Source organism: Dromiciops gliroides, chromosome 2 (genome assembly GCF_019393635.1).
Source record: "Dromiciops gliroides isolate mDroGli1 chromosome 2, mDroGli1.pri, whole genome shotgun sequence".
Classification (NCBI taxonomy): domain Eukaryota; kingdom Metazoa; phylum Chordata; class Mammalia; order Microbiotheria; family Microbiotheriidae; genus Dromiciops; species Dromiciops gliroides.
The window spans coordinates 257,566,237-258,719,669 of record NC_057862.1 but is presented as its reverse complement, the minus strand read 5'-3'; the positions used below and the strand labels follow the sequence as shown (position 1 = coordinate 258,719,669).

Sequence of the window (1,153,433 nt, the reverse complement as noted above, 5' to 3'; positions counted from 1 at the left end):
CCATGTTCCAATCATGAAGCCCTGGTATGAATCAAACCTGTCTCATTGTTGCTGTTACCGGTCATTGTCAAGGCTACAGCTCACTGTCTAGCCCTTGATATAAGTATTGAGATCTCCCCACACTGACTCAGTTCCCCTCAGCAGTGGCAGGACCCCAGCATATGTGTCTATAGCCCCTGTTTCCCTCACTCTGAAATTAAACTTCTGTTTGATTACCAACTCTCCTGTCTCTAGCCTGCTCCGTTTGGCTCCTGGCCATCCACAGGTTAGAGGTCAGTTCTTTCTGGTTGACAACAGAAATAAACATTTTATTGGAGTCAAAAATCAATAGTTCCTTACAAGACACTGAAAAAAAGTTGTCAAATTTCCTAATGTTTATAGGCATACAGCTCATTACCAGATCGACAAAATACAAACATGGTGTTACTTATCAGTAGAGGCCGGTGGCAAACAGTGGACACAGAACAGGACTTGGGGTCAATGGTCAATAAACATTTATTAAGTACCTACTGTGTACCACTCATTGTGCTAAGCGCTAGAGATGCAAAGAAAGGCAGAAGACAGTACCTACCCTAAAAAAGCTCACAATCTAATAAAACTCACATTAAAAAAAACAACTCATAATCTAATCTAATGAAGACAACACAGAAAAAGAAGCTGAAAATCAGGGAGAGAGAAAAGAAAAAGAAAGAGGAGAGAAAAAAGAAAAGGATACAGGATGAAGCCTTACAGCTGGTTGGAAAATGATGAGATGACTGCCCTGGACATGCTCCTTAAATGGAGAATCTGAGAGGAGTTCTCGGATGCCCACCCTCCACCCTCTCCAATCAGAGGGATTGACTCAAAGAAGAAATGACAGCATGTCAAACATAAGATAGAGTAAGGAGAGGGGGTGGAGTGGAGTGGGTGGTAAGTCAAAGATCAACTACAGAATTCTAGTCTGGGACACCACTGATATCGCTGAAGGAAACTAGGAAGAGACTCCAATTTGGGGTGGAAACAAACAAGGGGAAGATTTCAAGTCTGAAATAGCTTTAAGAAGCCTACTATCCTGTTCCACAAGTAGAGATGTCCTAGAGATAAATATGTCTGGAGTGCTACTGAGAACACAGTGCTAGATAGAGATTTGGGAGCCATTCTGAAGAGCTAAAGGGGGTCATTTGTCTAGGTCTTTGCTCACCTATTCATCTGGAATCTCTGACCTAACCTTCAAAACACACGTCAAAATTCCTCCCATCAAGGACAACTTTCTTGATGAATTCTAACACCTGAGTTCAAATCCTGCCTCACACCAGCTGTGTAACCCTAGCCCCAGTTTCCCTATCTGTAAAACTGGGGGAGCGCCTATCTCACAGGGCTATTGTGAGGGCCAAATGAGATAGGCGTGTGCATTTGTTTACTTATTTTCATATCCGTATATTATGGACATGTATAACATTAAAGTGTTACATACATCACACGTGTTATATATAAAGTATTCTGTATACACATGCATAAAAGTATATTCATGTATATATGTACATGTATGTATATATAATATATGTATGTCCATACAGAGCATATATAGAGCATATATAAAAATATCTATGTTCAGGCTATGTCATTTGCAAGCCACAAACAAGCTTAGAGCTAGAAGCTATCAGATTCCTCTGGCTTCTAGCATCCCATGACCTCTAGCATGGGAGAAAACTGAACACCTTGATCGGGGCTATTGTCAGCAGCTATTGCCTTCCCACCTATGCTAGGTCAGAGCTGACCAGGCCAATCTGGTGGCTCAAGTCTGAGACTGGAATGAAATGAAACATTTGTAGCCCATCTAATACTTACCAAAAGGAGGTTTACTTAGCCATAGCAGGAGAAAGACAATCTGACCTGGGACAGGCTATTTAATGAGGATTCAGCGTCAGCTGACTTGGGCTTTCTTCTGCTGCTATTGGTCATGCTGCTGGTCTGCATTCTGAAACCTGAAGGAAGAGTTCCAGGTCCTCAAGTCCAGGCTGGTTTTTTTTGTCCTCAGATGACCAGGAAACTATTCAATGGCTGGATCCTTAGTGCTCTGAGCCCATTAAATCTCAAGGATAGTTTCAATACCATTTAAGGAAAAACTACCTAGTTTTTGACTGGCCTTCCCACCACCCCACCCCATAGCTCAATCGCTCAACCTTCCTCACTGTTGAAATACTCATGTCCTTAGGTAACAAACAAGAACTTACCAAGAGGTTTAAGAGGGACTTTGAAATTTGTATCAAGATAGTAGTGCTGGGCACTTAGTTGGCAGGAACTATGACAAAGCCAATTGACTCTGAGGAGTAGGAGGACCATAGAGACCACATGGTTACACTAGAGAAACTAGATTGAGAAGGATAAGAAAAGGTGAAGAAGCCGAAAGGTTCAAGTTAGAGACTTTTTCCATGAGGATGAAAAGGATAGATAGAGTGTGTCCAATATGCTATTCGAGTCAAGCCAAACTCTGGCTAGGTTCATTCCTTTAGGATGGGGTTCTTCTTCATTTATGAGTCATGGACCCTTTTGGCAGTCTGGTGAAGCCGATGGATCCCTTCTAAAAATAATCTTTTATAAATGCATAAATTAAAATACATAGTTTACAAAGGAAGTCAATTATGTAAAAAATACAGTTATCAAAACATTTAAAGAATAAATTCATAGACCTGAAATCTATCTATGGACTCCAATTTAAGAACCCCTGCTTTAGGAGAAAAACACTGTACTATATAACCTCCTAATTTTTACACATTCATATTTGCTTTTGTTTTTCCTATGAGATCCAAAAAAAACTCCCTCCTAAAAACATTTTCATCTTGTTTTTCCTAAACTAAGAGGTAAATGGATTTGTCTATACCTCTGGGATAGATAGAGAGAAATATCCTTAGAGTACAAGTGTAGTAGTGATGGTATAACATTTGATTCAGCTGTATCAGTCCTGTGGCAGAAATTGGTGGAAGTAAAGAATTAGGGCAAATAAGGAAACCTGAGACAAGGCAGAGCTGGGGTATTGTTCTTGCTGATGGTTAGTCTGGGGTTTTACCATCACACCCTATGGAGGAAGGCACCAACAGTGCAGGATTTACAGAGACAGCCTGGGAACAGCCATAGAAATAGAAAGGAGATAATCGAATGAAAGGGACATTGAGCAAGAGAGAATTGAATGGGTTTGATATTTGGTGAAGACATGGGATTTGATTTAGCCTGAAGAAATCCAGGGGCAGCCTCTGAAACAGACAGTGATAAGATGAGACTTCAACGATGAACAAAGTAATTGGAAGATTTATCTATTTAGTCTTGAAATTCCTTTTCAAAAAATGTGGTCTGGATGATTAAGAGTTAGCCTGCCCATACCATCCACTCTTAGCAATCCCTACATTCTTTTCCATGCAAGAGAATAGCATCTGTCTATTGCAAATAGAGATCTTCCACAGAGAAAAATGCTCATAAAATGGAACACAAAGGGAACCCATTCTTATCTTAACTGAACTAAAAGAAAAAGAATTCTGGGTTTAACTTGGGCCCATAAACTATCTGATTTAATCCAACATTTCTTTTTTTTCTCAACATTTCTTTTAGACCCAGAGTACAAAGGCCATTGCTTTGTAAGGAGAAGGTGTTTCCATCCTCTACCTCAATTAATGAACCAGACAACTCAATCAATGGACATGATTAATTTTTAATGTGTTAACAAGATGCCCTGATACCTATACCTAAAGCAAATGCCTCTTTGAAATAGAATCAATCAGGTAGTCAACAGAAATAGATGTTAATGAATTTCTCTACAAATGTGTGAATAATTTCTTGATTAATTTGGGAGAATTATAGTACTTTGACCACTGGATGAAGAAGATGCTGCCAAACAGGAAACATCTTATGATCACTGAACAGAAACATCTTATGATCATCCAACAGAATCAGTCATGCCTCTTGGCCTTATGTATAAAAATAGCAAGTTAGACCAGTAGAATGGGGGTAGTGGTGGTGAGAAGAGTATCTGTCTTTTTCCATCTGACTGCCTGTCTCTCCTTGAGAAAAATAGAGGCAGAAAGACTGGACAACTAGGAAAAATGTTTCAGGCCAAGGCCATAGAGATATGCTAGGTCAAACAGATGTGGAGAAAGAGTAATCTGAGGGAAGATTTGTGAGAACTCTTATGAAGGAAGAAAGGAATTTTAGTGCCAGAAGTGGTGAGGAAAAATAACTCCCATGAGCATGACCCCTTGTAGCCAATGGAAGAGAGAACTATAGACCCTAAAAGAATACAGAACCTTAGAGTTCAACATAGAACTATACCAAAGAACACTTAATGAGGATTCTCCAAAGGGAGAAAGGGTATCTGGTACCAAGAGTTGTGACTTGACTCTTTGCCACACATGTTTACTATATGTGTATACCATTGTACTCTCTGCTTGAGTTCATTTCTGTGGATGTTGTGAGACAGTGTGACCCAAGTGTTTGGGGTTGATGTTTTATACCAATTATTCTTGGTATTCTTTATTAGTAAATACCTTTTCTAAAAGCTAATTAAATCCATTGGCTGATTGTTAATGGGAAGCACAGTGTTGGGGGTTCATGAGTGATAGTGTCAAAAGCATGGCCCCTGAAGGTTACCCTTAGAATCTTTTAGGTGGTAGCAGCCACCTTCTGAAGTAACACTACAAGTTAGGGGAATACCCACAGTGAGAATATTTGTTATAGTTTATTTGCATCGTTTCTTGCTCTCTCAAAGTCCCAGGGTATTATATAGGTCTCCTGTTCTTACCATCCAAATGAGGAGAAAGTTAGCTAGAAACCCTGAGAGAAACCTAGTAACTTCCAGGCACCATCAACTGGACCCAGCTATGGATCTGGATCTGTACATTCAAATACAACCACAAGAGGGAAATAGAACTGTGTGGATTTCAAGAAGGAGAAACTTTATACTTATTCTATTCTCAATAAGTAACCTTTTAACCCATAATTTAGTATTAGCATCAAGGGAGGAGGAGAACAATGACAACAATGAGTAGATGAACAAGAAAAACATGAAAAAGAAGATGAGGAAGAGGAGAGGGAGAAGAAGAAGAAGTGGAAATTAGATGATAATGATAGCTAACATTTATATAGATAGAAAGGAAAAATTCCTGGAGAGGAAGACTAGTCTCAACTGAGAGCAAATGTTAAAGGAAGGGTGTTCAATGGTGATATCTAGGAAGAGATTAGATAGCACACCCTGGGTAAAAAGCAGATAAATGACCTTGTGTGGGGAGTGGGAGGGAGGCTGGACTCTGTACTGTAGCCGCAAAGCAGTCTTTTCCATGTGATTCTCCTGAAGGAATGAATGCCTCTGATATTCAGCAGTTTTTCCTATTAAATTGTGTCTGGGGCAGCTAGGTGGTGCAGTAGATAGAGCACCAGCCCTGGAGTCAGGAGGACCTGAGTTCAAATCCGACCTCAGACACTTAACACTTACTAGCTGTGTGACCCTGGGCAAGTCACTTAACCCCAATTGCCTCACTAAAACAAACAAACAAAAAAATTGTGTCTAGTCTGCTCAGTCAGAAATTTTAGTTAACCCTCCTTCCTATCCATCCTCCTTCAGTTGAATTCCCAGTGTAACCTGAAGCCAAAAGAAGGTCAGCAAACTACAATCTACCAGTGCTATTAAATATCTCGGCAGACACCACATTTAGCCTTTCTGTGGAGAAAGGGATTATAGGCTTGGTCATGGACATGGGAGTCATCTCTATGTGGGAGAACCTTTTTGGTTCAGTGTCCAAACAAAGCTTGTGCCTTGACCCTTGGGCAAAGAGGCAAACAGGATTATTGACTTTAATTTTTAGCTTTTATTGGGGCTAAAGCAAGTTGCTCTCTCTTTCAGCCTCAGTTTTCACATCCTGTAATATGGATTTGATAATACAGAAATTGTGATGGTGAGAAACTCAAAAACAATGGCTAGATCTACATGGGCCATGCCTGTAAAACAGTTCCCAAAGGGGCAGCTAGGTGGCACAGTGGATAAAGCACTGGCCTTGGATTCAGAAGGACCCGAGTTCAAATCCAGCCTCAGACACTTGACACTTACTAGCTGTGTGACCCTGGGCAAGTCACTTAACCCTCATTGCCCTGCAAAAAAAAAAAAGCAAAGACAAAAACAAAAGTTTCCAAGGGCATCAGGCCACTAATAATAGTAGTAGTAGGCATTTACATAGTGCTTTAAGCAAAGCAGTTTATATATATATACTATCTCGTTTGATCTTCAAAGCAACCTTTGAAGGAGGTGTTATCTTCATTTTACAGATGAGGAAACTGAAGCTGAAAGAGGTTAAATTGTCTGAGACTAAGTAAAGGATTTGAACTGAAGTCTTCCTGACTCCAGGTCCAGCACCCTTTCCACTGTGGTACCTAGTTGCTTTCTCCTGTCTTGTCTCCCATTCCATTCCCATGTTACTTCGTGGGTTATTTGCTATCTCCTGGAGTAGCATGTCCTTGTATGAAGTGCTTAGACCCCAGAAAAGAGAAAGAATAATGGACACAGTAAGGAAGAGCTCGAGTTGATGAGGTGGAAGGAAGGAGAAGGGAATAATAAAGCAGGGACAATTTCTGAAGTGTAAGTATTCACCCTGGAAATTTAACAATGGTTTTCCCACAAGTGGGTCTGAGCTTGCTGCCTCACACCCCTGAGACAGTGGCACCATTCCCACCTCACTAGCAGTACAACCAATGTTCTGTGTGAGCTTTCCCCTCAGATAGGAACTTTAAAATACAGAAATGGGGAATCATCAGTTAGAAAAGAACAGAACCCAGCAGAATTGACCAGCAGGAGGTCCACCTCCTTCAGGATCCCCACTGAAACCTGCACAAATGGGGAGAAAGGTCAGGTCAAGTGATAGGAAAGCTGTAGAGCCAGAGACTAGTATCCTTTGAACCCAGAGCTCTGAGAGCCCAAGGAGGTTTTATGACACTGAATTACCTGGTCTTGTGCCTCTGGGCCAGACATGAATATTGATAGAATCTCATTGGGATGGTATTTCAAGTTGCTAAGTCCTTTCCCATTGTCTCCAGACACCTAGTAATTTGGCCTCATGGGCATTTTTCCAGTTGTCTTCAGTGTTGATTTCCAACCTTGACCAGTATTTGGTATTACCTCATGGTATTACCAAACACAGAGATAAAGGACTAGCTTTGATGTCAGGAGGACCTGGAATTAAGTCCTCCATCACACATGTAAACATACACACTAGCCATTTGACCCAAAGCAGGTTATTTAATCTCTCCCAGTTCTCTGAGACAGGACTTTAACACTCCTAGCTGCAGAACAGTTGCCAATCCACACTGGTAGACAAAGTTTCCTTACCCAGAGTTCCACACACCAATGGAGTGTCAACCGAATCAGAACCAGTCTCTAACCTATGTATGGCTGGAGCCACACAGAACAGGCAAGAGACAAGTGAGTCAAGAATTGAGAGAAAGTTTATTTTCTAAGTGAGGAAAAAGGCTTGCAAGCAAGGAGGAGCTATAGACACCTGTGCAGGGGCCCCACCCTTATTGGGCAGTATGGGGAGATCTCAATACTTATATTGGTGGCTGCTCAGTGAGTTGTAGCCTTAACAACAAGGGAGTAACAAGCATGTGACAAGTTTGATTCATTGCAGGACAGTGTCCAGTGTTTGTCTTTAATCAGAGAACACCTGGTAAATTGTGTGACTAACCCAGAGGATGAGATCATCCAGAGGGTGATCCCAAAGGATTGTTGTCCTGCCAAGCTCAGGGCTCAGCTTGCTTGCTGGGCCTTAGCTCTGGAAAATAGGGAGTCTAAGTTTTACTTTGTCTGGAGTCACAGATCTGAACAAAACAAAAACCATCCCCAGGTAGTGGCAGAGAGTCCCAGGGTTCAAGTTCAAAAGCTAAGCAGTAGAGCCACTTGGGAGTGCGGGGTAGAGGGGAAGATTCTGTGGGAAACAAAGTCCCAGGGGGCATTTCTGTTTCTTTTGAAGGAAAGAGCTGACTCTTCCCTCCTCCATGTAATTTTTCTGGATTCCAGAGAAATTGATGGATTATACTAACTATGTGCTTGATCAGTCTCAACTTCATTTCAGCAGGGGGGAAAAGTACTGAACAAATCCTGAAAAGGAAATATGAAGCCAGTGTGCAAGTGTTGAAGCCTTCCTGTTTCCTTATTTGGTACAAAAGTTGCTTTTATTTGAAGAGCCAGATGATAGGAACACAGTACAATGCATAACAGATTAGCAGAACAATCTATTGATTTGGGCAGAGCTTGGCATTGGCAAGAAGGTGATTCAGTGCAATTTATTAAGCACCTATTATGGGCCAGCCAGTGTTCTAGACACTAAGATACAAGCACAAAATCAAGATAATCCCTATCCTCAGAGGGCTTGTTGTTGGTCCTTCCTTCTCAAAGAGAACCATGACATCAGGGTGATGTCATGACTTTCAGTGAATTAGATTTAAGGGAGGGAGGGCTGTGCAAGGTCACCAACCTCACTCCCTCCTCTAGAGCCATCTGGGTCCAGTGGCAACATATATATCAGGACAATTGGAGATGGCTCCAGGTGTTTAAGGCAATTGGGGTTAAGTAACTTGCCCAGGGTCACACATCTAGGAAGTGTCCGAGGTGAGATTTGAACTCAGGTCCTCTTGACTCCAGGGCCAGTGCTCTATCCATTGGCACTACCTAGCTGCCCCTCAGAGCTTATATTCTACAGAGAGGAAATAGCACATAGATGTTTGGGTAAATAAGAAATAAATCCAAAGTAGGTGTTTTTTGGAGAGAGGGGTATAGTCCTACCTGGGGGAATCAGAAAAGGCCTCTTATAGGAGATGCTACTTGAGCTGAGATTTGAAGGGAGCTAGAGGTTCCCAGGGCAGCTAGGTGGCACAGGGGATAGAATGTCAGGGCTGGAATCAGGAAGACCTGAGTTCAAATCCAACAAATACTAGCTGTGTGATCCTGTTTGCCTCAGTTTCCTCATCTGTAAAATGAGCTGCAGAAAGAAATGGCAAACCACTCCAGTATCTTTGCCCAAATGGGGTCACAGAGTCAGACACAACTGAAACAACTGAACAATAACAATAAAGATGTTCCCAGAGGCAAAGGCAAGAAGAGAGCACATTCCAGGAATGGGAATCAGCCTGTATAAAGGGCACAGATCACAGAAACATATGCTGTATGAAATCCAAAACAGAAAAGGGCTTATTAGCCCACTGCTGGGGACTGGAGGTAGTTGGGTTGGAAAGGGGGAAGTTGTAATGTGAAGGCAGCTTGGGCTTCAGCCAAGATTCCAGGGATTTCTCCTGGCAGGACTCATCATCTCCTTTTTGAGCATTTACTCAGGCATCCTGGCAAATAAATGCGATTTTCAGCCACCTACCCACCCTCCTTTCTTCCAAAAGAAGGATCTGTCCTAGACCCTCTTCTCTCAATGACCTCATCATTGTGCTGCCTTGTGTTCAGTATTCATCTCTATAAGGATGACTCCCAGATCTGGAAATCTAGCCTTACTCTCTTTCTGAAGCTTCGATCCTTCATCCAATTTAATTTCCCATCTCTGTACCTTTGTACAAGCTGGTCCCTATACCTGAAATGCACTTCCTCCTTGGCTCAGCATCTTAGTCTCCTTAATTGTCTTCAAAGGTCAGTTCAAATGCCACCTCTTATATAAAGCCTTTCCTGATCCCCAGTTGCTAAGATGCTCCCCTAACCCCAAATTCCTTTCTATATATTTTGTATCTACTTACATGTGTACATTGTAACTAGATTATTGTTTTATTTTCGTCTTTGTGTCACCAATACCTAGCACAGTGCATGGTACCTAATAAGCATCTAATGAATGCTAATTGGTTGATTAATTAAAAGGCACACAAAGTGAACCCTTGTTTTCCCCAAGTCACCCAGTATATATTGCTCCTTGACTCAGTTGACTAGAAATAAATGAAGAGAATTATCTCCTTATGAGTGGGCAGTGCTAATGATCAGGAGATTCAGAATTTTCTAGAAATGGCATCTAGTGTCTAGGTAGAAAGGAAAAGGGAAGAAAGGAGATCAGAGAATCTCCAATCTATTTAGTACTCTTCTACTGATTCAAAAAAATGTTTTCATAGGATTGTAGGACTTAGATCCAGAAGAGTCCTTAGAACTATTTAGTAAAACTTCATTTAAAGATGAGAAAATAATCAGTCAATTAATAAACATTAAGCATTTTTTTTCAAGTGCTGGGATTACAAAGAAGGTCAAGGGGGCAGCTAGATGGCTCAGTGGATAAAGCACCAGCCCTAGATTCAGGAGGACCTGAGTTCAAATTTGTCTTCAGATACCTGACATTTGCTAGCTATGTGACCCTAGGCAAGTCACTTAACCCTCATTGGCCCACAACAACAACAACAACAACAACAAAAGTCAAAAGACAGTCTATGCTTCCAAGGAACTCACAGTCTATGTACAGTCAAGCTACATACAGGATAAATAGGAAGTCAATACGCAGAGAAAAAGTGCTTGGATTAAAGGGGATCAGGAAAGATTTCCTGTAGAAGGTGAGTTCTTGGGGCAGCTAGGTGGCACAGTGGATAGAGCACTGGCCCTGGAGTCAGGAGTACCTGAGTTCAAATCTGGCCTCAGACACTTAACACTTAACTAGCCGTGTGACCCTGGGCAAATCACTTAACCAATTGCCTCACTAAAAAAAAAAAAAGAACGTGAGATCTTAGCCAGGAGGTGGAGATGAGGTCCAGAGAGGTGATGCCACTTACCTGTAGTCACATAGCATAGAACCCAGTACATAGTCTGTGCTATGTAAATGTTATTGTTATTATTAAATTTCTTTTAGTCCTCATCTCTTTACTTTTCCTGTATTGTGGGGGTTATTCTATAGGCCAAGCAAAAGTTGCCATTCCTGGTTCCAAGTGACCACAGGAAAGTTTTGGAGGAAGGAGAGTTCTGCTTCTGGTCTTGAGATACTCATTTCTGAAGGGTTTGGACTTTGAGTCCCTGATTGGCTGATGATTCATTATCTACAAAAAGCGGGTCCATTCATCTTGGTTTTCCTTTTCGGCTGAGGATCATATCAAATCACATCAGGACTATCTCAAACTACTTCTTGAAAGTTGGATGTGCTAAGGGTGACCGGCGTCATCCCATGCCCCAGACCTCCATGTGTTTGTGAGATCAAGGCAGCTAAAACACTTATCTTGCCTAGGCAAACCTGAGCCTGGTTTTGGGGTGCCTCCTTTGTGTTTGTTCTCCCCTAATCTTAGGCAAATAATAATAACTCACATTTATATAGTGTTTTTAAGATTTGCAGAGTGCTTTGCATACATTATTTCATTTGATTTTTACAACCTTTGGGAGTACCTGTCCCGGGATGAACTTATCGAAGTTTGAGAGCCAGTCTTATTGCCTTGGAATTGTCACAGTTGGACTGAAAAGGATCAGGAGGGGGTTGGGTTTTTTGTTGTTTTTAGTGGACTGCAAGCTCAATGAGTCAGCAGTGTGATGTAGTAGCCAAAACATAATGTAATCATGGGCTCTGTTAGGAGGGTCATAGCTTCCAAGAAGAGGGAGGTGATAATTTCCCTGTGTTCTGCCCTTATCAGGCTTCATCTGAAGAATTGTGTTTCATTCTGAGTGGCATAGTTTAAGAAGGACACTGGGGGGCAGCTAGGTGGCACAATGGATAAGGCACTGGCCCTGGATTCAGGAGGACATGAGTTCAAATCCGACCTCAGACACTTGACACTTACAAGCTGTGTGACCCTGGGCAAGTCACTTAACCCTCATTGCCCCACAAAAAAAAAGAAGAAGAAGGAAAAGAAGGACACTGATGAACTGGGGGCTGTTCAAATTAGAGCAGCCAATAGAGTGAAAAGCCTTGAGTTCATGACCTAGCAAAATCAGTTGAAGGAATGAGACATTTTAGTTTGGAGAAAAGAAGATTCTAGTAGAGGTGACATGATAGTTTACCATTGCCATCACGACTCTCTCCTTCCCACTTAAATCTTCTGTCATGTGTTTGACCCCAGAGGATAGAATCAGGAACAATGGGAGGAAGCCACAAGGAGACCATTTTGGTCCTGATATCAGGAAAAACTTAACTAACAATTTGAATTGTCCAAAGGTATAATGACTTGTCTCAAGAGGTGGTGAGTTCTTCTTTCTTGGAGTTCTTCAAGCCAGATGAGGATTCACTGGGTGTGTTATCATGGGAAATTCCTTTGTCTAATGGGTTGGATTCAATTCCTTGAAACATTCAAATCCTCTGACTCTGTGAGTCCTCAGCAGCTAGTTTAGCACTCTTGGGGAAGGATGGCCACCAATAAGAGCATTCGGTCAAGCTTGGCCATTTACCAACAAACATAAACCAGGAGTTGTTTAGATCAGGGCTTCTTAAACTTTTTCCACTTGCAACCCCTTTTCACCCAAGAAATTTTTATAGGACCCTAGGTATATAGGTATATAAAATAGGTATACAAATCAAACATTTACTGCCAAATTTTTTTTGCGACCCTTATATTAGGTTGCACAACCTCATATGGAGTCACGACCCACAGTTTAAGAAGCTTTGATTTAAGTAACAGTCTTCTAGCAAATTATAACATTAGTTTTAAGTGAAGATACTGAATCCTGTTTTAAATTTGTTTTTGTCAAATGCATGCTTGTGTCCCATATTTAGCATTCCTTTTGTATTAGGAATAAATTACTTGGCTCATACTTAATTCATATCATGCATTGTGTACCTTTCTTACTTCTTTCTGAGGAGACCTAGATATGAACCAATTAGTAAAATTGTCCCCAGGGCACCAGGATAGGGGACTTAAAGGGAGGCCCCCTCAGGCATTCAATAAACATTAAGTGCCTACTATGTGCCAGGCATACCAAAAAAAAAAGATATTCATTCAAAACAGCCTCCCCCCAGGACCAACCTCATTCCAAACTGAATGCCTTGGTACAGAGTGGGAGCAAAATCCCCACAAACTCCTGTGAGATGTAGCTATAGTGGATTTCAAGGTTAGACCTAATCATGTGAGTGGATGATGGAGTAACAAGTACAACTAAAAGGGAAGGGAAATGTTCCTAGAATGGGCCCAGAATGCCTTACAAGTCTCTCCTTTATTGCTTACAACCCTGGATAAGCACTATAAACTCATTTCTGGTGAAATGATAATTTGTTGGGGGTTTTTTGGGTTTTGCCCTAATTTCCTACATATTTGTGATCAACTTTCTAGTTCCTTAATTATGTAGAAGATAAACTGTTCATGGTGTTTCCTGCATCCCAAAGCATTCAGCCAGAACTTCTTCACCCAAACTTTTGTTCCTGTTCTGGCCAAATCCCAGAAATGCCATTTCAAGAGTGTGGGCTTTGGTTGCCCCCTAGTGGGCAAATCTATCTGTCTCAAAGTTTCTCATCTGTGTGGAATCTTGACTTCCCTTGAGAATATTTTGAACATCCAATCTTAGAGCAGAAATGGACTTTAACAGTTGAAGAATCTAAGACCTTGAGGTCTTGATTAAGTGCCTTGCCCAGAGTCACACAACTTCAAATGTTATTGTCAAACACAATTATTAAATCAATTAAACTATTATTATCAATTAAACTATTATCAAACACAATGACTATGTAAGAATATTTTATTAACTTGGGGGGACTAATCTAACTGGGGGGCCTAATCTGGGGACTTTTGACTGGCTGGCTATCTGACTGCTATTAATATAATATGGGCCATTTATAAAATTCCTCCACACTGCTCAGCTCCCAAATTGATAAGCAAACAATTAAGAAGCCTCTTAATTAAATAATCAAAGCAGGGTTTATTTATAAAAATAAATGTAAGAGATAAGAAATGCAAAGTTATATAAGACCTGACTGCTTTTAATATAATAAGGGCCGTTGCTGCCTCTTGCCTGAAGGTATGCTGTTTGGACCTGTTCACCTCCAGTCCTCTCCAACTTTCACTCTTTTTCTCCTTCACTCCAGCTCCCCTGCTTCGTTTTCACTGCTGAGGTCCTTTCTTCTAACTCCAAGCCCCCTTCACTTTTTCGACCCCCCTGCATCTTCTCTACTTGCTGCGTCAGTCTGCCCCCCTCAGCATCTCTGGCGTCCCTTTCTCACTGACCTCTCAGCGTCTCTAGCCTTCTCTCACTGACCTCCTTGCATTCTCTTAATCCTCCAGTATCCTCCTTCTGTCTGCCCTCCTTCTGTCCGCCCTCCTCCTGTCTGTCCTCCAGCATCTTCCAGCCTTGCTCTGTTAATCTGCCTCTTGCTTTCTCCATCCTACTTCACTGTCCAACTCCCCGGTATATATCTTCCTTCTCTCCCCTCAAACCTCAAAGATTTAACTAACTTGGCCAAGATCACCCAGGCAATCCCTACAGATGAACTTTGAACCCATGTCCTTTGACTCCAAACTGAGCTCTAGAAGATTTAAAAAACAATTGACAAACATTGTCTCATTTAATCCTCACTACCCTGGGAGATAGGTGCTAGGTTGTCCCTATTTGTGAAAAAATTGAAGTCATGCTTTACTCAGAGTCACACATCTAGTAAGTATCTGAGGATTTGACCCCCAGGTTTTTCTGTTTCCAAGTCCCAGGCTCTAGGTCACCCATAGCAGTAATAACAATAACAATAATTAGCATTTATTTAGTGCTTTAAGGTTTGCAGAGTGTGTCACAAATATTATCTCATTTTTATCCTCACAACTCTCATGGTAGGTGCTATTATTATCCCCATTTCATAAATGAGGAAACTGAGGTTAAGTGACTTGCATAGTTAATAAGTGTCTGAGGTCAAATTTTAATTCGGGTCTTCCTGAGTATAAGTCCAGTGCTTTATCAATTTTCTGATATGCCACCTTGCTGCTACTAAATAACTAACAAAATATGCCCATGGAACTGGAATTTTCTGGCGTTAAGTACATGTATTTATAAAAAGATATATGTGTCGGGGCAGCTAGGTTGTTCAGTGGCTAAAGCACCAGCCCTGGTTTCAGGACCTGAGTTCAAATCTAGCCTCAGACACTTGACACTTACTAGCTGTGTGACCATGGGCAAGTCACTTAACCCTCATTGTCCCACAAACAAACAAAAATAAATAGATAGATATATATATGTCACTCATTTTACCCACATCTATAAACTGTGACCACATAGCTGTCCACCTCACCAACTCCTGATTTCAACTCTTCCCAGCTGAATGGGGACAGAAAGGGATATACCTTTTTCTCAGCAGTACATGGCATCTACACAAAAATTGACTACATATTGGGGCATAAAAATCTCACAATCCAGGGGCAGCTAGGTGGCACAGTGGATAGAGCACCAGCCCTAGATTCAGGAGGACCTGAGTTCAAATCCGGCCTCAGACACTTAACACTTACTAGCTGTGTGACCCTGGGCAAGTCACTTAACCCCAATTGCCTCACTAAAAAAAAAAATTCACAATCCAATGCAGAAAGGCAAAAATATGAAATGCATCCTTTTCAGATCATGATACAATAAAAATTACATTTAATAAAGGTCTTCCCAGACCAAGGGGCTGGTCTCCTTCCTCTGTTTTGGTGAAATGTGTTGCATATATTTTGCTTCTAGGCTGTACCCAGGGCTGACTTCCTCTAGTCAATTCAATTCAATGAACATTTATTAAATACCTGCTATGCACAAAGCACTGTGCAAGATTTTAAAAAAAGGAAACAGTGAACAAATATTTGCTGGTGTGGGAACTTACCATTGATCATTTAATCACTGACAAAGAGGTAACCCATGCTGAACCTAAGTAGATGAGAGTGCCTCATGTGTGACCACACTGCTTAATATGGGCGTCTGGTCAACAAGCATTTATTAAGCACCCACTGTGAAATTAACTTTGGAGGGGGAAAGTATTCATAATAGAAATAACTATTTGGAGTCAGAAGCCTGGATTTGCTTCCTGACTTTTCTGCTTAACAAATGATATGACCTTGGCCAAGTCAGTTAACTTCATTAAGCTTTTATTTCCTTATCTATAAAGGGAGGAAGTGAATATTTATAGGAAAGAAAAATAATGTACTCTACCTTTGGGGAACAAGCCTGACAGAAACCAATTAATAAAATAAATTCCAATTCTAGGCATCTTTAGTTAGAGAGAAAAAAAGGTAAAGAAATCCATCCAACCCTTGAAAATCTCTTACATAACCCATTTCCATTTACAATTTACAGTGTTCCCAAAGACAAAATTCTACAATAAGATAAAACATAGTTATAGAGCTTGGGTAAAAGACCAGTCAACAGTTGTGATTCATCAAAGAGAACAGTAGTAACCTTTTGGCATACCCTGGAAAATTGTTTTCCTGAAATTATTCAATTCCACTCTAACCACTTTCTCTAGTGATTCTTCTTTCAGCTTAGTCAAAGGTGAACCCAAGAGATACTTCTAATAATTGAATTCATCAAAGACTTCTTTCTTGGGTAACAAGAATTTCCTACATATTATAAATGCTTAGTGTAATAAAGCACAACCAGGGTAATAGGATTATTCTGGTAAATATTTAACAACTGACACTCTGGGGGGGGGGGGAATGCATATACAATACACTCCTAAATTCAATCTGCATTTTTTCCGTTACTTTCCTAAGTCTAGACAATTAACAAAATGACAAATCAAGCCCTGATTTACAGCATTTGCTGATTTCCAAGGTGTAAATGCTTAGACTGAGAATCAACCCTACAGAGCCAAAATAGGCTGGTTCCACACACCATGTATAGCAATGAATAGAGGGAAGGGATAGAAAATAAACACATGGGTGCCAACCAAAAAAAAAAAAGGCATGATATGCATGTGAGCTATTATTATGTGGAGGGATTTTCCTGAGCAGACCAATGAACCCCTAGGTCACTGGAATCACTAGTTTGCCCTGCTCTTTTCTTTTCTTTTTCTTTTTTTTTTTTTTTTAGTGAGGCAAATGGAGTTAAGTGACTTGCCCAGGGTCACATAGCTAGCAAGTGTTAAGTGTCTGAGGCCGGATTTGAACTCAGGACCTCCTGACTCCAGGGCCAGTGCTCTATCCACTGTGCCACCCAGCCGCCCCTGCCCTGCTCTTGATAGAGTATAACCAGGGAATAAACAGGGTATGGACCAAACTGCCCTTCCTGATTCTCAGTGCTTGGGTGCTTTGAAGATGAAGCATGAGGTTGTTTTTCATGACTCAGTGCTGAAGGGTGCTTTAGGAATGACAAAACCATCACTGTATGGATGAGTGAACAGGAAGAGACAATGATTCATTGAATCTTTAAAAAGGAAATGATTCTACCCCTAGCTTTCTTCTTTCTTGAACTTCCTTATGTCTTTTGAGGGGTGGGGATTGGGGCTACCTTTCCTCTCACTTCAGCAAAAATGCCAACTTGCAAAGCACCGGGGAATTAAAGCATGTCCTGCTAAAGCAAGCCAGAGCCTGAGTTTTAGGTTGCTCCTTCTGTGGTTGTGTTTCTTTGCCTGATCCTAGCTGATTGAAACACTAGTCTCAAGATGGACAGGTCCAGGCTTGGAGTTGACCTTGGAGGCCCTGGCTAATGGCAAGGGGAGGAGTGCTCAACAAGGTTCTTGAAGAACCCAGTTTTATAACTACTTAGTCACTCATTGACAGTAATAGATTGTGGGGTGGCTAGGTGATGCAGTGGATAAAGCACCAGCCTTGGATTCAGGAGGACCCAAGTTCAAATCCAACCTCAGACACTTGATGCTTACTTGACCTTGGGCAAGTCACTTAACATTCCTTGCCCCACCAAAAGAGAGAGAGAAAGAGAGAGAGAGAGAGAGAGAAAGAGTAATAGAGTGGCTAAAGACAGCAAGTTTTGGCTTTATTTGATCAGGTGGGTGGATTCTCTCATCTACTACCACCTCCATTTTACAGAAGAAAAAATTGTAGACTAGAAGGGTTAAGTGACTTGGAAAAGGTCTAGTAACTATTTGGGATTCAAACTAGGTACTCTGGTTCTAAATCCCATGTTCATTTCACTATATCATAATAAAATGGGCAAATGGTGGAAAGTTATACATGGATTAAGGGGGGAAATAGGCACATCCAAGCACTTTTGGTCTTTTGTGATTTGGGGGGATCTTTTTTTTTAGCATTGTTAGAAGAGTTACAAAAGTGATCAAAGCCTTTGACTTGGTAATTCCGCAAATGAAAACATATTCCAAGAAAATAATGCAGAAGTTGGGAGGGAACTCACATTTGCACAACTATGCTATCAATAAAACCTGGAAATAATCCAAATGCCCAAAGTCTAGGAAATGCTAGGCAGAGTGTGATACGTTAGAGCAATGGGGTATTACTATTGAGAAAGTGTGAGGTCTTGTGGAAAAGACCCTGGAATCTAGAGGTAGAGAACCTGAGATCCCAGGTCTGCTACTTGCTACTCATTGACCTTGAACCAATCACTTAACCTCTTCAGGGAGCCTCAGTTTAGTCAGCTACAAAATCAGGACTAGGTGAACTCGAAAATTCATCCTTTCCCACTGTAAATCTATGATCCATTGATAATAACAAATATGAAGACATCTCAAAAACATGAAAAAGACCTTGTTTTTGCTCAGTTGTTTTCAGTCTTGTCTGACTCTTTTGTGACCCCATTTGTGGTTTTCTTGGCAGAGAAATGGCAGTTGTTTGCCATTTCCTTCTCCAGCTCATTTTACAGATGAGAAAATTGAGGCAAACAGAGTTAAATGACTTGCCCAAGGTCAAACAATTAGTGTTGGATTTGAACTCAGGTCTTCCTGACTCCAGGCCCATCATTCTATCCACTGCACCACCTAGCTGCCCAGAAATGTTCTTACAAAATAACATTAAGTAGAATTCAAAAGCTTGTAGATATAACAGTTTTATTATGTAAGGAACATGAGAATACATGTAGTTGTACAGAAATGGTGCTGGAGAAAGAATAAGAAGTCCTGGGTTTGAATCACAGCTCTCTGACATTTACTATCTATGCAACCACTGGCAAGTTCCTCAACTTTTCTTAGCCTCAATTTCTTCTTATATAAAAAGGGATGACAATAATACTTTTATTTCCTATCTCACAGGTAAGGAAAGTGCTTTATGAGCCATAAAAATCTTATATTGATACAAGTCATTATTGTGTCTGGACGATCACATGCCTCCAAAGAAGCAAAAACTGTTTTTATTGCTGTTGTTACTTCCAGGGATAAAATTAATAGTGGCCAAAAAAAAAAACTTCAAATGAAATATTAAAAGACTTTGAGGAAGGGCTCTAGCAAACTGGGTGATCTTTGGAAAATTTATGGGTGGGCATGGATAAGAATCACCCAGGATGGGAAGATGTGGTGAGGATCAGTGAAATCAAGGGTCCAGGTAACTCTCAATTTTCCATCAGCAACTCTGCTTGGTTTTGACTACATGGAACATCATGCCCTGGCACCAGGTACCCCTTTGTTTCCCCAGCCTTGCTTTTCAGCTTCCTTTTATGTATTGTCTTTCCCCATTAAGCTCCTTGAGGGCAGGAACTGTCTTTCTTTTTCTGATTTGTATACTCAACAGTCAGCACAGTGTCTGGCACATAGTAGACACAATAAATGTTTGTTGAGAGGCAGTTAGGTGGTGCAGTGGATAAAGCACTGGCCCTATATTCAGGAGGACCTGAGTTCAAATTTTACCTCAGATACTTGACACTTACTAGCTGTGTGACCCTGGGCAAGTCACTTAACCCTCATTGTCCCAACCAAAAAAATGTTTATTGAATTGAATTGTTTTGCTGTATAAACTTCCATCCAAGTGATTTTTGTCCATGCCCTCCCATAAATTCTCTACAGAAAATCACCCAACATGCCAGAGACCTTCTTCAAAGTCTTTTAATATTTCCTATTGTTAATATATAAACCACCTGGATCTGATGGAGCTGCCTTATTATCCAAAAGGATTTTACGAAACCCTGGATTAATAAGAGCAAAATGCCCTCCAGCTGAACTCCAAACTGAAACCAGATAGCTATCAGATAAGTCTCTACCTGCTGACTTCTTTCCCCAGGATAGTAAGTCCCCATCCTTGTAAAACATCCAGGCATCCTTGTCCTTGACAAACCCCTTTTGGAATCACATAATCTTATCATAGTATTTGCTTTAAATTGACCTATTGAACTGATTGGTATTTCCTACATTCTTGTTATAACTGAAATCGTTAAACTGATTTGCATTACATCTATTCTTGTTATATTATTTGTTTTTAGGTTGATTTGTATCATGCTAATGATACTGATAATACCCTCTAACCAGTGAGCAAAGAAACCTAATATACCCTCAAAAAGAGAGTCTTCGAGCTCCTTCTTTGAAAGGGGTCTCTGCATGATTCATGCCTGCTTGTTCTTGGGACAAATAAACTAGTACTATGTTTTCTCCTAGCAGTTCTCTGATTTTTTTTTCCGTTAGGAAGACAGGTCTGTCAGAAACAAAATTTGACACTAGGCATCATATAAATTTATTATTGTGTCACTATTGATTTTATCCCTGGAAACAACAAAAGCTCTTTCTCTTTTTTTGGAGGCTTACTTGCTACTGTCTGAGGGGTCTCTGCCCTCTGGACTAAACCCAGGATCCTAGTTCTGGGGATGCCCTCAGCTAATATGCCCTCACCACAGTCTCTTCCTATGCTTTGCTCCTTGTTAATTAGTAGTCAATAGACTTATTACTTTGAAATTTTCCCCAGGCATAAAATGAAAGTAAGGGTTATCCTTTAGGGAGCATTTCTCAGCAACTCAGGGCACTGGGAATGAAAAATGCCCCACTAAAGTTGATGCCAAAGCAGGCCAATGTTCTAAGTGGGCTTTCAGGGAGCCAGGCAGCACTCTCACCACTAAGATGCCAAACTGGGGTAGATGCATAAACCGGTAACTAGAGTCTGGGCTGCTGCAAGACATTCAGTGACATGGAAGAAGAGACCTAACTTCTAGCCACTGCCCCACCCAAGACATCTCAACCTTGTACTAGCACAGGTCTACAATCCTCTCTCTCTGCCCCTTCCCTGCCCTCCCCTTCTCTTCTCTCTCCCTTTCTCTCTAGGAAGATGCTTCAAAAGTCAGATGGTTATGAAACATTGTACATATTTATTTCTATGCCTTCCTACTCCTTGTAACTAGCAAAATGGGCTGAATGCCAAACATCCATCTGTTTATGCTTCCCCAGGCCAGCAATAGGACACTTTGATAGGAGACTAAGGAAATCCATGATTTGGTGGTTAGTAATGTTCATTTTGATCCCACATAGTGTGCCAGCTACAAGTCCTTCCCAGAGCCCCTTGGCTCTGTGCACTTGCTCTGACTTACCCCATTAGAGTTCCTAGAGAAATCAGGACAGAGATAGGGCAATGACTAACTATGTACAGCACTAGAGACCTTCCTTTAGTTCTCCACTCAGGCTTACATAATAAGTTGTAAAAGATCTACCCTGTTCCAAAGACCTCCTTTCTGGATTTTAGTAATATTCAATGACAACAAGGCTGCTGCTTCTGCTGCTAATAATAACTCTGGCATTTTCTGGGCCAAAATGTAGTATTTTATTAATAATACAGTAACACCTTGGCGCTTCTCAACATTTTGCAATCTGACTTCCATCTCCCCAAAATTAATAACATGTCACAGCTAGAAGGTGCCATAGAGATCATCAATCTGGTCTTACTCCTTCATTTTATGTAGTGGAAAACCAAAGCTGAGAGAGGAGAAATAACTCATCTAAGAGCACAGCATTCCCAGTTCAGAAGTCTTTCTCTTGCTTTCTTTAATGATCATCAATGATTCTCTAATCACCAAATCAGTGGTATCTTTCTAGTCTTTATCCTACTCAGTCTCTCTTTAGGCATTCTTTTATTTTTTTATTTTTGTGGGGCAATGAGGGTTAAGTGACTTGCCCAGGGTCACACAGCTAGTAAGTGTCAAGCATCTGAGATCAGATTTGAACTTGAGTTCTCCTGAATCCAGGGCCAGTGCTTTATCCACTGCACTACCTAGGTGGCCCTGTTTAGGTGTTCTTAATCTGTGTTCTGTGAACTTGTTTTTAAAAAGATTTTGCTTTATTTATAGCAGCTCTTTTTGTGGTAGCTAAGAATTGGAAATCAAAGAGATGCCCATCAATTGTGAAATGCCTGAACAAATTATGGTATATGAATGAAATGGAATACTATTGTGCTATAAGAAATGGTAAGTACACAGGTTTCAGAAAAAACTGGACTTACATGAACTGATACAAAGTGAGAATGAGAACATTGTACATAGTAACAGTAACAGCAATACTGTATGATGAATTGTGAATGATTCCATGACTCACAAAGTAAAGAGCAGTTCAAAAGTAGGAGAACCATTCCACATGGTGGAGAATCACCGTATTTTAGGTCTGGAAGGGGTTTAATTCAGTATTAAAAGAAGGAGAAGGCCTTGCTAGCTGGGTGGCACAAGTGGTTATAGTGCTGGGCTTGGAGTCAGGAAGATCTGAGCTCAAATCTGTCCTTACTAGCTGTGTGATCTTGGGCAAGTCATTTCACCCCATTTGCCTCAGTTTCCTCACCTGTAAAATGATCTGGAGAAGGAAATAGCAAACCACTCCAGTATCTTTGCCAAGAAAATCCCAAATGGGGTCGTGAAGAATCAGATATAACTGAAATGAATAAATAACAACAATAAATGTTAGTTAGATGACCTGGACAAGATTCACAGAAGATGTGATGGCAGAGAGAGATAGGTTGTAATTGGTACCATTGGAAGGAGTGAGTATCCATAGTGATAAGAACATAGGTTGAATCAATCAAGCAATTAATTAACACTCATTAAGTGCCTACTATGTATCAATCAATCAACATTTAAGTTTACCTCACTATGTGCCAGTCACTGTACAAAGCACTGTCAATATGAGGCAAAAGACAGGCCCTGTCCTCAAGAAGCTTACAATCTAATGGAGGAGACAATATGCAAACAGATATAAACCGACAAGCTATATATAGGATAAATAGGAAATAATTAACAGAGTGAAGGCACTAGAATTAAAAGGGGTTAGAAAAGGCTTCCTGAAAAAGATGGGATTTTAGCTGGGACTTAAGGGAAGCCAGGGAAGTCATTAGACAGAGCCAAGGAGGGAGAGCATTCTAGGCATGGGGGACAGCCAAAGGAAATGCCCAGGAGCTGAGCAATGGAGCATCTTATTCATGGAACAGGCAGGAGGCCAGTGTCATGGGATCCTGATGGGGTTGTATGTGGTGGGGAGTAAAAGCCATCATTGTTGTAGGCAAAAATACTCCTAAGTGAACTTCTAGCCAATATAGAGGCAGACAGATCAGCTCCCCTACCCCTACTCCAGCAAAATCTATGAATCACATCAGGCCAAATAATAATTAAGAAATCCAATGAGCAACTCCAGGAAGTGACTGCTTCCATTCCAGAAAAATACAAAAAGCCAGTCAGAAGCCCACAGGCAATAGGAAAAGTGATCACCAGTAAAACCAACACCAGCCCAGCTGATAATTTCCCAGGGCAGCCAGAGATTGCCCCTAAGACTTTGTGTCTGGAGGCAGTAAGAGCAGAGGACTCTCCCAAGAAAGTTTCAGGGGGGGGGTGTGGAAACCCAGAGATGGGATTTTAGGAACCACCAGGCAGGGCAGCAACTGGTACAGGCATGGCAGCACTCAGGCTGGGATATCCCAGGACCCTGAGGTCCCTGGCATTTTGTCTGAGATGCCATAAAGGGCCTTGAAGAGCCAGAATTCTGAACCTTGAAGATCCTAGAGGTTCTAACCCCAGAAATAGATGTCAGTCTAAGAACTCAAGTAACTCAACAGGAAACAAAGTAAGGCTAACCATGCCACCCAAAAGCACAAGACAGGTGGATCCTCACTTTGGCATAAAAGAAACATTGCAAAAGGGAAGTGTGTGGCTCAGGTAAAGAATTAGCACCACAATATGAGGAGAGCATTAAGCGAAGTTTTATTGCTGTTCCCAAAGAGATGAGAACAGTTATCAATAAGGAGTAAAATGAGTATGAAGCCCCATTGTCTCACAGGCTGTTGTTAGCCCATGGTAGTAGCTTGAATATGACATTCTGGTTGAAGACCCCCAACCTATTCAGGGTACAAGTTTATATAGAGTTTTTAGACCAAAATACTCCGTCATGAATGGGGTGACACAAAGGGATGGTGCGGGCCACTAGAATGAAGGTATTCTCTGAATTGCCTAATGAGGAATAAGAGGGAGCCAGGAAGCTTAATTCTAACTGCACCACAGCAAGCAAGGTCAGGGGAGGACAAACAACAATAGATTAAGCCTTAGTATAAATTCGTGGGGAAATGTCCTGGGAACTGTGTCCCAATGAGTCAAGCCAGGTTTAACTGACTCACAAAGCCCAAGTTTTAGAATTAAGGCTAGAGAAATGAATAAACCGAAGAAGATACCAACCAGTAGCTAGAATTAATGTAGGTCTGGAAATGCCTAAGATCCAACCTAGAAGGAGAGAATAACCACACTAACTGTAAGTAGAAACTCAAATAGAAAAATGGATTTTTCCACAAGGATTACATGAATCCTGGAAGAAATGAAGCAAGAGATTTCTTTAAAATGAACTAAAAGCTCTTGAAAAAAGAATGGGTTCTCAAATATATAGAGTAATAAGTTAAATTTATAAAAAAAAAAAACCAAGGCATTCCCCAATTGATAAATGGTCAAAGGATGTGAACAGGCAATTTTCAGACAAAGAAATCAAAATTATCTATAATCATATGAAAAAATGGTCTAGATCATTATTCATCAGAGAAATGAAAATTAAAACAACTCTGAGGTATCACCTTATATAACAAAAAAGGAAAATATTGGATGTTGGAGGGGATATGGGAAAGCTGGAACACCACTGTTGGTAAAATTGTGAACTGATACAACTATTCTGGAGAGCAATTTGGAACTATCCCCAAAGGACTATAGAACTGTGCATACCCTTTGATCCATCAATACCACTGCTAGGTTTATATCCCAAAGACATCCCCCAAAAGAGAAAAAGACCTATTTGTACAAAAATATTTATAGCAGCTCTTTTTGTGGTAGCTAAGAATTGGAAATCAAAGGAATGCCCATCAATTGGGGAATGGCTAAACAACTGTGGTATATGATGGTAATGGAATATTATTGTACTATAAGAAATGACAAACAGGATGACTTCAGAAAGGCCTGAAAAGACATGTATGAAATGAATATTGTGAAGTGAGCAGAACCAAGAGAACATTGTACACAGACAGTGATATTGTTTGATGAAGAACTGTGAATGACTTGACAATGATCCAAGACAATCCCAAAGAACTATTGATGAAACATACTATCCACCTCCAAAGAAAGAATTGATATTGATGGAACAGACTGAAACATGCTATTTTTCTCTCTTTCATTTTTTAATTTTAATCAAGTTTTCTTGTACAAAATGACAAATGTGATAATCTTTTACATAATCATACATGTATAACCCAACCCATATATGATTGTTTGCTGCCTCAGGGAAGAAAGGGGGGAGGGAAATAGGGATAAAAATTGGATCCCAAAACTATGAATAAAAATGTTTATTATTTAAAAAATTTTAAATAAAAAAAAGAAAAAAGAATGTGAAACAGGATAAGAAACTTAGAACAGGAGGCAGCTAGGTGGCACAGTGGATAAAGCACCGGCCTTGGAATTTTCTTTTTGCAATCTCTTTCAGGAGGTGATTGGTAAATTCTTTGAATTTCAATTTTTCCTTCTTCTTCATCCATAAATAAAATGTTAACCTGCTATATCTAGAAACCAAAAGATGTATAAATTAAAAGTGAAGGTCTCAGGATTTAAAGTTGAATTCTCAAAAATTTTTAAAATGACTTCTCACAGAAATTGAGAACCTTCTCACAAAAATTGAGAACCAAACAATTTTTTACACAATTTTTCCTTAAATTTCAACCTGAATTTCTGAATTTTCATACCAATTTGAATTTTCAATTATACCAGTTATTTTCTATTATTATCCCTCCTTGCAGGGCACTGGTGTTTGGAGTTAAAATTCTTTCACAAATCATACTGTATCAACTCCAACAACTAAATCCTCATAATTCCTATTAGAGTTATTAAACAAGGGCAGATTGTGTAACAACAAAAACTAACACTATACCCTCTAAGGCATAAGTAGAATAGAGCATTATAAGGACAAGTAAATCTAATTAAACAAATGATACATCCCTGAAATTTGCTAAGATGACAACTAAAAATATCATCAAGGAGACAGAGAAATAGTTCACATTGATAAACTCTCTCAAAAGTTTAGGTATTCTCTAGAACAGAATTTGTAGTGTCATTTTACTTTTCCAAGTGCATGTCTCCTCTAGTCAAATTAGCCTTACCAGAGAAAAGAGGAAGCCCTGGTATACCTGAAACTCTATCTATTAGTGTGGGGCATTTCATCATCAGCTTTTTCAAAACTTAAAGGTTGTAGTCTTGAGTCACGCAAAAGCTTATTTTGCTAGTAACAGAGAACAGGTCATATTACATCTAATATTAGGAAAAGAAGCAGCTATAACAGCTACTATAGAAGGCATTGCATAAATAACATAATGAAAAAGGAGAAGTTCAAACCCTATCCTTCTGAATGTCTGTGTCATAAGTAAACTAGAACATAAACAACTCCAAGATTAATAACAGAAGGGGGCAGCTAGGTGGCGCAGTGGATAAAGCACTGGCCCTGGATTCAGGAGGACCTGAGTTCAAATCCTGCCTCAGGCACTTGACACTAGCTGTGTGACCCTAAGCAAGTCACTTAACCCTCATTGCCCCACCCAAAAAAAAGATTAATAACAGAAGCAAATCTACCCAGAACATAAAGAAATTTAGAAAACTGTACAAAGTGCCTTATGTTCAGATCAAATAAAGCAGAAACAAATTCAAAAAGATTGGAGACCATTACCAACAGGTAAAAGGGACAGGTTTGATGTGGGAACAATGAATCCATGGATCTTTCCATTTAACCTTGACTGTTGTAGGAAATAGTCAGGAAGTCTTGAAGAGATCCTTCCCAAGTAGGTTAAATTTCACCAGAACTTGAAAATTCTCTTAGGTACATAAAATCACCAGGTTGAAAATCATGTACCAAAAAAAATCAATAGGACTTGATTGAATCATGGCTCCAAGTGAATGTAATTCTTTTAACCTATTCTGTAACTCTCATATATGTAGCTATTGATAAATCTCCCCCCAGCATAGAGGTATATATGGGCACAATGGCCCTGCCTTCAAGGGAGGATGACAAAATAACATCTCATAAGGAGAAATATGACAATCTCCTCTGGGTCTACTCCTCAAATGAAACAGAGCTAGAGGGAGTACATCAGGCCATGTCCGTAGGATTGAGGATGATAAGGAGTATGAAGTTTTGGTTCAGTTCCCAAATTTGCATAAACTCTAGAAAGTATATAAGATATAAGTAAAATGAGAACCTTTATCTCTATCAATTTGATCAGGAAGATCATATCTGGGAACAATTTCCTTTATGATTATATTGGCCACAAAGGCTGAATCAGCTTTGGAAGCAGGGAAAGTTTCTACCAACCTTGTTAATTTGCCAATAAGAATCAAACAGTATTTGAGGTGTCCAACTTTTGGCAAATTTATAAAATCAATTTGTAATGACTCAAATAACAAATATACTAGAGGGTGACCACCATATGGCACCTTTAAAAAAAACATACTGATTAAAAATTAAGCAATCAATACAGCCTGATATAACGCAAGAAACCACTGAATGAAGCCACCCATGGCTGTCTTAATGTATCTGTGATTGCCTGTGCACCAAATGATCTCCTGCATGAACTGTCAGGGAGGCTTGAAAAGGAAAAGTTTGCTTTCCTCACTGACCCAAACTGTGGTTTTCACTTCCTTCTCTCTATACTAATGGTTTAGCCAGATAAATAGAAACAGATATTGGGATCCTGGACTTATAGGAAGTCAATAGAAGACTGCACATAAATTAAAGACTGAAAAACAAGTGGCATCACAGAGAATAACAGTCACAATAGTGACTGGATTAGGTATAACATAATAAAGAATGACCACATAAGCTTTAATTGCATTAAGATCCTTAACAAGGGAGCAGCTAGGTGGCGCAGTGGATAAAGCATCGGCCCTGGAGTCAGGAGTACCTGAGTTCAAATCCGGCCTCAGATGCTTGACACTTATTAGCTGTGTGACCCTGGGCAAGTCACTTAACCCCAATTGCCTCACTAAAAAAAACAAAAACAAAACTGAACAAGATCCTAAACAAAACAAGAGATGGACTTACCATCAGGACCAGACTTGGCTTCTTTACTGAGAGACAAGAAAAATTTGCTTGCAACCTACAGAGAACAATAATCAAGGCACGGATGGTGGTTTCCCTCCTTAGGTAGTAATAAATACACAATTGTGATTAGAAGATCTCCATCAAACTTATCAACAGTTATCACATTTTCTAGGATATACAATGAATACTAATTTCAAATAACAATTTTCAATTCACTTAAATTTTTTCCCTAAAAGTAGGAGATTTAAGGTCTCCTTAAAAATAAATAAATACAATAAGCAATTAAGTTAACAAATCATCAAACATAAGCAAGAATATTTCATACTTTAAACATCATAGATGGGACAGAAGCACTAACAAACTTGTTCAAACCTGTCCAGACATGTTCAGATTTGTCCTGCTCTACTCTTTGCTCATTCCTATCTTTCTTTTTTTCTTTATCCTGCTTCTTTTTAAAACATTCTGTGACTGTGTGTCCTACCTTTCCACAACGGAAACAGGAATTTGCAGAATAGTAGCTAAAACTAATTTGGTCTCCTGATCAGATTTTTCTTCCTTATTATTTCCCTCATACACATATTGGGCAATTGATTTTAGTTCCCCAATATTCTTTTCATGCCATCCAAGGCAATATTTTTTAAATACTCCTTAATATTTGGAAGAAACTGATACACAAAAGCAGCGTTTATCATTCTAGTATCCCTAACATTTATAGGGTCCAATCTAGCAAACCTTCTAGCATTTTTACACAATCTATCATAAAATCTCATAAGAGTTTCCTCTTTTTCCTATGTTGTCTCTTGGAACTTACTGTAGTTCTCTGGTCTTTCTGAGAAAAGCTCTATTCCTCTAATTAGATTATCTTTATCACATACCTTAGTTGATTCTTGTCTGCTACTATATTAGGATCCCAACCTGGATCTTGTAGGGGCCATGTTCCTCCTCCTCCTGGACTTACCACAACACAATTGGTCATTTCCATAATTGCTCGTTTCTCTCCCTCTGACAACAAAACACCCATCATATCTTGTACATCAGTCCATGAAAAATAGATTTAAATTGATCTATAACAGCTATGAGGTCTTCATCAAAACAGGGAGTACTTTGCCTCCACGTAGCTAAATCAGAAGATCTAAAAGGATGATGTTCTCTAATATAAAGCAAATTCCCCTGTGCATTTAACTGAGGTTTGTCTATTAAAGGGAAAGTAGAGACCAAAGCATGTTGGGGCATGCCAGGGTATGCTGGTAGGTGTTTCTAACTCATTTTCTATCTTGTCTAGAATATAAAGATCAAAAGTTCCAAATCTAAAAAAATAAAATAAAATCAATGAAAATTAAATAAAAATTTTTTAAAAATTTTTAAATTAATTTTTTTTTAAGTTTTAAATCTGGGTCAGTAATTCCTAAGGTTTTTACACTAATCAAAACAATATTTAATGGCAGTTTCTCTATTTCTTTGCCTACAACTAATTCCCCTTTATCCCATTTCTCTAAAATTCTATCCAATGGAGAATCTTTAGGAATTGATATTCTACTTAGCCTAGTTCCCATGTCACTCAGAGTGGGGAGAAATGATCTGGCTTGTACTAGGCAAACAGAACCAGATACTATATCTACAACAAGTGGGGCTTCTCTGACTAAGCAGATACTATGTCACTCTACCCTAACACACATTGGTGGTGCCAGCTGTGCAGACTAACTACAGAGCCCTGGCCTCTACACACCTTCCTCTTTTACTTAAAATTTAGAACAATTTCATAATTGTAGATACACTAGTTGTCCAGATTCTAATTTGAAAATGTTACAAATTATTATCTCTTAATAATCTTTAATCCCTAATTTATTTTTATATCTCCTCTTTTTATAAGATAAAATCATTAATAATTCTCCTTCTAACAGAAAGTCAATGATTGTGTCACTTAAAAAGGAGAACTCTCACAGACCTAGTAGGCAGCACAAAAAAGCAGAAGTTCTTTTTAAAATCAAAACATCCCTTTTAAAATTGAAACCTACGAACCATGGAGAATAATTTATAGCTAGCTTTCTAATTTTAAAACCCAATTTAAAAATTACTTAAAAGGCAGAAAAAGAAAAAGAAGAAAAGGAGTATCTCAATCTGCAGCTTGAGAATACTCAGCAGATTGGAAGACAGTTTGGTTCAATCAAGCAAGAATCTATGTTCGGGCCTCTCTTCTTCAAAAAGGGACTGAGAGGAAATATCCAAGGGGTTGAGCTCAGACACAATCCCAAGTTGAAAAAGAGGAATCTGAAGAACAGAATTACTACAGGATCACGTCAGGGTCACCAAAATTGTCTCGAAAATTTCTAAGTCCGATGAAGAAAAGAAAGCCATAGAAAGCCATAGTTTTTCATAAAACTTTCGGGGGTTGTCTTGGATTGCATTGCTTGAAATAACCAAGTCATTCACAGCAGAACATCTCACAATATTACAGTTATTTTGTATACCGTAGATTTCACTTTGCATCAGCTCATGCAGGTCTCTCCAGATCTTTCTGATAGTATCCTGCTCATCATCTTTTTTTATAGTAAACTACATTCATATAGTATTTTAAAAAGAGATGTCCTTACACTGAACCCATAAGGTTGATGATTGCAACAACAGCAATATATGACTTTTATATAGTACCTTAAACTTGACAAAGAATTTTCTTCACAATAGCCCAGCAAAATAAGTACCATACATTTTGCCATCATCATCATCAATCAAACAAACATCATCCATCAATCCTCATCTTCCTTCAATCATCATCAATCCACCATCATCATCAATCATCTTGCATTACTCTTGCCTCTGCTTCAAAATTTTTTTCACAATTACTATTGTTAACTGTTTCCCTTCATCCTGTTCCCTTCCCATATTTACTCTATTTTCTATCTTCTTTTACCCTATCCCTCCTCAAAAGTGTTTTGCTTCTGATTGCCCCCTCCCCCACTCTGTTCTCCCTTTTTTCACCCCTCCCTCCTTATCCCCTTCCCCTCCTACTTTCCTGCAGGATTGTATATATTACTCCACCCAATTGAGTGTGCATGTTATTCCATCCTTGAGCTAATTCTGATGAGATTAAGGTCTTTGAGCTAATTCTGATGAGTGTAAGGCTCATTCACTTCCCCACTCCTCCCCCATCTCTCCCCCCACTCCATAAACCCTTTCCTACTTCTTTTGTGTAAGATTTCACCCCATTCTACTTCTCCCCTTTCCCCTCCCCCAATGAATTCCTCTCTCCCCTCAATTCTGTTAATTAGCAAGTTGGCCTGAGGTTACCTTTGGACCAGAGAACAGGGCAGGCAAGTGAAAAACCTGCCCTTCCTTAAACTGAAACACCTTCCTTAAACTGAAACTCTGAAGCTTGGGACAGTGAAGTTTGGAAGGGCCCCACTGTAAGAGGGAGGTAAAAGTCAAGTAAGAGATGGGCTAGATGAGCAAGCAGAGAAAGTTGAGAACTATAGAAAGTTTCTTTAGTGACAAGGAAGATCGAGGTATACCCTCAGAAAAGGATAGCAACATCAGGGCTCCCACATTCAAAGCTTCCAAGAAAAATATGAATTGGTCTCAGGCCACAGAGGCACTCAAAAAGGACTTTGAAGACAAAGTAAGAGAGGTAGAGGAAAAATGGAAAGAGAAATGAGAGTGATGCAGGACAGGCATGATTAAAAAAAGTCAGCAGCTTGAAAAGCCAAATGGAAAAGGAGATACAAAAGCTCTCCGAAGAAAATAATTGCCTAAAAATTAGGACTGAACAAATGGAAGCTAGTGACTTTATGAGAAACCAATACACAATAAAGGAAATCCAAATGAATAAAAAAAAATAGAGGGCAATGTGAAATATCTTCTTGGAAAAACTGCTGACCTGGAAAATAGATCCAGGAGAGATAATTTGAAAAATAATGGACTACCTGAAAACCATGATCAAAATAAGAGTTTAGATATCTTCCAAGAGATTGTCAGGAAATATTACCCTGTTATTCTAGAAGCAGAAGGTAAAATAGACATTGAAAGAATCCACCAATCATCTCCTGAAAGATATCCCCAAAGGAAAACTTCCAGGAATATTATAGCCAAATTCCAGATCTCCCAGGTTAAGGAGAAAATATTGCAAGCATCCAGAAAGAAACAATTCAAATACTTTAGAGCCACGGTCAGGATAGCACAGGATTTAGCAGCTTTTACATTAAAGGACCAGAGGGCATGGAATATGATATTCCAGAGGGCAAAGAAATTGGGATTAAAACCAAAAATCACCTACCCAGAAAAACTTAGTATAATCTTCCAGGTGAAAAAATGGGACTTAAATGAAAAAGAGGACTTTCAGGTATTCATGATGAAAAGACCTGAACTGAATAGAAAATTTGATTTTCAAATGCAAGACCCTAGAGAAGCATAAAAAGGTAAACAGGAAAAAGAAATCATGAGAGATGTTAAAAAGTTAAACTGTTTACATTCCTACATGGGAAGATGATATGTCTAAATCATAAGAGCTTTCTGAGTATTAGGGCAGATGATAGGAGCAAATTTAGGCAGAGGGCACAGGTGGGAATTGAATATGAAGGGATGATATCTGTAAAGTATTTATTTTTTGTTTATCTTTTTTTGGGGGGAAACATTGATCAGGGTTGGTGAGCGTCTTGTGTCTGAGGCCAGATTTGGGCTCAGGTCCTCCTGGGTCCAGGGCGGGTGCTTTGTCCACTATGTCACCTAACTGCCCCATGACGACATCTTTACTGATGAGATTTTAAACACTTTATTAAAATCTGCAAATTTGTTCATATTATAATATTGGTTATGATATAAATTGTTTTCTGGTTTTATATATACATATATAGCATATATAATATTATGTATGTGCATATATATATGCTTTCTGGTTCTGCTTACTTCACTGTACATTTGTTCATATATATATCTTTCCATGTTTTTACCTTATTATTATTATTATTGATAATAAACATTTTTATTTAAAGTTTTGAGTTCCTGGAAAAGAATTAGAAGTCAAGGGGATGCCCATCAATTGGGGAATGGCTTGGGCAACTAGGTAGCACAGTGGATAAAGCACCAGCCCTGGATTCAGAAGGACCTGAGTTCAAATCCAGCTTTAGACACTTAACTCTTACTAGCTGTGTGACCCTGGGCAAGTCACTTAATCCTCATCACCCCACAAAATTAAAAATAAATTAATTAATTAATTGGGGAATGGCTAAACAAGCTGTGGCATATGAATGCAATGTAATGCTACTGTGCTATAAGAAATGACAAGCAGGCAGACCCGAGAAAAACCTGAAAAGACCTAAATGAACCTATGCTGAGTGAAATGAGCAAAACCAAGAGAACATTATTCACAGTATCAACAACATTGTGTGATGATCAACTGTGATAGACAACTCTTCTCAGCAATACAAAGATCCAAGACAATGCCAAAAGATTCATGAAGGAAAATGCTCTCCACACAAAGAAAAAAACACTATGGAGTCTGAATGCAGATTGAAGCATACTATTTTCACTTTTGTTGTTGCTTTTTTGTTGTTGTTGTTTCTTCTTTCTTGAATTTTTTCCCTCATTTACTTTTTTCTGACTCTTCTCTTACAACATGACTAATGCGGAAAGATGTTTAACATGATTGCAATGTTGGCTGGCCTCAGAAGTGGGGAGGGAAGGGAGGAAAGGAGAAAAACTTGGAACTCAAAATCTTACAAAAGTAAATATTGAAAACTATCTTTACGTGTAATTTGAAAAAAATAAAGGTCTTGAAAAAAAATAAAATTTTGAGTTCCAAATTCTATCCTTTCTTCCCTCCCTCCCTTTCCCCCTCCTTGAGGCAGTAAGCAATCAGATCTAGGCTATGCATGTGCAATTATGTAAAATATTGCCATATTAGTCATTTTGTACAAGAAAACTTGAGTAAAAGAAAAAAATCAAAGAAAGAAAGTGAAAATAGCATGCTTCAGTCTGTATTCAATAAATATCAGTTCTTTCTTTGGAGATAGATAATATATTTCATCAACAATCCTTTGGAATTGTCTTGGATCATTGTAATGTTGAGAATAGTTAAGTCATTCACAGTTCTTCATCAAACAATATTACTGTCTCTGTGAACAACATTATCTTAGTTCTGCTCACTTCACTATACATCAGTTCATACAAGTCCTTCCAGGCCTTTCTGAGATTGTCCTGCTTGTCATTTCTTATAGCACAGTAATATTCCATCACCATGATATTCCACAGTTTGTTTAGCCATTCATCAATTGATGGGCATTCCTTTGATTTCCGATTCTTAGCCACCACAAAAAAAAAACTGCTATAAATATTTTTGTACAAATAGGTCTTTTTCTCTTTTGGGGGATGTCTTTGGGATATAAACCTAGCAGTGGTATTGATAGATCAAAGGGTATGCACAGTTCTATAGTCCTTTGGGGATAGCTCCAAATTGTTCTCCAGAATGGTTGTATCAGTTCACAACTCTTATGCTGACCTCCCACTAGTATACAGTACATTGCCTGAATATTTCAAAATAATACAAATTTCTTCCTGCTCCCAAAGTGGGGTAAAACATAATACAAGGAAAAAATATATTACACTGGGGTCAAGGACTGAGTTCCCTTCTGGAAGAAATCACCAAGCAAATGTCATGGTTATGGTCCTGCTTGCTCTGGGATTTCTTTAGCCTCATCTGATACTGGGTAAATAGAATATTTTCATTCTTGGAGCAGAGGCCAATGGAAAATATAGGCCAGAGAGGCTCTGAAAAGGAGTTGGTGAATGTATAGATGTGATAGCTACTTTATACATTATAAAGCACGGTGTCTCCAGCCCCATAATCCAAAAAGATCCCCACTTTGCAGAGCCTTCTTGCTAAGGGAATGCACGTCCTAGGCATGGTGCACCCAAAAATATTTATTTTGTCTTAAACTCAAAGCCAATATCCAGTGGAAGATGGTGAAACTTCTCTAATTCTACTTGCTGAGTTCTTACAGAGACCAACATCCCAAACACAACTCTTTCCCACTGTCACCTCCCAGTAATGTCTCCCAGACATGAAGCTTTGAGTTGCACCACATAGATCAGGTCTCTCCCCAATACAACAGGGATTGTTCCTTGAATCTCTTCCTCTCACGCTGATTCCAGCATAAGACTGTTTCAATATCCAGACTGATATCTTTGTGGAATTTTCTCTTGATCACATCTCTCAGCTTCCAGTTCTTCATCATGTGAAGTTTGAGCAATCCAAAGGATTGTGCCACTGTCCCCAGTTTTCAATCAGGCTGGAGATTCTTCATACACTTCTTATGACGCTTAGGACATTGAAATCTGGACTTCAAAGTCTTTACAATGAGTTCATGGATATATCCTGTACAGAAACTGTGACCAAAGTCTATTGATATGGTACATGTAAAGAAATTTAGGCAGGTGGGGCATTTCAGCGCTTCCAAAAGATTTGAAATGAGATATGAAGCCATAACTTCTTGTGTCTCTGGTTTGGGCCTTTCCCTGCATTTGGAGCTCCAGGTCAGTTTCCTTGTTTTTTAGTTTTTTTTTTTTTAATAAAGATACTAGAGGGGCAGCTAGGTGGCACAGTGGATAGAGCACCAGCCCTGGAGTCAGGAGTACCTGAGTTCAAATCCGGCTTCAGACACTTAACACTTACTAGCTGTGTGACCCCGGGCAAGTCACTTAACCCCAATTGCCTCACTAAAAAAAAAAAAAAGAAAAAAAAAAGAAAAAATAAAATAAAGATACTAGAATGGTTTGCCATTTCCTTCTCCAGCTCATTTTATAGACAAAAAACAAATAAACAAACAAAAAAACAAAACATTAGCAAAGTAGCAGGATATAAAATAAATCCACATAAATCATCAGCATTTCTATACATGACCAACAAAGTCCAGCAGCAAGAAATAGAAAGAGAAATTCCATTTAAAGTAACGGTAGATAATATAAAATACTTGGGAGTCTACTTGCCAAGACAAACCCAGGAACTCTATGAACACAACTACCAAACACTCTTCACACAAATCAAATCAGATCTAAATAATTGGAAAGATATCAATTGCTCATGGATAGGCAGAGCTAATATAGTAAAAATGACAATACTGCCTAAATTAATTTACTTATTCAGTGCCATACCAATCAGACTACCTAAAAATTATTTTATACAGCTAGAAAAAATAATAACAAAATTCATCTGGAAAAACAAAAAATCAAGAATATCCAGGGAAATAATGAAAAAAAACTCACAGGAAGGTGGGTTAGCGGTACCAAACCTGGAGCTTTACTATAAAGGGGCAGTCATCAAAACTGTCTGGTACTGGCTAAGAAATAGAGTGGAGGATCAATAGAATAGGCTAGGCACAGGAGACACAGTAGTAAATGACACTAGTAATGTAGTGTTTGATAAACCCAAAGACTCCAGTTTCTGGGATAGGAATTCAGTATTTGACAAAAACTACCGGGAAAACTGGAAGATAGTATGGCAGAAATTAGGCATAGACCAACATCTTACACCTTATACTAAAATAAGGTCAAAATGGATACATGATTTAGACATGAGAGGTGATACCATAGGTAAATTAGGAGAGAAAGGAATAGTGTACCTATCAGATCTTTGGAAAGGAAAACAGTTTTTGACCAAACAAGAGATAGAGTATATTATAAAATGCAAAATGGATGATTTTGATTATATTAAATTAAAAAAATTTTGTACAAACAGAAGCAATGCATCCAAAATTAGAAGGGAGGCAGAAAGCTGGGAAATAATTTTTGAGGCCAGTACTTCTGATAAAGGCCTCATCTCTAAAATATATAGGGAATTAAATCAAATTTATAAGAATCCAAGTCATTCCCCAATTGGGAAATGGTCAAAGGATATGAACAGGCAGTTTTCTGATGAAGAAACCAAAGCTATCTATTCCCATATGAAAAAATGCTCTAAATCTCTAATGATTAGAGAGATGCAAATTAAAACAACTCTGAGATACCACCTGACACCTATCAGATTGGCTAAAATGACAAAAAAGGAAGATAATAAATGTTGGAGAAGCTGTGGGAAAATTGGAACACTAATGCATTGTTGGTGGAGTTGTGAAATGATCCAACCATTCTGGAGAGCAATTTGGAATTATGCCCAAAGGGTGATAAAGCTGTGCATACCCTTTGACCCAGCAATTCCACTTTTAGGTCTTTTTCCCAAAGAAATCATGGAAGGGGGAAAGGGACCCACATGTACAAAAATATTTATAGCTGCTCTTTACGTGGTAGCAAGGAATTGGAAGTTGAGGGGGTGCCCATCAATTGGGGAATGGCTGGACAAGTTGTGGTATATGAATACAATGGAATACTATTGTGCTGTAAGAAATGATGAGCAGGAGGAGTTCAGAGAAACCTGGAGGGTCTTATGTGAGCTGATGATGAGTGAGATGAGCAGAACCAGAAGAACATTGTACACAGTATCATCAACATTGAGTGTTGACCTACTGTGATGGACTATATTCTTCTCACCAATGCAATGGTACAGAAGAGTTCCAGGGAACTCATGATAGAAGAGGATCTCCAAATCCAAGAAAAAAAAAAAGAACTGTGGAGTATAGATGCTGATTGAACCATACTATTTCTTTTGTTTTGGGTGCTGTTGTTGTTGTTTGTTTTTCTATTTTGAGGTTTTGCATCACTGCTCTGATTTTTTCTCTTGTAACAGGATTAATGCAGAAATAGGATTAATGTCATTATGTGTATATATATATATGTGTGTATATCTATCTATCTATCTATATGTATATGGATATGATATATAGATATATAGATATAACCTATATCAGATTACCTGCTGTCTAGGGGAGGGGGGAGGGAGGGGAGGGAGGGAGAAAAATCTGAAATTGTAAAGCTTGTATAAACAAAAGTTGAGAACTATCTTTACATGTAATGGAAAAAATAAAATACCTTATATGTAAAAAAAACAAAAAAAAAACATAATATAGAACAAAAAAACCCCAAAAAACAAAACAACAACAACAACAAAAACTGAGGCAAACAGGGTGAAGTGACTTGTCCAGGGTCATCTAGCTAGTAAGTGTCTGAGGTCAGGTTTGAACTCAGGTCTTCCTGACTCCAGGACCGGTGTTCTATCCACTGAACCACCTAGCTGCCCCAGTGGGACAATACAACAGACAAAGAAAAACTGAAAAAGTGAAAGGGAAGGGTACAACCCGGTGGAGTCAAAAACCAAGCATAGATGCTGATGAAAAATGGAGTTATTTACAAAGTTCTGATCCCTCTCTAAAGAAAGGCCTAGAGAGGATTTTATTGCTCTACCCTCCAGCCTTCCAGTTGTAGGGGAGAAGGAACTGAAGAAGCTGTGAAGGTGTTAAATCAAATCAGTTTAGTGATGAGATTTCAGGTAATGATTTCAGATCATTGCCACATTTCATCTTACCATCCCAAAGCCTAAGTTGATTCAAAGAGGCATGTTTGGATATTTCCTTATTAAAAATAAAGTTGCAGGGGCAGCTAGGTGGAGCAGTGGGTAAAGCATCGGCCCTGGATTCAGGATGACCTGAGTTCAAATCCGGCCTCAGACACTTTACACTTACTAGCTGTGTGACCCTGGGCAAGTCACTTAACCCTCATTGCCCCACCAAAAAAAAAAAAAAAAAGCCGAACAAACAAACAAAATAAAGTTGCAACATCTTTCTCATATATTAATTAGCTCAAGTACAATAAATATTATTTATTTAATAAATTGGAGAGATCTTTCCCAATAGAAATATTCATGTATCTTTATATATTAAATCCTTTAACCTCTTATCAGTATAAGAGCTATCATTTATGTAGCACTTTAAGGTTTGCAAATCACTTTGCAAATATCTAATTTTATCCTTACTGAATATATACTTTATTAGGAACTGAAATACATAAGCATAGACAATTATTGGAAAAGCTTTAGCTTTGGAAAATATCACAGCCAGCATCACCTTAAACCTTTGTTTTAACAGCAGATAACGTTTCTTCAGTCTCTCAGGAAATACATTATTATATTGGTCCTGATTCTTTGTCCTCTCACCATCACAGGAAGCAGTTTTTCCAGAATATATTGTAAACTGTTATTTTTCCCAGTAGTGACTAAACTCCTTGAGAGTAGGGACTGTCTCAATTTTTATCTTTGTATCATGAGTATTTGACACAATGCTTATACCATAGTAAACCTTTATAAGAAGTTTTTCATTCATTCATTTATTCAATTCCCAACATGCTCCATAGAATTTTCTACTTCTTAGCAGAGCTACCTTTTTTTCTATCCTGGTTAGTCTGGTGTGTTAGTGTTTGTTCTGCATCTGTTACTTTTAATCTCACTTACCCCATTGGCCAGCAGAAATGCTAAACTATCTGTGTGGTATTTGAAGCTTACCCATAGGGAAAGGATAAGGACAAGTACATTCCTTATGCTACAGCAATGGTTCTCAAAGTCTGAGTCCAGGGATTCATGGGGACAGGGTAAATATTTAACAACCAGTTCTCAAAAAAAAAAAAAAAGGCATGGCATAGTTTTAAGTTTAGTCTACATTTTTCTATCACTTTCTTAAGTCTACATTATCAACAAAACAGTAAATTAAGCCCTGATTTGTAGTCTTCATGGATTTCCCAAATGTATATAACTCACATGGAAAATTTAACAGTAGGCCAGTCAAGCTGGTTCCAACACATACTGCCTGGGGGCTCCCAAGTGACCCTTTCAAAGGGTCCATGAGGTCAAAACTATGTTCATAACAAACTAAGACATTTTAATTTCTAATACAATAAATAGCAACAGATATAACACACATAAACAAAAGTTTGGGGGGGGAGGCTTAATAATTTTTAAGAATGGAAATGGGCCCTGAAACTAAAAAGTATGGGAAATGCTGCTCTAGGGAGATGAAAGATTTGGTCAATTTTGGACAGTGGGAGCTGATCCATGGGTTTGGAGGTATTATGACAAAGAGGGGGAAAAAACTTTACTATAGAAACTTGTCATACAAATTCAGGATTTAGCTACCCCTGGAAATCACAAGCCAGTGAGAGTGTCAGGATGCAGAGACATGACAGTCAATCAACAAGCACTGTGCTGAGTACTAGGGATATAAAGGAAGGCCAAGGGTAGTCCCTGTCCTCAAAGAGCTTACAATCTGAAGGGAGAAACAACATAAAAACAACGTACAAACAAGCTATATACAGAATAAATTGGAAATAATCGATGGATAAAAGGTACTAGAATAAGAGGGTCAGGCAGGCAAAGTCACTTGCATTTTCTTTTTTTTTTTCTTTTTTTGGGGGGTGAGGCAATTGGGGTTAAGTGACTTGCCCAAGGTCACACAGCCAGTAAGTATTAAGTGTCTGAGGCCGGATTTGAACAAAGGTCCTCCTGACTCCAGGTTCGGTGTTCTACCCACTGTGCCAACTAGCTGCCCCAGTCACTTGCATTTTCAAACCCAAGGTCCCTATTCATTTAGTGTGGGCTCAAAAGGCAGGCTTCTCTAAGTTGGGAGTTGAGCCTGCCTCTCCTCCGGCCGCCCCCCCCCCCCCCCAGCACATTTGGAAGCTTAACCTGCCTTGCTCACTAATGCCACCTGCTGTCTACACAGCCATCTGCCTATCCAGGGTTTTGTTATTGTTAAATATTTCCCAATTACTTGTTTAAAAAAAAAAATTAAGGGGCAGCTAGGTGGCGCAGTGGATAGAGCACCGGCCCTGGAGTCAGGAGTACCTGAGTTCAAATCTGGCCTCAGACACTTAACACTTACTAGCTGTGTCATTTAACCCCAATTGCCTAACTAGAAAATAAATAAATAAATAAAGTCATTTTTAAAAAATTCAGTTCCAAATTATTTCCCTCCCTCCTACTCCCCCCCTTTTTTTTGCCTCCTACCCTTCATTGAGAAGCAAACAATTTGATAAGGATTATACATGTGAAGATTTGTGTACCTAATCTATTCCACTGATCCACCACTCTATTTCTTAGCCAGTACCAGACTGTTTTCATGATTACTTCTTTGTAATACAATTTGGGATCTGGTACAGCTAGGCTGGTTTCTTTAACATTTCTTTTTTCATCGACACCCTTGCTATTCTTGGCCTTTTGTTCTTCAAGATGAATTTTGTCACTATTTTTTCTAGCTCATAATTCTTTGGTAGACTAATTAGTTTTTTTGTTTTGTTTTGGTGAGGCAATTGGGGTTAAGTGACTTGCCTAGGGTCACACAGCTAGTAAGTGTTAAGTGTCTGAGGCCAGATTTGAACTCAGGTCCTCCTGACTCCAGGGCTGGTGCTCTATCCACTGTGCCACCGAGCTGCCCCCGGTAGACTGTTATGGCACTGAATAAGGAATATTAAGTTGAAGGGCATTTTTATTATATTGGCTCAACTTACCCATGAGCAATTATTATTTTTCCAATTGTTTAGATCTGTCTTTGTGTGAAACATATTTTGTAAATATGTATATATAACCCTGAGCTTTGTATTGGCAGGTAGACTTCCAAGTATTTTATATTGTCTGTAGTTATTTTAAATTAATTTCTCTATCTCTTTCTGCTGGGTTTTGTTGGTAATATATAAAAATGCTTGACTGGGAAAAATCAAGTCCCATCTTTGCAGATTGGTGAAACTTGGCAGTTTTGAGGCTTAATAAAACAGCTTGTCACTGAGTGTAACACTCAGAGAGTCCTGCTGAGTGTGGCTGGAAATGAAAAAAGCTTGTCACTGCTTCAGCGGGAAGGGAAGGGAAACACACAGCAAAGAAGTGGCTTCACGTGATGCAGATTACATTTGAAGGTACCAATGACATCAAAGCTAGCTTTCTATGTGTTTGTCCATTCTCCTCCATGGAAACTATGCCTATTTGTGGAAGAAAGCGACCTACGTTAATGGGTGGACTCTGGTTTTCTTTAGAGTAAATGTTATCGTTATTGTAGTTTTTGTCTTATTTAGTAAATCTTTTATGTTTAAGAGTAAATGGTGCCTTAATGGCCGATTTTGTAAAAATGGGAAGCACAATGATGGAAATTCAGGAACTATAGTAGAACTATAGTGGTGAGTAGTAGAAGTGAATTCCAGGGCAGCTAAGTGGCACTGGTCCTGGATTCAGGAAGACCTGAGTTCAAATCCGGCCTCAGACTCTTGACACTTACTAGTTCTGTGACCCTGGGCAAGTCACTTAGCACTCATTGCCCAGAAGAAGAAGAAGAAGAAGAAGAAGAAGAAGAAGAAGAAGAAGAAGAAGAAGAAGAAGAAGAAGAAGAAGAAGAAGAAGAAGAAGAAGAAGAAGAAGAAGAAGAAGAAGAAGAAGAAGAAGAAGAAGAAGAAGTGAATTCACATACACACATGCACACACACATTAAGGTTATCCCTATGACTGAGAAAGTAGTATTAGTGGCATAGTTTATTCCTCTCTGGGGACCTCACACTTATCAGTGTGAGTACAGGTTGGCTCAGTGAGTCATTTCAAAGATGGAGAATGAGGTCTGTGCTGTGTCTTGGCATTTTCATACATGTACATCTGTGTGTGTGTGTGTGTGTGTACACCAGGGCAGCTAGGTGGTAGAGTAAGTAGATAGAGCACTGGATGTAAGAGTTCAAATTTAGCCTCAGACACTTAATGGATCTGTGACTCTGCACAAGTCACTTATCCCTGTTTGTCTCAGTTTCCTCATCTGTAAAATGAGCTGGAGAAGGAAATGGAAGACCTCCCCAGTATTTTTGCCAAGAAAACCCCAAGTGGGGTCACAAAGAGTTGAACACAACTAAACAATAAAATCTATTAATCAATCTACTATGTGCCAGGCAGTGTGGTAAACACTAGGGATACAAAAGACAGTGTCTGCCTTTAGGGAGCTTAAGATCTAGTGGGAGAAAAAACATGCAAACAAATAAATACAAAGCAAGCTCTCTGTCTCTCTGTGTGTGTATATATACATATATATATATATATACATACACTTATACACACACATATATGTGACAAATATATAACAAATGGGAAATAATTAAAAGAGGGAAAGCACTGGATTTAAGAAGAGTTAGGGAAGGCTTCCTATATAGGTGAGATTTAGTTAGGACTTAAAAGAAGCCAAGGGGTTAGAAGTCAGAGAAGAGGAGGGAGAGTGTTCCAGGCATGATGGACAGCCCTAGACAATTTCTTTCTTTTTTTTTTTTTTTTTTTTTTTAGTGAGGCAGTGGGGGTTAAGTGACTTGCCCAGGGTCACACAGCTAGTAAGTGTTAAGTATCTGAGGCCGAATTTGAACTAAGGTACTCCTGACTCCAGGGCCGGTGCTCTATCCACTGCGCCACCTAGCTGCCCCCCTAGACAATTTCTGAAGCCAAGAGATGGAGTGTCTTGTTCGTGGAACAGTCAGGAGGCCAGTATCACTGGATCGAAGAGTAGGTGTTGGGGAGTAAAGTGTAAGAAGACTGGAAAGGTAGGAAGGGGCTAGGTCATGAAAGGGTTTGAATGCCAAGCAGAGCATTCTTTGGGGGGGGGGGGAGGGTGAGGCAAAGAGGGTTAAGTGACTTTCCTAGGGTTACACAGCTAGTAAGAGTTAAGTGTCTAAAGCTGGGTTTGAACTCAGGTCCTCCTGAATCCAGGGCCGATGTTTTATCCACTGCGCCACCTAGCTACTCCTAAACAGAGCAATTTGTATTTGTTCCTGGAGGCAATAGAGAGCCTTAATAAACTGGAGTTTATTAAGGATGGGGGGAGGGAGCTGACATGATCACACCTTCCGGAAAATCACTTTAGTGCCAGAAAGGATGCATTAGAGTGGAGAGATCCTTGAGACAGGCAGACCCAGCAGCAGGTTATTGCAGTAATCAAGGTTCTCTCTCTCTCTCTTTCTCTCTCTCTCTCTCTCTCTCTCTCTCTCTCTCTCTCTCTCTCTCTCTCTCTCTCTCTCTCTCTCTCTGTGTGTGTGTCTCTGTCTCTTTCTCTTTCCCTCCCTCCTTCCCCCATTTAACCCCATGCTGGCAGGGTATGTAATCCTCCAATCTCCATCTGGTAAAGAGAAGGGAGAGACATTTGTGGGAAAACAGGGGTGGATGTATGCCCCATGAAAGTAAGACAGATAACTTCTTCTTTCATAACCTGGGCATCACCACTCCTCCCCACCACCCCACACTACAGACATAGACAAACAGAAATCTTGGCTTTTTGATGTCTGTCTGCTTCTTCGTTTTTTCCCTCCCTGTGGTTAGTTGTTCTTAGCTCATGTTGGGACAGATCCCTACGGGTAGGTATTTTTAGCCACAGAGACATAAATGAAGAAGGAGGAGAGAAACTCATGTTTCATGTCTAGTGATTCAATCAATTGGTTCTCTTTGAGAATGAAGGATGGGGGGCAGCTAGGTGGCGCAGTGGATAAAGCACCAGCCCTGGATTCGGGAGTACCTGAGTTCAAATCTGGCCTCAGACACTTGACACTTACTAGCTGTGTGACCCTGGGCAAGTCACTTAACCCCATTGCCCTGCAAAAAAAAAGAAAAAGAAAGAAAAAGAGAATGAAGGATGGACAACAACAATCATTGATTGCCAGCATTTATTAAACACTATGTATGGAATACTGTGCTAGATGCTGTGGATATAAAAACAAAAGAAAGAAGCCTCTGCCTTTAAGGAGCTTACATTTGTGGAAAAAATAACATGTTACACATGCAAATAAAAATAAAATATAGAAAAAGCTAAGTCAGAGGCCGTTTTGGAGGTGAACTAAAACCTGGGGGTGGAGGAGGGGCAGGAATCCGGAAAGATCTCACTGTATTTGATTCAACAGGTATTGCAAAGGCACTGTAACTTTTAGATCAAGGGAATGATATGGTGAGATATAAATTAGTGAACCTTGGCAGGAGATAGAAAAATAGACAAACAGATAGATGATAAATAGAGCATTTATTTTTTAATTTCTTTTTTATAATAAACATTTTTATTTAAAGTTTTGAGTTTCAAATTCTATCCCTCCTGCCCTCCCTAAGGCAGCAAACAATAATATATGGGTTATACATGTATAATTATGTAAAACATTATCATATTAGTCATTTTGTATAAGAAAACTTGAATAAAAGAAAAAAGAAAGAAAGTGAAAATTAGCATGCTTCAGTCTGTGTTCAATTAATATTAGTTCTTTCTTTGGAGGTGGATAGTATGTTTCATCATGTGGCCTTAGGGATTGTCTTGGATCATTGTATTGCTGAGAATAGTTGCCATTCATAATTCTTCATTAAAGTATTGCTGTCACTGTACACAATATTCCTGGTTCTGCTCACTTCACTATACATCAGTTCATACAAGTCTTTCCAGGCCTTTCTGAAATTATCCTGCTTGTCATTTTTTATAGCACAATAATATTCCATATATACCATAGTTTGTTTAGCCATTCCCCAATTGATGGGCATTCCTTTGATTTCCAATTCATAGTCACCACAAAAAGAGCTGCTATAAATATTTTTGTACAAATAGGTCTTTTTCTCTTTTTGGGGATGTCTTTGGGATATAAACCTAGCAGTGGTATTGCTGGATCAAAGGGCATGCACAGGGGCAGCTCGGTGGTGTAGTAGATAAAGCACCAGCCCTGGATTCAGGAGGACCTGAGTTCAAATCTGGCCTCAGACACTTGACACTGTGTGACCCTGGGCAAGTCACTTAATCCTCATTGCCCCACCAAAAAAATTTAGAATATTTTAAAAAGGGTATGCCCAGGGGCAGCTAGGTGGCACAGTAGATAGAGCACCAGCCCTGGAGTCAGGAGGACCTGAGTTCAAATCCGGCCTCAGACACTTAACACTTACTAGCTGTATGACCCTGGGCAAGTCACTTAACCCCAATTGCCTCACTAAAAAAAAAAAAAAGGTATGCCCAGTTCTATAGCCCTTTGAACATAGTTCCAAATTGCTCTCCAGAATGGTTAGATCAGTTCACAACTCTACCAACAGTGGATTAACGTCCCAGCTTTCCTACATCTTCATCAACATCCAATATTTTCCTTTTTTGTTATATTTGCCACTCTGATAGGCATGAGGTGATACCTCAGAGTTATTTTAATTTACATTTCTCTAATCAATAGCATTTTTCCATATGTCTATAGATAGCTTTGATTTCTTTGTTTGAAAACTGCCTGTCCATATCCTTTGACCATATCATTTGGGGAATGACTTGTATTTTTATAAATTTGACTCAGTTCTCTATATATTTGAAAAAAATGAGGCCTTAGATAAAGCATTTATTAAGTGCATACGGTGTGGTAGGTACTGTTCTAAGCACTGGGAATATAAGTACAAACAAAAAAGAAAGACAGTTCCTGCCCTCAAGAAGCTTACATTCTAATGGGGAAAATAACACATAAAAAGGAGCTGAAAAATGTAAAAATGGGAGGGAAGACGGAGAAGTTATCAAGAGCAGTCATGGGTGAAGTTAAGAATGAAGTGAGCATGATATGCCTGTATACATCCTGAAATGGAGCTTCTGGAAAGGAACTAACCAACTGGAGAAGAAAACAATGGAGTAGATGTGTCTGGGGCCTATGAAGGCCTCTAGGTAGAGGTGAAGTAGTTTGGGAAATAATGGGCTAAGCCATGTTTGAAGTAAGGAATTTCAATTTGGCAGCCGTGTAAGAGGCTGAACTGAAAAGGAGAAAGGCCAATTAGGAAGCTATTGGCAATAGTAGAGGTGTTAAGAGCCTGAACCAAGCCATAACCACATGAGTGAACCATACTCCTTCTACTTCCCTAGACAACCTTTCTTGGCATGAAAGGAATGTTTCAGGTATGGCAGAGTGAAATAAAGGAATTCTTTCTTTTCCATTTGCAATCTGATAGGGGCTTATAGATACTAAGTTGGTCCAAGAAGTATCATTAAGACCAGCAAAGTCTCCTTCTTGCTAACTTAGGGAGTCATTTTGCTTCGAGTAGAGAACATAGCCACTGAAACATTCTCTGTTCCACCTTCCTGAGATAAAAAGTAAGCTTAATGATTGAGTCTCAGGTAAATGGGGACTACATGCAGATGTGTTCTGGAGACAGCTAGAACCAGTGACTATTGTTAAATTTCCAGTGTGAGTATTTACAACTTGTAATTTGGCAAACACCAATTTCCAGGGCTTTACTTATTGTTTTGTTAATATTTCTAAACTTAGGGCAGCTAGGTGGTGCAGTGGATAAAGCACCAGCCCTGGATTCAGGAGGACCTGAGTTCAAATCTGACCTCAGACACTTGACATGTACTAGCTGTGTGACTCTGGGCAAGTCCCTTAACCCTCATTGCCCCACAAAACAAACAAAACAAAACCAATATTTCTAAGCTTAATAAATTGATGGGGAAATGGTTGACAATGCAAATGAAATTTAAAATATGTTATCAGATACTGATATATGAGGGTGATATAAAATATTATTAAAAGTTTAAGTGTTTCAGGATATATATTCATTTCCAAATTATATAAGCCAAGAGTTTTGTAACACACCTTGAGAAAATGGGAAACAATCTGGGATAAAACCAGAATTCATGGTTCTACGACTTTGGGTTTGTCTTATGACTTTCTTGGGGGAGAGGAGGGCTTCAATGTCTCAAAAGAAAGATCTTGTTAGTGAAGGAGTTAATAAGAATGGAGATCAAGTCCTTAGAGTTGAAATAGAGAAGCTGCCTGCCTCAAAACATAAAGTATTGGGGGACAGGCCAATGAGGATTTGGCCCTGGAAGTATACATGGGGGACCCATTTGAATGATTGGTGAGACTGCTTCTAGAGATTTATGATGATATGAAATGGAGGGGTCCAGTTTTCCACTTCAGAGCATGTGCAGGTATCTCTGACTATTTCTGGTCTGCTTACCACATGGTGATGAAAAAGACCTTTCAGTTGGCAATTGAGTGGGAACTGAGTATTCAAAGGTCTAACCAGGTCTCGGTTTCTCTTTCTCTTCTTCTCCTTCTCCTTATTCTCCTTCTCCTTCTTCTTTGTCTGTCTGTCTGTCTCTGTCTCTCTCTGACCCTGTGTGTGTGTCTCTCCCCTCCCACCTTTCTCCCCAGCCACTTTTATTATTTCTGTTCTCTCCTGCTCTTAGGTGAAATATTGGAAACATAATATACCAGGCTACAACCTTATGGACTTTGAAAGGTTCAGGTGTACTGGGCCCTTTCCCCTGACTTGTCTCTTGTGCATGCTTCCAGGGATGAGCTCTCATTGGCCAGTCCCTCATTTTCAATACTTTCTGAAGTAATTTGACATTGCAGACAAAGTGTTGAACTTGAGTCTGCGTTTGAATGCGTAATCCTGGGTTTCCTCATCTATAAAATGGGGATAACCTCACAGAGTTGTTCTGAGGATCAGATAAAAGCCTCAGTAAGCAAAGCACTTTGCAAATTTTTTTTTCCTTTTTTTTTTTTTGGTGAGGCAATTGGGGTTAAGTGACTTGCCCAGGGTCACACAGTTAGTGTTAAGTGTCTGAGGCCAGATTTGAACTCAGGTCCTCCTGACTCCAGGGCCAGTGCTCTATCCACTGTGCCACCTAGCTGCCCTGCACTTTGCAAATCTTAAAGAACTATATAAATTTAAGTCATTATTGATAGAGTATTATAATGGTTTCAAGTCCTTCCTCTGACACTGACTATATAATCCTGGACTACATAATCATCATTGTTTGTCATTGGTTCTCAAAGACGACCATGACATCAGGGTGATGTCATGACTTGCACTTTGCTGTGAAGTCACCAATCTCACTCTCTCCTCCAGAGCCATCTGGATCCAGTGGTAAGATATACATCAGGATGACTGGAGATGGCCCCAAATGTTTTAAGGCAATTGGGGTTAAATGATTTGCCCAGTAAGTGTCTGAGGTGAAATTCGAACTCAGGTCCTTCTAGGGTCAGTGCTCCCTAGCTGCCAAACCATCTTGTTTCTCAATGACCCAAGATAATTACCTCACTGAGAGTTCCCTATACAAATGCAATCACGTGTCCTGTTCTATAAATTAAACACAAATTCCTTAAGGGCAAGAACTCTTTCATTTGGTTTTGTGCTTAGCAAATGCTTCTTGGTTGATTCTTGCTATCTCCACCTATGAAATAAGGGGATTGGACTCTACGACTTCTTCTCGCTCTATATCCGTGGGAAGTAATTCATTCAGAGCGCAGTCACCAGGCGTTCTCTGATCTGACAATCTTTGCTTACCCGCAGCTGGTAGTCAAATTATTTGGGTATATGTATCATAAGCAAAATGTGAAGCCAGGGTTCTGACTACGAATCCAGTATTGTTTCTACTACCAAACCCACCTAGGTCTCTTCCACTCCCCCACCCAGCAAGCGGTCTCTTGTAACAAAGAATGAAAAGAAGGGAATGGGATTGGGAAGCAGTTTAGAGAATGGGCAATATATGCAACATTTTATACCCATCGTTTCCCATCTGTTCTGCAGCACTTTGAAGAGGAAAATGGGTTGTATCTCAAAATTCAACAAGTACGGGTTTGGGGAATCATTGCACTTGAAAGAAACCTGACGGAATTCCAGGAAGGTCTGGCAGGGGGTCTCCGAAAGGCTGTAGGGAAAGGACTCTGATCCTCCCACCTGCATCTGTCTCCCCGGAATGACTTAACTAACTTAAGTCACTAAACTGAGGTGTAGGTGATACCAAAGTCCAAGAGGCCCAGCTCTACAGCCCAGGGAGGTGGTTTTTCCGAGGAAGTCTCAAATGGGTGTTCCCTGGAAGCAACCCAAACCAAATCACTTACTTACTGATATAGTGCCTGATTCATAGAAGGGGAAAGGCAGGAAGAAGGGGACCCTGGAATGGTAGAGGAAAAGGAGGAGTCAGAGGTGGAGAGGGAGCTGGGAGGCAGAGGAGAAGGGAGGGGGAGGTGGAAGGGGGAGAAGAAGGAAGTCTGGCTGCGGAGGTGAGGTCTTTGAGTTGTAGAGGGTGGAGCCCTTTAACTGTTGGCTTCTCCTCCCCTCAGTACAAGCAGTGGCTCGTCTGTCCGCGAGGATGGAGCGGGAAGGTGGAGTGCTAAAGGAAGGTTTCCTTGTGAAAAGGGTGAGTGAATGTCCACCTGCAGGCTAACTAGCCTTGCTTTTCAGCTTCCGGGGAGGACTTTTGCCTGGAGAGATCAAAATTGCTTTCTAGGTGGAGGACCAGACCTGGTTCCCTGTCTCCCCTGCCCAGGCGTCCCGCCCCCCCTCCCCCAATATCCCTTTACAGAATGTTGGGCTGGTCTCCAGCCCAGGAATTCCAGCTCCTCGTCCCCAAAACTGCACCCCCCCCTTCCCCTCCCCCCCCCAATCCTTTGTGTCTACCGGTGCCCCTCTCTTTGGTCCTGACCCGCACCTTCCTATCCTGGTTAGAAGGCAGATGGGCCATGTGACAAGCATTCTTCCAACTTTACTGATTTCAAAAGAGCAGCCAAGCTGGACCCTTTCCTGAGGTACTTTGGGAGGCTCAAAGTGTGGTCTGTGAAAAATGTTGTGAAGAGGGACATAAAATTTCTAACTGTGGCCTGTGGCTTTTGTGGGAAGGGTGGGGTGGGCTAGGAACAACTTAGACTGTCCAGAAGGAAGAGGACAGCCCACTGCAAGCTGAAAGACCAGAAGAGACACACAAACAATTAAGAGGGAAGGAAACGGCTAATCCCAAATGTCCACAATGGTAAAATTTTATGTTCATGTTGCTATTAACTGACATTATGAGCTTAGTAAATGAGGAAAATGAGGGCGAGAGAGCCGAACTTGTCTTTGGGCAGGCAGCTAGCATCAGAGGTGAGATCTGAAGTCCAGTTGTCCTGCTGTCACTAGGTTGACTTTTATTGCTACAATTCCAGCATATAATGGTAATGATTAATAATTGACATAATAAGAACTAGTATTTATATAGCGTTTTAAGGCTTGCAAAACACTTTACATTCATTTTTTTCATTTGGTTTTTATTACAACCCCGGGAGGGAAGTGCTACTTTATCCACATTTGAAGGTGCAAGAGATGGAATGTTGGACCTGGAGTCAATAAGACCCGAGTTCAAATTCAACCTCAGACACTTAGTAGCTGTGTGACCCTGGGCAAGCCACTTAAGCCTGTTTGTCTCTGTTTCCTCATCCGTAAAAATGAACTGGAGAAGGAAATGACAAACCACTCCAGTATCTTTGCCAAGAAAACTCCAAAAGGGGTCGAGAAGAGTGGGACATGACTGAAAATGAGATGCCTAATTCTGTTTTTTCATCTGTAAAGTGGGGATAATAACACCTACCTCCAGGATTGTTGTGAGGACAAAATGAGATATTTGTAAAGTGCTTTGCAAGCCTTAAAGTGCTATAAAAATGCTAGCTGTTATTATTAGAAGAGGAAACTGAGGCAAAGAGGTTGTGACTTGCCCAAGATCACAAACTAGTAACTGAGGTAGGACTTGAACTCAGGATTGGTTATTAGATATTACTGTATACAAACTAATATAATAATTATAATAAATATATAATCATGAATAATATAATATATTAATAAACATAATAATTTCATGTAATATGGTTTTGGTTTTTGCTCATCCTCAAACCTAGCACAATGATTGGCACATAGTAAGCAATGAATTCACTTGTTGAATGAATCTGTTAGGAAATGTTAAAGGAGCTAGTTTGAAGTCAAGGTGGTCCTAACTTCTGATCCCTTGAAATGGATTTTGCAGCTCTTTTCTAAGCTTTTCTGATAGAAAATGGAGGGGGAACGGGGAGGAGAGAACTGGAGTGGAGGTGGTCTTGGGTAATGTCATTCCTCTGCTCAAGACTGCTGGAAGGCTATAGCCCCTTCCTGCAGAGTGAAACTCTCAGAGAAGGGTGCCTTGGGTAGTAGGCTGCCACTGGGCAGCAAGCAGCTCCCTGGCCTCGGAATCCAATGAGCAAAGTAAAGGGGACCTAGTTTGCTTGCTTCCTCCGCCCTCACTCTTTCCCCTCTCCCTGGGAAGAGCAGCCCTGAGGTCCTTTGGGAAAAGTCCATTGTGATTCTGGGGTTGACATCGTCCAGAAGGTCATTTCAAAGGCTTTGCTCCCTAACCCTAGGAGTTGCTGTACCCAAAGTACAGCTAGCCACCTCTGCCAGAGGTGAGGCAGAAAGCCTGAAAACAGGCTGAGGCAAGAGGCATCAGCCCAACCCAGAACGGACTAGCAGTCACTGCTCTAGGCTAGAAAGCTGGGACCTCCTCTCTGGCCAGCCTCCTCTCTTGCCAAGACTGAGTAGGGAGAGGGAGAGAAAATGTGAAATCAAAAATCATCGGAGCTGCTCTGGAAAGAGAATTCAGAAGCCCCGAGTTGTGTGATCCTGGGCAAATCACAGCCGCGGGCTTTAGTTTTCTCATCTGTAAAATGAAAGGGTCGGATTGGTCCCTCTGGCACTAAAAATTTCATGACCCTTAAACCCAGCAAGAGTTAACTTCTTGAAATGGATGTCTAGACTTCCTTCAATCCGGTTTGAGGTTCTCTTGCATATCCCATGATGAGTAATCATCTGGGCTGTGGGGGTGGGAGTTGGGAGTAGGAATGGGAGGGGGTGACAGGATGGAGGGAGGGAATTGAGGGGCTAGAGGAAGGAAATATCACACATTCGACTTGGGTTCTTTTGTACAGTGAAAAATAAAAAGGAGAAAGAAAAAAAAAAGTTAGTCTCTTGTAGTCAGCCTAGTAGCTGCGGATCGAGTCGCCTGTTGTGTTATTATCCCATCTCCTTCTTAGAGAAGGGGCTTCCGGAAACCCTCTCTCTAGCCTTTGTGCCAGGACACCTTGTCTATGAGATGATCCTAATTGAGAAGGGGGGTGGAAGGAGGAGGCAGAGCCCTGGAAGGGGCAGGGGGGTGGGGAGTGGCGGGGGGCGGTGTACTGAAAAGAAAGTAAGCTAGTCTTCTGTTTGTTGAATGGATGAATTCATTCTGTAGATGTTTGGGAATGAATCATTCCCTTACTTTGTTCCAATATTCAAGGGGGTTTGCCCAGAAAGCCCCCAGGCTTTCATTTTTCTTTAGTTTCTACTTGTCTGATCGGTAAACTCCAGCCTTAAAAGTTGGGCTTCTTGACCTTAGTCCCTGAGCCTGCTTGAATCCCTAGGGTTAGAGATCAATTGTATCAATGCCCTAGTTACTATTTCTTGTTCTCCTGCTGCCATTACCATCACCGGATTCTTCATTCTCCCATCTGCCCCTTTCTCTCTTCCAATGCTTGTACATTTCAGCCCATAAAAATACACTTTCTTGCATTTACAAGAAAATGAAGTACAAATGGTGGCACAGTGGATAAAGCACCAGCCCTGGATTCAGGAGGGCCTGAGTTCAAATCCAGCCTCAGACACTTGACACTTACTAGCTGTGTGACCCTGGGCAAGTCACTTAAGTCTTATTGCCCCCAAAACAAACAAACAAACAACAACAACAACAAAAAAAAATACCTGGACAAGGGTAATCTGAAGTATGTGTGGTATATACAAGGTGTTCCAAACCTCTCAGTTTGGTTTTAAGCTTTAATAACTAGAAACTGTACTAAGATATTTAGGATATTCTATATGTATATATGTATGCATATGTATATACATTTATGCGTGTTTATGTCAACCACCATTTTAAACTCTGTATGTGTGTATACTGACAAATGTCATATACATACCAACCATCTTTCTATTCTCTGTATATGTTATATTATGTGTGTATACATACATGTTGTTCAATCTTGTCTGACTCTTTGTGACCCCATTTGGGATTTTCTTGGCAAAGAAATGGCAAAGAGTAGTTTGCCATTTCCTTCTCCAGCTCATTTTACAGATGAGGAAACTGAGTCAAACAGGGTAAGGATATATACATACACACACATATACATATATACGCACACAAATATAGAGTATATGTATACAGAGTCTATATGTGTGTATATATACTGTATATTTATATGTACATATATACAAAATGTATGTGTGTGTATATTATAGAGTATATATGCACACAAATACAGAATGTAGAATAGTGGTTGGCATAATATATGTGTGTGCACACACACATACACACACATGATACCCTGTGAACACTGAGTCAAAAGGAAGCCAATTTTTTCCTATATGAGTCCAGATAATGTTCTGGAATGGTCTGACCAATTCATACATCCACCTGATGCTTAATCTTGTCTTCTTTCAGGCCTTTCAAACATGAATTATTTTCCTTTTTAAAAAAAATTTTTTGACAGTTTGATGGATGTGAGAAAATACTTCAGAGTGTTTCAAGTTAGTACTTCAAAATTGTTTTAGTAAGAGAAATTTGAATTTTTCTTATTATTAATGATTGGAAGCATTTCTATGTGATTGTTGATACTTTGTATTACTTCTTTTCAAAAAAGTTTATGGTCTTTGGTTATTTATCTCTTCCAACCTAGGCATCTTTCAGAGGTTTAGAGAGGTTAAAGAATGTGCCCAAGATCATTTACATAAGTAAGTAGTAGAGTCAGAATTCAAACACAGGCCTTTGAATTCTAAATATGGTGATGGTGGCTTCTTCCTCCTCGCTAGGGCATAAATTCTCTGGACTAGGTTCCCTTACAGCCTACAAAAGGGATGGCATCTTCCACTTTTTGGACTTTGCCTCCTTCAGCTCATTCAGTAATTCTAAAATTTCAGGCACACTTCTCAGCCAATCAGGGTGCTTCACATGCTGCCTAAATAATCTCTATAATCTCTAGATATTCTTCTACTCAAACTGGGAGGGGAGAAAAATTCAGTCAACCTAAGTTTTCCTTATCATCTCAAACATATTATGCAACACAAACTAAGCTTCCCCCAAATCTATTTGTCCCGGTCTCTTCCTCCTTCCTTCTCTCTTTCCCAAGATTACCAGGTATGAGAGTTGCAAGGGGAGCCCATTCTCACTGCATTATCTCCTTTCTCATTCTCTGTGAGCACCTTCAGCCTAGGCCTCACTCTCCTTCCTCCTTTTCTGTGTAGGGACAGCTGGGTGGCTCAGTGGATAAAGCACTGGCTCTGGATTCAGGAGGACCTGAGTTCAAATGTGACCTTAGACACTTAACACTTTCTAGCTATGTGACCCTGGGCAAGTCATTTAACCCTCATTGCCCCACAAAAACAACAACAACAACAACAACAACAACAACAACAACAATAAAACCCCCAAAACATTGTGTGATTAGTTCATAATCCTCTCTCTTCCTTTACTTCTTCCCATTAGGAGTGTGATGTAGGGGGGTGGCTAGGTGGCACAGTGGATAAAGCACCAGGCCTGGATTCAGGAGGACCTGAGTTCAAATCCGGCCTCAGACACTTGACACTCACTAGCTGTGTGACCCTGGGCAAGTCACTTAACCCTCATTGCCCCACCCCACCCCCCCGAAAAGTGAGACAGTCTCAGATCTCAAGGACCTTATATTCTTTTTCTTTTTCTTTTTGAGGTAATCAAGGTTAAGTGACTTGCCCAGGGTCACACAACTAGTAAGTATCTGAAGTCAGATTTGAACTCAGGGCCTCCTTACTCCAGGACTGGTGCTCTATTCACTGTGCCACATAGCTGCCCCAGGAACTTACATTCTAATAAAAAGAAACATATAACCATATGTATGTGTGTATATATGTATGTATGTATATATATGTATGTACTCAACACATACACACAATTTGAGGAGGTATGGAGCACTGGTAACCATTAGGTATCAGAAATGTCTCCTGTAGAAGGTGGAAGCCTTGGATGAAACTAGAAATTCTAAGAGGGGGAGGTGAGAAAGAACATTCCAGACATGGAGAACAGACTGTTCGAGGGCACAGAGAGGAGATGGAATGTCAGGTTCAGAAAATGGAAAGTAAAAAAACAAATGAAACTTTCTTTGCCTCTTAATGTATGTGTATATTTAAAATAAAATTAAACTGTTTATAGTGTTAAAGAAATGACAGACGATCATTCATTGATCATCAATAAAAGTTGATGTTCATTGATCCCCAAAAGCTAGGAGGAAAAACAAATGTTAAAACTTGGTTTGGGTGTGTAATATTCCCTATAGAGATTTCTGTTGACCGCTTACTGTTGGGTCTGATCACCATATATGCAAAGCTATAATTATGGTGTTTTGGATAAACCTTGTTGGAAGTTTTATTTGATAATGACACTGACCTCTGTGCCTGTATTCTTGGTCTCCCAAGGTTTTTATGCAATATGATTTTCTGCTCATACTTAAAATAACATTGACAGGGACCATATCTCCTATTTCTTTTTGTATTTCTCAATAACATTTGATAGAATGCCTAAGTTGAAAGTTTTGGCTTGATACATAAATAAATACTTATTGAATGAAGGAGTGAAGGAATGAGTTTTTGAATGTTCTTGGGAGCTTTGACTCCAATAGAAACAAACCTTCACCAAGCTGGAACGTAACCATTATTATACTTGACTCTGGGAAACAAGCCCAGACCTTGCTTTCTGATATACCTTGTGGCTTGGCTGGGAACCAAACTCATTCTTTTTGGCCCCTCCCACCGTTGGCCTAGTTAAGGCCAAAACCTCCCCTTTTCCAACCAATTTTCTTGTTTAGTGTAAGTTTGAATACTTTGGGTACAGTATGGCTGCCATGACCCATCAGCTACAAATGTTTACCATGCTTTCTTTTTTCTTTTTTTTTCTTTTTCAAAAAAATAATATTTTATTTTTCTAATTATATGCAAAAATAAATTTTAGCATTTTTTTTGTGGGGCAGTGAGGATTAAGTGACTTGCCCAGGGTCGCACAGCTAGTGTCAAGCATCTAATGCCAGATTTGAACTCAGGTCCTCCCAAATCCAGGGTTGGTGCTTTATCCACTGCGCCACCTAGCTGCTCTCTATTTTAGCATTTTTTAAATAAAATTTTGAGTTCCAAACTTTCTCCATCCCTCCCTCCCCAATTAAACTGTTAGTAAAGTTATTTACTAAAATGACAGAGTAAAAAATGTAACTATCAAACATCTCCCTATCATCAGCCTAGGGCACACTCTCCCTCAAATACATATACCATCCATTACTGTACTTTCTTCTGGCCCTACTCACAAAATGAAGGAAGACTAGTCAGGGACTTAGGACTTAACACATTTTGCCAGGTTTGACTTTTAAGAAGCCCAGAATTTTAAAGTATCCAAGGGGGCAGCTAGGTGACACAGTGGATAGAGCACTCTCCCTGGATTCAGAAGGACCTGAAGTTCAAATCCAGCCTCAGACACTTGATACTTACTAGCTGTGTGACCCTGGGCAAGTCACTTAACCCTCATTGCCCCTTTCCCCTCCCCCCCAAAAAAGTATTCAAGACCTCTGAGGAAATAGAGAGTATTTATAACTAATGGTATAAAGAACATCTTCCAATGGAATGAATGGAGCCTTGAGTGAAAGTAGGGATTCTAAGAGGGAGTACGGAAGAAAGGAGGGGATTCCAGGCATGGAGAATGATCTGTTCAAAGGCACAAAGAGAGGAGGTAGTCAAAAACCTCAAGACCAACGACCTGATATGAAGGCTGAAATCATAGCATCACAGGTCTTAGAGCTGGAAGGGACCTTGGAAGTTATTTAGTTCCAAAGCTTTTATTTGACAAATGAGGACACTGAGACCTAAGAGTTTCTGTTACATATACATACAACAGAAAGTAATCCAGCAAATTGATGCATTCACTTCTCTCTGGTTGAAAGAGTTTAGAGCTACAATCCAACCCTTTTTATTTAGGGGAGGTGCAGGGGAGTGTGCCCATGCCAGTTACTACTTGGCCATGGGGCACACTTGCCTGACCTCAGTTCAGTTGATATCTTTTTTTTTTTTTTTTGCGGGGCAATGGGGGTTAAGTGACTTGCCCAGGGTCACACAGCTAGTAAGTGTTAAGTGTCTGAGGCCAGATTTGAACTCAGGTACTCCTGACTCCAGGGCCGGTGCTTTAACCACTGTGCCATCTAGCTGCCCCACAGTTCGGTTGATATCTTGAGGGAGGAGAGTGGGTGGCTTTCCAAGCTGGCAAACTGCGTGGTTTTGACATGGAATTTCCATTTGCCTACAGGGTCACATTGTCCACAACTGGAAGGTGAGATGGTTTGTATTGAGGCAGAACACGCTGCTGTATTATAAGCTTGAGGGGGGCAGGAAAGAGGCTTCCCCTAAAGGTCAGATCCTCCTGGATGGCTGCAGCATCACATGCCCCTGCCTGGAGTATGAGAATAGACCGGTATGTGAAAAGAGTTCTTACTTTTTTTGTTTGTTTGTTTTTTGTTTTGGTGAGGCAATTGGGGTTAAGTGACTTGCCCAGGGTCACACAGCTAGTAAGTGTTAAGTGTCTGAGACCAGATTTGAACTCAGGTCCTCCTCTGCCCCTCTATAGCTTTTCTTTTCTTTTTTTTTTTTTTTTGCGGGGCAATTGGGGTTAAGTGACTTGCCCAGGGTCACACAGCTAGTAAGTGTTAAGTGTCTGAGGTCAAATTTGAACTCAGGTCCTCCTGAATCCAGGGCCGGTGCTCTGTCCACTGCGCCACCTAGCTGCCCCTGTTCTTACTTTTTTTAACTTAAAGAAAAGAAAAACAGTGGGATGAAAGTCCCTGCCTTTTAGCTCTTTCTTCTCTACTCATCCCCGGACTCTTACCACTATAGTCTACTTTGGTCTCTTCTTAGTGTGGTCAACGTGATGTTTTGTTCACCACTTTATTACTCTTTTAATAGTAATAATGATGATAATAATTCACATTTATATGACACTTTGTTTCCAGAATTCTTTCATCAAAAAAATCTCCTTGGGGGGCAGCTGGGTGGCGCAGTGAATAAAGCACCGACTCTTGATTCAGGAGTACCTGAGTTCAAATCTGGCCTCAGATACTTGACACTTACTAGCTGTGTGACCCTGGGCAAGTCACTTAACCCCCATTGCCCTGCAAATAAATAAATAAATAGATAAACAGATAAATAAATAAATAAAGAGAGAACTCATTGTTTAAAAAAAATCTCCTTGGGGTAGGTAGCATAACTGCCATTAGTCCCATTTTACAGATAAAGACACTCAGGCACTGAGAAGTGGTGCCCATGATCATACATGTGGCAGAGTTAAAATCCAAGATTCTAGATTACAAATTGAGCACTCTAACCACTATGCAACTTTGACTATTTTGGCGATTGACTCTTGACTTGTGCTAAGATTTGTCCTTCTTCAAATTAGAGACAAGCCTACCCCATCCTTATAAAGCAATCAGATCAATGAATCAATTGATATTTATTCATTATATAATGGAATATGCTAGGTACTAGGGCTACAAAGTATAAGACATACTCTCTCCCTTTATAGAAGGAAGGAAAAAAGCATTTATAAGTGCCTACTTAATACATGCCAATAGTAAATTAAATAATGCTTAAGAAATAAGAAGCTAGTCACTGTGCCTAAGCACTTTACAAATATGTTATCCTCACAAAAAACCTGGGAAGTAAGTGCTATTATTCCCCCCTTTTTACAACTGAGGAAAATGAGGCAGACAGAGGTTAGGTAAGTGACTTGCCCAGAGTCACACAGATTAGTCAGTGTCTGAGGCTGGATTTGAACTCAGGTCTTCCTGACTCCAGGTCCAGCACTCTATCCACTGTGCCTAACTATATAGCTGCCTTTTATAGTTGTAGGCTATAAAAAGTTTTAATGTGAAACCAGAATGTTAAAATAGGCAAATGGAAGCACAGGATAGAATTGGGAGGGGGGGGTAGGTGTGGGGTTTGGGGTTGGGTAGGGTAATGGAGTCTTGGAGAATAAGATTTGGGAGTCTGACAAGTGACAGATTATGGAGAGAGAATAAAGGAAGAGAATTGACCGTGGGAATGTACTCTCTTTAAGGGGGTGGGGGATGGTGTCTGAATACCAAAGAAGGTTGCTGAGAGGTTTCCTCTTCTGCACCCTAGCTGTTCTTATCTGTGCTCAGCTAGTCTTATCTGGAAGAAGCCTTTCATTGTTGGTGAGTGAGATTAGGGATGAGGTCATCATTTTACAGATTTAGAGCCAGAAGGAACCGGAGAGGTCATCTGGTCTGACCTTCTCATTTTTACTGTAGAGAGAATAGAAGTTCAGCTACTCTAAAATATTGCATTTTAAGAATCCTTAGTAAACGATTCCAGATTACTGTTGACCAATTTCAAAAGATAACAAGTGGAAGTCACTTCTACCTTTAAATCCTATGACTATGATGAAATCATGAGTCTGCTATGATGAAATCATGAGCAGTTCAAAGCCTAAGCAAGGGGGCAGCTAGGTGGTACAGTGGATAGAACACCAGCCCTGGATTCAGGAAGACCTGAGTTCAAATCCGGCCTCAGGCACTTGACACTTACTAGCTGTGTGACCCTGGTCACTTAACCCTCATTGCCCAGCTCCCCCCCACAAAAAAAAGCCTAAGCAAGTTCAATAGAGGATGACAATTTATAGGTAATGAGAATTTTAGACTTATAGAAAATCATTATCCCAAAGGACCTAAAATGCTAAGGGACTTTGGTGCCTAGAATCTGATCTTGTTGGGATTCTTTGCTCCATCCTGGTTGGGTCCCAGAGGATGTCCCAACCCTTCTACTGTTTTATGTATTCTTGCCAAGCTCCAATGTGATTGGCTGACTCCATCTCTTGCCATAGCTCCTCATTAAGCTAAGGACCAGGACATCCACGGACTACTTCTTGGAGGCTTGTTCCAGAGAAGAGAGGGATGCCTGGGCCTTTGAGATAACAGGTGCAATCCATGCTGGCCAACCAGGAAAAGTCCAGCAGCTTCATATCATGAAAAACTCCTTCCAGCTTCCCTCTCACATCCGCCTTCAGTAAGTGTCACTCCCTCTTTCCATGACCTGTCCTTCATTTATCACTGTCTTCAGAGCTTTTAAGGGCAAGTGATTAATAATGCTACATTCTGTGGGGCAGCTAGCTAGGTGGTGCAGTGGATAAAGTACCTGCCCTGGATTCAGGAGGACCTGAGTTCAAATGTGGCCTCAGACACTTGACACTAGCTGTGTGACCCTGGGCAAGTCACTTAACCCTCATTGCCTGCACCAAAAAAAAAAAAAAAAAATAATAATAATAATGCATTTTTGTGGTTCAGTTGTTTCAGCCGTGTCTCTTTGTGTCCCCATTTGGAGTTTTCTTGACAAAGATACTGGAGTGGTTTGCCATTTCCTTCTCCAGATCATTCTACAGATGACGAAACTGAGACAAACGGGCTTAAGCAACTTGCCCAGGGTCACATAGCTAGTTAAGTATCTGAGGCTAGATTTGAACTCAGGTCTTCCTGAATCCAGGCCCAGTGCTATATCTACTGGACCACCTAGCTGCCCAATAATGGCACATGCTTGATCCATAGTTCCTCCTATTCTTTCAGGTGTCAACCTTCCCATCCCTGGTTGATATTTTTTTTTACTTTAACCTGCAAATGGTTCTTTGAAGCATCTCAGTCAGTCAGTTAAGAAACATTTATTAAGTGTCTACCACGTTCCAGGCACTGTGCTAAGTGCTGGGGATATGAAGGCAAAAGACAGTCCCTGCTCTCAATGACAGACACAACATGCAAGCAACTACAGATGAATAAGAAAGAAGGGTTAGCTGAGATTTGGAGGAAGTCATGGAAGCCAGGATATGGAGATAAGGAGGGAAAGAATTCCAGGAATAGGAGACAGTGAAAATGTCTGGAATTGGGAGATAGTATCTTGTGTGAGGTTGAAGAAGGCCAGTATCACTGGATTGCAAAGTACATTGGGAGGTGTTGGGTGTAAGAAGACTTGAATGTTAGGAGGGAGCCCGGTTATGAAGGGTTTTATATTTGATCTCGAATTCTGCACCTCATTCTCCATTGCTCTCTACTACACTGTGTTAGGCTCAGAACTACCTCCCGCTCCTGCCAAGCACTCTTGATGCATTGCTGCTAATCCATACTTTAGTAGCCTCTAGACTACCTTTGGCCAAGTCTCTTCCCTTACACACCAGGGCTAGATTGGTACACTTTGGCAAAGGGTGCCTGTCCCACATTGAACAAGACACTAATTCCTTTCTCCTGCATTGCATAGTGATATAATTGACAAGATGCATGACAGTAGCTGTGGAATACGCCCATCGCCCAACATGGAACAGGGAAGCACCTACAAAAAGACCTTCATTGGTATGCCCAAGGAGCTAGCCACTTGTAGGCTGCTAGGGGAGGGTGGGTTGGACTCTACATTGGAAAATACAAAGATAGATGGGAGTCTGGAATTTTGCTCAAGGGGTTACAGAGATAATGTGCCTAGGCTTGCTTGAGTTGAGCTCAGAGGCATGTGCTGGCCCACTTGGCTGTGCCGAGATAGAATTTGTCGGGAAGCTATTTGGGTAGTGGGGTGTGCCATCAAGGCTTTGTCATTGCAGGGACACATTGCTGTCAATCTTTCAGTCTGCTCTAGGGTTGTGCTGTCCGACAGTCTGTTTTCATTTAGGATGAGCTGGCTGTTTCACAGGGCAGATGCTGGGAGAGTTGTCAGTCTAGTTGTGAAGGAGGCAGTGTCTTCTGCCCTAGTGAGATCTGACCTGTCCTCACCTTCCCCCAGGCTCTTCTCTGGTGGACTGGCTCATCTCCAGTCACTTTGCTGCTAGTCGGATTGAAGCTGTCACTCTCGCCTCCATGCTGATGGAGGAGAATTTCCTTAAGCCCATTGGAAACCGGAGCACCGAAGCCATTCGCTCAGGGGATTTAGCGGAGCAGTTCCTAGATGATTCCACAGCCCTGTACATTTTTGTAAGTGGTAGCAGGACCTCCATTTACGGTATCTTTCTTTCCACTGCCTGCTGCTAGATACACAGACTTGCATAGAGGAGGTTAGAAAGAATTGTGCAGTGTGTGCTACACATGTATGGGAAGGGGTAGAATTAGTCACACCTGAATAACTTGAGTTCTGATCTGTTTTTGAATTAAGAAATTTAATTTTCTTCGAAGCCCAATTGTTGCTCCTTTTTTTATCTCCTGTAGACTGAAAGTTGTAAGAAGAAGACAAGTTCAAAGGAAGAATTCAACTTTAGCACCGCTGAACTGAGTGGCACAGTGATTAAACAAGGATATTTAGCCAAGCAGGTATAGCTAAACGGGCATCTCAGGTGGGCAGGAGAATACCATTCCAGATGCAATAGCCAGGGGATGAGGGAAGAACAGAAAACAGAGGCAAGGATAATGCTTATAATAATACTTTGGTGAAATCTGGATCGCAGACTCTAGCAACAAGAAACAAGTTCAAAATATATTTGTATTTTAGTAGAGGAGAAGGAGGGGTCTGGACATGAAGGTGTTATTTGTATACAGAAATTCTCTCCTCCACCCATTTCAATCAAGAATTCATCTGTGGGGGCAGCTAGGTGGTGCAGTGGATAAAGCACCGGCCCTGGAGTCAGGAGTACCTGAGTTCAAATCCGGCCTCAGACACTTAACACTTACTATCTGTGTGACCCTGGGCAAGTCACTTAATCCCAATTGCCTCACTAAAAAAAAAAAAAGAATTCATCTGTGACTTAGTCTGGGGCACTTTAGTCATGCCACCAACATCTGCTAAGGCCAGCACTTGAACCCATATCTTATATACTTTTATACTTATATATTTATATCAATGTGAAAGGCAGCTAGGTGGTTCAGTGGATAGAGCTCTAGGCCTAGAGTCAGGAAGATATGAGTTCAAATCTGGCCTCAGAGACTTCCTAACTGTACGACCCTGGGCAAGTCTCTTTCCCCTGTTTGCCTCAGTTTCCTCATTTGTAAAATGAGCTAGAGAAGGAAATGCCAGACCACTCCAGTATCTTTGCCAAGAAAACCCCAATTGGGGTCACAAAGAGTCAGAAATTACAGAACACGTACAAAAAAAGTTTGTTCAAAAAGCAAACCCTATTTCCTTAACTTGCCTTCCTGCTTCTCCCCCTCCCTCTAAGTTTTGTTTCGATTAGGACAACACACTCCATTTTTTTCTATTCTCACCATTATTGATCCTATCAGTTCTGCAAAATAGAGTCCCTTTTCTTGTAAAACTCCACCGATCAGGGGATGACTTCAGGGGTGGCCCCAAAACAATGTTGCAATATTTGGGCTTTCAGGTTCTGATCGAACCTGCTTGAACCTGCTTAAAGATGAGGCTGATGTGTGAAAGGGTTTTATGGAACAATTAGTTTTCTCTGTTCCAGGGACACAAAAGGAAAAACTGGAAGGTGAGACGCTTTGTTCTGAGGAGTGAACCTGCTTTCCTACACTATTACAACCCCTCCAAGGTGAGCAATAGCACATTTCAGCACCTGCCCTGGGATTGATACCTATCCCTGAGGATTGTTTTCCAGAAGGTCCTCTCGGGGGCAGCTAGGTGGCACAGTAGTTAAAGTGCTGGCCCTGGAGTCAGGAGTACCTGAGTTCAAATCTGGCCTCAGACACTTGACACTTACTAGCTGTGTGACCCTGGGCAAGTCATTTATTCCAGGAAGGTCCTCTCAATGAAATGTGAGGTGTGATGTTTTTTACCCTTTCCAGCCATCTCTTTCTTCTTAAATTGATTTATAATTGTTCTTCCTTTCTGTTTCAGTGGACAATACTATTACCAGTTTGAACTTTTTTCATCTGATTACTGCAGCAGAACCCTTCTTACAGAATTTTCTGTGTTTCTCGCTTCCAGTTTCCTCCCCCTCCAAAGCATACCAGATCTTAATAATCAGTTTCATTATGGCACCCCATAGGTCTGTCTTTAAGATGATCACTTGTGATTACCTGGTGGGAAGGCCTGCCTCACCTGTGATGATAGATTTTGGCTTTCTTATCCTTTCATTCAAGTCTTCCATAATCTGACCCGATTCCTACCTTTCCAGTCTTATCTTTAGTTTTTCTACACAGACCCTCCGACCCTGTCACATGGATTTCCTGAAAATACCTCCTTGCCCTTTCCTGTCTTTGCTCATGATATTGAACCTTACTTCTCTAGCTGTTAAAATGCTATTTATCATTTAAGCCCCAGCTAAAGTAGTATCTCTTCGATGAAGCCTTTGTAAAGCCCATAGTCATCTCTTTCCTCCTAACTCGTATTTACTGTTACATTAATTTAACAATGAACAATGTATTTCTTTGTGATATCCCTTGGTTAATGTGCCAATTTTTATACTGTTGTAAAAATGTTTTTGGATGAGCAGGGTGGGTCAGATGTCATGATGATAGAAATTCAGCTTTAGGGAAAGAAAATTTTAATTGTGTAGAACTCTGTTCTTTTGTCAGGGAAAGGGGTTAGGCCAGAAGTAATTACCAGACTTTATTCATGAAGATGTAGCTAACAGACATCCAGAGTCAGCAAGGAGAAGTAAGGCTAACATTACAGAATTGATACTAACTTGAAAAGTAGTGATTCTGCAAATATCCCAGACACTTGTGCACAGGACCTGGCCACGTGGCTTTCAACTTTAGCCACGATTTCTGTTGCCAGTATTTTGTTCTCTTCAAGCAAATCTTACTTCTGTAGTCGAAGGGAACTCATTTCTTTTTGCATTGATGCAATCATGATTCTCACTTGGATTTCTTTTCTGTATTTACAGGAGGAGAACAGGCCAGTTGGTGGATTTTCTCTCCGTGGCTCCCTCGTTTCTGCTTTGGAGGATAATGGAGTTCCCACTGGTAAGAGGCAGCTTCTGCATACCGCCCCAAGATAGTAGGGAGCATAGGCATTCATCCAATGTCTGAGGAGCTCTACACTGATAAAAAAAAAAGGGGGGGGGGATTGCACAGGTTGGCTAGGTGAAAAAGATAGCTCCTTTTTACCTTTATACTTCTTGGAGGTACGATAGGAAGGATCGTGTCTGCTGCTACTATTTCAGAACTGGTAGTAAAAAAAGGCAGGTGAGGAGTGTTGATGTGGCAACCAGTCTTTGACTATTTCATTATTTTTCTACATTCTCATGTTTTATTCTGCCCCCAGAAAATGGAATTTCTGTGCCTCAGGCACAGGGATGAGGCATTTTTCTTTCTGGCATGACTATGTGATACTTGTGCATTCCACTGGTCAAGTCCAAAGCACAATCAGGAGATAATGAAAAACAATGAGACGGACTGCATCACATTGATGCCTTTCCTTGCCCTGTGATTTACTGAACAGTGGCTTAGACCTGTGGCTTAGACCTGTGATTTCATTGGTGATGGCACTTACAGTATTGCAATTCTTCCTACCAACCCAAATTTGCCACTTATCTTGTAATTACCCTCTTGAGAGTTGTCCAGAGGCACTTAGTTCTTACTCACTGTGCACTTTTGGCAAGCATCTCCTGGGTTCCAAACACCTCCCTCTCCATACCTCATGTACCATTGTGTGGCACCATTCTAATGCACATAAGTATCACAGGTACATGTGCATCTTCTCACCAAGCCAAGCTCCAACAGGGCAAGGCCTGCGGTGGTTTACTGAAATTTTCTTTCTTACCCGGTGGGCAAGAGCATATTTGTTGTTACACGGAAGCTCAAAGCAGGGGTTTTAAAAGCAATCCATCATTTTACTAGCTGACTTTTCTCTCTAGGTGTTAAAGGCAACGTGCAGGGCAACCTCTTCAAAGTGATCACTAAGGATGATGTCCACTACTATATCCAGGCCAGCAGCAAGGCAGAGAGAGCTGAGTGGATTGAAGCTATCAAACGATTAACGTGAGCTAGGTCACCAGGCTCACACCTACCTCTGAAGACATCTTCAGAACCTCCTATATAAAAGGGAGGATCAGACCTTTTGGCAAGACCTTGAACATTCTGGTGACTTTCGATATATATTTGGTACTACTTTGATGTGATACTGGGGCTGAGGACCTCCTAGTTATACATAGGGTATCCTTACTACCAACATGTTCCTTATAAACCAGGATCCTAGTGTCTCATCAACATTTTCATTTTGCTGTCAGACAAGGAACTGCTTTTTTATGGACGCTTAATCACATTCTCCCATGGCCTCATACCAATCTTCACAGATGCTGAGGAGAGATAAAACAGGATACTTCTTTCTTCTTGACAACAAATGGAAACAGGAGACTATTTTTAGCTATGTGTGAGAATCAGAGCTCCACCCTGAGGAGGAAGCATGTGGCCTGGTGTCCAGAAGTTACTTCTATAGAACCACCTGTAGTCATGCCAATCAAAGCTACCAACCAATTAGCTTGGAGCTGTGTGTATGGACGGCCCTGCTTCCTGTTTCACAGAGGGCTTCTGGGAAAAGCGGTGGAAGATCATTCTCTTTTCATCTGGAACTGGCTTGGTGACGGCAGAGAAAAGAAGGGTCCCCTTTTCGTCCAGGACTTTGGCGTGGTGGGGGACTTCACATGGACTTCTAGAAAAAGCAGGGGTTTCCCTCTGGCTATACTGAATAGATCTAAACTAGGGTTTTCTATTCTCTCTTCACTAACTTTTAATACACTTTAATAAATCCTTAAAAGCCTAAACTCTTGCTGAATTTATCAGTAAATCTTAGCCAGTTTCCGCCCCCCCCAAAAAAAAAACTGGGGGGGGGGGAAGGTTAGGACCTACATTAGATTTTGAACATCACATATGTGAATTCTTGATATGTTTTATAGCTTAGATAGTGGTGCTTAATAAATATTTGTTGAATAAACAAGACAGCTTTCAAAGTGCTTCTCAACAAAAGCAGTGGTTTAGTGGACCATACCCCTGGGCTGGGACTCAGTCTGGTTCTAGCACTTAATGCCAATCACTCCTCAGTCTTAGACTCATCTATCAATTAAGAACCCCTGATCCACTCTCATAGGGGCATGGTTAAGATCAAGTGAGACTGTCTGTATGTGAAAGTACTGACTCCCAAGTCATAAAGTAATCTGTTACACCTAAAGGTATCCCTCCGTCCTAGAAGCATGAATGATTCACAATGGAGACATACACACTTCAAGCTGAGTACTATATTAACTCTTTCCCTAAATCTTGGGTGAGCTAAGACTATTTGGCATAAAAGCTATGAGCCAAGCTGGAGTGGGTCTTGAACTACTCATTCTAAGAATGGCTTATCCAGTGAGCACACCAAGAGTGGTCAGTCAGTATGGCAAGATAAGCAGCTAAAATTAGATTAAAAGACAATAAAGAAAATTCTAAAGAGCACAGGGACTAAATCAGGTATGGTTTTGAAATGTTTGCTGAGAATTAGTCTAAATTAGTGAGAATTCTTGACATCCAAGTAGGAAAGAGACTAATCTGTTACTTTTTTTGTTTTGTAAAGAATTGTTATTTGAGGTTTTTATGACCCCATCTTTGGCTAGAATTTAAAAAATCCTCTGTGCATGCACTGGCCTGGGGCTCTGCAAATGGCACGGTGCTCCACCCACTGGTTGTAGCCATCACCATGGCGCTGGCACCTCACATCATCACCACTCGCTGACGCCTACATGGGCCTGGCAAAATTATGATTGGAAGCCCAGTGAGGGCAGTCATGTGACTGTCAGAGCGGCCAGCCAATTGGCTGGGGGCTATGTGTGGTCAACCTGGGGTCTGCTGGGAAGGGAGGTTTTTCGCCATTCTAGCTTGAAGCTGGAAGGCGACAGGATGCTGCTGTGTATTCTCAGCTGATTCCTGGGCGGTAGTGTGATTCAGGTTGTATTACTTCCCTTTCCCCATTTTATTTCCTTTCCCTTAATCCTACTGATCCTCTGTTGTTGTTTTTTAAGTTTGTTCTTGTTAAATAAATCCTGCTTTGTTTTGAGGGAGGCTGTCAGTCTCCTTCCTTGCTCCAATATTGCGGCGAGCCACCTAGCTAACACCCCCCAATTAAAAATTGGTCCCTACAGTTTGTTTTGTGTGGCAATGAGGGTTAAGTGACTTGCCCAGGGACAGCTAGTGTCAAGTGTCTGAGGCCCAATTTCAACTCAGGTCCTCCTGAATCCAGGGCCAGTGCCTTATCCACTGCGTCACCTAGCTGCCCCGTTACTTTCAACCTGAATAAATTAAGCTAATAAAGTATCTGGCCTTAGGGAACTAAGTTCTTATAGTTACTTGAATGAGTAAAAGAAGGTATAATTTGTCAATGGATACATGCAAAGGGCCTGAATATAATTTATTTGCTTTATTGTCTTCTCAAGCCTATTATAGCTTATCCTGAATAATCAGGAAACCCAAAATGTTCTACCTTACCTTGTCTTCAGACCACTCTTGAAAGCACAATTTTCCATTTGATTTTCACCAAGGTCTAAATTTCCATTGAGTTAAGGGTTCAGTTCAGTTTCTCAAAAATAGAAAGGCTATGATGGGAAATACTTTTGAAAATTTAAAAAATACTCACCTAAATTCATTTGGCACCATGTGGCCTAATGATTAGGCCAGTGCATTGGGACCTATTTCCGATCTACATCATCCCTTTTCCCTGCACCCAATGTCTAAGCCAAACTGGCCCTTTTGATGTTCCTTACACATTACCTCCCCAAATCTTTGTGCCTATGTATGGACGATGTATGTAAAAGAGCACAGTCCAAGCCTGGAATGCTTTCCAGCTTGCCTCCAACTCTCAAAATGCTAATCCATGCTGATCTGCATTGGTACAGAATAATTCCTGAGTGAGAAACTCCTTTAACTGACGAAATCACAGGTCTTTAGTCACAAGCTTCATGTGTACGAATACACAGATGGTAGCTAGCATTTGTTTGCCTTACTGTTTACAAAGTGCTTTAAATGTTCTCTCATTGAGTCTCACAACCATCCTGTTTTTACAAGGTGAGGAAACTGAGGCAGAGGTTAAGTGTGAGGCAGGATTTGAACTATGATCTCCCCTTAGGGGATCCCCAAATCCAGTGTCACCGAGCTGCCTATGACATGACCCCACCCTGTTCCTTCTGCGCATGAACTCCTTCAACCACAAATAGGGAGCTAATAACTATCAGATACATCAGGTTCCTCTTTTCAATTGTTAATCTTACATACGTACATTGGTGAAACTTGTAGGAGCTCTCTGAAATGTCAACTCCTTTTCCTTGGGTTTTTAAGATTTGGTTTAATACATACATGCAAATTTTGTATGTCATATGTAAAGATGCCACTAAGCCAATCAGCAGATCCTGCTCTAAGGTTTAGCATGTTTGTTTTTTCCATCACATTGATATATTTGCAGAGATCTCTTCTTGAAGAACAACGTGAGAAATAACAAAATGTGCTATATTCACCTAAGAGGGTGCACTTAACAATGGTTTCAATCCTACATGATCAATTCCACTGAAATTCAGTGGAAAATTCAAGGTCTATCCACCTCTGTGTATCCCTTGCACTGGACTTTCAAAGTCAAAAAAATGTCTATAGAAGTTTCTGTGGCATTTCAAATTTCGATTCCAAGGTATGCTTGGAATGCCTTATGCTAGTTAGTTTATGATTTCTTGAGGAGTATTTGTTCTCAGAAGGAAAGTAAAGGTTAAAGATTCACCAAGGGACAATTTTCACTGACCAAAGGTAGAGAAGCAGCTTATTTTGCTTCACTTAGACATCAGAGGAAAGAAAGTGCCACTTCCTGCTCCTTGTAGGTTATCCCCAGTAGTTGAAAGGGTTCTTTCTGAAGGTAACACAGAGCAGCAATTATCTTAAATATTCTTCCTCAGTTTTATTCCACACTTCCATTAGCTTCAGTGACCCCAGTCCCTAGGACACTGAAATAAGAAGTCTGACCTTGAAATAGCACCAAAAAAGTGCCTTTTATTAGGCACTTAGTACGTATTTATTTAATTGAATCACAATAATGAGGTTGACTTGAATGAATCTTATGCATGTGCTTCAACAGTTATCTCCTATAAGGTCTACATGACCCAAATAACCCGATAATAGAGAACGAATCTATGATCAAAGATCATATAAATATCTACAATAATTATGCCAGCAAGTAACAATGCCACCTATCCCTGGATTTTCCTGCCTACCCTTAAAAGTAGGCTAAATGCAATCAAATTAGAGTCCAAATTCTATTTATTTCCATTAGCTTGACCCCAAAGGGAAAAAACAGGAGAAACATTCCGTCATCCCAATTTGCAATGCAGAAATTACTCTTACTTTTGGGGAGCTGAATCCCTTTATGGAACCTCCCTAATGTTTTTCCCCCCATTAAAAAAAGCCCCTGCAATTCCACTTTTTAAAGGCTAGAAAGGATGAATTCTCACATTCTTTTAAAGTGCTGATCAAAAATATTTTAAAGGAACAGATATCTTTTCACATTCCACTCTTCTGAACTACAACTTACGGGCAAATTATCAAGTGAAGCAATAGAGAGCCCCAATGATGAGAAATTCCACCACTTATGATCATTGCTTTCAGGCAGATGAGAGGTACAGTACAATTACTTAGTTGCATTTTAAGAACCATCATCCTAATAGTCTCAAATGCCTAAACCTTTTCATGTCTGGTATCCCAACTGCAATATTCTCTTATTGTGGAAGTCACTACCCTTTTTCCCGTTTTTCCATCTTTCTTTTCTCATTGAGGTATGTTGCTCACCTACTCAGGTAATTCCTAACTCTGGACTCTTCTAACTCCCTATTTCCATTATACTTTCATGGGGAATGCTTTCAACAGGCGTGAAGAAGGAAGAAGCCTAGTTAAATATCCCAGAAATTTATTGAATGTTCTGCTTGAACAGTGTATGCAGAAAGATTGGGATTGCTTGCTTTTGGTGCTCCTGGTAAATCTCAGAGGCACTAAGTGGGAGGGGCTGCCAATCGGAAGTAGAGATGGAAAACCTCAATTGTGTGGACCATGTCGGCTTGTAAGGTTTTAGTCTCTAGTGAAATTAGGCCACACCCTGTAAAAGAGCTCAATTTGGGAGGGCGTTTCACATGCTGGTCTGCTGAAACGTTTAAATACTTTGAAATACAAAATATTCAGCTTTGAAGTTTTCAATATCAGAAAACTTTCAAGTCTAGGGTGTTTAAGCCAGGAAGGGCTGGTCTGTATTCCTTCAGTCAGATGCCTTTTCCCAAAAAGTTAATCTTCAGCTTTGGCTTCCATTTCTTCAGCATCATCATCTCCATCCACCTCAGCATTTTCCCTCTCAAGCCTCTCCAGTTGTCTCGCAAGCTCAGTTTCATCTGTGTCCGTGACCACTTTGGGCTGTGGAAGGAGGATTAGCATATTACACATAATTTAAGAGACAAACAAGTTCCGATATATTTTAATGACTAATATAAAATTCTTCAAAATGGCAACTTTCACAATAATTGCCCTGCAAAGTAACCGACAGGTTTTAAAATCAAAGTTAATATCAACAGCTACAAATGGAAGAAATTCTTAATTTTTGCCCAAGAAATTTTTACACAACCCCAGGCACATAGGTATATGAAAGAGGTATGCATAACTTTTTACTGTTGCCAAATTTTTCATGACCCCCCCCATCCAGTTATGTGAGCCCATGTGGGGTTATGAGCCACAGTTTAAGAAGCTAGGCTCTAGGGGACATCTAAAAATAGATCCACAGCAGGAATCATAGACTCTCAGAGCTTTTAGAGATGGAAGGGACCTTAGAGATCACATAATCCTAATCCCTTTATTTTGATATTAGTAACTAACTCTTTTTAGTTAAAAATAAGGAAAAGGTAACTTGTACATGGAACCCCAAAGAAAATGAAGTCTTACGTAACAAACTCTGGAAAATTTACTCATTTCCCCCCATAAAAGGCTATCTCACCCTCAAAACCAAAACCCTTTAATAAGATCTGAGAGCACCAGAAATAAATAGTTTTTCACTGATAGTTTCTCTTATTAATCCAAAGTATTGGTCCAAATACTTGTACTTCAGTCTAATTTTAAAAATTTTGCTGAGTCAGGTACGTGTTAGTTTTATTAATAAGAATAGCCGTAACACTTCATTTCCCACCAAGAAAGTTAATAGTATAATGGCATATAAATAACTAAGGCATAAATTAGGAGTCTTATAAAACCATGTCTAAAACCTCTCACCTCCATTTGAACATTGAAGACACCCCTCTTCTCCTCAATTTTTTCTTTGATGACAGCCATAGCCTGATTGAGGACAGATAGGCCTTCTGTTCTCTCTAGGGTTGTAGTAGTCATCACATATCGAGGAGGTGCTATCAGGTTAATCTACAAGAAAATGGAAGACAGTAATTCTACTAATTATGAATACAATGAAAACAAAACTCTCCTCAGAGTATAAGTATTATATCAAGATATTTTTATTTTAAAATACCATTTAGTTTAGGAATATCAGACTTGAGTGATCAATGTCTATTTCCACATAATCCTACCTCTAAACAATTGTCTTATTTTATGACTAAGGAAAAAAAATACATTATGAGCAGTCAATACTCATCTATTATAAGAAATATACACGAAAGGGCAGCTAGGTGGCAGAGTGGATAAAGCACCGGCCCTGGATTCAGGAGGACCTGAGTTCAAATCTGGCCTCAGTCACTTGACACTTACTAGCTGTGTGACCCTGGGCAAGTCACTTAACCCTCACCGCCTCGCCCCCAAGGGGTGAGAAGGAAAGAAAGGAAGAAAGAAAGAAAGAAAGATGAACTGAAAAAGAAACTGGTTTCTTGTGAAGTAAGAGAACAGAATGGCAAGACCAGATTTTGTATAGGGATTGGGTGTCACTCACCTTGATGGGCATGTTTTCTGTGGAACAATTCAAACCCGCTCTCAGAGCTTCTTTTACAGCATCAATACCCTCATAACCATAACAAGCCACTTCTATGTCTAAGAAACAGAAAACAGAGTATTAATATGAACAAAATGTCCAAAGATTTAAAAATCTGGACACAAATTTTCTTTACGTGATTCCTCACATTGTGAATATCTCATTTACCCCAACTATACAACAAAATGGAAACTACGTTGTTTTGTAATCTTATTTATTACTCATGGAATTAAATAACTCTAATCATCCTTACACAAATTCTAATGACTAAACTACCAAAAAATACAAATTTAAGAAATCACTTTGAGTTTGCTGAATTAATAGGCTTCATTTATATAATATATAAACTTCATGAAAATTCAACAGCAGCAAAATAGTACATTCTAAGCACTCTTTTCCTGGTAAAGATCAAATACTTTTGTATTATACATTATTATTTGGGGCAGCTAGATAGTACAATAGTTGAGTTCAAATCCTGCCTCAAATATTTACTAGCTTATGTGACCCAAAGCAAGTCACTTATTCTGTCTGCCTCAATTTCTTCATAGTAGCATCTATCTTGCATGGTTGTTGTGCTTAACAGTGCCTGGCACAGAGTAAGCTCTAAATAAATGTTATCTATTTATTTAGCCTATTTTTGCTTATCTAGCAATTTTTAAAAATTCAGTAAGATTCACTATTCTAACAGATTTCTTAATGAATGCAAAATCTTAAAAAACCAAAACCAAAACCACTTAATTGTTACCAGCTCGGATTTTGACAGCTTGTGGAGTCAAGCGCCTATTTATGTTATCAATCAGCACTCGTCTTTCATCTTCATTCAAATCCAGTCCATCCAGGATTGAAGGGTCTCTGAAGTAAATTTTAAAAAATGAATGCTAATATTACCAGATTGTAATATTACACATTGTTAGAAACAAAACTTCTAGGGATCTAAGAAAGATGGGCAATTTCTTTAGGAGTTTTCTAATTCTTCTAACATTTCATTGTATCCACCATTACTACACTGCCTGGCATGGTGACTTGCATTTCATAAATTTGTTGTACTGAATTCATCTTGTAATTAGAGCCACTCCTCAAAGTGTTCCTACTGTTAATATTAGATCTGAACACAGTCACAGCTCTTTATGATGACAATACCAAGTTCTGACAGTTTCTACAAATAAGATACCCCCTTTGTAATCTTATTTCTAACTCCACAGCATCTTTTGCATATGTCCCCTTCTCTCCCTCAACAGCTATCTTCATCACCTCTTGCCTGGACTACTGCAGGACTCCTAATTGTTATCCCTGCTTCAAATCTCTTCTCTCTCCAAAATTCACCCTTCATATCACTACCAAAGTGATCTTCCTAAAGTGCCAACATGAGCATGTCATCTCCCCAACTCAACAAACTCTAGGAGGTCCCTAGTGCCACTAGGATCAGATATAAACTTCTCTGCTTGACACTTAAAAGCTTTCCCCAGTCTAGTCCTTTTCCAACTTTCCAGTCTTCTATTCTTCTAAACGCATCTCTCTTTGCAGCAGTCCTTTTCCAGCTCGCCCCAGCTGCTAACAGTACACCTCACTCACCATAACTTAATAAAATTAATATATCATTTCCTTTTTTCTATTTAGTCTTCAAGTGAGAAACTCATATGCCAATGTAATGATATTCCTCTACTTGAGTACAGGAAGGTAGTAATGATAAGACAGGAAAGAAAAGCTAAGATTCATATTGAAAGCATCAAAATTACCGTGCAACTATTTAAAAAAAATTAACTTATTCTATTTTACTTATTTATTAATAGAGTCTTATTGTGGATGGAAACAGAATATAAATGCCCTGTACTGGCAGCTCAAACATCTGTGTTGGCCATGGAACAAAAAAGCCCCCTAAATTTTTTGTGATTATGTTTTAGGAATTTAATCTAAGGAAGGAATTAAAAGGGATTTTAAAAGTATCAAAGGCTCATTAAGCCAAGTGGAAATATAGCAACAATTTGTGCCTGGCATATGTTGGTTGACTGATTAGGATTAAAATGTTAACAATATGTCATATTGACCTAGACAAAATCTTGAAGGGTCAACATCATCAAAACAGAAATTGAGGAAAAGGACCTGACTCCTCTGTATTCTTATGCTACTACCCTCCCCCAGCTATGTCTCTACTCAATACAGTGGGAAGTAAGAGAGACTGTATGGCACAGTGCAAAGAACACTAGATTTGGTGCCATAGGCTCAAATTCCACTCCTGACATTTACAAGCTGTGTGACCCTGAGTTAATCACTTAATCACTTAGTTTTCTTACCTATAAAATGAGGATACCTCAAGTTATCTACCTCAAAGGAGTTATTGCAAGGATCAAATCAGAATATACAATACTTTATAAACATTAAGGGAGCATATAAATTTCAGCCATTTATTCTTACTTGAAAAAAGTGGACTACAATTTTTAATAAAGTATAAAAATAAGCACACAAATAAAAGATGGAAATTCTTTGCTTTAGAAAAGTCTCCCAATTTCATTTTGTCATATCTATAGAAGGAAGACTAAGGTCTTCCGTATGCTTTGCCTAAAATTTATCTTGAAAACCCACAGGTCAAAATCTAGGCATTAAGGGACCAATGAAGGTCCTAAATTTAGCAATACTCACAGCTGAGTTTGACAATCAGCTTAAGTATTCAGGAATTCCTTGAGAAGCAGAGGAAAAACAATCTGCTCATGCAGGGACTCTGAGGAAGGGTCAGATCAGTTTCAATTGTGAAAGCTTTGCTCCCTGTAAGCATTAGAGCTCACTTGCTTTACTGGGCAAATAGGTTGGCTGTGACTCCCATTTAGGTTGGTTTGTAAGAAAATGGAACATGGAATAATTTTCGCCAATTTTACAATCAAAGCAATTCAAGATAAAAGTAGCTGAATTTTGGTTGTAATTAAAACATGATTAATTAGAGTTCTCCCTTATCACATCTTCTAAGCAATCTCAGTCTTTTAAAATACCAACATTTTTGTTTCCCAGACCAATTATTCCATCAGCATTTGTAGAGTGGAAAATCTGACAGAGGGTTACCCTTGAAATAAGGAAGACTTAGGGTTCAAGTTCTCACTCAAGCTCTAGCAAATAATTGTGTGAGGAAGTCACTTAACTTCTCAGTGCTCCATGCAACTTCCTAAGATTATAAATTATAAACTAGTTGCTGATTTGCACTGATGAAAAAAATACAAGACTTTACTATATTATTAAACTATTACTGACTCTAAATCCACTTTCTACTAGAGTAGAACTATGCAATTTCTTTAAAAAAAAAAAAGATTCTTACGAGACTGCATGTTTAAAAGCATCATAGGCACCATATCCTGGTCTCTTGTATTTGTCATCAAAGACCCAGGCAGTTCTCTGAAATAGGCTCTCCAGCTGCTCATCCTTACTGTACTCTAACACCTCGGCAACATGGCGAAGGATGCTATAAACCTAGAATCAAAAAGATAGGTTTGACAATTTGAAAAATACTCATTTGTATTACTATTACTTTGTTTCTTAAACTGTGTTAATTTCCTGGTGATCTTGTTCCACATTCTTCACTCCTTTCTCCCATTTAATTTATAAATGAAACTCAAAACTACGTGTGTGTGTGTGTGTGTGTGTGTGTGTGTGTGTGTGTGTGTGTGTGTGGTCTAGCCAAGACCATTCTCCCCTTCAGCTATGATCTCTTTAAAAAAAGCAGATAAAAAGGTTTTTGTTCTGTTTGGTGTCAAACTGAAAAAGAATAGATCACGGCAATTTTTGCCAGATATCTTTGGTGTAGCCCACTCAAGAAGCATCTCTTGTGAAAAGTTTGGGTTTTTAAATGTAGAACTCCATATTTTGTTGTAGCTCATTTGACTATATAACTATAAGAGTTTGTATAGTAACACTGTTTGCACATACTAAAGGTTGATATCAAAAGGAACACTATCTGGAACATGTATTCTCTCCACAAGAAAATAAAACTTCAGTGGTTATTGTTTTTAATGTTGGAGAGCTCAACTCTTCACACTTTGGGACTCAGGATTTAGGGATGGAGGGATATTATAAACTATCTAGTTCACCTCCCTCAACTCATAGATGAGGAAGCCCAGTGAAGTCCAATCACTTTCCAGGATAATGGCAATATTAGGTAATAAATAGCAACTTTTTCACTATTAATTTATTGGGATATTGACATCATAGAGAGGGGCATGAGACAAGGGAGAAATTTTTCTCTGAGATAAGAACAAAAAAGAAAAAAAGACAATTATTAAGTACAAAAGATAAATAATGATGCCAGGAAAATGACAGAGAGATGGAACAAACAGCACAAACAGGGGCAGAGAATTTGGATGGGAGTTGGCAAATGATAAAAACTATGGAAATGATGAAGCATGCATCAACGGAAGAGGACAAAACTTCAAGGAATACATGGGTATTCCTGGACACAGACTGTATTATGTCTCCATTTTTTAGTAGATAGTTTCATGAGTTGCTCTAATGAACCCAGAACCACCTGCATATCATACTGAGGCCTGAGTTAGAACTTTAGTAAGGTACATAATGAATAATAATAATTGGCATTTTTATAGCACTTTATAGTTTACAAAGCACTTATATACTAAGTAATAGAGCCAGGAACCAAACTCAGGTCTTCTGACTCCAAGTCAGTGCTTTTATCTACCTCAAGGCTTCTCCTGGCCGTGACTAACATGCAGGGACACTTCCAGAAAAGATTAAAGAGGGAAAAAAAACAAAAAACAGAAAAGGAAAAAACAGCAATAACAACAAACCAGTTTACAGATCCTTTGCTGTCCTTCCAAGCTCAGAGATCTTGTAAGCTGTTACCCAAGTCCTACTCCTCCTTAAAACAAAAAGCAGGATGTATCTGTGATCCTTATCCCCAAAGAAAAGAGCCAAAAGGAGCCAATGCATGGCTAAAATTCCAGAATTTATAGAGAAAAGGGGCTACCTAATCAGCCACAAATCAAAATGAGCAGAAATTACATGTAGTTAAAAATTGGCTAAAAGCTATCTTAAAACAATCACTTTCAATGCCATCACATTCTTCCTTATGCTGGATATAATTGTTATAGTAAAATATTTCTAAGGTCTCCTTAGTATAAATCCTTTATGACTCCCAAGAGGATACTTTCATCATTTTAAAGTCAGCAGCAAACCTAGGGATATCTATTAGAGCCACTAATCTGTCCTCAACCTAAACAAGGAATATTTTCTTGAAATTAGTATTGATTTCATATTATTTTAAAATAAAATGTCATCAATCACATTTCCTTTGAGTTATGGGAATGCAATTTGATTGCAAAAGATTGATTTAAACTGTTTTCTTCTAATATTAAACTTACAGTTTTGGATTTGGTGAATTTGTCCTCACATTTGATTGCTTCTTCTGGAGAAACTCTTCTTTTTGACAAATCAATATATCCTGACATGAGGAAATTAAGAAAAATTAGGATTTCCAAACAATATTCCTGAGAACACAACTTTCACTTTCAAGATAAATATTCAAAATTTGGAGGCAGAGGACTTAGTTCAATTACTAGCTCTTTTACTTGCCTCCTGAATGGATTAAATCAATTACTTCACCTAAGTCTGAGTTTTTTCATCTGTAAAATGGAGAATAGACACTTTGAAACCTATAATCCTATGGATCCACTGTTAATTCAAGTCTCCCTCAACATTATTTTCAAATTGAAATGTGGCATTTTACATTTATCCCATGCATATTTCAGCTCACTGATTTCAGAACATCATTAACTACTAGTGGAGACTTTTCCTAAATCTTGAATATGTCTCCTATTAAATTAGATTAACACTGGTTATCTCTCCCTGCTTTGTGCCATCTGAAAATCTGATGAACATGTGTTCATGCAAATCATTGGGGGAAAAAATAAAATGGAGGAGGAGAAAGCAAAGATCAGAGCCCAGTGGCAACAAAAAAGATATCTAGGCCAGGTTAATTCATTAATTGGCAATCTTTTGGAATGCTTGTTGACTCTAAATCTATTTAACCCTCTTATATTTCTTCATTTTGACTGCCTATGTTGGTACTTCTGTCCAATCCATCCTTATGTATAGATCATGTCTACTCTGTCCAAAAATTTCCAGTAGTTTCCTACTGCCTACAGAGTAAAGGTCAAATTACAGGTAATTCTGCTATAACTCAATATGTGTTATGCAAAATCATGCAATTCATTTTTAGTCTATTTTTCCATAGTCCTTTATTACACATAATTTTTACTGCATCATGATCTGAAAAGGATGCATTTAATATTTGTCTTTCTGCACTTGATTGTGAGTTTTTTAAGGTCAATTTCTGTGTAGGTGCTATACACTGATGAGAAAAAGGTATATTCCCTTTTATCCCCATTCAGTTTTCTCCAGAGGTCTATCATACCTAGCTTTTCTAAAATTCTATTTACCCCCTTAACTTCTTTCATATTTATTTTGTGGTTAGATTTATCTAGTTCTGAGAGGAGGAAGTTGAGATTTCCCACTAGTATAGTTCTGCTGTCTATTTCTTCCTGTTACTCACTTACCTTCTCCTCCAAAATGTGAATTATCCAAAATAATGCAACGAAACCAAAAAGCTTATAGAATAAATGAGTTTGAGAAAGAACACTCCAAAACCTGTCAATGATACATCAAAAAAAGATAGGGGGGCAGCTAGGTGGTGCAGTGGATAGAGAACTGGCACTGGAGTCAGGAGTACCCGAGTTCAAATCCGGCCTCAGACACTTAACATTTACTAGCTGTGTGACCATGGGCAAGTCACTTAACCCCAATTACCTCACCAAAAAAAAAAAAAAAAAGATAGGAACCTAATAAAAAATGGTAGTACAATTTTATTAATGTCAAGTGGTGAATTAGTATAGTTTTCTACATCCCATGGTGCAGAAGCAAACTTGAAATCTATGTTATGCTCAAAACATTTCCTAATATGCCACTCACAATGGAACAAATTCGCCTTTTTGAGACAAGTATTATAGCAGAACTGAAGGTATTTTGCCTGGAATTCAAGGTCCTATCTCATATTATGTCCTATCTCTATTTTATTTATAATCCAGCCAAACATTCTGTCTCCAAATGTGCTTTAGCTTTGTTTTTGTACCTTTACTCCATTTAGAATGTCTCATCTTCCCTCAATTTCATGTTAATCTTCTATTGAGTTTAAATCCAGCTTCAAACACTTGACACTAGCTGTGTGACCCTGGGCAAGTCACTTAATCCTCACTGCCCCGCAAAAAAAAAAAAAAACCCCAAAAATTATTTCCTATTGATCCTTTAAGGCCAATGCAAGTGCCACCTTCTCCAAAGTCTTCCTTGACCCAATCCTTGTTAGTAAGGACCTTTTCATATATTATCTGTGTATATGTCTAATTCCTATATTAAATTAAATTCCATTAGACCAGAAATATCTTATGTGTTCTGCATAAAGCAGAACTAAAAGGAGGTAGTGTTGGTTTTATACAACTTGTTCTTCGCGAACCAATATTAACTCTGTGATTACGGTTTCCCTTTAAGTGTTCAAAAAACTATCCATTTAATAACCTATCATGCGGGGGCAGCTAGGTGGCGCAGTGGATAGAGCACCGGTCCTGGAGTCAGGAGTACCTGAGTTCAAATCCGGCCTCAGACACTTAACACTTACTAGCTGTGTGACCCTGGGCAAGTCACTTAACCCCAATTGCCCCACTTAAAAAAAAATAACCTATCATGCAATCTTGCTCAGATTTCTATCCAACTGATTTGTAATTTTTAAATTTACCTTCTCTCTTCTGAAAAGACATCTGCAGAAGCTAAGGCTGTGTGACTTATTTCACAATGCAGAGCCAATAAGTCAAAAAGCTAGAAATGCAACCCAGCCTGATTTGTCTCTCAGTACTTTTCTCATGGCATCATGTGGTGTCCTTCCTAACCATATTTGTTGTACTCTATTGTTTGAAGATTGTTCTTGATGGAATAAAATAGTTCTACTTTCTCTCTCTTTTTTGGGGAGGTGGGGTGAGGGAGTGTGTGTAATTCCATTTTATTTTATTACTAGGCTCATATTCCACCACTCTTCTCCCCAAATTGAGAAAACAAGAAAAACAATCATGTAGAGCTTGGCTTAACCTTCCCCACAAGAAAAAAAAAAGTGGATTAAAAATGACAATTGTCCACACTATTGAACTAGTCCAATTCTCTCTCTACACACACACACACACACACACACACACACACACACACCAATTTACCTTGGACAGGCAATGAAAATGAATAATGAACCAGACCCTGAATCTTATAGGAGAAAGGAAATTGACCAGATTGCATTTTGGAAGTTAAAGCAGTACTTTTTTTTTTTGGTGAGGCAATTGAGGTTAAGTGACTTGCCCAGGGTCACACAGCTAGTAAGTGTCAAGTGTCTGAGATTGGATTTGAACTCAGGTCTTCCTGAATCCAGGGCTGGTGCTCTATCCACTGCACCACCTAGCTGCCCCTAAAGCAGTACTTTTAATGACCCCAAGCTTTACCCTGAAACAAGGGTAAACAATGGAGAGGTGGATGTTGGATTTTAACAGCTCACAATATATTGTCAAAAACAATAATTACATACCAAAAGACATCATTAAAGAAGCAAACAAATGAAAGAGGGGGTGGGCCAGTCATGTAATGAAAGGGGAAGGATAGTAGATATGTAGAGTGATGTGTTCCACTGGGACCTACCTCAGTGTTAAAAAACCTAAAGAAAAGCCCTTGGTATGTTGAATACAGCCCTATGGAGGACACAAATAGAGTTGCACAAGATGAAATATGTATGTATGGAAGCATATGAATTAGACCACAAGTCTTATAGTGATGAGTAGTAGCTCTTAACAATTAGGAAGATTCCTCAAATCCTACCTCTGACACCTCTGTGCCTATGGAAAAGTCACTTTACCTCTCAATGTTTTCTCAACTGTAAATAAAATGGAGATGACACATTGTATTTAGGTAGGGATATGTCTGTAAACTTAAAATCCCAAGTCAATAATTATCAAGGAATAGAAATATACACACATAAAAGTGTGAGAAAATAATTATTAACAATGGATTTCTTGGGTGGACCCAGAGATCAGTTTCTCAGTGCTTTCTCCCCCTTAAACTCCCCCAAGTCCAGTTCTTGAGAAACTTCAGCATATCTTATTTGAGACAAACCCAAAGGAACAAGAAATGGAGACAGACTCTTGTCTAGCTCAGTGAAAGACTCAAACCATACCTAGATAATGGACTTTGCTTTAAGAATGGGGGGTGGGAAGCAGCTCTTTTACATACTTCTCCCCATGGCATCTGTAGAGTTCATTTGAATGTGGATCACCTTCAAATAGTGTCAACCAATTAACCAACTAACTTTGATCAATGTATAATGACTCGCCTCTATCAAAAAGAGATAAAAATCTTTGGTAGACACCATGAGTTTTCTTGGTTCTCTCTCTTAGGAGAGCATAGATCTGGTAGGTCTTCTGAACTCTCTTGGAACTCCCTGAGACCATGTACTGTCTCTCTGGAAGACAGCATGTTTCTATTTTGTTTTTTTTTTTTTGGGTTTTTTTGCGGGGCAGTGGGGGTTAAGTGACTTGCCCAAGGTCACACAGCTAGTAAGACAGCATGTTTCTACTGGGGTTTTTCTCCTGTTCGAGCTAACAACCATGCTGAAGCTGTCTCCTTGCTTTCTCTACCACGCAGCATGAGACCATGAGACTATGAGTTAGGGAGACACACGGTCAATTCTTTACTGGTATATAATATCAATAAATTAAAATATGCTTACCCCAAACTGGTATCTATAGCTATAACAATTAATTTTTAAAAACACAAAGAAAAGGCTACATTCTGCTGTCAGTTTTTGCTTTTTTTTTGGGGGGGGGGGACAAAGATCAATAGTTAAACTGATCGTTTTAAACAGCTTTGGGAAGTGGATAATAGAAGGGATAAAAAGTGCAAGCCAGGGGGCAGCTAGATGACGCAGTGTCCTTGGAGTCAGGAGTATCTGAGTTCAAATCTGGCCTCAGACACTTAACACTTACTAGCTGTGTGACCCTGGGCAAGTCACTTAACCCCAATTGCCTCACTTAAAAAAAAAAAAAGTGCAAGCCTGCATTCTGTCCTCCAAAGACACAACAGAAATTATCTACCTTTCTAAATTTAAAAAGGAAAGATAGAAGCTTATTTGATTATTAAAAAAAAAAATTACATCAAGCAATCACTAATTATTGAGTACCTGGCTAGGTTTTGAGGATTATGGAAAGTTCCATGAAGTAGAAAAAAGAAACTTAAAATCAAGTTCCTGTTCTCAAAAAGCTTATAATCACTTTCAGAAGTTAAACATGTAAAACAGAAAGTAATATAAAATGGTCCATAAAGAAATGGTAAACAATATTGTACAGTATAAATTTAACAAACTCTCAACCCTGCATTCATTCTCTCTTCTCTTCCCAATCTCAACCCCTTGGTTAGCCAGTTCAACTCTATATTATTTTTTAAGATTAAATCCCTTATTCCTAATCACCACTCATTTCCTGCCAAATTCCAACCGTGGAATACTCTCCACTACCTGGGCCCTCGCTGTTTCTGTTGATTTTAATATATGCTAACAGGAATAAGCTAGATATAGTCAATCTGTGGCTTTATGTTTGTTGATAATTTTTTTAGTTTACTGGAAGACGACTTAGCCTCATACTTTACTAAAAAGAGAAACTGTGCTTCAAACTCATTTTTCTCCCCTTGTTTATCCTATAACCTTTTAACATGGTCTCTTTTCCTTTATTCTAGTTTCTGGCATATACAGATAGCCTTTCTACTTACCAAGCTCTCTGTGAACCCTTGATCTTATTCTCCTTCAACCTACAAATTGTACCTATGAACATGTCAAAGTCTGACCCATCCTAAGAAAAATAAAAACTCACTATCCCCTCTTATAATCCCTTCCTCAGAAAATACTTTAAAAAGTTATCTAGCTCAACCCTCTACAATCTGACTTCTAATCTTATGACATACCAGATTACTCACTCCAAAGTCACCAATGATCTCTTGATGGCCATATCTAATGGTCTTGTCTGAATCTTCACCTTCCTTGATGTCTCTGCAGTGTTTGGTAGTATTAACAGTGTTTTCCTCCTGGATCCTCTCTTTTCTCTGGGTTTTTGTGATGCTATTCTTTCTTGGGTTTCTCCTTCCTATATGACCACTTTTTCTCAAGTCTTCTTTTGCTGGCTCATTTCACGGCCCCTAACTGTGGGCATACTACAAGGTTTTGTCCTGGGTCCTGTTCTCTCATCTCTCTACTGTCTCTAGGTGATCTGATAAACTTCCACGGTTTTAATGTAATCACTTTTATGCCGATGACTCCCAGAATTATTTATGTAGCCCAATTGTGTCATTACAGGGCTCCAAGCTTGACATCACTATTCAACACCTATTTGACATCTTGAATTGGAAACCTTGACATCTTTGATATCTTAAACAAGATGTTCAAAAGTTAAATAATTCTATATTCATACCCAGACCTCTTTTGAACTTTCCTATTTCTATTCAGGATATCATTATCCTTCCAATCACCCAGGTTCCCAAACATGGTGCCACTTTCTATTCTACTTTCTTCCCCCTCACGTACTTAAGTTGCTAAATTGTGCTGTTTATACTTCTATAACATTTCTTGTACCAGTCTCCTTTCTACTCACAACATGCAGCTAGGTGGTGCAATAGATAGAGCACCAGCCCTAGAGTTAGGAAGATCTAAGTTCAAATCTGCCCTCAGATACTTTTTAGCTGTATGACCCTGGGCAAGACATTTAACCCAGTTTGCTTCAGTTTCCTTACCTGTAAAATGAGCTAGAGAAAGAAATGGGAAACTATTCTACTATCTTTGCCAAGAAAACCCTAAATGGCATCATGAAGAGTCAGACACAACTGAATAACAAACATATAGTCGGGCTCTTATTACATTTCACCTGGACTATTGCAACAGCTTCCTAATTGATGTCCCTGCCTTAAGCTTTTCTCTTTTCCAAACCACCCTCTATATCACTGTCAAAATGATTTTCCTAAAGTAGTTTGCATCACTCAAAAAACTTCAGTGGTTCCTTATTACTTCTAGGATAAAACAGAAACTCTTGCAATGTAAAGACCTTCACAAACTGGTTCCATCCTCTTTTTTGTCTGATTATACACTACTTCCCTTACACACTTACACACACACGCACGCATGCATACATACGTGCACACCTTCTTACCATTTCTCATATACGGTGTTCTATTCTCCACAGCTCCTGTGCTATGTGCCTTTGCACAGGCTGAACGCACTCCCTTCTTTAGTACTCTTGCTGAAGCATTACTTTTTTTTTTGGCGAGGTAATGGGGGTTAAGTGACTTGCCCAGGGTCACACAGCTAGTAAGTGTCAACTGTCTGAGGCCGGATTTGAACTCAGGTCATCCTGAATGCAGGGCCAGTGCCTAGCTGCCCCGGAAGCATTACTTTTTACATAAAGTCTTCCCTCATCTTCCCAGCTGTTAGTGCTTTCCCCTCAAATCATTTATTTATTTTATATATACTGAAATGTGTACATGTTGTGTCCTCTTGTTTAGAATATGAGCTAATCATGTTTAATAAATCTCTTTGGATTGCTTTAACATTCATCATTATCGCATCTTCTGAAACAACCAATCAACATTAATCAAGTACCTACCAGCTGCAAGGTAGTGGGAATACACAGATGAAAACCAGGATAGTTCCACACAAGGAGCTTAGGAACTGTATGAAATGTATGCGTAAATATAAAGATGGACTTGTGCTGAATGCAGAAGAAAGATGCAGGTAGTTTTCTAGGAAAATATGAGTATAGAGAAATCATTTTTAGTTGGATCAATTAGGGAAGACATCATGGATTTGGTGTTGGCTAGACTGGGTCTTGAGGAAAGATTAGAATTTTTAAAAAGAGAAAAGACGGACAGGGATGAAAAAGTAGGAATGAGTGAGAAAGCAAGTTGTCACAATAGAATCTACAATTCAGGCCTGCCATTCTTCAATTCAAATTGCCTTAATGTTTAGATGGAAGGGGAAGATTATTGAAGGAGTCAAAGAAATACATCATAAAAAGGAGTTGATATTAAGCCACGCTTATTTAAAAAAAAGTATTCTATACTTTTTACCTGAAGTAGACAATTTACAAAAATATTCAAAACCCATGAGTCTGACAAGTCAAAACAAGAACAATTTCCTAGAAGTTCATTTTTAACTTACCTTTTTCTTTGTCCACTCTAATGACAACCACACATTCATTTCTGCCAATTCGGATGAGTTTGTTAATGGAGCGGATACGTCTTCTAGACAGCTCACTAAGAAGAATCATGCCCTCAATATTGTTGTATTCCAATAGACTGACATAAGCTCCCATTTCAGCAATGGACCGTACATTCACCATTACCACATCTTCTACTTCAGGAAATTTGTGCTGGTAGAATCTACAACTTAGTCCTGGCATTCTGTAATTTGAACAACAACAACAAAAACTCAACTTAGTTCTCTGATGGAAGCCACCATAAGATTTATAGGTTTAAGAAAAGATGGTGAAATTTCTATATCTTGCCACCAAAAAGGAAAATGTGTTTTCTCTCTTATTTTCAAATTTTAACCATTTTCTGAGTAGCGCTGTGAAGAAAAAAATTTATTTCTAATTTTGTTAAACACTTTTGTGGAACATAGGTGTACCTTTACCATTAGTTTCAAGGAGCTGTTGTAAAAATAATTAGTGTCTGTAAAACACTGAGAACTAAGGATGAAAGGTATTTCACAGGAGTAAAGTACTATAATAATACTCCCACTTTAAACAATATCAAACGATGGGTAGGGCAACTGTTGTAATAAACACATTCTAGTCTTTCAAGGCAGCAAAGCCAAAAGCACTCTTTAGTGGTGGTTTAAAAAATATCTATCTAAATATATATATATAAAATTTTAAAATCCAACCAAAAGATAATCCCCTCATCCCAGCCTCAATTTCTCTGAAAACAAGTGTTACTACATATATTAAGAGGGTAAAGAAAAAGCTGTGACCACCATATCACAAGCAAGAAAATAACTTCAGACACACAGAAAGGTTAGCTTAAATAAATGCCACCCAAAAACCCCCTGGAATACATGCCATTTTTTTCTATGAGGTTCTTTCTCTTTTGCCACCATGTTGTCAATCCTGTAGCCTCCTGTAACTTCTGAACACTCAATACCACTGATAAAAGTCTATTTCCCCAACTTTTTTATTTTAACTACCATCTTGCCTTCCACTTTTCTCATTGCTCCTACTTAATTGTAAACACGAGCCATGGTCCAAAAAAGAACCCAACATAACTAACCCAGTTATTATAAATAGCTTTATTGAATAAGATTAAAGTACTTCAATTGTAGTGTTTTCATCAGGTTTCTTCTCTTCAGTGAGCTTCAGGGGGTCTGCTTCAAGAAGATAAGGACTAACCACATGCTGAAAACATCTTTGTCCATCTTGCAAGTTTTCAGGCTAAAATCACACAACCAAGTCACATTCCACTCAGTGCAGTGAGAAGACTTCCATATTATTTACAAAATCTTCTTTGGTTGCCTTTTTATTCCCATTTCCTGTAGCTGTGCATCCTACTTTGCATACCATTTTTTTTTCAATTCTTATAGCTTTAAAAAATTTTCCTATTCTGCTTTTTGCTCCTGAAAATTAGTATCCAGGATTTCTAGAGTTTCCATTTCTTTGGTTCTGACTGCAATACTTTTGAAATAGTTGAGTAATTATCTTTGAAACCATTACTCTCCTGGTCATTTTCCATTAGTTCACCACTAGGATCAGTTGCAGGAGGGTGGGCATTAGAGGGGATGCTGAAGTCTTTGTGTTCTCAATTCCAATATTTCCCTGCTTATAGGGCTTCATAACCTCTTGCCTGAACTAGTCTCTCCCTCTCCCCTCCTTTACAGAGTTGCCAAAATAATCTTTTCAACACACATATATCAATCCTTACTTCCCTGCTCAGAAACTTTAAATGGATCTCAATTGTCTATATAATGTCCTCAGCTTTACTGTTAAGTCCCTTCCCAATTTAGCTCCAAACTAGTTTTCAAGCCTTATTTCTTACTAATTTCCTTCTAGCTAAACTAGATTACCAGGCATCCCTTAAGAATTCATGTGAGCTACACCTAGAATGTACTTCTTTATTTCTGTTAAAATCCTTTTCTTCCCAGCTTCAAGTGTTTTCTCTCTCAAGTTTTCTTAGAGCCTTTTGTCTGGACCTTTCCTATGTCCCCATTAAACTATACTTTGCACACAAATCATTTGGGTACACGCTGTATTCCCTGGAGTAGACTGGGTCATGGAAAGATTAAGTGACTTACCTAAAGTCACTCAGATGTCAGAGGTAGGACTTTAATCCAGGTCTGATTTTGAAGTCAGTCCTTTACCCCATGCTGCCTCTCACCTTTCAAACAGTAGTAGTTGAAATTAAGTGATGGGGTCAGAATTCAAACTAAGGTCATCTTGCTCAAGTTCACTTAAAGGTCTTCATCTACTACCACATGCTTCCTTCTTAAAATAAGCACCTCCTTTAAGATGAAATTGAACCAGTAACCTAAGGATTCTCTGTTTCTGTAGTGATCACTACCAAGTGAGCTACAAAAAGCATAATGATAGAATAAATTTCATAGTTAGCAACTTTCTTTTGTCTAATATCCATTCTGGAATGTCAATGACAATCCTTAAATACATAGATTTTGTTCCCCCTCATAACTTTATAGTGAAATAAGAAAAGTCCTACCAATTAGACTAATACCAAAAATGGCAACATCTCAAAACAGCATGTTTTTTATACTTCGCTGATTTGACTTTGACAAAAACCTATGTTTTTACCATGAACAATTTTTTTCTAATATCAACTGCACTTTGGGACTTTAAAAAACACACAAATCATATTAATCCAGGTCTGGTTTTTTACTGTGATTTTTCGGTCTCTTACAGAAATGTCACTTCATTGGTGTGGAGAAATTTTTCTTTAGGAGGTCAAACTTTCCCCATGTGTTTCCATATACCTTCCAACCCTAAACTGGCAACATATACATTGTAATCCTCACAAGTATGGACAAATGATTATTTTCCACTCTACAATCAAACTGAAAACACCACAATCATCTCTACTTCATCACAATCCAATGAAATGTGTGGGAACTCCCTCTACAATATAGAATGCAAACAATCTATGACTTCAAAGTCCTACAAAGTTGTTTCAAGCACAAGAGTAACTAAACCTGTCTTGCTGACTCTAAGATCAGCAGCAGTCTAATCACTTCACCACACTGCTTCTATTTACAAAATAACATGGTATTTCATTACAGATAAAAGCTTGCTGCCTTACCAAAACCTACATAAATACTACAGAATATCAAACAATTTAACAAATTATTTTAAATCAGAGAACTGTAGTGACTTGGCATTCAATGGCAGGCTAGTATCTTGGTCAGTTCTGTTACTTAGTCATGGAATCTTGGAAGAGTTGCTTAGCCAGCTTCTTTCTGAAAAATAGGCTAACACAATTTCATGGGATTAAATGAAGGTATAAATAGCTAATGAAGATGCTTTGTAAGGTATGAGCATCATACAATGCATCAACCCATTGTAAAATGGATTAAGAAAAAACAATTTCCAAATGGCTGAAATGAAGATATTTCCATTTTTCAAACTTCAAAAAACAACTTGAAAAAATTCAAGGGAGACAAAATTATCTTAGAAATTTCTTTAAACTAAAAACTAAACAGTATTTCTTATACTACAAAAACTCAGTCACTTAACTTAACATAAGCTCTTACTATGTAAAGATAAAAAAGAAATGATCCATCCCCAACGAATTTATGTCCTATCAGAGGAGGAGAGAGCAGAGGCAAAGGGAAAGATGGGGAGGGGGAAGGGTCTCAGAGCATGGGACAAGGAGAGAGAATGCCTATATATGTACAAAATATATAGAGCTAGGAACTGGACCTATTTTACTGAGAGAAGGAAATTCTGCACTTTCTCTGCAACTAAGTTTTAGAGAGCTGCTTAGAACACTGAGATTAAGTGGCTTGCTAAGAGTCACACACCCAGTATGTGTAAGAAGTGAGACTTGAATCCAAGTTCCTTGGATCATAGACCAATTCTCGAATCACTGTGTTACATTTATAAAAACTAAATTGCGGGGGCAGCTAGGTGGTGCAGTGGATAGAGCACTGGCCCTGGAGTCAGGAGTACCAGAGTTCAAATCCGGCCTCAGACACTTAACACTTACTAGCTGTGTGACCCTGGGCAAGTCACTTGACCCCAATTGCCTCACTAAAAAATAAAATAAAATAAATTGCAAGTAATTTTCAGATAAGGGAAGTAATCAAGAAATAAAACATTTAGAAAGGCTATTTTCTCGGAATTTTTTTCAAAAGATCACTGAATAGAAACTGTATATAATAGTAAAATTTCATTGTTGTGTTTAAATACAAAACCGGATAATACTAAATTCTGGAATTCCAAAATCACAGCATAGCCAACTTTATGTCAACCTGACCTCAATCCTGAAGACCTAGTGAGTGCCTCCCTGAGCCTGAACACCACCCCTGAGGTCCTTTTCCGGTTAGAGATTCCAGATCCAAATGAAAGAGTAACTTATTCTTTGACCACGTTGGTTTTAGGGTTAACTCCAGAAATTATGGGTGCTAACAGTTTTGCTGTATGGGATTTCCAGACACCGGAAACCTGGTGCCCATAAACGTCCCGGTCGCCCATTTACGCTCTCGGAAAGTGTTTTTCTACCAGCCCCTCCGTACTTTCAGGTGCTGGCCAGATCAGTCCCCGGCTCTTCCAACAGCATGGAGACCGCTGCCCCGATGCATGGCCTACAGGCTGGCGTGGTCTTCAGGGCGGGCGGAAGAAGGAAGGGCCCGGGAAGAGTGGGAGGTGGCACACAAAGCCCGGAAGCCGGACGGTCCAAGCCGACCCGGACGCCTGGATCATCATTCCGGGAGGGCTGTATGTGTGGAAGGGGTGGGGGTGTCACAGAGCTCTCCAGACGCGGCGGCCACACCCCCCGCGGGGCCTAGCCCGGGAGCCCACGAGGCAGAGGCGTCCGAACCGTCCCCCCTCCTTGGCCAGCCTCATCATGAGGACCTTTCCCTTTCCCACGCGGCCGCCTTCGCCACGCCAAGAGGCCGACGCGGCTGCCGGTGCGGAGCAGGACCGGATGGGGCGGCTGGTTCCCGCGCGAGAAAGGGCCCGACAAGAGAGGGTAGCCGGCCCGGGGCTCCCACTAGCGTGCCTTTCCTAGCCCAAGGGGAATGGGGGAGAAAACTGAAAGGGAGGAAGGAGTCACCTGAAGTATGTGTGTGAGGGTCCCGAACCGGGTCCCTGCGCTGCTCTTTACCCTCCGGGAAATGCCCCAACACTCGGGCCGCACCAGACTGTGCTGCCGCCGCTTCTCTTCAGCGTGCGTTGAGTCCGCGCCTTCTGCGCCTGCGCGGCCAACCCTCACCCTTTACGCAGACGTCGACGTCGGCGAGACCCATTTTTTTTTCTTTATTTAACCATAGAGTCTTAGTCTTCCCAGGAGGAAGGGGACGCTGGGGAAGTGGGTGAGGGCGCTAACCCTTAGGAAAGGAAAAAGTGCATTCTTTCTCGCTCCTGCTTATTTTCCACCAAGGAAATCACTTAGAACGGGTGTGATTTTCTGAATCAATGAACTACCACCAGTCTTCCTGACAGTGAGGTGGCGCTATGGCAAAAGTCAAAGCGGAAGCAGATGTTTTCTTTTTTTTCCCACACTTCTTCGCCCCTCCTTTTCATGATGCGGGTCGTGCCTAGTGCACTCGCCGTGGTGGTGGTAGTGGTGGAGGAGAATTAGAGGGGCAGGCGTGTGAAATTTTTCTTTTTTGGTTTGTTTTTTGTATTTCAGGTGTGCGCACCTCTGTCACTAAAATCCGGGTATTTTCTCCCTTGCTCTCTTCCCTCCCCACCCCCCGCAATAGCGGACGGAACCGGAAAAGGGTTGCCGGAGGCCGCTTCCGCTTAGCGAGCGGCGAAGGTGATCAGGTGACCTTTTCCAGCTGACTGTATGAGTAGGTGGAGGCGAGAGGCAGCGACTGGCAGCTTCGAAGCCAGAAGCGATTGGCCTGGGGTTATAGCTGCTGCCTCCGGACAAGGACCACCAGGATGTCAAACAAAGACCGCATCGATATCTTCCCTTCGCGAATGTGAGTGGCACTGAATGAGCGAGGGGGCTTCACTCGTGTCCCCTATACTCCCGTCAGCCTTCGGCTTCTCCACTTCATTAGCAGCCCTCCCCTCCTCATCTCGGTGCCGAGGTTCCTTATTTCTCAGGACGTTCCCAGGGGCCTTTCCTTGAACCCTAGAACCGAGACGCTGTGATTCCCTTTATCCCATTCACCTTACGTGATCCCCGGCGGGAAGGGGCGTCCTGGGCCCCTTAGGTGTTTTGTAGGACGTCCGTCCCCAGAACCACGGGCCCCTCAATTTCTGCAGATCCCAAGGCTGGCCTCGAGGCAGGAGGAACGATGAATGATACTGATATCTTGTCCTTGTGCCGTCCTACAAAGATCTCATAATCTCTTATACTTTATTTGCTCTTCTCTAAGAATACGCCCAATAACTTGGCAGGGTAGGGTAAGTTTTTTCCTTTTTTGGTCCTTTTTGCTAAGGGTCAAGAAAAGATAGAAAGGCATAGAGTGGTGTAGTGGAGTTCAAACCCCAGTTCTGCTGCTTACTAACTGTGTGGCCTAGGATAGGTCGCTGACCTCTCAGCCTCAATCAATCAACTTACATTGATTAAATGACTGCTACGTGTGGGCAGCGCTTTAAGACTATACGTTGAAGAGCCTCTGCTGATCTTTCTGAGTAGTTTCTTCTTTAGGAGTTCCTATACCAATAAAATAATAGGCCCAGTCCAAAAAAAAATATATTTGGGACTGAGGTTAAAAAGACAAAAATACTTCAAGGAGCTTGCATTTTGTTGGAAGCTGCAGGTACATACATCAGTACATAGTAAACATAGAAGAAGATGAAACTGAGAAAGTATAAATGATTTCATTGATGTAGGGATAAACTCTCTATGGAGAAGATGCCTTTATGGTGGAGGGAGTTGCCTGAGGTGGGTGCCAGGAGGTAAAGTGATTTGTCCAGGACCACACAACTAGTTTGTCAGACAGGACTCCACTGCACTCATTGATTGATTTTACTAAACTGCTATAGCTCTATAAGGTTTGCCCAAGCTAAGTGGATAGACCCCTGCCTGTCTCCTCTTTTCCTGCCCACCCCCATCCCCAGTACAAATGCAGCCTTAGACACTTACTTGGGGCAAGTCATTTAAATTTGGTTTGCCTCAGTTTCCTTTTCTGTAAAGTGGGGATAATAATAGTATCTACCTCCCGAAGTTGTTGTGAGAATCAAATGTGATGTTTGTTAACTGTTAGCACAGTTCCTGGCACATAAGAAGGTACTATATAAATATTATTATTGTTAGAACCTAGGTCTTCCTGTCTCTGGAGCTAGTTCTCTATCCAATATGCCTAGCTGCCATTCTTTGTATATAAAAAAGTAAATACAGCCTACTTTGGGGAGAATTGGGGGGGGAGGGAGTTTTCTTGGTGCTTGAGCTAAGCTTTAAAGAATCTAGAGATTTTAAGTGCCTGAGGTAAGAAGGGAATAAAATACATTCCATACATGGGGAAATAACCTGACCTGAAGAATGTTTTGTTCCAGGAACTGCAGGTAGGCCACTTGGGCTGTGCCTTCCTAGAGTGCATAACAGGGAATCTAGTTTAGAAATAAAGGGTGGAGTCAGGTTGTCTTTAACTTTTTATTGAGTCCTAGAGGCAATGGGGCCTACTGGAGTTTCCTTACTCATAAAATGTACTTGATATGTACTTTTGAAGTCTTCCACCTCAATGATATGGAGAATCTAAGCTAGAACTTAGGGCAACTGAGTGGCTCTATAGATAGATTACCAGGTGTGGAGTCAGGAAGACCTGAACTCAAATTTGGATTCATTTACTAGTTGTGTGACCCTGAGCAAGTCACTTTAGCTGTGTTTGCCTCAGTTTCCTCAGCTGTAAAATGAGCATAACAGCACCTAATTCAGAGAGAAGTTATGAGGATGGAATGGGATAATAATTGTTAAGCCTTTAGTATGGTGCCTAGCATATGGTAAGCATCATATAGATATTTGTTATCATTTATCATTACTATTATTTTCTCATGAGTAAGCTGCTTATTCCTTTCTTTTTCTTTTTCTTTTTTTTGATTGGGACAATGGGGGTTAAGTGACTTGCCCAGGGTCACACAGCTAGTAAGTGTCAAGTGTCTGAGGCCGGATTTGAACTCAGGTACTCCTGAATCCAAGGCTGGTGCCTTATCCACTGCACCACCTATCTGCTGGCTTGATTTCGCAGAACATTAAGAGAGGAAAGGACCTTACAGACCAAATAGTCAAGCTCATTTTACAAATGAGAAGACTGATGATCAGAGAGAGAAGTGACTTGCTTAAAATCACACAAGTATTAAGTGGAACTGAGGATTTTTTATTTCTTTGACCAGTGATCTTACAATTGCAATACAATTGCAATACTATCTGCTGCTCTTCTTGTGGATGAAATGAGTTTTGACCGGTACTTAAGTATATGTGAAAAAAAACATTAAATTGTAATTGCACGGGGGGGGGGGGGGCAGTTGGGGTTAAGTGACTTGCCTAGGGTCACACAGCTAGTAAGTAAGTGTCAAGTGTCTGAGGCTGGATTTGAACTGAGGTCCTCCTGACTCCAGGGCCAGTGCTCTATCTACTGCACCACCTAGCTGCCCCAATAATTTTAGAAAATTTTCTTAAGCAAGTTGGAAAAGTCAGAAGGTAAGTCCCCTAAAAGACCAAAATAACAAACTGCATTTTTCAGAATGTGGACTGCTTCCTGTTAGAGAAGAATATACTCTTGGCCACCCTCCTCAGATCATTCTTTGTAATTACAGCTACAGTGAATTGTAGTTGTCTCTCTCTTAGTTTCTGAACTGTCTGTATTTTGAAAATTTGTGGCCTTTTCAGTTTTAGACTAGAAAATACTAGTCGTGTGGATGTGGAAATTGCTGCTTGATATGAGTATACATATGGGCCTGCTGATGAGGAAAAGATTCAAATCTGTCGTCAGAGTCCATTAATTTTTCCAGGGGCTGGCAGCAGACATTTTGTCATATAGTCAGATGTCTTTGATTCAGCTGGAAACAAAGCCTTCATCATGCAAATTGAAGGTCATGGTTAAAAGCAGGAGTGAATTGAGAGATTTCATTTTGAACATCTGGGCAGCTCAGAATAAAGAACCAATATACACATTTATAAGTCATTAGCAGAAATAGAAAGTAATGGGTAAATTGCTGGAGTTGTAATCAAGAGCTCTGGATTCAAATCCCATCTATTATGTTTACCAACTATAATTGTTATAGAGCCTCAATTTCTTCCATCTACAAAATGGGAAATAGTAACACCTGTGATACCTTCTTCACAGGTTTCTTATGAGATTATATATGTACAACATCATATATAAATATTAGCTATTATTATTCATTGTGTTGTGAAATGCTGCTATTAGTACCTTCACCCACTCTTGCCAGAAAAATAAAAACATTTAAAATATGAAGGATAATAATACAAGCTTATATACATAACAGGTTGTGATCTAGCAGAAGCTGGTCTGCTTCTTAGCTGTACTTCTAGGAGACTGTTCTGTCAAAATGTTACAGTACTCGGGGCAGCTAGGTGGCACAGTGGATAAAGCTCTGGATTCAGGAGGACCTGAGTTCAAATCTGGCCTCAGACACTTGACACTTACTAGCTGTGTGACCCTGGGCAAGTCACTTAACCCTCATAGCCCCACAAAATTTTTTTTTAATTTTTAAAAAATGTTATGGTACTGTGATGCTCTTAGTATTTAGTATTATAGGAAGGTGAAATAAAGCATCCACCTATGAATGGACTTTAGGTCCACATCCCACCTCCCTATCTTACAGATAAAAATAATATTAATAATTGACAGTTATTAGTGCCAGTTATGTGTCAGGTACTGTGCTGGGTTTTTTGGTTTTTTTAATAAACATTGTCACATGTGATCCTCACAACCACCCTGGGAGGGAGGTACTATTATTATCTCCTTGAGGGGTTAAGTAACTTTCTTAAGATAACACACAATAAATGGAAGAGTATAGATTTGAACCTAGAAACTCTGATTCCAAATCCTGTGTTCTTTTCAGTATACTACCCTAACCTGTGCGTGCCAGTTAAGAAGAAATTCAGTTCAAAATAAGTCCTTTTCTTAGAGACAGGCTGACTTTGAAGAGAAATAGTAAAAACTTAGGAGGATTCTTAAATATCTTTTAAGACTTTGGGCAGATTACCTTTTGCTTTTAAGAAGCTCTAATGGAAGTATATTTTCAGCAACTTGCCTCCTCTTGATAACTGATAAAAGCAGTTTATAATGATATTATCATTAGCAGGGATAGCTCTATATTGGTTCAGTATGTAACAACACATTTTATGTTTTGTACTTTTAAGATGTTCACTAGAGAAATTCCTAGAGTTTAGACCTTTGGAAAGCAAAAGAGTTTTCTGGTGCTAAGTATCTCCCTTTCATCTCTCTTTTTGTCAATATTTATTTGGTGTCTATCAAATCTATCCTGCCTCTATTCATAATTCTCCTGAGGTCTCACTTTTGTCTCTATTGTAGTGCTGAAATTGTACTTTTTCTTTGTCCCTGCCCTCTGTAACATCTGAAACTAATTTCTTGAAACTCATGTCTGTCTTGGATAACAGTCTCCAATAAACTACTTTAAAGTTGGGAGAAAATAGAATTTTGCTAGACTCATCAGTGTTAAAACATTGCTTTCAACAACGATTGTAAGGCTACATTGTAGTTTCTAGTATCAGAAGGTGAAATCATGTTTGAAATAGTTTTGACTCTGAATGTAAACAGGGTGGTTTGTGAATTGTACACACTCTAGTGGTTAACTCCTGCCCAGACAAGAAACTGACCCAGTCCTGGTTGGAAGGATCTAGTACTGAGCTATTCCATGATGTGAAGTTGGAAATGATAATTTAATTCTTTTAAAGATACAAACTTTTAAAAAGCCATACCTTAAAGTATTCTCTTTATGATGTAAAGAAATCAGTCAGCTTGTATCTCTCACCTCTAGTTTATAAGGTTCAAATTCTCATATTTACTCAAGAATTTAAGCATGACATTTTTTCTTTTAGTGTCATCAGTTATCATTAAAGTTAATAACAATTTCAATGGTATTTCTGTTTGTTTTGTTTTTTTGTTTTTTTGCAGGCAATGGGGGTTAAGTGACTTGCCCAGGGTCACACAGCTAGTAAGTGTCAAGTGTCTGAGGGCCTGATTTGAACTCAGGTACTCCTGAATTCAGGGCTGGTGCTTTAACCACTGCGCCATCTAGCTGCCCCATTTCTGTTTGTTTTGAAAAGCAGTTAGAAGGAAAAAAACTAATATATTTTGGATTCAACATTTAGGTCACATGCAGCAGCTTAAGATCATTAATTTACAGCTAGAAGGGATATTAGAGGTCATAGAATCATGGATTTGCAGCTGGAAAAGACCTTAGAGGTTATCTAGTCTACCTCCCTTACTTTATTAATGAGGTCATCTTCTGTAGTCTCCTAACTTTACAGATGAGGAAACTGAGGTCCAGAGAAGGGAAATGACTTTCTCAAGGCCATACCAGGGCTACCTTCTCTCATGAAACACTTTGAGTCCTTAGGTTTGATTATTAATTAATTACTTATCTTGCATGGTATTGACTTAATGATAAAAATTTCTCCTTTAAATGATAGCAAAGTTAGAATAATCATTTTTATTGTTATCTTCTTTTAAACTGATACTAAGTTTTGAGGAGGAAAATGGGAAGAAAAATGCTCTACATTTATCAGACATCTACTAGCTCTTACAATAATAGCTCATGCTTCTTTAGAACCTTAAAATTAAACATATTATATAATGTTAGGGGTTCAAGGTCTTAACTTAATATTTTCAAGCATTCTATGGTCTGATTTAAAAATCCTTAGGCAATTGAAAATTTTGCACAGGTCACATAATTTAAACTAAGCTGGTATTGAAAAACAGACTCTTGTTTATATTCCATTACAGCTAGACAGGTGCAAAAGGAGGAGTTTTTCAATTTTAATTTAGTTCTTTCTTCATTATAAATATGGCATGTTGGGCAGCTAGATGGCGCAGTAGATAAAGCACTGGCCCTGGATTCAGGAGCACCTGAGTTCAAATCCGGCCTCAGACACTTAGCACTTACTAGCTGTGTGACCCTGGGCAAGTCACTTAACCTCAATTGCCTCACTTAAAAAACACACACACACACACACACACACACACACACACATATAAATATGGCATGTTTACAGGCTGTGTAGCATTCTTCTTAGCATCTTAATAGAAATATGGACCTACAGAATTAGAAAAATCAACTAAATTTTCACATTAAAAGTAGTGGATAGTGGGGCAGCTAGGTGGCACAGTGGATGGAGCACTGGCCCTGGATTCAGGAGGACCTGAGTTCAAATTCGGCCTCAGACACTTAACACTTACTAGCTGTGTGACCCTGGGCAAGTCACTTAACCCCAATTGCCTCCCTAAAAAAAAAAAAAAAGGTAGTGAATAGTATGCCTGGCTTGTTTTGTTGTGACATCAGGTGGTATCATAACCTGTAGTGAATTGGATTTAATTGAGGGAAGGCTGTGCAAATTCACCAACCTCTTTCCTCCAGAGCCATCTGGGTCCAGTGGCAAGATATGTTATCAGGATGACTGGAGATGGCCCCAGATGTTTAAGGCAATTGAAGTTAAGTGACTTGCCCAGGTTCACATCTAGTAAGTGTCTGAGGTCAGAGTTGAACTCATGTCCAATTTCAGGGCCAATGCTCTATCCACTGCACCACCTAGCTGTCCCTAGTCTGCTTGACAACCTTATTTAGATACCATGGCATCAAAGTGGGGTAGAATGTAATTTGGCCAATTTGTATGGTAAATGTTTGTGCCTGATCTTGTTCTTCTAGATGATATTAAGAATTTTCTGTAACTGTGATTATTTCTTTTGGAATTAGGGCACAGACCATTATGAAGGCTCGATTAAAAGGAGCACAGACAGGCCGAAACCTCCTAAAGAAAAAATCTGATGCCTTGACTCTTCGATTTCGGCAGATCTTAAAGAAGATCATTGAGGTAGTATGAGTTTTTCTCTTGATCAGAAGTTTGTGTTTTCAGAAGAGTATGAGAATTCAGTATGATTGATTATGCTTTAATTTACCTTCAGTCTTCCTGTTTTTTCCTGATGCGAACTTCTCACTTTTCATTAAATTATAGCACCTCTATAAGAGTAAAGGGAAAATCAGTTTTGCTTACTAGTGACTGGGGTATGGTTTGAGAAAAGGGTATTGAAACATCAGATTTCTAAAGCATCTGTGGAAATCACTTATCCTTGTGTACTCTATTTTCCACTAAGATAGTTAAATTTGAAGGTTAGTTCTTAATAAGATTCATGTTTCTACCCTGTCTCAGTAAAGCAGTGGGGACTGTGGATATGGAATTTAGTATACATTATCTTTTCTTTTTTTTTTTTCCTTTTTTTTTTTTTTAGTGAGGCAATTGGGGTTAAGTGACTTGCCCAGGGTCACACAGCTAGTAAGTGTTAAGTGTCTGAGGCCGGATTTGAACCCAGGTACTCCTGACTCCAGGGCCGGTGCTCTATCCACTGCGCCACCTAGCTGCCCCTTTTAGTATACATTATCAAAAATAATTTCTGTGTTCAGCTGACTTGGCTTAATTGTTTTGTTTTTAACATGGAGGGGCTTAATAGGAAATGACTATGATGTAAAAATACAACAATAAAACAATTTTTTAAAATTTCCTTTTTCTCTGATATTTCTGGTGCCAGAGACCACAAATCTGAAGCTAAAATGGGAATAAATCTTTTGACCCTGGTGTTAATTAGGTTAATAACACAGACCTCATTGCATTGTAGAACACCAAATTGGTAGCATGACACAGTGTGGACACATCAGTGAGTCCATGTTCAATTGGACCTTGGTTAGATTCCTGTTCTGTCTTGATGATTGCTGCCAGGAGTACCTGAACAAATTACAAACTCCTGGCCTTAGTCTGGGCTAAGTAACATCTAGGGTCTCTTTCTGCTCTGACCTTATCAAAGACTAAATCTTGCCTATAAACAACTTAGTTTTGTCCATTTTTGTTTTGTATTCTTGACAGACCAAAATGCTAATGGGTGAAGTGATGCGAGAAGCTGCTTTCTCACTTGCTGAGGCCAAATTTACAGCTGGCGACTTTAGGTGAGACAATCTACAGAAGATATTATGTAAAAAATAAGTACTTATATGGCTTTCTAGAGCCCTAGACTAATAACCTTTGGAGTAAACCTGGATTTGATGAATAGGCTGGTATTCCAAAGGTAGACATGTCCAGAGACTTCCATTTGCATCCTCGCTCTGCCTTTAATTGACTGGGTGACAAGTTATATCTCTCTGGGCTTTCTAGGCCTTGTTTTCTCAACAGGGGATTTGGCCTAAAAAAATGACTAAAAATTTCTTTTAGATTTAACATACTATCATTTAATTTTTGCAACTCAGTGAATAGTTCTGATAAGGATAGCTACTCAGTACTGACTGTCAGAACAGATGGTATCCTGAGAATTAAACAAATAAGTGTTGAATAGAGATATAGAATGGTAGAGGGATGAGGGTGGAGTGTAACGATTGGAATGATGCCACCTGCTGGAGACTTACTGTAGAAAAGTTCCGCCACGAAAGGAAGGTCTTTGAGGGCAAGAACATGCGTCTTTTGGCGTCAGGAAGTGACGTTTGCTAGTAGGAGGAAGAAGGAAGAGCTGGGTGCTCTGTCTCACTCTCTTTCCTGAGGATGCTGGTGGAGAAGGGAACTAGAAATGCGCGCTCCCTTTAATAGATAGAAATCTAGGCCTTTCTCTCTCTCTTTATCAAATTCTTATTCTCCTTAATAAATGCTTTAAAGCCTAACTCTTGCTAAAGCTTATAATTTATTGGTGACCACTCATTAGATATTTTAGACAGACTAGCTAGAATTTTAGCCCTTAACAGATGGCTGACCATGAAGAGGAAAGCTGAAAACTCCATCTTCTAATCTTCTGGTAGGGTAAGAAAATTCCCCTACCCTGTCCCTTCGTGGTCGCCAAACTGTGAGATTTAAAATTGGATATAAGAGCATTAAACTCCTCTTTGACCTTTCCCTTATATGTCTCCCAGACCAGTAAGAGAAAGAAACCTCTGAGCTTTAATTAGAGATGGATTACTTAGCTTTTATTGTTTGGGAATTAATTAGCCAACAAACAGGTGATGCTGATTAGGGAAATAGGAAAGTAGAAATACAAATAAATAGTCTTAGGTCTATGCTTAGTCTATATTCTTTATAAAACTCACTGAATCCCAAAGCTACCTCTCGCTCTGCTCACACACGCTGACTCAGGTTTGACGTGTGTTCGGATGATCGGCGCTGGTCCTTGGTGGCAACATGTGCTTGACGCTGGTTCTCAGCCTGAGAGGTAGCTTTGGGATTCAGTGAGTTTTATAAAGAATATAGACTAAGCTTAGATCTAAGACTATTTATTTGTATTTCTACTTTCCTATTTCCCTAATCAGCATCACCTGTTTGTTGGCTAATTAATTCCCAAACAATAAAAGCTAAGGAATCCATCTCTAATTAAAGCTCAGAGGTTTCTTTCTCTTACTGGTCTGGGAGATATATATGGGAAAGGTCAAAGGGGAGTTTAATGCTCTTATATCCAATTTTAAATCTCACAGGAGGAACTGGAGAGCTGTTCATTATATAACAGTAATAATTTATATGGGAGTCCCTCAAAGTCCTTTTGTCCAGTCTTAATAAAATTTACAGAGTTTCATTTAGATATAAGACTCAGGATAGAAACATATGAGGCACATGTTAATTGGCTTGTTGATGACCAAACCCTGCAAGAAAAGAATAATATAGACTATTTAGACACCATTTTTCATCAAAATATTATAGGTAAAATCAAAGTATTTTTCATATAGATACATCTATGTAAGTGGAAATATGTTAACTTAAGTGACATAATTATAGATGGGCATTATTTACTGTACTTCCCCAATTATTACTTGTTATTAATTTTTTCTTGATTTAAAAAATAGTAATGTTTAGCATCTATTCTCTGAAGCCTTTCCCTGGCAGGAGGAAAGATTTTCCTCATTTTTCTGGCTGCTGTTATTTAGTGATTAATGTTAGTCCCTGATCTGTACTCTCCTTTTTCTCATTCACAGTTTAATGTAAGAATTATAAATAGTGGGTTCCTTTAGGCTAATTTTTCCTCATTAAAATTGAGCCAAATTAACATAAACTTTAATAACTTTTTTCCTGTGTAGTACCACTGTTATTCAGAATGTGAACAAAGCCCAAGTGAAGATTAGAGCAAAGAAAGATAATGTAGCAGGTAAGACTTGTTATACTTTTAGAAATCTCTGGAAGAAGATTAAAATTATTCAGTTGAACTGCTTACCAAACAGACTTTTTACTGAGAGTTAAATTCATTTCACCCAGCATTTATTAAATAGTTACTATGTGTCAGGCCCAGTTCTTGGCAAAAAGACAGTCCCTTGTCTACTTTTAACTTATATGGCCATTTCATTAGGAACCAGAAGAGTTTGAAGGTAAACGTCCCATGAATTATTTATGAAAGGGGAGAGTTCCCCACACTGGCTAATTCAAATATCCACTCTGAAGTTTTTTGAGGATTTGGCAAAAATGAAAAAGATTCCAAGATCAATAAAGATAACTATACCTTGTTTTTTTCTAAATTATGTTTACAAATGTTAATGAGCTTGTATTTATAGGTGTCACCTTGCCAGTGTTTGAACATTATCAAGAAGGAGCTGACAGTAAGTAGTAAATTATTTCTTTTGTTGCCTACATACTATACAGTTGGGAAATTATGATTCACCTAAACTGAACCTAGTTATAGAGCAAATTGTAGAATGGAATGGTCTCTGTCACAGAAGGTGGTATTGAGCTGTCGTCTTGTATATGATAAGGGGAGATAGAAGTTTAATGTTCAATTCAACAAACAATAAGTACCTATTATGTGAAAGATGGACAATGTGCTTTATATATACTCAGTTGCAATCCTTGGAATTGAAAGGAAACCCCACTTCTCACTGAGTACAAAAGCTTTTTTATTTGGTCACATTTCAAGTTACTAAATGGGTGAATGCAGCTCTCAATCTCTTGATATTTACTGTTACGTTCTCAGGATAGAAATAAGAGGAAAAGTATCGATTTTATTTTAGGTTATGAATTGACTGGTTTGGCCAGAGGTGGGGAACAACTGGCCAAACTGAAGAGGAACTATGCCAAAGCAGTGGAGCTGCTGGTGGAACTAGCATCTCTGCAGGTCAGTATAAGTGTCAGGAAGACTAAACAAGTCCAATTTCCAGTTGTTGAATCTTGAACCTAAGTGGCATACAAAGAAATGGAACTTAAACTTCCTGAGAACCTGAATAAATAGGAAATAAATCTAAGCTTTGTTAATGTAAGATGAAATGACTTCTCCAGTGTTTGCCACTATCAAGATATTTTACTGGCATAATTGACAAACTTCATATGTTACACATAGGAAAGTAACATCTAAAAGACTAAAGAATAATATCTTTTTAATTCCAAAAATACTTTTGTCTTATTAATATGTGTACATATCCTTGAACCATTATTCCTAAGTTAGTTGTCTATACCTCTTTCTTCTTAACATGCTTAATTAATTGACTTAGTCAGTGATTTAATTTTAGAGGTAAAGTAATCAGAATAAAAGTGGAATAATGTCACAATTCTGTAGGACCCCAATGTTTGTTAGAAATCTGCATTGAAAAAAACATCTCAAAAAGTAGGCTTGCTTCCAAAAAAGTTGTTCCAATATTTGGAACTGAGCCAGATGAGTTGATTATACTGGTTATGAGCAAAAGTTTGCTATTTGTAATTTGTTCTCTTGTCTTAGACTTCATTTGTTACACTGGATGAGGCCATTAAAATAACAAACAGACGGGTGAATGCCATTGAGCATGGTGAGTATAAGCAGCTATAGAAAAATTGGTTTAAAAAAAAAACACAGTATTGAAATCCATTCTGCATACAGGAAGACTCCCCACAGTTTTCTTTGTTTCTTTAGATCCTTACTGTATGCATGTCCATTCCTTGTTCTCTATACCACTCTTCCCCCCTTCCCCAAAAACAAAACATTGAACACTGAGTGTGTTTCAAGCCCCAGTTTTGTCCTTGTTAAATGTGCTTAATTCTTCCTTTGTTTAGAATATGACCCTCACAAGTTGCATGAAGCCCATTCAGTCAATAAATATTTGTGAAGCACCTCTGTGCCAGGCACTGTGCTAAGTGCAGGAGATACAAAAAGAGGCAGAAGACAATCCCTGCCCTGAAAGTTCACAATCTGATCGAGGAGGCAACAAACAAACCCATGTGTACAAACAAGCTGAAAACAGGATAAATGGGAAACAGTTTAAAAAGGGAAGGCATTAAGAGGGGCTGGGAAATGCTGTCTGTAGATGAGATTTTAATGGGTACCTCAAGAAAGCCAGGGAAAACTGTAAGTAGAGATGAGCAGGGAGAGCATTATGGATATGGGGGACAGCCAGAGAAAATGCCATAACCAAGAGATGGAACATCTCAATCATGGAACAGCAAGGAGGCTAATGTCACTGGATCAAACCGTATATAACAGGTGTAAGTGTAAGAAGACTGGAAGTAGAGAAGGGGTGTTGGTTATTTATCTAGGCTTGGAGGTGATAGGGAGCCACTGGAGTTTATTGAGTGGTAAGGGTGTGACACAATTAGACCTGTGCTTTAGGAAAATCCCTCTGATTGCTGAATGGAGGTCAGATTAGAGTGGGGGGGAGACTTGAGGCAGGAGAACCCACCACCAGACTATTGCAGCAGTCTAAGCCTTGTGGACAGTGTCAGGAGAGAAGTATGTGTGCAGCGGCTTGTAGATGGAGAATAAGAGAGAATGAGGAATCCAGGATTAGTCCTAGGTTGTAAGCCTAAAGGACTAGGAAGATGATGTTGCCCTCAACATTAGAGGTTTAGAGGGGGAAAGGTTTTATGGGTAAAGATGATGAATTCCATTTTGGACATGTTGAGTTTAAGATGTTTACTGGATAGCCATTTTGAGATGTGTGAAAGATAGTTGTAGATGTTAGTTTGGAGGTCAGTAGAGAGGTTGGGACAGAATAGGTAGATTTGAGATTCATCAGCATAGAAATGGTAATTAAATACTTCGAAGCTGATGAGATAACCAGATGAAGTAGTATAGAGGGAGAAGTACAGAAGAAAAGATGCCTAGGACAGAACCCTGTAGTACACCTGCAGTTAGAGGATGTGATTTGGGTGAGGCTAAGAAGACAGCAAGAGGGGTCAGATAAGTAGGAGGGAATCCAGGAGAGTGATGTTTTGAAACCTAGAGAGAAGAGAATATCAAGGAGGAGAGTGATCAACAGTGTCAAAGGTTGCAAAGGTCAAGAAGAATGATTGCAGAAAATCCACTGGATTTGGCAATTAAAAGATCATTGGTAACTTTGGAGAGAGCAGGTTAAGTAGAATGATGAAGTTAGAAGTCATATCATAAGACTGAGAAGAGAGTGAGAGGAGAGAAAGTGGAAGTACCTGTTATAGATGGCCTTTTCAAGAAGTTTAGCCACAAAGAACAGAAAAAGATATAGAATGATAGGGGGGGAGATGGAAGGATCAAGTTAGTGTTTTTTTGAAGGTGGAGCAGAGTCTGTGGCCATGTTTGTGGGCAGTAGAGAAAGATCCAATAAGCAAGGAGAAATTGAAGATAAGTAATAAGAGTAGGATAGAGGGGTCAGTCTGTTGAAGGTGGTGAGATGGAATAGGATTGTTCATATATACAGAAGAATTGGTCTTGGAGAGGAGTATGGTCACCTGAAGAGGTGAGATAGAGGTTAAGGAAGAGATAGTGGCAGAAGAATCTGAAAGGAGATGAGGAAGGGGGGAAAGAGGGAGCTCACAGCAAATGACCTCAATTTTTTCTATAAAATATGAGGCAAGATTTTCAGCTGAGTGGGGATGGAGTAAGGGGGAACTATGGGAGGTTTGAGGAGGAATGAAAAAATTGGGAAGAATCAGAATGGGGAGTGGGATTGTGAGTTGGTATGGGAGATGCAAAAGGATTGATTGCCTAGCAGTAGTGAGGACCCAGTTGAATTTATATAACATAAATTTGTAGTGGATCCAGTCGGAACAATTGTGTTTTTGTGTGATTTCCCGCCCCGCCCCCCTTCATTCATCAGCTTGTATAGGAGTGAAGGTAGTGAACTGTGGGAGCAGTTCATAGGTGAGGCTTAAAAGGGTACAGTTACTGATATAAGGAGGAAAGGGGCTCAAGAGAAGAAGATAATGTAGAATTTAACTGATTGATCAAGATAGGGAAAGAAGAGAGAGGCTAATGTAGGGGAGGTGGTCTGGGAGTTCAGAACTAAGAGGTTGAAAGATTGGAGATGACAGAGTGGACACAGACTAGGGTCTGAGAAGGGAAGGCAGAGGGGGAGGGGGAAAGCCAATAAATTATAGTCAATTAATGGAAATTTCTAGAATTCTTGAACATGGTGGTAGCCCATTTCTGGGTGATGGCAAGATCAAGGGAATGACCATCTGTGTGTATGTCTGAGGTCAGAAGGAGGAAGAGAACATGGGAGGAACTGAGTGGTTAGGGTATTTGAAGGAGAGTCAGTATTAATTAATATTAAAGTAATTAAAATTGCCTTCTATGAGGGCAAATGTTGGGGAGGAGAGAGAAATTGTGATTCTGGCACCAAACTTGATTTTGGAAGAGAACTGAGAAATGGCCAAAGGATATGAATAGGCAGTTTTCAGATGAAGAAAGTAAATCTATCTGTAATCATATGAAAAAATATTCTCAATCACTATTGATTAGAGAAATGCAAAGTAAAACAACTCTGAGTTACCCACCTCACTGCTATCAGATTGGCTAATATGACAGAAAAGGAAAATGATAAATGTTGGAGATGTAGGAAAATTGGAACACTAATGCCTTGTTGGTGGAGTTACAATTTGGAACTATGGCAAAGGGCTATAAAACTGTGCATATCCTTTGACCCAGCAATACCACTAATAAGTCTGTATCCCCAAGACATCATAAAAAAAAGGGTAAAGGACCCACATGTACAAAAATGTTTATAGCTGCTTTTTTTGTGGTGGCAAAGAATTAGAAATTATGGGGATGCCCATCAATTGGAGAATGGCTGAACAAGTTATGGCATATGAATGTAATGAAATACTATTGTGCTGTAAGAAATGACGAGCAGGCAGATTTCAGAAAAAACCTGGAAGGACTTATATGAACTGATGCTCAGTGGAGTGAGTAGAACCAGGAGAACATTGTACATGGTAACAGCAACATTGTGTGATTATCAGCTGTGATAGACTTAGCTCTTCTTAGCAGTACAATGGTGCAAGACAATTCCAAAAGACTCATGATGTAAAATGCTTCCCACATCCAGAAAAAGAACTATGAAATCTGAATGTAGATTGAAGAATACTATTTTCACTTGCTTATTTGTTTAATTTTGTTTTTTCTTATAGCTTTTCCCTTTTGTTATGATTCTTCCACAACATGACTAGTGTGGAAATATGTTGAACATGATTGTACATATATAACCTATAATAGATTGCTTGTTGTCTTGGGGGAGGGGAGGGGAGGGAGGGAGAAAAAAATTAGAAACTCAAAATCTTAGAAGAATCAATGTTGAAAACTATACATGTAATTGGAAAAAAAAAAAAAAAGAGACAGTGGCGCGGGGGCGGGGGGGGGGGTGAGGGGAGGAAGGAGAGTGACCTGGAGGTCTGTCAGCAATAGTTAACCAGGATTTTGATTGGGTGGTAGATATAAATTGCATGAACCTCAGTGTAGGAGAGATTACTTAGAGATGGATTTAGGTAGAGAGCCTGGAAGTGGCAGTGAGCCAAGGTGCAGCCAGTACTGGAAAGGGTGGCCAGGGAGGCTGTTGTTAAGGGAGGAGGCCAGATTTCACTAATTACTAGAAGATGGAAGGAATGGGAGAAGAAAAGTTTTATGATAAAAGCAAGTTTGTCGTCTAGGTTGAGGGCACAGTAGAATGGGTGAGTAACGCTCAGTTGGGGCTTTGGGGTAGAAGGATTGACAAGGAGGGTGGGATTCAGGTGGTGGGGGATGGGGAGTGGGGTTTGGATGATGACCTCCAGGGGTTCAGAACCATTAGGATGCAAAGGTTATATAATTCAGAGTTTTTCATCCATCTTTCAAAATTTCACATTGCTTACCAGCATATAACATTTAACATTAAAAGAGTAGAAACAATTAACCTTGTCTTACAGTATGTGTATGCATGTGTGTGTGCATGTGATTTTTGTCCCTCTGGCCCTTTAAAGAAAAGCAGAGGATGCATTTTTCCTGATCTCCTAAGGGCAGGGTCAGTATACTTATGCATTTGTTTTCATTTTGTAATTATTTCTTTGTATGCTATAGCTAGGTGGTACAGTAGATAGAGCACTGGGTCTGGAATCAGGAGTACCTGAGTTCAAATCCGGCCTCAGACACTTGACACTTACTAGCTGTGTGACCCTGGGCAAGTCACTTAACCCCCATTGCCCTGCAAAAAAACAAAAAACAACAACAAAAAAAACCAAAAAATCATTCTTTTCATCATTTATAATGGAAAAATAGTATTCCATTATTTTCATATACAAAAATTTGTTTAGCTGTGTGTGTGTGTGTGTGTGTGTGTGTGTGTGTCCGTCCATCCGTGTCTGTCCTTTTCCTTTTTCTTTGATCTTTGTGGTATAGGCCTAGTTCCCCTGGTTCAAAGGCTATAGACTTGATTCTGTAACTTTTTGTCTACAGTTCCAAATTGTTTCCTTGAATGGTTGGATACTTTAACAACTTCTCCACCAATGTATTATTGTGCCTGTTTCTCCACAACCTCTCCAGTGTTGACTAAAATCATCTTTTTTCATCTTTGCCAGGTTATTGGGTATTAAATAAACCTTGGGATTGTTCTGATTTGCGTTTCTCTTAATCATTTAGAGTATTCTTTCATATGTTGAATAGTTTTCAGTTCTTTTGAGAACTCTTGTTCATATCTCTTGACAGCTTATTTATTGGGAATTGGCTTTTCATATATTTGTTATTTTTCTATATATCATAGATATCAAACCCTTACTTGAGATGATTGATGCAAAGGGTTTTTTCCCAGTTGATTGTTTTCTTTTTTACTCTAGATGAATTAGTTTTGTTTGTGCATAAGGTTTTCAATTCCATATAATCAAAAAATAATTTTTTTTTGTAATTGCTTCTATTTCTTTTTTGGTTTTTACCCCCTCTCTGGTTTTTCAAAAAGATATATAATCGGGGCAGCTAGGTGGCGCAGTGGATAGAGCACCGGCCCTGGAGTCAGGAGTACCGGAGTTCAAATCCGGCCTCAGACACTTAACATGTACTAGCTGTGTGACCCTGGGCAAGTCACTTAACCCCAATTGCCTCACTTAAAAAAAAAAAAAAGGTTCCATCCATATATGCCAAAATTTTCTATCATTTGGGGGCTGAATAAATAAACTGTAGCACATAAATATAGTGGAATGGAATATTACTTAACTATAAAATTATGAATATAAAGAATTCAGAGAAACATGATTATACATCTTTTTTTTTGTTTGGTTGGTTTTTTTTAAGTGAGGCAATTGGGGTCAAGTGACTTGCCCAGGGTCACACAGCTAGTAAGTGTTAAGTGTCTGAGGCCAAATTTGAACTCAGGTACTCCTGACTCCAGGGCCAGTGCTTTATCCACTGGAACCTTTTTCTCTGTCTTCTGACTTCATTGAGCCAGGAGTGGGAACTGGGGGGAGGTGTGTAACATGCCTAGCAGAAGGAGCCATTTCATTTCATTTTATTTATTTTAATAGATTGGGGGGGGGGGGCTCAGGCCCACACAGCTAGTAAGTATCAAGTGTCTAAGGCCAGATTTGAACTCCAGTCCTCCTGAATCCAATGCCAGTGCTTTATCCACTGTGCCACCTAACTGCCCCACATTTTATTAGATTTTTACTGGTATCTTCATTATTTAGTAGAAACAATAATCCTAACTCCCTACTCCCATCCAAGATAGATTAGTCTTTCTTTAAAAGGAAAAACAACCCTATCTTTGAGACTTAATTGGTTTAGGGAATAGTTTAGGCCATTGATGTTACTTCCTGGTTATCTGAGTACAAACTTGCAAACTCCATGGTTTTACAATTCTTTGCAGACCACCATAAATAACTCAAATGCTAGGGAGCTCTGCTTACCTGAAGTAGTTTGCAGTATCCTTGATGCATATCTTTATTAAATAATGTTTTCCTCCTATGACTAAGGAAATCTCTTCTTGTCAACTATTGAATGACCTTGCAAGTGTCTCATTTTAGTCTGGTATTGAAACGTAATGATTAGTCAACTGATATATTCTTTTAACAAAGAATAAAAAAAAGGAAAAATGCAGTGCTCAATGCTCTGCAAAAAAAAGAAGGGGGAGGTACCTTTTCATATCTTCTCTACGAGCAAGCTTCTTCTTTATAAATTTCTTGGCATACAATTTTTTTTTGTTCTTTCCATTTGCATTGTCGTTTTATGTTTATATATGTTGTTTTACTGGTTTTGCTTATTTTGCTTTGCATCATTCCTAAGTCTTCCCATATTTTTCTGTGTTCATGATATTTGACAGGATATTCATTTATATCACAGTAATATTCCCTTGCATTCATGCACCATAATTTAAAAAAAACTATTCCCAGTCAATGGGCATCTACTTTGTTTTGGTTTTTTTTTGGTGAGGCAATTGGGGTTAAGTGACTTTCCCAGGGTCACACAGCTAGTAAGTGTTAAGTGTCTGAGGCCGGATTTGAACTCAGGTACTCCTGACTCCAGGGCCAGTGCTCTATCCACTGCGCCACATAGCTGCCCCTACTTTGTTTCTTTACAAAAGTTGCTGTTGTAAACACTTTGGTGTGTATGTAGGTTTTTTAGTGTTTGGGTTTTTTTGTTTTTTTGAGGTGTGTGTGTGTGTGTGTGTGTGTGTGTGTGTGTGTGTGTGTGTGTGTGTTGTCACTGACCTTGGGGTATGTGCCCAGCCATGTAAATTTGGGATCAGTAGATAGGGACATTTAAGTCACTTTGCATAATAGTAAATGTTTTCTAGAATTAAATTTCAGCTTATTTACTTACTTGATTGCTCGGTTTCTGCATTTCCTTAAAAAGGAAATCAAAGCTTTTACATTTCTTGATCTTTCTTATGTCTTTTCTTGGTATGGAGAGAGCGACTATTATTCATATCTTCAAATGAGTGAACTGATACCCCCAAAAGAAAAGTGATATGCATGGCCCTTAGTATTAGAATGGATTCTTTTTCTTTTTTTTATATCAAGGAGGGAAATACTGTAACAGCATCAACATTTTTTGGAGGGAAGAGGATGTAAAGATAATCTGCCTTCTTCTTATGTCTTTTATTATTCTAGTGATCATTCCCCGGATTGAACGTACACTTACGTACATCATCACAGAACTGGATGAACGAGAACGTGAAGAGTTTTATAGGTGGGGACATGACTACTACTATGATATTTGCTGCCTTTATTGGCATATCCTATTTAGCCTTTTCAGTTGTCTTTGATTTGATAAATAATAAGCATAGGGATATCCTTGGAAAACAAGAACTCTTATTTCGAAGGTTTTTGTGCCTCCTTAGACATAGTCTCTTCTTGTAATTTGAGTGGTGCCCTAGGAGAGGGAGGGCTTAGTTTGGAACCATAGCTCTGTCTTTACATCCTGGCCTTCGCCCTTGCTGTGTATATGACCTTGGGCGAGTCACTGAATCTCTTAGAAAAGGAGAAAAAGGAGGTAATTGGACAAATTGACATCTGTGGGCCCTTCTAACTTTAAATGATGATCTTGTCACTGGTAAGGAGTGCTTTCAGATGCAACTGTTTCACTTTAAAGAAAACCACTAAAATGAAAGGAGAAGGCAGCACTGCCAATTACATATAATCATATGTATCCTGGGGAAGGTACTATGTATTGTGGAGAACAGTAGGAAATCTGAGGAGGGGGAGACTGGTGAAAGGCTGGAGCTGCCAAGGAAACCTTGATGGTGGAGGAGGTGTAGTACAGGAGGGGCTTTGAGATGGCTGAGTTTTCTTTGACAGTGTAGATGTATTAGATGTGGATGAATCATTGCCATTATTGGATGCTTTTAGAACTATAACATTTAGGGCAATCGTTCTTAACCATAAACTTGAACAGGGGAAAATATTTTATTTTCATTATCATTATGTTTATTTAAAAATTTTATGGGAAGGGGTCCATCTGTTTCTCCATGATTCTGAAAGGCTTTGTAACACAAAAAAATGTTAAGAACTCCTACTTTAGGGGCTGGGCTATTTGGACTCATATGATATAGAATTTTAATATCTAAATTTAGAGGGCCTATTAGAGACCTCTAGTTAATGTTTAAAGTATAATTCAGAACTTTCCTCAGACTTCTACTTCTGCTGAAATGATTATTTTTATATATATATTTACATATTATTACTAGATAGCCTAGAATTATTCCCGTCTTGTTAGAGAATGGGGGGAAAGAGGGAGAGAAAGCAAGTTGTTGCAGTAACAGTGTCTCTTAAAGAGTTTGGTGTTGAATAGCTTCTGGAAAAATTCTCTTTACTCTTCAGATTAAAGAAAATACAGGAGAAGAAGAAGATTCTTAAAGAGAAAACACAGAAAGAATTGGAGTCACGGAAATCAGCCGGAGAAGTGTTGGAGCCTGCTAATCTATTGGCTGAAGAGAAAGATGAAGATCTTCTGTTTGAGTAGTCCTTCCTATTCTATAGTCTTCTTTGAGACCTTGGTTTTGTGATTTTCTTATAATACATGGTATCCAAGTTCTGTATGTAATGGGGCTATTTGTTATAGCCCAAGTTTCACTAATTGCTATTAAGTTATTGGGATTATTTGGAGAGATTATGATTATAACCATCATTTGTAGGACCTACAACTGGTAACTGACCAGCCCAGGAAACCTGTAGAACCTAGATATTTCTCCCCTTCTTGGTCTGTGTGTGTAAGCAGAGTTGTGTTTTATGGTCTAATCATATTTGAAAAACATCCCTTTGAAAATAGCAGTAACTCATGCTTATATGTAGTCTGACTCCTACATACACAGCCATTGGTTTGATCTACTTTCAACCTCTGCTTTTGTCACCCTGGTGCTTCACTCTGGTATTGTATGAATAGCTTTACATCTTTTTTTCTTGCATGGCTGGTCTCAGTCCTATGGAAGAAGACTTTCCCCTTCATTATGAAAGAAATTCTACCAATTCCTCTGTAACTATAGTATAAGCAGAGTAAAAGAATTTAAAAGTGACTTATTTTATTTGCTGTTTTTCTGCTGCCTTGTTCCATTTGGAACATAGTATGTTATCTACCTACCTCTTAAAAATGTTTTATTGATGACATGTTTTTATGCCAGTCATTTTTGGATATATGCGATTTCCCCCTTGAATTGTGTCTAAGAGATTGAAGAATATGTTATGGGACAAAAATTGGTCATTACAGTCACTCTTAGTTCAGCCACTTTTTCATTGTTATGGTTGTTGTGTTCCATTTCTTTTTATCACTTAATTTCAGTCATCACATTCCGTAGAACTTGTCATGTCTATCATTTCTTAGGATCATAGATGTAGAGATGGAAGGGACCTTAGAGGCATTCAATTCTCTTCTTTTTTACACATGAGAAAACTGAGGTAAGTGGCAGAGCCGGGTTTTGAACACAGGTCCTGTAACTCTAAGCAAAGCACTTTTATGGGACAGTATTCTTTTACTCTTTTCTTTTATGAGCTTCTCTTGACAGTATAAGCACATAGGTTAAGTGACCCGCCCAGATTTACACAAAAAGGTAACATTGACTATTTTCATCTTGAAAAAGGGGTCTGAGTTGAAAACTCAGTATTTTACTTAATAGTTGGAATCAATGTGACTGAACTCTCCTCAAGATGGCAGAATGAATGGAATAGCCCCCAACAAGGATAAAAGAGCACCAAAACAAAAAATGGTCAAGAAATCCAAAGAGAATCCAGAACCCTGAAAGAGAAGGGATCTAGACAAAGAGCCATGGCTCATGCAAACCTTCTGAAGTTATGGGAAAGGCAGGGAGGAAGCAGACAGGAGCCTATTGTCTAGTCAAGGATTCCTGGAGACTACCATTATGTCCCTTATACAGCAAATTGGAGCTTGCAAATTGGAGGGCGACAACTGGGATGTGCCCTGCATATTAGACCACCAGGGGCAGGGGCTGGTTATCCACTACTGAGGTCCTTGTTAACACTCACCCAGATCTCATAACAGATTATATCTATATCTATCCTATCTATAATAAAAAAAGCCTCTTCATTTCTTAAGAAGTAGTAAGGTTGAAAAAATAAACATAAGAAATGGAGCCAAAGACACTTCAAGACAAACTCAGAAGAAAAGAATATTCATCATCTATAAGTAAAATCACAGATTTTCATAGGCACTACTAGAATTCTGGAAGAACTTTAAAATTAGAGAGCCCTAGAGGAAAATAATTAGAAAGAGAATAGGACAGAAGTTGCAAAACTTGACAAAATAACAGAATCCTTGAAAATTAAATTGAACCAAATGATTCTAAGACACAAGAAATATAAGAACAATTAAAAGACTGGGGGGGGGGGTGTTAGAAAAATCTCAAAAAATAACTGACCAGTAAAACAGGTCTGAGACAAAATTTGAACTCACATCTTCCTTGATCTAGGTCTAGTAGCAAGCAGCAAGGAAAAAAGAACAGTTCAAATATCAAGAAACCACAGACTCAAACTTGAGAGCTCTACTACAAAGGACAGCAGGAGAGTTTGGAACTTGATACTCCAGACGACAAGCAAGAATAACTCATGACAAAACATAATTTTACAGGGGGAAATGAAAGAAAAATTTAAATATTGATGAAATGTAGACATGTCAGTACAAAGAAAGGGAAATATATTCAAGCAACTGGAAGGGATTTTTACATTGATGAAATGTCATATTCCAAGAGAAAAGAAATATCCCTTCAGAACCTTAATGTCTTCATGGGTAACAGAGGAAGTAATTAAGACTGCAGGCATGGAAGCTAGGTGATCTGAAGAGGAACAAAATAAAAGGAAAGAGAAGGAAGGAGTTAGAACTTACTATCCCATAGGTGAGGAAAAAGATGACTACAGAAATGGAGGAACAGAATGGGGAGTAGGTTACACATGAATCTCACCTATCAGAACTGGTCAGAAAAGAATACACTCAAAGAGTTGGATGTAAAAGCTGTGGCAGGTCACAGACTGGGTGAGGGAAGGAGTGGTGAGACAGACTACATCATATAAATGAACACACTCAACATCAATGTAAAGAACGGGAAGTATGAAAGGATAGAATGGAGCGAAATAGACAAGATACATATTGCTTACAGGAAAATTTGACAAGCAGGTGGAATAAAATCTAGCAGGGCACAGCAAACAATATTTGTTTTGGTTTTTTTGTGGTGCAATGAGGGTTAAGTGCCCAGGGTCACACAGTTAGTGTTAAGTGTCTGAGGCTGAATTTGAATTCAGGTCATCCTGAATCCAGGGCCAGTGCTTTATCCACTCTGCCACCTTACTGCCTCTCAAATTGATTTCTATCAATCCTTTAGCAGCACATAGAATCCAGCAACCACTTTTAAGCTCAGTATTGCCATTGCAAATCATTGTGTTTACTTTTTCAATGAAAGGATATTTTCTTCAGACTTGTTTTTCCAAGTCACTGTGTTCAATTATGCAAAGTTTTGATCCATTATCTTTTTGCAAAGTATGTTTCCAAAATAGTCATCAGTATAGCCAGAATAAGTGTTCCTGGTAATTAAGTTGGTAATTTAATAGAAAAAAATGGCCATAACATTAAAGAGAATTGAGGAAATGTGCTAGAAAGATAAGACAGGCTTTTTACAGAAGATAGAAAAAGTAGTCTGTCCACCCATGACGTTTTTACACTGAAAAGTTTTATACAAGGAAGTTGTTTTTAGTCTCCTTCCTTGAAGACTAAAAGTTATTAATATATTAATATATTAATAGTAAGTTAATAGGATGAGCTTTTTGAAGTAGGAGCTAATGTTTGAACAAACTACCTTCAATTTGGAGGGGGAAAAACAATTTTATTCATAAGAACATTCATAAGCCTTTTAATTGTCCAATTCCTGACCTATGGTAAAAACACAAATGTACAAAGTTGAGTTAGGTAGCCTTCTAGAACTTTTTGTTTGTTTTTTTGTTTTGTTTTTTAGTGAGGCAATTGGGGTCAAGTGACTTGCCCAGGGTCAGACACAGCTAGTAAGTGTTAAGTGTCTGAGGCCGGATTTGAACCCAGGTACTACTGACTCCAGGGCCAGTGCTACCACTGCGCTACCTAGCTGCCCCAGCCTTCTAGAAATTTAAAAAATCTACTCTAGTGCCTAATCTGACTTAGTTGTATGTATTGAATGAATTGATTTTAGCAAATGACACAAAATCAAACACTCAAGATAACAAATATAATTGTACAGTGATTTTTTATTTGAAATCTAGAAATATAATTTTACATTTTTTTACATCATAGTGTTGTGCAGTTTATGACATTTCATAAAATACACAGTGCAGGTACAGGGTAGAAAAGTACAGAGTGGAGTTAGCCTTAATAAAGGTAATTTTCCCGAGACCTGTGGTTAAGTCCCTGGGGTTCATATTTTGAAAAGTTAATATACATTCATATTAATACTTGTTAATGCTATCATTAGGGAGGGAGGGGAGAAATCCAGATATTAAATTTTCATGGAAAGCAAACCTGGATTGATCAAAATTTTCCCTCCTGTTTCCATTTAAGATTAGTTATGACCTATTAAAAATTCTGTATAGGAAATGTTTATTAAAATAATGTATATAACTGTGATCCAAGGTACATTTTTCTCTTAAAAAATAGAGGGTTCTTAATTCCCATTTAAGGGAATTCAAATCAGAACTGGAAATGAAGTTTGGACAGTTAATTGTATAATCAAGTGTGCATTCTGATTTGCAGTATGAATTTTCTCTCTCATCACTTGCCTAAGGAGAGTGGAAAAAAAAAATTAAAGGGTTTTGCAACAGTTTTCACATCCTTTATGTACTGAAAACAAATTAAAAAATGGATGGAGAAAAGCATCTAGGGGTGAACACACCTGCCATGCTCACTAACCACTGACAGTAGCATTTGGAGACAATGGGGGAAATGAAAACATGAGGACTTAAAAGAGAAATGTTTTGTCAGTTATTTCTAAAAGTATGCCTAAACTGGTATAGCATGGAAAGGGTAGAAGGTAGGGAGGGGTACCTCTTTATACAAAGATTCATTCAGCTCCATTACAGCTACAATACACATAGGGCATTATAAACTATAAGGTTCCTTCTACACATGATGAAGCTGCACAGCACCAAAGTATGCATGGCATGAATTCAGTTACCCTTTTAATCCTCAGAGAAAGAACCATCAAAATGTTAACGCAGGCTTAACAAAAGAGTTGTAACAGTAAAGCAGACCATACAATCTCCACCTTTTATTCCTGAGAACAAAGTAAAACTGTAGAAATTTGGAAAGCTAAGTGCAAAGTAAAAATTCTTGATTTGTGCCCTCAAATTCAATGAATGCTTCCTTTTCATTTCAACTCCTTAGGCAAGATGTTAGCTGGAGTGTCTCGGATTTGATGAGAAAAGGACTTATCACATCCCTTAACAAGAGAAATTTTAATTTCATACTAAAGAAAAATATTTTTAAAAATTAATTCCACACACTTTCCAGTCAACTTAGGGGCTCTTCAAATTTGAACAACAACAAAAAAGAAAGCAATGTATACTACCTAGAGTTTTCTATTACAGGTAATGTACTGTTTTTCAAAGAGAAAAACCAAGTGTATACACAAGACAATGTGACAAACCATTAAAATCTTAACAGCTTATTAAAATTAATTAAGCTACAAGTCAACTTCATTCCAGTGTTTAGTTTTGGGAACGAGGAAATATTGCAGCTAAAATTACTAAAAAGGATAATTAACATTCACATTTTATGTTTTGTCCCCTTCTCCTTTACTTCACTTGAAACACATATTAGCTCCTAAAGGACGAAGAGACTAAAAACCACCTTTCTGTGCCAATGGTAGTGTTGTAAAGATGGACAGCTACAGAACAAGCCTTAAGACTAAGTCATACCAACTTCAGATGTAGCTTTCAGTGGCATTTTAGTTGTAAGAGGCAGACCCTGCTAGGACAAAATTCATATTTCTGTACATTTAATAATCTTTCCAATGCCATTTTCCTAAAGTGCTATCAAATGACTTTCAGGTCTTCCTTTCCTTCTGATCTCAAAGTCAACTTTTACAGTATTTCAACAGGATTTACCTTAATTTTAACCCAATATTGAGTGAGTGGATGAAAATCATTGCTTGATCTATTAAATATTAGTTTACAGTATAGCAGCTATGTTCAGCAATCATAATTCCAGTTTATTACCCATAACAGTCATAAGAAATGCTATGCTCAAATATTAAAATATAAGACACCATCTAGTACTCAGTATCCTCATATTTTTTTTAAAAAATAAAGCATTGAGGAAGAAACTCATTTTATTAAAAAAAAAAATCACATTTCATATGAACATCTTCCATAAACATGTAACTTATTTCTTCTGTTGTACTACAGATCAGAGGAAGGAAGAAGTTCTCAAATCAGTTGGTATATAATTTAAAGGGAAAAGAGATGTGCATAAAATATTCACACTTAAAAGACCAACCAAATGGTGTCTTTCATTGGACCCAAGGTTGCTGAATGTGAAGTTGTCTAATGTACAAAGTTTGTTCTGAAAAGATGGAAGTTTGAAATATTTACATTATAAACATTAGCCAAATTACAGTGCTGTCAAAATGGAATCTAGTTTATGATAAAATATAGTACACTTAAGAATGAATTCAAGCCTAAGAGGGTTGAATCAGACCAAAGTAGCATATCTTTTTAATAAAAAATAAAATTAAATCAGTGTATTTTTGTCCTTTTTTTTTAAAAAAAGAAAGCACTTCTGATTGAATAAAACTAGTTTTTTGGGCAAATGATGTACTGCCCAGTAGTTGAGAGGCATAGTCTAAAATGACCAAAAAAGATTCCACAAGGTAAATTTCTTTTAAGTGTTAAATAACATCAATATTTATAACTATGTGACACACACACACACACACACACATATATATATATACACACACACACATATGCACATGTACTACATTATGGAAATGTGACTGGATAAAAAACAGATTTAGTTATTAAGTAAAAACAGGATTCAAAGATTTTCATGATTAAAATGGGATTGTTTTGTTTGAAGCTTAATATTTATAATTCAAAAATGAGTAAGGACTCCCTAGAACAATGCAGGTAAAGAACTCTGTTCACAAACATCCAGAACACAATCTCCCAATCATATTAACACAAGAGATATAAAAAGAGAGGTATAAAGATACTGTTGGCCACCTAATACTCAAGTCTCATTAAAGTATGGAGGCAATTTTCCTTGTTGGCAGTTTGCCAGAGAAAATACAATCATGCTATGGAATGATCTTTTTTTTTTCACCTTAGCCAGGTAGATGGTACCCACTGAGGTTCAGTATCAAGTTTATTAATTAATCGAAGCAACTCCTGATATGCCTTATCAAGATCTGAATTCACAATTGCAGTGTCAAAGTAATGGCCATTGTTTTGCTCCATCTCTCTAGTTTTCTCAATGATGTCTCTCAATTCTTCTGGCTGAAAGAGGAAAATGAAGACATTACAGTCCTGAAAAGTGGAATGCATCCAACAAAAAAAAGATCTCATCTCACATTAGCACAAGTACAATGGTTTATAAAGTGCCTATGATATATACAAATTATTCTCTTCTCAAGTCCTCATTTTCCTTGACCTCTCTCTAGGACGTGCTGATTGAATACTCCATTCTTGAAACTCTCACTCTGATTATATTATATAAACTCTCTCTTCATATTTTTTTTCCTCTAGTCCCAACTATTTTTATAAACATTTCCCCAAAGTTCAGTTGTCAGTTTTGTGGAAAAGCATTTATTAAGTACCCTGGTCCTTAGAACTCTCCCTCTGAATGGATGGCATTGTTCAAGGTGGGTGACCAGGTGAGCCATGTCTCCTTCCTCTAAAGACTGTACTGGAGACTTTCTCTAGCATATCTCTGTGCAAGGTACCTCTGTCTCTCCCTCACTTCCCTTTCCACTTCTTTTATGTGCTATCTTCTGCTTTTAGCATGCAAGGTCCTGGATGGGAGAAACTTTTGTTTTTATTTATATTATTCCCAGCACTGAACAGTGATAGATATGTAATGAATGCTTATTGACTGCTATTCTTGACTGAGAAAGGGAGTGGAATCTTTCCATTTCTTCCCAAAATTGTCATACAAGTGTCCAGAGGTCTAACGAGGATTATTTCAAGTCCTGAACAAAAAAGTGAAGGAACTAAGAAAAACAGAGCAGATGACTGGAGAATATAGAGAAAACTGAGACCAAGCTAAGAGAAATCTGCAATGATATCTGCAAACTATCTCTGCTGAAAAAGGTTGATTCCTAATGCTTCATAAGCAGAAAGCAAAGTTTTCTATTTGAAAATTAAAGGGAAAAAAAGAGAAAAGAAATTAAAGGCCATCACCACTATTATTTGGCTAAGGTTGCTGCTGGTGATGACAAGAAATGAATAGTGGATCACTCACAACAAGCTTGTCAAGAAACATCTGAAATCAGTAAAAAGGGGATGCAAAAAGTGCATCCTATAAAGACTGAGTCTAGCCCTGAATTTCTATGTGTTCTACTGCGTGAGCCAGAATTCTCTAGAAAAATTTTCCTTGCAAAGCACCTGTACAAAAAACTAAAAAAGCAATGACTAAAAGACAACTTGAAATTGAGGCTATCAGGCACCTAAGGAGAGGAAGCTGTAGTGGAAGGAGAGGAGAATTAACCAGCAAGCCAACTTTGCATTATTCTAAAACATAAACAGACTATTTGTCATCCATGTCCCACAAATAACTGACAGGTTTATGTTACTTCAATCTGAATTTTAATATTTCTCAAGTGGTTTTTAGTGTTTAAAAAGTAGAGTTTTAAGTGTGATGTTTTAATATGACAAGGCCAATATGGGCATATGAAAATTTTCTATGGAAGCACATTAGTTTTGGTACACTTGTGATTACATAAGGCCAACGTTAAAACAGTTTCCATGTCTAAACAAAGAAAAATGCCTACACACTGACTTGGGGAGGGGAGGAAGTAGAAACTGATTCCAGCCAGAGCTGTAGTTATTATAGGACTAATGCCTGTGGTTAAAAACATATCCTATAGTCATCCACTTTATATGAAATTGATATTTTGTTCATTAAATGACTCAATCACATGTATAGCTTTGAAATGTACTATTAACATGAATTTTCAAAGAAGGACCTGCCTAGTGAAGTAAACTGGTATGAACCAAGGGTTCTTTCTGCTATTACTGAAGTAGATGTTCAAATGTATTTAGATAGAAACTGTAAAACTAGAGGATCCTGCTTTTGCTAATAATTTTTCTATGGAAAACTTGTCAACAACACTCAGGATGAACATTAGGACAAGTACTATGATCTGGATAGAAGCTACACTTTTGACTATTTAAAGATATCATCTGATTTTGCAATATTAGCATGTCCAGAGTCAAGTTATCATAATCTCAGACTCATTATAGATCTAACTGGTAGAGCAAATAAAGAAAAATGAAAGGCAAGTCAAAATGTGAAAAGGTATTGGTTAAAATTTATGTACCTTGAAGCAGCATCACAGCAGCTGGATGAAAAAGAAAAGTAAAAGGATCAAGGACTTTACTTAAATTCCTTCATATTAGGAATTACATTTGTAATCTCTATTTTTTCACCTGCCACTCTTCCTAATCCCTTGAACATGAGTACTTCAACAGTGGGATTAATATTTAATAAAACATTCACAAATAAGAATTCTGAGCAGTTTATTTGTAGATCAACTGATCTAAAATAAACAAGAAAAAAAGAAATCCTCTTGGGATTAAAGTTCTATGTCTAGGCTAGAACAGTTTTAGACCAGAATCTTTTCCAGGACCTAAACTATTTGAAGAAGTAGTGAACAGAGTGCTTGGCATGTAGTCATAAAGGCTATCATTACAGTCTAGTCTCTAACAGTTACTAATATTTTGTATTATATTTAATATAGATCTAAAAATATTAATAATGTAACATATTACATGTAATTGTATTTAATTTTCCATGCATGTATTTTTAATCTCCAATAAAATGTAACCTTTCTGAGGGCAGAAGCTTTGTTCTTGTATCCCATACATAATATCAATATATGAAATGGATTATAAAACTGTTGTGTGCTGGAATCATGATCTTTTTTATTCACCCCACAGTGCCTGCCTTAACACTAAATATGTGAGATATGTTTAATAAACTGATTACCAAAAAATCTATTTAAAGGTGGAGATTAAATTAGAACTCAAAGTCAAAGCCTTTTAAGAGAAAACAAAGCAGAGTTAAGTGATTTGTCCAAGGCCACAAAATGAGCAGAAAGTGGATGGGGGAAGATATGAACTCAGGTCTTTTCTCCTCCAAATCCTGTTTTCCCTCCACTGTAATCACTGTCTTCTGTGCTTTAAAAACACAGCTATAAAATGGTGCCTAATGTCTTGATATAACTTAAAAATACTATTTCAACACACTATCGGAAAATTAAGTAGGGCATGACTGCAGCAGGACACCTCTGAGAACAAAAATAGAGAAATGATCCTCTCATCTTAGGTGGTTTTCCTTTCTACATACCTGACTGCTCCTTCTCTGTCCCCTTTTTGCTGGAACCCCATCGATATTATGGCCTCTAACTGTAGATGTCCCCCAGGGTTCTTTCTTGGGCCCTCTTCTCCCTCTCTACTATATTTCACTTGATCTCATCAGCTCCCCTGGATCTTTATGCTGGTGATTTTCAAATCTCCCCATCCTGCCAATCTCTTGCTGACTTCCAATTTTCCATCTCCAAATGCCTTTCAGACATCTCAAACTAGATGTCCAGTAGATAATTTAAACTCAAGACATCCAAAATGGAACTCATTATATTTCCCCATAAATTATGCCCTGCTCCTACCTTCTCTTATTACTGTAGAAGGCAACACCATCCTCCCAGGTCTCTCAGGCTCATCCTCATCCTCCTCATCACCACCACCACCATCATCATCAGATTCCTCACTACGCCCCCTACCAACAACCCCAAATCTGGCCAAGGCTTGTCAATTTCACCTTAGCAACATGTCTCAAATATGCCCCCTTCTCTCTTCTAACATTGCCACTAATCTAATGCAGGCCTTCATCAACTCATGCATGGACTATTGCAAAAACCTGCTGTTGGAGATGCCTACCAAGTCTCTCTCTTCTCCAAATAATCCTCCATTAAGTCACCAAAGTGATTTTCTACAGCTCAGATATAACCATATCATTCCCCTACTCAATATATTTACTCCAGGGGCCTTCAGAGCTCTTCATAAGCTAGCCACCTCCTACCTTTCCAGTCTTCTTATTGAGATCCACCAACAGTAGATGTGTTCCCATTTTTCCATAATCTCTCTAACATTTATCATTTTCCTTTTTTATCATTTTTGCCATTGAGATGAGCAACCTCAGAGTTGCTTAACTTTCCATTTCTCCCCTCCCAATTCTCCTGGACCATATCCCAAAGAAATCAAAGAAAGAAGGAAATGAGGCAAATGTAAAAAAAAAAGATGTTTTCGGAAGGTCTTTCTGGCAAAGAGCTGGAAATTCAGGGTGTATCCATCAAATAAATAATAGCTTTTCAAAAATTATGGAATATGAATGTAATAGAAGGGAATAATTTCAAAGAAACCTACAAAGACTTGTGTGAACTGATGCAGTGAAATGAGAAGCTAGAGGACAATTTATATAATAATACAATAAATAAAAATTACTTTGAATAAAAACACTGATCAATACAATAACCAATCATGATTCCAAAAGGGAGATGATGAAGTTCAACGTAGATAGAAAAGTGATAGAATCAAGGAAAAGAATCAGACAAAAAAAAATGTATGTGACTATTGTAGAAATTTGTTTTGAGTATGAATGATTAAAACCTAGTTTTAAGTATGGAATATAGTCACAAGGTTTGAATTATTCTTCTATTTTCCCAATGGGGGAAGAGGAGACTGAGGAGGTTAAAAGTCGAAGAAAAGAAATGCTAGTTAAGTGGGGATAAAAAGGAAAATAAAAGTTTCATTAAAAGAGAAAGTACTTAATATACCCCAGCCTTACACTTAGGGTTACTACTATGGCAAAATGAATTGTTCCTTTATTTTAGGTTGCTTCTATAGAAACAGATAGAAGTTAACCTCTACCTGTTTCCTTCCTGGAAGAGTTACACAATAACATACCTTTGGATTTTTGCCCTCTTTGGCCAATAATGCACGCAGCCTTTCTTGGGAAGGGGGTGCAATGAAGATAATATATGGCTTCAAGTCTGAATTCCGAAGGCTCTTCAATGACTATAAAAGAAGAAAAAAAAGTGTGTATACAGACATACATGTACACATACATTCACATATTTAAATATATATGCACAAAAAAAACATTTTTAGCCATTCTTTACTCTTTTCCCAATTGTATACTCCAAATACATTTTTCAAATTTTTTTTGGTAAAAACCTTCAAAGTGGAGGTTTTTCACTGTACTAAAAATTCCTAAGATCCAGTGTTAGAAATCCTAGAAATCAGCCGAAGGAGATAAGGGATAAGCGAGTGGGAGAAAAACACCCACCCATTAAGTAAGGTTATTGAAATGAACCAAGTCAATGATATTAGATGATAATAGCTGACAAAATCTGGGCAAGATACTAAAATCTTTATAATTACAACATAAACACACTTTAAACCTTAATTAAAATCCATTTTTGCTAGATTCTGTACATAAAAATTGTCTTACTACTTTTCATTTACTGGCCATAGTGAAATACTACCTAAAGAAACTGAAAACAAAATCAACTCTAGTAGAAAGCACAATGTACTGGGGGGTTTTTGTGGGGTTTTTTTAAGTGAGGCAATTAGGGTTAAGTGACTTGCCCAGGGTCACACAGCTAGTAAGTATTAAGTGTCTGAGGCCGCATTTGAACTCAGGTCCTCCTGACTACAGGGCCCGTGCTCTACCCACTGCGTTACCTAGCTGCCCCCACAATGTACCGTTAATGAAGAGATTTAGATTTTAATTCTGGCTTTGTCACTAGTGGTATAAAGTTAACATAAAAGTATCTATTTTTAAACTATTAAATGAGGACAACATGTGGCCTTTCTTACCTGAAAAGATAAGAAATAATATAAGGATAATTGAGAGAAAATGAGGTATTTTGAGTTCTCTCAAGGCTTCTGGGTTCAAAGAATAGAATAAAATGTCTAAGTCTAAGGCAAAATGTTTAAGCAGAGACACAAAATCTGAACATTTGTCTTTGGTTCAACGAACACATACAGGTAGGAGGCCAAAGAAAGATCCTGTAAATGTATACATGTATGTATAAATGGACAGATGGGGACACAGACACATAAACAGATACACACAGAGGTAGTTAGGGACGAAAGGCACTAGCAGTTGGTGTGTCATGAAGGCTTCCTAACCAGATTTATTTTACTAATAGAAAATAATTTATGAACTTAAGGGAGGAAAAAAGGTAACATCAGCATGTTTGGATAGCAGAAAGGTTGAAAATTCTAATTTTACCTGTGTACGAAGGTTTAAAAGGCATATCTTGCCTGAGTTGATCACTTGTCTCACAGAATCTATGCTGGTACCATACAAATTTTTCTCAAATTCACCATGTTCAATAAACTTTCCAGTAGCTATATCTGCCTCAAAAGCTTGTCGTGAAATGAAGTGGTAATCTCTTCCAGCTACTTCATTGTCTCGTCTACTTCGAGTTGTATCTAAGCAACAAATATTACTGATCAATCAATATTACTACTATCAAAGCAATCAATCTTACTATCACTAAAAAAATTTTATGTAGAAGTAAAAAGTCAACATGTAAACACCTAAGTCTCAACGTATAAATTGTTAATACTTTTAGCCTAATGAATAAAGCTAAATAGGTAATTCTCAATATAAAATTCATTTTATATGTAAAACTGAGTCACCTTATACTTTTCCAATACTATCTGCCCCCAAAATACTTGTTCTTTTTCCCTAAAGCACATTTCCCTGAGTTTATCTACTGCGTAATTTGCCCTGAGTGCTTCTATGGACAAAAATCTTATTTTAAACTGGGCTTTGAACAGTACCTATTGACCTAATCCTAAGAACCAAAAAGCAGTTTTTTAACATGGAACATAATAGTTATCAAAACTTAAAAAAAAAAAAAATTAACACAGCAAATACAGCTTACACAATAAGGAGGAAATTTAAGGATGCAGAAAATTACAATTCTGTTACTAGAATACAAGTAACACCATACTTAGGAAAAAGTACATTCCATTCACTCTCAGAGCTACATTTCCCAAGTGACTTGGTTAGTTAGTCAGTACTACTCCTGAAATACCTCTAAACAGAGGTAAACTAAAAATATTTCCATTCTTGGTGAAAATACTAAAGCGATCATAGGGGGAAATTACAAAACAAAGGAAATTGTGAAACTTACGGGGAACTGCAGCTGCAAACCTATCTGCTTCATTATTCATAAGCCTCTGACGAAGTTCATTCTGGCCACAGTTCTGTGGGCCAATCAAGATGATAGGCCTTTTCCTATTTGCTGGCTGGTGATAGAGTGACATTTCTTCATAAGTTAGTATCTCCTCGTTGTCATAATCTTTGGAAAAATAAAAAAAAATAGACATCTATAGAAGCATACTTTCGTTTTCTCATCATCTTATTAACGTCATTGAATTATGTATCTGAGAGTGTGTGTAGAAACCTTATATTTAACATAATTTATCTTCTCAAGTTCATAGGATTTAGATTTGAGAGGAACTTTAAAGATCATCTAGTATAAACCCTTCATATTTTAAAGATGTGGAAATCGAGGCCCAATAGTTTTCGCAAAATAAAACAGGTGATCAGAACAAGGAGAACCACTAATGAAGGGTTTTCTTTCTAACAAAAACTTAGACTGGGAAGAGGTTTATTTTTTTGCTGGTTAAAGAGAGGAAAGAAAAGGAGATAGAGATTTTTTAAGGAGCTAGACAAAAGTAATCTTAGAATGCAGAATAGCATAGACAAATCAAGTACTAGATTGTAGGCAACAAGGCAGAAGGGGAAAAACTGTCTCCTAAGCAGGCTACAGTTTATAACTCTCCTTCTAATTTTGTTGTTTGCTTTTTTTGTGGGGCAATAAGGGTTAAGTGATTTGCCCAAGGTCACACAGCTAGTAAGTGTCAAGTGTCTGGGGCTGGATTTGAGAACTCAGGTCCTCCTGAATCGGGGGCCAGTGCTTTATCCACTGTGCCACCTAGCTACCCCCTTATCTCTTTGTAACTTTGTAAAAAGATCATAGCTGCATTATCCCTACTAAGAGTTTTCCACTAGAGTCTAGATTGGTGATGTCAAACATGTAGAAATATATCCCTCATGCTGATTTAGAAAACGACAAATTAACATTGTCTCTATTATATTGTATTTACATTTATTTCATTATATATTTGCCAATTACATTTTAATCTGACTCTGGCAACACTTGGGAGTTCTGCTGGTCCCCTGAGGATCATTTGGCTGGTATTTGTTTTCTCTGGTCTAGATGACCACTTGCCATAGAAGTTGAAGAGTAGGAGAAATTAACTTTCTGGTATGGGTTAGTCTAGATCAGGTATTCTTAACCATTTTTGTATCACAGTTCATTTTTGGCAGTCTGGTAAGACCTAATAATGCTTTTAAATGCATAAGCACAGGATTTTTAAAAAACATGAAAATTATTCTGAAATGCAGTTAATAAAATAACAAATTCATGGACCTCAGGTTAAGCACCCTGGGGTAATTGATTGCTTAAGGTTCCTTCCAGCTCTTAGCTCCTAAGAATCTTCAATTAGTCAAAGAGTGTTACTGCTGATGACAACATAAGAAGACGAATGGAGTGGCTGGGTAGAATTCCAAACACTATATTCCAAAATATAGTCCCAAGCCCTCAGGAGATAGCAGCAAAGGCAGAGAGCTAAGGAGTAGCTTCTTCTTGTTCATTAAATCAACAAAAAGTCAAAAATCATCAAAAACACTTTCTTAGACAAAGAATCAGCAAAGTAATCTGCCCTCATTTTCCACCTACAAAACAGTAAGCCTGAGAATGCCTTTCCTCTAAGCAGTTTCTTAGCCATACAGTCTATCAACTAGAGCTGGATTTTTATATTTATTTATTTGTTTGTTTGAAGGGCAATGGGGGGTTAAGTGACTTGCCCAGGGTCACACAGCTAGTAAGTGTCAAGTGTCTGAGGCCAGATTTGAACTCAGGTCCTCCTGAATCCAGGGCCAGTGCTTTATCCGCTGCACTACGTAGCTGCCCCTAGGATTTTTAAATTTATAAAGAGATCTTCAATTATGCTGTAAGATAATCAAATTTTATCAGATTCAATTTTGCACATCAACTATCTATACTGCTGTGGTCCAAAATTATTAGATATTTCTTTCTTTCTTTTTTGGGGGGGATGGGGGGCAATGAGGGTTAAGTGACTTGTCCAAGGTCACACAGCTAGTAAGTGTCAAGTGTCTGAGGCCGGATTTGAACTCAGGTCCTCCTGAATCCAGGGCCAGTGCTTTATCCATTGTGCCACCTAGCTGCCCTAGATACTTCTAATAAAATGCTTCAATTTCTTATGAGAACATACCATTATTCTTGTTATTGTTATTTAGCCATAGATAGCTTTGTTTTTGCAACTATTTTAAGTCTGGACCTGTGACTTAATTGGTTTAAGGGGGACCCAGAGAGAAAACTTTACAATACTGTAAATTAGCAACTGTTTTACAAATTTACAATTTCAGTTGTCTGGGGCACTTAGATGGTGACTACAACACACACACACACACACACACACACACACACACACACACACACACACACAAGGGGAAATTGAATGAAGGAATTTGTGGCTCACAGGTTCTCTCTCTACGATGTCACATTAACTCATTATTTTAGCATTTATTGTAGGAGAAATTGTAGGCCCCTTTCAGACAACAAAGTCAAGAAACAGTATAAGGTAAAAACTTACCATCATTTTTATTGGCATTATACAAAACTTTTTTTCTTTTTTTCTTATTCTTCTTAGCACACCACAATTTTCCTATTGAAGAACAAAGAAGAGTATCATAAATTTTTATTAAACATCACCTTTATTAAATGAAGGCTACTGATTCCAACTAAAAAGTTCAACTGAAATTATTTTAATTTCAAGTTTTCGTATTTATTGCATTGTCTCATTCCAAAGAAAAACAATTTCCAGAAATGTTTTAAAACACCTGTCATGCTTGACTTTACACATTCCAAGGACTGATACTTTATACTGACAACACAAGTTCAAATATGGCCACATATTAAGAAAAATCACTGTAATTTAACCATAGAATCCTCTCTTCCATTGATGTCAAATTTAAGTATTCTACCTGATTTTTCTGGCTCTTTGTCTTCTTCTATGGTTTGCTTCATGGCTTCTCTTTGTTGCTGAAAGCTTTTCCCTTAATTAAAAAAAAAGGGGTGAGAAGAGAAGTAAAACAAAATGATAAATGATAGAGTCCAAATAACTTTTTTGTTTATTTAGTATTTTTTTCCCTAATTACACGTAAAAACAATTTTTAATACTGTTTTCCAAAGTCTTTCCCTTCCCCCCACCTTTGAGAAGGCAAGCAATTTGGTACATATTATACATGTGTAGTTATAAAAAAAATTTCCATATTAGTCATGTTGTGAAAGACAACGGATATAAATCCTCAAGAATAAAGTTAAAAAAATGTGCTCCAATCTGTATTCTGACACCATCAATTCTTTCTCTGGCGATGGATAGCATCATAAGTCCTTCAGACTGCACTGCTGAAAATAGCTAAGGTCTTACAATATTGCTATTACTTTGTACATAGTATACTTCACTTGTTCAAATAATTTTTTCAGGAAGATAAGACTGGTCAATAGTGCTAAATGCTGAAGAGAGATCAAGATGGAAAAGGGCAGAGAAAAGTCCATTAGATTTGGAAATTAAGGGCATACTGATAGCTTTGAAGTGAGCAGTTCCAGTTGAATGTTAAGATTAGAAGCCAAGACTGCAAAAGGTTAAGTGAATGAAAGAGGAAAGGAAGTGGTAGGACAATGAAAAGTAGATAGCTTTTTTCTAGGAGTCTAGTTGGGAATATAGGGTAAATATGTCAGTAACTTTCAAGGCTAGCAGCATCTTTTGAGGGTTTTTTCAGGGTAAGGAATACTTACGTCTCTATAGATTACAGGAAAGAAGCCAACAGCAAGAGCAAGACTTAAGATTAGGGAGAGAAAGGGGAGTATAGTGGGAGTAATTTTCTATAGAAGATGTGAGGATATAGGACCAAGAGTCCATGCAGAGGAGTCTTTGAGCCTCTTTAGCCTTAGACATCACATCTTCATCAGAAATTGTAATAAAAAGAAAGTAGGTAACAATGTCAAGGGATTGTAGATGAGGAAAGGTGGGAGAAGAGAGACCTCACGCTGCATGGTCTCTTCCTTCTCAGTAAAGCTGAAAGAATGGGGGAATAATACTGTAGGTTCAAGTGGAAAAGAGGAGGTTTGTAACAGAAATTGTACAGACTAGGAAAGAATAAATTTGGGAGGAATAAAATATCCTGGCACGGTGAGGTAGAGAGGAACAGTTGAGATTAGGTAACATCAATTTGTAGTATACCTAGTCAGCACAGTTGTGTGCCCTCTACTACTTCCATTCACTAGTATGTAAGTAGGAAGGAAAAAAGCAGATAGTGGGGCAAATCCAGGTTTGTGTTTTGGCTATGTATAAATATTAAGAGGATGAATTCAAGAAGAGAGGATGGTATATACTTGAAGAGATTGAAACTGGGAAGGGAAGAGAGTGTAACTAGAAAAGGAGTGATTGCCTGGGAAAATACTAAGGGATAGTGACTGAAGGTCACAGAGTGAAGAAAAGCCTTAGGAGAAATAAGGTATAGGGAATAGATGAAACAGGAGACTTAAGACTTGATAAAAGTGTTTCAGAATTCTTGACCTTGAAAGGGAAATATCTGTGAGTGATGGCAAGATCAAGGATGTGACCGTGTAGGCCATGGTCAAAACAGTTTGAGGATCTGGGGGAGTTCTTACCCCATATAGTTGAGCAAACTTCAACACATATATTAATGGGGGAGGAGTTGGGGTAATGAACTCATTAAGAAGAATACAGTGAAGGCTGGTAGGTAACACCTACTATGGATCTAAATTAGAGGATAAATATAGTGAATCTCAAAGTAAAGGTTGCATAGTGATTTTAAGGAGGGGAGAGGTATCTACAAGTTGCAATGAGGAATAACAAGCTTTCTAACACACCCTATAAAACCCTATAGTTGGGGGACATGAGAAATGTGATGAGTACTGTAAAGGATGGCCAGTGATTCAGTATCATCTAGGAAAATCCAGTGATTGTCCTAAAGCATAGATATATCATATCACTTCCCTCACCCAATACACTCACAAGAACTCTCTATCTAAGATCATATTTTAAATCCTGTTTGGCTATCAAAGTACATTTTGCCGGTAGTCTTATATCTCTCCCCCCACCCCCCACCCCCCATGCACTCTGCGATCCAGTAACTAAGCTCCCCATGCGTGGAACGCTCTCCCTCCTCAGCTCCAACCCCTGGTTTCTCTGGCTTTCTTCAAGACTCAACCAAAACCTGACCTTCTACTATCCTCTTTCAATCTCCCATATTATTAGATCTTATTTGTATCTAGTTGTTTGTATATTGTTTCCTCCATTAAACGGGGAACTCTTTAAGAGCAGAGCCTGGGGGCAGCTAGGTGGTGCAGTGAATAAAGCACTGGCCCTGGATTCAGGAGGACCTGAGTTCAAAACCAGCCTCAGACACTTGACACTTACTAGCTGTGTGACCCTGGGCAAGTCACTTAACCCCAATTGCCTCACCACCACCACCACCACCACCACCACCACCACCACCACCACTCCCCCGACCCCAACCCACCCCGGTCCAAAAAAAAAAAAAAAAAAAAGAGTAGAGTCTGGGTTTGTTTAACCTAGTTTTTAGCATAGCAACTGGTAAAATTGATAGTTGTTGACTGAGAGCTAGAACAAACTAAAATGAAGGGAAGTTTTTAAATTGTTGAGCTGGACCCCTGTTGTATGCATCAAATGATGAGGTATTCTCAAATTTTTGTCTTTATCATGTTAATAATGTGCTCTAGTCAGAGAAATCAACATCTCTTCCACTTAAAGTACATTTTAAGCCACATATTCTCATCCTAGGATGTGCCATGAATGAAAATTTTATCACATTTAGCCTACTAATTCTTTGCAAAAATGCCTTGGCTAAATATTTCTTATTCTGTTTTAAAAAATTATTTGACACAGGTTTGAGCCAAGATCAGTGGAACATTTAAATAAAAAGGACATCCTACTTTGCTGGAATCATACAATGATTAAAGGTTCTGTGATGGCATAATGATAAAGCTAAATAGAACTGATATCACTCAATTATACCTCTAGAATAAAATGACCAAAAAACACATTTTCCCAAGAGACTTAAGCTCACGAATAACATAATAAACAGCATAGGAACATGCCTGTTTTTATAATTTAACAGTAGTATCAGGAGATTAAACTAGAAATATTTAAAATATCTGCTTCATTACATCTTACCTGGAACAAGTCCCGCCAGAGGTTGATTATCTTCGTCTCCTTCCCGGTAGGCTTGCCACCAGTTAGGATCTTCTTGACTGATGATATGAAGTATATCTCCTTTTTGAAAAGACAGGCCTAATTCTCGGCAAGGAACATAGGGGTCGTCAGAAGGATCATAGTCAAAATGAGCTTTAACGTGGATCTAGAAGACAAAAAAAGGGCAAAGACAATGCAAAGGACACTCTGTATAGCTGCCACGTCTTGCTCTCACCACATGACCAGAAAATCATCTCTGTAAAACCTTTTTTTGATGACAGTCTTTAGTCCCTCCTTTGTCTTCAGAGTTCCTCTATGTTGTTCTCTACTCACAAATAACTTATAGTAAAGGTCACTTTTATTTCAAGAAGAATGTAATTGTAAAATTGTGGGAGTTGAGGGGCAGGTGAGGCAGGGTATAGATGAGGAAGAGGAATATGACAGCAGATAACCCGAAGGATAATTTCTCTCCAGTGACATGACAACTAGGAAATTACACCAAAAGAAACCCCTCTCTCCTCTCGATTCTATGGGGCATCTAGGACATCCCCAAATTAAGCAGCCTGTGAAGCAGTTCTCTCTAGAGCCATGTCACCTCTCCTCTACAAGACACTTTACCCCACATCCTTCATTTTCTTTACTGTTCCTTGAGGTTCGATACCCAGAGATCATTCCACATTGCATCTTCACAGATTTTAATCTATCTTTTCTCTTAGAAACTGAACTGACAAATTACCCGGAACAGGTATGAGCTGAAGTTTTTAATGTGACCATAAATGCATGCCTTTGAGATGGAAAAGACAAGAGAATAAACCAACATGAGAAAGAAACAAATCTACTTTTAGTCCCAGGGAAATTATGGGTATGATATTCAAGGAGCCTTTGTGGGTGGGAGGAAGATGACATATTTTGAGATTTCTTTATCTACTGGCACACATTATTGGCATCATAAAGCCTTAAAAGACTGTATGCTTAATTTTCTTATTATCATTACTGTAAATTTTATTGTGCTTTTATTTGTAGATTAATATTTTTGAATTGATTATATCATTTTGAGACAAAAACCTTTTAGAAATATTTTAGACAGTTCTGTAAAGTACCTTAATATTTAGTTAAACAAAACTAACAAAATTTCATCACATTACAAACTAAAAACCTCAGATACACTCTAGGTTTTCTAACAACATAATTACCAATCAAATCTCTAAATGTCAAATTCAAAAAGTTTTCTGGGTAATGTTCCATACTGGCACATTCCTTTCAAAAAACTTAGCACAATGCTTGGTACACAATAGATGCTTACTAAAATGCTTCCTGACTGACTTCAAGCCTGTTGTTTCCTTGCTGACTTAAATTACAACATGACCTTTTTTCTTTAGGGTTAAGATCCAAGTAAACTAATAATTTATTTTAAACAGTTGTGCTTGAGTGAAACATGAAATGAAGAATTCTACTAACAAGGATTTTCACATTTAAAAAAGAAAAAGTTAATGTTAGTTACCTTCTATGCAAAAATTACACTAAACTTAAGTACTGGGGGAAAAATAGTTTGGATTTTTCTTTTCCTAACTCATTTCATTTATACTTCAATGGTTTCTAGAACTAAACTGCTAAATCACTTCTCCAGGAGATTCCAAACCAGATATTTATTTGGTCTTTAGGTTAAACAAGTCATTCCCCCAATTCATAAAGGTCAATGAAAATCAAACATCCAATGAAGGATAAAAACAAGCTATTTTATCCATGAAAAACAGGTAGTATTGATTCTGTTATAAGTGAAATTATCTAAAGAAGTGGATCAGTGGAACAGAATGAGTATGAATTACACTACAGTAAATGACTATAATAATCTAGCACATGATCCAAAAGCCAAAAGCCAAAGATCCAGGCTTTTGGAAGAAAAACTGATTATTTGACCAAAACTGCTGGGAAAATTAGAAATTAGTATGGCAGAAACTAGGTATGGACCAACATCTCACACCACACTCTAAAATAGGGTCAAAATGGGTGCATGATTTACACAAAAAGGGTGAAACCATAATCAAATCAGGGTAGCATGGAATGGTTTCTGTCAAATTTATGGAAAAAGGAAGAATTAAGGACCAAAGATGATATAGAGAGCATTACAAAATGTAAAATGAATAATTTTGATTATATAAAACTAAAGAGTTTTGTATAAACAAAACTAATATAGCCAAGATTATGAGGGAAGAAGACAGGGAAAGAATTTTTGAAACAAGTATCACTGACAGAGACCTAATTTCTTAAATATCTGAGTCAAATTTATAAAAATACAAGTCATTCCCCAGTTGATAAATAGTCAAAGGATCTGAACAGGCAGTTTTCAGACCAAGAAATCAAAGCTATCTATAATCATATGAAAAAATGCTCCAGATCACTACTGATCAGAGATGTGCCAATTAAAGTGAGTTATCACCTCATATCTATCAGAGGGGCAAATATAACAAAGGAAAATACTGGATGTTTATGGGGATGTGGGAAAACTGGGATGCTGATGCACTGTTGGTAGAGTTGTGAAAAGATCCAACCATTCTGGAGAGCAATTTGGAACTGTGCCCAAGGAGCTATGGAACTGTGCATACCCTTTGATCCAGCAATACCACTGCTGGGTTTATAGCCCAAAGACATTCCAAAAGAGTTAAAGACCTATTTGCGCAAAACATATTTATGGCAGCTCTTTTTTGTGGTGGCTAGGAGTTGGAGATACGGGGAGTGCCCACCAATTGGGGAACAGATGAACAAGCTGTGGTATATAATGGTGATGGAATATTACTGTGCTATAAGGAATGACAAGCAGGATGACTTCAGAAAGGCCTGGAAAGACTTCATACGTATGAACTGATGTATAGTGAAGTGATCAGAACTAAGAGAACATCATGCACAGAGACAGCAATATTGTTAAATGAAGAAATGTGAATGACTTGGCTATTCTCAACAATACAGTGATCCAAGACATTAGCTCAACGGGCTAATAATTAGATGAAGTATACTATCCACTTCCAAAGAAAGAATTGATAATGATTGAATGTAGACTTAAGAATGCTATTTTTCACTTTCTTTTTTCTTTTATTCAAATTTTCTTGTACAAAATTACTAATGTGGCAATGTTTTACATGGTTGTATATGTATAACCACCTATATGCTTACCACCTCAGGGAGGGGGGAGAGAAGGAGGGATAAAATTTGGAATTCAAAACTTTAAATAAAAGGAGAAAAAAAGTGAGATTATCCCTTCAATTATCTTTATTATAATTTTGTGAATTATTATAATTTTGTGAATGATGTTTAAACACAAATCCTATTTGGCTTTGAAAGCCCTTCATAACCTGGCCTCTCCCTACATTTCCAGTTTTCTTATACCTTACTTCATCTATGTACTCTGAAATTCAGTGACACTGGGTTCTTTGTTGTATGTCACACAAAACATTCCATCATACAACTCTGGGAATTTTCACTTGATGTTCCCCACTCCTGGACCTGTCTCACTCCTTATTCTCCACTTCCTTGATTTCTTAAAGTCTTACTTAAATTCCCACCTTCTGCAAGAAACCTTTCTCACTCCTCCTTAATGTTAGTGCCTTTCCTCTGAGATTATATTCAATTTACCTAGTGTACATCTTGTTTCCACACTGCTTACAAGTTATCTCTGCAGGGGCAGCTAGGTGGCCCTGGATTCAGGAGGACCTGAGTTCAAATCCGGCATCAAACATTTGACACTACCTGTGTGACTCTGGGCAGTCACTTAACCCTCACTGCCCCGCAAAAACAAAAACAAAACAACCAAGTTATCTCCCCTACTAGAATATGAGCTCCTTTGAAAGAAGGAGTGATTTTATGCATTTGTATCCATAGCACTCAGCACCGAGCCTGGCACACAGACAAGAAATGCTTGTTGAATTGAAATATTACAAAAAACAACACTACTTTTATCCATATCTAAGAAACTTATTTCCTTTTACAAAATTTAATTCTATTTACTTATTCCCTAGAAAATTTCAGATTTTGTATGGAAATTATTTCAAAGATAGGTAGTACAGTGGATAAAGCAATAAATGTGGAGGCAAAGACTTGGGTTCAAATACAGTCTCAGCAAGCTATTTACCCACTGCCTGCCTCAGTTTCCTCATCTGAAAAATGGGGGAAATTATAGCACCTACCTCTCAGGAAGTAGTGAAGATAAAGTAAGAGTATTTGTAAAATGTTACAAATTGGAGGCATCTAGGTGGCAGAGTGGATAAAGCACTGGCCCTGGATTCAGGAGGATCTGAGTTCAAATCTGGCCTCAGAAACTTGACACTTACTAGCTGTGTGACTTTGGGCAAGTCACAACTCTCATTGCCCCACCAAAAAAAAGGTCTGCAAATTAAATACTATATTAATGCTTCCTATCATTCATCATCATCATCATCATCATCATCATTCACTCTTACAAAAGAAGTCAATCGTTTTCACTCTTTTTTTTTTCCTCTCATGGATTCTTCTTTCATAACATGACTAATGTGGAAATTTGTTTAATATGATTGTACATATATAACTTATATCAGATTGCTTGCTGTCTTGAGAAGGGGAAAAGGGAGGGAGGGCAAGAAATTTGAAATTAAAAATCTTATAAAAATGAATGTTGAAAACCATCTTTACATTCAATGAAAAAAATACTATTGTTTAAAAAAAAGAAGTCAATCATTTACCACAAAGAAATAAATAAGAAGTCTGAAGCTTGTCCATGGAAAAAAGGTAAGGGGAGGCACAGTGCAATGTTAATCAGGATCAAATAACTAAATGAAACTATTTTGGTTTTATACATAGCAAAATGTTTTAAAAGAAATGAAGCTGGGGCAGCTAGGTGGTGCAGTGGATAAAGTACTGGCCCTGGATTCAGGAGGACCTGAGTTCAAATCTAGCCTCAAATACCTGACACTAGCTGTGTGACCCCCAGGCAAGTCAGTTAACCCTCATTGCCCTGCAAAAAAGATAAAAAAGAAATAAAAAAATAAAAGAAATTAAGCTTGCAAATATAAAGTCATGATGAAAAGGGTTATCAAAAAATATAACCATAGTGTGTGTGTGTATATCTATAAATATATACACTTTATATTTATTAATAGAATATATATTCTATATGTAAATATATCATTTATCTATATAGTGTGTTTATTTATAATTTTTATTTATGAAATAAAACATGAAAAACCTTTATATAAAACAAAATTACGCAGAAAGCCAGAGAATAAAAAGAAATTGTGCCCTGCAGAATCTAACATTATGATTTAATCAAAAAGAATAGGAACTGGGGGCAGCTAGGTGGTGCAGTGGATAGAGCACCCACCCTGGATTCAGGAGGACCTGAGTTCAAATCTGACTTCAGACACTTGACACTTACTAGCTGTGTGACCCTGGGCAAGTCACTTAACCCCAATTACCTATTAAAAAAAAAAAAAGACTAGGAACTCTATTTGTAATTTCATTGATATTGGGAATTCCAGACTGAGGAAACTCCCTCTCCTAATGCAGTATGAGTCAAAGGTGGGACTTGAAGCTAAGTTTTCCTGACTCCCAAGGTTATCCAATACATCATACCATCTTACTACTTTAAATCATTACATTTTTTTAAGGTAAAGAATATTTTTAGTAGAGTATATCATCTATGATTCTGTTTCCATATGACAATTCAATATTTTGAAGTTTATCATTTTTCAGACTGCTAGGTAGCTCAGTGGATAAAGGGCTGGACCTAGAGTTAAGAAGATTTTGAGTTCAAATCTTGCCTCAGACACTCACTACCTGTATGACTCTGGGCAAGTCACTTAGCCTATTTTGCCTTAATCCACTGGAGAAGGAAATGGCAAACCATTCCAGTATCTTTGCCAAGAAAAACCCATGGACAATGTTGTCCATGGGGTCATGAAAAGTTGGAATTAATGGTTTGAACATTTAAGTACAATAATGAAGAGTCGGAGACTTCATAACAACTGAATGTTGTTACATACAAGGAAGTTTAAAGTTTATCTTTAGTTTGCTGTTCAAAAATAGTAACCACTTTGGAAAACCACTGGAAAAACATCCAATAATAATTGGGATTGTAGGCAAAAAACCGCTTCCTTCAAAATAGTTCTAACACCGAAAGAGAAAAAGCAAAGAGTATACTGTTTTTGAACATAGCTAACTAAATCTTGAGAAAAAATTTTCTCATATGTGTGTGTGTGTGTATGTATGTATATCAATCATCCCTTTTTTGAAACTCAATTTTTTTAGTCTTTTAAAAATGTCATTTGTGAGCAAGAAATGCTTAGATACACTTCTCTAATATTACTAGGTAAATAGCAATAGAGGAAAAGGCAATTCAAGACAAACATAAATCACTTACTACTGTTTCTTTGGCAGGAGGGGACTTGTTCTGCTGGCTAGGAATTAACACAAATGTGAGTGTGCCATGCATATCAGACTGTAAAGAAACAAAAACGAAGTTAAGACATCAAAGCATACAAAGTTTTCTTATGAAACAAACCTATTCAATAATCATATCATCAACATGTATGAGCATGTTACTCATATACCATAACAAGTTCTGTAAAGAATTAGAAACACAGATTCCTTGCCTACAGTTTTCAATTAAAAGAAATTAATCTTATCTGCTCAGCAAATATGACAGAGGAATACCTGCCTGCCCTCCCCTCCCTGCAATCTACATAACAGTCTGAAACTGAATTTAATGATAGGCTGTTCTAAAATATCTACATCATTACTCCTCTATTAATGTAGTGGTATTTAGATACAGTAACAATTAAGAATAGCACTATTACTGTTTTCAGACACAAATGAAAAATAGCTAGGAGAGAAGAGGACTGATGACTGACCCTTCAATTTCACTAGTAGAGAACTTTAAGGTGAGGAATCTTCCCTATACTACCAATGTAAGTCAGCAAATCTCTAACTTAAAGCACTAAGAACTTGAGTGACTTGTTTTGGGTTACAAAGCTTGACATAATGTCAGAGGTCAGTCAGACCCAGGTCTTCGCTTTAAGGCTAGCCTTTCTATACACTATGCCTCACAGGCAAAAGATTTTTTAAAATATCTAGTCATAAAATAAAGCAGTATTGGCAGGCTACATGCCTCTAACAATAAAGTCATATTTACAATATAAAGTCTAAGAGTGCTTAGTATTCTCTATAACATCAAAATTATTAATTTAATTTTGGATCCTCCTAACAAATACAAAGATAAGTGAATCCTTTAAATCTGTGGGAATCCTTTAAATAAATCAACTTACCAACAAATCAAAAACCTCATTGACATCTTTCCCCCTAATTTCAATGCCATTAATCTCCAGAACTTCATCTCCTTCATGTAATAGTCCACTTTTTTCTGCAGCTCCTCCTTTTACTATCCGACTAATGATGACAGAATCCATTTCATTACGAACTGTAGCACCCTATGTAATCCCAAAATATAACTTGTATGAATCCAGTAATCTGTTAAAATATCCAGTTTTAAATTCCTTTTTCATCTCTACAGTTTTGTAATTCTATGAATCTATTTACTCCAAAAAAACAGGACAGGTAGTTCAAAAATAGAAATCAGATTAAAGTTCACTTGAAATAAACTATTAAAAGCACTAAAAGAGCTAAGTGTGAGAGATGACAAAATATTGTTTATGAAATCAAATATTCATTCAAAAAAACTGATTGTTAAATAGGTTTTTTAAGTTTGGAAAAACAAAATACATTTTTAAAATAAGTAAAGATGAAAAGGAAAATTATTTGTTTGGAACTCATTCTATAATGTAAATTTTATTTTCACAATTAAGTCTAGATTCAAGGAAAATTAATGAATTAAGTATAAAAAATACAAAATCATTCCTGAATTTACAAACTGGAAGAATATTAGAAGAATAATACATCTTTAAGTGACTACAAACTTAAAAGATAAAGATGTTGGCAGCCATCTATTACATCCAATGAAGATAAATGAACAATCACAGAACAGAAAATTAAAATAGTGTATAAAATATTTAACTTCTGGGTGCCATAGCTTTAAGCAGAAAAAAAAATAATTATATCATATAAACCAAGCCAAAAGTTTTGAAATTATTTCATTTTAAAATAATGGTATTTAATCTTTCCCATTTTCATTTCTGTAGGTGGAAAAAGAAAAGAGATAGACTGAGGTTAGCTCACTTTGTGGCAGACATCTCAGCCTGTCTCAAACAAATAAAGATGAGACACTCAAAGAAATATAATAAAACAGAATCACAAAATGTTACATAGTACATTAAGAACATCTCTCAAAAAAAACTAAACACAGAAATGACTGCTTTATTAAGTTCATTAAATTTCTCTGAAAAATGTCAAAAACATGCTGTTTTAAAGAAATATTTTAGCTAGGAAAGAAACAAAAAGCTACCTATCTATCCCTTTCCTTGTTCATCAATTACATTATCAAGTCATACCTGTTATTATATCTTCAGTTATTTTTTTTTACTTTGAGAGACTGACCCATACATACACATATATATGACACTTAGAAAAGACTATCATCAAAATATTAGGGGGGGGAGATTACAAAAATAAACATAGAGCAGTATTATGGTAATATAATTAAAATGATCAAGAAGAAAAAACTGCAAGCCAAAGGGCTCTACTAGTCACCACAGTATCATAAATTTAGCACAGAAAGGGACCTTAAAAACCATCTAGTCCAATTTCCTTATTTTATAGGGGAGAAAACAGTGACATCAGAAGTGTCACACAAGTACTAAGAGCTAAAGGCAGGGCATGAACCTGGGATAATCAAAAAAGTGTCCAATGGGATCAGAACTGTAAACCTCAGACTACTTCTTTCCCCAGTGAAGCATGCTTGAAATTAAACCTACACATGCAGCGGAACAGGAAGGGAAGACTTACCAATGGAATATCTCGAGCCTTTTCAATACGAACAATTTTTACAGTCTCCCCTCCATAATGGCCAATGCTCTCATAAACTCTCTCATCTGTACTGGACTCTGGCTGCATTTCCTGCTCAGCAACCTTATCATGGGCCAATAAGAGTGCCTATGGGGTTTTGAGAAAGAATTATTTATTTCTACACATTATTTTTCAAACAATGTTATACATAAATGCCAAAGCTGTTAGGTCTCTTACAAAATTATTAAAGTGATGTGTTCTGGTCAATAGTTTCTGATTCTTTTCTCTAAATCTTTCATATCCAATACTTCAACTTAAATGTTTGCAATCATATATTTGTATTATATCTTGAAGTGTTTCACCCATGCAAAGTACTAGTATACTGAAGTCTCATGTGTCCAATTAAAAAGGGGCAGCTAGGTGGCACAGTGGATAGAGCACCAGCCCCAGAGTCAGGAGGACCTGAGTTCAAATCCAGCCTCAGACACTTAACACTCACTAGCAGTGTGACCCTGGGCAAGTCACTTACCCCCAACTGCTTCACAAAAAAAAAAAAAAGTTCAACTAAAAAGGTTTAACTCCAACCCTATGAATAATTAAGAAATCATAGATAACTAAAAATATAACGCTAAGAAAAATAAAACTAAAGGACTTTAAAATTTCCTTTTTAAAAGGATAAACCTTTACTTAAGAAAACCAATAGCCTCCCCAGCCCTGGTTCCAGGTGGAATAGGACCTCCTCTTTTTCCTGTTTAAACCTGTCACTTTAAAGTTCCCCATGAATAATGATACTGCTGACACTGTTGTTTACAATGGCTCTCAAATGTGCAATCTTTTCCTCCATTTTTGGATGCCTCAAAGGTCAGAATGAGATGGGAGTGTTAAAAGCCAAAAAGACACCGAGGGATGAGATGCAGACAAAGTGGTACTCTAAGTATTAAGTATAACCAATGAACATGGTACTGTCACCAATTGGGATGACATGGAGATTTGAAAACAGATTTTTCACAACGAGCTCCACATGGCCCCTGAAGAACATCCTGTGTCCTCTGGATCCCAAAGGCAACTGAGAAAGTGATGGCATAAATCATGTTTGAAATGATCAGCACCCCAGCCATTTATATTGCCATCCATACTGTGATCTCTCTTCATGCTTCTAGCACTGTCACTAGTGGTGTAATTAACTCTGGTGATAACATGACCTACACTGTGCCTATGAAGGTCATGATCTTCTCCATGCTATCCTCCATCTGTATCTGGCTGGTTATAACCTAACCAACTACTTCATGAAAAGCCTAAACAACAAAAGCTACATGTTCACTAGCTGAGAAGGAAATTGTATGACATCCATGAGAGGCTGTGTTATATTGCCCCTAGAGAATTAATCACATCTAGCTATCTCTAGCTATCACCATTGGCAATGAGAAACCCTCTTCCAATATAATTCTTTAGGCATGGAATCCTATATATAAATACATGATATTACCTTCAACCCAATCATGAAGTATGATGTTATGATCTAATGATCTGTAATGATAACGGGCCCACCTATGTTGGCACATGGAGATCCATGTCCAAGTGGAAAATTACAATGCCCGTCAGAAGAAACTGTGAAACCTGGTTATCAAGGATGAGAAAACGGTCATGGTGGCCCTGCAGCCACCCCCAGATGGAGTTGACTTCTGCCAAAATCCCTGTGGAGCCCCTGACACAAGATGAACTGGCTTTCCAGCTCCATGGACAAAGACTCTGTACAGATGAAAATTTTTCTAGCATAGATGTCACTGAGCAATCACTCATCATCACTACAACCACGCCAGAAGACTATGCCACACAGCATTCCCCTTCCTTGAAGCCCTATCCTAGCCCTACCACAACCAACAAAGGGTATTGCTTAGGGAGAAAAAAAAAAAAAAGCAATACCACACCACATAAATACGCTTTGAGACCCACCATGTAACACAGGCATGGGTGACAGGATACATGAAAGGATTACAGCACTAGCCGCCAGCACAAAGAAAATCAACATAACCACCCCACTTGAGCTCAAGAACTCTGGACTGGAGGTTCCATTTTCTAGAAAATATGAATCAGAAATATGGGTCCTGCATTGTACACAGCAAGTACTTCTAAATGGATTTTTACTCACCAAAAAAACAAAAACAAAAACAAAAACAAAAGAAAATAGTGTGTTCCCTGAAATACTAGCTAATCAAATGGATTTTTATTGTTGTTGATTACTTGGGTTTTTTGTTTGTTTGGTTGGTTTTTTGTGAGGCAATTGGAGTTAAGTGACTTGCTCAGGGTCATGCAGCTACTAAGTGTCAAGTGTCTGAGGCCGGATTTGAACTCAGGTCCTCCTGAATCCAGGGCCAGTACTCTTATCCACTGCACCACCAGCTGCCCCAATTACTTGTTTTTACCAAAGGGTAAACATAATTGCCCCCAAATAAGATGAGCTTGGAATGCCTCTGTTTTCTTTTTGATCCCTAACTCAGGTTTTAAAAACTAGAATGATGAAGTTCAGGAGTAGTCCATGTAGACTGGAGGGAAATATCTCCAAAGTTCTCCAGTGTATCTTCAGGATCCTGATTGTATATTTGAATTTTTTAAACAAGTTACTGCAGATATTGTATTATTTGCCTCTCTCTGCCTTCTTTTGGAAGGTGAAGGTCATAATAGTATTATATGTATTGTTAAGGGCTAAAATTCTAGCTAAACTGTCTAAAATATCTAATGAGTGGTTGCCAATAAATTATAAGCTTTAGCAAGAGTTAGACTTTTAAGCATTTATTAAGGAGAATAAGAATTTGATAAAGAGAGAGAGAAAGGCCTAGATTTCTATCTATTAAAGGGAGAGCGCATTTCTAGCTCCACTCTCCACCAGAGTCTCAGGAAAGAGCCCGAGAGCGAGCGCCAGTCTCTTCCTTCCTCCTCCCACTAGCCTGCGTCACTTCCTGACACCAAAGAAAAGACTCCTGGTCTTGCCCTCAAAGACCTTCGCTTCATGGGCAGAACTCTTCTACAGTAAGTCTCCAGCAGGTGGCGTTATTCCAATCGTTACAGTTTGTGGGTTTAAAATATATATAAATCCTTTAAAAAATATTTTTATTCTCTGTCTTAATATGTGGGGTTTTTGTTTGTGTAATTAGAACCATGCTGGCATGCTTCTTTCTCTACCTGACCACTACCTACCCCTCCTGCCAACATAGATCTGATCTAAGGCTTTTTACAATCCACCTGGGAATTCAATGAGATTCATTCATATGTGTGGATGACATGAGGAGCTCTGAAGGTACACTGGCTTAAAACAAATTCAAATAAAGGTTTGTACATTAAAGAAAAGGTAATTGGGTAATTTTCATTTCAAAAATATGTAAGGCAAGGCATTTATTATACAAAAGCTAAATGGGAGTAAGATATTTTGATTCACCAATACAACGTCAATTTGTCTAGTTCCTACCTGAATATGAGGAGCATTTAGCAAAGCATTTAACTCTTGTCCTTCCTTCTGAGGGTTTGGTTTCAAAACTGCTTGTACCTATAAAAGAAAAAGAAAACTATTCAATTTTTCTAGATTATGGTACATACCTATCAAAACAATACTTATATAAGCTAGTGACAGAAGGTAGCAAATGTAAAATTGTCCTACTACTACGAAAGATCAAGGAAAGGTAGAAAGCAAAAACAAGCCTCATATTGAGGTTTTAACCTCATGATTGTGGCAAAATCTGTGCTACTTTAACAGCAACATTACATAGAAAATATAATAGATCACAAGACATATATTCCTGAATCAAATACTTCTAGTGTAAACTCTGATTACCAGTCATCTTGGTTTTCCAATCTGGAAAATCATGGGATAGGGATGAGAATTTCAAGAAGCTTTCTAGTTCTAAAATTCTATGATTCTAAAATATGCCACCTACATAGTGTGGCAGAGCCAAGGGGGCTAGATTTGAGTTCAGAGGACTCAGGTTTGAATCCAGCCCTTCTAGATAACAGGAACTTCTTTGCACTTATTTCCTCATCTATAAAACAGGGGAGGGTTGAACCCCCCTTATGTTCTCCTAAGGTGCATTCCAATTCTAAAGCTATGACTTGACAGTGATCTTAGGACAGGCTGAGATAAATATAGATGCTAAAATAGACATTAAATGATCAGGAATAAATGTGAGAAGATGTTTTTCTTGTATTTTAAAGGTTTGGGGGCATTTTATCTCTGTAATACCTAATATTAATATTAACAAGATTATTACAGACTTGTAAGGTAGGTTTTACTGAAGATTAAACAAATGGCAATGAAATTTCTTATAAACAGCATAGGAAATTTAACCTTTTAAAAAATAACTACATTCAATTAATGGAAGCCTTTATTACTATTACTAATATATAATTGGATTGATGTTACACATCTGAAAATGACGGTCCCAGAAGGAAAATAAGGCTGTTAAAATGTCAAAAAGGCATACAGAATACGTACCTCCTGTGCGAGGTCTTGTGCATTGGAGATAAGAGGAAATGGAGGGCTGGCTTTATTCATATGCACTGTAACAGCATTGTGTATCTTAAATGCATTCTGGAAATCAGTATTCTGTACAAGTTGTAAAAGCAGAGCAATGTCATCCTGGCTCTGGGAATCTACCAAAGTATGCTGAATATGCTTGAGTGAAGAAAACAGGTCTTCCACTTCTGGCCAGGGGAGGAAAAGTTGTTCAGTATTATTTATTTAACTTAATATTTGCAAAGTATGTTCTTTTAAAGTATTCAACTTCAGCAGGCAGAATATTGGGATTAGAAACAGCATGCTAAATTTTTCACTAGAGATTATTGTCACTGAAAATAGAAGGGTTCTAGGAAAGTACATTTTCCAAATAACGGATGCTTACCTTTTCCGCTGCTATCAGTGCTGCCTGGAAACAGTGCCCCACTTTAAGGAGCTAAAAGTCAAGTAAAAGAGAGGCAAGATGAGCAGACAGAGAAAGGTGAGGACCATAGAAAGTTTCTTTAGTGACAAGGAAGATCGAGGTGCACCCTCAGATAAGAAACAGAAATTTTGGTGAGTAGTTCACTAAGTGACTTGTGAAGGTCAGAAGCAAGAAGAACACAAAAGAATAATGTAAAAACAAGAGAATAATGTATACCAATTCAATATTGTACAAAAAAACAATTGTGAAAGATTTGAGAATTCAGATCAAAGAAATAACCAAGGACTGACAATAATCATGTTTTAAACCTCTTGGCAGAGAGGTAATAAGACCAGAATGGGGCCAAATTTCAGATACAGCTAGTGTATGGTTAGGAAGGAATGATGCTGATGCTAAGAGGAATGCTATTAAAAATCCATAGAGGAGTAGAAGGAAGTTCAGAAAACAACACAAAAAACAACAATACTGTATTGGAAATACAGTAGCTAGGTGGCAAAGTGCACAGAGTACTAGAACTGGCATCAGGAAGACTGATCTCTGCCACTTGCTAGATACAAGGCCAGGAGAAAATCATTTAACCTCAATAAAATCAATTTTTATTAAGTCCCTCTATGTGCCAGGCACTCTGCAATACAAAAAGATAGTCCCTGACCTCAAGGAGCTTACAATTTAAAGGGTGGAGACAAACATTCAAACAAAAATTATAAAGCAAACTAGGAAATAATTAACAGAGGGAAGGCACTGGAATTTAGAGGTTTGGAAAGGCTTCTTGTACAAAATGAAGTTCTTATTGGGATTAAAAGGAATCAAGGGCAAGTTGTGGTGTATGAATACAATGGAATACTATTGTGCTATAAGAAACGATGAGCAGGAGGAGTTCAGAGAAACCTGGAGGGTCTTGCGTGGGCTGATGATGAGTGAGATGAGCAGAACCAGAAGAACATTGTACACAGTAACATCAACATTGAGTGTTGATCTACTGTGATGGACTATATTCTTCTCACCAATGCAATGGCACAGAAGAGTTCCAGGGAACTCGTATTGGAAGAGGATCTCCAAATCCAGGGGGGGGAAAAAAAAAAAAAAAGAACTGCGGAGTATAGATGCTAAATGAACCATACTATTTCTTTTGTTTTTGATGCTGTTGTTTTTTTTTCTATTTTGAGGTTTTCCATCATTGCTCTGATTTTTCTTCTCTTATAACATGACATGCAGAAATAGGATTAATGTTATTGTGTGTGTGTGTATGTATATGTGTGTGTATGTATATATATATATATATATATATATAAAAAACCTATATCAGATTACCTGCTGTCTAGGGGAGGGGGGAAGGAGGGGAGGGAGGGAGAAAAATCTGAAATTGGAAAGCTTGTATAAACAAAGGTTGAGAACTATCTTTACATGTAATGGAAAAAAAATAAAATACTTTATTAATTAAAAAAAAAAAAGAATCAAGGGAAGCAGATGGGACAGAGCCAGAGAAAATGCCTGCCTAGACTCAAGTCATGCAAAAGCCAGAAAGTCAAAGAGTATGTGGTGGGAAACAAAGGTAGTAGGTGGCTACCTGATAAAGGGCTTTAAAAGCCAAACAGAGCATTCTGTATTTGAGCCTTAAGGCAACAGGGAGCCACTGCAGTTTACTGAGTAGGGGAATACTGTAGTTGCACCTGCGCTTTAGAAAAAGCACTTTAGGGGAAGCTAGGTAGCACAGTGGATAATCACTGACCCTAGATTCAGGAGGACCTGAGTTCAAATCCAGCCTCAGACACTTGATACTTACTAGCTGTGTCACCCTGGGCAAGTCACTTAACCCTCATTGCCCTGCCCCCCCCCAAAAGGAAAAAGAAAAAGCACTTTAGTGGATAAATGGGAGATGCATTGTAGTGGGTAGAGACTTGAAGCAGGCAGATTAACCAGCAGGCTGTTGCAAAATTGTCCAGGTATGAGGTAAGGAATAGTCGGCATAGAGATGGTGATTAAATCCATGGGATTTGATGGGATCATTAAATAAAGTAGTACTGAGGGAGAAGAGAAGAAGGTCAAGGACAGAATCTAGGAGGATGCCTATGGTCAGAGGGTGTGATATGGAAAAGGATCCAGCAATGAAGACAGAGAAGGACTGGTCAGATAAGAAGAGGTAGAACCAAGAGAAAGTCTTGTCCTGAAAACTTTGAGAGATGGAGGGTATCAAAGTGATCAACAGTATGAAAAGCTAAAGAAAGGACAAGAAGAATGAGGACTGAGAAAAGGCTTTGGTAACTAAAAGATCATTTGTAACTCTGGAGAGGGCAGTTTCTGTGGAAATGCCAGAAGCTGGATTGTAAGGAGTAAAGAAAGACAAGAATAGGAGGAGAGGGGGCAGCTAGGTGATGCAGTGGATAGAGCACTGGCCCTAGAGTCGGGAGTACCTGAGTTCAAATCAGGCCTCAGACACTTAACATTAACTAGCTGTGTGACCCTGGGCAAATCACTTAACCCCAATTGCCTCACTAAAAAAAAAAAAAAAAAGAGGAGAGAAGGTTGAGGCACTTATTGTGGATCAAATGAAGGTTTCTTCAGTTATACGGCTTTAGGAAATGAGCCAGCAGACAGGAAGAGAATGGGGAGAAAGGGGCAATCTGTTGGAGATGGAATGGAATAGGATTGACTGAACAATTAAGAGAGGATGGTTTTGCAAAGGAGTCACCTCATCATGTGAAACAGGGGTAAACATGAGTATGAGGCAAAGATCTCAGATGAGAGGATACAGGGACCTAGAGCTATGAGGGATTTCAGGAGGGATGAAAAGGCTTAAAAGAACTGCTGTGGGGAGTAGCATGGTGAGCTGATATGGAAGGAACAGTAGGACTGCAGTGAAGGTCCATTTGAAGTTGTGTAATATCAATCTGTAGTGAACCTAATCAAAATGGCTGTGTGACTTTTTTCCCTCTTTGTTCAGCAACACATGAACAGAAGCAAAGATGGAGAATGGAGGGAGTGACAGCAGAGTATAATCAGTAATATGATGGGGGGAAGGAGGGGATAGAGAGTCAACAGAGGAGGACAGCGTAGAGTTACAATGGTTTACCAGTGGTTCAAGATGGGGCATAATGAAGGGTAGGTAGGTAGATCACCTGGGGAAGGAGTGTGGGGTCACGGGAATACAGGTCACAGTGAGGATGAAAAGTAGGGTTTTGTAAGGGAAGGCAAAGGCAGAGGGGAAAAGCCAATTGATTATCTTCAGATAGGTGAATTTTGGAATTCTTGAATATGGACCTATAGCATTTGTGGGAGGAGGCAAGATCAGGAGTATGACTATTTTTGTTTGTGGTTGAAGTGGGGTAGAAGAGTAGTTCATGGGGAGAGAATAGGGTGAGGAACTGAGTATTATGGGTATTTGACAGAGTCAATATATATGTTGAAATCTAGAATGAGGGAAAGAGATGGGAAGAAAAGAAAAACCGGGAGCCATGTACTCAAGTCATTGAAGAAGGAAGGAAAGTGACTGGCAGGGAAAGGATAGACAACAGCCACAAGCATTTTGATGGAACTGCATGAACCTCAAAGGAAGATGAGACTTAGTTTCAAATCTCCTGTAGCCTCAGTTTCCCCACCTAAAATCGATAATGATACTACCAACCTCTCAAGATTTCCTATAGAAAGAAATACTAAAGATACAATGGAGAATTTAAAATGATAAGAAGTTGGAAGGTCAAGTAGTACCAGACCAAAAACTATACTACAAAGCAGTAATCATCAAAATATATTATAGTATTTAAAAATAGCAAAACAGACCAATAAAAGAGATCAGATGTGCATGGCTCAGAAGAAACTGAGGCAACTGGGGTTAAGTGACTTGCCCAGGGTCACACAGCTAGTAAGTGACTTAAGTGTCTGAGGCCAGATTTGAACTCAGGTACTCCTGACTCCAGGGACGGTGCTCTATCCACTGTACCACCTAGCTGCCCCCAGTATAATTTTTAAAAACCCAAATGCTCCAATTACTGGAATAGGGTTATAAAAATGATGAGAACAACAGAAATTAGGTTTAGAACAACAATTCACACTATATACCACAATATGCATCAAATGGATACATAACCTAGACATATTGACATATTATGGACAAATTAGAGAAATGGGTGAAATATTTTTCCAACTATGGAAAAGGGAATAGTTCTTGACCAAATAAGGACCAAAATGGGAGAGAGGGGGGGTGAGGAGGGGAGTGATGAACAATTTTGACTACATAATATTGAAAGGCCAATATATAATTAATGAATATTGATTAAAAAATTTTAAACCTTACAATATATTTTATAATATTGTCTAAAGGGATATATAATCTTAATATTAAAGCTCATATTATTTCTTAAAAAATAGAAGAGAAGCATATCACATATCTCTCACAGCTATGAGTAGAAGATATATTCCCCCCCCCCCAAGAACTATGGCAACAAACATTTATTTTTTCCAGTTACATGTAGGGTAGTTTTCAACATTCATTTTCATAAGATTTAGAGTTCCAAATTTTTCTCCCTCCATCTCTCCCTTTCCTCCCCCCTCCACAAGATCACAACCAGGTTATATATGTACAATCCACAAATATTCCTTTTTATCAGTTCTTTCTATGGGGGTGGATAGTAAGCTTCGTCATTAGTCCCTTGGGATTGTAGAAGATATATTCTCAATCAACAAGGGATAGAAGAAATTACAAGAAAAAAAAGATATCTCTTAGTACATGAAACTGAAAAGCTTTTGTACAGACAAAATTATGCAATGGAAAAAATATTTATTATCAAATTTCTTTTAAGGGCTTGGCATCCAAGATATATAAAAACATATATATACATGTATGTATGAACATATAACTACTATGTATTCCTAAACAAATAAGTGGTCAAAGGATATAAAGATTTCTCAAAAGGCATGCAAACTACTCACAACCACATAAAAGAATACTCCAAATCACAATAATGAGAAGTGCAAATTCACCTCACATTCTACAAATTGGCCATGATGACAAAAAAAGGGCAATAGTTAATGTTAGAGGACTTATGGGATGATAGATACACTCCTACAATGTCATTTTGAAAAGCAATTTGGAACTGTGCAAATCAGACACTCCATTACTGGGTTTATTTTCCAAGGAAGTCACTGATAAGAAAGCCCCATATACACCAAAATATTTATAGGAGTACTTATTATAATATCAAAGAACTGGAAACAAAGTAGATGTTTAACAATTCAGGAATGGTTAAATAAACTGTGGTATACGAATGTAATGGAATATAACTGCTGTAAAAAGTATGAAGGTGATGAATACAGTGAAGCTTGGAAAAATCTACATGAATTGATCCTTAGTGAAATAAGCAGTCAAGAAAAGAATAAGATTATACACAACTACAACAACGTAAATAGAAAGAACAATTCAATACTAAAGAAGTTAAAAGTAAATACAACAAAACCAAAGATAAAGCATGACTCCTATTAAAATAAGGATACTACACACACACACACACACACACACACCCCCCAACCAATCCCTTTAGAGAGATGGGATATCAACAGGAATTACACATTGCATATTTTCACACTTTTTCAATGTACTGATCAGTTGTGCTGATTTTTTTTCTCCTCCTTTTTCTTTTTGTGTTTTTAAAAAAATTGTTATATGGGTTAGCTTCTTAGGAGAAGATACTAAGGAAAACTATGATGCTATGAAGAACAAAAATATCAATAAAAACCATTTTAAAAAACTTTTGCAACACTTTCCTCCAGTGTCAAATATCCAAAAAATCTAGGGAATGAATGCAAGAACAAAAGCTATTCTCCAAGAGATTAAAAAAAAGAATATTTTAACAGTCAACTTTTCTTTTAAAAATTTAATATTTTTCAAGCATTTAATTAAAAAAAACAAACATGGAGGACGGGCACCAAGGTGATCTGTTCCGTAGCCATATATTCCTTTCCTAATAAATCTCTTTTTTATTTTACAAGGAAAAAAAAAATAAGCATGTATTTTTCTTCTCTCCCACCCCACCCCATTAAAACAAAAGGGAAAGTCTTAAGATTAAATATGCATAGTCAAGTAAAACAAATCAATTTTCCATTCTTTGCTAGTAGTTTATCACCTTTCTGTCCTCTGGATCTTATATCCACTAGCCCAGCCCATTTCCTCTACTGATTATAACTAAGGGAGCGTCATAGCTCTTAATGACTCAGATTTCACTAGAAAATAACAACTCCCCAAATTTCTTCTATCAAAATGATAGTCCCTTTTGTAGTATATTTTAATCCTGCCTTAGACACACAGCTGGATAATCCTGAACAAGTCAATTTAACCTTCCTCAATTTCAATTTCCTCACATTTAAAATGAAGATAACTCCCAGAAGTGTTATGCAACTCAAATGAGGTAATAGCTGTAAAGTGTGTTTTATATCTTATAATACTATATAAATACTAGCATTATGTTTAGCTAGGAATCTAAATATTTATGATTTCTCATTTATGAATCAATTGTGAAACATGTATATGCAAATGAAGCATCTATAACAATTGTAGCTCTAAATTTTCCAAATGATTTTCCATCTCTTTGGTGCCTTTGAAACTTCCTTTTTTACATTACTATTTCTCTAGTTTTTAATAAATAATCTTCCTCTGCTTCTTTATAACATTAAACTATCTCCACACAAGCAAGGCTGTCATTCTACATTGTTGACAAGGATCCAAGTTTTCATTTCTTATATATACCACAGATTATTTTCTCTCTAAGTCCACAAACACCCCGTATTCCCAAGTAACTTCCCATCCAAGTCCTAATCAGGCCCAGTGCTGTTTAGCTTCTTAGATCAGAAGAGATCTGACACATTAAGGGTGATATGGTCATAGACTGTTTCATCATACATATATCCTAAACAGGGTCTATTAAAACAAAATGCTCAAATATAACAGTAACAGTATCTTACATCTTTTGACAATATAAATCTCTTCCTATACAGACATTTGTTCTGCTCTTTTCATCATTAAATTGCTCTAGTGTTAAAGGAAAAGGATACTTTTCAAATAGTATGGACAACATGATGCTGAGTATGGTGAGCAGAAAGACAACAATTTATTTAATGATTATATGACTGTATAGGAAAACAATGCAAAAGACTTAAGAACTCTGATCAATGTAATGACCAATTATGACTCCAAAAGCCTAATGATGAATACTTAATATCTCTGGACAGAAAGGTGATGAACTTGAGCTCCAAAAAAAGAAAAACAAAAAGCACTGGCCAACAATTGGAAATTGAAGGGATACAAAGTAAAATGAGAAGAACCAGGAGAACTAACAGCAATATTATGAGGATGATCCACTGTGAAAGACTTAACTACTCTGATCAGGACACTGATCCAAGAAAATTCCAAAGAACCCATGATGAAAAATTTATCCACTTCTAAAAAGAAAATTGATGAATTCTGAATGTAGACTGAAGCATATTTTTTAAACTTTGTTTTTATTGTTTAATTTTGTTTTGCATCATGGTTAATATATAAATATTATGGCATGACTTCACATATAATCTTTATCGAATTGCTTGCCTTCTCAAGGAGGGGAGAGGGAGAGAAGCTGGAACTCAAAAAAACTATAATGACTGTTTAAAAAATTTTAAATGTAATTGGGAAATAAGTATTTCCCAAAATATATTTTTTAAAAACAGGAAACATTTAAAAGCAAATTTGCTGGTGCCAGGAAAATTACAGAAATGTTCATTGAATACCACATTCTAGATGACTAGGTGATAATATGAAAAGTAAGTACTTAGAAAAAAAATTAAGTTATATGGAGGATCTGAATTAACATGTAGACCATACCCAAGATTGAAGTTCATTTAAAATATACCCTGTACTTTTTTTCCTCTTTTTATTTTAAAGCCCCTTTTTACCTTTCTTCTTGGTGTTCTTTTTCCTTTGTACCAGTGATAATTTTCTTTGCACTCTTTAGATTCCAGAATCTAAACATTGTGAGAAGCCTTCCTTATTCTTCCAAAGTTAACAGAAGTGAGTCATGACATCTTATATTATCCCACAGAGATGCTTAGATAACAATCAACCCATGATAAAGGATTTATTTTAAATATTATTTTTACGGGCTTTAATGTCAAATTAGTCATCTATCTTGCTTTTCCTATGTCATAGTTTCTTATTTCTATAGTTCATTCTGTACCATTTCAACATTAACTAAATGGCAAAATAATTCTAACTTCTAACTCATATTTTAAATAACACTGATGACATGTGTCAACAGAATATGGTTTTGAACTGGATGGCTCTCAAAAACATCCAGTTAATAAAATTTTGGAAGACTACCTATAAAAAAAACCATGAAGCCCAATTTTCCTCACACTAATATTTCTTATAAAGTCCTGACTATATTATAAATAGAAAATCCAGTTCATCATCCCTTAAAAAAATGTTCTAGTATTATAGTTTATTATAGTTATTTCCCTTATATTGAACATTCTTAAATTCATAAATGTTTTCCTTAACCATTACTCGACCCAGTTAACACACCAAAAAATTCAGTTACATGTCTACTTACAACAGGTACAGGTCTGTCTTTTGGAAACTGAAGGCTCCCCCTTAGATAGTTCCCTCCGTCCTGCCCTCGTTAACAAGATTCTGGCTGTTTCACTTGTAAGCACTACCAGGAATGCAATTTGTGTTTTAGTCAACACCACACTGAACTGCAGGGGAGTTTCTCTAATATAATTTAATGCAGTAGCAAATTATGAAGCAGGGAAATAAGTAATTTCAAGGAAAAGCTGCAACACTTCATTTTTCTATAAAAATTTTAAACAGTATATATCAAAATTAGAGGAAATACAATTGACAATAACAAATTTCAGAAACTTATCTTACACTGAAGATTTGTACTGAATTCTTAAATGCCATTTCAAAAAACTCAGATACATGAATATCTTTTATTCAAGTATCTAGTACTAAATTTAAATTGTTTTCAAACAAAGCAGAAGACTTTCTTTTTTTTTACAGCATGCGAATTAAAATTAGGTAAGGAGAGAGTAAAATGAGGGGAAGTATGGGGGTCTAATATTTTGCTCCCATAGAAAAATGGTTCTTAGAATGCCATGAAACTGATAGAAATACACACTGAGTTAGAAATAGGAGAAAGGATTCAATAGAACTGCATTCCAATTTTCTGTACTTAGGGAAACCGTCTCATACTTCATTAGACAGGTTTGGATAAACATTGTTTCTCTTTATTTAAAGCTGCCACATGTTTGTATATAGGTAGTTTTTTGAAGACAAACAAATGAAAAACAAGCAAAAGCAAGGAGTCCAGAGCAGCCATTTCATCGCTGCCCACCTGACTGCTCTCAGGGACTTCACCATTGTCTCCAGAATTTATATTACTGCAATATCATATCAACTCTGAAACCTGTACCTTCCTCAATACTCTCATAACTCTCTTGGGGCCCATCCCTCCTGATGAATGGAGAGGGTGAAGAGTGGACATCAGAGAGTTCTTCCCAGATCTTCCATTTAAGGAGGGGGCTACCTCATCATCATGCCCCACCCCATTCCACTTTGCAGTTTCTTTTTATGCATTGTCTTCCTCCATGAGATTGTGAACTCCTTGTGGACAAGGACTATATTTTGCCTTTCTTTTTATCCCCAGTATGGAGCAAAAAATACGCACTTAATAAATGTTTATTGACTGACTACAGAGGAAAACATTTAAATTTGATGGAGATGAAGTAAAATTTTATTTACCTTAACCACAATTTTTTCCCTTCTCTTTTTAAACTTTATCTTTTCACTCTCACAACTGCAAATAGCTATGCTAGCTCATCTGCATTTTATGAAGAAACTGAGGGTCATTTATAATTTATAACAGGAACCAGGTCATCTCTATGAACAGCAACAAAATGATCCACTTGAATAAACAGGTTTTATATGAGTGCAGATAACTGTACAAGAAAACAGCACACACACACACACACACACACACACACACACGAAAAAGATATATATCTTTAAGAGGGCAAATGCTAGGCATGTTATAAATTACAAATATGACAACACTTTGCAAGTCAACTATTTTTAAGTTGGACAATGCATAATCATAAGCTTAAAACTGACCTCTGAGATCATCTTTTCCATATACTTTACATCTTATACTTCCATATACCTTATACGACACAAAAATAGTGAAACTGATAGTTTCAGTGAAACTTGATATGACTTGCATGAATTAATGCAGAATTAAATGAACAGAACCAAGAAAACAATTTATATAACATTGTAAAGAAAAAATAATTTTAATTTAAAAAAAACTTGAGAATTCTGATCGATGCAATGATAAATCATACTGACAGTAGTAATGGACTCAAAAGCAGGAAACAAATTTTTTAAAACTATGGGCATGTTTCAATGGTTTAATTTCATTTTCTTTAGTAGGGAGAAAGGTGGGTATTGAGGACTGAAGGGGACTAGTGAGAATGTTTCAAAAAAATAAAGATCAATAAATCATTTAAAGTAAAATGAAATAGAAAATAAAGTTCAGAATGGAAGAGACAAGGAAGACATCTTTGAAAGTAACCGGCTGAATTTATTTTATACCTTTAAAAGTCAAGTGATACATAATGGAAACTTACAAGTTCATATACAATTGTATTTTTTCTGGTTTACTGTATATATGGAAATGTTCTTTTTTCCTTTTAGTGTTGAGTGCAAATTTTTTAATTTAAAAAAAAATTTGACATTAAGAATAATGTAAATAAGGGGCAGATGGTTGGCAGGGGGTATACTACCTTTTGGATGGATGGTATGGCAATAGCTTAGAAATGGTGTTAGCCTGGTTGGAGCACGATAAGGTAAACTCTCATTTCTCAGAAACAAGAAGACAAGTGATTAAAGAAAAAAACACCCTTCAAATACAAAGGAAAGGACATTCAAATTATACAATACTATTCTACACCTACTAGAAAACATAAGAGGGAATGGAATAGTGTTGTTCTGAAGAGGAAAGGAGCTCAGGATGCAGCCCAGGGTGACCTACTCTAGAAATCTGAGCTTAATTATAAAGGAAAAGAGATGGATGTTCAATAATAGAGCCTGAAACATTTTTAGAAAGAAAATCAGAAATGAAGAAATCATTTGCTTCTTGAACACCCTGAACAACAGGAATGCAGGAATGAGTGCACCCACTTAAGGACAACAACAGGAATAGAGTGAGCAGAGAGAACAGTAAGAAATGTCTTTCTAAATGCACACAAGGTGATAGGAGTGAAGGTGGAGTCTGATGGAGGTGATGGTGAAGAGGTAAGCACGGGGCACTATGGACACAATCTGGTGATACCCTACCTGAGAATGATTTTTTCCCCCCTTCTTCTTTTTTTTTTTTTAAATTGTTGGACAACATGTACAAAAGGGTACATGAAACTGATGGGGAGGGATGAGGGGGATGGAGAGGAAGGTAATGTGGCTGGGTCAAATAAATGTCTGGTAATGTGAGTGGCTAACAAGGAGGGGAAGGAAGTTTTGCTTTGGTGGTGGGAGGGAGTTCCACTGATGCTCCTATGGGTGAAGAGGTGGGGACCTCATACCGGGTGTGGCCTGGGGGATTTGGTGCTTGAAAAAACCTGAGGGGAGGGGGATTGAAATTCTTGGGGTCAAATGACACCTAGAAGAGTTGGGGAGTGGGAAATAATGGACCCAGAGAGATTCTAAGGCAAATGGGGGGAAAAATGGAGAGTACAGACCAGTGGTGGGCTATATCATCAGATGAGGAAGTCCTCCCTGACACCTGCAATAATTATCATTGTTCTGGGAGTGAGGCACAATGGAAAAGGGAAATACAAAGGTCAAAGTTCTACAAAGCAGTAGTAGAAACCAAACAAAGGGGAAAACCTAGAATGGATTCCTTGGAAATTTTAACTGCATGACTGCAAAGAAAAGAGAGACCAGATAATTATAGGGTCCATGAATCAGAGAAGGAGGGTCTACAGTAGACAGAGAAAAAGGGACTAATGAAGTGAGAAAAATCATTTTGGGGAAAAGATACAAAAAATGAAATAAAAAAAACTAATGAACAGAACAAGTTGAAAGGGAGAAAAGGAAAGAGGAATCTTCTTGTCTGTGAGGAATGAAAAGGAGAGATAATATATAATCTGGGTAACAGGAAATTATATAAAAAGGAATAAGCAAAAAGCCAAAGGGAAAAAATTAACAAACGAGAGATGGGGATCAAAGGTGAGAGAAAGGGAACCTGTGGGAACAGATCCATCCTTAAAAAAAAATTTAAGGTAAAGCAACTGAAGGAACACAGTATTTATAGAAATGGGAGGGATCATAACTTTTGGGTGGGGGTGAGGGCAAGACCTACCAATATTAGAGACAGATGGGGAAAAATATAAACCTCTCATAAACTTTAAATGTCAACGAATTAAACAATGTAACAAAATGAAAAGGCCTAGATTAGATAAAAACAAAACCCTACAATGTCTTGTTTACAAGAAACATTTACAAAACAAAGACATAAAGACAAAATAAAACTGATGGGATGAAAGAACAATCCAAATCATTATTAAAGAGAAACTTAAAACCATCATGAGGTTCCCCCAACAGCCTTCAAATTGGTGAAAAAATGACCCAAAAATGGCAATAATCAATGTTGGAGGAGTTGTGGAATGATAAGCATGTTAATACATTTTTGGTGCATCTGTGAAATGGTACAACCATTTAGAGAAAGAATACTAAATTTACTGCCCAATGAAGGCATTGGTAAGAAGAAAGTCCCTATGTACTGTAAAATATTTACAGTAACACTTTTTGTGATAACTAAGAATTGTAAACAAAGTAGATGCCTATCAATTAGAGCATAAAATAGTACTGTGCTTTAGGAAATAATGAATGTGTTGAATACACAAAGAAGCATGGAAAGATATAAACAAACATGTAGAGTCAAGAAAACAATGAACAGGGGGCAGTTAGGTGGCACAGTGGATAAAGCACTGGCCCTGGATTCAGGAGGACCTGAGTTCAAATCCGGCTTCAGACACTTGACACTTACTAGCTGTGTGACCCTGGGCAAGTCACTTAACCCTCATTGCCCTGCAAAAAACAAAACAAAACAAAACAAAAAAGAAAACAATGAACATAGTAACTAAAATAATGTAAATGGAATGAATCACTACACACCAAAAAAATCTAAAGTAAATAAATGTAACAAAATTATAAAGATCAATCTGGACTCATATGAAAAGATAAGAGAACACTACCAACCCAAACAACTCTTTCTTGGAACTAGGAGGTCTGCAGGTGTTATATGCTACACATTTTCAAACTTTTCCAATGTACTGATGATCAGTTGTGCTGATTTTTTTCCTTTCTAAAAATACTTTTATATGGGTTGGCTCTCTGAGAGGGGAAGGGAATACTTGGAATAAATAATTATGATGATAAAACAATCAGAAGATAGTAATAAAGATGGAGTGAAGTTGCTAGAGAAGCTGTACCAGTGAGCCACCATGAGCAAGATGATGTAGGGAAAGGCATGTGCCAGGAAAGCCAGCCAGTCAACTGAATAGGCTGTAAGTGCCAAGTTAGCACAAACAAAATTCTAGCTGTGGACTGTTAGAACAGAAGCCAGAAACCAAAGGACAAAATGCAGGGAGAGACAGAGTCCTAGCACGGGCCGGGAAAACTCTGCAAGGGGGAGGTGCCTTGAGGACCAGAACAGGGTGATCTCCAATACCCTACAAGGGTCTATCAGGACAGCTGAGCACAGAAAACACTCCAAACATGGGAACTGAACACAATGAAAAAATATTATGGCTTAAAAGATGCCTAAGAGGTAAACCACGATGAAGAAAGTAGTGCCACATGTTTATAGAGAAAAAAAAATGGTTCATCCACAGAACTACAAGAGTCTGGAAGAAATGAGATTAAAATAATGAAATAAGAAATAAATTAAAATTAAAAGTCTGGAAGAAAAAATTAAAAGGAAGCTAGTTTAGAACATTTGGAATACTTTACCCAAATAGTATACCTTCTTGGAACAGACTGGGGCAAACAGAACTGAATTCTATGAAATAACAAGAAATATTTGAAAAAATACAAGAATAAAAAAATAAAAGTAAACATAAGTTATCTACAATAAAAAACAAATTACCTGGGAAAAGATCAAATGAAAATTTTAATCTTCCTAACAATGACAAGACAAAAAGATCTGGATATTAAATTTCAAGAAATAACGATTAGCCTAAATTCCTGAACATGAAAGCAGGAAAGAACCTGGAGAAAAAATTTGTGAGACAGGCACTAGACTCATTGGGGAAAGAAGGGAAGTGAAACTGGAGGTCAGAATACAACAACTACAGAATTTTAACTGCATAGTAAATATATGTTGACTAAACAGCAAACGGAAGAGAAGTTATAGAGTGATGGTGGTAAGAGGAAAGAGTCAGGAAATGAGTTACACTGCAACCAGTGCTGTAAAGGCTGGCCAGGAAACCGCTTCAATGAGAGGAAGAAGATAAAAGGATTGGGAAAAGAAATTTATTAGAAATTACATTGTCCAATTATATAACAACAACAACAAAAAAAAACACAAAACTTATACCAGCCACTTATTAATTATATGACCCTAGAGAAGACGCTTACCCTCTATGTAGCTCAGTTTCCTCATCTCTAAAATGAAGATAACAATAGTACACCTAAATTCCAGGATTATTGTGAGGATAAAATAAGATTATATTTGTAAAGTTCTTTCTTAAGTTTACAACACTTTAAAAAAATCAACTATTGTTACTGTTATTGTTCTTATTATTACAACTTAAGTGAAATGAAAATTTATAAAAATATAAAATACCAATATTGAAATAATAAGACTTTAACTCTATTTCAGAAAAAGAAATTGTACAAAAATCAAAATACTCTTCTAGTAGGGGAAAAAATTTCTTAGACCATATGACTTACAAGCAAATTGTATATAAGGTTCTATAGAAAATTTAAAGAACAATTAGTTCCTATATCACAAAAATTATTTGCAAAAACTCAGAAAGAAGAGGGTCTAACAAACTCCTTCTAGGAGACAAAAAACTGGGTCCAGATACCTAAACTATCATAGCGATGCACAAAGATGGATACACCTCTCATTATGTTAATCAAAGCAGAAATTCAATCACTATCATTCCATCTCTCCCTATTCTTTACTCCTCACAAAACTATTTTTTCTCTGCTCAGTCTCCCACCTGCAATCCTCTTATCTCCAAAGTATTTTATCAGATTATTACCACAGCTTTAACTATACTCTCTTTCCATTCCATTCCAATCTCTGATCCCTCCAGATTGCCTAGCACCTTTGCTTTATCACTGCTCATACCTTGCTGAACCCCAATCCTGGACTACCCTAAACAGTCAACAAAAATTAAGTGAAATAATTAATAATTGTTAAAGTACCTGGATATAAAGTAAAGCCACCAAAATCCAAAATCAGCTTTTCTGTAACTTTAAAGTAAGAGGAGATAGGAAAAAAAAGTTTCATCTAAATAACTATAAACGGTATAGAGTATCGGGGAGTCTACTACGACATACATAGGAATTATATAAATACAACTACACAGGGGCAGCTAGGTTGCCCAGTAGATAGAGCACCAGCCCTGGATTCAGGAGAACCTGAGTTTAAATCTGGTCTTGGACACTTAACACTTACTAGCTGTGTGACCCTGGGCAGGTCACTTAAACCCGATTGCCCCACAAAAAAAAAAAAAATGATAGTGTAAATACAACTACACAACTAAATAAAGGAAGACAACTAAAACTGCTCCTGGAAGGCCACTGTCAATATAAAAAAATGGTGATACCATCTAAATTTACAGATTTAATCTTTAAGTGGTCAATTACCAAAGTATTTCTTTATATAACTAAATATACTGATGTGGAGGAACAAAAGTTCAGAAATCTCAAGGGATGCTATGAAAAAAAAGTAGGCCAAAATTGGGAACAGCAGTACTGGATTTCAAGTTATAATACGAAAATTATTTCGTTTTGTTTAAAAAAAAAAAAAGGCAGCACTTCCACTCACTATAGGACTTGAAAGAAAAAACACTTATTGGGGTATTGTAGAAAGGATTCTTGTTTAGGTACAAAATAGACCAGATATACAGCTTCAAAGTTTCCTTAAAAGAGGAGTTTCTCTGAGTCTATAACAAGATTCTGGCTCTTACCTTACCACTTCACAGCTTTTTTACATCTCTTTTGATCTTTGATATTTTATGACATAAAATCATACATGTATATTAAAGCATAATTTCATGTTACTTTATATTCTCTACTTACCTAGTATCTTCACAGCAGAATGAGGACTTTGCAAAATAACTCCTTCTTCATTATCAAATATAGGATTATCTATTCCAATTTTGGGAGGAATTTGTGCAAGTTTCTTAAGTCTCATGGAAGAATTGAGATCCAGTTCTTGTTTTTTTCCTTCTTCTTCTCTCCTGCGCCTCATGTCCTCTTGTTGTTGGCGAATTCGTTCTAGTTGTGTACTTCGACGTACTGGCATCATTCTTGTTCCCAAATCTCCTGGGCAATCAACCGCCATCTCTCGATGTCTCTGAGATTCTTCTGGAGATGTCAGATCAACGTTTTTTACTTCAATGTCTGATTCATCTGTAACATGCCCATTCATATGGGAAGTTGTCATGGTTATTTATAAAAAATACGCACCACTTTTTTTATATATCAAACCAATTCTCTTGATTCTGCCATATAAATTTCATTTTTATTCCAGAAGAAACTTCATGAAACAGAAACTTCATGATCATACTATAAGACTCTCTCCATAAAGGAAATCTAAGAAAAGATGAAAAGTAAGGATTAGAATTCTAATACAAAAGCAAACTTTACATATTGCTGAATCTACCAGTCTTCACAGCAAATCATAATTGGTCAAAATCTTTTCCTTCATTCCCACCCCTTCCCCCGCCCCTTCCCCCCCTCCCCCCCCAGGCAAGGGGGGTTAAGTGACTTTCCCAGGGTCACACAGCTAGTAAGTGTCAAGTGTCTGAGGCCAGATTTGAACTCAGGTCCTCCTGAATCCAGGGCTGGTGTTTTATCCACTACACCACCTAGCTGCCCCCTTTTCCTTCATTTTTACAAATTATGATGTCTAAAACTGATTTTAACTAAGATAGCTTTTACAAGAATTTAAAGGAAGCTGCTCAAATGATAAAGGATATAAATTAAACAAAATGCAATTGGAATGGGATTTAAAGATACAAGGCCATACCCAAACGTTCAGGAAATGAACCATAAAGAATTTCCCCACAAAGATAAGTCAGTTGTCTAAGTTTGTTTTGTTTTGTTTTTAATCAAAGAGAAACACTGTCTTCTCTGAGAACTGAAGATACATAAAATACCATACATGATATTGCATAAAGTATGCATTTTTTTCATTGCTAGGCTGAATATAATATACCATTCTTTTGGTTTAAGACATAGCTGTTAAGAAAAATGTACTAAGCAACAAACTCTTAAATTTTAGGCTTCACCTTAGCAGATGACTGACACTTGGATAAAGTGGCAACTGATGAGACAAAACTAAAAGATAAAACAGAATTATTCTCATGGGGAGCTAAGCATTAAAATATTCCTAATTCCAATCAGAATCTTAAAAAAAATGCATGCCTTTAGTCATAATGGAAACTGAGCAAAAGAACATAAACTTTAACATAATTCATCCCAACTACTGGAACAAATAACTCAAAGGTACTGCTGATGTCAAGTAATAATATATTATAGTTCATTCAATCTCTATACAAAGTGAGCTGTGCCCTTCAGTAATAGAAACTCCAATAAAACTATACAGATCCTCCTAATACAGGTGATAGTATATATTAACATGCTTTGTTTAATTTTCTTTAAAATAAGCTGATAACAGATTTTTGTAGGAAGGTTCTGGAGCTTTACATAATAGTAAGCAAAAAACAACACTAAATAACTAGAACTCCAAGTCAGCACAAATTTGTGTAGGAGTACTAGTAATTCAGGTTTGAGTTTTATGCTTAAGTCTGGGGGAGAAATCAAGGGAATGCATGACATGCATACTCCCAGAAAATTAAAACTGTCAACTCCCAGATTTGATTCTGCAATACCCCAAAGACATGTTAATCTTTTAACATATTACCATAAATCTCAACAATCAAATTTAAACTTATTTTAATTTAAAGAGTAAATAAGGCAGATTCTAAACCATTGTAGGAAATCTAAAGCAAATTCACTAACAATCTCATATTGGTTTTAGTTTCTGGTCATGGAATCTATTTTATATAATAACAAAAAGCAGGTTAAGTACTGAAAATCAAACTAAAGATCTTATTTATCTAGAATCCAGTAAGTGAATGTTTATAACAAGCATAAAACGCACACTTGAAAGATCCAGAAATACTTTCTCAAACACCTAAGAAATATTGTATTCAATAGTTTTAGGAGTAAGCTTATTTTATTACACTTAATTCTTTTAAAATTACCAAACCAAGTATGGCATATAGGAAATACTTTACTTAAAAACAACCCATATATTCAAAATATGGCTTGAGAATTCTAATCCAGACACCCAATTCTCCTTTGTTCCCCAATTCATTCTTTCCAAGGAGTGAAAATTAGCTTACTCTATATAAATAAATGTAAATTGTCACTATCTATATCCAGATGAAAGAGTTACTCTATCCCCTTCCCCAAAAATGAGCCCCATAACTTTTGGCTTCACCTATCTCACCTATATAACTCCCTTTCCTTCCTCAACTAACTCTGCCAAATGCTACTGGACACGAGGGAAAAGAATATGACTATTGTCGAATTGAACCTTCCCCATAACAAGGGTTAAACAGGCTTTTGTGGACTGACCTTGGAAGCCTACCTGACATTTACAGAGTTTCTGTGGAAAAATTTTGTGTTATTATATGGAAACAAATTTAAGTTCACTATAAGGAAGAGACTCTTAGAACTGTCCAACAAGGGGGCAGCTAGGTGGTGCAGTGGATAAAGCACTGGCCTTGGATTCAGGAGGACCTAAGTTCAAATCCAACCTCGACACCTGACACTAGCTGTGTGACCTTGGGTAAGTCACTTAACCCTCATTGCCCTTCTTCCCCCCCCCCCCAAAAGAACTGTCCAACAATAGGATAGGTTCTCATAGGGAGGTTCCTGTCAACTGGAGTATCTGATTTAGGTGTATTAGTTTAATTATCTCCAAGTGATTTTGTAATGAGGTTTTCTGGGAAGAAGTTGCACTAGATGATTTTTAAGGCATAAGACTATAAGTCTCTGACTTTAAAATTAAAAAGTCCTAGATGTCTGGAAAAAATGCTAGATTTGGAGCTAAGGGAACTGGATTTAAATCCTGGATCTGCCACTACCTCTGGGAGCTTGGAGTAAAGCTTAACTAACATTTCTGTGTCTCTGTGCATTATCTGAAGAATAAGGGCAATGAACTAGATGATCTAGCTCTAAATCACTAGGTGACTTCTAACTCTAAACCTATGACACTACTGAACTATTAAAATGCCAATACCTTAAACAATTATGACATGATATAAAATCAACGCTAAGTTCCACAGGAGACAAACCCAAATTTTGAAATATTTAGAGAGTAAGAAATTGGAGTCACAGAAAGATAGGGCTGAGACTACTTCAATACTAGCTTGAGGGAGAGGAAAGGAGGTTATCACTACAGAGGAATAAGTAAGGACAGGAGAAGGGTCTGAAAAGCCCTACAGATAGAGCCAGCTAATCATGGACTCTCAATGGAGAGACCACGGATTTGCAATAGATGTAAATTAAAAAATCCATCTCATTCCTACTATAAAGTTAGTTCCAGTGTTTGAAGATTCCTAAGTTCCTGTGACTCACATATCTGAGAATGCATTGAGCACTTATCTAAAGGAATCAGTATGTGACAAAGTAGACAACAGGAGGAATAATAAAAACTGGGGAAGAAAAAGGAAAGAATCAAGTAGGAGGAAAACAAAAGAGATACCCATATACTAGAAAATGACAAATGAAGAGAGCAAAGAAAAGGAGAATATCAAGCCAGAGTCAAAGAAGAGAATAGGAATGGAAATTAAAGAAGGCAGCTGATAGTGCAGAAAAGAAAGCAAAGCCCTGTAAGGAATTAATTGTGATTTGGTGTTTTTATAACCCCATCTTTGCTTCATCATACTCAGACTGAAAAGATGCAAGCTTTAAAAGCCTAAGAGAAGATGGGTGTGTACTTTAAGAGAATATAGTAACAAACACAAAGAACATTTATTGAATCAAAGTATCAAACTAAAGTGCCTAACCCCCTCCTAGGAGTTCCCCACACCCACATGGGCCTGGCCAAATTGTAGGGGGGACAGCCCAGGGGGGATGTTAAACCAATTGGAGACTCAGCCTAGCTATAGAACCACCCTTCCTGTGAGAGGGGTGGGGGTGGGGGGGGGGAGAAATACTCAGAGAGGGAAGGGGAAGGAAGGTGGTGAGAGAGAGAGAGAGGACCTAACCAGGAGACACTGCAAAGCTCATTCTCCTTATAACTGCAGATTCCAGGTGGTGGTGAGTTTGTGTTATTGAAGCCAGGCTGGCTCCTTAAGCCAGCTGAGCTGGAAACAAGTTTAGGGCTTGAGTTAGTTTTTGCCAGACCCAAGCTGTTCTGAGTAGCTGAGGGAGCAGAGCTTATTCGAGGTACATGGGGCCCTTTTTATCCTAGAGATTTAGTCATATTTTTTCCCTTTCTTTATTCCCTTTCTTATGGTCCCTGGCTTTATTAGCTCCACTTGTGTTGTATTATTATTCCCATTAATAAAACCTGATTTGTTTGTGGAAAAGAGGCTGTTAAAGACTGTTAATCTTCTTTCTTATTAGTCTGGGAGACATAACTAAAAGAGGCAGTTTGGAGAAGGGGAAACTCTGGACCTAGAGGTCTCTCATTATTTTCTGAACCCAATATTACAGCAAGCCGCCCAATTAACTCTCTCCATACTAAATTTGGCCCTTACAGCCCTAATTCAGTTTGATCCTCCTGGGTTAACTTTTGTCATCAAAGTTCCTAGAAACAGGACAGGAAGTCCTAGAGTAATCCTTCTCCCAGGACCCAGTAATGATATAAGTGAAGAAATATGAAGAGGACCTAAAATGAGTTTTCAAAATTATTCTCCTACAAGAAAGAGAATTGGTTTGGATGATTCAGATAGTAAGTGGGCATTTTTAAACCAGGGTAGAACAGAAGGAACACCTGATTTGGAAACAGAAGGTTCCAAAACAAAAGTCAGTTATTAAACAATGCTAAATAAAAGGATTAAACTAGATTGTCTCTGAGTTCCCTTCTGCTTCATAGTTGCTATAGAAGCACAAGAATACAAAGTTCACTGAAAATACAGAATTGTTCTACTGGTGTAGGAAAAGCTGGAAAAGTCAAGGTAGGAATGCTGTATGAAATTTCACTTATACTACATGCCCTGAGTATTCAGTTACATAAAAATCAAAGAAACACAAAACTACTCTACACCTCATCTAAATAAATATGATCAAATGGGCTGCTCAAAACACTCAAATGTTTAAAATCCCCTTTTTTCCCAGATAAGAATTTTCATTTATTAAGATTCTTCTGGTATTGTCTGGAGCAAGACAATTTGTTGCCAGAACAATAGTTTTGTCAGCTAACACAGAAAATGACTGGTAAAAAGAATTTACTTCACACAAATCAGAAAAGTACTTTCTACTATGTTGTTTATCATCTCCAGTTTTCCTGCAGTATTTAGCTAAACCCCTTAAATTTTTTAAATAGAAAAACTCAGATGTTCAACTATAAAACAGTAAATGGAAAAAGTACTTAAACTTGTACAGTTCAATTGGCAAGTAGCAACTTTCTACTAGGATGGTATAATGAAACCACGAAAATCTCTAGTAGGACAATGGATTTGGAGTCAGAAGATCTTTACTATTTATTACCTGCAAGACCATGGGCAACCTCTCTGGATGGCACCTTCCTCATCTGTAAAAGGAAGGACTGAAAAAGAAGGCCTTTAAGAGTTCCTTCCAGCTCTAATTCTATAATCTTAAGCTTATTAACACTATTTATAATAATAATTTGCTATCAATGAAAAATTCATTTGCATTTTAGCACTCAGTAAAGGAGAGGTAAAAAGTCCAGGATAACACTGAGGCTGCAAACCTGGGAGTTTAGGAAGATGCTAATACTATGAACATACTAGGAAACAGGGTGAGAAATATGAAGGACAGAAGAAGGACAGTTCAGCTGAGGGTACAGGGGTGGGGAGGAGAATAAGGAGTTGTTTTGGACATACTGAGTTTGACATATTAATGGAACATCCAATTAGCAATTTCCAAACAGGGAACTGGTGATGTTTGACTAGAGATTAGGAAAGAGAATGGGGCTGGCATTTCTCTGTGCCAGAAATAAAGCCAAGATGGCACCATACATGCAGCAACCCAGCTGAACTCTCCCAATATTTCCTCCAAACAACTTTTTTGTTTTGTTTTGTTATTCTTTCCAAACAACTTTAAAATAACTCCTAAAATAAAATTTTTGAGCAACAGAGCCAACAAAAGTTCAGAGAACGACATTTTTTCAGCCAAAGATAACTTAGGAGTTAGGTAGGATCTATGACACTAGGGTGGACATGGACAAGGGCACAAGGGCAGCGGCAGAAGCAATGGGCCTTGGAGACAGCTGTGACAGCAGATGCACCAACAGCAGCTTCAGAACTCTCAGCCCAAAGATGGTGAGAAAATTGGACAACAGGTCAGAAAGAGGTTATAGAGAATCTTTTGCTGGCATTGACTGGAAACTCTATTGCCCATACCCAGTTCTGGGTCACAGTTCTAGGGCAGAGAAGAGCAGCACTTCTGGTCAGTCACAAGGGAGTGGAACCCTGGTCACAGTTCCAGTGTCAAGGAGTGCTAGCATTTGTGGTTACAAGAGTGCAGGGATGGGGCAGCTAGGTGGCGCAGTGGATAGAGCACTGGCCCTGGATTCAGTAGTACCTGAGTTCAAATCCAGCCTCAGACACTTGACACTTACTAGCTGTGTGACCCTGGGCAAGTCACTTAACCCCGATTGCCGAAAGAAAGAAAGAAAGAAAGAAAGAAAGAAAGAAAGAAAGAAAGAAAGAAAGAAAGAAAGAAAGAAAGAAAGAAAGAAAGAAAGAAAGAAAGAAAGAAAGAAAGAAAGAAAGAAAGAAAGAAAGAAAGAAAGAAAGAAAGAAAGAAAGAAAGAAAGAAAGAAAGAAAAGAAACTTTCTAATTCTTGACTCACCCATCTCTGGCCTATTCTGTGGGGCTCTGACCATACATAGGTTAGAGACCAGTTCAAATCTGATTGACAAAGCACACTTAAGAAAATAATTCCTTAAAAATTAGAATTGGGCAAGTAAAAGCTAATGACTGTAAAACATCGAGAGAGAATAAAATTAAGTCAAAGGAATAAAAAATGAAGAAACTGTGAACTATCTCCTTGTTTTTCCAAAAAGATAGTTCACATTTTCTTCTTCTGGAAGGGAGGGAGATAGAAAGAGCTAGAGCGAGAGAGAGCAAGAAAAAGAGAGAGCAAGAGAGTGAAGCATAGGTATAATATTTCTAGAAATTATCAAGGAAAACTATCCTGTATCTTAGATGCAAGAAGTAAAATAGACATTGAAAGAATCTCCCAATCACCTTCTGAAAGCAATCCTAAACTGAAAACTCACAGGAATATTATAGCCAAATTCCAGAGCTCCCAGGTTAAGGAGAAAATTCTGCAAGCTGCCAGAAAGAAAGCACGCAAATATCGTGATATAGGGGCTTCCACATTAAAGGAGAGAAGGCCTTGGGATATGATTCTGGAGGGCAAAGGAGCAAGGATTACAATAAAGAATCACCTGCCCAGCATAACTGTGTCTAATCCTTCAGGGGAGAAAAATGGACATTTAATGAAATAGCAAATTTTCAAACTTTTCTGACATTCAAACCCAAGACTCAAGAGAAGCATAAATAGGTAAACACAAAAGAGTAATCATAATGGACTCAATAAAGTTAAACTGTTTACATTCCTATATGGAAAGATAATACATGTAACATCTTAGAACTTTATCATTATTAAAAGGATTCTAAATAGAAAGGAGCAGGAATCAATTATGTTGAGATGATCTCAAAGAAAATTTAAAATGAAGGAGTAAGAAAGAGAGATGCATGGGGAGAAGGGAAAAGGGAGAGCTAGAATGGGAAAAATATTCTCACATTAAAGAGGCTTTTTTTTTTCTTTTCTTCTTTTTGGGGTGAGACAATTGGGGTTAAGTGACTTGCCCAGGGTCACATAACTAATAAGTGTCAAGTGTCTGAGGCCAGATTTGAACTCAGGTCCTCCTGAATCCAGGGCCAGTGCTTTATCTACTGTGCCACCTAGTTGCCCCTAAAAAGAGGCTTTTAAGGAAGAGCTTTTATAGTGTATGGGGAAAATGGGGGTGGGAGTTGGTAGGCAATGCTTGAACCCCATTCTCACTGGTACTGTTTCAAAGAGGAAAAGGAAAAAAATTTTACACACATACACACACACACACACACACACACACACACTCACTCTCAGATATAGAAATCTATCTTACTCAATACAAAAATATGAGGGAGGGGGCAGCTAGGTGGCGCAGTGGATAAAGTACCAGCCCTGTATTCAGGAGGACCTGAATTCAAATCCAGCCTCAGACACTTGACACAACTAGCTGTGTGACCCTGGGCAAGTCACTTAACCTCCACTGCCCCACAAAAAAAAAAAAATATGAGGTGAAGGGGATAAGAGTTAGAAAGGAGTAGATAATAAAAGGGAAAGCAGATTAAAGGAGTCATTGGTCAGAAACAAAACAGACTTTTGAGGACATATAGGATAAAAAGAGAGAGAAGGATAAACAGAAGAAAACAGCATAAAGGGTAAAACAATTAATAATTATAACTGTGAATGGGATCAGCTTATCCATAAAATAGTAGCAGACAGCAAAATAGATTAGAAACCACAATCCAATCATATGTTGTTTACAATAGACACACTTGAAAAAGAAAGCCACACAAAGAGTTTTTTTTTTTTCAAAAGGCAGGAGTAGCAATCATGACTCAGAAAAAAGCAAAAATAGACTTAATTACAAGAGATAAGCGGGGAAACTATATTTTGCTGAAAGGTACTATAGACAATGAAGTCATATCAAAAAAATTGGATACCAACTTTCTCTGATAAAGGCCTCATTCCTCAAATATAAAACTGAGTATAGAACTCAATCAAATTATAAAAATAAGAGCCATTCCCAAGTGATAAATGGTCAAAGGATATGAACAGGCAGTTTTCAAAAGAAATCAAAGCTATCTTTAGTCATATAAAAATGCTCTAAATTACTGCTGATTAAAGAAATGTCAATTAAAACAACTCTGAAGTACCACCTCACACCTATCAGAAATGACAAATGCTGGAGCTCAGGAATGAGGGAAAAATAGGCATACTAACAAACTGCTGGTGGAGATGTGAACTAGTCCAACCATTTGGGAGAACAATTTGGAACTATGCCCAACCCAGCAATATCAGTACTAAGTCTGTACACAAAGAGATTAAAGAAAAAAGAAAAGGACCTATATGTACTATATATATATAGAGAGAGAGAGCACCTTTTACTGTCATGGCAAAGAATTAGAAACTGAGCAAGTGCTCCTCAACTGGGGAATGGCTGAACAAGTTGTAGCATATCATAGTGATTGTAAAGCATTTTTCTATAAGAAATGACAAGGGAGGAGCAGCTAGGTGGTGCAGTAGATAAAGCACCAACCCTGGCTTCAGGAGCACCTGAGTTCAAATCTGGCCTCAGACACTTGACACTTACTAGCTGTGTGACCCTGGGCAAGTCACTTAACCCTCATTGCCCCACCCAAAAAACAAAAAAAAGAAGTGACAAAGGGGGAGAGAGATTTTAAGGAAACCATGGCAAGACCTATATGAACTGATGCAAAGTGAAGGGAGATCATTGTGCATAGTAACAGCAATATTGTAATGATGATCAATTGTGAAAGACCTGGCTACTCTGATCAATACAATTATCCAAAACAATTCCAAAGGACTCAATGAAAAAATGCTGTCCACCTACAGAAAAGAGAACTGATGAATTTTTTTCCATTATGGCTAATATGGAAATATATTTTGTATGATTTCACAGGTATAATTGGTATCATATTGCTTGCCTTCTCAGTAAATGGGGTAAAGGGTGGGTGGGTGGGAGGGAGGAAGAGAATTTGAAACCTAAAATCTAAAAAGAATGTCTAAATAAATAAATAAATAGTTTTTTAAAAAGACGGATAATATATATATGGTGAGTCAAGTGGGGTTAAATGACCTGCCCAGGGTCACACAGCTACTAAGTGTTAACTGTCTGAGGCTGGATTTGAACTCAGGTCCTCCTGAATCCAAGGCAGGTACTCTATCCACTGTGCCACCTAGCTGCCCCAAAATAATTATTTTTTTAATGAAAAAAGGGGTGGATTTTAGAGAAACCTGGGAACAGTTATATAAAATGATTCAAGATGAAATGAATAGCACTGAGAACAATTTATACATATTACATAAATATTGTGGAGGCCAATAACTTCAAAAGAATTAGGAACTCTTGCTAACACAATGCCCAACCACAATTCCAGAGGCTTCATAATGAAACATGCTCTTCACCTCCAGATAAAGCAATGATGAACTCATGATGCAAACTGGGGTTTGTGTTTTATTCTTATTTATGGTCAACATGAGAATTTGCTTTGTTTAACTACATAGGTTGAAAAGATGTTTTAAAAAAAGATGTTTTGTTTTGTTTTGCTTTCTCATTGGGTTGAAGGGCATGAAAACAAAATAAAAACGAGGGGGGGAAAAAACACTGCCCCAAAAGTTGCTGATTCGTTCATGCCCATTGATTCAGTCATACCAATGTTAGAAACTATATGCAAAGGGGATCAGAGAAGAAATGGATCCATATATATGTTAAAAAAAATTACAGTAGCTTTTATTGTGGTGGCAAAGAATCAGAAACTGAGGGGGGCAGTAGATACCTAATTGCTTTTAGGATAAGATAGCAACAACTCTAATTTTCAAAGCCCTTCATAGCCTAGAGTCTCATTATCCATCATTCTCCTTCTTCTTGCACTCTGACTAGATGCATTCAATTAAAATCTGCCATTGCAACTTCCATCCACTGCTTTTATTTTGCTTTCTGGAGTCAACTAAGACAAACGTACAGCCTCCTTTCCATGAGAGGCATTCAAAACCATAGAAGACGACTGTCATGTCCCTCTTAAATCATTTATTTCTTCAACGTCATGACATAGTTTTGAGTCTTTTACTAGCCTAGTCTATCTTCTTTGGTCATTTATAACAGCCTCCCTAAAAGGTGCAACCACAAACTGAATACAATATTCCAGACGTGGTCTGGCCAGGGCAGAATACTCAGCAACTATCATATCAAGGGTTCAAACCTCTCAACATTGACAGATGATAATTTTCTTTTTGGCTACAACATACATTTGAATCACTCTTTTTCACTATCAATTCAGAAAAAAAAAACTCAGATCCTTTTTACATCTTGATTAGTCACACCTACCTCACCACTCAGTTGAGTTGTGCAATAGATAGCCAGCCTGGAATCAGAAAGACCCGAATTAAAATTGGGCCTCAGACATTTACTGGTGGTGTGACCCTGAGCAGGTCACTTAATCCTGTTTGCCCCTGTTTCCTCATGTGTAAAATGAGCTGGAGAAGAAAATGGCAAACCACTGTAGTATCTTTGCCAAGAAAACCCCAAATGGGGTCATAAAGAGTCAGACACTATTGAAACAACTGAACAACATCAGTATGCCTAATAATGATACTTAATACTTATAGCCAACAATTAAAAAAAAAATCAGAGAAAAAACCTCCAGTTGCCCAAGACCAAATAGGTAAAGGCCTTTAGATATACAGAAGAATAGGGCTCCAAGATAGGAGCTGATTAAGAGCCAGAGAGAAAAGTATCAAAGAGATCAAATGTTTGAGGGTTACTTGAACTGCCCCATTATCACCTTCAACTCCCTTAGTTATAAAAGATTAAAAGGCACCATGAAAGCTACTGAGATCTTTGCTAAGAGAAGTGAGCATCAGAACTAGCTAGAAATAGATCTTTAATATGCAGGAGGAAATTAAATTCATATAGCATTATAGTATTTGTCACCAACAGAAAATCTGCCTCATGAGTAAGGTTTACATGTCCCTAGTAAGTTGTCTTTGGGACCTTTTAAGGTACTTTGGAGAGTTAAATTATTGCAATCTGTAACAAATGCATGCTAAATAACTTGAATTTAAAGGTAAGTATTAATTTCACTTGAATTAACAGTATGCTCATTTCTCTAATATAAAAGCCGACTCTAATGTGCACAAAATATGGGTATTGTTTGCTATTTGAAAATAAAAATATATTAATAAAAAAGTCAAGTAATATTATTCTCTCTCACCCAAAGAAAGCTCCCCACCAGTGGAGGCTTACTGTTATGGCTGGCTTCTACTAAGAGCTACTGTTCTCTTATACACACTTCTGGAACGCTCATCATTCTGCTGTCAAACAAAACTGAGGCTCCTATGCCACACTCTTTCCTTACCATTCTATATTTAACTTGGTACAAAGTGCATAAGCCAAAATTTTTGATGGACAGTTATGTTTACAACCAACTATAAATTTAACAACCCAAGAATAGTTAGGATATTTGGCTCACTAGATAAGATTCTGAAAGTTGATACTTCTGCACTTAACAATTTGGTATGGTACTGGCCCTAAGGTACTTGCCTCTTCAAAGTACTTGGGAAGACCAAGTCACAGCACACCATGCCTGGATTATCACCCAGCCAGGTCATTTAAAACACTCTGGGCCCTTAGTTTCCTCAACGGGTCTGGACTTTCTGTTGTTGTTCAATCATGTTCAACTCTCATGACCCCGTGTGGTTTTCTTAGCAAAAATACTGGAGTAGTTTGCCATTTCCTTCTCCTTCTCACTGTACAGATGAGGAAACTACAGCAAACAGGCCCTCTATCTACTGAGCCACCTAGCTGCCATAGCCTCTAAGATCTCTTCTACCTCAAATTCCATGATCCTTTACTAAACTAAAATAACTTTGGATACCAATCAGAAACTCCAGGTTTGGAGAGACATGAGGGAAGAACAATAAAGAATCTATATAATCTCCCAGAAATCTGTAGATTTTATTAGGGTCAGTGTAGGCTAACAGTCTAGGATCACTAACAGGAGGAGTACACACCCCAACCCTACCACTTTACTCTCCAGTGGAAATCCTCACCAAATACCAATCTAAATTTAAGGCACCTCTAGACTAGTCACTGCTTTTTTTACAATGACAGGTCATCAGCTCCAAGAATTCAATTGTCACTTCTGCATGATTCCCAAAGTCAGCCTTTATCCTTCATTGACTCAGTCATTTCATCTTTCACCTTACACACATCTCCTGAGCTCTGGTCCCACATCTAGAAACGAATGCTGGACATCTCCACCTGAATGTCCCACAAACATCTCAAACGCAACAAGTGTAAAACAGAATACTATTGTTCCTCCAGACTTTCCCCTCCTCGGAACCTTCCTAATTCTGTCAAAGGTACACCACCTTTCTAGGTTCACAAACTAAGATCAGATTCTCAACTCTTCACTATCCCTCACCTTTCCCAGAAGTTGGCAAATCTTTTTCAGCAGGTGGAATGAACGCCTTTTGCATTCATCCCCTTCCCTCTATGCAAAGCACAAACATGCTAGTCAATGCCCCTATTACTTCTCACCTGGACTATTGCATTAGCACTCATTTATATCTGTGCATCCAATCTCTGCTCTCAATCCCTTCCATTGCTGCCAAACTAATTTCACATTACTTTCACTCACTACAATCTAGACAAATTGACCTATGTGGGCCTCAGTTTCCTTCCCACATAAAAGATTCCATTTTCTGTTTTCGTGACTTTGCACAGTCCTCATGCCTGGAATGCTCTTGTTTGTCACCTTTATTTTTCAAACTCTCCAGGTTCCTTTTAAGTTTCAGTTCAAGGGATACCTCATTGAAGAGGCCTTTCCTTATTCCTCCAGTTCCAAATCACTACATATTATTAACATGTTTTCATTTTTAAAATTTTTTTAATTCATCTATCCACCAGAACCAGTGCTGGAAAGCTTTTCATTAGATGGTCAGAAAGTGTGAGGAATTTGACAGACCTTACTGAGAATTAAGTGAACTGGAAGAGAGGTCAGACTATATTCTTCTCACCAATGCAATGGTACAGAAGAGTTCCAGGGAACTCATGATAGAAGAGGATCTCCAAATCCAAGAAAAAAAAATGCGGAGTATAGATGCTGAATGAACCATACTATTTCTTTTGTTTTTGGTGCTGTTGTTTTTTTTTTTCTATTTTGAGGTTTTGCATCATTGCTCTGATTTTTTCTCTTATAACATGACTAATGCAGAAATAGGATTAATGTTATTATGTGTGTGTATATATATATATATATACATATATATATAAAAACCTATATCAGATTACCTGCTGTCTAGGGGAGGGGGGAGGGAGGGGAAGGAGGGAGAAAAATCTGAAATTGTAAAGCTTGTATAAACAAAAGTTGAGAACTATCTTTACATGTAACGGAAAAAAAATAAAATACTTTATTAATTTTTAAAAAAAAAAAAAGAAGAGAGGTCAGAGAGTTCTACATTTTCAGGTTATGGGGAAAGGGAAGCAGCAAATACGGACTATTATTCTCCAGATTTAAAAAGGCCTACACTCCTGCTTATATTATATTGCAACAGCTAAAACCTAATGGAAATTGTGTATAGATTGCCTATCACCAAGCCATTTCCCCTTGAGGAAAGAAGGTAGAGGAAAAAGAATGTCTGTTTCTAAAACAGAAAATGAATGTGAATCTACTGGAAAAAAAAAAAGATTATTCCCCTAGTGTCTCTTTGTCTCATACAGTGGTGGAGTCAATCTCAGGTTGTTGAAGAATATAATGTCTACTGGGTCCCTCTAAATGGTAATGCTTTCCAAATTCTCAGACATGCTGATGTATTGTGTTTCTGATATGAGCATCAGTCTAGCTAAGTTTGGAGAGGCTCAGAATCATGAATTTTTCAGCCCCCAAAACTCATAGAGAACAAAAGATAAGGTATAAGGTATAGAGAGGGGGATGGTGATCTATGATTTTCTTGGGAATAGTCTCAACAACACAAAAATTGAAGGACCCATTGCCAGTCAAGCAGTATACCAGCCCTAATTTGAGAGAAAGGGGAGTGGGGTGGCAGAACTGAAGGAAGTTGGTTTGCAAGCTATACTCTTAAGCTCAGTGGGTTAAAATCTCCATTAATGAGACAGTGGTGGGAATGTTCTTAACAGAAGGTGAGTTCCTTGAGGACAGTTTCATTTTGTTTTGGGGATTGTTTGGGGATTTTTGTTTGTTTCATTTTGGTCTCCCTGGAAGCTAGCAGAGTGCCTTGTAAAAAGTAAGCTCTCAATAAATGCTTGACATAGATATAACCTATATCAGATTACCTGCTGTCTAGGGGAGGGGGGAGGGAGGGAAGGGAGGGAGAAAAATCTGAAATTGTAAAGCTTGTATAAACAAAAGTTGAGAACTATCTTTACATGTAACGGAAAAAATAAAATACATTATATGTAAAAAAAAATAAAAAATAAATGCTTGACAGACATCCTGTAGTACTTTCCCAGTGGATAATGGGTTTTTCTTTTTCCTAAAAATAACAGTAACTCAAAAAGCTTATTGCTCTAGAGTTGTATCCTTTACTTTTCCCTTTCTTTAACCTTTAACAACTAAGACCCCTTTTAAAGAACAGACCTTGGCAAGGAATATGGTTTTACATTTTACTATTTTTTTTCATTTAGCATAAATTCTACTGAATGTTTCCAATTCAACAGTGAAAAAATGCAGATTAACACTACTCTAAAAATTTCTAGCAGACTGCTGTTTCATTTTTCCAACAATTTTGGTGAAACAGTGAGTAACAGGGGCCTCTGAACTTATCGAATACTCTGGAACTATCTAATCTCCACTCTACCAACCGTGCAACAGAAGCAGAAGATATTAAGAAGAGGTGATGAAAATAGACAGAAAAACTAGACAAGAAAGATCTTGACATTACTGATAACTATGGTGTGGTTACTGATTTAGAGGCAGACGTCCTGGAGAATGAAGTCAAGTGGGTCTTATTTAGCATTGCAAACAATAAGGCTAAAAGAAGATGCTGTTAAAATACTGCACTCAATATACCAGCAAACTTGGAAAACTCTTAACAGTGTATTAGAAAAGATAAGTTTACACCCCAATACTAAAAAAGAGCAATGCCAAAGAATGTTCAAACTCTTGAACAACTGTACTCATTTTCATATACCAGCAAGGTTATGCTTAAGATTCTGCAAGCTAGGTTTCAGCAATATGTGAACTGAGAATTACTGGAAACGTGAGCTGGTTTTTGAAGAGGCAAAGGAACTAGAGACCAAATTGCCAAGTCACTGGATTGTGGAGAAAGCAAGGGAGTTTCAGAAAAAACAACTACTTCTGCTTCACTGACTACTCTAAAGCCGTGGACTGTATAGATCACAACAAACTGTGGCTAAATCCTCAAAGAGATGAGTACCAGATCAGAAGGAATTGGGGAGTGAGTAAACCTTAATATCATCAGAATTGGCTCAAAGAAGGACTAACACACATACTTAAGTAGGTATAGTAATATATTTTTGCCCTGAGGGAAGGGAGGGAGATGGGGGGGGGGGGAGGAAAGGACAGATTGGGGGAGAGAGCAGTAAAAAGCAAAACACTTTTGAGGAAAGTGAAGATGTTCTGCATTACTGCACAAGTATGACATATTGAATTGCTTGATTTCATAGGGAGAGTTGAGGGAGGGAGGGAGAAGAAAATTTAGAACACAGAATTAGCTCAAAGACCTTAATCTCATCAGAGTGGGCTCAGGGAGGGAATAACATTCACACCCAATTGGGAGGAGTAATCTATTTAACCCTACAGGAAAGTAGGAGGGGAAGAGGATAAGGAAGAAAGGGTGAAAAAAAGGGAGTGCAGAACGGGGGAGGGGACAGGTAGAAGTAAAACACTTTTGAGAAGCAATAGGATAAAAGAAGATAGAGAATAGAGTAAATATCATGGGAAGGGAATAGGATGGAGGGAAATAGTTATGATGATTGATTATAATGGCAAAAGGTATGGTACCTACCTTGCTGGGCTATTATGAAGAAAATTCTCTGTCAAGTTTAAGGTGCTATATACAGGTTATGAAGAACAGGATACTATCAAAAAATCTGAAAAGACCTACATGAACTGAAGCAGAGTAAAATGTACTGTATACAAAATAACAGCAATAGTGTAAGATGATCTACTGGGAAGCATGTGGTTATTTTCAGCAAGGCAATGATCCAATATAACCCTAAAGGACTTATGAAAATGGCAATCCATCTACAGAGAAAGAACTGATAGCATCTGAAAACAGATGGAAACACTTTTTTCCCATTTTTTTGTTCTCCTCTTTCACAATTCCTCAATCTCAAGTTTTGGGGGTTATTTTTACTGTTTTCTCTTACAATCTAGCTAATGTGGAAATGTTTTCCATGACTACTCATGTATAACTTATATGCAGGTCAAGAAACAACAGTCAGAACCAAACATGGAACAATCGAATGGTTCAAGATTGAAAAAAGAGTACAACATGGTTGTATATTGCCGCATTACTTATTTAACTTATATGCAGAGTATATAATGCAAAATGCCAGGGTAGACAAATCAAAAGCTGAAATTTAGGTTGCCCGGAAAAATATCAACAAATCTCAGATATGCAGATGATACCACTCTGATGGCAGAAAGTGGATAAAGCACCCGCCCTGGATTCAGGAGGATCTGAGTTCAAATCCAGCCTCAGACACTTGACATTTACTAGCTGTGTGACCCTGGGCAAGTCACTTAACCCTCACTGCCCCAACTAGGAAGGAAGGGAGGAAGGGAGGGAGCAGAATGCTTTCAGAAAAACCTGGACTTACATGAACTGATACAAAATGAAGTGAGCAGAATCAAAAGAGCTTTGTACACAGTAACAGCAATATAGTATGAATCAACTGCAAATGATTTAGCTCTTCTCAGCAATACAATGATCTAAGACAACACCGAATAGTTTATAATAAAAAATGAGGGGGCAGCTAGGTGGCACAGTGGATAAAGCACCGGCCCTGGAGTCAGGAGGACCTGAGTTCAAATCCAGCCTCAGACACTTGACACTTACTAACTGTGTGACCCTGGGCAAGTCACTTAACCCCCATTGCCCCGCAAAAAAAAAAAAAAAAAAAAAGATATCCAGCTCCAGAGAAAGGACTTATAGAAGCTGAAAAAAGATGGAAGCATACTTTTTTTAACTTTATTTTTCTTGGGTTTTGGGGGGTTTTTTGGTCTGTGGTTTCTTTCATAATATGATTAATACGGAAATCTTTTGGATAACTGCACATAATCTATATTAAACTGCTTGCCTTCTCAATGAGGGGGGACTGGTGGGAGAGAATTTGGAACTCGAAATTAAAAAAAAACAAATGTTAAAGATTATTTTTACATGTAATTAAAAGAAATTTTTTTTAAAGAAATCAATCTTGGGTTTGAACAACATTGTCATTAAAGGGACTTGTAAGGGGGCAGCTAGGTGGCGCTGGGGCAGCTAGGTGGCGCAGTGGATAGAGCACTGGCCCTGGAGTCAGGAGTACCTGAGTTCAAATCCAGCCTCAGACACTTAACACTTACTAGCTGTGTGACCCTGAGCAAGTCACTTAACCCCAATTGCCTCACTTAAAAAAAAAAAAAAGGACTTGTAAGGGGGCAGCTAGGTGGCACAGTGGATAAAGCACTGGCCCTGGACTTAAGAAGACCTGAGTTCAAATCCGACTTCAGACACTTGACACTTACTAGCTGTGTGACCCTGGGCAAGTCACTTAACCCTCATTGCCCTGCCACCAAAAAAAAAAACAAAAAAAACCAACGTGCAAGGCTTAGAGCATGACAAAGTAAGGAGCAGAAAGAAGATAATAAAGCAGCAGAACTCACTAATGACTGGGAATATGAGTACTGCATAAACTTGCTTCCAGTATCTTTAGTCAAAAGGTGGTGATAGAAACATCCAAGGAATGTCCTATACCAAGAAATAAATTAAAAATCAACAGCAGATGAATATATGTATATTTGGAACTAACTTCTATTAAAGGGTAATAGAAACCATGGGAATGGATGTTTTTCTAAAATTATATATAGAGGGTAAAAATCAAAAAGTCCAAGACAGATCTGGAAGCATCTATAATTACTGACAAAAAAAAAGAGATCAGCAGAGACAAAAAGGAAGCACATCCTGAAAATATGAAAGATTATAGTTGTCTGAAAACCATTAAATCAAATAAAAACATCTGAAATGAGGGGAAAAGACTGTTGTAAAGGCTAAAATTCTAGCTAGCCTGTCTAAAATATCTAATGAGTGGTCGCCAACAAATTATAAGCTTTAGCAAGAGTTAGACTTTTAAGCATTTATTAAGGAGAATAAGAATTTTGTAAAGAGAGAGAGAAAAGCCTAGATTCCTCTATCTATTAAAGGGAGAGAGAATTCCTAGCTCCGCTCTCCGCCAGAGTTCACAGGAAAGAGAAAGAGTCAGAGCGCCAGGCTCCCCCTTCTTCCTCCCACAAGCAAATGTCACTTCCTGACACCAAAGAAAAGATGCATGGTCTTGCCCTCAGAGACCTTCACCTCATGGCGGAGCTTTTCTACAGTAAATCTCCAGCAGGTAGCGTCATTCCAATCGTTACAGTGTTTAGCTAAAAAGAGTCTAATTAATTTTAGACTTCCTTAGGTTTTTTTTGTTTTTGTTTTGTTTTTTTAGTGAGGCAATTGGGGTTAAGTGACTTGCCCAGGGTCACACAGCTAGTACGTGTTAAGTGTCTGAGGCCGGATTTGAACTCAGGTACTCCTGATTCCAGGGCCTCCACTGCGCCACCTAGCTGCCCCCTTCCTTAGTTTTTAATTCTTGGAGCATGAATGGTTTTGAATCAATGCTACTGAAAAACTGACACAAAATTAGCATACTTAATTTCACATCATTTTTTAGACATAATCATTAAAACTGTTTTTAGGTTCTGTTCTCAGTCCTCTTCTACTCCCATTCGGTGGAGTCATCAGCTTCCATAGGTTCAATTATCATCTCAATAGAGATGATATCCAGATCTATTTATTCAATCCTAATCTCTCTTCTGAGCTCCGGCAAAATATCACCAAGTCCCTGTTGGACTTTTCAAATTGGATGTCCCATATACAACTCAAAATCAACATGACCAAAACAGAACTCATCCTTTCCCCAAAATCCTCTCCTCTTCTGAACTTTTAGTATTGCTCTCTATCGTTCTTCTAGCCACCAATCTTGCTCAATTCACCTACCCAATGAGTGGACAAATATTTTCATTTCTTTCTCTCTTCAATGTTTCTTGCATACACTCCCTTCACTCTAGTTGCCTTAATTCTCTCCCCACTCTCCACAGCTGTGAAAATGATTTTCCTAAAATCTGACATCACCTGCTTTCACCCTTGCTCCCATTCAACCTCCTTTGACTCCCTCTTATGTCTAATATCAAATATAAAGTCCTTTGCCATTTCAAGCTCTTCACACCTACATATATTAGTAAAACAGAAGGTAAGATTTTTGCTGATAAGGACTGGTAGAAAAGATATGGAGAAAAGAGAGATGGTTTGGAAAGAGTCAAAAGGGAATGATTAAGAATGCTGTGCAATAGTGTAGTGAAACCTGCAAAGAAATTATAGACATTTATAGTAGGTTAAGTTAAGCATGTAGGAGATCAAGTTCAGTTTTGCTTGAAGACTTCCAATGACATGGAACTCGCTACCTCTCAAGACAACCCATCTCTCTTTTGGGAAATTCTAATCATTTGGAAGTCTTCCTTAAATCAAGCCTAAATTTACATCACTACAAATTTGACCTTTTGCTTAGAATTGACCTCCTGAGGCTAAGCAGAGCTTCTATTACAAGGAAGCATAATCAAATACTTAAAACTTTCATTGTCCCCCAAGTCTTCTCTAACTTCTGGGCTAAACATTCTCAGTTCCTTCAGCTGATCTATACACAGCCTGATCTTGAGGCTGGGAATCATTCTGTTTGCCCTCTCTTGATTCTGTCCTGCTTACCAATGCCTGTCCTATATGTGGTAGTCTGACCAGGACAATCACTTCCGTAGTCCTGCCCTCTATGTGCCTCTCAATGATGCCTAATCTTGCATTACTTTTCATGGCTATCACACTACACTGTACAATCCACTAGAACCTCCAGATCTTTTCCAGACAAACCAGTAACTGGCCATACCTTCTTTTTAACTCAGTTGTTTGACTTGCATTTATCTATATTAAAATTAATTCTCTTAATTCTGGCCCATATTTTTAGACTGTCAAAATACTTTTGGACCCAGCCTTTGGTATACATTGTGTATATATACATTGTATATAAACTATATATGTATACACACATTGTTATATATTATACTAACCTTCTTAGGTCTGAATTAAATATTAGCTTTCCTTTTTTATTCCAACTGATTTTCTTCCAGTTTTTGTCATTAATGTTGTTATCTCAGTATTAGCTTTTGTTTTAGACCATGAATTTAACTAGCAAGGCTGCTGACATCTCAAACCTATCAGAATGTTACCTCCAACATTCATCCATGATTTGGGATAGGTATCTCTCCCCTATATCATGTCTAAGTCGGTAATTTTCAATATGATTCTTTACCCTCACTCACCTGGTCAAGATCGTGAAGAAGTACTCATTGCACACCTGGTAGTGGAGCCTACAGAGGCTACAGTTATACCTTTCCATGTTGTGAGTTTCTCTCCTGCAGTTTCGTTATATCATGGGTCAGCATAAGAAATTAGATGGGATTTCTTGGGAGTTTTGTGGAAGCTGCAAATCACACACGAAGGCCAGCAGATAACTCAGAAAAAGTTTAGAAACTTAGAAATGCATAAAATATGTATAGTATTGTATAATATGAACATATTTTATTTTAATGCCATAATAATTCAGACTTCTCTGGTAGGGAGGATCAAACAATTTTATGCGAATTTTCCAGATCTCAGGGGTGCTCCTAATCCCCACAATGTAGAAGGGATAATTATATAAATTTTTACAATAACAAACAAAAAAGAGGTGCTCATACAGCAAACACAGTATCAAACTCCACCTCTTTTGCAACTTAGCAGGCAGAACAAGAAAATATCCTAACTTAGGTTGTTACTGTAAAAGTAAAGAGTGTAGGGGCAGCTAGATGGCAAAGTGGATAAGCACGGCCCTGGATTCAGGAGTACCTGAGTTCAAATCCAGCCTCAGACACTTACTAGCTGTGTGACCCTGGGCAAGTCACTTAACCCCAATTGCCTCACCAAAAAAAAAAAAAAGTAAAGAGTGTAAAATATTAATACTTCTAATTTTTTGTGTGACTATTAAGTTTAACCAAGAGGTAATTTAGAGGATCGAGGCCAATTCCAGAAGACTCATGATGGAAAATGCTCTCCACATACAGAAAAAGAACTATGGAATATGAATGCAGATTGAAGGATAGTTTTCACTTTTTTTGTTTTTTCTTTCTTGTGGTTTGTTCCCTTTTGTTCCGATTCTTTCACAACATGACCAATATGGAAATATGTTTAACATGATTGTACATATATTACCTAAAAAAAATTTTTTTCCAAAAAAAGAAAGATTTTGGAGGACTTATTGGGGAATTTCCAAGATAACAAAGTAGAGAAAAAACTCAGCTGAGCTCTCCCAACATTCCCTTCAAAACAATTTAAAAATCATGCCTCAAATTGAATTCTAGAGGAGTAGAGCCAACATAAGGTCGGAGTAAGACATTCTTCCAGCCCAAGACAACTAAGGTTGGAAAGAGAGACCTGTGACATAGAAGTAGAAGCTAGCCCACAGTACACATGGATGAAACACCAGCTGTGGTACTTACTAGCACAGCAGCAACTTCAGGAGCTTTCAAGCCAGAGACGATAAGGGGGCCTGGCAATTGGTCAGATATTACAGGGGATCTCTCTACTAGCACTGTACACAGGACCAGACACTGTGTGACAACTCCAATACTTATACGCACTTCTGGGTCATACATAGTTTAAGGGAGGAGGAAAAGAGCACTTTCAGTCAAGAGGGAGCAGGAATCCTGAAAGGCAGTATCACTTTTGGTCCCAAGGGATCAGGGTCCCTAAGGAACAGTATCACTTCCAGTCCCAAGGAATCAAAGAACCAGCATCACTTCTGGTGTCAAGGAAGCAAGGGGTCAGAGGAATAGTATTGACTGCAATTCCAAAAGATCAGGGGGCCCTTCTTGGACAAGGACCAGAGTACAGATCAAAAGAACAGTAACCAGACCTCTCCCCAGATCACACCATCTTGAAAGCACCAAAAACTTCCAAACACCCAGAACTAGTACTGAAAACAACAGTGCAAAAAAAGCCAGAAATGTGAAACAATCCCCGTTCATCAGCCCCCCCACCAAGAACAACACAACACTGACATAAAATTTTAAATCAATAAATAGGGTGGAAAAATGAGCAAACAATCAAAATAAGAACCTAACCATAGAAAACTACTATGGTGACAGGGAAGATTAAGAAACAAACTCAAAACAAGTCAAAACAGCTACTAGCAAAGCCTCAAAGGAAAGAAAAGGTGAATTGGACACCAGCAGCTAAGTGGCACACTGGATAGAGTGCAGGGCCTGGGGTCAGGAAGATTTGTCTCCCAGAATTAGATCTGGTCTCAGACACTTACTAGCTATGTGGCCTTGGGTAAGTCACAACCCTATTTGCCTCAATTCCTCCTCATCTGTAAAATAAGCTGGAGAAGGAAATGGATGATCGACTATGATTTATGATGATTGACTTATGACTAAGATAAATCTTGTGGAGTTTTTTGAGGCACATAGTAGGAAAGTTACTTTCCCAGGATCACATAAGGTCAGAAGTGGGGTCTTTCTGACTCCAAATCTAGCACTCTAGCCATTCTCGTAATATTTCTCTTAACTATGTAATATTAATAATTAATATTAATCTCAACGTGCTCGTAACATACAAAAATCAGAGCTTCCATTTAACTTTTTGTAGACAATGTGTCATATAGTAAGGCAAAGGATGAATACAGCTGTTCTGTAAATATCACCTCTTTTTAAAGTGATTTTTCTGTTTCAAAGTCAACACCCCCCCCGCCCCCGAGTCTTCTCAGAAGTTATAGAAGAGGAAAAAAAAATTCCATTACTAATTGGTATATTTACATAGTTGAAAAAGTAATTTAAATACATTATTTCATTTGACCCTCACAATAAGTAATACAAATATTATTACTAACACATCATTTTACTGATCATAAACTGAGGCTCAGAGACTAAATGTTCAAGATTTTGAATCTAGTCTAGATGTCTAGCACTTTCTATATATTACATAACTCTAACTTACTAATGCCATGTTTATTTTTACAATCAATCAACAAATATTTATTAAGCAGAGGTATGACTATGTTACTCATAGTCCAATGGCTTCCCCTTTACCTCTAAGATCAAATCCAAACTCTTCTTCCATTTTAAAGTTCATCACAACTTTGTCCCTTCTTATCTTTCCAAGCTTCTCTGACACTCTCTGATACTCCCACCCATGAATTCTATTATCCAATCATAATGGCCTACCTGCTATTCTTCATTCCATCCCCCATGCACTACCTGTCCTCAATGTCTCCAATGCTCTTTCCTATCTTCTACCTCTTAGAATGCATGGCTTCCCTTGAGTCTTCTTACAAGAGTCTTCTACAGGATATCTTTCCAGAGAACTTCAGTTGCTAATATTTTCCATCTACTCTTGGGGGTTTTTTGTTTTTGTTTTGGGGTTTTTTTGCAGGGCTATGGGGGTTAAGTGACTTGCCCAGGGTCACACAGCTAGTAAGTGTTAAGTGTCTGAGGCTGGATCTGAACTCAGGTACTCCTGACTCCAGGGTGGGTGCTTTACCACTGCACCACCTAGCTGCCCCCTTCCATCTACTCTTTATGTAACTTCTATGGCCAAGCTTTATGTACAAGTTGTCTTCTGAATGAGAATGAAAGTTTCTTGAGGGCAAGGACTATTTTTGCTTTTTCTTTGTATTTCCAGCAATTAAAAGTGCTGGGTTCATAGTAAAAAAAAACAAAAACCCAACAACAAAAACAAACCACTGATATGCAGAGTCATCATCTATTCATCATTCAGGTCTTGCCCCCTTTGCAAATATACAGCCCATGATACTGTGCTGGGCCCCCTCTCTTTCTCTAACACTGTAACTCTGTATACTCTCAATTACCTCAATAGCTCCCATGGATTCAACCATTATTTCAATATATTAAACTTAAATTTATTCATCTAGCTCTCAACTCTCTCATCTCCATATGCTTACAATGTTATCACTAGTCAATATGTTCACAACTCAATCTCCCAAAAAAACCATTTTATCTGTGTGGTGATTAAAAATTTATGGGGTGTCCTATGTCCCAAGTGTTAGGGAACTTGGCTGGGATTTCTGATATATTGCCACTTAAAAATTAGAGGCTAAAGCACCAGTCTGGGGCATCAAGCATTTATTAAAGCATATTAAATATTAGTGAAGATAGAGCACATGGCTCAGAAAGTTAAGAAGGCCTATCTAGGATAGAGAGCGAGTAAAAGCACCTCTGCTCCCTCCAGTGTTCCAGGGCCAAGAGCCCAGACTGAGTAAACTCTAAGGTCAGCAGGAGATCCAGCCCCGCCACTGCTCAAAGCTAATTAGCTAGCATCATTCAAATCTATTGGTTTACTGGACTTGAGGTCGTCCGGCACAGTACATGCTGGACCCTCTGAGGGGAAGGCTTTCAGGTAGGTGTGGTTTTAATCTGTCTCTATCACCGTCCAAGGTCCAACTAAATTTCCTCTGGAATTCTCCTGACTCTGGGCTGGCCTTAAGAAAAGTCAGGCAGGGGTAGCTAGGTGGTGCAGTGGATAGAGCACCGGCCCTGGATTCAGGAGGACCCGAGTTCAAATCCAGCCTCAGACACTTGACACTTATTAGCTGTGTGACCCTGGGCGAGTCACTTAATCCCAACTGCCCCCCCCTCAAAGGTTAGGCAAGGCTCTCTGGGTTATTAGGCCCTCAAACAGGGGCCTCTGGGAGTCTCAAAACCCCATTATTTTCTCACACCTGCTTCCAATTTTTGTCAAGGGCACAAGTTCACAACCTAGGAGTCATCCTTTACTTTTCATATCTCCCACCAATCCCCCAATCCAGTAAGTTGCCAGATCTTGTCATTCAACATCTCTCACTCATACCCTTCTCTCTATTAACAGCATGACCAGCTTAGTGTCCAGGCTCTTACCACTTCTCACCTAACCACCTGATTTTCCTGCCACTAGTCTCTACCTTGCTCTAATCCATCTTCCACGAAAATACAAAATAAATATTCCTTAAATACAAATCTGACCATGACAATCCCCTGCTAAATATTCTCCTGAGGCTCCCCATTGAATCTAGGATATAGTACAAACAAACCCCTTTACAATCTGTCAGGGTAGGGCCAGCCTATTTTTCCAGACTACGTATTATTCCTCCTCATGCACAGTCCATCCTAACTGACCTAACTGTTGTCTCCAAACATAACATTCCATCTCCTGCCTCTATGCCTGGAATGTTCTCCTTCCTCACCTCTGCCTCTTGGAATCCTCCCCTTCAAGGCTTAGTTTAAATGCCTTCTTCAAAAGGCCCTTCCTGATTACTCAGGTGTTTGTTTCAAACCCCCCTCCTCCTACCCTTATCACAGTATGTATGTGCATCCTTCCATCACCATATATTTATATTTATTCTGTCTGTACTATTCTATGAACATGCTGTTACTCACCCCTTGAAGTTCCTTGAAGTCAGGGAAAATCTTGAGTTTGTACATGTATCACAGTATTTAGCAGAACACCTGACACAGTAGGTATTTAATAAATAATTGCTAATTCAGTTTCGCTTAACCGTATTGATTATAAAGGAGTATTTGACAGTGGCAAGGAGAGTGGGAAATAACTGGACAAAATATGTCATTTAAATTTAATTATTTTAAATTAAATTTTAATTTTAATTTAAAAATAAAAATAAGGAGCAGCTAGGTAGCACACTGGATAAAGCACCAGCCCTGGATTCAGGAGGACCTAAGTTCAAATCCGGCCTCAGGCACTGGCTACTTACTAGCTATGTGACCCTGAACAAGTCACTTAACCCTCATTACCCCACCAAAAAAAAAAAAGAAAAGAAAAAGAAAAAAGAAAAGAAAAATAAGTACCATCTAAATCTATAAGAACTTGACGCAAATATATTAATCTAATAGCTATTCTCCAACAGATAAGTTATTAAAAAATATTAACAAGCAATTCTCAAGAGAAACATAAATAAAATAAATACAATAAGTGTTCAGATACCATAATCATTAGAAATTAAACATAAAACTATGAGATACAAATAGTAAATCACAATAAAATTCAGTGCTGATAACTGCTTTGGGAAAACAGATATGTGATTATTACTTTGCCAGCACATCTATGAACTGGTTTAGTCTTTTTGGAAAGTAATATGAAATTATAAGATAAGAGTTATAAAACTTCATACCCTTTGATCCAGTGATCCCACTAGCACTCTTGCCTAAAGATGCTATTGACAAAAACAAAAGAAATAAACAAAAAAAATCTGTACAAAAATCTTAACAATGTTCATAATAGCAACCCATATGTCCAGTGACTGGAGAATAGTAAACGCTGATACATAAATGTAATGAAACATTAATGCTCCATAAGAAATTACACTATCAGAAGGTATTATAAATGACATTCAGCAAACAAAATCACCCCTCACTCCTATTAAATTGACAATTTTAAGAGAGAATATGACTGGGTTATCAATTCCATCTATTTCAATTCAACAAACATTTATTAAACACCTATCACATGTGAGATTCTAGCAGTACAAAGAAGGAAACAGTCTACATGTCCTTGAGAGACTTACACTGGGGGGGGGGGTAGACAAATACAAATGAAATTAAATATAAAATACAGGAAGGGGAAAGGTACTAGCAACTGGGGGGAGGAAGGATGAGGACAGACTTTCTGTGGCAAAGCTCTGAGGGAAGTTAGAGATTCTGAGTCAGAGGTGATGACAGAATGTATTACTGCCATAAGGGATGACAGTCTGCAAAAGCACCTAGACAGGAAATGGAATGTCATATTGTTTGGGGGAAGAACAAAACAGGCTGGTTTGGCTGGACCACAAAACGGACAATGGAGGTGAGATGTAACTATACCGGAAAAATAGGCTACAGCCAGGTTATGACCAGTTTTTAGTACCAGTCTGTCTTTTTTTATACTAGGGGCAAGAAGAAAACTGCTAAATTTTTTTTTCTAGAGCAGGGTGATAAAATGTCTATAATTGTGCTTCAGGAATATGAACTTGTCAAGCTATGTGGACAATGGTCTGACTGCCCTTCTTGCTAGTTCTACCCACATGACTCATATCTGTTTCTACACAGACTGTCCTCCATGCCTGAATGCACTCCTCCTCAACTTATGCTCTAAAGAATTCCTTGTATCCTTCAAAACTCTCAAGAGCCCATCTCCCCAAAAAACCCACTTAAATACTCACCTTCTATATAAAGCTTCATATAGGTGGTATGACTGAGCTATGATTTAAAGGAGTTAATAGTTCTGTGAGGGAGAATATCTGTACATATGGACTATCTGTGCAAAGGAAAGTAGGGGGAATATTTTCCTAGAAACAACAGTGAGCTTACCCACCACTTTGATCTTTCTTAATAGGTTAAACAATAGCAAAATTTTTAATGCAACACTCCCTGTTTCAGGCCTTCCTCATCTCTCATTGGTAATATCCTCTTCTCTCCCCATTCCAATTCATCCTCCATACAGACCAAGTCTTCCTCTGTTCAATAAGCTCATGTTAACTGGAGAAAATATAAACTCCTCTGTCTGTCATTTAAGATCCTTTAAATTTGGCCTCATCCCACCTTTCCTACCTTATTTCTTCCACATTCCCCTTCATGTACACTACTGGCCTTTTTGCTGTATGTAACATACACAGCATTCCATTTCTCATATCTCATCTCCATACCTTTCCACTGGCTATGCCCCATATCTGTAATCCACTCCTTCCTCACTTCCAATTCTTGGAATCTCTGGTTTCCATCAAAAAACTCTCAAGTGCTACCTTCTTCTTGAGGCCTTTACACCCCCCACCCCCTGCAGGGATAATGCCTTTTCCTCAAATGTCAGCTGGTACTTTCTCTTTGTGTATTTTCCACGGAACTATACATGTGCATGCAGCCTCCTAGAATGGAGACTCCTGAGAGCAGAACAGCTTCATCTCTGTCTTTGTATCCCTAGCACAGTGCCTGGCAGATAGCAGACACTTAATAAATATTCAATGGCTGACTGATATCAAACCAAGAAAAAAATTGCTTATTAATATTACTGGTGGTACTAATAAGACTTGTTTCCAGAAATCCCTTGATAATCTAGAAGAGAATTTGGCCAACTATGCCTTGCCCTCTGCCTGTTTGTATGGTTTTTCTATTTTTAATTACAATAAAACCTTATTTTAAAAAAACAAATCTCCACAGCACCAACCCTGGATTCAGGAGGACCTGAGTTCAAATCCAGCCTCAGACACTTGACACTTACTAGCTGTGTGACCCTGGGCAAGTCACTTAACCCTCATTGTCCCGCCAAAAAATTTTAATTTAATTTTTTTTAAAAAAGCAAATCTCCTAGATGTACAAAAACAGGCTGTGGTTTGCCAACTCCTAATCTAGGACATTGGGTTAAATCCTAAAAGAAATTCAATAGTAAGAAACTTCTCAGCCATTTATTTCTACCTCATGCATCCTTCTCATTCCTCTTTCATCAAAACTTTGGATTTAATTCCTACAACTAAACGGAGATAGATGAGTTTTGGGCTTATCATGCCTAGAATCACATCACTTCCAGGTCATTTCCAAAGGATGATGAAACCCCACCCCAACCCAACTTCCAACATCCTAATTTCCTTTTATGTGTTTTCTTCCTCCATTAGAAGGTAAACTTCTTCAGGGCAGGAGATGACTTGCTTACTTGTATTTAGCTCTCAAGCACTTAGCAATGTGCCTGGCACATAGTAAGCATTAATAAATTCTTTTATCATTCATTCATTCATTCAAAAACCCATTTAGGGTTTTCTTGGCAAAAATACCAGAGTGGCTTGCCATGAAAACTCTAAATGGGGCCACGAAGTCAGACTTTATATTTGGATTCAAAAGACTTCATGAGTACAAAAAGGGGAGGTATATCTAGAAAAAAGTTCCTGAAAAAAGATGGGAGGGGGAGAAGTATATTAGACTGTAAGCTCAGTGAGTCAACAACTTAATTTAGGGTACTCTGAGAAGCAGTTCAGTCATATTTTAGTCATGTACAACTCTTTGTGACCCCTCCCCCCTTTTTAGGGGATTGTCTTGGCAAAGATACTAGAGTGTTTTGCCATTTCCTTCTCCAGCTCATTTTACAGATAAGGAAACTGAGGCAAATAGGGGTAAGTGACTTGCCCAATGTTACACAGCAAGTCACTTAACTCTCATTGCCCCACCAAAACAAAACAAAAAAACCCAAAACACCAATATCATAAAGGTGACTTTAAAAGACTTAGGATTCCCTGAGAATAAATGAGCATGTTATACATCTCCTGACAACAGAGGTGATAGATTCGAGATGCAAAATGAGACATTGTTTGGGGTATGGCCAATGTGGGAATGTTTTTCTTTTCCTATTCCTTTCAACAAGAGGAGGAGGAGGAAAACGCGAATTTTATTAATTAAAAATTAAATTTTCAAAATTAAATCATTTTTTGAAAGCAGCTTATTGTAACATATGTAATATACATAAAACAGAAGGTAAGGGAGTAGGGAAGAGACACTAGCAACTGTAAGGGTCAGGAAAAGGCTCATACAAAAAGTAGAACTTAAGATGAGTCTTGAAAGAGGACAGGTATTCCAAGAGGTCTATCTCTTGGCAAGAAGCAGTGCAACACCAGCATATGGAACACAGTCTGTACAAAAGCACTGGGATAGAAAGCGAGATGTCACCATGAGAAATAGATGGGTCAGTTGCCTGAAATAGAGATCTGCATTTTAGTATCAGAGCTCCCTGGGGCACTGGGTACTTAAGTAACTTGTCCAGGGTAAAAGAGACAGATGAACAGAGATTTTACTGGCCCTAAGGCTAGCATTCCATCCACTATAACATGGCTGCCTTCATTATCCAAAAGTGGAATGGGCTGGTCAATAAGCACAGGCTGGATTTCTATATTGTTGTGTGGGATTTTGTTCAGGTACAGACTAGATGCCCTCTGAGGTTAATTTCCAACTCTGTCATTCTGTGACTTCAAAGAGTTGGCATTTGAGCCAGGCTTTAAAGAACTGGGTGGAATTCAACAGGCAATGAGGGGTAGAGAAAAGAGGCACAGGAATAGCATGATCAAAAAGTGTTAAAGTGTAAAGTACTTCCAGGAGACAAATAGCACAGTTTGGCTAGAAAATGGAATACAAGGAGTGGCATGATATGAAACTAGAGTAGTAGAATAGGGCCATACTGTAGAGGTTCTTGAATACTAGAAAAATTCAATCTTAATTTTAAAAGTATACATTTACAGAGTTATAGATTTGTAAACTGTGTAAAAGCAATGCTTTTAATATGTATTTGGGCATTTTTTACAAGTTACTTGTTTTGTGGAATCTCTCATGGCCAAGCACCAAAGAGTAACTGTCAATGAATGTAGTTGTATTTTTTTTTAATTTATTTTATTTTTTTATGAGGCAATTGGGGTTAAGTGACTTGCCCAGGGTCACACAGCTAGTAAGTGTTAAGTGTCTGAGGCCAGATTTGAACTCAGGTACTCCTGACTCCAGGGCTGGTGCTCTATCCACTGCACCACTTAGCTGCCCTGAATGTAGTTGTATTTTTAAACAGTGCTTTTCAGTAAAAGCTGAATCTGGTCATCATACGAATGATCAGGCTTAGATCCTGGACTTCATATGGTAAATAAGGAGAAGTTATGAGAAGCAGATAGCACAAACAATAAGATTTCTGAGAATCCAGTGACAGGTTGACACAATTGGTAACGAAAAACCTCTCACTTATTTTCTACTTTAGAAAGCACTTTTCTCACAACCACCTTTGTGCAAGTATTTTCCCCATTTTACAGGAGACAGGTTCAGAGATCAAACAGTTAGTATTGGCACTAAAATAGGAACCCAATCCTCTGACTCCAAATTCAGCTTCCTTCCCCTTATGTCTTTTTGCCCCTCAAAAGGTTTTAGTCTGTCCAAGAACCCTTAATGTTGTTCAAAAAAGTATACCTCTTTTCTCTAACAGGAAAAAAAAGGATTAAGTTAGCAATAGAGTTCTGAAAGTAGAAAAGATGTGGTCTAAATGTTTTCAGAAAAGTAAGAGACTAAATCATCTATGTGATCATGGGGCTATGGCTTAAAAATAGATGTTTGGAACAATTAAGTGTGGCTTATGAGACATGAAGTCAATACAAATGGGGAAGGGCTACGGAGAAGCAGTGAGGAGACAACTGTGATTATCCATTATAAGTTTATAATGTGGAATTAACTTGATTTTGTGGGTTTTTTTTCCAACCAAGAATTATCCAAAGTTAAGTATTAAGTCATTAATGAAGAAAGCATGGGAGATTCTGGTGGCTAGTGAAAATGGCAGACCATAGAGTCAAGACTAGGTATGGAAGCGAATGAAACCAAAGTAAGGGAGATATGCTGAGAAAATGGGATTTAAGGGATGCCACGTTAAAAGAAAAAGATAAGCTTAGTGTAAGAGAAATTAGGATAGGTCTATTAATAGAATATTATGATCAGAATAGAATTTTGATGTTTAAAATCATGGAGACAGTGGGGTTGAGATGGTGAGATCTATGCTGCTGGTGTGAAACAAAAGTAGATAGAAAAAGAGGTACTTATAAATAAAAGTTGAGAAACTGTGCTGGTCAGAATTTAAAGTTTGTTCTAACTAATCTGTCATCCCCAAGTATGAAATGCAAGAGAATGGAGTGAAAAAGGACCTTGAGTCAGATTCTTAAATCACTAAAGAAATTTGAAAGTGTGACCTAGAGGCAAAGTAATAGCAAAAGGGAATTAATTCAGTCAACATTTTATTAAGCATTTACTGTGTGCAGAAAACTATGCTGGGCACTTGGGGAAATACAAATGTAAACAACAGTGCCTCTACCCTCATGAAGAATATTGTTTGGTAACATATACAGAACTATTAAGCACAAGAAAAGACAACGAGCATTAAAGGATCGCAAAACAAGATGCTATGTTAGGTTTCAGGGGGAATTTCCTTACAAACAGGCTTCGTGGAGGGAGTTAACATTTTAGTTGGGCCTTAAAAAATGGGTGGGGTAAAAATAGTTATGAACTACTCTGGAGTCAATTAAGGATAAGAAGAGGTTGTTATAAAAAGGAGGAAAGATTACTGATAGAACGAGCTGCCTCTTCCAGTACCCCAAAGCTTTGCTTCCTCCTCCCTCTGATATGAGAGCCAGAACATGAGCCTTAAATTGGAACCCAATCCCAGTCACCGTCTCACAGCTACAATATGCTGAAATTACCCATGACATAGAAAACCTTTTCCTACAAAACATTCCATTATTATCACCTTCTATAAGAAGCCTTTCCTGGTCCATCACAACTGTTAGTACCTTCACATCCTAACTACCTTATATTTATTCTGTATATACTTATTTGTATATATACTATCTGTCTTGATAGAATGCAGCTCTTCAAAAGCAGGAACTGTTTTTTTCTCTTTAGCAAAAAAGCCCAAAACAAAATCCAAACGTTTATTAAGTGCCTACTGTCTGCTGAGGACTGTGCTAGGTGCTAGGAATACACAGGAGGGAGAGGGAGGGCATATATATATATATATATATATATACACACACACACACACACACACACACACACACAAATACTGTGTGTGTGTGTGTGTGTGTGTGTGTGTGTGGATTCACAGCATACCAACTTTTAATAAATAACTGTTAATGTCCTGATAATAGTATCCATGAAAGCAAGTCTTTTTCTGTTTTCATCCTTTGTCTATGTTTAAATCTAGTCAAGGTACTAGAATGAATATAGAACCTGAATTCTACACTGGCCCTGAATTCAGGAGGACCTGAGTTCAAATTCGACCTAAGACACTTGCCACCTACTAGCTGTGTGACCCTGGGTAAGTCACTTAATCCTCATTGCCCCAGCCCCGCCCCCCCAAAAAAGTATGGGGTCAGTTAGGTGGCACAGTGGATAAAGCAGCAGCCCTGGATTCAGGAGGACCTGAGTTCAAATCCGATCTCAGACACTTGACACATACTAGCTGCGTGACCCTGGACAAGTTACTTAACCCTCATTGCCCTGCAAAAAACCAAAACAAAACAAAACCACGCACCAAAAAAACCAAAACAGAACACTTGAATTCTAACCCTAGCTCCACCATTGACTAATTCTGTGACCTTAGACAAATCACAAGGTTTTTGTGCCTCCCTTTTCACTTCTGTAAAACAAGATACTTTTATTGATACATGGAATTTTGACATATTATCCTTCCTCACAATAGTACCTTTCAATAAAAAAACTATGCAAAAGAAGTATTCCAAGTAATAAATAGTACACCACTTTCTATTTTGTAATCTACTGCATTTTTATTTTTTAAAAAAATAGCAGGTGCAGCTAGGTGGCGCAGTGGATAAAGCACTGGCCCTGGATTCAGGAGGACCTGCGTTCAAATCTGGCCTCAGAGACTTGCCACTTACTAGCTGTGTGACCCTGGGCAAGTCACTTAACCCTCATTGCCTCACCAAAAATTAAATTAAAATTTTAAAATAGCCTAAAAAAATCTCAAGAGCTTATGAAGATAAAACAAGATCACAGCAATTTCAAAACATTCAAAGGACAGAAAAATATAAGGTGAAATAAAACCTGAACCATCACTGCCCACTGAAAAAGAACCAGGCTCTGTATTAATAATGCTTTTTCCAAAAGACCCTGTCTAAATTACAAAATCACATGTCCTATAAGTTGCCAAGACTTGTCCAACCTATGTCCAAAACATCTTTACCATTCAACCTTTTCCTTGCACTTGTAGGAGTCCCTAACCTATAACAAGTCTTCATGATTTTTTAGCACCTCCTAATTGGTGTACCTTGTCTCCAGTCTCTTCTTTCTCCAAACTATCCTTCATACATCTGCCAAACTGAAAGAGCACAGATATATCTGACCTTATGATCACCACACTTCACCACCCCCCAAACTCTTGGTTCCATACCGCATCTAAAATATACAAACATAATCTGAGAGCTAGAAGAGACCTCAGCATCCATCTAATCCAAAACCCCTACATAAAAGGAATACCCACTAGGCAAGTAGTGACCCATCTTCTGTCTAAAAGAAAGGGACTCCAGTATCTCAAGATGTCAACTCCACTAGAGGCAGCCCACTCCATCTCCTCAGCCTGGTTTGTAAAGTCCCCCACAACCTGGCTTCCATTTATCTTGCTAATTTTATTTCATATTATTTTGAAACACACATCACCTATTTCCAGTCAAATTGAATTCCTAGTTCTTTCCTACTTCTCTGACTCTTCACAAATGCCCCCCCCCAAGCCTAGAATGCACTTAATCCTCTCTTTTGCTTCAAAGAACGCTTAGTTTCTTTCAAAACAATTCATTTGAAACCCTAAGAGATACTTCCTAGCAAAAGACACTAAGGTCTTTTTTGGATATGCCACACCATTCTTTTCCTCTTGAAATTACTTTGTATTCACCTATATGGTAAAATGTATTTATGTGAATGGTAAAATTTGAACTCTTTGAGGACAGGGGTTAGTAATTTTTTTTTTTTAATTTTTGCAGGGCAATGAGGGTTAAGTGACTTCCCCAGGGTCACAAAGCTAGTTAAGTGTCAAATGTCTGAGGCTGGATTTCAACTCGGGTACTCCTGAACCGAGGCCAATGCTTTATCCACTGCGCCACCTAGCTGCCCCCGGGTTAGTCAATTTTTGACCTGGTATTCTCAGTCTCCTGAACTATGGTGCTTAATAAATGTTTGCTGAATTTAAGCTGGTAAAAAAAATCAGAAAGGGTAAGGACAAAGGGAAAGTTATCAGACTGCGTTTATATCTCTTCAGCATAAATTAATAACTTCAAATATAAATATAAAATAACTTCACTGCTTAAATTAAGCTTTAATATGCACTTCGGAAAAAGAAAAGCAACTAAAAATATAATACCTGAAGTGCACCTAAATATGTAAAACTTTGTAAAATGAGAGAAAAGAAAATGTATTATTCATATTATTTAAGACCTCAAAGTTATCATTTTAATTTGCATCTAGAAAAGTATAAACTTCTATCCTAAGCAATGTAGAACTAAAACAGCTTTTTTATTTTTGAAAATGACTTGTGGGGCAGCTAGGTGGCACAGTGGATAAAGCACCAGCCTTGGATTCAGGAGTACCTGAGTTCAAATGCTACCTCAGACACTTGACAGTTAACTAGCTGTGTGACCCTGGGCAAGTCACTTAACCCCCATTGCCCTGCAAAAAAAAAAAAAAAGAAAATGACTTGTAATATCTAATATTAAGAAATGTAGGGGCAGCTAGGTGGCGAAGTGGATAAAGCACTCATCCTGGATTCAAGAGGACCTGAATTCAAATCAGAGGTCAGACACTTGACACTTACTACCTGTGACCCTGGGCAAATCACTTAACCCCTCATTGCCCTGCCAAAGAAAGGAAAAAGAAGAAAAAAGGAAAAAAAAAAGAAATGTGCTAAATATTACCAAATATATTTTAACATTAAAGTTCATACTCCATATGCATACCTCATTTCATTGAATTACCTAATGATATTGAGCACTACGAAATTTTGAAACAGCAAAAAAAATTTTTTATATACTCAAATTCTAACTTTTCTACCTGTTTTTGAGCCCAAACGCTCTCCAAAGGCAAGAACCTGTCAAGTTTCAATACATCAAGCAACAAATAGGAAAGGGAAGGGAACCATAAAATGATTAGAATCTCTAACAGTCGATAAGCACAGTAAGGTACTTCTGCCACATGAGAACAAAAATCCATAAACTACCCAATCTTACCAAAGTCAAATCATTCAACCAACCTATGGTAAAAATTAAGTCTACATGACAGCAAAATAAACTATTTGAATAAGAATAAAAGAATTATTATTCAATAGTACTAAATAGCTAAGTGTATTTTTGTGACAATGTATTTCTTGCAGTATATATTAGAAAATATATCTCCCACAATTCAGAAGCAAAACAATGAACTAAAGTACTTTTTACTGAATACCAGCATTTTTTTCAAGAAATTTTGACGTAGTTAAGGGACAGATCAGAAAATGTACTTCTGTATTTAAGCCACTTTGATTTTTAAATTGCATTCACTAAATGCCTTTACATTACATAGCTACAAGGTTGTCTGGGGAAAGTAGGAGAGGGAATTATTTCCATTGTTTTTATTCTGGGTAAAATGTCCAGACTGAATAGTTTTCTTATCCTACACAAACCTTCCCATCATCCCAAAGCCTTAGCTAAACATAGTAAACTTGCCATGACTCTGTAAAATGTTTATATACAGGGATACAAATAAACATTTTCAGTCTCAATCAAAAGTCACTGAAATATTTTATATTGATATATACGTGTACATATGTATCTACATTTTAACAAATATTATTACCATTGTAACTTTTTTTTTTTTGCGGGGCAATGGGGGTTAAGTGACTTGCCCAGGCTCACACAGCTAGTGTCAAGTGTCTGAGGCTGGATTTGAACTCAGGTCCTCCTGAATCCAGGGCCGGTGCTTAATCCACTTCGCCACCGAGCCGCCCCCACCATTCCAACTTTTAACACTTAATTCACAAAAGTTTATTCTGCTCTATGTGAACTAGAGATATATTTTAACCGTGTACAATGCATAAAGGAATTAAATCCAGAACACTTTTTATTTGAAATTAACTCCTAATTGAAGACAGAAATTATCTTTTGCCTCTTTTTGTATCTCTACTGATTATCACATTGCCTGGTACATAGTAGGTGCTTAATAAATGTGTGGTAAGGGGCAGCTAGGTGATGCAGTAGATAGAGCACTGGCCTGGAGGAGGACCCGAGTTCAAATCCAGTCTCGGATACTTACTAGCTGTGAAATTCTGGGCAACTCACTTAACCCCAACTGCCTCAATAAATAAATAAATAGATGAATGAATGATGAATGAATAAATGTGTGCTGCTGATTGAAGAAAACAAATTTATGTTTTTTAATGGTTAATTGCTCGATCTCTTTAAAAGTGCAGTATGAGATCTGACAGCATATGTTACTTTTCTTTCCAGGCACCCAAATCTGTACAAGAAATAGTGACAGACAAAAAAGCCAAAGTTCCTGGAAAGACTGACATATTCCTGATGAGGAGCAGAAAAATTAAGTCCGGGAGAATGTAATACAACATTACCAGAACAATTCACATAGTTTTAAGATTTAATGTCTTTCATGTGTGTGTGTGTGTGTGTATATAAAATCTCATTTGATATTATTATACAAATACAACTCAAATCATGTGATACAGTGCCAAAAGCACTGGCTCTGGAATCAAAGGACCTGAGTTCAAATTCCATTTCAGCCTCAGTTTCCTCATCTGTAAAACAGAGATAAAATAGCACCTATCTAACAGGGTTGCTGTGAAGATTAAATGAGATAATACATGTAACACTATCTCTAAACTTCAGAGACCATTCAGCCCAGTCCCCATCATATACATATGGCCTACTGTACATACAAGGCACTGTGCTAAGTGCTTTACAGATTTCATTTGACCCTCACAATAACTTGTGTAAGTAGAAATTAATAAACTCCAAAGAGGTAAAATAATTTGCCCATGGTCAAACAATGTTTGATTTTTTTCTGTACTCTATCATGTAGGAATTCATTAAATTTATTTTGAGGACGAAAAGAAGTACTCAAATTGGAAATGTTTGGAAGCAACTAGTCTAGATCATCAATTCCTCATTTACATTACATTTCTGAAGACTAATTATCCTGTTTAGATGTCCTCCAGCTTATCAACTTCCATCTCCAAATCTGTCCTCTTCTCTCTACTTACAACCATAAAGACCCTAGTTTAGGCCTTCATCGCCTCTCTCACCTGCCTAGACTATTACAAGAGCCTCTCCTTTCTCTAATCAATCTTCCACAGGTGCCAAATTTAAATTCAGCAAATCTGTTACTCTCCTGCTCAAGAAGTTTCAGTGGCTCCCCCACAAAATATAGGATAAACTACAAATACCCCAGCCCTTCACAATGACTCCAGTCTATCTTTCCAGGCTGACTTTACATTACTTCCACCTTCACTTCCCCCTCCCCCAATTCCCCAGGCATACTTGCTATTTATTTCCCAGTATGATAAAATAATGGAATTTGGCAGGTACCCAGGGGTCCCACTTGAATGAGCGTACTGTTTGGGAAATTGGCTAGTGATGATTGGATATGGGCCACACCTGGCCTGTCCTGAGTGACCTATGCTGCTGATGTCAGCAGGGGAACCACTCTCCACATCCAGCTTGAAGGCCCTCCCTTTTGGGGGAGGGAAAGTAAAAGTAGAAAAAGGATGCTTGCTGAGGGGAGCTCATCTTTTTCCTGCCCGTGAGCTTCCAGGAGCTTCCAGGTGTGCTGAGAGGCCACACAGCTGTTTCCTATTGAAACTACAGACCCCAGGTGGTGAGTTAATAAAAACGGATCCAGCTCTTTGAATTAGCAGAGCTGGAAGCAAGTTTGGGGATTGTGTCATCTTTGCTAGAGCCAGGGAGATTATCCATTTTTCTATTTCCCTATTCCCTTGTCCTTGACTTTATTAATTTCACCTTTGCTGTGTATTTTATTCCCATTAACAAAACCTGATTTGTTTGTGGAAAAGAGGCTGTTAATCCCCTTTCTTATTGGCCTGGGAGAAATAACTAAAAAAGGCAGTTCAGAGGGGAGGAAACTTTGGACCTAGAGGTCCCTCATTATTTTCTGAACCTCAATATTATGGGGAGCCACCCAATTAACTCTCCCCATATTAAATTTGGCCCCTACACCAGACACTATTAGAAAAATCTGTCTTCTGCCTCTGTGCCCAGGCTACCTAAAAGGTTATCCCTTCCAGCTCTGGGAACCCCTAGCTCCCTTCAATGTTAAACTCAATTATCACCTTCAAGAGCCTTTTTAGGATTGCACACTGGGCCACTCCCTCCACCCCAGTGGATTTTGTATGTGTCCTATGTTTACTTAGCTGTAAACAAGCTGAATCCCCCAATAGAATCTATTTGGGAGGAAGGGGTAGAGAATTGTCTTGTTTTTGTGTTTCTATCCCAGTACAACCCCTGGCACACAGTAGGTACTTAAACATACTTAATGATTTATTTTATTTCAGCAAATCTGGATGTTTATAACTAAAGTCAAACTATCAATGCTCCACTTCTCCCTGCACACCTCCAACCTTCTGAACTCAATTTCAAAATTGAAAATCTGTACAGAAGAAAAAAAAAGAAAATCTGCACAGACTACAATAAGTAGCTAGAATATTGACCAAACTACTCAAAAGCAGGGGAAACAGAATACTCATTAAAAAGATTATTTGGGGGGGGGGGCAATGAAGGTTAAGTGACTTGCCCAGGGTCACACTGCTAGTAAGTGTCAAGTGTCTGAGGCCAAACTTGAACTCAGGTCGGTCCTCCTGGAACCAGGGCTGGTGCTTTATCCACTGCACCACCTGACCACCGCAAAAAAGATTAATTTTTTTTTTAAGTGAGGCAACTGGGGTTAAGTGACTTGCCCAAGGTCACACAGCTAGTAAGTGTCAAGTGCCTGAGGCTAGATTTGAACTCATGTCCTCCAGGCTCCAGGGCTGGTGCTCTATCCACTTCACCACCTAGCTGCCCCTCAAAAAGATTAATTTTAAAAATTCTATATTTTGCCTATTTTCTTCCTTTTTAAAGGACTTTAAACTTATTTCATTAACTGATTCCACCTTTGGTAACTGAAGCAGCCCTTTAAAGCTTAACCAGAACTAACTTCTAACCTAAGCCTCTCCTCTTTCTACTTACTACCTTAATGATAAAAACTAGCATTAAAGTGTTTTACCAATATTATTCTCTCCATTTTACAGAAGAGAAAAAATGGGGCTCAAGACACAAGTCTTCTAAGTCTAGCTGTCCACCCATTTCATTTTACAGCCTAAGACCCAGTAAAAAAAACTTATATCACATTGTTCATAACCAAAGAAAGCTTGTTTAATAAAGTTTCATTCACATTAGTACTTACAGTTCAAAGACACCAATACCCAAACATGTCATTTGCTTCCAAGGCAGAATTTAATAGGTTATTAAATTTTGTAATAATTATATGTACAATTAGCATATTACTCAAAATAAGATTATTAAAATCTGAAATAGTCACACCTACAATTTACACCTAAATACTTAAAACTTGTTTTTAAATTAAAATACTAAGAAAGCATACATCATCCCACAACGCTATGACAAGATTTACACACGTACACATATGGTACTGTTTAGTTACCAATTAACTTCATAGCTGTCCAAAAAGCAAGTTCAATTCACAAAACAACATCAGATGCCTACTATGTGCATGGCACTGTTGCTAAGTGCCAGGGATACAAAACAATGACTAAAGTGCCGACTAAAATACTACTTTCATATACTACTAAGTCAACAGAGCACCACCGACTTGGCTCTTTTCAATTTTAAGGCAGATAAAGCGTATTAAGGATTGATTGACCTTTACTTCTTTCACCAAAAACCATTACTTTAAGGTTTCCTTAAAATCAAGATTAGGTACAAGAAAACTCGGAGAATTCAAAGTCTACATTGCAATCCCTGATTGATCTAAGACCTCCAGAGTAATAAAGCAAGTGTCCAAAACAAAGCAGAAGCTTTTAAAGATGTTTTTAAGACATCTAGATGGCAAAGAATACTAAGTCAGGGGAAGGAGGGGCTTACACAGCGATTTTCACAGGGCATGTATCCCCAAATTGACTTCCTTAGCGATAGAGGGCATCCGGGGTGGGTTCTCACCTCTCCTATGGCAGGACAGAGCGGAGTCCCTGGCTGGAGGCAGCTGGGGGCAGGGAAAGACTGTCCCCTACCTAGTTAGAGCCTAGGGGAGGGGCAGCTTCCAAGTTTTTACCTAGAGGGACAAAGGTTGGGAGTCCCGAGCGCTGGGTTTCTTCTGCACACCCTCCCGCGGTTAGGTCCAGCCAGGACAGCGGTTGGGCCTGGGTCCGGGCGGGGACCTGGGGAGGGGGACGGGGGGTGTCCGAGCTCCTCTCGCCCCCCCCCCAACACACACACACACACACACACACACACACACACACACACACACACCGCCCGCCCCATAGCGCCTCCCGCGCCCGCCCTCGGGTAACCTGTTGAGGGAGCTCTCCTAACGACACACACCCCCAGCTCCGCCTCTTACCTCCGCCGCCGCCACCGCCGACCCCCAGCCTCCGCCCGAGGGCCCCCGACTCCAACACGCCGCGGGCTCGGGGGGCCCTTAAGATACCGGATCCAGAACTAGAAACTACCGATCCCCTCCGCCGCGTCCCCGCCTCCGTCAGCGCCGACCGAAGAACGGCAGCCTACTCTTCCCGTCGCTCGCCGTCGCAGTCTCCAGGAACTCCACCCCAAGACCGCGCGAGACCACCCCCCCTTCCACGCCCGCCTCCGACGTCCTACGGGGCGTGCGCACGCACGCGCGCCCCTGGAGCCCAGGCAGAGCGAGAGCGCGCATTCCTCAATTCCAGCCTGCCTTACCCTGGGAGCTCGCGCGGGCTCTCGGGCCTGCGGCTGCGTAGCGGCGATGCCGCTGCGAGGTGGGGATGGAACTGGGGAGAGCCGGGGAGGTAACTTGGCTCTTGGTAGGACTCCCGTGGACCACGGGAAAGAGTGCCCGCTATTGGTCCGTTCTTTGGTTGGGAGGGGCGGGGATGGGGTGCGAAGTAGGTAGCGCGCGCTCTCCCGCGTTCTACCCGGAAACTGCTCAGTGTGGTGGGAGGAGGTGGGGGAAGGGAATGGCTCTGTGGAGTTGTGAAGACCACTCTCCACCTAGCCACCAGCCTCTGGAGAAAATGCGTGGGAACCGTAGAGAGTAACGAGATTAAGAAGGCTATGGCTGCGGAAGACCCGCCGCTTTTCTCTTTACCTCATTTACTGGAGCGACCCCGCCCCCCTCCCAGAACACCTGGTTTAGGACCTCGGCCTAGGAGCCCCTGAATGATGCTGCTGCTGAGCACTCAGCACCTGCACGAAGTGTGAGACGAGCCCGAGGAAGTCGCAGACCGAGCTCCAGAGTCCCCTACGTTTCAGGAGCTTCCCATTAGCTGGATGTGAAGTTACTGATATTAGCTTTCACGTTTTCATTTATTTTTATTAATTACTCACCATTTTGTTATTTTACAAATATCTAATCCTTACAGCAACCCTGGTGCTGTTACTATCCCCGTTTTACAGATGAGGAAACAAGAAAATAGAGGTTGTGACTTAACAGCTATTAAGTTTCTGAGGCAAGATTTAATAGGCTAATGTTTAAAATGCTTATTGGTTGCCAACACGTGAGCTGACTCTTGACACCAAATCAGATGTTGCAAGATTTTTCTGGGAGAGGGAATTGTTAGGCCCGAAATAATAACAATAATAATAGCTTGAATCGTATATTGTATTTTAAGATTTTGCAACGCTTTTTAGATGTTTTTTAATTTGATTCACACAACCTTGGGAGGTAGGTGCTCTTATTAGCCTCATTTTACAGATGAGGAAACTGAGCTTGAGAAAAGTGAAGTGACTTGCCCAAGGTCACAGCTAGTAAATATCTGAAACAGGATTCAGTTATTTATGTGTTCTCTGAAACTGAACCCATCCTTCTTTGATACAGGTTGCAGGTAAGTTGTACAAGTCATCTAGCAAAATCGTGTGCAAATCAACTAAGCAAGAGAGTCTGCATTAATAGACTAAGTAGCCACTAATAATCATTTATAGATATATCTAGTTAAATGTATCTCTATAGTTACTAATTTGGTTAATATATATATATATCATACACATATACAGGGTGGGCCAAAAGTCACGAGGGGTTTCAATATTAATAACTCCTTTATTTTTTGTTTTTAATTTACAATACCGTAGCATCATATGCATAGGAAATGAGGGGCAGTGGATAGAGTGCTGGCTCTAGATTCAGGAGGACCTGAGTTCAAATTTGACCTCAGACACTTGACACTAGCTGTGTGACCCTGGGCAAGTCACTTAACTCTCATTGCTCCTAAAAAGGAAATGAGTTTACATTACATGTGAAAAATCAACTCTTTTTTTTTTGCGGGGCAGTGGGGGTTAAGTGACTTGCTCAGGGTCACACAGCTAGTGTCAAGTGTCTGAGGCTGGATTTGAACTCAGGTACCCCTGAAACCGGGGTGGTGCTTTATCCACTGTGCCACCTAGCTGCCCCTGAAAAATCAACTCTCTTAAATGGTGAAAAAAAAATTTTTTTAATTTCAAAAACTTATTAAAACATCATGACTTTTGAAGGCCCACTCTGTATGTAAGTATATCCATAGTTATTAATTTGGTTGCTATTATACTATAGATATTATATATATATCATCTGTATCATTTATGTTATATATGTGTATATATGATAAAGATGATGTATCTACAATATCTATAGTATAATAGCAACCAAATACACACACACATATATGTATGTGTGTGTAAATGTGTATATATGCGTGTGTGTATACACACACATATATGTATGTGTGTGTAAATGTGTATATATGCGTGTGTGTGTGTGTATACACACACACACACACACATTATACATACACAGGGTGTCCGAAAAATTTCAATGAAATCTTAACAGCCTAACACTGCACAAAAGACATTTGAAATACCCTGTGTATATACTACACATGCTAAGCCTTTTATTTGCTGTTATTCTTTCTTAAAATATCTTTTGTTTTTTGGTCCAGACTTGCTTTCATTGCTATGGGAAATTTTCTGTGAGAAAACTTCTACCAAAAACAGATTGGCAAATGTTCTGAAATTTATTGTCTTAGAGAATTGCCTGGGATAACTAAAAGGTTAAGTGATTTGACCAGGCTCACACTGTCCCTTTATGCCAGAGGCAGCATTTGGATACAAGCCTTCTAACTCCTAGACATGCCCTCTATGCAGTCTACCAGGGCCTCTCTAAAAGCAACTTTCACTTACATCACCTTACTTGCAATAAAGTAAATTAATACCAATGGCTCATATTTATGTAAAAAGCATTTATAAAAACCTCATGAGGCTGAGTATTATCTCCATTTTTCAGAGCAGGAAAATTAAGCTTAGAGGGGTTAAGGGTTTTTTCCAAAGTAGTGCTTAGATTTCACCTTATAGTCCCAGTAAAAGTCCCAGTAAAAACATTACAAACTGTTCATAACCTAAAAAACCTTATTCAATAAGTTCTCACTGCCATCAGGATTGAGATATCTCTGTGGACTCAAACTTCATGCATCTTACTAGCTAAGATGTTAACTTATTTGGCCATTTACTCTTGACCTTGCTGTATGCATTTATTCCAAAATACAATTATCAGCAGCTCAATTAAAAAAAAATACCCTACTCATCTGTACCACATATAACATCTTTGGTTTTCTTTTTTAGGTGTTTTGTGGTTGGTTATTCCTATCTAAACCTTTATAAATCTAAAAAGATTGACATATTCTCCTGCTTTCATGGTGTGGGCAAGGGCCTGGTTTGAGTTAGTTGTGATTGGGAAGCCTGGTTGCTTCAAAATTTATGTGATCAAAACATAGAATGTAAATTAGGATCATATTTATATTTAAAACCAAAAGTTGAGCTACTTTTTAAAAATATGAAAAACCTAGTAGAGCAAATAATAGAATTATGCCTCAAAAGTTATTAGCTATTCTTATTTATGTGAATCAATTACATTAATGATAACTTTATATGTAATCATTACCCTATAGTATAATATAGCCTTCCATTCCCTATCATTTTTCCTAATTCTGTCTTCCTATTCTTAGTACAAGCCAAACTGCCCTTAACCACTTCAGTTAGCTCAAGAGCTACCTTCCAAACCCCTGCTCACACAGAAATGTATGATCACTTTGTGTAACTGCTATACCCTAGGTTGGCCCTGAGGGGCTACAGTGTGCCTTTTCTATATTTTCACCCTCAGCACCCCACCTGTGTTCTTATTTCTATGATTATCAGTTAATATCAATTAACCAGCCAGATTTAATTAACAGGAACAGGTAGCTGCTGTGGGGACAAAACATAATTCCCAATCCCAGCCCCCATCACTTGCCCATCAGTATATCCAGAATCCTGAAGAAAGTGAACACAAGCTTAGAGCACATGTGTCAAAGGGTACTCACAGCTCCTAGAATTCCCTTTGTGGAGTACTAGTGGGATTCCTCTTATGTATGGTATAGCAGTTGTTATATTCTCCACTGGATTGCTGAGATCCCATAGTAAAAATAGGAAATCCAAGATTTTTCTCACTCTTCAAAGCTTACAAGATCCTCCTATGAGTAGAGGAGTAGGGAGAGAGGAAAAGACCTAGGGGAAGGCTAAGGAAGGCACTTTTTCTCTGTGGTTTCTCTCTCCTCTCCACTGTCAGACACTAAAATCCCAGGATCCATAAGATCTTAGCTAGCTCATTGGTTTTATACAGTCCCTAAAGGGTGTGAACAAGGCCCTCAGAAAATCTAAACAGGCTTCTTGTTTCACCTAAAAAGGTGTCTAGGCCCTGTTTACCACAATGAACAATTGAGATGTGTTCTCACCTGATAAATGTATTAGGGCATAACATCTTAATCATTTACTTAAAGTGCAGTGGGATAATTGTCTGGACTGATATCTACCTTTACATATATATTTGCAGTTAAAAGATAATTTGGGGGCAGCTAGGTGGCAGAGTGGATAGAGCACTGGCCCTGGATTCAGAAGGACCCGAGTTCAAATTCAGCCTCAGACCCTTCACACTTACTAGCTGTGCAAGTCACTTAACCCCAGTTGCCTCACCAAAAAAAAAAGATAATTTTGGGGGTAAAGCCACTAGAAGCTAAGTGTATGGACAGTGGAACTTCAGTTGAGCTTTGAAGGAAATTAAAACTCAGGGCTTCTGGTTTTCCCGTGTAAAATGACTAAATGAATTTATCCAGTTTTCTTCCTAGCTCTAACATTCTATGAATCTATTTCAGTAGAGTTCTTTTGGAGGAGTAAACAGATTCATGGACAATGGGTAACCAGTGGACATAGTTAAAAAGCTTTTGAGAAAGTTCCACAACAAGTGTGAAGGACTGCATGGCATTTGGGGGGGGGGGGCGGGGAAGGCAGGGAGGTTGAAGGAATTATGAGTAAATGTTGAAACAGATGATAGAAGACATTGTTTTTGGCATTGGTGAATGGTCTCTACGAATCAAAAACTGATTCTGAGCCCCCAAACATGTTAATAATCACAATTTATCTATTGATATCTGTAGCAGAGTCATGACTAGGTTGGGATAACTAGAGTTTTGCCACAGGGTGCCAAAAATTAGAGGTCATTTATAGTATTTGTAATTCTTTAGAAAATAGAAACAATTGATCTTTAGCACAATTAGGATGAATAATCAGTCAAATAAGAAGCTACCTTAATGCCTACTTCTCCTAAACGGTTGCACTTCTGGTGAACTTTTTACCACCCTCCCCCTACCTAGCTTTCAGCCTCCCCAGCGGTAGCCTTGAGGTGTCTGGGGGGAGTCCTCAGGTACAGCAAGGTGATGTTCTGTGTTCTCCATTCTCAAAGGTTATTACTTTCTGAAATGTCCCCTTCCTATCTCAACTGAGTTTGTGTTAAAAGTTGATTTGAAGGGGCAGCTAGATGGCACAGTGGATAGAGCACCAGCCCTGGAGTCAGGAGTACCTGAGTTCAAATCCAGCCTCAGACACTTAACACTTACTAGCTGTGTGACCCTAGGCAAGTCACTTAACCCCAATTGCCTCACTAAAAAAAAAAAAAAAAGTTGATTTGAGGGCACACGGTGCTGTTTTCCTTGGGCACATTTTGGTAGCACTTGCCCCAAGTGCCAAAATTGTCACTCGTGCCTCTGATTGATGATAAAATACGAAATTCCATTTATATCCAATAAGCATTAAGTGCTTACTACATGGCCAGTGCTAGGCTAGGCACTGAGTATATAACAATGACAAAAATGTGAGTCTCTACCCTTAAGTGATTTATATTCTCTGAGGTCTGGGGGGGAAATCTGTACACATATAAGTATATACAATGTAAGGAAATTATTATTTTTTTTTGGTGAGGTAATTGGGGTTAAGTGACTTGCCCAGGGTCACACAGCTATTAAGTGTGTCTGAGGATGGATTTGAACTCAGATCCTCCTGACTCTAGGGCCAGTGCTCTATCCACTGTACCACCTAGCTGCCCCAGGAAGTCCTTTTTTTATTTTTACTAACTTTGTGATTTCATCAGTGTGGGGAGTTCCATTGAGGAACTTCTATGGACTAGGAAGATTGACTTCTGTCTTACAGAATTGGTATGGCACTGAGAGATTAAGTGACTTGTTTAGGATGATATAACCAGTTTATCAGAAGTCTGGCTTGAACTCTGATCTTCTGACTCTGAGGCCTAGATCCAAAGATAAAAATGTACATGCATAAAATGTATAAATTATGTAAATATAGCCAAAAAATGCAAATTAAATGTCTGCAATAGCTGCTGGAGGGGATTAGGAAAGACCTCATGTGGGAGGTTGAGTTTGAGCTGACTTGTAAAGGAAGCTAGAGGTTCTAAATGCATTCAAGACTAGGAGTTGGGAGATGTAATGTTTTGTATGCGGATCAGCAAAGACCCATTTACATCCTAATATTTTTACAGAATCTTGTAGTGTAGCAAGTTGGTGACAATTAAAGAAATAATAAACTGAATGGAAATTAAGACCTATAAGGGAGGCAGCTAGGTGGTGCAGTGAATAGATCTCTGGGCTTGGAGTCAGGAAGATCTCACTTCAAATCTGACCTTAGACAAACTTACTGTCTGTGTGATCCTAGACAAATCACTTAACCTCAGTTTCTTCATCTATAAAAAAAAGGGATAACATTAGCACCCACCTCCCAAGGTTATTGGGAAGATAAAGTGAGATATTTGTAAAGCAAATAAATGTTAGCTATAATTATTATTAGGGAATCATCAAGTCTATTTTTTTTTCTTTTACGGGTCAATGAGGGTTAAGTGAATTGCCCACAGTAAGTGTCAAGTGTCTGAGTCCAAATTTGAACTCAGGTCCTCCTGAATCCAGGACCCATGCTTTATCCACTGTGCCACCTAGCTGCTCCCCATCAAGTATATTTTCTTTAAAATGTTATATTTTTAGAATGACCTGAAAAGTAACCCCATTTTTTTTTCTCCTCAGCTTTCAGTCAGTTAATTCTACCACACTTTGTGGTTGCATTAGCTTCTGACATTCATCTAAACTTTAACAGCAACCAAATGACATTCATGCATCTTAAGTCCTCTTGCCAAACAGTTCTCCAGCCTCCAGTCATCCAGAGTTATGGGGAGTCTTTTTGCTTTTTGTTGTTCTGCTTCCCTGCTTTTGTTTGAAATGTTTCCCAGAGACAAAGGAACTTGAAGGCTTTTAGTCTGAGTGGCTGGTTAGCTAAGACCAGGGCCTCCTGCTCCAGGATGTCACATTCTCTTCCTTAAATATAATCCTAAAAATCTAACAATGATTTTTTTAAAAAGGAAAATGTGGGAGGGAAATTAAAATTTTAATTTTTTTAAATAAAAAGGAAAAGGTGATAGAGAAGATGTCCATCCTGACATCAAGTTCAAAATAGTAATTCAAACCTACCTTCGCTACTACAAAATCTTTCCACCTAAACTTCTATAATGTTGTTATTCTGTCATTTCAGTTATATCCTACTCTTTGTGGCACCATTTGGGGTTTCTTGGCAAAGATACTGGAGTGTTTTGCCATTTCCTTCTCCAGCTGATTTACAAACGAGGAGACTAAAAGCAAACAGTTAAGTGATTTGAGGTCACACACCTAGTAAATGTCCGAGACTGCATTTGAGGTCAGGTCTTCATGACTCCAGGCCTGGAACTTTATTCGCTTAGCCACTTACTTAGTGCTTCTCTTCCCTCTGACTCTTCTCTCTACCCATAATGTTTAAATATATAGATGATATAGGTAGTCCCCTTGATTTCAACCTTTGTCTTTCACCAGTTTTATTTCACATTTTTCATTTTTAAATTTGTTTTGGAACTGAAAATTCACCCCATACACACACACACACACACACACACACACACACACACACACACACACACACTATCCTAAATGGTTGTTAATACAAGGGAATTGGCCTTTTTGCTGTAACATTTTTGCATCTTACCCAGTTCATACTATTATGGATAGGTTGGGTCCCCAAATTACTCCTCCAAGGGTTCTAAGAGTTATCCTGGGAAAGGGAAAGGAAGGGGAAGGAACAAGTATATATTAAGCACTTGTTATGTGCCAGGCACTGTACTAAATGCTTTACAAATTTGATCTCATTTGATTGTATGGTTGGGTATCCTCCTAAATGCTAGAGCACAAGCCACACACTGATCTGCTTCCTGTTGACAAAAGATTCAGTTATTTAACAAAGGCATTTACTCAAATGGCTTAGCAAAAATAGTAGTTGCAAAGCATTTTCCTTTAACTCCAGGGGCAAAGCGTTGTACAAAATGGGGATTGGGGTGGGAATATTGATAGTGGACCCAAATTGAAAGTGCAGTGGTGGTGAGGTGGTTATATAGGGAACACGTGTGGCCAAGGCCTCAGTATTCTTTATCTCTCAGGAGGCTCCTCATGACATCATGATGAGTCACTCTCCTGTTGATGTGGGTTGCCTCTGTGCAGAGCACAGTTTCTCCATTAACTCTCCAGTGGCTCCAATGGGCTTACTCTTCCTAGGGTTTAGTATCTGCCCCAGATTAACCATTCATCTGGGACAAGTTGAGCAAGTGATTTGGTAGCTATGCTGGATCCTTACCAGGCTCTGCTGCTGCTGGACTGGGCAGTGCAATTGCTAGTCAGTAGTTGCTGGATAGAACCAGAGAAGCTGCTCTGCTTTGGGGCAGCTACGTTCAGGAGGAACCAAGCAAGTTGTTTAGGGTTAGCATCTCGGCTGGATGGGTTAATCCATTCTTTTTCCACCTTCAGCCACTGGTTTGCCTTCCATATCCTACTGGGTATAGCATGTTCCCTGAGGGAAGGCTGCAAGGGGCCAAGCCTGACATCTTCCATTTGCCTGAAAGGACTTCCTCCTACACAGGGAGTGTATCACTTCTTATTGCCACCTCATTGCCAGACTCCTTCTGCCAGTCCACCCAACTGGTATGTGGAAAATCTCCAGTGCAAAGAATAATAATTTTCTCTTTGACTTCAAACCTTACATCTTCTACTGTGTCTGTCTTTTGAAGGAAGAGGAAAGTTGGTGGTGCACAGGACTTCTATCCCTGCTGTGAAGATTTGACTCCCATCTCTAGCTGAGCCCTTTCCCACCTAATTTCCAGCCTTTGGAACTGAGGAGTTGTGAAGCAGGTTCAACCATCTGACCATATGCCTCCCATCTGATATCATACTTGCCTCCTACCTGATCTTGAACCTCTCAAGTGGAGGAGTGGTGCTCTTACTAAATGAAGACTTTCTCACAGCTGGTTATACTCTTCACATCCCACCAATTCTGAACTCCTATAAATTATCATCTAAATCCTACTCCCCACCCCTACCCAATTCCTCATTCCCATCCACCCTCAACCCTCCCACCCCAAAGTTTCAACCTAACTCCATCAAGCCCTTCCATTGTGCCCTCTAGTTGTTCCATAGGCAACAAACTTCCCTTCATCTTAAATCTTTTCCTCTCGCACTCCTTCCATCTAATAGCTCTGCATGACTTTCCTTCTGATGACACAGATTCCTTTCCAGTACTGTCTATACTTTCACTTATTCTCCACTGCTCACTGGTCAAGGGAAGGAAGCTAGAATATGTCTTGCTTCCTATTGCCATTTCCAGGGTCTCCCCCTACATCACTTGGTAACCTCTCTTCCTTTGAGGTTTATGCTGTTCATATCTACCACCCAATCAGAATCCTGGTAGCTATTGCCTACAGACTCTCAGGTCACTTGCCTGCCTTTCTCAATGAGTTTAGTGCCTGGCTAAGAATTTTTTTTCTCCCCAAGTCCTGTCTTCATACTAGGGAACTTCTACTTACATACTGACTCTGCCTTAAATACCCATATCACTCAGTTCAACCTATTCATTTCCCATGACTTATGCCTTCAACCCAACTTAGCCACACACAAAGATGATCAGTCATACCCTTGATCACCAACAAATGCACCACCCCTGTATTCAAGAATTCTAAAATCTCCTTATCTGACCATGATCTATTGGCTTTTAACTCTCCTTAACAAAACCCTACTCTGTCCATACTATGGCCTCCAATCCTTTAACACTTCAATTTTCTTCCAGGTGATTTCCCCTTCATTTCCCCAGTGGTAGCCTCTGTGTACTCTTTTCTCCATCTTTTTTTTTTTTTTAAGTGAGGCAATTGGGGTTAAGTGACTTGCCCAGGGTCACACAGCTAGTAAGTGTCAAGTGTCTGAGGCTAGATTTGAACTCAGGTACTCCTGAATCCAGGGCCAGTGCTTTATCCACTGCGCCACCTAACTGCCCCCGCTCAGATGGCTTCTACCACCATCTCCTCTTTCACTGTTTTCTCACATGATAAAGTGGCCTTACTTTTTACTAAGGCTAACTCTTCCACTTATTCAAGTGATCGAATTCCATCCCATTTTCTCCAACAGGTTTTCCCCTGTCATCTCCATTCTATCACTTATTTTCAGTCTTCCCTTCTCTACTGGCTCCTTCCTTACTGCCAACAAACATGTCCATATCTTTCCCATCCATAAAAACCCCTCACTTGATCTTTCTATCACTACCATCATCCTATCTCTCTTCTGCTTTTTGTGCTTAAACTCTTCAAAAAGGTTGTCCACAAGTGCCTCTTTCTCTCCTCTCACTATCTTACAATACAACTTCCAACCTTATCATTCCACTAAAACTGTTATCTCCAAAATTACTAATTATCAGTGGTCTTTTCTCTGTTCTCAATCTCCTTGACCTCTCTGCAGCCTTTGACACTTGATCACCCCTCTCTTCCTTGATACTCTTTTCTCTCTAGGTTTTCAGAACACTGCTCTCCTGGTTCTCTTCCTTCCTAACTACCCCCTTTTCTATCTCCTTTGTGGATCTTCCAGATCACACTCTCTAACCATAGGTGTCCCACCGAATTCTGTCCTGGCCCCTTTTTTCTTCTCCCTCTATACAACTTCACTTGGCGATGCCATCAGCTCCCATGGATTTAAATTAATCCCATGCTGATGATTCTGAAGTCTTTCTATCCTGTCTCACACTACTCTCTGTTGACCTCCAATCTCAAACTTTCAAATGACTTTCAGATATCTTGAACTAGAAGTCCAGTAGACATCTTAGACTCAATATGTCCAAAATGGAACTCATTGTCTTTCCCCCTAAACCCAACTTACCCTCCTACCTTTCCTACTACTATAGAAGGCAACACCATCCTCCCAGTCCTTCAGGCTCACAGCGTTAGGAGTTATCCTCAATTTCTCACCCCTCTTCATATCCAGTCTGTTGCCAAGGACTGTCAGTTTCACCTTTGCAACATCTCTTGCATATGTCCCCTTCTCTCCTCTGATACTGCCACCACTCTAGTGCAGGCCCCCTCATTACCTTACACTTGAATTATTTCAGTACCCTGTTTGTGGATCTGTCTGCTTCCTTTTATCTTTCTCTACGTCAATCCATTTTCCATTCAGCCACCAAAGTGATTTTTCTAAAGCACACACCCTCCTCACTCAATAAACATCAATGGCTCTGTTTGGCATTCAAGTCCTTCATAACCTTTTGTTGTTGTTCAATCATTTCTGACTCTTTGTGACCCCGTTTGGGGTTTTCTTGGCAAAGATAGTAGAATGTTTTGGGTTTGTCATTTCTTTCTCCAGCTCATTTTACAGATGAAGAAACTGAAGCAAACAGGGTTAAGTGACTTGCTCAGGGTCACATAGCTAGAAGTGTCTAAGGACAGATTTGAACTCAGATCTTCCTGACTCCAGGCTTGAGCTCTATCTACTGTGCCACCTAACTACCCCCTTCATAACCTAGCCCCATCCTGCCTTTCCAGTCTTCTTACACCTTAATCTCCAACATGTACTCTTCAATCCAGTGACACTGTCCTCCTAGGTGTTGCATAAATAAAGCATACCTCATCTCTTGGCTTTGGACATTTTCTCTGGCTGGCTCTCTCCTCCACTCTGTCTTTTGACCTCCCTGGCTTCCTTTGAGTCCCAACTAAAATCCCACACTTTACTGGAAGCATTCCCCAACCCCTCTTCATTCTAATGACTCCCCTCTTTCAATTATTAACTATTTATTTTGCATATGATGTTATGTAAAACATGTTATATATGTGTCTGTATGCGTGTGTATGTTTGCATGCTATCTCCCATTACATTGTAAACTCCTTTTCATTTAGCACTGTCTTTTGCCCCTTTTTGTGTCTTCAGCACTTAGCCTGGTACATAGTAGGCACTTAATGTTGATTGATTGGGTGGGTGGTATTGGGCTCTCTACAGCTGGAGCATTACAATCTATAGGACGACTCCATTTAGATCTTCCATGGTGCCCAGACCAGCCATTTCTTCATTTCTAACTGTCTGCACTCTTCTGAACTTCGTCATGCCCCCCTCTCATCATCCTGCAAGATCTTATCAACTCTGGGGTTCTTTTCTCCCATAGATTGGAGAGTATGGAAGTCAGGCAGTTAAGAGCTCCTCTCAGACCCTTCATTTAAGGATGACATCCAGGCCAATCATCTCTTCATTGCCCACCTGGCTACACTCCTATGGGTTTTATCATGCTCCACCGTGGGTTGTCCTCCCCTCCTCCCTGTTGTCTTCTCCCAATGGATTGTAAGCTTCTTGAGGGTAAAGATTTTTCCTTTCTTTGTATCCCCCATGTTTAACAGAGCATGTGGCATATTAATAGGTACTTAATAAATGTTTATTAGCCATGCTCTTTCAGCCAGAGTACCACAGAACTCTACAGAAGCTTCTTCCTTTAAACTCCCTGCAAAATTTTACTCCCAGAGAAAGGAAAGGGCTTGCCTCTCCTATTTGCCTCTTCCCTCAGTAAACCAGCACATGGTTATCTTAAGACAGTTTCTATTTAATTATTTTACTGTATACTCCTTTGGTAATGATGACAAATAGTGGCTTGAGACAAAGGTATTAAAGCAGTCTTCCCTGAGACCAGTTCTTCACCTCTTCTTAAGCACTCTAGTATTCAAAGTTACCACCCTTTTTAGAATAAGGAATGTCTGTTTTTAATTTGGAGGCTCTCCTCATTGCACTCTAGTGTTTTTTAATCTGGGCTGATCTTCAACCTTTCTTGGAATCTCCCTGGGACACCCCTTTTGCCTTACTGTTCCTCATATGCCCTCCTGCCTCTTTTCTTACCTCTGCCTCTAATTAGTGTTCTTCAAAGCTCAACTGTAATGCTTCCTACTTTCCTGATCAGCCCTCTCTACCCCCCCCCAGTGCTATAAGAGGGGTTTCTTTGTATTTCCATCCCATGATGGTGGCAGGAAGTCTATAATAGGCCAGGTAGGTACTCTGGTTTGGAGATAAGGTGAGAGTGGAGGAGAGACATCATATAGTGGTAGCTTTATGGCAATAGCAGTGGCAGTGGCTGCAATGGAAGTTGGGATTCCTCTGCTCTCAAGTACTCAAAAAGGCATCTGGGTATTGCTATTTGGGGGACTCCCTATACCCAGATGTTGGGGCAAATCATATGACATTACATGAAGTAGGCTACTAATTCTTTTTTAAAAGCATAGGTCTTTACTGTATAACCAGTGTTAGCAACAGGGACTGCTGGGAGATATGGTCTTTTCTAGCTGGATTGAAAGACTAAACGACGGTGAGAGGTAGAACTATAGGGAGCACAGGGAAGTCGGAGAATGTTGGAGCTCCACAAATGGGGCCCTTTGATGTTGGAATTGATCATAAGGAAGGGAACTGCTACCCTAATGAATGATAACATCACGTAATATTTTTTTAAAGGAATAAACATTTTTATCTCTAGTTTTGGGTTCTAATTTCTATCCCTCCTTCCTGCCCTCCCTTCCCCACTCCCTGAGGCAAGGCAGTAAGCAATCAGATATGGGTTATACAAGTACAATTATACAAAACATTACCATATTAGTCATTTTGTACCAGAAAACTTGAATAAAAGAAAAAATGAAAGTGAGAAATAGCATGCTTCAGTCTGTTCCATCAACATTAATTCTTTCTTTGGAGGTGGATAATATGTTCCATCAATAGTCCTTTGGGATTCTCTTGGATCATTATATTGTTGAGAATAGTTAAGTCATTCACAGTTCCTCGTCAAACAATATTGCTGTCTCTGTGCACAATGTTCTCCTGGTTCTGCTCACTTCACTGTACATCAGTTCATACAAGCCTTTCCAGGCCTTTCTGAAATCATCCTGCTTGTCATTTCTTATAGCACAGTAATATTCCATCATTGTCATATACCACAGCTTGTTTAGCCATTCCCTAATTGATGGGTATTCCCTTGATTTCCAATTCTTAGCCACCACAAAAAGAGCTGCTAGAAATATCTTTGTATAAATAGGTCTTTTTTTCTTTTGGGGGATGTCTGATATAAACCTAGCAGTGGTATTGCTGGATCAAAGGGTATGCACATTTCTATAGCCCTTTGGGCATAGTTCCAAATTGCTTTCCAGAATGGTTGGATCTTTTCACAACTCCACCAACAGTGAATTAGCATCCCAACTTTCCCACATCCCTTCCAACATCCAATATTTTCTGTTTTTGTTATAAATCACATGTAATCTTTAGCAGTGGAACTTCTTGTTTGGCTTATTGATCCACTTTTGGTTTGGTTTGGTTTGGTTAGGTTTTTTTAGTGAGGCAATTGGGGTTAAGTGACTTGCCCAGGGTCACACAGCTAGTAAGTATTAAGTGTCTGAGGCCAGATTTGAACTCAGGTCCTCCTGACTCCAGGGCCGGTGCTCTATCCACTGTGCCACCTAGCTGCCCCTATTGATCCACTTTTAAGGAATCATGTGCTTGGACAGAACTTGCTATTTGCAAGTTTGTACCTTGCCTCTTCCATACTTGGGACCTGCTGAATTTAATTATTTTCCCATACCTTCCCCTCATCTATGAAGTCTAGTGGTTGATGGTGTCTCCTTTCTCCTTCTGCCTTATCATCTTTTTTGTGTACTCAACCAGTGCTTGCTATACTGGAGTGGGTAAAAAGGGGAAAGGAAGAGGTGGGAAACAAAAGTGATCCTGTGAGACTAATCTCCCTAGACTTTGTTTTTTTGTTTGTTTTGTTTGTTTTTGGTGAGGCAATTGGGGTTAAGTGACTTGCCCAGGATCACACTGCTAGTAAGTGTCAGGTGTCTGAGGTCGGATTCGAACTCAGGTCCTCCTGAATCCAGGGCTGGTACTGTATCCACTGCGCCACCTAGTTGCCCCCCTAGACTTTAAAGAGAAAAAAAGACCCTGGGAGACTATATTAACTCTCAGAAAGCATAAAGTAGAGCTTTAACTTGAAAGTCAGTATTTGTGCTCACTTACAAAAGCAAGGTAATTATCTTCTTGTTCTTCACTTTAATTTTCCTCAGCTAATTGATATTTGCCAAACTTCCATCTAATTTTGACAGTTAATCTCAACATTAGTTAATGTTCAGTCTCTACACAACCCATCTGTCCACCCACATGTGGAATAATTTTATCTAAAAAAAAATTTAAATTCAGCAAAATGAATTGTAACAAAATATTTCCCTGCTTCTAGATGGCAGTACTGTTTTCTTAAGGGACTGATATAGGCTAGTCTATGAATCATATTCCAAGTATAATGATAATTGAAAAACCCAAAGATGAATTGGTTAATGCTCCAAGTTCCTTGTTTAATAAATTGTTGCTTGTTGAATTAGATTGGAAAAGCTTAAGTAAATAAAATTAAATGAAAAAAATGCAAGGTGCTCAAATATTGAATATTGGTAAAAGTGAAGTGGCTCCGCTTATTGATATTTGAGAATTTGCCTTAGCCATAATTATTTTGGAAAAATCAAAATTAAATATCTCAACAAGCTTAAAAACAATCAGAACTTTTTGTGCTTTTTCAAACCCAATACACATTGTTCATCTTTATGCAGAATTTGTTCATATTTGTTGTATTTCTCCCAGAAGTCTCTTTACTGTATTTGTAGAGATCTTAGCTCTTGATATTCTTAGTTACATTTTCCCCCAGTGAATTTTTTTAATATAATTTCATTAGTACAAAAATTTCTTATAATGAAAATATTAGTATAGGTAGTCAACTTAGAAAATACCCTTTACAAACAAATGGCTGTGATGTGAATCCTTATTGCCACTGTCTCTTCTATAACTGTTGTGGGGGAACTCTCCTCTTGCCACTACCAAAATGGATGAAATGGAATGTACTTACCCTGAAGGAGAGAAGATTTAGAAATTGAGCATTTGAAAGACTCTCTGATCAGATCAGATGATGGATACAGTGAGGCATTCATTTCCTAGTAGCATATGATTTAGAGTTGGAAGAAAGCTTAGAACTCACCAATCCAATCTGCTTACTTTATAGGTATGGAAACTGAGGTTTCAGAGTTTAAGTGATTTATCCAAGGTCACACAGGTAATAAGGAGAGCCATTATTCAGAGTCAGGTGCTATGAGTCCATATTCATTGCTCTTTGTTCTGTATTACTTTTTTCTATTTTCATTCCCCTGAGAGAGGTAGAACAGAAGGAAGTTCTAAGAGTTGGGTAAACTGGAAAGGGGTTAAAAATGAGAGAAAAGTCAGAAAAAACATGAGACGGTAAAGACAAAGGTGAAGGGACATGAGGAAAAAGAAAGGGGATAAAAGAAAAAACTTGAAAATATTTTTAGTTTTAAAAAAATGTTCCCTTTATTTCTCCTTTAAAACTCATTTCATTATCAGAAAATAGAGGTTGCTTTTCAGAATTTCAAGATTTAAAATTTTTTTAATATTTAAAAAGGTAAAGAGGGAAGAAAGAGTGGGGTACATTGTCAGAATTTATAAGGCATTCCCCCCTCTTCTAAGTATCTCTGGTTGACTGCTCCATTTCAATCCATCTTGTTGAAAAATATCAATTACAACTGATAATTCCGCCCTTCACATTCACTGTGAATAAATAAGTGAGAATAAAGAACAGAAAGCTAGGAAATCAGAAGAGTAAGAATGAGAGATTTAGAAAGATAATTATACTGTACTATGCCTCATTTCTTGCTTATAAGAAGTGTGTGCGAAGTGCCACTTGTATTATAAGTAGCCTTTCAGTTCTCTCATGAGAGTGAAGATGTAACTCAAATAATTGAAAGATGTGAGATGAGCCAACTAAAGACTTTCCTAGTGGACATAACTAGTGTGCATCAGATATGGATTAGTAGTTGTGTTTTTTGCTAATAATGAGGAACAGATAGCACTTTAAATTCTTCTTTGTGAGCATCAGAGGATGATTCATATTTTATGCTAAAATAAATCTGAATTTGATAGAATGAGAAGTTAAAAAATCATTTTACTCATTGTTATTGTCTTGTTGAGGTACAGGATCAATGCAGTGTGAATATGAGAAAATGTAGGAGAACATGAAATGATTTAGAGGAAAGTAGAGAAGGGAAAAGAAAGGCTAACCAGAGGGAAAAATGAAAAACTATACAAGCCTGAAGAAAAATAAAGATATAGAAAAGAAATACAGGAAGAAGAGTTAGAAAATGAGTAAAAGAAAACAAACAAAGGAAGCAATTACTATTTTATGGAAAACCAAAAGTCAGCTTGTTAGGCTGTATCTATAGCTATATCTATCTATCTATCTATCTATCTATCTATCTATCTATCTATCTATCTATCTATCTATCTATCTATCTATCTATCAATCAATTATCTATCTCTATTATATCAGTGTTAGAATGCTAGGAATGTGGGGGACGGCTAGGTAGTGCAGTGGATAAAGCACCAGCCTTGGATTCAGGAGGACCTGAGTTCAAATCCAGCCTCAGACACTTGACACTTACTACCTGTGTGACCCTGGGCAAATCACTTAACCCTCAATGCCCCACCAAAAAAAAAAAAAAAAAGAATGCTAGGAATGAGACACTTGGTGTTCATTTGGGAGGCCCAAGATTATTATACAGGTCAGGGCTTCATAAACTTTTTCATTCGTGACCCCTTTTCACCCAAGAAATTTTATGTGACCCTGATTTTATAAGTATATAAAATAGGTATACATAACCTTTTACTGTTGCCAAATTTTTCGCAAGCCCCACATTCAATTATGCAACCCCATATGGGGTTGTGACCCACAGTTTAAGAAGCTTTAATATAGGCTAGCTGTACAAAGTACTCAATGATTTGTTTTAGTTTTAGGGGTTTTTTTTGGCAGAACTGTTTGAATTCCTTGGAAGAGGAGCACTATTTGAATACTGAATATAGAGCATTATTACTATTAATATTGATGCTAGATTTACAACTATTACATGGGGAAAATCAATGCATTGTGGGGCTTCTGGCATTTCTAAGCATTTCATGCTTAATTTGGTTTCTTGATGAGATTGGGTTTGGGCAAGATGAAGATTCCTTGTAGACACTAAGAAGATTTTAAATTGTTATATGAATTCCAATGGCCCCTCCTTGTAATGTTGTTTTCAGATTTGATGTTGAAGCCCATGCTACAGATAAATAAATAAATACCACCAAATCTTTCTAAATCTTTCTGGTAATTCTTGTAACCAATCCCTCCTTGAAAAAAGATAGCAGACAGACCCAGATGATACCAAATTCTTTGTTCTTGTGAATTCCCCCCCCACACACACACCCGGGACAATGAGGGTTAAGTGACTTGCCCAGGGTCACACAGCTAGTGTCAAGTGTCTGAGGCCCCATTTGAACTCAGGTCCTCCTGAATCCAGGGCCAGTGCTTTATCCACTGCGATACCTAGTTGCCCCCCCCCCCCATTTGTGAATTCTTATAGTAGGACTGCAATGAATGAATTAAATGTCTTAAAATTTAAACTTTAGGAAATTCTCTTTACCTCTTGTTTTATGAATAGTTATTTTTTGTTTTCTATGAAAAGTTATTTTTTATTTTCTCTGACCCCCCCCAGATTGCACTCTCTCCTTTATTAACAAAAATATAAGGAAGGGATATGTTACAGAGTTTTGCAGAAGCAATCTTAAAATAAATGCCTTCCATAATTCTCATTTACTTACATGACTATGAACTAAGAGATATCAGTTCTACCCACAGCTAAAAGGGAAAGAAAAGAAATTGACCAGGGGTTTAGCCCTGAGCTGTATAAAGACAAACATACCAACACAAGCCACCACCACAAAAAATTTAGTAGCAAAAGTTGGCTATAAATAAGGGGATCAATGTTCAACTATAACAAATGAAGAGCTGCTGACACCAAGTGGTTCCACTTGGCAGTGGTACAAAGCAAAACAGGCACTGTTTTGGCAAACTGACCATGGAAAGTTTACTGAGAACTTGAACTATGAGTATTGCCCCTCCTTCCATCCTAAACAAGAAGGGAGACTCATCTGTTGGATCAGTTGCTATGGGTTCTGCCTACAAAACTGGTATTGGTATTTTGTAGTTTGTACCTAATCAGTCTGCCCAAGGAATAAGGGAGATCTGCCAATTCAGGGAGAGAAAAAAGAAGTGATGTTTAAAGGGGACAGCATGCAAAGGAAGGCATTAGTTAAATATGTTGGTTATCTCCACTTCAGTGTGTGGATGATCCTGGATACCACGGATCACAATGAAGTGTATAAAAGAATTTATTTCATACCTGAAGTGACTAAGTCATTTCTGGAATTCCTGTAAAACAAATAGCTCAGATCAAAACCTTGCCAATTCAACTACAAACATTTACAAAAGAATTATTAGATGATATGTAATCTGTCATTCTCTAAATGCTTTGTGTTAGTAACTGAAACATATTTACCTGGCTTGTGATCTTGCTTTTGAAATATGAATATAAATAGAATGAGTGAAAATACTTACATATCTGTGAATACACATATATGCATATATCTTTCTATATATACTCTTGTATTTACAAATCATAAATTTATACAGTAATATAATTGCATTTACATATAAATTAAATATATGGGCTGTCCCCTTCCCCTTTTGATTTACAGGTATCAGGGCTGAGAGGAACCTGGAAGAAGCCCAGAGGCAATTTGTCCAACCTAGCCTGGCTACCCCAGAAGATGAGAAGGAGAAAGGCAAATGGAAAGAACATGAATGATTGCCTTTCCAAACTTCAAAAAGAAGCCAAGTGGGAATGTTTCTGTAGCTACTTGAGAAAACGCTTTAATCAATAGGGTGGAGTTATAGGATATAGTTATAAAGAAGCAGGAAGTTTCCAGTTGGGTTTTCTCAGGTAGATAAGGGAATACTTTCTACTTGCCTTAACTAACCAAGTCTCTTTTCTACTCCTGGTTGTCATAGGGTGAACCCATCTTATTTAATGCCTTTCTCACCTAACCCTTAGCTGGTAGGCTTCCTATACTTAGCATCCCCCTAAGAGTCTTGGGGGAGATTCAGAAAGACACTATTAGCTTTTTCTGCTTCTCACCTTTCTCAGAGACAGGTAGGCCAAGTTATACAAATTGCATGGGGCTGCCTTGAAATTTGAGGAGAAGAGATTAGCAGCTAACATATGTGACTCAAAGGAGAGCAACAAAACCCTACCTGATGGTGAAAATTCACTAATCTGGTACTCTGTAAGTTTTATAGCAGTGTTTTTGTTATAATATGAGTCTCAGTAACTTGTAAACCAGAGAATCTAAATAGACACAAATAAATAAATAAATATATCTGGTGATATCTAAAATAATGACAAACAATTTTAATAAATTGAGATATGTCAAGTCTATGGAATTCCATTTAAAAAAACTCTCCTCAAAACTCTGAAGATACCATACTAAGACTCATCAATATGTGTTTATTTTAAAACACTTGCAATATTTAATAACTCTTTTAAAAATTCTATAATTGAATTTAAAAATTCTATTAATGAAGGAAATAGTGTCAGTTAGAACTTTACTGCTCATAAGTAACACTATGAAATTATTGTGTTTCTGATACATAAAGGCAGACAGAAAATCCACTCTTGGCTTTACTGAACACTATAGGATTAGTTATAGCCAAAATTTGTTTTTATTTGCTTTTCTTCCCGACCTGGTACAAATCACCAGGTCCTTAGAATCATGAATCTCAGGGTTGGAAGAGATCTTAGACATCACCCAGTGTCTTACGCATCACCAAAGTGATTTCTCACTCTATGTAGGAATCCTCTCTATAACATTGCTGATAGGTTTGATATGGCAAACTCATAGACTCGGGGAGAAATACTAAGTATCTTGTTGAATTAAGTGACCTAGTCTAAGGTCCTTTACAACTTTAAAATTCTGATTTTATGATTCCTGCTATCCTTAATTTTCTTATTGTTTCTCTCTCTCTCTTTTTTATTTGTGAGGCAATTGGGGTTGAGTGACTTGCCCAGGGTCACACAGCTAGTAAGTGTTAAGTGTCTGAGGCTGGATTTGAACTCAGGTACTCCTGAATCCAGAGCCAGTGCTCTATCCACTGCACCACCTAGCTGCCCCCTTTCTTATTGTTTCTAATAATAATGATGAAGTAATAATACTTGGCCCTTTCAGAGCATTCAAAAACATTTGATATTCAGAGCATATAAAAAATCCAAAGAATCTGTATCTTTAGGTCATACACTGTCTATGTGAATGGTAGTTAAGAAGGAGATGATTTGGTGATCTCGAATTATTGGGCCTATCTCTGAAGAACTGGATAAAAGCAAGTTATTAGGTTTGAGGTATATGAATCAAAGAGAGTAAAAGGAATAACTCTAGAGTGACTAGTGGTCGAATCAGTTGTGATTTAGGGAAGAATGTTAGGATGAATTGATTAGTGTTTTTAGAAGTATTTGTGGATTATTTACCATTTATTAAAAATGTTTGAATCCAGCTTTAAATGATTAGAGGTTGCTTGTAAACCAGAATGTCACCTGACCTCACTACCTCTCTAAGAATGCTGGAGATGGCTACAAGGTATTTCAGGTTCTCCCAGGTCCTGGAGCCACCCAAAGTATTTTTATTTTGGATCTCCCCACCCAAGTCTTTCTTTGGGTCCACCCAGGTTTGTATTTTGGGGTCCCTTCTTATGATTTGTCTGTAACTCATCTATGTGGAAACCTTTGTCAAAATCCTATATAATGTAAACCTTCTAGAACCTGGGGAGAAGGGCCCCCCCCCTTCTTTCTGTCTCTCTCTACCAAACCTAATAAATTTCTTTCTAAAACTATTTTAGGTTTGGGGAGTTGTTCTTGCAAATAACTTTTTATTTTTCAGTGGAACCATTAATAGTACTCTCTTGCATAGTTACTGAAAGTATTTTTTCATTGAATGGCACCTCTTGTTGACATCCTATCCTTTCCCTCTTTATGTACGGCTTTTTTTCCAAGAGGCAGCTTGAGATTGGACCTGGAGTCAGGGAGATGTAAATTTGATCCTGCCTTAGATGTTTACTAGCATTAGTAACTAAATTAATAAATTAATCCCTCTTAGCTTCAGTTTCTTCACCTATAAAATGGCAATAGTAATAGTGTCTACTTCACAGGGTTGTTGTAAAGAATCAAATGAGATAATATGTTATATGTGTAAAGTTCTTTGCAGCCTTTAAGGGCTATGCAAATGTCAGCTATTATTTCCCTTTCCTTGCTTTCTTTCCCTCCTCCTTTCTTCTCTCCTACATCAGGATGTTGGTTGGTTGGTTGGGTTTTGTTCAGACTTGTGTTTTTATTGACTTATGGAATTCCCAATGAGAAAACTCCCTCTGCCAATGAAGATCAGCACCTGTTTTGCAATTAAGAGAGTTGTGTGGGGCTACTGAGAGGTTGCATGATTAACCCAGGTCACATATCCAGTATGTAAGAGGTAGGACTTGAGTCATGATCTTCCCAACTTGCTAGCGCTCTCCACTACATCATGCCATCTCTTCCACTTGAATCTTTGATTAGTAATAATAGTTGATATTGACATATTGGCTTTAGAGTTTACATGATACGTTACTTAGATTATCCATTTGAATATCACAATAACTGTGAAATTAGTACTATAGTTATTGTTATTATCTCCTTTTGTGGATGAGGAAACTGAGGCAGGTTGCCCTGGATCAAATGGTTAGTAATTTGAACCAGGTAAACTACTTTACTCTATCCACTATGCCAGACTTCCTCTACCAGTTGCAATCATGGGCATTATTTAGCATTACTCATTGCTAAAGATGTTGCTGAATCTTCCTCTGAAGAGTATTAGATCAGAATTACTGGGGAAAATCTCCTATTCCATATACTTCTTTTTTTGTTTGTTTTGGTTTGTTTTTTTGGTGAGGCAATTGGGGTTAAGTGACTTGCCCAGGGTCACACAGCTAGTAAGTGTCAAGTGTCTGAGTCCAGATTTGAACTTAGGTCCTCCTGACTCCAGGGCCAGTGCTCTATTCACTGCTGCCCCTTATTCCATATACTTCTATACCTTCTTATTCTTATCAAGAGCAGGAAAATTTCTATGGGAGGTAGCTTCAATTTTCATTTGTAATTTATATTCAAGGAAATTCAGTTCTGTAGAAAAATACCTTGGAAGCTGAGCTGTTCCTAGGTTTAAGCACATAGTCTTTCTTGGAACCAATCATAACAGTAAGAACCTATCGGGTAGGAAATTTACTTTGATTTTCATTCTGATTTCAAAATATCTATGCACTGCTGAAATTTTCTCTAGAATCATTCACATTTATACAGCTTATGTTAACTCTACTTAGCTGCAGAAGGAGTGAAAGAGGAAAGCCAGATTTGTATCATATATTGGTTAACCAAGGTTTTAAAATATTGAGTAGGGTCTTAGATTTTCACTCCTCGGATTACTGAGACTCTCTAGTATATTGACTTGTCATGCTGGTGTAATCAACACTCAATTATTTACCTTAATGAAAATGAGAAAAATGAGGCAAAGGTAATGCAAAAAGTAGATTATTTTTTAAATTGCAAAAACACATTTGTATTGGGGTTTGATGTTCATTACCTAATTCCTAAAGTAATATAGCTTTCTAATTGTAAAATTATAGACATGGAAGGAACCCTGAGAGTTTTCTTTAGGCAGAGAAATGCCTAAAGAATTCAAAAACAGGGGCAGTTAGGTGGCGCAGTGGATAGAGCACCGGCCCTGGAATCAGGAGTACCTGAGTTCAAATCCAGCCTCAGACACTTAACACTTACTAGCTGTGTGACCCTGGGCAAGTCACTTAACCCCAATTGCCTCACTAAAAAAAAAAATTCAAAAACAGATGATTGTCTAGTTTCTTTTTAAAAGAATTTTAGAGACAGAGGTACCACAACCTTCAGTAACCCAGTGTTCTATTACCCTGCTCAATCAGTCAGCATTTATTGAGTATCTGCTATGTTAATAGTACTGTGTAGTCAAGAACTTTATATGCTTAACTAAAATCTTTTCTGTTTTATCCATTTTAAGAAGAACTCGGCATTTTCCTCATAAAAACCTTGATATAAATAAAGACAATAATTGTGACTACTTAACCTTCTCCTCTCTAGCTCAACTGTTAAGATTTGCCCTCACTGGATCCATTCTAACCCTTAAGTAACTGTTGTCATTCTTAACTGGATCCTCTTTAGAGTGAGATTCCAAATTAAAACATTATGGAAATGGGATATAGCAATCTAATAAAAATATGGCTAAGGCAGAACATAATGGAGGAATTACCCCTACAGTCCCTGTGTGTTAGACTCTATTAATGTGTCAGATTTTTATCACCGTAGCATTACATTGTTGATTTGCATTCAGGTTATTAAAATTATTTTAAATTTCCAGGGAACATATTAATTGTCAGCAGGAAAGACCACTCCAAATATAAACTGGATAGCATGGAAAAGTCTGTCTGAGAGCAAAAATTTACTTTAGTATTAAGCAGCATGGTGGGGCAGAAAAAGAAGTGTATAGGAAATCAGATGACTTGGGTTCTAGTTCTAACTCCAGCTCCAACATTCACTAGTTATGTGATTTTGGATGAGTCACTTAATTTATCTAAGCCTCACTCTATTCTCTATTCTTCTGTGAAATGGGTATAATAATATCTGCTCTGTCAATCTCTCAGGGTTGTTATGAGATTCAAATGAAGTAGTATGTATGAAACTACTTTGTATATCGTAAAGCACTATAGAATTATAAGGTATTATTGTAAACCATATGTGTTTAACTGAGAGTTGACTATCACCATTCATTTATAGAATTATATAGCTCTATGTAGCCTCCAATGACCAATGTTTGTGTGTGTGCAAGCGTGGGTGTGCATAGATGCACACATGGGTGTGGATAGATAGAGATCTTTCCCCATTATTTAGAATCTTACTCACCTGAACTCTTCTGCCTCAGTGGCTGGCTCTGTAACAACAATCTCCTTTTCATCAAGGTCAGGATTATTGATCTCTTTTTGTATAATAGTTTCACTTTGTTTCAAGTTGGTTTGATTATTCACTTCTGATTTACTCTCACATTCTTCAAAATCTACTTCAGAGATGATCATATTAGATGGCTCATTTTCAAGGATAGTATCACTTTCTAGATCTTGTAAATATACAAGCTGCTCACTTATCTCATTTATCTTTGGAAATAATAACAAACATAAAATAAGACATAGTAAGAACATAATTTAATAATATTTGGGAGTGGGGCATAGTTCAGACCTGTGATTTTATTTGAAGAAGGTACCCTGGTTTGAAAACTACCTTCACTGATACAGATTGCCAACTTCTCTATGTTTTACAATCTTTTTTTCTTTTTCTTTTTCTTTTTTTTTTTTTTGGTGAGGCAATTGGGGTTAAGTGACTTGCCCAGGGTCACACAGCTAGTAAGTGTTAAGTGTCTGAGGCCGGATTTGAACTCAGGTCCTCCTGAATCCAGAGCCAGTGCTCTATCCACTGCACCACCTAGCTGCCCTATGTTTTATAATCTTACAGAATTGTCTGGGCACTAAGAGGTTAAATGACTTGCCCATGGTCACCTATCTAGTATAAGTCTGACTTAGAATTTGAACTTTTTTTCCTGACTACAAGGATAGTCTTATTGAGTACCCACATGGCTTAGGGGTTCACTTTCATAGGGGCAAGGGCTTAGCTAGGAAAATTAATTCCCATGCAGAATTAACAAAAGGATACAGAGAAAGCACTAGTGCAGTCTATATAGTGCCAGTACAGTCACTTACTGAAAGAAACCATTTATACCACCTTCTTATATGCCTACTTGCAGTCATCTACTGATCTCAAGTCACTCTTCAGTGACTCTTTTACCCAGCTCAGTTTTTCTCTCCCTGTCATCTCCTGATAATAGTCTTGGGAATTTCAGCATTTATATTCAGTATTTAATCCCTCTAAATTCATGTCCATACGATTCCTTAACATGTCCAACTCCAATATTTGTCTTCATTTCGCTTCAAGTCACCTACCAGGATGGTTATAAGTTAGAGATATACATCACTCTCTCTGTGTTTTCCACTTCCAAGGTAGTGAACATTGAAATTTCACTCTTCAATCACAACTTCCCATCCTTTTATTTCTCTAACTCTTGCACTGATACTAAATCTATATTTTCATTTACACTTACTTATTCTTCACCCTCATTTTACCTTCCAGTTCCTTGACCTATCCTTACTGTCCTGTTTATATTCCCCACATTGGTTTCACCAACCTCCATACCCAGATTGACCCTGGGGTCTGCCACCTTAGTATTTTACCAGCCATGATTATAGAATCCCTTGTCCTTGTGACTTTCCAGTATTTCTGGCCTGCTAATTTTCATCTTTGGACAATCCTGGCATTGGGTTTTTAAATTTCTGCTTCTGGACTGCTCAATGTCATAAGAGTGTCAGGAAATCAGAATTATTTTATCCACTATAAATTTATAGTACATTATATTATCTGGGTATTTCCTTGCAGTTCAACAGTCAATCAATCATTTATGAAGTGTCTTTTATGGGACAAGCATTGTGCTAGGCACTGGGGATACAAATACAAATGGAATAATCCCTACTCTCAAGGATCAAGGACCTTACTTTCTAACAGGAGAAACAAGGGAGTTTATGTACTTGTGTCCTTGTTTCTCCTGGGTGTGTATATATACATATAAGCACGTTTACGCAGAAACACATATGCATATACACATGTATATATGTCCTTATTTCTCCTGCACATATACCTTCTACAATACATGTATAAACATGTATATACATTATTTGCACAACACACAATATGTATATATACATCCACATGCACACACATACACAGTGAGTATCCTAAAAGTCTTAGTGCAGTTTTAAACTTTACCCATAGGAACCTGCTTGTCAAGGACTGGAGAATAGTTGAATCTCCACCTTTTGTGTTTTGTTTTTTAAACTTGGGCAATGAGGAAGACACGTCAGTGGCCTAAGTCACAGTCCCCTGAGTCAGTTAAATCTCTAGGATATCAATCATTTAAAGAAAAACTAGCCTAACCTACATGGGACAGGGCCTTAGGATATTGCTCCTACCACATCTGGCTCTATCACTTTTCACATATTGTAAAAAGATCCATATTTGCAAAAAATATTTATTGCAGCTCTTTTTTTTTTTCGTAGTGCACAAAACTGAAAACTAAGTGAAAGTACATCAATCTATTGGGCAACAGCTAAACAAATAATAATACTGTGCCAGGAAGGATGAAGAAATGGCTGATTTCAGAGAAATATGGGAATATGTTATGAACCAATTCAGAGAGAAGCGTATGGAACCTTGAGAACAATTCAATAACATCAGTATGAAGAAAGACAACTTTGAAAGACTTGGGAACTCTTATCAACACAATGTGCAATTATGTTTCTAGATGATGAAGCATGCTGCTCATCTCTGGACAGAGGGATAATGGACTCAAGATATGGAACAAGATTTTAAGTTCCTTTAGGACAAGGACCATGTCTTATTTATCTTTGTGTCCATCATACCACCAAGCACGTTACATTTTACTTAGTAGTCTCTGAGTATTTGTGTTGTGAATGAACCTAATATACACAAGAAAAGTAAAGCAATTGAAATGATTACTTATGATATGAAATGAGAAAGAGAAAGGGTTTCACCTTTCCACACCCCAGCCTCAGTTAATATAATTTCTTTTCTTTTTTTTTTTGCAGGGCAGTGAGGGTTAAGTGACTTGCCCAGGGTCACACAGCTAGTGTCAAGTGTTTGAGGTCGAATTTGAACTCAAGTCGTCCCAAATCTAGGGCCAGTGCTTTATCCATTGTGCCACCTAGCTGCCCCCCCAGTTAACGTAATTCCAAAAGGCCCTGAATATCATCACAAAGAAGTAGAAAGGTAGTCATAAATGATGAGGGGTTTTTGTTCGTTTTTTTGTTTTGTTTTGTTTTTTGTTTTGTTTTTTGCAGGGCAAAGGGGGTTAAGTGACTTGCCCATGGTCACACAGCTAGTAAGTGTCAAGTGTCTGAGGTAGGACTTGAACTCAGGTACTCCTGAATCCAGGGCCGGTGCTTTATCCACTGCACCACCTAGCTGCCCCCAATGATGAGGTTTTAATGTGTAGAAAATGGAAGTCAATGTCCTGTGAGTACTCTTTTTTTTTTTGGCGGGGGTGAGGCAATTGGGGTTAAGTGACTTGCCCAGGGTCACACAGCTAGTAAGCGTCAAGTGTCTGAGGTCAGATTTGAACTCCGGTCCTCCTGAATCCAGGGCTGGTGCTCTATCCACTGCACCACCTAGCTGCCCCAATGTCCTGCGATCCCTTTATAAGATGTGAACTTCTTTGATTTAAGAAAGAAACAGTGTGATTGTCTAACCAAACAAACTGACCATATCGCTAGGGACATTGAATAGCTAGAAAAATTTTATCAATTTGCCTGTTTGCTAATTCACCAGTTGAAGAGTTGGAGTCAGAAGTGGAAGAATGAGGCCTTCTAAGAATTGTGCTTATGTAAAGTACATCCTATGGGAGATGTTTTTGTATTCTATTTGTTTTTGTATTGTTTTTGCTGTGCTGTTTGAGCAAATCCCTTTGCTAAGAGCTAATTCAGTCTGCTTATTGTTTTGTTCAGTTGTTTCTGTCACAAAGGACTCTTTTTTTACCTCATTTGAATTTTGTTAGCTTCATTTTTTAATAGATATGGATATAGATTTATATTTATATATAAAATAGTTTCTTACAAAAAACCAAAACCAACTTAAAAAAAACAAAACAAAACAAAACCAGGAGTCACATGGATTTTTTTTTTTAAAGACATTGGAGTGGTTTGCCATTGCCTTCTCCAGCTCATTTTATAGGTGAGGAAACTGAGGCAAACAGGATTAAGTGACTTGCTCAAGATCACATAGCTAGTAAGTGTCTGAGGCCAGATTTGAACTTAGTAAGATGAGTCTTCCTGATTCCAGGCGTGGCACTCTATCCACTGTGCCACCTAGCTGCCCCATTGAGTCTAAATTGTATCTACTGTCTGATTGTTAATGGTAAGGGCTCAGGAGTTACAGGATTAGAAATATAACCCCATCCAGTGACCCCTAGAATACTGATGATGGTGGGAGTAGTAGTAGTAATTTGTTGTAGTTATTATACTCTGGGTATCCAACTCTTGCTAGTTGACAGGAGTATTCCAGAGGGATTATTATACTCAGAGACCCATTAGAGATATTCTTCATCTGAGATTTTCCTTCTTGGATACCCTAGTTTGCAGGGATCCACTGGAGAAAAATTATCATTTTTTCAATTTTTTTTTGTTTTAGACTATAATTGGGATCCTATTTTCTAATGTTTCCTTTGAGATAACTTTTGTTTGAATGCTTAAGTACCATTTTCTATTTTATCACTGTGTATTTTGTGAGTATTGTAGTGTTTGTGAGTGTTGTATCAACAGTATGGATCCCTAAAATACAGGTGCCTAAAAATTCACTCAGAAAACACTTTGGGAGTTTGTCCCTATAATTTTTTTTTTCTTTTTATGGAAACTTAGACGAGAAATAGAGACCATTAGACTATGCAAAAGGATCCCTCTGTACTTCATATTGACTTAGAAAACCATGTATTAATATTACATACATTTTATTATATTTTTATTTGTTTTGCTAAATACTTTCCAATTACGGTTTTGGTTTGTGTTTTTTTGTTTGTTTTTGGTGGGGCAATGAGTCAATTACAGTTTTTTTGTTTGGTTGGTTTTGTTTTTTAGTGAGGCAATTGGAGTTAAGTGACTTGCCCAGGGTCACACACCTAGTGTCAAGTGTCTGAGGTCGGATTTTTTTTTTTTTTAGTGAGGCAATTGGGGCTAAGTGACTTGCCCAGGGTCACACAGCTAGTAAGTGTTAAGTGTCTGAGACTGGATTTGAACCCAGGTACTCCTGACTCCAGGGCTGGTGCTCTATCCACTGCGCTACCTAGCTGCCCCCAATTACACTTTAATCTAGTTCAGATCACACTCCTTGTGTTGTGGGCTGTTTCTTTGACACCTCTAACTTAGACTACTCACTTTATTGTGATGAGTCAAGATAGCATTTCTAAGATCCTCAAGTAATTGCAGATCCATATAAGGTTTGCTTGCAGGCCTAGAGACTCCCAGTAATCAACCCTAAAGGCTTAGTCTATTTGAGGGATCCTCAACACCTCTTTGGTGGAGTTTCTGGGTTTGTTTTCTTTTTTAAGTTAATTTACTTGTCCTGAGGGGTAAGTTTAGACTTCCAGTTATATTCTCTCTATGTTTCAGGAATCCCTGGAGAAAATTTGAGTATCATGTGATGCAAGGACCTAGAAGACATTTTTTATCTAAAATCCTAGGGGTGTTCTTACATATGAAAAGGTTCCTGGAGACATATTAAGGTACTCTGAGTGTAACAGAGGTATTTTGTTTGGAATTGTAGTTGGATTCTCCTGGCTGTTTCAAGGACCTGTATGTTGTTGCAGGCACCCAGAAGGAATTTTCCAGGATTAAACATGATCTGTACATGGAGTCCAGAGCAAAGGAGCCCCTTAGAAGAGGGTGAGTTCCTCAGCCTCCCTGGATCCAGCGCTAGTTAGTACTTGGTGCGTGACTGAACTCACAGCAGAGGGGCCCCTGGAGAAGGAAAGGACCTCTGAGAGGAGCCTTGCACCTCCTTGGTACCAATGAGTTAGCACCAAGTCAAGGTGGTTTGGTTTCTCACCCAAAGGATAAGGGATTCATTTCCAGTTGACCCCAGGTCCTTAATCTCTGTAAAGAGAACTTTATGTGTTCTAGGCACCCAATTTTCCCTCTGAGATGGAAAGCTTGATTTTCTTTTCCCTTTGTTTATTGTCTTTGGGTGGGGAAAGCTTTTGCATGAGGTAACCTCTGATGATTTGTCAAATGACAAATTCTCTTAAATTGAATCACCATGCATTTGGAAGTAAATGTTAATTTCCTAATACTAACCTATGTCATTTTGACTTTTCTCAGAGTTTTCTTTTAGTATAATTAGTGGGGAAGGCACTGGAAAGGACAATACTTGAATCTCCCCAAAAGCCATCCAGAGTTTGGGATTATGGACTTTGTTGAAAGCACTGTGGTCGATTTGCTAGAAAAAGCAAATGTTTAACTGGGAGTAGAGGATGAGAGAAGGGTTTTTACTTCCCTTTTCAATTAATGCAACTATGAAGGCCCAGAATGTAATCGCAAGGTGTTTAGTGTAAAGGTGACACACATGAAGAAATTTTAATGTGTAAACATGTGTCATACAATATGTGTGATCCTTTTATGAGGTATGAAACTCATTGGTGACGATTTTGTGGATTTAAAATAGCTTAGAGTAATTTTAAGCAGTTTGTTCAGGAGTTAACCAGTTTGAGAATTAAACCCAGAAATGGGAGAAGAACCAGGTTCTTGAAAAGGAGTCACTACAATTCTCAATGACCCATAATTTTTTTTTTTTTTTGTAGGGCAGTGGGGGTTAAGTGACTTGCCCAGGGTCACACAGCTAGTAAGTGTCAAGTGTCTGAGGCTGGATTTGAACTCAGGTACTCCTGAATCCAGGGCCAGTGCTTTATCCACTACACCACCTAGCCGCCCCCGACCCATTATTTTTTAAAAATGCTATCTACATGCAGAGAGAGAACTGATGAACTCTAAGTACAGATTGAAGCATGCTTTTTTAAATTTTATTTTTCTTGTGTATATTTTATTTTGCTACATGACTAAAATGAAAATATGCTTCGCATGACTTCATAGGTATAATTGCTTGCCCTCTCAAGGGAGATGGGAGAAGTGGGAAAGAGAGAGAATTTGCAACTCAAAATTTTTAAAGAATGAATGTTGAAAATGTTTAAAAATGCAATTGGGAAATATTTAAATAAATAAATAAATGGATGAATAAATAAATAAATAGGTAGATAGATAAATAAAATTTTAAGGAAATTACTTTTGCTTGAAACAAGGGGATTTTCTCTCCCTCCCACCATTGACTTGACCATGTCATCCAAGAGACTGGACTAGTAGGAACAGAGAGATATACTGAGGACAAAGAGGTATAGAATCAGGGGAGAAGGCAGCTTCAAGGAACCTGACCCTTCAGGATTTGTTCGTTATACTTTTGCCACATATGTTCCCAAATGTATACCTCACTATAATTGTACTTCAGGTAGAGTTCTTGAATTCTTGTGGCCACTCTTCCTACAGATATACTATGTACACGCTATGTGGGGGGTGGGGGCAGGGATATTTTTTCAACTTTTGTTCTTGTTATGCTATTCAAACAAATACCTTTGCTAAGAATTAATTTAGTCTTTTAGGTAGGTGATTGTTCATAGGAAGAACACCTTCGGGAGTTCAGGAGTTAAAGTGTTAGAAATATAATCCCAGAGTTATCCCTTAAATCCAATAAAGCAGCCACATTCTAGGAATCCAACCCTTTGAGTGTAAATGTCAAGCAAGGGAGTAGCTTTTGTATGTGTCTTCATGGCTCATTCAGTTCTGTCTCTCCTTTCCTGCTGTTAACTCTTTAATGACTAGGCATTTCTGATTTCCTGATTTCCTGTTAAGTACCTTCACCTCAGTATATTACTGATACCTCAAACATGTACAAACCTGAACTCAGTTTTTCCTTGAAAATTCATCCCTCCCTCTAACTTTTCTATTTCTGTTCACAGTAGCTGTTGTCTAGACTTCGAGTATACTCTCTTTCCTTCTTTGGTGTGTAGAGTACCTGGTTCTCTCCCTCAACTACTGCTTTCAAACCAAGGGACTTCAACATATATATTGATATTTCAACTTCCCAGTTCTTCAATTTACTAATAATGTCCCATGACCTACTCCACCCCACCACACATGTACACAGATATGGTCATATCTAGGATTTTGCCATCACCTACAAGTTTACCCTCTGGAGTGCCTGCTTCACTCTTAACCAATTTCCTTTTATCTTAAACCTATTACTTAGAACCTAGTATAATGCTATATACCTTATAGGTAACAATACAGGTTGGGTGATAGTGGTAGTAACTCTCGATCTCAGGATTTTTGTGATTTTCTCGTCAACCACTTTGTTCCACAGATATTAACAATATTTAAATTACCAAGAGTATATTCTTAACATGTTCATAATTAATCCTTTCAAACTACCTTAAATCCAAGCAGAAAACATAATCTTTGGTTGTATGTTACATTTGACTTTAAATATTTAATGTCCTCCATGTGACTTACTTGAATATCATCCTCAGCATTGGTCATTTTGTCAGTGTTCTCATAGACTTTTGAAATTTTTCGGCCTACTGTAAAGGTAGTGGCCTTCTGTGATTTTATAGTAGACTTCAGGAGAGAGATGAGCTCAATCCATTGTTGGAATAGAACATCCTGTTTATGTGAGGGGGCGCAGAGCTGAAGATAGTAGGCACGTCCACTCACCAACTTTACTTTGAGGCACATTTTCGGAGCATCATGAACAGAAATAGTCACAAACTGCAAGGGGAGAACCCTGCAAACAAACTCAAAAGTGACGTGATCTGGAAACCTAATAATACTCTATATTCGTATAATCCTTTATACTTTTCATTTTCAAAAAGTTTTTTGTTGATTTTTTTTCTACCACTTTCATTTCAGGATATATCCTTCCCTGTCTCCTATCCAAAGAACCATTCCTAGTCACAAAGACTAAAAAAGAAAGAAGCCGGCCAAACCAACCAACATATCAATCATGGCTGATTCAACATTTCACTCCCCTACTTCTGCAAAGAGAGGAAGGAGGTACATTTTCTCAACTCTTCTCTAGGGCCTTTATACTTTTCAAAATGCCTTCATATTCTATGATCTCATTTTATGTCTGTTACAGTCCTTTGAGGAAAGTAGGGCTGATATTATTCCCATGTAAGAGGTGAGAAAACTTGAAATTTACTGAGGTCACACAAGTTAGTGCTAGACTAGCATTAAAGTCTCCTGATTCCTAGTTCTGCTATTTTTCCATTCAGATTTTATTATGCATAGACTTTGTTTACATGCCCACTGGAGGAAATATTGTATATAAAAATATGTACATATTTTCATTTTGTATCTTCAACATTTAACTGAATTTCTACTGATTGCTAAATTGTCTTGTCTCCATGCCTTTTCTTTTTTTTTTTCCTTAGGCAACTGGGGTTAAGTGACTTACCCAGGGTCACACAGCTAGTAAGTGTCAAGTGTCTGAGGCTGGATTTGAACTCAGGTACTCCTGACTCCAGGGCCAGTGCTTATCCACTGTGCCACCTAGCTGCCCCCTTCCATGCCTTTTCATTGGCTGCCCAGCCTCCTCCCTCTCTGTCTCTGGTTCTTGGAATTCTTGGTTTTCTTCAAGAATCATCCTTTTTTTTTTTTTTTTTTGGTGAGGCAGTTGGGGTTAAGTGACTTGCCCAGGGTCACACAGCTGGTAAATGTCAAGCGTCTGAGGCTGGATTTGAACTCAGGTACTCCTGATTTCAGGGCCCGTGCTCTATCCACTGCACCACCTAGCTGCCCCTTCAAGAATCATCTTAACTGCCACTTCTGCCAAAAATTTTCCCAGCTGCTTCTGCCTATCCATCCAAGATTATCTTGGATCTACTTTCTATGGCTTGTATATGCATACAAAAGTACACACAATATACACACAATCTCTCTCCCATTGGAATATAAGCTCCATGAGGGCAAGGACTATTTTACTGTTGTCTTTGTATCTCTAACATTTAGCATAGCATCTGATACATAGTAGATACTTAATAAATAAATGATTAGGCGATTAACTTATTGGGAAAAGAAGAAAGGAAGGAAGGGAAAAAACAAGAAAGAAAAGAAGAACAAAAGGACAGAAGGAAGAAAGGGTATGGATTTTATTGATCTTGTCCTCAGAAATCTTATAGTCTAAGTGATATTCTAGGAAACATTCATGGAGAACTTTTGTTATTGTTGTTCATCCTTTGTTTTCAAAGAGAACCAATGACATCAGGAAGGAGATGTCTTGACATGCAAGTAAATTGGATTTAAGTGAGGCAGAGCTGGGCAGTCATCAGCCTCATTCTCTCCTCCAGAATCCACTGGTAAGATATTAGGTTGAGACAACCGGTCATGGCCTCAGATGCAATGAGAGACCTTGGCCTTTTTAAACTAAGGCCTTTCCCAAATATCAGTTTGTTTGAGGAAATGCCCATTCAGTAGTGAAAGGCTAGGTAAGACTGGAGGCAAAGGTGGACTAATTTGCTTTCACAAAAGAATCAATCTGTGAGGAGAAGACTCAAGAATTTTTAACAATTAAAACACAGTATAATAGACTATCCCTACAAGACACTGATACAGTCATAACACCAATTTAGTACCAAAAGAGACAGAAAAGTATTTTTACATAAAGAAAGAATTACATCATCTGTTAAAGGGATATAGGATATTGCTGCTCTTATAGATGAACACTTTGGTACCTAAAAAGAACATGAAAAGAAGTCTGACTTAAATATGTTAATGTATATCAAGAAACCACAGATTTTAGATGAGATTTGAGCAATTTTGGACAGAAAACAAATTGTCACATAAATGTATAATGGTGCCTTACTTGTGTGTGTACAATTTGATGGTTTAGAGAGAAAGAGAAAAAATGTTATTTATTAATAACTAGATAATCTGAACACAAAGAAACAGTTCATGGGTTGCTGGCCTTGTTAAACACTTGAGAATTGCAGGGAATTGTCCCTCAGCTTATTTGCATATAACTATTTTGACTAAGGAGGGTAAAACTTAAAAAAAGAGAGAATCATATAAACATTTGGAGACAGCAACAATAGTTAGCACCTACCATGTGTCAGATACTGTGTCAAGTGTTATATAAATATCTTATTTGATCATCACAACCAGCCTTTGAGATAGGTGCTATAACTACTTCCAATTTACAGTTGAGGGACCTTAGGTAAATACAAGTTAAGTGACTTGCTCAAGATCACACAGTAAGTATCTGAGGCAAAAATAAGGTGTGTGCGCACACGCATGCGCGCGCACACACACACACACACACACGAACAAACACACAGTTATTAAAACAGAACCCTGATATTCACACCAGACTAAATAATGATCAAGAAAGCTAGTGAGATGATTGTACTGTATAACCTGTATCAGATTTCTTGCTGTCTTGGGGAAGGAGAAAAATTCCGAACTCAAAATCTTACAAAAATGAATGTTGTGAAACCTATCTTCATATGTAATTGGGAAAAAAATAAAATACTATCAAGTGTGGGGGGGGGGGAAGCCAGTATGAAATTACAGTGATATCTTCTGTCCCAATAGGATAGAGAGCCTTATCCAGCTATAGAGCACATTTGACTACAAGGCACTGGGTCCAAAGGTAGCAAGAGCAGAAGGTTCCCCTGGGAAAGACCAAAGTCAAGTCAGGGAGCAGCTAGGTGGCACAGTGGATAAAGCACTGGCCCTGGATTCAGGAGTACCTGAGTTCAAATCTGGCCTCAGACACTTGACACTTACTAGCTGTGTGACCCTGGGCAAGTCACTTAACCCCCATTGCCCTAAAAAAAAAAAGTCAAGTCAGAGAGCCCCAAACTGGGGGCCTTGAAAATCTCAGGGAGTGGCAGCAGACAGCAACCAGAACTTGTGTTTACTAGTATACCAATGTAGTGCCACAGTGCTCAGACCAAAAGAGCCCAGGCTCAAGAGTTCTGAGGTCCCTGACACTGTCCTGAGGTGCTAGAAAGGTGCCTGAACATCTAGTGTTCTGAATATCAAAGCTTCAGGGAACCTAACCATAGGAGGCAGAGGAGGGCATAAGACCCAAAAGAACCTAGGCCCAAGATTGAGCAGGGCCAACCACTCTACCTAGAAATGTAGTAGGTGATAGAGCTTGGTTCTGAGACAAAGCCCCAATTCAGGAACCAAAGCTAGAGAACTGAGTAAATCAAAGAAAACCCCAAGAAGTATAAAAAAACATTGCAAATCTAATTCCAAAACAACTGTAAGCGAAGACTTTAAGGAAAAATGGATCTTCCACAAGGACCACAGGAATACAAAGAAATAAAGCACAAGATTAAAAAAAAAACTTTAAAAAATTAAAAGCTGAGGAAAGAATTAGAAAGATAGTAAGTGGAAGAAAAAGTGGTAAATTTTATCCAAGAAATGGACTCTCTGAAGAATAGAAGAACCCAAATAAATTAATTGCTCCATGAAATAGCAAGAGATATTATAATGAAATAAAAATGGAAAGAATAGAAGAAAATGTAAGATATCTGATATAAAAAATTACCTGGAATACGGTTTAAGGAGGGATAATGTAAGAAGTATTAAATTACTTAAAAACAATGATTTTTAAAAAGCCATGATACTTCATTTCAAGAAATCATAAATGAATATTGCCCCAGACTATTAGGACCAGAGAGAAGAGATTTAGAAAGAAGACACTGAAAATTTCCTAAAAGGAATTTCAAAGGGAAAAGTACCAGAAATGTCATAGCCAAAATGCAGAGCTCCCAAATCAAAGGAAAAGATTTCAAGCACAATAAACAGAAGCAGCTATAGTACCAAGCAGAAAGTACCAAAAACTACAGTCAGTTATCACAACACCTGACAGCTTCTACTAAAACAATAGAGATCTTGGAATATAGTATTTCAGAAAGCAAAATACAACAAAAAGTAACCTAACTTACCTTTGTCATGGGGGAAATAGGTAGTGGGGGTCCTTAAATATTCCTCTTTAAAGAATTATGCCCTCTTGCTACACAATCCAATTAGAATAAAATAGTCTTTTATTTAGGCACTTAGAGAAAATGAGGGGAGGAGATATCTTAGAGACATCTTGCTCCTCCAACAAAGGAAAGGCAAAAGTTTTTATAGAGGATGGATGGTGGGGGGATGGATGGGGTGACCACTACCTGACTATGGAAAGTTCCCTTTGGGGGTGAGGAAAGGCTTGAATGAGATGTGGTAGTCCTAACTTTGGAGTTATCTCTGTCCCCCCACAGCAGCCATTCCTAATGGGCTTATCTCACTTACTTCTTAGTTGTGTCCATCCTCATAGCTTAGCTTCTCAAGGAGAGTTACCCCAGACCCATATCATTATCCTATAGAAGAGAAATAGACTTTTTAATGGAAGACAGGACTTTCAGACATTTCTGATGAAAAGACTAGAGATGAGTCTTTGAAATACTAACACAAAAGTGTAGAGAAACCTACAAAGGTAAATTTACCTGAGCAATTGAAAAGAGCTATATGATACATTCTAATAGAATATGTATCATTTCAGAACCTGAATATCTTTTAGGGGTACTGAGGGAGTTAACAAAAGCTGGTGTCCTGAGGGTGCATTGGTTTTGTTCTGAGCATTTGAAGAGAGGAAAAGGAGGAATATATTAGTGTAGAAAGAAGGGAAGAGATGGTTAACAATAATGATGCCCCTTCAAAAAAAAAAAGGGACCATTGAATCTTTTTTTAATGCATAGAAGAGAACAGAAGGAAGTTCAGAAGGAAACAGATAAGCAGGACAGTTTTGAAAGTAATGTGTAAAATTTTTTTAATACTAGTACTATAAAATGGAGATTTGTAGTTTTCTATAGACTCCTCTTTTGTATTCTCCTTTGTGTACTGCTCAATAATTCTCTGGAACTCAGCAGTGGTGATGTGTCAAAAGGCTTATTTAGTGTCACTCTTGTAAGAATGGGCACCCATTGTGCAGCTGGTACGTGCAAAGAATGGGGGAGAGGAACAGCAGGCCCCGTTTTAAACCCTAGCCCCTAACGCAAATGGACCCTCCCCTTTTTCATCTTAGTCAATGGGGGAGGTGATACAGGGACAATTCTTCAGTCCTCCCTTATATGGACACAACTCAGGTGTGGACCTAATTGAGACCAGCTCAGGGTTTCCCTGAACCAGGTGATTTTGTTTGCTGGAGGCGGGGGAAGAAGGAGACTGTTTTCCACAAACTGGTTGGGAGGAGTCTAATTTGAATGGTGACTATTATATTCTTATTGAGAGGAGACCATTCCCCATTTCCTCACATGTACAGAAATGCTTCTTTTCTGGTGTTTAAGTTTAGAATAGAAAAAATTAAAAGATGATCAATTTCATAGGGGAAATTTGGTAATTAGTTGTTGTTTGTCCTTTGTTCTGAAAGAGGACCAATGACATCAGGACAGTGATGTCTTGACTTGCAGGTGTATTAGATTTAAGTGAGGTAGAGCTGTACAGAATCATCAGACTCACTCTATCCTCCAGGGTCATCAGGGAGTCCAGTGGCAGGATATAGATCCTTTGAGTATAGACAAGGAATTGTCCAGCCGAAGAGTGGTGAGGACCAAAGATAAGCAGTAAGCAGAGAAATGGTTCATGTAGCACATATGTTCCTCAATAGATCAATTACATCAAAGCCTTCAGTCCACAGTTGTGAGTTTCCCCAAGCACATGGCTTTTCCTCCCTCATGTGCTTGCTTCCCTGCCAGGTTTCTGTGCGTGTCCACTCTCCCCAAAGATACCAAATGCATTTGTGGGAGAACATTGCCCAAGTTTATGTGTGGATTATAATATATGTGCAGCTGCTTTAATATAAAGGCATCTGTAATGGGTGGGTTTTTTACTCTCATTCCTAAATAAATGGACTTTTTTTTTTTTTTTTTGGTGAGGCATTTGGGGTTAAGTGACTTGCCCAGAGTCACACAGCTAGTAAGTGTTAAGTGTCTGAGGCTGGATTTGAACTCAGGTACTCCTGAATCCAGGGCCGTTGCTCTACCCACTGTGCTACCTAGCTGCCCCTAAATGGACATTTTTAAGAGCAAAAATTGTGTTATAATCATAAGTGGCTGGATATGTAAGTAGAAATATATTGGTGGATGCTTAAGAGCTAGATGTGTGAGTAGGAAGAGTGAATAACCTTAATAGGATTACCCGATGACACTAAGAGAATTTGAATGGTAACCATGTAGCAATGATCTGTCTCTACATAGACCTGCCAAAGTGAAAGCAAGTTGGAGCGAATGAACCAGCTTAGAAATAGAGTGTGAGAGTGAGTAGGTATCCACATACCCCATGAGATGGAAGGTTGACATTGTTGGGGTCTCAGCTGCCCCATATATTGTGTTATATTGTGTGGGTAGTGATCATGCAACAGCTATTACACTAGTATAAATGAATACAATGACACAAAAACATAATGTCACAAGGTTTGGGAGAATACTTAGAACAGGGTCAAAATAATTAGGAAATGATTATCTGTGATAACAGATCTCAGAAAAAAATCACTAAGTCCAGCAGCCTGTATGCAACAACTGTAGCATCAGTATGTGAGAATAAAATTGGATATTAGATCATAAATCTCCCCTACTTAACTTTTCCCTAATTTATCTCCCAGACTAGTAAATGGAAGAAGCTTCTGGTTTTCTAGATAGAGCCTTTATTGTATGGTAGTCACAAGGTGATGTTGATTAGAAGGATAGGAAAATAGAAATACAATACAAATCGTCTTAAGTCTAGGCTTAGTCTATATTCCTTATAAAAACTCACCAAACCGAAAAGGCCACCTTTGGAGAGAGAGAGAGACCGTCTGTGCCGCGCCGTCAGGAGTCCCGCCAAGCAGGCAAAAAGGCCTACTCCCGTTCTCTCCACCCCGGAAGTAAAAAACCCGGCAGGCAGTCTGACATGCGCAGCAGGCGGACTGTTCATCTCCTCCCCAAAAGGGTAGTCCTTGAAAAACTGGCGTCTTTCAGTTATCCTAACCGACTGTTAAAAACTTTCATATTTTACCACAAGTATTGAAGAAGAATGCGTAGAGAACTAGACTTTGAATGAAAGAACCAAAGTACACCAGTGTGCCATACCAGGATTTCAATATTTTCTGTAATAAAGTTAAAGCAGCCTTAGTGTTGTGTAGTGGATACTGTCCGATTCCAACGATGAGAAAGATAAGGAGAAGATGCTTTTGTCTGCTCATCTGAATTTTACTAGTTTGAGTGAATGTCCAAGGATCATGAAGGCACCTGCTATTTCCAAAGATTGATGAAAAAATAGGTTGCTGGAGAATACCTAACATACCTGTTGTTCTCTTTGCTACCACCTCTGTTTTCAGAAGGAAAACCAGAGAAGACAAGCTTTGAAGCAACTTTGTTTCTTGGTGAGCTAGTTAGTTGTTTTGTTTTTCTTCCTGTTTTCCTCCTTAAAGATTAAACCTGCTTAAAGAGTAAATCATTGTCTTTGGGAAAACCATAGAAGGCTGTGAGGAAAGACTGATGAAAATGTTGAAGCAACCAGAAAAAAATAGCCTAAAGCTTTCCATTGACAAGTGCCATTTTTATACAGCCTCTGTCAAGTATGTGGGTCATGTTTCAATAAGGTATAAACAACTCACTCAACAACCCTGTAACATTCCTATTATTGCAAATGAATTATTTTTGCTACCATTGTTAAACTGTTGAATGACTTCACTTGTACATATTAAGATTAAAGAGATTCTGAAGCAAAAGAGCAAAAAACACAAAGTTGTTTCAAAATCCACAGGGTCCTTTGGGGACTGACAGATGGACAGATGTGAACAACTTTTCTTATTTTTTTAAATTCAGTTTTAGTCTTCGAATTCTTCCCCTTTCCCTACCACATTCTCCAAGTCACCGAGAAAGCCAAAAAAAAAAAAATCCATTACAAATATATATAGTCATGCAAAACAAATCCCCACATTAGCCATGTTCTCTCTCCCCACGTCAAGAAAAAAAAGATAGAAGGAAAGGATTTCTTTATCTGAAGGTGCATAGTATGTTTCACCATCAGTCTTTTTAGAATTATGTTGGTCATTGTGTTGATCAGAATTCTTAAATCTTTCATAGTTGATTGTCTTTACAATATTGCTACTATTGTATAAATGATTCTCTTGGTTCTGGTCATTTCACTTTACATACAAGTCTACTCAGGCTTTTCTAAAACCATCCCCTTCTTCATTTCTTACAGCACAATAGTATTCTATCACATACCATAACTTGTCTCATCACCCATTCCCCAATTGATAGGCATCTCTTTTCAGTTTCTCATTCTTTACCACCGCAAAAAAGAGCTGCTATATTTTTGTACGTGTGGGTCCTGCTTTTCCTCTTTCTTTAATTTCTTTGGGGAATAGCCCTAGTAGTAGTATTACTAAGTCAATAGGTATGTGTACAGTTTAATAGATTTTGGGGCATAGTTTCAAATTGCTTTCCAGAATGGTTGGACCAGTTCAGCACACCACTAATAGTCCATTAAAGTACCTATTTTCTCACAGCATTTGTAATTTTCCTTTTTTTTTTTTTTGTCAACTTAGCCAATTTAATGTGTGTATGGTGGTACCTCAGAGTTGTTTTAATTTGCATTTCTCTAATCATTAGTGATTTAGATAATTTTTTCATATGGCTATTAATAGCTTGGATTTCTCTAAAAACTGCCTATTCACATCCTTTAACCATTTATCAATTGGAAAATGGTTCTTATTCTTATAAATTTGACTTTGTTCCTTATACATGTTAGAAATGAAATCTTTGTCAGAGAAACTTGCTGCAAAGATTTTTCCCAATTTCTTGCTTTTCTTCTCATTTTAGCTGCATTTGTTTTGTTTGTGCAAACCCTTTTTGTTTTATGTAATCAAAATCTTACCTCTCATAACTTTCTCTCTCGTTGGTTTGGTCATGAACTCTAGCCCTATCCATAGACTTGAAAGGTAATTTCTCCCATATTCCATTAATTTCCTTATGATATTAGTCATTGTGAGAAAATGGGTAGTTGTCTCCTCTCAATGAGGATATAACAGTCAAGCATACTCCTGACCTGTCAGATCCCCTTCTCCCCCTCAGGCTAACAAAATCACATGGTTCAAGGAACCCTGTTCTCAATAAGGTCCGCTCCAGAGTTGTATCCTTGTAAGGAAGAATAAGGTCCACTCCTGAGTTATGCTCATATAAGGAAGAGGGATGGGAATACTGCATTCCGATTAGCTAGTTTTTGCGTATGGATTGTAAACCTCAAGTAATCAGACCAATGATGAAAAAGGGGAGGATCCGTTTATGTTAGGGACTAGGGTATAAAAAGGGCCTGCGAGCTCCCTTTCTGGGCACCCACTAGCTGCACACAAGGGTGCCTCCTTCTCACATGAAAGAAATAAAAGAGCATTTGTCACATTGCTGCTGAGTTCCTGAGAATTATTGAGAAGGGGATTGATTTTCCCTCATAGTCATATACACATTTTTGAGCTTATCTTGGTATATGGTATGAGATGTTGATCCATACCTTGTTTCTGCCAGACTCCTTTCTAGTTTTTCTAGAAGTTTTTATCAATTAATATGTTCTTGCCCCAGATCTTTAGATTTATCAAACACTAAGTTACTGTGTAGATTTATGAAACACTAAGTTATTGTGTCCCATTTGCTTCCATATATTGCAAATCTAATCTGTTCCATTGATTAACCACTCTATTTCTTATCCAGTACCAAATTGTTTGGGCGATTACAACTTTGTAGTATATTTTGAGAAATGGTACTACTAAGGCCTCTTCCTTCTGTGTTTGTTTGTTTGTTTTCATTTATTCCCTTGATGTTCTTGACTATGTTCCTTCAGATAAATTTGTTACCTTTGTTCCTACCTCTATAAAGTAGTCTTTGGTAGTTTGATTGGTCTGGCACTGAATGAGTAAATTAATTTAGGCAGTATTATATTTTTGTTATATTGGCTTGGCTTACTCATGAGCAATTAATATTTTCCTGTTATTTAGATCTGCCTTTATTTGTGGGCAGAGTGTTTTGTAATTGTATTCATATAGTTCCTGTGTATGTCTTGGCAGGTAGACTCTCAAGTATTTTATACTGTCTGTAGTTATTTTAAATGGAATTTCTTTTTTCATCTCCTTCTACTCTATTTTTTTGGTGATATACAGAAATGCAGATGATTTATGTGGGTTTATTTTCTATCCTGCAACATTGCTGAAGTTGTTATTTCAATTAGTTTTTAGTTGAATTTCTAGGGTTTTCTGAGTAAACCATCATGTTATCTGCAAAAAATGATAATTTTGTTTCCTCTTTGCCTATGCTTACTCTTTTAATTTATTTTTCTTGTTTTATTGCTATAGCTAATATTTCTAGTACTATATTGGATCATAATGTAATAGTCAACAGCCTTATTTCACTTCCCATCTTATTGGAAAAACTTCTAGCTTTTCCTCATTATATATAATGCTGGCTCTTGATTTTAGTGAAATACTACTTATTTTAAGGAAAGCTCCACTTATTCCTATATTGTAACGATTGGAATAACGCCACCTGCTGGAGACTTACTGTAGAAGAGTTCTGCCCATGAAGTGAAGGTCTTTGAGGGCAAGACCAGGAGTCTTTTCTCAGGCATCAGGAAGTGACGTGGGCTAGTGGGAGGAGGAAGGAAGAGACTGGTGCTCGGTCTCAGGCGCTCTTTCCTCTGGACTCTGGCGGAGAAGGGAGCTAGAAATGTGTTCTCCCTTTAATAGATAGGAATCTAGACCTTTCTCTCTCTTTACCAAATTCTTATTCTCCTTAATAAATGCTTAAAAGTCTAACTCTTGCTAAAGCTTATAATTTATTGGCGACCACTCATTAGATATTTTAGCCAGTTTAGCTAGAATTTTAGCCCTTAACAATATTTTCTTTTTCTTTTTTTTTTAGTGAGGCAATTGGGGTTAAGTGACTTGCCCAGGGTCACACAGCTAGTAAGTGTTAAGTGTCTGAGGCCGGATTTGAACTCAGGTACTCCTGACTCCAGGGCCGGTGCTCTATCCACTGCGCCACCTAGCTGCCCCCTATATTTTCTTGAGCTTTCTAGAGTCCTTTAAAAAAAAATGGAAAGAAGTGTTGTATTTTGTCAAAAGCTTTTTCTGCATCTATTGAAATAATAATAGAATTTTGGTTGTTTTTGTTATTAATATGTTTAATTATGTTTATAGTTTTCCTAATACTGAATAAACCCTGTGTTCATGAAATAAATCCAGCCTGGTCATGGTGTGTGATCTTTGTGATATATTGCTATAATCTCTTTATTAGTATTTTATTTAAAAATTTTGCTTCTAGTTTATTTGCCGTATCAACTATACCTACATTCATTTGTTTAAGATAATTAAAAAGTATATATATTAAAATTTTGCATCACTACTCATTAGGGAAATTGGTTCATAGTTTATTCCTCTATTTTAACTAGTTTTACGTCCCAATAATATATTTGTCTTATAAAATGAATTTAGTACAATGCCTCCTTTACCTTTTTTTCTTCAAACCCATTTTATATAGTATTGGAATTAATTGTTCTTTGAATGTTTGGTAGAATTCTCTTGTAAAACCATCTGGTCTTGGTTTTTTCCTTTGGGATTATTTATGGATTATTCAATTTCATTTAGCCTGTCTGGTTTTTTCCCTAATATAATTGGGTGAAGTAATTCCTAATAATTGCTTTTATTTCTACTTTCTTGTTTGTGAATTTATCTTTTTCATTTTTGATACTGGCAATTTGGTTTTCTTTTTTTTCTAAATTAAATTAGCTACTCCTTTAACTATTTTATTTTTCCCCCAAATAACAAACTCCTAATTTTATTTATTAGTTCAGTTTTATTTAACTTTAAATTTAGTTAATATCTCCTTTGACTTCTACAATTTTTATTTCAGTGTTTAATTGGGGATTTCTAATTTGTTGATTTTTTAATTTTTTTAGTTGCATCTCCAAATTATTTATCTATTCTTTTCCTCTTCATTGATGTATTTAGAGATAGAAATAAAGATAGGTGCTGCTTTGGCTGTATCCCAACAAATTTTTATATGTTGGTTTCATTGTTGTAATTATCTTTAATGGAATTATTGGTTGTTTCAATAATTTATTCTTTGACCCCACCTATTCTTTAGGATTAAGTTATTCCTTTTCTAGTTCATTTTTAATCTTTCCTTCAAAGGCCCTTTCTTGAATACAGGGTGTGTTTTTGTTTGTTTGTTTTTGTGGGGGTTTTTTGCATTATGGTCAATAGAACATGTATTTAATGTTTCTGTTTTTCTGTATTCTTTTTTTTTTCTTTTGGGTGGGGCAATGAGGGTTAAGTGACTTGCCCAGGGTCACACAACTAATAAGTATCAAGTGTCTGACATTTGAACTCAGGTCCTCCTGAATCCAAGGCCGGTGCTTTTGCCCACTGTGCCACCTAGCTGCACCCTTCTATATTCTTTGTAAGGTTTTTATGCCCTAATACATGATCAATTTTTGTGATTGATTGTTCCCTGCACAGCTAATTAACTGGTATACTCACTTCTATTTCCATTTAATATTCTCTAGAAGTCTATTATATCTATTCTTAAATTCTATTAACCTCCTTAAATTCTTTCTTCCTATTTTATGGTTATTTTTCTCTGTATCTGAGAGGGATAAACTGAGCTTCCCTGTTTCCCCCATATTATAGTTATACTCTTTCCTCCTGTAATTAATTTAACTTTTTGTTTAAGAATTTAGATACTATGTCATTTAAGAGTCTGTTATACTTATGACTAATGCCTCCCTTAATCTATTCTCCCTCTTATTCCTCACTTTTCCCTAAATGCCTGTCCACCCTATTTCACTTTGGGGTAAGATGTATTTCAGCAACCAACTGTGTGTATGCATATTTTACCCTCCTTTAATCAATTCAGATTAGAGAGAGGTTCAAGTGTCATCCAGTCCCTTCTCACTGTCCCTTCTGTTATTTAACTACTCCTTGTGTACTCCATTTATGTGAGATAATTTCCCCCATTGTTCCTCTCCTTTCTCATCTCCTCGTGCATTCTTCTTCCCTACCCATTACATTCTTCTTTTGAGATCATCCAAACACAACAATATCACCCAGGCCCACTTTCTAGTTAGATTTCTTCTAAGATCTCTAGTGATAAAGTTCTGAGAGATTATATGTATTATCTCATTTAATAATATAAACAATTTAATCTTGTTTAGTCTCTTATGATTTCTCTGTCATGTATATACTTTTATGCTTCTCTTCACCCCTATGTTTGTGTGTTGAATTTTCTACTCAGCTTTGGTCTTTTCATCTCAAATGCTTGAAAGTTTTCTATTTCATCAAAGATCCAGTTTTTCCTTCCAGAATTTTACACAGTTTTGTTAGGTATGTTATTTTTAGTTGTAAACCTAGATCTTTTTCTTTCTGGAATCACATATTCCAAGTTCTCCACTTCTCTATATTGGTAACTGTTAAATCTTGTACAATCCTGACTGTGGCTCCACCGTATTTGAACTATTTCTTTCTGACTGCTTTCATCATTTTCTCATTGACCTGGGAGTTCTGGAATTTTGCTGTAATATTACTGGGAATTTTAATTTTGGGAGCTCTTTCAGGAAGTGATTAGTGGATTCTTTCCATTTCTACTTTGCCCTCAGGTTCTATGATGACTGGACAGTTTTCCATTATACTTTCTTTCTTTCTTTTTTTAAAAATTTTTTAGTGAGGCAATTGGGGTTAAGTAACTTGCCCACGGTCACACAACTATTAAGTGTCAAGTGTCTGAGGCTGGATTTGAACTCATGTCCTCCTGAATCCAGGGTCGGTGCTTTATCCACTGCACCACCTAGCTGCCCCTCCATTATACATTCTTGACTGGCTGAGTGGAGGATGGTTTAGGGTGGGAAGAGACTTGAGGTAGGTAAACTCGCCAGTGGGGTATTACAATAATCCAGGCATGAAGTGATATCTGAGAGGTGTTGCAACAACAGCTGGAATATGGTAGGGGAGTTGTATCTTTTCAGTCATCACCCTCTCCGTGCCCCATTTTTCTCTGGAGATGTATTCAACTACACCCTGTTACAACAATTGGCTGCCTTTTTTTTTTAAATAATTTAGAGGCAAAATGATGGCCTTCAGATCCATGTAATCCCTTTCTCTGCAGTTTTATGTAGTTTATATCAGATGAAAAACTATGCAAGAAAACAATCACAAGAACCTTGCTCCTCCAGATAAGAAAATTCCTAACATTCATGCAGAGATTTGGCTCTCTGCCCTAATTTATACATTTATCTCTAACTCCTGGTCTCTTTGTGTTTGAGGCAAAAACCAGGTTAATACAAGAAATGTTTAGGTAAAAAGAAGTGAGCAGAGTACATTACAGTATCTGTTACTAGACAAGCACTTGGAGAAAAAACAGACCTTTCCTCAGTCTTTATGCAAGCAGTAGCTTTGGCTCCAGTCTTTTGCTCTGAGATGCCTTTTGAGACTTGAAAGTTCTCCTTAATCTCTCCACTCTCAACCATAGTTCAGGCCTCTTTTCACCTCCTCCCTTTTGTTTTTTCCATTCGTCTGTTGTCTTTTTGTCACAGATTCTGGCTCAGATAAAATTAAGTTCTGGGCAGGGCAAGGGATGTTCTTTTTCCTCAGCTCTTAAAATCCTAGCTCCTTCCTCTTAGTCTATGCCTTATAGATTGTATGTGTCCCTTTAAAAACTCTCATGCATAGGGGCACCTAGGTGGCACAGTGGATAAAGCACCAGCCCTGGATTCTGGAGGACTTGAGTTCAAATGTGGCCTCAGACACTTGATACTTACTGGCTGTGTGACCCTGGGCAAGTCACTTGGCCCTCATTGCCCCACCCCAAAACAAACAAACAAAACTCCCACGCATAACTCAAGTCCACCTTCTGCTTCCAAGACTGGGATCATCCCGAATGGCTCTCAGGAGTAAGAGTTCCTCTGACCTACAAATCCCAGCATGCTGGGCAGTTCTCAAATTCCTCTTATGTATTATGTAGTATGTATTATGTACAAAGTTGCAAATGTGGACTGATAACAATTCACCAACATTCTGACCATTGCTAAATTGAATGCTGCTAGATAGAGATGGGTAGCAGCACCAGGCCACTATGACTTCACCTTACATTATCAGCCAGAGAACAGTAATGTGGATGCAGAAGCCCTGCCCCAAAGGCCATGTGACCCCAAAACTATGCTAATAGTAAGTCAACAACATTCCCTGTGCTAATCACTATGAATATAGAGAAAGGCAAAAACAGTCCTTGCCTTGAAGGAGTATACATTCTAATTGGGAAGACAGCATGGAAATAACTAGTTACCTAAAGGTATGTAAAGAGTAGGTAGTTCATCTAAAAGGGAAACATTGACTGGTGAGAGGCCACTAAAGGTCTCCTGCAGAAGGTGGACTTTGAGCTGAATGCTGAAGGAAGACAGGGAAACTAAGAAGTAGAGGTGAGGAGGTAGCTCATTTCAGGCATTAGCAATGGTCTGTGCAAAGGCGTGAAGATGGAAGATGGCATGTCATGTTTAATGAATTGCAAGTAGGCCAGTTTAGCTAAACGGTAGAGTGCATGGAGGGTAGTAAAGTACAAGACTGCAAAGGTATAAGGAACTTTTAATTCTCAACAGAGGAGTTTCTATTTGATCCTGAAAGCAATAGGAACTCATTGAGCAGGGGGGAAGGGTGATATGGTCAGATCTATGCTTTTAAATATTTATTAAAGTGCATCAGAAGTTAGTGAAGAGAGAAAGAGGTAAAAAGCAAACTTCATCTAACTATCTAAGAGAGCCTAGCATCTGTCCTCCTGCCAAGCCAAGGTCCCAAAATGAAAAGGCTCACTCTTCCCAAAAGCCTTCTGTGAAACAGGAAACAGGGCCATCCACACACACAGCTCCAAGCTAATTGGTTGGTAGCCCTGATTGACAGGACCCATGGGCGGCAAACATCACTTCCAGATGCTAACTCACATGTGGATGCCAAGCCACATGCTTTCTCCTCATGGCGGGGTTTCCCTGCAATATCTTTCTGAACAGGTTGGTAGTGCTCTAATTCTCACATGCCCAAGGTCACACACACAGCTAGTAAGTCTTTGAGGCTGGACTTGAACTAGGGTCTTCCTCACTCCAGGCCTGGCCCTCTATCCACTGAGCCACCTAGCTGCCTTCTATAGGGATACTAGTTATAGGCTTTTTAAAAATTTTATTTATTTTTTTTTGTGGGACAATGGGGGTTAAGCAACTTGTCCAGGGTCACACAGCTAGTAAGTGTCAAGTGTCTGAGGCCAGATTTGAACTCAGGTACTCCTGAATCCAGGGCCAGGGCTTATCCACTGCACCATCTAGCTGCCCCCTAGTTATAGGCTTTTGAAATAGTACATGTGAGAAGTGATATGAGCCTGAACTAGGGTTCAGGAAGGAGTGAAAATTATATTTAACACTGTCACGAACCAGGGGTCAAGGTTATGAGTAAATGCCAGTACAACTAAGAGTTTGACACTTCCACTGAACAGCATTACAGCCGCATAAACATAAACATTGCATTATTGAGCCAGCCTTCTTTTCTTTAGTTGTCTTTAGATGACTCAGAGGGGCTTGGAGGGATGATACTAGTTAAGAAGCAATATACTGATATTAAAGGACTCAAATTCCCATCTCTTGGGGTATCTTACAGTTGAGAAAATGGTAGAGGTTAGATCTGTGCAACAGAATACTCAAGTGGACATACACAAAGGTGGGGACCAGAGACGGACAGAGACACACATTGTTAGATCCGATGACTAATATAAGTGGCTCTCTAAGGGCAGTCTTTATTGCTCTACATATCCTGCCTTATCTCCCCCACCCAACTCCTTCTGACAGATTTATAGTGAAAAATGAAGAGATAGGAAAGTAAACTGGGAGAGGGAAAAGACAGTTTCACCACTTTGGTGATATCTTCAAATCCTCAGTCTCTCACTCCACATATGAAATGAATCTCCAGGTCTTGCCAGGTGTCCTTCTACATAGTTTACACTGGCTTCCTTCTTTCCACTCACAAGGTCATCATCATAATCCAGGACCTCTTTGCCTCACATTTAGACTATTGCTATAGTCTCAAGGATGCTCTTCTACTCTTTCTCTTTAATCCTTCATGTAACTGCCAAAGTGATTTTTTTTTTTTAGTGAGGCAATTGGGGTTAAGTAACTTGCCCAGGGTCACACAGCTAGTAAGTGTTAAGTGTCTGAGGCCGGATTTGAACTCAGGTACTCCTGACTCCAGGGCTGGTGCTCTATCCACTGTGCCACCTAGCCGCCCCCCAAAGTGATTTTTATGAAGAATAGATCTGATCGTGTCACTTCTCTGCTCAACAAATTCCAGTGGCTCCCTATACTTCTAGGATCAATGATAATACCTCTTTGGTATTTAAAGCCCTTCACAACTTGGCTCTAACTTACCTAGCTTTATTATACAGAAACCCCCTTTCATGTACTCTCTGCTGGTCATGAGTCTTTCATCCTGCTGAGTCTCTCTCCTGCCTGATCTCCAGCTGGGGTAGAAGTGTGAAGAGGAGAGGTGGGTCGGGGACAAGGGGGGATGGCCTTCCATCTTGAGGCATGCCTTCCATTTGATGCTCTTCTCCTACCTGACATCCATCCTTCTGAGAGAAGAGGAGAAGTGGGGAGCAGTACTCTTCAGGCTGATCTCCAGCCTCAAGGAGGGAAGAGGAGAAGGGAGGTGGCTTCTTTCTTGCAGCACACATCTACTGTCTGATCTCCAGCCTCCAGCAGGGGTATAAAAAGGAGAGGAGAGGGGAGGGCCTTCCATCCATCTTGCTGTGCTTCATGTTACATGTGCCTTCTGCCTGATTTCCAGTCCTAATCTCTTTGTTGACCTTTACTCTTGTATGTCCAACTGCTTATTAAACATCTCAGATCAGATGTCCAGTAGGCATTTTAAACTCAACATGTCCAAAACTGAAATCATGATCTACCCCCCTCCAAAACCATCCCTACTTCTAAATTTTCCTATGACAGTTGTTAATATGAATGTATGAATCACCTGGATTTGATAGAGGTGCTTTATTATCCCAAAGTATTTTTCTTTCTTTTTTCTTTCCTTTTTTTTTTTTTTTTTTTTGGTGAGGCAATTGGGGTTAAGTGACTTGCCCAGGGTCACACAGCTAGTAAGTGTTAAGTGTCTGAGGCCTGATTTGAACTCAGGTCCTCCTGACTCCAGGGCCAGTGCTCTATCCACTGCGCCACCTAGCTGCCCCCCAAAAGTATTTTTTATGAAACCCTAGGTTAATAGCAGCAAAATGTCCTTCAACTGAACTCCAAACTGAACCCAGATAGCTAGCAGATAAAAGTCCCTACCTGGAGACTTCTTTCCTCAGGATAGTAAGTCCCTATCTTATGGGGACATCTGGACGTCCTCATCCTTGCCAAATCCTTTTTGGAATCCTGTAAACTTATCATGGTGCTTCTATATTTCCTCCATACTTGTTATAACTGAAATTGTTAAAACTGCTTTGCATTACATCCATTCTTGTTGTAGTATTGCTTTGGGGCTGATTCGTATCATGCTAATGAAACTGACAATACCCTGTAACCAGTGAACAAAAAACCCCAACTTATATACCCTCAGAAAGGGGGAGTCTGAGCTCTCTTCTTAGGAGGGGGTCTCCATATGATTGTGTTTCTTTCTTCTTGGGACAAAATAAATTGGTATTATGTTATTTCCTGTCTGTCTCCAATCTGGTTTATTAGACATGTTCTCTAATCTGTTTTTTGGTAGGACAGGTACAGAAGCAAATTGTAGGAGATATTATAAGATTGATTTCTCTGATCTGTTTAATGATTTTTTTTTTTGGTAGGAGACAGGCAAATTAAAACCTATATTTAATTTTCAATACTGTCATTGAGGCTTGCAACCTAGACATCATTTTCAACTCCTCACTATCTCTCACCACTCCCCCCCACCCCCAGGTCGTTGCCAAGGCTTTATCAATTTTACCTTTGTAACATCTTTTGAATATGTCCCTCTGATAATGCCATAACCCTGGTTCAGGCCCTCATTTCCTCATGCCTCCTATTTGAGCTTTCTGCAGTAAGTCTCTCCCCACTCCAGTACATCTTCCATTCAGCCGACAAGTGATTTCCTAATGTGCAAGTCCCAACTACATCACCTCCTCCTTAAGAAACTGCACTTCACTTCCTTTCACCTTTAGGGTCAGTCACAAAATCCTCTGTTTGGCTTTTGAAGCTCTTTAGAACCTAGTTCTCCTTCTTTCTGGTCTTCTTACATCTTAAACTCTCCATTTACTCTTGGATTCAGTGACACTGGCCTCTCTTCTGTTTCTTGAAGAGGACGTCATCTTCAACTCTGGGCATTTTCTTTTCTTTTTTTTTTTTTTTTTTGTGAGGCAATGGGGGTTAAGTGACTTGCCCAGGGTCACACAGCTAGTAAGTGTTAAGTGTCTGAGGCCAGATTTGAACTCAGGTCCCCCTGACTCCAGGGCCGGTGCTCTATCCACTGCGCCACCTAGCTGCCCAACTCTGGGCATTTTCACTGGTGATATATCTCCCATGCTTGGGATGCTCTCCTTCGTCATCTCTGTCTCCTGCCTTTAAGTCCCAGCAAAAATCTAACCTTCTACCACCTTTTCCCAGTCCCTCTTAGTTCTAGTACCTTCCCTGTGTTGATTATTTCTTATTTATCATGTATATAGTTGTTTTGCATATTTTCTGAGATTATGAATTTTGTAGGAGCTATCTTTTGTTTTGCTTTGCATTCCAATGTGCTTAGCCCTTCCTTCTAGCTTGGGTTGAAAAAATGCTTATTAACTGACTGAATCAAACTGACTTTCAAATTGTTTCTCCCACAAAAATACTTTATCTTTTGTGTCTATGCTTTTGCATAAGATAACTTCTATGCCTAGAATGGAATCTATTCTCACCTCTACCTCTTAGAAGTGATGCAGGAGGCAAAAAAAAAAAAAAAAAAAAGGGTTAGGGACAGCTAGGTGGCGCAGTGGATAAAGCACCGGCTCTGGATTCAGGAGGACCTGAGTTCAAATCCAGGCTTAGACACTTGACACTTACTAGCTGTGTGACCCTGAGCAAGTCACTTAACCTTCATTGCCCCCCCCCCCAAAAAAAAAGGGTTAACAGACAAACTTAAGACCCAGGCTTTGATTTAGATCTGAGCTCTAAGAGGGATTCAGACCCCAGCTCTGAAAGGGATTAATGGATAACTTAAGACTTGGGCCTTCATTAATACAAGTCAGGGCCTAGGTTCTTGTTACCCACGTTGATCACCACTCATAACAAGAACATAAAGAGACAGGTCATAACTATAACAAACACTTAGAGACAGATTATAGAAATCCTAACTGATAAATGTTAATATCCAGAAACTAGGCCTGAGAATGGAAAATACAGGGACACTCTGACCATAGCAAGTTGAAATAACATGTGCAGAAAAGGTCAAGTTTGTCCCCAGATTCACCTTATGATGGGTAAACCCCAAAAATATACCTCCACAGAAAAAGTTACCTGCCTTGGGGGTTGGCTTAGGAATCCAGGAACTCCAAATTAGGATAAGCCCTCCCCTGTACCTCCCTAAGGTGGAAATTATTATAATGAGACTGATAATCAGTGATGTAGGAGGCAAAAAGGGGTTAACAGAAAAACCTAAGACCCAAGCTCTAATTCAGATAGGAGCTCTAAGAGGGATTCAGATCCCAGTTAATGGATAACTTACAAGTCTGGATGCTAGATTCTCTTACACACATAAATCGGTACCCATAATGGGAACAGAGAGAGAGGGAGGCCATGAAGACCTGAGACTATAACAATGATACACTGACAGGCTATAGAAACTCAAACTAGAAATAAAAGAAAAATGAAAATATTTTGAAACTAGCCATGGGAAACAGAGAGGTGCTGAAAAGGCCAAATTTATCCCCAGATTCACCTTATGACACGTAAGCCCCCAAAACACACCTCTACGGAAAAAGGTTGGCTTAGGAGCCCAGGAACTCCAAATTAGGATAAGCCCTCCCCTGTACCTCCCTAAGGTGGAGATTATTATAATGAGACTGATAATCAATTTATCCATACTATAAATATAACTGTCTTTTCTTTCACTATTTGAGAGATACTTTTCCACTATTCTGGTTTTCTCCCTGTGGCCACCCACAGTATTGCAATAAAACTTGGGAAACTGAGTCATTGAGTCTTGTCATTGTTTTGGGACGACTCACAATCAATCTGATCAATTAATTCCATCCCACATCAGAAGCACTAGTTTCAATATCTCTGATGAAGGCCTTATTTCTTAAATATATAGAGAACAGAGTCAAATTTATAAAAATACAAGTCATTCCCCAATTGATAAATGGTCAAAGAATATGAACAGGCAGTTTTCAGACAATGAAATCAAAGTTATCTATAATCATAAGAAAAATACTCTAAATCATTATTGATCAGCAAAATGCAAATTAAAACAACTCTGAGGTATCACCTCACACCTATCAGAGTGGCAAATATAACAAAAATGGATAATATTGGATGTTGGAGGGGATGTGGGAAAGCTAGGACTCCAAGCCACTGTTGGTGGAGTTGTGAAAAGATCCAACCATTCTGGAGAACAATTTGGAACTATACCTAAAGGGCTACAGAACTGTGATCCAGCAATACCACTGCTAGGTTTATATCCTAAAGACATCCACCAAAAAGAGAAAAAGACCTATTTGTAAAAAAATATTTCTAGCAGATCTTTTTTTGGGCCTAAGAATTGTAAATCAAAGGGATGCCCATCAATTAGGGAATGGCTAAACAAGCTGTGCTATATGATGGTGATGGAATATTATTGTGCTCTAAGAAATGAAAAGCAGGATGATTTTAGAAAGGCCTGGAAAAGACTTGTATGAACTGATGTATAGTGAAGAGAGCAAAATGAAGAGAACATTGTGCACAGTGACAGCAATGTTGTTTGATGAAGAACTGTGAATGACTTAACTATTCTCAACAATACAATGATCCAAGACAATCCCAAAGGACTATTGATGGAACATACTATCCACCTCCAAAGAAAGAACTGATATTGATGGAGCAGACTGAAGCATGTTAGTTTTCACTTTCTTTCATTTTTTTCTTTTAATCAAGTTTTCTTGTACAAAATGACAAATATGGTCATGTTTTACATAGTCATACATGTATAACCCATATCTGATTGTTTGCTTCCTCAGGGAGGGGGGAAGAGAGAGAGAGAAAGAGGGATAAAAATTGGAACCTGAAACTATAAATAAAAATGTTTATTATTAATTTATTATTATTTATTAAAGAAAAAAAAAGGGACAGCTAGGTGGCACAGTGGATAAAGCACTGGCCCTAGATTCAGGAGGACCTGAGTTCAAATTCGGCCTCAGACACTTGACACTTACTAGCTGTGTGACCCTGGGTAAGTCACTTAACCCTCATTGCCCCGCAAAAAGAAAAAAACAAAAAGAAAAAACAAAAAAGAAGTCTACTTTCCTTCAAACCTCAGCTCAGGTACTACCTCCTACTTGAGCCCTTTCCTGATTATGGTTGGTTTTATGCTTTATGTCGGATGAGCTGGTTCTTTAAGGCAGCAGAGAGGCCATTTTACTTCCCTGCCCCCCACCCACTCCCAATCACCAGGAATAAAAGGAGGTGTGAAAGTCAGAAACTTCACCTTGCTCCTGATAGGGAAATGTTTTCCTGGGTACTTGCTGCATCGATTATCCAGGAGAAACTAAGTACCTGGTATTCTTTTTTTTTTTTTTCAGGGCAATGAGGGTTAAGTGACTTGCCCAGGGTCACACAGCCAGTAAGTGTTAAGTGTCTGAGGCTGGATTTGAACTGCACAGTGGCGCAGTGGACAGGGCACCAGCCCTGGAGTCAGGAGGACCTTAGTTCAAATCCGGCCTCAGACACTTAACACTTACTGGCTGTGTGACCCTGGGCAAGTCACTTAACCCCAATTGCCTCACTAAAAAAAAAAAAAAGATTAAAAAAAATAAATGGGGAAGCTTTTTGGAAAGAGGAGCTTACTGATCCTGAAGGGTTAGTACAATGTATATACTTGGGGACTGTGCAAATATGATCCAGCTTTTTGAAAGTGGTATTGCTAACACAGAGAGAGTAAGAATAGATTATCCTTGCATATTAGGCAATTAGAAGACCTAAATGAGCTTTTGATTTTTAAGAAATGTGCTTTAAAGTCAGAGGACCATTTTATATATATGTGTGTGTGTGTGTGTGTGTGTGTATGTGTGTATGTGTGTATGTATGCATATATATGTGTGTGTATATAGGTGTATATGTATGTGTGTGTGTGTATATATATATATATATATATATATATATATATATATATATATATATATATATATATATATATATTGATTACCCAGGTAAAGACATCAATGTTAGTCGGGTCAGTGACTAATAGGCTAGAGGGGAAAGCATATTCCCTGATCCTTTGAATACCTTGAGTCCCTTAGAAAAGGGTGTAATCTTGAGTGGGAATTAGAGCAGGTTTTGCATTCATACTTCTTAGGAGAGTGACTTCCAATAAGATGAGTCAGAGGGTGGTTGAGTTTTTAACATTTAGTAACTTGGGAGGTTTCAAGAGAAATGTCAACAATAAGCCAATGAATCTTTAGAACAATTGCTGCTGTGGATGTGGTCTAATGGAAGCTATTTAGAGCATGCCTTTTGCAGTATTCCTTCACCTGGGAGAATTTACAGATGATTTGTTTTTGTAAAATCAGTTGAATCTATTGGAGGCCCCAAGTGGGATCTGTCCCATTTTCCTTTTCAGGAAGATAAAGTGGCAAATTCTGTATACTTGGGTACATAAAAACTCCAGCAAAAGAAAGGGTAAAATGTTTAAAAGAATTGGAATTGGGGAATTTGATTTATGCCCCTTCCCCATAAACCCTCTGAGCAGCCTGCTTCAGATAGAGTCAGAGCCTACCTTTTGTGGGACACCTCTTAAATAGCATTAGACCTTAGCTATAAGACTTCATTGCTTTACTACTATACAGACTTGTGCAGATCAATCATTAAAATTTGAGTGAAAAATTGGGGCAGCCCTAGCAGCTGCTCAGAGAAATAGGGCTATCCATATAAATAAACACTCTCGGGATGCTAGGAGGAGGCCAAGTGAGTGGGGCACAGGGTAATAATAAGATCTTGGTCTTTAAATCATGGGGATTTAAACTAGATGATTAATAGTACATGGGGGGTATTAGTATAATTGTATTGAAACATCTGGGACCAGTAATAATGTGTCCCTGTGCCCTACCAAACTTAGAGTGCCCCCAAACATCCTCTACTGTATATGGTCGTTCTTCCATCCCACTTGGTTGTTCAGCCACCCAAGTATTTACCAGATTTGAGATGCCATTGGACTAAATCTCCCTTCATGGAGGGCTGAAGATCTCCTAAGTCTCAGGATGTTTTAATTATGGGACTACAGAGGACTGAAGTGCATATACCAAAGTTATTGCTCCTTGGAAAGGGGAGGTTACCACACATATAAGGTGCTGCCAGATTCTGGCAACCAGGTTACTATTATATCAGGGAGCCCTCAATAGTTTCATGGGGTTACCCCCAATTTCTTTTGGGAATTTGGGGGCACAGACTACTGAGGGAAGATGTACCCTCTTTCAGGTGGAGGTAGCTCTCAGTTGTGGTGGCTGACCAAAGGAAATTAAAGTGATCATGGAGGTTATGAGTTCATGGGAGTCAGTAATGTCTGTTTGATTTTTTGTGTACAGGGCTAAATAAAAGCCTGTAGAGTTACTTGAACTATTCTCTATAGTAGGTATTAAATACTATTGGGTCTCAGGAAAGTGAAAGTATTTCTTCTTTGGTAATGGAAATGCTGGAGTTACACAAACTTCCCTTATAAGGATCAGGGAAGCTGGATAGTGCACAGTGATTAGCAATAGATTATAAGGAACTGAAGGTCATTATGTTCATTGCTGTGGCCATTCCTGATCTTGTGAACATAGTGGTTATTAACCTCATCCATACTTTCTTTTTCATCTCTGTGGCTGAGACCAGCCAAGAGAAATTTGCTTTTATTTTGTAAGCAGTTCAGTTTATTTTCACCATCCTTCCTCAAGATGATCTGAATTCTCCTTCATATTGCCGTTATTGAGTGGGCATAGACATAAAAGAAGCTCTATTTCTTTTCTTTCTTTCTTTTTCTTTTTTTTTTGCAGGGCAGTGAGGCTTAAGTGACTTGCCCAGGGTCACACAGCTGGTAAGTGTCAAGTGTCTGAGTCTGGATTTGAACTCAGGTCCTCCTGACTCCAGGGCCGGTGCTTTATCCACTGTGCTATCTAGCTGCCCCTGAAGCTCCATTTCTTGAGGACACTGATGTCCACTATTATACTGATGATTCAGTGTTGAGGAGAAGCTACAGTAGAGAGGTCTTAGATGTTATGGTGGCTCACATGAGAAACAAAGGTTTGAATGCAAGAGAAAATTTAGGATCTAGTCCATTCAGTAAAGTTTCAAGTTACTTTCACTTTTGAATGGGGACTGGAACAGACTGGGAAGGTCTAAAGTAGGCTGTCCGTCTTTCCCCTCAGGATTTTATGAACTGTTGTGAGCTGATCTTCTTAGAGGTTTTCTATTAATAAAGAACAGGCCGAATAGAACCTTTGCCAGGCACTAGGAATTGTCTGGGGCAGCTAGGTGGCTCAGTGAATAGAGCATAGGACCTGGAGTCAGGAAGACCTGAGTTCATATTTGGCCTCAGACGTTTACTAGCAGTATGAATGGCTTAACCTCTATTTACCTCGGAGGCAGCTAGATAGCTTAGCACTGGACCTGGAGTAAGGAAGACCTGAGTTCAAATCCAGCCTCAGACACTATCTGTGTGACCTTGGTCAACTCACTTAATTTCTGTTTGCCTTAATACCCTGGAGAGGGAAATAGCAAATCTTTGCCAAGAAAACCCCATGGACAGCACTGGTGTGCTATGTGTGGTCCATGGAGTCACAAAAAGTCAGACATGACTGAACAAAGAACAATAACAATGAGTTGGTTAGCTCAAATGTGTGTTGGATTTCTTGAGGCTATTTGAAGAGGTCACTTATATGACATTTGGGAAACAAATACTCCCATGTTATTGGACCTACATTGACCCTGGATGGATGATATAGGGTCATATCCTATATTACTCTTTGTCCAGAATTATCAATTGAATTGAAGATGCAACATGGATCCTTCAACAAGATATGTAGGGCAGGAAGCTTTCATTGTTAAATGAAAATGGTATATGCAAAATCATGCTAGCCCAGGTCCCTTATGTATTAGTGCTCTTCAACAAGTTGTGACATTGTTAGAAGCTCATGCTTCAGTCCTAGGCCAACCCAGTGCTTTCTCTCTTCTCTTCTCCAGTGGATCCTATGAGGACTTAGCTGTTGTGGTGTTGCTTGGTTTACTAATAGTTCTGCATGTTATAAGAAAGGTTTGTGCAATTGGAATCGGGCAGCTATTAACCCTCAGGATAAAGGTCTTGGCAAGAACTTTCACTGGGCTAAGCTATGAGCTATGTGGCTGGTCTGTGAGGGAGTTCTGAGGGATGGACGTAATAGCATTTTTATTCACACTAAATCTTGGGTGGTTGCAATGGGTTTGGCTAAGTGGTCTGGGACCTGGACAGAAAAGAATTGCACAATTAAAGGTTCACCACTTTGGGGTTAGGATCAGTGAAGATTTTGCTGATGTCTCCTACCCTAAACAATCATTTGTGGGACATTCAAGTGCACATTGGAAACATTATATACTCTCTACTCAAATGAATAACCAGGCAATGCTGTCACAAGAAGAGTAGAGATTATTGGGTCCATCATCGGTCAGCATGTGAGGGGGGCAGCTGTATATGTGATGCATACTACTTTGTGATGCATTAACTACTTTCCTCCCACAGCAGAGCAAGAAGTTTGTCCTCAGTTCAGTTGATAGTTATCCAAGATTTAGGACTGCAAGTCTGCTACTTTGGCAGCCAATATCAAAGTCAATAAAACAAATCTTTCTTTGCTATTGAACCATTTCCTCTGATCAGGAGTGGCCATTTTATTTGGAAGAAGGCCATGAATTGGGCCAATTGTCATTATATGTGCTGGGTTTTCCATCTTCCATACCATCCCCAGATATCTGGTATCACACAAGTGCTGGAAGCAGCAGCAGCACCACCACCATCCCTCTTATCCCACAGAGGCCATATTTCTAATGCTATCCCAAGAAGAGATTGGGGATTTTCATTTCTAACTGTTTCTTGGGTCCAGCTTTCAAGAGATATAGTCCCAAGTTGACCATCTCTAGCTCTTTCTTATTTCATCTTCTGTGTAGAGTCTTCTGGGCCCTGAGGTTTCTGCCCCCTCAGAGGGTTCTGTACAACTTAAAGAAATGGTTTAGGTTCTCCTCCTCAATTGCTAGGCATCTTTACATATGAGATGATTCAGATAGATCTTTCCCATAAAATATTTGTGAGATCAAGGAGTAGAATTATTAGAAGAGGCTTTGCTTTTCAAAGATTCTAGGGGAGGGAAGTAGTAAAATTATATTTACAACCATAATCAAAGGCAGTTTTTCTGGAAAGAGGTTCCTTACCTGAAGAAAAGTAAAAGGGAATATTCAACCTTTACAAAGGAATGGGATAGCCTCTCAGAGGCCTTTAAAGGGACAAGAAATTACTTTGAGGGGCAAAACAGCTATGTAAAAGATAAGAAATTATTTTTACCCATTTATAAAAGAAATGAATGAAAATTCACTAATTTGTTTTGTTGAAGTGTTCTCCCAGTCTTTTGATTTCACGTTAGACTTGCTGATAGATATAATAACATCTTCAGAATAATAATTTTAGGCATGTTAACCTTTTTTTACTTTATCATATAGAGGGTTATTGTATGTGGAGTATGTGAAACTTGAAACAAGCTATTTCTCTTTTGTAATTCTATGTAGAAAAGACCTTTTAATTTTTTTTTTTTTTTTGCCCTTTGCAACTTACCTGCTAAGCACCAGTTGAACTTCAGAGGTTGGGCTCAAGAAATCATCAAATGTTGGCTCATCATCCTTCTTGGAGTTAGATTCCAGATGTGCCAGTAACATCACATTGGGGAACTTGAGGTTGGGGCTGGAAGCACAGATGCCTACAGTCACCCAGTTGGCTCGGTTATGAAGATACACGGACTGTCCTCTCCTGTTGACCTGTATGCGGAAAATTTGGGTGGAAATTTGATTTATTGTCATTCCAGAACTAGCTACAGCATAACTGACCTGAAAACATGTGTGTGCATGCAGGTAGGTGAGAAGAAAGGAATGGGAAATTAGCTATGAATATAGGAGGGAAGAGATGAAAATTGTTCTTAAAGCAAGAGATTGGAAAGTATTTAGATTGCTTAACTGGTTTAATTGAATGGGGGGGAGGGCTTAATTCTGTAATATGTACTTACTGAATATCCAGTGGTGTAAAAATAAACTCATGATGTGGTAGTGTATCTTCTGTATTTATAGGCAGCTAGAAGGTGCAGTTGATATAACACTAGGTCTGGAGTCAGGAAGATCTGAGTTCAAATCCTGCCTCAGACACTTAACTAGTTGTATGACTCTGGGCAAGTCACTTAACTTCTGTTTACCTCAATCTCCTCAAATGTAAAATGAGGATAATAACAGCACCTACCTTGTAGGGCTGTTGCGAGGATCAAATAAGATATTTGGTAAAGTGTCTCACATTTAGTAGGGGCCATGTAAATACTTATTTCCTTCCCTTTCCTTTCCCTACTGTATCTGATAGTCTACAGGTTTCTAGGATATTATATCCTGGATGAAGAAAAAGCACCACCTTGGAGGGGTTTTAGAGAAAGGAACAAGATTATTTTAAAATAGATTGCATTTATCATAAAGAATTTACATGGTGACCAAGTGGGATTTATACCAGGAATGCAGGGATAATTTAGCATAAGGAAAACTATTAGCATAATTGATTATATCAATAACAAAAGTATAAAAAGTGATATGATTATATCAGTAGATGTGAAAAAGGTTTTTTTTTTTCTTTTTTCTTTCTTTCTTTTTTTTGGGCAGGGCTATGGGGGCTAAGTGACTTGCCCAGGATCACACACTAAGTGTCAAGTGTCTGAAGCTGGATTTGAACTTGGGTCCTCCTAAATCCAGGGGCGGTGCTTTATCTACTGCGCCACCTAGCTGCCCCCCTGTGCTACCTAGCTACCCACCTAGTGGGAAGTAAAGTGGATAATTTTAATTATCTGAAATGAATATCAGAATTACTATTCAGTTATGGTCTTTTCATCAGAAAAGACTTGATAATCCTCTATTTCATAAAATATCCATTTTTTTTCCTCTGAAGGATTATACCCAGTTTTGCTGGGTAGGTTTTTCTTGGTTGTGATCCTAGCTCCTTTGTCTGCCAGAATATCATATTCCAAGCCCTCTGTTACTTTAACCTGGAAGCTGCTAAATCTTGAGTAATATTGCCTGTGACTCAATAGTATTTAGGTAATTTCATTCTGACTGCTTGCAGTTATTTTCTCCTTAACCTGGGAGCCCTGGAATTTAGCTATTATATTCCTGGGGGATTTCATTTTGGCATCTCTCTCAGGATGTGATCAGTAGATTCTTTCAGTTTCTATTTTACCCTCAGGGTCTAAGATATTGAGACAATTTTCTTTGATAATTTATTGAAATATGTTATCTAGGCTCTCTTTTTTTATCATGGCTTTCAGGTTAGTTCAATGATTCTTTTTAAAAATTTTTTTTTATTTAAAATTTAAAAATTAAAAAAAATTAATTAAAAAAAGTTTTTTTGGTGAGGCAATTGGAGTTAAGTGATTTGCCTAGGGTCACATAGCTAGTAAGTGTCAAGTGTCTGAGGCTGGGTTTGAACTTGGGTCCTCCTGAATCCAGGGCCAGTGCTCTATCCACTGTGCCACCTAGCTCAATGATTCTTAAATTTATTCTCTTTAATCTATTTTCCAGTTAATTGTTTTTCTGATGAGATATTTCCTATTTTCTTCTATTTTTTTTCTTTTTTTTGATGTTGTTTGGTTATTTCTTGACATTTCATGAAGTCATTTGCTTCCACTTGTCCAATTTTGGCTTTTAAAAAATTATTTTCTTCAAGTGAGGTTTTGTACCTCTTTTACCATTGGGCTGATTCTATTTTTTTTCTTTTTTTGGTGAGGCAATTGGGGTTAAGGGACTTACCCAGGGTCACACAGCTAGTAAGTGTTAAGTGTCTGAGGCCGGCTTTGAACTCAGGTCCTCCCGACTTCAGGGCTGGTGCTCTATCCACTGCGCCACCTAGATGCCCCGATTCTATTTTTTTAAGGTATTATTTTCTTCAGGTTTTTTTTTTTGTGCCTCTTTTACCAAACTGTTAATTCTTTTAAAAATTTTCTTGCATTGCTCATGTTTCTTTTTCAAGTTTTTCCTCTACCACTCTGATTTTTTAAATCTTTTTTTTTCTTTTCCTTTTCCTTTAGCTTTTCTAGGAATTTTTGTTGGGCTTGTATCCAATTTTCATTTTTCTTTGAGGCTTTGTGTGTAGCTGTTTTCATATAGTTTTCTCTTCTGAGTTTGTGTCTTCATCTTTCTATCTCCATAGTAGCTTTTTATGGTCAAGTTATTTTTTATTGCTATTTGCTCATTTCCCCCACCTATTTCTTGACTTTGAACTTTATGCTAAAGTTGAGCTTTGTTCACTTCGTAGTTTGGGGATATGGGGTAGGCACTATACCAAATCTCCAGCCTTTTCATCTTGCTATTTTCACAGTTAGTAATGGGGGGGGGTGTTCTGTAATTTGTCATTGTTTCCAAGGTTGTGTAATCCAGGGAGAGGTGTGGTCACCTGTCTTCTGATCTGGACTCTGGTCCTTATTCAGGTAGGGTATCCCTTGCAGCCACAAATTCTGGTACTCTTCTCTGCCACAGAACTGTGACCAGTGCCCTTTGCTCCCTTGAAACCAAAAATGCTCCTCTTCTTCTGCCCTGGAATTGTGTCTTGCAACTGGGCACAGCAAAATGAGTTGCCAAATATCATTTGGTCTTGTGCCCATTGCTAGCACAGGAATCTTATGTAATTGCTTTCTGACCAGTTGTCCATTCCCCTTACCTTCTCTGGGCTGAGAACTCTCAAAGCTACTGTTATTACAGTTGCCTCCAAGGCCCACAGCTGGTGTTTCTACGATGTCTAAACTGGGCCAGCCCGCAGTGTTTCAGACCTTTCCTTCCAACCTCGTAAGTCATCTTGGACTGAAAAATATCTCACCTCAACCTTTTGTTGGCAATGTTGCTTGAGAATTCAATTCAATGCATTATTTTAAAGTTGTCTTGAGGAGAATGTTGGGAGACTTCGGGTGGAATGCTGCCTCTCCTCCATTATCTTGACTCCATCCCCAGGAATTGAGCTTCGTTAATATCCTTTTGTAAAAGCTAATCCAAATGTTAAATGGTTAAATGGAACTGAGGTGCTAGTTACTGGTCCCTTAAAATGGGGGAACATAGTTGGTGGGGGCTTGAGCCAGTGGCAGAGAGAGGAGTCTCCCCAATCCTCTCAGGATATTGGAGAATGGTGAAGGGGGGGGTGTTTTGTATTAGTATTTTATTTTATTTTTTCTAATTACATATAAAGATAGTTTTTTGTTTTGTTTTGTTTTGTTTTTGTAGGGCAATGGGGGTTAAGTGATTTGCCCAGGGTCACACTGCTATGAGTGTCAAGTGTCTGAGGCTGGATTTGAACTCAGGTCCTCCTGAATCCAAGGCCAGTACTTTATCCACTGCGCCACCTAGCTGCCCCCTAAAGATAGTTTTCAACATTCATTTTTGTAAGATTTTGAGTTCTGAATTTTTCTCCCACCCTTCCTCCCCATCCCCTTTCCAAAGCCTGCAAACAATCTGATACAGGTTATACATTACATTCATGTTGAACACATTTCCACATTAGTCATTTTGTGGGAGAAGAATCAGAACAGAAGAAAAAAAAAACACAAGAAAGAAGAAACAGCAACAACAACTGAAAAACAACATAAGTGAAAACAGTATGTATGCTTCAATTTGCATTCAGATTCCATAGTTCTTTTTCTGGATGCAGAGAGCATTTTCCATCATGAGTCTTTTGGCATTGTCTTGGATCACTGTATTGCTGAGAAGAGCTAAGTTTATTACAATTGATTATCACACAATGTTGTTGATACTGTGTACAATGTTTTCTTGGTCCTGTTTATTTCACTCATCATCAATTCATGTGTTTCTAGGTTTTTCTGAAATCTGCCTGCTTATCATTTCTTTCTTTCTTTCTTTCTTTTTTTTTTCCTTTGAATTTTATTTTTCCAAATTACATGTAAAAACCTTTAAGCCTCTTTCTTTTACATTTCTCCCCTTTAGTTCCTTTGATATTCTTGACCTTTTGTTTTTCCAACTGATTTTTTCTAACTTAGTAAATTATTTTTTTGTAATTTAATTGCAATGACATTCAATATGTGAATTAGTTTAGGTAAAATTGTCATTTTAATTATATTGGCCCTGCCTACCTATGAACAATTGATAAACCTGTTAAATATATTCCAAAGTACAAATTAATTAAATTAAAGGGAATTAGGGAAGGAGGCTTCTAACAACTGGAGGGATGGTATCAGGAAAAAGCACTCATGTAGAAGATGGTGCTTGAACTGAGTCTTGAAGGAAGAGAGGGTTTCTGTGTGATGAAGATGAGGAGGGAGTATAAAATAGATATGTCAGATAGCAGAGAGGAGGCAAAAATTATCTCTATTTCTTGATATATATATACATGAGATGGTTTACTTACAAAACCTTAGAGAATTAATGAAAAAACAATTGAGACAATAAGTTCAGCAAAAATATCAGGATAGAAATCCATGAGCACAGTACTTGGCACAGTCTAAGGGTTTAAATGCTTTTCTATGTCATTATTTTAAAAATCACCAGCATTTCCATGTATTACCAACAAAATCTGTGAGGAAAAGATATAAAAGTTTTAAATATTTGATAATATTTAAAATAACTACAGAATGCAAAAAATATCTGGGAAATAAAAAATCCAAGAAACAGCTGACATAAGAAAAATAACAATACTATTCATATTCATCTACGTACTTAGTATTCTTCTAATCATAGCTACCAATGAAATTCTTTTTTTTTTTGGTGAGGCATTTGGGGTTAAGTGACTTGCCCAGGGTCACACGGCTAGTAAGTGTTAAGTGTCTGAGGCTGGATTTGAACTCGGGTCCTCCTGAATCCAGGACCGGTGCTCTGTTCACTGCGCCACCTAGCTGCCCCACAATGAGATTCTTTATGGAACTAGACAAAATAATAAATACATTTATACAGACCAACAGAAAGTCAAGGATGTCAAGGGAGATAAATATTTAAAAATTGAAATGAAGGGTGTTTCCTGATTACCATTACAACATCTCAAATGATATTACAAGTAATAATTATCAAAATTATCAGCTACTGGGTTAAAAGATCACAAATTAGATCAGTAGAATATCTCAGATAAGTAAGGAGATCAATGACAGGGACCACAGATATGCCAAAATATTTCATGAGTACTACTTACCATTGCAAAAAAAAAAAAAAAGGAACAAAGTACTTCTCCAAAGATTGGGAAATGGGTGAGCAAATTGTGGCATATGAATGTAATGGGATACAATTACACCTTAAGGAATTATAAATATAAAAAATTTAGAGAAACATGGTAAAGACTGTTAGATATTATTAAGATTCAAGAAAACAGAACCATTAGAATAACATAGATGACCAACTGCGTGAAGACCACAATAAAGGCAAAACTATGGTCAAACAATGAATAGTATTGATTTTAAATTATTAGTTAATGTATATCATAAAAAGAGGAAGGGATCAATATAGCCAGTTGTAATCATTCTCTTGGATGGTTTTCCTTTAACTTTATTTAAAAACAGGAACTATTCTAGGGTGGTTGGTTACATGTTAGAAAATGGACGATAGGTTAAAAGAAATTGATTATAAAAGCTACTGTTGGAGTTAAATTATATGCTAAAGTGTGATTTACCTGAATAAAATTGCTCTCTAACATAGGAGTAGATGTGAAGGGAGCATATTCCCCTTCATCCAACATAGTTTGAAGATTTCCTTTGTTAGAACTTCTTTCTATGGAAACTGAACCATTCTCATCGCTCCATAAGGAAGAACTGGTTTTCTTCATGATGCCTATATATAAAACCATCAAAAGAATTTTATCATGAGAGCAGAGAAAATATTTGTTCATTTAAAAATTAAGCATCTATTATGTGCAAAATGGAAATGGGATAAACTTATAGTAAAGAAAGCATTAATATAGCCATTAGAAGATCCCTGATAATTTATCCCTGACAAATAGCAGAGCTGTGGGGTGAGCGAGAGTGAGAGTGCAGTTCCCCTTCCCCCACCCTACCTCACTCCTTTTCCCCACCAGAGACTAAAGGACTCAGAGTTTGTTCAATTCCACTTGGTTTAGTTCACTTCAGTTTAACAGGCATTTGGTAAATGCAAGGCAGTGAGCAGGATATTACAAAAACGACTCCTTTAAGGACCACACAATTTGAAGGACATAAAATGCATGACCAAACAAATATGATGCAAAGTGCAACTTAGAGATCCAAACAAAATACTATGAGAAATTTGAGTCAACAAAGGTTGTCTTCAATTGGAGTATGCGAAAGGAATATCAAGGGAGTATTGCCATTTTTATTATATTGGCTTGGCCTACCCATGAACAATGAATATTTCTCTAGTTATTTAAATCTGCCTTTCTTTGTATAATGAAGGTTTCATGGTTGTATTCATACAATTTCTCTGAGTTTCTTAGCAAGTAGATTACAAATATTTTATATTGTCTGTAGTTATTTTAAATGGATGGTTTTAAAAAATCTCTTCCTGCTGTATTTTGTTGGCAATATAAAGAAGTGTAGATGATTTGTGTGGGTTTATTTTATATCCTGGCAGCTAGGTGGTACAGTGGATAGAGTGGTGGACCTGAAGTCAGAAAGACTCATCTTCCTGAGTTCAAATTCAGAATCAGACACTTACTAGTTGTGTGATCCTGGGAAAGTGACTTAAACCTAGTTTACCTCATTTCTTCATCTGTAAAAAATGAGTTGGAGAAGGAAATGGCAAACTACTCCAATAAAACCCCAAATGAAGGTCACAAAGAGTGACTTGACTGAACAAAATTATATATCCTTCAACTTTGCTAAAGTTCTTAATTATACCAATTAATTTTTATTTAATTCTTTAGTGTTCTCTAAACCATCAAATTGATATGGGGTTGGGACATATCAAGGAATCTGGGACTATTAAAGTTTAAACTGGGCTACTAGCTAAAGGACAGGGACATACATTGAGAAGGAAGATAAGCCTATTAGGCGTGGCTGCTGCCTGGTCTGAGGCAGGGGACAGAGATAACTCCAGAAATCAGGACCACCACTCCTCACTCAAGCTTTCCCCACCCCCAAAGGGAACTTTTCATAGTCACGTGGTCAACTCATCTGTCCCTCTACCATCTGTCCTCTATAAAAGCTTTTGCCTTTCTTCTGTTCAAGGGGATAGGTATCTCAGAGAATCATGTCTCTGAACCCTCTACCCTTGAGAGAAGGTTCCTTTCTCTAGCACCTAAATAAAAGATAATTTTATCCTAATTGGATTTGTATGTGAGAGGGTGTAATTATTTTTTTTTTTTTGGCAGGGTGATGAGGGTTAAGTGACTTGCCCAGGGTCACACAGCTAATAAGTGTCAAGTGTCTGAGGCTGAATTTGAACTCAGGTCCTCCTGAATCCAAGGCCAGTGCTTTATCCACTGTACCACCTAGCTGCCCCAGGTGTAGTTCTTTAAAGAGGAATATCTAAGAACCCCCACCACTGATTTCCCTAGTGATAATATCATTTGCTAAAAGTGACATTTATGTTTCCTTTTTGCCTATGATTATTCCTTCAATGTCTTTTTCTTGGATTATTGCTAATAGTTAGCATTTCTACTATTGAATAGTATCCTTGCTTCACCCCTGATCATACTGCAAAAGCCTCTAGCATTATTTCCTTTATAGATAATGCTGGCTCCTGCTTTTAGATAGATATTACTTATCATTTTAAAGAAAGCTCCAAGTATTCCTATGTTTTCTAGTGTTTTTAACAGGCATAGGTATTGCATTTTACATAAGCTTTTTTTTTAATCTATTGAAATAATCATAATACTTTTTTGTTGTTTTTTATTTATATGGTCAATTATGCTTATAGTTTTCCTAGTACTGAATCAGCCTTGGATTCCTGGTACAAAGCTAGTCTAGGGGCAGCTAGGTGGCACAGTGGATAGAGCACCGGCCCTGGAGTCAGGAGTACCTGAGTTCAAATCTGGCCTCAGACACTTGACACTTACTAGCTGTGTGACCCTGGGTAAGTTACTTAACCCCAATTGCCTCACTAAAAAACAAAACAAAACAAAACAAAACAAAGCTAGTTTAGTCATAGTGTATGATATTATGACATATTGCTATAGGCTTCTTGCTAATATTTTATTTAATTTTTTGTATCAATATTCATTTATTAGGAAAATTGGTCGATAATTTTCTCTCTCTCTCTCTCTCTTTTTTTTTTTTGCAGGGCAATGGGGGTTAAGTGACTTGCCCATGGTCACACAGCTAATAAGTGTCAAGTGTCTGAGGTGGGATTTGAACTCAGGTACTCCTGAATCCAGGACCGGTGCTTTATCCACTGTGCCACCTAGATGCCCCCAGAATTAGTTGTTAAATGTTTGATAGGTTGACTTGGAAATCCATCTGGTCCTGGGTTTTTTCCTTTGGGAGTTCATATATGGTTGTTAATTCTGAACAATTTATATTTTTTAATATATTCATCCTTTTCATTTAGTTTATCAATTTTATTAGCATATAATTAGCTCCTAATTGCTTTTATTTCTTCTTCATTCATTGGGCCATTCACCTTATTCTTTTTTTTACTGATAATTTAGTTCTTTTTCTTAGTGAAGTTAGCTAATGTGCTTCTATTTTATTGTTTTTTAAACACTCCCATTTTTTTCAATTAAGTGGATTTTTAAAAAAAACCTCAATTTTGTCAATCTCTCCTTTGATTTTTAGTATTTCTATTTTAGTGTTTAAAATGTGTTTGTTTGTTTTTTCCAAGATTTTTTTTAGTTGTATGCCCAGTTCATTGATCTTTTCTTTCATCCTGAACCATTAGTCTGGTTTCAGTCAGGCCTAGCCAAGAGTGACAATATCAACAATAATAGTTCAGTGATACCTGCGTTTTGCTGTTAAAGTTGTTTGCTCGTCCTGTAGCCTCAATACTATCACAGGGTTTTAAAGTTTGTTACATTCTTACTATGTTTTGGACTTCATTACTTCATGACAAAATCTTGAGTAGAAAAAAATACAAAAGTTTTAAAAAGGAGTAAGATGAAGAAGATAGTGACAAGTATTAAAACAATATTAAAATTATTTTATTGACATATTGTTTAATTGAAGTAACAGCTCTTTCAGCTAAACATAGCTAGCAATTCTAGATTTTAACAAAATGACAAAGCCATGAAATTCAACAGACATTAATTATCTGCTTCATGAGACCAGCATATGCTAGGTAGTGGGGCTCATTGGATCAAAAAAAAACAGAGGCCATAGAGATGAAGGAGATTGTCCAAGATTATACAGTGGTAGACCTGGGATTTTTTTTTTCCTTTTCTTTTTTTTCCCTTTGGTGAGGCAATTGGGGTTAAGTGACTTGCCCAGGGTCACATAGCTATAGACCTGGGATTTTAATCCAGACTCCAAATCCAGCATTCTTTCTTTATTTCAGTTGATTTATGATCTCATCCATGTGGGTATATTTCCATTGGTACAGATTGCAACTTACCCGTGCTTCTCTGTTCTGTGAGATTCTATATTTTCCCTTAGATGCTATACGGAGGAATCCCAGCATCTTTGAGGCACTGGAGATATATACAGTGGGGATAAAGAATGACACAGTTTCTACCCTCCAGAAGCCTAGATTTAAGTTATAGTATGTCTGGGGCAGGGAAGAAGAGATCCAGAGAAAGTGAGGAAAATGAGAGAATCAGAACACCTTTATCGTGAAGGATCTGGTTAAGGTTTCACAAAAGAGGCAGCCCTTAAGCTGAACTTGCTATAAGATTGCATATGCACTGACCCCACTGGGTTGGTTGGTTAGTAGAGCCAATTCTGATTTAGAGTCTGATAATCATATACAGAAGTTCCACATATAACTGGCAGCTACATTGAAGCTAAACTCTGCAGAACCCCCGGGTATTGTTCCCTTTCGGTCACTTATTTCTTCATACGACCCAGTAATGTTGGGAGCATGTTGAATTGCTCTAAGGTTCATATTTGCTTCAATAACATTGCAGCTATTCAAAAACAGTTCTCATCACAACTAAACAATATTCTTACTGCTCTGAAGGTAGCATTCCAGAAGCTAACTGAAGCCTCTTGTTGTTGTTCTGTCACTTCTGATTCTTTGTAATCCTATTTAGGGTTTGCCATTTCCTTCTCCAGCTCATTTTACAGATGAGGAAACAGAGGCAAACAAGGTGAAGTGATTTTCCCAGGGTTACACAGCTAGGAAGTGTCTAAGGCCACATTTGAACAGAGGTCTTCCAGGCTCCAGGCCTAGTGCTCCATCCACTGCAACACCTAGTTTCCCCATGCTTTTCATGACTATTCACTTTTGCTCTACAATAAAACTCCTTTTGTACTTTTTTCCCCTAGGCTGGGGAACAAATTGGGCAAATAGTAGAAAAGTATAGAGAAAACAATACAGAAGCTGACTTTTTGTTTGTTTGTTTTGAGTGAAATTTGGTTGTATACTGCTAGAAATCCCATTTTCAGCCCACAGGAGCTGGAGATAAAACAGAGTTAATAACTCTATATCAAGTATCAAATAATAAAGAGAAATAAGTGCTCAAGAATAAATGGGATGGGGACAGCTAGGTGGCACAGTGGATAAAGCACTGGCCTTGGATTCAGGAGGACCTGAGTTCAAATCCAGCCTCAGACACTTGACACTTAACTAGCTGTGTGACCCTGGGCAAGTCACTTAACCCTCATTGCCCTGCCAAAAAACAAAAACAAAACAAAACAAAAAAAAGAATAAATGGGACAAAGAGGAATGTTATCATATCTATACCCCCTTACTCTGTGTTGCTTGTTTTGGTTCATGTTTGGGGAATTTTTCTGGTAATAATAATGAAGATCAGGAACTAGACCTGTGATTTCACTTCTTTAGGGACTCCCATGTGAGAAAATTTCCACTACTAATGTAAGTCAGCACCTTCTCTGTAATCTATGGTCCTGTTAAATCAGAAGGTTAAGTGACTTGCCCTGTGTCACACAAGGTAAGACTTTAGAATCCAGGTCTTCCTGACTCAAAGACTGACTCTATCCATTACATGATGGCTACAGCTCTCAGTAATAAAGCTGACACTTATTTAGTGCCAATTTACATATAATGTTCTATTTAATGCTAAGGACAACCCTTCAGGGTATTATTATTGAACCTCAAGAGAAATTACATGATTTGCCCATGGTCATAGATCTAGTAAGTGTTTGAATAAGTGTTAGAGGTGTGTATGAGAAATCACATGTCTCAGTTCAGCCCTCTTTAAATATACCTCTCTGCCCCTCAGAGTGCACTGGCTATCTCTGTTAAAGGGATTATTTGGGATGTGTGGGGTGTTTGGGGACAAAGGCATTTGAGGTTAGCCCTCTGTAGAACCTCATAGCTATGAACTACAGAGAAACTCCAAGTGAATTAGCAAGAAAGAAGTATTCTATTTTGGCAGACTGATTGGAATGGGCCACACCTGGCCTGTTCTGAGTGATGTATGCTGCTGATGTCAGCAGGAGAAACCACTCTCAGATCAAGTTTGAAGGACCTCCCCTTTTGGGGGGAGGGAGAGTAAATACTCACTGAGGGGAGCTCAGTCTCTTTCTGATCGGGGAGCTGCAGGAGCGGATGAGAGAGAGGTTTTATTCCTGGCAGTTTGTCCTGTGGGCCCTGGCTGCATAGCTGTTTCCTTTTGAAGCCACGGACCCCAGGTGGTGAGTTAATAAACCAGCCCAGCTCTTTGAATTAGCTGAGCAGGAAGCGAGTTTGGGGATTGTATAGGCTTTAGTTAAAGTTAGGGGGATTATCCATTTTTCTTTTTCCCTATTCCCTTGTCTTTGACTTTATTAATTTCACCCTTGCTGTGTATTTTATTCCCATTAATAAAACCTGATTTGTTTTTGGAAAAGAGGCTGTTACTCTCCTTTCTTATTGGCCTGGGAGAAACATCTAAAAAGGCAGTTTGGAGGGGAGGAAGTATTGGACCTAGAGGTCCCTCATTATTTTCTGAACCCCAATATTACAGTGAGCCACCCAATTAACTCTCTACATATTAAACTTGGCCCTCACACTATAAATAGCCCACAATGAGATACTCTCATTATGGAGAATAACTGTTAAAAGGAAGTAGAGAGAACCCTTTATTGTAATGTATTATACATGGTACCAGTGATTTATCTGCATTTTTATCACAGTTTATATTTTCCCATAAATTAGACCTAGCTGCTTGTGTTTATCATATGTTGAGATAACATTATTTCCATTGCATTTTCAGAACAAAGGACTTTCATGGTATTTGGTTTAATGTCAAATATAATTTCTTTTCACACTGTTTTAATATAGGTAGTGTCTTCTGCTTTCAATTTAGGTGCTTATTTCCTTCTCTCCCTTTCTCTTTCTTTCTAAGTTTTTACTGAACCCAGGAAAGTAGAGATTAATTCAGAATTGAGTTCAAATTCTTCCTCAGACATCTAACTGACTATGTAGACCTGGACAAATCACTTAATCTTTCAGCCTCAGTTTCCTTATATTTTAAATGGGAATAATAATAGCACTGACCTTATAGGGTTGTTGTGAGGCTCAAATGAGATAATTTTAAAACCTCTATATAAATGCTAGTTATTTATATTTATCTCGGCAAAGGCAATCTATTTTTTATTTGCAAGAGTTTTATCATTTCCTTTTTTTGAAGTTAAAAAAATGTATGAATCCATTTCTTTAAAAAAAAAATACAAAGAAGATTTCCCTCCTCGCCCCAGTCTTCCTTTTCTTCATCTTATCCTGTTTTTATTGGTTACTTTAAGTAAAGAAAAACATAATGGAGAGCCTCCATACTAAGTCACTGATAATATAATAATAAATAGTCATGGTGGCACTTTAAAAGGAGAAAGGAAATTATTCTTTTTGATCAAACTAAGCATGATATACTAATATATTTTATATAGAAAGGTATTCAAGCTTTGCTTCCTCACTAGTCATTAAGAAGGACTTTTATAATATTTGTAGTATTGTTTGGATTAGGGATGTAACTCAAGGTTGAGATGCTGTGGTTGTACTAACTTTCACTCCACGGAGAGGAAGTGGTATGAAATTGTTGGGAGCAAATGTGTTATCTAGACTCTACTCATATGATAGCTTTGGGAAATAGCCTATACTGTAATGAGAATCTTTTCTGTATCTAAAAATGTTAGTTGTATTCACCATTGTTAATACTATAATACTTTACAGAACATTTTGAATGAAATGGCATGCAATCATATAGGCATACACTCTTCTTTTCTCTAAGAATGTTAAGATACTGTATTTACAAATAGTCCATTTTAAAAAAGAGAGAAGCTGAGTTGTCCTAATTCCAGACTTGTTTCTGGCTCTGCCTCTTGAGATAGTCATTACTATGTGACTTTTTTTTTTTTTTTTGGTGAGGCAATTGGGATTAAGTGACTTGCCCAGGGTCACACAGCTAGTAAGTGTTAAGTGTCTGAGGCTGGATTTGAACTCAGGTCCTCCTGACTCCAGGGCCGGTGCTCTATCTACTGCGGCACCTAGCTACCCCTACTATGTCACTTTTTTTTTTTTTTTAGTGAGGCAATTGGGGTTAAGTGACTTGCTGACAGTCACACAGCTAGTAAGTGTTAAGTGTCTGAGGTCGGATTTGAACTCAGGTACTCCTGAATCCAGGGCTGGTGCTCTATCTACTGGGCCACCTAGCTGCCCCTACTATGTGACTTTTGAGGCCACTGTTCCATGCAATCCAAGTTGGAAGACTTTTAAGCTTTGGGGAGGAAAAAAGGCCTAAAAGCTAGGCACAAAGTAAGTGGCCATCAGTTAGGGGAATGACTAAATAAACTCATGTGTGAATAAAATGGAATATTATTGTGCAGTAAGAAATGGTGAATATGAGGAATCCAGAGAAACATAGGAAAATTTGTATTAACTGATACAGAGAACTAGAAAACCAATGAATATACAACATGTAAATGAAAAAGTCACTAAAATTCTGAACAATTAAAGACAAAAAATAAAAAAAAAAACCCCAACCCAGTCATGGTCTTAGGAACAGATAATGAAGTTTACCTTCTTCCTCTTGGCAGACAGGAAGGGGACTATGAGGGCCGATTATTGCATACATTGTCAGACTATTTTGGTCTGGGGTATAAGGGGTGGGAAGAGTGGTGATATATCCAGAAATGACCATGATATGATAGAAAAAGGCATCCATAAAACTTAAGAAAGTATGCTTCAGTTTTCAGGCACCTTCTTAAATCATTTAGAAAAAATAATGTTCTCTTTATATACCAGTTCTTAATTACATATATTCTGTAGCATATACTATGGCAAGAGCTTAGAATATTTAAATCCATAAATGACCCCCAAAACTTGGTTATGCTTTTCCCCCCCTTTTAAACCTCAAGCTCCCATGCATTAAATCTTTTGCTAAATCTGAGGATAACTGGCAATCTGAACTCATTCCTCCTTCTCTCCCCGTATCTATTTGATCTTCTGTATCTGGAATGAAAAGAAAAGTTAAGAAAATAAATAATCAGCCCATGAAATTATCAGGGCTAAGTTAAGCTAAAAATTATTTCCTTCCAGTTCTCAATCTATGATCTTTCCCCAAAAGAAATTTACGCCAAGGTTAGTCTATATAGAACTATCACTCACCTAGGGAATGAGACTGGATCCTTCTGGACTTCCCCTATTGGCAGGTCAGTTAATTTTCAAATAAGGCCTAACTCATTTCCTTATTCTTCCTATTCTTCATTTCCTTAGGGTGATTCTTTCACATCCATAGGACAGATAATAATCCATATCAGGAGATGAAGGGCAGATCAGGCTGTAAAGGGTATTATTCTATCACTTATATATCATAATGCACTGACCTAATTGCTGATGTCAGAGCAGTGACATCAAGCAGATTTGAGCTGAGTAAATAGAACCACTGAACTTATGGAGGGTACTTAGTAACAAGCAGTTATTCATAAAGGTTATTGATCTTCCCCACCCCCTCTTGTTCTCTGAGATTGTGGAAGAAAGAGAGGTGAATCTAATGATCGCATAGTCTACTGGAAAGAAATTTGAAAAATGGACTTTGGAAATGGGGGAATGAGTCTAGAGCAGGGCTTCTTAACTCCCCCCCCAACTCCATCATGGGTCTCTTAGGCAAGTCTAGTGAAACTTATGGGATCCTGTTTCAGAATGTTTTAAAATACATAAAATTAAATATATAGAATTACAAAGGGATTATTCTGAATTATAGTTAACATATTAATTAATACATTAATAATAATTGTATTGAATATAATTATATTGAATAATATATTGAAATATAGTAATAATGTCAAATTATACTGAAATACAGTTATAAAAATATTTTTTAAAATAGCTCATGGACCCTAGGTTAAAAACTACTACTCTGCAGTCTTGATTCTTTGGGGTTTTCTATAAAGTAATATATTTAAAGAACACTTTGAGATCCTGTGCTAATAGGTTTTATTCAATTTAGTCAATCCACAAGCATTTAATAAGTGCTGATTATATATTACCTTAGGCTGTAAGTATGCAAAAGACAAAAAAATTCATCTTTATCCTCAAGCTTACATTGTAATGAGAGGATAAATAAACAATATTTATACAAAGTAAACATCAAGTAATTTTAGGAGGAAAGGCACTCACAGGAGTCATCAGGAAAGGACTTCCTGTAGGACGTAGCTTTTGAGATGAGCCTGGAAGGGAGCTAGAAATTTCAAAAGGAGAGGTGAGGGAAAGTCTTCCCAAGCAGAGGGGACAGCAAAGGTGTGGAGGTGGGTAATGGAATGCTGTATACAGGGAAGACCAAACAGGCCTATTGGGTTGGACCAGAGTGCATGAAGGGGAGTAGTGTGAGATGAGCTGGGAAAGATAGGTTGAAGCCAACCATGAAGTTGTATTTTAGCTTGGACTTAGAGGCGATTTTTATTGTTTAGTTGTTTTAGTTGTGTCCTACTCTTTGTGACTCCATTTGGGGTTTTCTTGGCAAAGATACTGGTGTGATTTGTTATTTCCTTCTCCTGTTCATTTAACAGATGAGGAAACTGAGGCAAATAGGGTTAAGTGACTTGACCAGAGTCACACAGCTAGCAAAAGTGTCTGAGGCTGGATTTGAACTCAGGACAATGAGTTCTGACTCCAGGCTTGACACTTTATCCACTATGCCACTTAGCTCCCCTGAAGAGAGGCAACAAGAAACCACAAAAACTTCTTGAGCAGGAAATTGACATGGTCAGATCTTTGCTTTAGGAATTTAAGTTTCACATCGATATGGAGAATAGATTAAAGAGGGGTAAAATCAGACATAGGAAAACCAATTAAGAAGCCATTGCCTAATGTGATAAAATAAGAACATGGTATCTCTGCAGATGTTATTAAAAATGACCTCCTCCGATAGAGTATACTATGGCTTTAAGAGATATTGTCTTGGTCCTTCTCTTGTTTAGAAAGAGATTATTTTTTTCTTTTCTGGGTCTATTTTTATGTAATGGTTAAAACCACTGCTGGGCGTAAGGTGCTAGAGCACTACACCCTTTCCCTTTCCACTAAGATGATGATTATTTGCCCTGGACCCTTGTACAAGGTGAACTGGTTCAGTTGTAGGAGCATTTGACCAGTTAAAATAAGGGTCAGACTCCTTTTCTCTGTCTTTGACTCGTACACCTACTGTGGAGCCCCATAGGAAGATTTACTTGAAACTTAGGTTGGCTTCACTTTTAGGGTCTTGTCAAAGTAGGGGGAATGGAAGGATTAATGTACAATGTAAATCAGTTATGGGACTGGTACTTATTTCCTCTACACCAAGAAATGCCGAACACAAAGGGTTCTTTTTTTATTTTGATTGGCTCTGTAGTGTCTAAACTTCCTTTTGACAAGGTAGGTCAGGGTTTAGGGCTCCTCTGGCCACTGATCATCTATCTGTCTTTTCCAAGAAGCTCCGCAGTAGGTATCTGGAACTCCTAAGTACAGCCAGCAGTGACTAAGCATTTAGTCACTCCCTTAAGGCTTCTCAGACTCATAAGCTCATCTCCAAGCCGAGACAGGCCTATCTTGAGCCTGATGTTTTGTTACTTACAATCAAGCAAAGTTGCACAAAGCAAAAGAGGCAGTCAAAAGCCCAGCCTCAAACTCATCTAGCTGAGTTTCTCTAGATACCATGTGAGAGTAGTCCCTATGTTAGAGAGGAGCAAAGGCCACTCACATGCTTGACTGGCAGAAAGAGAGAGACTGGCCATGCTTCCTGCTAAGGGGCCAATGAGAAAATAGTTCTGTCATCCACCAATTATCCATGTCCTTCAGAGCTGAGTCATACATGTCCTGCTGGAAGCGGCCAGGGGCTTCTCATCCCCAAAGCCCCCAGGTGCTCAGCTGACACACATGATTGGTGGGAAACAGGGAAGCTGTTCATATACCCTTACATTTTGTAACATCCTCTCCTCCCTCCCCTTTCTTTGCATTGTAATAAAGTTATATGCCATAGCAAAATTGGGATTTTTATTGAACAGAAGAATAATTTTGTTTTAGGTACAGTCTTCCTGGAGGTAGCAAGGAAAATAAACAAGTACACCTTAGAGTCTATTAAGTTCAGTCCCCTTATTTTACAGATGAAGAATTGAAGCCTAGAAAAGTTAAGTGACTTACTCAGGGCCACACAGTTTATAAGTCTCTGGAGTAGGATTTGAATCCAGGTCTTCCAGATTCCAGGTCCTGTGCTCTATTCATTACTGCATGCTGTCTCCAAGAGATGATGACTAAATGGATTTTCTAAGGTGCTGTCCTACCTACAGAGAATGTAAAATATAAGGCAGACACTCACTGAGGGTGGGTACCACTGAGGTGGCAGAGATGCAGGTCTGTGCATCAGAGTCATTTTGACCCTGGAGGGGCGGGGCAGAGGAGTTGGCCATGATGTCTGTTTTGGTTGGGGCAGCTAGAACAGAGAATTTCATTTTCTGCTTCTACTCATAACCTCTTCTTTTTTTTTTTTCTTTTTCCCCCTCAGGGCAATGAGGGTTAAGTGACTTGCCCGAGGTCACACAGCTAGTAAGTGTCAAGTGTCTGAGGCTGGATTTGAACTCAGGTCCTCCTGACTCCAGGGCCGGTGCTTTATCCACTGCGCCTTCTAGCTGCCCCTTTATAACCTCTTCTACTCCCACTTTGCTCTATGACCAGGTCCTGCCTTGATCTTTCCTACCCAGTTTTTGCTTCTGGTTTCCTATGGAAATAGGCTGGAGATGGTAGTGATTTTTTTCTCATTAAAATGAGAAATAATGGTTGACAAGCAAATAACACATGACTTATTTGTTCTTATAGTCTCTGAGATTCAGAACTGGGATGGATTTTAGAGGTCGTCCATTTCTGTCCCCTTCATTTTATAGTTGAGGAAGCTGAGAACTCAAGAAAGGAAATCATAGAATTGTAGATTTAAAGCTAGGGACCCCAGATGCCATCTAGTTCCTTACTCTTCTTTTGTACAAGAGGAAAATGAGGCTCTGAGATGTATATGACTGGCCCAAGGTCACACGGGTAGTGTGACCTGAGCTGGCATTTGACTGACTCTAAAGCTTGCCCTGATCTAGCCATGCCGTGTTGCTTTGAGCTCCTTTCCTGTGTCATTCCACAGATTATTATGTGCTCAGGTATTATGTGCATTGTTCCCAAAGACCCTGTGGGAGCTTTGGAGCTCATCACTGAGGGGCTTACAATGGGAGCAACGAGTCCCCTGATTGATTGGCTAGAGCTGAAACTGATGACTCAGTGGACCTTTTAAAAAAAGATACAGCTTTAGGCTTAATTCTCTTGACTGTAACTCTCCAAGTGACTTGTGCTTCCAATGAGGGGTGGAACAGGTTGGTACAGGTCTGAAGTCAGGAACTGAATTCAAATCCAGCCTTAGACATTTTTTTTTTGTGTGACCCTGAGCAAGTTACTTAACCTTGGTTTGCCTTAGTTTGACAATAATAGCACCTAGCTCCTAAGGCTATATAATAATTGTGAAGTGCTTAGCACAGTCCTGGCACATAGTAAGGTGCTATATAAACATCGTTGTTGTTCTAGTATCATGGCATGCCTTCTACTGCTCCCTTCTTGGAGCGTGGGCTCAAGTACATGGGCTTTTGGCTTCTTTTTCCTGCCTCTTTGTGCTCATCTGAATAAATTCTCCACATGGACGTGTCCAGAACTAGTGGTAACCTTATGCATTCCAAAAGACTTAAAGGTACTGGGAGGCCTGCAGAAGTGGTAGTGATTAGTGGATAATGGCAGGGGAAGCTTCTGCATGAGAGAAGACAGCTACTGGAAAGATCAGGCTCAGCTATTGGATTGAAGTTCTGCTGGGGTGAAGTACCCTGATTAGCAGTCTGGTAAAACTGCTTCATGTTCTGATAAAGCTTAAATATTAGCCTCCTGACTCATTATAACCATAGTTATAACTTAGGTTACTGAAGCTTGTTAATCCTATTAGTTCTATTCATGTGTTATGATGCTTTAATGCTTAGCATCTCTTTTTTATTAAGGAATGAAATACTGACCCTTGTACAATTCATATCATGATCATATAGTGAATACTTTTGTTATCTTCCCCTATCCCTTTCATTTTTAGGAAATCCTAGACTTGCCATAATTTTTGTTTAAGGGAAAATTATACCCAGAGTAACTGAAATAGGGGATTTGATCTGAACTCAAGTCACAAACTTCAATGGCTACAAGATGTAAGATTCCATAGGTGGTTCGACCCTGGGCAAGTCACTTAACCCTCATTGCCCTGCAAAAAAAAAAAAAAAAGATGTAAGACTCCAGGTTCTGTGGGCCCAACTATAGTACCTCTATATTGGATATAAATTCAAGTTGTGATAGAATGATATTTTGTATGGCAGAGATTTATGTCAGTTATTTTTTGTTTTTGTTATTCAGTCATTTTTCAGTTGTGTTTGACTCTCTGTGACCTCATTTGGGGTTTTCTTGGTAAAGATGCTGGAGTGGTTTGCCATTTCTTTCTCTAGCTCATTTACAGATGAGGAAACTGAGGCAAACAGGGTTAAGTGGCTTGCCCAATGTCGCAAAGCTAGTAAGTATCTGAGGCCAAATTTGAATTCAAGAAGAAGAGTTTTCCTGACTCCAGGCCTGGCACTCTATCCACTAGGTCCCCTCACTGACTGTAATCATTATTTAGAGAACTGTATAATGAGTTAGTCATGGAGTGAGAGTTGGGGGAAGGAGAGAACTGGTCTATAGGATAGTCCTTGAGTCAAGATATTGGACACTGCTGTCAATTTTAGAGGAGCGTTCTTTGTAGAACTGTTATCTTAGTCATAGCTGGGGAGAGAATGATTCCCTAAGCCCTACCGAACTTTTAAGCGGGTTTTGTTCCTGTTTCATTATTCTATGGTTGAATAATGCTTAAGAGTTGACTTTGATCAGGACCTACTGAGACAATTTGTAGTAGAAAAAGTAGAACCTTATTGAAAGAGAAATCTCCTTTATTCTTTTTTTTTAACTTTTTTTTTTTGGGGGGGGGGTTGGCAATGAGGGTTAAGTGACTTGCCCAGGGTCACACAACTAGTAAGTGTGAAGTGTGTGAGGCTGTATTTGAACTCAGGTCCTCCTGAATCCAGGGCTGGTGCTTTATCCACTGCACCACCTAGCTGCCCCCTCCTTTACTCTTTTTTTCTCTTTAAATAAAAGTATTTTATTATTTTCCAGTTACATGTAGAAATAGTTTTCAACATTTGTTTATATAAGATTTCCAATTTCAAATTTTTCTCCCTCCCTCCCCTCCCTCAGCTCCCTCCCTCCTCCCCTTGATAGCAGGCAATCTGATATAGGTTATATATACATAATAACATTAAACATATTTCTTCATTAGTCATGTTATACGAGAAGGATCAGAGCACAAAGGAAAAACCTCAAGTCAGAAAACCAATAGCATCAAAAATAAAAGAAATAGTATGGTCCAATCAGCATCCATATTCCACATTTCCTTTTTTGTTTTTTTTTTCCTGGATTTGGAGAGCCTTTTCCATCATGAGTCCTTTGGAACATTCCTGTTCCATTGGATTGGTGAGGAGAATCTAGTCTTATCACAGTTGATCAACACATAATGTTGATGATACTGTGTACAATGTTCTCCTGGTTCTGCTCATCTCACTCATCATCAGTTCATGCAAGTCCTTCCAGGTTTCTCTGAAATCCGCCTGCTCATCATTTCTTACAGCACAATAGAATTCCATTACATTCATATACCACAACTTGTTCAGCCATTCCCCAATTGATGGACATCCCCTCAATTTTCAATTCCTTGCCACCACAAAAAGAGCAACTATAAATATTTTTGTACATGTGGGTTCTTTTCCCTTTTTTATGATCTCTTTGGGGAAAAGACCCAAGAGTGTTATTGCTGGGTCAAAGGGTGTGCACAGCTTTATAGCCCTTTGGGCATAATTCCAAATTGCTCTCCAGAATGGTTGGATCAGTTCACAGCTCCACCAACAATGCATTAGTGTTCCAATTTTTCCACAGCTTCTCCAACATTTATTATTTTCCTTTTTTGTCATATTAGCCAATCTGATAGGTGTCAGGTAGTACCTTAGAGTTGTTTTAATTTGCATCTCTCTAATCAATAGTGATTTAGAGCATTTTTTCATATGGCAATAAATAGCTTTGATTTCTTCATCACAAAACTGCCTGTTCATATCCTTTGACCATTTCTCAATTGAGGAATGACTTGGATTCACATAAATTTGATATAGTTCCCTATATATTTTAGAAATGAGGCCTTTATCAGAAGTACTGGCCATAAAAATTATTTCCCAGCTTTCTGCCTCCCTTCTAATTTTGGATGCATTGATTCTGTTTGTACAAAACCTTTTTAATTTAATGTAATCAAAGTCATCCATTTTGCATTTCATAATATCCTGTCTCTCTTGTTTGGTCATAAACTGCTCTCCTTTCCAAAGATCTGAAAGGTAGACTATTCCTTTTTCTCCTTATTTACCTATGGTATCACCTCTTATGTCTAAATCATGTATCCATTTTGACCTTATTTTAGTATAAGGTGTCGGATGTTGGTTTATGCCTAATTTTTGCCATACTATCTTCCAGTTTTCCCAGTAATTTTTGTCAAATACTGAATTCCTATCCCAGAAGCTGGGGTCTTGGGGTTTATCAAACAGTACATTACTAATGTCATTTACTACTGTGTCTCCTGTGCCTAGCCTATTCCATTAGTCCTCCACTCTATTTCTTAGTCAGGACCAGATAGTTTTGATGACTGTCACTTTATAGTAGAGCTCCAGATTTGGTACAGCTAACCCACCTTCCTGTGCATTTTTTTTATTATTATTTCCCTTGATATTCTTGACTTTTTGCTTTTCCAGATGAATTATGTTATTATTTTTTCTAGCTCTATAAAATAATTTTTAGGTAGTCTGATTGGTATGGCAGTGAATAAGTACCTTAATTTTGGTAGAATTGTAATTTTTATTATATTAGCTTGGCCTATTCATGAGCAATTGATATCTTTCCAATTTTTTAGATCTGATTTGATTTGTGTGAAAAGTGTTTGGTAATTGTGTTCATAGAGTTCCTGGGTTTGTCTTGGCAAGTAGACTGCTAAGTATTTTATATTATCTACCATTACTTTAAATGGAATTTCTCTTTCTATCTCTTGCTGCTGAACTTTGTTGGTCATGTATAGAAATGCTGATGATTTATGTGGATTTATTTTATATCCTGCTACTTTGTTAAAGTTGTTAATTGTTTCCAGTAATTTTTGAGTTGATTCTCCAGGATTCTCTATGTATACCATCATATCATCTGCAAAGAGTGACAGTTTTGTTTCCTCCTTGCCTATTCTAATTCCCTTAATTTCTTTTTCTTCTCTGAGTGCTAAAGCTAACATTTCTAGTACAATATTAAATAATAGAGGTGATAATGGACATCCCTGTTTCACCCCTGATCTTATTGGGAATGCCTCTAACTTATCTCCATTACATATAATGCTTGCTGATGGTTTTAGGTAGATACTGCTTATTATTTTAAGGAAAGCGCCACCTATTCCTAAACTCTCTAGTGTTTTTATTAGGAATGGATGCTGTATTTTGTCAAAGTTTTCTATGCATCTATTGAGATAATCATATGATTTTGGTTAGTTTTCTTATTGATGTGGTTGATTATGTTGATAGTTTTCCTAATGTTGAACCAGCCCTGCATTCCTGGTATAAATCCCACCTGGTCATAGTGTATTATCCTGGTGATCACTTGTTGTAATCTCCTTGCTAATATCTTATTTAAGATTTTAGCATCGATATTCATTAGGGAAATTGGTCTATAATTTTCTTTCTCTGTTTTGTCTCTGCCTGGTTTTGGTATCACCACCATATTTGTGTCATAAAACGAATTTGGTAGAACTCCTTCTTCACCTATTTTTCCAAATAATTTGTATAATCTTGGAATTAATTGTTCTTTAAATGTTTGGTAGAATTCACCTGTAAACCCATCTGGCCCTGGGGATTTTTTCTTAGGGAGTTCATTAATGGTTTGTTCAATTTCTTTTTCTAATATGGGCTTATTTAAGGATTTTATTTCCTCTTCAGTTAACCTGGGCAGTTTGTATTTTTATAAATATTTTTCCATTCCATTTAGATTGTTAAATTTATTGGTATACAGTTGGGCAAAATAGTTCCTAATTATTGCTTTAATTTCCACTTCATTGGTGGTAAGATTACCCTTTTCATTTTTGATACTGGTAATTTGGTTTTCTCCTTTCTTTTTTTTTAAATCAAATTAACCAGTGGTTTATCTATTTTTATTGTGTTTTGTTTTTTTTCACAAAACCAGCTCTTAGTTTTATTGATTGATTCTATAGTTTTCTTGCTTTCAATTTTATTAATTTCTCCTTTAATTTTCACAGGATTTCTAATTTAGTATTTAATTGGGGATTTCTAATTTGTTCTTTTTCTAGCTTTTTAAGTTGCATGCCCAATTCATTGACCTCCTCTTTTTCTTTTTTATTCATGTAAGCAGTTAGAGCTATAAAATTTCCCCTAAGCACCGCTTTGACTGTATCCCATAGATTTTGGTATATTGTCTCATTATTGTCATTCTCTTGGATAAAGTTATTGTTTGTTTCTATGATTTGTTGTTTGACCCACTCATTTTTTAGAATGAAATTATTTAGTTTCCAATTGATTTTCAGTCTACCTTTTCATGGCTCTTTATTACATGTAATTTTTATTGCATCATGATCTGAGAAGGATGCATTTACTATTTCTGCCTTTCTACATTTGACTATGATGTTTTTGTGCCCCAATACATGGTCAATTTTTGAAAATGTGCCATGTACTGCTGAGAAAAAGGTATATTCCTTTCTATCCCCATTCAATTTTCTGCAGACATCTATCATGTCTAACTTTTCTAGTATTCTATTCACCTCTTTCACTTCTTTCTTATTTATTTTGTGGCTAGATTTATCTAATTCTGAGAGGGGAAGATTCAGATACCCCACTAGTATAGTATTACTGTCTAATTCCTCTTGTAACTCGTTTAACTTCTTCTCTAAGAATTTGGATGCTATACCACTTGGCGCATACATGTTTAATATTGATGTTACTTCATTATCTATAGTACCTTTTAGCAAGATATAGTTTCCTTCTTTATCTCTCTCTTTTTTTTTTTTTTTTTTTGGTGGGGCAATGAGGGTTAAGTGACTTGCCCAGGGTCACACAGCTAGTAAGTGGCAAGTGTCTGAGGCCGGATTTGAACTCAGGTCCTCCTGAATCCAGGACCGATGCTTTATCCACTGAGCCACCTAGCTGCCCCTCCTTATGTCTTTTAATTAGATCTATTTTTGCCTTTGCTTTGTCTGAGATAAGGATTGCTACCCCTGCTTTTTTGACTTTAGCTGATACATGATATATTCTGCTCCAGCCTTTTACCTTTACTCTGTGTGTATCTCTCTGCTTCAAATGTGTTTCTTATAAACAGCATATTGTAGGATTCTGGTTTTTAATCCACTCTGCAATTCGCTTCCATTTTAAGGGAGAGTTCATCCCATTCACATTCACAGTTAAAATTATTAACTGTTTATTTCCCTCCATCTTCTTTTCCCCTTTGTACTCTTTTTTCCCCCCTATTCCACTTGCCCACTGTTTTGCTTCTGACCACTGCCTCCCTCAATCTGCCCTCCCTTTTATCAGCTGCCCTTCTTTTTCTTGCCCCTTTTCCCCCCACTTGTGCCCTCCCTTCTATCAATACCTCCCTTTTCCCCCTTCCCCTTTTGTTTCCTTAAAGAGTAAGCTAAGTTTCTTTATACAAATGGGAGTGTATTTTATTTCCTCCCTGAACCAAGTCTGATGAGAGTAAGGTTGCAACAATGCCCACCCCTCCCTTCTTCCCCTCTGTTGTAATGGTTTCTTTTTGTGCCTCATCCTTTGATATAATTAGCCCCATTCCACCTCTCCCTTCCTCTCCTCCCTCTAGTCTTCTTTTATTCTGTCCCTTAAGTTTCTTTATATCATCACATCAAAGTTGATTTAATAACAATACCTTTACTGAGATACAGATCTCAAGAGTTGAAAGTATTATCCTCCCTCATATGGACTCAAGCAGTTTAACATCATTGAACAACCCTTTTCTCCTCCTTGTTTACCTCTTTATATTTCTCTAGAGTCTTGTATTTGGAGATCAAATTTTCTGTTCATGTCTGGTCTTTTTCTCAGGAAGCCTTGGAAGTCCCCTAGTTTATTGAATGTCCATCTTTTCCTCTGAAAGAGAATGATCAGTTTTGCTGGGTAGTTGATCCTGGGTTGTAATCCAAGCTCCTTTGCCTTCCTGTATATCATATTCCAAGCCCTGTGATCCTTTAATGTTGAAGCTGCCCGGTCCTGTGCAATCCTGACTGTGGCTCCATGGTATTTAAATGGTTTCTTTCTGGCTGCTTGGAGTATTTTCTCCTTCACCTGATAATTCTGGAGTTTGGCTGCTATATTCCTTGAAGTGTTCCTTTTGGGGTCTCTTTCAGGAGGTGTTCAGTGAATTCCTTCAATGATGATTTTATCCTCAGCTTCTACAATTTCAGGGCAGTTCTCCATAATAATTTCCTAGAATATGATGACTAGACTCTTTTCTTGATCATGGCTTTCGGGTAGTCCAATAATTCTCAGGTTATCTCTCCTGGGCCTATTTTCCAGGTCAGTTGTTTTTTCAATGAGGTATTTCACATTTTCTTCTATTTTTTCAGTCTTTTGATTCTGCTCATCAGATTCTTGTTGTCTCATGGAATTATCTGCTTCCATCTGCTCAATTTTAATTTTTAAGGCCTTATCTTCTACACTAAGCTTTTGCACTTCTTTTTCTGTTTGGCTAATCTTTTCTCTCATTTGGCCAATTGTATTTTTTTAAGGAATTGTTTTCCTCAGTCATTTTTTGTGCTTCTTTTTGCAGTGTAACTCTCATTTCTCTTATTTCTTTTTTCCATTTTTTCTTCTACCTCTCTTATTTGATTTTTAAAAGCCTTTTTGAGCTCTTCAAAGATGGCTTTTTGGTCTTGAGACAAGATCATCTTCCCTCTTGAGTCTTCACTTGTGGGTGTTTTGACTAACTCATCTGCATTTGTTTTGGTCTTCCCTTTCACCATAGAAGTTGTCAATGGTAAAGGTCCTTTTTTGTTTCTTGCTCATGTTGTAGGCTATTTTTAAACTTATCAAGTTGAAGTCTGCTCCTGGGGCACAGGGTTCATGGTTGCAAGCTTCTTACTGCTCTCAGCGGCCCCACTCTTGGCGGGCCCCACTCTTGGCGGGCCCCACTCTTGGCGGGCCCCACTCTTGGCGGGCCCCACTCTTGGCGGGCCCCACTCTTGGCTGTGTCAAGTTGCAACAGTGTTGAGATGCTACTGAGCCGAGCTTTGCTAAGGTGATCTGTCAGCTGAAATGAGTGGTGCTAAGCCACGCTGAGCTGAGCTTTACTGAGGTGAGCCGCCCTCCCCTTTTACCTCAGGTGAGACAGACCTTTTCTGAAGTCTTCTAAATTATCTCACATAGCAGGATTTTGCTCTCTTTTTGTAGGTTCTGTAGTTCCAGAATCTATTTAGAGGCTTGATTTAATGTTGTTTTTTTGGGGGGGGAGGGGTTGGTTTTTTTTTAGTGAGGCAATTGGGGTTAAGTGACTTGCCCAGGGTCACACAGCTAGTAAGTGTTAAGTATCTGAGGCTGGATTTGAACTCAGGTACTCCTGACTCCAGGGCCGGTGCTCTATCCACTGCACCACCTAGCTGCCCCTTAATGTTGTTTTTGAGGGAAATACGGGAAAGCTCAGGAACTTCCTAGCTTCTCTCCGCCATCTTGGCCCCCTCCTTTACTCTTTAGGAAAGAATACTGTAACGATTGGAATGACGCCACCTGCTGGAGACTTACTATAGAAAAGCTGTGCCATGAAGTGAAGGTCTTTGAGGGCAAGACCAGGAGTCTTTTCTTTGGCATCAGGAAGTGATGTTTGCTTGTGGGAGGAAGAAGTGGGGAGCCTGGCACTCTGACTCACGCTCTTTCCTGAGGACTCTGGTGGAAAAGGGAGTGAGAAATGCACTCTCCCTTTAATAGATAGATGAATGTAGGCCTTTCTCTCTCTCTTTACCAAATTCTTATTCTCCTTAATAAATGCTTAAAAGTCTAACTCTTGCTAAAGCTTATAATTTATTGGTGACCGCTCATTAGATATTTTAGACAGACTAGCTAGAATTTTAGCTTTAACAATACATTGGGAATTTTGTGTCATTAAACACTTATTAAGCAGCTGCTATGTGTCAGGCACTGTGCTACGCACTTGGGGATACAAAGATGGATTGCTGCCTCTCTGCCACCATCTTGACTCTATCCCCAGGAACTGAGCTTGGTAAATGTCCCTTTGTAAAAACTAATCCGAATGTTAAGTGGTTAAATGTAACCAGAGTGCTAGTTACTACTGGTCCCTTAAAATGGGGCAACATAGTTGGTGGGGGCTTGAGCCAGTGGCAGAGAGGAGACTCCCTTATCCTCTCAGGGTACTGGAGAATGGTGATGGGGACCAGAGTCAAACTATATTTCTTAATTATTGGGCAAGCACTTATTTAACAAAAATAATTTGCCAGTCATGTTAGATAATGAATACTCCCTACTCTCAAGTAGCTTACATTTTATTAGAGGAGAAATCTGTATGTATAAGTACATGTTTGTTTATTTTTTAATGCATCTCTCACAGAGTCTACAGATATTGTTAATATAGCAAAGGGCATACATAAAATGTTGAAGAAAAGAGGTTAGGCTGGAAGTTTGGAGTTCAGTTGAGAAAATGTCTTGGTGTGAGATGTCTTGTCCTATGGAGTCAGGGAAGAGGTTTTATCTGTGATCTGTGAGGTTCTATGAAGAATCTATGCAACAAAGAAAGAAGGTGACGTTGTACATCTTATGAGAACTATTATGAGTGTTGAAAGTGACTTATTGAAAGACAACTTGTTTCTCTGCTTCTCATCTCCAGTCTTGTATTTCTTAGTTTCTTAGACCATAGATATATTCAATGTCTTCTTTGCTCAGATGACTTTTGTTATTGGTGATGGTAATCTTATTCTCCTTGCCTATGTTTTTATTAAGACATATTAAGTGGGGCAACTAGGTGGCGCAGTGGATAAAGCACCAGACCTGAATTCAGGAGGACCTGAGTTCAAATGCAGCCTTAGACACTTGACACTTATTAGCTGTGGGACCCTAGGCAAGTCACTTAACCCTCATTGCCCCTGCAAAAAAAATAAAACAAAGCAAACAAAAAAGACATATTAAGGATTCCATTTGCATCAATGCCTATGTTACTTCAATCTGAGAAATATCCCTGAGGGCAGAGGGGATTCCTGTGAACTTCAACTGCTAAGCAGGTTGTTATCCTTTGTTAGTGCTTTCTCACCTTTATAATCTGAATAAACACACCAGGCTGTCTGTATGAGTAGGTGATAAAGGTCTGTGTCTGCTTGGTAGGGAAGGTGGTACTGCATTTGATCAGAACTGTCATAACTCCACCAACAGTTTTAGTACCAAAGTAAAGAAAAGTGATGTCCAACAATCTTAGATTTCTCTCCAGACAAGATGGCACAGCCTGGACAGCTGCACCATAGGCATTATCGGGATTGATATTCTTGTTGAGCTCCTTGTCAGTGAAGAAGTCCTGTAGAAGTTTCTGGATCTAGGGGATAGGGGTGGAACCAACCGCCAAAATGATGTCATGAATCTGTGACTTAACTGGTTTGTTATCCCTTAGGGCCTTTTCAGTGGGGTCTACTGTGCCATGGATGAAGTCATTCAGCCTTTCAAAATGTGCATGTGTGATAAATGAATAGAAGCCAATACTTTCCTAGAGGGAATTATTTTCAATACTGACCTGGGCACTGGAAGAAAGGGTACACTTTGCATGTTCACAAAGGGTACACAGTTGGTGCACAGCAGGTGTTCTCATTGATGTTCTTCTTGTGTTTTTGCTTGAATTCAGCAATGAAATGGTTAACTATGCAGTTGTCAAAGTCTCCTGTATTTGAACTTCAAAGTGTCTGTGTGACTCTGACCTTTTCATCAGAAATGCTTGGAAGGTTCTCTATTTCATTTAAGGTACATTTTTTCTTCCATAGTATTATACTATGCTCAGTATTGCTGGGTGATTTATTCTTGGCTGTAATTTTATATCCTTTGCCTCCTGGAATATCAGATTTCAAGTTCTCTACTTTTTTATAGTGGTAGATGCTAAATCATTTGTGATTATGACTGTGGTCCTTGGTAAAACTCGTTCTGGCAGCTAGCAATATTTTTTCTTTAATCTGGAAGCTTTGGATTTTGGCTATGTTTCTGGGAGTTTTCACATTGGGGTTTCTTTCTATATGTGGCTGGTGGATCTTTTTTATTTCCACTTTGATCTCTGGTTCTTAGAAATCTGGGAAGTTTTCTTTTAAGATTTCTTGAGGGGCAGCTAGGTGGCACAGTGGATAGAGCACTGGCCCTGGAGTCAGGAGTACCTGAGTTCAAATCCGGCCTCAGACACTTAACACTTACTAGCTGTGTGACCCTGGGCAAGTCACTTAACCCCAAATGCCTCACTAAAAAATAATAAAAAATTAAAATTAAAAAAAAAAAGAAAGATTTCTTGAAATAGGTTGTCTGGGTCCTTTTTCTTTAGTATATATTTTTTTTGGTCATTCTCATATTGCAGTGACTTTTAGTTTTTTCTCATTGATCTGTTTTTCAGGTCAGTTGTTTTTATTGAGATTCCTTATATTTTCTTCTTATTTTCTATCTTTTTGTCTTTTGACTTAATTTTTTTCTCAGCTTTTATTTAGTCCTTTCTGAATGTCAAGGAGTTTGTTTCTTGGGCAAGATCCTGTTCCTCTTGTGCCAAGCTGTTAATTCTTTCTAATTATTTTTTTCCATGGGTTCCATTTCTTTTCCATTTTTCTCTCTCAAGCACCCTCATTTCATTTATAAAAACATTTTTAAAACTCTTGCATTGTCCTGTCTAGGAATTCTAGTTGAATTTGTGCCCAAGTTGTGTTTTTCTCTGAGGCTCTGCTTGTAGATATTTTGGAGTCACTTTCTTCTTCTGGGTTAGTGTTGTGAGAGCCAAATTGGATATATGGAGCATTAATCTCCCCCTTTAAACTTTCCCCATACATATATATAGAGAGAGATATAGATAGATATATAGATATAGATATATATATATATAGATAGATATCTCACAGACCAATAAGAAAAAGGAGCCACTGAGCTTTAATTTGTGAGGGATCAGTTTTTGTTTTTTGTTTTTTAATTGCTTGGGAATTAATTAGACAACAAGAGCTGAAACCAATTAGGGAAATAAGGAAGGAGAAATACAAATGAATAATCTTAGATCTAAGCTTAGTCTATTCCTTTATAAAATTCACCGAATCCCAAACTGCCCACCAGACCATGAACTCCTGAAAAGACGGAACACCAAACCATGTGCGCTCCTTTCGATCCTGCTCCGCCACTGCTAAATTCACCGCCAGAGAGAAAGAGAACTTCCGTTCCTGCCCTCACTTTTAAGTTGGCATCCCAGAAGTTCCTCGTGTTCTCCTCCCCAAAAGGGAGGTCCTTCAAAAGCCGCTTCAGTAGCATGTGCAATCTCCGAAATGATTCAGCTAAAACTTCCGATATTAATCTTTACCACAAATAATTTTTACCACAGTGTCTTAAGGGTTCCTGTTCCAGAGATCTGAGCTATCCCACTACTATTTATTTCTGAACTCCTGGGTATAGTTGCTGTCTTCCGTCTGCCAGGATCTGTGACTAGAACTGGGTAGTAAGTACAAAGCTGTCAGTTGGTACCTCTTCCCCTTGGAGTGCCCTGGTGTGGGACCTCCTCTTGCAGGTTCATTGCCTCTTCCTCTACTGGAGTACTCTTCATGAGCTTTCCTTACCAGGCCCCATTCTCAGTGTCCTCAGATCTCTCTATCTTGCTATGCTGCCTTAGGCTGGAAAAATGAATCACTGTGACTTTTTTTTGGATGTTCCATCAGGAGTCGGTCTGGTGCATTTTCTAAATATCTTTGGAGGAGTTTTTATGGGCTACCTGATATACTGCTTCTTGCTACCCCGTCATCTTAGCTTCACTTGCCATCCTGTCTTTCTTTTTTTTTTTTTAAGTAATTAACATTTCTGGGGCAGCTAGATGGCGCAGTCGATAGAGCACCGGCCCTGGAGTCAGGAGTACCTGAGTTCAAATCTGGCCTCAGACACTTAACACTTATTGGCTGTGTGACCCTGGGCAAGTCACTTAACCCCAGTTGCCTCACAAAAAAACAAAAAACAAAACAACAGCAAAAAAATAAAGTAATTAACATTTCTATTTATAGTTTTGGGTTCCAATTTTTATCCCTCTTTCACTCTCTCCCCTCCCCCTTCCCTGATGCAGTAAGCAATCAGATGTAGGTTATATGTGTATGATTATGTAAAACATTATCATAGTTGTCATTTTGTATAAGAAAACTTGAATAAAAGAAAAATGAAAGTGAAAAATAGCATGCTTCAAAGTGAAAAATAGGGCAGCTAGGTGGTGCAGTGGATAAAGCACCGGCCCTCAATTCTGAAGGACCTGAGTTCAAATCCGACCTTAGACACTTGACACTAGCTGTGTGACCCTGGGCAAGTCACTTGACCCTCATTGCCCCACCAAAAAAAAAAAAAGTGAAAAATATCATGCTTCAGTCTGTGTTCTATCAATATCAGTTCTTTCTTTTGAGAAAGTATATTTTATCAGTAGTCCTTTGGGATTGTCTTGGATCATTGTATTGTTGAGAATAGTTAAGTCATTCACAGTTCTTCATCAAACAATATTTCTGTCTCTGTGCACAATGTTCTCTTGGTTCTGCTCACTTGACTATATACTTCAGTTCATACAAGTTTTTCCAGGCCTTTCTGAAATCATCCTGCTTGTCATTTCCTTTTTTAAAAATTATAATAGTATTTTATTATTTTCCAGTTACATGTAGAGATAGTTTTCAACATTTGTTTTTATAAGATTTCTAGTTTCAAATTTTTTCCCCTCCCTCCTCTCCCTCCCCCCTTCCCCAAGACAGCAAGTAATCTGATATAGGTTATATGTGTACAATAACATTAAACATATTTCTGCATTAGTCATGTTATAAGAAAAGAATCAGAGCAAAAAGGAAAAACTTCAAAAAAGAAAAACAACAGCACCAAAACCAAAAGAAATAGTATGGTTAAATCTGCATCCATATTACACAGTTCTTTTTTTTTTTCTAGATTTGGAGAGCCTTTTCCATCATGAGTCCTTTGGAACTATCTTGTACCGTTGTATTGCTGAGAAAAATCAAGTCTATCACAGCTGATCAACACATAATGTTGATGATACTGTGTACAATGTTCTCCTGGTTCTGCTCATCTCACTCAACATCAGTTCATGCAAGTCCTTCCAGGTTTCTCTGAAATCCGCCTGCTCATCATTTCTTACAGCACAATAGAATTCCATTACCTTTATATACCACAACTTGTTTAGCCATTCCCCAATTGATGGGCAGCCCCTCAATTTCCAATTCTTTGCCACCACAAAAAGAGCAGCTATGAATAATTTTGTACATGTGGGTCCTTTTCCCTTTTTTATGATCTCTTTGGGAAAAAGACCCTGCTTGTCATTTCTTACAGCACAATGATATTCCATCTCTATCATATACCACAGTTTGTTTAGTCATTCCCCAACTGATGGGCATTCTTTTGATTCCCAAATCTTAGCCACCACAAAAAGAGCTGCTATAGATATTTTTGCACAAATGATCTTTTTCTCTTTTGGGGGATGCCTTTGGAATATAAACTTAGTAGTGGTATTGCTGGATCAAAGGGTATGCACAGTTCTATAGCCCCTTGGGCATGGTTCCAAATTGCTTTCCAGAATGGCTGGATCTTTTCACAACTCCTCTAACAGTGGATTAGTGTCCCAGTTTTCCCACATCCCCTCCAACATCTAATATTTTCTGTTTTTGTTATATTTTTTTGGCTTTATTCTTGATTCACTCTCATCCTTAGTGATCTTACCCACTACTTTTGCTTACTTAATGATGATCTACTATTTCCCAGACTCCCATATTTCCTGCTACCTGCTGGAATGTCCTAGTGGCTCCTCAAAATTTCACCATGTCCAAAATGGAACTTATCTCTTTCTTAAAACTTGCCCCATTTAACTTTCCTATTTCTCTCTGAGTTTTCTAGTCATCCAAGCTTGAAACTATAGGATCACCTTTGACTCTTCTTTTTTTCATTGCTTAATTGGTTACCACATATTTTTTATTTCATCTTCTTGTATTCCCTATTTTTTTACTTCTGTGGCCATAATCCTTGCTTAGAATTCTACCTGCAGTCTCTCCTCTGCAATCCATCCTTTTGTCAGTTAATAAACATTTATTAAGCACTTACTATGTGTGAGGTACTGTGCTAAGGTTTGGGAGTGTAAAGAAAGGCAAATGACAGTTCCTTCCCTATAGTTCACAATCTAATGGGAATGATAACATGCAAATAACTATGTACAATGAATTTATATAAAAGATAAACAGAAAATAATTAACAGAAGGAAGGTACTAGATTTAAGAGGGATTCAATGAAAACACCCACAGGCAGGAGATGGAATGTATTGTTTGAGGGATAGTGAGGAGGCCAGTGTCATTGAATCAAAGAATACAGAGTGAGGTATAAAGTGAAAGAAAAGTGGAAGGGTAGGACTTCAAATGCCAAACAAGATTTTTATTTTTAAAAAAAATTTTAATTTTTTTTTTTTGTGGGGCAATGAGGGTTAAGTGACTTGCCCAGGTCACACAGCCAGTGAGTGTCAAGTGTCTGAGGATGCATTTGAACTCGGGTCCTCCTGAATCCAGGGCTGGTGCTTTATCCACTGTACCACCCAGATGCCCCAAGTTTATTCTTTTTGGGGGGGGGGATGGGGACAGGGCAATGAAGGCTAAGTGACTTGCCCAGGGTCACACAGCTAGTGTCAAGTGTTTGAGGCCCCATTTGAACTCAAGTCCTCCTGAATCTAGGGCCGGTGCTTTATCCACTGCACCACCTAGCTGCCCCAAGTTTATTCTTAATACATCCAGCTCAAGTCTCTCTCCTCAGCTCATCCTGCAAATGAGTGGCTAGACATTTAGAACTGTTCATCCATCAGGCATCTCAAACTCATGTCCAAAACAGAACTCATTCTCTTTTTCTCTTTCTTCACAAACCCATCACTTTTCTGAAATTCTTAATTTCTATTAAGAGCACTTAGGTTCAAAATTGCAGTCATCCCCAACTCGTTTTCTTTCATTCCACACTTGCAATCAGATGCCAAGTCTTCACAATATCTGTCATATCCATCCCCTTCTCTATTCAAACACCTGCCCATTCTATTTCAGGCCCATTCCACCTCTCACCTGGAAAACTGGATTAGAGTTTTCATTTGTCTCCCTGCCCCAGCTTTCCACTTCTCCAGTCCATCTCCACACACTGCCAAGTTGATATCTCTAAAGCATGGATATGACCATGTCACTCCCCTGCTCAAGAAGCTTCTGGGGCTCCTTCTTCACTTTGCGTCTCAATCCAATACAAATTCCTCTATTTGACAGTTGAGGTCCATCACCCTCGTTTACAATCTGCCTCCAATTTACCTTTTTAGACATATTATTCCCTCTTACACATTCTATGTAGTCCAGACAAGCTGGTCCTCTTGTTTCTCATGCACATTTCCATCCCTGCCTTTGTGCAGTACATACTGTCCCAGCAAAGCACACTCTCCTCATTTCTGACTCATGCAATCTCTAGTTTTCTTCAAGGCCTATCTTAAACACTACTTCCTACAAGAAGCCTTTCCATTGTTACCTCCTTGAGGTCAGAGATTGACTGGTTTTTGTCCGTGTAGTCACTTGTGCTTGTTGATTGATTTTAGCCAAAATTATTAATAGTTCTATTTTATTCTATAATGTGATTCATTTATAGTTATGTAGTTGGTATCTAATTTGATATTTTCATCTGAATTACCTATTATCATAATTTAATGCCCTCCTTATTTACTACTGTCTTGTTTCTGTAAAGTCTTTCAGTGAATAAAATGTTGAACTTGAAGTAGGGAGGTCCCGAGTTCAAATGTGACCTCATACAAATACTAGCTGGACAAATCACAACCTCTGCCTCACTTTCCTTACCTGCAAAATGGGAATCATAACTGCACCTCATAGGATTGTTGTGAGAATTCAATGAAATAATATTTGTAAAAAGCACATAGCACATTGGCTGGCACACAGGCACTTTATAAATGTTTATTACCCGCTCTTTTCTTCTTTTTCCTATTTGTAAAAACCTTTTGTTCTCTTTAGCCTTCTGGCTCTCACCTTTCAATCATTTGGACTTTTAAAAATGAACTCATTCAGTTTTTTCTACTTTAAAAAAATATTTTGAGAGGCTTTTGTTTTTGTATCTTCATTTCTAAATATATTCCTCACTCCATTCAGTAAGCCATCTGTGGTAACAAAGAATAAAAACAGTTCAGCAAAACCAAATAATACATACTGGCTTTTCCCCAAAGGCACTCACAAGGGATATGGTATTTACAGTATCTATTGAATGTTTAATGCAATATATTCACTGCTTTTATTCTAAAACTCCCCCAGGTACTCACAAGTGATTTTTCTTATTCCTTATGTTCTTTTCTCCCAAAGAATTACAGATTTCAGAATTTCAGTATGTTTGTATTGTCTTGTTCTCTTCCAAGCTAATGAATTTTATAATATTTCTTTGCAGTTTCCTGCCACTGCTAGATATTATAACTTCCTTAAATGGGCATCTAGTCACCCATTCATGGCCAGGAAACATCAGATTAGTTAAACTTACTTTTTTTCCTTTCTAGACAACTAAACCTTCTTCTCCAAAGTACTGATAGTACTGTAATGAAATGATAAGTTCAATTATTATATTATTCAAACATTTACAAAGTGAACATCTCCTGTTAGTTCAGCTTACCTTGCCAGGTAATCTTCTACCTTCCTTTCAGTCTTGTTCTACTCCACCTGAGAGGCAAGACCGCCTTTTCCTTTTCAAATAATGAGGCTTACACAATGAAATTTTAAATAATGATCAAGGATTTTTTTATTCATTAAGTTTTAATATCATTACAGAAAATGTTATGGTACAGAATTGTTCAACATTAGGTTTCTTATTTCTCTGCTCATTTAATTTCCACATGAATGCTGGTAACACTAATATCTGTACAAGATCAGTCTTTGATTCTTTTTATTTTTTTAGTTCTGTACATTTTTAAATGTATTGGTTAAAAAGGCTGTCAGCACTTAAGGAAGCAATTTTTTTTCTGTTTATTCAAATAAAAGGTATCCAGTTACTGCCCAAGAGGACTGTGCCAGGTGGCTGCTGGGATGAAAGATCCCCCTGGACCCTGCTGCAAAGGGGGTGGTGCACCCCAAGGCAGAGCGAGATCTCCACACAGTCAGTCTTCTTTTGGCACTGTGCACATAAACACGAGATACAAGAGAAAGAACAAGCCAAAGCTCTCTGTGAAGTGGTTATGAAGCATACTAAGAAGGGAAATCCAAGTGTTTCCTAAGCTAGTATAAATAAGCAGACAGCCTTGTTTAAAGAGCATAAGTAGTTGTATTTTAAAGATGAGAAAAACACAAGTTCTGCAGGCACCTACTGCTGTCTACTAAAAGCTACCGCTATCAGACCTAGCATTGAACACACAAAGCAATTGCAAGAAAGGAAAAAGTTGCTTTGATATAATCAGAAGAAATTTCTTTGTTAAGATTTTATTTTTAGGTGTTTTTTTAAAAGGTATTTATTTAAATTCATTTGAAATATAGGTCAAGGTGTTGACTATACTGATCAACTTTTATCCAAATCAGAAAAACTAGCTGTGCCGTTGCATATTACAGGATACAGTCAATGATATGTAGACATGCATCAAAGCTTTGCTCTCACTGGTGATCATCATAGCCTTCCAATGACCATGACGTCCACCACTTCGCCCTTGTGAAGTTCCACATACTGCTCAGTTTTTGGAGGTAGCATCAACAGTCCATTGGCACTGCGCATACTCATCAGACGACTACTCATCTGATTCCCTGTAAGAGAGAGGTTGGTATTAGTAGAAGACCCACTGAAAGTATCTATTGCTTTTATAGATTTTTTTTTCCAGAATGAAAACTTATGAACAAAAATGTAAGGGGGGCAGCTAGGTAGCACAGTGGATAGAGCACCAGCCCTGGAATCAGGAGGATCTGAATTCAAATCCGTCCTCAGACATTTGTTACTTACTAGCTGTGTGACCCTGGGCAAGTCACTTAACCCTCATTGCCTTGAAAAAAAAAAAAGAAAAGAAAAGAAAAAAATATTATTCCCTTTGAGGATGGCTACAGGGGCCAGACTGGAAATAGAGAAGTTAAAAATGCAGGGAATAAAGAAAAGAAAGGCTCAGATTTCATGCATCATGGAATTTTAGAGTTAGATGGGGCTATATGGATTGCATAGGCTAGCTCTCCCTTTTAAAAAAGGTTTACAAAACTCATATCATTTGATCCTCAAAATAATGAGCCTGTAAGGCAGGATTTACAGTTAAGGAAATGGAGGCTCAGAGAGGTTAAGGGACTTGCTTATGGTCACATAGCAAAGGTATGATTCATATTTAGGTCCCATATGACTTTGAGACTATTTTCAGGCAGCTAGGTGGATAAAGCACAGGCCCTGGATTCAGGACTCCCTGAGTTCAAAATCGGTCTCAGACACTTGACACTTAACTAGCTGTGTGACCCTGGGCAAGTCACTTAACCCTCATTGCCCTGCCCCCCCCCAAGAGACTATTTTCACTGTGATTTGCTTAAGACACAAAGCTAGTTTGTTGCAATTTCCTGTTTCAAAATCTTTTCTCTTCAACTTCCTTCCTCCCTCTACCCTATCCCCTCTTCATGTAGGCCCAGGCCCTCAAACTCACTCCAGAGAAGGGGTTCTGATTCTCTATTTCTTGTCTTGCCCTACCCTAATGTTTCCCAAAACCTATAATGTGGAGAAGCCACCACCTGATGCAAAAACCTTTCTCCTGTATGGCCTTATGCTATACCCCAGTTCCTATGCTCCTCTGCTTTCTTTTTCCACTGTACTTTTTGAACCCCTAGCTCTCTTACTAACCAACTCCCCTTTGTCTCTTAATCATTTTTTCCCAGTGCTTACAAAAAACTGGCTTTCTTCAAAAGACATTTCTTGCCACTCTCCAACCCCTAATCATCAACAGCAGCAGCAGCAACAATAAACAATAATAGTAATAATACCACAAAAAACAGGGCTGGGAAGAAGAGTCAAGATAGTTCTTGCTTTCCTCTGCTACTTCTAGAGTGCTACCACTAAGTCTACAACTTTTTTGCCTTTGAGGTTCACTCCATCCATCTATGTCATTTGGTCCAGATTCTTCTGGCTATAATCTCATGGCCTCTAGGTCACTCTTCTACCTTCCTCAAGGAATTCATTCAGTAGTTGGTTTGTAGTTTTCTTCTCCATTCCAAACTCTGCCCTCATGCTTAGGTAATAAACATTTTTATTTATAGTTTTGGGTTCCAATTTTTATCCCTCCCTCTCTTGTCGGCACACAATCAGATATGGGCTATACATGTATGATGATGCTCTCATACTGAGGAATTATGATATTATCTTGAACCCTTTGGCCTCCCGGGTCTTCAATGTTTTCAGCTTCCATCGCCTACATGTCACTTTTCCTCCTTTGTAGTCTTGACCCCATAGTTGATCAGTTCAATTATACATTATCTACCATTATTGAATCCTTTGACCTTTTGTCTTACTACTTAGAAGCTTCCAGTCCTAAACTATGAGCCAGTCCTACCATCTACCTTTTCTCCTCTTAGTACCAAGCTGCTGAAAGTTACTGAAGGAAGCCATTCCGCTGTGACCAATGGATACATTATAAATTCATGTTATCTTATCTGAGTTGGGGCCTCTTGCAGCACTGTACCCCTTTTATTCTTCTCTGATTGATTCTCTATCCTAGAAGCTTTCTGGAGTTGCTCCAAGCTCTCTCTCTCTCTCTCTCTCTCTCTCGTTCTCTCTCTGTCTCTCTCGCTCTCTCCTCAAGTCCTACAAACTCCTTTCTCAGAAGAACTTACTTCGTAGTTAACTAGGAAAATAGAAGCCATTCATATCTAGTCAGCTTTATTTCTCCTGTTCTATCCCATAAAAAACTTTATACATCTTCATCTGACCACTCCTTTTTTTCCATGCTTTGAGAAAGATGACACATTTTCTTGTCTAGGTCAACCACTCTACTTATGCACCTTGACTCCATCTCCTCCTTTCCCTTCTGGGAACTTGCACCTTTGATCATTATTTCTCTCTCCTCCTATTCTAAGGGCTCTTTCACCCTCCCAAATAGCATGCTCTCCCTTCCCCCTCAAAGATATTCATTAACCCAGCCCATCCTCAAGATACTATCCTCTTGCTTTCCTCTCTTTCATTGCTAACAAGTCATTTTTAATCACTGATTCTATCTTGCTATACTCAATCCTGATCTTTTTTGCAGATGTGCTCCTTTGATCTGAACTACTCCTGGGTGTTATTATCTTTTTATTATCTTTTCTACAAAGATGATTCCAAATCAATATGCCCAGCCATGTCCAAAATAAAGCTGATTATCTTCATCCCTAAGCCCAACTTCCTCTGAACTTCCTACTTTATTGAAATAAGGTTTTCAAAGATTTTAACAGCAAAGTTTGATGGCCTTTTCTTAAGTCTTGTGCTCCTTGGTCTCTGATGCTTTAGAGACTGATGACCACCTCTGGGAAATTCTCCCCTTCCATTACTTTGATTTCTTCTGGTTCTCTTACCTGTGTGATAGTTTCTTCTTACTCTTGTCCAATCTTGTTGATTTTAATCCCTACATCTCTTGCTTCCTTTTCACTCTACCTGAACCACTATGGTCCTAATTTAGGTTATCACATCTTGCCTAGTCTTCTAATTGGTCTCTTACCTCACTATACCATATAGGTCTGCTGTCATTCCCTGAACAACAACAAAAAAAATTTGGTTCCCTATTGCTTCTATCATGAATACTTTGAAATTGTTTTGGATCATTGTATTGCTGAGAATACCTAAATCACTGACAGTTGATCATCATATATTATTACTGTTACTGTTACAATGTTCTCTTGGTTCTGCTCACTTCACTCTGCATCAGTTTGTTTAAGTTCTTCCTATTGCTTCTAGATTAAAACACAATTTCTTCAGTTTGGCATGATTTAAACATCCTTCACAGTCACTTCAACCTACCCTTCCACCTTTATTTCATATTACTTCCTCCTTCACACACTCTATTTTCTAGTCAAATGGGAATAATTGATATTCTCTTACCCAGACATCCCATCTCCAGCTTTCATGCATATGAATAAGCTTTCCCTCATGCTGAGAATGCATACCCTCCTCATCTTTGCATTTCAAAACCTTTCTCTTCCTTTCAACCTCTGCTCAGGTGCTGCTTACAAAGCCTTTTCTGATCCTGCTAGCACTATCTACTTTCCTCAAGTCACCTCATGTCTACTTATCTGTACATGTTATTTCTCCAGTACCTTGCCTAGATGGCAGCCTATATAAAGACAATGACAAAAAATGGTGTTGTGTGAGGCAAAACAAAGGAAGTCAGTTTGACTGAAGTGAAAGGTAGGTGAAGGGAAGTAACAGAAATAGGGAAAGGCTGTAAAGGTAGGTCAGAGTTAGATTAGGAAGGGCTTTAGCTGACAGAGGAGTTTGTATTTGATCCCAGAGTCATGGGAGTCAGGAAGCTTCAGCTTCTTTTGAGCAGGAGAGTGACATGGTCACACGTGTGTTTTTGTAACTGAATTTTACTTTATCAGATCATATTTTGTTTTGGTGCCTGCTGGGAATTGATGCTGACAGAATACAAAATCAAATCCAATAAGCTAACTTCTATTGCTTTAATAGGCTATATTTTATGCCATTTCACAAAATGCCACAAATACTCAGGCTCCCCATTTGAGATGCCAGAAGATGAGAAATTTGTAAAATCTTTTTTCCGGACTCCATGTTTGTAGTATGACAGGATAATTTCCTTCCTGATGTGATATGTAGTCTTGGCACCTAGATTAGAGGTGACCAAGAATTTTGGAGTCAGGGAGTTGGAATGGAGGACATGATGTAACAGAAAACTGCCACATGGCTTTAGAAACCTGAAGTGGCTTTAGTTATATAATGACAACAACATGTATGTTCCCATTTCCAGACTTAACAATTGCTTTTAATTTCTTAAGATTTTTCCAGATTTTTCTTAAAAGGCATTTATATAAATCACTTGAATTTATAACAACAGTTGAGGATATTGTCTCTTTTGATCAGCTTTTTATCTAAGCAGAAAAACTAGCTCTAGTAGAGCTATCCAGAGGAACAGGAATGGTCCCAGTACACTCCTTTGCAGGACAGATAACTCCTGCTCATCAGTGCTTACATTTTGGACTAAAGGACTTGGGATAGATTGACTGGAAGAGAGAGTCATTTTAACATGGTGGAGGAGAGTGAGGCCATTGCACAAGACCCTGTTATACCCTCAGCAGGACCCAGATCATCCCTTTTAGGGACCGTCCTAGGACACTTCTCCTGGGCTTCTCTGTTGTGGGCCCTACCTTTTCCTTCCTTCATCATATGCCCTTAAGTAGTTCATCAAAAGTGTTCTACAATTCCACATTCACAATTCAGATAGTTATCTGTAAATCCTAGCTACACAAAATGAAAGAATCTATGCTTTAATTTTTTACTCTTGCCTGTTATAATGTCAGAATGCCCAAATCTGTAAAAATAATTTAAGTTAGTAAAATTTTCAAGAGGTAAATTTCCAATAATCTGAACAGTCAGGTCAATATAAAGTAATTAGTAATGATGCACATAGAACAGGTATATAAAGCATTTTTGAACACAGGTATGACTAACCTGTACTCTGAGCCCAAGGCAGTGGTTCTTGGTGATGCCAAGTCAGTATACACCGATGGTATTCTGGGCGAGGATCCAATTTTACATCACATGATAACTGTAGAAACAAAGGGTAAAGAAAACAAACCTGTTGTTTTTCCTCTCGTTAGTTGTGATTGGTTCAAACCAGATTACCAGATGATATTTTTCTCATGATGTGGCTGGGGGTGTTACCATGGGTGTGGTGGGCACGACAAAGTGGACCCATAGGTCCAGTGTTGCTTTCACTATCACTACCCCCCTATTAATGGCAGGTGAAGGTCGGGGCCTTTGATGGGATGATGAGGAAAGAAAGAGGAAGCTTTTATGCCTTATGAGAGAGGAGAACTTCCTGAATTGCAGTGATTGTTTTAACACCTAGCACAGTTCAGGTAAAATGAAAGCAGCTTGTGAAGTAGTAAATAAATAAATCCTCTACAAGAATTGAAATATATAGGAACAGGAGAACAAACAAATCTCGGCATGAAGACACAGTACATTTTCCCTTTTCTCTGTAGAGTTTCTCATTGGTGCTCTAATACTAAGAAAAGATATCTACCCACACACATATACATATTCACATACATATATGTTGATATATATCAAGATTCATCATTATAGATGATAAATATAATATTTCCTAAGGAGTATAACAATCTGGAAAAACCAGAACATTGACATTATAAAAGAATTCTTCTGGATGACTCCTTTCCATGAAATGGAAAAGGACAAAGAAATCCTTTTATTACCAACATAGCAAAAACATTTTACCCATGTTATATATCATTGACTCACTAATCAGACTTTGAGCCAATCAGATTTAACTACTACATAGTCCTTTTATGTTTGGCTTTTAATTCACCCCCCAAGATAAATCTGATAAACAAAAGAAACAACAGGTACAAGAAACAAGGTAGTAGGTGCCTAAAGGCTTTTCTCTAAGTTGAATAACACACAATTATACACCACAGCTCATTGAAGGTTTTGTTCAGTGTCATAATAAATAAGACTTGCTCCAATATATGGGAACTAATATTTTCCTCAAACTCTTTTAACTTTTAAGTAGTCTTGTGTCTATTGCAACTAGAAGAGATCATAATTTTATAAAATTTTGACAAAATGGAAATCTGATTACTTTAGGAACAGGTCTATCCTCCACCCATTTGTACAATGCCTTTTGAAACACCCTTTCTTAATCCAAACTCTTGATCTCCTTTAGAACCTTGGCTTGAAATTTATTTCCTCCAAGAAGTTTTGTTTTTTTCTGACTAAATGTCACCCATTTGATTATTCCTTTATTCTTTGCTGCTTATGTGACTCAGGAGACTCAGTTTATACTATTTTTTTCATATGTATTGATTTAGGGCTTGTCTTCTCTAATTTTGCATGAGCCTAATATTGTTTTATATTATAATCACATAGATATCTCCCTTGAGGTAGAGTTCTCTGATTTCTTTTTGTATCCTTCAGAATACTCTGCTGGGAGTCAGTAGATGTGGATTCTTTTCCCAGGTCTGCCACATACAGTATGAACTTGGGCAAATGACTTAGCTTTCGTATGCCTCAGTTTCCTCATGTACAAAATGAGGCCAGAGTGGACAGTCTCTAAGGTCTCTGCTTTAAGTTTAGTTTTTAAGCCTGGATTGACAAAGAAAACAATCATCTTCTGTGAAGTTAAAAATTAAGACCCAATCACATAAACAATATTGTGACTGTGTGGTACTTTTCTTCCTAAGAGCTAAAAATGTATACAGTTTTTAGAAAATGTTTAACATGGTGGAGGAGAGTGAGGCCATTGCATGTAATGTAATTATGAAGGCAAAAATTTATTCAGTCTTTAAAAAAAAATTTATAAAAAATTGGCAGGATCAAAAAACTCCTAAGTCACTTTCAAAAAGTGGTTATCAGTCATCTCTCCTGCAAGAAGTGTTTATGGAATCATTCTAAAAACTGTAGATAGCTCCACCCAAAGCCAGTAACTGGTAATTGCCTTCTTCAATCCCTAAGAAAGACTTCAGTTGAATCTAAAAACTAACTAGGAAGATCTCACCTTGGTCTCACATGGAGGGATTTGTCCTAAACCTAAACCCAGACTGTCTCCTGAGCCCCTGGGTCAAGGAGATAAGGGGACTCTAAAATGCTGCCTGACAGGGCCCTGAAACCAACTTGTATCAGCCCATCAACAAAGAACTATTGAGTGCCAAGCATTCAATAGAGAAACAAAGACAAAATAAAAGCATCTTCCCCCTACCCCTGCCTTGGGGCTTGCCCAGGGTCACACAGCTAGTAAGTGTTAAGTGTCTGAGGCTGGATTTGAACTCAGATCGTCCTGACTCCAGGGCCGGTGCTGTATCTGCTGTACCACCTAGCTCCCCCTAAAAAGCATCCTTTTAAGAAGCTTACGTTCTAAAGGGGAAGAGAACATATATACACAAATGAACAAATACAAAATCAGTCCACTGCATCTGAGAACAAATTACACAGATATTTAAAAGCCTTATAGGGCTTTTAAGGTTATCCCTGCCTTATATCCCTCCTGTACCCCCTCCCCCCAAAAGAACAAAACCAAAACTAAATATACATATTAAACAAAGCATAATGCTTTCCTTGCCTAATCTTTGGCACAGCTCTGCTTATCTGGTAGTATACTAAACATAAAAACATGCTGAAATAATTAAAGACTCACTAAGAGGGAGATAATTCTAGTGGCATCTCTTTTTCCCAACAATTTACAAAAGTAGTATAACCAGAGGTTAAATAGTTCAGCTCTGATAGGCTACGATAGTATTTATTATTGTTCATAAACCTGATAGCTAAAAGCCCTGGAAAAATCTTATTTCACTTTTCCTTTCCTAATTTTTCATTAATTCAACTAAAAAATCGCCTGGTCTCTGATTTGAATTTCTTGCCTCATATGTGACTGCCTTTTTTGCATGTGTAGATTTTGAATTCTTCCCTATCTTTTGAAATGCTCTATATAACCAGAAAAGTATATGCAATGACTACATTTATAAAGAAAAAGAACACTAAAATGAAGCCAGACTCTCAGTAGCTATAATGACTACTCTTGGAGGAGGCGAGGTGGGTGGTAATAGAATACAGGTGTGGAATATTGTATAAACTCTTAGATGAGATCATAGGTTATGGGTGGAGAGCTGAGAGAGACCTTGGAGGTCATTTGGTCCAACTGCCTCATTGTAGAGAGAGGAAACAGCAGCTTTCCCAAGGTTGCATAGGTAGTGTGTGGGTGGCAAAGCCAAGTTAAACCCAACTGCTCAGGCTCCATATTCAGCATTCTTTCACTGGGTTATGGAGTCAGAAGACTCGGTTTAAATCCAGCCTCTGGCACTAACTGTGTAACTTTGAGCAAGTCACATGTCCTTTTAGGGTCTCAGTTTCCCCATGGCGTCTAAGTTCCCTTCCAGCTCTACATCCACGATCCTTTCTACTGTCTTAGTCTGTTTAACTGTTTTTCTCTGTTGGGGGTAGGATTATATCTGGAAGTGGATGTGATATAAAGACAAAGGGCAATAACACAACTAATTTTAAAATAAATGCTAAATGCCTTCAAATTATTGCTGTCTGCTAAGTTTGTCAACTATAAGCAGGAAAAAAATTAAATCTAGCAGCATTTTAAAAATTAATGAACCATAAACATAGGGTAGATGTTTCAGTAAAATGTTTATACACTTTACTACTCATCATATTTGTCTATAATAAAAATATTATTATAGCATGTAGCTTAAGGAAGCAACTGTATTGTTCTCTGTCAGTTTCTCTGCATTTCTGAGAATGATGTAAAGAAATGTAAATATCTGTTAGGTTACATAACCACATGACATTTCTGGTGAAAAAGTAGTGCAAGCTAATTCAATGAAATGTTTTAACTCTATCAGTATGGCTTATTTTTGCTCACACAGTTTTTTTTGAAGTACCCTAAAATGAAAAGTCTAGGGATAGCTAGGTGGTGAAGTGGCTAGAGTGCTGGGCCTTGAGTGATGTTTACCAGCTACATGACCCTGGTTAAGTCACTGAGTTGCCACCTGCCTCAGTTTCTTCATCTATAAAATGGAGATAATAATAGTACTTACCCCTCAGGGTTGTTGTAAAGATCAAATAAGATAATAATTGTAAAGCACTTTGCACAGTACTGACACACAGTAAGCACTAGATAAATATAAGTTACTATTATTATTATTATTAAGGGCATAAAGTGAGAATAGGAAAGGGAGGATATTCTTTATTCTCTCTATTTTTTCAAATAACTAGCCATCTAGATAGTAATCTAGGTTTCCATAGGACTGTTGTGCTATACTGCACTTGTCTTTAAAATTGGAAAAACTAGGTTTGAATCCCGGATTTATCTCTGTATGACCCTAGGAAAGCCACTTCTATGCTTTGGGTCATGTACTGAAAATGGTGGGGTGAACTAGATCAGGGATTCTTTTTTTTTTAAGTGAGGCAACTGGGATTAAGTGACTTGCCCAGGGTCACACAGCTAGTAAGTGTCAAATGTCTGAGGCCAGATTTGAACTCAGGTCCTCCTGAATCCAGGGCCAGTGCTCTATCCACTGTGCCACCTAGCTGCCCCTAGATCAGGGATTCTTGAACTTTTTCCACTTGTGACCCCTTTTTGCATAAGAAATTTTTATTCAGCCCTAGGTATAGAGGTATATAAAATAAATATACATAACCTTTTACTGTTGCCCCCACATTCAGTTATGCAACTCCATATGGGGTCACAACACAGTTTTAAAACCTTTGAACTAGATTATGTCAAAGGTTCTGCTCAGGTTTGGCAGATTGTGATTTCAGAATTGATTTCTTGCTCCACCTTTTGTAGTGTTTCCAATAAAGCCTGCAACAATGATAACATTGACTTTATTGGTCTTCCAACAGTAGCTCTTTGGAAGCATCTGCTTCAAACTTATGAGGAAACTTTGAAACATTCACACATGTTGACAATTTTATTTCAGATGTTTAAAATGGAATATTTCTATTTTACAAATAGCATTCCCTTATGCTGCCTGATTCGATGGCATGTCTACCTTTCAAAATTCCTCCCTTAAAAATAAAAACACCAAAAAACCTATATTGAATTTAATAGAATTATTATACAAGGCAAATTATTGCCTTGTACCTCAGTAAAGGCTGAGCTTTTCACACAATAGCGTAATATTACATTTATAATTATGAGTTTGTGTGTAAGTCTATACATTTTATTGAAATATTCTACTTCCATGCTTACATCATTCAGAAAGCATCTGTTCAGTGTTTACAGCGGGCAGAGAGCTGTGTACTCTGGAAGAATAATAAGGAAATAGGTTCTAGTAGGGAATGGCAATCCTCATTCCTTTCTGTAATGAAAACTTACCTTTCCAGGCTTGTTATACATTCCTTCCCTTCACGGACTCCTTGCTGCCCCTCATCCACAACAATCCTGTATCCATGCTTTGTACAGGCCGTCCATGGGTGAGTGCTCTCTCCTCACCTCTGCCTCATAGAATTCCTAGCTTCCTTCAAAGCTCAGTTTAGGCACGAAGTCCTCTGGGAGCCCTTTCCTGTTCTCTCCCTCTTCTTAACTTGTTTTCACTCTATATACAGACAGCCTGGTAGCACAGGCACAGAGGACAGAAAGTTGCCCCCAGAGATAGGAAGACCAGGGTTCAAGGCTTACCTCTGATACATACTGGCTATGTGACCTTGCACAGGACACTGAACCATGTCCCTGCTTTAGGCAACTCTCCAAGTTTAAAATTGCAATAAGGTTGCTGACATACATTGGTAGAAGGCATTTCCTCATCTGGAAGTTCCTATGTTAATGAAATTATAGGTCCAGTAGCTATGTAGTACCTATCCCTAATTGATAATGAAAAAGTTGTCTCTCTCTAAAGAATGAATGAGGGGGCAGCTAGATGGCGCAGTGGATAGAGCACTGGCCTTGGAGTAAGGAGTACCTGAGTTCAAATCCGACCTCAGACACTTAACACTTATTAGCTGTGTGACCCTGGGCAAGTCACTTAACCCCAATTGCCTCACTAAAAAAAAAAAAAAAAAAAAAAAAAAAAAAGAATGAATGGAAGATCCTTGAAGAAGGAGGAAAAAGCTTCTTCAGTTCTAACTATGACTAATCAGTGAAATAAAGAGGCAATGCGAATGCTCCGTGCTACTATCAGGTAAAACCTCGCAGCACTGAATGGTTGACCTTCCAATGAAACCTGGTCTGACCTATGGAGAAAAAAAACACAGCCCATCATACACCCGATGGCTGAAGCAGAGATCAGTGCCTGGACACAATGCATGACCTTCCCACAAAGCAGGTCAGGGTGAGCCAAGAAAGACAGAGAAAGGCCAAACCACAAATTAAGGCTAGCATTCCACTGGCTTTTGTCAATTACTGGCATCCTTGCTCATTTAGAAAGCTGAGGTTGTGGGATTCACGCTTTTTAAAAGCAAAGTAAAATGACTGGACACTGAGGATGTGATTGTGTGTCAGCAAAAGTATTGGGGTGACTGTAGTGGTTAAAAATGCTTGTGAAATTAAGTTAGGGATGGTGTTTGAGATGCAAATGTCCAAGCTGATGAGGCTTGCTGGCAGACTGAGTGATATGGCTCTGTGGGAGATGGGAATTTGATGGATTCTTGGACCAAGTTTTGCATTCCCATTAGCTGACAGGAAATTGGAAGCATTATGGAAACAATGTATAGAGAACATCAGTCTGATTTAAGGAGCCCATATCCAGGCAGCTTTGTCTAATGGAATGCAATTACAAATGCCAGTCTCAAAAAAGAGAGATTGAAGGTATTAACATAAGCAAAGCACAAAAGGATTCTTTGGGCTTTGCTAGTGCCAAAAAGTTCTGATTAGTGTTCTCTTGCCACTAACAGGGCTTTTCTTTTCCCCTAAATTTAGTGTAATGTCTAAACAGTGGATAAGCCACATAATTAATATCCTCTACTTTGGGCAAAGTGTTTTCTGCTTTTTGTTGAATTTTATTTATTTTTTTGGTAATTGATCTCAAACTAAAAAAAAAAGCTACAGTAAAAAAAAGTCTAATTGGCTTCTCTGAACTCCTTGTTAGACTTTCACTCCAAATGTGGAAATGTACCGACATGGTAAGAGTCAAGTATCTGACTTAAGGAAGAAAAAGTCTTTCCCACACACTATTCCACCCTTCATTTTTCAGTCTTATACTATTTCTAAAGCCTATGAGTTCTTAAATTTTATACTGTTACTGCTGGATAAAACATCTTATAGAGCCCCAAGCCATTCTTTTTTTTTTTCCTTTATGTGGTATGAAATTCAGATGTTCATAAAGTATTTGGCTACATTGGAGGCAGAGACTCAGCAGTTAGCCCAAAGTGAACCCTGGGTCCTGGTATCCTTCAATGCACCAATTCTTGTTATTTGAAGAAGAGGGAGATACCAAAGACATAGGAAAAAGTTTCAGACTTTATCACCACCAAGAAAGAATGTAAATTTCAGGATTAGATGTCTACTTCCCCATCTATATGACATGTTTATGAACATAATCTACATATGGATACTTGTTATAAGAAGGAAATAGGCAGACTTTTCTGGTAATGCTATTCTAGACCAGAGCTATCAAACACACTCCCAAGTGCAGCCAAACCAAAATGTAATTTGGAAGTGTTTAACAAAAAATACAAACACAACAGAACATAGACAAAACTAATATATGTTTTAGGGAGGGATTTCTTCAGCAGAGGCTGGATAACCTCTAGTCAGGAATATTTTAGAGAGGACTCCTCCTTAGGTAAGCGTTGGATTGAGTACCTTTTAAGTTACCTTCCAAGTCTGACATTCTGACATATCTGTCTTTGGTCTTATAGTTTGTCCACTTTAAAAGAAAAGATTTTCATTACAAAGTAAGAAAAATGTATAGACATAATAAAATTTTGTTCACATTCCTTTGGTGACTGAAGGAAAAATTAAATTTATTCCAAATAACTTTAATGCTATTTCCCTATATTAGTGTGCATTCTTTAAAATCCTTTATGTCATCTTTCCTTATTTGTTATCAGTCTTTTCTTACACATCTTTTATTATCTGTTGTTTGGGAGCTCATTGACATCAGGGACTATGACTTACTCATCTCTGTCTCCCCAGCATATTGCAGCATGCCTTAACTATTGTAGAATCACTGAAATAAGTCTAGGGTAGGTAGAAGAACACACATCTATGTAAATATGGCTACATACTGGGCTTTTATGACATGGAAAGAAGTTTGATTCAAATCCTATGCCAGTTTGCGGTCAGAGTAGTGCCTGCCATGCCCTGGACATTTTCTTGGCTGTATAGTATGCTCCCTTAACATCCATTCTTAATTTTTAGTTCTCAGAGGTTCTTTGTTGGCTTTCAATCATGTGAAGATTATTCTCTCCTGCAGCCAAGGATGATGTCAGAAGAGAATGTGGAATGAAAGCAGAGGAGACTGGCTTTTTCCAAATTTACTTTTTTTTTTTTGGCTTGTTTGTAGAAACTTAACACTCCAGGTAATTATAGACAATTCTTAGAGTTTAGTTATTATTATTATTTTTTTTTTGCTTGCTACAACTAGAAAACATTACCCTGGCTTTGATAATTGTTGGTCGAGGATCCAGGATTCCCTGCATCTTCCTTAGTGCTGGGACAACAAAGAGATTACAGGTGACCACAGCTGACACAGGATTTCCTGAAAAATAAAACCATTCAGTCATTCATAGTACAAACAAAGAAATGTATCCTAATGAATGTTTTTATTGCTAGATTTTCAATTAATTTTGTGTACACAAAACCTCCTCCTTGAGCTGTTTTGAGTTAAGTGCTGAAATGTAACTGTAGTTACATAAAAGTGACTGATCTTTAGCCATTCCTACTTCTGAAGCATCTTGGATTAAAAAGGATCCTAATATAAAAGTGATTATATAAATGCTATGCCATACATAGCAACTCTTTGGGCCTACCAGTGAAAGGCAGGCCATTCTAAGATGAAGCCTGACAGTTGTTTTGAATGCTTATAACAACTTCTTCAATACTTTGATGTCATGTGTGACCTCACTCATGAAGGTATTCCTCCCAGTGGTGCAGACTGCATCACATTTCTGCCTTTTTACTCTGGATAGTTCTGGTTAATGGTAGATCCACTCTAACATGCTGGAAGCTTTCCTTTGAATTTATGTATTCTGTAGGTACCAGTCAATGATTCAATTTATCTTTCTGTTACCTCTCACTTTTAACCACAGGAGTCAACTTCCTTTTCTAATCATATGCTTCCGTGATTATACATCCCTCATGCCACAGACAAGGCAGTCTACAACACTATCAAATCATTTCAAGTGTGAAGCATCTGATGATGGATAAAATCTATTCACTTAAAATTAGAAAAAAGGAATTGAGAAAAGAAAATATAATTAAGAAGGATTTCCTCTCAGAAGGAAGGCAGTATGGAAGTGGAAGGAGAACCAGACTTACTTAAGAGTCAAAAGAATGGCATTATTGTCTTTATGTGATCTTGGTCAAATCACTTGACCTCACTGTGCCTTAGTTTCCGGATCTACAAAATAAGACTTGGAGTGGATGATTTCTAAGGTCCTTCAAGCTCAGATTTAATTCTATTAATAAATGATGGGAGCGAGATTTTTTTTAATTGTTAATTTTTTTTTTTTTTTGCAGGGCAATGAGGGTTAAGTGACTTGCCCAAGGTCACATAGCTAGTAAGTGTCAAGTGTCTGAGGCTAGATTTGAACTCAGGTCCTCCTGAATCCAGTGCTTTATCCACTGCACCACCTAGCTGCTCCCCTAAGACTGTTTTAAGGAAAGAAATTTGAAAGCTTCAAAGCTCTCCAACTGCCTGCTGGACATCTCCCCACCCATCTGCCCATACCTAAAGCTCAATCCAATTCAACAAACAGTAAAAGTGTGTTGGGCACCTGAGATTTATACATGGAAAACAACCCAGACCCTGCTCCAAGGAGTTTACAGTCTATTGGTGGGATATGAGAAGTCTAATACAATATAAAATGTGATGGAAGCAAAAGAGAAATCTCATCAAGGTGCATTGCAAAAATTTGAGGAGGGAGAGAGAACCCTTTTGGCTGCAGTAAGGGTAGGAAGAGATTGGAGAAGTCTGGAATGTTAGCAGAGCTTTGAAGAGAGAGGATTTTAACAGAGATGAAAAGGGCACATCCCACATGAACGGATGGAAGTGTAAGATGGGAGGTCAAGATTGCAAAATAGCTAATAGCTCAGTTTAGTTGGAATTTAGAGTGCATGTGAAAAATGGTAGAAAGGCTAGATGGAGATAAATTGTGGAGAGCCTAAAATGACAGGCTGAGGATTTTATACTTTATCTTCTAGACATCTGGAAGGCACTTTGGTTTTTGAGAAGACTTGTGCATTAGGAAGATTATTCTGTCAAATGTGTGAAGGATGGATTAAAGAGGGGAGGGACTGGAGACAGAGGAGTTAATGTATTGAAAACTGAACTGATTATCCTTTTGTCCTCCAGCCAACCTGGCCTTTTCTACTACTTGAACTGAGTGCTAGAGGGAACTAGTGGTTCTAAGTGGTAAAGGTGAAAAGCAAAGGTGATCCAGGATGGAAGACAGATGGAATATCATGTAAAGGGACAGTTGCATAGGAGGAGAGATAATCTGTATTCAGCCTGGAAAACAGGCTGGAGAGGGGCCGGTTGGTAAACAGCTTTAAATGCTTACCAAAGGAGCTTCTATTTTATACTGAAGGCAATGGGGAGCCAAAGAAGCTTCATCAGCAGGGGAGTAACATGTTCAGACTTGTGCTTTAGGAATATCAATCTGGCATTTGTATGAAGAATGATTTAGAGAGGGGAGAACAGAGGCCAATTAGGAAATTTTAACTGTCCCAGCAAGAGGTGATAAAGGCTGAGAATAGATGTGGTGTGAGTAGATAGAAAGGGATGGATATAAGAACTGTTAAGGAGGTAGAATCAAATTTATTCATTTTCAATAAAATCCCATGGATATATCAGGTAGCTTTACTTTTTCCTTTTATCTCAAAGTATAAGAGGGAAACTTTTCTAGAAAAGGCCAGAAAACCTTCATTCAGCAGAGATTATTTTCTCGTTTTAATATTTAAAATGAATTGTTTTAAAAAATCATAAAGACTGGTAAAGGCTCTGTTTTGCCAGTGAGGAAAATAGATACTATTCTTCTTTCATAATGCTAAAAAATTCTAGCTAGCATCAGAGGAATGTGAGCACCCTTGCTTTCTTTATAATTTGAGATGTGAGAGGCTGCTGCCCTCTTTTGGTTCATTAGGGATGAGCAGAGAATATTCCAAGCTGTAATAAGTTTGAAAATACACCTTCCTGTGTCTTTTGGGGGTGACAATTTTTAATTCACTGTCAATACTCCCTAACTCTGTGTCTTTGGTTATGTGATCAGTTAAGAGGCTGTAAATCAATTCAATATGCTAAATGTATTATATTATCTGTCAGACATCCTGGGATGGGGATCTGGGTCTCAGGAAACTCTTCTGTGAATGGATCACAGAACTCTGCATTAGGGATCACATCTTATAGAAAGGTAGAACAAAATGACAGAATGAGGTGTTTAGGTTTAACTGTCTTAGCAAATTACTTAACCTGTCCCTCTTCTGAACTTCTTTAGTTTTTATTTTTTTATTTTTTCAGTCACCCAGGTTCGCATCCTTGTTGTCATTCTCAATTCCATACTCCCACTCATCCCACATATTCAGTCATTTGCCATATTTTATTTTCTACCTCCACAACATCTCTCCAATCTGACCCCTTCTCTCCACTCACATAACCACTACTTTGGTGCAGGCCTACATTTTCTTAAAGCACAAATTTGACCTTGACCTGTGTCTACTTATACTTTTGGAATCAAATGTAAACTCTTTTGTTTGACATTTAAAGATCTTCACAACCTGCTTCCAACCTTCCTTTTTTCCCACCTCATATCCTGCTTTCTCCATCGTAGGATGCTAATATTCAGACAAATTGATCTTCTTTCTTTTCCTCATATGTGACACTCATTTTCTGTTTCAGTGCTTTTATGTGCCTAGAAAACGCCTTAACTCCTCAGAATTCCTAGTTTTCCACCCCAAAAGGCTCGGCTTAAGTGACACCTTCTTCATGAAGACTGTTGATTTCCCTAGCTGCTAGTGTTTTTCCTCCCAAATCATCTTGTCTCTGTTTTGAATATAATTACATATGTGTGTATCTCCCTTATCTAGACTGTAAGCTCCTGGAGGGCAGGGACTGTTTCCTTTTTGTCTTTGTCTTTGCCATCACAGTGCCTGGCACACAGCAGAGTGCTTAATTTATGCTTCTGGCTGATTGAGCCCCAAATCATGGAACAAGGCATTTGAGGCAGGGAGTGGGACAAAACATGAAGGGATGGGGATGGAAAGAGTCAGAGTTTCCTTACTTCCACTGCTTCTGTGAGTTTAACAGTCAGAAGTGACTTTTCCATCTTCTCCTTATTTTGTCTGCCCTTTCCTGGAAAAATTCTTTCCTTTCTATTCACCTGTGATTGTAACTACATGAAGACAGATTCAGGGACAGGTGTATGAAGAAATGGGTTAGAAGGAAGAGCTAGACTTCTTCCTTCTTTGAACATTTTGTGCCTCTCCTATAAATTTACTGAAGAACTGTAAGGAAACGGTCTACTATGTATCATAGTTATTTGTATACATATCTCATCTCCTCTCTGTAAAGATTGTCATTCCAATCGTTACATCTCCTAGATTGTAAACTCTTTGAAGGCAAGGATCTTTGCATAGCATCTAACACAATGTTTATACTTTTTTTGTGGGGGTGGGTGGGGAACCGAACTGACTGTGGAGTCAGAGGTCCTGGGTTCAAATTCTGCCTCTTTTTCTTACCTTTGTGACCTTGAACAAAAACCTCTTACCCTTATTTTTCTTCATCTGTAAAATGAAAGGGCCAAATTAGATAGTCTTTAAGGTCACTTGCAGCTATAGGTCTAGGATCCTATCATTCCAGGAAGGAAACTCACTTTACCAAAGCAGATCATTAACTCTTCTGCAGGGCACAGTCTTAGAGAGTTACCTGGGAGCACTGAAAGTTTAAGTGGCTTGACAGGGTTGCTGAGCACCTCCCGTCTGATGTCAGCCCCACTTTATTCTGTTTCTTTCTTGTTTGTACATAGTTGTTTGTATGTTGCTCACTCCCCATTAGACTGTGAGTTCCTTGAGAGCTGGGACCATTTTATTGCCTTTCTTTGTATCTCCATTGTTAACACAGTGTCTGGCACATAGTAGGAGCTTAAAAAGGCTAGCTGATTGAATCATACTGTTGTTCATCTTTCAAATAACAGGTACTTAAAAATGTTTGTGGAATAAATAAAGGAATGACTCCCAACCTTCTTACAGACTAAAGGAAGTAAGAAGTGACAAGCAATCATTTCTTTATGGAAAACAATTTTGTAATAACTAGAATAGTAAAATAGCTACATCTGGGGGATGTATCACATTTTCACCATTTCACCTCAGAAACAAGCATTCTGACAGCTAATTTCCTTGCATGCTGCTTTAAGTCCTCAATGATGGGGTCTGTATCATCTTTTTAAAGCATCAGATTAAGAAGTTTTAGAGTATGTATATTTTATTCTACAAATATCAAATTCTCCTTATCTTTTCTTTTATCTACAAACATTACCTTAGTTGTTAATTTTGTTTTATAATAAAAAATAATCACCTCAAATTCTAAGGAATTTGTTAATGTTGAATTGAACCTAATTTCTTATTTTTTTAAGGAGGCAACACTTCAACAGTGGAAAGAGAAGTTGGATTCAGGTGCCCTCTCTGTTGTTTTATGATCTGTATGTAAATTGAGTATGTAAGTATGATCTGTAAATTCAGTAAATTACTTTCTGGGTTTCAGTTTTCATCGGTAAAAAGAGGAGTTGAACGAGAAAGCCTCATGGCTGTCTGGCTCTTCCAACTCTATTCGTATGATCCTATAGACTTTTTTGTATGTTTGGAAATGAGGCCTAGGCACCACAGGTGTCTAAACAATCTTGTATGACTGGTACTGGTCTTGTGGCTCAGGAGAAAATCCTGAATGAGACTTAGCTGTAATGAGCCTGGCAAAGAGCTTAAATTTTTTTAATGTAATAGTAATTTTTTTTCCCCAATTACATGTAAAGATAGTTTTCAACATTCATTTTTGTAAGATTCTGAGTTCCAAATTTTTCTCCCTCCTCCTTTTCCTTGCTCCTGGCAAGGAGCTTATGAAGCATCAGGGTATGTGCAATCCTGGCAGAAAGTGCTAAGCTTTCAGTTTTTGAAGGCTAGAGCAGTTTTGGACTTCCTCCATAGAATCCATTGATTTCTGCTCTCAGGAGTAGTAGAGGTGGGATAAATGGGATAAGATTATTATAGAATTGCAGCATTTCAGAACCAGAAGGAAACTCACAGGTCAGCTCATTTACTCAGTCATCATCTGACAGCTCTCTAGGATGATCTGAAGGATAAGTGGTCAGAAAGAAGTGGCATCTAGGAGATGGAACTCAAAAGATTTCAGTGGGAAACCACAAAAGATTTCTGTCCCTTTTTCAGAGAAAGCCACAGAAATTAGGTTTTTCTTACCTGGTAGTGCAAAGATGATTTTTCTTACACCATCAATGTCCAAGGTTGCAAATGTTGTTGGCAGGCTAGAGAGAAATTAAGTTGTTTTTATGTACTAGATATAATATAAAATACACAATTGAAGTAAATATTGAGGTACTCCTATTATGTCAGTATAACAAATAAATGATCACATGTTATGAAATACTTTGTTTTATTTTATCTTTCATATATAGCCCTTGGACACTAAAGAAATGTTTAACAAAGATTGCAGGAGACTTGTTTTTAATATCTTTCTCTAGTGTCCAACCTCTCCCTACCTTTTTTAGTATGCCATTTTCCTGACTTTAGTCTGCTTGTGGTACAAATGTGTAACCATATATTCCAAAGCTCACTCTACCCTTCTGATTACTCAATTCCAGCAACCTACTCACTCAGTGGCAGAGAGATTTTTCTATTGGACTATCTCTTGGTTTGTACTGAAGGTCAAATTCCAGCATAGCTAATTGGAACACTTAGGATTTACTGCATAAACACTTGACATGTTTTTTCTTTTAGTCATAAGTGGAAATCTTTCTAAAGTTGATATCATATACTGAAAGGCAGTATAACACAACAGAAAAAGAAATGGATTTGGGTTGGGTTGATAAACATTTACTGGCTGTTCAATACTACTAGGTTTATGACTTTGTTGTTAGGGTGACTCACTTTGTTATCCCCCCTAGGCCCCATTTATTCATTTTAAAATAGAGGACTGTACTCCCTATTTTAAAGGAAAGTTTCCTGAGAAACGTTATGTGTTGTGTCTTAATTACTGACCTAGCACAGTGTTTGGAACACAGTAGGTCCCAAATAGATGTTTGGTGAATTGAAATGAAATCCCTTTGTAAAATATAAAGCACTATATAACTGTGAGCTCTTACTAATCTATATTGTATTGTCTCCCTGACTTCTTACTCACAGAATACTGAAAATCTGAAAAGCTTTTTTTTTTTTTTTTAAAGTAGAATATGCCAAAGTGGGTCAGGGGCCTCCAGTTTGGTGGCTCAAGGTTATCATTATGAACATCAGTTATTCCACTCAGCAGTAATATTGGCAGGTCATCGGCAGGTCACTGCAGTGACCCCTACCCCAGATGACCACAGATCCTGTGCTTTTGGGGTTCTTGTAATTGCCTTTATGGCTTTGCTACTTTTCTTAGAGTCTGGCTATCTGCTGACACTTCTCACTGCAGTCTGGAGCCAGTCTTTGGCTGCTTCTAATCTGCTTTGGGTTTAAGAAAGAGATATCCAAACTTGTTAGAACTGGTACATTAAGAACAAATAGCATAAAGAATCCTCTACAAAAATAATCCTGCATAAAAGGCCTGAGAACAGGCTTCTGTCTACATTATATTTGTTCCAAAATGAAACAACATAATTGCCTGTGGTGGGTGGAAAGAACTTTACCAGAAATTTTAATGCTATCAAGTAGCAATAGCCCTTAAATTCTTCTTACTTCTCTCCACATTCCAACACATTCTTTAAGCAGGCCACCTAAATTCCCAAGCCAATCACCAAAACAAAATACCACCCACAAGGATCCAGGAACGGGATGGAGCTAGTTTGGGCCAAATGCTTCCTTCTCTCTTTTCCAACAGACAAAGGGATCATTTCTTCTCACTTGCTAATTCACTCTGAAGAGATTGGGCTTCAGCTTTGTGTCATTTATGAATTTGAAGGCTAAAAATGTGATTGCAACCAATTCACTTGAACAAAATCCTATTAACACAAAAAATGTCATTACCAAATAATGTTTGTAATGTGAATGATCATAAACATAAGTGTCTTATCTTAAAAATGCTGTGGCTAAATAGCAATTATTTTCTGTTTATCTTTAGGAAGCAATTTCCTTGGTACTTTTCAGCTCATACTGCTTATTCTCCCGGTAGTCAGACTAGGACAAGCATGCATGCAAATAACTGGGTATTATGACTCCAGGGAAGAAGAACCATTAAGAACTGATAAGCTCCAGAAACCCACAAAAACCCTGAATAACAAAGAATGAAGAAAGGGGAATGCCCAAATTAAATAGCATAGATATTAGATGAATAATTCTCCTCTAGGAGTGAGGGTAGGAGATGTTTGAATACTTTACACAGTGAAGAGAATATATCAATTCATTTTTGTGGTTAACAAGAAGTACGTTGAAACTCATTTGGCATGTCCTTTGTATAATTAATTAAACTGCCAATACCTAGAGAAAAAAACTTGAATAGCCATGGTAAAATAATTAATATCTATCTAAAACAAATATTCTCCTCAGTAGGAATGAGAGGCAGTGTTGTGTGGTAGATAAGGCACTGGTCTTGAATCACAAAGTTCCACTAAATAGCATCTGAAAAAGCTCTGCAATCCTGGGCAAATCATTTAGCCTCAATTTTCTAATCTGTAAAATGAGAGAGTTGGACTCAATGGTTGCTAAGCTGCCTTGAAACTATGATCATCCTATGAATGGTCTGAGTGACAATACAGCAAGACAAAAGGAGCATTGTTCTCCAAGGCCCACTGTTACTCAGCTCCGCTAGCAGTCCTCCTTGACTGTAGGGGAAGTTTTAGATTTATAATTGGACAAAAAACAAACCTTGATACCTATGAGGAAACTTTAGAGAGATCCTAATGCCAATCTCACATTCCCAACAACAACAGTGATGGAAGAGAAACTTGACTCCCTGCCTGGGCAGCCCAAGAATGCAGGAATAGTTGTTTATAGAAAGGGTTCTGCTGGTTTTGAATATGGTCTATGCCATAGACTAGCTATGTGATACCCTGGGCAAGTCAATCTAAATTTCATTATCTGCAAAATGGAGATAATACTTGTTCTACTTAACTCATCAGACTGTTGTGAGGATCAAATGAAATAAATGTTTATAAAGAACTCTGGAAACTTTAAAGTGCCATCTAACATCTAAGTTATTATTTCAGAGAGAATGTTGAATCCCTCACACTATCCCTACAACAACAGATGGATTATAGGAGCTTAAATTTGGAATTGGAAGGAATCTTGGAGGTCATCATTCAGTCCTCTTATTTTACACAGAAAGAAACAGAAGAGCAAAGATGTTAAGTGACTTATCCAGGATTTTTTTTTGTTTAGTCATGTCCAACTCTTTGTGATGCCATTTGGGATTTCTTGGCAAACATACTGGAGAGTTTTGTCATTTCCTTCTCCAGCTCATTTTACACAGACAAGGAAACTGAGGAAAATGTGGATAAGTGTCTTGCCCAGGGTCACAAAGCTAGGAAGTATCTGAGGCCAGACCTGAACAGGCCTGGCACTCCATCCACTACACCACCTAGTTGCCCCATCAAAGCACATGGGTTGTAAGAATGTGCACTGAGGTTCTCTGACTGCATATCTAGAGCTCTTTTCACTATACCATGCTGCCCTGTATCAGAGCTATAACTAGGCTGGGACAATCAGGGTTTTTACCAGGGTGCTAAATTTAGAGTAGGGTAAAAACAACAGTTTAGCAATCAGTAAGAAATTCAGTGGCTATCGATAGGATGAGCTGCCTACTCCTCAACTGAGTCTATTTTCATGCCACTTGCTCCAGGGGCAGTTTTTGGTTTATAGTATTTTCCTCAACCATATTAATCCTAGTTATAGCTCTTTTTATGTAACTTATTTTCTAGATGATTAAAAAAACTTTGAGCAATTTAATAGCTTCAGCAGTACATGTTATAAGGATGGTTAGCCATTTGTCCATAACATTCTATTCACTCTATTAAGCCTGCTGAATTCTTGAAACTGAGGATTTTTGGTGAATGGATTTGTCCTAATCCTGTTTTTCTTTTCACAGATGCTTAGAAGTATACAGAAACATAGAAAGTACCTGAGTAGGGGGGAATCCAAGGTTTATGATTGATGGATATACTGGTAAATGATGAGAAAAAGGGCAAATGTATTAAGTGTAAAAATAACTTTTTTTTTTTTAGTGAGGCAATTGGGGTTAAGTGACTGTCACATACAGGGTCACACAGAGCTAGTAAGTGTTAAGTGTCTGAGGCCGGATTTGAACTCAGGTACTCCTGACTCCAGGGCCGGTGCTCTATCCACTGCGCCACCTAGCTGCCCCCAAAATAACAATGTTGTTTAGTACCTTAACCACTGTAAGGAGGAGGAAATAAATCACTGTAATTGAAGAATATCTTGACACTTATGGATATATATATTCACTTATGAGAATATCAACACCTTGCAATTCTCTCCCTACTTTGCTTCTACACTTTCAGGGATTTCCGCAAGGCAACAGCCAAATTATGTCCCTTTAACTGAGATATAAGGTAGCATATAAGTATATGGAATATGGTTTAAATCACCCTTATCCTCTTTCCATAGACAGAGCCTGAGGACTCTTCAATAGAACACTATACTGTGTTTTGGGGATGTTCTTTCACCTGCTCTTTCCAACAACTCAGGTGTAAGACATTTCTTAGGGACTTGCCACTGGTTGTATACACTCAGCTATAGTTTGCCCATTTGTCCTTCCCTAAGTAGTTATTTTGGAGGCAGCTAGGTGGCACACAGAGCCTGGAGTCAGGAAGGCCTGAGTTCAGATCTGACCCAAATATGCCTCAGTTTCCTCATCTGTAAAATGACCTGGAAAAGGAAATGGCAAACCACTCTGGTATCTTTGCCAAGAAAACCCCAAATGGGGTCATGAAGAGTCAGATACAACTGAACAACAAATTGGTTATTGTATATGGGAAAAAGTCCAAGGTTTGAATATTTATATAAAATATGACATGTAAACTTTATTCTTTCTTTCCTTGGGAAGCATGAAAGGCAGGGTGGGAAAGATAGACAAGAATAGATAGGAAAATAGGTATAGAAATTGTAAGGGGAGAAAATTCTTCCACAGGACTGGCTTTGTTCAAAACAAACTCACCAACTACTATAGTGATGGTGATGTGAAGTGATGAGAACTTAGATTATCCTGAAGGCTGTGTGAGAAGTAGTCTAGAAAAATTGCTTTGTTTTCATTAATAGTGCTAACTATTAACAAATTAGTGGTCATTCATAAGGAAGTGTGTATGTATGTATGTATGTATATGTATATATATACAACCTATCAATTTTGGGGACAAGTTACTAAATGTTCCTCTGTAAGGTAGAATTAAAAGTGCCCTTGAAATCCACTTTTTAAAGACAAATTCAGTTAAGGGAGGGAAATTTTGGGACTCATGGCCCCTATAGAGGGAAGAGACACCCCAGAAGATGCAGCTGTTCTGGGTGTGTATGTGTGTGGGGGCATTACAGTAGCTTCTTAATTCAGCTAAATATTCTTGCTAACTAGGACCAAACTCAGTTGTTTCTCTGTTGCTGAAGGGGATATGTGCTCTCAGTCCTCTATAAGTTTCAATGACCTCTGGTAAAGCTCTTGTTACCCCATAGCTCTGAGGAAGAAAACTGCTTGGTGTTATTTACACAGGAATTCCCAATTTTAGGTAGTAACTATTCTTGTGCTAAATGTTCTGTGAATATCTTAGAAGGAAAGAGACATAATATTAAAATGTTATAAATCATAATTTTCCAATATAAAGTCTCCATCAAAGTGTAAATCAAAACTCATATAGATAGATATTTGTCACAAGAAAAATGTCATACCCTGGTTTCATAAAAACCCTGCCGAAATGGATCTGTGCATGAAGATCAATGTCCAGCACCTGCTTGAGATAGTCCTGCAAATATGAAAAAAAGGCTATAATTTCAAGTCTTATTAAAATAAAAAAGAAAAGAATGAATGTATTTCAGTTATCTTGCTTACAAAAGTTATAATTTAGTGAAGCTATCTTCTTTTTTGTGTGTTAAAGACAATTTCTTGGTGACATAAATACCCAAAGGGATAGGATATCACAAATATATCTTCTACAGTAATTCACCTCTAGTGCCTAAATACAACTATGAGATAAGGACATGCTGGACTACCAATATCCAATATGAGATATGAACATGAAGTCTAGATTGCTAAAAAGAAGCTATTAAACCAAATAGCTTTGGTTCATGAATTCTAGATCTTTTAGAACTGATGATATCGGGAACTATTTTATTATGTATATTGTTCGGAATGCCTTATTTATTAATATTGTTTGAACCGAGCTTTATGTGGCCACAATTGTCTAACCCAAAAACTCATTGTAGAGGTCAGGTTGACCTCCAATGCTCCTGGAGAAGCCAGATGGCCGCAGGGATTGCTTGGATCCTATCCAGTCCCAGGTCCACCCAGTGTTTATGCATCTCCCCAAATCTGAATGTTTATGCTCACTGATATGCATCTTGATCAACTTTGCCTGGGATTTTCCTTCGCTACAAAGTCGCTTAAGTGTTACATGTGGTTTATGGTATTCTTCTGAACTCCTATATAAGGTAAACCTTGAAGAGCCTGGATGAGGGAGCCTCCTTCCAGCTTTTGTCTTCTACCAAATGACCAAAGACATTTCTTTCTAAAACTATTTCAGATTTTGGGGTTTGTTTTCATGACTAACAGTGGTCAAGAGTTAAGGCTTTTTTTTTTTTTTTTGCGGGGCAATGGGGGTTAAGTGACTTGCTCAAGGTCACACAGCTAGTAACTATCAAGTGTCTGAGGTCGGATTTGAACTCAGGTACTCCTGAATCCAGAGCCAGTGCTTTAACCACTGCACCAAATAGCTGCCCCGAGTTAAGGCATTTTTAAAGCAGATGTGAATATTCCCACATAAAATTATCTGTCCAGAGTGACCAAATCATTTTAACTTTAAGTCCCAATATTTCAATTAAATGTTTTCAGGAAAAGCAGTTCCAGAAGCCTGTACTTTTAAACCTCTAAGAGAAAGGGGTGACAACTTAAATTGTTAGAACAAGAATAGGGAAGCAGTACAGGCCCATGGAGCTAGTCTTTCCAAACTGGGAAGACCAATTCTACCTAATGACTAAACTGGCTTGTCAGGGTGTGTGTGGGGGGGGAGGGGATAAACTCCTTGAGGGTTGCTGTCCTATAGAATCATGGCAGTCCACCAAAGCAGTGGGTAAAATCAGATCAGGATATCCTTCAAGTCATAGGCACCAACCATAGGATCATTTAGAGCTAAAAGAGACCATTTTATACTTGAGGAAATGAGGCTCAGAGAATGTGATTTGTCCAAAGTCACATGGAATAAATAGCAGTGAAAGGATTTGAACTCACTTCCCCATCTCCATATGTTAGTGCTTTTTCCACTCTTATTATTTTACAAGTTTTCATAGTACCATTTTTTTGCCCAGTTCTTGCCAAGACAAATATCAATAGTGAATTCTGCCTCTTTATTATGCAAATAGATGCATAAAGAAAATTGTATGTGTTGCTCACATTGCTATTCATTTGAGAGGGACATATGGATATGACCCTCCACTGAGATGGAAAGTGCCCCCCCCCTTCGGCCTAGTGATCTGATCTCAAAGTCTTAAAGCCCCTTAAAGCCCCCTATTTCTCTCTCTCTCTGTTTTTTCTCTAGAGAGAGGCAATAACGGGAAGCTACTATCCCCCTTTCAAAATATAGGCATATCAACTTAAAAATTGCTTCATAGGGTCTGCTCCGAGACATTATGTAGATATGATAAATTGTTGCTGAAACATGAAATTTTGCAAAATAACCTATGGCTGAACCCCTGAGGTTGGGGCACTCTGACCCAGGAGAGAGGGACTTATCACTGAACATCCCAGGAGAAGGATTTACTGCTGAACCCAATTACCGCATTTTTGCTCAAATCAGATGTCTGTAAAAAGTATAAAAACTGCTTGATTTCTAATCCCGGTGTGTCACACCTCCTGGTTGTCCCAGTGAGTGTGGTACACCTTTCTTTCGAAAGAAATAAAATCAGTGCTTCGGCCTCCTTTCTCCTCGAGTCTCTATTACAGGGGTCAGTGGGTGTACTCCCATCCCACTCACATTCATGAATTTTATTCATACATGAATTTTACAAAGTGGTTTAGCCACTTTGATATAGCAAAAATAATTTTTAACTGAATTGAAAGAGCATGAAAATGGTTGTCATCATCATGGTTTCATTGTATAGTGGAGAGAGAGTAGGCTATGGAGCAATTAAGACAGGTTCTGATACAAACTGGTCATGTGATCCTAGGACAGTGCTATTGCCTCTCAATGCTCTAGGTCAAAGGTGTTAAAACATGCAGCCTTCATTCAGGGCTTCTATCTACAATACTCCTGAATGATGCCAGAACTGGACTGAAGTGTAATAAAACACAGATAATAATAATTCCATATGCACCCTGGAGGGATCCTTATATATGGTTTAGTGGCCCCATTTCCATTTGAGTTTGACACCAAAATGCCAACCTGCATTGGTACAAGAAGTTTCCTGGGAATTCCCTGTGGCAATGAAATCACAAATCCAGTACCCTTTTCTAAAAATTGCTAATATTTGCATAGCACTTTAAGGTTTTCAAAGGGAGTAGAGGCTGATTGAATCCTACTCCACTTAATTGAGAATGAAACATTTTGGTGGGTCTTGGCTAGAAGGCTCCCTTGATAATTCCTTCATTAGGTAAGAACACAGGTAGGGGCTGATTAGTCAATCAGAGCTGTGAACAAGGCTTGGACATCAAGTAATTAAAACGCGTTTCAGCTAAAAGCAATCTATTCAGATTGTTTGAGGGACCTGTTCATGTTCTGTGGGTCTTCTATAAAATAGACCAATTCAGAACTAGAGAGATTTGAGAATCTTTCAGCATAAAGGAGATCTCTGGCCAAGTCACCTAAGTAATTCTTTTTCAACTGATTGCCATCCTTACATGTTATTTAACTGGAACCTCACTACAACCATCTCCATTTTACACATGAGGAAAGTGAAGTTCACTCTCTAGAGTGACTTGCCTAGGGTTCAAACTCACATCTTGACTCTATCTGCTACATCACTCATACCATGCAAACTTCTTTACAACAGAAATTTATAATTATGGTGTATGTCCACAAATTGCACACTGTATTTTTTTTCCTTCTGTTTTTGGGGGTTTTTTTTGCGGGGCAGTGGGGGTTAAGTGACTTGCCCAGGGTCACACAGTTAGTAAGTGTCAAGTGTCTGAGGTCGGATTTGAACTCAGGTACTCCTGAATCCAGGGCCCGTGCTTTATCCACTGTGCCACCTAGCTGCCCCCTGCACACTGTATTTATGTGTGTGTTTTTTGTTTTTTTGTGAGGCAATTGGGGTTAAGTGACTTGCCCAGGGTCACACAGCTAGTAAGTGTTAAGTGTCTGAGGCCGGATTTGAACTCAGGTACTCCTGACTCCAAGGCGGGTGCTCTATCCACTGCGCCACCTAGCTGCCCCTGCACACTGTATTTAAAAAAAACTTTTTAAACATAAAGCCTGGGTTCATTGTACTACATATTTGTAAATAATATGAGTATATTATATTATGGAAAAGGGAATGTTTTGCTACTGCCAAAATGGTGGTATCTGAGAAGTTAAAAATTACTATTCCCCTTTCTTATCACATTTCCTATAGTTCATATGTTTACAAAAGGACAATGTAGTGAGGTTTTTTTTTTTTTTTTAACTATTTTGTTTTGTTTTGTTTTGTTTTTGCAGGGCAATGGGGGTTAAGTGACTTGCCCAGGTCACACAGCTAGTAAGTGTCAAGTGTCTGAGGTCGAATTTGAACTCAGGTACTCCTGAATCCAGGGCCGGTGCTTTATCCACCGTGCCACCTAGCCGCCCCTGTAGTGAGGTTTTAATACTTTTCTTTTCTTTTCTTTTTTTTGTGGAAGGAGGCGTATCTCTCCTCTAAATTGCTAAATCCGATAGCTGCTTTTCAGTTCCTGTCTTTTTTGATCTTGAAATGAGATGTTTGTAAAGCACTTAGCACAGTGCCTGGCACATGGTAGATGCTATATACATATCCTTTCTCCTTCCTGAAGCTTTTGGCCTTGTCTCCCATGACTATCTTCTGGACACTGAATTCATTTTAATCCCAATCCAATCTAATCCAATTCTTTTTCTTTCTTTTCTCCTTCCTTCCTTCCTTCTTTCTTTTTGCAGGGCAATGAGAGTTAAGTGACTTGCCCAGGGCCACACAATTAGTAAGTGTCAAGGGTCTGAGGCTAGATTTGAACTCAGGTCCTCCTGAATCCAGGGCCAGTGCTTTATCCACTGTGCTACCTCGCTGCCCCCAATCTATTCCATTTCAACAAATTAAGCACCTATGGACAGACTGAATGGTACAATGATGTCTATTTTATGCCAAGGATTCAAGAGGAAGAGAGCATGGTGTGGCTCAACAGGGAAAGTTTATGGGAGGATATCAACTATAGGCCCAGGGGCTGAGAAGGTGTGGCTGGATAGCAATCTGCATTGCTGTAAGCTATGCTCACATGAATGAAAATGCAAAAATCACTGAAGTGCTACAGAATGGAATAACTGGCATTTATTGAGTATGGGAGTGACTCAGGAAAAATCATATTGCTGGCGGAAAGGAGAGATTGGTCAACTATCACAGTCATCCAGATATGAGGTGATGAGAATGGTAAAATCAATAGGCCTCACCAACAGATTGGATAAGAGGGGTGGTTTAAGTTGAATATGACAACTAAGGTTGTGAGCCTGGGGGACTAGAAGGATAGTGTTGCCTTTTACAGTAATAGAGAAGGTAGGAAATAGGGAAGGTTTAGGGGAAAAAATAATGAGTTTGGTTTTGGATGCATTGTTAAAGATGTCTAACTTGACATCCAGTTTGAGATGTCGGAGAAGCATTTGGCAATGCAAGGATTGAAGGTCAACTGAGAATCATAAGGATAGAGATGGTAATAAAATCCATGGGAGCTGATGAGATCACCAAGTGAAGTAGTGTGGAGGGAGAAGAGAAGAGTACCCAGGACAACCATGGTTGGAGGGTCTGATCTGGATGAGGATCCAGCAAAGGAGAGAGAAAGAGCAATCAGAAAGGTAGGAGAACGAGGAGAGGGTAGTATCCCAAAAACCTAGAGAGAAGAGAATATCCAGGAAGAAAGGGTGATCAACAACAGTGTCAAAGGCTGCAGAAAGGTTGAGGAGCCTGGGGATTGAGGAAAAAAACAAAACATCAATGGATATGGCAATTAAGAGATCACTGTAACTTTTTGGAGATACCAATTTTGGTGGAGCTGGGTTGTGTTAAGAAGAGAGTGAGAGGAGAAAAAGTAGAGGCATCCATTGTAGATGACCTTTTCAAAGAGTTCAGCCAGAAAGGGCAGGGGAGATATAGGACCTTCTATGGGAGGATCAAGTGAGGATCTTTTAGGGATCAGGGAGATTTATAGGCATATATGTAGGCAGTAGAGAAGGAGCCAGTAGATAGGGAAAGAATGAAAATAAGGGATAGAATCAGGATGAGAGAGGAGGGAATCTGCTGGAGCAGGTAGAAGGTTTAGCCTTGGTAAGGAGTAAAGCCACTTCATGTGAGACAGGGGTGAAGGAGGAGATGGTGGCAGAAGGTATATGAGTGATATGACATGAAGAAGAGGGGAGAAGAGTAAGCTCCAAGTGAATGGCTTCAATTTTTTCTGTAGAATATGAGGCAAAGTTGTCTGCTGAAAGGTTTGAAGAGGGATGAAAAGACTTAGCGGCTGAGAAGAGTGGGAAGTTGAAGAGGGGGTATAGTAGGATTGCCTAGCAGCAGTGAAGACCCAGTTGAGATTGTGTCACAAATTTGTAGTGGACCCAATCAGTTGTTGTGTGATTTCTCTACCTTCACTCAGTAGTATGTTTATAGGAAGGAAGGCAGGGGATAGCAGGAGTGATTCAAGGTTGAGCATTGGTAGGGCACAGTCGCTGAAATGATACAGGGGCTAGCGACTCAAGAGAAGAGCACGGTGTTGAGCTGAAGTGGTTCACCATGATGTCAAAATGGGAAAAAAAGGTGAGATTGGCTAGTGCAAAGGAGATGGCCTGGGGTCAAGGGATCAGAAGTCACAGTGTGGATGAAGAGTAGGGTTTGGTGAGGGAAGGCAGAGGGAGAAGTGGGAAGCCAAAAGATTATAGTCAAATAATGGGATTTTGGAATTCTTGAGTATAGAGGTGGTGCATTCGTGGTGGTGGCAAGATCAAGGGTATAACTGTCTCCAGTGAAACTTCAGTTTCATATATCCATCTAGCTATACTTTCATCAGTTCAAATTCGACATGTTCCAAATTAAATTCATCTGGCCCCCCCACCCCAAATTCACTCCTTTTTCAATGAAACCAACATTTTTGAAGCAATCACCAAAGGCAAAGCACTTTGCTAGGGATTGGAGATATCAAGACAAAGATGAAATAATCCCTATCCTCAAAGATATTTCATTCTACTGGGAAAAATTCTCCTATTCTTCCCTCCAGTCATTTTTCTAGTCACAGGGGTTTGTAACCTGCAATTCATCTTTGATTCTGTCCTCCCCTTTACCACCTGTTATCAACCAGTTCCCAAGTTTTGTTGTTTCTACTTCTGCAACATCTCTTGCATCAGGAACCTTATCTCTATTTACATTGCAACTAACCTAATTCAGATTGTTCAGATTGATCTCCTACTGTAATATTCTTCTAATTAGCCTCTAGCCCAGCAGTCTCTCCCCATATTTCACAGAGCTGCCAGTCATCTTCTAAATCAAAGGTTTGAAAAGAGAAGATTACCCCGTCACTCAAAAAATCTTTAGTAGCTCCCTTTTAGAGGCAATTGGGTGGTGTAGCAGATAGAGTGCTGGTCCTGGTATCAGGAAGATCTGAGTTAAAATCCAGTCTCAGACACTTATTAGCTTGTGTGACTCTGGGCAAGGCACTTAATCTCTGTTTGCATCAGTGTCCTCAACTGTAAAATGAGAATCTAAATAGCACCAACCTCTCAGAGTTGCTGCAAGGATAAAATGAGATAATATTTGCATTAAGTACTTAAGTACAGTTCATGGACCAGAGCAGGCACTTAATAAATGCTTATTTTCTTCCTTGCTTCCCTTTATCTCTATGACAAAACCCCAACCTATATTTCCAGTTATTTCACATTTTTCCATTTATTGATCTAAAGCCAGATCTATAGCTATTGCCTTAAGTGGTTATTCAGTGGTCCTCTAAGGCTGGAAGGTACTTCCTCTTCACCCTTGCCTTTCATTATTTTTATCTTCCTTCAAAGTTTAACTTAGGTTCTGTCTTCTTGGTGAGGGCTTACCTGCTCTACCAGTTATTGGTTTTCTCTTCTTCCTCAAGTATTCCTACAGCTCTTTGATTGCTAGTTTGCCCTTAATCACTCCCTACCCTTGTATTATACTTGAGTTCATGTTGTATGCCTTGCTCCTAAACCCAAGCTTCTTCAGGGTAAGGAGTGATTATTTGTTATTATTATTATTATTGTTATTATTATTAGTGTATGTATGTAGGGGGAGGGTTTATAGTCCTTGTGCCTTGCACATAGTAAGTAGGTGCTTAATAAATAGTAACTGAATTCAGTTGAGTTGAATTGAATGTAGATTGTTGGTGCAGGAGTGAACAATATAAAGACAGAACACTGTTAAACATAGGGTGGGGATAAAGTGGAGTGCTCAAGCTGCTTGGTGAATTATCAAGTCTTTGTTAAGGTGGTGATTTTGTAGTTCAGAAAAGCAATTGACAGCACTTTGCTATTTATATAAGGTCTGAGGTCTACACATAATAACCCAGAGCAGTAATTTTGCTTATACTCTGAGTTGATCACAGTCCTAATATTTTACATTTCCCATCAGCCCAAGTACCAATCACCAAGAAAAATATTCTTCCCTCTCCCAAAACAGCCCCCAACCTCCTAAATAAAGCACCAAAGCAATCCTACTTATAGGTGGTTAAACACAACTACACTGTACATAAATACCCTACTAAAAAGTGCATATTTTATGAGGCAGTGTGGTATATGAGAAATATCACTGGATTGAATCCTAGCTCTGTTACTTATTACTTATGTAGTGGGAATGTAACTCAAGTTCTTCCCATAGTTTTTCCCAGAGCTCCCCAGGGAACTTCAATGGATATGTGTAGCTCAAAGCTGAAGGGTTCCTTGTTGTGGGATGACTCAGCAAACTGAGCAGTCTTTTGGTTTGCTTCCTTTTATCCAAAGGTTGAAGTGGGAGGAAGGTGGGTGGAAAGACTACGTCAAAGTTGCATCAGAGAGGAGGAGCCAGAAGAATGCTAGTTATCCTCCACAAAGATAAAGAAAATGCATCAAATAAGTCTTCACTGGGAAATCCAAGAAAAAGTCACACTAATTTTCTTAGCCTAAGTTGTGGACACTAGGGCCAGCCTCTAGCCAGAAAGGGCTGTGCAGAGCATTCCAGTGCAAGGACTGAAGGAGGGCTGGGGTTGTGCAGCAGGATAAGAAGGGGTCTCAGATACACCCAGAGGGGACTGTCCTTGGGAAGTATGCAGGAACAGTTGCTAACAGGCAGCTCTGTCGCCCACTATTGAGTTCCAAGTCACAGATCCAGGGCAGATTGAGAAGGGGACCTGCACTTAGGTGGGGTTTCTGGGTAAGGAGTGCTCATGGGCCCTATATTGCGTGTTCATTAAGGAGCAAATTTAGAAATAAATAGCAGCTGGGTGGCTCACACCCAGGAAACAAAGACCAGAGTGGAGTTAAAACTTTAAAATAAAAATGTAGGAGTCAAGAAAAGCATAAAAAGTTAGGATGAACAAAGAAGCATAAGAGACTAAGGAAGGATAAACTATTTAAATTCTAATAGGGGTCATAGACAGAACCTGGCATGGTTCTGTTATGTTTGATGATCTTAAAAGAAGAATGAAAAGGGAGGGGAAAGGAACCAAGTATGGGGGAAAGGGAAAGGAAGGGTAGGAAAAGTTATTTAATATAATCAGTATGCCAGTAGAAGACTTTACACATGAGGAGGAAAGGGCAGGGGAAGAACGTCATTCTCATTTGAACTGGTCAAAGGAAGGAAGAATATACACACATGCACACAGTTGGGTTCAGAAATACATTTCACTCAATGTCAATGTGAGAAGTGAGAGAAGAGAATAAGTACTATAGATTAAGGGAGAAACCTGGGAAGACTTATATGAAATGATGCATAGTTAAAAGAGCAGGAGTAGGAGAACAATTTATACAATCACATTAAAAGTTGGAAAGCTGAACATTTCTGAAAGACTTGAACTCTGACGAATGCAATGATCAACCATGATTCCAGAGGACCAGTGATGCAGAACGGGGCCCATCTCATGAAAGAGAGATGATGGACTAATATGAAAAATGTGAAATATATTTTTGGACATGGTCAACGTGGGAATTTTTTACTCAACTCTGCTTATTTGATAGGAGGGTTCCATATTTCTTTTTAAAAATTTTCTGTTTAGCATTTAATTTTTCCCCAATTGCATGTAAAACAATTTTCAACATCCAATTTTAAAACTTTATGTTCAGGGGCAACTACGTGGTGCAGTGGATAGAGCACCGGTCCTGGAGTCAGGAGGACCTGAGTTCAAATCCGGCCTCAGACACTTAACACTTACTAGCTGTGTGATCCTGGGCAAGTCACTTAACCCCCAATTGCCTCACTAAAAAAAAAACACCAAAAAAACAACTTTATGTTCCAGATTCTCTCCCTTCCCCCCTTCCCATATCCCCTTTGAGAAGGCAAGCAATTCAATGTCATACATGTGTAGCCATGCAAAACATTTCCATATTAGTCATGTTGTAAAAGAAAACATACCAAAAAAACCCTCAAGAAAAATAAAGTAAAAAAATATGTTTCAATCTGTATTCAGACACCATCAGTTCTTTCTCTGGGGATGGATAGCATTCTTCATCATAAGTCCTTCAGAGTTGTCTTGGATCATTGTATTGCTGAGAATAGCTAAATCATTTACAGCTGATCATCTCACAATAATGCTGTTACTTTGTACACAGTACATTTCACTTTGTATCAGCTCATCTAAGTCTAGGTTTTTTTCCTGCTCATCATTTCTTATACCACAATAGTATGCCATCATAATCACATACCACAGTTTGTTCAGCCATTTCCCAATTGATAGGCATCCCATCAATTTCCAATTCTCTGCCATCAGAAAAGACCTGATATAAATATTTTTGTACCTATGGGTCATTTTTCCTTTTTAGCTCTTTTGGATACAAATCTAGTAGTGGTATCATTAGATTTTATAGCCCTTTGGGCTATAGAACCGTTCAATCAGTTCACAACTCTACCAACAGTGCATTAATGTCTCATTTTTCCTATATCCCCTTCAATATTTGTCATTTTTCTCTTCTGTTCCATTAGCCAATCTAATAGGTAGTACCCCAGAATTATTTTGATTTGTATCTTTTCAATCAATAGTGAGGTAGAGCATTTTTAACATATGGCTATAGATAGCTTTGATTATTTCATCTGAAAACTTCATATCTTTTGATCATTTCTCAATTGGAGAATGACTCTTATTTTAATAAATTTGACTCAGTTCTCTATATGTTTGAAAATGAGGTCTGTATCAGACAAATTTGCTTCAAAAGTTTTTTCACAGTTACTATTGCTAACTGCATTTCCTTCCATCCTATTCTCTCCCCACACCGTTTATTCTATTCTCCATCTCCTTTCACTTTGACCTTCCTCAAAAGTGTTTTGCTTCTAACTACCTTCTCCTATCTTCCCTCCCTTTTATCACCCTTCCTCTCCCCTTATCCCCTTCCCCTCCTACTTTCCTGCAGAGTGAGATAGATTCTTATACCCAATTGAGTGTGTATGTTTTTTCCCCTTTGAGCCAATTCTGATAAGAGTAAGGTTCACTCACTACTCTGCACCTCTCCCATCTTCCCCTCCATTGTATAAGCGTTTTCTTGCCTCTTTTATGTGAGATAATTTACCTCACTCCACCTCTCCCTTTCCCTTTCTTCCAGTGCATTCTTAATTTTATTTTTTAGATATCGTCCCTCCATAGTCACACCTGTGCCCCCTGTCTATATATTCTCCAGCCAACTGCCCTAATAATGAGAAGAGGTTTCCTTATTTCTAAGTGGCATAGTGAACAGAATGCTGGGCCTAGAATCAGTTCAAATTTAGTCTCAGACATTTAGAAGCTGTGTGATCCTTGGCAAGTCACTTAACCTCTGTCTCAGTTTGCTCATCTGTAAAACTGGAATAATAATAGCACCTACATCCTGGGTTTTTTGGTGAGGATCAAATTAAATAATAATTGTAAAGCACTTAGCAATATATACATGTTAGCTATTATTATTATCATTATTCCAGTGGGTGGGGAGAAGCAGAGGGGAGGAAAAAATGCTAGATAATTGAAAAAATTTTTTTAAAAAGCAGCAGGGGCAGCTAGGTGGCACAGTGGATATAGCACCGGCCCTGGATTTAGGAGGACTTGAGTTCAAATCTGGTCTCAGACCTTAACAATTACTAGCTGTGTGACCCTGGGCAAGTCAATTAACCCCAACTGCCTCACCAAAAAAACAAAACAAAACAGTATCAGAGAAGACTGGCCACTGAGGTAAGAAGAGCTACCTGGTGAGGGGAGTAAGTGGCCCTATCTGCTAGATCTCTCTCTTTTCTTGCCTCCTGAACCTGTTAGAGCTTCTACCTGGATTTTCAGTAGGAGGTGACATAGTAAACTGCTCACACCTGCCAGTAAACACGTGATGGCCTAGGTGAGATAGATACTTGATCTTAAAACCCTTGTTTCAGACTCCTCTGCTTTGTGTTTCTTTCCTGAGGATATGAAACCAAATGACAATACTGGGATGGCTATTTGTTATCTTAGTAGTGGCCTTCTAAGTTTAAGAAGTCAGGAGCTCTCTCACCATACACTGACAAAGATGACAAAAGATTGAAATATTCCATCCAAATATGAGTGGTTATGAGAAGGTAGGCCTATCACTGCTAGTGGAGCTGTGACAACCATTTTGGAAAGCAATTGGGAATCATGCAAATAAGGTAAGAAAAATGTCCTTTGTCAAAAAAGTTCTATTACTAGATTTTTTTGGGTTGTTTTTTGTTTTTGGTGAGGCATTTGGGGTTAAGTGACTTGCCCAGGGTCACATAGCTAGTAAGTGTCTGAGGTCAAATTTGAACTCAGGTCCTCCTGACTCCAGGGCCAGTTCTCTATCCACGGGGCCACCTAGCTGCCCCACTATTACTAGATTTTTACCCTAAGGAGGTCACTGATAAGAACATCCCTATCCATAGGAAATTGTGAATAGCAGCACTTTTTGTGAAGCAAAGATTTAGAAACAAAGTTAGATACTCACAGATTGACATATAAATGTGATGATTACATGACAACTATGATAAAGCAGGGAATGATCCACATGAACTGAGCCAAGAAGACAACCTACAGTGTAACTAAAATGATGTAAACAAAAAACAACAACCATACACACATATACAAAAAATCAAAAGTGAATACTGCCAAATTAAGAAGTACAAAGAAGAAATATCAGAAAACATTCCCACCCTACCCCTCACACCTTTGAAGAGGTATGAGGACCACAAGAATTTTCATATTTTAAAAAATATATTGATTTTTCCTTTTGTCTTTAAAAAAACCTTTATGATATGGGATGGCTTCTCTGAAAGGGAGATGGGGAGAGATACTGGGGGAAACTATAGTAATGTAAAAAAACAAAGTATATCTGCTGGAATATTACTGTGCTGTAAGAAATGCTAAGCTGGTTGATTTTAGGAAAACATGGAAAGATTTGAATTAAAGAATGAAAAATGAAATGAGCAGAATCAAGAGAACGTCATATACAGTAACAGCAATACTGTTCAAAGAACTGTGAATGACCAAGTTATTCTGGGTTGTTTTTTTTTTAGTGAGGCAATTGGGGTTAAGTGACTTGCCCAGGGTCATACAGCTAGTAAGTATTAAGTGTCTGCGACCGGATTTGAACTCAGGTCCTCCTGACTCCAGGGCCGGTGCTGACCAAGTTATTCTGAATATTATTTTTTTTTGTTGATGAGGCAATTGGGGTTAAGGGACTTGCCCAGGGTCACACAGCTAGTAAGTATTAAGTGCCTAAGGCCGGATTTGAACTCAGGTCCTCCTGAATCCAGGGCCGGTGCTCTATCCACTGTGCCACCTAGCTGCCCCTATTCTGAATATTATAAATACTCAAGTCAATTAAAAAGGACCTAGGAAGGAAGATGCTATCCACCTCCAGAGACAAAATTGATAAATAGAAGTATACATAGTATGGTTTTACATATATTTATAAATCTGTATCAAATGGTGGCCTTCTCTAGTGTGGGGTGGGGAGAGAGGGAAGAAGACAGTTTGGAACTTAAAATGTAACAACAAAATTAAATCAAATTTTAAAAACCATCAATATACATTGATTTTGAATTAAAAAAAAATTGGGGGGCTTTTGGGAGGTGGTGGAGAAAATGACCATGGGCAGAAAGACCATAGTCTAGTTTGCCAAAACATATGGACCTTGAGGGAGGTAGTGCAGAGTATGGGAGAAAGTGAAATGCTGATGCAGAAATCTTGCAAAATGCTTCATGTTTTGATGTTTCAAAGCATCAAACTTCCAGAAAAGTATAACAGTATTTAGAAGTTATTGCTGCTAATGTATATGTCTTTTGTGGGTTTTATGAATTTATTTTCCATGGAGGAATAGCTGTATTTTTCCTGATTTATACTGTACACCGGATGGCTTCCTACTCCATCCTTTAGAGGAGCTCAGGAGCTACATCCAAGTTCAAATGATTTTCCCTGAGCCCCAGGGTAGGGGCCTAGTAGGGGCACAGATAACCAGAGACCATAAGAGGAGAAGTCTGACTTCAGGAAAGTCCAGGCTCTCCTAGGACCAAACCCAAATGGTTCCAGAGTTGAGAGGGCAAAGGTCCCATCCATCCTGGGCCTGGTCGGGCTTGTGTGTGTGTGACTTTACCTGTGTAACCACCCATTTTGGTCTTGGTTTTCAAATCTAAAGTAGACTCTCTTGACTTCTTGTGTGACCTTGGGCAAGTCCCTTAACCTCCTGGGGCCTCAGTTTTCTCATCTACTGTGAAGTGAGGGAGTTTCATCATGTGGCTGCTGAGATCCATTCTAAGTGGCCTCTTCTACCTCTAAATTATATAATCCTAGAATTCTAATAGACTAAATGTTTTGGGAAACATTGGCAATATGGATTATTTTTTCTCCAACAGAATTATTATATAAATATAGGCAAAGTTCCAGACACTGAAATAGAGGTATTATGCAAAATTAAATATTCATAGGATCATAGTATGTCTTAAAATAGGATTCTGTCATGCTTTTCTATGAATGAAAAATTCTCTTGTACTGTTAAGAAGTTCCCTTTTCTTTGTTTTATGAGATTGAAAAATTTCATCAGTCCTCCAAACCACTCTGATCACTGGAATTTTTCAAATGAATACAGTTGTAAGTCAGTCCCAAGATATTAAAAAAATCCATCTTCCCCTTTGCCATGTAGAGAAAATCCAAATGATGCTTATTCTCTTAACTGAAAGGTTAATAAATCAGTGAACCTGCCCCTTATAAAAAAAATGGCTGACATGCCATAGGAGAGCACACAAGAGTGAAATAATGATCTCACCTACAGGACCACAAGAGAAAACAGCTGTACTTGCCCCAAAAGCAAAGGAAATGGAGGGAAACTATTAAGGAAATAATTTTTAAGACAAATGAATTTTTAGAAAATGAGCAGCATTTTATAATCTGGGCAGAATACATTTTTTGGTCCATTTTATTTTTCAAGAATCATTGGCTAGGGGCAGCTAGGTGGTGCAGTGGATAAAGCACTGGCCCTTGAGTCAGGAGGACCTTAGTTCAAATTTGACATCAGACACTTACTAGCTGTCTGACCCTGGACAAGTCATTTAACCCCAGCTGCCTCCAAAAAAAAAGAGTCAGTGGCTAGCTAAGGCCGATCTCCTTTGAATGACTATCTTTCTCAAAGGGGAAAGCCTGTAATGTACAAGTATTCTAGTCAATGATGTCATCTGTTGATAGCCTCTGGAGAACCTTGTCCCTGTCACTGGCTAACCCCTGAGGTGAGTCTGAGGTGGACAGCCATTAAATGGTTAAACAAAGCTATCTTTGTGGTCACATATGTTGTAGACTCTTGTATGATTTTACTATATGTGTGGGGGACACCTTGTTTGAGGAGAGCTTTTAAGGCTCCCTTTGGTACTCCCCAGTCAAATTCCATGGTATAGCGGGAAAAGCACTTGTATTTGGAGTTGGTGCTGGGCTTGAGAACTGGCTCTGACACTTCACTTTTTGTGACACCATCCAAATCAATTAGCTACTTAGTTTCCTCATGTATAAAATGAGGATAACGATTCCTCCGTGTTATAAGAAAAGTGCTTTATAAATCTTAAAGCACTCTATAAATTCAAGCTATCATTATCCCTGAGAGGCACATTCAGTAATAGAGAACTAGGAAGCCTCTGACATACACTGGCTGGGTAACTCTGTCTCAGGCGATGCTTGGAGCACATGATATGTAGAACAGCTTCTGATCTGCTTTGGTAGAGTTCCCTATGTCAATGACATCACAGGTTTAGGACGAAAAATCATTATCATCCCAAGCAATAAGCACAGTGAGACCTTAAATATTCTTCACCTCTCAGCTGTATGACTTTGAGGTAGCACATGCATAGTAAAAAAAAAAAAAAAGTCAATATCCTTCACTAATGAATTATTTCTTACTTGCACAACAAGGTTAAATGACAAATGGACCTTCTTCATTAAGATAAAGTATAATAGACCAGAAAGTGTGTGTTATAAACTTGTTGTTTGGACATATGTAATATATTTTGGGGATAACAGTTTATTAGGATCATGTACATGAAATGCTCCCTAGAGCTAGCAAATTTAATTTTTGCTATACGCCAATAGTGTTTGCTCTAAATACTAAGAGTAATTAAAACAGATACATTGCAAAGTACAGCCCTCAGCATTCTGCCTTTGTGATCTCTGGGGAGGACTACTGGAGTTTGCCCTATCTGGGGCTAAACACTATTCTGAAGTTTTGAATGAAAAGCAGCCCAGCAATCTATCCGGTGAGTTGTGCTTATGGTGTGGCAAACCCTACATGTATTTATCATCTCCACTTCTCTATACTATTCAAGGCAGTGATTTTAATCAATGAAACTCTTCCCTTTGTGATTTTTTTGGGTAGATGAGAAACTTTTCTCAAACATTTTGAAAGGATTCCGAGGCTATGTCCCAAATAGGGATGATGGGACCAACAATTATTAGATTAGATTAGAGCAGGCCCTGCAAAGGGCTTGAAAGAAATCTCCTCTGCTTGAGAGAAATCATGCTCTCAGAAAATAAGAAATTGCTATTATAAAAAAAATAAATAGGGAGCAGCATGGCATGGTGGAAAGAGGCAAACTTGATTTGGAATCAGAAGTCTTGTGTTCAAACTCTGATGGTGCCACTTATGTCACTTTGTGCAAGTCATTTAATTTTGTTTGGTCACAGTTTTCTCACTTGTAAAATAAGGGGTGTGGGGTGGAATAGATTAGCTTTAAGTTCCCTTTTAGCTCTAAGTCTTGGATCCTATGATTTCCTCAGATACTGATACAGAGTGAAATCAGAACTAAGCAGAGGATGGGCTTGTAGAAATCTGACAAATCTGGCAAAAGTCAGAATATTAAGGCTGGATACAATATCTGCAAATACCCTGCTTTTATGACCTTATATTCAGTAAACATAATGGCATTTATGAAGCAGTATATATTTCAGATATGACAGTGAACCAGATGATTCTCAGTTTTTCTAACTGGGATATTATGGTACTACACAGAAAATATCTATAATCTGTAACCAGGAGCTTATACTCCTTTAAACCAAAATTTGCTTCCATTTTTCAAAATGATTAAAATTGCCTCCTTGTACTTCAGTTATACATTGGAGTACAGTGAATCAGACCTGGGGAGCTAAATGCTTTTAGTACAACATTTAGAGTTACTAAGGCCCCAGCTGGGTCAGGCTATAGTAAGCCTGGGATCCTGTAGCTGCTTGGGCCAGAGTACTCTATCTAGGTCTTGTATAACACTCACGCAGAAATTGATTTGGAACTCTTTTTTTGAGAGTACAGACCATCTGTGGGGATGGTCCTGGAGAAGTGTAGTGAAGTTAAGGTAGAAATTTAAAACACAAAAATCTGATGGGAGTTGTAAAACTACCTATTTTGGACTGAACTAATGCTTGGGTTTAGGCTCAAATGGGTTCTCCTACTCACCTAAACTGTATCCCTGAATGGTTCTCAATATCACTGAAGGTGCCCTAAATTTGGGGGTAATGGGCAAAGGCTACAAGGCTACATTGCCTTGTCAGATGCCTAGGCAATAAAAAACAGACTGACCATATGCCAGGGAGTTACAATGGGGCATGAGTCCCCTTTTCATACCTTTTCCCCCATTGATACACCCCCTGATGTGATGATGACATCTGCACGACTGATACCTTCATTCAAGGCATTGAGTAAGTCATCAGGGCTGTAAGAAAATAAAAAGAAATTAACATATAGAAAAAAGGCACAAATATAGTACAAACTTAAAATAAACTGCTTTATTCTTTGAGTAAGCACCGAGCACCAAGGACAGCATTACTAGGCACTGAAGGGAATGTACAAAAGTACATATAAGCATACACACACAAGTGTATAATATAATACATAAGCATAAGACTTGGTCCTTGCCCTTCAGAAGTTTTTAATCTGGTTGAGGAAGAAAGATCTACTCACATGATAGTTTTGTGCAGGCATTATAGAATTAATGAGTTATGCGTAGATATAAATGATAGTGATGTTAAAGGAAGATGTTATGAAAGAGATAGACCTTGAATTACACACTGAAGGGAAGGCTGGACATAAGAGGACAATGCTAATCCTGGTACTGGTACTGTTATGAATTAAAGCTTAGAGTTATGACTAAGAGGAGTGTTTGTAGCCTGTGAACTCCCATGGATTGAACGATCATTTCCATGCACATCATTCCCAGATCTAGTTATTTAGCCACAGTCCGGCATCACCAACTGCCTGCTGGACATTTTGATCGGGACATCCTCTAGATATCTCAAACTTGACATGCCCCGAACAAAGTTCATTATGTTTCCTTTTATTCCTCCCATTTTACTATCCAATGATTCCAAACCTTCTCTTCTCAAGCCTCTCACCCTTCCCTCACTGCCAACTCTCAGCTGAGGACCCTGCCTCTGACCTTACTGAGGAAGTGGAGGCTACGCAGCATCTTCTCCATATTTCAAAACTGACTCATGTCTTTTCCAACTATTTTCTTCTTCCTCCCAGTGAAGGTGACTCTTCTTGCCAAGGCCGATTTCTCCATATATTATGCCTTCTATCTTCTATCCTCTCCTGTCTTTTCCAGCAAATTTCCCCTCTCATCATGTTCTCTTTCCCTTGGTTTAATTATCATTCCTATGCAAATGACTGCGAGATCTCTATAGCCAGCCCTGGTTTTTCCCTTGAATTTCAGTCCTGAATCACCAACTGCCTATTAGACATTTTAAACTGTATGCCCCATAGACAACTTAAACCCAACATGTCCAAAGGAGAACTCATTACATTTTCCCACCAAATACACACCTCTTCTAAACTTCCCAGTTTTTGCTGAAGGTACCACTTTTCTTCCAATCTCTCAGGTCTGTAACCTTGGAACACCAAGGTTATCTTTGACTCCTCATTCTCTCACAACATATATCTAATTAGCCATCAAATCTTGACCTTTGTAGCATGAGGTCATCTCTCACATACATTTCCTTCTGTCCACTAACATAGCCCTCACTCCAGTTCAGGCTCTTATCACTCCTCACCTGGCTTACTACAATTGCCTCTTTTGCCTGCTTGAGTAGGGAAGCTTCACTCAGTGGCCAACATGATTTTCCTTAAAAGAATCTGACCATAAATCTCATAATTACTTCCTTTTGTCTTTAGGATTGTGTGGGATAGTTGGATTTGAGTCAGTTCAGATTCTGAGGATGGGGTCTGGAAAGTACCCAGCCCCCAGTCCCTGTTATAGTCAGGTTATTTTGTTCATGTGTTATTCCATTGATAACAACAGAAATCATTTATCTTGCTTTACTGAACTTAATGTATCCTGGTACCAACCCTCCCTGCCTACATTCTAAGCCCCCAGTCCTTGTTATTGATAGCTATGCTGTTGCTACAGCACACCCCTTACCCCCCCCCTTTGTTCTATGACCAGGCAGAAGAAGATGTCTCCTGCTAGTGCAGACCCCACCCAGATACTACCTCTCCCTTCTTGCATTCCTCCCGGTACCAGTTCCTGGTACCATTGCTCCCCTCTTCCCCCCTTGCCCCTCCTTATGTGGGTGGAGTGGTTTCACCCTTTCCCCCCAGCTCTTGGACATAGCTGAGCATGCATCTATACCCTGATCACAAGCTGAGCATGCATCTTGGGGGAGACAGGATTGGATGTTAGATTGTGAGCTCACCCTGTGCATGAGGGGACCCCCCCCTCAAAACTTCCATAAAAACCCAACTCATGAGCCCATTAATGTGCTCCTCACCCCTTGCATGGGGTCACCCATTCATTCTCATGAGAATGTAATAAATCTGCCTCTGCTTGACTTGGTGGTCTCCTTGAATTATTTGGGTAAATGGAGGCAAATTTGTCCCAAACAGGATCAAGTGTAGATTCTTCTGTTTTGCTTTTAAAGCTCTTCCCATCTTGGTCCCAATCTACCTTTCCATCCCTGTCCCCTTCCCATCCTGTACTCCAGCCTAGTCAGTATTCCATTCCTGTCTCTACTATGTCTTTGTCTACTACTATTGGCTGTCTCTCATGCCTGGAATATATTCCCTTCTCATTTACACTTCATAGAATGCCTGTGTTCTTTCAAGATTCAGCTTGGGGACCACCTTCTATATGAAGTCCTTCTTGATCCCCCATTGATAATGCTCTTGTCCTGTAACTAACTTGCATTTATTTTCTTTATCCTTATTCTGTATATACTTATACATACACTTGTTTTCTTCCCACATAGACTATAAAATCCTTGGGATTAGAGAGTTTCATTCTTTGTATTTATGTCCACAGTGCTTAGCATAGAGCCTGGCACATAGTAGGTACTTTAATAAATGCTTGTTAGTCGATTTCCTCCCAAACCAATCCCTCTATTCTAGTCACTCAGATTCATACCTCCATGTCATCTTCAACTCCTCACTTTCACTTATCTCACATATGTAAGCAGTTGTTGTCTCACCCATTAGACTGTAAGCTTCTTGAGGGGAAGGACTGCCTTTTGCTGCTTTTTGTATCCCCATTACTTAGCACAGTGCTTGTCATATAGTAGGCACTTAATAAATGCTTATTGAACAATGATCTAAGTTCCAAAGGACGCATGTTGAAAAATACTATCGATCTACACAGAGAAAACTGATGAACTCTGAGTGCAGATTGAAGTATATTGTTTTTAACCTTTCTTTTTTTGCAATATGTATCTAATATGGAAATGTTTTATATGATTTCAAAAAATCAATAAACAAGCATTTATTTTAAAAAATTTTGATTGATTGCTAAATCTTGTCCTATCTCCACACTGATTCCCTTTTCTTTGTCAATATAACTATGAATCTAATTCAGAGCCTCCTCACCCTTTGCCCTAACACTTCCATTCCCTGATCTTTCTTCCTGCCTTAAGATTCTCCTCACTCCAATCTGTACGCCACATAGCTGATGGATTGATTTTCCAAAAGTGTAAGTCTGACCATGTCACTCCCTGTGTCAGTAAAACTCAGTACAAACTCTTCTGCAAATTGGCCTTTTCCTTCCTCATATATGATATTCCACTGTGGAAGCATATTTGCCTCTCCCCACCAGCCCATGTTCTGCCCTTTCCCTTTTAGACATGTTAATGTTTGTAGGCCTTTATCTGAGATGGGCACCACCCCTACTTCTTTTATTTATTTATTTAGGTTTGTTTTTGTTTTTTGCAGGGCAATGAGGGTTAAGTGACTTGCCCAGGGTCACACAGACCATCCCTACTTCTTAGAATCCCTTGTCTCCTTCAAGACATGGCTCAGGTTTCACCTCTGCCATGAGGCCCCATCATCCAATCAGTTCTTAGTCCCACCCTTGCCCCTACAGCCTTGTATCTGTTATATTCTTTGTCTTCTGTGTAATATGGATGTATGCATATATGTGCTGCTTCACCTGATAAAACAAGTGGTTCTTTAAGAACAGAGATTGTTTCACTTCTCTCTTTGTATTCCCAACATCTTGCACAGAGCTTGACAAATAGGCCTTTAATAAATTTCACTGATTGAGATAGGCCTGGCTAGAGTGAAAGACTCCAAACAACAGAAATAGGGTGTGGTTAGAGAGGCAAGATAGACAGGGATTATGAAATAATTTGAATATCAAGCTGATGGATCAGTTCTGTGGGAAATGTGGGTCCCCCCCACCTCCTCCCAGTCTACAAAGGGGCTACCTCCCCAGCAAAACTGATTCACATGATGAGGGAGACCCAAGGCTGGTCACATGGGGGAAGAATTTAGAGGGCTGTCTCTATGTTGCCTCCCCCCATTGGCTACACTGAGTTCTGATTGGCTAGATTGTAACTGGGGAAGAAGGGAGGGGTCAGCTGTGTTAAAGGATAAAAAGGCTCAGGGGCCCATGTTTCACGCCATTCCATTAGGGAACAGGCCCATTCTCACCAGAATGTAAATAAAGACCTTTGATACTTCTCCAATCCTGAGTCCCAGAAATTTTTAAATGAGGTTTCTCACAGTTCTTTAGTCTATAAGCAATGGAAAGTCATGGGAGTTTTGTCTTGTTTTTTTCTTAAAGTAGAGGAGTTATATGATTAAATCTGTATTTAAATAAAGGTTAATCAGATAGTGATGGTAAGGACAGATGGGAAATGTTTTTTCCTGGATGGGGGCACAGGGAACAGTTAGGAGGTCTGTTAAAATAATTCAAGGATGAGATGACTAGGGCTGGCTTAGGTATAGTGCTGGTAGTGGGAATAGAAATAAATAAAGTACATATATAACCCGTATCAGATTACTTGATGTCTATGGGAGGGGGTAGGGAGGGGAGGGAGAAAAATTTGAAACTAGAAATCTTATAAAAACAAATGTTACAGGGCAGCTAGGTAGCGCAGTGGATAGAGCACCGGCCCTGGAGTCAGGAGTACCTGAGTTCAAATCCGACCTTAGACACTTACTAGCTGTGTGACCCTGGGCAAGTCACTTAACCCCAATTGCCTCACTAAAAACCAAAAACCAAAAACCAAAAAAAATGTCGACAACTATCTCTACATGTAACTGGAAAACAATAAAATACTTTTATGGAAAAAAAAAAGAAATAAAGGGTTATATGTAAGAGATGTTCAGAGGAATTAGCACCTTTTAAGGCACTGGATTTGGAGCAGAGAAAATTGGGTTAGAATCTCTGCTTTAATATTTGAGTCACATGACCATGGCCAAGTCACTTCTCTCTGAGCTTCTTCATCTGCAAAATGGGAATAATATTATTCATATCACTTACCTCACATTTTTTTTCTTTTTTTTTTTTAAATTAATTTATTATTTTTTTTTCTAAAGGGGAATGGAGTAGGAAGGGAAGAGGAAAGGAGAGAATGGACCCAGACCTGTGATATCATTGATATAGAGAACTTCTGATCAGGAAGTGCCTTCCATCAATGAAAGTAAACATCTACTTGACAACTTAGAGTCTTAGTTGGGGGGGGGGGGCGGACACGGGACCGGACGGGACGTAGAGGTTAAGTGAATTACCCAAGGCCCCACAATCAGCATGAAGAAGAGGTGGGATTTCAATTCAGGTCTTCCTGACTTTGAGGCCACCTCTCCATTAAATCAGGCTGCAGAGGCTTTTGAAACTTAGGAGTTATATGTGTGAGTTAAAATTATTTTTCCATTATTACTATTGTGGAAGCACACTAAGTTCCCCCATTTCCCAACCCTGATTCATCTTTTAGAAATACTAAGAAATCAGTGTTAAGAACTGGAAAAAGAATGAAAAGAAATTAAAGTAGTTTAAATTGTCACTGTATAGACACAAAGATTAAATGACAATAAGAAATGTTTATAAAGATTATCTCTGAGGTAGAAAACTTTAAAATGCAATTATGCTAACAGCAAATATTAACTGATCCAGAGACTAGAACAGTGACTCAAATTTTTGACTAAACAGAAACAAGATAGAACTAGAAACTCTTCACTTAAACAGGGACAACCCCAAGGTCTTCATTTTTGTGTGGGCTATGTAAGTAACCTCCAGCAAGAGCCAACTAAAAAGCAGCAGAAAAAGAGAAAAAAGCCCATATTGCTGAAATTATAAGAAATTTAAAGGATTTTTAGACTTGGGAACCTAAGAGAACAGTGAGATGCCTGTAGAGCTACGTATACCACCTGAAAAAATGCTGAATTTAAAAAATGAAGTCACTTACTTACAATAGGAAAACAATCTCTATCACTTAAGAAATTCACAAAGAATTCCAGAGACAAATAGCAACGGAGGGAGTCTGGGCCCAGATATGAGGACCTTGGTAAGGACACATCTGGTATTGCATAGGTTCTTTCAGATGCTTGATTCTCTTGGAAAACCAAGATGGGGGTGGGGGGTGGGGAGGAAATCAAGCACTTGAGAGAGTCTAATCTAGTTTAAGTGCTCCTGGACAAATTCCAGTATTTGGTAGGGAATAGAGAATTGGTGAACTTTCTGGCCTTTATAATCATCCAGTCATAGTGGGCAGAAAAATTAGAGTGAGAATACAGTTGTAGTACAAAAGATTTGTTGGGTTAGAGAAAGTACACTCTCCATAGTTATAACTGTATTGAACAAACAGTATATCGATTCAGAATATCAATTTTGTTATTACTATCACTAAAGGGATCAGACAACTGTCTACAGTTCATCTGACCATCAGAATAATGTTATTTTAAAGTTCCAATTACCCTGAAATTGGACCACCTTGATCCTAGATAGCTTCATTAATCTTAATAGCCTTCTGGGCACTATTCAGCAAATTAAAGGCTGGAGACTTAAGTCAGTTTGAACACTGCCTCCACTCACTGTGTTATTTTCTGCACTTCAGCTCCTACTATTCAACGCAATGCTCTCAGAGACAGAATGCTACTTGGTATACTGATGCAGCATATGGAATAGTGATTTTCTTTAGTTTATTGTTTAGGTGAATCTTATGTATTTAAGTAAAATAAAGAGACCTCCTTATTTATAATGAACTGTGAATAGTTTATGTCACCCTTGATCAGCAGGTATAAAATGAGATTCTAGATTAATGAACATCAATTATGCTTTATGCTGTTTTGTGCTGAGCACAAAAGGGGGAATTGGAAACACATGACTCCCCTCTTTTTTCTCATTTTCTTTTACAGAAATATGAAGAAATAATTTTTGTTTGTTTTTTGCGGGGCAACGGGGGTTAAGTGACTTGCCCAGGGTCACACAGCTAGTAAGTGTCAAGTGTCTGAGGCCGGATTTGAACTCAGGTACTCCTGACTCCAGGGCCGGTGCTCTATCCACTGTGCCACCTAGCTGCCCCTAAGAAATAATTTTTACTCAATATTCTAGTTTGGAGCCTTTGGACTCATCTGAATGGGATAAACCTTATCAATATTTAATCATATACGAAGAAGACAGTGTCCTAGCTTGAAAACTTTTTGTAATGTCCTTTTCTTTTTTTTCTTTTTTTTTAAAAATAAAAGTATTTCATTATTTTCCAGTTACATATAGAGATAGTTTTCAGCATCTGTTTATATAAGATTTCCAATTTCAAATTTTTCTCCCTCTCTCCCCTCCTTTTCCCCCTTCCTCTAGACAGCAGGCAATCTGATATAGGTTATATATATGTAATGTCCTTTTCTTTTTTTGGTGAGGCAATTGGGGGTAAGTGACTTGCCCAGGGTCACACAGCCAGCAAGTGACAAATGTCTGAGGCCAGATTTGAACTCAGGTCCTCCTGAATCCAGGGCCGGTGCTCTATCCACTGTGCCACCTAGCTGCCCCCCTGTAATGTCCTTTTCAAAGACTTAACTAAGTCAACTAATTTACTAAGTCAAAATTCAGGGAGGAGCTCTGATCTCCCTGAAGACAGAATTATGGTAGTGACTAGACAGAGACAGAAATCTCTTTGACTAAGCCAATTATTAGTAATCCTTTTCCATGCCTTGACTTTATTAGGGAAATGGCTCTCTAAGGTGTGCGGGCATTTTAAATTACTATTATTTTGTCTGATAAATCAGCAACTATTACCTGAACTCTAATCCCTTGTTAAATCTTGATTGCAGAATTTTGTCTGTTTCTGAATACCAGAAAATGTATGCAGACCTTGCTCAGGCAGCCAGTTTCAGCTGACAGCAGTAGCTCTGCCATTTGAATCTCTCTTCTAGTAGCAATGCTTGTGCGTATGTATGTGTATGCACATACACATACATGCATATACATACACACATATGTATATATACACACATCATATATAATGTTTCTGACAGATCTGAAATTCAAGATGAAGAGGACTAATGTTTTTCCCACACACATTATTATGTGAGGAAGTAGAAAAAAAAATAAATACTTTGAAATTGGGAAGAAATAAAAGGTATAAGATTGGGAAGAGCACCTGAGACTGACAAAACACATACAAAAGAAATTTATACTGGTGAGACAAATTTAAATGTTCTCAGGGATCAATGTTCAAGATAGCTCATAGAAGGGAAAATTCCAAAATAATGGAAAAGGTAATAGGCAAAACTATTAGCACTAAGAACCAAATTAGAAGACAACTTTCTTATTTCTAACATTTTTATGAAAATGCCTTTATATGAATTGAAATTATTCATGACAACTACATGAGGATGAAGCTTGCAGCTTTTTACAGAAGATTTTCTAAGGTAGGTAACATCACAGTCATACAACTCAATGGAAAGAATAGAGAATATAAAATCCTGATGTTTATTCTTAATTTTTTAAAAAAAGTTTGATTTAGTAAAACAAAATAAATGACTCTTTTCAAACAAGGTTAAAGGTGGCTAGGTAGCTTAGTGGATAGAGTGCAGGGCCTGGAGTTAGGAAGACATCTTTCTGAGTTCATATCTGGCCTCATAACTGACTGTATTGGTAGAGATGAGTGAATTTGTAATGTGTGTGGTGAACTCTAAAGTAATCATTCTTTCAAGCTAGCTGTGTGATCCTGGGCAAATCACTTCACCCTATTTGCCTCAGTTTCCTCATCTGTAAAATGAGCTGGAGAAGGAAATGGCAAACCACTCCAGTATCTTTGCCAAGAAAACCCCAAATAGGGTCATAAAGAGTCAGACATGACTGAAAAAAACAAAACCAAGGTCATGTTAAAGTCATAAAAGTTAAGTTAAAATCATAAAATATTAAATGATTCTTCTTCCCCACTCCACATATCAACAGCAAATAAGACATAAACCACTGGTTGCTTTTGTTGTCTGGAATATACTTTAACATCTTTATAGCCTCTTAGAATATCTTCCTCTTTTCAAAGCACAGCTGAGGTGTCATTTATTCTACCAGACCTTTCCTTTCCCTTTGGAAATTTCTTGTATATTTTGTATTTCCTTATTTTGTACATTTTGTATTCTTCTAATTGAATATAACTCATTAAGGCTAGGGACATTTTAATTTTTGTCTTTCTAGCTAAAGAACCTAAAATAGGGCTTTGCACATAGTACATACTTAATTTTTTTTGAGTTGAACTGAAAACAGACATACATGAGTGTGATGGATGATATCCTGCAAAGAGTCCCAACATACAGTGAAGTTCTTCAAATGTTTCTATTCACACATCTTGCTGTTCAGTTGTTTTTCATTCACATCTGATTCTATGTGACCCCATTTGGGGTTTTCTTGGCAAAGATACTGGAGTGGTTTGCCATTTCCTTCTCCAGCTCATTTAACAGATGAGGAAACTGAGGCAAAGAGGCAAAAGAGGCAAAGACCTGTCCAAGTATCTTAAGTCATATTTGGACTCAGGAAGTGGTGTCTCCCTGACTTTAGGCCTGTAACTCAATCCACTGTGCTACCTAGCTGCCCATTCACATATGACAGTGTTAACTGTACTGAGCCTGGGAACATTCCAAAGACTCTTAAATTAAACCAATATTTATTTGAAACCATCTACATTGCAAAAACTAGATGAAAAATATACAGTTGGCCAGATTCTGAAATGTAATTGGATGGAGATTTTCAGTATACAAATTTTAGACAGGTATTACAGATGGACAATGAGCCTCATGAGACTAGAATCAAATAGGAAGAGATCAGGCTTGGAAAATTATGGCACTTTGATTCATTTCAAATTGCTTTCTACAAATGTGCATCTTTTAGACACTAAAATCCTCCTGGTGCTACCATATGACTGAAAATCATGGAACATGACATTACTAATATGCAAATTACCAATGATTGTATATGGAAAGAAGGAAAGAAATGAACAATTATTTGCCAGGCTTGGCAATTGAACCACTTCCATTTGAATTGTCTTAGGAAGATAATGAAGATCTTCTGGCAAGATAAGGTATTGACACTGAGATGCTCTCTAGAGCTGAACTGCCAAACATTCAAACTCTGCTGCAGAGAGTGCAACTCCAACAGGCTGGCCACATAGCCTGAATGCCAAACCTACTTTTACCTAAAAGACTATTTTACTGAGAATCCTCACAAAGGTCAGAAGAAGTGGCACAAAGCCACTCTTAAGGTTTCTCCGAAGAACTTTAGTGTCAATTGTGAGACATGGGAGATGTTAGCTAGCCCAGGACCTCAAAAAAGCCTCTGTCCTCTATGAGCAAAGGAGAATTGCAATAAACATGAGGTGTTCAGATCCAGAGACATCTCTATCCAAATGTTCAAACGTGCCCGACCTGTGGTGGAGCCTTACAAGCTCATAATGGTCTGATCAACCACAGTTGAACACACTCTACCTTCACCCCAACATCAAGTATGAAAGATGAACAACAAATGCCAAGCACTATGCTAAGTGCTGAGGATACAGATACAAGCAAAAAGAAAGACAGTCTGCCCTCAAAGAGCTTACATTCTAATGAAAGAAGACAAGAGATGTGAAAAGCAGATAGTGAGGATGAAGATACCTTTGTAAGGGCATGATTTTGAAGATCAGAAGCCAGAAACAGGGCCAAGAGAGGTAGAAGTCCAGCCTGATACGGGATTACTTCCCTCTTGTGTCTTTTCTCTGAAGAAGGCCTTATGAACTCTTAAAAGGTAACACTCTTGTAGCAGGGAGAGGAGAGAGTATGGCTGGCCCAGGAAGCCACCAGGGTAGTGGCTACTGAAGAGTTCCAGCGGCAGCCGCAGAAGAAGCAGACAGGCCAAAAGGGAGCCACCAACAGAAAGAGACAACCAGAAGATCACCCTTGGTTGTTTGACTAGACAGAGTCAGTGCAGAGGTGAAATGCTAAACAGCTAATTGTCAGCTTTAAAAACACCATTTGTGTTCCAACAAGGCTTAAGTATTGGCCTCTGAACTGACTGTACTAGTAGAGTACAATGAATCTGTAATGTGTGTGGTGATCTCTAAAGCGATCATTGTTTCTGTGTGGGAATAAAAGGTCCTGATCTAAGCCTGATTCATCTTTTGTACTGCATACTTCCTTTACTTCTCTGCTTTGGGGAGCCCAATTTCCCAGCTGAGAAGTCAGGCAACTTCATAGCAGTGAAGCCAGGGCAAACTGTCAGCTTCTAGGCCTCAGTCAAATGCTGCCTCTAGTCACTACACTATATGTGTGTAAACATAAATACACATGCACAGAGAACTTCACAACTGATGTCATAGACTTCTATATTAAAGCTGGGAAATATCTGAGAGTTGCTCCAATGATGGTGCTATTACTAAGTACTATTTTTAACAGATTTCTCACCAATTTCTTTATTTTGCCTAAGGAATAAATTAGCAAAGGTAATATGTTATTGTGAATACTGTCGGTCACTTAATAAGGGCACAATAATTTTGTATGGACATAGCTCCGAGTTTCTTCTTTGCTGGGTCATGTTACTATTTATCCTAGCCAAATGGCTGACCTATGAAGTAAATGGAAAAAATCATTATCAAAAACAGCATTTGGAACATGGCCTGGGGAGTGGTTAAAGGTGAATGGAAAATGAATATTAGCATCAAAGTACAAGAATGTTCTGCCAGAAGAAAGTGACATTAGCTAAGTTTTAGCATACGATACTTACAACCTATGTTGGCTCTAACCAAGATAGCTCTGGGTCACCTTGAGCCAGTGAAAACAGTGGCAGTAATAGGAGTATTATTTTGTTATTAATATTTGCAGGTGGATGAAGCTTCTTAGATAGACTGACCAATGTTTACACATAGACATTTCTTTCTTTCTTTCTTTTTTTAAAAAGACATTTATTTCTTGAACAGTGCTGGCCAATGCTTTTTCTCTCAAACATTATTTTATTTCTATAGGTAGTTTCCAGGACCACTGAGTCAAACAACTTTCTGGGTCAGCATTTCAATCTATATAGAATTAAGCTAAAGGGGATTGTTTTTCCTCCATGTTTGAATGATGATTTAATATGGACTCCTGCCTCAGTGTCAATAATATTTACCACACTGTGGCTATGTTCTATCACTTTTTATGATTCTACTGTTCTGTTTATGATTTTTACATGTGGGATCATTGCTGGGGAAAAAAGTAACAGTGAGGAGAAGAATAAAAATGTTTCACAGCCTTCAAGGGATCAATGAAGAAGAGTTCCCTTTCCTTCAGGAAACTGTCTCCTCTTTGGGTTTTTGTGACATGGCTCTCTTACTTGTCTGACTGCTCCTTTTCATTCTCTGAGAATTAGGAATGAGTTAGCATTAATTAAGCAATTCGAAGCATTGTGCTAAGGAAGATCAACCCTTCTCTCAAAGAGTTCACATTCTAATAGAGGAAGAGACAACCTAACATACATAGGAGATTTTGGATGTATGTCAAATGCAAAGGCCCCAAGGTCCTCAGGGTACAGTGGCAAAACAGGTGGTAATGCACCTTCTTTAATATTATTTCTCTTGAGGAAACCATATCCACTTCTTATGTTGAACTGTTTGACAGGAACAAGAACTTTGGCAGTGAGAACTGTTCTTCTAGGTTTTCAGTACCTGTGGCTACAGAGGAGGTACCAAGGGGCTGCAGAACCTGCAGAAACAGTTGCTAGGTTCAATCTCCAGAAGCATTAATTCTCTGGATGATCCTCCCCATCAAAATTCCTAACTGTGGCTGTTGTCTTAAGACTCTCTCCCAGAGGGCAGACAGGTGTGGCAGTGGATAACGCACCAGCCCTGGATTAAGGAGGACCTGAGTTCAAATCTGACCTCAGACACTTGATGCTTACTAGCTGTGTGACCTTGCTGCCCCACCAAAAAAAAAAAAAAAAAAGACCTCTCCTAGGTTCTCTTTTTTCTCTGCACTCTCTTATTTGGTGACCTCACAAGCTTCCATAATTTTAATGATCATTTCTAGGCAGCCGACTTCAGATCTATAAATCCTGCTCTAGTCTCTCTCCTGAACTAGATTATCTGGAGATAATCAATAGCTTGTCATAAATTTCAAAGTAGATGTTCTATTGATATCTCAAAACTCAACATGTCGATAATAGAATTATCTTCCTAAACCCACTGAATTTACTTATTTCTTTCTTTTTTTTTTTGCAGGGCAATGAGGGTTAAGTGACTTGCCCAGGGTCACACAGCTAGTAAGTGTCAAGTGTCTGAGGCCGGATTTTGAACTCAGGTCCTCCTGAATCCAAGGCCAGTGCTTTATCCACTGTGCTACCTAGCTGCCCCTCAAATTTACCTATTTCTGTTGAGGGTACAACCAATCTTCCAATCTTCAACCTCAGGATTATCCTCCCCTCTTCTCTTTCTCTCACCTCGCATATCCGAAAGTTGCCGAATTTTGCCATTCTATTTCCACAACATCTTTTGCATGCATCCCTTTCCCCTTAATCAACACACCTACTACCCTAGTTCAGGCCTTCTTTGTCTTCTACCGAGATTATTACATTTGGTTTTCCTGCTTTACATGTTTAAATGTTCTAATTAATTCTCAACATGGCTGCTAAAATGATTTTTCTTAAGTAGAAGCCTGGCCAAGTCACTTCCCTACTTAGCTTCTAGCAGCTCCCTGGTCCTTCTAGGATAAAATATAGACTTCTTTGTTTAGCTTTTAAATCTTTTGCCAGCCTTGCCTTAACCTATCTTTCCAGCTCCATTATACATTACTCCCCTTCCTGCATGTTACAGTCCTGCCATAATGGCCCTCTCCCTGTCACACATGACACTGTCTCCCTCTCTGAACCTTCTAGACCTTAATGCCTGGAGTACAATCTTTCCTTACTTCATGCTCATAAAATCTTCTTCCTCCTTCAAGACACAATTCAGGCATTACATTCTATCTTTCCTTATCCTTCCCAACAGTGGATGAGTGTCCTCCATCCTTACTACCTTACAGTTATGTTTTCTTTATTTTGTATTTCTTCTCTGCATCCTTTTATTTGCACTTGATATCTCCCCCAACAATGTGAGCTCCTCCAAAGCAGGAAGTGTTTAACTTTTTGTCTTTGAATACACAGCACCTACCATTGCCTGACATGTAGCAGGCACTTAGTAAATGCTTTTTGATTAATAATTATTATTTTTTTTGAAGGCAATTGGGGTTAAGTGACTTGCCCAGGGTCACACAGCTAGTAAATGTTAAGTGTCTGAGGCCAGATTTGAACTCAGGTCCTCCTGACTCCAGGGCTGGTGCTCTATCCACCGTGCCACCTAGCTGCCCCTTGATTGATTAATTAAACAAAAATATCATTTTAGAATAAATTGTAAAGTCTTTATAAGCACAGGCTTTCCTATCTATGGTCTTCCTAGTGATTTTAAACACCTGGATATGGCTCCTTGGAAAATCCTAACAAAGGTCTCTGCACAATGGTCTAAGAGCCAATTATACTAAAGCATCTGGTTGAGGGATCTGGCTGTGACAGCAAATTCTGTATATTTATTTATATACAATATTTTAGTGTAGTTTTACAGAATAAAATCAATGTTTCTTTCTAGGCTATACTAATTAATGAATGCATTTGATTAAATGTAACTTTAGAGTACATTCACAAGCCATGACTTTCTAGAGCTAAAAGGAAAAACAAAACAGGTGGTAATAAAAGAAATAAAGGGCCGGCAAGGATCTGGGTATTCAAAAGATAGGGTTTTTTTCAGATATAGGAAAATAAAGAGCTAACTATCAAGTCTTTCCAAGAGAGAAGAATAGAAATAAAAAAACCCAATAGATAATGACTATATTTTTCAATATGGTAAAGAAATTTATACTCAAAACTTTGATTACATAAAGAAAACCTTTTCCTTTATCTGTGAGATATTTTCTCACTACTGCCACTAGAGGGACTTTTTGGATAAAGATCTTTCTTTAAAAACCACATTCTGTTCTGGGTCTAGGAACTTAAGTCTTAATTTCTCCTTCATTTAAAATGAGTTTTGATTATGCTTGTATTTTAAATGACCACATTTCCAAGGATATTAAGTCTAAAAATCAATCTTGATACCTACAGTACTACAAATTCCTTAACCATTTACAGCTGGATGATTCCTTGGGAGCACTGATATCACATGACATCTTCCTACATCTGAATTGAAATAGTGCCAAATATCAAGAGGATGAGTACTTGGTAGCTAAAGGTTTCAAGGCCACCTGAGTACACAGGTGTGGCCTTCAATTAGGATGGATCCAGAGTTCTGCTCCAATTTGGACCAATCTGGAGGTTAGTCCTAAGTGACCACAAGGGCTAAGGCCTGCTCTGGAACAGGCTGAAGGCTCTGGTTTCATCCAGGCCTATCTCTGGTTTGGATCCAGATGCTCCACAGCAGGTAGGGAAACTATCTAGGTTGATGGGGTGGGAAGTGGGGGAGACGGGTGGAATCTCAGAGTCGGATAAGACCTAAGGGCAAGAATCCCACTGACATAAACAAAAACAAAAACAACAACAACAAAAAGGAATCCCACCAACAACATCCCCCAAAATGCTCATCCACCCCTTGATTTAAAACTTGTGGTATGATGCCTAATGCATCCTGAGGCAGCCCAGTCTGCTTCTGGATACCTCTAACTGTTACGAAGTTTTTTTCTAACACCAAACCTTTATATTCCTCTCTGTGGTGTCCACAGTTGTTCCTAATTGTGCCCTTTCAGGCCAAGCAGAATTAGCTCAATCCTTTTCTACAATATAGTCCTTCAAATAACTGCAGACAGTGATCATGTTCCTCTTCCTGTCCCTCCCTCTGTCCCCTCCCAACAAGTCTTTTCTTCTCTAAGCTATTCCCACTTCCTTCAACCAATCCTCATGTGGTACAATCTAAAGGATCTTCCTTATCCTAGTTGTCCTTCTCTAGATGCTGAAAGGTTGTCAATGACCTTCTTAAAATGTGGCACCTAAGCAGGTAATACTGGAAAGAATGGTGGCCTTGGAATCTGGAAGATGACCTTGGCTCATATGCTGTATCTGGCAATTCCTAGCTGTATGACTCTGGACAAATAATTTAACCTCTTGGTAAAATAAGATTATTAACACTTGTAGTACCTACTTCATATGTTTGTTTTAAGGATCAAGTAGCTGGCAACCCTTAAGTTATAAATGTCATCAATTATTATTTAATTGATACTTGTTTCCTGATTATGTAAAATCAACAAAAATAAATATGTTTGAGTTACTTGTAATAAAGCACATGTGATTTGGCTGGAGTAGAGTACAGGATCTTTATCCCTGGACATTATGTTTCTCTTAATGCAGGCAAAGATCACTTTAGCTTTACTAGGTGACAGCACACTATTGCCTCACATTGACTATGTAGCCCATTAAAAGCACCAGATCTTTCTCAAGTAAATCTGTCATTTATTTGTAGATCTGCCTATCATTTATTTGTAGATCTGATTTTTAAAAAAATCTCAAGCAAAAGACTCGACAATTATCTCTATTAAACTTCATCTTATTATTTTGGCCCCAATATTCCATCCCTTCTAGTTTTGTGCCATGTGCAAATTGGATAAATATGCAATTTAGTCCTTGTGATTCACATTGCTGACATAAGGGTTATTAAATAGGACATGGCCAAGCACAGATATGGACCACTCTAGAAGAAACTTCCTTTCAAGCTAACATTGAATTTATTGATGGTCAACCATTCTTTGAGTTTGGTAGTTCTACCAGTTCTGCATCATCTCTCTATCTTGTCTACAAGAACTGCATGAGAGACTTCCAAAAGCTTTGGCTAAAATCCAAGTAAATTATTTCTACAGAATTTTCTTTTATCTGTTAGTCTTGTCAAAAAAAGGAAATGGATTTAGTTTGGCATGACTTGTTCTTGATGAAGCCATGCTGACTATTTGTGATCATCTTTTGGTGTTCTGGATGGTTGCTAAGCATCCTCCCCCCCCCCCCCTTTTTTTCCTTTTAGAAAGAGAAGTCAAGCACACTGGCTCATAGTTCTCAGGCTCTACTCTTCCCTGTTTTGTTGTTGTTTTTTTTTGTGGGGCAATGGGGGTTAAGTGACTTGCCCAGGGTCACACAGCTAGTAAGTGCCAAGTGTCTGAGGCCGGATTTGAACTCAGATACTCCTGAATCCAGGGCCGGTGCTTTATCTACTGTGCCACCTAGCTGCCCCCTCTTCCCTGTTTAAAAAACGGAAACATTTGCCCTTTCCCAGTCAATCAGTCAATCAATAAATATTAAGTGCCTTCCATGTTGCAGGCATTGTGCTGGGGATACAAAGAAAGGTAAAAGGCTGTCCTTGCTCTCAAGGAGCTTACAGTCTAATAGGGGAGATAACATGTAAATGACTATGTACTACAGACAAGTTATGTATAAGATAAATTGGAAATAATTAAGAGGGGGAAGGCACTAGAATTAAGAGGCAGCAGAAAAGGCTTCCAGCAGATGGTGGGATTTTAATTGGGGCTTGAAGGAAGCCTAGAGGTGGAGATGAGGAGGAAGCGTTCTAGGGGTGGGGCAGAGCCCATGCCCTTAGACCTGCCTCTTGTTGGAGGAACAGCCAGGTGGCCAGTGTCACTGGCTCTCAAAGTATTTGGGGGGAGTGTAAGGTGTAAGAAAACTGGAAAGATAGGAAGAGCTCAGGTTGTGAATGGCTTTGAACAACAAAGGATTTTATATTTGATCCTGTAAAGGGAATTCCTGAAGCTTAATAAGTGTTCATGTGTGAGGGGGTGTTTAATATGGTCACACATGCTCTTGGCACCAAGATGGTAGCAGGTCAGAAGAGGGAGGTGTTATGAAGATAAAATTGATAGCCCTTTGTAATAGATTAAATTTGGGGGATAAGAGAGTGAGGAGTCAAGGATTACATCTTTGGGAGGCTGGATGACTGAAAGGTTGGTGGTATCCTTGACAGTAATGGTCCTGTGGCTCTTTTCCTGTTTTCCAGGATTCTCTGAATTAGTGATGACTTGGGGCTGGGCTGGGCTGGGCTATCTCACACATTCTAGTTAGAGGCAAATTAACAGATTTTAACAGTAGTATCGGGGTTCATTGTGGTAGGAGACAACTCACTTAAAAAGAGATAACTTTCAGAAAGAGCATTATCTAGTCATTAGAATTGTAAAAGGTCTATATGAATATTGAGACCAGTTCCTTGAAAGTCAGGAAGAGGTTTCAGAATAGCTGAATAGACTTCTGGAGAGGTTGTGTCCTTTTGCCTAGAGATCTCACCACAAAGGGAGAGTTGAAGTTTTGCCAAGGTGGATTTTAAAAAAAAAAAGAATTGCAATAGAGGGAAAAATAAGGATGGAAGGGTATTCAGAGGAAGGTAAATGATACTGATAGGTGGATCATAAGTGCTTTGAAGAAAGATTAAGGCTACAATGTCAAAGTGGCTGTAGAGACAGCCAAGCTGCCTCTGCTTCTGCCCAGTAAATCCCATCCCGACTGAGAGGTGACTGAGCTATTCTACAAGAGAAGTGCTGAAACCTGTGAAGTGCTTCAACCTCACTTTTACTTTTATCAGTGCCTGCAAATAACAGGTGTTTGGTTTTTTCCTGTTTTTTTAAACCTTGGTCATAACTTATGATTTACTTAGTGGTTTTGAAAGCATTTTCCCTAGACATAAAACCTGTGATTGACTAACTTTTTTGTGATAAATGTTTGCATATTTGTTGTATGAAAAGATCACAAGGAGGATTCCAGTGATGAACTAGACATTCACAGAATTTAATCAAGTCATAGATTCACATCTCTGTCCAAAACATTTGGGTTTCTCCCTAACCAGGCTTTTCAAAGCTATAATAGAGTATCTTATATAAAAGAGGATCTTAATGGTGATGATTTTTATTAGTTTTTATGAGCTCCTAAAATAAAAGAAAAGTGGGACCAATTATTCTCTAGGCAAAAGAGCAAACTACTGTTATAACTACAGCCAGGTAAGTTAGACCCGGAGGGGTGGGGCTGGAGACAGGGACAAAAAGAAGGTCACGTTCCCTGAGCCATTCCACGAGGAGACAACAGTGTGGTCTGGAAAGAATCTTCTCTTCCACTTTTCTGTTGTAGGAGGGAATTTTGTAAAAAAGAGCAACTGCTTAGACAAACCTTACTCCACAGTGATACTTGCTATGTTTTTAGCTGGAAAGATGTTATCTCAAAATATCTTAAAATCATAAATTTTACTTTGTATGAGACACATAACAGTCACTTTTCTGTTTAAAAAAAGTTGAGTAGAAAATATTGAGACAGCTACATAAACAGAAGTAAATTTTCCTGAAACTAAGAGAGAAAAAATGAGTGCCAAATGTCATGGGGTGCAGAGAACCCCAGAAGTTCTCTGGGACACATCAAGGAATCTTCTCCTTGAGAAACTAAACCAGAGGACAGATACCCTAGAGAGATAAGCGGAACCAGTTTGGAGTGAGCCAGCTTTGGGACCTCCACCCTTCATTCTGGTCTCCCTTACCCCTGGGGAGATAAATTTGGGTATGGCTGTGGCCTTTGTGTCCTGAAGAGAAATGCGTAGTCACCCCTCACCCAATTCCTCTAGTCACTACCAGTGGGGGATGGTACTCCACTCCTCACCTAATTCCCCCAGCTACCACCAGTGGGGGATGGTCCTCCCTCACTAAAGGAAAGTTCCACAGTCAAATGGTGACCCCTCCCCGCATCAGTCTTCTATAAAAGTACCTTCCAGTCTCCTGTTCGAGGAGATTGGTACCTCTGAGCCACGTGCTTTGTGCCTATCTCCCCATGAGAAGTCCAAGGATTTCTGTCATGGTTTCCCTCCCCCCCGCCCTTCCCTTCCCTTGTCCCTAGATAAACTACCACCTTATTCTAAGTGCTTTTGTGTGCAAGATGGTGTAATTCTTTAAAGAGGAATTTCTAAGAACCCCAACCCCTAACCAAACCCATACCCCATTTCCCCCATTACACTAATTTCAAAGTCCTTGGTACTTTTCTTTATACTGTTGTCATCTTTACTTCTGAAACTATCTGCACTATGAAAAGGGCTTTCCTCTCTAAAACCAAAAACATTTGCCGCCAATTTGGGAAATGGAGAAACGGTAATGTATCCTCTCCAAATTCTAGCTTAAAGAGAAACCAAAGAAGCTTAAGAGCAGTAAAAGAACAAAAATAGCAAATATGTACAAACAATCTTGGCAGCTAGGTGGCCTCAGCGGATAGAGAGCTGAGCCTGGAGTCAGGAAGACCTGAGTTCACAAATCCAGCCTCAGACACTGATTAGCTCTGTGACCCTGAGCAAATAATCTCACCATAGTTAGCCTCGGTTTCCTCATCTATATAATGGGGCTAATAACACCTACCAATAGGGGCTCCTATGAGGATCAGTGAAATATTATTTGTAAAGCACTTTGCAAATCTTAATGTTCCATGGTGTTTAGCTGGTTGTATCTGATTCTTTGTGACCCCACTTAGGTTTTCTTGGCAAGGATACTGGAGTGGTTTGCCTTTTCCTTCTCCAACTCATTTTAGAGATGAAGAACTGAGGCAAAGAGAATTAAGCTACTTGTCCAAGGTCACACAAGCAGCTAGTGAGTGTTCGAGGTCAAATTTGAACTCAGGTCCTCCTGCCTCTAAGTGCTGGCACTCTATCCACTGTGCCAACCTAGCTGTTCCAATGTCCCATATAATTGCTATTTATTATTTTTTAGCTATTATTAAGGATGGATGTGATTTCCCCAATTATGCTGAACTAATAACTAAGTTCTGTGAAGGGCATGGTATCTCCAGATCATTATATATTTTTGGATTATAGTAAGATTAACTTAGTGGTATGCTTTTTAGTTCAGAGTAACCATTGCTTTTTGATACTTGATGCCCATTTGATATTATGTTAACATCCCTTTTCCTGAGCAGGAAATTTTGTCATGATCATAAAATGCAAGGCAATGCCTTCACAATTGTTTGGCTCTTGTAGATTCAAACATAGTGTTCAGCATGTGAATGCAGATTTATTTTTAAAATATTTAATTTAAACACAGAAACAGACAACAGCTGCTAATTAGTTCCTGTTTCACCTGTAACAGCAAATACCAGCTAAATCATTCTAAGACGAGTAAAGAAGATAGAGACAGTAGAAATTTTAGGTTCTACAATTGAGATCGAGGACCATCTGGTTAATTCACATTAAGATGAACATGGTCAAACAATGGTTCAGGGTATGTACTCATGGGTCAATGATAAAATTTTCACCTACAAAGTCTAAATCTCTACCTATGTGGGGAAGCAGAGCTAGGCCTCTCATTCTTCCCTAGGCAGTTGCTTCCCTGAGGATCTAGCTGAAATCTGATACTTGATAATTTATAGATGACCTCTGGGGCATGGCCAAATTTCCTTAGCCTCTATGAACAGGATTCTCGTGCACTGTCACTCCATATCAAGGTTAAAATGGGGGTTTCTACCTCCCTCTCCCTTACATTAAAGATGAAGAAAACTGAAGCCCAGGGGTACAATGAATTACATGCTCAATATCTCCAATTCTAACCTAAGCTCTGACTTTAAATTCAAGTCTCTTTCCACTGTGTCATAGATTGGGTTCTCTGCAATTTTTCCTTCTACATAAGCAGTCCCTGACTTATGAATGGTTGATTTCCAACAGTTCATTTCTAAGTCAACTGTATGGAACTCACAAGGCAGTTTCCTATAAAAACAATATTATAAATGATGGTTAGATTCTGAGGCTAGCTCGCAGAAGCTTATTTAGTACATAATATAGTTGAAGAGTTTAAAGCATCATAGATCCAGACCCAGAAAAGACTCAGAAGTTATTGATTCCACTTTTTTACAGATGAGGAAAATGATGCTGAAAGAGTCACACAGGGAGTAAGGGAGCAGAGCTGGGATTTGGACTTGGGTTCTATGACTTTAAGTTTGTCACTCATTCCACTATCCCACCATTGTTTTCAGTTTCAGAGCCATGAGACAAGGAAGGGCGAAGGAGGAGGACTGGTTAAGGAAGCCCTGGTCCCAAGGGCTGGCATAATTTGGAAACTGACAAAGTCTCTTCTCTTACTGCCCTGTTTGTACTCCTCTCTAGTGACCTCATGTACCTTTCCCAGGATCCCATATAATGCTGCCTCAGCTCCCTTCTGTAGCCCCCTACAGCTGCTCTACCTCTGAAAGGTATTCTCACTGCCATTTCCTCAGTATATTCATTTAGCTAAGTGTTAGGAAGAAAGCAATTAGATTGAATTAATTTACACTCAAGTATGACTAACTTAGTTTCCATGTTAACTAAATCAAAGTAATTTTTGTTACGAGGAGACATTTATTAATAAGTTAAATGATTATCTAACAGAAACTCAGACAGTATGATAATGTGAAGTAAAAAAATCCAGATGTCCATTTGCTGAGTTAGGAACTGCCTGAAAGTTGCCATGTTCGCATTAATTCAAATTGATTTCTATTTTGGTGTTGAACTTCTAGTCTTTATCATGTTTGGAGATGTTGCTATAACTATGGGTCACTATGTCAACACGATTGTTCTGCTGGAGAATCCTCTATCTAGGTAAAGTTCTATGTAGTATGGACACAGTAGAGGCAGCAGAAAGTTCTGTAGATTTGAAGTCAAGGGACCTGGCCTTGACTCTAGCTCTGAAGCTCCAGCACTTACTTACTTGGGCAAATCACTTCCCTCTTTGGGCTCGTTTCTAGGTAGCAGGGAGGGCAATCAACTGAACCACCTCTCCCCTTTGGTAGGTCATGTTCACTGCTTAGTGCGGAGGGACTTGGTGCTTTGGAATGACTTAGCAGTTCCTTGGTCAGGTTCCTTGGTTGGGGGCGGGGGAGGGGAGGCAACAAGGGGAGAAATAAGTATCAAGGAAGTCTAGCCCCAGAGGCAGCAAGAGGAATCCACTTAATGCTCCTTAAAGGAGGGTGACTCTTCAATTTGGAACTATGGCCAAAGACCCTTTGACCCAGAAATACCACTAGTAGGTCTATATCCCAAAGAGATCAAAGAAAAAGGAAAAAAGGAAAAGGACCCATATGTATAAAAATATTTATAGCACCTCTCTTTGTGGTGGCAAAGATTTGTAAATTGAGGAGATGCCCATCAATTGGGGAATGGCTGAACAAGTTGTGGTATATGATTGTGGTGGAATATTATTGAGCTATAAGAAATGACATACAGGATGCTTTCAGAAAAACCTGGGAAGACTTACATGAACTGATGCAAAGTGAAATGAACAGAACCAGGAGAACATTGTACACAGTAACAGCCATATTGTATGATAGTCAACTGTGAACAATTTAGCTAATTCTCAGCAATACAATAATCCAGAACAATCCTTAAGGATTTAAGATGAAAAATGCTATTCACCTCCAGAGAAAGAACTTATGGAGTCCGAACGCAGACTGAAACATACTTTTTAAAACCTTTTTCTTTCTTTCTTTTTTTTGGGAGGGGGGAAATCTGTGTTTTCTTTTACAAAATGAAATATGGAAATGTGTTTTGTATGCATATATAATTTGTATGCATGTATATAATTTATATCTAATTGCTGTCTCAGGGAGGGAAGAGAGGAGGGAATTTAGAACTTAGTTTTAAAAAACAAAAGCTAAAATCTTTTTTTTCATGTTATTTAAAAAATAGAAAAATTGCAAAAACTGAAAAACTACAGTTAGCTCCCTCTTTATGATTCCTTCAAAGTCTGTTTCTGTAGTACCTCTAGGAAAGGGTAAAGAGGGAGCTAACATCAATTTTGCATGTATGTGCTGCATAGGTGAGATTGAGGCCTGGACTCCGGTTGTTTTTTCTTCTGTGTGTTTCTTTCCTAATGACCATACAGCAATTATGAGAGAGAATTTTTGGGGGGTGGCTGTGTTGGGAATTCCTGAGTTGATGTCAGTTGCACTTCAGGAGGAGCTCCCTATGGTACTTTTTTTTTTCTTGTGAGGCAATTGGGGTTAAATGACTTGCTCAGGGTCACACAGCTAGTGTCAAGGGTCTGAGGCTGGATTTGAACTCAGGTCCTCCTGAATCCAGGGCCGGTGCTCTATCCACAGCGCCACCTAGCTGCCCCTTATGGTACTTCTTGTAAAGAAATATGACAGGATGGAGAGCTAGCCAGAAGACAAGTTATCTTAAAGTGCTTAAGGGATAGTGCAATGGCAAGGTGAAGGTAAAATGCCAGGCCAATAATAACATTAATTATCCTTTTAAGCACCAACATCCCATGATATTATGCTATTGTTTAATATTAGGTCTTTGTCATTGTACCTGCTTGTGAGTCTGTTATTTTTTAGGCATTTTTTGTGACAGAGGAAATAAATACTTGTCCTATGCCTGATATATCTAGTATGTGGAATACCTTTCCACTCCATTATGGAGAGATTTTAGACAGGAACCAACCTAAACTCTAAGTGATTTTCCTCAGGGATCCATGATAGGGGTATTAAGAGCCAGAGACTTTGAGACAATCATCCAGATCTGGTTTTGGGAGGGGGGTGGGCTAGAGTCTCTGATGATTCAACCCAGACTGTAACTCTGGTCGAGAGCTAAGAATCCTTTAATGGAAGAGAGTGGCCCTTTTTGGGCCCAGCAAGGGTCCTCTGGTGTTATATCAATAAAATAAAGGCATTGGATCAGATGACATCTAGGCTCTCTTCCAACCTTAAATCTATGATCACATATAATTGGCCTAGCTCATTTAGTAAATTTTTTTTTTTTGTGGGGCAATGGGGGTTAAGTGACTTGTCCAGGGTCACACAGCTAATAAGTGTCAAGTGTCTGAGGCCGGATTTGAACTCAGGTTCTCCTGAATCCAGGGCCAGTGCTTTATCCACTGCATCACCTAGCTGCCCCTCATTTAGTAATTTTTAAAAATTCTGAGCTCTCAAATTAAACTTTACAAAGGGTTCCTGGCCCCCTTATATCCCCATTCATAGACCACAGTGATGTGTGAGGTGTGGACTGGGGCCTTTTTTGTGGGCTCCTAAGCACTATAGGGGTTATTGGGCCCATGGGAAATCATGACAATAGCTATCACAAAACAAGGTCAATGATGATTTATACTGTAAGTGCTCTTACCCAGTGTTTAATTGATCCATTCATAGTGCTTTGTAAAAGAGCCAGTCAGAAAGCCCAGCCTCAGTGCTTTATAAATTAATTCAATAGCATATATCCTTTTGAGGAGACAATTCCCTCTGCTATTTTTTTCCTAACTGAAGAGGAAATAGTTCATTAAAAAAAAGGTCAGTAAGTATGACTTGCCAAACCTAATTTAGTTTTTCTAGTGACAGAGGAAAAATAGCACCTAAAACTGCACAGGATGTGCAGACAGAATTATCTTGTAGATATTGGCTTTCTGAAGGTCCTACTTACTTATGCCCTGGAATGGAAGATACCTCTCCAATTTTATATACTACTGAAAAATATCGATAAAATATACAAATTCTAAAAAATAATAGCAACTAGCATCTTGTATTATTAGCAAACTTTTATATTCCATGGTCGGAGAATTGATTTTTATCCATTTTCAGATATAATGAAGGAAAGTTAACATCAAAATATACTACGAAATTTATTCTCTGATGACTTAGAAGGTGTTTTTGACTCTGCAGTATCTAAGTTATGAGCACAACTGAGTATGAACATAGATGATTGTACCCCAGATGTGAGGGAGTCCTGGATAAAAGAGAATACAATAGAATCCTGTGGAACAAAACTCTGTGTTATTAGAATCCTGTGGAACAAAAGTGAGTCTGTAATATGTAGGATTTTTTCTGAGTGGGAGTTTCCCCCAAAATTGCCCTTTTACTTCTCATATTGGAAATCTCTGTTCCTATCCCTTATGCATTCACTGCCTGACAGGGGACTGATTTCTGTAAAGGAAAATTCACTAAATGGAGTCCAAGGTAAAATGATCAGTGCTCATAGAGGTTAAGTGACCTATTTCTCAATTTACCTCTTTACCCTCTCTTCATCTCTGTATGCTGCAGTATTTTCCAAATACAATTTCAGTGTTAAGATCAATAAATTCTGCTCATTTCCCAGCATTCTTCTTCTTGTCTGAGAAGTCATAAATGAGCCTGGAAAGTGTAGCTTTTTGGATTCTTATTTCTATTTTCTATACCAGGGAAATAACAGCATTGCTAATGCAAAGTCTCTTGAAAAAAAAAAAGATACGTGTGTGTGTGTATCTCTGTGTTATATATATGTGTGTGTATATGTGTATGTATATATACACATATATATATAACACACAGAGACATATATTTATTTATTTATTTTTGACTTGAACATGAGCACAAAAAGTGAATGAATTAATTGCTTTTGTCTTTCCATCTCCAGCATCAGCACAATGCCTTGCACTTACTAGGTGCTTAATTCATGCTTGAATGATTGACTATAACAACTAGATTAGTTTATTAAACTTCAAAGATGTGATTTTGTTATTTGACTCAACTGGTAAGAAATTCACTTAGGTGAGAGATTCACTTTGGATGCACAGAACTGCAAGTGCATTTGCAAATACAAGAAAGTGGTTTCCCACCCTGCAGTTCTGACCAAATGACTGCAAGTTGTGGCTGTATTTCAAGAAGATAGGCCTAGTTATTCAGCTAGCTAACCCATGAAACTTAAGACATCCTCAAAGATAGCCACATCACCTTCTTAATTCTGCATAATGTGGCGAAAGTAGATTTAAAAAATCTTAGTGGGCAAAATGACAATAGACCAAATAATGTAGAAGATTTTGGAAATGGCTGCTGAGCTTAAAGTTATTGGCACTTATGGCTCAGGTTAGGCACTGTTTGATTTTTGTCTTGGAGTCCCTATTACCTAGCACAGTGCTAGACACATAGTAGGTGCTTAATAAATACTAGTTGACTGACTGGTTATCTGACGTGCAGATTTTAGGGGAAATCATAATAGTGGAGCTTTGCCAATAGAGTATGTTAGTATATCACACATAGTGAGTGCAATTGGGAAGGAGGGTACCTACTTACCTTCTAAAATTGTGCTCTTTAAAATCACCAATGACTTTCTAATTGCAAACTTCATAAGCCTTTGATGAGGTTTTACCATCTTTCATCATGTAGCATATGTCACTATAAGTTGTTATTGTTTAACTTGTGTCTGACCCTTTGTGACTCCATTTTGGGGTTTTCCTTTTTTCTTTTTTGTGGGGCAATGAAGGTTAAGTGACTTGCCCAGCTACTAAGTGTCAAATGTCTGAGGCCGCATTTGAACTCAGGTTTATAGATGAGGAATTGAGGCAAATGGGGTTAAGTGACTTGCCCAGAGTCACAAAGCAGTAAGTGTTTGAGGCAAAATTTGAACTCAGGAAGATAAGAATTCTTGATTCCAAGCCCAGGGCTCTATCCACTGCACCATCTAGCTGCCCAAAATTATTGGTTGCCTTTTCTTTATTGAAACTCTTCTTTTGTGGCTTCTGTGGTACTGCATTCTCCTTAATCATTCCTTTTCCTAGTCTTCCTCCTACCAACTAAAGGGAAAGATTCTGTCCTTGGCCTTGTTCCCTCTTCATTCTATGCTTTTTTCCATTCATGATCATATATCCCCCATCTTTCCTACTATAATTTCCTAAATGTAAAGTTTTAAACCTGATGTCTTTCCAAAGCCCATTTTGCATTTCCATATGCCTATTGAATGTTCTCTCAGATAGCACCTGTGAGTCCCTGACTATGTTTAAAACCAAACTCATCAACTTTACCCCTCCCTCCTTTGACCCAAATGTATCCTTTTGACATCAGCTAAAGAAAAGGAGGGCATAGGAAATGTTGTCAAGTTGATGGTGATAAAGAATGAAGATGGGGTGAATTATAGTATGTGAATTCCTAGTATGAGGTTTTTAACTGAAAGTAATTTACATATATTTTCATCCTATCCCCTTTGACACAAGAATATGACTGAATGTTGTCTAGCTCAACAAAGCAAGTTGAGCTGACTCCAATAGACACCAGGGCATTCCAACAGATACCAGGGTTTCTTTGCTAATGACCCCCCCCCAATTTTGCTGCACTAAATTTTGTACAGAGTACAAGTGTTTGTAGTAAATAATCCCCCTTAAATACAATTCAACATTTATTAGTATAGAGAGGTAGTAAAATACCATGGAAAGTTGTAGAATCATAAAATCTGAGTTCAATTTTTGCCTCTAATATTTACTACTGAAGCAAATCAGTAAATTTCTGCATCTTAGTTTCCATCTATAAAATGGGAATAATACTATTTTTACTTTCCACCTCATAGTTATTGTGAGGAAAGCATTTTCAAAGCTCATAGATGTGAATTAAGTGATCACTATGTGCTATATATTTTGCTATGTACACTAAGATTATACTTGTTAAATGTTTGTGTGCACATTTACAGTTTTTTTTAAGAATAAAATTATAGTTTATTTAGGTGCTGGGGAAAGGAAACCAAAAAAGAAGTCCTTGGACTTCTCATGGGGAGAAGCCATGGCACAGAGGCATGGCTCTCTGAGATACCTTTCTCCCATTTACAGTTTTTTTGTATAAATTCAAGAAGTTACTTATGACCAGGGTTTGAAAGCATGTAATAAACCTGATGATAACATCAATTTGGTAGGAGTGGTTCATACTTTACTAGCTACCTTAGTAATATTAGTTATAGTTTGGAGAAATTTGATGTCTAATGTCTAATAAGGATAACTACTGAGTATTTAATGGATAAAGGAAAAATAAACTGCATTTATACAAGACAGAGCAGATGGGCTTTGTATAGATATGATAGTAAAAGAGGAATTATGGGAATTTAGAACTATAAGATATCTTATAGATTATGTAGATTAACCCTACAACTTTGTAGATAAAATAAGAAACTTAGGGATTGGAAATGACTTGCCCAACATGACACCCTTAGTACTTAGTGGAAGTGGGATGTAAATTCAGGTTTTCAGACACTCCAGTTTAGTGATCTTTCAATACGAAATACTATCATAGTGAGTCATCATGGATCATAAGTTAAACATGAATTAGTGATGGATTCCTACAAGTGAGGGGAAAAAGGCAAGCAAGATCTAAGATTAATGTGTGGAAGTTATGGGTAGGCAAATTGTGATAAGTATAAGGAAAAAATTTCCAACAATTAGATTTGTAAAAAAAACTCAACAGGTCACTTTCTGAGACAGTAAACACTAAATGTGTTCAAGAAGAGATGGATAAAAGACTTTCATTGTAATATAGCCCAATCTCTCATTGTAATATTCATTTTCTCATTAATTGTTAAGTAATCAGAGTTAATTGCCACCCCTCAGGCATACCTACTCTTCAAAGGGCATATAAACTGTGAACCCATAGCCATAAGGATTCTTTGTTCTAAGAGCGGCTAAATGATCATCCTTTTATTAATAAACCTGCTGGTCTTATTAATAAAATTATTAAATTACCCAGAAAAAAGAAGAGATGGATGACCATCCATCAGGGATGCTGCATATAGATTTTTCTGAATTGGATTGGTAGGAATTGAACTATATCACCTTAAAAAGTCCTTCCTACTCTAAGATATTAATAACAGCTAGCATTTATATAGAGCTTTTTTTTTTTTTTAGTGAAGCAATTGGGGTTAAGTGACTTGCCCAGGGTCACACGGCTAGTAAGTGGTTAAGTGTCTGAGGCCGGATTTGAACTCGGGTACTCCTGAATCCAGGGCCGGTGCTTTATCCACTGTGCCACCTAGCTGCCCCTATATAGAGCGTTAAGGTTTGCAAAGCATGGACATATATTATTTAATTTGATCTTATAATTCTTGGGATGTGGGTTGAAGACTAGAGACTAATTCTTTGGGTGTAGGTTAAAGAATGTAATTTCCTTGGGTTTGAAAAAACAGAGCTTCAATTTATTTAAGGTTGCTCTTTCTTCTCTCTTGGCATAGTTGGGTTAAAGCCTGTGAGCACTTGGAGACTATTTCTCTTCTTATTTTGCAGACAGTGTAGACTTTGTCTGAGACCCTTTCATGTTTTCCCTGATGGGATTTACATGCTATCTTCTATATAATGTCATTTGTTCCCATTAGCATACAGCTGCAAAGGTAGCTAAAAATGAGGGGGGAGGCAACCTTCCTAGAATACCCAATGACTTTAGTAACAGAAACAAGATGGATTTAATCTAAGCTCCCTGTACAGCTTCCCACTAGAGCACACATAAATTCTTTTCCTCTTGTTACTGGGTGGATTCATTTTCTGCCGCTACATTTTAATCTAGTCATTTCTTTGTTCATTCTGGAACTTTTCAAGCCTGAGATTGAGAATATGCAGATACAATTATAATACAGATACATATGTCTCTTATTCTTATGTGAGGTATTGACAGCAAAAAGTTAAGTTTACCATTGGAGACTGGGAGCTATTTTTGATTTTATTTTTTTTTAACCTGCTTTCCCTGCTGGCCCCTACCATGTATAACCCCAAAGAGATGCTAGAGAATATTCTTCAGAGCACTGTAGGAAAATTATTGGCTGTGAAATCTGGAATATATCCACTGTGTTAGCTTAAGAAAATGGAGCACCGATGCCAATGTGACTTTTTTCAGTGGTGACCACTCACTTAAAATCAGAACTACTGGGTTTCGGGTTTTTTTTGGATGGCAGTATAATATGTGATTAACATGGTTTTGGAAGACAAAGCAATGAGACAAAAAGAGAAATGAGGCATATGCCTCATTGCTTAGAGAAAGTCTATTGTCAAGGTACTTATTTAGAACTCATTTTTGTGCTTGAGACAAGGAAACCTGTGGGGTCTGAGGTAGTGTTAGTTAAGACTTAAATTAATCTGACAGCCTTTTTCCCCCTATTTCATGGCTATGTATTTCACAGTTTCATGCCTTTGTGCCTCAGAAATTTTTCTTCCTCTTCTTGGCACCTGATTTTATCTTTCTTAATTAATTAATTATTATTTTCTTTTTTGCAGGGCAATGAGGGTTAAGTGACTTGCCCAGGGTCACACAGTACGTGTCAAGTGTCTGAGGCTGGATTTGAATGCAGGTCCTGCTGAATCCAGGGCTGGTGCTTTATCCACTGTGCCACCTAGCTGTCCCCTGATTTTATCTCTCTTGAAGTTGCTTGCATTAGTATATAGTTTCCAAGATATGGAAACCTGTGTGAAAGAAGGGTTGCCAACTCAAAATCCAAACAACCTGTTTTTCTGTACCTGGTTCTTTTCACTCATTTGTACAACAGCTGGTTAGGGTTAAGGTTATATAGTTTGTGGGTAGGGAACATAGTGATACCAATCAGGCCCATCTGAGCACTAGATTCTCAGCTATAGCCTAGTTCTTGAATAAATATCAAAGTCAAAACAAATGTCAAAGGTTTTCAAAGGTCAAACAACTGTCAAAGGAAACAATCTCCAGAAGAAACAATCTTGGAAAAAGAAATGATGGAAAAAAACATAGAGAAAAGGTGACTGTAAAGAGTAAAACGACAGAAAAGAAATCAGCAGTTCTTTAGGTGTCAAGGTGGAAGCGTGTTTCAAGGACTCAAAAGTCAATACTGAAAGAACTGGAATGCTTAAGGATTCTATATTCAAGATTTTAAAGATCAGAGCTGGAAGGGGCTCTGACATTCTTCCTACTTTATTCACCTGCACTCTCCCTGGTCCTTTCTGCAGTAAGCACAGGAATGAGTTGCAAAAACATTACTGATGCCAGGAGTAGGAGGAGAGAGCCAACACCATAAAATAAAGATTTCTATAAAGCTAAAACCCACAGCAATGCAGAATTCCCTCTTCCTCTCTCTCTCTCTCTCTCTCTCTCTCTCTCTCTCTCTCTCTCTCCCTCTCTCTCTCTCTCTCTCTCTCTCTCTCTCTCTCTCTCTCTCTCTCTCTTTCTCTCTCTGTCTGTCTCCCCCTCTCCCTCTCTCCCTCACTCTCTCTCTCTTTCCCCCCTCTCTCTTTTTGCTTCAATAGCCACCTCCTGGGAAGAAAAAAATCCCTAAAGTATATCAGTATCTCTATAATCGTCTGGTTCCCAGAGACTGAACTGTTAAAACATTTAAATAATTTTCTTTTTCTTACCTCTTTGGGTCAAACTCTACTAACATTCTAAAGAGCCATATTTGTATAATGTCTATTTGTCAAATTAACATTCAATACTTACTTGTCTCCTACAATTCCCAAGTTGATGGTTGGATAGCCATGTTCCTGAATTGTTGCTAGGAGAGTTGAACGATTGCTGTCTCGAATCTTTCCTGGTAAGAGGTCATCTTCAGGATTCAGCAACTACAAACCACCCCCCCAAAAAAAGACAAAACCCCACCAATTAATCTCTTATGATAATGTTTTCTTGAAGGGTGCAGTTGTCATAAGTATACCCATTCTCCTCTGATAGACACATGCAACTGAATAAGCCCTCAGCTTCCTCTGCCCGAATTCTGAAATGAGCATCTTGTTTTAGAAGTGTCATATACAAAGTATATACTAAGTACATACAAAGTAATTTGGGAGTTTGGGAGACCAGAAAAAACTATGGGGTTCAGGGAAGGCCTTATGTAGGAGGGGAGACCCGTTCTAGGAGGTGGAGGTGATGAGGAAGGACTTTGGGGGAACTCTATACAAAGGTACAGAGGGAGATGATTATAGCACATCAGCCAGTTTGGTTGGAAAAAGAGATCGGATTAGGAGCTGAACCTGTGGTTTCACTGGGACAGGGAAGTCCAACATTGAGAAAGCTGGCTTGACCAATGCAGGCCAGCAGTTTCTCTGCAATCTGCAGTCTTAGGGAGTTGCCTAGAGCACTGATAGATTAAGGGACTTGTCTGGAGTTACAAAACCAATATGTGTCAGAGCTGGGACTTGAACCCAAGCTTTCTTGGCTTCTCTAGCAACTCTTGATCCACTCTACCATGCAACCTGTCTGTGAGGAGGAGTAATGTGAAATAAGTCTGGAAAGATCGGTTAGATCTAGATGATGAAGGATTTAAAAGGAGTTTGTGTTTGATCACAGAGGGAAAACGGAAGCTTCTTGAGCAGGGCCAGCCTCTGTGTTAGTGATATTCACCTGACAGTTTTGTAGAGGATGAGTTGGAGCAGCTGGCTGCAGAGGAACCAATTAGGAAGCTACTGCAATAATCAAGGCAAGAGATGAGGGCTTAAACCCAGATGACTGTGTTTGTGAAGGGAAAGGAAGAGATGCAAAAGATATTGTGAATATGGAATTGAGAAGATTTCACAGTTTACTCAATCTGGGTTGGCAGGGTGGAGAGTCGCTAACTCTGAGGTAGCAAATTTAGGTGACAGGAAGGATGGGGAAACTGAGAAGAGTGGTGGATTTTAGTTAATGAAAAGAGACAAAATATTTTTCTTTTCATTAAATATCCTTATCTAGGATATGTGGGGTTTGACATGCTTATGGGACCTCAGGTGAAGATCTCAGGGGGCCATATAGTTCAACCTTTTCCTTTTACAAATGAAGAAACAGGAGCAGGGCCTCATTTGCTCCTATATTAATTACTTGGAGGTAGGATTTGAACTATGTCAAAGGTCATAATTGGAGCAGGGGTTCTTAAGCTTTTTTGTGTTAGGTCTAGGACCCCTTTTCAGAATACCAGTTTACTGGCTATAACTGAAGAAAATGATAAATTTCATTTAGAGATTAGTGAAAATAAAGATGTCATTTTTTCCCATCCAAGTTCAAGGACCCCCTAAAATCTCTCCATGGACCCCAGGTTAAGAACCTTGCACTAAGCTGGAAAGGAGGCCATCTGATCCATCCTCTACATTTGACAGTAAGGAAACAGATTTAGGGAGGTTGTGTTTTGCAAAAAGTCACATAGGTCATAAGTATCAGATGCAGCCTTTCTAGGTCTTCTTACTTCAGAGTCCATACTCTTCCTTGATGTACAGGAGGCAGCTGCAATGTGGGATAAGAGTTCAAGATATGACGGGAATGCGGGGCAGCTAGGTGGCACAGTGGATAGAGCACCGGCCCTGGAGTCAGGAGTACCTGAGTTCAAATCCGGCCTCAGACACTTAACATACACTTACTAGCTGTGTGACCCTGGGCAAGTCACTTAACCCCAATTGCCTCACTAAAAAAAAAAAAAAAAGATATGACGGGAATGCCGAGAGTGTGGAGAAAGAAGATGGCTCAGGACAGAACCCTGGGGTCCACTCACACAAAGGAGAGGAGACATGATGATGACCTAGCAAATGACACTGAGAAGTAATGGTTGGAGAGGTAGGAACAGAAGCAGGAGACAGCAGTATCCTGAAGACTTGGGGTGGGGGATATGAAGAGTATCTCAGAGGATAAGACGGTTAACAGTGTCAAATGCTTCAGAATAGTCAAGAAGGATGAAACTTAGGAAAAAGACATTGGGTAACAAGTAAGGGACTGTTGGTAACTCTGGAGAGAACAGTTTCAGTTGAGTAGTGGAAACTATATTGGAGGGGATGAGAAGTGAGTGGGATGTAAAGAAGTGGAGGTAAAGAGGACACAGAGCTTTTTATATGTTTGCCAGAAAATATTAGATGATAAATTTGAAGAGATGGCAGGATCAAGTGAAAGGATTTTGTTTGTTTTTAGAATTTAAAGATGGAAGAGATTTGGGCAAAAAGATTCAGAGGAAAGACAACTTGATTAGATCTATAGAATTTCTCATAAGTTTTTACATGTAACAATATATTGAATTTATAGCATAATCTTCACCCCCAACCTCACCCCAAGGAGAATAAATGCATAGAGACAGGATCTATTAAATCCCTCCCATTTCTTGCCCTCAGAATATCCCTGTTAAGTAACCAGGCTGAATAAAGACTGGTATTATATTAGAACTTGGCCAAAACAGAGGATTTACTATCTTCAATCTCAAAGGTGTTATTGCTAGAACTGACATTCTCCCTAATTTACTCACCTGTGCTCTCCCTGGTCCTTATTGCAGTAAGCACAGGAATAAGTTGCAAAAACATTATTGATGCCAGGAGTAGGAGGAGACCTATGAAAGGCCTTAGCTTAAGGCCAACGTCTCTTACTGCTTCTGGGTTCATCTGCAGTTGTCCTCATAATATATCTTGCCACTGGACCCACATGGCTCCAGGCTAGTGACTTTGCATAGTCCTTCTTCACTTAAATCCAGTTCACTGCAAGTCATGACATCTCAAAGGCAAACCAAACATCTAAGACTCTCCTCCAATGTGCACATTCAATGATAGTATTTGGTCCCAGTCCCAGTCCTAGTATTGAGCTATCATCTTCCCAGTCACACCAAGGTTCATGGTCCTCTTTGAGAATGCAAGACAAACAACAACAGTAGTTTTGGTTGTATTAGCTTTGTTTGCACAAAAACTTTCAATTTTATGTAATCAAAATTATCCATTTTATCTCCCATGAACATCTCTATCTCTTATTTAATCATGAACTCCTTCCCTATCCATAGCGCTGACAGATGTCCTTGATGCTCTTCCAATTTGCTTCTAATATCACCTTTTTTGCATAAATCATGTACCTATTTTGAGCTTATCTTAGTATGTGGTGTGAGATATTGTTTTATGCCTAGTTTCTACCAGACTACTTTCCAATTTTCCCAGAAGATTTTGTCAACTAGTGAGTTCTTACCCCAATAGCTGGGATCTTTGAGTTTATCAAACCCTAGGCTGCTTTACTCAGTTGATTCTGTGTGTTATGTACTTAATCTAGTCCAGTAATCAGCCAGTCTATTTCTTATCCAAAATATTTTGATGATTGATGCTTTGAATATATACTTTGAAATCTGGTACTGCTAAACCCCCTTCCTTCACATTTTTTTCCCCACTGATTCCCTTGATAGCCTTTTGTTTTTCCAGATGAATTGTTACTTTTTCGACCTCTTTGGTATGGCACTGAATAAGTAAATTAATTTAGATAGTACTGTCATTTTTATTTATTGTATTGGCCTACTCTACCCATTAGCAATTAATATTTCTCTAATTATTTAGATGTCTTTATTTATATAAAGATATTTTATAATTATGTTCATTAGTTCCTGTGTGTCTTGGCAGGTATACACCCAAGTATCTTACACTGTTAATAGTTATTTTAAGTGGTGTTTTTCTTTCTATCTCTTCCTGCTGGATTTTGTTGGTGATATATAGAAATGCTGATGATTTGTGTGGGTTTATTTTATATCCCACAACTTTACTAAAGTATAGAACTGTTTCAACTAATTTTTTAGTTGACCCTCTAAGTGTTCTTTAAGTATACCATTATCATATCATCTGCAAAAGGGATAGTTGTTTCATTGTTGGCCCATGCTCTTTCCTTCAATTTCCATTTTTTGTCTTATTGCTATGGATAGTATTTCTAGTATAATACTTAATGATAATACTGGTAACGGGCATCCTTGCTTTACCACTGATCTTACTGTTTTTTGTTTTTTGGTGAGGCAATGGGGGTTAAGTGACTTGCCCAGGGTCACACAGCCAGTAAGTGTCTGAGGCCGGATCCGAACTCAGGTACTCCTGAATCCAGGGCCGGTGCTTATCCACTGCGCTATCTAGCTGCCCCTGTTTTTTGGTTTTGGTTTTTTGTTTTTTGTATCCGCTGATCTTACTGGAAAGGCTTCTAACTTATCCTCATTACAGATAATGCTTGCTCTTAATGATACTACTTATCATTTAAGAAAAGTTCTATTTATTCCTACATTTTCTAGTGTTTTTAGTAGGAATAGGTATTGCATCTTGTCAAAACCCTTATCTGCATCAATTGATATAATGCAATTTTTGTTGTTTTTGATAGTCAATTATGCTTATAGTTTTCCTAAAGTTGAACCAGCCCAACATTCCTGGCATAAATCCAGCATAATCATAGTATATGATCTTTGTGATATATTGCTATAAGATTATAAAATTTTTACATTATATTCATTAGGGAAATTGGTCTATAATTTTTTCTCTGATTTTACTCTTTCTCGTTTAACTATCAAAACCATATTTGTGTCACGAAGGAATTTGATAAGACTCTTTACCTTTTTTTTCAAACAGTTTTTATAATATTGGAATTAATTATTTTTTAAATGTTTGGTAAAAATAGCTTGTAAATCCATTTGGTCTTTTTTCCTCCTTAGGGAGTTCATTTATGGCATTTTCAATTTTTTCTCTAATATAAGGTTATTTAAATATTCTGTTTACTCTTCTGTTAATCTGGAAAATTTATATTTTGGTAAATATTCATCCATTTCTTTTATATAATTAGTTTTACTAGCATGTAGATGGGCAAAAAACCCTCCTAATAATTGCCTTAATTTCATCTTCATTGGTTGTGCATTCATTCTTTTCATTTCTGATACTGGTAATTTGGTTTTCTTTTTTTTAAATAAAATCATTCAATGGGTTATCTATTTTATTAGTTTTTTCATTAAACTAGCTTCTAGTTCAAATTTTTTTTAAACTTTTGATCTTATTAATCTCTCCTTCAATTTTCAGAAGTTCTGTTTTGTTTAATTGGAGATTTAAAATTTTCTTTTTCCAAGATTTTTTATTGTTGTTGCAAGACCAATTAATCAATCTGTTCTTTCTCTCTTTTCTTGATGTAAGCATTTATATATATATATATATTTTCCCCAACGTACTGCTTTGCCTGCATCCCACAAATTTCTCATTGTTGTCATTTTCTTAAATACATATATGTTCAGTATTGATATTGATTGATTGTATATGCTACCTTTTAGAAAAATGTAGTTTCGGGGCACCTAGGTGGTGCAGTGGATAGAGCACTGGCCCTGGAGTCAGGAGGACCTGAGTTCAAAGCCAGCCTCAGACACTTAACACTTAACTAGTTGTGTGACCCTGGACAAGTCACTTAACCCCAATTGCCTCACCAAAAAAACAAACAAAAAAAAAAGTAGTTTCACTGAATATCTCTTCTTATTAGGTCTATTTTTACTTTTGCTTTGTTTCAGATCATGATTGCTATCCCTACTTTTAAAAAAATTTCATATGAAGCATAATAGATTCTGCTCCAGTCCCTTATTTTAATGCTGTGTGTGTTTCTGTTTTACATGTGACTCTCGTAAACAACATTTTTTTGGATTCTGGTTTCTAATCCATTCTGATATCTTCTTCAGTTTTTTTGGTAAATTCATCTCATTCACATTCACAGTTGTGATTGCTAATTGTGTAGTTCCCTCTATCCTATTCTCTTTTATTTATCCTTCTCTCTCTCTTTTTTTTACCCTGTGCCCTCCTCAAAAGTTTATTTTGCTTCCAATTAATGTTTCCCTTACTCTACTGCCTCTAATCTCCAACTCCTTTCTCTTAGCCCCTCATACTTGTGTGTATATATACATGCACACGCATATTTATATAAATAAATGTGTATATGTATATGTGTGTGTATATTCTTCTGTCTTTAAATAAGTTCAGATGAGAGTGAAATTCAAGCACTGTTCACGGCCCCCCCCCCACCCCTTGCAATTTTCACCTCCACTTTAAAAGCTCTTCTTTGTATGCCTCTTTTTTTGAGGTGGGGGCAGGGCAATGAAGGTTAAGTGACTTGCTCAGGGTCACACAGCTAGTAAGTGTCAAGTGTCTGAGGCCGGATTTGAACTCAGGTCCTCCTGAATCCAGGGCTGGTGCTCTATCCACTGTGCCACCTAGCTGCCCCCATGTATGCCTCTTTTATGCGAGATAATTTCCCCTTTCTTCCTCTCCCTTCCTTCTTCTCCCAGTGTCTCTCTTTCTCATCCTACCATTCTTTTGAGAACATTCCAACTCTGGACTTAAACCTATGCCCTCACTCTAAGAAGACTACTTCTAACTGCCCTCTTGATAATAAAGTTCTTAGGGTTTACAAGTATCATCTTCTCACTTAGGAATATAAATAGTTTAGGTCTCTTAAGTCCCTTATGACTTTTCACAGATGTTTACCTTTTTATACTTCTCTTGAGTCTGTTTGAATATTAAATTTTCTATTCATCTCTGATCTTTTCATTTGGAATGCTTCAAAATCTTCTATTTCATTAAATATACACACCCCCTCCATAGGATTATACTCAGTTTTGCTGGGTAGATTATTTGTGGTTTAAGTACTAGTTCTTTTGTCTTCTGGAAAATATTCCAAGCCTTCCACTTCTCTATTTTGGTAATTGCTATATCTTGTGTAACCTTAAATATGGCTCCATGGTATTTGAATTATTTCTTCTTGGTTACTAGGTGTTTTTTCTTAACTTGGGAGCTAGAATATTCCTGGGAGTTTTCAACTTGGGATCTCTTTCAGGAGGTGATAATGAATGCTTTTGCTTTCTATTTTGTCCTCTACTCCTGAATTGTACCATTTTCCTTTATAATTTCTTAAAATATGTTGTCTAATCTCTTTTTTTGATCAATGCTTTCAGGTATTCCAATAATTCTTAAATTGTCTCCCTTTGTTCTACTTTCCAGGTCAGTTGTTTTTACTATGAAAAAAAAAATTTTCATTTTTTTCCCCCAGTTTTTTTTATTGTTCCTTAATGTCTCATGAAGTCATTAGCTTCTACTTGACCAATTCTATTTTTAAGGAGCTATTTTCTTCATTGAGGTTTTGTACCTTAAAAAAAAACCCATTAGGCCAATTCTGATTTTTAAATAGTTATTTTCTTCAGTATTTATTGTTTTCCCTTTTACTAAGTGGTTAATTCTGTTTTTATAATTTTCTTGCATTGCATTCATTTCTTTTTCCAATTTTTCTTTTCTGCTCTCATTTGATTTTTAAAATTACTTTTTGGGGGGCAGCTAGGTGGCATAGTGGATAAAGCACTGGCCTTGGATTCAGGAGGACCTGAGTTCAAATCCAGCCTCAGACACTTGACACTAGCTGAGTGACCCTGGGCAAGTCACTTAATCCTCATTGCCCTGCCCCCCCCAAATTACTTTTTTTTGCTTCTTAAAAAAAACACAACAACTTTCTTTAGCATTTCTAGGAATTCTTGTTGTGTTTGTGTCCAAACTGCCTTTTTCTTTGAAGTTTTGCTTGTGGATGTTTTCAAATTATTGTCTTCTCTTGACTTTGTGTCTTGAGGTTCCCTGTCATCATAGTAGCCTTTTATGATCAGTTCTTTTTGTTGTTGTTTGATCATTTCTCCAGCCTATTTCTTTATGTTAGAGTTGGGCTCTGTTTACCTTTGGAGGGGATGACTTGCTTGAGCTGTGGTCTTTTATGCCTTCCTGCTATTTTCACAGCTAGATCTGGGGGCCTACAAGATTTTGGTCCTTTCAAATTGGTTTGATCTAGAGTAGTCTTTGGTAATTCCTGGTCTGCATTCTGGTCCTTACCCAGGTAGGGCTCCTGCTGTCTCAGGACCACAACTCTTCTCTGCTTTGGAACTGGGGCCCCAGAACTGGGTAATGAGTTAAGGAGATGTCAATTGTGCCTGGTCTTTTGATCAGTGCTAGTATAAGGGTCCCCTGTAATTTATTTCTGACAAGTGTTCAATCTTCTTACTGTCCTTGTATGTTGAATGCTCCTGGTGCTGCTGTAGCCCCTAAGATCCACATCTGGCTGTCATAGCTGTTTCCTATGCCTATATCTGTTTCCATTGCATTGTGCTCCAGGCCAGTCTCCACCCCAGTGTCAAGGAGACACCCTGAAAAAACTTCAAGGACCTAGTGTCCACAGACATCTCTCTCTCTCTCTCTCTCTCTCCCTCTGTCTCTGTCTCTCTCTGTCCCTCAGCTTCCCTGGATTTGAAAAATGATTCACTGTGACTTTTTATTGGATGTCCCACTCAGAATTTGTTTTGAGGCACTTTTTAAAGTTGTTAAGAGAATTGTTTTGATAGAGTTTTACAAAAATGCTCTCTTCACTCCACTATCTTCTGTAAGTATTTCCAGTGAAAACTTTTAGCACTATATCAAATATCACAAAACTCAAGGTTATTATAAGGGTAGGCTCACAAAAATTTGCATCTCCAAGACACTAACTTCTTGCCCTCTTTCCAATTTAATGGTTCCTGCTGTCTATGAATTTGTGTCTTGGACAGATTCCAGACTAATGCTTGTCTGAATTCAGCTCATCTTCATGGGGATCTTCTGATCTAAGGATAATAAATTTAAAGGGTTTAAGAGATCCTGTCATTAAAGCTTCTCCAACATGTTGTTGACAGCTGAAACTTAATATGTCCCAAACAATTCAGTCTTAACACACTCTGTCCTTCCTCCTCCCAAAATGATAGTCCTTTTCAACTTTCTGGCTATTTTCAATGTCACTACTATTTTTCCTATAATTACTTGGATTTTTATGATTCTTCTTTTTCTTTCCCTTTCTATAATTTGTAAATGAACAAGTGCTGTTAATCCTTTCTCTACAATGTTTCTCAGAGCTGATTCCTTTCTTTTCATTCCTACCACTAATACCCTAGTTCATACCATCTTTACCTTACTGAATTAAATTATAGGCCATACATGCCTGAAAATACAACTTTCATTCACATCCTCCCATAAGTCCTTCAGAGGGAGGTCACTTCCTCAAATTCCTTTTACATCATAGATTGTCCCTTGTCCTTATTATATGATTGGTCATCTTTTTCTCCCATTATAAAGTTGATGACATTCTTTATACTCACTGAGTTGGGCATAGAATTGAAAAGCAGAATTGGTTGGATTGCCTTTGGGCAACTCCAAAATTCTTTCAGTGACCTCAAATTTCTTCCTGAATCTAAGATCCATTTAAAAATACTAATATTCTAGCATTGTTGTACTGCTGTGAGTCATGAACACTGTAGTCATCAAAGAATTGTAAATGTGCATCACCCAAAGGATAATAGAGTGGATAGGCAGCTAGGTGGCGCAGTAGATAGAGCACTGGCGCTGGATTCAGGAGGACCAGAATTCAAATCTGGACTCAGACACTTGATACTTACTAGCTATGAGACCCTGGGCAAATTACTTAATCCCAATTGCCTCACCCACCAAAAAAAAGAGAGAGAGAGAGAGAGAGAGAGAGAGAGAGAGAGAGAGAGAGAGAGAGAGAGAGAATGGAGTGGCATGGGTTAACGGTAAGGAATTATGAAGGAAAACTAAAATAAAAGATGTTATCAAGAAAATGTATGAGTAAAAAAGATGGGCTGGTCACATCTTGAGAGTAAAGGATAACTGACAGACAGTCCCTGCCCTGTCCCCCTCCCCACCCCTTGTTATTCTTGCATATAGAGAAAGCAGTAAAGGCCCACAGCACATTGGGCAGTTTCTCTGTGTTTAGAAACTAAAAGGCATAAATGAATATTTGCAGTAGTATAAAATACTACTAAAGGAGTTAAAACATTAAAAAAAAAAGTTCATGCATCCCAGTTTAAGAATCCCTGCTCTAAATAAACTATCCTACTAGCATGCTAGCTAACATTTCTACATCACTTTACAAATTTGCAAAGCGTTTGATAACCATTTCAACACAATTGGTTTTCTTTGTAATATTACAAATTTGATTGTATGAATTTTAAAATATTTTTCTCAGAAGGGATCCACCAGGCTTCACCAGACTGCAAACACACACAAAAAAGTTAAGAGTTCTTGATATAAAGCATTCATTGCTTGTTTTGTTAGATGTGGTATTTTATACTACTGCAAATATTCATTCATACCTTTTAATTAGTAAACTACCATAAAGCTGCATTTTGTAATTTCTAATAATTTTGTCATTTTTCTCTTAAAATTCTGATTGTTTGGATTTGCTCTTTTAAAAGAATTGATAATTGTTCATTAATTTTACTATTTTATATTTTTAAAATTAACTCAGATTTCTTGTTTCAAATATTTTTACTTTCAGTTGCAAAGATCTTTGCTTTGATCTTGGTTATTTCTCTATCATCATCATCATGTTTTCTTTTGGCTTGTTGCTTGCCTTCTTTTCTAAGGTTTGGGGGGGGTTTTTTGTTTGTTTTTTTGCAGGGCAATGAGGGTTAATTGATTTGCCCAGTCACACAGCCAGTAAGTGCCAAATGTCTGAGGCCAGGTTTGAACTCAGGTCCTTCTGAATCCAGGGCCAGTGCTTTATCCACTTTGCCACCTAGCTGCCCCCTTTTCTAATTTTTTTTTTAAAGCACAGGATCATTTTATTAATTTTTGCTCTTTTTCACTGATATAGGAATTAAGTGCAATGAGTTTGCCTCTGAATAATGAATGCTTTGATTGCATCTTATAGATTCTGAAAAGTAGTATCTATATTATTCTTTTTATGTACTCTCCTATTGCTTTTCTACTTTCATTCATACATTAGCTATCAATTTTTAGTGTCTACATGGACCTTTATCTTATATTAATTCTATAATCATTTACAATGAATTCCAATGCATTATTGGCTATAACTGTATATAAAATATCTGCTTTTCTAGATTTTCCTTTATATTTTATGGCTTAGCATATGATCAGTTTTTTGTATAAATTCTATGACCACTAGAGAAAAGGCTTATTCTTTGCTTTTCTCATGGGACTTTCTCCATGTATCTATTAGATCTAATTTGTTTAATACAGTAATTTATTTCTTTAATATTTTTGGTTGGATTTATCAAATTTTAGTAGTGGGGTGCTAAATAGTCTACTCATTACTTTTTAACAATTTGTGTCTCTTTGCAAGACCGATTTTTCTTTAAGATTTTAGGGGATTGTTTGCTTATTGTCTCCCCCAATTAGATTATGAGTTCCTGGAGGGCAAGGACTATCTTTCGCCTCTTTTTGTATGCCTAGTGCTTAGGAGAATGCTAGGCACAGAGTAGGTGCTTAATAAGCACTTACTGACTGATTACTTATAAGCACAGCATCACAGATCTAGATCTGGAAAGGACCTCAAAAGTTATCAAGTCCAAAGGGCAGCTAGGTGGCACAGTGCATAAAGCACCGGCCTTGGATTCAGGAAGACCTGAGTTCAAATCCAGCCTCAGACACTTGACACTTAACTAGCTGTGTGACCCTGGGCAAGTCACTTAACCCTCATTGCCTTGCAAAACAAAACAAAAAAGTTATCAAGTCCAGCACCAGCCATTTTACAAATGAGGAAACTGAAGCTAAGGACACTAAATGACTTACCCAAGTTCATATAAGTAGTAAATGTCAGAGGTGGGACCTGAATCCAGGTCTCCTGACTCCAGAGTATTTTCTGCTCTGTCTCCCTATGATTGTTTGGTACATACATATTTAATATTCATATATTATCCTTTTGCCTAGAACCTTTTAAAATAATATACTTGTTTAACTCTTTTGATGGCTTTTGGTTTGAATCCAGCTTTGCCCAGCATGTCTTCCAGCTGTCCACCTTAGCTACCTTCTTGCTGTCCACCCTGCTGTTGGATGCCTTAGAAACTTTAAACTGGGGGAGTTAATCCATTCAAGCTCAGGAACTCTAGGATGATCTGTTCTGATTGGGGAGTGACCAAAAATTCACATAGCCCACTAAATCTAAATGGCCCAGGCCAAAACATGTTTCATAGACCATTCAACTATCTACCCATACTAATATGTTGCATTAAAAAAAATCATTTATTTTCAGGTTCGTATTCTTTCCTGCCCACTCTCAACCATTGAGAAAATTTTCTTAAAACCTCTTATAAACAGGTATAGTCAAGTAAAATAAACTCCCACATTCCTGACAATCTCTTGCCCTCTACCTTACCATCAAGTACACATGTACTTTTTTTTTACCCTTTACTTATTTCCCCTCTCTGAATGTGTCCTTTACCTGTTTGAGGCTATCTCCTGGAATATATTGCATCATTTATTTTTCTATCTCCATTACTTCTTTCAGGTTCACCACAGTTAAAAAAAAGTACACAAATATATGTACTATTAGTTCTACTCATTTATTGTGGTTGATTCTTTTATTTTTTTCCTTACATGCTTCTTTAGCTATTTTTTTTTCTCCTTTGGCATTTCTATTTGCTGTTGTTTGGGGGGAATTTAAGAAGAATCTAGCTCCTTTCAATTCTTTCTCCCCCAAATTTTGGGTGTGTCTAATTTTAATAGATTTTGTAATTCATTATATATTTTTAAATTGCTCTTCAGCATTATTTAACTAGTTTATTACTTCTTTTTAAATCCCCATACTGTATTATGTATTTCTGATACCTCATCATGATGTAGAAGTGATTCTTCATTCTCAAAGGTTATCCCTTGGAGCACATGCACAGAGGGCAGACTCTACTAAGTCAGGAAGATTTTGAGTCTAATGAATAGCCTAATTAAAATTTTAGAGCTTGATGACCCTAAGACTATAAATATTTTTTGGCCATCATAACGGATGAACTGAGATATAAAAGGGTTGCAATCGGCGTTGGTGAGATATATACTAATACAGATAAATTCACAAAACCTAGTAGTATGAAATAAATGTACTAAAACAATATAAATGCTTCTTGAAAAATTAAGCTCAGAGTAATTTGTAAAGCTTAAGAAACATAGATTATCTTAATGGACTTCTGGGAAAAGAGTGGTGAATGAACCAAGAATTGAAAGGCACAAGGTCATTTTTGAAGCTGGCATTGACTCCCTACAATCTTATGCTGTCCACTTGGCAGATTCCTTCAATCTGCAAATACACTGTTCAGGAATTAAATCTCTATGCTCTGTACTATTCTACATATTTTTTTTTCTGTCAATATAAAAATGTATGATAATAATTGTTACCGACATACTGTGCAAAAGGGCACAGTATAGATGAATGATATTGTATTAATAAAACAAAGTCCCTGGAAAAGAGGCATTATTTTAAATAAATATATGATATTATTGTTCTTTGTAATGCATCCAAAACTTAATTCATGTGCTAGTATTTTCTTAAAATACGAAAAATGTAGACAATGTTTGTATAGATGTTTACTCTTATAACAAGATAAACTGGATATTGCTGAATGCAAATGCATAGAATTAAAATTCTATATTGTGCATATCTAGGATCTCTGTCATTATTAGTCTACAACTATATGCTATATACCCTGTTAAGTGCAGGGAAAACAAAGAAAAGAGAAAAGCATGGTTCCTGCCCTTAGAGAACTCACCTTCTAATGCAAATAACTATGTATATATAACCAAAGGTGGGACTAGAGCTGAGTCCTGAGGAAAATGGGAGGGGGAGGTGAAGAGGAAGTACATTATAAGCATGAGGGCCAGCCAATGCAAAGCATAGAATTAGGAAATGGATACTTAGGGATCAAAATAGATAATAGACAACATTCTCTGATAGACAGCACTGTTACTGAGTTATAATTAGATAATATGAATTTGTAGTAGGCTATTTCAGTAAGATTCCATTATTTTCTCTAGCAATGTTCTCTGGGGAGAAAGAAAGGAGAAACTGGTGGGTAGGCTGATTCTTAGTTGGAAAAAGCATGGTAGACACCATGGAACATTTAGGTAAGGTGCCACAAGTAATGAAGATAGAAAAATAAATTATGCAATGTGTCTCAAGAGACATCCTCAAATTGATAAATAATACTTTCAAAGAAATTAAGTAAGACTTGGCATTGATGAGGAAGAAACAAGAGATGGAAGGAAAAAGCGTGAAAAATAATTCATTTGGACCCCTACTCTATTCCAATCAGTATTAATCAGTCTGATATGATTCCATAGGGATAGTGATTATAAGTTCTGTATATTAGGCCCCAGGGCTGTGAACAGGTTGTAAGTTCACTTGCTTAATCATAATTAGTTAACTAGAGGTCCTCCACCCTTGTTTTTCCTTGTCATGGTGACTAAGCCCAGTGTGGTAGAGGTGACTGAATTACATGGAAAGTCCTCCCACTTATTTTTGTACCTCTGGACCATTCTTTCTTGTCCAACATGAGCAAATGACCATCTCATGACCATCTAGTCAGTGGAGATCCTCCCTGCTTCAGCCAACCTGTGACACTGCTGACATATCATTTTTGTTTATTTTAGCTTATGCATCATATGTCAACCAATGGAATTCTGTACTTTTGTATAGCTGCTTTAGAACATCCAGGTAATAGATCTAGTATCAAACCTTATAAAGATAAGGCCTTGGAAGGGGAGCACCTCAGATCATGAGGAAAATCTGAGGTCTACTTCTTTGGAGGGGACCATAGACCCTTTAAGAAAGTGTCATTGGCTCAGAGCTCTGTCTCAGTCTCTTTTTATTATAGGTTAGACAATTTTAATCCCCACAAAAGGGGACTTGAATACTGCTCCTTCCTCAACAGTGACTAGTAACACAGTTACAATGACCTGGCTACGCCATTAAGGAGCTCTAATGAAGATTCTCATCGTCTGACTTGATGCTCACATCAAACAAACATAGCATGAATGTCTATAAAGACTGGCAAGATGGGAAGAATATAGGTTGTGATGAGCATTAAATGCTTGAGGAGTTTATAGTTGATTTTAGAGGTAATAGGAAGACACTGGAATTTATTGGAGGGAAAGTCGCTTTGGCAGCTTTGTTGAGAATTGCTTGGAGTGGGAAGAGAGTCAAGGCAGGAAGACTTAAAAGGATGCTGCAACAGTCTAGGTGAGAGGTGATGAGAGTGAGAATCAAGGAGGTGGTTATGTGAGTGGAGAGTAGATATATGCAAGAGATGGTATGGAAAAAGATATGACAAGATTTGACAATAGGTTGGATATATGGAGTGAAAGTGAGGAATCAAGGGTGACATTGAGGTTTCAAACTTGTGTGACTGGGAGGATTGTGGTGCTTTCAACAATAATAAGGAAGTTTGGAGTGGGGTGGGTTTGGGGATAAATGTTATGAGTACTGTTAAGTACATTGTGAGTTTGAAGTTCTTTATATAACATCTAGTTCAAAATGTCTATTATGCACTAGGAGATGTGGGATTAGAACTCAGGAGAGAGGAAAAGGCTGGCAATATAGATCTAGGAATCATTTACACAGATATGCTAACTGAACCTATGGAATCTGATGCAATCTCCAAGAGAGATCATTCAGAGAGAAAAGTTAAAGGGTCCAGGATAGGACTCCGAGTGACTTCCACAGTAAGCATGGCATGGATCAAAATCCAGCAAAGGAGACTGAGAAAGAGTGGTCATACAGCTAGGAAGAAAACCAAGAGAGGCCAGTGTCACGAAAATCTAAAGAAGAAAAAAGTATCCAGGAGGAAACGGTCAACCATGTTAAATGCTGCAGAGAGGTCAAGAAGGATAAGGATTTTGGAAAAGGCCTTTAGGTTTGAACTTTTAAGAGATCAATGGCAACTTCGGAGAGAGTAGTTTCAGTTGAATTATGTAAGAATCCAGTTGCAGAAGGTTTGTTTAGAAGAGATGCAAGATGTGGAGTGTTGAATATAGAAGGCTTTCCTCCCCTCTTCCCCCTTTTATTAACATTTTTATTTAAAGTTTTGAGTTTCAAATTCTATCTCTGCCTCCCCTTCCCCTCCCTGAGGTGGTAAAAAATCAGATATGAGGGCAGCCAGGTGGCACAGTGGATAGAGCACTGGCCCTGGATTCAGGAGGACCTGAGTTCAAATCTGGCCTCAGACACTTGACATTTACTAGCTGTGTGACCTTGGGCAAGTCACTTAACCATCAATGCCCCGCAAAACAAACAAACAAATCAGATATGGGTTATGCTTGTACAATTATGTGAAACATTTCCATATTAGTCATTTTGTGTAAGAAGACTTGAAAAAAAAGAAAAAAAATAAGAAAGAACAAAAGTGAAAAGTAGCATGCTTTGGTCTATGTTCAATCAATATCAGTTCTTCTTTGGAGGTGGATAGTATGTTTCATCATTAGTTCTTTGGGATTGTCTTGGATCACTGTATTGCTAGGAATAGCGAAGCCATTCACAATTCTTAGAAGGCTTTTTTCAAGGAGTTTAATTGAGAAATGGATAGCTTGATCTAGTGAGCTTTTTTCCCTTTTTTTTTTTTCAAAGAAGGCAGAGAAATGGGCTTGTTTGTTGTTTGCTGTTAGTCTTTTGTTCTCAAAAAGGAACAATGACATCAGGAGGGTGATGTCTTGACTTGCAAGTGAATTGGATTTAAGCGAGGGAGGGCTCACTCTCTCCTCTGGAGTCATTGGAGTCCAGTGGCAAGACAGATTCGGACAACCCTGGACTTTTGGTTTGTTTGTATGAAGCAGGAAAGAAGTCAGAAGTCAGTAGAGAGGGAAAGATTTATGATTAGGGAGAGGGAATGATAGTGCAAGCTAGCTTCCAGAGAAGATAGGTGGGGCTGGGGTCGAGGGTACATGGAAGGAGGTTGGTTTAATCAGAGCCTGGAGTGAAAGAGGACATAGTGAGGGATGTTGTCAGAGGGCCCAGTTGCTATTCGATAACAAATCTGTAGTGGATTCAGTCAACAGTTTTGTGACTTCCTTCAAGTTCTTCTTTTTGGCTAGGCCTTGTTACATTTTAGCCCTTCGGCCTTAATCACTAGCCCAATGTATTTGGTGGCAAGTTGACAGGTTTTTGTTTGTTTGTTTGTTTTTTTGCTATGGTATTATGGCGAAATTAATTTTTATTTGTTTTGTTTTGTTTTGTTTTGTTTTTAGTGAGGCAAGTGGGGTTAAGTGACTTGCCCAGGGTCGCACAGCTAGTAAGTGTTAAGTGTCTGAGGCTGGATTTGAACTCAGGTACTCCTGAATCCAAGGCCGGTGCTCTATCCACTGCGCCACCTAGCTGCCCCGAAATTAATTTTTAAATGGTGGAAGAGTTTTTCAGAAGAAACAGAGACTTGGATGACCAGATACAGGATTTTGGTTTCCAGTGGTAATAGCATTGTTTGTTGTACATATGGGGAGTCCTTTTCTTAGCATAAGGAGCAAGTTCCTATTCACCCTTTTTGATGGGTACAATGTCTAAAGATACTGATAAGGATGGCAAAAATATTCTTAGGTTCTTATTGACATTATTGGAAAAACTAAACTGTCAAAGCAAAGGTCAGGAGAATAAATTGTTCTTGTTTATCAGGCAATTAAGAGTCAGCAATAAATGTACTTCTGACCTTTAAAGTATTGTGCTTTGAAGGCAGAGGGGCTTTTAAAAGATCTGTCAATTATTAGGATTATAGGATCATTGATCTTGAGCTGGAAGGGGCCTTGGAAGTTATATAGTCCAATTCCCTCTGCTGGTAAAAGAAGAAAGTTCCTATCTATTTCTTAATACAATGGGGAGAACGCCTTAATGTTGAGGTTGGAGAAGCTCCTATAGAGGGCTGTACTTAGGGGTTCAGTATTCATTGAATGCATAAATCACATTAGGCTGACTCAAATGCTTAAGAAGATTGCACAAAAGTATGAGAACTGATGTTCTCACTGTATGAGGGGCATGAGACATGCCCAAAGAGTGTCACATGGTCTACCTCAACAACCTGACCTTTGAGCAACAATTTAATAAAACTGCTTTTTCTGAAATAGGTGGCCTCAGGAAAACACTGGTATGACCATGGAGTCCCAGAGTCTATACGCTTCATTTATAGGAGGGTAGAGAAGAATAGGAAAATGAAGTAGAATAAGATAACTAAGATATATCAGGGGGCAGCTAGGTGGTGCAGTGGCTAAATAAAACACCAGCCCTGGATTCAGGAGGACCTGAGTTCAAATCCAGCCTCAGACACTTGACACTTACTAGCTTTGTGACTCTAGGTAAGTCACTTAACCCTCATTGCCCCTGTAAAAAACAACAACAAGAAAAAGATATATCAGTACACTATGCCACAATTTCAAGATGGTCTCGACTGTCTTCTCTGGGACCAGTAGTTTTCTTTGTTGAATCTGAACTGTAGAAACTATATGATCCTCTGAGCAGAAATGATATGGAAAAGATGATCTTACTTTGTCTACTGGGATCCCATCAATTTAAGTATGTGGGACTTCTGGGGCTCCTACAATTTTCTGTGGTTATGTAGAAAAACTGGTGGGTGACACAAATCCCTCATGGAGGACTTGATGTATCCGGATGATGTTGTTGTATTTGGGAAGATGTAAGAGCATGAGGAAAGACTGTTGAAAGTTTTAGATGTTAGGGGTTACTGGTCTGAAACTATTAATTTATAAGTCCTAGTTCTGCAAAGTCTGACAAGTATCCCTTTAGGGAATACTGACCCCTGAGAACACAGAAGAAGGGTTCCTCACTTTGCCACGTCTACAGGATTGCTAAAAGATAAAGATTTTGTTAGGATTTGCTCACTACTCTCAAAAAATTTAAAAGAACCATCCATCATCTCAAAATTTCATTTTTTCAAAAGTGATTTCATTCATGGCTGAGGTATAGAGGTGTGGTATAGCAGAAAGACTACAGGCAACCTCATTTCAAATCTTGGCTCAGACACTTCCCTCACATGTAACCTTGAACGAGTCTCTCAACCTCCCTAGACCTCAGTTTCCTCATGTATAAAATGTGGTGATTAGACTATATGGCCTCTGAGGTCCTTTCTGGCTCTAGATCTATGTATGGTCTTATAAAAAACAAGAGGAGAAGGGCAAAGAAGGGAAATCATTTCTGAACCCTCTGGCACAGTTTATAGATTATAGTATGGCAAGTATGAGTAGGCATTTAAGGATATGGTTAACTGCCTTGTACACGCACCAGTGTTGGCTTTTATAGACTGAACAAGCCAGTGAAGCAAGCCAATCAAGCCAGACTAGAGGGCTTAAAAGCAATTTTATACCAGTAGAGTAATGAAGACCAGAAGCCTACTGCATTTACCAGCTGAGGTCTGAATGACAGGGAGAAAGACTTATTATCCCATCCACAAATTAAAGTTCTTGGCTTTGAAGTGGGATGTCACTGCTAAGTTCCAAGACTGATGTACTAAACTTGATTCCAAATATAGATGAATGATAATCCACTGATTTATATTTTAATAAGTGCTAAGCCGGCTAGTGCCAGTTTAGAATTGGTTAGGGGAATTGGCCAATTATGAGGTCAGTAGGTGTTACTGGCCAGGGAAAACCAACATGAATATATGCTGTTGCCCTGTCACATAGAATCTCAGTATCAGAGATCCTGGAAAATTACTCAAGAAAGGGGTGAAAGGAAGAATACATAGGCAGTGGGACCACTCACACAAGAAAAAGTAGCTAAGAGTCTAAGACTTCAGAGAATGTCTTTGGTAGTAGTAAATATTTTAGGACTGACTAATCCCCTCAGCCTTGATTATCCTTGCTGTCAAGTGCAACTCCAGTATGACTGCCTATGAATTGCACCACAGATAAGGAAACCGGAATATGACCCTCAGGGAACTCAAACTTAGTTCCCCAGAAGGCACCTTGCTAGCAAGAGAGTAGAAGAAATTGGAGCTCTGCAATGGAATACTACACCAGAGTAAAAACAATCTTCCCCAGGGTATAAGAAAGAAGTAGGTATTATCCAAGGCTTATTGATCCATGGTGACAGAAATACTCCATGATTCTGGACACTCAGACCAAAAGAAGACTGAAGTTGATATAGAATAGGGTCTATTGGCCCAAAATGGTAGTGAATATATTTGAGAAGTGTTTCTGGGGTAAAGAATGAAGGTGTAATATGGGTAGCCAGTGACCAGTAATAGAAACTATGTAAAATCTATTTTTGCATGAAATCCAACATAGGATTGCTCTATTGTGAACCATGAATCAATTAGTCAGTATTTATTAAGTGTCTGTTAAGTGCCAGGCACTGTTGGGCACCAAGGATATAAAAACAGAGATGTAACACTCCTTCCCCTTAAGGAACTTAAATTCCTTTGGGGAGATAACCTGTATACAAAGAGAAAGACAAACATGTATATACATGAAAAAGATTAACAATATTAAAATTTACAAGGCAACATTTGGGGAGGGAGGTTAGCATCTGAGGGCATAGAGAAAGGCGTCATGTGATGCTTGCATTGTTCCTTGAAGGAAATAAGGGATTATTAGAGGCAGAGGTTAGGAGACAATCAATTTTACTGGGAGATTGCCGGTGCAAAAGCATGGAGATACGATATAGAGTGTCACGTGTGAGAAATGAGAAAGGAAAGGCAGGTTGAGGTCAGGCTGTGAAGCATTTTAAATGCTAAACAGAGGACTTTATATTCAATCTTGGAGGCAATGGGAGTCACTGAATTTACTGAGTAGGGAAGTGACATATATGATCAGACCTGCACTGTAAGCAAATGACTTTTGGTAGCTTTGTGTAAATAGGATTGGAGAGGGGAGAGAATTGAGGCAGGGAGACCAATTAGGAGGTTATCGCAATAGTCCAAGAGAGAAATGATAATGGCCCGAACTAGTGTGGTGGCTATCATATGTGGTCTATGGTACATAGCCTTCATAATATATTACAATATCCTATCTCTTTGATCTATTGCATTCAACTTTGCAATGCATTTTGTACTATGTATTTTCATTTGACCATATTTTGTCTTCTCTTTGTTATGCTATATCATATCATATGCTTATGCATATGATAGGTTTTTGCTACACTGTATAAAATTCATTTGTGTATTAGGTTCTGTGTACTTGTATGTGTCCTGTGGATTTGAGGTGACTTCTTGAGACTCTGCTGTACTCAAAGAGTATTTTACAATGTGTACCTATAGCTGCACATGTACACACTTACAGTGTGACTTGCAACTATGGTAGCTCAAGCCACAAAAAGTGCACTTAGTAGAAGACTGTCTTCCTCCTCCTTTCATGAACCCCAAGTCTATGGGAGCCAGTGCTTGCTACCATAAATTAGTAATTATTGTTAATATGATTAACACACCTTTTGTTGATCCCAAAGTCTTGAGGGTAGGGATTGTTTCACTTTTATCTCTTTGTACCTCTAGCACCTAGCTCAAGGCATAGTCTTGTGCACAGTTAAGTTTTTAATAAAGGTCTGTTGAATTAAATTGCACAGCTCACTCTTCCTTGGTTCAGTACACTGTGTTAGGTATCAAGGGAAAAACAAAGATAAGACATAGTCCCTGATGTCAAGGAATTTATAATCTGGTATATGAGATAATACATGTACACCAATAAATATAATCATGAGATAGAATTTCATAAGAATAAATGTAAAGTCCTATACCAGGGATAAAAAAAATCAATTTCACATACAAAAGATGAATGCATATGTACTGTTGTAGATATGCGCAATAAATTTTTTTTTTTTGCAGGGCAATGGGGATTAAGCAACTTGCCCAGGGTCACATAGCCAGTAAGTGTCAAGTGTCTGAGACCGGACTTGAACTCAGGAACTCCTGAATCCAGGGCCGGTGCTCTATCCACTGTGCCACCTAGCCGCCCCCGCAATAAATATTTTGACATATGAAATGGCATATCTAATGTCTGATCGAGCAAAATAGCATTAAGCATCAATAGTTTCTCCTGGAATACTGGATGCATCATGCAGAACACCATTGTTCTATAGAAAGTAATTTGGAAAATACTAAACTAGATGTAAGATTTTTTTTTTTTAAGTGAGGCAATTGGGGTTAAGCGACTTGCCCAGGGTCACACAGCTAGTAAGTATTAAGTGTCTGAGGTCGGATTTTAATTCAGGTACTCCTGAATCCAGGGCCGGTACTCTATCCACTGCACCATCTAGCTGCCCCGATGTAAGATATTTTTAAACAACCTATGAAGACACTTAGATATAAGGTTCCCATAAGTCACATTAAGCCCAATTCCTGATTTTGAACATTGTATTGGAATTATTTGGTTCATGGAATATGAAACTCATACAGCTTCTCCTTTACTATGTAGGTAAGGCTGATATAGTTCTTGTTCTCTGATCCTAGAAAGTTAGAAGTCAATAGATAATACAGGAAAAAAGATGAGCATACTCACTATAGAATGCTGATTTCACCTTTATTAGCAGCATAAGAAAAGGTATTTGTTTTGTCCCAGGGAAAAGCCATAGGGTAATGCCATTATTCAGGACTTTAGGAAATTAAAAATAACAAGCAGTAATAAAAATAAAGGCTTTTCAAACCAAATAGTTTTCCTCCCCAAAAGACACCCCCTTTATGTCTTTTGACAGTAATATTTTTAAAAATTAAAACTTAAAAAAACATCTTGTCATCAGTCAGTCACCAAGCACTTACTGTGTGCTAGGCAGTTTTCCTATGTTTGCCATAAAGTCTTGCATTTCCAGAAGGGAAAACTGGATGTTTAGCCCTAGAATTCCCTTACATTGCATATTTCAGGACAAAAGAGGGGCCAAGACAATTTGGAAGAGTGATCAGCTAGGACCAACATAAACTTAATTCAACTTCCAGAATTAGGTTTGAAGTAGCATTAGAAGAACATGCTGCCCTTAAGACAAGAGACTAAACATCAATCTACCCTTAATGATCAATAGTCCCAGGGAGAAGGGCTAGCACTGGTGTCCTGACAGATAGCATTACTTCCTGCCCAGGGGTGGTCCAATATCTCAGTAGCAGGGTGGGCATACTTCACTGCTCTCGTGGCCTGAGTGTTGAAAATACATAATCAAATATACCCAGCTTCCAAATGGTAATTTCTGTCTCTTTTAAGGGATATGATGGTTACACAGAGGCCAGTGGCTATGATACTTTATTCTACTGAATTGAAGGACATTATTTCTTCTGAACATCTAATTTCTAATGGCTTGGGCAGCCTTTTTATTTTCTTTACCTAACTTCTTGGAAGCCATCCTCCTCCTTTCCTGTTAGGGGCTCATTTTGTCATAGATCATAGGTGTAACTGGAAGGGGCCTCAGAAATTAACTTTTTTAAACCCGTCATTTGAAAGAGCAAACAACTGAGACAAGTCCTTAATAGGGACACAAGGAATGTTAATTCACAACATTTCAGGTGGATCCACAACCCTAAACAGAATGGATGTTAGAAATGCATTAAGTTGAAAGTAAGTTTCTTTTTTTTTTTCTTCTTACCTCATTCCCTGTTGACATGACTGCAACTACTGGAAACTTGTTAACTTCAACTTCTGTGACACCAACAGTTGCCAGGAGACCAATCTCTGATGGGCCCATGTGGGTTCCTTTGGCCAATACACATTCCCCTCTTTTAATGTCATGGCCAATGGGTCTGAAAGCCATAGTATATAAACACAAAGGTTGTGATTCAGAATAGGAAGTTTCCAACTCTCTGAAGAAAAGAAAGATATGCCCTGTACACTTTCAGTGATGGAGGTCACTAAGGGATGAAATATAGGGAAGCTGGATGAGAAGCAAGGCCCATGTAATTTAGTATTATATCTTTAAAGTCAAAAAACTGCCCACTATATAAACATACTGTTTTAGAGCAGGGATTCTTAAGCTTTTTTGTGGGATGGACCCCTGCTTTAGAGCAGGTTAAGGCAAGATCCAGACTTTCCATTATTAAACATTAATACTGCTAACATATAATTTCCAAATTTTTGCCTACTATAGCACCATTAAAGACACATACACACAAAGTGGATATGTAAATGTATGAAGGTAAATAATCTGTAATCTTCAGTATCTGGGATGTTTAATATGGTTGGTTAATTCAGCTGATTAGAGAACTATGCTAACCAATTTAGTCTTGAGTCTGAGTCTTAAATGGAACAGTTTGATCCTTTCTATTCAATGGGCATAGACACTGCCTTAACCCAACTGGCAAGTCCTCTGGAAGATGTGTGCTTTTGTTTTCAAGGGGCAGTGGTAGTGGGATGGACAGAGAGCAGTGGGGTAGTCATGTGAGAATAAACATGTTTAGTGCAAATCTAACTCGCCTACAGGAAACTTTTAAAGCACATGACCTCTCCAAAGTGTTCTTTACATTAGCAAAGGGTATCAATGAAGGGAAGAAATGGATAAAGACAGTAGAGAGTTTGGAAGGTAGGTGGATAAAAGCACTCTGATCTTGGATCAGTAGTGTTTTAAAAAGGCAGCCCATTATTGTCATTAGTAAAAGCAAACCCCATCTCCTGCAATAGCCAATTCTGGATTATCCAGTTAGAGGTTGACCGCATAGTTTATGGAACATGGTGGTCCATAACCTTTCCTTCTCCTCATCTTGCTTCCTGTTGCCTTTTGCCTGTTTAAAAACCTTTAAGCATTTGCACTAAAGAATGGGCACAAAAAAATGAAGAAATCAAATTTAGAGTGGTACTTACTGTAATATGTTGGTAAATTTTGTAAAAAATTTAAAATTTTTTGAAGGGAATAGCTTAAACTAGTAGCTATTTGTATTACAATATCATCCATGCTCTCCTGAAAATTATTACATATACACATATATGCATATATACATATTAATGTATATCTGTGTGTTTATAAGTTGGCTGTACATTCTCATGCAGTGAAGAAGGTTGCCCACTTACCTAATATCCTGGCCTGGCCTAGCTTGCACTAGAATCCGTACCTCCAGTTCTTCAGTGCCCTGGAACAGAACATGTCATGTGACTGCACGCAGATCAATCCAACAAAACAGATTAATCTCCAAGTCCATTCAAAAGGTCTCATTTGCTTTCCTTAGATGCTTTTATCACTGGACAGGCTCAGGGTAGAAATATATGGAAATGGAAAACCATTTGGTAAATTAAAACAATATTAACATTTGAGTTTTTGCTGAAGGCTCTTGAAACCCTGAGAAGCTAAATGGCAAGGAGTAAATTATATAGTTTTTCTCTTTCAGAGTGTCCTCCTTTCATGGATCAACTCAATTCAAAGAAATTCACTTTCAGAGTACCATTCTCTGAGCCAAAGTCATTCAATGAGAACATTATGGTTGTCCCCATGCTTAAGTAGAGAATGAAGAAGACATTTCTCTTCCACTGTCATCAATCATGAATTTATCCATAAGCCAAGATCTCATGGGAATACTTTAAGTGAAAGACTTATTTACCATCTGGTCAATTTGTATGAATAAAAGGTGACAATCAATTCCACATTTATGGACTATAAATATCATGACATTGTTGTCCAACAAAACTTGCATGTACATGTGTTTGGATCTCAATGTTCTGCTGGTTTTCTTGATGCCAATAAATCTGCTTGGAGAATTTTGATATGTAGACAACATAATTTGTATCCCAAGTGGTGAGTTTTATAAGGTTTGCAAGTGATTAAGTGATTAAAAACTTAAACCAAAACCCCCTCCTTATCCCAGGGAAAGTGGCTGCTTCCATACAGCTGAAACTATATGACAGATTAAGCACTGGAGCAAATGTATTTCTTTTTAATATAAGTTCCTTTGCTCCTTTTATAGAAGATATTTCAAAGCACTTTGCAACAAGAGTAAGATAAAGGCCCAGAAATCTTGAAACTGCTCCACTCTCAATAATGTTCTCTACCTTAAACACACCAACCAGCTTCAGTGAGAAGAAAGCTTGTTCAGGCCATAAGAGATCCTAGATTTAAGCATTAAGGGAGAGGCTGAAAGTAAACTGATTGGCATTTTCATTAAATCATATGAAAATCAGCCTTAAAAAGGTCATTTTGATCTGGCTGGTCATTTTGACTGATTTAGTACAGAAGTATTCACTGATTTACTGAAGTTTTTTTTTTTTTCTTGGAGTTTAAATTCACCACTTCCATATTCTTTGGTCACAAGCCAACCAAAAGCCAAAAGCAACATATACCTTTAACATCACAATAGATTCCTTATTTGCACCTGAAATTTCTGGGGCCAAATATGCATCAATTTCTGTTAGAACAAATATAATTTACAACAGAAATCAACACAAAAGGTTTCCCATTTTAAAGGTAATTTTGTTCAACTCTATTCCATATAGCAAAGTTCCAGTATAATGAAAGACCCAGGTCAGACTTGTAGTTTTTTTTTTTAAACAGGATTACAGAACTTATAGAAGTACCCAATAGAACAATGAAAAAAAAAAAAAAAGAACCAGGGGTTACACACATCATCGGATTCCCTGATGAGTTCAGTATCTTCCACTTGTACTACTGCATCAGCACCACAGGGGATTGGAGCACCTGTTGTAACTCTCATGACTTGTCCTGGCATCACTGTCTGAGTGGGCTAGAAAAAAAAAGGTATAGATAGAAAGAAGATATTTACTTTGCAATACAAAAGTCAGCATGGTATAATGGAACAAATTTTAGACTTGAAATTAGAAGACTTGGGTTTGAATTCAGACTCTGATGTTTATTAGCTGAGTGATATTAGGCAGCATTTCTGATTTCTCTCAGCCTCAGTTTACTTAATTTTTAAAATGGGGACGGTGTTACTTTTACCAGTACCTCACAATATTGTCATAGTGTTTTATAAACCTTAAGGGACTAAATATATGAATTATTAATTTTTTCCATATTATTTTTCAGGTAGATGGCAGCTCAGATATTACTGGCAACTAGATAGTGTAGTGGATAAAGCACTGGGCCTGAAGTCAAGGAGATCTCAGTTCAAATTCAACTTCATACATTTACTAGGAGTGTGACCCTGGGCAAGTCACTTAACCTCTATCTGCCTCAGTTTCTTCATATGTAAAATGGGGATAATATTAGCACCTATCTTGCAGGATCAAATGAGATAATATTTGTAAAGCACTTAACTTCATGACTAGTACATAGTAGATTCCATCTAATATTACTGTTGTTATTATTATATAACAAGAAGACAACATATATAAGTTGTTTTGAGCTCTCTGCGAGGTAAAATGTGTTATGCAATGTATTTTTAATTAAAATTACAAAAACACACCTTGATATTATAATAAAAACATGTTTATTGGAATGCTTAGGGAATGGGTTGTTCTGATTAATTGAATTTTCTTCTATGGCTAATCAGAAAAGCTTCTTTATTTCAAACCCTGTGGAAAATCTTTCTGCAATATCAGTCCATGATTTGTTTTTTTAAGTTTAGTATAAGACATATAATTGTATCATTCTTCAGCAATTCAAGTTCTTCCAGCATCTTAGCATCATTGTTGCAAACTATCACAAATCACAGACTAAAGAAAATCCTGGGATAGGGCTAAGTGAAAAAAAAAAAATCAAACAAAAAAAATCCTCTACCAATAACACACAAAGTATCTCCCTCATAAACCCTGAAAATCTTATACTGTGGCTAGGGACAAAGATCCAACCATCAACAAAATGAGGTTAATTATAATCTCTATGCCAATGCCTTCCAGAGCTATGTCTTTCTCCTCAGCTTTAATCTGTAAAGTTGCTATCTGTAATATCACCATCTGTATGGGGCTAAAATTCTAGCTAGACTGCCTAAAAATCTAATGAGTGGTCGCCATAGATTATAAGCTATAACAAGAGTTTAGACTTTTAAGTATTTATTAAGGAACATAAGAATTTGGTGAGGAGAGAGAAAGAGGCAAAGATTTCTTCATTTATCTATCTCAGGGAGCCAGCATCTCAGCTCCACTCAGAATGAGGTCCCAGATGAAAAAAAGCCCCTTGTTCCTTTCTCCTCCCAGAAGCCTCTTGTGAAACAGGAAATAGAGCCAGGCATATGCGCGCGCGTACACACACACACACACACACACACACACACACACACACACACACAGCTCCAAGCTAATTGGTTGGAAGCCCTGATTGACAGAACTAGCAGGCAGCTCTATAGCTGCAAGCTGGCCAGCTTCTGGACACTAACATCACCTGGCTTATCCTTACATGGCTTCTCCTCATGGCAGAGCTTCCCTACAAATCCTGCATTCTAAGTTATCTACTGGACACTTAAACCAGATGTCCTGGAGAAATCTCAAACTTAACATGTTTGAAACAGATATCACCATCTTTTCTTCCAAACCATCCTTTCCCAGACTTCCCTCTTTCTGTCAAAGGTACCATTCTTCCTACCTTTGGCATCATACTCAACTCTTTACTCTTCCCTCAACCCACATATTCAATTAGTAGCCAAATTTTGCCATTAATTTACCTGCACCATATCTCTCAAATCTGACCTCTTCTCAATACTTGCTGAATTGTTTCAGACCCTTTTCACCACTCATTTAAATTATTGCAATAGTTTCTTAATTGGTCTCCCTTCACCAACCTTTTTCCACTTCCGTCTAAATCTATGCTGTGGTCAATGTGATTTTCCTTAAACACAAGTCTGGCCATGTCATTTTCAATGGCTTCCTACTGCCTCTATAATAAAATATAGAACTTCTTTGTTTAGTTTTTAAAGTCCTTCCCAATCTTGCTCCAATCTATATGTCCAGTATCACTGTATATAACTCCTCCTTCCACACTCTGCTGTCCATCCAAACTGACCTTCCTTCTCTTTCTCACACAGGGATACTCAATCTCTCATCTTTGTGCCTTTGCACTGGCCACTCCCTCCTCACTTCTGCTTTACAGAATCTCCCTCTTCCTTCAAGGTGCTGCTCAGGTAGCACCATCGACAAGAAGCCCTTCCTGTTTCCCTTAAATTCCCTCCCTCTCAAACTTCCTTTTCTTTAACTGCTTTGTATTTATTCATTTATTCTGCATATGCTTAAATGTGTCCTCAATAACTTCTTAGTTAGAATGTAAACTCCTTTTGAGCAAGGATTGTTTCACCTACTTGACTTTGTATCTCCAGCACTTAACACAGAGCCTAGTGAATACTAGGTTCTTAATAAACACTTGTTGATTAATTAACAGGCTAATAAAAGCCTCAAGAGGTCATCTAGTCCACTTCCCAATAATCCCAATGCTGCATATTTATATGCCTAATTAGGATTTAACAAGTATTCTAGAAATACTTAAGCACACAGATGAGTTGTGTTCTATATCACTGTAATGTTTGAATCAATAATACCATGGATTTGTTTAATTATTTGAATAATACTTGAGTATATGATCCTCTGGGAATGCTTGGCATTCTCTGCCCTCATGTATTTAGTGATATTTTTTAGGCAGGCAAGGGTAATGCATGTATTTTAAGTCCTGATGTTCCTTTAATGGAAGTTTTAGACTGAATTTTCAACAACTGTATTTATTTAATGAAAATGCCATATGATTATGGGGTAGCTGAGAAAGGCTGAGTGATTTACAGATTATGGGACCTTAAATTACTCAATGTTATGCCTGGTGCTGCCCATTTAAAAAACAAACAAACATCCTCTCAGTATCTTTGCTGTCTGAAGTCATTTGAGTTCATACATTTTAAAAAAGTGAGCCATGTGCTTCACCAGAAAAATGTCTTGGATTGTTTAAAAATTCCTATCTTGATAAAGGAAATCCAAAGACAGCAAAAAAGTGGGAGGTGGGGTGGTGAGAGAGAAGGGTAGTTATCATTTTAACTACACTGCTTTTTGTGGAAGCTGCTAAAAGAATCCCTTTTGTCTAATTTGAATTTTCCCAGTTCACTTTGTATTCCCAATTCTCTAGCAGAGGTCTTACCTAGGACTGAAAGAGGTAATAGGAGGGAGAAGATAAGGGGCCTAGATAACTATATCCTGGGGTAACTGAGAGTTGGAGTTCATTATGGAAATGAACTCATACAAAAGACTTAAATAATAGAAACAGAGGCCCCAAGAAGACACATGGCTTACATAAAGTTATGTGGCAAATTGCTAGCAGAAAAACAGCAAAGCAAAAACAGGCTGTTTCACTTCCCAGAGAAAATGCCTGCACCAGCAAACCAGACAGACTGCACTTAATCCTAGTTTTCTTTGTCACTACAGTGGCAGCTAGGGATTTGATGATATGGTCTTCTAGGTGACAGTTTTAGAGTCCTGGGCAATGTCCCCCTTGCTGATGCTGGGATAATGAAAAGGGAATGTACAGATCACCACAGCTCTTCTCTGGGAACCTTGCTCATCAACCCTCATATCCTCACTTATTCACTCCATGGTTATACATTTCAACTATGCTCTTGTGTGTTCCCTTAACCTTCCATTGTTCTGACATTTTCCCTCTCTCCCCTCCCTGTCCTCTAGGTGCATGGAAAAAATTGGGTTAATCTTGATGTTATCCCTCATCTGGATAAAAATGCTTGCAAAAGTATGTGGTAGTGACAGCTAAGTATCCAAGGAAGAAGCTCTTAAGGAAAGGAAGAGAAATGTCCTTTGGGTTTGTCCTGGATTTAATCAATACATATGCTAGGGAGTGTATTTTTATTATTCCTAGTTGACAACTGAGAAAATTACCATGTACCTGTTTCTTAGGTTACTTTGGGAATGGCTAAGTACCTGCACCCTAATGGGAAAATTCTATTCAAACAGTAGGTGTAAATGTTAGATACCTGCTCTTAAATAACTTTTTTCCTTTGCTTTTTCAAATTTTCTTGGTTACAATACACTCTGGAGAAAAAGTCTAAGAGGACAAGATTTATGAATTGGTACCTACAAACTAATAATTACATTTTTCTTCAAAACACCAGCAAATAAACAAGAATGACCTCCGGTTACTTACAAAATAACAAAACCAAAAACCACATAATTATCAAGGCAGAAGGGACCATGAAGTAGCGGCCAATAGAACACCTACCATACCATTCCAGAAAGATAAGTATTCTCTTTTTAGTTTAGTTTTTAGTTTACTGACTAAAAAAATTACAATTTCTTTTATCTGTCCTCAGAGCCTATCTTTTGAACTTTTTTATCATTTTGAGGATATGACCTCTAAGCTTTTCATACCAGTGATATATGGAATTCAGAAACAGTCAATGAAGTCTAATGAGTCTGACAGGAGCTGAGATTCAACTATGACTATAAAAAGATTTTGCTTTCTTCCTTATCCAACCTATACCCCACAGTCATACATTTGAGTAATATCCTCTTTTTTCTAGGCCTCTTTTTAAAAGTTTTTTTTTGTTCTGAATTTAATGAACATACTCCAAAATGAACATTTCCATATACAAAGTAGAATTGGAAATGAGGTTATATCTAAACATTTAAATATCTAATAAAGCTTTTTTAAAAAATACAATAAATTCGACATGTTGGTTTTTGAAGCTATACTGTTTGTGCTACTTTCTGAATTCCCTTCTGTGCTCTTCTGTGCATTTTGAAAAATATTTCAATGACCTTTTTTGGGGGGGGAGTAATCCTGTTGCTAGCTCCCCTCTTCTCCTACCACCCTACCCCCTGCTGCTAAACACCTGAACAAAGAGACAAACACTATTCTTGTAAGAAATATGCATTATAAAGCAAACAAATCCACATACTTGCCATGGCCAAAAATGTCTGGTTACTAGCCAAATTAATTTACAGATTTAATCTCATACCACATTACCAAAAGATTAATGAAGATCTCTATTCCTGCCTTTCTATTTCTGTTAAACTCATCACCATCTTTCCAGTCACCCAAGCTTAAAATTCTGAAATCCATCAGAGAGTCAAATGGTGAAGAAAGCACAGGGAAATATTTGGAGATTCCCAGGAAGGAGGATGAATCTTAATTAGACAATCTGACTTCTTTTTGTGAATCAGCTTCTATTTGCTTCTGGCTGCATTTGGGTGTGGTAGGACTATGCCAACTGCAAATTAAACTTATTTGAGCAGACTATGATTCTGTCAAGAGAAAAAAATGGGAAACTTGTGGCAAGTAAATGAAGCCTTACTTTGAAGACTTTGGTTAAGTGCAATTAGGAGGAGTGGCAGGGAAGCAGTTAGTCACAAACACTAGCCAGGAAAGTTACCAACAAGAAGAAAAAAGAGTAAAGACTTTTAAATGAAAGTATGAAGGACAAGGAAAATTTTTCAGTGATCTCCAGATACGTTGCTAAGGAGAAGATTTTAAACATGAAGTTAGGAGAGATTTGGGTTTGAATCCGGCCTCTGACATTTACTAGCTACATGGTCATGTCAGGAGACACAACCTTTCAACTTCAATTTGCTCATCTGTAAAAAGTGGGGAATGGGAATAATAAGACTTGAAGTCCCCACTTCATAGCGTTGTTGAGGATTACATAAACTGATCATTTGTAAAATGGTGATAATAATGGCATATTCCCCCCAGGGATTTTTGAGAATCAGTTGAGATAATATGTATAAAGTACTTAGCTTCATGGCTGGTACAATTCTAGGGCTCAGTACAAGCAATAAAAAAATGCATCCAAGGCAAGCAGCACAGAAAGTATTCTTAAAATCACTTTTTAAGACAAATAAATCAGCCTTTTCAAGCAGAGACTGGATGATTTGTTAACAAAGTTACAGAAGTGATTCTTGGTCAGATAAGGTCCCTTCCAACTCTTGGATCTGTGATTTTTTTGGTGATCTTTTATTTTCCTCTTTTCCTTGTACCCTCTGCCCTCCCCCTTCATTTACTGTACTTCATTTTCCCCAATGTCTCTCATTCATCGCTTCTTCCTTATTTCCACTGCCACTGCACTAGTTCAGACCCTCCCAGACTTCTAGGACTAACCTTAATAGCCTCCTAATTGTATTTTCTTCCTCTAGTCTTTTCTTTCTTCCAGACATCTTGCACACTACTGCCAGAATAATTTCCCTAAAGCACAATTGTGATCTTGTCACTCCTCTGATCAAAAACTGCTCCCCACTGCCTACAGAATAAATTCTAAACTCCAGCGTCTGACATTTTTAGGTCTTTCATGCTCTGGTCCCAGTCTGATCTTCCATTATTCCTTTTTATGTACTCCTATGCTGTAGCCAAATTGGGCTATTTGACATTCCCCAAATAAGCCATGTGCTTTCCTAATTATGCTATACCTCCTTCTCCTAAAATGTCCTTCCTTTCTACCTCTGCCTATAAAAATCCTATGCATCACTCAAGGCCTAGATCAAACACCACTTTCTCTATGAAGTCTTCCTTCATCTATATAGTCAGAAGTGAACTCTCCCTCCTTTGTTGATTTGCAATACTATAGACTTCTCCAGTAGCACACTTATGCCTGGTATAATTTTTTTGATGTCTTACATGTCTTAACTCCACTAAGTTATGAAATCCATGAATGCAAAGATTTTGTGAAATTTATTTTGTATCTTTCCCAGAGTATCTAACATAGTGACTTGCATATAGCAGATAATTTTGTTTAAATCAAATTACATCAAATCCTACACATGAGTCTCACCTGTTCACCAGCTTGGGATTCCCCAATGATGAAACGGTCTCCTGGGCCATCAGCAGCTATGAAAAAGAAGAGAACCAAGAACAATGATCAGTGTAGACCTATAGCAATAATGTAATTCAAATAATAGAAAATAGATCCAAGGTGCTATTAAATATTGGTTCACTGGAGCCTTTCTCAAAAGACTTTGAGTATAAGTTTATCCAGGGGTCTGCAAACTAGGCAACAATTTGCACAACTTTTGGTTTGGTTGTTTACAACATACCATTTGAAATATCACCTGAAGAGTCTTTCTTATTGATGGTATTATTGGTGATATATTGGTGACTGAACTTTCTGTAATTTCCACTCTTGTTTTCACTTGGTATGTCTCCCAACAAAGCCACTGAATGAAATGTTAGCAGTATATGGCATAAAGGAGTACTAGAACAGATAAGTGACTTGCCCAAGGACACACAGGCAGTAGATAATAGAGGAAGGATTTGGATCCATATCCTCCAATTACAAAATAGCATTTTCTCCCAATATGCTGTCACTGTGTATAATGATACACGCAGATTATATTTAGATATAAAGGATCTTTTAAAAAATGATTAATTTATGCCAGAGAAAGATGCAATACTGGTTGCCTCAAATATTGTCTTCTGATTAAAAAAATCATAGATTGGCCTAATAAAAAAAATAATGGTTTGGGAGAAAAGGGGCCTAGATTTTAGTTATGATGATGGCTCTATTGTTAAACAGCTGTCCAACCTTAGGAATCTCACTAAGCCTTTGTGTTCCCTGATTGTTTTCTACTTTCACTGAGTTGTTGGAAAAGTTAAATGAGATGCTAAAGTACTCTGGGAACTTAAAAAATATATTATTTATACCTTAATATGTGAAGCTTCTAAAAATTTGTTGGATGTGGGTATTCCTTTCATGAATGTATCACAACACCTTCAAGACTGAGTAACTGGTCTTTGAGAGTTGATGCAGCTAAAACAATTCATTGGCCTGTCACCAAGCTGGTGGTGGGCAAGCCTCTCTGAACTTAATAGCCATGGTAGGCTGATGCTTGGATATAGCAAGGATATACTTGGATTCCTAAGCCTGTGCCTGAACAATTTCCAGTTAGTTAAGATCTGCCAAGATCTGAATTGACAAAGCCTTTAAGAACCCAGTGTAATCTCCATACCACAATGAAGCACTGAGTAAGATTGCTGTGGCAGAGTCCCTAAAACCAAAGCCTCCTGATTCCCACTCCATTACTCTTTATGCTATATTATATTGCTATTTTTTATTCAGAAGACTATTTCAAGTAGCCAGTACTGCATCCTTCACTATCATAAAAAACACTGAATTTTTTAAAGACTGCTTTCAACACTTTGCATATCCTTGAAAGCAAGGAATGAACCCTTTATAGAGTCAATTTTTACAAAACTCTTAACATAGTGGTGGCTTATTATTTCATTTTGTTTCTCTTCTAAAAGCACATAGCTAAATTTCACATATCTACTAATGAGTTTCTCTTCTGCTTTGTAACCACTGAATTTAATTTGCAGGAAGCAATAAAAAGCAATCAAAATCAAATCTAACAACAAACATATTATGTAAGCAATTCAGAAATGTTTAATGCTAGACTCAGAAGCTGCCTCCTTTTCTTAGTGTTCAGAAAATGTCTGTGTTTTTGCTTACATCTTTATTTCAAGAACCCTGGTTTTGGTCTTGGTGACTTTTGATTTCTGTAAAAACATATTGAAGCCTTAAGTCTACATTCAAAGTGATACTATTTTTCTATTTCTTACAGGAATTGACAGAAAAGTCACGCTTTACTATTACTTTATTTTTTTAACTTTTCCCCCCTTAATAGTATTTAATTTTTTTTCAGTTACATGTAAAAATAGTTTTCAACATTTGTTTTTATAAGATTTTAAGTTCCAAATTATTCTTCCTCCCTCCCCAAGACAGCAAGTAATCTGATATAGGTTATATAGTACGATCTATCATATTCAACATATTTCCAAATTAGTCATGTTGTGAAAGAAGAATCAGAACAAAAGAGAAAAACCTCAAGAAAGAAAAACAAGCAAAAGAAAAAGTAAAAATAGTTATGTTTACCATTACTTTCTGGTTACCCAACAACTTCTCTTTAAAGCTCATGAAACATTTCAATGTTCTTCACTCATTCATTCATTCAACATACCTTCAATAAACATTAGTTAGCTTATGTTTGCCAAGTACTGTGCTAGGCTCTTGGGATATAAAGATATAAACAGACCAGTCCTTTCTCTCAAGAAATTAACATTCTATTGGGGGGAAATAACATGTATAACAGAAAAGTAAATATAAAATACATAAAAACAAATTTCATTGAGGGTAGAGAGTTAGGAGGAGGGAGAGATCAGGAAAGGCTTACAGTTGGAGGTGGCATTTGATCTGTGCTCTGAAGGAAGCTAGGGATTCTGTGAGGTGAAGGAGAGAAGAGAATGCATTCTAAATATGGGGTATAGCTCACAGGCTATAAAAAAGCCATGGATATGGGAGATGAAACACTGTATACTGGGAACAATAAATTGTCTAGAACTGTGGTGTTAAACTAAAATAGAAATGGGTTTCCTGGAGGCTGCATACTGACTTAGAAAACCACAAAACAACACTCTCTATGTTGTATTGTATTTGTAGTCATTTTGTTAAATATTTCTTAATTATATTTTAATAATCTGGTTTGGGTTACACTTGGGAGTTTTACAAGCAGCAAGTTTGACACCTCTGATCTAAAACATTAAGAAGGTAGGCTTTGGTCAGGTACTAGTCAACAATTGCCTCAGGTGCTTCTCAATGAGACACTGATGGAGATGGTGTGATACAGAAAAAGACTAATGAATAAATTTAATTACAAAGAAGAGAAAATCACTATAATTGCCCAGTGTTGTAAAATATAATAACATTATTTGTATAATTTATCATCTCAGATAATGAACCAAGGTAAGGAGTTTTTGAAAAACACATCATAGTGATTAATCAAAGTTTACTTTAAGAATAAGTTAAGCTATTCATTGGTGACCTGAGGCTCTCATTTCTGACTTTTGTCTGCTCAAATCACAATGTCATCATATACTGACTTAGACATACCTAAGAACCTGATGCTTCGAATTTTGACCATTTCTAAAATTGCTGTCTCTATAGCTGAGTTTTTGTTTTTGTTTTTAATCCAAATTAGGTTGTGAGTTTCTAAGGTCAATTCCGTTTCTCCTGTTTATGTGGCTCAGAGCACTGCCAATCTTTCACAAATAATAAATAGTAAATATCAGACAGTTGCACAGTAGATATCCTCTTGAACTTTATATTCTGTTGTATATAAAGTTGAACTGTATGTATTGCTTCATTTGATACTTTTCTTTGTAAAATCATTTTGAAATATAAGTTACTATAAGCTACTGCATGGTAATTTACATAAAACCTTTTGGGAATGTCTCACAGTAGCAAGAAAGGCTTTTATAGCTCATGTGACTAATCATTCTCTCTAGCAACAAGAAAAGCTCTGAGCAATACAGTTTCATTTTACCAAGCTGTGGTTATCTCATGCAAAAACACAGAATATTCTCTTGAAGAATAATTCGGCCTCAAGCAATTTATTTATTGATTGATTTGCTTTTTCCTCATTTACATTACCAGAGAGGTAAAATTGAATATCAGTCCCTTTGGAGTTTCATCTGCTCCACCTTCTTGTTCCTCCCTTGAAGTCAGAATCCTTGGTCATTTTACAATAATTCTGTAAGACCACAAATGGCACTGCCACAAACAAAATTCCAGCTCTCCAAGCAGGGAATAAGAAGCAGTAAGAGCTGATGAGACTGTTAGAAGAATAAAAGAATTTTCTTTCTGGACAATATTCGTTGTATAAATATCAGAGGAGAGAGAAATTTGGTAGCTAAAAATGTATCAAATGAATCAAGGCAGGGCTGTGTGTGTGTGTGTGTGTGTGTGTGTGTGGTTCCTGTTCTGCCTATTCTACCTCAGTGTTCTACAGTTCAGTCAGCTGAAGGAAATGAGCTGGATGAGAAACACATCTGAGCTTCCCTCTCCTCAGGAAAGAAGGTAGGATTTCATACCCGTACTAAGCTGAACTGCAACAGAAGTCTAACACAAAATGATCTCTGTAAAGTACAAGTCTAACAATTCTGACCAAGGACACTGCTATAGAGAGGGGGACTAAGCAAATGTGCTTCCAACACAAAAAAGCACCAGAGATATAACCTGAATAAATATTTAAATGGACCAAAGAACAAAAGAAAATCACTTTAACTGCCCAGTGTAAAAGGCAGTAAAAGATTCTACTGTCTTTAACTATGAAGATAGACTCTATGTTCTGAGAAATGTTTCTAAACAGTTTCCCAACTACATGAGTATTGAATTTATAACTAATGGAAAGATCCCCAGGGTCTTTAAGCTATTCAATTGTGATACGGGGTTGGGATATATTGAGGAATTAAGGGACTATTAAAGTTGAAACTGGCCAATTAGCTATCTGGAGGGACACACCTAAGTAGTAAGGGGAGATTAAATGCTATGGCAGGTAAACCAGTTAGGCGTGGCTACTACCAGAGCTAGGAGACAGAGGTCGGGACTATCATTCCAAAAGAAAATTCTCCCTGACTCTCAGGAGTCTTTCCCCCACCCCCACCCCGAAAGGGAATTTTCCATAGTCAGGTGGTCACCCCATCCATCCCTGTCTCCCCCCACCCCTTCCTTCCTCAATAAAAGCTTTTGACTTCCCTCTTGGTCACTTTCTCTAAGCACCCAAATAAAAGACTGTGTTCTAGAGAGTGTAATTCTTTAAGGAGGAATACCCAATGACTGCACCCCCCCACACACACCTATTTCCTCTGTGACAATTGCAATGTCCATTTTTGGGGTCTCAGACTGGCCTTTCCACTGGGAGAAATTACTATAGCATTTATTTATTGGATTGATATAGTCTGTGGTAATTCCAACTGCTTGTGTTGCCAGCACCATCTGTAGCTACAAGAGCTCTGAAGGTTGGCATGTTCCAAGGATGGATAGAAATTTAGCTTTCACTCTTCTCAGTAAAATGGCTTACTTGTGATTAAAGTAGGAGGACAGATCATTCTGATTGTTGGTTGCCTGGGGTTCAGCTGAAATCTGACCTTAACTGCCCCTGTGTTGGGATTGATTTCTCTCTTCCTGGTCTTGAGCCTTTAGAGGTTCCACTAAGAAAACATCTCTAGGCCTCTAGGGAGACTAATGCCAGAAGGCACAGAATTCAAAGATCTTTCCTTACATATTTGTCAAGTAGGGGGTTTTGTACAATCCTGAGGCTTCTAGTAAAAAATTCACATTAGGTCTAGTGTCAGGAAATACACATGTGAATATACCTCTCTCTGAATAAAGTTATTCTAGCAGACACAGAAAAAGCAGATGCAATAACAGTTGGGTACCTGGAATTAGCCCAAATCCTTCAAAATGTGCAGTACATAACCAAAACTAATCAAGAAAGACAAAACCCTTACCTCGGACAGCATAGCCATCTTTTACTGATGCTGGGAAGGGGGGTAGGTTGTCTTTTGCATATACATCTTGAGCAAGAACTCTTCCCATCCCATCTACAAGGACAAAAAACAAAAAACAAAAAAAACAAGAGATGGGTGTAAACCTATAGAAAGCAAATCAAAGATGGAACATAGACATAAATGAGATGTGTATATGTATTTATCTAACTTAGTTTATATAAAGGCTCTTTCAGACCTCCTGATGTTAGAAAATAGAAATGTATCCTGTTGTCTATGATGAAAAATTAGAGTTAGTTATTTCCCTAGACTACTTGGGGAAAGCTTCTTCATACTGACTGGGACTGCACAAAGCTTCAAACAGAAGCATCATAAACATGTAATACTCCTAAATACCATTTTCTTTAAAAGGAAAGCTACTGGGGGCAGCTGGGTGACACTAGCTGTGTGACCCTGGGCAAGTCACAACCCCCATTGCCCTACAAAAAAAAAGAAAAAGAAAAAGAAAAAGAAAAGGAAAGCTACCGAGATTTCCTTTTAGGAGCAAATAAGGCTGGGGAAAAGCAGCAGAGGTATTGTGAAAACTCAAAACCTAATTAATTGTGCTCATATAGCCTTTTCTTATCAGCATTTTGATGGCTAAAGAGGAAGTTTAGCTAACAAAGCCTATGTGAATTTTAGCTGTTGATTTGGACTTCATTAGACCAAATAAGTTGGTGACATTAAGGAGTGGGCTAAAACTACCAGCTGATATTATGTAGAGGCTATTGAAGTTATACAGAAGAATAGTCATTTAGGATTATTACTTAGTCATCTGAACCACTTAGCAAATATTTTCCAGTAGTAAAAAACATTAGATCTCATTGCCAATTCCATACATCATCTAGTCATTAGTCGCCCTCTTTATAAAAAAAAAAAATTAAGCCTCTCTTCAATGTCAATAATACAGGACTTTATTTACATGAAGCAGTTATATTACCTTGCCTTACCTGGCAACTTTGTTGCCTTGAGACATAGGCCAGCTCCTTGGTCAGTCAGCTCAGTGTGAGCTGGTTGCCATTGATGTAGGAGGCAAAAAGGGGTTAATAGAAAAACCCAAGACCCAAGCTTTAATTCAGATACTAGCTCTAAAAGGGAGTCAGACCCAAGTTAATGGATAACTTATACTAGGTTCTTGTACCCACAGAAATTACTGTCCATAACGGGTACAGAGGGAGAGAGGCCATGATGACCTTAGACTAAAATGACAAGGCTATAGAAATTCTAAAGAAAAATGATTATATTTTGAAACTAGCCATGGGAATCAGAAAGAGACATGCACAGAAAAGGCCAAATTTGTCCCCAGATTCACCTTACGACGTGTAAACCCCCAAAACACACTTCCACTGAAAAAGGTACTCACCTCGGAGGTTGGCTTAGGACCCCAGGAACTCCAAATTAGGATAAGCCCTCCCCTGAAACACCCCTAGGTGGAGAATATTATAATGAGAAGGATGGGCCCTCCCCTGTACCTCCTCAAGGTGGAGATTATTATAATGAGACTGATAATCAATTTATCCATACTATAACTGTCTTTCCTTTCACTATTTGAGAGATACCTTTCCAATATTCTGGTTCTCTCCTTGTGGTCACCCACAGTATTGCAATAAAACTTGGGAAATTGAATCACTGAGTCTTGTAATTCTTTTGGGACAACTCATGATCCATTTGACCCCAAATTCCAGCCCACATCACCATGTCTCAAAGGAAAAAAAAAATAATTAGGTGGAATCTTTAGACAAGAGTTCAGGACTCTATCACTAGGAGATCAAGTCTTTGGATCCAGTTTGTAGGATAGAGTAAAAAGGTCTGTTTTAGATCAAAATTGACGCCCCCCCCCCCCATGGCCCTAATTCCATTAGTTCCCAGGTAGATCTGCTATCATTTGGCTCTATAACTGAGCATACAACTCTTGAAACTAGTTCCAGCACAGGACCACATTGAAATTCCTCGGAGGTAGCTTCCTCTCTGGAACTAATCCATCCATAAGGGATTACAGCGGCAATGTGTGCCTTATTCCAACCAAATCATTGCTACTCTTTTACCTGGCTTTGCCAGCCTATTAGAGTGCCTGATCACAGGTGATGAAATGCTGTCCGACCTAGAGATGACAGAGGGCTCTCTCCAACCATTAATCATTCACTTTCATTTAGAAATCTTTTATAATCACAGATGCTTCATTTAGGCATTTCTGCCTGATTGATTCAGATGAGCCTTTGGCTAGTTTATCTGTATATAGTATTCTTGTTTGTCTGTTTGGCAGTATTTAAGCCTATATAGAAGTGAGGCACAATTCTATTAAATATTAAAATATAGACTAAGGACTAGTAACCACAGTAAATACAGACTGAGCTTCCATTGCCAAACACTTAAGAATAACTAGAACTGTACTCCATGGAAAATAGCAGCCAGTTCTTACCTACCTAAGAGAGTCAGTGTTAGCAGCATCTCCTGTCCAAATCCACCCCTAATCTTATCACAATGCTAGAAAGAAACAGTTAGTACTTCTGAAGATTGCTGAGTTTTGACATAAATATGTATATCAATCCACAGATATATATATGTATATTAAATAGATACGTATGTAAAATACATGTAAATATATTTATACAAACAAATGCATATATACACACATATATACATATTGGCATGGGGCTAAATTAGGATATTAGGCTAAATTAGGACGTTAGGATAAGTCAAAAGAAGTTTCTCCTTTGAGAAGCAAAACCAAAGGTGACCAGATAACAGGACAGACATATGGAGGAATTAAGAGACTATTAAAGTTTAGCTTGGTCAACTAGATATCAGGATGTATGGACACACCTAAGAAGTAAGGGGGGATAAAATTCTATAGCAGGGAAGTCCATTAGGCATGGCTACTACTGAGCCTTGCCCAGGGAAGGAGAGACCTCCAGAAGTCAGGACCACCACTCTTTTTTTTTGCAGGGCAATGGGGGTTAAGTGACTTGGCCAGGGTCACACAGCTAGTAAGTGTCAAGTGTCTGAGGCCGGATTTGAACTCAGGTCCTCCTGAATCCAGGGCTGGTGCTTTCTCCACTGCACCACCTAGCTGTCCCTGTTCTTTTACTTTTAAACCTTCCTTTACTGACTCTCTTGTTCCTTCCTTTACCTTATGTTAAGAAGATGATGAATTTGTTTCCAGTTGTATTTCCTCAGGATTGACCTGAAGCAGACAAATTGTCTGAGCAGAGGACAAAAGGGGGAAAGAAATGACAGTGGAAGAAAGTCACAAAACGCTGATGACTAAAGAAGGGTCAGGGACCTAGTGAGACAAGTCAGTATGAAAGCTGGTACATGAGCCTTGCTAACTTCATCTCTTATTATTTCCTAAATTTTATATATATATTTTGCATCCAGCTTGTTAATTCCTACTTTGGTGCTTATATTTATCAGTGCTTTATAGTAATGTCCCATTGCATTGCGAGCTGCCTTTTTGTATATCCCCAGTGGGTAGGATAGCACCTCGCAGATACATACTAAATGCTTGCTGAATGGGTGAATTACCCACACGTGGAAACTCTCCCATGTACTCACAAAATCATGTCCATGACCTCTTAAGACCAGCTCAAAATTTAGTTCCTCCAGGAAGTTATTCCCAATAAATGTCATTCCTTTTTTAGTTCATTGTCATTTACTACTTATTCAGCTTGTACCATACTACTTTGTGTATAGCAAGTGTTTTCATGTTTTATCGAGATACATTTTGTTTCCCCAAATCCTTTTATTTCTTGTCTATTTCTTCAAAGCCAATCAGGGCTGGGTTGCAACCCATTGTTGGCCTCTTAATGGGTCAGAAGAAGTACAAATGGCAACTGCCATTTCTCCCAGAATCCCTGAGGGCTTTCCTCTTTCAGACTTCCTTCCTTTTTTCTCTTTCCTTTCTGTTTTTTCTTTCTTTCCATTCCTTCCTTCTGACATGTGGCTTAGGATAAATCAAAAGTTTCTCCTCTGAGAAGCAAAACTAAAGATGACCAGATAACAGGACAGACATATAAAGGAATCAAGGGACCATTAAAGTTTAGATTGACCAACTAAATATCAGGACTGACATACTGAAGGAGTATGGGGAGATACAATTCTATAGCAGGAAAGTCAATTAGGCATGGCTACTATCTGACCAGAGCTAGGAGACACAGATAATCCCAAAGGTCAGGACCATCATTTCAAAAAAATCTTCCTCTACTCTCAGGAATATGACAAGCATCTAAGTTTCCTCACCCTACCCCAAAAGGGAACTTTCCAGTTTTCAAGTGGACACTGTGAGAATCGGAATGACACACCCTGCTGGGAAAGATATTGCAGGGAAGCTCCACCATGAGGAGAAACCATGTGATTTAGAAACCATGTGACTTTAGCATCTGGAAGTAACCCAGAGTCTGGAAGTTGTCTGGCATCCGGAAGTTACATCTATAGAACCACCCGTAGGACCTGTCAATCAGAGCTACCAGCCAATTAGCTTGGAGGTGTGTGTGTGTGTGTGTGTGTGTGTGTGTGTGTGTGTAGATGGCCCTGTTTCCGGTTTCTCAGGAGGCTTCAGGGAGAAGCTGCCGAAGTGTTAGTCTTTTGGGTTCCTGACCTCGGCTTGGTGGGTCAGATGCTGGGGTCTATTAGAAAGTTAGAGGAAGTTTGCCTTTTACCTCTCCCTCCTCACCAACTTCTGATGCACTTTAATAAATACTTAAGTCTAAACTCTTGCTAAAGCTTCTAATTTAAGGTGACCACTCATTAGATTTTAGACATCATAGCTAGAATTTTAGCCTCTTACAACACCCCATCTATCCTCTATAAAAGCTTTTGCCTTCCCGCTGTTCTAGGAAGAGAATGTTTCTAAGCCCTCCTCCCCAAGGGGTGAAGTTTTTGATTTCCCACTCAGTCACTTTTCCTAGCACCACATAAAAGACCACTTTAATTCTAATTGGACTTTGGGCAACAGTGTAATTCTTTACTGAAGAATACCCAAGGACCACCACCTCTCCCCCATGACCTACCCTCCCTCCCTTCCTTCCTTCCTTCCTTCCCTCTTTCCATTTATTTATGTATTTGTTTTTATTTATTTATTTATTCATTAAGCAATCAATCAATCAATCAATTAATTGCTGAGACCTGGGAAAGGCCTCAGTTTAAAAAGGCCAAGGTCTGTCACTTCCAGGGCTATCTCCAGTCATCCTGATGAATATCCTGCTACTGGACCCAGATGGCTCTGGAGGAGAAAATGAGGCTGGTGACCTTGTGCAGTCCTTCCTCACTTAAATCCAATTCAACAGCAAGTCATGACATCACACCAATGTCATAGTGCTTTTCAAGAACAAAAGACAAACAACATTTCCTCAAAGCATCGTAGGTACAATGTTCCACTTTCACATTAATGAACTCCAACATTTCTTTATCTGATCATAATCTTTTATTGTTCTATTTTTCTCTATGCCTTAACCCTGTTTTTTTTGTTTTCACTTTGACCTTCACTTCTTCCAACGGTCAGTTTTCCCCAGGACATCACATATAGCATTGGCTATACTCATTTGTCTTTCCTATCTCAATCCTTTTGTAAAGCAGTTCAACTCTATCTTAACTTCTACAATCAAATCTGTTGCCTCTTTGTCCTATGGTTGGTCATGCCTTTGTCAAATCCCAACTTTGGAGTACTCCCACCATTCCCCTTCTTTACTACTATTTAACATGCAGTTGAACAGAGATGGAGAAAAATCACAAAACCATACTGATTGGGTCTACTCCAATTTTATGTTATATAATCTCAACTGCGTCTTCACTGCAGGCAAAGCAATTCTACAGTTTCCTAATCAATACACTATCCCCCTTATTGCTGTGGCTATTCTAAGTCTTTTCGTTGCTCCTTAAACCTCCTGGGGTATTTCCTCCTCTTACTTAAGGAACTTGTCATATTTCACTAAAAAGAAGTTGAGGCGTTTTGCCAAGAACTCTCTTTTTTCACAGCACTCACACATCTTCCCACACTATTCCTCCTTCACTTCTGTCTCTCATGAAGAAATGGCCCTTTTAACTGCCAAGGTAAATTTTGCTTCATAAATCTTTGATTCCATCCCCTTCCATATTCTCCAGCAGACTGTTCCCACTATCATCCCACTTTCATTTTAATCTTCAGTCTCTCCCCATATCCCTTCACAACACCCCTTAAATTGTGAAGGTATCTCCACTCTGTTGGGAATTTATCTTCTCTCTACTCACAAAGACATCACCCTAGTTTCGGCCCTCATCTTTTCTCACCTGGCAATAGGCATTCTAACCAGTCTCTTTGCTGCAGATTGCTCTCTTCATTTCAATATCTCATCTATTGGCTGACGTGGTGAATTTCCCAAAGCATAGATCTGACTGTGTTACTTCCCTTCAGGTAACTTCAGGATCAAGCAGCTCCCCCCCTCTCCCTTTATGACCTGGCCTCTCCCTATTTTCCTTGTCTGTCTGTCTGTCTCTTTTTGTTTCACTCCCCTTTAAACATTCTAGGATTGCTTCTTTCTTTCCATCATTTAATTCTGGTCCTCATCTACAAGGGAAGGGTAGAGATCAAAGCGAAGAAAACATTGTCCACAGCTTGGGATATCGTGTGTACATTCTTGGAGCATCATGTCTGCAGCACATAAATGCCATCTGGCCTTTATGGCCCATCTTCAAAGATCATAGAATGAACAATAATGCATCTCAGCTGGAAAGAAAGAAAGGCTGCTTTACACTTATTTAACAAAATTATTAATACAGAATTAGCAGCCCTTGAGACTGGACTGTGGAGTTCTGGAGCTTTTTAATGATTTTTCCTCCTGCCAAGAATGTAGGGAAGCTGCCATCTTTCAGGTAAATTCATCTTTGCTGGCAAATCCACAAAACGCCAGTGCCAAAGCAGATGGACCCAGAGAGGTTCAACATGGCCCTCCCAAGTGGGAAACGTGTCATTGCAAGTTTGGGTTTGAAAGCAGGAGGGACAGTAGAAGAGTAGGCAGACGATGCGTTGGAAAGCCATATGCAGCAGATCCAGTGAGAGGAAGGGCTCCCAGATGGCAGCAGACAGAAGATAATCAGAGGAGCTCACATTTGATTTGAATCTCTGTTCGGTAAGCAACTAAGTGCATCTGCATTTCTGGCCAGAGCAAGGGTTAAATAATATGCAGTTTACCAAGTAGTATTATACTTTGTTCCCTTATGTTGTTTAACATGTAAAATCTTAGTTACCTTAAGGGTATGAGAGGCTTCTTGCAAGTAACATGGGTGTTGCTACAGGTTCTGGATGTCCTGAGGGGGTAATCCTTTTTCCTGTGGCCACAGATGGGGTCATCAGTGCACATAATTTTGAATATGGAGCCTTGGCCTTCTCAATCTAGAAGGATATGTAGGGCCTAGTCATCTCTTTTTTTTTTTTTTAGTGAGGCAATTGGGGGTTAAGTGACTTGCCCATGGTCACACAGCTAGTTAAGTGTTAAGTGTCTGAGGCCAGATTTGAACTCAGGTACTCCTGACTCCAGGGCAGGTGCTCTATCCACTGCGCCACCTAGCTGCCCCATTGTCATCTCTTAAAGAGCTGTTATGTGCTACTTCAGATTTATACAGAAACTTGGTAAATAATTTCCAAATTGTTCTGCTTTCCTGTGCACAATATGACAGTTCTGTAAAATAAAGAATTCCATCAACCTTATGAAGATGAAAAACCTAACAGGACATATGCATTTTAATGAGATCTGGAAGTGTCTGAAATCTTGGTGGCAAGAGCATGCTGGAACTTGCTAGGGAACATGAACTATATTTAGACAAGAGATTAATGGGAGAGGAATGGCAAGAGTAGGAATTAAAGGCTAGATGATATGCTCTGGTTCTAGTTTGTGCTTCTTCCTTATATTAAACCAGCAGAAATGTTGGGCTCATATATTTTCCCTCTGCATTGCTAGGGCTAAGGTAAGGATGCACAGGGCCTCTCATTGCAAGAATCCCTTTCTCTCCATAATATTTATCATCAAATTTCCCATTGTCTCTGTTATGATTTCTAAAAGATTGAAACAAACAAACCAACTTGGTACAGCCCTCAAAGCTGTCAATGGCAACACATATGATGTGAATAAAAAAAAGATAGGCATCTTTAGACATATGTTTTTGAGAACTCTCATTGTATGATTTGGTTATTGGCAAAGCTATTTAAAGTTGTGTTGGGGTGGCGCAGTGGATAGAGCACAAGCCCTGGAGTCAGGAGGACCTGAATTCAAATCTGACCTCAGACACTTGATACTTACTAGCCCAACTAAAAAAACAAACAAACCCCCAAAACAATAAAGTTGTGTTAAGATCAATTTTGTAGGAAACTTTCCAGCTGATGATCAGTATCTGAAACACCTGAGAGACTTTACAACCACACCCGAAACTCCCCAGCTGAGACTTGCTAGCTGATCATCAGCATCCACACCTGAAACACTTTCACTCCACAACTACACCCATAGGACATCTAAAGAATCCTCTGAGAAAAGACTTCCAAAGACTTAAATGGACATTTACATGTTTTCCTTTTCCCATTGCATGCACTATTTGTAATGTCCACCTGCTAAAGGGGAGTGCCCCCTTTAGTGTCGCTCAATTTCTTTTCTCTCTTTTCATTCCCTTTACTTTGTTAGTCATAAGTATCTGTAATGTTATTGTTTCATGTAAGGAAACCATGTTTCTTCATGAAGCACAGGGGGGAGTGTGAGAATATTATTACCAGGGCCCCATATTATTATCAGGGTCCCCTGCTGAGAAAGCATGAGGTGACCTTTCTGAGGTCAAGTAAACATCCAGAAGTTACCTCACAATTCAAGGACTGCCTTCAAGTCATCTCAATCAATGGACTTGAATGCTACCAACCAATCAGCTTGAAGAATGGCCCTTCCAGGGGAGGGAGACAGGAAGTAGGAAGGGCGGCAATCTCCCTGGCTCTGTCTCTTTTCCTTCCTGAACCTTGTGTTGGTAGCAGAAAGGAAAGGAGAAGAAGGAGGCCAGGCTGAACCCTGGGATAGATAGGTTTCTTTCTTAACTTTCTGAACTCCACATGTTCTCTCTTTACTTTTTTTTCCCCAAATTAGAATTTTATTTTCCAAATTACATGTAGAAGCAAATTTTGACATCAATTTTTTTTAAACTTTGTGTTCCAACTGTACTTCCTCTCTTCCTTCCCACCCCCTACCCCAAGAACTCAAGTAATTCAATATAAATTATAGATGCATGAGTAGTCATGGAAAACTTCTCTACATTCGCTAGGTTATGAGAGAAAACGGATAAAAACAAAATTTCAGATTAAGGAATTGTCAAAAAAATGTGTTTCAGTCTGTTTTCAGATACCATCAGTTCTTTCTCTGTAGATGGATTGCAATTTTAAAATGTTCTTCAGAGTTATATTGGATCATTGCCTTGCTGAAAATAACCATGTGCTTCCCAGAAGATCATCTTACACTAATGGTGTTATTTTCTATACAGTACATTTCTCTCTGCTTCAGTTCATGTGGATCTTTCCAGGTTTTTCTGATAGCATCCTGTTCATCATAACTTTTATATAGTACCTTAAATTTGACAAAGAATTTTCTTCACAATAGCCCAGCAGAGTAGGTACCATATGTTTTGCCATTGTAGTCAATCATCATAACTATTTCCCTCCATCCTATTCCCTTCCAATGATATTTACTCTATTTTCTATCTTATTTGCCCTATTCCTCCTCAAAAGTGTTTTGCTACTGACTGCCCCTTCCCCTGCTCTACCCTCCCCTCCTTATCCTCTTTCTCTCCTACATTCCTGTAGGGTTAAATAGATTACTCTTCCCAATTGGGTGTGTATGTTATTCCCTCCTTGAGCCCACTCTGATGAGGTTAAGGTCTTTGAGCTAATTCTGTTTTCTAAATTTTTCTTCCTCCCTCCCTCCTCAATTCTCCCTATGAAATCAACCAATTCAATATATGTCATACATGTACTGTTATGCAGAACATCTTCACCTTCCTCAAAAGTGTTTTGCTTTTTACAGCTCCCTCCCCCAAACTTCCCTTCCCTCCTTCCCCCTCCCTCCTTCCCCTCTCCTCCCCACCCCACCCCCATCATCTCCTTCCCCTCCCACTTTTCCTCAGGGCAAAAATATATTACTATACCCACTTGAGTATGTATGTTATTCCCTCTTTGAGCCAATTCTGATGATAGTAAGGTTCACTCATTCCCTACTCCTTCCCCCTCTTCCCCTTCCCTCCATAAGTTTTTTTTCTTGTTTCCTTCATGTGAGCTACCTCTCCCCAGTCCACCTCTCCCCTTCCTCCTGCCCAAGCCTATTCCTCCTACCCCTCAACCCTATTTTAAAGATGTCATCATGGGTTAAGCTAGGTGGCACAGTGGACAAAGCACCAGTCCTGGGTCCAGGAGGCCTAGAGCCCAAATCTGGCCCCAGATATAAGACAACCTACCCTGTTTGCTCCATAAAGAACAAGGATACACAAAAAATAAATGCGTTACAAATACCATCCCTTCATATTTAGTTCAGACCTGTGTCCTCTGTGTATTCCTTACTGAAAAAGTTCTTATGAGTTGGAAGTATTATTTTCTCATGTATGAATGTAAACAGTTTAACTTTTTAATGTCCCTCATGATTTATTTTCCCTGTTTACCTTTTTATGATTCTACAGGGTCTTGTATTTGAAAGTCAAATTTTCTATTCAGTTCAGGTCTTTTTATCACAAATGCCTGAAAATCCTCTTTTTCATGGAAGTCCCATTTTTTCCTCTGAAAGATTATACAAGTTTTGCCCAGTACATGATTTTTGGCTGTAGTCCCAGTTCTTTTACCCTCTGGAATATCATATTCCATGCCCTCTGGTCCTTTAATGTAGATGCTGTTAGATCTTGTTTTATTACCTTATTGGAGCTCCACAGTATTTGAATTCCTTTTTTCAAGCTGCTTGCAATATTTTCTTCTTGACCTGGGAGTTCTGGAATTTGGCTATAATATTCCTGGAGGTTTTCCTTTTGGAATCTCTTTCAGGAGGTGATAGGTGGATTCTTTCAATTTCTATTTTAGCTTCTACTTCTAGAATATCAGGGCAATTTTCCCTGACAATCTCTTGGAGGATGGTGTCTAAGCTCTTATTTTGGTCATGGTTTTCAGGTAGTCCAATGATTTTTAAATTATCTCTCCTGGGTTCATTTTCCAGGTCAGCTGTTTTTCCAAGGAGATATTTCACATTGCCTTCTATTTTTTCATTCACTTGGATTTGCTTCACTGTGTCTTGGTTTCTCATAAAGTCACTAGCTTCCACTTGCTCAATCCTAATTCTTAGGCAATTATTTTCATCAGACAGCTTTTTTATCTCCTTTTCCACTTGACTTTTCAAACTGTTGACTTTTTTCTTATGACTCTCCTCCCTCTCTATCATCTATCTTCCTTTTATCTCTCCTATTTTCTCTTCAAAGTCCCTTTTGAGAGCTTCCATGGCCTGAGACCATTTCATATTTTTCTAGGAAGCTTTGAATGTAGGGGCCCTGATGTGGTTATCTTCTTCTGATGGTGCACCCTGATCTTCCTTGTCACTGAAGAATCTTTCTATAGTTCTAAACTTTCTTTGCTTGCTCATCTTACCATCTTTTATTTGACTTTTAACTCCCCACTTGGGGGCCCTGCTTCTAGGCTACACTACTATCCCAAGCTTCAGAGGGTCCCAGGTGTTTTGGTTTGAGGGAGGGTAGGTTTTTTTCTTGCCTAGCCTTTTCTCTGGTCCGAAGATCAACTCAAGCCAACTTGCTAATTAACCAGCCAGCAGAGCACTGTGGTGGTTCTTAGCTTTGATGAGCCCATGCCCCTCCCTCACCTGGGTCTCCCACTGCTCAGGATTTCTTCCTGGTTCCCTGCTGGGGTGGGATAGCGGAATTCCTCCCTAGGTCCCACTGACACTCCTGCACTTTTCCCCTGGCCAGCTGTTCAGCCCTCTCACCCGACCGCAAGCACAGTTCCAGAAGACACTGGTACTGTAGCTGATTTAGAGGCTTGGGGGTTCAGTTTCTCTGGTGCAGCATGCCTGTGTTCTCTGTCAGTGTGATCATGGGGTTGGACTTTACTCGCAGCTCAGCATGACCCCCTTTAATTTGTCAATGGCTGGAAAATAATCTCAGCCTGTATTTTTGTGGGGTGTTCTGCTCCAGGGGTTCTTTCATTGCTGTTTTGGGGGTAATTGTATCAGGAACTCTATGCATTTAATGTCTTTCCTTCGCCATCTTGCCTCTCTTTACTCTTTAATAAATGTTTAATGCTGAAAACCGGTGCTGATGCTTCTAATTTATAAGTAAACCCTAGCTAGTTTTCCCCCCACACTGGGGGCAGAAAAAAGGCAACCACACTAGATTTTTTTTTGGGGGGGGGCCAGGGAAATGAGGGTTAAGTGACTTGCCCAGGGTCACACAGCCAAGGCTGGATTTGAACTCAGGTCCTCCTGAATCCAGGGCCGGTTCTTTATCCACTGCGCCACCTAGCTGCCCCCCACACATTAGATTTTAAACATCACACCTACAAAGGTAATTATTATTCATGTGCATCCAACTGGCTTATTTGCATTCTCCAAAGGACACAATAAAAACAAAAATGTCATTTGATTGTCCTTGTCTGGACAATGTCTCCAACAAGACATCTAAATCTAGAAGATGAAAATGGAATGATTCTGGAATGGATGATAATAGAAAATAGGATCTCAGAGTTTCTCAAGGTCACCAGAGTGATTCCACAATCATAAACTTACCTGTATAACTCAAGAAGTATGTTAAGAAAAGCACTCTATCCACTGTGCTACCTTGGTGTCTAAAAATAGCTAATATTTATATAGTGCTTTAAGATTTACAAAGTGCTTACATATTTCCATATATTTTATTTACTTTAGGTATGATTATGTTTCTCAGAAGTGGATACATGTCTGTTTTGATTGCTGTAGTGTCCAATACATACCCTAATAGATCTTATCAATGTAAGTTTTCCCTCAAAAAATGCAGCTCATATAAAGAATAAAAGCAAGAATTTAAAAAAATGACTGCATGGTTTTTCCATCTAACAGCTATTAATTGTCCTAATTTTAAAAGTTTAAGGTTGAAAGCCTTATGAGGGCCAGCCCAGCCCAATGAAAGTCAAAATAACTTTAGGCAAGAACAATCTCAGCTATGGTCACAGACCAAAAGGACAATCACCAAAGGTGGAATATGTGCAAATCTAAGTGACTACATATATTCTGGTAGAGATCTGCACCAACATATGATATATGGCATGGTATTTGCCCCCAGGTTCATCAATGAGTACAATGCACTGGCTATGTCCTCAGTGTGATAGGCAGCATAGTGTAATGGATAGATATGAACCTAGAGTCAGAAAGATCTGAGTTCAAGTCCCACATCTACCACATACTGGCCATTTGATTCTCAGGAAATTACTTCACCTCTCAGTGTCTCTGGAAACTCTCTAAGTTGCAAAGAAAGTGCCTATTTGTACTGATAGGTGTTATTCAATGGGGGCTGCTTATACTGATGAAATCACAAATCTGCAAAATTCATTCAAAAGACTACCTAGAAAAAATTCAGGTAGATTTTTATTCATCATTGCTTTAAAAAAATGAATTCTATGATACTTTGCTTGGGTATCATAGGTTCAAAAGATCATAAGAATCTGGAAAACCTACATAATTCAGGATTTCTCTTTCTCTGATGTGAGATGTCTTTGAGTTCAACTTCCTTTAGTGATTTTTTTCATTTACATTATTATAGTCACTGTATATATTGTTCTTTTAGTTCTGCTTATTTTTTTCTGCATCAGTTCATACAAATTTTCCCATGTCCCACTGAATGCCTCATATTCTTAATTTTTTTTTTTACCATATCTATTATGTACATATACCACAGTTTTGGGTGTTTTTTTTTTTTGCCATTCATCAATTAATGGTAACATGTTATTTACTGTTCTTTGCTACCAAAAAGAATATTTCCATGAATATTTTGGTATATACTGGATCCCTGCTTCTGTCTGTGACTTCCTTAGGTTCTATCTAGCAATGGCATTGTTGGGTCAAAGAGTACAGACAATTTAGTTAATTTTTTGTTTCATAATTCATAACTGAACTCTAGAAAAGTCAGACTATCCCAAAGCTTCTTTTGTGGTTTTTTTGTTTTGTTTTAAAATTTTTTTGGTGAGGCAATTAGGGTTAAGTGACTTGCCCAGGGTCACACAGCCAGTAAGTGTTAAGTGTCTGAGGCTGGATTTGAACACAGGTCCTCCTGACTCCAGGGCTGGTGCTCTATGCACTACGCCACTTAGCTGCCCCTATCCCAAAGCTTCTTAAATTGTGGGTTGTGACCTCCATAAGGGGTGGCAAAACTGAATGTGGGTGAGGCAAAAAATTTGGCAGTAAATGTTTGATTTGTATAATTATCCAAAAGCTTCACAAATACACATCAATGTATTTGTCTTTCCACAGCCCTTTCAAATGGACTGTTCCTTTTCATCTTTGTCATAACAGAGAATTATGTGAAGCTTAAAAGTTGTTTTAATTTGTAATTCTATTACTATTGGTAATTTAGAATATATTTTCATTTAGTCATTTAGAATTTGTAGTTTGTTTATGGCTCTGGAGTTATATATGTTAAGTCTTTAGGATATAGGGAATTACTTTTTTTACTTTCAGTGATAAAAGATCAGTCTTTTGTCAGTGATGTCTAATGCAAACATTTTTCCCACTCTATATTTCTTTTCTGATTTTGTATTCAATTTTTTTTGTATAAGTCTTTTAATTTTATGTAACCAAAATTAACTATTTTATTTTTTATAATCTTTCTCTCTTTGGTTAAGCATTCTCTTCCAGTTGTAGTTGTGAAACATACTTGATCTTGTTCTCTTCTGGTTTTCCTTTTATAGTATGCATTTTCATATTCAGGTCACATATCCATTTTGAGCTTATTGTGGTATATTATAGAAAATGTTGTTCTAATTCTAATTTCTGCCAAATTCCTTTCCAGTTTTCTCAGCAGTACTTTTCAAAAAGTGAATCCTCCCTTCAGTAATTTATATTCTTGGGTTTATGAAACAGAGAACAACTGTTTTCACTTGCTTCTGTCCTTGTTTATCTAGTTTGTCCTACTTATCTACTTGTCTTTTTTTCAGCTTTTTAACCAGCACCAAATGGTTTAGATGACTGTTGATTTATAATATAGTTTGAAGTCTGGTAATGTTATGGTCCCTTCATTCACACTTTTTTCATCATTATTTCCCCTGACATTCTTGATTTTTTATTTTGTCCAAATGAATTTCATTTTTTTGTCTAGTTCAAAAAGTATACTTTTGGCAATTTGACTTGTATAGCATTAAATCTTTGGACAAATTTAGCTGATCCTTATATTTACATTGGCATGGCCTAACCATGATCAGTGAATAATTCTTCAATTATTTATTTTCCTTTATTTCCATAAAGAGAGTTTGGTAGTTATATTTCTGTATCTTACATGTTTCAACAGGTTAATTCCCAAATATTTTGTAGTTATTTTTTTTTTGGTGGGCAATGAGGGTTAAGTGACTTGCCCAGGGTCACACAGCTAGTAAGTATCAAGTGTCTGAGGCTGGATTTGAACTCAGGTACTCCTGAATCCAGGGCCGGTGCTTTATCCACTGTGCCACCTAGCTGCCCCTGTAGTTATTTTAAATGAAATTTTTCTTAATATCATTTTTCCTGTGTTTTAAAAAAATATATGTGGAAATGTTGATTATTTTGTGTATTTATTTTGTATTCTGAAAACTTGTTGTAGCTATTACTTAGCTAATTTTTTTATCTTCCTGAGTTTCTTGGATTTTCTAAGTACATTCATGTCAATCTATAAATAGGGATAGTTTATTTCTCTTCTTTACCAATACTTACACATTTGAATTTTGTTTCCTTCTGTTACTGCTAGAGCTCACATTTCTGGAATCATCAAAAAATAGTAAGGAGACGAGGCAACCTTTCTTCCCCCCTTGTTTGTACTGGGAAAGTATCTGGTGTTTTTTCAGTTGTAAACAATGTTTGCTTTTGGTTGTGTTTGTGTGTGCGTGCATACTTTTTTAAGGGTTCTTGACATGAAGGCTGCATTTTGTCAGTCTTTTTGTCTATCTTTTGAAATAATCATATGTTTTTTGTTATCTTTGATATTTATAAGATGCTTATGCTAATTGTTTTCCTCATGTTGAACCATCTTTGCATTCCTACTGTAAATCTTTTTTTTTAAATTAATTTCTTTTTTTGGTGGGGCAATGAGGGTTAAGTGACTTGCCCAGGGTCACACAGCTAGTGTCAAGTGTCTGAGGCTGGATTTGAACTCAGGTCCTCCTGAATCCAGGGCTGGTGCTTTATCCACTGTACCACCTAGCTGCCCCCCCCTTTAAATCTAACTTGGACATAGTGAATTATTTTCTGATGATATTTCTTTAGTCTTTTCATGAGGATTTAATTAAATGTGTGTGTGTATGTACACACACACACACACACACGTCTTGATTGTGAGATTGGCCAATAGTTCTCTTTCTTGGTTTGTCTCTTATTTCAGAATCACAACCATATTTTTCTCAAAAAGGGAGTTTGGTAGAGTCTTTTTTCTTTTTACTTTTAAGAACAATCTCTGTGGACCTCAAAGTGTTTTAACTTTCTGTTGTGGATTTGTTTTTCCACCCACTGATATATCACTGTATGCTTGAGTGTGTAATGGGCAGGAATTGTATCAATTTTTATTCAATAAAGGAACAGAGAAAAGTAATAACCTGGATTTAGGAAAAAAACATGAATAATCTGACTCTTCTGTGTAAAAAGAATATGATTATTGTCCTTTGTTAGCACCTGCTGCTCTATTATCATGTAAAAAGATCATTAACAATGACAATATTGAGAAATATGAAAAATCCATTTTAATTTATGAATTGAAGACAATGGAACATGATCTTAGTCTTTTGCATCATCTTTGTGGCTTCTGAGAGAACCACATCTAAACAAATTATTTCAGAAAAACATAAGAATATGTAACCGGTCCATGACTAGATTTCCAATTCTATATCAGAAACTGCCTACTAGATAGCTCCAACTGGACTAAAGACACATCAAATTCAACATGTCCAAAACAGAACTCAATAACTTCCACTTTAAAACCTCTGTAAGTTTTTCTTTTGATAATATCATCCTTCTTTTGGTTCCCAGATCATATCCCTCCCCTTCTTTCTACTCTTAGGTGTCCACTGTAGCTGAATCCCTTACCTTGACTCTCATTACCTCATTTTCTATACTACTGAGTAGGCTAATACTTGGTTTCCCTCCTTCTTATTTCTTCTCTTTCCATTCCATCTTTCAAATAGCTGCTAATGGGGCAGGTAGGTGGTGCAGTGGATAGAGCACTGGCCCGAGAGGTATGATGAGGACCTGAGTTTAAATGTGACCTCAGACACTTACTAGCCGTGTGACCCTGGGTAAGTCACTTAACCCCAATTGCCTTAAACATCAGGGCCATCTCTAGTCATCCTGATGTATACCCTGATGGCTCTGGAGGAGAGAGTGAGGTTGGTAACATTGCACAGCCCTCCCTCACTTGAAAAAATCCAATTCAGTACAAGTCATGACAACACTCCAACATCATGGTCTTCTTCGAGAATGAAGGATAAACAACAGCAACAGAAGAGACTGAAATAATTTTCGTAAGGTACAGATATGACCATATTGTTTCCCTTCTCAAAAGCTTTCAGGGGCTTCCAGTTGCCTTTGGCATGACAGATAAACCCCTCGGGTTGGCATTTAAAGCTCTCCATAATCTAGCCCTTATCTACCTTTCTGGTTTACTTCATATCATTTTGCTTCATATATTCTATGTGCCAAACTGGCCTACTAACTGTACCCTGAATTTAGCTTTGTATTATTGTATAGTGGATTAAATTGTATTACACTGTATTACTTTGCATAGGCTACCATTCATGCTTGGACAGTGCTTCCCTCCATTTGCCTCTTGGAAACCTTGGCTTACTTTCAAACCTTAGTCCAGGTGCACCTCCTAAGTGAAGATTTGCCTTATTTTTCTAGTTGGTAGTATTTTCTTTTCAAATTATCTTGTATTTATTTATTTATCTGTGGACATGTTGTACCTGCTCGGAGAAGTATAAACTTCTTCAAGGTAGGGACGATTTAATTTCTGTATATGTATTCCTATCCCTTAGACTAGTGCTTGCCTAACAATACTACTTGAACAAGAAAATTGCAGAAATTGGATCTGTGCAATGGAGTACTATATTGGACTGTCCCTGACCCCACATGTTACCAGAAACAGGTGGTAATATGCAAAGTATATCATTCTATGGTCATTAAAATTTTACAAAGCTTTTAGTCATCTTCTTTGGACATGAAAGGGCCTTAGAGTAGTAAGAAACAAATTTTACTGGCCAAAATATCACCAAAAGTGTGGGACTTGTGTACAAAGTACTACTAATTTATGCAGCATATTTGGAAAATGTAGAACTTGTCTTTGGAACTTGACTGCATTGACTTTTTGTTTTTGGAAGGGGATTACAAAAATATAATTACATATCACTAAGTGGTAGCTTATTACTCTATAAGGTATGCATAGACATATCCAACCAGGATCCAGAAAGCTTCTATAGTTGCTAAAAATTGTGAGAAAAGCATTTCTCAGCATATGGACTGCCTACTAGGATCCATTCAGACAACGGCAGACTTTGAAAATATGTAGCTAATTGAAATGATAGCTTTGGCTGGCATTACTGGAACAACACCTTATCCAATAATCTGAATGTTTCAACAGCATACTGATGAATATATCAGATACATATAGACTAGAACAAAAATCTCAATGGAGCTAGGCATGCAACTCCACCAGTAATAATGCCACTGGCTTTACATTCTACTTACTAATGTGTGGGTTTGAGCCATGCCTACCAATTGATTTGTGTTTTGGAGTCTCTGAAGATGGAGAGACTACAGAAAATTACAAACAGTACATATCTCAGCTGGGAAAGAAGCTGAAGAGGGGGCGGCTAGGTGGCGCAATGGATAAAGCACCGGCCCTGGATTCAGGAGTACCTGAGTTCAAATCTGGCCTCAGACACTTACTAGCTGTGTGACCCTGGGCAAGTCACTTGACCCTCATTGCCCGGCAAAAAAAAAAAAAAAAAAAAAAGAAGCTGAAGAGAGCTTGCTATCTAGCTACAACTTCAGAACAATGAAAGAAATAGACAATTGCCTGAGTTCCCTTAATACCTTCAACAAGGTGACAAGAGTTCTCAGAAATCTTGGTGTTCATGGAACTCATTAATTAACTGGATGAAGGAAAACTACTCCATACTAATAATGGCAAGACTAGATAATTTACCTGTTTACAAAATAATCCCTGAGGCTAGTGAAGGCCCTACAGAGATGATCCAGTAACCTTGACAATCAAGTTGAGGCTGACAGACATTCATTTGAAAGTACTCCAGTCTTCTTACACCTTACTTAACATACACATTTTGTGTAATTTTTTTTTTTTTTTGGTGAGGCAATTGGGGTTAAGCGACTTGCCCAGGGTCACACAGCTAGTAAGTGTTAAGTTTCTGAGGCCGGATTTGAACTCAGGTCCTCCTGAAACCAGGGCCAGTGCTTTATCCACTGCACCATTTAGCTGCTCCTAACATACACATTTTGATCCAGTGACACTAATTTCCTAACTGTTACACAAACAAGACACTCCCATCATCTCTGGGCTCCAGGCATTCTCTCTGGCTGTTCCCCCTGGAATGTTCTCCCTCCTCCACTCTGACTATTGAACTCTCTGGCTTCCTTTTAAGTGCCAACTAAAATCCTACCTCCTACAAAAAGCCTTCCCCAACCACTCTTAATTCCAGTGCCTTTCATCTGTCAATTATTTCCTACTTATGCTAAATAGAACTTTCTTTGTTCATATTTATTTGCAAGTTGTTCCTCCTCTTCAATTATAAACTACTTAAGGGCAGGGGCTATCTTTTGTCTTTTTCTGTACTCCCAGATCTTAGTGCAGTACTTGGCACACAGTAGGTGCTTAATAAATGTATAATGAATTGAATTGACCACGTCAAAGAGACCTCCTGCCAGTCTTACAAAGTCTGCCTGACCCAGTAGCTCAGAAACAAATATTTCAAATAAAGGTGACTTTGCATACTATTCTTCAAAAACTAATAAAAAATGCTAGCTGCTCTGGATCCTCTGTAAACTCAAGATTTGGAAGGCAGGACTACAGTTTTAATGAGGATTGTGATCAGCCAATACTATCAATTAGCATTAGTATAGGAACAGGTAGATCATCAGGTCACAGAAGAAGAAGGGATCTCTAACCACTGACCACTAACTTACAGTGTCCCAGGTGAAAAGGAGGGAAAAAATCACATGTGTAGCCTGACTAATGCCAAAGCTTACCAATGCAATGCATGCCTTTTCATTTAATTGCTGCAGGCTCCTCTTTAAAATGAATTTTTCTCTCTTATGCATTTATTTGCTTTGTATTATCATTATCATTTATTGTATAGTTTGTTAACTATGTTTAATTTGTTGTTAAATTAATCTGGTTTTGTTGCACAGCCTATCAATGCTATAGAATGAATGTAAGTGATTCTGTTAAGGCTTGCTTTGGCCACCTTGCAAAAGGGCATAAGGCATTAAAGACCCTGTGAGTTATACTTCTTCCTAGCTCTGTAATAAAGGAAGCTATTTTGGGATTAGAACTGGAAGGCAGAGGTTCCCTGCCCACCCCCACCCCCTATTAAGTGTGCATTTTGACCTTTAGGAAAAGGAAGAATGTTGATTACTAGATTGATTACAAAGTGCCCCACACTGTTTTTCTTGAGATTCTTTAGTATAAGGCATTCTAGAAAGTATTTAAGACACTCAGGAAGGTATTTAAGATGGATGATGCTAAGCTTTCTCAAGTGACTGCACAGCTATCCAGGCTTTGGGATTATGAATTTTGCCAAACATATTCCAATATATTTTCTGGAAATAGAGAATATAAGGGTGGGGGTGGTTGATTTATTACCTTATCTCACTTATTATAGTATTTTTTATTCTAGTATAATAAGATAGATTCACAATCAATTGATCAGTCCTATGGGCCTATTATTTATTGTTAGAATGTCTTTTGAGCTATAATGACTTTGCATAAGAATCTTGCTTGAATAAGCCAATGAAATCAGGCAATGTTCTAGGGGTTATCTATTAATTATCACCATACAGAAGCACCCATAGTAGAAAGGTAGGCAGAGAAGCAAGATATTGAGCTGTAAGGCATCTTGGACTAGAAAGTGTGGGCTGAGAAAAGTCTTGAGTAAAAGCTGTTTTTCCCTCCAATTTTCCTCCCTAGTACCTGTCTATACACCATCACTATAATATAGAGTTATTGTAAACTGAATTCTGCCCCAACCAAAAAGATGCCATGGGTTAACTAAAAATAGACAGAAATATAAGGTGAGGCTGAGAGCCCAATTGTGGACTAATTTCCTAATTGTGCCCCCAGTCCTTTTCATCTAAAATAAACTCCCTAAAGCTGGAGAGGAGGGAACAAAATGGATCTTAAGGGATATTATATTGCTTCCTAGCCTTAAACAGAGCTGATTATTGTAACAGGGCGTTATACACTGAGGGCTGTTGATTATAGCAATCTCCCCATGTGTTTTGCATTTCCTTTGTAATGTCATCAGAGCAATTAGTGGAAGGATGGGTTACATTTCTCTGATACTTAGCTATGTACTGCTTGGGGTGAGCTACTAGCAGGTCAAGAGCTACAAAGAGTTTCATTGAGAAAAGGTACAGGGGCAGCTAGGTGGCACGATGGATAAAGCACAAGCCCTGGATTCAGGAGGACCTGAGTTCAAATTTGGCCTCAGACACTTGACACTTACTAGCTGTGTGACCCTGGGCAAGTCACTTAACCCTCATTGCCCCACCCCCCCAAAAAAAAAGAAAAAAAAAAGAGAGAAAAGGTACAAACAATTTAAGAGATAACTGCTGTGATGCTCTGTATTTTAATGGGAAAACTAATGGAAAAATAAGTCAATTTAGTTTAAAGGACACTGTCAAGCTTTTATGCCTTTTAATTTTTCTGTAAGGATCTTTACTTGTGCTTATGTTTATCTATCTATCTATCTATCTATCTATCTATCTATCTATCTATCTATCTATCTATCTATCTATCTATCATCTCCTTGCTTTTCTTCCTTCACTTTCTCTGATAATTTCAGATATTGGTGAATATTTTTATTATATCAACATATTTTTTCCTTATCTATTCCAAGGTAATGACTTCAGTAAATATGAAAACCTTTTCCTCAAAAGTTCCCCATCACTTGAAAAGAAACTTTCACTGGCACTCTTCACTAGTTTTCCCATTTTACTTCCAATTCAATTAAAAAAGTCATATTTTTTACAAACATATAATTCCTGACCTCTGTAAAAACATTTTGAAACACAGCTAGCACAAAAGATTTCTGTTGAAAGCTGCACTAAATAAAGTATGTACATTTGAAGGGTGTAATAAAATAAAGGATGCCCCCAAAATATTTTTTGGGGGGGCGCAATGAAGGTTAAGTGACTTGCCCAGGGTCACACAGCTAGTAAGTGTCAAGTGTCCAAGGCCAGATTTGAACTCAGGTCCTCCTGAATCCAGGGCTGATGATTTACCCATTGCGCCACCTAGCTGCCCCTGTCCCCAAAGTCTTAACGGGCATGTATATCAACAGAAGGGCATGATGATGATACATTTTCTATTTATGAGATGAGATTCTGAAACTTGCTTCTCCTGCTGACTTTATTACTTTTATCATAGTACTGTGATTCATCCAATCTTCCATGTTTAAAACATTTGATCCTTTTCCTCACCTGTATCATCCAAAGATGTACTATGTCCTGTAGATTCTACTTTCACAGTATCTTTTGCAGCTGTCCTCCCCACCACCTTTATTCCCAGTACCACCAGCCTAGTACAGGTTATCACTGCCACCTGCCTGGACACTTGCAATAGAATCCAACAGATTTTTCTTTCCTCCATTCTCTCTCCATTCCAATCTGAACACTCACAGGGTAGTCAGACTACTGTCCTTATCCAAAGACATGGACATGATTCTTCTCTGCTTAAAGTTCCTCAGTGGCTCCCTACTGCCTACTGAGTAAAGTACGAATGCTTTTGGTTGATACACAAGGCTCTCTACAACTTTGCACAACCCTGCCTTTCTAACTTTATCTGATTCTCTTTCCATCATAACAAGTTCTCTGACATTCTATTGCCCACTACTCTCCTGCTTTTGGTTTTGGGGGAAGAGAAAAAACACCATTTTATCACCCCCAGGTCTCTTTCATGGTCTCCTATCTCCTTTGGAAAGAGGAGAAATGTGATTCCATTGTATCTACTGTTTTTGTGGTGAGGAGAGAAAATGCCATTGCATAGTGCTGGTGTCCTGCCTGGTCTGAAGTCTCTATTAGGAAGGGGAGAAAGGCCATCTAATCAAGTCTCCAGCCTAGTTTCCTGACTTAGGGAAAGGGGAGTAATATCATTTCTTAAACTCCAAGCACTTAGGGGGCAGCTAGGTGGCGCAGTGGATAAAGCACCGGCCCTGGATTCAGGAGGACCTGAGTTCAAATCTCGCCTCAGACACTTGACACTTACTAGCTGTGTGACCCTGGGCAAGTCACTTAACCCCCATTGCCCTGCAAAAACAAAAACAAAACAAAAACAAAACACCTCCAAGCACTTAACCCTTGTCTGAACAGCCTAAGAAAGGATTCAATCTGAGGCAAATCCCCTCAATAAATATCTAACTAATCTCATTCCTCAATGATTAACAAATTCCTCCCTGGTCAGATCTTCCCCACCTCAAAGATTCTAAATACTAAAGATTTCTATAAGAATATATGTAGTCACTTAGATTTGCACATATTCTAAACAATGAAGGTCCTTATTTAATTCCCATTCCTTAACCCCATTCCCTCAACTCAACTCCACCCCCACAATGTCCCACTCTAAAACTACCCATCCCTTTTTCCATGTGCTGTATGAAATGCTTGCTTCATAGGCAACATATTTTTTCTTTTCTTCTCATTTCAATTAAACAACAAACTTATTTTCACATTAAATCTTTTCTTTTTCCACTCCTTCCACATTCTCATTGTCACCTGACACCTGGATCCTTGCTGATGATGTAGCTTCCTTGGTATTCCTTTGCCAAACTGGCTGAACTTTTGCTCATTCCACCCATATATATACTGGTCAAGGTGAACACTTCCAGGTTCTCCTTCTACCACCATTATTCTGTAACCTCTCCTTTGAGGTTCACTCAATCCATATCTAATACCCAATCACAATTCTAATAGCTATTGTCTACTCAAGGACACTCCTCTTCTTTTCTCAATGAGTTGAGTGCCTAGTGCTGTCTATCTCTTTTCTTCAGCTCCTGTCCTCATACGAGGATGTCAACATACATATTAACACTCCCTCAAACAGTAGGACTACTACACACTTCCTCAATTTACTCATTTTCCATAATCAACTCGTTGATTCCAGTTCAGCCATAAACAAAGATGGTCAAATCCTTGATCTTACCATCACCCACAAATGCATCACTTCTATGTTCATGAACTCTGAATTTCCCAGATATGACCATAATCTATTGACATTCCATCTCTTCTTCTGCCTTGCAACCCCAAACCCTATTCTTTGTCCATACATAACCACCACCACTCAAGCATTCTTCCCAGATCAGCATCCTTATTCAAGCTACACTTTCCTGTTTTCCCCATCTTGACCAATTTGGGAACCAGTTCAACTCAATACTTTCCTTTTCTCTTGAGTCCCTTTGCCTCTTTATCATATCACCAATTTTGCCCTACCAAATTTCAGTCTTGGATCATTCCCACCATTCATTGCCTTTGCTCCTACACACATGCTGCTGAACAAGGTTTGAGAAACTCATGAAACAATGCTAATTGCTATAAGGTAGTAATTTTTTTTTCAGGGCAATGAGGGTTAAGTGACTTGCTCAGGGTCACACAGCTAGTAAGTGTCAAGTGTCTGAGGCTGAATTTGAATTCAGGTCCTCCTGAATTCAGGGCCTATGCTTTATCCACTGTGCCACTTAGCTGCCCCGTTATTTATTTATTCATTCATTCATTCATTTATTTATTTCTTGCAGGGCAATAAGGGTTAAGTGACTTGCCCAGGGTTACACAGCTAGTAAGTATCAAGTTTTTGAGGCCAGATTTGAACTCAGGTCATCCTGAATCTATGGCCGGTGTTTAATCCACTGTACCACCTAGCTGCCCTCTATAAGGTAATCATTTTACACCTCCCTGATTAACTCATTATCCCATTTACCACAGAAGCTTTCTAAACCTTTTCATCTTTCCTAAAAGCTCCCATGGCACCCCTTCCCTCCAACCTCTCAGCTGAGAACCTTGCCTCATATTTTACTGGAAAAAAATTGAGGCCATTCACTAAGAGTGTCCTCTTCTCTCCTCTTCCTTATCTCACATCACCCAGCTCTTCTGCCACTATCTCCTCCCTGAGCCCTGCCTCATGATGAGAGAGCCCTTCTCCTTGGCCAAGGCAATTCCCTCCACCTGCATAAGTGATTCCACTCCACTCTGTCTTCTTTAGCAGATTTCCCTTGCTATCTTCCTCACTCTCTCAGTTACCTTTAAACCTCTCTGTGTGTACTGGCTACATGACTATGTTTTCCTCATCTTCAAAAAACCTTCATTTGATCCATTTGCTTTCACTAGCTATCATCTCATATCTCTTCTCTTCCTTGTTGTGTCTAAATTCTTTGAGAAGGAGTCTATCTACAAGTGCCTCCACTTCCTTTATTCTTACTCTCTTCTTAACTATGCACAGTTTGGTTTCAAACTTCATCATTCTCTCCAAAGTTCCTAACAACCTCTGAATTCCTAAATCTAATGATCTTTTTCAGTCTTCAGACTTACTGACCTCTCTGAAGACTCTGAGACTGTCAGTCACCCTCTTCTCTTGGTAATTCTCTTTTCTCTGATATTCCCCTTTTTTTTTTTAAAGTGAGGCAATTGGGGTTAAGTGACTTGCCCAGGGTCACACAGCTAGTAAGTGTTAAGTGTCTGAGGCTGGATTTGAACTCAGGTACTCCTGACTTCAGGGCGGATGCTCTATCCACTGCGTCACCTAGCTGCTCCTCTGATATTCCCTTTTATCAGGGTTTTTATGACAGTGTCCTTTCCTGATTCTCTTCTTACCTACACAACCACTCCTCAGACTCCAGTCAGTTCTTAACTGTTAACAGTGGGTTAACAGACAGGGCTTTCCTTGCCCTTTTTCTCTTTTCCCTCTATACATTTTGCTTGGTGATCTCATCAGTTCCTATGGATTAAATTATCATCTCTATGCTAATGATTTTTAAAACTACTCATTGAGCCTTAATGTCTCTGCTGACTTCTAGATTTGCTTCTCTAACTACCTACTGGCTATCTGAAACTGGACATTCAACAAGTCCAAATAGACATTCAACAAGTCCAAAACTGAACTTATTGTCTTTCCCTCCAAATCCTCCTCTCTTCCTAATATCCCCATTACTATTGAAGGCAATACAATTCTCTAAATAAGTCACCTAGGCTTGTACCTTAGGTGTCCTTGACTTCTTAGTATCCCCCTCCCCCACCAATATCCAATCTGTTGTTAAGGTCTATTGATTTACTCATGACGTCTCTCATATATAAGCCCCTTTATTTCCTCTCACATTGCCACAACCCTGGTGCAGTTCCTCATCACCTCATCACTTAAGGTTATGGTTGGATAGAAAAGAATACAATAACAACATCTTTGCATATGAAAGGATCATAGGATTATAGACTTAGGGCTAAAGGTCATCTAATGCAAGTTACCTATTCTAGGCTAGTCTTTAGTTATTGGTAAAGACCAATGCTCTTATTTAAAAACTTGCACACAAATTAGTCAAAAAACCCTGGGTTCAAATACCACCTCTCACACTGATTATCTGTGTGACCACAAACGAGCTGCTTATGCTCTTTAGTCTCAATTTCTCTATTTATAAAATGGGAATAATACCTGTAGTAACTGTTTGGTAGGGTTATTGAAGCCTAAATGATATGTTGTATGTAAAATGCTTTGGAAACCTTAAAGCGCTATAAAAATGTTGGCTATTATTTTCTCTTCTATAATACTTGGATGAATTCCTCAGTTTTCCACTTTATTCTGGTTTTGGAGACCTGCCTGAGACAGTGAGACACAATCTCTGAAGATTGCTGTTCAATTAGCTCTTAGTAGTGAATGAGGGGGAACCTATTTGGCTGGCTGAAAGAATGACCTGAACATATCCTAAACCCATCGTTACTCTGATTCCATTAAAAGCATTATTATTATCAGTGTGCATTATCAAGTCAAGTTAAGACAAAGTACATATCATGCATGCCCTTTTAAAATTTATATAAGTGACTTGGACTCCTCAGTGTTTGGGGGAAATTCAAGAGGTACACTAAACCTTGCTTGAAGGAAGGGCGCTAAGCATTATCTTGGTCTCATCCCCTCAAAGTCTTCTGAAGTACCAGGAGTTGCAGAACTTTTGAAACTATAAAATGACTCATGAATCTTCCTCAATGAGATTTTCCTGCTACTCTGAGAAGATGGAAGAGTTCCTGAATATGACCTCTCTCCACCTGCAACAATGCAACACAGAGAATCCCTGCATAGCACTCAGACTTAGAGATAGCCTTCTTTGAGAGCCATACTTTAGACAAGAGTCAAGGTTTTCAAGGTGGTTTTAAGATGGCTTGTGCCATGGTGGACTAGAAGGGATAGGAAGTAAGGCTGAGGTTTTCCTATAGCAAATGGCAAGAAGTTCCTTGGCTAGGAAGGCCTCAATCAATTTCACTATGATCAGAGGCCAAGGCCAGAAGCAACTTGATACTGCCATGTAATTCCAAGTAAGAAAGCTTGAAGTTCAAAGAATCCCTGCTATTTAAATGTCTTTCTACAATGTTAACTGAATAAAGCCCATGAACCACAGAAAATGGTGAGAGTGCATTTCAAAATCTTCTTTTCTAGTAGCTGGCAACTCACATATACCATTTGTGAGTTATAATCTATTCACATCATGCATTTTACCAGGGAAGAAAATGAATCTTTAAAAACAAGCCTCAAAAATCTTACCAACCTTTGTTATAAAATGGATCACATGAAATCAAAGGCAGTATTCACTTAATAAACCCTGAGTACAGAGATTTGACAAAAATAGCAAATATGTAAAGGGACAGATTCAAGACAACTCTGAAAGCTTTTCTAGTCAAAACAGATAAAAAGCCCACATGCATGTTGCACACGTTGACTACTTACGGTAAATCCTTAAAATAGTCTAATCTCATTGCACTTTTAGTAATTTATTTATCTCTTATCATAGGGCTTTGCATGAAGTAGGTGATTTATAAATGCCTGATGAATGAATGACTGTCCATTTAAAGGGCAACGTGGCATAGTGTTGCATATCCCAAACTAATCTGGCCACAGAAGACTTTGAGGCTTTAAATACTTTGATGGAACCCACAAATATTGCTCTAGGAACTTAGGGACATAAAATACCCCCAGGATAAAAAAGAATTGGGGAAATTATAAAGCACAATATAGAGAATTATTACCATTTTCTATCCAAAGAATTGCCACGTGAAATAGGCATATTTTTATATATCTCAATATAATATTTAATATTTTAGAAGGAAAATAATACTCTATTTCTCATGAATCCCTATTCACATCATGTGGGATGCAGTTTGTGAAAATACTGGTAGAGCAAATGGAAACTCTCTGGACAGGGAACCTGGCTTTCCCCAGGAGGTAGACTTTTGCTCACTTCATGGCCTTCAAGAAAAGGCTGTATGGCCACTTGTGAGAGATGATGTTGACAGGATTCCTGTTCAACTACAGGTTAGGTTCAGAGGACTCTCAGTTTCCTTCTAACTCAGATTCTGTGATCTCATTTTGAACTCTGCCAATTCATCTCTCTGAGACTTGATTCCCTCTTCTATAAGATGATTTAAGGTTCCTTTTAAGTTCTAAAATTCTGTTTTATGTATTGTGTTCTAAGATCCTTTCAAAGGGATACCATTTGTCAGTGACATCACCCTGAGGGACCAATCATTTTCATTTTTATATGGTCATGTTCTACTTTGGCACTCTCCAGTATCCCAACTCTGCTTTCAAGAAGCTCTCACAAATATGCATCAAGACCATGCAAAGCAACATGGTGGATCTCCTTTGACTTCAATGGCTCCATACTCCTTCATTCATTCAATTGTTCTAGACCACTCATCTAAAACATAAACTTTCTTTCAGGGGCATTTGTATCAGGGCTAGTCTTACACAGAGGCAGAATAGGTATGATTTGAGAAGGATATAGGGAAGCTCTGTTGCCAATCTCTCTGCTCCCTTTTCTTCTCTATTTCATAGCAAATGCCTTAAGATCTATTAAAATGTGCATAGCCCTCAGAATAGTTACAACCTAAAGTTGTCAGTTAGGCCTAGTAGGATATGAAAGCATAATGTTTCTTTTTTCGTCCTTGAATCGCCCAGTCCTTAAGACTTAGTAGGAGCTTAATGAATGCTTATTGAATTGAATTAAATTATTTTACCTTAATGTGAACACATTTCAGCTCCTTCCCATAAAACAGAATTGTATTAGGGTAGGGGAAGTTTGGAAAAAAAAGACTGAAGGCACTGGTGTTTAAAGGAAAGGTTTCCTTCAGACAAAAGTTGTGTTTTCCTCAATAACGGAGAGACACCGTTATAGGCTATAATTCTCTCCCATCAGCCCCTACTCAAATATCTGGCTTCTATCAAACCTAAGTAAGGCCTATAATTAGTGTTTTCATTATACACCCATCCCCTTCCTCTCTCCCTTGTGTGTGTGTGTGTGCACGTGTGTGCACACACACGTGCATTTCTTTATTTCTTTACATTTTTTCTGTTCCAAGATATTTTAGGTATGTGGCTTATATTCAGGGGGTAGTCTATGTTCAGAAAAGTATGGTACATCGATTTACTACGCTCTGCCACTTAATAATGAGTATGTTAGTACTTGTGGCAGTTAGGGTAGAGTATATAATATGTTGATTAGCCAATTTTGAGAAATGCAGTAGAGAGATAAACTATTTGATCTCTAATGCTATCTCTGCAAAAGAGAAATTTATAGGAAAAAAAGGCAAACTGTTTAAGCATCTTAGAGTTAGTTGTAAGGGATGTCAGAGGTCTTCTAGTTAAACCCTTACTTAAACAAGAAAACCCTCTACAAAATCATTGTCCATTGAGTCTCAAGCTCTTGTGAATAGAATTCCACTGCCAACCAAGTAGACCATTCCATTTTTAGGCAGCTCTAATGGTTAAGGAAATCTTTTTATACAGCCTAAATTTGCCTCTTTACAACTTCCTTATGAAAGCCCTTCCTCACCTCTGTCCTATTTCTCCATTAATGTCCTCTTCTGATGGCTCAGCAGGAATGAAAGTTACCAGTGTACCAGAGTAGGAAGAGACCTGGGAGGTCAACATGTACAGGAAATGAATTCCTTCTCTAATATACCCAATAAATGGCCATCCAGTCTTTCCTTGAAGACTTTTGGTGAGGAGAATCCACTGCCCCCCAAAAGCTAGCCTATTCCTTTTGGTATCAACAGATATCCCTGCATCACTTCCTTGAAAAGCTATCATGAGGCCTTAAAGTCCCACAGAGAGACTCCTCAAAGATACCTGTCAAAACCTCCCCCAAAGAAGCACTTCCGAATTTCAAAATCCCATTTAAGATAATGTTTCACTTTCTGCTTTGGTTAAAAAAAAAATAAGGCTATGAGGGCAGCTAGGTGGTGCAGTGGATAAAGCACAGGCCCTGGATTCAGGAGTACCTGAGTTCAAATCCGGCCTCAAACACTTAATACTTACTAACTGTGTGACCCTGGGCAAGTCACTTAACCCCCATTGCCCTGAAAACAAAACAAAACAAACAAACAAAAATAAGGCTAGAATTATGAATGGTTGTTGAATTCAACTGGATGAAATAATAATATTATGCAACATACTCTTACACTAATATATAAAGAGAAACATTATTTGTTGGTTATTGTATCAAACTTTCATTGATTTATATGTACTTTGTAAAGCTCCATCCTATGCAATATATAGGCATATTATTTATAGTTGATTAAATAGGATATTTTTGGTCATTTCTTTAAAAGACCCTAGGCCTTACCTCAAATCATAAAAATGAAGGAAATAAGGTTCAGATTGTACAATTTCCACTTATAGTGTCTTTTCCAATAAATAACATTCTTTAAGCATAAGTACTAGCTATAATGCAGGTAAGCAAGATTTTTGGGGGTAGGACAGATTATTGCATTGAATGACAAATGGACAAAATGTGGGAGATCACAATCAATGAAAGAAAGGAGAAAGAAAAATTCACAGACAACATTTTATGGGTATATTTCCAGACTAGTGATTTAAAATGACATATTGGATTTGTTGAGGTAAGATCCACATATCCAACCAAGACTCTGAAACATTAATAATGCTCTAGCTTGAGCTGTTTAGTTATCAATGAGTTAATGAGAAAAAAAGGTAGTAGCAGCAGTGATGATTTTAAGTCCCACAGACACAGATACCAACTAAATGATAATATACAAATTTATTATACTTTGAAATACATGACTACTTCCCCCATCTGTTTTTCAGTTTGTAGAAACTTTTAAAAACAAAAAATACTATTTTCTCTGAATACAACTACAGTGTTTCATAAGGCCCTACTATAACTAATTCTGTTTTACATTAAAAACTAAGTTTTATCTGATTCAGAGGTTGAGTGCAGGGATCTTTGTCACATTTTCACTAGCATGGACAGAAGCAGTTTCTGACAGAAAGTTAATAATCCTTGAAAGGTCTGTCTACTCATGAATGACATTTGATATAGTTTGTTGGAACAGATGAAGAGGAAGTGAATTCTGGCTTGCAACATTTCATTTCACAAGGAAAAAAAAAGTGAATTTTATACTTTTTTCTTTCCAATAAAGTACAGGTGACTTTTTTGGACACTGAACAGACTATCAGTCTCTAAGAGTGCTGCAAGTCTCTAAGAATGGTTGTTTAGTAACAGTCCTCCAAAATAATAAGTGGTAAGGATGGGTTAGAAAAATATATTTTGAGATTGTTAATATTTCATAATTCCTTTCTAACTGGAGTCTGTATTCATACTTCCTGAAAATTCCTCAGTGTCAGAGGATATGTTCAACATGTATAATCTATTTCTGAATATTCACTCTACCTTTAAAAATAGATGGGAACTTTCATTTTGGTATCAACAAATTGACTCCAGTTGTCATATAGCAAAGACCTGACTGATTCATTTCTCTAGTGGGTTCTTTTAATCTTAATTTTCTTCAAGGGGAAGAAACATGAGTAAATGTGCATCCCATCTCCTGCTTACATAATAGAAGGAAGTTATAAATGAAAGACAAATGCAAAATGTCCTAACATAGCATCTGAATGGACAACCTCTCAAGTTTGTGATGGAATCTGATATGTTTTACTAGGTTTGGTCTTCCAACTAAAATGAATGAATACCATTTGTTATGTCATCTTAAATAATTTTGTCTCATGGTATTAGAAAGAATGGAAGTACAGTCCTTTAGCTATATAATTGCACCTCCACGCTTAGTTCAATCCATTTATGTATGGTGGCTACATATATAACAGTTAAGAGTTTACATGATTAAAAAAACACTAAATTAAATGTTTAAGATTTCTATGCATTATTTCCAAAATCCTGAAAAAAAGAAGAAGCCGACCTTGCCACTATAACTTTCAACAGGACAAATTTTTTATACTTTACTGAGGTCTGGGAGTAAGGAGTAATAGAGTATGAAAAGCACAGAAGAGAATGAAATGAAGTTGAGAAGGTGACAGAAACGAGCTGGGCAGTTTTCTTACTATCATGTTAAATTTAACATACAATTAAAAAACAAACTGCACATAAAAGGAGCTCATAGTTTCATGTATAATTTTTTTGTTCTTTATATAGAAATGTTCAGGTTTGTTAAGTTCATAATAAAAAAAAGTTAATAAAAGAAATACAAAGAAGAAAAAAGAGAAGTCAGTGATATTTGATGATCCCTATGGACAACGTGTCAGTGGATTTTTGGTATTGGCTTCCAAAGGAAGGGTTTCCATAGCATGAAAAATATTTTTATAAGCATCATCAGTTGTTTCCAATTTATAAAGCAGGAATATCAGCAGGTAGTCTTATGAATAGCTGGGTTTACCACTCAGTCCTGAGTCATCTTTAGTTGATATTGGAATTAGTAGAAAATAATGACAATTCTTCTTCTTTTTTTTTTTGGTGGGGCAATGAGGGTTAAGTGAGTTGCCCAGGGTCACACAGCTAGGGAGTTTCAAGTGTCTGAGGTCGGATTTGAACTCAGGTCCTCCTGAATACAGGGCCAGTGCTTTATCCACTGTGCCACCTAGTTGCCCCCCCCTTTTTTTAAAGGAAGCAAAGCTATATAATATCAAGTAACTAAAACCACTATTTTATGAAAGCTATAGATCTTAATATTAAGCTTGATCATAGAGAAACATTGCAGTCAGTATACAAAGGGCAGTGCTATATCTGTACCTCGGTAGTTGATAATTTCTGTTCCGAGCACCGGTGTCATCTCTAGGACCGTGATGAAAGCTTTATCCATAGATGTCAGTGGGAATGGAGACATGCGATGTCTTCTTGCCACTTTGGTGATATCAACAGCACTGTGACCTACACAAGAAGAGATTTCAGCTGAGATTGTGGTCACTAGAACAACAACAGGAAGGTAGGAATAATTTGTGCATGTAACTTCCATTCTAAAATAAAGACAACAGAACAAAGAAATGACCTCACTTCAAAAAACTCTATTTGAGTGGAACACCAGAGCAAATTATCATTACTAAATTATATGCTAAAAAGACATAGGATATATGTCTGGGACTCTAGTGAGCTAATTCAGGAGCTAAAAAGAAGTTGTTGAATTTGGAGTTTGGTTGGTCTCCAGAAGCAAAGGGGCTTTTATATTTTTGGGCCTAACTATTGCTAGCTCAGGTCCTTTCTTTTTATGTTTTGATCCTAGTCCTAGGGGTACTTGGAACAGGGAGAATAAGTATCATGACTAAATAACAAACTATGGTATACTACTTTAGAGGAAATCTTAGGCCTGAAACCAAATTACTGTCTTAACAATGACAGACAAGGTCTAATTAATCATTAACCAATTAATCATTAAGAATTTATTAAGTACTTATTACATGCCACGTGTTTGCTAAGCGCTGGTGATACACAGAAACACAAAGATAGCCCACTGAACTGAAGAAGATTTTATACTAATCAGAGAGACAATATGTAAATAAACAGGTGCATAGGAGACATCTACAAAATAGAAAGAAGGAAATCTTATGGGGGAAAGTTCACGAGGCTGGGTGGGTGGGGATACTAGGAAGGTCTTTTGCAAAAGGTTAGGCTTGAGCTGAGTCTTGAAGAAAGTGAGGCTGAGGTCAGGCATGGAATGCTCCAGTTTGCCAAAAGCACAAAGACAGGAAATGTAGTGTTGTCTACAATGAACAGCAAGTAAGTCAGTTTTTTTGGACCATACTGTGTATATGCTAGGGAGCAAAGTATGAGAAATTAGAAAAAGTAGGAATGGACCAAGTAATGACGGACTTTGAACACCAAAAAGAAGACTTTGTATTTGATCCTAGAAGTAATAGGGAGTCACTGGAATTTATTTAGCAGAAGGATTATGTGATTAGACCTATGCTTTAGGAAAATCACATTGTCAGGTCTGTGGAGCATAGGTTAGGATGGGGAGAGTATAGATTTGAGGCTGGGAGACCAATCAGAAGGAATAGTCCAGCTGAGAGGTGATGAGGGACTGAACTAAAGTGGTAGCTTTGTGAATGGAAAGAAGGGGATGTGTTTATTGTGAAGGTAGAAACAAGAATCAGAAATGGATGGGGGTGATCTTGAGAGTAAAAGACATGTTTAGAAAAGAGGTGGGTTTAAGGGGAAAAATAATTAGTTCTGTTGCAGATATTTTGAGTTAAAGATGCCAGCTCAACATCCAGTTTGAAATGTCAAATATATAGTTGAAAATGTGGGATTGGAGCTCAAAAGAAAGACCAGATTTGGATATATAGATCTGTGAATGATTAGCATAAGGATGATGGTTGAACTGATGATAGCACCAATGGAGATAGTACAGAGATAAAAAGAGAAGACAGCATAGGACAAAGCCTTGGAGAAAAGCCACAGTTAGGAAGCAGGACCAGGATGAAGATCCATCAAAGGAGACCTAGTAGTTAATACAGGTAGGAAGAGAATGAAGAGAAGAAGGCAATAGCAAATCAATCTCATGCTACAATAGTATAGGCATTGAACCAATCCTGCTTTTTTTGCTGGTCAGTTGGTAATAGGCACTATTTTTTTTTTTACCCAATGGGGATGGATCTGATTTATAGGCCATATTATATCCACATATAATTTAGAATAACTTCTTAACTGAATCAGAATGTTTTTTTTGAAGGGATTTTGGGAAATTACTGTGTCTATCACACAACTAAGACTATTTTCCAATATCAATTAACATTTAATTAACTGGTTCACTAGATGGAAAGAAATATAGATTAGTAAAAGATAGCTATCACCAACTAATATCTAATTCAATGGATTGAGTGATAGAGATTAGTTAGACAAAGATAAGCAGTTCTTAAACTCTAAGATGAACAGCATCAACAAACTTAAAAAAAAAAAAGACCCATAAAGATGCTGACATTCATAATATCACAATATATGTCAACTGAACATCTTCCAATAACAGAACTACATATACAAGTTTTGCAAACACACTTTGGCTTCCTAATCTCATAAAATTAGAAAGAAAAATAAAACTACTTTATACTTACATAACATTTTGTGGTTTACTATTTTTGTATCCTCATAACAATCCTAGGAATTAGTCAACAAGTCAGTGAGTATTCATTAGGTTGTTTAGTTATTTTCAGTTGTGTCCAACTCTTTGTGACCCCATTTTGAGGTTTTCTTGGCAAAGATATTGGAGTGGTTTGCCATTTCCTTCTCCACCTTATTTTACAGATGAGGAAACTAAGGCAAGCTGGGTTAAGTGACTTGTCCAGAGTCACAGAGCTATTGTCTGAGACTACATTTGAATTTAGGTCTAGCTGACTCTAGGCCCTCCAATTCTTTATTTACTGTGCCACCTAGCTGCCCATTTATTAAGTGTCTGCTACTTAAAAGCACTGGAGATAAAAAGAAATGCAAATGGTTCCTGCCCTCAAGGAGGTCACAATCTAATGGAGGAGATACATAAATTGGAGATAATCTCTGTGGGAATTCAGAGCTAGAAGTGAATATGTGTTATCATCCCTACTTAATAAACAAAGAAGTAGAGTTCATAAAGGTGAAGTGAATTTTTCAAGGTCATCTGCCTAGTCCTATAGCAGAGCTGGGTCTAAACCACTAGTTTGAAGGAGTCTATCTGAAATTATCACAAAGTAGAGAGGGAGACATTTAGAGTAGGTAGCAATTTGGGAGCAATTTGCTGAAGATAGAAAGGAATGGCTCCAAAGATACATGAAAAAGAGTTGGTCTTTACAAGAAGGATCACCTCTTTATTAGAGACTAAAGGGGCAGCTATGTGGTATAGTGGATATAGTGCTGGGCCTGGAGTCAGGAAGACTCATTTACTTGGGTTTAAATGTGGCCTCAAACAGTTACTAGCTATGTGGCTCTGGACAAGTCACTTAACCTCATTTGCCTCAGTTTCCTCAGCTATAGAATGAGCTAGAAAAGGAAGTAGCAAACCACTGATATTTTTGCCAAGAAATCCCTAAATGGGGTCACAAAGACTTAGATATGATTGAAAAATCACTGAATAACAAAAAGGAACATCAAGTGGTGGTAGGAATTGAGTAAACCACACTGACTCCCATCTTGTGACTCAATTCTGGGGCAAGCCTAGGACAATTTCTATCTTGTGAGAAAACATGCAATTGTGGAAATTGGGAGAAAACCATATTGCATTGTTTGAAACTAGCCTTGTGTGGCTGGGAAGCTGGACCACCCCTACTTGCTGTTTAGCAACCCTTAACAAAGGATCTAGGTTATACTGACCAGAAACCCAGTCAGGTCCAAAGATTGGTATAAGGATTTTTCTCCCACTGTACATCTTAGGCTATCCATATGTCTTATCTAAGAACTGGCAACATACTGATCAATCAGTTCTTGCTTCCATGTTTAGTTCATTGTTTACAGACACTTGAGGAGAATGGAACATCTCTTTTGAATTCAGGGAGCTGCATCTGTTTCTCCCCTCTCAACTTGGAAAGTCCTGAATTTTTCATCTAATTAGAAATCAAATTACCTAATGTTATCATATCATTTCCTTTTAATTAACTGGTCTTATTTGATTAATTGTTTTTAATGTATAAAAGTCTGTCTGTCCCTGTATTTGGGGTCCAAATCTAGGCTGAAGAGATCTGGTCCCAGTTTGTTGGCTGATATTGCTTAATAAATTGATATGCTTAGAATATCAAACCTTTGTTTCCTCAGTCATTTCATCTTTCACCTGCCATAGTATACATAGAAATGCTGGTCTTGACAAAAAGAAGAGCCATCTTTTAATGTGAGAGAGGAATGAAGCAGGTAGGCAGGAGATGTCTGAATGATGTGAGATAAGGAAGAGGAAAGGGGGCACTCTTGGTGAATGTTCTCATTTTTTAGATGAATATGAGGAGAAGTCCTCAGCTGAAAGGGAGGGAAAATAGCCATTTGACTCACCATTTCCATGATCTTTATTGTCTTTGTAGAAATCCATGGATTTGGGTCTTTTGGGGGGTGCCTATAGGCTCACAGATGCAACAGTTAGAGGGGTCCAGAGAAACTTAGACTTTATTTAGATTATCTGCAGGATTCTCTGGGAATTTGGGGTCACTGCAGAAGGAGGTTGGTGGTATCATTTAATATATTACTTCTCAGCCTAGGGTTCGGTAATTGCTTCACTGATTTTTTTCTCTTTGTCAGATAACAGGTTCATAGTTTTTACTATGGACAAAAGTTTTCTACCCATAACTGTCAATTTTGGTTTCTAATTCTCAATTGTACTGGTTACAAATAATAGAATTATAAAATTCTATGTTTGGTAAAATAAAACTGTATTGATGCTGATATTAAAATATGATTGAACTATAGCAACTATAGCTTCTCACTTTAAAAAGAAAATATATGTATGCTATTTGAAAAACTTTATGAAAATTTCAACATCACAATATAGGCACTGACAGCTAATGGAGTCAGTTGGCTTAAAATTGCAATCACAAAGTAAGTTGTCAAAATAGATTTTATTTTAAGTGAACAAGTGAAACTGAGAGCTAAGCACTAGCCAACAACTGATAACAAGAACAGCCTTTCAAATTTCAAAAGTAATCTCTATATAATAAACCCATCCAGATCAGCGTAACAGATAAAATGAAAGCTAAGATGGTTGGTGCAGTAAATTAGAGTGCTAGTAATGAAGCCAGAGTCTGATCTCAAGGGCCACTTTATTTCCCATATAGCAAAAAGTATGTTCCTTAGCCAGAGATTGCATGAAATTACTTTGCAAATGCCTACCACTGGTTTATGAGAATCAGAAGAGAGAACTTGGTAGATTACAATCAACCCATTCAGTCCTCTGGTCCCCTCCTTTTATTTCTTCCTACTCCAAAATAAAGATCTCAGATTTCTCTAGTTAGGCAAGATTCTATGAGTAAAGTCTCATCACACAAGCAGCCCACTTATCAGTAGTTTGGTTAATAGTTCTTCCCTTCTCCCTATGAATTCTTAACTGCCGTAACAGATAGGTCCAACAAGTAGGGTGGTTTCCAAGAATGCTATCTTAAATTGCCACCCCAACCGAACTTGGGCAGAGCATAAAGACACAATGTAATGGAAAAGGGGGCGAGTCATCTATAACTACGCTTTGGGTTCCTGTCAACTCTGCTGTAAGTGCAATCCAGACTTTTTGCCAAACACTGAATAACTTCAACAAGCTGAGTCTGTGAACTTTATGGAGAAAATAACAGGGCCTAGTTACCTTTTGTTTTGTCCTGAAGTGACTGAACAGGTGATGCCACTCCTCTATCTTTATTGGGAGCTCTCTTCCTGTGGTGGGCAGGTAATTAACTGAGAACCTACTAAGTTGGGTGGGGAGGGCAGGCAATTTTTTAGTATCAGAAACGTTGAATATCATGAGTAAAGGACAAATACCTCAAAGAAAATGTTTTACATGCCTGGGTTGATCAAAAGTATTATATTTTTATTTTAAAAAATAACAATATGTGTAGTTTGGCAGTGAGGTAGGTTTATTACTGCTATTTTAAAGATGGCTCACCTGAAACTTGGCAGAAATCATTGACACAAAAAGTTATAACATAGAAACCTTAGGCTATTTACAATGGTTAAAGCCTGTTTGCTGTCTCTCTTTGTAACTCTTTGTCTGAATTGTCTAGAAAAAAGAGCCTGAGGAAATTTTTATTGCTGTGGTACAGAATACTTTCCTCAGTAGTTGTGAGGCATAATATAACTATGTTTGAGTTTAGAACTCTGAGAATTCAAACTGTCTTGAATACACATGAATTATAGTGGATCCGAGGCTGCTGGAGGCTCAAAGCACTGGGCATGGAGTTAGGATATGAGTTCAAATCCAGCCTGAGATACTTCCTACTGTCACTTAACCTCTGATAGCTTGACAAAATGGATCTACTGGAGAAAGAAATGGCAAACCACTCCAGTATCTATGCCAAGAGAACCCCAAATGGGGTCATGGAGGGTCAGACATGACTGAAAAATAACTGAACAACAAAATAGTAGATCACCTAGAAACACTCTTTTTACAGTAATTTCTTTTACATCATAATCAATGACATTTTTAAATGACAAAAATAATGCCTAACATACAGTAGAAACTTGAATGAGAATGAAACCTAAATTAAAGCTATGGAGAGGTTCCAGTGACAGCTATGCCTTATACTAAGCTGCTAGACATTTAGTCAAGTAGTTTTGATTAGCATCTTTATGCAGCTAGCTCTGGGAACTACTTGTCCAGCCCTAACCTCTCTCCCCAAACGTTTTAAACTCAACATATCCAAAACTCAACTCATTATCTTTCCCCCTTCCCTATACTGTTAAGGTACCACTTAGCATTTCAGTCACCAAGGCTTGTAACCTAGGTATTATCTCAGACTTCTCACTCTCTCTCACCACAGATATACAAGCAGTTGTCAAGTCCTGTTGTTTCTACCTTTATAATGTCTCTTTATAAGCCCCTTCTTCTCCTCTGACACAGAGACCATCCTGGTACAGGTGCTCATCACTTCATGCCTGGACTATTGCAATAGCATGTTGGTAGGTTTACTTACCTCAAGTCTCTCCCCATTCCAGTCCATCCTCAGCCATCAAAAAGGTGTGACTAAAGTATAGGTCTGACTATGACATAATAAATTAAATTTGACTTTTAAAGCCCTTCATAACCTGCCTTCTTCCTACCTCTCCAGGCTTATTACATTGTATTGTCTGACAGGTACCCTGAGATGCAATGATGTTTCTTATCTTCCACTCATGTATTTATGTATATGTGCACATGTGTATATAGATGCACATATGTATATATGCATATAAATATATATGAATATATAATATGATTTATGTAGTAACTTCTTTAATTTTAGTGTCTTCCCTCTGAAACTACCATCAATTTACCCTGTATATATCTTGTTTGTTTTTAGTTGTTATGGGAAACAGGAATGTTTTTTTGCCTTACATTGTATTCCCAGCAATTAATACCATGCCTGCTCATAGTAGGAGCTTAATAAATGCTACGTTATTGACTCATAGACTGACTCTACAAGACATTTTCAGCTTCCTTTCTACTGAACAAAGGATCAATGATCTTTGTGCAGTAGTGGCCTTTCCCGTGTACTGTGTCTGTCAAAACAGACCTATTAATAACAATAAAAATACTTCAGATATGCCATATTTTTATCCTGTCAGACCCATAAACCCAATGTTTTATCTTCATCTGAAAAATTCATTTAAACGTTTATTAAAAATAAATGAATAGGGGGGGCGGCTAGGTGGTGCAGTGGATAAAGCACTGGCCCTGGAGTCAGGAGTACCTGAGTTCAAATCCGGTCTCAGACACTTAACACTTACTAGCTGTGTGACCCTGGGCAAGTCACTTAACCCCAATTGCCTAACTAAAAAAAAAAAAAAAAGAATAGGGGGGCAGCTAGGTGGTGCAGTGGATAAAGCACCGGCCCTGGATTCAGGAGGACCTGAGTTCAAATCCGGCCTCAGACACTTGACACTTACTAGCTGTGTGACCCTGGGCAAGTCACTTAACCCCCATTGCCCAGCAAAAAACAAACAAATAAATAAATAAATGAATAGGGGGGGCGGCTAGGTGGTGCAGTGGATAAAGCACTGGCCCTGGAGTCAGGAGTACCTGAGTTCAAATCAGGTCTCAGACACTTAACACTTACTAGCTGTGTGACCCTGGGCAAGTCACTTAACCCCAATTGCCTAACTAAAAAAAAAAAAAAAGAATAGGGGGGCAGCTAGGTGGTGCAGTGGATAAAGCACCGGCCCTGGATTCAGGAGGACCTGAGTTCAAATCCGGCCTCAGACACTTGACACTTACTAGCTGTGTGACCCTGGGCAAGTCACTTAACCCCCATTGCCCTGCCAAAAAAAAAAAAAGAATAAATGATGCTTTTGGGGACAGCTAAGGTGGCGCAGTGGATAAAGCACCAGCCCTGGATTCAGAGGGAATCTGGTCTCAGACACTTAACACTTACTAGCTGTGTGACCCTGGGCAAGTCCCTTAACCCTCACTGCCCTGCCCCAAAACAAAACAAAAACAAAAAGTATATGAGGTCTTTCCAAAAAAAAAAAAAGAATAAATGATGCTTTCTTTAGATCACAGAAAAGTAGAAACAAATAAAAGGCTTACTACTTAGGTAACAAAGGTGGTGGGACTTGGTGGCACAGGGGTAACAAAGGTGGTGGCACTTGGTGGCATATTGTAAGTTCTACCTGATTAATCAAAGTAATCTCAAAGTAATCTTCAAAGCAACCAGCAACAGAGTTTCCTAAAGTAGTACAAGCTTAAATCATTATTTATTCTTAGGGTGTACAGAAAACCATAAGGAAGATACTTGTTCTGCCCTATTAATATTACTATCTTATTTATCACAATATTTGTTGCCCAAATACATTCTGTTTCAACTACCTGTATTCTTTCTTTTTTTTTTTTTTAAAGCAAGACTGCCAAAAGAGGATGAATAGTGGTTTTAGGACATTTAAATAGCACAGAGGATGATAATGTATTCAGATTAAGTAGTTAGGGCCTTTGATAATTCACAGAATGTGGCCATTTGGATGTGCAAAACATTCAGCCTTTCACATAAATCTATCAAAGGAGTGACAGGTCCAAAGCTCTAGGGGATTGCTGGTAGTAGTAGAATTCCCTGGACTTGGATATGCAAGGCAGTATGAATTTTGGGTAATATTTCCTTGTGTTATTCTAGAAACTTTTCTCTTTGTTTATTCAAGGCAATCGAGGATAAAAAACACACACCAATAAATGAAGCTGAAGAAACTTGTATTATTATTTTTTTTTTGGGGGGGGGTTAAAACCATTACAATATAGAGTTCCTGGAGAGTGTGCAAAGACGTGATAAGCAGGGTCTTACTGCCACACATAAAAAGTGTGCATTGCAATTCTATCACATTAGTATAAATATGATTATAAATAAGTCTAGATCAACCTGGGTAATGATGAAATAAACATGAAATAAGAAAATAAGAAACAGAAATAAGCATGAAACAATAAAATACATGCGTTATATCTGACAGAATTAGAGACATATGAAGAAATATTATTTCTTCCTCTAATTTTTCTTTCAACAGAATTCCCAAACAAAAAAAAATGATCTGACTTAGATTGATTCCATCTTCTCTTTTTTCCTTCGCTAAAGAACAATAGAAAGTCAGAAGGTAGTAAGGAGGCTTGGATGACCCATAACCACTGAACAACTGGGATTGACTCTAAATGATATATTTAATCTATTACTACTAAGAATCCTGTGGTTGGTTTAAAAAAAAAAAAGGAAATCCAACAAACCACACACATTATCCCATGGAGGGTTTTCTTATTTTATACCCTGTGGATGATGATGATCATTTGTTTTGTTTTGTTTTTTGCGGGGTGAGGCAATTGGGGTTAAGTGACTTACCCAGGGTCACACACCGAGTATGTGTCAAGTGTCTGAGGCCATATTTGAACCCAGGTCTTCCTGACTCCAGGGCTGGTGCTCTATCCACTGCGCCACCTAGCTGCCCCAGATGACTGTCATTTATTCTGTTTCTGTTCATACTAATGCCCAGGTTTTGCTTATTATAAACCTTTGCTTTATCTAAATTTGATGCACAATTCTGTGGTGAAAAGAATTATGGGCTTGGAGTCAGAAGAGCTGGCTTTAACACTTGAAATGACCTTTTTATTTCCTTATTTGTAAAATGGGTATGATACTGTTTATATCCCAGGAGTATTGTGAGGAAAACACTTTCTTTGTACATTGCAAAGTGCCATAAAAAATGACCTGTTATTATTTGGAAAAGGAGATGTACAAATCAAGGCTTTCTTTGTTCCTCTCTATTCCTGTTGTCCTGATGCTAAATCCTCTGTGCCTTTGTGCTAATGCTTTTTTGTTTGAGAGCACTGAACTGATATTCTCCCTGATCCTTGGATTTACGATGCCTCATACCAGAGAATCTGAAAATATTAGAGTTGAAGTGGACTTGGAAATCAAATCTAATTTTCCTAATATGGAAACAGAGCAGAGGAGTGGAGTGATTTACCTAATGTCACTCAGTCAGTATCAGAACCTCATTCTTCTGATACAGTGCCATACCCTTTCTCAAAGTACTCCATGAATGCTGAAATTCTACACTTTGATCACAATTTCTTGTCCTTCCATCTCTTCTTCTGGCTCACTCCTCCTAAATCTATGCCTCTGATTTCTCCCTTTTAACATGTATCATGTAAGCTCCCTTCTCTCATCTGACCCTGCCATAGCCCTGGTGCAGGCCCCTCATCACTCCACATGTACAGTACTGCATACTCATTGGTCTCCCAGCCTACACCATTCCTTTCATGAATCAGTTGTCAAATTGATTTTCCTAAAGCACAGGCCCAATCATGTTCCCCTCTCCCTATTCAATAAACTCTATGGGCTTCCTATTACCTCCAGGATCAAATATAAGATCCTAATGTTTGGCTGTTAAAGCCCTTCGGAACTGACCTCCTTCCTACCTTTTCAGTTTTCTTATACCTTGCTCCCCGCTCCAAGCACTCTGTATTACAGAGACACTGTTTCTCTCAGATAACTCACCACCTTCTGACTCTGAGCATTTACACTAACTGTCCCTGATCCCCTGGAATGTTTTCCCTCCTCATCTCTGCCTTCTGGATTTCTGGCTTCTTTCAAGTCTCAGCTAAACTCCTACCTTCTGCAAAAAGCCCTTCCCAGTCATATTTAATCCTAGGGCCTTCTACTTTCAACTTATTCTGGATATATTTTGTCTGTACATAGTTGTTGCAGACTGTCTCTCCCAAAAGAAGTGAGTTCCTTGAGACCAGGGCTATTTTGTTCTTTTCTTTGGGTCTCCAGCACTTAGTACAATTCCTGGCACACAGTAGGTGCTTAAAAAATGCTAGTTGACTGTCTGGACTGTCTTTACTGCAACATCATGTTCTGGAAGAAATTCCCTGATTTGCCAGATCATAACCCCTCTTCTTGCCTTGCTTTCTTTACTTCAGAATTTTAAATCAGTTTAATGGTACACTGTTTTCCACCCTTGCATCTCCTGACCCTTTGTCATTATGCCATTCATGCCCTGACAGTGCCCTGCATCACCCATTGTACAGGTTTTAATCATGACTATTTCTAACATTCTAAAGACCGGTAGAAGTGACTGGGTCAACTGCAAATTGATGTTGTCTAATCTTAACTGGGTTCTCAATGCTCCACAGCAATCCTTTTATTCTTTCTTGACTCTCAGACTTTCCAAAGCATGAATTCCAAATGTTACAAGTGCTTGGCCTCAGTAGGCATTTGGTAAAATGCTTCCTCCTCCTTCCCTTCCTCCCTCCCTCTCTTCAAGCCCTCAACATCACCTTCTTCCAATCTGAGCTGAAGGTCTCACCTGTTAATTTCCTAAGAAAATTGAAGTTATCACGAACTCCCTCATTTCCTCTATTCCTCACTTCAATTCAATTTAATTCAATCAGTATTCATTAAGTGCCTATTATATGCCAGGCACCATACTAGGTACAACACAAAAATGAAATAATTTCTTGACCCAAGGTGCTTTTATTCTATTGGAAAAACAATACACAGACACAGACAATTAAATAGAAGTATATGTAAATAATGTGGGGAAAGCATCTGGAGGGTGAAGGACAGGGAAGGCTTCCTGTAGGAGGTGGAATTTGAGCTGAGTCTTGAAGAGGTGGTGGTAAAGAAGAAATGCTTCCAGGCATGAGAGACAGCCTGTGATAAAGTACAGAGATGAAAGATGAAATCTACGGGAACAACAAAAAGGCTAGGTTGTGGCTAGAATGTGGAGGATGTGAAGAGTAATGTACACTAAATCTTGAAAAGTAGGTTACAAGCAGATTGTGATGAGCTTTAAAAGAGGAGTCTATTAGTTCCTATAGCTTAAGGGTAGTTGTTTCTTGAGTAGTGTGGTGACATGGTCAGATCTGTATTTTAGGAATATTAATTTGGCAGCTGTGTAGAAGATAGGTTAGAGAGGGGAGAGACTAGAAAAGAGGGCCTAAAGTATGGTAGTAGTTATTTGCATGGAGAAAATGGGAGTATAATATAGAGGCAGAATCAACAAGACTTGGAAACTAATTGGATGGGGGTGGGTGACAAAGAAAGAATAGAAGATGATTTGGGGCAACTAGGTGGTACAGTGAATAGAATGCAGGGCCTAGAGTCAGGAAGATATGAGTTCAAATTCTGCCCAAAACACTGTGTAATGCTGGGCAAGTCACTTAACCTTCTTTCTGTCTCAGTTTCCTCAAAGATACAATGGGGGTTATAATAGCACCTACCTCCCAGGGTTGCGGTGAGGATCAAATGAGATAATAATTGTAAAGCACCTAGTGCCTGTCACATAGTAGCTATTAGTATGACTATGAGTTTGGGAGCTTGAGAAAAAGGTAGGATTGTGATACCCTTAACAGAAATAGGAAAATTAGGAAGATGAGAACGTTTCTGGGAAATATGAGTTCTGCGTTAGACATTTTGAGTTTTAGGTGGTAATGTTCAATAGCAGTTGGCATTGGAGTTCAGGAAATAACTGGGGCTGTATATATAGGTCTGGGACCTGACTGGCAATTATTGATCCTTTGGGGGCTGATAAAATAACTGCCATAAAAATCTACACATTCTCAATCATCCCCTCCTCCTTGGCTCCAGATTCATAGAATGAATCAGTCCTTGTCAAGGCTAACTTTTCTCCTTTTACACATGATCCCATTTCCTATACTACAGAACAGGAATAGACACACCCTTCATCACATCTCTGTCTGTTATAAGAATATGCAGCATTTCTCTCTCTCTCCCTCCCTTTCTTTTTCTTTCACTCTCTGATCTCTAAACTGCTAACAAACAGAAAACTACTAAAGTGTAATATTGTTTGCATCATAAATTTGCAATCATCCTGTTATGGTGTTTTGCTAACTGTTTTGGAAGACTGAACTTTGTGGTGGATTCAACTGGGAGTTTGTTTATTGTACATAAATTGTATATAAGTATTTCAGTTTAAAAAATTCTGATGACTACTTCCAGTGTTTATACTCCTTGAACTTTCTGGGAACTTTTAGCATTGTAAAGCACCTTATTTTCCAGGGTTCTTTTGCTTCTCTTGACTTCCATGGTAATCAGTCTTCTAGCTCTCTTCTTGGTCTCACTAGCCCTTCTTAGTCTTTGAAAATCATCCATCTCCTGTTCTTAATGATGAATATCCCCCAATCCTCTGTTTTAGATCTTCTATTTATTCTCTACATTCTCTTCTTTGGTGATCCCATCTACTGCCATGGGTTCTGTTATCATTTTTATAAAAATGACTTCCACATATATATTTCTAAACTTACTGTGTTACCTAGAGTCCCCACTGCTATGTCAAACTCAATATGCTGAAAACTTAATTCATTTTTTCACTCCAAAACCCATTCTTCCTCCATACTTCCCTATTTCTTTGGAGGGCTCCACCATTTTCTCAGTCACTCTAGTTCAGAACTCCTGTCCCACCTTTTACTCATTCTTTTCTTTTACTTTCCTCTTGTCAAGCTCTGTCAGTTCTACCTCCACAACATGTTTTGCATGTGTTCTCTTTTCACCACTCACATGGCTACCCCCAAGTTCCAGACCTTATCATTTCTTCCCTGGATCATTAACAAAGATTTCTAATTGATTTCTATGTCTCCTGTCTATTCCATCCCCTGTGCAGATATAAAAATAATTTTCTTAAGATAAAAAAAAAGAAAAGAAGGAGTTTTGGACATTGCTATACAGTTACATTATAAGGCAGAAATTATCAAAACTATCTGGTAATGGATAAAACAGAAAAACTTTAAATGGAAGAGCAAGTTTCAGTAGATGTACAGGCTAATCTTCCTTAACTCCAAGGACAAAAAGTACTGGGAAAATAATGCACTGTTCAACAAGAATTTAATGAAAATAAGTTCAGCTCAGCATTTTATACAATATATAATAATTCCAAGTGGATTTGGTATAACTATGAAAAGTAACAATAACAACAAAAAAGCACGGGAAGCATAGGCAAGCAGGTCAGTTTTGAAAGTAATGTGGGGGGCAGCTAGGTGGTGCTGCAGTGGATAAAGCACCAATCCTGGAGTCAGGAGGATCTGAGTTCAAGTCTGACCTCAGACACTTGACACTAGCTGTGTGACCCTGGGCAAGTCACTTAACCCTCATTGCCCAGCCCCACCCCCCAAAAGGTAATGTGTATAATTTATTACGTACTTTAAAAAAGCAAGTAGTATGAAAGGGAAGTCCATGGTTTCATATAGAAACCCTTTTTTGTATTCTGTGTATAGAAATTCTTTTTTTGGTGTTTAAGTTCAAAAATAGAAAAATTAAATTGAGAAAAATATAGTGAGAGGTTATATCTTTTTACAACTCTGGATAGGGGTTGAATTTGTAACAAGTTACTACAGAGAGAATAGATGAAGACAAAAATAATTAAGCTTAATCAGATGAAAATAAAAATATAAAAGCTTCATCACAAATAAAATCAATTTGGCTAGAATAAGAAGAAAATATATTGAATGGAAATTTTTTTATATTAAACATCTCTGATAAAAGTCTGATATCCAAAATGTATAGGTATTGGGCACAAATCTGACAGGTAAGCAAAGAATATGAAAAATTTTCAAAAGAAAAAATGCAAACAATCAGTGTTATCACACTGATACTATACTGAGTGAGGAACACTCATTCTGGAATCATACTAGGCCAGGGTTCAAATCCCATAGCTAACACTTACCATTTGTATGACCTTTAGGCAAGTCAGTTATCCTCAGTTTCCTCAATTGTAAAAATAAGGGGGTTGGATTAGGTGACTTCTGAGGTCTACTGCAGTCCTAGACATATGAATTTTATAATCGTATAATCTAGAAATCCCTAATAATAATATCAAAGATGGCAAAAGTGGGAAAAATTCATTGTTTGCAGAGTTGTGAGAAATCAGACAAGCTAACAATTCATGAGTACAATTAAGAATTATTCAAGGGGCAGCTGGGTGGCGCAGTGGATAAAGCACCAGCCCTGGATTCAGGAGTACCTGAGTTCAAATCCGGCCTCAGACACTTGACACTTACTAGCTGTGTGACCCTGGGCAAGTCACTTAACCCCCATTGCCCCGCAAAAAAAAAAAAAAAAAAAAAAAAAAGAATTATTCAAGAAATGTTTTGGGGCAGCTAGGTGGCACAGTGGATAAAGCACTGGCCCTGGATTCAGGAGGACCTGAGCTCAAATCCAGCCTCAGACACTTGACACTTACTAGTTGTGTGACCCTGGGCAAGTCACTTAACCCTCATTGCCCCACTGAAAAGAAAAAAAAAAAGAAAGAAATGTTTTAAAGATAGCCTTTGGGGCAGCTAGGTGGCACAGTAGATAGAGCACCAGCCCTGGATTCAGGAGTACCTGAGTTCAAATCCGGCCTCAGACATTTGACACTTACTAGCTGTGTGACCCTGGGCAAGTCACTTAACCCCAAGTGCCTCACCAAAAAAAAAAAAAAAAAAAAGATAGCCTTTGACCATGCAATCCTTTTATTGGTTTTATACTCTAAGGAGGTTATTGACATCAAGAAAAGACCCATCTATGCAAAAATATCTATAGTAACACATTATCATACCAAAAAAATATAGGAAATTAACTATATACTGGGGAATGGCTGAATAAAATGTGGTACCTCACAGATGAGGAAACTGAGGTAAACAGAGATTAAGAGGCATCTCCAGGATCACAAAGGCAGAAAGGCTGCATTTGAGCTCAGGGCAGCCTGACTCAGGCCTAGTATTTTATTCACTGTACCACCTACCTATGCTTCATACTCAAGAGAAGAATTGAAAGACGCGTATGTCATGATACAGAATGGAGAAATAACCAAAAGAAAAATATTCACAATAACTGCAACTATATAAATAAAAATTTTAAACAGGAACTAAATTCAGATAAAAATGAGTGGACATTATTGCTACTTAATTATCAAAGCTAAAGAACATACTCTTCTTTTAACAAATAGATCATTAAAGAGTAAAGCTGCATACACTTTTCATTGAAGTCACTCACATAGTTTTTTAAAATCCCTTTTTTGGGTTAGAATATTGGTGTGAGTTTGAAATGATGATATACTTAGAACATTCTAAAACCTCAACTAAGAGGCAGAGTCAAGATGGCAGAATGACAGGAAGCAATGCAGCAAGCTCCTTTCTATGAACTTCTCCAACCAGATCTAGAACATGCACTTGACCAAATCCTGATGGAGGAAACCACAAAAAGTTACAGTGTGTCTTTTGTCCAGCCCAGCACAGCATAGGGAGTGAGATGAGGAGGTCTTCAGATACTGAATACTGGTTGGACAGGAGTGTGATGCCCTTGGAGCCCTACGGTGCCCAAGGAGAACCTGTGTACCAGAGCAAGAGGAAGTCTCATAGCCATACTGGGGCAGTTCCAAACCCACACTGTGGCACTGTGATGGAGACAGGTACCAAATGGCAGCTTTTTGTCTATTACCCAGTCCCAATTCAGAGATCCATGGAGGGGTGAGAAAGGGATCCACAGAAGGCAGTGGCATTTCAAGGGAGGTAGATCCTGGGTGGGATGTGAAGAAAAGAGGAAGTTCAGAAGGCAGGAGCAATAGCAGCAGTAGCAGCAGCAGCAGCCAGCAGCAGCAGCACTGTGGCTCAAAATAGGGTCTCACTTCAATGCTAGCCCAGCCTTCAGAAGAAGAGCCAGACTAAGAATACCAGGACAAAGTGGGGCCTATGGTTCTGCTATTAGGAGCTTTTTCAGGTGACTACAGTGGTGGAGTCCAGCAGCTCTCTGTTCTTGTCCAGAGGGAAACCTTGGTCAAGAATGTGCGGAGCTCAGAAATATTAAAACAAAGTCAAAAGGATGAAAGCAAAGAGAAGAAAATGTAAGATATAAGCAAAAACAGCTGACCTGGAAAACAAATAAAGGAGAAAAAAATTTAGGAATCATTGGATTTTGTGAACTCCAAGACCAAAAACAGTGCTTAGGCATCATATTTTGAGAAATGTTAAAAGAAAACTTCCCAAAGCTATAGAGCAATATTAAAATAATATAGAGTATTAATAATGTTAATAATATTAAAATCATATAGACTATAGAGCAATATTAAAATAGACAGAACACTCTGGCTGCCTCTTAAAAGAAACCCTAAACTGAAAACTCCCAGGAAAATCACAGCCAAAATCCAGAGCTTCCAGGTGTAAGAAAAATATATGGGCGAGCATCTAGAAAGAAGAATTGAAGTACTGAGGAGCCAGTCAAGATCACATGCAATTTAGCAGACATCACTATAAAGGAGCCAGTAAACCTAAGTATAATGCTATAGGAGGAAAAGGGATTTTTAATTAAATAAAAGACTTCCAAGCATTCCTGATGAAAAGACCAGAGCTGTGGAGAAATTTTAAAGTACAAACAGGAATGAAGAGAAACAAAGTGGTTAACATTAAAGAAAAATGACAAAGGCCTAAACAAGGGTAAACTGCTTCTGTTCATATATAGTGAGATGATACATGTATTCCCTCTGATCCCTATCATCATCAGGGTTCAGAAGGAGTCCAATTGGACAAGGCTTGGGATTGATTCTGTTATGTCTTAATGATCTTAAGACGAGAATCAAAAGAGAGAAGAAAAGTATACTGGGGTCAGGAGGATGGGAAAGGAAAGTTAGGGGAAATTATCTCCTATAAAGAGGATACATAAGTATATATCTATAAAAATAAGAAAGAGATAGGGGTAGGAGTTGACACTGGAACCTTATCCTCATCTGAACTTCCTGAAATTCCTGGAGACTCATGAGGAAACATGTCTACCTCTTCACAGAGAAGTCATGGACTTGGATAGCAGATTAAGACTTACTTTTTTAGACATGGACAACAAGAAATTTTGTTTTGCTTGAATATATATTTGTAATGAGATTTTTGTTTTTCTTGCTTTTTCACTTGGGGAAAAGAGAGGGAAATGGGAAGAAGAGAAGACTGAGCTTTGAAAATAAAATAAAATAAAATGTAATTTAAAGGAAGGGGCAACCAAAACATTAATTGAAACAATAAATTCAGAAAAGTTGTAAGATGTTAAAAATCTACATAAATCATCAGTAGGAAGCCCAGCAGGAAGATCTAGAAAGAGAAATTTTATTCTGAGCAATTACAGAACCTATAAGATATTTGGGAGTGCTTCTACTGATATATCCAGGAACTATATTAATCCAACTATAAAACACTGCAGAATTAAAGAGAAATCTAAATAGCTGGGGAAACATTAATTGCTCTTAGTAGGTTGAGCCAATATAATAAAAATACTAATACTACCTAAATTAATTTATTCAATGCTATAGTGCTCAAACTCAAAGGAATATTTCTAAAAATTAGAAAAGATAATAAAATTCATTGGGAAGAACAAAGGGTTAAGAATTTTCAGGGTAATATTTTTTAAAAGTGAGAAGGAGAAGGTTATATCAATACAAGATGTCAAAATGTACTCCAATGTACACTACAAATGTCCTATAAAATGATATATTACTTGTTACAAAATAGAAGTTATTCAGTGGAATAGATTAGGTACACAACATTACAGAAGGAAACAAACACAATAGCATAGCATTCAATAAACTCAAAGTTCCCAGTTACCAGGGGAAGGGCTCATTATTTAATAGAGACCGCTGAGAAGACTGGATAACAGGCTGGCAGAAATTAGGTTTAGACCAATACATCACACCATATGTCAAGATAACCTCCAAATTGATATATGGCCTATATAGAAAAGGTCACATGATAAACAAATTAGAAGAACAAAGATGAAATTACCTTTCAGATCTTTGAAGAGTTTATGATTAAATTATAGAGCTGATCACACAAGATAAAATGGATAATTTTAAGTATGTAAAAAACTGAAAGGTTTTTGTACAAACATGAAACAAGGAAATAGGAAAAAAACACTTTGTAGCATGTTTCTCTAATAAAGGTTTCATTTCCTCCCTCCCTCCCTCCCCTTCCTCTCCCCTTCTCTATATAAAATTAAAGGATTCAAATTTATAAAACTAAGAGACATTCCCCAACAGATGCATGGTCAAAGGATATGAACAAGTAAGTAGTTTTCGAAGAAAGAAATCTAACCTATTGATAACTATGTGCATGTGTATTTTTGAAGAGACAGAGAAAATGAATCTCTAAATCAGAAGGCAAATTTAAGAAACTTTAAGGTACCACCTCAAACCCACCAGTCTGGTGAAGATGACAAAAGAGGAAAATGATAATTTGGAGGGGCTGAAGGAAAACAGGCATATACCCTAGTGCATTGTTGGTGAAGTTGTGAATTTGCTCAGCTATTATGGGAATCACTTTGGAACTCTGCTCAAAATGTTACTAAAACTGTATAAAGTCTTTTTTTTTTTTTTTTGGTGAGGCAATTGGGGTTAAGCGACTTGCCCAGGGTCACACAGCTAGTGTCAAGTGTCTGAGGCCAGATTTGAACTCAGGTCCTTCTGACTCCAGGGCTGGTGCTCTATCCACTGCACCACCTAGCTGCCCCTGTCTTTAACCCAACTTTACTACTACTACTTTACTACCCCAAAGAGATCAAATAAAGAGTAAATGGTTCTATAAGTACAAAAACATTTATAGCAGGTATTTTTGTAAAAAGTTAGAAACTAAGGGGGTATATTCCTAGTAGAGAAATGGCTAAACAAATTGTGTTATGTGATTCTACTAGGGTGTTATTGTGTTATAAAAATGAAATGGACAATTTCATAGGAAACTGGGAAGAACTCTAAGAACTTATGCAGAATGAAGTGAACAGAACTATTAGGGCTACTCATACAATAACTACAATATCATAAAGAAAAACAACTTTGAAAGCCTTGAGGACGCTAATCAATGCAATGATAAACCATGATTCCAGAAGTTGACTGCTGGAGAGGTGATGAACTGAGCTTGCAGCGAAAGACATACAGTTTTGGACCTGTCCACTGTACAAATTAGTTTCACTGGATATTTATGGTTGTAATGAAAGTTTTCTTTTTGTTTTAAAAATTTATCCACTGGGAGGAGGCAGTGGGAAGAACAGATTTTAAATGATCATAAAAATAAATATATTTTTTTAAAAATAAAAATTGATTAATAAAAAACAGATAATATTCCATTGCCACAGATCAAATCATGTCACTTTGCCTGCTCAAAAACCCGTTGTTTCTAAGATAACTAGTTGGCCTGGCATTTAAGGTCTGCCACAAACTGGATTCAATCTACTTTCCACCTCCATTTCAGGTGGGTTCCAGCTTTTCTATATTCTACTCCTTGGCCATCTTTTTAACAGCTGCCTAGCAGAAGTCCTTAGAACTTCATCCATTTATCTCTGGAACTCTTGCCATAGAGCCCCACTGACTTGATGGATGAACAAGTCCAAGGGTCCATTATTTCAGGTGGGCCCATGGCATCTTTTTTGCCAATTGCTTTGACAGAGTGTGCATACTCTGCCCAATTTGCTTTCTGGTTCTAGAACCATAATCAAGTCAATGCTTCTACTCTTTAGGAAAGCCTGCCAATCTACTCCCTTACTCCTTCAAGGTTCCACTTACTTTCCAACTCCTCAGTGGTCGCTACTTCCCTATTTTTTGCTCCCCCTCCCCCCCTTCTAAGAATGTAAGCTTTTTGGCTAGGAAATTGCCTTCATTTTTGTATCCCAGGGCTTACTATATAATAAGCTCATAATATCTGACCATGTTGGCCAGCTATCATTCTATATTGCTCCATCCTTTCTCAATGAAGGACCTTTAGAAGGCTGTATATTCTCAATAAAGTGCTGGACCTGCAGTCAGTAAGATTTGTCTTCCAGAGTTCAAATCTGATCTCAGACACTCAGCTGTGTGACACCGGGCAAGTTACTTCATCCTGTTTGCATCAGTTTCCTCATCTGTAAAATGAGCTGGAGAAGGAAATGGCAAATCACTCCAGTATTTTTGCCAAAAAAACCCCAAATGGGGTAAAAAAGAGTAGGACATGACTGGAAAAAACAAAAACTACTAAACAATAACAACAATTGTCCTATTAGATTAACTTTTCTTGAGGGGAGGGATAGTTTTTACTTTCTCTGTATTTCTAGCAAAATGCACAGTGCATTGTAAGGATTTAATAAATGTTTGCTGACTCATGTTTTTATTCATATTATTCCCCTCCATGTACTTTATGTTCTAGACAACTAAACATTCTATCTTAAACATCTATATGTTTGACTACAATAACTTCCTTGCCTGAAATACATTCTTTCCTTATTTCTACCTTTCAGAATCCTGAAGTGATTAGGGTAACTATCAGACTAAGATAAGGAAGAAGTCTTTGATTAATTTAGATGACAGAAGTATCTCTTTAAGTTCACCTCTGATCAGGCTGAAGGAAGAATTATATGAAAGAGTGATTGAAGAGAGATTGAAAGGTTTTAGTGAAATTATTCTCCAGAGTGTGCAAAAGTTCAGTTTGACAAAGTAAAATGTTAAGTGAATTTTCACTTCAGCTCTGTAACTATGTGTACATATATATAGTATATGTATACATAAATATATAAATATATTTTATAGGTATGTATAAATATATAAATATAAATGTTTTTGTATAATATAAATTATAACTTCAAAATTACTTATATTTTCAAAAACATTATATTTTTGTCCCTTTGGATTTTTTCTCTAAACAGAGACACATAATTGGAATTTAATTAACATCTGGAAGGTCCCAAATGCAACATACTGAATATTTTTCTTTGACATTCCCTATCACTATGAGTTTTGGCTGCCATTGGGAATTAATTTATACTCTTTCCTGGGGTAGGATGCAAGTTATGAAAGCTACAATCCTTTCTTGATGAAGGTGAAATCTTACTATGTATTACTCCCTCCATCTGAAACTCATTATAAGGCTCTTCTTTCTCCTTACAGACATACACTGTTCTCCCTTTCCCAGGAATATTCTTTATTGGGGGGGGGGCGAAGAACAAGCTTTTATTAATATCTACTGTGTGCCAGGAACTGTACTAAGTGCTCAACAAATATTAGATCATCTCTTTTAATCTTCCCAACAACCCTTGGAGGTAGGTGTTATTGTTATCCCCATTTTAGAGTCCTATTTTACCATGGAAGAAACTGAGCCAGAGGGTAAATGACTTGCCCAGGCTCAAAAAGCTTGTGTCTTAGGATGCATCTGAACTCAAGAACTTTCTTTCTACACCCAGAAGTCTATCTCTACTGAGCCACCTAGGTGCCTGATAACAACCCTTCCCATTACATTGCCATGGCAAAACTCCATTTCTATAAGCCTTGTCCCAATTCCTTTTGTCCATTATTTTTATCCTTTTATCCTACTATTTTCACTTCTGTTGAGAGATTACAGAAATGATCACCTCTCTGTTTACCTACAGATGGATTAGGGGTGAATCTCGTTTCCCCAATTTTTTACCCCTCTCCTCTTCCTGTTTGTACATCTTCCCATTGGCTTATCCCTCCCATATAAGATACTGATTATAGGGGACCACAAGATTTAGTCTACAGTCTATTTGATTCTTCTTCCCTTTCCTTTTTCAGAGCTTTTCAAGTTCTCTTAAAATTTTTACCCCTTTAAGCGCTTTTTGCCCATTGAAGCTCCCTCTTATTTTTTTTTACAATAGTTCAATTTAAAAAAATAACATGTTAACATGAGAAAATTAATATCATTACTTTATCACTTTGTGATAATTCTATTTACCTTTCTTTTTCTGTTCTTTAGCCTCCTTGCAAGTTAAAAGTTGAACATTAATTTCACTTATGGTTTTTTTTCTTTCAGGCCTCAAGTGTCTTCCTTTGCTGAGTGCCCAACTCTTTTTGTGTTGGTGATTAAGCTCAGCTTTAGAGGATGTGTTATTCTGGGTTATAGCTGAAACGCCATTACTTTGTGGAATTGTATTACTCTATACTCTTAAATTATAAATTTGAGTTATTTAAACTGGTATTCTTTATAGGATAAGGTACTTCTCCTGTCTACTTGTCAAATTTATTATTTATTATTAAAATTGTGAAATTTAACTACTACATGCCTGATATGTGAAAGTTTCTCCCCTATGGCCATCTATGGAGTTGATCAATAAGTGCTTGTTATCTGCATTAAAATTTCTGCTGACTTTATTTGCATTATTACCTACCATATGGTATCTAGATTTTTCAATGTAGCATGTTCTTCTGGGAGACCTATGCTCCTTGAGCATTGTTGTGCTTCCTGTCTTTTTGAGGGTTATTTGCTTTCTTTCACTTGTACAGAATTGATATGTTCTTTTAAACTTGCTTCTTGTTTCTCTGCCAAATTTTCTGCCACTTCGATATTTTTGTATTTTAAATGTTATTCTCTCCCAAAGCCTATGTTTTGGAAAGACTATCCATTACTCTAATATTTGTGTTTTTAAATTCTGTATGTAGAACTGATTTTTCTCACCTAGTATTTAAAACTTAACCTAGTTTTAAAAATATTTTTCCTTTGAACCTTTTTAGAGTATCTATCATGCTGCTATTTTATTATCTTTGGGGAGTCCCCAGAGTCTACTTTTTGCTCAGGGAGTTTTTGTCTACTTTCTTTCAAAGTTAAACATTCATTCATAGAAGGCCTATTCTTCTTTTTAAAGTTTTTATTCATTTCATCTAACATTCTCGGCTGGTTTAGCTGCTGCTGAAATAGTTTTTTACTTAGTCTTTTTGTGTTCTCTCTTGTATATCTAGATATTGTTTTCCTCCTTACCTTTTGGCTCCTCCCTCTTCTAATGTTGTACAGAACTCAATGTAGGCCCTCACTGAATTCCAGCCTCATTTCTTTCTGACATGGAAGCTTTTCCTTCTCTAGCTGAACCCTTAAACTCAAACTTTTGAAGTTGTTTGCATAGATTTCACCAGGCCTACAGAGAATCAATCTGTCCTTCCTTCCTTCCTTCCTTCCTTCCTTCCTTCCTTCCTTCCTTCCTTCCTTCCTTCCTTCCTTCCTTCCTTCCTTCCTTCCTTCCCTCCCTCCTCCCTCTCCCTCTTTCCTCTTCTCTGGTAGTTTTGTCTTATATTGTGGATTTAAGTTTTAGTTTCTCTACAGCACAGTTTGACTTTCTGAGATTTTTGTTTTGGAAAGTTTTGAGGAAAACAAGTGCTCTGCCTTCTTGTTGGTTACATGACCACCCAATATTTTCTTTATGTCACATTCTTAGTTCAGAAGAAATCTTAGCAATATTCTAGTTTCTAACAGATACCAATTTGAAGATAACCTGGCACAGAATAGTTAATTTTTTTTTGGTTTTGGAAACTATATCTTTAAAAGTTCCTATTTATCATATGTGAGATCTCATAGTCTACTTACTATCCAGTAAATGTAGTGATTAGACTGATACAAATTATTTGCCTTCTTAGAAAAGAAAACTTATTTTCTCTAGAATTTTTTTGTATTGTAATTATTTATAGTGACAGAAATTTTGAGCTAAAAGGTACAATAGGGATCATCTAGCCTAGTTGTATCAAATTCAAATAGAAACTTGGTCCATCAAACCTTCATATATTGACCTGGAAACCCCCATATTAATATTACATATTATGTTGTCAAAGGCCACATAGAGTGGAGATGAAGCAGGGTGAAGAATATCAGACTTAGAGATGGAAGTGGTAAACTTTGGTTCCTGGTTCTGCCATGTACCTAATTTAGTGATTTTGCACAAGTCACTTCAACCCTTAAGGCCACATCTATAAAACAAGGGGGCTAGACTACATGGTCACTGAAGCCTCTTATAGACCTAACATTTTCTATATAATTATCTTTTCAGGTAACTGATTGATATTTAAACGGAGGCTTTCTGGAGACACAATGTATCATAACCATAAAATATAAAAATGTAGGTAGAAATTTTAGGTACCTTAGGAAGCCATTGGGAGAATCTGTATTTTGGGGAAGGCTTATTGGTATTTTTACAAACCTTAAAGGGTTATAGTTATTGTTTCCCAGATGATAAATGGCTGAAATTGAGTGGCACATTTGTAGTCAGAAAGCCCCAAGCAGGAGTCCTGCCTCAAATATTTACTCTAGCTATGTGACGCTGAGGAAATAATTTCTTAGCCTGAATTTTCCCATCTGTAAAATAATAACACCTACACCTATATAATAACAACACATATACCTCATGGGGTTGAGGGAGGATCAAATGAAGTAACATGTGTAAAGATTCTGCAAACTTTAAAGGGTTATATAAATGCTAATGATGGTGATGGTTACACAATATAAGTGCATTTTGGCCTGTTGGGTCCCAAAATTGAGACAAATGAAAATTACTATAGGGGCAGCTAGGTGGTACAGTGGATAGAGCACCAGCTCTGGAGTCAGGAGTACCTGAGTTCAAATCCGGCCTCAGACACTTAACACTTACTAGCTGTGTGACCCTGGGCAAGTCACTTAACCCCAATTGCCTCGCTAAAAAAAAAAAAAATTACCATAAACATGTAATGTCCTAAAATATGAAGGAAAAACCTGAAGTTTTCCAGATCCGGAGTAATCAGTCACAGAGGGATTCCTTACAGTGATTCTCCTGATAGGTTATCAGGAAGATTTCCCAAAGGGCAATGGAGAGGTATATAGTAAGCATAAGAAGGCTGCAACACATTACAGATAAGGAAAAGGCACACGAAGGATGTCATCAGAGAAACGTCTGAGCAGAAAATAAAGATGGGCCCCTATGTAGCAAGAGTGAGTGATAACTGATGGAAAGTCTGCACTCCACTGGCATACCTGCAATGCATATGAGCCATACAATATGGGCAGGAATGGATGGAATGCAAATTGTACCGATGGAAGGAACATCAGTGGGATCAGAGGTCTATCAAAGGAGATGCGCCTGAAAAAATGTATTCATCAAAATGAGGGGACCATCCCCTCAAATCACAGGATTCATATATGGTAACAAATGAATGAATTATATTTATACTTCAAGAGATAAAAATGTACGTAAGAGATGGAGGAAAAGGGGAAGGAATGAAGGATTTAAATCAATAAATGTTTGCCAAACTGAAATGGATTGGATTAAACTAAAGTAAAGGAATATGAAAGAAAAAAATGGAAAGAGAAGGGAAAAAAGGAAGGAAAGAAAAATGTTAATATTTATAGAAACATTTTTATTATATTAGAAACTTTTAATAAAAAAACATTTTTGAAACCTTAAATTGTGAGGGATTATTTATTAGGTATTGGGAGGACACCTTTATGTGAGAAAATTTGGTCTAAGATTAGGAAATAGAACTGCTTAGCTGTATAATGAAGTTGAAAAAAATCTAGAAAATTAGGAGCTATAGTTGAAAGAATGGAGTTAAAAAATTCTTTTAATAACTTGACATTGCTGTGGTGAGAATTTTAATGAATGGTATTCATCAAGACAGAATTTAATGGATGCCTATGCTGACTGATAATATATTATTCCAGTAAAATTATAATGTCACCAAACAAATACAAATGGCTCCCTGATAAAATTATTTTGAAATTAGAAGCCTATGTGAAACTAGGGATGACAGTCTGCTATCTACACACAGCACAACACTTCCTAAGGGAGCTACTTGAAAAGGGGTGCTGAAGAAGCACTAGGAAACAGAACTATGAGAAAGTCCTTATTTTAGTGGTGCTTGCTCAATTAAATTACAGGAATAGACAAACTTCTGCAGCTGATGCTCAGCCTCCTTAAATGACAGAAAGGAGGAAAACATTTGTGTATTTTAAGAAATTAACTAGATGAAGGACTAAGCTAAAAAAAATCCAAAATATTAGATGATTTCTAAGATAACTCCCATTCCAATTCTAAAGCTTGTATAAAATGATTTTGTTTTCTTTCTTATTTTGTTCAATAGTGCATTGGAATGACATTTCATCAATATCCTTGCTTCATTCAGACAATAATATTATGGTGATAGTTTCTTCTTTCTTTTCTACTTTGAATCTGACATACATGTCTTTCATGACGGGGTTCTAGAAGCAGGAGTGAGACATGTAGAGGGAGGGAAAGGTAACTGGTGGGTTTTGCTATCGTAGAAAGAAATATACCTTATTTAAGCAAAACCTCAGACCTTGCCCTCTTCTCCTTAGCCATTAAGGAACTAGATCTCACATCTCTCCTGAATAAATGACCAAAGAAGACACTGAATCCTCAAAGAGAGTGTGATGACCACTGAATTAAGTGTACTTTTAGCACTTTTTGAACTTCCAGGATTTGTGAATAATCGATAAACATTTTTTTATGAATTTACAAGAGCCAGACACACAGAACTTAATTTTACTAGGGGTGGGGAATATAGGTATGAAATATATGTAAAGTAAATAGAAGGTATTATTGAAGAACAAAATATTCAAAGCTTGGTGGGGGGGGGAGGGGGGATCAGGAAAGGCCTCATGAAGAAGGTAGAGCCTGAGCTGAGCTTTGAGGGAGGCTAGGGATTCTCAGAAGTGAGAAGTGAGGTGAGTGCACTGCAGTCATCATTTAGAATCTGTACAAAGATAAGGGGATGGGAGATGGAAGGTTGAGTGTGAGCCCAGTTTGGCTTTACCATAAAGTGAGTAAAGGGGAGTAATGGGCACTAAGTCTGGAAGTTAAGCAAAGGAGGTTTTGTATTTAGTCCTACAAGCACTAAGGAACCACTAAATCTTCCTGAGTAGGGAAGTGACACAGTCAGACCTTTGTTTTAGGAATGACACTTTAGCAGCTGTGTGGACACATTGGAAATGTGTAAAAGGGGTTGAACTAGATGACTCATCTAAAGTTCCTTCTATCTCTAGTTCTCTAATTCTATGAAAATATCCTGAACAAGTTACGACACTTGGCAACTGATTGGATAAGTGTAATGAGGGAAGAGCAAATAGTTGAAAATGATTGATATTGTGAGCCTGAGTGACTGGAAAGATGATGGTACCTACCTCAAAGAAAATTGAGAAGTTAGGAAAGGGGGTGGGTTTGGGAGAGAAAGAAGAAGTTCTTTTGGGGATATATTAGGTTTGAGATGCCAGGGGGACATTCAGATAGAAATGTTTTATAGACAAAGGATGACATAGGACTGCATCTCAGAAAAGAGTGTAGGATGATGCCAGGGTTACTAATCTGGACCACTCACAGCCAGAGCATTTAAACAGGTTTTTTTTTTTTGCTGATATCCTCAGGTAGAAGTTTGAGTCTTTATGGCTCTAAATCCAGACCTCTATCCTATAACAAATAGTAGGTATCAGATGACTGGAATATAGGCTAAGTGCCACAGGAATTGAAAGGAAGAACTGATGATTATTGAGAGGAGGGGTAGGGAAAGATCTTATGAAGGAAGGGGACATTTAGGTAGGTCTTCAAGGGTAGGACATAATAACAGGTAACATTTATATAGTGCTTTAAGGTTTATAATGTGCTTTAGTAATATTATCTAACTTTATTCTCACCATAACCCTTGGAAGTAAGTGTTGTCATCATCCTCATTTTGCAGATAAAGGTGAAGAGACAGACAAAGGTTAACTGACTTGCCAGGGCCACACAGCATGTGAGCATGGATTTGAATTCATGGCTTCCTGGAGGTCCAGAACTCTATTCACTGTTCCACCTAGCTGCTTCAGACTTAGATGCACAAAGACAAGGAAAGAACATTTTTAAGGAAGAGGCTACTTGAGGAAGAAAGGCAAAGTCAAGAAAATGGATGGTGTGTATAAAAGAAAATGAACAGATCCTAAGTTTTGTAAGCTTTAGAGCTGGAAAGGAAATTGGAGATCATCTAGTCTAGCCTCCTTATTTTAGAGATTAGGAAACTGAAGCTCTGACAGTTTAAGTGTATGGCCCAAGGTCACATAGGTAGAATTAGAGCTATGACTGAAACCCAGATTCTGACTCTTTCTACTACATCTTGCTTCTTCAATTTGGCTGAAGCAGAGATTTCATATGGAAGAGTAGTTACTGAAGGAGTCCTGTATGTTGATTTAGACTTGATTTAGGAGATAATCAGAGAAGCTTTGAATGGGAGTGCTGTAATCAGATCGGTATATAAAAAAGATTATTTTTATAATGGTGTGGAAGAAAAATTGGAAGAGGGAGAGACCGCAAGAAGACCAATTAGAAGGCTATTGTAACATCCTTCTAAGTTGCAGAAGGTAATGGGAGATATTTATAAAAGACAGGTTTTAAAAGCTATAAGGAAGCTCAGAGAATCATTAAGTGACAAATGATTAGTTCTTACTGTTTATGACACTCATTTGTCACCTAATATAGTCTACCTTGCATTGTTAGTTACCTTTTTCTTTTATCAGTCTAGTTCTCACTAACTTAGATGGTATGCCTCATCAAAAAACATACCTTATTCTTCTCTATATCATAAGTACCTGCCGCAGCGCCCTACACACGGTAGGCACTCAACAAACGTTTGTGGATGACTACAATCTTGATTAGATTTTGAAAAAAACTCTCATCGATCCCCACCCAAAACCCACCTTTCTCAGCCAAGAATTTTGCCTCATATTTTACAGAAAAAAAAATCATTGCTACTTGCTTTTGAATTCTGTCTTCCTTCCTCTTTACTTATACTGTATCACTCAGATACTTTCTGACACTATCTCCTCTCATCTGTCTCACATGAAGAAAACTCCTTACTTCATACCAAAGCAAACCCCTCTACCTGCATAAGTGATGCAATTCTATCCCATCTCCTCTGACAGTTTTTCCCTTCTGTCATTCCCGTTCTCTCATTTATCTTCAGCCTCTTCCTGTGTACTGGCTCCTTTCTCTATTGCCTACAAACATTATCATGACTTCCCCGTCCTCAAAACCCCCTCATTTGATCCTTTGGTCCCTATTAATTATCATCCTATATCTCTTCTGTCCTTTGTGGCTAATTGAGAAGACTGCTGACAATAGGTGCCTGTACTTTTTTTTTTTCTTACTCTGTTCATAACCCCTTACAATCTGTTTTCTAACCTCATCATTCCATTGCTCTCTCCAGTTGCTAAAGATCTTTTAGTTGCCAAATCCAATGGCTTTTTCTCAGTCCTCATTCTCCTTTAACTACTACCTGTAGCTTCTAACACTGTTGATCACCATCTCCTTAATCCTCTCTTCTCTCTAGGCTTTCAGGACACCACTCTCTCCTTGTTCTCCTCCTACCTACCTAACCACTCCTTCAAAATCTCCTTTGTTGGCTCCTCATCCAGGTCATGTCCTCTAAATATAGGTGTCCCAAAGTGCTCTGTCTTTGCCTCTTTTCTCTTCTTTCTCTAGTCTACTTTGCTTGGGGATCTCATCAAGTCCTATGGATTTAATTACCATCTCTAGGGTGATGATTCTCAAATCTACCAATCCTGCCCTAACCTCTTTGCTGATCTCCAATCTTGTATCTCCAATTACTTTTCATTTATCTTAAACCTGATGTCCAGTAGACATTTTAAATTCAAAATATCTATAAATGAACTCATTATCATTCCCCCTAAATTCTTCCCCCTCAAACTTCTCTATTACTGTGGAGGATAGCACCATCCTCTCAGTTCCCTAGGCTTGCAGGCTAAGGTATCATCCTTGATTCTTCACTATCTCACACTTTCCACATCCTAGCTGTTGTCAAAGGTTGTCAATTTTGCCTTTGCAACATTTCTTAAATATACCTCCTTTTCTCCTCTGATCCTGTCAACAACCCTGGTTTAGCTCCCCAGCATCTCACATTTGGACTATAGCAATAGTCCAATTACTGGTGGATCTGTCTGCTTCAGGTCTATCCCCACTCCAAAAAGTGATTTCCTTAAAGAATAGGTCCAGTCATATCATATCCTTCCCCACCATCTCCCCTTCCCACAATAAACTCCAGTAGCTCCCTATCAACTCCAGGAAGAAATACAAAATCATCTGTTTGGCATTCAAAGTCCTTCATAATCTAGCCCCCTTCCATTTTTTCAGTTTTCTCACACCTTATTCCCTGCCACATACTCTTCAATCCAGTGACATTGGCCTCCTTGATATTCCATGAACAAGATATTCACACCTTCTTGCAACTGTGGACATTTTCTCTGGTTGTCTCCCATACCTGGAATGTTCTCCCTCCTTATCTCTGCCTCTTGTCTCCCAATTAAAATCCCATCTTCTGGATGATATCTTTAAAAATAAAATTAAGGGGTGAGAGGAACGCACTGGGAGAAAGGGAAAGGGAGAGGTGGAATGGGGTAAAGTATCTCACATAAAAGAGACAAGAAAAAGCTTATGGAGTGGAGGGGAAGATGGGGGAGGTATGGAGGAGTGAGTGAGCCTTATTCTCATCAGAACTGGCTCAAAGAGGGAATAACATATACACTCAAGTGGGTATAGTAACATATCTTGCCCTGCAGGAAAGTGTCCCTCCTCAAAAGTGTTTTACTTCACACTCAATTGGGTGGAGTAACCCTGCAGGAAAATGGGAGGGGAAGGGGATAAGGAGGGAGGGACAAAAGGAGGGAGGGCAGATTGGGGGAGCGGACAGTCAGAAGCAAAACACTTTTGAGGAGGGACAGGGTAAAAGAAGATAGAAAATAGAGTAAATGTCATTGGGAGGGAATAGGATGGAGGGAAGTACAGTTAGCAATAGTAACTGTGAAAAAAACTGAAGCAAGTTTGTCTGACAGGCTTCATTTCTCAAACACATAGAGAACTGAGTTAAATTTGTTAAAATAAGAGCCATTCCTCAATTGATGGATGATCAAAAGATTTGAAATTTCCAGATAAAATAATCAAAGCTACCTATAGTCATATAAAAAAAATGCTTTAACTCAAACATTCTGTAGAGCAATTTGGAACTATGGCAAAAGGGCTATAAAAACATGCATATACTTTGACCTAGTAATACCACTACTAGGTTGGTATCCAAAAAGAGATTAAAAAACAAAAAGTTGAATTAGAAATTGAGGAGATGACCATCAACTGGGGAATGACTGAACAAATTGTGGGATGAGATTATGATGGAACACTATTGTGCTATAAGAAATGATGAGCAGGATGCTATCAGAAAAACCTAGAAAGACTTACGTGAGCTGATGCAAAGTGATATATACTATATACAAAGTAACAACAATATTGTAAGATGATCAGCTGTGAATGATTTAGCTATTTACAGCAACACAGTGATCCAAGACAACTCTGAAGGAATTATGAAAAATGCAATCCATCTCCAGAGAAAAAACTGATGGTGTCTGAATACAGACTGAAGCATAATTTTTTTTAGTTCCCTTTTCTAGTTTTTTTGACTATTTTCTTTCACAACCTGACTAAGGTGCATGTATACACATGTATAACTTATATTGAATTGCTTGCATTCTTAAGGGAGGTGGGGAGAGAGGGAAGAAGAGAATTTGGAACACAAAGTTTCAAAAATCGATGTTAAAAATGGTTTTTACATGTAATTTGGGAAAAATAATATTCTAATTAAGTGGAAAAAATCCCATCTTCTACAGGAATAATTTCCCAACCCCCCCCCCTTAATTCTAGTTCTGTCTTTTAATTATTTCCTGTTTATCCTGTGTATAGACTGCACAAATTTATTTGCTTGTTGTCTCATTGGAGTGTGGGCTCCTTGACAGCAGGGATTGTCTTTTGACTCTTTTTCTATCTCTAGCACTTAGCACAAAGCCTGGCACACAGTAGGAATTTAATAAATGCTTACTGACTGATGGACAAAAAAGGGGAAATTATTTCCTCTTCTGCATAAATGCAAAGGAGAGTAAGATTCATTAGTTGTCTCATGGAACTTTCTGTGGATATCTTTTTATGTCTTAAAATTTAAAAAAATTCTGTCAAGAAGAAAACCAAAGTAAAGGAACGAAGGAGGATGTTTTCCTCAATACTTTCCTTGAAGTTTATGATTGTGAGGGTGGTGATAAAATTGTAAAATCTACAGTTTTCACCTACTCCTTCTCTTACATTAGTAACATGGTTGCTTTTAGCTCCCTTTCTCCCTTCAGCTTCATAGAAATACCTCCTACTCAGATTTTCCTATGTGTGAAATTTCACTTTTTACATTCAAAAAAAAAAAAGAAAAGAAAAGAAAACCTTGAATAGTTCACTTTTGGAGTAGGAATAGCATTGTAACATTTCATAAATACAAAAGAGGTCAAAACAGATTTAACTTGTAGCTTTTGAAAAACTCAGTGATATAAAATCCAATCCAGTGATTTAAAAAAAATAACCACTGAAACAAAAGATAGCACTGATTAGAAACTTCTGATGCTAAGCCACAGAAACAAAACAAATAATATTAGGGTAGACATAACTGTTTGTGGATAATATATACTTTTCACCTAAGAATTTGGTGTCACTTACCAATTGAATTAGTTTAAGCCTCAGAAAGCCCTTTTGTGAAGATGTAACGGGGTCTGGAGTTACTAAATGAAGTTCACACAGATTATCAGTCCTGACCTTGGTAGTAGTGGAAAGGACATAGGTTTTGGGTCTGCTATATGACCGTGGCTAAATAACTAAATCACACTGAGCCTCAGTTTCTTCATCTCGAGAGAGTTGAACCCAGTGATCTCTAAGGTCTCTTCCAGTTCTAAATTCAATGATGTGATCAAGAGAGAACAATATCTTTATAAAAGGTAGTGAGGTTTAGGTATCATTTGGCTATTATACACTTGCTACACTGAAAATTACTCCATTTGACAAAGTAAGTACTCTGGAAACATGATGAATATCTTATAGGCAACTGTCCTCATCTAGTGAACCAGAGACTAAACTTACATTGAGTAGACTGGGCAAATTCCCAAGATGAGATGGCACTGGGATGAATTTATAGACTTACAGGTCCCTTATAATCTTCCCACTTCATCTTTCACCCCACAGTGCAAGAATATGTAGCCCCACAGCACTGAGCCTGGACTGCCCTATTGGTAGTTGGTCCAATCCTAGCTTCCAGCATTGTAGTGGGAGATATACAGTTATTCCCAAAGGAGGGAGCAAATCAGTGGGGGAACAACAGGATTGCCACTCTTTCTGTATTAATAGAAACAGAAAACTTTATTATAGAGGGTCTCTATTTCAGAGAAGTGATAAAGTCCTTTTGATTCAGTTCCCTTTAGTTAGTCACAAAAGAGTTGACAAAGAGATAATATACAGGCACATCCTGTCACTGATTGGTTCTGCAAAAACATGCCAGGTTACAGATATTACAGAGGTCAGGAACTTTAAAAAAATTGCCTTCTCGGATGGCCAAAATTCAGATTTTTTTTTCTGTGGGGCAGAGTTAAGTGACTTGCCCAGGGTCATACAGCTATAAGTGTCAAGTGTCTGAGGCCGGATTTGAACTCAGGTCCTGCTGAATCCAGGGCCAGTGCTTTATCCACTGTGCCACCTAGCTACCCCCAAAATTCAGATTATAAAGTGTTGAAAAAGGAAGAAAAAATAAAGAAAAGTAAGATGGAAGAGGAGAGATGAGAGATGAGAGATGTTTTCTTTGGAGAAGAGAGAAAGCTCTTGCAGATTTCTAGATAACTGAAGTCCCCTGTCACTACTATATTATGCCTCTGTGCCAGGCTTGTGATTTGTTTCCCAAACTCTCCATGTAATTTTTCTTTCTGCCCAGATGGTTTATAATATGTATATTCCACTCAAAAAAATCACTTTTTTTCTCCCTTCTTTGACTTTATTTTGGGTGGGGCAATGAAGGTGAAATGACTTGTCCAGGGTCACACAGCTAGTAAGTGTCAAGTTTCTGAGGCTAGATTTGAAGTCAGGTCCTCCTGAATCCAGGGCCAGTGTTTTATCCACTGCACCACCTAGCTGAGCCCCCCCTTTGATTTTTACTCAACTTCTCTGTAATGCTTTCCCCCTTTCATTCCCTTATTTCTTCACATAAAGATACTTTATTCATTTTCAAAACTAACCTCCTTTCCTCCTTACCTACTCTGTTTCTTTTGAATATTGTATACCCATTTAGACACATGGTTTAGTCATAGGGTTCATTACACCAAGGCTCAGTGATACCTATGTGATTAAATTTATCACCTCTATTACTTGTTTGTTGCCTAAACTCTGAGTATTTGAATACAGACAGGTTTTTACTACTGGCTTCTTTCTTAGATTTTGTCACTTGTGAATTTCTTGGTATCTCAGTTGCTATTCTTGTGTGTGTGTGTGTGTTATCCATCTTTGTGATACTATACCACAGAGTATATACATGTATATGTATATATACATATATACATTATATATATATATTTGTGTGTATGAGACGCTTACATACATAGACACACAGAGCCTTCACCTTTCCCCTTCATTTCTAGTTTAAAGTCCTTCAAATGAGATTTTCCAGACACATGGCAAACAAATGATTATTAATCTTTGTTGAGTATACTCCATCTCTGGCCAGGAATCACCTGGACATCCAAATACTATTTTGGGAGAATACCGTCTTAGCCAGCTGTTCACTTCCCAAATTATTTTTTTTTCTTCTGCATCCCTTGCCTTCAATGGGCAACAATGAAGAGAACATAACCTGTAACCCATGGTCTTTACTTTCTTTATAAAGAGTTTATAATTGTTGGCAATTGCTTTTAGGTTCCTTTTTGAAGTGTCATATTTTTGCCCATGTGAATCACCAGAAGTAAGGTAGTTGTCCTCCATTTTAATAAATCTTGTCAAGTTTTCTTTTATGTCTTAGATTTGTGTCTGAGGAGGACAAATGAACTTTTTATAATTGTTTTGGGGCTGACAAATAGCTATGTCAGTACTTATCGGCAGGGAATCACCAACTACTACCATGTATCCCTTCTTCCTGTGACTCTTATTGGATGTTCTCCTTCTTTCTCACCGGATATCTTTTGGGCTCTACTATATCATTCTTTGTAGGATAAGAAGCTTATTTTTCCTCACATCACCCATAATATTCTTTAGAAAGAATCTGGAAACTATTTTTAAGCTTTAATTGTATAGCTAACCTTTTCTACTACCTTTTCCTCTTTGTCTTGAATTCTTCATCATCTTGGAAAGTTTAGTCTTGCCTTTTCCATCTCAGATTCTCTTTTTTCCCACTGAAACATAGCTTCTGTTTCCTTTAGAAGCATTTCATTCTCCTTTACAACATGGAATATAAAGGGTGTCTTTTATGTCCTTTCACTTTCTCCTCCAGTAAGGAGACTACTCTTCACTTGGAACACAGATAAAAGTCAAGATGCGGCAGAAATACATACATTTCAAACTCAATGCCAGTCACTATACAATTTCCTTATTCTCCATAATTGTTGAGATTTTCAGCCTTGTTTCTTGAGACTATTTGTGGATATTTATACTTCAACCTTAAGCTCCTAGCTAAACTTTTTATAGTTATCACTTCTCAATATTTTGACCACCCAACAAAATTTCTTTTTTTGTGTCTCAATAATACCTTATTGTTGCCCTATTCATTTCTAGTTAAGTCATATACTTTGATACCTGGTTCTACCCACCAATTTAATCTAACAATTTCCTTTATTCTGTAATCATGCCATTTACCTTTTATATCATATAAGAGGAAGATCTATTTGCAGTTAAGGGTACATTTGAAGAATCTGAGGTACCACTTGGAGAGAACTCAGCATCCCTTCATCATCCACACTGACCATAAGAATCTGACAGCTTGTTAGCTTAACCAATGTTAGATCCCTTGGTCACTATTTTTTCAAAAGCAGATTTAACTTTACAGTCTTCTAAACTTGGTAACATTATAATCAACAGGCAGATACATTCTTGTGGAAACCAATATTTATATATTTAATGAATTATCCTCCTTGTCAGGAAGCTTACAGACACTCAACCTACTAGAACCGATCCACCAATGTCAGGCATTTGATGGTTGGTTGTCCATGTTCCTGACCTAATTCCTATATCTAAAGGAGAGTCAAGAATTGATGAGCTACTTCTATATCTCTGTATTTGTAATGGTGTGACCTTTGTCATTATAGGTGGTCACAGAGGTCTGTTCAATACTTTGTACATTACCATCTAGGAGTTTTGGTAGCTAAGCACACAATACATTGTGAAGTATTTCCCTTAGTAAAGGATCCTGCAGGAGGAAAGGAGGAAAAACCAGGAATAGTCTGACTTACACCTCAGATTTTGAGAGAGGGAATTCCAAAGACTATAGAAAAAGAATAGATAGAATTTCATGGCCAAAAAATCTGAACACTGCCAAGAGGGACGGGACTTTAATGAGGAAGAAAAGGAGGATTTATCTAAAGAGACCAATGTAATACATGCAGAGAGATGTCACTGACCAACATAGAATTTTAAATGATGCACAGAGAAGATGGAAGGAGGGTCAGGTAACTGGGATTAAATGGCATGATCCTATATGGATAATTTGTGTATTGTGGTTGATAATGACCCTAATGTCAATATACCGTTTGGCTCTCAGAAGTCAAGAAGACAATTGTTCATGGCACATGTTAAGGGCTAAAATTCTAGCTAGTCTGTCTAAAATATTTAATGAGTGGTCACCAATAAATTATAAGCTTTAGCAAGAGTTAGACTTTTAAGCATTTATTAAGGAGAATAAGAATTTGGTAAAGAGAGAGAAAGGCCTAGATTCCTATCTATTAAAGGGAGAGCACATTTCTAGCTCCGCTCTCCACCCGAGTCCAGAGGAAAGAGAGCGCGAGACCGAGAGCCAGTCTCTTCCTTCCTCCTCCCACTAGTCCGCGTCACTTCCTGATGCCAAAGAAAAGACTCCTGGTCTTGCCCTCAAAGACCTTCGCTTCATGGGCAGAACTCTTCTACAGTAAGTCTCCAGCAGGTGGCGCCATTCCAATCGTTACACACATAAGGAAATGATAATAAAGATGGAAACTAATCAGAAACATTCCATTTTTCTTTTGCCTTTCTTTTCTCTACCACTGAGAACAATCTTTGGCCTTGGAAGCATAGAACAAGAAAGGTTAACCAGTGACCTGAAACCCAACACAAAGTGAGGACATGATGAGGGAATACCTAGTTGCCCTCAATGAATTCAAATCACTCAGTCCAGATGAATTATATTCCAGGACAAAGAAAGAACCTCCTGGTGAGTCACTGGTGGTAATCTCCGAGAAATTATGATAGGTGACATGCTACAGGACTGGAAATAGGCAAATGATGCCTCAAACCTTAAGAAAAGGAAAAGGAAGATAGATGATTTTTTGAATGATGAAAATGTTATGCATGACAATTCCTGACAAAATATATTATTTATAAGGGATGGTTTGTGAACATCTAGAATTGAAATCAATAATCGCTGAGAAAATCACTAACTTAATTATCACTAAGAGTTAATATATGTTCATCAAAAACAGCTGGGGTGGGTTTGATATTTGTGAGTCTTTGTACATCTAACACACATACATATATACCTATACACTAACCCAATAATCTACCTATTCAAGTGCATAAAGGAGACCTATGTATATTTAATTATTTATAAATTTATAACTTACATATATTATCCAACTGAAACAAAATAGAAATTTAAAATGGATGAGACAAAGGTAAAATAATATTTGATACTAGAGTCAATAGGGACTCACTGTAGTTTATTGAACAAGGGATTGCCCAGGGTCACACAGCTAGTAAGTGTCAAGTGTCTGAGGTCGGATTTGAACTCAGGTACTCCTGAATCCAGGGCCGGTGCTTTATCCATTGTGCCACCTAGCCGCCCCCCATTCCTTATAATTTTAACGCAGGCTGAGATCTAACATTTCCACCACTACTTATCTTTGTTATGAGTTTTACACTATAATACAGAGTCTGTCTTTAGCTGCAACTTTCTGAATCTATGCTTTAGGAAAATCATTTTGGTGGCTGTGTGGAAGATTGACAGGAGTGGGGATGAGAATTACGGCAAGAAGACCAATTAGAAGACTATTGCAAGAGGCAGGTGAGATTTGATGAGCTAGGGTGGTGGGCTCTGTGATTGGAGAGAAGGCTGCTGCCTGGCTTAGATGAGGTAAATTGCAAGCTTGGACAAAGGAGGGAGGGGACAGAGTGGGAGATAGGGAGGTGAGCTGGTGTTAGAGATCAGCTTTCTGACTGGCTGTTGTGGAAAAGGGTAGGATGTAAGTTATCTTCACACCCTGTGATTAGTTGACCACAAGTCTTTTGGGGTTAGAGTTCACTTCAGTCAGTCCATCTTCACCCACTTGGATTTTCTTATGTGCATTGTCTGTCTGTCCGACCTTTTTGAATGTCTACAGATCTCAATGAAAACGCTCCATGGTGTTCTAGGTTTGATACATGTAACACAATATAATCTCTAAGTGAGAGCATATGGAGAATAATACCATTTGTAGGGAATAACTTCCATTTGGACTCTGGACAGAATCACTTCCACAGTGGTGGTGAATGCTTTTGGTGATCATATACAATAAGTCTGTTTTATATGCCCTATAATGAGCTGAGAATAGTAAAAAAAATTATCTCTGTGGTTACATCAATCATGGAGGGTGTTAGCAGGGGTTTGTTGAAAGAGAACTTTTCAGATTACAATTTTCTAACAAGTCAAAATTTTAAAAAAAAATTAAGAAACAATAAATTTGGTTGGATAAATTTGGTACTGTCTAGTTGTTTCCTTGGTCTCATCCCCTTTTATTTCTTCCAAGAGCTTGCTCCTTTCAACCATTCCTGTCTCTCTTATTTAATCTTCCTTTATCTGTTACATCCTATCTATTACATCCCAAACATGCCCAGCTATTTGCCATCTGAAAAACAAAACAAACAACTTTCACCTGACACTACCATCCTCTAAGACTTTTCACCTTTCCTTCCTCTTACAACCAAACTCTTAGAGGAAGCTATCTATACTCATTGCCTCCACTTCTTCCCATTGCTCTTCTCCACCTCTTGTCTTCCTACCTTACAATTCAGCAAAATGTATTCTCCTCAAGATTACCAATACCTTAATTACAAAACCCGATGGCTAATTCTCAATTTGTATGGACAATTCAGCAGGTTTTGACGACAATGACCACCAGTTGTTCCTGGATTCTTTTTTTCTCTCTACTTTATAACACTGTTCTTCATCATTTAAAAACCTTAAATTTAGAGAAATTAAAATTAAACAATTTTTAAATAAATAAAAACATTCTTGTTTATATAACAAAGAAACAAATGAAATCTTGCTTTACAGCTAAAGACAAACCCTAACATTCGTGTTAGAGGACAAGAGGAAGAACCCTCATTTAGCTTCTTTCTTGTCCAACCACTTCTCGGTTTCCTTTGCTAGATCACCATCCATGTTCTGCCCACTCTGGCTCTCTTCTTTCCTCTGAAATTCAGACTTCAGGTCCTGGGCTTTGATAGGTGAGCTTTCACTTTATCTTACCTAGAACCAAGCCACCATACCACTTCCCAGCCAGCTCAAAATCATGCTACCATACATATTCTCAATTGTACCCTATTCATCCAATTTAACTCTAACTCTCATATATGTGTTGTTATACTTTTGAGGACAGGGATTGTCTTGCTTACTTGTATTTTTATTCCCAGAATAGTGCCTATCATATTTTAAGTACTTAATACATTTTTTAAAATTATTTATTCACTTTTAGTCAATTGCTTTTTGGAGGAAGAAAGCAGGCTAGATTGCATTTGGTGTATTATGCAGCACTTTATACAATTCTAAGCTGTTCCCTGCCATAAAAACCTATCTATTTTATACCAGGTTTTACAATGAAAATCTCTAAAGTGTCAAAATAATGGGTGATCCATAGACCAATGGAGAGATGCATAAGTACATTTGCAGCAAATTACCAATGAGGATTTACAGAATTTCTCATTGATAATGTGCTGCAAAAGTAACACAGTGTGTGTGTGTGTGTGTGTGTGTTTGTGTGAACTCCCAATGTAAAATCTTCTTTCACCAACGTAGATAGGCCATCCATCCATGGTATGTTCTTTTCTTTTTGGGGGATTTTGCCCTATTGCTTCTACCTTCTCAGGTAATTTAATATTATTACCTTTATGTTCATGTTAGTTACATTCCTTATAATTTTTTTTTTTTGCAGGGCTATGGGGGTTAAGTGACTTGCCCAGCGTCACACAGCTAGTAAGTGTCAAGTGTTTGAGGTCGGATTTGAACTCAGGTACTCCTGAATCCAGGGCCGGTGCTTTATCCACTGTGCCACCTAGCCGCCCCCCATTCCTTATAATTTTAATGCAGGCTGAGATCTGACTAACATTTCCACCACTACTTATCTTTGTTATGAGTTTTACACTGTAATACAGAGTCTGTCTTTAGCTGCAACTTTCTGAATATCATAAAAAAATACAATACAGGCACAGTGAAGAGAGAGGAGGCCTTGGCCTCAGTAATACTGGCCTGGGGTTCAAGCCCACTGGCTGTGTGATCCTGGGCAGCCACATAGTATCTCTTGGCCACAGAGTCCACACTCTTAAGACTGTCAAGTGCAAAACAGTTGCAGATCTGCATTGGGATAAGGAGTTTCCTCATATCAAAAAAAAAAATCACAGCATAAGTCTGCTTCTCTTGCCTCTTTACCCCCCTCCCCTCTCACCATGGGCAAAAGAAATTTAGCAAAAAGAAAAAAAAATGTGTAGTTCATGAAAGAGTACATCATACTCATCTGAAAATTTAAATTCCTGGAGGATTTTCCTTGAGAATCAGAACCACCAAGTTAATCAATTCTATGTCTGAAATGGCTCTTTCCTTCGTTAGTCCATTACCAATATATGATTCTAAACTATCCTTTTCATCTAATTAGAAGGTTTGATTCATTAGTCCGCCTGAAATGATGCAATACTCACTGGCTCTGAGAATATTCTCCTTGCTGCTGCACCTGGACTGGACCTGCAGAGAGAGTATAGACTCAATGAGATACAGTAAGTAACATGGACAGTCAGATGTGCAGAGTTAATGGGCAAGCTTCTGGGATGTAGAGGCAAAGGCTTTATTTCTGAGATCAAAAGTAGGATTCAATATACCTGACATATTGTACATACATTCACTTCCTCCCCCTCCCCCCACTTTCAAGAAAGTATTGACTACATTGAGAATATATTATGAACTAGAACAAAGGTAAAAATAATGGCAATTTTTGAAATCAAGATCTGGTTAAAATTCCAAGGCTGATTTTTAAAACTGAAGATGCAAAAGCCCTTCACTTTTAGACTTTTTAATCCCTTGAATAGAACAATAACCAATTCATGTAAGAAAGCTGTACTCAGACTCAACTGTAGTCATATTCTGTAGACCTATTAAGGTGGGACAAGAAAAAAGAAAACTAAGCATAAGAAACATTTACCTTGTGATTGTGATAACCTTAGTAACACTGCTTCAATGGTTTTACAATCAGCTTCTCAGTAAAAATCTAAGAAATTGAGCTTATCTGTCTACCATTTTTGGATTTAACCATTTAAACATATCTGTCATTTAAGTATGTATATGTTTATTCCACTGAACTCATTTGAAAAATTTTAAAAAACCTTCTTAGGTTTTTAAAGTAAGAACAGGATATTCCTTTAAAGGATAAAAAACTATAGTGCTTTAAAAAGATCTTTTGCTATGTTAGAGCTTTTTGCTAATTTCAAAGGAAACTGTACTTAGTTGAAACTCTAAACCTCCCCTCTCTGCTCCACAGTAGCTTGCCCCAAATGTACATTCACACAAAAAATTGATATCTATAGTTTAACACAATCTACTTATTATAATGAAACAACTTATGAAAGGAATGTTGCAACTTAGGGTGGGTTATGGTTGTCCTTCCCTGAAAAAAAAAACTGTTAATGTTAAAACAAACAAAAAATCACAAACATACACACAAGAAGTTAAAAACCACACAAAAATGCAATTAAAAATAAAAATCTCCAAAGAAATGTCAAAATTGTCCTCCTTTGGCCCAGATTTCTCTCTTTTTTTGGTTTATTTCTTTATTTTACTGAATAATTTTTTGGCACCATGAACAAGTGGAGCCAACCTGAAAGAAGTTTTTTTCTTAGAAGTTTTATTAAAATACAGCTCTGGACCAAAAGGAAAAGAATGATGACTGTTTAAGAAAAAGAAATGGAAGTGAGAAAAAAAAGGAGAAGGATTTGAGTGAATTAGATCTAGAGATGTAGAAGGGCAGATAGACAGCCTTAGGGGAGGGGACATCATTTACATAATTAAAGTTTTTTATTTCTCGCTGAAAACCACAAGGAGGAGGGAAAGATGGGTTCCATACAAAATAAATAAAGCAAGTTGGCACACCATGGAATGAAAATTAGTGTAACTACAATAAACCACCACAGTCCTAAAGGAGAAAAGAAATAGAAACACTAATAGACAAGCTTGTTAAAAGAGAAACTGAGTTAAAAAAAAAAGTGATACAGGAAATAGAAGAAGCAGCAGCTTTTTAAAAGAGGGAGAAAGGTTGGGAGAGGGAAAAAAAAGTAGGTGTGGGTAGAAATGTCACAGAAGAAAGTGCTAAAAGGAGTAAAATGGAAGGAAGTCAAGAGAATCTTCAACAAAGTGTAGAACAGAAGGAGCTCAAACCCATAGTGCAAAGCGATGTTTGTGAATGGAAAGTAACTCCTTTGATCAATTATAGTTATTCATGTCATAGCCTCTATTTCTCCTGAATTCATCTTAAGTCCTTTCAACCTTTACTGGAGCTAGTGTAGGGACAAAACTCAGAAACTTATAATGAACAGAGCAGTTCAGATGTGTAGCTCAATCTTATTAAAATATGCCCAAAGCATATCATATCACTTTGTATAATGTTCAAATGACAATGATGGTAAAGAACTAGCTATTATTTTAAGAAGTCTCTTGTGATAGTTTATTAAAAATATTATTCTTGTTTATATAATGGGTTTAATAAAAAACCCCAATGAAACTTTGTTTTAGTGCTCAAAGACAAAATTTCACATTCACGTGATGGGGCAAATATGAGCAAAATGGAAAAGAACTTGCTTCCTATAAATTTCAAAGCAGGTAAAGGGCTCTGGATGATGAGAAACAAATTCAACTAACTATACATGAATATTTTTCAACACTGGCATGCAGCCAACAAACAGCAACATAATGTTCTTAATTACTTTATTTTGGATAAAGTGACAAATTTTGGGGAAATTTTAAATTTAAAAACCAAACAAACCCAGAACACAAAACAGCCTTTAACATAAACATTTTCTAAACACCAAGGGCTCTGGATGTAAAGATGGAGAATGGGGAAAATCACTTTTAAAAAATGTCCAGTTCCAATGTTTATACATATATCAAAACCCATTTAAAACGGGCCCCTTCCCTCCACCTTACACTATAACACATATGAATTTTCAAATTCTCGGTCCTTTCATAAAACCCCAAGCTGAAGATTCCACTGTACCATTGCACACAATGTAATGGGATTTGCTGGAAACGGATGGATTTATGAAACAACTGTTACCCTTGATCTCACGCATGCCACAGAGAAAGTAACACATGCCTGTCTCCAGTTCTATAGGAAGGTTCATATCTTGTGGATTTTTCTCTCTACCTTACCCTGGCTGTACTCACTGGAAAAAGGGAAGTCTGAAAAACAAAGCAGAACTAGGATTTCATCTACTACCTTTCTGAAGGATTCATAATGAAAGGGACAGTGTCAGTGTATCTGCTTTTTCACTCTCTCAGTACATGCAATTTTACTATATTTAACTTCTGACTTTCTAGTGTTGACAACTGATTCATCTTTTCACTGGAATGAACACCAAACCATGTGTAAAATATAGTTTGTAGTATTCAAGCCAGTGGAAGAAATGAACACCATAAGGTTTATTGACAATATAGATACATATTTTCAGTTACTATTCAAGACTGCTCTGGGACATTAAATTATTCATGACAACACATCTGATGTGTTTAAATCTATGATATGTATTTTGCTGAAGATCACAATGCTCATAAATGAATCTTAAGGAGTCAAACAGAAAATGAAATGAAAAAAGCACATACTAGAGATGAGAAAAATAATGTAAAAAGGCAAAAAACAGAAGAGAAAAAATTTTAATAAATGACCACAATCTTTAGATACAGTTAGAGAAGTCACTTACCTTATGCTTAGGTCATAACAAGAATAGCACAGTGTTTAAAGTCAGGTCTTCATTATGGAGGTACAATTGAAAGCCATAGGTTATAGTAACATGAATTGCTACACAGAAATGAAGACTTTTTCAGCCCAACGTGAAAAGCTAACTCTTATGGGACAGCATCTCAACTCATGTTTAATGCAACATGAACAGTTCAGGATGTGTACATTACAACTACATGAACCGCACACTAATAACAGAAGACCCAAACTCTTAGGAACACAGAAAATTGGAAAGGGCTGACCCATAACCTGTGACACAGAGGGAAGCACATCACTCTAACACTGAAAGAGGCATGCATAATATATAACCATCAACAGAACTACACATCCACATATATACACACACACCCACTAAATTACAGGGGAAGAATGTAGTGGCCAAGCTGTAATGAAAGAAGCAGGACACATGAAGCACAGCAGTGGTCATGTGATTTGAGAGGTGTTCTTCCCTTAAACCATCCCATCACCATGCTTATTTAAAGAAGCCAGGACAAGACCCTTTTTTAATGCTGCAGTAGCTACGAGCCCCCAGCTTGAAGCTAGTGTGTGGAATTTTGATCACCGTTCCTTGCGATGTCAGGGGCTCTCCAGTGGAAGCCAGAAAGTATATATATATATATATATGTACATATATATGTACATATATATATACATATAACACTGGGTGGTTAAGTACAAATACGTGGTTAACATCTTTCCATCTCTGCATTTTGCAAAAGTGAGGAAAGAAAGGAGCACATAAAATGAAACCCATTTTGAGAATAGGTTCACAGTAATATCTGAATGATAAAGTATTTGAATGGTGAATACAAATAAATCACAGATTAACACCACTCAGGTTTAAAGAATTACTGGTTTTCTGCTGCTCACCTTGATAATTTTCTTTAACTCTTTATGAAATATATGCTGGTATCAATCTGAAAGTATGGTTGCAAACTGAAAAGTTCTGAGCAGTTGGTTATTTGGGGTCTGGTGAATAAGGCCTTATAAGTCAAGATGCTCTCTGTTCTGTGTGGATATTAAAGAGCCCATGGGATTAAAATCTTGAGTATATTTCTAGTCTTAGATAATATTTTCCTATAGCTTTTTTCTTGGCTGATAGTTTATTTCCAAAATGGAGACTTTTTATGCCCACCTAGTTATATCATTTGGGAAGCTCTGAAGTGGTGGTATCAGAAGGCCCCTGTTAAAATCTCAATCTTTTTACATGATCTAAAAGGAAATTTTAAAAAAAGTTACCTATTTATTAAAATGTTATTAAAGCTTCCATTAAATTCTCTCTTGGAAATACACTCTATGAGAAATGTACTCTTCTCAGTCATAACTGCTTATATCAGTTTGTTAAAATTATTCTAACATTTTCTTCCTTTATTTGATTTCATTGTACTTTTCTGCATAGTGTGTTTCTCATTCAAATTGGACATGTTATCATAGCTCCTGGTCATGTCATTCTTTGGCAACTACTGTATTGACACTTCTTTTTCCAGTATTACCAACCAACAAGCCAGCTATCCCCATCCATCTCCTGCCAGTTGGAGAAAACCAGGTTTTGGGCTCCTCCTATAGCCATCAAGGGCACTAACAGGGCTGATGTCTAGCATAGCAAGCACTATGACTGCATTCATTCCACTGTAACTTTTTTTAATGGACAAAATATAGATATGACCTTATTTGAATCTAATGTAGAAAAAAAATCACTTGTACAATTCTTCAATATGAGGCTTCACTAATTCCACTGCTTTATAAAGTATTATGAATAAAGGCTATAAAATATTATAAAGATTTATGGCCGAATGTGGCTACATTTTTTGTTTTAGAAATAGAAATAATGCTTTACAAAAACAGCAGCAACAAAAGTAATGACTATGTAATAAGCCATCCCATCACTGATACCAAATCACTTTTGATTAATTCAGTCATGGTCATAGATAATCTCTTAACAGTTTGAAATGTGAAATTCATCTACTGCATTTGATTTTGCCTAATGGTAGGTATACAATATGAAAAGATGCTGGATTTAATAAATAAATAATATGCTACAGGGAAGTGTAGGAATTCATAAAAGAACCCCCCAAAATCCAATATACTACTATTACAATGTACAAGGTTAACTGAGTACAGACTTGGAATCTCAGGATGCTTTTCTATTCCATGGTTTTCATTTTTTGGGGGGTGGGGGGTGGGGCAATGAGGGTTAAGTGACTTGCCCAGGGTCACACAGCTAGTTAAGTGTTAAGTGTCTGAGGCTAGATTTGAACTCAGGTCCTCCTGAATCCAGAGCCAGTGCTTTATCCACTGTGCCACCTAGCTGTCCCCAGGAAATTTAAATAAAAATTACTTTAAAAAGTATCATTTAATTAGCCAATTGCCCATTTTACAAGCCATGTTAAAAACCAGTGGACAGAGTAGCACTGTCTATAATTGCATAAATATTTAAATATCATGAAAAATATACGGTTCTAGGCAATGTTAAATGTCATGTTTCACTGACTGATACAGTGGTAAGATTATTTAGTTAAATGAAGCAATTATTTAGCTTTAGGTTTTATAAGCCCAAAATCAATGGAGGGATTTCCTAATATTCACTGTGTTCACTCATTGGACTCTTGGCCTTACCTGAATATGAATAGCAACGCTGTCTGTGATAGCTTTTTTCACCAAGCTCATACAACAAGAATAGGTATACATTTGTAAACATAGTTTCAATCATTTCAAGCAATGTGGGCTTTCTCATTATTAGTTTTCCCATATTAGTTGTAATATTAGCTTCTCTTCCCAGTTTTACATCTTCAATACTTCTAATCATCTATAATGACATTGGTTTTTGCGACTCTCTTTACTAAGAAAGATTATAGCTCATGTCTTAGAGGAAAGTTTTAGAGTAGGAAGGGAACTTAGAGGTCATATGAGCTAACTCTCATTTCGTACATGAGTAAAATGAGGTCCAGAGAGTGCAAGTGACTTGCCCACAGTCACATGTGTATTAAGTGGCAGAGCCCGACATTGGACTCAGGTCCTCTGACTCCAAGTCTAGCATTCTTTTTTTTTTTTAAATGCACTAAGCTGCCTCCTCCTAAGTTGCCATAGGGAAAAAAAGTCTAACATCTAATTCCAAATCTTTTCAGTTTTCAACTCTTCTAAGGGTGACAGGTGAAAGGGCTTATAGCCACTATTTTTTTTTGTGTGTGTGTGTGGGGCAATTAGGGTTAAGTGACTTGCTTAGGGTCACACAGCTAGTGTTAAGTGTCTGAAGCCGGATTTGAACTCAGGTCTTCCTAAATCCAGGGCCGGTGTTCTATCTACTCTGCCACCTAGTTGCCTCACTTACAGCCACTATTGCAAACCAAAGGCCCACTTATGCTGCTCTCAGCCACAATAGGCATATTTTAGAGTTTAGTCTTTTTCAAAGAAAATGACAAATTTTAATGCTTAGAATATCCATAAGTACATTACTGAGATATCATCATGACTCATAGAAGAGGGAGTTAAATCATAACACAATTAAAAAAATTATAAAACCTTTTCCTTCTAACTAGAGTCACTGCTCAATTATTTTTGGCAGATGTATATTCCCAATCTAGTTTACCCTTGCCATGAAGGGCATGCCTGGATAATTTCCTTGTTTTCAAAGCAGTATGTACTCAGAATGTATATTAACATTTAATTTAATATAACTTTGATGTATCTATGATCTCCAACCCTACAGATTAAAAATTATCCACATACTCTTGTCCAATGCAACCCTTGTTCACACCCTCCTGTAAATTCTCCACAGGATCCAGGAATCATATATTTAGAGCTGGAAGGAACCTTACAGGTTACTGAATCCAACCTTCTCATTTTTACTAAGGAGAAAAATGAAGCCAAAACAGATTGTTACTTGTGTAGGGGCACAAAGCCACTAAGTTTCTGAGGGGAAATTTGAACTCAAGTCTTCAATTACGCTACCCAGTATGCTGAGTGCCTTCCTCTAGGTATCTTACTGGGAGGTATCCCTGGTTATCCCTTGATCTCACTATATGATTGGTCCACCTACCTTTTCTGATTGTACATCTCTTTGATCTCTTTTAATGTTTCTTCTGCATAATTAATCGTGGGTAATTTATGCCTACCATTGTCCTTTGGGTAATCTTCAACTTTTATTTTTTAAATTTAGGAATTCTTGTATCCTATGTTTTACAGCAATAATACATTACTGGAAAAATATTGGGATAGGATTTTGTTTCAGGGAGCTTGACAAAGATGATATTCATTGAGTCCAAATAGAAGAGAGCTTCCCTGTAAGAAAATGAGGTCCTCCTGTTATCCCTATTTATAGATGGTACTATAACACTGAAGAGCCTCCTAAATTATATCTATTAAGACTTTCATTTTTTTTAGGGCCTAACTAGCTACATAGTGTCTAGACTTTGACATACAATTGGGTGAACAGTCAATCATTAATCAGTACATATGTATCTTACACAGACACTGAAGATAATGAAAGTAGGTGCAGAATTTAATAGGAGGAGGAGAGAACATTTAGGAAATTGTGCAGTGCTTTCAATGATTCCAAGAATATAATCATAAAGGTAAATTTACCACCAAAAATCACATCTGATAATCCAAGAGGATTATCCATGTGAAACACTCAATTATTTACCCTACTTGGAAGAGGAACAAGGCTATGAATAATCTAACAGAAGACAGTCTTAAATTAACTTATTTAGTTTGGGGATAAACTATTTTTGTTAGGATCATAATGAATTTCAGAAACAAACAGGTTGGTTCACATCAGTAGTTGGATGTAAGACTTTGAAAAAAGTTCTAACATCTTTTTAAATCTAAGATTTCGTGATTCAATATCTAAGGTACAACAAATGATATAGCTATGGTTATCAAAGATGACATTTTTTCCAGACCATTTGCGATTATTATAGATCTTCTGGCACTGATGATGAGAAATTACATTCATGTATATCAAACTCCTAAACTTGCTTTTTGGGAAATAGTATATTTTAATTTCTCTTTGACTTCTCTTCTTAAATTACTACCATCCTATAACTGATTTATTTAACAAATACCTACTGAGTCCCTACTATGTACAATGTACAATTCTAGGAATCTCTGTCCTATTGTGTGTGTTTTATTAATTCAAAGGCAATTGTCTTCTGTAAAATACTTATATATCATCTGCAAATCTGCAAAGGGTGGTAGGAATTAATTGGCATTCATAAGATATTAAAAGCAATCTGTGGTGAAAGATGCCATGAAATTAAAAAAAAAAACCCAAACCTTTTATTGCATGAAAAATCCAGGGTGATTAATGAGAAAATGTCTATGAAGTACTTTAAACATATTAGGGACAAGGGCTGAATAAATACAAAATACTAGATTATTAAAATGTGTTACAAATACCCAAAATTTTATACATAAAGTTAGATGAGTTGTTGGTATCTAATAAGTTGCTACTCAAGTCTCTTGAGATCCAATGGAAGCCTCTACTCTGTAAACTGATAATAGGTGTATATTACTCTTTTGCTTTTCACTTTTATACTTCCCTCTTAGGGCAGCTAAGTGGCACAGTGGATAGAGCACTGGGTTTGAAGTCAGGAGGATTCAACTTCTTGAGTTCAAATTTGGCTTCAGACATACTTATTAAGCTCTGTGATACTGGGCAAGTCACTTAACTCTTTTTGTCTCAGTTCCTCATCTGTAAAATGAATTGGAGAAGGAAATGGCAAACCACTCCTATATCTTTGACAAGAAACCCCCAAATGGGGTCATGAAGAGTAGGATGTGACTTAACCACTTGAAAACAATAAAAATTAGGCCAAATGTTAGTCCAAATTTTGGATTTTCATAGTTAACTAGAAAGCTTGAAAGCCTAACAGCGACATAACTGAGTTTTTATTTCCCAAAACTTTGGTTTAGAGTACTCATGACTTCTATCATTTGGATTCTATTTATAATAGTCACTATAAAAGTAAAACACTGGGTTCTTGTTTTAGTTTTCCTGTTCAATCCATGCTGTCTAATAGTGGCTACCATTTCCCTTTCTGAGCACTCATAAACTATCCCTTAAAACACTGCTTTCTAGAATTCTGCTAGGAATCAAAGTCTAGCTCATGAGCTATACCATGATCAGAGGAGGGTTCCCAAGATGGTGATGGGGCTCAAAACCATACTGTATAAGGGTTAGTTAAATAATTTGGTATGCTTGGCCCAAAGAACGGTCTTTGTTAGTAAGTAATTTGATAAGTTATTTTCAAGAACTTGAATTCTTATGGAATGAATTCAATTCACTTATTTTGGCACAAAGGATAGAACTATGAATAATAAGTAAAAGTTGCAGAAGATTTAGTTGCAACATAAGGGAAAATATCCTAACAATTAGAGTTAAAAAAAAAAGGCAATGGATTACACTGGAAGGTAGAGAATTCCCTTTTCCTGAAGGTCTTTGCATTGAGACTAGGTGATCATATAAAAGTAATGTTAGAGTAAGGGTTGAACTATATATGATTTTAAAAATCTCTTTCACCTCCTGGATTCTTTAACTTTTGAGTTGTGTTTATGCTAAAAAGTACATAAGCTTCTTCCCCATTTGTAGTATAAATTATATGAAAAGTTTAGTTTAGAAATCCTTTAGCTGAAGTCAAAATATGATGTTCAGATTAAACCAGTGGTGACTACCTTTTCTAAGTGCCAGTCTTGAGGATACTAGATTTACTTATTAAAATAATATAATCCATTTTTATTAAGTTAAGAGGATATGCTATTTAAATCAAATGAACTGTCAAACCTATATTAAAACTGCTCAACCTGGGCAAGTCACTTAACTCTCATTGCTCTGCAAAAAAAACCCCAAACCCAAAACCCAGAAACAAAACAAAACAAAACAAACTCCTCAAGACATTTGAGAGGCAGCAGAGTCTAGTGGAAAAAATGCTCAAGGGAGAGTTCTTATTTGGGATCTTTCACCTGGACCATGTACAAGGCAGAACCTACTCAGCCTATGGGTGAATAAATCTCACATAACCTATATAATGAAGATGGAGGGAGTACCCACAGTAATGAGATCACCAACTCATTAAAATACTGAAGTATAGTTTGGTGAACACAACTGGATTTTTTTTTAACAACTGGATCTTTTATGATTCAAGAACTTAGAGTGACTGAGGGTCATTATTATAGACATCAGTTTTCATTATGTATTTCTATAGGTGTAAAACAGTGAGCTAAATATGTACTGATTCCAGGACGTAGTCTAGAAGTTTGAATTTGGAACATCAGTTTTCCTTTTCATTTGCTATTTTTTTCATAATTATAGAATGAGAACATATTAAACTGAAAGGGACCACAGAGGTCAGTTTTATAGAATCCTAAACAGGTAGCTATTCTTTCATTGTTTGTTTAAATATAATTTTTAAATTTGTCAATATTTTATGATTACAACTAGTTAAGCAAGTTATGGTTAACTGATTTTTTACTATAATTAAATCCCTACACAAAGATACTTGCTATGACCCCACATTGATACTGATCCATTATTCTGAGGATGAAATACTTTGTTACTGCTTTACCACCATCTACAACCTCACTTAACAGTTGTATGCTTTATCAAATGACCAATGAATCTTCATAATGAAAACTAAATTATGAAGATTTTTTTTTGCCATCAGTTTTCAAAGTTAAAAATAAAGGAAACATTTTAAGCACTATCTGAACAAAAGACCAAATAATTTCTGTAAATGTAAATCTGTTCCCACAAACATATATACAGGTAATCACTAAAATAATACCACCACTTAAACCTTTGCAATTTTTACAAAAGCAAATATAGGGACATAATCATTGAAATAAAAGAACCTTAAAATGTGGTACATTCTACTTTTAATCACACTACCTCCAATTAGGATGAAAATGAATCCATTTCTATAACATTTGCTCTGTGTGTGTGTGTGTTTGTGTGTTTGTAAAGATTATGTTCACCTTTTTCTGTTTGTATAATTTGCTGTCCTTCATATACAAAGATAGTACTATTAATCAAACCCCTATCATTATAGGGTACATTAAAGCGTATGAATGCTTCTGTTAGTGCATTAAAATCTCATAGATCTAAATTGTCTCATTTTGGAATGCAAGATGATTTGAACTCTTTCTTTAGTTATGAATAATCATTTTATGTGCACATTCAGCCTCCCTGCTTCAGAACCCTGATGAAATTCCAACTGCTGTTCCAGTCAATTTCACCATTCCTGAATCCCCTCCTTCCATCTAATTCCTTACTGCTGTGCTCTACTGTGCTCTAAGGGTAGTTTTAGTCTTTTGCAGTAGCATCAGGAAAGCAACCAGGCCAAACTCTCCAGAAACTCATTCCTCAGCTTTAAAAAATTTCCTCTGTCACTGGAACATAGCTAAGTTCTTTCAAAATAACAGTGGTTTAAAAAATAATTGAATTTATATTACTCTTAATGTGAACTATAATATTACTTTAAAATGGTCTAAAATTTAAACTTTTCATATTACCAACTGATCTTTTTCCCACAGTCAACTGAAATAGTGAAATTTGGCTTTTGTGATCATTTTACAATGATTAATACATACTCTTGCTTTGTTTCCCTTGCGCAAATATTTGTAAAATGGCTAGCTGAGATTATGGGAGCAGTGACTACAGAATATCATAAAATTTAATAGCTCATATGGTGATCAACCCTGTAACCTTAGCTTTATTAACACAATATTTTAACCAAGTTAAATAATTGCACACATCCTTTTTCTTTTAAAGCCTTTAGATGGTGTTATTTCATATGCTAGATTTCAACTGTTAGGATAAATTGTGCTTGATTTGTTTTTGCTGGTTGCATCCATAATTTGTCATCCATGTCCTTGTGGATCAGTGGTACCCTTTGTGAACTAACACTGGATAGGGATGTAGTATATAGATATATTTTTAGCACTATATGCCAAATGTACTTACCGCTATTTTGCATATTACTGCAGAATGTGAAACATTCTTTTAAAAAACAGCTGCTTGGGTTTATGCTACTGTTCAATGGCTGAAACTAGGGCAAGGTCAGTGGACCTTAGGAAGCCAAAGACAGATGAATAGGAGGAGCACAAGAAGGTGCACTAGGAGCCAGAGGCAAAGGGGAAGAGCAGTTGCAAAGAAAAGTTTTTCAGAAAAAGGACCACAGAAAAGAAAAATGTGGGGAAGAGATATAGGAAATGAGTGAGAATAATGTGGATAATGAACAGAAGACCACAGGGTACTTGTGAGAACTACTTCCCACTTTCAACCATTAATCTATACATCCAGCATCCAAAATACCACTATTTATTCAGTTATGAAACCATCTTTTAATATCTATATAGGAAGAGAACCAAAGGTTTAGGATAAAGGCACAAAGAGATATTTGTATAAAGGAAAGGGTATGAAATTTGACTAACATTGGAGCTGATCAGAATAGCAGTAGCAATATTTCCCTTGTGGGAGGGACATTTAAAAGGAAACTAATTTTCAAACACAGCTTGAAGTTATAGTATAGTATGACTAAAATGTTCAAGCAGATGGAAAGCTGCACCAGGAAAGGCACCAACCAACAGCAATGCCTCAGACATGTAGAATGCAAATGACTCTGGCTGGAGGTTTATAGACTGAGGTCCCAAGATACAGATTTCAAAATATTCTGAAAGATGCTGCTGGTAAAAAGGAAAATGATGCAGGTAGGCTTAAGTTATGGCTCCCAAATGCTTTTGGTACCACTATTGGGGAATTATAATGTAGGAGAACTCAGCATAGGCATAAAACACTTGCTATGTGAATTACAATCCAGATTAAATGAATTATCCAAGATGATTTTGAATTACTTTTCAACTTGTGAATGTTTGACCATTACCATTTTCTATGCACTCTTACAGTCCATCATTTATACTATGCTGCATGGCCATATATAATGTCTACTAATTAAGGGAAGTTATTGACATATTTTCCATGAATAAAAGGGAAACAAGATAAAGGAGGCTACTCAGATGAAGATGAAACATTGCATTATGGACTTTTGTAAGAATATGTGTTCTCTGTTTTATTTACCTATATATCAAAGTGTGGCATAAAAGTAGTCTAGTTCTAGGTAGCATACTTTTACTATCATTTTATTACTATTCCTTGAGAAAATTCTAGATAGGAGTTAACTGTGGAATGAAAACTTGGAAAATCTATATGTACTACTTTTTAGCAGAGACTCCTGGGAAAATTATTATTTTACAATACAGAGCTTAGATAATAAGATTCAGGGCCCTCCTTTTCCTTCTCATTTCAATATGAAATCACAAACTGAAAAGAAAGCAAGAAGTCTACTTTTCATAAATAAGACATACATTGGTATCCAGTTTGCTTTTCCAAATAAGCAAGAAGAATGTATGATAGAACTAATGAAGGGGCTCTTGACATTTGAATCAATAAATGATGGTTGCTGGTGAGCTTCTATAATACAGTAGGTGACAGTAAGGTATATTAAAAAGTTTGAGGAAAAAAAATAAAATTTTAAAAAGCCCCACCAGTTTTAACTTTGTCAAAAACATGAACAAATTCAGTCATATTTGGGGTAATTTTGAGATGAATGATTAATCTGGAAATCTAATTGGAAGACAATTAAAGTCACTTAACTGGATTTAATTATTTATATTTCAGGCACTGGGCCAAGTATTTAAGGACATTGCCTCCAGCTGGTGTTGCTATTTTCTCATAGCATCTTTTTAAATTTGAGTGTTCTGAATCTTCTTTTTCCTACTCTCCCTTTGACCTGGTCCAGTAGTTCATATATTTTAGATAACAATGGAAAATGATGCAGGCCTAAAATTTAAGAGAAGGAAGAGAGCAGATAAGATTGCATTCTGGAAAATGCATAGTGATTTCAATGACCCTAAACTTCAACCTAAATCAATCTTTTAAAAACTACTGTTGGTGTTGCTAGATGGCTGAGAATCATGGAATCACTGAAGAATTAAAATTGTAAGTCATAACAAACCCATGAAGAAGAGATATACCATGAGTTTGAACAGGCTGAAGCACCTTTCCAACAATGATTTACAAGGAAAAATTGGCATAAAAGGTAACATCAATGAAAAAAAGACACATCATAGTCACATAATGTGAGTGAGAGACAACAGGTAGACAGGACATGTGCTTCACTGCCACCCTCAAAAAGTTAAGAGACTGAGAAGGTGGCTCATTGTGGAAAATTTACAGGAGAACTTGGGACAAAAGTTGCTCAGATAAGAGGTATGGATGGGTCTGCATTTTTGGAAGGAGAAACAACATCACTGAGATTACAGGTTGATCAAAATACTCTTTCATGATCAGAAAACATACTTATGCCCAGTAAAATGACACAGTGCTCAAGCCCTAGCCCATCCACTGAGACATGCTGGCCTGGAATTCAGAAGCATCTGACTGCTATAGGCAGCAAGTTCATTTTAGTTTTCTCATTTTTATCACAGTTGCCCTATCTAGGGGGAATTCTCTTCCTTTGTGAGGTCCTCTACAGGATCCAGAAGCTCATAGATAATTATCACAGCTACAGTTAAAAAATCTGAGTGGCTAGATTGCCAATAAAAATTTTCCTTTCAGTGAAGTTGCACACACCAGCCATACCAAAGAGCCATGCAGAAGCTTGTGCCATGCTTTCCAAAAAGAACATTTAATCATGACAACCTTGAGAGAATCAGATATAAGGGGGCTAGGACAGCTCTGGTGAGGGAAGGGACACTATTGGCAGGTGAAGATGAGCCTTATGTGTTGGTTACAGGATTTAGAATTTAATCATTTACAAAGAAATAGGCAATTACCTATGATAACCCCTTCATTTTATATATGGCGACATTGAGACCCAGAGAGGGGAAGGAACTTTCCCAACATCACATAGCAAGTTTATGGCAGTCAATTTCAAGCCCAGGTCCTCTGACTCTAAGTCCTGTTCATTTTCCCCTGAAGCATACTTCGTGAAGATGGAAAGCAGCATGGTTTGGAGGAAAGGTTGTTGGACTTGACCTGAGTTCAAATCCCTTCTCAGACACTTACTGGTTGTGTGACTACTGGCAGGTCACTTACTTCTATGGTCCTCAGTTTCATCATCTACAAAACGGGGATAATAATACCTGTAGCACTTACCACATAGGATTGAAGTGAGGATCAAATGAAACATGGATTAAAGGCTTTTGTAAACTTGAAAACATTATATAAACTTCAGTTATGGCTCTAGGCAATTCCTTTTGTAGTATGGCACTGATAACCTTTCAAAAATAGATCCTTATTTTGTTATGTGAGGGCAAGCTTCAAAATAGAAATAGGAGTAAGCGCATTAATCAATAAAAACAAAATATAGTTGTAGAAAGGTCATGAGAATCAAAATACCTATTACCAATCTCAGAATGCATGAAACTAAAAATATCTATTTGATATTGATTTTATCCTTTTCTATTTTGTTGTATATCCTTAGAAATATGTTATAGACAACCCAGGGAAGAGAAACTCATTCTTTAAATGATAGCAGGGAAAAAAAGAAATGGAAAACCAGGTCATTTGAAGGGGGAAGCAAGAGACAGAGAAGATTTTAAAACTATAGTACATTTGACTGAACACTTTTTTATATAACTTGCTTTCTCTGTTCTAAAGGTTGATGGATGATAAGTCTTTCTAAATAAAACCCATCCTCAAATCTATGCTGTCACAAGGGAACCAGCTAGAGGATGCATCCTGGTATCACAAGTCCACTAGTCTCACCTTTTCACTACCACAAAAATGATGAAGAAATTAAGTAGTATGAAAGCATTTTTCAAACTGGATATGGAAACGAGGCAAAATCAGGTCCACATGACATATGCCTAGGATTTCTTTTTATCACCAAGTTAAGTGACAAATGCTGATAGGCATGAAACAAGCCTTTAAAGAAATAAATAGACCTTTCAATGTCCAACAAATTTCAGTTCAAGAAAACCTGTTATGATAAGGTCAACAGTCCCCAAATGCACAGATATCCTAGCCACTGAAAAAGTATAATTTGGCAGAGCTATCAATGTTCAAAATATATATTTACATGTAGACAGCTGGTACTTTTGTTTCAACCTGCTGAGAGTTCATAGATATAAAGGGAGTAATCACCACATATGCTCCATTTCTATTTCTGGCTTGGCCTTTTACTGGTTGAGAATAACCTAAGGCAATGTACTCAACTTTTCTATGCCTCATGTTTAAAAAGTGAATGAAAATAACAAAGAGGATGCCAATGGTGATAAATTAATATTTTAAAGAACTTGGAGCTCCCTGAAGACAAAGAATGATCCAGACACAAAGGATTATTAAAATTATAAATTCCACAAAATAATCTATTCAGAGTGGTAACTGATTTTTTTTAAAAGGCAGCAGTCTTTTATCATTCAGCACAAACAGCTCTTATAAGGATTCATGCAGATAATTTTGAAATATTTAATAATATTCTAATTTTCAAAATATATTAAATTTTTAAAATGACAACATAATTTTACAGAATGTGTTTACAATGTGCAAATAGTACTTGTCTGAGAGTCAGAAGATGATTTCAAATCTTGATCCTGATACTTCCTAGCTTTGTGGCCCTACAAAACTGATTTCCTCTGAACCTCTCAGTTTCCTTGTCAGTAAAAAGGAGTGCTACTTGTACTACCTACCTCACAGGGATGTTGTGAAAATAGTGCTTTCTTTGGAAGCTGTAAAGTACTCCATATACTAGTTCAACTTTTCCCTATCCTCTACTCTCAGATACCTTGTTCTAGTAGTGCTCATGCTTTGCCAAACACCAATGCTGCCTCTTTTGATCTTTCTCATATGCTGCTGAACAGTTTGAGGAAGTCTGGAAATTGTGCCGATTAATTTCACTACACATTAATGTTATCTACCTTTAACTGGGCCCTCACTGCGGCAATGTAAAGTAGTTGTTCCAAATTTTCTCTTCCTAAACTTCCCATAACAATTCCCTCTCCCCTCTCAGCTAAGGATCTCACCTCATATTTCACTGGAAACAAACAAAAACAACTGAGTCCATTTGCAGTGAAGTCTCTCTTCTTTCCTTCTCCTCATCTCATATCCCACTGACATACTCACTATCTCCTCCTCCGCTTTTCTTTTTTCTTTTTTTTTTTGTGGGGCAATGGGGGTTAAGTGACCTGCCCAGGGTCACACAGCTAGCAACTGTCCAGTGTCTGAGGCTGGATTTGAACTCAGGTACTCCTGAATTCAGGGCTGGTGCTTTATCCACTGCGCCACCCAGCTTCCCCCCTCCACTTTATTTTCTAATGAAGTGGCCCTCCTTCTTGCCACTGTCAATCTACTACAGGCTTTTTTGATCTCATCCCCTCTTATCTTCTCCTGGAGATTACCCTCATTATTATTCTCTCTAATGATCAGTATCTCCTTATATAATGATTCCTTCCCTGCTACTTACAAATGTGACAATGTTTCCCAAGTGGTATTTGATACTATCAATAATCTCCTTCTGGATATTTTTTCCTCCCTAGGATTAAATGACATTGCTGTCTCTTGAATCTTCCCCTACTTGTCTAGCTACTACTTGTCTCCTTTGCTGGATCTTCATCATTAACATGTCCACTAACTGTGATGTAACCAAACACTCTATACTGGGTTCTCTTCTTTTTCTTCTCTACATTCTCTCAGGATATTAATCAATCCCCAGTAGTTCAATGGTGATCTCAATGTTGATCATTCCTAGATCTAGATATCTAGCCCTGGTCTCACTGACAGACCACATTACAGATTACTGGACATTTTGAACTAGTGCCCTCAAACACATGTTCAAGATAGAATACATTATCTTTCCTCCCAAATCCATCTCTTTTCCAAATGTCACTCACCTCACATAGATGACCCATCACCAAATCTTGACAACATTTCTCAAATACGTGAGGGCCAAAATTGGATATATGGAGCATTAATATCCCCCTTTAACTTTCCCTTTTATATATACCTCCCAGGCCAACAAGAAAAGGAGCCTCTGAGCTTTAGTTCATAAAGGATCAGGTTTTATTGCTTGGGAATTAATTAGACCACAAAGGTGAAAGCAATTAGGGAAATAAGGATTGTAGGGAGACAGCCCCATCTGGAGCACAAGATATTGTTGCTCTAAGCTTGCAAAGGAGATCACAACCTAATAAATTTATAGGGGCATCATTCATAAGTAAGAATGAATGTTCCACTATTAAGGGCCCCATAGATACCATGTGAGGGGTTAATTTTGCCACTCTTTGGGCTTTTCCCAAGACTCATACCACATTCAAAGATCCTACAGCTCTACACCCAGGGTCTGGTTTGCTTACTAATACTGATTTAGAAGCTCCTGTGTCTAGCAGACAATCATAATACATGTCCCCCACTTTGAGGGTCAAATGAGGTTCATTACTCTGGGGAGGTGAATGGACTGGCAAAAGTGCATTCAAAAAAATCCAGATCTGGGAATATGTGGCTTTCATTGCCTATGTTCCATTTCTCCCCATCTTCTCATCAATCCTGTGCCCCGCTCTGAGGGAGACCTTGGTTACCTTGATTCTGGTTCTGTCTTTCTGTACCTCTCTGATAGGGTCTATAGTTATTCTGATACTGTCTCTGTATTCCCCTGAAAAGATCTATTTCTATTTTGATTTCGCTTGTAATTAGATTCTCTTCTCCAAGTCCTGCATTCCCTCAATGAGTGCCCCTCCTTTTCACAGTAATAACACACCTTAGTGCCCTTGTGTTGGCATTTAAATGGCTGACTAGGAATTGCAGGCACCAGAATACTCTGCCTAGGGCCATCTGGACTTTCCTCATGTGAGTCAAAGAGATAATTTGCAAGTTCCTTAATCCTATCTACTGTTAGAGTTCTCCAGTCTGGACATTGTGTCAGAAATTATCTGCAGATTTCTGGCAGTGAATTATAAACAAATGTGTTGAGAACAATATAGGAATCTCTTAGATCTACTGGATCGAATCTGGTGTACTGTCTAGCAGCCTCACAAAGCCTATCATAAAATCTGTTTGGTCTTTTGTTAGCCTCCTGAAATAGGCTTAAAAATTTCTGCCAGTCTTCGAGTTTTTTAGAGCAAGATTCTATTCCCTTCAGAAGTGTTTCCCTAGCATTTTTTAATTCTTGGACTTGCCTGTCTTTATTATAATTCCACTCTGGATCCCTGAGAGGCCATGCCACAATGGCTTGACCCTTTGCAACAAGGGCATTTCCTGCTGAGATAATATCTGCAATCTCAGCCGGGGATAGTAAAGTTTCCATAAGGCAAGTAACATCAGTCCAAGTGGGTTGATATGCATTAAATATAGTCCTTAATTGTGAAATTACAGTGTTTGGATTTTCCCTCAAAACTAGGGATGATTGTTTTCCATGTGCTCAAGTCACTTGGTTTAAAGGAACTATATTTTCTAACTTGAATTGGTGCTCTTTTTTTAGTATGTTCTATAGCTTCCTGCAGGGGGAGCAGTTTCTCCTGACCTGATTCTAAAGATTGGTCAAGATCTGTTTCTGAACTCAGGTTATCTCCAGCAGAGGGAATTGTATGAGCATCTCTTTCACCAGGACGCTCGTGGAGAGTGGAGCAAGAGAACTGTAGCTTCCCAAGATAGATAGACGAATCTAGGCCTCTCTCTCTCTTCACCAAATTCTTATTCTCCTTAATAAATGCTTAAAAGTCTAACTCTTGCTAAAACTTATAATGTTTTGGCAACCATGAAGGGATATTTTAGACAGACTAGCTAGAATTTTAGCCCCTTACAAATACATTCCCTTCTCTACACTCCACAGCCACCACCCTAGCTCAGGTCCTTAGAAGCTTTGGCTTGGATTCCTGCAAAGGTCTTCTTCTAATTGGTCTTCCTGCTTCAGTTCTCTTCCCACTCCAAACCATCATCCACACAGCTGCTAAGGTAATTTTCTTAAAGTATATGTTTGGCCATGTCACCTCCCCATACTCAACAAACCCCAGTGGCACCTGTTGGTATATAAAGATCTTCATAACTTGTTTCCTTACCTTTCCAGCATTCTTACATATGACCGACTCTCCTCTGAGCATTTTATAGTCTAGCCATTTGGGTCTCCTTGCTATTCCTCAGATGCAATGATCATCTCCTTTCTCCAAGCCTTTGTGCTGGCTGCCCATGATGCCTAGAAAGTTCTCCTTCAGCTCTAACTCTAAGAATCCTTCTTTCAAGCCTGAACACAAACCTCCTATTTTGCAGACCTTTCCTGGTTCCCTCTCTCAGTTGCTAGTCCCCTTCCTTCTCTGGTTACCTTTGATCTACTTTGAATAATATCTATGCTGATTTATGCTCACATTGATGCTCTTTTTAGTTTCTTGAGGGCAGGGATCACTTTAACTGTTTCTTCTTAGTCCCAGTGTACGACACAGTGCATAGCACATAGTAAGCACTTAAGTAAGCTTAGTGGTTGCTTGACTGATTATATTATGAGTCATTACTATGTAAATGTGTCTGGGTTGGACTAGATAATCTTTGAAATTCCTCCTAGTTCTGTAGCTATGACCCCATGATCATTATCATTACTGGCCATATGAATGTAGGTGACTCACTGAATCTTTCTAAGCTTCCTTTCCACATCTATAAAATGAAGGTAATAATATTTTCATCCATCACCAGAGAGTTGATCATCTGATAAATTTTTGAGACACAAAAACTAAGAAAGATGATATAATAAGGTATAGACAGTAGGGATCTGCATTATTGGAAGAAATAAACTTGCCAAGGAAACCACGGATCTTAGAGGCACTTAAGCAAGACTTAGACTTTCTATCTCACAAAATTCATGTGAAATTCAAATGCAGTAACCCAAGAAAGGTACTTTTTACCACTATCTGAATTCCTAGTGAGATGAAAAAATACATAGCTACTTGATGACAATTCTTCTAAGAAAATATTGTATGTATACATAGGTACAAAATACAGTTGAAGTTCCAGGTATGTCCTATTGCATGAATGTTCTGGTATTTTGTACTGTGGTAGAGGGAGGTACCATCATCAGGACTGATAAAGCTTGTAAAAGGGATGTTGACAAAGTTAAAGGCATTCTGGATTTCCCAAAAGAAAATCTGTAACAGAGAGCATGGGACAAGTTCTTTACAACACTACTCCCCTGCACTCCCCCGCCCCCTGCAGAGTTATGAAGCAGCTTTTCCTATACCTCTACTATTGCCAGAACAAGATTATTTTCATGTCTCATCTCACTTAATAAACTGGAAGATTCATAAGGACCTTGTGTGTGTCCGATCTCTTCTAGGTTCTCTGTCTAATGCAACGTTATCTACCCTGTAGTCACTGAATATTTGTTGACTGACAGGGCTTCCTAATGCTGCACTGTGATAATGCTACCACTCATTTATTGTTGTGTGTGAAAAACATAGCTGAAACTGAGCACAACCTAATAATTATTACATAAAAATGAAGGATTTAGACTTAGAGGACTTGAGTTTAAATCCTGGCTATGCCACTTACTATCAAGTAATTTAGTATCTCTGAGTCTCAGTTTCCAGATTTGTAAACTGAGGGGACTGGACTAAATTCTTTATAAATTTAAAAAATATGATCTTATGATTCTATATTTCACCATTCTTTGAAGACCTCAAAATAACTCTGTAGGACTTAAGAGCCTCCTCTTTACTTCCCCATCTAGGTCTCCCATTAAACTCTACCTTTAAAAAGGAAAGGGTGAGTATAAAGTGGATTAATGAAGGATGTTGGGGATCATTTGGATAATTTCTACTGTTTGCCTTATGAGATTATAGGGCATGTCCCTTTATTTAAAGGCATCTTAGGAAGTCTTCCATATGGAGGTGACGTGCCTACTGGGACTTTTCTTAGAAGACACAGACAATTCTTAGGACTGGAGCTGCCTCCAACATGACTGGTTGATTGAGACTTAGAGAGGATTCACTCTAGCTCCATGAGCTCTATGACAAAATTCTTCTTTTCTTTGGCTGTCTTTGAGAAGACAGGGTGCAGCAGAGGAGACTTGTGTTTAGGGGGACAGATGGAAAACTTCCCCCCACCAAGAGCAGCTGATAGCAGCTTGTGGCAGAAGCATATAGCAGAGGTAGACTGAAAAAGATCTTGAGGGTGGAATTTCTTAGCTGACCAAATAGTAACGACCAGGGCAATGATAGATCGCCTATAGATGAGGCAGGTGTGTATGCCAACTCAGTCTGAGAGGGTTGTTTGTGGACACTGCTTATGAACTCCAAACTCCTGAATGGTAAATACCAGGAATTCTTATTGATTTTTATCATGCATGATATTGAAATCTAGCCTTCTAATCAAAGTCATAGGTATCTTATTGTGGCCAGTCCCAGATTTAGAATTCTCAGGTTTGGTCTTTTAGGGGTATGGGGAGGATTCCTGAAACATAATATATTCCTTAGAGAAAGAAGAGGATTACCTACAAATTTCCTATATAGCATTCGTCTGGGAAAGCAATGCCAGTGAATTATTTGAAAAGTATAGTTCCTATGGGAAAGGACTGCTCACTCAGAAGCCCCTAAAATATGTTTATCTTTCAGTTCTACACCACAGGTTAGCTTGAATCTTCGCAGAAATGAGAAGATATATAGCTCTCTGGGAAAGAAGGATATATAAGAATTCCAAAGAATTGTCATGATGGTAGTTCAACATTCAGTTTACTTCCAGGGAAAAATGATAGGGGTAGTTTAATGATTTATATGTTTTCTGTATCTGAGTATTTTATATCATATATTTTCTGTACTATGAAATAAAGGCTATTCTGTACCCAACATGCATGTCATACTTTGAGTGCTTGTGTGGGACATGGGCATAATAGGATTCCTGTTATCTAAATTTGAGAAAATTTTGACATGAGTAGATTAGATTTTCCTGGAGAAACTTCAGAGAAAAGAAACAAACCAAAGAGACTTAATGAATTTCTTGGTGTCAGCCCTCATGATCAGACCCTTTTGATTGGGGGTTCCTGAATACTCACTGGCAGTGTTTATCTAGGGTTTAAGTCCAAATGGATTGCTTGCGTTAGAGTGGCATGTATCCGTGTGGATTTTCCAGTGTGTGTGTGTGTGTGTTCAAGAATCTCTCAGTGACATAGATTTCATATATTGGGATGCTCATTTTGGAAGAATTTTTTTTGGATGTCTGTGATTTTTTTCTTTTCTTCTTCTTTTTTTGCAGGGCAATGAGGGTTAAGTGACTTGCCCAAGGTCACACAGCTAGCAAGTGTCAAGTGTCTGAGGTTGGATTTGAACTCAGGTCCTCCTGAATCCAGGGCCAGTGCTTTATCCACTGCACCACTTAGCTGCCCCCCTTGTCTGTGATTTTTTTAAAAGTTGAAAGATATTATTCTATTATAGGGTAATGTAATTTTATTCTTTCTGAAATTTTTTTCTTTCTTCCTGATTCTAATTTTGAAACATCTGTTTGTATCATCATTGTTTCTTTCCAGTTCAGATACTAATAAATTTTTTTTTTAAACTTAGATGTAAACTTTGTCCCCTTTTGGGGTTTTCCTTTCATAGTCAATTCACTATACTGCATTGGATCCTAAATGCCTTGTGTTTGTAAATGCTGTCGATTGTTACTGATTATTAATGTATTATGCCTATTATATACAATAGTACTGCGTCACTGGCAATTCATCCTATTTAAAATTATGTGCTATTGAACATATTATTGCTGACCTATATGAGATACTGAAATTATTGATATGGTCTGTCTTTAATATGCTAATTGTTAGTGTAAGCTATTGAATTATTTCTATTTGTACTGCATGGTTCTGTATATATTGTTCTACAATAGCAATATATATGTATATAATATACATATACATATATAGTTGACAGTATCTGTATATTTTTTATGACTTCATTGACATATTACTTTATGCTTGGCTGTTTGCTTATGTAGTTTTGTTTTGCCAAAAACAATTTTAATAGAAATTTGAAGAAAATGGGGGTTAACTCTCAAGAAATATGCTATGAAGGAGAGTTGTATTTTTTTTAATACTAGGAATAGACTCTGTGTGTAATAATAAGGACATTGTAAAACCATTGAGAGAGCCATAAAAGATCTGGCGAAACATAGTGATCAATCAGAAATTTAAACTATGAAGCACAGCTTTAAAAAAAAAAAACACCAGAAATTAAACAATTCTTCATATAGTAACTAAGAAATAGTATCTGGAAATTGATCAATAGTTCTCCCTCAGAAGAAAAAGAGCTTATTTTTTAATCTCTCTCTCTTTTTTGGGGGGGGGTGAGGCAATGGGGGTTAAGTGACTTGCCTAGGGTCACACAGCTAGTACATGTTAAGTGTCTGAGGCCGGATTTTGAACTCAGGTCCTCCTGACTCCAGGGCCAGTGCTTTATCCACTGTGCCACCTGGCTGCCCCAAGAGCTTATTTTTTCAAAGTGGAAGCCCTAATACATGGTTTGCCAGTAGATAAACTGAGAGGCTTGCTTAAATAGGGAAGGGATGATTTATCTTCAGATACCACATTAGAGGAAATGTGTATGTTTATAGACAAATCTCAGTAAAGGAGTCGCATGCCTCTGTGAAAGAATCAGAAGTTTAGATTGGTCATACAAACTGAAATACTGGTGAATGAATAATCTGGTAGAAAACATCAGAAAGCCCTACTTTTTTATTTCTTTAGAATCTGAAGGCAGGAAATCTTGAAGTAACTTATGAATATGTTTGTAATACTAGAGCACCATCACAGTGGTGGACAAGATGCGTAGAAAAGAGAGGGCAGCTAGGTGGCACAGTGGATAAAGCACTGGCCCTGGATTCAGGAGGACCTGGGTTCAAATCCAGCTTCAGACGCTTGACACTTACTAGCTGTGTGACCCTAGGCAATTCACTTAACCCTCATTGCCCCAGAAATAAAAATTAATCTACTCAAAAAAGATGCATAGAAGAGAACCTAAGGAAATGGACATTAAGAATGGTTCACGTGGTCAAAGATCTATGAAGGTGCAAGAAACTTCAGGAACAACTAATGACTAGAGAGAGACAATAACTGAATTCTGAATAGTTGCTTAGATCAGTTATGTCAAACTCAAAAGGAAACAAAGGCCACTACTCTCTATATAAGGCTGCATATTGTCCTCATTTTAATATGTAATGTTATGTTTTATTATATATTATCAATTAAAATATTTATTTAAATATATATTATATTATCTAATATACTGTAATTTGTTAAATATTTCACAATTACATTTTAATCTTATTAAGTTCACATAGTGTTCTGAGCTGCATGAAGCCTACAAGCCACATATTTAACACTTCTGGAAAAAAGATGAAAAATTTTTGAGTAATGGATTATGTGTGAAAAGAGTGGCCAAGGAGTTCTGGGGTGGAGCCAAGATGGCAGAGGAAAGGCAGTAAGCTCTTGAATTCACAGCACGATCACTCCAAAAAACCTCTAAATAATGCCACAGGACAAATCCTAGAACAGCAAAATCCACAAAAGAAGGTGCTGAGATCATTTTCCAACCAAAGACAGGGGCAGCTAGATGGAGCAGTGGATAAAGCACAGGCCCTGGATTCAGGAGGACCTGAGTTCAAATCTGGCCTCAGACATTTGACACTTACTAGCTGTGTGACGCTGGGCAAGTCACTTAACCCCCATTGCCCCCCCCCTCAAATTTCAACCAAAGATGGCTTAGAAGGTCAGCAGGAGGGGGCTGCTGTGCTGAGACAGGAGTGAAGCCCAACCCCACAGTTACACTGACAAAGATCCAGTCTCAGGCAGGCCAAACTAGGGAAAGAGACCCCCAGAGACTCTGAATCATCTACAGCGACGGTATCTTCTGGAACTAAGTTCACCATAGTGAGAGGGCTGAGTCGTTGGCAGAGGGGAGATTACAGGGGTCTCTGCTGGTGCTGAGGCTGAACTTGGGTTTTTCACCCCTGCTGGGAATCAGGAAGTAGGCTTGAGTAGCAGTGGTTCAGGTTGGGGAGAGGCACAGGCTTACTGGAGCTAACAACCACAGCACACAAAGTTTTGCTGTCTGATTAATTAGCAAGTTGGCCTGGGGATATCTACAGACCAGGGAACAGGCCAGGCAAGGGAAGAACCTGCCTCTCCTTAAATCATACCACCTAAGACTCCCTGTAGCTTGGGACAGTGAAGCCTGGAATAGTGCCTCCCTTTAAGGAGCTAAAAGTCAAGTAAAAGACAGGCAAGATGAGCAGACAGAAAGGTGAGGACCATAGAAAGTTTCTTTAGTGACAAGGAAGATCAAGGTGTGCCCTCAGAAGAGGATAGCAACATCAGGGCTCCTACATCCAAAGCTTCCAAGAAAAATATGAATTGGTCTCAGGCTATAGATGCCCTCAGACTTTGAAGATAAAGTAAGAGAGGTAGAAGAAAAAATGGAAAGAGAAATGAGAGTGTTGCAGGAGGGTCACGAAAAAATAGTCAACAGCTTGAAAAGCCAAACTGGCCAAATGGAAAAGGAGGTACAAAAGCTCTCTGAAGAAAATCATTGCTTAAAAATTAGGATTGAGCAAATAGAAGCTAATGACTATGAGAAATCAAGACACAATAAAAGAAATCCAAATGAATAAAAAAAAATAGAGGGCAATGTGAAATATTTCCTTGGAAAAACAGCTGACCTGGAAAATAGATTCAGGAGAGACAATTAGAAAATTATTGGAATACCTGAAAACCATGATCAAGGAAAGAGCTTAGACATCATCTTCCAGGAAATTGTCAGAGAAAATTGCCCTGATATTCTAGAAGCAGAAGCTAAAATAGAAATTGAAAGAATCCACCAATCACTTCCTGAAAGAGATCCCAAAAGGAAAACTCCCAAAAATATTATAGCCAAATTCCAGAGCTCCCAGGTCAAGGAGAAAATATTGCAAGCAGCCAGAAAGAAACAATTCAAGTACTGTGCAGCCACAGTCAAGATAGCATAAGGTCTAGCAGTTGCTATATTAAAGGATCGGAGGGAATGGAATATGATATTCCAGAGGGCAAAGGAACTGGGATTACAACCAAGAATCACCTATCCAGCAAAACTGCATATAATCTTTCAGAGGAAAAAATGGGATTTCAATGAAAAAGAGGACTTTTGGGTATTCATGATGAAAAGACCTGAACTGAATGGAAAGTCTGCCTTTCAAATACCAGACCCCAGAGAAATATAAAAAGGTAAACAGGAAAAAGAAATTAAGAGGGATGTTAAAAGGTTAAACTGTTACATTCCTACATGGGAAGATGATACGTCTAACTCATAAGAACTTTCTCAGTATTAGGGCAGGTGATAGAAATAAATTTAGACAGAGGGCACAGGTGGGAATTGATTATAAAGGGTTGATATCTGCAAAGTATTTATTTTTTATCTTTTTTGTGGGATGGTTGGAGTTGGGTGACATGCCTGGGGTCATACAGTAGGTGAGTGTCTTGTGACTGAGGCCAGATTTGGGCTCGGGTCCTTCTGGATCCAGGGTGGGTGCTTTGTCCACTGTGTCACCTAGCTGCCCCATAAAAACATCTTTAGAGTAAAATTGAGGGGTGAGAGGAATGCACTGGGGGAAGGGGAAGGGGAGATGTAGAATGGGGTGAAATCCTACATGAAAGAAACAGGAAAGGGTTTATGAATGCAGGGGGGAGAGATGGGGAAAGAGCAGGGAAGTAAAAGAACTTTACACTCATCAGAATAGGATCAAAGACTTTAATCTCATCAGAGTTGGCTGAGGGATAACATACACACCCAATTGGGTAATCTATTTAAGATGGGCAGTAAATAAGCCCTACACTCATCAGAATTGGCTCAAGGAGGGAATAATATACACACTCAATTGTGTGGAGTAATCTATCTAACCCTGCAGGAAAATGGGAGGGGAAGGGGATAAGGAGGGAGGGGTAAAGGAAGAGAGGGCAGATTGGGGGAGGGGGCAGTCAGAAGCAAATCCATTTTGAGGAGGGATAGGGTGAAAGAAGATCGATAGAGTAAATATCAAGGGGAAAGGAATAGGATGGAGGGAAACAGTAATTGTGAAAAAGAGAAAAGGGAAAAAAATGTACAAAAAATATAGCAACTCTTTGTGATGGCTAAGAACTAGAAATTGAAGGAATGTTCATCAATTGGGGAATGACTGAACAAGCTGTGGTATATTATTGTAATGGAATATTATTGTGCTATAAGAAATGACAAGCAGGATGATTTCAGAAAAACTTGGAAAGACTCATATGAACTGATGTATAGTGAAGCAAGCAGAACCAGGAGCACATTGTGCGCAGTGACAGCAGTATTGTTCTATGAGCAATTGTAAATGACTTAACTACTCTCAACAATACAATGATCTAAGACAATCCCAAAGGTCTAATGATGAAGCATACTATCCACCTCTAGAGAAAGAACTGATATTGATTGAATACAGACTAAAAAAAAAAAGAGTACTTTTGGATTGTACATCTATAACCTATATCAGATTGGTTGCTGTCTTGTGATGTGGGGAGGAAAGGGAGAGAGGGAGGGAGAAAAATTTGGAACTCTAAATCTTATGAAAATGAATGTTGAAAACTACCTTTATGTGTAACTGGAAGAAATAAATAGTTAAAAAAAAAGAAGTTGAATGACAATGAACAGGCTTTGGGCAACAGTGAAAGGACCAGGGGAAAAAGTCAACTTAGATTTCAAAAATATTTTGCTTAACTTTGTTAGTTGTTTATGGGTCTGTCCTAAGGGAACTCATGGGATCTCATGTAGAAGTGATGATGCTGGATAGTGAATCCCAAGTGACTACTGAATTCTAGTCATTTTATGGGACATTTGAGGAAAATACTTTTAATAGCCTATGAAAGATTTAGGTCTTGGTGGACTGAGTGACAGAACTATCCATATGAGGAACATAACAAATTAAGCCTAAGGTGTGTGTTAACAGGAAGGTAGGCATAGTGGCTCTAATGTATCTAGTTCCAACAAGCATCTCTATAATGTCAGCATTGATAAGAACAAATTCCAGCCTATTCAAGGTAAAAAACAGGATATTGTAAGCAGCAAACTGGAACTCAATACCTGAACACCTTCATGTGGCAGTCAACACAACCACACTGGCTCCTTCAACTAAAGTATGCATGCAGAGAAATTTTACTTTGGTGACTCTCCATTGACTGAAGAATGTAATGTTCAGTTGAAGGGGAAAGTTTGCAAGAGAACTGATCTATTTTTATTATAAAAGTGTTGTATGTAAAAGTGTTTATTATAAAAGGGTTGTATCTAAGGAGGAAGTCTTAGAAGGAAAAAAGAAAAGGAAATTGCCACTTAAAGATGTACTCTTCTTCCTAACATTCCAAGTTCTAAGCTAGAATGTGGAAGAAAGCTTTCCTTAGAAATAGTTAGGTTAGTTAGATTTGTTGGTTAGATGACAAATTTAATTCACAATGTAGCTAAATAAAAGTATAATTTTAGCTACATTATGAATCAAATAAGCTTTTAAGAACTAAATCACCATTTACATCCAATCAGCATTTAAAACATGGTTTTTGTGGTGAAATGTATTGTGTGTTCTAAACAACCAAATGACAAATCAACTTGTCATACACCTCATGGAAAATTGAAAATTGCTTGAATGGTGTTATAAGAGAATAGCTCTAGATAACAACGGACATATATAAAAGAGTGGGGGGTTAGATTAAATCAATAGACTTGCTTAATAGATTAGACAGTAGATTCAAGTCTTTGGGTTTAAAGACTTCAAAGTGTTTTCTAAGACAAAGGGATAACATGAAAAGTGGAGCCCAGAGAGAAAAAGGAAGAAACATTAGACACATAGAATAATAAAAAAAGGAAGGCAAAAACAACTACTTTACTTAATAAATGCTCAAAAATTTTATTACTTCACATTCCTTAAAATAATGATGTGGCAGAACTAGGATAAAAAAAGAGTATAGTAATGATATCTTAGGTTAAAACAAGTTGACAGTGAAACTACAGATAATATCTAAGACTTCTGACTACTTCTATAATCACCGGGCAAACAAAATATCTCACTACAGTGTACAAAAAACAAATAACATGTGTAAAAGACATGGTCAAAGACCGAGATTTTTCTAACCATGGCAGTAGCAAAAATCAAAATAAAATAAAACTCTAAAGACCTTTAGAAAAGTCAAGGGATCAGTGGAATAAATATAATCTATTTTTAAAGACTGTGGAAATTCAATTTTAATCATTTATGATAAAAGAGAAATGATTATAGAATAGGGCAAGAACCTTGTCAGATTTACTATTTTGGAAAATCTATGTCAATTCTAAATACTTCAGATTTTAAAATGTCTTAAATCACAACTCCCCAAACTCACATGGCTGGTAAGAAATTCTATTCAGAGACTAAAGAGAAATTTATGATAATTCTGCAAAGAAATATGCCATTTGGAAACAAAAATGTTCCATCAAAAGAACTGAATTCCTAAAGAAAGCAAATAGAGAGACATTATCTATGGAAAAGAAATGCTTTTGAAAGATATAGGAATGATGACTACAGAAAACTGATAGCTGTATTTGCTGTAGACTAGTCTGCAAGCTCTATTGTACACAAATGAATGTGCCTGTGGGCACAAGGAAAAGATATGTAGGAAAAATTTACATTGCTGGTAGTCAGGAAGATATATATCTATGTATTTAAGAGTTCCAAAAGAATTGGTGATAACTCAAAAATGCCTGCAAATCCAAGGGGAAGAGAAACGTGGTATTAAATCCAAAGAAGGTTTCCGGTACAAGGTATGATCATGAGCTACTTAGTATTCATTAAACCTCTGTAATTTACTGGAAGTTGTGAAGGCTGTGTGTTGGCACTGTCTTCTTAGACAGGAGAGGCAATTGGGTTAATTAAGAAAGAAGGAGAATAATGGAGAGAAAATGCTGGCCTGTGGAGCATAAGGGCATAGGAAGGAAAGAATTCTGGGGCTCAGCCCAAAAAAGACTAAAAATTTCTTTGATAAAGAAGATTGATTTTCATTCTGAGAAGCAGATTGATTTTTTCAAAAAAAGGTCACAAGAAATTGATGCATCAACCCTTCTTTTTTGCTTAAATTACCAGCCAACAGTTTCCCTTTTGTATCTGGGTAATAGATTCCATAGCTTTAATAAGAGACAAATGTTCTATTTGGTTATCAGTCAAGTCAGATTTTAGTCTCTATTTCAGACACAGTTCACCAGGGAATTATTTTCTAGTGACTTAGTAATATTCCTCAATTTATTCTATTTCATAGTTATTACCTTTTCTTAGTGTTAATTACTGTGGATTTATCTGAATAAAATTTCCAGATAGGTTAGCTCAGTTTTTCCTCAAATTGGTGATTAGTATCTTTGAAAGGGAACCTCATAAGAGGTTCTTATGGGGACATGAAAAACAGAACTGTGAAGCTCTGAAAAACTGTAATGAACTTGGACCACATAAGTGGGGTGAGGAGGAATACTCAACAACCTGAATTTTCTCCCCACATGCATTAAGATCTACTGAGATACCAGGATGAAAAAGTATTTGGCATTGGCTGTACCATCGATTTAAATTTAGCTAAAAATTAGCTTAATGTAGGAGGTCATGTAGCATGGAAGTTAATTAGTAAGGATTACACGTGTATGTATAACTTGAGTATCAAAACTATTGGTTTAGCCCTACAACCGGTCCTTCAGAAAACTTGACAAAATTCTGTACTTCTCAGGTAACTTACAGTTATAAGATTTAGCTCTCAGTCCTAACCAAAATAATTAATTACCAAATATTTCATATCTATTGTGTTTATAGAATTGAGAGGAAGCTAGTTGGCATAGTGGACAGAGTGTCAGCCCTGAAGTCAGGAGGAGCTGAGTTCAAATCTGGCCCCAGACACTTGATAGTTGTGTGACCTTGGGCAAGTCACTTAGCCCAGTTTGCCTCAATTTTCTCATCTATAAAAAATGAACTGGAGAAGGAAATGTTAAACTACTCCAGTATTATCTTTGTCAGGAAAACTCCAAATGGGGTCACAGAGAGTCAGGCACAACTGAAATGACTCAGCAACAACAGAGAGAATGCACAGGAGATTCAAAATAATATGATCTCTTGGGGCAGCTAGGTGGCGCAGTGGATAGAGCACTGGCCCTGGAGTCAGGAGTACCTGAGTTCAAATCCGGCCTCAGACACTTAACACTTACTAGCTGTGTGACCCTGGGCAAGTCACTTAACCCCAGTTGCCTCACTAAAAAACAAAAAAACCGAAATAATATGATCTTTTACCTAGTATTTTAAGGTTTTCAAAGTGTTTTATGTACATTATCTCACTGAATATAAAAGCTCTGAGATGGAAATACTACAAATATCACCTTCATTTTACAGAGGAGGAAACTAAGGGCTGGAAGTCTAAATGATTTATTTGCCCCAAGTCATAAAGGCAGTAAGTGGCAGAACTAGGATTATTAACACAGGGCCTCTGACTCCAAATACTACATATGGGGTTTTTGAGTTTTGTTTTGTTTTTTGCTATGTTACACACTGCCTCCCTTCATATGCAGTTGAACTGTATTCAGGTCAACTTTAGTTGTCATTCACTGGTATTACTTACTTCTCAAAGGATTGTCTTTTCTCCTCATCTTTGCTTTCCCTGATGTTCCAGTCAAAAGAAACCTTTCTGTCCTCTAGATTCCAATAATACCTCTCTTATGGCACATGTCACATTTCATCTTGTATTATAATTTTAAACATAATTATCAGTGCATATGGGATTTGGGTAAATCTGGTTCCAGCTGAACAAAGAAAGCTCTAAATCGGTATGCTAAATTATCTTTTAAAAATGAACCCTATGCAACTGAATATTGATATAACATAGTGGGTCAGTTAGGTCTTTAGCAGAGGAATTTTCTTTTTTTGGATCTGATTTAAAAGGACTGACCTCTTCATAAAGGCATGACTCTTTTATTATACTATTCACACAATATCTTTATTTCATACTGTTTTATGAGCCCCAAATGTGAAGGTGATTCTTAAGGCCTGAGCCAAAATCAAAGGGCCACTATGATAAAGTACATGTATGGCTACATTTACCCACTGGTGCCATCTTTATAAAATAATGGCAATGACAAACTATTGTAAAGAATTAATTGTTATTTGAGGTTTTTATGCCTCAGTGCGCACTGGCCTGGGGCTCCGCAAACTTCACGGTGCTCCACCCACTGGTTGTAGCCCTTGCCAGGGCTCTGGCACCTCACATCATCACCACTCGAAGACGCCTACATGGGCCTGGCAAAATTATAATGATTGGAAGCCTAGTGAGGGCAGTCATGTGACTGTCAGAGCGGCCATCCCATTGGCTGGGGCTGTGTGGAGTGTTTCTAGGTTTGGGGGAGGAGAATTGGGCATTCTAGGTGGAAGCTGGAAAGTGACAGGCGTTCTGCTGCATATTTTCAGCTGATTCCTGGGCAGTGGTATTTTTTCAGGTATTATAATTTCCCTTTCCCCATTTTATTTCCTTTCCCTTGATCCTACTGATCCTGTTTGTGTTTTTTTTTTTTTTAAGTTCGTTCTTGTTAAAATAAACCTTATTCTGTTTTGAGGGAGCCTGCTGGTCTCCTTCCTTGCCCCAGTATTGCGGCGAGCCGCTTAGCTAGCACTCCCCAATTAAAAATTGGTCCCCACACTATGTTAAAGGATGCCTTTCTTTATTTTTGAAAATTAGAAGTCCCCTCTCAGGTTATGTTTCTTGAGTTAGAACACATGCTTATACAAGTAAGTGAATGACAGATAAAAAGTGAAGACTTTAGTACAGGGAGTTAGTTTCTTTATCTAGGAAACTATATTAATGAAACGATAGGTCCAGTCCCTTCAGTCACCTATACTATGGGAAGGCTTTTCTATCATATATTAAGACATACAACTGAAGTCTTTTAATCATCCAAGAACACAAAAGAGAATGGTATTTCTTGAAGTATCATTATTTTACAAAGAGGCTTTTTACATTACAATATCCCATAGCAAGTGTTGAGTAAGACCCCAACAAGGACAACTACAGATTACCAGACTGTAAATCATTGGCCATCAGTCAGATTCTTTTTTTCTGCAAAGATTTTTTTTTTTTTTTTTGCAAATGCAAGAGGTAAAGCCATTGCGGTACATAAGCATTAACACTATGATAAACTGAGATTATTTTACTTTCTCATTGATGTAAATTAAGGGAGATTATTGACATATGGAGGAAAAAAACTTAAAATACTTTTGCTTCTACTATCACTGGAATTTTTAGCACCTTCACAATCATTTATTAAGATAAGTAATGTCAAAGGTTCTGTTCAAGGGGTTATATTAAAAAACAACTTCATAATACTGCATTCTTTCATGCACTCTGTTCCAGCTGAACTGGTTTTCTTTTTTTCCTGAACATAAAATGCATGCCTGGAATGCACTTGTACAGGAAGTGGGCAATTCCCCCAAAAGTAACCTTAGAAGTGAGAGACACAGAGACCCTTAGGCTGGCAAGGCCAAGATAAGCCTAACTAATCATACTTTGAAGGGAGGCCTCTACTAGTTTAGAGATTTACTGCCCAAACAGGACATTCTGATAAGACTAACTATAGAGAAAACATGAACTCACTTGGAGCAGACCTAGTTTTGGGTAACTCCTCAGACTTCAAAGTTTACACATTCTCCCCAAAACTGCCTGCCAACCTGTCCTTATTACTCAACCTCCTAGATAATGAATGTGGCTAAACAACCTTTCCTGTGAGATTATCTTCCACCTATCCTGTATATATCTTGCATATACATAGCTTCCCCCCCCCCACATTGTTTTCCCCTTTATAATGAGGGATCCCTGAGAGCAGGGGATTCTTTTTGCCTTTGCTTTATTTTTTTGCATTCCCATAACTTAGCACAGTGTTGCTTAATAAATGCTTGTTGACTGCTTATTTCCTCAGTTCTATTAGTATTCCTAATTTCCTTCAAAGTTCAGTTCAAGTGACACCTTCTATAATTAGCTTATACTGATCTTTTCAGTTGTTAGTGTCCTTCCCTATAAATTACTATGTATATATTATCTGACTTCATAGAGTATAGTAGGTGCTCAATAAATCCTTTTAGAAGGAAGGAAGGACATGTCAGTTGTTTTTCAATTGCTAAGCAATACTGGAAGAAGTTACCAAGACTCACTGACTGAATCCACTCCAAACTCTTCCCCCTTCCCCAATCCCATTAGGTCCTTTCCAACTCATGGCAATCTTTTTATTCATCTCTGACTCATTATCTCAGTCCCCAAAGTGATTTTCCTTTTTCAATATGAATTTTTCATTTCCATATGATTTTTAAACTCCCCTTCTCCATTCTTTAAACTCTTTATATGCCCACTCATACAACCTTTTCTTTATCCCTATAATTTCAGAAGGAAAACTTCTTGCCAAGGTCCTTCACCTGTGTCCTTGTTCCCTTCCTTCTCTAATCTGCTTTAGGGTCTTCTTCTTCCATGAATAATTTCTACTGACCCTTGTATCTTCAATCTCTCCCACTCTTCTGGTTTCTTCCCCATAAAATTTGGCTCCAATCTACCTTTCTTCAAATTAATCTCCTTCTAACATTTTGCTTTCCAGGTAAAATGTACTATAATCCATCTTCTTATGATGCTCTATCTAGACTCTCCAAAGGAGAGAATATGTCCTGAAGGACTTTATACTTTTAGCTCTGGAACTCCTATCCAGTGTCCTGCATTGACCTAATTGGTAAGTGTTTCTCATACCGTGCTATATCTAGGCTGGCTTTAGTCACACTTTGTATCTTCTTGTCATTTGCCCTGCTGCTAGGCTTACCTTGCCACCACCTACTTTCCAGTTCTAAAAATATATTTAAATTGATAATGTTGTTGAAACTGAAAAAGGCAGCAGTCTATTCCCCTATGGCTTCACTCACTATCGCTGTGACTTTCCAAACCATAACATCCCTCCTCAGATACTACCACTTCCCTATATGTGTTGTCTTTTTTAAAAATTAGAAGGACTGTTACTCTTCTGTATCTGTGTTCTCATCATTTAGTACAGAGTTTGTACATAGTAAGCATGTAATATACATTTTTCATAATATATATGCTCATTTGACTTATTAAAAAAATGATTTTGTGTATTTGGAGAAGAATCTGGGACAAATTCTCTCTAAATTTATCCTTTTCAAGTACCCAGTTCAGATACCATCTCCTTCATGAAGCTCCAGTTAATCCCTCCCATCCTTCTCCTATGCACTTGACACACTGCAAAATGTATTATAGTTATTTTTGTTTACATTTTATCCTTCCAGTAGAATATAAGTTCCTTGAGACCAAAAACTATAGTTTTTCATCATTAAATATATGACTTGCACAAAACAAAATTTTGTTGAATTGGTAGATTTTATTTATATTATTTTTAGGCTAAGGTTTTTTGAACTAGAAGATTTATGTGCTTAAGACATTTTGTGCAATTTGATGAAAGACATTTCTGAAATTTTAACTCCTGCTCTTGCTTTTGTCCAATGAATATTAGACTTTGGGAATCTCTGAACTATTTATTGAGGTCCCTAGTTACAAAAGCATTACAAATTAAATATAAGTAGCACCTGTGAAGTCTACATTCTATAGTTTCATGGGTTTTAATAGAAAAAAAGGATAGGTGAAAGAAAAACTCTCTCATGACAAATTAGTAAAGTCCCTGTATCATCATAAAATAAAACTAAATAGGATAAATTAAATTCAGAGACCATTATAGTATAGTCAGGTGCTGAGTGCCTTGGAACAAATACCTTGTCAACAGTAATGCCCCAGAGATCAGTTCCACATTACAACCTGAGATATCTCCTATATATTCCATCGTAGAGAAAGTAATATCCTGAGCATGCTATGGGTTATTGTAGATGGTACCACTGCTGTACCTCTTATACTAGGAAATGGTAAATTGCTGAGATGAGGTGACAGGGTGAAAAAAGTTATTTATTTTTTACATTGAGAACTTACATCAGGGGCAAATTACGAAATGAAGTGTCCTGTGAAAAATGCAGTGATGAGATGGTATCAAACTTCTCTATCAAGGTTCTTGACTGAAGTCATTATTTATTCATTTTCCTCACATGATTTTCCTTTTCTCTACAAAGATTAGGGTCAATGAAAATTAATTCTGCTCAAAGCCAATTCTAAGAAAAAAAATCTAAGAAAGGTATAACTTGCAAATAAAAATGGCAATAATTAGAATGACTCAATAAATACCACAAATGAAAGATACTAGTTTTAGACCCTTCTAATTGTTTTCAGATCTGGCTTCTTCAATTTGCAAGTTAAAAGACAGTAATAAGACTCTAGGTTCATTCCTTCTTAATTGCTTTCAGATCTGGTTTCTTCAATTTACAAGTCAAAAAATGATTTTCTACATGCTAGTTCTGAAAATTTTACCCGAAATCTGATAAAACTGTAGCGTGTATGTTTATGTGTGTTATAACTAGCCTATGAAACATTTCCATAGTAAGAACTTAGTAGTGCGTAGAGTTAACATGAGTAAAAATCTCCTATGTCTGTAGAATCAGAAGCTAATATTTAAAAATTCCCAGGCTGATGTTAAAAGAAACTTTTCTAATCACATTTTGAGCTAAATATGTTCTTATTTTTCTATTACTTACCAGAGTTTTTGCTTTGAAAAATGGGATCAAAAGGTTATTGAAAGTCTGGTGATGAGATTTCAATTAATCCTTTTAGAGAAAGAAGCAAACCTATTTATACTATTGAGGAATATAACAGGAATGAGAATATAACAGGAAGAGAATAGGTCAAATCTCAATCTAAAGTATTTTATTAAAAGAGCCAGAATCTATCTAATGGGTGGTAGGCCTTTCTTGATTGGAAGAATCTTGGTACAACAAATGGACCAGAAAAATGGCTTTGTTGAATAAGTGAATTGGTTTTACTGTGATTTAAGGAAAAATGGCAGCAAATCTTTGCTATTCTCTCTTGAAAAAGAGGAAGAAATGGTAATTTCCACTTTAAACCTTTTATTTAACAATGAATTTTAGAATCCTATGTTTCAACTGTGTGGGTAGAGAGGGAGAATCAACAAAACTACACAAGTCTACAACCTGGAATCTCTGCTACAAGAATATACACTTAGAACAGAAAGGGGACTTAGAGGTTGTTTTGTCCACCCCTCTCACTTTACAAATAGGACAGCTGAGACTCAAAGAGGTTAAGTGGCTTGCTCCAGGTCACACAGAGAGTAAGCAGGCAGAACCAGGATTTGAATCTAGTCTTCTGGCTCTAGATCTGGCTCTCCTGCCACTACTCATTCTATATTGCCTCCCTTAGTAATAAGTGACCTTATTTAAAGCAACATTGGGAGGGTTTTACATGGTAGTAACAGTACAGACATATATTTTAGTTTTCAAATTTTAGTGGTCTTAGAGTGATAAAATGGCCCAAAAAAGTCAAACTGGACCCTGAGGTGGTGTGTTAGATGAGACCATCCTATATGCTCCCTCCCTCTACCCCCCCCCCCCAAGAGATGGCTCTGTTTTGGTTCTCCCTCCCTTTCCAGGCAGGTTGTGCAAAGTGCAAGGCAAAATAAATTAAGGCAAAAGGAAAATAAAATTGAAAAAACCAAAACAAAATGGTGAGGGCGAGCATGTTGTTGACTGTGTAATAAAACACGTGCAGAATATACCTCAGAAACACTATAGGTAGATGAGCACGAGGGAAGCCGAGCCTGGTTGTGCAGTGAGGAAAAGAAAACACTGTTAAAAAGGAAAGATGGCATAGTAAGGGTCTCAGAAGTTTAGATGGTTCCAACACCAACACATTAGCCAGGGATTTCGGTAGTTGTTATAAAAAGACATTTTAGTTTGAAAATATCCCAGGCCTCAAGCCATCTGAAGTGGAATCTTTTCTTGAAAATACCTGGCTAAAAAAATAAGTAAAATGAATTAAAGGGGATAGTTTTCCTCTACCCAGAACCTGGTGGAATTGTATTTATTTGGGCAATATAGCACATTGGGATTGCTTTTTCCTGCTATGTCACACTGATAATTATTAGTTCAAAATCACATTCCAAATTATTTATTGAGTGACTCTTGAATATCTTAATACCATCCTCTTCCTAGGATGCCCAAACCAGCACATTCTGATCTTTTGTCTTCCTCCAACTTGCCCATTCTCACGATTAGTGAACTTCCAAATTTATAAGAAAAAATACCACCCAATGGCAACATCACTGCACACACATATTTTCAAACAGATTTATAATTTGAACACAAAAAGCTTCCTTACCAGACCCATCTTGCTTTTCTTCATTTTCATTAAGCCATGTTTAATGGATTCTATAATTTTGAATCCATTCCAAGTTCAAAACCAAGGGCTCTGTTTTGTCCTTCATTTAAATTATGTGTTTCATTGTCACATGATTTCAATTTTAATGAAGGCAGACACAACTAGAACTTTTTTTTCTTTTATAAAAAGAATGTTTGCAATCTCCTAGCTACAAATTTGGAATAACAATCCCAAATGCATATGTAGGAGAAGGAATGACAATAGAGGAGAAATAATGAAGCAAGTAATTTCTACTAGGGAGTTGGAAATATGATTAACTGATTCTGTCCTTTCTCTCCAACCTTGGAAGGGTGAGATATGTAGGAGAAAGCTCAGTGGGTATTAGGTAGATTAATTCAGAACTTTTATATGATGGTGAGAGGCTGTAACAAATGTAAACATAATCCCAAGCAAAGGAATTCTGATAATGTCATTGTTATTTGATGGCTTGGGGAAGTACTTTTTACCTTTTTAAAAATATAGTGACAATTGATGTCTTTTTAACAAAGCCATATATCTATTTATTATAAGGCAACTTCAGGATAAGATGAATTTTGTCATTTTGCAGAAAACCATGACTATAATATCTCTAAATCATTGCTCTCTCTCCAATTGTTCTGTCCCTGTCTTCACTATCTCAAGGGCTAATAGAAGACAGAAAAATTTGAAAATTATTATTAAAAACAGTTTAGCTAATAGCACTCCAGTTTTGGTATTTCTCTACTCCATTTTCTGTTACTAAGGAAATTTGCTTGTCAAAGAGATACTGTATTATCTTTCATTGTATTAAAGTCAGTTCTAAGAAAAAAAATTTGGCTCTGTGAGCAACAAACACCTCTACAGAAGTACCAGCATATGGAATGCTGGTTTAGGAAAATGTCATTATTGTAAGTGGTTTTATGAGTTCTGGATGTGAATTTACTGTTCCTAATTACAGAGTAAAAATAATTTTGTCATTTTGCATAAAAGTATGATTATTACATCTCAAAGTCATGTTGAATAATTGTAAACATTCAGGGGATTCTATTTATTTGTGAAAAACAGTAGGGTTGTTAGTATTCTAATGAGTCAAACCCAACATTCATTCATCAAACATATTTATATACTTCCTATTAGGGCACTCATGATGCTAAATAAAAACTATTTATATTGATAACAAAGATTGAGATTGAGGTATTTGGTCCATACTTGGGATTTAATTAGTATAGGGATCACTGCTAAAGGCCTTACTCCTTACCCTCACCCCAAAACCAATGTAGATCAGCAACTGTCCTTTTCGGCAACTGCAATTTATACTCTTGGAGAGTTGCCCAGGGCAATGAGAAGTTGAGTTACCCTAGGGCAACAGCCTGTTGGTGTTAGAGGTAGGACTTCAACCCCGGCCTCCCCTGACTGAAACCATTATACCATGCTGTCTCTTTTCATATATTTGAAATCAAACAGAATACTCTAATAATCCAATAAAAAGGCTCATTAAAAATAAGAGTAACACAATGCAAGAATTAAGAGGCATTTTAAGATTGCATGAAAAATGTGGAAGGTCAGGCAAATAGTGCTGTGGAAGGATTTCCACCAAGAATAACACTTTGTATTTCCTGTACAATTAAGCTGCAATGTTACAATTGCTCCTACTTCCTCAATCAAACTGTGATATTTTCCAATAGAGGCGCCTTGATACCTTTTCAGGTGCATGTATTAAACTATGATACATTTATATGTTCTCATTATGTTCTATTTTTGATAGTAGCAATTGTCATAAATAAAGGATTATGATTTCTGATGAAGTCATAATGAAGAATTTAGAGGAATTCAAAAGAGAAACAGATGTTTCCTTAGGGGAAACAGCTTTCTTTATCATAAAAGAATTCAATAATAAACAAAATATTCAATGCATAAAACAAAAAGTACTTATAAACAAAATATATATTAACTTAATCACTGGCCTAATGACTGGCTCTTTAAATTAGTGACTAGAAAAATAATTTATTTTTACATTCTTGACTTGATGGAAAACTCTAAATGGGACTCCAATAACATAGAATAAATAGATGAACACTATAAGGCTAATTTCATGTTTAGGGGGCAAAATGGTGGAAAAAGGAAAGACAAAAAATATATAATCACATAGACAGGTTAACAAATCTAAATGTTAATCTCCAGGCATGACTGATCAGAACATATCCCACTCAATGAGTAATTTTGTTTTTAAAGCTCTGGATTATGGAAGGAAGGTGATTTCACTAGTTCTATTCACAATCATTTTAGTGTTAGACAATTTAGTACAATAATCTACACTTGTAGTTTATGCAAACATATGATAAAGAAACCCAAACCACATGAATAGTGTTCATAAATGCAGACAATAGCTGCTTGGACATCAGTACGTAACATGGAATCATATAACTATACTAGATTAAAAACCTCTAAATTAAATAACAAATAAAATTCTAGGGTGAATTAACAAATCACCTGCAGTACTACTGAATTATCCTCCAAATAAAGCCTGCAACCAGATCTTTCTATAAGTCCATTCCTAAACATTTAAAATTATTCTTCAAAAATATGTACACTGGCAAATTGTGCCACTCTGACTTAACTCTAATTTTCCCTTAATATCTATGATGAATCTGTTCTTGTTTCAAGCTATAACTCCTTTTATTAAGCTAAAATAATTTCTCCTCTTTGTTGTTATTAATAGAGTAAGCGATAAACAATTATCAGAGTCCTGACACATAATAATTATTTCCTAAATTTCACTTAAGTTTCAATTATTTGTCTTCACAAAACTCCCTTGATGTTGTTTTTAGTTAAAAACAACAACAACAAAAAACTTATTACTAAATACCTTCAGCCAAGAGTGAATTATTTGTAACACGATGGAATCTTAGCAAGTCATACAGAATGAAGAAAATAAAAGAAAGTACAAAATGTTCCATTTCCTCATCTTATATATGATCTAGCAGAAGCCTCTTCCTTTTTTAAATTGTGTATTTATCTATCTCTGTGTTAATAATTATACCCCAAATCTTTATGGCTTGACTTTTCTAACCAATCAATTCTCATTTGACAAATCTATATGACATTAATGTTTCTCAATCAGATTATTACCTTTATCTAAATTCAATTTCATTCTAATTCTTTCAACATTTTTATATTTCCTTGGCATCTATAGTAGTTTTTTTATTATTCTCCTAATTATGTCTGTTTTTTATATAAAGGGGAATTATTTTTTTTCTCTACTGGGGATATTTTCCTGTAGTTATGTACCTTATTGCACATTCATTTCAAGAATCTGGAATTATTTTTTCAACTGTAAAATTAGACAGATGATATTCAAGCACTTTGGTGTCAAAGAATGTTGTCCCTTTTATGAGACTTAAAGAAAATGACTAAAATTAAGTCATGTTCAATATGCTTTCATTTTTTGAAGTGTACAGAAAAAGGTAATGCACATGGTATTGTTTGGCTGAATTATAGAGTCCCAATAATCTTGTTTGTCCATAAAGAAGAACCTATAAAGGAAGAAATATGACAGTTCCAATGATTTCATTAAGGAAAATTCTATTCCCTATCCTTTCCTTCCCCCTTTCCCCAATACAAGATAAGAGTATTCTAGAAACTGTTAGGTGAGAAACTGTCAGGATTTTAGTCAAATTATTTCTAACAAACTGGCATAAAGAAAAGAGACTTCTCTCTCATTTCCCTCACCTAACACAAAAAAGAAAGAAGTGACAAATCAAACCCATTTGTTCTGAATTTCCTGTCTTACTGAGTATTTCTTTAAATACATAGAATCCAGAATAATGCTAGTCATATATGGCCACTGTAATAAATCTAGTCCTCTATGAAAAAATGAAACAGCTGTTATGTGCCAACTTAACTTTGGAAAAGTAAGTACTAATAAAAACTTAATTTCAAGGGACTCCACTAATGAGAAGTAATCTGAATCAATTTGTGCATGCTTTGTTCTGCCTGAAAGCCACATATTCATCAAAAATACTACCTCTAAAGGGGTTTTAGGGCAAGATGAATAAAACAGAAATGAAGGAGCCTGGATTACCCATGCAATTTGCAACTGTCTTTGTATTGAATTTAAAAGGAAAGCTATCTGTTGGAGGCAACAGGTTGCATTTTAATATTTACTTTTCTATATGCTAGTCTATATAGGGCATTTATGGTTGGAAACATCTAATATTTAATGTCCCTTCATATGGAAACTTGGGCACAGTGCTGCCTAATGAAGTGTCAAAAAAGATGAAGATGGTTTTATAAGCAAACATTAAGTAACACAACTGGTGAAATGAAGAGAAATCTAGAGATGATGTCATAATCTGATGACTGCTGATAACAGAACTAGGAAGCAGAAAATATTTTTGTTTTGATTCTTTATCTAAGAATAATTCTCTCCATGGACTTTCTTTTCCCTGAGGGGAAAAAGAATGATACTATTTTCACACCTCTTATAAAGAAGGTATAATATTAAAAACAAGTAAATTCATGTTCTTAAAATTTCACTATAGCATAATACTTCTGATATGTTTATATGCACTGATAAGACTGATGTAAAAGGGAATACATTTATGCTAATGTTTGCTAATAGGGTACAGGTGTGGCTGAGGTATGGAGGACCTGGTAGACTTGTGGAATTTTCTTAGAAGACAAAGTTCTCCAAGTTCTGGTTCAGTAGAATGAAGTGAAAAGATGAAACTTTCTTAACTAATGCCCTTGGATTAATTATTCATATAGCTAAAAGTCTTTTGAAATATATGCTTCAAAGATACGGATTCAGAGTTCTCGAATGGAAAAGTACATGACTTTCTTATCTATTTGGAAGCTAGATTAAATAATCCAATGAAACAAGGAGACCACCATTATATTTGATTCCATTTTGACTGTTTCAAAACTGTTATGAAACTATGATATGTTAGTAGTAACAATCAATGGGGGAAGTAAAATCAAGAACTAAGATTCACAGGTGCCATTCTTTGAAGCTCCAGGAATAGAGGTCAGGGTGAAAAGATTTATACATATTTTACTGTAGTATATCATACTTTTGTCTGCTAAATCCATTTCACAGGGATAGGAACTAGACCTGCAATTTCATTAAGATAGAGAATTTCTGGGTGAGGAAACAACTGCCAATTCAGATTGGTACCTTTTCTGCAACATGTGGTACTTGAGAGTTGCCCAGAGCACTAAGAGGTCGAGTGATATACTCAGAGTCAAACAGTTAATATGTGGCAGAAGTAGGATTTGAATCCAGGTCTTCCTGACTTTTCTATGAACTACAGTATGCAGCCTCTATAAATCCACACCATACATACATTATTTAAAAGAATACCCTATTTTTAATTACAGGATATATCAAAATTATTCTAAAAAATGTGAGCTGAGAAGTTTGATATATTTCTAATAAAAATCACAAGTTGAGGGGAAGGACCAAGTATGCCAAAAAGCTCATAAACAATTAGTGTCTGGATCCTAACATCCAACTTTATTGTCATGAAAAATATGCCTTGTACAAAAGATGTATTAGAGCTAGTAGATGCAATGTGAAAAATTAAATACCCAAAGTGTGCTTTGCTTTGTGGCCAACTTCCTCGCAAATGATGTTTTAGGCACAGTACTATATTATCTCAAACATTTTTATAATGCTTCATGAGTCTGTTTAAGATATAATTACTTCATTTAGATTTGGTTATTTTAAATTGAAGAACACCTCAGAAATATTTTTTAAATATATGAATTGAGATGTTTGTTAACTAATTATATTGGATCACAGAATAATCCTTTTGCCAATTTACCTATGATCTCACCCTGGCACCGATTAGTTTTCCTAATGATTGACATGGAGCACATTAATCTCCCACACAGACCAAGCTTGAGAAGCATCAAGGCTTCATTTGCCTGAACCAGCCCATAATCGAAAATTCTGCTTAATATTTTTTTAATGAGAGGTGGAAGATAGTTTGATGGAAAAGCTTCAAAATGAAGTCTCATAAAAAATGATTCCCAGCAAGTTAAATAATTGTTTATAGGAAGAAATTTGAGTTTGAGCAGGGAATTTTTATGTAGCAATTGTTCTAAAAGTTATCAAACCAAGCCCAGTATTGGTCAGTGTGGTATAAGGATTCTTTTAAATCCTGACAATTTTGTCTTTATCTCATATATGTTAGCATGAAACCCCAGCTATAAAAGAAAGAAAGAGAGAGAGAGAAAGAGAGAGAAAGGAAAAAGATGGAGATGAAAGGACAAACCAATTAGATTTGGTGTTACCAGCCAGCGGAAGTTTAGAAAAAAAATCACCGAGTGAAATCGTACATTTACTCTGAGAGAGTATCCTTTCACATTGCCTTCTAGGTGATCTCTGAGCTCCTCCAGCTTTCGATGGAGCTACATGTAAACATCAGAAAATGAATTGAAAAAGCAACTTGTTCTATTTGCATTTTTTCTTTTTCTTTTCTTTTCAAGATAAGATCACAGTATTACACATTTCTCACTGCCTTTGGCAAAACATTTCATGACATCAAAGTTCTTTTGTACAACACAAGCATACATGCTTAGTAAACCAATAATTTGGAGATCAACATTTTATTTTGTTTAATTATGAGAAGCTATTCCCCCATGAGCAATGAAAGGGAAATAAATATAATAACTGGCAAAATAATTTCCCAGGTACTTACTCTTTTAAATTTGCTGTTGTTGTTTTTTTTTTTTTTAAGAGGGAGAAGATGAAGATTTTTGAGTGTTGCAAAACTTTGCCTTTCCTTTCAAAACATACCATTGTAGATAAGGCACACCCATATTAAAATGATAAATTGATTGGACCCTACATCTTTTGTTGTCAAATACATATATATGTATATACACGTTCACACTGTATATACATGAATATCAGAAACATACACTTATAAATTGGTGTCCAATACATTCAAAAGCTGAAACCAGAATTACACACACACACACACACAATTCAGCATACAGTGGATGCTGTGTAACTATTGATGCTATCTTTCCCTTCCATGAAATCTCATCATATCACCATCAGTAATTTCAATAAAGGTCTCTCATACATACACTGTATTTCTTCATTTAAATTTTAGGAGTGAGCCAAGATAAAAGTTTATATTGGCTCAATTTCTCCCCAAAAAAAGAAAAAAAAAAATAGAAACCTCACAGATAGACAGTGAGGAATGTTCTCAGTGCATCACTGTGACGCACAAACTTCCATTTTTTCTAATGGAATTGTTTTAAATGGTTTTGTTTTTTCTGAAATATGTTATAATTAAACATTCCCATCCCCACTATTTGTGCTCGGTGAAATAACATTTTCACAAAAAGAGTTGCCCGCTGTATAGCAGTGTTAGAGAACAAAGAGGATGGCTTGTCCTGGAACAAAGGAGACGCACACACACACACATACTAAAAAGGAAATTAAAAGAAAAATTAAATGAAAATCAAACTAAGAAGGCAGGGAAAGGGTAGGGTGCAGAAATTAGTGTTTCTTAAATTGCTAAAGGAAATAAGGTGAGGGGAGAAAAAGGTGAAATACTGAAATGGCTTAAAATTAGGCTACAAGGTGGCTTTTGGATTTTGTCATTACAGTTTCAGTATGGTGGATTATTCGGGTATTTGGACTAAACTGATAAACAACACATATTGTAAGAGCAAATGGGGGCAGGGCAGAGAGTAGAGTTTGATTCTTTGAAATGTATGTTTTTTATGCACATTTTAAATTCTGCAAAGTCATTACTTAAATTTTTTGGTGGCAGCAGTGGAAGTGACTCTTGGCTACCTTGGGAAGTGTTTCTTAAGGATGAGAAATTTTTTTGCTTTTGTACCAAGTCTAGATGGTAGAGTGGTGAGTGCCTGATATCAATCAACCAAATTGAAAGGGAAGGGTTTGGCAAAATTGTACCATTAGATCAGAAATTTTAAGTTGCCTATTAAAAGATCACACCCAAATGGTTAACAGTTTTGAAGTGACTGTTTTTGTTGACTACTACAAATACTATATTTAAAAAGATTCAAATAAAAGGGGTAGTAACATGTTTAAAAACTATAAGCTAAATGGTGAAACGATTCTTATTGGTGTCATAAATTACCCCTTTTTCTTGGTTTACTATGCATAAAAATATTAAATGAAGCTCTTTACCCTTAAAATAATTGTGGAAAAGAACTACAATTAGCAAGAGCATGAAAACATTGAATTACTTTTTACCAAGAAAGAAAATGGGGGAGAACATGTTCTGAAAATGAATTGATCAGTTTTCTGTGTAACAGGCACTTAAACATACAGTGACATCAATCAGAGGAACGGTTTAATCTAGAGCCCCAAATCAGAGGCACCTTGAAGGAGGCTGTTGCTCCGTTTTGTTTGTGGTGCCATTTCAAAGCTAGTTATTTGGTGGCTTGCCTTCAGCTGGTTGCTCTTATGTGTAGCTGAAACAAAAAATAATATGACCCAACAGCCAATAAAATTATTGAAATTAAAAAACAAACAAACAAATGGGATGGTGGAAAATGGAAAAAGCCCCCTCCCACCCATCCCACCCTCCCAAAAAGGAAGAAGGAAGTGTAGGCTATCGACAAAATTTTGCCCCAAAATGTTAGAAACATATTTACTTTGAGGGATCCAACTCTACTAGCAACTCCTTTGCTTTCATCCGGCCGTCTAATTTGCTACAATGAGGGAAGATGGGTAAAAAAGACAGAAGAATAAAGAAAAAGTGAACTTAAAAGAATTTCTACACATTAGTTAGCAATACATGCAAAGACATCAGTTGACTCTTTGAGGGACCCCTTTGAAAGGCTAGAAGAAATTTGACTTTTGGCTAATGTAGAGGTTGCATGCTCTCTGAAACAGCTGTGCCCTAGATTAGCTCTTGGCTGCTTATAGTATGGTAATGATTTGGGAGCCTTGGCTTTAGAAGCTGAATTCACTCAATGCCCTTCTACACTGGGAAAGAAACACTTCCTTCTGGCTAGCTGGGGACTTCTGTTGTGGCAGGACTTGATGAAGCATTACATGTGGAGTTGGCTTACAGAAAACAAGGAAATACTAACACATCTATCAAGAATAAAATCTTCCATTGACTATGCTCAATGCATTAGTCTCCTGTTCCAAGGTTAACACGTCAGAAAGCATCAATTGCATTATTAGAAACACAAGGGTCCTTTAAGTAGAAAGTCAGTCCTGACAAGTAGGTAATATAGTATATCACTCCAGCTTGCTAACACAAGCACTAAGGTTTTTCAGCTGCCATTAAGTTTCCCAATTAAACAATTGTGCTGCCCGACTAGAAAATTTTAATGCCAGACCAACATTAGATATAATCACTCCCTTAAATCTTCCTTGCTAGTTCAGTTAATTTTCTTCCATGTGAAACAATCTTTTTTTCTATCAGATTAAAGGAGTGTGTGAAAAGCAAATTAAATTGCTACTCTTCACACATCATTACTGAAACATAAAAAAACAAACAAACCCTGAGCACAAAGTCTTAAATGTATTACATCAAATAGGAATCCTTTAATTTTTATTGGTATTCTGATCTGAAGCATTGCTAAAAACAAACAACTATCCTAGCTAATAAGGAAAAGGCAGGAAGTTTCAGAGGTTGGTACTAAATTCCAGATTAAGGCCGAACCAGATTAATAATAATTTTTATGGCTGTGCTGTCACAACTGGTTCACATGATTTTTTAAAGAGTATTATTGTAGAATAAATGTTATTCCTTTAGCTAATATTGAGAGAAACTCTTAAATTTAATTCAACAAGCATTTATTAAGTTTCTACTGTTTCTATTCTATTTTTTTTTTTTTTTTGGTGAGGCAATTGGGGTTAAGTGACTTGCCCAGGGTCACACAGCTAGTAAGTGTTAAGTGTCTGAGGTCGGATTTGAATTCAGGTCCTTCTGAATCCAGGGCCAGTGCTCTTTCCACTGCGCCACCTAGCTGCCCGTTTCTACTGTTTCTAATGCTACTAGGAACTGCTAGGCACTGGGGATATAAATACAAAAGTAAAACAATTTCTGCCCTCAAAGAGCTTACTTTTTTTTTTTTTGGGAAGGGGACAACATGTACATGGAAAATTCAGTACAAAATAAGTAATTTTTGGGAAGAGGTTGAAAGCAACAGCGGGATTCAAGACAGGCTTCTCTAAGAAGTGACACCTGAGCAGAGAGAGAGCTTTGAAGAAATCTAGGGCTTCTATTTAGTAGATCTGAGGAGACAATATATTCCAGGCATAGGAGCAGCCTGTATCAAGGCATGAAGTCAGGGGATGGAATTCTGCCATTTGGGGCAGAATGGAGAACATCTGAAAGATAGTAATGTGTAGTAAAGTCCATAAAGGAAAGCTGGAGCCAGACTACAACAGATTTTAAGAGCTAGTCAGAGGAGTCTGCATTTTATCTTAGAGAAAAGAGGTAGCTACTGGAGTTTGTTGAGAAAGGGGTGACATGTAAGACCTAAGGTTTAGGAATATCAATTGGGCAGTTGTGTGGAGGATAGAGGCAAGGAATTAAGTGAATTTGTCCAACTGAGAAGAACCTTAACTGGGGGTTGTCTGAGTGGAAAAAAGGGACATAGGTGAGATACAATAGGAGGTGGCAAACTGACAGGATATGAGAGATTTGAGATTGAAGAGTTTAGTATGACTGAGGTTTGAACCTGGAGGACTAGAAGGATGAGAATGCTTTCAAAAATAGTTATGGCAGAGGGCAGGGTTTTTCCTTCCTTTGGAAAAACAAGGAGTTCTGTTTTGGACATGTTGAATTTGAGATACCTATAGGATAACTTTCCTAGTAGCATCTATTAACTATGTTATACTTTTGAGATTTATATAACAGACAGTACAGGGATACTGTATTAAGAGTGTCCTAGAGTGAGAGTTGTTGGATAAAACTAAATTCTAGAACTCATAATGTTAAAGAAATGATATGACATTAGAAAATGATGTTCAATATGGCATGAATTTTATTTAAAGATAATTTGTTCCTATTGTTCTTTCTCATTTAAAATAAGCATTATGACACAAGAATCTGTGATTTCATTGGTATCGGTATTCTCTTCACTGGTACAGCTCACAATCCATCCTGTTTTCTCATTCTGGATAATTCTTATCCAAAGTCTTCCCTAGGTTCTCTACAGATTACCTGTATGATATTCTAGAGGTCACCCTCTAGGCCTTTTTACATTTCATGGTAACCAATAAGTCATTTGGGTTTTGATATAGAAGACAGTGTTGGACTTGGAAGCAGTAAGAAATGGGTTTGACTTCTGTCTCATGTATTAGCTATCCAGCTAAATGTTACAGTCTAAACCCTAGCTTCTTAAATTGTGGGTCACGACCCCATATGGGGTTGTGTAATTGAATGTGGGAGGGCAGGTTGCAAAAAATTTGGCAACAGTAAAGGTTATGTAGACCTACTTTATATACCTATATACTTGGGGTCATGTAAAAATTTCTCAGGCAAAAAGCAGTCATGAGAGGAAAAAGTTAATAAGAAGCCCTGGTCTAGACAACAGATATTTTTCATTTATTTAATTTTTCTTATATTGATTGTTAGGTTGATCACTTTGGGGATAATCATGGATTTCAATGAGATGGCCCTTTTTTTTGTTCTAGGGTTTGATATACTCAGTATAATACCATTTGCAAACAGGAACATCTAAAAGACCTCACCATCTATAGGAAATTCCACTTCCAACTGGACCTTGGCAGAGGACATGACAGTTCATGACAGTGGAAAACAACTTGGAAAACATACATCTCTTTATTTTATGTCTCATCTGATATTAAGAATCAGGGTAAATAATAATCAAATGTTTCCCTTTTTTAATTAGTTAGGGCTTTAGACATTGAGAGTAGATACAGGTATCAGATCTTCATTAAAGGACACTGAAGATTTGCAGAAAGTTTATGATTGCTAGAGCAAGTTTTCTTGGTCATAAAAAAGCTTTTCCCTTTACTAAAAAGGGCTTTTGACTCAACAATGCAATTCAACAAATATTGATTGCTTACTCTATTAAACACTGTGCTAGGTAGTGGGGATAAAAAGAAGAAACAAATAAAGTAGCTTTGCACTTTTTTAATTATGAAAAAATGAAATGTAAAATAAGCACCAGTGAGTATGAAAATGGTTACTATGATATAAATATGAAGTGTAATTGTTACTATGATATACAAATATGAAGTATAAAATTGTATATGTCTTCTGAGGCCTCTTACAACAAAGCTGTTATTTAGTTCAAACATTATTCATTTCAATGCTTTATACAATAGTAAAAGGATTTTCTCCAAGGATCTCACATTATATATCTGAATTTTTCAGGTAGGGATGATATGAAGCAGAGCAACATGAACTGACTTATTCAGGGTTACACAGGAAGTCAGTGTTGAAGCTGGGAATAAGTCATGAACTCTGCTTCTATCTCCTTGACAGAAGTAACTCATTCTCTGGAATAGCTAAAAGACTGATGTGTATGCAAGTGTAATTTAATCAGGAAAAAAATGTAAATATCACCCAATTACATCTTAAGAAGTATAGCACAGATAAAGAAATAAAGATTCCAATTCATGGAGAGACAAAGAGGCACGTGTTTGCTGTTAATAATTATTAAAGCTTATTAACTTGTGAGATTTGAAGTCTCATTGAAAACTAAGACATACACCACAGTGCTAGTTTAAAGAGACTTAGGAAGCAGCTAATTCACTTTTCAGTGGTTTGGTAGCAGTTGGGTATAAGCAAATGAGTCAGAGAACACTTGAAACCATTAAAAGAGGGAGGCTGTAGAAAAACAATGTGATTTTGAAGGCAAGAAATGGCAATAATCCACTACTTTATTGATTACACTAACTGGTTAAATAGGAAGATAACAATAAGCTCTAATAAGGAAACTTTAGAAAGAATTTCAAAGAATACTTTCTACAAAGTAGAAAGAAATGGAAAATGACATTAACAGGTTTTGAAAAATAAAGAAAGAGGCAAAAACAGAATTATCTACACTAATGGAGAATAGAGATAACTTGAATAAGTGAAATATACAGTTAATACAAATGCTTTATTTAAAGTCAGAAGTTTCCATCTTTTCTTTTGTTTTCTTTTTAAAAATACTGTATTTTTCCCAATTACATGTAAAAACAATTTTTAACATTTTTTTTAAATGTTGAGTTCCAAATTCTCTCCCTTCTTCTCTTCACTCTCCCGCTCATTGAGAAGGCAAGCAACTTGACGTATGTTATACATGTAGTCATGCAAAACATTCTCATATTAATCAACTTTTTAAAAGAAGACCACCCACCAGAAAAAGAAATAATTAAAAAAAATATTATTTGATCTTCATTCAAATCCCACCAGTTCTTTCTCTGGAGGTGGAAAGCATCTTTCATCATAAGTCATTTAGAAGTCTTTTCTATTTTATATGTTGAGAATAGGTAAGTCATTCACAGTGACCACTGTATGATACTGCTGTAACTGTGTACACTGTTCTCCTGGTTCTGCTAGCTTAATTTTGCATCAATTCATGTAAGTCTTTCCAGATTTTTCTGAAAGCATCTTGCTTGCCATTTCTTATAGCACATTAGTATTTTTTCATCATAAGTATATACCACAACTTGTTCAGCTATTTTTCAGTTGATGGGCAGTTGCTCAATTTCCAATTCTTTGTCACCACAAAAAGAGCTGCTATAAACATTCCTGTACATATAGGTACTTCTCCTTTTTCTTTGATCTCTTTGTGATATAGACCTAGTATAGTATTGCTGAATCAAAGAGTATGTATGGTTTTATAGCCCTTTGGGCATAGTTCCAAAATGCTCTCCAGAATGGATCAGGTTTTTTGGGGGTTTTTGGGTGAGGCAGTTGGGGTTAAGTGACTTGCCCAGGGTCACACAGCTAGTAAGGTGTCTGAGGCCAAATTTGAACTCAGGTCCTCCTGAATCCAGGGCTGGCGCTTTATCCACTGCGCCACCTAGCTACCCCCAGAATGGATCAGTTTAAAGCTCTACCATTTGTTGGAGAAGCTGTGGAAAAATTGGAACTAATGCATTGTTGGTGGAGCTATGAACTGATCCAACCATTCTGAAGAGCAATTTGGAATTATGTCCAAAGGGCGATAAAGCTGTGCATACCCTTTGACCCAGCAATACCACTTTTGGGTCTTTTTCCCAAAGAGATCATGGAAAGGGGAGAGGGACCCACATGTACAAAAATATTTATAGCTACTCTTTACGTGGTGGCAAGGAATTGGAAGTTGAGAGGATGTCCATCAATTGGGGAATGGCTGGACAAGTTGTGGTATATGAATGTAATGGAATACTATTGTGCTATAAGAAACGATGAGCAGGAGGAGTTCAGAGAAACCTGGAGGGTCTTGCATGGGCTGATGATGAATGAGATGAGCAGAACCAGAAGAACATTGTACACAGTATCATCAACATTGAGTGTTGACCTACTGTGATGGACTATATTCTTCTCACCAATCCAATGGTACAGATGGGTTCCAGGGAACTCATGATAGAAGAGGATCTCCAAATCCAGGGGAAAAAAAAAGAACTGTGGAGTATAGATGCTGAATGAACCATACTATTTCTTTTGTTTTTGGTGCTGTTTTTCTATTTTGAGGTTTTTCATTATTGCTCTGATTTTTCTCTTATAACATGACTAATGCAGAAATATGTTTAATGTTATTATGTATATATATATATGTAACCTATACCAGATTACCTGCTGTCTAGGGGGAGGGGGAGGGAGGGAGAAAAATCTGAAATTGGAAAGCTTGTATAAACAAAAGTTGAGAACTATCTTTACATGTAACAGGAAAAAAAATACTTTTTTAAAAAAAAAGCTCTACCATTGGTGCTTTAATATCCCAGTTTTCCCACATTACCTCCAACATATGTCAGGTCAGCCAATCTGAGGTGGTACCTCAGGGTTGTTCTGATTTGCATTTTTTCTAATCAATAGTGATTTAGAGGACTTTTTCATATGATTATAGTTTTGATTTTTTTGTCTGAAAACTGCCTGTTCATGTCCTTGACCATTTATCAACTGAGAAATGACATATTCTGATGAATTTGACTCAGCTCTCTGAATATTTGAGAAATGAGGTCTGTATCCGAGAAAACTCGCTGTAAATATTTTTTCACAGTTATGATTACTGTTGATTACTGTCACATCTCAAAAGTGTTTTGCTTCTGATCACCACCTCCCCAAATGTGTCCTCTCTTCTATCAATTCACTGCCTTCTCTTATCTCCTTCCTTGCCTGTAGGGTAAGATAGATTTCTATACCCAACTGAGTGTGTATGTTATTCCCTTTTACCAGTTCAGATAGGAGCAAGATTCAAGTGGTGTCCAGAGCCCTGTACTGTAAAAGTTCTTTAGTGCCTCTTTTATGTGAGGTAATTTACCACCATTTTACTTCTTCCTTGACCCTTCTGGTGCATCTCTTTTTCACCCTTTATTTGATTTTTTAGATACAATCCCATCATAGTCAACTAATTCCTGTGCCCTCTGTCTATATATACTCCTTCTAACTGTCCTAATAATGATAAATTCTTAGGAGTTACAAGTACCCTTTTGTCATGTAGGAATCTGTTATACTGAATCTGTTATGATTTCTCTTTCCTGTTTACCTTTTTAGGCTTCTCTTCATTCTTGTATTTGAAACTTAAATTTTCTGCTCATCTTTTGCCTTTTCATCAGGGATGCTTAAAAGCCCTCTGTTTCATAAATATCCATCTCCCCTCCTGTCAGATTACACTCAGATTCACTGGGTTGGGGAATTCTTGGTTGTAATTTTAGCTTTTTGCTCTCTAGAATATCACATTCCAAATTGTCAGATCAGTTAATATACAAGCTACTAAAACTTTCTTATCCTGACTGGATCCACGATATCTGAATTGTTTTTTTTTTTTTCTTTTTCCTGGCTGCTCATAATATTTTGTCCTTGACCTGGGAGCTCTGGAATTTAGCTATAATATTCCTGGGAATTTTCATTTTGGGGTGTCTTTCAGTAGGTGATATGTGGAGTGTTTCTAGTTTCTATTTTACCCTCTGGTTCTAGAATATCAGGGCAGTTCTACTTGATAATTTCTTGAAAGATGATGTATAAGCTCTTTTTTTGATTGTGGCTTTCAGGTAGTTCAATAATTCTTAAATTATCCTTCTTGGATATATTTTCCAGGTTAGTTGTTTTCCCAAAAGTTAATTCACATTTTCTTCCATTTTTTCATTCTTTTGATTTTGTTTTATTGTTTCTTGATGTTTCATGGAGTCATTAGCTTCCACTTGCCCAATTCTAATTTTTAAGGAATTTTTTTTCAGTGAGCTTTTGTACTCTCTTTTTCCATTTCGCCTATTCTGTTTTATTTATTTATTTATTTATTTATTTATTTTTGCAGGCAATGGGGGTCACACAGCTAGTAAGTGTCAAGTGTCTGAGGTCGGATCCGAATTCAGGGACTCCTGAATCCAGGGCCGGTGCTTTAACCACTGTGCCATCTAGCTGCCCCCTATTCTGTTTTTTCAAAGTGTTCTTGTCAGTGGATTTTTGTATCTCTTTTACCAAGCTGGTGACTCTCTTTTCATGATTTTCTTATATTACTCTCAACCCCCCCCCTCCAAATTTTCCTATACCTCTCTTATTTGATTTAAAAAACCTTTTTTGAGTATTTTCAAAGGATACTTTTTGGGTCTGAGACCATTTCACGTTTTTCTTTGAGGCTGTGGATATACTTGTTTTGACTTTGATCTTCCCTGTCACCATAGTAACTTTCTATGGTTAGGTTCTTTTTATCATTGTTGTTGTTTGTTCATTTTCCCAGCCTATTTCTTGATTTTTAACTTTATGTTAAAGTTGGGTTCTGCTGCTAGGGTGGAGGTACTGTCCTAAACTTGAGGTTTTTCATGCTGCTGTTTTCAGAGCTAGTTCTGGAGTCTGTAAGTTTTCAATTCTTCCAAGGTGGTATGATCTAAGGAGAGGTATGTTCATGATTTTCCTGGCTTGTATGTGACCAAAAGCATTCTTTTCTGCCCTGGAACTGTGACTAGGAGCCTCTTCTTTCCATATTCTGGTGTACTGGTGCTCTTTCTTGAGCTGGGGCTGTGCCCTGGAGCTGGGTATGTGCAATGCATTAAAGTCCTGCATTCAGTGCCAGAAAAGGGTCCCCTATAATCTCTTTCTGACCAGTTGTCTGAACCCCTCTTAGCATCTGTGGGCTGAGAGCTCTGGAAGTTATTGCTGTCAATTCATTTGCCCCTAAGACCATCTGCTGGCTTGCCAGGAAAGGCTCATGCTGTACTTCACTCCACTCTCATCCCCGTGAGACAGACCTTTCCTATGTTCATTTTCAATTGTTTTTCAGTTGTATCCAACTCTTTGTGATGTCATTTGGGTTTTGTTATAGTGGTGGGTTTTTTTTTTTGTTTGTTTGTTTGGGTTTTTTGGCAAAGATATTGGAGTGGTTTGCCATTTCCTCTTCCAGCTCATTTTACAGATGAGAAAACTGAGGCAAACATGGTTAAGTGACTTGCCCAGGGTCACAGAGCTAGTCAGTGTTTGAGGACAGATACAAACTCACAAAGATGAGTCTTTCTGACTCCAGGCCTGGCACTGTATCCACTGTGCCACCTAGATGATCTGCTTTTTCCTGCTGACCTTCAAAGTTGTCTTGGGTTGGAAAATTGTCACCTGATCCTTTTGTTGGTTATGCCACTCCAGAATTCATTTTGAGGTATTCAGTTTCAGTCTTTTGCAAAAAAAAAAAAGAATATACAGAACTAAATTTATCAACAGGGACTAGGGACTTGGGACTGACTGGTAGTTATGCCTTTTCCTTCAGGCAAGAAACCCAACTGTTCTGGGGGAAACTTTCTCTAATGAGATTCTTTGGGAAGATAAACAACCTGTTACATTTCTCCAATGGGTCTTTCTCTCCATTCCAAATGAAGGTCCCAACAAAAAATATCCAATGGGTCCCTGTAACACCAATTAACACCCCAAATTAACCCAACCTACACATTTTCATCTTAGGGAATGCAGGTTTCAAGGTATGTTGCGTGCTTTTACTCTTAAAACTATAGCTCAAGAGCCTCCACTATATAGGCTCTTCTTAATAGTCAGCAAGAAGTCAAAATTAATGCAAGGCAAAGCCATTTGCTGAAATGGCATAGAAAACAAAGTTGCAACAAAGTGCTCCTAAGCACCTGGGGCACCCTTTCCCACAAATAAATGCAATGTCGGTGGAAAGAGTGGACATGTATATTAGTCATAAGAAGAGAGACACAGACCTAGAGAACATGCATATGTGAAGAATGGTAGCTCATGCCACCAATACTGCAAGACTATGGAGATGCTGATATCCTTGCACTAATTCCGCTGACCACAGTGTCACAGTCTGCTGAACCCTCCTCCCCTGGTTACTGCTGAGTGTTGCTTGGCTGTAATTTCTACCATCTCTAGCTTTTCTAGCCACCATTCTGGAGCAGGCCATCTTTTCCTCACACTTGGATGACTGCTGGTGGTGCAGCTGCCTGCCTCAAGTATCCCCCCGACTCTAGTCCATCATTCCTCTACTCAACAAACTACAGTAGCTCCCTATCACCTCCAGGGTCAAATACAAAATTCTCTGTATGGAATTCAAAGCCCTTCCTAACCAAGCCCCTCCAGTTTTCTTGCGCCTTATTCCCTGCACTCATTCTTAGATCTAGTAACATTAGTTTCTTTGCTGATACACAAAACCCCACACACTCTCTAACTCTTTTTTTTCTTGAAAACATTTTTATACATGTATGATTATGTAAAACATTACCATATTTGTAATTTTGTACAAGAAAGCTTGATTAAAAGAAAAAATGAAAGGAGTGAAAAATAGCGTGCTTCAGTCTGTTGCATCAATATTAGTTCTTTCATTGGAGGTGGATAGTATGCTTCATCAGTAGTCCTTTGGGATTGTCTTGGATTATTGTATTGTTGTGAATAGTCAAGTCATTCACAGTTCTTCATCAAACAATATTGCTATCTCTGTGCACAATGTTCTCTTCCCTCTTAACTCTTAACATTTTCTCTTACTGCCCTCCATGTCTGGAATGCTCTCCCTCCATTTACCCATCTCTTGGCTTCCCTGGCTTTTTTCAAGTCCCGACTAAAATCCTATTTTCTACAGGTGGTCTTTCCCAACTCTTCTTAATTCTAGTACCTTCTATCTTCTTATTTATTCTGTATTTAGTTTGTATCTATTTGTTTGCATGTTGTTTCTCCCATTAGATGTGAGCTCCTTTAGGGCAGGTATTGTTTTTTGCCTCTTTTTGTATGCATATTGCTTAGCTCAGTGCCTAGCACATAGTAGGTGTTTAATAAACTCATAATAAAGAAATATTAATAAACTTCTGGATTCCCTGAAATCTTATCTTAGGTTGTCTTATGTTCAGAAAGAACTGGACACCATACCCTAGGACCAACATGAGTCTTGGCTCTGGGGACTGCCATCTCCAAAGCAAGATCCCATTTCCAATCACTAGACTCTTAATGTACTTGAAGACTTATCTCCACTTAGTACTGCAATTAAACCATCTCCAAAGGATGCTGCCTTATATTTCTGTTGCAAGGTGTCATTGCTAAAAAGGAGGAATGAAAGGTGAAAGGATAAAACTGAAGAGTAAGCTCTCTTCTCAAAGTTCACTTTAGAGTAGGGACATTGTGCTAGACAATAAGGGATATAGTAGATCCTTTCGGCCAATCATTCAACTGTGTTCCTCTGTTGCCTCAAGCCAATGGTCAACAGTCTTATATTTCTATCAGATTGATAAAGGAACTCCACGTTTTGTTGTTGTTTAGGTAGTTCCATTATATAGTGTAAAGAACTCCTTTATACTTCCCTCTACACTTCTGAATTTGTACTTCCCCACTTCTTTTATTTGATCTTTTTCACTTATACAAAATTTTCAAAGGACTATACAAAAAGTTTTGACTATACAAAAAGTTTCAAAGGAAGATTCAATTCTTATGCCTTAGCATGAAGAATTCTTCATTCCTAGTTTCCCTGTTTTTCTAAAGAGTACTACATCTTTCCAGTCCTCTGGGCTTGAAGCTCAGAGGTCTCCTTCTACCATATCAAATGAATTGCCAAGCCAGCAACTATTGGACTTGGGGTCAGAAAGTTTTGTGTTCAGGTCCTGCCCTGACACATAATAGCTGTACCATGGGTAAATCATATAACTAAGTGCCCTAGGCAACTTTCCAACATTATGAGTTAATAACAGAACATTTCTATTGAAGAGAAGGAAATTGATTATTAGTAGTTCCAATTCTGATTCAATTACTTACTACTTGTATGAACATGGACAACTCACTTGAGCCTCAGTTCCTCATCCATAAAATGATGGGGCTGGATTAGATGACCTCTGCTATCTCTTCTAGTTCTAAATCTGTGATTCTCTAACCTTGATTGCAAACAGACTTGCACCAGTCCCAATTGATGGAAGGAGTTTCTATGGAAGTTCCATACACTGATGAAATCACAAATTGAGATAAAAACAAAAACCCAACCTTTGCATTTGTATCCTTTTAAAAAAAATTCCCGTGGCTATGTTCTCTCATTTATACTACTATAATAACCTACTAACCTCCCTACTTCTAATCTCACCCCTGTTACAATTTGTTCTGTATACTGTGATCAGAGCAGTAGTATTTCTTATCATATTACTGCTTTGGTCAAATATTCTTAATGGTTCTCCCTAGCCTACTGAAAGGTGAAAAAATTCCTTATTCTTGATTTCAAGGCCTTCAACAATCTGACTACATCCTAACCTTCCAACCTTATGTCACACTCCCCCTCAGTTTGTATTCTGGTCTGGTTAAACTAAATTATTCACCACTTTACAAACCTGTTCTTTCTAGCCTCTATAATTCTGTTCATGTCATCCCTTATGCTTGCTTGGGACCTTCTCCTACCAGCTCTACCTGTTTAAATCCTTTATTTACAGTCCAGTTATTCATAATTTTCCTGAGCTGGAACTGAGCTCTTTCTCCTCAGAACAATTTGTACCACTTCAGTGTACTTATAACTTCTAATTTGTAATATGATTATTTCTATATGTAGCTTTTCTGATCAACTGAGATAACATGTAAAGAACTTTGTAAACCTTAAAGTGATACATAAATAAAATAAAAATAAGTCTCTGTTTCAATAGATTATAATTTTCTCGATGTCAGGGATCATATTCTATTCATCTTTGTAAGCTCAACAAAGCCTAATATGATACTCTACATATAGTAGGCACTGAATAAATGTCTAAATAGCATCCAGAGAGGCAGCTAGGTGGCACAGTGGATAAAGCACTGGCCCTGAATTCAGGAAGACCTGAGTTCAAATCTGACCTCAGATACTTGACACTAGCTGTGTGACCCTGGGCCAGTCACTTAACCCTCATTGCCCTACAAAAAAATAGCATCCAGCATTGAAAGAGAACAAGCAAGTCAATAATTTTAGCCCTATAGCTTGAAAACAAATTTTAAAGATTTTTTGGCTTAAAGGAATTTTTAAAAAATCTGATTTGGGACAGAATACTTGTCACTGTTAAGCTTAAATAAATAAAAATGAACAAGAAACATATAGCATAGTATCTTTCTTTTCTTTTTTTGGGCAGGACAATGAGGGTTAAGTGACTTGCCCGGGGTCACACAGCTAGTAAGTGTCAAGTGTCTGAGGCTGGATTTGAACTCAGGTCCTCCTGAATCCAAGGCCAGTGCTTTATCCACTGCTCCACCTAGCTGCCCCAACATAGTATCTTAGAGAAAAAGAAACTTATAGCATAGTATCTTAGAGAAAAAGAAACTCCAACTATACATTTTCTGAGTGGGTGTTAGGGAGCCTTTCTCAAGAATGTCTCTGGTCTCCTAATCTTTCAGAAACAAAACAAAAACAAAAAACCTCCAAACAAAACAAACCCCCCAAAACGCAAAATAAAAACAGAAATAGGTAAAAATCAAAGTCAAATATCTGTCTTAGCCCAGAGATATAACCATTTCAAGAAACAAATAAGAGCAGAAAGTCTTAATTTCCTAACTGAACAAATATGTATGTAAAGCAGTAATTCTTTTTGTGGTTGTTGTCATGGTATTGTCCATATGAATGTTACAGTAGATGTCAGAGAACGCCATCTCAATGAAGGTGACTACCTATCTTTTTCTTTCTTTCTTTTTTTTTTTTTTTGCAGGGCAATGAGGGCTAAGTGACTTGCCCAGGGTCACAAAGCTACTAAGTGTCAAGTGTCTGAAGCAGGATTTGAACTCAGGTCTTCCTGAATCCAGGGCTGGTGCTTTATCCACTGCACCACCTAGCTGCCCCTACTTATCTTTTAAAAATAAAGCATGATGAGTGATCAGTTTATGACAACCAATATACAAATGGTACTGAAAGTGAAGATACGTTTCTTTAACACACTTTACTAGTCATTCTCTGTTATTTTTTCTCTCTTGGCTTCTGTGATGATGTAATACTTTAGTTCTCTGACATCTCAAATCATGACCTTTCAATATCCATTTGTGGATTTTATTTTTTCCTATGCCTCTTTACTATAAATATTTCCCAAGGCTTGTCCCTTAGCCATTTACTCGTTCTACAAGAACTTATCTACTTACATAGGTCTATCACTTTGATGTGAGTGATTCCCAAATCTGTATCACTAACTCTGATATCCTTCTGAATCTCTAATCCCACATCTCCAAATGATTAACTGAATGTGTCCACTATTACACTGAATTCAACATGTTTAAAATTAAAATTCTCCTCAGCAAATTCCCTTCTGTTCCTGATTTCCCTAATTCTACCAATGGGTACCATCTTTCTCTCACAACTCATATCTTCTTTGCATCTCCCTATTTTATTTATCGGTATGTATTACTGAGTCTTCTTTATTTGTTAAACCCACTGATTTATCTTTTCCCATGTACCACTCTGTTTCAAGTCTTTCTCTTTCAGAATCATAAATTGTTAGAACTTAAAAGTTCACCCTTGTCTTTTTACAGATGAGGAAACATAGAATTGTTAAGAGATTTGGATAAGATCATAAGCAGAATAGCTGGGATTCAAACCTAGATGCTCTGACTCTGCACTGAATTCTCTTTCCTTGATAAGAAATGGTTTAACATTCTGATTTTTCAGGTGAAAAAAACTGGAGCCAAGAGAAGTGCGATGAATTGTTCAAGGTCACACCTTGGCAGAGCCATGATTAGACTCTTGGTTTCCTAACTTCTAGTTGAGAAGTTCTTTACACTAAACCGCAGCTGCCTTGTTCATATGTTGATTATCACTTCAACTTCCTAAGTATGCTCCCTGAGTCTACTATCTCTTCTTGTAATCAACTGCCACAATATAAATGAACTGCAGGAAGATACATTCTTTGACATCTTACGATAGTAACATGCAAGAACAACAAAGAGATGTATTGCTATGGAGGAAAAGAGAGAGGGGTCCTATATCTTTCTTCTCCTAATATGAATAACTTCATCTTTAAATGTTTCCACTTCAGTTTAAAAACACAATCACATCCAGCCTTCTATGTTTATGCTTTTGTTCCTCCCCAGTTTCCCTGAAATATAAATCACAAAGCAAAACAAAAATTGCCTTGATTTGTTCCCCCAAAGATAATGACAGATTAGTAGAGTGACTGCCCCTCATTTTTTTCTGCATCTTATATCCCAGTCCTGTTCCTGGCTCTCTGGACTTGGAAATCACATCTATACTGCTGTCTCATCTTGGAATTTCCCTCAGCATCTGAGTCCTCTTTGCCCTAGATCATCCTATCAGCACTATGGTCTGGAATATCCCTCTCCAAGGTGTGCCCCACTTCTCCCATTGGTCTACACCAGGGATTCTTAAACTTTTTTCCACTTGCAACCTCTTTTTGCCTGAGAAATTTTTACATGATCCTGGGCATATAGGCATATAAAACATGTCTACATAACCTTTTACTATTGCCAATTTTTTTGCACATTCAGTTACATGACTCCATATACGGTTGCAAACCACAGTTTAAGAAGCTTTCATCTAGACTAAAGTCACGTCAATGGGAATAGCAAAGAAGGGATGACTTCGTTTTGTTTTTTTTCAAAGGAAGAATCAACATGACTTGGTGAATAACTGGCTATTGGGGATAAAAAAAGTTAAAAATAATGTTTTGAGCTCGAGAGACTTAAGAAATTATTGGTGGTATTAATGGAGCCAGGAAAGTCAAGAGATTAGGACTTTTTTTTGGAGTCAAGAGGGTATTAACATAATTATGATTATTTCAACAAAGCAAACTAATCATCCTGTGATGTTAAGAGAGAATAGGGAAAGCCTCCAGTATTGTTGGGTGGACTCCTTTCTGGCAAACATGGAACAGCAAAAGCAGGAGTCACACAGAATGGGCAGGCATGGAAGGACTGTAGTTCTGAATCACTGGAGAGAATACCAATATTGAGGGGATCACAGATTCATTTAATTAGAAATATGAAGTAAAGAAAAATGAACAGATTAGGAGTTAGAAGAATTTAGGACCTATGAACCTACATGTCCATTCCTGTTTTTAATACAGAACTGATTGTAGTCTTTTTGGTCCTGTCAAGGACTGATAATTATTAATAGAAAATTTTTGTTGCTGTATAAATTCAGTGACCATGTTTTCAAATGTAAAATGAGAATTGAAAGAACAAAATTAATCTTTAAATACCTTACTCATTTTTTGACCCTATGGATCAATATCCCTCACCTTCAAAATTAATTTCTCCCAGGAAGTCTTTTGATGATTGGAGTTGCTTATTTGTACTACATATATTTTTTTTGGGGGGGTAGTACTACATATTTTAACTTGCTTTGTTAATCTCTAAATGTGTTCTTCAGTTCTTTCATGTAAGGGATTTCAGTCTTTCTAACTAGTATTGTGGTGGTATATGGAACAATGACTCTGGAGTGAGAGAATTTGGGTCTATATCTTAACTCTTATAATTGCTTTCTGTGGACCACTGGGAAGTCTCACTAGACATTTTTTCTCCTCTATATTGATGGTATTAGAGTTGTTAATTTCTAAGGTCCATATCAGCTATGACATTTTATAATTTTAATGTTCTAAGGAAATATAAATCCTCCATTATGCTTTTTGCAAGGAAGGCAGTATGAAACTTCTCAATATGAAGGGAAAAGAGAATTATTAACAAAAACAATGATATATAGCATTTATATACCACTTTAAGGTTTGCAAAGCGTTTTACAAATATTATCTCATTTGATCTTCACAACAACTTTAGGAGGTAGGGGCTATAGTTATTATCTTCTTTTTATAGATGAGGGATCTGCAGCAGACAGAGGTTAAGTGACTTGCCTGGAATCATATAGCTTTTAAATTCCTAAGGCTGGACTTGAACTCTGGTCTTTTTGGCTTTAGGTTTTCTATATGCTACCTGGCTGACTTGAAACTTTTTTTGGGGGGGCAATGATGGTTAAGTGACTTGCCCAGGGTCACATAGCTAGTAAGTGTCAAGTGTTCAGGTCCTCCTGAATCCATGGCCAGCGCTTTATCTACTGTGCCACCTAGCTGCCCCCAGCTGACTTGAAACTTGAGAAAAGTCACATTCAGTGATTAATGAATAAATCAGAGGCCCTAAAACAACATTCCTGAAAGGAAAAGAAAGTAATAAGACAGACTCTCATCCTTGGGAAATTTCCCATTTTTAAAGTCCTTGTGTTAGCTCCAACCAAATTTTTATTAATGTAATGCATTCTATGATAGGTTTTTTGTTAATATTTTCCAATGATCCTTGCACTAGAAATGGCATAACAAAAACTAACAATGCATAAGACAAGAAAAGAGACAGTAAAAGAGTACTTAATTGATTAATTCACCTGGTCCAATGAACCTTAAGTCCTGAAAGAACCAGCATATGTGATTCTGAGCAATTGTCAGTGACATTTGAAGAGGTTCCACATAATTTAGAAGAGATTCCATATTATAGAAAAAGGTAAAGAATAAAGTCTTCAAACTTTAGGCTAATAAACTTTACTTTGATTTCTGAGCAAATTCTAGAATGGACCAATAAAAAGATAATAGATGAACATACTATTCTTGTAGATAAAATGAAGAGATGTGGACTAGATAATAATGCAGAGAAATGAATTAGAAACTGCATGGATGGCCTGGCTCAAAGAGTAATTGTTAATGGTTCAATGCCAACATGGTAGAAAGCCTCTAGTGGAATATACCAAAGATCTGCGCTTGGTTTTGTGCTGTTTAACATTTTTATCAATGACTTAGATAAAGGCATAGATGGCATGCTTATCATCTTTGCAGATGCCATAACCCTGGGAGTTATATGATATATGTATGTTATATTATATGGCATGTTATAGCCAACATAATAGATGTGTCAGAATCAAAAGTACCTTGAAAGGTTAACATTTAGCTAAATCTAATAAGATGAAAATAAGTGGGGATAAATGAATGAATGAATGAGTAAAGCATTAAGCACTTACTATGTGCAAAGGACTGTGCTAAGTGCTAATGATACAAATAGAAAAGTAAAATAGTCCCTGCTCTCAAGGATCTCACATTATTATTATTAAAAAAATTTTTTTGGTGAGGCAATTGAGGTTACATGACTTGCCCAAGGTCACACAGCTAGTAAGTGTCAAGTGTCTCAGGCCAGATTTGAACAAAGGTCCTCCTGAATCCAGGGCCAGTGCTATATCCACAGTGCCACCGAGCTGGCCGAAGGATCTCACATTATAATGTAAGAAACAAAATACATATGGAAAAATTTATCCGCAAATCACATGGAAAGGCCCCATGATCCTTAGGGTGCTAGGAGAAAAATAGAGGTTAATACTGCTTCTTTAATTTCATTTCTACTGCTAACATCACATTGGTTTCTAATGTGAACCATTTGACAGTGCCAAAGATTTGGGTGGCAAGAATTTTCTTTTCCAGGTGTTCAGCAGTCATAGCATCTGCAGAAGCGGTTGTCTGACTGCATCTCTATAGGAGCTGCTTCCTAGAATGATGGCTATGCATGCTGTGTTGGAATTCAGCACATTCTTCTCACAGAAGAATGGCAGGAAAGGGGGTAATAGGGTTTGGATTTGCCTGGCACTTACTGCCTTCTCTTTCCCCCTCAGGATGCCTTGCTGCTTGTTAAATTTGCATGCCTGCCCTATATAAAGTCTTACCCTTAAGTATCAAAATCAACTTCACAATTATAAGACAGGGAAGGTATGGTTTTAGAGCAGTTGTTCTAAAAAGCTCTGTGGGTTTTAATGAACTTCTAGTTCAATATGAATAAGCCATTTGATATGTCAGTCAAAAAAAGCTAATGTGATCTTGGGTTTCATTAAGAGTGGCATAACTTCTAGGAATAGAGAATTGATGGTAACAGAGTAATCTGCCCCTGTCAGTTTTCATCTGGAGTATTGTATTCATTTCTGGGTGCCAATTTAAGAAGGGCCCTTATTAGCTGGATAATGTCCAGAGGAAAGAAAATCAGGATGGCAGAGGGCCTGGAATCCATATCATATAGGGATTGGTTGAAAGAATTTGGGATATTTAGTCTGAAGAAGAGAAGACTCAGGGAGACACGATGACTGTCTTCAAGTATTTTAAGGACTGCCATGTGGAAGGGGGATTGTTATGGTTGGGCTTGGAGAGAAGAACCAGGAACAAAAGGCAGAAGTTGCAAAGACACTAATTTAGACTGGAGTCAGGAAGACTAGACGTCTTCACTATTAGAGTTATCCAAAAGAAAAGTCTAAGTAGAGGCTGGGTGACCCCTGGTTGCGTATGTTGTAGCTGGAATTCATTTCATATATGGGGAGGGCTAAATGGGTGCTAAGGTCTCTTCTAAATTGCAAATCTCTAATGATGTTTTCTATTATTTCGCTTTACATCCTTCAACTATTTAGGAGACCATTCCCTATTTCCAAAAATAACCATTTTATCCATAATACTCCACCATTCTATTCAGCTAAACACTTCCCTTAAATCCCATGAAAACGGAGAATCAAAACATCACTGATAATACTTCAGAGATGAGACCTTTTCTATATAATAAGGGAAAGTTGCTAAGTCATCTTTGGTATTGCAATTCCCATGAGACATCTGAGATACTGTCATTCCATGCTTCCCATGAGCTTATTTGAGGCTAGAGCCTCTGTGCTACTTGAATGCAAGAGGCAGACCAGAGAAGACAGAGCACCCTTACCTCCAGCCCTCAGTAGCCTCTAGTAAAATTTATTAGGCTATATGGTTCTATCCATGGGCTATTTCTTTCCCCTTCCTGTGGCAGCTACCTCATTAAAAATATCACCCATTTAGAAAGCATCTGCTGCTAAATACAGAATTTGATCAATCTCCCCTTTTCAATTATTCCTTCAAAATAAGTCTAATTCATTATTTTGTTGTGGAGTCATATATATCATGTACTACTTGCAGTTGATGATGGCTTAGATCATATATCATTATATCTTATCTAAACTTTTTTTTTTCCTCCAGTGCCTGGAAGAATGCTTTGCAACAGTAAAGTAGCTAAGTGATGTAGTGGATTGAATACTGGCCATTGAGTTAGAAAGACATGATTGACCCTGGGGAAGCCACAACTTCTGTCTCAGTTTCCTCATTTATAAAATGGAAATAATAGCACCCATGCCTAAGAATTAATTATGTAAGGATAAAGTGAGATAATATTTGTAGAGTGCTTTGGAAACTTTACAATGCTATATAAATGCTACTACTACTACTACTACTACTACTACTACTACTATATGCTCAAATGTTTTCAGAAAAAACTGAATTTTTAAAGGTTCTATTTTCCACTTTATTCTACAAGTATAATTCCTGTCAAGTATGTCATAAACATTTTATTCAAGCTATAGAACAATACAATAGACTTTTTATGTAAAAGGAGTCATTCATTCATCTATCTTGACAAGCTATTTTTTCCCATGTGAAGCATATAGTCTCATTCATATAGATTTTTTCTAAATTCTTATCTATCTAAAATAAATTATCAAATGGAGATTGAATATTTTGAGAAGCAGAAATCTTTGAAAAGATTAATATTTTTCATTAGTATTTAATGACCTTACATGAAACAGATATTTGACAAATATTACTTGATAATTTATATGTCTTAGAAATGTTTAATTTCCAAATAGTAGTGAATGCACAATAGAGTCCAATTTTTACTTAAGTATATCTCCTACATACAAATGGCTACCCAAGAACTGGTGGGCACAGAAATTCCCCCTTCTTCAGTTGGTATTTTTCTCTTTTCTTTCCTCCTCCTCTTTGACAGTTGTCTGATGCTGTCCCCTCATAATCCCCCCGCCCCCCCCCCCCCCGCCTTTCACATAACTCTGGGAATAGCCTGGAATGGCAATCTATAGGCTTAGATTTCCTGTAGGTCTAGAGGTAGAGAAAGGGCAAACCCTGGGATTTTATTTCTCTTCCCCCATTTCTAACAACCCTCTGTCTTTTATTGTTACTAGCTTCAACGCTGGTATTCCAGGTAAAAGTCCCTACCTCTTTACTTTTCTATCCAAAGGCCCCAATTCTATTCTTCTCTCAAGAGTGTCCACTCCAGCTCTTGTGGATAAATGGCCAAAATAACCTAAACCTGACTTTCCTCTTAAAATCCAAGACTTCAAAAACAAAACAACTAAAAAACGAACAACAAAAACCTACTATGAAAGCATCAGGTGATGTTCTTATCATGTCCTTTTGTGATGTATATTATATATATACATATATGTATATATGTGTATGTGTATATATATATATATATATATAAATAAAAATAATTTTAGACTATGAACTGAGGTTTATAATCATTTCGCTACTAAGACAATGGCTGGGTCAATGACAGCTGATTATTTAGAATGGGATCATGCATGGAATTTATAATTACATAACAGGTTATTTCTAATGGGTTACCCTTCTACAACATACCATTTAATTGAAAACTCATTTTTCTTATAAGAGATTTATTGGATCAAAGCCATTAAATTCTACTAACAGTTTTCATTCTAATTTATACTATTCCTTGTAGTTCTACAGTAGTTATTTCTCTATATTCCTAAAACTGGCAGAAAACTCCAGTGAATAACAACAAGAATCAATATTTCATTTAGCAGAAACTAACATGACCTAAATGAGAATGTCTTTAAAGGAAGACTGAGCATTTCTGTTGGATAATCTACCTGCAGGCATGAAATGTAAAAAACTAAGGAAATATGATAGTATTTACTCTATATGCAGTGGAAATACAATTAAGGAAAGAGAGCTAATGAGATGATCAAATCTGAATTACTTATGAGAAAAATAATATATAATAGTTGAAGTTTTATATGATTTTGGATACATCATTGTTTTTTAGTATCTATCAGGTATAATCAATATAGGATAATGTAAAATGTAACTTTCTTCTAAATTGTATGCAGATAAACTCATGAGGGAGTTGAAATTGATCCATTTCTATTACACATATAAATAGTTGGGAATCAATGGGTTGAGTTCTACATACTATGCACAAAAGTAGAATGAAGAGTCACTTGTTTTAATTAGGAGCCTCTGCTACTGTTAACATATATCGTCTTTCCAATTCTAATAGGTTCTATGCATGGTAAAGTAGTGTATAAAAAGTAAAATGATCTTTTCACCAAGAAAGAAAATAGGCCTTTAAAAAAGTGCCTCAAACTGAAGGAAAAGAACATTTTTTTGCTATATCTATATCTATATCTATATCTATATCTCACACATACATATATATATATATAGACATATACATACACACACATATATAAAATCAGAAACTCTATTAAAGTGACCAATAATTATTTCTGGCTGGTGTATCCTGTCAGTAAGGCTGATTTTTCAAATATCACATTCCACTTTTAGAGACAGGTTTCAAAGTAGAAATTAGGCATTTAAAAATTTAAGTTCTGCTTAGCTTCTATAATGAACATAAAGCTATAAATATTCACTACTTCCTAAAGGAAACATGGACATTACCAGGAATAAGGTCTACAGTTTCTGTAATTATTATCTGCAAAAGCAGGGGGGAAATTTATCAGATGACAAAGTACAGATGAATGTAAAATCTTGTATACCGAACAGCAAAGTAACTTGTCCAAACCCTTCCTAACTGCAAACCCATAATTAATGAGTTCAATATACAGGATACAAGAGAATGATCATAAAGCATAATTGAACTTTTGGGTGGAAGCATCTTAAATTTTATCTTTGTTAATTAATTAGAATGAACACAAACAGTAGACAATAAATGTATCTATGAGTTGGAAATTAAAGGCATGAGAACATTAGAAAATGTCCAGTCATTCTTTTTTTGTCCAGCTCTATAATTTTATTAGTATGAAAACCTCCTGGTGTGGAAACTCCCTTTACCAGTGTAGCTCAGTAACTTGTCTGTAATTTATAATCTTAAATGGTAGACTGGGGCACTGAAAGGCTCAGTGACTTTACAAGGGTCATACGAAGATTATGTGTCAGAGATAGAACTTAAGCTCAGATCTTGTATCGATAGAAGTTCCTTGAGGGCAGGGACTACTTAATTCTCATCTTTTTATCCCCAGAGCCTAGCAAAAATATGGTACAAAGAAGGTTCATAATGAAGTCTCATTGATCATTGAATAATTCCTGACCTCCAAGTTCTCATGTTCAGTCAATACAGTGAACTAATATATTTTCATATAAAAGTAAAGGATGTGTTATATAGGTTAGATTACAATCAGTCCCTAGTTCCAGAATCACAAGCACAAAAAGATTTTTTTTAACCACGTAGTAAAAGCAAGAAGTTAACTTTGTTTTGGAATGTCTATTAGAGAAGTGTCACTTAAGTAATAGAACCTTGATTTTTCTATGTGTTAATCTTCAAAGAAGTATTTTTTGTTCATAGGTTTGTATGATTTGGGGGGGGGGCGGGGCAATGAGGGTTAAGTGACTTGCCCAGGGTCACATAGCTAGTAAGTGTTAAGTGTCTGAGGCCGGATTTGAACTCAGATCCTCCTGAATCCAGGGCCGGTAATCTATCCACTACGCCATCTAGCTAGCCCGGTTTGTATTAATTTTTAAGGTCCAGAAATAATATTATAATGTCAACAAGGATGTCCCTTACTTTCAACCATTTAATTTACAATACCTTGCCCAAGCACATTTTGGTTATTACTTATGGTACTTGGAGCATAGCATGCACAAAGTACTTTTCAGTCACTCAGTGCCCTGACATTCTTCTGTGTACAAGGCCATATTTCTCTTCTTAAAGAAGCTATTATAATAGCTTTAGGTAAGAGGCCATAAGGGACAGAACTATAGTGGCAGATATTTTGGATGGAGAGAACAGGATGACTAAAAGAAATACCACAAGATTGCAATCGAGAAGATTATATTATGGGTAGTGAGGGAGAAGGAATAGTGAAGAGTGACTCCAAAGTTATGAATCTGGGGGATTGAGAGTATGCTAGCAGAAATAGGGAAGTTTAGAGGAGGGGAGCTTTTTGTGGTGAATGTGATGAGTCGTTAAATTGGAGGATGGTCTGTTTTTTCTTTTACATATTTTGGCCAGTTATTTCAAGTATTTAAAGTATAAGGAGAATGTGGACAAAGTCACAGTTTTTGTTCCCAAAGGAATCAACTTCTGGAGGGAAAACTCTTACAGATGGTTCCCTAAATCTCAGTAGTCATTTTGTAAAATGATGTTATTATTTAGAAGTGGCCATCATCACCATAGGAAAAACTCAAAGACTAATGCCATCCTGATGAAAGGTTTGTAGTGTTCCTGTTGCCTAGAACACACACAGAGAAAATATTTTTCTTTTCTTTTATTCTCTTTCCTCCCTCCCCCACCCCTCTTTCCAGAGTGGTTCTATTATTCAAAGGTCAATATCGAAAACCTATTCAGGGCTGCACTGCTATATTTAGTTTGAATAAGATATTAGATACTGGGTAATTACATGTGTATATCCTGCATGCAAAATATTTAAATAAACCGAACTCTTAATGATGCAGACTTTGCTACAATTATATGCCGCTGGAGCTTAAATTTTCTTCCTAAGGGGGAAACAGAAATTGCTTGCTCTGTTTGGTTCATATACAAAAAGTTCTGTAACTAAATAGCTTTATTCTAACAATTAAGTCACAAGAAAATATATAAGTGGCACTTTTTTGTTTTAAAGTCAAGCTTCATATACCTAAGGAGAAAGGAGGAATCTCCCTTCAATGAACTGGTGGAATTTTTTTTTAAATAAGGTTTATTTTAATAAGATCTTGAGGGAATAAAGAATTGAATAGTGATTTGGGTTTCCTGCTGTGATCATTATTTTCTTCTTCAAGTTTTCTGGTTTTGTTTCTAATTTAGATGCTGATACTCACTGTAACCAAACAACAACAACAAAAATCATGGCTCATCAAGCAGATTTTGACACAGGATTTATCTGTTAGAAAATTCTCTTCAGAGAAATTTTTCTTTTAGGCTACTGCCACTGCCTTAGAACTTTAAACTACTCCTCTTGAAGAACAGCTGATACTCTATGGCAGTTCTGGCTTAACTAGGCTGTCATTTGAGGCAGTGAACAAGAACAATGAAAAGTTTGTGCCTAAAAGATTCCTCAGTGCACTTCAAAGCAAGGTCACTGAATACTATTCATCTTGTAGATTTCCTTGGGAGAAATGCCTAATGAAAAAGAGAGACAACTGCTCCATGCAATATTACATATTGCTCTTTGTGTTAAAGCATAGCGAGTCGAGGTTGCTGAGCACAAGGCCATACTATGGAGAATTCTCTATGGAAGATGATATATGGCCTTAGTGGAAGAAAGCAATTTGTCTTTATCATCTGTGTGGCTGGCACATACCAGAGACTTACAACATTCCATTTCCTTTTCCAAAATGTTCTCTTTTTAGAGAGTTTCTTCACAGGACAACCATGAAGAAGATATAACTATTTATGGAAGTGTTCTACCAAATTTATTTGCTAGAAAGTTCCAGTCCTTCCTCTGGCATATACATATACCAATGGGTGTGGGGCAAGGGTAACAGCATTGAATTGCTCAGGCTCTTTATTATAGTGTACATCACAATTATCACAATTCACTGCATGGAAGAGAGTTGGAAATAGTTGGGCCTGGGGTGACTAAATAGTTGAGGTAGCTGTCTCCTGATTTTGTGCATCCTTTAGGGTAAACAGGAGAGAATCTTGACAAAGAGACTTCCTATTTCAGGTTGAAAGGATATTTGTGTGTTATTTCAACCTTTTGACCAGACTTGGTTATGGTGCTTAATTCTCTCTCTTGTGTGTACACACAAAAGTAAGTGTGAATACTTGGGGGTATAAGAAGTAGTGGAAATTAGGCGCTCTGGAATTAGGTGGGTGTGGAAAAAGGGGGCACCCAGACGAGATGACCTCAGGAGGAAAGTCAGCATAATAGTATTGGGCTGTATTACACTGTTAGAGAAGGGGAAAATAGTAATTTCTTCCCTAATTCTTAGGGGGTGAAAACACTGAGAAGGCGGGAAAAGTGGGAGAACCTGGCATGGATCCAAGTAGGTTTGCTAAATCTCATTTTTAGGTTGTACGATGTTTTACAAACTTGATGCCCAACTATTGACAGAATAATGTTTTAGAAGTTTTTTGGAGGCTGTAAAATTAACATATTTTTTGGCAGACACATGTATTTATGGCTCTGATCTTGAATACAAGTTTACTAGTATACTGGGGTCAATTTTGATTGGAAAGTATATTTTAAATCTCTAGCAAATTGCCAAGTGCTTAGAAAAAGTAATCAGTTTTCTGAATGCATGTATATATATATCAATATATATACACACAATACATACATACAAATACACACACACATAATACATACATACAAATACACACACACACACAAACATATACATATATGCATCCATAGGAGTGGGAGTAGGGATGTGTGGCCAATGAAGTACACTCAATAGTTCAATGAAAAGGGGAAAAAAAAACCTTCATGAAATTCAAGACTGTTTGAATTATAGATTTGGCACTAAAATTTTATAAAAATGTATAATATAAAATTTCAACTTACTCATCTTTATTACCTAGGATAATATTTCAAAATTAATCAGTTAATTGGGTAGAAGATTATATAAGGTTGATAAATTTATGGATCAGGATATGAACTTTTCTATACAATGAATTTCTTTCTGCACAGGGACCAAGAGATATAGATGAGATCACCAAATGAAAGGTATAAAAAGGGAAGCAATACAAAAAGGATCAAGTACAGAGCCCTCAGGAAAATCTACATTTAGGTGGTGGGAGGATGTGAGACCAGTGAAGGAGGCCAAGAAGAAAGTTAGACGTATGAGAACCAAGAAAGTACAGTGTCATACTATGGAGAAGTGAAGGAGGAAAAAGAATAAAAATATATTGAATTGGGACATTATTAGTATCCTTTGAGAAAGCAGTTTAAGTAAAGCAGTGGCAACAGAAGCGAGATTACATGGGGTTGTATGAAGAAAAGTAAGAAAGCAATGACTGCCTTTCCTTTAGAATTTGGCAGCAAAAGGGAAAAGGGAAATAGAATAGTAGCTTTAGGTGGTATAAGGATCACAGGTAACTTCTCCTTGGAGGTTAGAGGATAACACTACATGTTTTTATTTTTAATTGAATTGAATTGAATTGAATTTTTTGTGGGGGCAATGATGGTTAAGTGGTCACACACCTGGTAAGTGTCAAGTGTCTGAGGTTGGATTTGAACTCAGGTTCTCCTGAATCCAGGGCTGGTGCTTTATCCACTGCACTACCTAGCTTCCCCAGAATCCTTTTTTAGAAACACAGCTAGCAATCACTTTGAATATATTCTTGAAAGTAATAAAAATGTAATTTCTTTAAAAATATTTTAAAATTCATTAGTTAAAATGAGATTTTTCCTACCAAATCATCCTGAAACAGTGAAGTTTTATTGTAACATCTCATCTATTATTACAACATCCTTATGAGATCGACTGATGCGGCAAGTAGCATCCCTTTTTAGAGACGATCATGATAGCTGACATTTATTTAGTATTTTAAGGTTTACAAAGCCTTTTATTGAACACCTCATTTGATTCTCAAAAATGTACAATGAGGTATGACTTATATAACATCCCATTTAAGCTTCACAAAAGTCTTATGAGGTAGGTAGTTCAGGTACTGTTTTCATTTTGCAGGTGAGGAAAAGAAAGCTCAGATAGGTTGAGTGACTTGTTTGCAGTCACTTAGCTCTTAGTAGTCATAGTAGTATTAGTAGCAACAACAATAATATAGCTGGTAGATATATAGCACTTAAAGGTTTGTGATGATTCACAAACATTATCTCATTTTATCCTCATAACAACCTTGGAAAGTTGGTGCTATTATTTTTCCTATTTTATACATGAAGAAGCTGAGACAAAGGTTAGATGACTTGCCTGAGGTGGCATAGCTAGGAAATGTCTGAGGTCAAATTTGAACTCAGGTTTTCCTGACTCCAGGTCCAATGTCTATCTACTGTGTCACCTAGCTGCCACAATTGAAAAGGACTGTACCCAAACTTAACTGACTCCATGTCTAGCATTCTTTCTACTCGATCACAGCCTGACTAGAGAGAGAAACTAAGGCTCAGAAACGTCATATAATCTGATAAATTACTCTTTTGTAAAGTTGGAATAAGAACATCTAAATCTATTTTCAGAAGCCTCTATGTCTACTGCTACCTAATTTGTATACAATCACAAAATTACTTTGGCAGTAGTATGAAGGATAGAGAGAAAAGAGATTAGAATAGGGCAATGAGTTAGGAAATTATTATAATAGTACAGGTAAGAGGTAATTAAGCTAGGATGGTGGCATTGTAAAGGAAAGGAGGTAGATATACAAAGGGATGGTCATACTCTTCATTTCACCATCATCCACTAACTGCCATAATACCGAATTTTAGAATTCTTCTGACTACAGACTCTTATTATTCCATCTATCTCTAGGCCTCATTATTCTTATACTTATTTTCAGTCTTTATCTCTCCCTTCATTTACTCCATTACTTACCTCCCAGTCCATCACCCCTCATCTCACTTTCTTCCCTTTTAAACCTCAGTTCATACATACAATGTCCTATACTCCTGAATTCCTTTTCTCTTGTTCTATCCATGTTGATGCCTTGTCAAACACAAATCCTGAGTTACCCTCTACATCTGTAAACTGAAGAAAATCACACAACCATAGAGACTAGGCTCACTACAAATTCACGTTATTTAATCTTCACTGGTCTGGGGAAATCCTTTTATTCTTTAGTAACTGACTCTATTATACTCCTTATAGTAGCTGTTCTTGAACTTTTTTCCTTATATCTCCTATACTATTCCTTCTTCCCTATGTAACCTGCATGACCTCAGCAGAGGACCTCACTCCCTACTTTACTAAGAAAATAGAAGTAATTTGTTGTGAGTTTTCATTTCTCCTTTTTCCCAGTACCTAAAAAATCAACATCACTCTCTACTCTTCCCTTCTTTACTATAGGCTCTGATGAATTTGCCCTTCTCATCAAGGTCAATCTCTTTAACTGTACCCTTGACCCCACTCCTTCCTGTGTTCTCTGACTGCATGTTGCTTTGATTATTTCTATGCTGCCACCTCTGCTTTAATTTTCAGTCTTCCTATCTATTGTCTCTTTTCCTGCTGCCTAGAAACATACCCAGATCTTCCTTGATTCTTAAAATATCTTCACTTAACATTACAATACTCTCAATGTATCATCATATCTCTTCTCTCTTTCACAGCCAGACTTAATAGTCTTTCATCCATTTCTTCTCCATCTACTCATTTCTTAATCCTTATAATTTGGCTTCTAACTTCACCACTCAACTGAAACTGTTCTCCCCAAGGTTACCAATGATAACAAGGATAACAATGGCCTTTTCTCAATTCTCATCTTTCTTGACATTTCTGCAGCATTTGATACTCTCTCTTTTCTCAGTTTTTGTGGCACAGCTCTCTCCTTGTACCAGTCTAACCATGCTTTCTCAGTTTTCTTGCCCAGACTGTCATCAGTATCTCCACAGCTAAGGTGGTTCCCCAAGGACTTGACCTGGGCCCACTTTTTCTCTCATTCTACGTTCTCTCTCATGGTAATCTCATTAGTTTCCACGGGTTCGATTGTCTTCTCCATGCAGATGACTTTCAGATCTATATATGCAGCAGTACTTTCACTCCTGAATTTCAGTCCCACATAATGAGCTGCCTTTTGGATATCTCCATTTTGATGTCCTACAGTCATTTAAAATTCAACACATCCAAAATAGAAAGCATTAATTTATATCTAAAACTACCTTTTTCTCCAAACTTCTTTATTTTCGTTGAGGGTACCACCATCCTTTCATGTAACTAGGTTCACAACCTTGGCTTCATCCTTGACTTTTCCCTCTCCCAAATATCCAATAAGTAACTGGATCTTGTTGATTTTACTTCCACAGCATCTCTCTCATATGTTTCCTTGGCTTCTATACACAGCCATCATCCTGGTTTAGACCCTTATCACTTCTTCCATAGATTATTCCAAAAGCTTTCTTATTAGACTCCCAGTTTCCACTTTCTCCTCTCTCCCATTTCTTCTCTCCACAGCTGCCAAATAATTTTTATAAAGAATGCATCCCCCCCCAAAAAGAATGCATCCAATAATATTATTATTTTACTCAAGAATTCTCAGTGGTTCCCTATTGCCTGTAGGATAAAGGACAAATTCTTCAAATTGGTACTTAAAGCCTTTCATAATCTAGTTGTAGCCTGTTTTGTTATACATTATTCCCTTTCACTCAAGCTGAGTTCCAGACAAACCAGCCTAGTTGCTATTCCCAGAAATTGGCATTCCATCTTTTGCCTAAGTGCCTTTGTAGATTCAAAGTTTAGCTCATGTAACACCTTATATAAAAAATTCTTCCTCATTCTCCCTAGTTGTCAAAGTTCTCTCCCTCCTCACAAAAGTATCTGTTCAGAGGTTGAATTTCTCAGTAGAATGTATGGTTCTTAGGGTTGAGATTAGATATCATCTTGTCTCATATTTCTAGAACCTAGCATTGAGCTTTGTACATGGTAAACTGGATGTAAGAAAAGTTGTTGGAATAGAATCAATAGGCCTTGGCAATTGATTATTATAAACAACTTTCCCCAGAATGAAATTGAATAGAGAGCTAGGATCATAGCTTTTAAGGTTGGCAGCCTTAAGAGAAGGGTCTAAAAACTTTTTTAAAGGACAGCAGAGACCCAAGTCTGTTTGTAGGCTAAAAGAAGGAACCAGTATGATTAAGACCTTAATTAGTTCCTATCTCTCAGTAGTCTGAGCTTCTAGAACTCAGAGCTTGGCCAGAGGATATACATTTCAGCAACTGGACATGACTTTTTCATGGACTATGTCATTCTGGGTTCTTACCTTCATTCTAGAGTTTGAGCTAGAATTTTCTCTACTAATGTTCTGAGATATGGTGGTGACTTAGGGGGAAGGAAGGGGAAAGAGGTGAATTCCATGGAATGGTTATAGTCTTCATAGGGGTGTTTCCTAAGAACAATGATGATATGGCAGATAAAAGGGGACTCTAGAGAAAAACAATTGTGGCTACCATTGTTTCTAGGGATACCCTGTTGGGCTCAGCAGTAGCTTCAAAGGTTATTCCAGGGAATGAGGATCAAACTCATAGATGAAAGTGGGAAAGAGGGAAATTGCACAAGAAAGTTTTTCTATAGAATGCAGCATAATATCAGATGTCTAAAGTCATGGTGAGAATGAATAATCCTTGGTAGATGTCACAATGTACTCATTCTGGTGTTTCAAAAGTAAGTATGGAGAAACAGAGTTTTATTGGCAGTTACTTCAGCTATGGATCTTGGATTTCCCATTCTCAATTCAATCAATCATTCATTAAGTACCTATTATTTGCCCATTAGTAATATAGGTCCATGACAAATATTAGGTCAACCAGATAAAATATTGTTAAATCCTTTTCTCATAATTATAAAATAATTGTGAAGCCTTCAACATTTAAAAAATACTTTTTTATAGTATTTCAAATATTCAAATAAGTAAGGGTAAGCCCTTCCTTAATTCTCTATCAAATGAGATAATATATATTAAGAGCTTTGCAAATTCTAAAGCATTATATTAATGCTTATTATAATTATAATAATAATTATTATTATTCCAACATTACCTGAATTTTCCTTTTTGTTTTTTGACTTCTCAGACCTCAAGGATTCAAGTTTATATCACAGTTAATATCTTTATGAGTCTAAGACCACTGCAAATTTGCTTCCTTGCAAAGTTTCTTTCTGTGACCCTAATGAATTTGCACACTGAAGGTCTGTATCTTCCCATTTTAGCTCATCCCTAGCTACTTCCCAAGAATCCTTTAATATGCTATGGTCTATATTTTTTCATCAGTGACTAGAGGAAGGAAATGAAGATCAATATACATAATAACACAGCTAAATGAGTTACTTCTTTGTAAAGTAGAAAAGAGCTAACAGAATATCTTCTAGGCCTCAGAAGAGTATTTAGGTGAGCACTATGGCTTTCCAAGGTACAATGTAGGAAACTTGTAGGCATTTAAAAGTTTTGCATACCAAATATTTCTTTGTATACATATACTATAGAATACTTATACAATCCTACACATTGAGATTCTTGGTATTTCAAACTAATGTGGAATGTTAGCAAAAATGTAGCCTTGCCTTTAGAGTTAAAATTTTTACTGCTATGAATAACTTGTTCTTCAATATCTCCCAATTTCTGGTTTTATACTAGTTCCTAAAAGGACATAGATTCTAATTTTAATGAGTAGTTTTGAATTTACTAATGTACCAGTAAGCACGAAAACAAACACTCCTTTTTATCTGCATTATCTCTGCTTGCTTCCTTACTTTGTGCTGGAGTGTGGCACAGTAGAAAGATCTCTGACTCCATGATCAAAGGACCTGGGTTCGAATCCTGCCTTTGATGATTTCTACCCGTGTGAGCTTGTGCACTGTGTCCTCATTTATAATAGAAGGTGGTTGGCTACATGATTTCCGAGATCCTTCTTAGATCTATGTTTCTATATTAAAGTATTTCCCATAGATCACTACTTAAATATAACTGAAGAAATAAACCTTAAGCATGAAAATAAAATAGAAATACAAGCAAATTCAAAATTATTATGGGTAATTGTTAAAAATTAACCATTCTGGGTAAATACAAGTGCTATGACTGTGATATAAACTGACTTCTATATCAAATCTAAACTCTAGTTATTCACAATTTCTTTTGAATATGTGAATAAAAGAACTGACTAAATAGTTGGGCTACCGTAGGATGTTTTATTTTAGGAGTGGCTGATAATGTTTTCTTTAAGAGTAATTTCTGAAGCGTAGTTCACTAATGACACATATTTAAGTATACCAGAGAATTTAATGCCCCCTTTTAACTCATAGTGATGGTTTCTGGATATTATTCTGACACTTTATTCTTTACTAAGTGGAGATACAAAAATAACTTTGAAGATCACTGTCAAGGATATGTATTAAGAATGACAATCACTAACAATGACTGCTAAAAGAGAACTCCTTTTTCAGTAGTCTTTAGGCATAGTTGCTAACTGGCAAGAATTTGTAAATTCTACAGAGAAATTTACATTAGTACTGGTTGTCTAGCCAAGTCCAACTTAATGGGTTCAAAATTCTATTTCTAACTTTTAACATTTTTATTTGAAACTAAAGGGTTTATGGCTTTTCCAATGGAAAATACTCTTTTGGAAAGATTTAAATTTGAATGTGAGCAATGTGCTTATGGGTCTCACAAATTAGGGCAACCTTTGTGAATGTTTTTTGGGAATACCTTGTTATGGAATTTGGGGGGCTTTTTCTTTACTGAGATAGAATGCACTATGGTCCCTAATTTTTATGATTTCTGAACTGGCTTTTTTGACAGCAAATTATTTTTTAAAAAGATGACTTCTGGAAAGTGAAAAGATTGATGGATGGAAGTCACATGAGCTAATGGAATATTACTAAGGGAAAGAGAAATGTGCTACAATTAATATAACCATCAGCTGAGGAAATGTAACAATCTTATCACCTATAAGGTGATATAAGGTAGAGAAAGGATCTTAAATCTAGGATCAATAAATCATGGTAATTAAATCTTGCATGAGAACCATCATAACTTTTTTCCCCAATGGTGCCATTTAAAGCATACTTTCTGTTTCTTATTCTGTCTACATAAAATAAACTTCCTACTTAGGAATCCAAACAGTTTGGAACTGAAGAAAAATTAACACAGAAAAATGCCACATGACATTATCTCTCTACATTCTCTGTATGTGTGGGAACCCATTCATTCAAAAATCAATTTTTAACTTGTCATTAAACAAAAAGATGGAATATAATTATAATACCTTTATAATAAGGAGCTTAGGTGACAGCTCACATAACACAGGTGTAAATATAATCCAAGCAGCGATTGTCATGCAAGGGACTAATGAAAGAAAGAACTCCTTCTTTCCTAGAGATAAAATTCCCTTACAAAAGAATTAAATGTTTTCAGAAAATTTCCTTGGGACCCATGGGAAAATCTTGTATAGAGCTTCCTTTAAGAGATCATATCTGGTTTCCTATTAAAAAGATGAATTTAAGGCATAAATGCCATTGTGATGTTTCTCCTTAAATAAATATTTAAATTAGTTCTTCACAATACCCTTGTAAAACAATCCATTTTCCAAACAAGAACCCTGAAGTACCAGATGGTAACTTGCTTAAGGCAAATTAATAACAGATCCTGATGTTGACGCCTATTAATAAATGCTTGTTGATTGATTGATTAAACTCTGTTACATGGTAGAGCATATATTGACAGCTGACTCTAATGAAACCATAGATAACATTGTTTCAGAAGTCTAGTAACAAGAATACCATATGAAGTAAAAAAACTAGTACTCAAAAAATTTTGTGACTAAGAAGATGCCCAAGAATCTCAGGTACCTAAGAATGTAGGATGTGGCCATATATATATAAATATATATACACACATATAGATTTACAAATATATTTAATTATAGTTTATTAGGTATAACTCAGTGGGTTTTTATGTTTTTTTTCCTACTGTTTAAAAAGCAAAAAGGACATACTACAATGAATTATGTTCATTCTTAGTCAGTATCAGGTGAGGAAGAGCTCATGTATAGTAGGTTTTAAGTCCTATACACAAAACTAGTTCTCTAATGAAGGTCAGGAGGGTGAAAACTGAGGACTGGTCAAACATATGTGGAATATTCTACAATGGTTTTCATTTATCTCTATTTAACAGTGTGTGCCTATCTATGAATACATAATATCCGATGTTTCTAACTTAAAATTATGAACTAGGATGAGAAATTTTAAAAAATACCTATTATACCTAATAGGCATTTTAAATACCTATCATACTTAGTAGGTATTTTAAATACCTATCAAAATAAAAAAGCTACATCAGACATATAAGGCATTACTATAATCAATGGATAAGAATGATTTTGGAAAACTGTCTCATAGGAGTTCTAATATAAATATGTATATGTATATATGCATTCTTTTGATGTCTGAACTACAAAAAAGAGAAGAAAATTATAGAATAAGGAAAGAAACATAATAGTATCTTGTCTTCTGGGAATTGTATTGGCAATCTGAGCCATTAAGACTTCTTCAATCTTTCTGAATTTCTTCTAATTCCACCGGCATTTCCAATAGGAACAACAGCCCTAGATTCCTTACTGGGTAGCATCTATGTTACATGTTTATTCATAGAAAAAACTTGAAGTTTTAGTTTTTATGCATAAAACCTTTTGTTTCATGAAGACATTGGTATCATTTATACCTGTACAGAAGCTGCTTTAAGTATACCATATTCTGCTTAAAATTTTTAAAAAAACTTCATATGGAGCATTTCAGCATCTGTGAAAACTTTAGTTCAGCATTCTAAGGTGAACCTGACCTTATGTTTCAATTAATTCCCAAGTTCAGTCTGTACAGTTGGAATGCAATCCCACTGGGCTATGGTTACTTTCGTTTTGAAACAGAGTTGTAAATAACATGTGTGTGTGTGTGTGTGTGTGTGTGTGTGTGTGTGTGTGTGTGTGTGTGCGTGCGTACGCGCACCTGGGACAAGTGGCTCCCTTGAGATTTATCTGTAGGGGAGAAAAAGCTGTCCCTAAAACACTACCATGAGGTTTCTACCTTTTTGTATGACTAGCAGGGGTGTCTGTGCATTGGGTGGGGAAGGGGGAAGAGTCACTGAGGGAATAAATTATGCCAAAGCTGGTACTATTAGTGCCCTTCATATTTCCTGCTCTGAGGAAAAGCCCAAGTTGTTCCATGCTAGTTATGGCTATTTTGAAATATTTAATTGATGTGAGATGAGAATTTTCATTAAATTACATTTTTAAAGATGTATGTTTTCATTCAGTTTGAAATGCATTAGATTATTATCCAAATAAATATTTGTTGATTGATTGTTGACTGATCTGAATAGCACCAACACATTTAACATCATACCTAAAATGCACCTACTATTTTATTCACTTTTAAGCTTTCTGACTGAAATTCTGACATTCCGATTTTCTAAAGGCATCAGTTAATTTCAACTAATTTTAGAACAAACTAAAAACAAAAGTGTATAACATCCATTCTATGTGAAGAAAACACTGCTAAGAGAATTGTACTGTGGGATATAAAAGCAGCTAAAAATGCCCACACACATTTCTGATCTATTCTAGTCAAATCCAGAATTGGCATTCATAATGCTGACAAAAATATTGGAGCTGGGAAAGACAGCTGAACATATCTCTGTGGGTTAATTCAATTTGCTGACACAAAAAAGTCATAGTATGAAAAATGGACTGTCAGACTCTTGCAATCATTTTAACAAGCCGGCTAATCCATAACCATCATAATCAATTAAATAAGAAAGAATGTAACTTTTAGCCATTTGCTACCAGTCTATTTAACATGCTCCTATCAGGTGTATCCACTAAAGAGCTTTTCATCTTTAAAGCACTTACTGATACTAGGGAAGAAACTTTCAGTAGAAAGCAGGCATGGGCATTATTATGCTAGGTAGTCTATTCACCACATTTGCTAAAATATGAAATAGGCATATTGACAGAGTACAATCTGTTTTCTAATGACTTCAGGATTGATTGTAATACAAATACTTATAATAACCACCCCACCCCAAAGGTTGGCATTAAAACTTTCTTTCTAGTCAATTTAGAGTTGTTTCCAAATATCTGGCAGCAACATTCCAAGGTGAATATGTTTGAAAGAAATTGGAATGATACTTAAGCAGGGAACTACCTCAGCCTAGACAAGAAATGTGAATAGACTTGTTCTGTGAATGTACATATAGTCCTATTGTCTATTGGCTAAGACTATCTTCACCCTCTAGATGAAGACAGGATTTCACATCTGAATTAGGAATTTAGTATATTATATCAAATTTTATTCATAAATTATGTCTAAAAGCTAAGAACCATAGAAGTGATGCTCTTAATTGTGATACAGAAGTGCAGATTTCCCATGAGGTTTCTGTTTTCCTATTACTTTTTCAAAACTATAATTTGTGGAACTAGGTATGGGATTCAACTTTCATTTCTCATAGTATAATTGTACATGTAAGCCAACCTTGGTCAATTGAAAGGAAGCATGAGTCATTACACAATTACATGTTGGAGACGTGCCAGATGCAAAGGCACTGTGCTTACTTTTGGTGTTGGACAGGAAGCTGTGGAGAGGCGAGATGTAGCCTGGGCACGAGGAGATTCTGAAGGGGTAGTGCTGAGGGAGGCGGTATCTCGTGGGAGCACCTGAACACCACGGGAAATGATGGAATCTGGAATCTGTGTAAGACAGTCAGATATGATTAATAACTTGAAAGTAACTATGCTTAAAGCAACTATTAATACGAAAAAATCTATGCCCAAACCCAATTTTAAGTCTTTGTGACATGTAATTCATTCTGCTTTCACAGACAGTGTTATTTGTTGGTGGTAATAATAAAAACTCAATAATGTTGGAATATGGTCTAAAGCCAAACTTGATAGAAGAAAAAAAAATCTTTAAATTTGAAAAAGAAAATGATTAGCCCAGACAATATTCATTAGTTTTTTCTAAACTTACCAGTATATATCAGAGACTTATAAAAATATGCAAAAATTACTTGAGACCCAGAAAAATGTCTTTAAAGTCCTGGGCTTAGAATAGTAATGATTTTTCCTGAACCTGCTAGTTTTCAGCTTCTGTATAAGACAGCCCACAAGGTATAATTTACATTATGAAAACACACACAACTAACTTCTAGTATGAAGAGAAGCTAAATGTATCCCCTGAGTGGAAGTTTGAGGAAATTCATCATAGCTATACAACTGTGGGCAGAAGCATGGTGTAGCTGCAAGAGTATTAGCTTTGGGGAGAGATAAACAAAAGTTCAGATTTCAGCTCTGCCACTTACTTCATGACCTTGAGGAAATTGGTTAAGTTCTCTGGGTCTTGGTTTTGTCATCTGTAAGAGAAGGGGATTGGGGGGCAGCTAGGTGGCTCAGTGGGTAGATCACCAGCCCTAGATTCAGGAGGACCGAAGTTCAAATTTGGCCTCAGACACTTAACACTTACTAGCTGTGTGACCCTGGGCAAGTCACTTAACCCCAATTGCCTCGCAAAAAAAAAAAAAAAAGGAGGGAATTGGATGATTTCTATAGTTCTTTCTACCTTGAAATCTATTATCTATGACAGTTAATAAACGTGGGCATTGCTAAAGGTATACAGCGCCCATATGTGTAGAAGCAAAATTTGATTTGTCCCTATGTGGCTTCTGCCTTAATCTTTACTGAAATAAATTTATACTGCAACTAATTAAATCCTGTATTGTGCAACTTTATGCAATAAAGTCACAATCTGCTGAGGCAACAATAGTAATAAAGCAGCATACAATGTAATTACAACAAACTATACAGTCTCCTTCAGATATGCGTCAAAACCAGTCACATATGAGGAAAAGAATCTCTAAAGGAAATGAGATGAATCATTTAAAAGAATGTAGGAACACAACTTAATGAACGATATTTTTTTTTAAAAAGGGAGGGGGGGACTTTCTAAAGAAAAATTGCAAACAGCCCAATATTTATCAAGCATGTGTATAGAAATTTATGAGCTGTTTGAATGTTACCAAAAAACCTGGATAGAGAGCAGTGTTATTTTCAGCATGTCACTAGTTATCATGCTTTCTCACATCTCTTCACATTCCTTTTAAATTTTCTGATATCACAGATGAATCACAACTTCAACCTTCTTCCCCTGGATCAATGATGGGAATGAATATCACTCTTCAACTTTATGTGACTGTAATTTACAAGATGCATCTGTTTTTCACGAGGACTAAGAAGCTAGATACAGGAAAATTTTATTTCTCTTGCAACAATAATCATTCTATTTCAAGAGAAAGGGAAATCAAGGTCCCAAATTCATTGGCTAAATTCAAATTGCAACTTATACTGATTGTTTCCATACTCTTATAGCATCAGATTTAGCACTGGAGCAAATCTCAGAAGCCATCCAACCCAGTGCCTTCATTTTGTAGATATCAAAACGGATGCCCAGGAATGTTAAATGACTCGCCTTTCTAAATTCACGAAGGACGCAGTATCAGATGAGAAGTTTGAACCCAGGTCTTTTGAACTAGTGCAAAGCCAATGCTTTCTCCAGTGTAACATGCCTTCTGAATATATTTTCATATAGTTTATGGCAACTACATATTAGTTTAACCCAGAACAAAAATACCATTCAAGATGTTTGTGGAGAACAAATTTATTGCTTTGAACTTTTTTGCTTCTCTAATTTCACTCAAGACAAGGAAAAAGACATTTGGGATTTCCAGTTACAAATCAGTGGAAAGAAAATTGGGTTGAGAAGTAGGAGATCTATGTCCCCACTCCACCTGAAGCTGAGCAGTTCAGTGCATAAATGGGATAGTTGTATCTATTCTGTGAGGTAGATAGTACAGTGGAAAAAGCTGGCTTTAAGGCCAGGAAAACCTGGATTTCTCTGCCATATCCTGTCTTTGTAACTCAGGTCAAGTTGATTAATCTCTCAGTGTTTTACAAAATCCTCTGAAACTCTGCATTTCAGAGAAGGCACTAACTTGACCTGGTAAAGGGAACTTCTTCACTAGGAATTTTTTATACTTACAGAATCGTAGCTCTAGTCCCTCTGCCCTAATATTTATTGTATTTACCTCTTACAGATGTTATGACACTAAAACAAAAGAGCCAAAATGCTTCAAAAATGAGAGAATAATTCATAGGTTATCTATTATTATTATTAATCTTCCAGATATTATCTAGAATACCCTTCATATTTATAAGAATAATACATTTGGAATCTTCTTAGAGCATAATTCATTACTGACATAAATTCTGTATGAGGGCCCTACCACAACATACTATTTCAAAGAACAAGCAACTCAGGGCTGTCAGAGGCCCATCCAAAAGGATTTCATGGTTGAAGCATCAAAAGGACTTGACTGTAAAACTATCTGATATGTAAGTGGTCACAGGGAATGGACTACAAAGTCAGTGTTCCAGTGAGTCTTTAGTATATGGAAATGCTTTTAGAAGAATTGGGTTATAGTCTCCATCACAAAGTTGCTTTGTTAGGAGTTGTAGTAATGCTACAATTTCAGTACCGGTTTTGGGAAACAGTTGTTCTAATTTGCAAACTTTATGCAAATATATTATATACAGTAGAACTGTATATGTTATAACTAGATGCTTTGTACACAGAGGATCAAGTTAGAGTGCCCAGGCAGTCAAGGAAATATCAGGCCTCAGCTTTCCAGTCAATCTTCAAAACATTCATGAGATGAGAGAAAACTTTAATTTTTATCTGGACCTGTGACTTCACTGGTATCGGGAACTCTTGGTGAGGAAATTGTCAATGCCTATTGCCAACTGTTCTGAAACTTAAATTAGAGAGTTGCCAAGGGCAATAAAAAAAAATAAGTACCTTTCCAGCGACACTCAGCTAGCATATGTGCGAGGCAGGACTTAAAACCATGTCTTTCTGACACAAAGCACAAACTCTGTATACTGAACCATGTCACTTTTATTATAAAACCAATGATCAAAATATCTGCTGGAGTTCTCTCTGGGAGAATGATTTATAAATGATTTATTAATAACTTTGTCCTTCAAAGGATGAAAGGACTAATATGGGAAATGTCTATCCTGGACCTGATATTCACCAGGAAGAACTAGATGGTGGGGTTGAAATTAGAATAAGTTGTGGGGGCAGGAAGAAAAGCAACCATTCTATTGTAGAGTTTGTGAAGTAGGAGAGTAAATATAGCCCTGGTCAGACATGTACTGTGGATTCTAAGAGAGCAGATTTATTTCTTTCTTTTAGTAATAAACATTTTTATTTATAGTTTTAGGTTCCAACTTTTATCTCTCTCCCCCCTACCCTGAGGCAGTAAGCAATTAATATAGGTTATACATGCATGATTATGCAAAACACTACCATATTAGTCATTTTATATATGAAAACTTGAATAAAAGAAAACAAAGAAAGTGAAAAATAGCATGCTTCAGTCTATGTTCCATGAATATCAATTCTTTCTTTGGAGGTGAATAGTATGTTTCATTGATAGTCATTTGGGATTGTCTTGGATCATTATATTTTTGAGAATAGTTAAATCTTTTACAGTTCTTCATCAAATAATATTGCTGTCTCTGTGCACAATGCTCTCTTAGTTCTAAGAGAACAGATTTCAAAAGATTTAGTCACCAAAGGAAGTATATCTATGGAGATCTGGGCTGTAGGCAATACAATTGTGAGAACACTGAGGGACTGATTTATGCAGGGGAAGATATCAGAAAACATGGAAGAAATATTGAGTATTTTCTCTTTGTTAACCCTATAACTATATATGTATAAACTCTCTATGTATAGTTTATATACACATAAACTTTTTATATATATATATAAAAATATATAAAAGCATTTAATTTGGTAAACTAAAATGTCTCCTTAAAGGCTCTCACTATATCTTCCACACATAAATCAGAATTATTCAATATTCCATGAAAGCTAAAACAATAAAGACAAACTTGTCTGATGATCTTCTGATCATTAATATCAGGTAAGCAAAAAAAAAATTGCAAGATACATGCTCGCCAAAGGAGTTCATTACAGTCATGAAAGAGATCCAGCAAAGAATTCTAGTTGTAAAGAAATTCCCTGTGGATTGTGAGATCCTCCACATGTTCATTTCTGGACGACACTATGCTTTGTTGCAACAAGTCCTGGAACCCTATAGAAGCTCTTGAATGAGATCCTTAATCATTCCAACAACAACAAAATTTTGGTCTAAATATTCACAATAGGAAAAACCAAGTAGATAAAGAAGTCATATTATTTAGATTATAGCTTGAAGTTATATGAAAAACCTACATCCAACCATATGCATAATATACACATATTACATATATGTATATGCACAACAACCTTAGACACTGCAAATGGACATTGATTTGGGCTCAGAATTAAACACAAGGAGAGACACATGCTGGTTTGCCTTTGGGAAATTAAAAAACTCCTTTAATATCCACAAACTTTTCACAATACAGATACCCATCTTTTTAATAATACCATTCTATAAGTATTTTCATTTAGTTTTAGTTTGATTTAGTTTAGTTTTGTAACATTAGTATTCAAAGAATTAAAAATTATTTTCATTCAAAGCTCAATGGAGAGGAATATGTTGCATAACATATGAGAAACTGAGAAATAACCAGAGGAATGGATATCATCAAAGAAATGCATAAACAAAAAAGATGATAGGCTAGTCATGTGGAGATATGTGCTCCACTGGTATCCTTGCAATGTCAGGACAAATAAGGAAGGCTCCCATATGTTGGATTGCACCCTGTGGGAACTTATGTGAGCACATGGAAAAGATTTGCAGAAAATAGGCAGACATGGAAGGATTGAAGCTGGGTCTATTACAATTTTTTGTTATCTACTTTCAACTGAGACCTGATGACAGTAAGGCAAACCTTATAGTTTTAGCCCAAACAACTCTTTCCCCACCCTCTCAGCTTTATACTTTATTGAGAAAATATTTTTTTTTGGTTGGGCATTCGTTCTTTTCTTCTTTACATACCAACACAATGACTAAATATGATTCTAGAAGACTAATGAAGAAAACTACCCATTTCCTAACAGTTAAGCAATGGACTAAAAATGCAGAATCAGATACAATTTTGGACATAACCAATGCAGTAATTTCTTTTGTGTGACCACACACATTTGTTATAAGGGTTTTGTTTTTGTTTTTCTTTTTTCCAGCAGAAAAGGTAGAAGAGAGGGAAATAAATACTAATTTATTGAAAAAAATTAATTTAAAAAAGCACTGACACACCATGGCTCTTATCTTGTTTACTGCTCTTTATCCTCATCAAAGTCAACCCTTTACATATATACTTGATTCCACACCTTCCTGCTTCTATAGTCGAGTGTCCATACAATCACCTCCCTCAAAACTTCAAAAAAATTTTCTCTACTGTTCCATTCTCTACTGCCTAAAAATATGTCTATGTGTCTTGCATACTTAAAAACAAACCTTAAAACATACTTAAAAAAAAACCCAGGACCCTATCATTTCCTCAAGCTATTTTATCTCTCTCCTCCCTTTCAAAGCCATATTCCTAGAAAAAGCTATCTATATCCATTGTGGTCAATTCCTCTCTTTTCATTCACTTTTCAACCTTTTTCTAACTGCCCTACAACCTCATCATTCAATTGAAACTCCTCTTTCAAAATGTACCAATGCCAAATTTAATGGGCTATTCTTCAATCTTGATTCTTCTTGATTTCTCTGTAGCATTTCACATTGTTAACCATTTCTTCTTGGATATACTTTCCTATTTAGGTTCTTCAACCTATCTTACTGTCCTTGCTCAGTTTCTGTTCTTGGCTCATGATCTGCAGGCTACTGCTTCACTGTTGGCATACCCCAAGGTTCTGTCCTGAGCCATCTCTCTCTATATTCTTACTTGGTGACCTCATCAGTTTCCATGAATTAATCATCTCTAAGAAGATTAATCCAATGTGTATGTATAGATATATATATGTAATACATAAATACATGTGTGTGTGTATATATATATAAAACACACATATATGTGCATTATATATATATGTATATATGACACACATATATCCATCCATAGTCTTTCTCCCAAGCTCCAGTTGCACATTTTCAACTGCCTGTTTACACATTTCAAACTGGGTGTCCCAGAGGCACTCAAAACTCAACATGTCCAAAACAGAATTCATTATCTTTACCCTAAATTCACCCCTTTTTTTTAAAGCTTTCATATGCTGTTCAGGACACCACCATACTTCTTAGTCTTCTTAGGTTCACAACTTTGATGTTATTTCACTTCTTACTCTCCTTCATCACACATATCCAATCAGTTGCCATATCTTGTCATTTTTTCTCCACATTTCATATCCCTTGCTCTCTATACACAGAACTATCAGCTTAAATCAGACTGTCATCACCTCTCACCTGGATTACAAGAACTTCTTAATTGTTTCACATGGATGGTAAAATTATTTTCCTAAAGTGCAAGTGTAATCATGTCACTGCCTTGCTCAATAAACTCCAATGGCTTCCTTAGGACCAGAAATAAACTCCTGTTTGGCTTTAAATACCCTTTAGAGCTTGCCCCCAAACTATCTTTTCAACATTGGATTCCTCCCATCATTTATTTTTTTATTTATTTTTGTTTGTTTGTTTGTTTTTGCGGGGCAATGGGGGTTAAGTGACTTGCCCAGGGTCACACAGCCAGTAAGTGTCAAGTGTCTGAGGCCGGATTTGAACTCAGGAACTCCTGAATCCAGGGCCGGTGCTTTATCCACTGCGCCACCTAGCCGCCCAACCCCCCCCCCCATCATTTATTTAAATACTGCTGAATGAAGCTGGAAAAAAATCACAAAACTGCTGACTGTTACTATTACAAATTTATGTTATATAATCTTAGCTGGGCATTCACTGTAGTAAGGCAATTCTGTTAGAATTCCCTAATCAGTTTGCTATCCCACTCACTATAGTAGCTATTCCAAACTTTCTCATTCCTCTGAGAATCTCCCATGGCATGCTTTTCTCCTACCCTTCCACCTGATGACTTTCACCAAAAAATAAAATAAAAACATGAGGGCATTTGCTAAGGCTTCTCTGCTCCTATTCATCTCAAATCACTCAAATGTATTCCCTTGTGCTCTCCTCCTTAACCCCTGTCTCACAAGAAAAGCTAGTTCTTTTTGCCATGATAAACCTATCTACAGAATACTTGATCCCATTTCATCATGTCTTCTCTAGCAAATTGTACCTTCTATCATCTGTAATCTCACTAATCTTCAATTTCTATCTACTCACTGCTTCCTTACTGCTTAAAAACATAGGTATATTTCCCACATTCTTTTTTTTTTTTTGGATGAGGCAATTGGGGTTAAGTGACTTGCCCAGGGTCACACAGCTAGTAAGTGTTATATGTCTGAGGCCGGATTTGAACTCAGGTCCTCCTGACTCCAGAGCCAGTGCTCTATCCACTGCGCCACCTAGCTGCCCCTCCCACATTCTTAATAAAAATTCTTACTAACCTAATTATTTCTACTGACTATAATCCTGTATCTTTCCTTCCTTTTTTGACTATACTCTTTGAAAAAGTTGTCTAATTCTGGTGTCTCCAATTCCTTTTCTCTCTCTCACTCTCTTTGTAGTCTGGCTTCTAACCTCATCATTGCATCAAAAAAGCTCTCTCCAAAGTTACTAATGATATCTTTTTTTAGTTTTAATTTTTTATTTTTGGTGAGGCAATTGGGGTTAAGTGATTTGCCCAGGGTCACACAGCTAGTAAATGTCAAGTGTCTGGGGCCGGATTTGAACTCAGGTCCTCCTGAATCCAGGGCTGGTGCTCTATCCACTGCACCACCTAGCTGCCCCACTAATGATATCTTTTTTTTTTTAGTGAGGCAATTAGGGTTAAGTGACTTGCCCAGGGTCACACAGCTAGTAAATGTCAAGTGTCTGAGGCCGGATTTGAACTCAGGTACTCCTGACTCCAGGGCCAGTGCTCTATCCACTGCGCCACCTAGCTGCCCCCACTAATGGTATCTTAATTGTCAAAACTAATGGCTTTTTCTTAATGCTTACCCATCTTGACCTCTCTACAGTCTTTGACACTGTTGTTTATTATTTTCTCCTTGATATTCTCTTCTCTCTAGGTTTTCATACCATTGCTCTCTCCTGGTTATCTGACTGCTCCTTCTTTGTCTCTTCTGCTGAATCTTCAATTCTACCTAAATTAATTTACCTATTCATACCAATCAGACTACCTAAAAATTTTTTATAGAGTTAGAAAAAATCATAAGAAAACATCTGGAAAAACAAAAAGTCAAGAATATCAAGGGAACTAATGAAAAAAATGCACCGGAAGGTGGGCTAGCCATACCAAATTTGAAGCTATACTATAAAGCAGCAGTCATCAAAACAGTTTGGTACTGGCTAAGAAATAGAGTGGTGGATCAATGGAATAGTTTAGGCACAGGAGACACAGTAGTAAATGACTATGGTAGTCTACTGTTTGATAAACCCAAAGACTCCAGCTTCTGGGATATGAACTCAGTATTTGACAAAAACTGCTGGGAAAACTGGAAGACAGTATGGCAGAAACTAGGCATAGACCAACATCTTACACCTTATACAAAAATAAGGTCAAAATGAGTTCAAGATTTAGACATAAAAGGTGATACCATAGATAAATTAGGAGAGGAAGGAATAGTTTACGTCTTAGATCTATAGTATGTCCAAACAAGAGAGAGAATATTATGAAATACAAGATGGAAGACTTTGATTACATTAAATTAAAAAGTTTTTTTTACAAACAGAAGCAATGCAGCCAAAATTAGAAGGGAGGCAGAAAACTGGGAAACAATTTTTACAGCCAGCATTTCTGATAAAGGCCTCATTTCTAAAATATATAGGGAACTAAATCAAATTTATAATAATCCAAGTCATTCCCCAATTGCATGATTTCTTAAATCTATTTATTCATCTGCAACCTCTCCTGACCTCCAGTATTATATCTCCAACTGTCTACTAGATATCTTGAACTGGAGATACTGATAAATTTTAAGCTAAGTATGTCTACAAACAACCTCATTATCTTTTTCCACTCAGCTATTAAAGTGATCTTCCAAAAGTACAAATCTGATCATGTTACCTTCCTATTCAGTCCTATTCCAGCATCAAATATAAAATCCTATGTTCATAGCATTTCATAACCTGCTCCTTCTTCTACCTTACTTCTTACTGCCTTTCCCATCCACATTCCCATACCTACCACACTTTCTATCACCCAGTGAGACTGGATACTCCACCTCCTATTTCTGGGTATTTTTACTCACATTTCACTATACATGGCATTCTTTCTCTTTTCTCTGTCCTGGCTTCCTTCCAGTCTCAGCCAAAATTCCACCTTCTATAAGAAGCCTTTTCCAATCTCCCTTAATGCTAATGTCTTCTCTCTGTTAATTATCATACACACATATGATATAGATGATATACATGGATAAATATGAACATATACAAATATCAATCTATTGTCTGTACATATTTCATATGTTGTCTCTCCCATTAGGCTATTAACTCCTTGAGATCAGGTACTGTTTTTTGCCTTTTGTTGTATCCCGAGGACTTAGTACAGTGCTTGGCACATTGTAGGCACTTAGGAAATGCTTAATGACTAACATTACTACCCTTCTGATACTCTGTGGTGCAGTCCAACTGGCTTTCTTGTTGTTCTTCACAAATGACCCTCTATTTCTTGTCTCTGAACCTCTATACTGTCTGTCTCTGTTGCTTGGAATACTCTTCCCCCTCCCCTGCACTATCTCTTGTTTCCTTCAAAACTCAGTTGAAATGTCACCTTCTTCATTAAACATTACTGATTCCTTCATCTTCTAGTGCTCTTTTGAGGGGAATGAAAGGATGGGGCTGCATTTTTCTACGCTTCTCTAGTCCTTAGCTTGGTCATTATAAATATACAGTATTCAATTTCATTTTTTTGTGTTTGTCCTGTTTATATGACTGCAATTATTTTAGATACTGTTTTCCTGGTTCTCTCTTCACTCTACATCATTTAATATGTCTTTTCATGCTTCTCTGAATTCTTTATATTTTTATTTCTTATGGTCTATGTTCTGTAATTTGTTTATCCATTCAACAATTGTCACATAACTAGTTTCTATTCTTTGGTACCACAGAAAGATTTGAGTAAGGACAGATAACAGAATAAAAAGCATGGTAAAGTACTGAAAGAATAATGTTGAAACTTTTAAAGCTATGAAAAGGGGGCAGCTAGGTGGGACAGTGGATAAAGCACCAGCCCTGGATTCAGGAGGACCTGAGTTTGGATCCAGCCTCAGACACTTGACACTTACTATCTGTGTGACCCTGGGCAAGTCACTTAACCCTCATTACCCCCCTCCCAAAGCTCTGAATAGGCTGTGGCTTATAAAGAAAGGTAAAGACAATAAAAGATGGGTTTTTTTGTTTCTGTTTTTTTTTTTTTGTGTGTGTGTGTGTGTGTGAGGCAATTGGGGTTAAGTGACTTGCCCAGGGTCACACAGCTAGCAAGTGTCAAGTGTCTGAGGCCGGATTTGAACTCACGTCCTCCTGAATCCAGGGCCAGTGCTCTTCCACTGTGCCATCTAGCTGCCCCCAAAAGATGTTTTTTTTTTTTAAAGTTATATTGGGAAAATGAGGAGGCACAAAGAGATGATGGTAGTAATGCTTGTATTGGATGCAGTAAGGACTGTGTGTTGACAGAGAAAAACCAGCTACTTATTTTGCTTCTGTTTTTTTTCTGCCAAAGAGAATAATCTCTGGACTGGAAAGGACAACAGATACAGCTATTATGAAACTGATATTCAATGGAAGTAATGAGTTCAATTAGTTGACCAATTAGTTAAGTTCAAGTCACCAGACCCAGACAAACTACTTTCTGGTGTAATGACAAAACTGGTTAATAGTGCTGAACTGCTGTCAGTGATCTTAAAAGATTGTGAAGAATGAGAGAAGTGCTGTAGGATTCAAGAAAAAAAAAACTGTTTTCTATGAATTTCCAAAAAAGGGAAGAAAATAAAACTCTACAAACCTGACTTAATTCCTTGTAAAGTACTAGAAACATTACTTTACTTTTATAATTGTCTTTAGTTTTCAAGATTTTTTTTTTAGTTTGTGTTTTCTTTTGCAACACTGCTGATAGAGCAATATGTTACACAACTACAAAGTTATAATCCCCATCAAATTGCTTGTCTTGTCAAAGAGTGAGGAGTAAAGGGAAGGAATTTGGAATTTGATTTATAGATTCTAACCAGAGACACCTGAGTTTGGGCTATAACATTCCTGGAAGTTTTCATTTTGGGTTTTTTTTTTTCAGGAGGTGATCAGTGGATTCTTTCCATTTCAGCTCTGCCCTCTGATTCTAAGATGTCTGGGAAGATTTCCTTTATAATTCCTTGAAATACGAAGTCTCGGCTCTTTTCTTGATTATGGCTTTCATGTAGTTCAATAATTCCTTAATTTTTCTGAGATATTTTATATTTTCTTCTATATTTTTAGTTATCTGACATTGTTTAATGATTTCCTGATGTCTCATAGTCATTAGCTTCCAACTGACCAATTCAATGTATAAGGAGTTATTTTCTTCTGTGAGGTTTTGTCCGTCTTTTGACATTTGGACAATTCTGATTTTTTAAATGTTATTTTCTTCAGGGTTTTTTTGCCCCTTTTTTTGGCCTCAATTATTATTTCTTAATTTTCTTGCGTTGTTCTCATTTCTTTTCCCAATTTTAGCTCTAGACTCTGATTATGAAAAACATTTTTTTAAAGTTAGCTCTTCCAGGAATTATTATTTTTTTTTGGTGGGGCAATGAGGGTTAAGTGACTTGCCCAGGGTCACACAGCTAGTACATGTCAAGTGTCTGTGGTCAGATTTGAAGACAGGTCCTCCTGAATCTAGGGATGATGCCACCTAGCTGCTCCCTCTTCCAGGAATTCTTTTTTGTTTGTTTGGTTTTTTTTGGTTTGGTTTGGTTAGGCAATTGGGGTTAAGTGACTTGCCCAGGGTCACACAGCCAGTAAGTGTTAAGTGTCTGAGGCCGGATTTGAACTTAGGTACTCCTGACTCCAGGGCCAGTGCTCTATCCACTGCGACATCTAGCTGCCCCTCTTCCAGGAATTCTTGTTAGGTTTCTGTCCAGTTGTATTTTTGAGGCTTTGTTTATATTTTAAAGCCATTATCTTCTTCTGAGTCTGTGTCTTGAGCTTCCATAGTCACTATCTTAGCTAGAAACATTATTAAAGGTATAGTTAATAATTGTTAATGAACATAGGAATACCAGGTGTTGTTTTAAGGGCAGCTAGGTGGCACCATGGATAGAGTGCTGGGCCTCAAGTCAGGAAGACTCATCTTACTTAGTTCAAATGTGGCCTTAGACACTTCCTAGTGATTGTGAGCAAGCCACTTAATCTTGCTTGCTTCAGCTTCCACATCTGTAAAATGATCTGGAGATGGAAATGGGAAATCATTCCAGTATTTTTGCCAAGAAAACCCCAAAGGGTCACATAAAGTCAGACATGACTGAAAATTACTGAACAACAACAACAAAGAATATATAGAAGAAAAAAATAGCACGGCCTCATCAAGAATAGGTCATGATAGATCAACCTTATTTCCTTTTTTCCCTTGATTATTAAACTGATAGAAATACCATAGATATATTTTATTTAGATACAACTAAAGCAGTTGATAATCTATAGTCTCTCATGCTACATTTGTGAACAAGATGGAGAAATGTGAACTAGATGTCAGATTCAGAAGGAGTCAAATATCCAGACCCAAATAATGGTCATTAATAGACTGATGTCAAGTGGAAGGATGTTTCTAATGTAGGGCTCCAAGGATTTTGTGCTTGGGCTTATGCTAGTTAACATTTCTCTCAATTACTAGGATAAAGGCATAGATTGTTAGGCTTGTCAATTTTGTGGATGGCACAAAGCTATAGTGAACTGGTTGTATGTGTGAATCTAAAAAAGATCTTGCCAGGCTAGAACAATGGACCACACTTAATAAGTTAAAATTTAATTGGGATAAATGAGAAATCTTATCCTTGGGTTAAAAAAGATGAACTTTAGCAGTCCGAGATGGAGGAAGAATGGCTAAAGAGTAGTTTGAAAAAAGTGCTGGAGCTAGACTGTAGGCTTAACATGACTTAAAAGTGTACCACAGAAACTCTGAAACCTAACGTGTTCTTAAGTTACATTAAAAGAGTAACAGAGGACCTAAATGGGGGCTGAGGCAAGATGGAAGAGAAAAGGCAGGGCTCACCTGAACTCTCCACCAAGCCTTTCCAAATATGTTTAAATAATGGCTCAAAACAAATTCTAGAGAGGCAGAACCCATAAGAGGATGGAATAAAACAATTTCCCAGGCCAAAACTGGGAAAGCTCTGTTGCCCCAGGGTGAGAATGGAGTATAGTCCAGCACAGGCTTTGCCAGTTCAGACCAGGCCCCAGAAAACCAGGAGCAGGCTTTGGGGGCTATTGGATTAGTGGTGACAGTGGCGGTTTCTGGACCTCTCAGCCCATGGATGGTAAGGGGGTTGAACAACTGGTCAGAAGGGGCCTCTTTGTTGGTCCTGAGGGCAAGACTTTGTTGTTTTGCTTATACTCAGAACAGGGTTGAAATCTTGGGTGGCAGGCAGTCTAGGGCAAGGAGAAGTAGTAGCACACCAGAGCTTGCAAGTGTAGTGGAGCAAGGACCCTAGTCACAGTATTAGGGCAGAGAAAAATGCTTGTGGTCTCTCACAGACCAGAGCATAGGCCAGGAGAGCAGTAAACACGCCACCCCCTATATCATATCATGTTGGAAGAACTCAAAACTTAGAGGTCCCCAGAATTACCTCTCAAAATAGCTGCACAAAAAACCCCCTGAAGTTTGGGATGGTGCCACATGCACTCTGGAATCAGAGTCCCACCTTAACATAGAGTTAAAAGTCAAGAAATAGGCTGGAAAATGATGAAACAGCAGAAAATGATCCTGACTGTATAAAATTACTGTGGTGACAGGGAGGATAAAAACACACACTCAAAAGACAACTAAACCAAAACCAAAGCCATGGAAGAGCTCAAAAAGGATATAAAAAACTAAGTAAGAGAGAAAGAAGAAAATTTGGGAAGAGAAATGAAAGTGATGCAAGAAAATCATGAAAAAAGAGTCAACAGCTTGGTAAAGGAGGCACAAAAAACATTGAAGAAAACCAATATCTAAAAAAACAGAACAGGCCAAATGGTAAAAGAGGCACAAAAATCCAATGAAGAGAAGAATGCCTTGAAAAGCAGAATTGGCCAAATGGAAAAAGAAATACAAAAATTCACTGAAGAAAAGAACTTAAAAAAGTAGAACTGGTCAAAAGGAAAAGGAGGTAAAAAAGCTCACTGTAGAAAATAACCTTACCTTACTTAAACCTTCCTTTCCTTTCATGTTACCCTTACAGATACTTTTTGTGGTCAAATCCTTGGGGAATTGCTGTAGTGCTGCAAGGTAAGGCAGGAGAGGTAGCCTGGGATGAGATTATAGAAGGTCTTGAACAACAAGTTAAGGAGTTTTAACACAATTGGCAATGCAGATTCATGAAATTTGGCGGGGGGCAGGGCAATGGGGGTTAAGTGACTTGCCCAGGGTCACACGGCCAGTAAGTGTCAAGTGTCTGAGGCTGGATTTGAACTCAGGTACTCCTGAATCCAGGGCCGGTGCTTTATCCACTGTGCCACCTAGCTGCCCCTTCCATGAAAGTTTTTTGAGCATGGGAGAAACATAATCAAAATACTGCTTTAGAAAAGTGAATTTGGCAGCTATATGTGAGGACAGTTTGAAGGAAAACATCTAAATGAAAACATGCAGATAACAGTTGTAAATTCAGGACTAGGTCTCATGAGAAAGGGAAGTAGAAATGGGACGGTAGATCATCTATAGGGAGGTGACAGTTTATGTCATTAGAACAAATGAGGATTCTAAGAGGTAGAGTATACAAAGAGAAGAACAGAGATACCAGGAGTGAACTTTGGGAGTGGGAAGTTGAAAAGCCAGTTAAACAGACAGGGAAGCCTATATCAGATTACCTGCTGTCTAGGGAAGGGGGGAGGGAGGGGAGGGAGGGAGAAAAATCTGAAATTGTAAAGCTTGTATAAACAAAAGTTGAGAACTATCTTTACATGTAACAGAAAAAATAAAATACCTTATATGTAAAAAAACAAAACAAAACAAAAAAACAGACAGGGAAGTAGTCATCATCATAAGAACACAGGGTAGTGGTATCACAGAAAACAAAGAAGGAGAGATTTTTAAGGAGTTATTAGTCAACACTTTGAATGATTTCAGTAGGATCATGGAGAATGAGTATAACTCTAACGGTTCCACTTTTTTTTTTAAGGAAGTTAATACTTTGTTGAACAAATAAATTGTTAAGAAAAGGCCACTGATTTTGGATATGGCAAATTCACTGGTGACCTAAAAGAACAGAGATTCAGTAAAGTTGTGGAGCAGAAACCATAATTATAAAGAATAAAGAAGAATGGTTGACCGTGAGAAAGAAAATTAATTAATAAGCATTTATTAAAAAACTATTATGTGCCTGTCTTGAGGATTACATATATAAAATTGAGATAGTTCTTGCCCTTAAGGAGCTTATACTCTTCTAGAGATATATAACATTCACAGATAAATATAGAATGTTTACAAATTCAATACATAGTTATTTGGGAATGGAGACCTTAAACAGATTGAAAGTAAGAGACTGAAGATACTGAAGAAAGGAGATACTTTTGGAGGGAAGGAACTACATAGAAGAGAGTAGAAATAGAAGTTAAGCTGGAAAGATAACCACTGTCTTCAAGATAGTAGGGAAGGAAGAAGATTTAAATATAGCTACAGAATTATTTTCAAATAGAAAGGAACAAAAATAATTTCATTCTTTATAGGTTTGATCTTATCAAGTACAAGGCAAAGTCATATGCCAAGGACTAGGGGTAACAGGAAGGAATTAAAAAGAATAAAAACTTTTAATAGGTATTGTGGTCATGTGCATAGAAATTAACAAGTTTTGAGGGAAAAAGGCTTGACCAACAACAATGAGGAAGCAGCTGAAGTAGAAAAGATAAATCTGTAATGGGCTAAGTCAACATGGATTAGAAAAAAAATTCCAGAGATTCCAAGGGAAATGCTTTTATTATTACTTTCACAATAGTGATCTATATTCTATTGTCTTATGTAACTGATAAAAAAAAATCCAGCTTGTCCCAGCTGATCCTGAACTCTCAGCAGACATGTACTATAATTTCAACTATGAGTTATTAAACCAATAGAATTTTGTTCATTAAAGGAAATTGCATTGGGAATATATCTGTCCCAAGGAATTGTGCTGACTCTCCTCCCCTGTCTACTATTCACTTCTCTGTAGCTAATCAACTAGTTAGGAAAAAGCCTCAAAGAAAAACCATGGGATATATTACAGTGAACAGACTATATGGCCAGCAAGCTTCTTTCCTTTTTGTGCCTCTATATCTCTACTGAGCTACTAACTAGAATATAATCATGATTCATGCATATCTCCATGGGTGTTTCAATGCCAAGGAAGCTGGGAGACAGCATGCTGCAATGTAGGCGGCAATGGTTCTGGAATTAGAAGAACTATCTTTCAGTTCTGACACTGCCACTTACTAGTTATGTGACCATGGACAAGCCATCTGTCAAAAAGGGGTAATCATATTTGCATACCAACCTCAGAAGGGTCTTGTGAAGAAAGCACTTTGTAAATGTGAGTAATTAAGGCATTTGATGAAGTCACAGTTATCCTCATGGACAAAATTAGAAGTTGTCCTTCAATTTCCATTGTTAGAAATCTGTCTACCTAAAACTTCTACTTTCTTAGTCCTAATTTTGCTTTCTGGAATTACACAGAATCTTTAGTACCACCTATATGATAACGATACTATTTTAACATAGCCTATACAAAACAAACCATACAACTAAAGGAATTCCTTTGAAATGCTTAATCAAAGAAAATTTCCTCATTTTTTTCTGTTTCCCCTCTTTTCACATTCAATGTGTTTGGATATTAGGGCTACAAAAGAAAGGGGAGAAGTAATTGGGTGAAAAGGTCAAATTGATTAAAAATTAGAATTACAGAGAGTTAGTTCTTAAGATTTTTAAACACACTATAATGAAGGATACAAAGAATGAACTTTGGTGGCAGCTACTCAATAAACTTGCAGTGAATGTTCAAGATCAAGGTAACACTAAAATAATCTAAGGCTAGTTAATTTTATGGGTTACTGCCAGGGTACAATTCTAAGAAGGCTTTTAAGCAAGTTAACTTTGCTATACTTTATGGCTATAGACTGTACCTGTAATTCAGCAGTCTTGTAAAAAAAATGGGCCACTAATCTCAACGATGTAAGAATACAGAGGCATGAGCAAAATTCTATCACCCTTTTTGGAAACTGAATCTAAACTATGTGCCCTTTTGACAGTGAGTCAAGTATTAAACTCTCTGATTTACAAATTGAAAATAATGTCTTTGGTCGAGAGAAATTTGAGGTCTAGCTGGAAACACAATTAACAATGGGATTATAGTGAAATATTTAAAAAAATTTTTAAAAATAAGTACATTCAAGATACATCCAAAATGAATCTTATCCCTCACAAAACAGCTATGTTGGGAGGCTACATATAAATTCCAACGATGCTGCCATTGCTTAAGGCATTTTTGTAGCTCCTCTTTTGGAACTGTCTTCAGAGACTAAAGACAGTCCATCTATATTTGTTCGTTGATGATAAATCTTCACTCTTTGATGATGGATATTTTTTGTCGTTGTTGTTGTTGGGGGAGGGGACAAACAAAAGTAATCTTAAGTGAAGTCTGTAAAAGAACAAATGCACACAAAAAGGTATTATGGTGGTTATTTTATCAGCACGAATACTCTCTCAGAATCACACAAACTCAGAATTCGAAGGGACCTCAGAAGTCATCTAGTTTAACCCATAGCTGACTAGGAAATCCCAATAGAATTTTAATTGCTACAATGTTTTCCATTCTGTACTTTTAAAAATAATGTCTATAAGTTTAACATGGGTTGGCTTTGAAATATGCTGGGGGCAGCTAGATGGCACAGTGGATAGAGCACCGGCCCTGGAGTCAGGAGTACCTGAGTTCAAATCCGGCCTCAGACACTTAACTAGCTGTGTGACCCTGGGCAAGTCACTTTACCCCAATTGCCTCACTAAAAAAAAAAAAAAAAGAAAAAAAAAAAGAAATATGCTGAGGTTGCCTAACACAGAGGCAACTCTTTTTCACCTACTGTGTGGGTGGGGGTAGCCTTTTTTGATTGGCTATAAAACTGAAACAGGCTATCTTAAAAACTGGGCAGACTGAGATAGTCTGTCTCCATTTGCCTAGTGCTCTTTCCTGTGAGCCTTCTTGCTGCCTTCAGAGGGTGATCATAGTTCACTCAAAGCAGGAGGGCCATGAACTGAACCTGTGAGTGAGGAAGGGCCTCCTTTCCCTGCTCCCTCTTACCTGGACCCCAAGAAGCAGGCCTGGCAGTGTTTGTTTCTATTCTCTGTTGTTTGTCCTCAGTTTTAGGTACTTACAGTGATCTCCACCTGACCAGAAGTTTGAGCCAAGGCAAGGCTGGATCCAGGACACTGTAGTCAGCCCAGCAGGAGAGCCTTGTGAAGTGAGGGGGCCTTGAACTCAAGGCCAAATGGTGTTTTGGACTATGCTCTATTGGAACTGAGCTAAATGGTGAACATAATCCCCTCCCCAGAGACTAAAGTGGTAAAAGCGTAGAGAAAGATTAAGCCCTGTGGGATGGGAGAGTAAATTTATGTATTTGTGATTATACCTCTGAGTAAATGTTTTCCTGTAAAAACTAAATTATTAGTAGCAAAATGGAACTGAAGTGTGGAGGACCCTCTCATAATTTGGGGAACACCACTGGTAGGGGATGAAGCCAATGGCATTGAGCCTAGAGAGATTCCTCAAATTCCTTAAGAATACTGGAAGAACCCAACATCCTTGGCCTTCAGGCAGTGAGGGGACCAGAGTAGTCACTGTTACATATTTATTATTATTATTTATTATTATTTATTATTTATTATTAAATATTACATATTTGGGATTTTAAAAATTAATAACTGCCAACTTTCCTTCATGAAAGTAAACTAACTTATATTGCTTGCCAGTGCATTTATACATGAATAATACCTAAATGATAAATTGAGGCCTTTTTTTCTTTAATTCTTGTGAAGCAGATAGTCCCTCCAATCTAGATAAGCATTATTATGTAGAATCCAAGTGTGTAATTCCTTAATTCAAAAGAGCTATTGTTTTCCTTTGAGGAGCATATTTATTTCAAGGTCATTCACCTTGGCATGGGACAAATTACAGTTTTTTGGGACAACCAAAAGGCTCCTTAAAACACTCTGATTGTTGGTTTTCCACTTACCTCTTAAATTTTGTTTTGTTTGACTTACATTGCTAAACTATTTACAAAATTGTGATAACTCAAATCAAGTGATACAGGGTTTTGTTTTTTTAGAGGAGCAAAATAGTTCTTAAAGATTATAGCAGGCTCGTAGGCAGAGAAAAGTAGGATGAGTCCTCTATTCCCACTCTTATTCTCCCATTCACCCAATCCCTGGAAACTAGAAAACTGAAACACCCCTGAGGTATGTTTAAAAAAAAAAAGGTGTGTTAAAAAATTAAAAAGAGGAAAGCTTGTGAATCATCACAGGCTTAGCAGCAAAAATGTTATAATTGCTACTAACATCTATTTTTTTCTATTTAAAAAAAAAACTACCTATCCCCCCTCTTCTTCATCATCCTTCCCTTTCTAATTAAGTTACAAAAATATTAATTTCGAGAGGGTAATTGACCTAAATGTAGGAAGTAGTCTGAATGGAAAGAATTTGATTGATTCTTTTCAATTATTTTTTATGATCTCCAAGAGTAATCCTAACTCATTTAGAAAAAGAGGCAGGGTAATAAAATAATCATCTTTTACTTGAAGACCTCCAGAGATGAAGAACTTACTACCTTCTATGGTAGCCCACTCTATTTTTGACATAGATGGTGCAGTGGATAGTGTTGGGTCTTAAGTCAGGAAGATTCATCTTTCTTACTTCAAATCTGGCCTCTGACACTTCCTAGCTGTGTGACTGAGGGCAAATTGCTGTTTGCCTCAGTTTCTTCATCTGTTAAATGACCTGGAGAAGGAAATGGCAAGCCACTCAAGTGCCTTTGTCAAGACCGTCCCCCCCCAAAAAAAAGGGGGGCAGAAAGAGTCAAACATGGCTGAACAGCAAGAACAACAACCACCATCAGAAAGTTTGTCCTTACAGAGGTGAGGCCTCACAGAATACACAACTTGCCATTACACTGTTCCTCCCTCAACAAATCTCTCTCAAACCACTAATACTATGCTGGGACTCATTTCTCATTGGTTAATCTATTCCTCTCCCCTTATACTCTTCCCAGTCTAGGGGTTCTGAACCCTCACTGAATGCCACCATAAAAATCCCATTTTGCATGCCCAACTTATTCTTATTGCTCCCTTATTCTCATCAACTCTATTTCTTCAGTGTCTCACTTAGGATCTACCCTTACCTTTCACTCTCTTTATCCTCTTCCTCCTCCTTTCTCTCTGTCCATGTGGGGAGTCATACCCTTTCATATGGGTGCTCTGTCCAAAGGAATATAAATTTTGATTGCTTATACTTTGCAAGGCACCTTGGGGTATGGGGGTAGATTTCTTTTCTTCCCTAATTTCTTTTATCATTGTTCTTCCCCCAAAACTAGAACAATTAACTCTTTTGTCTCATGTAGTTTTCATTTATGACTTTCTGAAATATAGCTCTGTGTCACTTTTCAGTGAAGTAGAACAGTAGGTAACAAAGCTAGATTTAGAATCAGGAAGACCTGAGTTGAAATCTAGCTTCAGACACTTACTAATGATGTGGCCCTGGGAAAAAAAAAATCACTAAACCTCTTTCAGCCTTGGTTTTCTCATCTATAAAATGGAGAAATTTGTGTCACCTATCTCACAGGGTTGCTGTGAAGATCAAATGATATAACAGTGCTTTACAAAACTTGAAACTCCACATAAATACTAGCTATTTTTATTATTTTAGCCAGAATTTATAGCCATATATCATCTTCTGGGATATCCTGGTACAAAAGAGATGATAGATTTTATTGTTGAAAGTAGTTTATTTCACTAGAAAGCAGACTCCTCAAACAAACATCTGTCGATCTAGAGCAGTGGTGTCAAACTACAATAGCAATACATCCCTGTGGGATGTGTATTGACTTAGAAAATCACAAGCATTATTTATATTGTATTATATTTTTATTTATTTTGTTAATAATTTCCTAATTACATTTTAATTTCATTCAGGCTGCATGGAAGCACTAAGGGATACTTGAGAATCACTTGAGAGCAGCCTGTCCTGAATTTGAAACCTTTGATCTACAGCATCTGTCCAAGATTCATACAGTGATGAATGAGTTCAATGACTGGCTGTCTATCCATATGTATATGTATATGTATATGTGTGTGTATATATATATATATGTATGTATATATATGATATAGTTAAAGATTATGAACTTTTATATAAATTTGTTTTTCTAGTGTGGATGGATGGTTGGACCAAGCTCTTCATTGCCTCTACATTTTACTGGGGGTCTTTGTGGACTTCCATGCCTCAACATCATTAGTACAATGTCATGTGAAAACTTTATCCATCAATAAAAAATCCTTTGTGTGAATTTTGCACAAGCTATCTTCCATATCATTGGTGAATACCTTAGGTTTCACATCTCCCTTAATGTTAATATTCAGCAAAACACTGAACAAAGTTATTTTGAGTTGAATCTTGTAAAGAATAGAATTTTAATATATAGAGAAACTTTGACTTGGATCCTTCATAACTTCGTTTTTCCATTAGGTCAAATGCTTTAAAGTAACCACAGGAGAATATTATATTCTATATGTTTCCATCAGCTAAGTGACTAGAAAGATATGCTTTATTGTAGAAAAGAGATCACAAAAGCTTATATGTTCTATTCTCATGTTTTTGTTGAGAACATTCTTAATATATGCAGATATAATTCTTATAAAGATTTTGCAGAGATATGAAAGCAAGCATATGTGTTGGTAGTTGCTAATGTCTTCTTGGTTGCCTTGTTTTGGTAAAAGCACCATCTGTGATCTTTTCAAACCTTTTACAATTTTCCATCTTTGAGTCTGGTGTCTTGAGCATCAAATCCTTGTGTGTTTCAAAAATTATGTTGTCTCCATAATGGATTTGTTCTGTGTATGTTGGTCCAGTCCAGCTGCTTCTCCAAACTTTTTCTTAAGTGCCCATGCTAGTTCCTCACATGGCACATACTATAAAAAGGTGGTAAGTTAAAATGAGGCAAATTCACCATTACAACTGATGAAAATAGATCACTAAAAATGCTGGCAGATCTGTTTCATTTCTGATATCTTTGTTGTTTCATCTACAAGTATTTTTAGGATAATCTGGTTTAGCTAGAGCTTGTGGCAAGCTCATTTTTCAACTTTTTTTTCTATATTTTGAGAGTCAGGACTGTTTATAGTTTTTCCTTATTGTCTTCTTAGAGGCTTGTAAATATTTTTGTACTTTAAACAATTGCTGCCCTTGTTTGTCACATCTTTCTGTGTTGGATTAAGGGGCTCTGGGCTCTTTCAGTCTCCTTGCTAAACTTCAGAGACTTAGTGGTGATCCTGAGTTTTTGAAGGTGCTGCTTTCAGAGTTTAAGATATATCAAATTTTACCATTGTAGAAAGGCTATATGTACATATTAATGTCTATTGCCAAAGGAACAGACTAGATAAGTATACAGAACCTCATCATCAGAAAAGTGGTCAATAGATAATGCTTTGTGGAGAGAGTGTAGAATAGTAGATTCAATTCTGAATTTGGAGTCAGGAACACCTCTGTTTAAATCCTGCCTTACACTTGCAGGTAAATTACCTTTTCTCTCTGTGTCTCTGCTTACTTAATTAGGGGTAGGACATGTTGGCTTCAAAATTTCCTTCCAGTTCTAAATCCATAATCCTATAATTTTTTTTGGAGGGGAGCTACCAATAAATGAAAAAAAATAAGATATGACTATAAAAAATGAAGCTGATTTTCTTAGGTGATTTGTAAGCTTGGCTTTATAGGAAATTCCAAAAGAAGGGTCCTAAAAGTATCTTAAGCACTAGCAGTATCACTGGAATACAGATTGGTGAGATGTCTTTTTTGAAGAGGATAACAATACTTTGAATGGTATATTCTGAAGTGTGTATCTGTGTATTTTAAATCCCATTATGTTATTTAAACAGAATAGAATATCACTTAAAGAAAACTCAGAGATAGAGAGGATGACAGGAGAGGATGACAGAACGTAAAATATATAATTTCGATTACATAAAATTACAAGTCTTTGCAAAGGCAAAGCCAATGCAGCTTAAACTGAGAAGCAGTCAAATGGAAAAAGTCTTTGCAGCAAATTTCTATGATAAATATTCCATTTCTAAGACATATAGGGAGTTCCCAAAAGTCATTCCCCAATTGATCAATGGTCAAAGGATATGAACAGATACTTTTCAGAGGAAGAAATATAAGCTATCAATAGCTATATGAAAAAAATGCTCTAAATCAATGATGATTAGAGAGATTCAAACAAAAAGAACCCCGAGGTTCCACCTCAGACCCATAAGATTGGCAAAGCTGACAAAATGGAAAATGATAAATGCTGGAAGGGCTGTGGGAAAAGAGGTGTATTAATGCACTGTTGGTGGAACTGTGAACTAGTCCAGCCATTCTGTCAAGTAACGTGGAACAAGGCTCAAAAAGCTATAGAATTGCTTATTCCCTTTGACCTAGTGATATCACTACTAGGTATATATCCTAAAGAGATGAAATATGGAGGAAAAAAGACCCATATGTACAAAAGTATTTATAGCAGCTCTGTCTGTGGTGGTAAAGAATTGCAAACTGAAAGGGGTGCCTATCAATTGGGGAATGACTAAAGAAGTTATGGCATAGGAATATGATGGAATACTATTGTGCTTTAAGAAATGATAAAGCAGGGTAGCTAGGTGGCACAGTGGATAAAGCACCGGCTCTGGATTCAGGAGGACCTGAGTTCAAATCCAGCTTCAGACACTTGACACTTACTAGCTGTGTGACCCTGGACAAGTTATTTAACCCTCACTGCCCTGCCAAAAAAACCAAAACAAAACAAAACAAAGAAATGATAAAGGGCTATGGTTTCACAAAAACCTGGTAACATTTGTATGAATTGATGCAGAATAAAGTGAGCAGAACCAGAACAATTTATACAATAACAACAACGTTGTAAAGATAAACAACTTTGAAAGACTTAGTCACTGATCAACACAACGATTAAAGTTCAGTTCCAGAGTCTTCATGATAAATCATATAACCTGTCTCCTAATAAAGAGTTCATGGACTCAGACTAGATTGAAACATGTTTTTTGAACATGGCCAGTACAAGAATTTATTTTTCTTGAATATACATTTTTGTAATGGGGTTTTGTTTTTCTTGCTTTCTCAGAGTAGGAGAGGGTGTGCGCAGCAGGAAGGTAGAAGGAAAAGAAGGCAGATCTTCATGAAAATAAAATAAAATTTAATTTAAAAACAAGAAAGAAAAGGGAGGCTAGCCACTTTCTCACTAGAGGCCAGGCTCCCCGGGACTGAATTTGTATATGTATTCACAGCAGAAGTACCCCTTAAATGGAGAAGGGAGAGAGATTGTCCCATGTTATTTTGATGCTAGATATATGTGGGAATATTATGTAGATCAGTTTGGAGTGAAGAATCATATGTAAAATTAATGAGAAATGAAGGTTGATAAAATTGGTGACAGGAAAGAGAAAGGAAGAAAATATAATGGAAAGTCTTGAAAAACAGGATGAAGAGTTTAGAAAGAGTCACTTTACAAAACTAATTTTTTTGCTTTAATTCCTTGTTAGATCTGTGTTTTCAGACAAATACGTATGAGTATTCCCTCTTCTCATGAAGAATGCAACACCTTTAACACTTCATCCTAGGCTGTTCATTTGTATTCTTCTGTAAATTCTCCATAAAGGATCTAAACACATTGGAGACACTCTCTTTCTTTCTTTCATTTCAGGGAGCACCAAAGCACCATTTGGGGTAATTTTTAATCACTACACGAATGACCCATGTTTTCTGGTCAAGCATAATAAGAAGTCACCTTTTACATGCAAGTTATTACACTGTACTTTTTATTATATTCCTGTAGATGAACCTAAATATTTGTCTTTTATCTGATTCCTCTGTGACCAAGAATCCATATTTTCAAGCCAGATATAAATATAGTCTTTAGCCATGGAACAGAGAAAAATTAACTAGTTTATATGAAGCTGAACCCATGACAGATTCAACAGAATTAATGAGCTAGGGACATTTATGGCTTCTCTAGCTTCTTTCAAGACTCAGCTCACAGCTTCTGCAGTATGCTTATCTTTCACCTCCCCACTTCTCCCTTAGTACATTCCCTCTGAGATTACCTTCCATTTATACTGTACATATTTTGCATGTACAAAGTTGTTTGCATGTTGCAGAATGTAAGTTCCTTTAAGGCAAGGGCTTGGTGTATCTCAAAAGTTTTCAGAAATATATGGCCTGTAGTATTTCATTGAATCAAGAACATTTGATATGTATATGATATACACTTACTCTTATTCTAAGCATGTAGACTGAAATTCCTCTGAGATGATGAAAGAAGCCACAATGCTTCAGAAAGAAGGGTGAAGACCTTGATTGGATGCTAAATAGGGAACTGTGAAAACTTCCACTGATCTTTAGTAGTGGTGTGGAGGAATATGTGAAATTTGATGGTTGAGTCCAACAGTTTAATTTGAAATAAAGTTTTAAAAGAAATTATTTCTAAAGGCAATTAAGCTGGGAAATCATACAAGATGAAGCCAGAAAGGAAGTCTGCACATATCTATCACCTGCTGGGGGCAGGATATGGGGGTGGGACAAAGAACTCATCAAATGATGCTTTAAGAAGATTGAATATGACAAAATAAAAATGGAACCAAACCCTTTATTTAATGCAAGGCAAGTAGGATCTATTAGTACTTAAGAATTCAAGATATGCTATTGGAGTTCAAATACAATTAATAAAGTCACAAAATTGAGATTAAAATAGTAAACCCTTACTATACAAAATATTTTTTTGGGGAAGAGTATGTGTACAAACTGTCTATAAACATATGAATTCTGATATGGTGGATCTATTGATAGAATTATCTTAAAAACTGACCCATAAAGATTTTTTTTAAAGCCGATACTACAGATTTACTAATTTGTGGACTAATTAAATTCAAAGTGTGATGACTGCCGATAACAAATTGTTCTCAGTGAATTTCTGATGTTTAGTAAAACCCAATAAGCTAGTGAGATCAAAGAATTCATAGAACGTTAGAATTGAAAGAGACCTCAAAGATTCTTTAGTTCAATTTATATATGATCAAAACCAAATCATGAGGGCCTAGTTTCAGCTAAGCTCTTTGCTTGAAGGCTTCAAAAGGGGCAACTTAGTATCTTCCAAGGAAGTTCATTCTCTCTTTCCCCCCTCTAAATCCAGTATAAATTGGCCTCTTTCTAATTTTCACCTTTGGTCCTATTTCTATCTTTTGGGGCCAAGAAGAACAAGTCTAATCTTTATTCCAAAAACACAGTGCTTCAAATAATTGAAGGCTGCTTTCCTTTTCTTTTTTTTTTTTTTTGCAATGAGGGTTAAGTGACTTGCCCAGGGTCACACAGCTAGTAAGTGTCAAGTGTCTGAGGTTGGATTTTAACTCAGGTCCTCCTGAATCCAGGGCCAGTGCTTTATCCACTGCTCCACCTAGCTGCCCCCATCCTTTTTAATTAAGTACCTAATTTATGTTCTGGTGATAAAGATAGGAAAACAAAGCAAATATTCCATGTTCTCTGGAGGTCTTATCAAAGTCTTATAGGGGGAAAGTGGAATAAGGTCAAACAAGGTCAAACAATTGTAATTCCTGCAACTAATGCTCTTATGCTTTAAGCAGCCTTAGAGTTAGGAAGATTTGGGTTTAAGTCCAGCCTCTGACATATGAGGGACTTCTGGTCCAGGCCCTCATCACCTCATGCTCTAGCTTTTACAATAGCCTCCTAATTGGTTTCCCTGCTTCAAGTCTTTCTCCACTCCAATCCATCAACTACCAGTTATATTTCTGAAGTATAGGTGTTCCCTGCTTAATAGACTCTATTGATTCTTTATTATTTCCAGAGTGAAATACTAGTTCCTTTTTCAGGTCTCCTTACTCATCTGTAACCCTTGGCTTCTCTGACTTCTTTCAAGACTCAGCTCACAGCTTCTGCAGTATGCTTATCTTTCACCTCCCCATTTCTCCCTTAGTACATTCCCTCTGAGATTACCTTCCATTTATACTGTACATATTTTGTGTGTACAAAGTTGTTTGCATGTTGCAGAATGTAAGCACATCAGTGAATTCAGAGGTTTAAACCAATACAACAAACCAAGCAAAAACCCATCTTTCTCACAATGTTATGAAGCTCAAATGAGATAATGTATATATAAGGGGAAGGGGAGGTGAAGGAAAAACTCTCAACCCATTAATGTAAACCCAGAAGGCCTAGATTTCTCAAGCAAATCAATCAGTGAGTCATAAATTTAAATAAGGTGTGCTTTGCTCTTTAGAAAAGGGCACATAACACAAAAGACATATTGGCTGAAAGAATATGATATATCTCTGAGGCTTGGTATATAGCACAGGTAGGTATTTCAGAATTCCACATTCCAGCACAGGCTAGTCTGGTAATAGAACGGTTCTTGCCGAGCCTCTGGAAGGGAATCACTTGGGGGAGGGTTTTTTAAATCTTTCTCTCCTGTCCCCCAGGGAACATGAGTTTATCTCATGGCCCTGTTACTTGCATAACTTGCTTTCCAGAGGTACTTTGTCTGTGCAAGGAAAATGTGTCCCTGGTTTGGTTGGGGAGAATGTTTCTGTAACATCTTTCCTTGTTATACTTGTTTAGTAAGTGCTCATCTGAAAAGTTAACTAACTCTGGTTAATATACTAGATAAAGAGTTCTGAGATACAGTATTAGAAAACCCTAGCAAATCTCAGGATTATCCCTAGTCACTAGGAGAGAAGTAGTCTGCTGTCTTCTGGGGACTTTGACCACCAATGTTAGTGAGTATCAGGGCAAAGTAGCCCTAGAGAAGATACTACATATGTAAAGGCTTTATAAACTGCAAAGCACTATTTAATGTGAGCTATTACATGGCATGATCTTGGAGCCATTCACTATTCTGATGAACTTCCTCCAGATACTTTACAGCTTAAATTTATGGTAGCTACAAGAGAATACAATACTTCAGAATTGGTCTGACCAGGGCAAAGTCTAGCATAGTGGGGAAATCCTTTCCCCAAACACTATGTCTTTTAATGGAGTGGTTATGTTAACTTTTTTTAGGTTGAGGCACCATAATGTTGACTCGTATTGAACTTATAGTCTATTAAGAATCCCAAATATTTTTAGACAAATTATCATCATGTTTCCTGCATCTTGGACTGATGAGATTGATCTTTTTAAGCCCAATTGTAATGTTTTCATGATTTTCTCTATGAAATTCTAACTTCATAGGTTTGAGCTAGTGTCTGTTGAGCTATTTTTGGCTGCTGACTTTGCATTTCAACACATCAGCTGTCTCTTCTGGTTTTGTGTTATCTGTAAATTTGATAAATATGTCACCTATGCATTCATTCTTGTAACGGATAAAAATGGACATGTGCAATCATCTTTTTTATTAGTTATTATGGGAATGCTTGTTTTATTCTGAAAATTAAAAACTTTAAAAAACCCGGGCTAATTACAGGGGGCTACTCTGATGTGAACTTTCTTCCAAGCTAACAAAGCCCCACTCTTTGAGTGTGGCTATGCAGCCAGGTATGACTATACCCAACTATACAGACATCTAGATCATGGGTTTTTAACTTAACAAGATCAGCATGAGCCAGTCTGTAAAACACTTTTCTAAAATCTAGGTAAACTACGTCTACAGTATTCCCCTGACCTGCATGTTTACTAACAATTACTTTCTTCTTGTTGAGTTTGCTTCCAAGACAACTCTTGCATCTTTTTCTATACTCTCAGCTAATCACAACTAATTACTCTTGCTTAGACTATGGCAATAATTTCTAAATTGGTCTCTTTCAGTCAGTAAGTCAACTAGCATCTTTAAGCACCTACCTAGGTGCTTTGCTAAGTGCTAGGGATACAAAGAAAGAAAAAAAGAAACAAAACAGTCTGTGCTCTCAAGAAGCTCACAGTCTAGGGGAGACAACAGGCAAACAACTGTGTATAAAAAATATACATATATATATATATACATACATACACAGAGCAAGCTAGGAGAAAGGGGGAATGGTAATTTCAAAGGGAAGGCACTAAAATTAAGGAAGATTGGGGAAGGTTTTGTGTAGAAGGTGGACCCTTAGCTGGGACTTAGAGGAGGGAAAATGTCTAGGCTTTTAAAGGCCAAATGGAGGATTTTATATACAATCTTGGAGGTAATAGGGAGCCACTAGAATTTAACAAATTGGGGGGTGGGATGTGGTCAGAATTGCATTTTAGGAAGATAAATCTGACAACCGAGTAAAGGATGTACTAATATAAAGAGAGGTTTGAGAAAAGGAGACCAACTAGCAGACTATTGCAATAGGCTAGGTGTGAGGTAATAAGGGCCTGCCTCAGGGTGGTGGCAATATCAGAGGAAAGAAGAGGTTGTATGTGAGAGATGTTACTAAGGTAAAATTGATGGACCTTGGCAAAAGATTGGATATGGGGAGTAGGAGAGAGTGAGGAGTAAAGTATGACACCAAGTTGTGAGCATAGGTGACTGGGAGAATGGAGGTTCAGTAGAGTGGTGGGTTTAGGAGGAAAGATAATGAATTCAGTTCAAGGTGTATAAGAAATATCCAGTTCAAGAAATCTAAGAGCTGATGAAGATGGAAGACAGGAGGTCACAAGAAAGTACAAGTGTCTTGGGTTTTATATAATAAAATGCATTATTCCTATAATCACTTATTTATATTCACCTGTGTAAGTATTATCAGTAAATCATCACATATCTTTAAATAATCTATCACATTAATGTTGGGAAATTAGACACATCTTTAGCCAGCCTCTGAAGTTAACATTTGATAATAAATTGCAGAAGGCATATTAGAGACCATAACTGCTTTTCTGTCTCCTTTGGTCAAATCTTGTTTTTTTTTGTTTTTTGTTCTTTTTTTTTTTTTTTTGTGGGGCAATGAGGGTTAAGTGACTTGCCCAGAGTCACACAGCTAGTACATGTCAAGTGTCTGAAGTCGGATTTGAACTCAGGTCCTCCTGAATCCAGGGCTGGTGCTTTATCCACTGTGCCACCTAGCTGTCCCCTCCTTTGGTCAAATCTTAAGAAAGATAACAGAAATGTCTTGTTTAACTTTAATATAAGTAAGGACAATTTTAAAACACAAGATCAGAGACCAAGTACTTGCTATTTTGATCAAGATTTATTTCCCTGTCACCAAAAAAAAAGATGATAGACTTAGGGAAAAAAAAAAAAAGGAAAGAAGTAGGTTGCATGACCCTCCCCTTCTAAAACTGGCTCTTTAGCTTATTATTGAGAAAGTCTGAAAAGAACAGCTCAATAATGCCCAAGGAAAGCCCAAGCGATTAATCTCCTACAGACACCTTCTGGAGTACTGCCAACAAACCAGAGGAGCAGCTAAGATGTGAATAAGGTCAGTGCTAGTAGAAGTAAACACAGAGTGTATATGATTCCATTATAAGCATCACAAAGTCTGAAGATCTCATTCTATTATTTTCTTCTTTTTAATTACTTATTTTTAAATGTCATATTTGAAGTACAAAGGCCTTGTACTTGGATCATATCTGTCAAAGTAATTATGTCCATACTTAACCAGTTATTCAATAAACAATTTATTAAGGTCTTACTATATGCCAGGCACTGTGCTAAACATTGGGGATTCCCTACTCTCAAGAAGCTCACATTCCAATGGGGTAGACAAAATGTAAAGAACTAGGTGTATTCAAGATCCATAAAAAGTAGAATGGAAGGTAATCATAGAGGGAAAGGCCTACAGCAGAAGGTGGAATTTAAATTGTGTCTTGAGGGAAATTAGAGAAACTAAGAGGCAGAGCTAAGGAGAGAGAGCATTCCATGTATGATAAAAAGGCATGGGGATGGGAGATGGAATGTTATGTGAGAGAAGCAGTAAACAGACCAGTGTTGCTGCATTGTTGAGTTTATAGAGTGGAGTAAAGTATAAGAAAACTAGAAAGGTAGGAAGGGGCCAGGTTGTGAAGTACTTTAACTAACAAACAGAGGATTTCACCTTTGATTCTGTAAACAATAGGAAGCCACTGGAGTTTAGTGAGTAGGGCTGTACACTGAGTATTGATTGTACCCTTGATGTGGCCTCTGAGGCCAAGACGCAGCAAAGCAGGAATTGATTCTCTGCTGCTTGTCCTAATTTTGACCTAACAACACTGAGAAAATAGAGGTCCTCTACCAGCCAGCACCGCAGCATCCATATGTGGAACCATCAGTTACAGAAAATGGAGAAATACTGAATGCTGTGGATAAGTTTACTTGCCTTGGCAGTATACTTTCTAGAGATGTACACAGAGATGATGAGGTTGGTTGCATGCATTGCCAGAGCTAGCTCAGTGTTTGGAAGGCTCCAAAAGAAAGTGTGGGAGAGAAGATGTAGTAAGTAGGCTGTCTACCAAACTGAAGGTCTACAGACTTGTTGTGCGGACCCCAGTGCTAAATACCTGTGAAACATAGATAGCCTACCATCGCCATGCCAGGAAAGTGAACCGCTTCCATTTGAATTGTCTTAGAAAGATGCTAAAGATGACCTGGCAAGATAAGGTACAAGATATTGAGGTCTTTTCTTAAGCTAAACTGCCAACCATCCAAACTTGACTGCAGAGAGAACAGCTCTGATGGGCTGGCCATGTTGTTGAATGCTAAATGTATGTTTGCCTAAAAGACTATTTTACAGAAAACTTACACAAGGCAAATGCTCACATGGTGGCCAGAAAAAGCAATACAAGGACATTCTTAAGATCTCTCTGAAGAACTTTGGAATTGATTGTGTGGCACGGAAGACACTGCCAAGGGGTTGTCCACTATGCCTGCATCAAAGAAGGCACTGTGTTCTATGAGAGAGGAAGAATTTCAGTAGCTCAAAAGAAATATGAGACATGCAAATTTAGACCTATTTCAAATGATCATATGGACTATTTGTGCCGAACCTACAGTATGTAGAGCCTTCCAAGCTCATATTAGTCTGATCAGTCACAGTTGGACATGATATACTTTGACTCCAACATAGTGATGTTTTTTGTTCCTCTTTGAGAATCAAGGACAATAACCAACTGAGTAGGGGGAATGACATAATCAGATAAATGCTACACAAAAATCACTTAAGCAGCTTGGTGGAAGGAGAGAGATTTGAGTCAGGGAGGACAACCAGAAGTCAATTAAAATAGTACAGGCAAGAAGTGCTAAGTGCCTGAACTAGGTAGCCATTGTTTATTTGGAGATAAGGGATGTGAAGGAAAAAAATGACAAGATTCAACAATAGACTGGATATGTGGGATGAATGAGAGTAATAAGTTAAGGATGGCACTACAACTGCCAATTTGTTGATTGCTTTTTTATTTTTTAAGTGAGGCAATTGGGGTTAAGTGACTTGCCCAGGGTCACACAGCTAGTAAGTGTTAAGTGTCTGAGGCTGGATTTGAACTCAGGTACTCCTGACTCCAGGGCCGGTGCTCTATCCACTGCGCCACCTAGCTGCCCCAACTGCCAATTTATAAATAAGAAAGAAGCCTATATGATATCTTAGGAACTCCAAAAGCTAATAGTTGCTTCCTCAAATCCAAATGCTTTCTTTGGTTTAGTCAGTCAACAAATATTTATTAAGCACCTACTATATGCCAGGCACTGTGTTAAATACTAGAGATACATAAAGAAGCAAAACACTCCCTGCTCTCAAGGAGCTCACAATCTAATGGAGAAAACAATCAAATAAATATGCAAAAACAAGCTTTATACAAGATAAATAGGAAATAATTAACAGAGGGAAGGCACAACAATTTATGAAGGGTTGGGGAAGTTTTCTTGTATAATGTGGGATTTTAGTTGGTACTTAAAGGAAGCCAGGAAGGCTATTAGGTGGAGATAAGGACAGAGGGTATTCTAAGCATGGGGAAGAGCTGGAGACAATTCCTAGAGCACAAAGATAAAGTGTTTTGATGGAACAGTTAGGAAATCGGTGTCACTGGATCAAAGAATTGCTTGGTGGGTAGATAAGACTGGAAAGGTGTAAGGGGGCTAGGTTATAAAGGAATTTGAATGCCAAGTAGAGGATTTTGTATTTAATCCTGGAAGCAATGGGGAGCCCACTGGAGTTTACTGGATAGGGTATGTGTGACATGATTGGACCTTGCTTTAGGAAAATCACTTCAATAGCTTAATGGAGGATAGATTAGAATAGGGAAAGATTCAAGACAGGCAAGACGTACCAGCAAACTGTCAACCACAATAATCAAGACAAGAGGTGATAACAGCCTACGCAAGAGTGATTGCAGTGTCAAAGAAGAGAACATATATGAGATGTTGCAAAAGTGAAATTGATGGGGCCAAGATGACAGACAGAGGCCAGGAAGTTTCCTGGGCTCTCCCAGGTTTCCCTCAAAAACAACATTAAATCAAGCCTCTAAACAGATTCTGAAACTACAGAACCTACCAAAAGACAGAGAGACACAATCTTCCAACTTGAGATAATTTAGAAGACTTCAGGAAAGGTCGGTCTCATTTAGGCAAAAGGGGAGTGCAGCACAGCTCAGAGCAGTACAACATGGAGGGGGTCTGGGCAAATCAGCAGGAAGCTCTTGGCCACAGTGGACAACTGAGGCCCCTTGATCCTGGCTCAGCAAGCTGGTGGCACAGCAGGCCAATTGTGAGATCTGACAGTACCAGCTGAGAGGGCAGGCTGCCAGCTGGAGGGCCACCCACAGGATAGGCAAAACTGGGCCAGGCCATCCCAGCACCTGGAGCAAGCCCAGGGTGCTGAGAAATCCACAAGCCAGTGACATAGCCCGTATCCTCCAGCACAAGAAGCTTGAAACAGTGACCCTTGTGCCCCAGGAGCAGACCTCAACTTTTAAAAAATAAGCTACAATATGAGTAAGAAACAAAAAAGGGCTCTTACCACTGAGAGCTTCTGTGTTGATAGGGAAGAGCTAAACACAAACTCAGATGAGAATGAATTGGTCTCAAGACCAAAAAGCCTTCTTGGAAGAGCTCAAAAAGGATTTTAAAAATCATTTGAGGGGCAGCTAGGTCGCGCAGTGGATAGAGCACCGGTCCTGGAGTCAGGAGCACCTGAATTCAAATCCGGCCTCAGACACTTGACACTTACTAGCTGTGTGACCCTGGGCAAGTCACTTAACCCCAACTGCCTCACAAAAAACAAACGAACAAAAAATCAGTTGAGAGAGGCAGAAGAAAAAATGGGGAGAGAAATGAAAGCAGCACAAGAAAATTATGAAAAAAAAATCAACAACTTGGAAAAGGAAGCACAAAGATTGACTGAAGAAAACAATTCCTTAAAAAATTCATTTGGCCAAATGGAAAAGGAGGTACAAAAGCTTACTAAAGAAAACAATGCCTTAAAAATTCGAACTGGACAAATGGAAGCTAATGAATCCATGAGACAGCAGAAATCAGTCAAACAGAATCAAAAGAATGAAAAAAAGAAGAAAATGTGAAATACTTCATTGGAAAGACAACTGATCTGGAAAATAGATCCAGGAGAGACAATTTGAGAATTATTGGACTGCCTGAAAGCCATGATCAGAAAAAGAGTCTAGATACCATATTCCAGGAAATTATTAAGGAGAACTGTCCTGATATTATAGAATCAGAGGATAAAATTGTTATTGAAAGAATCTACCAATCACCTCCTGAAAGAGACCCCAAAAGTGAATTGACAGGCCTTAGCAGCAGCTTGGATATGGGGGAGTTAGAGATAGTGAGGAGTCAAGGATGACTCCTCTGTTGTGAGCCTGGAGGACTGTGAGGATAGTATTGTCCTATATAGTAATAGGGAAGATAGGAGAAGGGAAAGTTTAGGAGAAAAGAAAATGAGTTCAGTTTTGGCCATGTTGAGTTTAAGATGTCTATTAGACATTCAAGGTATCTGAAAGGTAGTTGGAGATTTGAGACTGGAATCAGCAGAGATACTGGGGCAGGATAGGTAGACTTGAACATCATCATCAGAGATGGTAATTCAATCCATGGGGGCTGATGAGATCACAAAACAAAACAGTATAGTGAGAGAAGAGAAGAGGGATCAAGACAGAACCCTGTGAGACACTTTTGGTTAGTAGGCAGGATCTACATAAGGATCCAGCAAAGGAAACTGAGAAGGAGCAGTCAGATATATGTTACATAAACCTGTATCTTAGAACATAATAATTTAATATGTTGGTTGTGACTATATTAGCTTAATTTTACCCCCTGATAAATGAATAAAATTGTCACTGTTGCCTCACATTTGGCAAATTGACTCTGAGTATTCATTTTTGTCAATAAGATTATGTTAGAAGAATTCAGTTTCAGTTAACAATTAAATTTTATTATTTATCAATAAAATTTTAAATTTATCCCTTTATTTTGTTTGTTTTGTGTGTGTGTGTGTGTTTTGCAGGGTAATGAGGGTTAAGTGACTTGCCCAGGGTCACACAGCTAGTAAGTGTCAAGTGTCTGAGGCCAGATTTGAACTCAGGCTCTCCTGAATCCAGGGCCACTTAGCTGCCCCTTATCCCTTTATTTTGGACAAAAACAGATACTAGATTTATAATCGAATTTTAAATATTCTGAGGGCAGCAAGTGTTAAATCCTTTCCTAGTCACATAGTCAGCACAGTACATAAGTATACAGAATACTTAATTAATATTTGTTATATTTTGTATTAAGAACTTCCCATTCCTCCACAAAAGTCTAACTCTGGCTTTGTCATTACATGGAAATGACACTGGGCTTTGTCTTTGGTGGGTAAGTTCTACCACGCTGAAGACTCCTACTTTGGGAACAGACTGAGTGTATTTTCCAAGGAGAATAGTTAATCACAGAGAAGCACCTCTTTCACAGGATGGCTATCATAATGATGGCATTTTTTTTTGGCCATGGCAATCTATTTTTATTGTGACAGTGATGGAGTGATGAGAAAGGGAGTCAGAGGGTACAAGAATCACATGGGTTTTTGACCATCAATAAACTTTGACTGTTGATACTCTAAATATGAGAGACTTGTGCAGTGAGTAATGAGTGGAAATACTGCTGGAGGAGGTGAATCATATCCATCTTGATATTTTTTCTTAAATAAGAACAAAGAAGAAAGTTGCATATAAATGGAAATATAGGGTTATTCTTTAGAGAGGCAAAGAAAAAAGCTGGAGGAATGGGTTCTCTTGTGCACCCCAAATTTATAAGAAATATTATTGCATGAGTCATATGGTCATCTTGTAATGAGGAATATTTGCAAAAGGACCCCATGAAAGTAATGATGAAGACAAACTGGTAAAGAAATTTTACCAACTTGATAAGCCCTGTCAAATCAAATCAATACATACTGATACTTGGTAACTTAAATGCAAAAGTGGGAAAATGTGAAGATGGGGAGAAATATATGGCAAAGTATAGTTGAAGAGAAAGAAATGAGATTATAGGGAAGCTTCATGCCTCTTTATTAATAAGTTTATTTTTTATTAATAAAAAATAAAGAATTGGTAGACGATAGACATTGCAAGAATCAAATAAAATCACAAAGACTTAAACTGGTTCCATTTCAACAGCTAGGAAAAGACTTATTATGGACATCAGAATTATTCTGGAATCAGCTATCTGTACACAGTCAGACCATTATCTCATCAGAGCTAAGACCAGAATTTATAATAATAAATAGTTCTGAAAAGATCTGGGAGTATTAGTGGATTGCTCTCTGTCTCTACCCCACTCTCTGTTTATATGTATATGTGTATTGTGAGAAAATAATAGGGTTTTGGGAATGCCCAAAGGGCCCCCCTTCAGGGGACTGATTGGATTAAGATTGATTAGACTGACTAATTTAGCTGATGATCTCACTTAAAGTTAATTCAATTAAAACCATACCTGCCTGGTCCTCAAGAGGGTGTGTTCTCCAAGGGTGTGAACTGTGACCTCAACACGGGACCACCCTCAAGTCCAGTGAACCAATGCATTTGGTTGATGCTAACCAATAAGCCTGAAGTAGTGTGTAAAGACTGCCTCTCCTCTGGACCCAGAAAAAGCTTCCATATGCAGTTACCCTCAGTTAGACACTCTTGGAGGCGCTGTTGGTGGCAAAGGACTTGGAGGAAGAAGTAGGCCAGGCTGAGTTCTATTTTTTCTCTAGGCTAGAAGGCCAGGCTGAGCTCTATTCTCTCCTCTAAGATAGATAGACCTTTTCTTAACTTTCTGAGTCAGGTGTTCTCTTTTTACTAATACTTGGTATGTTTTAATAAATGCTGGGAGCAGCTAAGTGGTACAGTGGATAAAGCACCAGTCCTGCATTCAGGAGGACCTGAGTTCAAATCCAACCCCAGACACCTGATACTAGCTATGTGACCCTGGGCAAGTCACTTAACCCTTAATGCCTTGCAAAAACCCCACAAATTCTTTGGGGCAGCTAGGTGGTGCAGTGGATAAAGCACCAGCCCTGGATTCAGGAGGATCTGAGTTCAAATCCGGCCTCAGACACTTGACACTTACTAGCTGTGTGACCCTGGGCAAGTCACTTAACCCCCATTGCCCAACCCCCCCCAAAATGATTAATGCCCCAAACTGGTACTAAAGCTTCTAATTAATAATTAATAAATATATTAGAAACCCTAGCTAATTTTCCCCACACTTGGGCCAGAAATAAGGCGACCACATATAGTTTTACTCACCACAGTGTATGTATATGTATATATGTATTTGTGTCATTTGTGGATCACTAATGTGATCTTGGACTACTTCCAGGGATAAAGAGGCAACAGATAGTCCACTGTATTCTGCCTTCCTAATACTTTATCTGGAGTATTCTGTTCAATTCTGTGCCAGTGAGTTTAAGAAGGATTTTGATAGACTGGTTAGTGTCCAGAGAAGGGCAACCAGAATGGTGCAGGGCTTTGAGTCTGTCATATGAAGACTTCAACTGAAGGGACTAGGTATGTTTAACCTGGAGAAATGAAGACTAAGGGGCATATTATAGCTCTCTTCAAGTACTGGATGGGCTGCCTCGTGTAGGAGGAATTAGAATTGTTCCTTTTGATCCCTGAAGCCAAACCAGAAGCAATGGGTGGAAGCTGTAAAAAGACCAATTTAAGCTTGATATTGGAAAAATTTCTTAATAGTCAGAGTTGCCCAAAAGTTTAATGTATTCTTAGAGAGGTAATGTGCTTCCCCTCCTTGGAGATCTTCAAGCAAAGGTTAAATAACTACTTATCAGGTATGTTATGGTAGAGATCCCTTTCACGTATGGGTTGGACTAGATAGTCACTGAGTTATATTTTAATTCCCACATTCTCTGCATATCTGATACTGGAACCACCACACTTGAACACTAATATCACAATCCCTTGGGCACATAGAGAGGAAGTATTAATGGCACTAAAGAAATCAAAGACAGGAAAACCAGCTGAACTGGATAAAATAAATATAGACTAAGATATCCATTTTGGATGCAGTACATTTATGAGACCATTCAGGGACTCTTTTCAAAACTTCAAAAGGAGAGGATGATACTAAAGGCAGGGTAAAAATCTTGGACCTTATTGATACCAAAAGACGTGAATGAGTAGTCATGCACAAGTACCGACATATACACCTATTCTCCTAGATATACTAAATCTTTATCAGGGTCATTGATATACAAATTGAGGGCAACTCAGTGAGGCTATTTGTAGGAAACAAGTATGCTTTTGAAAACAATATTCAACAACTGATTACATCTTTGCCACCTCACAATTAACTGATAGAAGAAGAGAATGTAATTTCCCATTGTGCTTATTGTTTTTTCATTGATTTTTTAAAAAAAGTAGTTGACTTGGTAAAACAAAATTCCACCTTAAGGTGTTTCCCACGGATTCATCAGGATCAATCAAGTTTCTTTGGAAAATATAAAAACAGGAATAATCCTATTCCATAACCCTCTGAAAATAAACTTAGGGCAAGGAATAAAACTGATAGATGTATGCTTGCCAGAAGTATTTACTACTGTGAAGGAGAAGATAGAGCATGGTTGAGGAGGGCCTGAGGTCTTTTGATGGCTCCTATTTGAAATTGACATTGTAATGGTTATATCAAGCTCTAAGACATTTCAAAGCCTATTGGAAGACATCTGTAATCACTAAATGGGGTCTGACCTATCCATCCACACAGGAAAAAACAAATGGATGAAGAATCTCTGTTGCCTAGATTTCATTAGACACTGAATAGGAACTATCAAACTTGTCCTATATTATGTACATTTGAAACAAACAATACAGATAGACTAGGCTCAGAGTTGAAAAGGATGAAGAGAGCAGGTTGGATTACTTTTAGGAAATCACAAAGCATTTTTAATGACCCCGAACTTCCCGTAACAGCAAAAGCCCATACAATATAAACAGTTTACAAGTGTTGCTATATAGCAGTAAGACCTGGAATTCTGAAGAATTAAAGATGAACATTACAAGGAGGGATATCGAAAGATGCACAGTGGATGTGAGCAGGCTGAAACATCCAATAACAAGCCTTAAAGAAGAATAGGAATTAAGGATGCCATCAAACTATTTTATGACAGAAACAAACGATGAGCTGGTCATGAGGCAAAAACAAGGGATGACAGGTGTATGGCCAAAGTGTTCCACTGGTGCCCACGTGATGTTGGGAAAAAGTGGGGAATCCCTCAAAGACATCTGGGAGGATGTCTGGTCACAAACTTTTGGAAGGACCTGGATAAAAGTCACACAGGGTGGGCAGGCATTGATGGGTTGCAACTGCAACTCTGGAGGGAATTCCTGAATTGAAGAGCATGTCACAGACCAATTTGAATACTGGAGCTGAATAAGTTCTGGTACTCCTTATGCAGTGGTATATACCAAATCAATGTCTTTCCTTATTCATCTGTTCAGAGCAACTGAATCATCCCTTGCTTCTTAACTTCTATTCAGTCATTCCCTTAAACAGGTTATTTTGTTCTTCCCTAAAATTTCTACCTGTATGTTTGACTTTCCCAGGTTGTGTATGTGAGTTATAAAGACAGCTACTATTTCCTAAATAGAGGTATGTGAAAGAGATCATGGAATCAAGGGATAATTGATTTAGAACTAAAGGGAATGAACACTGAGGGAGTAAAAAACCAAACACAGAAATTATAAAAATGTGGTTAAGATAAAGAAAATATAAGTAAAAGTAGTTTCTGTTGAAAATTACTTTAAAAAGAACATAACCTGGGGCAGCTAGGTGGTACAGTGGATAAAGCACCGGCCCTGGATTCAGGAGGACCTGAGTTCAAATCCGGCCTCAGACACTTGACACTTACTAGCTGTGTGACCCTGGGCAAGTCATTTAACCCTCATTGCCTCACCAGAAAACCGAAAAACAAAAAAAAACAAAAAAAGAATATAACCAGCTGAAAAAAAGAAAACAGATTTTAAAACTCAAAAGTGATCATTTTAGGAAATTAGTTTAATTAGGTTGGGCAATTTATTTAAACATATAGTAAGATGAAATTGCTGAACAATCAGAAACAGTGATGAAATTCTTGGTGGTTATGTGATGGAAGCTTATTGACAAACCATGGTAACTAAATCCTAAACTAAATGCCTTCAGTCACAGTTGAACTCTGTTATGCTCAGTGGCATTTAAATTTTACATTAAAAAAAAGCGTTGCTGAAGATTCATCAGCATAAAAACCTGATAAACACATCTTCTCTAAATACTAGAATAGGAGGCAGGCAGTATGTTTACAAAAACCATTAATGCAAAAGCCTCTTGTAGGTGTGTCTTACCCGTTCTCCTGCACTGCCTGTTGCGTGATGGGAATAATTGATGAGACCAGGAATGGGCTGCTCACCGTGTGCCATGATAACAGCAGCAGTACTGGTGTAGAATGGATGCTTCTAATGCACAACACATAACAGCTATGAATACAGTGATAGGAAAACATGAAACTATACAAGCAAAATGACTGGAAAGGAACAAGGGTGAAAACAGATGGGACAATGAAATGACAAATTCTTACAAACTTAGAGGGGAATGGTCAGTTTAAATCTTAAGTTCCACTTTGCTTTAAAAAAATTAACTCATTGGCTCCAGTTGTTTCAAGATAATCAGTACATTAAGTCTGACATTGCACTGCTAACTGTATTAATAAAACTTCAATCAGCAATGGTGAATCTATAATTCTAATTGTATCCAATATTATATGAATATAGAGTAAAAAAAAGATTTTTACATGTAAGGAAATGAGTTCTGAATAGCGGGCAATCATCATTCCTCATTTCAATTCTTATAAACTGCTAGCTTTTAGACAAGAAGCAGCATAATATGACTGATAAAACAAAAGCAAATGCTTAATGCATATGAAGTGATGAATAGCAATAGTGACCATGGGACACTTTCTCTGGTCTAGTTGGAATCTAGAATTGATTCCATTTCCCTTCAATTCTGGAGTCCCCTTTTGTTTCAGAATATTTCAGTGAGGTAACAAGAAGATTACTTAGGAAGTTTACACCAAACTGCATTCCTAATTACACTTGTATGTTTCACATTCATGTGGTCTCCTAGAAGGACTACATGCTATCTGTGCTGGATGCTGTGCTGCACTGTGCAATAAAGATGACCTTACTATTTATGTGCTGAAACAAAAATTGCAATAAAATGTGGCAAGACTCCTAAGAAGGTTCTAGGAGTGTTGTTTTGTCATGATACTTGAAAAAGAATGACTTATTCACTTATCAGAAACTCATAAATTCTTAAGAGAACAGCAAAAGGAATTCTGAAAGTGAGATAGGGTTGGGTGAGGGGAAGAAATATTAAAAGTAAAATACAAGTCAATGAAGAAAAACTATGGGATAATTTTTTAGCATTTTTATATTTTCTTACATGAAACATTTTTATATTTCCCTAAATAAAACATTACTCAAATGCTATTTTAATCAAATTATGCCAGGGGACTAAGGTAACAATGGATAATACCATATTGAATTTTAAAGGAAAAATGATAGTTATATGTAATATATATCCAAAATGGGACAAGATTTGGTCTCTTTCCATTTGGGTAATCCTGGGGAGAAAAATGGAGTTTCAAAAAGAAGTTGGGGAGATGGGGTTTCCTTATAAAGAGTTAAATAACATGAGATCCTACTAGTGTAACCTGCAGATAGCAAAATCCATGCACTGTTCCTGAACATCAGCACAAAGTAGTACTATGTTCCTGGGAATAATGATGTTTCGTATATTGACTTAAGAACATGCAATTCTATTTCCAAAAACTGTAAACTTTATTTTTAAAGTTATTCCTATGGAATGATAGGTTATTCATTACAAAAGGAATTGTCATATAAAAATTAGTGTCAATATGTATACTAGAAAATCGGCTATAGAGTAATGTATTTTACATAATCACCCAAGTAAATATGAGTGATATGTGAGACAGCGATTAAAGGGTAAAATAAACTATCCTAGAAAATATTCAGGGACGCATTAAAGTAGTTATTTGAGGGGGGGATATTTGTGGTGAGTTGTATGTTGGCATGGAACTGATTAATGACACAATTTACCTTGAAATAATCATAAAGTTTTACTTTCTTGCCATTCAGAATACTAGTATTCATAAAAAGTCCCAAAGGGATGATGTATTATTTAATATAGAAACTAAAATGGCTTCCCTTTCTAAATCAAGCAGACTTACCTTGGCTGCAATTGCTGCTGCTGTTATATGTGATGAGGAACTGTCTTCTGTTGAAGCAACACCACTGTCTTTCTTCTCTTCTTCCTCTTCTTCACACTGAACCCCTTTGTCTTCTGTTTGTTTGTGGGGGCTGGTAGTAGGAGGAGGGGAAAGAGGAGGTGGTGGAGAAGGCAAATCTTCAAGTTCATCGTGTACCTCTTTTACTTTTACAATGGCATCACGTAAAAGGTCAATGGCATGAGGTAGGGCTGGCAGTATAAACTGAAAACATTCCTGTGTGCAAGAGGAAGAAAAGAATATCATGAAAGGGTGCCTTTGGGAAATATATAAAGATGTTGATGATGATTACTTGAGAAGCTGTATGAACTTTTTTTAATCAAATATACCAAATAAGACACATATTTTTGGACATGTCCAATATTAGAACTCATTTTCTTTGACTGTGTGTATTTGTCACAAAATCTTTATTTTGATTTTTCTTCTTTCCCACCCTCCACCCCCACCCCAGGATTCATATGGGACATAGAATAAATAAATATTTGCTAATTTAAAAAACAACTAAAAAGTAGGCATAAAGGAGGATGGCAAAAACAAATATAGGAAAATGTGGCTCAGAAGCCAAAAGTGAGAGAGGTTAAAGGCTGGTAAACCATGTATAAGCTCCATGATGAACCTTTTCTTCAATAAGAGGGTCAGTAGGTGCTAGAACATTGAATAAGATCATAAAACTGAAACTGTTTAATCCTAATAGATAGGAAATGCCAATAGGTAAATAGATAGGATATTAGAGCCATTTCCAGATCACCTGTTTGTGTACAGTCAGACCATTGACTTGTGAGAGCAACATTAATCCCAAATTAGAAAAAGAATTAAAAGTTAGGCAATATAATCTGCAATCTAAACTCCCATCTGACATTTAATCAAGGTATTGACACCGAGAAGTTGAAAATGGATAAATAGGCAGACATTAACACAAAAGTATTACCATTTCCTAAGGAAATCTAATTTTAATTACCACAAAGAGGAAGCCAAAAGAACTTAGAAATTGCATGAGTCAGTAAACTTTAAATCTTCTTGTGTGTGGAGAGAGAGAGAGAGAGTAGCCAATGGCAACAGCAGTTTATAATAAAAAATCATTGGTAAAAACCTTACAGAGAAGCATGATGGGAGATTAGGAACAGCATACAATAATGAAACAGTAAGAAGTGATGAAGGGAAAAATATATTTATAAAAAACTTGGTAAGAGACCTGATTAAGACAGATTAATCCAAGACCATATAAAAATAAAACGGGAAGGATTAATAAACAGATGAAAGATGTAAAAGATCTGTCAAGATTACTTTAAGAAATTAATCTTTCCATTAATGGCAATGAAGTTATTATATTTTGGCTCTAATATTTCAGATTCTGAGGAACTCTGTGAGTAAACAGAAAATGTAGTAAAGAAAATAAAGGCACCCACAAAAGAATGGGCTGAGATCATTTTCGAGGTAAAGATGGCTTAGAAGGTCGGCAGGAGGGGTCTGCTATGCCTGGACAGAAGTGGAGCCCAAACCTGAGGTCACACTGACACAGATCCAGTCCCAGGCAGGCAGAGGCAAAGAAAGAGACCCTCAGAGCCTCTGAATCAGCTGCAGTGCCAGTGTTGTCTGGAACTAAGCTCATAGTCTGGAGAGAGGGCTGAGTGTTGGCAGGGGGAAAGATTACAGCGGTCTCTGATGGCGCTGAGGTGGAACTTAGGTGTTTCACACCTGCTGGGAACCAGGAAATAGGCTTGAGTGGGTGTGGCCCAGGTGGGGGAGGAGCACAGGCTGGTTGGAGCTAACAACCATAGCACACAAAGTTTTGCTGCCTGGTTAATTAGCAAGTTGGCCTGTGGTTATCTATGGATCAGAGAAAAGGCTAGGGAGTGAAGAACCTGCTCCTCCTTAAATCATAACACCTTAGACCCCCTGAAGCTTGGGACAGTACATCCTGGAAGCAGTGCTCCACTTTAAGGAATTAAAAGTCAAGTAAAAGATGGGCAAGATGAGCAGACAGAAAAAGATGCAGACCATAGAAAATTTCTTTAGTGACAAGGAAGATCAAGGTACACCCTCAGAAGACGATAGCTACTTTAAGGCTCCTATAGCCAAAGCTTCCAAGAAAAATATGAATTGGTCTCAGGCCATAGAAGCACTCAAAAAGGACTTTGAAGATAAAGAAAGAGAGGTAGAGGAAAAAATGGAAAGAGAAATGAGAGTGATGAAGGAGGGTCATGAAAAAAAGTCAACAGCTTGAATAGCCAAATTGGCCAAATGGAAAAGGAGGTGCAAAAGCTCTCTGAAGAAAATCATTGCTTAAAAATTAGGATTGAGCAAATATAAGAAAATAAAGATAGGAAGCTCAGCTTAGATGGGGTAAATTCTTAAAGCCCTTCTGATCAGATCTGCAAATCTATATGCAAATATATTTTGCCCTATTCTTAAAGGATGTACTTAGTACCAGTTTGATAGTCCTTTGATTCTATATTTTGAGTTTAGGCTCAGAAATTCAAATCCTGTTCTTCAACACCTTTTTCTTAACCATCTGTCTACTTTTCAAAAATCACCTTTCTCTTTGGAAACCAGTGGGCAGCAATGATGATAACTTTGAGGTCTTCAATTCCTTGCCCAGGATTTTATAATCCTACAGTTATTTAATTATGACAATAAATTTAATTTATAAGTAACTTTCAGGACACATAATACAAAACAAGTTGTCATTGCATTCTTGAAGCTGTTATGGGTTTATTTTCAAAATCAGATGGAAGATATAATTTGAAGACTAAGGTAAGATATTAATAATTTTTTTTTACTTTCCCCCCTTTCCTTTTCTTTTTCTTTATGCATTAGTCATGTGAAAGAAGAATCAGAACAAAAGGGGAAAACCTAAAAAAAAGAAAAAACAACAACAAAAAAGCATTCCACAGTCCTTTTTTTCTGGATGTGGAAAGCATTTTCCATCATGAGTCCTTTGGAATTGTCTTGGATCATTGTATTGCTGAGAGGTGCTAAATGTATCACAGTTGATCACCGCACAATGTTGATGTTACTATGTACAGTGTTCTCCTTGTTCTGCTCACTTTATTCAGCGTCAGTCCACTTAAGTCTGTCCAGGTTTTTCTGAATTCTGCCTGCTCGTCATTTCTTATGGCACAATGGTATTCCATTACATTCATATACAACAACCTAGTCAGCCCTTCCCCAATTGATGGGCATCCCCTCAATTTCCAATTCTTTGTCAAGATATTAGTAATTATAGAGGTTAAGTGTATAAACTTTCATAAATTCTAGCTAGGGTTTTCTTTCCAAATTTCAAGAATTATAATCTCAGAGTGATTTCTGCTAAGTGCAGTTTGAGCTTTTACTTCCCTTTCATGAGACAGACCCTCCCTGTATAAGAATAAAAGTACAAGTATCCAAGGAGTAAGTTAGGAAGGCTACAATGGAATAAGTAGACAGTGCAATTAAATTTTATATGCTTTTGTGGGAAATGACCTCCTGATTTAAAGTCTGACCAGTAGTTTAAAGAGTCCTATGAATTTCCTGAGTGGCTTTGTGCAAGGCACTAAACTTAGGTGCCACAGAAACAAAAATGAATATGAATTTGAATGAAATTCATTAAAATGAATATTTAAAAATAAGATTACATGAAGATTGTAAAATGCAGGGAGAAAAGACACAAACATATAGAAACATTTGAGGCCTCAATAAAGCATCTGTTCTCTGATCCCCATAATTGGAAATGTTTCTTCTTTAGATTCCACTTACTGCACATTCACTTTGTACTTTGTATATGCACTTGTAGAAATGTTTTTCCACATTGAAAAATTTAAAAACTCCATGAGTGTAAGAGTAGAAACTATTACTCTCTCTTTATAATTTAGTACAATATAAATATCAGATGTTCAATAAATATGCATTGCAGGTTCAATATGAAACAATGAAAAGATGAATGAGTTTAGAGTTTTTTCAAAAAGGGTGCATCCACTTGAGTCACCCTGGCACAGTGTGTGCTGGTATAGACTAGCTGATTAAGTTCCCTGGCTCTCCTTTCAGTACTTTCTCCTATACTAGGTAGCTTGGTAATGTGTCAATTCTCCCCTGAATATCTTAAACAATGGGGAATCAGATTCAGAGATAATAAGCATGTCATGATTAAGCTCTTAGTGTTATTCCATTTTTTGGTAATCATGCTTTATCAAACCCCAACTCTATATCACTCCTACCATTTACCCACTATTATTATTTGCTCCTGAACAGAGCTAGAGGAAATTGCAAAACTGTATTGATTGGGTTTACTACACATTTGTTATCTAATTTCGACTGGGTCTTCACAGAAGCAAGGCAATCATTCTACTCCTCCTTAATTCACTATTCTACTCTTCAGAGAGGCTGTTCCAAATCTTCATGTCTCACCTCAAGCCTCCCACATCATCTCCTTGGACCTTACCTTATATTTTACCAAAAAAATTGAAAGAACTCACTATGAGTTCTCCAAACTGTTCATCTAACATCACTGACATGTGGAACGCTATCATTTCCTCCTTCATTTAATCTTAGAAGAAAAAGTAGTCCTTCTTGCCAAGGCAAACCCTTCTTGCAACCTTTGATCCCATTTCATATTTTCTTTTCTGGTGAAATGCCCTCTATCAACCTTATCTTTCATTAATCATCAATGTCTTCCCATCTACTGGCTGTTTTCCTGCTACCTACAAGTACATCCGTGTCTACTCTAGGCTTAAAATCTCTCAGTTGATCTGACCATCCCCACTAGCTACTGTTCTAATTCTTTCCTCCCCCTTTTCTGCTTGAGAAAGTTTCCTTTCCTTTAATTCTTTTTTAAATTGTTGGGAAAGTTGCTTTTGACTTCATATTGAAATAAAACTCCTCTCCCTAAAGTTAGTAATGACCCCTTAATTAACAAGTTTAATGGCCCTTTCTTAAACCTCATCTTTCTTGGCATCTATAAAGCATCTGACACTGCTGATCACCCTCTCCTCTGGAATACTCTCTTTTGTAGGTTTTTATTACCTTGCTAAAGTGGGTCCCTGGGAGTGGGTCTCTGTTTGATCCAATTTTACTGGCTCTTGCAATTGAAGCATAAAAAGTAAATAAAGTCTCATTTTTAAAATTCTTTCAATTTTCTCCAACATAATGAATTCATGCACACAATCATGCACACAGATTTGGGCATTAAGAAGCTACCATCTTATATGTCCCCTTATTGAACCTTCTATTTCTTGTCTTATTCTTCTAATAAGACAGTGATAAAGTTTTTCTATGTTCTGTTTCTATCTATAGCATTCCTTCAAGGAAGAGAAGGCCTGGAATAATATATAAACAGGAAGAGGGTGATGAGGAAGAGAACAAGCATTTATTAAGTACCTATTATGTGCCAGGCACTGAGCATAAGCAAATTACATATAGTATTTCATTTAAACCTCACAATAACCCTGGGAAGTAAGTCCTATTATGATCCCTCTTCTACAGTTGAGGCAAGTTGAGTTGCCAAGGGTAACACAGCTACTAAGTGTCTGAGGCAGGAAGAATGTGTCACCCTACTTTTAGCTACGTGATATGTGTCTTAATAAAGTTGGTACTATATACTCAAACCAAATTTTGATGGCTTTAAGGTGGGATGCACAGCTCAGTTCAGATCTGTGAATGAACTGTTATTGTTAAAACAATATTGACATCAATGGTGCTTACCTGGGACCCTTTCTTGCTACCTGGCAGGTTAATTATGAGCGTTTTCCCTCTGATTCCACATACAGGTCTGAAACAAAAGAGAAACTAGATGAAGACTATTTGTCAGGTACACTTTAAAAATCCAATAATGAAGGGCAACTGCCTTACTTTAGCTATGAATAACTGTCTTATGAATAGAATATGTATAGTAAAATGTTCCTATAAGTAGTTCCTATAAAATTAGAGATACCAATTTGTCATATTGGTTAGGATTTTTATGATAATGGGAATCAGATTTGGAGCAACTCCAGCTCAGTGGGGAAGGAAGGCTACAATATTTATGCCTAAGTGAAACATAAGCTTTTTTGTTTTGTTTTTTTGTTTTTTTCTTTTTGCGGGGCAATGGGGGTTAAGTGACTTGCCCAGGGTCACACAGCTAGTAAGTGTCAAGTGTCTGAGGCCGTATTTGAACTCAGGTACTCCCTGAATCCAGGGCCGGTGCTTTATCCACTGCGCCACCTAGCCGCCCCTGAAACATAAGCTTTTAAGAATGAATCAGTTTATTTATTTATTTTTTTAAAAGAGGCAAACATGAAAAATGGAGGTAAGAGTAGGACAAAAAGTCAAGATCATTAACAGACATTTTACTAATTACAGGAAAGTGTGGATTGGAACTTCAAAGAATGTTTATTTAGTCCCTCACTTTTGACCATCTCACACAGTAAGGAAGCCAAGATAGAGGTAGAACGATATGACATAAAGAACAAAGATGCTAGGAGGCCTGCATTCTAATCCTGATTCTGAGACTAACTGGCTGTATGCAAAACTGTAAATCTCAGGTAACCAGTCTTGATGATCTCTAAGGTCTCTTTCAGGACGAATTCTATGAGTTTCGAAAAAAGATATTATAATCTCCCATGGTAACCCAAGTTCTCCAGTATTCCACATTGTTACACATAACAAGAATAACTTATTCTACATTTTAATAATCTTATGCTGGACCCAGGAGTGAGGCAAACAACTGGTAATTATACTTTTTGTGAAAACTCCTCATATACTTGAGGATCATTAGAAGATCACCCTTTAGACTTCTTTTCTTTTCAAGGCATTGAATTCTTTAAACCTTGTTCAAATATATTTTCCAATTTTAAAATAATCCTTTTGAGCTTTCCAGAACACTTTCCAAGTTCTACAATACCTTCTTTTGGCTGTAGTGCTCAGACTTATATTACCATAAAGTATAAAAGGAAGATTGTTTTGCAATTCCTATGTTGTTATTTATGTATTCTAGAATTGTATTGCTTCTTATTGTATCACTAAAATGTATTTCTTAAAAGTATTTCCTTCTTGTCTTCCCCACTGCCACAGTCCTTTCTCAGTCATCCATTTCCTTTTACCTAGGCTATTACAAAAGCTTCCTCTACCCTCCCTCCAATCCATCTTATAAACATTAATGCCAGGGTTGAATAAGCTATCTGCCCCAGAGTTTAAAACAGTGCCTTGCTCTGTAAAATGGCAAGCAGTCAATAAATATTTATTGAATGAATAAAAGCTATATTGTTTACTTACAATCATGCTGTTAGTTGCTACTTATATAACTGTAATAGACTTTTAGGATTTTCTCATTCATAAGTTAACTTTTTATTCATTTATTCATTTACTTATTCATCCAGGCATTCACTCATTCATTCATTCATTCATTCATTCATTCATTCATTCATTCATTCATTCATTTATCTGCTTATCTATTCATTCATTTCTTTTTGTGACTTGCCCAGGGTCACACAGCTAATAAGCGTCAAGTGTTTGAGGCCAAATTTGAAATCAGGTCCTCCTGAATCCAGGGCCGGTGCTTTATCTCCACTGTGCCACCTAGCTGCCCCCCATAGGTTAACTTTTAAGGATAAAAGGGCGTTGGAGTGACAGATGAAATCAACTGTGATACCTAAGATCAAGGACATGAGTTCCATATTATTTAGCCAGATCTAAGATGAAAGTTGTATATCTCTCTCAACAAGCTAATTTGCATTTCACCTAAATATTTAATGTGTTTTTATAACTTTTATAACTTACTGAATTTTACAAGTGCTGATGAAGGAGTGTCATGTCATTATCTGAATTTTATAGATAAAGATAGGAAGAATAGTTTAAGGGATACATAGCTTTTAGATCTTTGTATTTTCATATTATAATTTCTTCCTTATGTGTACTTATACATTTTTATTACCAATTTTCCAATTTACTACTATTGTTTTGAATTCTATCTTACCATATAAGGCACTGGTAATGTCTACTTCCTCCTTTTCCATTTTTTTCACCCATCTAATATTTGTATGGTCTTGAACACTTTTCACAAACTCATCCCTTTTAAAAATACAGGTCTTTGTCAAATATTAATTAATAAAAAATTATTCCTGAGATTAAATTGTACTGAGTAAGTGAACATAATGCAGAACCTATCACATTTAAAGCTTCATGGAAAATATGGCATTTAAAGTAGATGTTTTGAAGAACAGGTAGAAATTTATTAGGCTGAAATAAGGGTGGTAGAGATTTTAAATGGAAGAAGAAGCATGAGTAAAGGGTTAAAATCAGGTATGTAGAGAAGCCCTGTGAGATCCAGTTTGGCTGGAGCAAAAGGGTGACAATAAAGGAAATGATCATATAGTGGGATGATAATAGTCATATGGAAGAAAATGATGAGTTTCTAACATAACTTCATTTAATTAGAATTGTCAACTGGATGGAACCTGCTCTTTAACCTGCAGATTGGCCAGAGCCATACAGAGCAGGCTAGAAACAGGAGAACCAAGAATCAAACAGAAGTTTAATTTCAAAGTGAGTAAAATGACTTGTGAGCAAGGAGGGATCTAGACACGTGCTAAAGCCCCAGCTGGTTTGGTCCAGTTGACAGAAAGAAGGTAAGATTTGACAAATGCATTACCAATAATTTTATCATAAGATACAGTAAATACAAAAAAAATCTCCTACTTTTTAGACTTAGTTCTGACCAACATTGAGTAACTGATGAAGTATAAAGAAAAAAAAAACTTTAGGAAAAAGTGACCATGTCATTTTAGATTGCATGACAAGTAAGAAAGAAAATGCTGAACATAATCTGCCGTGTACCCTAAACATTTGAATAGCAGATTTCAAAAACTGAAAGAAAAAGATGGCATGATTCCAGAATCTAAGACTCTAAAAGAGAAGTTGCTTAAGAATGATATAGGAGTTGCTTGAGAAAAAAAAAAAAACTGCCAAGTCAATTCTGAATGATTCTGATGATGAAGGGAGAGGAGGCAAGAAGACCTGGGTTCAAATCTAGTCTCATATACTTATTAGCTTGGTGATGCTGAGAAAGTCATTTAACTGAGATAGACACCTCAATTTCTTCAACTCTAAGATGGAGATTCCCAGATTTATTGTAAAGATCAAGTGAGATAAAATTTTTAAAGTACTTAGCAAATGCCTGGCATGTAGTAGGTATTTAATAAATGCTTGTTTCCTTACTTAATGACACCAATGTGACTACATAGAGAGCATTACAAATAACCCATGTGTTGAAAGCATATAATCAAAATATGCAAATGAGGACATGAAGCTAATGATGAATACATAAGAGTAGCCCTGACTTACAAGAATAGTGTCAAAAAATAAAAGAAGAAAAGGGATAGATTAAAGTTTGGGATAGATAAGACAATTATAGCAGATGATTCCATTTTGCTTTTGTCTTCTGTTAAGCAGAATGATCCTTAGGCTAAAGAGGATGTCTCAATCAATCAATAAATTAATCATTTATTAAGTCACTACTATATGACAGACAATGTGCTAGGTTCAGAGGATATAAAGAAAAAAAGAAACAGTCCCTAACTTCAAAAAATTTATTCTTTTACAAGAAACAAAAATGTTGAGTTTATATTCGAAAACAAATGTGAAGAGAGAACTGAAACCGAAACTCAAGAGTTGATGTCTAACTTCCTTCAAATAATTCAAGTCATTTGGCCCTGACAAAGTATGTCATAGGTCCTGAAAGAGATTTTTGATATGATCCTTTAATCATTGCTAGTGTTCTCTAAAGAGGCAGGGAGAATGGCATGAGTGTCACAAGACTTGAATTTTCTAATGAAAACAAACCAAACCAAAAATAAACTACAAACCAGTAAGTTAGTTGGACTTTGATTCCTGGAAAAATACTCAAATAAATTTTAAAGGGATGATTTATGAGCATTTACTTTTGTTTTAAAATTTCTTTATTGATACATTATTTTGATGTAAGTCACTTTCCCCAAAATATCCCCTCCCCAAACTTAAGCAAAACCTTATAATAAAGAGATTATGAGTCACAGTACATGTCATCTTGTAATTTCTTTAACTTTCATACCACTCTTTGACCTAAGTTTTGTTACCATTCAATGTTGCCTTTATTTATAATACCTGTTATAGTCATTGTGTATATATATTTTCTGGCTTTGACTTTTCTCACTCTGAATCACTTTATAAAATCACAGAATCTTATAGTTGGAAAAAACAGGAAAAAAGATTTTTCTGGCATGACTTGTTTCTGATGAAGCCATGCTGGCTCTTTCTAGATGCCTGATAACTAGTTCTTTAATAATATTGTGTAGGATTTTGTTAGGAAATGATGTCAAGCTCACTGGACTATAGTTTTCAGATTCTATTCCCTGCCTTTGTTCTGAAAATTTAGACATTTTTTTTTCTCTGTCAATCCTAGAGCGTTCTTCATGTTCTCCACGACTTTTCAAAGAACATGGACTCACTCGGCAATCTCATTAGCCAAAGACTGAGATTTATCAAGGGTAGCTAGGTAGTCTTCTTCTCTTTACTTGTCTTGGTTTTCAGCTCTGTTAACTTTGGACTTTTCAGTCCAAAGGTCATTCATTATCTTTAGGAAAGAAAGCAAATGCAAAAGAAGAAATAAGCACACTGGCCTTATACCCCAGGTAGTCGCTTTCTTTGATATTATTTTCCTCAATATACATTTTGAGGTCTTTTTAAATTAACATTAGCTTTTCTTACCAGTCTGATATAATTTTTAGCTTTAGCACTCTTAACACTTTTCCTGGGGTACTACACCGCCCTTTTTATATTCTTTTTCTTTTCTTTTCTTTTTTTGTTGTTGTTGTTGAGGCAATTGGGGTTAAGTGACTTGCCCAGGGTCACACAGCTAGTAAGTGTTAAGTGTCTGAGGCTGAATTTGAATTCAGGTCCTCCTGACTCCAGGGCCAGTGATCTATCCACTGCACCACCTAGCTGCCCCTATTCTTTTTCTTTTAATTGGCCTTTCTTGCATTTTTTTGGTAGATGTCTTTTATAAATCCAAGTTGAATGGCATATTCCCCGTGTATCTTTCCATGTAGATCTCTTTGGACAATTCCTTCTTTTCTTTATCAGAACCATTCTTCTTTGTATGTGCATTATTTCATTCCTGAGAACTTCCTATTCTTCATAGGTTGACATACACTGTAGAATTTTAATCCATGAGTTCCTACTATCTTATTCTTTTTTATTATTTCTTTTAAAATAATAATAATAAATATTTTTATTTGAAGTTTTGAGTTCCAAATTCTATCCATCATTCATTCCCTCCCCTTTTTCCTCTCTGAGGTGGCAATCAATCAGATATAGGTTATATATGTGCAGTTATGTGAATCATTACCGTATTAGTCATTTTGTAAAGAAAATATGAATAAAAGAAAAAAAATGAAAGAAACTGAAAAATAGCATGCTTCAGTCTGTGTTCAATCCATATCAGTTCTTTCTTTGGAGGTGGATAGTATGCTTTATCATTAGTCCTTTGGGATTGTCTTGGATCATTGTATTGCTGAGAATAGTTAAGTCATTCAAAGACATTCAACAAACAATATTGCTGTCACTGTGCACAATGTTCTCCTGGTTCTGCTCACTTCACTATACATCAGTTCATAGACTTATGTCTTTCCAAGCCTTTCTGAAATTTTCCTGTTTGTCATTTCTCATAGGACAATAGTATTCCATCACAATCATATACCACAGTTTATTTAGCCATTCCCAAATTGATGGGCAATCCGCTGATTTCCAATTCTTAGCCACCACAAAAAGAGCTGCTACAAATATTTTTGTACAAATAGGTCTTTTTTTTTTTTTAGTGAGGCAATTGGGGTTAAGTGACTTGCCCAGGGTCACACAGCTAGTAAGTGTTAAGTGTCTGAGGCCGGATTTGAACCCAGGTACTCCTGACTCCAGGGCCGGTGCTCTATCCACTGCGCCACCTAGCTGCCCCAACAAATAGGTCTTTTTCTCTTTTTGGGGAGGTCTTTGGGATATTTTAATCTTGAATCTCATGAAATCTGTTCTGCCAAAAGTATGTTAGATAATACCTGGCTTTTGCTGTCATTTCTATTCTAATAGCCAGCTCCTTCCTGTAGGTAACCATCAGATTTATAATCTGATGTTTTCCTATTCACATTTATCAACTGTTACAATATAGTACTATTCTCTCACTTTCATATGCTAGTTTCCCCAGTCATTCCTTAGTCATTCAATACAACATTTGTTTCTAACTTTAAAAACCATAAGAATTCTCATTTGAATATTTTTGTACAGATGAGTCTTGTTTTTGTTAATCTCATGGGCATCAGCAATGGATTCCTAGATTAAAATGTATGAACAATTTCATAATTTTTCTTGCATAATTCTAACTTGTTTTTCTGAATGACAATCGACAAAGCTCTGAAACCAGTATATTAGCATACCTTTCTTCCCAAAGCTCCTCCAACATCAGGTTTTCACATTTCTCCTCATTTTTGGCAATTTTATGGGTCTATGATAATATTTCAAAGTTGAATTAATTTATACTTCCCTTATTACTAGTGATTTTTGAATAATTTTGCAGGAAGTTATTGATAGTGTACATTTTTTGAACAACAGTTTATTTGTATTATTTGTTCACATTTCTATTGGAGAATAACTCTTAAATTTATGTCATCAGATTTTGAGGATTAAGCTTTTATTATATGTGGCACAGAATATTTTCCCTGACTCTTCTAGTTTAATTCTAGTTGCATTGAGTTTGCTTGTGCAGAGTTTTAAAGATTCTAAAATTAAAATTCTGTATCTTGTCTTTTTAATCTCTTTGTCCTGTCTGGTTATGGAGTCTCCCCCTACTTATAGTTATAAAAGATACAATTTGTATTAATTTTTGATTGGTGTGACTTTCCATATTTAGATAGTTTATCAATTTGGAAAATATGTGGTATATGGTATAATGTATGCTTTTGGCAACAGATGATGTCTGAGATTTAAGGACCAGCCTACCTAAACACAAAGAGGCTCACTAAAAATAGGCTGGCCACAAAATGATGAAAAAAGTTTCAAAGCAACATATGAAAAAAACAAAATTTTAAAATGAACCTCAACCCTGTGCAGCATCCTTCCAGCTCTACAGTGACAGTGATAGTTGTGGAAAGGGGATAGAGTATTTTAAGAACCAGTTTTTAGGCTATAAACATTAAATGAAAAATTGGTTTTCTGCATGTGAGATCTGTTTCCCAACAAATTAATATGATATTGGAGGAACAGAATCATGTAAAAATGTCCCTATAAATTCAATTAGATCTTTATTGGTAAGGAAAATGCAGCTACTTTTTTGTGGTAGCAAAGAAGTGGAAACTGAGGGGATTTTCATCAAATGGGAAATGACTTATGATTATATGAATGTGATGAAATACTACTACTGGGCTATAAGAAATGATGAAGGGAATTTGTTAATCAATTTCTATTAAAAGCTGGGAAGAGATGTATTAACTGATACAAAGTAAAATAGGAGAATAATTTATACAATAACAATACTGTAAAATTTAAATTTGAAAGACAGTAACTCTGATCAACAAAATGACCAAAAATACAAAGGACTAATGATGAAACATGCTATCTACTCCTGATAGAGAGCTGATGGACTTTGACAGCAGACTGAGGAATATTTCCTTTTTAAAAATTTTTGGACATAGCTAACTCAGTAATTTGTTTGGCTTTGACTTTGTTTATTTGAAATGGGTTTTGTTGTTCTTGCCTTTTCAATTGTTGAGCCAGGGAAGAGGTTGAAAGAAGAGAATTTGGAACTGAAAATAAAATAAAAATTTTAATCATCCTTGAGACTTGGTTAGTTTAGGGGACTAAGTGCTCAAAATGTTGAGATAAATCCCTCATCATGTGGGTAAAAAAGGAGCCATGAGGAACTAGAGGGGCTCCCAAATACTTGGGTGTTGGATCACAAGAGGAGCTTCACTTTACCATAAAGCAGCAGTCATCAAAACTATTTGGTACTGGCTAAGAAATAGAGTGGTGGATCAATGGAATAGGCTTGGTACAGGAGACATAGTAGTAAATGACTATAATAATCTACTGTTTGATAAACCCAAAGGTTCCAGCTTCTGGGATAGGAACTCAGTATTTCACAAAAACTGCTGGGAAAACTGGAAGATAGTATGGCAGAAACTAGACATAGACCAACACCTTACACTTTATACTAAAATAGGGTCAAAATGGGTACATGATTTAGACGTAAAAGGTGATATCATAGCTGAATTAGGAGAGGAAGGAATAGCTTACCTCTCAGATTTATGGAAAAGAGAAGTTTATGACCAAACAAGAGATAGAGAATCTTATAAAATGAAAAATGGATGATTTTGATTATATTAAATTTAAAAGTTTTTGTACAAGCAGAAGCAATGCATCCAAAATTAGAAGGGAGGCAGAAAGCTGGAAAACAATTTTTATAGCTAACATTTCTGATAAAGGCCTTATTTCTAAAATATATTGGGAACAAAATCAAATTTATAAATCCAAGTCATTCCCCAATTGAGAAATGGTCAAAGGATATGAACAGGAAGTTTTCTGATGAATAAATCAAAGCTATCTATTGCCATATGAAAAAATGCTCTAAATAACTATTGATTAGAGAAATCCAAATTAAAATAACTTTGAGATACCACCTCACACCTATCAGATTGGCTAATATGACAAAAAAGGAAAATAATAAATGTTGGAGAAGCTGTGGAAAAATTGGAACACTAATGCATTTTTGGTGGAGCTGTGAAATAATCCAGCCATTCTGGAGAGCAGTTTGGAACTATGCCCAAAGGACTATAAAGCTTTGCATACCCTTTGAATTAGGTATTTTCCCCAAAGAGATCATAAAAAGGGGAAAGGACCCACACATACAAAATATTTATAACTGCTCTTTTTGTGGTGGCAAGGAATTGGAAATTGAGGGGAAGTTCATCAGTTGGGGAGTGGCTGAACAAGTTGTGGTATATGAATGTAACAGAATACTATTGTACTATAAGAAACAATGAACAGGCCTATTTCAGAGAAACCTGGAAGGACTTACATGAACTGATGCTGAGTGAGATGAGTAGAACCAGGAGAACATTGTACACAGTATCAACAACATTGTGTGTTGATCAACTGTGATAGATTTGACTCTTCTCAACAATGCAATGGTCCAAGATAGTTCCAAGGGACTCATGATGGAAAATGCTTTCCAAATCCAGAATAAAGAACTGTGGAATCTAGATGCAGATTGAGCCATTTTTGTTTTTGTTTTTTGAGGTTTTTCCCTTTTGCTCTGATTCTTTCACAGCATGACTAATGCAGAAATGTTTAATGTGATTGTACATATATAACCTATATCAGATTGCTTGCTGTCTTGGGAAGGGGGGAGGGAGGGAGAAAAAGTTGAAACTAGAAATCTTATAAAAACAAATGTTGGCTAGTTGTGTGGCCCTGGGCAAGTAACTTAACCCCAATTGCCTCACCAAAAACAAACAAAAAAACCCCAACCAACTAACCAAAAAAATGTTGAAAACTATCTCTACACGTAACTAGAAAATAATAAAATACTTTTATGATTAAAAAAACAAAAACAAAAACAAAACAAAAAAACAAGAGGAGCTTCATTGACTTGAATCAATTCAGGGAGTTTTCAATGCCTTTCATTATTATCCTTTTCCAAAGGATAAGGTCTAATTAAATCTCCTTTTATTAACCAGTGAATGACCAACATATGTCTCATTCTTTTCCAATATCAAATCAACATTACCATGGGATTAACCTGACTCAGGCCCCTCGCAGAACAAAACAGGGTGGGGTTCCCCCCACTAAACTGATCTTGAGTTCTACACAGACAGATGCACACATGCACATACACACAAACACTATACTTTCTTTAGGAATAAAATGAGAAGTACTGAGGTATTGACTACAAATAAAATCAGAAACTCTAAAATTTACATTTCTGAATCGGCTATTTGTGTAGACTTTCAACTTATTAAAGCAGGAATTAAAATCCATATACAATTAGAGAAATAAAAATGAGATAATATGGCAGGCAATTAAAACAACTCCCACCTGATTTATTTAAATAAGCTAATGACACTAAAAAATTAAAAAGAGATAAAAAGATATTGACCCAGATTATCACTGTTTAAGGAAGTTCAAACTAAATAAATTGCCATAATAAGGAGGACCAAAAGAACCTAGAAATTGCCTCTGACAGCAAACTCTTGAACTCCCTGCCAGACAGAAGTGGTAGACAAGGGCAACATAAATCTAGGATAGTAAATCATTCGTAAATTTCTTTTGGAAGAAGAAATGGAAGATAATGAGGAGTATTACTTGATAAAACGATGAGAAGCAGGGCAGAGTGAAAAGGGGCATAAGAACTCAAGATAAATCAGTTAATCCATTAATTGTAACAATAAGCACAATTAAATCATATCATCAGAAAACATATAAAAATGAAACTGAAAGAATAAAAAATTTTGAAAAGATTTCAATAACAAACTATTTTTCCATCAATATCATCATATAATATGTCAACATATTGTAAACTCATACCACAAGGCTGGATGTCATGTATGAGGAAGAAGAAGGAGCCCTAAAAAAATGAGAAGAGTAGGTGGGCTGACAAGCATATACAGAAGAGACCTGTAAAGGATGGGAGAGACGTAGTTAAACATCAATTATTCTGAAATGAGTTGGGGGTTTTAGTAGATTTTTCAAGCTTAATAAATCTGCAAACGAACATGGTAGCCAGCCCCATAAAATGAATGGCCCAGTGATTATTAAAGTCCTTGAATCCATGCCATATGTGGATTGGTTAAAGGAACTGGGCATAATGATTAGCCAGGAGGAGAGAAGGTTGGCAGGTGGAAGAGGAAAATGATATCCGAGTTCTGGCACTTCAAGGGCTATCATGTGGAGGAAAGATTAGATTTGGTCTTTTTGGTTAGAATAATGGATGGAAATGGAAAAGAAGCTAATGGGTAACCTTGAAAGGTGTTAAATTCCTTTTCCTTAGGTCATCCAAGACGAGGCTGGATGTCTACTTGTTAGGTATGTCATGAGTGATACTGTTTTTTTCATTCTGCGTTGGATTAGATGGCTCCTGGGTTCCTTAACAATTATTAAATTTTGATTCTGTGCCAACAATCTACATATAAACCATGAGTGTTTCTCAAAGAGAGTATGAGAAAGGAACAAGCAGCCTTTCACAAATGCCATTCTATAGGAGATAACAATTGAAAGATGTAGAAGATTCCAGATCCAATTGAACTTATTGTTAATTGAATATTTTTAAAAATTGCTTTGATAAGGCAATATGAGGACTTAAATGTTCTCCAATAGGGTGTCTAACACCTTTCTGAAACATGCAACAACAAAGCTGACTATTGATATTTTTTATTATTATAAACAAGGATAAATAGAGAGATTAAACATTTATTGAGTGCTTATTATAAGCCAGGCTTTGTGTTAAGTGCTGAGCATACATGTTGTTGCTATTCATTCTTTGTTTTTGAAGAGGACCAATTACAGGATGGTGTGATGTCTTGACTAACACATGAATTGGATTTAAGTAAGCCAGAATTGCACAAAGTCATTAGCCTCACTCCTTCTTCCAGAGTTATTAGAGTCTGATGGCAAGACAAAAGTCAAGATGACTGATGATCACACTGGGGATACACTGGATGACTTTGGCATCTTTAATGTCTGACCAAGCTCTAAGTGTTCCACAGTGCCTGGTGGATTTTTTTTTAATCATAAAAGTTTTATTATTTTCTAGTTACATGTAGAGATAGTTTTCCACATTTTCTTTTTTAGGCAATAGGGGTTAAGTGACTTGCCCAGGGTCACACAGCTAGTAAGTGTCAAGTGTTTGAGGCCGGATTTGAACTCAGGTACTCCTGAATCCAGGACCGGTGCTTTAATCACTGCGCCATCTAGCTGCCCCACATTTGTTTTTATAAGATTTCTGGTTTCAAATTTTTCTTCCTCCCTCCCTCACCCCTCCCCAAGACAGCAAGAAATCTGATATAGGTTATATATGTACAATCACATTAAACATATTTCTGCATTAGTCATGCTGTGAAAGAAGAATAAGAGCAAAAAGGAAAAACAAAAAAATAGAAATAATGTGGTTCAATCTGCATCAAGATGTCACAGTTCTTTTTTTCTGCATTTGGAGAACATTTTCCATCATGAGTCCTTTGGAAGTACCTTGGACCACACAGTGCCTGTTTTTAGCTGCCAAGGCCATTGTAAGAAATTGTTCTCATCTGCCCATTCTCTGGGGGAAGTCTTTACATACTTGGGGTAGATATTCCACTAACTCACTTAAGGCCCATTAGGTTATTGTCAACATGGTTTAGTTCTTTTGCTGTGAGCCAGTTTTACCCAGATATGGCTGCTGCTTCTTGGAGTCATAAGTATATAAAAGTAAGCAAGATAGTCCCATGCCTTTAAGGAGCTCATTCTAATGGCAAGATAACACAAAAGTACAGCTATAAAGTGGAGGGTCAGAAGAGAAAGTGTGCTTGACTAGGGGCAACATACTAAGGAAAAAGAAAGAGAGTGGAGTCAGGAATAAAGTGGAGTTAGCACTTACAGGACTGAGCATCGATTGGATCTCTTTTGAAATAGTGTTTTGGGCAAGGCAGTCACTGCTCAGTGTAATAGGGCTCAGGGCTGAGGTGGCAAAGCAGCTGGTGAGGAGGAGCAAAAGAATCATGCCATAAAATAGGAAATGGTCATTCTCAACATAGCATAACTCAGTTTGCCACCATAATGGAGAATGCCCAGCACAGACTCTTAGAAGATGGATTGATAACAGATGGTGAAGTCAAGATGCTCCTTTATATGGATAAACAAACTATATATAAAAATTAAATTGTCCCAATTCGATTAGGACTCAGAAAACTGTAGAAGCTATTAAATGTGATAAAAATTGACTCAAAAGACTTTGTAGTGACTATCTACAAAGGACAAACCAAATGGAAATAAAATTCCTATTGTCTAATCTATAATATATAGTTAGATGGACAGCCTATTGAACTGAACTCTGTGTGTGTGTACGTATATGTGACAGATACTACAGATGGACAATGAATAGGATTCATAATTGAATAGGAGGAAGAGATGCAGGTCAAGCTTCTCCCAGAAACAAAAAACTATTTTTAAAAATTATTAAATTTTTTATGTTTTGTTTACATTATAAACTTATACAGATTACTCCCAGTTTGTTAGCAGATTACTTTTGCTTTGTGAGGAGTCTCTTGTATTTGTTACAAAATAATTAAATAACTAATAGTACTATGACTTCATTTGAAAGGTCATTCAACATTCCACATCTACAACGTATTCAACCTCTCTATTAAAAAAATAGAATACTATTGTGTTGTAAGAAATGATAAGCAGATGGATTTCAGAAAAAATTGGATAGACTTAAATGAATTGATGCTGAGTGAAATGAGCAGAACCAAGAGAACATTATATACAATATCAACAACTGTGATAGACTTAACTCTTCTCAGCAATGATCCAAGACAATGCCAAAAGACTCATGGTAGAAAATGTTCTCCACATTCAGAAAAAGAACTATGGAGTCTGAATGCAGATTGAAGCATATTATTTTCATTGTTGTTATTGCTTTTTTTGTTGTAGTTGTTCTTTCTTGCATTTTTTCCCCTTTTGTTCTGATTCTTCTCTTACAACATGATTGATGTGGAAATATGTTTAAAATGATTGTAATGCATAACCTATATCAGATTGCTTGCTGGCTTCAGGAGTGGAGAGGGAAGGGAAGGTGGGAGCAAAATTTAGAACTCAAAAAATATCTTTACATATAATTGGAAAAAAATTTAAAATTTGAAAAATAAAATTTTTTAAAACCCACAATTCTATTTTTTCTGCCTTTCAAGCCCATTAAAAACCACCCAATTTTTGTAATAAATATTCAGAGTAAGGAAAACAAACTCCCTCAAAGGCCTTATAATATGTATATGTATGTATGCATATATATATATGTATATCTCATGTTATACCCTAATTCAGTTATATCTCTATAATGTTTCATCATTAGACCTCTGGAATCATGAATGGTCACTGTATTATTTATAGTTCTTCTGACTTGCAAAGTTGTTTCTTTTCACAAACAACTTTTTGTTGTTGTTATTATATACCATGTGCCTGTGAATCTCAGAGTAATACCTTAGTTTATGAAGAATTAAAGTTATGGGCAAAGGGTAATAGAAAGACACATGGTGGGCATTACAGTAGACTATATCATATTATAAAGAATTATGTAGATGAAGCAGTATAAAAAAAGCTATCATAAGAGAGTATCTCAAGAATAGGAAGTGGAGCCATGTTTCAAGATAGAGTTAACAGATGGTCAGTCATCACGCCCCTTAGGTATCCATGTGATTCTGAATTAACGGAAGAAAGGCCCACAACTTAATAAGTGGACTCCTCTTGATGATTTATAGGAGGACATGAGTCACCCGGCATAAGAAGACATATAGATGGGTTGTAATCTGTACTGTTGGAAGGGATTCCCTCCTGACTACTTGGGAATTATGTCACATCTGGGACTCACCAACTTTCCTCCCTACCTTCCCTAATCTAGGCCTCTTGCCCTAAATTTAACTATGAATTTATACAGGATGGGTGATCAAGACAATATGGTAGTCATTAATAACAGACAATCAGACTGACACATCTCTTATTTGCTTGCCTGCAAAAGACAAGGTAAACAGGCACCAGGTTTAGAAAAATCTCCTACCAAAACTTGCGGTTTTCTCAGGTGCAAGAGATAAGACAGACAAGACAATACAGAATCACAAAACACTGTCTCTTTAGTTTTTGCAATTTAGAGCACAGAAGTACTAGATTGCAACTTTATCAGCTCTCCCATTTCCTCTTTTCCAGAAGTTCCTAAATTGGTAGGTGCACTGGAAAGTTCTTGGAGATGAGATTATGAGAGAATCTGACTCAGCCGTTCCTTCACGGTCACCAAAATAGTTATGAAAATTGTAGGAGTCCTTACCAGCTACTATCCAAATAAGCCAGCACAGGATAAAAAGACATAAACTCTAGTTTATTCACTTGAATGTGATACATACCATCAATAGATGTGCCATAATTCTGCAGGTGATATAGATATGTAATGTAGATATATCTATATATACCTAACCACATGCATATATATACATATCTATATATACCTAAGCACATATAAAATATAAATCATGTATGCATATATATATGTATGTATGTGTATACGTGCATATTCTTTTCTCCAAAGGGACAGTGACTCAGTAACAAAAAAGATGTGTTTCTTAGAAAGCAGTTTAGTTAAGATCAGGTAGGAAATGTGAGCAAATAAAGGAACTTAATAAAAACAAAAAGAGGATACTTAAATTGTTACAAAGGAAAGAAAGTGTCTTTGTTAGCATAGTTAATTACATTAGACCAAAGAAAAAAGAACCTACATTCAAGTTAAACATTGGTTAAGGGCTTACTGAGTACTTTACTAGATTGGATAAAGAGAAGGGGACAACTTCCTGAACTACCCAGGTCCTCAGAATTTTTTTTTTTAGTCTTGAAGTGGTGAGGGAGAAGGGAGGGGTTTGACGTGGTTAGGGAGAAGGGAGGGGTTTGAAGTGGTTAGGGAGAAGGGAGGGGTTGAGGAATTAATTGTAAATGGTACCCATCAAATAGCCATCAAGGAAGTATCACATAGAAAAAGAAAAATAGCAAATACAGGACAGGACAAAAAAAGTTATTTTCTTTCAAAAATCCACCTTCAACATGGCCATTTGGAGGCATTTTTTTTCTATGCTTAAAGTTTTTGTAAACATTCATTTAAAAATTTTTGTGTTTCAAATTCTCTTTCCAAACTCTCCTCCATTCATTGAGAAGCAAGGGAATAAGATACCCATTATACTTTGAAGTTATGCAAAACATTTCTATATTTGCCACATTTAAAGAAAAATAAAGACAATGGAGAAATATGCTTCAATCTGCATTCAGGATCTACCAGATATCTAAGGAAGCAGATAGCATTTTTCATCATGAGTCCTTTGGAATCTTTGTGATTCATTGTATTTATCTGAGTTTTTCATAGTTGATCACTGTTACAATATTGCTATTACTGTTGTTAGGGGAAATTTTTATTTCTTGTTATTATTTGGGACTCAGTGCCATTCCTCCTGCAAATTTTGGTTAATATTAACCTTCCCTGACTAAAACATCCCATGGGATGTAAATAACTTTAAATGTTCCTTAGATGAGAAGTCAGAGGAATAATTTAAAATGTCTTTGACTCTTTGGCAACATTTAAATCCTTCTCTTCAGTCTATGTGTGAATCCTCTAAATGTAGTTAATTCTGTAACCTGAGTTAGTTTACCTATGTAATATGTTTGACGAGTTTTTTATCAGCAGTTACCTGCCTCATGAACTCAAGAAAAAAGATATTTATTTCTTAACGCATGCACTATATTCTTCTGGCCCTCTCATTTCACTTTGCATCAGTTCATTTAAGTCTTCCCAGTTTTTCTGAAACCATACCCTTTGTTATTACTTATAGCACAACAGTATTTTATCATGAATATCACAACTTGTTCAGCCATTTCCCAAATGATGAGCATCTTCTCATTTTCGATTCTTTGCCACCACAAATGAGCTGTTACTAATATTTTTGTAAATTTTTCCTAATTTTTTAAAAAATCTCTTTGTGATACAGATTTGGTGGTGGTATTTCTGGGTCCAAGTTTTATAGTCCTTTGGGTATAGTTTCAAATTGCTCTCCTGAATGGTTGGACCAATTCACAACTCCTCCAACAGTATATTATGTACCTATTTTTTCCTCATTCCTCCAGCATGTCATTTGCCTTTTCTGTCACATTAGCCAATCTGATAGATGTGAGGTGGTACCTGAGAGTTGTCTTAATTGCATTTGGCTAATTATTTGTGATTTGGAGAATTTTTTTCAAATGACTATTGGTAGTTTTGATTTCTTCTGGAAACTGCCTGTTCATATCCTTTGACCATTTAACAACTGAGGAATTGTTATTTTTATAAATTTGGCTCAGTTAGCTTATATTTGAGAAATGAGGCCTTTATCAGAGAAACTTGCTGTAAAATGTTTTTCAAGTTTCCTATTTCTGGCTATACAGGTTTTGTTTACACAAAAACTTCATGTAATCAAAAGTATCCACTTTACTGCTGCTGCTCCTTTCTATCTCCTTTGGTTAAACTTTTCCTTTATTCATAGATCTGAAAAGTAATTTTTTTATATGCTCCCCTAATTTGCTTATGTCACCCTTTACATCTACATCATGTACCCATTTTGACCTTATATTGGAATTTCCTGATGCTTTTGCTTTTAGTTCTTGTTTTATCTAATCCAAAGATTTGCCCCTTTTCTTATCCAGTACCAGAGATGAGGCATGGTGTTCTGGTTAGAATGCTTACCATATTGTCAGTGGGATATGAATTCAAGTCTCACCTCTGAAAAACAGGAGGTGTATGGCCACAGGAAAAAAAATATTAATCTCTCAGTGCTCCTGGCAATTTTCTAACAGGATAAGTTATAGTTTACCAATCTCTATTGGTGGAAGGTATTTCCATAATAGATGCTTCCATACTAATGAAAAGACAGGTGTGAATCAAAACTAATAACATCAAGTTACAAAGTTCTTTTTGACACCATTTGTTCTGTAACATAATTTGAAATCTGTTTATATCCTCCATGACTACATTTTCCCAATTATTTTCCTTGCTATTATTTAATTTCCCCCATAAATCTGAATTTGAAAATTATTTTATCTAATCCTATAAAATCTCTTTGATAATTTGATTAGTTTGTCATTAAGTCTGCAAAATAATTTGAGTAGTATAATTTTTACTGTAATTGAATCTCTTGATTATTTGAATAAACCTTAAATAGCTTTCTTTTTTAAAAATTAAAATAATTTTTTTCAATTAGCAAAAATCTGCCTTTATGCCACCTCTCCTCCATTGAGAATGAAAGCAAAATAAAATCTCTGCTACAAACATGTATAGCCATGCAAAAGAAATTTCTATATTGGCCATGTCCAAGCACATATATAACACATATGTACATACATACATAATATGTGTATAAATGTCTCATTCTGCACTGTGAGTCTGTTAACTCTCTATTAGGAGGTAGTTGGCATGTTTCATTATTAGCCCTCTGGAATCATGATTGATCATGACATTGATCAGAGTCCTTACAATATTGTTGTTATCATATAAATTTTTCTCAGGGTCAGCTAGGTGGCACAGTGGATAGAGCACTGGCCCTGGAGTCAGGAGGACCTGAGTTCAAATTTGACCTCAGACACTTGACACTTACTAGCGGTGTGACCCTGGGCAAGTCACTTAACCCTCATTACCCTGCAAAACCAAAAACAAAATATATAAATTTTTCTCCTAGTTCTACATCGGTTCATACAAGCCATTCCAGCTTTCTCTGAAACCATTCCCTTCATAATTTCTTACAGCACAATATTATTTGATTAAATATATGTTATTAGTGGTTCAGCTGGTACCCAGTTGATACCTCTCCTCCCATTCTCATTCTTTGCCATTTCAGAAAGTTATAAATATTTTTATACACCCTTAAGAGTGTGTTTTGCTTAGGACTAATTTCTCCCTTCATTCTTCCTCTAAGTTCTTCTCCTTCTCTTTCCCTCCTACTCCCCTTTTAAGTGAAATGTTATCTCTCTCCAACTTCATGTATATTGTTTCTTTGACAAGTTCACATGAGAGTCAGCTTCTAGTGTCAGCCATTCCCACACCATTTTCTTGTTTATATAGACATCTACTTTCACCCCCTCAATTATATGAGAGAATGCACCCTAACTTTCCTTTTTCTTCCTCTCCTAGTATATTTCCTCTTCCCTTCTCTTTCTCTTTAGACCATTAAGACATAACAGACCCATGCTCAGGTCTTCTATCTAATGAGATCCATCTATGACCACTGAAGAGGATAGCATTTAGAGGGACTATACATATCATCTCCTCATAGAAGAATGTAAATAGTTTATCCTTGTTTAGGCCTTTATTGTTGTTCATTCCTTTTACCTTTTTATGTTTCTCTTAATTCTTGTGTTTGAACTTCAAAGTTTCTTGGAATTCCTTTATTTCATTAAAAATCTATTTTTCCCCTTGTAGGATCACAATCAGTTTCACTGGGTAACTCTAAATAGTTTGCCTTCTTGGTTGTAAGCCTAAATATTTTGCCTTCTAGAACATTCTAGAACATTCCAAGTTCTATGACCTTTGATACTGGTGGCTGTTATGTCATGGGTAAACTTGATTGTGGCTCCTCAGTACTTATAACCTCACTGTAGCTCCTAAGTAATTCTGGCTGTTTGCAGTATTTTTTTCCTGGGAGTTCTGGATTTTGCTTACAGTATTTCTGTTAACTTTTTGGGGAAAAATTTTTTGTAGGAGGTGACTGGTAGATTCTATTTCCACTATACCCTTTGGTTCTAAGAGAGCTGAACAGTTTTTTTTTTTTTTTAAGATTCCTTGAAATATATTTAGGTCTTTAGTCATGACATTAAGATAGCCTAATGATTGTTAATTTTTTTCTCCCTTTATGTTTTCCAGGTAAATTGATTTTGCTGTGACATACTTTAAATTCAATTCTAATTTTTTTAGTCATTTGTCTTTTTTTTTAAACATTTCTTGTCTCATGGATTCATTGACTCCTATTTGACTTATCCTAATTTTGGGGACTTTTGTACTTGGGCATGATTTTATACCTCTTGTACCAAACTGTTAATTCTTTTTCTAATTCTTTCTTCCATAGTTCTCATTTCTTTTCCTCTAGCCCCCTAAGTTCATCGACAGAAACATTTTACCTTCTTTTTAAACTGCATTTTCCCCCCAGCAATTTTAGTTCAATTTGTGCTTACATTTGTGTTTTATACTTCAAGGCTTTGCATGTAGATACTTTGGAGTAATTCTTTTCTTCCGGGTTTGTGTCCCTGTCACCATAGCATCTTTTTATGGTAGAATTCTTTTGTTGTTATTGTTTGTTTAATGATTATTCTAGCCTATTTCCTAACTTTGGACTTGAAATTAGGGCCAGGCTCTGTACACTTTTGGCGGGAAGGTCTGGGCTGGTCCTTTTGCTACTTTCTTGGGGTATTACATTGTGTTTTTTTCAGGATCTCAGGGACAGCTTAGGCTGAGGACCTACAAGCTTTCAGGGTTCCCAAAGTAGTATGATACAATATAAAGTCTGCTTGTTATACCCCCTGTTCTGAGCTCTACAAGTTCCTGACCTGGTTTGGGTCTGAGCAGAAGTAAGCTGCTGTTAGACTTGGTCACTATTAGCAAGCTGTTAGTCACATCTGTTCCCACATGAGGTCATACTGCCCTGTTATGCATCTGAGACCTGCTTTTATCCACATTTGTGGCTACCTCCTGCCCTGTTCAGGCCAGATCCCATCCTCGGGTGCCTACAGACTTCCTTCTATCTGTCTCCTGAGGTTGATCTGTGCTTAGAGAAATGATTCACTGATTTTTCTTTGGATTTCTCCATTAGGATTTGGTCTGATGTATTTCTGAAATTTGTTTTGATTTTTGTTGGAGGGCTTTCCGTATTTCTTCCTGTTACTTAGCCATTTTGGCTTTGTCTGAATAGTTTTCTGATTATTTAGGTCTCCCTTTGTTTCTATAAATTTATTTTGTAGTTGTATTTATATATATCTTCCATATGTCTTAGAGGATTAATTACTAGATGCTTAGTGTATTTAGTTTGTTCAAGCTGGAAATGACTGAAGAAGTCATCTAGTTCAATCCCAACTTTTAAAGAAGATCAAAACTGGAGCCCAGAAGGAAAGTGACTTGCCTAGGTCACATAGGACAAATTGGGCAACAAAGGTCTTCAAGAAGGAATGTTGTCAGACCTATGCTTTGGAAGGATTATCTGACATCTGTATGTGAGATGAATTGAAGAAGGAAGCCATATTGAGGCAGCTAGGTGGCACAGTGGATAGAGCACCGGCCCTGGATTCAGGAGGACCCGAATTCAAATCCAGCCTCAGACACTTGACTAGCTATGTGACCCTGGGCAAGTCACTTGAACCTCACCATCCCGCTAAACAAAAACAAAAACAGTGTCCCTAACAAAAGATGATAAGGGACTAAACTTGGTGGTGGCTAAGTCAGTGGAGAGAAAGGAGAATTTGAGAGATGCTATAGGTTTAGGATTAATAAAACTTATCAACTAATTGGATATACAGATGATTTTGTTTGGTCAGTTTTCTGTTTCCCTTCACACTGGTATAATCATAGATCAGTGGTTTCTAAAGAAAAAGGCAAATAACTGTAATATAGTTTCTTTAAGGACAGTCTAGTTCTCCTGGATTCCTGTCATTTATATATATATATATATATATATATATATATATATATATATATTTATTTATTTATTTTTTTTTTTAAGTGAGGCAATTGGGGTTAAGTGACTTGCCCAGGGTCACACAGCTAGTAAGTGTTAAATGTCTGAGGCCAGATTTGAACTCAGGTACTCCTGACTCCAGGGCCGGTGCTCTATCCACTGCACCACCTAGCTACCCCATTTATATCTTTTTTTTGGGGGGGGGGCAGGGCAATGGGAGGGGGGGTAAGTAACTTGCCCAGGGTCACACAGTTAGTAAGTGTCAAGTGTCTGAGGCTGGATTTGAACTCAGGTACTCCTGAATCCAGGGCTGGTGCTTTATCCACTGTGCCACCTAGCTGCCCCCCATTTATATCTTTTAAAAAATAATTCCTTGAACTTGCTTACACATCTTATATGAAAATTTACTTTCTTTTCTCTGGCAACCTGAATAAAAAGCAAAGAAATGTTGCTTTCTGCAGGCCCCTGTAGATCATCCATTGGTAATTGGTTACATTGGTAAAAATTGCCTGGCATGCGATTTAGGACACAGCTCAAAACTGGGCATACAATCAGATTTTAAAATTGAGTCATCTTTGACAGAGAGGAATTGCTTGACTTTTAGCAGTAATTCTTATATTTTCTACATCTAGTATGAAGGATGAAGGTAGTTCTTGTAGCATATTTGGAATAGCAATGACTTTGGCTCAGCACAAATTATAGAACATTTGACAACTTTGTAATTAAAAAGGAAGTACCAATAAAATAGTGATTTTTTTGCTGTATCCCATTTGAAAGAGTTTACTAGTATTTTGTCGCATCATAGAAAGAGCACTAGACTTAGAAGATATCAGCTCAAGTCCTATCTTTGCTACTTGGAAAGATCAAACTCTCTCTAAGTATTAGTTTTTGATCTATAAAAAGAGAATAATGTTGCACTAAGTACTTGCACTTAAAACTACTAATATTTGTATTATAAATATATTGATTTATTTTCACAATCTGAGCTAGTGCCTAAAGCTTGTGAACAGGGATCAGATGCAGCACCAAGTACGATTTCCCAAGTGAGTATAATGATATTATTTAAGGCAATTAGATCTGCTGCCTACTCTACCACCATGGCTACAACTATTACATAAGGGGAAGGGGAAGTTTGTCTAGTAGTGAAAGGGTGGAATGAAGAAGGATCCTAGGACAGTCATCTCACCTGCCACCAGAGCAATATTCTGAAATGTAACAATCTTGATGTATGTGATGCCCAACAAAGGAGAGGAAATAAGCACTTATTATTATACATCTGCTATGTTTCAGGTAGTGTGCTAAAGGTGCTAAAATATGATCTCATTTTATCCTCACAACAACCCTGGGAGATAGGTACTATTATGATCCTCATTTTACAGTTGAGGAAACTGAGGCAAACAGAGGTTAAGTGACTTCCCCAGGTACATATAGCTAGTAATTGTCTCAGTTTGGATCTGAACTCAGGTTTTCCTGACTCCAGATGCAGGACTCTATCCATTGTGTCATTTAAATTCCTCACAAGGTCTTTTTTGATTACCTCCAATGGATGATAACAGGTGCAGTGTTCTATCCAATGTGCCACCTAGCTGTCACACAACAGCCAAACAAATCTGAAAACAGGATCCTAAAATCCCACTTGTAAAATTTTATATAGATATAGATATATATACATACATATATACATATATGTATATATACATACACACACATATACACACACACTCTTAGGGTCACAGATTTAAAGACATCATTTTCTTCATCATCATCATTACTGACAGTGCTTTAAGGTTTGCAAAGTTCAATGTATTTGTCTCATTTGATCCTCACAACCCTGTGAAGTAGGTGCTAATATTATATTCATTTTATGGGTGAGGAAATTGAGGTTGACAGAGGATAAATGACTTGCCAAAGTAAGGACGGAATGAGGCAGGATTCAAAATCAGGCATTCCTGACTTCAATCCAGAGCTTTATCCATTATACCACTTAGCTTTTTCAGAAGGGACTTGGAGAACATCTAGTACAAACCCTTCATTTTACTGGAAACTGAGGTATCAGAAAAATTTAATAATTTGCTCAAGCTTGCACAGATAGTAAATAGCAGAGTTGGGATCTGAACTCTGACTATATATATCCAAGAGGGGAAAAATTCTCTTTACTGTTATTATATTTTCTAATCAAAGCTATATGGAATGGCCTCCTTCTACCTTAGCCCAGCTCAACCCACTCACCATCTTCCTCCCATCCATTAAATAGCACCAGCAAAACTGTTGTCCTGTTGGTTTCTCTGGGTTCACCATAGAGGTAGGGAGTATTTTCCCTAAGATAAAGTAAGTTTCCACCCTGGTTACACAGTTATCCTTTCTCCCCAAATTGTTCATAAGTATTTACTTTCATATAGGATATAATCTTCATTATTGCTCATGTGATCAAAAATATTTTATACTTAAATTCTTTCAACATCTTAGTAATAAACTCCTTGGAAGCAGAAATTATGTCTGTATGGTTCTCTTTGCATTTTGAAATTATGTTTGTATTGTTATCTTAGGCTAGTACTATCAACATCTAGGTTCTTGATCTATTCTTTTTGACAGATAACAGATACACTCATGAAAAATTAGTTTAACTTCTCTAAAGAACTGACATTATTCCATCCCTACAGAAGAAAAATACTAATAACCACTGAGTGACAAGGAGCAGAATATTGTTCCTTAGGGAATATCCTGTTCATGTTTTTACATAAATGATATCTCCCCCAATCTTTATTTAAATGCTGCAGTGGGAAAGGTTAATTTGTCCTGTTACCATGACGCAAGCTGGAGAGACAGAATTAGGGTGGGAAATGTCCCAGATTCAGTGAGGAACAAAATTCTGTTCTCTTGAGGAAATCCCAGTTAATTGTAGAGCAGGGTATGGCAGGGAAGAACAGAATGTATAGAATTGTTCAGAAGCCATATCTCTGACAAATCAATTCCACCCTAAGAAGAAAAGGATGCTGGTCCAGTGGTTTCCTGGAACCAGTCTCATGGAAGATTCACTGGATAATTGACTGTTTCTGGACATAGTTTCAATTGACCTCTTTTGGCCCATTGTATTTCTTACTTGGCAAAGAAAGTGCTTTGGTCTCAAGGTTTTTGCCCCCTCAGTAGGTTTCATATACCCTGAAAAAGTAGCTCAGATCCTCTTCAAACTAGCAAACTTCCTTTGCTCTATGTGGTTTGGACAACTCTTTTACAGACGGGGTCTGGGGGACCAAGGAGTGGCACTATTGAAAACACTTTGCTTTCTAATAGCATGAAGGAGAAGATGATGGATGTGAATTTATTTGGAAGAAAGGCAATTCCCTGACATGATATTAATTCTGAGTCCCTAGGTGGGGTATGTGAAGGAGAATCCCTGTGGAAGAAGAGGGCAGTTCATCCATACAAGCTTCTAAGAGAGTCAAGATTTTGTATCATTCCCCTAATGTGGCTCTCAGGGAGAAGGATATTGGTGGGTGAGCCAGGGAATACTGAAGCAGATGGATTTATAAAAACCACAAGAGTCACCATATCCTTCCCCGATGACCACTTTTATTTCCATATGGAGAAGAAAGGACGTGTGCATCCATAGGAGCCAAGTGCTACTGTATCCTTCTTGCATATCCTTGCACTGTTAGGGCAAGATGAACATCCTTTTGTTAACCACCTCATTTTATCCCAGCATTGAACCTGAATAGGAGGCTGGTGTTAAGCTAGTCCCTATTATCCAGTTTCATATAAATGTTATGTGGCAGAATTAGGACTTGAACTTGGGTATTCCTGACTCTAGGACCAGTTCTCTACCCATTATACTATGCTAAATACATACATTTATGTTTATTTGTATACATATATGTTTATATGTATATAGCAGTTAGGTGGTGCAGTGGATAGAGTGCTAGACCCGGATGTGAAATCTGGCCTCTGGCACTTCCTAGCTATATGACTCTGAGAAAGTCACTTAACCCTGTTTACCTTAGTTTCCTCATCTGTAAAATGAGCTGGAGGAAGAAATGGCAAACTACTCCAGTATTTCTGGAAGAAAAGCGCAAATGGGGTCATGAAGAGTTAGTGATGACTGAAAACAACTGATCAATGATAACAATGTGTACATATGCATCCATGCACATGTCTTGTGTGTGTGTGTGTGTGTGTGTGTGTGTGTGTGTGTGTGTGTGTGTGAGAGAGAGAGACACAGAGAGAGAGAGGGGGGGGGGGAAAGAGCTGGATTCAATGCCTACCTTTGGCATACTCTGGGCAAATCAGTTAACCTTCTAGTGCCTCAGGCAAGTCCCCAAGATAATAAAGCAGCCCATTTGCACGGTCAGAGAAAGTCTGATTTACAGATGTGTGTGTACGTATCTGTGTGTGTGTATGTGTGTGTATATGTGTGTGTGTGTGTATATATGTGTGTGTGTCTGTAAATAGACCTGTGATTTCATTGTTCCCAATAAGGAACTTCCTTTCATGTATACATGTATGTTTGTATTTACATATATATATATAAACTATTAAAGAATTTTATCTTTAGATAGCATTTTAGAGCTGATGTTATCCAACCTTTCGCCACTTCCAGAAACTATTAACAAGATGACCAGCCAGGTTATTTTTGAATGTCTTTTCTCACCACTTAGATTGTAAACTTCTTAAGGACTGGGATGATATAGTATTCTTCTTTATAATGAAAATGGAGGATGAGATTGAGAAACAGATTATTTACAGAGGCATGATATAGAAATGATAAGGAACAATTATCTGGACATCTGCTAGAATGCCTTTCTCTGTGAGGAGCAGAGCAGCTAATAAACTGTTTACTTACAAAGGTGGACAATGTGACTAACAAACTGCTAATGTCGATCTGAATCTAATTAACAACTAGAAAACTGAAAATTTTACAAGGAACTGATAAGCATAAGAATAGATAAATATAGACACGGAGAGGAAAACTCAGCAGAGTTTGACATGCACCCAGAATTTTGAGGAATAAAGATTTCAGCATATAAAGAGAAGATGAGGAGGATCTAAAAACCTAAAACTACAGAGAAAGTTCTCTCAAGAGGGATTTTATTCTCTCAAGAATAAAATTCTGGTGAGAAATGCAAACAATTCCAATGAGGTGTGGTAAAATATGAAAGTTTTTAACAGTCGGTTAGGATAACTGAAAGATGCCAGTTTTTCAAGGACCACCCTTTTGGGGAGGAGACGAACAGTCCACCTGCTGCACATGTCAGACTGCCTGCGGGGCACTTGACTTCCGGGGTGGAGAGAACGGAAGTAGGGGCTTTTGCCTGCTTGGCGGGACTCCTGACGGCGCGGCACAGACGGTTTCTCTCCAAAGGTGGCCTTTTCGGTTTGGTGAGTTTTTATAAGGAATATAGACTAAGCTTAGACTTAAGACGATTTGTATTGTGTTTCTACTTTCCTATCCTTCTAATCAACATCACCTTGTGACTACCATAACAATAAATAAAAGGTCTATCTAGAAAACCAAAAGCTTCTTCCATTTACTAGTTTGGGAGATAAATTAAGGGAAAGGTTAAGTAGGGGAGATTTATGATCTAATATCCAATTTTAAATCTCACAGAGGAAAGAAGAGCTACCTAAATAATACCAACTTTCATTTATCCTGGCTTTCCTTACAACAGCCTTGTGAGGTAGGTAGTTGAAAGTATTATTATCTGCATTTTACACATGAGGAAACTAAGAATCAAAGAAATTAAATGACTTGATAATTTAATATAGTTATTAAGTATATGAGGTAGGATAAGCACTCAGATTCCTTGAGTCCAAGTACATCAGTCTACCCTCTATTCCATTCTGCCTCTCACTCTTACACTGACTAAAGAGATTAATATGAATGTATAGGGAATCAAACAACTTAAAATTTAAAAGACATATAATTTAGTTTTATATGGCATATTCCTTTTCTGTTTTTTCTGTTTAGAGTTTTTAATTTCCAAATTACATGTAAAAAAAATTTTGACATCAATTTTTTTTTTTAGTGAGGCAATTGGGGTCAAGTGACTTGCCCAGGGTCACACAGCTAGTAAGTGTCAAGTGTCTGAGGCCGGATCTGAGCTCAGGTACTTCTGATTCCAGGGCCGGTGCTCCATCCACTGCACTACCTAGCTGCCCCGACATCAATTTTTAAAAGCTTTGTGTTCCAATTTCTCTTCCTCCTTCCCTTCCCACCCCCACCCCCAAGAACTCAAGCAATTCAATATAAGTTATACATGAGTAGTCATGGAAAACATCTCCACATTAGCTAGGTTGTGAGAGAAAGTGGATAAAAACAAAACTTCATATTAAGGAACTGTCAAAAAAAATTATGCTTCAATCTGTTTTCAGATGCCATCCGTTTTTTCTCTGTAGATGGACTACAATTTTCATAAATCCTTCAGAGTTATACTGGGTCATTGCATTGTTGAAAATAACCACGTGCTTCCTAGCAGATCATCTTACACTATTGCTGTTATTTCGTATACAGTATATTTCATTCTGCTTCAGTTCATGTAGGTCTTCCTAGGTTTTTCTGATAGCATCCTGTTCATCATAACTTTTATACAGTATCATAAACTTGACAAAGAATGTTCTTCACAATAGCTCAGCAAAGTAGGTACCATACGTTTTGCCATTATAATCAAATGTCATAACTATTTCCCTCCATCCTATTCCCTTCCCATGATATTTACTCTATTTTCTATCTTCTTTTACCCTATTCCTCCTCAAAAGTGTTTTGCTTCTGACTGCCCCCTTCCCCGCTCTGCCCTCTCTTCTTTCACCCTTCTCTCCTTATGCTCTTCCCCTCCTACTTTCCTATAGGGTTTGATAGATTACCCCTCCCAATTGGGTGTGTATGTTATTCCCTCCTTGAGTGAACTCTGATGAGATTAAAGTCTTTAAGATAATTGTTTTAAATTATCTCCCTCCCTCCCTCCCTAACTCTCCCTATGAAATCAAGCAATTCGATATGTCATACATGTGCAGTTAGGCAGAACATCTCAAACTTCCTTGAAAGTGTTTTGCTTTTTACTGTTTCCTCCCCCAATCTGCCCTTCCTTCCTTCCCCTCTTCTCCCCCACCCATATCTCCTTTCCCTCCCACTTTCCCATAAGGCAAAATATATTACTATACCCACTTGAGTATATATGTTATTCCTTCTTTGATGATAGTAAGATTCACTCACTCCTCCACTCCTTCCCCCTCTTCCCCTCCCCTCCATAAGCTTTTTCCTTGTTTCCTTCATGTGAGCTTCCTCTCCCCAGTCCATCTCTCCCCTTCCCCCTCCCCAAGTGCCTCCTCCTACCCCACAACCCTATTTTAAAGATGTCATCATGGGTTAGCTAAGTAGCACAGTGGACAAAGCACCAGACATGGGCCCAGGAGGCTCTGACCCCAAATCTGGCCCCAGACATAAGACACCCCACCCTGCCTGCCCCACAAAAAACAAGGATAAACAAAATATAAATTTTTTACAGATATCATCCCTTCATATTCAGTTCAGACTTGTGTCTTCTAAGTGTATTCCTTTCAGCTAATCTAATATTGAGAAAGTTCTTATGAGTTAGTAGTATTATCTTCCCATGTAGGAATGTAAACAGTTTAATCTTTTAATATCCCTCATGATTTCTTTTTCCTATTTACCTTTTTATTCTTCTCTAGGGTCTTGTATTTGAAAGTCAAATTTTCTATTCAGTTCAGGTCTTTTCATCACAAATGCCTGAAAGTCCTTTTTTCATTGAAGTCCCATTTTTTTCCTCTGAAAGATTATACTCAGTTTTGCTGAGTAGGTAATTCTTGGCTGTAGTCCCAGTTCCTTTGCAATCATATTCCTTGCCCTCTGATCCTTTTAATGTAGATGCTGCTAGATCTTGTTTTATCCTTATTGTAGCTTCACAGTATTTGAATTCCTTTTTTCTAGCTGCTTACAATATTTTCTCCTTGACCTGGGAGCTCTGGAATTTGGCTATAATATTCCTGGTGGTTTTGCTTTTGGGATCTCTTCAGGAGGTGATCTGTGGATTCTTTCAATTTCTATTTTACCATCTGTTTCTAGAATATCAGGACAATTTTTTCCTGACAATTTCTTGGAAGATGCTGTTTAAACTCTTATTTTGGTCATGGTTTTCAGGTAGGTCAATGATTTTCAAATGATCTCTCCTAGATCTATTTTCCAGGTCAATTGTTTTTCCAAGGAGATATTTCATATTGCCCTCTATTTTTTTATTCATTTGAATTTGCTTTACTGTGTCTTGGTTTCTCATAAAGTCACTAGCTTCCGTTTGTTCAATCCTAATTCTTAGGCAATTATTTTCTTCTGAGAGCTTTTGTATCTCCTTTTCCATTTGGCTTTTTAGGCTGTTGACTTTTTTTCTCATGACTCTCCAACAATGCTCATATTTCTCTTTCCATTCTTTCCTCCACCTCTCTAAATCTTCCTTCTATCTCTCCTACTTTCTCTTCAAAGTCCCTTTTGAGCATTTCCATGGCCTGAGACCAATTCATATTTTTCTTGGAAGCTTTGAATGTAGGGGCCCTGAGGTGGTTATCCTCTTCTGAGGGTGCACCTTGAATCTTCCTTGTTGCTAAAGAAACTTTCTATAGTTCTCAACTTTCTTTGCTTGCTCATCTTGTTGTCTTTTACTTGACTTTAGTTAAGTACTATAGAAATTTGTTCTTTTTGAAAAAAATATAAATGTTCATGCTTGTATTTGTAAAGATCAGAATAACAAAAATTTTTAAAAAAGAGACAAGTAGTAGAAGATAAAATGAAGAGTAGGTAACAGATAATAAATATAAAACTGTAATAATGATAGGAATAGAGGCAGCTAGGTGGCGCAGTGGATAAAGCACCGGCCCTGGATTCAGGAGGACCTGAGTTCAAATCTGGCCTCAGACACTTGACACTTACTAGCTGTGTGACCCTGGGCAAGTCACTTAACCCCAACTGCTTCACCAAAAAAAATAAATAAATAAAATGATAGGAATGTTAAAGTTTCCTGGCAAATGAATGTTAAGGATACCAAAAAGGAATTTTTTGTTTGGTTGGTTTTTTTAGTTTTTTTGGTGAGGCAATTGAGGTTAAGTGACTTGCCCAGGGTCACACAGCTAGTAAGTGTTAAGTGTCTGAGGTCAGATTTGAACTCAGGTCCTCCTGAATCCAGGGCTGGTGCTCTATCCACTGTGCCACCTAGCTGCCCCTCAAAAAGGAATTTTTAAAAAGTTATGTTGGGGCTAAGAGGAAGATCAGTGATGGGACAGGCCCATAGAACATGGAAAGCAATGATAACAGATGCTCAAATTAATTTAGTTTTATTTTAACTTTTGTTTTCTCTATATAGGAGAATGACTTTTGCAATGAGAGAGTTCAAAAATATGGCTAATAGATAATCTAAAACCCAAGAAAAGTAGAAATGGTAATTGTTGCCTTCATTGAATTCAGGTTTTCTTCCTACCTTCCTATATATCCCAGCTTACTGAAAAAACTATGTTCTGTATTTGATGGCAGTGGTATTTTAAAACCTTAAAAGAAAAGAAGTGGTATAAGACTGAACAAAGGGAAATGTTCCAATTTTCAAAAAGAGGGGAAGAGGTGGAATTTTTAAATTACAGGCCAATAACTATGACTTCAACACCCCCCCCAAAAAAACTCAACCACAAACTATAATGCATTAATAAAGGGATGATTTGTGAGCTTTTAGAAGGGAAAATATTGATCACTAAGTCAGTCGGTCAATAAATATTTATTAAGTGCCTACCATGTGTCAGGCATAGTGCTAAATGCAGGGGATACAAAAAGAAGAAAAAAATCTCTGCCTTCAAAGAGCTCTCAATCTAATGGGGGAGATGATAAACAAACTATTATGTACAGACAAGTTGTATACAGGATAATTAGGAAATAATTAACAGAAGGAAGGCACTAGAATTAAGAGATGTTGGGAAAGGCTTTCTGTAGAAGGCTGGCACTTAAAGAGAGCCAGGGAAGGCAGGGGGCAGAGATGAGGAGGGAGACAGTCAGAGAGAATGCCTGAAGCCAAGAGATAGTGTCTTATTCATGGAACAGCTAGGAGGCCAGTGTCATGGTGCTGTAAAGGGGGAGTACAGGGTAGTAGTTGTGGTGGGAAGTAAGAGCTGTCATTGTTGCAACCAGAAGAGAGTATAAAATAACAGAACAGGGATAGCTACTGGGCTTGTTATTTCATTGATACAGGAAACTCCTGGATAAGGAAATTCCCTCTACCATGTAGAACAGCACCTTTTCTATAAGTCTCAGAGTAGCCTAGGCCATTGAGAGTCAAGAGATTTTTCCCAGGGTCATATAGCCAGTACATGTCAGGAAAGGATCTTGAACCCAGGTCTTTACTTGTTTTAACTGAACTTTTAGCTCTCTACCTACTACTGTCATAAAAGAATAGTTGTAGCCAATTAGGTCTTTGTCCCCATCTGGAGTACCAATGACTCAGGTCTGAGGAGCCCGTGTCCCTGAGAACTGAACTGTAACACACCAGAGGCAACGAGCAGCCTTATCATTTCCCCAAGCTCTGACTGGATGTATAGTTTCTGCCCTTGTGGGTATCATAATAAAAACAAATGGAATCATGGGCATATGTCTGGTATTATTTTTGTGCTAAGATGAGCCAAGTGTTTGACTACAGAGTGGAACTGAATGTAGGAGGGACCAATCACCCTACTCACCTGGACAGAGCTGGATAGAGTGCTTGCCTGTTGCTTAAGTACTATGAACCAGGCTTTTGCCACCCTATAATAGATAGAAATAGTAATCTTTGCATCATGCTAGTTACTTTCTTACCTAGATAGCATGCCCAGAGGTGTAACATTAAGTGATCCCATCAGCATTGCAAGGGCCATCCCTGGAGCTTCCCGTTCTATTACTTCTTTTGTAGCCTGTAATTAAAGATTAAACAGTAGACTGAGTGAAATTAACTAAACAAAGAGGGGTGGGGGTGGGGGAATGAAACTAACTTGAAAATTAAACCCCACTTTCTCTTTCCCAAAACATCTGTATATTTTTAAAAGTACTAATTGTCTACCAATGTCCAATTGTCTAAACCAGGGATACGAAAACACACTGAGCAAGACAACTGGCGCAGACACTGCTTTCTTGTCAGGCCTCTTTTGTCCTTGGAAAATCAGCCTGAATAATATTTCAGAAGAAAATGGTAAAAATTTTGCCTTCATCCCTAAACCTAGAAAAAAAAACAACCTAAAAAAACCCCTAAAAATTCCAAAGAATGACTCAAAACAATGTAATCAATCTGAGCATATAAATCATTTTCTAAAAAAAATTAAATAAAAAACCAGCTTTAGGAAGGGATCAAATAAATACAAGAATATTTACTATTATTCAGATTTTCAGAAGGCTAGAAATCTGGGGTTCTTAGATTGCTCTCCCAAAGGGATAGGGATTGGATCTGATTTCACTAATACAGGGAACTCTCAGATAAGGAAACTTTACCAATGGAGGCTGACACCTTTTCTACAACTTATAGTCTTAAAGAACACTTGCTTTTCATAGAGTCACACAATAAAGGCATATGTTAGAGTTGGAAGATGAATCCAGATCTTCCTGCCTCTTTATCCATTATGCCATGGTTGCTTATCATGTGTGAAATCATTAAACAAAACAACCACAGACTCAACCCAGGGACTTTTGAAAGTCCTTTAATTATTTAATGATAGGGCTCAAAAGGATCTGCAGAAGTAATCTAGAGTGAGTGTCAAACTGGGGCCTATAACTCCCCAGTGCAGCCTGAAAATATAATTGAAAAATGTTTTTAACAAAATAAACAAAAATAGAATACAACATAGACAATGCCAATTTGTCCATGTGCATTGTGCAAGTCAATGCACAACCTGCAAGAATACATTTCTAAGTGAGCTTGACACCATTGATCTGCACCATTTCCTGTGTTAGAGTAAAGAAAAAAAAGCCTCTAAAATTTACCTTTCTCTATATTCATGTATATTCTATATACACTTGGTATCTGATACAGAGTAGGTATTGAGTAAGTGCTTACTGGTTGAGTGAGTGATTCATAATATACATCAATGAACTGTTTAAAAAAATGAATAAGAATGAAGAAATGGTCTTCATTTCAACTGAGCACAGAAGAGGCTTAAACTCCATTATAAATGTAAAGAGTAAGACAAAACTATCTGGCAGAGAGCAATTAAACAATGGAATGGATTACTGAGGGATATGACAGAAGTTTCCTTAATAAGAATCATAATCAATTTATCAGTGGAAAAGTATTTATTAAATGTTTACCATGTGAAAGATACTGTGCTAAATGCTGGGAATACAAAAAAAGAGAAGAACTAAAAGTCCTTGCCTTCAAAGAGATTATATTCTAATGGGGGAGACAACCTGAGAATAAAAAGGTACACATATGCAGAGGAAAAGGAAAGGAACCTTACAGAAAAAGGTTCAGTTAGCCAGAGGGAACCACAAAGACCTGTAAGAGGTCACATTTGAACTGAGACTTGAAAGAAGTAAGGGGTGTCAAGATTGGGAAGTGAGAAGCTAGAAAATTCCAGACATGGGGGACAGTCAATGCAAGGGAACATGGAAATAAGAGACGAGTGCATGTAAGAAAGTTAAATGTGAGAATGCTAGAAATATAGAAGGGGCCAGAAAGTGAGATTTGTCAGCTGTGTGGAGGATGGATTGAAGAGAGGAGAGACTTGAAGCTGGGATACCAAATAGGGGGCCATTGTAAATGTTTTGGTGAGTGGGGATGAGGGCCTGAATTAGAGTGGTGGCTCTGTGAGATGAAAGAAGACACATAGGAGAGATGTTGGGAAGGTAGAAATGACAAATTGGGTAAGTTTAGGATGGATTAAATGTAGTCTGAGCTACTTAATTCCCTTCTAGCCCTGTCAGAAATGCAAAGAAAAAAATGCAGGAAAGAAACCTACAAAACAGAGAATTTCACCAGACAATCAATCACCAAGCATTTATTAAGTGCCTACTATATGCTAGCCACTGGGGACATAAATACAGTAAATGAAACAATTTCTGTTTGCAAGAACTTACACACAAATGGGGGAAAGAAAGGCTGGGAAAGAACAGAACAAATTATGGTAGAAGACAAGAAGAGTGTGATTTTTCTCTGGTGGAAATGGAGAGATTGGTCCCAAATCAGATCAAAACTGCAGACAACACATTTAGGTTCGAGCTAAGGTCTTTGGCAAAACAGTTAAAATGTATCACTTGCATATAAAATAAAAACTGAAGTTAATTGAGAACTTCTTAATAGGCAATGAAAAGGAGATAGTGGCATTAATGTCCTTTACAACTCTGAAACTCTGATCCTATGATTGTTGGTCAGTTAACTCAAAAGATTTGCATAACAGATGTGGAAGAACACTGGAATCAGGGGATCATAGAATGATAGATGTATAGCTGAATGAGACCTCAGGTCCGTTTAGTCCAACACTTTGCATTTATAGCTTAGGGCAGGAGAGGTTTAGTGGCTTGCCAAAGTTAATAAAGATATTGGCACAGTGAGGATTTAAAGTCAAGTCCTCATACTTCAAATTAAGCACCCTCTCTAGTGTACCTTGCTATCTTCTATTACCACTATGCAGATGTGACACAAGTTCATGTGTCAGCTCTGACATTTTGTATTGCTATGGGTAATTCACTCAACCCCTCTGAACCTCAGTTTCCTTCTCTATAATGAGGGATAATGATACTTGTAATACCTTTACCGGTTTGTTATGAAAGCACTGTATTACTGTTAATAATATTAATAATCATTATTATTTGACTACCAGCATTTCAAACTCTAGTGTAGTATAGGCTAATGCAACACCAAGAAATATCAAAAATTTCAAAATAAAATAGACCAAAGTAATAAAATAAACTACCCCCAGAATTTACCATCTTTTGGGAAAGAGCACAATTTTAAGTGGAGGGTATATGTAGAAAGGTATAGGGAGTCAGTAGTCAAGAGAATTACTTAATTCTTTTTGATTTTTCACAGAAGGTAAGTGGTATCTTCAAGTGTGGGAATAAATTACTTTCATTTCAATGCACAATTAAAAGATGTTAGTGTTAACTGATTACCCATCCCATCCTCCCTCATTTTGCAAATCCAACAAATCTGGTGTGATTCTATAAATCTAATGAAATATCAAGAGGTGATTCCTTGTTTTGTCTACTTAACTGAACTATACTAACCTCTCCAAAAAACTCTAGACTTGGTATGATATCTAATTTGGGTTATGCTAATTGAAGAGGTGAAAGGTTACAATGAGCCAAACTGACTCATAGAAATCATGAAGGCAGTATTCAGATTCTCAAGATGTACCTATTATAAAACACACACAATTAAAATGGTTTTTCCAAGGCCACACAGCTGGTCAATGGCAGTCAGGCCAGTACTTGGGTCTCCTGGTCCCCAACATTTTTCCCCCCTTAAAAACACCATCTTTCAGATTTTTGTTCCTAGGATCTGAGCTTTAAGGCTATGAATCAAGACTGAAAGGTGTATTTTAGAATTAATGGGACAAATTTATTTTAATATACCTGGGAAACTGGAAGACTGTGACAATAGTGAAGGTAGAAGGCAAGAAGCAATAGGGGGAAAATTAAAAGTTTCATTATAAATTACCTTAACAGATTCCAAAATATGGTATATATCCCTCCTCCACTCTGACTAAAAACCTCTCTGGTCTCCTTTAAATCCCTTAAAATCTCATCTCCTACTTGTAAACCTCTTAACTTGTAAACCTTCCTTCTGTTTGTTACTTATTTCCTATAAGGCTTGCTCTCTCTATATATATTTGAATAGTATCTCCCTCATTAGATTGAGAGGTCCTTGAAGGTAGGGAGTATCTTTTACCTCTTTCTGTATCCCCAGTGGTTAGCACAGTGCCTGGCATATAGTAGGTAATTAATAAATGTTTATTGAATTGAATTGAACATGGTATGGCATATAATAAAGTTAAATAAACTGTAATGACCAGAGAACTTCATGTGGGATGGTGTGCCTAATTCAAATTTCTTAACAAAAACAGACCTAATATGAAAAACAAGGAAGGTAAATGAGGGTTTGGGGGAAGGTAAGGAGAATTAAGGAAGGAAACACAGGATGAATTCTGGGTCTCTTACTTTTAAATAAATAATATGAAAATTACTTATATAATAGTATGTAAGCTTATGCATATTATTATTGAGACAAAACCTGGAGTTGATTTTATGATCACATTGCAATAGTCAAGAGGCATGACCATTCTAGTCTTAAAGAATCTAGGCCTATCAAAAGAGGGAAAAGCTATAATGAGAGAAACAAATAGATGTAGTATGGCCTAGTAGGTAAATCACTTAGCTGGGAATCAGAAAGATCTAGAGTCAGTCCTGCCTTTAACATATATTAGATTTATTTGTTGCCTGCACAGAGGCAGATATCTGAATGGGGAAACTGATAAGGCCACTTTAAGTGGGCAAATCACTTAAACCCTCAGCTTCTCCCTCACCCCCACCAACCAACTCTGTAAGAATATAATTTACAGATAAGTTGCTGATTTACAGTGGGAGCTCTATGTAGATGAAATCACCAGCTCAGACCTCTTCCCCACTTCCCTCCATAAGAACAACAGTATTTAGGGAGACAAGGGGGCATGTGTATCAAAGCAATACCATTCATTATAAGTCCCATATTTGGTAATGATTTAGAAAACACTGAAAAGTTTACATTTTAATTTATATCCATGGCCACAGTCTGTATTTTATATAACACCTTCGAATATCAAGGCATCCAGATGCTGTCTGGTACCAGAAAAATAAGAAAGCACACACTGGATCTGAGGATTATACCACTCAGGTTCTGCAAAAACATGCCTTAAAAGATGTGAAATATAATATATTGTGCATGCAAAGCATTTTTAATTGCTTTTAATTCCATTCTGCAAGAATCTTGCAAATCAAACTTCTTGGAGTCAGCCAGCTTTTGAGGTATACACAGAATTCTTCATTCTTATAGAGCCATAATTTAGGAAGATCAGTTAATTCATTCTGGAAACTCTGCAAAGAACTTGTGGTTTTAGGCAGATTTGAAATATTTTATAATATAGAAAGAAAATATATAATTTAGTATGGCAATGTATTATCAGTACCTTATTGATAAAGATGAAAAAGAGAGCCATAGAAGACTATAAACAGAAAAAGACATCTCTCTCTATTTAGCATTTATACACACGGCACTAATTTATTTAATATATATGTATGACATACTGCCACTTCCTTTTCTTTGCAACTTCTTCCTTGGCACGCCCTCTAAACCTGACTAATTTTTGACTCTGACAGTAGAGTAAAGAAAGTCAAAACAAACCCAAGAAGAGAAAGAAGGAATTAGAGGGTGGAAAGATCAGAGTAGAGAGGGTAAGTAAAGGAAAACCTAAAGAGAGACTAAAGAATAGAATTAAACAGTGGGTGACTAGGTGCAGAGAAACATCCCCAACAAAGTCAATATCAGATGACAAAGGATTCTCTTAGGGCAACACTGAGTCACTGTGGAGGACATCAGTTTCTTGATCTCTAAGATCCTTTCACAATCCAATATTGTCATTCTCATTTTCATAGTTAATGCAAAGGCAAACCTTCCCAATTCTTCGCTGAATTATCCCTTACTCCAAATGAGTGGGGTCCAAGATGAAAAGGTTATACTTTGATTATATATTCTCTTTAAAAATACTTTCCTGGGGCAGCTAGGTGGCACAGTGGATAAAGCACCATCCCAGGATTCAGGAGAACTTGAGTTCAAATCCGGCCTCAGACACTTGACACTTACTAGCTATGTGACCCTGGGCAAGTCACTTAATCCTCATTGCCCAGCAAAAAACCAAAACAAAACAAAAAACCTTTCCTTTCCTTTTTACCTCTAAGTGCTTGTGTAGCTATGAATCACCTCCAACAGAAGGAAAATGTTATGCATCATGATTCCCTTTTCTCTGCCCTTGAGCAGTAATCCTTTGAAGACATTATTAGTTAAAGTTCTAAAGAGGCTTCAAAGACAGATGAAGTTGCAAAAGAATACTATAAACAATGATTCTGTAGTGTATCAAAGCTGTCAATGATTTCAAGTTCACTTTTTAATTTCACAGAAAAAAGTGACCTTGAAGAAACCATTGCTAATAGACAAAGTGATTATTAAATATATAGAGAATATGCAACAATAAAATCCTAAAGGGCATAAAATCTTGATTAAATTCTGTGAACCTCTGTGTATGTCACTATATGTAATGGGGTGGGGAGGAGTTAAGTATTGTTATTTATTATTATAGCTATATCTCTGCCAACAGGAATGTGGAAATTTGTCTGCTCCACACTTATTTCTGGCTGGGAAGATTTAATCTAAAAGGCTCCTCATGCTAACTAACACTTCTCACACTGCCATCTGCCACTTATATTAACCTCCAGAGACTATATTTTAGGGGTGGCCTTAAATAAGACAGAAAGGTTGAAACAAAAAAAAATCGCCTGTGGGAAATGATGATTCCATACTTTCAGGATAATAGTTGATCAACTAGCATTTAATAGCACCTACTATGTTATGTGTCAGGCACTGTGCTAAGCACCGCGGATACAAAGAAAGGTCAAAACAAATTCAACAGCAGCAGCAGCAGCAGCAGCAGCAGTAGTAGCAGCAGCTCCTGCTCTCAAGGAGCTCAGAATCTAAATATGGGGAGATAATACGTAAACAAATATGTACAAACAAAATACATACAGGATACAGTGGGGAGGTCTCAAAGGGAAGGCACTATGATTAAGGAGAAATGGTAAAGGATTCTTGCAGAAGGTAGGATTTTAATAGACCCCTGAAAGAAGCCAGGTAAACTAGGAGGCAGAAATGAGGGGAGTCTTTCCAAAATAGGTGACAAAATATGGAAGATGGAGTGATATGTGTGAGGAATTACAAGGAAAGAAGTCAGTGTCACTGGATCACAGAGTGTGTTGAGTGTAAGAAGACTGGAAAGGTAAGAAGGGGTCAGGTTACGAAGAGCTTTAAAAGCCAAATGGAAGATTTTATAATTGATCCTGGAGGTTACTAGGGAGTTACTGGGAGCTTAGTAGAACACTTGGATAGATTACTGAGCCTGGAGTCGGGAAGACCTGTGTTCAAATTTAGCCTTAGATATTTACTTATATTTCTCCACCTCAGTTTCCTCAAATATAAAATGGGGATAATGACAGCACCTACTCTACACGGTTTTTCATAGTATAGAATAATAGTGCTTTGTTAACTTTAAAGTGCTACATAAATGCTAGCTATTGTTACTGAAAGGGGGGGGGTGATATGAATCTGTGCTTTTCACTTTGACAGTTGAATGGAGGATGGATTGAATAGGAAGAGACTCAGGATTTCCTGGGTTCTAAGACGAGCTTTTTATCCACTATACCATGCTGCCTCATGCATAGATGTTAACTATCTAAATTCATTTGAACTCTGCCAACTAAAAAAGGAGATGGATTCATTCAACTTATTTTACCTAAGATTTTTTTTTGGGGGGGGTGAGGCAATTGGGGTTAAGTGACTTGCCCAGGGTCACACAGCTAGTAAGTGTTAAGTGTCTGAGACTGGATTTGAACTCAGGTCCCCCTGACTCCAGGGCCAGTGCTCTATCTACTGTGCCACCTAGCTGCCCCTTGCCTAACATTTTTAAAAGATTAACATAACTGGTATTTTAGAGACAATTTGGACAAGATTTAACATTATGGAAAAATAAGACAAAGCCCATTGGGGGAATTAGGAAAATAAATTTTTCCTTCCATGAGGATATGATCTTACTGATAACATATATCTCTTCTTTGAGTTAATAGAGATTTCAGTATTCTTTTGTTACTAGCATAATTTTTTTTGAGAATGTAAATTTACATTTAAAATGTAAATGTGAGCTTAGCACTGTGGATGTTTCCATAATTATATTGTATGCCATTTTGTTATTTTTTCTCTAAATGTTAATTTTATTATCATGTCAACCTGGAGACCAAAACCCAAGGAATTTATTAAGACAACTGAAGATTATTTTTCCTCCATTCTTGGTAGGAATGCTTATCTTTAGTCTCTATATTAATATCACTTTCTACATTGATTTAAATAAATTCTTTATTGTTAAATCAAATGAATTTTTCTTAGTTATCATTTGTTATGAATTCTCTTTAGCATTTAATACTTTTTGCCCATTTCCAGATCCCTCTTTTTGCTCAATCTTCATGACATTACTCTGTCATAGTGTTCTTCCTATAAATCGGACTGATTCCATTCTCCTTTGAAAGATAATTATCCCTGGCTATCCCCTAAGAGTAAATGTACCCCCGGGATTCTTCTCTAGTCTCTCTCCTAATCTCTGTATTTTCTCAGTGATTTTTATAAGTTCCCATGGATTCAACTATCAACTACTAACCCTCCATATTCAGCACTTATCTCTATCCTGTCTTGCATTAATGCCTGTCTACCAGACATACTAGATAATTCTCAGATTTAAAAATGTTATCTTCTGCCTAAACTTGTTTCTCCTTATAACTTCTCCATTTCTATGAAAACACCACATTTTCCCAGTTACATTTGTAAACTCAGAATAATCTTCCTTCTCCTCCATTATCCAGTTGCTTTCTTGTCATAATTTTACCTCTTCAACATCTCTTGAAGTTCATCTTCTTTCTACTTATACCAAAACCATCTTTCAGACTAGTGTTATACCCTCTTAATCAGATTCCCTGAATCTGGTCTGTCTACCCCTCTAATCTATCTTTCTCACAGCAGATACATTGATATTCTTAAAGTATAGTTCTAATCATGCTATTCTCCTCCTACTCAAGAAGCTTTAATGACTTCCTATTACTACTACAATAAAATAGAAATCTCTCCTCTGTTTGGCATTTAAAGCCCTTCACAGTCTGGATCCAGCCTAACTTTCCAGGCTAATTATCCATTATTCCCCCACCATTTATTTCCCCATTATTTTGTGCTTCAGCTTACTTGCTGTTCCCTATATTTCATTTCCCACCCCAATACCTTTGCACAAGCTGCTCCCATGCTTGGAATGTGCTCTGTATGCATCTTGTCTATTGGAAACCCTTATTCTCTCTAGCCTTAGATCAAATGCAACTTCCTTCAAGGGGACCTTCCTGGCTCCCCTCAATATATTCTGAGTTTATTTATTTGTGAATATCTCGTACCCTCTTCCAGGCCCATGCTCCACCTTCAGCTTGTGGAGGGCAGAGGCAGTCTCACTTTTGTCTTTATAGTATCAGTGTCCAGCACAGTATATGTAATAAAGTTGTTTAATAAGAACTTGTTGATTGATTCCAGGGAATACAATATTTCAAAGGCTATAATCCATCCTTCTACACGTGTTTTTTATATGCCTTTTTTTTTTTTTTTGGTGAGGCAATTGGGGTTAAGTGACTTGCCCAGGGTCACAAAGCTAGTAAGTGTCAAGTATCTGAGGCCACATTTGAACTCAGGTCCTCCTGAATCCAGGGCCGGTGCTCTATCCACTGTTCCACCTACCTGCCCCTATATACCAATTTTTAATGCATGTATTGTCTCCCTTTTTAATGCTGTATGGAAGAATATAAGGTATTTTTTTTTTGCAAGGCAATGAGAGTTAAGTGACTTGCCCAGGGTCACACAGCTAGTAAGTGTTAAGTGTCTGAGACCGGATTTGAACTCAGGTCCTCCTGAATCCAGGACCAGTGCTTTATCCACTGTGCCACCTAGCTGCCCCCCAGAACATAAGGTATTTCCTAAAACTGCATTGTTTTGTCACTGGCTATCTTCAACTACTTAAAAAATAAAAATAAAACATTCTACCTCTTAAAATTTAGTAGACAATATTTAATAGAAAGCAATTTAAAAATTTAGCATCTGAGGTTTGGGAAACCATGAATTTGAAAGAGGTTACCATCTGAGACAACACTAAAAGGCTCTTGGGTAGTTAGAACACTTGACCCATGGGTTTCTTGGCTGTCTTGACTCTTAAGTCCAACGATTTATTCTCTTGGGTAAGCCACATTTTCATTTACTGTTATTGAGTGTAGTTAACTGAATACAATAAGCAAATTTAAGAAGGCTACCCACAAAACTCACATAATGGATTTTTATTAATCTTAATATTAATTTATTACAGGCAGTGTTTATAGTGGATAGAGAGCTGGTCTTGGGCGACCTGAATTCAAGCCGCTCAAAGGACTGTTGCCTTCAAGGAGCTTCTATTCAATGTATAATAAATATATTGTATATGCATATATACAAATATACATACATGCACAGCACAGTCACATAAAATATAAACCAAATAAGTAACGTAACTATAAAAGGTAATTGTTTTGGGGGTATATGGGGAAGGAGGCACTATGAAAGACCTCACATCTGACTGAGCTTTGAAGTGATCCAGGCCTTCTGAGAGGTAGAGGTGAGGAGGGTAATGGATTTCATCTTAGAACAACCAAATTAGGCTTCAATCTCTCTTCCAGTGATTACTACTACAAACACATATAGAAAGGAAGTGTGTGTAATGAGATAGATAGAAACTCCAAACCTAATCATTTCCATAATCACCACGTAACTTCTGATTCAACATAAACATGACAACAGTAATCACGCTTCACCTTCAAATTATAATTGGATGCAATCAGTGATCACACATCCTTGTATTAATAAGTGTGAAGATAATTAGTTACATTTATATTTAGCTTTGAGAGACAGCACTGTGTGCTGGATAGAAAGCTGGTCTTGCAGTCATGAAAACCAAGGTTCAAGTCCTGACCCTGATACATATTAGTTGTGTGATACTGGGCAAGTCAATCAATCAATAAAATTTATTAAGCACCTACTATATGCTAGGTATTATACTAAATACTAGGGAATCAAAGGTAAAAATAGTCCCTGCCGTCAAGGAACTCACATTCTAATGGGGGAGACAACATATAAATAAATAAGTACCCAGCAAGATATAAAGAAAGGGAAGTCACTAGTAGTTGGAGTACCAGAAAAGGTCTCCTGCAGAAGATGAGATCTGAGCTGAGCCATGAAGGAGGTCAGGGAAACTAAGAGGTTAAAAGTTAAGTAAAGGGGCAGCTAGGTGGCACAGTGGATAGAGCACCAGCCTTGGATTCAGGAGGACCTGAGTTCAAATCCGGCCTCAGACACTTAACACTTACTAGCTGTGTAACCCTGGGCAAGTCACTTAACCCCAATTGCCTCACCCCCCCCCCCCAAAAAAAAAGTGAAGTAGAAGAGAATTCTAGGCATGGAATTGAAATTGAAAAGCATTTCAAGTATGAAACTAGGAGATAAAGGGTTGTATATGAGTAATAGCAAATAAGCCAGTGTGTCTGGATTATAGAGTGAATAAAGTATAAGACTAGAGAGGTATGCAAAATGGGAGTTTATATTGATCCTGGACATAATAGGAAGCCACTGGAATTTACTAAGTAGGAAAGGTGACATGGGAAGACATTTGCTTTTGGAAAATCACTTTTGAGTGATTTCCACATCGTACTGGAGAGAGACGAGTTGGGATGATCAATTAGAAGGATACTGAAAAAGTATCATCTCCTCATCTCCAAAAATTGCCTTAACTGTCTTCCTTTAAATCCCAACTAAAATCCCATGTTCTACAGGAAATCTTTCCCAACCTCTCTTAATTCTTAGTGTCTTTTCTTTGTTATTTCCTATTCATTCTGTACATATTTGTTTGCTTGTTTTCTCTCCTATTAAATGATGAACTCCATGAGAGCAGGGCCCATCTTTTGCCTCTTTTTTTGTATCTCCTGTGATCTGCATAGTGCTTGGAATGTTTGCTGTTGTTTAGTTGTATCCAACTCTTCATAATCCCATTTGGGTTTTTCTTGGCAAAAATACTGGAGTGGTTTGCCATTTCCTTCTTCAGTTCATTTTATGGATGGGGAACTAAGGCAAACAAGGTTAAGAGATTTAACCTATGTCATAGAGCTAGTAAGTGCCTGAGTTAATATATGAACTCAAGAAGATGATGAGTCTTCCTGATTTCAAGCCTAGTCCTGTCCCACCTATATCTATAGATATACTGTATACAGTAGGCACTTAATAAGTATTTATTGACTAACTAATAGTTCAACCAGTGGCAACTTGTGAAATCACCAAATGAGACAGTATAAAGGGAAAAGAAAAGAGGGACTCAGAGCCTTGGGGAGTAGGTTAAGTTGGGTCAGCATGGAGGAAGAGACTGAGAAGGAGTAGGCAGTCATATTAGAAGAGAACCTGGAGAGATCAGTTTCAGGAACACTTATAGCAGAGTATATCTATGTAGAAAGAGAATGTAATTAATAATAGCATGTATATAGTGCTTTAAAGCTTACAAAGCACTTTAAAATAATATCTCATTTTATTCTTGCAACAAGTTTAATTGGTAGATGCTATTATTATACTCATTTTATGGCTGAGGAAACTAGAGAAAGAGGTTAAGTGACTTGCCCTGGGTCACCCAGCTAAATGTTTGAGACTAAATGTGATCTCAGGTAAACTCTCTCCACTGTGGCACCTAGCTGCCTGACAACAGTGTTGAATGTTGCAGGGAGGTCAAGTAGTATGAAGATTGAGAAAAGCTCAGTAGATTTGGCAATTAGGACACTAATGGTCATTGAACCTCTCAGTGCTCCAATCTCATCATCTCTTATAGAGAGGGTACTAATCTGAAGTGATAGGGGAAGTTCCTCACTGGAAGCTCCCTATACAAATGAAATTATATGTCCTATACAAATCAAATATAGTGTTTTGAGAGAATGCATGTATATAGGCTGGAGCCTATAGCAATATGATATACTACAATATAATAAAGTGCCTACAAAGTTCCAGGCACAGTGCTAATAGCTAGGATAACAAATAGGAAAAAAGAAATACAGTGCTTGCCTTTAAGGTGTTTAAAATCTAATGGGAGAAGACAAAACACAAAAGAAAAATGAAAGGGGGTGGGACATGATGATGGTGGAGCCTAGTAAAAAAGTAAGTAGTAAAAAGCAAGTAGTGTAGCAAGTGGAAAATGAAGAGTTGTCTGGGATTCTTAGCTCTCTTTAAATTGGGGTTTGGGGAGGAGGTTTTTGCTCTGACTTGCAGGACTCCAATCAGAGGGGCAGAGACAACTCAAGTTACTGATGAGGTATGAGTACCAAAGGGAAGCATCATGTCTCCCTGAAGAGCTTTCCCCAGGGGCACATGAATTGTTATGTGTGACTTGGATTAGTAAATTAGACTGACTGCCCTGGGTCTAATGCTAAAACAAAAACCAAAAAACCAGCCACAGGGACATTTTATATATATTTAGCTCATTGACCTAGGTAATATGGCTACTTTCTATACTTCCTACATATCTTTACCTCAGGCTGCCTTGATTGATGTTACATGATAAACTGAAAATAATAAAAAGAGAGAAGGCACTAGAATTAAGAGGGATTAGGAAATGCTTCCTGTAGAAGGTGGGATTTTAGCTGAGATTTGAAGGAAACTAGGGAAGCCAGGAGGCGGATGTGAGGCAGGAGAACATTCCAAGCATGAGGGAAAGCCAGTGAAAATGCCTGGAGTTGGGAAATAGAATGTCTAACTCTAGCAAGAGGAAGAAGGCCAGTGTCACTAGACTGAAGAGTATCTGGTGAGATAGAAGGTATAAGAAAACCAGAAAGGTGGGGTTCCAGGAAACAGGTTATAAAGGGCTTTGAACACCAAATGGAAGATTTTATATTTCATCTTGGAGGTGATAGGGATCCCCTGGAGTTTACTGAGTAGTGTGTGTGTGTGGGGGTGACCTCACCAGAAAATCTTTTTTCGTCCTGGAAAATTTTTTTGACAGCTGAGTGGAGGGTAGATTGGAGTAGGGAGAATTGTGGCAGGGGGACCAACCAATAGGGTCTTGCAATTGTCCAGGTATGAGGTACTGAGGACCTGCAAAAGGATAGTAGCAGTATTAGAAAGAAAGGGATAGGATTAAAGAACTGTTTGGAAGGTAAAATAGTCCTTGGCACCTGATTGGAAATGAGGGGGTGGTGACAGTTACTCTGAATTAATGTCGTTTTGCTGCATTCACACAATCTTACATCTCTATTATATTGTAAAGTATTAGACAGCAATACCATAGGAAGATTCAACAATGGGTCATAGGTTAGAGAAAATTATAACTGTCATAATAAAACTCACATGGATTTTGTTCTTTAAGTGGAAAACTTAATTTATTTAGAAAGATTTGTGTTTATATTTTATTGACTTGCTGTCTTTAAATTAGCATTGGTTTTTGCTCTGACTTTTGCTATAGGAATATGTGAGTGCGAAAATTGTTTATTCTGATATTAATAGGTTTCAAGGTAATAAAGTAAACATACTACTCTATCATACATAGATAAAACCTACATTTTTCTCTTTCCATCCATCTGTGTGCCTAATCACACTACATGACTAAAATCTAAATTTGACAAGCAATAAATAATTCCCAAAATACCCTGGAATTTGATTCAATTCTCTGTCTATAACTACAATTTCAATTATACCTTTGGTGAAGTCATGAATATGTGTCTTTGTGTGTGTGTGTGTGTGGGGGGGGAATGGGAGTTAAGTGACTTGGCCAAGGTCACACAGCTAGTAAGTGTCAAGTGTCTGAGGCTGAATTTGAACTCAGGTACTCCTGAATCCAGGGCCAGTGCTTTATCCACTGTGCTACCTAGCTGCCCCCATGAATGTGTCTTGCTCTACATTATTAAAATGTATTCTTATAAGACTGATGAAAAAAACAGGAAAATGGAAAGGAAAAACAATGTAGGTCTAAACCTATAGACAACAGCTGCTTGAGTATCAATATCAAGAAGCCATTCTACCATGGCAATATTTCTTACATCTGTCCCCACCTTTTCTTTTTTTGTTGTTGTTCCTACCATCACTATTCCAGGTCCGCATTATCTTTTATCTGGAATACTGTAGCAGTCACCGATCTGGTTTGCTTGTTCTAGTGTTGTCCCTCTTCCAATCCAATGGCTCTCTACTGAATTAAGTTTAAACTCTTCAGGTTGGCATTCAAGCCTCTCCACCATATGGCATGATCCTTTTTTCCCTTTATCTTATATTTCCTTCTTTAAAATCTATGTGCCAAGCAAAGTGGACTTTTGCTATTCCTTGTATAAGTCTAATGCTTTATGCTTATGCTTACATTCTTTGTGCCATTTTTTAATTAAGATTACTATTTATTTTCTTGGTCCTAAGTCTGTGTGATGAAATCATATCATCCTTGAAAACCTAGCTTTAATGTTACCTTTTGTGAGGAAAGGGGTAATGATATCCTCTCAATAAGGATATAACAGTCACCATTCAAATTATACTCCTCCAGACCTGTTTGAGGACAAAGGTCTCAGTCCCCCTCCTTCTCCTCCAAAAAAGAGATCACATGGTTCAAGGAGCCCTGAGCTGGTCTCAATAAGGCTCTCTTATGGGCTGTGTCCATATAAGAGAAGATTGAAGAAATGTCCCTGTGTTACCTCCCCCATTGGCTAAGAACCCAAAGAATAATTAGGGTTAGGAATACTGTGTTCAGGTTAGCTAGTTTTTGTGCATAGATTGTAACTCTTGAGTAACAGACCAGTGATGAAAAAAGGAAGAGTTCATTCACATTAGGGATTAGGGGTTAAAATGGGGCCTGTGAGCATCCATTCTTTGTATCCATGAGCTGTACACTGGGTGACCATTTTCATGAAAATGACAATAAATGAGCCTTTGACACATCACTGCTGCTGAGTTCCAGAGAATTATTCAGCAGGAGTTGTTCTCCTCTCAATTTGGAGGTCCCACTGAGATTTGAAAGGAGCTATGGGACCCTCCAGGTTCTACCACTCTTTGACAGAACGTCTTGCTGAACTGTTATCAGTGGTCAAATGGACTGTTGGAGCCTGGAGGCCCAACTCCTGATGAAACCAGAAGAACTTGGGTAAAGATGTAGCAAACACAGAAAAGATTAAGTGTGCTCAAGAGGGAGTAAGAATTTATCCAAAAGGGGTAAGAATTTATTGGACCGGGGATAATTTCAAGCCACATAAGTCTGTGTGCACAGATCCCATGGGAGGAAAGTGCTGTTCAAGTACTTCAAGTACTTGGGGTCTGGGGCAGCTAGGTGGCACAGTGGATAAAGCACCAGCCCTGGATTCAGGAGTACCTGAGTTCAAATCCGACCTCAGACACTTAACACTTACCAGCTGTGTGACCCTGGGCAAGTCACTTAACCCCAATTGCCTTACTGGAAAAGAAAACAACAACAAAAAAAACCACAAAAAAAAAAAAAACCCACACACACACACACACAAAAAGCCAAGGGTCGAAGCAAACTCAGGAGGGGCCCGTTGCTTAAAGTCCAAAGGCTTATAGCTGAGCAGTTCAAGTCTGCTAGCTGGGATACCTAGTTAACTATAGAGGGTTCCCTCTAATTAGAAAAGTCACCAAGGACGGTGTTGAAAGAACTGAGTAAAAGTGGCTTCTCAGAAATCCCTAAAAGACAGGCCTTTTAGGGAACAAAGTAAGCAACTAGAAAGAAATTGAACCCTGTTTTTACTGACAGTTAAAAACTTGAAAGGACAAAAAAAGGGGGAAGAAAAATGTTCTGTCACTTTAACTGCTTACATGCAATTATCAGGAGGAACCAGAAAGTAATTGAAACATGATAAAATATTTTGGGATGGATGAGTTTTGAATTTGGGTATAATAGTCTAGTGGATTCTTTTAAATTTCCAAAATGGTTACAGGGGACTAAAATCAAAATGGAGGACATCATGTGTCCTAAAGCCCCCCTCTTTTCCCAAGTGGAAGTTTCTGCTATAGGGCTGAGCCCTCTTTCCATGTGGCAGTATCTGCTATGGGGGAAGGAGAGTGATCTGATAAGCATCAAGTGCCTAAGATTTTGATCTTTTATATATTGCTATCTTTCAAATCTTTCATAGTAGAATAGTTAAAAATCGGGAATTATTTGTAATGTGTAAAAGTTTCCAAGAAATATATGTATGTATGTATGTGTATGTGTTTATTTATATATATATTATACTATTGAACCACACTGTGTAAGAATGGTTTTTGGCTTTGAATTACTTAACTCTGGAAAAAAGTGCCTGCGCCCATGAAGAAGCTCTGGAACACATTAAGCACCGTCACAAGCCATTTCTCAAAGCTAGGAATATATCAGGGTAAAAGGTTGGGGTATACAAATTTTGAATTATCTAATTTAGCTGAGCCTCCTTATAGATCTGTTGCATTACAAATGGTTAAGAAATCTATTTTGATGTGCACAAAAATTGTTTAAAAATGATTAGAACTGACTAAAGATAATGACAAACTAAACTAGCCTATTGGAGCTCCTTTCACCGGTCTAAATTAGGTTAAAGAGAAGCTAAAAAGAAATTATATGGGATTGTTTCAAATGTATCTATATTGTCTTGTCTCTGTGTAAATGTGAGACTGTCTCATGTTTTCAAGTTTCTGTTGAAAATGTAAGTTTGTGCTTGGAATTTAGAAGGAAAGTTTTGTCTAATTGATAAAACTACCTCCCAAAATGTGGCTAGGTTAAGGAAGTGGGGGAAGGGCAGAAAGAAATTTGGTGCTTTAGCATTGTCTTGAAAATTAATTAGAAAACTGAATGTAGCATTAAAATATTAATTTAAACCAACAAAAGAAAGGAAATCATCAAAAAGGATAATTGAATTTGATTGGGCTATCTATTTAAGAAATTTTGGGAAGCATACAAACTATATACTGCCACTTAAAACAAAAAAAAATCTTTAATAGTGGAATAGTTTTAAAAAAACCAGGAAAATAGGAAGTGCTTAGAATAAGTAGTTATGGGGTGAATTAATACTAGGAAAGAAATTATCAATTGAGGTTCTATATGATATCATTTGGAAAATAGATTCAGATGTAATTGAATCAATTTTGGCCTCATTTTACGTGAAATTTATTACTATGATGCTCTATCAGGAAATTTGTATAGTTTAAGCAGTTACCTCAGGTGATTTGTAATATATAAAGGAAAAGTGTCCAACAGTTTAATAGTTCATTGTATTAGAGATATTGTCAGAATGTAGATTCTCTAAATTCTTTTGGGTCATTAATTTAATTGACTGGAATAAGGGTTTTCTGTTAAGAGGGCATAGTAAGAACGTTTTAGAATATCCTCAGCTGTATTTTAAGGCTTTAAGATCTAATCACATGCTCAGTAAAGTACAGTGATTTGGTTTTGTTAAAAGCTAAAAAAAGGAAAAAAAAAAATCAGTCTCTAGCCATTGGGCCGTACTGTCCTAAGCATGACTTTCAAACTCTGTCTTCAGTTTCCAACTAGTAATGGTTAGATAATCATCTACTTAATCGAGTCTAGCCACCTTTTAGGATAAATCTCTAGAAAGACATGAAATCTAATGTTATATAAGTATTGGATATGGTAAAGATAGATTACTGGTTAATGTGCTTATTATATGGAATCTGAAATATCTCCTCGTGCTATCCAAATTGAAAATGGGTCACACCCTGACAGCCTTTAGCCAAATTCTTCAAGACCCTTAGTTTTGGGACCAAAAAGCCACTGTAAGGAAGAAACAAAGCAAGCCAGTGCATTTTAACTTTAACTTGTTATCTGATAAGTTTCAAGGGTAGGATGGAAGGTCCTACCTCCTTAGAGAAAAGAAGGAAATAAATTTTTACATAGCAGGGAAATCATCACTACATGTCTCTTACAAAGGTATTATATGAATTTATTAATGATAATATTTTTCTTTTACAAATGCAGAGTATTAGGCCATAGAAATTAAAATGTTACCATTAGGTATTATAAATTCATACTTGATTTGATTTAAATCAAAATCTGCCTTAAAAGAAATAAAGTGGTCTAAATGTGTGCTCTTCTATCAGAATTATTATGGTAAATTAGAACAACATTAAAAAGATTTGGCATTAAGAAATCTACTAGTTTTGTGACTCAGTTTACTTTTCTGTAATAGAGCTTACCTCCCGGGGTTGTGAGGATCACATGATTGTAAAGTGCTTAGCATAGGGCAAGTGTTATATAAATCATTTTCTGTGTAAAGTATAGAGCAAAAACATGCAACTGAATTAAGAAAACCTGATCGGTAATTAATTGGTTTTGGTTCAAGTTTTTAAAATTCCTAATGCTTTAAGGTATTATGTTTCTAGATTTTCTCATAGTGTATAATTTGGTAAACAATTGTATAAGCTATGGTAAAAAAGCAATTTATATCAGGGTAAACAAAGTGGAAGGTTGTTATTACAATACTGAATTAATTGATTACTAAACTAATACTAAACTATCTAAATAACTAGTAAGCTGTGAGAAAGATCTTTCTGTTTCGACCTGAATTTATTGGTATTAAGCAATAGTTAAATTAGTGCCTGAATTTGATATGTATAAGATATACTAGTGAACATTGGTAACTTATGAATTATCTTATATTACCTTAATAGGAAATAGGAGTCTACCTACCTATGATTGTTATTTGGAATTAGAACATGTGTAGGAACGCATGGAGAGTAGTTGAGTCATCTTAAAGATTTAAAGGAATTATGAGGGCAGTACCCTCTGTGGTTGAGTGGGACATCTGAGTCTATTTCCAGTATGCAATTTGGGATTGTTTATTATTGAGCATCTCAAGGCAGATTCATTTGTGTAGTGTTAACTCAGGGATGAAAAGCATCAATTTAACATGGGTACAAGTATAGTTAATGCTGGCTACCTAGGATATACAATCCTTGAGAAGTGAATTCACTTTAAGTACTGATTGTTCGAGTTTGTTATTTAAGACATTATGGAACTATTTATGACATTAATTGATATTGTCATAGTAGGACTACTACACTACTTCTGAGCCAGTAAGCAATGATGATGCCAGCAACCCTGAGAGGTTTTACACAGCATGAACAGCAGCAGGTGGTGGACTATCATGGGAAAGGCTGGGAGAATGACTTTGGCAAGAGCTGAGGTAGATTTTTCCTGGCTCAGGTCCTACCTAGCTGACTTTGTGCCTGAGTCAAGACACCTGGCTATCTACAGAGCTTCTACCTGGAGTGAACATTGAGTTTGGGAAAGTATTATTCCCTGAGAGCTTTGCCTTTCTTATTTTATGGCAAATTCCTATAATCATGTCACTTGATTAGCATGAACACAATATTGGCTCTTCATCCCTAGGTTAATACTTCAATATCTGGGTGAGATGCAGGTGTAAGACTCAAGTTATTAAAGTGCATAGGCATCTAGCTTTGCTATCTGTCTGTCATTGGTTAAACATTTTTAAACTGAATCAGAAATATCTCAAGCTTGTTTTGAAGAAAAGAATTTTAATGCAACCAGTTTTCTTAGAAGGAAGTAACTTTAGAAAATATTTTGTTACACCTATGGAGAGATCAACTTTAGGTTTATTATGTAATGTGGAAATAACACCTGTCTGTGAAGCATGTCCCATAATACAAACATGGTTTACTATGGACAGCTTATTTGACATTGTTTTGATACTAATTAAGTGTCATCCTAAATCTTTACTACAATTGAAGTTAACTTGGTAGTCATCTGCTTACAAAAGTATTCTGTAACCTAAGTTTTATGTGAGGATTGGATCTTAAACAATTGAGTAAGAATTTTTGGAGAAATAAGGTCAAATATATATATGTAATTTGGAAAGATTTAAGAGTTCTACTTTCTGTGGTATTTTTAAACATTTAGGTTATAGCTTGCAGGTATCAAGGTAGTGGTAACCCTTTGGCCTGTTGTTAATAATGTTTGTTAAAGATAGAATTAGATAAAGCTGTAAACAATATGGGGGCACTCATAAATTCTTTAAGGTTCAGGGAAACTATGAGACTGTGATTTTGATATTCCTCTTAGTGTTAGTAAGATCAGAACCATAAGATTTGAGGTAGTTTTTAACTGAATGGAATAGTTATTGGGGAATAGAATTTGAAAGACTGTACCAGTTTGCATTGAGATCTCTATTGTATTGAGATTTTAATAGGAACATCTGAGGAGTCGCTATAGGCAATTTGAAACCTAAGAAGTAAATCTACTGAAGAGATACCCTGGAGACAAGACATCTTCCAGACTGCCCGAAGAAAAGGAGTTCTAGAGACCAGACAGTTATATGGGACATCTGAGATTCAACATTAAATTGCTAACTGAATGGATACTGGGAGTGTGTTACTGAAATTACAATGAGACTTGACATTAGCTAATGCTGTTAACCATGTTTGATGTTGTAGTCTTGGTACTCATTGAGATTTGTTCCTTGTGCTATACCTGGGGGCTGTTACTAAAAATACAATGAGGACAGAATTTTCCAATGAACAAAACCAGCCTTGAAGGGATACTGTACAGGGTATTTCTGAACAACTGGCTGTAACTAGCAAAATGGCTTGGGAAAACAGAATGGCCCTTGATATGATGTTAGCAGAAAAGTGGGGAGTGTGTGTCATGCTGGGTGCCCAATGTTGCACCTTTATCCCAAATAATACCACCCCTTATGGTTCAATAACCAGAGCCTTGAAGGGCTTAAGTACACTGGCTGAGGAATAATGAGAAAACTCAGGGGTTGATACCACCTGGACAGGACAGTTTGGGAAATGGAAAAGTTTAGTTGCTTCTATCCTCACCACTCTCATCATCGTGGCAGGGGTTTTAACAATGATAGGATGCTGAATTATCCCCTTCCTTCCAGGGCTAATTCAGATGCTAATAGAGACTTTCCTCACAAAGGTTACTCCAGAGGGCAGCTAGGTGGTGCAGTGGATAGGCCCTGGAGTCAGGAGGACCTGAGTTCAAATCTGGCCTCAGACGTTTGACGCTTACTAGCTGTGTGACCTTGGACAAGTCACTTAACCCCAATTGCCTCACCAAAAAAACCCAAACCCAAAAGCAAAACCAAAAACCACACACAAAAACCCCAAAAAACCAAAGGTTACTCCATTTGGAAAGGTAGAGGCAAACACTCATGCTAATATTCATGGATTTAAACCAAGAGGCAGAGGATATATTCAATAAATGGAAAGAGAGGATCCCAATAGTTAGAAATAAAGAGGAGGGATTGTGAGGAAAGGGGTAATGGTATCCTCTCAATAAGGATATAACAATCACCATTCAAATTACACTCCTCTAGATCTGTTTGAGGACAAATGTCTCAGTCGCCCTCCTTCTCCTCCAAAAAAGAGATCACATGGTTCAAGGAGACCTGAGCTAGTCTCAATAAAGCCCTCTTCTGGGCTGTGTCCATATAAGAGAAGATTGAAGAAATGTCCCTGTGTCACCTCCCCCATTGGCTAAGAACCCAAAGAATAATTATGGAAATTAGTGTTAGGAATACTGTGTTCAGGTTAGCTAGTTTTTGTGCATAGATTGTAGCCCTTGAGTAATTGACCCATGATGAAAAAGGGGAGGGTTCATTCACATTAGGGATTAGGGGTTAAAACGGGGCCTGTGAGCCCCTATTCTTTTTACCCACCAGCTGCACACTGGGTGACCATTCTCATGAGAATGACAATGTGTAATTTAAAACTCAAACCCCCATTCCATTATATTGACACAACAATAAACGAACCTTTGACACATCACGGATGCTGAGTTCCAGAGAATTATTGAGCAGGAATTGTTTTCCTCTCACCTTTATACCCAAGACCTAGTCCCCTCCCCAACATTTCCTTCCAAGTACCTTAATAACATTTTATTTGTCCCTCTCTTATAACCTTAAGATTGTTCCATTACAGTTATTTGTGTATATGTCTTTATCTCCTCTACTCAACTGGAAGCTATTTGAAGGAAGCAAAAATGTTTTGATTTATGTTACTGCCAGAACCTACAATAGTAACCTGCACATAGTAGGTGCTAAATGAATGTTTACTGAATTTGTTGAAGAATGAGTTAAAGCCACTGTTCCAAAAAACGTACTTATACATGGGAAGAATTTGCTTTCCTTGTTATACATAACAATAACAATGATAGATTTAGAGTTGGAAAGGAACTCAGAGATCATCTAGTCTAATCCTCTTATTTAAATCTATGAGGAAATTGAGGACTAGAGAAGTTAAGTGACTTGCCCAAGGTCACTTTGGCAGTGAGTGGCAAAAACAGGATCTGCGCCTTGATAGTCTGATTATAATTCCAATGCTCTTTCATTGTACCATGATATTCAGGATCATGTTGGAATAATCTATTTTTTAGACTAATTTTTCCACAAAGTAACTGCAACAGTATCTGTTTCCTATGTTATTTTTCTTAGGTATAAATATTCATTCCTAATCTTGAAGAGAAAAAAGAAAGCTATTTGAACACATATTGAAAAAAAAAGTATAGATAACAGAAAACCCCCACTCATTTTCATTGGCTTTCTCATACCATGTCTTTTACATTGTGATTTTTCATTATCTGTATTGGCATATAATTTATTTCTGCCTTGACATTTTTCATTATGTGCACAAATAAAATGCATTTTAGTTTACATTAAGACATATCTCCAATCTGATATAATATACATTAAATAATATAAAAACTAATATAAAAGCAAGTTAGATTTGGGCATGCTTTCTTGTTGGTCCCTTTCCCTCTTCTTGAAGAACCTGATTCTTCCCTTACTGTTAGCGGAAATAACTTCAGTACAACAGGAAAAGAATGGAAGATAAATAGGTCAGTGAAGCTTATTAAGTTTAAAGGGATGACTGTGAAGTACTGAGCAGCAGGAATGAAAGGTAACTGCTGTCAAGGTTGGAGGGCCTATCTCAATTCTGACAGGAGAAGCAGGGCAGGGTATAAGATAATGAAATCCTGGCTTAGATGATTAATTGATCTAGGCAGTGATGGATTCTACTTTGTAGTGACACTAATTAATATGGCAGAATCTATGTACAGTGAGTGTCAGTTGATAGTGAAGTAGAATTAAATTCCAGAATGCTATCAGTGTCACCTTGGAACAGAGACCATACTCTGGGGGCCTTAACCATTTCGTCCTGAGAATTCCAGCTCAGGATGTTGACTGTACTGACAGGTGTCTCCTCTGACTCACTATTTCATGTGGAACCCAGCCATACTTCATTGTATTCCTTATTCCCCAGTTACTTTCTTCCCAACTGCATTCCCTCATTGTTTCCTTTATCTTCTGCCATCCTGATTTCCATTTCTAGGGGCCATAATAAAAAAATATTGCAATGACTCTGGAAGGGGTATATTAATCTACTCATGAACCCTCAAGCTTTCCAAACCAAAATACCTCTACCTGGTCACCACTACATTAAATGTAATCTCTCATATTAGAATGTAAACCCTTTGAGGACAGGAATTGTCTTAGCTTTTGTGTTTGTAACCCTAGGACTTAGTACAATGTTTGGCACAAAGTAAATGTTTAATAAAGGCTTTTTCATTTCTCCATTCATTCATATGTGAAAATTACAATTCTTTTTAACAGGAAACTGCACTCAAGGAAGAATTCTCCCTATTTGTTCAAAAGCAGTCTCCTTACTGCTTGTTTTCTATTTATATCTCTATACTCTCAAATACTTTGGTATAAAAATAACAAGCCCAATTTTACATAATGTTGGTGATCACTTTAATAACCACCAATAGAATGACTAACCTGTCATTGAATGTGGTAGGCTTTCAAAGTGAAAGCACTGCAAGTGGCATTTAAGTTATAATCAGCATCAAGCAATCTTCCTTCCACAAGATACAGCATTAGTACAGAAAAAATCCCCACTTCTGAATGGACAGCTCTTAGGGCAGTATGTCTATGTGTGATTTTGCAAAGGATTAGACAGAAGGAAAGAATAAAATCTTGTGAGTAGTAGACACAACCAAATGCAATCAATCAATAAATCAAAAAACATTTATTGTGCTTACTATGTGATATCAGCACTGTGATAAATGCTAAGGATTCAAAAAGAAAGCAAAAAGAGTCACTGCCTTTAAGAAACTTACATTCCAATGGAGAAGACCACACAAACACACACACACACACACACACACACACACAGAACATAGAAGATAAGTGGAAGGTGATTTTAGAGGTGGTGGCACTAGTAGCTGTGGGTTATTTTGAAAAGCTTTCTGGAGGAGCTAATGCTTGAGCTGAATCTTAAAGGGAGCCACAGACTCTGGGATTTGAAAGTTCGGAAGGAGAGCATGCCATACCTAGGGAAATACAAAGGCATAGAGATGTGACATGGGATATTATATGAAATGAAGAGCAAGTAGGCTGGGATGGCTGGAGCATAGAGCATGTGGTAGGGAGTAGAGGAGTCTGGCCAAGTAGAAAGAGACCAGTTGGGAAAAGCTTTAAATGCCAAACAAAGAACTTTATATTTGATTCTGGAGATAACAGGGAACCCCCAGAAATTATTGAGCAGATGCTACTTTTTCTAACTTTTGGAAATTAGAAATACCAAATAACCTATGCTAGCTATACTTCTTCAGACTCTTCCATCATCCTACAAGATAATGTCTTCCTTGGTACTCACACCTCATTAGTCCTCTGCTCCAGACCTCTTCAAATGGAGATTAGAGAGTTCTTCCCAGAACTTGTATTTAAGGAAGGCACATAGGCCAACTGTCTCTTCATTTCCTACTCTGCTACACTCCTTTGGACTTCTCCATCAAGCTCCCATACCCAGTTACCTTCCCCCACCCCTTTCAACTTCCTTTGGTTTGTTGTCTTTCTCTATTAGATTGTAAGCTTTTTGAGGGCAAGGATTGTCTTTTTTGTATTTGTATCCCTGGTGATTAGCACAGTAAGCTTGGCACATAGTAAGCACTTAATACATGTTTACTGACTATTTCATTAAATCTCTGAAGCCTGCTCTCTTAACTGATGAGATCCTGGCTGAGACTGGCATTTCTGTAGGAGCCTGAGACATGAGGCTCAACTCACTCTCCAGACTGTTACATACAAAATGCTTTGCCCTATCTTTACCTTTACCTTTACCATTCCCCTCCCCCCTCCCTCAACTTTCTAGATTCCCTTTACATTCCTCCCCCCTCCCCGGCCCGCCTGGTCCCACTTGAAGGTAAGCTCCTTGTTTTCTCAGGCAGCAAGGTGGCACAGTGGTCTGAAATTCAGAAGAAAGACCTAGGTTCAAATCTGGCCTCAGACACTTAATAGTTATGTGACACTGGGCAAATCAGTTAACCTCTATTTGTCTCAGTTTCCTCAACTGTAAAATGGGGATCATATTAGCACCTACACCACAGAGTTGTTATGAGGATCAAATGTGATAATATTGTAAATGTAAAGTGCAAAGCACACAGTTTATTACATACTAGGCACTATATAAAAGTTACGTATTATCATCATTATCATTGTTGTTGTCATTGTTGTTTTTGTACCCCTAGCACTTCCTGGCCCATAGTAAATGCTCTCACTCTTGCTTTCTCTCTCCCTCTTCCTCTCCTTCTCTCTCTCTTCCTAGCATAATTTTATTTAGCTTAATTGGAATGGCTATCGTTTGGAATATCACTCTACATCTATGTGGAGGCAGAATTAGTTAACTTCTTTTATATACTCTAGAAATCATCTTTAAGCTTTTGTCAGATGCTCAAAACTGTTCTTAGTTGAGGTCTGTGTGGACAAGAACTCTTTATTCAAAGTTGCATTACAAACTAATGGTCTTTCAAGTCAGGACTGAGAGCATCATTCCAATGGGGACATGGTTTAACTTCAAAGGGTATGTGATTAATCAGAGGGCAGAATACATATCACATCCTACCTTCTTCATGATAGCCAAACGCAGAGTTTGTCTGAAACAAAATTACACGTACCCTTTCTCCATTTCAGGCCAGTATTCTCCCACATGAAGCCTTCCACAGCTGTATAATTCCCCAACTTTCTCCTGAGAAATTGAGGCATTAGCCTCAAGGCAATGGTATGCCTAATTCAGCAGCTACTCAGGCATCACTAGAAAACTCCCCAGGCCCTATCTGGAGAATATCCAAAGTGAGGGGTTGGAGGAGAGAAGAAGAACTACTGACAAGGGTATATGATCAAAAAAAAGTTTAAAGATTACTATTCTAAGCCATCAGTCAATTAATACCTTGATTCTCTCAGTTGTAGTGCTTCATTTTAGCTTGTAGTCCTGAACTATTAGCTTAAAATTACAATTGCTATTCATCAGTTGTTAATGATCACTCTTTATATTGTACCATTACTAACTGGTCCTTAAACCATAATTAGGATGGATATTTATGAGGATGTATATTTGACTCTTTTCTTCTGGCAAACCACCATGAGACAACACAATTTTTCCTGTCAGCATTATTATTAAAAACATTTTATTAATAACTTTTTTACATCCTATGGTTATTCTTGAATATTTATTTCTATTGCCTTTATCCTTCCAGTTAAGCTGGAACACTTGCTCACTGTCAAGCTTCTATGCCTTATCTTTTATTTTAATTATTCTTTTTAAAATACTTTTAAAAAAACACTCATCTTCTTCCATTTCAAAGCAATATAACTTTTCTAAGGTTGCTGTTCTATTTGACTTCTTCCGAATCACTGTTCCTATACCTCACACCTTCTCAATTTGCAAGTCATTTTAACTTCATTCTCTCTACTTTTTCTTTCTAGAACTTGAGCCCTTAAAAATCTTACTCTAGTTTTCTGTAGGCTCTCTAAAACTCTTTTCTGCCCTTCTCTGTCTCTATTACAAATATCCTTGGCTTTTCAGTGAGATCACAACTACTGAATGTCACTATTTTCTCTGCTATTCATTTTATTTCCATTAAGTCAAATAAAAGAATTGAAAAATATAAAAAATAATACTTTCCCCCTTCTCCCACATTGATCAATTTCCTATCTTTTACTAGGAAAAAAAGAACCTTACCTATATCTATTCTTGGAAGTTTTTACATGCCCCTAGCTAGTACAGTTGATTTTTTTTTAAAGATCTGCTCTCCCTTAATTCTCTAGTATAGAAAGTGAAATTTAGATTTCATACATAATAGTTATTTCCCAAACTTCAAATATAAGCCTCCCAACAACCAAAAATTAGGGTGTTATTTCCAAGTCTTGTGCTTGCCGATATCACTAACAACATCTTCACAGATTCTCATATTTGGGCTTCATTTTGCATCTAAATTTGAATAAAAAAGACTGCAAAGTCTTCAGTGTAGAGAAATATGTGCTTTATATTCCTTGTAGATGCCAGAAAATTTTGCAAGCAATAGTAAAACATGCCAACTTGTTTCTTTATCCCCACAAAGAAAGATATTTTAAAAGGAGAGGAAGAGACGTAGGGGAAGGATTATTGAAGTATTATTGGTATTGATAATAGAACATAAAGAAACTATGTAGAAGCCAAGGAAAGAAATGACCTTCTAAAAGGGAGAGGGTAACCAAAACTACTATGATTTCTACTGCAAAGAATTACTAAGAATTTAACTTATTCTTATTTGAGAAGATACTCTGGAGGCCCCCCCCATCTTCCAGAATTACTAAAAAGGACAAAAGTGAACAGAAAGAATTTTCCTTTTAAAGGATTAAAAAAACACCACAAGGACATTTTAAAAAATGGCAAATGGAGAAAATATAAAAATATTCCATAAAAACAGAAACAAATGTTCAGAGTACATGAGAAGGCAACTGACACAAAGGCAATGAAGAATTGGAGAAGTAGCCCCTTATTTCCAGATAAGGAGGTGACTATAAAATCAAGTGAAAAAGCAGAAAGGAGGACATATATGAATTAAAAAGATAAAACTATTAGACTGCTGTATAGCAAGACTTTAAAATTTTCTATCATTTCTTTTAATCATGCTTAGAAAAACTTTTTTTGAAAATAAAATATTAAGAAGACAACAAGGCCATAGTGAGCAATGCCAGTGAGTTATCAGATGCAATGGACCATAAGGAGACAATATAATCCAATCAGCAAGTAGCAAAATGACAGTGCTAGAGACACAGGAGATGAACAGAATGTCTTCATTGAATTGAAACTAGTCATATACAGTAAACCAGTAGATGAAACAGCAGACAAGCTAATTCAGTCAGATGGCTATTTCAAAGGCACAAGGTATTCAGCAAATGGAAATAGAAAGCATAGAAGCTGGGTAGTCAGCATTTGGTTTTCATATTACCCGGTTTTCAACAGAGAGCCTTGGCAATATCAGGCAGGTAGAAAGCACAGCATTTGGCAGGTAGTAATGCCAGAAATGGGATAGGATGGCAGATAGGCAAAGCTGGACAGTCTCTAGATAGATGAAGCAGCTAATGGATATGGCAACATTGGGCCATTAGCAGATGGATAAAGCACCACTGAGGGAATGCAGAACATTTTGCAGGTGAGTGGGCAGCAGGATGATACAGCAACCAAAGGCAGTAAACACAAAGAAGAGCAGAGAGGCGATGTCAGACCATGGGCAGATAGTGAAGTAGTACCTGGCTGTCAGCAGAAAAACTCTACCTTTTGGGGAAAGGATGAGACTGAAGGTGAAACAACCTGAATTGGGTTTTCTTCCATTCAGTAAATACCAATATATAAATTAATTGCATATGAGAACCCACAAGAGAACAGTACACAAATGGAAACAGCGGATGGATCTGAGCTCTAGTGTTCAGGGATACATAAACAATCCTAGAACACAGGTACATAACAATCCACAAGGAAATTAAATAGATGAGAGAAATGGATCTGAGCATTGTTTTGGATGATGACAAAAAAACAACAACAAAACCGAAACACTAAAAAATTATTAATTTAGAAATGATTGGCTGGGATTGAAGGCTTTGCTTACCCCTTTCTGGAGCCCACAAAATGGGAATGTTGGGAATTTCTGCAGCAGAAAAACAGAAAAGAAAAGGGATTTCTGACTCCCAGTTTGAGGAAAAGCAGGTCAAATTTTGGGCTGGGTTAACTGGTTCAGAGAAAATAAGAACCAGCCCGAACCTTTTCTCTGCCCCAGAACCAAGTTATTTCTGAGGACTGGGAAAGGTTTGGGAAACCCTTATCCCATTACACCCCACAAACTTCCCCTTTTCACACTTACCTCCAGTGCAAACAGTCTCCCAGCAAGGAGATACTTGGGGAACTCCCCTGTTTGCAGCATGGAAAGATTGGAAGATGAACTGCTAATGGTAGTTCCAGTTGTAGATCACTGGGATCCCCTCGACCTTTTATGAGGGAAAAGAGGTCAGACCTTACTAATGTCTAGTACTTATTCCTTCTTGGAAGATGATAGAGGAGAAAGACAGCAATAGCAGCAGCAGTAAATAGAAGGAAGGATCAAATAATATATTAGAAGTACCTTTATTCTCTTCTGAGGCTTCTAATACTTCTGTCTCAAATTCTCAGCACAATTCTTCTGAAAACTCAAATTCTGTGGTTTCAGATAAGTAGTGTGTACTTTAATACACAATGCAGAAAGTGACTAAAGTGTTATACCCAGAGATCCCACTGCTAGTCACACACCCCAAGGAAGTCAAAGATAGAGATAAAGATCCCATATACATCAAAATATTCATTTCAGTACTTTTTTGTGGTATCAAAGAACTGATCAACTGGGGAATGATTAAACAAACTGTGATACATGAATGCAATGGAACTCTACTAATATCTAAGAAATGACAAATATGAAGAGAAGCATGAGAAGACTTATGTGAACTGATATAGAGTGAACTAGGCAGAACCAGGAAAACAATATCCACAGTAACTACAACAATGTAAACAGAAAGAACAGTAAGAAACTGAACACAGTAATTATAATGACCAAATCTGGCCCCAAAGCAGTTGAGAAAATGCACCACTCTCTTTCTTAATTGCAAAACTAGAAGACTATAAGTCTAAATATACTGTCAGACATGGTTGATTTTGTTGAAGTGCTTTTTTCTTTCTCTCTTAATCTTTGTTATAAGGGATGACTTGCTGGGTATATAGAATCAGAGGTAGTGTTCAGAAAAAGATGTGATGTGAAACTAATGACATCAATTTAAAAAAAATACATAATGCAGAAAGAAAAAGGTTTTCAGATGGGAAAAAAGGACTAGTTTAAGACCCAGTAGTATAGGCAGGGATGGGCCTGGGTGTTACATAATTTGCTACTATTGTGGTTATTTATAATGCCCCAGGGAATGTAGGATGATTTATACTAAGACTGATCTCAAGGTAGTATGTAAAACTGGTGCTTGCATTCCCTCTGAATCCTATTCAGCACTAATGGAGTATTGGTTCATCTATCCACTCCAAAAAAGATATATCTTAAAGGAGACTAACTAGTTAGGGTTGGGATTTGGAAAAAAAGTTAGGGAGAAAGTAAATAAATAGGTATTATCAGATATGTTTTATCATAGAATTCGTTAATTATTCAAGTTTTCAAATACAGCAGAATCTCTTCAAAAGGCTGGATTTGAACTCAGGGGGAAAATTTACCATAATGTGAATCTCTTTTGGATTTCCACTAGTACTGATCAGAAGGCCTCATTAAAATATGCACAAAATTGTCTATGTTTATTTGTCAAGCTAGATATCATAAAGAATAGCTACAATGATGGAAGAATCTTAGTTTAGTTACTTTAAAGTGTGACTATTGTGGGAACACCCTGATCCATTCATCATGAGGCACTGTTATGTGTCTCCTTCCCAAAAGCTGAAACCTATTCAAACTGCTTTGAACTTTGTATGGTTAAGGTTATTATGAAAAATAATGGTCAAAAGAAACTGGACACAGAGTTGGGCAGCATTTTATAATAAGAAGATATATTTATTTGAGAAAATCTAGGAACCAGAGCGGGAGAAATATGGTGGAAAGCTTTTGAGTGAAGATCAGTGGAGGAAGGAAGAGAAATGACTTTGCCATTAAGATTGCTGACTACCTTGACAGAAAGAGGAAACAGATGAGGTGTTCAAAAAAGAGATCACAAGATTTGCGTGGAGGCCTGAGAGTAGTGATGGGAGACTTTAGTTATCCAGACATCAGTTAGAATTCTGTAGGACAAAAGTAGGATGGCTAAGAATAATTTATTGACTTTCCATAATGATAAATTATTCCTTTAGAAAGTCAAGGAACCAACAAGGGGAAGTTCCATACTGAATCTGATTCTTACTATTGGGAAGAAACTGTTGTTAGGGTGGAAATGATGGGAACAATGGGGGATTGGGTGCTTTCCTTCCTAGAGTTTGTGACAGAGGGGAGTTTATAGTCTCCTATGTAGCCACTATTTGGGAAAAACAGATTTCAAAGGATTACGAAAAAGGTTAGAGAGTAAAGCAAGGACATGTAGGAGAACCCAGGCCAGAGGAATAGGAAATTCTTGAGGATGAAATTTCTTTTTTTGTGTGTGTGAGGCAATTGGGGTTAAGTGGCTTGCCCAGGGTCACACAGCTAGTAAGTGTTAAGTGTCTGAGGCTGGATTTGAACTCAGGTCCTCCTGACTTCAGGGCCGGTGCTCTATCCACTGTGCCACCTAGCTGCCCTGGAGTATGGAATTTCAAAGACACAAAGGATAACAATTCTAAGGAAAATAGGAATTGGAGTAGACAAATATAGATGCACAGGGAGCTCACTAATTAAGATTTTAGAAAACAAGTTATATATGGAATTTAGAAACAAGAGAAGGTAATAGGAAATTAATAACAAGACTATGAAAAAAGGACAGTCCAGTAAAAGTAGAGTCAGGATTATAAGAGCTGAGAATGAGCTTAGACTGGGGGGAAGGGGGAATGCCAGGCAGCAAAACGGGATGTTTTTCAGGGTTATAGTAGAGAAAAAAGAAGTTCAATAAAATAATAGGACCATTGCTAGGGGTGGACTGGACAATGATGACTCACCACAGAGTAAAGGCAGAGCTACTTATTCTTATTTTTCTCCTGTTTTCTCTATCTAGGAGACAGACCTTTGCCATGGACATGAGAGAATAAATATGTGTAATAGGGAGTTGATACTTAAGATAAAAAAGGAATGGTAAGACCAGGGCTTCTTAAACTTTTCCACTCATGACTCTTTTTCTCCTGAGACATTTTTATGCAACTCCAAATATACAGGTATATAAAATAGGTATAGATAACCTTTTACTGTTGCCAATTTTTTTTCTGACCCCACATTCAGTTACTCAACCCCATATAGGGTTGTGACCCACAGTTTAAGAAGCTTTGGGTAAGAAAGAGAATACTACTTGATCCTAATTAATTCAAGTTAATTGGCCCAGATGAACTACATCAATCATTCAACAAATATTAAGTCACTATGCTAAACTGCCTTAAGTTAATAGGTCCCACAGAGGAAGGGATGGGTCTGGGTGTTATAGGAAGTTTTAGGGCATTCTTGCTGTTATTGCAAAGAAAAATAGCTCTGCTTTCCAAGAGCTTACATGCTCTTGGGAATTCAAAGAAATAGTGACTGATAAGTGACTATCAGAGATTTCTGAAAGATGGCAGAAAATCAGACAGGTACTATAGAACTGGGGAAAGGTAATTGTCTTGATTTTTTATATAGTCAGTCAGTGAGGTTGACTAAAAATTTCAGAATGTATGATTAAAGATGATTGTGGTAAAATAATGGAATTTGGCTGAATGGGCCACACCTGGCCTGGCCTGAGTGATGTATGCTGCTGATGTCAGCGGGAGAAACCACTCTCTGATGGAGTTTGAAGGACCTCCCCTTTTGGGGGAGGGAGAGTAAATGCTCGCTGAGGGGAGCTCAGTCTCTTTCCAGTCAGTGAGCTGTGGGAGCAGAGAGAGATTTTTTTCTTGGCAGTTTGTCCTGTGGGCCCTGGCTGCATAACTGTTTCCTATTGAAGCCACAGACCCCAGATGGTGAGTTAATAAATGAGCCCAGCTGTTTGAAATTAGCTGAGCTGGACGCAAATTTGGGGATTGTATAGGTTTTTGTTAGAGTTGGGGGGATTATCCATTTTTCTTTTTCCCTATTCCCTTGTCTTTGATTTTATTAATTTCACCTTTACTGTGTATTTTATTCCCATTAATAAAACCTGATTCATTTGTTGAAAAGAGGCTGTTAAACTCTTTTCTTATTGGCCTGGGAGAAATCTAAAAAGGCAGTTCGGAGGGGAGGAAGTTTTGGACCTAGAGGTCCCTCATTATTTTCTGAACTCCAATATTATGGCGAGCCACTCAATTAATTCTCTACCTAATAAATTTGGTGCCTAGCATTTGGCGAGCCAGCCAGGAGCTAACGAATCTGATGTGGATCTCTTTAACCCACCGCACCCACCCCTATCTTGGCCACGAGCCAGCTAATCCAGTGGACCTTTTTAATACTCCCCCACTGCCTTCCACATTTAGAAAAGGAAGAGGTTAATTACAAAGCCAGTAGGGCTTCATTAAAAAAAAAAAGATCTTGCCAAACTAATCTTATTTTCAGTTTTTTTTTGGACACAGTTCCACTTAATGTGATACATAGTTTACCTAGCTGTTAGTGAAACATTTGATAAAGTATTTCATGCTATTCTTATAGAAAACATAGAGTGGTGTAGAACAGAGGTGACAGATTCCTGGGATGCAAAACCCTACAATTTGGTCCAAACCAGATTAAAATTTAATTGGAAAATGTTTAACAAAATAAATAAAAATAACATACATATATGTATATGTGTGTAGGTACATATATATGCATATATAAAAATGTTAATTTTTTATTTACTAAATCTGTGTGCTGGGAGGAATGTGTTTTTATTTGAGTTTGACATCACTGGTACAGAATATATGAGGATTTGCTTAGATAGATTTGGAATGGGTTGAGTGGCCAGATTCAAAACATAATCATCAGGGGCAGCTAGGTGGTGAGGTGGATAGAGCACCAGCCCTGGAGTCAGGAAGACCTGAGTTCAAATCTGGCCTCAGACACTTGACACTTACTAGCTGTGTGACTCTGGGCAAGTCACTTAACCCCAATTCCCTCACCAAAAGAAACAAAGCAAAACCCCAAATCCAAAACAACAACAACAACAACAACAACAACAAAAACATAATCATCACTGGTTTAATGTCAGCTTGTTAGGAAATTTCTAGGGTAGTACCTAGGGATCTGCTTGGTCCTGTGCTATTAAACATATTTATCAATTTACTTGGAAAAAGGCATTGATGACATACTTATTGAATTTGCAGATGACACAAAACTGGGGAAATAAAACCATCACAATGGTTAAAGAGTAAGGATATGAAGAGATCGATAGGTTAGAAGATTGGTCTGAATTTAATGAGATGAAATTAAACAGAGATAAATATAAAGTCTTATATTTAGGTTAAATAGGGGAGGAATGGATAGAGAGCAGTTTACTGAAAAAGATTTGGAGGTTTTAATGGACTATAATTTATATAAAAGTCAGCACTGTGATGTGGAAGCCAAACAAGTTAATCCCCAAACCTAGCCTCCTTCTTTGAGCTGAATTAAAGGTGTTACATTTCCAGGAACAAGGAGACCTTTGTCCTCTGTCCTGGTCAGATTATATCTAGAATATTCTGCTCAGTTCTGGGTACCAATGTTTAATGAGGACATGGATAAATTAGAGAGTGCCCATAAAGAGGCAATCAGGTTCATGAAGGACCTTGAGTCCATGTCATATGAGGATCATTTGAAGGAAGTGGGGATATTAGCCAGGAGACATGATAGTTGTGTTAAAATAGCAGGAGACTGATATGTTGAAGAAGTACTGGCCTTGTTCTGTTTGGTCCCAGAGGGTAGAACCAGGAGCCATGCAAATTCTCAACAGGAAAATTTAGTCTTGATATCAGGAAAAACTTTCTAATGGTCAATTTTTCAAAACTTTCCAAAATTTGATTGGGCTCCCTCAGGAAGGGCTAAGTTCCCCTTCATCAGAAATCTTTAGGCAGAGGCTAGATGATCACTTATTGGGTATGTTCAAGTTGGGTTAAATGGCTGCTGTTGGTTCTATTTGAGAACCAAGGACAAACAATAAATGGCTGCTGAGGTCCTTTACAGCTCTTTAGAGTGATTCTGTCATTCAGTAAGGATATGAAATTACATCATAGTATGTTTAAGCTAGCATCTGCCAGAGAAGAGCCTCCAAGGAAAATAAAGTTCAAATGCTCCTAAGTAGCTAAGAAACTGACTAACATGTGACCCTCTTTATCACCATCCCCATTCTCCTATGCCTGGACCTACAAACTGCTGACCTGAAAAGACACTGATGATTTCTTACTACCATAAATATTAGGATTAGGCTAGCCTAAAATAGGGACTATATACTCCTATACTACCACACTTCCCTTTTCCTATAGTAATGACTATATACTATTACTACTATTAGACTATTTCCTAAACGGAATCTTCTTTTCTTGTCACAATAGTCTCTTTGTAGCAGAATAACCAGGAGATTTCTCCCATCTGGAATGTTATATCCTTCAAGATACAGTTAAAATCTCTCTTTTTTATGGAAGTTTTCATGGTAGCCTCCCACATTCATTGCTATTTTTTTTTAAACTTTTGTGATACTTATTGTACCATTAAGAATCACCAAATTCCAGAATTTGAAGACTTTAGAGATCAGGTGAGCTACAGAGTTTAATTCAGTTTAGTGCTTAATCTTACACTGCCTTAAGTTGTTATGCAACTTTTATGAATATATACCTTATCCTCAACTACAGTGATAATTCTCAGTGACATCTTATACTAAAGAAACAAAGAACAAACAAAAAAATTTCAATTTATATCTACAACTATTTGTTAAAAAACTATATGTAAGGCACTGTCCTGGGTGCTAAGACAAAAAGAAAAGAGTCCCCGTTCTTAACATTATTATATTATCCTGCTGGGTTCAGGAGGAAGGAGTATACAAGGCAATCTGAGGAAGAAAGAACATGAGCTTGCATAGACACTGTTAAGGCATATGGTTGAGGAATTTCTTTGTAGAATAAGATTGGAACTAGGAGACAGCTAAGATCTATTTTAACTCTTAAGATTTTAATTTATTTAATTCTTGGAAAAGGCTAGAGAAATCCATAAAGGACAAAGGTAAGAGACATGGGCTTATGCTTTATCATATCACAATGCTCAGCATGTAGGCAACTGAAGAAATATTTATTTGAAGTGAGACTTCATTTTCTGTGGCTTGAGAGATGGTGGTTCTCATAATGTATCTAATTTGGTTACTACATATTAGGAAGTATACACATCTTTTCAAAGAAGAAAGGAAAAAATACAAATCTTTGTGCCACTTTCCCTTTGTTGTTGTTCAGTAGTATCCAACTCTTTGTGACCCCGTTTGGGTTTTTCTTGGCAAAGATACTGGGGTGGTTTGCCATTTCCTTCTTCGGCTCATTTTACAGATGATGGACTGAGGCAAACAGGATACGTGACTTGCCTAGGGTCACACAGCTAGTAAGTTGAGTCGTTCTGATTCCACAGTCAGTACTCTATCCACTGCACCACCTAGCTGTCCCTACAACCCTCCCTTAAAATATACTGCATAATCCCAAGATTCACTGATGCTTTTTTGGTGGATTAGTAAAAGCAGAGGAGGGCTTTTCTAACCTGAGATTGAGCCTCTAATCCCCTAAATAACGAATCTTTCCTTCTACTCAACTGAATTTGTTTTAATTACTTCCCACACTATTTTCAGATCATGAAAGTAATTATTTGCCCTAGGCAGCATTTGTAAAAGGTGCTGAAATTGCTAGCTGTGCATCTTCATGTGACCAATTCATACAGGATACAGTTCCTAGAAGGTGAGTTTTTAAAATTTACCATCCCAAATTGGTATAAAATATAATTAAGATTGTAAAGCATATGGGAATTGTACAATATAAGCTTATCATAAGAGAATTTGGTTGTAATGACCACATTAAAAAGTATATTGTAGGGCAGCTAGCTGGCACTGTGGATAGAGCACTGGCCCTGGAGTCAGGAGTACCTAATTTCAAATCTAGCCTCAGACACTTAACACTTACTAGCTGTGTGACCCTGGGCAAGTCACTTTACCCCATCTGCCTCACTAAAAAAAAAAAAAAGTACATTGTAGGGGTAGGTAGGTGGCACAGTGGATAAAGCACCGGCCTTGGATTCAGGAGGACCAGAGTTCAAATCCGGCCTCAGACCCTTGACACTTACTAGCTGTGTGACCCTGGGCAAGTCACTTAACCCTCATTGCCCTGTCCCCCGCAAAATTCGCGTTGGTCATTTAAAACACTATGTATCAGATATTATTATTTCATATAACTGTAGTGATTGATTTTACAGAAATATTATTGGTGCTCAGGCTACTATTAACTTCTCTTAATTTTACTCATTTTACCTATGCCAATAATAATGTGTTTTTTGTTTTGTAAGGTTTGTAGTACTGAAAAAGACTAGTATGTTTGTTTCAAATAACTACTACATATGACATTTTTTTCTGCTTTTCAAAATGAATAATTTGACCAAAGGGGTAGAACAATATTTATTGATTTTTCACAAGTCATAAGAGTCAAGTTAATAATATTTAGTTTGTGTTTGGTTATTTTTGGCTCAGTGCTTTATTGCTACTTTTAGTTGTTCCCTGTTTTTGTTTTACATGTTTTTTTAACACCTTCAGTTTAAGAAAGAAAAAATGGGTAATGCATAAGATAACACATGGTTTATTGTTTATATGTAGTTAAAATTCTGGAATAGATGTATTCCAGCAAATTTTATTGTACTATAATACAAATGTGTGTAATGTAAATCCTATTTTTCACTGACAACATGATTATAAAATTTGGCGATCCATTCTTACCTAAAAAAACGTCCCACAATAGGCTAAGTGGAAAACATGTGGTGTTAAGATTCTGAAATATCTCATGGCATGCTGGATATTTTAAGACACCAGCAGCACAATGCCAGCTGGTATATACAGTCCTCATATAATAGTTAAAGTTATGTTTATTTTGGCAACACTTCTCAGCCTCTAAAATCTCTTCCTCTTGTTCTCCTGAACTATAAGAATTTCTTTATATTTATGGTTCCCTGAAACTGAAAAGTCTACAAACCCTTTGTTATCCTTCTTTCTTGGTTATTTATAAAGGCCACTTGCAACACTATACTTTTTCGGGCAGGTTCTACTATCTAGCATATGTATTCTAGTTTGATGTATCCTAAACATACAAGTTATACAGAATAAAACTTAAAACTGTTTCTTATTTTGGTTAAACAAATCAGAAATTTTATATGTTAGGTTTATTTAAAATACCACTCTGATTTTTAGCTTGTCTATTAATTGTGTTTTATGTTACATGGCACCAGAATTCCCACCGTGGCATTCAAATAGGCTGGGGAAGTGTTTCTTGAAAAAGAAAATACGAAGTTGTGAAAAACAGACATATCCAAATACAATGTAAAGGACCTAATATAAATTTTTTAATTAAGTAAAGCTATAAGCATAAGCAACTCAATTAAATATGGTAGATATCTTGCTTATACATTAAAAATTCCTCAGTTGTGACTCCATTCTATGTACTACATCAACTGAGTTGGGTTAGGGGATGGGGAGAAGATAGTTCTCATTCCTCCTCCCTATTACAATTTGTTTAATGTTACTTAATCCTTTAGCCTCCAGTTTTGAGTGTTTAAAGGGACCTACACTTGGCTTTGATCTGTAAAGCTTCAAGTAAATTTTTTTTAATGGCATTAGATCTTGATCACTTTTCCTGAACATAAAAAGCCATTGTTTGATATCAGATGGTCTTGGGAATTTTTATGGCATTTATTCTTTTGAAAGAGATATGGTACAGAAACCAGGAAGACCTGGCTTTAAGTCCCACAGCTGACTAATACTGGCTGTGTGACCCAGGGCAATTCACTTAACCCTTCCGTGTTTTAAGCCAGAGGTGTCAAACTCATGACCTGTAGGCTCCCAGTGCAGTCAAAACTAGATTAAAATGTAATTTGGATGCTCTAAATCACTACTGATTAGAGAGATGCAAATTAAAACAACTCTGAGGTACCACCTGACACCTATCAGATTTGCTAAAATGACAAAAAAGGAAAATAATAAATGTTGGAGAAGCTGTGGAAAAATTGGAACACTAATGCATTGTTGGTGGAGCTGTGAACTGATCCAATCATTCTGGAGAGCAATTTGGAATTGTGCCCAAAGGGCATGCTGTGCATACCCTTTGACCCAGCAATACTACTTTTGGGTCTTTTCTCCAAAGAGATCATGGAAAAGGGAAAAGGACCCACATGTACACAAATATTTATAGCTGCTCTTTTTGTGGTGGCAAGGAATTGGAAGTTGAGGGGATACCCATCAATGGCTGAACAAGTTGTGGTATATGAATGTAATGGAATACTATTGTGCTGTAAGAAACGATGAGCAGGAGGAGTTCGGAGAAACCTGGAGGGTCTTGCATGGGCTGATGATGAGTGAGATGAGCAGAATCAGGAAAACATTGTGCACAGTATCATCAACATTGTGTGTTGATCAACTGTAATAGACTAGATTCTTCTCACCAATCCAACTGTACAAGAAAATTCCAAAGGACTCATGATGGAAAAGGCTCTCCAAATTCAGGGAAAAAAAAAAAAGGAACTGTGGAATATGGATGCTGATTGGATCATACTATTTCTTTTGTTTTTGGTGCTGTTGTTTTTCTTTTTTGAGGTTTTTCCTTCTTGCTCTGATTCTTCTTGTATAACATGACTAATGCAGAAATATGTTTAATGTTATATATCAGATTACCTGCTGTCTAGGGGAGGAGGGACGGAGAAAAATTTGAAATTGGAAATATTATCTAAATAAAGGTTGAAAACAAATAAATAAATTTAAAAAATGTAATTTGGAAATATCGAATGGGATAAATAAAAACAAAATATAACATAGGTAATGTTAATTTGTCATTTTCCAAGTCACTATGAGGGCCTTGCCCTTTTCTATTTGAGTTTTATACCACTGATCTAGGCAACTCTAAAACTCTCTAAAAGGCAGAAAAAGTACCAGCCTGAATTGGGAAGAGTTCCCTCACCTATAAGTTCCCTATAACACTGAAATCCAAGCTCCAATCCCCACCTCCGTCCTTATTCCTGTTTATACATCCATTGTATAAATATACATCAATTGTTGTCATTTCAATAGTGCTAATAAAATATCCAGCCTTTTCTAATGCAGAGTGAAACACAAATTTTTCTTTCCTTGAAGCTTAACACATTGAAGTATTCTGAGATACTAAAAAAATTTAGCTTTAAAAAAATTCAAGTAATAATAAAATATTATATTTTATAGCATTTTTAATAGTTGTAAATAGTTATGCCAAGAGGATGAGTTGCATTTATATGTAATCTTGTCTAGAGCCTTTTGTTTAGAAGATGGAAGAAAGAACAATATTTATGCTTCTATCCATAGAATCCCATATTTCTAAAATGCTGGGGTGGGGGCAGCTAGGTGGCGTAGTGGATAGAGCACCGGCCCTGGATTCAGGAGTACCTGAGTTCAAATCTGGCCTCAGACACTTGACACTTACTAGCTGTGTGACCCTGGGCAAGTCACTTAACCCTCATTGTCCCGCAAAAAAAAAAAAATGCTGGGGCTAGAGTAGACACAATTCCTTAATTTCAGAAAATAGATTCCCAAAAACTATGTAAGCAGGGCAGATTTCACCCTAGTAGTTTGCTAGGCTCCTTCCTTTCAAATATGTAATACACAAATTCAGATAAAGGTGGAAGGGACAAGACTGACTGAATTTTTTTTTTTTTTTGCCCTGAGTCACACTGGTTTTGGAAGATTTTATTCCACTTATTATACATATTCATTGTCATTTTCCACTCCTCCCTCCCTCTCTTGTGCTCTTTCTATTTTCCCCTTTCTTTCTTTGAAACACATTTAGATCTATGTAGCTGTCTTTTTAGTCACAAATGATCCTGGATTCTGATCATCTTTTTCTTTGCTTGTGGCTAAGACCAATATTAGACTTATAAAAATTTTATTCTGCATTTAAAAAATCACAAATATAATCATAGCTCTAGAGCTAGAAGGGACCTTGGAAGTCAACTGGTTCAACTCTTTCATCTTACATAAGAGGAAACTGAGGCCCAGAGAAGTTCCATTACTGGCCCAAGTGGCAGGTAGGAGGTTAAGTGGGAGTTCTAACTCAAAAGTATAAGTTCAGTTGGAAAAATCAGTGCTCTTTCCATTATACCACACTGTCTTCTTAGAAGATTTGTGTAACTTTACTTTTGATGAACTGTTGATTCAGTCTTTAACATTTCTAGGCTTGGAAAATAGCACATATTTGTGCTTTACATAAATAAAATATATTTTTTATTTTTATTAATATGTATTATTTATATATATAATAAAATATGTTTGTCTTTATCATCTTCATATAAGATAGATATATGTCTCAGAGATAGATAAAATTCATGTAACAGATGAAGCAACTAAGAGGAAAAAAGTTAAAGAACATACCCAAGAAACACTATCAGATAGTTTTTGAACCAGGATTTTATCTCTGAATGTTTGTTCATCAGTCCGATCTTACGCTAATCAAAACAGAGGACGTCTTTCTACAATTATGAATCATTATGCTAACATATAAAAATGTTTGAGATTCTGTGATGAAGTTGAAGAGTTCTTCTTATATGGCCATTCTACTATATCTTCCTTCAAATGCTGAGTTGTATAGGCTCTTGATACCAGTAGTAATATTAACATCTACCATGAAGGAAATAAAATCCATGTATCTTCAAAGTCATGAAACAGATTTAAAGTTACAACATTTTAAATACTTAGTCATTTGCTGTTGGCACATAACTATTCTGCCTTCAGTCATTTGAAAACTTAATTTTAATGTAAATAGCTGTACAATTTCAGAACTACTCATTCATGGCCCTTTATATTTTAATACATGGAGTATCATGGAAGGATATAAGCTTTGTTAAACTGCCACTACAAAGAAGACTTGGGGCAAACTAAGAAGATGCTAAACATGGAAACTCAGACTAAAATTGATCATGTTATTAATAAGTTGACATATCACAGAATCGTGGGCTGATTTTCAGTAAAGCATATTGGAATTAACTTGAGGCGCTATATCATTTGGATTCTAACTTGAAATACAATTGATTTTCCAATATTTACAAATAAAGGTTAAGAATGAATTTTCCAATAACATTATTTCCAGCCAATTTAATGTAAAAGTAAGTTATAAATTAAAATATCATAGAAAATAGAGAAGCAATAAGCCTCAATGCCACACAGTTCAAATACTGAACACTATTTAGGAATACCAACCTTCTGGAAATCTGTACCTTCAAGTGACTTGTTAATAGAGCCATAACTAGTAATGACTACCATCCAGGGCAAGTACCGCAAAGCATGCCTAGGGCAAGCAGCATGAAAGGTGCCCTCAAACTTTTAAGAGAGATTCAATTGGTAATGGGGAGAACTCTGACGTTAGAATACAAAGTCCCAAGAGGGGAGGGAGAAAGACATTGCCCCATATAGGAGATGATCCTAAGGTACCACAAAGCAATTGTTAGAGAGGCTATCACTGGAGGAAGGAAGAGGGCAGGGCCTGGTGGGGAGAAGTTCATCAGGGGAACAACCATTATCTGGTTGCTTCCTATTTGAACTATTCTGGCTATGATAAGCTCAGTTTGTTTTTTTTTAATTTATTTTAGGGGGCAGCTAGGTGGCACAGCAGATAAACCACGGGCCCTGGATTCAGGAGAACCTGAGTTCAAATGCGGCCTCAGACACTTGACACTTACTAGCTGTGTGACCCTGGGCAAATCACTTAACCCTCACTGCCCCGCCAAAAAACCCAAAAAAACCCAAAACAACAAGAAAAAACCCAACTTATTTTATCCGGAATATAAGCAGTGCCAGCACCCTCTAAATTTTGGTGCTTTTGATAAAAACCCCATCCTGTATTCTCCAAATAGTAGTTCTAATAGCAATTATTCTGGTTCTAATAGATCAACCATCTATTTCTCCCAGAGTTCAAGAAGTTAACTACAATAGAATCAATATACAAAATAACTTTTAAAATAGTGCAGTTTACAATCGATCAATATATATAGTCTGATAATTTTTTTTTAAAGGCGAGGAAGAGTCACCTTAATAATGGAAGTATTACAAATACCTTAAATGTGACTTTCTATAGGAAGAACCACAATGTATCTTGAAAATTCTCTGTATAAAAGGTACCCTTTTAAACACTTGATGGCTTTCCTTGAGTAAAGGACAGCAATAGTTGCTTAAGAACTATATCACAATGCTACTTTAAAGCTGATTAGAAGTAATGGCGAATGCTAAACCAATCTGAAAACTAAATTATGTAGTTAGGGATGTCAACTGGTAACATTTAAGTTGTTTTTCAATTACAGTTTTGTTTTTTAAAAATAGGGTAAAAGAGAGAACAATAATGCAATCAGTGATATCAATTTCATATCTATTATCAAAATGATAATTCAGTACCATGTCTTCCTTAGGTCAAATTGGAACATGGGTCAAGAATAAAACATAAAGGGGGAGATAGAAAATGTGTCTGTATGTTTTTCCTCCCATATAAGAGCCAAAGTTGATTCTTAATGCAGAATGCCTAGATATTTATTTAACTCTTTTGGTTTGCTAAATTCTGCGTTTCAATGCCTTTAACATTTAAAACCATGAGGAAGATGACTTTTCCCTTGTAAAATGTGTTCTTCATTGAAAACACTAGACAATCCATGCACAGATTATATTGGAGTTACTTTGTTTTGTTTTGAAACATAATCCTATGACAAGACAGAGTTTTAATATAAGGAAGAAGGCCATAGACACAGGTCTGGAATTTCTAGAAGTTAAGCAAATACTCATGGTGCTTAAAAGGAAGAATTTTCAGGGACAACTGTTTATTATTACTCTTCTCTCAGCTAGAAAAATATCTAAATTTTGGGTCATAAAACAGGCCATCGGGCAAATGCCTTATCATATCCTGGGGCAAGAAGTCCAACCTGCTTATATGGAATCTTTACTAGTTTAAGTCCAAAGAATGTCAAGAAAATGATGTAGTTTGTAGTGTTTGAATAATATTGTGGCAGCAAATATACTCCATTGTTGGTACATATCACTCGATCTGTATAAAGAAACTGTAAAAATAAAGTCAGAAAAAGAACATGAGATTTAAAAACAGCATGCAGTTAGGCTATTTACTGAATATGAAGGCATGTGCTATCTCACCTCTGGAGTGACATCTCGTGGTGCAAATCCAGTTCCTCCGGTTGTTAAAATCAAATTAAGTTCCTTTTCATCACACCAATCTATCAGTGTTTCCTGAAAGGGAACAGGATTACTGTCACTTGTGGTATGTATTAGTTTACTTGACCCCAAAGCACATTATATACAGGGATGAAACACTGCTTTTCGTGAACAACCAATAAGGGAATTTTGGAGCACTTTCCCCATGGAAGACTGAACATTTACCAAGACAATGTGGCCATTATAGAAAATAACAATATGTAATTCCTGAGAATCAAAATGTAGGATTTTCAAAAAGAGTCGCAAATAAAAAGTAAATAGAGAATGACTAATCAAAATTATTTGTATTAGTAATACTACTTCCAAGGTTCTTTCAGGTTAATTTAAAAACGTTTTTCTACTTAAAATATGAATTTACTGCCATTCTCCACAATACCTAGTAGACAGAAAAGCTTCCAAGTTGTCAATAATTTGTTTTGCTTGGCAATCTTATAAGCAGGAGACTGAAATAGATTCTTAATGTTTTCTCTAATACTTTAACATCATAGAATCACAGATTCATTGAATTTTAAAGTTCAAAAGGACCATAGACGGGCAGCTAGGTGGCGCAGTGGATAGAGCACCAGCCCTGGAGTCAGGAGGACCTGAGTTCAAATCCAACTTCAGACACTTAACACCTTACTAGCAGTGTGACCCTGGGCAAGTCACTTAACCTCAATTGCCTCACCAAAAAAAAAAAAAAAGGAAAAAAAAAAGACCATAGACCATTGTTAGTGATAGAGCTGGGATGAGAATTCAAGTCTTCTGATTCCTAGTGAAATGCTATTTTTAGTAGGCTGAGCTCCTATATCTAAACACCAGCTTTGTTTCTTATGCCCCAAAATTAAAATCTGAGAGTTGAAAGAGGCCTTAGAGCTTAAATAGTTCAAATGATGTTCAAGAGGAATCCCTGCTATAACAAATCTGACAAGTTACTATCTGGCCTCTACTTGAAGACCTCTAAGGAGGTGAAGCCCACCAGCTCTCAAAACAGGTCATTCTGATTTTGGACAGAACCAATTGTTAGGAATCTAATTGTTACCTGCCTAGATCCAGAAGGAACTACTTGAATACAATTATAAAACACTCCAGAAATAAAGACAGAACTAAATAATTAGAGAGAAATTGATTGCTCATGATTAGGCTGTTCCAACACAACACACATTATAATAATCTCTATATTAATTAGTTAATTTAGAGCTATATCAAGCAATAATAGGATTACTTTATAAGAGCTAGAAAAAATTAAAATAATATTCAACTGGTGGAATGAAAAATCAAATATTTCAAAGAAATATAAAGAAAATGTGGGATGGAAGGGGGCCTTCTAGTTACCATATTTAAAACTAATAATCAAAACTTGTACTGGTTCAAAAGTAGAAAAGTTGATCAGTGAAACAATTAAGTACCTAATATATAAGTGGAAACAAACATAGTAACATGTTTCAGAAAGTCAAAGATGCTAACTGTTGAGGCAAGTGTTTACTAGTAAACAAAAACTGTTGGGAAAGCTAGAAAGCAATCTAGCAGAAATCAGTTTGACAATAAGATCTTACAGCATACACCAAAATAATCTCCAGACAAAAGGCCTAGATAAAAAAGATCACATCATAAACAAAGTAGAGGAACAAGAAAAATGTCTTTTGCAATACTTTGTATAAGGAGAGCATTCATGACCAAACAAGGAATAGAGAGGATCACAGAAGATAAAGTGCACAATTTTTATTACATAAAATCTAAAGGTTTTATAGAAACAAAATCAATTTAGTTAAAACCAAAAAACAAAACAGAAAAGAAATTTGCATTAAGTCTCTCTGATAAAAGTATGATATCTAAGATATATAAGGAAATGATTCAAATATATAAGAGCAAGATCCATTCCTCAACAGAAAAAAGGTAAAAAGACATGAACAGAAAATTATAAAAAGAACAAATTAAAACTAGTAATGATCATATTTAAAAAATGCACCAAATGAGTTATTTTTTGTCCTTCATTCTTGAAGAGGACCAATGACATGAGGTGGCTCAGGATCCCCATTCAGTGACTAAAAGCTAAGTAAGAATAGAGAGAAAATCAATCATCATAACTATTCCCACTCCCTTCCCATGACATTTACTCTATCTTGTTTTTACCTATTCCTCCTCAAAAGTGTTTTCTGACTATCCTCTCCCTTGCTCTGCACACCCTTTTTTTCACCCTTCCTTCCTTATCCTCTTTCCCTCCTACTTTCCTGCAGGGTTAAATAGATTACTCCTCCCAATTGGGTATGAAATCTATTCCCTGTATGAGCCCACTCCAATGAGATCAGGGTTCCTGAGCTAATTCTGTGTTCTAAATTTTTCTTCCTCCCTCCCTCCTCAACCCTTCCTTTGAGATCAAGCAATTCAATATGTCATACTGGTGTGGTAATGCAGAACATCTTCATCTTCCTTAAAAGTGTTTTGCTTTTTACAGCTCTCTTCCCCAATCTACCCCTTCCTCCTTCCCTTCTCCCCACCCTGCCTTTTCTCCCTCCCCTCCCTCAGGGCAAAAGATGGTTCAATCTACCATCACCAAGATATCAATCTGAGAGGGGAAAACCCTTAGAGTTTCTGGAAAGAACAGAAAACAATTGCTACAAAACCTAAACAATGAGTCACAGAGGTTGGGGCTGTTATTGGCCATTCAATGAAAGTCATATTGATCTGGGTTTTAAGGTGGCATTGAGCAGCTCCATTTAAAACCTAATAGGGTGGGGCAGCTAGATGGATAAAGCACTGGCCCTGGATTCAGGAGTACCTGAGTTCAAATACGGCCTCAGACACTTGACACTTACTAGCTGTGTGACTGTGGGCAAGTCACTTAACCCCCATTGCCCCGCAAAAAAAAAATATATTATATATATATATATATATATATATACACACCTAATGGGGTTTTAAAAGCCTGTCTTTTCAGAGCTATATTTCAAGAAATCAAAACTGAAAACCATGAAAGACAAAAAATAACTTGTCCCAGCTTTAAAAAAATTTAATAAAAATAAAAGAAGGAAAAGGGAAGAGAAAACAATGGAAAGGGAAATGAAGATGAAGAGAAGATGAAGATGACAAAGATAATGATGAAAAAGAAGAGGAGGAGGAAGAAGAGGAGGGGGGAGGAGGAAGAGGAAGGGGGAGGAGGAAGAAGAAGAGGAGGAAGGAGGAGCAAGAAGAAGAGGAAGAAGAGGAGGAAGAAGGGGAGAAAGAAGAAGAGGAGGAGGAAGAAGAGGAGGGAGGAGGAGGAGGAAGAAGAAGGAGAAGAGGAGGAAGAGGAGAAGGAGGAGGAGGAAGAAGAAAGCAGAATTTTTTTACCTTCTGCTCACATTGTTAGGTTGAGTCCCCAGAGGCCAGTGACTACTACTCTCAAATAGCATGGCAAAGATATTTAATACAAAATATTCTCTTAATAATCTAGTTCATTGATTCCCCTAAATACAGACTCCATGGGAAGACCATAACTGTAGTGAAACACAAATTTCAGAAATGTGTGAAAAAGTTTAATTCACAACACCTGTTCTGGAAATCCTCCTTGTATAGAGCCTTCATGCTGAACTCTTTTAAAAATTAGAGAAATGAAAACCAAAGGTTTCAGTTCATACTTATCAAATTGTCAAAGACAACAATAACAAAAAACGGAACATTTGTGAAAGGGCTGCAGTACAGTAGGCACAAAGGTGCATTGCTGGTACATTTTTAGAAGGCAGAGAACAGAAGAAAGTTCATCTTTTTCTTTTTTTCTCTCCAATTTTATTTTATTTTCATTTCCAAATTCTCCCACTCCCCTTCCCCACTGATAAGAAAAGCCTAGTATAAATATGCATAGCCTTGCAAAGAAATTTTCCCATTAGCCATGTGTAAAAAAAAGGGGAAATATACTTTGATCTGTACTCTAAGCTTATCACTTCTTTATCTGAAAGTGAAAAATATATTTTATCATGAGTCCTATGGAGCTGCAGTTGGTGGTTATACATAGTTGATTATCCTTATAATATTTTGGTTATTGTAGAAATTTTTCTTCTGCTTTTGCTGACTTTACTCTGGCTCAGCTTATACAAATCTTCCCAGGTTTTTATGAACCTACACCCTTCATAATTTCTTATAGCACAATAGCAGTTTATCACATTTATATACTATAACTTATTCTGCCAATCTCCAATTGATAGGCATCCCCTTAGTTTTCAATTACTTGCTAAAACAAAAAGAATTGCTATAGATATTTTTGCACATATGAGTCCTTACATTCTTTCTTTGATCTTTTTGGGGTATTGACATAGTAGTGGTATCTTTTGTACATCGCTACAAATTGCTTTCCAGGATGGTTGAACCCACAGCTCTATCAACATTGCATAAAATAACCTGCTTTCCCATAGCCACTATGGAATTTGAATAAATGATTGCATCAAGGTGAAATAGCTTTTCAAAGTACATTAAGCATAAGATCAATATGCTAACTAAATTCTACCCAAACTCTAGGGTAACTTCTCCAGAAAAAGTGTGGAGAGCAAGGAATTAAAGATCTGGAACTATAAGGAACTTAGAGGTCTAGAAAAATTCCCTCATTTTATAGATGATGAAATTGAGGTCCAGAGAGGTTTATGGCCTTGTCTAAGGCCATATAGGAAGTAAGTGACATAACCCATGTACTACTGTCACTATGCTTCAGAACTCTTTTTGATGCACCACATTGTATGTAATGTTTGTATGAGATACATTAAAATAGGCCTTTAAAGGCAATATAATAGAAAGCTTAAATGGGACAGCACCTGATCAATGTGTTCACTAAAACCTAGTTCTTACCCTAATGCACAAAACTCTGTAAGCTTGCTTTCTATCAATGTGCGTTTGTTTTCTAAGACAATAATGTCCATAGTCATAGGTCATCCTTTTACCAAATGTTCTGATAATGAAAGTGGCTGCAATTCTTGCTATTGGTTCAGCCATTCTACCTGATGTCATCTTAAATGTTACTTCTCCTAATTTTAAAAGTTGATTATTATGTAAGTTTGATGGTTTCATTGTCATAAATGGTAAGAAATGCTGACAAATCTATTCCGATCCATATGTAATTGTTGTCCAGTTTTACCTACAAATGCTTTTAAAATAATCTGGCTTAGTTTGCTTCTAAAGCCAAGAAATTTACAAACTTGTTTTCCCCTCAGTTCCTTTCGTTTTCTTTGTGAAGCAATATTGTTTGCTAATCTTCTGCCATCCTTCTTGATAATGCTTTGTAAATGAGTTCATATTCTAATTTAGTATTGTTCTAGTCTGTCCAACTTCTCAACTTCATAAGTATTTGCTGGCTGTATGTAGTTTATCAGCCCTTTGTATTCATTTTTGCTATTGCTTTATATCTATTAAACTTCAGTAAGAAACAGTTAAAATTAGATTCAATATCTTTACTTTTATCCATTTCTCAAATTTTGAATTTAACAGATATTTTCATTAGTATTAAAACTTATGTATTTATATAATCTTTTCATCTTTATACATTTTAATGTGTTTTGAATTTTACTTAAATCAATTAGTAATCATGGTGCATAGTTAAAACTAACAGTCAATTTCTTTCTTTTCTTGTAGGTGATGTTATTTGGTGCTCACTGATACCACTCTGATGGTAGAAGTGAGGAAGAATTAATAAGCTTCTTGATGAAGGTAAAAGAGGAGAGCATAAAAGCTGACTTGAAGTTTAACAAAAAAACAAACCCTAAAATGTTAGCAACTGATCCCATCACTTCCTGGCAAATAGAGGGAGAAGAAATGTAAACAGTGTCTGATTTTATATTCATGGGCTCAAAGATCACTGCAGACACAATTGCAGCCATGAAATTAAAAGACTTGCTCCTTGGAAGGAAAGCTATAGCAAATCTGGACAGCATATTAAAAAGTAGAGACATCAACTTGTCAACAAAGGTCTGTACAGTCAAAGCTATGGTTTTTCCAGTACCCATATATGGTTGTGAGAGTTGGACTATAAGGAAAGCTGAGTGCCACAGAATAGAGTCTTTCAAGTTGTGGTGCTAAGGCCATCTCCAGTCATCCTGATGTATATCTTGACACTGGACCCCGATGGCTCTGGAGGAGAGAGTGAGGTTGTTGACCTTGCAGAGCCCTCCCTCACTTAAATCCAGTTTACTGCAAATCATGATATCACTCTGATGTCATGGTCCTCTTCCAGAATGAAGGACAAAAACACCTAGAGAGTCCTTTGGACAGCAATAAGATCAAATCAGTCAAAACGTAAAGAAATTAATTCAGGGGGCAGCTAGGTGACACAGTGGATAGAGCATTGGCCCTGGATTCAGGAGGACCTGAGTTCAAATCCAGCCTCAAACACGACACTTAGCAGCTGTGTGACCCTGGGCAAGTCACTTAACCCCCATTGCCCCACCAAAAAAAAAAAATATTAAGAAACTAATTCAGGCTATTCACTGGATGGTCAAATACTGAAACTGAAGCTTAAATACTCCAGGCACATAACGAGAAGACAGGATTCATTAGAAAAGACCCTGATTGGGGGCAGCTAGGTGGCGCAGTAGATAAAGCACCGGCCCTGGATTCAGGAGGACCTGAGTTCAAATTTGGCCTCAGACACTTGACACTTACTAGGTGTGTGACCCTGGGCAAGTCACTTAACCCCCATTGCCCTGCAAAAAACCAAACCAACAAACCAAAAGACCCTGATATTGGGAAACATCAAAGGCAAAATGAAAACAGGCAGAAGATGAGATGGATAGATAGTGACATGTAAACAATGAACATGAACTTGGACAGACTTTGAGAGATAGTGGAGGATAGCAGGGCCTGTTGTACTATGGTCCATGGAGTCATGAAGAGTTGGACACAACTGAATGACTGAACAACAATAACAAATGTTCAAAACTCTTCTAGAAAGCATTTATAATAAATGAGTGTGATGCTTGAGTAGTCAAAAAGCCTTTGGTCTCACTCACTTATTTTTAAATGAGTTTTTATTGATATCTTTTATTTTTTATATTATCATAGTTTACCCCAATGACTCCCTTTCCTCCTCCCCCAAGAACCCTTCCATATAACAAATAACATGTTAGAGACAAAAAAAAGAAAAAATGAAGATGAAAACCTACGACAACTGATCAGTAAATAGAAAAAGTCCCCAAGAAGTACAACATGCAATACTTGTGAACATCCCACCTTTGTGAAGGGTGAGTTGAGAGCAACTACTTATCTTTTTAAAAAATATTTTATTTCCCCCTTCCCAATTACATGTAAAAACAATTTTTATCCTAAAAAAGTTTTGATTTTCAAATTTTATCCCCCTCTCCCTTGCCTGTCCCCTTCCCGAGATAGCAAGCACCTTGATATTAGTTATATGTGTACAATCATGTAAAATTTTCTTTTGAAGCAAGATTGTTCTTCATAATTCTACAACATTCACTTTCTTTTTTGCAGGGCAATGAGGTTTAAGTGACTTGCCCAGGGTCACACAGCTATTAAGTGTCAAGGGTCTAAGGTCGGATTTGAACTCAGGTCCTCCTGAATCCAGGGCCAGTGCTTTATCCACTGTACCACCTAACTCCCCTTACAACATTCACTTTTTTTTTTTTAAGTGAGGCAATTGGGGTTAAGTGACTTGCCCAGGGTCACACAGCTAGTAAGTGTTAAGTGTCTAAGGCCGGATTTGAACTCAGGTATTCCTGACTCCAGGGCTGGTGCTCTATCCACTGTGCCACCTAGCTGCCCCACAACATTCACTTTTAATTTGTATGTGTGTGTGGTTGTTATTTCCATTTATATTGTTGTAATTATATGTATTGTTTTGTTGGCTCTATGCATCAGTTCATGTAGATTTTTCAGTGTTTATTTGTATTCATGACATTCATCATTTCTTTTTTTTTTTTTTTTTTTTGCGGGGCAATGGGGGTTAAGTGACTTGCCCAGGGTCACACAACTAGTAAGTGTCAAGTGTCTGAGGCCGGATTTGAACTCAGGTACTCCTGAATCCAGGGCCGGTGCTTTATCTACTGCGCCACCTAGCCGCCCCCACATTCATCATTTCTTATAGCACAGTAATATTACATTACATTCATGCATTACAATTTGTTTATCCATTGCCTGACCGATGGATACCTATTTTGTTTCCAATTCTTTACTATCACAAAAAGTGTCTCTGTAGATATATTTTTTTTAAGGCAATGGGGGTTAAGTGACTTGCCCATGGTCACACAGCTAGTAAGTGTCAAGTGTCTGAGGCTGGATTTGAACTCAGGTACTCCTGAATCCAGGGCCGGTGCTTTAACCACTGCGCGATCTAGCTGCCCCCCCCTAGATATTTTGATATATATAAACACTTCTTATGAATGGCTTCTGTGGAGTATGAACCCAATATCCAAACCTCTAATTCAAAAGGTATGGACATTTTAGTCACTTTATTTTCATAACTCAAAACTGCATATCTCACAACCATTCCAACAGCGACATATGTTGTTTTTGACAATTTGTAGGGTATAAGCTGAAATCTCTGGGTTGTTTTAATATGTAATTATGTTTTTATTAGAGATTTGGAGCATTTTTTCATGTGGTTGTTAGTATTTTGTAATTCTTTTCAGTACTGTTTGCTTACATCCTTTGGCCACTTATCTATTGGTGAAGGGCTGTTTCTCATTTGTATATATTTTAATTATATTTAATTATATTGGATAACCAACTCATCTAAGAAATTTGATACAAAGATGTTTTTTTCCTTATTAGACCACTTTTTTGCATTAATTTTGTCTGTGCAGAGGCTTTTCAGGTTCATGTAATAAAAGTTATCTATTTTATCTTTTTTAATTGTCTCCATCCTTTGGTTAAGAATACATCTCCTACCCATAGCTATGAGAAGGGTATGTTCTACTTATCTTCTCATATTTTTGTAGCATGAGCTTGAAAATTAAGGTCACATATCCATTTATTGAATATGGCATAAGGTGTTAGTGCAAGCCCAATTTCTATCTGATTGTTTTCCAGTTTTCCTTGAGGTTTTGTCAAATAGGGAGTTCTTTCCTAAGTAATTTATGTTTTCTGCTTTATTGAGTACTGGGTTATTGAATTCTACTATTTCTGATTCTCCCTTAATTATTCTGTTCAATTTATATAACTCCATTTTTCAATAATTCTAGAGAGTTTTAATAATTACTGCCTTATAATGTGCTTTGAGGTATAGAAGTGCTCTCTTTACCTGTACCTCTTCTCATCATTTCTTTTGATAGTCTAGATCAGGGGTATTAAACTCAAAGAGAAATGGGGCAAGTAATTTTTGTAATTTGTCTCTTAATGGTCTGTCTGTCTGTTGTTATCATTAGTTGCTGTATTTGTTTACCCTTCTTGTATTTCTGTTCTCTGGGATGTCTGGGAAGAAAATAATCTCTTCAGTTGTTGTTGTTGTTGGGTTTTTTTTTCTCCTTAGGATGTTTTGAAAATTCATCTTTTTTCATTTATGGTTAGGCTTAGATTTGCAGGGTAGGTCACCTTGGGCTGCAATTTGAACTGTACTGCTCTTTGCAACAACTTATTCCATCTCCTCTAGTGTGTTCTAATGGGTGCAGAACAATATTGTGTAATTAAAATTTCCTTTCTTTTATATTCAAAGGTCTTTTCCCAGGGTGCTTGTAGAATTAGTTGTTATCGATGGAATTGTTAAATTTAAACCACAGGGTGCAGGAGTTTGCAGCAGTGGTCCCCCCACCCTAACCCTCAAATATGCATGCTTTATATTAGCACTTTGTTTTCTGTGTTCATAAGTTCTTAACAGTTTTCTTTTATTATTTCTTGCATTATGGTTTTCAGGTTTTTTGACTTGTGTTCTTCTGGGAGACCAATAATCCTTAAATGGTCTCTATATACCCTGTCTTAAAGATCAATATGTTATTATTTTTTTTTTTAGTGAGGCAATTGGGGTTAAGTGACTTGCCCAGGGTCACACAGCTAGTAAGTGTTAAGTGTCTGAGGCCGGATTTGAACTCAGGTACTCCTGACTCCAGGGCCGGTGCTCTATCCACTGTGCCACCTAGCTGCCCCAAGATCAATATGTTTTGATTGCATGCTTTTTGCTTCTCTTTTTTTTCAGAGCATTCCATATATTTACATGCCCAATCGATTATCCCTTCTTTTGTTTCTTTGATGAGAATTGCCACTGTGGATTCAAGTTTTTCTATTCTGTGAACTATTTCTGCTGTGTAAGCCATAAATACTCTCACAATAATAATTTCTCTTTTAACTATTTGAGAACAGCATGCTGTAGATGTGAGCTCTCTTCAAAATCCATAAGGTCTTCAGCCTCATCAGTACTGAATCATGTTCCTTTGTTTTGTAGTATTTGTTCAAGGATGCCTGAACTTATTTACTAGCTCTGGAGGCCATATTTCCTTGTGTGATTAATGTTTTGATTGTTGGATTGTGTGTTCAAAGTCTTTAAGTTTTTTCCCCTTAAATCTTTGGTAATTTTACTCTCTTTTCCTCCTTATTTTGCTCTATTACTCATTTTCTAATTCTCTTTCCTCAGAAGGTGATTTCCCTGGGGTCTAGATATCAAAGTGCCTCAAGCTTCCTCCCACACTGGTCAATTTACAGTCAGTTCATTTTCCTAGATCTCTACCCCAAATGTCTTAGAGGGGGGAGAGGGACAGAAATGGCCCCAGACAAATGGTAGACTTGTTCTCTCAAGCTTAGTGGAGTACCACATAATCCCTCCCCCCACCCTCCTACACACAGTGCACTGTTATGTTCCCTCTATTTCTTTCTTTCTTTCTTAGTGAGGCAATTGGGGTTAAGTGACTTGCCCAGGGTCACACAGCTAGTAAGTGTTAAGTGTCTGAGGCCAGATTTGAACTCAGGTACTCCTCACTCCAGGGCCAGTGCTCTATCCACTGAGCCACCTAGCTGCCCCACCAGTTCCCTCTATTTCTTAGCTCTTTGTCCTAGCACTACAAAGCTTGGGGTGTATGGGATGTTTGGGGAGGACTAGAAACTTTGATGTCTGGCTTGTTCATCCCTTTTCAGGGCTGCTTATCTACCTTTGGTGTCCCCCTTCACCCAACTCTTAGCTAGTAAAATTGTCAGACAAGCTGAATCAGGCTTAGGGTAACCACAGTCCTCAAACTCATTAGTGAGTTAGGGGGATATCTACCACAAGCACATGAAGACTTTACCTGGTGGAATGGGTAGATGAGAACAACTTGTTCCAAACAGCCATGAAGGTGGCTGAAGCAAGCCCTGTGGAACACTTAAAGCTTGGTCAGACATTGAATATGTCATCCACTACATCTCAGGTCATCACTAATGATCTTGACTTTTGTCTTGCCACTGAACTTTGATGACTAAGAAAGAGAGAGTGAGGCTGATGACTTTGTGCAACTCTCAAATCCTGACAAATCCAATTCATGTGTAACATCATTGGTCTTCTTCAAAAAGAAGGACAAACAACAGAGCACTGCCATGTCTCTACCACAGACTGAGCAATTTCTGCCAATTGGAGTTTGGAACTCTGAAACACTGGAAAAAGGGAGGAAGGAGATTGTATTGGGTGGAGTTCTTTTCTAAGCACAGATATATGTACTGATTTGTTCCTCTTCATTTTTCCTGTTGCAGCACAGAATGTGGCTTTTGTGCTGCAGCTCAGAGTCTGGATCTTCATGTCATTGAGAGGGTTGAGGTGGGGTGGGTAGATCTGGTTATGGTAATGAACGGAGGAGGGGTGGTGAAGTCCTTGTTAGGGGTTCAAGAATATTGGTTCTCTCTGCTGTTAGTGCATCAAGTTTTTATTTTGTTTGGGCCCTTGGTGTCCTAGACTGTTGAGACAGCTCAAATTGCTTTACTTCTGGTACATAATTCCTATTTTGGAGAGTTTTGAGATGTTATGAGGATCAGAGAAAATGTCATGTCCCCTAAGTTGTAGGTCAAAAAACTTAGAATTCCTCATTCATTTCTTAATATCCATTCATATTTCAGACCATTGTCTCTAGTGCTGACCTTCATACTGGGGTCAAGGTATATAAGACTGATTTAGTTGGAAGGATCCTGTCAAATTTCTCAGTTTCCCTTTCCAAAAGATATTAATACATAATAATAATGATAGCTAGATATATATGGTTCTTTAAGATTAAATACTAACTTATTTTATACTCACAAGTCTGGGACATATACATTACTACTATCTTTATTTTAAAGATGAGGAAATTTTGGCAGATCGACGTTAAGTGATTTGCCCAGGGCCACACAGCTAGTAAGTGCTTATGAAGATAGATTTGAACTGAGGTCTTCCATGCTCTATAAAATGTGATTCCTAGTTTCCATAATATTTATGCTTCTCATAAATATTGTAATACATGATAAGAAAGCACTCTTTGGAATGATATATTTTATTGCTTTTGACCCTGTGATGAAACCAACTTGTCAAACTTTTTTAATTAGGTCTCCAAGAAGAGCCTGTTATCCTTTTATTTAATTGCAAATTTCTTAAGCCCTCTGGTTTCACTGATAGTAAAAACTGACACCAGCATTAATGTGGTTCGGTTTCTCTAGTACTTAGAACACATCATAAGAATTTAATAAGTGCTTGTTGACTGACATGTTGATCATTGATCAAAGACTTTACATATAGAGCTCTAACAGTTAATGTTTTTAGACTAAAAATTCTGTGATACGGAGTAACTTTTGTATCATCTTCTGCCATGGTCATTGTAGAAGCAGATAGGGCCTCCTAATACTGAGGGAGATTTGTATTTTTTTCCACAAGAATCACAGTGTTTTACTTCAACATGATGTGAAGATGACTATGGATTATAAAGGGCTATGCCAGTGCAACATGTAAGGGCCAAATTTAGTATAAGGAGTTAAGTGGGCGGTTTGCCATAATATTGGGGTTTAGATAATAATGGGGGACCTCTAGGTCCAGAGTTTTCCCTTCACCAAACTGCCTCTTTTCCAGTTATGTCTCCCAGACTAATAAGAAAGGAGATTAACAGCCTCTTTTTCACAAACAAATCAGGTTTTATTAATGGTAACATAATTTACAACACAAGTGAAGTTAATAAAGCCAGAGACCATGAGAAAGGGGATAGAGATAGTTAGAATCTAATTCTCTAGTGTAAAAAGGTCCCCAGGTACCTCGAATAAGCTCTGCTTCCTCAGCTACCCTCGCTGGAAGCAATACAAACTCACCACCAGTCTAGGATCTGTAGTTCCAAGGAGAATTAGCTTTGGAGTGTCTCCTAGTTAGGTCTGAAGATCAAACACATCAGCTCCTCTTCCTCCCTTCCTCTCTCTCTCTCTCTCTCTCTCTCTGAGAGAGTACTCTCATCCCTTCCTGCTTTCTCACAGGAAGGGTGGTTCTATAGCCAGGCTGAGTCTCCAATTGGTTTAACATACCCCCTGGGCTGTCCCCATTATAATTTGGCCAGGCCCATGTGGGCATGGGGGAACTCCAGATGGGGCTTGGGTACTTTAGTTTTGATACTTTGACTCAATAAATATTCTTTGTGTTGTTTGTTCTATAATCTCTTAAAGTACACACCCATCTTCTCTTAGGCTTTTAAAGCTTGCATCTTTTCAGTCTGACCATGATGAAGCAAAGATGAGGTGATAAAAACTCCAAATCACAATTAATTCCTTAAAAACACATGCTTTGGCTAAGTACTAGAGAAATCATTTGGTCCAATGTATAACTTGGTAATTAGGTTGCTATTGTAATATACTGTATGTATCAAGTTTAAGTTTGTTCTATATGGGTTATATTTTGAAGAACTCTCCCTGATTAATTTCATCACTGATAATGTTATACTAAAGATTAGTGGACATCCAGCAGTTAAACAGCTAAAGAAGTAAAAGTATCCAGAGAAAACAAGAATCCATACCAGAATCCAGACTCCCTGATGGCATCTTAACACTCAATGAAAAAAAGATTTCAAGGACTCCAAATGAACATTTTTGTTTTTTTCCTTCTGTTACTATATATACCATCTGTAATATATATCTTCTGCAGAGGCTTTCCCTCTGTAAACATTGTCAAAGTGCGAGTTCATGAGGAACTACCCCTCTGGACAAAATTTCTCCTTTCTCCCTTTCCTATATTGTTATTAGCATATTGTTTGTCAGCATAGGTTATGATATTCTGTTATTTTTTACTGCTTCATCAAGGAAATACCATGTGTTTCTTAACAAAGCACAAGGGGGAATGTAAGGAATTAATTGTGATTTGGATTTTTTATAACCACATCTTTGCTTCATCATAGTCAGACTGAAAAGATCCAAGCTTTAAAAGCCTAAGAGAAGATGGGTGTTTACTTTAAGAGATTATGGAGGGGCAGCTAGGTGGTGTAGTGGATAGAGCACTGGCCCTGGATTCAGGAGGACCTGAGCTCAAATCTGGCTAGCTGTGTGATCCTGGGAAAGTCACTTAACCCCAATTACACCACGAAAAAAAAAATGATAGTGTAAGAGATTATGGAACAAACAACACAAAGAATATTTATTGAGTCAAAATATCAAACAAAATACTTAAGCCCCATCTGGAGTTCCCCCACGCTCACATGGGCCTGGTCAAATTATAATGGGGACAGTCTAGGGAGTATATTAAACCAACTGGAGACTCAGCCTGGCTATAGAACCACCCTTCCTGTGAGAGAGGCAGGAAGTGGGAGGAGAGGACTCTCAGAGAGGGAGAGAGGAGGAAGATTGAGAGAGAGAGAGAGAGAGAGAGAGAGAGGAGCTAGTGTGTCTGATCTTCGAACCTAACCAGGAGACACTGCAAAGCTGATTCTTCTTAGAACTGCAGATCCCAGGTGGTGATGAGTTTGTGTTGTTTCTAGTGAAGGTAGCTGAGGAAGCAGAGCTTATTCAAAGTACTTGGGGACCTTTTTACCCTGGAGAATTAGATTCTAACTATCTCTATCCCCTTTCTCATTTTACCTGGCTTTATTAACTCCACTTGTGTGTTATTGTTCCCATTAATAAAACCTGATTTGTTTGTGGAAAAGAGGCTGTTAAAGGCTGTTAATCACTTTTCTTATTAGTCTGGGAGACATAACTGGAAAAGAGGCAGTTTGGAGAAAGGGAAATTCTGGACCTAGAGGTTCCCCATTATTTTCTGAACCCCAATATTACGGAAAGCCAACCAATTAACTCCTCATACTACCTTTGGACCTAACACTGTGTTTGAAAAGTTGAAATTTGAAATGTTGGTTAAAAAAAGGCAGCTAGGTGGCACAATGGATAGAGTGCCAGCCTTGTAGTTGGGAAGACTCATCTTCCTGAGTTCAAATCTGGCCTCAGACACTTACTAGCAGTGTGACCCTAGGCAGGTCACTTAACCCTTTTTGCCTCAGTTTCTTCATGTGTAAAATGAACTGGAGAAGAAAATGGCAAAGCATTCTAGGATCTTTGCCAAGAAATGAAGTCATGAAGAGTCAGACATGACTGAAAAATTACTGAACAAGAACAAGAGTTATATAAATATAGTATACAATGAGAAACCCTGGGGGAGAGAGGTATTTTCAGATCATTGTAGCAATCAAAAATTATAGTGCCGGGGCAGCTAGTTGGTGCACTGGCCCTGGATTCAGGAGGACCTGAGTTCAAATCTGGCCTCAGACACTTAACACTAGCTGTGTGACCCTAGGCAAGTCACTTAACCCCAACTGCCTCACCAAAAAAAAAAAAATTATAGTGCCTACCATGGGGCACACACAACCCCTCTCTCCCCCCCAAAAAACCAACACACAGTTCTTACCCTCAAGAAACTACATTTTACTGGAGGAAACAATGTGTACACAGATAAGTTAAAAAAATTAATACAAAATAATTTGGGACAGGAGCATTAATCAGTGGGGCAATCAGGAAATGTCTCTTGTAGGTGGCATAGTAGCTGAACCTTGAAGGAAGGTATGGGTTGCAACAAGTAGAAATGAAAGGCAGCATTTTAGGCATGGGGGACAACCTGTCCAAAGGCACTAAGATAGGAAATGGAGTATCATATATCACACTAATGAAATATCAGGGGGCCAGTTTGGTAGGAACAAAGAAGGAATGAAAACACTTTTACTGTCTATCTAATAGGGTTGGTCTTTTTTTTTTTTTTTGGTGGGGCAATGAGGGTTAAGTGACTTACCCAGGGTCACACAGCTAGTAAGTGTCTGAGACCGGATAATAGGGTTGTTCTAAGTACCCAATGAGATCACTTAAGTAGGGTCCTTCCTAAACTTTAAGAATCTACATAAATATTTCTGGTAAATTTAATAAATATTATTATAGCAAGGAAGCATTGACCTACTTTCTTTCTGACATGGGCCAGTTTTGCCCCTTCTTAGGCTAGCTGGGGATCTCCCATTGCCTACGGGTAACAGTATTGGTGTTACAAAATGCTGAGTCTGAGCTTTACTCCATACAACTCAGAACTCCAGAGCTCAAGTGATACACCAGTGTCAGATTTAGCAGAAGCAGAGATTACAGGTCTGTACCACCATACCCAGACATGTGACTTTTTGAAAACTTAGAAAAAGAAAGAATCCACAAAACGCAGTGTGTTTTAGTGGATACCAGTGTTCAGGTTTTGCGCTTGTTCCTCAGCCAAGTTGGTTAACCTCTCACTGTTACAGAAACTCCCTAAGGCCATAAATTGCAGGTCAGGTGACACTCTGTTCTGCTTTGATAGAGAAACTTTCCTCACTGAGAGATCTCTACAGTAGTGGTGTCAAACTTAATTAGAATTGGGAGCCACTAAATTGTATGAAAAGAACTCTGAGAGCAACATATTAACTTAGAAAACTACAAAACCCACAAGTTTCTTTCTTTCTTTTTTTTTTTTTAAATTAAATACATCAACACATTATCAGATAGGAGCTATATTTAATCTGGTTCAGGTCACACTTGGAAGAGCTACGGTCTGTGTGTTTGATACCTCTGCTCTACACCAATAAGATCACATGTCTATTTCCCTTCTACCTACCAAAAAAGAAAAAGAAAGGAAGGAAGGAAGGATGGAAGGAAGTAGAAAGGAAGGAAGGAAAAAGAGAAAAGATTGGATTTATGACCAGATTTAAATGCTTGAATGAAGTATCTGAATCATCAACTTTTGTCTATTTTTGTCCTATAAAGAAACAGACCATCTGCCCAATTGTCCATTATAGCTTCCCAGGACGTTCAGCTTACAGTTTTATCAAGCTTTTTTGGAACTTTGGAACTCCCTCACTTTCATCTGCCAGTTTATTTCACATACCTCTTCTTTGATTTGATGTTAGGTTTAATTTTAATTTTATTCTTTATTCCTTTTTTATATTCTACTATTAATACATAATTTCCTTTGATATTTTTAGCAGGAATTTCAAGACTTGTTAATTTGCAACTCTTCTATTACTATTACCTCAAATTATGGACACAAAGGACAGAAACAAAGAGAAAAATTCTTAAATTTCTTAGCCAACTCACTTTCAGTTAAAAAAGCCTCTTTTCTACTTTCTCTTCACTTAAACTTTTGTGGAAAATTTTTAATGTGGAGAATTCCTAGAAAAATTGTTCCTCACCTTCAGAAAACACTGAAGATCTCAAGTGGGTGAAAATTATACTGAACTTAAAGAAAAGTTCTTGGGTTCTCTTTCTGGATTTACCAGACTTAATTTTGTGAAACATATTCATAGAGAACATTATCTATATATAGTTTCTGCTGGTTTTACTAAATCATCTAAAAGAGTAAGGGGAATTCTTTTCTTTAGACTTCCATCTTAGCAGCATGGCTCTGCCCCTTCTCTAGTTCCACAGCCTTCTTCTAGGGTCAGTCATCTAAATCAGTGGTATCAAAATCAAACAGAAATGGGAGCCACTAAACCACATTTAAGGATCCCATTGGGCCACATATCTATTTAGAAAAACACACTTTTATATATTTCTTATTTTATACATTACTAATATGTTAAAATCAGATAGGAACTATATTTTCATCTGGTTCAGGCCATATACAACAGCTCATGGGCTGTGTGTCTGACACTTCTGATTTAAATCATAACACTGTGTCAGTCATCTGGAGCACAAAATCTATTTGACTATGATGTGATGAATTTCAGGATGTATATTATATACCTTAGTCACAGAATCTAGATTAATATAATGGAACACAAATAAAATTTCTTGTTCCAATGCACTTTATTCTTAGGTTGTTTAGCTCAATCTGGTCATTTGGAATAGGGGATCCTATTTTAATTAGGCTCCTGATTACAGGTCCAAACCTCCTGTGTAACTCATAAAAACATACACATATGTATATATGTATATGTGTGTGTATGTATAAACTCATGCTAGTTTTCTATGTACTTGTTTTCAATAAGAAATAAAATGGAGGTGCCTCACCAATGCTATAACAAGCTAGACTCATGGAAGGATATTGCAGGGCAAGTGACTTGCCCAGGATTACATAGGCAGTTTGCGTCAGACAGAGGCTGGTCTTGAATCCAGGCATTCCTGGATTTGAGGCCAGCCCTATGTCACAATGTTCCCTCTTACAATTATGCACTACTCAAAGGAGTATTACATAATAAATATATTAATTGGGTAAAGGGATATTATACCATAACCTCTTTTTGTCTTAGTTTACAAAGATTAATATTAGGTCATATCTTAATGTTATTGTGATAAAGTGAATATCTGCATATCTTTCATAGAGCTTTTCAGAAAATAAAAAGTAGTTATTGTTATTCCAAGATATAATAATAATATTATATCATTATAGGCAATCAAATTATGTTAGAATTTGTACAAATGTCATTAAAATATACTTCCTGACATGGAAGAATAATAATAGTTTCCCCAAGAGCCATAAAATTGGACTCTTGTTTTTGCTATTTTTTTATATTCTCTCTGTGTGTATGTACATTTGTGCACATGAGCCCTCTTTTCTTCTCCCTCTATAATATTTCACTTGATGATCTCATTAGCTACTACGGATTGAGCTATCATATCATCTCTGTGCAGATGATTCTCACATCTATTAGTCTAGTCCAAGTTTCTCTTCTGACCTCCACCCTGGCATCTCTAATTGCCTATTGAATTTTTCAAAACTGGATGTTCACTAGACATTTTAAACTCAAAATGTCCAAGACTGAAGTCATTATCTTTTCCTCACAAAACCTCCCCTCTTCCTAATTTCTCCCTTAGTGTCCCACTGTGTTTTTTATTTTTTTGTTTGTTTGTAGGGGTATGGGGGGGTTAAGTGACTTGCCCAGGGTCACACAGCTAGTAAGTGTCAAGTGTCTGAGGCCAGATTTTGAACTCAGGTACTCCTGAATCCAGGGCCGGTGCTTTATCCACTGCACCACCTAGCTGCCCCTCTTCCTTAGTGTCAAGGGCACCACAATCCTCCCAATCTAAACCAGGTGTTTCCCTCAACTCTTCATTTTCAGCACTCTCTTCTCCCCAATATCCAATCCTTTATAACATCTCTCACATATGGTATCTTTTCTTTTTAAAAATATTTATTTATTTTAATTTTTCTCAATTACATGTAAATATATTTTTTGAGTTCCAATTTTTTCTTTCAACCTGCCTTCCCTCCCTGCTCCTGAAGCCAGTAAGCAATTTGATATAGGTTATGCATCACAATCACGTTAAACATATTTCCACATTAATCAGAACAAAAGGGAAAAAAACCAAGAACAATAACAAAAAAAGCAACAACAAAAGTAAAAATAGTATGCTTCTGTCTGCATTCAGACTCCATAGTTCTTTTTCTGAAAGTGAAGAGAATTTTCCACCATGAGTCTTTTGGCATTGTCTTGGATCATTGCATTGCTGATAAGAGCCAATTCCATCACAGCTGATCATCACAAAATGTTGTTGATACTGTGCACAATGTTATCTTAGTTCTGCTCATTTTACTCAGCATCAATTCATGTAAATCTTTCCAGGTTTTTCTGAAATCCATCTGCTTATTATTTCTTATAGTGCAATAGTGTTCCATTACATTCACATACCACAAACCACTTATTTAGCCATTCCCCAATTGATGGGCATCCCCTCAATTTCCAGTTCTTTGCTACATCTATTACAATAGCCTGCTGGTTGATCTGCTTGCCAGAAGTCTCTTCCCACTCCAGTCTATCTTTCACTCAGCTATCAAAGTGATCTGTCTAATCCCAAGGAACTAATGAGGAAGCATACTATGCACCCCTGTAGAAAGAACTGATAAAAAGAACACTTGTGGATTGTACATATATAACCTGATTGTGATCTTGTGGAGGGGGGAGGAAAGAGAGGGAGGGAGGGAGAAAAATTTAGAACTCTAAATCTTATGAAAATGAATGTTGAAAACTACCCTTACATGTAAATGGAAAATAAAATAAATGTTTGTTGAGAAAAAAAAAACATTAAAAAAAAAAGTGATCTGTCTAAAGTGCAGATCTGACCATGTCACACACATTCTGTCCCACCCCCCCACAATGAATCCACTGGTTCTCTTTTAACTCTAGGATCAAATATAATATCCTGTTTGGCATTCAAAGTATATATGACCTGTTCCCCCTGCTAATACCTTTCCAATTTTCTTACACCTTACAACGCGTCCTCTACCCCCTGCCACATACTCTTTGGTCCAGTGACATTGGCCTCCTTACTATTCCTTAAATAAGACATTCCATCTCCCAACTTCAGGCATTTTTACCTATTGTCCCCCAAGCCTGTCCCCGCTCCCTCCTCATTTCTGCTTGTTGGCTCCCCTGGCTTTCTTTAGATGCCAGCTAAAATCCCATCTTCTATAGGAAGCCTTTCCTGATCTCTCTTAATTCTTGTGCCTTTCCTCTGCTGAGTAAGTTCAATTTATCCTATATGTATTTTGTTTATACATAGCTGTTTGCATATTGTTTCCTTCGTTATATTATGAACTACTTGAGAACAGAAACTTACCTTTCTGTATATCCCCAGTGTTTGGCATAGTACCTGGCACTTAGAAAGTGTTTAATAATAGTTAATTCTCAGGGGCAGCTAGATGGCGCAGTGGATAAAGCACCGGCCCTGGATTCAGGAGTACCTGAGTTCAAATCTGGCCTCAGACACTTGACACCTACTAGCTGTGTGACCTTGGGCAAGTCACTTAACCTCCATTGCCCCACAAAATTAAAAAAAATAATAATAGTTAATTCTCTGTGTGTGTGTATGTATTTATGTATGTATAGTGGCTCACAGGTAGCCACAGAATCAGGATAACCTGGGTTCAAATCATGCTGCAAACACATACTGACTGTAATTCTAAAGAAGCCATTTAACCTCTCAATGACTCAAGAGAAATCTAAGGTTATAAGCTGCATATTTGCATTGACAGAGAGAATTTCTACACCAGGAGCACCCTTTGTAGATAAAATCCTAGGGCTGGACAAATAAACAAATATTTTATTAATTCTCACATCCCCACCATGGAAGATTCCCAAAAGTACAGACCTCTGTTTGCTAAGTGTTAAATCATCATTTGTCATTCTTACTAAAAAACAAAACTGTCAACCCATCTGCTCACAGGGTACAATTTCAGGCTAAGTATATCCTTCTACTAATAAAGTGAAGGCTTTTTCTTCAAACTAATGCTCTTATGTTTAATCCTTGGACAATTTTGAATCTAATTCTATTCTTTTAAACATTAATTGTTATAATTTTAAAATACTATATGTATTACTTCTTTTTTTGGGGGGGGGGGAGGTGAGGCAGTGGGGGTTAAGTGACTTGCCCAGGGTCACACAGCTAGTAAGTGTCAAGTGTCTGAGGCCGGATTTGAACTCAGGTACTCCTGAATCCAGGGCCGGTGCTTTATCCACTGTACCACCTAGCTGCCCCCTGTATTACTTCTACAGACATTTTAAAAAATGTGTACTGTTTGAAAACCACATAAATCATCAGCATTTCTGTATATTACCAACAAAGCCCAGCAGCAAGAGATGGAGAAAGAAATTCCATTTAAAATATCTATAACAAACTACCAAAAATTATTTTATGGCGCTAGAAAAAATAATAACAATATTCATCTGGAAGAATCAAAGGTCAAGAATATCAAGGGAATTAATGAAAAATGCAAATGAAGGCAGCCTAGCTGTACTAGTTCTAAAACTATATTATAAAGCAATAATCATCAAAACTATTTGGTACTGCCTAAGAGAGTGGTGGATCAGTGGAATAGGTATGGTGCACAAGACACAGTAGTAAATGACTACAGTAATCTCCTGTTTGATAAACCCAAAGACTCCAGCTTCTGGGATAAGAACTCACCATTTGACAAAAACTGCTGGGAAAACTGGAAAATAGCATGACAAAAATTAGGTATAGACCAACATCTTACACTGGACACCAACATAAGGTCAAAATGGGTACATGATTTAGACATAAAGGGTGATACCATAGCAAATTAGGAGAGCAAGGAATAGTTTACCTGTTAGATCTATGGAGAGGGGAGGAATTTATGACCAAACAAGAGACAGAGAACATTATGAAATGTAAAATGGATAATTTTGATTACATTAAATTAAAAAGGTTTTGTTCAAACAAAACCAATGAAACCAAGATTAGAAGGAAAGCAGAAAGCTTGGAAAATTTTTTACAGTCAGTGTTTCTATGAAGGCTCATTTCTCAAATATATAGAGAACTGAATCAAATTTATAAGAATACAAGTCATTCCCCAATAGATAAATGGTCAAACAATATAAATGGACAGTTTTCAGAAAAAGAAATTAAAGTCATCTGTATTCATATGAAAAAACGTTCTCAACCACTTTTGATTAGAGAAATGCAAATTAGAACAATTTTGAGATACCACCTCACACCTCATACCTATCATATTGGCTAATATGACAAAAAAGGACAATGATAAATGTTGGAGAAGATGTGGGGAGATTGGAACAATAATGCATTGTTGGTCGGTTTGTGAACTGATCCAACCATTCTGGAGAGCAATTTGAAACCATGACCAAAGGGCCATGGGAGTGTTCATACCCTTTGACCCAGCTATTAGGTCTGTATCCCAAAGAGATAATAAAAAAGAAAAGGACCTACATGTAGGAAAATATTGATAGTTGCTCTTTTTGTGGTGGCAAAGAATTGGAAATTGAAGGAATGCCCATTAATTGGGGAATGACTGAACAAGTTGTGATATATGAATGTAGTGGAATACTATTATGCTATAAGAAATGATGAGCAGGCAGATTTCAGAAAAATCTGGAAAGACTTACATGAATTGATGCTGGGTGAACTGAACAGAACCAGGAGAACATTGTAACAGTAACGGTAATATTGTGCAATAACCAACCATGATATACTTAGCTCTTCTCAGCAATACGATGATCCAAGAAAATTCCATGACTCATGGTGGAAAATGCTATCCACATCCAGAGAAGGAACTATGGAGTCTGAATGCAGATTAAGGCATGCTATTTTCCTTTTTTTCCCTTTCTTGTGGTTTTCCCCTTTTGTTCTGATTCTTCTTTCATAATATAACTAATGTAGAAATATGTTTGACACGATTCTACTGTACAACCTATATGAGATGACATAACACCTTGTTACAGTACTGTTTCAAATAGATGCTCGATGGGGCAGCTGGGTGGTGCAGTGGATAGAGCACCGGCCCTGGAGTCAGGAGGACCTGAATTCAAATCCGGCCTCAGACACTTGACACTTACTAGCTGTGTGACCCTGGGCAAGTCACTTAACCCCAATTACCTCACCAAAAAAAAAAAAAAAGTCAAATAGATGTTTGACAATAGATTACTATTATTTATGATGATGATGATCCTTTGTACTCATTTGGTGTTTTTAGAGAATTTTCAAACATATAACAGCCATTACCTTTGTGAGAAAACACTTAATAATGGGTTTTGGGAGGGGACTTTTTCTCCTTCCCCAAACTCTCACACCCCAATTCAGAAGGTTCAATTTGGGAACTTTAGCTAATCTCTTTTTAGGACCAGCCTAAGGGTACAATAGAGGTATAGAATAGACTCTGTCTAGTTCTGTGAAGAAAGGGGATTAAACCACACCTATCAGAATTCAGGCCTTTGCCCCCCAGGGGGTCTCCCCTTAACCCTGATATCATCAAGGAAAAGATAATTTTAATATGGACCACCCTCAAGTCAGTCAACCAATGGAATTGAATGATGCTAGTAAATTAGTGTGATCAGTGTGTAAGGAACCTCCTTTATTGAAAAGAGGAAAAAGACTGGACCGGGAAGGGCTTGCTCTTTTTTCCCCTGGAATCTCTTTTACTTTTCACACACCCTTTCCTCTTGGCTCAATATGCTGGGAATGTAATTGTTTAGGACTGTAAGCGTGTGACTAGTGGGGAAGTTAGGGAGACATGTGGTCAAATACTTTAATAATATGTGATATTAATTAATAATAATTGCTTACTGCCCAAACTAGTGCAATAGCCATTAATTTATAAGTAGCAATATTTTAGAAAACCCAGTCTGGCCCCCAATAATTTAGCTGGAAATATTTGGCGACCCAATAATTTAAATAAAATACCTTGTACATCTTTTATGCTGCTAAAAGGAGTAGAAATTAACAGATGTTACTGGGTGTGTGTGGAAACACATATATACATATATGTGTATGTGTATACATCTATATATACATACACACATATCTCCAAATCATACACACATATCTCCAAATATTCTAACATTTTACATCTTGCTGGACTATATATATATACATATATATATATATATATATATATTTGTTATGAGTGTTTTCTTTTCTTCCCTTCCTTCCTTCTTTCTGTATTAGTAACAATTCTGACTTAATAGTGATTTTATTGGAGTCCTGTAAGGGGAGTGTGTGTGTGTGTGTGTGTGTGTGTGTGTGTGTACACATGTGCACATGTGCATATGTGAGAAAGATCCCTTTTATTATACTAGGAAGAAATTTATACACTATCATAAAAGAGGTGGTTTGTGATGTGACCCAATAGTCTAGCCCTTCTCTCTCTGTTCTGTATAATTTGCAAATTTCACAAGCAAGCTATCTATGCCTTTATTCAAGATAAAAATACTGAACAGCACAGGGCCAAGCAAAGATCCACTACACTACATTGAAGACTGCCTTCAAAGATAACATTGAACAATTAATGACTCCTTTTTGAAGCCAGACTTTCTGAATCTACCTAACTATTCTCGTCTAGCCCGCCTATCCATTTTTTTCTACCACAAAAAAAGCAATGAAGGGCAGATGTCTTTGTAAAATTTCATTAAACTATACTTATAGCATTTACCTGACATCAGTTTAATGTCTCTACCCAAAAAAGGAAATGAGAATACTCTGGCATTATTTATTTTAGATTAAGTGACCACTTCTTTTTCTAGATGCACAATCAACATTCTTTTAATATTATAGCCTAGAATGTTGCCACAATTGTAGGGTTATCAAATGATAGCTGGAATGGACATTAGAGGTCATCTAGTCCATCTCTTTGTATTTATTTTCTGTATGCGTGTATGTATATGTGTATGTAGGCACACACACACACACACACACACACATCTTGTATTTACCTATTTTTTTACTTATTGCACTCTCCTTTGCCTCCTCTATTAGAAGCTAAGTGCCTTGAAGCCTAAGACTTTGAATTTTGTCTATTTATCTCTACCACCTTATGTGCTTGTTGAATGATTAATATCACTCATCTAACCCTAGTGACTTTAAATTAACAACAGCAATTAGATACTTTCTATTTTTATTCTTATCCTGGTGTCCAATCCTTATTAGTCATTTTCCTTAACAGAGAAAATAGAAAAAGACAGAGCTGAACTTCTATCTTCTCTCTATCATCATATTTTGTAAAATCAAGACACATACACTATTTCTAAGGCATCTCTCAGATTTGCCAACCTAATAAATCTGCCAAAAAAGAAAATGAATGTAGCTTGGCATGTCTTATTTATAATGATTCCATGTTATCTTACAGTGATAACTTTTCTAAATGATTACAAATATCTCATTGGAAATCTTTCCTAGAAATTTGCCACAGTAAGCACGAAGTTTTTAAGTATGTAATTTTTAGAATTTGCACTTTTAAGAACTTCGGTTATTTATCTATCTCCAGGCTTTTGGAACTTCTGTTGTATGTGATTTCAAAGATGAACAAAAATGGCTTTGAAAACCATTTGAGCAACCAGCAATATGATTTTATTTAGGTCTAATTTTTTTAAAATGAGACAATCTTGGAATTTTTTTTTCTTTATTTTGTTCTTTACAGTTTGAAATACATTCTCCTTGGGTGAAACAGAAAAGCAAAATAGGATGAGTAGTTTGCCTTTTCTCCATCATCATCTTCCCTAAACATTGAACCTATTTCTCCCCTTGTCCTTTCTTCTTGCTTAAAAAATCCTTATCTTATTTTAGTTCTTTTTAAAATTAGACAAATCAAACCTCATTTGTGGCTCCATCTTTCTGGAATTACTCATAATTCTGGGTTATTCTTTTGTATCTATCTTTGGTTACATTCCTCTCCTTCCATCTTCTCTATATTCAACTCAAGCACCGTCTTCTACATCTTCTTAATAGCCAATGACCTAATTCCCAAACTAGCTTGTATTTAATTACTTTGTACTTATTCTTTGGATATTGTGTGTGTGTACATACTTGCTGTCTTTTCTATAAGGCTGTAAACTCCTTGTAAATGGAGTTGTCATATCTGCATTCCTAGGATCTCTCTCTCTCTCTCTCTCCCTCCCTCTCCACATCCCCACCCCACATCCCCCTTTCTTGCTTGTTTGCTTTCTTTCTTGCTCTCTCTCTCCCTCTCCTTCTTTATTCCTTTCTGGCAACTGGGGTCAAGTTACTTGCCAAGGGTCACACAGGTAGTAATGTAACCTGGCTCCAGGGTTGGTGCTCTATCTACTGCACCCTCTAGCTCTCCCGCTTCCCTGGCCCCTTCTCCCTGCCACCAGTACCTATTTCTGTTATTTATTTTTATTTCCAGTTCCTTTCACAGTGCTTGGAACATAGTAGGTACTTAACAAATGGTTGTTGATTTATCTTCTTTAATTCTTTTTTAAAATTTAAACTCACCAGTAGCTTCCCATATTGGCCACAATGACTTCTTCATATACTTCATATACTATGATAACTTTCTGGGATCATGCATTATTATATAGTTATGATTTTATTTATAAAGGATTCCTCATCTCCAATTATTTATACTGTTTAAGAGTAGTGGTATGAAACTCAAAAAGAAAAAGATTTCTGATGGTGAATGTTTAATTATAAAATCACAAATGAACATTATCTCAGAGGCTATCCAGTCCAATCCAATTTTACAGCTGAGGAAACTGAAGGTCAGAGAAGTGAAATGAATAGTCCAAAGACATTATACATAGTAATAGCAATATTGTAAGGATGAAAAACTGTGAAAGACTTAGCTACTTTGATCAATACAATGATCTAAGACAATTCCAAAAGACTTATGATGAAAAATACTATCCACCTTCAGAGAGAAAACTGATGAACTTTTTCTTTTTTCTTCTTTTTTTTTGCAACATGGCTAATGTGAAAATACATCCTGTGAGACTTCACATGTGTAATAGGTATCCTATTTCTTCCCTTCTCAATGAGTATGTGAGGAGGTAGAGGGAAAGAAAGAATATGGGACTGAAAATTTAAAAAAATAAAGTAATGACAACTATCCTCACATGAAAACCAATCCCATTACTTAACAGTCACAATGTATATGAAATCTGTTAGAATGCAATTATATTTTTCCACTAAAGGATATTAAAAGGTCTAGTTTCTAGGCTTTAGAGGTTTAATAAACACAAGTATTTGTAACCTCACAAGATTCTGCTTCAAAAAAAAAAGTAGTGTACTGCACTGTAAGCAGGGTATGTCTTTGAAATGCCTTTTTTTGGGTAACTTTGCAATTGTCTGAAATTATCTCTCTCATTATTTCTTATGGCACAATAATATTCCATTATATCTATAGCCCACAACTTGTTCAATTGTTCCCATGAATTGGGTAAGAGGCAATTAAAGGCACTCTTAGATTCTAATTCTTTTTTCCCTTTAATTCTCTTCTTCAGGATCAAGAATTTTTTTGCTTGTTACTATTCTCTTCTTGATATTATCTTCCCTATAAATGGCCTCCCTTTCTATCCCTATTTGTTTCTCTGTTATTTTATGTCTTTCTACATGAATATGTGTTCAATCCTCCACTGTCCATTACAGACCAAAGTTCCCCTGATGCCCATTCATTCATATTTGTGTGTTATTCCACCTTTTTATACTAGTGTATTCTTTTTTATCCTCCCTTCTCTTTTCTTTCTTCAGACCCTTAAAACAAAACCAATTTACCCTCCAAAACCTCTGTTTTTATTATTTAACTTCCTCAATACCCTTTAAAGATGTGATGGTTCTTCAGAGACACTTGTTTCTTCTCTTCCATTAAAAAGTTAGCAGCATATTATCATAAACATCCTTCCAAATGCTCAAATAAATTTATCTTTCTAAGTTTCTTTAACTTGTCTTTGTAGTTCAGAGTTCCTATTCAACTCTGGACTTTTCTTCAGACATGGCAAGGACTACCACCTCACACCTATCAGATTGGCTAATATGACCAAAAAGGAAAATAATAAATGTTGGAGAAGCTGTGGAAAAATTGGAACACTAATGCATTGTTGGCGGAGTTGTGAACTGATCCAACCATTCTGGAGAGAAATTTGGAACGATGCCCAAAGGGCTATGGAACTGTCCATACCCTTTAACCCAGTAATACTAGGTCTGTATCCCAATGAGATCATAGAAAAGGGAAAAGGACTCACATGCACAAAAATACTTATAGCAGCTCTCTGTGGTGTCAAAGAATTGGAAATTGAGGGAATGCCCATCAAGTAGGGAATGGCTGAACAAGTTGTGGTATATGATTGTAATGAAATATTACTATGCTGTAAGACATGATGAGCAGGTAGATTAAAAAAAAACAACTGGAAAGACTTGAGTGAAGTGAGCAGAACCAGGAGAACACTGTACACAATAACAGCAACATTGTGTGATGATCAACTGTGATAGACTTGCCTCTTCTCAGGAGTGCAATGATCCAAGACAGTTTCAAAGAACTCATGATAGAAAATGTACTTCACATCCAGAAAAAAGAACTGTGGATTCTGAATGCAGTTTGAACCATATTGTTTTTACTTTTTGGCTGTTTTTTTTTCTTTTTTGACATTTTCCCCCTGTGTTCTGATTCTTCTTTCACAAAATTACTAATGCAGAAATACGTACAACCTATATCAGATTGCTTTCTGTCTTAGGGAGGGGGAAGGAAAGGGAGGGAGGGAGAACAATTTGGAAATAAAAATCTTAGGAAAACAAATGTTGAAAACTATTTTTATATGTAACTGGAAAATAATATAATACTTTAATGAATAAAAAATGGCATGTACAGTCACATTTTTTACATGCAGGATTATACCCAGCTTTGCAAGGTAAGTTATTCTTGGCTGTAAGCCTATATGTTTTGCTTTTTGGAATATTCTACTATGATATTGCCTTTCATTTTTAGTAAACACTACTAGGTCTTGTGTGATCCTGTGAAATTAGTTTCTTGGTAGTTGAACTGATTCTTTCTGAATGCCTGCAGTATTTTTTCTTTTAGGGGGAAGCTCTGGATATTGATATTGATATTTCTGGAACTTTTCTTTTAAAGCTTCTTCTATGTGGAAGATTGGTAGATTCTTCTCTCCCCGCCCTCCCCCCCCCCCACCTTCTTGTTCTAAGAGATTCAGACAAAACTCACTTATGAATTCTTCAAATACAATGTCCAGCCTTTTTTTTTATATATATATATAATCATGTTTTTCAGAGATTTCAAAAATTCTTAAGTTGTCTCTCTTTGACCTATTTTCCGGGTCAGTTGTTTTGATACCAGATAGCTTTCATTTTTTTCTTTTCTTTTTCAATCTTTTGATTTTTTTTTTTTTTTGGTGGGGCAATGAGGATTAAGTGATCTGCCCAGGGTCACACAGGTAGTTAAGTGCCGAGTGTCTGAAGCCGGATTTGAACTCAGGTCCTCCTGAATCCAGGGCCTGTGCTTTATCCACTGGACCACCTAGCTGCCCCCTGGATTTTTTTCCCCCCAATATTTCTTGCTGACTCATTGAAATCACTGATTTCTGTTTGGTCTATTCTAGATTTCAGGGAGGTCATTTCTTGTTTAAGATTTGTAAATTATTTATTAATTATCTATATTTAGGAATATACTTCTAAACACTTATCATTGATATTTTGAATGATAATCTTGGGGCATGGGGAGATCTTTGATTAACTACCACAAAAAGTTTCTAAGACAGCATTAATATATTCGGAAAGATTTTTCACAATTAGGTTTGAAGTTAATTTTTTTTTTAATTCACAATCATCAGTTAACCAAAAATTTTAACTGAACGTCTAATAAAACCCAGGAAGAAAAATTTTAGAAGATAAATATCAAACAAATTAACCACAGAAGCTATAAAAAGTTTGGGAGTGTTTCTATCATGATTCACCAAAGATCTATATGAATCAAACTTTTTTTTATTTTTGGGGTAATGGGGGTTAAGTGACTTGCCCAGGGTCACACAGCTAGTAAGTGTCAAGCGTCTGAGGCCGGATTTGGACCCAGGTACTCCTGAATCCAGGGCCGGTGCTTTATCCACTGCGCCACCTAGCCGCCCCATGAATCAAATTTTGCTGGAAAAAAGACATATGTAAATAAATGGAGAAATATTAATTGCTCATGGGTGTACTGATCTAATATATATAAGCATGACAATGCTACCTTGGTTAATTTACTTATTCAGTGTTGTAACAAATTCCTCAAGGAATATTTTATATACATGTGAAAATAATAATGAAATTCATACAGAGAAACAGGTAAAAAAAAATTGAGGGTAATAATAATAATTAAAATAAAGGATGAAATGAGTAAAGGGGCCTGGTCATGTCAGGTCTCAAACTGTGCTACAAAGCAGTGATCATTGAAATGATTTGTTATTGGTTTAATAAAGAAAGTGTAACAAGTGGAGTGATGCCACCTGCTGGAGAGTTACTGTAGGAAAGCTCCACTATGAGGAGAAGGCGTCTGAGGGCAAGCCATGTGGCTTGGGAGGTCAGTTCCTTGGCATCAGGAAGTGACGTTTGCTAGTGGGTACTGTCTATCAAAGCTACCAGCCAATTAGTTTGGAGCTGTGTGTGCGCGTATGGATTGGATGTTCCCAGTTTCACAGGAGGCTTATGGGATGAAGAAGGGGCAAGGCTTGCTCTCTTGCTCTCTTTCAGGAGGACCTCAGGGAGGAGAGGAGCTGGAGATGCTGGCTCCCTGAGATAGATAGCTGAATCTAGGCCTCTCTCTCTCCACCAAATTCTTATGCTACTTAATAAATGCTTAAAAAGTCTAAATTCTTGCTAAAGCTTCTAATTTATTGGCGACCACTCATTAGATTTTAGACAGTATAGCTAGATACAACTTTATAAAAGGATGATTAGTGGAATAGATTAGAGAAATAAGATACAGAAGCAAATACAGCAGCATAGTGCATGATAAACTGAAAGATTCCTGTTGGAATGCCAAGGACTCTGACAAAAACTGCTAGGAAAATTGTTCAGCAGCCTGAAAGACATTAGATTAGACCATTCCCTCACACCACATACAAACATAAGTTCCAAACAGATTCATTACTTCAATATAAAAGGTCATATCATAAGTAAGGAAGAAATTCTCTTTATGCTTACTAAGGATAAGGAAAGAGTTCATGACTAAATGAATTCTTAGAAAGGATTAAATAAAGATAAAATGGACAATTTTTTATTACAAGCAATTTAAAAGTTTTTACACAAATGATTCTAATGTAAAAATTAGAAGGGAAAAAGGTAACCAGGGAAGAAAAATATTTATAGCAAGTTTCTCTGATAAAAGTTTTATGTCCAAGATGTGTGTGTGTGTGTGTGTGTGTGTGTGTGTGTGTAAAAGAATATATATGAGGAATTGATTCCAATTTATAAGATGAAGACTCATTCTCCAAAATATAAATGGTCAAAGGATAAGAACATGCAGTTTTCAAAGGATGAGATTCAAGCTATCAATAACCATATAAAATGTTCTAAATCATTAATAATTAGAAAAATGTAAATTAAAGCAACTTTGAATTCCTACCTCAGTCAGTCCATAAGCATTTGGTAAGCACGCACTATGTGTCAGGCACTGTGCTAAGAAGAGAGGATACAAAATAAGTACAACAAACAGTCCCTGCTCTCAAGAAGTTCACAGGCTAATATGGGGACATGATACACAAATACATAAAAACAAAACAAATACAGGATAAATTGAAGATAGCCTCAGAGAGAAGGCACTAAAAATTAAGGAGGACTACAAAAGACTTCTTGCAAAAGAAGGGCTTTAGGTGTTACTTGAAGGGAGCAAAGTAAGCTAGAAAGTGCAGACAAAGTAAAGAATTCCAAGTATGTTGTACTACCAGTAAAAATATTACAAGTCAGAAAATGGAGCGTTGTGTTCCAGGAATAGCAAGGAAGACAATGTCATCAGATCACAGAGTAGATGGAAGAGAGTAAGGGTAGACTGGAGTGGGGAAAAACTTGAAGCAGGGAGAATAATCAGTAGGGCATTGAATAGACCAAGTGTGAAGTAAGGAGAGTTTGCATCAGGCAGTGCTGGAAGAGGGAAATGGTATTTGAGAGATGTTAAAAAGGTAAAAATAACAGGACTCAGTAAAAGATAGGATGTAAAGCCTGGGAGAGAATGAGAAGTTGAAGATGACACCTTGGTTTAGAGACTGGAAAGGTAGGAATGGGCTTTGAACATCAGAGAATTTTATATTTGACCCTGAAGGTGATAGGAACTTTAGGAAAATCAATGTGATACTTGTCACCTACTTGAGGGACTATAGGAAAGTAGGTATACTACTGCATTGTTGGTGGAGTTATGAATTATTCTGACTGTTCTGCAAAGCAATGTAGAACTGTGCCCCAAAGTTACTAACATATTTAAACATTTGACTCAGTAATTCCACCATGAAGACCCACTTAAATCAAAGAAAGTACCTATATATAAAAAATTTATAGTAACTATTTTTGACAGAAATTAAAACTAAGGGGGTGTCCTCTTATTAGGTAATGGATAAACAAATTGTAGCATAAAATCAATGGAATATTATTCCAGCAGAATAGAAAAAATGAACAATTTCAGAAGAAACTGGAACGGACTTTGCTAGCTGACATATTGCAGTAAGCAGAACTAGGTATATAATATAAACAATAAAAACATTATAGAGGAAAACAATTTCAAAAGACTTGAGATCTCTGATCAGTAAAAAGATAAACCACGAGTCTAAAACAAAGATGTGTGGCAGGTGAAAGATGAAATGACTAAGAAAACAAAGATTCAATCTTCCAAGCATATTTATTTATTAAGCAATGCATGTGAATTGCCTAACAAACTGGAACCAGACCTCCTCAGCTTATGCCTGAACCCCAAATACAGAGGGAGACAGACATTTACACATTAAAAACAATCAAATAAGGCCAATTAACTAAAAGGAAAATACAATATTAGGTAATCTCATTTCCAATTGGAGGAAAGACTAGGGATTGGTGAGGGGGAGTGCAAACAGGTGCAATTCCTTGAATTCAGAAAAAAGAGATGTCACACTTCCCCCAAGTGTTTGTGAATTGTCAGAGGTGTATAGAAACAATAACTGATTGATCAGTATGGGGCCATTTTTTAGATAAGCCATATGGGTTGCCTAATTGTGACAAAGTTCCTTCTATCAACTTTTTGTATCTGACTGGGTTTCTGGTCAGCATAATCTAGGTCCCTGGTTAAGGTTCCCAAAGCAACAGGGCCAGTTTCTGAGCCATGCAAGGTTAGGTACAAACAATGTAATAAGGTTTTATCCCAATCCCCACAATTGAATAAAAATTTCTCACGAGACAGAATTTGGCCTAAACCCCAAATTGAATAGAAATGGAATTGAGATAGCTTCAGAACTGAGTCACAAGATGGAGTCAGTGTAGTTCACTCAATTCCCATAAGTAACTACTTGCTGTTCTTATTCCCTCAATTCCCTCAGATGAAACACGTCAATTCCTGACAGAGATGTGATGAACTTAAAATACAGGAAGAGATAAACATTCTTGGATATGGCCAATGTGAGGATATGCTTGGCCAAGCTTTGAAGCTATACGTTGAGGATTTTATTTTTCATTTTTAAAAAAATGCGCGAGCGTGTGTGTGTGTGTGAAGAGTGGCAGGAGGGTGTGATTAATTAAGAAAAATCAACAAAGGATATTTACAGTTTGCTAATAATTATGCTAATTAATTCCATATAATTTATTGCTATGCAGTGGTGTTGCTTTGAATTAACACTGAGATGCTGAACCACACTGACAAAGAGGTAGAAATATACTTCATTATCCTGTTACTAAAAAAAAAAAGAAAAAAGATATTTCAATGCATTGCCTTGATTGGGTAGGGCTACTATTGTTACTGTTATTAGTAAATGAATGGGAATAATGTATTGGAAAAAAAAAATGTGTTAAATGTACAGCATTTAAAGTGGATACTTGTATTTTAAAATTACTGTACTGCTAAAACAGTTTTATTATTAATTATTAGCAATTATTATTAATAATTAATTATTGCACTGTTAAGAACAATACTGTATAATAAAAATTAACTCAAATCCACTGGCATTCTATTCTACAGTGTTTTGGGTTTTTTTAAGTTAGGTCTTGTAGGAAGGAAGGCATAATACATTAAGACTGTTTTATCTTACTTTGGAAGAATTAGATTCAATTCAGTTCAATTCAATTAATGTTTCCTAGGTGTCTTCTATTGAAAGTCACTATGTTAGATACTTGGAATATAAATAGGAAAAATGACATAGTATCTAACCTCAAAGATCTTAAAATCTAATGGCTGTCAGCCAGAATAGGGAAAAATCAAGAAAAAAGACACAAATAGGTATGATACAAAGTAGAATGTGGTAAAGGCATGGAGAGATCTAGAAAAAGTGCTGAAAGAAAAATCTGAAGACAGAAAGATTATTTTCACCTAGGGGGTAATTAGGGAGAACTTCATGGGATAGATAGCATCTGAAACTAAGTCTTGATGTTGATGGGGAGAAAAACATTTCAATACACAGAAGTATGGAAAAATAAATTTCAGGGAAATAATCTAGTCTCAGAGACACAGAATATCAGAGGAGGCAGAGACAGCCTGCCCTGGAATCAGGAAGACCTGGGTTTAAGGCTGTCTGATACCTACTGGCTGTGTGACTTTGGGCAAGTCATGTAATGCTTCAATGTTCTAGGCAACTCTCTGAGACTATATATTTTAAAAGTGCTGAATTCACTGGGAGTTACTTATACCAATGAAATCAGAGGTCACATTAAAAAAAATCAAGACCTAGCAACAATCTATAGTAGCCATAATATAGAGACAATAAGTATGGAACTGTATAGTGTTTTTGATTTTGTTTCTATGATATTATATGATATTATAATACAGTATAATGTTTCCATAAGCCTGGTTCCTGACTCTTGATGAAAAAGCAAACCTTCTTTCCTTAGATTCCCTGCTGTCACCTGAAGTAGAAATATCGCTGAAATTCACTTGTGTTTACAACAGATTATGGCATATAGCTCTGTATACAAAAGAAATAAAAAATTACTTAGGGGATAGATTAAAAATCTCAACTTTTTTCAATGTCAAGGTGACTTTGTAATAAACAATTTAAAATAAAACAACCCATCTATCAGTGAAGACTGATTATCATATATGAAACTCTCAGGTCAGCTATTTCAATTGTCTATCAATCCTAAATTTGTTTAGAGTTTACCATCCAAATGTAGTGCATCATCTGCCATTGGTCTCTTCTCCTCTAAAGACATTTTAGAATGGGAGCCCTGAGAATTTCCCAATCTTCTTTAATCCTTCTTTTCTCAACCCCTTCCCTTCCCCAAAGCACACAATTTATTCTCTTCTTTCCATTTCCTTTTAGGAACAATACTGATCTCTTTCCAAACACAGGCAGATAAACATGACTTTTTATACATTAGGCTTGGAAATGGTTCAACTAATTGAGTGGTGGACTAGAAAAATCACACTGCTGAGCTAGTTTAGGGACTGAATTAATAATGGAAGAAATTTATTATGTTATTTCACTGCCTGCACAGAATCCCTAAATACCACAGAGTAATATAAGAACCTGAATTAAAAGATGGCAGGAGAGGGGCAGCTAGGTGGTGCAGTGGATAGAGCACTGGCCCTGGATTCAGGAGGACCTGAGTTCAAATTTGACCTCAGACATTTAATACTTACTAGCTGTGTGACCCTGGGCAAGTCACTTAACCCCAATTGCCTCACCAAAAAAACAAACAAAAAACCCCACCAAAAAGCAAAACAGACAAACAAACAAACAAAAAGATGGCAGGACACATTCCAACATATTGAAATTGAGAATTATTTTACTTTGCCAATAAAATATAGTACCACCTCTGAATGTTGTTCTAATATTTCATATCCATGATACATATAAAAGAGTACATAAATGGTAGGGAAAATTACATGTTCTTGGAAAATCTGATACACTATATGTTACCATAGCTGAAGCTTCTAGAAATAATTAGCTGGTAAAACAGCAATATGTTAAGGCCTAATTTTTGATTTGTACTTTTACCTTACCTTTATGAAATATTTTCAGGTGTTTATGAAATATACATTGAAGAAGATCTTTAATAGAATCAGTTGAAGAGGAGACAATAAAGGTCCTTTGTTAAAAATACCTATTATTAGACTGACCTCTATATGTGAAAGGGGAAAGGAGGCATGAAGCTGCTTATGACTGGTGACTATCTCTTGGCTTGTAAGACCGAGAATTCAATATGTCCTCCTGACATTTTCGATGTCAGAAGGCATTCTGAAACCTGCCCTTGGAGGCATGGATTATAGAATATATAGAGAATGGAAGGTAGATTAAGAATGTTGTTGATTAAGTATATGGTAGCATGAATCTATAATTAAACAAAATATCTGATTAGAGAATGATGAGACTGTGGAAACTGTGTTTTCAAAAGTAAATCATTGGGGCAGCTAGTTGGCGCAGTGGATAGAGCACCAGCCCTGGAGTCAGGAGTACCTGAGTTCAAATTCGGCCTCAGACACTTAACACTTACTAGCTGTGTGACCCTGGGCAAGTCACTTAACCCCAATTGCCTCACAAAAAAACCCAACAACAACAAAAAAATAAATCATCCAGGTGCACATTTTTCAACAAGTTGTAGGATACTGGTTACAGAGAGATTACTGGTAGTTTTGTAGGGTTTTCATGGTGTAGATCTGTAGGTGGTTATCCTATTTGAGAATACATAGAGAGAGAGAGAGAGAGAGAGAGAATTCAGAGGACATACGGAGGCAAAATGAATCTCATTTTGTTTATTCAGTCAATGAGTCTAAATATTCACTGCTCCTAGTATTTTGCCACAAAGTGATTCTGTTTTCTGGAAATGGTGATCATAAGGCCAAACAGATGATGTTTTCTGAAAGACAATTCTGAGATCTCAAAGTCTCCATTTAGGAAAAGACAGCAGTCAGGGGAACTAGTAAACTCAAAGTCACAATATTAGAGTATGTATATGAGTTCATATCAACTGTTTTATACTTACCACCATCAATACTTTGAATGATTATACACTTTAATGTGGAAATTATATCTGGTAGAATAGATAGACATTTAAAAAAATAAGTATATCAAGTTTCTTCTACTTAGAAGAGAGAAGTCTGAAAAACTCACAGAAGAATGTGCTGAAATCATCTTCTAACCAAGAATGGCTTGGAAGGTCAGAAGGAGGGAGCTGCTGTGCTGATACAGGAGTCAAGCCCAACCCCACAGTCATCCTGACACAGATCCAGTCCCAGTCCCAGGAAGGCCTCACTAGAGAAGGAGACCCCCAGAGTGTCTGAATCAGCTGAAGCACCAGTGTCGTCTGGAACTAAACTCACAGTCTGGCGAGAGGGAGGAGCCCTGGGCAGTGGGAAGACTACAGGGGTCTATGCTGGTGCTGAGGCAGAACTTGGGTGTTTCACCCCTGCTGGGAACCAGGAGGCAGGCTTGAGTAGCAGTGGCCCAGGTCGGGGGAGGGGCACAGGCTCATTGAAGCTAACAACCACAACACACAAAGCTGGTTGATTAGCAAATTGGTCTGGGGTCAGCTAGGACCAGGGAACAGGCCAGGCGAGTGAAGAACCTGATCCTCCTTAATTCATACCACCTGGGACTTCTGAAGCTTGGGATACTGCAGCCTGGAAACAGTGTCCCACTTTAGGGAGCTAAAAGTCAAGTAAAAAAAAAGGCAAGATGAGCCGACAGAGAAAGGTGAAGACCATAGAAAGTTTCTTCAGTAACAAGGAAGACCAAGGGGCACCCTCAGAGGAAGATGTCAACATCAGGGCCCCTATATCTAAAGCTTCCAAGAAAAATACAAATTGGTCTCAGGCCATAGAGGTGATCAAAAAGTACTTTGAAGATAAAATTAGAGGTAGAGGAAAAAATGGAAAGAGAAATGAGGGTGATGCAGGAAAAACATGAGAAAAAAGTCAACAGCTTGAAAAGTCAAACAGAAAAGGAGGTACAAAAGCTCTCTGATGAAAATAATTGCCTAAGAATTAGGACTGAACAAATGGAAGCCAGTGACTTTATGAGAAACCAAGACACAATAAAGCAAATCCAAATGAATAAAAAAATAGAGGGCAATGTGAAATATCTTCTGGGGAAAACTGCCGACCTGGAAAATAGGTCCAGGAGAGAGAATTTGAAAATTATTGGTCTACCTGAAAACCATGATCAAGGAAAGAGCTTAGACACCATCTTCCAAGATATTCTTAGGGAAAATTGCCCTGAAATTCTAGAAGAAGAAGCTAAAATAGAAATTGAAAGAATCCACCAATCACCTCCAGAAAGAGATCCCCAAAAGAAAACTCCTAGGAATATTATAGCCAAATTCCAGAGCTCTCAGGTCAAGGAGAAAATATTGCAAGCTGCCAAAAAGAAAGAATTCAAGTACTGTGGAGCCCCAGTCAGGATACCACAAGATCTAGCAGCTTCTACATTAAAGGACCGGAGGGCATGGAATATGATATTCCAAAGGGCAAGGAAATGGGATTACAACCAAGAATCACCTACCCAGCAAAACTCAGCATTATCTTTCAGCGGAAAAAAATGGGACTTTAATGAAAAAGAAGACTTTCAGATATTTGTGATGAAAAGACCTGAACTAAATGGCAAATTTGACTTTCTCTTATAGAGAACTATAAAAAAATTGCAGTTGGGGGACATACCTGGGATTGTACAGTGGGTGACTATCTTGTGTCTGAGGCTGGGTTTTGGCTGGGATCCCCCTGGATCCAGGGGTGGTGCTTTGTCCACTGTGTCACCTAGCTGCCCCATGATGACATCCTTAGGGTTAATTGAGGGGTGAGGGGGGAAGGGCAGAGGTGAAATCCTACATGAAAGAAACAGGAAAAGACTTATGGAGTGGGGGAAGAGATGGAAGAGGAACAGGGTATTAAATGAATTTTACACTCAAAGGCTCAAAGACCTTAAACTCATCAGAGTTGGCTCAAGGAGGGACTAACACACACACCCAACTGGGTGGAGTAATCTATTTAATCTGGGCAGTAAATGAGCCTAACACTCATCAGAATTGGCTCAAAGACCTCAATCTCATTAGAATTGGCTCAAGGAAGGAATAATGTGCACACTCAATTGGGTGGAGTAATCTCTCTAACCCTGCAGGAAAATAGGAGGGGAAGGGGATAAAGAGAGAGGGGCAAAAGAAGGAAGGGCAGAGTGGGGGAGGGGACAGAAAGAAGCAAAACCTTTTGAAGAGTGATAGGACGAAAGAAGATGGATAATAGAATAAATATCATGGGGAAGTGAATAGGATAGAAGGGAAACAGTTAACAATAGTAATCATGAAAGAGAAAAGGGGGAAAATTGTACAAAAAATATTTATAGCAACTCTTTGTGGAGGCTAAGAATTGAGACTCAAGGGAATGTCCCATCAAATGAGGAATGATGGAAAAAGCTGTGCTGTATGATTGTGGTGGAATAGTCATGTGCTATAGGAAAATGACAACAGGATGATCCCAGAAAAACCTGGAAAGACTAATGAACATCAATGTATAGTGAAGTGAGCAGAGCTGGGAGGACAGTGTGCATAGTGACAGCAGTATTGTTCAATGAGCAAATGTGAATGACTTAACTACTCTCAGCAATGCAATGATCCAAGACAATCCCAAGGAACTAATGAGGAAGTTTACTATTCACCCCCATAGAAAGAACTGATAAAAAGAACAGCCATGGATTGTACATATATAACCTGGTTGTGATCTTGTGGAGGGGAAAGGAAAGAGAGGGAGGGAGGGAGAAAAATTTGGAACTTTAAATCTTATGAAAATGAATGTTGAAAAGTACCCTTACATGTAACTGGAAAAAATAAAATAAATGTTTCTTGCTAAAAAAGAAGAAGAGAGAAGTCTGAATTTTTCTCCAAGTTGAAATGTTCATATATAAATAAATATCTCTGATAGACTTGGCTAAAACACAGAGTATATAATTTTTGTTCCATACCACCAATAGAAGTTACATATATGATGTTACCTTGAAGAAACATGAAATTGCCTTAACATAACTAAATAAAAAATAAAAAAAATTAAAAATAAATTAAATGTATATAAAATGCATCATATGATAATGTCTGTAATTGAACTTCATTTATTTTAGCCTTGCCCACTAGAAAACTAGTGATAGACAGGAGCACAGCAGGGGTTGTGGTATTATAAATTACACTGATAATGAATAGGCTTAGGAGGAATGAGGCAGAGATAAAGAGATGAAGAAGATTATGATTAGAGAAGGGAATTTTAGAATTCATTGTCAAGTAGGTTGTGCTGTTATGAAGAGTGAGATCCAAGGCATGAGTAGTCCAGCTGATGGTTATGGGAAAATGAAGATCACAGTCATGGGAGTTAGGAATTATTTTCATATGAGACCATGATCTTTTGTCTTTGATGAAATGCAACATGCATTATCTAATCGTCATTTACTTGTTTTGGGGTAACTCTCACCTTTCTCAAAGACTTCAGTACCTGTTCTAAAATCTTCACCTTACTCACATCAATGTCCTTTAAACACCTAGCTCTCTGAATTCATCAGCTTCTTCAATTCCATCTTAACTAAATAATCACATATAAAGTCTTATTTTTTAAATCCTTTCACAACCTGTCTCCTTCCTACCATTCCAGTCTCCTTATATCCTAATCCTCTCCATATACCTTATGATCCAGTGACACTGGTCTCCTTGCTATTCTTCTTCTGCAAGAAACCTTTCTAGGTCTTCCTTAGTGCTAGTGTCTTTCTCTGAGAATGAAGGTAGAATGCCATGTAGGATAGCAAGCAAATAGGGCAATTTGACTAGAATGTAGAATACTCTGTGTGTGTATGAGAGGGGTAAGGAGGGGATGGCTGGAGTAGGAAGGTTAATATAAAATCAATCTGGAAAGAATTTGGAATCAGCTTATGAAGGGCTTTTAATGCCAACCTTGTGTTTTCTATTTTATCCTAGATAATAGATGGCTAAGGGGGCCACTAAAACTTTTTGAGAAGGAGATATTATAATCAGACATGTTTCAGAAATATCAATTTGGCATCTTGTGTGGAGGATGGGGGTTTGGAGTTTAACAGGTGTATATGACATATATATATATAATAATATATATATTATGTATATATATATATAAATATATATATATATAAAGTAAACTACAATACAAAATAATATTCAACTAGATACAATGATATGTAAGGTTTAGTGCAAGTGATTTCCAACAGGATGACTGGGGACGACTTAAGGATGTAAAATTTGAATTCAGTCTTAAAAGATTTAAAAGAATTCAAGAGGCTAAGGTGGGAAGAGAGTATAGGCAGAGTAAATTCCAAGTGCAAAGATAAGGATTACCATTCAAATTTTGCTGGAGGAAATGATACAATCATGCTGAAGAGGTCCTTTACAAAAGTGTATCTAACCTCAAGTGAGCCCTCAAGGCTAAATGCATGCTTTAATTTTGCCCTCATTTAATCTCTTATCTTCTTCCCAAAACTAGCTATTTCTAGATTCTTTTCTCTACTCCAACTCCCCTGACGCATCTCCGCTTTCACTCTTACTTTTCTTATGAATTTGAGGCAATCTGTCTTAAACCTGTCTTCTCTTCTACTCTATACCTCAAAACTTCTTTAAATTATCTTTCATATTGTCTTTTATTCTCCAGTCTCTAAGAAAGAGATGGTTCTTAACTTTGCCAAGGACAATCCCTCTATTTGTTCCCTTCATAAATATACTGTCTCCTCTGGGATGGTGCCTTTTAAAATAAATTATTTCTCTATCATTTTCAATGTCTCTTTAGATAATGATCCTTCCCAATGTCTACAAATATTAATGGATCTTTTTCCACCCTTAAAAAAAACCAAGTTGGGTACCCTGAAATTGACATTCCTATATCTTGTCACAAGCACTTATACATTTGATTGTCTCTCATGCCTGGAAAGCATTTTGTCTTTGTTTCTACCTCAACCTTTGTGAGCTACTCTCCTCAATTGGTTTTGCATTGGATTATGTGCATGTTTATTGTATCCGCTTCTCCAGGGAGGGGCAGGAACTATTTCTATATTTATCTTTGTAGTCCTGGCATATAAGCATGGGGCCTTATATATAGTAAAAGCTGAATTGTTTGAGTTTCAACTTAATTATACTGCACTAAAAGCTGAGGCTCAAACTACCATACAATATAAAATACATTTATATATATATATACTAATGAGAGAAATGGGGTACAGGGTGGGGTTAGGGGTTGGGGTTCTTAGGAATTCCTCTTTAAAGATTACTCCCTGGGGCAGCTAGGTGGCGCAGTGGATAGAGCATCGCCCTGGATTCAGAAGGATGTGAGTTCAATTTCAACCTCAGACATTTGACACTAGCTAATATGACCCTGGCAGGTCACTTAACCCCAATTTGCCTCACCAAAAAAAAAAAAAGAAATTACACCCTCTTGCACACAAAAGTAGTTAGAATAAGGTGGTAGTTTATTTAGGAGCAAAGGGAAGGGAAGGGGGGAGGGGAAGGGAAACCATGACAGAAATCCTTGGATTTCTCAGGGGAGAGAGGTACAAAGCACATGGCTCAAAGGTACCAATCTCCTTGTACAAAACCAAAAACTAGGGAAAAAAGTATCCATGAGAAAAGGGTGGTTGACACTGTGAAAGGCTGAAGAAAAGTATAAATAAAGATGGGGATTGAGAAAAAGTCATTGGATGTGGCAAGTAGAAAAGAGTGGTGGTGTCACTTCTTTTCCCCAAGTGTTCCCTAGCACCACCTGGACATTGTACCGATTGCTGATGCCATGAAGATATGGATGTTAGAGAATGTTTTCAACCACCCATGGGAAACAGTTACAATAGCTGCTATGCAGAAATATCCAAATCTTATGAATCTAAGAGTGGTTGGAGTTGATGTGTGAGAAAGACACATAGATCCCACTGGGAAATTGTATAGCCATAGATACAGCACAGAGTAGGCAATGCCTTCTATTGTAAAATCACTTTTGGGTACTGTACAAACCAAAACATAGAAGCAAGAACATTATGTAGTTGATCACATAGAGAAAACAATGGAGCCTAAGTCCACTAATATTTCATTTACAAATAGTAGATGAGAGACATATATAAACCACAATATCCTTAAGAACCAGGAAAGACCATTTGACTCAAGAAGCCATATCATTATGAAGGAATGAGCCTTTAGCAATTATCTAGAAGGACTGATGGAAAATAAAATATCATCTAATGCTAATAAAGGCCACAAAACAATGGAGTGGGTAATTAACAAATTAAATGCTGAGATTGAAGAGTTGACTGCTTCAACAAGAGAAAGCATGAGGACACCTATGTCTATAGCAACATTTTTAGAGAAATGATAATGGCTATTTACATGAAACTTTAATAGGTCCACCAGGGTCTCTCCAAGATGGTAATACATTTATTCATATTTGGTATTTAAGAGGTAAATCTGTATATTAGGTATTCAATTAGCTTGGAGAAAGGCTGTAACTTTTGATGGAAAAGGAGGGGAAAGTATAGGGCGGATCAATTGGAATTAACATTACCTGAAAATATCATACAATAGCAAGTTCCCAATATTTGAAAACTTAAGGATATTTCAAATGGATACCTTGACCAGAAACTGGCATATTGAATCTCCATAAGCAATTAGTGAGACTCTACCTAACTCCAAAATGATGCAGAGCTACCTTTTCTAGCATGATTGCTTGAGTAATTTTAAAGTTATAATAACTTTCTCTGGAAAGAAGGAAAGTACATTACTTGAAATTCAAATGCAAGCCTTTATTTGTATAAAAGGAACTAGTTTTGAAAAACTATGCATTTCGAATTGGTACTTAAGTGATATTTTTGTAGTGGACACTATCAGTAAAGTTATATAACTCCTAAGGTTAAAAAACAAAAAAAGAGGTCATTGATAACTTTGGAAAAAGCTATTTCAATCAAATGATGATGTCAGAAGCCAAACTGTAGAGTAAGGAAGAAAGAGGAAAAGAAAAGTTGTGGCAACAGTTATAGATGGCTTTCTCAAGGAGTTTAGCCTCAGAAGAGACAAGAATGGACAAGGAAGGCTTTCTACAGAAGCTGGGATGTGAGCTCAGTCTTTTAAAACTCTATGTTGTTTATATTTCCCTGTCAGAGACCCTATCCTGCCTATATGGAAAGTGTTCGCCCACCTCTAGGAGCAGCATCAAAATCAGTTAGGACCTACATGACTACTACTAAGAATACTCTGTTATTTGACAATATGTGGGTGGATCCTAGTCATTCTCTTCTAGCCTGGAGTCAGAAAGACTTGAGTTCAAATTCGGCCTCTGACACTTACTGGTTGTATGACCGTGGGCATGTCACTTAACATTGATTTGCCTTAGTTTTCTCGATTGTAAAATAGGGATAAAGATAAAACAGGAATAAGAACCCTACCTCCCTGTGAGGATGAAAGGAGATAATATTTGTAAAGCATTTAGGCTAGCATGGAGTAGGCGCTCTATATTAGCTATTATTATTATTCTCTTCCCCCAATCCATACTTTTGTGTGGATTAGATTTGAACTGCAAATACCAATGATGTCATTTATATATAGCAGTGGAGTGAGAAGAGCATAATGTCTGAAGAACAAAGATCCAGTCATTAAGAAGGACCTACTAAACCACACTTGTCCCTCTATTTCATTGGTAGTCAGACAAATTGTTGGCTCAACCTATGATCCTTCTTGGTCTTACAGTTTTAATAATGAACAGAGAGGTGAACACTGATAGGGAGACTTCATAAGGTATGAACAAAGAATAATCTGGCTGATAATCATATAACCTGTCATGGGCTGGGACTGAATCAGGCTAGTCCCTGTAGGTCTGAAATTGGTAATGAAATGAGATGTTCATCTAGGATGATGAGGATGATGACTAGCTGGCATTTATGAAGCACTTAAGATTTACAAAGAGCTTTTCATTATCACATCAATTTGATCTTTACAACAACCTGGAGGTATATGGCTTTTATTGTCCCCATTCTATAGATAAGGAAATGGAGGCCTAGAAGGACCTGAGCCAAGGTTATGCCTGAGGCCATACTGGTCTTTGTATCAGAGTCTGGATAAGGAGTTAATTCCTCGGATTGTAAATTCAGCACTATTTCCCCAGAACCACTTTGACTCATTTATACTCCATAAAAAAGGAGAAATTACTAGACTATCCAGAATTCTCCTGGTAAAAGAGATAACAACAGTAACATATTTATGTGTTAGAAACTGTGGGAAAATGTGGACTCCCCTTAGCTGATTAAGAACTGTCTGGGAAAACACCTACAGGCAATTTAATGCCTGGGAAATGGATTCAGATTCAGCTGGGAGAATAGAAGCAGATACTGAAATGCTAATATCCACAAATGGGGGTTAATTCTAATAGAGAAGGACTTCTCAGGGGAAGGTTTCCACAAGAAAAACCAAAGTGGAGGGGCAGGGATGCTATGTTTGACTGATTAGACAGTTCCTGCTCAAGGGCCAATCGCCCTTAGGGATAGGAAGAGAATAAAAACAGGCCTTGCAAGCCTGCACCCTTGTTTGCTCTGCTAGGGCTAGGGGGTGGCCCATTCTCATGAGAATGACAATAAACAAGCCTTTGACACATCACCAGTGCTGAGTTCCAGAAGTTATTGGAGTTCTATTTCTCACAATTGTAGGTTTTATGAAATTATGATTAATTATGATTTGAAAGGAACCTTTTGCCAGACCTCCAGGTCCAGCACTCTTTCAACAGGATATATCTCTCTGAGCTCTTATCAGTGGTGGAGCCAAGAGCTGAGCTTGGAGGCTGGGTGGTTCCAGTTAGAGAAGGAACTCCAGCATTCTAGCCCAGCAGTTGGAGAGGGTCCCAAATGCAGTGGATTAGGTGAGCTCACAAAAGGGGGGTAGAGGATTTATCAGAGCAGGAACTAAGAATCTTAAAAAAAACCCCAAAACATGTAAGTTTGTGTGCGAATCCCCATGGAAAGAAAATGGCTGTTGAGTAAGTATTTCCAGGGGTGGTTTTGGCAGCCTGGGGACTAATGCAAACCCCAGCTGTAATGTCTCACAGTTAAAGCCTGCAGATGATTTTGGGAGGAGATAATAGTGTCATGGGGTGCAGAGCACCCCAGAAGTTCTCTGGGGCACATCAAGGAACCTTCTCCTTAAGAAACTAAACCAGAGGACAGATAACTCCTAGAGAGATAAACTGAACCAAATCTGACTGAGCTAGCTTGAGATTCCTACCCTTCATTCTGGTCTCCCTTACCCTGGGGAGATAAATTTGGGTGTGGCTGCGGCCTTTGTGTTCTGAAGAGGGATCTGTAGCCACCCCTCACCCAATTCTTCTAGTCACTACCAGTGGGGGATGGTCCTCCACTCCTCACCCAATTCCCCCAGCTACCACCAGTGGGGGATGGTCCACCCTCACTAAAGGAACTTTCCACAGTTAAATGGTCACTCCTCCCCCCATCAGTCCTCTATAAAAGTACCTTCCAGTCTCCTGTTCCAGGAGATTTGGTACCTCTGAGCCATGTGCTTTGTGCCTATCTCCCCCTGAGAAGTCCAAGGATTTCTTTCATGGTTTCCCTCCCCCCACCCTTCCCTTCCCTTGCTCCTAAATAAACTACCACCTTATTCTAACTACTTTTTGTGTGCAAGAGGGTGTAATTCTTTAAAGAGGAATTCCTAAGAACCCCAACCCCTACCCTAACCAGTACCCCATTTCCCCCCATTACAATAGGGAATCCCCGAATTAGAAAAGTCACCAAGACAGGTGCTGAAGGAAATGAGTGGCCTCATGGGAATCTTAGGAGAATGAACCCCATCCCTCCTAAAGGAGTGATCAGAGAAGGAAAATGAACCCTGTTTGTACTGACAAGTGAAAAAGAAACAGGTAAAATATTTTGGGGGTGAATGAGGTTTGAATTTGGGGTACTGGGGGAGATGCCATATGTTCAAAAGCCCCCTTCTCACTTGGCAGTTTCTGCTATGGGGGAGGGGGAAGACTGAAACAAGTAAGTTTCAAGGGGATAGAAATTGTCTGAGTATTGTCTGCATCTTGTCTTGTGTGTGAATGTGTGAAATTCTTACGTGTTTATAAGTTTCTTTTAAAAAAAATGTGTACGTTTGTGCTTAGAAGCCCGTGCTAGGGCTGGATTAAGGAAGTGTTTTGCAAATTAATTTTAAAAACACGGATAGCATTAGTTATTAAGAGTTAACTGACAAAAGAAAGGAAATCATTGAAATGGCTACGTGAATTTGATTTTGGCCATCTAGTTAAGAAATGGGGGAGGGGCAGCTAGGTGGCACAGTGGATAGAGCACCAGCCCTGGAGTCAGGAATACCTGAGTTCAAATCCGGCCTCAGACACTTAACACTTACTAGCTGTGTGACTCTGGGCAAGTCACTTAACCCCAATTGCCTCACTAAAAAAAAAAAAAAGAAAAAAGAAATGGGGGAGATTCATACAAACTGAAGTAAAAGGGAGCACTGGAGTACTTACCTGCAGTTTTGGCATCTGTGAATTCTGGAGGAAGCCAAGGAGTGGTCGAGTTTGATTGGCTAAAATACTGTTGGAATACTGTTAAAATTTCAAAGTTGTTTTCAAATTTGTGCATGTACTGAGAATTTATAAGGTTGCTTATTAAACTTTCCCTGTCTCCCTCTCAGGTGCTGGCTGTGCAGCAAGGGGAGTTGTAGGTAAGAATTTTTAGAAAATTTTAAAAAGGGTTTCCAGAGAATTTAAAATAATTGGTATGTCATGGGGTGCAGAGCACCCCAGAAGTTCTCTGGGGCAGGTCAAGGAATCTTCTCCTTGAGAAACTAAACCAGAGATACACCTAGAGAGATAAGCAGAACCAAATCTGACTGAGCTAGCTTCACCTCCTCCCTTCATTCTGATCTCCCTCACCCCTGAGAAGATAAGTTTGGGTGTGGCTGAGGCCTTTGTGTCCTGAAGGGAGATCTGTAGCCACCCCTCACCCAATTCCTCTAGTCACTACCAGTGGGGGATGGTCCTCCCTCACTAAAGGAACTTTCCACAGTCAAATGGTCATGCCTTCCCCCATCAGTCCTCTATAAAAGTACCTGCCAGTCTCCTGCTTGAGGAGATTGTACCTCAGAGCCACATTCTTTTGTTCCATACCTATCTCCCCATGAGAAGTCCAAGGATTTCTTTCATGGTTTCCCTCCCCTGTGGCCCCTAAATAAACTACCATCTTATTTTTTTTGTTTGTTTGTTTTTGTTTTTTTTGGTGAGGCAATTGGGGTTAAGTGACTTGCCCAGGGTCACACAGCTAGTAAGTGTCAGGTGTCTGAGGCCGGATTTGAACTCAGGTCCTCCTGACTCCAGGGCTGGTGCTCTATCCACTGCACCACCTAGCTGCCCCATTTTTGTTTTTGTTTTGTTTTGTTTTGTTTTTTTACTACCATCTTATTTTAACGGCTTTTGTGTGCAAGAGTGTGTAATTCTTTAAAGAGGAATTCCTAAGACCCCCTACCCCTAACCCAAACCCGTACCCCATTTCCCCCATAACAGTATAAAGAAAGCTGTGCTGTTTTATACTGATGTACTTGTGGTGGAACAGCTAAGAACAAAAGGAGAATGTGGAATGCTGGAGTGGATGGTTCTTGGGTGGATCAGTACTAGAATGAAATTGTCAAGTGAGGTTCGATAGATGTCAAGGGATAGCTGAAATTTTATTATTGTGATTCTATATATATGTAGAAGAGAGGTTACTGGCAGTTTTCATTGTGTTGGACATATTGTTGGGATGTGGATGAATTTAATTGACTGTGATAGTGGTTTTCTGTGAGAAAGACTGGGACAGAGAGGGAAAGAAAAGGGCAGAAAAAGGAAGGGTCTGAGAAGAAAAGTCTTGTTTGACTGCTTGATGAATGGAGAGCATGAATTCAGGTGAACAGTCAGAGGCATGGCGAAATCAAGTGTACTGCAAAAGCAATTTGTGTCTGGAGACTTAGAGTTAGCCCGAGGTGGGTAGAGAGGTAAAGTCTGTGAAAATGTCACGACAGAATGGGACCACAGGCCAAGAATCCTCAAGGAAGTGTGGAAATTTATTTTGATTTGGGGACCCTCCCTTTGGGCTGAGATTAAAAAGCATTAGGCCCTCAGGGGTTTTTTCTGTGTAAGAGGGGCTAGGGCCCCTCCCCCTCTGTTTAGCTTCAGGGAGGCCTCTGAGACAGGCTAAACTGCACAGAGGAAAACCCCGAGCCATGGGTGTGGCATGGCGTGCCTAGGCACACAGTGGAGAAGTGCAAGAAAACCCTCAGGGACACCAGGGTTTGCTTCACCCAGCCCCAGCTGCAGGCTCGCGCAACATGGGAGTTGGCCAGTCCCGGGGGTGGCCAGCCCCAAGTTTCACCTGAGAGCAGGTTAATAAAAAGGGGGGATGACAAGAAAAAAGGAGTTTGGAGAAGACCGTAAGGGAGGATGTACAGAGTGGGGACACTGGAGCACTAGAACGGAAGGAGAGGTCTGTGAGAGAGAAACACAGGGATTCAGCGCGGCAGTACGAAGAGGAAAGTTAGACGCAGGGGGGGGTCAACAAAGTGAAAGGGGCTTGGAGTTGAGTAGAAAGGAGCTGAGCAGTGAAAGAGAAGCTGGGGAATAAAGGAGAAAAAGAGTGAAAGTTGGAGAAAGCTGGAGTATACCCTAAGGCAAGAGGCAGCAACGGCCCTTATTATATTAAAAGCAGACAGGTTGTATAATTTGCATTTCTTAACCCTTATCTTTTACATTTATTTTTATACATAAAATTCTGCTTTGATTATTTAATTAAGAGGCTTCTTAATCTTGGCTTAATCAATTTGAGAGCTGAGCAGCATGGAGAAATTTTAAATGGTCCATAATAAATTAAATAGCAGTTAGATAGCCAGCCAGTCAAAAAGTCCCACATTAGCTCCCCAGTCAGATTAGTCCCCCAGATTAGGGCCCTAGTCAGTTAAAATACTCCTCACATTTGAATGGCAACCCAGATGGGATTTATGGCCCAAATTATAATTTTTCTAAAGTTATAATTTTCATATAATTATAATTTTTATAAGTACCATTATATATGTATTTTCAGATTAGATTAGTTATAGTTAAGTTATTATTTTTTTTTTACAGAAGACAGATGAAGCAAAAAACAGGAGTGATGGAAGAGAGGTGGATTGAGATGTGTAGGAAGGTTTACCTCTCCAAAGCGTTAATGAGAAGGTAAAAGGTAGAGATGAAGGCATGGAAAAGTTAGCTTGTGCATAGGTCATGGATAGCTGACTGGAGAGAGCACGGATAGGTCTGAGGCAGGGAGAAATGATTAACTGGAGTCCACTGAGATGCAGGAAGGGAAAATCCAGCTATTTGCTGTCAGTGGAAGAAGAGAGTGGGAGACATGTTGGAGTAGAATGCCAGGAAAAGAGATAGGGCATGGAGTCAGAGATATGTTAACGAACAGAATGTCACAGTGGGAGGTGTATGAATAAAGAAACAGAAGTACTGTTTTCTAGAAAGTGGATAGAAGGAAGTGAGGGTAGAAGGATTCCTTACTGTTTAGGTGAAGTTGAATGGAGGGAGAGATGACCCATTGGAGAAGCCTAAGCATAGAGAAATAGCTAAATAGAAAATAAGTGCTTAGTGGGAGAGATGTGGAGAAGCAGAGAGCATTTGCTAGAGATAGAGAGATGAGTGATATGGAGTGAGACACAGTTGTGTGGAGGGCAGTAGACACTGAGAGAAGAAATGCATGCCAAAAGAGAATAAGATTCAGAATGGATTCTCAGAGAGCCTGTGAAACCCAGTTAGAAAAGCCTGGCTGGGGCAGCTAGGTGGCACAGTAGATAGAGCACCGGCCCTGGATTCAGGAGTACCTGAGTTCAAATCCAACCTCAGACACTTAACACTTACTAGCTGTGTGACCCTGGGCAAGTCACTTAACCCTAATTGTCTCACCAAAAAAAAAAAAAAAAAGAAAAAGAAAAAGAAAAGGCTGGCTGCAGAATCTGTGGAGAGGTAGAATGATGAGTAAGAGGTGAATTGCTAGAGGTAGATGCCTGGAGAGTTGTAGTCCTTGAGAGACAACATGTGGTGAAAAAGGACTGTTTGTGGAGAAATAGAGAAATTTAGGGATGAGTAATGGGAACCCTGAGAGTTAAAGGTTTGAAGAGAGGTAGAATATAAGAGAAAGCTTGAGTGACCTTATCAGGAAAGGACAGAGGGAGGGAGGCAGTGTGAAAGGTCTGAATGTGGGAAGATTAACAGGTGATAGTGCTGGAGAGGAAGGCAAGAGAAGAAAAAGGAGTAAGTGAGAAATGGATGGACAGATAGAGTGTGAACAGCCAGAAAGTCCACAGAGAGCAAGAAGTGGAATGTGAAAGGGAAAAGGCAGGCTGTGTGGATGTTGGAAAATCAAGGGTGGAATGGGAGGTCCTACCTCCTTGGTAAAAGGGAGAAAGCCAGCATGTTTTAACTTTAAGCTTATTATCTGATAAGTTTCTAATATAGCTGCAGAGGTCCTTAGATAAAGGAGGAGACAAATTTGGTCTTGCAGGGGTTTGTGGTGATGATTATAAATCCACAGTTGATTTGATTTAAACTAAAATCTGCCCTAAAAGAAATCTACTAGCCAATTTACTTTTCTGTATTAAAGCTTACCTCCCAGGGTTGTGAGGATCACATGATCGTAAAGTGTTTAGCACAGGACGAGTGTTTATATAAATGATTTTCTGTGTAAAGTATAGAGCAAAATGTTATAGGAAATAATAGTTTATTTGGGGGAGGGAAAGCTAGGAGAGAGCATGGGGCATGGCTCTCTGAAATGCCTTTCTCCCTGAGTGGGAAACTAACAATGGAGGGACCATCCCCCACTGGTGATGGAGGTTGGGTGAGGGGCAGCTCAGAATTGATGGGTGTTGTTTCAAGTTTTAAAAATACCTAATACTTTCTAGATTTCTTATTAGTACTCCGCTTCTAGTGATAAAAAGAGAAAATCAAAAAGAGAGATAAAGTTATGGAAGTTTCATGTGATTTCTTTGTGAAAAGGGGGGGGGGGATGGGACTTGAAAGCCCTTATTTCTATGGGCCATTGTGATGGGTTTTTTTGAATCCTGTAAATTCCTTCCCACTGCAAACACACTTGAGAGACAGAGATATGGTGGGGGCAAAAGTGAAATTTCCTCAACTTAATTTTGGAGAATTCTGATCTTAAAGCTTCCTGTATGGCTTTGAGGACTGAATAAGAGAAATATTTGTCATTTGAAAGTATCTCCTGAAGGGCTGGTGAATGTTCCTTTTTAACATCAGGACAAATTTTAAGCTGTTTCTTAGGGGAAAAGGAACAAAGTAAATCAATGAATCTATCTATCTATCTATCTATATGTATATATGTGTGTGTGTGTATATATATATATATTATGTGTGTGTGTATTTTCAGGATATAATGTGTGCATGTTTAGTTAACACTTGTGGGATTTAGGAGGCCCATTTTATTTGAGAGTTAATTTGCTGCAAAGACAGTTTGATATTGACAACAATTATGTTCAAGCCACTGTGATTTGTGAGACTTTATTAATTGAGAGGAAAAGCTTTTCTGAATATCTGAGTTTCATTCTTAGACCTGGTGTGTCCTTGTAACTCTTATGACATAAGAGTAGAGAAAGTAGAAGTTTGTTATTGCAATATTGAATTAAATTAATACTAAAGCATCTAAATTGCTGCACTAAACTGTGAAAGGGATCTTTCTGTTTTAATCTGAACTTGCTGGTATCCTTGGTAACTTATAAATGGTCTTATAGGAAATAGGAGTCTGCACGTACCTTTTACAGTTGTCTTAATTTCTTTCTGTTTCTGGTAGATTTACTTCTGTTTTAAAGTTGGAGTTGTTTATATTTTACTTCACTTATGACACAAATTTTAAGAAGAATAGGACTTGCAACTTTTTTTATGGGATTCCTTCTATATTTCTGTGTTGCTTGGGAATCTTTGATTGTTACGCTTCCTGGAGAAACTGTCCCAATTCCAGATAATAATAATTAGGAATTTCTAATATGGTATTCACTGAGTTTGTAGAACTCATCACTTATGTAATATCAAAAAGAAAGCTTTAGGAACATCAGATTATTGAACAGAAATCAGAAACCTATTGTTATTTCAGAAGATTTCTAGGTGTTACAACACAGTTAGTGATTCTGAAAATGTATTTAAAGGCTTATGTGATTGTTTTGATGAGAACATATTTAATAGAATTACTTTCAAGTATTCTTATGCTGAAGAGATATTTTGTAAAATATGATATCTTTTCACTGCAAGTCTATGTTTTAATCGATAAATTGTTGATGAATAGAAATTATGTATTAATTAATATGTTACTAATTATTATTATTATTTACATTTTATGGTAATATTTAGAAATTGTTGCATATTATATTGAGTCTACAAACATAATTCACATTTTTTTTTTGCTGTCATCATTATCCTTGGTTGTTAAATCCATATGAGATTTAGATTATGGGAATTTACCATTTGAAACATTAATTACCTTTATTCTGAGTTATCTGATCAGAGCAGCCAAGATGCCATTCATTCATGAGAGAAATACATACAAGAAGAGGCAATGAACTGTCAAAGAAGGGGAAAGACACACAAAGTCCAGGTACTACACTGCTTTGGGAAGGGCCAAAAGAACGACCTTTAGCAAGAGCTGAGGTTGGATTCTCTTGGTTTAATTCCCCACCCCCACCCGCACCCCCACCCCAGTATCAGACAGTTGGGCTATGCCATCTCCTAAGCCTGATTTTGATTTCCCCTCCTATATGCCTGATGACATAGACATCTCAATCCCAAGCATCTTATTAAGCCTGAATCAGTTTCCCCTCTACATACTGCACTGGCTTCCACAAGGCTTGGCAACTTTTGTTCTTTTATGGTAACCTCCATAATCATTCCAGGTGTCATGATAAACATGATGTTGAATTTGGCCATGGCATCTGTTACCAGTTATATTAGACACTTTAATTTCTCATAATTGCATGAGGATAACTAGGCAGATGATGCAAAAAGTGATGAAACAAAGATGAAAATTTTTTTCTTAATTGCCTTGTATTAAAGAAGGGTATATGAGTATAACTTATGGACTCCTTTGCGGGTGGATTGAGAAAGTTTTATGCATTTTAAAACTTAATCAGAAACATCTCAGGTTTGTTTCAAGAAAAGTAGAGGAGGGTAACTTATAGAATGTTTTGTTAATCCTGATGAAAAGTCAATTCTGTTTAAGTTTATTATGTAGTATGGAGATAACATTTGTCTGTAGAGCATGTTCTATAATAAAAACCTGGTTTATTAAGGAAGTACTCATTTGGCATGCACTGTTTTGAAATTAACTGCTTAAGTGTACTCTTATGTGAGTTCATGTGTTATCATTTTCTTATAAAGGTATTCCGTAACCTAAGTTTTATGTGAGGATCAGATCTTAAACAATTGAACAGGAGGAAGCTGTATGGAGCATTCCAGTGCCCAGAGAGAGTCTGTACACTGACAGAAGAGGAGATCTCAGAACCATACTGAGGTATCCTTGGACACACACACTGGAATATTTTTATGGGGACAAGTGACAAAGGCAGCTTTGTTATTTATTATCAGTCGTGGGTTGCAGATCCAGTACAGATTGAAAAGGGAGTCCCTGTGCATAGGTAGGGAGGGACTGGGACGGTATACTGAGAAAGAAATAAGTTTAGAAGTTAACAGCTCCAACAGTATATAGCTCAGGTCTCAGGAACAAAGTAGGATCTTACAACTAGAAATTTTGCCCTAGCCTGCAGAGGAATAACAAAGGACAGTAACCTGGATGAAACAGGAAACATATGATTATGCCAGCTATTGACCAACGGATCTTTCCAGTTGATGGATAGGGTTAGATCTCTACATTGCACAGACCCAAACTAGATCAGGGACTTTCAGATTAGTGGGGTAGCAATCACATGTTGCCCTGGATCATACCCCTTTGGGAGCTCTGAAAGTGTAATACAAAACTCAATATCCAAAGAAAACAGCAAAAGGACCAGCCTAGACCTTTCCTTCAGGCATGTAGCAGAAGCCAGTGCTAACATCAAGAACAAAGTCAGGAATTAGACTGAAAGAATGGGGAAATTTAAAAAAGACCACTATAGTGAACAATTATGGTGTCAGGGAAGCTCAAGACACAAATACAGAAGAGAAGGACTCCAAAACAACTGCAAATAATATCTCAGGGGGAAAAAAACAACACACAGTCTCGGCAAAAATTCAGCCAGGATTACTAGAAGAGGTTGTTTTTTTTTTTTAATAAGTTAAAATGTGTTTATAAATGAAAAGAAAATGCTGAGGAAAAGTTGGAAAAGAAATGAGAGTTAAGGAAGAACGAACTAGAAAGGAATGAACACTTTGTCACAAGAGGTACAACAACCTATCCAAGTAACAACTCCATGAAAATTAGAATGGATAAAACAGGGGAAGCTAGATGGCGCAGTGGATAGAGCAACGGCCCTGGAGTCAGGAGAACCTGAGTTCAAATCCGGCCTCATACACTTAACACTTACTAGCTGTGTGACCCTGGGCAAGTCACTTAACCCCAATTGCCTCACTAAAAGAAAAAAAATAGAATGGATAAAACAGAAGCTAATTACTCTATGAGGTAATAAGAAATATTAAAACAAAGTCAAGAGACCAAAAAACACAGGACAAATTGTAACGTATTCTCATACAAAAACAATTGACCTAGAAAACAGATAGGAAAAAAATTTAAGAATCATTGTACTATCTGAATGCCATGACCAAAAAGAAAAAAAGAAAATAAGAAAAGGAGCTCAGATATCCTATTTCAAGAAATCTTAAAAGAAAACTGCTAGATCTCTTATAAGCAGTGGGCATAATGGGAAATAGAAAGAATTTACCAGTCACCTCCTAAAGCCTCCAAATTAAAACTCACCAAAACCTCAGAGCCAAAATCCAGTGCTTTCAGCTCAAAGAAAAAATACTGTAGTCATAAAAGAAAGAATGCAAATACCAACAACCCACAGTCAAGATCAAAGAAATCTTAGCAATCACCACCATAAAGGATTAGAGAATTTGGAAAATATTTGAAAAGACAAGGAAATGGGAATACAACCAAGAATAAATTAGGCCAACAAAATTGAGTATAATGCTACAAGGGAAAAAATGGATCTTTAATGAATAGACGACTTCTAAACTTCTTGATGAAAAGTTCAGAGCTACACTGAAACTCTGAAAATGAAACACAAGTGTGAAGAGCATAAAAGTTAAACATGAATGAACAGTGAAAAAAAGGAGTAAACAAAGATAAATTGTTTACATTCAAATATGGGGAAATGATATGTGTATTCCCATCAGGGTTCACAGAAAGAATCTAATTAGATATCACTCAGAATTGGTTCTGTTATGTCATGATGATCTTAAGAATGGAAAGAGAGGGAAAGGGGAATACATTGGTTAGGAGGGGAGAGAAAAGAAGGATAGGGAAAATAATCTCATATAATCTGGGTGAACAAATAGATATTTATGCACAGGGTGGAGGAGGTAGGGGGACACTTGAACTTTATTCCCATTTAAATTAGTCAAAATAAGATAGGTATACATTTACAAAAATACATTTTGCTCAACTAGAAAAGAAGAAGGAAAGATGAGAAGGGTGTGGTGAATTAGAGAGTAAATAGATTATGGGGAAGCATAAGTCCTAAAGAAAACCAACTTAGAAGATGTACAGAAATGTTTATAGCTTTTTTTTTGAGGTGGCAAATAATAATTATTATTATTGTTGTTTGTCCTTTCTTGAAGAGGACCATAACATCAGGGTGATATCAAGACTTCCAGTGATTGGATTTAAGTGAGGGAGGGCTGTGCAAAGTCACCAACCTCACTTTCTCCTCCAGAGCTATTTGGGTCCAGTGGCAAGATTGGGGGCAGGTACGTGGTGCAGTGGATAAAGCACTGGCCCTGAATTCAGGAGGACCTGAGTTCAAATCTGGCCTCAGACACTTGACACTTACTAGCCATGTGACCTTAGGCAAATCACTTAACCCTCACTGCCCCCCACAGCGGGGGGAGGGGGGGCAGAGATATATACATCAGGGCAACTGGAGATGACCCTGGATATTTAAGGAAATTGGGGTTAAGTGACTTGCCTGGGATCACACAGCTAGGAAGTGTCTGAGTTGAGATTTGAACTCAGGTCCTCCCAACTTCAGGGCCAGTGCTCTGTTCACTGTGCCATCAATCTGCCCTGGTGGCAAAAACCAGGATGCTAAGAAAGGGTCTATAAATTGGGGAACTGATGAACAAGCTATGGTTTTGTTAAAAAGAAAATTCTTTTTGAGACTTTGTCCTGATTAAAGTGGCAAAACTCAGGATGAGAAAAAATTTTTAATTTTATTAAAAAAAACACCTGGAGAGAAATGTGTTGGTGGAACAGCCACAGGGGATCGAACCCAAATTCAAGATGGAGATTGCTTTTAAAGGCAACTCTTTGTAATATGAGCAAGACAATCCTGATAGATACTCATTAGCTCCTCTCCTATTGATACATATTAGGGAAATGAAATTAGAATTAACAGGGATGGGAAAATAATGCCATAGGACAATTCCTGGAGCAGCAAAACCCACAAAAGAATATACTGAGATCATTTTCCAGCCAAAGATGGCTTAGAAGGTCAGAAGAAGGGGGCTGCTGTGCCAGAGCAGGACTGGAGCCCAACCCCACAGTCACATTGACAATAATCCAATCCCAGGCAGGCCAGAGACTCTGATTCAGCTATAGTGACAGTGTTATCTGGAATAAGCTCATGGTCTGGTGAGAAGGCTGAGCGGTTGCTTGGGGGGAGATTACAGGGTTCTCTGCTGGTACTGAGGCCGAACTTGGGTTTTTCACCCCTGCTGGGAACCAGGAAGTAGGCTTGAGTGGTGTTGGCCCAAGTGGGGGAGGGGTATAGGCTCTTTGGAGCTAACAACCACAGCACACAAAGTTTTGCTGTCTAGTTAATTAGCCAGTTGGTCTGGGGTTATCTAAAGACCAGAGAAAAGGCCAGGCAAGTGAAGAACCTGCATCTCCTTAAATCATACCACCTGGGACCCACTGAAGCTTGGGATAATGAAGTCTGGAAAGTGTCCCACTTTAAGGAGTTAAAAGTCAAGTAAAAGACAGGCAAGATGAGCAGACAGAGAAAGATAAGAACCATAGAAAGTTTCTTTAGTGACAAGGAAGATCAAGGTACACCTTCAGAAGAGGATAGCAATGTCAGGGCTCCCACATCCAAAGCTTCCAAGAAAAATATGAATTGGTCTCAGGTGCTCAAAAAGGACTTTGAAGATAAAGTATGAGATGTAGAGGAAAAAATGGAAGAGAAATGAGAGTGATGCAGGAGGCTCATGAAAAAAAGTCTAAAATTTAAAAAGCCAAATTGGCCAAATGGAAAAGGAGGTACAAAAGCTCTCTGAAGAAAATCATTGCTTAAAAATTAGGATTGAGCAAATGGAAGCTAATGACTTTTTGAGAAATCAAAACACAATAAAAAAAATCCAAATGAATAAAAAAACCAGAGGGCAATGTGAAATATCTCCTTGGAAAAACAGCTGACCTGGAAAACAGATCCAGGAGAGACAATTTGAAAATTATTGGAATACATGAAAACCATGATCAAGGAAAGAGCTAGACATCATCTTCCAGGAAACTGTCAGGGGAAATTGCCCTGATATTCTAGAAGCATGTGAAAATCAGAGTGCTACCCATCTGCTGAGAAAGATATTGTGAGAACCAGGGCAGCTCCACCCTGAGGAGAAAGCATGTGACTAGCATCTGGAAGTTATATCTATTCATAGAACTGTTACACCTATTCATAGAACTGCTTGTAAGCCATGTCAATCAATGCTACCAGCCAATTAGCTTGGAGCTGTGTGGGGACCATGCCTGGGCAGGCCCGCAGGGAGTTTCCACTCCAGGAGTATGGGGGATTTTTCTTTGGGTAGAAAGTTGTGGTGGCAGCTGCAGGGCGAGGGGGAGCTAGGCTTTTTCTTCCTGAACTACACGTGTGCTTCCTTTCTCTTTTGCTAACTTCTAAATACTTTAATAAATGCTTAATTCCTCAAAGACTGGTGCTATGAGCTTCTAATTTAAGGTGACCACACATTATATTTTTAGACATTACAGTTAGATTTTTAAACATCACAAGCAGAAGGCAAAATAGAAATTGAAAGAATCCACTGATCACCTCCTGAAAGAAATCTCAAAAAGAAAACTCCCAGGAATATTATAGCCAAATTCCAGAGCTCCCAGGTCAAGGAGAAAATATTGGAAGCAGCCAGAAAGAAACAATTCAAGTACTGTGCAGCTACAGTCAGGATAGGACCACATCTAGCAGCTTCTACATTAAAGGTTCAGAGGGCATGGAATATGATATTCCAGAGGGCAAAGGAATTGGGATTACAACCAAGAATCACCTATCCAGCAAAACTGAGTATAATCTTTTAGGGGGAAAATGGGACTTCAGTAAAAAAGAGGACTTTCAGGTATTCATGATGAAAAGACCTGAAGTGAATGGAAAATTTGACTTTCAAATACAAGACCCTAGAGAAATATAAAAAGGTAAATAGGAAAAAGAAATTAAGAGGGATGTTAAAATGTTAAGCAGTGTACATTCCTACATCGGAAGATATGTCTAACTCATAAGAACTTTCTCAGTATTAGGGCAGAGGATAGAAATAAATTTAGACAGAGGGCACAGGTGGAAATTGATTATGAAGGGATGATATCTGTAAAGCATCTATTTTTTGTTTATCTTTTTTTTTTTTTTGTGGGGTGGTCGGAGTTGGGTGACATGCCTGGGGTCTTGTGTCTGAGGCCGGATCTGGGCTCAGGTCATCCTGGGTCCAGAGTCGGTGCTTTGTCCACTGTGTCACCTAGCTGCCGCATGATGACATCCTTAGGGTTAAATTGAGGGGTGAGAGAGGTAGAATGAGGTGAAATCCCACATGAAAGGAACAGGAAAGGGCTTATGGAGTGGGGGGAGTGATGGGGGAGGAGCAGGGCAGTAAAGGAACCTTACACTCATCAGAATAGGCTCAAAGACCTTAATCTCATTAGAGTTGGCTCAAGGAGGGAATAATGTACACACTCAATTGAGTGGAGTAATCTATCTAACCCTGCAGGAAAATAGGAGGGGAAGGGGATAAAGAGGGAGGGATAAAAGAAGGGAGGGCAGATTGGGGGAGGGAGCAGTCAGAAGCAAATCCCTTTTAAGGAGGGATAGGGTGAAAGAAGATAGGTCATAGAGTAAATATCATGGAGAAGGGAATAGGATGGAGGGAAATAGTTAACAATAGTAACTGTGAGAAAGAGAAAAGGAAAAAAATGTACAAAAAATATTTATAGCAACTCTTTGTGGTGACCAAGAATTGGAAATTGAAGAAATTTCCATCAATTGGGGAATGACTGAACAAGCTCTGGTATATGATTGTAATGGAATATTATTGTGCTATAAGAAATTACAAGCAGGGTGATTTCAGAGAAACCTGGAAAGACTCATGAGCAGAACCAGGAGAACATTGTGTACAGTGACAGTATTATTGTTCTATGAGCAATTGTGAATGACTTAACTACTCTCAGCAATACAATGATCCAAGACAATCCCAAATGATGAAGCATACTATCCACCTCCAGAGAAAGAACTGATATTGATTGACCACAGACTGAAGCAAGCACTTTCTCTCTTTTTACATAAAATGATTAATATGGTTAATGTTTTACATAATTGCATATGTATAACCTGTGAGAAAATTATTAAGAACAGGGTGTTTTGGGAACTCAGAGACACCCCTTACACACACACACACACACACACACACACACACACACACACACACAGAGGAACTCTGGCTGGTTTTGCAGGGCCAGCCTGGTGTCAGGAGAATTTCAAAGGAAATGTAGGATGACCTTGTTGACTACCTACAGGAAGTTACCTCTCTAAAAACCACAGCTACCTGAAGACTTTTTCACCTTGGAGGGCTCCATACTCTGACATCAGTATGCACTGAGCTGAATCACCCTCAAATTCAGTAAACCAATAGATTTGATTGATGCTAGCCAATTATCTTTAAGCAATGTGTAAGGGGGAGTGGGGTGGGGGAGGGACTCTGCTCTGGCCCACAGTGACTTGCACTCTCTCTAGGCCCAGGAACTTAGTGGGAACAGATGCAGCCCACTATGGCTCCTCACTATCTCTCCTTAACTTTCTGAGCCATGTGCTCCCTTTACTAATATTTAATATGCTTTAATAAATGCTTAATGCCCCCAAACTGGTGCAATAGCCTTTAATTTCTAAGTAACAAATATATGATAAACGCCAGCTATGTTCTCTAAAACTTGGGACAATTATAGGGCAACCATAAATTTTTATTCACCACAAAGCTATACTGATTGCTTGCAACCTTGGGGAGGGTCGAGGGTAGGGAGGGAGGGAATGAGAGACCGATAGAACTTGGAACTCAAAACTATAAATAAATAAATAAGTTAATCCTTTTTAGCTTCTAAAAAAAAAAAAGAATTAAGGGAGATGGGTTGCTACATGTTGGCTAGCAGATAATACAAAAGACAGGGGAATGGGATCAAAATACATTGTGCAGACCACCTGCCTCCTTTCTCCACAGCCTGATTAATCCCTAAGTGCTACCCAGAAGACAAGCCAGACTAGAAACAATGAGGTTACTTAGGGTACAGATTTCAATAGTTTATAAATATGTTGGAAATATTATTGTTTTGAACTCTTATCAGTGTAATGACCAATGAGGATTCCAGAGTCCTGAGAGAATGGTGAATGACTCAAAAAAAATTTTGGACATGGCAAATGTGGAAATTTACTTTAAATATATTTGTAATAGCTTTTGTTTTTCTTCTGTTTTCAGTGGGGTGTGTGTGTGTGTGGAGGATTCAAAGCTGAATATTACCTGATTAAAACAAAAAATTTTATGAAAAGAAAAAACAATGAAGGTTACAGAGAACAAATAAGGAAACATCCTGCTCACAGCAGAAAACATCTGGGACTAGTAGGACCAAACACTGTATATGATTGAAACGATCACAGTAACATATACTTTTTTTTCCTTGTTTTTCTTTGTCACAATTGAAGGCTATGTTGGAAAAGTTTAGGATTTGAAACAACCACCATGGGAGATAGGAGATAGGTGTATCATTATGTTATTTTATAGATAAGGAAGCTGATGCAGACATGGGTAAAGTGATTTCCCTAGCTGTGGAATGTGTGAGGCCAGATATGAACTGGGCTTTAACCTTACAAAGCATGGTCTCTCATTTGAATGACAATCTGCTACTGGGCTGGGTCAAGTAAGTTGCTTAGTTGTTCTGGCTCCTGATTAGCCTCTGCAACTGCTGTACTGGGCCTGGTAGAACTCTATTGTTGCTAGATAGAGCCAGGCAGGGCATTTTTTCACTGGACAATGACTGCTGGATCCAGCTGGACAGGCCACTCTGCCACTGAGAAGCTATACTCAGACAATGATAGACAGGTTGGTGTGCTGCTGCAATGTTGGCCTGGGTAGGCCACTTGGCTGCAAGGCTCTTTTCAGGGCACAGAAAGAATTCTATGCTGCAGGATTATGTTGTACTTTGTGTGCTTGATCTTCAATGAGCAACTGTAGTCTTTTATAACCTTCAGTCATTGCCTTGGCTAGGTGGGACTATGCTCTCTTCAGCTGAAGTATTACAATGATTTTTCTGGAAAGTTGTAGTGTTCTTTCAGGTAAGTCAATGCCCCTTAATTTAGGATTGACAAAAATCTCTTCTCATTGACTTCCTCAGAGTTCCAGATCTAAGGTTGTTTGCTATCTCCAAGTAGAAGGTGGAAGAAGTGTAGGCCTGCCTCATTCTGGCAATCTTTTTAGTTTCACAGGTCCCTTCACTCATTAAGATACCCCACCTTACATTTTAGGGCAATCAGTTCCCTTTACATTTCCATAATTTATTTATTTTTAAAACCTGAACTTAAATACCCAAAAGAAAAATGGGCATTTCCACATACAAAATGACAATTATATTTGAATCACTGAATTTCTATTCAACAATGCTTGTTTTAAGAAAAAATACTAATAACTAATACTTAAATATTTCACATTAAATTAAAACACAGTAACTAATAACTTAAAACTGAACTAACACCTGATATATTCCATAATAAATTCAACCCTTTATTTTCCCAAATGTTCTGTTTGTCTGCTCTTTCTTCTGAAGTACTTGTCTGCTTTTGAATTCTTTCAGTCAAGAAGTAGGTAACATGCTTCATTACTAGTCCTCTGGCATCATGCTTTGATTAAAGTACTTAAGTCTTTAAATATTGGGCAGCTAGGTAAAGCAGTGGGTAGAGTTCTGAGCACAGAGGTAAGAAGGCCAGAGTTCAAATCCAGCTTCAGACATTTAACTGTGTGATCCTGGACAAGCCACTTAACCTCTGTATGCCTCAGTTTATCTGTAAAGTGGGGATGATAATAGCACCTACCCTGCCCCTTCTGCCCCCTCCCTCCATTTATTGTGAGGGTCAAATGAGAGAATAATTTGTAAAATTCTTAGCACACCACTTGAAAACATAGTAAGCACTATATAAGTTAGCTATTATTGTTACAATTGTTCTGTTACTATTATTATTGTTTTCATTGTTGCTCATGAGGCCCCATAATGTATTTGCAGTCAGACTTCAATTAGCTTTAAAAAAAAAGAAATTTACTAAAATGGTATAGTAATAAGAACTGCTATATAATATCCACCCTCCCCCCATCAAAAAAAAAAAAAAGGAGCCTGGAGAATACTACATACACAGAAATACAGGTGAAGAGTTGGATTTGAGTATAGTGGTAGCAAGGCAAGTGTGTAGAGAATGCATATAGCCAACCAGTAAAGTCCTATTTTGAGTCCACAGCTGGCATTCTTCTCTTGTGCCAAGAATTAGTCTCTTTGAAGCTGCTTTCTCCTTCAGGTGACTATACTTTTATATCTGCCTATTCCAATTTTTCCATGATTCTTCTTGGTGTATTTCTCCTTACTCTTAGAGATAGCTTCACTTCCTTAAGTGTCCATCTGCTTTCCCTTAATAAGTCTCCTTGTTTTAGTTAGATGCTTTTTGGTGACATGGTAAGTGAAGAGGGAAGGGCAGAGTTTCTAGCTCAAGAGCTATTTTTGCTGAATTAAGGTTCTCCACAACTGAACAGGCTTACCACTTGACTAGACTCAAAGCTGTCTTGACAGCTATTTTTATACATTTTCCAAGGAGTATGACTTATTTTTCCCCCCAAAATTTATGTTTCCTGTATAGTGATATTTGCTTTCATCCAATAGCCAAAATTCCAATGAACCTTTGAAATTGATTAAGGGCTTGTTTATAGAAGGTAAGGTGGATGAGGTTGTAGGAAAACTTCTTACTTTATACTCTGTTGATTGCTTCAATTCAGGTGTTTATGCCTTCTATAGTTTCATTTATTGGGATGAATCCCCACCGTTACACTTATCTTAGCATTACTGAGTTTCAGTTCATTTGAGGTTTGAAGCCAAACCATTTAACCACAGTGACTCTATTTTTAAGGATACTTTGTAGAGCAAAAACGTATAGGATTGTGAGTTTAGTAAAGGAAAAAAATCATTCTTAGGTAAGTACCAACACATCCAAGGAGAGGTAAAGGTCATTAAAGATAACTGCAAGCATTTTCTGCAACACGTTTTCTTTTATTGTATATATTTGCTCTAAAGTACTACTCTAATGCTTTATCATGGATTGGAGTTAACCTGTTTTTTCAAAGGCTACACTAATGGACTGCAAATGTTGACAGATGTAACCAATCTGAAGGATTTTCAAGTATATCCCCAGAGTTGGGTTGTACACATCATCTGAAAAGTAGCCTGGAAAAATTTGGAGATATAGTCGCCTGTAGATTTGACATAAGATGGTGATTTTTTTGAGAGGGGTGGCACCATTCATGAATACCATGGACTAAAGGGTAAAGAGAGGTAGTAAGCTGCGTATCAGTGAAGAATATACCAATTTTTGATAAATTACAGGTTCTTGAGCTATTAAAACATAGTTCTTAAAAACACAACTGTTAAAGCAAGAACTTTTTAAAAGGTAACACCTATAAACAATGATGCCTTTTCTTTTTTTCCTTATACCAACTCAACTATTCCTTAACCATTTCTTAGAACAAAAAAAGTGCTGTATTTTTCTTTTTTTTTCCTTTTTTTTTTTTTAAGGCAATGGGGGTTAAGTGACTTGCCCAGGGTCACACAGCTAGTAAGTGTTAAGTGTCTGAGGCCGGATTTGAACTCAGGTCCTCCTGAATCCAGGGCTGTTGCTCTATCCACTGCGCCACCTAGCTGCCCCCAACTGTATTTTTAAACTGAAGAATTCATTAAAGATTTTAGTAAAACTTTCATATCTGCCCCCAAACCAAAAAACCATGAAGGACAGAAAGCTGTCTTTAGATGCTGCTTAAAATTAAAGTCATCAATGTAGACAGATTACAGAATTTCTGAACTAAAATTCACAAGACAAGGCACAAATCAAAACAGTTTGGAATACTTTCCTAAATCTTATCATTTTATTTCTAGTTCTTTTCCTTATTTTAAGAGTAAACGGAGGGAGCAGTTAGGTGGCATGGTGGATAAAGCACTGACCCTGGATTCAGGAAGACCTGAGTTCAAATTCGGCCTCAGACACTTGACACTTACTAGGTGTGTGATCCTGGGCAAGTCACTTAACCCTCATTGCCTCACCCCCCAAAAAACAAAACAAAGAGTAAATGTAACATTTATAGATTAGTTTATGAATACCTTAGCTGAATATCTACATATAGGTATCTGTCTAGATCTTTATTCTGAGAAAAGTAGTCAACTGAAGCTTATTTAGGGGAAGTTGAAAGAAGGGGCATAAAAACATATAAGCACCTGTTAGAAAGAGAATGTGAGAAATCTCCATAAACTCTTGGCTAAATTTAAACTTTATTTATTTTTGCAGCACCTAAAACTTCTTACCGACTCTAGACTACATCTCCTCACCCACTTCTATTGATCCTTTAATACCAATTCATGCTTCTGATCCCAATCTATCTTCTGCTTTTTCTATATTTAATACTCTTTATCTCTGATAACAGACCTCTGGTATGATCATTCCAATTCAATTCAGTCTTAAGTTAAAGAGATTATTTCTTATTAGAGAAGATATTCTTCATCAAGATGCTCTTTTTAGGTTCAAGGCAGTTTCCCTCAAGGCAACATTAAATCTAGCCTCTAAATGAATTCTAGAGCAACAGAACCCACAAAAGATGGGGTGAAACAATTTTACAACCCAAGATAACTTAGAATCCGCAGGAAGATCTGTCTCATTTGGGTAAAAGTAGAGTGCAACACAGTACAGATGGTGTCCAAGCAAGTGAGTGGGAGTCTAATAGTCACAGCATAGATCAGCAACGGAGGCACTGGTGGTTCAAGCTTGGCAGGCCAGCTGTAAGGCTTCTAGCACTAAGGAAGAGCACAATAGGCAAACTGCCAGGCCTAAAGGCCCTGGTGCAGATCCAGATAGATAATTTAAGAACTGTTGGACTACTTGAAAGCCATGATTAAAAAAAAAAGTTGACAGTATCTTTCAAGAAATTATCAAGGAGGGGCAGCTAGATGGCGCAGTGGATAGAGCATTGGCCCTGCAGTCAGGAGTACCTGAGTTCAAATCCGGCCTCAGACACTTAACACTTACTAGCTGTGTGACCTTGGGCAAGTCACTTAACCCCAATTGCCACGCCAAAAAAAAAAAAAAAGAAATTATCAAGGAAAACTGCCCCGATATCCTAGAACGAGAGGGTAAACAGTAATTGAAAGAATCAACCAATCACCTCCTGAAAGAGATCTCAAAATGAAAACTTCATGGAATATTATAGTCAAATTCCAGAACCCTAGTTCAAGGAGAAAATACTATAGGCTGCCAGAAAGAAAAATATTCAAATATTAAGGAGCCACAGCCATGATTACACAGAACATAGCAGGTTCTACATTAAAGGACCAGAGGGCTTGGAATATGATACTCTGGAAGGCAAAGGAACTTGGATTGCAACCAAGAATCACCTACCCAGAAAAATTTTGCATAATCTTTCAGGAGAAAAAATGGACATTCAATGAAATCAAACCTTACTGATGAAAAGACCAGATCTGAACAGAAAATCTGATCTTCAAATACAAAATACAAGAGAAGCATAAAGAGGTAAAAAGGAAAGAATAACAACAATTCAATAAGGGTAAACTGTTTACAACCCTTTATGGAAAGATAGTTGTAAGTCTTAAGAACTGTATTGCTATTAGGGCAGTTATAAGGAATATACACAGAAAGTGGGTGAGGATCCAAGTTGACTTTGATGTGAAGATATAAAAAAATTAAGAGGTGAAAAAAGATTGTACTGAAGAGGAAAGTGAGGGCAGAATGGGGTAAATTATATTGCATGAAGAGGTACAAAAGACCTATTACAGTAGAGGGGAAAAAAGGGGATGGGTGAGCATTGTTTGAATGTTTCTTTCATCAGATTTGGCTCAAAGAGGATAAAACATACATACTCAGTTAAGCATAGTAATCTACCTTTTCTTATAAGAAAGTAGGAGGGGAAGGGAAAAGTAAAAGAAAAGGGACTGATAAAAGGGAAGACAAATTGATGGAGGTGTGGGTGAAAAGCAAAATATTGGTGAGGAAGCACAGCATGAAAGAAGACAGAGAAAAGCATAAATGGGAAAAATAGTATGGAGGGAAATACACAGTAATCAGAAGTTTAAATGTGAATGGGATGAATTCTACCATAAAATGGAAGTAGGTAGCAAAGTAGATCAAAAGCCAGAATCCTAAAATATCTTGTTTACAAGAAAGATATTTGAAGTAGAGATATAGACACAGAATAAAAGTAAAAGACTGGAGCAAAATCTATTATGCATCAGCTGAAGTAAAAACAAAACAAAACAGAGGTATCAATCATGATCTCAGACAAAGCAAAAGCAAAAATATATCTAATTTAAAAAGACAAGGAAGGAAACTACATTTTGCTAAAAGGTATTATAAACAATGAAGTAATATTGTTACTAAGCATATGCATCAAATAGTATAGCATCCAAATTTTAAAATGAGAAGTTACACAATTTAAAGGATGAAACAAACATTAAAACTCTATTAGTTGGATTTCTCAACCTCTCCTTCTCAGAACTAGATAAATCTAACCATAAAATAAACAAGAAAGAAGTTAAGGGGTTGAATAGAATTTTTGAAAACTTAGATATGACAGAACCCTGGAAAAAACTTAATGGGGACAAAAAGGAATATAACTTTTTATCAGAGCTACATGGCACCTACACAAAAAAAGATCATGTATTAAGGCAGAAAGGCAGAAATACTAAATGTATCCTTTTCAGATCATGATGCAATAAAAATTATATGTAATGAAGTGCATTAGAAAGACAGATTAAAAATTAATTGGAAAATAAAAGATCTAATCCTAAAGAATGAGTGGGTCAATTAACAAATCATAGAAATAATCAATAATTTCATCAAAGATAATTACAATAATGATACAACATACCAAAATCTATGGAAAGCAGCCAAAGCAGTTCTTAGGGGAAATTCTATATCTCTTAATGCTTATATGAATGAAATAGAGAAAGAACAGAACAATGAATTAGGCATGCAACTAAAATAAGCTAGAAAAAGAACAAATTTTAAATCCTTAAACACCAACTTAGAAATCCTGAAAATAAAAGGAGAGATTAATAAAACTAAAAGTAAGAAAACTATTGAATTATTAAATAAAACTAAGAGCTGGTTTTATGAAAAAAAACAATAAAACAGATAAAGTTTTAGTTAATCTTATTAAGAAAAAAAGAAAATGAAATTTTCAGTATCAAAAATGAAAAAGATTTTTGGTATTGGCTAAGAAATAGAGTGGTGGATCAATGGAATAGGTTAGACACAGGAGATACTGTAGTAAATGACTATGGTAATCTACTGTTTGATGAACCCAAAGTATCCAACTTCTGGGATAGGAACTCAGTATTTGACAAAAACTGCAGGGAAAACTGGAAGATAGTATGGCAGAAGGTAGGCACAGAACAACATCTTCCACTGTATACCAAAATAAGGTCAAAATGGGTACATAAAGGGTAATACCATAGTAAATTTGGAGAGGAAGGAATAGTTTACCTCTAGGATCTATGGAGAGGAGAGCAATTTACAAACAAACAAGAGATGGAGAATATTATGAAATGCAAAATGATTTTGATTACATTAAATTAAAAAGGTTTTGTACAAACAGAAGCAATGCAGCCAAAATTAGAAGGGAAGCAGAAAGCTAGGAAACAATTTTTACAGTGTTTCTAATAAATGCCTAAATATATATAGGGAACTAAATCAAATTTATAAGAATGCAAATCATTCCCCAATTGAGAAATGCTCAAAGGATATGAACAGGCAGTTTTCACATGAAGAAATCAAAGCTATCTACTGCCACATGAAAAAATGCTCTAAATCACTATTGATGAGAGAAATGCAAATTAAAGCAACTCTGAGGGGCAGCTAGGTGGGGCAGTGTATAAAGCACCAGACCTGGATTTAGGAGGACCTGAGTTCGGGGGCGGAGCCAAGATGGCGGAGGAGAGGCTGTGACTCCCACAAGTTCCAGATAAACCAGTCCATTCACACCCAAATAATGCGGTAAAAAATCAAAACCCAGAACAGCCTAATGCACATAAAAACAGAATGAGACTATTTCTCTGCAAAAGAGGGCAATTCTGATCACCTACTGATCAGGCGGAACAGCTCAGCGCGCGGTCTGGACCCAGCCAGGGACACTGCTTCCAGTGCATGTCAGAGTCTTCAGCACCAGCAGCTTCTGAGGCTCCAATCACAGACTGGTGAGGGGGTTTGGCCGTAGGCTAGGGTGAAGCGGAGGCAGTATCTACTGGAGTTGGGGAAAAGTGCCCTGGGTCTGAACCAGTGGACTGAATCGAGTGGTGGTGGCCAAGTGGGGGAGGGGCAAAAGCACACCAAGCTTCCAACCATAGAGAATCAGAGTTCAATCAGAATTCTGTTTCCGGGTCAAAGAGAAAGTGGCTGTGATTACTCACAAGCCAGGCAGGCTGAGAAGAAGCCCAATCACCCCCTGGGTCATGCTGTAGCATGAACAGTATGTCCTGGAAGCAGCGCTACACTTTAAGAAGGAGTAAAAAGCCAAGAAATAGTAAGCCAGGATGAGTAGGCAGAGAAAGCAGAAGACCATTGAAAACTTCTTTGGGGGAAAGGTGGACCACAATACATCCTCAGAAGAAGATAATAACAGGATCCAAGCTCCAACATCCAAAGTTTCCAAGAAAAATAGGAACTGGTCTCAGGCCATGGAAGCTCTCAAAAGGGACTTTGAAGAGAAAGTAGGAGAGATAGAATGAAGATGTAGAGAAAGAGAAGAAGGAATAGAAAGAGAAATGAGAGCAATGCAGGAGAATCATGAGAAAAAAGTCAATAGTTTGAAAAGCCAAATGGAAAAGGAGAGTAAAAAAAACTGTCTGATGAAAATAATTGCCTAAGAATTAGGATTGAACAAATGGAAGCTAGTGACCTTATGAGAAACCAAGACACAGTAAAGCAAATCCAATTGAATGAAAAAATAGAGGGCAATGTGAAATATCTTCTGGGGAAAACTGCCGACCTGGAAAATAAATCTAAGAGAGATAATTTGAAAATCATTGGACTACCTGAAAACCATGACCAAAACAAGAGCTTAGACACCATCCTCCAAGAGATTATGAGGGAAAATTGCCATGATATTCTAGAAGCAGAAGCTAAAATAGAAATTGAAAGGAGGACCTGAGTTCAAATCCAGCCTCAGACACTTGACACTTACTAGCTGTGTGACCCTGGGCAAGTCACTTAACCCTCATTGCCCTGCCAAAAAAGTACACACACACACAAAACAACTCTGACGTACCACTTATCAGATTGGCTAATATGACAAAAAAGGAAAATAATAAATGTTGGAGAAGCTGTGGAAAAATTGGAACACTAATGCACTGATCCAATCATTCTGGAGAGCAATTTAGAACTATGCCCAAAGGGCTATGGGACTGTCCATACCCTTTGACCCAGTAATACCACTACTAGGTGTGTATCCCAAACAGATCATTGAAAAGGGAAAAGGACCAACGTGTACAAAAATATTTATAGCAGCTCTCTTTGTGGTGGCAAAGAATTGGAAATCAAGGGAATGCCCATCACTTGGGGAATGGCTGAACAAGTTGTGGTATATGAATGTAATGCAATACTATTGTGCTGTAAGAAATAATGAGCAGGTAGATTTCAGAAAAACCTAGAAAGACTTAAGTGGACTGATGCTGAGTGAAGTGAGCAGAACCAGGAGAACATTGTACACAGTAACAGCCACATTGTATGATGATCAACTGTGATAGATTTGGTTCTCCTTAGCAATGAAATGATCCAAGACACTTCCAAAGAACTCATGATGAAAACTGTTCTCCACATCCAGAAAAAAAGAACTGTGGATTCTGAATGCAGATTGAACCATCCTCTTTTTACTTTTTTTTCTTTCTTTTTTGAGTTTTTTCCTTTGTGTTCTGATTCTTTTTTCACAACATGACTAATGCAGAAATATGTTTAATGTGATTGTAAATATGAAGCCTGTATCAGATTTCTTTCTGTCTTGGGGAGGGGGGAGGGAAGAGAGAAAAATTTGTAACTAAAAAATCTTATGAAAAGAAATGTTGAAAACTACCTTTACATGTAACTGGAAAATAATAAAAGAATTTTATGAGGAAAAAACAAACAAAAAGAAAAAAATTTTAAAGGTGAATTCACCACTAATGAAGAGGAAGTTAAAGCAATAATTAGGAGCTATTTTGCCCAAATGCATGTCAATAAATTTGGCAAACTAAGTGAAATAGATTAATTTTTACAAAAAATATTAAGTGCTCAGATTAAAAGAGGAATATTTAAATAACCCCATTTCACAAAAGGAAACCAAACCAACCATCAACAAACTCCCTAAGAAAAAATCTGCAGGGCCACATTGATTTACAAGGGAATTCTACAAAACATTTAAAGAACAATTAATTCTAAGATTTTATAAACAATTTGGAAAAATAGGGGAAGTCCCACCAAATTCTTTTTATGACAAAAAAATATGGTACCGATACCTAAACCAGGAAGAAACAAATCAGAGAAAGAAAATTATAAACCAATTTCCCTAATGAATATTGATGCAAATATTTTAAATTAAATATTAGCAAAAGAGATTACAGAAACTTATCACCAGATAATACACTATGACCAAGCGGGATTTATTCTAGGAAAGCAGGCCTCGTTCAATATTAGGAAAACCATAAGCATAATTGACTACATTAATAACAAAATCAACACAAATTGGGGCAGCTAGGTGGTGCAGTGGATAGAGCACCAGCCCTGGAGTCAGGAGTACCTGAGTTCAAATCCAGCCTCAGACACTTAACACTTATTAGCTGTGTGACCCTGGGCAAGTCACTTAACCCCAATTGCCTCACTAAAAAACAAACAAAAAAACCCCACAAATCACATGAAGCCTTAGACAAAATACAGCACCCTATTCCTATTAAAAAAACCCTAGAGAACAGAAGAATAAATGGAGCTTTCCTTAAAATGATAAGTAGTTTCTATCTAAAATAACAGCCAAACATTATCTGTAATGGGCATAAGATCAGGGGTGAAACAAGGATGCCCATTATCATGACTATTATTCAATATTGTACTAGAAATGTTAGCTTTAGCAATAAGAGAAAAAAAGAAATTGAAGGTATTAGAATTGGCAATGAGGAAATAAGACTACCACTCTTTGCTGATGATATGACGGTATACTTGGAGAATCCTAGAACATCAACTAAAAAGCTAGTTGAAATAATTAACAACTTTTGCAAAGTCACAGGAAATAAAATACACCCACATAAATCATGAGCATTTTAAAAAATTACCAACAAAGCCCAACAGCAAGTGATAGAAAGAGGAATTTTATTTAAAATAACTGTAGAAAATACAAACTTTTTGAGGTCTACCTGCTAAGACAAAACCAGGAATTATATGAACACAATTACATAACACTTTTCATACAAATAACATAAGATCTAAATAACTGGAAAAATAGCAACAGTTCACAGGCAGGCCAAGCTAATATAATAAAAATGACAATTCTGACTAAATTGATTTATTTATTCAAGTGCCTTACTGATCAAACTAAAAAAAGATTTTATAGAGCTAGAAAAAATAATAAAACTCATCTGGAAGAAGAAAGTGTCAAGAATAGCAGTAGCTTCTTGTTGTTGTTATTTGTCTTTCATTCTCATATAGGGCCATGACATTGGATGATGTCATGACTTGCAGTGAATTGGATTTAAATCCAATGTGAGGGAGGACTGTGTAAAGTCACCAGCCTCACTCTCTCCTCCAGAGCCATCTGGGTCCAGTGGCAAGATATAGATCAGGACGACAGAAATGGCCCTGGATATTTGAGGCAATCCAGGTTAAGTGACTTGTTCAGGGTCACACAGCTAGTAAGTGTCAAGTGTTTGAGGTTGGATTTGAAGTCACATCCTCCTGAGTCCAGGGCCAGTGCTCTATCCACTGCACCACCTAGCTGCCCCTCAAGAATATCAAGGGAATTAGTGAAAAGATTGCAAAGGAAGGTTGCCGAGTTGTACCAGATCTAAAACTATATTATATTTGCCATGTGGCAAATATAAAAACTACTTGGTACTGGGTAAGAAAGAGTGGTAGATAAGCAGACTATGTATACAAGGCACAGCAATAAATTAGAGCAATCTATTGTTTGATAAACCCAAAGACTCCAGCTTTTGGGATTCTTATCTATTTGACAAAAACTGCTGGGACACCTGGAAAAATGTATGGCAGAAACTAGGTATAGTCCAACATCTCTTTTCATATAGTGAGATAAGATCAAAACAGATACATGATTTAGACATAATGGATGATACTATCAGCAGACTTGAAGAACAAGGAATAATTTACTTGTCAGCACTATGGAGAAAGGAAGAATATATGACTAACAAGAGATAGAGAGCATTATGAAATGCAAAATGGATAATATTTATTACATTAAATTTAAAAAAAACCAATGCAACCAAGATTAGAAGGAAAGCAGAAAGCTAGGAAACAATTTTTACAGCAAGTATCTCCGATAAAGGCCTCATTTCTCAAATATATAGAGAACTGAGTCAAATTTATAAAAATATAAGTCATTCCCAAATTGACAAATGGTCAAAGGATATCAACAGGCAGTTATCAGATGAAGGAATTAAAGCTAGCTATAATCATATTAAAATGGTTTTAAGTCGCTACTAATCAAATAAAAACAAATTAACAGAACTCTGAGGTACTACCTCACATCTGTCAGATTGGTGAATATGACAGAAAAGGAAAAGGATAAATGTTGGAGAAGATATGGGAAAATTGGAACACTAAAGCATTGTTGGTGGAGTTGTGAACTGATCCAACCATTCTGGAGAGCAATTTGGAACTTTGTCCAAAGGGTAATCAAATTATGCATGCCCTTTGACATAGCAGTAACACTCACTACTAGGTCTGTGTCCCAAAGAGATCATAAAGAAGGGAAAAGAACCTATTTGTATACAAATATTTATAGAAGCTCTTTTTGGAATGGCAAAGAATTGGAAATTGAGTGGCTGCCCATCAATTGGGAGATGGCTAAACAAGTTGTGGTATATGAATATAATGGAATACTACTATGCTATAAGAAATGATGAACAGGCAGATTTCAGAAAAACCTGGACTTACATGAATTAATGCTGAGTGAAATAAGCTGAACCAGAACATTGTACAAAGTAACAGCAACATTGTGTGATGATAAACTATGATAGACCGGTTTTTCTCAGCAATACAATAATCTAAGACAATTCCAAAAGACTCATGAAGGAGAATGCTATCCACATTCAGAGAAAGCACTGATGGAATCTGAATGCAGATTGAAACATGCTATTTTAACTTTTTTCTTCCTGCTTTTGCCTTTTGTTCTCATTCTTGTTTCACGACATGACTAATGTGGAAATAGGTTTATCATGTTTGTACATGTATAACCTGTATTAGATTGATGTCTTGGGAGGGAGAAAAATTTGGAAGTTAAAATCTTATAAAAATGAATGTTGAAAACTATCTTTACATGTAATTGGAAAAATAAAATACTATTTACATTTTTTTAAAAGATGCTCTTTCTTGGTGACTAGAAGAGTACTTGGCAGAGAGGGGCAGCTAGATGGAGCAATGGATAGAGTAATGGGCCTGAATGCCAGGAAAACTCATCTTCCTGAGTTCAATTCTGGCCTAAGACACTAGCTGTGTGACCCTGGGTAAGTCACTTAACCCTGTTTGCTTCAGTTTCTTTATATGTAAAATGAGTTACAAAAGGAAATGGCAAACTACTCCAGTATCTTTGACAAGAAAACCCCAAATGGGCTCATGAAGAGTTGGACACAACTGAAATGACTAAAGAAGTTTGGCCATAGGGTAGAATCATCTTAAGGTAGTTTAGGTGTTGCTCTTCCCCTGGGATAAGGAAAGGTTATTGATGGTATCGTAACAAACACAACTTCGACATCTAAAAACTTAGGTTTGTCTACAATTGAAAACAAATGAAGTTCCAATCCCCATTAACTTCAGGCTGTAATAAAAATTTTCAGGGTTCAAATAAATATTTGAGGTTAATTAGAGGTATCAAGATTATATCTCCTAGGTGGTAGATATAATTGATATAATTCTGTCAGGCTTCCTTTTAAATAATGCTGTAACTAACTTATGAGGTGACTTTGGGCAAGTCATAACCTCTCTAGACTTTGATTTTTTCATTATTAAAATTTCTTCTAGTTGATACTGGAGATTTAACTAACATTTAAGAAAATTAAATTTAAAAGATATTTCATATCACAAATTTCTATTTATTTTGATCAATTACTTGTGATAGTATAATTGAAACATGTTCAATTGCATTTCTTAGTATTAAACAACATCAGTATTTTGTATTAATCCTATGTTTGAATTGATTAGGCTTATAGTTTATTTTATATAAAATACACATATGTGTATATATATATATATCTATATGTGTTTATAGTTTATTTTCCATGAAACACTTTATGTAATAACTAACATTTATATAGCATTGTACAGTTTTCAAAGCATGTTACATGTGTTATTTCATTCGAACCTCCCAACAACTCTGTGAGGTAAGTGCTATAATTATTCTAATTTTATAGGTGAGGAAACTGAGTGTGTCTGTGGTGAGGGAAGCAAGGGGAGGAGTTCAGGAGGGGAGGTGATGCTATGGCAATTGCTCAGATGCACACAACTAGTAAGGATCAAAGGCAAGTCTTCATGACTCCACTTCTGACATTCTCTCTTCGCTATCCCACTTAGCTGCCTCAGATAAAATAAAGTTATAAACTAGTTTGGTACAGTTCATATGAAGAATTATGACTAAGATTCATATATTATCAGAAAAGGAGAGAGAAAAGAAGCATGTTTATGTTTAAGTTATCATTATTCTTACTTTGTTCAAAAGGGATCCCATTAAAGTAATATGAAAACATAATCAAATCATCTAGTAATTGTGAAGTGCTAAAATGTGTTTTTTTCTTTCTGGATGACATATACACAAATATTAGATAATTTATTCTAATTCTATTTTATGGATGAGAAAACCAAGGCACAGGAAGAGATATAACTTATCCAAGGTCATATTAGTATTAAGAATTTTCTGTAAAGTTCTCTTATTTCAAATCCAGTGTTTTCTCCAAAAATATTTTTGCCACAAGGTTCAAGGAGAGATTAAAGAAGCAGTTATGACATATTCACAAAGAATATTCAATTTTTCCTAACACATTTTTTAAATCCCCAAAATTTCCAGTGGAGAAGGTAGTAGGACTAAGGCCTGGGAAAGAAAATAAACACCGTCTCTCTAAATCATCAGCAGGATAGATGCAAATGCTATTTAAGAATTATAATTCGGGGCAGCTAGGTGGTGCGGTGGATAGAGCACCGGCCCTGGAGTCAGGAGTCAAATCTGGCCTCAGACACTTGACACTTACTAGCTGTGTGACCCTGGGCAAGTCACTTAACCCCAACTGCCTCACTAAAAAACAAAAAAACAAAAAAAACAAAAAAGAATTATAATTTACTCCTACTTTAATAACAAGGTCTTTGAGTACTGCTATCCTTAAAGTGAACTTCTTTTTAAATAATAATAAATCTATTCAAAGGAAAGAATTTGAAACAAAATTTAGGAGAAATAAATACTATAGTATTTCAAGTTTTAGGGTACCAGGACACTTTTCTCCCATTAACTGACAACTATATGTGTTGAAAATAGCATAATTGGTTACATATTTTTTCGAAGGCAGTAAGAATTACTTGAAATTTGAGTTATGCTTTAGTATGACAAAGGAAAAAGGAACTGATATATAATGAAAATTAGTTTTAGTATTTTTTCTTATATTGTTTCTTTACCATTTTAAGCCTATAACAGGGCTCTTAGTCTCTATGAAACTTTCTCAGACTAGGCAAAAAAGGTGAGGGATTTTTCCCACTTATTTTCACATGCATAATTTAAATATTTACCCGTATTTATAACTAACCATTTTAGCCTATTAATAATACTAAGTAGGAAATATCCTTAGCAGAGAAGTTTTTGTTTGATCTGTTATGCACCTCCAGCTGAAGTGCCTCTTCTAAAGTTATTATGCCCCCAATTTATAAATTTTCATATAAAGTGAATAATTCCTTTTTATATTTATTATAATTTCTCTTTAAAGATCATTTCAGATAGTTAAATGAAGTCAGATGATGAATAATAACTTTGTGGCCTCTTCAAAAATTAACATTAATTAGGAATTCAATAAGGGTTCAACATACTCAGTAATTCTAATCTTTTTTTTTTTAAAGGAGGAAATTTTTTCCTTGCTTCCCCAAGCCTACTATTTTTTGCAGAATGGAAGGATATTATACTATACCTTGATTTCTTCTATTTCATCTGGTACTATCTTGTAAGCCGATATAGTCCCACCCAACCTGAAATTGGGAGAAGAAAATACTCTCAAAATCAAGAACAGTATATAAGAAAATATGGAAAATATAAAATGCAACATCTTCCAACTAGTGTATCAGAAAAACTAAATGACATTAAGGAAGATGGAAACCTACTGGCTGAACTTCAACAAAAAATACATATTATTGGTTAATAGGTTAAAAAAGGAGTATCACAATTCAGCAAGTGTAGGCAACAATGCACTTCCCTTTATTTTATATCCAGTGAGGCTTTCTTTTTTAGCTCTGACATCCATTAAATTTCAGTGTAGCTTGGAACCAGATCTTCTAATTACTATCACAAAATTAAATTGTATTAAAAAACAATGGAACATATTCAATTTTGCCTCTCAATAAAATATTATTTTAATATTATTATTTAACTATATAAATAACTGATTTAATCAACACAGATTTCATATCATATCCATAAGATAAAATTAACCTAAAATCTTAATTTCACAATAATCTAATCTTTAAATAATGCTCTTTTTGTATGTTTTATAATACACATGAATATACTTTATACATATGTATATGTGTACTATATGGCTGTGATAAAAATATGTTTAAGGAGAGGAATGCATAATCAAGAAAGTATGGATACTACTAATTTAGTGCATAACAAAGGAACCGTTGGTATGATTTTAAAATCTATTTTATAGTGCATATAGATCATGCTACTGACACTTTTACATACACACATTACTGTCACTGGAATCCAGTTTTACAAAGTCAGAAAAAAATGGTAGTCCCAGACTTCCAGATAAATATTACCACATATCAATTCAATGACAAATCACTTCTACTCTGAAAGGCAGGTGGCAGATGGCTTAATAAGTGTCCACTGAAATTGAGGAGGGGGAAACTGAACCATACAAATAACAGTCTGATGAATTAACAGATTGACTAAATGATAACATGGCTAATGACAAGGTCATTCTGATTATACTAACCAGATAAAAGAGAAAGGGCAATATAAGGGATATGAAATTGAACAGATCTAACTTAGCAAATAAATTCTAGAAATAATGAAAGAAAAAAAATTGACTCACAAACAGCCTCAGAGAAACTAAGTTCCACAGAGCAACTTGCTCCTGTTCCTTTTTTCCTCTTTATTCTTATTTATTACTCACATTATTTCACCAACTTAGTATCATGCCTATTTCTGTGGATCTGAAATTTTTCCAGAGAGAAAAGTAGTCTATCAACGTGAGCTTTTAAAAAGCACTGGGCATTACAATGATATGTGAAATGGACGTCACTGCATATCTTATACTATGAATATAGATTGACAGATTTCAACTGTAAATTCAAAAATAATTTTCCCTTCCAAATTAATTTTGAATTTTAGGATAGTTGAATAAATTTGACCTTATAGAAAAGGGTAACTGAAATCCTTCAAATGTGTATAACAATCACTGCTGAAATAATATTTGACTCAGAATTCTGGACAAGATTGTTAAGCAAATTCCCTGAAGAATTTAATATTAAGGTGCTTATGAAGGGTCTATACTATAGATCTAAAGTCAGATATTTACTTCTATGCTAAAAATGTTTGAGTTCTTTATAATTCAAATTTTAAAATAATAATCTATGCCACCTAAACTTTGATCATAAATTGCTTAATATTATTTTATAATTATTTCATACAAGTTCTGTTTCTAACACTAAGATCCTAAGCTTTTTGAAGCAAGTAATACATCATACTTCTATTGTGTCTATTGTGCCTAGAAAAGTCCTAAACAGATAAAAAGCACTTAATTAATATATAATGAATGGACTTTCAAATATTTCAGAAAAATCATATAATAAGAAATAACAAAATGAAATTTTAAAAAGGAAATTAAACTTAATCCTTGGGATATACAATATCACTATAATCACCAGTAAAATAGGTCATTTATATTATTTTCATAATTGCTTAACACATGCCTTGCACACAATAAGTACTTAATATTAATGACTTTTCATTCATTCATTAGTTCATTCGTTCATTCATTCATATGCAACTATACAAAATTTTTCAATGTTCCTAACTAGACTATGAGTTCTATGAGAGTTATCTCACATTTGTTTGCACATAATGGATGTTCAATGAATATTTATTGAATAAATGAATGCCCACTAATGGAATTTTGATAAGATAGATGTCTATAGGTAATCTCTGTCTCTGTCTCTGATATTTTGATCCTCCCAACAACAAATAAAAACAAACCTACAAACTTCATATTAGATATGGCAAAAAAATTATTATGAAAAATAGCATCCCAATGCCAAGAAAACAGTATGCTGTTTTCTTAGAAAAGTCAATGAATGGATGGAATAGAACAATAGTCAAAGAGAAACATGTTTCATCTTCATCTTTCAAAATTTTGGTGTCATCTCAACAATATGTTAAAAGGGTGAGTAACACTGTTATTTTTTTTATTTTTTATTTTGCTGGGTATTGGGGGTTAAGTGACTTGCCCAGGGTCACACAGCTAGTAAGTGTCAAGTGTCTGAGGCCAGATTTGAACTCAGTTACTCCTGAATCCAGGGCTGGTGCTTTACCCACTGTGCCACCAAGCTGCCCCTCCACAGTTATGGTTAGAAATTTGGAGTAAAATTTTTTTTCCCAAACTTATTTGAGAATACAACACTAAATAACAACTTGTAAAAATACTTTTTACTACTATCAGTCTACTTAGTTTTATATAATATTTTCCAATCCAGTTATATACACAGAAAGTTCTTATTATCATATCAGTCTTATTGCCACCTCTGTCACCTTTAATTCTATTAAATACAAATTGATATCTTGGCATTAGTTCACCTGGATCATTTAAATCTACCAACAATTTTGATATTTCTATGTTAGACCTCTGTGTCCAGTAACAAATTGATGGAGTTCCACCTTCTTTATTTATAGGACTATAGGAAGAAGTAATGCTCATATTAGCAAAAAACAAAAAACAAACAAAAACAAACAAAAACCAAAAAACAGACTTTACCAGTAAAGCACAGGCTTCTCAATCTATTACTATACTAAAATCTCTCTCTAACAAAGAAATTTCCATATCTTTAATTTTTGTTTTCAGGCAACGTGCCACATACAAAATATACTACTTACTTTATGACATTTAGAAAATAAAAAAATAACAACAGCTGACATATTTATAGTATTTTAAATTTTATAAATTACTATCATAAAATTATTTTCCAATTGTCATAAGGTTTCAACATTTGAGCACAAACTAATTCCTAACAAATGGTCAGGCATATGCATGTATCCTCATTTGTGTTCTGTACACTGTACAAGAACCCCCATTCCCATTTGTTAACTTGGATTTAAATCTTATCAATTTTGTAATCATGTGATGAAGATGTTAGGAACATTTAAGCTTTTGCAGTGCAAAACCTCTGTTTGAAAACCATGATAACTGGGCATGCACCATTTAAGCCATATTACAATATCGCAGACCATCACAAATTTTCTACACAAACAAACTTAATATTGTCTTTCATTGTACTATTAAGGCTGTTATCCTATTTAAATTTATCTTTCCTTTATGTTACTATTCTTGTCTTTGTTGTTGGTAGTTTCACTCGTGTCCAACTCTTCATTACCCTATTTTGGGGTTTTCTTGGCAAAGATATTGTAATGGTTTGCCATATCCTTCTCCATCTCATTTTACAGATAAGAAATTGAGGCAAACAAGGTTAAGTGACCTATGCAGGGTCACAAAGCTACTAAGTACCTGAGGCCAGAATTTAACTAATAAAGATAAGTCTTCCCGATTCCAGGTCAAGTGCTCTATCCACTGAGTCATTCTTTGATCTTGCAAGTTTTTAAATGAACAAAATGTACAAAATAAAGAAATGTAATATAAAATCTTACAGATATAAGCATATTAGGCTTTCCTGGATAAATTTAAATTGTTACATTAATTTTTACAGAATGTCCTATGTAAAATATTTGTAATTATTTCATAATATATTTTCATAATGATAGGTAGAGTACAATATTATATTTTATTATTATATAATACAAATTTTAATTGGGGAGTTTTAGAGTGCAAAAGTTATAAGCACTTAATGAATCAATATAAAACAATATTATAAGTAATCTTTAAAATTATCCTCGGGGGTTCACAACAGATTTTTTTTTTGTAGTATTGAAAGAGGATTTCAGAACAAGAACAACAAAAAAATAGGCATCATTAGTCTAGTATAAAGCATTCTTAAGAGGTTTGACACTGTTTGTCTGGTTCAGTTATCAGGTAGCTGCACCTGAGATCTAACCTTGACTTCCTCTATTTCCCATAATTATTTGTTTTTTTTGTTTTTTGTTTTTGTTTTTTGTTTTTTGGTGAGGCAATTGGGGTTAAGTGACTTGCCCAGGGTCACACAGCTAGTAATTGTTGTGTCTGAGGCCAGATTTGAACTCAGGTCCTCCTGAATGCAGGGCCAGTGCTCTATCCACTGCACCACCTAGCTGCCCCCTCCCATAATTATTTGTAATGGGTAATGACTGCATTAATCTGAGTTATTAAGTCTTTAATATGCCTTTATTTTTATAGTATTATTGTAGAAATTGTTCTCCTGGTTCTGATGACTTCACTCTGAATCAGTTCATACAAGTGTTCAGGTTTAATTTCCACTTTGTCACTACAAAAAGAGTTACTATAAATATTTTTGTAAATTTGGATCCTTTTCCTTTTTATTTTTTCTAATTATTCATGATTTGTAGCACTTTTTCACGTGGCTATAGATAACATGGGTTTCTTCCCTTGAAAACTGTCTACCCATGTCCTTTGACAATTTATTAATTAGGAAGTGGTTCTGATTCACATAAATTTGCACCACCAATACATATCTTGAAAATGAGACTTTTAAAAGAGAAACATGCAGAAAAGATCCCTCCCCCCACCCCACCCCCAGTGTTAAGTGTCTCTCTTTTAATCTTATTAGCCCTGGACTTGTTTGTGCAAAAGCTTTTAATTTTAATTTGAAGCAGCTGCATACCAAAGCTTTCCTGAAGTAATATTATTATTATTTCAATTAATTCTGATATTCAAGTTTCCCTGAAAAAACCCATCATATCAGCTTCACTATGTACATACACATGTAAGTATATATGTATGTATATTCCCTCTTTGCCCATATTAATTTCTTCAATTTACTTATTTAATCATTACTATAGCTGTTCCTTTCAAGTACCATATTTAATAGTACTGGTGACAGTGAACATCCTTGTTTGACCTCTATCCCCAGTGTAATGCCTTGAGTTTATGAGCATAATATATAATACTTGCTCTTGTTTTTGGAAAGATACCATTTACCATATTAAGGAAAGCCATTTAAAATCTAAGTATTTTCTAATTTGTTTTTTTCTTTTCTTTTTTCTTTTTGTTTTTTTGCAGGGCAATGGGGGTTAAGTGACTTGCCCAGGGTCACACAGTTAGTAAGTGTCAAGTGTCTGAGGTCAGATTTAAACTCAGGTCTTCCTGAATCCAGGGCCAGTGCTTTATCCACTGGCTACCTGGCTGCCCCACCCCCCCAATAATTTAGCTAGAAATAATCTAGTCCCATAATAATTTATATAACATACTTAACTTTTAACCCCTATTTATCACCTTCTTTTTCCTTTTCCATCACTGGATCTGGGAGGGGAGGGTTCTAGTTAAAGGACCAATGCAGATGTATAGACCTCTTCTTCCTAAATCTAATTCCAAGTGTCAAGGTGACAGCTACTCCACCCTGTTTTACTAAACTGTCTTGAAGAAAGTACCAATTCCTCAGTCTTCCAGTGTCATCAAGTTTCCTCAAAATTAGACTTCATACTGAACCTAAGCAACACCAGTACCTTAGATACTAGGTCCTAGCAGAAGCCAAGTACGTGTTGTTCCACTGGCAGGGTATGCAAGCTGCTCTGATCCTTGGCTACCTGTTCACTGGTTATTGCTTTCAACCAAGATACCTGCCTGATCTTTCTGGTGTAAGCCTTTTTTTTTCTGGTGTTTGAGAGTAAACATACTTACTGGTGCTGTCCTACACCATTATAGGACCTTGGAGGTTGGGAACCTCAGACAAGTGTTTATCAAACTCTTATCTCTCACCTAATCATTTTTTGGGGGGGGACAGGACAATGAGGGTTAAGTGACTTCCCCGGTGTCACACAGCTAGTAAGTGTCAAGTGTCTGAGGCCTGATTTGAATCCTCCTGAATCCAGTGCTTTATCCACTGCACCATCTAGCTGCCTCCTCACCTAATCATTACAATAGGGCAACTAGGTGGCTCAGTATACTGGCCCTGGAGTCAGGAGGACCTGAGTTCAAATCTCACCTCAGACCCTAACTAGCTGTGTGAGCCTGGGCAAATCACTTAACCCCAATTGCCTTAAAACATCTGAAGCCATCTCCAGTAGTCCCCTAGTTGTAAGGATCAAGGTTATTATCTTAGCCCATCTATGACATTTTACTAATGAAGAAAATGAGGTCTCAATGGCTTAACTGGCTTGCCCATCTATAATCTAATAAGAGGCTCTGACAGGATTTGAAAGCCAGATTTGTTTGTTTGCATTTTTTTTTTGGGGGGGGGCGAGGAAATTGGGTTTAAGTGATTTGCCCAGGGTCACACAGTTAGTAAGTGTCAAGTGTCTGAGGCCGGATTTGAATCTTCCTGAATCCAGGGCCGGTTTTATCCACTGTGCCACCTAGCTGCCCCTGACCTCCAGATTTGTGACTCCAAATGTCCACCTTTCTCAACCCTCACTTTCCATCATGTTTTCTATAACCACTACCCTAACATTAACAAACATTTCTTTATCCTAAATCTCTTCTGATAATACATACATAGAAACCTAATACTTTCTGGAAGTCACTGCATCCCTGAACACTCTACCATTTTACCATACCATTTTCTTTCATCCATCCTAACACTGCCATTTAAACTCGATGGATAAAGAATAAACATATTTCTTGTTTCCCTACTGTAACTTCTAGGCTGTCCTCAGATGTTATCCCTCAGTAACCTTTATTCCTTTTATGGGATACCACTTCATTAGAAATGAAATTAATTTTTCCTTGCCAAAGCCACACCCTTTCTGTCCTGGATCCTCTCCTCCCCAGAGTCCTTCAGGTGCTTTTGGAGAGGGGAGTGGCATGGATAAGACCTATACATTAGGAATATTACTTCCTTCTCTGGATTATCTATGCCATGGCCCTTAATCTTTCCTTATCTACTGACAGTGGAACCATTTGAATTCAGTTCTCTACACATCTTCTCTATAGGGAATTGGAAATGTTACTAAAGAAATTTAAGATAGAAAGAACAGGTGAACCAAATTGAGTACAAACAAAAGGAATCCATCCTAAAGGAAGTCATATGATTCTGAAAGCACTAAGCTTTTTTCTTATGAAATCTTAAATTGCAAAGATAATGATTAGGAAAATGAACACCCCTGAAAAGCAATCATTAACTACTAACCCATATGACTATTTCCTCATCTCCATGAAGTCTTTATAAATCTACAGTCATACTGGGGGCATCATTTATACAACTATGAGAAGGGAACAAACAAGCTTTCTGAAACAATCACTTCACATTGCAGAACAATCACTATCACATAACTGACTGAAAGTTACATGGAATATAAGATCCAACTATATTTAGTGATAATGAAAAAGCATTTGATTTGGTAAAGAAAATTAACTAAAAGCTGTCTTACAAGAAGGTATCTCCTATTCTTAAGATAATACAAAATTCCTTGATAGGTGCAATCAGTGAGATAGCTTTTTTAACCAGTCCTGGGCCTAACAATATGAAGGTAGGGAAGAAAAAAGTAAATTATACAATCATATACAATGAATTCATTCCAAAGGTGAGGCAAACTCTATTTTTTAAAATATCTGACACATTTTCTTTCAAAGTAAGTACTATATGAATGGATTTTTTTTTTTACAAAAAATTCTTAGATGTCCTTGGCTTGGGCAGTGATTTGCTTTCAAAGCATTCACTACCTCTGAAGATGTGAACCAATCTGTTTAGTGACTACCTTAAGAAGCCAGACTATTGATTCATCTTTCTAAGTCATTCTGGGAACAGAATACTCTAAAAATAACTGTGTACTTGGCTTGGCTGCTACCATATGCAGAAGTTTCTCAGATGCCATTTTAATTAACATTAATCTCTTTTCAGAAGGATCTTGCTGTCTAACTGATGCCAAGGTTTTCCTTGCCATCCAAAATCTACTTGTCATCAAAATATCCAAGTGAGACTGTGATATTTCTACTTCATACATAAATATGTATGAATACATACCAATACTACTTAGAAATTATGATATTAAGTACCAAATGGTTATTTAGAATACATAGAATATCATGAAATGCTGTTAACAAATGATTAGGTAAAGAGTCTGGGGCTCCCTTTGTTCAGTTCCCAACTCTGTTATTGACATTTAATCCAATAAATAAATATTTATTATAAACTTATTATTCTCTGTCTCAATGCTTTTAAACTTCATTGGAACACTTATTTAATACTGGCAAAATGCACAGACAACCCTGAAAGAAAGGACAGTACTATCAATTTTTTGTAATCTCAAATATTAATTAGAACATAAAATTATTAATCAATGTTAAAGTTAGAAGCACAAATTGTTACCCAGAATAAAACACACTACTAAGGGCAATTACAGATTCTTAGGAAATTTTCCAATAATCTAATTTCACTTTAAAGTATTTCCTCAGATAAAAGATCTCTCAAGATTTCTGGTGCTACATTTGCAGATTAGAAAAAGAGAAAAGGAAGGTGGAAGAGGAATGTATGACTGAAAACACAATACAAAGTCTCCCTCCTTCAATGTTTGAAATGCTCATGTAATTTAAATTAAATATCACTTTAAGTCATTTGGATAGTTAAAAGTCTGAAACTGTCCTATATACCTTCCAGCTTCCTCCTTTCCCTACTCAGACATGTTAGGCTAGTTCTTTTTTTAGAGTTAATAATTTTTTAAAATAATTTTTTAAAATTTAAAACTTTTTAATCTATCATTTTCCTTTTTTGTTTTTTCCCCTGTGTATTATATATTAGAGGTTTTTATTTTTAATTTCCCCAAGTTATGTGTAAAAACAAATTTTCACATCAATTTTTAAAACTTTGTGTTCCAAATTCTCTTCTTTCCTCCCTCCCCATCCCCCCTTAAGAACTCAAGGAATTCAACATGTTATACATGTGCAGTCATGCAAAACATGACCAAAAAATTTTTAGAAAGAGGGACTAACAAAAACAAACAAAAAAATTATACTTCAATCTGTATTCAGACACCATCAGTTCTTTCTCTGTAGATGGACTGCATTTTTCATAAGTCCTTCTGATAGCATCCTGCTCCTTATTTCTTACAGCACAATAGTGTTCCATCCTAATCTCTGCTTCAAATTTTTTTCAGTTATTATTGCTAACTGTATTTCTCTCCATCCTATTCCCGCCTCTTGATATTTACTCTATTTTCTATCTTCTTTCACCCTATCCCCCCTCAAAAGTGTTTTGCTTCTGGTTTCCCTCTCCTCCGACCTGCCTTCCTCCCCAATCTGCCCTCCCTCCTTCACCCCTCCCTACTTATCCCCTTCCCCTCCCACTTTCCCAAAGGGTGAGATATATTACTATATCCACTTGAGTGTGTGTTATTCCCTCTTTGAGCCAATTCTGCTGAGAGCAAGGCTCACTCACTCCTCCACACCTCCCCCATCTTCCCCTCCACTCCATAAGCTTTTTCTTGCTTCTTTTATGTGAGATACTTTATCCCATTCCATCTCTCCCTTTCCCTTTTTCCCAGTGCTTCCCTCTCCCCCCTTAATTTTATTTTTAAAAAAATATCAACATGGGGCAGTTAGGTGATGCAGTGGACAAAGCACCAGTCCTGGACCCAAGAGGACCCAAGCCCAAATCTGGCCTCAGACACCCGACACTCACCAGCTACCTTGGGAAACCCAAACTGCCCCCCCCCAAAAAAAACCAATAAAAAGATAAATGCTTTAAAGATATCATTCCTTCATATTCAACTCATACCTGTGCCCTCTGTCTAAGTATACTCCATTCAGCTGTAGTAATAATGAAAAAGTTCTTATGAGTTAGAAATATCATCCTTCCCATGTAGGAATGTGAACAGTTTAAACTTTTAATGTCCCTCATGGTTTCTTTTTCCTGTTTACCTTTTTATACTCCTCTAGGGTCTTGTATTTGAAAGTCAAATTTTCTATTCAGTTCAGGTCTTTTTATCACGAATGCCTGAAAGTCCCCTCTTTCATTGAATTTCCATTCTTCCCCCTGAAAGATTATATTCAGTTTTGTTAGGTAGGTCATTCTTCGTTGTAATCCCAGTTCCTTTGCCCTCTGGAATATCATATTCCAAGCCTTCTGATGCTTTAATGTAGAAGCTCCTAGATCTTGTGTTATCCTGACTGTGGCTACATAGTACTTCAACTGTTTCTTTCTGGCTACTTGCAATATTTTCTCCTTGACCTAGGAGCTCTGGAATTTGGCTATATATTCCTGGGAGTTTTCATTTTGCTATCTCTTCCAGGAGGTGATCAGTGGATTCTTTCCATTTCTATTTTACCTTCTGCTTTTAGAATATTAGGGCAATTTTCCCTGACAATTTCTTGGAAGATGTCTAAACTCTATTTGATCATGGCTTTCAGGTAGTCCACTAATTTTCAAATTATCTCTCCTGGATCTATTTTCCAGGTCAGCTGTTTTTCCAAGGAGATATTTCACATTGCCCGCTATTTTTTCTTTCATGTGGATTTGCTTTATTGGGTCTTGATTTCTCATGAAGTCATTAACTGGGTAGGTGATTCTTGGTTGTAATCCCATTTCCTTTGCCCTTTGGAATATCATATTCCATGCCCTCCGGTCCTTTAATGTAGAAGCTGCTAGATCTTGTGCTACTCTGACTGGGGCTCCATAGTACTTGAATTCTTTCTTTTTGGCAGCTTGAAGTATTTTCTCCCTGACCTGAGAGCTCTGGAATTTGGCTATAATATTCCTAGGAGTTTTCCTTTTGGGATCTCTTTCTGGAGGTGATTGGTGGATTCTTTCAATTTCTATTTTAGCTTCTTCTTCTAGAATTTCAGGGCAATTTTCCCTGAGAATATCTTGGTAGATAATGTCTAAGCTCTTTCCTTGATCATGGTTTTCAGGTAGACCAATAATTTTCAAATTATCTCTCCTGGACCTATTTTCCAGGTCAGCAGTTTTTCCAAGGAGATATTTCATATTGCCCTCTATTTTTTTATTCATTTGGATTTGCTTTATTGTGTCTTGGTTTCTCATAAAGTCAATGGCTTCCATTTGTTCAGTCCTAATTCTTAGGCAATTATTTTCATCAGAGAGCTTTTGTACCTCCTTTTCCATTTGGCCAATTTGACTTTTCAAGCTGTTGACTTTTTTCTCGTATCTTTCCTGCACCTCCCTCATTTCTCTTTCCATTTTTTCCTCTACCTCTCTAAGTTTATCTTCAAAGTCCTTTTTGATCACCTCTATGGCCTGAGACCAATTCATATTTTTCTTGGAAGCTTTAGTTATAGGAGCCCTGATGTTGACATCTTCCTCTGAGAGTGCCCCTCAGTCTTCCTTGTTACTGAAGAAACTTTCTATGGTCCTTACCTTTCTCTGTTGGCTCATCTTGCCTTTCTTTTACTTGACTTTTAGCTCCTTAAAGTGGGGCACTGTTTCCAGGCTGCAGTATCCCAAGCTAAAAAAGTCCCAGGTGGTATGATTTAAAGAGAATCAGGTTCTTCACTAGCCTGGCTTGTTCCCTGGTCCTTAGATGACCCTAGACCAACTTGCTAATCAACCAGCTTTATGTGTTGTGGTTGTTAGCTTCAATGAGCCTGTGCCCCTCCCCTACCCGGGCCACTGCTACTTGAGCCTACCTCCTGGTTCTCAGTAGGGGTGTAAAATCCAAGTTCTGCCTTTGCACCAGCATAGACCCCTGTAGTCTCCCCCCTGCCCAGGGCTCCGCCCTCTCACCAGACTATGAGCTTAGTTCCAGACGACACTGGTGCTTCAGCTGATTCAGAGGCTCTGGGGGTGTCCTTCTCTAGTGAGGCCTTCCTGGGACTGGATCTGTGTCACGGTGACTGTGGGGTTGGGCTCAACTTCTTTATTAGCACAGCAGCTCCCTCCTTCTGACCTTCCAAGCCGTTCTTGGTTAGAAGATGATTTCAGCACATTCTTCTGTAAATTTTGCTGCTCCGGGCATTTTCCTATGGCGTTATTTGGATGTTTTTTCATCTGTGATCATTTCTATCAAAAGTTAAACTTCAGCTTTTGAGATGAAAATTCATTATTTGACAAAAAGTGCTGGGAAAACTGGAAAACAGTGTGGCAGAAACTAGGTATAGACCAACATCTTCACTGTATACAAAAGATAAGGTCAAAATTGGTTCATGATTTAGTCACAAATGGTGATACTACAGACAAATTAGGAGAGTATGGAATAGCTTAACTGCCAGATTCAAGGAGAAGGAAAGAATTTAGGACAAGGCAAGAGATAGAGAGCATTATGAAATATAAAATGACTAATTTTGATTATATAAAATTTAAAATTTTGCACAAAACCAAAGCAACCAAAATTAGAAGGAAAGCAGAAAATTGGGAAAACCTTTTACAGCAAATATCTTTGATAAAGGCCTCATTTCTCAAATATATCAGGAACTGAGTCAAATTTACAAAAATATAAGTCATTTCCTCAATTGATAAATGGTCAAAGGATATCAACAGGCAGTTTTCAGAAAAAGAAATCAAAGCTATCAATAGTCATGAAAAAATGTTCAAAATCACTATTGATTAGATTAAATTAAAACAACTCTGAGGTACCACCTCACACCTATCAGATAGGCTAATATTGCAGAAAAGGAAAATGATAAAGATTGGAGGGGATGTGAGAAAACTGGGATACTCATGCATTGTTGGTGGAGTTGTAAACTGATCCAACTACTATGGAGAACAATTTGGAACTATGGCCAAAGGGCTATCAAACTGTGTGTATCCTTTGATCCAGCAATACCACCACTAGGTCTGTTTCCCAAAAGAATTTTAAAGAAGGAAAAAGAACCTATTTGTAAAAAAAAATATTTATAGCAGCTCTTTTTGTAGTGGCTAAGAATTGGAAATTATGGGAATGCCTATCAACTGGGGAATGTCTAAACAAGCTGTGGTATATGACAGTAATGGAATAGTATTGTGCCATAAGAAAGGATAAGCAGGATGATTTCAGAAAAATCTGCAAAGACTTACATGAACTGATGCTGAGTGTAGTGAGCAGAACCAGGAGAATATTGTACACAGGAAAAGTATTCCTGTACTATGAACAATTATGAATGACTTAGCTATTCTCAGCAATAAAATGATCTAAGACAACTTCAGAGGATTCATGATAAAAAATGCTAACCACCTCCTTGTTGAAGTTTATATATAAATAATAGTGCTTACCATCTCAGGGAGGGACCAAGGGAGGAAAAGAGAATTCGAATTTGGAATTCAACAAAGACTATTTAAAACTTTTTTTTACATGCTGGTGAAAATTATGTGTGTGTGTGTGTATTTAAGTTAGGCTTTAGTTTGTAGGAATACAACCCCATCATATCACTGTCTCTTTTGGAAAAACAGAGTAGAACTGCATATTAATTACTATACTATACTTGTACTGGAATGTAACCTACCTAGAAGCACAGTTAATGACTAGACTAAATTATTCATAAGTAGATCTTTATCTTCATGTTTTATTGCCTTTAGTAATTCTTGCTTGTGTTTTCTTCCATTTATCTTCTTACTCTAAGGAAGGGATCCCCCAAAAGCTTATCTTAGGCTATCAGTAGATCCTCAAGCACACATGGATTAATCTCCAAACTAGATACCACCAACTTTGGCTCCTTGCCATAGCTTCTGAAGATTTTCCCAGTGGGAAGGGAGGTACACAAATGGCAATAAGTCCACTCTTTCCTCTCACTTTCCCCTCCCTCTATACTGCTCATCTACCTTTGGTGTACACTCTCACATGTGGCTCCAAGAAGCTGTAGCAAGTGTAGCAGCTACCCCCCAATAAACTATCTAGACAAATGGACTATATCAAGGTGAGGGCAAATGGCAGGCCTCAAACCTGTCAATGAGTTAGGGGGGTGTCTACCCCATGCATATGAAGATTTTCCCCAGCAGAATGGGCAGATGAGAACAATTTGTTCCATCGCTCAAGCAGGTGTTGTGGAGAACTTTGAGCTTTGGTCAAGCAATAAGAGGCCACAGTCATCCACAGCATTCTGGGTCACTGATAATCATACTGACTTTTGTCCTACAACTAGACTTCAATGACTCAAGAAGGTGGACTGAGTGCTTGCTTTGGCAGCACATATACTAAAATTGGAACGATACAGAGAAGATTAGCAGGGCAGATAGGTGGTGCAGTGGATAGAGCACCAGCCCTGGAGTCAGGAGGACCTGAGTTCAAATCCAGCCTCAGACACTTAACACTTACTAGCTGTGTGACCCTGGGCAAGTCACTTAACCCCAACTGCATCACTAAAAAAAAAAAAAAAAACAGAGAAGATTAGCATGGCCCCTGTGCAAGGATGACACACAAATTCATGAAGCGTTCCATATTTTTCACTTATTCCCAATGACATTAACTTTGAGAAAAATAAGCAGATGTTCCACATTATTACTGGCCCCAATATGGGACGTAAATCAACATACATTCGTCAAACTGGAGTAATAATTCTGATGGCTCAGATTGGCTGTTTTGTACCATGTGAGTCAGCAGAAGTATCCATTGTGGATTGTATCTTGGCTCAAGTTGGAGCAGGTGATTGTCAACTGAAAGATTGACATAGCATAAATGCTAGAGATGGCTTCTATTCTCAGGTCTGCAACCAAAGACTCCCTGATAATCATCGATGAGTTGGGAAGAGGGACTTCTGCCTATGATGGATTTGGCTTAGCATGGGCTATTTCGGAGTACATTGCCACTAAGATAGGTGCCTTCTGTATGTTTGATACTCATTTTCATGAACTGACAACATTGGCTGACCAGTTGCCAACACTGAATAATCTACATGTTTCAGCATTAACTACTGATGAGACATTAACTATGTTCTATCAAGTGAAGAAAGGTGTCTGTGATCAGAGTTTTGGGATTCATGTTGTGGAGCTTGCTAATTTTCCTAAACATGTAATAGAGAATGCCAAGAAAAATGCTCTGGAACTAGAGGAATTACAGCATTTTGGAAAACCTCAAGAATCTGAAGAAACAGAACCAGAAGCCAAGAGATGCTACCAAGAAAGAGAGCAAGGTGAAAAAATAATTCAGGCATTTTGGGCCAAAGTAAAGGAATTGCCCTTTACAGAAATGTCTGAGGAAGGCATCAGAACCAAATTAAAATGACTGAAGGCTGAAGTGCTATCACAAAATAATAGTTTTGTGAATGAAATAATTTCATGGTTAAAAGTTACTCCATGGGGGCAGCTAGGTGGTGCAGTGGATAGAGCACCGGCCTTGGAGTCAGGAGTACCTGAGTTCAAATCTGGCCTCAGACACTTAACACACTTACTAGCTGTATGACCCTGGGCAAGTCACTTAACCCCAATTGCCTCACTCTTAAAAAAAAAAAAAGTTACTCCATGAAAAATTCCACAGTGGAATGAACAGAGTTTGTAGTTGGGTTTTTTTTTTTTAATTGTAGAAAGTCCCCACTGTCTATATGTTGCTGCTTTTGTATGGTTTTGTACTTTCCCCATGGTGTTTAGAAATGGATGCACACAGATTATTGAATAAAACTTCAGTATTATGTTTCTTTAAAAAAAAAAAAAGGAGTGAGACTTATGACTTTGTGTAGCTCTGCCTCACTTAAATCTAATTTACCCAAAAGTCAAGACAACTGTGATGTTATTGGTCCTATCTGAAAATGAGGGACAAAGAACAAAACTCTAAAAGTAATAAGACTGATGAAAAATTTTAAAACAGTTTTGAAACAGAAAAAATAATCAGAAATGTTAAGGGTTCCTGTTCTGAAATTATCTAGTAGAAAAGGGGAACAATTCTAGAATCTTCATCCCCTATTAAATTACACCTTAAAACTCTCTGACCTTCCAGTGGATTGCCAAAAAAAAGTCAATCGACAACAATTTAGAAAGCACTTACAAGTTGAGGTCTACTTTGTATTACATAGCATAGGAAGGATAGTCAACAAGGATATTTCAGCATTTAGCTTGAGTAGACAGTTTGAAGGCCTCCTGACCTGACTGCTTAAATAAATAATATGATCAGCAAAGAAAAGTGCGATGACTCCTGTAGCCTTGTGATTTCTTCCAAATACAAAAAACCATGGGAATGAGCCTTTTTATGGTATCAAGTAACCAGGAAGCCATTCAAAGATGACAACTGCATTAACTCAAACACATTTTAAGTCTCTGGCCCTGGAGCCAATCGAGTAAGCATTGGAGACAGATTCCCTGACATATAAAGGTACCATGAAGAGCTGAAAATATATGTACTCCCTTCCATTCCCTTTCTATTAACAATGCCATATGCCCAGCATATTTAACTTTTCTAAAATTTCCTTCTGTGACTTAAGTTCTTTCTTGTTTTTTTGGTTACATTAACATAGGTCTAAAAGGGAGTTCATTTAGGTATTCCACCATTAGAGTTTTACTACTATTTCTCCCTAACTCATTTAACATTTCTTTTTTATTTTTAATGCCATTCACTGCATATGTTTACTATGTTCATTGTCTATGGAACCATGCAACAAAATGCAGTTTCTTTGTTTATTTCTTTAAGTCTCTTTTTGCTGTTTTCTTGTCTGAAATCACGATTACTACCCTTACCTTATATACTTCAGCTGAAGCATCATAGAGTTTGCTCAAGCCCCTTATTTTAACTGACTGAATATTTATGTTTCAAGTGTACTTGTAAAAAGCATATTGTTTGATTCTCCTTTCTAATTCATTCTTTTATCCTGTCTTATGGGTGAGTTCATTTCATTCATATACACAACTATGATTATTAAATGTGTATTTCCCTCCATCTTATTCTTACATACTTATTTTGAGGCTTTGATTTTTGTTTTGTTTAAAGTTTGGGGCATGGCTTTCCAATAATTCAATGGTTTTTAAATTATTTCTCCAGGATCTCTTTTTTAAGTCAATTGTATGTTTGATTTTTACATGAGAAATCTACATTTGCTACTATTTTTCAGCCTTTTGACTTTGTTTTAATGTTTCTTATTGTCTCATGGAATCATTAACTCCTATTTAGTCAATTCTAATTTTCAATGAGTCTGTTCCTTGGGCAAGGTTTTTATTTCTTCTATCAAGCTTTCAATCAATTATCTTCCTTTCATAACTATCTAATTATTTATTTATTTTTGCAGGGCAATAAGAGTTAAGTGACTTGCCCAGGGTCACACAGCTAGTAAGTGTCAAGTGTCTGAGGTGAGATTCAAATTCAGGTCCTCCTGAATTGAGGGCCAGTGCTTTATCCACTGTGCCACCTAGCTGTCCCTCTCTTGCTTTTTAAAATAAGAAATGGTTTTATCAGAAAAAAGTAGTGTATAATTAGTTTATTACTGTACTTTACACATTTGTTGGCCAATTTATAATTGAAATATGCTACAAGTTTTAAACTTCTAAAGAAGTTATTCTTTTTTTTCCCCTCAATCTGATCAGTGATTCAGGGAAGGAGGCCTTTGATAGTATAGGTAACTGAACAAATATTACCTTTTGTTCCTCATGACTTCTTTTAATCACTCAGTAGTTCAGCACTGGTACAAAATGGATAGTTTTAGGGAGTGCTTTTTCTGAAAGATATTAGACTTCCAGTCTAAGAATCAGACATCTGCTGTCAAATATGTTTACTTTAAAATCATCTATTGCTACACAAGTTCTTCATTATTATTACCTAGTAGCAATTAAATAAGCATAAAAAATCTGTACCCATATAAAACCTCTGAAAGTTTAATCTCTTCTCTTCCCCCTCTATTTACTTGTGCCATTCCAAGCAAATGTCTGAAATGCTGTTGTGTGGGCCAGCCTCTACAAATCCCTTTTAGTCTGTGCTATCAAACTGAAATGGCAACATCAAGGTAAAGTCTATCATAGGATTCCATGAAGCACAAAATGAGGAGCAGACTAAGCAAACTTGATTCAGGAAGGCACCAGTTGAATCAAGACAAATCTGTATGATAAAATATGGGGGGGAGAAGTATTCCCATGAAAATGTTACTTTAAAAAGTAACAACTGGATAGACAATTTCCACAAAATGCTCAGAGAAGATAGGCATGTTGCTATTTATGAATACTCTCAGTAGAATATAATAGGCATATAATTCACTATGGTTAAAGGCAGATGAATAACATTGCTCAAACAGGTCAGGGTGAACCAAATGGATGATAGTTAAGTTCCAGAAAACAGTAACAGAAGGATTAGCTTCAGCATGCCTCTGACAAGATCTGTAAAACCTGCAATAGTTATTCCAACAATGCAGCCTCCAACTATTGACCAAAATTCAATCCAGACATCTACTTGGCTTAATTGAACTGATTGTTAAAATTAAATCCAGAACTCCAGACCAGCCAACAAATACAAATAAGGGTGTGACATAGGCTAAAGCTAAACTGCTTAAAAGCCTACAGAAACTCAGTCTGTAGCTTAGCCCCTGGCTTAGTACAGCCATCCTAGGAAAAAAGGAAGGTTATGTTGGCAAATAGGCAACTGCTACAAAAAACATTAGGCATACAATTTCAAATTCTGAATATAATACCTCTCTATATGATCCTCAATGTGGATAATGATACTTTCTGATGCAAGTAGATGTTATGTTTTATTAGGAGCTGGTATAACAAGTGGTCCAACTAGAAATACAAAAGTTACACCTGAGTCACTGAGCACAGAGGCACTATCTGAAGCAGAAGTTTATTTATTTACAGAAATTCATGTAGTAGAAAAGAATGGAGCAGCATTCATTACAGTTGGACCCACTAATCCATAGAGCAGCTGTCCTCCATGGATAACTTTTTAATCACTAAGTTGCATGGTATAGGTATGCTTCTTAGACTCATTTCTTTCCAAAACCATAAGAAAGAATGTCTGCAACACAGTTATCTAGAGACTTCTCTTTGTCCAGGAGTCACATGAAGGGATAGCAGCACCTGCCCAGCAGGCCATATCAGCAGCCATAGCTCCTTCCTAATGGTCCAGGTGGAACCGATGGCAGCTCCAGGGATGGCCAGACATGTTGATCTACTCACCCTTCAGTGGGGTAAAAGCCTTAGTGCTCTGCTCTCCTTTCTTCATTACAGATCTTTTTAAAAATGTGCAAATTATTTTCACAAAAATTTGTATAGATTAGAAAGTAGGCATACCTACTGAGACACTTTTGTGATATTAATGAAAGTCATGATCTCCCCCCAGTCATATCTTCCTTTATCCAGGTATCTATCCCCCAAAGTTCTCAAGGTATTTACTATTAACCCCCGTTCCCCAATATGAATCTGCAGTATGATCTGGCAGTAAAAAAAAGCTAATGTAATCTTGGGTTGCCTTAAGAGGGACATAGCTTTCAGGAATAGAGTGGTGATAGACCCAACGTACTCTGCTCTGTACTGATTTCCTCACTTGCATGTATGGTAGTCATATGCTCATGTATTAAGTTGGGCTTTTCAGTTTAGGCTTTTATTTCCTGGGAAGTTCATCCAGAGGTTCCAATTCTGTCTTATTTGCACTTTGTAAATAGCTACCCCTGGGAGATATTATAAGTCAAGATAAAGCCCAAATACCAGTCATAGACTTGGCTATATTTCTCATCTTAGCTGAAATAACAGGGGCGGCTATGTGGCACAGTGGATAAAGCACTGGCCCTGGATTCAGGAGGACCTGAGTTCAAATCTGGCCTCAGACACTTGGCACTAGATGTATGACCCTGGGCAAGTCACTTAACCCTCACTCCCCTGGGGAAAAAAAAGTATTTGAAACAACCTAGTCATATCAGAACTTTTTTACCTAGATCATGAAAGTTTAAAAAAAATCCCTTTAGTACTGCTCAGTATTGGGACAATGTCCCCTGTTTGTTGCTATGCATCTTTGATTACTGAGCCCCACAGCACACCCCAAAACTATAGGAAGCTAAGACTCCAAGCTGGCTTTAATGAATAGTCGTAACTTCAGGACTAGTGGGAATGAACTTTAAGGCTACCGATTTCCATCTGATTCTGTATATACTTTAAACTCTTCTAGGTTTAAAACTATGTCATTCTTTTATCATTTCTAGTAGTTAATTTACACCTTGGTCAATCAGGCTAATGTTCAATGTTATATCTATTTCTTCCTTCAAGGTTTTCACAAACATGAATGAGTGAAAGGTGGTTTATTTCATATTACCATAGCATCTTAGAAGTGATCTAAATCCTACATAATGCAAAAATTCCCTCTACCGTATTCCTGACAGGTAGTATTAAACTAAACTCTGTTTGAACACATCTAATGATAGAGAATTTATTCCAAAGGAAAGGACAGAAGAAGGAGGGAAGGAGAAAGGAAGAAAAGAAGGGAGGATGGAAGGAAAGAAAGAAAAGAAGAAGGAAGGAGGAAGGGAGGAAGAAAAGAATGAAGGTAGGTAGGAAGAAAGGAAAGAAAAGGAGGAAGGAAGAAAGAAGGAAAGGAAGAATGAAGCATTTGTTTTTAGCACCCACTATGTGCCAGGTACTGTGCTAGCACTTTACAAATATTATCTCATTTGATCTTCACAAAAGCCCTTAGCCATGGCTGCTATTATTCCTATTTTATAGTAGAGAAAACTGAGGCCAACAGAGGTTAAGTGTCTTGCCCAAAATCATGGCTGAATTTAAATAAATGTTTTTTTGACTTCAGGGCCAGAATTCCATTCACTATGTCCACCTAGTTACTTCTTATAAGATAGACCATTTTAATTTTAGAGAGATTTAAATTTTAAGGTCTCATTTATGCTGAGACTCCAGAGGCCCTTCCATCTAACGCTTTCATTTTATAAATGAGGAAATTAAGGAACAAATATGTTATGTGGCCTATACAAGAGACAAGTGGCAGAAGTAGTATTTGAACCCTGGCTCTATGATTTCAAATCCAGTGCTCACTCTACTGTAAGCAACTTTGTCAAATGTCTAGGTGAATGTCTGATACACTATCTTTATGGCATTCACTTTATCAGCCAGTCCAGTAATTATATCAATAAAGGAAATGTCTACTGATCTTCACAGAGGCCTATTTATCACACAGAAGATAGCTGAAGCAAATATGAGATGTCAACAACTATTGCTGTTTGGCGATATAAAGAAAGCAGGACTGTTATGATATACTTGGTCTTAAAACGGTACAGGGATGCTCAAAGCATGACACACCATGCATTCATGATGTGAAACAGCTTGCTTCTAGATTATTTCTTACTTGTTCTTTGAATATCATTGTTAATAATTTTGTCCTGGTCCCCAGAATATACAGCTATCATTCTATCTTCATAGGTTTCTCGGACCCAGCAGTGTAAGCTTTACTACAACAGACCAGGATTATGAACACTATAAAATGACTCAGAGCATAGACTCTGCTTAAAAAATGAGTTCTGTTATTTTACTGTCATAATCTACTAACCATTTTTCACCAGCTATATCAAGCCTTCTAATGCCATGTCTCAGTTTGAAGTGTCAGTGCATTCAATCAACTCAAAAAATACATAAAGCTCAATTCAAATTATATTTGTTCATGAAACTACTGCTTTTCCACTGACTATCAAGTCAGAGAAAGGGGTGCCTTTACATTTTTTCACTGAGAACTACTCAGACAGAATGTCAGGTAGGTGCACTGTATGATGCTTTTCTACTGCTTAGAAAAATCTGAAGCTGTATATACAATTCCATAAACACTTTCAACATCTATTTACAGAAGAGTGTGATAGATACTGGAAGGGGATACAAAGTCCTGAAAAAAACCCACCCATTTGGTGGTCAGAATGCCTTAAGGTAGGGAACCAAGAAGGTCCAGGGAGTGGCAGTAACCAATGATTCACATGGTGCTATAACATTCAGCACTCAGATCCAGGGCTCTAAGATCCCTTACACTCTCTCCTGAGATAATATGTCCCTTAAGTTCCAGTGCTCTGAGTTTTAAAAATGCAGGGTAAGGAGGAGGCAGTGAACCCTGGAAGGTGATAATAAGCTCAGGAACCAGGTTGAGACAAGGCTTGATGACCACCCTCTACCTAAAAGCACAGTAAAGGGGATAATTTTTGTACAAAAGCCCAATTAAGGGACAAAATATGGAAAAAAGTAAATTAAAGAAAATAATGACCGGTATCAAAATTTATTATTGACCTAAAGTTCCACAAAAAAATAGATCAAATTATCTCTGTACCAACTGCAAGCAGAAACACACACACACACACACACAACAAACAAAAACACCCCAACAACACCACCTCCTAGAATATAAAAATCCAGAGATTTTTTAAATGAAATAAAAGGGAGGAATCGAAGAAAAAATGAGAAATATTATTTGAGAAATAGATTCCCTGAAAACCAGAAGAGAACTAAGAGAAACCAATGACTCCACAAGACAGTAAGAAATATCAGAACAAAACAAAAAATAATTTTTAAAAATAGGAGAAAATGTAAGATATATGATATAAAAAACAATTGACTAAAAAAAAAGTAAAGGAAATAATTTAAGAATATTTGAAAACCAGGAATTTTTAAAACCTAGACATTTTTCATGAAACCATATATTAAAACCATCCAGATCTATTATAACTGGAGAACAAAGTAAAGATTTTAAGAATCCACTGATCACCTCCTGAAAGGAACCCTAAAAGTTAAAGTCCCAGAAATGTCATTGCTAAACTTCAGAATTTTGACATAATGGAAAAAAAAATACTACAAGCATTGAAGCAGTTCAAGTTCCAAAGAGAAACAAAAAATAGATGCTTTACAGATATCATCCCTTCATAATCAATTCCTACGTGTGCCATCCATCTAAGTTTATTTCTATCATCTGCCCTAATACTGAGAAAGTTCTTATGAGTTAGACATATCATCTTCCTATGTAGGAATGTAAGCAGTTTAACCTTTTAACATCCCTCTTAATTTCTTTTTCCTGTTTGCCTTTTTATGTTTCTCTAGGAACTTGTATTTGAAAGGCAAATTTTCTATTCAGTTCAGGTCTTTTTATCACAAATACCCAAAAGTCCTCTTTTTCATTGAAATCCCATTTTTTCCCCAGAAAGATTACACAAAATTTTGCTGGGTTGTACTACTACTACTACTACTACTACTACTACTACTACTACTACTACTACTACTACTACTACTACTACTACTACTACTACTACTACTACTACTACTACTACTATAATCCCAATTCCTTTGCTCTCTGGAATATCATATTCCATGCCCTCTGATCCTTTAATGTAGAAGCTGCTAGATCTTGTGCTATACTGACTGTGGCTCCACAGTATTTAAATGGTTTCTTTCTGGCTGCTTGCAATATTTTCTACTTGACCTGGGAGCTCTGGAATTTAGCTATAGTATTCCTGGAAGTTTTCACTTTGGGATCTCTTTCAGGAGGTGATTGATGGATTCTTTCAATTTCTATTTTACTTTCTGCTTCTAGAATATCAGGGCAATTTTCCCTGACAGTCTCTTGGAAGATGATGTCTAAGCTCTTTCCTTGATCATGGTTTTCACGTATTCCAATAATTTTCAAATTGTCTCTCCTGGATCTATTTTCCAGGTCAGCTATTTTTCCAAAGAGATATTTCATATTTCCCTCTGTTTTTTTATTCATTTGGATTAGCTTTATTGTGTGTTGATTTCTCATAAAGTCATTATCTTCTCTTTGCTCAATTTTAATTTTAAGCAATGATTTTCTTCAGAGAGCTTTTGTACCTCCTTTTCCATTTGGCCAATTTGGCTTTTCAAGCTGTTGACTTTTTTTTATAACCTTCCATCATTCTCATTTCTCTTCCCATTTTTTCCTCTACCTCTCTTACTTTATCTTCAAATACCTTTTTGAGTGTTTCTATGGCCTGAGATCAATTCATACTTTTCTTGGAAGCCCTTACGTCACTATCTTCTTCTGAGGGTGTACCTCGATCGTCCTTGTCACTAAAGAAACTTTCTATGGTCCTTATCTTTTTCTGTCTGCTCATCTTGTTTGTCTTTTACTTCACTTTTAATTCCTTAAAGGGGGGCACTGTTTCCAGGCTGCACTGTCCCAAGCTTCAGGGTGTCCCAGGTGGTATGATTTAAGTAGATGCAGGTTCTTCACTTGCCTGGCCTGTTTCCTGGTCTGTAGATAACCCCAGGCCAACTTGCTAATTAACCAGCCAGCAAAACTTTGTGTGCTATGATTGTTAGCTCCAACAAGCCTGTATCCCTCCTCCACCTGGGCCACTGTTACTCAAGCCCACTTCATGGTTCCCAGCAGGGGTGAAACACCTAATTTCTGCCTCAGCACCAGCAGAGACCTCTGTAATCTCCCCCTGACTCAGCCCTCTCACCAGAACATGAGCTTAGTTCCAATGACAATGGCACTGCAGCTGATTCAGAGGTTCTAGGGGTTTCTTTCTCTGGTGAGGCCTGCCTGGGACTGGATCTGTGTCAGCTTGACCTTGGAGTTGGGCTCCACTTCCGCTTGGCACAGCAGCCCCCCTCCTGCTGACCTTCTAAGCTGTCTTTGGCTGGAAAATAATCTCAGCCTGTTCTTTTGTGGGTTCTGCTGCTCTAGGAATTGTCCTATAGCATTATTTAGAGGCTTTTTGGAGAGATCGTCTATTTTATACTTTTTTTTTTAAGTGAGACAGTTGGGGTTAAGTGACTTGCTGAGGGTCACACAGCTAGTAAGTGTTAAGTGTCTGAGGCCAGATTTGAACTCAGGTACTCCTGACTCCAGGGCCAGTGCTCTATCCACTGTGTCATCTAGCTGCCCCTATTATATACTTTTTAACAAGAAAACATTATGAAATGGAGATTTAGTTTCATCGGGAATTCCTTTTGTGTTTTGCTGTGTATGTGGAAATGCTCTCTCTCTCTCCCTCTCTGTGTCTGTCTGTCTGTCTATCTGTCTGTGACTCTGTCTCTCTGATAATTTTAAATTTCAGAATAAAAAACAAAGCAAAAAGGAGAGACTGGGAGGGGCAGCAAGATGGTGCAGTGGATAGAGCACCGGCCCTGGAGTCAGGAGGACCTGAGCTCAAATCTGGCCTCAGACACTTGACACTTACTAGCTGTGTGACCCTGGGAAAGTCACTTAAGCCCAAATGCCTCACAAAAAAAAAAAAAGAGAGAGATTGGGGAGATGAGGAAACACTTGTTACTAAGAAGCTTCCCTGGAGCAAAGCTGCAACTAGGGCAGGATTACTTGGGCCTTTACTCCAGAAATCTCAGCATGTAGAACCATCTAAACTTAGCACCAAGCTAATAAGAATAATTAGGTGTGTTCCTTACATGCACTGCTCTACCCAATATCAGCCTTTTAGTATTGAAGAGTCTTTGTCTCCCTACCATGAGACAGTGTCTGGCCTCTTTTCCTCATGTGATTTTATCTCCCGAGATCTACAATCTCCCTTTGGTTTCTCTCATCAGTCCTAAATGCATCTGTGTTTACTCAAAGTTCATTTTGTTTCACTTGCCCTGCAAAAATTGCTACGTACAGGTCTTCCCAGACCCTTCCTGTGGAAAGAATCTCCAAAGTATTCCCTCTTCTCCCCACCAGAGTACTAATCTGCTTGACTTGCCTTTCTCCAGACAATGCAAGCCACCATAAATGGGTGAAGATTTGAGTGGTCTCTGCTTTGACTGCCCAGAAAGCAAGAATATACGATCACACATATTTCTTTAAGCTGTTTCTAATTATTGATTTTGTATCATAGAAAGCCATGCTGTATATTGTTTCATATCTAATTAATACATATCTATTAATTAACTACATAAAGAGAAAATGCAATGTAAGAAATGATGACTAGCTGGAAATATAGAGAACTGTGCTGAAAGGTCTAAATCTTGCTCTAAAGTGGCTGTGGCTTCATTTTGGTTTTGGAAGCTCTAAGCTGCAATCATGAGAAAATCTTGTGATTTTGATCTTTCTTATTAATAACTCTTATAAACTTATTGTTAGAGAGAGATGAAAAAAGTAACTCATGACCATTTATTCCTAGTCTATGAGTAAGCAAGATTTAGGTGACTGAGATCTGACAGTTGGGAGCTAAAGGAAAAAGTGATTTCTCTCACACAGACAAACCCTGAGTGATAATGCTATCTATTGGTAACAAGTAACTTGAGTTAAGGTCTTACAATAGCAAAGCTGGAAATGGAATCCAGGGCATTTGACTAGAAATTCAGTACTATGTACTACATTGCCTCTCGTTATATGGTAGCATGAATTCTGAAATGATACCTCAAAGTGCCTATTATATAATCAGTAATCATATATTTGGGGAATGTCCACATTTTAGCATTATGTGGCAAAGTAAATTAATGGATGGAAAGCTAGCTTCAGTATTAGGAAAAGGTTCCTGACTCTTACATCTACTGGTTGGTCAAACAATTGCAAAGAAATAGGTTTGTGATGAAATACGAGATGAATACTAATGATGTGGCCAAGATGGGATTTAATATGAACAATAGGAGAAACATCAATGGGAGTATATTTTCTAGTTGCTATTGGTGTTAATGATATGCTGAATTAAATGGCCTCATGTTAAGACTAAAACATGCATTCCAAAGATTGGCTCTGGTTCTCCAAAGTTTTCTATCACATTTCCTTCAAGGAATATATACTTTGGAGTTATATTTCTTTAGATCTCTCTACATTATCTCTAGTGGTTTCCCCCCCTCTTTTTTTGTAAAACACTTTTTACCATTTCTTTGTCACTGCTGATTGGGCTGGTTTTAAAGAAGTAATAGGAAATCTGAGAAAAAAATGAAGGATTTTTGTGGGACATAGACTAATTATAATGACCGCAACTAAATGCTGCTGCTTCATTGCTGCAAATCTTTAGCTTAGGTTTGTGTAATGAATTTGGGGTGACTTCTGCTTTATAGTTGTTTTTTTCTCTTCCTGCTGAGATCAGGTTTAAATTCACTATTTACTTAGTTTTATTGCTTTTGATTTCCATTTTCAAAAGATATTTCCGCAAGCACAAATACAATGGTTAAAGTCAAGGATTCATATGATTTCTCTAAATAACTCAGTTTTCATCTGAATTTCAATATTACCTTATAAATATGATTCAAACTCATGGCAAAATATATCTGAACACTTTCATTATTTTTAGACAGAGAGAGCCTGAGTTGTCATATTTATTGGCAACATTTGGCATATAACAAATATTTACATGACTCAGCAAAACCACATGAATCTAGTCTTTGTGCTAAACACAGAGAAACTCGAAAATAATTGTTGAATTTTACTTGTAATTCAGATTTACAAATGGAATCATCACTTATAATGATTTTCATGTTTATTAATGGAAAACCTGCCTGGTAAAAGTGAGCATAAGAGGTTAACTGAAAGCAGAATTAAAATACTATGGGAAAAAAAAATTTTTCTCCCTTACCCATAAAGATGATGCCTGAGAGAGCCAAGTTGACTTTTTAAAAATGCACATGTGATGAATAAAAAAAATATTTGGAGAAATGGAAGGAAGGCCTTTTTCCCCCCAGATACACTAGGATTATTTTTAGTTGTAATATCTATTTATGAATTTAGAAGTTTATGCTAATGTTCCTGACTTTACTTCCCAATCTAGACAGGTTTTAGTTTCCTTATTTGTAAAATGAGGGAGTTGCACAAGATAATCTCATATTCCTTTATCAACTCTATGATTATGAAATATGACAAGTTAGTAGTTATACAGCAGTTTTGTGCTTTTTAAAAAATTCACATTTTATTTTACTGAAAAGAACAATAGCTAGAAAGATCAGAAACATGTCACCAAACCACATGATCTTGAGCAAATTTTGAATTCTCTTCATCTAAGATGAGGAAAGGATAGACTGGAGGATCTCTAATGAGTTTTCTAGTACTAACATTCTATGATTCATAAAGAAAGTCCATACAAAAGTCTGTTTTTTAAAAAACTCTATGTAATTATTTTACAATTCTACCAATGTGAGAAAAGACAAACCCAGGAACTATATGAACACAATTATAAAACACTTTTCACACAAAATCAGATCTAAACAATTGGAAAAAATCAATTGCTCATGGATAGGTCAAGACAATATAATAAAATGACAATTCTACCTAAATTTATTTACTTATTCAGTGCCATATCAATCAAACTATCAAAATTATTTTATAGAGCTAGAAAAAATAATAGCAAAATTCATCTGGAAGAACAAAAGGTCAGGAATATGAAGGGAATTAATGAATAAAAATACAAAGGAAGGTGGCCTATACTATACTATACTATAAGGCGGCAATCATCAAAACTATTTGGTACTGGCTAAGAAATAGAGTAGTGGATCAGTGGGATAGTTTAGGCACACAAAGCAGTAGTAATTGACTATAGCAATCTACTGTTTGATAAACCCTAAGACTCCAACTTCTTGGATAAGAACTCACTATTTGACAAAAACTGCTGGGAAAAGTGGAAAACAGTATGGCAGAAAGTAGGCATAGATCAACATCTTACACCAGACACCAAATAAAGTCAGAATGGGTAAATGATTTAGACATAAAGGGTGATACCATAGGCAAATTCAGGGAGCGTGGAATAGTTTGCCTGTCAGATCTATGGAGAGAGGAAGAATTTATGACCAAAGATGAGATAGAGAACATTATGAAATGCAAAATGGGTCATTTTGATTACATTAAATTAAAAAGGGGTTGCACAAACAAAACCAATGTAACCAATCTGGGAAGCAATTTTTACAACCAGTGTTTCTTATAAAAACCTCATTTTTAAAATGGAGAACTGAATCAAATATATAAGAATACAAGTCATTCTCCAAATAAGAAATAGTCAAAGGATATGAATAGACAGTTTTCAGATGAAGAAATTAAAGCTATCAAAATGTTCTCAATCACTTTCAATTAGACAAATGCAAATTAAACAACTCTGAGGTACCACCTCACACCTATCAGATTGGCTAATATGACAAAAAAGGGAAATGATAAATGTTGGACAAGATGTGGGAAAACTGGGATACTAATGCACTGTTAGTAGAGTTGTGAACTGATCCAACCATTATGGAGAGCAATTGGGAACTATGCCCAAAGGGCTATAAAACTGTGCATACCCTTTGACCCAGCAATATCACTACTAGGTTCAGCAATACTATTACTAGGTCTATATCCCAAAGAAATCATGAAAAAGGGAAAAGGACCCACATGTACAAAAAATATTTATAGCAGCTCTTTTTGTGGTGGCCAAGAATTGGAAATTGAGGGAATGCCCATTAATTGGGGAATGGCTGAACAAGTTGTAGTACAGGAATGTAATGGAATACTATTGTGCTATAAGAAATGAGCAGGCAGATTTCAGAAAAACCTGGAAAGACTTAAGTAGACTGATGCTGAGTGAAGTGAGCAGAACCAGAAAAATATTATAACAGCAACACTGTGTGATGATGATCCAAGACAATTTCAAAAGACTCATGATAGAAAATACTCTCCACATGTAGCAAAAGAACTATGGAATCTGAATGGAGACTGAAGCATGCTATTTTCACTTTTGCTGGGTTTTTGTTTGTTTCCTTCTTCTTTCTTGTGTTTTTCCCTTTTGTTCTGATTCTTCTTTCACAACATGAATAATGTGAAATATGTTTAACATGATTGTACCATATAACGTATATCAGATGGCTTGCTGTATTGGGGAGGAGGGAGGGAAGGGAGGATGGGAGAAATATTTGGAACTCAAAATCTTACAAAGATGAATGTTGAAAACTATCTTTACATGTAATTGGAAAATAAAATGAAATACTATTAAAAACAAAATTCTATCAATGTTAGATATACAGAATTTTTCAGGGAAAATAAAGTCATTTTGAGTTTCTAATTTTTTAATCCATTTGGCATACAACATGTATTAGTTAAATTTTAATATTATTTTTGGTGTTTCTTAAATTAAATTTTAGGTCAAATAAATTAAACAGACCATTTAAAAAATTTTATTTCCCTTCCTTATTTCCCTTGGAGTTTTAATTTGTTTTTTTTGTTTTTGTTTTTTTTTAGTGAGGCAACTGGGGTTAAGTGACTTGCCCAGGGTCACACAGCTAGTAAGTGTTAAGTGTCTGAGGCCGGATTTGAACCCAGGTACTCCTGACTCCAGGGCCGGTGCTCTATCCACTGGGCCACCTAGCTGCCCTGGAGTTTTAATTTGTGAAAGAAGGAAATAAATTACAATAACAATTAAGGAGTTTCATTACAAAATGTAGAAAGCAAAAAGTCAAATTCAATCTTCCATGATGAGTCTTCCCTCTATTCTCTTTTAGCTTTAACATGATAATGTAAAATCCTTAGCTCACCTGAGATTTGCAATATTGCATTTCCTACCCAGAAACTAACTTATACTCAGAACTGAGAAGAAAAAAGTTGAATTCTGGTAGATATATTTATACTACACAACATTTTGCTGTATTCAACATTGACAATATGTAGAGCTTAGCGAATCTCCCCCCCCCCACCCGCCCTCAAATTTGTGAACCAATCAATTGTCATTTATTAAGTACCTAGTATGTGCATGTCACTGTGCTAAGTCCTGGGGATATATAAAAAAAAGACAAAAATAGTCCCTGCTCTCAAGAAGTTCACAGTCTAGAGGAGACAACATGAACATGAAAAAATTACTGAACTATTAAGAAATATATGGGAGAAAATGGAAATAATCTAAAGAAAGAGGGATATTAATATTAATAAGGAATGGGAAAGGCTTCTTGAACAAGGTAGAACTTTGGCTGGGGTCAGATGGAACCCAGGGAAAGTAGGAAGCAGAGATGAGGAGGGGGAGAATTCCAGGGGCAGGGAGAGACCAGCGAAAATCCTCAGAGTAAGGAGAAGGAATGTCTTGATCAAAGAACAGCAAAGAGGCTAGTGTCACTGAACCAGAGCTATGTGGAGAGTAGTAAGGTGAAAGAGTATTGAAAAGTCAGAGAGTTCAGGTTTTGAAGGACTTTGAGCTAAACAAGATTTTATATTTGATCCTGGAGGAAACAGAAAGTCACTAGAGTTTATTGGTGGGGTGGGGGCAAGGGGTGTTATTATGGTCACACCTATGTTTTAGGAAGTTCAGTTTGATAGTTGAGTAGAAGATGGATTGAAGTATGGTGCAAAGAGGTAGGGAAATTAATTAGCAGGCTGTTGAAATACTTTAGGAGTGAAGTGATAAGGGCTTGCACCAAGTAGTGGGAGAGAAAGGGGCATATTCAAGAAATGTTAAGAAGGTAGAAATAACAGGACTTGAAATAGTGATCGAATATGGAAGGGTGAGAGAAAATGAGGATACCATCTAGGTTGTTAGGTGAGATGACTGGGAGAATGGAGGTATTCTTGACAGTGATAGAAAACTTTCAGAAGTAAGTTAATGACAATAAAAAGCTGTCTTCTATATCTCAAAATATAAAATAAATATAATCAAACAACAATATTAAGTCACAAAATTATTATTTTTCTTTTCAGAAAACAAAAGTGGATTCCTTTTCTGAATATTAAAGATTCAATTCAATTCATCTCAACTAAATAATATTATTTTTCATAAGGCATCTAATATGTATAAAGTAACTATGTTAGTTGTTAGAGAGGATATAAGGTTTAGTTAATAGTGAAAATTAGAATGTTATACCAGATCCTATGGGGCAAAGGATCCCTTGAAAGAAATTGATCTGGAAAAGCTCCCTGAGGGATTGGGACTGCGTAAAATCTTTCAAAGAGCAAAAAAACACCACTTTTATTTCCTTACATATTTTGCCAATGATAGTGCCAAAGTAGGAAATGAATCTCAGAGATACAAGTAGCTATATTTAACTGGCATGTTATTCAATTAAATTCTGATAGATTAATGTTAAGCAAATACATTGTCGATGGATAGTGATGATTTTTAACTTCTTCACATATTTACCTAAAATCATGAACCTACTGCTTCATAAGATCATATAAAAAAATACAATTCAGGATTACTAATGTGTATAAAAAGAGAAGCTTGGTATTAAATCAATAATCCACTATTTTATTTTAGCTATACTAAACTTGCATTATTTAGGTATAGGCCTTTATTTTGTAGATGCTGCATTATGGGATTAAAAATTATATAAATATAGCCAAATCATTCAAGTATTTTTAAATTAAAATATTTCAAATAAATTTAATTTCAAATGAAATTTTAAAATTTCGAATGCACAAAAGTTAGAGATGAGGATATAGGTAAGTTTTCTCTTAGAGTCCTTTTTCTACCTCTAACTTCAAACTATTAGAAGTACCAGAGGAAGCCATACAGTAAAATAAAATAAAAAAATTTTTTAAAGGAATGTATATAGGGAATACAAAAAAACCATGTAGAAGTAAATGCAGATTATGTGATACACCAATGAGTATCTCAAAGAACAAATCATAGAAATGATAATTGTGTAAATATAACTTTAATAATGAGACAACATACCCCCAAATTAGGGTTACAGGTAAATTATTTTTCTGAAAAAATGATAAGCAAAATAACAAAAGCAAGGAATGATGAATTGATAATGTACTTTAAAAATGAAAATGGAAAATTAAGCAACTCCAAACAAAAACAAAAAAGTCACCTTGAAGATGAAAGAAAAAAATTTAAAAACAAAAATATCACAATGATAAAACTAAGAATTTTTTTTAAAAAGATTAACTTCTTTGCTAATCAGATGATGAGAGGAAAATAATAACTAAAAAGAAAAATGAACAAAACAAATTCAAAATTAACAGAGAAAATAAAAACAATGATTATATGCAGTTAGTTATAGACAAGAAACTGAGTCTAATATAAATAAATGAATGATAACTTATAAAAAGTAAACTATGTCAATCAACAAAATAAGACTTCAAACTCTAAACCTACTCTCAAAGAGACAAACTGAAAAAAAAAAGCACTAACTGAGTAAAAAAACCTATCCCAATACAGATGAAATGATAAGCAAATCCCACCAAAGATTTTTGAATAATCAAGAATAAAGTCATCCTACCAAATCCCTTTTTATAACAAATATTATATACAATTATAGAAAACCATTAGGCAGAGAAAGAAAACAATAGAGCTGTCAGTAACAATGAAGGATACCATAATTTAAAAATAAAATTCTAGACAAAAAAAAAAAAAGACTCCAGCAATATTATCAAAAAATTATTCATGGGGGCAGTTTGGTGGCACAGTAGATAAAGCACCAGCCCTGCATTTAGGAGGACCTGAGTTCAAATGTGGCCTCAGACACTTGACACTTACTAGCTGTGTGACCCTAGGCAAGTCACTTAAACCTCATTGCCCTGCCCCCCCCCCATATTCACAAAGTTGAATTTCTACCAGGGATATGTATCAGTCATTTGTTTTCTTCCATTTTGTACATGTGAAAAATGTACTTACTAGATTTCTAAATAAATGAAATCAGTATTATTACTGAACAAGTTTCAAAGTTTCTGCATTTGAACCAGATGCCATTAAAAGATGACTTACTACCCCATGTTACTTGTACTCATCATTACATTAAGTGGCTGTGTCATATAATCAGTCTAGGCAAGTTGGAACAGTTGTTGATCTGTAAGGAAAGTTTTTGGACTCCAAGGTCATCATTTGAATAGTATATTATTTTTCTGGGTTAAGATCAGATTTTATTATGAGTTACTTTCATAAAAATTTCAGTCTTCAGTTGCAGCACTATTTCCTGAATTTATGAAATATAAAATGAACTGGCAGAGAAACATCTATGAACCTAGAGTTGTTTGCAGGTTTTTTCTCCTCTGCCTAGCTTCAATAATTGGAATGAATATTGAAATGAGGCTGAGGAAGAAATCAAAACAAGAGTTCTCTCCCCTAACAAGATGTGGCCCATGGATAAACAAATGAAAAATATTCTTTTAGAACATAAGAATGTTAATGTGTAAGTCAGCATCTATTGCCTTCATACATTTCCTTCTTTACTGCCTTATTCATCTGTGGAGAATAGATATAGCATATATCCTTTATATAACTCCAATTCTGAATATTAGCTGACTATGTTGTTTGTCCTTCATTTTCAAAGAGGACCAATGGCATCACGGGGTAATGCCTTGACTTGCAAATGAATTAAATTTAAGTGACGCAGAGTTGCACAAAGTCATCAGCTTCACTCTCTCTTCCAGAGTCATCAAAGTCCTGTGGCAAGACAAAAAAGTCAAGATGACTGGCAATGGCCCAGGATGCAGTGAATGTCCTTAGCATATTTGATGTCTGACCAAGCTCTAAGTGCTCCACAGCGCCTGCTTCAGCCTCTTTCATGGAAGAAATTGTTCTCATTCTCCCATTCTGCCCAGGGAAGTATTCCCATTCTTGGGGTAGATATCTCCCTAACTCATGGATAGGTCTGAGGTGTAGCTGACCATAACATTAATTGATTACTATGAAGTAAAAGCTCTAAATCTTTGACAAGTTTTTATACATACATAAATACATGCATGCATACATACATACACACATATAAAATCAAGGGAATCATGATTTTCTTTTTTTTTTCTTTTTGCAGGGCAATGGGGGTTAAGTGACTTGCCCAGGATCACACAGCTAGTAAGTGTCAAGTGACTGAGGCCAGATTTGAACTCAGGTACTCCTGAATCCAGGACTGGTGCTTTATCCACTGCACCACCTAGCTACCCCCCGAATCATGATTTTCTAAGGAACAGTTAAGAGATACTGAACTTATATGGTTTCTTAAGTTGTCCCTTCCCCCAATTATGGCAGTAAAAATTTTCCTAAACATTTTTTAATTTGACTATGGATTTAACCAATTAGTTATGGCCTTTCTAAAACCAATGATACTTCTTGGTTTCTTCTGACTATTCTATTAATTAAATGACTAATACGTGACAGGAACTATACTCTACGTAGGGGATGCTAAGACAAAATTACACAGTCCCTGTCCTGCAATCATGCAGTTTACATTCTATCTGGGGACACAATACACATAAAAGTAAGTAAGTATATGATGAATAAGTATAAAGTGAATTTTGGAGACAGAGGACTATCATTTGGGGCTAACAGCAAAATCTCCAGATCAGATAATTGAAAGAAAAGGGATTTTAAGAAATGAAGGTAAGGTGGGAATACATTCCAAAGGAAGAGACACAGATGATGAAATGCCCTGTGAGGGACATCAGGATGACCAGCTTGTCTGAATGCAGCCTTTGGAAAAGTATAATGTAAAATAAGACTAGAAAAGTAGGTTGAAGCTATGTTGTGAAGAAATTTGAAAGCCAGAGGGAGCTTATACTTGATCCTAGAAGCAACGAGAAGCCACTGAAGTTTATTGAGTAAGAGCATGACATGATCAGGGCAGCTAGGTAGTACAGTGTTTAGAGGGCTTTGACTGGCATCAGGAAGACTCATTTTCCTGAGTTCAAAAATGGCCTCAGACACTTAGTAGTTGTGTGACTGTAGACAAGTCAGTTAACGCTGTTTCCTCATTTGTAAAAGAAGCTAGAGAAGGAAATAGAAAATTATTCCAGTATCTCTGCCAAATAAACACCAAATGGGGTTACTGGACACAACTGAAAAACAACTCAACAACAACAAAATTATATGATCAAACCTAAGCTGTAGAAAAATCTCATTAGAATTTGTATGGAGGATAGATGAGACTTGAGGCAAGGTAACCAATTAGGAATTTATTGCAATAGTCATGCAAGGGTGATGAGTGACTGAACTATCAGTCTTGCTGAATACCTGCAGAGAAGAAGATAGATGTAAGACAGTGTAGAGGCAGAAAGGACAAGATCAGGCAAATAACAGAATAAAGGATAGAAGGGAGAACGAGGAGTCAAGGATAATAATGAAGTGAAGAAAATGGACAACTGGAAGGATGGTGGTATCCTTGATAAAAATAAGGAATTTCTGAAGGGATAGAGTGGATTTTGGGGAAAAGATAATCAGTTTTATTTCAGACACAGACATCTAGTTTGAAAAATCCAATAGGTAATTAGAAAAGCACAAATAGACTTCAAGGAAGAGTAGATCCAGATTCACAGATTTATAAAGCAACTGCATAGGGTTCATAATTAAACCCATGGGAACTGATGAGGTCAATAAGTGAGAGACTATAGAATGAAAATATAAGAGAGTTCAAGGCAGGGTTAGAGGGCATAATAATGATGATGTCATGGGGCGCAGAGCACCCCAGAATTTCTCTGGGGCACACCGAGGAATCTTCTCCTTGAGAAACTAAACCAGAGGACAGATAACGCCTAGAGGAACCAAATCGGACTGAGCTAGTTTGGGATTCCTACCCTTCATTCTGGTCTCCCTTATCCTGGGGAGATAAGTTTGGGTGTGGCTTCGGCCTTTGTGTTCTGAAGAGGGATCCATAGCCACCCCTCACCCAATTCCTTTAGTCACTACCAGTGGGGGATGGTCCTCCACTCCTCACCCAATTCCCCCAGCTACCACCAGTGGGGGATGGTCCTCTCTCACTAAAGGAACTTTTCACGGGCAGATGGTTCACCCCCATCGGTCCTCTATAAAAGTACCTTCCGGTCTCCTGTTCGAGGAGATTTGGTACCTCTGAGCCATGTGCTTTATGCCAAATCTCCCCATGAAAAGTCTAAGGATTTCTTTCATGGTTTCCCTCCCCCCACCCTTCCCTTCCCTTGCTCCTAAATAAACTATCACCTTGTTCTAACTAAGTTTTGTGTGCAAGAGGGTGTAATTCTTTAAAGAGGAATTCCCAAGAACCCCAACCCCAACCCGTACCCCATTTTCCCACCATAACAATGATGAACCAGCAAAGAAGAATGAGGAGATATTGGAAACAGAAAAAAAAGAACCAAGAATGCAAATACCCAGAGAGGAAAGATTTATCCTTGTTTCATTCTTCATCCTTTTTACACTCTCTGTATCTTTTGAAATTGTTGCCTCCTCTACCTCCTGAATACTTTTTCCCCAGAGATTTCCTCATGCAGCTTTCTTCTAGTTCTACTTCTTCTACTCTGATCACCATTTCTTTGTCTTCATTGTGGGAACAGCATTTCCTTTCCATACTTTTGCTGGTGGGTATATCATAGGGTTCCATGCTGAGTCCACAAACTCTCTCTATTATTGCATTAACTTTTGTGGATTTAATTATCACCTCTATGCAGATATATCCATATACATATACACACACATACATACATATACTTATACACATGCATACACACACACATACACGCCCAACCCTTATCTGTATCCTGAGCTCTGACCCTGCATAACTAAACTCTAGAGTCCCCCTCAGTGTCTCAAATACAAAATCTTCAAAAGAGAATTCATCATTGCCTTTCCCCTCAAGCCCTCTTAACTTTTTCTTAAAGTTACCATTAGTCTTTCTCTCACCAACATTTCCAAGTTCAGAGTAATCCTCAGATCCTAATTGTGAGTGAACCTCAAGGCTTTAAGGGCATTTGCAAAACAAATCCACACATAGGGTATATTCGCAAATGTTTATCTCATTGGGTACTTCTAGTCCATTACCTCTCTTGCCAAGAGGTGGGAAGCATGATTCTAGAGTTTTGATTACTCACTGCATTAGACCTAGTTCTTAAAGCCTTTGACAGCTGTTGACGATGTTGTTATAAGGAAAAAAATTTTCTATTTCTGCCCATTTCACTGCTTCGATTCATATACGTTCTTTTTTTCAGGTTTCCCTGTATCCTTTTTGTCATTTCTTAAAATTCAATAATATTCTATTCTATTCATATTCATATACTATCATTTGTTCAATTACTCTCTAATTGATGGACATTCCCTTTGTGGCCACTTTTTGATACCATAAAATGTAGCAAAATAAATATTTTAGTACATATGGGTCCTTTACTTTTGTCATTGATTTCTTTGAGATACATGCCTAGAGAAGTATCTTTGGGTCATAGGACATGTACATTTTACTGACTTTTGAGGTATAGTTCCAAATTAATTGGACCATTTTACACCTCCCAATAATGTATTAATAATGTACATATTCTCCAACAACTATTATATTTGTCAATTTGATTGGCATGAGGTAAAATCTCAGAGTTGCTGTAATTTATATTTCTCTTTTTATTAGTAATTTGGAGCATTTTTCACATAGTTGTTATCAAAGTACTTCTTTTGATATTTGCCTACTCATATCCTTTGAACATTTATCTATTGGGAAATGATAGAACTTCCAATTTCCTATGTTTTTTGGATATCAGACCTTTATGAGATACATTTTCTATCAATATTTTTCCAGTTACCTATTTGCCTTCTTCATTGATTTTGTATGCAAAATATTTTATCTAACAAATTATCCATTTAATCATTTGTCATGTCTATCCTGAATATACTCAGATATATACATGCATGTACAAATATGATATATGATACGATATATAAGATACTTCTGATGGGATATAAGCCTCTGAAGGCAGAGAGCACTTCTTTTTTTTTTTTTTATAGCCTCAGTGTCTAAAACAGTACTTAGCACATAGCAGAAGCTTAATAAATGCTTATTGATTACATGATTTTCAGCTCTTCACTTTCTCACCCCCTCTCTACTGAAATAACTTTTTTTATTACTCTGTTTATACTTTGTATTCTAGATCAGGGCTTTTTAAACTTTTTCCACTCATGACCTTTTTGCCAGAGAAATTTATACACGACCCTGGCTACATAGGTATATAAAATAGGTATACATAAACTTTTACTGTTGGCAAATTTTTTGTGACTCACATATTCAGTTACCTGAACTCATATGGGGTTGCGACCAACAGTTTAAGAAGCTAGTTGTAGAGAAGGTAACTGACCTGAATTGGTTGAAGTACTTTCCTTACCTAGGAGTTCCTTATCCCAGTAAAACCAAAGGTCCAATTCCCATCACTATCCTCTGTTCTTTGTCTACCAGGTGTGTACAACACGTTTTATCTCTCTGAGAACAAAAGGGGATTTGCATTCTCACAGGGAAGCCTGAATCAGATTCCTCTGGCTTTTGGGCCAAAGCCTGAGTCTTTGCCTGTGGTGTGGAAGTAATGTGTGGGTGAGCTGAGATCCAAACCTGAAGCATAAATACAACCTGTGGACTGAGGTTTCAGAGAATCACTACTTCTGGGTGAATTCAAGAATGTTAGGGATTGCAGGCTATCACAGAATATGGAGGAGCAGTGAACAAAGAGCGGTGAGTGAAGAAATGTACCTTTCTTCCAATATTGTCTTTGACTTCCTCTTAAAACTCTGAGGTCTATTTAGGGTAAATCAATTAAATAGTATTTTTTAAAAACACCTACCATGTGCCAGGCACTATACTAGGGACTGGGGAATCAAAGAATGAAACTATCCCTAGTTTCATTATAATAACAGAGATAAATACATATCAAAATACATAGCATAAAGTTTATATATTTTATACATGCATATGAGTATCTATATCTATATATTTCTGTCTATCTATCTAAACAGACAAGTTCTAGACACACATGTGCCTCTACCCTTTTCCTTTTCCCATGACCTGGGGAAGTTGAAAAAAGTTGCAGAGGAAACAAAGAAATATGGTTGAGTAAAGAAACCCTGTGTGGTAAAATCTCAACAACCTTCCTTTAATTTTCACTATTTATTAAACTACAGTTACAATGAATTGGGTGACTGTATCTTACAAACATAGGGAGGTCAAAAGTGAGAAAAAGGAAAACCCATATATATATAGAAGTAAGGTGGAGGGGCAGCTGGGTGGCATAGGGGCAGCTAGGTGGCACAGTGGATAAAGCACTGGCCTTGGATTCAGGAGGACCTGAGTTCAAATACAGTCTCAGACACTTGATACTTCCTAGCTGTGTGACCCTGGGCAAGTCACTTAACCCTCATTGCCCCACTGGGAGGAAAAAAAAAAAGAAAAAAAGAAAAAGGAGTTAGGTGGGGCCACAGATTCTTCCCAGTTTATCAATCCCATACAATATTTTCCATCAAACTCTTCACTTTTTTTTCACTTTGTTTTTAGAACCAATACATGAACATTTCTTTCTTTCTTACCTGGTCATTAGATGATTGAAGCAGAAGATTTGTACACACACACTAGTCAATTAGGTGGCACAGTAGGGAACACCTAGGTGGTGCAGTGGGTAAAAGTGCTAGATCTGGAGTTAGGAAGACTTGAATTCAAATCTTACCTCAGACCTAAGTTCTAAGACCTTGGGAAAGTTACTTTAACCCGTTTGCTTCAATTTCCTTATCTGTGAAACGAAGATAATAATAGCACCTGCCTCCTCTGTTATGAGGATCAAATGAGATAACATATGAACAGTGCTTGGAAACCTTTAATTGCTATATAAATCCTAAATACTGTTATAAATGTTAGCTGTTGCTACTGCTGCTCTTGCTGTTAGGATATTCTGCATCAGAGACTTGGATGAAAACTATGGGCAGCATACCTTTTGGGCAAATTATATATCACGCTCTCTCTCTCTCTTTTTTTTTTGGTGAGGCAATCAGGGTTAAATGACTTGCCCAGGGTCACACAGCTAGTAATTGTTAAGTGTCTGAAGCCAGATTTGAACTCAGGTCCTTCTGAATCCAGGGACAGTGCTCTATCCACTTCGCCACCAAGCTGCCCCCCCCCCCTTTTTGTGTGTGTGTATCATGCTCTCTTAATGATTAAGTGATACCTTGCTTTTCTTTTTTTCTTTCTTTTAGAAAGCCCCACATAAATAAGATAAGGTTCTGTTACAGCACTGTTTCTACAGTTGTATAGATTATCTACCAAGTACACACCCAGTCTACATCCAGCTTAGATTCTGTTTTTAGTTTTTGTAGGTATAGCATCTGTCCCAAATAGAAATGTAATCTCCTTGAAAAGGATTACTTCTTTTTCTTTGTATTCCCTGGACCTAGACAGAGATTTGCTTAAATTAGGATAATTAATATGGTAATTCTTCAGAAACTTAAAAAAAAAACTGATGGAAAATCATCACGTAAAGATTTCCACTAAAATATTTTTGCCTCAGTATTTGGCTATCTTAATAGATGGCACAATTCCATATGCAAAATTCAACCCAGGTTGTCAGACTTTTCTTGAAATTGTCTACGGAAACAACTTATTCCTACTAGAATATGCTACCAGATTCCACTGTTGTCCTGGACCCTACAGACTGTCAATCAAGATTTTAGCACTTACAACGTACTTAGCATTTTTACAATTCATTTTTAATAAATGTCAGAAAGAATAACTGATATCTATATAGTGTTTTAATGATTACAAACTATTTTACAAATGTATTTTTACTTGAGTCTTATAACAAACCAGTGAGATAGGATTCACTACTATCCTCATTTTGCAGATAAGGAAACTGGATAGCAGATAGGTTTGAGAAGAGGAGCAAGAACAAACACAGTGGCCCATCCTGCTAGGAGCAGCACCATAGTTAAAAAGAGTAAAGAGAGACAAAGTATACACACTTAACATATTTCACAATACTGTCTCAGGCTGGCTATATTTTTTGAAATCATGTTGAATCAGAATCTAAAATTTGATGTTATACACTCAACCTTTGAACATTGTTTATTGGGGGATAGCTTACAAATTTAATCAGAGGGAGGCCTGGCAGAAAGGCTACGTCATGAGATGAGATCAGTGAGAACATGAAAATTATCTTTTTATACTTGAAAGCTATCACGTAGAAGAGTTTATCTGATTTGTGTTGTTGAAGGGGCAAAAGTAAGAATCAATGATTAACAGTTATAATCAGGCAGATCTGAACATAACATTCTGACAGAGTTGACCAGAACTGTAGAAGCTGCCTCAAAAAAAGTAGTAAGATTCACATTACTGGAAGTATTTTAACAGGGGCAAGGTGATTCTTTGTCATAAATGCCTTAAAATGAAACACTGGACTCAATAAGCAATAAGGATTACTCCAATTATAAAATCCTATTATTCTACCTTGGGATAAGATATGAAAATATAAGGGAAGTGTAAATTAAATGCTAAGATAAAATATATTTGTGAAAGCTTGAAGAATAATCTTGTAAAGAACAATCTAAGGATTGCTATAGGAAACAGTTTAATAAGCACAGTCTTTCATAATCATGGCAAAATTACAAGTATGTACTGATATCTTTAACCAAATTTGCTGAGTTTTAAATGGATGGTCAGATCACATACCCAGCACTAAATGATTTCAAAATGAACTATAAAGCAATAATCTGAAAAACTATCTAGCACCAGGAAAAGAATGGAGGATGAGAAGAATAGAAAAGAGAAGAAATAGAATCCAGTACATATAAAAAGATTAGTGTTCAAAAAATTCATACTTTAAAAAAAATGGGCAGTGTACAGTGGAATGGAAAAAAGCAGTGGATTAGAATTCAAACTAGGGCAGCTAGGTGGCACAGTGGATAAAGCACCAGACCTGGATTCAGGAGGACCTGAGTTCAAATCAGGCCTCAGACACTTGACACTTACCAGCTTGTGTGACCCTGGGCAAGTCACTTAACCCTCACTGCCCCACCAAAAAAAAAAAGAAAGAAAGAGAAATCAAAAGACCAGGGTTCAAATATCAGCTCTGTCACTTAACCATGCAATCTTTGGCAAGTTATTGTACCTCTCTGGGCCTCAATTTCCCAAAAGATAAAATGAGGGCAGTAATACATGCACTTCTTGCTTTACAGAGTTGAAATGATTAAAGGAGATAATCTCTGTCTCTGTATCTATACACACACACACACACACACACACACACACACACACACACACACACACGCTCTGGATAGAGCAAAACCTACTCAGATGAACAGATTAGGTTCCCAGAGCAAAGGTGCTGCCCCATAGAAGTTAGAGAACGATTTTACTAAAACTATAACTCCTAACTCCCACCAATGTGCTTTCACCCAGGATTATCACTTGATATTAATTAGCAAGCCACATTTAATTAGCTTTTAGAAACTATATTTATTATGGTGTTATAATTGGTACAAAACAACCTCTCAAATGTTGGAGAGAATACTCTGATCATTGCTTACAAAGACCAAGGGAAAACCAACTGAAGCTTAGAGCTCATAGGAAAGATGTGACAAAGAGATTAATTTAAAGCTCCTACGAATCTTTGTTAGACTCCTCATGAGGTAACTTTTATGCTGAGCCAGAAGAGCCCTGAACTTGATCCCTTTCCTCATACCATCCAGCCTGACCTTATTCTGGATACAGACATTGCTGATAGCTGTTCCTATCCTAGAAACACTGTTAAGACCCTGATGAGGGTGGCGTGGTCAGAAAGGGTTGGGGCTATGGGGCTGGGGGGCTGCGCTGCTGCACCTCTCACCTTCCCTGGGCTCTGATGCACCTCTGTGGGAGGAGATGGGGGGCTTCAGTTAGCAGAGGCTGAGGCTTGCTGGGTGCGAGGGTTTGGGGATGCGGCTCCAGCTGTTGCTGCTGAGATTTTTTTCCACAAAAGTGTACAATGCCCCCCCCTCCCACCCTAGATATTGGAAATAAATGATGGATCCAACAACCTTCTACTCTTTCCCCCCTCATTTTGTGATTGACAAAGTAAAAATAAATAGATCAGGCCATTAGAAGACTTAGCTCACTCACATGTCACTTATTCTTCTTGCTATAACTTAGCAGAATAAAATGTATCACTCGTTAAATAATGTCTCATGCATATGTTGAATTTACACAAGATACTAAGACAAATGTGAATATGTAGATTAACAGTCCATTACATATTGAAATCAAGAGAGATAAAAAATTTCAGTAAAATTATAATGTTTATTTCTGATTTTTAAAAATTCTAGACATTTTCAAATGTTAGTGGTAGTCCAAGTGTATAATTTAATAGTGTAGAGCTATACCTTTGTCTTAATTCTTCTGTATTTCTAGAAGAGTAATAGAATTCAATTCTTTTGTATGTAGCATTATATCGCTTATTCTAGTGTCTATTCATTTTTTAAAAAGCTTTTCTGTTTTTAACAATGAATGGCTTGCCTATCTTTTGGGTTTTCATGTGATATATCACAAATTTTGTAGTCTTATGGAATAGTTGAAATGCCTATACTCTTGTTCTCAATTTGTCAATGTAACAATGAATCATAATATATTTTCCATTCAGAAAAATCAAAGGATGAATGCAGTGTTTTTTGAGTTGCCTGGTATTATACTTGACGTGGCTTATTTTCAGGTATACCATATTTGAGTAACAAATTAGCTAAATTTCTAATTAAATTTCAATTAGTCCTGCTACATAATTATGAACCCTAAGGTATTCCTTGACCATCTGTTCTCTCTGAACTGTCTGGTGAATTGCACCTCAAACCTATTCCTTTCTCCAAATGTCACAATTTTTATTGATGATGCCTCTGCCCTCTCACTCATTAAAATTAAAAATCTCAAGAGTCTCCTTTTACTCTTCCTACTCCCTTACCTAGCACTATCAAATAACCTGCCAAGATCTTTCAATTCTACCACAACATCTCTCTCATCAGCCTCCTTTCCATTTATGATGCCACCACTACAGCTCAGCCCCGCCAAAATGCTCACCTAGACTAATTAGGATTATCTTCTTCTTTAGTCTCCCTATCAGTCTCTCTCCTATCTAATACATTCTTCACACAGGTTTCAAATTAATATTGTACAGGTATAAGTCTGATAATGTGCTCTTCTTCCCCAGCCCCCACCTCAGTATTCTTCAGAGATTCTCTATTGTCTCTAGGATAAAATAAAAACTCTTTAACATGGTGCCAACCTATCTTTCTAGATATTTCACATTACTGCCCTTTACTGACTCTACTGCGCCAGCACAAGTGAATGATGAAATGTTCCCTAAACTTGGGATGTCTTCCCCTATCTCTATGGACTCACACAGGTTATCCCACATGTCTAGAATTCATTCCCTGCTTACTTTCTCCTCTAAGCATCCTTACCTTTCATTGTTTCAGGTCTGTCAGGTGCCATGTCTGTAAATCCTCCCACCTAACAAGATTATTTCTCTCCTCAAATATTCCTAGGGTATTTTACCTTTCTCTTCTTTGGTCCTATCACTATTTACATATTTATTACTACTTATGATTACTTATTATTCCTATTGCATGCTGCAATGGGATTCTCTAGAAGACTGCCCCTCTATTATCTCCACTTTTTTTTGTTTATCTTCAACCTCTCTTCTAGTGGCTACTTCCCTAAATATCCCTATCCTTTAAAAAAATCCTCACTTAATCCATCCATTGCTCCTAACATTCCATTTCTCTCCTCTTGTATGGCTAAACTCTCAAGGAAAGTTCTCTACAATCAATTCCTGCACTTTCTTTTCTCAAACTCTATTTTAAACTTTCTACAGTTTGGCTACTGACTTCATCATTCAATTGAAACCAATCTCTCCAAAAGGAAGCAATGATCTCTTAATTGCTAAATCTTATTGGATTTATTAGAAAAGGCTATTGTCTTTTCTCAAATTCCTTCTTGAATTCTCTTTCAATAGCCACTGACACTGTTGATCAACCTCTTCTCCATGATATTCTCTTTGCTCTGGATTTACATGTTACTACTCTATCCTAGTTCTTCTCCTATCTGACTAATCTTTCCTCAGTCTCCTTTGCTGGATCTTTTTTTTTTTTTTTTTGGTGAGGCAATTGGGGTTAAGTGACTTGCCAAGAGTCACACAGCTAGTAAGTGTCAAGTGTCTGAGGCCAGATTTGAACTCAGGTCCTCCTGAATCCAGGGTCAGTGTTTTATCCACTGTGCCACTTAGCTGCCCCTCCTTTGCTGGATCTTCATCCAAGTCATACTCACTGGCTGAGCATATGCTCCAGGACTGTGTCCTGGGCCCTTTTCCTCTATTTCCATAAAATATGACATTCCGTGATAATCTCATCGGCTCCCAAGAATTCAACTGTCTCTATGTTGATGAATCACAGTTGTACTTGTCCAACTCTTATCTTTCTCTTAAATGCCAACCTTGCATTTCTGTTTACTAGACATCTCAAACTTGTCCAATGTCCTACAAACATTCTAAAATCACCATGTCTGAAACAACTCATCATGACTCCAAACCACCTCTTCTTCTGAACTTCTTTGTGTTCAATGGGAACAACCACCCTCCCTGTTATCCAGATTTTCAAATTAATTGTTATCTGACCCCTAACTCTCTCTACGTCCCCATATTTAATGGGTTGGGAAGTCCTGCCATCTCTACCTTCATAACATCTCGGCCTTATGCCTCCTTCTCTTCTCTGACACTGCTACCACCCTGATCCTGGTCCTTATCACCTTACTTGATTACTGTAATAGTCTGCTGCTTGGTCTCCCTGCCATAAATAATTCTTTCCATATTCCAAATGATCCACTCAGCATCTTTCTAAAGCACATGTCTGATCATGTCACCTCCCATTTAAAAAACTCCAGTGGCTCCATATTACCTTCAGGATCAAGTATAAAATCTTCTCTTTGGCATTCAAAGCCCTTCCAAACCTGATGCCTTCCTATTTTTTCAGTCTGCTCATAACAGTGTACCCTTTAATCCACTGACATTGGCTGTTCTCATGCCTGGAACTCTCTTTGCATTTCCACTTCATGGCTTCTTTAGTATGTCCTTGCCTCCAGTTTTCTCCCTTCCATCTCATTCTACATAACACAAGGATATTTTCATATGACACCTACCCCTTTTCAAAACCTTCTCTAGCTTTCCATTCCCTAGCCAGGGATTCTTAAAATGCAATCTGTGGGGGGAAAAAATAGTTGTGAAAAAAATCTTTATTTTCACTAACCTTTCACTAAAATTTATAGCATTTCCTTCCATTATGAATGTAGGCAAAAAACCGCAGATAATTTTGAGGAATCCATAGGCTTCTTCAGACTGCCCAAAGAGCCCATGATACAAAAAGGTGAAGCACCTCTGGTCTGCTCCTCTGCCTGCCATTCCACACCCTCTAAAATCTAGCTCTACTTTACTTATTAAATATCTTTTCCTACTGTCTTCCAACATGAATTTTCTGTGGCATCCACATAGTTGCCTAACAATCTTCCTAAACATGCTATAAATCAATACTGATTTTAAGCCTTTGCTCATGCTGCAGAGAAATATGCTTCCTGAAGAGAAATTAATCAACTGATTTTATTCTGTAAGAAATGGAATATATTGTATCAGAAAACAGTATTGAGCTAACAATTTTCTTTCTGTCAACTGATTAAGGAATACAGGGTCAGCAGTATAATTACAAGGATCACAGTTAAAATACTATAATCAAACCATAGTACAATATTTCTTAGGCTGTAAAATGATGATTTCTTATTTATCATGAAGTATGGTTTTTCACTTATTACAGTTCACTCAAAACTTCCACTAATTGCCAGACTCAGTTGTCAATGCTATCAAATAACTAACATTGCCAGTTACATATGCATTTTCAAAACCCAGCCATATAATGCTACCCTTGTAGTAAAAAATAATGAATTCTTCTTTTCAAATCATTTGCCACAATGCAAATGTTGCTCTTGCCTAAAAGTCATGACTTTATAGTGAAAAGAAAGGAGATTTACAAATATATCTTAAAGTATCCTAATTGCATTTATTTGTGCTAAATAAAACCAATTAGCTAATTAGGTTGCTTCTAGTCCAACTGGATGGTAAAAAGTTATACTTAATGCCAGATGGCTATGTGAAAATCTGACTAAAGATTTCTTTCCTTGATTGGCAAGGTTTGTATATTTTTCCAGTTCTGACTATGCTATTAATCACTAGTATAAAAGAAGGAGAGACAAGATGGAGACATAGAAAAAGAGGAGAAAAACACCATCTGCCTAACTTATTTTCAATAATGCCACCTTTCAAGAAATAGGAGAATTCAGTCATCTTTCTACAGCTTTAACTACTTAAGACATTTTGTATGTCTCCAAAATTCTGCTATGTAGGTTTTTCTCAAATTGAACCAAAAAAGAAGCAGAATCACTTGGAAACATTCTTTTGTGATCCCCTTTGGTTTCATTAGGAAAAGATTCCTTTTTTTTTTTTTTGGATATCTTTGTTCTGAGTATGCTGAACAGCAGGTGCCTATAAATCATAACCTTGGGAATAAGTGAGGTCATCACTCCACACTGCTCTCTCCCAGAATCTCATGTAAAGTTGTAAAGGTGCTGAGCCTGCAGGAAGAAAACAGTATTGATCACAGTTTAAAAACGGCTATCAAATTACTAGTAAATTAATTTTTACATTGTGAGTCAACGAAGAACCAAATACTGGGCTCAAATCTCCTTCAGAGAGTGAGAAAAAGTATTTTCCAAGGTGTAATCACTTAGTTGTTCCACTGTCTCTTTACAATAACCAAAGTTATTAAATTATCCTTTGCAGTTAGTTTGTTTCAAGAATTGCCATGGACCAAAAAAGAAATCACACTAGACTTTTAGTAATAAGTCATTTTAGCTAGGGCTAGTCATTGTACAACAGACAGACAGTAGAAGACTTATACTTTTGCTTTCTGGTAGCACAGTGTCTATTACTCCCACGTCAGTGAGAGATGAGGAAGACCTTAAGTTTCTAATTTGGGTTCTTAAAAAAAAATAAGCAATAATTCCAATAATTCCAAAAACTCCAAAAATTAGATTCCCTCAGTAAGACCATGTAGGTTAATTTTTTGTATTTTTCACACATGGGTAAAAAGAGGTCCTGTGTCCTAGAAACTTTCTAGGGCATATCAAGGGAAATTATCACTAGTTAGTCAGTCAATAGACTTGATCTTCTAGCATGACACTGTTGACCACCCCTTTCTATTCATACTGTTTTCTCTCTTGGCTTTTGTGACAATGCTATTTATGCTATTCTCCTCTTCTCGATTTCCTTAGTTCTGTTGATAGTACCACCTTCGATTTTGTCACAAACTTGAAGCTATATTTGACTGCTCCTTAGTTTCCTTTGACAGACCATCATCTTTTTCATCCTCCCTAACTGTGGGTGACCTCAAGACTCTGTCCTGAACCCTCCTTCTCTACATACTTTTTAAGTGGGTGACCTTAGCAGCTCACATGGGTTTAATGATCTCTACACAAAAAACTCCAAAATCAATACCAGCCCTAGATTTTCTCTTTACAGCCTTGTCAGCCAACCCTTCCAGAGCACTTTTCAGATACTACTCCTCTTCAAGCACTTTCCAGCCCAGTCATGTTAGCCTTAGCTTGCTCTTATCTTTATTACATTGCATTTCATCTCTGTTCTCTGAGCTTTTGTAGAGGTTGTCCTCTATGTCTGTAATTGTCTCCCAATCACTTCTCCTTCAAGTTCCAGCTCAGTTTGCTACTTCTTATATGAGGCCTTTCTTTTCTTTTCTTTTCTTTTTTAAATTAGCATTTTATTTTGTTTTTTTTTTCAATTACATGTAAAGATAGTTTTCAACATTCATTTTTGTAAAATTTTCAGTTTCAAATTTTTCTCCCATCTTGTTAAACATATCACCACATTAGTCATGTTGTGAGAGAAAAATCAGAAAAAAGGGGAAAAAAACACAAGAAAGAAGAAACGACAACAAAAAAAGACAACAAAATTGAAAATAACATGCTTCAATTTGCATTGAGTCCATAGTTCCTTTTTTGGATGTGGACAGCACTTTTCATAATGAGTCTTTTAGCAATATCTTGGATCATTGTTGCTGAGAAGAGCTAAATCTATCACAGTTGATCGTCACATAATGTTGATACTGTATACAATGTTCTCTTGGTTCTGCTCATTTCACTGAGCTTCAATTCATGTAAATATTTCCAGGTTTTTCTGAAATCTGCCTGCTCATCATTTCTTACAACACAATAATATTCCATTACATTCATATACCACAACTTATTTAGCTATTCCCCAATTAATGGGCATCCCTTCAATTTCCAATTCTTTGCCACCACAAAAAAAGCAGGTATAAATAGTTTTTGTACATGTGGGTCCTTTTCCCTTTTTCATGATCTCTTTGGGGTATAGACCTAGTAGAAGTATTGCTGAACGCTATGCATAGTTTTATAGCCTCTTAGGTATGGTTCCAAATTGTTCTCCATAATGGTTGGATCAGTTCACAACTACACCAACAGTGCATTAGTATCCCAATCCTACATCTTCTGCTACATTTATCATTTCCATTTTTTGTCATATTAGCCAATCTGATAGGTATGAGGTAGTAACTCAGAGTAGTTTTAATTTAGATTTCTCTAATCATTAGTGATTAAGAATATTTTTTCTTCTTTTCCTTTTTTTTTGGTGAGGAAATTGGGGTTAAGTGACTTGCCCAGGGTCACACAGCTAGTAAGTATTAAGTGTCTAAGGCCGGATTTGAACTCAGGTCCTCCTGAATCCAGGGCCGGTGCTCTATCCACTGTGCCACCTAGCTGCCCCAAGAAAGTTTTTTAATATGGCTATAGATAGCTTCAATTTCTTCATTCAAAAACCACTTATTCATATTCTTTGATCATTTTTCAATTGGGGAATGACTTGTATTCTTATATATTTGATTCAGTTCTCTCTATATTTTAGAAATGAGCCCTTTATCAGAAACAATGGTTGCAAAAATTGTTTCCAAGCATTCTGCTTTCCTTTTAATCTTGGGTGCATTAGTTTTATTTGTGCAAAACCTTTTTAATTTAATGTAAGCAAAATGATCCATTTTGCATTACATAATGTTTCCTATTTCATCTTTGGTCACAAATTCTTCCTTTCTCCATAGATCTGATAAGTAAACTATTCCTTCCTTTTCTAATTTGCCTATTGTATCACCTTTTATGTCTAGTTCATATATATACCCATCTTGACTTTACTTTTGTATACGGTGTAAGATGTTGGTCTATGCCTAGTTTCTACCATACTATTTTCCAGTTTGATTCTATAAAACAATATGTGCTTATTCTTTAATTTGTACTTGAGGCATTATAATGGAAGGAATACTGTATATGGAGTCAAGAGAGCCCCAAACTCTAATACTTTATGTGAAATTTATTAGCTATATGAGGATTAGCATGATCACTTAATCTCTCTGAGCCTTAGTTTCCTAATGTATGAAATGGGGATAATAACTGAACTACCTACCTCACAAGGTTATCTTGAACATCATATGGAATAAGGCATGCAAACTCCTTTGTAAATCTTTAAGTGAAAGTTAGCTTCACTAATTCAATTTGTTCATTTTCAATGCTTTTTCACCTCTCCAAAACTAAGTGCCCAACTGCTAGAGGGTGTTTCCTCACTATGAGTGCCTTATATCAATGTAATTATATACTTTGTCCAATAAACATAATTCCTCAATGTTTGTTGCATGTTTATCAATAGACTCATGGGTGATCATACAGTTGAATATTTTAAGTAGAAATTGGGAATACTTAAACTTAACTCTCTAAAATATTTCATTGTATCATATACAGGGCTAAAATAAACTCAGGAGAAAAAGTAATAACTATGTCACCTCCTAAAGATCTAAACCTTGGGGGCAGAGCCAAGATGGCAGAGAGGAAGCAGCAAGCTGCCTGAGCTCTCCTTCTGTTCCCTCAAAACAAACATTAAATCAAGCCTCTGGACAAGTTCTGAAACTACAGAACCTGCAATGAGACAGAGAGACACAGTCCTCCAACCAGAGATAATTTAGAAGACTTCAGGAAAAGGTCAGACTCGGGCAAAAGGGAGGCCCAGCACAGGGCAGCAATCCAGCGCTGAGGGGGTCGGGGCAAGTCAGCAGGAGCTGCGGGCCACAGCCGAACAACTGAGGCCCCTGGAACCTGGTTCAAAAATCTGGTGGCCAAGAAGTACAGTGGAAAAACCTACCTGCACCGGCCAAGAGGGCCACGAACAGGTCGGGCAGGATCAGACGCCGGGGTCCAGCACCTGGCTGGCCAAGCGCAATCAGACAGGAAGTGCAGGGCGGGGGATTTCCACACACCATAAAGGCCTCAGAGTAAAAACCCGGTCACACAGCACCTATACCCCTGCACAAGAAGCCCAAAACAGGGACCCTGGTGCCCCCAGAGCAGACCTCAACTTAAAAAAATAAATAAATAAGCTGCAATAATGAGTAAGAAGCAAAAAAGAGCCCTCTCCATTGAGAGCTTCTGTATCAATAGGGAAGAAGCCAACACAAACTCAGATGAGGACAATAGCCTCAAATTGCCTACATCTGAAGCCTCACAAGGGAAGGTGAATTGGTCTCAAGAACAAAAAGCCTTCCTGGAAGAGCTCAAAAAGGATTTTAAAAATCAATTGCGAGAGGTAGAAGAAAAAATGGGGAGAGAAATGAAAGCAAAACAAGAAAACTATGAAAAAAGAATCAGCAGCTTGGAAAAGGAAGCACATAATTTCACTGAAGAAAACAAAGCCTTAAAAAATTCACTTGGCCAAATGGAAAAAAAGGTGCATAATCTCACTGAAGAAAACAATGCCTTAAAAATTAAAGTGGGACAGTTGGAAGATAAGGAATCCATGAGACACCAGGAATCAGTCAAGCAGAATAAAAAAAATGAAAAAATAGAAGAAAATGTGAAATACCTCATTGGAAAGACAAGTGATCTGGAAAACAGATCGAGGAGAGACAATTTGAGAATCATTGGACTGCCTGAAAGCCATGACCAGAAAAAGAATCTAGACACCATATTCCAGGAAATTATTAAGGAGAACTGCCCTGATATCATAGAATCAGAGGATAAAATCATCATTGAAAGAATCCACCGATCACCTCCTGAAAGAGACCCCAAAAGGAAAACTCCAAGGAATATTGTAGCCAAATTCTAGAATTATCAGGTGAAGGAGAAAATACTCCAAGCAGCCAGAAAGAAGCAATTTAAATATCATGGAGCCACAGTCAGGATTGCTCAGGACCTGGCAGCTTCAACATTAAAGGACCGCAAGGCTTGGAATACGATATTCCGGAAGGCAAAGGAGCTTGGATTGCAGCCGAGAATCTATTACCCAGCAAAAATGTGCATTTTCTTTCAGGGGAAAAGATGGACATTTAATGACATTGGGGACTTTCAATCTTTCCTGGTGAAAAGACCAGAACTGAATAGAAAATTTGATCTCAACATACAAGACTCAAGAGAAGTTTAAAAAGGTAAACAGAGGGGAAAAAAAAAAGTTACCCTATTAGGTTAAACTGTTTATATCCCTACACAGGAAAATAATACTCATAACTCTTAAGAACTGTAAATGTATTTGGGCAGAGAGAAGGACTTTACATAGAGGGTATAAATATAAATTGTCTTTGAGGTGATGATACAAAAGAATTAAGGGGTTAAAAAGGGAGTCTATGGTGGAATGGGATGAATTGTATCATATGAAGAGGTAGAAAAAAAAACAACCTATTACACCAGAGGGAAAGAAAGGAGGGGGGAACATTGCTTCAACCCTATTCTCATTAGATTTGACTCAAAGAGGGAATAACATATACGTTCATTGGGATAAAGAAACTTAACTCGTTCTTTAGGGAAGCAAAAGGGGAAGGGAAAGGGGGGGACTGGTAGAAGGGAGGACAAAAGCAAGGGAGAAAAGGGTAAAGAAAAGAGAGGGGGGTGATAAAAAGGGAGGGCAGATCGGGGGAGGCAGGGGTAAGAAGTAAAACGTCGGTGAGGAGGAATAGGGTGAAAGAAGGGGGGAAAAGTACAAAGGGGGTAAATAGAATGGAGGGGAATAGACAGTCAGTAATAATAACCGTGAATGTGAATGGGATGAACTCTGCTATAAAACAGAAGCGAATTGCAGAGTGGATTAAAAATCAGAATCCTACAATATGCTGTTTACAAGAAACACATTTGAAGCAGAGAGATACACACAGAGTAAAGGTAAAAGGCTGGAGCAGAATATATTATGCCTCAGCTAAAGTAAAAAAGGCAGGGGTAGCAATCCTTATCTCAGACGAAGTGCAGGCAAAAATAGATCTCATTAAAAGAGATAAGGAAGGAAATTACATCTTACTTAAAGGTACTATAGATAATGAAGTAATATCAATATTGAATATGTATGCGCCAAGTGGTATAGCATCCAAGTTCTTAGAGGAGAAGTTAAATGAGTTACAAGAGGAATTAGACAGTAATACTATACTAGTGGGGGATCTGAATCTCCCCCTCTCAGAATTAGATAAATCTAGCCAAAAAATAAATAAGAAAGAAGTGAAAGAGGTGAATAGATTACTAGAAAAGTTAGACATGATAGATGTCTGGAGAAAATTGAATGGGGATAGAAAGGAATATACCTTTTTCTCAGCAGTACATGGCACATTTTCAAAAACTGACCATGTATTAGGGCACAAAAACATCATAGTCAAATGTAGAAAGGCAGAAATAGTAAATGCATCCTTCTCAGATCATGATGCAATAAAAATTACATGTAAGAAAGAGCCAGGGAAAAGTAGAATGAAAATCAATTGGAAACTAAATAATTTCATTCTAAAAAATGAATGGGCCAAACAAGAAATCATAGAAACAATCCATAACTTTATCCAAGAGAATGACAATAATGAGACAACATACCAAAATCTATGAGATGCAGCCAAAGCAGTGCTTAGGGGAAAATTTATAGCTCTAAATGCTTACATGAATAAAAAAGAGAAAGAGGAGATGAATGAATTGGGCATGCAACTTAAAAAGCTAGAGAAAGAACAAATTAGAAATCCCCAATTAGACACTAAATTAGAGATCCTGAAAATTAAAGGAGAAATTAATAAGATTGAAAGCAAAAAAACTATAGAATTAATCAATAAAACTAAGAGCTGGTTTTATGAAAAAACCAATAAAATAGATAAAATATTGGTTAATTTGATTAAAAAAAAGAAAGAAGAAAACCAAATTACCAGTATCAAAAATGAAAAAGGGGATGTTACCACCAATGAAGTGGAAATTAAGTCAATAATTAGGAATTATTTTGCCCAACTGTATGCCAATAAATTTGACAATCTAAATGAAATGGATGAACAAAAATACAAACTGCCTAGGTTAACGGAAGAAGAAATAAAATCCTTAAATAAACCCATATTAGAAAAAGAAATTGAACAAGCCATTAATGAACTCCCTAAGAAAGATCTAAACCTTAACCTCCTAAAGATCTCAAACCTCTAGCTTCTGGAAAAAAAGATGACCTTAGAGTAACATTTTTTCTGAACTACAAGCATAACAGGAGTTTTCCTCTCGTAGTCTAGACATTTACACCACCACACTAATAGCCACTCATTGAAAAATAGTAAAGTAATTGTTGATTGATAATTATATAATTTCTCATATTTACTGATATTATGCCAAATACTAATACTCTGGCTTTACTATATCCTAGATAAAGCTTTAGTACTAGCAAACCAAAATGAAATGCTACATTGTAAAATAATGCTAGAAAAAAATGTGGGAGAAGGATGAAGAAAATAGGAAATCAATTTAAAAGATAAAATTTAAGGCTGGTAAACAGCTTAATTAGAAACCAGTATGCCATTAACTAAGTATGTAGCTTCCTTTGATGCTGTATCAGATTACTATGAACACTAACCATTTTAGGAAGTTTTGTTTATTCTCTGCTCCCTGGCATTTAAAAGAAATTTAGTTCACCATAGCAATTTGTCTTAATACAACAGATAAGTGCAGGTTATATTTGACTATGATTTTTTCCCCAGTTAGCAAGCCTTCCTTTCCCTTTTATTTAATGCTATGATCCAAGACACCAAAACACTCTTCAATCAAGAAGGAAAAGAATACAAATGGCTAGAGGGTTATGTTTTAGTATCACCAAAAAAATCAGGGAATCTCTATAACAAGCAGCAAAGTTCCTGAAGGAGGTAGGAGGAGGGCACATTTTACAATGTCATATCTCAGAGATTTTATATGTAGAAACGATTGTTCTCTGTAGTACTGACTTTCATTTTAAAATGCTGAGTGCTATATTCAAATATCAATATCAATCAATTATGCAGAAAATATCTGCTTAATTTATTGTCAGTAAATTTCTAAATAAAACCTTTCCCTGTATTATATTTCCAAATATTATGATTCCAAGCTGGTCACTAGTAATTAAAAAAGAATATATTCTGGGGGCAGCCTAGGTGGCACACACACACACACACACACACACACAAAAAAAAATCAGTGTAAAAAAAAAAGAATATATTCTTTTGCTAAAAATAGTCCTTTACAATCATTTCCTGTGGTATTCATAGCAGTATTGCAAGGCTACAAAGAGAATCCTAATGGAGCGATACTTTTAAAAAAATATTACAAAATTACTATGGAACATCCTGTATTTTGAATTTTTAAGGTGATACACAAGATCTTTTTTTCTGTAGACAAAGAATTTCATGCTTTCCATAAAGGCAAACAAAACTTTCCAAAGACAATCCTTTTTACCTTAATGAAATGTTAATTTCTATAAGAATAGCACAGTCACATCCACAATTTAGACCAGGATAAAAAGCACCATTAAAAACAATTTTAAAATGCAGGTATATTCAGGAGGATGATATTATTTGGCCAAGATTTAAAACCTAAGCTCTCTGCTCTATTAGAAAAGACAGCATTGGGGTTTTGTTTGTTTTTTTCTTTTTTCCCCTCAGAAAACTAAAAAAGCTAAAAAACCTGGTTTGGTATAGCAACAACATGAATAATATAATAGCTCATATCAATATAGTTATTTATGCTTTGCAAAGATATTATACCTCAACAATTTTATGCTAAAGTGTTTGAACATCTGAAAATCACATATCTTAGAGCTAGACTTCTTAAACTTTTTCCACTTGTGAACCCTTTTCACCTGAGAAATTTTTAATCAACCCCTGGTATATATGTATATAAAGCAGGCATACATAACATTTTTTTTTTTCGGTAAGGCAATTGGGGTTAAGTGACTTGCCCAGGGTCACACAGCTAGTAAGTGTTAAGTGTCTGAGGCCGGATTTGAACTCAGGTACTCCCGACTCCAGGGCCAGTGCTCTATCCACTGCGCCACCCAGCTGCCCCCATACATAACATTTTGCAGTTAAAATCTACTATTTAGTATTTTTCTCTCTTTCTATTCTGGCAATGAGGGTTAAGTGACTTGCCCAGGGTCACACAGCTAGTAAGTGACAAGTGTCTGAGGCTGAACTTGAACTCAGGTCCTCCTGAATCCAGGGCAGGTGCTTTATACACTGTGCCACCCCGCTGCCCTGATACATAACTTTTTATTGTTGCCAAATTTTTCATGACCCCCACATTCAGTTACCCATTTTTAAAGAAGCTTTGGTCTAGGGGCAGCTAGGGCTGGGCTCCGAAGGAAAGAAAGGATCCCAATAGGAAAAGCTGGGAAGGGGAGTAAGGTGTGGAGTCTTTCCCTATGTCTAAAAATCACTAAACTGATATAACCCTGTGCCAGTTATCTGGGCCAGGAAAGAGGAGAAGCTACTTAACGATCCCCATCAGATTCCCTCACACCCAAGACAACTATTCAGTAAACTAATATAGCTATAATAGGAATAAACCATTCAATGACTATATAATCACATGAGCAATTACAGATTATAAGAAACTTTAAAATGGTTGGTACTCTTAAAACAGAATATTCCTTTTCATGGTACCAGAAAAAAAGACATTACTCTTTTTTTTGTACTGGTCACCTTGAATGACTATATTTATTGAGATTTGCCTCCAGGGCAGTTAGGTGGCACAGTGTATAAAGCACCTGCCCTGGATTCAGGAGGACCTGAGTTCAAGTTCAGTCTCAGACACTTGACACTTACTAGCTGTGTGACCCTGGACAAGTCACTTAGCCCATAGTGCCACTCAAAAAAGAAAAAAATAAATAAAAGAAAAAAAAGAGATTTGCCTCTAAAGAAAACTAATTACGACTCTGTCATTAAAAATGAATCTTGAATGTCCTTATGGTGATATTTTCCCCTCACATGAGCAAATAAAAAACAGAATGCTTCTGTCCAATGATATATTTTAAACAGCAAACTATTGCCAAGGTTAAAAAAATGTTAATTTAAGAACAGTGGTTTTAAAAAAAACAACCAGTGTCTCTAAATTACATTTTTTACACCTATAACGTGGTAGATATTCTCACTTAGATTTTTCTTATATTAAAGAGATTACTACAATTCACCAGCACTGTTGGTACATTAAGGATTTGCTGGTAGGGTGTGCAAAGAATATGGTATCAAGTTAAAAAGAAAAGTATAAAATTCATTCAAAATAATACAATTCATTACTACCCTAATATTCCACTGAAATTTCTCACAGCTTCTCAATCACTTAAGTCCACTGTGAATATAATCTTTAAATACAGGGATTATAATAAATATATATAATTCTCTTATACAGAAATATGTACCTTACAAGTAATATAACAGTTTAAGAATCTGTTTTGTTCAAATACATATTTAAGAAATAGCTTCCTTCTCATATTCCAAAAAATGCCTTAAAATGACATCACTTACTACATACACACCCACACACAAATGAGTAACTATAATATAGTTCTGGTCTAAGTAATTATTAAAGATAAGGAGGTAGGGGGGAGAGACTGTCAGTCTCAGTAAGGTAGAGCAGGGGTCATGCATAGAACCTTTTGGTAGTTTCATGAAGACTATGAAACCCTTCTCCGAATAAGGTTTTTAAATGCATAAAAATACATAAGATTATAATAATTTCTGTTTTAATGTGCATGATGGGAGCAAGACTGTCATAGTGAAAAGACTGCCTTAAGGATAGGAGAATTTTCATTAAAAAAACTAATGTTACAACGTAGTGCAAATAAGGCAAGTCACTTAATCTCTCAGTGTTTTAGACAACAAAGGATTATAAAATAGTTACAAAGTTGTAACCGAATCCCCCAGTTCCCCTGTCCCCTTGATAGAGTGAGTTTCCTATCACAGAGTTCCCTATAACAAACAAAGCTCAGATTCTGTTTCTTCCCCTATAATGTGCATTATTAAAGAAAGCTAAGGATGATAACCTGCCATATCTCATTTGCTTTTTCAGGGTTTACTTGGCTTTGACAATTTTAAGGAATTTTTCCCCCTGAGAACATGTAGAAAACATCTTGCCAGTTCCTCCTACTCCACCCCAGTTAAAGGTGAACCTGTCAAAAATTCATTAAGCTGGGAATAGGAAGAAAATACTAAAGTGACATGTGTGATAAATGAGTAAGAATTCACTTAAAGTAAAGTTATAAACAGCAAAATATATACAACAAAATGGAAAACAATGCCTAATGATGCTTACTCCATAAAGAACACAAAACATGTTCAAAAAGAATGCAAATAAGTTCAGTTTCATTTTCCAAATGTAGTATATTGCTAATAATTCTACCTTCTGGCAATGTAGAACCATTAGTTTTGTTCCTTGAAGGTTACATTTTTAGCCATTTCAAGCATCTCTTCTCCAAGTCTTTAGTCTTGTTTTCTTTACTCCACATACTCACAGACACACAGAAACACACACACACAGAGTGAGACAAGGTTGCCATTAAAGAGAAGCCTCCATTAGCCTAAATCAGAATAAATGATAGATCTTCTAAGTATGATATCACTATTGTTTTAAGAAATATGCAATGAAATCCCAGTACTCACAGAGAAGGATCTTGGACCAGGTCTTTGAGGTTTATCCCACTTCGGTCTTCTGCAAGGTTCCTAAAGCAGCTGTCACTCACTAAAAAGACAGAAGGGATTGGAGGGAGACAAAAAAAATTAAACAAAACTCACATTGATTGTTAATCTGAACATATGAAGAAAAGTCAATGATTTTCTTTCATTTTAGACATTACAGTAAAGCTTTGACTTCTTAATATTGGCAATACGATTAAAGATAACATTATGAAATCAACTGATTTGGATTAAAAAGTAAGAATTAGTTCTCAGTTCAGCAGGGAGTTTCTATTCCCAGGCCTTTGTTTTAAATTTCTCATTGTCTCATATTATGAAATGTATGTGTACAACTTTTTTAGAGGGAGTATTGTCACTATGGTAATTTTTGTAATGAACAGTCAATTTGAAGAACTAGAAATGGTGACAAATGCTCTAATTTAAAGATTTCACTTTTACTAGAGAGCAGATTATTTATTTATATGTCAAGTACAAAGGATCCATGATAATTAGAATGTGATTATAAAATCAGATGCTAATGAACATAAGTTTACAAGAATTCCAGTGCAAAAATCACCCACGAGAAGATGTCCTTCAACTTTAACCCATATAAGAGTAAGGTAGGGGAAGCCAGGTGGGGCAGTGGATAGAGCACCAGCCCTGGAGTCAGGAGTACCTGAGTTCAAATCCGGCCTCAGACACTTAACTCTTACTAGCTGTGTGACCCTGGGCAAATCACTTAACCCCAATTGCCTCACTAAAACAAAACAAAACAAAACAAAACAAAACAAAACAAAAAGAGTAAGGTAGACAAGAACATTAGACTATAAAGCAAAAGTCCTGATTTTGCTACTAATTTGGGGCATATTGCTCAGCATTTCTGTGCTTTCTGTTTTTCAACAAAGGAAAAAAGGGAGGGAATAAACATTTATTATGTCTGCTTTGTGCCAGTCACAGTGCTAAGTAAGCCCTTTACAATGATTACATCATTTGATTCTTATAAGAAGCCTGAAAGGTAGATGCTATTATTATCCCCATTTTACAGTTGAGAAAAGTGACTTACCCAGAGTCACACAACTAGTAAGTATCTGTAGCCAAATATGAACTAAGTTCTTCCTGACTTTAGGCCCAATACTCTATCCATTGTGCCACCTAACTACTTGAATTAGGCTTTACAGGTGTTACAGTCTCCTCCACCTCTTAAGATTCATTATATAATTCTTTCATTTAAAAAAATCAAATTAAGGATTCAATTTAAAGGAGTACTTCCAAAAGTACTGTTTTACTATTTTAATTTCTAACTATTGTAGACCAACTGAAGCTCTGAGACTTAATCTTATTTATTTCCTATAATCACATATACCATTAAAAAAAAAAAACCCTAACAAATACAGATTCAACAACTGATGAAAGTGCATTGGTACTAACCCACTTATCCATGCTTGAAAACAAATATAATTTAAAAAATAAAATTTGGAAGCCTACCACATAATAATGATTTATATATGAGATTTTATTTGATCTTCACAATAACTTTATGAAGAAGGTTGTGTTGTTTTTTAGTCATGTCCAACTCTTTGTGATCCTATTTGAGGTGTTCTTGGCAAAGATACTGAAGTAGTTTGCCATTTTCTTCTCCAGCTCATTTTACAGAAGATGAAACTGAGGCAAACAGGGTTAAGTGAATTGCCTAGGGTCACAGGCTAGATTTGAACTCCGGAAGAAGAGTCTTCCTGTCCAGTGTTTTATCCACTGTAACACCTAGCTGCCCATAAAGTAGGTGGTACAGGTATCATTAAATTTACAGTAGAAATGAACAAGAACATTTAAAGAGAACTGACTTGCCCATAATGATATAATAAATAACACAGGCAAGACTGAAACACAGATTATGATGACTCCAATTCAGTGTTCATTCTACTACACCACACTATACATATGTGTGTGTTTTGCTGAAGGATGTTTTTTTCCACAGCATATACTTATTCCAAATTAAATCTTTGTAATTTTGAGTATATTTATAGATTATAACTCCTATTAAAAATTAAACTTAATGACATTTGTACTTGTATAATGAAATTTTGTTGTTGTGATTTTTTAAAAAATGAACAAGATAGATATTTCAGAGGGATAACAGGTACATTAAATTTCATATATTAAACCAAAACTACTCTAATTAGAAATCTATCAATTGTTCCTGCTTTGCACATGACACTACAGGAATAAAAACCAGTAAAGTTAACTGAATTAGTTTTTATTCTACTAACTAATGAGAATTCAAATATTCTTAAATAATCATTAAATTAAGATCTTCACCCTAAAACTTGCTGAACCTGATCCAAATGTTTGTAAATTATAATGAATTTTCATTTGTCCTTATCCTTTTAAACAGACATGCTTTTTGAGATACTACATTCCTAAATAGAAACAGAAAAATGAAAATAAAATGTTGACATTCTATAAGAAAAGGTGTGTTTTCACTAAGCTAAATAATGAAAAGTATAGAAAACTATAACATAAAATTTGTCTTCCTATGGTTTTTCACTAAATTTGGCAAAAATGAGGGGTCAGTTTTGAATTTCAAGAGCTTCTGCTTACATTTTAAATTTAAAATCTCTGTAAGAAATCTTCATATTATTGTAATAAGTTACTAAATCCTCACCCTGACAATAAAATATTAATATTAATTGTTGTGTTATATTAAAATAGCATAATTAACCAATAATAAAGATTAATAAAATGTTATAATTAATATGATTTGTACCTATGTAATAAACATTTATTGTTCAATGGAATTTTTTTAAAGAGATTCTTAGAAAAATAACATGTATATTAAATTTCATATATTAAATCAAGCCCACCATAATTAGAAATAATTCTATCACCTGCTCCTATTTTGCACTAGGCAGTGCAGATATAAAAACTAGCAAAGGGAATTGAATTAGTGTCTTTATTACACTAGTAAGCATTCAAATATTCTTAAATAGCCATTAAACTAATAGAGAAAAATTCTTTTTTTTTTTTAAATGGTAGTTCAAATGTGTTCAATGCTTCAGGGTCAGCCCACCTATCTCTGCTAATGTCAGCTGGGGAATTGAGCCTGAAAACTTCTTGCTGATAAGGGATATATGACAGCTTTGTAGTCATAGCCACCACACATATTTTATAAAAGCTCAAGTAGAATGTTCCTGGGATACTAAGATTTTGTCCATCTTTATAGACCTAAAGATTAATTTCTGTTAAAACACAGATTAACAATGTTTCACATATATTGCATTTTTCACAAATTGAGGGTTTCTGGCAATGCTGTGTGGGTCCATTTTCCCAGTAGAACATGTTCACATTATGTCACTGTGTCATATTTTGGTAATCTTCTCAGTATTTTAAATTTTTTTCATTATTATTTTATCTGTTATGGTGATCGGTGATCTTTGATATTATCATTGTAATTGTTTTCAGGTGCCACATATAAAACTGAGAACTTAATTGATAAAAGTTCTGTGTGTTCTTACTGCTCCACAGACCTGCAAATTCTGAGTCTCTCTTTCCCTCTCCTTGAACCTCCCTATGTTCTGAGACACAACAATATTGAAATTAGACCAATTAATAACCCTACAATAGCCTCTAAGTGTTCAAGTGAAATGCAGAGTCAATGTGCCAAACTTCATTGTTGCCACAACCATCCCAACCTTAAGCAACCACCAGCCTGATTAATCAGCAGCCATCAACAAAACCCTCCACCAGCAAAAAGATTACTACTTGATGAAGGCTAATGTAATGGTTAACATTTTTTTTTAACAATAAAGTATTTGTGAATTAAGATATGTACATATTTAGACATAAGACTACTGCATACTTAATAGACTATAGGACATTGTAAACGGAACTTTTATATGTACTGTCAAAGAATATGAATTTTAATATATACTTATATATCTGAGAAAGAAAATGGCTAAACAAAAAGTATGTATGTTATATTTCAGTTCTCTATTTTTTCATAAGCTACTGTAGCAACTACTGAATATAGCAAAAAATGCATGAAACATTAACTTTAAATAAATCAATCAGCCACTCATATTAAAACAAAAATAAAACCCAGAAAGCACTGTTACCTGAACAAAAAAATAACCCATGAGAGAATAGCAATTTCTAAAGCCACAGTGCTCAGATATTAAGCACTGGAACTAACTTGAACACAAACACATGCACAGTTGAATACTAAACAGCAGGTGTGTAAATTCTTTATTGATTATACCTATACATAAACATAAACATCAGCATATAGACTAGCATAAATTTAAATATATACATAACATTTTACCTTATTTTCATTAATATTTTTCATCTATATACACAAATGTTCTTTTTAGAAAGCACTCTTAAATAGTATAAAATTTGGCAAATCTTTACATTTTCATTAAAGATTCCATACTTTTAACCTTGTTTTAAGTAGAATAATCAAAGACAGGAAGGAAAGCAGAGAGATAATAAGACAGAAAGGACACTAAAGCATGGAAATGATTCATGGTAGAAGGTTACAAATAATATATATATATGTATATATGCATATATAATGCTTTCTATACAATATATACAAGTAATGTATTATATCATTAAACATACATATATGTGAAAGCTTCTACCATGGGTAATATATGTGTATATATTCATATGTCATTATATATAATATACATTTATACAATATATTTATATATAATATATACAAATAATGTTGAAGGTTTTTCAACACCAAGCTAAGGAATTTACATTTTATCCTGGATGCAAAGTAAATCCACTTAAGATTTTTAAGTAATAAAGTGGTATAGTCATATCTGTTCCTAAGTGAGATTTTTTGGCTCCTTTGTGGAAGAAGGAAAAGAAAAAGAAGAAAACTAAAGTTGGGAGTCCATAATTAGGAAGGAATAATAACAATCTAGGAGTGAGGTGATCCGGGCTTAAACTAGGAAAATGTCTTTGTGAATAAAGAAAAACGATGACAAATGTAAGCAATGATGTCAAAATAATAGAATAAACAAGGCTTAGCAACTGATTGTATATGGGGGATGAATAGAAGGAATCAAGGATGGCTTGGAATACAAAATGAAAGATATAGGAGATGAGAAAGAAGACCAGGAGAGAACCTTGTGGGGAATGCAACTATGTTGTTTGCACAAGAGGTTCAGAGAAGGAAGTTTATCTAAAAGGTTTCCTGTTACTTAAAAACTGCAGTTCCTCACACTTAGAAATCAAACTCCATAACCACCTAAATGAAGTCTCCCAAAATCCAGATATCATCCCTCCCCTCCCCCGGGACACACACACTTTAGAGCTACATATAGCTATAAGTAAAGGGTTATACAGGGAGAAGCCAGGTAGCACAGTGGATAAAGCACCAGCCATGGATTCAGGAGGACCTGAGTTCAAATCCGACCTCAGACACTTGATACTTAACTAGTTGTGTGACCCTGGGCAAATCACTTAACCTTCATTGCCTCGCCAAAAAAGAAAAAGGGGGGGGGGTTATACAGATAAAACCTACCTCTTCATTAGCTTTTTATCCCTACTGCCTTCAAAACATTGCCTTTCCTTCCCACATGTTCAAAAATATTTATAGCAGCTCTCTTTGTGGTGGCAAAGAATTGGAAATCAAGGAAATGCCCATCAATTGTGGAATAGCTGAACAAGATGTGGTATATGAATGTAATGTAATACTATTGTGCTTTAAGAAATGATGAGCAGGCAGATTTCAGAAAAACCTGGAAAGACTTAAATGGACTGAGCAGAACCAGGAGAACATTGTATACAGTAACAGCAACACTGTGTGATGATCAACTGTGATAGACTTGGCTCTTCTTCAGCAGTGCAACGATCTAAGACAATTCCAAAGAACTCTGGATTCTAAGTGCAGATTCAACTATATTGTTTCTACTTTTTTGTTGTTTTCTTTTTTTTGAGGTTTTTCCCTTGTATTCAGAGTCTTCTTTCACAATATGACTAATGCAGAAATGTTTAATGTGATTATACATATATAATCTATATCAGATTGCTTTCTGTCTTGGGGAGGGAGAAGGGAAGGGAGAAACTTTGGAACTAAAAATCTTATGAAAATAAATGTTGAAAACCATCTTTACATGAAACTGGAAAATAATAAAATGTTTTTATGATTAAAAAACCCATTGCCTTTCCTTTTGTGAAAGTACTTTAGAAGGGTTTGACATTAGCATTTTAATGTATTTTTTAACTTTAAAACTATGACTCAGGTTTCTTTTTAATATATTTAATATTTCCCCAATTACATGTAAAAGCAATTTTTAACATTCGTTTTTAAAAATTTTGAGTTCTAAATTCCCTTCCTCCCTCCCTCCTTCTCTCCCCATCTCCATCATTGGGAAGGGAAGCAATTTGATACTGATTTTCATGGGCAGTCATACAAAAAAATTCATAATTGTCATGTTGTAAAAGAAAACACAAAGAAAAGCCCTCCAAGGAAAAATAAAGAGAATAAAAATGTATAAAATAAAATAAAAAATTATGCTTCAATTTGCATTCATACTGTATCAATTCTCTGGAGATGGATAGCATTTTTCATCTTAAGTATGACTGAGATTTATAGCAATGTATTTTAATAAAAATTTATTATAATAAAGTAATATGAACATTGCAGAAATTTGCTATTAAAGTGAATTTTTTAATGTGTGGTATTATAATACTGTTTTCAAAATTTTGGTGAGGCATCAAAACTTATTTTTTAAAAATTTAAATATAATTATCATACATTGCTATACTGTACAGCTGGCATAGTATTATTTATCTTTTATATAAATCAAATGTTTGGTTGAGTAATGACAACAAATTGAGAGTGATATTTCTAGTTCTAAAACAAAGGCACATGTGTGAGACAAAGTACTACATGTTTACATTCAGGGTAAGACTACCAAAGACATACTATGTTCTGAGTTTTATCAAAAGCAATTTCTTTTCCTCCCATAAGGTTCTAAAAAGGCCACTATCAGATCAAAAATAGTGTTCAACAATTTGGAACTATGGCCAAAGGGCTATAAAAGTGTGCATACCCTTTGACCCAGAAATACCACTATTAGGTCTATATCCCAAAGAGATCAAAGAAAAAGGAAAAAGAGATAGGTGTATAAAAGTACTTTTTGTGATGGCAATGAACTGGAAATTGAGGGGATGCCTATCAATTAGGGAATGACTGAATAAGTTGTGACATATGACTATAATGGAATACTATTGTATTATAAGAAATGACAAGGTGATTGGTTTCAGAAAAACCTGGGTAGACCTATATGCACTGATGCAAAGTGAAGTGGGGAGAACCAGGAAATTACTGTATACAGTAACAGCAATAAAAACAGTAGTAATCAATAGTGAAAAAAAATATGAAAATAATGTTCAAGAAATTAAAAGTAAAACAACAGTAAGAACCTTCATCCAACCCAAACTGTACAAAAGTTAGACTAGAAGCCTATGGTCAATGGGAAAGGAATTATGTCAGGGAAGCCAATGTTAGCTAAGGTAATCAAATCTGAAACCTCCAAAGGGTCTGAACAGAAACAAAGCCAGAGAAACTTTAGACCACTGAACTCTGCATATAGATGGTTTGGGGGCTAAAAGACAACAAAAAACATGAAAACAAAGTCAAAAATAGAAGTTAAAAATAGAAGAAAATATAAAGGAGCTATTATGACAAACAAATGATCTGGGAAATAAGAGGAAGAATTAAGAATGATTGGACTACATGAAAAAAAAATCCAGACAAAAAAAATCTTAGTACCATATTTCAAGAAATTATAAAAGGAAACTGTATAAGTCTATTAGAAACAGAAGGCAAAGAGAAAAATAAAAGAATCTGCTTCTCTAAAGAAAATCCAGATTTAAAAACTCCCAGGAATGCCAGAGGCAAAATCTAGAGCTTTCAAGTTAAAAAAAAATTACTGCAAACATCCTAAACTAAAAAGTTCAAGATCTAAGAAATCACTGTTGGGATCACCCAAGACTATGCTGCACCAATTTTAAGAATAGAAGACGTTGGAACATAATATTTCAAAAAGAGCAGACAAAGGTTTATACAACCAAGACTAATTTATGTGGACCTTGAATGAAAAAAAAAAGACTGGTAAGCATTCCAGATAAAATAAAAAGAGCTGAGTAGAAATTCTGAAATATAAACAGAGGAGTAATGAAAACATAAAAAGGTTAAATGCATTTAAGTAGCTGGAATAGAATAAATGATAACTGCTTATATTCTTTTTTTTTTTTTTTTTTTGGTGAGGCAATTGGGGTTAAGTGACTTGCCCAAGGTCACACAGCTAGTAAGTGTTAAGTGTCTGAGGCTGGCTTTGAACTCAGGTCCTCCTGACTCCAGGGCCAGTGCTCTATCCACTGCGCCACCTAGCTGCCCAACTGCTTATATTCTAAAAGGAAGAAAAGAGATAAAAGTCCCTTTACCAGGGGGCTGAACCAAGATGGCAGAGGAAAGGCAGTAAACTCTCAGGGTTCCCAACACAATCACACCAAAAACCTCCAAATAATGCCATAAGACAATTCCTAGACCAGCAGAACCAACAAATGAAAGGAGTGAGATAATTTTCCAGCTAAGGTTGCTTAGAAGTGCGGCAGGGAAGGTCTGCTGTACTGCAGTGGGAGTGGAGCCCTGGCCTGCAGCTGCACTGACACAGATCCAGGCCAAGGCTGTGCCAGAGAAAGAGACTTCTAGAGCCTTGAAATTTGCTGCAGCTAACTCAGCTCACACTCTGGTGAGAGGGTTGAGTGGTTGGCCAGGGGGAGATTATAGGGGTCTCTGCTGGCACTGAGGTGGAACTCTGATGTTTTGCCTTGGCTCCTATATAGGACACAGTCTTGGGTGGTGGTCCCCGGTTGGGGAGGGGTGCAGGCACACCCATACTTGCAACCAAAGTGAACAAGATTTGTTTCAAGGTTAAAGAGCAAGCAGGCTGTGGTTACTTAAAGACCAGAACGCAGGCCAGTTGAGCTGAGAACCTGTGTCTCCTTAAATCTTACCACCTGGGGAACCCCCTGAAACTTAGGATAGTGCATCCAGGAAGCAGTGCCCCACTTTAAAAAGGAAGCTTGGGGCAGCTAGGTGGCACAGTGGATAAAGCACTCACGATGGATTCAGGGGGACTTGAGTTCAAATTCAGCCTCAGACACTTGACATTTACTGGCTGTGTGATCTGAGGCAAGTCACTTAACCCTAACTGCCCCACCAAAAAAAAAAAAAAAGGAATCATAGCACCTTGTATCCCCTGAAGCTTGGGACAGTGCATCCAGGAAGCAGTTCCTTACTTTAAGAAAGAGTCAAATGTCAAGAAGTAGGCTGACAAGATGAGTAGGCAGAAATAGGTGTGGACCACAGAAAGTTTCTTTGGTAAAAAGAAGATTAAGGTTCACCCTCAGAAGAGGATAGCGATGTCAGGGCTCTGACATCCAAAGCTTCCAAGAAAAATATGAATTGGTCTTGGGCCACAGAAGCACTCAAAAAAGATTTTGAAAATAAAGTAAGAGAGGTAGAGGGAAAAAATGGAAAGAGAAATGAGAGTGATGGAAGGAAAGTCATGAAAAAAAAAAGTCAACAGCTTGAAAAGCCAAATGGAAAAGCTCTCTGAAGAAAATAATTGCCTAAGAATTAGGATTGAACAAATGGAAGCTAATGACTTTATAAGAAACCAAGACAAAACAAAGCAAATCCAAATCAATGAAAAAATAGAGGGCAATGTGAAATATCTTCTTGGAAAAACAGCTAACCTGGAAAACAGATCAAGGAGAGATAATTTGAAAATTATTAGACTACCTGAAAACCATGACTAGACTAAAAGCTTAGACATCATCTTCCAAAAGATTCTCAGGGAAAATTGCCCTGATATTCTAAAAGCAGAAGGTAAAATAGAAATTGAAAGAATCCACTGATCACCTCCTGAAAGAGATCCCAAAAGGAAAACTTCCAGGAATATTAAAGCCAAATTCCAGAGCTCCCAGGTCAAGGAGGGAAAAAACTAAGTCCCTTTATAGTCCCACTTTCTTTAAAGCTAACAGAGATTATAATGTAAGACAAACAAAAAACCTTGGGGGATACTTTTTGATGCTTTAGTGAAAGAGAAGGGAAAAAAAGGATACACTATGGAAGAAATAAGTGAGAAGGGAAAGGAACTTACTATTTCTCGTAATTTGTGTGTGAAAAGTATAAAGAAGAGTTTAAGAAATAGAGAAAGCAATGAGGGAATAGAGATATCAAGACATACACATACATACATACATACATACATACATACACGTTAAACTCAACAGAGAAACAGGTAAGGAAAAGGATAAAGACGAGGAAGGATTAAGGAGGATGATATAATTGGGAGGCAATAGACACAAGGGAAAAAAAACTTCAGCATCATAGGGTAGATTTTAAAGGTGAGGAAGAGAGGCTAAAACAAAAATTTTTAAAGTATATTGGGATTTGAAGAAGAGGATGAGTGAAAAAGGAGCAAGCCAACTTAATTTTATATTACTGTATTGATTATATTCCTTCCTCTTTAATCACGTTCTTTGTAAAGAGTAGGGCATGAAATAATGACAGGAAAAATACAAGACTAATAATCACAGCCTTCAACATGAATGGTGTGAAGGTAGCAGAAGGGATTAGAAAGCAGATTTCTATAATATGTTATTTACTGGAAATACACCTGAAACACAAAAATTTAGTTAAAAATAAGGAACTAGAATAAAATTAATTATGTCTTAGATGAATTCAATAAAGTATGAGTATCAGCAGTATATTCCCAAACAAGGCAACAATAAAAAGACATTAATAAGCTTATGTACTTATATGAAAATTTAACATAACTTCAGGAAGAAATGAGATAGCAAAATAATATTTGACAAGTTCAATGTCACCTTTACAGTCCTGGAAAAATCCAAATAAGAAAGAATTTAAGGATCTGAAAATAATTTTAGAAAGTAAGATATTATAGAATTCAATACTGAATGAGGATAGAAAAGAATACACATTTCTTAAAGTAACAAAGTCCTTTGGAACCTAAACAAATGAAAAAGCAAATTTTTTTTAAACATCCATAATGACCATAATGCAAAAATAAATCATAATCAATGAATGGCTTTCAAAAATATTTAAAATGTAAATAGAGAATTGGAGGGGTTGTCAAAGCTTAATTTAAAGCAACAATTGATAATTCAAGCAAATAAAATGTCAACAATGACACTATATACTAAAACATTTAGGAATCGGGAAAATAGACTTTGAGAAAAATGTATTCCTATACATTTTCACAGACAAAAGAGATGACTAACAGATCCATGAACTGGGCAAACAACTAGAGAACAATTAGCAAAGCAATAAATTTTAAAATCCCAACTAAATACAAAAATATATATATTTTGGGAAACAAAGAAGAGATAAACAAAACTGAAAACAGAAAAAACCCCATAAAATTGACAAAAATAAGAGATGGTTTTGGTGGGAAAACTATAAATAGATAAACAATTAACTTCTTGTTGTCTGTCCCTCATTCTCTATGAGGACCATGACAACAGATATCATGACTTGCCATAAACTGTATTTAAGTGAGGAAGGGCTTTGTAAAGTCAACAGTCTCACTGTCTCTTCAAGAGCCATCTTGGCCCAACAGCAAAATGCACATCATAATGACTGGAAGATGGCCCCAGATGTTTGAGGCAACTGGGGTTAAGTGACCTGCCCAGGGTCATAGAGCTAGTGTCAAATGTCTGAGGTTGAATTTGAACTCACGTCCTTCTGACTCCAGGGCCAGTGCTCTATCCACTGCACCACCTAGCTGCCCTGTCCTGGCAAACAACTAATCTTATGCAAAAGAGAGGAAAATCAAACTACCAATATCAAAAAAGAAAATCAAGAAGGAAAAATCATAACAAGAAGATATAAAGTAAGTTGTTGGCAATTACTTTGCTTGAGTATATGCCAACAAAAATGATAGCATAAATGAAATGGATGGATATTTACTAAAATATAAATATTTAGATGATCAGAACAAGAAGAATAATTATAATTTTTTAAATCTCATATCAGAAAAGTTAAATAAGCCACAAATAGATTTCTAAATAAAAAACTGAAGGACTAGATATGTTTACCACTATGTTTACTTTAAAAGACTAGAAAAAGTAATAAGAAAAATTATCTGAAGGAACAAAAGACCAAGAAAATTAAGGAATTGATTGTGTGTATGGGGGGAGGGGCAATGAGGGTTAAGTGACTTGCCAGGGTCACACAGCTAATAAGTATCAAGTGTCTGATGCCAGATTTGAATTCAGGTCCTCCAGAATCCAGGGCCAATGTTTTATCTACTACTCCACCTAGCTGCCCCCTAATGAAATTATTAAAAAGAAAATGTGTGCAAAAAACCCCCAAAACAAAACAAAACAAAGGGGGCAGCTAGATGGCACAGTGCATAAAGCACCGGCCCTGGATTCAGGAGGACCTGAGTTCAAATCCAGCCTCAGACACTTGACACTTACTAGCTGTGTGACTGTGGGCAAGTCACTTAATGATGACTGCCCCATAAAAAACAAAACAAAATGTGTGAACAGGGCTCAGAAATACCAAATCTTATTCTATACTACAAAACAGCAAAACTATTTGTTACTGGTTAAAAAATTGAAAAATGAATCAGCTAAATAAATTATGTATATAAGATCCAGAAACAAATGATTAAAGTAGTGTATTGTTCAATAAATCCCAGGACCACAGCCACTGGAATGGGCACTCATTAGACAAAAATTACTGGGAAAATTAGAAATCATTCTTTTGTAAATTAGGTTCAGATCAACATCTCTTACCATATACCACTATAAATTTAGCTATATCATAAACAGATTATTACAACTATTGACATAGGAAGTTTTCTTGATCAAATAGAGAGTAAGCAGAGAGAATGACAGAAAATAAAATTAAAATGTTGACTATTCAAAATTGAAAAAAATGGAATATAAAATCAATGTGGTTAAAATTAGAAAGCATACATCTACAGAAAAATTAAAATTATACAACAAATGTCTCTGATAAAGATTTTATATCCAAAATACAAAGGGAGTTATTTCAAATATATGTAAACAAGTGCCATTTCCTAAGCATAAATGATTGAAGGATATTAACAAATAGTTCTCAAAATAATAAATCTCATTATCAATAATCATATGAAAAAAATCTTCCCAATCTCTAATAATAAGAGAAATGAAAATTAAAACAACTCTGAAGTTGCCCATCTCATGAGCAAAAATGGGAAATGATAATTGTAGAAGGGGATGTGAAGGACAGTCACATTAATGCATTCTTGGTAGAACTATGAATTAGCCCAGGCATCTTGGAAAGCAACCTAGAATTATACCCCCTAAGTCATGAAACTATACATACCTTTTGATCACATAATACCATTATTAGGTGTGTATGTGTATGCATATATACATATATGTGTATATATAGTATTTATAGTAGTACTAGTATAGCATAGTATGAATAGTTTTTAATATTACTAATATGTATTTTGTTATATAATTATAAATTATAAAAACATACTATATAAATTATATTATTATATAGTCATATAATACACAGATTTCATGTTATATAATTATATAACATAAAATTATACATTTTTATTATATAATAATAAATTATTATGTTATATATTAGTAGTATTATATTAGTAGTACAAAAATATTTATATTATATGGGAAATTAAGAAGGTGACTAGTGATGCCAGGAAAATCAAAAGCAAAGAAAGTTAAGAGCATCAATGAAACATTTACAAAAATGAACAGAAAAGAACAGAATGAAGTTGAAATGCAGACATAAGGAAGTGGGTCATTCTGACTATCATCTTGAATTTGTTCCATACTTCATAAAAATTCCAAAAAATCCTTTTCTACTCCCAAATCTCTCAGTCCTTGATTCAATCTAATGATAGAGCTACTAATGAATGAGACCAAAAAGGCCAGGCAGAGCTTTTTCTCTGCTGGAAATGGAATATGATTTATCTCATGGCTGGTGGATGTCATGAAGAACATGTCTCATGTTCTTGAGATGAGGTCCCAGTCACATGAGGAAAAGAAGAGTCTGAATATTTTAGCACTTAGCCACGTCCCCATCTCCCTTACCCTATTCAGTTTCTCATGTTGGCCCAAGCCTAAAGATTCCCCCAAACTCAATTCTGATCTCTCTACTAATTTACCCCTAAAAACCATTTTTTAAAAAGTCATACCTGTGCAGTCATGCAAAACATAACAGAAAAAAACTTTAGAAAGAGGAACCAACAAAAACAAAAAAAAATTATGCTTCAATCTGCATTCAGATTTCTCTGAACATGGATTGCGTTTTCATAAATCCTTCTGATAGCATCCTGCTCATTTCTTATAGCACAATAGTGTTCCATCCTAATCTCTGCTTCAAATTTTTTTCAGTTACTATTGCTAATCGTATTTCCCTCCATCCTATTTCCTCCCATTGATATTTACATTTTCTATCTTCTTTCACCCAATCCCTCCTCAAAAGTGTTTTGCTTATTACTGCCCCCTCCCCCAATCTGCCCTCCCTTCCTTCACCCCTTTCCTTTCCACTTTCCAGCAGGGTAAGATATATTACTATACCCAATTGTGTATGCTAAAAAACATCTTTACAAAAAAGCAACATTAATATTATCAGCATGGAATTTTTCTCATTATATAGAAATATTGGATTAGCAATGGGAAATAGCTTTTAAATTGTTCATCAAATAGATGTGTATCACAAGGTTTGGCAGTTTATTGTATCCTATCTTACACTTATCACTGGTTTTTAGTTGTTAGTTTTTTCTCCCCAATTAGATTATAAACTCCTTGAGTACAAGAACTGGATATAACACAAGACTGAATAAAAATGCAATCCTTATTTGTTGAGAATATTTTGAAAAACGTAAAGTATAAATGTAAGGTATTATTAGAGTCTCTATTATTAGTGCCATTGGCAATAAAGAGGAAAAAAAGGTGAACACAATTAAAAACTGAAATAGCAATGATGTTTATTAACAAATTATTCTCTTCTTAATTTTCCCCTCTGAAATCAAAAGGAGCTCTATGCACAAGAGAAAGATGTCAGCAGAAAAGAATTCATTAAATAGGTTTTTTAAACAAAATTTTCCAAGTGTATACTTTTTAAATAGTTGAAAGATTATGTGTTTAACAAAATCAATTCTTCATATGTGGTAGTGAATGCCTTCATATTTTAGATGCTTTACATAATGATGATCTCTCTGCAGAGATCAAGTACTGGGCTAAACATCTCCTGAAATTCTAACTGGGGAACTCATGATGTTAGAGTGGGAAGTGATCCTGGAGTTAATGTAGTGCGAATCTCCTTTTATAGACAAGGAAAACAAAGGCCAAAACGATCAAATGACTTACTCTAGGTCACTCAGTGACAACCACATCTAGTATCAGAAAACTGGGACTGATTTCTGACTAGCTTTGCTAAGAATTCAGAGGATAACTAAAGAACTATAAAACCTAGATAAAAAGGGTCTTGGATATTATTGAGTCCCCTCTCATTTTAGAATTAAGAGAAAAGAGTATACAGAAAAAGAGCATGATAAACAGTGTCACATGTGGTAGAGATGTTAAGAAAGTTGAGTTCAAAGGAAAGGTCTTAGGATTTAGCAATTAAGGATCAAAGGTTTCTATGGAGAGGGCCATTTCAATTGAAAAAGTTTTACCTAGTTGTAGTTTTTTTTTCTTTTTCATGAGGCAATTGGGGTTAAGTGACTTGCCCAAGGTCACACAGCTAGTAAGTGTCAAGTGACTGAGGCCGGATTTGAACTCAGGTCCTCCTGAATCCAGGGCTGGTGCTCTATCCACTGTGCTACCTAGCTGCCCCTGTAGTTTTGTTTTTTTTTAAGTACAGTGTTACTGGGACTATTGCTAAGTCTCTTGTCATTATGTGACCATCTATATACTTTCTCCTCATATTTGATGTTGGGATTAAAATAAAATCTGACTTTAAACATAGACTTAAATGTTTTTAATTTTTTTTCCTTATCCACAAGGCATATACTATTAAGTATATAAATATTTTTTAAACTTTCTTCATTAATATAAATCTGACCTAATGGGATCATAAGACTTCTGGTTTTACAACCCAACTCAATGATTAATCCCCCTAAAGATTAGGCAGCATGAAAGCCAAATGGGTTTTATGGTAGTACTAATCCATATGAACAGGCTCTTACTAAATCAGAAACTAATTTCAGAGAATTATCAAAGCTACTGAACTATCATATGGGATCAACTTCACTTACAAGTATTATCTTAAGTTTGAATAGAATTTTGCTAGCCAAATTAAGGGCAATATTAAAATCTTTGTAGGTACATAAGGACAGAAAAGTACTTGCTTTTTTCAGTTGAAAATAATCCTTCTTGCATGTGAATGATTCTAATAATGCACATTAAAAACAAATACACACATACTTACATTTCCTCATAAACCCCTTTCTTAGAATTATTTACAAATTAATACTGAAGATATTTTACTTTTACAGAAATTACATATATGTTTTGTGGTTTAAGGAACACAAATGCCGTTTCTCATTTAATGAAACGTTGCCTTAAAATGAAATCATTCTGGTTAGCCCATAAAATCATTATTCTTAATGTAGCTTGGCAGGTAAGAATAAAATAAGCAGCACCCATCCCCAAAATAAAAAAAAACAAAAAAATCAAATCTAGACTTAAGCCTTTCATTGGTTTCTTTTATTTCTACTGTGTAGGCCATAACTTCTGCTTTCACAATTCTTATTTCTTTCTTAAACCATTGAGGAGCACCTGTGGTTCCATGCTGTCTTGGGAATTTATAAGGTCTTCTGCCCCACCAGGTATTAATTAATTTTCCTTTGTTTTGTCACATTTATTCATACAAATCTGGCTTCTTTAGTTGATCTAAAAGCTGTATTTGTTTCTGTTATTAATATCTTGTTATTTTATCTGCTTATTGTAAGGGCCTAAAATTCTAGCTATGATGTCAAAAATATAATGAGTGGTTACCTTAAATTAGAAGCTTTAGCAAGAGTTTAGATTTTAAGTCTTTATTAAAGTGCATCAGAAGTTAGTGAATAGTGAGAGAGAGGTAAACGGCAAACTTCATCTAAGAGAGCCCCGCATTATCACCCACCAAAGCCCAAGTCAGGAACTGAAAGGGCTTGCTTTCCCCATGGCTTCTCCCACAACCTCCTGTGAAACAGGAAACAGGGCCATCCACACACACACACACACACACACACACACACACACAGTTCCAAGCTAATTGGCTGGTAACACTGATTGATAGGACTCAGATAGCAGACACAACTTCTGAATGCCAAAGTCACATGGTTTCCAAGTCAAATGCTTTCTCCTCATGGTGGGGCTTCCCTGCAATATCTTTCTCAACAGGTTGGTAGTACTCTAAATCTCACATTATGATTAAGGTCTTTTCTTCCTCCTAAGATCTTTGGTATTCTCTATCTTTTTACCTTGAACTCTCCAATTGTTCATTTTCCCACTACATCCCCTCTGAGTGCAATTACCTCAGAGGCAGGACATCAAAGGTTTTTCAGTTTCTACCCATGCTAGTGATTTCACATTTCACCTGTCCCAAGTAATTTCACGGGGGGGTGGGGGGAAGAACTGGCCACCACTGTATGCTAGTCCCCTTTGCTAAAGGCCTAGTGGAGCATCATGCAAATGAAGATACCCTGCCCTATTTCCTGCTGTTCTTCAGGTGTCACTGATACAATGCAGTCTGAGTCAGAGCAAGCTTCCACCCTTTGGTTTTCTGAGATTCCATGGAGAGGGAATAGGGAGTAGAACTGAGTTCCTTGGGTTGACCTGGGCAGTCCTGCAAATGGTGGAGGAAAGGGTTCTGAATGAGTGGCTTAGGGATTAGCTTTCTTTGCTGTTGTTCACTGGGTGGTTAGCTCCAGGAAACAAATGAAATTGCTTTATTTCTTATGCATAATTCCTATTTTAGAGAAGTTTATAGAGGTTGGAAGGATTAGAGAAATCCAATTTGTCTAGTCCTCTACCTTGTTTATGTCACCTTCCATTGGTTTTTGTTCTCCAAATTATCCTATATACATCTTGCTTATGCATAGTTATTTGCATGTTGCCTCCTTTATATTTAACTCCTTGAGATCCAAGACTTTTTTTGGCCTTTTTTTAAAAATCCCTAGAACATAGAACAGTACTTGATACACAGAAGGTACTTAATAAGTGTTTGTTGAACTGATGCAACTTTTCAAAGAAGTTACATGTCTCCTATCTAAAGTACAACATAGCAAGAAAAATATGGTAGCACCAACTGAATTTGTAAATGTGAAGATAATGTATGCAATAATAATATTATCCATTGAATGGAAGATACTACTTTATTATAAAATAATATAATTATAAACTATTGTTTTAGTTTCTTTTGGGGGAGGATGGGAAAAAATTAGCAACAAAATAGCAGGAAGTCTTCAGTACATACTAGAGCATAAAAAGACCAATGATGAATAAAATGAAATTAATGCACATCTGTAATAATATATATTTCTTTGTATTGGATAGTGAAAGATCTGTGTGTACATGAGTTTATATGTGTGCATGTGTACCTTGGTGTTAAAGGAAAAAATTTTCAAGAGGCATCAATTTGTAATCATCAGAAAGTTCCAAGATCCAATTTATTTCAAGCAGATACTCAGAACCTTGATGTTCTTCCAAGACTTTAAGGTGTTTAATAAAATATATCTGGAAATCTTATGAGAAGAATCTGCACTGAGTTCCAAAATATTCATATCTAACTTAGGTAACCAAAACACTAATAGCAAACTCTGTAATAGCACTTTTCCAACCACAACTTCTAGCTATATCAGAAAGTTCAAATTGTTAGGAATGAAGAAAATCAAAGCAAATGTTAGCAGCACCTAAGCCTTACCAAACAATTATAGATCTATAGATAGAGGAGTAGCTTTGGAAATCTGAACTAGGTGTTTGTTTTTTATTTAGAATTTTATTTTTTACAAATTACATGTAGAAACAAAGTTTGACATCAATTTTTTAAAACTTTGTGTTCCAACTTCTCTTCCTCCCTACAAGCAATTCAATATGTTATATATGAGTAGTCATGCAAAACATCTCCACATCTCCACACTGTCAAAGAAAACAAACAAAAACAAAACTTCAGATTAAGGAACTATCAAAAAATATGTTTCAATCTATTTTCAGATATCATCAGTTTTTTCTCTATAGATGGATTAAATTTTTCATAAGTCTTTCAGAGTTATCTTGGATCACTGCATTGCTGAAAATAATCAAGTCATTTTCACCAGATCATCTTACAATATTGCTGTTATTTTGTATACATTACATTTCACTCTGCATCAATTCATGTAGGTCTTTCCAGGTTTTTCTGATAGCATGCTTCTCATCATTTTTTTTCAATAAAGTAACTAACAAAAAAATTATGTTTCAATCTGTATTTAAATACTATCAGTTCTCTCTCTGTAGATGGATTGCATTTTTCATAAGACCTTCAGAGTTGTCTTGGATCATTGCATTGCTGAAAATAACCAAGTCATTCACAGTAGATCATCTCACAATATTGCTGTTGTTTTGTATACAGTACATTTCACTTTGCATCAGCTCATGCAGGTTGCTTCAGGCCTTTCTGATAATATTCTGCTGATCATTTTTTTAAATAGTAAACTACATTTATATAGTACTTTAAAGAGAGATTTCCTTACAATGAACTCATGAGGTTGATTATTACAACAACAGTAATAGATAACTTTTATATAGTAAACTTGACAAAGAATTTTCTTCACAATAGCCCAGCAAAGTACCACACATTTGCTATCATCATCAATCATCAATCAGTCATCCGTCAATCCTCATAATTGTCAATCAATCCTCATCTTCTTCATTCAGTCCTCCTCATCAATCAATCCTCACCAATCAATCCATCAAACCACCATCATCATTATCATCAATCATAATCTTAGATTACTCTTGCCTCAACTTCAAAAATTTTTTCACAATTACTATTCTTAACTGTTTCCCTCCATCCTATTCCCTTCCCATGATATTTACTCTATTGTCTATCTTCTTTTACCCTATCCCTCCTCAAAAGTGTTTTGCTTCTGACTGCCCCCTCCCCTGGTCTGCCCTCCCTTCTTTCACCCCTCCCTATTTATCCCCTTCCCCTCCTACTTTCCTACAGAGTTAGATAGATTACTCCATGCAACTGAGTTTGTGTATTATTCTCTCCTTGAGCCATCTCTGATGAGATTAAGGTCTTTGAGCTAATTCTGATGAGTGTAAGGCTCATTCACTTCTCCACTCCTCCCCCATCTCTGTCCCCACTCCATAAGCCCTTCCTGCTTCTTTCATGTGAGATTTCATTCCAGTCTAACACTCCCCTTTCTCCCCCAGTGCAATCCTCTCTCCCCTCAATTTTACCCCAAAAGAAGTCATCATGGGGCAACCAGGTGACATAGTGGACAAAGCACCTGCTCTGGACCCAGGAGGACCCAAGCCCAAATTTGGCCTCAGATACAAGACACTCACCAACCCCGACCCTCCCCCCTCCGCCCCGCAAAAAAAAGAAAAGCAAAAAAGAAATGCTTTACAGATATCATCCCTTTATAATCATTCCCCACCTGTGCCCTCTGTCTAAATTTATTCCTATCATCTGCCCTAATACTGAAAAAGTTCTTATGATTTAGACATATCATCTTCCCATGTAGGAATGTAAACAGTTTAACCTTTTAAAATCTCTCATGATTTCTTTTTCCTGTTTACCTTTTTATGCTTCTCTAGAGTCTTGCATTTGAAAGTCAAATTTTTTATGCAGTTCAGGTCTTTTCATCACAAATACCTGAAAGTACTCTTTTTCATTGAAGTCCCATTTTCCTCCTGAAAAGTTATACTCAGTTTTGCTGGGTAGGTGTTTTTTGGTTGTAATCCCAATTATTTGGCCCTCCAAAAATCATATTCCATTCTCTCTGATCCTTTAATATAGAAGCTGCTAGATACTGTGCTATCCTTACTGTGCTCCACAGTATTTGAATTGTTTCTTTCTGGCTGCTTGTGATATTTTCTCCTTTACCTGGGAGCTCTGGAATTTAGCTATAATATTCCTGGAAGTTTTCATTTTGGGATCTCTTTCAGGAGGTGATGGGTGGATTCTTTCAATTTCTATTTTACCTTCCGCTTCTAGAATATCAGGGCAATTTTCCCTGACAATCTAAATGAATAAAAAAATAGAGGGCAATGTGAAATATCTTCTTGGAAAAACTGCTGACCTGGAAAATAGATCCAGGAGAGATAATATGAAAATTATTGGACTACCTGAAAATCATGATCAAAATAAGAGCTTAGACATCATCTTCTAAGAGATTGTCAGGGAAAATTGCCCTGATATTCTAGAAGCAGAAGGTAAAATAGAAATTGAAAAGTAAATTCCAGAGCTCCCAGGTCAAGGTCTGATCTCGATGACATCTAGTAATCCTTGCAATGTTTTATCTATGGTTTGTGATCCTGTGGGCTATTGTGGAAATCAAAGGAAATCATATATATAAAAGTTATATGATAGACAGTTACTATTTCTATAGGCTAGACTTTCAGTATCTGAATTTTAGCATTAAACAACCTTATACAAACTGGCAAAAATAAGTACATAATAAAGGAAGCAAAAGGTCATTGAAAAAATAAAGTTTGGTGATCACCTGTATTATGAAACTAGTAATCCATGGTTCCTGCTTCTCCTTATTTTTTTACCTTATGTAATTTGATTAAACTGTGCCAAGATTTATTTCCATTCTTTTACTTTCATATTTATTGGACACAATTCAAGAAGAGTAAATTATATAAATAAACATATAGAAGGAGAAGAAAACTTGACCCTATTACAAAGGTACTTCCATGAAGGCAGTCACATTAATGAATTTGCTTATTTTTTTTAATTTTGTGCTAGCTATGTATACATCAATAGATATTATGTAGAATGGTTCTCTATTCAGCCCAAAAAAACCCTTATCTATTCAAGTACCATCTTCTACATGAAGCTTTTCTTTATTGTTCCACTATCTTTTCCTCCCATTATGACCCCATTTTTATTTTGTATGTAATTACATACAGCATGTACATGTTATCTCCCATGACAAAATCAAAGTTCTTTGATGGCATGGTCTTTGTATCCCTGGCTTCTAGAATAGTGAGTGGCATACTGCAGGTAATTAAGGAAAGATTACTGATTTACTATTGGTTCTTCTTAGGCATACTTATTCAATATCTTTACTGGATAAACTAATAAAAATTATGCTGTATAAAAATACCCATGGTATTTTATTTATATTCCATATACATATACATTATATATATTCGCATGCACATGCATGTGTACACACATACACACACATATATGTTTAGAATTTTACACTAAAGATGAAAAACCCATAAATACTTTTTTTGAGTATTAGTTTTAAGTTAAGTCTAATTTTTAAGTTTAAGGAAAAATGGCTCAAGAAACGTCAACTTAAATGTTCTCTCAATAATTATATTGGAATGCTTAAAGGAGCCAAGATGGTGAACTAAGCAGTAAATTGCTATAACTCTCTCATATTCACCTCCAAACAATAAAACAGTGTCCCCAAACAAATCTTGGGACAGCAAAACCAGGAAAAATACAGGGTAAAACAATTTTCTAGCCCAAGAAACTTGGAAGATCTATAAGAAAGGTCTGTCTCACTTAGGTAAAAGGGTAACACAGTCCAGGACAGGAAGCATCCCAGCAAGCCCCACCTCAGCAAACCAACAAGAGGTCCTGAGTCTCAAAGCAGTGGAGCAAACACCAACACCAGCACCCTCCCCCCCCCCCCACACACACAATGTGCTTCAGCCAGGGGGACATGCAGAGACCAGCTTCAAGAACCTTCAGTGTTTCAGTGTAGTCCTGGGAAAACAGGCAGCCTTGAGGAACCAGACCTTCACCTGCTTCAGTGTAGACACAGGGAAATGCAGAAATACCCCACTGGCCTCAGCATACACTAGACACCAGCACGAGGACCCCAGTTCAGCACCAGTTAAGCTGCAAGATCCCTACAGGCTTCTGTGGCATCAGTCACCTCACACCCCATACCCTCAGCTCAGCACCAGACATGATGATACTCCATGTCCCATGAGGGACTCAGGGTAATAGTGCAACACCAGGTAAACAGTCAGGGTCTGCAGCCCCTGGCACAAGATGCTTGAGATATTAACCCTTCCACCACATGGAACAGAGCTCAAATTTAAAAGAAAGGAAAAAGGTCAAAAAAGATGAGTAAAGAAAAAAAAAACAAAATCTGACTACAGAAGGTAATTATGGTGACAGGGCAAAACTCCAAAGAAAAATGGAACGTGGTCTCAAAGCCAGTAAGGATTTGTGGCAGAGCTCAAAAAGGAGTTCAACAATCATATAAAAGAAATAGAAGAAAAATTGGGAAAAGAAATGAGAGTGGCGCAATAGAATTATGAAAAAAGAGTCAGCAACTTGGAAAGAAAAACAACTGATCAAAAAATAGAATTGGCCAAATGGAAAAGGAGATACAAAAATCCACTGAAGAAAACAACCCTTTAAAAAGTACAATTCACAAAATGGAAAAGGAAATACAAAATCCAATTGAGAAAAACAACTCATTAAAAGTTATAATTGAGCAACTGGAAGCTAATGACTATGAGACATCAAAAATCAAACAAATTTAAAATCATGAAAAAATAGAAGAAAACATAAAGCACTTCACTGGAAAAACAACTGACCTGGAAAATAGATCCAGGAGAAGCAATGTCAGAATCATTGGACTACCTAAAAGCAATAATCAAAAGGTGAACTTGGACAGCATCTTTTAAGAAACCAAGGAAAATTGTCTAGGTATCCTGGAGTCAGAGGGCAAAATAGGCATTGAAAGAATCCACTGATCACCTCAGAAGAGCGATCCCCAAATAAAAACTCTAAGGGACATTTTAGCCAAATTACAGAACTACAAAATCAAGGAAAAAATACTGAAAGTGGCCAAAAAGAAACGATTCAAATATGGAAGAAGCACAATTAGGATTACACAGGACTTAGGAGCTGTAACTTTAAAGGATCGAAGGTAATGGAAAATGATATAACAGAAGGCAAAGGAGCTAGGGCTAAAATCAGGGGGAAAATGAAACAGAAGGATTTCAAGCTTTCATAAGGAAAAGCCGAGAAGTGAGCAAAAAATCTGATCGCCAATATCTAGACTCAAGAAAAGCCTAAAAAGGTAAAAGGGGAAAAGAAAACCTAAGGGATTCAATGGAGTTGAACTGTTTACATCCCTACATGGGAAGATGATACTTGTAATTCTTAACAATGGTACCACTAATATACTACAGCTAGAAGGAATAAACATGGAGGATATGGATATAAGGTGAATTTGAAGGAATGACAAAAATTAAGGAATGAGAAACAGGAATACATTGGGTACAACAGGTAGGGAGAGAGAGAATGGAATATATTATTTCACATGAAGAGGTGTGAAAAGCCTATTAAAAAATCCAGCCTCAGACACTTGACACTTACAAGCTATGTGACCCTGGGCAAGTCACTTCACCCTCATTGCCCTAAAAAAAAAAAACCAACCTATTAAAAGTGGAGGGTGGAGGAAAAGATGGGAGGGTAGGTTATGGGCATCACTTGAACCTTATTTTCATCAGTATTGACTCAAAGACAGAATAATATATGCAATGAGTTGACTATAGAAACCTATCTTACCCAACAGGAAAGCAGGAAAGGAGATTAAGTAAAGGGCTGTGGGGAGACTGACAGAAGAGAGGGCAGACTGGGGAAGGCAGTAGACATAAGAATAACTATGTCAAGGAGGGAAAGGGTAAAGGGAGTGAGAGGACAAACACAAGGGAAAATAGAATGGAGGGAAATATAATTAGTAATCTTAACTAAGAATGTGAATGGGATGAAGTCTCCCATAAAAAGGAAATGGACAGCAGAGTGGATCATAAACCAGAATTCTACAATATATTGTTTACAAGAAACACAGTAAAGGTAAGGTGCTGGAGGAGAATCTATTATGCTTCCACTGAAAATTTTTAAAAAGCAGGGGTAGCAATCTTGATCTCAGACAAAGCAAAAGCAAAATTAGGCCTAATTTAAAAAGACAAGGAAGGAAATTACATCTAACTAAAAGGTCACAGACAATGAAGTAATATCAATACTAAACATATATCGCACCAAGCGGTATAGCATCTAAATTTTTAAAGAAGATGTTAAGTGAGTTACAGGTTCATGACCAAAACGAGAGATGGGAAGCATTACAAAATGTAAAAAAGATCATTTTGATTTTATTAAAGTAAAAAGCTTTTGCACAAACAAAACCAATACAACCAAGAAGTGATGGAAAGCAGAAAGCTGGGAAACAATCTTCACAGCAAGTGTTTCTGATAAAGGACTCATTTTTCAAATATACAGAGAGAGTTGAGTCAAATTTATAAAAATACAAGCCATTCTCCAATTGACAGACAAAGGATATGAACATGCAGTTTTCAGATGAAGAAATCCAAGCTATCTATAGGCATATAAAAAGTACTCGAAATCACTTTTTTTTGGGGGGGGGCAGGGCAATGGGGGTTAAGCAACTTGCCCAGGGTCACACAGCTAGTAAGTATCAAGTGTCTGAGGCCAGATTTGAATTCAGGTCCTCCTGACTCCTGTGCTGGTGCTTTATCCACTGCGCCACCTAGCTGCCCCCCTCTAAATCACTTTTGATTAGAGAAATGCATGTTAAAACAACTTTGAAGTATCACCTCACAACTATGAGATTACCTAATATGACCAAAAAATGATAAATGTTGGAAGGGACATGGGAAAATTGGGATACTAATGCACAGTTGGTGACACTGTGAACTTGATCTGACCTTTATGGAAAGCAATTTGGAACTATGCCCAAAGGGCAACCAAACTGTGCATGCCCTTTTATCTAGCAATACTACTACTAAGCCCATATCCCAAAGAGATCATAAACAAATGGGGAAAGGACCTACATGTGCAAATATATTTATAGCAGTCCTTTTTGTGGTGGCAAAATATTGGAAACAGGGCATGCCCACCAACTGGGGAGGGACTGAACAATATCTGGCATATGAATGCAATGGAATATTACTGTGCAATAAGAAATGATAAATAGGTAGATTTCAAAAAAAACTTGTACAAACTATTGCAAAGTGAAGTGAACAGAAGCAGAAAAACTGTGTACAATATCAACAACATTGTGTGATGATCAACAGTGAATGACTCAGCTCTTCTCAGCAATACAAGTACAAAGGACTCACAAAGAAAAATGCTATCCATATCCAGATAAAGAACTGATGGACTTTGAATGCAGATCAAAGCATAATTTTTTCACTTTATTCTTTTTTGTGTTTTCTTCCTTCTTATGTGCTTCTTTTTCACAACTAATATGGAAATATTACATGATAGAAAATGTATAACTATATCAAATTTTATATGACAGCAAATGTATAACATGTATCAAAGTGCCTGCCATTTGAGGAAGAAGGGAGGGAAGAAAATGTGGGAGAAAAATTTGGAACTCAAAATCTTGTAAAAATGAATGCTAAAAATTGTCTTGACCTTTAATTGGGAAAAAATTAAGTACTATTAAAAATTTTAAAAATAATTACATTGGAATTCCAAGTGGGAAGAGTATAAACTGGAGGGACACTTCTAGTCATTTAACCTCTAACTACCTCAGGTAATATTTGTGAAGCATTTTTCAAACTTGAAAGTGCTATATAAATGCTAGTTAGCAGCAGCAGCACCACATTATCACTACTGGTCAGCTCTACCATCAATCGGCTGCAAGACTTAGACAAATTACGGAAAATTCTCCCTGAATCATTTCTGCATTATTCCAGTTCTACCTCTACCCTCTAACATTTTTAAACATTATGTACGAGGCTCAGTGCTAAGGACTTATAGTATCTTTCTCCTCTGTAATAATGAGGATACTGAACTATATTATCTCTAAGCTCACTTCTGGTTCTGACACTATTATATTGTAACTCTAGTTTCACCGGAAAAAAGTGACAGTACTTTTAAAACTTCCCAATTAAACTAAACATTCCACCTTAAACCCATGTTTACACAGAGTCCATGATTTATAAAATTCTTCACAACAGTCATGCAAAACACAAATATTTTTATCCCAATATAACAGATGAGGAAAAAAAGTCTCAGAGAGGTCCTGATTTTCCCAGGGCCACATAGCAGGTATGAGGCAGACCTGAAATTGCCTTCAAGTCCTCCTCCTTTCCATTTTACTATGCTGCAACTTCACCCTACTTTACTACCACACTTTGAAGCCTTATTTTAAACTTCCCCATCCTTCATTCCATCAACCACTAAGTACCACAGATTCTCACTCTAGTGATAGATTCTATTTCTTACACCTGTCCTTTGCTCTATATTCACACTGTCATTATCTTTCACTTGGATGATTTTAACAACCGAAATGGTATCTCCTTGTCTAGTTTAATCACGGTACTGATGATGTCACTCACCTACTTAAAAACCTTCTATTATTACTCTATTTTTTACTGATCATATAAAATAAAATTAACCTAGTATTTACAGCCTCTATAATGAGATTCCAAAAACCTATCTTTAAAGGCTTAATTCTCACTACTTCCCTTCATGTACTATGTAATTCAGCCAAAATTTGTTCTCCCAACTTGTTTTACATTATCTGACCTCTACTTATTAATGCAGGCTACTCCGCACTACTGGAACATACTTCCTTTCCTCCATTTGTTGAAATTCTTCTGATACTTCAAGGACCCAATTAAATGTTGCCTCCCTCCTAAGTCCCTGATGAAAGTCATTTTCTAATGCACTAAGGCTTCTTAGAGTACAAAAATCAATTAATAAATATTTAATAATTGCCTCTTCTATGCCAGGTACTTAAAGAATGAAGGATATAGACTAGACCTATGATGTCACTGATGCAGGATTATTCTAGATAAGAAAATAACCCCTCTCACTTTAGGTCTACAACCTTCTCAGCAATTTGTCTTAGAAGGCTGCCTAATGTACTAAAATAATTTTGGTGATTTACTCAGAAACAAAAACAATTATTTGCCACAATCAGAACTTGAATCTAGGTCTTCCTGGCCCTGAGGCCAGCTCTCTATTATTCCGTGCTTCCAATTACATATTGAATATATAAAATCAAAAGTGAGATAGTTTCTGCCCCCATGATAAATTCTAAAAGTAGATTAGAGCATGTATGAAGGTAAATAAATACAGGATATACCCAAAATAAATACAAAGAAATCTGAAGCAAGGAAATACTAAAAACTAAAGGAATCAAGAAAAGCCTATTAAAGCAGGTGCTGCTTAATTTGAGCCTTAAATGGACCTAGGAGCTCCAAGAGATAGAGGTAAAAATAGATAATTCTAGGCTGGAGGTGAGGTGGGGGGGGGCACAACACGTGGGACATGCAAAGTCATTGTACTGCACCTGGAACAGCATGTAGGTCTGTTTGGCTGGAAGGCAAAATCACTGGAGGAGGAATGTATACTTAACTTGGAAAAATAAAATGACCATATTGTGAAGGGCTTAAAATTCCAAAGGGATGACTTTGCAGTTGATCCTAGAGTAAAAAGGAAGCCAGGAGAGCATCTTGAACAGAGGAGTGATACGATCAGATTTGTGCTTTTGAAATATCAATTTAGCAGCTGTGATGGGTATGGACTGGAGAAGAAAAGAGACTAGAAGCAGAGGGACCAGTTAGGAGGCTTTTGTGACAGTCTAAGGCAAGATTTGATGATGGTCTAAACTAGGGTGGTTATGTTGTGAGTGAAGAGAGCAAAACAGGTTTGAGAGATGTTTAAAAAGTAGAATATGTAAGACTAGGTAACTGAATGGATATGAGGGATGAGTGAAAATGAGAAATCAAGCATGACTTCTTGATGGTAAATCTGGATCACTAGAAGAATGATGAAGATACAGAAACAGGTATGGACTGCCAGCATCTCTATGACTCTATCAAATTCTTTTTTTAAAAATCAAATTCTACCTTATAATGTAATTGCATATGTACATGCTGTATCACCATTAGATTGTTCTGAGAGCAATGATCATGACATTTTTCATCGTTGCAGTCCCAACACCTAGCATAATGCCTTACACTCAGTAATAATTTAATACATATTTGCTGTCCAGATCTGCTATAGCTTTCCATTCAAGGAAAGTGTCTTCTAAGGAGCAAATGTCTTTTAATTTCATGGCTACAGTAACTAGAGCAATCTTTGAGACCAAGAATATAAAATCTGATACTGCTTTCATTTCTTCTCCCTCTATTTGCCAGGAAGTGATGAGACCAATTGTGAAGGTAGTAGTTTAACAGCTTCAAGCCAGCTTTTACACTCTCCTCTTTGTTTTTCTTAATAGATTTTTAAAAATTTATTTTTACAATTACATGTACAGATAGTTTTCAACATTCATTTTTGTAAGATTTTGAGTTTGAAATTGTTCTTCCTCCCTCCCTTTGCTCCCTTCTCCCCAAAACAGCAAGCAATCTGATATAGGTTATATTGTACAATCATGTTAAACATACTTCCACATTTACACTCTCCTTGTTCACCTTTGTCAAGAGGCTTATTAATTCCTCTTCACTTTCTGCCATCAGAGTAATATCATCCACCTACTTGAGATTGTTGGTATTTCTCCTTGCAACCTTAATCCAGCTTTTAATTCATCTAGCCAGGCATTCTGTGTGACTCCTTTTCCATGTTCAGTTCTAACTATTGCTTCTTGACTTGCATATTTCTTTGAGGACTTGCCACATTATGTTGTGATCCACATAATGACAGTCTTTAGTGTAGTCAATGAAGCAGAAGTTACTGTTGTTTTCTGGAACTCACTTGCTTTCTTCATAATCCAGCACATATGGGCCATTTGGTTTCTAGTTCCTCTGCCTGTTCAAAAACCAGCCAGCTCTTCTGGTAATTCTCAGTTCACATATTCCTCAAGCCTACCTTGCAGAATCTTAAGCATAATCTTGCCAGTATATAAGGTGAATGCAACTGTTCAATACTTTTAACATAATTTGGCATTGTTCTTCTTTAGGATTGGGATATAAACTGATCTTTTCCAGTCCAGTGGCCACTGAGGAGTTATCCAAATTTGCTGGCATATTAAGTGGAGCAATTTAAGAGCACCATTTAGGGTTTTAAAAAGCACAGTTCTGAATTCATCACTTCAACTAGTCTTACTGTAAGCAACTTTTCCTAAGGCCCAATTGACTTCATTCTAATAGGTGTCTGGCTCTAAATAAGTAACTACATAATCATGGTTATCCATGACATAGTTCTTTTTTATATTCTTGTCACCTCTTCTTTTGTTGTTGTTGTTTGTTTATTCATTCATTCATTCATTCATTCATTCATTCATTCATTCATTCATTTAAGTTTTCAACATTGGTTTAGATAAGATTTCCAATTTCAGATTTTTCTCCCTCCCTCCCCCCTCCCCTAGACAACAAGTAACCTAATATAGGTTTTATTTATATATATATATATATATATATATATATATATAATTAAACCTATTTCTGCATTAGTCATGTTATAAAAGAAGAATCAGAACAAAAAGGAAAAACCTCAAAAAAGAAAAACAAGAGCACCAAAAACAAAAGAAAGAGTATGGTCCAATCAGCATCCATATTCCACAGTTCCTTTTTTTTTTCTTTCTGGATTTGGAAAGCCTTTTCCATCATGAGTCCTTTGGAACTTTCTTGTACCATTGGATTGGTGAGAAGAATATAGTCTATCACAGTTGATCAACACATAATGTTGATGATACTGTGTACAATGTTCTTCTGGTTCTACTCATCTCACTTATCATCAGTTCATGCAAGTCCTTCCAGGTTTCTCTGAACTCCTCCTGCTCATTGTTTCTTACAGCACAATAGAATTCCATTACATTCATATACCACAACTTGTTCAGCCATTCCCCAATTGATGAACATCCCCTCAATTTCCAATTCCTTGCCACCACAAAAAGAGCAGCTATAAATATTTTTGTACATGTGGGTCCCTTTCCCCTTTTTTATGATCTATTTGGGGAAAAGACCTAATTCAAAGGGTATGCAAAGCTTTATAGTCCTTCAGGCAAAGTTCCAAACTGCTCTCCAGAGCTGGATCATTTCACAGCTCCACCAACAATGCATTAGTGTTCCAATTTTTCCCACGGCTTCTCCAACATTTATTATTTTCCTTTTTTGTCATATTAACCAATCTGATAGGTGTCAGGTGGTACCTCAGAGTTGTTTTAATTTGCTTCTCTCTAATCATTAGAGATTTAGAGCATTTTTTCATATGGGAATAGATAGCTTTGGTTTCTTCATCAGAAAACTGCCTGTTCATATCCTTTGACCATTTCTCAATGACTTGGATTCTTATAAATTTGATTTAGTTCCCTATATATTTTAGAAATGAGGCCTTTATCAGAAGTACTGGCCATAAAAGTTGTTTCCCAGCTTTCTGCATCCGTTCTAATTTTGGATGCATTGCTTCTGTTTGTACAAAATTTTTTTTTAATTTAATGTAATCAAAATAATCCATTTTGCATTTCATAATATTCTCTGTCTCTTATTTGGTCATAAACTGTTCTCCTTAGCAAAGATCTGAAAGGTAGACTGTTCCTTCTTCTCCTAATTTACCTATGCTATCACCTATTATGTCTAAATCATGTACCTATTTTGACCTTATTTTAGTATAAGGTGTAAGATGTTGATTTATGCCTAATTTCTGCCATACTATCTTCTAGTTTTCCCAGCAGTTTTTGTCAAATACTGAGTTCCTATCCCAGAAGCTGGAGTCATTGGGTTTATCAAACACTACATTACTAATGTCATTTATTACTGTGTCTCCTGTGCCTAGCCTAATCCATTGATCCTCCACTCTATTTCTTAGTCAGTACCAGATAGTTTTGATGACTGTTGCTTTATGGTAGAGTTTCAGATTTGTTATAGCTAACCCACCTTCCTGTGCATTTTTCCCATTATTTCCCTTGATAATCTTGACTTTTTGTTTTTCCAGATGAATTGTTATTATTTTTTCTAGCTCTATAAAATAATTTTTAGGTAGTCTGATTGGTATGGCACTGAATAAGTACATTAATTTAGGTAAAATTGTCATTTTTATTATATTAGCTCGGCCTATCCATGAGCAATTGATATCTTTCCACTTTTTTAGAACTAATTTGATTTGTGTGAAAAGTGTTTTGTAATTGTGTTCATAGAGTTCCTGGGTTTGTCTTGGCAAGTAGACTCCCAAGTATTTTATATTATCCACTGTTACTTTAAATGGAATTTCTCTTTCTATCTCTTGCTGCTGGACTTTGTTGTTCATGTATAGAAATGCTGACCATTTATGTGGATTTATTTTATAACCTGCTACTCTCTAAAGTTGTTAATTGTTTCAAGTAATTTTTGAGTTGATTCTCTAAGTATACCATCATATCATCTGCAAAGAGTGATAGTTTTGTTTCCTCCTTGCCTATTCTAATTCCTTTAATTCCTTTTTCTTCTCTGATTGCTAAAGCTAACATTTCTAGTACAATATTAAATAATAGAGATGATAATGGACATACCTGTTTCACCCCTGATCTTAGTGGGAAGGCCTCTAACTTATCTCCATTACATATAATGCTTGCTGTTGGTTTTAGGTAGATACAGCTTACTATTTTAAGGAAAGCTCCACCTATTCCTAAGCTCTCTAGTGTTTTTATTAGGAATGGGTGCTGTATTTTGTCAAAAGCTTTCTCTGCATCTATTGAGATAATCATATGATTTTGGTTAGTTTTCTTATTGATGTGGTTGATTATGTTTATAGTTTCCTAATGTTCAACCAGCCCTGCATTCCTGGTATAAATCCTACCTGGTCATAGTGTATTATCCTGGTGATCACTTGCTGTAATCTCCTTGCTAATATCTTATTTAAGATTTTAGCATCAATATTCATTAGGGAAATTGGTCTATAATTTTCTTTCTCTGTTTTTGCTCTGTCTGGTTTTGGTATCACCACTATATTTGTGTCATAAAACAAATTTGGTAGAACTCCTTCTTCACTTATTTTTCTAAATAATTTGTATAATCTTGGAATTAATTGTTCTTAAAATGTTTGGTAGAATTCACCTGTAAACCCATCTGGCCCTGGGGATTTTTTCTTAGGGAGTTCATTAATGGCTTGTTCAATTTCTTTTTCTAATATGGGCTTATTTAAGGATTTTATTTCCCCTTCAGTTAACCTGGGTAGTTTGTATTTTTGTAAATATTTTTCCACTTCATTTAGATTGTTAAATTTATTGGCATACAGTTGGGCAAAATAGTTCCTAATCATTGCTTTAATTTCCATTTCATTGGTGGTAAGATCACGTTTTTCATTTTTGATACTGGTTTTCTTCTTTCTTTTTTTTTTATCAAATTAATCAATGGTTTATCTATTTTATTGGTTTTTTCATAAAACTAGCTCTTAGTTTTATTGATTAATTCTATAGTTTTCTTGCTTTCAATTTTAATTCCTCCTTTAATTTTCACAGGATTTCTAATTTAGTATTTAATTGGGGATTTCTAATTTGTTCTTTATCTAGCTTTTTAAGTTGTATGCCCAATTCAATGAACTCCTCTTTCTCTTTTTTATTCATGTAAGCAGTTAGAGCTATAAAATTTCCCCTAAGCACCACTTTGACTGTATCCCATAGATTTTGGTATGCTGTCTCATTATTGTCATTCTCTTGGATAAAGTTATGGATTGTTTCTATGATTTGTTGTTTGACCCACTCATTTTTTAGAATGAAATTATTTAGTTTCCAACTGATTTTCAGTCTACCTTTCCATGGCTCTTTATTACATGTAATTTTTATCGCATCATGATCTGAGAAGGATGCATTTACTATTTCTGCCTTTCTACATCTGACTATGATGTTTTTCTGCCCTAATACATGGTCAATTTTTGAAAATGTGCCATGTACTGCTGAGAAAAAGGTATATTCCTTTCTATCCCCATTCAATTTTCTGCAGACATCTATCATGTCTAACTTTTCTAATATTCTATTCACCTCTTTCATTTCTTTCTTATTTATTTTGTGGCTAGATTTATCTAATTCTGAGAGGGGAAGATTCAAATCCCCTACTAGTATAGTATTACTGTCCATTTCCTCTTGTAACTCATTTAACTTCTCTTCTAAGAATCTGGATGCTATACCACTTGGTGCATATATGTTTAATATTGATATTACTTCATTATCTATAAAACCTTTTAGCAAGATGTAGTTTCCTTCCTTATCTCTTTTAATGAGATCTATTTTTGTCTTTGCTTTTCTGAGATAAGGATTGCTACCCGGGTTTTTTTGACTTTAGCTGAAGCATAATATATTCTGCTCCAGCCTTTTACTTTTACTCTGTGTGTATCCCTCTGCTTCAAATGTGTTTCTTATAAACAGCATATTGTAGGATTCTGGTTTTTAATCTACTCTGCAATTTGCTTCTGTTTTATGGGAGAGTTCATCCCATTCACATTCACAGTTATTATTACTAGCTGTCTATTCCCCTCCATCCTATTTACCCCGTTTGTACTTTTCCCCCTTCTTTCACCCTATTCCTCCTCACCTATGTCTTACTTTTTACCCCTGACTCCCCCAATCTGCCCTTCCTTTTTATCACCCCCCTTCCCTTTTCTTTACCCTTTTCTCCCTTGCTTTTGCCCTCCCTTCTATCAGTTCCCACTTTTCCCCTTACCCTTTTATTTCCCTAAAGAATAAGCTAAGTTTCTTTATCCAAATGAAAGTATATGTTATTCCCTCTTTGAATTAAATCTAGTGAGATTAGGGTTGAAACAATGTTCACTCCTCCCATTTTTCCCTCTATTGTAATAATTTTTTTTCACTTCTTCATATGATGTAACTCACCCCATTCAATCTCCCCTTTCCTCTTCTCCCCATGAGCTCCTTTTTTTTTTTTTTTTTTTTGCAGGGCAATGAGGATTAAGTGACTTGGCCAGGGTCACACAGCTAGTAAGTGTCAAGTGTCTGAGGCCGGATTTGAACTCAGGTCCTCCTGAATCCAGGGCCAGTGCTTTATCTACTGTGCCACCTAGCCTCCCCGTTATGAGCTCCCTTTTTAACCCCTTAATTTCCTTGATATTATCACATCAAAGACAGTTTATATTTATATCCTCTGTGTATAATCCTTCTGTCTGCCCAAATACATATACAGTTCTCAAGAGTTATATGTATTATCTTCCCATGTCGGGATTTAAACAGTTTAACCTTATTGAGTAACTTTTTTTCCCCCTGTTTACCGTTTTACACTTCTCTTGAGTCTTGTATATTAAGATCAAATTTTCTATTCAGATCTGGTCTTTTCATCAGGAACCCTTTAATGTCCCCAATTTCATTGAATGTCCGTCTTTTCCCCTAAAAGAGAATAATCAGTTTTGCTAGGTAATAGATTCTTGGCTGCAATCCAAGCCCCTTTGCCTCCCGGAATATCATATTCCAAGCCTTGTCCTGAGCAATCCTGACTGTGGCTCCATGATACTTAAATTGCTTCTTTTTGGCTGCTTGGAGTATTTTCTCCTTCACTTGATAATTCTGGAATTTGCCTACAATATTCCTTGGAGTTTTCCTTTTGGGGTCTGTTTCAGGAGGTGTTTGGTGGATTCTTTCAATGACAATTTTATCCACAGATTCTATAATATCAGGGTAGTTCTCCTTAGTAATTTCCTGGAATATGGTGTCTAGACTCTTTTTCTGAACATGGCTTTCAGGCAGTCCAATGATTCTCAAATTGTCTCTCCTGGATCCGTTTTCCAGGTCAGTTGTCTTTCCAGTGAGGTATTTCACATTTTCTTCTATTTTTCTATTCTTTTGATTCTACTTGACTGATTCCTGGTGTCTCATGGATTCATTATCTTCCAAATACGCAATTTTAATTTTTAAGGCATTGTTTTCTTCAGTGAGATTATGCACCTTTTTTTTTTCCATTTGGCCAGATGAATTTTTTAAGGAATCGTTTTCTTCATTCAATCTTTGTGCTTCCTTTTCTAAGCTACCAATTCTTTTTTCATAATTTTCTTGTGTTGCTTTAATTTCTCTCCCCATTTCTCTCAATTGATTTAAAAAATCCTTTTTGAGCTCTTCTAAGCAGGCTTTTTGTTCTTGAGACCAATTTATCTTCCCTCTTGAGGTTTCACATGTAAGCAATTTGGGAGTATTGTCCTCATCTGAGTTTGTGTTTGCCTCTTCCCTGTTGATACAGAAGCTCTCAATGGTGAGAGCTCTTTTTTGTTTCTTACTCATACTGCAGCTCTTTTTTTTTTTTTTTAAGTTGAGGTCTGCTCTGGGGGCACCAGGGTCCCTGTTTCAAGCTTCTTGTGATGGGGTATAAGGGCTGTATCTCTGGCTTTCTACACTAATGCCTCTATGGCTTTTGGATTTCTCACCATCCTGGCTTTGCTGGCTGTGCACTGGGATTGGTAGGCCTGGTCATACCTGTCCTATGGGTGGCCGTCCAGCTGGCAACCTGCCCTCTTGGCTGGTGCAGGTGGGTTTTGCCATTGTCCTGCTGTGCCACCAGCTTGTTGAGCCAGTATCCAGGGGCCTCAATTGCTCGTCTGTGGCTCACAGTTTCCTGCTGACTTGCCCTGACCCCCTCTGTGTTGTGCAGTCACTGTGCACTGTGCACTGTGCCTCCCTTTTGCCCCAGTGCGACCAACCTTTCCTGAAGTCTTCTAAATTATCTCTGGTTGGAAGACTGTGTCTCTCTTTCTCTTTGCAGGTTCTGTAGTTTCAGAATTCATCTAGAGGCTTGATTTAATGTTCTTTTTGAGGGAACAGAAGGAGAGCTCAAGCAATTTACTAGCTACTCTCCACCATCTTGGCTCCGTCCCCCTGGCACCTCTTCTTAATTTCTTCTGCTTCTGCTAAATCATCATCATCACCATCATTGTTATTGTTACAGGGCAATAAGGGTTAAGTGACTTTGGGTATAGCTCCAAATTAGAATGGTTGGATCAATTCACTACTCCACCTATAATGCACAGTGTCCCTATTTTTCCACATTCCCTTCAGCATTTGTCCTTTTCCTTTTCTTTCATGTTAGCTAATCTAATAGGTGTGAGGTAGTATGTCAGAGTTGTTTGAACTTACATTTCTTTAGTGATTTACAGCATTTTTCCTATCCCTTGACCATTTCTCAATTGGGGAATGGCTCTTATTTTTACAAATTTGGTTCATTTCCCTATATATTCAAGAAATGAGGTTTTTATCAGAGAAAATCAGTTAATTGTTTGAAACATATGATTTCAAATGGTCAAGTGCATATTTAAACATGTTTTATTACATCTAGATATTAATTTACCTCAAATATTTATATGATTCAATCAATAAAGCCAATATAGCTCATTTAGTAGAGATTTATTTTGAAAAAAATGGAAATAATATATGTCTCAAATAGAGAATAAAAATTTTTTAAAATTCTTATACATTGTTTCAAAATGTTTCCTGGAAAGTGAGGCTATTTTAACTCCATTAAACAATGATGTGATGATCTTTCATAAGGTATACTTCAATATCCACTGGGTTATTTTCCAAAATTATATATATGCATATATATACATATATATACACATATATGTGTCTATATAAATATATACATATATGTTTGTATATATATGCATTTCTATAAAGAGATAGATAGATCCATTCATCTATCATCTATCTATCCACTTATAAACTAAACTGCTAAAAGACTATTTCATGATTGGGTGTTGGGGCAACTCGGCTCATAATTTTCCTCTTAGTGATAACTGCCCAATGTGTATTGGTAAACCATTGTGCTATATTAATAAATTATTTTCCCACTAAAACTTTGACCCTTTTAAATTTTATGAACTTTGCCTGATTTTTCAGAATAGTTTCACACAATTGGAATCTTTTCATTGTGACTTTCTTGCCAAAGACTCCATGTAAGACATCCTACTTTTATTATAGAACAATTAAAATTTATTTCTTTTATAAAACAAAGCTTATTTTCATAGTCTAGATTATCTGAAGAAACATTTTACATTTAATATTCAACATATTAAAATGTAACATTTATTAAAGTATATTTCTATACCATGGATTTTTGTAAGGCAAACATATATAGCAAGCATGTAATAAATACTTGTTGACTGATTAAGAAGATCCACAACTTTAAAGTAAAGACATTTTTTGCTAACAGCATTCTTTCCCTTACAGAAGAGTGATTACCAGCAAAATGATAAATGTGACCAGATTAGTCATGTCAACATACTCTTAAAGTAACTATGTGCCAGTCGTAAAGTAATTATGAATAAATTCCAAGGAGAAAAGAAAGTAGAAACCAGAAAAGGTAAAGTCCTTATGAATTGACATCAGAGAACTTTCTCATTTAGAATACTCATTAAGTCCACTTGTAACCACAAGCTTTCACACACAGTATGAAGAAACACAAGCTAATTCAGAGGTCTGTGCAGCAACCTATCTAGGGATTCATGTTGCTATAATGAATTTGCCCAAACATCTCCTCCAATACAAAAGAAGGGAGAGATGCTGATTCTGACCAGCTATATGAAGCCAAAGGAAAGGAGAAATTCACTTGGCTGAAAATGTACTTGCCATAGAATCAAAATAGCTCATTATCAGGTTAAGGATCCTCATAAGCTACAATGACACTTCTTCCTTCCCCCCACCCCAGGCAGGAAAAGGTAAAGAAGTGAGTTTTGGTTTTTTGTTTTTTTAACAACAACAACAACAAATTTATACTTTAATCTGTATTCAGCTACCATCAGTTCTTTCTCTGAAGATGGATTGCATTTTTCATAAACACTTCTGATAGCATACTGATCATAATTTTTTTCTGTTTAGAATTTTATTTTCCAAATTACATGTAAAAACAAATTTTGACATCAGTTTTTTAAAACTGTGTTCCAACTTCTCTTCCTCCCTCTCTTCCCACCTCCCACCCCCAAAAACTCAAGCAATTTTTTTTTCCTAGTAAAAGGCAAAGTCCTCAGCAGAAAGAAGGAACAAGAAGGAGTAGGGAGCTTGAGGAAGGAAAAGTGGCTGGGGAATAGATTACCTGGGCAATAGAGGGAATCAAATAGGGATGAAAACTTTGCTATAGTGAAGGCCCAGTTGGATTTGAATAACATGAATTTGTAAAGTACCTAGTCAATACAGTGGAAAGCATTTCCTCTAGTTCATAGAGCAACTTGTAAGTAGAAGTGGTGAAGGTGGATGGTGGGAGTAATACTCCAGGGACTAAGGTTTGGCAAGATGAGGGTAGTGATAGGACAAGGAACATCAAAGAAACATTTTTTAAAAAAAAATATGCAAGAGACCAGAGGGAGGTTTAGATGGAAACAAACAGGAAAATGTTGGCATTGGCAATTAAATTTAAAGTCTATTAAAATAAACAAATAGTACATAGCTGATATGCAGTTTCATGTGAAATCCTCATTTTCTGGCCTTTTAAGGAAATGTTTATGTTGATGATTTTCTAGTTCATGATAAAAAAAAATTTATTTTCTCAAAATCTTAGATGCATGTCAGTTTCCATCTACCTTTTCTCTCCTCTACCACAAATTCTAGGAGGAAGTGGTTATTTCTCTTCCATGTTCCCATCTTTTATAGACCAGCAACCAATTTTTGCCTCTCGGTGAGAATCAGACCCATTTTCTCACAATTTTTCTCCTCTGAAGGGATGAAATTATCAAGCCAAAGCAAGAATTTACTAACTATTAAGTTTTTAGCAGAGGGAGAACTGAGGTAGCATACCTCCTCCCCAAGCTGCACCCCCACAAAGCATAATGCTAGTTATGACTCTGCCTCATATCCTTTAAACAAACACCTGATTGTTGACTGTAGATTGAGGTTCTTATGTGTGAACATATAATGCGAGCATGTGAGCTAAAAAGCAATAGAACATATTTAGAGTCATCACAATTAGATTTTTTATCGACTGTGATTTTTAGGGGCAAGATGTTATGCACCAATTATTTTCATAATCCTCTGAAAAATTATTTGGTTTTTAAATTAAACCTTTCTTCCTATTTTCTTCATGTTTCCAACTTGATATAGTACAGTGGAAAGACCACTGGCTCCAGCAGAGGTTCTAGATTCAAATCCTGCCTTTAACAATGTGATAGGGCAAGAAACATCTCCTCTCAGAACATGAGTTTCCATATTTGTAAAATGGGGGTGGTGCTAGTCATGGTGGGTGACAAGGTGCTGAATTAGATGGCATCCAAAATCTCTTCCAGCTCTAGTCCTATGATTCAATGATCCTATGAATTTAACTTATTTTATCCCAGGTTTCTTTATATTTACATAAGATTTTGCCACTTTCCTTTTAAAAATGTATTTTAAGTATGGGCTTCTCGTCCCTTATATTAGAAAACTTTGATTAAACTAGTATGTCTGAATAGATTATATAGCAAAATTTTGCTGCACAGCGAGTATAAATATAACCTGTGTTCTTATGCCTACTATTGCTGGGATTATTACTCTCTGGAGGGCTTCATAATATATTATATACATATTTAGGGCCATGACAGCAATTTCATCAGTGTAGAGGAACTTCAGGTATTGTAATCCACTCTACTGATGTAGATCAGCAGCTCATCTGTAAGTGACAGTCTCAGAGTTTTTATTGGGACACTGAGAAGTTAAATGACTTACCCATGGTCATGATCAATATGTCTCAGAACTTCAACTGCGGTCTTCCTAGCTCTAAGGCCAAAAATCTATTCATGATGTCACACTGCCTCTCATAGTTATTTTACAAAAATCATCCATAGCATAAATAAATACTGTTTGAATGGAACAAAAAGTTTTACTTAAAAAAAACTGTTAAAAATAAGCTATTTTAATAAAAAATAGTTTTCTAGAGAAAGATTCAATTGCTTCCAATTCATTAAAATATGACAGGATGATTATTACAAATGCAAATATAACCTTTAGGTTCTAGGCAGTAGCATCACCAAAACTTATTTGTATTGAATGCTGCGTTCTACTTAGCAACCATTCTAGATATATACGCTCATTCTTCTAAGTCAATGTCTGAACTCTATATTCATAGCATTTTCTAGAAATGTAACTCACATATAGATGGAGTAACCAAATAATATATAAAATAGAACTCATTTTGGTCAGTTTATTGGTAGTGATGGAAAGTTACTTTCCTTACCCAACCTTTTACAAATGATAATGAAAATATTTATGAAATACAATGTAGGGTGTCCCAAAAGTCTTGGTGTAATTTTAAACTATTAAAGTTTAATCCTTAAAACTGCAATCAGATTTTTGGGACATTTTATACTAAGGCAAAGTCTATACTGATGTCTAAGTGACCATATTTTAGAATCTCAGCAGATATTGATTCTATTAAGTACACTGGCATTAACATTCTTCAAATATTTGACAAGTCACATCTCAATATATGTTACCAGCAATATCACACACACACCTCAATTAGAATTATAGAATTTTAGGGCTAAAAGAAACCCTTGAGATTATCTGTGCAAACCTCCTTATTTTACAAATGAGTAAAGTAAGGTCTATAGAAACCAAATGACTTATTCAAAATCATACAGCAAGTTAGCGGCAAAGCCAGGACTAAAACCCAGGTATTCTGACTCCAAGTCCAATGCACTTGTGAATTATACTGCCTCTAATTTAGCTTTCTTTCCCCTCAGACTAAGTGGATCCATCCAAAGCATGGGACAAACAATAATGGTATAAGTGGCAAAAATGTCCTCATTTCTAACAGCCTACCTGAAAGAAAAGTCCCACTGTTACAGACTGATAACCTGAAAAATAAAAACTACTTGCTAGTTTTTTCACCTCAAAGTGTTTCCCCTTATTTATAAATTTGGAACCATGTGAAGAAAGGTAAGAAGGGATAAAAAAGGGAAGATATGTTTTAGAGACCTTTTTCTCAGTTTCACCTGATTACTCTTTTGAGATCAACTCCTTTTTTTTTGTTTGTTTGTTTGTTTGTTTTGGTGAGGCAATTGGGGTTAAGTGACTTGCCTAGGGTCACACAGCTAGTACGTGTCAAATGTCTGAGGCAGATTTTGAACTGAGGTACTCCTGAATCCAGGGCCAGTGCTCTATCCACTGTGCCATCTAGCTGCCCCAAGATCAACTCTTTTGAGAGAAGGCCGCTTTGAGAGAGATACATATGGAAGCCCGAGGAAAGCCTAAAATTGGTCCATCTCAATCAGCCTTAGCAATCAACAGGTTAACAGTTCTGAGACAGATTATGCTTACATCCAACACCTTAGCCTGGTCCAAGAAGGTAGACAGACCATAAAAGTTAAATAAGTTAAATCTGTACATAGCTACATTAACACCTACAAATGGATAAATGTATGCTTACAAAATAAATGATTGTAATGATTGTAACATGTACTATACTCTAATATTGGGTACTTAATTGGTAGTTGGAAGGAATTGCTTTTCGAAGATGTACATCATATTGTTCTTACCTTCTTAATATAACAGTCTGTTTACAGTATAAAGTTCTACTTCTACAAAATAGTGCATTCTATTCATTTTAAATGAATATATTTTCAATGTGTTTATTGAATTATGGGTCATAGGAATATAGATTTAGAGCTAGAACAGCCCTTAGAGGTCATCTAATCCAACTCTCTTATTTTGCAGATAAGAACTGAGGTTTAGAAAGTTTAAGTAAATTACCCAAGGTCTGATAAGTGTTTCAAGTGGTATTTGATACTACTCCAAGTCCATTTATATACCTCATTGGTGATAAAATGAATAATCCAATTTATCAATAGTGCTACATAATAACTACAGAAACAGGAAAAACACTCAAGAGGAAAAAACTCACAGGGACACAGAATTTGTATTATAAAAAATAATTTATTACCAAATATTGACCTTGTTTAGATTAATGAAATGACATTGGCCAGAAAACTGCAGCTTACAATACAGTCATTTCAATCTACCTTAAACCCAATGTCTAAAATCACAGTTCTAATGTAAGGTCTTTTTATATAGCATTGATGGACTATGTCACCATCCTTCTGATCGAAATAACCTTTAACAATATTCTTACTTCTAGCATTATTAGTTCCAGCGTGAAGACTGGGGAGATGCCAAACAGGCCTTTAAGAGTCAGGCCTGTAAGAGACAAATCAAGAGAGAATAATACCATAAAGAATCAGAATAAAAAGAGTATCCAAGGGGGAGAGGGTAGTCAGTAGTGCCAAATGCTACAAGAGATGTCAAGAAAAATGAGAACAAAGAAATGTCATTTCATTTTGTAATTAAGAGATCAGTGGTTTTGAGTAGAAATCAATTTCAATTGAATAATGGCACTGTAAGCCAAACTATAAGGGGGTGAGAAGTTAAGTAAAAAGAGAGGGAATAGAAATAAGGAAAAGTGTCAACCTTGTTCTTGGAGCTTGCCTGTCAAAGGGAAGAAGGATATAAGACAATACTCAAGGAGGTGGTACAGTCAAGTTTTTTGTTTGTTTATTTGGGGGTTTTTTGAGGTTTTTTTAGATAGGAAAGACCTAGACTGGTTTAGATAGGAGAGACAAAACCAGTATATATGAAGAGACTGAAAAGTAGAAAAATAGAGGGAATGATGGTAGGAGTGGGGCAATATAATGGGGAAATAAGAGAAGATGCAGAAAGAGTACTAAGAGACAGGGTGGCAAGGAAAAAAATCATCTCACCATCACAGACTAGAATAGAGAATTGAATGGGTTACAATGACAAGGATTTTTGAGGTGTAGATAAGGGGAGAAGAGGAAACTCTTAGATTTTCTCAGTAAAATATGAAGTAAAATCCTCGGCTGGAAAGAGGAGGGAGGGTATTAGTGTGGGAAGCCTGAGGAAAGAAGAGGATGTTTAGAATGGAGAATCAATTAGGGATGGCAATCAGTATGTTCATGCAACAGATGGTTATCCAAATTAAGAGTTACCAGCATATTATAACAATTATCTTCTGAGCATTGGCAAAGCATGGTTAGCCGAAGTATAACAAGCATTATGGAACCCTGAGATAATCAGTGTTAAAATTCAATTGGTATAACCTATATCAGATTGCTTGCTGTCTTGGGGAAGGAGGAAAGGGGGAAAATTTGAAACTAGAAATCTTATAAAAACAAATGATGAAAACTATCTCTACATGTAACTGGAAAATAATAATGCTTTTATGAAAGAAAAAATTCAATTGGGAGAAAGACCTCAGAAAGAGACTTTGAGACACAGATAGAGAGAACCCCAAGACATTACTGCCAGGCTGCTACTAGGGAAGGTCACAGAAGGGAACAGGATGAAGGTGGACCAGGGAGAAAGTCAATTAGTATATGGACACTGGGGAGTATGAAGAGGATCATTTGAATTTTCTTTTAATTAATTATTCTTGCTCTCTGTACTAGAATAACTTGTTTCTAACTGCTGAATGTATAGAAATTGGCCTTATCCAATTTATGGTTCTTCATGATAATCATTGTTAGACAGTAACCAAAGCCCTAGCTTAGCTGTAACACAATCAGTGGGAGACACTATATACAGTTGGTAGTATCAGCAAGGATGAAATGGAGTATGCAAGTTATAGCCACAGATCTTCCTTAATTCTTTACTTGGTGTATGTAAGACAATTCTTGAATTGAAAGGTCAGAATTTTATTTAATACTTATCTGTTAAGCAAGAGATTTATGTATGAAATGCCAACCTTTCTATAAAAAATGCAAATTACTCTATTTTCTCATTAGAAAGACACAAAGCCACATGTTTTTATAGCCATGAATGTAAACTGAATAACATTCAAAGTTTTTCAGGTCACTCACCTTTATTTGTTTTCCCTGTTTAATTCTACATTAAAATAGATATAGAAAAGTGAAATCACAAATCTGGTGAATCTTTACAATAACACTCCATCTGTGTTAAGCTAAATTTAGAAAGAAAATAAAAAGGCTACTGTGGTACAACAACAGACAGACAAGAGTCAATAGTATTATTTCTGTTAGCATCCTCCCAAAATGATTATTATGGTTGGCATAGGAAATTATATGAAGGCCTGATCAATCTAAAAACATATAAATTATAGATCTTTTCTTGACAAGAACTTCTGCTTTATTTTCCATGAAAATTGGACATTCTACTGTTCCTAATTCTAAGTCATGAGATGAAATGAACAGGTCTAATCCTACAAAAAAACTGTAAAATGGGAAAATGTCTTCAATGTTTATTTTATCTATTATACTTTTTCGAATGCCAGAGCAAGCATTAAGTGCCTTCATGTTGCCTTTGGGTCTCTCATGGCCCCAAAAGCATCTACCTGCTTTGAATGAATCAAATTCCTTATGACCACGTACATCCTAGGGTACCGAAGGAATTTACCAATGTTACATTGCATCTACCAACTCTTAAAAGTTAGTGGGGGGGAAAGAGGGGTACTAAAAACTAGAAATTTTAAATGTCTCATTTTTAAAAGTGTGTAGGACTGGTAAGTTTGGTGTCAATTATCTCCCCAAATTCTAAAACAATGATTAGTCAGATGGCTTGTGAGCAATGAGAAAAATAATCTGTTCATTTCTAGGCACTACAATGGATTCAAAAAGATCAAATGAAATAAAAATAATCTAATTTCTACATATGATGGAATTACTAGAATGGAGAGAAAATTTATAGACATTAGATATTATTTCAATTACACAGTTCATAAACTTTTCCGCAATATCATTGAGGATAAGATGATGAAATATGAGCTGGATGAAATAATGGGGAAAAATCAAAGATTTTTGGACAAAGAGTGTCAACCTGGGTGGATTCCTTTAATAGAAGTACAAGGTGATATCATTTATCTTTGTCCTATTCAATATTTTTATCAGTGACTAGAACGAACAGAAGGATTGCCTGTAAAAGTGATGTCTAATACTACTGATAGAATCATAAATAAAATTATTTTGATGTTAGAACAAAAAATAGCATGAAATTTAACATAAATGCAAAGTCTTACAGTTAGCTTTTAAATCACACAAGTACAAGAAATCTGGGCAGTCATTAGTTCATGGGGGGGTTGGGGGTGGGGGCGAGCCTGAAGTTTTAATTAACCAGAGGCTTAGTAAGCCAGTGTTGTGACAAAACTACTAAAAAGCTGATGTGATTAACTTGAATTAATAGTATACAGTATCTTGATCTAGATAATAGTCGTGGTATAATATCTATTGTCAGCATAGCTAGATGGCACAGTAGATAAGAGTGTTGGACCTGGACTCACTCATCTTCCTGAGTTTACAGCTGACTTCAGACACTTACTAGCTGTGTGACCTTGGGCAAGTCACTTAACCCTGTTTAACTCTGTTTCCTCATTTGTAAAATGAGCTAGAATAGGAAATGGTAAACTACTCCAGTATCTTTGCCAAGAAAACCCCAAATGGGGTCATGAAGAGTCAAACACAACTGAAATGACTGAACAATCTCCCTTGATGAGATCATACCTGGAGAAAGATGTTTAATTTTACATACTACATGCCAGGAGGGAGAATAAAGTATGTACAGAAGAAGGTGAGCAGGGTGTGGCCAACACCTGAAAATCAGGTCATATACAGACTAGCTGAAAAAATTACTTTTTAGCAAGGAGAAAAGATGGCGAACTAAAGAAAAGGACAGCTGTCTTTAAACATTCATCATATAAAACAGGAAATAGATGTATTCTCTCTTGTTCCAGCAAGGAGAACTAGGCCCCAAAGAGCCAGATTTTGAGTCAACAAAAGAATGAATTCTCAAGAAAACCAGCTGTCTTGAAAAGAAATAAACTTTCCTTTGTTTCAGTCAGGTCCTAGTGCTAGGTCTATATGATTATTCTTCAGAGATAGTGGAGAAAGGATTATAAATAATGAATGAGAATAGATAGTCTCTGAGGTCTTGTCCAATGCTAAGATATCATAACTCTAATGTAGAGAGCTCAAAAAAATTTTCCCAATAGTGTTAGAACATCAATGGTAAGTTGTACTGAATAAAAATATTAATGATATTTTCATGTGTCAGTAAGCAAGTTACATTTATGCTTTTGTCAATATTTTCCTCATTTATACTTATAACTTTGTGATATAAACAGGGCAAATGGTAACATCTAAAATTTGTACAAAGGTAAACTGAGGCAGAGAGGTTAAGTGACTGACATAAAATCACATGGAAAGGTGGTAGAAGAGTGTCCTATCTACTAATTCCCAGGCCTCTGTTCTTTCCACTAAAAAACATGCTTATCCATTCACATTAAAATTAAAACAAGTGGTTTAAATCCCATTTAGGGAACAACATAAAAGTCTGTTAGAGTCTATATTTCATTAAATCCTTTTATCCTAATATTTGATGATATTATTCAATTGGATTCAAGTCAACAAACATCTATTAAAGCACAATTATTTGTAAATTATAGTTATCCCTTCCATACTGCAGGGGTCAGGGGCACAATAACCCCTTGATCTGGAAAATCTGAGTAAAAAATTTTGGTGCTTCCTTAGTACCAGAGAAGTCTGATTTTTTTTCTTTTTCTTTTATGGGGTATTTACTATATCTAATTGATAAATTTGAGTTAAGTATTTGGTGATAGGCTCTGTGTCACCTACTGGCCTTTCCATGTCATTCACAGCTTCTGCAAAACTCCCCCCAAATTCTCATTTAATTTCTTATGCTGACCCACAATATGTCAAAACCACAATGGGGAAAATCACAATGTGGAAGGGAGAAGTATAGAATATAACCTCCTTGAAGGAAAAGACTATTTTAGTTTCTTGTCTACTGTGGAAATTTATTTTGATTTGGGGACCCTACCTTTGGGCTGAGATTATAAAGCCTTAGGCCCTTAAGGCTTTTCTGTGTGGGAGCGGCTGGTGCCCCTCCCCCTCAGCTTCAGCTGAGCCAAAAAGCCCCCTGGGCTGTACGAACCAGGTCAGACAGCTGGGGGAGGGAGCCTAGTATCAGAGATACAAGTGCTAGCTAGTATCCAGGAGGTTGCTGAGGAAAAAGAAAGTCTCCACATGCGCCAAAACATTTAAAGCAACACTTTTTGTGGTAGCAAAGAACAGGAAATAAAGTAGACTGCCATTTGTTGGGGAATAGCTAAATAAATTGTGGCATTTGAATGTAATGGAATATTACTGTGTTGTAATACGAAGACAGACACGTATGGATGAACTTAGATGAACTGATGAAAAGTGAAGTAAGCAAAGTCAGGAAACCAACATAGACAATGACTACAACAATGTAAACAGAAAGAACAACAGTCACAAAATAACTGAAAAAGAATGTTTAAGGGGCAGCTAGGTGGCGTAGTGGATAAAGCACGGACCCTTGATTCAGGAGGACCTGAGTTCAAATCTGACCTCAGATACTTGATACTGGCTGTGTGACCCTGGGCAAGTCACTTAACCCTCATTGCCCTGCAAATAAATAAACAAACAAACAAATATCTATTGGGGATGAATGATAAAAATAAAAAATTAAAAAAAAAAAGAATGTTTACAAAATCATGGAGAACAAGCATGAAACCCCAAAGAACAACTATTACAAGGTATAATCCAGGTCCTGATGGATTCACATGAGAATTTTATCAAAATTTTAAAGAACAAGTACTAATTAATACTACTACAAATTATTCTCAAAAATTGAGAAAGCATTCTACCAGATTCCCATTATGAGACAAATATAGTTCCAATTTCTAAACCAGATAAAGATAAAACACAGAAGGAGAACTATATAGGCCATTATCATTAATGAATATTGATTCAAAAATTTTAAATAAAATGCTGTCAAGGAAACTACAATGATTCATCCAAGAAATCATTCATTATAACCAAATTGGATTTATATCAGGGATTCAAAGCTCATTAAATTTTAGGAAAATAATCAACATATTTATTCATATTAAACAGAAAATATCTCAAAATATGTGGAGAAAGTCTTTGACAGGGTTCCACAATCATTTATGCTACAATCATTTAAGTCCAACAAATTAACAGCATTATGTGACTAGATCAGCATTTTTCTAATGCAGCTTCCCTGACCCCTCACACAAGCAGATTTATCCTAACTTTCCTAATGCAGCTTCCTATCCTCATATAACCTGATAAACCCTAACTTCTCTGACCCACCTTCTGGACCCAGGGACATAAAAAGTTCCAGCCCTCAGTAGTCAGGGACTGTCAGATTTTGATGGTATCTAAGACCACGAGAGATCAAACGTTTTTGTGTAAGAAAGTCAGGTAAGCCAAGTCTATCAAGCTGAAGCTAAGTACAACTATATCCTTGCTGTATATCCTTGCCACATTTTTATAAATTAAACTTTTGTTCAGTGGCTCTCAAGTCACCATCTCCAAATTAAGCCTGAATTAAGAGTATACTAGACTTAAAGTCTTGCCTATAACAGCAAAGAAGGACCTTTTTAATATTATAAAAAGTATCTCTTTAAAAACAAAAGCAAGCATCATAAGCAACAGGAGAATACATAATAGCTTTCCCAACAAACACAACAGTCAAAGCAAAGATGCCTATTCTTTCCACTATTTTTTGATATATTTCAGGAAATGCTAGCAACAACAACCAAAAAAAAAGCAAGGAAGGAAAGAAGCATTTATTAAGCACATACTACATGCCAAGCATTGTGTTAAGTGCTTTACAAATATTATCACATTTGAACTTCACTACAAACCTAGGTGGTATTATTATCCCATGGAAGAAACTAAGGCAGAAAGATCACTTGTCCAAAGTCACAGTTAATGAGTCTGAGGCAAAATTTGAACTCAGGTGTTCCTGACACCAGACCAAGTACTCTATTGTACCAAGAGGCAGAAGGAAAATAAAGGCATGAAGATAGATAAAGAGGAGATAAAAACATCCCTGTTTGCTGAGAATAAAATGGTTTACTTAGATTTAGTGAATCAAAAATTTATCTTGTTTGTTTATTAGTGTACTAAGTACAGTAATATCTATCCTGTTGATTATTACCCAGTTTTTATATAATTCTTTGTAGGCTGTCTTCTCCATTAGACTGTGAGTTCCTTAAGAACAGGGACTTTCTTTTGCCTTTTTTTTTCTATCTCCAGCCATTAGCATAGTGCCTGGCACAAAGTGGCACTTAGTGAATATCTAACCATAGACTGATTGACTTTTACTTCCCATAGAGGCAAGAAATAGCTGTAGGGAATACCCCAAGACAAATGGAATGCCTACTTTTGCACCCTACTTAGCTTATGTGGGATTTCCTTTAAAAGATAATTTACTCTTCATGGTTCTATTAAAAGACACATTAGACATTTAACTGAGAATTTTTACCACTACCTCCTCCAGAAGGCAAGTCTCTCTGCAACAAAAATAGAAAATGGCCTATTAAGCAATCCTAAATGCCAGTGAGTCTCTCAAAAGTAGATATGGCTAGTTGCCTATTGTATTTTTATAACATAGAAGCCTTGAAAAAAATTTTTATGAATGCTGAGTGTAACATAGAAGAATCAATCTACTGTCATTGTGCTTACGCTTTGAATATGTTATTGGCATTACAATTTATTGGCACATGTCTTCATTGATTTCAAGAGGAAATAGCACATAAACTAGGATGACAGAATAGCCTTGTCAAGTTTTGTGGTTTAAAATTTATTGTTTTTTAAAAAGTATTTATCCCAACATGGGAATAATTGATCACCATCGGCAGGGAACCTTTTAAAGTGACTTTGGCTCAGGAAAGTCTCAGCAACTCTTCTCCAACAAGGGCCCTCTTTCATGTACATTTTGTGGTCATGGAGAATTTGAGACACTGTAGTAATTCTCTGAATGCTGGCAGCTAAAAATTACATTTTTAACACTACTTAAGCTCATTTTCTATTATTATAATCATAGAACTTATTGCCAAAACACTTTTGTGATATGTGGCTTAAAAATCAATTGATTTAAGCACTATAAAACTACAATTCCTAACTTTTTCAATGCTACACTAAAAAAAAACTTGATTATTTAGGACTTGAAAATCATCAATGACAACTAACTGTACCAAATCCAAAGTTAAGATTAATCATATGATTAATCAAATTTATTCACTGATACATAAGTGATATCAGTGACTAGAACATGTATATAAATAAGCATAAAACAAGATGAAATGTAGTGGAGAAAAGGTGTAATTCAGACAGGACCAGAGAATTCTAGATTTAAAAGGAACCTCAGTGCCAATCTGATCTTTCCCATAATTGAAACAAAATTTGCATCACAATATATTCAAATAAGTGAACACCAAACTCTATGAGAAGGTCTCCAATTACAAGAAATCTGCTACTTAGCAATGAAGCCATTTCCACTTCTGGGTAGCTCTAATTGTTAGAGGTTTTTCTGCATAAGACCTCTTTGTAAATTCCATCCATTGATACAGGTTTTACACTTTTCCATATAACAGCCCATCAAATTATTCAGATACCTGAATACAGCTATTACATACCCTTTCTCCTACCTCCATTCTTTTCCCCAAGTTAAACATCCCATTTCCTTCAACTGATGGGGACCTAAGGCCCTAATTCACTTTCGTTGCCATCCTCTGGATGCTATCTAATTTATCAGTATGTTTCCTAAAACAAGCTACTTAAAATTAAACACTATACCACAGGTGTAGTCAGACCAAGATAGTATATAGTTAAGTCTATTACCCGCTTAATTCCTGGAAGCTATGTTCCTTAATGTAGCCCTTGATTGCATTAGCTTTTTGACTGCTACACCATACTGATGACTTAAATTGAACTTAAAATACTCTAAAATCCCCAAATCTCTTTTTAGACAAATTGTTATCTAAGTATACCGCCCTCTTGTTCTTGTAAAGTCAGTTTTTTTGAAGTCAAATTTAAGACCTTACATTTATCCCCACTAAATTTTATCTTATTCCTTCAGTCTAATGCTTATTTCAAAATAATCAAAAGTGGAGGTAGCTTTGTAGTTGTGGATAGAACACTAGGCCAGGATTCAGGAAGATCTGAGTTCAAATCCAGCCTAAGAAGTCAGGAAGACCTGAGTTCAAACCCAGCCTAAGAAACTTACTAGTTGTATAACCCTGAGTAAATCATTTATCCTGTTTGCCTCCATTTCCTAAAATGTAAAAAGGGAATGATAAGAGCATCTACCTCATAGGGTTGTTATGAGGACCAAATGAGATATTTGCAAAAAGCACTTAGCACATAGTAGGCACGTCTAAATTCTTATTCCCTTCAAGATCTTTTTGGATTCTGTCATCCGTGCAACATTGTATTATCAATATTACTTCTCTATAAATTTGATAAGTACTCCATGTATAATTTAGACAAGCCATTAAAAGAAACGTTAAAAGCAGAGGACTGGGGCAGCTAGGTGGCGCAGTGGATAGAACACCGGCCTGAGTTCAAATCCGGCCTCAGACACTTAACACTAGCTGTGTGACCCTGGGCAAGTCACTTAACCCCAATTGCCTCACCAAAAAAAAAAAAAAAAAAAAAGCACAGGACTAAGCACACATTTCTGGGACAAAAAGATTTCCCTTAAAGTTGATACTGAACCACTAATAAATACTTCTGGAATCCAGTCATTCAACCACTTCTGAAACCATTTAAATGTACAATAGCCTTGTCTGTATCTCTCCATCTTTTCCAGAAGGATAAAATGAGATACTTTACTGAACTCTTTGCTAACATCTGAGCAAACTTCATCTACAGCATTCCTCAGAATTACAAATTTAATAAAATCCTCTTAAAAAAATAGTTGTTAGACAGGATCTATACTTGATAAAGCCACTCTTATGATTATCACTTTCTTTTCCAGAGGTTCATTAAATATCCCTAAAGAAACTATTCTAGAATTTAACTAGGAATCAAACTCAAGCTTACTGTCCCACAGTTTGCATACTCCATTCTCCTTTCTTTTCTTAAAGTTGGAATATTTGTCCTTCAGTCCTGCATCATCTCTTACATATTCCATAGTTTCTTATGTATCAGACACTAGAACACCAATCATACCCATCAATTCTGTCAGTATAGCAGGATGTAACTCATCTGGGTCAGGTGACTTGAATTTACCAAAGAAAGCTAGGTGCCAATCTTACTATCTCATTTATGTCAGGTACTAATTCCACTTCCATTTTTATTGCGTTTTCCTTGAAAGAAGAAACTAAGAATTGTGAGGCCATGCTTTCTCTCTGTTGTCATTTAGCACTGTCCAACATACACTTCGTCTTACTTTTTTTTTTTTTGGGGGGGGGGGGTGAGGCAATTGGAGTTAAGTGACTTGCCCAGGGTCACACAGGTAGTAAGTGTTAAGTATCTGAGGCTGGATTTGAACTCAGGTCCTCCTGAATCCAGGGCCGGTGCTCTATCCACTGTGCCACTAGCTGCCCCTTTAATCTTACTTTCATCAGTAGCCTGAATTCATTTTAAGCTTTAATGCTCCTGATACATTCTTTTTGTATTTAATCTGTTACCTGCCCTTGTTTCCATATTTTATACATTTCAAAAATCTAAGATATATGAGGTAGTCATCACTTTATCTCAAGTGCTCTAGTAAATTTCAGGAGAAAGAGCTCACTTTTAGCTGAAAGGATCAGGGAAGGCTTCATCAAAGAGCAATTTTCCTAATAATTCTTTTTCTTTAGAAAACAGATCATGAAAAATCCTTCCTGTATTCAAAAGAGAAAGATGAAGGAGGAAGATTCTTCCAAGGCATTACTTCCTTGAATTTTTTACCAATTTCCTAAGTTTGTTCCTAGTAAATAAACATTTAAGAAACTTCGACTGTGGGTAAGGCACTATTCTAGGTACAAGATAGGCACAAGATGGCAAAACATAAATAAATATGTCTTGAAATGAATCTTGCATCCTTATTCCCCTTAATAAATAAATATAAATTCTATAAGGTTACTTGAAACCATACTCTAACAACATGCTATTCTACTGATCTTATAGCAACTTTCCTCATTTTGCTTTTCTGTAAAATTATGTTTTAAAATGGTCTTCCTACCTTTCAAGGGGCAAAGGAATGGCAAAAAGACTGCCATATCCTTAAGAAAGTATTATAATATTTTCCAGCATTTTCAAATACGTTAAAAACATTTTAAATATGTTACTTCTACTACTGTAATATGTTATTACCAACTATTTAAATATGCTTCTATGAGTCACTTAAGAACTGTGAAAAGCTTAGGTGAAACTATAGATTTCATTCATATCTTGTGGGGTTTTTTTTCCTTTTCCCTTTCTTCTCCCACTTTTACAACAACTACTGCAAAAATCTATTTTAAAAAGATAAAATCCTCATGAGATTTGGGAACATAAATGAAAATACAAGTGAAAGAAAGAGCTGTTTCTTTTTTAGCAAAAGGGTGACCTGGTTTTACCTTTTAAGTGTTTAAGAAAAGTGCCAGAGCATACCAAATAGCAAAATCTATTTTAGCAAGCATCATCAGCATTTGATAAAATGAGTCACTAGTTTTCACTTCCATTCAACCTGAATTTTGTTTATTTTATTCTAAAAATAAAAATAAAATTGTAACACTTACTGCCTGGAAAGAGAACGTAGTAGAATGGACAGAAGAGTGAATGTGGACTCAAGAAATCTAAATGTGTGATTAAGTCAGTTAACGTCTCAGTGTCTCAGTATCTAAACCTGTAAAAATGGGCATAATTTACCCAGGCACAGGTAACTGCCATACCTACATACAGAATATTTATGAGGAATACATTTTGTAAAACATAATGTATACATGTTACTTAATATTATTATTTTGATTTGTTGTATATGATTCCACCAAAGTACAAGGGTGCAACTGGGGTCAGGACCTGCTGGATTTTATCAATTTTGAAAGGCAAAATTTGTTTCCATAAAAAAATATTTTGAGTGGAAAGAGGACTGGATTGGGTGTCAGGACAACCTAGATTCTAGACCTAGTTCTACTACTTTGTGACAGTAACTTAACTTTTCAATTTCCTCATCTATAAAGTAAGAAGTTTGGAACAAATTATCTCTAAGGTACTTTCTATTTCTAACATTCTATCATTTTAATAAAATAAATAAAAAACTTCTCAATATGAGAACATATTTATAATCATATTTTTGTCTTCTATACTTTACAATAACCATCAATAGCTCACTTAGCTATTTTACAAATAAATCTTTATTATCTACTACAGTTATTCAAAAATGAGAATGAAAAACAAAATGAAGAGACAGATGATGAATTTAATCATACATCGTATTTCAAGAAATCATAAAATAAAACTACCCTAGAATTAGAGGGCAATGTAGAAATTTAAAAACTTCACCAGTTTTCATTTGAAAGAAATATCAAAATAAACATTCCCAGGAATTTTATATTCAAAATGAAGCACTCCCAGGTCAATGGAAAAATACTGTAAGCTGTCAGAAAGAAAAAAAATTCAAGTAACAAGGAACCATAGTAAAGATTACACAAGAAGGGGCAGCTAGGTGGCACAGTGGATAAAGCACAAGCCTTGGATTCAGGAGGACTTGAGTTCAAATCCAGACTCAGACACTTGACAGTTAACTAGCTGTGTGACCATGGGCAAATCACTTAACCCTCATTGCCCTGGGGGGAAAAAAGATTACACAAGACTTAGCAGCAACCACTTAAAAGGAATGGAGCTTAGAATGATATTCCAGAAGGAAATTATCTAGGCTCATAGCCACGAACAAACTACCCAGAAAAATAAAGTATAATCCTAGAAAAGGGGGTGGGGGTAAGGACTTTTTTAAGAAGCAAAAACATCACCTTTTGCAGATGACATGAGGGTACATAGAGAGACTTAGAGGGTCAACTAAAAAATAACTCAAACAACAGCTTCAACAAAGTTAAAGGATATGAAATAAATTCACCAAAATCATCCACATTTTTTATCTTACTGATAAAATCCATCAGGAAGAAACAGAAAGCAAAATTCAATCTGAAATAACTACAGAGAGCATAAGACACTTGGGAGTCTACCTGTTAAGACATACATGGCAGGATTTCTGAGGTAGAGCCAAGATGGTGGAGGCAAGGCAGTAAGCTCTTGGAACTCATGACATGATCGCTCCAAAAAACCTCTACATAATGCCATAGGACAATTCCTATAGCAGCAAAACCCACAAAAGAATGGGCTGAGATTATTTTCCAGACACAGAAAGCTTAGAAGGACGGCAGGAGGGGGCTACTGTGCTGAGAGTGGAGTGGAGTCCAACCCCACAATCATGCTGACACAGATCCAGTCTGAGGCAGGCCAAGCTAGGGAAAGAGACCCCCAGAGTCTCTGAATCAGCTGTAGTACCAGTTTTGTCTGGAACTGGTAAGAAGGCTGAGCGGTTGGCAGGGGGGAAATTACACGGGTCTCTGCTGGAGCTAAGGCTGAACTTGGGTTTTTCACCACTGCTGGGAACCAGGAAATAGGCTTGGGTAACAGTGGTCCAGGTTGGGGAGGGGCGCAGGCTCCTCAGAGCTAACAACCAAAGCACACAAAGTTTTCCTGTCTGGTTAATTAGCAAGTTGGCCTGGGGTTATCTACAAACCAGGGAACAGGCTAGGCAAGTGAAGAACCTGCCCCTCCTTAAATCATACCACCTGGGAACCCCTGAAGCTTAGGACAGTGCAGCCTGGAAACAGTGACCCACTTAAAGGAGCTAAAAGACAAGTAAAAGACAGGCAAGAGCAGCAGACAGAGAGGTGAGTACCATAGAAAGTTTCTTTAATGACAAGGAAGATAGAGGTACACACTCAGAAGAGGATAACAACGTCAGGGCTCCGATATCCAAAGCTTTCAAGAAAAATATGAATTGGTCTTAGGCCACACAGGCCCTCAAAAAGATCTTTGAAGATAAAGTAAGAGAGGTAGAAGAAAAAATAGAAAGAGAAATGAGAGTGATGCAGGAGGGTCATGAAAAAAAGTCAACAGCTTGAAAAGCCAAATTGCCCAAATGCAAAAGAAGGTACAAAAGCTCTCTGAAGAAAATCATTGTGTAAAATTAGAATTGAGCAAAGAGAAGAAAATGAGTTTATGAGAAATCAAGATGCAAAAAAACAAATCCAAATGAATAAAAAATAGAGGGCAATGTGAAATATCTCCTTGGAAAAACAGATGGCCTGGAAAATAGATCCAGGACAGATCATTTGAAAATTATTGGACTACCTGAAAATCATGATCAAAAAAAGAGCTTAGACATAATCTTCCAGGAAATTGTCAGGGAAAATTGCCCTGATATTCTAGAAGCAGAAGGTAAAATAGAAATTGAAAGAATTCACCCATCACCTCCTGAAAGAGATCCCAAAATGAAAACTCCCATGAATACCATAGCCAAATTCCAGAGTTCCCCCATCAGGGAGAAAACATTGTAAGCTGCCAAAAAGAAAGAACTCAAGTACTGTGGAATCACAATAAGTATAGCACAAGATCTAGCAGCTTCTAAATTAAAGGATCAGAGGGCATGGAATATGATATTCTAGAGGGCAAAGGAATTGAGATTACAACCAGCAAAACTGTGTATAATCTTTCAGGGGTAAAAATGGGACTTCAATGAAAAAGAGGACTTTCAGGTATTCATGATGAAAAGACCTGAACTGAATAGAAAATTTGACTTTCAAATACAAGACCATAGAAAAGCATAAAAAGATAAACAGGAAAAAGAAATTAAGAGGGATGTTAAAAGGCTAAACTGTTTACATTCCTACATGGGAAGTGTTGTGTTTATAATTATATGTGGTCACCTTATTTCTGTCTCAAGTTTGGGGAAAATTAGCTGGTTTTTCTAATATATTGCTATTTATAAATTAGAAAGTTTAGCACCAGTTTTGGGCATTAAGCATTGATTAAAGCATATCAAATATTACTAAAGAGAGAACACATGGCTCAGAAAGTTAAGGAGGCCTATCTAGCCTAGAGGAGTGAAAAGAGCTCAGCCTGGTTTCCTTCTTTCTCCAAGTCCTCCACCACCTGCCCATCCGAGAGCATGTGTCCATGAAGCTTCTTCTGGGTTCAGAGGAGAAGCAGCCCTTCCACACTGCTCAAAGCTAATTGGCAAGCATCATTCAAATCTATTGGTTTACTAGACTTGAAGGTGGTCCATGAACAGAAGGTACTGAGGTCAGAATTCAGAGAAAACATCCTCTGAGGGCCAGGCTTTCATGTAGGTATGGTTTTAATTAAGTTAACTTTAAGTGAGTTAATCAGCAAATATTGGAAATTGAAGGAATGTCCATCAATTGTGGAAAACAAACAAAAAAGACATACATGGGATCTATATGAACACAATTAAAAAACATTTTTACATAAAAAAATGATTGGAGAAAGGGTAATTGCCTGTGGGTAGGCTGGGGCAATATAATAAAAATGACAATCCTACCTAAATTAATTTACTTATTCAGTGGCATACCCATCATATTAGCAAAGGACTGCTTTTATAGAGCCATATATAATAATAACTAAATTCATCTGGAGAAACAAAAGGTCAAAAATGTCAAGTGAAACAATGGAAAAAATGGGAAGGATGGGTATCCAGCAGTCCCTGATCTCAAATTATAGTAAAAATACATAATTAGCAAAACAATTTGGTCCTGGGTAAAAAAAAGAGATTAATCCGTATAATAGATTAGATACACAATATACAGAAGCAAATCAGCATGGTACCTTAGCTGTTTGATAAACTAAAGATCCCACATATTAGGGTAAAAACTTGCTATTGGACTAAAACTGTAGAGAAGACCTAGCCTTAATCACTAACTGGGCAGTTGCCTCAGACAAACTGAGACCTAGGAAAGACCATAGCTTATAAAGGCCAAGGTCTTGCAGTGTATCTGGGGTCATCTCTAATCATCGTTATCAATATTTTGTCACTGGACCCAAGTGTCTGTGGAAGAGAAAGAGAGGCTGGTGACTTTGCATTGCCCTGCTTAAGTCAAAACATCACATTCCTGATGTCATTGGTCCTTTTTGAGAAAGGATAAACAATAAGGGAAACTGGAAAAAGTCTGGCTAGAAACTAAGCATGGATTTATACTTCACAATTGTCACCAAGGTGAGTTCCAAATAAGTATATGATTTGGAAAGAAAGTATGACATCAAATGCAAACTAGAGTAGCATGGAAGAAATTGCCTAAGAATACAGGAAAAGTGAATAAATAAACAACCCCTCCCCAAAATGGAGAGGTTCACAGAAGATAAGGGGTCAGTTTTGATTACCTAAAATTAAAAAGGTTTTTCATAAACAAAACCAATATAGCTAAAGTTGGTAGAGAAGTAGGAAATTTTGGGGAAAATCTTTGCAATAAATCTCTCTGATAAAGACTTTATTCAGAAGACATATAGGGAACAAAGTCAAATTTATTAAAAAAAAAAAAAAAGCGGCAGCTAGGTGGCACAATGGATAAAGCACCGGCCCTGGATTCAGGAGGACCTAAGTTCAAATTCAGCCTCTGACACTTGACACTAACTGTGTGACCTTGGGCAAGTCACTTAACCCCAACTGCCTCACCAAAAAAAAAAAATTATAAAAATAAGAATCATTCCCCAACTGATAAATAGTTACAGGATTTGAACAGGCAAATTTCAAGAAATCCAAGATTTCAATAATCATATCAAAAATGTTATAATTCACTGATTACTAGAGAAATACAAATTAAAACAACTATAAAGAACCAACTTACATCCACAAGATTGAGTAAGTTGACAAAAAGGAAAATGATAAATACTGGATGGAGAGGATATGAAAAAAACAGGTACTGTTAGTATAGCTGTGACCTGAACCAAGAATTCTGGAAAGCAATTTGGAACTATGCTCCAAAATCTATTAAATTGTGCATTATCTTTTGACCCAGCAATACTACTACTAGCTCTACTATAAAATAAAGAGATCAAAGAAAGAAGAAAAGGACCCATATACACATAAAGATAGTTACAGAAACTTTCTGTGGTAGCAAAGAATTGGAAACTGAAGGGATACCCATCAATTGGAGAATGGATGAACAAGTTGAATACAGTGAAATACCATTATACTACAAGAAAAAATGAAGGGGATGGTTTCAGAAAAACCTGGGGAAACTTGTGCAAAGTGATGTGAGCAGAACCAGGAGAATAATTTTATTTACCAGTAACAATAATATTGTAAAGACAATCACCTCTGAAAGACTAAGGAACTCTGATCAAAACAACAACCAACCACATTTCCAAAAGACTAATTATCTACCTCCAGAGAGAAAAGTGATGAACTCAAATGAGTATAAATCGAAGCATATCTCATTTCATTCTTTTTTGAAGATGGATAATAAGGGAATCTGTTTGACAAGACTATACTTATAAGTAATGGGCTTTTTTTTTTCCCTTGCCTTCTCAATGGGTAACAGATGGGGAGGTAGGAGGGAGAGAATTAGGAACTGAAAATACAATACGATTTAATTTTTTAAAACAGAGAAACTAGATCAGTGAAACAGGCTAGATATGGAAGAATCAGAAACAAACTTAAAAGACCCAGTATTTTATTAGTGAGAATATACATTAATTAACCTATTTGTCAATCTATTTTATATGAATTGCTAGCTGAAAAGAAATACAAACGCAATGTTTAGATAATCTTTTTCACAACATGAGAAAAATTCAAAATGGATGTCACCTAAAAGTTAAAGATCTTATCATTAAAAAAAATTTAAAAGAAAATGAGATCAAGTACTTCTAACACATATGGCTGTGTGAGAATTTATAACCAAAACCAAAACAGATGTAAACACAAACGATAAAATAGACCATTTTAATTACATGAAGCTGAAAAGATTTTGTATAAGCAAAATTAACACATCTCAGATAAGAAGGAAAGGAGATGTAGGAAAAAATCTCCACATCAAACCCTTTGAAAAAGGTCTGATACAGGCAATAAAAAGAAATATATGACCAAAAGCTATTGCCAACGGTTAAGCATTCAAAAGCGAACAAACTTTAATCAAAAGAATTACAAAGTATTAATATTAGGGAATTGTTCCAAATCACTAATAATTTCAGTACTAATTTCATGGGGCTATCCATCCTCATTCTAACCATTTCCATACACTGCAGCTATTGTTATTCCACTCTCCAAAGCTGACATTCAGAGACCAAGACAAGAAGAAGCTAAGACCCTCAGTTCTGAACTTATTGTTCCACTCACCATTCTTTGACTTTTCCCAAACTAATGCAACATTCTGGCCTATATCAACCTCTATGGGCCTTCTCCCTCTGTTAGAGGGGAGGGACTGTCTCCCTTTTTCATTTGCATTCTCAATACAACCCTCGGAATTAACTGTTATTTTTATCAACTTCACTTGTCAGTTGAGGAAACTGAGGCAGACAGGATGGACCATCTAGGAGGATACAACTTAAGCATCTGAGGCCAAGATTTGAACTCAGGTGTTCTTGATTCTAGGTCCAGAGATCTAGAGACTGAATCATTTACCTACCTAAAAGATACTAGGAGATATAAATCCAAGTGATATAAAAACAAAATATATCACTAAAAATTTTAAAAGATAAATGGGGGAGGAGGGGCAGCTAGGTGGCGTAGTGGATAAAACACCAGCCCTGGATTTAGGAGTACCTGAGTTCAAATCCATCCTCAGACACTTGACACTTACTAGCTATGTGACCCTGGGCAAGTCACTGAACCCTCATTGCCCTGCCCCGCCCCCCAAAAAGATAAATAGTGGGTATTAGTCACCTTTTTGCAGAAAAAAAGAAATACTATGAATTGGCCAAGATGACAAAACATGAGATCATCACTGTAGAAAGGGTTATGAGAAAAGAGGCACACTAATTCATTATTGGTAGAGCTATAAATTAGCATAACCATTTTGGAAAGTAATTTGAAATTATGCAAATAAAATTACTAAAATGTCTACACCCTTTGACCCAGAAAATTCTAGGCATATAGTTAGTAGGCATATAAGCCAAGGACTTCACTGATACAAACAAAGTCCCCATATACACCAAAATATTTATGTGGTAGCAAAAAACTGGAAACAAAATTGAAGTCCAATGACTGAGGAATGAATAAACAACTTGTGGTACATATATAAGAAACTGTAAATATAATTGAAGACAGAAAAGCCTGGAAAGATTTAGATGAGCCAATGCAAAGTGAATTAACATTATACATAATGACTTACAACAATGTAAATACCACAAAATAATTGAAAGTGAATGTTACAAAATTATAAAAAGCTTGACACATTCCCTGATGACTTTAGGAGAGGTGACGAGTTCAAATGTATGGAGCACTGTGTATGTTCTCATATTATATGTGTGTGTGTGTGTGTGTGTGTGTGTGTGTGTGTGTGTGTGTGCGCGCGCACGCATATATATATATATGAAGAGAGAGGGATAAGTTTTACTAATTGTGTTATTCTTCTTTCTCTTTTCTTCTTTGGATAATTTTGTACTATGGGATAGCTTTCTAGAGGGGTAAGAGTGTACAGGGAGGACCCAGCAATACTACTATTAGGTGTTTATCTCAAAGGGATCATAAAAAAGGGAAAAGGACCCACATGTACAAAAATATTTGTAGCTGCTCTTTTTGTGGTGGCAAGGAATTGGAAATTGAGGGGATGACCATCAACTGCAGAATGGCTAAACAAGCTGTGGTATATGAATGTAATGGAATACTATTGTACTGTAAGAAACAATGAGCAGGTGGATTTCAGAGAAACCTGGAAGGACTTACATGAACTGATACTAAGTGAGATGAGCAGAACCAGGAGAACATTGTACAGAGTATCAACAACATTGTGTGATGATCAACTGTGATAGACTTAACTCTTCTCAGTAATACAATGGTCCAAGATAATTCCAAAGGACTGATGATGGAAAATGCTCTCCTCATCCAGAAAAAAGAACTGTGGAATCTAGATGCAGATTGAACCATACTATTTCTACTATTTTTTCCCTTTTTGAGGTTTTCCCCTTTTGTTATGATTCTTCTTTCACAACATGACTAATGCAGAAATATGTTCAATGTGATTGTACATATATAACCTATATCAGATTGCTTGCTGTCTTGGGGAGGGGGAAGGGAGGGAGAAAAATTTGAAACTAGAAATCTTATAAAAACAAATGTTGAAAACTATCTCTACATGTAACTAGAAAATAATAAAATACTTTTATGATTTTTTAAAAAAGAGTCTACAGGGAAAAATTTAGTCAATGTAAAACCAAAAAATATATAGATAAAATTTTATTTTTTAAAAAAAGGTATACTATGCTCCTAAAAACAACATAAATATAAAATTTAACTTGCAGTTGTAATTTTTCAAAAATTAAAAACAAACAAAAAACAAGCCAAGAATTTCGAGTGCCTAACATTCTCTGGGGATCATGAGTTTTCATGAGAAAAAAAAATGGAACTAAGTATCAACATCTTTTGGACACATTTTTAGTCTGCTATTCCCAGGGGCTTAGTCAACAAGGATGAAATTTTTGCTCAAGCCTGGTAAAAAGAACTTAAGTTATATGTGTTTACGATGATATACAAAAGAAAAACCCTTAATAACAAAATCATTCATTTGCTCATACTCAATATACTCTTGAACATTCATCTAATACAGTGATTATCCATTAAAATTATGAAAAATTAGAAATCTCCTGGGCTTTTCTGAAGCAGATAAATATGTAAGAAACACTTTAAAACACACCACCAAATCATTAAATTAACAAAGTAGAGATGGATAGAAACTTATCAATGTTTTATTTAAGTTAATTTTTATCCACTTACTATGGGAAGAGGTAGGAATAACAGATTCTCATATAAAGGTATAACAACTTACAACAACATAATGCAAAGAACTCAAGCTTTCCATTTCAATTAACTGTGTGACCTAAGGAAAGTATCCTAATGTCTCAGTCTCAGTTTCCCTTTCTTTAAAAAGACGGGGATTGAACTAGATTCTCTCCAAAATTTCTTCCAGCACTTTTTTGTTTGTTTTTAAGGGGCAAGAAATACCTATCTGGAAAATTCCACTCCTTCAACAAAATTTATTAAGTACGTATAGCTTCAGGCAGTTTACAAAGAAGTCAAAGACAAGGTCTTAACCAGTCTTGATAGTTAAACAAAATGTACAAATAGGCAATCCCTGAATCAGACGATTCTTCCATATTTCAAATGGCTGCTCTAACTCAGGCCACTGCCATTGTGTATCTTGTCTTCCACTAAAAATGAAGAAGTCTTTCCTCGACATTGCTATTAAGTCCCTGCTTCAGTTTCCTCCATACTTACATGCTACCAAAAACATCAAAGAATACTGCTCTTGGTTGGACATTCAAACCACTGAAATTCCCTAGCCATCTCTATTAAATTGCTTCAGGGCTGAGGACCCACAAGGTATTTAGGTTTCCAAGAGACAGTTCAAGACAGTTAATGTTTATTACTACTATAACTAATATTGGCTTAAAGATAATTTTGTGAAAAGGATGAAGAACTATTTATAACATTATTAACAGAAAAATGTATTTTGAGTTTCAAACTACCAACCTACAAAATAATTTTTGAAATACATCATGCCTATAAGTTGAAACCACTTATACATCAAACAACAAACAACATGAGGGAATATGTAATCAAATTCATGACTAGGTAACTTGTTCAGTCTGTCAATAGTGTCCAAGTCTTTGTGATCATCTATGGGGTTTTCTCTGTAAAGAACCTGAGGTGATTAGCTATTTCCTTCTCTAGTGGATTAAGGCAAAAAGAGTTTAAGTGCCTTACCCACTTACCCATTGCTAGTGAGCATCTGAGTCCAAATCTACACTCAGGTTTTCCTGACTCCAGGACCAGCATGCTATCCACTGAGCCACCTAGTTGACTCTAAAGCAAATGGTGGTTAAGTAGCTTGCTTGGGGTCACACAGCTAGTAAGAGGTTGAGGCTGGATTAGAACTCAAGTCTTCCTGACTCCAGGCCCAGCACTCTATCTATCCATTGAGTCATCCAGTTGCCTCATGACTAGGTGATAGACTAAATTAAAGCAATATAAGAACTGAGAGAATCACTTGATCAGCCAAAAAATATTAAGTTTACAACAAGCAAAGTACCACACAATGGCTATAAAGGATACAAAGATTTTTTTAAAAAATACATTCCCCACCTTCAAGGAACCCATAATCTATGCAGAAATTATAATTATAAATACTTGAAAAGTAAATGACCTTACATGACACAAGTACAAGAGACATCAAAGGCACTATGTGGTAAATCATAGAATCATGGAGTTGAAAAAGACCTTGGAGGGGCAGCTAGATGGCGCAGTGGATAGAGCACTGGCCCTGGATTCAGGAGTACCTGAGTTCAAATCCAGCCTCAGACACTTAACACTTACTAGCTGTGTGACCCTGGGCAAGTCACTTAACCCCAATTGCCTCACTAAAAAAAAAAAAAAAAAAAGACCTTGGAGTTTATCTAGTCCAATCTGGACTCAAAGCAAAATCCTATCTACAACATCCCCAGCAAATAATGAATTCAAGACTTCCAGTCATGTTTCCATTACTCATGGTGTAATAGGAAAAGCCATGGATTTAGAAACAGAGGACCTAGCTCTGATGCTCACTAGCTGCGCATGCTTAGGCATGCCAATTAACTGTTCAGAGACTGTTTTCTCATTTTGTAATGGAGATAATACTTCTACAGGTTATAAAGATAAAATTAGATAATACAAATAAACCACTGTATAAACCTCAATGTACCCCTATAACTTTCACCAAATCACTTCGCTGCTCTAGAATTCAATTTCCTAATATATAGAAGTGGTTCCTTTCTAGCTCCGAAATCTGTGATTATGAGTGATGATTACTACTGCCCAAGATAGCACATTCCAATTTTGGACTACTTAATTGTTAGAAATGTTTTCCTGGTTTTGAATTAAAGTCTACCTCCCTATATTTGGTAATCTATGTAATCTATCCTCACCTAAGAAAATTAGTGATAAAGGCTGTAAGTGTTATGAATTTAGAGAACTAAAGAGATCATTATGGCTGTAGCAATTGTGGAAAGCTTCATGAATAAAGTATTTAATTGGAAGATGTCCATGAAGATGGTGATATATGTATAGCAATACAGGGGGAAAAAAGAAGCCTTCTTACTTTGGGGAATGACCAATTAATCAATCAATAAACATTTATTAATTACCTTTTATATGACAGGCACTGTGCTAAGCATTAGGGATACAAAAAGAGGCAAAAGATAGTCCCTGACCTAAAGGAGCTTACAATGTAATGATCAATGATGTCAAATATTGGAGAAGTTAAGGAATTAGTCTTTTTGGGGGGGCAGGGTAATGAGGGTTAAGTGACTTGCCCAGGGTCACACAGCTAGTAAGTGTCAAGTGTCTGAGGTCAGATTTGAACTCAGGTCCTCCTGAATCCAGGGCCGGTGCTTTATCCACTACACCACATAGCTGCCCCTGGAATTAGCCTTTCAGTAAAGTGAAGGAGACATTGTAAAGGGTTACATGAAGGACAGTGGTGGGGGAGGGCAACAATAAACAATATGCTTAAAAAGCACAAATTAGGATGGGGTATGTCGAGATTATCTAAATGAAAGAGGGCCTCTTCATTCACTCACTCATTCTTTCACTCATTCATTTCACTGAATGCCTTCTACATTCAAGGCACTATTTACATTGAAGAGCAGTTGAAAGAAGTTTAAGTAGATAAGGTCAAGTCAGTTAGTTGCTAGGGAGCCTGGAATGAAAAGCTGAAGAATCTGAAGTTGATTTAATAAGCAATTGGAAACTGGCTAGGTTCCTTTAGTGAAGAATGGAGGTAGGAGATGAAACAGAGATTGTAACAGATGTTTACTTTAGCAACAGGAATCCAGGAGCACCACAGAGGATGGTTTAGACAAGAGAGAGACAGATGGCAGCAAACAATTAGAAGACAACTCCAAATGAAGGTGGTGTTTTGGAAAGTGAAGACAATTGTCAAATCTGAGAATTATCTTGAAACAAGTAAGTATGCATGTGTGCTATTAACTGAAGTATGTAAAGTATAATGCATCCAATGGCAAAAAAACATTTAAAAGTAATAAACATTTTTATTTATAGTTTTGAGTTCCAATTTTTATCCCTCCTTTCCTCCCTCACCGCCCCCTTCCCTGAGGTGGTAAGCAATCAGATATAGGTTATACATGTACAGTTATGTAAAATATTACCATATTAGGCATTTTGTACAAGAAAACGAATAAAAGAAAAAATGAAAGAAAGTAAAAATTGCATGCATCAGTCTGTTCAATCAATATCAGTTCTTTCTTTGGAGGTGGATAGTATGTTTCACCAATAGTCCTTTGGGATTGTCTTGGATCATTCACAGTTCTTCATCAAACAATATTGCTGTCTCTGTGCATGATGTTCTCTTGGTTCTGCTCACTTCACTATACACCAGTTCATACAAGTCTTTCCAAGCCTTTCTGAAATCATCTTGCTTGTCATTTCTTATAGCACAATAATATTCCATCACCATCATTTACCACAGCTTGTTTAGCCATTCCCCAACTGATGGGCATTCCTTTGATTTACAATTCTTAGCCACCACAAAGAGAGCTGCTACAAATATTTTTGTACAAATAGGTATTTTTCTGCAATTAACATTTTTAGGTATTAAAATACAATTGTAAAATTTGAAGCACAATAACTCTGACTAATCCTATTGTATTGAATAGTGATCAATCACTATTCCAAGAGAGAAATGATTAAGAGTGCTATATACCTCATGACAGAAAGATGAATGCATAGAATGAGAAAAAAATTGCACATGATCAATATGGAAATTTGTTTTGCTTTACTACAGTTCTTTGTAACAAGGATATTTTTCTTTCTTTCTTGAGTGGGGAATAGGAGGGATTTTTAACAATAAAGGCCTGTTAATTAAAAGCAATAAAATGTAATTTTTAAAATACAGTTGTAATTTATCCCTCCTAAGCTCATAGATTATAACATCTAAAGCTAGGGTTCAACTGCCATACCTTTAGAAAATCTAAGATCACTCACTATGATTAGGCATCAGTGAAGAAATTTAGGAGAGAATCACTTACATACATTTATTTAAATAAATCTGCTTTTATTTTGTTAGAAACAAGTCAATAGGGGCAGCTAGGTGGCGCAGTGAACAGAGCACTGGCCCTGGATTCAAATGCAGCCTCAGACACTTGACACTTACTAGCTGTGTGACCGTGGGCAAATCACTTAACCCCAACTGCCTCACCAAAAAAAATAAGAAAAGAAAAAGAAAGAAAGATACAAGTTAATGTATCACTTTTAAAAAGGTACATTCTACCTCTTTATCTAAGGGAGGAGAAATTGTTCATCTTTTGGAAAAGGAAAAGATACAAGGAAAATATAGAATTCTCATCTCTCCTTTGAATCTCAACAGAATTGATCACAAATCTACAAATCAAACAAAGGAATCCAAATTTCAATGCAATATATTTCAGATAGATTCCTTTCAGGCAGCTTTAATGATGGATAAATTTTAGTGAATACCTAAGCAGGTGAAAGGCTGAGTGAGAAGAGAAAAAAAAAGAAAACTTGAAAACAAAATATTGAACAAAAAAATTAAATGCAGCTATCTCTTTCCTAAGAAATCAAAATCTGGTGGGTTCTTAATTATCCATTGTACATATAACCTTAATTCAGGATTCACTACCTTATTTGTTGGGAATATGTATAATATGAATTAAATGTGTACTTAAAACAACTGTCCTTTCGTAGTACTTAATTAATCATCAAATAAGAAGAGAAATAAAATAACACATAAAACATTTTTAAAGTCCATTTCCTTAATTACTAACAACTTATGGAATTATGCAGTGATTGAACAAATCTTTTCAGAGGCCATTTTCTCATTCTGCAACAGAGTTAAACATAGTAGAATGTCAGAAACCCCTGTTTTCCAAGCAAACATGCAAGATAAAAAAGATCTCCCACTGGGTTCAGTACTGTTAGTCTAACATAAGCCAAACTTGAAACAAACCCATTCATCTTAATTCCAAGTGCCACATATATACCATGTTCACATAAAATGCTGTACTCTAAATATATAAATTTTCAAATATAAAGTTATACAGGATACTGTTTCATAATTCAAAAGAGCTTTGATTTCACCAATGTGTATACTTCCTCCAACAATGTAAAAATCACAGCCCCTCAATACCTTAGGATAGTCTTCTAAAACATTATGGTAAAAACAAAACAGAACAGATTGATCAAGTGGATAATCAAGTTCCAGTTCTTCTAAGTTCAAACTTAGGTACACTAGATCCTGAATGACACAGTTTGTCCCAATGTCCACACTGGAACTTTTTCTGGTTTGGCAGCAAATGTCAGAGCTTATGCTCCATCACCAGAGCCTAAGAGAACCTTGGCTCACTTACTATGATTAATAATCAGAGGAGACATTTAAGAGGAGAATCATTTTTACACATTTATTTAAACTGTATTATCGCTTTCTTAGGAACAATTTAGTAAAGACATAATATATCACTTTAAAGAGGTAGAGTCCACCTCATTAGGTAAGGCACGAGGAGGGGTTTATCTCTTGGAAAAAGTGAAGATAAAGAGTGAGTAGAACATTTTGTTGTCTTCTTCATTTACAGAGCAGATAAGACAGAAGGCCTAATCAGAATATTCTTTTTTCTTCACAAACCTTCCCTTCAAAGCTTCAAAGTTTAGCATTAGAATATTTTTTACCTCAAAGCCTAGTTATGAACTCTAGAAATAACCTTAATTGTTAACAGAAACAGTAAGAGGGGAAAAAACACTGAATTTCAAATTACTCAAAGAAGACACAATTATGCCTTTACTGGCATAAAACTGTCTATTATTAACTTCCAAAAACACTTTTTGTTCCTCTAGATAATCTTTCACTCACATCAGTAAGTCATTATTATAAATCTTATAATAATCCATTAGTATAGTTACTGAAAACTCCTGGCAACTTTCTACTACAGGGAAAAAAAGGATTTGTACTTGACTCCATACCTTTTTTAATATTTTTTGACATGCTCATCAAAATAACGGATGATGCAAACTTAGGACAGATATCATTAACACACTAGATGACAGAATCAAAAACCATAAACAGCTTAACGGCACAGAGTGTTGGGCTAAATTTAATAAGATATTCAGTAGGGATAAATGTAAAGTCTTACACTTGAATAAAAAAATCAGTTTCACAGGTACAATATAGGGTAGGAATAGTTGTAAAGTAGTTCATTTGAAAAACATACAATGAGAGTTGAGGGGACAAGTAATGCTATCAGCATCTGGAGCATCATGTTCTGTTTTGGGCACTTCCCTCATTCCCTCCCCCCCCCACACACACCAAGTTTATAAAGGGCATTGTTAAATGAAAGAAAATCCAGAGAATAGTAACCAGAAGGTCAAGACCTTTGAACCTATTCTGTTAAAAGTATTAAAAGCTATAGGCATGTTTAGACTGGAAAAAAAATTAAGAGAAACACGTGGAAAAGGGATTAGACTTGTTCAGTTTGGCCCTAGAGTGTGGACCCAGGAGTGGATGGTGGAAGGTTCAAAGAAGCAAATTTAGATTTAATGTAAGGGAAAACATACTGCCTTTAGAGATGTTAGATTTCACCTGACTGAAGGTCTTCAAGCAGTCTGTACGACTAATTATCAGGTATGTAATAAAGAGTAGAGATGCTTTTTTTTTTGGTATGAATTTAATCTAGATGGCCACTGCGTTCCATTCCTCAGCCTAGAATTGTGTGATTTTCTAAAAGTAATCTTCCTAATTCATACTTCAACTCCTGAAAAGTGTAGAAAACAATATTTGTTTGGAAACATCAGTGATGATTTAGCTGAAATTAGATTGTTTCACTATTATCAGGGTTCTTACAAGGATTAAATAAGATAATGAATAGAAAACACTTTGTAAGTCTTAAAAGAATACAATAAAAATTGATTATTGTTATTATCACCCTACATTTATATTGTAGAGAGAGGTTGGGCCACATGTACACATCTTTTCTTTACAGAGTTCTGCTATTTTAGGTTACAGGAAACAGGTAAAGTTGTAAAAATATGTCAAGACTTCGCCTACTGAGGTTGTAGAGAAATGAGGGTGCCTGCCATTTTAATTCTCTGGGCAGCACGATTATGTCTTTCTCCTTTTTTTCTTTTTCACAAAACCCTGGAATTAAGCTTGTTTTTTGGTTTCCATCTATAATGCCTTCTCATCCAGTTCCAAGAATGCACATTTACAACTTCTTCCCTTCTCTGCAGTAAGCATCCAACCTTTCTTTAGGTTTCCTAAGGGTTTTCACTACTGATAGATATAGGGAAATAAAAAAGGAGAGTGAAAATATTTTAAGAATTCTTTAAATGTCATGTATCAAACTTTCACTGACACATCTCTTGATTTGGTTTAAGGAGCAAAAACTTCCTTTTCAACAGTCAGTCCCGTCAACTGTAAAATGGGGGTAATAATACTAACTACCTCCCAAGGTTGTTGTAAGGATCATATGAGATATTTGTAAAGTACTTAGCACAGTGCCTGGCATAGAGTAGGCACTATATAAATGCTATAGGGGGCAGCTAGGTGGCATGATGGATAAAGAATGGCCCTGGATTCAGGAGGACCTGAGTTCAAATACAGCATCAGACACCTGACACTTACTAGCTGTGTGACCTTGGGCAAATCATTCAACCCTCACTGTACCACAAAACAAATAAATGAATGAATGAATGAATATATAAATGCTAGCTACAATTAACATTATTATGTAGCTGGGATGCAAACTATAACCAAAGTTTCTGTAACACTGAAAACTATCAAATACAATCAACCAGCTATTATTAGTGTCTTATATTACTTTGAATTTTTCTAGCTCCTGTGGATAAGCAGTCATAAAGAAGGCTTATCCTGTTTCTTCTATCCTTTCAATAAGCTCTGTAGGCCCCAGAATGCAACAAGAGGAACAAAAGTGGCTCTTCTGCACACACAAAGAAAGGACAAAAAAAATTCCTTCATTCTTCAAAGATAATCCTAAATTAATGTCTCAATCTAAATAGTCCTCTGGACTGAGAAGGAAAGTCAAATGTCAATTGTTCCTAGAGGCAGAATACCCTCCCCCACCCCTTTTTTGATATGGGTTATGAGTTATATCTACCTATACCTCAACGATAATCCTGATTGGTAGAGGGGCTAAATGATGAGCCAACTTCCTCATTCTCAGAGTTACTCGGGAGTTTGCTAGAATACACTGAGTTTATAACACAAGTAAGATAAGAATTAGTTAATTTTAACTAATTGTCTAAGATATTTTTATCTGCTGATAATCAATCTGAAATGGTCCATTTTACTGAGATGAAACTTTCAACTGTTTTTCTAAAAATGGTCATTTAATTTAAAGCATACTAGGATTCATGCTATGTATCATACTAAACAAGTTATAATATGGTATAATGGAGAGATAATAGAGTATGAGTCAGACATGGTCCTTGTAAAAACCTTTCTTCATCCCAGCTTCTTCACAGCAAAATTAAGTAGCACTGCTATGATCTTTGTATCCCAAGGCAATTTTGTTATAATTAAATATTTAAAATAGAAATAAATGAGCCTAAATGGATAATCTTGCATCTAGCCCTTTAATTAAAGGACAGGTAATACCATTACCTTCTAAAAGACAATGACTTGGCACTAAATTTGCCAATTTGAAGGTCTATGTACAACTCTATAGTCTTGACAATTCAATCAATTTGTGAAAATAATGAAAAATGAAAACTAAAAGAAGTTAAGGAAGAAGTGTTTAAATATAGTCAATAAACTAGGATGCCTAAGTTTAGACTACTTTACCTGTACACATTTCCAAGACAAATATAACATATTTAATTACTTAAGGATTTTATATAGTAAATATTGATGTCTTAGAGAATTATATACTTACAGTGGCGATATATTCTCAAACTAAAAATTGGTACACATGAAACAAACTTCAAATAAAGTCTAACTACAAAGTCACTAGTACTTGAAAAACGTTTACTTTAACATCATCACAAAGTGAAGTCCATCAATTTTGCCTTGCTACCAATTGTAACTGGCATGGACAGAGAAATTTTGTGGATATTTCCAATAGTTATTATTGGAAATATCATGCCCCAAAGTTGTCACCACCGCCAACTATGCCACATGGATACATAACTATAGATATATGTACAGTGGACTAATATACATATTTTCATGACTCCCTCTCTTCCACCAGCCCCTGTCCTGGCCCCAGTCAAGTCCAAACCATGTCAGCTCCCCTCTGGCTATCCTCCTCATCCTGTTTTCAACAGAATTTAGACTCTGCCTCTAGGATCTTGGGCTCTGACAGGTGAGATTCTGCTTTATTTTGTCTGGAAACAGGTCTCCATATCACTTTTCAGCCAATTTCAAACCATGCACTCTTGCCATCCTCTCCATATTCCCTCCCACTTTCTAGTTTATCTTCATGTGTTATTTTCCTCCACTGTAATGAAAGTTTTTTGAAGGCAGAATCTGTCTTACTTGCTTGTTATTTGTATTGCTAGAGCTTAATACAGTGCCCAGTACATAAGAGCACTGAATAAATGCTTTATCATTCATTTATTCATTCATTAATTTTTTGTTATAATGCTTACCAATTCAATTCTTTAATTAATTGCTATTTGTTGAAATATTAAGATTTGGGGAGATTTTTATAGTTTAGGGAGATAATGGAAGAGAATATTTGAAACTGAAAATGTCCCTGAAATTTTGGGACACATGGTCACCATACATATCACTGCAGCCATATGGGCAATTTGAGAAAACTTACCTGCCTTGCATTTTCAGTAGCTGTTTGTTGGCTGCTGCTGAGAGCCACCAGAGCAGGATGATATGGTAGGGGATCCAGAGACACCAAAAACCATGGCAGGCTTCTTCCTGGCAGCTAAAACATAGGGAGCAGATAAATGGTCACCTGCCCCATATGATCCACATGACCCTATAAGTGACCCTGATTTGGTGCTCAATATTTTTCACATTATACTCTTGTTACTCCTGAAAGAGTTTTCACATCACAGTAGTCAGCTTAAACCCAGGGAACAATTTATTCACTGGGGAGAAATATGTCTAAAAATTTACAAAGTATCTAAATAAAGTATACTGGAAATAAGAATGTTCTCCACATTCCTCCAGAAATAGCAACCTCACACTTTTTGGGAAACTTCAATAAAAATGATATAAGCTCCATTTTTCTTGGGCCAGGTTTTAGAGCTTGATTAAAAAAAGAAGATAATGTCTTTAACTTCAAAAGTTTTTGCTGGTTAGCTGGTTATTTAATGTCAACAGCTTACATAACAACATAAGAGTAGTAGCAAGAAGGTTAACAGAAAAGAATAAAACCTTTCAAAGTTTTGGAAAATTACCTACTAATAAAGGATGTGGCAATAAGGTTCTGCATCAATACTAAATTCTAAACACAGTAACTGGAGGCTATATGACATAAAAATAAAGTGTCACCAAAAATGTATTTGTAACATGGAAGATACTAAGAATCTAACTTAAACTAGAACTTAGGGACTGATAAAGAATTAAATTATTAAGTATAAAGTTTTGTTTGAATCACTGTGGAAGGAAAACTGCCATTGGGCCAGCTAAGATGATAAATTAGAAGCATCAGCTGTATCTGGCCATATTGTTTAAAGTTTAAAAATCAATTACTTATGTTGTTTTTTAAACAATAACATAAGTCATTCCTGAAATTTTTCCTAGACTTGTCAAGCTTTATATAATTATTTTTGTCTGGTCTATATAATTCAACAAAAATTCAACGCAAGTCATTCTAGAGAACTGCAAAGTGTTTGTGTACAATATGTAGATATGTGTAATAAATACCAGGAAAATTTCCAACCTATCACAATATTTATAGACAAGTTTTAAATTATGTTAGCACCTTATGGTTTTATATACTAGTAAAAAAAAACTTACCAACAACAAATTGTTTAAACAGCAGTGTACGAAGAGTTAAAAAATACAGGTGCTACAAGGATTATAAAACAACCCTGGACACTAACAGTAGAGAGATATCAATTTCTATTTATGTTCCTTCAAGCAATAAAGCCTCTTCTCTTATTCCTTCCCTTTTTCTTTCTTCTAGTAAACAAAGTATTTTTGAGAAAAGTGAGCAGGTTATTTTGAGAAAGATTGGATTGCTCTTTGATTAGGGACACAATTTCTCCATTATTAAACTGAAATCAAGAATAGTTAAATCCAGCATGATAATGAGCTCTTAATTTAAAGCAAACTTCATCACATCAGTACTGAAGCATTCAATGTCATCCAAAGAAACTGAAAAAGCAGTTAGATAGAAGCATCTGACATGATAGATATTTAGATGTCATCATTGAAGAGAAGTTTTATGACCACACATGATCAAATGCAATATTTTGCAAATGGAAAATCCTTAATTTTATTATAAAATGTTATTCAAATTATAGTTTTTCTTGGTTTGCTTTCTGGTAATCCCTTCCTTGGAACCCTCCCCCATTTCTCCTCAAATAACAAGGAGATCCATAATACAAATTCCCCCAAATATAAGGCACTCCTGGGCAGAATTACGAGGGTCACTAAGTCATGACTCATACTTTCTAAAGTCAGCTTTTCTAGAGGTGACTTTGGGTTGATTTGAACAGGGTACTAGGCATATAATTACATTCCAGGGTGGTCTGACTCTGAATATGAGGGATTTACTAGATATTACAAGTATGTAAAATATGGAGGCATAAGGAAATATATATATCATTCTATAACATACTGTTTTTCAACTTCTCAGATATATTAAATCAATATCCATTTAACTCGGGGTTTGACAAGTCTTAAGTGCAAGGTAATCATGACATGTAGTAATTTAATCAAACCTTGTTCACACGTTTTAACTTTCACAACAACTTGAAGAGATGTACCTGGCAAGGCCAAAAAGCATCACTCACTCTGGAGGCTCTTAGAAACTTCTTAATTGCCACCATTCCTACTGTAGTTCAGGATTAAACTCTACTGCCTATGTATATTTCAAGAAACGGAAAAAGGAAAGGTGACATTTCAGACAGGATGCCATAAGAAGTTATTGGCTAACAAGGTTTCTACTTGCTTTGTACATGGCTGAAAGATTACACTGGTTAGATCTACTCTTTAAACCTTTCCAGAGGTTTAAATCTTCTGAGAGTATCTCTCTTCTATAGATTCTTGGGAAATGTAATTTGGGTCTTGATATGATGTTGGGAACAATGCTCTATGCCAACATGGTGCCTTCCTATTTTACCTTTTCATTGGTTTTTTTCTTGCACACTATATAAAGTCATCTGGCTCCTAAATTTGAGGCAAGATCCAAAGAAAATTTATTGTGTTCTAGCTTGATTCACAGCAAAATTCACAGATACAAAATTCACAGAAAAAACTAATGGCAGCAATTCTTGCACTTTCTTATACTATTTTTATACTTTTATTTTTTTTCTTATACTATACTTATATTAGTTACACTCTTTGGTAGGGTACGAAAATTCATCTCTTAACTATGTCACTTATTCTGACTTCCTGCTGGGGGCAAAAAAATCAACTCACCACTCAAAGTTAATGTAAGCAATGGTCATGATTCTGAAGATACATTAATGAAGTGAATGAAAAATTTCAGATTAATCATTCAACAAATATTTAAGGTGTTCCCAAGCTATGTCATGCCTTATGGGAGGAAACAAAGAAGTCAGATCTAACAATGTTAACAAAGTCAAAAGAGAACTCTTTATCTTTCCCACCAAACCTACACCGTTAATTTCCCTAATTTTCTGTCAAAGGAACTACCAATCTCAGAATAATTCTCAATTTTTGAGCTAGAACTATCCCTTACTTCTTCTTCTTCTTGTCTGTCCTTTATTTTCAAAGAAGAACAATGAGATATAGCTAATAAATGGCCAAATCTCTTTATACCTCTATGGTATCTCTCTCATATCTGACCCCTTCTCACTGTTCATATACCTATCACCTTAGTTCAGGCCCTCAATTATTTCTCACTTGGAGTACTGAAAGAGGCAGTAATTGCTCCCCATTTCTCAAGTCTCTACTCATTCCACTTCATTTTCTACATAGCTGCAAAAATGATTTTCTTTAAGCTAGAGTTTGACCATGTCATACCTCTACTTAATAAACTAGAATAACCCTAAACTACCACTCAAATAAGAATATTAATTCCTGGGAAACAATTTTTACAGCCAGTATTTCTGATAAAGGCCTCATTTCTAAAATATATCAGGAACTAAATCAAATTTATAAGAATCCAAGTCATTCCCCAATTGAGAAATGGTCCAAGGATATGAACAAGCAGTTTTCTGATGAAGAAATCAAAGCTATCTATTGCCATATGAAAAAATACTCTAAATCACTATTGATTAGAGAAATGCAAATTAAAATAACTCTGAGGGGGGCAGCTAGATGGCGCAGTGGATAGAGCACCGGCCCTGGAGTCAGGAGTACCTGAGTTCAAATCCGGCCTCAGATACTTAACACTTACTAGCTGTGTGACCCTAGGCAAGTCACTTAACCCCAATTGCCTCACTAAAAAAAATAATAAAAATAAAATAAAATAAAATAACTCTGAGGTGCCAACTCTCACCTATCAGATTGGCTAATATGATAAAAAAGGAAAATAACAAATGTTGGAGAAGCTGTGGAAAAACTGGAACTCTAATGCATTGCTGGTGGAGCTGTGAACTGATCCAACCATTCTGGAGAGCAATTTGGAAGTATGCCCAAGGGGTTATAAAACTATGCATACTGGGGGGCAGCTAGATGGCGCAGTGGTTAAAGCACCAGCTCTGGATTCAGGAGTACCTGAGTCCAAATCCAGCCTCAGACACTTGACACTTACTAGCTGTGTGACCCTGGGCAAATCACTTAACCCCATTGCCTGCAAAAACAAAACCAGAAACAAACAAACAAACAAAAACCTGTGCATACCCTTTGACCCAGCAATACCACTATTAGGTCTTTTTCCCAAAGAGATCATAAAAAAGGGAAAAGGACCCACATGTACAAAAACATTTATAGCCGCTCTTTTTGTGGTGGCAAGGAATTGGAAATTGAGAGGATGCCCATCAATTGGGGAATGGCTGAACAAGTTGTGGTATATGAATATAATGGAATACTGTTGTGCTATAAGAAACAATGAGTGGCCTATTTCAGAGAAAGCTGGAATGACTTACATAAACTGATGCTGAGTGAAATGAGCAGAACCAGGAGAACATTGTACACAGTAGCAATAACACTGTGTGTTGATCAACTGTGATAGACTTGACTCTTCTCAGCAATACTATGGTCCGAGATTGTTCCAAAGGACTCATGATGGAAAATGCTCTCCAAATCCAGAAAAAAAAGAACTATGTAATCTAGATGTAGATTGAACCATACAATTTCTACCCTTTTTTGTTTTTCTTTTTTGAAGTTTTTCCCCTTTGCTCTCATTCTTCTTTCACAGCATGACTAATGTGTAATGAGATTGTACATATATAACCTATATCAGATTGCTTGCTGTCTTGGGGAGGAGGGAGGGAGGGAGAAAAATTTGAAACTAGAAATCTTAGGAAAACAAATGTTGAAAACTATCTCTACATGTAACTAGAAAATAGTAAAATACTTTTATGATACAAAAAAGAATATTAACTCCTTTGGGGGGGGGCATTAAAGTACTTCACAACCTAGCCTAACTATAACTTTCTAGTCTAATTATATATTACTCCCTTTCCGACATTCTACTATCCAGAAAAATTGTCCTTGTTCCAAAAACATGAATTTCCCATCTCCATGATTCTGCGCTGGCTAGCTACCCCCTTGACGGAAATGTACTTCTTCCTTACTCTTTCTTCTGAGAATGTCTTCTTCAAGACATATATCAACATGATGCCCTTCCTGATCTACCCAAATGCTAGTACCTTTCCTCCCCAAATTACTTGTTTTTGTGTATTACATAACTTTCTGCACACTTATGTATGTACATACATATGAACAACTAGGTGGCACAATAGACAGAGTAACAGGTCTGGAGTCAAGAAGACCAGAGTTCAAATTCAGCCTCAGGTATTTACTAGCTCTGGGCAAATCATTTAACTTCTATTTTTCTCAGTTTCCTCATATATAAAATGAAGATAATAATAGCACCTAACTCCCAGGGTTTTAAAGAAGATCAAATGAGATATTGTAAGATGCTTAGCACGATGCCTGGCATATAATAAGCACTATATACATTTGAGCTATTATAGTTATGGTTTTTTAAAATTTTTTATGATTTGATTTGATGTTCTTGTCTTCCCAAATAGGAAGTAAGTTTCTTGAGGACAGGGATCCTGTTTCATTATTGTTCTTTCTTTGTATCGCCTAGCACCTAGAGCAGTACCAGACACATAGTACAAATGCTGGCTAATTGATACATTCCCTACACTGATGAAACTTATAATCTATCTGAAGGAATAATATACATATATATATATACACAAACACACACACACACACACATATATACATACATATATATGCAAAGTTAAACAGCAATACAAATGATTCTACAAGTCATCAAATGATTTAATGTTACATTAAAAACATACTAAGTGTTGCAAGGTCAAAGAAAGAAAGTGATTACTGTGACAAATAATTGGGGGCAATATAGAATTAGATTTTGAAGAATATTTTTTTTGTATTAGTTAAGAACAGAAGGGAAAATCTGGGAGAAGGCATGGAGGAAAAAATACACTGCAATGTGTTTAAAAGACAGCTAGAGTAGAAGGTACATATATAAGAGTAAGAATGTTTAGGAGAATAAAGTTTCCATAGATGAATAGGGTACAGGTAAGTAATGGAAAGGTATCAAAGGTTTTTTGGGTTTTGGGTTTGGGGTTTTTTTGCTGGGCAATTGGGGTTAAGTGACTTGCCCAGGGTCACACAGCTAGTAAGTGTTAAGTGTCTGAGGCCGGATTTGAACTCAGGTACTCCTGACTCTAGGGCTAGTGCTCTATCCACTGCGCCACCTAGCTGCCTCCAAAGGTTTTTCAAAGGAAGGGAGCAGTACAATGGATTGGTATTTCAGAAGAGTAAACTAACCAGTGTGCACCATTGATTAGAAGGGGATAACAATGTATATAGACTGATAAACTAAGCAACTATAATCCAGGAATGAATTAACCTAGAACATAAGGGTAGTTATTGGAATGGAAAAGAAGAGACATATGCAAAAGATATAATTAATGAAGAAATGATAGACCTTGATAACTGATATGAGTCTTTCCTCTTGCCTTATATCCAAGATTTCAGAAAATAATATTGACAAAAAGATGAAAGGTAGGGCAAAAGTTGGCCTTAGGGGAAAGATCACTCAGGTCTATTTTAGACATAATGAGTTTGAGATGATGGTTGAATATCTAAGAGCAAATTAACATCTGATAGGCAGCTGGTGTTGCTAACATTGAAAATGATAACTAGAGAAAGGTTTAACTGGCATCAACATAAGGTAGAACTGTATAAGAAACAGTTTAGTATTTCATTAGCAAATCTAATTAAGGTAGCAAGACCTTGACAATCTTATTGAATGATGCCTTCAATAGTCCTGCTTTTCTTTTTTTATTTCATAAAATTGAGGAGCTGTAAGAGAAGGTAGAAGCTATTTAGCTAGTACACTTGTGTAAATATACTGTGTGGGTATATAAGCATGTGTGTATATGTGTATATACATACATATGTATACATATGCATATATAATTATTAGTAGAATGTAAGCTTCTTGATGGTAAAGACACTTGCCATTGCTTTTATATTTCTATCTCCAATGTTTAGCATAGTATAGTCAAAGAAGTAGGCACTTAAAGTCCTTGTTGGTTTAGTGATGTTTAGGTGAGTCCCATTCAACTACAACATCCTTGAGCCCTATTCTTTTTTTTCTCTTTTCCTCTCTCAATAAGAAATATATCTCCATAATCCTTATAATTTTTATATTTCCATGCTCTATAGAGATGTGTCAAGTTTCACTTGTTTCTTATGATTCATCCTTTGTGGTCAAATGAATCTCTTCTCTGGCTATGCCTCCACAACAACCAGATCTGAAAAAAAAGTTTAAGTAGATAAAGTCTGTCTTTGCTATTCTATCATCTCTTACTTATTCATTCTCCTAATCACTGTATCTTTATGCAGTTTTGCTAAGTAGAGGTTCGAAAAATGGCTTTCTACCTGAATAAGCTAAACTCAAAAAGTATGTAGTCTCACACCTTTCCCTCCTTTCTCCATCAATCCAAATTTTACATGGTTTGTATCTATAGTCTTCAAGCTCTTAAATCTTAAAGCACTATGTAAATACTAGCTGTCCTTATTCTTAAACTGCTAATTTGATAAACTAACTTCCTGATGGGAGCTAATAGCTTAATGTGATACAGAGTCAAAGAAATATTTGCATTTTACCAATGGCCTTAACTTAAGAGAAAACTTTGTGGCAATTTGAGTCCTATTAGCAAAATAATATACATATTCTGAAATATAAAGGTCTTTGGAATACTTCAAATAATATCATGTGGATGGCTATATACATAAACTATGCATAAAGCTTGACAATGCATGCTTAAAATCAAGCACTTTAGCTGTCATGTTTCTTACTCTTTAGATATTTTGTCTGACAGACAGTAGAACTGTGAGTCTCCACTTAACTTTATGTCTGAATACAATCAGGATCACTGAAAGCATCCCAATTTTAGGGATCAATTAGGACAATCTGAGAGAAAAGAAGGAATAAAGTAGTGAGTATCTCTTTTTTGAAATTTTATTGGTATCTTTTGTTTTCATTTCACCTTTATTTCCCAATATATCCCTTCCCTAGGAAGCCAAAAAAGGGAGGGGAAGGGGAATCCAATAAAACTAACCAACAGAAAAATCAACTCTAAAAGAATATACTATGTTACAATAGTCTGCAATAAAGGGAGCTTGGTCAGTATACTTACGTAACATTCAATTTTGGTTTTTGTTATAGTCTTTATGGACATTGTTTTCTTGGTGCTATTTAATTTCATTCTCAGTATGTATGTGCACACACATATATGTATACATATTCATATATGTATATGTGTGTGTGTATATCTTCCCAAGCTTTTCTATATTCTTAAAAAATTCATTATTTCTTATGAGGTAGCAAAATTTTGTCACATTCATGTAATGCCACCTACAGGGTAGTCAAATTAGTCAAACTAGTAGACTCTAAGCAGAAAAATACCTTAAGGGAGAGACAGGATGCTTCATGTGCAACACAAGTCGAATCACTACCACCACCTTGCTTTAGTTCCCAACAGGGATAGCCCAAGACTCTGATTCTAAGATACCAACTTCTGGTGCCATTCTATATAGAAATAAGTTCTATGGAGTTGTGGTAGAACAAATATTTCTACAGTTTTTACAGCTACAGCTAACAGAACACCCTGAAAATGAAAGTTCTTGAAACCAAAGTCCTTGGTACTGTTGAATGGTTTCAACATCAGAAACTGATATATTTGGAAATAATCTATCTGCTTTGCTGCTGTACCCTAAGGACCATGGGACCTTTCCAACTGTCTTGCAGCTGATATCTTCTATCTGTGTTTCCTCCCTCACTGGAATGTGAGCTTGAAAGTAGTAAGTGGCTTCATTTTCTATTTGTATTTCCAGTGATTAGAGCACTGGTGTCAATGTCCTTGAACAGAATGCCTTCGTTAGCTCTCCCTACAGCTATGGTGCTGTTGCAATCTTCCATTCCTTATGCACTCCTCCAATCTGAGTGTTGCAGCTTCCTTCCATTCCAGTCAATTTTTCCCTGGTCTAACTGCTACTGCAATCTAGATTTCATATTGAATGCCTTTTCCCTCCTGCAGGTTTTTGGGTGTATTTTGTGCAGTCCTAGACCACATGAAGGAACTTATTTATGTTTTTCTTGGTAATATGTAATCATTATTTATTCTGCTGATTTTGCATTGCTTTGTTTTAGATTATTATTGGAGCATATGTGACAGAGTAAAGCTCCTCTGTGACCTTTCATGCTACCATCTTAATCAGAAATCCTGTTTCTTGCCTTTTAAAAAGTATTCACAGAAGGAAGAAAAAAAAAACAACAAGACTTTAAAAAGTCTTGGTTCTAACAATGTCTCCAATACAGATAGCAAAATCACAAAAGATTGTTTGAAAGATGAAATAATGTTAATAATTTTGTTCAAAAACTCTCCAGTTATCAAGTGAGGTATGAAACAAAGAGACCAATGCTTGCCAAAACCATTATGGTGGATGTCTAGCACAGGGAAGAGGAATTCCCTGAAGATAAGTCATTTAGATGTTCTAGTTTATGGATGACATCATACTAATTGCCTCAGGCCCAAGAACACTGAAAAGCCTCATAAATGACATTCATAAATAGTCAAAAGTCAGGTCTAATCATCCACACAGGAAAACCCAAGAGGATAAAGAATTCCTATATTTCAGGCTATGATATGAAGCTGAATGAGAGTAGATCCAACAGTACATATGTTTAAAGAAAAAATAACCACCACCACCAGGAATGGACAATGATCTAAGCACTCAGTAAATATTTGTTGCTTTGATTTTAATTACAATAAAATAAGTCATATGGAATTCTGGAAGCCTACTACCATTTTTTCTTTAAAAGTACTCAGAAAAATATGGAAGTATACTTTTTCTTTCAAGGTTTGTGCTTTCCCAACTCAGTAGGAGAAAAACAATTAGAATTTGCAAAAGTAATTATGCAGTAACCAAATATGTTGCTATTTTAACTAAGGGTTATTCAGTTAACACTATTAAAATAAGTTCTCTTCTAATATGAAAACTTCTTTAAATTAAAAATCCAATTAGAAAAAAACATTTATTAAACATATAACTTATGTGAGGAATTGGGTGAGATATTAGAGATACAAGGACAAAAGCAAATCAGTCCCTACCTTCCAGAAGTTTACATTCTACTGAAATAAGATTTTTCTTTTAAATGACACAAGTAGAATGACATGAATAGGCTAGCAAAAACAATTTATTTCAATAAATTACTCTTACTATAAGCTGGATATATATTAAAGTCAAAAGATAAAAGGTAGACAGCATGCACCCCTAGTATACTGGTGAAGTTAGGAGGAAATGAGGCTATTTACTGGTACAAAATGGACTCCTTGTGGTGGATTTATGGAGAGACACAGGAGTCATACAGGATGGGCAGTTCTTGATAAGTAGTGATCTGCATCATTATGAGGAACATCCAAATCTATTAGATCACAGATCTATCTGAATATCTGAGATAATGTTGAAATTTGGCAGGAAAAGTCTCTTTGATCACTTTTTTTTCATAATTTTTATATCATGTGCCTGTAAATTCTTCTATGTGAATTTGGTTGTGACATTATTGCTTTAATTTGTACAGAGCTGAATCAGTAAATCAGTTTGGGAAGAATTCATTTTTTAACTATATTTGCTCAAACTAACTATAAGTACAAGATATATATGTTCAGCTCTTCATGTAAAAAGTATTTCTGATTCATCCAGTGGTTTTTGATTCTTGATGAAAAGAAATGGATTCTTGAGTGTATAGAAATACGGACAATTTTAAAGGTTTATATAATATACCATTACTTCACTGAAGTTGTTTAGTTGCTCTATTAATTTTATTATTCTGCCTTGGGTTTACTAGATATAGGATCGTGTCATCTACAAACAGGGATATTTTAGTTTCTTCATTGTCAATGTTTATTACTTTAATTTCTTTTTCACACCTTACTGCAATTACTACTAAAATTTTTTAAGTTAGGTTGAAGAGAAGAGGCACAAATGAGCATACCTTCTTTATACCTCTTTTAAATGGGAATGCTTATGGTACTTCTCCATTATACAATGGAATATTTGAATAATAGAAGTGGGCTTCATAGTTCAGAATTTATCATTTTTTACCATATTAAGGAAAGAATCTCCTATATTTTTACTTATCCTTTTAAAAAACCTAAGTGAATGCTCCATTTTATCGAAGACTTTTTCTGCATCTAATGATATAACATAGATTGGTTTTTGTCTTGCTAATATGATTTACTATATTGTTATCCTTGTATTGAATGATTCTTAAATTGGAGTTACAAATCCTACTTGGTCATAATAGATAATTTATTTTGGTGAACTGCTGTATTCTACTTATGAATTATTGATCTGACTTTTTACTTTGATATTAATAATAATGGCCTATAGATTTGTTTCTCCATTTTGTCTTTTTTCATCCTAGAAACTGAAACAATATTTGCTTTATAAAAGTTACTGATAACATTTTCCAGGTTCTGAAATATTTTATAAAATACAAGTTGCTTGTTCTTTAAGTTCAGAAAAAATTTCTTTGTGAAACCACGTATTCCTTATATGAGAATTTTCAAACATTTCATTAATGAAAACAACTATAGTGTTTTCCTGTTCAAATTCCTTTATCCATTTTAAGTTGTCATAATGCTTGGAAGAAGTTTCATATCTAATACAAATAAAAGTAAATCTGCTTTCAAAGAAAAAGAGAGAGATGAACATTCTTCAAATAACCAGCAAAATGCCATCAAAGTTTGTTTTATTTTAAACATACATAATTTCATTAGAAATATTTATTGGAGTTCAAATATTTGTTTAAATTAAATGTATGCCTTATATTTGTGATGTAATACCAAATTAGAAAATTTTTTTTCTAAAAAGGCAGCTGGTGGCATAGTATATGGAGAGCTGGTTCTGAAGCAAGGAAGGCCTGAGTTCAAATTCAGCCTCAGTCACTTACTAGCTGTGTAACTGAGCAAGTCACTTAACCTCTATCTGCCTCAACTGTAAAATAAGAATCATAACAATACCTGCTTCTCAGGGTTTTGTTTTGTTTTTTGTTTTTGTTTTTTTAAAAGCACTTAGCACACATAGTAGGTGCTACATTAAAAGTTTATTCCAAAAAAAAAAAACAAAAAAAAAAAAACAAGGGGCGGCTAGGTGGCGCAGTGGATAAAGCACTGGCCCTGGATTCAGGAGTACCTGAGTTCAAATCCGGCCTCAGACACTTGACACTTACTAGCTGTGTGACCCTGGGCAAGTCACTTAACCCCCATTGCCCCACAAAAAAAAAAAAGTTTATTCCCTTCTGTCTCTTATTTCAATGTCAATGTAGACTACATCAGCATAATGTGAGAAAAGCACTAATTTGTGGTTCAAAGATGGGTTTAAGTATGCAATAAACATTTCTTAAGTCCTTATTACATGCTAATGTTTGTTTTCCAGGCCCCAGTTCCTCATCTTTAAAAAGAACTTTAACCAGATAACTACTATGAAAGCCAATTCCAGCTCTGACATACTATGTTCTATGACTTGTATAACATAGCTGATAGAAATCCAGCAGCTACATCTACAAGAGTATCCAACCCTCATAAACCAAATGAAATTTCTTTCTCCTTTAATGAATTTTTTGATCAGAGCAAATCTATTTCAGGAAACAAAATCTTTTTTACTTTAATATTATGCGCCAAATTATAACATGTACACAACTAGATTACATTCGTCATATACATATGGTAATTATACACAACACAATCTTTCACTGGTATGCACATGTGTGTTTGGAGAAAAAGAAAAAGTAGAGCCATGATAGAGAGCAGAATTTTCCAAAGTTTGGAGGTTGGGCCCTTTCAGTGTGCAGCAAAATGTTTTTTTCAATTAAAAACTAAGTTCAAATCAAAGTCAATTAAAGTGAGACTAACAAAAAAATTCATGTCAACTTTTTTGGGAGAGGGCAGAAGGAATGAATTGTTCATCATTGACTGACTCCTCATATCTCCAGTGGCTCAGTATGGTTAGGCACCCATCCTCCCCTATTGCTCACCAGAAGACTGCTGAAGGTGGGGTAGGGAGGAAGAGAGAAGGAACCTGCCAGAAGGAGGGCTAAACACTTATGGTCGCTGAGGTGCTCATAATGTGATGTACTACCCTTAATCTCCACCAGACATACCTTGTTTGGAAGAGGAACAAAAGAGATGGATAAAATAGGTTTTGGGCCAAGTAGGGGTTCTGGACAACAATGACACATAATAGGTGCTATATAAAATCAAGGGCCACCATTGAGTACAGAGCAACAACTCCAAACAAAGTTCAAATACTCAAACAATCATTCACCTTTGCCTTTGGTCATCAGTATGGTGCAGTGAAAAGAATGCTTCAATGGATCCAGAGGACCGATGTGTAACTCTTGGTTCTGCCACTTATGACACATTACCTTGGACAAATCACTTAATCTCTCCGGGATTTTTTATTCAACTATAAAATGAGGGCATTAATCTAGATGAGTTTGAAGGTTCCTTCAATTTATGATCAAATGATAGAAATGCAGAGAAACAATTTTTCACATTCTTATTGTATGTCTATGATTCCTTTAATGTAAAACATTCTTAAATTGGTATTTGAATGAAAAGATTTCAGAGATCTTCTATTCTAATGCATACCTAAACAGAAATCTTCTCTAAAACTAATTTATAGAAAGTAGAAGGCATCCCTAAAGTAATGCATATGTAAATAGGTCTCTTGTGAATCATTATGTATATAAGGTGTCTTCGGAGGGTTTCATCACAAATATAAAAGATATTTCCCTTTTATCCTATTACCAGTCATCTCTTGAGATTACTCCCACAAACTGCTGAAATAAACTCTTATAACCTTGATGACTAGGTTCATTACAAATTATTATGATCCATAAGCAACTAAGGCTTTCACTAACAAGAAAAAAAGGTAATACTTTTATTCCTTTCTAATTGATTCCTACCTCACTCATCAAAAAGCTATTCCAAATCTTCACTTGACTCTTCAACCCTCTCAGACCTTACCTCTTGCTTTACACACACACACACACACACACACACACACACACACACACACACACACACACACACACACACACTGAGGCCATTCGATGGGAGCTCTCAGTTCTCCCATTTTCATCCCATTCATCTTAAATTCTACATGTCCAAAACTTATTATCTTTCTCCAACCCTTCCCTGGTTCCAGACTTTCCTCTTACTATGTAAGGTACCACCATCTTCCCAGTCCCCCAGGGTCCCAACCCAGACGTCATCCCTGACTCTTCCCTCTCTCTAACTTCCCCATATGCAATATGCTGCCAAAGTCTATAGATTTTACCTTTATAACATATCTCAAATACACCTTCTTTTTTCCCTCTGACACTGCTATCAGCCTGGTACAGGTCCTCATAATCTCACGCCTAGACTACTGTTGAGTCCGTTCATTGTTCTTCCTGCTAGAAATGTTTCCCTACTCCAGGCCATCCTCCATTCAGCTGTCAAAGTGAAGTGATCTTTCTAAATCAAAAGTCTGACTATGTCACCTCCCTACTCCATGAGCTCCCTATCACCTCCAGAATCCAATATAAAATCCTCTGCTTGACATTCAAAGCCTTTAATAACCTTTCCGCCCCACTTTTACAGTCTTTTTACATCTTACCCCACATACTCTGAAATTCAGTGAGATTGGCATCCTTACTATTTCTCACACAAGACACAGTGTTTCCCTCTTCTGGGCATTTTCATTGGTTGTCCCTCATGCCTGAAATGCTTTCCTTCATCTTGATCTCCCTGGCTTCCTTCACATCCCACCTAAAACCCCACCTTCTACAAAAAATGCCATTTTCCATCCCCTTTAATGTTAGTGCCTTCCCTCTGCTGATTATCTCCAATTTAACCTGTATAGAGCTCATTTGTATATATTTATTTTTGTGTTAGGAGGTAGAGACCCCATTAGTCTTTGAACTCACTAACAGAATACCTCTTGCTTTTCTATGTATCCCTAGCATTTAGCATAGTATCCGGCACATACTTGGCATTTAAAAAATGTTTATCAACTGGCTGATATCATCCTACCTCTCTCCTTTTCCCCATTCTCTGACAAAGAGATGGCTCCTTTAATTACCCCTTTCTCTTTCTAATCTACTAGTTTCTTCACCACTACCTTCAAAATCTTCTTCATCCTTAAAAACCCTTCACTAGACCTTTTCACCACCTCAAGTTACTGTCCTATATGTCTCCATTTCTCAGCCAAACGCTTTGAAAAAGCTCTCTCCACATTAGTTGCCTTCACTCCTTTTCTAAGTCTTCAATCTCTCACAATTTGGCTTCCAACTTTGTTGCTCAACTGAAACTGCTCTCTTAAAAGTTACCAATAATCTCTTAATTGACAAATTTGATGGTGTTTTTTCAGTCCTTATTCTTCTAGACCTATGTGCTGTTTTTGATACTACTGATCACCATTTCCTCCTGAATACTATCTCCTCTGGATTTTCCTGACTATTTTCACGCAGGTCTCTTCCTGCCTAGCTTTTTTTCAGTCTCTTTTGCTGGTTTATCATTTGCACCACACTTCCTAATTGTGGTAGGTTCTTTTTTTTTTTCTCCTTCTACACTGTCTTTTTTTCTTAACCATCAGTTGCCATGAGTTTTTATTATCACCTCTATCTTTATATTCATCCCTCTAATTTTCAGTCCCAAATTACTAATTGTCTACTGAACACAATGCAGAATATATTGCCCACATAACACATCCCAGAACAATCTCAAACTCAACTTGTCCACAACTGAACTCATTACCTTTCTCCTGAAACCATCTCCTCTTTCAAACTTCCCTATTTCTATTAAAGTCACGACCATCCTTTCAATCTTCCCGATTCAGCACTTTAGCATTATTCTTAATTACTCATGCTTGCTCACCTCAACAACCGGTTGTCAAATCTTGTCATTTTTATTTCTAAAACCCGCCCTTTACCATTTCTATGCCTTTGTATTGACAATTTCCCATGCTTAGAAGGCACTCCTTCTTCACCTATACTCCACAGAATGTTTTTTCAAAATGCGACTCGAGCACCATCTATTACATAAAGCTTTTCCTGACTCCCCTTCCCCACTCCTAATATCCTCCCAAATTATCCTTTATTTAACTACTTCCTATTTATTTATATTTATTCTTTTTCCATATAGTCTCTCTATACTTAGATATATACCTGTTGTTTCTCTTATCATAATGTAGAATCCTAAAAAATAGAGACCATTTCATCATTTGTACTTATATAGCTAGGGCCTAGCACAGTTGTGTGACCCAGAGTAGGCTTGTGACAAATGCTTGTTGATTGACTGGTGTCTTATAAGAAATCCCTGCATTAGTGTTCCAATTTTTCCACAGCTTCTCCAACATTTATTATTTTCCTTTTTTGTCATATTAGCCAATTTGATAGGTGTCAGGTGGTTCCTCAGAGTTATTTTAATTTGCCTTGCTGCTATTTTAATACTAGTAAAGTTTAAAGTTATTCTTGAAAATAACACACTGTTTTCAACGTGGCCATGGGTGAGTGAACGACAGGCTCATGACAAAGCAATTGCCACTTGCCAGAAAGTGCCATGCCAACATCATCAGTATGTATGCTCCCACCATAACAAACTGATGAGGTCAAAATAAATTTTTATGAAGACCTGGAGACCCTCATCATCAATATGCCAAAAGAGGACAAGCTTGTAATTCTTGGTGACTTTAATGCCAGATTAGGCACAGACTATCAGACATGGCAGAGTCCTTGGGGGGAATGGAGTCAGAAACAGCCACAGCAATGGTCACTTACTACTGAAAACTTGTGCATCTCATACAACATGTTCTTTCATTTACCTAACTGCAATAATACTTCATGGATACACCCTCACAGAAAATACTGACATTTAAAAGACTGTCTTTGTAAGGGGAAGAGACGGACAGGATGTGAGAATGAAGGTGATGTATGGCATAGAGTGCTGGATGGATCATAGGCATTCAGGAAAAGCAGCCATCTCAAGGCAAAATGACTACCAGACTTAATATCAACAGATTAGAGTGCTTCTTCATGTATTAACAGTTTAATGCTAAATTGGAGGGAAAGATCACATGGTTGGTAGGAGTAGAACAGAAAAGGAATGGGGGCAGCTTTCAGAAATTTGGTGTAAAGCACCACATTTATTCATCTGGGCCAGAACACTCCCAGACATCAAGACGGGTTTGATGAAAATGATAGGAAAATTCGGAAGCTGCTAAACCAAAAAAGTGAGGACTTCACAGGGATTACCAATAGGATAGTTTGTCTCTAAGGCAGTGTTTAACTCCATCAAATTGCTTGCTTTCTTGGGGAGGGGGGAGGGAGGGAGAGAAAGTTGAAAGTAGAAATCTTATAAAAACAAATGTTGCAAACTATATCTACATGTAACTGGAAAATAATAAAATACTTTTATGGAAAAAATAGCAGCAAGAAAACAAGAATTCAAGAAGAAATTGGTGGCAAACATCAACAAAATTTAATCATTTACCTTGAAATTGCTCTTAGGTACCTGAGATTACATAGTAGTGGGTTTAAACTGTACATGTCCATCTGTTAAAATCCCATCTCCTTATACCTCATTAATCCACTTTCATTGCCAGGGGCACTCCCTCTCCAGAAGCATACCACAACCCTTCTCTACAGTTTAATACACTCTTTTTGAATTGTTATGGGGGGAAAAAAGGTGGTGACCAGACCAGAGAGGTTAGGCCTCTCCAAATTCACCAAAGCTGGTCCTCGGATGGCAGATGTAAATGTCATCCTATCCAATGCCAATTGAAACTTGTTATAGCCTTCAAGAACTCAGAATCACCTCCACACTTATGAAGCAACAGAGAAGGGTATAGTTACTTATTTAATATAGGCAATATAAAAATACATCCTAACTGCTCTAAGGAGATAATCTGATTAAGGAGATAAACAAAACCTGCCTATTAAATTAATAGATTTCACTTTTAGTTTCTAATTTTTAATGTAACTACAGAGTTGTACCATATATAGAATATGAGAAAATAATAACCAGTAGAAAATTTCTATCTGCTATATTATGCAACTATAATATAATTTTGGCTTTAGCTATGCATTGTCATATAAAATGCCCATTCATTGCTTTGCTACTGCTGAGATGTCACTTGCTGCTGGCATTCCCCTCTCATGTATCAAGAAATGTATACATGGAAATTCCATGTAACTATCCAATAACTCTCATTAATGTAGCTATTGCTTTATATCTTCAAAAAACAAAAGTTACAAATAATATAAATGATGGTAACTGAAAATGGACAGAGGCACCAAAATAAAGCATTTTTAATAAACAAAGAAATGGGGAGAAAACTACCCAAAACTGTACACAGGCAAGTAGGTAATAAATAATATTTCTCTAGCTGGAAGAACCTATAACCCTTTTTTCTTTCTATTCAAGTACATAACCTTTATGGATTTATTCAGTAGGGTTAGAGGACACAGAAAATCTCTGGTTCAACTCCCCTATTTTATGAGTAAAGAAACAGACCCAGAGAGGAAAAGTGATTTGTGCAGGGTCATATAATAAACAACAAATAGAAGATATGACTCAGTCTTTTCATTCTAAACCTAAAGTTCTTTCGAATACACTAATGCATTGCCTGAGCACTACCTATATGTTTTATTTTATCAAAAGTTTAAAACTTTTTTTATTTTCTAAAATGTCTTCAATCATAAAGCCAACTTTGTTTTTGTTTGTTTGTTTTGTTTGTTTATTTTTTGTGGGGCAATGAAGGTTAAGTGACTTGCCCAGAGTCACACAGCTAGTAAGTGTCAAGTGTCTGAGGCCAGATTTGAACTCAGCTCCTCCAGAATCCAGGGCTAGTGCTTTATCCACTGTGCCTCCTAGCAGCCCTTTGAGCCAACTTTATTAATAAAGCAGTCAAGCTAGAAGATTTTCCAATAAAATTTGAAGTGAGGCAAGGCTCATCATCACTATCACCAATCAATAATGCACACTGGCTTGATATCCCCAAAGAGATTAAAGAAGAAAAGTAACTAGATATACAAAATTACTTATTTGCATCTTTTTTTGTGGTAGCAAAGAATTGAAAATTGAGGGGTGCCCATCAATTAGGGAATAGCTGAATAAGTTATGGTACATGATATTATATTGTTGTGCTATAAGAAATAATAAAGGGTATGGTTTCAGAAAAAAACTAGAAAAACTTGTATGAACTGATGTAGAGTAAAATGAGCAGAACCTGGAAAATAACTTATATAATAACAATAATACTTCAAAGACAATCAACTGAGAAAGACTTAGGAACTCTGATCAACACACTGACGAATCACAATTCCAAAGGACTCATGAGAAAACATGTTATTCAACGCCAGAGAATTAATGGACTTATAGTACAAATGAAAGCTTTTTTCTTTCCTTCCTTCCTGACTGCCTGCCTGCCTAAGAAGGGAATTTGTTTTTCATGACCTGCAAATTTGTAATGAGCTTTGCTTTTCTTGCCATCTCAGTAAGTAAGATTGAGAAGGATAAGTGAAAGAATTTGGAATTGAAAACTGGAAAAAAATTAAGGAGAGAGTATATATATGTACAAGTTAATTTTATTAAACATTTAACAAAAAACCCTCGAATTCCTATTACATAAATGGTCCACAAAAAATAAACCAGTAAGACACCTTAGCAAATGCCATCCATAAGACAAATATGATTTTGATTCCCAAACTAGGGAGAAGTAAAGCAGAAAGACAGAACTATATTTTACTATAACTAATTAACACTGATGGGAAAATACCAAATAAAATATTAGCAAAGAAGCAACGAAAATATATTCAACATGATCAGGTTGGATTTATACCACAACAATATGAAAACTGTAAACATAATTGTGCATATTAACAATGAAAATAATAAAAATTACATGATAGTATCAAGACAGAAAAGGCTTTAAAAACTACACACAGCAATATTGATAAAAAGCATAGGAATTAAAGGACTTTTTCTTAACATAAAGAACAGCATATAAATAGAAGACATAGTGTCATATATAAAATGGAAATATTAAAAGTTTCCCCAGATGATTAGTAGTTAAAGAAATCCAATATTTCTCCTATCACTTGGTACTAGTTCTAGACAAGTTATAGCAATGACATGAAAAAGTAATTGAAGGGATAAGTAAAGATAAAAAGGAAGCGAAATTATCTCTATTTGCAAACAATATTTTAGTTTACTTAGAGAATCCTAAAGATTTAACGAAAAAAAGTCTAATCAATTGATAATTTCAGCTAACTGGCAGGCAATGAAATAAACCCACAAAAGTAATAAGCGTTCTTTATGTTACAAACAAAACCCAGGGTTGGATTACTCCCAACCTGTAATTATTCCCACTAATGCCTTCATTCCTATTCATGTGCTGCTAAACAAAGCTGGCCAAAATCATGTAATCATGTTGAGTCCCCTACAAATGATGCCTTTTAAAAAGTTTTTTTAGCACTTTTTTTTTTTGTATTTTGAGTTCCAAATTCTTTCCCTCCCTTCAGTCTGTCCTCCACCCATTGAGAAGGCAAGCAATATTATACCCACTGTACATGTGAAGTCATGAAAAACACATTTCCATATTAGTCATCTTAGGAGGGGAAAAGGAAGAAAAATAAGTAGCACGAAAAAAAAATTGCTTCAAAAGGCACTTGAGTTCCTCAGTTCTCTCTCTGGAGGTGTGAGGTAGCATTTTTCATCATCAGTCCTTTGGAATTGTCTTAGATCATCATATTGATCAAAATGGCTAAGTCTTTCACAGTTGATCATCCTTAGAATTACTGTTACTGTTTACCATGTTCTCCTGGCCCCACTTCAGATTACATTACATATTTCAACTGGGCCTTCACTAAGGATGGGAATTCTTTTACACCTTTAGGTATTCACTATCCCACTCACCACAATAGCTTTCCCAAACATTTTTGTCCCTCCACAGTTCTCTCTCAGTTGAGAACCTTTTACTTAAGAAAACTGAGGTCTTTCAACAAGAGCTCCCTATTGTCCCTTCCTTCACTTCTGACATGATTCAGATGCCCTTTAACACTTTCTTATTCTTCACTGCTATCTCACATAAAGAGGTGGTCCCTTTCTTTGCCAAAGAAAACCCCTCTATATACACAAGTGATTCTTCAACAGATGACCTGTTCTTCTGTCCTTCTCACTGTCTCACTAATCTTTAATCTCTCCCTGTCTACTAGCTGCTTTGCTGCTACCTATAAACAAGACCACATTCTACCCCATTTTCAAAAAACCCTCACCTGATTCTCACTAACTACCCTCCTGTATCTTTATTTTTGTGGCTAAACTTCAGAAAGTTACAATTGGTGCCTGTACTTCCTTTATCCTTTATCTTTCTTAATTCACTGTAATCTGGCTTCTGATCTCATCTTTCATCCGATTTCAAGTATAATTGCTCTCTCCAAAGTTACCAATGGTCTCTTAATTGTCAAATCTTTGGGGGGGGGGGAGGGGGGACAATAAGGTTAAGTGACTTGCCCAGAATCAACTAAGTGTCAAGTGTCTGAGGCCAGATTTGAACTTAGGTCCTCCTGAATCTAGGGCCGGGCTTCATCCACTGTGCCACCTAGCTGCCCCCTTAATTGTCAAATCTACTGGTTTTTCTCAATTCTCATCTTTCTTAAACTCTCTGCCGTCTTTGGCACTATTGATCACCCTTTTTTCCTTCATAATGTCCTTTCTCTCTAGATTTTTGTGACATTACTCTCTCTTGGATTACTTTCTACTTGGCATCCTTCATTCTGTCTCTTATGATGGTTCACCTGTCATAGCAACTCACAGTGGGGTTCCCAAGACTCTGTTCTAGGCCTTCTTCTCTTTCTATACTATTTCCCTTGGTGATCTCATAAACTTTTATGTATTCAATTACAATCTATATGAAGATAATCTCACAACTCCAACTGGACATCTAGAATGGTATTGTTCTGAGTCTTAAATTCAGAATATCCAAAATTAATGTATTATTCTTCCTCCTAGACCCTCCCCCTCTTCCTAATCTCCCTAGTATTGTCATGGGTAACCAACAATTTCTCACTCAGAAGCTTTCATATCTATGGCTTGAGGAAAATTTTATAGACCAAAAAGGAATAAAGGAGATCACAGAAGTCAAAACAGATTCTATTAACTATCTAAAATTAAAAGTTTTTTGCACAAGCAAAAGCAATCTTTGTAGTAACTATCTTTGATAAAGTTACATCCAAAAACAGAATTATAGAGAGAGCAGGAAGGGATCTTAGAGACAATTTACTCTATCCCTCTCATTTTACAAATGGAAATAAGGAGAAAATGATGGCCTAGAGAAATTGGCTTCTTCACCCAATACGAAGTACTAAATAGCAAAGCTCCAAATATAGAGCCTTTTCAATAGTACCATACTGTCTCCCCAACAGATAAGTGGAAAAAAGATACAAACTATTTTCAAAATATACTGGGATTTGAGAACTTACTGACACACAGCAATTTGTATTTTAGAGGGCAAAGCCTCTTAGTCCTATCTAGGACTAAGATTCTTAGCCCTGAATGGGCCTTTGTACTATTTAAATCTCTGAGCCAGAAGGCAAACTTGAGTCACACCCAAGAGTTTTCAAAAAGAACACATTGTTTTGTGAGGGTAGCTTGAGAGAAAGGATCAAGGAGATGGCCTCCTCAGCCTTATCAAGGCCTCAGTGAATTGAGCTGAAGACCACTTGTGGCACAGAAGCAACAACTGAAAGAAGAAATCAGAAGGAGAAACCAACAGGATGTAACAACTGGAATGACACCACCTACTGGAGAGTTACTGTAGGAAAGCTCCGCCATAATGAGAAGGCATCTGAGGGCAAGCCATGCAGCTTTTCTTTGGGGTCAGGAGTGACATTTGCTCGTGGGTACTATCTATGAAAGCTACCAGCCAATTAGCTTGGAGCTGTGTGTACATGTGGATGGAATGTTCCCAGTTCCACTAGAGACTTGTGGGAGGAAGAAGGGGCGAGGCTGGCTCTCTCACTCTTTTTTTGTTCAGGACTCTTGTGGAGAGTAGAGCAGAAATGCGGGCTCCCTGAGATAGACAGCTAAATCTAGGTCTCTTTCTCTCTATTCTCCTTAATAAATGCTTAAAAGTTTAAACTCTTGCTAAAGCTTATAATTTATTGGCGACCACTCATTAGATATTTTAGACAGACTAGCTAGAATTTTAGCCACTTTACAAAGAGAAAATCAAAGGACAAAGAAGCTATAACAAAGAAAGGAAAGAATGTGATGAACCATTGGGCTTCTTTAGGTATCTTGGAACAGAGAACTCAGGCTGGGCTGGGCTGGCCAGTTATGCACTTCAAGAACTGAGGGAAGGGGCAGCTAGGTGGCACAGTGGATAGAGCACCAGCCCTGGATTCGGGAGTACCTGAGTTCAAATCCGGCCTCGGGCACTTAACACTTACTAGCTATGTGACCCTGGGCAAGTCACTTAACCCCAATTGCCCCGCAAAACAAAACAAAAAACTGAAGGGAGGTAAAAGAAATTTTTGTGCCAGATTAAATAGGAAATACTAAAAATGATCTTCAGGGGCAGCTAGATGGCTCAGTGGATAGAGCACTGGCCCTGGAGTCAGGAGGACCTAAGTTCAAATCCCGCCTCAGACACTTAACACTTACTAGCCGTGTGACCCTGGGCAAGTCACTTAACCCCAAATGCCTCACTAAAAAAAAAAAAAAAATGATCTTTAAATATATTGGGATTTTGCCCAGACATAAATCATCATAATCTTTATCAGCCTTACTAATTTTGAAACTTGCTAATGTACACACACTGTATTAATGGTTTCTCACTTTTGTATTAGAACAAAAGACTTCATAGAAATAGATAATTTTTCATCTTACTGCAGTTGTTGATACAAACTATACTCTTCAGGTTCATTAAAAATATAATATACATATATATGTGTATATATATATATTTTTAAACCTCAAAGTATAGACAAATTACCAAAACAAATGACCTTCCCTAAGGATTAAAAAAACCCAACCCTTGTTTTTTAATATGGACAACCTAATAATAGTAAGAATTACAATTAATGAAAAAGAGATTGACAAGTCACACAGGTGGTTCTATAGATGTAACTTCTGGATGCTAAAGTTATATGGTCTCTAAATCACATGCTTTCTCCTCATGGCGGAGCTTCCCTACAGTATCTCTCCAGTAGGGGGAGCGATCCCAATTTTCACAGTCCTCTGTCAGTTGGTTGCTCAAACAGGCAGGTGATGGAGGAATTGAGGATGCTAGGCTTTTTTTTGGGGGGGGGGGGGCTTTCTGACCCAGGTGTTCTCTTTTTCATTAATAAATGCTTAATGCCCAAAACTGGTGTTAAAGCTTCTAATTTATATGTAAACCCTAGCTAGTTTTCCCTACACTTGAGACAGGAATAAGGTGACCAAACATTAAATTTTAAACGTCACACACCAAAGGGGACTAGGTGGTTTCTTCTATAGTTTCTAGACAATGTTTTTAGTCTTTAGCATTATCCCTTAATCTTTTTTTTTTCTCACATGTTATCATGTTAATAACCTTCATGGTACAACTACCATTACCATCTAGTCCTTAAAATTCACTGTACCTAGTTTTTAAATGTAAGTCTCAGTCAACAAGCATTTATTAATCACCTACTATAGCTCAGACACTGTGCTATTATTAGCTCTTTAGACCATGACTACCTATGCTTTTAAAAATTATTTCTCTGATTAATCTTGATACTTTTGTTCTCCTGATTAGAGAATGATCCAGGGAAAGCTTCATAAAATTTTTCTAGATGAGACTTTACTTTTTGGTATTTGGACGATGTGTAACACAACACAAAAGAAAGAGTAACAACAGAAATAAAATTTTATTTTCTCCTGATGATAGTGACATGATACAGCTAAGCCAAGATAATTTACTAGTTGCAAAGAAAACTCCTATTTAATTAAAATCATGGAAGTTTTTATATCCAGCCAAGTTCAAGGTATAATATTAAAGTTCTACATGCTTCTTTGAGATGATCTGTCCATGAATCAAATCCTCTCTAAGCATGATGACTCCTCTGAGGGCTCTGGCAGCTTCCTTGAAACAAGTAAAGGTTTATGGGGCACTTGATAATAAAGAGGCTACTGATTTATTTGACCCACGAACAGCAACTGCTGTAAATTCTCTTCTTACTCTTTGCTATTTGGCTTTAAGAATCCTTAGCTACCTTAGACAGTTTACCACAAATTCATTTCTTTATTTTCTTAGACACTCTAAACTGGCTAGCCATTATAAGGTGGGTTTTCCCCCCTTCCTTCTCCTCAGTTAATGAAATATTAATAGAAGAATAAATAAATGCCTTTTAATGCTAGCCTAGACAAAAGATAAAAAATAATTTTATTTCTATTGGCCTGTGTGAAAACCACAAATATTATTTTATGCATTTAAAATTTATACACGTGTGTAGAAATATTTTACCCACCAAAGAACTAATATGTAAAATGAAATACTGAAATCAGCACTTTTTGTTCATTTGTCACCCTTTCTCTATTCCCAATGATGATTCCCACCTAGATTACAACAGCTTCATTCCTACTTCCTTTCTTCCAGTTTCTCCAAATTTCAATTCACCTTACAGCAAATTTATCATATAAATTCTTTACTCAACATCCAACAATGTCTCCCTTTCCTACTATAGCAAACAAAAACTGGCTTTTAAAGACCTGTTTTAATATAACCTTATTCTTCACTAATCCCCAGAACACTCTCAGCTACTAGAAGGCTGGAGAGGCTTGTCTTCATGACAGTTCTCCTACTTGTTATACCCTCTTCCCTCATCTACTTAAATCCTATCCATCTAGGGTCCAGCTTAAAACCCAGCTCCTCCTTGACCATTCCAGTATGAGGTGAAATGCCTCTAGCACTTACTACTTATTTTAGCACTTGTTTGGCATTTATTTTGTACTGTCTTGCTTTAGAAATGTAGTATAGAGCAATGGAACAATCACTGGATAACTGAATCAGAGACTACGGATTTGAATTTCAGCTCTACCATTACATACTTAATCGCTCTAGCAAGACAGCAATGATCATAAGTGAATCATAACCTATCTGACCCTGCATTTCTTCATCTGAAAAATAAAAATAACAATATTCACAGTACCTAACTCATAAGATGGTAGTAATAATAACATGATGATAACAGACGTTTATATGGCACTTTATGGCTAGCATTTGATCTCTAGAAAAACCCTAGGCGATAGGTGCTATTACTATCCCTATTTTATAGAAGAAATTGAGGCCCAGAAGGTTAAATGACTTGCCCAGGGCGACTACTGAGTAGTTAAGGGAGAATTCAAATTCAGGTCTTCTGGACTCCAAGTCTGCCACTCTAACTTCCATGCCATCTAACAGTTCTCAAAAAGAAGAATTGCCAAATATAAAGAGTCATGTAAAAGACTACTCCAAATCACTAATAATAAAAGAAATATAAATCAAGACAACTACAAGTCATCATGTCATACCCAACAAATTAACTAAGATCACAAAAGATGGAAATAGTCAAATATCAAAGGGGCTAATGGGATGGCAACCTAATATGATATTAGTAGAGCTAAAAACTGACCCAACTCTTCTGGAAAGCAATTTGGAAGTTATAGTTTATAATGTGACAAAAAAGCCCATACCTTTTAGAACCCAGAGATTCCTCTGGTATACATATGCCTCAAGGAAATTTAAGACAGAAAATAAAGTCCTATAAAACACCAAACTATTTATTGAGGCAGAAATTTTTGTGGAAGCAATAGACTGAAAATAAAGTAGGTACACAATTGTTATGCAATGGCCAATCAAATTGTCCTACATGAATATAAAGGAAATATATCTGGCCTTAATGATTACTATGAAAAATATAGAAAAGAATGAGAAGAGTTATATGAACTGATAGAGTAAAATAAGCAAAACCATATACACAAATGAATACAACAATGTAAATGGAAAGAGCAACAACAAAATACTGTATAATTATAATCATCAATCTTGGCCCTCAAGAAGAGATATGTACCTTTCTCCTAGCATGGCAGAGTTGGAAACTGTAGAAATGGAATATTGCATATGTCATCAGATATAGGCAATACATTGGTTAATTTACTAAATTGCTTTTTCTCTTGATTGTATAACGACTGGAATGACACCACCTGCTGGAGACTCACTGTAGAAGAGTTCCGCCCATGAAGTGAAGGTCTTTGAGGGCAAGACCAGGAGTCTTTTCTTTGGCATCAGGAAGTGACGTTGGCTAGCGGGAGGAAGAAGGAAGAAACTGGTGCTCGGTCTCAGTCTCTTTCCTTTGGACTCTGGTGGAGAGCGGAGCTAGAAATGTGCTCTCCCTTTAATAGATAGGAATCTAGGCCTTTCTCTCTCTCTTTACCAAATTCTTATTCTACTTAATAAATGCTTAAAAGTCTAACTCTTGCTAAAGCTTATAATTCATTGGCGACCACTCATTAGATATTTTAGACAGTTTAGCTAGAATTTTAGCCCTTAATTGTAAGGGAGAATTTCAGGGTGGGAGAGAGGATAAGGAATATGTTTGGAAATGAATGTGAAGTACAAATAAAAGTATCAAAATGAATTTCTTTGAAGAAAAGTTCATGGTAAAGATTAAAAGAATCATACAAATGTGAATCATTATTTACCTTTTCATTTTTACAAGTCATCATACCAATTAGATAGTAAACTCCTTATTATTTCTAGATTCTTCCCACCACTAAGCATTGTCCTTTATAAGTTAACACATCATAAATATTTGTTGACTACTTAGGAGGGCATATTCGGTTTCTGGTTGTCTAATATTATTAGGGTCACCCTAATTGCTTGCACTACTTTCCATTTTCATTATTTGTTTACTTGGAGAAAGTACTAGTATTTTGTTATTAACTATCTGTAACTGCAAAATTATAAAAGGTACTATGAGCACAGACAATTTGATGACAAACTCCATGCTGACATTCAAAAGAAGATCATGCATTAAAACCATTTAACCATTTTGTCATAATTGGGGGGAAATACATTTTTAAAATAAAGCATTTTTTATTGTTTAAATGAAGTGGGTGATAAAGAAAAACAAGGAGAAACACTATTAAATGATATTAGAAAATAATAATTACATAAATAGGACAAGAATCAATCTAATATGGTTTAGGTAAAGGTAAATTCTGCTAAGAAGAAATGTAAACTTTAAATCTGAAAGACCAACATAATATTTTTTTTTTTAGTGAGGCAATTGGGGTTAAGTGACTTGCCCAAGGTCACACAGCTAGTAAGTGTTAAGTGTCTGAGGCCGGATTTGAACTCAGGTACTCCTGATTCCAGGGCCGGTGCTCTATCCACTGTGCCACCTAGCTGCCCCAGACCAACATAATCTTAATCTCTATTGTTGTTCACTAGTTTTGGACTCTTTGCGACTGCATTTGGGCTTTTCTTGGCAGAGACACTGGCATGGTTTGCCATATCCTTCTCCAGCTCGTTTTATACAGGAGGAAACTGAGGCAAACGAGTAAGTGACTTGCCTAGGATCATACAGATCGCATTTGAACTCAGGTCTTCCTAACTTCAGGCTCAGTGCTCTATCCTCTGCACCACCTAGATGCCCAATATTAGAGCTGAAAATTGGAACAATTCAAACATTTTTAATGTTTCAATTTGTCTCACTTAATCTTCATATGTAAGTATGCAACAAAATCTATCAAATTCACACTTTAAATGAGAGTCCCTGATATTCTGGAGTTTTTTTCCATGCTACAAACCTCAGGATTAAGGGGAAAGAGTTATTTTTTTCTTTTAATTTTTATTATTATCTCTCCCCCTCTCCATCCCAGTTATAGCCCTCCCCCCACCCAAAGTTTAAATCAAACTCCAGTTCTAATTACATAGTTTAGGAAAATCTCATTACTTTGATAATTCTCATTTATTTTAAAAGTCTTTCTAATTTTACTAGAAACTGAACACATTCATCACATTTAATTAAAAATCAAGAGAAATGAACACTTTTACTAGTATTACTTATCCATACAACCAGAAAACAAACTTAATATAATCATTAACTAACTTTTTCTGGGCTCCTAGCCAGGTGTTCTGTTTGTTGACTGCTTTGGAGAAAGAAGAGAAAATCTGACATCTTCTGAGGTTGTTGTTGTGGTGCTGGTGATGGTGGTGGTGGTGGTTGTTTTGGGCATTTCAATTTGGCCATGGAAGGCTCTCAGAACTAAAATGGTGAGTGTTGAGCTATTTCCTATCCTGGGAATAGTTAAAATTCTGTTTTAAATAGAGAGCAGAGTGGGATTATTTTTTAAGCTCTTTCACAAGCAGCTTGAACTTGCTGTTTGATAAAATATATGTGTGTATGGGAGGGTGGGATGGGAAGAAAAGGAATATGGATTGCTAAAATCCCATATGGGTTAGCTGGCTGCTCAATTAGAATTTAAAACAGTCAGAGTGTGGAGTACAGGAATTTCCCTTTTAATTCAATTTACTAAGTCAGCAGGCTTTCCTTTCTCTTTACTCCACTGTTTGGAGTTTCCCAGAAGCTTAAGGAACTCTGAATCAATGGATAGGAAGAAATTATTTTCAATCATCAGAATTCCTGAATTGTCCTCACCCTACTTAGTTCTCTGAAACCCAGTTATCACTATTTCATTATCCACCTTCTGCCATGAATTGTGCTAGGTTTTCTTTAAGAAATGCTGGTATAATGGGGCAGACATGGTACGTTGGGCTCTCTAATGATAAGCTTAATTTAAGGAAGGATTAAAAAATTAGAGTGAAGATACTTAGAGTAGGAAGGAGCTCATGGCCTCACAATGCTTGGCTGACATGCAGCTTTCTAGGTCTCCCACAGTCCCAAAGAGATTGGACCCAATGTAGCTGCTTGCATGAGTCTTGTTAAGTCTGTAAAACCGCTGGAGGTCGGCTGGAGGGTTATGTTGTTTCAAAATGAAGACTTCTATATGGATGCCACTAATGCCATGACTGGAGATGGCTGCATGTTTTGCTCTTTAGGCCATAGGTCTCCAAAGTCAGGCTGAAGATCCTCCTGAGGCTCAGAGCCTAATCTCAAGGGGTGATAATCAGTCAAATGGAGGGTAAGAAGATGGGATATACCCCCACCCTTCCAGCAAAAGATAATCTTGAGACTTATCTCCAATACAACCACACCTGAGTTTATCAGCCAGCACCCTGCCAAAATCCATACCTTCCCTTCGCTAAGGAAGCTTCCAAATTGCCCATTGTTTGCCACTGAGCAATATTATGACCTAAGACCTAAGCAACAGCTGTGTAGATGCCTGGGAGACAATTCCACCCCACATATACAGAAACCCTGCACTCTTAGGCAATGAATAGTAAATCAGTGTTCTTTGTTTTAGGGGGGGAATGAAACAAATTATAGAGGAGGAGTATACATGGAAAAGGTAGTTGGGTAAGGTGATGAAGTGGGTAAAAGTACTGGACTTGAAGTCAGGAAGACTCAAAGTCAAATCCGACCCCACATACCTAAAGTTTTGTGACCCTGGACAAGTTGTTGAATCTCTCTCAGCCTTAGTTCCCCAACTGTAAAATGGGGATAATTAATAGCAGCACTTACCTACAAGGCTGTTCTAAGGATCAAATGAAATTTACACACACACACACACACACACACACACACACACACACACACACACACAATTTATTTATTTATTTGTTTGTTACTCAGGTCTACGACCTCAGGATCATCGTCAGCTCCTTATTTTCACTTACCCCACATAATGGATCAGTTACCAAATCTTATCATTTCCACATCTACAATACTTCTCCCAAATACTTCTCCCATCCATTGCTTTCTCTCTACTCTTACAGCCACCACCTCAGTTCACTACCCTTTGTATAGACTATTGCAATAACTTTCAAACATTTTGAAAATAATAATACATTTTTATTTAAAGTTTTGAGTTCCAAATTCTATCCTTCCTTCCTTCCTGTCCTCTCCTCCACTCTCACTGAGGCAGTTAAGCAATCAGATATGGAATATACATGTGCAGTATGTAAAACATTACCATATTAGTCATTTTGTACAAGAAAACATGAATAAAAGGAAAAACACGAAAGAAAGTGAAAAATAACATGCTTCAGTCTGTGTTCAATACCAGTTCTTTCTTTGGAGATGGATAGTATGCTTCATCATTAGTCCTTTGGGATTGTCTTGGGTCATTGTACTGTTGAGAATTCATCAAACGATATTGCTATCACTGTTGTACACAACATTCTCTTGGTTCTGCTCACTTCACTATATATCAGTTCATATAAGTCTTTCCAGGCCTTTCTGAAGTCATCCTCCTTGTTATTTCTTATAGCACAATAATATTCCATCACAATCATATACCATAGCTTGTTTCGCCATTTCCTAACTGATGGGCATTCCTTTGATTTCCAATTCTTAGCCACCACAAAAAAGAGCTGAATAGCTCTCCCTGCCTGAAATCTATTTCTTCTTATTCATCTTCATTCTATCCCTCTTCTACTCTCATATAGCAACCTCTCCTCCTTTCAAGTTCATGTTATCCATATTCATCATCCAATCCAGATCCTGGTGACTTAATTATCTTCCAATTCCTGGGCAATTCTGCTTTCAATGAGTTCATTGCCTATTTCAGTCTCTTTCTATAATGCAACTTCACTCATACTAGGGGACTTAACATATATACTTATGGTGTTCATTCAAACAATCTACCTTCTCAGTACCTCAGTATATTTAATTTACAGAAACTCATCATGTCCTCCACCTCAGCTGTAGCTGAGAAGTCATATTCTTGATCCTGCCACCATTCACAAATGTTCCACTTATATGTCTGTGAACTCTGAAACTCCTTTATCTGATCATAATATTTTCTCACCCCATCTTTCCCAATGTCTTATGACCAAACTTTGATCTTTATCCTCACTAGGGCCTCCAATCCTTCCAACCCTCATTATTTACTCAGGACATCATCCCTTCACTGGCTATACTCTTCTCTAGTCCTAATTTCAAACCCCATGATGAACTATATCAATTCTATATACTAAACTCTTCTATGAAATCAATCCCTTTGAACCTTTATTCTATAGCTAATCGATCCTGGATTACTCTATCATCTACTTCCTTTGTTCCCATTCCCATGCTGCTAAACTGAACTGTAATAAGTTTTTAAACCATCCTGATTGGGTACACTACAAATTTGTTATCTACTTTCAACTACAAGGCAATTCTTTTACTCCTAGCTAATTAACTCTATACCTCACTCACTGAAGCAGGCTTTCCAAAACTTATCTGTCCTGTTTTCCCATGAAAACCCCTCCCACTACCTTCTTGAATGAAAACCTCATTTCATATTTTACTGATAAATTAAAGTCATTTCCTGAGGCTTCTCTTGCCTCTCTTCTCCTCATCTCACATCCCTCTCACAGCATTCCCCCCCCCCCATCTTTCCCTTCACTTGAATTTATGGCCCTTATCCAAAGAGTTGACTCTTATCCTTACTAAGTAAAACCCCTCTACAACTATTTTAATTCATCACCTCCTGTCTTCTCTAACCATCTACCTTCATATTCTCTCTTTCTCTTTTTCTCTCTCTGTCCCTGTCTCTGTCTGTCTATGTCTAACTTCAGTTTCTCCCTAGCTGCTGGCTTCTTCCCTATAATCTTCCTTCTTTCCCATCTTAAAATTTTTCTTCTTTCCATGCATGCCTGCCAGCTATCATCTTATATCCTTCCTTTCTTCTCAGTTAAACTCCTTGAAATAGCCATTTATATTCAATTAGACAACTAGGTAACACAGTGGATAGAGTACCAGACCTGAAGTCAGGAAGACTCATCTTCCTCAGTTCAAATTTGGCCTCAGGAACACTGGCTGTGTTACTGTGGGTAAGTCAAATCCTAATTACCCCAGTTCCTCATCTGTAAAATGAGTTGGAGAAGGAAATGGCAAACAACTCCAGTATCTTGGCCGAGAAAATCCCAAATGGGGTCACAACTAGTCAGATAAAACTGAAATGACTTAGCAACAACAACATGCAGGGCCCTCATTTCTCTTATTCTTTTCTAATCTGGCTCCTAATCATTCACTGAAATTGCTCCCTCCAAAGTTACCAATTATCTCATAATTGCCAAATATAGTGTATCCTTTTTAGTCCTTATCCTTCATGACCTCTCTAGAGCATGACACTATTGATCACCATCTCCTGGATAACCTCTCTGTTCTGGGTTTTCAAAACACCTGTTTCTCTTGGCTCTCCTCCTACCTGTCTGACTTCTTATTCTCCTTTGCTGGATCTTCCCCTAGGTCACACCTTGTAATGGTGGTTGTAACACAGGGCTCTGTCTTAGGTCCTCTTATTTTTTAAAAAAGTATTTTATTATTTTCCAGTTACATATAAGGATAGTTTTCAACATTTGTTTTCACAGGATTTTTAGTTAGGTTCTCTTCTCTTTTCCCTCTATACTCTTTCACTTGGTAATACCAGCAGCCTCTATGGGTTCAATAATCACCACTATGCTGATGATTCCCAGATCAACATATCCAGTCTTGGTCTCTTTACTGTGAGTCAATCATAAATTACCAACTACCTAATAAAGGCTATTTTAAACTGCATGTCCCTTAGGCTTAGTAACCTCACCATATTTAAAATAGAATTCAGTTATCCTCCCCCCAAAACTCATGGCTCTTCTTAACTTCTCTATTAATGATTCTACCAATGGCCCTTCTTTGCAATGTTGGTGGATCCTAGACCCATATATCCAATTAATTGCCAAATCTGGTCTTTTTACCCTATCTCTTCTATACATCCCTTTCTCATCATTTACAGAGTCACTATTGTGATTCTGGCTTTCATCATCCCTTGTCAAAATGATTGCCAAAGCCTCCAAATTCACTTCCTTTTCTCAAGTCTCTCCCCACTTCAGTTCATCCTATACACTGCTGCCAAAGTGATTTTGCTGAAGTGCAGGTCTGGCTGTCACTCCTTACTCAATGAATACCAACAGCTCCAATGACCTCTAGGATGAAATACAAACTACTAATGTTAGGAATTTAAAGCTCTTCACCAGGTTCCTTCCTGCCTTTCCAATCTTTTCATACATTTCTCCTCTCTAGGCATTCTATGATCCAGCCAGACTGACCTATTTGCTGTCCTTCATACATGACACTCCATTTCTGGGATCCATAGCTTTGTACTGGTTGTTCACCATATATCAAATGTTCTTCCTCTTCACTTCCACAGCTTGGAATCCCTGGTTTTATTCAGCAAAACGACTTTCACAATCCCCCAGATGCTAGTATCTTTTCCTCTAGGTTACCCTTCCATCCAATCTATAATTTTGTGCTTGCCTATTAATGTATATGTTGCCTCTCCCATTAGACTGCAAGCATTTGTGGCAAAGATTGCTTCAATTTTATTTTTGTACCCCTCCCTCCAAGTGCCTAGCACAATGACTAGTACATTGTAGGGATTAAATAAATGCTTCTTAAATGAGTAAATTAAAGAAGCAAGATTGAAATCATTACGAATAAGCCTCCAAACTCAGTCCCTGAGCAATGGGGAACTAGATCGTCATCATCATCATCCCCGTCATCGTCATTATTAACACTCATATAGCATTTTTTGGGGGGTGGAACAATGAAGGTTAAGTGACTTGCCCAGGGTAACACGGCTAGTTAGTGTCAAGTGTCTGAGGCCAGATTTGAACTCAGGTCCTCCTGAATCCAGAGATGGTGCTTTATCCACTGAGCCACCTAGCTGGCCCTCACTTGTATAGCATTTTAAGGTTAGCAAAGTTCATTACAAATATATCATTTTTATCTTCACAATAACCCTAGATGCTAGTATCATCACTCCCATTTTACACTTATGGAAATTGAGTCACAGAAAGATTAAGTGAATTTGATCAGGGTCACACATCTATTAAGTGTAAGGCAGGATCTGGAGTCTTCCTGATTCCAAGTCCAACACTCTCTACTGTGCCATTTAACTGCTATCTGTCTGGTCAAATGACTCTTCTTCAGGACCTGGACTAGTAAAAGAGGGCTCAGACCAATGGCTACACTCTCCTGCCTTGCTTTAACTTTCCACTTATTTTTGGCAATTAATCACATACTGCATTGCCCTGCTATTTAGCTGTTTCACATATTTATGTTCATCATGATCTCAAATAGAAGGGCAGGAAGATAGTGTTTGTATTCCTTCTTCTTTGCTGGGCCAAAGTCCTTGAAAAAGCCATCTACACTAGTACCTCCATTTCCTATCCTCTTACTCTTCTTTTCTCAGCCTATCTGCTATGTGGTTTCCAACCTCATCATTCAACTGAAACTGCTATCTCCAAAGTTAACAGTGATCTTAGTTGCCAAAACAATGACTCTTCTCGGTCTTATCCTTTTTACCTCTCCACAGCATTTAATACTGTTGCTCATCCTCTCCTCCTCATCAGCTCCCATGGGTTCAGTGATCATCACTATGCAGATGAGTCACAGATATATTACATCCAGTCTGTCTCTGAGCACCAGTCCCACATCACCAACTACCTATTGAATATTTCACACTAGATTTCCTGTAGGCATCTCAAATTCAATATGCCCCAACTGAACTAATTCTTTTATCTTTCTTCTCAAAGCTCCCTTTCTCTTTCAGTCTTTACTATTACCTTTGAGGACATTACCATCCTTCCAGTCACCCAAGTTTGCAATATTAGTTTCTTCCTCAAAATTTCACTTTCACTCATGTTACATAATCTACTCAGTGGCCAAAACCAGTAGTTTCCATCACATACATTCTCTTCTCTCCATTCATGCAGGCACAACCCAGATCAAGGCCTAGCTCTTACCAGGACAACTGTAATAGATTCCTATTTGGTCTCCATACTGATTTTCCTCTTCTATACAGCCATCAAAGTTGTTTTCATAGAGTACAGGTCTGACTATGTCACCTTGCTCCCTTAATCAATAAACCAATGGAAATTTTTAAAAAATTAAAAGAAAACTCAATTATATGAGATGTAGAAGATAAGATATACAGAAGCACATGCTCTTTCTCTCTTTTTCCTCATAGGAATATACATAATTCTTCTATACCTGATCATAAAATTCTTTCCACTTCAGCCCTAATTCTAATCTGAGAAATGGAAGAGAGTTCAAACCCCAAAGATTTTTTTTTTTTTGGTGAGGCAATTGGGGTTAAGTGACTTGCCCAGGGTCACACAGCTAGTAAGTGTTAAGTGTCTGAGGCCAGATTTGAACTTAGGTCCTCCTGAATCCAGGGCCGGTGCTCTATCCACTGCACCACCTAGCTGCCCCAAAGCCCCAAAGATTTAAAAAACAAAACAAAACAGGTAATACAACCAAATTAAACCAATAGGTAATATTTGAATTGTAAAACTATTAAATCCCCTTTAAAATGACTAGGAATTTCACAGTTTTGTTATAAAATAAGCTCTTTAAAATAGTATTTTGTATTCTTTGATAAAGATCTGAACTAGTTCAGTAGCTGTTTGGATGAAGAAAAGGGATTGAATTCAAGAGATATTGTGGAGGTATAAGTGACAAGCTTTGATCACTTACTGGACATGTAGGGAGTGAGAAAGTGGGGTTTCCAGTATAATGCTAAGGTTATAAACTTAGGACATTGGATGCATAGTTGTACCTTCAATGCAAATAGGAAACGTAAGAAGAGGTAACAGTTTAGGGAGAAAGACAATTAAGTCAGTTTTGGACATGTTAAATTTAGGATGTATCTGGGACATCCATACTGAAATGTCTAATTGTAAACTCATCAGGTGGGACTGATTTTGAATTTGGAAGAGCTTGGGAACTGGGAAGAACCTTAGCTATTATGTAGTTCAACTTCTTACTAACGAAGGTACAGGAAAGAGCCAAGTTAATGTTTTTCTGAACTGGTCACCAGGGCTGTAGGAACATGGAGGGTGGGCAAACAGGTAGAAGTATACAAACAATTCTTATGTATAAGATGCTCACAGTTAAGATGTTCCTAACTACCAAAGTACCTATACAGTAAAACATCAATTATTGGGACTGTTTGGTAATTGAATATTCTAGTTAACTGAATTAATTCAGTTAGTCCAAGTGGAATTGAATATTCCAGTTAAACTAATAAGCATTAGCCAGAAAACATACTGTTTCAAACTTGTGAAAAGCTGGTATGTAACTTATAGACTATGCAAATGCATTTTAGAAACTGAAAAAAACAACTTGTCCATCTTCATCCAAATGGTTTCTACTTCAAAGCCTATAAATGGCAATCCTACTTGCATGTAACATCTATTGTTAGACCATTGTGGTAAAATATGAAAGTTTTTAACAGTCGGTTAGGATAACTGAAAGACGCCAGTTTTTCAAGGACCACCCTTTTGGGGAGGAGATGAACAGTCCGCCTGCTGCGCATGTCAGACTGCCTGCCGGGTACAGTCCGCCTGCTGCGCATGTCAGACTGCCTGCTGGGTACAGTCCGCCTGCTGCGCATGTCAGACTGCCTGCCGGGGTTTTTTTTTGACTTCCGGGGTGGAGAGAAGGGGAGTAGCCTTTTTTTGCCGGCTTGGCGGGACTCCTGGTGGCGCGGGACAGACGGTCTGACTCACTCCAAAGGTGGCCTAAATCGGTTTGGTGAGTTTTTATAAGGAATATAGACTAAGCCTAGATTTAAGACGATTTGTACTGTATTTCTATTTTCCTATCCTTCTAATCAACAACACCTTATATACAATAAAGGCTCTATCTAGAAAACCAGAAGCTTCTTCCATTTACTAGTCTGGGAGATAAATTAAGGGAAGGGTTAAGTAGGGGAGATTTATGATCTAATATCCAATTTTAAATCTCACAGTTTGGCGACCCCGAAGGGACCTTAAGGACCCTCCCACCCTCCCTAGTTTGGCCATAAACCGGCCAATTCGGTGGATTTTCCAAATTACCCCCCCCCACGGACTTTCCCTTTGTCTAATCTCCCTTAAAGACTTTAAGCCTCTAAGAGTCTTGCTTTAAACAGAAAAGCCAGCCCAGTTTAAAGGGCAAGATGCTCGAATATTCTACTATCCCTTTGATTTTTCTCATCGGAATGTATTGGGACAGCATAACATCCCGACTTAGAGGAATAGTTTACTCAATGGTCCTTCATAACATTATTGGTTTTTTCCTCATTCAGGCAGCAAAAAGTTTTTTGTATAATAGTATACGTGAGAATCTTTGGGAAAATACGTTTAATATAAGTAGAAATTTTATGCCTGCAATTGAAATACCTTTTAATACCACATCCATAGTTCATACGACTAAGGATTTTATTTTTTTTTGGTTTTTTTTGTTTTTGTTATTATCATTGTTTTTGTTATTATCATTGTTATGATATGGGGGAAATTCTCACATATGGAGAGAGACCTCGAAATGAAATTCTCACATATGGAGAGAGACCTCAAAATGGCTGTTTCTACTAGAGATGATCCAAGTTCAGAATCAGATCAGCAGAAACTACTCCCTCTGCAGGAAGCTATAGAACATAGTAAGAAGGGAGTGCCAATTCAAGTCAGAAAATATAGCCCCTTTAGACCAAGTGACTTGAGCGCATGGAAATCAATCATCCCTAGTTTTGAGAAAAATCCTAACACTGTAATTTCACAGTTAAGGACTATATTTAATGCATATCAACCCAGTTGGGCTGATGTTACTTGCCTTTTGGAAACTTTACTGTCCCCAACTGAGATTACAGATGTTATCTCAGCAGGAAATGCCCTTGTTGTGAAAGGTAAGGCCGATGTGGAATGGCCTCTAAAGGATCCAGAGTGGAATTATAATGATGATAGGGATTTCCAAAGATTAAAAGATGCTAGAGAAACACTTCTGAAGGGAATGGAATCTTGCTCTAGAAAACCGGAAAACTGGCAGAAATTTTTAAGCCTACCTTAGGAGGCTAATGAAAGACCAAACAGATTTTATGATAGACTTTGTGAGGCCGCTAGACAGTACACCAGATTGGATCCAGTAGATTTAAGAGATTCCTGTATCATTCTCAACACATTTGTTTATAATTCACTGCCAGAAATACGCAGATACTTTCTGAAACAATGTCCAGACTGGAGAAATCTCTCAGTAGATAGAATTAAGGAACTTGCAAATTATGTCTTTGACTCACGTGAGGAAGATCCAGATCACCCTAAACAGAGCATTCTGGCACCAGCGATTACTAGTCAGCCATGTGGACACCGGAGCAAGGACACTAAGGTGTGTTGTTACTGTCGTAAGGAGGGGCATGAATTGAGAGAATGTAGGACTTGGAGAAGAAATTCTAATTCTAATTACAGGCGAAATCAAAATAGAAATAGATCTTTTTGGAGGAATACAGAAAGGCAGTACCAGAATAATGGTAACCAAGACCCCCCTCAGAAGAGGACACAGGAATGATGGTGTCTTGGGGAGGAATGGAACATAGATAATGAAAGCCATATATTCCCAGATCCGGATTTTTTGAATGCACTTGTGCCAGTCCATTCACCTCCCCAGAGTAATGAACCACATGTCACCTTAAAAGTGGGGGAGACTTATTATGATTGTCTGCTAGACACAGGAGCCTCTAAATCAGTATTAGTAAGCAAACCAGATGCTGGGTGTAGACCTGTAGGATTTTTGAATGTAGTGGGAGTCTCAGGAAAGAGCCAGAGAGTGGCAAAATTGAATCCTCGCATGGTATCTATGGGGCCCTTAACAGTGGAACATTCATTTTTACTCATGCCTGATGCCCCTGTAAATTTATTAGGTCGTGATCTCCTTTGCAAGCTTAGAGCAACCATATCTTGTGCTCCAGATGGGGCTGTCTCCTTACAATTGCCAGAGGATACTGTTCATTTATTACCAATTTTACTTACAGAAGCTCAAGGAACAGCAGGGGAGGTATCCAAAATCCCCTCTGACATTCCTGAGTCTTTATGGGCCTCATCCCCTAATGAGGTGGGGCTCCTTAAGTCTGCCATGCCTGTTACCTTTAAAGTTAAGGGGGGACCACCCCCCTCCATTCCACAGTATCCATTGTCTAGGGAAGCAATAGAAGGGATCACCCCTATAATTGAGGCTTTGAAAAGCCAGGGTATTATTATTCCATGTCATCACTCTCCATGCAATACTCCCATTTTGCCAGTTAAAAAACCCAAGCCTGGGCCAGATGGTAAACCTGTTTATCGTTTTGTGCAAGATCTTAGAGCGATTAATAATTATGTTATTCCTAGACATTCCATAGTTCCAAACCCGGCTACGATAATTTCCTCGATTCCCTATGAATCTACATGTTTCACAGTGGTAGACCTTTGCTCTGCCTTTTTCTCCATACCAGTACATGAGGACTTCCAATATTTATTTGCTTTTACCTGGAAAAATAGACAGTGGACCTGGACTAGACTCCCACAGGGATTTGTAGACAGTCCCACATTATTTTCCCAAATTTTACAGCAGGATCTGGCCTCTATTACCTTTAAGGGCTCCATACTAGTACAATATGTAGATGACTTACTTTTGGCCTCTCCTAATGCTGAAATTTGTCAGGAAGATAGCCGTCACTTACTGCTGGAGCTGCACAAGAGAGGACACAAGGTTTCCAAGACAAAGGTACAATGGTGTTTGCCCCAGGTAGAATATTTAGGATTTATTTTGGCTGCTGGAACTCGCTCTGTCTCTTCTAAGAGAGTCCAGGCCATTCAACAACTCTCTGCCCCCACTACTAAGAGGCAGTTGAGAGCCATTCTGGGAGCAGCTGGGTACTGTAGACAATGGATACCCTCTTTTGGTGAAATTACTAAACCCCTCATAGCTCTTACAAAAAGTTCTGTTCCAGACAGTTTACAGTTGGATCCCCAGCATCTCTCAGCCATAAAAGAATTAAAACGGGCCTTGTTATCAGCACCTGCCCTAGGACTGCCAGATTATAGTAAGCCTTTCACTCTCTTTGTGCATGAACAAAGGGGGGTGGCTTCTGGAGTCCTGACTCAGTCACTGGGGCCTAACCAACGTCCTATAGCCTACTATTCAATTCAGCTGGACCCTGTAGCGGCTGGAGCGCTACCTTGCCTTAGAGCAGTGGCGGCCACAGCGCTTTTGGTAGAAAAAGCCTCTGATTTGGTCCTAGGTAACCCTCTAACTGTGCAATGCCCTCACGAAGTGGAGGCTCTCTTACTACGTCACAGGACACAAGCCTTTTCAGATCAAAGGCTGGCTAAGTATGAAATAACCCTGTTAGGTAATGAGAATATCACTTTAAAACGCTGCACAGTTCTTAATCCAGCAACACTACTCCCTAACTTACCATTCTCGGGGGAACCATTGCATGACTGTGCTTCTTTAGTTGATATGGCTGAAAAACCCCGTGACGATCTTTTTGATACACCTTTAGAAAATCCTGATCTTGTCCTCTATACAGATGGTTCCTCATTTATGAGAGAGGGAACCCGTTTTACTGGAGCTGCTGTAGTTTCTGATTATGACACCCTCTGGGCAGCTTCTCTGCCTTCCCATTTTAGTGCACAGGCTGCTGAACTTGTGGCTCTTACACAGGCCTGTAATATAGCTAAAGATAAGAGTGCCACCATTTTTACTGACTCGAAATATGGCTTTGGCATATGCCACTTTATTGGTATGATTTGGCGTCAACGAGGCTTTCTAACATCCTCGGGCAAGGCTATTGCCAATGGGGACCTTATCAAGGACCTCTTAGATGCCCTAAAACTGCCTTCTTCCCTAGCCGTTGTACATTGCCCTGCCCACACAGGGAATAGTGATCCTGTTTCAAAGGGAAATGCACGAGCCGATTCTGCAGCCAAGCTTGCTGCATTAGAAGCTCCTGAACATGTATTTAACCTTTCACCTTCTGAGGATATTCCTTCCAACCTAACCTATGACGATTCTGAAGTAGAAAAGTGGAAAAAGAAATTTAAGGCGAAACAGATCAATGGCATCTGGGTGTCTCCGGAAGGTAAGCCATTTCTTCCCCGGAAATTCTACCACCAGGTATGCCTCTCTGTTCACAGAAAAGGCCATTTTGGTACACAAGGCATTGTAGACTCTATTAAGAGAACCTGGATAGCACCAGGTGTGACTAATACAGCATCTCGAATCTGCTCGGGCTGCTCCACATGTCAGTCTTATAATCAGTATGCTTTTAAGGCCAAAGCTTATGGAGGGCGTCCTCTAGCATATACACCTTTTGAGCACTTACAAATTGATTATATTACTATGCCAAAAGCAGGACATTATAAATTTTGCCTTGTTATAGTTGATCAGCTCACTCGGTGGGTGGAGGCCTTTCCCAGCCCCCGAGCCACAGCTGCCTTTGTTGCCAAAATTCTTCTTAAAGAGATAGTACCTCGTTTTGGCCCACCAGCCCGCATAGATTCTGACAAAGGCACACATTTCACTGATTCGATTTTATCCCAAATCTACTCTTTCTTGGGAGTGACTCCAAAATTCCACACGCCCTACCATCCACAAAGTTCAGGCCAAGTCGAACGTATGAATAAAGAGCTTAAGAGTATGATTGGCAAATTATGTACTGAAACCCATTTGAAATGGCCTGATGTTCTACCATTGGCATTATTCTATCTACGAAGTAGACCAAGAGGAGAACTTCATATATCTCCTTATGAAATGCTTTTTGGTCACCCTCCTATCCAAGCTAAAACTTTTTCCCCAGTTTATACATCACTGGTGGGAGGTGATACTTCTGTTGCTTCCTATATACAGGAATTACAGACCAGGCTACGTGAACTCCATGAGGCAGGAGCTGTGGTCCAGGCAGGACCATTAGACTTTTCATTGCATAAGTTCAACCCAGGAGATAAAATATATGTAAAGAATTTTCAGAAAACCAGTGGAACTCAACCTGCCTGGGAAGGACCTTTTCAGGTATTATTGACAACTCCTACTGCCATTAAAATTGGTGAAAAAGACTCATGGATTCATTGCTCTCATATAAAGCCTGCACCATTCATAGGTGAAGAGATTTCAGATAGACCTGAGGTAGACGCTAAAGAGGTAAAAACCCTAAAGATAGCAACTGTTAAAGAGCAAAGAGAGTTCAGAGGAAAAAGGCAGTTCCCATTTAATAATCCCACTGATCAGTTAAATGCTTTGGGACTCAGTCTTCGTAAAGTATCAGGAGACGGAAATTGCCTTTTTAGGGCTTTAGCAGACCAGCTAGAAGGTCACTGTAGAAATCATCTCAGACACAGACAAGAAGCTGCTTCTTATATGATTAACCATAGACAAGAGTTTGAGTCTTTTATAGTAAATGACTCCCCTTTTGAAGAATATGTTGATGAATTAAAGAAATTTGGAAAGTGGGGAGGAAATGATACAATTGTAGCATTTGCTAAGCAGCATCAGCTGAATGTTGTGGTTCATCAATTAAATCAGCCTTTATTGAAAATCAGTGGCACAGAGACAAAACTGATGCTAGAGAACTCCACATTTTCTACCATAAAGAACATTATGACAGCATTAGAAAGATCAATGACAATTCAGAAACCCCTGCCACTTTGGCATGCAGAGAATTGGGGAACCAGTTAAAACAATGTGGCATACCCCAAACTCTAGCAGCTTAAATACCTTAAAATTTAACAAGCATTTCCTTCCACAGGCAAAAGCACTGAAGCACATGGCCTAGTTTTCTGGCCCACCTCAATTTCTCCCACCCTTTTCCCTACCCTATACCTATTTTTTTTTTTTAATCCTTTTTGCTTTTTGTTTTGTTTTGACTTTTGAAAGGCACTGAAAAGACCTGGAATTCACCACACCTTTAAATTCTTTAAGAGCACAAAAGGGTGCTTAGCGAATCTTTTGCCTTTTATTTTTGGTTTTTGGTTTTGCTTTGTTTTTTTTTTTTTTTACTTTTGTTTCTTTTGCTTTTCTTTAAAAACCCGATTTTGTGAACTAAGTGACTTTTCAAAGGCATTTTAAGTATATGCTATTGAATATTGAATCTTGCTTATTGAAGTCTTATTTCTTTTTGATGAATTAATCACCACTTTAAGTATCTGCTACTGTTATACTAGAGAATTCATGTATAAGATGATGTGGTCTACTTGCTAAAAGAAGATTATGTAATAATGTCTAAAAGAAGATTATGTAACAATGTCTAATATAATCAGCTATTTACATTCGTTTATTATTTATATGTCATTATACTCTGGGTATGGTTTGGAATTATTGTATATATCACTAATATATTCTCAGTTATGCAGCATAGCACACATTTTTACCATCATATTGTCTTTGGTGAAATTAATGAGATTTCAGAAATATGGAAACTTATCATTTCAGAGACTAACTTGCTGTGAACTCTGATGCAGGCCCTGGAGAGAATATATGTGCAACAAAAGGAGAGACAGGTATACATAAGTCCATGGTTTGCTTATGATGGTGACTATGTAGAGCACAATTACTAGGCACAGTCCAGTATTCATCCTCTCTCCCTCCTAATTTAACCTAATTTAACTGAACTTACTTATCTTTTTATCTCACTCAGTTGAATTCACCTGTGGCCTAGCACAATCACTGGCTGTCTCGGAACCATGAGATATGGTATGATAACCTTTCCATAACATTTTCAGGTGTCATGAACACATACTAAATTTGACTTTGATCCAGACACATGGTGGTAAAAAGTGTTACTGATTGCAAAATGCTATGCTAAGGTTTAGTAAAAAAAAAAAAAAATACAGCAATTCAAACAGTTAAAGAAGAAATCCGGCTTTCCAGACCAGAGTCCAGAGTCCAGAATCCAGTTTTCCAGACCAGAATCCAGTTTCCTCCTGATGACATCTTACCACTTCAAGAAGACAAGAGAACTCAGAGACTTTATATGAACTGTTTTGCTTTATTAGCTTTTACTATCTCCTTTCTGTTATATACTATCTGTAACATGTACTCTCTGCAGAGGCTCTCCCTTTGCAAGACTAATGTCAAAGCGTTGGTTCATGAGAAAAAAAAAAAAATCGCCCCTCTGGACAAAACTTTCCTCTCTTCCTTTTCTGTATTGTTGTTCGCATATTATTAGTCAGCAGAAGTTATTATATTCTTTTTACTGTTCCATCAAGGAAACATTCCATTTCTTGAGGAAGCAAAGGGGGGAAATGTGGTAAAATATGAAAGTTTTTAACAGTCGGTTAGGATAACTGAAAGACGCCAGTTTTTCAAGGACCACCCTTTTGGGGAGGAGATGAACAGTCCGCCTGCTGCGCATGTCAGACTGCCTGCCGGGTACAGTCCGCCTGCTGCGCATGTCAGACTGCCTGCTGGGTACAGTCCGCCTGCTGCGCATGTCAGACTGCCTGCCGGGGTTTTTTTTGACTTCCGGGGTGGAGAGAAGGGGAGTAGCCTTTTTTTGCCGGCTTGGCGGGACTCCTGGTGGCGCGGGACAGACGGTCTGACTCACTCCAAAGGTGGCCTAAATCGGTTTGGTGAGTTTTTATAAGGAATATAGACTAAGCCTAGATTTAAGACGATTTGTACTGTATTTCTATTTTCCTATCCTTCTAATCAACAACACCTTATATACAATAAAGGCTCTATCTAGAAAACCAGAAGCTTCTTCCATTTACTAGTCTGGGAGATAAATTAAGGGAAGGGTTAAGTAGGGGAGATTTATGATTTAATATCCAATTTTAAATCTCACACCATTAGACAGCAGAGCTCTACCAACTTCACTAAATAACTCCCTATTGTTTCAGTCATAAGAATCAGTTTCACTAAATTAACCTAAGTACCTGTGATAACTATTGGGAAAATACCAATAATTCAAGTAAAAAGTAGTCCTAATTCTCTCAGGAAGATGAAAACTCAGGGAAAGCAAGTACATGTATTAGTTTTCTACTAGAACCAGTTGTCTGGTTCCTATGGGTGCCCAGTTGCTCAAAATGTCCTTTAAGAAGTTTCAATTCCTCCCAGTACTTATAATGATCCCTATGACCAGACAGCTTTTTGCACTTTTTGCTCATGTGGTTCTATACACATTACTAAATTAAACTAATGTGGAAATAAGTGGAAAATACTTTTTGAAAACATATATGGGATTCATAGGCACAAACTTAGAACAGAACCATAAAATTTTAAGTAAGAAGGGAATTAAAAGTGACCATATGTAATCTGAAAAATAGAATTCAACATTTCATATAATTTCTCTCCAGATCATGTTTGTTAATTTTGGCAACTAATTTTATGCCTGTCAGGAGTACAGAGCCAATATAATCTAAAAAAGGAAAGAGTTTATTTTTTTCTTTATCTCAGGTGTTCTGAATTTAGTCCAACATCAGTACATTATTTTTTACTCTTTTGAATATTAATAGTTGACTCTCCAACAAAAGTTTTCTTTTTTATACCACAATCCTTTGGAAAGTATATGACAAAGAATTAAGCTTTCAACCATTCAACTATATTCAAATTCTGTGAAAACCTACTCCATATTTACATCACAAGGGTGATATTCTCCAGGATATAAATAAGTTCTAGACTTCTCCAAAGAATAAGATCATTTGCTACAAGAGTTAATTTGTAGGCCAGTGAAGCTGTTTAATATTTTAAAAAATTAAAGACCCCAGGACACTAAACTGTGGAAGAAAAAATAGAATCTGTGACGGTCAAAACAAATATGAATGAAAGAATGGGATGAATGGAGAGCTAGATACAAACAGCAAAATTCATCATGGAAATAAGTATATTTCAACCTTAATAAATTGTATCAAATGTTAATCAAAAACTTATAGCTCAATTTTTAAATAGAAGCTTGAACTTGGTGAGTTTCACAGAAGAAATGTCAGTGGTAAAGATTCCATTAAAAAGAAATATTACTATAAAAACTGATGGCTTAAAACATTAATTTGCTAAGTTAAATTATGCAAAGATTTTAACATAATGTAATCCTTTAATAAATCTAAATTTTTTTCCAAAAAATGAAACAAAAAAAAAATCTACTAACTTGGATCCTTCCCTTTTATCTCACCATCTTAAAATCTTTGTTTGACCCTGCCATGCCCTACCACATTGCCTTATTTCATCTCTTTCATTCAGTACTAAATTTAATTAAATCAAATATTCATTAAATATGATGACACCGAACGGTTAAAATAACCTTTTCCTTTTTATGCTATATTGCTACTGCATTAATGATAGGAGTAAAATTAGTGTGTGTGGGGGGGATTGTGTTGGGTTCTTTTTTCCATATAAAATATATTTTGTTTTTGTTTTTAGTGAGGCAATTGGGGTTAAGTGACTTGCCCAGGGTCACACAGCTAGTGTTAAGTGTCTGAGGCTGGATTTGAACTCAGGTACTCCTGACTCCAGTGCCAGTGCTCTATCCACTGCGCCACCTAGCCACTCCTAATATATATATATAAGTCCTTCTTGATTACTATATGCAGGCAAAGCACTAGGAACACAAAGATAAAAATTAAATAATCCGAGCACTCAAATAACTTAATATGCTACTGGAGGGATACATTTATACATATAAATAAAAACATAATTTGAGAAGGGAGAGAGAGAGATCATTAGCAACTGGAAAGATCAGGAAAGGCCTCCTGAGTCCAAGAGAGCTGAAATGAGAATGTATGATGAAGAAGTGAAGGCATCAGGTGAGAAAACTTTTTCCAAAAATTTCTCACTAAAGAGAGAGAGATGGGTTAATAGAATAGATAAATAGAAGGACTGGGGAGAACTGAGGATATCTGTCAGATAGGGAGTTCAGTATTTTAAGGGACAGTCTGAAGATGAATGAGTGAAAACAAATGATAGCTGATGCAGGGGCAGGGATAAAAAGAGATGAAATCAAAGCAGCACATGGGGGATTCACCTTAGCTAGTAGGAAAGATTCTTGCTCCTTTGAAACAGGAAAAGGGAAGAATGGAATAAATGAATGATTATGTTAAGAAATGTGTAAACAATCGGGAGATATAAAGAATGGGATGGTGGGGCGGCTAGGTGGTGCAGTGGATAAAGCACCGGCCCTGGATTCAGGAGTTCCTGAGTTCAAATTCGGCCTCAGACACTTGACACTTAGTGGCTGTGTGACCCTGGGCAAGTCCCTTAACCCCCATTGCCCCACAAAAAAAAAAAAAAAGAATGGGATGCAAGTGAGAGCTCATCAGTCAGCTTCAACCTCACCGAAGGAGGAGGCCAAGTTCTCTGCTGGGGATAAGAAGAGATGGATTTGGCTGATGACTTAAGTAGAGAGAAAAAATTTGGAAGAGCAATGGATAAGACAGGGAGTTGATAACGGTAAAACTAAAGCAATTGTCAAGCATTCATAAGGGCCCAGTAAAAGATATGCATGGGCTATAGCTCTTCACCCAAGCTTGGTGCTAGGATCTGCTGCTGCTGCAGTGATATAGAAAGAGGGTAAAGTTTAGAGTCAATAGACCACATCGGATGCCTGGTGACCAGGGCTGCATTCACCTCAAATGGAGTGGACATTGGGGCTATCATTGACCCTTCACTTACCTCAATACATGGTTTATTTGTTCCAATATGAATCCACCCATGGCAAGTTCAAGGGCACTATCATGGCTGAAAATGGAAAGGTGGTAGTCAATGGAAAAGCTATTACTATCTTCCAGGAGCATGATCCCAATATTAAATGAAGAGATACTGGAATTGAGTAGAGTCCACTTGTGTCTTTACTACCATAGAAAAGGCCAGGGCTCACTTGGAGGCTAGAACTAAGCATGTCATTATCTTTTCCCTTACACCTGATGCGCCTGTGTTCATAATGGAAATGAACAATGAGAAATACAATAATTCCCTCAATAATACCTACCATACTACCAATTGCTTGCCTCCAAGGCCAAAATCATTCATGATAACTTTGACATTGAGGAAGGACTCATGACCACAGTCCATGATGCCATTACTGCTACCCAGAAAACAGCACATGGTCATTTAACACTGGTTGCCTCAATTCCTCATTTGTAAAATGAGCTGGAGAAGAAAATGGCAGACTACATCTTTGCCAAGAAAACCACAAAATGGGGTCACAAAGAGCAGGACACAATTGAAACAGATGAACAACAATGACAAAACAAGCCCACTTGGGATGCCACAAATCAGAGGTCAATTAGAAAAGAATCCTAATGAAATCTCAATTTTCAGAATGCAGAAATCAACCCAAGCATAACAGGCAAAGTGCAGAGTTCCAAAGGGGAGAAACCAAAGTCAGTTGACTTTGGTACAAACTTGCTTCTGACCCAGATAACTCCTGCCTTTGTCCCCTCATCTTGCCACTTCACATCTCTAGTAAGAAATTAGCTTTTACATGATCAATCTGGTACTGCCTTAAGTCTTCTGGTTATATGGTCTTTCTTTCCTCCCCAGCTTTGGAGACTATATCCTGTAACACTGAAGACTTTCAGCATCACCAGGTTCTATACTTAGCATAACTTTGCAAGACTCCTTTGATTGGGTTCAAACAAGGCTTAGAGAGATAGGTGAAAAGTGGAGTCTGAACAGAGAAATGCTAATGTCACATAACAGGTGCTCAATAAATGTTTTTTGATTGATTACTTAACATATTATTGAATAATATGTTAGGAGAAATAAAATTACATAGGGCTGTTAGTTATGTAGAGATAATGTTATAAATGCTCACTTAACCAAATGATGTTACAGTGAGATTTCAGTTATATTAGGTTTTGGTTATTATGTATTAATGATGTAATTGAAAAGTTATACTGGTCAAAGAAATTTTATACTAGATGATCTCAGAAGGATGGAGAGAAAACTGACAAAAATGAGTTTTGTTCCAGTATAATTATAATTTTTTTTTTTGTGAGGGGCAATGAGGGTTAAGTGACTTGCCCAGGGTCACACAGCTAGTAAGTGTCAAGTGTCTGAGGCCGGATTTGAACTCAGGTACTCCTGAATCCAGGGCCAGTGCTTTATCCACTGACCCACCTAGCTGCCCCATGATTATAAATTTTTAAAGTTAAGATTAAAAATGGAAAGCTAGAAAATGCCTCAGAGTTTTAAAGGTCAACAGTTAAATTTTTCTATGTAGTGCATTAAACAATCTAGTCATTTAAAGAAAAATAACATTTTTCCCAATCTATCTTCTGCTTGAATCAAGGAAAGAAATACATTTAAAAGTCTTTAAGCCAATTCCAATGACTATGCTATATGCTGTAAAAAAAAGGAAAATTAATCACAATCCCAACTTCTAACCTGACAGCTTTTAAATACCTATAATATTTCTGTTGATTTAATTTTTATAGCTCTTTTTGAAAATACTATACTTCTGTTTGCTTTCCTTGCCTTTGTTATATAATTAAATGCTTATTATAAGCACTAAATACATCCTGGTTGAATGAATAGCACATGTTACATTATATTATAATATTATATTACATTATATCCTTTAGCTTCTCCTTCCTCCTAGATTTTCTAATTCTCTAATGTCAAGGATACCCCACCATTCTTTTTTTTTTTTTTTAAGTGAGGCAATTGGGGTTAAGTGACTTGCCCAGGGTCACACAGCTAGTAAATGTTAAGTGTCTGAGGCCGGATTTGAACTCAGGTACTCCTGACTCCAGGGCCAGTGCTTTATCCACTGTGCCACCTAGCTGCCCCCCCCCATTCTTTAAATTACTGAGGTATGCAAGCTAGGACTCATCATTGTCTACTCCCTCTTCCTCACTCCTTAATCTACTTGATTACCAAGTTTTATTGATTTTACTTTTCCAATTACTCTTGAATCTGTCTCCTCTCCACTAACATCATACCCAACTGAGTATATGTCCTCATCAACTGTTGCTTGAACTCCTAACTGGTCTCCCTGAATCCATTCTCTTCTCTAGAAAAACAGCAGTGTGTGATGAAGGGTGAAACATGCCATCAATGGGCCTAAGCAACACTCCCAAGAACAGCCTGAACCAAATTAAAATGTAACTGGTAAATATTTAACAAAGAAAATAAAAACAAGTCAATAGTAGCCCACATGGATTCTTGCGGATTAGTAACCCTCAATTTTAATTGGACACCATTGGTATATGAAGTAGACAGACTTGAAGTCAGGAAGATTTGGTTCAAATTTTACTTCTGACAGTTATTAGTTATGTGACCAGGAGCTAGTCACTTAACTTAAACCTCAGTTTCCTCATCTGTAAAATAAGGAGGTAGAACTCAATGATCTCTAAGTTTTTCACTCAGCTCTAAGTCAATGATCCTATGAGAGCTTATTAAAAACCAAGCCAACTTTCAAACATATAGAAAACTGAGGAAAGAATTTATTATTTAACAAATATATTTGAGGAAACTACATTTAGTTTCACATCTCAAAGAACATAATAAACCAGTCTGTTATTCAGACTTATTGGAAGTAACATGGAGTAATCAAAAGAGAGTGGTCTTTGAGTCAAGAACTGCTGCTTCTGACACCTACTGATTATGTAGCCCTGAGCAAGGCATCTCTCAGTACCTCCAGGAAATTGTCTATTATTATAAGTTACAGAAAAATTGCAGAATTGCAATGCCAGAGGTCCAGCATGTTAGGTGAATTTCCTGTGGTAAACGTGTGGAAAGACAACAGTAAAGAATGGATGGGTATCAATGGGTTATGATCTGTATTTTTGGAGTAAAGTAAAAAACTGATGGGATCCAGGTGAATATTGAGCACTCTTCATCATTGGGGAAAAACAACCCACCCTGGAAGCAATCTAAATGTCCAACAACAAGAAACTGGTTAAATAAACTTTAGCACATGGATGTCATGGAATACTATCATGTAATTAAAACCACCAAGTAGGAAAAATATAAAGAAAACTGGGATGACTTTTATGAATAATGAAAAGCAAAAGACACAAAACCAGAGAACAAAGTACACATCATAAGAGAAAAAGCAAATGGGGATGTCAATGAAAAAAATACTGAAACACTTCAGAACTCCGGGCAATGCACTGAACAATCCAGTCTTTAGAGAACTTGATAGTAAAGCATACCTTCCACCCAAGAGTGTACTGATAAACATTTAAAAGGGAATGGACTGGGTGGGGGAGGGAAGAGGGCATGTGTGCACAAACTTTTAAAAATTTAATCTGCATTTTGATGCTTTCTTAAATACAACAAATTAACAACACAGTAACAAAATTGTAAATCAAGCCCAAATTTTTAGTGATGTGATTGTTGAAGTATAAATGCACTAAAAATGTAACAATGGGCCTAAGAAGGAAGCTGGCTATAGCTGGCTCCTGCATACCTCTGCACCCCACCCCACCCTTTTCAGAGAGGCCATGGACAACAGGTGCTGTAAAAAACATATATTTTCTAACATGGCGAGTATACTGATATGTTTTTCTTGACTTTACTTGTTACTAGGAAGGGTTCTGTTATGGGAATAAAATGAGTATTTGGGAAGTAATAATATAAGAAAGAAAAAGCATCAACAAAAGATTTTACAAGAAAAAATGAATTGGAATAAATCCTCAAGGAGACAGAGGGAGTAACTGAAAAGGTGCTATAAAATTTTATGCACTTAAATTAGTTCATTTAAATGTAAAGAGTTGTAAAGCCAGTTTAATTGGTTATATTTATTAATATTGAGTTTATAATAAATCATTACATTATTTTTAAAAAATAAAATCTTATGATCATCAAAGTCTCAGCTCTAAGAAACATAAGGTGCTTTAATACAATTAAAAAGTTGAATTCTACCCTACACTTCAATACACCTTGACTTTCAAGCTTCAAAACCTATATCAATCACATTGTGCTTAAGAGTTTTGCTAAACAGTTCTTTTGTGGTGGCAAAGAAAATAACCATCAATTAGAGAAATGGCTGAATGAGTTATGGTATAGGAATGTGATGATATACTAGTGTGGTATGAGAAATGAAGAGAATGGTTTCAGAAAAACTAGGGAAGATTTGTGTGAACTGATAAAAAGCAAAGTGAAGAGAAACAATGAATTTCATGGCTTTCCCATCTATTCTATTTATATGCCAAACATTTACTAAGTACCAAATGCATGTAAAGCTCAGAAATACAAAATTTAGCTAAAACACAGGTCACTCACCTTGATCATCATCTATAATAGAGAAACAGCAGTCATACATTAACTACCCAAGGCAACCCACTATGCATAGTTCCATAATACTGAGCTAGAGTCTACTTCCCTGTAACTTCTGTCCTCTAGAGTGAAAATAATCATGTATAATCCTTCTACCTGACTATCTCAATATTTACACATGCCACCCATGCCGCCTTTAAATATTTGAAAAATTGCCATCAGTCCCCACTTGCTAGCTGTGCCAAGTAGATGAGCTATCCAATTAGGTGCATGTTAGAGTCTGGCTTTATTTGTTTTTTATTTACTTTTATTTTTTCTATTGCAGAGAACTGAACCAGTCTCTTTCACACTATTTTGATTTCACTGAGGTTTTGTAGAGTTGCAGGACATAATGCAATTAACGTATCATTTGCAAACAGGAACATTTGGAGAATCTTGTCATCAACAGGGAATCTTTTTTGTCTGTACCATGGATAGGACTCATAGATTGTTAGAATGAGAAAGTTCTGTAAACCTGATAAGTCATCTACCCCAACTCCCTCATTTTACTTATGATAAAAGTAAATCTCAGAGAAGAATGACTTACTTATGATCACAATAACTAGTTAGTAGCAGTTTTGGAAATTGAATCCAGGTATTGTGACTCTAATACAAATCAATCCAAATATTTACTAACCAACAATAAGCATTTCTTAAGCATTTACCATGTGGCAGACACTGTGCTAAGCTCTGAAAAGACAAAAAGAAAAACCCAGACCCCTGCCCACAATGAGCTCACATTTGAAAAGGAGAAACAATACGCTAACAATGATATACATACAAGAAATATAAAGTATGAATGGAAGTGGGAGGACAGTGGTACCCTCAATAATGCTAGAGGAGTTCAGAAGAGGAGTGGGTTTAATAAGAAAGATAAGAAATTCTATTTTGAACATTTCAAGGTCAAAATTTCTATGGCACATCCAGTTTGAGATACCTATGAGGTCCTTGGTGATGCAAGATTGAGTTTAAGAAGACAGGTTAGGTAGGGCTGGATAAATGGATCTGAGAATCATCTGAACAGAGATGATAACTGAACCCATGGAAGCTGATGAGATTACCAAGTGAAACTGTATGATGGAAAAGATGTGAGCCTAGGACAGAGCTTTGGAGAATACTCCTACAGTTAATGGGAATGACCTGGAAGAAGATGTAGCAAAGGAGACCAAGGAGTGGCCAGATAGGTAGAAGGAGAACCAGGAGAGATAAATGTCATAAAAACCTAGAGGGGCAGCTAGGCAGTGCAGTGGATAGAGCACCGGCCCCGGATTCAGGAGTACCTGAGTTCAAATCCAGCCTCAGATACTTGACACTAGCTATGTGACCCTGGGCAAGTCACTTAACACCAATTGCCTCACCAAAATAAAAGAAAATAAAATAAAAACCTCAAGAGAACAAAGTATCCAAGAGCAAAGAATGATCAATAGTCTTACTAGATATAGAAAGGACAAGAAGGATGAGTTCTGAGAAAAGGCTATTCAATTTGACAATTAAGAGATCACAAGTAATTTTGGAGAGAGCTATTTCAGTCAAATAATGAGATTAGAAGCCAGACTTCAGAAGGTTTAGAAGAAAGTGAGAAGAGAGGAAGTGGAGGCAACAATTGTAGATGGCTTTCTCAAGGAGTTTAGCCACAAAAGAGAAGTATAGGACAATAGCTAGTAGGAATGGGCAATCAATAAGGGTTTTTTAAGGATGGGGGAAACAAGGGCATGTTTCTAAGCAACAGGAAAGTAACCAGTAAACAGGGACAGTCTGAAGATTAGTGATACTGGAGATGATAAAAGTACAGTCTCCTAGGGAAAATGGCATGCAATCAGATAACTTGTTCAAGTAGAAGAGCTTCCCTTGGTAAAAGGAAAGGCAATCTCTTCCAATGGGTGACATGAAGATGAAGGTGGAGATAGTTGGAGAATATATTTAAATGAAATGAGGAGGAAAGAAAAGGGAGCTCTTGGTAAATTATGTCCATATTTTTGGTGAAGAAAGGCAAGCTTAAAGGATGAGGAATGAAATGGTTTAGAATAGCCACTTGTGAACAGCACAACAAACAAATTAAAGAGATAGAAAAGGACTGTCTTGCTGTATTGAGCATCTCAGTTGAGATTATATAACAAATCTACAGACAACCTAGTCAAGACAGTTTTCTGATTTACTTTAGCTCCATTCAGCAGCACAGGAATAGGAACTAAGGTGGCAGATGGTGAGAATCATCCAAGGTTGGGATTAGCAACATGATCAGCAGTTTCTGAATGGCTTTACTTCATTCAACTGAACTTAATGGGCAACAAAAGGACTAACAGGGAGGAACCAATGTATGAAGTTCTATATAGTGTTATATAGTGTGATCTGGAGCAGTTTGGTTGAAATGGAAAGACAAATGAAAGTACAGTCATACCTTGGCATTCATCAGCTTCAAAACTCAGCAAATTCAGTAATCAATGAATATCAATGAGAAAAAACTGCTTCACTACTCCATGCTTGCTTGGTACTCATCACACTTGCTAAAACCTATGTGAGTTAAGACACCGCCCCACATCCCATTTCTCTGAATGAAACAAAGACCAATGCATTAGTCTCACAGTAGCTTGTGCTCAGTGCAGAACTGCACATATTTCAGCATGTACTTTCTTATGCTTTTTTTTCATTTTCCCAGAATGGGGAAAATTCATGATCACAACACAAAATCCAGGAATATAATCATCCTTTTTTTTCCCCTTTGGGCTTGGAATTGCTCCTGAACAGACCCCTTTCACTTTAGATGTTCATTGAATCATTATGGGAAAATCAAGTTTATTCCAGGCTGTCAGAGACAAGGACTTCTCTGAGTCACCAAATGCCATGGTTAAAAACTCTCTCGCCCATCCCTGGAGTACACTGGTGTAGCCCTTCTGCTGCCTGAGGAGTGTGGGATTTCTGGGATTTGTGTTAGTGTCTTTTAGTGTGTGAGTGGTAACAAAATGTTGGATTGAAAGTGGAGCCCAATTAGGCTCATGGAGATCTGATCCCAGAGGAAACAGAGACGGCAAAGCCTAAACAAGAACCAGGCTGGTGTCGGGAGCAGAGGGAGTGGGGTCCCCCACACTGCCCTGCAAGCTTGATTCCCCACCAACAGCCTGTAGCAATTCCCAGAAGTTAGTACTGGATGCAGGAAGATGGGGAAGGGTCACAGCAGAGGTTCCATGTTTCCATAATGCATCGATGGAGAGAGTTTTCACAGTGGGAATTCTTGCACGGTGAAGAAACACAGGTCCAGAGCCATCTCTGTCTGTAAGTACTACTTTAGAAGACTCTTAAAGGGAAATTATATTTCCCATGGATTTGGTGAAGCAAAAAAGCTGTAATAATTGTTGCATATTTTCCTAAATTCGTGTTTGAAAAGTCTTTTCTCAGAGCAATAGGAAGGCAAATTAGTTTTGCTTAATAAAATATTTGTATTATAAATTTTAACACCAGAAATATTATGATTGTCAAATCTGTATAATCATTATTTCTTTTCCTTTATTGTCACATTTATGAGAAATTAAAGAACAGCCTTTAACTATAAAGGAATAGCCATTCTATCTCCTCTTCCTTTGCTTTAGGTATACCAATTACATATTATGTTAAAACTAGAAAATTGATGAAGTATGGCATTAATTTATCCTACAAAACATGAAGGACTGGTGCAGGAAACTGTCAAGCATTATGTCATATCTGGCAACACCTACTGGCAAAATGTGATATAGCAACTGTCCTTTTAAATTAAAATAGTATCATGGTACAGTGGGGAAAAGTCTGGATCTGGGTTCAAATCCCAGTTCCAATACTTACTAGCTATGTGGCATTTGGTTAACTCATAATTTCTCTGAAACTCGGTTTCCTCATGTATAAAATTAAGGTAATAATCACCAAGATACTACTTCACAAAGTCATTGTGAAGAATTTCTATATAGTTGGGGGGACAGGGGTGGTTTGAGTGCCCTGAAAGTGTTCATCGAAAGAACTCTGAATGGGGTAGCTAGGTGGCACAGTGGATAGAGCACCGGCCCTGGAGTCAGGAGGACCTGAGTTCAAATTCAGACTCAGACACTTAACACTTACTAGCTGTGTGACCTTGGGCAAGTCACTTAACCCCAATTCCCTCACTAAAAAAAAAAGAAAGAAAGAAAGAACACTGAATTTGGAGTGAGAGGACAGAGTTTGAATCCCATCAAGTAGGTAAGTCACCTAACTCTATGGATTTCAATTCCCTTATCTGCAGAGCTGTAAAAATCCCTTCTAGCCCTAAATTTATGATCCTATTGTCATCACCACTATAAGTGTTTGCCCTATCAATCTCATTTATAGTGTCATCCTCTTTTCAAATCCATGATTATTCCAACTAAATATTTATTGATTACCTATATTATATACAAGAACTGTTATGTTATGCAAAAGGGTATAAAATTACAAAAGTTCGGTGATCTTTAAAAAAAAATTCCAGATATATTCAGGAATTAAATTTCCATCCCCCTCTGCTTCTAGCACCATTAGCTATAACTTCATATTCGACAATTAATGCTAATGTCCAGAACATTAATACATGCCTAGAACTACCAGTAGATAAAATTATCTGCTGAAGACTATCAAAGAACACTTGTCCAAAACTAATTATCCTGGGTGCAATTATTTATACGTGCAAATAGCTATCGATTAGTGCTCTTTAGATTTATAAGAGATAATGTGGAAACAGGTTATTAATCCCTCCTATTTGTATAATTTTTGTGGTAAATTAGTGTCTATACAAGGAAGGAAAAAGAAAGCCCAAGCACAGAAATGTATGTATGTATATAAATAAGTTTTGCTGAAGAATATTGTTTATAGTCAACAGAGATCTTAGGAAAACAGAAAAAAAAAGGATACTACGAGTTTTCAGGTCTACATTTTAAGATAATCCTTCATTGGAGGTCTACGTGACTGTCTACAGTATCACATTAATAATAAGTAATATTTCTAGTGCTTTAAGGCTTGCAAAGCACTGTATTATGTTATCTCATTTGATATATTAACTCATAAATAAGAGGAAAGGCAGTCACAAAGACGGTTTTCAGCTTTCCTTTTTCATATAATAAAGGTGATATTTCTACATTCCATTTAACCCATTTTCCTTACTTCTCTGGGGTTTTAGGACAATGACTGATGTTGAAGTAAGATTCTATCTATACACTGCCAAATCTATACTTTGGGATCTTTGAGAACTGAAAATGGTTAAGGATGAAAGAGGAAGCCAAAGAAGAGGGAAAGAGTCAGACTCACCCCATGACTGTTTCACTGGGCCTGTTCTCATACAGATAGGAGTTTGCTGTCATTGTCTTGGTTATACTCAACTTTCTTTCCCACATAGCCATGAGCTCATAAGGCATTCCATGGCAAAATAAAAACCAAAGTATTATTAGTTTCTTCATGGTAAGAACTTCTGATTTAACTCTTCCTAACTCTCTTGGACCAATCTCTAGATTCTGAAGCAGCAAGAAACAAGTGAAAATTTACTTAGCTTTTTGTTTAGTAATCTATATATCAGGAGATCTTGCATCTATGAGAGATGTGATAGCAGGCATTTACTATGTATGCATATGTATAATATATATATGCATATTTACTATGTATAAGGTATATATGCATGTATTCATTTTCTAGCAAGCAATGTCAAATGATTTACATTAACAAAGAAAGAAGACACTTATAGTTTCAAAAATCCCAAACAGTAATATGATGCAAATATAAGCATTATGTGAAGGCTTAAGAGTAGCAATAATCCAAACATTGTGGACAGTGTATTGTGGCCATCATCATTTGGCTGCCCTTGCCATACTCTTTCTCTGCTCCTATTTTTTCATTGTGATGTTGCAGTAACCATGAGTGCTTAAAAATTAGCAATCAAGTAGCTCTGACAATTCTTCTCACTGCAGATAAGCCTTTGCATACAGGACTGGTTCAAAAAAGTTGTGTCTGCTGTCTGAGAAGCAGCCTAGCTAAATGTGAAAAAGTCCAAGGTCATACTGGCAACAAGATGATGAATTTCTGGTCCACTATAAGTCTCTCAAGAGACACCATGGCTTAGTATACAGAAAGCTATGCCTGACTATATGAACAAAGGATAAGGAGTTTCCATCTCAGGACTTCCATATACCAAGGAAATCACAGCTCCAATACAAAAATAGAAACAAAAACTCACCTCTCAATAAACTACTAAGCTATAATTTAAAAATCTGACATTTATATGAGACTTTAAGATTTTCAAAGTGCTTTAAGATAAATCAATTCATTTTCACCACATGACAACTCTTTGAAGTGGGGGTTACCGGCATTATTAAATTTAATTTAAGGATGAGATAACAGGTTTATAGAGTTGAACTGATTAGCCTACTGTTATACAGTTGGTAGAGGTAAGATTTGAGCCCATGTTGTCCTGAGTCTCAAGTTCATCAATCTTCCCATTATATCATTCTGTCTCCAGATGGCATAAGGAGTTATGATCTGTGTTGACAGGAGTATCCACACTAATGAAATGACAGATGTTTAAAGTATTGGTTCACTGGCCAAACCCATTTTTGTAATGCAATTATGAAATTATCAGGCATATTCTATATCTACAAAGTAAAAATGTCCTGTGCCATCACTACCAAATTAATGATCTTAAGTTTACATTGATCATTCAGGCTTTTGCTTTGCTTTTTAAGTAACATCTTCTTTCTTTCCTAAAGGTAACAGTTCTCTCCAAAGTGAAGGCCAACATTTCTTCTATTCAGCCAGAATATGTCATGTCTTCTCATGTTTGCTGTATGGAAGAATAGTGGAGACAGCTAAGATATAAATTTTAATCTTATTAAGTCATGATCTAATAAAAATATCCTCTACTTTGTTCTTATTTATGTCCTAATTTTTTCTGCAATTGACATCTATTATGCAAACTCAAAGGAGCCTTCAGCAAAACACTTCACTAAAAACCTTATTAATCACTTATTTCTGAAATGTCCAATAGTATAATTTGTGTAACAGGTAAACAAAAATTCAGTAACATAAGTTAGTCATCAGAACTGTGTTAAAGCAACTCTAATTTTCAATTTAACATAAAAGCATATTTACAAGGACTGAAAAATAAGAGATCTCTTTTCCTTCTGTAAACTCAGTTATTACAGTCCCTTTTCCTCCTGGTACACTTTTTGTTTCTTTTTCCTATCTGTACCCCTTTCACATTCACATAGATTTATCTACCCTGTTTATATAACCTTAGCCTATCAGGAACACTAATCTATGTTCACATACATTTAAAAAAAATGCAATGATGAAATCTGACATCTGAAAATATACCTTAAATAACACTTCCCAAAGCAGTTCTAAAATGATGTTACACAATCTGCTCCTTAAAAATTGCTCAGAATCTCTTAGCCATGACCTTTGATTCACCCACCACACATTTAGATTTTTAAGAGTATTCCACTTACTTAATCGTGACAATTAGATATCTATGACTTCAATTATCTCTAGGCAGATGTCTTCCAAGTATATATTTTCATTCACTCCAACTTCCCAGAAAACTATATTCTCTATATTCCCAGTTATCTATTAGATATCACTGCCTGGATTCCCCACCAATACCTTAATGCACCTAAAACTCATCCTCCCCCAAACCCATCTCTCCCACTAAATTTCTCTAGTTCTCTTGATGAAGTCACCAAACTTTCATGTTCAAACTTTCAGAGACTTATACAAAATATGTTTTAAAATGAATAAAAGAGGATATTTTGGCTAATGAAAATAAAATTTTTAATCTCAAAATTGTGGGGGGAAACATGATACAATTGCATATACTTGACAGTTTATATCCCTAGGTACAATATGAAGAGAAAGTTAGCCATTAGCAAGAGCAACCTTCAAATACTAGTATCATTCAGATTGGAAACTAGTTATACTGATATTTTAATGATTACAAATATCAAAGAAACCACAATATTTTCAGTTTTTAATTTTATAACTTATAGTAATGAAGAGAATACATTCAACCAGGCAGCTGGTAGGTGTCATAGATAAAACACTGGGCCTAGAATAAGACCTGAGACCCTGGACAAGTCATTTAACCTCTGTCTCATTTTCTTCAAGTGGAAAATGGAGGTGATAATAATAGCAACTATCTTGTAGGGTTGTTATGAAGATCAAGTGAAATAACATTTAAAATAACATAATATAATAATAATTAGCACAGTGCCTGGCATATAGTAGGCTTATTCCCTTCTTCTCGCCCAACAACTCATTTCACTGTCGCAAAATTCTTTATTGATGGTAGAAATAATATCTATGATATATTAGATATCCAAAAAATGAGATTCTGAAAGGAAAATACGATTAAATAATGTTAAATTGCTAGAAAACAAAATATACAGCTGAGAACTTAAAGGCAAAGACAGAAAAGCTAACAGAACCCTATATTTAGAATTGGAAGGAGTGAAGAGATAAGCTAGTCTAGTGCCTTCATTTTATGGAGGAAGAAACTGAAACACAGAAAGTCTAAGTGATTGCCCAAAGTCAAAGAGGTGGTAACACAGGTGGGATGTAAACTTAGATGTTCCAACTCTAAAATCTGTGTTCTTTTAAATATATCATTTGGTTTCTAAGGTTAAGAACTGGGATGGGGGTAAGAAGGGCAAACCTCAACCCATGTTCACAAGAAGAATAAAAAAGAGAAAAGACTGTAAGAAGGTTAGAACTCAAAGAACTTATTATCCTCTTTAGCCTCTTCTCCCTTCTAATTGGAAGGCTCAAAGATGGAGTAACAAGATCCTCCCAATGCCGTCCTTTATAGAGAGCAGAGACTGGGCTTTTTTGAGTCACTCCATTCTGCATCTACTACTCTACCTGGTTTCAATTCCTGAATACTCCCTGGTGTGGCCCCCTTTTCCTGCCTCCTTTTCTGTGATGTCTCCCTGCATTGGACTGTAAGTTCCATGAGGGCAGGTACTATCTTGCTTTTGATCTATTATATTGCCAGTACTTAGCACAGTGCCTGGCACATAGTAGGCACTTAATAAATGTTTACTGGACTTACTGGATTTGTATGTACATCCTATGTGCAAGGCACTGTTAGGTGCTGAACAAACAAATATATCACCTACCAACTGTGATACAAGTTAGAATATAATAAGAACAAGGAAGAGGTGCAGAGAAAGTGCTATGAGAACTCAGAAAACAGGGAGGACACCTTTCATGAATGAGGGAGGGGAGCAAGCTTGGTTTAAGTAAATACAGAAGAAGGGACGGCAGGATGAGAAGAGCTGTCAGAACAATCCAGTCAAAGGATCTTCTGGGTGAAGAGCAGGGAAGGTGCTCACTCCTAGAAGAAACTGGAAATACTGTAAGATATGCTTCTTTACACCAAGCAGCTCTGAGGAAAATGGCCTTTAAAAACACAAACGGGGGGGGGGGGGGGGCAGGCAGCTAGGTGGTGCAGTGGATAAAGCACCGGCCCTGGATTCAGGAGTACCTGAGTTCAAATCTGACCTCAGACACTTGACACTTACTACCTGTGTGACCCTGGGCAAGTCACTTAACCCCCATTGCCCTGAAAAAAATAAAACCACACACAAACAGGGCAGTCCTTAGTTTGGCCACTCCAAGAAAAAAAGAAGTCATCTGACAGGAGAAGACAATGAACTGCTCCTTTGATCTTTCTGTGACATCTGGTGGTAGTTTATATAGCTTTAAATACATGGCCAGAGCTCCTCAGTCTCTTTCTATCATTTTCATACTTTTTGCTGCTCACAGGACAATATTTTTTTGCCATGAGGAATTGCAACAAACTGAACACTTGACAACAAAGACATGTTCCAAGTCAATCAGGTCTTGGGATTCCTCCATCTCTTTTTTCCCTCCCGAAACCCCTCACCCTCTTCTTTGTTTACTTCCCTGGACAGAGCTACCAAGCCACGAAAAGCAGTCAGCCAATAGGCATGGGAAGCACATCTAGTTGAAATTCCTGGCACTAGACTAGTGTACTCCTGCACAGCCTTTGAGAGCCAATGGCCTCCAGCATGAACGAGCTGCCAATATATGGTGATCTTTCTAATTTTGGTAGCAACTGGTCCTTAGGATAGCTCTTTAGAAGAAAGATTTTTAAAATCCAAAGATGTATATGTGCATAATAGTTTTTATTTTATAGCTACACCAGGTAACTCAATAATGATTCAACAAAGAAGAAAATCTTTTGGAGCAAGAATACAAAAATATACATCTGCCACTTTTACTACTTATTTTCCTAACAAGTCCCATAAAAATTCTGGCCCTAAATGGTTCCTAGGCTTTACATTAGAGGTTAGAGACAAGAGCTGGTTGCCATTTAAAAGTTAGGCATTCTTAACCTTTTGTGTGTGTGTGTGTGTGTGTGTGTGTGTGTGTGTGTGTGCATGCGTGCTCCTACGACACACAAACACACCAAACCCCCTCTAGCAATCTGCTGAGGACTATGGACCATTTATCAGAATAATTTTTTTTAAATTCATAATTGAGGGGAAAATGAAATTTCAGTTAGAAGTTAGTAAAAATTAAGATGTAAACACAGCCCCCCCCAATTCAAGTTCAAGTTCAAAGACTCCTTGAAATTGATTGGGGGGAGGGGTGTCACACAGCAGATAAAGCCCTGGACCTGGATTCAGGAGGACCCGAGTTCAAATCTGGCCTCAGACACTTGACACCTACTAGCTGTGTGACCCTGGGCTTAACCCTCACTGCCCTGCAAACCCTCCCCCCCAAAAAAAAATTTGATCCACAGACCAATAGAGTTTGTGGATTCCAGGTTAAGAATCTCTGCTCCACAGGAGGAGTTCAGAGAAACCTGGAGGGTCTTACGTGAGCTGATGATGAGTGAGATGAGCAGAACCAGAAGAACATTGTACACAGTATCATCAACATTGAGTGTTGACCTACTGTGATGGACTATATTCTTCTCACCAATGCAATGGTACAGAAGAGTTCCAGGGAGCTCGTGATAGAAGAGGATCTCCAAATCCAAGGAAAAAAAAAAGAACTGTGGAGTATAGATGCTGAATGAACCATACTATTTCTTTTGTTTTTGGTGCTGTTGTTTGTTTGTTTTTTTTCTATTTTGAGGTTTTGCATCATTGCTCTGATTTTTTCTCTTATAACAGGTCTAATGCAGAAATAGGATTAATGTTATTATGTGTATATATATATGTGTGTATATCTATATGTATATACATATATAGATATATAGATATAACCTACATCAGATTACCTGCTGTCTAGGGGAGGGGGGAGGGAGGGAAGAGAGGGAGAAAAATCTGAAATTGTAAAGCTTGTATAAACAAAAGTTGAGAACTATCTTTACATGTAACGGAAAAAATAAAATACCTTATACGTAAAAAATTAAAAAAAAAAAAGAATCTCTGCTCCAGTCCTCCTCTGGCTACTGGAAGAACAAAACTGATCTAGAGATGATAGGAAAATACAAAATACAAAATAAACATTTTTGATTACATAAAATAGAAAAAAAATGAAAAACAAAATCAACTCAGAATTTAGAAAGAAAACAGGAACTAAGAAACTAGGAAAAAAATCTTGGCAGAAATAATCTGATAAATGGCTGATATTCAAGATACATAGGGAAGTGATAAAAATATATGAAAATAAGAGCTATTTCCAGAGGATATGAACAGGCAGTTTCCAAAAGAAGAAAGTCACTCTATCAACAACCATATGAAAAAATGCTCCAAATTGCTAAGAATAAAAAAAGAAGTACAAATTAGAACTCTGAAGTTCCTCTTCAGCCCATCAAAATAGCAAAGATGATATAAAAGGAAAATGACAATTATTGGAGGGATTTGAGGAGGACAGGCACACTAATGTACTTTTTGATGGAACTGTGAACTGATTGAATCATTCTAGAAAGCAATTTAGAGCTATGTCCAAGAAGAAACTAAACTGCTAGATTCTCCAAAGAGAACAAAGAAACATACAGCAGCACTTTTTGGTGTAGCAAAGAACTTCAAACAGCACTATGTACAATACTATAATCATGTAAAGGAATAAAACTGTGAAAGACTTAATAACTGATCAATGCAGTGACCAATCACCACTCAAGAAGACTGATGATGAAAGCACACCTCCTACCATCTGCCAGAGAGGTGATAGACTGACTAGAGTCATATACCAAGAAGTATATTTGTGTGGCTTCTCTATATATCTTTGATGAATAAAATATATTTTTAAATACTATCTCATCATTCTCTGAGCCATTTTCATTTTCTATCTTTGTAACTGCACATAATAAACATAGGTAAAAATGTATTTAACAGCTTAGGATTAGGGAGTAGACCTGTTATTTCACTGGTACAGCAAGTTCCCAGGTGAGGAATCTCTTATCTATTGAAAGTCAACAGCTTCTCTGTAACTTATAGTCTTGGAAGAGTTACCTATAGAACTAAAAAGTCAAGTGGTTTGCCCAAGGTCACACAGCCAGCATGTGTTAGAAGCAGGACCTGAATATAGATCTCCCTGTCTTCAAGCCCAGCTCACTATCCATTACGCCTCTCACATACACAAAATCAGTAAATAATAATATATAAACAACTAATATAATGGTACATGTATATACTTTATATATAAATATATCCTCGTATCAGGAGTATATACTCATTTTTTTAAACGATAGGAGTGTTAAGTCAAAAATGTTTGAAACCACTCATCTGAGAAAGCATGGCATGCACCTGGGTTTGATTCATGGGCAGAACAATTACTGGAACCCTGGGTTCTTATCAGTAAAGTCATGGGATGAGATATTGGAAATTGGACCTTCCTCCCTGGTTACTCTGGCTCAAACCTGGCTCCTAATCTCATATCAGCTGCCACTGTGAAGTGGGAAGAGTTCTTTTCTTACTCCACAGCCACCTCCTCCCCTTTACCTCAACTTCCCCCAACATTGGCACCTTATGCACTTCTTCCTCTTCTGTTATTTCCATCCAGCCAAGCAATTTATGTTATGCTGACACGAAACCAAACTAGAAAAGTCCTAGCAATGGCAGTTGTTGAAACTAGAGATGTGTGGCCACAGCTCAACTGACATCCTGCATTTACCATGTAATAGTGTCATAGATTCCAAACCAGAAGAGATTCTAGAAGTCACCTAGAGACCAATCACCTCATTTTACAGAGAAAAAAACTGATTTCCAGCAAAACTAAGTGAGCTATCTAAAGATTGTTACCTCATAAGATCTTTAGTCTATGCCCTTTTCTCTACTCTGATACTGCCACCACTCTAATGCAAGCTCTTATCACATCACACTCGGACTATTGTAATAGCCTATTGGTCGGTCTGATTGCCTCAAGTTTCTTTCTGCTCCAATCCACCCTCAACTCAGTTGTAAAAGAAATGGTCCTTAAGTACAAATCTGACCATGTCATCTCCCACTCAATAAACTCCAGTGGCTCCCTGTCACCTCCAGAATCAAATATAAAATCCTTTCAGACTTTCACAACCTTACCATTCCACCCCTCAGTATTTTTCCAGTCTTCTTTCACCCCCCCCCCCCCACATATGCTTCAATCCATTGACACTGGCCTCCTTGCCATTCCTCAGGCAAGATATTCTGTCTCTCAACCCTCCTCAGCCTGTTTCCTCTCTTCCCTGGCTTCCTTCAAGTCCCAGCTAAAATCCCAGCTAAAATCTTTCCAAATTCCTCCTAATTCTCATGCTTTCTCTTTATTGACTATTTCCTTTTTATCTTGTACATAGCTTGATTCTATATATTTACTTGCACGTTTTCTCCTCCTGTTAGATTGTGACTTCTTCAAGGGCAAGGACTACTTTTTGCCTTTCTTTGTACCCCCCCAGAGCTTAGCCCAGTACCTGACACATAGTAGGCACTTAATAAATGTTAACTGACTAACAAATTCTAAGTGGTAGAAGTAAAATTCTAATTCAGAATCTCTGACTCTAAATCAAATCAACCAATAAGCGCATATTAAGCACTAACAATGTCAGGTTTTATGCAAGATACTTTTAATAGAAAAGCAAATATGAAACAGTCTCTGCTTTAAAATGAGTTAACATCGTATATAGGAGACAAGATATACACATAATATATGCACAATTTATGCAAAGTCAATACAAGGTAATTTTGAAGGGGAAGCACCAGCAGCCAGGAGAATCAGGGAAGGTCACATATGTTTGAGGTGGCATCTGAGCTAAACTTTGAAGGAAAATAGGGATTCTAAGATGAAGGTAATGTGAAAATCTTTGCATGAACAAGTCATTTAATGCCTCCAGGTTTGTTTCTCATGTGTAAAATGAGAGGGTTGGACTAGGTGATCTCTAAAGGCCCTTCCAACTATAAATCCTAGGATCCTAAGATCTATCAATTTATTATGTGCTCTATATATAGCCTCACAACAAACCTTTAAAATAGGTAATCCCATTTCATCCTAGGACTTAAGTTTAGCTACTTCATAGATATATGAATGCAAGACTTAAGCTCTTTCATTGCTGAAAAGTAAAGCATTTGGTTGGACTGAGAGACTGTTGTTGCATGTTACGACAGAGACAAATGAAGCTGCTCCTGGTGCTATAGCAAAGCTTCTTAAATGTGGGTCATGACCCCATATGGGGTCGCAGAAAATCTGGCAGTAAATTTTTTATTTATATACTTATTTTATATACCAATATACCTGGGGTCACACAAAAATTTCTCAGGCAAAAAGGGTTGACTAGTGGAAAATGTTGAAGAAGCCCTGTGCTATGCTACAACTTCACTTTGACCAAAGGGTCCTCATGGTCTCCAAACAATTTACTCATTATTCCAAAACTAGCTCCTTGTCATCAAGATGAGATCTGTAGGGACAGCTAGGTGGTGCACTGGAGAGAGCACTGGCCCTGGAGTCAGGAGGACCTGAGCTCAAATCTGGCCTCAGACACTTGACACTTAGTAGCTGTGTGACCCTGGGCAAGTCACTTAACCCCAATTGCCTCACAAAACAAAAACAAAGAAAAGATGAGATCTGTAGTGAGCAGGAAATCTCATAAAGAACACTTCTGCAGTCAAAAGCAGAACTGCAAATTAGGACAGTCTTTACACTATGAAAAAGCATGCTAAGACTGTAGCAAAATAGTTCTGAACCCTTATTTTTCTCTAACATGGTGCTCCTAACATCCCTATCTCCTTGGATGACAAGCCATTTAATCGCTCTAATAGATAAGTGTCCTCTTTTTTTTTTTTTTTTTTTGGTCTTGACCTGTGATTTCATTGTTCTATGGAGCACCTCAGCGAGAAAACTCCTTCTACCAATGAAAACTGGCTTTTGCTCTATAAGTTATAGACCAGTGGTATACAACTATTTGTAAAACTGTTTTAAGTCAAAAAAAATATTTGAGCATAAACCCCCAATGGGTCTATTTAGTTAATTATACATATGTAAATACCAATAATTACATTCATTATAAAATTTACACAAAACAGGCACGTTTAAAAGAATGAGATAAATTTGATCCCACTGAGAGTGATGTATAGTGTAGTAGAGAGCCAGATCAAGATCCTGGGTTCAAGTCCTACCTCTGACACATATTGGCTGTGTGACCTTGGATAAGTCATTTAACCTTTCAATTGCTCAAGGCAATTTTCTAAAATTATATTACAGAGATGATGTCTTGAATCTATAAAGTCTTCCTTACCTGAGAGTTCCCTATACTAATGAGTCAGTGGTCCAGAATCTAGCCCTATTATATTTGACCCTAGAATCAGTAGGGAGCCACTAGAGTTTAATAAGTAGGAGTGCCATGGTAAGGAAAATCGCTCATTCTGGCAGCCATATGAGAGACTTGTAAGGAGAAAGACTTGAGACAGGGAGAACACTCAGAAAGCTATTGAAATAAGCCAGGTAAGAGGTGATAAAGTCCTGAATCCTATAAATAGGAGGCTGTATGAGAAAATAAGAGGAGACTGATGTAAGAAATGTGGGGAGGTAAAATTGACAAGATATGCAGAGGGATGGGGTAAGGGAATGTGAGAAGATGACACTGAGATTGTGAAAACCCAGGTCACTAGAAGGAATATGTAGCCTTCAAGAGTCCTAGGGAAGACTGGAAGATGAGTGGGTTTGTAAAGAAAAACGTTAACAAGTATTTGAAATCCAGTTTATAATGCTGTGACTGACTCAGTTCCGACCAAATTTTTTAAATGGGGGAGGCAGGAAATTTTTATTCACTGGTCACTTCCCCCAAAGCACAGAGCCTGTCCTCTTAGGAGAACTGCTCCAACCACAAAGTGATCTCAGGGGTAGGGGCCAGGAGTATAATTTTCCTAGTGGTACCTGTACAGCTGCAGTGGATAACAGTTAGTTTAAATTATAATTGCCCTAAGGGGATGCCAGAGTCAGAAGTGGAGAGGCTGGGACCTAGCACATCAGAGGGAAGGGGAAGAGCACTTGGTGATATGAATTATATTGGAGACACACTCTGTGATTCTCATATAGAGGACTGGATATAATCTGTCTCAGGATCATAAAATCATATATTTACAGCTAGGAAGAACTTAAAAATCATCTAGTCCACTCTCCTATGTCCCTTTAGGGGTCAAGCTACAATCCCTCAGGGAGTCCCAACTCTACTCTGGAGACCATTGTGTTAGAGAGTTGCCTAGGACTAAGAAGTTAAGTCATTTACCCAAGGTCACACAGTGGGCATGTGCCAGAGAAAGGACTTAAACCTAATTTTTCTTAACTCTGAAGTAGGCTCTCTAGCCACTATGACATACTGCCTCTTTCTTTGTATATTAAATGGGGATAATACTCTACTCAATAAACATTTATTAAGCATTATTATATGCTATCCACTGGAGATTAGGGTGAAGGATGAATCTGAAAAATACAAATAAACTTTCCCTCTGTTACAATATAAGAAAAATGCAAATTTTTGGTCTTTTATCTTCTAATTTTTAACTATTCTAAAGATGTCTTTTTGGAAATAAAGCACATTGGGGCAGCTAGGTGGCACAATGGATAAAGCACCAGCCCTGGATTCAGGAAGACCTAAGTTCAAATCTGGCCTCAGACACTTGACACTTACTAACTGTGTGACCCTGGGCAAGTCGTTAAGTGACTCATTGCCCCTCCAAAAAAAAAAAAAAAAGGAAATTAAGCACATTGTAGAAGCATTCAACCCAACTCTCATCCCTTTTTAGAAATATTAAGAGAGCATTTTAAAATTATGAAAGTATGAATATCTTGGACTAAGTGGAAAAGTAACCTATCACTGTTTAACTATCAATTCAGAAATTTGCCCTGCTCCCCTCTCTACATCAGGGCTTCTTAAACTTTTTCCACTCACAACCCCTTTTCATCGAATAAATTTATAGATGATCCCAAGTATATAGGTATATAAAATAGGTATACATAACCTTTTACTGTTGCCAATTTTTTTCGACCCCCACATTCAGTTACATGACTCCATATGGGGTTTTGACCAACAGTTTAAGAAGTTATGCTTTAAATCACCATGAAAAGACTCATTCCAACTTAGACTGGGGAATTGACAAGGGTCAAGGAGCCATAGAATGACCATTAAGCTAATGATACATCTAAGAGAAGAAGCTGCTTTGATCATATGACTTCATGGAAATGAGGGGGATCTGTCCACCAGGAAAGAAGACTTCTTTTTTGTTTGTTTGGTTGGTTTTTTTTGTTTTTTTGTTTTTGCAGGGCAATGGGGGTTAAGTGACTTGCCCAGGGTCACACAGCTAGTAAATGTCAAGTGTCTGAGGCCGGATTTGAACTCAGGTACTCCTGAATTCAGGACCGGTGCTTTATCCACTGCGCCACCTAGCCGCCCCGAAAGAAGACTTCTTAAAGGAAGTGGACAATGAGAGATCAAATGGTTTAGGAAAATGATTCTCCAAGGGTATGCTGAAACATAAGTGACTATTGTTTGTTTGATGAAACAAATTGGTAACTGAACTACTTTATCCTGAGCCCTGTAACTGTTTGATCATATCATGAAATATAGCTTGTTCAAGAATCCTATAAATATAGGTTTCAAAATGACTTGATTTAGAGAGCCATCCGAAGATATGAGGGGACTCTGTCAGTTTAGACATTTGTCTCTCTAAGCAAAAGAATGTTCAGATTTGAAAGAAATTGTTTCTGGCATGAATCGTTCCTACAATGCCAAGTAATGCATCATATAAGGTTTGGGGTGTTTTTTTTTTCTTTGACAATATGTACAAATTTGGATAGGAGGCAGCTAGGTGGCTCAGTAGATAGAGAACTGGGCCTGGAGTTGAAAGATGAGAGTTCAAATCTGGCCTCAAATACTAACTGTGTGACCCTGGATAAGTCATGTAACCTGTTTGCCTTAATCCACTGGAAAAAGAAATGGCAAACCTCTCCAGCAACTTTGCAAGAAAACCCTGTGGACAGTATGGTCCATTGGAGCTGAACAGTAAATTTAAATGGACACAAGCCATGGCCCTATAGACAAATAAAAAATTAAATTAAAATGAGGAATTATGACTGATATCATACTTTTTAAGATTATTCAAACTGTCTTAAAATATAGCAAAGTTATGATCTTTAAAGACTGATGAAAAGAGTTGTTTAGTAAATTCTGTGTAGTTCACAGATTTTTTTAAAAATCAAAGCCAGAATAAAGTTACATTCCTATTTATACAGAGATGTTGTTATTTGAGGATGAATCCTATGCCTAGTTTAGCTATCACATGCCTAAATTTGAAAATCACCTGCAACTTTGTTTTGCTGCAATTCTAATATATATTCAGTGATAGTTCTTTCTCTCCCAAGAAAATATGCAACTATTTATAACATCTTTCATTCATGTTCTCTTAAAATCAAGGAAGAAGAGAATGCATGTAATTTTTAAAGCCATATCTATTCCTGTGTCAATAAGTCATTTTCCTTGGCTATCTATTAAAGTTACTGTTAGTTCTTTTGTTGACTTCCTATTCCAATGAAATAAAAATATTTCAATCTGCTGTTACCTACCTCATGACCTTTTTCTTAATTTTTCTTTATATAGGGGCAGCTAGATGGCGCAGTGGTTAAAGCGCTGGCCCTGGATTCAGGAGTACCTGAGTTCAAATCCAGCCTCAGACACTTAACACTTACTAGCTGTGTGACCCTGGGCAAGTCACTTAACCCCTATTGCCCCGCAAAAAAAAAAAAATCTTTATATAGCATTGCTTTTTATTATATTTTAACATCATTCTGAAATCTAGATCATTTACCTTCCTACACCATCCTAATTATCAATTTCATTCAAGATTTTCTTTTGTAATTACTGTCTTCTTTTAAATTTTAGTTATTTATCATTAAGTAATATAAATAACCTTTTAACTCTGTTGGAATATGTGATTTCATTACTTTAACATATTTTAAGTAAATGAATGTGTATCGATAATGCCAGGCACAGGACAGAATACCAAAAAAGAGCCTTCAAGGAACTTCCATTCCAATAGAGGAAAACAATACATATTGGGGAATGGAAACAAGAAAAGAGAGGTTTTCTTTTGTCTGAGGAAACACTAGGAGACTAAGTTGACATATAGGGCAATTAACTGCCTTTGCAGAAGCAATGTTATTATTGATTTGAGTACCATGTCCCAGAGAAAGAGGTTGGGTAGTGCTATGTATGTGGTGACAAGCAAATAACAGGACGGCTTGAGTATATAGTGGGATGGCTGGGTAGAATATGAAAGTGAAGCATGGTCTGGGGTCTGGATCCAAGTAGTAGATATACTAAGGTGTAGAGGGCTAATCATTGAGTCATCAATGCTCGAAAGAAGCCGTTTGTTTTCTTAAACATCCAAAGTTAAATATTACAATTTATTGTACAGGCTTTCTCCACTTAAAATTACTAATTGGGGGTAGCTGGGTGGCGCAGTGGATAGAGTACCGGCCCTGGAGTCAGGAGTACCTGAGTTCAAATCCGGCCTCAGACACTTAACACTTACTAGCTGTGTGACCCTTGGCAAGTCACTTAACCCCAATTGCCTCACTAAAAAAAAAAATTACTAATTGCCCTACCATAGGTGAAAAAGCATTTCAGTGGTCATCTATTTCCACTGCAAAAATGTTACAAAGAGAAGATGCTTCCTGAGCAACCAAAGTTCAGACTAGAAAAATCTTAATACTGGTCCTTTAAGAGTCCTAAATATAATAGAGTTAGAATATAGTTTCTCCTAAAGGTGATTCAAAAGCTGATTTTTTCTGGAACAAAAAAGTTTTTACTCTTTGGTGCACACTCAAAACTAACAGAAATACTGCAAAAATAAAATATGACGGCTTCACACAATTTTAGGATAAGAAGAAACTTCAGCAACCTTCTAAGGAAACCCATATGTGGAAGAATCCCAAAGACAACATACCTGGCAAATGGTCAACTAGCTAGGGGTTTCTTAAACTTTTTCTGCTTTGCAACCCCTTTTTGCCTGAGAAAGTTTTATGCAACCTAGGCTATATAGGTATATAAAATAGGTATATAAATCAAACATTTATTGCCAAATTTTTACAGCCCCCACATTCAGTTACACAACCCCATATGGGATCACGATGCACAGTTTAAGAAGTGTTAATATAGCTACAAATGAGAAAGAACAAACTACCTCCTGAGGTAGCCTCAGATCTTTTCCTGACAAATTTTTCTCTAACTCAGTCTCCTCCAACTTCTGTTATCTAGTTTGGTAAACACACCTAAGCATTTTTCTCCATTCCCTTTCCCTTTCAGTGTTAATCCTTATACATTAGAGAAATGTGATCCTACTGACCCTGATAAGGTACACCCCATTCCTATATTTAAAGCCATGGTTTAAAAATTCAAAATACATTCTTGGATGCCAGCTGTCTACCTCTACCAAATGTGCTTTTCTCTTTTGCATCCATTGCTTTACAGAAATGAAAATATCGCCTATGCCCTATGTGTTTTAGGTTTTTGCCTAGGACTTCATAATCTTTGGCAATACTATATCAGGTCTTTGTGGGAGTATCATTTATGCCTATGTGAATCACCAGAAAGGGATAGTAGTCATCCATTTTGAAGATTCTGTCACATCTCAGATATATGTCCAAGAAAGACAATAGATCTCCCTGTTGCTATCAACTGGCAAACTAAAAACTATCTTAGTAATGCTAATTAATTAGAGAGCCATCAACTACAACTACTCCTTTCCTTCATCTGACCCTTGCTAGATGATCTCTTACCTGATAATACCTTAGCATCTACTTTTCTTAGAGGATAAGCAACTGCTTCCTCCTCAGAACAATCTGAGCATTCTCCTCTTTATGAAGATATATAGATACACACACACACACACACACACGTATGTGTGTCCACATATACACGTATATGTGTGTATGTGTGCCTGTATGTAGATATGTACATATATACATATATCTATATCTATATTCATATCTTCAATGGTACTTCTTCCTTTCCTCATCCTTTCACTATCCAACCTTCTGGCTTAGGTTAGGATTAAATATTCCTCTTTTTGTTAGGAAAAGAAAACCCAATGAGGCTAATGTAAGAATATAATAACAAAGTCCTGATTCAAGCAAATTATATACTGTGATTACTGATTTGTTTACTTTAAGCCTATATCTTAATCTTTCTTACCATTTTATCATTTTTATGATAAAAATGCCACAAAATCAATATTATACATACACTATTTTAATTATATTTGGAAACATGCTGTTTGCATATAACTTAAATTATGTAAAATCTGTCAAAATGTCTTAGAAAATGAGAAACGTTAGATATTGGCACTCCAGCTCTAATATCTCGTCCTCAATAAGGGACACCAACATTTAAATTTGTTTCAAAATAAGGTCCCCTTAAAAGCAAAGGGTGACCTTCATTCTGACAATTAAGTACTAACAAATTATAGTTAAGTAACTTGGTAGTGGCACATATAGGAGAATATGCCTGGAGCAGAAGGGATCATCCTGATTTTAGCAGGCAAAGCTACATGGCTTCTATGAGTTGCAAGACGATTCAACTGCTTAGTTCGTGAAGTGTCCCTTTCTATCTTATGGACAAGATCTTCTCCCAATCATTGGATTATATAATCTTCCCTGTTCAAAGTTTAATTCTTTATATTTTGTATTCCTTTATCCCTAATTTTATGTGAAATTAACCATAAAGGAGGAAAATTTAGTCATTTTATTCATATTTCAAAAATATTCCTAAAAAGTTATTTTCCAGTTTCTGAATATTATGCTTGTGGCTAAACCTCAAGGTAAACCTACTCATTTCACTCATATAATTTTCACTCTAGTTTTAAATTGTTTAAGCAATAAGGTTTTTGCTTTACTCATTTTGTTTTTACTCATTCTTTGTTATATTATACCTTTTTACTTTCAATGGTTCATGAGGAAGTTTCATGGTTAACTTCTGATTTGACTCAAACTTTAAGGAATATATTCTTGAACAGGTTGATAACTTTGTTCCTATTTCCTATTATCTTATTAAGTCTGCACAATATACATTCCTCATCCATTTGGTTTTTCCTATGTTGATAGTTAAGTCAAACTCTTTAGCGTGACTATAGATCTCATGTGTAAGGTTCTGCAATGTTCTGGGTCTTGATGAAATCAACAGAGTATCATCCATAAACAGAAGTATTGGAGGACCTCAGCATCCATGGGGAAGCCTTCTTCAACTTAGACCCTGTCCTGGATCTCTTCTATTACAATGGCAAAAACCCTTTGGAGACTACATTTCTCTACGTTATCCTTCACTAGATATTTTCACCAGAATAAATTAAAAACAAAAAGACTAATAATGAGAAAAAGATATGATATACAACTGAAACCACTTACTCTTAAACAATTTAAATAAATAAATGATAATCATAAATGATAAGAAAACAAATGTCACCAAATCAATTATAATAATTTATCCAAAAATCTAATTAATCTAAGTTAACTACCTCAACAAGGAGACCAAAGAGCCCAGAATACACCTAAGTCAACTTTTGACTCACGTGCCAAATAGGGAGATAGATGACAAACAGTATAAACATACTTCTAAAATGTTAACAATAAATGTGATGGACAGTTATAAGCAGTATCATTTCATAAAAATAGGGAAAAAGTAGAGAGTAAAACCAGTTTAAACAAAGTTTGGCAAGATATTCAACTAAGCAAAGTCATCCAGAGAACATTTAAGTTTGAGAGCAGTATTAAAAGGAGAACAAACAGAAGAAAAATTAGAAATATTTGTAAAAAATAAAGCAAAACAAAACAAAAACATTATAACAAACTGTTTTCTTCATCAGGAACAATGAAAAAAAACAACCTGGACCCTAAAATCACTGTCCTAGATAAGTAGCAGAAAAGGGGAGGAAAGTACAGGAAGGCACTAAGAACAAAGACAGGAAAAGTGGCTGAACTGCACCAAGCTAGAAACAATACAATTATGAAAGCATTGAGAGAAACAAGGTATCAGAAGAAAGGGAAGATACCAAAGGTTTGGGAGTAGTAGGAATCTTAGATCTTATTAGTACCAAAAGACAACCAAGAGAAAATTAATAAACATCAACCTACATTCCTGCTCTCATCCATATAAAACATTTAGGAGAGTAATCTATACACAGATCCAGACCATCCTCAATGAAGCTTTTAAAAAGGAAAAAGCAGATTTTTGTAAGCAACAAACCACATCTTTACCAATTCATAATTAACTGGAAGATATACAAAAAGAAAGATTCCATTTGTTATTATGGATAGGGATTTGATTCAGTAGAGCAAAACTTTGCTTTAAAAGCCTTTTTTTTTTTTTACAGCAAAGTGACTCTCATCCATACACCAAAATCATTTAAAGGATATGTGTATTATCAGAAATAACCCTATTTAACAATTATCTGATCATAAATGTCAAGCAAGGCATAAAACTGATACACGTATTTGTCATTTATTTATCTATTTTTTGGCAGGGCAATGTGGCTTAAGTGACCTGCCCAGGGTTGTTCACACAGCTATTAAGTGTCAAGTGTCTGAGTTCGGATTTAAATTCAGGTCCTCTTGAATCCAGGGAATGTGCTTTATCCACTGCGCCACCTGAATGCCCCCTGATACATGTATTTTTGCCAAAGGTGTTTGCTACTCTGATGAAATCCATGTTGAAGTCAGACTGAAGAGATTTCTTTTCTAAGATGAAGTAACTGAGATGTTTCTAGTTTCAATCTACATTATGTTAATTGCATCAAACCCTAGAACAATGAAGAATCTCCTGAAAGAAATGTGTAATTACTAAAAGGAGTATGGCCTAACTATTCACACCAGATGGACCAACTCAGATTACAACATACATTGAGATAGACAGATTATGAAATTTACTGATCTGTATGTATACCTGGAACAAGCAATACACATGGACAATAAGGCGATCCTAGAGGTGAACAAGAGAAGTGTAGGTGAATAGTCTTTAGGAAATTGCTAAAGCTCCTTTAGTGACTCCAATTTTCCCATGAAAGCAAAGGCTTATCTTTTTAATATCAACATTCTACTGGTAATGCTATACAACCAAATAAAAAAGAAATACAAATCTTCAAAAAATTAAAAATTAATATCAGAAGATAATGTGCATGGTCAGTATAAGCATGCTTTAATACATACATATATACATACATACATAACCAATGAGGCAATGTATATGGTCAGTAAGAGTAGGTTGCAACATATACCAATGAGGAGCTCTAAAGAAGAAGAGTAAAATATATTATCAAGGAACTGCATGATAGGAAAAGAAGAAAGGCTGGTCCCATGACAAGAGTGAGAGATGCGTCACTGCTACTTCTGTGATATTAACTGAAAGCAAAAAAAAAAAAAAAAGACTTCTATTATGCTGGGTGGATCCCCTGGGGCAAACTTTGTGGACAACACCGACAGGATAGGACAGGTATGGAAAGGCTATGATTTGTATGATCAGATGAAAATCCCAAATCAATGAGATTATGGATCCATTTGAATATTTTATATTAATGATCAGAGGACAATTATTTAAGGTTATCTCAGTTTCCTTCAAGAATTCTTGTATAACTGATAGATGCATAGAAGATATACTATTAGAGGAGAGCCTATAAGGATATGTGTGGCTCTGTCAAATCAAATGTTTGGGTTTTTTAAGTCAAAACCAATAAGCACATTGGGGTGGCTAGGTGGCACAGTGGATAAAGCACTGGCCCTGGATTCAGGAGGAGCTGAGTTCAAATCTGGCCTCAGACACTTGACACTTACTAGCTGTGTGACCCTGGGCAAGTCACTTAACCCCCATTGCCCTGCAAAAACAAAAAACAAAAACAAAAACAAAAGCAATAAACACAGCAGGATCATGTATTCTCCACATCTTTCGACTTACTGAGTGATAGATAGTAAAGACAGGATGGACTGTGAGATATCACTTGCAAAAATCCTGGGTTTTCCTGGCTAAAATATTCATCAACAATTCCCTGGCTAAGTGTAAAGACTAGTTTCATAAAAACTATGGATAGGAAAGTAAGGATATGGGTAAAGTAGTTATTAATCTTTCTTTACTTGGTTGCCTTTTGGTGATGAGTCAGATTTCCCCTCACCCTCCATCTTTGATATTTTCCTTCATTTAGAAACCTTGAAAATGAATCCCTTACTGCCCTCAAGATTGTGTCACCTTTACTATGGAGCTTCTGTATATATTTGGTCTAATTCAGCTTTTTCCTCCTTTCTTTGTTTTCTTCAGTACCAATTACATATGTATAACGGTGGTATTAGATTCAAAAGTCAGTGGATGCACAATCCTTAAACAAAAACCTTTGCATATCTTTTCTATCTTTCCACTATTAACTTTACCAAACATTAAAGCTTTACCTCACTAATCACCAAACTGTCTGACCATGCCAAGTCTTCCTACTTCCTCTTCATAGTTTATGAGACTCCCAGAAGAATGGAACCAATAGTTACACCCATTCCTCACCCCAAGTCAAAGAAGACATTATCAGAAGCATATATAAATTCTCACACATTCCTAACTGATATTAAGCCTTAGGAAAAAATGAAAAGTAGCTTATGCCTCAGTTTTCTTATTTGTAAAATGAGAGGGCTATAAAACATTCTATTACTCCACATCAGGAAAAGGTTAGGCACCACTGACCTAGGTGTTTTGTAAAAGCACCAAGTATACACATCAATCTCCAAAGTAAACACTGAGACATATACCACAGCATGTTTATTTTTGAACAAAATATGCACATAATAAATAATTTGTTGAAATGAAAAAAAAACAAAATGAGGAATTTTTTGTTGCCTTTTTGGCATAGTTTTTACTGTTGCTGTGGGTATCAGCATATTTTGGAAGGAAAATTAAAATATAACTTCTGTGTTCCAGGTAGGTAATGACTAATATTTTAGAGATTTTTCAAATAAAAAGTTACTTGATCATAAGACACAAATCAGAAATTTTAAAATTATTTCCATGCTATTAATAACATTTATTTACATATTTTTCTCAAGCCTTCCTTTTTTTAAGTCAACATTTTATTTACAGTTAGAGGCAGCCTAGTGCAACAGACAGAAAAATAGCTCTGGTGTCCTATAGACCTGGGTTCAATTCCTGCTTCTAACACATAATGGCTGTGTGACCCTGGGCAAATCATTTAACCTGCTAGTGCTCCAGGTAACTCTAAGAGTACCATTTGAAGGACAGGTATCAATTTATACTGGTAGAGATAGTTTCCTCCCTAGGAGTTCCTGATAGCAATGAAATCACAGATTTGGTCAAAAAAAGTTTTATTAACAAGCAATGGCAGGGAAGGAAGGTGAAAAGGGTGAAGAGATTTTCTGGGTAATTTATTACTTTGGGGGGAAAGCAATGATTCTAAGGAATGCAGCTACAACCAGAAACATAAAATTTCATTCTCTTATCCTTTCTTCTCCAAGTTCCCTTCTCACCCTTGTCCCCTGAATCACATGAGCAGTTTTACCTGTCCCATGACACTGCTGATTCGTATTGAGCTTCCATTCCACTAAAACCCTCCGGTCTTTTTCACAGGAACTGCTGTCTAGCAAGGTCTCTCCCTATCCTGTAATTGTAGAGTTATATTTTGCACTTAATCATAGGACTTTATATTTATCCCTATTAAAATTCATCCTATTAGATATAGCCAGTCTCAACTGTCATGAGCTTTTTGAATCCTGATTCTGTGTATATTATCTATCCCACCTTCATGCTTCTGGAAACTTTCTTTATTTTCAAGTATATTCTCCCCCTTTCTCTACCCAGAGAGCTTTGCCTTGTAACAAAGATTTTAAAAGGAAAATAAAAGAGATAAATAAAACCAGTCAGTACCCTGACCACATCTGATAGTATATACAATATTCCATACCCATAATCTGCCACTTCCAAAATAAAGGGAGAGAGGAGTGTTTTATCAACTGTTCTCTGGGGTCAAACTTGATCATTATAATCTAATAGTTTTGGTTTGAGTTGGTTCTTTCCAAGTGGGTTCCTTTCTATTTACATTGCTGTAATCATCATACTCTTTTCCTGATTCTGCTTATTTCACACTACATGAGTTCATTTATATCATGTTTCTCTAAACTCTTCATATTTGGTTTTTAAGGTATGACTGTTAACCGTTACATAAAACAATTTTTAGACATTCTTCAAATGATGAGCATCTACTTTGTTTCAAGTTCTTTGTACACACACACACACACACACAGTGTGCTTAATATTTTGGAATCTAGGACCTTTCTTTCTCTAACTTTTGTCAAGTGTATTCCTAGCAATGGGATCTCTGCATCAGAGGGTATGAACAGTGTAATGACATTGTTAGCCAAACTCCAAATTGCTTTCCAAAATGGCTAGACAAATTAATAAGTGAGAAGGTAGGAATTGAACAAGCATTTATTCAGTGATTACTATGTGCCAGGCCCTATGTTAAGTACTGCAGATACAGATACAAATATAAGCAAAAAAGACAGTCCCTGCTGTCAAGTAGCTTACATTCTAATGAGGGAGGATAAAAGAAAAAGGGAGATGAAAAGGTAAGAGGAGATGAGGGAGAAGTCATGGTACTGAAGTCAAAAAAATCAGAAGCACAGCTATGAGGGGAAAGGAGGTTGGTTAGTCTGGGTCATTTTCCAAAATAAAAGCTCCAGGAAGAACTCATCCAAAGGCAAAGGAGAATGGTCAAGGGGTGTTCCAGGGTAAGAGGATAGATGGGGTTGGAAGGTAGGTGGATGGATGGATGGCTAGATGGTTGGATGTTCCAGTGTGAAGAAGCACCAGGTATGTAAGAAGGTCCTAGGCTTCAGAGTGAGACTGAATATTACGTTAAAGTCCTGAAAGTTAGAAGTACACCTGAGAAGAATGTTATTAGTTTCTTTCACAGTCCCTCTAATATTGACTGTTTTCATCTTCTGTCATCTTTGCTGTCTGGGAATTTTTTAAGTATGTAATTTGTGTCTCTATTCAAGTCACTGATAAAAATATTGAACAGAACTGGATGTGTACAATCAAAGGTCTCCTGCCAGGTTGACATCTATCCATTACTCAATACTTTAAATCCAAATGTTCAATCAGTTTGACTTTTACCTAATTGAACTACTAATCAATCTTTCTCCTTGTCCACAAAGATATCATAAGGGACTTTGTTCATTTTTTCCCCAAAATCCATGGCATTTCTCTTATCTACGAACCTTATGTTATGTTAGCAAAAGACACTGGCACATATGTATAAATGAGGGTTATGTGGACAGCCAACATTTCCAGCGTACTGAGTTCATACTGAGCATATTATTAGGACTTCATTTCTCCAAAAACTGGGATCTCAGAGAAGGGGATACTTGATTATGAAAAAAGAGATGGATATTGCAAGAAGAGGAAGAACACCCAAGAGGAGAACTGAATGGAGAAAGGAAAAAACACAGCGTCGGGGAAGTCCAGAGTTGCCAACAGTGAAGAACTGAAATGGAACAGAAATATGCATTGACTACTAGGGAAGCTGCTGGTTCCAAAAAGGTGATAGCTGCACCTGGAAGAGAATGACAGCCAAGAACTATAAGTGACAGGGCTCATGGCTGCCAAGATGTTATGCTATTTTCCCTTAGTTTGCAGACAGGAATATGGATAAAGGAGATTTCCCTCTCTAGTCTATGCTGAGAAGAAGAAAATGGGAATGTATTCATCTGGGAAATGGTTGCTGAGAATGTTTGCTTCATTTCCTTTTCTGTTCCAATTAAATGTGTTTTACTACTTCTACTCTATGGTTTGCCCAGCTTTTTTTGTTAGCATGTTCATAACTGAATATGTAGATCCAAATTTAGAGGTACCCAGTTTTAAACTGAGGAGAGGGCTCAAGCAAAAATCAAACTACTCTTATTTCCAAAGTATCCCATACCTATCCATGGAAAAATTTAGAGTGAAATCAAAAATGGACTACACATCAACTGCATGCCTGCAATGCTGACTGCCAGCAGCCTTGGCAACAATTAACCACAACTAGGAATATTTGAATTCTGAGGAATTTCCATATTGCAATTCCATACTGTTCTCTTCAGAATTCATTTGGTTGAGTATGAAGTTCTCTATTCAAGCAGACTCCAGCAAGCAAGAAAACAAAATCACAGTGAATTCTCACTATCTTTTAATCCTCTCAGGATAGACATAATTGTCTTGCATTACCTTTTAGTCTGGCTTCCAAGTACAGCTATTTTCTGATGAAAATGCATGTAAAGAAAAAAATGTAAGGACTAAAGTAAAAAAATCAAATTCAAAATAGACAATCAAACTTGTATAAAATATCAACAAATATCCCAGAATTATTAAAAAGAACAGTACACTCTTTCCCTTAGATTCCCTTTTTCACTCCTGAGGAAAGCAAACCAATGATTGCCCTAGCTATGATTTCTCTGGGGGTAATGTCTCCCAATATCACAAGTTTGTTGCAAGAGTTGAAGTCTTACCTTCCTTCCATCCAAGAGGTCACTTAACTGGACTTTTTTCTGACTGCCCTTTTTATTCTATCATTCTCCTCTCCTGTCTGCCTGCCTTTACTTAAACCATTCTCTATACATGCACCTGCCATAGTCCTTTTCTCTTCAAGTTTCTCACAATAATTTCTCTGGACATTCCTTTGCACTTGATTACATTCTCTGCAGCATCACAATTATTTCTTTTATCACAATTATGGGTATTTGCATACCCATAACCTAACCCGAATGCCATAAAAGTTTGTTGAATTACATATAACTTTGCTCACAATCTCTTTTTGCTCCTCATTCTTCCCTACGTAAGCCTAAGTTATTTCTTACCCTCTTCTTCCCTTTACCTTAGAGGTTAAAAAAGTACATTTGAATGAACATAGGATATGGAGGTGAAGAACCTAGCATCTAATCCTAGCTCTGCCGTTTATTATCTATGTAGCCCCAAAGTCCTTTAACCTTTATTGATCTGTTTTTGTTTTAATGTAAAATCAAGGAGAGTAGACTACCTGATCTCTGAGGTCCCTTCCAGTTCTAAATCCAAGAAAAAAGTTACCAGCAAGGTGTTTCAGGACATTGCTGCCAAGTATCAAAGTCCCTGCCCATTCTCTAAAATAGCATATGATTCAATTCTTGACGCTGCCTTTGACGCAGAAATTTAGTGAGCCAAAGGTTTCTGAAAAGTTACAGCTCTCTTATGAACAGCATAAGATAAATTTTTTATGTACTGACTTATAAATGCAGGTAATACAAAGAGACTACCCTGATCCAAAACAAGAGTTTTCAATAAATAAAAACCTCACAATTCTATTAATTTGTGCTCAATGTATGGGTCTCTCAAGTACACAGAAGTACAAATAAATATATCTCTCATCTCTGGAACTTCAGAGGTCTATCTAAGATTTTCTTCTTCTGTCCCACAATATTCAAGTTATTATCAAAAAATGTCAAATGTTTTGTTAGGTACACAGCTAATGTTGCATATTCAAGTACATAACATTATCTCTCACTATAAACAATGAAAATTTCAGTTGTAAGGGTATGGTTTAGAACAGCATTTCCCCAGAGAAACAATATTCTATAGAAGCACTGTGGTGTGGAGTACTGGATTTGGAACCAGAGACCTTGGGTTTAAATCCCAGTGCTCCTTCCATTACTACTTTTGTGAGCTTCAGACAGATCACTTTGAACCTCATTTTCTTCATTTGTAAAATGAGAGGATTAGGCTAGATGGCTTCTGAGGTTATCTTCCAGCTGTAGATCTATGATTCTTTGATCCTATATATTTAACTTCTCTGAATGACTAAATGAACAAATGAATGAATGAAAAGGCATTTATCAAGTGCTGACTGTGCAAAGTGCTATAGATCCAAACAGAAAAATCAGAAAAATACCTATTATCAAAGAGCCTACACACTAGTTAGGAGAAAAAATAAAAAGCAACAACAACAACAACAAAATACCCCAACACATAAGAGAGTTCAGCTGCAATGCAGATGGAAAGGCCTGAGTGTAGTGACAAGACAAACAGAAATGCCCAGGGATCCCTAGGATCCATCAGCAGTCTGGTGTAGAAGGTGTCAAAGTAAGGTAAAACCTGGAGAACATTAGGACACCTGGCTGTCTTCCATCTCAAGACAAGCAACAGAGTTGGTGACTTCCAAGTAGGCATCCATGTTTTTCTTTGAACACTGCTGCCCCATGGGGTCTGAGTGGCCCAAGAAGGATGGGGGGAAAGGAACAAAAGCAAAGAAGAAAAATGTCCTCCCATGGTGTCTCAGTTCTTCAACTGTAAAATGATAGCACTGAACTAGATTAGATTTCTAAGATCCCATTAGCAGTTCATAGATACTTGTCAGCTCAGTTCACAATAATCTATTTAACCCATTATGTACAATAAATATAATCCTATATCAATATAAAACGGTTCTCTATACACCCAGTTACTACCTTTTTCTTCTTCAAATCCTAGCAATTAATCAGATAGCTTTCCCTTTTGGTTACCACCACCAATGGCCTTCTTTCCACAGGTCATCTTAAAACAAAGTTTCTCAACAGCCCCTTTAGTGATTTTTAAGGGTGGTTCACTACTAAGAGGAAAACAAGAAGTAATAAAAATATGTGCGTTTCCCCTCCCTCTCTCTCTCTCTCTCTCTCTCCCCTTCCCTCCCTCCCTCCCTCTCCTGTCCCCCTCACCCACTTCCCCCTGTCATGGGGCGCAGAGCACCCCAGAATTTCTCTGGGGCACACCGAGGAATCTTCTCCTTGAGAAACTAAACCAGAGGACAGATAAGGCCTAGAGGAACCAAATCGGACTGAGCTAGCTTGGGATTCCTACCCTTCATTCTGGTCTCCCTTATCCTGGGGAGATAAGTTTGGGTGTGGCTTCGGCCTTTGTGTTCTGAGGAGGGATCCATAGCCACCCCTCACCCAATTCCTTTAGTCACTACCAGTGGGGGATGGTCCTCCACTGCTCACCCAATTCCCCCAGCTACCACCAGTGGGGGATGGTCCTCTCTCACTAAAGGAACTTTTCACGGGCAGATGGTCCACCCCCATCAGTCCTCTATAAAAGTACCTTCCGGTCTCCTGTTCGAGGAGATTTGGTACCTCTGAGCCATGTGCTTTATGCCAAATCTCCCCATGAAAAGTCTAAGGATTTCTTTCATGGTTTCCCTCCCCCCACCCTTCCCTTCCCTTGCTCCTAAATAAACTATCACCTTATTCTAACTAAGTTTTGTGTGCAAGAGGGTGTAATTCTTTAAAGAGGAATTCCCAAGAACCCCAACCCCAACCCCAACCCTTACCCATTTTCCCACTATAACACCCCCTATCAACTTCCACTCCCCCTCCCTCCCCTTCCCTTCTCTCTCTCCCCTGCCTCCCTCCTTACTTAGGCTTCATAGAGAAAAACAAAATTACTAAAATAAGATCCATCTGAATTTCAAAAGACAATCACACTAGAGCTATTTTGAGTATTCACTCATAAAATTATAAAACTAGTGATTGTTTCAAGGGGAAGAAGAATATGGAAAGAGCATGGTAGGGGGATGTAGCCCATGGGAGAAGGGCTACATTCTCCTTTTATTTGTTAATGAGAATCTCACAGTAAACCAGGTGAAAGCTAAGCCTAGAAATACTGGGGGAAAGTGATGGAGAGGAAAAGGGAGAAAACAGGTGAAGGGACAGCCAACAGAGGTAGAAATTATGTGAGGAAGAACGAGTAGTTTGCTATGCAAACAGTGGCATCCAGAAAAAAGAAAAATTCATTTTTTAAAAAATAAGATGGTAGTTTATTTAGGGGAAGGGGAAGGGGAGGAAAAAGGGGAGAGGGGGAGGGGAGGGGAGGGAAACCAAGAGAAATCCTAGGACTTCTCATGGGGAGAAAGGCATAGAGCATGGCTCTGAGATGCCAATCTCAGAACAATTCCTTTCTACCTAGATGGTGAATTGTTAGAAATACAGATCAAGCCATTTAATTTCTTTTTTCATTTTAATTATATATTTTTCAATCAACAAAACTGTCTCCTTACCCCTACTGAGAACTAAAAATTAAAAGCCATTACAAAAACATATAGTCAATCAAAACAAAATTCCATATTGGTCTTCTCCAAGGTAGAAGGCGGGGCAGAGTTGGGGAACAGTAACTCTCTCTACTCTCTGAGTTCTTTACCTCTTTATCAGTCTTCTGAAACAGTGGCTGGTCATTACAATAATAAGAATTCCTGATTCTTTCAAAGTTGTTTGTTTTAATAACATTGTTGTCATTGTATGAACTGTTCTCCTGGTTCTGTTTGTTTCATTTTGCATCAGTTCATACTAGTCATCCCAGGTTTCTCTGAAAACATCTCCACCATTTCTTGCAGAACAATACTATTCCATCATATTTATATGCCATAATTTATTCATTCATTGCTGGACAACCCTTCAGATTTCCATTCTTTGCCACATTAAAGAGAGCCATAAATATTTTTGTACATCCTTAATAAGAACTTGTTTTGCCTAGGACTTATACTTCTAATTTCCTATCCTATTCTCCTCTTTTCTATTTTTCTATTGAGTGAAATGCATTTCTATACCCAACTATGTGTGAGTATTCTTCCCACCCTCCTCCTCCTCTTCTTTCTCCTCCCCCTGTCCAGGTGGGGAGTCATATCTTTATATGTGGTTATGATCCCTTATTCTTTGCAAGATATCTTATGGTTTGGGAGGGTTAGGTTTTATTTATTCTAGCATCTTTTTTTAATTGGGACAATTTTTTTTATCTCATGTAATTTTAAATTTATGATTCCTTGAATTATAGCTCTGGTAAATCAGTCTTTGATAAAGCCCATTGGAATTCAAATAGAGCTACTTGAATATTCCTTTAAACCCAAATCATTCTGGCTCTCACTGACTGGCTAATAAAAGGTCCCACCCCAAGCCTCAATTGCTTATTGTTTGGGTTTTGATGGCTCAAGTGAATGTAAATAGCAATTGTTTTTGTTCTGGTCAGAAACTCAGAGGATCTTCCTCACCCAAACTGATTCCCAGATTGGGCTCAAAGGAGGCCATCTTTTGCCTCAAGTCCTACCTACCCTTAATCACTGAATGGGTGTTGACTAAGACAAACTGAGACCTGAGAAAGACCTTAGCTTAAAAGGAGCAGGGTCTCCCACTGCATCCAAGGCCATCACTGCCAATCATCCTGACCTAATGTCTTGCTACTGGACTGTGATGATTGGAGAAGAGTGAGGCTGATGACTGCACAGTCCTGCCTCACTTAAATCCAATTCACTTGCAAATCAGTACATCACCCTCCTGATGTCACTGTTCCCCTTAGAGAAAGGCTTCTTAAACTCTTTCCATTCACAACCCTTTTTCACCATAGATATTTTTATATGACCGTGGGTATATAAGTATATAAAATAGGTATACATAACCTTTTACTGTTGCCAAATTTTTCATGACCCCTACATTCAGTTACACATCCTCATACGGGATCTTAACCCACAGTTTAAGAAGGTAGGTCTTAGAGTACAAACAACAACAATCAAGCAAGGGTGAATTTGAAGGATCAGCTGTTCCCCTCCACTTGCTTCTCCTTTTTCTACTTGTGTATCCTAATTGTGTGAAAAAATTTTGGCTAGCCTTCTTATCTCTGATCCCCTCCCCACACTGTATCCTTTCCCTCTCTTAGCATTCTTCTCTAAAGATTAAGACATAACAGATCACTCCCAATTCTCTAATTAGAATTTCTCTAATCCCTGATAATGATAGGGTTCTGAGGGGACACATTACATTTCCCCAGGTTCTACTGTTAAGCAGTTTATCTCATTTCATCCCTTATCATTGTTCATTCATGTTTACTTTTTTGTGTTTCTCTTAACTCTAGGGTTGGAATGCCAAAATTTCTCTATAGCTCTGGTCTTTTCACCAGGAATGCTTAAAACTCATCTACTTCAATAAAGATCCATTTTCTTCCAGTAACATTAATACTCACTTTTACTGGGTAAATTATTCTTGGCTGTAAATCGATACGTTTTGGTTTCTGGAATATTATATTCCAAGTTATCCACTCCTTTATAGTGGTATTGCTACATTGTGTGTGATCTTGACTACAGCTCCTCATTACAGAACTTGAATCTTTCTGGATTATCGTAGTATCTTTTTCTTTGATCTAGACACTCTGAATTTTGTTTATGATGTTCCCAGGAGTTTTCATTTTGAGGTTTCTTTCAGGAGGTGAGTAGTGGATTCTCTTTCCACTTTGCCCTCTGGTTCCAAGAGATCTGAGTAGTTTTGAGGGGTGGGAGGTTTTGGGGTTTTTTTTTTTGTCTTGTTTTGTTTTTTAAAAGATTTCTTGAAATATCTTAGTTCTTTTTTGGTCATGACATTGAGAGTCCAATGATTAAATTTTCTTCTCCTCAATATGTTTTCCAGGTCAATTATTTTTGCTATTACAATTTCTATTTTTTTCACTCTTTTGACTTTAGTATTTCTAGTTTCATGGAGTCATTGTCTCCCATTCAGTCCATTATAATTTTAAGGGAGTTTGTTGTTTGGGCAAGGTTTTGCACCTCTTGTGCCAAGCTGTTAATTCCCTTCCAAATTCTTTCTTCCAAAGCTCTCATTTCTTTTCCAATTTTTTTTCCTTCAAGCTTTCTCATTTCATTTATAAAAACATTTTTTAACTTAAAAACTAATGTTTCATCTAATTCCAAAAATTCTAGATGATTTGGTGCCCAAGCTGTGTTTTTTTTCCCTGAGGTTTTTGCTTGCAGATGTTTTGGAGTCATTCTCTTGTTCTAAGTTTCTGGCTTGATCTTCTCTGCCAACATAATAACTCTCTATGATGGGATTCTTTATTTGATTTTGTTTGCTCATTTTTCTAGCCTATTTATTGACTTTTAACTTGACATCAGGGCTAAGCTCTTCAAGTTTCAGAATGGAAGGTCTGGGCTGATCCAGTTGCTGTTTTGTGGGGTACTAAGTGCTGTATTCCAGGATCTCAGGAGCAGGCTGGGGACAGGCAAGCTTTCAATGGTCCTAGAATGGCTGGATCCAGGGCAAAGTATGATTGTTGCCCCCCTCGTATGAACTCTGCAAGTTCCTGACCTGATTTGGGTTTGAGTAAGAGCAGAATATTGTTTTACTCAGCACCTATCAGCCAGCTGGGAAATTCCCCTGGTTCAGTGACAGAATTGTAGTCTCAGCTTTGGTCTGGGATTCCTGCTCTAGTTATTCCTCTGCAGGCTGGGCTAGATGCTGTAAATGAGATCCTGTTCTGTTCCTAGGGTGTGAAAAACACTGCTGCTACTTGCTTCTAAACTTCCTCCTTTCTCAGTACTCTGCTGAGGACTACCCTGCCTTCTCTACCCAGAAACACCACTCCAGGTACAAGTCCACTTCTCAGTCTACCCTGGATTTGTGTCCTAAAACTGGATAGTGGGTGACAATGCTGTCAGTTGACATCTATCATTGTTACTGTAGCCAACATGAGTCTAGGCATGCCCCAGTATGAGTATGGGGCTTCCTCCTGCCTGGACACTTAAGTGTTCTGGGAACAGCAGCCTCCCTGGTCCTATCATGTCCCCAGTGTTGAAAGACCTCTCTTGCTCCCTATGCCAACCTGGACTTGACAAATGCCTCACTGTGACTTTTTCTGGACTTCTCCATTAGGATCTTGTTATGGGAGTATTATGTGCCCCAGTTATCCCAGAAGTTGTCTGGAGAGGTCAAGGAACTTTTTCCTTGAAACCCCAGGAGTTTTCCCCTGAGATCAAGGAGGCCTCTCCTTGAGCTCAACCAAAGGACAGACACACCCAAAAGAGATAAGCAGCACCAGATTGAACTAAGCAAGTTCAAGGACCACCACCCAGTGTTCCAATCCTCCTCACCACCTTGATGAGGTAATCCTGTGGCTGCATCAGGAGAGGACAAAGAAACCGCCCACCAGCAGACTGCTCAGACCCACCAGGATGGATTTAACGTCCATCACCAGACTGCTCAGGACCCATCATCAAACTATCCCAACCCACTGCTAGACAACTTTCAACCCATCACCCAACAAGAGACATTTTACCCATGCCGTCTTAGCCCTATAAATGGGCACTTCCCAAGCTAGTCGGAGAGGAAAGTGTTTTTTAAACCTTCCTCCCAGTTTCTCTTGTACCCCAATAAACCTGTTCTTTTATTCCTAAATAGGACTTGTGCAAGAGTATAATTCTTTACAGAGGAATCCTGAGGACCCATATGCTTTCTCCCTCATATCAATTTGATATGGTGTATTTCCCAGGTCTGTTTGTAAGAGACTGGTGGAAGGGAGCTTGGCTGTACTGTTTCCTCCTCCTCTACCATCTTGGCTCCACCTCCAAAGCTATTTCATTTCAAGGTATGAATTCCTGGGTATCCATTCTTCAACACTTTCCAAAAGTCCCATTTCTGGACAATTACCACATAGGATATGGAAGTAATTGGGGGGGGGTATTGTAAGCTACATAATAAATACTGTTGAAGAATAGTCCTTTCTATATCAGTCCTAAAAATAGTTTTCTCATAAAAGGTATGAAACTCTCCAGTACTGCAGAAGGAAGGAAGGAAGGGAGGAAAGATCAACCAAGTTTAAGTAGAAAACATCAACTCAAAGTATCATTTGTAAACTTCCAATGGAGATTATAAAGTCTAATAAAAAGAAAGCAGTATGGAGTAGCAAAAAGAGCACTAGATGAATTTAGAAGACCTATTTTTAAATCTCAGCTCTGTCATTTACCAGCTATGTGACCCTGGGACAAGTTATTTCACCCCAATTTGCTTAGCAGTAAATGGAGATGATAATACTTTGACTATCTACCAAGCAACATGGTTGTGAGCAAATAGCTTTGTAAAGTCCTATATAAATGTGATCTGCTATTATATTTTACAGAACTTTTAGATGCAAACAGAACAAGCAAATTCTGCATCCTAAGGTGAAAGGAAAAGCCCAAACTAAACGCTGATGATATCTTACCAATTTCCCCCACTTCTTGGGAATTCTAAAGCAATAATGAGTGAGTAAACAAGGTATTCTTTGTTGTCACATGTTTTGAGATCTGCATTACAGTTGGTTGAGAAGATGAAGAAACAAAGTAAATGATGAGTACTGAGGGGCAATGGAGGAAGATATAATTTACCCCCCTGGAACTGGACTAGTCTGTGAAACACTCTTGTTTATCCACTCCCACCAACCAAGAGGCCCATACTGCTAGACAAATGGTCATTATAGTAAAAATAGCAACAAAGAATAAAGATGCTATTAAATAAGCTCACAGCCTGAATTTATAACTCAATTCTCAGTCAAGTTTCTAAATGTTAAAAGCACACAGTAGACAGGTTAGCATTCACTCTAATCTTTTGTTTATTACTTCATGTATTGGGATGGCTCTCATATATGAGAATGATTAGCAGATCAGTTTAGGCAGATTTTCTTTTAAAAGGCTACCAGTACAAAGTTACATTTAGAATACTATAATAAATTGCATTTTTGTAAAAGTGTTTGGTTACTGTCATGTAACTCATCCTTATACTTTTAAAAAATTCCTTCCTAATTAAACCAATTCTGACAAGCATATTTCCACTTCTCTACTTCCACCCCATTACTTATGACTCATCCTACAAGAAAACTAAAACAGAGAGTAAATTTTATTTCTTAACAAATAACCTTGCCATAAAATTTAGAAAAGGAAAAAAACAATCAGAATTATATGTGTCTGGGAATAATGCTAACTTTTTTGAAAACTAATAACATATACTGGTTGGAACAAAATTAGTTCAAGAAGCAGCTAAGAGTTAAAATAATGATAATGTAACATAAATTAAAATATTAAAGATATGATCAGTGGATGTAGAAAAAGCCTTTGATAAAATTTAATATTCATTTATTATTTTTAAAAGAATAAAAAATAAGAATTCTTCCTCACACAATAAAAATTATGTACCTTATGCCAAAAGTCAACATAATGTACAATGGAAAAATATTCTAAGTTAAAAACAGGTACAAAATAAGGGTGCCTACTTCTACTTGACAATAACGAAAATACTAGTAAATGCATTATCAGGAAAGATTATCAAATTACCCCAACTTTCCTTCCCCCTCTCCAATCTTCAATGACTAGTTCCTTCTCTGCTGCCTATAATCACACTCAAATCTCCCCATCTTTAAAAATAAAAAATCTTCCCTAACATCCTAACATCTCCACTATCTATTATACTGTATTTCTCCTCTCTTTCCCAGTTTAACTCTTAGAAGTTCTTCTTCTTCTTCTCAACCCTCTACAATCTTGTTTCCAACCTTATCACCAAAATGAAACTGCTCTCTCTATCATACAGGGAGCAGAAAGAGGAGCTAGCCAGAAACTCCCAGAGCTACCTTAGGGATTCAGTGAGGACTGAGGAGGGGATCTGCAGCTAAGTGTAGAGCCAATTTGTCTCACCACAGCAAGGAATATTTGCAGATCTAGCTCAACCCTTGACTAAGGCAAGGTGCAGAAAGAAAAGTAAAGAGCATCTGTGTGATGATGACCACAGTGTGGGGTCCTAGATTCAACATACATCCCCAGGATGAGGTCTGGAACTGAGTGACCAAAGCAAGGAGCTCAGACCAGAAGCAATGCATCCAAAATTGGAAGGGAGGCAGAAAGCTGGGAAACAATTTTTGAGGCCAGTGCCTCTGATAAAGGCCTCATCTCTAAAATATATAGGGAATTAAATCAAATTTATAAGAATCCAAGTCATTCCCCAATTGAGAAATGGTCAAAGGAAATGAACAGGCAGTTTTCTGATGAAGAAACCAAAGCTATCTATTCCCATATGAAAAAATGCTCTAAATCTCTAATGATTAGAGAGATGCAAATTAAAACAACTCTGCGGTACCACCTGACACCTATCAGATTGGCTAAAATGACAAAAAAGGAAGATAATAAATGTTGGAGAGGCTGTGGGAAAATTGGAACACTAATGCATTGTTGGTGGAGCTGTGAGCTGATCCAACCATTCTGGAGAGCAATTTGGAATTATGCCCAAAGGGCGATAAAGCTGTGCATACCCTTTGACCCAGCAATCCCACTTTTAGGTCTTTTGCCCAAAGAAATCATGGAAGGGGGAAAGGGACCCACATGTACAAAAATATTTATGGCTGCTCTTTACGTGGTAGCAAGGAATTGGAAGTTGAGGGGGTGCCCATCAATTGGGGAATGGCTGGACAAGTTGTGGTATATGAATACAATGGAATACTATTGTGCTGTAAGAAATGATGAGCAGGAAGAGTTCAGAGAAACCTGGAGGGTCTTACGTGAGCTGATGATGAGTGAGATGAGCAGAACCAGAAGAACATTGTACACAGTATCATCAACATTGAGTGTTGACCTACTGTGATGGACTATATTCTTCTCACCAACGCAATGGTACAGAAGAGTTCCAGGGAACTCATGATAGAAGAGGATCTCCAAATCCAAGAAAAAAAAAGAAAGAAAGAACTGTGGAGTATAGATGCTGATTGAACCATATTATTTCTTTTGTTTTGGGTGCTGTTTTTTTTTCTATTTTGAGGTTTTGCATCACTGCTCTGATTCTTTCTCTTATAACAGGATTAATGCAGAAATAGGATTAATGTTATTTTGTGTATATACATATGTGTGTGTATATATATCTATATCTATATCTATATGTATAAAGATATATAGATATAACCTATATCAGATTACCTGCTGTCTAGGGGAGGGGGGAGGGAGGGGAGGGAGGGAGAAAAATCTGAAATTGTAAAGCATGTATTAACAAAAGTTGAGAACTATCTTTACATGTAACGGAAAAAATAAAATACCTCATACATTAAAAAAAAAAGAAAAAAAAGGAACCATTCATAATAAAAAAAAAATGATTGAGGGCCTCAAAAAAAAAAAAAAAGGGGCAAGGGCCTGTGTGTACAAAAAGTACAGAATTGGAAATTGAGGAGATATCCATCAATTAGGGAATGGCTAAACAAGTTATGGCATATGATTATAATGGAATAGTACTGCACTACAAGAAATGATGAGCAAGCTGATTTCAGAAAAACCTGAAAAGATTTACACAAACTCATGCAAAGTGAAGTGAGAAGAATCAGGAGAATGTTGTACACAGTAACAGCAATACTTTATGATGATCAACATTGAATAATTTAGTTATTCTCAGCAATACAATGATCCAAGACAATTCCAAAGGACATAAAATGAAAAAATGCTTTTTTGTCTCCAGAGAAAAAACTGATCGAGTTTTAATGAAGATCACTGTATACTATTTTTCACCAAAATTTTTTTGTGTTTTTTCAAAAAAAAAACCAAAAACAAAAACCAATGATCTCTTAATTACCAAATATAGTGTGGTGAATCCTCATCCTTCTTTGACCTCTCTACAGCATTTAATACATAATTGACCACTGTCTTCTCTTGGATACTAGTTCTCTGCTTCTTCAGAATGCTGCTCTCTCCCAGTTTTCCACCTATGTGTCTGATTGTTCTGTCTCAATCTCCTTTGCAGGATCACTATCAATTAACTGGGAATGGAAACAACAAGGCTCTGTCCTAAGCTCTCTCAGAGTTTCCCACTATACTCTCTCACTTGGTAACCCCATTAGCTCCCAGTAGTTTAATTAGCATTCACATGCAGATGATTCCAGGATCTGAATACCCAACTGTAGTCCCATATGAACTGTCCAATAGGCATCTCAAACTGAACGCATCAAAAAAGGAACTTCTTTTCTTTTCTTTTTTTTCCCAGGGTGGTGAGGGTTAAGTGACTTGCCCAGAGTCATACAGCTAGTAAGTGTCAAGTGACTGAGGATGGATTTGAACTCAGGTCCTTCTGAATCCAGGGCTGGTGCTTTATCTACTACAGGGACTTGGTTTCTTTTCTTCCAAACCCACCCCTGTTCTAATCTTCTCTACTACTATTGAGGGTACTAATTTCAAATCACAAAGGTTCACAACCCCAATATCATCTTAAGAGTATTCATCCTCACCCTATATAACCAATAAGAATTAATTCAGCTTCCAAAGGAATATTTGACAACCAGAGACAAATACCCCAAGACTTCATCCTGGACTCTTCGTTTTCTATATACTCACCTCTGACTATTTAATCGATTCCTATGAATTCAATGATCTAAATCTCTATGAGGAAAAAAATTCATCATCTAGCACTCTTCTGAGCTCTTGTTCCATATCTGTTACTGCCTACTTGACATCTCCACCTCAAAGACAACATTCACTAAGCATAACTCATTGGCTAGCTGTTTGTCCTTCATTCTCAAAGAAGTCCATTACAGATATCATGACCTGCAATGAATTGGATTTAGGTGAGAGAAGCTATGCAAGGTACCTCACTCTCTTCTCCAGAGCCATCTGGCAAGATATATATCAGGACGACTGGAGATGGCCCCAAATGTTTTAAGGCAATTGGAGTTAAGTGACTTGCCTAGGGTCACACAGCTAGTAAGGTGTCTGAGATGAAATCTGAACTCAGGTTAACTCCAGGGCCAGTGCTTTATCCACTGCAACACCTAGCTGCCCAAGCATAACTCATTATTTTTCCTTTAAACCAACCGTTCTTTCTAACTTCCCTATTTCTGTCAAGGACCACACTCTAGTCACCCACATTTCACAACCTGTAAGCCACTAACTTTTTATTCTCTTCCCCACCCCCATATATTCAGTTTCTAATCCTTATTAATTCCACCTCCTCCATATCTATCACATCTGTTCCCTACATGGTACTCCTATTACAACTAGCCTTGGTCTAAATTCATTTCAATTGTTGCCTTGACTATGGCAAGTCTCCTAATTAGCATCCTCCCATTTAGTTTCTCTCACCTCTCCAATACTCTACAATTATCAAATTAATACAACTAAGACATAGGTTTAGCCATGTCACTCCTATGCTCAAGAAGCTTCTGTGGCTCCCTTCTACCTTTAGAATAAAGTACCTCGGGGGCAGCTAGGTGGCACTTAACCCCAATTGCCTCACTAAAAAAAAAAAAAAAAGAATAAAGTACCTCGGTTTTACATCTAAAGCCCTTCAAAATCTGACTCCATTCTAATCTTTCCAGGCTGATTATACACGTTCGCTACTTCAAAACCTAGAAATATGGATTTTTAAATAAAAATACATTTCATCAAAACAATACCAGTTCCTCCCTGGGATCTACTTCATGTCCCAGAAACTTCATAAGGAAAATAAAATAGTCAGTTCTGCCATAACAAACACTATATATGTGTTTCTGAAAATCACCAAACTATGCAAAATCACAGTTAAAAATTATAGGGCATATAGGGAAAAAGGATTACTCAGAGACATTTCTTTTATTTTCATGTTTTGGGTTTTTTCCTGAAAGTCTACAATATATATTCCTTTATTCTTCCTGGAGGAGACAGCTAGGTGGAGCAGTGGATAAAGCACTGGCCCTGGATTCAGGAGGACCTGAGTTCAAATCCGACCTCAGACACTTGATATTTACTAGCTGTGTGGCCCTGGGCAAGTCACTTGACCCTCACTGCCCAGCGCAAAAAAACCCAAAAGACCACTGGAAAAGCAATCTGAAATAGCATTCATTTCCTACCAGTTGCCCTCCATGGATTCAACTCCATCATCACCATGCCACCCCCGCACCCCCCCCCCTGCCCCCGCCCCGGCACAGACAGGGCTATTCTACTTTCCCCTTCCCCAGGCCTTCTTATGTATGTTGTCTTTCCCCCATTAGACTGTAAACTCCTCAAGGGCAGGAATTTTCTTTTTTTCCTATATGTACATGGATAGCTTAGCACAGTGCTAGACACATAGCAGGTACTTTAGTAAATGTTCATTATGTTACACTGTATTGTAGCAGATAGAGTGTTAGACATAGAATCAGAAAGATGTGTTCAAATCCTGCCTCCAACACTTGGTCTTACTACATGGCCACTTGGGTGGCCATGGAGATTAACCTCCTTGGGCCTCACTTTCTTCATCTGTAAAATGGGGAAAATAATACTATAGCAGCTACTTTGCAAAGTTGTTTTAAAGTAGTCAATAACATAACGTGCTTTGCAAACTTTAAGCACTATATAAATGACAAGTACCATTATTATGGCTAAGAAAACATTTGTGGCAAACAAGTCTGTTACACAGAAAAACTATACATAAGTCTTAGGAGTTGCACTGTTTCAGGCATGGGCCATGAGATCTAATTCTTTTTCTTCTCTAATACCTCATAGTCTCTCACTGTATAGTTAAGAGATCCTTATAGAAAAATTAATACTGTTTTTGATCTCCAAAATCTGTTGGCTTCTTTGTATATTTTCCTCAGTGCATCCCAGTACTTTTTGTACAAAAGTTTAATTATAACAAGGTGTTTCTGTCATTTCTGAAAATAAATCTGAGTGGGTGTGCATGCCATCATGATGCTGTGGCTCCTCAGGAATCTGTGAACTAGCAGCATCTTATAATAGTGGTGCCTGCTAGTGTAGTTTTGGTTAAGATCACCTAAAACTGGGGGCAGCTAGGTGGCGCAATAGATAGAGCACTGGCCCTGGAGTCAGGAGTACCTGAGTTCAAATCCGGCCTCAGACACTTGACACTTACTAGCTGTGTGACCCTGGGCAAGTCACTTAACCCCCAGTGCCCCGCCAAAAACAAACAAAAAAGATCACCTAAAACTTCCATTAGATACAGAGTCCACTTTGTATTGGGAGCTTTCACTTGGTAATATACGGTACCTTAAGTCTTAAACAGAAAACAACATTTAAAAAAATTACTTTTGGTGATTTTTAAAATCAATTACTATAGGATCATCAAAAAAATTAAAAGTTATATGTGTTAAATGAGTCAAGTGATTTTTATATTCTGGTTACTAATGACTATACTATATGTACCTTAGTACATAAAAGTCAGGAAAAGATTCTCAAAGCACAATGAAAATTAGGGACAAGAGGACATCATGGAATTCTCCCCCATCAGTTTTGGTTTGAAATAACTATCAAGATCAGGTAAGGATATGATATTTTAAAGCACTGTTTAAGTCTGAAATAAAGAATACTTAAAATAAGTTCAATTTAATTTAGATTCAGTTCATTTAGTCTAATAGTTTTGAGTGGAATAAAGTAGTTTCTATCATTATACATACCAATATCAAACTTCTATTAACTACCTCTCTGCATATTTGTTTTATTTGTAAGGCAAAAAGTAAGGACTTTGAGAAGGTAATTATGATGTTTATTAAAATTATGTGATATTTATATCATGATAAAGACTCTGGAGAAGCTGATTAGTTACCTACAGCATTCTATGCTTAGTTTTAGAAGTTGCCACTACACTTACAGCTGTTATGACATTTGGAGGACATGAAACAGCTAATAAAAAGTGGAGTATATCACTAGTATATTTCATAAATATATTAAGTTGCTGAAATTCACTTTTAAATGCAAACCATGTATAGCATATAACAAATGCAGGAAAATAAGTAAATACGGAGTAAAAAGGAAAATAAGTACAGATACAATAGGGTTTATAACTATAATTTCATTAGTATAAGAAATTAAGAATTGAGGAAACTCCCTCTACCAATACAGCATGGCACCCTCTCTGTAATTTATAGCCTTAGAAAGTTACCTAGAGCAGTCAAAAGCTAAGTATCTGGCCCAACGTCAGGAAGTCAGTATGTTTCAGAGGCAGGCCTTAGACCTAGCTCCTCTAGCTTTGAAGCCAGCTCTCTAGCTATTCCTTCACTCTGTCTCTATAGTTATTATACAATCTACTTATAATAAATTCAATCTTTATTTGCTTTACTTATTCTAGTTCTATTTATAAGAGGACAACCACCCTACTGAACATTGGGCCTTCCCATCAGTCCTGCCTCTATCCTTTGGACCTCTCAGTCTAGTCAATTCACCTTGCAACTATTCCCTCCTGTATGTGTGATCTTCCCCTTTTTTATATAAAGTCCTTAAGGACTAGGACTATCTTTTGTATTTGTATCCCCAGTGATCAGTGCAATGCTTGGCAAATAATTACTTAAAATACTTTTTCACTCATTAATTGCTGTGCCTTCTCACATATCTGGCCCCATATGTTCTAACTTAATCTTTGAAAGAATTTAAAGTCTAAATGATAAAGCAGCTAAGTGGCAAGGATAAAGTACTGGACTTGGAGTCAAGAAGATCTGGATTTTAATTCTGTCTCAGACACTTACTGAGCAAATCACTTAACCCTCTCATCCTCATTTTCCTCATCTATAAAATAACCTACCTCACAGGGTTGTTGTGAGGATCAAAGGAGAAAACATATGTCAAGTGCTTAGCAAACCTCAAAGCATTATATAAATGATACCTATTATTAATATGATAGTGTTGCTAAATGCTAGCTAGTATTAGAATGAATGCCACAGTTGCAGTTCCTTGCTACTTAACAAGAAGCACCTTCATTTAACTTTTTCCCCATTATCTCCAACTTATCTAACTTTCAGAACAAATAGCCAAAGCATACTACTCACATTTCAACTCTGTTCACTATTTTCCCTATTACTCTCTTTTCCTCTAACTTTAAGATCCTTTGGATATGGAAGGACACAATGCTGCTATTTGTACCCCTATTCTCACCCTCAGCTATTTTTAATTCTCTTAATAATTCTCTGGATGAATGACATGTATGGGGCTCAGGATTTTACAATCTGACTTCTTAAAAAGAGCTGTAGTATTCCTCAGGTAAGTTTCATAAAATTAAAACAAGTACTTAAAAATCAATTAAAGAGGGCAGCTAGGTGGTGCAGTGGATAGAGTACTGGCCCTGGAGTCAGGAGTACCTGAGTTCAAATCCAGCCTCAGACACTTAACACTTACTAGCTGTGTGACCCTGGGCAAGTCACTTAACCCCAATTGCCTCACTTAAAAAAAAAAAACAATTAAAGAGGGGAAAGTAATAGATTCTACCACAATATATAAGAAAATAATTTGCATTATTATAAAAACTACCTTTACATTTCTGATGGTATTTTAAATAACAATGTAAAGTTGCATGGGATATTGGAAAGAACCCTGAAGTGGCAATCAGGAGGTCTAAGTTTAGAGTTCAGGTTCTGCACCTTAACCAGCTAGGTTCTATTGGGCAAGTCATTTCACTTCTCAATGACTCAGATTCTTCATCTATTGAAAAATATATGTTTGTTTGTATGTATGTAAGTATGTATATGTGATTACATGTGATTGTATGTGTATGTGTATAAGATAATATCTCTAAAAAGTTTGTTTCTAGCTCAAAAATTCTCTAATTAGCATTTAAGTAAAGTAGTAGAAATTGAACAAAAGTAACGTTTCAAGTGTTAAAGTTACTGGATTCAATTAAATTTTGTTCAACAAGCATTTACTGAGTCTCTACTATGGTCCAGACTCTATTATAAGTGCTGGGAGATACAAAGGCAAAAATGAACCAGTGCTTGCCCTCGGGGGGGATATATTCACTTGGGGTAAAACAAGATATATGCACAAAATGAACACAAAGTTTTTGGGGTGAGAGCAAGCTAACCAGGGAGATTAGGCAAGGCCTCCTTGTAGTACCTCAGCTATGTTTCAAAGAAAGTTAAAGATTTCTACAAAATAGAGATGGATTGTTCTTCTGTACACAGAAGTAGTAGCCCAGGCTGGCTAGAGGGTATATAAGAGAGTTATGTGTAACTGACCTGGCAAGAAAGTCTGCACGCAGATTAAGTTCTTTAAATGCCGAAAAGAGATATTTGTACTTTGTAATAAAGGTAATGAATAAAGAACTACTTAAACCTTCTCAAGCCAAGAAGTGGTCAGACCTGTACTTTGGGCATGTCAATTTAACAGCTATAACAAGATAGATTACAGAAATATCATAAAATCAGAAGTGTAAAGCTGGATTGAACAAAAATGGTTATCAAGTCCAGTTCCTTCATTTTCTTGTTGTTGTTGTTGTTGTTGTTGTTGTTGTTGTTATTGTTGAGCCATATCTGACCCCATTTGGGGTTTTCTTTGCAAAAATCCTGGAGTAGTTTGCCATTTCCTTCTCCAGATCATTTTACAGATGAGAAAACTTCCCCAGGGGTACAAAGCTAGTAAGTATTGGAGGTCAAATTTGAACTCTGGTCTTTCTGACTCAGGCCCAGCACTCTATCCACTGGGCCACCTAGTTACTACCCTTCATTTTATAGATGATGAAACTAAGGCCCATAAAAATTAAGTGATTTGTCCTGAGTCATACATCTAGCAAGTGTCTAAGGTGTGTTTCAAATCCATGTCTTCCTAACTCAAATCTCAATGTCCTATTCACTACTCTGAGGTTTTAAACCTGCAAAACTTCCCAGTGGCCCAAACCAACATGCAGTGATCTATTTCTATTTGAGTTTGATATCCCTGCACTACACTATCCCTGCCTCTCTCCAGACAAGAGGCTGGATGCAAGGTGGTCAGCTATGAAACTATTGATTGCAGTAATCAAGGCAATGAATGATGAGGTTTTAGACTAGGGCAGCTGTCATGTGAGAAGAGAAAAAGACTCATACAGTGGGGAGAGAGTGAAGAGACAAGGCTGATTCTAGGTTACAAATCTCAATGCCTGGAAGAATAGCAGTATCCTTGAAAAAGTTAGGGAAATATAAGTTTGGGGCAAAAGATAATAAATTTTGCTTTAGACATCTTGAGGTTCATATACATGCCTAAAGGACATTCAATGGAGATGTCCAACAAGCTACTGAAGATACGGGGCTGTATATGTAGATATGGGAGTTATCTTCATATATATTATAGTTGAATTGAGGAGTGCTAAGGAGATCAGTCACACAGATTATTAAGGAGTATAAATGCCAGGCAAAGGAGTTACTATTTTAAACCAGAGGGGATAAGGAGCTACTAGAGATTCTTGAGAAGGGTAGGGACATAGTACAATGCTTTAAGAATATCAATTTGGCAATTTGATGATGGATTGGAGAAAAAAGTGACTGAAGGCAAGGAAAACAATTAGTGGATTACTACAATCAATAATCTAGGCAATAATTAATTAAAATACTAAGTGGCTGGGTGCTCCACTCATACTAAATATACTAAGCACTTAATAAGTTATTATACATTGATTGATCCCTATTTTCCAAACTATGAAAAAATATAATAACCTCAGAAAATATCAAAATTACAAAAATAAGTCTACAATTTTGCGGAGCAATTACAAAGAATAACATTCACCATCATCAAAAAGGGATAAAGAGTCAAATTTCAACTTCACCAAAGTATAACCTGGAAAAAAGGAATTAAACCACAGTATTCAGAAATAAATACACATTTGGATGATTAAATTACAGAGTATCTTAAGAACAATTGCTAGAACATATCCTTAACTATATACAACACCTAGTTGAGGAATATTGAGCCATGGCCCTTACATAATGTAAAACATATATCCTTCACTAAGCTTTCTACCCCTCTAAGTTATTCTTCAGATGCTGTTCACTGAAACCATGGGTCTCCATTAAGCGTAGTCCCCTTCTTTCTTATTGAGCAAAGATAGAAAAGCAAAGGAAAAAAAAGTTGTTTATTCATAAAACAAAATCTCTTATAGGTCTCATGTTTCTGCTTTTCAGGAAAACTCATCTAGTCTTATCCAATTTGAAGTGTCTATCAAAGTGCCTATTACCCAGCAGGTACTAAATAAAGCAACAAATGAATTAATTCTCCTGATTAGTCTAATAATACCACTTGATGATTTTAAAGTTAACAAAAAACTTTCATTACTACAACTTTATGAGATATGAAATGCCATTGCCATACCAATTCTTTCTATACCATCATTTACCTCCTATGTTAAATACCATCTCCCTTATCTCTTAAGACTTTTTAACTCTGACAATGGTATCTACCCTTCCCCAGCAAAATCTGGTCTAAAATTTATCAGATATACCTCACATCCAACAGGTTGGTTCTATCTGTAATCTCTTCATTTTTATTATCCCCATATCCTTGCACAATAAACTGAATATGTATAGAAATTCCTATTAAATGGAGAAATAAGCTATTTCATATATATCAACATACTAAACATACCAAAAGCATAGCATTTAAAATTATTTCTTCCAGTTTTCAGTAATAAATATTAAGTTCTGTTGCTATGAGATCCATAGATTGCTATAACCAAAGAAATGTTCACCTAGTGGCCAACTTGTTGTGACAAAGTCTCTTAGTAATTAGTTTAGACCTACTAGGTCTCCAGAGCAGATCTTGTATGGAAAATTTGTAGGACAACATAGATAAGAATCACACAAGATTAAGAAATTACTAGTATCTTCTGTTGAAAAAAAAAGAAATCATGGCTCCATGAAAGAGTATTTAATAACTACTTATTAAATTTTCCTTTTTAACTGTTCATAAATGGACAACTACCACTTTTTTTTAGTCCAAATGAAAATATATTCTCTTGAAATAGTTTAATCATGACTTTAGGACCTTGCCAATGTAACTGATAGCAATTACATTTCCTATATGATTTGCATACACATTGATTCTACATATATATGTCAAATATTAATGCTGACAAATCAGTTATGACATATCTTTAATTTGAAAGCAATAATAATAATAATCTCCTTTTTGTGACAAACAGTACTTCTTCCTTAAGTTGTTTTTTTTTTGTTTTAGTGAGGCAATTGGGGTTAAGTGACTTGCCCAGGGTCACACAGCTAGTAAATGTTAAGTGTCTGAGGCCGGATTTGAACTCAGGTACTCCTGATTCAAGGGCTGGTGCTCTATCCACTGCACCACCTAGCTGCCCCCATTGTTAAGTTTCTAATAACTCTACAAAATATTTTTTTTAATTTTCACTTTGGAACATTTTTACTATCTTCTTATACTTGTTCAACTTTACCAATGCTTAAAAATGGGTATAATTCCAGTTCTCAAGGCTACAATTACAATGCCGATGAGTGAATACTAACTTTAAAGTGGAAAAAGAGGAAAAGAAACCACACAAAGCTGGGTACATACCTTATTTCAACCTTTTTGTCATTAAGAATATTCCTATGGGGGGCAGCTAGGTGGCGCAGTGGATAAAGCACCACACCTGAATTCAGAAGAACCTGAGTTCAAATCCAGCCCCCCCCCCTCAAAAAAAAGTTCATATGAATATTTTTGTACAAATCATTAATGTCTCTGAGTAGTATTGTAAGGCAGTATAAAAAAATTGAAGATGACATGGTTTCAAATCCTAACACTGTCACTTACCTTCTCTGGTCTATCAGCAAAATATGAAGATTCACCTAGATGAGCTCCAAGGTTCCTTTAGAAGCTTTAAATCTATAATCCTATAAGTACAATGATGTGATCACTGAAACAAAGGATTTGAACAACTTAGTAAGTTTTCTTGAATAATTCTAAATAATTTTCCAAAATGGATAGATTACTTCATAAATTCCTCCTGCAGTGGAATTATGTGCCTGACTTGCCAAAGCCCCTCAGAGATTTAACTTTTTCATTTTTTCAATTTGGCAGGTATGAAGTAATGCCCTAATTTTTTTTAATTTTGTATTTATTTATTTTGATCATTAGTCATTTTGGACAGGGGCAGCCAGGTAGCCCAGTGGACAGTGAAGTCAAGAAGACTTATCTTTCTGAGTTCAAATCTGGCATCAGACACTTCCTAACTGTGAGACCCTGGGAAAGTCATTGAACCCTGTTTGCTCAGTTTCCTCAACTTTAAAATGACACAGAGTAGGAAATGGCAAACTACTTCCATTATCTTTACCAAGAAAACCCCAAAAGTGGTCATTAAGAGTAAGACACAACTGAAATGACTGAACAACAAAACAATAATTTTGGACAATTGTTCAAATAATTTTTGATAAAATTAAAGCACCAGCCTAGCTAAGTTTAAAGAAGTGTGGAAATTTATTTTGATTTGGGGACCCTACCTTTAGGCTGAGATTAGAAAGCCTTAGGCCCGCAGGGTCTCTTCTGTGTGGGAGGTGCTGATGCCCCTCCTCCTCTGCTTCAGCTGAGCCAAAAAGCCCCGTGGGCTGTACAAGATGCCAGGTCAGACAGCTGGGGGAGGGGACCCCAGCTCCCTCCACCCCAAGCTGATCTAGCCAAGAGATATAGGGCTCATCCAGGCCGGGCTCTGGCGTAGCCCATGCCAAGGTCCCTAGGCGCGCAGCAGGAGGCATGGGCACCTGGAGCCCTGGGTATGGTATGCACGAGACACTCGAGCATCCCCGTTCCCCCAGCTGTAGCTCTGGCTGGCAGATTAGCTCGGGGTCTGTGGGGGCACAAAAAGCGCCGAGATTTGAGTGGAGAGAAGTAAGATATATATATAGGGGCAGCTAGGTGGCACAGTGGATAGAGCACCGGCCCTGGAGTCAGGAATACCTGAGTTCAAATCCGGCCTCAGACACTTAACACTTACTAGCTGTGTGACCCTGGGCAAGTCACTTAACCCCAATTGCCTCACTAAAAAAAAAAAAAAAAAAAAAGATATATATATATATATATATATAGACCTGGGAGTTAGATGGCAGGAGAGGCCGACTGACAAGATTAGAGGGGCGGCAAAGGCGGCAGAAGGCAGACTGATGGAGCAGACAGACAGAACAGGAGGCAGCGGAGAGCACAGAAGCGGTCAGCACAGGGTACAGGTTGGAGAAAGTGAAGATTAAGAGAACAGAAGGACACTGGAGCACTAGGAGAACAGAAGGAGAGGTTGGTGAGAAACACAGGGGTTCAGCAGCGGCAGACGCAGTGATAGACAAAGTGAAAGGCCCTTGGAGTTAGAAGAAAGTAGCTGAGCAGGGAAAGTAGAATGTACCCTAAGGAAGAGATGGCTAAGGCCCTTATTGTATTAAAAACATTCCAGGTGCAGCAAGTGGAAGCACCAGAACTCAGTCAGGTTGTACATTTTATTTCCCTGTATTTTTATGTTTAAATTGTATCTCATAAATAAACTCTGCTCTGATTATTTAGCTAAGAAGCTTCTTAAACCTTTGCTTATCAATTTGGGGAGTGGAGTAATGTGGTGGAACTTTATAAATGGCTCTTATTAAATTAATAGCAGTCAGATAGCCAGTTAGTCAACAGTCCCAGATTAAGTACCCCAGTCAGTTTAGTCCCCCCAAATTAGGCAGTAAACCAAAAATAGTTTTACAGTTGAATGGCGACAACGAAGGGACTTATGGCCCAATTATAATTTTTCTAAACCTATATTTTTTCATATATTTATAATTTTTATTTTATAGCACACAATTTTTCCAGATTAGTTATTAATTAATTTTTTTACAGAAGTAATCAACAAGCATTTATTAAGTGCTTACTCTGTGCCAAGTATTGATTGTACTAAGTGCTAGTATATAAAGAAAGGCTGATACAGTCCTTGCCGTAAAAGAACTTACATTCTACCAAGGGGAGATAACGTATCGAAATAGGTGCATAGAAGATACATGTAAAGTAGAAAGATGGGGAAAGTTTTGGCAACTGCTGAATCTGTGAACAGCCTCTAGCAGAAGCTAGTTACTTGGTGATTAATTCTTTAATCATGGAAATGCATGAAATTAAGAAAAAATTTTAAATATAAGATGATCCTCAATTTTGCGTGACCCCTTTCTGTTTCTACAAAGACTAAAGCAAAGTGACACAAAAGACAGCAAGTACTAAAAGGAGAAGTAAGGAGAACAAAGATCAAAGAAAAGGTTAAGACCTTTCCTCTGGGTAGTTGAGATGATGACAATGGATGGCAATCAGTAAAATTTAACCCTTATTTTTTTTCTTTTCCTTCTGCATAAGAGAATATCTTTTGGGATAAAAAGCTTAATAGATGGCTAATATCCAGCATACATAAGTCCTAAATGAGTTCAAGTCACCTGACCCATAATACTGATGTGATCCATTGCAGTAGTCTCTGAAAGACCATGGAAAACTGGAAAGGCACCACAGTATTGGAAAAACCTAAATATCATCCTAATATTTTTAAAAAAGAGGGAGGAAAGATATAGAAACATGCAAACTATAGACTAGTAAACTTGGCATCAATCCTGGCAAAATTCTAGAATCATTAAAGAGACTAAACAATATTTAGAAGATAGCAATGATCATTTTTTAAAAATCACTAGCTTCCTTATAGACCTAACTAAAATCCCACTTTCTACATGAAACCTGTCCCAATCCCCCTTTTTTTAAGTGCCTTCCCTTTTGTTAATATTTCCACATTCTGTTGTTTTTACATAATTCTTTGCATGTTGTCTCCATTACACTAAGCTCCTTGAGAGCAAGATCTGTCTTCCACCTTTCTTTGTATCTCTAGCACATAGCATGGTGCCCAGCAAATAGTAGATGTTTAATAAATGGATAATACTGTAGGGGCCAAATTTAATATAGGGAGAATTAATTGGGTGGCTCGTTGTAATACTGGGGTTCAGAAAATATTGAGGGACCTCTAGGTCCCAAGTTTCCTCCCCTCCAAACTGCCTTTTTTAGTTATTTCTCCCAAGTCAATAAGAAAGGGGAGCCTCTTTTCCACAAACAAATCAGGTTTTATTAGTGGGAATAAAATACACAGCAAAGGTGAAATTAAGCCAATGACAAGGGAATAGGGAAAGAGGAAAATGGATAATCTCCCTGGCTCTAGCAAAGGCAGACACAATCCCCAAACTTGCTTACAGCTCAGCTAATTCAAAGAGTTAGATTCGTCTTTATTAATTCACCACCTGGGGTCCTTAGTTTCAATAGGAAACAGCTGTGCAGCCTCTTTGCAGTCTGCTCCCAGAAGCGCACCAGCAGGAAAAGACCCCAACTTCCTGTTGCGGGTCCCTTTTTAAACTTTTTTTCTCCCTCCCATAAAGGGGAGGTCCTTCAAGTTGTGTGGCTGAGACTAGTCCTCTATTGATGAGGCAGTCCACAGCCTCTGAGGACACTCCTTCTCAGGGTTGGCCAAGTTTAAACTAGGTTTAATAGGGCTGGCCAGGTGTGGCTAAAAATCTAATCATCTTAAGTGGGTACTTAGTAGTTTCTCATTCACACCCAATTTAAACACTACTAAATCAATCAGGTCGGACCCCTGGGTGTCTGCCAAATTCCATTATTTTACCACATTACCCCCTTTGTTTCTTCGAGGAACAGGAGTGTTTCCTTGATGAAACAATATCTAAGTGAAAAGCAGAAATACTGAATAGATCCTTTAATCAAGTAAACATTTATTATGTGCCTATTATATGCACAATAAGATTATAATCAATAAAGAGCATTTGAGGGATAAAAACTTAAACAGAAATTAAATCACTTAATACTAAAGAATTAGTGGTTCAAATTTTTAAATTATAGGAAAAAACAGATAAATTCATCAAATAAAAAGACAACAATGAGACAAAATACCAAATTTTGGGGATACAGAGAGCATAATCTAAAAGGAAAATTTATATCTCTAAATACATTCAACCACAAAAGAGAAAGAACAGATTAAATTAATTAGCCATACAACTAAAAAGAAAAATAGAAAAACAATAAATCAAAAACTCCAACTAAACACAAAAACAGAAAATTTTTAAATCAAAGAGAAGGTAAACAAAAATGAAAATAAAAACAATGAATTAATAAATAAATTTAGTAGCAAGTTCAGAATGAAAAATAAATTTTTAGTCATAACCAAAGTGTGAATTTGTTTTACTTGACTATGTGTATTTATTATGAGACTAGGTTTGGGGGGCACAGATGAGGGAAAAATAGTTATCAGGGGAAAGGGAAAAGTGATAATGAGGCTGAAAAGAAAGAAACATATAAAATGCAAAGAGCAGAGCATAAACGAATCCAGGCAGAGTTATAGATAATCAGGACTACTGTGAAATAACCATGTTAAACTTATTTTTTAAAAAATAAGTTGTGGGGGCAGCTAGGTGGCACAGCACTGGATTCAGGAGGACTTGAGCTCAAATCCAGCCTCAGACACTTAACACTTACTAGCTGTGTGACCTTGGGCAAGTCACTTAACCCTCATTGCCTCATTAAAAAAAAAAAAAAAAAGTTGGGGCAGCTAGATGGCGCAGTGGATAGAACACCGGCCCTGGAGTCAGGAGTACCTGAGTTCAAATCCGGCCTCAGACACTTAACACTTACTAGCTGTGTGACCCTGGGCAAGTCACTTAACCCCAATTGCCTCACTAAAAAAAAAAAAAAGTTGTGCATAATTATCCACAGTTTCATATATAATCATTTTTCTGTTCTTAGTATATAGAAATGATGTTTACTCATATTTGTCAATTTCATGATAATAAAAAAGAAAAAAATAAACCCAATGGAATGAAATATAGGATATAATTAAAAACAGAAAAGAAGACATATAATTCAAGGGAGCCCAATCTAAGGGGGAATAGAGGGTAGGGAAAGTTACAAATATACTTAAGTGTTATTAGCCTCCACTCCAAAAACTTTTTCTGAGATCTGTAGCAAAAAAAAGCAAATAAATACAGATTCTCTGACAATGATTGCCATCTACTTTCAAAAACATTCATGGTGATGATGATGACCGGTTGACTAATTGATTGATGGATTAATGATGACTGCACGAAGATGAGGATTGAATGATGACAATGAGGACTGATTGATGAACATGAGGATTGATTGATGAAGATGAAGATTTCCTGAGGAGGAGGAGGACTGATTGATGAAGATCAACTGTATGGTACTTACTTGGCTGGGCTATTGTGAAGAAAAAATTTTGTCAGGTATAAGGTACTATATAAATGCTATCTATTGCTGTTTTTACAATAATCAACCTCATAGGTTTATTGTAAGGAAATCTCTCTTCAAAGTACTATATAGGCAAGGGAGTTAGGTGGCACAGTGAATAAGGCCCTGGATTCAGGAGGACCGAGTTCAAATCCAGCTTCAGACACTTGATACTTACTAGCTGTGTGACTCTGGGCAAGTCCCTTAACCCTCATTGCCCTGTCCCATCCCCCCCCCCCAAAAAAAAAGTACTCTATAGGGGGCAGCTAGGTGTCACAGTGGATAAAGCACCAGTCCTGAGTTCAGGAAGACCTGAGTTTAAATCCAGCCTCAGACACTTAACACTTACCAGCTGTGTGACCTTGGGCAAGTCACTTAACCCTCATTGCCCCACCCAAAAAATGCATTTGATAATTAAATAATCTGATCCTAAAAAACAAGTAGGTCAAAGAACAAATCATAAAAACAATCAGTGATTTCATTAAAGAAAATGACTATGATGAAACAACATATCAAAATTTATGAGATGCAGCCAAAGTGGCACATAGGGGGAAATTTATATTCTTAACTGTTTACATCAATAAAATAAAGAGCAGATCAATTAATTTGGCAAGCAACTTTAAAAAAATAGAAAATCAACAAATCAAAAATCCCCAACTAAACACCAAATTGGAAACTCTGAAAATCAAAGGAGAGATTAACAAAATTGAAAGTAAGAAAACTATTGAGTTAGTAAATAAAATTTGAAGCTGGTTTTATGAAAAAAATAAAACACAAATCATTGGTTAATTTGATCAAAAAAAGGAAAGAAAACTAATTACTAGCATCAAAAATGAAAGGGGTGAACTCACCACCAATGAAGAAATTAAGACAATTATTAGGAACTTTTTTGCCCAATTATATGCCAATAAAGTTGACAACCTAAATAGAATGGATGAATATCTACAAAAATATAAATTACACAGATTGACAGAAGAAGAAATAAAATATTTAAATAGCCCAATTTTAGAAAAAGAAATTAAACAAGCCATCATTGAACTTCCCAAGAAAAAATCCCCAGGACCAGATGGATTCTCAAGTGAATTCTACCAAACATGTAAAGAACAATCCCAATACTATATAAATTATTTGAAAAAATAAGTACAGTCCTACCAAATTCCTTTTATGAGACAAATATGGTGCTGATACCCAAACCAGTTAGAACCAAAACAGAGAAAGAAAATTATAGACCAATCTTCCTAATGAATATTGATGCAAAAATTTTAAATAAAATACTAGCAAAAAGATGTAGGGTGAGATGGGGGAAGAGTAGGGCAGTGAATGATCCTTACACTTATCAGAATTGGCTCAAAGACCTTAATCTCATCAGAGTTGCCTCAAGGAGGGATTAATATATACACTCAATTGGGTGGATTAATCTATCTGAACTGGGCAGTGAATGAACTTTACACTCATCAGAATTGGCTCTAAAAGCGGACATAGCTTTCAGGAAGATAAGAGTCAGGAAGAGGTACCAGATAAGGAGAGAGGGCTATCCCTTTTGAGGAGGGATAGGGTGAAAGAAGATAGATAATAGAGTAAATATCATAGGGAAGGGAATAGATTAGAGGGAAATAGTTAACAATAGTATCTGTGAAAAAGAGAAAAGGAAAAAAATTGTACAAAAATTATTCATAGCAACTCTTTGTGGTGGCTAAGAATTGGAAATCAAAGGAATGCCCATCAACTGGGGAATGACTAAACAAGCTGTGGTATATGATTGCAATGGAATATTATTGTGCTATAAGAAATGACAAGCAGGATGATTTTAGAGAAACCTGGAGAGACTCATATAAACTGATGTATAGTGAAGTGTGCAGAACCAGGAGAACCTTGTGCACACTGACAGCATTATTGTTCTATGAGCAATTGTGAATGACTTAACTACTCTCAGCAATACAATGATGCAAGACAATCCCAAAGGTCTAATGATGAAGCATACTATCCACCTCCAGAGAAAGAACTGATTGATTGAACATAGACTGAAGCATGCTATTTTGTGCTTGCTTTTTTTTACATGAATCTTTTTAAATAAAATGACTAATATGGTAATGTTTAACATAATTGTACATGTATAACCTATATTTGATTGCTTACCACCTCAGGGAGGGGGTAGGGGAGGGAGGGAATGAGAAAGGGATAGAATTTGGAACTCAAAACAAACAAGCAAACAAACAAATAAATAAATTTTTAAAAGTGCTCTAGATCGGGGCAGCTAGGTGGCGCAGTGGTTAAAGCACGGGACTTGGATTCAGGAGTACCTGAGTTCAGATCTGGCCTCAGACACTTGACACTTACTAGCTATGTGACCCTGGGCAAGTCACTTAACCCCCACTGCCCTGCCAAAAAAACAAAAATGCTCTAGATCACTATTGATCAGAGAAATGCAAATTAAAACAACTCTGAGATATCACCTCACAGTTACCAGAGTGGTAAATATAACAAAAATGGAAAATATTGGATGTTGGAGGGATGTGGGAAAGCTGGGACACTAACCTACTATTGGTGTTGTGAAAAGATCCAACCATTCTGGAAACAAGTTGGAACTATTCCCAAAGGACTACAGAACTGTGCATACCCTCTGATCCAGCAATACCACTGCTAGGTTTATATCCCAAAGACATCCCCAAAAAGGGAAGAAGACTTATTTGTACAAAAATATTTCTAGAAGCTCTTTTTGTGGGCACAATGGTGCACAGAGACAGTAATATTGTTTGATGAATATTTGTGAATGACTTAATTTCTCAACAATACAATGATCCAAGACAATCCCAAAGGACTAATGATGAAGCATACTATCCACCTCCAAAGAACTGATATTGATGGAACACAGACTGAACCATGCTGTTTTTCACTTTCTTTCATTTTTTTTCTTTTATACAAGTTTTCTTGTACAAAATGCCTAATATGGTATTGTTTTACATACTCATACATGGATAACCCATATCTGATTGCTAACCACCTGGTGAGGGGGGGGCGGAGAGGAAGGAGGGATAAAAATTGGAACCCAAAACTGTAAATAAAAATCTATATTACTTTTTAAAATTAAATAAAAAACATTCATACAAATTCCAGAATGACAAAATAATATGACATCCCCTTCAATTTGTTTTTAATAGAATGTGATGCTCTTCTGTCCAGAAATAAAGAAATTTTAAAGGAAGATAAAAATGTTATCTTTTAGTAGCTTTATAACTCTTACAAGCCACTATCATTCTCTTATGGGATTCCCATTTTCCTTTACCTGCCCCACAAAGAAGTAGCTTCTCTTTTCACTGCTCCAAGAAACAATATCCTTTTTCAAAAAAAAAAAAGAAAGAAAGAAAGAAAGGTCTCCTCTTTTGCTGAAACCAGATTAAACTTTTGTTACTATGCCCAAAGGGCTATAAAATTATGTATCCCTTTTGGTCCAGCAATATCACTGCTAGGGTCATATAACAAAAACATTCCAAAAAAGAGGAAAGGACCTATTTGTACAAAACTGTTTATAGCAGTTCTTTTTGTGGTGGCTAAGAATTGGAAATCAAAGTAATGCACATCAATTGATAAATGGTTAAACAAGTTGTAGTATATGATTGTAATGGAATATTATTGTGCTATAAGAAATGATAAGCAGGATGATTTCGGAATAACCTGGAAAGACTTACATGATCTGATGCATAGTGAAGTGAACAGAACAGAGAATGTTGTACACCAAACAGTAATGTTGTTCGATTGTAAATGACTTAGCTATTCTCAACAATACAATGATCCAAGACAATCTTCAAGAACTAATGATTAAGTATTCTATCCACCGCTAGAGAAAGAACTGATATTGGATAGAGACTGAAGCATGAATTTTTAACCTTCTTTTTTTTCTTTTATTTGTGTCTTCTTATAGAAAATGACTAATATGGAAACGTTTTATATGATTACACACTTATAACCTGACTGCTTATCACCTCAGGGAAGGGGTAGGGAAAGGAGGGAGGAAGGGATAGGAATTGGAATTCAAAACTTTAAGTAATATTTTTTTAAAAGCTTTACTTAAATTTCATCTAGCTAGATAGTAAGAAAACTAATCAACTACTGCCTTTTTGTTTATTTCCTATACCCACACAGAACCTCAGGTTCACAGAAGGCTAAAGGATTCTAGAATTCAGCTCCTAATTTAACCTGAGTCAGAATACTAGCATGGTAATCATTTTTATTTCTAGTTCTTAATAGTATGGTGTTACTGTCTTCCTTATCATGCTTTCAGATTTTTTTTAAAAAGAATGCCAGATTTTTGGTAGTGATTTTTTTTTCCAAAAAGAAAGGTCAAGGAATTTTAGTTAATTTATTTTGCTAGCAGTAAATCAAACATTTAGAGATAAACACTGTCAAATTCAATCTTCCAGACCATTTCAAAATTTGTTTTTATTTTACCAAATCTGTAAACTAATCTCTATTTATACTATATGCATACAAATTTGGATTTTGTAGAGGGACTATCTTGGGCACATACTTAAATACACAGAAGCTCCTGGTTTAAAGTGAAGTTAACCACATTTGCTTTGCAGGGTGGGGACTTTATTAGAAAGAAAAATTAGAAGAAAAAAGGAAAGAAGTATATAGAAAATTTCAGCATTAACCCCATTAGGAAAGGAAGACACTATCACATGTATTTCATCAATAAGACAAGTAAGCTAATTTTCAAGCAAGGAGTCCTCACAGAACCCAAGTTCACCTGTGACACCACATAAGTTTAGATCCCAAGCAATAATTTTCCTCACCTCTCTCCCCATCCATGTGCCCTCTCAAATTCCTACTTCATCTAACTTATCCCCTTTTGGTGTGGTTATGCTTCTTTCAGACCATCCCCATTATTACCTATGTCTCTAATTTATATGTGTAGATATAACAAATATTATCATTAATTGGTTCCACAAATGCAGGATTTAAGGAAACAAGTTTGCAGGTGGCATTTAGTTACATATGAACAATACTATATAAATGGGGCTGTGAATTGTCTGATGCTTAGTAAAGTTCATCTCACTGAAGGCTTAAGAGTGAGCCAACATAATGATCTGTACCTAAAATAATCAGTAGAATTTTGAAACAGTGAGGGCTTTATACTATTAAGATGAGATTTAGTTATCAGGTATATATTTACTATAAAATGACACTAAGGCAAAGTCCTATAAGGTGTGTTTACATATATACTATATGGAATCTTGTCTCAAAGGCACCCTCATCAATCAAAGGGCCTGGGTCTAATATGGGGGACACATGGCACAAGATGAACTCTGATTTCTCTCCCAACACTAAGAGCATGATTTTCTGACTTGTCCATACTCACACAGCTAGGGAGTATTATAAACAAGAATCAGACTCCAGCTCTCTCCTAACCAGCACAGCTCTTTACATGACCCATGATGCTTCCACAGAGTCTAAATAAGCTAAATAATTTCTGGGTTTACCTCTAAACTTTAATATACAATATTAAGATTTAGCATTATTATAATAATAAAATAAAAATTAAATCCTTATTCCTACACATTCATTTAGCAAAAGTTATTAATTTTAAACAGAACCCAGTTATCTCCTGTTATATTTTGGGATCTTCTTTGTAAGCAACAGTTGCTGAACCTCTCATAGTAAAGAAAGTCCTAGACAGTGAGAGAGACAAGAAACATGTTACTTCTTAATCATATATTCTATACTCTGATCTAGATGTGTAGCTGTAGTGTTGTGTGTGTGTTTATGTATATATGTACACATATGCATGCAACATTTCTTATCATTAATTTTTAGTATCCAGGACTATGCCTATGCTTTATTACTATACATTCTATGCATGGAAACTGCCATATAATTTAGTTCTTGAAGGTTATAGTAGTCTGAAGAAGATAAGCCATATTTTATACCCATCTGCTCCCTTTCTGTTTTAATTAATGTTCTTCTGTTCCTTTTTTGCTTTAAAATATTTATTTTTCCTATTAAAATTTTAAATTTATTTCTAGTCTTTAACAAAAGAGAAGGAGGAGAAGGAGAAGGAGAAGGAAGGAAGGAAGGAGGGAAGGAAAGAGGATGAAGGAAGGAAGGAAGGAAGGAAGGAAGGAAGGAAGGAAGGAAGGAAGGAAGGAAGGAAGGAGGGAGAAATTAAAATTAACCTGGTATAGTGGGGAGAAGTGCTTAGCCTGTTAGCCTATTTTCTCATCTGAAAACTAGGGAAGATCAAATAAGATAATATAATGTACAAGAAGTGTATTTTATTTTACTTTATTTTGGCAGGGCAATGGGGGTTAAGTGACTTGCCCAGGGTCACACAGCTAGTATGTGTCAAATGTCTGAGGCCGCATTTGAACTCAGGTACTCCTGAATACAGGGCAGGTGCTTTATCCACTGTGCCACCTAGCTGCCCCTAGAAAGGTATTTTATTAACTAAGTACTGTTAATAAGAATATATGGATCACCTAGATTTGATGGAGGTACCTTATTACCCAAAAGTATTTTTTATGAAACTCTGGATTAATAGGAGCAAAATGTCCTTCAACTGAACTCCAAACTGAACTCTGATAGCTAACAGATAAATGACCCTACCTAGTGTCTTCTTTTCCCTCAGGACAGTTAAGTCCCCATCTTATGGTGACATCTGGGCATCCTCATCCTTGCCAAACCCTTTTTTGGAATCCTGTAATCTTATCATGATGCATCAGTATTTCCTCCATACTTGTTATAACTGAAATTGTTAAACTGCCTTTGCTTCTGTTTCATAGTATTGAAACTGGCAATACCCTGTAATCAGTGAACAAGAAAATCATATATACCCTCAGAAATGGGGAGTCTCTGAGCTCTCTTCTTAGGAGCGGAATCTCCACATGATCATATTTCTTTTTGGGACAAAATATTAAATTGATATTATGTTTTTCCTATCCATTCTCTGATCTGGTTTCTGTGAGGTACCTAATTCTGGTAAGAGAGGAAGAAATAGCCTTCTCTGATCTGGGTGAACAAATTGTAGGAGATATTATTGATGTCTCTCACCTGTTTATTATCTTGTAGGAGGATGGGTACAAAAAGTATATATGTACCTATATAAATGTAAGGTGGTCATGACAATAAAAGTCATAATTACTGGTGGTTAAGTACAAGTAACATGGTCATATGAAAATCTATCTGAGGCAGCTAGGTGGCGCAGTGGATAGAGCACCGGCCCTGGAGTCAGGAGTACCTGAGTTCAAATCCGGCCTCAGACACTTAACACTCACTAGCTGTGTGACCCTGGGCAAGTCACTTAACCCCAATTGCCTCACTAAAAAAAAAAAAAGAAAGAAAAAAAAAAAAAGAAAATCTATCTGGACGGCGTCAATTATCTCTTCTTTCAGTTAAGCGTGTAGAATGATAAAATACTTTTATGATTAAAAAAAAAGAAAAAGAGTGTAGAATGAAAGTGTATCCAACATAAGAATGAAAATTTAACAAGAGTTTAGAAAGATTAAAACACCCTGACAATATATATCATGTAGGCCTAGGACTCACTTTCTATATTGGTCATGGTCCAAAACCTAACTTTAGCCCTACTTCTGACTATATTTGCATCCTGGAACAAACTGCTATTCCACATGGCTTTAAAACTTAAAAGTACTGTGGGGCAGCTAGATGGCGCAGTGGATAAAGCACCGGCCCTGGATTCAGGAGTACCTGAGTTCAAATCCAGCCTCAGACACTTGACACTTACTAGCTGTGTGACCCTGGGCAAGTCACTTAACCCCCATTGCCCAGCAAAAGAAAAAAAAAACTTAAAAGTACTGGTGTTTCGAAATAAAATGTTTTAGAATGTAAATTCTTATGAACCAAAGACTATATATCTAAGTCATCCTGAACACTGTTACACTCATGGCATATAGCATATAACACTTTACAGTTTACAAAGCACTTTTGTCAAAAAAAAAAAAAAGTTAAATCTCACCCCTCCGGATAGTGTATTATTGTTATTGTTATTGTTGTTATTATTATTATTATTATTATTATTATTATTATTATTATTATTACCACCATTTTACCAATTCAAGAAAACTTAAATGATTTGCCCACAGCTGAGTGTCAGAAGTGGATTTCAAACCCAGGTCAATAACTATATTCCTCCTCTGGTTGGAAGCTGAGAAATAATTTTGTTTTATAATAAAGCCTCTTCAGTTCAGACAAGTGAAACACAAATTCAAAATTCTCACGAATCTATTTTCCAATCTATCTAAGGAAAGGTAAAGTTTAACAAAAGAATGAAAGAGATGACAAATGGTCCTTTTAAAAGATAAAGTCAACCAAAAACACTTAGCAATTACTATGTAAATACTCACAGGCTGGTTTCCAAGTAATTTAGGTCTGATTCTTTAAAGAAGAATTCCTAAGAACCCCTATCCCAAACCCCCCACCTATTTCTCCCATAACACCTAATTAATCATGAGGTTCTCCAAATGCTCCTATTTGCAGATGATAATGTACTAACAGCACTGAGCTCTGGAATATTACAAAGTCAAGAAAAGAGGAGAGGAACTAGATTGCATTTGGAAAGCTGGATATGAATTCTAAACTGTTCAATGTCCCAAAACTCCATTTAAGACAAATATCTCAAGGCATACATTTCTGGAAAAGAAATGGTCAGTCAGATTATGAGAAAGAAAGGAGACAGAAGGACAATCCATATACTTACTACACTAATATCCTCAAGATACTGAAAGCACAAGAATGCCTCTAGAGCATTGAGATCTTCTATAGCAAAATTGTAGAAACAAAAATTGAGACCATCTGTTCAACTATGCTTCTCCCCCATTTCACAGTTCAAATCACCTTAGCATCATCTCCCATTCTCTACTCCTCTTTTCCAGTCTGGGAAGAGGAAGCGGGCCTTCTATTTAACAGTAACAATACTGTTTATATCCTTGAACCCATCATCTCCTTCCTCTCCCTTAATTTTTAACTTTCTTATCCAACACCTCATGCCTGGGATACCTGTATAAACATGCCCTAGATCTCCACTCTTAAAAAAAAAAAAAACCTTTAATTTACCCTCCCTCAAGCTAACATCCTATGATTCTCCTCTCTTCTATAATCAAGTTCCTAGGAAAAGCTCATTTGTCTCTACTTTCTTATTTCTCAACCCCTTGCAAACTGACCTCTCTACCCATCATTCCACTTAAATCACTCTTCCAAAGTCAAAAATGATCTCTTTATTTTGAAATTCAATGGATTTTTTTTCAATTATCCTCCTTCTTGACTTCTGTGCAGTATGTGATACTGCTGCTTACCTTGTCATTTTATATATTCTCCCCTCTCTGTTTCTGCAACACTGTTCTATCATGTTTTCTTTCTTCTACATGTATGACCAATCTCAGTTTCTTTTATAGTTCTGTTATCTGTATCTGGATGGTACCTCAGGGTTTTGTCTTGAGCTCTGTAATTTTCTCTCTTGGTAATTTCATGAAGTCTTATAAATTCCACTATCTTCTCCATGCAGATGATTTCCCAAATCTAAATATTTATCCCTTAGCTCCCTCCTAAATTCCAGTCCCACATTTCCACTGCCTACCTGACATTTCCACTTGGATGTTCCTGGGCTATCTAACTCAATACATCCAAAGCAGAACACATTTTTCTCCATAAACTCAACCTAACTTCCCTATTTCCAGGTTCTCAATCTGAGAGTCATCCTAGACTTTTTATCTTTATCCATCCCCTAAAAACTGTCAGTTCCTAAATCTTGTCAATCCCACTCTCCAGTATCTCTCATATTCATGATCTTTTCTCCATTCACACCACAACCACCCTAGATCTTGTGCTAACTACCTAGTGTGCTACAAGAGCTTCCTAACCGGTCTCCCTTAAAGCAGCTTCCTTTCTCTCCAGTCCATCCTCCAAAAAGCTGGCAAATTTCTATTTCTAAAAGTGCAAGCATGACCATGACTCCACTGACCAAAAAACTTCAGTGGCTCCCCACTGCCTTTAAGACAAAGCACAAATTCCTCTGGTATTTAAATCTCTTTACATTCTGCTTCAATTCTATCCTTTTGGTATGATTGTACATTTCTCCAACTTATATACACTCTATCCTCCAGCCAGACTGGCCTGCTTGCTGAACATAACATTCCAAACCCCCCATTTCTAAACTTTTGCAGAGGCTGCCCTTGCCTCTACCTCCTGGTGGAGCTAGTTCCTTTTAAAGCATAGCTAGGGGGCAGCTAAATGGTGCAGTGGATAGGCCCTGGATTCTGGAGGACCTGAGTTCAAATCCAGCCTCAAACACTTGACACTTACTAGCTGTGTGTCCCTAGGCAAGTCACTTAACCCTCATTGCCCCGCAAAAAAATAAAATAAAATAAAATAAAGCATAGCTAGAGTACCACCTCCATCAAGAGGCATGTATAGATTATCCCAGTGAACATGCTTGTCCAAAAAAAAATTAAAATCACTTTGTCTTTATTTTGAATGATCCTCTATTTCTGTAAAAATATATTCATTCAATAGAATATAAGTTCCTTGAAAACCTCACTTTTGTCTTTTAATGCCTGCTACTGGGCACAAAATTTGGCACACAGTAGATGTATAATCAATGCTTGCTGATCAATTAATAATGATTGATAAGTAGGATGTGAAATCAACAAGGGCTTGCAATCCATTTCAGTAAAGGGAATACTCATACCAAAGAAACCAGAGCTCTACCAAAGTATGAGTGAAGATATAGGAAGAAATATCCATAACCAAAAATATCCAAAAGAAAGAGAGTTTTATTATTTTAAGTGGATATTACAATTCAAATTCACCCAGATCTTCTGACTACAAACCTAATGTTCTTTCCAATGTGTCATGATAAAGTAGTTTCTTATCTACTAAAATGTCCATACCTTCTGATATGAAATTCCACTGCTCAGTATAGAAGTGTCTTAGACCTCAATATCCAAGACAGACAAAGAAAGGTCCCACAAACATATAAAATATTGATAGCAGCACTTTCGGTGGTAGCAAAGAATTGTAAACAATCAATCAACCAACATTTATTAAGTACATACTATGGGCCAAGCCTTGTGCTAGGCACTGGGGAAACATACAAAAAAAGAAACATCGATTGCACATCCAGATGTATGGATGAAATGGAGTATATGAGGAAAAGAAAAAAATAGGTACCCATTAACTAGCAAATGGCTAAAGAATTTATGGCAAGTGTATGTAAAGGAATCTTACTACATCATAAGAAATGACAAATATGAAAAATTCAGAGTATGTGAAGACATATGAAATAGTACAGAGTTAAACAGAACCAAGAAAATAATATACAAAGCCAATGAAGAGAACAGAAAGGAAAACTGAATGCTATGTAATTTTTTTTAAAGGCAATGGGGATTAAGTGACTTGCCTAGGGTCACATAGTAAGTATCTGGGGTGGAATTTGAACTTGGGTCCTCCTAATTCCAGGGCTAGTGTTCTATGCACTGGGCCCCACAAGCTGCCCCAATGCTATGTAATTATAATGATCAAGCTTGGCCCTAGATAAAAGCTGAAAAAAGTTTTCCTCTGCATTCTTTTGAAAAGTTAAGTTCTGTGGGAGGAAAGTATTTAATAAACTATGAGATTTGTTTGATACATTGATCAGTTTTATTGAAATTTTTAAACTTTTAAAATTCTTTATGACAAAGAATACATTTAAAATGGGATGTGAAAGTTTAAAAAAAGATACCTAAAAACTTTTAAAAAATAAATTAAAAAATATTTTCTTTAAAAGGTTGATAAGTGACCAACAACGCCAGAAGCAATATTTTCTTTCTTAAATAAGCACATTGCTAATTTTAGACTATATGTTTAAGATTTCTAAACAAGATTCCAATTTTGCAAAATGAAAGGTTTTTAAACAATAGGAATTTCCCACAATGGTATATTTTATAATATATCTCAACCCAATAATTTTGAGATCATTTTTAAAGGATCATGAAGTTGCTCAGTATTGCTCAATTTTTAAACCTCTTAGCATATCAAAGACAACCAATTTTGAATATTTCTAATTTAAAAGCAATATGAATTTTTATAAGGAAATTTATGCCATTTAATAGTTTTAACCAAATTCTGAAAGAAAATATTGGTCCTAACAGTAAAAGATTAATAAAATTTTTCTCCAAAGACTTATTTTACCTCCTCTCTAAAGCTTTTCCTAAGTATGAAGTATATCTAAAATTAGCTCATTCAAATTCTAGGCCCTCAAAATTAGTTGAAGAGACCCGGTACCTACCTCCATACCCAATCTTAATTAATAACTAATAAATATCAGTATTCAAATGTCACAGGATACACAAAACATATATCAATTTATGATAATATCATGGTTGCCTTTTCTACAAGACATTCTTAATTATGCTAGTCATTGGGAAAATCAAAACAAAACAGATTTCAAGTATACCATACAGGCAACTTACATAGATTCAATTCAATTAAGAAAGCATTTTTTAAAAGGTACTAGGTATTTGTAAGGGATTTTTTTAAAAAGGGAGAAGATAAAGAAAAGTTAATATCTTTAAAGATAACAATTTTATATAGATCATACAAAATTTTATTTTAGCCACTGCCTTTAATCTCTTTCCCCATCAAATCTCTCACAAAAGATGATTAACAATTAGCAAATACTATAGTGTGTATATCTATATATGTGTCTTCTCCTAACCTTTTTTCTACTTTTTTGGGGGGCGGGGAGCAGGACAATGGGGGTTAAGTGACTTGCCCAGGGTCACATAGCCTTTTTTCTACTTTTTAACAGAAATAGTGTTATCCCATAAAGGACCTAGACAATAGTGTCACACGATACATTTCACAACTTCAGATCCATATTTGTTCCTATTTCTGATATTTGTAAAGATTCTACTTTAGAACTCATTTGCAAAAGTCCATGTATATTCATTTCTTCTGACCCTAGCTCTTTCCATTTTTTCACTTTCCAGAGAGAAGAAACCTAGAGCTCTGTGCCTTCAAGTGTAAATCTATGACCATTATACCTAGCAATATGTTGACAGGTTAACTAAAATATATATTTGAAGAAAAATACCTAAAAAAAACGAAAAGTCACAGAATACACTCAGACACCTTGGCTAAATTCCTACTAACTTAGCTCTTGAATAAAAGGTTGTATCAGAATCACTATACCTTGAGTAAGGTCTTGAACTCACGAAAGGATCCAGGATGGCTACAGAATCATTGTACCTTGCCCCCACTTTAACATTTAAGTTGGTGGAGGGTGGTGATTATTTCATTTTCTGTAGCATATTGCAAAGTACAATATACATGTACTTAAACAATTTGATTTGATAGTTCTGATGATGGGTATTTTTTTTAATGCTTCTCTCATGTTTGAAATGTTTACATAAAAAATACAAAACCTTTTTTGCTTACCAGTTGCCTTTTTCCCATATGGCAAATGCAGACTTACTTTCCAGTGTTTTCAAATGCTCTCACATTAACATAGCTGAAGATTTTTTAAAATTCACTCCAGCAACTACAAATAGATTAACATGTCAGTACACCTTGCAACAGCATTCAACTAGCATCAACATAGCCTTGTAAATACAATCTGTTTTTCAGATAATGGTTGCAACAATAATAGAATACAAAATATAGGTGCATTTGAGTAGTCTTTGAGAAGAAAACACTTTTGTATTCTCAATAACCACATGCTGAATGTCAACATTGACAACCCAATGACAATCATAATTACAGCACTTGATTCACAAAGCACTTTACATAGGTATTACTGACATCATTTTATAGATGAGGAAATAATCTCAAAGAAGTATATAGGATCTTTGATGTAGAGCTGGACGGGATCACAGGGCGATCTAGTCCAAGCCCCTCATTTTCAAAATGAAGAAACTGAGGCCCAGAGATTTAAATGGTTTGCCCATTTTTACACAGTTAACAAGTATCTGAGGCAGAATTTGAACCCAGTTCTTCCCTGACCTCAATTCTACATAAAAAAATACAAATGTATGGGGAAAGAAAAAATGCCATTCTTTGGAGAAAGATTTACTTAAAAGAAAAAGTATGCTTTGACAACAGTCAACTCCATTCATTGCCTTCATTACTTATGTAATGGGAGATAAAAAGTAAGACTTGTGATATGCTTTAGCTAGAACACATTACATGCAGTGTTGAACCTGTGCCCCCTTAGTCACTTCCACAGAAACATCAGTGTTTAAGGGCTTGTCACTTTGGGGTAAAGGAACAAACCCAGGGAATTTTATCTTTTTAATAACCATAGGGGAAAATAAAATGTCATAAATAGCAATACAATTTATACCACATTGTTTGCTAAAGCCGAGAATTCTTTTTCATCCTCTGTCAAAGCATAATAATATTTTCAGGTAGAAACATATTTCTTTCATGAAATGAGTCTATTTAACCATTCATGTGCACATAGAGAACTAAATGTATCTTATCTGCTCATGGCAAATAAATCCCCTATTGATTAATATTTAGAAATAACTAGGTCATTAAGATGAAATGATTGCTTCTTAGACTGGACAAGTGGTAAATAAGCAGGTCTTTATTTCTATTTCATTTGAACAGCTTGTAAGCTCCTGGAGTTGAGAGATAGTGTGTCATGTCTGAGGAACAGCAAGAAGGCTAGTGTCACTGAATGTATGTAGTTTGAAGAAGGAGGGAGTAAGGTATAAGAAAATTAGGAATTAAAATGGGAATCTTCAAAAATAAATCTTACAAAATTATTCATAGCTTTAATTTTTCATAATCTAAGTAGTTGAAAAGCATTATTAGGCTCCTACTCTATGCCAAGCACTATGCTAGGCACAGAGAATACAAAGAGAAAAATGAAATAGTTCCTGCCCTCAAAATGCTTATATTGGGGAAACCATGTACATATGCAAACATATACTACATACTCATATATCATCCAGTCAATAAATGTTTATTTAAGTACCCGCTTTGTTCCAAACACTGTGCTAAGTAGCAGGGATACAACGAAAAGCAAAAGACAGTGTCTGCTCTAAAGGATCTAAGTCTAATGAGGGAGAACAACATGCAGATAACTATGTACAAACAAGGTCACTCTATCTATCTATCTATCTATCTATCTATCTATCTATCTATCTATCTATCTATCTATCAGAAATTAGAAGTAATTAACAGAGGAAAGGCACTAGAATTAAGGGAAATTGGGAAGTATTCCCCCTGACTTCTTGCAAAAGATGGCTTTTAGCTGGAACTTAAAGGAAGTCAGAGACGTCAGGAACCAGAGATGAGAAGAAAGAGCATTCCATGCCTGGTGGAAAGCTAGTGAAAACATCTGGAGCTGAGAGATGGAGTGCATGTTTGAGGAAAAGCACGGGGGTGTATGGGTCTAAAATTCTAGCTATACTTGTCTAAAATATCTAATGAGTGGTCGCCAATAAATTATAAGCTTTAGCAAGAGTTAGACTTTTAAGCATTTATTAAGGAGAATAAGAATTTGGTAAAGAGAGAGAGAAAAGCCTAGATTCATCTATCTATTAAAAGGAGAGAGCATTTCTAGCTCCCTTCTCCACCAGAGTCCTCAGGAAAGAGATCGAGCCAGTGCGCCAGCCTCCCCCATCTTCCTCCTACCAGCCAACGTCACTTCCTGTCGCCCAAGATAAGCCGCATGGTCCTGCCCTCAGAGGCCCTCTCCTCATGTTGGAGCTTTCCTACAGTAAGTCTCTAGTAGGTGGCATGATTCCAATCGTTATAGAGGCTAGTGTGACTGGATTGCATACTATATGGAGGGGAGTTAAGGTATAAGAAAACTAGAAAGGCATAGGGTACGGGCAGATTATGAGAGGCTTTAAACACCAAACAGAGGATTTCATAATTGATCCTAGAGATGACAGGGAAGTAAATAAAATGGGCGGGGCGGGGGGGGGGGGAGTGACGTGGCCAAATCTGCACTCTATTAAGATCACTTTGACAGCTGAATGGAGGATTGACTAGAATTAGGAGAGACTTATAACAGGCATACCAACTAGTAAACTATTTCAATAGCCCAAGGCATGAGGTAAGGAGATCTTACACCAATGTGATGGCAGTCTTAGAGAAGAGAAGAGGATATGTACAAGAGATCTTAAGAAGGTAAAGTCAACAGGCCTTGGCAACAGTTTACATGTGGGGGAGATGAGAGAGTAAGGATTCAAAGATGACACCTAAGGTTGGTTTTTTTGACACCTAAATTTTAAGCATGGGTAACTGGGGGTAACCATTAAGAGTAACTGGAAAGTTAGGAAGAGGGAGGGTTTGAGGGAAAGATAAGAGTTCAGTTTTCGCTGTGCTAAGTTTAAGATGTCTACGAGGCATTCAGTTTGAGATGTCCAGTAAGCAGCAGGAAATTACAAGACTGGAGGTGAGCATAAAGGCTTGGGCTGGATGGTTCAATCAGAGAATCACCAGCACAGCGATGATCATTGAATCCTTAGGAGATGATGAGATCACCATGTGAGATAGTATAGAGGGAGAAGAGAAGAGGACCCAAAACAGACTCCTGTGGGACACCCAGGGTTAGCAGATGTGACCTGGATAAAGATGCACCAAAGTAGACTGAGAAGGAGCAGCCAAATAGGTAGGAGAACCAGCAAGAGAGTAGCATCGCAAAAACCTAAAGAGAAGAGAGCATAGAGGAGAAAAGGATGATTGACAGTGTTAAAGGCTGCAGAGGTGTCACATACATATAGACACATACATACATACATATGAAGAGGACTTGTGATTTTATTGGTAGAAAAAATTCTCAGTGAGGAAACTCCTTCTACTAATGCAAATCAGCAACCATCTCTGCAACTTAGTCTTACAGAGTTGCCTGGTACACACCAAGCTTCTGACTTCCCCAGTGTCATACATATTCTATAAGGAGGGAAAAACAAATACACACACAGATATACTCACATACACATATACACATACAAATGTGTATATATGTTATATATAATTATATATATATATATACTTCTATACATACATACATAAATACATATATCTATACTATGAACATAAGAATTTCAAGGGAAAGGCACTAACAGCTAGGAAGGTAGGAAGGGACAGAAAAGGCCTCATTAAGGAAGTAACATTTGAGCTGAATTTTTAAGGAAGCTAGGAAGTTTAAAATACAGTGAGAAGAGAACAAAAGTCAGTCTGTGCAAGTCAGAGACAAGAGATAGAATGCTATGTAAAAGAAACATCAAAAAGGACAGTTAGGCTAGCCCACTGAAAGTATAAGGAAAAGTTTTGTAATGAGCTAGAAAAGTAGACTGGAGCCAAGCCATAAACATTAACTTGGGGTCCACTGAGGTTTCAGGGGTCTATAAATTTGGATGGGAAAAATTACATGTTTATCATAAATTGGTTTCCTTTATCATCTTATCTATGTATTTTACTTTATGCATTTGAATAGTTTCTGAGAAAGGGTTCACAGTCTTGACCAGACTGTCAAAGAGGTCCACAATACAAAAAAGGCTAAAAATCCCTGTTGAAAAGGGTTTTAATAGCTAAACAGAAGTTTGAATTTGATCCTAAAGGTTAGTGGGAGTGAATGGAGGTTATTGAACAGGGAAATGCCATGGCCAGACCTGTGCTTCTGAATATCACTAGCAACAGCATGGAAGATGGATTAGAGTAAGGAAAAGACCAAAGGCAGGAAGACCAAAAGGAGGCTATGGCAATAATCCAGGAGAGAAATGACAAGGGTTTGAACTAACATTGTAGATAAAAGAAGCTAGATGCAAGAAATGCTCTGGAGGTAGAATCAACAAGACTTACCAAGGAAAGGATTTATGGGGTACGGAAGAATGAAAGTGAAGAGTCAAAGTTAACTGAGTTTAAGGATGTAAGTGCCTGGAAAGATAATACTGCCATCCTTAAAATAAATTTGTACATTAATGCAGTCTTTTTTTGGAGGACTTGGCATTGATTGATTTATCACAGTTTTCCAATAATACCCACTAACTACGTAAATGTGGGAGATTTTTGTTATAAATTGAACTTGCTTTATTATCACTAGAAAAAATGTCTTCTTTTAGCTCAAACACCCTCTTAAGTACTTTGGCATCAATGCAATTTAAGTTCTACAGGGCTGGCAGGCTTCTGACAGAGGACAAGATGAATTATTTGATAGGAAGCATTACAGGGGAAGGGGAGAGGAAAGGAAGAAACATTTATAGAACACCTACAATGTGCTAGGCACATCTTACAAATGTTCTCTCAGTTGATCTTCGCAACAACCCTGAAAGGTGATGCTATGATGATCCCTATTTTACAGCTGAGGAAACTGAGGCACATAGAAGCTAAGTGCTTGCCACAAGTCACGCAGCTAGTAAATGGCTGAGGCTATATCTGAACCCAGGCTTTCCTGATTTTAGACTCAGTGCTCTCTCCACTGTTGTCTCCACCAGTTGTCTCTAAGACACTACATTTAAATACCTCTGAGATCTAAGAAGAAACCAGAGACTTACATATCTGGGTTGTTCTACAATTCTCATGAATAACAACAATGGCAATAGTTTTGCTTGATAGTATCATTCTATACAAAGGAAAATTGCCATCCAAATTCTTGTCATGAGCAGACAACAACTTAGATTCATAGCAAGAAGGGTGATATCCTCTGAAGATGAAGACATGACCAGAATCATCCAATTAGACAACAAGCTATATGAGTGAGATAGGGAATGTTAAAGTATTGAAAATGTGATGAGTAAAACTAAATGTATGGTCACCTTATTCCTGTCCCACGTGTAGGGAAAGCTAGCTAGGGTTTACTTATAAACTAGAAGCTTTAGGACCAGTTTTGGGGCATTAAGCATTTACTAGAAGAAAGAGAGAACACCTGGGTCAGAAAGCCAAGAAAAAACCTATCTCGCCTAGCGTCATCAATTCTCCCACCACCAGCTATCCAAGAGAGGAACTGTCTGTGTGAAAGCTCTTCCTACATCCCTGGAAGAGGCAGTCCTTACAGACTGCTTCAAGCTAATTGGTTAGCATCACCCAAATCCATTGGTTCACTGGACTTAAGGGTGGACCTGTGTTGAGGTGAGTTGAGAACAGTACCCCCTTCAGAGTCAGGCAGGTATGGCTTCAATTGAATTAACTTTAAGTGGGTTAATCAGCTAAGTCAATCACTCTCAGTCAATCCAATCGGTCCAAATCAATCGGGGGCCTTTGGGCGTTGGCAAAAGCCCATTATTTTCCTACAAAAACAGTCACTGAACTTGTGACAACTTGATAAACCACATGAAATCATTCAAACACTGTGAAAAGAGACCATGAGATAGGCAATATTGAAAAGACTCAACTTCAAACACCACTATGACATTTTCTCATTCATGGTCCAAAGAAGCATCTTCTAAGAAAACTCACAGAAGATGCAAGAAGAAATGGATGCATGATCAAAAATCCATGCCACAGGAAAGGGAACGACAAGAGAATGATGGCCAAAAAGACAGGATACACAGGTAACATTACCAGAAGCTCATCAGAAAGACAGTACTACCTGCTACTATAACTTGAGTCAACAGTTAACATTGATCAAACATACTCACATGAAGAGAATGAAGCTTTGGGGCTTCAGAAGCTGAAATCTGTAGGAAAAGCAACAGGACCCAAAGTGGGAAAGGAGATCACAGATAAGGATTGTCCCACAAATAAAAAAACAAGTAGCACAACATCACCAGTATCTTATGGCTTTGCCCTATCCAGTCTCACTGGATTCAATAAACTAAAGTTCCAAACTGCAAATATGCCATGCACTACTGTGTAGGCCAGTGCATCCCAAATAACTAAAATATTTCAGTCATCTAATAAAAGACACATTATTTTACAACCTATGAAAGGATTACTACTCTGTGGACTAAGTAATAAAGATCAAGCCTATTCCATAAGAAATATATCCCATCATACTGAAATATATCAAAATAACTTTAAAGCTTTCTAAAAATGTTTTTTGGTGTCATATAGAAGGTGGACACTCTGACACTAACATGGCCAGAACCACAAACTAACATTAGAATTTCAGTTAATCAGAAAACAAGCATTTATTAAGTAGTTAGTACATAACAGGCACTGTGCTAAGCACTAGGAATACAAAAACCACCACAATAGAAACAAGCATTTATCAAGCACCTTGTGGTAGGCAAAGTGCCAAGCCCCGGGGATACAAATACAAACAAAAAGAAAGACAGCCCTTGCCCTTAAGTGAGTTACATTCTAATAAGGAAACAGAAAAAAAGGAGCTGAAAAGCATAGGCAACCAGGAGTGGAATGAAGGTAGGGGCCTGGGAACATGATTTTACAATGCAGAGAAAGTCAGGAACAGAGCCCAGGGAGGAATAATGGCAGGCCAGCCTAGACCCCATCACCAAATGGAGACTCCCTAGAGGAACTCAACAATGAGAAGGTATGGCAGAGGGATAACTAAGGAGAGCATGCTTCATGCTTGATAGGACGTCTAGGGCAAAGCTTTTTAAACTGGGTTGCGATCCCATATTGGAGTCTCTTAACTGAATGTGGGGGTCAAGAAAAATTTGGCAACAACAAAAGCTATGTATACCTATTTTATATACCTATATACCCAATGTTGCATAAAAATTTCTCTGGGGGGCGGCTAGGTGGCACAGTGGATAAAGCACCGGCACTGGAGTCAGGAGTACCTGAGTTCAAATCCAGCCTCAGACACTTAATACTTACTAGCTGTGTGACCCTGGGCAAGTCACTTAACCCCCATTGCCCCACAAAAAACAAAAAAAAAATTAAAAATGAATAAAAAATAAAAATTTCTCTGGCAGAGAGCAGCTAGGTGGTGCAGTGAATAAAACACCAGCCCTGAATTCAGGAGGACCTGAGTTCAAATGAAGCCTCAAACACTTAACACTTACTAGCTGTGTGACCCTGGGCAAGTCACTTAACCCTCACTGCCCCACCTTCCCCCCAAAACATTCTATAGCAAAAAGGGGTTAAGAGTGGAAAAAGTTTAAGAAGTCCTGGTCTAGGGCAAGAAGGCCCCAAATGTTAAAGGAAATTCCAGGATAATTACGCAGTAAAGGTGTGATTTTGAAATCCAAAAAGCACAAGCAACTTTGAGGACCAGGAAAGGACTCCTGCAGAAGGTGGATGTTGAACTAAGTCTTGAGGAATATAAGGGAAACTTAAGAGACAGAGGTTAGGGGACCTATAAAAGAATGTTATAAAGGTAGAAATAACAAGACTTGGCAAAGGTTGGGATATTGTAGAGTGAGTGAGAATGAAGAATTGAAGGTGAGAGATGTTGAGAACCTGCATGACTGGGAGTTCAAGAAAGAGGATAAGGCTGTATATAGAGAGCTAGGAATCATCTGCATAGAGATCACTGAACCCAGTTAAAACTTACTGGGACTAATTCCAGTTTAAGGTATTGACTATAAGCAAATGTTATATACCTTTAACTATCCACACAGCCTGAACAGGTATCTCGAAAGGTAAAGGTACTGTTAAAAATGTAATAATAATTGTTATCTCCAAAATTACCAATAATCTCTTAATTGTAAAATCTTATGGTCTTTCTTCAATCTATCCTTCTTGTCCTCTATGTAGCCTTTGACATTATTGATCAGCATCCTCTTCTCCTTGAGACTCTCCTTTCTACATTTTTGTGACACCACTCTCTTCTTGGTTTTCCCCTTATTTCACTACTCCTCAGGCTACTTTCCTGGATCTTTATCCAGGTCATACTTGCTAAACATGGGTGTCCCACAGGGCTCTGTCCCTCTACATTATTTCACACTTAATAATCTCATTAGCTCCCAAGGATTCAATTATCATCTCTATGCTATGATTCTCAAATCTACCTATCTAGTTCTAATAACTCTTGCTGACCTCCAGTCTCATGTCCATTACTCCCTACTGGACATCTCAAATTGAATGTTCCATAACCATCCTAAATTCAATAAGGTCAAAACTGAACTCATTATCTTTCCCACAAACCCTCCCCTCTTCCTAATTTCCCCATTACTGTTATGGGTACCACCATCCTCTCAAAACCTTAAAACCTTAAAAACTCTTTCTCACCCTCCACCCCTACCCATATCCAATCTGTTGCCAAGGCCTGTGAGTTATACCTTTGCAACATCTCTCCATTACTCTGGCGGAGGCCTTCATCACCTCATACCTAAATTATTGCAAAAGCCTGCTATAGATAGTAGTCTTGCCTCAAGCCTCTTCCCACTCTAATTCATTCTCCAACTCAGCTATCAAACTGATCTTCCTATAGCATAGTTCTGACCATGTCTTCTCTAATCAATCAACTTCTGTGACTCTGCAACTCTAGGATCAAATATAAAATCCTTTTGGTTTTTTTTAAGGCCCTTCATAATCTGGCTGCTGCTTTTCCTTCTAGTCTAGTTACACCTTACTCCTTTCCATATACTATAGAAACCAGTGATATTGGCCTCCTTGCTGCTCCTCAGATGTGACATTCCATCTCTCAAATCCAAGCATTTTCACATGCTCTCCCCATGCCTGGAATTCCTCCTCTCCCTATTTCTTCCTACCTTTCATTTTCAGCTAAAATACCGCCTTCTTCAAGAAGGCTTTCCTGTCCATCTTTAAACTTAGTACATTCTCTCTGAAATTATCTCCAATGTATTTTGTATATATCTCAGTTGTATGTAGTTATTTGTATGTTTTACCTCCCCCACTGGACTGTGAGCTCCTTGAGAACAGGACACAGTACTAGGCATTTGATAGATGCTTGCTGATTTGATTTGACTATCTTGGAACACTAGGATTATCTTACTTCTGAGAAAATAAAGACCATCTCTTTTCCTCTACCACTAAAACCCCTCTCTGAATCACACATCCCCATTCTCTCCTCTTTTGCTTTTATTTCTTAGAAGTATCCGTTCAGGAGCCTTATCAAGGTGAAATTGTGCCCTCTATTCGATGCCCTCTCATCTTCCCTGGAACTCACTCCTCTCTCCCCTTCAACTTCTCTCTGGCTGCTTCTCCACTGTCTAAAAAAACATATTCAGGTTTATCTCATGCTTTAAAAACCTTCATTTGACCTTGTCATCCCCTTAAGCTACATCTTATAGCTCTCCTTTTACTGCCAAACTCCTAGAAATGATTGAGGACCCTTCTTCCTTCCACATTTCCACTGAAACTACTCTTTCCAGAGTTATCAGCTCTATTTCCCTATTATTAGACAGAACTACTAGTCAGTCTTTTAACCTCAGTCATGCTAAATTCTTTCATCTCCTTCACCACCACCCATACCAAGTCTTACTAAATCTTGGTGACTCACTACAACATACCTCACACTATAACCATATTGAACTTATGTCAGGAATGCAGGTTTGCTTCAATATTAGGAAAACAATAGATATAATGAACTATATTAATAAAAACAATAAAAGATGATATCAACAGATGATGAACCTTTTGATTAAATATTTTTAAAACTCATTTCTTTTTAAAAAATCATCAAAAGCATAGGAAAATGAACTTCTTAATATGATAAACAGTACCTATCTAAAACCTAGAGTGAGAACTATATGGCATGGAAAAGTGTTAGAGACCTTTCCACTAAGACAAAGAGTAAAAGCAAAGATTTCCAGTATCAACATTACAATTTGCTATAGCTCTAGAAATGCTAGCCATAACAATAAGACAAGAAAAAGACATTAAAGAATAAGCACAGGTAAAGAGGAAACAAAATGGTTTATTTTTGCATTTGATTTGATGGTGTTTAGAAATTCCCTAGAGAACCAACTAAAAAAAACCTAATTGAAACATTTAATAAATTCAGCAAAGTAATGGGATAATAATAGTTAGCATTTATATAGTGTTTTTAAGATCTGCAAAGCACTTTATATGTGTTAACTCATTCAACTCGAATCAACAATCCTATGAGGTGGGTGCAAATATTATCCCCATTTTACTGAAGATGAAACTGCCCAGGATAATACAGCTAAGTGATTTTTGTGAGGCAGAATTTGAACTCAGTTCTTGCTGACCCCAAGTCCTGAGCTCTGTCCATTGTGCAACAAAACCCCACACAAATCATCCATCTTCTGCATATTACCAACAAATCCAGCAGCAAAAGACAGAAAAAGAAATTTCATTTGAAATAACAATAGGATCTATAAAGTATTTGGAAGTGCATCTATCAAGGCCCACACTGGAACTATATAAGTACATCTACAAAACACTCTTTATAGAAATAAAGAGAGATATAAATAATTGAAAGGATATTAATTGCTCATACTTAGGCAAAGCATATATCAAACTATATCATCAGAAACAGTTTCCATCACATTGAGGAAATAACATTATCTGGATCAAAGCCAAATATTCAAAGATATATAAAAGATATCTCTCTTTATGCTTCAACTAAGATGCTTTCACAATAAATATTATCACTGGTAATTCTTAACTGTCTTTTAAAGCATTGACCTAACACAAAATAGGTTTTTGTTTTGTGCTCTTCACTTAATTTGGGAAATGACTGAACCAAGTGATCCACTTGAGTATTGGTAATAATAACTGAAAATAAATCAATGAATATTTATTTAAACCACACGGTTTTCTAGGTACTGGGGATACAACGACAAACAAAAAATTCTTGCTCTGAAGAAGCTCATATGCTATCAAAAATAGTTTTAAGACTCCAAATGTATGCTATAGAAAAAAGGCCACAAGAGAATCCCCACCCCACACTCCCAGCAAAATAGCAAAGCAAAATGCCTCCCAGTTAAATTAACTAATTATTAATATGGGCACTAAACTTAGTGTTGACAGTGATTTTTGGGAAAATTTTTTTTATTAAAACTTCCATTTTCACCAATATCTAATCCTCTACATACTTTCAAGATGAATATTAAGAAGTAACAACCTATAGCCAACCCACAAATCAGTCTGGGAAATAGTCTTCCTTAAACAGTAGTCACTTTAAATTAATGATCATTTAATACTAAAATACATCTACAGTTATAGGGCAATGTGGCATAATAGAAAGTACACCAAATATGGTTTTACACAAGTGTCTGAATCCTAACTCTGAAAACTTTGGGCAAATCACAATTTTTCTGAGCTTCAGTTTCTTTGCTCGAAAAACACAGGGTTTGGATTGGATGATCTCTAAGATATTTCTTTACTTTATATATCTACAACCTTTATGTTGCTTATAAGAATTACCTTGACTGAGTGCACTGTTTCTGATTTCTTACTCAGTAATGATTTGCTTATCTATTTAATCCTCCATCATTATCATTCTCAAAATGAAAATTCTAAATTTCAACAAATATTGATTAATAACTTATGCAGAGAGTTCAATACAAAGTTCTAGTGAAGATACAAATAAGAAATAAGAAAAGGTTTTACCTCAAAGAGTTCATAATTGCAAAAGTTTATGATTAAGAGTATAAAAAGCTTATGTATGAATACTTACAACATATCAATAAATGGAATTTTCAGAAAAAAATGTGGCATTTGTAGAGTATAGGGTAATCAAGATAAATAATGAAAACAAATCTACCCTGTTTAACATTTTCATTTTAAAATTCTCATCAGCTTATCTTTGAATCAGTTTCAATTTTAAAGAATTTTTATTTATATGCTACTGAATCACATAAATCCATTTCTATATTCACAGTATTTTGATTTCCAATAAGCTTTTAAATCCATTATAATTATTGTTTATATTTGTGCTCATTTCTCTTGATGGCATTATTATTATAATAAGCAAAAAAGAGCTGATAATTTAAAACAACTCTCCTCCCCAGAAAGCGTTTCAATAGCTGCTTTCTTGATAACATTTAGGCCTAGTATATAACTAGTTCTAAACGTGCCTTGAACTTGTTAATTAATTCTGACAATAGCTAATATAGATGACAAATTATAATATTAATGATAACTACTGAGCTAATTTCTATTATTTCAAATTTCAATATGAAATATTTCTTACAGCACCTGGAATATAGTAAGTACTTGATAAGTGTTTTTGAGTAACTAACTCTATCTACTTCTTGCATTGGAGAACTGGCTTTCTGCCTTGATTTTTTTAAGAAACGCTCCTCCAGGTATACTTTTGAGAACAATGAAAAATTACATTTTTAAAAATTGAGATTTATTGTGAATATCGATGAAATGTTAAGATTACCTATAAATACAATAACTACTGAAATAGCCTACAAAATAATCATACTAACTATAATTCTCTAATGTCCAAATTCAGGTTTAAAACAGAAAATTCTACCTTCAGATTAACCATTAGTTATTAGATTATTTTCAATGTCTACTATAATCATAATAAGGAAGGAACAAGGAGACGTTTAGAAATTACACTTTATGATACTATATGTAATCTTCCTTTCTGGAAAATTAACATAAAAGTTAGTATAAAATATTTCAAATTTATATGACCTTTTTTCAAAAAGTGAAAGTCCTTCAATAAAATATCCCTGATAAACGCACTATATCTCATGTTATTGTTTAAAATATGCCTATAATATTAAGTAGAGAAACTAAAAACATCTATAATAAGCTAATCATCTGACTTCCAAATTCCTAAATGATTCACAAGATCAAGCCAAAATGAAGTACTTATGCCAAATACTGACTCTCCTACTATGATGATTTTAGAAATCACCTCACATACGACTATTGTGCAAAAATTTAAATATATTCTAAATTGCTAAATTCAAGGTTAGGAAGAAGATTACAAAAATGTCTATCAAGGTGAAAATCTCGAAATACTAGTGTTATTTTTCTAACATACTTTTAAGAGGTATATGAAAACATAAAACAAGAGTTATGTTTTTTTTTAAATTTCATGGACTCCTTTGGCAATCTAGGGAAACCAATGGAACCTCTTTTCAGAAAAACATGGTTTTAAATACATAAAATAAAATACATAGAATTTAAAAAGTCAATCATACTGAAATACAGTTATCAAGATAGTAAGAAAATAAAAATTGAAATCACAGAATCCAGGTTAAAAACGTCTGATACAGAAGAATCAAGTCAGTTAAATTCTTTAAAAATAACTCAATACAATTTTATCATAAAATTGAAAATGCTATTAAATACAAGGAAGTGTTACAAATGCTTTTGTGGGAAAACCGTAACTTCACAGTCCAACTTCAAATATGAAAAATCATTATTATGGAAGCAAGGCCTATTAACTGAACTTTACTGTGCATGAAATATGGTCCTTATAAAGATTAATAAAAACTAATTTTAGTTATTAAAATTATCATAAAGTTCTTACAGATACAAAAATGTACTTGTCTTTCTTTCATAGTTTTTCCAAAAACACATACCACACTGATAAGAGTAACTTGGCTCATTTCAAGTAGTGTGTGTGTACACACACAGGAGACAGAAAATTGTTCCTCCACCCCATGCCTCACCTTCCCACAAAGAAATAACAGCAACTTTTGTCTCCACACATAGCTATTTTTAGAGGGAGGGGAGGAGGGCAAATTCTATTACTTTTTGTTACCAACTCTCCTAAAGCTGTCCCTTTCTCTTCATTCATATTGCCACAGCTTTATTTTAGGCTCTGAACATCTTTTACCTCAATTACTGCAACTTCATCTTCTGGGAGCTCTTCATCTCCAACTATTGCATATTTCCACTGTAAAAGTTATCTCTCTGCCTAACATTCTGACTATGCCATATGCCTGTTCCACTAAAAAAAAAAAAAAAGGATCCTTATCCTCTGCTTCAAAAGTTTTTAGACAGATACCCCTAGAACTCTTCAACTCCCCCTTATAATTCCCTACCACTCGACTTCTCTCAAGTCAAAAATACTCAATACTTCTTTCAAACATATAATCTACCTAATATTTAAATTTATACTCTCTCCTCACAACGCAAGCTCAGTTGTACATGATATTAATAAAGTAATTGTATACTTAGTAAATTTGTTCAGTTTTTTTTAGTTGTCAGTGTTTTTAGATCGCAAGACCCTAAAGGGTAAAGACTATCTTTGCAAACACTTTGTATACTATGTTTTATGATTTTACTGAATATTTCAATCTCTATTGCTAACTCCTGGTGTTGGTTCTCTTGAAAGGCTTAAAATTCAGACTGTAGAATGCAGGATAAACAGAAGAACCAGTTTACATTCAATCATAGATAATTTTGTAGTCAGATTCTTTGTTTAACTTCACTAATTCCAAGAAACCTTGATGTATCTCAGAGCTATTAACAGTTTCAGCACCAAGACGAATGAACAGCGCACCATCTGACTTGGGGTTTTCCTTCTACAAAATTCATTTCGACTAGCTTCCCAGCCAGGGAGCTTTCAATAAGAAAAATTCAACAGACCTGAGGGTCAGCATCACTTACTCAGGAAAGAGGGTATCCCTTTCTACATAATGAATATAATCAATATGCGCAAGTCTGAATTAAAAAAAAAAAAAGCCGGTAGTTTTCGGGTCTCTTTCCACCCAGCAGCCTAAGAAATTTTTCTACCGAAAATAAAATGAATTGTCATGACTTTGGTCCTTCCTAAAGCACCAATCTCAGCCCTGTCATATCTAGACATACGGTGGGGCGGGAAGGGAAAAGAAGAGCTAGGATTTCTATCTACACCGTAATTTATTTTCCATAAGTCTCAAAACCAGAGGTTATTCATCAATGAGTCTGCTTGTGTTTCCTTCAAGCCAAATACCAAAGATGGTCCTTAAACCCATCTCACCATCTCTCTATTACATATAAATACAACTATGGAAACCAAAGCACAACAAAAACCCTCCAGAAATTATTCACTTGCTATTTATTTATACTGGGAGTCGTGTCCTGCAGCAACTGCCTGCACATCGCCGAACAGAGGGTTATTACCCAAATATAACGCAACCGAATCAGACATGCAGAGCACACACTGCCTTGGAGAGGGAGGTAAACGCGGGCCGGAGGAAAAGTGCGCCTTTTACCAGCCTCCGGACCTTCCACCAGTTGGGGGATGGGGGGGTGTGCTAAGAGGACTGGGGGAATCCCGAGCTAGATAGGGGCTGAGGTGGTAAGAGAACAGGATGGGACCCCCTCGTCGGTGTAGAGTACAAAGCTATTGGAGGAAAACGAGGATGGGGTGGGGGGTGGGGGTTAAAAGGGTCCTTTCTCAAGGAGGCAAAATGCAGATTCCATCACCTATCCTCATGCAAGGTGCTTCCTCTCCTCCCTAGGGGAGCGAGCGGCCAAGAGGTGACAGGTGGAGTGGTAACCGAGTTTGGCCGGGCGAACACTCCCGGCCATGTCCAGCCAGAGCCTCAGTCAACCATGGCCGGAGCAGCTCCGAGGCCGCCGGGTGGAGAGAAAGGGTAGAAAAGAAGAGAGAAAATCAGGGAAGGGGCAGACGCTATATCTCCCCCCACTCCCCCAACACACACACACACACACACACACACACACACACTCACACTCTCACACTCTCACACTCACACACTCACATACATTCACTCTACGGGAGGATGTGCTCGGACCGGCGCGGGGCGCACGCAGGGCTTCCCAATGCGGGGTCCCAGCACGCCGGGCTCCCTCCCCAGCCGTGCGGTCCGTGCCCCGCAGCGCCGGCCCCCGAGCTCTCCCAGGAGGCCGGGGACTCCGGCTCTGGCAGCGGCGGCGATAGCGGCAGCGCCGGGCCCTGACACGCTGCGGGGGTGGCCGCAGCTCCCAGGGGAGGAGGAAGGGGGGAGACCCCCGGGGATACCCCAACCCCCGGCAACGCCACCGACTGTCACTCAGTCCCCCTCTCCACCTCCGCGATCCCCCCCCCTCTCCCGGGGGCCGCAGAGAGGAACCGCCACCGGCGAGAAGCCCGAGGCGGAGCCGGGGAAGCGGCCGCGGGGGTCCCAGCATCCCCCACCTGCCGGTTACCTGTGAGGACCCCGACGCGGATTTGGTGGTCGTGGTTGGTGAGGATCATTCCCTCGGTCGCCATATTTCCCAGCGCAGTCACCTCACAGGCAGGAGCCGAGAGAAACCCGGGGCCCGGAGCGCGCGGGGCCGGGAGCGCGCGAGTGAGCGGGAGGGAGGGAGCGCGCGAGCGCGGAGGAGGGAGGAGGGAGGAGGAGGAAGAGGGATAGGGAGGAAGAGGAGGAGGAAAGGGAGGAGGGAGGAAAGGGAGGGGGGCGTGGGGACTAGAGGCGACCCGGCACTGGCGGCCGTGAGGGAAGGACGAAGAGGAGGAGGAGTCAGAGCGCGTGACTAGGAGACTGGGGGGTCGAAGGCTGCAAGGGGGGCAGAGAGCCGCCAGAGGCGGCGGGGCAGGCGGGGGAAGGGGGGGGGGGGGCACAGCGCTGACGCGCGCGCGCTTGAGGACCGGCGCGAGCGGAGTCCGGGCGGGAACTGAGGACTCCGGAGAGAAGAGCCCTGGGCGGGCGGGAGCCTGGGGCAGCGGCAGCAGCAGCTGGGATCTCGCTTTCGGGAGACGGAGGACTTGGGGTGGTCTGTCGGAGCTGAAGTGGGAGCCTCCAGGAACGCGTGTGCCGGTGGGGAGTTTCCGGGGGTGGCAGAGGTGGCTGGGCCAGGGTTGGGAGGGGGGCGGAGTCACGGGCCGGGACGAGGAGCCAGTGGGAGCGTGGAGAGGAGGTGGTAAGGGGAGTGACTGAGGAACTGCACGGGTTAGGAAACCTGCACGAGCGAGAGCCCGAACGTGGCCCCGCGCACTGTGGCGCGCGGCCGGTGGCAATCTTTGCCTGGCAGGGCAGGGGGAGTTGGGGGGGGGGGGCGGGGAAGGTAAGTAGGAAATTGACGCGGGAGCGCGCGGAACGGTCAGCCTAAAAGGAGCCCCAGACAAAAGCAATCCTCCGCCGAGCAGAGATTTTTTGGAAGATGCCACCGAACTCTCTCTCTCTAGTCCCCTTCCTGCTCCTTTTTCCAGAGGGGGTGGGGGCGGCGCAGTCTCTGCCTTGAAGATCCCTGGAGGGTGTTTTGAGCACACGAAGGACCCCTGGCATGTAGGGTAACCGAGGCGTAGGATTCCTGTGGGCTGCACGAACTGCCCTTGGAGAACTGCCGCCCACTCCCCGGGAGGCGGGGGAGAGCCCTGTGGGGAGCCTGGAAGAAGCTTTGAAGGTTGCGTGGGTGGGATGAAAACGTCGAATACTGTCTGCACGGAGACGCCTCGGAGAAGAAGGTATCTCTCAGACAACCTGGTTTCTTAAGCGATGCACTTTGCAGTGATTCCTGGGCATCCCAGCTGCTTCGTGATTTAGCGTCATTTCTCTCCTTTAGCACTCCTGACATTCCTTGGGTTTCCCATGCAGAAAAAAAATGAGGAATAAACCTATTTACCGAAAGGAACGTTTGATTAGAGAGAAAAGAAAATGAATGGTACTAGACAAGTGATTCTTAACCTGGGGTCTGTGAATTTGAGGTTTTTTTATAGAGATATATACACTCTTGTCGCTACACGTGTATATGTGTACTTATATGTATGTATGCATACATATATGTACATATGATATTGATAACTTTACATATAACTGGTTCTTTTATAATCCTATGTATTTTATGCATTTAAAAACTTTTTTTCCCTGAGAAGTGGTCCATAGATAGCCAGAGGACTCCATGACACACAGTAGAAAAAAATTTAAGATCCCCAGTTCTAGTCCATCCAAATCAGAATTGCAAATGGAATCCAGACCTTCTGAATTCCAGTTTAAATTCATTCTGTTACTCCGTGATATTATGACCCAATGAATTATCACAAAGATATAATTTGGTAATAATAGCTAGCATTTACATAGCATTTTAAGGTTTGCAAAGTGGTGTGCATAAATCTCATTTTATCCTGACAATAACCCTATGAGGTAAGTAGAGAAAACTGAGGCTGAGAGAGGTCAAGAGGTCATAGGGTCACAGAGCTAGCTAGTGTGTTTGAACTCAGATCTTCCTAAGTCTAAATTCAGCACTCTTGCCCACTGATCCACCCAGCTACTCTTTATTTTCCTGTGCTTTCTATAAAATATGTAAACGCATAGTTATTTTTTATTATTCATTATCACTTTTCCCTGCTCTGTTAGCACTAGAGATACAAAAAGAGGCAAAACAAAGTCTTTACCCTCAAGGAGCTCACAGTCTGATAGGTGAGATAATAAATATGTACAGACAAGCTTTATACAGGATAAACAGGAAATAACAGAAAACACTAGAATTAGAGGGGTAGGGAAGGGCTTCCTATGGAAGATGGGGTTTTGGTTGGGACTTAAAGCCAGAGAAAGCAGTAGGTAGAGGGCATTCCAGACCTGGGGGACAGCCAGAGAATATGCCATAGGACTGGAGAGTAGTGTTGGGGAGTGAGATGCAAAAAGACTTGGAAAGGTAGGAAGGGCTTTGAAAGCCAGAGCATTTTGTAGCCAGTGGATTTTGGGGGTGGTTAGGGTTAACTTTGTCAGACCTGCACTTTAGGAAAATCACATTGCTAGGTGAATGGAGGATGCACTAGAGTTGGGAGACACTTGAGGAAAGCAGACCCACCACAGGCTGTTGAAATAATCCAGGCATGAGGTGATTAGGGCCTATACCAGAGTAGTAAAAGTATCAGAGGAGAGAAGGGGACATACTGGAGAGATGCTACAAAGGTAAAATGGACAGGCCTTGGCAACAGATTTGTGGAGGGATAGAGGAGTTGTGAGAGAGAGTAAAAAGTTGAGGATAACATCTAGGTTTCCATCCCAAGGGACTGGGAAGATGGTGACCTCTACAGTAATAGTGAAGGTATGATGGGGGAGGGGGAGGGTTTAGAGGGAAAGATAATGAGTTCAGTTTTGTCCTTCACTTATTTTTCCCCCAGTGGCATGATTTTTTTTTAAAAAATCTGTTCTATTTCAAAATCTTGAAGTTGAAAAAAACAACGATGTGCTATTTTAAGGAAAACACTTTCAGTAGAGTTTAGGGTGATTTTTTTTAAGAAGCCCTCTGAATTTAATTCTTCTTACTATGACCCACATTTTAAACTTGTTTGTACATGTGTAAGAGCTCACAGTTAATATGGTGGTGACTGAATTATCCTGGTGGAATAGAGCCAATATTTCAAAATTGTTCAACTCTGAAGACTCATGTGGGTAGGCCTTTAGTAAATGTTTAGCCTATTGAGATAATGGAGGAAAACATAAGTGGATTCAACTGATAAGACAAATTAATTCATACTTATATAACCCCTTGTCATATATGTATGTATATGTGACTTTTAACAGATTAAAATAGGAGAGAGGTATAATGAACTAAAAAATTATCTGTCACCAAAGAGTTATCTATTTACAGATGTAATGTAATCTCTGAATAATTTTCTGCATTTCAAACTAAGTAAAAAGAGTAAAAGAGATACACAGCTTGATACATACCTCAGCAAAATATCCAAGTTGTGCCCCGCCCCCCTTTCTGTGAATGTGAAATTAACTAAAAATTTTTACTTCTCACATGGAAGGTGCTAATTAAAAGACCTGGGTTATAGTCCCAGCTCTCCCTCTAGCTAACTGTGACTTTGAGCAAGTCACACTCTGGGCCTTAGTTTTCCTTGTGTAAAATTAGGAGGTGGATTAGATGATCTCAGGTTACACTAGCCATATAATTCTGTGATTTATGCAGAAACAGGTTGCTACCTCTATTACATTTAATAAGGGTCTGATACAAACTAGCACTATCTTAAGATGGTGAGCTTTCTTTGTTCTTTGTAAAGTCCTTAGCTGGATGCTATATATGATAAAGCCTAGTAAACTTGATTTGAGAATCAACATAAAATTTACCTTAAACTTTAATACTTAGGAAAAAGTTTTATATCCTTGACATTTTAGGCAGTATGTTTTTGTAGCATGTATTTGTGTAAGCATTTATTAATATAATTCAGTTCTGTATACATATCTCTTATAATGCCAGTGATCTCTGCAAAAATTCAGTAAGCTTTAACAAATAAAATATTACAGAGAAATTAATGCATTGACTGATTATTAGTGTGACTTCGTTTTACTGATGGTTACTGAATGGTTGCTACTGTATGAACCTGCAAAATGTCACCTAATGCCAGACACATCTTCTTTCCACCAAACTCATTTCTTCTTCCAAAACGTTGCATTCTGGCATCACTCCTGAATTCCTTCAGGGAGTTAAATGTATTAAACCAAAATAAAATTATTTGAGAAATGAGAGGGAAGGTGAATCCTATTTAATCCACAAATATCTTAGAAGTCATAATGTAGAAAAATAACCTGAAAGCAAAAGTGAAAAGATAAATCGTTATGTAAAGAGAATTAAAAACAAATTTCCTTCCCCTTTTAAAAAGGCTCCTGCAGTAGAAAGGTAAGTACCTAGGTGTATATTGGCTGCCAAAGACTTGAAATGGAGAAAAGATTATATTATGTAAATGTTATATCTTTCATTGGAAAGATAATGTTCTTCCCATAGAATATGTGATTTGAGTTTTTCTAGAAGCAGTGATAGGTTTGCATTGTTGTGAGGAAAGCACTTTGAAAACTTTAATGCTTTATACACATATTTAATTGTGACTTGAGCTGTATGTTTGCTCTTAGTTCCCTGACCTCTATTCATTAATCACATGTTTTTCAAGACAATTGCAATATACTGGAGGATCACACAATTTCAGAGTTGGAAGAGACTGTTGCAGCCATCTGGTCTAACCTATAACAACAGCAGCAAAATCCTTACTGCCACACACATTTTTTTTTTTTAAAGTCTAACTTTTCCTTTAAGACCTCCAGCTAGGAGAAACCCACTATATTTCAAGGTATCCTTGATAGCTTTGAATGTTAGGAATATTTTCCTTACATCAAGTTCACTTCATTAGCACCATACACATATGGGGGGGGGGGTGTCATATTAGGTTCACCTTCACATGAATATTCATATATTGAGTTGGACAGCCATCAGTTCAGTTTTGCTTTTACTGCCATCCCCCCACTCACCATGGATGGATGACATTAGATACTTATCACGGGAGGGCCCACAGCAACTTTTTAAAGTCATAAAGTATCATGGCACCTTTAAATTTATTTTCAACCCTACTTATTTGATCTCTATCAAAATGAATATTTTCATAAGTAAAAAAGAAAAGACTTATTTGGTTGCTTAAATGATTGTAGTGGAAGTTTAGAAAGCAGGTAACCAATAACAGACCCTTGGATATCATATTTAAATAATATTTACTCATTCAGTAAACACAAAGTGCCTACTATATGCCAGGTACTGTACTAAGTGCTAAGAATACAAAGAAAGGCAAAAGACAGTCCCTACTTTCATGGATCTCAAAGTCTAATGGCAACATGCAAACAACTATACAAACAAGTTATATATAGGATGAATTGGAAATATCAATGGAGAGAAGGCACTAGAATTTAGGGAGACTGAAAAAGTCTTCCTGTAGAAAGTGGAATTTTAACTGGAACTTGCAAGAAGCCAGAAGTAGAGATTAGGAAAGTGCCCCAGGCATGGGGGACAACTAATGAAAATGCCTAAAGTCGGGCAGCTAGGTGGTGCAGTGGATTCAGGAGGACCTGAGTTCAAATCCGACCTCAGACATTTGATCCTTACTAGCTGTGTGACCCTGGACACATCACAACCCTCATTGCCCCGCAAAAATAAATAAATAAATAAATGCCTAGAGTTAGGAGATGGAGCACCTTATTCTGGGAACAATAAAAATATGGGTACAAATACTATTGAAACCTTAAATTAAAAAAAAAAAAACGTAATTGAAACCTTTAATTTTTCTTGTTTATAGTCAAAAGTTTTAGGGAACATAATTTCATACAGATAAATCTGTATGAATGTAATGGATGTAATATTTCTAATTGAATGTAAGCTTCTTGAGGACAGAGACTTTTTATGTCTATATCCCCAGGGTTTGGCACAGTGTACCCACTTAATAAATGCTGCTTAGACTGGCACATAGTGCACATTTAACAAATGCTTGTTGAATGACTAAATGTGATAACTATGTTAGTTGAAGGTCTTGATCCTGGTTGTAGTGGCAGGTTTTGAGTTCTTAATAGAAATCATGAAAACAGTTGTAGTCACACATAAAGTATGCAAATCACTCACACATTCATTATTATTGCCAATTGTTTCCTATATGTGATATTCCACTTTCCAACTTCTTGCCTTTATAAAGTGGCCCCCATATCTGAAGTATAAAACTTCCCACCTCTGCTTTGTAAAATCTATAGCTGCCTTCAGAGAATAGTCCCGCCAGTTCCTACACAAGGTCTTTGCTGATTCCCACCAGTTATACTCCCTCCTCCTTGAAATTACCTTGTGTATACTTTGCATTTACTTATTAATGTTCATGTTTTCCCCAGTAGAATGTAAATTTGAGGGCAGGGACTGTTTCACTGCCATAGTCTATCATGTGTACCTCAAAATGACAACCACAGTACCTTGCCCACAGTAATAGGTGCTTAATAAATGGCTTGAATTGTTTTTTTAATTGGAAAGGAGGAAAAAGAATAAAGTGGAATAACCACACCAGGAATAAGAGGTGGCCTTGACAGGATCACTTCTTTACCTTTGATCACCCAGATTCCCTTCCTCACCTGCCTCTTTTCCTACCCCTTACACTACCAGTCACCTTCCACAAGTTTCCAAAGGCAACTTCAATCTAAGGAAATTGTTACTCCCACTGCACAACAATGAGAAAAATATACATAAACAAGTGTCCTAAGTTGGTATTCTGCATTCTCCTATTAGAATGTAGTTAGACATAATAAATATGTTCTGTAGTACTATTCTTGGTACATTGCAGGCTATAAAGATGTTCTCTGGCCTGAAAAGTACCATATATAATGTTATTTCTGTGGTTGTGAGTTTTAATTACTTAATATACAAATTCTTGAAACATAACCCATTTGCAATTGAGGACTATTAGTATTTTAATTTCCACTGAATGAAATGATGGTATCTTCCATTATTATTGTTTTGTAATCTGGGTGAGCCCAATTGCCCTCAAAGTCCCAGTAACCATATAGAAATTCTGTTTCTTTGGGAACAATAATACAGAATAGTTCTTTCCAATCCTATCAATCTGTCAGCAAATTGATGTTTTCTTGGAGTTCTTACTCTGGTCTTGGGTCTCTGTCGGAGACTACTCCTGGCACCATTCCTGGCTATGTGCCTTGTGTCTTGTCCCTACATATCCATTAATCTTGCTCCCACTTGGGTGCCCAATTGGAACTTTGGAAGGATGACTTCTAGCATTAGGGTCTCTACTAAACCTTTTTATGCCAGTGTTTGCTACTGTTTTTATCACCTTTCCATTATTAAAATCAACTTTATTCTTTTCAAAGAATTACCTAACATACAAGAAAGTCTTTAAGTATAATTCATTTGCTCTCGAGGACTGTTAGTATTTTAATATCTTCTGAATATAATGGTGATAATGCTTTCAATTCCTATGGTCCTAATATCTTCCATCTTGGCAATAGCTTGGTAAGCTGGGTCTGTCTTTGTCTCTGAAGACTTCATCACTATTTTTAAAGCCCTACATCATAGAATGGTAAATTTACAGGTGGACAGAACCCTAAAAGTCATGTCATTCAATCCCTACCTTTTACATTTGAGGAAACACCCTGAGAGATTGACTAGCCCAATGTAAGTCATATACTAGATAATACTTAGAGCCTAGATCTCAACCCAGCCCCTCTGATTCCAAATCTTTTCTAGTATTCATATTAATAGGTAAGGGAGAACTCTCTCACTGGTATCCTATGACCAGTTTATGTATGCTACCAGATGAAAATGGTCGAGAAGCATTGATGACATCTTCTGTGTCAAGATGACTACCCAGAACAAAAAGGTCACCTTATTTTCAGTTGCTAACTGCCTATCAATACATTGTTTACACAGTTAGAACTGGAGATGGAAAGCAAAATCAGACAAGTGTAAAATAGTAGTATGAATCTGACTAGTAAAGGTGGGCATGACCTCAGTCCTCCAAGGGATCCAAGTGAGGAGATGGAGGTGGGGGCAGGACATATTACTGAATAGGACAGTGGCCTGATCTAATAGCCTTGTTTAGAAGGGCTTATTTCTGAGGAATCCAAAAATGAAGCTGATAATCAAAAAAGCAAGCTTTCTACACACACACACACACACAAAATCTATTCCCAAATTATCAGCAAATTAGCAGTGCTAAGATCTGACATCAAGCCAACTAAGGTTGAATGAATTGTAGGGGGTAATTAAAAGCAACCTAAAAAAAGCAGAAACTTACTTTTCTTAGACTATTATGATATTGGCGATAAATTGGTCATAGAATACCTGTGAGAGACTTTTCCTTTACCTATTAATATGAATAGGGGAAATATTTCCAGTCAAGGTTCTAGATCTAGGCTCTACTGATTACTATTTAGTAAATGGCTTATATTGCGCTAGTCAATTAATCTCAGAGTATCTCCTCAAATGTAAAAAGTGGGTATTGAGTGATATAACCTTTAGGATTCTTTCCACTTCTAAATGTAGGTGTTAGCATAAAGCCAAGCTTCACATTAAATAAAGTCCCTTTCATAAAAACAATGCACAAAAAAGAAAGATGACACCCTAAATAGATCATCTTATTAAATACCTTCTCCACCCTATTTCTGCCTTGCCAGATATTTGGCTAAGTCATAGTTTATATGTATACATTTTATTTTATAAATGAATGTTCAAACTAAAACTTTAAAATGTTACAAGGCAGAGAAGATGAGGCATTTTTGTTGTTGTTCTGAAAAATCTCATTTTACCATGTAATAATCACATTTCATACTTAACAATATGCTGTTTCCTCCCTGGTTTACAGAGAGAACCTCCCTTCCCAGAACAGACTTGTTTTCCTACTTCCTAATATAAATTATTAACACATGAAAAAACAGGGACACAGTCCAAACTTAGACCTACTTGGAAAGTTGACATCTCTGTAAGGTGACAGAGGATTTGTTCTGAACTTAACTTTCACAAAACAGATTGCACGACTCTGCCTTTAATAGGGGGATGTGAATCTTTGGTGCCCATAGGGCACTAGCACATAGTGCTGTGGCTATGTTTTGCCTTGACCTAAGGCAGTTGGAATAAGGCTTCATAGTATGTTTTATTTTCTATTTTCACTAAGGATACAGAAAGCAATAGGACATTTTTGGCCTCTCCTGACTAAGAAAAGGAGAGAAATAAGCCTCATTATAAATGAGAATCTATAATTTTGTCAATATTAATGTTGTTCAGTCACGTATGATTCTTTGTGACCTCATTTGGGGTTTTCTTGGCAAAGATACTGGAGTGGTTTGCTGTTTCCTTCTCCAGCTCATTTTACAGACAAGGAAACTGAGGCAAACAGGGTTAAATGACTTGTCCAGGGTCTTATAGCTAGTAAGTGTCTGAGGCTGGATTTGAAGTCAGGGAGATGAGTGTTCTTGACCCCAAACCTGGCCCTCTATCCATTGCACCGCCTTGCTGCCCTATATTAATAGTCCATCTATGGATTCAATCACTGTCACTCATAGCCAATAGTACTCAGAGTTGCTGTGGCCAACCTAGTAAAATCTCTTTCTCAGCTTAGTCTACTCTTCAGAGAACATGCATTTGTAACATCTATCACCAGAGTCACAATCAAATTCTTTCAGCTTGGTACTCATCATCCCCATAGCCTTAAAAATTTCAGGCTTACATTCAAGCCATAATGAGGCATCAGGACAGGACTCAAGTATAAGTTAAAATGAAATGTATAACATTAAGGAAAAAAGACAGTGTTACATTTTATTTGTGTCATGAGAAAGCTTAAAACATTAGGGTATTTGTAGGAAGGCCTAGTAACTTGAATGCCAAGCTAAGCTTTTCCTGGACTTCTGAGTTAATTATAAACCTCTAAGTAGCAAACAAGATAGCGTGGCATGATAAGCAGAGGTTTTTAGGGGAAGTCAGAGACACTTGAACAATAAACTAAGCTTTTCCTACCTTCTAAAATAGTTACAAACCCTTAGCAAATAAGCCAACATGGCATAGTGTATATAGCATACTAGACCTGGGAAAGTGATTTGGTGAGTCTGCACTTGGGCCTCTACAATCCATCTTTAGCTCTAAAGCCATGAACCTGTAAATTCCTACCTTGGTTAACAGAGCTAAGGTAAGTGTCTGAGGTGAGATTTAAACTCAGGTCCTCGACTCCAGGGTCAGTGGCAAGTCACTTAACCCCAATAGCCTTAAACATCCAGGACCATCTTCAGTTGTCCTGAGATATCTATCTATCCATCTATATCTATCTATATCTATCTATCTGTCTATCTATCTATCTATCTGTATAGATAGATAGACATAGATAGATGATAGATAGATAGATGGATAGATAGACGGATAGATAGATGGATAGATATAGATACAGATAGATACATCTTTTTCTTTGTTTTTTGCAGGGCAATGAGGGTAAATGAGTTGCCCAGGGTCACGCAGGTAGTAAGTGTCAAGTGTCTGAGGTAATATTTGAACTCAGGTCCTCCTGAATCCAGGGCTGGTGCTTTATCCACTGTGCCACCTAGCTGTCCAGATGGCTCTGGAGGAGAGAGTAAAGTTGGTGACCTCGCACAACCCTCCTTCACTTAAATCCAATTCCGTGCAATTCATGACATCACCTTGATGTTATGGTCCTCTTCAAGAACGAGTTTCAAATAACAACAGAGCTAAGGAAGAAACGTTGATAAGAGTTCTGGATGAATCTGAACCTTCTGTAATTCTTGTGTGGAATATTCAGATGTTACTTTTTCTAGGAAAAGGGAATCCAGATGTTTCCATTTTAAAATATTGTGCTTGAGGCACTGAAATGAAATGACTTATTTAAAATCATACATAATTGTGGCCAAATCAGAATCAGAGCCCGTATTTTCTTATCTTCTTTGCTCTGTCCTGTTGAATAGTTCTGCCAATCACCAAATTTCTGATCTTGAATTATCTAACCTCTCTAGATCTCTCTAGAGCTCTTTCCAACTCTAAAATTCCGTGAGTCTAACAATTCCTTCTACTTGGGGGAAATGTACAAAGCATAAAAATACCTTAGTATATAATTTTAATGTCCATTTTTGAGATGCAAGCTAACTTGTGGTATGATGTACTGTCAGTAGATCTGGGTTCAGGTCCTAGTTTTTCCACTATAAACTATGTGGCCTATACCCAAGTCATTTCATCTCTCTGAGCTTCAATTTTCTCATAAGTAAAATGGACAGAATTGGAACCCCCTTCTATATTTTGAGGATTTAACTTTTTGATGGAGAATGAAGGTTCCTATTATTTTTTTCTCTGTCATGGTTGAATCTGTTGCTTTATTACCAAAATATACTTGACAACCCTACTAAATTCATAGTGCTAGGTCTAAATTAACTTGTTCTGATAGGAGGAGAAATGGAAGAGGGAATTCATGATCACTTTCAATTAAAATGAGGGAAAAGAATTATGTATTTTCCAGAGATAAATCGCTAGTCGTCAGTGCCTCTTAACCACTTTCATCCTGTAGCATACATAAATGGGTTATGGCATGCCTGTGAGGGGGTCTTCCCTTACCTATTAATGAATACAGGAAAGATGTGGAGTGAGAGGAACTGAGTTTAAATATCCAGGCACTACTGCTTAATTGCCCCAATATGAGAGTTAGAATTCTCGCCCAATCTATTTGCTTCTTAGTCTTTCTTTTCTAACAGGTTTTATTGATATCTTTTGTTTTTATCTCAGTCATTTCCTACTCACCCCACCCCCAGAATAAACCTTGGTCCTGTGGCCAAGAACAACAATTAAGCAAAAACATCGTTTACCAAAAACTTGGTCTGCCAATGTAAGCAACATTCTGTTGTAATAATCTCCACTAGCACCACTACCAAACTTCTCTACTAAGAAGGAGGAGTTGGGTTTCATTATCTCTTCCCCAAGATCTTCATTGGTTTTATTAGTCAAATTTACTCTCCATAATCTTGTCATTTATGTTATTGTTGTCCTGTTTATTGTTCTCTTAGCCCTGCTTATTTCATTTTGCATGAATTTATATAGATCTTTACATGTATTTCTGAATTCCATATATTCATCATTTCTTACTGCACAATGATACTTCATTACATTCATCTACTGGGGCAGCTAGGTGGTGCAGTGGATAAAGCACCGGCCCTGGATTCAAGAGGACCTGAGTTCAAATCTGGCCTCAGACACTTGATACTTACTAGCTGTGTGACCCTGGGCAAGTCACTTAACCCCTGCAAAAACGAACATTCATCTATCGTATTTTTTCAGCCACTCCCCAATGAATAGGTACCCACTTTTGTTTCCAGTTTATTGCTACCATAAAAAATACTATTAATATTTTTATATGTATTAGAACTTTTTTAGGTTTTTGTCTAGTGGTGAAATTACTGAGTCATATGGTATAAAGTTTAGTAACTTGTTGCATAATTCCAAACAAATCCAGAATGCTTGGATATACTTTCTTTTACACACCCATTTTTTATTTCAGGTGTGTTAATAACTTAACCTGTTACCTACATATGTATATAACATGATGTTTCCCAGGAATTAAATACTTCAGTTCTTTCATATTCTTCCCCCATACTTTTTCCCTCTGATTCTTGGATTTCCTCACCTTTTTTTATTATTTTAGGAGATTGAGTTTTTTCTTCAGGGGAAGGGGAAATATCTTTAAAAAAAAAAGACTTTAAGCCTTAAATATGCCTAAACTGGTTTGACTTTGATTTCAAATTTAAACATTACTAAAATGACTGTGGTTTCTGGCACTAATTTAATGAAATTAAACTAACTTGCCTTTATTTTAAACTAAAGTTAAATCACTAAAGTATAAGGTTATATTACTGTCAGTGGCAATCATTCTTTTATGTTTTTTTAACCTGTTTTCAGGGACTGTTTGTTTAGGACTCTAGGTGTGAATTAGTTGTGAACTTTAGTTGATGATTTTGTATATTGTCCCAAAACAAAACTTTATCAGTAACAAAAAAGTGGCTATTTAAACTGACAGAATATGGCCTTCTTCAGGTAATAGCAGGGAGAAATGAGAGAAGGATTGCAGGGATTTTTAATTAAACTGCTAGGCCCTGTTTTAAAGTCCAAATCAATGTATAAACCACCTAATCTTCAGAACATCAACTTAACTTGGCAAAGCTTCAGCCTGGTGCCTCACCTGCTACATCATTATCCAGACTTCCCTTAGTACTTGAATTTTCCATTCGAATCTCTGCTCCTTAAAAGCCCTGTGACACATAAAAATGTTGCTATAATCACATCCAGTACCCTGGCACTTCCTTTGTAGTGTAAAAATGTTTACAGTGTCAAAGAGGAAAGACTTCAGAATGTTGGGCAGCTAAGGTCAAGAATCAAACAGGGAGGGGAAGATATGTATGGCTTAGACTAGGCAGTCACCATATTGTTGGGATCAGGATCTGTTCAAGTACAAGAGTCTTTCAAAACTGCAAACCATTATCTAAAAAGTCCTAAAGGTATTAAAAAAGGAAAACACACAATACACATTGCAAATGAAAGTCATTCTTACCACACTCACAAGTTGACTTCTGCCCAGTGCAGGAGAGCCTGGAATACCTATTAGGAAACATGAAGAAAAAGTGAACTGCCTTTGAGAAAACAATCTTACTTTGAGTCATAATTTTCTTTACAATTCTTTTTATTAATTGAACCTGTGATTTTATGGGTATCAGAAGCTAACAGGTAAGGAACTCCTACCAATCTACCAGTGCAGACCACTGCTTACTCTGCAACTCAGTCTTAAATTGTTTCCTGGGGCACTAAGAGTAGTAGTCATGGTGGTGGTGGTAGTGTAATAGTAGTAGTAGTAGTAGTAGTGGTGGTGTTGGTGGTGGTAGTGGTAGTAGTGGGGGGTGGCGGTGGTGGTGGTGGTGGTAGTAGTAGTAGTAGTAGTCATAGTAGTAGTAACAGTTAGCATTTATATAATACTTTAAGGTTTTCAAAGCACTCTACAAATATAATCTCAGTTTATCCTCATAACAACCTTAGGAAGTAGGTGGTTTTTTTTTTTATACCAATTTTACAGATGAGGAAACTGAGAAGTTAAATGACTTGCCCAGGGTCACACAGCTAGTAAAGTATCTGAAGCTGGATTTGAACTCATGTCTTTCTGACTCCATGTCCAATGCACCATATAGCTGCCTCAAACAGATCTTCTTGACTCCAAGGATTATGTCCCATTACCATTATTTATCATATGAAGATATATATATAGATAGATAGATATAGATATTTGTATATATAGATGTATGTATGTGTGTATATACACATATACACCTATAGGATTTTCTTTTATATTAGCATTGATATGAATATCTTAATTTTAATGCAATAAATTGATATAATTATTTTCCAGAAATCTCAGAGTAATAGAATCATAGAATTTTAGCAAAGAAGGAAACAAGGATTCATTAAGCACCCACTATGTTCTGGGCACTATGCTAGATACTGGATGTTCAAAGACAAAAATGAACTCATTCCTGGCCTCAAGGAACTTATATTCTAGTGGGGGTAAGAATATATACATATATATTTATACACACTTACATATGTGTATATATAAATATTTATGTGTATGTGCATGTTTATATGTGCATATTCTGTATATACATATATTGCATATTTATATATACATACACATATTCATAAATACACATAACATAAGACAATGTATACAGAGGAGCTTCTAGAAGCTGGGAGTACCAGAGGAAAAACTACATGAAGGTGGTGGCTCATGAGCTGAGCTTTGAAGAAGACTAGAGATTCTACAAGGCAGAGGTAAAGAGGGAGTGCATTGCAGGCATGGAGGACAGTCTGTGTAAGAGCACGAGCATGGGCAATGGAACATCATATGTGAAGAACATCACACAGGCCAGTTTGGACAATGGTGTGTGACGCCTAGTAATCGGGAATAAGCATGGAATGGTATTTTGGTGTCAGACTGGGAAGGGCCTTAAATGCCTGAAGGATAGGGGCAGTAAAAGACCACTGGAAATTTCTAAATCTTCTGGAAAAGACCTTATAGGTCACCTACTCTAACCTATAGTCAAAAAGGAATCCCTGATTATAATGTAGACAAGTCATCATTTATCTGCTTGGTCAGGCAACTAAATGGCACAGTGGTTAGAGAACTGGGCCTGGAGTCAGGAAGACCTGAATTCAAATCCAGTCTCAGACTCTAACTAGCTGTGTGACCCTTAACCTTTGTTTACCTCAGTTTCTTCAATTGCAAAATGGAAATAAAAACAGCACCCACCTCACTGGGTTGTTATAAATACCAAATGAGAATGTTTGTAAAATACTTAGCACAGTGCCTGGTGTGTAGTAAGCACTATATTTTCCTTCCCTTCCCTTTCCCCTTAGCCTGAAGCCCTCCAGTGAGGAAGAACCCTTTACTTCCAGAGGCATCCCATTTCACTTTTGCACAACTCTAACATCAAGTCTTAAATTTGCCCCTTTGTCAGGTTCTACTCATTGCTCTTGGGTCTGCTCTCTGCAGAAGAAATGTAATCCCTCAACTGTGACAACCCCTCAAATACTTGTATATAGCTCCCCTAATTCTTCTGTTTTCCCTCTGTTCCTTGAACTGATATGGATGCAAGACCTTTTATCACCACCCTCATTGGCCTATTCTGGATACATTATTGTTTATTAATGCCCTGCTTAAATTGGGTTGCCCAGAATTGGACACAATGTTCCAGAAATGATATAAGCACAGCATTTAAGCACCTCCTAATTCTGGGAAGCCATGCCTCTCAACGTGGCCTCATATAATGTTCACTTTTTTGACTTACCATATCACACTGCTGATTCGTATTGACCTTACTGTCCACCAAAATTCTCATGTCATTTCTAAAGTGCTGTCTAACTATACCTGTCCCTTCTTACACTAGTGCAGTTGAATTTTTGAAGGCATTTTTATATTTATACCCATCAAGTTTCATCTTATTGAATTAAACCCCAAGTTTGAAGATCTTTTTGAAACCTGTCAGCCAGTGTGTTAACTATGCCTTCCAGCTTTGTGTCATCTGTAGATTTGAAAAACATTTCATATCTGTACATTTATCCAAGTCACTGATAAATATGCTCAATAGTACATAATACCTGGAGCTGCCAAGTTGACCTTAAATCATTAAGGATTGACTACTCTGAGTCCAGCATATGTGACTGAACAGTAATCCTGAAAGATCAACATTTCTACCCTTGGGTGCTTTGTGAATTTGAAAATTTCTGATTTGGATGCTGGTTTGAAGTATATATATTTCCCTAATAGCTTCTCAGAAGAGAAGGGCACCACTATCAGGAGGATTCTGCACCTGAAAGGACCATGGGGTCATTCCTGCTATTTAGAAGATCTGGACTTTTTCAGTTTCTCAAATATTGCCATTTTGAAGTGAATGTGAAATAACTGTTCAGTGATCTTATAAAATTGTCTTTACCTACCTGGCAGTTATAATGGGTATTTTTATAATTATAATGGCAATTATAATGGATATTTCTATTAGTGGAAAAATATGTCAGAGCAAGAAAAGCCTGATTCCCACCTCTTGGGGGTCAGGACACTGCCAGGATGAATCTAGCCTCTGCTTTATTCCAGAGTCCAAGCCTCTTTGGGAAAAGCCTTTCCCTGGTCTACAGGTACCAAATTGCTTTGCTAAAATATAAACTAATCTACATCATTCCTCTAATCTAGCAATATAGTGACTACCGCCCCACCCCCCCCAAAAAGGAAATAAGTTTTGTCTGGCCTGAACTCTTCTTGATAAAGCTATACCAATTCTTGGTAACCACAGCTTCTCCTAGATTTTGACTAGCCATCTCATATTTCTCTTCCCTTCCACAGCCAAATTTCTATAAAAAGTAACTTCAACTTTCTTTTTTTGCTTAAAAAAGAAAACTCCACCCATGGCTTCTACTTACATGTCCTTCACTCTTCAATTCTTGGCACTCTGGCTTCTGACCTCATCACCGAGCTGAAACTGCTCTCTCCAAAGTTATAATTGCTCTCAATGCCAAATCTTTTCTCAGTCTTCATCTTTCTAAATCTCTTTTCTACATTTAACACTGCACACCACCCTTCTCTAAGTACTTTCTTTTCCCTGAGTTTTCATGATACTGCTCTCTCTATTCCTTATCTTCCTGTTCCTTTTCTTAGTCTCCTTTGCTAGCTCATCATCCATACCATTTCATTTAACTATATGTGTACTTCCAGATTTTGTTCCAAGCTCTCCCCGCCATTCTCCTCACTCAATACCCTCTGTGTGACTTCATCAGTACCCATGGATTTGTTGTACCTATTTTGTGATTTCTGTTGCTATGGGCATGCTCAAGTAAATGCTGTCCCAGAGTTCACCAGTTAATGTTGTCTTTGAACTTAAATTTCTAGGACTGTTTGTAGAAGATTTTGGGAGAGAGACACTGGAAACAGAAGCCCCACCAATTGGGTAAGAAGGAGGTCAGGGTCAAGTGGGACTGATCCCTCATGTCCAAATTAGCAGATATTGGGAATCAAAAGCTAAGGATGAAAGGTCATCTTTATTAACTCCCCAACTCCTACCTCTTTCAGACTGGGAATAATGAAAATACCAGTAAAATTATAGGAAAGCCCAGGGAAATCGTTCATTTTTCCTCACTTACCTGTGAAGGTGGGCCTGACTTAAAGTTTATGTAGTAGAAGCAACATCTACTAAGTCCTCACCATGTAGGCTAGGCTAGGTTTTACCTAAAAGAAATCATATTTTATTGGTCCAGATAACTAAGACTTGAATTATTGACAAAGCTTTCTGGTTACAGCAAAAGTTCATGAAGTGCATGAAAAGTCGAGGACTCTTAAAAGCTGAACCTTTGCTTCTGACTGGGCACACCATCATGGCAAATGTGGAGGCATAGGAACTAACCAAATCAATGCTGGATCCTTGCTAAACATCCTTTCCATGCATTTGTTAAGTAAACTGTCCTTAATTAAAAGTTAAAAGGTCTAGCAGTATCTCATTTTATTCTGATCCTGAGCCTTATCCACTGGACCCATCCTGAGTTGGGCCTGACACAGAATACCTCATGTCCCTATTAAACTGATGAATGATACTTTATTCTTTGGGAATATTGGACTCAGGAGCTGAAGCTGTTTCTGTCTCTGCAGTTGGCAGTTCTAGTACTGGTTTATTCCTATCCAAATGAACTATTCCCTCTCTTCTCCCATTCCCTCCCTCCTTTTCTCATTATCCTTTCCCTGTTATTGTTTTAGTGCACTTTTTGTGGGAAAGGCAATTTGATGACTACTAATTTTTATGTATGTGATTAATGCTGACACAAATAAAGTTTGAGAGAAAAGATTGGCCTTCAAGGAGGCTGAGCTATAGGGGGAAAGAATAGACAGTAACTCTATCTACCTCAATAATCCTATCACTTTTTTGAATTTCCTCTTTCCCACAATGTAGTTTAAAAAAAATCCAAACAAACCAACCTAACTCTTCTCTTTACCTTTACTCACCAACTCAGCTCCTTCTGAGTTTTAACACTCATGCCACTAAGTTTTACAGTCATGGCACACTTATATTCATCCTTTGTTACCCACCTTGTTTCTATCTTGTTTATTTATCCTTTTAAAATTGAAGTAAGTTGGTTGGTGAATTTCCTTCTCCATCCATATTAGTCTCTTCAGACAACTCCCATTTTCCCCCTTCATTGGAATTCTTTCCCTTTCTGTCTTCAAAATTTCATTCTTGAGAGTTTCTCATTCCTATCAGACTAACTCCCTTCATTGAATTTTATTCCATGGAATGCTACCTATACTTTCTATGAACTCTTTCGTATCTATTCTCTTAAAAACTCGAGGTGTATGTCAGACTATGCATGACTTTCTTCTCTCTGTCCCCAAATGATAGGACCATTGCTTGATGCAGATGAAGTTATATCTGCTTTCTTCCCCATGGCTTAGCCTCACTGAAGGCCAAACTTCTCTCCAAATCTTTACTTTCATCAACATTAATCACATAAATAAAGATTAGTGGCTGTCAGATTGTCTTTCTTATAAAGAAGGAAGTAAAACCCTAGCAATAAAGGGGAATGAAGGAATGGTCAATTCCTCTTAATGTTCCCATCATTTCTACCCCAACAACCAAGTCTGCCCTATTAGTGACAATCAGATTCAGAGTAGAATCTCCCCTTGTTGGCCCCCTTTGGAACAATGAAATGATCTTTGAGTCAGGTCAAGAAGTTGTTGCTCTGCTATTGGCTGAGAGAGTGCTCTAGCACTCATTCTAATTTCCTCATCTACTTCCTCTTTCTGGTCATGTAGTCTGTATACTATACTCTGATGAGAAAATGACTCTGGTTTCTATTTCTGTTTTTCCTCACCTAAAAAGCTCTTCCCATGCCTCATCCCTCTGATACCTCAATTTCCTTTTTTTTTTTTTTAAACTAGGTTTCCAACCCAGCATTGAAGTCCAGTAGCCACTCATGGACCCAGTTCCACTACTTTTTGGCAGAGTAGCTTTGAGCTGCACTGTTTCTGACCTGGTCTAGGTCCCTAGGGCCCCAAAGCCCTTCTTATGCAGCCTAGTTGGCCCCTTGCTCTGTGGGGCTCACCATACAAGTGTAAGACTTAGAAGGTAGACCAGCTTAGGCTTTAGCCCTACAGCCCCTCAGAACTCTTGAACTCAAGCAAACCACCAAGCTTCAGCCTCTCTCAGTAACCGAGATTATAGGCACATGTCACCACACCCAACACCCTCACACCCACATGCTACCTCACACAATGCTACCCCACCCCTGTTTACTTCTCCTTTCTTTTAAATAAGGTATTCCCAGCCAGAGTCATATCCTTAAGGCTTAAATAGTGACTTTTTTATCCTGTTGATAAAAAAGGTATATATATATATATATATATATATATATATATATATATACACACACACACACACACACAGGCACACACATGTACATATGTATACATATGTACATATACATGCACATATATATATATGTATATGTGTATGTATATATGTATAAAATTTCACCTCAGACACTTACTAGCTGTGTGACCCTGGGTAAATCACTTAACCTCAATTGCCCTAAACATCCGGGGCCATCTCTAATTGTCCTGATATATATTTTGCCAAAGGATCCAGGTGACACTGGAGGGAAGAGTGAGATTGGTGACCTTACACAACCCTCTCGCTTAAATCCAATTCAATGCAAGTCATGACATCACCCTGATGTCATGGTCCTCTTCAAGAACAAAGAACAATGGGGACAACTAGGTGGCGAAGTGGATAAAACACCGGTCCTTGATTCAGAAGTACTTGAGTTCAAATCTGGCCTCAGACACTTGACACTTACTGGCTACATGACCCTGGGCATGTCACTTAACCCTCATTGCCCCGCCCAAACAAACAAACAAAAAAGGACAAAGGACAAAGAACGACAATATGAGTGTATGTGTGTGTGTATATCATGGCCAGTGATCAACATAAATAAGACCAATCAAGAATCATGGGCAAGTGGACCCGTGATTTCACTGGTATAGGGATCACCTGGATGAAGAAACTTGCTATACCAATTTATATCAGCAACTTTTCTGCAATTTAATGGTCTTAGGTGGTTGCTTAGAACACTAAGAAGTTAAATGACTTGTCCAGGGTCACAGATCAGGTGGGTGTAAGAGATAGGATTTGAACACAGATCTTCTTAATTTAGAGGCTCTATCTCTATTCATTATACCAGAGGTGTCAAACAGGAGGCATAACCCCTCCCCCTCACCAAGGGTGGTCCAAACAGATAAATTATAATTGGGAAATATTTAACAAAGTAAATTAAAATACAATAAAACATAGATAACATATTTTTAAACTGTTAATATATGGCCTTCAGGGATCCTTATGTATGGATTACTACTCCTTATTTCTATTTGAGTTTGATACCACTATACTATATACAATGCTATCTCCTATGCAAGCCCCACCCCCACCAAAACAAAAAAGGTCCAAAACCCAGTCAAAATTGTTGTTTTGAGAGAAAGAAAATAGAATTTCACTGATCTATTTCTAAAATTAATATAGACCATATCATTATATGTAGTTAGCGCAATTCACCTGCATGTGTATTTGTGTGTCTATGTATGGTACCAGGTTATTTTGGGAGGAGGGAATGACCTGAAGGAGAAAAAAAAGAAAATATGTGGAAGAGGCAAGAAAGAGGAGAGAAGGAAGACAAAGATCAACAAGAGAAATGAGAGTAGAAGGAAGAAAAGAAAGTCTAAGGCATAAGAAAAGGGAGAAATGGGAGTAGATATACTGTCCCTATTCAGATTTACCTGTGTAAATGTCTTTTAACCTCCTGTTTTTCACTTGAATTATCAGAATAAGTTATCACCACTCATTAACACTCAAATAGTCTTCTCTTTGCTAGAGAACTGCCTTTCTGCTTTTTTGTTTTTCAGATTTTGAAACTTAGTTTTGAAATAAAGATTTAATTCCCTAAGAACTTTTGGAAGGTTTTACAGAGTGAAGTCATAACAAGAAATTAACTATTTAATCTGAAGTTGATGTTCAAATCTGACTTTTTCCCTTTAATATGTCACACATAATTTTGTACTTCTCTTATCTACTTATCATGTATTATTATTTTGTATTCTATATATTTGGTCATATATCATAACTTCCAATTATTCAATTTGTATAATTTTTTTAAAGAAAAATCTAAATTGGTCAGTGATTTCCCTGTTTGTAGAATGTAAAATGTGTGGTAGCAGAGATCGTGTCTTATCTAAACTTTATCTCCCAAAATCTAGCATTCATAATACCACACATAATACCATGTTTCACAATTTATAGGCTTCTAGAGTTATTACAAAGGGTCTGGAAATCCGTAAAAGAAGCCAATATACCTTCTATAGATTACAAAATGGTATCCAATATGTCCTACTGTTTTTCAAATGTATGTGGATTAGGAATGTAATCAATGAGGTCACTATGCATAGATCTGGAACTATAGAAACAAAAATGAAATATCCTCCATGGTGTTTTTCTTTTGATTTATCATTTAAAAAAAAAAAATTGGAGTGGGGCAACTCATGAAGGGGAGGCAAACCAGTCCAAAGGCTATTGTAATAGTATAGGGATGAAGTGATGAAGGTCTGAACTAGGTTGGTGGCTGTGTGAGTCGAGAAAAGGGAACATTTGGGAGAATTGTTGTGAGGGTCGAAATGACAAGATGTGGTAATGCATTGGATATGTGCAGTAATTGAGAGTTGGGGATGACACAGAAATCGTGAGCCTGGGTGACTAAGAGGATAGCAATGGATAGTAATAAGAATGGTTGGAAGAGGGAAGAGTTTCAGGGGGAAAAGAAAATTTCTGTAGGAAAGACTTCATGTGTCCATTTATGTATATAAGTAAGATAAGGAGCATTTATTAACCATAAAGTATGTGGCAGGCATTGTGCTAAGTCCCAGAACAAAAAATAAGATAAAAACATTTTTTTTATGATTATGAGGAAAGGGAATTGAGGCAGCTAAAGAAAAAGACTAATACTTAGTAATCTTCTCTTCTGGGTTTTACAGTTTGCCCAATAAAAAGGTAAGGACTAATACTGTACTAGACTTGGGAAAATTAATTCTTTTCCCTCTACCAGAATGTTTCCTTCTGTGAAAATGGAGGTGATAATTCTTGCTTTCTCCCAAAGCAGGAATACTGTGAAGATTAATGGTGTTAGTAACAGAGTTTGATCTCCTTTTAAAGACACCATTAATACAGCTTTGTTTTGCCAACCAAGTACTACTGCACTGCAAGCAACCAGTACTTAAGATTTTGACAACTGAGAGGAAAGAAAGATGTGAGATGAGAGAATTTTGGTCAGGAGTTGTGGGGCCAAATTGCCCTTTCTTTGTCAAAAAGCTCTTCAAAGAGTTCATTCTTAGCAATCTGTAGAGTTATAATAGCTGGAAGCCAAAGAAAGTGTCAGGGGCCAGCTTCACAGAATGTCTATGGTTCCAGAAAGTCTCATTTGCCATTAAAATAGTTTGTGTTTGCCTTTCTCAACTTCTCCACTTTTCTCTCCAATGTATCTCAAAAATCTCTGTCCACCTACACAGGTATGCAGTATTATTGACCTAATGGTCTCTCAAGCTAGCAGGAGTTATATCTCCCTCCACTTTTGCAATACCCAACATTTACAGGACTGGCCTTCAGGGAACTTTTCCAGACTTGGGGGGACATGAGGTTAGAACTGGAATTCTCGTTTTTCATTATGGTATTGGGCTTCTTCATCCCCTTTTCTCTAGAGCATATGCAGTTACCATTCCATAATTTTGGGTGTCAACTTCTGGCCATGTATGACTCAAAGATAAAGTCCCTTGATTGACTGATGAGCTGAAAAAGCTGAGAACTAAGGTCCTTTTCAAAGAGAAGACAATTTCTAGATGACATTTTCTTTGGTTCCTGTTTTGGAGGACAATATGTAATTCCAGTGAAGGGTAGAAAAGCATCATTGTTCTCTCAATTGATCTAATGGCAGCCATGCCACAGCTCCCCATTGTGCAATGTGGACTAAACTAGGTGGGCTTGTAGCAGAGGCCACTGGCTGTCTTCACCTCTGGTCTTGTGTTTCTTTATATTGAAAAGTCCTAAAAGGCTTGTGAATGCTGATAGAGTAGTATCTACCAGCACAGCATCAGAAAGAAAGGCTACCAGAAAGGAAATATAATTTGGTTATTTAATCAGGCAATGTCTAGAGCAGAGATGAAATGTACAAAACTACTAATTAGACATTTTATAACTGTTATATTTTGATGAAGCCTAATGATCAGTTTCCTAATTATATCTGTAGTTATAAGTTAAGTTACTGAAACCTGTTTAAATCAGTCTATTAATGCCCACTGCAATTTAACATTGCTTTCTGTACAATAATAAACAATTTCCTACTGTGTTCATGTCGGGTAGTAGGTATTTATCTTTTTGAGAAGACCCTTAAACAATGGAATCTTAACCTTTTTTATATATTGGGAAGTTTGAAGTCTGTGGAGTCCTCAAAATAGTACTTTTAAATGCATAAAATAAAATGCAAAGGAAACCAATTATATTGAAATATAATTATAAAATTTTTAAAAATGTTGAGACCTCAAGTTAAGAACCATTGTCTTATATTTTTGAGCCATGATTATTACTATAAGTAGCAACTTTCCCTGGGAGTGCTAGAGTGCGGGTTATGATCCAATGACAGTGAGAATAGGGAGTATAGTCCCCTGAGGGGATTTGTAGTTTCCCCAAAACTTAACCTAGACAAACCACAATGGCTTGGATAAAAGACAGGAAGTGGTATAAGTCACCAGCCCAGTGAGCTTAACTCAGTGGCCTCAACCCAACTGTACCTCTTTGTGCTACGTTAGATATATCGAAATATAGGACCTTATGTAATAGAGCTAAGGAAAGAAGAATTTCTCACTTCCTGAATTGATGGAATTTAGGAACTTGCTAGTGCACAGATGGGACTGGTGCCAACTCCTGGGAGGGCAAAAGAAGAATTATACATTTTGTCTTGACTTACTTGAATCCTAATGTTTTCTTTACTGAACAGTTCAAATAAACATTAGGAGATAGTAGTCTTCCTTGGAGGTATTAGTGTTATTAAAAGAGCAATAAATTAAGATTGTCTGTTTTCTGGTTTGTTAGCTCTTCTTTTAAAAAGCAACACCTTTCTAATGAAATCTAATATCCTGTGATGTTTATCAGTATAGTAGACAAATGTTATGTAGTAAATGGATTAACAAAGAATCTAAGAACAATCAGTAAGAGTTATTTCTTGCCCTAAATGATTCAGAATCAGCATGTATCAAATGGAGCTCATTACCTTTCTCTTTAAACTAACCCATATTCACCTAACTCTGTTTTTCTGTGGAGGGCAATGCCATCCTTCAGGAATCAAGGTTCCCAAGCTCAAGTCTTCCAACCCTCTCAACTTCTATTATCTAATTAGTTGCAAAGTCTTGTTAATTCTACAACCACATCTTTTGCATCCATTCCTTCTCTCCATTTATAAAGCAGCTACCCCAGTTAAAGCTTTTATAACCTTGATCTGAACCATTATAGTCTGCTTCTAGTCTCTCCCCTCTCCCATCTGTCCTCCACACAGGATCCAAATTGATTGCACTAAAGCACAGATTTGGCTATGTTACTCCCCTCTTTAAGAAACTTTAGTGGCTCCCTATTGGCTGTAGGATAAAATACAAATCCCTTAACTTGGCATTTAAAGCCTTTTATACTCTAGCTCAGGCCTAGATTTCCAGGCTGATTAGATATTAGTCCCTCTCACTTATTATTCTCCCCCCCCCCACTATGTTCCAGTCAAATTAACTCTACTTATTATATCCCTTTCTCTTCTCACTACCTTCTAAATAAAACTCTTCATGATTCCGCCCCCCCCCAAGTATTAGTACTCTTTTCCCCTATTATTTTGCACATACTTTGTATTTAAGCTACCTGTGTACATTTTGGATCCATTATCATGTATGCTCCTTAAGGACAGAGACTGCTTTGTTTTTGTCTTTTTATTACCCAGCCTAGTATAGTGCTTTGTATAAAGAAGGTACTTAATAAATACTTAGTGAATATTCAATATTTACAATGAGTTGTCAAGTCTTAGCTTATCCTTCATTTGTATTCAAGCAAACACAAGGATTGTGTATATGTAAGAGCAGTTCTGATTTGGAATCATAAAATGACAGAACAAGAAGGAACTTTATATCTGTTTTTTATTTTGCGGGGCAATGAGGGTTAAGTGACTTGCCCAGGATCACACAGCTAGTGTCAAATGTATGAAGCAGGATTTAAACTCAGGTCCTCCTGAATCCAGGGCCAGTGCTTTATTCACTGTGTCACCTAGCTGCCTCCCAAGAAGGAACTTTAGAGAGCATCTTCCAACCTCTCATTTTACACATTTCAGTCAGTCATTTTTCAATCATGTCTGACTCTTAATGACCTCATTTGGGGTTTTCTTGGCAAAAATACTGAAATGGTTTGCCATTTCCTTCTTCAACTCCTTTTACAGGTGAGGAACCTAGGCAAACAGAATTAAATGGCTTACCTAAGATCACACAGCTAGCAAATGTCTAAGGCCAGATTTGAACTTGGAAAGATGAGTCTTTTTGACTCCAGGCCCAGTGCTTTATCTATTGCCTCACCTAGCAGCCCTACCTAGATATAAGGAGGTTAAAATACCCAGAGGCAGAGACATGATTGAGTCTATATCTCCAGCCTTACAGTGCAGGAGAATACAGTCTCCAGTATTCTATTCTATTCTCCTTCTGGGTAGGAAAATTATATTCTATGGAATGAAGTATGGTTACTCTGCATGCCTATGATCATTCTCTCTTGTGATAACTGAAGAATTTTATGATCCATAGAGGGCAAACTTTATTCATTCATTCATCAAACATTCATTATGATAAAAGCACCAAACCTTCAAAGAGCGTAAAAAGGAAAGGTTGATACATTGTGGTCCTCTGGTGAGGGCACACAGCATGGTGGAGTGGAGTACAGGGCTTGGAGTCAGGAAATAGTTGTGTTCAAATCCCATCTCTACTACTTGTTACCTATGTGACTCTTGGCAACTGGACACTTAACTTACCTGAACTTTAATTTCTTTATTTGTAAAATAAGAGTAGTAATATCTATATTACCTACCCTACAGAGTTGTTGTGATAATTGAGATGGTATCAAGACCTTTGCAAATCTATTTAAACATCAGTTATTTATTGTTATTGTTGTAATTATTGATTAGTGTAGGAAAAGAACACTGAACTAAGAATGGGAAGAACTGTGTTCTAATTCTAGTTCTACCAATCATGACCTTGGCTAGTTCTCTTTGGGCCTTAACTTTTTCTCATGTATGGAATGGTGGGGGTAGATGGGAGGAGGGAACTGGACCATCTTTAAGGTTTCATTCTGCCCCAATATTCTCTGATTTTAAGAATATTATCTGTCTTGTAGGACACCATTACTAACTGGTGATTCTCCTTGTCCACCTCCCGGCTAGCAAAAATGAAATGCATGTCTATTTTAGTAAAGTGCTGGAAATATCTGTTCATGTTATCCAACAGATTTACATATATGCAATCACATTTCCTGGAAGTAGAACAATACTATTCCCTTTCAGGCCTGGCCATGAGACATTAACTTCAGCAGGACTATATAAGAACGGTTTATGGACTTTGGCAACTACCAGACTTCAAGGAGAATTATAACTAGGTAATCTGAAAATGTCCCTAGTTATCTTATCACTATTTGTATTTTTACTGATAACTCTAACCCAGGTTCTTCTATAAACACCAGCAGTTGTAACAGTCATTTGATCTGGTGACACTTTTTCTTTTCCTTTCAAATCTTTGGTACCTTGTCTTTAGTTCTTTTATGATGGGTTTACAGATTGGCTGTAAAAAATTAATTAGCCACACTAATATTAGTAGTCCAAGATTTCCATTTCCAATTCCACAAACATTTGCTGAATACCTACAATGTATGGAGAACACTGTGCTGAGCATTGAGGGAGAGTTTAAAGCATTATGTCAAGTCCAAGATGAAAGGATAAGTAAAAGTAAGAAAGAATACACATTGCTTATACTTATGTAACATCTCTTAATGCCTGATTCCTTTCTGTAGTACTCCCTAAGTATTCCCTAAGCTATGTGTAAGTTTAACACCTTTTCTCCCTTTTCTACCCCCTTTCAGACTCATTCCTTCACTCTTTTTTTTTTTTTTGGTGGGGCAATGAGGGTTAAGTGACTTGCCCAGAGTCACACAGCTAGTGAGTATCAAGTATCTGAGGTCAGATTTGAACTCAGGTCCTCCTGAATCCAAGGCCCAGTGCTTTATCCATTGCGTCACCTAGCTGCACCCCATTCCTTCACTCTTAAAAGGTAAACTTTTACATATAAGGAATGCCTAGGCTAGTGAAACAAACACACGTATTTATCACTTTCATATCTGTGGATTTCCTTTGAGCTTCTGCTAGTGACAAGCATAGTCTAATAAAGATCCAGGAATTCACCAACTCTGGTGGGATAACCTGACTTGCTGTGTGACCCAAGGTAGAGTCATTTACCTTCTCTAACCCCCAGTTTCCTCATATGTAAAGTAGGAACAATAATACCACCCATACCTCATAGGATTGTGATGAGGATGAAATGAGATAATGGACATAAAATACTTGCAAACTTTAAAGTACTATACAAACTCTTTGGACCACCAGAGGCAATAGCTCTCAGTTTCCTAAATTAAGATTCCTCAGTCTGTTACAAAACCCTAAACTACCAAGTCCTTCCTCAGAAATACACTTACCCTACTCTCTACCTACCTTGGGGTGATAAGAAGTTTGGGGCTAATTTGAGGTGTCTCCAAATTCTGCTTTAAATAGTTTAATAATTGCAGATCATTTGTCTTTTGGGGTTTCGTCAGAGCTTCAATCTTCTCCTCAATCACTTTACTATGAAGTTCCTTTTGGGAAAACAATAATTAGCTAAATACTTGGTTACTTCTGTAAACCTATAAATCCTAACTACTCATTGCCTTCTACTCAAGGATTGACAACAAACTCCTATTAATTCCTGCGCAGTCTCAGAGAGGTGGGCTATTATTTATTCCTAATTCAGACAGAAGAAATGAACCAGAGAGATGTGATTTGTTCAAAATTATTCAATGACTGCACAGTAAATCCAGAAACAGAACCCTTTCAATTCTCAATCTAGCATTCTTTCATTAAATTGCTTAATCTCCCATAAGGAAATACTTATCTCTTTATCATTATCTGGGGATTAGCAACACAATCAGCAGATATTATTTCATTGATGAATCCATTACCATTCACCAGGTTACCTAAATAATGCTAGGGTCTGGGAGAAGGGATCATAGCATCATAGATTTAGAGTTTAAAGGGACTTCACAGGTAATCTTCTCAAACTCCCTTAATTTACAGATGAGGAAACTTAAGGACCCAGGGAGTTGTGTCTTGCTCTATGTCACACAAGTACATAGGGGCAAAGCAAGGATTTGAACCCATGTCTTTGATGTCAAATCCAGTCTTCTTTCCATATCAATCTGCTCCTGGAAGGAGGAGGCTATGGGAAAAAGAAAGGAGCTCAGAATAGACACTTGGTAGAGTTGCTACAGATGGCACCTGGAGATGAGGAAATTAGGGCTGGGAAGCATGTCAAAAGGATAGAGTTCTCTAAAGGCAAGATTTGCCTACTTTACAGTTTTATATAGGGTCAATCTTAGACTCTAGAATCCTGTTTGGAGGTTACTTTCTCTTCTTATACAATGGATAATTGTGCTACTTTTTAGATAAAAGTCAGGAGTCAAGATCTATTGCTACTGCTGAAAGCTGATTTTGTTTTCATTGAATGTGAGGTTTATCAGCAAATAATTTGAAGATACCCTGATAACTTTAAATTTGTACCCCATGTCCAAAGTCAGGAGTGTTGGTACCTGAACATCGTCGGTATCCTCTTGGAAAATGACCTGTTCCTTGTCCCTCTGAAGCCTTTCCTAAGTGAAAGAAAAGAGTCTCATGGTGAAAAATCAAATTGAGGTTAAAGAGCAGTCTTCTCCATAAGCTATGAAATTCCCATAGTATCAAACACCATTATGGATACACTTTGCCCTGCTGATCTATGAATGTTTTTTGGTAAATTGATAAAAATGTGGTAGAAAAACCTCAAATGAAAAAATTAAATAAATGAAATTTGTTTCCTTTGAATGAGAAGATTGTAGACAGATTCTAATCATGTGATACATCAAAGGCTCCTCTAACAACCTTTTTTTTTTTTTTTTTAGTGAGGCAATTGGGGCCAAGTGACTTGCCCAGGGTCACACAGCTAGTAAGTGTTAAGTGTCTGAGGCCGGACTTGAACTCAGGTACTCCTGACTCCAGGGCCGGTGCTCTATCCACTGCGCTATCCAGCTGCCCCCTCTAACAACCTTTCAAAATACTCAGCCGTACACCACTGTCCAACACATTGTGGAATGATAATGATTGGGACAGACCCTAACACTTCAGACATCCTAGAAGCTTATCGAGTCAGTGAAATGCAATATACAACAGGGAACCAGGTCTGCAGGGAAAACTCACATCCATTTGGGAGCTCACCTTAACCTCTCCTTTCTATACTTCATTTTGTCTTATTGAAGCAGTCAGGTTCTTTCTGGAATTATTTTTCTGACAGCCAAGCCACTAACGCTAAGAAAGGTCTCACTACTTTTCTTACCTCCTTTACTTTCTCTGCATGTGATGTGTCCCTTCAGTTCTTCCTAGGTGGTGAGGGGATTAGGGAGCCTGGGATGAAAGAACAGAGCTAAAGGGAGAGGAGAACCCAGGAAGGGAGTGCAGTCAGTGGCATAGGTACCACCTATACACAGGCATAGGCAAGATAATACATCTGATAACCAACAAGATAGCCAAACACATTACCTATCCTGCCTACCCAAGGTGATCCTGTCTCCCAGCTTCATGCTTCTAGCTGTGTTATGTTAAAAGGCTTGAGAATTCTGAGCAGCATAGAGTACACTTGCCTTTAACGCCTGCATTTCTGCCTTGCCTCTGAGTAGCATTGCTTTCTGTCGCATACGATACTCATCTTCAATTGCTTGCTGATGGAATCAAACAGAACAAAATGATACAACTTTACATTGGTGAGGTGTGGAAAGATGGGTTTAAGGTTTCAGTTTTTCTACTGGAAAACACTTTCTCTCTGTCCAGTATTACTCTCAAGGAGAACCCAGAATGAAAAAAGTTTCTTCCATCTTTGCCTCTCTCTTTCCTAGGAAGAGGAATAACCAAAATAGTTTTTCCTTAGTAGGAATATCAGCCATCTTCTTTTGAAAATCATTCTGGTTGAGCTAGGGTCCATTAGAGGAAATGTCCTCATGCATCTCTTAGTGTTTTTCCTCTAAGGACCTCAGGAGCCAAATTCTATTAACAATTAATGGTGCTTAGTGCTGCCATATCTGTGACCTGGTCTTAATGGCACCCAAATATTTCTTGTGGAAAGATGGAGGGAAAAGTATTAAAAAATCAAAACCACACAAAGGCATAGGTTATTTCTGGTCAGAGGATTGATACATAAAACCCAAGAAAACTTCCTTTCCCCAGGGACTGCATTAGTATTCCTTTTTGCATCCAATGCCTGGCACAGAGTTGGTGCTAAATAAGGAAGGAAACAAGCATTTATTAAGCAACTACTTTGTGTTAGTCACTGTGAAGCATTTTATCTATATTATTTTATTTGTGTAATAACTCTATGAGGTGGTAACTATGATTATCCCTATTTTATATTTGAGGAAACTGAGCCAGACAGAAGTTAAATGACTTGCCTGGAATCACACAGCTAAAAAGTGCCTTAGTTCACATTTGAACTCATGTCTTCCTAATGGCAAGGTTTACTGCTCCACCAGCTTCCAACACTTAATGACTGATTATTGAACACTAGATATTAACTAAGACCTAACTTTATTGTATCAAATGTCTCAGGGGTGAAAATAGTCTCTTTAATGGTAGTGATAAGGGTAGAGTTTCCTGTGATTTCAGGAGGCCCTAGAATTTCTTACCTTGTTCCACAGCAACTCCATTTCTCTTCGAAGCAGCTTGTTTTTTTTTTCCTGTAGAGAAATATGAGTTTTTTGTTTTGTTTTGTTTTTGTCCTGCTACATATACTGTGAGATGGGAAGGGGCACTGAAGGGTGAGGAGGGGGTGGAGAAGGGAGGGTGGAGCCTGAAGGCTATCCTGTAAAAGAAGGCAATGCTTTATCAAATATTCCAGAAAAGCAAGAGATGAGTTTTATAATTTTAAAGGGAAAAAATTATGCAGTTACAGACTAGAAATCCTTTTTAAAGGGATTCATGTTAATGACATTGATTATGTTAACATTGAAATGCTGATGACAAATGATTAAAAAAATAACAAATGCCTTTCAGCTTTCTCTGCCTTTTGATGTCTTTGGGGGTGGGGGAGAAGGGTGGTCACTTCCATAGCACTTTAAATCCTATATCTCTTTTATAACATTAACCCCCCCCACACACAATACCCTTTATATCGCTGATTCTTTTTTTTTTTTTATTGCCTTAAGGGGGATAGTGAAATCCTTTTTTTTTTTTTTTAAGGGAAATTTCCTACTTATGCTGAGATGTGAAGAGCAAATATGCTTGTGGCCTAGGAAGTCACAAAGAAAATCAAAGAACTTGTATTCTTGACATCCTTCACGTCTTCCTCCCAGAACATTTACCCTGTATATCTGTCCGATAGGAGTCAACATGAGCTTTTTCTGTGCTCACAACAGTGTTACAAGGAAATGTATGTGTGCGTGCTTGTGTGTATGCCTTTGTGTATGTGTGTGCAGGAAACATTATCTACTACAATCATATAGACTGTTGTAAATGTCATGGCCCAGGTGTGCCTTAAGTCTGCCTTCACAAACCCTCTGAACCCTGCCCAGGGTACTATTTCCAACCCCAGACCCTCTTACCAGGTTCTGTTTTAGATCTTCTGCTTCCTTGATCATCTCCAGGACTATGGAATCATCAGAATCACCCTCCTTCCCTGCCATGATCTGCCTCATGATCTGCAGACTATAAGGTAGGGAGAAGGCATCAAGTATAAGCATTCTCTGCAAAAAAGAGAAAACTTAGCTCCTGGGACCTGAGAGCTCCCTTGCAAAAGGAGTGGTATCAAAGCTAGACTATTAGGGGAGCTTTTGGAATACCTCCGAAAAGAATCAGTTCTCCATAATTAATGAGATTTCTGCCCTAGTTCATACTAGTTCAACTTTCCCAGAAAGTTCCCACCTATTCATCCCCTTGAGTCTGCTTGTTCTTTCTTGATTAGATCTGTGATTTCATCAGTGTGAGAAATACCTGTTTTAATATTCCCACCACAAATACAGATCATCAATTTGTAATTTGTAGCTTTAGAACAAGAGTTCCTAACCATTTTGTGTGTATCATGGACCCCTTTATCAGTCTGGTGAGGGCTAGGGACTCTTTCTTAAAATAAGTTTCTAAGTGCATAAAGTAAAATGCATATGATTAAAAATGAAGCCAGTTATATTGAAATGACAATGTAATGTTTTCCCATCTAAGTTCTAAGACCCCTTGAAATCTGTCTTAGAATGTTGCCTGAGGGCACTGAGGGGTTAAGTGAGTAAGTGTCCTTTATTACATAGTTGTTCTGTATCAGAAACCAGACGTTCTTTTCTTTTTTTTTAATTTTTTGGGAAGCAGTCAGGGTTAAGTGATTTGCCCAGGGTCACAGAGCTAGTAAGTGTCTAAGGTCAAATTTGAACTCAGGTCCTACTAACTTCAGGGTGGGTGTTCTATCCACTGTGCCATCTAGCTGCCCCTCAGAAGCTAAACTTGGAACCTGGTCTTTCTGACTCCACAATGCCATGATCTCTCTCAGATTCCTCCTCAGTATGCAAGATAAATGAGATTTCCAACTTGTCCCACTACCCAGATGAGACAACCTTCTGATAGGCATATCAGCTGCATTCTTGGGTCAGTAATTATACTTGCCTTAAAGCAAAAATATCTAAGCCCTTAGAAAAGGGCCAGCTAGGTGGCTCACTGGACCTGAAGTCGGGAAGACCTGAGTTCAGATCTAACTTCAGCCATTCACTACGTGGGTAATCCTGGGCAATTCACTTAACCTCTGTTTGCCTTAATCCACTGGAAAAGGAAATGGCAGACCACTCCAATATTTTTCCAGTAAAACTCCATACAGAGTCACAAAGAGTCAGACATGAATGAACAACAAGAAAGGTTAGGGACAAATAGGCTTTTGAAAAGAACTTTTCCCCTTTTCTGCTTTAAATCATTTTCTCTTTTGAAAGGGTTCAGCCTGGACATACCTGCTTAGATCACTTAGGATATCTCCGGCTATTGTAAGGAGAGGAATGTGCCCCTCATCCCAACTTCTTTTTCATAAAGTTATACCAGAGTGCCAAGAATTCCTTCTGTACCTTTATGCCATATCTCAGAGAATTGGACCATTGATAAACAACTTTCTGATCATACTGGAAGAAGCTCCAATGCTTCTTTCTCCATGCCTGTACCATTTTGTGTATGACAATTTTGTTATCCACACTTCCTTTTTTAAAAAGAAAGCACTCCCCACCCTGTGATATCAAAGATTCTCCAGACTTCCTGCCTCTGTGACCCTCAGGGAATTTTTACCTTTTTTGTTTTTCTTCTAAATTAGTCATTAAGTTCTGGAGTAAGGTGCCATTCTTCTCTTCCAGGGGTTTCAGCATCTCCATCAACTCCCGTTTTCTTATTTTCAGGTCCTCATTTAATTCTTTTAGGTAATTGTCCTGTTTTCTAGAAATTCTGCAGAAGATACCATTAATATTGTACTTGGGGAAAAAATAGAGACAACCTACCTCCCTCCCCCCTCTGCCCTTTGCCTAAAAATAGTTCCCACCAAAGATTCACCTTATTTTAGAATTTCGGAAAGATTGGGAAGGGTTTGTGCCACTGGTCATCTTAAAAGTGTAGTTTCATTCAACCCTGGAAACAAAAAGGGCTTCTTCAAAATTTGTTCCTTTTTTTTTTCTCTACTAGTTAATACATCTTCTCTTTAATGTTGCTGCTCTTTGCCCCTTGCTGTCCTGGACTTGTTAGTTATATAGCTTGAGGTCACAATGCACCGAAGGCAACAATGACAACAGTTCTGTTTAGGAGCTTTAGAGTTACTTGCAGCTTGTTCCCTGGAGATGCCCCACATACATTTGATCGGTCTTATCCCTAAATAGATATTTTAGGATCAAATATCCAAAGATATCTATCCTATCTATTCTTTCCTTACAGATCATTAGAGTATCTTCAGACATTTCTGGTTATGGACTATTTTAAAATAAGACATTTTGACTTCAATTATAATGTAAGCTATGGAATTCCTATTCTTATTGCTGCTGAAAGTAGGTCCCTCCCTCCCTCCCTCTCTTCCTCCTTTCCTTCTTCCCCCCTCACTCTGTCCCTTTCTTCCTCTCTTCCCTTCCCTTCCCTCCCCTTCCCTTCCCAGACAATTAGTTCAACTTGTCCCCACATTTTCCAACAAACTCCAAGACAAGCAATGAATATATTATGTTGCTTTAGGTGATGTCACCAAATTCTACTTAATGACTTGATTGATGGATGCTATTTTTGAATGATTACTAAACACCATATGTACTTGATATCATATAGAAGTGATAGAGCCAACACATTTCAAGAAGCTGATATTCTAAGACAATGAGATAAATACATCTATATTTTCTTGTCTTTCCATATTTGATTTTTGTCTGGGTAATTCAGCATGAAAGTTGTTGCCTATTGGATCCTTGAATGAAAATCTTCTGCCTCATCTACTAACCTGGGCAGGTAACCTGAAATGATGAGATTTAAGGAAACTTAGGGATCCCATCTGATAGTACCCTATGCCCATTAGCCACATACAGCTAATGTTTAAAATTAATGTGGTCTAATTCACCCTTGAGTTTTCCAATAAAAAGAGTGCGTTTCACTCAGTGCCTGGAAGGCATCAAGAAACAAATGCATTATTCAACTGAGTCATACAGGATAGAAATAGAAGTGGGAATGCAAGCCTACTTCAGCAACTAGAAGAAGAAACATTTACCTTGTATCTATTCTAGGGAAATGTACTTGTTACTATATAATAGGAAACTGGAAGCAGTGTCTGCTGGAAGACAGAAAATCCTGTGGGGAGCTGGCCTGACCCTGTAATGGAATGGATCCAGACAATGACTGACAGAATATGTCTCCCATTCTTAAGGGAAGGAATCACAGGAAAAGAGAAGCTATAGAAAAAACCATACCCACAGATCCAAATGAAGATGGGTACCAATGAGAGAGAGACACACAGAGATGGACACACACACACACACACAGAGATTAGCTCTCTTCAACAGCATACTGCACAATACCACACCACAATCCCTACTCATAATGAGCTTACATTCAAATGGGGGAGATACTTACAGAAATCTGTACATAGAAATATAAAATTAATAAATACTTATATGTGTCTACACATGCAGACAATGTAAAGTACAAGGGACTGAGGTGGAAAGGACACTACCTGCTGGAGGGGTAGAAAGGTCAGGAAAAGCTTCATGCTGAAGAATGCACCTGAGCTGAGCAGCATTTTAAAGGAAGAGTAAAATTCTATGAGGCAGAGGTAGAAAGAGGCTTGTTCCAGGGATGGGGGAGTGCAAACTCATTGGAGATGGGAGATAGAATATAGTAAGTAAGGGATAGAGAGAATGCCCATTTGTCTGGGTTTTAGAGTACAAGGAGGAGAATAATGTCCAATGAAATTGGAAAGAGAAGTTTGGGGCCAGGTTTATAGGGAGTTTATTGTTTATCCTAGTAGAGTCAATAGGAAGGCACGGGAGTTGGTGAAGTAGGGGAATCATATGGTCAGATTTTCTCTTTGGCATCAATGTGAAGGATGGACCGGAGTGGTGAGAAATGTGAGGAAAGGAGAGCAGTTTGGAGAAGGTTGGTAATTGTCTGGGCAAGAATTGATGAGGGCTTAATAAAAGTGGTAGTCATGTGAATGGAGAGAAGCAATCAGAAAAGAAATGACAATGCTTGGCAAATTAATTGATATGTGATGTGAGGGGAGGGAGTAGTTGAGAATACCACTAAAACACTGGAAAAATGGTGGTACCTTTGATATAAATAAGAAAATTCGAAGGAAGGGAAGGTTTATGGGGAAAAGATTAATTTTAGACATATTGAGTTGAAAATGTCTCTGTTATGAAATATCCAATCAGTGATTCTTAATTCTAGGAATTCTTCATTCTAATGCCTTCCCTTTGTTAATTTTTTCCTAGCTAGCCAGTATATAGCTTGCTTTGTATAAATTTGTTTGCATGTTGTCTCCCCTATTAGATTGTAAACTCCTTGAGGTCAAAGATTGTCTTTTGCCTCTTTTTGTTTCCTCAGCACTTAGCATAGTTCCTGGCAAATAGTAGGTGTTTAATGTTGATTGATTTTGGCAATACAGAACTGATGTTCATGGGAGAGATTGGGTTTGGACATACAAATGGGAGTTATCTGTATAGAGATTATAGATAAATCTAGGTGAGTTTATGAGATTACCAAGAGAGAAAGTAGAAAAGGAAAAAAGGATCTTAGGGAACACCCACAGTGGGGAGTCATGATGTAAATGATGAGCCAGCTAAGGATACTAAGAAGGAATATTCACATAGTAAGCCAATGAGGAGAGAGGAATGTCATGAGAACTCAGAGAGGAAAGAATGCCTAAGAAGAGAAGGTGTTCAATAGTACCAAATGCAGCAGATAGGCTGAAAAGGATTAGGCTTGAGAAAAGACCATTAGATTTTATTATTCTCTGATAATTTAGGAGAGAGCACTTTCACTTGAATGATCAATCAAAGCTTGATTTCAAAGAGCTGAGGAGAGGAGAGGAAGTAGAAGCAATGAGTGTCCAGTAGTATAGCATAACAGGGTTTAGCCACAGTAGTATATCCTGCAATGCCGTAAGCACTATACTGCTCTGGGTGGGACAGTGGATAAAGCACGAGGTCTGGAGTCAGAAAGACTCATCTTCATGAATTCAAATCTGGCCTCAGTCGCCTACTAGTTGTGTGACCCTGGGCAAGTCATTTAACTTTTTCTCAGTTTCCTGATCTGTAAAATAAGCTGGAGAAGGAAATGGCAAACCACTCCAATATCTTTGCCAAGAAAACCCCAAATGGGGTCATGAACAGTGGGACACAACTGAAAATGACTCCACTACAACAAAAATATATCCTAGGATCCATCGTTTACCATAATTAGTCAGACTTAAAAACGTCCTCAATTGCTTTTTGGTTTTTTGGTGAGGCAATTGGGGTTAAGTGATTTATCCAAGGTCACACAGATAGTGTCAAGTGTCTGAGGCAAGATTTGAACTCAAGTCCTCCTGACTCCAGGGCTGGGGCTCTATCCATTGTGCCACCTAGCTGCCCCCCCCCTCTTTTTTTTAAAAAAATTTTTTGCAGGGCAATGAGGGTTAAGTGACTTGCCCAGGGTCACACAGCTAGTAAGCGTCAAGTGTCTGAGGCCTGATTTGAACTCAGGTCCTCCTGAATTCAGGGCCAGTGCTTTATCCACTGTGCCACCTAGCTGCCCCCTCAATTGCTTTTTGACCTGAGATTGAGGAGGATATGGGTGGTAGTTAAGCTGCCTGGAGTCAATTGGCATCCATCTCTCTTTAAAATATATTCCATGTATATATCCTCAGGCTTTATAAAATTCTTAGAGACTTTATCATCTTTAAAAAAAAAACTTGATTAAGAAGATGCACAGAAATGTGTCAAGAGACCTTAAAAGGGAATGAACAGAATAATAGACCATCTACATACCTAATCAGAATAAAACCACCAGGGAGCTTAACTTTTGCCAAATCTCTAACTATAGTTTGAGAAAAACAAGCTAGGAACTCATAATAACTGTGGAAACACTGTTCAGGCATACTATTTTCTGTTCCAGGTGGAAGCAAAAAGGTATTGGCTGTCAGGGTCCACTGGCATGCTGAAGAAAACTGAGCAAAAATCTATTAAATTCAAAGATCTATAAAATTCAGAACCAGGTGGAATTCCCATTAAAACTGTACTGGAATTTGGAACTACAGGGTACCAGAAAATGACAATAAGATGTTCATTAAATCCATGGGAGCTGATGAGCTCACTAAGAGAGACTGTAGGGAGACAACAGGCCCAGGATATGGTGTGAATGATGGCCAAATAAAAGAAATTGAGGAGTGGTCAGAAGGTTCAGGAGAAGTAGGAGAGAGTAGTGTTATGAAATCACAAACAGGAGACAGTATCTCTAGTAAGGAGGAGTGTCAAATGCAGCAAAGATTAAGTACAGTTTAGGACTGAAAATTGACCATAAAAATTGTCAGTTAAGAGATCACAGGTATTTTGTAGAGAACAGTTTCATTTGAGTGATGTAGTCAGAATCCAGATTGCAAAACCTTATATGTAGAGTGAATGAAAAGAGAGGATAAAGATGTAGTGAATGTGGAAAATATGTTACAGGCATTTAGCCTAGAAAGAGGCAGAGATATAGGATGAATAATTTGAACAGATTCTTGTGTGAAGGTTGGATGGGATGTGAGTATGTTTGGAGGTAGTGGGGAAGGAAGTAGTAGATAGTGAGAGACTGAAGATGAGGTGGAAAATAATTGAGTGAACAATCTGCTGGAGAAAATGGGAGGGAAAGGTATCAAGGTCGTATATATAAAATAACAGTGACAATAAAAGATATCCTTACTTTACCTCTGTTATTATTAGAAAGGCCTACAGCTTCCTCCCCCATTACAGATAATGTTAGGTCTTAGTTTTCCAGAGATACGACTTAGCATGTTAAGGAATAGACCATTTTACCCTAAACCTTAAAAAAAAAATTATATATATATGTGTGTGTGTGTGTGTGTGTGTGTGTGTGTGTGTGTGTGTGTGTGTGTGTGTATAGGCATTATTGTGTTTTGTTGAAAGGTTTTTGTTTTTTTCTTTTCTGCATAGAAGCAGCTGGTTGTGGGGTAGAACACTGGACAGGAACACTGGTCAGGAAGAGCTGAATTCAGATCTTGCTTCAGACAATTATTAGCTGTGTGACTATGAGCAAGTCACTTAATCATTGCCTGCCTTTGTGTCCTCAATTGTAAAATAGGGATAATAATAGTACCTACATTTCAGTGTTGGTGTGAGGATCAAATAAAATAAGACTTGTAAAAGACATTTAACATGATGCCTGGTACATAGTAGGTGATCTGTTCTACATCTATCTCTATGTCTGTCTCTATCTCTACCTATCTCTATCTCTATCTCTATTTCGATCTCTACTTATCTCTATCTATCTATCTATCTATCTATCTATCTATCTATCTATCTATCTATCTATCTATCATCTATCAACTATATTCCTTTTTCTTCTTCCCCATCTATTGATGTAATCCTGTCATTTTAATTATTGTAATTGATTTGGTCTATTATACCTATAGTTTACCTAATATTGAACCAACTGAATTTTTTTTTTTTTGCTGGGCAATGAGGGTTAAGTGACTTGCCCAAGGTCACACAGCTAGTAAGTGTCAAGTGTCTGAGGCTGGATTTGAACTCAGGTCCTCCTGAATTCAGGGCCGGTGCTTTATCCACTGTGCCACCTAGCTGCCCTGTGAATTTTTAATATTAATGCAACTTGGTTATAATCTCATAAATATATTACAGTAGCTTCTTTACTAATATTTGATATATTTTTTTTGTAGAAATGTTGGTCAAATCCCACAGCTATTTTTGTGGTGGCTAAGAATTGGTAATCAAGGGGCAGCTAGGTGGCGCAGTGGATAGAGCACCAGCCCAGGAGTCAGGAGTACCTGAGTTCAAATCCGGCCTCAGACACTTAACACTTACTAGCTGTGTGACCCTGAGCAAGTCACTTAACCCCAATTGCCTCACTAAAAAAAGAAAAAGAAAGAATTAGTAATCAAAGGAATGCCCATCAATTGGGGAATAGCTAAACAAACTGTGGTATATGATGGTGATGGAATATTTTTGTGCTATAAGAAATGATAAGCAGGATGATTTCAGAAAGGCCTGGAAAGACTCGTATGAACTGATGTATAGTGAAGAGAGCAGAACCAAGATAACACTGCACAGACAGCAATATTGTTTGATGAAGAACAGTAAAAGACAACTATTCTCAACAGAACAATAATCCAAGACAACACAAAGGACTATCCTTGAAACATACTATCCATCTCCAATGAAAGAACTGATATTGATGGAACACAGACTGAAGCATGCTATTTTACACTTTATTTCATTGTTTTTCTTTTATTCGAGTTTTCTTATACAAAACGAATAAAATGGTAATGTTTTACATAACTGCACATGCATAACCTATATCTGATTGCTTACCACTGCGGGGGGGGGGCAGGAGGGAGGGAAGGAGGGACAAAAATTGGAACCTAAAACTATAAATAAAAATGTTTATTACTTAAAAAAAAGAAATGTTGGTCAATATGGCCTGTATTTTGTGTTGTATTTGCTTTCTATGTCCCTTGTTTAAACATCAGTATTAAATCTGTCTCATAGAAAGAGTGTTATAAAATTCTTTCCTTTTCTATACTTGCAAATAATGTATGCAATATTGGGATTAATTGTGTTTTTTGTTTATTCGTTTGTTTGTTTTTTGGTTTTGGTGAGGCAATTGGGGTTAAGTGACTTTCCCAGGGTCACACAGCTAGTAAGTGTTAAGTATCTGAGGCTGCATTTGAACTCAAGTCCTCCTGAATCCAGGGCCAGTGTTATATCCACTGTGCCACCTAGCTGCCCTGGATTAATTGTTTTTGAATGTTTGATAGGTTTCATATATAAATCTACCTAGTCCTAGGTTTTGTTTCTTTGGGAGTTCTTTTTGTCTTCTCTATTTTATTTTTCTGAGTATAGGTTATTTATATTATCTATTTCTTGTTCTGTTAATCTTTTCTTATTTACCACCTGCATTGTTAGGATCTGGCTAAGGACTTATCATACTCGGGTTTTGCAAAAGTCATGTTTAGGGGGAAATTGCACACTGAATTTGGAGCAATATGGTTACAAAGACATATTAGAATTAAAGAAAATTATAGCTTAATTTTACATATATTGTTTATTTTGTTCAGAGCAGAAATGTCCTTAGAGAATCATCTACTTTAACTTATTCATTTTTTAGATAAAGCAAGAGATGCAGGGAGTTAAGAAGTTTGCCCTGATTTGTCCTAGTCCTATGTTCACTATACTAGGCTTTTATGATTACTACCATTGATGTTAACAACAGCAACAATAATGAGACCTCACCTCCCCCCTTTCCCCCAAAGCCCATTGTCCATATTCTGAAGTGGAAACAATGATGAAGAAAGGGAATGCCAGTGAGGGCTTTGAAGTTCATTAGTGACTCACTGTACCCTGAGATTCAAGATCAAATTATTGTTCAGGTTTGTCCAACTCTTTGTGAATTTGTGGATCATAGTACACCAATATTGTCCATGGGATTTTCTTAGCAAAGATATTGGAATGGATTGCCATTTCCTTCTCCAGTCTATTAAGAGGTTAAATGACTTGCCCAGGGTAACACAGATAGTGAGTATCTGAGGCTGGATTTGAACTCAGGTCTTCCTGACTGGATAATCAGTGGATAGAGCCCAGTGTTCTATCTACTGGGTCACCTAACTGCCTCCTGTGAAGGTCAAGAAGGAACTTTGAAAAGCTGGAGTAGACTGTGGGTTAGCAACCTGGTTAGGGTAATAAAATCACTACTATGAATCTGAGAAATAGTTGAGACTGATCCCACTTGAAATAGTTATAATGATCAATCAGCATGACATAGATGAAAGCAGAATGAGTAAGACTCTTCATGTGTAAGCACAACAAGGGAAGATTCTTTGGTATAAATCAGAAATATCAAGCGGCACAGATCAGTAAAGACTGGAATACATTTATTGTGTGCCAGTATTATAATAAAAATGGAAAAAAGATCTCAGCAGTTATAGGCAAGGTCTTTATGCTGCTTTTTGTCAATGACAACATTAACTCCAAGTCATACAACTATATAACTATATAATCAGGGTAAGACAATCACACACACACATTTCATCCTTATATGTAGGTTAGACAAAATAGGGTATGAAATAAAAAAGCTACTAAAATTGGAAGAGGGCAACGTTGAAGACCTTTAAATTACTGAAAAGCTTTAATGTGAATTGCAAAAACCATAACTAATTACACAGTAGATGACAAAAAAAGAACTGACATCTCGAATGATTTTGAAAAGGAGATGGGCATATATAGATTGGAATTCTGAAAATCCCTTTTTTGTTAACATGAGTCCAGCTGGCAAACAATAATTTTAAAAATTCTGTTATCTTGGGGGCAGCTAGATGGCAAAATGGATAAAGCACCTGCCCTGAATTCAGGAGGACCTGAGTTCAAATCCAGCCTCAGACACTTGACTTACTAGCTGTGTGACCCTGGGCAAGTCACTTAATCCTCATTGCCCCACAAAAAATAAAAGAAAGAAAGGGAAAAAAAGAAAAAGAAAAAAAAGAAAAAATCTGTTATCGGCTATAGTCATATTAATTTAGAATATGTTATTCAGAATGAACAAATTAATTCTCCCACAGTATTTTACAGAAAACAAAAATATTTCAGAATCTTGCATAGCACAGTACCTGTTAAGGTTCTTGCTATCGTAAGAACCATAGGAGAAAAGCTTAAATGATCACAGAATATCCTAAAGTATAGGTTTCAAATACCACCATGTGGAAGAGATTTGATAAAACTATTGAAGATATATCAAAATATTAGAAGATATTTTGGTATATTCAGTAGAACACTTGAACAACAAATTGCCCAATTAAAATATCAAAAGAGAAACATGAAGAAAGGAACCTGGAAAACAGAAGAGTATCAGGAACTCTAGATTTCCTTAATCAACAATTGAAAGCAAAAACTGAAAGGTTAAGACAATATTAAGAGTCAAAGTTGCATAAAGAACAAAATTAACAGTTTGGCATTAATGAAGAACTTTTTTACAGAGGCTTGAGAATTAAAGGAGAGAGAACCGTGAAGGAGAATGTGTGTTCTTTAAGTATTTTGATAGAATGCAACTATAAATCCCTTTGGACAAAGATTGTTTTTTGTTATTCTTACTTTTCAGTCATTTTCTCTCCCCACTGAATTGAACCCTCTCTTGTAACAAAAAACAGTTAGACAAACATCACCCAAAAATGTATGCCTTATTTCACACTTAGAGTCCACCAACACTGTCTACCTTTTTCCCCCCAACTATCTACTTTTTAACAGAATGTTGCTTCTTCTAGGGCAGAAAAGTTTTCATTTTTGCCTTTGTATCCCTGGAGCCTATTGCATATATTAATTATTTGCTACTCAAAATTAAATGAAAATGAAGGAGATAATATAGTTCAGTTCATAAATTCATACTTAGCATGCTATGTAAATGTGAGATACTATTATTACTCTGTGAGTAATACTATTATTGCTCTGTGATGGATCTTCATTCTCAAATGACTCTCTAGACCAAACATATCAGCATTGAATTTTCTTACTTCAACCTTCATGTTATGAATGTGAGGTAGACATAAGTGGTGGTTGGCAAACCAGGAGACCCATGCATTTTATTAGGACAGTCTGATATGTGGGAATTTAGTTTGTTGTTTTGAGGGAGTGGAAGCAGGTAGAAAAAATGTTGTAGGGAACTAAGTGTGAGGAATTAATGTTTAGGAGTCCATTAAAGGATTGTAATGATGTGTGAGTTTTGGGGCTGGTACTGGATAGATTAAAGAATATGGAATGTAGAGTTGGAGTTGAATGGTTCTAAAAAAAACCCAACAACACTAATGTTTGGTAGCCAATGAAAAATACAGGGAAATTTGAGTGAAGTAGGAATGGCCTCTGGTGTTTAAAATATAGCTTGGTGGTCCTGGGGCTGAATGAAGACACAGAAGATATTTAGTATAACAAATAGTCAATCAACAAGTATTTATTAAGTGCCTGGCTATGAGATGGGGAGTGCCAGGCATTGGGGATAAAGAGGACAAGACAGAATAGTCCCTGTTGTCAAGGAACTAGGTTCTATTGGAGGAGACAACACTGAAATATATAAGTATATAAAATTTTTTTTAAAGATTATTTTATGGCGTACTAGCAACTATGAATGCATCAGAAAAAGCTTTGTATAGAACAGCTCAGCCTTTTTTGTGTCTAAATGCATTTCTTAGTCTGGTGAATGTAATTTAAAAAAATACATAGGATTACAAAGGTAAGCAAAATTTAGTACAAATAAAGATGTCATTTATAGAATCACTGAAATCTGTCCATGGACTTTTTTTTTTTTTTAGTGAGGCAATTGGGGTTAAGTGACTTGCCCAGGGTCACACAACTAGTAAGTGTTAAGTGTCTGAGGCTGGATTTGAACTCAGGTACTCCTGAATCCAGGGCCGGTGCTCTATCCACTGTGCCACCTAGCTGCCCTGTCCATGGACTTTTGGCCTGTGGACTCCAGGTAAAGAGCCCTTGATACACACACACACACACACACACACACACACACACACACACACACATACATATATACGTACATACACATATACACATATGTATGTATGTATATGTGTGTGTATATATATATATATATATACACACACACTCACATATGTATATATCTACTGAACTTGAGCTGAGTTTTGAAGAAAACAGGGATCTTATAGATGGAGGCTAGGAAGGTGTGTGCGAGGACCAGCACTAGACTGTAATGTGTATTGGCTAGATTATCGTGTGTAGAAAGGAGAGTAATGTACAATAAGGTGGAAAGATAGTCTGGAGGTTTAAATGCTAAACAATGGAGCCTATATTTGATATTAGAAGCTATAGGAATCCAAATCCAAATTCCAAGAAATTATGAGTTAATAAATTCATTAATTACTTTTCCCCTTCCCCATTGGGAAGGTAGAATATTAAAGCGTACGAATTTGAAAACTGTCATCTCCCCCTAAATACCCTATTCTTTTGCTTACTATTTATCATTATTTTGCTGACAAGTCTTTATAGGCATCTTTCTTTTTATACTCCCAACCCTTTTGGTTTTTCTTGTTAATAGCTGTATTTTCAAAATTGGTTCAGTAGCCCACCTATTTCAAAAACTCATTTCATCTCACTCGTCATTTATTAATGGGACTATTTTCTTTTTAGTGTTTCTTATGCCCCAGATATATCTGAGAAAATGTTTCAGAATTCCTGTGGGTATTATTACTTCACTAGGTCTTTATAAAGCCCTTTTTACCCCTTTCACCATCACATTGGAATTCTTCTCTGCTTTTCTATTTCTAGCACAGTCCTTTTTTTCTCTCACTTCTAATTCTCTGAAAAATCCCTTGTCAGGCTATTCTGGTTGCTTTTCCCCGCCTGGCAGATGAATTATACTCTGTTGCTACTTAACTCTAAGGTGTTTGAGAATAATCTAATCTTGCTCTACTTATCAACCCACACATTCCTATATCTTAGATCACTCACTGAAAGGCGCAGCCACATTTGTAAGTGTGATATTTTCCCTCAGTTTATAAATTGTGGAGAGTATGCTTGCTTAGCATGCACCCTATTTTGCCTTTGATTTCCAATGTTCACCTAGAGTCATGGAATGACAGACAAAAATGGGGAAAAGACCTTTAATATTGCCAGGGAGTAGTAACTTAAGATAAAGAATCTCTGTGAGCCAAAGTTTTTTTAAATATATTTTTATTTCATTAAACATTTCCCAAATATATATAAAAATTTTAAAGTTCATTTTTAAAAAACATTTTGATTTCCAAATTCTTTCCCTGTTTCCTTCCTCTCCCCTTGACTTGAGAAGGCAAGCAATTTGGTACTGATTATACATGTCAAGTCATATATAACATATTTCCATATCTTGCAAAATAAAAATCCAAACAAGGGGAAAAACAAGAAAAATAAAGGTTAAAAAAGTATGTTTCAATTTGCATTCAGAGTTCATCAGTTCTCTGTCCCTGGAAGTGGATAACATTTTTCATTGTGGGTCCTTTCTCTTGATCAGAGAAGCTAAGTCTTTTACAGTTGATCATTCTTACAAAACTGTCATTACTGAGTACAATGTTTTCCTGGTTCTGTTCATTTTACTTTACATGAGTTCATATAAATCTTCCCTGGTTTTTCTGAAATCTTCCTGCTCCATTATTTCTTATGGCACAATAGTACTTTAGAACAATAATATACCACAACTTGTTCAGCTATTCCTCAATGGATGAGCATCCCCTTAAGTTTTCAATTTTTTGCCACCATGAAAAGAGATATTATAAATATTTTTGTACAAGTAGGTCCCTTTCCCTTTTATTTGATCTCTTTGGGATACAGACCTAGTAGTGGTATTACTGGGTCAAAGGGAATGCACAATTTTATGGCCCTTTAGACATAGTTTCAAATTGTTCTCCAGAATGGTTGGACTAGTTCGCAACTCCATCAGTAGTGTCCTGTTTTTTCACATCCTATCTAGCATTTATCATTTTCCTTTTGTGTCATGTTAGTCAATATAATAAGGGTGAGTTGATACCTCAGAATTGTTTTAATTCATTTAGTATAAAACTAATCAGTAGTGATTTAGAGCATTTTTATATATCTATTGATAGCATTGATTTCTTCTGAAAACTGCCCATATGAACATTTATCAACAGGGGAATGACTCTTATTTTTATAAATTTAATTGTTTTCTATATATTTGAGAAATGAGGCCTTTATCAGAGAAACTTGCTGCAAAAATTTCCCCCAAATTTCCTGTTTTCCTTCTAATTTTTGTTGCATTAGTTTTGTTTGTGCAAAAGCATCTTAATTTCATATAATCAAAATTATCCATTTTACTTCCTGTGAAGTATATCCTCTTTGTTTCTTGCTTTGTCATAAACTCTTCCCTTATCTGACAGATACATTTTCCCATGCTCCCGTAATTTTCTTATGATACCATTTATGTCTAAATCATTTATTCATTTTGACCTTATCTTAGTGTTTGGTATGAGGTGTTGGACCATGCCTAGTTTCTGCCACACTTTTCCTGTTTTGCCAGCAATTTCTGTTAAATGGTGAGTTCTTAAGAGAAAAGCTTAGGTCTTTGGATTTATCAAGTATTAGATTATTTGGATCATTTAATACTATATATTATGTACCTAGTCTATTCCAATTATCCATCACTTTATTTCTTAGTCAGTACCAGATTATTTTTATGATTACCACTTGGTAATATAGTTTGAGATCTGAAACTGCTAGTCTACCTTCCTTCACATTTTTTTCATTAATTCCCTTGATATTCTTGACCTTTTGTTCTTCCAGGTGAAATTTGTTATTATTTTTTCTAGCTGTATAAAGTAATTCTTTGGTAGTTTTATTAGTATAGCACTGAATAAGTAAATTAACATAGGTAGAAATGTAATTTTTACTATATTGGCTCTGCCTACCCATGAGCATTTATAATTTATTTCATTGTTTAGATTTGTATTTGTGTGAAAAGTGTTTTGTGATTGTATTTATATAATTCCTAGGTTTGTCTTGGCAGGTAGACTCCCACATACTGTATATTGTCTGCAATTATTTTAAATGGAATTTCTCTTTTTATCTCTTCTTGCTGGATCCAAAGGTTTTTTTCAGTTAAACATACATTTTATTTTATTTTTTTGGGTAAATAGTGTTTTTGAATAGAATTTTATTTTCCAAAATATATGTAAAAACAAATTTTAACATCAATTTTTAAAGACTTTGTGTTCCAACTTCTCTTCCTCCCTTCATTCCCATCCCCACGCACAAGAACTCAAGCAATTCAAAATAAGTTATATATGAGTAGTCATGGGAAAATTCCCATATTAGCTAGTTGTGAGAGAAAACAGTAAAAAAAATCCAAAACTTCTGATTAAGGAATTGTCAGAGGAAAAGAAAAAAAAATTTTAAATGTGTTTCCATCTCTTTTCAGATACTATCAGTTCTTTCTCTGCAGATGGGCTGCAATCTTCATAAGTCCTTTAGGATTATATTGGATCATTGCCTTGCTGAAAATAACCACATGCTTCCCAGTAGATCATCCCCCACTATTGCTGTTATTTAGTATACAATACATTTCACTCTGCTTCAGTTCATGTAGGTCTTTCCAGGTTTTTCTGATAGTATCCTGTTCATCATAACCTGTATATAGTACCTTAAGCTTGACAGAGAATTTTCTTCATAAAAACCCAGCAAAGTAGGTACCATATGTTTTTCCATTCTTGATTGTAATCATCATATCTATTTCCCTCCATTGCACTCCCTTCCCATGACATTTACTCTATCTTCTTTTTTACCTATTCCTCCTTAAAAGTGTTTTACTTCTGACTATCCTCTCCCCTACTCTGCATTCCGTTTTTTCACCCTTCCTTCCTTATTCTTCTCCCCTCCTACTTTCCTGCAGGGTTAAATAGATTACTCCTCCCAATTGGGTATGAATGCTATTCCCTCCATGAGCCCACTCTGATGAAATCAAGGTCCCTGAGTTAATTCTGTGTTCTAAATTTTGCTTCCTCCCTCCCTCCTCAACCCTCCCTATGAAATCAAGCAATTCAATATGTCATACTTGTTCAGTAATGCAGAACATCTTCATCTTTCTTGAAAGTGTTTTGCTTTTTACTGCTTTCTCCCCCAATCTGCCCTTCTCTCCCTCCCTTCCTCCCCCTCCCTTATCTCTCTCCCCTCCCTCAGGGCAAAAATATATTACTATACCTACTTGAGTATATATGTTAGTCCTTCTTTGAGCCAATTCTGATGATATTAAGGTTCACTCACTCCCCAACTCCTTCCCCCTCTTCTCCTCCCCTCCATAAGCTTTTTTCTTGTTTCCTTCATATGAACTACCTCTCCCCAGACCATCTCTCCCCTTCTCCCTCTCCCAGTCTATTCCTCCTACACCTCAACCCTATTTTAATGATGTCATCATGGTTTAGTTAGGTGGTACAGTGGACAAAGCACCAGGCCTGGACCCAGGAGGCCCCAAGCCCAAATCCTGCCCCAGACATAAGACACCCCACCCTGTCTGCCCCACCAAGAACAAAACATAAATGCTTTACAGATATCATCCCTTCATATTCAGTTCAGACCTGTGTCTTCTGTGAATTCCTTACTCAGAAAGTTCTTATGAGTTTGAAGTATTATCTTCCCATGTAGGAATGTAAACAGTTTGATCTTTTAAGATCCCTCATGAAGTCTTTTTCCTGTTTACCTTTTTATGCTTCTCCAGGGTCTTGTATTTGAAAGTCAAATTTTCTATTCAGTTCAGGTCTTTTCATCACAAATGCCTGAAAGACCTCTTTCTCATTGAAATCCCATTTTTTCCTCTGAAAGATTATACAAGTTTTGCCCAGTACATGATTTTTGGCTGTAGTCCCAGTTCTTTTACCCTCTGGAATATCATATTCCATGCCCTCCGGTCCTTTAATGTAGAAGCTTCTAGATTTTGCTTTATCCTTATTGGAGCTCCACAGTATTTGAATTCCTTTTTTCTAGCTGCTTGCAATATTTTCTCCTTGACCTGGGAGTTCTGGAATTTGGCTATAATATTCCTGGAGGTTTTCCTTTTGGAATCTCTTTCAGGAGGTGATTGGTGGATTCTTTCAATTTCTATTTTAGCTTCTGCTTCTTGAATATCAGGGCAATTTTCCCTCACAATCTCTTGGAGGATGGTGTCTAAGCTTTTGTTTTGGTTATGGTTTTCAGGTAGTCCAATGATTTTCAAATTATCTCTCTTAGATTTATTTTCCAGGTCAGCTGTTTTTCCAAGGAGATATTTCACATTGCTCTCTACTTTTTCATTCAAATGGATTTGCTTTACTGTGTCTTGGTTTCTCATAAGGTCACTAGCTTCCATTTGTTCAATCCTAGTTCTTAGGCAGTTATTTTCATCAGACAGTTTTTTTACTCTCCTTTTCCATTTGGCTTTTCAAACTGTTGACTTTTTTCTCATGACTCTCCTGCATCGCTCTCATTTCTCTTTCCATTCTTTCCTCCCTTTCTCTATATTTTTTTATTTCCCCTACTTTCTCTTCAAAGTCCCTTTTGAGAGCTTCCATGGCCTGAGACCAGTTCATATTTTTCTTGGAAGCTTTGGATGTTGGAGCTTTGACACTGTTATTATCTTTTTCTTCTGAAGTTGTATCATGGTCTACCTTACCCCCAAAGTAGTTTTTGATGGTCTGCTTCCTCTGCCTACTCATCCTGGCTTACTATTTCTTAGCTTTTAACTCCTTCTTAAAGTGTGGCACTGTTTCCAGGACACAGTGTTCGAGCTACAGCATGGCCTGGGGTATGATTGGGCTTCTTCTTAGCCTGCCTGGCCTCACTTTTTGATTTTAAACTCTCTACTGGGGGGTGAAAGTGGGGCTGCTTCTCGGCTCCATTCCTTTTCCCAGCTTCAGAGGGTCCCAGGTGTTTTTGTTTGAGGAGGGGCAGGTTTTAATCTCACCTGGCTTGTTCTATGGTCCGGAGATAACCTCAAGCCTACTTACTAAACAACCAACCAGCAAAGCTTTCTGTGGTGTGGTTTTTTAGCTTTGATGAGCCTGCTCCCCTGTTCCCCTCCCCTCCCTGGGCCTCCTGCCACTCAGGATTTCTTCCTGGTTCCATGCTGGGGTGGGACAGTCAAATCCTTCTCCCCAGCCCACTGGTACCCCTGCACTCTCCCCCCACCCCAGCCTTTCAACCCAACTGCACTCAGTTCCAGAAGACGCCAGCGCTGCAGCCAATTCAGAGACACTGGGGCAAATTCCTTGGGCAGTGTGTTGGCCCAATTGCAGGGTTAGGCTTTATTTATGGCCCAGCACGGCCCCCTGAAATCTATCTATAGCTGGAGAAAACTCTCAGCCTGTATTTTTGTGTATTTTTCTGCTCCAAGGGTTCTTTTATTGCTATTTTGGGGGTGATTGTATCAGGAGTTCTATGCGTTTAATGTCTTTCCTCCGCCATCTTGGCTCTACCCCCTGGGTCCAAAGTTTTAACATAAAAGTATCAGTCACAATTTGAGAATTGGAAGGGACCTCGGTGGCCATCTCATTCAACACATATACAAAAGGAATAGCCACAACAATGTACCAGACAATTGGTTTTCCAGGTTCTTCTTGAAGACTTCTAAGGAGGGGAAACCTACTATCTCTCAAGGCCATCTATTTCACTTTAGAACAGATCTAAATGTTAAGAAGAACTTTTCTCCTGCTATCAAGCCTACATTTGCCTCTTTGCAACTTCTACCTATTGTTCCTGTTTCTGCCCTCTGAGGTTCAACAGGATAAGTATAATCCTTCTTACATGAATACTTGAAGGCAACTATCAGGTGCCTTTTAACTCATCCCTTATATGTCTTGGAATCAAGGTCCTTCACCATTCTGGACTTTTCCTAGACACTCTCCAGCTTATTAGTATCCTTCCTAAACTATGGTTCCTAGTACTGAACACAATAGTCTAAATGGGGTATGATAAGGACACAGTGTAGTAGATACAACTTCTATCTACCCATGCCTCCCTAATTTTATACTTATGAAGTAGAATTTTTTTCTATCTAAATGTATAATGTATTTATCAATATTGATTCTTACTAAACTCAACCCAGTGCTGAAATCTGTCAAGATCCTTTTGGACCCTGATTGCTATCCAGCATATTAGCTATCATTCCTAGCTTTGTGTCATCTGCATACTATCTATGCCTTTATTCAAGTCAATGATAAAAATATTAAACAACACAAAACCCAACACAGATCCCTCGGTTACTCCTCTGGAGATCTCCTGTCCCATTGACTTTAAGTCCAGCATCATATTATTTCTGAATACACCTGATTGTATTATCATCTAATCCACTGGTTCTCAAAGAGTCTCTGGAGATCCCCTCTGTGAGGTCAAAACCATTTTCATGATACTAAGATGTTCCAATTTCTAATATGATAAATATTGATAGCTATAAACTATATAAATCAAGGTTCTTTTGGAGGGTGCTCCTTAATTTTTAGAGTGCAAAGGGGACTTGGGTCCAAAAACGTTTGAGAACCACTGATCTAATCCATTACTCTCCTTCTCCATAAGAATAGTATGAGATACTTTATCAAAAGCTCAATTAAAATCTTTATAGACTAGAGAGCATTCACTATATAACCATCTGCATGTTTAGTAATGCTATCAAAAAAGGAAATGATATTAGTCTGACATGGGTTCTTGATGAATCCATATTGACTCTTTAAAATCCTTGCCTCTCTATCTAGATGTTTGACAATTATCTTTTAAATGATCCATTCTAGAATTTTTCCAGAATTCAAAGTCAAGCAAATTGGCCTAATTTGCAGACTCTCTTCAGGATTTGAATTCAGGCATCCTGACAATAAACCCTAAAGTCTTTCTGCTGTACCATGATGCCTCTCTATGTAAATGGAATTATGTGAGCAAACATGAGACAGTGTGTTTGTGTGTGTTTGTGTACTACCATAGGAATCATAATTAAATAGTTAGTAATTTATTAAATCTACGAGGAGATATACTACCTATACCCTGTGATTTGAAGGATACAGAAAGGTCTTCCTGTTCCCATAATCTTCTTTGCTTCTGGATACCAGAGCCTGAAATGTCTACTAGTAGAGACTTTTGGTCCAAATTACAAAAAACAGATCTTTACTTCAAAATGCCATAGTTTGAATATATGTTACCAGAGAGCTCATTAGCTTTTTCCTACTAGCATTGTCTTATTGACCATAAGATTTACCAGCTATTCAGAAGGATGGTTACAAATTACTCATTCTTTTTCTTCTGTTCAAATTGTGAGAAAGGAGGGACCTGACAGGGGTGTAATGGCATTATGGAGTAGGAGCACAAGGTAGGCAGGTGTCAGGGTCCTATGATATCATATGATATCCTATGAAATTCATGGCCTCTAACATGGAATCATTATGACTGAGCCCTCTGACATTTCATTTGGGTACTAGCCTCTGCATATACCCAGCTTTATAAACAGGTAACTTTTGAACAATGTAAAGGGAATGTCATAGTCTTGATTGATAGTTACTCCTCTTTCTTGGAGTATTATAGGTTCAGTAAGTAATTATGATGGAATTGTCTCTTGGGGCTGTGGAGTGTTGGCTATATGAACTGAGTTAGATTAAAAGTATGTTATTACCCTTTTATTAGTGGTATAAATCAGAGAAAAAGAATGAGTGAAGAATGATGGGACACATTTTTGAGTGGGGCTATATTTGGTTGTGGATCATTGGCAGTTTGTGGGTAACACTGGATGTGATTAGGGGGTTGGAGAGAGTGAGAAATAAGGTGGTACTGCCCCCAACCTGTATCTAACCAATGAGATTGAGTGTACATACCTGTAGGCAGTGATGCTAAGGCTTGAAAGATGTCATCTCTGCTGGACATGGTTCTGAGTTCCTGGCAGTCTCTACATAGAAAAAGAGGTTACTAGTGAGAGAGCAGTGAGTGCAAAAGGACCCTGTGATGATTTTGAATTTCATGGCAGCGAGAGTAGGAGTCTCTGGGTGGGACTAGGCACCTTGTTGCATAACTGGCACACATACACAGATGTAGCAAAAGCCACAACAGATTTCTACAATTGCACTGCTTGGCCACACAAAGGTTTGCCTGGACCCTTTTCTTTCTCACTTAAGGATATTCAGCTCTATTAAATCAGAGAAATAGTTCAAACTTTACGCATGGCATACAAGTCCCACTTCTCCCAGTATTTATGTAGTGGCTGTAGGCATTCCTAGAATAGAAGAGAGACTAATGCCTTTGTCAGGGCTATTGGCAAAAATGATTCTTTCTGTCCCTACATTTCATCATCCCTGTTTTTCTGTTTATAGAAACAATAAAGAGACTTCACTAAGGTGAACTACCTGTTCAGAGTTCTCTCCCAGTAACTTTCCACTAATTAGAGACTTATTGGATTAATTCCCACACCCAAACAAAGCTCCACTAAGCTATTCAGGTTTGGGAAGTTTGAAGACTAAAGACAAAGAGGCATCAATCTTAAACTGACTGAGGGCCTCAATGTATGATAGTTTTCTATTAGCAGAACACTCATATAAAAGGGACTAAAGACTTAAAAGCCCTTTTCCTTACTGCCACTCAAAGTTCTTGTTTTGGCCTGTTTCAGAGAAGTGAAGCCATATAGTGTGTGTAGCTAAATCTAAGGCAATCAGTTAGATCTAGGCAACTTACTGGTACTGGATAGAACCAAAACTGTGGTTATATAGTGAAGCAAATAAAGTAAAGCTGACTCATGGCCAAAGGCACCCGTTTGAGGGAGAGAAATTCCTGAGTTTGCAAAGGAATGCTATTTACTCAGGTTGGTATAAACTCTTTGAGCTTGGTGGCTCTATGCTTTTCAACCATTAGCTGGTTGCTATACTGACTTTTTTCTCCACTCCATAGAAAGAGAAAAAGGGCCAAGCCCAAAGCAGCCTGAGGCACCCACTCATAACTTGCACTGACTCACACTCCTTCAACTCTCACAAAGTCTCACGACCCTTTACTCACGCTTTCTGACTCATACTGCTAATCACTCTAAGCACAACACTAACTTTCCTTCCACACTCTGTTCTGTGCACCAAGGACTCTAAACCCCCAAGAGTCAATTTTACCAGAACTGCCTATTTCACTTTTATATGTAGCCCAAGGAGAGATGGTAACTACTAATTTAGGTAGACACTGTTGATGGACCATGAATTGACTTCAGAACTAGATAGAAGGCATGGATTTAAATTAGGAACTTTCATTCCTGAGCCAAGAAACAAAATAGGCACTCTCAGATTGTGGCAGGTAAGAAAGACCCCAGGAAACTGATGAAATGGGAGGAGATGGGAGAAACTCACCCTTTGGTGCTTGTTTGGTGGCTTCCAAGCTAATACAATCCAATGAGCATTTGTTAAATAATAAATACGTGCAAAGCAAGATGCTTAGGTGCTAGGAATATAAAGACAACAACAATAATAAACTGTTTCTGCCCTTAAGGAATTTACATTCTACATTTATACATATGATGTGGGATGGAATTAAGGTGATCAAATTGATCATGAAACATCCCAAAAGAATTACAAGACTCAGTAACTCAGTTCCCCAAGTTTTATCGTAATACTGTGAGTGACTACAGGGAGAGCACCCAAAAGATAAAGGTGTCTCGAATAGGGGGAAGAAGAATAGTTATATTTATAATCAGAATAATTGATCATCTTCTCATTATCCTGATCTCCGCTTTAGGGAGGTACACGGGAGGGCCTATCCTAATATGGAGTTTCTGGGGGCTTAAGCCAACCTCTGAGGTGGGTACCCTTTTCCCTGGAGGTGTGTTTTTGGGGCTTACATATCATAATACCTAAGGACACATTTGGTCCTTTCTACACATGTTCCTAAAAACATAGCTCAACTTGCCAAGGCCAGAGTGTCTCTGTGTTTTTGATCTGTCTTTACTTAGGCCTGGTTTCTAGGTGTCCTGTCATCTAATTTAAACATATCAATTATTGATTACCAGTTAGGGTCTCTGTGACCTGTCTCTGTTGATGGTGAGGGTTGACAGGGACAAACCCTCTTGGTTACTATAAGAACACAAACCTTAGTTTCTATGTTAACCCTTTTAGGTACTATTGATAAGTACTCAAGCATCAGTTTATCTGTTAATCTCTTTTTACCTCCTCTATCACATACACAGATAAGTCTATACATAACAATTGAGTAAGGAGAGAGCACTGACAAATAGGGGGTTCAGGAGAGATGGCACTGAACTGAAGCTTTTAGGAAACAAGTGATTCTGAGACATGAAAATGAGGAGGAGGGCATTTCAGACCTGGAGGACAATCTGTGCAAAGGCATAGAGGTGAGAGGCAGAATGTCAGGTTTGGGCCAGGTTGGCTGGTTTGGCTAGGACATAGAGTGTATTAAGGGTGATAATGTGAAGGAAACCTGGAAAGGTAGGAGGGAGGCATATTGTGAGGGTCTTTAAATACCAAGATGAGGGGTTTGTATTTTGGCATGAAGGTAATAGCGAAAACTAAATTAAGTAAGGAAAGAAAGATCAAAGAAATATCATGACTCAAGGGATTAAATGGTTAAGAGGAACTTTAAGAATCAAGAGTCAAGAAATAGGAAGATGCTACATGAACTAAATCCTCTAATAGGACATTTAAATGGGAATAAAGGGTGGGGAGAATTTTTGGAATAGACAAGCAACAAAATAGTGTAAGTAGCTAATCACAAGGACAGAAGGCCGACCTTAAAAAAAGGAAAATCATAAAAATCAATGCAAAAGAAATAAATTGTGGAAAATACAAATCTAAAAATGACAACTTTAAATATGAATAGATTAAGAAATGCAAAAAACCCTCCCCAAATCCCCCCCCAAAAAGACCAACCACAACCAAAAGAGTGGCTGAATGTTTTTTTTCAACCCCTCAATTTGCTATATACAAGAAATATATTTAAAAATTAAAGAATGAAAATTGGGATCTGGAACAAAAATTAACTATGCATCTAGTGATTCCAAAAAATCAAGGGTTATAATCATCTAAAATAAAAACAAAAATTCTACAAGATTATGAGAGATAAATGGGGAAGCTATTTTATATTTAAAGGTACCAAGGCTAATATCAATACTAAATTAATATTAAATATATTTACCAATTGCATAGTGTCTAAATTCATAAAGGAAAAGTTAAGTGAATTTATATATATATATATATATATACATATATACACAAACTCATATAAAACCATATAGCACAACATAGTAATCATAGAAGATTTTAATGTTCCTTTCTCAGAGATTATTAATTCCAACAAAAATATAAGTCAATGGAAGACATATAACAAAACAACCTGTTGGAGAGATTGTATCTGAAAGACATTGCATTTTCTGAATGCAATATTCCCAATTATTATTCCCATATTATTCCTAATATACATATATTAAAGACTATAACTATTTCTCAACAATATATAGTACCTTTACAGAAATTGACCATGTGCTAAGGCATAGAGAAATAAACATAAAAAAGCAAAACCAAAACCTAAGCACTTCTTTTACCAGCCATATAACATAATACAAATAATAATTAATGCATGACCATAAGCAAATGATACAAACATAAAGGGAAAAATAATGACATCCTGAATAATGAGTAGATCAAAAAACAGTCATAGAACAAAGTCATAGAAACAATCACAAAGTCAAAGAGCATGATATGATATAACAGCATTCCCACATTTATTACCTTCATTTAAAGGAGTAATCAGGGGGAAAACATCTCTGAAAACCTACATTAACAAAATAGGAAAAGGGAGAATTAATGAACTGATCATGTATTTTAAAAGTTAGGAAATCAACAAAATAAAACAAAAATAAAGCAGAGGGAATCTTGAAAATTAGAGAAGAAATAGATAAAATAAGACTATAGAAATGATAAAAAATCAAATCTATTTCTTTGAAAACATTAGCTACATTAATAAACATTTAACTAATCTGATTTTTAAAAAGAGGAAAATAAAATTATCAAAGTGAAAACCAAATGTGACATCAAAAAATAAAATCAGAACTTAACATGGAAGCAAAGAGAGGGCCTTTATCTTCCTTCTTTTGACATGAGTAACTTCATCTTAGAAAATGGCATCTGTCCCATTTCAAGAAGGTTGTATGTTTCCCTTTGTCTTAGTTCTCTCTCTTTTAAGGCCTCCTCACTTGTGGTATCTAAGCTGATAAGACAGACCTAATTCTTTCTTATAATAATGAAGTTCTACATCAAGGCTGAAACGTGGATTAGCTAATTTTCTTTTTTTTCTTTTTAATTTTTTTATGCACAACATAATATATTTATGTTTGTGTGCATAGATACATATATACATCCTGTACCCTTACCAACACAACCCTCCCCCACCTTCTTTTTCTTCTCCTTCTTCTTTTTCTCCTTCTCCTCCTCCTCCTCCTCCTCCTCCTTCTTCTTCTACTTCTTTATTTCAAGTTAAACATTTTCATTTTCAAGACTAATGCTAATGGAAGCAAGAAATTGCTTCTGCAAGATGTATAAGACAGTTTCTGTAAGGAGCTTCCCTCTGGTCATATGTGTGTCTATTTGTGTGTGTGTGTGTATTCTTTTTAATAAGATTTCTACTGTTCTGCTATGAGCAAGATACATACACACATACATATGTATACATATATGTATGTGTGTATGTATAGTTCACACACAGAATGTATAGTTTATCATGAAATTTAGCCAGGGAAATCCAACACACAGGTCTGGAAAGGGATGACCACAAAACCACAGGGCACAATTTGAAGATGAGAGAACCTTTTACCATCTCTTTTATGGCTTAGGAGGAAGCCTGCTCAAAGGGGCCACGTTTGAGGTGTCTGGATTTTTTTTCTACCTCTAGGTCAGTAAAGAATCTTTTTTTCTTCATTTTAATTTAGTTTCTTCTTTTCTTCCTCCTCCTCCTCCTCCTCCTCCTCCTCCTCCTCCTTCTCCTCCTCCTTCTCTCTGTCTCTGTCTTTCTCTTCTTTCTCCTCTCTCTCTTTGACTGGCTTTTCTGTTCAATTCAGTACTGAAAAGACTCCTGAAGAGCACTTCTTTTTGGTTTGATTCTGTGGCAGTAAGATTCCTAAGAGTAGAGACCTTTCCTATTGGTGTCTCCAATCTATAACGAATCTGTCAAATCTTTGGCTACCATTTCAGTAAACCCAAGTTGTGAGTAGGGTTCACAGCCTTCTTTGATGAAGAGATTCTGTGGGCTAGGAAGGTCTTTGATAATGAGAATGATAAAATAGTGGACAGAAGTTCATTGAGTTTCTTTTTTTTTGTGGGGCAGTGAGGGTTAAGTGACTTGCCCAGGGTCACATAGCTAGTAAGTGTCAAGTGTCTGAGGCTGGATTTGAACTCAGGTCCTCCTGAATCCAGGGCCAGTGCTTTATCCACTGCACCACCTAGCTGCCCTGAGTTTCTTTTTGATAAAGTGGATTGTGGACTAACAGGTCCCATTTTGGCAGAGAAGCCTTTCTTGTAGTTAAAGGCAATTCACAAACTTCACTTGTGTGAAATAACTCTATGAACTAACTGAAAGAGAAACTCTAACTTTGGAAGGTTTCTTTTTGGGGGGGAGACAATGCAGGTTATTTTATTAGTGAACTTAAGGGGAAAAAACCCTAAAACTCTAATTGAGGGATGAAAAGTAGAAATTGGCTGCTCCCCTAAATTAACATGCAAACCTTTCCAACCTTTCAGAAGTAGCTAAACCTGAGGTAAGCTATAATCTCCAACTGCTTTTCTGGAGCAAGAAATAAGTATTCAGCCAGTTTAAAAAAAGTTTGAATTTTTGTGAGAAAAAACCTAAACAATTATAACTAGCCCTGAGGAGAAAAAAACAACCAACAACCAAAAAACAAAATCATGCCAGAGCTGTTACTGGAATGTTGGAGATATCTAAAATCTGGCATGGATCTTAGGAGAACATTTTCTGTGTGAATGATTTTGTGAGACTAAAAGCATCTGTCTTGTCTTTTATCCATGTTTGTGTGTGATGTGATCAATCATTCTGGAGAAGCTAGGTGGCACAGTGGATAGAGTGCCAGGCCTGGGGTCGGGAAGACTCATCTTCCTGAGTTCAAAAATCTGGCGTCAGGCACTTACTAGCTGTGTGGCAAGTCACTTAAAACTCTTTGTCTCAGCTTCCTCATCTGTAAAATGAGCTGGAGAAGGAAATGGCAAACCACTTCAGTATCTTTGCCAAGAAAACAACAAATAGGGTCATGAAAAGTCGGATGTGAAAAATGACTGAACAACAAGTAAATCCAGTGAGAATGCTAAATAGCTTTTTTTTTCTTTTTTGCGCGGCAATGGGGGTTAAGTGACTTGCCCAGGGTCACACAGCTAGTAAGTGTCAAGTGTCTGAGGCCGGATTTGAACTCAGGTACTCCTGAATCCAGGGCCAGTGCTTTATCCACTGCGCCACCTAGCCACCCCCGCTAAATAGCTTTTAATAGTTGTGGACAATTTTGGAAGGAAGGAAGGAAACAAGCCTTTAAGTACCTACTATGTGTCAAGTACTGTGCTAAGCACTTTACAAATGTCTCTTTTGATTTTCACATTTCTTCCCTTTTCCTCTGGTTATAATATATCATCAATTTTTTAAATGATTTATGATTCTTGAAATATGATATCTACCTTTTTTGTTTATTCTTTTGGTCATGATTTTCAGGAAGTCTAATGATTCCTTTTTTTTTTTTCAGTGGGGCAATGAAGGTTAAGTAACTTGCCCAAGGTCACACAGCTAGTAAGTGTCAAGTGTCTGAAGCCGGATCTGAATTCAGGTCCTTCTGAATCCAGGCCCAGTGCTTTATCCACTGTACCACCTAGCTGCCCCAGTCCAATGATTCTTAAATAATTTCTCTATGACCTGTTTTCCAAGTCAGTTGTTTACCATGGTAGATACCTTATATCCTCTTATTTTGGGGAGGTTGGGAGGAGAATGGAATGGAATAAGCAGTTAAGTAGGCCTACTGTGTGTCAAGCATTGTGCTAAGCACTTTTTACAAATATTATCTCTTTTGATCCTCATAACAAGCCTGTGAGGTAGGTGCTATTATTATCCTCGTTTTACAGTTGAGGTAACGGAGGCAGACAGAGATTAAATGATTTGCCCAGAACCATATAGCTAAATAAGTGGTGTAAGGGTTTTTTTAAAAAGATCCCCCAGGTTCGTTAAGCCCTGTACGGGCCACCAATCTGTAAGGACCAAATTTAATATGGGAAGAGTTAATTGGGAGGTTAGCTGCAATATTGGGACTCAGAAAAAAACAGAGGACCTCTAGGTCCCGAGCCTCCTCTCTTCCACACTGTCCCCTCCCCAACTGTTTCTCCCAAAATGATAAGAAATGAGATTAAAATGCCTCTTTTCAAAAAAACAACAACAACCAAAAAAAACAACCCAGGGTTTATTGATGAGAACAAATTTAGAAATAAGGACAAAGACAAGAAGGAAATACAACTTGTAAACTCGCCCACCTGACTCTGCTTCACGGTTAACTCTCTCACCTGCCGCCATGAACTCTTTTCTCTCCCTTTCCCTCCCCTTGTCTCTTCTCCTCCTCCTCCCTTTTCTCTACCCCACCCCCAAAATAAAAAAAACCTCTCACAGGAAACCCAGGCCTACCACCCGCACACCCCAATCTAATTTTGGCCAAAGATGGGGTCCCCCAAATCACAATCAATTCTTACAGTGGCTAAGGCCAGATTTTATCTCAGGTTGTCCTTAATCCAGATCCATTGTTCTATACTCTGAGCTACCTACCTGAAAGGAACAATAATTTAACCTCTAGCAAGACTGGATTGGCCTTTTGGAGTCATTCATTCCATGGACCATATTCAAGTTACCCTTTCTGGTTCTAATCAACCTTTTGGGAAACTTTGGAATCTGCTTCCAACCTTGTGGAGACCCAGAGCTAAAAGAACTTTGCTTTTTTGATGGTCATCTGTGAGTGATCCCTTGTCCCTCCCCATGGCAACAGACTGGCTCTTGGCTTCTAGTCTTCCATGTAACAGATAGTGTACTCAGAATTTAGATTTCCTGGGAAGGGGGAGGGATTGATTGTATTCTTTTCTCCTAACTCCACTCCACTCCCCTGAGTAAGTAAGCTAATGCCTGGGCCCATGGCGTATTTTCCACTTTATAGTTCCTTTCCCGAAAAGATGAGTGGATATTGTTCTCAAGGAGGACATTTCTAGTCTTAGAGGTGACCTTTTGAGTTTGAGAAGTGTAGAAGTCTTGAGACTTATTGAGTCAAAACTAACTAGTGGCCTGAGGGAGAATTTCTGGCAACCATGCCAACACACTTGCAGAAGACAACTCCCAAATAGTTGGCTCAAGCCTGGCTATTTTATAAGCAGATATAAATTTGAAGTTGTTTGGATGATGCTGATCTTAGGTGAAATGTAAAATGGCTGATTAGAAATTCTAAAAATTGCTTTATGTTCTGATGAAGTTCAAGTATCAGTTTGACAGGAAATTGTAACAGTGATTATTAAATTACTGAATCCTGTTTTTTAAGTTTGTTTCCATGAATGTACATTTGTGATGCTTAAGATTTAGCATTTCTTTTGTGTATAGGAATACATTCTTTGACCTTTCTTGATTCAAACTGTACACTGAACAGCTTTTTACCTTCTGTTTTTTTCTTGCTAGTAAAACTATATTTGGAAGCCATAGATCTAAGTAGGGTCTAAACAGGGTTGCAAGGGTGGGGACTTAAATGAGCCAGAGTGTGATATAAAGGACCCCTCTCCTGCCATTAGAAGCCAGGCTCTAATGGAATCAGGATGGAACCTAATCCAAACAACATACCTGGGTATAGAAGATGGACTGATGTAATACCCCAGCCACTACAGCAATGTTTCTCTTAAAGCTAGACCAGTTAGAACTTTTTAAACTCAATCTTGAGCATTAATGTGATGTCCATCTTCTCTGAGCATGCCACTTTCTAATGAGGGTTAGTGAGAAGAAATAAAGAATCTTTCCTCTTTCCAGGATTTGTCACAAAAAATAATCATTTGAATTGATTTTTCTTTAAATAGGAATTCTCAAGTTCACTGGATTGGGAGGAGAACCCTATCTGGGAAGAAGTTATTTTCCTTTTAGTCTGATAAGCCATGATGAAAAACAGAGATAAAGGAAGATGACTGCTCAGTGGAATGCATGGAATGGTTTCTCTTTCTGTCTGTTTGTCTCTCTGTCTCTCTTTTTCTCTCTTCTCCTGTTCTTTTGAGATTTATTGTTTCAAAAACAGATATTGCTAATTTTGTAACCACAACAAATTAAAACAATTTAAAATGTTATGGTTTGAAATTACATGGTTATAATTTTAAATTGAAATATAAACAGCCTTGAGAAAAAAGAATGCTTGAGTCTATCCTCAGTATGGGATTTAAAAACCTCACACACCTAAGTTTGGAATATGATACCTTCTTTAAAAATAATTCTGTAAGTATTTGGAGCCCTAATATGCCATGAGTTCATGTAGTTTTGTTAAGTAATGAAGAAAAATATACTTGAGGATCAGACATCTTATCAAATGCTATCTGTATCTGGAGAAATACCTGTGAAAGTTTTCTCTGAGAAAAAAACAAAAAATAACAACAACAACTTATCAACCTCTATAGAAACATGTATGGAAATGAGAAAGCCTTTATGAATTTTAACCTTAGCATAGACCACACTAATTAGAAAATTTATTTAAAGTTTCAGATTTGTATATTATATTATCAAAAGCTTTGAGTTCTCTAAGTTTTTGCGTTTAAATATGAGTTTGTTTGAATAATTTCCCACTATATATTGAGGCTTCTATTTCAGAGCCACCAGATGGGAATAAGGGACTACTGATCACTTAACATCTTTCTTGAAAACAGTACAGATCACAAGGATTGTGAATGTTTGGAATATAATGAAATTATGAAAATGTTATTTATATAATATTTAAATTATGTGTTAGGTGAATTGTTTTCAACTAATTATACTGATTATTGGTACCTTTGGAATGATTATGCATAATTGTTGGGACAAAAAGGCTATGTCATATCAAGTGAAGCCCAAGTTCAGAATAACTCTTATGTAGACCCAGTATTAATTACTTTATCTGAAATTGTCTTAGCCTAAATTATCTACATTGTTAAGAGTTTTATTTAGTCATGATAAAACCAAATGTTCAGAAATGTTTAAGAGAAAACCTCAATTACATGACCACCAGACTACATTTATTGTTTTGATTATTTAGAGTTTAAAATTTAGGGATTGAACTATAATATGAAAAATACATTGAACTCTAATTAGCATTAATTATATCAAAATGTGAGCCCAATCTACCATCTCAATATGAGAATAGAACTGTGAGAAACAAATTGTCCTTTGCAACTAAACAATCCATTTAATAAAACTAAATGGCTTCTGGATAATATCAGTCAACTAACCAAAAAAAAATCAGTCTTTATTTAGTGCATACTATGTTCTAGAAATTACAACATACAGAAAACCTTATTGAAACCTTCTATGGTAAATTTTGACTGCATTTTTATTCTTTCCTGCCAAATCTAAATGAAGTTGGATAAAGATAACTTGATCTTATATTTGGGACTGTTATTCTGAGATGTAAGATGAAAAAGTTCTCTTTGTTGAGCTCTGGTCTACTCTAGAGGAATTAGAGTTTGAGAATTCCTATTGTATTTTTCAAAACAGATGTTCCATAGACATCTGAAATTCAACATTTCCAAAGCGGAACTCATTATCTTTGTCCCAAACTTTTTACCTCTCCCTTTTCTAAATTTCCCTATTTCTGTTGAAGGCACTTCTATCCACCTAGGTTTGTAACCTCAGTGTTACCCTTGGCTCCTCATTCTCCTTCACCCCACATATCCAATTAGTTGTTAAATTTAGATTCAACAATATTTCTTGTATCCATCCCTCTTTCTCTCCTCACACAACCTGAACTATTGCAAAAACTTCCTAATTGTTCTCCCTATCCAAAGTCCCTCCCCTTTTCAATTCATTCTCTACACAGCTATCAAAGTGATTTTCCTAAAGTACATCTGACCACATCACCTTCTCTACTCAGACAATTTCAACGGATCCTTATTGCCTTTAGAATCAAATACGATATAAAGTCTCTATTTAGTTTTTAAAACCCTTTACATCCTGGCCCCAATCTACCTTTCCAACCATATTTTATGTTACTTTCCTTCCCACACTGTACAGTCCAGTTGAAATAGCATTCTTATTGTTCCTCACACATAACACTACTGTATGTCTTCTTACTTCAGCTTAGAATGGCTATACTTTATGCCTGGAATGCATTTTTGCTTCATTTCCATCTCTTAGAATTCCTGGTTTCTTTAAAAATTCTGCTCAAGTAAAACCTTCTATATAAGGGGTTCTATGTTAAGGGTTCTTAACCTGGGATCCAAGATACCGTGCAGATAGATTTTAGGGAATCCATGTACTTGAATGAAATAAAAATGACATCTTTATACTAACTTCTAATTGAAATTTTGTATTTCTTTAAAAAATGTATGGGTTTGGAACATTTTTCCCCTTATGGTGATATATAGCTTGGATTTCTTCCCTTGAGAAATGTCTCTTCATATCCTTTGACCATTTATCAATTGGCAAATAACTTTCATTTTTATAATTTTGAATCAGTTCATTATATATCTTGGAAATAAGACCTTTATCAGAGAAACCTCTTCAGTTATGGAAAGACATCATCCTCAAAAGGCAGTCATCACATTGCCAAAGTGCTCCATGACATACACACACACACACACACAAAATAATTAAGAAGCCTTGGTCTACATAAAGCCTTTTCTGATCGTCTCTAGCTTCTACTGCATTCCTTCCAAAATCCACCTGGTATTTATTTTGTATATGCTTATTTATTGCATGTTGTTTCCCCTGAATAGAATATGATGAGTAAAATCTAATGTGTAGTCGCCTTATTCCTGTCCCAAGTGTAGGGAAAACTAGCTAGGGTTTACTTATAAATTATAAGCTTTAGCACCAAGTTTAGCATTAAGCATTTATTAGTGAAAAGAGAACACCTGGGTCAGAAAGCCTGGAAAAGACCTATCTAACCTAGCATCCTCTACTTCACCCACCAACAACCTGTTCAGAACTGAACTGAGAGAGTCCACAGTACTTCCTGCCTCCCCGGAAGAGGCCATCCTTACACACTGCTTCAAGCTGATTGGTTAGAGTCACCCAAATCCATTGGTTCACTGGACTTGAGGGTAGTCTCATTGTTGAGTTCAAAGTCCTCAACTTCAGAGAACAATAAATACCCTCTTGAGGGCTGGCCAGGTGTGGTTTCAATCTAATTAACTTTAAGTGAGTTAATGAGCTAAGTCAATCACTCTCAGTCAGTCTCACTTAATTCAATCAATCCAAATTAATCCCCTTTGGTTGGGGCCTTTGGGCATTGACAAAAAGCCCATTATTTTTTTACTAGAATATAAGCTTCCTGAAGGCAGAATGCCATCTTCTAGTCATATAATGCTGAGAAACAAGGTGAAAATGAAATAAAAAACTACCTTTCTACTTTTGGCATGTTGTATATAATATGAAATGCCAAGTGGTACCAAGGCACTAAAGGAAGAGATGTCAAAAGCATTTAAAGTATCTTGTATGAGCTCAATGGGAACAAAGATGTTTTTAATGTTATTATATTATGTATTATGTTGCAGTTGTAGAGCAATGCCAATTCCTTGCATTATTAATATTAAAATAGTAACTATACTAAGCTGTTAGCAGTGGACTTTATTGTGTAAAATATCTTGGGACTGTAAAATTTGGTTTATTATCTGTGTTCTTTGATCCTTGTAAAGATCTTTTTACTGACTTGTCAGTAATCTGCCAAGCAAGCAAAATGTTTGCAGCCCCTATGGTGTGTGCTACCCAGTACTTCCAGGTGTTAAATCAGTGCCAGGTGGATAGAGATTGTTAGGAAAATTGTGGAAACAAAGATGTGAAGTCAGTGACAGAATTTTTCCACCCTATTTCCCCATTGTTTTGCTTCTCCTCCTTGAATGGGAAAGCTGTCAGATCATGGGCCTGACTTTTATACCCTTCTATAATGTGAAATTACAAATTGGATGTTCCAAACTTTCTGACCTTTTCTTGAGATCAAACAAAACTGAGAAAATTTTGCTTCAACATGCTTAGTGAGCAGTCAGTCAGCAGCCTTCAGACCCAGACTTGACAAGAGTTTAACACTGTTCTAGTAAATCCTCTGTCTAACCAATATATTACAACAATAATAAATAATAATAGTTATAGTTAACATATATAGCACTTTAACAGTTATTAAGTAAAATATGTATTATTACATGTATTATTTTCTGTGTATCATTTTATTCTCACAGCGATCTGGGGAGACAGAAATGAAATCGTCAATAAGCATTTATTAATCATCTATTGTAGCCTCTATATGTCTTGTGGTATGTAGTGTTTGCATGTTATCTCCTCCATTGTGTTGTGAGCTCCTTGAGAGTAGGGACTCTTTTCCTTTCTTTGTATTCCCCAGTGTTTAGTTCAGTGTCTGGCACATAGTAGATGCTTAATAAATGCTTATTGAGTGACTGAAGAACCAGACAGTCCCTGTACGGCAAAAGAAGTCCCTGCTTTCGGGGAAATCACAGATTAGTGGAGGAGACAATATGCAAAAAAATATGCACAAACAAGATATAGAAGGACAAACTGGAAGTAATCTCAGAGGGAATCCACTAGCATTAAGGGGGTTTGGGAAAGACTTTCTGTTGAAGGTAGGATTCTAGCTGAGACCTGAAGGAAGTCAGGGAAACCAGAAAGTAGACGGAGGCTTGTAACTCAGATTTTCTTGACTCCAAGTGAAGTATTCTATTCACAGCATACCTGAGTTGCTTCAGTCACTTCCTACCTTTATGATAGATTTCAGTGTTACCTGCATTCCTAAATCCATGGTGTGAGAATATAGAGGTAAAATAACTTTCTTATGAGTTGGTCTTCTCTATTTGTTGTAGGTACCAAGATAGGTCACTATGTTCAGTGATATTAAGGCATGGTATGTGGTCCACTAAAGAAATAAATCAGATGAATATCAGCCCATGTAAAAATTTAGATGACCCTAAAGTCTCGTATTGATTCTAGGACATGTTTATTTCCTCCTTTCTTCAGAGTCATACTTTACAAATCATGTTTACCATGAATAAAGAGGCAAGGGGTGTGTGTGTGTGTGTGTGTGTGTGTGTGTGTGTGTGTGTGTGTGTGTGTGTGTGTGTGTGATTATGGCTGAAACAAAGAGAGGATAATAATTGTTATAAATTTCTTTTTTAAAGTCCCACATATTTTTCATCTTCCCTACCTATTAGACATTCAATGACTATCAAAGGTGACATCAAAAGCATCTATTGTAAACATATAGACTGATTTTTCTAATGCTAGATGTTCCTTTAAATTTGTTTGAAATTGTTTCCTAATATTTAGCATGAATAGAAACTTTGTCTTGTGAGAAAACAGGTAGAATTATAGTTACCACAAGGCTTTTCAAGGAATTTACTCACTTTGGTATTCCTCTGTTTACCAGTAACCACAGAAGCAGCCTTTTAATAGAACAAATTGTCAGGGAAATTGCAATACCTTGCAGATTCAATAGCATTCTCACTGCCTACGGAATCCTGAGTCTGCAGGGATGGTAGAATGACAATATGGAATTCTTAAGAATAAGATAGCTAAAATTTGTGCTGAGACTGGAATTAAGTAGCCTAATGCTCTTCTTATTGCTCTCATGTGTATTGGGAATGCTGTGAATAGGAAGCATGGCCTAACACCATATGAGTCTCTCTTGGCATCTTGTACCAAACAGAACCCCAGTCTAAAGATGACCTTGCACTACTTATGCTCAGTCACTAATAAATGTATTCAGTCTGTTCAACAGGTGTCAGATGTTTTACTTTGACTGCCTGATATTCCCTTGCCACAACCTCCAACTGGAAGATTGGATCTATTAAAGGGAAAGAATTCTTTTTTTTTTTTTTGTGGGGCAGTGAAGGTTAAGTGACTTGCCCAGGGTCACACAGCAAATAAGTGTCAAGTGTTTGAGACTGGATTTGAACTCAGGTCCTCCTGAATCCAGGGCTAGTGCTCTATCCACTGCGCCACCTGGCTGCCCCTAAAGGGAAAGAATTCTGATCAACTCCCCAGAGGGTTCTATCCCTGATCCTGATTACTACTGACTTTGCTCTCCCATCTATAGTTATAAGACACTCAGATTGCAAAAGAAGTTCTATTTCCAAATATGATTAGGGAAAAAGGAAAAGAACCTATGTGTTCTAAAATGTTTATTGCTCTTTGTGGTGTCAAAGAACTGGAAATTGTAGAGATTTCCATCAATTGGAGAATTTCTTATCAAGTTGTAGTATATGATTGTGATGGAAGAAATTGTGCTATAAGAAATGATGAACTCAACGATCTTAAAAAGAAACATGGAGGGGCAGCTAGGTGGCGCAGTGGATAGAGCACCGGCCCTGGATTCAGGACTCCCTGAGTTCAAATCCGGCCTCAGACACTTAACACTTACCAGCTGTGTGACCCTGGGCAAGTCACTTAACCCCAATTGCCTCACTAAAAAACAAAAAAACAAAAACAAAAACAAAAACATGGGAAGACTTGTACAAAAATGAAGAGTGAAATGAGCATAACCAAGAGAACATTGTATATGGTACAGCAATATTATTTTAAGAATGACTGAGCAAATAAGTCATTTTGACTATAATAAATATCCAAATTAACTATAAAGGACATATGAATAAAGATGCTATCTGCATCGAGAAAAAGAACTGATAAATAGAAGTAAGTTTAAAATAATTTTATACACATAGAGACACACGCACGTGCATGCGTGTGTATCCCTATTTGTGTCTAATGGTAGTCATCTCTAGGGTACAGACGGGGAAGAAAAAAAGAAAACAAAAGGAACTTACATGATAACTTTATTATATATTTAAAAGGAATAGCAAGTTGTACATAATAGATTTGTAGTTTCATGTGCAATTATCTTTTTTATTATACTATATTATGGAAATGATTGTTTTATTCCATAAATTAAAAATAAAATAAATGTACAAAAAAATCCTTACCTCCCCTTAGAACTAAACATCTCTGCCTTCTGTCCTGTACCTCATTGATACTTAAGAAAACACACCTAGAATAGATAGCATATACCATATGGGACCTTTTACTTCTATCCCACATGGAAATCACAGACATGAATTAGGCCTTTTCTCCAATTCTCTGACCCCATCCAAGAATGAATCCCTCTCCACTTTGAGCTTGTGTCTCTTCCCATTCGTGGTAGACCAGAACTTGCCATCATCCCATGTCTGTTGATAGCATTTACCTATTCCTTCTACTCCTACTCTGGGAACCCTAAGTGTTGCATCAGCCTTTTTTTTTAGAGCTATTGAAAATAAGAATGAGTGAAGCTACGAGAACTTCAGAGTGGGGAGGCAAGGAAAAAGGCACAGAGTATACAGAGTATCTCCCTTCTTTGATGTAACTCCATATTAGAAATTGGCCTACATTCCAGTTAAAGTGAGGAGATATGTTTTCTTTCCTCTTAGTTCTCTTAAGCCCTCCCCACTTATGACCTTGTTTCTGGGCTGATAAAACCTACAGGCTTATTTTTGGCTAATAATTATAAAGTTCTATAAGAAGGCTGAAAGGCATATCAGTCTATTTGTAAAACAAATGTTAATAGAAGGTAGCTATTATTCCTGAGGAGAATGTAAGACTAGGTCGAGCCCTGCAAAGTAGCAGGGGACTGCTTTCTTAAAGGGGCTTCCCTGTGGCCACATATGTATTTGTATATTCTGTGTTCCTTAAAGTTTCCACTGAACTGCTTATGAGAAGATGTGGTCACAAAGCTAGTGAGCAAAATTACATGTCAGCAAAACTGAGATTTTTAAAAGAGATGGAAGATTATCAACAAAATATAAAATACTCAAATTAATAAAACATGAAATAATGACCTTAACCCAATCTCAGAAAATGAAATTGGATAAGCTAGAATGGAACTGCAAAAGGAAAAAAATGGACCATATACTTAAAGAACAATTGATATCTATTCTACAAAAATTATTCTCAAAAATTGAGTTAGAGAACACTATGCCAAAGACCTTTTATGAAACCAGAAAGAGAGCTCTAAACTAATATCACTAATGAATATTGAGATACAAATATGAATGAAATTCTAAGAAAAAGACTATAATGATATGTCAAAAAGTATTAATTATGATCAAGTTGAATTTATACAAGGGATACAAGCATGGTTTAACATTAGAAAAATGATTATTATAATTAATCATACTAAAATACAAACACCCTAAACTACATCACTATTTTAATAAATGCACAACAAATTATAAAATCAAGAAAATATAGCATTTACATATACTAAAAGTCCTAGAAGGCATAAGCAAAAAAGGTAATTTTTAATATGGCAAAATATCTATCAAAAACTAAAAGCATCCAATATTTGCAATCGAGAACCTCTAGAAGTTTTTCCAATAAGTATAGGAGTAAAGCAAGGATACTCCCACTTCCCACTGCATTTGACATAATTCTAGAAATACTAATGATAGCAATAAGGGAGAAGAAATAAATTAAGGGTAAAACCACTGGTAAATAGGAAGCACGATTATCCCTATTTGTGGGTAAAGTGAGTTTCCTTATAAAATTCCAGAGAATCAGTAAAGAATCTAGTTTTTAAAATTGGCAGTTTCATTAAAGTAGAAGGATAAAAAATAAGTTCACAATAATCATCAACATTTCTGTATGGCAATAACAAAATATAGGAAGAAATAATAGAATGGGGATCCCATTCAAAATAGTAATAAAGTACATGAACAATTTGGGAGTTTATCTACCAAGTTGTGCAAATTCGTGATGAGGAAGTTCCCTTCACAAGTGTAAGTGCTTTCTTTGCAACTTATTGTCTTAGAGAGATTCCTGAAGCCCTAAGAGGTTAAATGATTCGTTAAAGGTCATATAACTAGTATGTTTCAAAGACTAGACTTGAATTAGGTCCTCCTGGTTGTAATGTTGGCTCTCTACCACATCAAGAATAACTTGAATAATTGGATGGGATATTTTTTGCTCATTGTTGGTACATAATGCAATAAAATTATGATAGGACTCAATTGAATTTATAGATTTAGTGGTATGCCAATCAACCTGCCAAATGGATATTTTATTGATCCATATAAAATAAATAAAATTCATTTGGAGGAATGAAAAGTCTAGGACATGGAGGGAAATATTGAAAAATAGGAATTAGAGGGGAATAGTACTATTAGACCTCAAAGTATATGGTAAAATAGTAATCACCAAAACTATTTGTAATTTGTTAAAAATAGAAAATAAAATAAATGGGACAGACTTGATAAGCAAAAATAATAAAAACAGAACTCAGTGACTCAATCTTCAGTTAGCCTAAGTAAATAATCAACTTGGGTAAGAACTCTGATTCTATTATCTACTGGAAAAATGGGAAAACATTTTGGCAAAACTTAGGTTCAGACCAGAAGCTTAAACCATATATCATAATAAGTGTCAAATGGATTCTGTGATCATTGATTTATAATGAAAAGGGAACTTAGAGGTCATCTAGTGCCACCCCTTCATTTTATAGATTAGGAAAATGAGGCTAAGATGGATAAATGTCTTGCCTGTCCTCACATAGGTAATTACAGAAGCAAGATATGATCAAAGGTACTCTGACTCCAAATACAGTGCTCTTTCTACTGAACCACATTACTGTCAATACTCAACTTAAGTATTATAGGTCACATCATAAAAATGAAGTGAAGGAAAATGTATGGAGATATCTTCCAAAACTATGGCTAGGGGGAAAATTCTTACTCAAAGAATAGAGGCAATCACAAATTAAAATTTTGAAATACTTTTTCACAAATGAAAACAGTGCAACTAAGATAAAAAGGGAAATGTTGATCAGGGGGGAAAGCTTTCATCAAGTATCACTAATAGGTTTGATATCCAAGGCATATAGGGAATTAATAGAAATGTACACAGCCAAGAGTTATTTCTCAATGGGTAAATGGTCAAATAGTATGAACAACCAGTTCTCAAGAAAAGCAGTGCAAACTATTAAGCATATAAAAATTGCTTCAAATAACTAATAAGATAAATGAAAACTAAAAATGATCTGAACATTTAACCTCATATTTAACAAATTAGTACAGAAGACAAAGAAATGGAAGCAGTCGGTTTTGGAGGAGCTGTGGGAAGACAGGAACATTAAATGTACACCCTTGAAAGAACTGTGAATCAGTTCAACTATTATGGAAAATAATTAGAAATTATGCTAAAATAGTGACTAAAATGTTCATGTTCTCTGACCCAAATATCCCACTGCTAAGCAAGGCATTCAAAGACAGTAAGAAATGTCTTATATACTCCACAATCTTCATTGCAGCACTTTTTATTATAACAAAAACAAAGTAGTTATCCAGTAATTGGGGAATGCCTAAACTAATTGTGGGTTATAATGTAATGGAATATTACTACTGTCCTACAGAGTAAGACACAAAGTCCTACTCTGATGACTCATCATGGTGTGGAGATGACCCTGGGTTTTCAAAGGATATGACAATGAAGTGTAAGTTCTGTCAGATTCTCTCATGCTGTAAAGGCTTCAAGGATGGTCTCAGCAACTGATTGAATCTTTTTCTTTCCCCTGAGGATTATCCTAAATATGAAAAGGATCATCAGCAGTAAGCAGTTTTCTTGGTGATGAATTTTTTAACAATCACAACCTATTTCACACATACACATACACACACACACACACACACACACACACACACACACACACGGTAAAATGGTCCTGAGTTGTGTGTGGCTCCTTTCAACCTCTGAAGTGATGGTGGCAGAATTGATGGGAAAAGACTATTTTTAGGCCATCTTTTAACTTTAATTTGGTCAATAGTAATGTAAATCTTTTTACAGTGACCCATGAGTGGACATATTGTTGAATGAGATGAATCATATCAATATTGATGTTCTTGATATAATTGAAACCAGAATAAAAAACAAAGTAATAATAAAATGGGGAAATGGCTCACAGTTATTCCTTACAAAGGCAAAGAAAGAAGTTGCCAAAGTGGGTTTTAATGTATGGCAAGAGGTACAGTGGATAAAGCACCGGCCCTGGATTCAGTAGGACCTGAGTTCAAATCCAGACTCAGACACTTGACACTCACTATCCATGTGACCTTGGGCAAGTCACTTAACCCTTATTTCCCCACCAAAAAAGAGAAATATTATTTCATAGGATATTTGGTTATCATACTAATATTTGCAAAAAGACCACCATGAAAATGATTGTAGCTTATTTACCAATATTTGTTCCTAAGGTTAAAGAGAGAGAAATTTAAAGAGGAGCTTGTAAAGACAGTCCAAATTAAATCAACATATACACTGATCTAGGGTGACTTCAATGTAAAGGTGGGAAAGGTGAGCATGAGAGAAACATATGGAAAGTTGGTTCAGGAAGAAGGAATGTGAGGCCAAAGGCTTATAGATTATAGAGAAACCTCATATATTTATATAATGGGCAACTTCTCTGAGATTAAGATTGTTAGGTCCTGGACATGATAAGCACCAAATATCATTACACACACACAAAAAGAAATAGAGAATATTTTAACAGAAAAAAAAACTTGTTATTAATGTGAGAGTCATTTTGGAATTAGCTATTTCTGTATAGTCAGACCATCAATTTATCAGAACTAAGCCCAGAATTAGAATAAACAAGAAAATAATGAGGAAAATATGATAAACAATTGAAATAACTATGTCCTGTATTATGTAAAGAAGTGACTGATAATAAAAATAGAAAACAGAAATTACATTGACACTGATTATAATTATATGTAGATGTTTAAGTAATGTAGTTTAATTTGTACAATGAGGGTCTCCAAAAAAGCCAGAAATCACCTTAGTCAGCAAACATCTGACTTACTTGCTAAGTAGAGAGAGAGACAAATTTCAAATGCAACAATGGGTTAGAATATAAACTTGATTTTTAAACTTTTGTGAAGAAAGATGATAGATGATTATGAGCAGTATCACCTCATAAAGCAGAGTAGTGGAGGACAAAACCAGTGTAAAGAAAGCTTGGCATGACTTTCAACTATGCCAAGTTGTCCTAAGGACATTCAAAGATAAAAATGGAATGGGACCAATAAATGGAAGTGTGAAATTTAAAATTGGATATTAGATCATAAATCTCCCCTACTTAACTTTTCCCTTAATTTATCTCCCAGACTAGTAAATGGAAGAAGCTTCTGGTTTTCTAGATAGAGCCTTTATTGTATATAAGGTGTTGTTGATTAGAAGGATAGGAAAGTAGAAATACAGTAGAAATCGTCTTAAATCTAGGCTTAGTCTATATTTCTTATAAAAACTCACCAAACCAAAAAAGGCCACCTTTGGAGTGAGGGAGACCGTCTGTGCTGCGCCGCCAGGAGTCCCGCCAAGCAGGCAAAAAGGCCTCCTCCGTTCTCTCCACCCCGGAAGTCAAAAAAAAACCCGGCAGGCAGTCTGACATGCGCAGCAGGCGGACTGCACCCGGCAGGCAGTCTGACATGCGCAGCAGGCGGACTGTTCATCTCCTCCCCAAAAGGGTGGTCCTTGAAAAACTGGCGTCCTTCAGTTATCCTAACCGACTGTTAAAAACTTTCATATTTTACTACATTTCCCCCCTTTGCTTCCTCAAGAAATGGAATGTTTCCTTGATGGAACAGTAAAAAGAATATAATAACCTTTGCTGACTAATAATATGCGAACAACAATACAGAAAAGGAAGAGAGGAAAGTTTTGTCCAGAGGGGCGATTTTTTTTTCTTTCCTCATGAACCGACGCTTTGACATTTGTCTTGCAAAGGGAGAGCCTCTGCAGAGAGTACATGTTACAGATAGTATATAACAGAAAGGAGATAGTAAAAGCTAATAAAGCAAAACAGTTCATATAAAGTCTCTGAGTTCTCTTGTCTTCTTGAAGTGGTAAGATGTCATCAGGAGGAAACTGGATTCTGGTCTGGAAAACTGGATTCTGGACTCTGGTCTGGATTCTGGACTCTGGACTCTGGTCTGGAAAGCTGGATTTCTTCTTTAACTGTTTGAATTGCTGTATTTTTTTTTTTTAACTAAACCTTAGCATAGCATTTTGCAATCAGTAACACTTTTTACCACCATGTGTCTGGATCAGAGCAAATTTAGTATGTGTTCATGACACCTGAAAATGTTATGGAAAGGTTATCATACCATATCTCATGGTTCCGAGACAGCCAGTGATTGTGCTAGGCCACAGGTGAGTTCAACTGAGTGAGATAAAAAGATAAATAAGTTCAGTTAAATTAGGTTAAATTAGGAGGGAGAGAGGATGAATACTGGACTGTGCCTAGTAATTGTGCTCTACATAGTCACCATCATAAGCAAACCATGGACTTATGTATACCTGTCTCTCCTTATATTCTCTCCAGGGCCTGCATCAGAGTTCACAGCAAGTTAGTCTCTGAAATGATAAGTTTCCATATTTCTGAAATCTCATTAATTTCACCAAAGACAATATGATGGTAAAAATGTGTGCTATGCTGCATAACTGAGAATATATTAGTGATATATACAATAATTCCAAACCATACCCAGAGTATAATGACATATAAATAATAAATGAATGTAAATAGCTGATTATATTAGACATTGTTACATAATCTTCTTTTAGACATTATTACATAATCTTCTTTTAGCAAGTAGACCACATCATCTTATACATGAATTCTCTAGTATAACAGTAGCAGATACTTAAAGTGGTGATTAATTCATCAAAAAGAAATAAGACTTCAATTAGCAAGATTCAATATTCAATAGCATATACTTAAAATGCCTTTGAAAAGTCACTTAGTTTACAAAAATCGGGTTTTTAAAGAAAAGCAAAAGAAACAAAAGTAAAAAAAAAAAAAACAAAGCAAAACCAAAAACCAAAAATAAAAGGCAAAAGATTCGCTAAGCACCCTTTTGTGCTCTTAAAGAATTTAAAGGTGTGGTGAATTCCAGGTCTTTTCAGTGCCTTTCAAAAGTCAAAACAAAACAAAAAGCAAAAAGGATTAAAAAAAAAAATAGGTATAGGGTAGGGAAAAGGGTGGGAGAAATTGAGGTGGGCCAGAAAACTAGGCCATGTGCTTCAGTGCTTTTGCCTGTGGAAGGAAATGCTTGTTAAATTTTAAGGTATTTAAGCTGCTAGAGTTTGGGGTATGCCACATTGTTTTAACTGGTTCCCCAATTCTCTGCATGCCAAAGTGGCAGGGGTTTCTGAATTGTCATTGATCTTTCTAATGCTGTCATAATGTTCTTTATGGTAGAAAATGTGGAGTTCTCTAGCATCAGTTTTGTCTGTGCCACTGATTCTCAATAAAGGCTGATTTAATTGATGAACCACAACATTCAGCTGATGCTGCTTAGCAAATGCTACAATTGTATCATTTCCTCCCCACTTTCCAAATTTCTTTAATTCATCAACATATTCTTCAAAAGGGGAGTCATTTACTATAAAAGACTCAAACTCTTGTCTATGGTTAATCATATAAGAAGCAGCTTCTTGTCTGTGTCTGAGATGATTTCTACAGTGACCTTCTAGCTGGTCTGCTAAAGCCCTAAAAAGGCAATTTCCGTCTCCTGATACTTTACGAAGACTGAGTCCCAAAGCATTTAACTGATCAGTGGGATTCTTAAATGGGAACTGCCTGTTTCCTCTCAACTTTCTTTGCTCTTTAACAGTTGCTATCGTTAGGGTTTTTACCTCTTTAGCGTCTACCTCAGGTCTATCTGAAATCTCTTCACCTATGAATGGTGCAGGCTTTATATGAGAGCAATGAATCCATGAGTCTTTTTCACCAATTTTAATGGCAGTAGGAGTTGTCAATAATACCTGAAAAGGTCCTTCCCAGGCAGGTTGAGTTCCACTGGTTCTCTGAAAATTCTTTACATATATTTTATCTCCTGGGTTGAAGTTATGCAATGAAAAGTCTAATGGTCCTGCCTGGACCACAGCTCCTGCCTCATGGAGTTCACGTAGCCTGGTTTGTAATTCCTGTATATAGGAAGCAACAGAAGTATCACCTCCCACCAGTGATGTATAAACTGGGGAAAAAGTTTTAGCTTGGATAGGAGGGTGACCAAAAAGCATTTCATAAGGAGATATATGAAGTTCTCCTCTTGGTCTACTTCGTAGATAGAATAATGCCAATGTAGAACATCAGGCCATTTCAAATGGGTTTCAGTACATAATTTGCCAATCATACTCTTAAGCTCTTTATTCATACGTTCAACTTGGCCTGAACTTTGTGGATGGTAGGGCGTGTGGAATTTTGGAGTCACTCCCAAGAAAGAGTAGATTTGGGATAAAATCGAATCAGTGAAATGTGTGCCTTTGTCAGAATCGATGCGGGCTGGTGGGCCAAAACGAGGTACTATCTCTTTAAGGAGAATTTTGGCAACAAAGGCAGCTGTGGCTCGGGGGCTGGGAAAGGCCTCCACCCACCGAGTGAGCTGATCAACTATAACAAGGCAAAATTTATAATGTCCTGCTTTTGGCATAGTAATATAATCAATTTGTAAGTGCTCAAAAGGTGTATATGCTAGAGGACGCCCTCCATAAGCTTTGGCCTTAAAAGCATACTGATTATAAGACTGACATGTGGAGCAGCCCGAGCAGATTCGAGATGCTGTATTAGTCACACCTGGTGCTATCCAGGTTCTCTTAATAGAGTCTACAATGCCTTGTGTACCAAAATGGCCTTTTCTGTGAACAGAGAGGCATACCTGGTGGTAGAATTTCCGGGGAAGAAATGGCTTACCTTCCGGAGACACCCAGATGCCATTGATCTGCTTCGCCTTAAATTTCTTTTTCCACTTTTCTACTTCAGAATCGTCATAGGTTAGGTTGGAAGGAATATCCTCAGAAGGTGAAAGGTTAAATACATGTTCAGGAGCTTCTAATGCAGCAAGCTTGGCTGCAGAATCGGCTCGTGCATTTCCCTTTGAAACAGGATCACTATTCCCTGTGTGGGCAGGGCAATGTACAACAGCTAGGGAAGAAGGCAGTTTCAGGGCATCTAAGAGGTCCTTGATAAGGTCCCCATTGGCAATAGCCTTGCCCGAGGATGTTAGAAAGCCTCGTTGACGCCAAATCATACCAATAAAGTGGCATATGCCAAAGCCATATTTCGAGTCAGTAAAAATAGTGGCACTCTTACCTTTGGCTATATTACAGGCCTGTGTAAGAGCCACAAGTTCAGCAGCCTGTGCACTAAAATGGCAAGGCAGAGAAGCTGCCCAGAGGGTGTCATAATCAGAAACTACAGCAGCTCCAGTAAAACGGGTTCCCTCTCTCATAAATGAGGAACCATCTGTATAGAGGACAAGATCAGGATTTTCTAAAGGTGTATCAAAAAGATCATCACGGGGTTTTTCAGCCATATCAACTAAAGAAGCACAGTCATGCAACGGTTCCCCCGAGAATGGTAAATTAGGGAGTAGTGTTGCTGGATTAAGAACTGTGCAGCGTTTTAAAGTGATATTCTCATTACCTAACAGGGTTATTTCATACTTAGCCAGCCTTTGATCTGAAAAGGCTTGTGTCCTGTGACGTAGTAAGAGAGCCTCCACTTCATGAGGGCATTGCACAGTTAGAGGGTTACCTAGGACCAAATCAGAGGCTTTTTCTACCAAAAGCGCTGTGGCCGCCACTGCTCTAAGGCAAGGTGGCACTCCAGCCGCTACAGGGTCCAGCTGAATTGAATAGTAGGCTATAGGACGCTGGTTAGGCCCCAGTGACTGAGTCAGGACTCCAGAAGCCACCCCCCCTTTGTTCATGCACAAAGAGAGTGAAAGGCTTACTATAATCTGGCAGTCCTAGGGCAGGTGCTGATAACAAGGCCCGTTTTAATTCTTTTATGGCTGAGAGATGCTGGGGATCCAACTGTAAACTGTCTGGAACAGAACTTTTTGTAAGAGCTATGAGGGGTTTAGTAATTTCACCAAAAGAGGGTATCCATTGTCTACAGTACCCGGCTGCTCCTAGAATGGCTCTCAACTGCCTCTTAGTAGTGGGGGCAGAGAGTTGTTGAATGGCCTGGACTCGCTTAGAAGAGACAGAGCGAGTTCCAGCAGCCAAAATAAATCCTAAATATTCTACCTGGGGCAAACACCATTGTACCTTTGTCTTGGAAACCTTGTGTCCTCTCTTGTGCAGCTCCAGCAGTAAGTGACGGCTATCTTCCTGACAAATTTCAGCATTAGGAGAGGCCAAAAGTAAGTCATCAACATATTGTACTAGTGTGGAGGCTTTAAAGGTAATAGAGGCCAGATCCTGCTGTAAAATTTGGGAAAATAATGTGGGACTGTCTACAAATCCCTGTGGGAGTCTAGTCCAGGTCCACTGTCTATTTTTCCAGGTAAAAGCAAATAAATATTGGAAGTCCTCATGTACTGGTATGGAGAAAAAGGCAGAGCAAAGGTCTACCACTGTGAAACATGTAGATTCATAGGGAATTGAGGAAATTATCATAGCCGGATTTGCGACTATAGAATGTCTAGGAATAACATAATTATTAATCGCTCTAAGATCTTGCACAAAGCGATAAACAGGTTTACCATCTGGCCCAGGCTTGGGTTTTTTAACTGGCAAAATGGGAGTATTGCATGGAGAGTGATGACATGGAATAATAATACCCTGGCTTTTCAAAGCCTCAATTATAGGGGTGATCCCTTCTATTGCTTCCCTAGACAATGGATACTGTGGAATGGAGGGGGGTGGTCCCCCCTTAACTTTAAAGGTAACAGGCATGGCAGACTTAAGGAGCCCCACCTCATTAGGGGATGAGGCCCATAAAGACTCAGGAATGTCAGAGGGGATTTGGATACCTCCCCTGCTGTTCCTTGAGCTTCTGTAAGTAAAATTGGTAATAAATGAACAGTATCCTCTGGCAATTGTAAGGAGACAGCCCCATCTGGAGCACAAGATATGGTTGCTCTAAGCTTGCAAAGGAGATCACGACCTAATAAATTTACAGGGGCATCAGGCATGAGTAAAAATGAATGTTCTACTGTTAAGGGCCCCATAGATACCATGCGAGGATTCAATTTTGCCACTCTCTGGCTCTTTCCTGAGACTCCCACTACATTTAAATATCCTACAGGTCTACACCCAGCATCTGGTTTGCTTACTAATACTGATTTAGAGGCTCCTGTGTCTAGCAGACAATCATAATAAGTCTCCCCCACTTTTAAGGTGACATGTGGTTCATTACTCTGGGGAGGTGAATGGACTGGCACAAGTGCATTCAAAAAATCCGGATCTGGGAATATATGGCTTTCATTATCTATGTTCCATTCCTCCCCAAGACACCGTCATTCCTGTGTCCTCTTCTGAGGGGGACCTTGGTTACCATTATTCTGGTACTGCCTTTCTGTATTCCTCCGAAAAGATCTATTTCTATTTTGATTTCGCCTGTAATTAGAATTAGAATTTCTTCTCCAAGTCCTACATTCTCTCAATTCATGCCCCTCCTTACGACAGTAACAACACACCTTAGTGTCCTTGCTCCGGTGTTCACATGGCTGACTAGGAATCGCTGGTGCCAGAATGCTCTGTTTAGGGTGATCTGGATCTTCCTCACGTGAGTCAAAGACATAATTTGCAAGTTCCTTAATTCTATCTACTGTGAGATTTCTCCAGTCTGGACATTGTTTCAGAAAGTATCTGCGTATTTCTGGCAGTGAATTATAAACAAATGTGTTGAGAACGATATAGGAATCTCTTAAATCTACTGGATCCAATCTGGTGTACTGTCTAGCGGCCTCACAAAGTCTATCATAAAATCTGTTTGGTCTTTCATTAGCCTCCTGAGGTAGGCTTAAAAATTTCTGCCAGTTTTCCGGTTTTCTAGAGCAAGATTCCATTCCCTTCAGAAGTGTTTCTCTAGCATCTTTTAATCTTTGGAAATCCCTATCATCATTATAATTCCACTCTGGATCCTTTAGAGGCCATTCCACATTGGCCTTACCTTTCGCAACAAGGGCATTTCCTGCTGAGATAATATCTGTAATCTCAGTTGGGGACAGTAAAGTTTCCAAAAGGCAAGTAACATCAGCCCAACTGGGTTGATATGCATTAAATATAGTCCTTAACTGTGAAATTACAGTGTTTGGATTTTTCTCAAAACTAGGGATGAAAGATTTCCATGCGCTCAAGTCACTTGGTCTAAAGGGGCTATATTTTCTGACTTGAATTGGCACTCCCTTTTTACTATGTTCTATAGCTTCCTGCAGAGGGAGTAGTTTCTGTTGATCTGATTCTAAACTTGGATCATCTCTAGTAGAAACAGCCATTTTGAGGTCTCTCTCCATATGTGAGAATTTCATTTCGAGGTCTCTCTCCATATGTGAGAATTTCATTTTGAGGTCTCTCTCCATATGTGAGTATTTCATTTTGAGGACTCTCTCCATATGTGAGAATTTCCCCCATATCATAACAATGATAATAACAAAAACAAAACAAGACAAAAAAAACCCAAAAAAAATAAAATCCTTAGTCGTATGAACTATGGATGTGGTATTAAAAGGTATTTCAATTGCAGGCATAAAATTTCTACTTATATTAAACGTATTTTCCCAAAGATTCTCACTTATACTATTATACAAAAAACTTTTTGCTGCCTGAATGAGGAAAAAACCAATAATGTTTTGAAGGACCATTGAGTAAACTATTCCTCTAAGTCGGGACGTTATGCTGTCCCAATACATTCCGATGAGAAAAATCAAAGGGATAGTAGAATATTCGAGCATCTTGCCCTTTAAACTGGGCTGGCTTTTCTGTTTAAAGCAAGACTTTTAGAGGCTTAAAGTCTTTAAGGGAGATTAGACAAAGGGAAAGTCCGTGGCGGGGGGGGGGGGGGGGGGGGTATTCGGAAAATCCACCGAATTAGCCGGCTTATGGCCAAACTAGGGAGGGTGGGAGGGTCCTTAAGGTCCCTTCGGGGTCGCCAAACTGTGAAATTTAAAATTGGATATTAGATCATAAATCTCCCCTACTTAACTTTTCCCTTAATTTATCTCCCAGACTAGTAAATGGAAGAAGCTTCTGGTTTTCTAGATAGAGCCTTTATTGTATATAAGGTGTTGTTGATTAGAAGGATAGGAAAGTAGAAATACAGTAGAAATCGTCTTAAATCTAGGCTTAGTCTATATTTCTTATAAAAACTCACCAAACCAAAAAAGGCCACCTTTGGAGTGAGGGAGACCGTCTGTGCTGCGCCGCCAGGAGTCCCGCCAAGCAGGCAAAAAGGCCTCCTCCGTTCTCTCCACCCCGGAAGTCAAAAAAAAACCCGGCAGGCAGTCTGACATGCGCAGCAGGCGGACTGCACCCGGCAGGCAGTCTGACATGCGCAGCAGGCGGACTGTTCATCTCCTCCCCAAAAGGGTGGTCCTTGAAAAACTGGCGTCCTTCAGTTATCCTAACCGACTGTTAAAAACTTTCATATTTTACTACAGAAGAAAATTGGAAAAGGTTTGTGAAAATTATCATAACATTCCTTTCACCAAAAAGAACAGTTTAACCATTACTGTTCTGTAAGTCACAAAATTTGTGAGGCTCTTAAGGATTCAATATACAAGGTATTTGAAGGGAGAGAAGAAGGTAAAGATGTGCAAAAAACCCTTGGACTGAAGAAAAGTAACTGAAAAGGAATTAATACCTATTGACCTTTATGCCCACTCTCTCATATATACACATCTTTATGAGTCATCTAGTCATAAATCAGGAACATGTTTGATGGGGTTATTAGTGAGGGACAAACAAACTTTAGCAAATGATGTTCAATAATGGGCCACATATTTACAATTTCACCATTTACTGAAAGAAGTAGAAAAGTCTTTCCTTTGCTTATTGTTCAGTGATTATGAAAAGCATCTGATTCAGTAGAACAAAATAGTGCCTCATGAGCTCTTTTGTGACAAGATGTCTCCTACCCATACATCAAAATTTTTCAAGATTCACTTAAAAGGTATAACAACATAAATAACTTTATAAAAATGAGGCAAAAAAATGGGGAGATATATGCTACCTAAATATTCACCATTGTGATTTAGGCCAGCAGTCAATTTGAAGAGGAATTCCCAGTAAGATGGTTAAGTCCTTCAGGTGTTTTTATTTGAAAATATTCTAGAACATTAAAGACCTGCCTGAAAGAGATTGGTAACTCTCTGGAAGAAATTTGGCTTGATCATCTATTATCCAGGAAAGACCAAATCATGAAAGATGCTCGTTGACCACATCACAATATGCATTTTGGAGGGATACCCTCTAGAACCCATACAACAGTATGTTCAGATGGGTGATGAATTGGGTCTAGAGCTGAACAGAAAAACAAAAAGGACTAGATTAATTTCAGAAAATTACAAAGTTTCTTTAGTGACCTCAAACTTCCCATGAGATCAAAGGTCTATCTTATTAATACTATCTACTAATATTGCTACATTATAGCAAGATAAAGAATATAATAAGCTTTACTGAATTAAAATTGAATATCATGTCAGTCCATTCTGTCTAATGTTGTCCATATCTTACCACCACAACTGGTCCACCAAACATATTGGAAGTATTCCTCAAATTTTCCCAACTTCACAAGAGTACCACAAGGATACTGGCTGTTCACTAGTCATACCTTACCCTCACCACCTGATCAGTCTTTCTTCTCTTCCTATCATACAATTCTTTGATGACATCTTTTATTATTCTATTTCTTCAAAGTTCCCTATTGGTTATATTTTGCATCCTGCTCACACCCAACGTATACCTCTACATTGTCCTCTGCATAATATTTATGTTTAATTCTTTGGAGCTTGTTATATTCTATATCTTGTTACTATGTAGCAACACTAGTAGATAGCATGAAAAAGATGGACTTTGGAAATAGAATATATAGAACTTGGAAAATGATTAAGTATGGGTGGTAAAGGAGAAGGAAAAATTTTAGGATAATAAATTTAGAGCTAGAAAGGATCTTAGAGGTTATGAAGTCTGACCTCTTCATTTTATATATGTAGAAACCGAAGCCCAGAGGTGAAATGGTTTGCCTATGGTCATACAGGTCATGTGGTAAGGATGTCATAGATCTGGAATCAGAACCTATATCCTCTGACCCGAATGACAAGAAATATGGTAGTGCCCTCAATAGGAATAAGGAAGCTTAGAAAAAGGAAGAATTTAGTGGAAAGATAATTAGTTAATTTGGAGCATGTATAGGAGAGGCAGGTAGCAAGAAAAGCAAGTGCCATGAAATCTGGGAAAAGAGAGAGCATCTAGGAGGAAGGGGTGATCAATGGCATCAAGAACTACAAAAAGGTAAAGAAAAATGTTGACTGAAAAAAGCTATTAGATTGGGTTTAGCCATTTAAAATCTTCTAGTAACCTTAGAAAGAGCAGGTTGAGTTGAGTGGTAAGGTGAAAAACCCAACTGGAAGGTTTGGATAAGTGGAAATAGAGAAAATGGAGGCAGTAGATATAGAGTATAGATGATGATGAGTATAGTTTGTCTAGGATAGTTAATATAGACTCCTAATTTAATTCATTGTGCCTACAAACTAGGTGCTAGTTAAGCCATGGCAAGCATGGGACCTCCTAGAATGTTAGACAGAAGAGGATGAACTGGCACCTTTCTCTACCTTTCCTTCCTCCCTTCTCTCACCACCCTTATCTACCTTCAGAAAAGATGCCAGGCCCTTTCCTTCTTTCCACTGATGGTGAGCAAGGTCAGGCTCCAGTTAGGTGGTGGTAAAGGGTCAGCATCCTTCAAGGAGGTGAGTAATTGAACAGATCCATGAGGGAATAGTCTCTAGACCACTGTGTATATGTGTGTGTGTGTGTGTGTATGTGTGTGTGTGTGTGTGTGTGTGTGTGTGTGTGTGTGTGTGTGTACACATGAATGCATGGAGAGGAAATGGCAAAAGGTTACTGGCATCATGTTCTGTGTCCATGCAGTCTGAGCCATTCTTCATTCTTTTCCTCTACTTGCTCTTGGGGAGATTTAGCTTCACCCATTACTATTGGGCCTAGAGTAATGGGCACATTATTACACATATTCATGGGAAGGGGAATGGCAGTAGCCACAGGTAGATACAGCTGGTCTAGCACTAAGGCAAATCTAGCACCAGAGTACCCTAAAAGAAACTTTAAACCAGTGGTCCTATTGGAGCCACTGAAGGAAAAAAGAGAGCAGACATAGAACAACCAGACCTCCCCAATACCAAATGCCTTAGCACTGGGGGCTTTGCAGGAGGCTTGTGACCAAAACTATATGTTACATCTGTTTGGCTCCTGCCAGGTCTCCATTAAGGAATGGAACCAGCTCTGGATTGGGATTTGGAGCAGAAGGTGTTAGAGGACTGTGACCCAATCACACAGAGAATAGGCCCAGAAACCAGGTATTCTTTTCTTCTACTTGCTCTTGGTGAGACTTGGCTTCACCCATTGCTGCTTGGTCATTATCACCCACAACTTTTGGAGTTTAGTTCCATTTGCCCCACCCTCATTATGCTCTCATAAGTGGAGGAGCAAGGCCTGGATTGCCTTTGGGAAGTTGTGCAGTGCTTTTAATGACCTTAAGCTTATGCCTGAAACAAAAGTCTATATTTTTAATATCTGTATTCTTCTAGTGATGCTATATGATTGTAGGGCAGAGATTACCATAGCCTCCAAAGAATTAAAGTTGTGATTCATCCAAAGAGCAGTGGATAGTCATATGGTGGGTATGAATAGTATTAGCATAGCAATTTGCATCATGTTGCTAATGACAAACCGTGCAAAAGAAGTGGCATAAAGGTCCTTATCACAGAAATGCATGACAAGTGAAGGAGCTGGAAGTATCATAGTGAAAAAGAGGGATAATCTTTGGACTGGCTTCATTCCTCCCTGGTATCTATATAATGTCAGGATATATAGAGGAAGTATTTGCTATGGATTTCCTATAAAGATGGTATGAGAAGATAAGTGACCCACAAGATGAAAAGAAATGGATCGATTGAAATCGGCACAGTCAGAGGATATATCCAAATCCCTGAGACAGATCCAGCAAAATATTAAATTAACTCAATTGAGTTAAGCTCCACCTTTAAAATGCAAATTTTAAACAGGAGGGTTAAACATATTAATTACTCATACCCTTGGTTAGGTATTAAACACTAATAAGCTAATTTCTTAATTTTATCATTGGGGAAATTGGAATATCAATGGCTGGCTCTCCTTCTGAGGATAATTATGTGTAGCAGATAAATGATGGGAAAGTGGTACTTCTGCACTGGTGTTTGTACAAGTGGCACATTCTACTACTTTTTCAGAGCAGATTCACTTTGAAAGGAGAAGAGATAGTGACCTAGATGAGATGTCTTTGTGGCGGAGCTTTTTGCCTTCAGAGGTGTGTTATTCCTAGATTTCTTTTTCTATGAGTTTCTGTGTTCTCAGCATTATATGTGTATCTGGAAAAGTCTTGTTTTCTGGGCCATACTGTGAGTTGCCCAAGATTTCAAAGAGCATGGGGGAGAATATAGAAAGGTTTGAAAGTATTCAATAGTATGAGATTCTGGCCTAGAGAAATGGGCATATTAATAAATATCTTTGTGGGGAGGGGAATGGCAGACAAAATTAACTATCTTCATAATTACCATTAGGACTGGCATGTTTTAGTTAATATGTGCATCCCTCTTTGTTACTTCTCCAACTCTCACATTTGCAGACCTGTTCCCCCAAAAAGCAAATAGATATTAATCTAATAAAGTGTTCTTGGGTAATCCTGAGGAGAATAAATTTTTAGTAGTCATTTCTGAGCCCCCACCAAGTGTGCTCCCCATAAACTAGTTAGCTGTATTTGATTTGGGAAGTTTTATTGAGAAGGGATAGTAAGAACAGTTGGTACAAAACATTGAGAGAGAGAGAGAGAGAGAGAGAGAGAGAGAGAGAGACTTTATCACAAATACACACAGCCTAATGTAAGAGTGTACTTAAAATGAGAATATGATGGTGGTGAGGTACACTTGTGGAAAACAAATATGACTGAAGGGTAACTACACAACTCCTGTTTATTGGAAGTCCTTTCTTGTGTCCATATGTGATATTCTTCTTCTCTGGTGCAATGGGTTGCTCTCATTGAAGCTGCATCTTCTCTCAAGTGGCTACCTTTCTGTATCCACCTGTGTCTGTGTTTGTCTCTCACAGCTTCTGGTTGGGTTCATTGTTTCCCACTAGTGCAGTTTTTCTAATAACATGATCAACGGTAGGGAGAGTAAGCCTCTCTGGGCTTACTTGACCTCCTCCCACTTTCTTCCCTCTCTTACAGATGCAAGTGTCTGCCTCCTCAAGCTGACAATACTTCACCACTTGAATGAGCCACTGCTAACCTGAGCTCAGTGATACATTATAACTGTTCCCTTTATTTGTAGTCCAAGAGTTGTGGCTTGATGTTCTCACCTAGTCACAAGATGCTTTCTATGTGGCTTCATCTTCCTTTTATCCAAAAGGCCTATGATTCTTTCCAATGGACTAAGGACTTGTCTACCCATCACCATGTCTTAACTGTTGATTTCCCTTGCTTTCAAGACTACCCTCCCTTTTTGAAGTTGTTATTATCAATCCATATTCAAAGTAGTTTTATTTGTCTTATGCTTACCAGTTATGTTTTAAAATGTTATCAGTAATAAAAAGGACTAGAAAGATTTATTTTCATTTAATGAACCATTAAAATGACTTAGTTTTTTTTTCCAAATTCACTTATTACACAGATAAAAAAAAGACTTGAGTGGTTTTGGGTGGGCTAGGCCAGTGGTCCAACTGCTGTGCCAGAAGCTGACTCTCTTAGTTACAACAGCCTTAAGGCTTGAATTAATCTCCCATAGACTGAGAGCTCCTTGAAAGTCAGAACTGGTTTTCCTTTCTTTGTATCCCCAGTGCTTAGCCCAGTGTCTGGCCTGTAGTAAGTGCTTAATAAATGTTTGTTCACTGTTACCTGACTGATTATATCACTCCCATTCCTGCCCAGCCCAACTCTTCCTCTCTGCAGGTCTCTGATAGGATATGGAGGGCCAATGAGTAAGCTGATAACAGAGACAAGCAGGTTCTTTTTATACAATAGCTTTGACAAGGTATGAAATACAATACTGCCTATAGGCATCATATTGATTATAAAACTGCATTGGAACTATCCTTGAGTAATCTTTCTCTTAAGATTAATCTCTATCTCCTGTGCCTTGAAGTAGGTTCTAGAGATCCTTTGTGCTTTCTCAGTGAAACTACTTCACTGATTGAAAAGCAAGAATGAGACACTAATAGAATGCATTCATTTGCAGGGGAACATAGGAAAACTAGTGACGAGAAGCTCTGTGTTGTGACTTGTTGTTCAGTCATTTTTCAGTCATGTCTGACTTCGTGATCACTTTTGGGGTTTTCTTGGCAAAGATAATTGAATGGTTTGCCATTTCTTTCTCCAACTCATTTTACAGATGAAAAAATCGAGGCAAACAGAGTTAAGTGACTTGCCTAGAGTCATACAGCTAGTGTCAGAGGCCAAGTTTTAACTTAAGGATATCAGTCTTCTTGACTCTAGGCCTGATACTCTATCTACAATGCCACCTAGCTGAAATCAGCCAAGGCAATTTGGAAATATAAAATATATTCTCATTACCTACTATATAAGGGGCAGCTAGGCAATTATTTTACACTCCTAGTAGATTAAGGGTCAACTTGAGAGAGGTAAGTAAATTTAGCACTTTAGACTGCTTGGATGCTTCATCTGAATACCTAAGGTGAACTTTTGTTTTTCATTGAGTGAGCTATTATAGTATAGCCCACATTGCCACGAGATCATACTTTCACAATAATGTCATTAATAGATTATAACCAAACCCCACCATGACTTTATAACTGCTCTTACCTTAGGTGGCTAAACACTCATTCATAACATTATGAGGCTAACTGTAACCTCATCTTTTTTTGTTTGTTTTGTAGAAATAATCAACAACTTTAATTGGAATATCTTTAATTTTCTAACTCTTTGAAACACAATGTATAGAATTGACTCCAAGTTATTCTGCAAGCCATTTCACTGGCATTATGCTCCGGTAGTTTCAGAATATCTTCACACATTTAGTAGATCATGGATCAGGTGAGGATCTGATTGCCAGCATCAGAGTGTAACCTTAAAA

At 37.3% G+C, this 1,153,433-nt stretch overlaps 7 protein-coding genes, 1 long non-coding RNA gene, 1 other non-coding gene and 4 pseudogenes across 27 annotated transcripts; 6 read left to right on the top strand and 7 right to left on the bottom strand.

The window, feature by feature from the left end:
- Positions 1-50,288: 50,288 nt before the first annotated feature.
- Positions 50,289-67,682, top strand: PLEK2 (pleckstrin 2). The gene is made up of 9 exons (XM_043988928.1): positions 50,289-50,347; positions 58,331-58,495; positions 60,920-61,101; positions 62,338-62,429; positions 62,851-63,038; positions 63,270-63,371; positions 64,463-64,546; positions 65,846-65,924; positions 66,818-67,682. Exons 1-9 carry the CDS (start codon positions 50,300-50,302, stop codon positions 66,943-66,945), a joined length of 1,068 nt encoding a protein of 355 aa, XP_043844863.1. The 5' UTR covers positions 50,289-50,299; the 3' UTR covers positions 66,946-67,682.
- A 4,169-nt stretch (positions 67,683-71,851) lies between these two features.
- Positions 71,852-92,434, bottom strand: EIF2S1 (eukaryotic translation initiation factor 2 subunit alpha). Its single transcript, XM_043985905.1, has 8 exons — positions 92,296-92,434; positions 87,179-87,420; positions 79,266-79,345; positions 77,213-77,364; positions 74,657-74,763; positions 73,873-73,970; positions 73,209-73,352; positions 71,852-72,362 (listed from the first exon to the last, which is right to left on the bottom strand). Exons 2-8 carry the CDS (start codon positions 87,417-87,419, stop codon positions 72,237-72,239), a joined length of 948 nt encoding a protein of 315 aa, XP_043841840.1. The 5' UTR covers position 87,420; positions 92,296-92,434; the 3' UTR covers positions 71,852-72,236.
- A 365-nt stretch (positions 92,435-92,799) lies between these two features.
- Positions 92,800-114,542, top strand: ATP6V1D (ATPase H+ transporting V1 subunit D). The gene is made up of 9 exons (XM_043985906.1): positions 92,800-93,172; positions 100,101-100,218; positions 101,263-101,342; positions 103,443-103,510; positions 103,911-103,955; positions 104,364-104,467; positions 105,065-105,131; positions 112,642-112,720; positions 113,851-114,542. The coding sequence occupies exons 1-9, from the start codon at positions 93,132-93,134 to the stop codon at positions 113,990-113,992; spliced, it is 744 nt and encodes a 247-aa protein (XP_043841841.1). The 5' UTR covers positions 92,800-93,131; the 3' UTR covers positions 113,993-114,542.
- A 5,265-nt stretch (positions 114,543-119,807) lies between these two features.
- Positions 119,808-206,973, bottom strand: PALS1 (protein associated with LIN7 1, MAGUK p55 family member). 3 transcript variants are annotated; one of them, XM_043985904.1, is made up of 15 exons: positions 206,773-206,973; positions 164,311-164,826; positions 147,530-147,738; positions 146,510-146,587; positions 143,047-143,193; positions 141,414-141,575; positions 140,510-140,587; positions 134,107-134,290; positions 130,868-130,939; positions 130,477-130,548; positions 127,926-128,093; positions 127,013-127,215; positions 125,680-125,790; positions 123,036-123,056; positions 120,869-120,993 (listed from the first exon to the last, which is right to left on the bottom strand). In XM_043985904.1, the coding sequence occupies exons 2-14, from the start codon at positions 164,675-164,677 to the stop codon at positions 123,048-123,050; spliced, it is 1,860 nt and encodes a 619-aa protein (XP_043841839.1). In that variant the 5' UTR covers positions 164,678-164,826; positions 206,773-206,973; the 3' UTR covers positions 120,869-120,993; positions 123,036-123,047. The 3 variants fall into 3 exon arrangements, with proteins under 3 accessions (XP_043841837.1, XP_043841838.1, XP_043841839.1); XM_043985902.1 differs by lacking the exon at positions 123,036-123,056 and having other exon boundaries at positions 119,808-120,993; XM_043985903.1 differs by lacking the exons at positions 123,036-123,056; positions 206,773-206,973 and adding an exon at positions 185,890-185,956 and having other exon boundaries at positions 119,808-120,993.
- Positions 206,974-224,167: 17,194 nt separating this feature from the next.
- Positions 224,168-275,118, bottom strand: FAM71D (family with sequence similarity 71 member D). The gene is made up of 6 exons (XM_043990156.1): positions 274,966-275,118; positions 268,903-269,102; positions 240,339-240,609; positions 232,018-232,265; positions 226,360-226,388; positions 224,168-224,232 (listed from the first exon to the last, which is right to left on the bottom strand). Exons 1-6 carry the CDS (start codon positions 275,116-275,118, stop codon positions 224,168-224,170), a joined length of 966 nt encoding a protein of 321 aa, XP_043846091.1.
- A 13,270-nt stretch (positions 275,119-288,388) lies between these two features.
- On the bottom strand, positions 288,389-300,781 carry LOC122738670 (annotated as a pseudogene).
- A 5,174-nt stretch (positions 300,782-305,955) lies between these two features.
- GPHN (gephyrin) lies at positions 305,956-1,063,175 on the bottom strand. 17 transcript variants are annotated; one of them, XM_043986983.1, is made up of 27 exons: positions 1,062,806-1,063,175; positions 922,459-922,568; positions 848,450-848,528; positions 788,666-788,723; positions 709,773-709,865; positions 694,421-694,459; positions 664,443-664,537; positions 631,854-631,920; positions 626,121-626,393; positions 624,217-624,327; positions 582,529-582,663; positions 545,353-545,409; positions 543,049-543,120; positions 497,088-497,130; positions 455,011-455,148; positions 421,266-421,358; positions 415,756-415,811; positions 408,676-408,795; positions 407,135-407,193; positions 405,720-405,873; positions 382,104-382,225; positions 349,853-349,940; positions 332,109-332,182; positions 326,481-326,545; positions 320,453-320,556; positions 311,843-311,939; positions 305,956-306,969 (listed from the first exon to the last, which is right to left on the bottom strand). In XM_043986983.1, exons 2-27 carry the CDS (start codon positions 922,463-922,465, stop codon positions 306,836-306,838), a joined length of 2,433 nt encoding a protein of 810 aa, XP_043842918.1. In that variant the 5' UTR covers positions 922,466-922,568; positions 1,062,806-1,063,175; the 3' UTR covers positions 305,956-306,835. The 17 variants fall into 17 exon arrangements, with proteins under 17 accessions (XP_043842918.1, XP_043842915.1, XP_043842916.1 ...); XM_043986980.1 differs by lacking the exon at positions 922,459-922,568 and having other exon boundaries at positions 1,062,806-1,063,174; XM_043986981.1 differs by lacking the exons at positions 543,049-543,120; positions 922,459-922,568 and adding an exon at positions 536,087-536,128 and having other exon boundaries at positions 1,062,806-1,063,174.
- Positions 753,322-753,894, top strand: LOC122742628 (annotated as a pseudogene).
- Positions 803,115-803,174, top strand: LOC122745027 (annotated as a pseudogene).
- On the top strand, positions 803,283-803,388 carry LOC122744938. The gene has a single exon (XR_006355268.1). It is a non-coding gene; the product is annotated as a U6 spliceosomal RNA (small nuclear RNA).
- On the bottom strand, positions 806,840-826,019 carry LOC122741845 (annotated as a pseudogene).
- A 9,739-nt stretch (positions 1,063,176-1,072,914) lies between the features above and the next one.
- On the top strand, positions 1,072,915-1,090,177 carry LOC122742629. Its single transcript, XR_006354941.1, has 3 exons — positions 1,072,915-1,073,036; positions 1,080,321-1,080,378; positions 1,090,085-1,090,177. It is a non-coding gene; the product is annotated as an uncharacterized LOC122742629 (long non-coding RNA).
- A 159-nt stretch (positions 1,090,178-1,090,336) lies between these two features.
- Positions 1,090,337-1,097,457, bottom strand: CCDC196 (coiled-coil domain containing 196). The gene is made up of 8 exons (XM_043980636.1): positions 1,097,408-1,097,457; positions 1,097,150-1,097,302; positions 1,095,445-1,095,547; positions 1,094,530-1,094,580; positions 1,093,495-1,093,572; positions 1,092,412-1,092,471; positions 1,091,282-1,091,421; positions 1,090,337-1,090,358 (listed from the first exon to the last, which is right to left on the bottom strand). The coding sequence occupies exons 1-8, from the start codon at positions 1,097,455-1,097,457 to the stop codon at positions 1,090,337-1,090,339; spliced, it is 657 nt and encodes a 218-aa protein (XP_043836571.1).
- Between the last annotated feature and the right edge of the window lie 55,976 nt (positions 1,097,458-1,153,433).

Coding starts and splice junctions, on each gene's coding strand:
- PLEK2 (XM_043988928.1), top strand. CDS start 50,300: ATGGAGCGGGAAGGTGGAGTGCTAAAGGAAGGTTTCCTTGTGAAAAGG. Junction 61,102..62,337: donor CCCTCTCACATCCGCCTTCA/GTAAGTGTCACT, acceptor TGCATTGCATAG/TGATATAATTGACAAGATGC. Junction 64,547..65,845: donor ACTATTACAACCCCTCCAAG/GTGAGCAATAGC, acceptor CTGTATTTACAG/GAGGAGAACAGGCCAGTTGG.
- EIF2S1 (XM_043985905.1), bottom strand. CDS start 87,419: ATGCCAGGACTAAGTTGTAGATTCTACCAGCACAAATTTCCTGAAGTA. Junction 77,365..79,265: donor AATTCACCAAATCCAAAACT/GTAAGTTTAATA, acceptor TTTTGATTCTAG/GTTTATAGCATCCTTCGCCA. Junction 73,353..73,872: donor CAGAAAACATGCCCATCAAG/GTGAGTGACACC, acceptor ATTTTCTTGTAG/ATTAACCTGATAGCACCTCC.
- ATP6V1D (XM_043985906.1), top strand. CDS start 93,132: ATGTCAAACAAAGACCGCATCGATATCTTCCCTTCGCGAAT. Junction 101,343..103,442: donor TTTACAGCTGGCGACTTTAG/GTGAGACAATCT, acceptor TTTCCTGTGTAG/TACCACTGTTATTCAGAATG. Junction 105,132..112,641: donor GGTGAATGCCATTGAGCATG/GTGAGTATAAGC, acceptor TTATTATTCTAG/TGATCATTCCCCGGATTGAA.
- PALS1 (XM_043985902.1), bottom strand. CDS start 164,677: ATGACAACTTCCCATATGAATGGGCATGTTACAGATGAATCAGACATT. Junction 143,194..146,509: donor TAAATGCTCCTCATATTCAG/GTAGGAACTAGA, acceptor AAAACCCCATAG/GCACTCTTATTGGCCCATGA. Junction 141,576..143,046: donor AGGCTCGAGATATTCCATTG/GTAAGTCTTCCC, acceptor GGGATTACATAG/GGTGCTACAGTTCGTAATGA.
- FAM71D (XM_043990156.1), bottom strand. CDS start 275,118: ATGAAGAAAACCAGTTCTTCCTTATGGAGCGATGAGAATGGTTCAGTT. Junction 269,103..274,965: donor TAGAGAGCAATTTTATTCAG/GTAAATCACACT, acceptor TTCCGCATACAG/GTCAACAGGAGAGGACAGTC. Junction 232,266..240,338: donor ATGCTGAGGATGATATTCAA/GTAAGTCACATG, acceptor TTATTTCCAAAG/ATAAATGAGATAAGTGAGCA.
- GPHN (XM_043986980.1), bottom strand. CDS start 1,062,869: ATGGCGACCGAGGGAATGATCCTCACCAACCACGACCACCAAATCCGC. Junction 788,724..848,449: donor CTGGTCCAAGATCCTTCTCT/GTGAGTACTGGG, acceptor TCCCAATTTCAG/GTTGGGTGGGACTATATCGG. Junction 497,131..543,048: donor GATACTCTCTCAGAGTAAAT/GTACGATTTCAC, acceptor CTCTCTCTGCAG/GTCCAGTCCAGGTGCAGCAG.
- CCDC196 (XM_043980636.1), bottom strand. CDS start 1,097,457: ATGACCAGTGGCACAAACCCTTCCCAATCTTTCCGAAATTCTAAAATA. Junction 1,095,548..1,097,149: donor TTAGAAGAAAAACAAAAAAG/GTAAAAATTCCC, acceptor CCTACCTTATAG/TCTGCAGATCATGAGGCAGA. Junction 1,093,573..1,094,529: donor TGGAGTTGCTGTGGAACAAG/GTAAGAAATTCT, acceptor TGATTCCATCAG/CAAGCAATTGAAGATGAGTA.